At 39.5% G+C, this 1,109,088-nt stretch overlaps 6 protein-coding genes, 1 non-coding gene and 1 pseudogene across 20 annotated transcripts; 5 read left to right on the top strand and 3 right to left on the bottom strand.

Moving 5' to 3' along the window:
* Nucleotides 1–7,798: 7,798 nt before the first annotated feature.
* On the top strand, nucleotides 7,799–14,644 carry TEX30 (testis expressed 30). Of its 2 annotated transcripts, XM_030856791.2 has the most exons (6): nucleotides 7,799–7,911; nucleotides 11,048–11,121; nucleotides 11,608–11,838; nucleotides 12,610–12,661; nucleotides 13,189–13,394; nucleotides 14,247–14,644. In XM_030856791.2, the coding sequence occupies exons 2-6, from the start codon at nucleotides 11,107–11,109 to the stop codon at nucleotides 14,418–14,420; spliced, it is 678 nt and encodes a 225-aa protein (XP_030712651.1). In that variant the 5' UTR covers nucleotides 7,799–7,911; nucleotides 11,048–11,106; the 3' UTR covers nucleotides 14,421–14,644. The 2 variants fall into 2 exon arrangements, with proteins under 2 accessions (XP_030712651.1, XP_030712653.1); XM_030856793.3 differs by lacking the exon at nucleotides 11,048–11,121 and having other exon boundaries at nucleotides 7,813–7,911.
* A 4,432-nt stretch (nucleotides 14,645–19,076) lies between these two features.
* CCDC168 (coiled-coil domain containing 168) lies at nucleotides 19,077–37,847 on the top strand. The gene is made up of 7 exons (XM_070044074.1): nucleotides 19,077–19,304; nucleotides 19,429–19,462; nucleotides 19,560–19,593; nucleotides 26,649–30,978; nucleotides 31,558–32,738; nucleotides 35,202–37,120; nucleotides 37,642–37,847. Exons 1-7 carry the CDS (start codon nucleotides 19,077–19,079, stop codon nucleotides 37,845–37,847), a joined length of 7,932 nt encoding a protein of 2,643 aa, XP_069900175.1.
* A 42,873-nt stretch (nucleotides 37,848–80,720) lies between these two features.
* METTL21C (methyltransferase 21C, AARS1 lysine) lies at nucleotides 80,721–88,960 on the top strand. Its single transcript, XM_030856801.2, has 4 exons — nucleotides 80,721–80,967; nucleotides 84,025–84,176; nucleotides 87,035–87,152; nucleotides 88,271–88,960. The coding sequence occupies exons 1-4, from the start codon at nucleotides 80,859–80,861 to the stop codon at nucleotides 88,663–88,665; spliced, it is 774 nt and encodes a 257-aa protein (XP_030712661.1). The 5' UTR covers nucleotides 80,721–80,858; the 3' UTR covers nucleotides 88,666–88,960.
* A 2,586-nt stretch (nucleotides 88,961–91,546) lies between these two features.
* On the bottom strand, nucleotides 91,547–159,977 carry TPP2 (tripeptidyl peptidase 2). 7 transcript variants are annotated; one of them, XR_009559760.1, is made up of 30 exons: nucleotides 159,729–159,977; nucleotides 152,005–152,133; nucleotides 142,723–142,818; nucleotides 140,998–141,102; nucleotides 139,960–140,016; nucleotides 137,886–138,010; nucleotides 133,716–133,879; nucleotides 131,773–131,927; nucleotides 131,051–131,127; nucleotides 127,685–127,812; nucleotides 124,998–125,097; nucleotides 123,343–123,491; nucleotides 121,494–121,609; nucleotides 120,791–120,959; nucleotides 119,917–120,074; nucleotides 119,535–119,611; nucleotides 117,506–117,612; nucleotides 115,364–115,518; nucleotides 114,099–114,215; nucleotides 113,726–113,859; nucleotides 113,065–113,161; nucleotides 112,041–112,178; nucleotides 110,468–110,712; nucleotides 110,129–110,207; nucleotides 102,731–102,882; nucleotides 101,298–101,394; nucleotides 100,169–100,299; nucleotides 96,533–96,735; nucleotides 94,245–94,364; nucleotides 91,547–92,475 (listed from the first exon to the last, which is right to left on the bottom strand). XR_009559760.1 is itself a non-coding variant. In XM_060287913.1 (30 exons), exons 1-30 carry the CDS (start codon nucleotides 159,891–159,893, stop codon nucleotides 92,386–92,388), a joined length of 3,840 nt encoding a protein of 1,279 aa, XP_060143896.1. In that variant the 5' UTR covers nucleotides 159,894–159,977; the 3' UTR covers nucleotides 91,547–92,385. The 7 variants fall into 7 exon arrangements, 6 of the variants coding, with proteins under 6 accessions (XP_060143896.1, XP_060143897.1, XP_030712655.1 ...); XM_060287913.1 differs by having other exon boundaries at nucleotides 96,528–96,735; XM_060287914.1 differs by having other exon boundaries at nucleotides 96,528–96,735; nucleotides 113,759–113,859.
* Nucleotides 159,978–164,466: 4,489 nt separating this feature from the next.
* On the top strand, nucleotides 164,467–164,570 carry LOC115853488 (U6 spliceosomal RNA). The gene has a single exon (XR_004039609.1). It is a non-coding gene; the product is annotated as a U6 spliceosomal RNA (small nuclear RNA).
* Nucleotides 164,571–239,184: 74,614 nt separating this feature from the next.
* On the top strand, nucleotides 239,185–876,221 carry FGF14 (fibroblast growth factor 14). 6 transcript variants are annotated; one of them, XM_060287769.1, is made up of 6 exons: nucleotides 242,058–242,196; nucleotides 251,065–251,480; nucleotides 749,270–749,380; nucleotides 755,366–755,469; nucleotides 860,628–860,826; nucleotides 863,836–876,221. In XM_060287769.1, exons 3-6 carry the CDS (start codon nucleotides 749,329–749,331, stop codon nucleotides 863,970–863,972), a joined length of 492 nt encoding a protein of 163 aa, XP_060143752.1. In that variant the 5' UTR covers nucleotides 242,058–242,196; nucleotides 251,065–251,480; nucleotides 749,270–749,328; the 3' UTR covers nucleotides 863,973–876,221. The 6 variants fall into 6 exon arrangements, with proteins under 6 accessions (XP_060143755.1, XP_060143751.1, XP_060143752.1 ...); XM_060287772.1 differs by lacking the exons at nucleotides 242,058–242,196; nucleotides 251,065–251,480 and adding an exon at nucleotides 239,185–239,258; XM_060287768.1 differs by lacking the exon at nucleotides 251,065–251,480 and having other exon boundaries at nucleotides 241,127–242,196.
* On the bottom strand, nucleotides 257,226–257,921 carry LOC115853392 (small ribosomal subunit protein eS6-like; annotated as a pseudogene).
* ITGBL1 (integrin subunit beta like 1) lies at nucleotides 870,880–1,094,760 on the bottom strand. 2 transcript variants are annotated; one of them, XM_030856803.2, is made up of 10 exons: nucleotides 1,094,731–1,094,760; nucleotides 996,421–996,567; nucleotides 990,894–991,016; nucleotides 986,624–986,764; nucleotides 983,907–984,047; nucleotides 966,550–966,696; nucleotides 894,517–894,633; nucleotides 879,705–879,851; nucleotides 872,217–872,330; nucleotides 870,880–871,261 (listed from the first exon to the last, which is right to left on the bottom strand). In XM_030856803.2, exons 2-10 carry the CDS (start codon nucleotides 996,458–996,460, stop codon nucleotides 871,170–871,172), a joined length of 1,062 nt encoding a protein of 353 aa, XP_030712663.2. In that variant the 5' UTR covers nucleotides 996,461–996,567; nucleotides 1,094,731–1,094,760; the 3' UTR covers nucleotides 870,880–871,169. The 2 variants fall into 2 exon arrangements, with proteins under 2 accessions (XP_030712663.2, XP_060143750.1); XM_060287767.1 differs by lacking the exon at nucleotides 1,094,731–1,094,760 and adding an exon at nucleotides 1,051,693–1,051,740.
* Between the last annotated feature and the right edge of the window lie 14,328 nt (nucleotides 1,094,761–1,109,088).

Raw genomic sequence — 1,109,088 nt, 5'->3', positions numbered from 1 at the left:
ACAACTAAGACCCGGCGCAAACAAATAAATAAATAAATATTAAAAAGAAGAAAAACAGGTGATAGGCTATGGTACACAGAAAATCCAAATGAATCTACAGATAAGTTGTTGGAATTAACAAGAAAAGTTGGCATTTGTTGGGCTTCCCTGGTGGTGCAGTGGTTGAGAATCCGCCTGCCAATGCAGGGGACACAGGTTCGATCCCTGGTCCGGGAAGATCCCACATGCCATGGAGCAACTAAGCCTGTGCGCCACAATTACTGAGCCTGTGCTCTAGAGCCAGCGAGCCACAACTACTGAGTCAGCGAGCCACAACTACTGAGCCCGCATGACACAACTACTGAAGTCCACATGCCTAGAGCCCGTGCTCTGCAACAAGAGAAGCCACAACAATGAGAAGCCCATTCACCGCAACAAAGACCCAACGCAGCCTAAAATAAATAAATTTATTTTTTTTTAAGTTGGCATTTGCTAAATACAAAACTAGTATATAAAATTCACTTGTATTTTAATATACCAGCTAGTAACAGAAATAAAAATGTTTAAGGTAAAATTTACAGTAGCTCTGAAAACTATGACGTAATTATTTGAGGAATTAAATCTAGCAAAAATGCCCAAGATCTTTATAGAGGAAATTATGAAATCTCTTTAAAAAGTAGTTAAATCGAAAGATGTTACATGTCCATGGATTGGCAGACTCAATATTAAAGATGTCAACTTTCCCCAACATAATATAGAGTCAATGTATTCCCAATCTAAATGTACTCTGCCCCTTTTTCCGTGGAACTTTATAAAATTTTCTAAAAAATGTATGGACCTGCAAATCCAAGAAAAATTGAACACTTTTGAGGAAGTATGAATTGCAAGAACTTTCCCACCGTATAGCAAGACACTTTATAAAGCTATAGAATTTGAGACCATGTGATACTGCTGCAGGGATAGAAAAAAATAGAGCAATAGCTGAGAGCGATGCATGAACAGACTGGAAACTTGATCTGTGATCCAGAACTACAGAGAGTTGGAAAAAGGTTGCACATTTCAGTGAATGGAGCTGGGACTGTGTAGTATATTAATGTTTCTGATTCCAATTTCAATGTGTGGCGGTTCTCCCCACACCACCAGGCTACTTTCCAACACCAGTTGGGTGTCCAACAATTCAACTCAATTCTGACACTCTCTACCCAGAGATAGCATCAGATTCCTCAGGTTAATGGCTCAGTCCTTCACTTCAGATGCCAATCACAAGTCCAGGCTGCCACCTGTGCTTCCAACCAACTGGCTATAAATCAGAGGTGCTCACAACATGGGTTCAGTTAATTTGCTAGAGCAGCTCACAGGACTAAGGAAACCAGGTTAGTCACTAGACTACCAGTTTATTACAAAGGATATTAGAAATATAAAAATCAACATCCAGGTGAAGAGATACACAGAGCAAGGGCCAAAGCAAAGGAGCTTCTGTCCTCATGGAGTTTGGGGCCAGGCTTAATGACTTGTGGAAGCATCTAGGTCACCAACCTGAAAATTCTTCAAACTCCACCCTTTTGGGTTTTTATGGAGCCTTCATTACATAGGCATGATTGATGAAATCATTGGCCAGCCCCCTCCCTTCCCCAGAGCAGGATAGGAGGATGCTAAAAGTTCCAAGGCTCTAATCACATGGTTGTTTCTCTTGGCAACCAGCTCCCATCTTTTGGTACTTTCCAAAAGTCAACTCATTAACATAACAAAAGACCTCTTCATTGCTCTGTTACTTCAGAAATTCCAAAGGTTTTAGGAGCTCTGTGCCAGAAATAGGACAAAGGAAGACAAAATACATATTTCTTATTATAAATCATAATGTCACAGATATCCATATATGGAAGAAAAACAACTGGATACCCAGCATACACTCTATCCAAAGATAATTCCAGGAGGGTTAGTGACAAAAGGCAAAACATAATATAGGTGGGCTTCCCTGGTGGCGCAGTGGTTAAGAATCCGCCTGCCAACGCAGGAGACACGGGGTCGAGCCCTGGTCTGGGAAGATCCCACATGCCTTGGGGCAGCTAAGCCTGTGAGCCACAACTGCTGAGCCTGTGCTCTAGAGCCCACGAGACACAACTACTGAAGCCTGCGTGCCACAACTACTGAAGCCTGCACGCCTAGAGCCCATGTGCCACAACTACTGAAGCCTGCGTGCCGCAACTACTGAAGCCTGCACGTCTAGAGCCCGTGCTCCGCAACGAGAAGCCACCGCAATGAGCCCACGCACCGCAAGGAGGAGTGGCCCCCGCTCGCCGCAACTACAGAAAGCCCGCGTGCAGCAACAAAGATCCAACGCAGCCAAAAATTAATAAATTAATTAATTTAAAATATATATATTTGTAATTAGCAAAGAGGCTGTCTCTGAATTATAGTAGTATAATAGTAGTATGCTGGCAGCTGCAGTGGCTGAAGAATTATTAATTCCTTCACTTTGTGGCTCTGATAAATTAAGCCTTATAACATTATCAAAAAATGCCAACTCCAGAAGTTTCTGGAACATGTGTTTCTCATTGTACAAAACTGTTTTTCTTCACCCTGAGAAGGTTGCCATTTTAATCCGTCACAGTGGCACTTCCATAAATGGCCCGTATGTTCATTGGACCTCAGATGACACATTAGCATAGCAGGAATTCCTCTGTCAACACTGCCTCTTGTAAAAATAAGTGAAAAGTAGGTTCTGACAGGATGGTGTTCATACTATATCTCTGCTTGTCTTATAAATCTTTTGTTTAAATGAACAGAGTTGAGATTCCAATAAGGAACTCAGGAGGACTGACTTTGGTTGTTGAACTTGGAGTCTGTGACCTATTGATGGATGATTAACTTGACAAGTCTCCTCTGTCAGTGTGTTTCAAAGTTTGGTTTAGAGAACCAGATTTTCAGTTTGAACATTTGAATTAGGGTATAAGAAATTGAATTGAAAGCTTCATATGCTCATATAAACGTACATAAATTTTTCCCTCCCCAAAAACATTTTTCTGTAACAATTTTCCACTCAGCAATAAATCATGGCTCTCTTTCCATAATCTTACATTTTTCTTAAGAAGAATATTTTGGATATGAAGAGAGGACGTGGCTGTAAAGGTATGGTGTAAGGGTTGCTTGTGATTATAGATCAGTCCTATATCTTCATTAGAGAGTTGGTTACATAAATATACACATATGATAAAGCTACATAGAGCTACACACACACACATATGTGCACCTGAATGCATATATAGTTGTTGAAATCTGAATAAGCTCTGTGAATTGTATAATGTCAAGCAATCTCCTGGTTTTGATACTTTTTTAACTTCCCATGAATATATAATTATTTCAAAATGAAATTTTATTTTTAATAAAATTTCAAAAGTAATACATGCTCATAATAACAAAAAATCAACTTCTTCCAATCCCTACTTTCTTCTCAGTAGAACACCTGTTAAAAAGTAGATTTTCAGACATTTTTTGGATCCATAAACTTGGAGGTTAGGTCCATCAAGGACCCAGATCACAATAATTTATCTTCTCCATCCTTTCTACTAGGTAGGAAGGATTGTTTCTAATTTTCAGCTCTCCTAAAAAGAAGGCTGCCTGCTGGTAGTACGATAGGATAAATTTCTCAAAGTGAATTACTGAAACAATGGGTAATTTAAATGTTTATAGATAAAGCAAAACAGAGAGGGACTATACAAACTATTCTCCCATTACTAGGGTTTTAAAATCCCATTTTTCTATATAGTCAGAAACACTAGGTATTATTCATCTTTTTCATTTTTGTCAATTTGAATACAAAAATTGTTTTTTAAAATATTTCCCTGATTATTTATGAAATTGACTATCTTTTTTTTCCTTGTCTTTGACTTTTCGGCCTTGTCAAATTTTCAATTTTTAAAATTTTTTCTTACTGACTTTTTTCAACGCTTTATATATTGTGGACATCAACGCTTTCTATTATGTTTGCTGCAAATGTCTCCCAGTCTTTTTTGTCCTTTAACTTTGCTCACAATGCCTATATAAATATAGATGTTCTTAATTTTTATGTGGTCAGATCTGTCCATTGTTACTTTATAATTTCTTGGCTTTGCATCTGACATAGAAAGACCTTCTCACCTTGAAATATAAAAAACATTTTCCAAATTATTTTAAAATATGATCCTGTAAATTTTTAGGATCTTTTGATAGCAGTAAAGATCCCTTCTTAAAAAAAAAAAAAGATCCCTTCTTACTGTTCTTCTTAAGATTGTTCTCAAATTTTTTTGTCTATTCTTCCAGTTGAACTTTAAAATCACTGTAAAAATTCCAAGTGAAATTTCATTAATTTGAATGGTTGATGAAACTAAAATGTCTATTGTGTTTTCCTATCAGGAAAGTGGTGCATATTTCTATTTATTCAGGTCTTTTTTGGAGAGGGGGGTGGCTCTTAAGTAAAATTTTATGTTTTTTCATATAAGATCTTGAATGTTTTACATTATGTTTTTTCTTGGGTAGTTTCTACAATTGTTTCTATTTTGCTTAGCCTTTTCAAAAAAATTATATTTTTCTAGCTAGTTATTTAATGTGTTTAAGAAAACTGTAGATTTTTCTGTCCTGTACCCAACTACATACTGCACTATTTTATCAGATCTAATAAACTTCACTTGATTTTCTCAAAGAATCATATCTGAAAATAATGACAGTGTATCTTCTTTACCATATTTATAATTTTACTTATTTTCCAGCCTTATCACATTGAGTGGGACTTCTAGCACAATGTTGAATAATTGTGGTGATAACAAACATTCTTACCTTGTTTCAGACATCAGTGGTGCATTCATCAGGGTCCTCCAGAGAAACAGCCATTAGGTTGTGTGTATACAGAGAGATTTAAGGACTGGCTCACGCCTGATTATGAAGGCTGGCAAGTCCACAATCTGCAGTTCAAGTCTGAAGGCCGTCACACTGGAATCCTAGGAAAGACCTATGTTGCAGTTCGAAGCGGAAGGCTGTCTGCTGGCAGAATTCTCTCTCACACTGGGGACGTCAGTCTTTTGTTCTCTTCAGTCGTTCGACACATTGTGGAGGGCAACCTGCTTGACTCAGAGTCCACTGATTTCAGTGTTAATCTCATCCCACAGCACACAGAAAATCCAGAGTAATATCTGGCCACATATCTGGGCCCCTTGGCCCAAACAAGTTCACACATAAAAGTAACCATCACAAATGGATTTTATTCAACAAGTATTTATTAAGCACCTAATATGTGCCAGACATTGTATTAGGTTCTGGGCATACAACAGGGAACAGTCACTATCTCTTCTGAAAGAAGAATGAAATAAACCTGTAAAAATAAATAAATAAGCAGGACAATTAAGGACCAGTTATTACAGAGAGAAAGTGGGCTGGGTGGTGGTGACTACTTTAGACTGGGTGACCAAAGATGCTACTGATTTTTCACTGTTAATCAAAATGTTTGTTATGATTTATCATAAACAACCGCTATTAAAATACGAAATTTCCAATTACTAACTTATTAAAAAGGAAGAGCATTAAAATCTTATTAAATGCTTTTTAGGCATCTATTTAAATGTTTGAGTTTTATTTTGATTTGTTTTTGTTAAATTCATAATGAATTACATTAATAGTGCTCTAATTTTGAAACATTGTAAAAACTCCATTATAAAAACTCCAAACATCTAATTATGTATTATTCTTTTAATCCATGGATGGATTAATTGTGCTAATATTTGGCTAAATCTGGCCCACCACGTGTTTTTGTACAGCCTGCAAGCTAAGAATGATTTTAACATATTTAAATGGTTGAAAAAAATCAAAAGAATAATAATAATGATGATGATGACATGTGAAACTCATCTGAAATTGAAGTTTTGGTGTCCGCAAATAATGTTTTGTATTATTCTCCTATTGCTGCTGTGACAAAATACCACAAATTTAGTGGTTTAAAACAACACAAATTTATTCTCTTATAGTTCTGGATTTTAGAGTCTGAAATCAGTGTTTCTGGGATAATGTCAAGGTGTTCATGGGGCTGGGTCCCTCCTGAGGCTGAGGGCAGGATGCCTTTTCTGGCTTCTAGGGCTGCATTTCTTACATTTCTTGTCTTGTGGCCCCTTCCTGCATCTTCCCAGCCAGCAGCTTAGTGTCTTCAAATCTCTCACTGCTTCTGTCCTCACACTGCTTTCTCTCTCCCTGAGTGTTATAACAGTGTTATTCATAATAGTCAAATAGTGGAAAGAATCCAAATACCCATCTACTGGCAAATGGATAAACAAAATGTGGTTTACCCATAAAACTGAACACTATTCAGCAATAAAAAGAAATGAGTTATAAGAGGGAATAAAGTACTATTACATGCTACAGTATGGATGAATCTTGAAAACATGATTCTGAGTGAAAGAAGCTAGCCATAAAAAGACCACATATTGTAGGAAATGCCCAGAAAAGGAAAATCTACAGACAGAAAGTAGGTTAGTGGTAGCCTGGGTTTAAGGGTAGAAGGCAATGAGCACAGTGTTCTTTTGGGGGTGATGTAAATGTTCTTAGATTACGGTGATAGCTGCCAATGGTTATAAATTTACCGAAAACCACTGAAAGGCACTCTTAAAGTGAGTGGCTTTTATGGCACGCAGATAAAGCCGTTTTTTAAAATCTGAGCTAGAAAATTAGGAGACATGTAGAGAAACGTTCATTAAGCCTCTGTAATGCGCGAAAACTCTTGAGATAAATGACCATCAGTGGTTTTCTGCATTGTGTCTCCTTACTTGTGCTGCGACAGAAAAGAGGGTGGTTCCTAACTGCCCTGGGCTTGGGGAAGATTCATTCATCAGAGACGTATTGATTTGCCAGGAATTCTTCCATAAGCGGGAGATTCAAGACGAAATAACGACGACAATAAAGACCCCTGCCTTCGGTCCGGGAAGGAGACAAATTCACAGTCCGTTCGGTGACCGGGGTGGAAGGATGATATGTGGAAGGTCTTTGGTGGGAGGACCAAGGTGCGCGTGAGGCGCTCAGAAAAGGCCTCACTGAGAAAATGACAAGTTGAGCGAAGACCCCCAAGGAGTTGCACCGGTAGCCACTAGATCTCTCCGAGAGGAGGGAAGACCAGGACAGAAGCCCTGTAGTGAGGCCTCGCCTGGTGGGTTTGGGTGTGAGGAGAGTGAAGAGGTCCGGGCGTCTAGAGCTGAAGGAGCCGGGGAAACGAGATGAGTAGGAAACGGGTAAGAGGGGAAGCGACAGATCGTATGAAACCTTCTGATTACGGGCGAGACGGGAAGTCTTTGCAAAAAGCGTTGAGATGAAGGCTCACCTTTCAATGGGGTCCAGCTGGCCACTGCGTCGATAAGTAGCGGAAAGGTGGCGGGCGGGCGTGGGAACGAGAGGCCCTTTGGCCGACTTTTTCAATAATCCAGGCAAAGGGTGGTGGGGCTCCGGCGGGTCTGGTGTTAGCGTGAGAAGTGGTTGGATTCTGTACATATTTGCCAGTCGAACAAGCGGGGTCGCTGGATTGACTGCAGGGTGTGTGAAAAAGAGAACAATCAGAGCTGACCCCGCGTTTTTTGGCCCGTGCAACTGCTGGAATGGAGTGGCTGGGACGGGGAAGGGTCCTGAGTGGACGCAGTCGGTACTGAGGCAGCGACAGGTGGCGGCACGTCAGCGCCCCCGGCGTCGGAGAGCGGACGCCCCCGCCGCCGCGCCCCCGCCGACAGCGGCGGGAAAACTCCCGCTCCCAGCGTGCCCCGCGCGCCAGCTCGCGCGCCCGTGTGGGGCGGGGTCTGCGTGCGCATGCGCCGTAGCGGGACGCACTGGCGGGTGCGGCGAGGCGGTCCCTTCGAGTTCGACTGTGGAAGTTCGCTCCCTGAAGAGAGTGAGGGAGGTTAGGTGCTCCCGGCCACTTTCCCGTCCCTGGTAAGTGCGGCGGCGGCGGTGGCGGTTCGGGCCGCCAGATAGGGGGCGGCTTCCGAGGGGCCCGGGGGCTTCCTGCGGCCCCGCGTGAGGCGTCTCGGGCCGTAGCCCCTCAGGGGCTGTTGGGAGGCTCCGTGAGGCGTGAGGCGTCGGTTCAGTCCCGCGGGCCGCGGCCGCTGGGGCTCCGGCCGGCCGGTCAGGAGGCGGCGTGAGGGCACGGTGCGGGCGGGGAGAGCCGAGCGGCTCCGGCCTGGGTCCCGCGAGCCGGGCACCGGCGGTCTCCGAGCGGGGAGGGTCGCCGGGGCCCCGGCGCCGGCGGGCGGAATCGGACGGTCGTCTGGCGCCTTTGCGTCCCGAGCTCCGGGAGTGCCGGCTCTCTGATCGCTCGTTGTTGACGCGGCCAGGTTATCGACCTCACCCCCGCCCCCCCGAGGACTTGAACTCTCAAGGCTGGCGTCTAGCCCCGCGATTTCCAGCGTCCCGCTTCGACGCGGTGGATGAGGCGCGGGCGTTTTGCCCGTGGACGGCTACGGGAGGGGTGGCATCTGACTCCCGGCATCAGATGTGATCGCCGTCGCCTCGTGGGCGTGAAAACGCTCGCGACGTGGGCGCGCGACTCCATGCGATGAACCTTCGCAGCCTCCCCGAGGTTGGTTGGTGGCGTCGGCCGCCTTTGCAGCTGAGACGCTGCCCCGTCTGACCCCCAGAGCCCGGCATGCTGACAGCCTGGACGGTCTAGGCCAGGTTGGGGTTACATCCTGCAGCTGTTTCGCTGTTTCCCGAGTAGCCCAGCTTGCGCGCACCGTTGCGGGAGGACAGACTGTGCGTGCACCGTGAAGTCTGGAAGGGAGGGGCGTTTTCCAGAAAAAGGGCAGCGGCAGCGCAAAAAGCCAAACGCCCACGGCCGGCAGACGGATAGCAGAGCACTCTAGGTTAAGAGGGTGGGTTGAATACCTGTGTACCTAATTTTCCCCCCTCCTGAAATCTCACTAAAAGTACAGCAAAGGGATTTTCAAAAAGGCGCACACCCACAAGGATGAAGAAAATGCGACAGGAAACAACAGCAATAAGATACTGGGCTCCAGAAAGCCCAAGCCTTAGCAGATCAGCCTAATTCTAAACCAGCAGCAGGGAGTGCTGGGGGAACAGTTCTATGTCAGAAACAGAGTCTTCGAAATGTGCAGAAGGTGCAGAAGGTGGCAGCGAAAGGAATGGCGCTGGGGATGGATGTGGAGGGCTGTACCTCGGTGAAACGCGCCGGAGAAGTAGGTAGACCGCCGGAGAAGTAGGTAGACCGCCGGCGCTCTCTCCCCGTGTCACATCGTTGGATTCTACTTCTCTCCCATTAGAAGACTGGAGGCTGGTCTCTTGAGAACGTAAAGCAGGATCTTTGAACCAGGGGACCCCGGGCACAGTTACTAGGCTCCCTTTATGAAAACAGGGACAATGAAGATTGAAGTCCATCATCCCCCAGTTTAAACCCCAGAACTTTCTGCAGCCAGTCTGATACCCTTCAGGCTCAAATATGAGAATTCTGCACACGCGCACACACGTGCGTGCACACACACACACACACATAAAGGGAAAGATATACACAGTAAGTTAGTCACAGTGGTTGCTTCTGGGAAGGGAAAGGAACATTGTGGCTGGGGGAAAAATGAGAGGAGACTTAACTACTGTTAACTGTTCTAAAATTGTGTACCATGTGCGTATGTTACCTATTCAAAAATGAAATGTATTTCTTAAAAAATAATTGTAAGTGAATACACCCTTTGACACAGGAATTTCTCTTACAGATATGTCTACACACATGTGAAAATAATGTTAAGTACAGTGCCACTCATTGCAATATGGTTTTAGCAAAAGATTGGAAACAATCTCATTTTAATTGATAGATGGTTGGTAAAATAATGTACAATGCTTCCTTGGAATATTCTATAGCCATAAAAAAAACAAGAAGCTTGTTGTATAAGGAAATGAGTAATCACCAAGATACATATGGGGGGGGTTCAGAAAAGTAGGTCACCAGTTTATAAAAAGCAAAAGGAGATGTGTGTGTCTGTAGGTATATATATAAAATATCTGAAAGATAGCAGAATATTGGTTGCCTTTGAAGAGAGGATCTGGATGGTAAGGCAAAAGTGGAATGAGGGAGAGACTTTCCACTGTATATTTTTGTACCTTTTTAACTTTGGACCATGTTATTATCTATTCAGTGAATGAATTAGTAAATGTTAATGGGAAAAAAGATGAACAATGGAGATCCTGACGTTGATGATATCCTGAACAATAAAAGATCTCATACTATAGGAAGGAATGCTGCATAACAACCCTGAAATCTCTGGCTCCCTGCATTTCATGCTCTTGGTTCTTCAGGTAGACACTTCATGGTTCTTCAGTGGTTTAGATGTTGGTTGGACTAGGCTGGACTCCGGACTTTAGTTTTGGGTTCTGGTCTGCTCCATGTGTCTTCATTCTGGAACCCAGGCTAAAAAAAGCAAAAATACATGAAGCATGTTTTTCTCAGGGCTGAAGGCAAGAGTTCAAGAGCACTTCTTGAAATTTGCCATGCCTCAGCTCAAAAGTGGCACATTGAGACATATTGTGTTGATTAAAGCAAGTCACATAGCCAAGCCCAAAGGCAATAGGGTGGAGATTTACACTCTGCCTACTGGGAGGCTCTGCAGAGTCTCAGGACAAAGGGTGTGGATGTGTACTTCCATTGCAGGGTCGGAGGAAGAGCTGGGAATGATAAAGACGAAGGAAATGGGTTAATAGAAAGATGCTGTGAAATTAAGTTGAAGATGGTTGAGAATAAAGATGCTTAGGGAAAAAAATACATATATATATATATTTTTTACAGCATTACCAAGATACAGCATCCTACTTTGATATGAATTTTCTTAAGGCATCCATGTGAAGATATCACATTGGCTTTATCTTAAATAACATCTGCCAGCCCCACACCTGGTCCTATAACAAACTCTGAGTGACCGTAGGAATGAAAATAAATAATGTGCTTGTAAAGACATCAGTTCTTAGAGAAGTAGTTCTAAATGTTTACTTTAGCTACTGAGTGTGTTCATTCATAGTTCTTGTGTCTGCCAACCCACCTTTCACAACAGAATCTTCTTTTCAGGGAGATGTCCTTTGCTTCTCAGATGTAATGCACTTTAAGTTTGTTATTCAACAGTGAAAATGAGTCATACAGAGGTAATACATATTTTCATACATTCTGCATCTTCAAGGTTCCTTTTTTTTTTTTGTAGTCATATGGCTCCAGAGTAATTTTCTTATTTTCATCTTGTACTGTGAGAGACAGCATAGCATTAGTGGTTAAGAGTGAGGACTTTGGAGCAGACTGCCTGAGTTTGGATCCTAGCTAATTGGATATATAACCTTGGGCACATTATGTAAGCTACTGTGCCTCAGTTTTCTCAGCTATAAAATGGAGATAGTAACAGTACTTGCCTCTTAGAATTCTTAGGAATGTTAAATGATTTAATACATATAAAGCGGTTATAATAGTACCTGACATAATAAGTATTTCTTAAGTATTAGTTATTATTAATATCATTGCTTTTTATTTGGAGGCTGTGACTTGAATCATGGGTCTTGCAGAACAAACATATATAGTTATTCATTTGTCTGAATAGGCAAGGAAGTAATTTTTGATCCATTTATTCTCTTGAATTCCAGGTTAAATTAAAAATACCTTTTGGAAATAAATTACTAGATGCTGTTTGTTTGGTACCTAACAAGAGCTTAACATATGGAATAATTCTTACACATGGAGCATCAGGAGATATGAATCTTCCTCATTTGATGTCACTGGCATCCCATCTTGCATCTCATGGTTTTTTTAGCCTGAGATTTACCTGTAAAGGCCTTAATATTGTACATAGAATTAAGGCATATAAATCAGTTTTGGTAAGAAAATTTCTTTATATTTACTTATGACAGAATTCTGTTTTTAAAATTCATAATAAATTTAAGACATTTTATTAGCAGTCGTTTGATTTAATTTAAAAATCCTTTAATGAGTATTCTTAGAAACTCAGCAGTGTATGAAGGCTGTGTAATGGTCAGATTTCTCTTTTTTGCCATCAGTTAGTTTCCATGGGGATGAGTGCTTACATCATAAATGTTTCTCCGTGATACTGCCAAAGAATCTACTTATGATGTAATTTACATATTGAAATTTAGGATATATAGTTCTAGGTATTTTGCCTTGTATACTATGAATGTACAAATAATACGTGATTTCTCTATTAGAAACTATAAAATCCCTGGATAAAACAAATCTGAAATTTCTTTTAATCCAGATTACTTCAAGCTTACTGAGTTTTTCAGAGCTTTAAATTAGATGTTAGTATTATCACATTTTGTATTAGTTGGAAGCTTTTACTGGCTTTTCTTCCCTCCACGATTTGTTCTTTAAAAATATTTTAGTACTTGAATTTGTTTTAGACAGTGTGTTTTTCCCACTTATTTGCCTGTATTACCCAGTTTATGATTTGACAGTGAAGGCATGACCAGAGAGCAAAGAATTGATTACCTCTTCCAAGAAGAATCCCTTGAAATCTCTTGTTTTTGGAAAAATTTTCATACATTTCAGTAATGATGAGAAAATATATGTTGGTTTTCCAGTGGAATATTTCATGGGAGAAGAATTGATAATTTTTTGGTCCATTTTTCTAGAATTACCTAAAGACCTCAGGAGAATACAAACTTGCAGGTGTTTTCCTTGGAGGTAAGTTTTCAATACTTGTGAATACTTGTTCTAAAGTCTACTCATATTAATATAGGAATAGGTAATCAAGAATTAAAATTAATGACAGGAAGAGACTTAAGGATTTTTTGTTTTGTTTTGGTAAGTCACTTCCTTGTGTAACACCAAGATACTTTAATATTTAAATCTAATTTAAACCTCATATATATGTGTTATAACCTGAAGAGGTCTCCTTCTATTTATATCCCTGAATCACCCCCTCTCAAATGATTCCTTCACGAGGACTGTCTTCACCACTTCAAGTATTCTTTTGGAAAATAATTCCTTTTTTTTTTTTTTAAGATTTGACTTAGGATCAGTTTTTAGCTATTCACAAGTCTCTGGGTATTGCAGCTTTTTAATTGGCACCTGTTGTAGTTAATATTTATTGATAAGCAATATGATGGATGAACAGTGAATGAAATCTGACTTGCCACATTATCATCACCACTATTTTATGTGAATGTTTGTTTATATTTCAAACTGAACTTAATTTTAATTGGTTTTAGGTCGTTCAATGGGCTCAAGAGCAGCTGCTTCTGTAATGTGTCATACTGAGCCAGATGATGCTGATGATTTTGTTCGAGGTCTCATTTGTATTTCCTATCCACTGCACCATCCAAAGCAGCAGCATAAACTTAGAGATGAAGATCTCTTTCGTATAAAAGATCCTGTACTGTTTGTGTCAGGCTCAGCAGATGAAATGTGTGAAAAGGTGAATTATAACTTGATATTTGTGTGAATGAGAGAGAAAGAATGAAAGAAACATCTTGGGAACAAGATATTACCTGCAACATTCAGTCTCTTTAAAAAGATGCTGATTTTAGGGACTTCCCCGGTGGTCCAGTGGTTAAGACTCTGCGCTTCCAATGCCGGGGGTGCACGTTTGATCCCTGGTTGGGGAACTAAGATCCCACATGCTGTGGCCAAAAGTAAATAAATAAATAAATTAATTAATTATTTTAAAAAAGATGCTGATTTTACTAATGCTAGTTTTTTTCCTTAGTTAACCCTGTTGCTTTGGAGAACCTAAAAATATAAGCATACTGACAATATTCATCCCCCTGTAAAGAGTGTTGGTAAATGGATTAACTCTCACGTAGAAAATGAAGGATTAATATCTGAATCTTGTGAATTTCGGATTACTAGACTGTACGTTTGGTTTATCATTTCAACATTTAAGCAGATCTCTTCAATTTGTTATAAAGTTGACTCTTGAAAAAAAAGTAACTTGTACATATTACAAAATTTTAGTGTATTTCCCAGAGCATATAAATAATTTCCTTCGGGAAAACATTTTTTAAGAGAATTTTTTTGGCTCTAGTTTACTTAATGACCTTTTAGCATCAGTAATGAATGCCTAATCTGTTCTGTTGTGTTGCTGTATGCTGTATCTGAAAAACATGGACTGCCACTTCTTGCACGTTCCATTGCCTCAAAAGTTAGCTGTAGACTAGGTTTTAATATTTAGTGAATGGATGCCAGTATAGGTGTGGTGGGAGAGAGGAAATCTTTACTGAACACCAGTAGAACATTAGTCTAGTATCCTCTTCTTTTTTCCCTTTAGAACTTGTTGGAGAAAGTGGCACAGAAAATGCAAGCTCCTAATAAAATCCACTGGATTGAGAAAGCAAGTCATTCCATGGCAGTGAAAGGACGGTCAACAAATGATGTTTTCAAAGAAATAAATACACAGATTTTGTTTTGGATCCAGGAAATCACTGAAATGGACAAGAAATAATTGTCTGTAGTTACAAGCTATGTTATTTTGAATACAAATACAGTTAATTTGTTAAAGAACAACATACCTCTCGGCATTATGAGATACATTTCAGACTAATTTAATGTACTTTAATGTTCTCCCATTTTTAAAACACATTTTAATTGTGAAATTAATGCCCTTTACAAAGTGTCTTTTGAAAGCACTGTTATAGTTGTATAAAGATGATGTACAAATATTGAAGGTGGTCTAAATATAATTTATTTTCTTTAATATAGTTAAGTTTTGAAAAATTAAACATTGAATTTTGTTACAACAGAACTTTTGTCTTATTGCTGCGCAACTGAGAAAGTACTCTTAATTTTGTAGAGCAGTGTCATCTTTATGAAAGGAAAACAACACTTCAGTAAATTTAGTCAGTTTTATAGAATGTATACATCTATTAACCTAATCTTTTAATAAATTTCAAGGGATGGATGAAGATACATTTTCAAATATGGGGACTCTGAACATTGTTTTTAGAATAAAGTAACTTTCATTCATTAAATGTTTACTGAAGGCCTGTTATAGGCAAAGCCTCATTTGGTTTGCAATGATGAGTAAACACTTGGAGTTTGGTATAGTGGGGGAACTTGATGTCTAAAGCTCTCTGATTAAGGGAAGAATGAAATAAGGAGTAAATAGTGGGACTAACATCTGTGCTGTATCTAGGCAGAGTTAGGGCACTTAATTTTGCCTTGAGAAGTGCAAGTATCACTTGGACTAGACTTGAATGGTATTGAGTTATATATTAAAAACATAGGTTCTATATTTCCTGTAAAGAACACGAAAATGTGATGAGGCTGATGATATATATAAAGTTTGTAGTGAGCAGTGTTTTTCTATAGTAGGAAATTAACTCCCTTCCCTGGTTTCTCTACTGCCCTAAAGTTAGGCCCTTCAGACAGCCAGGGTGGCCTGGGAAGCTTGCAGATTTTTGAGGTCCCTCACTCCTGCCCTGGTGAAGTTAATGGATTTTAATTACTTGTTAATTTTTCTAAATAGTGCATAAAGAATGAAAACCTAGATAACGGTATCTAAATTGTGTGTATTATAGAATGAAATCACGTACAACTACAAAATTGAAATTTCCGTGTCACTCAGTGTACAATAGTTACTCACTTTTTGACTGAATTTCTTGAACAAGGCCCTAACTTAAATAGTATATAATTCTTAACTTTTAAAACAAGAGTGATCAAAATATTATAAAAAATATTTAACCAGAGCTGACAAATATAATAATGGTCTATTTAAAGTGTAAATCAATTGGAAAATATTAATACTGTAAACCAGAAGTGAAACTAAAAAGGAAAATACAAAGGAAAACTTACTATAAAGCAGACTATAATATAAAAGTACAATGAAGAAATAGATTTAAAATGTTACTAACCAGCTATGTAATTATAATATTCAAGTTTTCAAATTAAACTATAGGCATAATATGGATGACCAAAGATACTACTATAAATATAGGGATGTCGTAGAAGGTCATTTAAAGTTGATTTTACCCTAAGTTATCTATGAGAAACTACTTTTTTTTTTTTTTTTTTGCGGTTCGTGGGCCTCTCACTGTTGTGGCCTCTCCCGTTGTCCGGACGTGCAGGCTCAGCGGCCATGGCTCACGGGCCCAGCCGCCCCGTGGCATGTGGGATCTTCCCAGACCAGGGCACGAACCCGTGTCCCCTGCATCGGCAGGCGGACTCTCAACCACTGCGCCACCAGGGAAGCCCGAAACTACTATTCTTGATTGATGAAGTAGCTTGTCATTTGAGAACTGTGTACCTAGCCATGGGTGGGGAAGATACAACTGCTAGAGAAAGATATGAGTGATACGTGTAAGGCCAAAATAAACATTTGTGAAAAGGTCCCATCTGCTCTTCTGCACAGAATTGACACATCTTGCAGGGAAAGGGTGCAGCTCCTTCAAGTTTGAGATTATGGTCAAAGAGCTATCCTGGCGCCGGCTCTGGTAGGCCCTGATTAATGGCACAACCATTCACCTAAATCAGTAGTTCTCAACTGGGAGTGATTTTGTTCTCTAGGGGACATTTGACAAGGTCTGGAGACATTTTTGGTTGTCACGGCTGGGGTGGGGTTGCTACTGGCCTCTCGTAGGTAGGAGAAAGGCATATGCTAATATCCTGCAGTGTACAGGACAACCAGCCATTACGAAGATGCACCCGGTCCAAAATGCCAGTAATGCCTAGGTTGAGGAAGCTAGTCCTTGACAAACCAGCTTTGGGATTATCTTTAAATCCTTTCTCCTTCACCATTAGCTTTTCTGCACCACTTCTGAATCCATTTGCTTCCTTTTCGTTGCCAAATCCTGTGTTTTCAGTATCAAAGTCTGATTCTATCCCCGTACTGTAAAATGAATTACAGTAGCCTAATTCATTTTACTATTTTATTGTCTCCTTGGTTCAATAAACCATTTGACACCTCTAACTCAAAAACTGTTGGTGGATCTCCAAGCGTGACTATTAAGATTAAAGACCTTAGTTCAAGGCTCTCCACGATAGGCCCTATCAACATTTTAACCTTATTTTCTCTCCCCCATACTCTGAACCTGTACACAGTACTCCAGCTAACCTGGATCCACAAAGTTTATGAACAAGTCTTTCTGTCTTCTCTTCCTGAAACTTTTTTCTTTGTTAGTCTTTGTCTGTTACCAAATCATACTCATCCTTCAAGGCCCTTAAATTCTCTTTCCCACTTCACAGCTTTTCTTGAATTACTCCAGCCATCTCTCCTTCAAAGCCACATAATATCTTCTCTGTTGCTATTCACACTCTGCCTTTTCAGAGATTATTGACATATTTGCTCTATACAACTAATTACATACTGCTTCGGGTCAGGGAATGGTTTTACTCATCTTTGTATCCATAAAGCACTAGGTGTTACTTGCTCAGTGCCTTAGTCATTCATTATCAATAAATCCTTGTATTGAACTAAGATATTAATAACCTTGGTTTTATATTGCTATTTTATACACTTATTACTGGGACTTTCTCTTTACATGTAAAGAACAAAAACCTAGTCCACAATGTCCAAATAGTTCAAAGAGTGTGGCATTGGTAGATATATATTTTTTTAAAATAGAATTTTTTTCTGGGTGTTTTCTTTCACTATCTATATTACTGTTAGTAATGGGATTTCTCTGCTGTTATTTTTTATTGTCTTCGTGACTTTTAAAAATAAACATAGCATTTACTTTTTTTTGCTGCTCACTTGAGATTGACACAAGAAGAGGTTTCTAGTGCAAAGGACAGAAGTGTCTATGCTGAAAAATAGGTAATTGTACTTTTATTAGTAGTCAAGTACTTAAATAACAAAAATGACAAAGCCCTGGAGGGGATGGGGATACTCTTCTTTACCTCTCTGCAGACTTAAGCATCAGTGGGAGTGGTACACAGAAGTTCCTTTTCAGTTCTTATAAGAGCTATTCGTGGTATACTAATTAGGGATTCAGTGTCATCAAGCCCTAAAAGATCTAAGGAATTAGAGAGTTCCTTAATGTTAAAACACTCAACCCCCTTTAAGATAGTTAACATTAAATGAATTAGAGAATGTCTGCCATCAGGCAAGAGAAATTGAATATATTGCCAGCTGCATTAAATATTGTAGAAAACCCCAGCAGAAATAAAATCACCCTGATCGTGTATATGGATGGGGAGTCAGAGAGGAGGGTGGACCTTACCCTAGAAAAATCCAGAGGAATTGTTGAAGTTTCTTCTAGAACTAAGGAATGCCTACCATGCATTCCGGAGAGCTATACTTTGCAAAGACAATCCCCATGATCACAGTTAAACTAAATTAAGATCATAAATACCTGTCGGCTATGGTCCAGTAGACTGGGAGAGTGTAAACTAGGATGCGTCATTGATCTCATTATCTCTAATACTCAAGGGAAGTAAGAGCTCAATAAATCTTTCTTGCACTCAAAGTTATGTGACAGAAGAGGCCTGAACAGTTAACTCTGGTGTAAAGAATTATACTGCTTTCCTCAACTGACCTTGAATAAGTGAAGACAAAGGAAGAATTAATTCATTACGTCTTCAAAGGGAAAGTACTCTAAATCCAAGGTAGTGTTAATATTTTCATTAATAGTCCAGACTTTTTTGTATACTTGTGACTAAACTACTCTCTAGACTTTGAGGGAAGGCGAGCAGTGCTTAGATCTGGCTCTGCCCCACCCTAATTCTGACATCAGCAAGCGTCACAAGCAGCTGCTCCTTGGAATCAACAGAAACAGGGTGAAGAGGAAATTCACCAGGAGACCACTCCAAAAGCTACCAAAATCTAACTTGGGTTTTCAGCATCACAGTAGATTGTCGAAGAGGAACACAGCTGACAGACCCCTCTAACAAAAAGAAATATAAAATGAGGTGTTCTGTTTTACTAAAAAATCAAGTTGATGTGAGCTCAGTTAAATACCCACTATGACACGTCCCTCACTTTTCTTAGACCCAGAGCAATCACTGCTGCACTTGACAAGGCACTGAGCGGCACTGGACATTTTTTTTCTGGCAGAGCATTGCATGTGGTTATGAGATGGGCATACCACCTTTTTGTGTTTTGGGGCATCCAGAATCGAGGACTTTGGAATGAAGATATCAGTCTATTTCACATAACATAAAAATGTCAAAGCAATTTTATTTCTTAAAAAAAGTGGGTGGATTGGAAAATAATGCATTTTTGACATTATGGGACCTCCTAGAGTCCTGGACTTCTCAAGATAACTGGATGGCAATCTTATTTATAACTTTTCTGGGAATTATCTTTGAGATCGTACTCATAAAGATTTGTACAGCCTTTCAGAAGAAGCCTGCACTTCCTTCAGAGAAGGATAATACAGATGCCCACAAGGTAAGAACAAATGCTTGATTTCCTTTTCCCTGATTTTTCAAAGTAACACATAAGAATAACTTATAAAATTGTGGAAGTTTGATATTTGGATTACTCTAATATTTTATTGTCTCCCTTGAAACAGAAAGAAGACAGTTGCCTTAAAAGCATGAAATTTGGTAAGTATCCTACAATTTAATATTTTAATATAAAACTTGTTCAGCCTGAGCTGCTCCTTTTGGTGCTCTGACATTTTTTATTCCGATTTATCTCTAGGTAACTGGTCAATTCATTCATCTTCAGAAGAAAGGTAAGTGACGTATTTTGAAATTAGATGAAACAGGTTGGTTTTGTTCTACTCAAAATTACATCTGAATTACAGAAAAGGGTTTTCCCATTTGTATAGAGGATGACAGCTGTTCAACATCATAATTCAGTCGAACTCTGATTTTTTAAATGGTTGCTCTGTTCCAAGCTGTGTTAAATGGCTTTTTATGTACTGCTGAAATTATCCTTTTAGGTAGGTAGACTCATTACTGTTTTTACAAATGAGGAAAATAAACCTTAGAGAGGTTAAGTGGCTTGCTTCCTTACCCCATCCTCTCTCCAATACACATGAAGAAGTAATAATCACCAGTTCTGAAAATTCAGTTGAAAAATATTCATTTAGCACCTACTGTGAACCGAGCAGATCCTGAGCTAAGTGCTGCAAGAGTGACATGAAATGAGTTTATATCATCAGCATCCTAAGGATGCCTGAGTGCTAGAGATTAAATACAGACATCACTACTCTTGTTGCTATCAGTATCTTAATTGGTTTCATCAAAGTCCGTTCAGCAATCGTTAGATATCACTATACAATGGACATTGGGTTTTATACTGGGATACAATTAATAAGATGGTATCTGTTCTCCGGAAGCTTATACTCTTGTGGAGGAGACATAGATCTAGAGATGATTGCTTGCAGTTCGGTAACACAGTGATTGGAATACTATGAGAACATCTAGGAGGTACCTAAGCCAGCATAGGGGTGTTGGGCTGGCTTCATGAAGAAGGTTATACTGGAGCTGAATTTTAAAGGATAAGTGAAAATTAGTCAGAAAAAGACAGTGGGTTAGGAGGATAAGAAAGGCAATTATAAGCCATGAGCAGAGGAAAGGAAATAAGGAACAGGGTATGTACAATAAATTATGATGATATCAGAGTTGCTAGAATGCTAAGGACGAGTCAGGGAGTAGTGGGAGATGAAGGTGAAAAAATACGCAGGAGTCAGATCATGGGGGAGTTTCTATACCCTGTTAAGAAGCTTGGAGTTTATTCTGATAGTGAGTAGCCACTGAAGGTGGTTAAGCGTAGGAGTGACACAGTTTTGTGTTATAGCTAGATCACTAGTAGCTAGCTGTGTGGAGTATGCATCTGAAAATTAATTTCTTTCAGTTGTCAGGTGTAAAGGGGCTTTATTCATTTAACCTGGTTGCTCTATTTTTATACTGAGTACTAGCAAATCTAGTTATAAAGTGGGTGTCCTGAGAAGCAGTAACAGTATCTGGAAGTATGGGGAGCTGGAATCCCGGTCGGGGTTGGCTGGGAACAGGAATACCAGAGCAAACCAGGACACCTCAGAAGTGCATCCACCATAAACAACCATCCAGAAGTCAACTGGACAGACCAGGAGTTGGTGTTTGAGGCGTACAGCGCTTAGGTGTGCACTGAGATTGAAGATTCTCATGGAACTAAAAGCCAGAGGATTGACAGACAAGAGAGGAAGCCACAAGAGGAAGTGGGGGGAAAAGGACTTTTAGCACCAGGATCAAGATAATCTGAGAGTTTCCCCACCCCTCTGTGCCATTATTCCATTCCTGCTTAGGCGCAATTAAATACTTTTAATAGGCTTTAGGGAAAAGAAGAAGAGATTGGGGGGGATGGTGTTGAGGGAAGAGGGTTAGGAAAGAGATATGGCTTCCATGGTGGCAGTACTAATTGTAGTGAAAAAACACATTTTGAATTACAAAGGTCTAGGTGTATGTCATAGTTCTGCCTCTAAATGATGGCATGGCCTTGGGCAAATGACTTAAACTCACTCCTTTTCCTTACTTTCAAAATAGCAGTTAGAAGAATTACCTCTTAGGAATGTCATGAAGATTCGTTAAAATGATATGTGTAACAAAGCAAAAATATTTTACCTTGGCACCAGAATTCCTTTTTGGGGTAGAATTATATTTGGGAGAGCCTCTTAAATTATTTTGAGGTAAAAGGGCTTAAATATTGGTAGAACCTCAAGCATAAAAATGGTTAAAGTTGCACTGCATCAGAGACTGAGTGGGTTTTGTCTTGCTTATGAGATGAGAGAGAAGAGAAAGGGGAGGGGTGGGCAGAGAGCAGGGAGGAGCGGCAGAACAGAGAGCAGGGAGGAGCGGGGGAAGCATGTGGGGCTCAGGACCGAATGGCACAAAGGACGTCAAAGGATGAGCCTACCACTCAGTATCCGGAGTCAGGGAGAGCCGTGCTGGCCAGGCAGAGTCTCGGTGAGCCATGCAAACTGCTGATCTTATATCCATTGAGTTTTGGGAAATGGTTTGTTTCAGGGTTGACCTCAGCCTTAGATGTGTGTTCCTGGGAAAGTCTGCCATCAGTTGCCTGAGTTTCAAAGATTAAAGCTGTCACTGGTTGGTTTCAGAAGTGTATTTCCTGAAGCGAGTTACCATTGATAGACAAAATTGTTTAAAAGCAGGTTTGGTGTTTGTTACTATGACTCTAGGATTATGCTGTGACTCTACGCCATTGATTGATTTAACTGATTTACAACCACTTCTAGGACTTGTTGCCATGGCTATAGAGCTGTCAGTCTTTTCCTAGGAGTATGGGGAGTTCTTTTTAAATTTTCAAAGGCCAGTTGAGGTTCCCTGGTGGGGAGAGGCCAAAGGACATTTTAAAAATACACAGACATACCTAATGGTTAAGTGGGAGTTGCTTGTATTGCTGTAGTTAACTCCCTTCTATATCTGCCTCTAGCTTTTCCTTAAAGTTAGCCACATGTATGGGTGGTTTGTGTATGTGTATTTTTCCCCCTTCATTGAACCTGAAGAACGGGTTGGGTTGTATGTGTGGATCAGCTTGCTATGGACAAGCGTTAGCCATTAGAAAGCTAGAGGTGAAAATGGCCACTCAGCAAATATTACTGAGGGCCTACAATGTGCTGCAGGCCCTTGAGATACAGTGGTGAACAAAACAGACATTGCTTCCCACCTTATGTTTTAGACAGAGGAGAGTCTGATAGTAAATGACAACATGATAAATAAATTATATGGGAGGTAGTGATAATTATATGTAATATGGTAAAACAAAAGATAGTGTAGGGTAAGAGGAATCAGGGTGCCAGAAGTAGGAGAAGAGAGGTAGGTGCAATATATGTGGTGGGATTTGACTAAAGCCTTGGAGGGATGGGGAGTTAACCAAACAGAAATGGTAGAAGAGTATTAGAGAGGTTAGAGAATAGGTGACCAGATCATGGTTGGACCCGCAGGCCATCTTAAAGACAGTGGCTTTTACTCTGAGTGACAACAGAGGATCATTGTAGAGTTTTATGTGGGAGAATTATATGTGCTGTCTTATATTTTTAAAGGATTATTCTGCCTGCAGTGTTGAGAGTAGACTATACTGGGTCAAGGGTCTAAGCAGACAGCAGGCTTTTGCAAGTAATCCAAGTGAGAGATAAAGGTAACTTAAACCAGGGTGGTAGCAGTGGAGGTGGTAAGAAGTGGTTAGGATATACTTCAAAAAGTAGAATCAGTGGAGTGTGTGGATGTGAGAGAAAGGAGTCAAAGATGACTCCAAGATTTTTACCTGAGCAAGTAGGAAAGGTGCAGTTGTCATCAACTGAGATGATGAAAGCTGTGGGTGGAGCAGGGTTTTCTTTTGTTTGTTTTTGTGGTATGTGGGCCTCTCACCATTGTGGCCTCTCCCGTTGCGGAGCACAGGCTCCAGACATGCAGGCTCAACGGCCATGGCTCACGGGCCTAGCCGCTCTGTGGCATATGGGATCTTCCCGGACCGGGGCACGAACCCGTGTCCCCTGAATCGGCAGGCGGACTCTCAACCATTGCACCACCAGGGAAGCCCTGGAGCAGGTTTTGATGGGGAAATGAGGAATTTTGTTTTGCAACTGTTGAGTCTTAGATTGATTGGGCATCCAATAGAGATAGTAAGTAGTCTGGGAGAGATGTCTGGTAGAGACAGTGAGTTTGGGGGTTCTTGGCACATAGGCAGTATTAAAAGCCACAGAGAGGGTGAGATTACAAAGGGACTGTGAGAAGATAAGAGGAGCAGGGGCTGAGCCCTGGGGCGCTTCAAAGAGGGCAGGAAGAAGAGGAGGAACCAGCAAAGAAGACTGACAAAGAGCTACCAGTGGGTTAGAAGGATACCCAGGAGAATATGTGGTCCGGAAGCTCTCCAGAGCAGGAAAGACAAATAGTTATATAAGGTATACAAGTTAGGTATCAGACCAATATCCCTTATGAATATAGATGTAGAACCCTCAACAAAATACTAGCAAACCAAGTTCAGCAGCATATTAAAAGGATTATGTACTCTGACCAAGTGGGATTATCCTCAAGAATGCAAGGTTGGTTCAACATACATCTAGCATTGTTTTATTATGTTTAAAATCATAATATTAAATTGTTGAAATATTGGTCTTACATTTCAGCTTTTTTCTATATTTTCCCTGAAATGTGCAAAAAACTAACTCTGTATATGTCTCATATTTTCACTGTTCACTTTCCTAAGTGAATAATACACCTGTCCTGAGGAAATTTTATCCTAATTATGTCTGGACACTGCTATAACTTGTTAGGGTCACCTGGATTCCCTAGAATGCTTATGCATCCTGCCTGTATCAGTTAGAATATTTTAATTCTCAAGTAACAGAAAACCATGATTCAAACTGGCATACCAAGAAGAGAATTTATAATAATCATATAATAGGAAATCCTGAGGTAGGATTTGCTTCAAAATTGGTTGATACAGTGCCTCAACAACTTCATTAAGGTCCTGTAACTCTCCCTCTGCCTTTCCTCATGTTGGTTTTACCTTAAGGTGAACAGAAAGATGGCCACAAGAGTTTCAAAATCAGACCAGCATTGTCCAGAGGAAGAGGCCATTTTTTCCTCTGTCTTTCCTGGGAACAAGGCAACTTTTCCCAGAAGTTGTTAAAAATCTTTGTCTTATGCTGGGATGAGTTCATGCCCATTCCTAATCTAATTACCATGTTAGATTTAGCCTAATCATTTGGGGTAGAATGAATGTTGAAGAGTCCACATCCATGATCATTACTGCAACTCCCAATTTGGCTCTAGTAGTAAGGACAAACGGTGTTACCAGAGGTGACATGATACTAAAGATAATGGGTAGGTGTATTAGTCAGGGTTCTCCAGAGAAATAGAACCAATGGAAGATAGATTAATAGATAGATAGATAGATAGATAGATAAATATAAAAGGATATTTATAGGAATCGGGTCACATGGTTATGGAGGCTGAGAAGTCCCATGATGTGCCCTCTGAAAGCTGGAGAACCAAGAAAGCAAGTGATATAATTCAGTCCAAGGCAGAAGCCCTGCGGGGACGGGGTGTGCAGCACTGGTGTAAGTCTCAGAGTCCAAAGGCCCAAGAACCAGGGGCTCTGACGTCTGAGGGCAGGATGGATGAAGATGGATGTCCCGTCTCAAGAAGAGAGAGGGAGAGTTTGCTCTTCCTCCGTCTTTTTGTTCTATTCACGCCCTTAACGGATTGGATGATGCCCACCCAGTTGGTGAGAGCATATCTTCTTTACTCAGTCTACTGATTCAAATGCTCATCTCCTCCAGAAACATCCTCACAGACACTCAGAAAGAGTGTTTTACTGGCTTTCTGGGCATCCCTCAGCCCAGTCAAGTTGACACATAAAATTAATCATCACAGTTGGTAACAAAGATGTGTATACAGCCGGTATATTAGATGTTAATAAATTCTCTTAACAGTTGAGAGAAGTTGAAGAAGTATTTAACATATTTTAAATATTCACCTAATAATTTTGTGTTCTCTATGAAAAAAGGCAATCAGTAGTTTAGCCTAAACTACTCCAAATCCTAATTAGCAGAATCCAAATCAATGAGATTTTCCTGTATAAAAAAAGCATTTAGAGGGCTTCCCTGGTGGCACAGTGGTTGAGAGTCTGCCTGCCGATGCAGGGGACACGGGTTCGTGCCCCGGTCTGGGAAGATACCACATGCCGTGGAGCAGCTGGGCCTGTGAGACATGGCCACTGAGCCTGCGCATCCGGAGCCTGTGCTCCGCAATGGGAGAGGCCACAATGGTGAGAGGCCTGCGTACCGCAAAAAAAAAAAAAAAGCATTTAGAAAAAATGATTTTTGTGATGGGGTATATTTTGATGATTTCATATATTATCTTCATTGTTTATGATGAAGCATTATTTAAAAGTAGGGTCATTCTTCCAGTAAAATACAAGATAATCTATGTTCCCTGAACAAACAGCTACCAGAATTTCTGACTTAGCTTATATGAGTTTCAGTTGATGACTTTAGGCTGCCTTACCATTAAACAAAACTTACGGTGCATCAGAATCACCTGGAAAGCTTGTTAAAAGTCAGATTTCTGGGCCCCATCCCCAGGTGTCTGATTCAGTAGGTCTAGGGTGGGGCCTGAGATTTTGCATTTCTGATCATTTCCCAAGTGACCCTGATGCTGCTGGTCTGAGCATTGTTAGACCAAGCCTAATCATTTGCGGTAGAAAGGATATTGGAGAGTCCACATCCATGATCATTATTTCAACCCAAAAGTATGTTGAGAAGCACTACCCTAAAATGTAGGCTTTTCTCTTGATCAAAAACAAACAGCTGTTAAAATAATCTGGACTTATTTATAGAAAGCTATAGTTTATGGTATTGGACATTCTTCTGTGGTACCTCTTAAAGTTCCATAAGGATATTTTTACTCTTGTCAAAACTTTCATACAGAGAACAGAAACAAACTGATATTCCTTTTAAAAGGATATAATCTTAACCTGCAACTTTGACTGTCAAAATAGACAAGTCAAAAGTAGACTTTTGGACAGGTTTTTGAGGAAAAAATCCCTCATTCTCCTAGATATGAAAATAATTTACTTCACTTTGTCAGTGGATTGATTTATTAAATGAATGACACTAGGTAATGAATAATTTTGTAATGTGGACAATGACTTTCCAATTTATCTCTATACTGAGCTATGTTTTTATATACTCTATTGGGTTTCCTTAAATCTAAAAGAGAGTTCCTGTAGGAAATAGGTCCTCAGTGACAACTGATTTACACACTCTTTTCTTATATTCAGAGTTGATGACTTTTCAGAAAGAACAATTACTTCATCACTTACATCTGAAGGAAATGAAGGTAACTCTGGAGACAGAGTTTCACTGCCAGATGAACCAACACGGGCAAGTACCAGTGAAAGTAAATATCGCATAAGTCACTTTAGTGAAAATCATGAGCCATCTTCAGATGGTACTAGCTCATCTTTGTCACTGTTTCATTCAGAAGTACAGGAAATTTTTCCAAGGTGCAGAGGGTGTCCTGAAAACGAACATGAAACAATACAGTTTTCATCTAAGAAATTATCTTCCATAATGAAAGCCAACGAAAATAAAAATTTGATGTTTTCTTCTGACTTTAACTTTTCAAGAATTTCTAGAATCATTATAGAAAGTGAAGATATAGATGTGGCACCACACCCTCCTGCCCATTTATTTCTTTCTAGAGACCAAGTCAGACTTCTGGAAGAAAATGTGAGAAATAAAATGCCTTTAACATCCAAAGCTACTTTAGAGAGTAAAACTACCTATCTGTACTCAAGGTCTCAAGAGCCCTTGATTCAGAATCAACATTCTGTTAGAATGGACATTTCTGCCGAAGCACAAGATTCTTTTCCGGGACAAAGTGCTCTTCCGAATCAAGATTTTTCTGAAGCCCAGTTTACTAGTCAAGCCCAACAACTTGTTAACAACCAGGAATCAATCAATAGCCAGCCTGATATCAAGGCCAGATACGTTGCTCTGCCTCAAGATTTGATGAGGAAACCACTTACCAGCAGCACACAAGGCTCCTTCCAGACCCAACATAGGGACAGGAGCCAACATTTGGTCCAAGTCCCACATTCTGTTGAGACTCAAGATTCAATCAAGGACCTAGAGTCTGATACAAAACACTCAGAAGAGGCCCAATATTCTGTTTGGTTTGAAGATTCAAACAAGATTCAATATTCAATCCCAGGGCAAAATAATATTTTTAATAATGCCAGACATCTAGTTTTAACTCTAAGCCCAAATTCAGTTGCTAAAGTGATGCCACAACTAAAGAGTGTAAAGACAAAGGGCCAGAAACAAATTGCTAGCTCAAAATTAAATCAGTATCCTGCATATGGCTCAGTGCCTCTTTCACCTACCATGACCAGGCAGAAAAACAGAAGAAAAACATTACACAGTAAAAGTAAATTTAGTCTCAAAGTTCCACCTCAAAAGTCAAAGAAAACATCAACTTTGCCAGTATTTCAAATCACAGTATGTCACACTTCAGAATGTAGCAAGTTAAGACACAGGTATAAAACTAAGAAGAAAGAGTTACATCAAAGAAAAGGTGTATCAGGTATAGCGTTGTGTCGTACTTATGCTTTCAAGCTTGTTCCTCCTTATATTAGGAAGTATTCCAGGAAAAGACTAGTGAAATTTATGCCAGGTTTAACAGGATGTAGACATTTTCTGCTGAAGCAAAATAAGTCACTGTATGCAGAGAAAGTCAACTATGCAGGGCCTGTTGAGAAAAGAGGAACCTCAGGGAGTACTAAAAACGAAAAGCATCATGGCAGAGACAATAAAGAACTAAAAAACATTTCACCAAAAATTCCACCTCAGCTAGAAGAGTCTTTCATGGTCAATGCTTATAAACAAAAAGCACCTTGTTCTTCATTAATAGAAACAAACTGGAAGAATAAAGAGTCTCTTAAAGACCCAATTTTACAAGCAAAGGAAATCGATATTGCAGAGTTTTGTGCCCCAAATAGTGAAAAAACATCTGACCTGCATATTGCAAAGCATGAGACACCTTTAGAAGAAGCTATATCAGCACCTTTGCAGAAATTTGATTCCTCTCCCAAAATGGAGTCAGACAGAAGAAAGAAAACCTGGGAGGACCTAAAAAGTACAGAGAATTCACATCTTCTACTTACAAATGGAGAGAAGTTACCAACTAGTACATCAGAAATGCAAAGGTGCTTTCCAAAGGGAAATACCCACGAAAAAGATTTTCTTGAAATTGTTCTGGAGTCTTCAGATGTCAACTTGCTCATTTCACTAGGAACCAAAAAGCATAAAAGCAGTGAACAATCAGCAGGTGGAGAAATTCAAGAGAGTCCAGAAGGTGTAATTGAGAAGGAAAAGAAACCATTAATAGTTAATGTTACAGAAGATGGTGACCTAAGTGAAAGTGAGGAACTTGAATGCAACACTAGAAGCAGCATAAAAAATAGGCAAGATGAAAGAATATCTGATGCATTTCACGATGCCACTCACACTGCCCTTTCTGAACCACCTCATATGGAAACGCAGAGTGGATTAAAAACCAAGACAGATACATCAAGAATAGGGCTTAGTCATTCAGCCGTAAAGCAAGACGAATTACCAGATGACAAGAAAACATGGAGTGCAGAATACATTGAGAAGAGATGTATATTTAAAAAACCACAGGAACATGACAGAGAGGAAGAACAACAGGCTCTACAAGAAGCAGATCCACAGCTAACACCAGGTTTCAGGTTGAGTCTACAACTAAAGCAGAAGCCCAAGTACGTCAAATTTGAAATAGGACATAGCTGTTCAGAAAGTAGAACAACTCAAAATGAAGAGCTAGAGGTACAACCACACACTCTTTCTACAGAAACAATTGTGGGGACTGGTCCATGCCCCACAATAGATCCATTTCAAGTTGAGAAGGTGAAGCAAAGCACAGACAGACCTACAGGCAGGGAAACCGCAGATCCAGTGCATCCTCTTACAGTGTCAGAGAGCTTGCCAGTTTTAACTGAAACAACAGAACATGGTGTTGCATTGTGTGGAAGCCCCGGAAAGCCCCTGGATGATCAAATTGCAGAAAAAAAGGAAGACTTAAAAAGAGTTTTACCTGAAGTTGCCCTGGGGTCTTTCCATAGGCATATGCTTCCTTTATCAAGTGTGAAAAGGCGGAGAATCAGAAAAAAATTACCAGAAACCAAAAATGTACTCTGTCTCAACCGTGTAATTATGAAAGTAAAGACACCACCAATACATCATAGAAGAAGACTGAGAGGTGATTTCAAAATCATGATTAAACAAATACTGCAAGAAACTGTGGCAGATATGCTTCTGAGTGTTCTTGACCCTCACGTGTCTATTTTGCCTCATATTAGAACACACAGCAGATTAAATGCAGAGAATCACAGTCATACCAAGCTAAAACAAGAGATATCAGAAGTTGAAAGAGAAGAAAAGTGTTCAGATACCATTACTAAAGGAAGTGACTCTGGAGACACACCAGAAGCAGCTAAATTGCAAGATGAAATGAGTGGGGACAGAGAAGCTTCACCAGAAGCTGTCCTTGAGGATTGCTGGAACCTCAGATTGGATGCATCTCCAGAGAAAGAGCTTAAAACAAAGAAAGAAATGCAACAACCAGTCACATTTGCAGAAATCATGATGGAGTCTGTTTACTCGGCCATAACAGATCCATTTCATGCTGAGAATATGAGGAAAAGCCTGACCACACAAACAGATTTAAGATGCACTGCACATTCTGAGATGCCTCCTCCAGCATCAGAAAAATCACTGATTGGAGACCCTTTAACAACAAGAGAAAGTGATGTTCCAGATTATGGAAGTGATACAAGGGAAATGGTTTATTCTTTTACAGGAACAAAGGCAGAGTTACCCAAAGATTTACCAGCAATTTTCCCAGAGACTTTTATTTGCCACATGCCTGTTTTATCTCATTCTAAAGTGAAGAAAAATAGAGTAAGATTCTCACACTTAGAAAGTAGAGTGAAGTCCAAGTCTGTACACATGAAGGCATTGAGGCCATCAATTTCACAAATATGTAATATCACAGGTCATAGAAAGGAACTGGAATCTGACTTTAAGGCCAAGTTTGAAAAGATCAACCAAGCTAATGGGCTGGTTTATGAATTTCTAAACACCCTTTACTCTCCTGTGTACAGCAGGTTACAAGAAGAGACAAACAGCTTCTGCCATGCTCAGGTAAAGCTCCAGGGACTAGCAGGTGAGGGGAGACCACAGTATGTTGATTTCTTTGATAAGAGTAGTGCATTCTATGACAGAGAAGAAAAAGTACAAGATGGAGAGGAAGAGGAGCAAAAAACGTTGCTAGTAACTGCTCCGCAACATACCCAGTACCTCTGGATCAATGGGTATCAAGGGAAAGAGACCCACCTTGCCAAACCAGACCCAGCACTGGACCGTTTAACACAGGAACAAGATATACAGCACCGAACATGCTTTACACAAACTGCTTTGCAGACTGGCCTCCAGATGGGTCCTCAAGAAGCTAAGGAACTCCAGAAGATCAACAAACCAGAAGATGACATAACAGCCCCTACGGGTCTGGAGATTCCAGCTCCTGAGGCAGGGAACTCATCACTTGATAAACTTTTGAACACTACAACAGAGTGTGGCCTACCATCTGGTGGAAACCTTAAAAGGGAACTAGATTCTTATTTTGTGGGGAAAAATTCAGAGTTACCAGAAAATTTGCAAGTGACCTTCCCACAGTTTTCTGATTCGGTTGACCCCTTTGTTTCTAAATCTAAAAGGAAGAAAAACATATTAAAATTAGCAAGGAAGCAAAAAACAGTGAGTCGTAGGTATAGAACTATGAGAGAACAAAAGCCATCAATTTTGCATATGCTTAATGGCAGGCAGAGCAAGGCACTGCAATGCAATTTAAAAATAAAGAGGAAGAATCCACAGCAAAATAAAAATATAGCAGATGCATTTCTGGATATCATTCACTTCAAGGTGCCTACTTTGCCCAACATCAAAATGAGTATTGGATTAAATGTGGAGACAGATATGCAAATGGTAACAAGACTTAGTCATATGCAGCTAGTGCAAGGGAAATCGCCAAATGGAAGAAAAATATGTTGCCCAGATTCTATCAATATGAGTAGTTTATCTAACAGTGTGAAAGATGGGGCGGAGAAGGCACGGGAGCAAGATTTACCAGCTCCAGAGACTTGCCAAGGCCTCATATTCAATATATATCAGAAGAAGGATCATGACCTTGTCAAATCAGATGAGGAACTGAAACAACCAGGAAGTAAAAATATTCAGGTACAACCACAAACACATTTTGCACAGACTATTTTAAGCTCTGCTTCATGCCCTACATTGGATCAGTTTCAACTTAGAAAGCTAGAGAGCTATGCTAGGTTTTCACCTCCAATGTCAGGAGAAGCAAAGATTGATGAACAAATAGTTTCTGAAAGAGAGTGTGGTGTTCCATCTGATGCAAACCATCAAAAGGAACAAGCTGATGGTATTGAAAAGAAAGAGACAGTGACTTTAGATTTCTGCCTGGCTTCTTTATCTATATCCAAAAGCAAGAGAAATTTCAAACAATATTCAGACATGAAAACCTTAATGAAGCCCAAATGTGGAATTTTAAAAGCAAAGAAACCATCAATTTCAAACATGCTCAATATCAAGGCTGGTGCTAGCCCAAATCATAGAAAAGAATTGGGATATAACTTAACAACCAAAATGAAAGAGGTGGGTCAAGGTGAAAAAATGGCAGACGCCAGGTACTCCGTCACGTCTATTATACCTGCCGTTAATAGGTATAGCAAGAGAGAAAGGGAAAAAAACATGTTAGGGGAAAAAAGACTCAGTTCTAAACAAGTAAAGCAAGAGATATCACCACATGAAGGTAATATTACTCCAGGTGACACCAAAGAAACCAATCTTCAAGATGAAGAGGAAGAAGAAGGTGAACAGGAGATGTTGTTAAAGATAATTCCACAGCACAGCCAGCATTTCATCTTCTGTTCAGGCCAGAGGAAGGAGCTTGACCTTCACAAATGGGGAAACAAAGGACGTGGGAAAATTCTGTTTGTTACAGAACAAGACATCCCACGACAAACACAGCTTCCGGATCCAACCCAGGCAGAGGAGCCAAAGAGAAGCCAGCAGACACTAAATGGCACAGTGTGGTCAGCAAGTTCAACCCTTCCCTTTCTAAAGTCAAAGGAATCACTAATTGGTCGAGTTTTAATTGATACAATGAAATGTGATGTCCCAAGTAATGGGAGATGTACGGGGTACCTGTACGATCATGGTAAAGAGGAAAAGGCAGAGTTTAAAGAATATGTACAAGCAACTGTCCTGGGGTCTTTGGATGCCTCCACACCTGATCTATTTGAATCTAAGAGGCAGAGAAAGACGCTTACATGTAGAGCCTTAAAAAGTAAAATGAGTCCCAAATGTGTTATTATGAAGACAAGGAAGGCACCAATTTCACAGATATTTAATATCCCTGGGAATGGTTATTTAAAAGCCCTACATCCAAAAACCCTGAAATCACAGACTGTTGACTTTTTAATTCAGATAAAATACTCTGGGGTACTGGAAGATCGTACTGCAGAGAGAAAGGAAGGAGTAGCCCAAGAATTACCAGCAGCAATTCCGCAGGTTTTGGATTTATCCACACTTGCTTTACCTGTGTCAAAAAGAAACAACTCAAAACTTACACACAAGAGAAATAAAATGAGTCCCAAATGTGTAACTTTGAAGGCAAAGAAGACACCGATTTCAAAGACATTTAGCATCACAAAATGTGGTGCACCAAGCCATGGTAGGCAATTTGAATGCAACTACAAAACCATGAGGAAACAAGGTCAGTCTGTGGCAGCTGTCATCCTGAATGCCTTTTCCTCTCCCATGGCGGTTTCACTGGACATGAAAGTGCATGACAGAAGCAAAGTAGAGACGGACATGCCGTGGAAGATGAGGTTCAGTCATGAGCTGCAACACCAAGGGCAGTGGCCAGATAGAGAAAGAGCCTCGTGTCCCTATTCCAGGGGCGAGAAGGGCAGGGCCTCAAATGTCAGGAAGGAAGTCAAAGACCTTGGTGGAGAAGCAGCGCCATGGAATTCCCAGCACCTCACTTTCCATGCTCCTAACATGAAGGAACCTCACTTTGTGAAATCAGATCTAAAATGTAAGTATTCTGCAAGGGAAAAAATCCCAGAATCGCTTACCATAGCTCAGGAGCTGCAGCAACACACACTTTTCACACAAAGTGTATTGCATCCTGTGTCTTGCTCTATTTTGAATTCACTTCCATTTGAGAAGCTACCAAAAAGAACAAAAACGCAGAGTCCAAAGATTTTATCTCGAATGACAGGGAAATCACTTAGTGAATCTTTAACTGTTAAAGCACCGACTGATATCCTATCTGAAAGAGGCCCTACAAAGGAACTTGCTGGTTCTATTCCAGAGGAAAAAATAGGGTTACCAAAGGATTTACGAGTGAGAACCCTGCAGTCTTTTGGTATCTACATGCCAGCGTCACCTAAAATTAAAGGGTTGAGAAATGCAGCACTAATCCCTAAGTCTAGAACTGGGAAAGCCCAGATGGCATCCATTTTAAAGACAACTAATATCACTAGGTCTGGTGCCCCCAGCCATGGAAAGGAACAGGTCTACACCTTGGATGACATGGCCAAAGAAATATCTCAAAGTATGTCTAATATATTTATGAATACCTTTTTTTCACCTACACCTGTTTCACCTGCCATCAAAACACACAAAAAACTGGAAGCAAAGAAAGGCCCATTAAGAAAAAAAGTCAATATTATACAGTTAAAACAAGAGGAAGGGAAAAGAGTGTGTAAATATACCTCTAATAAATGGAGCACCTCAAGCAGCATATCAGAATCAAGATGGCAAAATGAAAAAGAAAAAATGGGCAAGGAAGTTTTATTTGAAGCAGGTCTACAATTCCTGAATAGGCCCGGAAGTAGAAAAGATCAAAATATGCTTATTACAGAGCAAGAAGCATGGCAACAAGCACTAGTTTTGGAAAATATGTTGGAATCTATTTGTTCTCCTCTGATAATTCCATTTCAAACTGAAGAGCTGAAAAAGAATATCCTACCACAAACAGACATACTGCATAGAATAAGTGAAAAGAGTTCACGTCTAAAAAGAGGGAAAGCAATGTTTGATGATCTTTTAATTGATGAGGCAGTGTATAGGACTACATCTGATCAGAGCTCCACAAAGAAGCTGGATGTTCCCAGTGCAGCTTCCCAACAACTTGAAGAAGAAGAGGAAGACATAAAAACTCAAAAAATAACAAAATACACAGTTGATCAAAATATCCCACCTCCCAAGTCAGGGATCTCAGTGCTTGGAGATCCATATAATGAAAGCTCTAGAAGGAAAGTGGGTGGTCGTATTGCCAAGAAACATAAAGAGTTGCCGAGAGATTTACTAACAATATCCATGATGTCTGTTTTACCTGACTCTAAAAGGCAGAAAAAGGCATTACAGTTTCCAGGAAGGAAAGATCTTATGGGTCCCAAATGTATAACAATGAAGGCAAAGAAGCCTCTTTTTTCACAGGTGCTTAATATCACTGAGGATGGTCATCTGTACTGTAGAAAGGAACAGGAAGGCCATTTAAAGTCTATGATAAAGGACATGCAACCAAATAGAAGTATAGGTGATGCGCTTTTATCTCCCACACCTGTTTCAACTGATAACAAAATAGATTTTGAAATTGATAGCACACCAAAAACAGGGACGGATCGACCAAGAGTGAAAATACACAACCATACCTATCCAGAGCTAGAGAAATCAACAAGTGACGGGGAAGCATGGGAGGCCAATTTGACTGATACACAAAGCAGATCCAGCAACACAGGTAAAATGAATGTGCCACATAAAAAGGAAGAGGAAAATATCCCAGAAATGTTAGCAGAATCAGTTCTGCGCTATAGTCAACACTTCCATTTCAGTTCCCATCATATGAAAAATCTTGGCCCTTACAAACCAAAATCTAAACTGAATCGTTCAGAAGGCAGGAGGACTTGGAATTTGTCTTGTGCCATGCAAAATATGAGGCAAGAAGAACACGTTAGAGAAACTATCTTAGAGGCTGTTTCTAGAAACGTGATGAATTTTATTCGAGTACAAACATTGAAGAAACGTCTTCGTACTCAAGGGGGAATACAATATATGGTAGGTCTAAAGACCCCATTTCCAAAAGCTAGAAAGTCAGAGACTGGTTCCATACAATGTGATGGTCTCTGGGATGGAAATCCGAGGAGGATATGGGATCATCCTATTTCTAAGAAAAAGACATGGAATCAAAGTGACTTAGTAAGAACTGTCTTAAAGCCTTTAGATTTCTCCAGCCTTGATTCGTCTGAACCCAGAAGCCAGAGTTACACATTAGAGGTTGCAGACAAGAAAAATACAATGAGTCCCAAGCAGGTAATTGTGGAGGCAGAGAAACCATCAATTTTACAGGTGCTTAATAGCACAAGTTGTCTTACAGGAATCCATATTAAAAAACCCCACAAAGTTAAGTACAAGATAAGAGAGAGGCAATGGAATGAAAGTGTGAGAGAGAGATTACTCCTCACCACTGAGGGAGCTAAGATTCCAACGCCCAAGTTAGTGATTGATCAACTCTCATTCGATACAGCAGCGAGGGACACTCTGTATAATGACAGAACACGTCACAAAAATCTGGGTGGTCTTATCACAGAGAAGAAGGCAGAGTCGGAGGAAAACTTAGCCACAGCTCTCTTGGGGCCTTTAGATTTGTTCACGCCTGTTTTATCTGACTCTGAAAGCCAGATAAACACAGTACAAGAGAAAATCATACTGAATCCCAGATGTTTAGCTCTGAAGAAAAAGGAGCCACTCATTTCACAGATACTTAAAGTCAATAGGCAGTTTGCCACAAAGCAGAGGAAAAAACTTAGATCCAATTTAAAAACCAAAATGAAAGAGATTTGGCAAGGTAAAAATGTGGCTGTTATATTTACAAATGCCATTTACTTCACATTGGATACCTCTGACATTAAAAGGCAAAGCAGATTCAAAACAGAGATAGACAGAGTATCAAGGTTTAGTCCTGTACAACCAACACACATGGAGCTGCCAGTTGAAAGCCGAGTGATTTTACAATCAGTTAATGCCACAGGTCATGCTGCTTTAAGCATTAATAAGGAACAAGAACAGGAACAGGAGGTGGGCATAGAGAGAGAGAAAACTGTGTTAAATGCAGACCTAAAATCTACAGATGCTTCTACGTCTATTCCACCGCACATAAAAATGGAGCAGTCACCTAGTACCTGGGGTAACTATGAAGAATCTTCTGAAAAGAGAAATGCCCTGAACAAAGCAAGAGTTACAGAGGAAGAAGAGTATGAACAACAGGTTTTGTTTGGAACACCTCCACAAAATACCCAGCCATTTGAGTTTCTACAAACTAGACAGCAAGAACCATGTGTCTCAGGAACCATCCAGAATTCTGCTTATGCTTACAATCCTAAATATCCTAAAATCGTAAAACATAAAGGTAATGCAAAAGCAGCAGGTGTGACAAACACTATGCATGCTGAACAGGTAAAGTCAAAGGCAAAGAAACCACTTGTTTCCCTGATGTATAACACAACAGGGTATGGAACCCAGAGCAACGAAAAGGAAATGAGGTGTAACATCAAGAAACAGAAGCCGGGGTTCCAGCAAGGTAACGCTGAGGTAGGGTTCGTTCTGAAAACTATTTGTGACTCTGGGTCTATTCCACCTCAAATTCAAGCATTGATGGAAGCAGAAAGGGAGAAAGGCAAGGCACAAAGGCTGATACACATTCCTCCAGAGCCAAAGCTGGAGAAAGCACTAAATAGAAGACAAATAGCATTTTCACAGTCCATTGCTAAGAGTGCTAAATCAAGAAATATTAAAACACTGAAACAATATATTAGAGAGCAAGAAGAAAAGTACCAAATTGCTTCACCAGACGTTCTCCCACAATGTAAATACCGATTCATGATGAGCCAGCCACTGAAGAAAGAGCCTGACGATGTCAAATTCTCAGTAGATTTGAAAAGAGAAGTATATCCTGATCGACATTCACAAAAGAGGGAAACCAACTGCACTACGTTTGACATCTCAAGAATTAGATTACACACAAAACACAAATTCCTTATCACACCAGGAGTAAAGGAGGGATATGGAGACATGACCCAACATTCATTTCCAACTCCACAGTGGAGAGAAGTATCCAAGAAAACGGACATTTCTTTAAGTTCAAAAGGAAAGAATATGTTTCTCCCAGAGTTGGATGCTTCTCAACAGAAGACTTGCAAGGAGCAGAAACTGCTGAAACAAGGAAGTATTTCAAGGACACACCTGGAGCATACTTTGTATCCCATTATGGAAACTCCTCATTTGGAAAATACAGTAAAGGTCTCTGAGGAAGGTACATACATTGACAGAAAAAATATTTCACATCTATTGGGAAGAGGAGGATTAAGAGAAACTGATATCTTACAAGGTTCAAAAGGACAGACATTTCTTTGTACAAATGTAGAGGCCCAGCAATATATGTCTGCAGTGCAGAAAGGAGAAGTGAAACCAGATCACGCTCCTGAACAGATTCTGGATTCGTTATCTTGCCCCAGTGAGGAGCCTCTTCATGTCAAAGGGGCAAGAAATGCAACAGGGAAAGAAAATGTTAACACCCCTATCGTTTCAAATGTAAATCCATGGAGAAAAGAGAAACCAAAGTTAATGGACAGTCTGTCAAAATCAAATGGACAGAAAATAAAGTTTTCCAAAAAATGGAGGGCAAAGCAACAAAATAGGTCTAACCAGAAAGAAGAAAATCTTCTGGAATCAGTTTCCTCTTGCATATTGCATCAACTCCATATTGGAAAGCGAAAGAAAGAAGTCTCAGCCAAAGGAATCAGTCCAACGGTTTTGAGCCCAGTGGTAGAGAAAGCATCAAACAAAGCAGATATTCCAGTGGATCAACCTCCATGCTCAGAAGGAATTAATTTGCATATTGGAGAAAGAAAAGAACATCAACAAGAAAATATATGCAAGGCTCTTGCAACATCTGTTTCTCATTCTTTGATGAATATACTTCAGATTAAATTGCTAAGGGTAACGAAAGCATTAAAGGAAGTCGATAGTCCAACGTACCACATTTCAAATACAGAAGGAATTGGCTTGTCTATTGCAGGAAGAGAAGAGCAACCAGAACGTATACAACATATTTGTCCAAATCTTGCTTCTGACTCTTCGAGAGATATATTTCAGAGTAAGATGCTGTGTGAAAAGAAGGCATCAGAAGAAGTAGTTAGCACAGTGGATTACACTCCAAGTGCAGAAGGAATTGGTTCGCTTATTACAGGAAGGGGAGACCAGCAAGAGAAATGTACTTATGAGGCTCTTCCAAAGTCTGCATCTCTCCCCCAAGCAGGTCTACGTCAAACTGATACCCCAGTGCAAGAAGTAAAACTAGATGGCACAAATAGGATGAACTGTGAATATTCACCTCCACAGGCTAAGGAAGCATTAAAAGGAACGGGTGTTATTGTTGGATGTATTCAAAAAAGTGAGGAAAGACAAAACTTACCCAGTATAGAACAAAGCCGGCAGCACTTGTTGACTCCGTCTGAGAATCTTGTGGAGCATACGTCTTACCTTCAAAATGATCCCTGGCTGCTGCCACATTTAACACCTCTGACAAAGGAAGCATTATCGGAAGTAGGTAGTGTGTCAAGCAGGACAAAAGGATTAGACTTGATTTCTAAAGATCAACTAAATACCGGATGTGATTGTGGCCTGGAATGGACTGTACCCTCGATTCCTCCAAGGCAAACAACAAAACAAAATACAAGGCCGCCTTTAGAATCATTCACTAAAACTGTAAAATATCAGAATGTCTCATTGCTGAAAGGAGAGAAATCACTGGATGGGGCGCAGGTAATTGATTCAATATCAAATGTTAGCTCCCCCAAGCTAAGAGTTAGAAAGAATGTGCAATTACATAAAGCGTATCAAAAAAAGGTGCAAAAAGAGGTATGTTTACCTGGATTATTTTCACATTCTCTTTCTATCCATATGCCTCTTTTGCCTGAAAATAAAAGACAGAAGAATGACTTAAAGCGAGGAGTTAAGAAAGGCATAATACACCCCCAAAGAACTTTGGAGAAATTGTTATTTTCAAATATATTTAATACCACTGACGGTGGTAGCCCAGGCAATAGAATAGAACTGCAGTGGAGCATAAAAGAGAAAATGGTAAATATAAAACATAGAAAGGTCAAACCCGATTTGATTTTGACAAGTATATTTGACTTCATCCCTTCTTTACCTTACCTCAAATTGAATAAAAAGACAATTGATGAGATTATCTCAAATAATGTAAAAAGAATAAAACAACCTGTATCACAGAAAAAGGAGAAGGAAAGAAGAAAAGTCAATATGAAAGGAATAATGGATCCCAACATTATCTTGAAAGCAAAGAAATCATCACTGTCACGTATACTCAATGAAAAGGAATTGCCAGGGCTGTTGAACATTATAAAACAAGAGAGCAATGTGCAGATAGGTAAAGGTAAATCAGGTGTGAAACTGACAAACCTGTTTACTTCCTTACCATCTCTATCACATCCTAATTTGAATTCAAGAACAAAAGGAGGAAGAGATAAATCAGGAACACCATGGAACTGCCTTCCACCACTAAACCTCCAGGCATCATCAAATATCAGGAAAACATCATTTGCAGAGTCAATTAGTAGAGACAGTTTAAGCAACATGATAGAATCAAAACAACGTTTGCCCCAGAAAAAGAAGGAAGATGAAGACAATATAGTATACATGAAAGATATAAGGGGCTGCAAATGTGCCCCTTTTAAAAGAAAGAAAAAACTTTTTACACATACACTGCATGGAAACGAACCACAGTGGAACAATAAAGAACAAGAGAAAATGATGCAGGAAGATAAGAGTGATCTAGTTGTAGTTCAGAATAATCCCTGTGTTTCCATTCTGTCTTCACCTCACATGGAATGGGGTCCTGCAGTGAAAGAAGAGGCATACATGCGAGGAGTGTCAGGGTTCTGCCTTCCACCATTGACCCTCCAGGGGTTGTCAGATGCAGTGATAATATGTGGGGAGCCAACTGATGATATTTTAAGCAGCATAGAAAGATCAAAATATATGTCACAGGAGAATGAAGATAAAGTGGAAATGGCTTTGGAAGACATAAGGAATCCCAAAAGAATAGCTTTGGAGGTGAACCAGTCTCCAATTACACGGGAATTACAGTTGAACATCAAAAAAAAAGAGGAAAAGATGCAGGAACATAAAGATGAACGAGTTGGGATTCAGAGAAAATCTTGTGTTTCCATCTCTTCTCTGCCTTACTGTGAAGTGGACACAAGAAGGAAAGGAGAAGCAATCATGCTAAGAAAAACAAGATCCTCTTTTCTACAACCCAAACTCCAGGATTCATCAGATACAGGAAACATAGCACATAAAAAGTCTGTTTATGGTGATAACTCAAACAATGTAAAAAAAGCCAAAGAACATATAATGCAGGAAGAAGAAGGAAGAGTAAAAATGGCAAAAGTCCTACCTTTGGAGAAAAAGAAATCACCAAGTTCACAGGAAATCCAGTTGGACATCAAAGAACAAAAGAAAAAGATACAAAGAATTCAGGGTGAACCAAGTGTGATTTTGACATGTACTTCCATACCTGCTACTTCTTTTAAATTGGATACAAGAATAAAAGAGGAAGACTACAGAGCTGAAGTAACAAGGTACTCTCTTCCAGAACCATCACACCAGAAATCATCAGATATAGTGAAAAAAGAAAAAAAAGAGTTCATCAAGGGTGATATCACAAGTGATGTACAAGCAGCAAACGAATATATGCCCCAGAAAGGAGAGGATAGAGGAAAAGTAGTAAATATGAAATATATAATGTACTCCAAAGAGACAACTTCCAAGGCAAAGGTATTACCACTTCCACATGTACCCAATACCCCTGGCAGGTGTAGCCCCCAAATTAGAGAAGTACAGACAAACAGAAGAGAAGACTTGGGACATGTACAGGAAAGAAGAAGTGAACTACATGAGGTTCTGACAGAACCTTGTCTACCTCAATTTACATTAAGCAAAGTTACAGAAGGCAAGAAAGAGAAGCAAAGAGTAATAAAACCCGGTATTCCATTCTCATGGCACAGGGAATCATCAAATGCAGAGAAATTAAAATACACACTGTCACCTGTGAATGATATCTCAAGTGATTTGAAAATAACAAAATACATGACACAGAAAGAAGAGGGTAAAGCAAATATTTTTGTGAGAAACCTAATGCATCCCAAGTGCTTAGCTTTGAAGGCAAAGAAATCACCCCTTTTCCATATACTCAAAGCAAAGGAACTGCAAGTGAACATCAAAGAGCAAGTGAAAAGGGGGCAGGAAGATAGAAGGGACACAGTCGTGCTTCTGAGCAAAATTTGTCCTTTTGTCACTTCTTCAGTTCATCTTAAATTTGACACAACAACAGAAGAAGAAGGTGGTCCAGGAATCATAAGGAATTATGTGCCACCCCCTGAGCTCCAAGATTCATTGCCTTCAGTGCAGATAGCACCTCCAAAGTCAACTGATAGCCACAGAAAGAAAGGAAAACAACATCCACCACCGAAAGAAAAGGACAGAGTACAAACAGCAGCCATGAGCGGCTCAGTGTGCGCCAGTGGCACAGATTTCAAGGCAAAGACATCATCCCCTCCTCATGTGTTCAGTGTTGCTGAGCACAGTGCTCTGAGTAGGAGAAAGGAGCCATGGCCAAGCATTGAGGAGAGAGTAGAACAGGGGCAGGGAAGAACAGAAGACCATGATGTGGCTCCAACAAAAACTCCTCCTTCCTCGCCTTCTCCATCTCACCATAGATTGGATGCAGGAACCAAAGGAGACGAAGACTTGCCTGCAGTTGCAGGATTCTCTCCTTCACCATTTCAGCTCCCTGAGTCATCAGGTGCAGGGAAAATCAGATATGCAGATTCCAGTCAAGGTATTAGCTCATGTAATGGAATAATAAAAACTAATGGACATATGCCATATAGAGAGACAAAGTTCAGAATAAAAACAAAAGACAAGAAAGATAGAATATACCCCAAAATAATAACGTTGGAAGCCCATACATCCCCACTTACACATCTACTCAGTAGAAACAGACTACCTTTGAATGTCAAAGGGCAAGGGAAGGAAGTGCAGGACAGCAAAGGTGAGCCAGAAATGGTTCTGAGGGAAACTCGTGCCTCCTTACTTTCTCCATCTTACCTGAAATGGGACACTAGCAGGAATGAAAAGGAACACACAGAAAGAATAATACAATCCTGTTTTTCACCACTGAAGATTTATGATCCATTCAATCCAAGCAAAAAAGCAGATGCTAAGTCATTTGACGGTTATTTGTTAAAAGACAAAGATAGACTCAAAACAGTTATTGAAGACAAAGTGCTCCTGATATCTATGCATCAGAACGCAAAGGAATTACCACTTTCATATATACGTGATACCAAAGAATTGAAGTGGAAAATTAAAGAGCAAAAGAGAAAGGTACAGAGAGAGGACAGTGAACTAGTCACAAAACTGAAAAACATTTATATTTCTTTACTCGCTCTACCATATCTTAAATCTGATACAACAGGAGGAGAGGGGTACATGATAAGAATTACAAAATTGCCTCTCCCACAAGCACAGTCCAAGGAATCATCAGAATATGCTGAGACCGATGAGGGACAACTTTCAAAATACATAAAAAAATTAAAAGAACACATGCTACACAAAGAAGAGAAGGAGAGAGAGAAATATATGGATATGGATAGTAGAGTGGACCACAATAATATGGATTTGGAAGCAAAGAAATCACCTATTTTACTTACATACAATCTAAGTGACCTTCAGTGGAAAACTAAAGGGCAAGAAGGGAAGGTTCAGGAAGATAAACGAGAGCCGGGTGATGCAACACTGACTGAGACTTGCACTTCTAAATCTTCTCTTCACCTTGACAAAAACACCAGCATCAGAGAAAAGGGCATGCCAATGTTATCAAGACCCTCTTTTCCCCCAGTAAACTTCCAGAAATCATCAGGTTCTGAGGAAGTGGTACATGCAGAGCCAATGGCTAGTGATACTGTCATCAGTCCCCCAAAAGAAAAACAACATTTGCCCCAGAACAGGGAAGAGGATGGCGTAGAAAGAGGAAACCTCATGTTCCCCAAACATCATGAAAAGGAGATGCAGGAAAGTAAAGATGGACCAGGTATGGTTCTGACCAAATCTTCTACTTCATCACCATCTCTCCCTGCCCTCAAATTGGATAAAGTACAAGTCAATAATGAAATGCTAGCACTTAAAAGGTCTGTTTTCCTGAGAATATCGTACGCAGGGGAAATAGTACATACAGATTCAATCAGTGCTGATACCACAAAAGTTGGTCAAAACCTGAAGAAATGTTCTACTTCATCACCATCTCTCCCTGCCCTCAAAATAGATAAAGAAATACAAGTCGACAATGAAATGCTAGCACTTAAAAGGTCTGTTTTGCTCAGAATATCAAATGCAGGGCAAATAGTACATACATATTCAATTAGTGGTGATACCACGAAAGATGTTCAAAACGAGGAACAACCTATGCCTGAGAAAGAAGAGAGGGAAAGAGAAAAAATGGTAGATAGGAGAGGTGCGATGCACACCAAAGATATAACTTTGAAGTCCAAGAAGTCACCTTCTTCATATATGCTCCAGAGAACAGAATTACATCTGAACACTGGGGGGATAGAGCAAAAGAAACAGGAAAGTCAAGGTAAACCACCCAGTACGGTGGTAAGAAACATTTATGTTTCCAAACCTCCAACTAAGCTGGAATTGGATAAAGGTACACAAGTAGATGAAGGAAGGCTTGGAATTAAAAAACCCTCTCTACTTTCACGAATGCTTTCAGCATTATCAGATGCAAAGAAGAGACCAGATACGAAGGGAATTGGTAGTGATGTAATAAAAAGAAAACAACATATGTCAGAGAAAGAAAAAAAGTATGATGTGAAAAAAGTAGATATGAGGCTCAGGACACATCACAAAGAGGCAACGATTTCACCAATACCACATGTCCTTAGTACAAAGGAATTTGTGTTGAATGTTATTAAAGGGCCAGGGGGAAAAGTGCACAAAGGTAAAGATGAACCATGTATGGTTCTGACAAGAACTTGTCTTTCCATCCCATCAGCACCTCTTTATCTAGAGTCAGGGAGCAAAATAGACAAAGATGCACCAGGAATCATGGGATCCTCTCGTCCACAGCAGAATCTCCAGGAATCATCAGATACCCAGAAAACAGCAATTAGAGAGTCAGCTGCTGGTGAGAGTGAAATTGTTAAAAATGCAGAACACTCAGTGCCAGAAGAGGCCATGCAACAGTGGACCTCAAACTTCATGATCAGTGTACAGCAAAGGAAAGAGCCTCCACGAGTCAAATCTGAAGGATTTGATGATTGGAAGTCACCACCTTTGGCAGGGGGTCCAGATGCAACATACATGACAATACGTCCCAAATTGCAGCCAAAACCTATTTTAGAAAATTTTACTTGCAAAGAAAAAATCAAGCCCACTAATCATTTAGAGTCAAAAGCACCTGAAATAAAACTGAATTTGATACCAGAGGTGGTAAAACAATCCTTCCAAAAGTTCAACTTTTATCAAAAACTGGCTATTTCAAAACATAACAGTTGGAAGCTCTATCCAAGACATAAAAAAATGTTCTTTTTGTCTCTGGAAGGGATTGATACCATAGAATTTAACCTAAAGCACAAATACCAAAAAGACTCACCTCCTGTCAGCTGTATGAAGTCACTGATTGTTAATGTTTCAAGGGGCAATGAAAAGATCATTACAGAGTTAAAGAGTATAAATGAGCTAGATAGTGGAACATCTCCTTTGACTTCTGCTAGAGAGATGACATTGCCTCATATTCTCCAAAACTATTCAGTAGGAGAAAAAAACAAACTTCTCATACACTTTTCTATGAAAACACTGGAGATTCAAATGAAAGCCTTTCCCAGAATTGTAAGAGAATCTTACACAATGGCCAGGGCTCAGGATGGAAGGAAGCCTTTATCTAAATGTATTCATTCTGGTGTCAAAGTACCAAAACAAAAAAACAGAGTTTTGTTACTTTTTGAGGAAAAATCTCTTCATCAAATAGATCTTGATTTACAATACAAATACCATCGTTTTCTCCTGGGCTCTCCAGTCAAAAGTATGTTCCCTAAGCCAAATGCACTTCCCAAACATATTCTTAAATTACAGACAGTTGCAATACGTAAAAAAGTAGACAATAGTGGAGAAAGTGGTGGTCTTTCCATTGGTACAAGACCGTTAGAAGAACATATCTCTTTCAAAAAGCAAAGTTTCCATGAAAACTCATCATTAGTCAGAAATTTCTTGGAGCCCACTCAGGTGTGTGCCTCTGACCCTGATCAACACAACACAGTGCAGAAAGATACCATGGCTCTTTCAAAGTTAAAATCTCATGTGACTCCAGAAAAAGATAAAGGATGTCATGTATGGTTTCAAGAAACAAATACATGTGAATCTGTTGATTTAAAGACTCAGGAAAAGACTCGGGATTTAGTTGATTCCCATTCAATTCAGAATTTTGAAGATTTTACTGATAGTCAGACAAATATTGAGAGTTCAGATAACTTGGAGGAATGCTCAGCTCTTGATGTACACGAGAGTGAAGAATGTATATTTTCAGATGCCAACCCTTATTTAAGTTGGAAGTCACAGAATATTCTGTTTGAATTACAGAAAGACATGCCTGTGGAAAATCTCTATAAGAAGAAAAAAATCAAAACTGATTTGAAACCACTTTACAGTGAAGATTCAGGTTCCCATCATATTAGAGGCTGTCAAAAACATTCCTCATTTGTGACACCACCTTCTTACGAATCCCACAAAAGCAGGAAACATAGGTCATCCTCCGAAATGACACCACCTTCTTATGAATCTCACAAAAGCAGGAAACATAGGTCATCTTCCAAAATGCGACCTCCTGACTTGTGGTGTCACAGTTCCTTAAATACTGTAGAGGTTTTGTCTGTATCATCTTCCGTTCCGTTCAGCGAAGAGAAGCTTTCACAGACTGCAAGGAGTGGAAAATGTTATTCTTTAGTCCCCTTAATGGAATCAGATATTGAATTACATCTTGCAAAAAGCCAAGGCAATCCTCACAGGCATTTGGAAAGCAAAGAACGAAAGAAGGCCAAATTGTATTTATCTAGAAAGAACAACACTCCTTGGGAATGTGATGACAGTTATACACAGCATAAAGAGAAACGCACAAGAAAGGAGAAGGTACGGGATTATGAGTCAGAAAGGTCAGATTATTTCCCAAGCAAACATAAGTCAGCATCAAAACCTCCTCAAGAGGATATCAGCTTCCATTCTGAAAGAGAACAAAACCAGCCATTTTTTTATGCCTGTATACCATCAGACTCGCCGGAGATTATACCCCAAACTGTTCGCTGGACTATTCCCCGCAACACTTTAAGGAAGAAGAACTTCAGAAGTCCCCTGGTGGCCAAGATTTCAAGTTCTTGCAACATATGGAGTTCATCCAAAAAGCTGCTGGGGTCGTTGTTAGGGTCCTTCAGCCTTGTTCATCAAAAATGATGTTAACATATCAAGATTCATCTCGAGGGGAAAGCTGGTTGCTCTTGTGATATTCTTTGAAAAATAAAATCATATAAAGTCACATGGTTTCCTCATGAAGTGTTTTCTAAACTGATACCTTTTATTTCTACAGTAGATTTGCACAGTTCTGGGAGGGATGGATGGGAAAGCAGATGATTTCCGGTTTGGTCCAGCCATGCGTGAGATCTCCCCTCAGTTTGTGCTACCTCCTTATAATCCCCAAAGGAGAAGCCCACAGACGCCGAAGCCCCCTTCCCACCCTCCCCACGCACTCCCCCATGACTGAAGGGTGAGTCGGAGGAATTGCAGCCCATACATGAGATTGAGAGTACCCTAAAAGGTAGGAGGACATAGATACTGAAGGGAGACAGTTTCAAGTAGCAGCGAGGGTTCAACATTGTCAAATGTCACAAGATAAGGGATAAGTACTGGTTTTGAGAACCCAGGTTCCTCTGACGGCTTTGTCCTTGTCCCCAACCACAAGTGGAACCCACAGCAGCTCTGTGACCCATACCTGCTCACCACCTGCCATGGCTAGGGCATCAACGCGCTTGGGGACCTCGGCACAGAGCACCTGCCACTGCATCCTCTGGGGGTGGTGGTGGCAGGGAGCCGCCCCACAGCACTGCCAGGTGAAGGGAGACACCTCTCAGTGCATCTGAACTACCTGCCCTCCTATTACCACCTGCCCTGGGTTGTGAGGGCCCTGGTCGGGGATGGAGCAGGTCCACCTGTAGACAGAGATGACTGAGAGATGGAGTGTGATCCGGGGCACTGCCAGCAGTGCACCCTCACCTTTGCCCTCAGGGCTGCTGACCCCACCCCCTGCCCCCAGGCTCTTGCAGGAGGCCCAGAAAAGCTGAGTTGACCCAGGGGCTGCCAGGAGAAGAACCCAGATGTGTGAGATTGGGGATGGGGTGGTGGGATTTTTAGCGCCAAGTGAATTTTTTTGAATGTATTTTGTACTGGCTTATTTCTTGTATGTAAATAAAATATTGGTCTCATTTGGAAAAAAACCCATTTTTTTGCCTCATAAAAATTCCATAATGTTAATCATTTTATTAGTATATTTTTCATATCACCATTATATTCATGCTAGGATAACAATGCTTCCTCTATTATAAATGCTACTTGATCTCTTTAAAATACATATTTCCTATGTGTGGAATATTTGGGCATGCTTAATAAAATACAAAACTACAAAAATTTCCAATTTTTTTTTTTACCAAGGAAAGTATCTAATTGTATACAACTTACACACAACTTTTAATTTTAATAATAGAAACAATGAAATTATTTCACTTCTTGACATTTATCAAGACTTTAACTCCCTAAGACATGCACTACAACCACGCACTAGATTCTGTCATCCGTATGATGGTTTTGGCATCTGAGTCATGTCTGTTGGGTTTGACAATCAAATTGAGTATTTTATTACTTTTTATTATAGAGAATTTTGAGCATACACACACGAAAAAGACAGTAGTATAATGTACCTCTATGTGCCCCTCACTCAGCCCTTAAACTTTAACCTATAGTCATACCTGCCTCATCCACTTCTCCATTAGTATTTTGAAGAAAATTACAGGTATATAATTTTATCTAAAAATATTTTACATATCTCTACAAGATAGCTTTTTAACAACCATCTCATATCTAAGAAGTAACAATAATTATGTAATATCAAATATTCAGTCAGATGATTTCCAACTATCTCATGAATGTCATTTTCTAATAGTTCCCATTCCATTGCTTTTTGTTTTTTCTTCAAATTGAAGAAACCAGGTTGTTTGTTCTGTAGAGTTTCCCACAACCTGCAGTTTGCTGATAGTGTCCCCATTTCAGATGGAAATTATTTAACTTTGAATTCCTACTTGTTCCTTAAAAGGTCTTTAAATAGATTACACAGTGTGCACCATTTAGAGTAAAATGTAGTGTTTCAGAAGACTGCCTGTCACTTCTGGCAATGCAAATTAGAGCTGTCACAGCTATAGGGCTATTATATATTTATCTGCTGTATAGAGATGTTCTATAGTTACATGTTCTATAGGGCTGTTATATAGTTATATGTTATATAGAGCTGTTATATACTTAGAGCTGTTACAGCTGAAATAGCAAAATTTTTTACCATAAATGGTAGGGAGGGATTAAGTGACTAGTTCTTGTATTGTGAAGAACTTGCACTGAGACATCAAATGTCTATTTGTCAATCTATTTGAAAAGTATTACAAAATTTTGAATACCAAATTAGATATGAAAGGGAATATTTATGTAGAGTGAGAAATCAATACACATTTCATATTGTATAAAGCTGATCAAACTAAAACCATCATGAGTCCAAAAACGATAACTGCTTTTTATACTTGTTATTAACTGCTTAGTACACTTTTTTCCTACTTTTTTTTTGGCTGCATGCTCTTTGATCACCTCTTCATAAAACAACAATTTTGTAATACAATTTTTCCTATAGAGATCAAAAGTGAACCAGTCTTCTGGGGCTTGATCAACACTTGTTGTTTACTATTAACAATTTAGAAAGTTCAAGCACCTTTGCTGACTCAGCGATCATTTAGTACACCATTTCACCTGGAACCACCAGACTTCATCCGAACAGGATGCAGAAAGTACTGTAAGATGCAAGCTGACAAGCTGAGGTGCATAAATGTGTTACTTTGCCCCAGATGTCCTTTCTGTCTGTGGTGCTAGTATAGGTGTGTACTCCAGAAACAAATATCATAAACTCCATGTCATGGAATCCTCATTAAAAAAGAAAGTATAGTGAATGCATCTGCTCTTTCGTTTCTCTTCCGTTTGGAAAAGAACGTCCTTTTTGACTAGGTGTTGTAGAGAATGATTTATAGCTTATAATTTTACACACCTGATGCATGGAAGACTTTTCCAGTTTCCTATCCAAATCTTCCAAGTCTTGTCTCTCCTCTATGACACATATTCCTCTTGCTCTGGGCACTGTAGGAAGCTATATAGCCTTGCACCCTCAAGTCCCAACCTGGGATGTGTCCTTCCCAGTGGGCAGAAGGATTCCTAGAACTTATCTCTATACCAGGATGGCCAGCATAGTTATAGACAACAGTGAATGTCAATCACATAAACATGTAGCCCACTAAACCCAAACTAAATGCATCCTGACTCAACTTCCCCTGAGCCTAAACCCGCAAACACGAAGTCAGATGTGACAAAGTGTAAATCAAAGTGGAAAGCAAGAATACTTTTAACTAATTGGAGTTAAAACGTCTCACTCTCACAAATCTTTGGGGCCCTGAAGCTCAAGCTTCTTTAGCCTTTATGGTGCATCTGCTTATGCAAATCAGATTACATTAATTAATTAATTTCCATATTCTAGCAACAAACATTTATTCAGTGTCTGCCAAGTGCCAGGCCTTGTCCTGGGTGCCGGACCTAACAAAGCACAATCTCAACTTGGGAAGCTCACAGTTAGCAGGTCGAGAAGAGACAGTCCTTGCAAAGCGCTGTGACAGGACAGGATTAGACACATGCATACGTACACAAACACAGCCTGGGGCATCTAATTTCCCCAACGCACATGCATATCTTCCTGGTATCTTTGCTGGAGAAAATAAAAGCAGTTCTGAGGCCAAAATTATTTGTCCTAAGCCATCTGTCAAGAATTACCCATTTTGAATGGGTATTGGCAAAATGATGAACCCCCAAGCCAAATCTTCTGGTGACCCACATGGCCTGCCTTCTTTTAGACACACAATACTCTGGAGGAACCAAGGCATGTGTTTCCTCTTGGCTTTAAAGACCCAAGTTACAATAGACGGTGATGGTGTAGCCATGAGCCGTTAAAACTGGGGAGAGAGATTTAGGCTTGTGTTTTGAGGTAATGAGGGAACTTGGGAGGACAGAGACAGTGTTTGTCATAAGCAAGATGTACACTTAGGTCTGAGAATTTCCTAGTTCTACTGCACACAACTACACCCCTGCAAGGCCTGACGCATTACTTGGAAGAAATAGAGAAAGCAGCAGGAATTCATCCTTGAGTCAGAGGTTACCAAACTTTCTCAGGGCTTTCAGTGCCTCTGGTTTTTTTCATTACACTCCTAGGGCAAAATAAATAAGCCAACAATTCTGCACATTAAGTAGCATAGGTCCAAACAACTTAATTATGATTTATATCTTAATCACTTAGGAGTTGCTTGAAAAAAAAGCAATATAAATCAAAAGAAAAAAATATTTTTATTTCATTCTTAAATAACCACACTTACTAGTTGGATGTGTATACCTGTTGGGCCCTGCACAACGTTTCAAACTTTGGGAATCAGATTGGACACTTCACGCTGATTTTTGTGCAGTACTTTCTTTTCTTTTCGCAACAGCTAAAAGCCTCAGCTTCACAAAGAATTTACATAATGGAAAGGAATGTAGCACCATTGAATGATTGTGAAGTCCCTTGAGCTAGTAGTTCACGCTGTGTCCAACAGATGTCGCTGTGTTTCCCCCACAATTTAAACCAATTCCACGTGGCCACAGGGCATAGGTTTGGGACTGCCCAGAAACGCTAACAAACGGAGCAGGCGAAATAAAAACCCCAAGAAAAGACTGATCTCTGTACCCAAGGACCAGGGAATGGGAAGCTGAGCAGTACAGAACCCTTTTCACAATACCTGCTCTATTCCAAATATCACAAATAAATCACACCCTTTCCTCTCTCCCCTGGGAACAGTGCGGGTGTGGACTGTTCCCTGCCTATGAGCTGACACAGGGCCCCCATCCTACCAGCCCAGGGTTAAAGTGTCCACAGAGCCTGAGGGTGGTGCCCAGACTTCCACCAAATACGGTAACTAGCTGGCCAGTTAGAAGATTTAAAGTGGAACTAGAAAAAAGTCCAGAATATCTTCAAATATTACTCATCACACCAAGAACCAGGAACATCTCATCTCACCTCAGTGAGAAAAGACAAGAATCTGTGAAAGATTTTAAAGCAGTCATCATAAAAATGCTCCAATGAGCAATTATGAACACTCATGAAACAAATGAAAAAAAATAATAAAGACACAGAAAAGAAATACAGGGTAAAAGGAAGAATCAATTGAAATTTTTCAAGCTGGAAAATGAAATAAAAGGCTCATTGAATGCGCTCAGTAGCAGAAAATGGAAATGACAAAAGAATCAGTGAGAAACTCCCAAACAGGATAAACCCAAAGAAATTCATGCCAAGATACATCACCGTAAATTTTTTTAAAATAAAAACAAAGAAGGGACTTCCCTGGTGGTCCAGTGGTTAAGAATCTGCCTTCCAATTACAGGGGACGTGGGTTCGATCCCTGGTTGGGGAATTAAGATCCCACACACCACAGGGCAACTAAGCCCACACACTCTGGAGATGGTGTGCCACAATTAGAGAGAAACCCGCATACCCCAACGAAGAGCCCATGTGCCGCAGTGAAAGATCAACTACTGAGCCCATACACCAGATCAACTGCTGAGCCCATACACCACAACTACAGAGCCCGCAGGCTGCAGCTACAGAGCCCACATGCCACAACTAGAGAGAAGCCCACGCGCCACAATGAAAGATCCTGCGTGCCACAGCTAAGACCTGACACAGCCAAAAATAAATAAAAAATTTTTTAAATCATTACATAGGAAAAAAGTTGTTAAAAAAGAAAAAGAAAGATATTGAAAGCACTCTCTGCTATTCAATACCTTCCAGTGAAGCCCCGTTTTACTCAAAGGAAAAAATCAAAGTCCATACAACAGCCTCCAAGGCACTATGTGATCTGGCTCTTTACTAACTTTCCAAGCTCATCTTACATTTCTCTTTCGTTGACTACATTCCAGCCACACAGGCCTCCTTTCTGTCCCTTAAATATACTAGGTATGCCTCCACTTAGGGTCCTTGCTCTAGTTATTCCCCTTCTCAGAATTCTCTTTTCCCAAATATTTGTTGAATTAACTGAATGACAAGAGTGGTAAAATGAGAATATCTACCAGCACACATTCTAAAAGGCTTCCATTATTTCACTAAAATGTCCTATACTGGCTTCCCCAGGTGCTACTCTGATAACATCCAGGTGTTGTCTTGAATGATATGCACTTCTAGTGTCCAGATTATTGTCCCTTGTACTATCATTCAATAATAGCAACTAGTAGGATTTTTTAGAAATAGTCATTGCCAAGTACTGTGCCAGGGAGAGCAAGATGGACCTACAGTGATTTCAGTCAAGTTACAGGATACAAAATCAATATACAAAAATCTGTTGTGTTTCTATACACTAATAATGAACTACCAGAAAGAGAAATTTAGAAAACAATTCCATTTACAATTGCATCAAAAAGAATAAAATACCTAGGAATGAATTTAACCAAGGACATGAAAGATATGTTCACTGAAAACTATAGGACATTAATGGAAGAAATTGAACAAGACACAAATAGATGAAAAGATATCCATGCTCATGGATTGGAAGAATTAATATGGTTAAAATGTTCATACTACCCAAATCAATCTACAGAGTCAATGCAATCCCTGTCAAACTTCCGATGGCATTTTTCACAGAACTAGAAAAACAATCCTAACATTTGTATGAAACCGCAAAAGACCCCAAATAGCCACAGCACTCTTCAGAAAGAAGAACAAAGCTGGAGGCATCAAGCTCCCTGATTTCAAACTGTACTTCAAAGCCATAGTAATCTAAACATATGGTACTGGCATAAAAACAGACACATAGATCAATGGAGCAGAATAGAGAGCCCAGAACTAAATCCATGCATATGTGGTCAATTAATCTACAACAAAGGAGGCAAGAATAAACAAAGGGGAGAAGGCAGTTTCTTCAATAAATGCTGTTGAGAAAACTGGACTGCCACATGCAAAAGAATGAAACTGGAGCACTATCTTATACCATACACTAAAAATAACTCAACATTTATTAAAAACTTGAATGCAAGACCTGAAACCATAAAACTCCTAGAAGAAAACACAGATGGTAATCTCCTTGACATCAATCTTGATGATATTTTGGATTTGACACCAAAAGCAAAACAAGAGGAAAACAGGAAGAAGAAGAAGAAGAAAGAGGAGGAGGAGAAGGGGGAGGACTGCATCAAAAAGTTTCTGCACACGGGCTTCCCTGGTGGCGTAGTGGTTGGGAGTCCGCCTGCCGATGCAGGGGACGCGGGTTCGTGCCCCGGTCCGGGAAGATCCCACATGCCGCGGAGCGGCTGGGCCCGTGAGCCATGGCCGCTGAGCCTGCGCGTCCGGAGCCTGTGCTCCGCAATGGGAGAGGCCACAACAGTGAGAGGCCCGCATAACGCAAAAAAAAAAAAAAAAAAAAAAGTTTCTGCACAGAAAAGGAAACCATCAGCAAAAAAGGCAAACCTACTTAATGGGAGAAAATATTTGCAAATCACATATCTGGTAAGGGATTCATATCCAAAATGTATAAAAATCTCATACAACTCAATAGCCAAAAATCTAACGGAATCACTTTGCTGTACACCTGAAACTAGTACAATATTGTAAGTCAACGATACTTCAATTTTTAAAAAGACAAGAAATAACAAGTTTTGGCAAGGATTCAGAGAAAAGGCAACCCTTGTGCATTATTGGTGGGAATGTAAACTGGTGCAGCCACTATGAAAGACAGCATGGACGTCCCTCAAAAACTTAAAAATAGAGCCACCATATGGTCCAATAATTCCACTTCTGGGTACTTATCCAAAGAAAATGAAAACACTAATTCAAAAAGATATATGCAGCCCTATGTGCGTGGCAGTATTATTGACAATAGCCAAGACAGAAACAACCTCAATGTCCATTGATGGATAAACAGGTAAAAAGGATGTGATTGATATATTTTTTTTTCAGCCATTAAAAGAAAGAATGAAATCTTGCCATTTGTGACAACATGGATGGACCTTGAGGGCATTATAATAAGTGAAAGAAGTCAGACAGAAAAAGATATGATCATATGATCTTATATGTGGAATCTAAAAACAAACAAAAAACCCAAACTCATGGATGTAGAGGACAGATTGGTGGTTGTCTGAGGCATGGGGTGGGGTGTAGACGAAATGCATGAAATGGATCAAAAAAAAAAAAAAAATCCAGAGGGAGAGGGAGATGGGGGGAAGCAATTCTATTACTTGCAGCAACAGTGATGGCTTGATACAACTTAACATTCCATTTCTTCTAAAATTCATAGTTCCCTGCAGGGAGAACATACTACCAAATTCCTATATTTTTACTAATTTCATTTTAAGACATATGAATTTCATATTTAAGATGTTTTCTAGTTTAAAAAAAACACACCTGTCTAAGATCTATTCCTGATTCCTCTGGACAACATATAAAGAATTCCATGGTTTTCCCAGCAACTCAGATAGACATTCCCCCTAAATACCCAGCAAGGCACAGTACTGCATCTTTGCCAACTCATTAGTAGATTTAGAACATGCATATCATCATAGGATTACAAGAATTATTACAAAATAAGCCATATCACCTCTCCTTACTGACAAAAATAGACTGGAACTCTGGAAAGGAAAGCTCGCCCTTCATCCAAGAATCTCAACTGATTGTGAGCTGCTGCACAGTAAATTTATCAGGACTCGGCATTACTCTGTGTTCATTCTAAGCTAACATGTCATCAGTTCTTCAAAACTCAGCTGTTACTGCCATGTCATTTTCCAAAAGGAGTAAATACATTTCAATATACATTCTAAACAGTGAATGATACCATCCTGAGGCACAATGCAGAGCCATGTGACCAGACCGTGCGTGACCATTTCTTTAGGGAAGTTCTGTTCCCCCCGATGCCAGGGAGAGCTCATCAGCCAACACTGATGAAGCACCAGGCACGCTTGATATCCATCCTAACATTGACTTTTCACGTGGACCCTGGCGTTATTACTCCCATTTTACAGATGTGGAAACTGAGGTTCAAAGTTTCGATAACTTGGCCAAAGTCACCAGTTAAGGGGCAACATCTGAGTTCTAGCCCCAGTCTAATTGCAAAGCCTCATTAGAGAGCAGGATACACAATTCACATTCCCTTTAAGATCGGGTGTGAGATTTCAGAGGCAGCTACTTTAGGCTGTGTTTCCAGACACAGAGGGGAGGCACTCTTTGGTCCCCCTTTCGGAAGCTTCGGTCTCCTCTCTGCCCCTCCTTGAACTTCTCCGCACTCCCGTTTTTCCAAAGCTGCTACTCTTCCCCAACTGGCCAGCTGAAGCAAACAGGAAAGCGGAGAGGCACAGAATTTCCTGCCAGGAGACCATGGGGTCAGGTCCAGCTCTGTTACTATCTGCCCAACCTCCCTGGGTTTTCTATTGTAAAATAAGAGCGCTGTGCTAGGTTAATGGTTTCCCCTGTGTGAGTCTAAATAAAAGATACCTGACTTTTTAGCTGGGATGATCTCAGCTGTCTCCTAGCCTAAAATACCGCGATCGGCAGTGAATTCTCATGAAGCCTTTCCTGACGGCTCCCACCAGCCCGTCCTCATCTCTTCCTTCTCTGAATTCATGGCTCATCATTTGTGCATACAAGGATGACCTGACATTTACAGGGCCCAGGGCAAGAATGCAAAGGGAGACCCACACACCATTTGTCTAAATATGCAAAAGTTATCAATAAACTAACAAGCCATTATATAAAACGTGTTCTATCCATCCTTCAAGGTGACAACTGAATCTTCATAACGCACTGGGAGCCTGGGCTCAAATTTAGAATCCTCAGACCTCTTGGAGATCTGCACGGGAAAGTGACAGTGCAGGAGGGGTAATCTTGTCTCAGGACTCTGGCCCACAGCCCTCCCCGCTTCCTTCCCAACTTGGCCCGTTCTCCCAAGGAAGGACATCACGTTTGCGGGTGTGAACACAGCAGCACACGCATGCAAGTTCCATCAACCTTCCCCAACACACACATGCACACACACACACACACAGAGCTGTCCCTTGCCCCCTGCTGGGTCCTACCGTGTGTGTTCATTCTCTGGAGAAGAGACTTGGAAAAGAACACATTCAGACCCTGAGAGTTGGCTCAGGACCTTAGGATTGGGATGGGGTGGAATCCTAGGAACACACAGCACGGTCACTAAGAAGGTGGGTGGACACCTCCCCTGTCACACACTCCTTCCCGGGAAGGTGGGCTCTGTACGGAAGAAAGCCGGGCCCACCAAGGCAGGGGTGCAGAGCAGGGGACCCTCTTGCTGAAGGCAAGAGGGTCATTCCTTTCATGCTTTCTTACTTTTAGCTCCCCTTATTTTCCTCTTCTCAGATAAGATCTTTAGACAGTTTTGCTGCCTGTGGGTACCAGGTTTAGGTAAGAGAACTGGATATTGTACTCCCAGCCTATTGACAGGGTTTCCTTTGCAGAACACCTTTTCTCTTGCAAGATCCCTTACTTAACATTTATACAGAATTCTAGAAACCCGATCTACCATCAACCATTTGGATTTAACTATATATCACTAGAGTCATCGCTCAAAACTATTTCCTCTCCACTTCATCTTGAAGTTGATTTTCTAATTTACCTGTTGTTTATTGTAACCAGATTTCTCTAGTATATTCATCACATGAAATATCGGCGTTTCAATCTTTGAAACCACGTATGTCCACGTAGGTGTTTCTGTTGCTACCCGGATGTATGGTTCTTCAGCTGGATGTGGGAATCTTGGATTACAGCCTTTTCTAGCAGCAGTTTGTAAATACCATCTAACTGTCTCCCAGCCTCGAGTAATGACAAATGAGACATTCAACACTGCTCCAAATCTTTTTCTTCGGTTAAGTGTCTTATATTTTAGCTCAGAAGCTGTTCTGCTTTGTAGCGGGTGAGCCCAGCAGAGAGTGAGGAGGAAGCTAGCAAGGTCCTCTGCACCTGAATCCTGGCAGATCCCCAGGCAAAATATGGAAGTCTGGAAGCCCAGCAGCTATTTTGCTCAAAAGAAGTAGTTGGGCGGGCTTCCCTGGTGGCGCAGTGGTTGAGAGTCCGCCTGCTGATGAAGGCGACACGGGTTCGTGCCCCGGCCCGGGAGGATCCCGCGCCGCGGAGCGGCTGGGCCCGTGAGCCATGGCCGCGGAGCCTGCGCGTCCGGAGCCTGTGCTCCGCAACGGGAGAGGCCACAACAGTGAGAGGCCCACGTACCGCAAAAAAAAAGTAGTAGTTGGGCGAGGAAGGGGGCACAGAAGCGTTTGGGTCACCATCTCCCCAGAGAGCTCCCTACATTCACAACACTTTGTAAATGCACCTGTGAAATCTCGAAGAATTCTGACCAATTACCCTCCACGATGCCATTCCCTACTCATATACCATAATATATGATCATGTTCTTTCTTCTACAACCTCATAATGATTAGATACTGTCAATCTTTAAAAAATTTTTCCATCTAATGAATATTAAATGGTATTTCATTGTTATTGTTTAAATAGCTTTATCGAGATAGAGTTGAACACAGTAAACTACATATTCTTCAAATGTACAATTTTCTAAGTTCAACACATTTGACACCCATGAAACCACCACCACAAACAAAATAATAAACATATACATCACTCCCCAAAATTTCCTTGTGCTTTTTAAAAAAATGTCTCCATCCTGCCTTTCTTCACCCGCTCCATCCTCATTCTGCAGGAAACCACTGGTCTGCTTTCTGACACGATAATTAGTTTGCATTTTGTAGAATTTTATATAAATAACATAATTATTTTGAGATTCATCCATGATGTTGCATATATCAATTGCTCATTCCTTTTTTTTTTTTTTTTTTTTTTGCGGTACGCGGGCCCCTTACTGTTGTGGCCTCTCCCGTTGCGGAGCACAGGCTCCGGACGCGCAGGCTCAGTGGCCATGGCTCACGGACCCAGCTGCTCCGCGGCATATGGGATCTTCCCAGACCGGGGCACGAACCTGTGTCCCCTGCATCGGCAGGCGGACTCTCAACCACTGCGCCACCAGGGAAGCCCTGCTCATTCCTTCTTACTGCTAAGTAGTACTTCGTTTCGTTGTATGAATATACCATAATGTATCAATTCACCTATTGTTAAACAATAATGTCTAGCTTTTGGCTACTGTGAATACAATTGCTAGGAGTATCCATGTACACATCTTTGTATAGATGTTCTCCCTCATTTCATTTATGTAAACATCTAAGTGAATGGCTGGATTTTAGGTCAGATCTTTGTTTAACTTTTTACTAAACTATGGAGCCATAGTTCTGGAACACAGTCCTGGGTTCACGCCCACTTCTCTGTGGCCTGGAAACTTGATGCAAGAAAATGGGTTAATCACAGGGCTCACCTCTCGTGTTTTCTGTTTCTCTGGGGTCACTTTCTTTTGTTGCCTGATGTTCAGTACATTGGCAACCACTGTTTTCTACATGTTGCCTAGTTTTTTGTTGTTTCAGGCAGGTGGGTAAACCCAGTCCCATCTCAACCATGTGCAGAAGTGTACCTTTTCCTACGCTTTAAATTCTTTTTTATCTTTGTCACTCTTTAAAAAAAATAATAAATACATTTAAGGCTACAATTTTTCTGGTGACTGTTTTTTTACATGTCCCCTGAAGTTTTGATACTTTGTTCCTTTTCTGCTCATTTTAATGGTTTCTAATTTCTACTTTGTTGTATGACTTCATCTATTGTCTAAAAGACGTTAAATGATTTTATTATAAAACATGTCCCAAATTTCAGAGAACAGTGCCATGAATGCCTATATACCATTTCCCCAGATTCAACAGTTAACAAGATTTTTCCACATTTATTTCAACGATGCATGTCTGTTTTCTTTTTCTTTGCTAAAGTATTTTCGAGAGAATCCTAGACATGTCATTTCCCTCCAGCATATTTTAGTCCCTAAAATATAAAAACATTTTCTTCTTTAATCACAATGTTATTATCACATGTAATAAAATTAACAGTAATTCTTCAGAACCATTTTATGATCAAGTTCTCCTGATTGTCTTAACATATTTGTACACATTATTCAAAACAGAATGGAACCAGGTCCACTCATTACATTTGTTGGTTGTGCCTTTTAAGGCTCTTTTCATCAAACTGAGTCCTCCCCCTTCCTCCACAATTGGCTTGTTCAATAAGCCAGACCAGTTGTCCTATAGAATGTCCCACATTCTGATTTGTTTTTTCGTATCTCTGTGATTTTATTTAACTTCTTTCCTATCCCCTGTATGTCTTCTAGTTCGCCCTAGAGACTTGATTAGATTCAGGTTTAACTTTTTTTTTTGGCAGGAATATGTTACAGCTGGTGCTGTGCTCTTCATATTGCATTACATCTGGAGGCACCTAATGTCTGGTTTCTACTTTTAGTGATGCTAAGACTGATCAAAGGGTTTGGGTGGTGACAGCCTGATCTCTCCATCATAGCTCCCCACCAATCATTGGTCAAGTGATATTATCCTTTGATGACTATTGCCTGATTCAATTATTTCATTAGGGGTGGCTAAGTGATACTTTCCTATCATTTCTTTCGTATGTATTAGCTGGAATTCCTCTGTAAATAAGAACTGTCACTCTTCAGTTAGGGCTATTTGATTATCCTGAAAGGCAAGATAACTCTTTCCTTCTAATTGCCAATTTTCAGAGTAAGAAATTGGTGTCCCCTATCCTTCTCAAACTCTTCCAAAATATAGCAGAGGGAGGAACACTCCCAAACTCCTTCTACGAGGCCACCATCACCTTGATACCAAAACCAGACAAGGATGTCACAAAGAAAGAAAACTACAGGCCAATATCACTGATGAACATAGATGCAAAAATCCTCAACAAAATACTAGCAAACAGAATCCAACAGCACATTAAAAGGATCATACACCATGACCAAGTGGGGTTTATTCCAGGAATGCAAGGATTCTTCAATATACGCAAATCTATCAATGTGATAAACCATATTAACAAACTGAAGGAGAAAAACCATATAATCATCTCAATAGATGCAGAGAAAGCTTTTGACAAAATTCAACACCCATTTATGATAAAAACCCTGCAGAAAGTAGGCATAGAGGGAACTTTCCTCAACATAATAAAGGCCATATATGACAAACCCACAGCCAACATCGTCCTCAATGGCAAAAAACTGAAAGCATTTCCACTAAGATCAGGAACAAGACAAGGTTGCCCACTCTCACCACTCTTATTCAACATAGTTTTGGAAGTTTTAGCCACAGCAATCAGAGAAGAAAAGGAAATAAAAGGAATCCAAATCGGAAAAGAAGAAGTAAAGCTGTCACTGTTTGCAGATGACATGATCCTATACATAGAGAACCCTAAAGATGCTACTAGAAAACTACTAGAGCTAATCAATGAATTTGGTAAAGTGGCAGGATACAAAATTAATGCACAGAAATCTCTGGCATTCCTATATACTAATGATGAAAAATCTGAAAGTGAAATCAAGAAAACACTCCCATTTACCATTGCAACAAAAAGAATAAAATATCTAGGAATAAACCTACCTAAGGAGACAAAAGATCTGTATGCAGAAAATTATAAGACACTGATGAAAGAAATTAAAGATGATACAAATAGATGGAGAGATATACCATGTTCTTGGATTGGAAGAATCAACATTGTGAAAATGACTCTACTACCCAAAGCAATCTATAGATTCAATGCAATCCCTATCAAACTACCACTGGCATTTTTCACAGAACTAGAACAAAAAATTTTGCAATTTGTATGGAAACACAAAAGACCCCTAATAGCCAAAGCAATCTTGAGAACGAAAGAAGGAACTGGAGGAATCAGGCTCCCTGACTTCAGACTATACTACAAAGCTACAGTTATCAAGACGGTATGGTACTGGCACAAAAACAGAAAGACAGATCAATGGAACAGGATAGAAAGCCCAGAGATAAACCCACGCACATATGGTCACCTTATCTTTGACAAAGGAGGCAGGAATGTACAGTGGAGAAAGGACAGCCTCTTCAATAAGTGGTGCTGGGAAAACTGGACAGCTACATGTAAAAGTATGAGATTAGATCACTCCCTAACACCATACACAAAAATAAGCTCAAAATGGATTAAAGACCTAAATGTAAGGCCAGAAACTATCAAACTCTTAGAGGAAAACATAGGCAGAACACTCTATGACATAAATCACAGCAAGGTCCTTTTTGACCCACCTCCTAGAGAAATGGAAATAAAAACAAAAGTAAACAAATGGGACCTAATGAAACTTAAAAGCTTTTGCACAGCAAAGGAAACCATAAAGAAGACCAAAAGACAACCCTCAGAATGGGAGAAAATATTTGCAAATGAAGCAACTGACAAAGGATTCATCTCCAAATTTTATAAGCAGCTCATGCAGCTTAATAACAAAAAAACAAACAACCCAATCCAAAAATGGGCAGAAGACCTAAATAGACATTTCTCCAAAGAAGATATACAGACTGCCAACAAACACATGAAAGAATGCTCAACATCACTAATCATTAGAGAAATGCAAATCAAAACTACAATGAGATATCATCTCACACCAGTCAGAATGGCCATCATCAAAACATCTAGAAACAATAAATGCTGGAGAGGGTGTGGAGAAAAGGGAACCCTCTTACACTGTTGGTGGGAATGCAAATTGATACAGCCACTGTGGAGAACAGTATGGAGGTTCCTTAAAAAGCTACAAATAGAACTACCATATGACCCAGCAATCCCACTACTGGGCATATACCCTGAGAAAACCATAATTCAAAAAGAGTCATGTACCAAAATGTTCATTGCAGCTCTATTTACAATAGCCCAGAGATGGAAACAACCTAAGTGTCCATCATCGGATGAATGGATAAAGAAGATGTGGCACATATATACAATGGAATATTACTCAGCCATAAAAAGAGACAAAATTGAGCTATTTGTAATGAGGTGGATAGACCTAGAGTCTGTCATACAGAGTGAAGTAAGTCAGAAAGAGAGAGACAAATACCATATGCTAACACATATATATGGAATTAAAAAAAAAATGACATGAAAAACCTAGGGGTGAAACAGGAATAAAGACACAGACTTACTAGAGAATGGACTTGAGGCTATGGGGAGGGGGAAGGGTAAACGGTGACAAAGCGATAAAGAGGCATGGACATATATACACTACCAATCGTAAGGTAGATAGCTAGTGGGAAGCAGCCGCATAGCACAGGGAGATCAGCTCGGTGCTTTGTGACTGCCTGGAGGGGTGGGATAGGGAGGGTAGGAGGGAGGGAGACGCAAGCGGGAAGAGATATGGGAATATATGTATATATATAACTGATTCATTTTGTTGTGAAGCTGAAACTAACATACCATTGTAAAGCAATTATACTCCAATAAAGATGTTAAAAAAAAAAAAAAGAAATTGGTGTCCTCAAGTGGGAAGGAGCCGTATAGCACAGGGAGATCAGCTCAATGCTTTGTGACCACCTAGAGGGGTGGGATAGGGAGGGTGGGAGGGAGACGCAAGAGGGAGGAGATATGGGGATATATATATATATGTATAGCTGATTCACTTTGTTATAAAGCAGAAACTAACACACAATTGTAAAGCAATTACACTCCAATAAAGATGTTAAAAAAAAAAGAAATTGGTGTCCTCAGACAAAACTACAATTCAAAAAGCTACACGCACCTTTATGATCATAGCAGCACTATTAACAATAGCCAAGACATGGAAGCAACCTAAATAGCCATTGACAGAGGAATGGATAAAGATGTGGCACATATACAATGGAATATCACTCAGCCATAAAAAAGAATGAAATAATGCCATTTGCAGCAACATGGATGAACCTAGAGATTATCATGCTAAGTGAAGTAAGTCAGACAGAGAAAAACAAATACCATATGATATCACTTATACGTGGAATCTAAAGTATGACACAAATGAACGTACCTACGAAACAGACTCACAGATGTAAGGAACAGACTAGTGGTTGCCAAGGCTGGGGACAGGGATGGGGTGGGAGTTCGGGGTTAGCAGATGCAAACTATTATATATAGAATGGATAAACAACAAGGTCCTGCTGCATAGCACAGGGAACTGTATTCAATATCCTGTGATAAACCATAACGGAAAAGAATATGAACAAGTATATATATATACACATGTATAACTGAATCGCTTTGCTGTACAGCAGAAACTAACACAACGTTGTACATCAACTATACTTCAAAAAAAAACAAATGAAATTGGCTCCCTGGTACTTCCAGTGATGTCCAATGAGCTGGGTCGCTCTCTCTCTCTCTCCCTCTCTCTTCTTCTCTCTTCCGTATATTCAATTGGTTAAATTAATTGAAAGAACACATGACTCTTATTAATTCCCCAGCTGTGCCCCTTTGTGAGTTGAGGGTCCCCTAGAGCCAGAAGCTTGGCTTCATGGAAGAGGCGGGGGATAAAATTTCCCTCAGAGAGCTAGCGGCCACTTTTTCACAGACAGTTGTGATGCTGCTGGCTCAGGTGGGCTGAAACCTTCACAAGCAGGGCTTGTTGGGGTCTCCGCACCTTCTAGTCATTGAGTTGAAGTTTACCCACCTCAGATGGGAATATCCAGCAAGAGGGTCACCTGGCCTTCATGAGAGCCCAAGAGCCCAGCAGCTGCTTTTCAAAAGCGGGAGTGCCAGTGGGAGCAATCGCATCGGGGAGCGACAAGTTCAAGGCCTCGGGGTGCGTCTGAGTAGAGGCTGCCTCTCTTTGCCCGAGACTCCAACGGGCATAATCGTTAGTCACAGTGACTTATAGCTTGGACGAGTCAGGATGACAGGTCCCCAAGGGTGGTAGTACTTCTCTACATGACCAGAATCATTCCCTCTGGCACTTATGGGACAAGAAGTACAAGCACATAACACATCAATCCGTGCCATACGTCCATATGTAAAAGCAGCTACGCCAGCCATGTTCATTAACTTCACACCTTATTAGAGAAATATACATTTAATATACTTGCTGAAAGGGACACTTGCTGGTATCTATTTTTGCTTGGGTCGAGTCAAGAGAAAGAAACCACACCGTAATTTAAGAGGGAAAGTTGAATGTAAAGAACTAATAACTGTAACAGGAGATTGGAATAATGAGGCACTGGCTATTAAAAAGAGAACGAAAGAATGTAGAAAGAGCAAAAACAGGGAGCAGCCACTGTTGTTAGGGCTGAGACGGAACCCCCTGTTCTCCACTTACCCCACCAGTCGGGCTGAAATCCACATCTTGTTGAGAGGGCAGGCTGCGGCTTGCTGAGAAGTTGTCGTGGTGTTGTGCTGGCCATATTCCTTGGAAATCTGCCCTAGAGGATACCAGGGAAAGGTGTTCATGGGGAAGGACGGAGCTACAAAACCGCCCAAGGGTGCCGGGGGAAAGGGCGGCACGCTGCTGCCACTGATGCTGCTGGCTACCAAGTACTGCATGCAGAGCAGTGGACGAGCAGTGAGCTCTGGGGAAGCGGGGTCCTGGGCAAGCCACCCGCTCCAAAGGAGGCTAACCTGGGATGTCTGCTGGGCTGAGGGACACACCTGAACCCTGTCCTCCTGCGCCCTCTACTGACAAAATCTAGCATTGTTCCATCTGGCAAAGGAAAAATCTTTAAAGGAACCACACCTATTTTCGCAGAGCAGGCAAAAAAGGGTGAATATGGAGCAGAAAGCCAGGAAGCCCGTGATTGGCACCATATACCTGTTGAAAGGGACCTTTGCTTGTATCGATATTTAAAAAAAAAAAAAAACAGAATAAAATGTTAAGTTAAAATTGTAAGTGGCAGGACTTTCGGTGTTTATTATATCCATTTTGTAACTTTCTAGATATTTTAAATCTAATCTTGGTGAGAAAAAGTGCTTGATATATTACTTAAGCTTGAGAACCCTTGAGCTGGTAGATAAATCCCTCTACGTCTAAAGAAACTGATCTACATGAAATTTTTTAACTTGTATGATCTTAATTCTGTTGAAGAAATAACTTGTTCCCATCATTTATTCATACTTTAATTTATTCATTAAACATTTAAGAGCAACACTTCTATGCTGATAACCATACCAGCTCCCAACCCTCCAGTTCTTCACATCCAGGAGGCGAGAGACAAAATCTTGGCTAGTTAAACTGGACAGAAGAGAATGTAAGCGACATTTACACTCAGAAGTAGTTTTGGAAGTCCACCTGGTACAGTGATGCCTGTGTTGTGCTGAAGGAAATAATAAGAATTATCCAAGAGAGAATATTTCAGAGAGAAAAGCAATTGTTTGAAAAAAAGTAAAAAGTCTAGCTCAATTTTCACCTATAAATTAATTAAACCAAGAGAATGGAAAAATGTATACTCTAAATAAGAAACATCTAAACATTTTAAAATGAGATATAGTCAAAATAAAGTGAGTAATAAGTTTGATGGAGTTGAAGCATTTATAAATGATCTGTGATCCTACAGCTCTCATTGTGCCAGAAGAGTTAAGAGAGACAGAGAGGCTACATTTGGGTCAGTCAATTTTCTGACCATCTGCAATGCTAAAGATTTTAAATGGTTGGGATAACTCAGCATGCATTTCAGACTAGAACCAACACATTCTGGGACAGGTAACACATATACCTTTCATGAAATGTGCATTTTATCACATTCATCTTCTAAGTGAAATAACATTTGCATGTTCTCTCCTGCCCATCCTGGGCTTCTCAAAGAGATACTGCAAGATAAGATCGCTGTTTTCCATGTATGTGCAACTGAGTATTTCCGATCTTATTGTCTATGTGTTGAGGCATCCTGCAATCTTTTCCTTAGGGAGAAGCCACTGTGCTGTTATTCCAATACCTAGAGTGATTCATATGTCTGGAATGAAAAGACGATCCCAAACCGGTTCCACTGATAATGCCACTGTCATTGCTGTGCTGGGCAGAGGACCAAGGCTCTAACTAAATCAGCTGATCTTTTGACACATGTGTAAAACACTTAAGCTGCCCTGCCATTCGGGGTTTCAGCTTGCACTGACTTCTCGACTGAATTCTGATTTCTACTCAGGGTTTTCTGTAAGGGATTAGAAAAAGATCGACTTGTTAAATTTGTTTCTTGCGGAACACTAAAATGGAACCCATCCTGTATCGCGATTAAAATCTCTTAACTGAAATGTTAAATCTTGAGGCTTTTTATTGTTCATTTACTTTTTTAATTAATAACTTTATTTTTTAGAGAAGTTTTTAGTTCACAGTAAAACTGAGCAGTAAGTACGGAGAGTTCCCATATACCACCCCCACTCCCTCACATGCACAACCTCCATCAACATTTCTACCAGGGTGGTACCTTTCTTACAATATATGGACCTGCACCAATACATCATCATCACCTAAAGTCCATAGTTTACATTAAGTTTCATTCTTAGTGTTCTACGTCCTATCACTTTTTTAAAAAATTTATTTTATTTTTGGCTGCTTTGGGTCTTCATTGCTGCGTGCGTACTTTCTCTAGTTGTGGTGAGCGGGGGCTACTCTTCATTGCGGTGCACGGGTTTCTCATGGCCGTGGCTTCTCTTGTTGTGGAGCATGAGCTCTAGGCACGTGGGCTCAGTAGTTGTGGCTCGCGAGCTCTAGAGCGCAGGCTCAGTAGTTGTGGCGCACGGGCTTAGTTGCTCCGCAGCATGTGGGATCTTCCCGGACCAGGGCTCGAACCCGTGTCCCCTGTATTGGCAGGCAGATTCTTAACCACTGCAACACCAGGGAAGCCCACATGCTATCACTTTTGACAAATGTATGATGATGTGGACCCAGCATGATAGTATCATACACAGTAGTTTTACTGCCCTAAAAATCCTATGTGCTTAATTCCCGTTTTTATCCCTAACTCTCCCTTAACCCCTGACAACTACTGATCTTTTTACTATAGTTTTGCCTTTTCCAGAATGTTGTATAGTTGGAACCATACAGTGCATAGACTTTTCAGATTGGTTTCTTCCACTTAGTAATATGTATTTAAGATTCCTCTATGTCTTTTTTTAGCTCATTTCTTTTTTTAGCGCTGAATAATATTTCATTATCCAGATGGATCACAATTTGTTTATGCATTCATCTACTGAAGGCCATCTTGTTTGCTTCCAAGTTTTGCAATTATGAGTTTATGGGTAAAGCTGCTATCAACATCCACATGGAGGTTTTTGTGTGGGCGTACTTTTTTATCCGCTTTGGGTAAGCCAAGGAGCAAGGTTGTTGGATCGTATGGTAAGAGTATGTTTAGTTTTGTAAGAAACCACCAAACTGTCTTCCAAAGTGGCTGGACCATTTTGCATTCCCACCAGAGGTGAATGAGGGTTCCCGTTACCCCATATCTTCACCAGAATTTGGCCTTGTCAGTGTTCTGGAATTTGGTCATTCTAACAGGTGGATGGTGGTATCTCACTGTTGTTCTAATTGGCATTTCCCTGATGATATATGATATGGAGCATCTCTTCATATTATTAGCCATCTGTGTATCTTCTTTGGTGAGGTGTCTGTTAAGGGCTGTGGCCTATTTTTAAATCAGTTGTTCATTTTCTTAGTGTTGAATTTTAAGAGTTCTTCGTATATTTTGAATAACAGTCCTTTGTCTGATATATCTTTTACAAATATTTTTTCTCAACCTGTGGCCTGTCTTGTTCTCTTGACATATATTTGTCCTTTGCAGAGCAGAAGTTTTTAATTTGAATGAAGTCCACCTTATCAATTATTTCTTTCATGGATGAAGTTTATTTTTATTTGACTCATTATTTTACTTTTAACCCTGATAAACATTACTGTCCTCTAATCTTGCTGCTGCCCTCATAGAGACGATTAATTGAAACTTTCCTCCTACACGTTGATGCTGTTTCTGTGGATCCCACAAAATTGCTGTGAGCATCAAATGAGACAATGTTTATGAATAGGTTTTGGAAACTGAAAAGCACGTGTACCCATGTCAGGTAGCATTACTAGTCTCTTGATAGCAAACACACTTTTATTTTTTCTTTGGCCAATGGATTGTATCCATGATACCAGTTAAAAAGAGATCAAGTTCATATTACAGTTGACAATACCATTTGGAATCTAAGAAATAAGAGGCAGCAAATGTCATCTTTAATTCCAGAGGTTGTCAACTTTCACTCTCCTACAGAGAGAGTGGGTCTGTTTCAGCGCTTTCTTCTGTCTCTGGAAGCACCAAGAATTATTTTGTGATTTTGCAAGATTTTCCCAGTTTACATTCATCTCCTGCTTCAGGATTTTCTTTCCATTTATTTTGGTATAACTAAATAAAAGTGCAGTACACTTTAACCGAATAAGTGAAGACAAGAAAGAGAAACCAGAGCGAGAGAGAAGGAGAATAGGTGACGCTCCAAAAGTTTCTGAGTTTTCTTGCTGAAATTCTAGTCAACAACTATAGAAAGACAAAGTGTCATTATTGGCAAATGTCCTAAAGAAGTGGTTTATGACAGCTCATGTTACCTCTATCCCACTGTAATGAGAGTATATATTTGGAGCTCTCTTTCCACTAACGAGAGGGAAAGGTCTTGAAAAAAGACAACTTCTTAGAGCATCTTCAATAGATTTATTCCTTGGTTCTTTATAATTTTCATTACGTTGCAAATGGCATATTTTAAAAATTATCCTTTCTAAAATGTTGTGGTTGTGTATCGTATAGTTTTTGTACATGATCTTGAACAAACTTGAACTCTTTCATTAGTTCTAACAGTTTATTGATGGAATCTATTGACTATTCCATATAGGAAATCCTATGGTATGAAATGTATTTCTTCCTTTCTAATCATTATACCTCTGACTTATTCCTTGTTTTTATTGTACTGTCCAGACCTGCAGCACAGCACTGACTATGAAGAGTGAGAGCAGACACCTTTTTTTTCCCTGTCTTTGTCATTTTTCTCCATTTAATATAATTCATGCTGAGGGCTCTCAGAGGATACCATTTATCATGTTAATGAAGTTTTCTTTTATGTTTGTTTAAAAAAATCATGAATGATGTTGACTTATAACAAATCTTTTTTGTGTGTGTGTATCTTTTAAGGACATCATATGGTTTTTCTCCTCTAATCTGTTAAAGGGAAGACTTACACAAATAGATGTTTTTTCCAGCAATGAAGGTAGAATTCTTTTCTGGTTAGCTCAATAATGGGCAGTCACTGGAGAAAATTCAACCAGTATATGAGTGTGTATGAGACACGCCTTGTGTGGCTCTTCAGATCATGCTTTCCTGCTCTCTGCTGCCTGACCCTGGGCTTCTTTAGGCCAGGGGGTCGCTTTACATCATCAAGAGAAAGTTCAGAGAGCTTTGCTTGATAGGAACCTATTGTTATTTTTTTAAACATCTTTATTGGAGTATAATTGCTTTACAATGGTGTGTTAGTTTCTGCTTTAAAACAAAGTGAATCAGTTATACATATACCTATGTCCCCATATCTCTTCCCTCTTGCGTCTCCCTCCCTCCCACTCTCCCTATCCCACCCCTCTAGGTGGTCACAAAGCACCGAGTTGATCTCCCTGTGCTATGTGGCTGCTTCCCACTAGCTATCTATTCTACGTTTGGTAGTGTATATATGTCTATGCCGCTCTCTCACTTTGTCACAGCTTAGGAACCTATTATTAAGCGAGAAAACAACTCTCTACAAGTGGGGAGACTTGGAGAGGAAAAGTGGTCAAAGCTGAGCTCTCACCAGCTACAGCTCTGCTAGTAATGAGCAAAGAAGAAAGGAAGCCTGTTGCTTTCTGTTGTGATGGGTCCCCAGAAACTTACATCTCTTCTAGGGCAGCACACTGCAGAGGCCTGCTTGTTCCAGGCTGACCGGCCAGGATGCTGGAAGGTTACCCGGACACGGGGAGATCTTGTGTTCAACTTGAGTTTTCTTGCTGAAGTTCCAGCCAACAACTGTAGGAAGAAAGGTCATCATTGGCAAAAGTCCTAACGAGGTGGTTTATGACAGTTCATGTTACCTCTAACCCACTGAAATGGGAGTTTTGTTGAAGGTCAGAGTCAGCATAGTGGGGAAATCAGGACAGTTTAAACTTTGGTTATGTGACTATGAGTACTTGGTGGAGGGCAGTTTTCAAACTGGGGCTTCCATTTTGTTTTTTCTTTAATAATATCTTCATTTCCAATATTTTTACTGACTGTCTCTCTCCATCTATATATGAGAGTATGTGCGTGTGCGCGCGCGCATGTGTGATACGTGTCTTTTCTCTCTTCGTCAGGTATGTCCCCTTAAGTGCGTTAATTTTTCCTCTGTCTGCGTCTTGAAGTTCAAGTCCACAGATGCCTGGAGTTCATGTACTTAAGCATAATTATCCTACCAGTTAATAAAAAGGAAGGAGTAATATGAACACATTGGGAAAAAAGATTAAACTTCTTACTGTTTAATATGAAATACTGACACTGAAGAAGATAAAAATAAAACATAGAATTCACTACAAAAACAAGGGCATAGGGCTTCCTTGGTGGCGCAGTGGTTGAGAGTCCGCCTGCCAATGCAGGGGACACGGGTTCGAGCCCTGGTCTGGAAAGATCCCACATGCCGCGGAGCAACTGGGCCCGTTGAGCCACAACTGCTGAGCCTGCGTGTCAGGAGCCTGTGCTTCTCAACAAGAGAGGCCGCGACAGTGAGAGGCCCGCGCACCGCAATGAAGAGTGGCCCCCACTCGCCACAACTAGAGGAAGCCCGCGCACAGAAACGAAGACCCAACGTGGCAAAAAAAAAACAAGGGCACAGATCACAATCTGGTCAACAAGTGTTGTCAGTTCAAAGAATATTTACAGCCAGTCTCTTCATAATTGCCCTGTAATCTTACAAGTCATGTATGAAAGAAGCAAATTTGATAACCTAAAAATTCACATGACATTACCAATAATGGGTTACAAAGCTAAAAGAAACTTTATCAAAATATTATTAATGATAATATATTTAAATTAATCATGCCAGAAGAAAAAAACTTTATTAATGTTTTATCTTCTCTAAGAAATATGATATTATATTGTTACCATATAAAGTAATCAAAAAGTAGGCAGGCAAAAATTTAGGAAATATTCTTAAAGTGTGGTAGGAAGTTTATATATTGATAGAGTATTTAATATATTATTATATAATAATGATTATATTATATACTTATAATTATATCATGTATTATATAGTTATAAATTATATACAGTAAATCATGATTAATATATTATTTTTAGGTACTCTATTTTTCTCTTTAAAAAAATTTTTTTATTGAATGAGTCTTTAAATTCTATAGTGCTTTACAATTTTCAAAAGTTTCACACACATGATTTTATATAATCCCATAATAAGCCTTTTTTTTCTCCTATCCCTGTATTTCCCTCTCCCTGCTGGTAACCACTAGTTTGTTCTCTATATCTATGACTCTGCTTCCTTTTCTTGTTTCATTCACTAGTTTGTTGTATTTTTTAGATTCCATATATATAATTATTATATTATATAGTTATAATTATATAATGCATTATATAGTTATAATAATTATATTCATTATATATAGTAAATCATGATTGACATATTATTTTAAAAATACTCTTTTACAGCTTTTAAAATTTGTTAATTTGGGTGATTTCTCATTTTAAATAAATATTACTTTTGTACCAAATTTTGTATTTGTAATTAAAATTTTTTTCCTTAAAGAGGACACTCCCCCCAGGTTGTATGTACATCAGGCCCTGTCCCAAACCTGGATTTACCCAGATCGCATATCCCGTCTGCCCAAGGACGTATCTTCTGTCCTCCAAAAGCATCAAAACCCCAAAGCCTTTGGAAGCCAGGCCTGCACCCAAGTCTAATACACCCCACGCTGCGGTGGCATAAATTAGTTCACTTATTATTGTGGCTTTGATTTCCCCCTTCATTTATGGCATCTAGGGGTTTCCCTGTCTTTCAAGCTTGGATATGCATTTCTAAAGCATCTTTGGAAATACTTTATTGGGTATTTTATGTGTTGGGAATGGAAAGGAACGCCTGCACCATGTTCATCAGTCCGTGGCCAGAAGTGAACACTTGCTTTCTTTTGTAAGTTATTGAGGTACACATGACACAGGATCCAAATTCCTCTTGAAAGAACTAATGATAATGCTGAACAGGCCTTGTAATTTTCAAAGCTCTTTCATATACTTTGTTTCATTTGACCCCTATAAGGATCTAGGCAGTAAGTATGTAAGAGGTGTTATCATCCCTAACAGAGGAAGGAAAGGGAGCCCGGGGATGTGACTTCTCTGGGATCCCACAGTTGGAAATCGGGAGGGCTAGGCTCCCATGGAACTGCCCGTCCCTCTCTGCTCCTCCGCGACCCTCTCACTCCTTTCACCTGGCTTGGTACTGAAATCGTTCAGCATATCTCCCCAAACCCAGGACAGCACAGCCCTAGATGAGAACCCGTGCTTCTCAAATTGAGTCTGCCCTAGAATGAGGGGAAAGAATGAAAGGAATTCTCCACTGTGGCCCATCCCAGAAGAGTCCCATCAGGTAAACATTCTTTCCTAGTAGAAATCTGTTGGGAAAAAATTATCTTTCTGAACACAGGTCAACTGCTGTTGCTAAAACTGGAGCATGATTAGTTACCACTAAAAACAGTCCCTCTAAAAAGTGCCATTTCCAAGCAGCTGATGGCAATATGGAAAGAACAGATGGTATCAGAGGCATCCACGTCTGGCGGGGAGCTGGAAGGCTTGCTGTAGTCATTTCTGCTTCCTGGGTAATAAAACTGGAACTGAGGGCCCATCCTCATTCTCAAAGTTGAATTATTGTGAAGGGATTTCTTTTTTCCATACTGATAGATTCATTTGGTTCCATCTATCCTAGGATGAAGGTGAGCATCAGAAAGCTAGTGTTTATTAAATGTTAACTTAAGAGGAATGTTACTAGCGAACTGACCCTTATTTCGTAGACATTTCGGTCAGAATTTATCTAAACCTATTGCCCAAGCATTATGTCCCTCCATGTGATTAATATCACAGGCTCACAGCTCAGCTCCAAAGCATTCTTGGCTCTTTTGATGACATGAACCCTGGCAATTACCAATTGTGATTTACACACGGTTGCAGTCAAAGATTCTTCTAAAACAACAATGAAATTTGTTTGAGGGGAAATCTGTTTTAAGAACTGGCTTGAGAAAAAATTAAAAATAGAAACAAACAACCAAGTAAATCCCTTCTTCGAAATGCATGTAAGTCCATCGTGGTTTCCTGTCAGAGCCACTTTATAAGGCGGATAAATTATGGGGAGCAAATGCGGACCCAAATGCTTAGGACCAGGCATGTGCTATTTTTTAAGATGAAAGGGCTATAACTTCACTTGCTGTTTCCAAATGTATTGGATGATTTCACTCACACTGTTTCTTCCATGCTGACTGGTAATGTTTGTCATTATATAGAGGGCATTTAAAATGAAATAGAAGCAAATTCTTCTATGTCCACAAGCTTGACAAAATGTAAGTGTTGCCTGAATGTGTTTTGAACTCCTACTTTAAAATGTCTCGTGGTGGTCTCTCTTTAACAAGACAAGTAATCCATCATCTTCATGTCTCAGTCAAACTAAGACAAGAAGAGTCCCATTTTAAGGTCCTGCTGTGCAGGCTTCCCATGTCTGAGCCTCCACAGTGCTAGCTGGTCTAAATCTTTACCTCTCCCATAGCAGCATCAATGAACCCTTTCCTCTGGCACCCTCAGGGGCTCCCCGAGAAATCTGGCAAATGAGGGGGCATTGCAGCAGCCCTAAATCATTTGACAGAACGGATCATGAACTTTGAGCCACTGTGTTACCAAATAGTTGAGGGACCAGAAATTCTGGAATTGCACTTCACTGTGACTAAATATTTTCTGCATAACACACTGAAAATCACACACTTTGGGAATGTTAGTGGTTACCAGGGTTTTTCAGGAACTTCTAGTTTTCCGCTGAGACCCTCACCTCCTCGGAAGTGAATTACCACCGTAGTCTCCCTTATAAGTAAGGATGGTGGACATATATCTGTCTGATCAGCAACCCTTCCACTGTAGAATTTTTGGGGAAGGTCACGTGAGAAGCAGTAAGCGTCTCGTTCATATTCTGGGATGGGACTAGCGGCCTGTGGTAAATGGTGATGAAACAATTAAGTTACTGTCTCTGGTCTCCTGTGAATGCCTGCCCATTGAGGGACAAGCATGGAACTAGTGAAGAAATGCCATTGTCTAGAGGTTTCAACTTGAAGAATGGCTCCATTCTCTCCGGATGCAATAGCCAATGAGACTAAGATTATGTTCCATTATAGAGAGGATGGGTCCCCATTTTGAAAATGTATTTATGAAAATAAGAAAGTGTGTACGCATAGGGTGGCAGGGAGAGGAAGAGGGCCACACACAACTCTTGCTTGTTATGGGCTCAGCATCCCTCCCGGAGTTGCCTGCACTACTCCTTGTGATGTGGTCAGATGCTTCTCTCGCCCCGACCAGCCCTGACTATGAGGCAGGGCTTATGACCAAGTTAAGACCAATCAGAGTCACGTCCCCCAGATGTTGAATCTACAGTTACACAAGGCGGAAGGTGACGGCAGTGAGGCCCCCAGAGCACTGTTCAAAGAGAAGGCCATGAACACCTGCTGCTGCTGGGATATGTGGGACCAGAGCCATCCTGGGCCCGTTATTTCTGAAGCCTCAATGCTCAGCCTTTCCATTTGATTCAGAGAAATGACCCAGAGCCCTTCCAAAGAACCCTGCTTGTCCGACCCACGACTTGAATGGCATACAATTTAATACAAGACATATTACTGTTGACCTTCTAGGACACCAGACGCTGTGCCAGATTCTTTCAGATGTATAAAACTTCGCTTCTTACCATGGGAAGAGGAATGATACCATCTCACATCCCTCGGACACATCAGGGCGCTCCATCTGCTGTCTCTGCATCTGTGCCGATGTGTTGGTATAAAGACAGCCCAGAAACCCTCTGGACCTGGAGTAGAATAGTTCTGAGGTCTGTATTTTGCCTCATTTCCAAGTCTTCCCCCACGGGATTAAGTCTTTTATCACCTCCTGCGGTAGGTCTTGCTTCATAAACACCCATTGCTGGTGGCCTCCCTTGCCCTGGATTATTCTCCCCCTTCTTCACTTCCCCAAATAAAATATTTTCTCTCAAATCCTTGTCTCTGGGTCTGGTTCTGGGAGAAACCAGACAAAGCCAGGGGCTGCAGTGTTGGATCTCTGTGAGGATGTGGCTCAGAGCCTGGCGTGTCTGAGCCACTCTGTGAATGCCAACCCACCCATTTTATGGATGAGGACCCTGACACGGAGGCGGCAGGAATCAGCCTGCTGGTAGATGGTATTTGCAGGATGGCAATTAGAATTTACCCTGCATCCAACTCCTACCCATTGCCTAGACTGGGGTTCTCAGCCTGGGCCCTGCTGACTTTTGGGCTGGTTCTTTGCTGGGGGCAGTGGAGGGAGGTTGCCCTGTGTAGAACGTCCGTCCGGCAGCATCCCCGCCTCTCTGTACTAGATGCAAATAGCACCCTCCCCCAGCGGTGACAAGCAAAAATTGCCAGATTGTCTCCAAATAGCCAAACAGCCCTGCAGGGAGGGAGGATTCCCCCTCGTTGAGGACCACCAGTGAGAGAGCTGGAAGAAAGCCCGGTGATACCTCGGAGTCCACACTGATGGAGATATGCAGAGTGGCGGCATGTACGCAGCCTTCTCCTTGACCCTGCATAAACCTTTATCCAGTCTTGCATCCTCTGACTCTAAATCTGGCCCACTTTCCATCCTGCTAGGCTCCCCGAGACCAACTGTTCCATTGCTCGGCTTGTTACAAAATTCTTTCCTGTTGCACCCAAATCTGCCTCCTGGGAAATTACTTCATCAGCGTGCCCTGCGGAGCCCGGCAGGAGGCTAATCCCTCCTCGTGGACCGGCACTTCAACTATGGGAAAACAACCCACACGTCCCCTGCCCTATAGATGGACACCTACTGCGTGCCCGTGCTATAGACACGCCGGGAACAGTTGTCAGACGGGGAGTTCAAAGTCCTAGACTCCTTCTTCGATCTTGCAAAAGAACTTCCAAGAGCCCAGAGTCTATGTACTTTAAAGCTTGCAGTTAACTGTGAGGTACCCTGACCACAGCGCAGTGTTTAGGAACCTCGGACTAACTCATTCCAGCTCCGGGCAGTAGAGTTCTGATTCGTTTCCTAAAGCAGCTACCGAAAAGATGGTTTTTGAAGAAAGTATTGAAAAGAAACTCTTAAAATAATAGACTAGTCCATACTAGGTCAAGAGAGATACATATTTCTATCCAGTTTCATTTTCAGCCAAATAGTTTTGATAAGGTTTATACAAAAAAGCCCAGATGTTGACACCCAAAAATGTTGGTTCAGTTTCCTTCCCCAGGTAGTGGGATTAAAGGAGATTCAGAACATTTTTCTCCTTGGTTCTTTTCTTCATTTTAAGGCATGTAGAATAAACGTGTGTGTGTGTGTGTGTGTGTGTGTGTGTGTGTGTGTGTGTGTATATATATATATTCGTATAAATTGCGATCAGTTTTTGAGTTATTTATTAAATTGTAATGATGACCATCTTTTTGCTGTTTCTTAAAGGGATGATGACACCTGGTGGAAATAAGTCACAGGAGAGCAGGGTCAGTCACAGGACTGGACCATCGGGGAATAAGAAAGTATTTGAATGACAGGCTTGGAAAAGACTGCAGGTCACCTCCCTTCATTTAAGGGAGTGAGAACGAGGATAGTCATGGGACCACAGCATGTCCAGATGAAGATCCGGAGTTAAAAGAAATGGACTAAAGAACAAAAGTGACAGCAGAGAAGAGATTTCCAAAGATGAGTAAAGAAATAAATAAAAATAGGCTCATATCTACTCAAGCTAAGTCGCTCACTCAGCTCACTGGGTAAGCGTAGTCCCTCATAAATGTGAAGGATCATTCAATTCTCATTTGCCTAAGCCTTTAATTTACATGCCCTATATTCTATTTTAAGGGTTTCCAGTCTTCCCAAACGAGCACATGATTTTCCTCCTTCCTTTTTAACTGCTCCTTATTCAATGAAATTAATGACAATGGCTGGCTTTTTTCTGGGAAGAGTTTTCTGATTTCCTGTTCACTGTTGCCCCAACTAACTTTACCCCTTACGCAACTTTAAGCCTTTGACACACATCCCTTCTTGTGGATAGATGTTCTCTCGTCCTCCTCTCAGCAGAGTCTTAATGTTATTTCTGGCTGCTGGAATCAGGGTCCAGGACAGAGGCCACGTCAGTCGTGCCCCTCCCTTCAGCCACAGGAGTTGGGCTGATAAGCACCCAGCTTCCAGGTTTGTACAAAACCCCACCTGTGCACCCGCCCACTCCTTTTTAAAATGAAACGTAAGTCTACATTTCAAACCACATCACAGCCACTGGATACCACAGAGGACAGCCTCTATTCTGCTGGAACGATTTCTGGATCTTTTGAGAGTGATTCCATTTCATGTTGAAAGAAGTGTGTGTGTGTGTGTGTGTGTGTGTGTGTGTGTGTGTGTGTGTGTGTGTGTGTGTGTGTAAGACAGAAAACTGAGAACTGAGAAAGGGATAGAGAGAAAGAGAGAGAGTAATTCTAGCAAAGTAATGTGCATGGGTACTGGTGGGTAATGCTACCCTAAATAACTTGGACTTCCACTGGCTGGCTTTTGTTCATAAAATGCTAATCCTCTCAGGTGCAGACCTATATAAAACATTGGGGATTAAAGTCTGCACAGAAATCTCAAATCTCTTCTGCTGCATAAGGTAAAGATATGTTTAAACTAACCGTTCGAAATTATTTTGAGGGTACTAACAAGGAGTCCTTTTCAGAACTTCCCAATTCTTTATTAAATACTAACATATGATATAGATCATATGATGTGTTGAGCTAATAATGAACACTAGGTAGATTACTGTAGTTATTTTCTAGGTTGCTTTTTGGGGAAAAAAATTAATGTCTCACGTCAACTATAATGATGGGGGAGGGGAGTCATTTCATTTCACAAGGAAAAATACTACCTGTTATTGGAGTGAAAACAGGTCTCCTTTTCTTGCATGCAAAATGAAGAAGTGTCCAAATTTAATGCACAGAGTCCCGTGGTGCTGGGTGGGTGTCCTGTAAAGAGTGTTGTCTTGCCTGACTACTCTCTGGCTTTGAAGATGAGAATAAGTTAATACTGTTTGCGCAAGAGGCTTTGCACAGGTTATCTCACTTAATTCCTACGACCGTCATGTGAGGTCAGAATCACCATTATCTACAATTTCAACAAAATTAGCACATGGCAGAGCCAGCATTCAAATGCAGGGCCCTTCACCGCAGCGCTGAGACTTCCTCCCTGAAGATGCTCTGGGTACTCACCAACAACCAGTCAGCTGTCTTTTAGGGGAACAGTTCACTTCTGGAGTTGGGGGCACGTTGAAGAGAAGGAGCAAGTAAGTATCTGCAAGAGAAAAAAAACTCCTTGAGTTGAAGAATTGGGGTAAATATTTGATTGTTTGATTCTAGAGCCAGTGAAAATGCTAAATTACTTTTCACTGATTTGAAATGCTGTTGTACATTAATGTGAGAGGCACATGACCCCTCCAGATGTGGAATAGTTAGTAATGGTGTGGCTGGTTGCTGTCCCCAGCTGGCCAAAACAATATGATGGGGCAACTCTGGTATATAAAAACAAATTAGGAAAACGATTTACATTTTGTAAAAAAAAAGACTAGAAAACGTCACTGTGACAACTAAGCATTATGAGTCATTTCAGGGCAAACTCAGCCAGAAAACCCACCGCTGAAGCAAGGCAGCTCAAGCCGTGTCCCACCTCATGGTCAAGAACATAGATCCTGCAGCTGGACCTCCTGGGTTTGACTCCTGGCCCTGCCACTGGCCGGCTGCGTGCTCCTGGGCTGCTTTTGAATCTCTCTGTGCTTGAATTTCTCTCATCTGAGAAGAGGCATAATAATAGCATCCACTTCATAGGGTTTGTTGTGAGGATTAGATGAATCAATTCACTAAAAGCACAAGAACGGTGCTTGGCAAAAACACGCCAAGTCGCGCAGCGATGTCACGTGTTCTTGTTTGGAAGCTGATCAATGATCCCAACAGCCAGGTCCTGTTTTCTTCATCAGTAGTTTTCCTGAGCTGCACTAATCACTTTTGCTCTCCCGTTTCTCGCCCACAGCCCTAGGGGCTAGGTAGATCTCATCCTTCCCTTTTTTGCTGAGGAGGAAATGGTGTGGAGGGGATTAAGTGAGTTGCCAAGAGGAAGAGGGGGCAGCCAACCAGCCTCCCGGCTCTCAGCCCCCAGCGCTTTCTACTGTCTTGCGCTAAAGCCTCAGATGAGAAGGGAGCAGCCCCGCATTGGGGACAAATCTATGATGTCATTAACCCTGGATCCACAAGGTACCCTTAAAGATATGTACGTCTGGATCAGACCTTCTTCATGGAGATTCAGTTCCAAAAGCTCTTAGAAATACACCTTAGACTGCAGCAAAGCAGCACCTGTCTGGCTACAGTGGCTCTGCTTTTGCATTTCTCCAGGCGATGGAAAGGTGGGGTGATGATGTGTCAGGGTTTCCTTCCACTCTGCTCTGCAAAACCAGGATGGCAGCACCCAGGGCGGCTGTTCTCCCCACCCCGCCCCCGCCCCGGGAAACTAAGCTGAAATGCAGGTGTTCTTTCCAGCTCAGCAGATGCTAAGGCGATAAGCTGCACCTTGCAGAGGCTCTGGGCGATTCAGACCCGGAGGAGCGCTCAGTCCAGGCCAGCTCTCTCCTCCCTGGCGGCTCTGGGATGGATGTGTGTCTGCGCTCAGGGCAGCAGCCCCAGTCCGTGGACGAGGCACCGAGACCCCCGGATGAGGAGGGTCTACAGACAGACAGCAGCAGCGGACCCCCGGGAGGTAACCTCCTTCCTCAGCTCCACATCTTCTCCCATCTTTTCCTGGGCATGGCGTTTTGCAGTGAACCCCAGGCACAAAAATATCCATTTCCTTTTAACCCTACATCTTTTTCTTATCATGATGCTTAGTAGAAAAACGCCTTTATGCAAGCAGAAGCATGACACTAAAGGTAATCCCTATGTTTTTATTATTTACCTATCAAAGACCAAAACTTTGTTTTATCCAAATCTAAGAGGGTTAGATTTTTGTAACAAGAACTTTTAAAAGAGAAATGAAATCTAGATTCCTTCCTGCTTTTCGCCAAAATGTATTCCTAGCAGCTGCGTCCTTCAGTGGATCAGTGTAAAGTCAAGTGTACTTTCCCATTATGACAACAGAACCCTTTAGTGTTGCTTTTCTGGGCAGGGAATCAGTAGTAAATAAACAACAGACATAACAAATGATGTCATAAGAGCCAAGATGTAACGTTCAAAACGTTAACAGTCAACAGTGGAAAATTATGTTCCAACTCTGTTAAACCAGGATGGTAATTCATTTTTCCTAAACTGTTTACATAAAAATGCAACTCTGCCTATCTTGAAAATCTGATGTCTCTAAAACTGTCAGACGAGCATAGATACAAGAATTGAAAATCATGTGCAATCAACATAAATTTCTTTTATCTTTGTAGCGTGGAAAAATGGTCTTATGGAGGACATTTATATGCCCATGTTTCTTTACAATGTCGATCCAGAGAGTACAACCATCAGCTTACGATCTGTCATCTTGTGAAAGGATGAGCCACTTAAAATCAGCACATAGACTTTTCCTACAGTCTTGAGAGAAAAGTTAGCCTTTATTTGTGGTTATTTGTGGGAGGAAGGGAGGAAGGAACGGTCTAGGTGATATCGAGGGGACGGAAGCTGGCAGGAGGTGGCCTGGGTCCCTGACGGTCTGGCTGCTCCAGTGATGAGAGGCTCAGAGGTAAGGAGGACAGCCCGGTACCCACTCCTCATTCCAGATGGCCTGTACCAGCTCCTGCATTTCAGGAATTTTGCGAGCAGATTGTTAAACATGGCCATTGTTAAAATTTAAGTCATACAAACGTACAATGAAATGGATTATGTAAAAGGTAAAGGTATATGAAAAAACTTAGGTAATAAATACTCACGTCTCATCAGGAATTCTTTTCCTACATTTTACGATGACCTGTGCCCTTGAGGCTGTTGAGGGGTGTCGTATCCGTGTGGTAGAAATGCTTGTGGTGCTGAGCTGCTTCACCCCTTTCCCAGGGATGGCCACTGTGGGAGCGCTGTCACCATGGTGATGGCCAAATCCTGCACGTCAGTGCTTCCTCACCGCCCCCAGGCTGGTTGTTAAAGTTTCTGGGCACAAGATGGTCTGTTCCTCTACCTTCTTATTTTCTCTGAAACAGAACTCAGAGTCAGCCTGTCAGCCTATGGGAGAAGCTGGGTCCCCTTTGTTGAGAGATAAATTTCAGGTTCATGGTTTTAGATGTTGGTTGTTTCCCCTTATAAGAGGTGGGTGAGGACCAAAGGTCCTCTCCTCTCCCCACAGCCTCTCCTGGGGCACATGACAGGGAAGGATGACATCTCAGGACTTGGCCACTATTCATCAGCAGGTTCTTGCAAGCTCAAGGAAGTCCTGGGTTTCTGGAAGCTCGCCTTTGTGGTCAGGACAGAGAAGTCTCCTTCCAGGAGACCAGAACCCACGGCTGAGAGCTGCAGGCGTCACTGTGCTAACTTACAAACTGGTCATTTGGCCCACACTGTGGTCAAAGACCACTTGGATACTTTTTTGTAAAATGCAACATAAATGAATTTCTGGAGGAACAACATGAAAAGAAGTACAAAGACATACACAATACAAGCTTTGGTTTTTCGTAATCAGATTCAACAGATATGGTCAAGTTGTTGTAAATGTTTCTAAGTGTTCACTCCACATTTCTGGACTCTTCTGGCTGTGACCCTGTTGCAAAGCGTTTGCAGAGCCGTGGCACAGAACCGTCCAGTGCGGGTGGAGATCAGTGAAACCTGAACTCTGAGGGGTGGACCCCTGATTAGGCTTCTTCAAAGGCCCCCTACCCCTCACCCTGCACTCACCCTGCACTCACCCTCACCTGCCTCCTTGAGTGCATATTTCTGGTTAGAGACCTTCAGATGTTCACTGAATGCTCCTTTCCACTAGTCCATCCCTGGTTACACATCCGCAGGCAGAGCTCAGGCAGCAAAGGCTGGTCTCATGCAAGTTCCCCCCCAGACTCCTCGCTGCCAACGCCTCTCCCCGAGGGTACCAGCAGCCCCCCGTCTTCTGCGCACGACCCCTCCGTGTGCTCAGGGTCCCCATTCTGACCTTATTACTCGCTGTTCTTTTTATGCTGAAACCCCCTGCGAAACCTTTGACATTCTGGGCTTCCATGATGTCAGCCCCGATCAGGTGCTCTTTTCCTCTCATTTTATATGACATCTGAGAGCTGCTTGAGTGGTCATGAGCGTAAAGGAGTATTTAAGGAAGAGTAATTTAATAGCTGGAGCTCATCTGACAACCTCCCCCAGGACTGCGGAGCTGGCTCGTCTTTGGGTGACCTGCACCTTTTGAGAAGCAGTTGTAGAAGGACTTAAGGAACATGTTCCAGCCAACATGTGGGAATGTTACATCACTTCAAGACCCAAAAATAGTCAGGTCCACGCTTGCCTCGGTCCTCCTTATGCAGATGGCTCATTCGTGCCATTCTGTGCGGTGGCCTAGCTTCCTCCTCCCACCAAAACAGAGGGAGGGATGGATCAACACCGCACTGTCTGCTCCTAGATCGAGGGAAGGGCCCAGGGCATCCTTTGGCATTTCGTCGTATGATAAAAATGTCCCATAGAAATGTTATGTCCCTGTCACCCCATATCATTCAGTTTGGGCTAGTTTGCAGCCACTGTCTCACTGATGGCATTCCCCCCTCTGTTTCTGGAAGATTGCTCAGTCTCTTCCCGTCTGACTAACTGTACCGAGTGTAGATTTGCACTGGATTAACAAATAATGAAACCGATTTAATTTTCTGTCCCACAGATTCTAACAAGATAGAACCATCGCTTCAAAGCCTCCAGAAATTTGTTCCCATGAATTACGCCAGCTACACCCAGGAGTACTATTGGTTTGCAGGCAAGAGGATTGTCATTCAAGAATCGATCGAGAGTTACGGAGCGGTGGTGTGGCCAGGGGTGAGGGAGCTGTCACATTGGGGCGTCGGGGATTCTGGGGATGAGAACAGCAAATTTGTACAACTGTGGTGCCTTGGACGACTTGCCACGTGCTCTAACGTTCTGTGCTTCTCAAATTGAGGGTCCAAGGATGCCCCCCCAGGGGTGTTGCTGGTGTACCTAGATGCTGCAGAAACACGGCATCTTTCCTAAAAACAACGATTTTCCTCTATGCTATGTTTCTTGAGACATTATTTTCTCACATTAACATAAACTTGAGTATATTGGGAAGTAGGATGAAAAATTCATATGAATTGTTAAAAAATCAGAAGAAAAGTCTTTAGAGTTTAGATTTTGTAGTGGCCACCTTTGGGCCTCTCCCACAGACCTTCGGGTATTCACTCGCCTTCTACAGTGCGGCCAGTCCAGTGGAAACGCTTAGGAAGTGGTGCTTCATCTCATGCTCTCCCTGCAACAGTCCCCAGAGGATGGAGCTGAAATGGGGGAAAACACAGAATTCAGAGCCAGAAAACCTGCCATGTCCTGGCTGAGTGCACTGTTTCCCCTGGCGCGGCGCAGTGCAGAACCAGGCTGGGACGATGGACCTCGGAGGCCAGCGCCTTCGTTCTTTCCACTGCAGAGGTTCTCAGCCTGTGCTTGGAGGGGCTCCAGATCAGAACTGTTAGCTTAGATGGGAATCCTCCTGGGTTCCTGTTAAATGCCCCACTGTTAGCTTAGATGGGAATCCTCCTGGGTTCTTGTTAAATGCAGACTCTGATTCAGGAGGTCAGGCTGGGGGAGGTAGACTGGGGCTGCATTTCTGACTCACTCCCGGGTGACGCAGACCTGCTGGCCCGCTGCGTGGCTGTGATCAGAGGTTCCTTGGAGCGCCCTTTGCAGTCTGGGTACCAGTGATGGGGGAGATGGAGCGGGGGGGCAGGGGAGGGACAGCCAAGGGCTCCAGGCTCTTAGAGCTGCCCCCTCACTGACCCCAGCCAAGGAAGCTCGATTTTTACCCGTTATGCTTAATGTAAGTATGATTTCCTTCAGCTGAATGTTTTTCTTTGGCTTAACAAGTTTGAAACCAGCAAGCGCCTCTCCACAGCTTCCTACTGTATTTGGCAAACAGACACCCAGAGCTGGATGATCAGAAATCAGGAGTGGAAAAAGATGATTTGTCCACTGGACTGTTTTATTCTTAATAAGGTCTCAGCCTTTCATGCACCAAACCCTGGCCCTTCTCGGGACCTCAGTTTCCTGAAGGCGGCAGAAGGATCCGTATCGTGTGGGGAAGCACCCTTTCCTTGTGCGACTTCAAGAGCAGCTGTGAGAGATGACTTTTCGGAGTTTGCTAATAGGACTAAGAAGCGGGGGAGTGTCTGCTGAAAGATGTAGCTGTTCCCGAGAGAAGATCCGTCCCCAGATGGCATCCACCGGGCCAGCCTGTCACAGGGCAGGGCCCTTCAGGAAGGACGCCTACAGCCACCCCTTCAGGAACTCCTCAGAGCACACGTCTTGGTGGCTCTGGGTGACACTCTTCCAAATCCTGAAATCCCACACAGTGAATAATGCTCCTTTCTCCTCAAGAACCGAAGAAGGCCTTTCCTCAAAACTGCCGTCCCCAGCTCTGGAGCTCCTTGCCACGGGCTGGATGCCAGTGCCACCTCGCACCCGTGCCGTCCCGCCTGTCCCCCTCTCACTCATCCTCCAGCGCCCAGGGCCCCTTGACGCCCCTTACCTCCCTACAGTGACATTGGGAATTGGTTTCCGTCCTCCCCCCACCCCCGTCCCTGGCCCCCGAGTCCCTTGAGAGGAGCTGGGGAGGAAAGGGAGGGACCCACGGGCTCGGAGCTGCCGCCAACCCTGGCGCAGGCCATCGTGAGCGCGGCTGTCTCATACGATCCAGGCCGCCCCCTACTCCAGCCTGGGCCCCAGACAGAAAGTGAGTCATAGCGAGCCCAGAGCACCTGCACGAAGACAAGGGCTAAAGGTGTGTGCAAACGAGAGCGTTCACGTTGCCTTTTCAGCGCAGGGTTGCAGGGTTCGCATTCCCAACTCCGGTAACGCCCTCACGCCTAGTAACTCTCCCCAGTCCCTCTAGTCCGCGACATCACCAGCCGACGCCCATTGGCTCACATGGGAAGGGACCTTGATTTTCTGTACAGAAATCGATCTAAATTTTCTTTTTTTTCTTTTTTTTTTTTTTTTTAATGTGTAAAGGATGTAACCTCCTTGCTGCTACCCCCCCAAAGTGTGGGCCAGCGGCACTGGCATTAGCTGGTGGCTTGTTAGAAATGCAGCCTTGAGCTCCATCAGCCCTACCACACGTGGCCAGGGCGTCTTTCACCAGGCTCCAGGTGACCTACATGTGCGCTAGGGTTTGGGAAGCACTGCCCAGCCAGTCGAGCGTTTCTTAGATGAACTGCTTTAAGAGAAAAATTCCTACGCAGTTGTTCAGTGCAGCAGGCAAAGTCCAGAGCAACCTGAACGCTGGTGGAGTCAGCAGGGAGGGGATGGAGCTGCTTACAGCTCAAGTCTTACAGCAGGTGGAGGCCCGACACGACGTAAGCAAGGTCTTGCTGCCCTGCGGCCCCTTGTCTCCTGGTTCTGGAAGAGCTGAGCTGACCTTCCTGTTCCTGGAGGCTGGTCAAGGGTCTTCTGGTACAGGCGCTTTCACAAGTCTGTCTCTCTAGTTCCTCTGATGCAGGTTACAGCGTTCATATTCCAGAGGTCAAAACACGCCGTTGCACGTATATTTTGATTCTTGTGAGCCCCCAGTAAGCTGAAACTCTTTAACATGTCTTTGAGTATTTAACTTGCGGTGGGGAACAGGGTCCTCGGTTTCCAGTGTCCAGGTGACAACTGTGAATGTTTTTCAGGCCATGGCTTTGTGCCAGTATTTGGAGGAACACGCAGAGGAACTCGGTCTCCAAGGAGCTAAGATACTCGAAATCGGTGCTGGACCAGGCCTCGTTTCCATCGTGGCCAGTATTCTAGGTTTGTCTGTCTATTCTCGGCCTTGTTTCAAAAGATGGTTACGGTGACAACAGTGATAATAACCACTTACTACTGTGTGACGGGCTGTGGTTTAGGTGCTTGGCCGTGATCGCACTCACTGAATCTACCCAGACGTCCAGGCTAGAATGACTGCTGTTATCCGGAGATAAGATAACTGTGCCTTAGAGGCTAACTCGTCCAATCCATTGATTATTACCACGTGAGAAAGTTGAAATTCTGAAGGTGTGACTCTTGAATTCCTGTTGTAAACAGCTCTGTTATGCTGTCCCCTGCTTTTCAGTGCAACTATTAACAACTGATGTTTTGGAAAAAAACAAAAAATAAGTGAGTGAATCCAAGGTGAAGACAGATTTATACCCAAAATGCCAGTTGTGAGTCCTGGGAGCTGGGCAAGAGGCGGGTATGTCTGGCCTACTTCAGCCTACACTATTACAGATCTTCTTCTATCAAAACCAATCTGGAATTATGATTTTGTGAACCTTTATCACTAGCATTAAAATGCCTAAAAATTAACTTAATGCATTTAGTAGGGGGGAGAGTCATTCAAATTAGATCATCCCTTAGGAAAGAAAACTAGGTGCTGACACCTCACGTAAGAGAAAACCAAAATCTTCAGATAAAGACAGTTTGGGAAGGAAAAACATTATAAATGATGACAGTAACCAAACGCTAAGAATCCTGGTATGTTTAGTTAATTATTCTGAAATCTCTCAAAACCGCACCGCCGTTTAACTTAGTTTCTTAAAAGACGGGAACGTTATTCTATTTCAATGGTTCTTCACCAAAGGTGATTTTTGCCCCATGAAGGACATTTGGCAGTGTCGGGGGACATTTTTGATCAGCACAACTTGGGGTCTGGGTGGGGGGGTGCTACTTGCATCTTGTGGATGGAGACCAGGGACCCTGCTAAACATCTTACAGGGCACAGGGCAGGGTCCCCCAGCAGAATTATCCAGCCCATATGGACATAGGTGAGAAGGGCCCTGGTCCAGGGCCAAGGTGAGAAGCCCAGTTCGATTTCTCCCTGAGAGTATGTGTACCCTGTGGCTGCCCGAATGTTCCAGGTAATTCGTACAAGTTTCCTCTTTCTCTCTTAGGAGCTCAAGTCACAGCAACGGATTTGCCTGACGTCCTAGGGAACCTTCAATACAATCTTTTAAGGAACACACGAAACCATACAGCACATCTGCCTGAAGTGAAAGAGCTGGTGTGGGGAGAGGGCCTGGAACAGAACTTCCCCAAGTCCACATGTTACTATGATTACTTGCTGGCTTCTGACGTGGTCTACCACCATTACTTCCTGGACAAGCTGCTTGCCACCATGGCGTACCTCTGCCAGCCGGGAACGGTGTTGCTTTGGGCAAACAAGTTCAGATTCAGCACCGATTATGAATTTTTAGATAAATTCAAGCAGGTTTTTGACACAACACTCTTGGCTGAATTTCAAGAGTCATCAATCAAACTTTTTAAAGGAGTGCTAAAATGGGACTAAATTAAACAAGATACCTTTCGAAACATGAGTGTGTCTTTTGAACAGTGTTAGAAATTTTATAAGATTGCAAAGGTAGTGCACGGAAACAACTTGTATAACTAGAATAAACATAATATTACAGCAACTCTCCAAAGCAAGCAGTTTAGGATCATCTGCTTCATCTAAATACACACAACCAACATGAAAACATGAAAGCAGCTCTGTTGGCTTCTGAGAGTCTCAATTAAGTGTTAAATAAATTTTACACAAATAAATTAACAAACAAGTGGATTTCCCCTCGTTATTTCTGCTGGAAAGCATGGTTTTAAACCTGTCAATATACTTTTGTCACTTGCTTTTTGAAAATAAGCTTGACAGGGTCCGTGTATCTTAATCGGAAGAGTCTACTTTGTACAGATTTTAACTGTAGCAAAGGGAGAGGATAAAGAGTAATGGAAAACAAGTTCTAGGCTTTACACTGATTAAAACTAAAAAATACGGAAACAGTGCTGGAATGAGAAAACGGATGTCACCTCAGGGGCCCAGAACTAGTGCTGAGCACACACTCTGCACCAGCCCTAGTGCTTCCTTCAGAAGTTAAGTTATTTTATCCAGCTCTTTCTGTTTTCAGTGGTGTGGTGCAGACATTGGTCACCATTACCTGAAGTAGGAAAACTGTCCCGACTTTTAAAAGAATTTGAAAAAGAATAGATACATGTATAACAGAATCACTTTGCTGTCCACCTGAAACTATCACAACACTGGTAATCAACTCTACTCCAGTATATAATAAAAAGTTAAAGAAAAAAAAAGAATCCACTTTATAATATAAAAATAAAAAAATAAAGAACCATTTTGTCTCCTGTATCAATCACACAGAAACGTCATAGTTTTGCCGGGGATGGCTTCTCCTGGAACCTATGTGTCGGCATGGAGGCACAGAATAATCTAGCCTGAAAGCAGGGCTGACAAGGCAGCTTGGCGTCACTGCCCCAGATCCCGGCATCACTCACCACGGGTACCACTGATGGACCAACCTTTCTAGGAATCACAGTTCAAAGCAGACTTTGCCAGTGTGTGGCTGTATCTCTAATTTCCACAGCAAACTTAATAATCTTCATTCTAAAATTTCATTATCTGAGAAAGACTTACACCCCACTGAAAGAGAGAAGTAGTAATTACGGATAGAAAAGTCCTTGTTACAACAGAGAGCCGGATGTGGCTCATAGATTAAAAAAAAAAAAAATTGCCTGTGAACTTTCACGATGTACTGCACGTCCTATTAAAAAGCGCTGTTATTCACCACCTCCCCCTGCAGACATGTATCTCACTCTACTGCTTCTCACTACCAGTCAGGACTGTGAGTACATCCAAAACCCACCATGAACTTAACTTCTCCTTCCACATTAAAAAATATAGCGAAAAGACCAAACTCTGAAGAATAAAGTGAGAAATTAGGGAAATGCAACAATGGTGATTTTCTGGTATTTGAAGGATACCAGAATTTACTGTACCTTGACATAACTCAGAAGGTAGTATTTCAAAATCAATCTATTACTAGGAAGTTTCTAACCTTAAAATTACACTAAAATTGGATACTAAAAGGCATGTTCTAAAAAAAGGTGTCATTTCAGTGAAACTGGTAAAAGTTTTTGTCAGTGAAAAAGCACCTCCGAAAATTCTCTCCTCCGTTAAAGTCATGAGAAAACTGACAAAAATTCTCAGAAGCATGTAGCAATCTTAACCAAAGGCATGTAGCAATCTGAAGCATGTTCACTCAAAACGGCTGAACCTCAGCTAAGACAGCAGTGTGCTTTGTGACGTTTTCAATGGCCCTGTCCCCATGCCATCTCCCGCTCCACGGCAGCCTTGAAAACCAGCAGCCTGGCAATCCCTGGAGACTGTTCCCCAGAAAACACCACGTGCAAGGCCGTCTTTGACTGGACTCAGATCTCTCGCAGGCTGAGAAGCCTTTCCCCAGGGGTTTGTCTAGAGGATTACAGGCAACTGTACAATTTTGCGGCTGCCTTAGATGATGGCTAACCGTTGGGACTAATTAAAAAGCCTAAAGGGAAAGGCTGGGAAATGTCCAGAGGGGCTCAGAAAGCTGTCATATTCCTGGGTACCAGCCACGCACATCGCGGGGCTGAATGCATCCTCGGGGAGGACCTGGGGAGGACCCAAGCGCTCACCCCTGGCTGACCCTGAGGCTCTGTGCTGCAGGTAGTACTATCAGAGATGCCAAACCCGGTGGTAAAACACGTTCTCTAATTAACAGCCAGCCAGCAGCACGACCCTGGGGAGCCACCCTACCCCTTCTGAGCATCTCAATTCCCTGACTGGATTGAACCTGTCCATGCGTAGGTGAAAGCATGTGTTTGTCAGAGAACATGCATGCAGTTGTTCATGGGTGCACTTTAGACTCTAGATGGCTCAGAAACTGTGCAAAATGTCTGCGTGCATATGTGCACTTTTTCATAAAGGGTCTAACGTCTTCATCAGATAAAGGAGCCAATTACTCAAAAAACAGTCACGAATGACTAAGACCAGATCTCTGGTAGGCCTTTTACAGTAGTAAATTCTAAGGGAAGATTTAAAAACCATACACACACAAACATATTTGCTATAAGACAGTAGAGGCCTTTTAATATTGTCTACGTGTGCTTATTTTACCGAGGAAGGATGAAAGAAGTATAGTAGCCAGAGAGATAAAAATAAAAAATTAAACCTACACAAAAGTTAATCACATAATAAGATTCGGAAATATATTCAAATAATTGCAAGCCTATAAGAAACATTATAAATTATTTCATGTTGAATTTTTTGTCTATGGATTTAATGTATTATTCATTTCTGTTCTAACCCCAAATTTTATTTATGAAAAATTAAGACCAACTTTAAGAACCTTCAATATTCACTTTTATTATTTATAAAAAAATTAAGGTATGAGAGTGCATATGGTGTACTGCGATCTTGGGTTTGCACATTTATTCACGTGTTTACATTATTTCAACTTTAATAAACATACCATATATGTATCTTTACAATACCTGATACAGATTTAAGCTGTCTGGCACTTATACATGTATTATTAGTTCATTCTGATGCTCTGCATGTCAGGAAGATGTTAAAAATGATTGGCCTGAAATAACTCCAAGATGAAGACTGATTGAAGCAGTTATGCTCCAGCGTTTGCCACAAATTTATTTGTGCCGGTTTTATTTTCTCCCCTTAATTGAATGTAAACGTTTGCCAAAAAAAAAAAAAAAATCTGGAAATGAAGTTCTGTTACTTTTTAGTCTAATAAATAATTTTAGCTACGCTTAATGTAGCTTTTTTAAGGCCTTCATACAATTGAAAAAAATTAAAGTCGCGCATGTTAAAACCCTGTTCATTTATAAAATAAAAAATAGAATTTTATAGGTTTGCAGTTAAAAGTTACTGTTCAAAACCTCTCATGCATGTAACAGCTGCAACCCAACTGAAAGTCCTTGGTGCTGGCAGCCAGGGCACAGCCCGCTGCCAGCAATGTGAGGCATTAAGAAAACACCATGATGTCAGAGGTCTAGATTTACATGTATTAAGCCACACGCCAGCAAATTCTCTGATAAATACACATCATTTTAATAATCAGTATTTGATAGCAGATGAAAACATGCATTAGACTAAAAATGCCACAAATTTGTTTTTATATCCATTCACTATAAAACTTTTTTAAAATTTAAAGTCTTGGTTCCTATTTTAGAATACAGAGTAATCAGGAGGATACATGATGGGGAGCCAGTTTTCGGTAAAAGACGCACAATGGGTCCATCCAAGCAGCTTCATCAGCTGTAATAAAACACACACAATTATTAAAGAACAGATGTTTCAGGCTCAGCATTTAGGGTAAATTCTGTATTAAATATTTAGTCGTAATAAAGAAGCAGCAGGTAGAACTTTCCTTCCATCAACTCACCCACAACCTTCCTTCCGCCCGACCCGCCTATCCTGGCGATTATCATCACCCCTGCCAACCCTCCTGCCTTCCCTCCCTCTGTCCTCCTGGCTTCCCATCGACTTGACATGACTGGCTCCTTTCCTTCCGACCACCCTAGTTTCCTTTCCCTCACTCTTCCTGAGTGCCTACGGTAGTCAAACACTGTTCTAGGCATTAGGAAAAAGCACTGAACTCACTTCCCACTTTCAGGAAACTTAAGTTCTATGCAGGAAAGCCAAACAGAAAGTCAGCAAGCTAATGAACAGATAATAAATAAGTAAATAATAAGAAATGTATCAGGTATATAGTAAAAATAAAACTTGCTATAATACAGACTGGGAAGTGAGATGGTCAAGAAAGGGATCTCTGAGGTGACACTTAAGCTGAAATCTGAGTGACAAGAAGAAACCTACTCTGTGAAAATCTGGGGAAGAGCTCTTCATGCAGCTGGAAGAGCTGGGTCCTCGAGAGGGAAAGGGTGCGCTGTGTCAGCCAAGCAGAGAGGAGGCTGGGACGGCAGAAGCAGAGTGAGGACGCGGGAGTGTGATATGAGATGCAGCTGGAGAGGCCGCTTGGCAGGGGCCAGACCACACGGGCCTTACAGGCCACGGGGAGGAGTTTGGATTTTACTCTAAATGTGACGGAGCTTCACGAGGAGGGGTCTAAAGCCATTTTTTCCGGCTGCTGTGTGGAGAACAGACAGCAGGCGAGCAGAGTGGAGGGGAGACAAGTTATGAAACATCCCCTGGTGTGAGCATCTGGGTGGATCGCGGGCTTCACAAATGTAAGAGCTCAGTTCACAGCCTACGTGATGAGAAGACATTAAGTTCCAGAAAGAGCTCTCTCAGCCTCCTCAAAGATCTGAAGAAGTGAATTTGAAATGTCTTACAATTTGAACTGACAGAAAAGGTCTGAGAGTAAAGATAACCTATAGTTTACTCTAATTACCAGAAATTGCCCCAGGAACCTACAGGTGAGTTTTACGTCCAAAGAATACCTTCAATATGAAGACCAGACCCTCGGCTGCCTTTGGCAGGACCAGCGTACCCCAACCTCCATATACCCTTTAAGCATAAACCAACTATACGTGTACAAAGACAAGGCTAGGCTGAAACAATTTCTTGGGGTTCAGTGAGTTCTTACAGTTGACACTTAATTTGTGCAGAGAGCTCAACCACAGAACTTCCCTGCATATAATACATGGTAAAATAAAAAAAGGCCTATCGTGTCAAATGAAGAATAAAATCAAACATAAACTCTAGAAGTTCAACTGTTTTAGAACTGAGCCAACACGTATTTAAAAGAAATCATCTGCTTCCTTCATAAAGGAAACCTGTCTTCTAACTACACAAAATATGCAATGCATTTTGCCTATGTTGAAAACACTAGAAGCTAAAAATATAGGTTTTCTGGACAGGAGTGAAAAATGTTTTAAAAATTTAAACAGCTTACTGACTACATTTCATGCATTTATTTTATAGTTCACATTATGTTAACTAGACTAATAATTAGTCACGATAAAGTTGGTACTGTTTTATCACTACCGTAAGGCTTTCTAACTATCTTGTCACTCTACAATATTGAAATGATACCCAACAGTGGCAATTTTAATATCACTTACTTGAATACAATTTTTCCAGTTTTCTTTTGTTGGTTTTTCTTCCACAAGTTTAGTTGCAAATTTAAGGCCTCTCCCATACATTTTATTTACGAAGGCATGCTTGTATGCAAATGTCAAAACCTACAACGTAAAACAAGATACAGCTCATCTACAAAATATTTACAATTTAAGGCATATTGCTTTAATAATGAAAGAACTGGACTTCCCTGGTGGCGCAGTGGTTAAGAATCCACCTGCCGATGCAGGGGACATGGGTTCGATCCCTGGTCCGGGAAGATCCCACATGCTGCGGAGCAACTAAGCCCGTGCGCCACAACTACTGAGCCTGGGTGCCACAACTACTGAAGCCTGTGCACCTAGACCCCGTGCTCCGCAAGGAGAGAAGCCACTGCAACGAGAAGCCTGCACACCGCAACGAAGAGTGGCCCCCGCTCGCCGCAACTAGAGAAAGCCCGCGTGCAGCAACAAAGACCCAACGCAGCCAAAAGTAAATAAATAAAAATCAAAGAAAAAATAATAAAGAAGAAAAATAATGAAAGAATTGAGGCTTTAACAGAAGTGTAGCTTTTCAAATGAACATGTTACATCAAGTAAATTTTAACAACTTTTTAAAACAACAATTAACATCTTTAAAAGAGCTGGGTATCCCACAGAACAGATAATCTATTTGGGGAAAGAAAGCTATTATGATAAATCACTAGCTGTTGGAATCCATACCAAAATACCTCTATGCAAAAGAAAGCAGAGCTAACATAAGTGATGACAAAATTGCAAGTTAGACGTACAAAACTACAGAGTCACTATAAATTACCAAAATTGCGAAAGAGGATAAAAGTAAACAAATGAAGTGTCATATTATATAAACATGTTCTTACTTTCAACTGCTTCCTTTTGTACAAGTTTTCTACCTTTAATTACTGCATTTGTCAAAAATACTCGTAAGCATTTGTTTATATCTTTAGTCTCCACTTTTAGAATGTGCAGCATGTCCTCAAAGAAAGGAATCCTGTCACACTTACCTGTATTCTAGAGACAAGGAAAGGGCTCAACAACTGTTGCTACAGACACAGTAAACAGACAGGTGATATAATGCACACCCCTAACATAAGAGCGCTGCGGCAAGAACAGAATTCTTTATAACAGCTTTACTGTGATGCTCATCAAGTGTCTATCGACTTGATGCCAGACCAGGCTCTTATTCATCTTCTTCCCAGCAGCGGGCGCAGTGTCTGGCACACAGCAGACACGAGATAACTTTGTTAGTAGTAACAGCAAGTATTGCTGACGTCCTTCCACGTACGTGATACTCATTCATAAAATCCCATGGTACGCAGCACCACAGTCCCACATGAGCATTCGGTCACCCGCCTACAGTCACACAGGTCAAAGCGGCAGGGGCAGAATCCAAGCTCCAGGGGCCTGATTTCAGATCCAAATTCTTAACCTCTGGTGCTGCTTCCTTCAGTTTCTGGAACATTACTGAGTTCCTTCTATAAAAGCACTACTGAACTGAGGTGGAACAACCTGAAGCAGATAGGAAGAATTTTCTCCTACTTCAGAAGTCTTTACTACCGATCACCATAGTTAATCTTGAAAACAAGCACCTGTCTCCTAAAAAACTGCCACAGTTTGTGCTGGAAGAAGAATTCCACTGATTACATTTCCTTTTTTCTTCCTTTATGTCCAGAAGAAAGGAAGATTGGCAAATACCTGTAGCTATATAATCTCTACTGTTAAGAATTATAGTAGAGAGCTAGAAGGCATTTTACATGTTTTTATAATCTAAACCCAAAAAGCTCATCAATGTTACTTTTTCTACACTGGGCTTTAAAAATTGATCAGGTACAAATCAAGATGATAGTTATTTAGAAGTTAAAGAGTTTGGAGAGAAATAACAAATATCTAAACTAACCAGAATACCGCCATCTCCATCCCTGACAAATGAGCACAGGGACAGGTGTGGGAAGGTACGAAGACAGCTTTCAGACGCCCTTAATTTTAGCTGATACATAAATGGCTTAACCAAAAGCCCGCCACACACGCTCTCCAACTGTTTCCCCAGCTAGCGTGGTCCACCAGCCACTGTGCGGACAGACCAAACAACGGTCAAGTGGTTTCAAAGCCGGGAAGACCAGGGAGGCCTCGCTAAGCACCTCATCTTCTTCGGAGCCCAGCTCAGCCTCGTTCCATTTATCCTCGTCCTCTCTGGCCGGGCCCGCTGGGCACAAGGGATCTGGGATGCACCCCCAAGAACTGCAGCGAAACAAGAAGGAGAAAGGGTACCTTACTGTCGAAAAGATCAGTCCATTTTGTAGCTTCCCAGAAAGTTTCCGTCAGAGAATCCAGGGCGCTCTCTCCCTCCTCCTCTCTCCCTTCCAGGTCGCCTGATGCAGCCCCGTCCTCCTCCCGGGTCTGGAGAAGGTGGTCGGCCAGGGCACAGCCTTTCCTACACAGGGCGTCTACGAGTGTCGACTTCTGCTTGTCCATGTCACTGTGTGCCAAACCAACACATTCCACAGATCAGGAGAGCATCTTTAAAAGTACAGCCTCACCCGAAATTAACCTCATGCCTTCTCTGCCTAAGATTCACAATGCAGGAATGTGGTGTAGCCATGGAGAGACATCTGCATTGCGCAACACACGAGCCGCTGTGTTCCACACACAGATTAAATGAGTTAGGATCGCTGTAATCGGTTGAAACAGCATGCCATGCACAACAGAGGGGAAAGACCGTTGGGTCAATTCTGTCAGCTAAGAAACTCTTAGAACAGTATCTTCTAAGTGTTTCAACTTCTTATGTCAGTCGTTACATACTTGTGCAGTCGTGAACTATCACGCATACACAGAGCAAAGGAATACAAGGCTTACTCTAGCATTTTAACACATTAACTCATTTATACTCAAAATAACTCTATGAGCAAGAGACCATCAGTTGCCTCTATTTTGCAAAGGAGGAAATCGAGGCACAGAGAGATCAGGCGATCTGTTCAAGGTCCCACAATTAGGGAGCGGCAGATCCAGGACTCCGAGCTCTGCGGCTGGTCCTGGAACCCCTGCTCTTAATCGCCGGGGCCACCTGCCTTGCTTCAGGCAGGCAGCTTTGTTTCTGATGTGTTCCAATGCCCAGAACAATGCCTGGCACGGAACAGACACTCAGTAAATTGCTGCTGAATGAAATACAGTAACAGCCTACACTCCTGGGACAGTACCGGCCCCTCGAATGCTTATTTGACGCATCCTGCCCAACTCCTGTCAGATACGTCTAAAGACGAGAATTACAAGTGCTGAGAAGATGACCAGGAGGCACTCAGATATGGGATGAACAAACTGTCTACCGGTAAGCATGATTCTGAAGGACCCAGAGTGAAACGCCGCCTATGAAATCCGCTGGGACTGTAAAATCAACAATTTGTACAAAAGACAATTAAAATAAGAAGAGGAAAAAAAACCCCAACACAACGCCAATAACCTGCTACAACCTAAGTTACCCACCTTAATACATTTGCAATGCAGATGAAGTTATGCCTAAAAGATGCCCAAGAGTTTATGAGCAAAGAGTTTCAAAGTTTAAAAGAGCCAACTCTCACTCTCTTTCCTGGGAAGCGTTTCTGGGGACTTGAAGTGCTTGGTCACTGTGGACTTCAGAACAGAAGGATGGACGGGCTTTCATTTACTGAGTCCCTCCTTACCCCACCACCTCTCAGATGCCAGGCGGCGCCTGAAATGTCTCGGCAGTACTTCACTCATGCTCTACAGCAGCCTCAGCAGTCAAGCGTTATCCCCACGTTGTGAGGGAGAACGGAGGCCGTGGAACACAACTGGGCAGGCAGGGCAGGTCTGGATATCCACTCACCTACGGCATCCCGACTGACTGTCCTGGCCGCCCAGAGGAGGGCTGCAGGATGCAGAGCTTGGAGGGCGAGCTGGGGTGACAGGTGTGCTGGACTCGCCAGACCTGGATTGAATCACCTTTAAGACCCCTTTCTATTTCCGCATTCTCTGATCCAATAACCTAAATTCCACGTATCTGGAATGTTCTCTTCCTACCCTCTTCTAACTTTGAACTGACCTGCTCGGATTAAATACCTATTAATCCATGATGGTTTCCCTGCTCTCCTTCCCATCGTCTTTCACAGTTTAAAATACTTATTATAACTGTTTGTTTTTTTTTTTTTGCAGTACGCGGGCCTCTCACTGCTGTGGCCTCTCCCATTGCGGAGCACAGGCTCCAGACGCGAAGGCTCAGTGGCCGTGGCTAACGGGTGCAGCTGCTCTGCGGCATGTGGGATCTTCCCGGACCGGGGCACGAACCCGTGTCCCCTGCAGCGGCAGGCGGACTCTCAACCACTGTGCCACCAGAGAAGCCCCTCTATTATATCTGTTAATCACATTCCATCTAGCAATTATCATCTTCTGTATTAGGCTGTATGTTTTCTAAGAGTAGAGAGTGTCTTGTTCATTTTTTTTTTACATCCCTCTCAGTGGTACTACATACAGTGCTTGGTCAATAAATCTCTCTGAATCAAAGTTAGTTAGGGACTGATCAAGATGGTAATAGCTACATTTTAGGAAGTAACTTCAATTAGATACTTTAGTGGACTAAGTAAACTGCAGTTTAATTAAAACTTAGATCCCCTACAAAAAGTTAGTATTTTTAAGATTACAAAATGGCCATCTTGCAATTTTTGAAACGAGTGACTTAAGCGAAAGCAGCTGGAAATGAGAAATCCATGCCCCATTTAATCCTTTGTATATAACTGGCATTTCATAATATATAACTGGCATTTCATAATGCATATAACTGGCATTTGTATATAACTGGCATTTCATAAATGGTGGCTGCACCATCCACTATTATTATTAGCAACAATAAAACAGCAATGTTTCGAGAAGGTTCCTTTGGAAAGTGTGAAAGGGTGCTGACAATGGCCAAGAACGTATTTTGAACAAATTTTATTCCGCTTGAACACTGCTGCTTGTAAGATTCGTTAAGACCTGTAATATCAGTATAAACGATGCAAGGTCAAGAGTTCTAGCAGTTTAAAATCAAGCGTTTTGTATGTATATAAAAAAAATTCTGACTGAAGCAAATGGAATCTTTAAGGGAAACTACCATATTTTCAGGCAGCCTGCACGGTTTCAGTTTATTATTAGTTACAATAACGCTAAGAGGAGGAAACTTCTACCCTTGTAAGTTAAGGACCCCCAGGGTTGGAAATAAACCAAAGTGACAGAGGGGAGACTGGTACTGGGAGTGTGGGAGTGTTATCAGGAGATGATGGTAGGAGTTCGTGGAAGGGTGAACGGGAAAGCCGCCGGACCGTCACACCAGCAAGCGGAAACCACACTCTCGCACGGATGGAGCCTTACAAACGCATAAACCCAGCTACGCGTCTGTTGTACACATCACGTTACAGTTTCCTAAGGCTAAAGTATAATCCCCCCACCCTTGTTCTCAAGTAGTACTGTAAACCCAGTTTCATAAACTGAAGTTGCCAGATAATGGCTTTAACCCAATGTGATTTCTTATCACTTTACTAATAAGCATATAAACTAAATTTGGAGCCTGTCATGCTATTGGTCAATCAACACTTGAAAAATTAATTTTACAGGGTGCTCTGTGCTTCCCTCTCCATGTGTCCAGTTCACACATATCCCCCAAATGGCTGGACTGCTTGATCACAGCCACTCAAATCTCTCCACCATGACAGCACCTGATGGTGGAGGAAGCAAACGACTTTTCTTTTGCTTAATCTTAAACGACTGGAGAAAATTACTATAAGATATTTAAGGATGGAGTATCCCCAAATCAGTAACTCCAATGATAAGGATATAAAAAATACCAGAAAAGAAGGATATTTTCAATAATTAAAAAAAGTAACTAAGAAATGAGATGCAAGAAAGAGTATTTACTGGTTAGGTACTTTTTTATAATAGCTGCATCGGGCCTGGGGTCAGTCTTCATCGCAATATAAACTGCTAGGGTCGTTTGATCTATATGAGAAATAACAGCATTTGCAGCTTCGACAATTTCATTAAGCCTTTTCATTCGTTCCTGGGGAGGAAAAAAAAAGAAGAAATAAGAAAAAAATGGATGTATCCATGAGCCTCCTGACGCATTTCACTTCTGTCGGTCATGCCCGTGAGAGTTAGGACTCCCGTGGTGCGGGACCAGGTAGGCTGTGCAGCCCAGGGGCTCTGCACTAGCTCCTGGTGTGACCTTTACGACGGTCAGCATCTCTAGAAAACCTGAGCTCAGACGGGAAAATACCTACCCTACACCCCCCACTGGCGCTGAATGGAGTAATAAGCAAGATAACGAAGTTCACAGAAATATAAACTGTTTTCTACAGAGGCAGCTCTTTCCTTGGGTAACTTAAAAGTTCAGAAATGTGATCAGCTATGTTACCCCAGTCCCACAGCACATGAAAACAGAAGTAAAAAAAAGCACCAGCTGATGAGACAAATTCTAATTTATTACTGAAACCTCCGAAATGAGAGTAAACAGGAACAGAAGCAACAGAGTCTCACTATGGGCCCCGGGCTGTCCTGGCGTCCTCAGCAGTTCAGCTCCTCACAGGGCCTGCGGGCTCACACTCAACCCTTGGTAACTCTTGATTGGTTATGGCCACAAGCACTTTCTACAGCCAGGACTCCCAGTGAGAGCTGGTCCACTGAGGACAGCTGGGAGCTACACAGCCAATTCTCAGAAATCAGAAACGAAGTTAGCCAAGGTAGTGCAGAGGAGCTCCGCTTTTGCTGCAGGCGCCTGAGACTCCAGCAGGCCACGACCACGGCCTTCTGCTCCCGGCTCTTCAGGTCAAGGTCAGAAAAGCCACCCTTAGGGTTTCCTATCTACTTCTCCTCCCACTGACCAAACGTGAGTCCTGAGTCAGCTTAATGAAAATAGCTCAACAGAACATTCAATCTGAGGTGACACGTTTTCAGTCGGCAAGAAGAGAAGACAAAGACTGCCCCCTTATTCCAAAGGCAAACCTCATCTAATACTGCAAACAAAATAAGAGACTCAGAGTAAAATCGAACACGCCCAACCTTTTCAGCATCCAACTGATGAAGTCGTGCAACGTACAGAGGGAGATAATTAGGGTATGTTTCCTTCAATTCATTATAAATGTCACTAGAATCCAGCCTACATATGTAAGAAAGAGAAACAGTCATTATTTCAGTTCTTTTAGAAAGAAAATAATTTCTGTCTTTCCTATTACTTCACATTGTTTTGAAGTTCCAGACAATAACCTAAGGTACCAATCTGAAATATAATTACTGACAAAGACTGTATTTATTTGCAGGCAGTATAAATATGCTACCGAGAAAACAAAACAAAACAAAAAATCAAACTGGAAATTATTTCATTTATGAGTTCAGTAAGATGGTCAGATGAAAGTAAGCATCGACAGCTTTCCTACATACCATCTATAATTAGATTTATCAACGGGAGGGAAAAAACATTCAAAAACAGTTAAGAAAGATTAAAAGATCTAGAAATGCCTAAGACCTACAAAGAAGGAAAATTTACACTGTTTTGGAAGAATCTGAAGTCTTGAATGAACAAAGAGACAGATGTTCCACGTTCCCAGCTGGGGAAGCTGAAGAAACTACATCTGTTCTTACTGACTCCATGGTGGGAGGAACAGCAGCAGAGCAGAGGCCGCGGTTTGCCCCGCCTGGCGGGAAACCACGGCGGGGCCTGCGTTCTCAGCAGTGCCCACCTGGCAGACCCTCTGCGTTGCCGGCGGGGGCTGAGAAGGAGAGAGCCCCCGCCTCTCAACGGAATTCACCCAGAACTTGGCCTCAGCAGCAGGCCGCGGGGCTGGGGTGCCGGCCGACATGTGCCAACCCCCTGCCCCTCCCAGCAGGAGAGTCCTCCAAGCCAAGGGGACGGGGAGCCTGTGGTCCTGGCTGCAGCCAGTCTGGAGGAGGCTCTGCTTCAGTGAGCTGGGAGTGGGAAGAGAGTGACCTTGGCTCACATACCAGAGTCTCACTTTTCTTACTGAACTTTTGTAGATGTTCTTAAATAGGTGTTTCTCCGTTTGCTGTATGTCCTTAGGATCATTTCCAGAGGTTTAAAAAGGTTTGTTTTAAATTTGCTCGTAATCAAATAGTAACTGGAAAACCAGGACACAGTATCACTCACCTGCTACATGTATAAATACAGAGACAACTAATAATAACAGGACAATGGTTATCTTTGGAAAGGGGGCAAAAAGTGATTTATTTTCTTTTTTGTACCTTCCAATAAAATTCTCTTCCAAGAGCAGATCAGAATAAGGATTAAAATTTTAAAAATTCTTATCACAAAAGGGAATTAAAAACTAAATATAATTACAAGAAAATTTAAAAGCACTTGCAGTCCTATCCACTGTTAACATTTCTGAATACATAGCCTTTGCATACACACACAATATTGTTGTAACTGGGAAAATAAAAGTAAACGCTTAGAGGATTAAAACTCATTTAAAACTTACTTTGTCATCCACTGAATTTTAAGATCTCGTAATGCTTCAGTAAACTCTTCTTTTAAATCTTTCTCTTTTTCTGAATCTTTTTCTTTCTCTTTGCTGCCATTCTTAGTCTTTGTTGGTGGAGATATTAGGTAGTAATGAACAGGTATTACATCCTGTGAAAAATGAACGTGGAGAGACAGTCTTAGATTAACATCCTTAATATTCCTTATTTAAAAATCTTCAAAAAAGAAAAAAAAATCTTCAACAGCCGAACAGCACGTAACATCAGCTGCACTTGAGCGGTACTACACTGTATTTCAGATTCTAAGGGCCAAAATACATCTAAAGTTCCAATCTGAGATCAAAGTAATTTTCTCCCAAACTTTAAAGCTAATGCTTCTAATAACTCCTTTAAAACAAGGAAATAAGAACAAACTTTTCTCCATTTAAGTGTTATTTGGTATTCTTAGTTTTACTTGACAGACTGACTACAAAAACGTACTGAGCTTTCACATTTTACATCTGAGAAGAGAAAATAATTAAATTTTAAAGAAAGAAAGAAAAGATCTGCTTTTCTAATTAAATTTAAAGAGAAATTTCTTTCTTCATTCAGTCCACAGGACTTACTGAGCTCCCGTGGTGTGCAAGGTAATAGCTCCAAAGAGGTGAGGGACAAAGCAGACAAGGGCCTTTCACCCTCTGGGAAGACAGCCAACAAACATGTAGGTAAATAAACAACTGCAGGAACGACACGTGATACGAAGACAACAGAATAGAGTAAGGAGATAGAGCGTGACTGGTGGGTAAGGGGGGACCCATGCAGACAAAGTGGTCATGGAAACACTCTAATGGCGCCTCAGTGATCTCAAGGAATAAACGTCAATGAACCGGAATAACCAAAACGAGGAGAGGAATAGATGTGCGGGGACAAGACGAGCACCTGCAGAAACCTGAGGGGGTGTGCAGCAAGCACAGGGTTAGGTTCTGAGAAAGGGCAGCGGCCACAGTAAGTAAGCAGGGCTGACAGAGTACGGGTAAAAAAAATACAGGTTTTATTCTAGGTGCCACAGGAAGAGCTGTATGCAAGGCAGTGACATGATTAAGGATTTTTGCTTTTTGTTTAAACACTTTGGTTTTTTGGTGTTTTTTTTTTTTTAAATAACTCTTGATACTACTACGTGGAGAATGGATGATAGAGGCCAAAGTGGAAAAAGAGAAAACAAGTTGGGACACAGACCCAGGTGTCCTGACACTGCCTGGAACTAAAGGACAGGCTATAGAAAAGGAAGCAATAAAGGGACATGAGATGTCCCGGGAAGGCAGGACCGATGGTGGTTGCTGGTGGTATTTAAGACGAGGGGCTGAATGAGACCAGCAAGGGTGGGGGAGGGGGAAAAGAGCAAGCCCAGGAATGGTCCAAAGCTTTCCACTGTGGAGGGAGAGTCTGAGGTCACGGCAGCCCCGGGGAAAAGCCAGCACGAAGATCGAGCGTGGGCGGCTAGTGACAGCTAGCTGAAAGGCGGCGTCAGGCGAGAGAAGTAACTGTCAAACCTGACAGCACAGTGGCTGCTGATCGCCGACAGAGCAAGAGCGGCAGGGGAGGCTGGTGGGGGGGGCGGAGGGCGGAGGGTAAAGGCCGAGAGGGAGGTGAGAAGTAAACAGGCATGGATGGTCCTTTTGAGAAGCTTTGCTTTAAAGAGAGCAAGTGTAACTACACCTTTTTGTGTCTATTTTATTAGCACGTGAGTCTTGTGAAAAGTAATGCAGGATCTGGGAAATGAAATCACCTGTTATAGTTGCTAGATCCGTTCCTGGCACAATACTAGGTGTCCCTAATTAAATCATTATTTATTAAGACAATTTCTAAAATTCTATCTTTAGGTTTACATTAAAAACATTGCTAAACTAAAATCTTGTATTTGTTTTAATTAACAAAGTTTCTAAAATTGGAACAAATTACACTATCAAAGTTGTCAAGGCCCTATTCACATAATTTCAGAAAAAACTTTGCACAGGTTGAGTCACAAACAAGTACTGGCCCCATCTTCCCCTGAGGTGTAAATACTACATAAATATGTCCATTTTAACAATTTTCACAATTAAACTTTATTTGGGGATATAACAGTAAATATAAGCAGCTACTGTTGTAGGAGCTCTAATGAAATAGTAACCACCATTTCAGTACAACCCATTTAAAGCGCAGAAGACCACTGATGGACGAGAACCACAGAAAGCCATTTTTAGCCATTTCAGCACCACTCCCCCTTGAGGTCCGGGAGCAAGTCTGCAAGCAAAGGTCTTCAGTGAAGTGTGAGCCTGGGAAGGGGAAACAGCCCTCCCATGGGCAGGCTTCCTTCCAGTCCCTGCCACCCATCCTGCGCTCCTTCTCCAGGTTTACTATGCTAGGTGGACACTGCCCTGAGCTTAAGCCAAGTTAAAAGGGTCTGCAACATTTGAGTGGGTAACTGACCACCAAGTTCTCACAGTAACAGCCCATTTCAGTGTCATCTGTTTAGCAGAGACAACACACCTAAGAATTAAAGGTGCAAGTGGCCTCCAACATTTACTGTTAATAGGGCCCTACTCCCTTTGCAGTCAGGCTCCTGTACCGCCCAGTGTGCTGGAATGTGCCTGCACCTGCATTCAGTGTGTGCACCCCCCTGCTGTCCCCTCCTCCTCGCCTGAGCAGGGAGAGGGACAAACCTCAGGAGGCGAGGTCTCTCTGTTGTGAGGCAATTCTTCCTCTGAGGCTCAGAGGTAAGGCATTTGCTAAGATGTTTTAGTAAAGAGAGAAAACAGAATTGAATTAAAAATGAACAATCCATTAAACTTCATCGATGATTAACAATGAACTCTAACAAAGATCTGCAAATAGAGAGAAACCATATATAATAGCAACCATAAACTATCACTAAAAATGCAAAAGAGACTGGGAAAGTTAATGATGAATGGCCTTGGGGTGGGGGGGAACCAAGATTTTGTAATCATCATTTTATATAGTAAATCGGTACCAAATTAGTAATTATAAAGGCCAGTATTATCCTAAAAAATATTTCAGGACAAGAGCTACTTCTTATTACTAAATATTATGGACATGGTTGTTTTAGTCTCCAACCAAAAGAGAAATGAAGTTATTTTTCATTCATTCGTTCATTCATTCATTTATTTATTTTTGCGATACGCAGGCCTCTCACTGTTGTGGCCTCTCCCGCTGCGGAGCACAGGCTCTGGACGCGCAGGCCCAGCGGCCATGGCTCACAGGCCCAGGCGCTCCGCGGCATGTGGGATCTTCCCGGACTGGGGCACGAACCCGTGTCCCCTGCATCGGCAGGTGGACTCTCAACCACTGCGCCACCAGGGAAGCCCTATTTTTCAGTTATTTTATCATGGTCATCTGTTCTTTTTGTCAGTAAGTATTTTTACAACTCAGCTTCTCAAGGGCTTAGCATAGGGTCCACTTAACAGAAATGATTTTGTACCATTAAATCATAAGAAATCTTGATTATGATTTTAAAAGACAGTCAAAGAAGAATCTTCAGAGCAGAAATACTACGATATAAGCTCTCTATAGCAGACACTTAACAGTAAGCATATTTTTTAAGAAAAAAATCACTCCATTATTACAAAGTATTTCAACAGTGTTTGAATTGAATTGAACAATATTTAGAAAATGAAATCTATCTGCCAAACCAATAACTATTTAACAAACCACCATTTAAATTTCGGTTCAAAACATAATACCCTTAGCTCTTAAATGATTAAAAAGTATAAATTCAAATTTTTAATTCATTTACACGAACTAAAATAGCTATTTAAAAAATTAATGTCATATTTGAGTGCTATTTATGTTAAAAATAACTATATTCTTTCATATTACAATGAACTTTAAAAAGGGTAACATACATATTCAACTCAAAAGTCACTGAAACCCTGAGGACAAATCCATTGAGGATTATGTATACAAAGTTGGTATTTTGTTCAGGCAATAAATTATATATTTTGTAATGTGACTATAAAACTATATATAATAATGATTATTTTTAAAACAAGAGCTTCACGTGCACTTACACTGAAGATGGGGAGAAATGGGAGGAAGTGACTCCAGATGCCCAGCTCTAGAAGCTTCACTAACCGTCAATTAACAATAACGTTCCTATTCATTTGATAGTTTCCTATCTCAAATAATCTAATACAAACAAAAGGCACCAAAACTCCAGAAGATCCACCAAACAGTACAACAGAAAGAGAACCCCCAGCTCTGCCTTTGGGACGCGCACCTTCTTTCTAGTGGGCTCCTCATTCTCTGAAGCAGGGGCTTTCAGGCTATTTTCAAAATGAATCAAAGATAATGTGTGCATAAAATGAAATTACAGTTTTATGAGTCTGATGAACTGACATTTTCTGTTTTTGTTGTAATGCTGGTTAAATTCCATTAAATGAATTTACATGGCCTTCAAATGGGTAAAGACGCTCAGTTGAGAAATACGGCCTACAGAGAAGCCGACATTCCTTTACCTGGGAAGATAACCCCCAGTGGTGTATTTTGTTTGAACAAAGTCTTTACCACTACATAATCATATAGAATTTTAGAGGTCATTTTAATAAAGACATTTTATCTATTATAAAATGGTGGCTCCCAGTTTCACATCACTATGAATTAAACACTGAATTCTCTTTTGTTTCTTCTTAAAACACTAATTCTTGCCCTACAGTGCTTGCTGCACGCAGGAGAGAAATCACTACGATGACGAATGATGTCAGCAGGTCCTCACCAGAGAGCTCATCGAATACGTATCCCTTTCTCTAAACTAGACCTGAAGTACAGATTTTCAAACTAAATTTGGCTCCAGCAGTCAATCAGAGATTGTCAAATAAGTTGCAGAGAAGCTGGTCACATCATTTACTAGTTACGGTCTTAAAACCTGCTCCTGCTCTTAGTATAAGTTTTAATTTGGGGCCACAGTCCTTATTTCTGTTTCTGCTACACCCATTGCTCTTTTCATCTCTGCCTTTCCAGAACAAAGAAGATGCAAGAGCAGGAAAAAAACTTCACTTTAAATATTTTAATAATATTTTATTATTAATCAAATCATCCATTTAAGAATGACTTTAGACTTCAAAAATAATTGTTTTGTCATATATAGCTAAAAAAAATCATTCATCTTTCTATAGGATTTTAGATATGCCAAAGTTCAAATATTATTACTTGGTCATACCTGCAGTAAGAAATGAATAGCATTAAAATTTTCTCTATACACATATAAACCAGGGGTCTTCAAGCAATTTATGGCAGGGAAAAAAAACTTTAAGAAAGCAGTTTGTCAACACTGATAAGCTAAAAGCACTATACTGCAGAACTGAAAGAAAGGAAACTAAGGGAGAGATTTTTTAAAAAAAGATAATAGTGACAGAAAAAGAAGTTTAACTAATATGCAAATAAGGCTTTAAGACATCTTTTTAAAGAACTGACAATCAGTACCTTTTTAAATTTTCCTTGTCGTTTTGCTGCAGACTGCCCCTGGGAGTTAGAACAACATTCTGTAAGAAATCATGCGTAATCTACACAGGATGGAGATACCACCTCTGTCTATTTTTCTGCCAGTTTCCATCCCACCTGTATGGGTCACAGTACTTAGAAGGGTCAGGTCTGTCATCAAAATGGCAGGTTTTTAAAGAAAGCAATACTGCCACTTTCATTTTTTTTTTTTAATAAAAATGCACTCAAATGTGTTATTCCTAAGGGTCAATGTTTTTCAGCTTTTTATTTCAAAAGTTTGTAGAGCAAAATTCATTAGTTATCCAAACAGTTCTAAAAACATTAAATTTAGGTGACGGTCCGCAAAGTCAGATTTTCAAGGCTGTCACAACGATCACACACGCCCATGCGCCAGAAACGGCATCGTTCGAGGGAATCTGGGAACGTCAGAGAGGGGCAAGAGGAACAGTTACCTTCGCAGCTGCCAGAACCGCAAGAAACGCACCATGGCTGAGATCCGATGAAATAAACAATGTGTTGGGAATTACAATTAACTCTGCAGCTTTAGGTTTTCTCAAGAAAATCTACCCTGGTAAGTAATAACTATAGTCAATCCCACCTGTTTATAACTTAACTTCACAACTGCCTCTTAAAGAATGCAGCCAGGAAGCACTATCTCTGAATTGCTAAAAGCATACTTCTAATAACAATGCTCTTCTTGTCTTACTCATCACAGGCAGTGGACACTTCAGAAGTTACCTGGATGAGAAGACTCACTGTTGAAGCCCCATAGCAGAGGCAGCAATATTTCCCATAGCAGAAAATGAAACCTACTTAAAAGGACCTAGACCAGGACTTCTTAAATCAGTGCATCTATGAATTCCAGTAACTACTGATTCACTTCACATTCTACTAAGGCTATATTATACTGAAGTACTTATAACTTATACTAAAGTACATATAAGTAAATAGTACAGACTGAAATGAGACTCAAGAACTATCAGGGCAAACGACTTGTTCTAAGCACAAAAGTCCTACGTGATGACGCTCCTATGACAGCTAATAAACCATCTTTGGTTCAACAGTGGTAAGACATGAGAATACTTGTTAAGATGTTTGAGCTCTATTCATTTTGATAACAGCAGTTATAAATTCCAGAGTTAGGTGGTGGACTTACTTTGTAAGAACTAATGCTAAAGAGAAATGCAAAACTATAAGAATGACAACTTTTACTGGCATTGAGCTAAAATGACATTATGACAGAGGGTGATAGATGTATATAAACACTATTCTCACAATAAATTTGTAATGAAAACAGATGGAAAAACTAAAACAGGTACTATCAAACCATAACAATTATCTCTAAAATATAACAACCAGAAACATGTTTTTAACAAAAAGCACAATTTTGAAACTATAAAATAAACCTTAATGCCAAAAGAAATAACTACGTTGTAGATAACTACACAAAATTCCAATAAGAGAAAGATCTGTACAAGTAAAAAATACTGTTTATTAGTAGTAATTGTCCTGACTGGTTTTTAGAAGTCACCCAAGAAGATCTGATTTATTCCTATATCCACAATATTACGTTAGTTAAAACTCTATAAATTCTCTAATTTTAAAAACATCCCATTCACTTAAGCCAAGTTTGATCTGGATCTACATATTTCACGGGAAGTTCAAGTATATTAGCTGTGCAAGGCAGAACAGGTTCAAGGCCCAAGTACTTAGGCTTGGGAAAAAGAATAATAAATATATAAAAATACAACCAAATATTAATTGACCTTTACTAGCAACTTGGGGAAAAAAAAACTATTAAATTTCTTTTCCCAGAGAGATCTTCTCTTTTACTCATTCTGAAATGTAAATTAATTTCCATTTTTAAGGAAATGGAAATTTTGGAACAGGCACTTTCAGTGTAAAAAAAACCTAGTACTTACAGCTTTCTTTCCGAGTTCAGTCTTTGACAACGTTAATGATCCTGCAAGGTAGCATCCAGGTCCTGCCCCTTTAGGTATTCTAAGAAGAAGATTCAAAAGAGGAGAGAAAAGGAACAAAAAAGAAAGTTTCACAAAGTGAATTAGGGGGAAAAACATCAAAACAATTGCATTCTGAAATAATTTCCGTAGCTAAGATTTCAAAAACCAAAGGGAGAAATAACCTTAGTCTAAAATGGCAAATGACAACACAGTATAAGTGTAGCCTCATATTATAAACTAGCATTTAAAGATTACAGAGTATAAGATGGATAGTGAGTGTTAAGCAATGTTATCACTTACTTGTCGTCAGGTAAGGAAGTAACAAAGAATGGCTGGTTATATTTGGGTGGTAATGTCAAGTTACTTGATTTCTTCTTTCCTAGAAGTGCAAGACTATGATTTTCATGAATATCTAAGCTCAAGGTATTAGACAACCTATGAGAAACAATAAATGGAAGATCTTTAAGACGTTCCAAATCACTGATCTGCTCATGTCGAATCTGCAGTCGAATTGTATAATCTCCTTTCTCCAGTTTCAAAGAATACTATAAAAGAAAAACAACATTTGGGAAAAGTAAGGTTTAGCCACATGAACGAAAATTACAGTAAGAGGATAAACAGTTAAGAATTACCACTTACAGAGTGCTTACAGTATGTGAGGTACAGTGCAAGTTACGACACACACATGACACGCACACAACGCCCCGACTGGATGTCAAAGTGAGCTGGCCAAGGTCACGTCCAGAGCAGAGGATAAGGGAGCTGAAGGCAGCCAAGCCCTCAGCCCTCAGCCCTCCCACAACAACAGGCCACTCCTAGGCGCCCAGCTGAATCAGCATCCGCTCAAGACTGGAAAAGGCAACGATTTTCTAGTTCCTGGGTCTTCACGGGCACGGATAAAATGACACCAAGAATAAGCAAAACTGAGGTGCTGTGTAATATCTAAGACAGACACACACACGTGTTTGTATGCACATGACTGGTAACCTTTAGATCATAACCACCATGCCACCCCCCTTTATTGCAGACGGGAAAAACAGGGAGCCAATGGGGACAAAGGAGTACAGATCTGCCACGCTCCATCCAGGCAACCTGCTCAAGAGGACGGAATGCTGTATGCTGCAGCAGCAGTTTCTTCTGAGATTTTTTAAAGCAACAAAAGGAATGGCTGCAATAACCCAGTCTGTACTGAGGAGACGTGCCAGGGCCTGGCTTTGAGGAAAAAAAGGAAACCATTCCTTGAATGACTAACTGAAAACCCTGCGTAAATTATTTTTATTATTTAGCATAAAATTATAAAGGTTACAGGAAATAGCTCATTTCTTTGTCCCAGTCTTTCAATCAGGGATAAGATTTCTATAAATTATATGATTAAAAGATTTTTTTTCCTTCCAAATGACAGTGCCAGGCACAGTGCTTGGCATATAGTAAGTGCTCACTACACAGTTGACCAAGAAGAAACATATTTCAAAGTTCTAATAAACTGAAGACACTTGGCTCTGTCATTGTGCTCTGGATCCAGTTCAGACCTGGGATCACTTCAAGGGGCTCACATATCCTGGATGATTTGCTTTCACCGTGCAGATAGGAGCAAGCACTGGGTAGGAAGGAGAAGTACTAAAAATAAAAAGCTCTGCTGGCCAGCGTCTGTGAGCATCCTCCTGGCCCTCCTTTACCCCGAAGCCGGATTCAGCCCAACCATGGGGATGAAAAGCTGTCACGGTCCGACCTGCAACAGACAGCTGAGCTGCTAGCCGTGTGTCCAAGTACTAAACGCACAACCACACTGGTGTTTAAAAAGCAGGCACGTTACCAGAGCAAGAATCCGGGCTTCATCAGTTCAAGAAACAGCTGTTAATTCTAAAAATCATACCTGATGAGGGTAAGCATCGCCGGAACCCATCTGTCTTTTGTTCTGGTCAAATATAATCCACAGCTGGCTGTCAAATTCTGATTCGTACAATAATTCACAAAGCAGGGGGCAGCTTGGAGTCACTTCCCCACTCTTGGGCTGTGGGGGGGGGAAGAATGATTATTTGATGTGGTTTATATGATTTCTAATGTAGACCTGTAATGTTGCTATTGATCAGACTTTTACATTTAAAGTATTAAAAATATTTTCTTGCAGTAACCAATTTCAAAAATGCAGAACACATCCAGGATTTCGGGACTAATAAAAGGTACTTCTCTTACAAGGTTTAAAAAACACAAACCTAGCTAATTGTATTCATTACTAAAGCAATACCTGTATCTTCAGGACCTCTAATTAACTGGTTTTTTTTAATAAAACTAAAAATTTCTTTATAAAGTTGAAATTAGACAACCCACTGAAATCAATTATCTCCCCAACAGTAATTCATATTATGCTTCAGTAAGAGTTTTACTAAAATCTTACTGATCCTCCATAAACTTCCATCTGATTTTTATGCCCATCTTAACTACCTTTACTACCCATTCAACCTAGGAGCTATTCTGATGTCTCACTGTGCCAACACCTGCTTCACAGAGAGCAATCAGGCCTGGTTCCATAATCAGAAGGCATCTGGCTTTGACAAGACATCAAACCAGTGGACAGGTTATCAGAGAATAGGCAGGTGTCAGTGATTACAAAAACTAAGGCTCAAAGGCCAGGTCACCACTAAATTAGAATCTGTGACTTCAGATCTGAATGGTACTTAGATCGTTCTATATCATAATTTCCCAAAGAATAATTCTAAATTAACCAGGGTTAATTACTTGTTTCTATTTCATATACATGTATGTCTCTCTCACACACACACACACACACACACACACACACACACACTCTGAATACACTGTCCTTCCATTTCTGATTTTATGATTCATAAAACACAAGAGTTCTTTGTAAGGGTATACTTGGTTACACAAACACTTACTTGATGAAAGTTGTAAGTCAGGATCATCTCATAAAGTTGACGATTATTTGGCAAAACATCCCTTGATCCTAAAGGTTTTGTTTTTGCACTGAGTGGGCTGTAATCAGACAATTGCATAAGAGTTCATTGAAATGAGAGAAAACTATAATCAGCAAAATCTATAACGTATCACAATAAATGACAAATGAGCATTCCTAGATGCTGTCCTTTTCCATGTATTTTGTAATATTTTAATCATTAACTTATATAATTCTTTACTGACTGAACCATAGCAATGCACACAGTTAAATTTTGCAGTATTACAAAGGTAATCTTCTCATGATAAAAACATTTTCAACCATCAACTGACAGTCTCAACAGAATCAGATCCCGGGACTAGGTGACAATTCCTCACAGTGCTGAAGGACAGGCTCTGACCGCAGACAGCCCTGCCCTCATCACGGGATGGGTCCTGCCAGGTGCCACAGCAAGGGCTCTAGGTACATGTTACTTAAAGCCAGAAGCTGCTGTTGCGGCTGCCTCTCAGAGACCCACCATGTTCCCTGGGCTGGAAAGTCATGAACTGAATTTTCACGTCCAGCATTCACATGATTAAAAATAAAAGAGACCCTTTCCAAAGAGTGAAGAGACGCCCATCCCCCCACCCCCATCACACTGATACCCAACATTTGCAGCCCCAAAACACTGAAGATACCGCAGTGTTTGGACCCAGCTCTTCAAAGTTATGCAGGGAGCCAGATCTTCATATTTCAAGGAGGACTGAACATCAAAACGGTTGATTCCTTCTGATGCATGCTACAAAGGATATTTATCAAATTAGTTTCTCAAACTCTACTGAAAGCAAGCTGCATTTTTAAACAAAACTTGGACCTAAATGTGTCAAACACAATGTTTATAAGCACCTATGAACAAAGACTATTGTTATTTCCAGAACCATAGATAATCTCCCCATTAAAATGTAAACCCAACCATTGAAATTATTTCACAATAACACAAATAACTGACATTAAAAATGATGGAAATGTGGAACTTACAATGTTTAACTGAGGAGCAGTACATACTATCCCATGAAAAGAAATGGTATAATCAATATTGACATCACTAAGACTTGCCCACCAACGAGCAATACAAAACTCAATTGCTTTCCCACCCTGCAAAGAAAAATGAAATTAAATTATCAATGCATAAATTACAAAACATAAATAGGTGTTTCAAAGCAGTTCTATGCTTTCAAACTTTTTCTATTTGTACAGCAGGAAAATTCAAAGAAACTTATCATTAGCTATGCTTGAAGTTACACAAATCACAGTTGCTGAGACAGACTGCAGGTATTTAAATATACAGTTATTTACTCATAATCCTAAACTGCTTGTCGTAAGAGGTCTGAGGCAGCTTCTGAAGTACATGTAATAAAATAATGGTGAAAACAAACTGGAATAAAAACTTGGGACCAAAGGAAAAATAATTAAGAACAATGATAAGAGAAGGGGTATGACAACTCTGTGAGGCATATTCAATAGCCACAGCTGAGTTCTGGGCTCAAGAGCTGCCTGGCAACCAAAGCCAAATGAAATTATGGTCCCTCACATGTTTCTTCCTATTAAAAAAAGTAAAAACAAAAGCTGTTCTTTGAACACTTGAGTTTTAAATTAAGTTTTCTAGTAATCAGTGTATTAGAAAGTTTAAAGTGAACCATATTACTCTATAACACATACAAGGACACAAGTCAAAGTTATCAGAAACATAAGCGATACAGGAAAGATGAGGCAGCCATCTGAAAACACTGAGTAGCAAGTTCAAGAAAGAACATCAATGCGTTCACCTTCTAGAAGGAAGGACTAGGCACCATTTCTAACACTACAGATACGCCTGGAGAGCTGCCAGGCTAATCTGTAGGCAGGAGCAGCAGTTTCACCTACAAAGCAAATTAACCTCATGGATTCTTAGCAACAGGGCATTAATAAAATAACTAAAATAAGTAGAAAACACGTAGAGAAGTCTTAAACATGGAAATAATCTACTGTACGATGAGGAGACAATCTCAACCAGGGTCCACTTTGTGAGGCGTCAGCATCTGGCAGACCAGCACTTTCCTAAGAGATTAACATTTACCTCAACTTGGTTGCAAGTATCCTAGTAAGACGACCTATCTTCCCACATTATTCAGCATTAATAAAATATACAGTCCCAATGTGCTCTGAATACAAACTATAAAATCAAATTCAAATACTTAGTCTTAGTCCACACCCAGAACGAAAGGAAACTGTTTCAGGATTCCAGACTGTTAATTAACACTTACCAAGACAGGAAAGGATTCAGTCAGCATTCCTTTCTCTGGAAGGGAACAAAACTTATAGAACTCATGACTTCGATAGGCTCTCTGCTTCACAAGCTGCACTGCATGAAGAACAAACTTGGCAGACACCTCAGAAGAACAGGAGCACACCATAACTTCTACAACGACAAGGGAAGAAGCAACATTCTAACTGACGAGATTTAAAATAGACACAAAATGGCTTTCATAATGCCTACTTAGGGGGAAATACTATATCAAGAGAATGAAATGGTATATTCAAATGAAATCTGCTATTTCTTTAAAAACAATGAACTGACCGAGTACTAATAAAGATGAGGGTAGAAAATTTAGCTATGGAAAATAAATAAATCAGGATTAAAATAAGCAACTGCTACGCTGCAAACAGCAGGAAACAGCAAGCTGTCCACAGATGGACACACAATTATCCTAATCAGGTAATTTTTAAAATCCCTCCCTTCTCTGTTACTAAGTTCAACCTTTCCTCTTGCTTCAGCTAAAAACCAATCAATTCTTGGTAAAGAGGATTTTAATTTTAGAAACCTCTATTTGTTAGCATGCCTAAGTCCCATTAGTATCCATTTATCCAACTTCACTGATAACTTTTCCTAGTCTCTCGCTCTTGGTTTATCTGCACTGTTTGCTTCTGGAAAGTATGACTATCAGAACTACATATGCTTAGCTGTGCTCTGCGGCGGAGCTGGAGATGAGCCAGGATCACCGTGAAGCCAGGTCAGCAGCTTATCTCGCGAATACCTGGCCCTGAGACAAGGAACCAAAGCAAGGCTTAATTCTCTGCCTCACAAGATCAAGTGGGCACAGGGCTCTGGGAACCTAATCACTTGCTAAGAATACAGAATCTAGTGTTATGACAATATGTCAAAGTATTTGAAATAGGAATCATCTGTACTGCATTTCTTTTTTTTCCCTGCTTTGACCCTTTTCCCCCCCAGTTTTATTGAGAAACAACTGACATATAATATTTTCAAGTTCAGGGTGTACAACGTGATGATTTGACGAGTATGTATATGTTATGAAACAATCATCACAAAAAGGTTAGCTAACACATACATCACTTCATATAGGTACCAATTTTTTTTGGTGGAGAGAACATCTAAGATCTACCGTCTTAGCAAATTTCAAGTATACAACCCAGTATTATTAAGTACAGTCACCATGCTGGACATTAGATCCCTCAAACTTTTCCATTTTATAACAAAGTCTGTGCCCTTGACCAACATCTCTCCCACCCCCTCCACCTCCCACAGTATATATCTAATCAAAGACTGCTAAATGCTCTGAGCTACTTCTATTCTGGATGATCTGATCAATTCGTATTAAAAACAAAAAACAAACACACAAAAAAACCAAAGAACTAATTATTTTCAATACCCAACCTAAACAAATCATAATTAGGGCATTATAATCACTGACATTTATCAGTAAACAGACATCATGTTCAATATGAATTAACTATAGATCTTTATTCTTTGGTATGATTAGCACACGTTTTATTAGAGTTAGATATTACACAACCATTGGGCCTATGTGAGTGGAAGCCCTGAGTTGTACCACGATGCAACTCTGACTCTGATCATGAACGGAGAAGGCATTATTCTGAACCAAATTAAAATCCTATTAAAACATCTTAAGATAGCCTAGATCAGCGGTCCCCAACCGTTCTGGCACCAGGGACCAGTTCCGTGGAAGGCAATATCTTCATGGACTTGGGGTAGGGGGGAGTGTTGGTTGGGGATGGACGGTTCAGGCGGTGATGCGAGCAGATGGGGGGCGATGGGAGACGGCAGATGAAGCTCCGCTGGCTCGCCCGCCGCCCACCTCCTGCTGTGTGGCCCGCTTCCTAACGGGCCCCGGACCGGTACGGGTCCGCAGCCCAGGGGTTGGAGACCCCTGGCCTAGATAGATGACTGACATATGAACCAATGCAAAATAGAACTAGATCTTTAAAAAGGTTTGAACCTAACAGCAAATCTACAGTGCCAGACACCTATTACTGTTGTGAGAAAAGTCTACTGCAGGTATATGAACTTTATACGGTCATAACCAGAGCAGAGATAGAATGCACATAAAGGTAAATGGGCAAGACAAGACATTAACTTTACTCACCAGCCCACGTTGCACCCTCAGGAACCTCAATAAAATGCCTCCGAATTTGACCAGGTTTAAAATGTACATCTGTCAAGGCTAGATCATAATGGGTTGATTCATTTACTCTGAAAATTAATAAAAATAAATGATTAAACATGACACTCTCATTAAAAAAGCTTTATATTATAAGCCCACTGGTACTCTAGATTTCAACAGTTCATGAGAAATGAACACAGGGAGTTAAAAGCTGGTAACAAAACAGTACGCACAATGTCATCTCAGTTTTGCAACATGTTAGCAGAGATACACTGTGGAGATGCTTTTTCTGCTTTTTACTTGTTTGCTTTATAATTTGTCTGAAGTCAGACACACAGCTCCCTCTTTTCTGGTTAAAGGAATTCTACAACATTCACAGGATTTTCCAGTTACCAGAATCTGGACTATTGTGAGTCCAAAATATTAAAATCAAAGGCAATGTTTTGTGCCACTGATACTGCCTTATAGTTGAGACTGATATTACATTTAACCTCTTTCGTAGCTTCAAAATGCACCCATGCCATAAATGACACAGTAAAGAAGAGAAAGTACTTTCATAGCGTTTTTGTAAGGGATCAGTGAAACATAAAGGTCAAATGTATAATTACCCAACCCAGAAACCTAAAGTACATACTAAGGACAAATTCTAGTCAGTATGACAAACATTTAATGAGTGCCTACTATACCTGAGGCACTGCCATTAGGTGCTACAATTACAACAATGAATATAATGTCTTCCTTTTCCCCAGCCAATTTAGCGGGGATGGAAAACCCAACAGGGACGTTGAACGTAATATTCTCTGGGGAGACAGGAAGCGTTAGTGGAAAAGATGCAAGGTTCCTGGTTCACGAGGAGCGGTCAGGGAAAGCTTCCTGAAGCACATGAGGTCTCAGCCCACTCCTGAATCTTGTACATTACCTTGTTGAAGTTCCTACGGGACTTCTAGGGAATGTGCGGCTGAGAATTTAACTGTTCCGCAATTTTTTCACATGTGTGTCACTTGTTACCTCCTCAATTTCATCCTATGTTTCATATGGGCTGAGACCTACTGCATATTAAATATTACTGTGCAACTAACTCAATAGAAGCTGTTAACTCAGAGTTCTCTATTGTTTCCAGTACTCTCATCTCCATCTTGCCTTTCATGTACTGAATAATTTGTTTCGTACATTCTGTACAATGGGTTCCATATGGGGTCACATAAAATGCAGTCCCCGTGTCTTCCGTGGGCTCACAGTCAAATGTGGTGAATTAAAAATGACAACACACTAGCTAAAGTCTGTACCACAGGCAAGTGAAAAGTGCCATGAAGCGGCAGGGAGGGGCTCCCTTCACCCGGAGATGACCAAGAACACACCTGGTCATTAAGTTAAGGGACAGGAAACTGAAGCAAAGAAATCAGCTGTGCAAATGCACCCGTCCTGAGGAAACTGGAGGGGTCAGCATTGGTGAGCTCGTGGAAACGTGTAATTTGGTGATGGAGCCGCGGGAAACACTGGCTGTGAAGGGCCACTGTTTGCTATTTTAAGCAGCACGATCCTTGGGCGTGCCGCTGAGGTACTTTATACAGCAAGCAGTGTGATCAGTCCTGAGTTCCTTCATTCTGGGGCAGAAGACAAGATGGAAAGGGAAGAGTCTGGAAACGGCACTGGAAAAGCGGAAGAACGAGGAGATAATGGTAATCCCAGAGATAAGGGGGGAATCTGGGCCGGGGGTCGGAGGGGACAAAGTCACTGTCAAACACTGCCGAGGCATCAGGCCAGATGAAGGCTAAAACAGCCTCTGAATCAGGTGTAAGGAGGGCAGGTGACACATGCTGTCAGTTATCCTCACTGTGAACAAGGAACACCGTGACTGACTACGCACCACCTTGAACGTTAAGCAAGGAACAGAACCAAAACCCAGTCACCTGGTTCTGGCCTACGGATCCTTTAAAAGTTCACCCCATTTCCATAAACAGCCATTACATAATTACACGTAACAGCAAGCTATCGGTAACTGGGCACTTACTTTGCTGCAATAACTGCAGTGATTGGGACTCTGAACAGAGGACCTGCGTTAGGCGATGCTATATCATAGCCACATACCTTGAAAAAGGAATAAGTGTCAGTATCCATAAACAGACTTTTTTAAAAAGAGAAAATAAAAGAAAAAAAGGGTGAATCTACTCAGCGAATAAATTAATCTAAGATTAAAATGTAACGGTCCTAAGTACAAGTTGGCATCAATTTTCTGATGTCAGGCCACATAATTAATGGCAAACAGCCTGGACAAATACACCCATGACAACCCTTGACTTACTCAGACTGATGGGGAAATGGACTGCTACACAAAGACTTCTACACATTTTAAAGACTAAAGAAAGTAAAAATGAAGATATCCCAATAAATACCTCCGTATAATGCAATCCTTCTCTTAAGCCCCTGGGATCCACACGTATGTTTATGTGTCTGCACTGATTCATGAGTTCCAAATGGCTGGGACACTGAACCCATGATGAATTCGAAGTTAAAGCTAAATGAAGCTGAAGGGATATTTTCTCAGAGTTTTCTGGCGTTAAAAAGACCAAAAAGTAAAGATTAGTTATTTTTTCCTTTTCTTCCATTTTAAAACATTGTCGTCTGTCAAGAAAATTCCACAGATACATGTGGTTGGCTGTAAAATCCAGTAGGCACGGGCTCCCGAAACACAGCTTACATAAAAGAGCCACAGAACCTCCCTCACATTTATTTTAGGATGCTCGGAATCCGTTCACGTGTTCACCCAACATGGCTGGCTACAACCTGAACACAAACCATTTTAGTGAATATTTTTCATTACTGCATACAGTTAACAGAATCTGACTAAGAGAAAAGACTCCTAAGTTTACAGTGATGACAATTTTGTTCACAGTCGTTGGGCTGGGGTTCTCCCTGGCTGCTTCTGCTTCCCACTCTCCAACCAAAAACTCTTACACCCAAGTAGTAAAAGTGGGAAAGAAAAGGAATTTGATGCTTTACTATCCACAATTTAATAAAAGCTCCAGGTCCCTAAAGGCCCATGCTACTGTTTTTCTGGTAGACACACTGCCAACTGAACTGCCATTGTATCAGGATCCCTAATTGCCATCAGTGTCCCCTACACCTCTATGAAATACAAATTAATAACATTGTCAATTCCTGTCTTCTCTTTAGAACATTAGCCTAAACAGCATTTTCTCTATTGTGGTACAATTCATTCAAAGCATAAATGTGAGCACATCAGCTTACTGTCCAGTTATTACTCACCAGTATTTTCTGGAAATACAGGTTCAATGCCAACACCGTGATCTGAAGGTGCAGCCACCTGAACAGGATCTCGGAGGTAGATGCCACGGTTATTTCCAACAGTAACAGTGAAACCTAACTTATTAGCAAATGATGTATTCTGAACGAGGTAGTCATAGGCTTTATCAACCTAATCAAGAGAATACAAACAGTAAGATATACACGGTTGGGTCAAGAAAGTACTTTATTGCAGATCCCCAATTTCTTTTCCATTGTAGCAAAGTACAAGCAAAAAGTCAGTTTCTCCATCCGCCTTTCTGACCTACACGGAAACCCCATTTAGGAGGGCAATTCTACCTCACTGGACAAAACACTGGTCTAGCCACTGGACTCGCCTTCCACTCCACCCTCTTTACTCCCAAATGACGAAGCTAGGAAACCTCCACATGCCATTACGACTGGCCGGCTTCTGCCCTCTGCTGCTCTGCCGTGAACTCCACCCTCTACATGTCCTATGTCCATTATGTTTCTCCACCTTAGCCTCACCAATCTGTCTTAAGTACAAAATTTGTTTTCATACCCTCTGCTTACAGTTCAGAGACTACTCTGGCATATAATCAATTAGAAAAACTCAATCGTCATTATAATAGGAGTATTATCCAGTAATCACTGAAATATTATCCTGCTGATTTACAACCCGTTTTTTTCGTACAAACGACAATACCTGAATAATACCATGTCCTTGGGCAAACACTTCTATATTGTCAGCCTTCACTGCAGTGTTTTCGAGAGCTCTTCTGACTGAATGAACCGTGTAGTTAACATTATTAGCTTTCAGACCTAAAAGCCAAAAACAGAAAACAAGAAAGTAGTGTCCATCAGTTGAGCTGGTTACTTGAAACACTCTCTGCTCACTAGTATGGATAGCGCGTACATCCTCTGGTTTTAACGTCTTGTGTTTCAACACTCACTTTTAAATCTTTTTTTATTAAAAAAAAAAAAACAAAAAACTGACAAACAGTCTGACTCAAGCTGCTTGTGTTAACGCAAAGACTTCATTCAACGAAAATTCCTGTGTGCCCACTAGGCAGCGGCATGAACACGGGCTCTGCACTGGGAATGTGAACGTCTGAGCAAAAAGTACCAAAAGGCATTCGAATGACACCTTCCTTAAACTACTGCTGGTCAAACAACATGGTCACTGGCACAAGGTCTCAACCCGGGTGCACATTATAAACACCAAGGGTACTGGAAGGAGCCAGAAAGATGTGAGGTCCCGATGCAATTAAATCAGCACCTTTGAGACTGGATCCCAGGCATGGCCACTGATTAGAAGCTTCCCTGGCAATGCCAGGGAGCAGCGAGGCTGGGGCTGACTGTCCTCTGGGAAGGATGTGGAGGCCGCCAAGCTGTCCACCTTCTGATAACGACTGATGTTAGAGGCGCAAGATGAGTAAGAGCGCACTCCTGACCCCTCCAGAACTGAACACGCAGACACTTACGAGAGTAAGCCCTGAGCAAAACGAACATGGGAACGCTACGGCGCTCTGAGAGCAAATCAAGAAGGTGACCGTTGTGTGAGAATCCACGAAAGGGTGATGCTCCATGAGAACAGATACGTGAGTCGGTATCCCTAGTAGTGTCTATCAGAGGAGACACAGGGAACACACAGGCCAAGACACGGCAGAAAGGAGCTCCAGGCAAAGAGAGCAGCGCGCCACAGACAAGAGGCGCGAGCGACCCTGAGATACTCGGCAAGGTTGAACAGGACCAGGACTGTGGGTGGAGAGCCTGGGATCTGACCAGAGGGACGCTCCCCAGAGGGGAGGGGTCTTCAGGCCCGCCGGGCTGACCGGACGCTGAGCCCTGGTCAGGGCCGACACCCCCCGTCCAACACCACAGCAGCCTCTCGCACGCCAGCCTAGCGCCCCGTCGGCTTCGCTGGCTCCACGCCGATATTCACTGTCTTCTTACGTGTAACAGTAACCATTTTTTATTTTGTTCACAGTCTGTTTCTCCTCCAACTTTAATATCAACTCCACACAGGCAGGTATTTTTAATGCTCTGTTCACTAATTTAGCCCCAGAGCTAAAATAATGCTTAAGAGTCATTAACAGCCAATGAATATGCTTGCTGAATGAATATACATTCAAATCATTATCATCACATCAACTATTCTCCACCTTAAACTTTACTTTGGGCCAGGACATTCCCAGTTGTACCACATTTTCTCACCCTGAGAAATTCAGGAATTAAAAATATCTGCCTGAAATAAGAGAAATTTATTCAATTACTTTTCACGGCCACAATCTGACTTTATTTTATGCTATGAACATGAAATTGTCTAGATACTTCACACCTACTTAACTAAGCTTATACATAAACCATGCATTTTAGAACCAGGACCAAGATGAAGTATAAATGATACTTTTAAAATCCATTTTATCATGTTACTTCTATCTTATTAAGAAAAGTAATGAAACTGTGGCTGAAGTACACGTGGAATAGCCAACAACTCACTGTCGCTTCACTGGGAAATTGAGCAACGGTAGTAAGGTGAGCAACGTCGTTACCTGACAGAATCAAGGCGATGCCTCCACACGCGTTGGGAGAAGACATAGACGTCCCGTTCATGAGCTGAGTTCCACGCAGCGTCCAGTTAGGAACAGAGGCTATGGCACCTCCTGGGGCGCTGATGCTCACTCCAAGGGCCCCATCAGCACTGAACGAAAGCAGTTAGAGTCTGCTTACGACGGCGGACATTGGATAAACAGGGCCTTTGTAGAAAGGCCACTGGCCAAATAAATTACAGTACAACACACGAACTATCCGCAGTCACGGCTATTTCACTATTACGCAGCAGTTTTTTCCCTCATAAGTGGACAAAATGTCTGTGTGTGTGCGTATCTGGGCTTACATATGGCAGGCCACAGTATTAAGTATGTTTTATAGAAGGACAGTAAATGAGGGTCACTGCTCAGACGCCTGATGAATGTACTTTTCGCGTCTGTAATAAGCAGAAGCACCCTCTTGTCTACAAAGTCTAAAATAGCGCTGTCCAGGAGAAGCATGTGGGACACACATGGCATTTAAAGTTTTCTAAAAGCCATATTTAAAAAAAGCTAACAAAAAGATGGTTTACTTAATTTTAGTAACATATTTTATTTAACCCAACATATCTAAAATATTATAATTTCAACATGAAATTGATAGGAAAAAATGAGTTAATTTACATTCTTTTTTGTACCAAGTTTGCAAATCTGGTGTTCATTTCATACTTGCAGCACAGCTCAGTTCAGACTCTCATGTGACCAATGGCTGCCATGCTGGACTCGAGCCAGCAGGGTCTGCTGAGTTAAAGCCCATAGAGTTCACCATCGCATCGTCACCAAACACCAGCTCAACAACTATCCTTGCTCCTGGCTAGGAATATTGGGGCTATTTGGTTTCACATTTTAACAGAGAACTGAAAGCAATGCAAACAACTCCTGTAACGGGTTGGTAGCAGCCCTCCTAGTGACTATCCTAAAACAAATATTATTGGGTAAATATCTGTTGACCTGTAAAGATGTTCTCACTGTATTACCGAGTGACAAAAGTAGGTTATAAAAGTGCCTGAGTCACGTGCACTTCCACTTACGCACACGGTAATGACTAAAAAGATGTTCTTCGAAATCTGACCCATACATACGATAGATGATGAGGTTTAGGGTGATTCCCACTTTTCTCTTTGCACTGTCTATGTTGTCTACCAATGTTTGCACTGAACCTTGATATCTGGTAACTGGAACAAATAACTGGGAAGACTCATGAATTCTGACTACTTCCTTACTCTCTATTGATTTTCCACTAGTCTGTTAAAGTGGCTGATCATAAAGCATTTCTGGTGTTCGAAATAGTGTTCTAAAAATAGGTTCCATAAAACGTAAATAAAACTTTCACTGAAATAAAAAAATAAAATTTTCCTTATATAAACCTTACATATTCTTAGTGAAGGACTGTAGACATGGGCATAAAATTTATAACAGAATAGTTATGTCATACATCTAACAATGAAATAACTAACTTATTTCTTTAATTACCCGTTTCCCTAAAACGAGATTGTTAATCAAAATGAAAATGCAAAAACCAATAGAAAGAATCGGTAAAATGACCAAAACTCTACCCCTCCCCACCATGCAGTTTAACAAAGTATTTGTAATAGTCCCACGTACAACTCTCAACCTACCTGGGGCCTCTAGAAGACCACGTGTACTGATTTGCAGGTAATTTCTCTCTCAGAGAATACTCGGCAACCATCATATCAGGAGAAACGTAGGCACCAACACCTGTGGAGTGGATCTGGTCATTAACAAAAGGACACAAGACAGGGATCCTAATTCTAAACCCACTGCTCCCTCGGCTGTGTGACCCTAGTAAATCGCCTACTCTCCCGATACCACAGTTCTTTCTCACAAAATGGAAAGATAAGAAAATTTAATAACCAAGGCAAGTTTACTACATGCCAGATGTTACACTAGGTGGTATGCTTTTGTATATAAAAATACCTTCCAGGATTATTACGTGGATTAAATATAATAATGTATCTAAAAGTGTATCTATGTGTAAAAGAGAAATGTGTTTCAAATTTTAAAAATATAACTTTAGAAAGATAAGGAATCAGTTGATTGGTCTTCATTTTTAAATGACCACAAAAATGACTGTAGTAAATAACAAGCATATAACATGCTACATACAGTCTTTTAGTATTATATATATTTTTTGCGGTACGCGGGCCTCTCACTGTTGTAGCCTCTCCCACTGCGGAGCACAGGCTCTGGATGGGCAGGCTCAGCTGCCATGGCTCATGGGCCTAGCCGCTCCGCGGCATGTGGGATCTTCCCGGACTGGGGCACGAACTCTTGTCCCCTGCGTCGGCAGGCGGACTCTCAACCACTGCACCACCAGGGAAGCCCTACATACAATCTTTTAGATAAATGTGCAGATGCAAACTAGTTAGACTCTGCAATCACAGAACATAGAGATCAAACTCAGTTCCTTCATTCTAGAAATTTGGAAGCAGAGCGTAGAGAGATTAAAAAAATTTACTAAAGGAAATGACTGGCAGAGACAAGACTTAGAATCGAAGCCTACCAGCTCCTCATTCTTCTTTACAACACACACATCTTCGGAGCAGAAGTCTAGATAAAATAGGTGAGTTAAGAGGACTCAGGTTAACGATGCTGCCACATAAAACTAATTGTTTTGTAAAATTTAGTATAAAATTTTCAGTGAAACTGGGGATAAAAAAATGACAAAATACTGAGCATTGTAGCAGTGCAGTGTATTTTGATCATTAGATACCTTTGAGGTCTATTTTCTGTTTCATTTTAATTTGTGTACTTAAAAATATCTAGAGATCTGGAATACACAAGGGATGTATCACACTGGCAGGCACTGTTATCTTAACACATGATTTAACAGAATTACTGAATCAAAAGGTTTCAAATTACAATAAAGGGGTCCAGCGGTAAAGAATCCACCTTGCAACACAGGGAACGTGGGTTCGATCCCTGGAAACTAAGATCCACGTGCCGCAGGGCAACTAAGCCCGTGTGCTACAACTACTGAGCCTGTGCACCTCAACTAGAGCCCATGTGCCGCAAACTACAGAGCCCACGTGCTCTGGAACCCGCATGGCACAACTAGAGAGAAGCCATGCGCCACAACGAAAAAGGTCGTGCATGCCTCAACGAAGATGCCAGGTGCCACAACAAAGACCTGACGCAGCCCCCGCAAAAAAACAAAACCAAATTATATAAAGCAAGCTACACCTTGCTTAAAATTTACAAGCTATAAATAAAAGCACGTCCTATAAACATAAGGTCACTGATATTTCAAAACAGAAACATTTTCAAAAGGACCAGTTTCTGTTCTAAGCTTTGATGCCCAAATTTTGTTGTGTCTATAACATCAATAATATCTTTACAACTATAATAACACTTATGATATATACATATCTGTTCAGTTACTGATGGATACGCCAGAAAAACTGTTTGGGACCAGTTTTTATAGTCATGCATCCAATCACAAATGTTAAGAGGTGTAAGCCTTATTTTGATCCCAAATTTAAAAATAAACCAAAAAACTTTAGGCCTCATTTACTACGTAAGGGATCTCTCAATTCATCCTCCTCATTCATGATCTTAGTAAAAAAAATCAGGGCTGGGTTTCATGTTTTGTGGAGGGGGGGTTTTGCACAAGGCGGCAGCTACTGTACTATAATGGAAGTTAATTTGATTATTTTCATATTATGACTGCAACTAATTTTGCGCTCCTACAACTCCCGCTGACAGGCATTTTTTCCCGTTAGATTACAGCGAAACAACACTGCATCAGATCCTGAAGACCAAAGAGTGGGAAAAAGCCACATTCATAGAACAAATGTGATTCAACTGCTTTTCACAATAATGAAGCTCCCTTCCTCTACATCTAAATCTTTCTGCATGTTCCAGGAGAAATTAAAAGAGGAAACGCGACTATAAATAAATTGCCCTACACTATAAATAAGTAGTGAAGCAAGTGTCTTTATTTATGCTGTTTACTTAGCCTGGAAAGCCCTTCCCTTGCTTATTTCTACCTATTAAAATCCTCATTCTCACACTGCTTTCAGAAAGCCTTGCCCAAATTCTCAAAGCAGAGGTAACTGCACATTTGTAATCCCACAGCCCTGGATCTGTACTTCCAGTAAACCCCTTACTCCAGGCTGCTGTAGGGGAAATTCTAGATCAGCAAGTCCCTACTAGATTTCACTTTCCTAAGGATCTACTTAAGGCTCACAGTGTCTTGCATAGAGTAGAGATACAGTTAACATTGGATGAACTGAGGTTTTTTGCCTGCTTGTTTCTAAGTCTATTTCTAAAACAGGAAACTAACCTATCACACTTGATGTGGTTCCTCCTGGGCACCCGACTGTAGACAGGCAGGGGCCGTTATTCCCAGCACTTGAAACATAAATTACGTTATGCTTCCACACAGCTTCACTAATTACTTCACATATTCTCCTGAAAGAGACAGACAATTCCGCTGAACATATAAAACTGTCCCACTTTTCAAGAACTATATGACCATAATGTGAAAATATTTTCAAACATGGTGTACATGAAAAAACAAACCAAAACAAGGGTTCTAAGTAGCGTAAGTAAGATGGTGGTCATGGATCAGGAGAGGTGCTTTAGAATCACTCAGGACATCCTCAAACTACAAGTGCTGAGCTCCTATGCCCACAGTGTTTATAACACCAAACTACGCTCAAACGCACGGTTAAGTAAATTTCGGCACATCCACCATTGGTGGAACACGATACAGCCATCCCAAGAGATACACCCTCGTTGGGCTTTAGTGGAGGGAAGGAGTTAGGAGCCCCCAGGTTAAACATGGGGAAAATGCTAGATACAAAACTGAATATATGTGGGGAAAATAAACTACAAAAGGACCAAGAGCAAAGACTGAACCATTGGGCAGTGACTGGGTGGTGGGACAACAGGGGTCCACCTCCATCTACCACTTAAAGTATTCAGAAATGACTCCTTGGGAATCCACACACACAGTTGTGACAAGTGGCAAAGGTGAAAGTGGAAATAAGGCACTAAGAAGAACTTAAATGTAGGATTTAAAATATAAGAAATCTGGTTAGAGCTTGACAGCAAATAAGAAAAATGTACTGGTATTAATTAAAGGAGACAAAGTTAGACCACAAGGAAGAAAATGGGGTCAATATAAAAAAGGTAAAGGGCCAAGGACACTCCAAAGTGATAAATGTGAAGGAAAGAATGCTAGGGAAAGAAGACTTTAAAAGAAGAAATGTTAAAGGAGAGAAAGAAATACACTGAGGTAATCAAGCTACTGAAGCAAGAGAAGAAGGGGCGAGATTACCTTCATGGATGAAACAACTGAGAGAGAGGGTACTTGTGAGACATTCCTTTCCTGCCCCACAAGGGACTTAGTACCAGTGATCTGAGAAAATTAAGGGTTTTTTTTTTTAACTTTTTAAAATTTTTATTTTTTATATTAACATAGAGTAAAATTGACTTTCTTTTTGGTGTACAGTTCTTCGAGATTTAACACATGTATAGCCTGTGCAACCACCACCATAAACACAGTAATAATTTTAGCACCTCATTAAAAAGTCTCCCTGGTGTTATCTGTCCATTTGTAGTTACATGTTCCCTTCTAAGCCCTGGCAACCACTCATCATTCTTGATTCCAGTCATTGTGTCTTTTTCAGCATGTCACATAAATACAATCTTGAGATATACAAGACTGGGTGTATGTGGATGGTGGGTGTATAGGGATGGTGGGTGTATGTGCATGGTGGGTGCATGTGGGTGGTGGGTGTATAGGGATGGTGAGTGTATATGGATGGTGGGTGTACGTGGATGGTGGGTGTACGTGGATGGTGGGTATATGTGGATGGTGGGTGTATGTGGATGGTGGGTGTATGTGGATGGTGGGTGTATGTGGGTGGTGGGTGTATAGGGATGGTGTGGTGTATAGGGATGGTGGGTGTATGTGGATGGTGGGTGTATAGGGATGGTCTGGTGTATAGGGATGGTGGGTGTACATGGATGGTGGGTGTACGTGGATGGTGGGTGTACGTGGATGGTGGGTGTACGTGGATGGTGGGTGTATGTGGATGGTGGGTGTATAGGGATGGTGGGTGTAAAGGAATGGTGGGTGTATGTGGATGTGTGGTGTATAGGGATGGTGGGTGTATAGGAATGGTGGGTGTATAGGGATGGTGGGTGTACATGGATGGTGGGTGTACGTGGATGGTGGGTGTATGTGGATGGTGGGTGTATGTGGATGGTGGGTGTATAGGGATGGTGAGTGTATGTGGATGGTGGGTGTATGTGCATGGTGGGTGTATGTGGATGGTGGGTGTATAGGGATGGTCTGGTGTATAGGGATGGTGGGTGTATAGGGATGGTGGGTGTATATGGATGGTGGGTGTACGTGGATGGTGGGTGTACGTGGATGGTGGGTGTATGTGGATGGTGTGGTGTATAGGGATGGTGGGTGTATAGGAATGGTGGGTGTATAGGGATTGTGGGTATATAGCGATGGTGGGTGTATAGGGATGGTGGGTGTATAGGGATGGTGGGTGTATATGGATGGTGGGTGAATGTGGATGGTGGGTGTATGTGGATGGTGGGTGTATGTGGATGGTGGGTGTATGTGGATGGTGGGTGTATAGGGATGGTGTGGTGGGGGAGTGGGGGAGAGGTGATCAATAAGTAAACACTCTAAATAAGGTAATTTCAAAGTTAGTACTATGAAGGACAAAGAGGTGAGGCAACATGAAGTCAAGGCTAAGCCAGTGGACTTGGCAGCAGGAAGATCCTGACGGCACAGGCATGGATGGGGTGGGGCAGTGAGACACGTCCATGGAAAACAGTGAATATACGTAATAACTAAGTTTTGCTGGGAAAGTAAGTGAAGGCTGTGTGAAATGAAGAGGTTTTTTAGTAAGTTAATTTTAAAGCTAGCAGGTACTAGAGCATGTCTGTGTAGTAATGACAACCCAGGAAAGGCGAGGGATGATGCTGGAGCAGTCTTTGAGGAAAGAGGAGATGAGAGCCAGATCGTAAGTGCCTGAGTGGCTTTCGATCCCAGCACTTCTTTCATTACAGAGCAAGGGAAGGCAGAAGGTTGGGTCAGACAGGTCACAGAAAGGGCATGGAGGTTCCCTCTGAGTGCTTCTGTTTTCTCTGGGAAAGAAAGACGTGAGGACATCAGCTGAGGAATGAAAGGGGAGGTCGCTGAAAGGCTCCGAGGAGAAAAGGAGGTGTAAAATGGCCGTCCAGGAGTGCAAGGGCACGTGCAGTGTGACCAAAGACGACGCTGATGAACATCTCCGATTCGCGGTCCTAAACAAAGTATGACATCAGTGTGACCTCCACAGACCCGGGCAGATGAGTTGTGGGATCACTGAAGGATCTGCCGGGCTTCCACAAGTCTAGATTTTGTCAGGAAAGTACACCTGGAAGAGGTCAGGCTGCGTGTGGATGAGGAATTCTAGTGACAGATGGGCCCTCGGGTCCACCTGGCTGGCTAGGAGGGGAAAACTACATCAAAGATGTGACTGTGGGAATGGGGGCGGGGTTCTCAGAGACAGACAGTTATCATCTACCCACTGAGTCTGCTCTTTTTCAGTTGTGATATCCAATCCAGTTCTAAAAAGCATTTAATACTTTTCATCAGCTAAGCTTCTATGGCTGACAATTGCCAAAGAACACTCACCCAGAATTTGGCCAGTGAGTTGCTTCTCCATAGCTGTAGTTGACAAGATCACACTTATGATTTATAACCTCTATCATCTATTGAAAAGATTAAGAGTCCAGTTTAGGCAGCCATTTATAGAAACAGATGAGCCAGTACAATAAAGGCATGGAATCCCATAGTTTCTTAACCAATTGTATTCCAATTCAAATCTAAATTTATAAGTTATCCTCAGGCATATGGTTGATAAACTTAAAAAAATGTAGGAGGGAGTCACAGAGTACAGGAAGTAGTCAATAAGAAACAAACTAGCTTTTGCAGAGTGGAGTTGGGGAGAGGAAGGGGGATGGAATGGTTCTTATTAAAGTCTAAATTTGCTGAAGTAAAATATAATTCATATGTTAAAATGAAATGCAGAATAATAAATTCTTCTCACACTGATGGAGCAAGCTGGCGAAGAGGTCTTTTTAATTTTTAAAGTAGCTCAAAACAACTTCCTAAGGGATTTACTAGAAGTGAGAGTATAATGTAAATAATACTTTCATAGTTTCCAAAAAACTTTATCCTGATAATTTTCAATAAAAATATATAAATGAATTAAGCATTTTTGCTTTTAAAAACAAAGTCCTATACACCAAATACAGTTCCAATATTTTTTGTAAAGCCAGAGCACTTTATAAACCTGAAAACATCCATGATCATTAATCATTAGTCTTCGAAGTCAACAGCTCACAAATACTCACAGCTCTGATAAGGCCCGTGCCCGTTTCCATTGTGCTTAGTCTTGTATCACCAATCTTGATGGAAAGAATCTGAGCACCAGGAGCCACGCCATTCCGTTCAGGTTCTTCTGGAAAATGCCCGGCAGCTATACTGGCTACGTGTGTTCCGTGAGCTCCTAGAGGCAAAAAGGGGAGAAGATGACAAAACATCCTCAGAGACTCCAAGTTTTAACCATTAGATTCAATTTGCACATTATTAATCACAATAAAAGTCATAGAATAAAAATATAGTCTCATCTTAACATCTAACAGTGTATTATTATCTTAAGTCTCTTAACGATAATTCACAAAAAAATGAATTACACACACTATTCTGCCATCCTGGATCCTACCCGTTTCACTGAGAGTGAAAATGTAAGTCACAAAGGCGAGAAAATATTTGCAACATATGTAACTGACAAAGAGCTTATATCCAGAACATAATCTTTCAAATTCAAAAGAAAAATGGGTAATACACTTGAAAAAGCATTTCCCAAAAGAGAATAACCAAATGGCAAATATATGTATGAAAAGATGTTTAACTCCATTAGTCACCCGGAAAATACAAACGAAAGCCACACTGAGATGCCTCTTACTACAGTTCTGAGCCTGACATGGCAACCGTGGGTGGGGCCGTGCACTCACACTCTGCTGCGGGGCGCTAAGGGAGCAGCTGCTGTGAAGAGGAGCTCCGAGAGTCTTAAATAGGCAACCACCACACCCAACCAGTTCTCTCAGACACTGGTCCAAATTAAACAAAAACATATTTCTACAAAGACCTGTACGCAACTGTTGAAACAATCCAAATGTGCATCAACAGATGAATGGATAAACAAACCATGGTGGATGCACAGGATGAAACACTACTCAACAATAAGGAACAAGCTAGTTTACAGTCACAATATGGATTCTGAAATAGGCAGGCAAAAAAAATTTTTTCTTCAATTCCATTTATATAAAATTCTAGAAAATGTAAAGTAATCTAGAGTGGACAGAAAGCAGTTTAGCGGCTACCTGAGGATGTGCGTGGAGACAGGGCTGGGTTATAAAGGAAGACATGCCAACTTTTGGGGGTGATGAATATGTTCGTAATTTTGACTGTGGTGATGGTGTCCTGGGTGTATGCACATATCAAAACTTACCAAACCGTGTGTATCCATATGTGCAGTTTCTTGTACTTCAGCTATACCTCAACAGAGCTTGGGGAGGGGGAGGGAAAGAGCTGGCTGTCCTACTTCACTCTCCTTCTCCCTCCCCAGAAGTAACAACTACCCTTACCCTGAAGCTGGTACGCACATTCTTCCCACCTATGTTTTCATATTTTTACCACACACACACACGCATAAACATAATATAGTACTGCTTGGCATGTTTAAAAATTTTACACAAATGTTTTACCATGCATAATTTTTTTCAGTAAAGTTTATGTATCTGAGATTTATGCATACAGGAATATGTAAATTTATTCATTTTCATTCCTATATAATGTATTCCACAGGATGAATAATACAAGTTTTTTTAAAAAACCTATTCTTTTGTTGATGGGCATTTAAAAAGTTTACAACTTTTTCAAAATTACATAGAATGCTGTAGTGAGGATCCTTTTACCTGACTCTTTGCACTCATGGGTGAATTTTCAAGGGTTAATATTTGGAGGTGAAATTACTGTTCATAAGATGAATTATGCTGATCTATTTTTTGTGGTTGGCCCATGCTTATACTCCTCGAATGGAGCCTACATGGTTATGGCTTTAAAAAAAGCCAGGGAATTTCCAGGGAATCAAGTCACATCTATTATTCCAGACCTAGTTCTTTAGTAGGGACCATTCGATTAACTTCTCTATAAGGCTGCTTCTGGCTAGAAGGATTTGTCATCTTACCACTTTGTAAATTTATCTCTAGTTAGCAAATCTGAAGCAGAATACCTCCACTCGTCACTATGGAGAGCAGGTTTCCATCATCATATATATTAACGGAGTAATTCAACATCTCAGCTGTGCCAAAAGAGCCATATTCCTGGGCCTCTCTGTAATTTCTCAAAACAGTAGATTTACTCAAATCCCCGTCTTCATTTGAAGCAATGCAGGCTCTGTAAGATGAGAATAAAGAGTAGGTAATGAAATTTATCTTATTTTCTTACTTTTTAAAAAATTACACAATACTGTTTCTCAGATATCTTCTCACCACTCTATCTGCTTTTACCATAACAAACATGGCAACTGCATGTTTCATGGAGTAGACAGTAAAGATAAGGTAAAATAACTTACAGGAACCAGCCCTTAAATGAAGTCATGTACAGAGCTTTAGGAACTGTCCTTCACGAAACTCCAGGCACAAGACCATCTATCTGCTTAAGGAATCAGACCAAAGCTTAGCCTCGACCTTTAGAATAGTTTAGGGTGATTCTGACAACATAGTTTAGGCCCTGCTTCCTTCTGATTCTTTTAGAACTGATTTCATGAATCCAACAGCATAGGTGGGCCCTCGAAGCTAGATGAACTACACGGAGCCTCGGACGCACATTTATAACAGCCTTAGGCAAACGTTTGTTTTTCACAAGAAGCATTTTCTACAGTTTTATGGTTGTCCTCCTGTCTGCTCTTTCCTCATTTTATTAACTTTTAAATTTTTAAAATATATATTCCAAACACTTTAGAAGACAGACTGATGAAAACTAAATAAATCTAAAACAGTCATAAATGAAACGTACGTCATTTAAGGGTCAACACTATGTGTTTAGCTATTAGACCTTTCTGCTCATTTTCTAAATAAGAACAACTGTGTTTTAACAAGCTAAGTACATCAATCACAATCGCTATAATGAATTAATGGAAGCCCACTAGTATAGTGTAGAGAGGGCATTATTATAAATACTAAGGCATACATTTCATTAACACACTACAAAAGAATTTGGGAAGAAGAATCTCTGAAATCATCGGTTTGTTTTTATGTATACTCCAATGTGTGCCTAAAATGATTTACAGCATTTCAAAAAAATAAGTACAATATAGCAAGACACAGGAGAATGAACACTTACGGGGAAAGTAAGGCATAGAGAAAACAAGCAGCACATCAAATGGAATCAGAGCTGAGGTTAGCGGATAAAACGTATGCCAACAAATCTTCCACATCTGCTAGCACCGTTGATGCCAAAAGCAGCACCGCTGATGCCAAAATTTAAGTACCTGGCCAGCCTCCATGCTGGAAATCACTCTCCAGTCCTCCCTTTCCCTCACGCAGCCCATCACACACTAAACGGCTAACAGTTCCTCCATCATTCTCTGAATCTTTCCCCTCTACCCTCAATCCCCTTTCCTACCCTCTGCTCAGCTAACTTGTGCTGACCCTTCAATGACATCTCTCTTGACGCTTCCTAGTCAGGTTCAGATGTTCCCAGGGAGTACTTGCTTCCAGAGTCTGGAGTCCATGGAGCAGCTTCTAGAGAGTCTGCTTGGTACAAAGAAGCTATTTGCCAAATGGTGAAAGAAGGCATCAACATCTTCTAACAACATTCTCACAGCAAATACTGTGACACATTTCACAGCACTTCTTATAACCACCATCTACATGGAGGGACTCAACAATTCAAGCACCATATCAAAATATAAATACAGAACTTAGTGACTTCACTAAATAACTCCACAGAGGGCAAATGTGAACATGGTGCAAGGGTATACGTTTCTGAAGGTCTGTTTGGCTTAACTCAAGGGACAGTTGTTAGAAGACAGAGAAGGCCTGTGGACAGGATTAGAGTACGTGTGTGTGAAAAGAATCCACACTTTTCATCAAACTCTCAAAGGAAAACTGAAACGAGGTCAAAAACCACTGAAAAGAAACCAATTGTCTTTTCTTTATGTCGTCCTCTATAAATAGTGTTTCTCTGACCAGGTTTTGCTCCCTATTGAGGGACAGCACTTGACACTATGCATCCTGGCAAATACTTGAGTGCAGTCATACTAGGTTACCTGGTTAAGTGCGGAGACAGGGGTTTAACAATTAGTAGAATTGTGTCAAGCGGAGGGCAGACCTGACATTCTTGAAACAAAACAGACACTTAAGGTCACTTTACCTCCCCTCAGAAATGCTTGGCATTTCTGACATGAGACATGAGAACACCTGCAGACAGTGCCGAGATTTGCCTTAAGGTGATTCAAGATCTTTAAGATTCGCTTCAAAAAATTCTGGATCTAACTCTGAGGTGGGGTGGGGGAATCAAAGTCCCATACAATATATAGTATTGTGCAAAACAGGTTAGATTATTTCTAGTAGCACTTGAAAGCATGATTCTGCTGTGTTTTTCATTGATTATACTAACATTTTCTAAAATGTTTTCTAGTTATCACAGATTTCACTTCACTTAATATTTGATTAAATTTCATTTTCAACACAAAAATTCTTCAAGATGTCTCAGCATACTGTTGACAAACTATTACACTTATCACTTTCTTTGTCAATTGCCTTAAAGACCAAGAAAACTTTCTGGAAACATACACTGGCCCCCTGGACATCCTAACCCCAAGCCATTCCCCTTAGGACAACGTAGTCCGCAGTGCTTTCAGCATCTATAGAAACACTTTAATTGAAACCACCTACTGCTCCACTACCCAATCCCCGCTAACATTAAAGTATTTCCTTAAGTCCTTTTGCGTGTTTTGTAGTAAATTTTCCGTGTCACTGAATTTTGTATCTAGTATTTTCCTCACACTTAACCTTACCTCCTCTCCCATGACAAAAATCACTGAAGGTTTATGACTGGGAGTGACTGTATCGTGTTATACCACGGGGTAGATGTCCCAAAATTTACTAAACCATACGTTTGAACAACTTTTTAATATTACAAACTCTTGATCAAAGCTTCTGCAAAGCTTTTGGAAAAGAACTGTTCACAATGTGTGCACACCTGCACATATACACACACCAAAACATACTACAATACATGGAAAAGTTGCATGAATATCAACTATCATCTAGATTGAAATAGTTATATGCAAATATTTTATTACCACTTTCAGGCCCAAATGGAGTAGAGATTTCCTATTCAACTGACAATTTTATATACCCATTATCAAAGATGAGTTACTACCCACATCTGTGAGAGGAAAGCCCCCTTTTAAGTCGGTGCATTATAAACTAAATAACAAGAGACAGCATTCAAATCACCGTATCTTGTTCTGTGTTTGCCACATCTCGGGAAACAATTCTTTACATATGAGCAGGGACTCAAACTACAAAACAATTTCTGGAAGGGTCCCTGGTTTATTGTGGCGACCCTGAAATATGTACATGCCCAAATATCTGTATTAAGAACATATTCCTGCTTCTACCCAGATCGTAATTCAAGAAGACATACTAGCTGACATAAAGGAACACAACTTCAGTGTATGATTCACTAAGAAAGAAAGTAGAAAATGTACGTGATAGGTAACTTGGTATAAATCATCATTATTAGTAGTAGTAGAAGCAGCAGATACAGCTTACCCTTATCCAGTACCTACTATGTCTAGAAACATCAAATTTACAAAACCCTCTAAGGAGGTACGATTATTATCCCAATTAACAGATGAGGAAATAGGCCTAGAGAGGTGCAGATAAAGCATTCAAACTCACATGCTAGGATTCCGTCTCAGATCTGAGCTCTAACGCTGCCGCCCGCATCACGCTGCCTCGCTTCAACTTAGCTACTAGGTCTCTGTTGGTAAATCTTTACACAACTTTCCTCCTCTGCCCTTAAAACTTTTATAGTAGATGCTTTGCAACATCCTCGTGCACTTACTTTCCAAACTGCCCAGCTTCAATCAGGAACATTTCTACATACACCAATCATCAACCTGCTAATATTATCTGTTTAATGACTACTGTCTGGTTAATGAAATAAGATTCTTTAAAACAGCTAAGGGTCAGCTTCCGTGTCTAAAATACTAAGAGGTTCAAAAGGCTTATCTAAAACTACCCAAAAGCCAATTTGGCCCTCAAGTAGCTTTGCCTGGAGATATTAATGTCACATAAACCAAATCTCTGGGCAGTTCTGAGGGTTTAATGTTCTTCAGAGCAGATAAAATGATTTTTAAATGAAGAACTGGAAACACACGGCTTACCCCCAGGTCTCACCATCATGCCACACCAAGCAGTCATATACAGGACCAGGATCACTGTATTTTTTCTCAAAAGAGTTAAGCAATTCCACTTGACTCTGAAGCTCTTCCTTGATTAGTTTATTTGCCTAAACAATTAGAACAGACATTAATATTAGCACATTTTGTGCTCTTGAAAGGTGATATTAACATACAACCAAAGACACCAAAGACACAGTGTGACCCAATAGTAAAGTCATTTTACCCTGGAAAAATGTAAGAAAATTTTCTTTTTATATCTGTGCAACTTGTAGTCCAGTTTAGTGGCAGTAACAATTAAAATATTAAACAGTAAAAAATACTTCTTTTACTCACTATCATATTCAGTCACTACCTACAGCTGCTTTGGGAAAGACATGGTGCTACACGGTGGTGCTATCATTTGGCCAAGGGTGTTGGTCACATACCTATAATTGTATAATTCATTTCCAAAAGTAATGCTAAAATTGTTATAAAATAGTTTCTCTATCGACTTTTAGATTTTTATATCAGGAACATTTCCATTTCAAATTTGTTTCTTAAGAACCCAAATAAATAACAGGAACCTCTTTTAGAGGTTTACCTCTTTTAGAATTCGCTAAGTTAAGTACATACTATGTTCATGACCAAGTACATACAAGCTGCTATTCAACCACTTTCATCTACAAAAACGGGAAATTCATATGCTTCAACCTAGGCACTTTTTAAAACTATATACTATATTAGACTGCCCTACATTCACCTGAATAGTCCTCATGAATAAAAATTTAAGTTTCACACATTCCCAAAATCTGAAGTTGTGCTTCATTTTTATTTATCCAATATATTCAACATTTACTCCTCCTTAAGGAAAAAGACAATTATATAAACAATTCTGGCATACAATATAAAAAGGATAATTAAATTCAGATCCCTCTTCTATAAAGTTCGTTGTCTATATGTAGCACCTGAAATACTACATTTCACGTCTCCAATAGGAGGCTGAAGAACAAATCTTGATCTAATAGAAGATTACACAGCTGTTAAAAAAGGATGATGTACACAGATTAATAAAAGTTAAATGTGTACGTAGATCTATGCAGGCCAGTGGTCCTTGACCCAAGCTGCATGTTAATTAAAGCTCCTGAAGAGTTTTAAAAATGCTTGCCTCCCCTGCAAGGTTTTGATTTAATTCCTCTCTAGGGCAAAAGCACTGACAGTTTTTAAAGCTCCTGATGTGACTCTAGTATGCAGCTAGGGCTGAGAACCACTAATACAATTGCATTTCTGATTAAGAAATGCATGCCATTAGAAGCCTAAATAGACATTTCTCCAAAGAAGACACACGGATGGCCAAAAGGCATGTGAAAAGATGCTTAGTATCACTAATTATTAGAGAAATGCAAATCAAAACTACTGAGAGGTTATCACCTCTCACTGGTCAGAATGGCCATCATCAAAAAGTCTACAAATAATAAATGCTGGAGAGGGTGTGGAGAAAAGGGAACCCTCTTACACTGTTGGTGGGAATGTAAACTGGTGCAGCCACTATGGAAAACAGTATGGAGATTCCTTAAAAAACTAAAGATAGAGCTACCATATGATCCAGCAATCCCACTCCAGGGCATATACCTGGAAAAGACGAAAACTCCAATTCGAAAAGATACATGCACCCCAGAGGTCATAGCAGCACTATTTACAATAGCCAAGACAAGGAAGCAACCTAAATGTCCATCAACAGATGAATGCATAAGGAAAATGTGGTACATATATACAATGGAATATTACTCAGCCATAAAAAGGAACAAAATAATGTCATTTGCAGCAACATGGATGAACCTAGAGATTATCATACTAAGGGAAGTAAATCAGGAAGAGAAAGACAAATACCATATGATATACTTACATATGGAAATCCAAAAAAATGATACAAATGAACTTACTGACATAACAGAAAAGACACACAGACACAGAAAACAAATTTATGGTTACCAAAGGCGGAAGGCAGGAGGGACAAATTAGGAATTTGGGATTAACAGATACACACTATTACACATTAAATAGATAAACAAGGACCTACTGTATAGCACAGGGAACTATATTCAATATCTTGTAATAATCTATAATGGGAAAGAATCTGAAAAAGAATATATATATGTATGTGTAACTGAATCACTTTGCTGTACACCTAAAACATTGTAAATCAACTATACTTCAATAAAAAAATTCATTAGAAGAAAAGAAATGCATGCATTAAAAGAAAAATTCAGAAGGACGAATGTCAGGTTGCTGTTACCATCCCTGGGCAGTGGCATTTCAGAGGCTTTCACTTGCTAAACTTTACATACCTGTGTTGCCCGAAAGTTTCTGCAGCTAGCACTCATTATTTTCATACTAAACCAAGAATTATTTTCATTTTATAAACTGATTCACAAAAGTGCAACGGCAAGGATGTTGAACAATGGGAGCTCTCGTACGTTTCCTGTGGAACTAGTACGATCACTTTATGACCCATCAAAAGACAGGCACAAGAATTTTCCAAATAGGATTTTTCATAATAGCCAAAAACTGAAAACAAAGCAAGTACCAATCTGCAGAATGGATACATAAATCGTGGCCCATCAATTATATAGCAAGGAAAATAAACTACTGCAACACCCCACACATGGAGGAATCTCACAAAAAACATCGAACGAAAGCAGCTACGCATAGAAGAACACACACTGTATGATTCCATTTTACAAAATTCAAAACAGGTTAAAGCCGTTCGATAAGTGTCGGAAATCAGGATGGTGGCTGCTTTGGGGAGGAAGCAGCAGTGAGTAGGAAGAGGCAAGAGAGGGGCTGGGGTGCTGCATATATGGGGTGCTCACTTTGTGACAATTCATGACAATACACTTAGGAGTTATGCACTTGTACGTGTGTGTATTCTATGTTTGTTAAGAACTTTTAAACAATTGATAGACACATATGTAAACTGACTTCAGGAAAAATAAGCAAAGAAAAATTAGTAAAAGTAAACAACATAAAACTTGTGAAAAAGAGTCTATTAATTCTCTAAGAACTCTTAATTCTCTGAGAACATGGTAACGTTTAAATAAAAGCGACTAGCACCAACTTGGGAAGGGCAATTGTTGGCAACGTCGAATTCTTCCTGCTTTCGACAGGCTTCTGCAAGGGCGACTCTGTGAACAGGGTCCCACATTTTTTCCTTCCGTTCTTTCTGCAAAGACAGAAAAATGACTTTCCAATGAGGTTGACAAATATTCAGGTAAACCTAGATAGTCATTTACAGTTATTATGAGCTGGGATGCTATACAATTCTCCTATAAAGGTTAAAAAAATCATGTATAATCAAGCTGATAAAGCAATGGATCAGTTATAAAAAACTGATTAGCTAACTCACCACATCTAGGTTTTAAGAGAACAAGTTTACCAAGGCACAACCAAATGTATTTTTACACATCATATGTCCCAATTTAAATCCTTTCCTTCTCCGAGAATAACTAATACCATGTCAGGTAACTGACTGAAATCCCAGTCATTTGAAGAAAAAGTTTATTTTGAACCCTTACAGAATTGGGAAATGCCTTCAGCCAAGAGCAAGCAGAAGACAGGAGTAAGAGTGCCTGCAGTTGCATTTTGATGGACCTGCCGGCTTCCTCAATCTCCGTCCTCTCTAGCCTGTTTTTTTTCCCCCACCCTCTTGATAGGGGATCCGCTTTAATTTAACCACTCTATTTGTATGTTAATTCGTACCTTAACACGGTTGATTAAATTTAATATAGTGCATAAAAATACTATGCATTTCAGCCTGAAATTTTAAAATAAAATAGTATCCAATAAAAGTTGAGTAAAGTGCATTTATTTTTTGTATTTTTTTTTTCCAGAATGATTGGAATCTGACAAATAAGTCAAGGTTATATATGTAAAGTACTGAGTAACTTCTATGGTTCACTGACCCCTGGAGAAGCAAATCACAATACTAGATTAGATAAAAGGGCCCACAGGTCTTACCTGTGAGGCCCCTTTGCCAGGATCACATCTTGTTTTATAGCTGAAACCTGTATGGACTACTATTGTCAGCAGTCCTCTAAAAGCAACACTGTCCGATACGGCAGTCACTGGCACATGTTGCTATTAAAACTTAAATTTTAAAATATTACATAAAATTAAAATTTCATTTCCTTAATCATACTAGCCACATTTCAAGTTCTCAATAGCTACTTGTGTCTCATGGCCACCATGATGGATGGATAATGAACATTTCAAACCTTTCCATCGTCACTGAAAGGTCTATTACGTTGTCTTAAAGCAGGCTCCTTCTCTTTCAATTCACAGTTCTTATCTCTCTAATGACAGACTGTGTTTCCTATCCTTCAGCTGCTTTAGGTCTGAGTAATTCTTTCCCTAATACTGAATGATGACTGGGATCAAGCAAGCTAGGTAAAGACTAAGAAAATGGGACAAATTACCATAGAAACGATAGGAACGGGAATAAATAGGGCAATCCACTTTAAATCGACTGTCTTTAACTTCTCTGAAGTTAAAAAAAGTCCTTCAAAAATCCAATGAAAGCATATCCCATCTCCCAGAAATATACAAAATTTGAATGTAATTTCAAGGTACTCACAGATTCCCTAAACTTATCCATGTATCCAAGATTAAGAACCATGAATGGGTGACATTCCATTGAACAGAATCTTGCTTTAAGCAGTCACCACTTGAAAGCCTCCCAGACCCCCCAAACAATTAAGTTAGTGAGATTTTAGGAAATGTTTTTCTTCAGTATGAATAAAATTTGAGGAAGAAAAGAAGTCACTGATACTAGACGGCACGTTACCTGTATTCTTTCCTTGAGAGCCTTTGGATAGAAATCATAGCCGTTTTTTATGCCAATGTGGTATCTGCCTGAGGGATTTGTCCAGCTCGCAGGAATCTATAAAAAATAAAAAGTAAATTTCTCATTCACTAAATGCTTCCCAATTCTAATAATATAGCACTGGGGAAAAAGGTATTCGAATGGCTCAACTTGGATGAGCAGGCTCATATGTTAGAGCAACATTTTTAATATTCTAAGTTGCCACTTAATATCTCTCTGGCTCTTTTTTTTTTTCATCAATGAGATGGTTTAAGGAGAACATCTTTCATTTACACAATGCTTTATAAAGTGCTTTCAACATCACATTAAACCACTAAGACCTTCAATTCCCAAGCATCAAGGACACCTCACCTCCCCCTTCACCACTCCACTGCCCATCAACCAGGGAGGAGGGAAGCCACTTACAGAACCTCTCCACCCTTAGATTTCCCATTAAGAAAAAGAACTTCTCTCTCCTCTACAATACTATAGGGATATGCCCAGATACTAAAAAAAAAAGAGCTCTTTGAGTTCTTAAGAAAAAAGTTCTATAAAATCATGTTAATTACATATAACATCTTACAATAGTTTTTCCCACTATCTCAAAGTATTTAAAACTAACACTTCCAGCTTTTAATTAACAGAATGATGTAAAGAGTATGCCCAGTTTACAAACGGAGAAAGCAAAGAAGCAAAAAGAAATTAAATTGCTGGCCCAAACAACAGAAAGGTTGAAAAGAAAACTGGAATCTAGTTCTATCACAGAGACAAAAACTTGGTGTAAGGGATATGGATTTTAAAGTCACATAAACCTGGCAGTGTGCCCAAATTCTGCCACTAACCAGGTGGGACCTATGGGCTTCTGCTTCCTCATGTGCAAAGGGAAGAAAATAATCTTTACCTCCCGATTTCCATGAATAATAAGATGCATGAGCATCAACTAACTGGAAATGTCAATCAAGACAACGGGGACCCTTCATACTCTTTGTCATCACAGGACCCATGATCACTAAAAACAGCTTTTAAATGCGTACAGATTATGAAGCTGGACCATCAACCACTCAGAGCTGGTGGACTGACTGGTGGTTCTTACTTGTGCAGGATCTTTAACCGACTCTTCCTCAAGTCCCTCTTCGTCAAATTATTCCCCAGGTAGGAAGCCTCTGAAGGAAATTTTCTCACAACTAAATACAGGAAGACAATCATTCACAGCACTTCAAAGATCTACTGACTTTAAAAAGCACATGCTCATCAGCGATCTTTTCTCAATCAACTGGATGTCTGGAGTTTGTGAAATTTCAAATATGCTGGCACACAAACCAGTGCTTTTCATTCAAAGCTTATCAGCTTTCTTTAGAGAATAGAGATTCTTAACTCTAACATTCCTGCAACAGCCCGTGACATAACCACAACAATAAATAAAGCGCTGCAAAAACAAAAAGGTAAGTAGTCACTAGCTGGCAAATCCAAAGACTACTTCATCACAGATGTCTCACGACACAGGTGGCTTTGTAACCCTATACGCTAGCGACAACTTCTTTGTGCAAAGAGATTACAAAAAGCTGTGAAATGCCAAAGGATTAAATGGAATAACTAATTTAAATGACTGCAAAATAATCAGGTGTTAAGACAACCACAATTACTTAAAATACGTATATAATACAATAAAAGTAATCCAACAGACATAACTTATATTTAATCAAAATGAAACCAAATTCTGCAGGGTCCATGAACAAGATACTTCTCAAATCATGACTATATATTTTCCTCAAAGTAAAGGCAGACTAGTTACTTACAAAAATTGAGCTAAAAAAAAAAAAATCAGAAAATAGAAATTATGTATAATCATGGCTCTGCCAGCTAACCTTAACCAAGTCAGAGTGAAGCTAACGTTACTCTGAGGCAATTATGGAGTATGTCATTTTACATATTTGAGTATTTCATAATATGAGGTTACTTTTGGTCTCTTTTAAGAATCAAAGTGCTGGGGCTTCCCTGGTGGCGCAGTGATTGAGAGTCCGCCTGCCGATGCAGGGGACACAGGTTCGTGCCCCGGTCTGGGAAGATCCCACATGCCGCGGAGCGGTTGGGCCCGTGGGCCCGTGGGCCATGGCCGCTGGGTCTGCGCGTCCGGAGCCTGTGCTCCGCAACGCGAGAGGCCACAATAGCGGGAGGCCACAACAGGGAGAGGCTTGCGTACCAAAAAAAAAAAAAAGAATCAAAGTGCTTATTTTGACCATTTTAAGCTGCCCTCTTTAAAAAGAGTTTTAATTACGTGGTAACCACAATGTGGTAAGACCGATTTTCAAACGAGAAACAGAATCTCTTTAATTTCTAATTACACCTCATTTCCCCTGACTCTTCTTTAAAGAGAGGATGCTTAACGAATTGAAGGTTCTCTTCACGAGACAAGTGTCATCATGAGTTGTTAACGTTCCACACAGGAAAATCTGAGTTTCTGCCTCAGAACTGTACTTCAGACTTGTCAGCCTCATGGTCCTGCCAGGACACATGGACCCTCTTTCCTTCAGCTATCACTGCATCTAACTACAGTGCTAAACCTGGCCAAGGCATTCACGGTCTCTGGACTAACCGTTTTTTTACCATGTAAGGCTAAATATTGATGATTTTAAAAACTGACTTCAAGTTAAATGTGGTAAAGTTTTAGAAAGCGCTGTGCTCCCTTCCAAGTGCTACTAAAATTAGAATAAGGAAAAGGAAAAAACCAAAAACCCAAAGGACAAAGAATGGGCAATGAGGCTTTAGAAGCCAAAAGTCACCACATTTTGAAAGTTGCAAAGTAAAAAGAAGGCACTGAAAATTAGTGAGGCAACTATGGAATTTTAATACATGGTGTTGGGACAAGTGGGTCTTCAGATGGAAAAAAGGATACAGGACTCTTATTTCAAACTAAGCACTAAATCAATTCCAGGTGACTTCTAAGAACAAATATGAAAAGAAGAACGCTGAAAGTTTTCAGAAAATAAATATGGGAGAATATCTTCATGATTTGGGGACAGGAAGGATTTTTTTTTTGCTATCAAATACGATTTTAAAGAACTCAAAGCAGTCCATCATATTTACTTAGACATTTTGCTTCTTTTGCTAGTCCTTCATTTCTGCTGCTCCATGTTTTCTTCCTGTCTGAAAAGCCTCTTTTTACTATTTTTTAAAAGTGTATCTGCTGGCTATAAATACTCTTAGATCTACCTTATCTGGGAACGTCTTTATTTCACCTTTTCCCCGAACATATTTTCACTGGATATAGAATTTGCAATCGACAGATCTTTTCTTTCTGCACTGGAAAAATGTTGTACCACATCCTTCTGGCCCCCAGGGTTTCTGATGAGAAAGCTAAAGTCATTTGAGTATCTCTGCCATCTATACAATGGGTCCCTTCTCTCTGGCCATTTTCAAGATTTTTTTTCTTTGTCTTTCATTTTTGGCAATCTGATTAGAATGTTTCTGGGCATGAATTTCTTTTGGTTTATCTTATCTGGGGTTCACTCAGCTTCTAGAATTGGTAGGTTTATATCTTTGCCACACTTGGGAGATTCTCTGCCACTATTTTTTCAAATATTTTTTTTTCCAGCAGCACACTCCTTTTCCTCTTTCTTGGGGTCTGATGATGCAAATATGTGGCCATTTGTTATTGAGCTACAAGCTCCCGAAGCTAAGTTAGCTATTTTTCAGTGTTTTTCTCTTCAGTATTCAGAATGGATATTCTCCACTGGTTGATCTTAAAGTCCACTGACTCAGACTCCACCGTCATCTCCATTCTGCTATTACATCCACCCAGTGATGCTTTCTTAAAATTTCAGTCATTGTAAGTTTCAGTTCTAAAATATCCATGTGAGTGTTTTTACAGTTTCTATATCTTTGCTGAGTGTATTAGTTATTGCTGTGTTATAAATACAGCAAACTTTGTGACTTAAGAGAACACACTATTTACAATCTTACACATTCCATCAATCAGAAGCTGGCACAGGTTAGCTGGATCCTCGACTTGGCTTCAACCGAGGTGCTGGCCAGGGCCCTACTCTCATCTGGCACTTGACTGGTGATGGAGTTCGCTTCCCTCTGTCTGTGAGACTGAGGGCCACTGATTTGCACTGGTTGTCAGCTGGAGGAAGGACTTCTTAAGACACAAAAAGCCCCAAACAAAAAGGCAAAAGATTGATATCCAGCTACATCAAATTTAAGAACTCCTACTCATCAAAAGACATCATCTGGAAAGTGAAAATATGAGTACAGAGTGGGAGAAGATACCCGAAACACATGTAACCCAAGGACAGGTAATCCCACAAATCATAACAACTCAGTATTAAAAACAAAGGGCAAATGAACTCGAAGAGGCACTTCACAAAAGAGGAAATCCAAACGTCTAAGCAACATATGAAAAGGTGCTCAATCATATTAGTAATTAGAGGAATGCAAATTAAAACCACAACGTGATACAGCTAGATTCCCAGCCTATAAGCAAAATTTTAAACGCCTAAAAACACCAAGTGTTATTAGCAGTGCAACTATTAAAACTCCTATATACAGCTGGTGGAAATGTATTTTAGTACAAACACTTGGAAAAACTGTTCGGCATCACCTACTAAAGGTGTATCTCTACGACTCAGCAACTCCACTCCTAGAGGTACACATCCTAGAGCTATCTGTACATGTGTGCACAGGATTTGTTTGCAAGAATGTTCTCTAAAGAACTGTTAGTGAGAGCTCCAAACTGGAAACAACTCAACTGTTCCCCAGCAGAATGGACAGAATGTGGTACATACAAACTATGTCACAGGCACAGCAATGAAACTCAACACATCATCGCTCCATGCAAATCATGGCTGAACCTCATAAATCTTGCAAACACCCAGGAAAAGAAGACATGAAATGACACACAAATGAGGCCATTCATATAAAGGTCACAGTAGGCAAAACTAACAAATATATTCCATGTATCCACATAGAGGTGGTAAAACTGTAAAGGAAAGCGAAGAAGAGATCACAAAAGTCAAAATGCACTGTGATCTGGAGAACACAGAAAGCTTCTGAGGCCTGGCAACGCTCTCGGTCTTATCTGGGTGGATAAAATGGCGTCTGTTTAAATTACTCATTAAACTGAACATGTGTGTTTCATGCACTTTTCTTCTTGCCTGTACAATTTACCATGAAAGGTGTTATCCTTCTATTCACTCTTTTGCTTCTACCTGCTCCTACGAGTACCGCTGGCCATAAGTAATGGACTGCCAGTTTCTCAAGACAGCTTAGAACAGCATCCTTAGAGAATGAGACGGCAGGAATCTTCAAAGCACCTAACTGTCGTTGATCTTAAACTGGTAGAAGAATTAGACATTAACCGTCAGCAGTTTACAGGCTATTTGGAAGAAGCAGAAGTAGAATACAGGTATTTGACTCATTTTAAAGCACGGTTAAATCAAAGAAACTTGAAGACTTTACTGTGTTGCTTTCTGAAAACTCTGTACTAAAGAGTTCTGAGAAATCCCACTAGCTAGAATCCCAGTGACTAACAACATTATTCTGTTTAATGACTACTGCAAAATATCTGAACACCTGCACATGCTTGAAAAAAAATTAACTGAACATGTGTGTAACTATGGTCTGTGTATGGCTGGAGAAGGGAACTGTAACCAAGAAGACGGGTGGAAAGTTGGTATGAGGACCAATTAGTCCCCTGCTGCCTACCCCCACATCCTGCATGAAGGTGATGAGAGACAGCTGGGATGTGAACACTCTAGAGAGGTCTATATCCTCTCTAGAGAGGATGGGAGAGAGGACGCACAGTGAAGAGTCTGCAAGAACTCTCCCCGGGTGCCTTTCAAGGCTCAGGTCCCCAGATGCTGAGGGCCAGGCTCCTCTCTCACTCCTCTGCCCCCAAACTCCAGGCCAAACAGGCGAAGGTCCTCTTTGAGGGAACTGGGCATCTCAATGGAAAAAATATACCATATACGGAGATCCTGGGGCCTCCCATGATAGTATCGTGACCCTACAGTGAGACCCACACCACAGACTCTCCACAAGCAGGGAACTTCCAATCACCTTTCATGTGCCACTAAATCAGAGACAGCTGCGGTGAGGGGACACCCGAGGAAAAGCGCTCAGGTCAAAAGCAAAGCACACGGAAGAACAGGCCGGGGAAGCAGGAGGAGGGTCGGGAGGAGGTGAAGGAAAAGGAGAGCAAGATCAGGAGAAAGAGGGAGGGCGGGAGGAAGCAGAAGGTGAGGAAGAAGAGGAACAGAAGAAGTCATGAGACAGAACTTTTCAAGACAATGATATTCTCGCAGATAAAACACTGTATACATGACACAGAAATGTGCTCTGAGGGAACATGAACAGACTTCCGCAATTAAAAATTGGCAAAATTCAATACATGAGCTAGAAGAAAATGTTGAGAACATCTTGGAACTCTCTCAGGAAGGAAAAAAATCAAACAAAAGCAATGAAGAAAAGGTAGAAAACATAAGAAAACTGGAGGATCAACTAAAGAGGTCAGTGTCTGCTTAACAGGAGTCCCAGATAAAAGAACAGCAAAAAAGTGGGAGGAAGTAACCCAAGAGACGATGAAAGAAAATTTCTCAGAAATGAAGGACCAGAGAGCTAAACCCTTTTCTTCCACTTTTAATTCTACAGATAAAGTCTAAAACTAGAGGGTAAAAATTAGAATAAAAAGTATTTTAGCTTGTCATTTAAAACTCTGAAGATAATATATCAAAGCCTTAACCCTGGTTGAGCAGGAATTGGTGGTGATCCATGGAAAGGGGAGTGAACTTTTCTTTAGAAGCCTTGTAGAAGGTTCTTTAAACTACGTAGACATATTGGATACAATTAAAAATTAAATTAAAAAAACTCACTATACTGATGGGCTGAGAACAGTTAATAGCACAGCTAAAGAACTATATCACCAAGTTGAGAAAGGATGTAAATACCGATCTATCGATTTTCTGATCTTACTTCACAGCCATGTATACAATACACTAATTCTACCTTTAAGCACTAGTAACATTACAAGTGTGGATGGTTTATCTAGAGCATGGGCTACAACTATTCAAAAATAGATTTTTGAGGATACTATTGATACTTTGTATGATTCTAAATCTGCCTGACTTACTAGGAATGCTCTCTAGTTTCCCAGAGTACTGTAACTCACAGGAATCCCAGGTTTCTCTTTGAAACATACTCTAAATAACAAGTTGACTTGGGAAAGACAGGCAAAACTAGAGCAATTCAGATGTGCAGAAAGTCATTTCCCTGCAGTATTTCTTTTTAAAGCACATGGTGCCTTTGTCAGCTTGGGCCACCATAAGAAAATACCACAGACTTGGTGGTTTAATAACAGACATTTGTTTTCTCAGTTCTGAAGGAGCACGAGATCAGGGTGCTAGCATGGTCGGATTCTGGTGAGACGCCCTTCCTGGCCTGCAGGCATGGCTTTCTCATGGTGTCCTCACAGAGCAGAAAGAAAGCAAGCTCTCCCTTAGAAGGGCACTTATCAAGGCGTTAATCCCATCATGAGGGCCCCTCCCTCATGACCTCATCTAACTAACACTAATCACCTCCCAAAGGTCCCACCTCCTACTACCATCACACTGGGTGTTAGGGCTTCAACATACGAATTCAGGGGTCACACATGCAGTCCACAACACACGGGAAAAGAAGCAAAACTGGGATATGAATGCCTGCCATCTGCCTGTGACAGGCAGCGGAACTGTGAACATAAGGAGATACTACTCCTGTGATTATGTTATGGGAAGTAATATGGCAAAGGTGAAGGGCTTTTTCAGATGCAATTAAGGTCCCTCATCAGGTGACTGAATTCATCAAAAGGAGAGTGCCCTGGTGAGCCTGACCTAATCAGGCAAGCTCTTTAAAAGAGAGACTGGGGTCACCCCCGAGGTTGCAGAGATTCTCCTGCTGGCCTTGAAGAAACACGCTGTCATGAACGAATTCTCCCAACAACAAGGTGAACCTGGAAGATGATCCTGAGCCTCAGTTGAGACCACAGTCCCAACCAACACCTGACTGAGGTCTTGTGGAACCCTGAGCAGAGGACCACAAAGTCGTGCCCAGACTCCTGGCCCACAGAAACTGTGAGATAGTAAATGTAGGAACGTATGTGGTAAGCTGACGTTTGTGTTAATTTGTTGTGCTGCACAGAAAACTAATACACTGCCGTGACGATCTTACCTGAGAGACAAGGTCTAAACATGATTCAGATAGATGGTAAAAGATGGGAAGTTAAATATAGCTCTTTAGATATCTAAATGACCACAAATTTACCTTCCAAACTAATTCTGCTTATTGTTTGAAAAGATAAGAGTACTGAAACACAATCAAATTCTTGCCATCTAACAAACCCATTAGCTAATATCTCATGAACTGCTTTATGTTTGTTTCCTAATCATCTTTCATGTTAGCTTACCCCAGCCTTTCTGCCAAGTACATGGAATAAGACAAGGTCAGATATTTAAGTCCACAAATATTAAAGCCTAAATATTTCAAGTTCAAGTTCCCAGAAGGGAAAAGTGGAAGGCAAAACTACATTCTCATCACTTTTCCCACCTTTCCACTTAAAACTTAAAATTTTTAGAATACAGCAGCCATACTGGAAAAAAAAAAAAAAAACCCCAATTCCAAGCCCACTATCAAACAACAAAAACAATAACTTCCACTAAGATGGACCCTAAGGGTCCACACCACCTGGTACCCATGCCCTTGTAAAATCCCCTCTCTGTAAGCGTGTGCTGATCTACTGACTCACTTTGAATGAAAAGAACATGGCAGAGGCAACAGGCACCACTTCCAACATCATTTTATAAAGGGACCAGAGCCCCCACCTGGGCTCTCTCTGACTGCTTGCCCTGGGGAAGGCAGCTGAATGCTGTGAAGCAGCCGCATGGAGAGGCCCATGTGCTGAGGAACCAAGCCTGCCAATAACCACAAATTCCCCTTCCCCAGCCACATCGAGCCTTCAGATGAAATCACAGCCCTGGCCGACAGTTAGCAAGCTCAGGAGAGATCTTGAACAGAGGCACCCAGCTAAGTCACATCCAGATTCCCAACTCACAGAAACTGTAAAATAACAAATGTTTGTTGTTTTAAAGCATGAAGTTTTGAGGTGATCTGTTATATGGCAATAGGTAACTAATACCATACCATGAAATGTAAGGTAAAAACGTAAAATGCTTTGAGGTGATAGTACAAAAAAAAAAAAAGAAAAAAATTCAATAAAAAGATAAAAGCTCCAACCTTAAGCACTCTTCCTGAAAGACCAATAATTTCACCATCTTTTGGCTCTACCACTGTAGCAGTGTTCACATCACCACTTCCTGTTGTGTCAATGATATCAATGATTTTTGGTCTTCCATCAGTTGTAACCTGAAAATTAAGAGACAATTAAAATATGAATTATAGATTTTAGTTTTTATCCTTAAAGCATTGCCAGCTCCCGTACGTGTGTGTGTGCATGCACATGTACCCATAACTAAAATATCCTATAAAATCTGCATTCATTTTAAAAAGAGAACTGAAGTTTTAAGCCAAAAGCCTGACAGATACTAACGAGAAGATTTAGTTACAGAAAACAGCACAGAATCCTTCAAGTGGTTTCATGTGTTCAGGTAGATACTTCTTGGGCACTTACCACAGGCCACACTCAGTTAGGTGTCAGGAGTACAGCAATGATCAGTACACAAAATTCCTGACCTCACACACTCTGTGTTACATGGAGTCAATCAACAAGTCAAATATATAACACGTCAGATGGTAATCACTACTAGGAAGAAAATCAAGCAGGGAAAGGAGACAGGTGGTATGGGGCTTTCAATACTAATTAGGCTGGTCAAGAAAGGTATCACTGAGAAGGTTAACATTTGAGAAAAGGTCTGAAGAAAGTGAGTTTTTTGGTTGGACAAAACTTTAAGGGGAAAATGTTCAATAACATTTCATTATTGGAGGTCACACTAACACTCAAACTTCTTAAATCAAGTTCAAACTTAGCACTCAAACTTGTCTCTCCCCAGGCCTTGCCATCTCAGGAAGCCAACACACACCCAGCTGCTCAAGCCAGAATCTTACAGAGTCCTCAGATTCTTTAGTTTACTCCTCACAGCAAATCTCTCAGGAAGTCCTCTTCCTTCTACCTCTAAAGTACAGTTCAGACCCACCTTCCCTTGATTCTTCACTACTGGTGTCCTGAACCTCTCCACCACCACCACTTCCTGCTCATACACAATGCTGGCTCCCAGGAGGCCTGCCACAAGCAACAGCAAAGCCAGTCGGGTTGTGGCAGTCCTCCACTGAACACCCTCAGTGGGCTCACAGACATCGGAAGCAGACCCTGCCGAGGGTGCCAGTCACTCCCGCCTCTGACCACCTGGTCTCCTTTCAACTCCTTGGACGCGGCCACCTTCCTCCTGCCTCATGACTTTCTGCGCCAGGTCCTTCTGCTGGGAATTCTCTGTTTCTTCAGTTGTTCCACAGGTATCCCAGTCTCACCTTTCCATTTTCTAGTAAAATACCGCCCCCTTCAGAAAGGCCTCCCTGATGATCTCATTTACCTGCTTGTCATCCTAAGCCTGATTACTCTTTCTCACTGTACCTTGTTTCCTTCACAGAACTTAACTCAATTCGTAATTACTGTTTGTGACTCTTTACCTGTTTGCACTGTCAGAAGATAAGCTCCATAAGGGCAACGGCTATGTCTATTTTATTCACCAAACTACCCCAAACCTAGCAGTGCCTGTTAGGTACTCAAGGCATATGGGATTGTTGGATGGCCTGACACAAACTACTTAGCATTAAGATTGATTTTCCTCAGCTGTGGTTTCTTGGTCAGCCCCAGACTTTCATTTGGGCCATGCTGACTGCTACAGCTAACAGTAATACTGAATATCCTTATTGCCTTTGTGGGAAAAACTATTTTGGGGCTCTTTCTGGGCTAGCTTTGCAAAGGGAATTTGCAGCATTCAAGATATACATGCTGAGTTACCAGCAGGAATCAGGTGTGGAGACACAAAAAAGACAGAAAAATGAAGACCCCCCCCCCACCCTCAAGAGAGAAACAGGAATGTAAAAAAATGCCTATAGTGTGACAAGAGTAGTCTTCAGATTCCTTTTCCACCTGGAGAATTCCCCCTCTTTAAGACGAAGTGTAGTGTCCATCACTAGGAGTCTTTCTGGTCTCACGCCCTCCTCCCCAACACCAACTGCAGTGTCCTCAGAGCTCTGCAGTTAGGGTGCACCCAAAAGGAGGTGGGGGAATTCACTATGTGGAGGAAACAAACACACGTTGTTTTTTTTTTGACAAGGCAAAACTAGGGGGTGGCTGGTGGATCCCGGATCTCACTCCAATCATCGACCAACTGGGGGCTGACAGCTCTGTCAGGGGCCGCACAGCTGTTATTTTTATGTATGGTAATTCATCAGCTGGATGTTCATTTCTGGGGGGGCTGTCTATACTAGTAATAAGTATTCTAACATACTGAGAAGGCTCAAAATCATAATTAAACAAAAATCACTGCAGAAATCATACCAAACACTGATAAAATTATGATAAAACTTAAATCAGGGGCTTCCCTGGAGGCACGCGGTTAAGAATCCACCTGCTAATGCAGGGGACATGGGTTCAAGCCCTGGTCCGGGAAGATCCCACATGCCGCAGAGCAACTAAGCCCATGCGCCAAAACTACTGAGCCCGCAAGCCACAACTACTGAGCCCACGTGCCACAACTACCGAGCCCATGTGCCACAACTACTGAAGCCCACGTGCCACAACTACTGAAGCCCGTGCACCTAGAGCCCGCGCTCCGCAATGAAGAGCAGCCTGTACTCGCCACAATTAGAGAAAGCCCACGCACAGCAACGAGGACCCAATGCAGCCAAAAATAAATACATATATAAATAAATTTATTAAAAAAAACAAATCAGACACTGATTTTGAAGGGACTGGCTAGTATCTTTAAGAATAAAATAAAATGAAAATAGAGGAATGAAGAAAAATGTAAGAAAATCTAACAAAAATAGAAGCCACTAAGAGGAAGTTAATACTGTCCTATAAAGTTAAAACTAGCCAGATCATGTACTAAGACCATAAGCAAATAATCTATTTTAAAAATGTATTCCAAATAAGCACATAATTTGAAAGCTACACCACAGCCCTAAGAACACAAACCATTTGTCTTCGCTTTCTCGTTCAATGACCAAACAACTTCGGTGACTTGAGATTGAGAATCACAAGAGATCACTAACAAGTCAGACACGGATCCCTCTCATTAGAAACCTCATTATGAGTGTGAGCAAAGGAAGAAAGCCTAACGGGATTTAGTGGTTTACTTACCATCTACAACTGCCACAAGCTTTACTCACTAGGATCTCTCTCTCTCTCTCTCATTAAAAATTCTCATACATGCAGTTACTCCTTCCTTCAACCATTAGGTAAAGGGAACCACTCCACTGGAGATAAGAAGATACAAGAGGGAGTTTAGGGTTAGGAAGGACAGGTTTTAAAAAGGCAAATCAGCTGAGAATTTTGCAGAGGCGCTCTGGGAGGAGGCCAGGAAACTGAACTGCTAACACTGGAACTCTATCCCTCATCTTTGAGGACGGGGAGGGGTACCATGGGCCTGAAGGCACAGTTACTATGCGGAGAGCTAAGGTGATAAGCCCTGGGAACGGGGTGGGAGACTGAGATGCTTACTGGGCGCCACTGGCCGAACAGAACAGAAATGGCCCAAAGATATTCTCCCCAAACATCAAGAATCTACGTTACTTTGCGTCTCCACTGAAACAGTTACAGTGAAGTTGGTGAGGGTTTGTAGAGGATTGGAACAAAAAGGGGAAGGTTCGCAAACTATCCTGCACAAGCCAAAGTGAACGTATAAGCATCCACTTGAAATTTCAGGGAAGATACTGAAAATACTCCTTTAAGCAAAGAATGGTATGTCATAAACAAACACTATTAAATGACTGTTATTCTAAGAACATAATGATGAATGAATAAGACAGGCTTTGCTTTCAGAAAGCTTACAATCCAGTTGGGAAGACAAATGAGAAAAGAGAACAGGACTTCCCTCGTGGCGCAGTGGTTTAGAATCCGCCTGCCAAAGCAGGCGACACAGGTTCGAGCCCTGGTCCAGGAAGATCCCACATGCCGTGGAGCAACTAAGCCCGTGCGCCGCAACTACTGAGCCCAAGTGCTGCAACTACTGAAGCCCACGTACCTAGAGCCCGTGCTCCACAACAAAAGAAGCCACTGCAATGAGAAGCCCGCGCACCACAAGGAAGAGTGGCCCCCGCTCGCCGCAACTAGAGAAAGCCTGCATGCAGCAACGAAGACCCAACACAGCCAAATAAATAAATTTATTAAAAAAAAAGAGAACAGCAATATAGGACGATAAATAATAATGATAAGGACAGTGTCTAGGAAAGCATGTAAGAACACAAAAGCCAGCTTGGGGGAATCAGGAAAGGCTAACTGAAAGGGAGGTAATAAAACTTAAATTAATGGAGAGCACCCACTATTAGTAACCAAGTACATACCTATGATAACTTCCTTACTGTACTCCATTATATTTTAGTGAAGGTAAAATTAGAAAGACTTTTACAGGACTACTTCCTCCTTCCCAAACTATTTTTTTCCCATGAGGAAATTGTGGACATTATCACATATATACATTTTTTTTCCATTCAACACAAAATGTTACAAGCACATTTCATACAAAATGAATTTGGATATATGCTTTCAAGGAATTTTAACTGAACCAGGAAAAAGGTATATAAGCCGATATACTAAAATGAAACATTTTAGGGAATTCCCTGCCAGTCCAGTGGTTAGGACTCCGTGCTTTCATTGCTGAGGGCCTGAGTGCAGCCAAAAAAAAAAAATTTTTTAAGTGCTATAGGATATGAAAAAATTGCTATGAGAGCAAACTAAATAACTGTCACCAGGGACTGGGCCTTACTCCTCTTTGAACCCCCAGGTCCTAACACAGTGGTTGGCACATACACATAAATACACAGTGGGGGGCTGAATTAATATCACTAGATAACCCCAAAGGTAACAGGTGAAGGCCCAGCTGGTCTTAAGGGATTAAGTAGGCGTTTACAGGTGATTGTAGAAGGCCTGCAGGCAGATTAAACCCCACATGCAAAAGCATGTGTTGGGGAAAGACCTGGAACATCTGGGTGAGAGCAAAGCTGTGAAATGCTGTTGGTGGAAGCACAGGCGGGGTGCTTCAATGGTGGGGCGGAGTGGATGTGGACAGAAGTAGTGGGATGAGAACCGAGGCTACGCAAAGAGCTGGAGCTGAATGGCAAAGAGCTGTGCAAAGTTCAAATCTGGGGGTTTCAACGCAAAGACAACTGGGATGCCCAAATAGTTCTGTTTTATATTAAGCAAAGGTGTGATGGGTTGTTTTGTTTTGTTTTTTAAGGAAAGTAACTTTGGCCATGTGAAGGGTGACCAATGGCAGCCAGGAGACCCGCTGGCTACCATGGGTTTATTTCCAGGTCCAGTCCAAGCCCCATCTCTTGTCCGCGAAGCCTGATTGCTCCAGCTCTCACTGGTCCCCTGATCAACTTCTGTTAACAGTTACCTGCAGGACTACATCATCTCTTAACGCAGAATGTTAGGGACCTGGCAGGTGCCTGAATACTTGCTGAGGAAAAGACTTAATCATTTATTTAATTACTCCTCCTCTCATGCTGGCCACCCTCTACATTTAACGAAGCCTACACGCTATCACAAGAGAACTGGGCCCAAGGCCGTCACCGAAGAATGGGACTAGAATGGGACTCCCCACTGTGCTCCTGAAAACTCTCCCTTGCACCCCTAGTCCCCTACTCAGACACCACCTGCCTTTCCAAATGTCCAGTTCAACCTCCTCTTCCCATTTCACTCTTTCCTTCCACTTTATTTCTATCCACCGCCTCATCTTAATGATGTATACACAGATCTACAAGACACATTTGTTAAAGGTAAACGGGGGAAAAAAACCTTAAAAATTCACTCATGTTTGCAAGCCACCTTAGTGAACTTCTTTCAGATGGCCATGTTTAGGTCAATCTCTCAGAGTTCAAGTTAGAAGATAAGAGTTATGTTTTCATTTTACTTCAAATATGTTGTTGCTCAAACATTTATTATTACATGCACATAATATCTAATGCGTATTCATCCTTCAGAGAGATGGTGATTCAAGATCCAGCATAAACTCCCTCTACTAAACAGCCTTGCTTAAAAAAATCAGTGTTTGTTTAACACTTTCCATGAGCACTTTAAGAAGTCACATGTAATTAATCGCCTCAATTTTCAGAGCAACACTGTGGGATGAGAATTACTGCTACTTGATAGAGAGAGTGATGGAATTATCTGATAAGCAGGTCCGGGAAATTCTACAAAAGCATTTTTACTGAGACACTACTCCTCCAAACTCTTCTGATCCCCTTATTATCCGGACAAAAGAGCCAGTGACCACTTACTCCAGCTGTTCTCCTCCCACTTATCCCTATAAAAAGTAAACACACACCACACCAGAATGGAAACCATTACTGCACTGTAATGAAGCCTCAATGAGGTGATAGCTGTCACTGCTGTACATCTTCGGAGCTCTTAAGAAAACTGGACAACCAGAGCTACCAGGAGGGAACGCATCACCTGCTCCTCTCTGATGCACCAGAGCTGCCTGACAGGGCCACCATGAGGGGTCCTGCACTCCAGAGTGCTGCTGAAGAATGAACAGGAGGGAGCAACGTTCCCAGAGGGATTCTCTACAGAGTCGGCCTGACTGGGAACCGGACCGGTTCCCTCCCCACCCACCCCCCACCCCGGCATTACATCCTAACTTCCAAAATGCTACCTCAGTTATACAAGAGCACAATAAGGGATGCAGAGGAGGGAGAGGCATGGGGGAGGAGAATTATTAAACTTCAGGGTTTTAAGAAATACAGTGGAAAGACTGATACAAGGAAGAGATCAGCGTACAGGAGGATTAGATTAGACATTTGGGAGATGAGTCTTGAAACTGTGAAATTGTTTATTGCTGGGTTTCGGTGTACGGCTCAGGCTACTAAATTTACAAAAGTCAAACTTTGAAGACTTTAATGAGAATGCTTTCAACAGAGAGACACATTTTAAAAAATTACCTTTCGGCATGGTACCTTGATCTAACGATTTCAAAGGTGGCTAGGGCAAAACAAAATAACTTTAAAAAATCATGAAGTATGTTGTCTTACATTTTGAGGCTGAAAAAAAAAAATACGGAAGGATAATTTAATGCAGTCTGAAGAGTTCGCCAAAAACAAAGTTGGGTTCTTCTTTATATCAAAGACTAAGCCATGCGTTTCACTGACCCTAACAAGTACATTGCGGAAGAGAGTTAAAAATAGAATACATGAAACTACCAGAGGAAACAATTCCGGAAGTTGACCGAGTTATCTTCTTGAAAGCCGGCTTTCGTGTTTCAAGATAAACTATTCCTCCCCAAACCAAACTTCCCGAACGACAGCAATAAAAATGAAGTTCTGATAGGTCATTTGCCCCTTCCCTGTTTCCTTCCCACCCCCCGCTCCCATGAATAACAAAACAGTAAAATCCTCCTTTGCAAATAACAGGCACCCGCCGGTTGGTGCCCAAGACACGAGGCACCCGCGGAAGAAGGCGGTGTGCTGGGCAGAAGCCCGAGGGCCCGGGCCTGGAGGCGCCTGGGTAGGAAGGGGCTTCCTGGGCGACCGGCGGCCCCGGGCGCCCCGACCAGCCGCTTTTGTCTGGGCCGGGATCAGGGCCCAGCCGGGGCGCCCGGCCGCCGGCCCCTCGCACCCCGCCCCCCGTCGGGCCCTCCACCTCCTCCCGGCGGCTCCCCCTCGGCCGCAGAGCGGGCTTCGGCCTGCGAGGCTCCGACGCCGCGTCCCCTCCGCGTTCCCGGCCCGGTGGCAGGCCGCCCGCGCCCCCGCGCCCGGGCCCTCGGCGGCTGCCGCACCTGCATGCCCGGAGCCCCGGGGTCGACTCCCGTGTCCAGGACGGCGATAAGCACCCCCCGACCGTCATACTCCGGGTAGCGGCAGAGGAAGGACGCGGCCCCAGTCTCTTTCTTCGGGAGGAGGCCGTGGAAAGGGAAGGGCTCCTCGTTCGCTGCGGTGGCCATGGACGCAAGCTGGAGGGCGAAGAAGAGGCAAACTGCCAGGTTGCGCGCGGACGAGCGACGCGAGGACACCCGGGCGGCCGCGGGCCTGGGCGGGGGCGAGGGGCGGGGCCAGCCACCGGCCAATCCAGGCCCGCCAGGGAGAGGCGGCCAATCGCGCGCTGTTACGTAAGCCAACGGTGCCGCTCTCTGGAGCTGGGCCCGAGTGTTGCCCGGGCCGCAGAGAAGGAGGTGGAGTCGGAGGCGTTGTTGGAGGCATCAGTTCTCGAACCTGGGGTCTTAAAGAGACTCGAGTTTGGGAATTTTAGGGGACGGCCGGCTCCCAAGCCAAGGGTCCGCATGTCCCGGGCCGAAACACTCCTCCGGGAACGGGAAAGGAAACGGGCTGCCAGTCTGTTGTAACAGGTACCTCCCGCTGGCAAGCGATGGTTTCCGAACTTGTGGTTGTGGACTAAACTTTTCGGTCAGCTGCTGCAGAATCCCCGGTTGCCCCGAGGAAAGGGAGCCAACTCACGCTCGCTAAACCCCTAGGAGTGTGGATTTTGGCGAAATGCCGGTACAAAAATTTTTGAGAGAGAGTTCTTTGATTCAGTGGTGTAGGGATTGTGTTCCCCTTTCTCGAGTGTGTCCCTTTGATGGGGGGGATGTGGGGGCGTATAGGGTGTGGATGGGCCAGAGCTGCCATCAACAGGAAGTGGGTTGTAGGCCGTTCAGTCGGCCTCGTAGCCAGTAACAAATACCAGGCTGAAGTGGGCCCCTCCTATCCTCATTGCTCACCCTGGGCTTCCGGGATTTCTGAAAAACATTCTTTTTTTTTTTTGTCACTCTCTCTTTAAATTGATGTTTCTGGTTGGTCCTGAAGGTTCTCCACTCAATTATCGAGCCAAAATTTGCAGTTTTTCAGATTAACAGTGGCGACTATCAATTGCTCCGTGCTGCACTAGTGGCCCTTAATGATCTTTCTGTCCGCATTCTTGCCAGGGTAATCTTAGTGTTTTGTGTGGATGTGCCAGCGACCCCTTTGGCAATCTGGCTGGGCTTATGGACACCTCAGAACAATTTTAAACTCATAAAATTTAATATATAGAATTACTCCGGAAATTATGTTGAAATAGTTATCAAAATATGAAAACCAACTTTATTATATAGCAAGTTTTATACATATAATTATATGTATGCTTCTGTGCATGAAATAACAGGAGGTAGCACCAAATCTAATAAGCTCCCATAATTTCAAAATAGTAAAGAGCATAAATAGTATTTTGACACACCTGTAACGTACTGTGATAAACATTTTTATTGGTGAAACAGTAACAAACAGTAACAGCTGATACCACTCTGGTTATTACCTACATCTATAATTGAAGGGAATATTTAATTAAAAGGTTAGCGGAAGTAAGGATGTATTTTTTTTCCTACTCAAGTTTTTGAACCCCATCAGATTCTATTATGGACTCCAGGTTAAGAATGCTTGGTGTAAAGGGAAATTCTATGTACACCAGTTTCCAATCCATAGGATTGGGAGATTCTCCACTAAATCTCAAAAATTACTGTAATGGCTGTGCAATTTCTTTGAATTGATTACTTGTCCATTTCTTCTATTCCATAAATCTTAGAGAAGCGTGTTCTCTTTAGTGGAGAGGAAATGGAGAATAGTTAATGTTTTCTTTCCTACTCCCAACTGTGTTTATGTTACCTCTAGAAAAGGGCTTAAAATTAATGGTAAAGAAAAGACATACAGAAGATATCCAAATAGAAATGTAGTGACAGAATGGAATAGCTTCCAGTTTCAAAGGAACCGGTAGTCCAGTTGCTTCATTTTACAAATGAGGAGCAAAGGTAGACAGGTTTACTGGCTGCCACGGGTTATGAAATGGAGTTAGTGAAAAAGCTGGATTTCTGTTCTCATAGTCTGCCCCCAGTATTTTCTACCACACCTGTTGTGCTCTCCGACCAGAGTGTCACCCAGTGAATGGATGGTGAATGAACTGTTCATTGTGAAACCAAAGTGGCAGACTTTTTATTAGACTCCTATAACAATGTTCTTTAAAAAAAAATTTTTTTTTCTTACGGCTCCCATAAAAATGTTTTAGAAAAATTACGTACCCTCTTGTATAGTTTTAATATAACTTTTGAAATTTGTCGTCATACGTTCAAGAAATTATAAAGGATGTGATATCTGGCATTTTATAAATATTGACATTCTTTAATGAAACCTCTACATCATTCATTTAAATATAGCCAGTTGAATGTTACTCTTTGATATCTGCCATTCTATTTATATACCTGAACTTATTCCATTTAAAATCAGATATTTGACATCACTATTTCTTCTTGAAATTTTATTAACATTCTACACAGAATTTTATCCTAATGTAATTTACATCTATGATGGAAAGTCCTATTGATCATTTATTATTATCTGCAACAAAAATATGTATGTTAATATTTAATTTAAAATTTTTTCCTGGGATCAAAGTGTTAAAATTTTCCTTTTGGATTATCTTTCAATTACTGGAAAGTTGATCAAAAGGACATAAATAAATCTTAAGCTTTGATAAATATTTGATTAAGATAAAAATTACAGAACAAAAAGAAAATTTTTATTGAAAATGCAGTTCTTAAAAAGATGCATGAGAGGCATGTTTCGGGGCTTTGATGAAAGGTTTTGCTGACAATTTTTCAAATCGTCCCTTTATTTGATGTCCAAGAAGCTATTTCACCTGAAGGTGATGCACGATAGTAAGATGCCTTTTTCTAGGAAGCTGGAGACCCAGCTGTGAAACAGGTGCGAAGGGGAGGCGATATGTCCTCCCATCACAGGCACGTCTTCAAGCAGATAAGTTTGGAAAAGAGTAGATAGGACATGTAAGCCTCTGGAAATTGATCATATTGAAATTATCCATGGCTTTAAATCACAGTTTGAAGACCACTGTTTTATAAAACCCCCGAAATCACTTTAAGTCAATAAGAAGTCGTTTACTCTTTGTCTTCAAGCCACAGTATTCTCCACATTCTGCGTTTACACCTCCTCCTCTCTGGATTTAATGACATTGCCAGCTAAGGGAACGCTCTCAATGCCAAGTCCGTTTGTGCAACTTGACAAACAGTTTGACAGTTCATTGGCTTTAAGAAGAAAACAATGAAGATACAGATAAATACAACTAGGGCTTAGGAATGGGGAGGAGGGGGAGGAAGGGGTGTCAGGACACAACGGGGTCAGCGGACCGGGGCATCCTATGTGGGGTAAAGTAACAGGCTGGACGCAGGCACCCTCCCACACAGCATTGTTCGGAGCGGGAAGGGCAGAGCAGGGTGTTCCCGAGGACCACCTCCCTTCCCCGTCACCTGCCGGGTGGGAGGCTGCGCGCCAGTGCAGAGGTGTGGGCAAAGGTATCGCTTCCCATGAGTCACTTTCTTTGTAGCTATTGCGGCACCGTATCATTTAGAGAATATTCTTTAATCAAGTATCCGAAACTGCGCAGAGATTGTGAAAGCGTCATCGTGTCCCAGATGCCGGGCGTAGAAATCCTGAGCAGCGTTAGCAGCGAGGCCACTCCTCCCGTGGCGGCTCCCAGGCGGTGATGGAGGGAAGTAGGAACGCTAGGGCCGGGCCGTTCCTGGGAGATGAGGTACTTCCGTGACAGCAGATTTGGGCTGGCAGACTCCCCTCCGGCTTTGCCAAGACTCCCCTTTGCTTTTCTCTTCTTTTCTCAGGGTCTAACTTGCCTCGCGGCCTGATGGCCCTCCCAGCCTTTGGTGGACCCTTCACTATTTTACCTTACAGAGGCATTTCCCCCGATAGAATCCTTGCTTCTTTAAGCCAGTCTTGGCACTTGCTTGTCGGAGGACCCGGACTAAACTAGCTCACACCAAACTGAGATTCAGGTGCTTCAAACTTCACCACTGCTTCCCCCTGGAGGCCAAGGCCGTTATTACCATTCCTATCGAATATGCCTGCTTCCTAGACATTCTCCAGTGCAAAGCCAGATGGACAAAGGTATTTAGCAAAGCTTAAATCACATGCCTGCGTTTAGCTGTAAAAGAGGCTGGGAGATTAACTTCTGACTTCTTGCATGGGTAGGCAGGACTGATAATGTGGGAAATTCTATACACATAGAAAGGCCTTTCAAAAGATGCCTCTTAATTCAAAAGATTTGTTAATTGTACCGAATAGCCACTTTGCCAACATATATATATCTATAATATATCCATTTAGCCTTAAGACTTACATGATTCTAAATACTTTAGATTATGCTTGCTATCCTCTCACTTTCTGTTCTTTCTACCTCCAAACTAAATTAAGCATTATAACACAGTTCCAGGTCCTTGAACCTTCAATAATAAAATGATAAACTAGGCAATTTGGACCAAGACTCCTGCTGACAGTAATCAGAAAAACTGGACAACACATGAAAAAGTATACTCATCGGCAAAAGAGGGCTAACAGTGTGGTGAAGAATTTCTGGAGTGGATGTAAACTCAGAAACTTGAGCCTAATGTTTAGGACAGCCTTGCCTTTCAGGGCAAAGGGAAGTGGGGAGAAAATCCTGAAAAATTAGAAAAGTGAAGGCCAGTGCTCACTTCAGCACACAAACTAAAATTGGAATGATACAGAGAAGGTTAGCACGGCTCCTGTGCAAGGATGACACACAAATTCTTGAAGTGTTCCATATTTTTTACCTAAATGGGAAGGAAATCCAAAAAAGAGGGGACATATGTATACGTATAGCTGATTCACTTTGCTGTACAGCAGAAACTAACACAACTTTGTAAAGCAACTATACTCCAATAAAAAAATTAAAAAGTGAAGGTCATGAGCCAGTGAGGTGGGCCTTGTCAGATGGCCATTCATGTCTAACCATTGCAAAAGTTGGTACTGGCAGGTGGATGAGAGCTGGCTTTAGAAATCCGGAGATCTGAGCTTTAGTCCTAGTTCTCTTGGTTTGTCATTTTTAAACAAGGCAGTGAACCTCTCTGGACCTCTGTTTCCTTGTTTGCATCGCAAAGAGTTAATGGAACTTCTTTGGTAGCTATGGGGGGTGGGGGAGGGATTTGAATCAATTTCAAAACAGCACGTTTTATGGTCAGTTAATATTAAAAAAGTTTCAAAATATCCCCCAGGGCAGAGAAAGGTCATGTGCGCTTAGCATACTAAGGCTAGGGTTGTCAGTTCACGAGAAATAGAGTCAATGTTATATAAATAGGAGAAGTGTGAATTTTTCACATAGCAAAGATAGGTGCCTCCCAAGCCACAGTAGAAGTCTCTCACCGCTTTCCTCTCGTCTGTGGGACCAGAGCTGCCCTTTCTTCCTTCCTGACAGCTCTGACCAGCTTTCCTTAGGAGCAGAGGCCATCCCTTCCTTCTACAGAATCCGTAGAAAGTGGGCAGAATAGCAAATCCATTGGCTTCCAGAGGACATTGGAGCTGGTAGACTTACAGACACATGAAAAACGTGGTGGATGGGGCTTAGGCAGAGAGGCTGCCCTCCACGCAAAGCACAAGCAGATGAGGGGCTCAGCCGTGGGTGGCCACAGGCGCAATTCCGTGCCCCTCTCTGCAGCCTTCCCCAGCTGCGTTCACTGCCATCTTCAGTAAAACACCGATTGCCGAACACCTGTCAGTCCAGGCTCTGCTGTGGCAGCATGAAAGCCCACATTTCAGTGGTATAAAGACAGTTTTCAGCCGTGCTCCGTCTCCACTCCAGCTCCATGGCGGGCTCTGCTCCAAGTTCCACCCAATCTTGGAGTCAGGCTGGAAGAGCTGGCAGTCTCTGGAATGTTCCTGGTCACCACAGCAGGAAAATGAGAACATGGGGAAACGTGCACTTGATCTTAAAGCTTCCGTCACTCTGCTCACACACCACCGGCTACGGCAAATCCCAGGGTCATGGCCACGTTCAAGGGGGAAGAGAAACGCAGTTCTATCGTGGGCCCAAGGGAACAATAACTGGGATATTTGAAGTGTCTTAATTACTACCAGAACCTCATTGACGTTCAAGACGTTTTCACTGTAGTGAAAGATTGGTTATGTGAAACCCCAAACAGAGGTGCTCCTCTCTCCCAAGGTCAGCATCCCATATGAACTGCCAGCCAGACAGTGAGGACACCTATTCCTGGATGGCCACCTAGGGGGAGGTACAGGATGGCAAATACTCCAGGTCGTCTCAGGGGAGCTAGAAATACATCTTAGGGTTCGGAAATAGAACATTCAGTTAGGGAGTTTGGGATTGACAGGTACACACTGCTATATTTAAAATGGATAACCAACAAGGACCTACTGTATAGCACAGGGAACTCTGCTCAGTACTCTGTAATAATCCAGATGGGAAAAGAATTTGAAAAAGAATAGATATATGTATAACTGAACCACTTTGCTGTACACCTGAAACTCACACAACGTTGTTAGTCAACGATACTCCGATATAAAATAAAAAGTTAAAAAAAAAAAGAAATAGAACGGGTAGATTATGACTGCTAAGCTCAGATGGTTCTATCTCTCCAACTACATACCACCTAGCACAGGAGTGCTCGATAAATAGTTAAACTACACCAGGTCCTCCTTGGGTAAAGAATTGTTCTGAAATAGCCAATTGCTTCTTACATGGCTTCTAATACAGAATAAGTTCTCAACCTTTGTGTATTAGCCTAATTTAATCTTCAAGTATGCACACTATTTGGTTATTACTGATTGCATTGTCTCTCAGGCTCTATTTTTTTTTTTTTTTGGTTCTGATAAGTGAGAAAAGAAAATAATAGAAAGCTAGAGTAACCTTATGGTTTCTACTACCATGGATAAATAGGAATGCCCAAGAAACATCTCAACTTGAAGAGTGTAAAATTCTCTAGACTTCTTTGTATTGTGTATCTTTGCAGAAATGTTGCATGCATAGAAAGAATATGTGTGTATGTATGTGTGTATGTATGTGTACATATACTCTATGACTCTGTATACATATGTATGTATGCATACATAAATGTGTAAATGTGTGTGAAAAAATATATGATTCCTCTCTCCTTTTTTATATAAATGGTAACATACTGCACTGTCCTGTACCTTGGTTTTTTTTTCATTTTACACTATTTCCTGATGAATATTAGTACAGAGAATTATTTCTCTTTCTTCTTAATAGCTTCATACTATTCCTTTGCTTGTGTCATCATTTATTTAACATGTGAGTTAGTTTTATTTTTTATTTTTGGCTGCCTTGGGTCCTTGTTGCTGCATGCGGGCTTTCTCTAGTTGTGGCGAGCAGGGGCTACTCTTCATTGCGGTGGCTTCTTCTTTCTCTAGTTGCGGCTTGCGGGCTCTAGAGCGCAGGCTCAGTAGTTGTGCCACACGAGCTTAGTTGCTTCACGGCATGTGGGATCTTCCTGGACCAGGGCTCGAACCCATGTCCCTTGCATTGGCAGGCAGATTCTTAACCACTGCGCCACCAGGGAAGTCCCAAGTAAGTTAGTTTTTAAATCTCTTGTTTTTGAAATTGGAAATGGGTACTTCCTTGCCAGTACAATTGTTTCTAAAATGTAAACGTTTCAGGCCATAAAAATCTTCAAGGGGGGTGGGATGAATTGGGAGATTGGGACTGACATATATACTACTATGTATAAAATAGATAACTAATGAGAACCTGCTGTATAGCACAGGGAACTACTCAATGTTCTGTGGTGACCTAAATGGGAAGGAAATCCAAAAAGGAGGGGATATACGTATACGTATAGCTGATTCACTCTGCTGTACAGTAGAAACTAACACAACATTGTAAAGCAACTCTACTCCAATAAAAAAAATTTAAAAAAATCTTCAGTTCCTTTAGTTCTGACAAAGTCAAATTTCCATGCATAACTATAGAAGTCTCACTCCTATCCTTGGAGGACTTCAGCCCCCAGTCCCTGCTAAGTGGGCAGGAAGGATATACCCCACCTCCTTTCTGGCCGTAGGTGATGGGACCAGGAGTGGTTCTTATCCTGAGGCAGATGAAAGAGCCCATGAGCATGTAGTGTGTGATGGAGCGTTTGAGTGAGGTTCTTGAAAGCTGGATCCTCGGGGCCCGCTGCTGGGGGACTGAGAGCCCTCTTTAATCCAGAACCGCTCTATTCTCAGACAAGCCCCGGCGCACCGAGCTGCTGCTTTTGGTTTGATTCGTGATCCCTCCGTATCCTTATATTAAACATTCTTATTTGATAAGCTTTGGAATTTTCTCTTCCTTAATCAAAAGAGCTTTACCTAGAACAGAGCATATGGTGCTTATTTTGTTTCACCCATTCCTGATGTGTATTAGTTAGCAAACACATACTCCCACTGAATTCCGTGACAGTAAATCACACTTAATGTGGACAGACGTGAATTAAATTGTACAATGCAGGAATTGTCCCCAGGTAGTTCCTGCCCTCTGTGGTTTCACTGTAGGAAGCATCTCAGCACTGTGGGACTCTCCACGAGATGGGCACAGGCCGGGATCTGCCCAGCCACTGTGGCTGTTTCTACTTGCAGTACCTGCGTGGGATTTCCTAAGTCCCATCCACCTGCGTGAACTTGGAGTGCCAGAAAAACATGTTAGGCTTTGGATTCCAGTGAAAGCCTAATACTGGTGATGATCCTGAGTATCCTGACTTGATGGAGAGAGAGGCAGAGAATATGCGAGTAAAAGCACTTAGAAGTTAAGGGTTCTTGCCTCTGGGACTGGGTCTGTCACTAATTCGCCTCGCAATCTTTAACAAAGCCTCAGCGTCCTCAACTACAAGTCTGAGGGTTTCGTCAGAGTTAAATGAGAAAAGGTACCTTCCGCAGTGGCAATAAGTAATTGCTATTATTATATCGTGGCTGGGATGCAGCAGCGATTCAATGCGCTGAGGCTGGTCATATCATTTGGATCCCACTATCTAAAGTTAAGACTTCCGTAGAGCAGGCAAATTGATTTTTTTTTAAAGGATTATTCAGTTTGCAAGAAATCGTTTTTAAAAATCAACTTAGGCATGTAGTACAGAGACCTTATAAGCCTGTTTCCTTGAGGTAAATAGATCAAACAATTTACTCCATTAGTGGTGAAACATAACATGGGCAGATATGATTTTACTGTTTCTAGAACTTAATGGGTTTTTTTAACTGTAATAAATACATCTCCAATTTCGTAGAACTATTTTTTTTTCCCTTAACAAAAGAATGACAACTGGAGGACAACTTATAAATATCACTTTGTGTGTGAGGGTGGGGTGGGGGGAGGGTAAGGACACTTAACATGAGATCTACCCTCTTCACAAACTTACAAGTACCAGTACCTTATTGTTAACTATATCTGCTGGTGTACAGCAGATGTCTGGAACTCACCTTGTATAACTGTAACTTTATACCCCTTGAACAACACCACCTCACATCCTCCCCTCCCCCACCCTTGGAGCCACCGTTCTATTGTCTACTTCTATACCTTTGACATTTAAGTGCCTCCTATGAGAGAACTCAGGCACTGTTGGTCCTTCTGAGGGATGTACTTCACTTAGCATCCCTTCCAGTTCCATCCCTGTTGTTGAAAATGGTAATTCCCTTCTTTTTTTAAAGGCTGAATAATATTCTATTGTATGTATGTACTACCTTTTCTTTATCCATTCATCTGTTGATGGACATTTGGATTGTTTCCATATCCTGGCTATTATGAGTAATGCTGCAGTGAACATGGGGGTGCAGATATCTCTTCAAGATCCTGATTTTGATTCTTCCAGTATATATCCAGAAGTGGGATTGCTGGAGCATTTGGTAGTTCTGTTTTTAATTTTTGAGTGAACTTCATACTGTCTTCCATAGCAGCTGCATCGTCAAATATTCCCATCAAGAGTGTACAAGGGCTTCTATTTCCCCACATCCTTGCCAACACTTACCGTGTTTTTTCTTATAGTAGTCATCCTCACAGGTGTGAGGTGATACCTCATTGCACTTTTGATTATAATTAAAAGCTCTGTAATTCCACTGCTCTGAAATAGAGACCAACAGCCAAAATTAGACTTTTTCTGTGGATTAGAATGTCATGTACAAACTTTTCATTTAGCATTATATTGTTCTCATTTTCAGAGTTTAAAAACTTATTTTATAAACATGATTTGTATATAGTTCAATGGATATACCAAAATTTTTTGAAACATTCCCAATTTCTGAACATTTAAATAGTTTCTAAGTAATTAAATGGTTGTAATATTTACAACTGAAAACTGGCTATAGAAGAAAGTGAACTGCAAATCTACACATTGTAGGAAAGTATGCTGCTGTGGTCACAAGCTTAAAATACGATTATAATTCCATTATAATTATTCTTAACAGGAGTAAAAATTTCTCAATTCTTTTATTCACATAAAATTTCATTCAGTATCTCTGTGTGTGTGTGTGTGTGTGTGTGTGTGTGTGTGTGTGTGTGTGTGTAAACCCTGGAAAATGTTCTTTATCAAAAGCAATTCATTTAGGTTTTTTCACTCAGCATTGGCTTTGTAATAGTGCCGCCTTCTGGTTGGAATTTGCCTTTACAAGCTGGTGTGTTGTCCAGACGATCCCACGGGGCTCGGTAAATTGTGATTTTGTTCCAGTGAGTGAACTGTGGTAAATCAATCTCAGCAGACTACAACCCTAAAGATGCTGGTCTGCTAGGTGCTAGAGGACAAAAAGCATAGGGAATGCAGGAAAAATAGAGAGAACTAAGAAGTTATGCCAAGCATATAAACAAACAAACCATGTAAACTTGCAATGTTCTTTGCTTGTAATTGACTCATTCTCTTTTAGAAAGATACAGTGGAACTGTGTACGTCGCAGAAAAAGTCAAATGAAAAATGTGGGTATACGTGGATCAGGAGCTGTCCAAGGTGGGTCTTTGGGCTACAAGGGCTTCTGCTTATCTTTCATCTAAGCCTTTGAATGTAGCCATTTGAATTCATCTAAAGTGATAGACCCTAAGCCCCGCCCCCTCACCTTTTTCCGTTTAAAGTATGAAGTTAAAATTTGAGACAACTGCCGTAGGCATACCCAGATTTTCACAAAAGCTGTTCCCTCTTTTATTTTGGTAAAAATAATGCATTACAGCAATTTGTATTCAACACAACTATTCAGAGTCAGTAGTAAAGATGCTAAATTTCCTGCTAAATTAGGGTCTAGGATGCAGAGAGTTCCCCAGTTCCACTGTTCACTTTCTCACTCAGGGAAGCTTGTAGGTGCGAGTGAGGATCACCATTATAGGAAAAATCATGAATTCCCTCCTGTGTATAAAGCTCAAGGACTAGCCACTTGGATCCAGTGTCAAGATAAGAAAACCCGCACCTTTCAAACGGCCCCTGATTACCACAAAAGGGGCACTTTGTAAGTAGCAAGAATTAACTTGAGACAAACCACATGCATGATCAGGACAACTTATGTTAAGACTGTCAGGCTGAGAATCTCCCACCTAAATGTCCCAAATTGAATGACTATGGGTGCACTATTTATTCTCACTTATTCAACCTTTCAGAATGTGCTTAAAGCAAAACCTTCTTACAGCCAAGGCCACTAACATCTTACTAAATGAATATCCAGATGCATGAAATTCTTGTCATACAGTGATACTTTTTAAAGATTTTTTTTTGATGTGGACCATTTTTAAAGTCTTTATTGAATTTGTTACAATATTGCTTCTGTTTTCTGTTTTTGTTTTTGGCCATGAGGCCTGTGAGCTCTTAGCTCCCCTACCAGGGATTGAACCCGTACCCCCTGCATTGGAAAGCGAAGTCTTAACCACTGGACACCAGGGAAGTCCCCATACAGTGATACTTTTAAGCAAAAGACATATACTCCTAATTCTCAGTCATGGAAAATAATACAGGGGTCTTTTCTAAGATAAAAATGGGCACCTAAAAAGGTTAACTGGCTTCTTTTGTTTTGGTTTCTGAAGTTGCCGAGCTTCTCAACACAAAATAAAGCGGACGAAGTGCCTGTTGATCACTTTTGCAGCCAACAACCCAAAACTTAGTCTTGAATTGATATGTGAGTATTGAGAATTTGATCTGATGATTTCCTTTTATTCCCTCTCTAAATCTGGTGGCAAGCAAAGCCCTTAAATCTCACAGATGTATTTATATATTCACTTGTAAAACCTATTCATGTTATCTGGACCATCAATTACCACAACTAAAAATCGACCTGACAGACCAGATATGGTGGATCATAAATATTGATTTCCCTTAAGGAGCTAGGAGCTGAGCAGTGTTCCCAACAAGGAAGAGCCTGTAGACGTCTCTGGTTCACCAGTTATATTTGGGCTTGTGAGCTCATTAGTTAGCCATATTCTTCAACTCCTACACTAAAGTATTTCCAAGTCTGTAGGCGTTAAGGTTGATCAATCTTTATTGCTCTCAATTGATAGCTTCCCAGATGCTCAAGTTAGCCAAGACTTTTTTATTTAAGAAAAATGAGTTGATAATAGTAAATATATATTTTATAATATTGATTATAATAGATTATAGTTAATAATACCATATAGTACATACTTGAAAGTTGCTGAGAGAGAACATTTTAAGTGTTCTCACCACCAAAACAAAACAGTAATTATGTGACATGATAAAGATGTTAGCCAAAGCTAAGGTAGTAATCATTTTGCAAGATTTAAGTGTCTCAAATCAACACGTTGTACACCTTAAAGTTACACAATGTTATATGTCAATTAAAAGAAAGAAAAGCAAGTTCCTTATTTACCCTCCTTTAACTGTTTTCAATGAACTGACTTCACGTAGCTATTAAAAGTGAATTAATAGACTTAAAGAGATCTTTCTTTGGAAGTCTCTGGAAAGCATCACCAGAGCAGATGATATACAGCATAGCATCATCAACTAAGAGTGAGGGGAAAGTGAGGGGTAATAGGTTTAGGCTTTTGACCTCAATATGGCCTCTCTGACCTTTTGAAAACCCATAAACTCTACGTTTTGAAACTGAGAACTACAATTTAATTCATTCAGTTAGATAAATCATTTCTACAGGAGCAGAGATTTGGTGCTAAGCCCTAGCTTACTGTAAAACAAAGAGCTATATTTAATATAATTGCATTTCAGCTTCAAGTAAAATCACTCTATAAATTTTATCCTAAAAAGGGATTTAGGGTTTGAGCTAGTCCCTTGGCTTCCATGTGACTCTGACTTGCTGTTAGAAATGCTCCATGTGACTAACGTGGAATCCTTTTCTGTAACTGAAAATCTGGTTTCCCTATCTTGCATTGTTATCCTCAAATATTGCCTCTGCCAATATTTTCTTCACGATTTCTCATGAATATTTATATGATCCACAATTTTTTTGCTGGTAAAGTGAACCATCCCATCTATGGCTCTTTGCTGAGTCCTCCCAGGGCACCCTCACCCCCCAAAACATCGTGGATTCTGTTGGTTGGTTTCCATCTCCACCTCTGGCTCTCATGTCCTGGTCTCCAGCTCTGGCTGTAGCAAAGCCAGCTTGTCTTCCGCCCACTCCCTCCAATCCTGTCTCCAGCAGGTCTCTTTTAGCATCCTTTCCCTGTTATCAGCCAAAGACAGCAGCAGAAGAATGTCAGTTTTGCTATCTATGCCTGCACTCTAATTCCACTTCACAGCCAGCCATGGGGTTTGCCTTAATTTAATTTCTATATTAACCTGTTTACAATTTCCTCAAAAGTCACTACTCACATTGTATTTATTCTGCCAGTCGACAGATACTTCACAGATTTGGCATTGAAAAGCCCCCTGGAAATGCAAATCAAATAAAATGTTCAGTTTAGAAAGGGCTTTCAATATACCATCTCAACAGACTCAGTGGTTGAGTATCATGGAATAGAGGCAGCCATGCCTCTACAGTAACCGTTCCCTACTATGAAGACTGCTTATATCTTTAGACTGAAAAATATATATGCCATGTGTATAATGATTCCCTTGCACGACTGTCAAAGAAAAAGGAATGGGTAATATTTCTGGCGAAATTAGCTCCAAGGCTCAATGGGAGTGCAGATTGGAGGAGGTGCTTTTTTCTGATACAGCAAATAGGCTGGAAAAGTGTTATTTGCACGGACTTTATTCCTTTTGAAAATAAGACACTCCGACGCTTGTAAAGCAGGTATATAGGTGAGAGTTAGGGGCTGAGAGATGGGGGAGAAGTCATGAAAGCAGGAGACAGAGCAACTCTCTTTTCATTTTAGTATTTCACAAGTTTGATGATGGGGATGACTGACCTAGATGGGAGGCCAGCCATCATGAGAACGCTGCCGTGTGGTACCCACACGCCTGAGCAAAGGGGAGGCGCTCAGTGCCAGGAACAGCTGGACGAACCATCCTGGAACCACAGAAGGGTGACCCTGCAGTGAAACTTGCATGTGGAGCTTTGGCACATGCTCCTTTGTAGACTGTCATCCACAGTTCCTGTGTCTTTTCCGTCTTCTACTGCCCTTCATCGCTGAGGGACTGCCCTCCCTCTCCCCCAAATTTGACATCTCAGTGAATTCCCCAGGATATACAACCTCCTTAGTTGAGGATTGAGGAAGGCCCCCAACCTGGGGTGGTGGTGCCAGACTCTTCCTGGCTGCTAGGCAAAGCCAGGCACTGCCTTAAGAGCTGGGTGACTTGCAAGAAGTCTTTGATATAATAGCCTCTTAGGTTTTCTGAGCAAAGTGTCTTGCGCACAATAGGTGCTTCATAGATATTTAGGATTAATGGTTTCTAGGACTAGCATTATGGATGCCGTCTTTGCAGCCCACCATTCCGACTGGAGAAATGGAAATTTTGAGAAAACAAGCCAGCCCTGTATTTCTAAGTATGAATCTCCCTAAGGAAACAATCTAATATCGTAAATTCCCTACCAGAATGCAGTTTCCCATTGCTTATGATGAATTCTGTTGAGCATACATACGCGACGACTGCTCAGACGATTCCCTGTGCCACCCCCTCAAATGGGAAGGTGTCTGTTTGGATTCAGCTGGGAGAGCATGCTAAAAATGTCTTCACTTTGGCATTAAATTAGTTTATTGGAACATGTACACTCCAAAACTAGACGCTTCTTACTTCTCTTTTTTTAGTAAAGTATTTCACATTTACAATCTATTTCTGGAGGATCCAGGGACTTTAAATACAAAGGTGAGGATGTGGGGTTTTTTTCTTTTTCTTTTTTTTTTTTTTGCGTTATGCGGGCCTCTCACTGTTGTGGCCTCTCCCATTGCGGAGCACAGGCTCCGGAAGCGCAGGCTCAGCGGCCATGGCTCACAGGCCCAGCCGCTCCGCGGCGTGTGGGATCTTCCCGGACCGGGGCACAAACCCGTGTCCCCTGCATCGGCAGGCGGACTCCCAACCACTGCGTCACCAGGGAAGCCCGAGGATGTGTTTTTGCTAGCTAAAAATAGTCATTGTTTTAATTAAAATGCGAAATGATCAGAGAGGAGAGTGTTTTACCTAAACATCTGAAAAAATTTACCGCTGAGATAGAAATCATGAGGACACATGGGTACATTAGTTTAGCAGAAAAATCACCTTCTACCATAAGCCAAAAATAAGCTAACAAAGTTGAACCCAAAAGGAGGATTTTCATAGCTCGTTTTTGACAATAAGCTGAAAGTTTACTTCTAAACAATGGAAGGTAATCCAAGCTCTTCATGTATTCATAAAGTAACTAATTCCCTCATTTAGTTAGCATGTGTAACCCTGTTGTGATAAGGGAACATTGACAGGTCATGTTTTGACGCTTTAGTGATAGATGAGAATTCACTCCTAATTGGTATCTGCAGTAGCAATGCTGGAGTTTCGTGCTAGATGAGGGCTATTCCGTGTGCCCATGAGCTGGTAACTGGTGACATTGTAGGTGTAAATGGTGGCTAAAATAATTGTGTCGGAATAATGAATATCTTGACCATGGAATTCCAGGACAGCTCTGAGAGTCCTCTATTTTTGTTTGTTTGCTATCATGAGAAAATACTCATTGACATAGAACTGTGACTTACATTTCATAGTGTGGTGGGTGATTCCACGCACTTCTGGTATTTCTGCCAGATTTGGGGCAGTTATGATTTCCCCCTTTTGAGAAGCTATGTTCCCTCAATATCGGGATGAGTGTCACACTTATTAGAGTTGAGATGTGGGGACCATTTGCAGCAGTAACCAGGCCCAGAAGCAGATGATTTCGGTAGGGGAAGGAGAGTGTGTCAGGAAGAGGGGAAGCAGTGGCTGGGGTCTGTGGGAAGAAGCCGGCAGAGGAAGGTTACTTTGGCTGGTGTGGCTGCGCTAGGGCACAAACAGCCTTTGCAGTGGGCAGTGCCTTTGACCATTCCTGATTTCCTCAGCCACCCTGCGGGTGTCACAACCATGGGAGCTACCCCAGGATATGCCTCTGTTTATGGAGGTGTGCACAACAGGATTCTGGGTTACTTAGGAAATCTGTTAGGGTAAACATGCAATGGTTTTCTACTGGTTAGTTGAGAGCTTCAGGCCCATACACAACTCTGGAAAAGAAAAGATGCAGCAGAGCCTGAGGACCCACTGGAACCAGGGACACACATGCCACCAGGGGCCTTTTTCCAGTTCTTGACCCTGCTTTACTCAGTATGTTGGCTTCAGTCTCTCATTTCATACACTTCCTTCACTTAGTGGGACACACGGACGCTGAATTCTTGAGTTTTACATCTCATGGTGTCAGCCCCTAGAGAAAGGCTGTCCTTTAGCTCTCTCCAGTATCAAGTCCAAAGTCTTTTGGATTTTACTGTCAGAGAGGGCTGGGTAATTTGGATTTTGGGGGCAGGCAGTCAAAAGTCCGAAGGAAACCCCATCGGACCATTATCTCACAAACTCATTGTTGTCTGAAGTAGCTGTGGTCAGAGGCTATGGGTCTTTTTGGTCACTACCCTTCCTCTATACCTATTCTTTCTGGTTTCCTGTGCATCCTCCCTGACTTTGACCATTCACCTACGGTGCTGACTGCTCCTGAAGAGCTGACATGTGTAGGCTGCCTGTGACATCACTGCCAGCAGCTGGGCCCCAGTTCTTCACTGAAGTGGGATCTTGATGGTGTATCATTGTGTCCACTACAACCCAATGGTTTCCACATCTGTATTCAACTTCCCCCTGGTATTCAAAGACTTTTCTAAATTAAAATTTCTTTCATTCTGATTTTAACTTTTTATTCATAATCTGAACTTCTACTGTAAACCAAAAAACAAAGAACATTTATTGAAGGCCAGGTGTAAGTCTAATACTATGTTAGACATTTCCATAAATAACTATGTAAGATACATTACACATCTTTATGAGGCTCAGAAAGATGGAGCTTAAGACATCATGTCTGTTTGGCATGGATACCTGCATTATCACCACTGTGAAATCCTTCATGCAACAAGGCAAAGATAATTTACTAATTTAAGTATAAGAACACATCCAATGCTGTATTCTTTGTCGGTACTGTCCGTCAGATGAAGATGAAGTTCGGATCAAATAACCGTGTTAGGACCAGTGAGTTCTTAAGCTACCCCTTTAAACGTTCTGATTTTTTCTTAAACTCATTTTGGGCTTTTTCCCTAGAGAGTCCTCAGCTGTTGCTTCTGACTGTCTTGGCTCCGTCGTTACCACCCGTACATCTGTCCTAAAATCAATTTACCTTCGCTTCCAGGCTTGTTGGAGCCCATCTGTGCCCCCTCCTCATAAGCACCCATCTGTTTTCTGTTAATCTCAAATATATATATATATATATATATATATATAGTTTTTCAGATTCTTTTCCCTTATAGGTTATTATAAAATATTGAATACAGTTCCCTGTGCTATGCTGTAGGTCCTTGTTGGTTATCTATTTTATATATAGTAGTGTGTATATGTTAATCCCAAACTCCTAATTTATCCCTCCCCTCGCCCACTTTCCCCTTTGGTAACCATAAGTTTGTTTTCTATATCTGTGAGTCTGTTTCTGTTTTGTGTATAAGTTCATTTGTATCAATTTTTTTTAGATTCCACACATAAGTTATACTATATGATATTTGTCTTTCTCTGTCTAGCTTACTTCACTTCATGTGATAATCTCTAGGTCCATCCATGTTGCTGCAGATGGCATTATTTGATTCTTTTTTATGGCTGAATAATATTCCTTTGTATGTATGTACCACATCTTCTTTAGCCATATATTATGAAAAATATATGTCATTTCTCAACCCTCCAGCAATGCTGCAAGGTAAGAATTATCTATATTTTATAGACGAGGAAGCTGAGGTTCAAAGAAGTGAACTGACAGGTAATATGGGGCAGAATCATAACTGAAATTCACTATCTCTTTGACCTCAAAGTCCAAAGCCTTTCTACTGGGTTAATCTGCTTTTTCATAAATTTCTCTAAGTTGGTAATTTGAAGTTAAATATTTTTTTTCAGAGAAGCAGTACCTCCCATATGTTTACTTAACCTAAAATGTACAGCCGTAGATAAATGTTCGCATATGAATTATGATTTAGTTTACTTCGAATATATCCTTCCCAGTTGAGGCAGCAGAATTTGGGAATTTAAAACTCTAGGTTACTGGAAACCAGCCAAGTTCTCCTTGGCTTGGTAGGATTTCTGCTGAGGTAGATGCTTAAGGTCATGAAAGAGATGCAAAGTTTCTCATGGTCTTTTGCTAGATTAGACACCTAGCGCGCACCTTTGGGCCCCAGGCTCCCTTTCTTCTGCCTGTTACTTTAAGAAGAGTTCCATGGTGCAGAGATTTTGTCTGCAGGCTTTCACTTCCGCTGCATGAAAGAGTTAATTCTGATAGGGGTTACCCTCCTCTGGCCTACTGCTGAGTAAGACAAAACCTCACAGCTTTTCTTAGATAACTGAAATAAGCACAGAGCCCTTTGGGAATGTGTCACGGTTATTAATCACTAGCATCTACGGAGAAATATGGGCAGAAGTGACAAAAGAAAAAACTCACAAGTTGAGAAGACTCCCCAGAGAAGTTGCCCCTAATGTTCATTGGATGCCATGAGCAGGTACTCACTCTCTTTCCTTTGCTCCAAACCCTTCTCCACGCTTAGAAGCTCCAGATAACTTTCTCTTTCTTTAATCTTCCAGAATCAGTGAGCTTGGGTCTCACTCCCTTATAAAATAAGGCTCTGGGACTTCCCTGGTGGTCCAGTGGTCAAGACTCCAAGCTCCCAATGCAGGGAACCCGGGTTCAATCCCTGGTCAGGGAACTAGATCCCTCATGCCATCAAAGAATCCTGCGTGCTGCAACTAAGACTCAGCACAGCCAAATAAATAAATACATAAATATTTTTTAAAAGGCTCCGTCCTATGTCTTCCTTTCTCAGCTGCTTGGCTCTTGAAATTAAATGTCATCCTTTTTATTTTGGAGTTTTTTGATTAACCTCTTGGGGGCAGCAATCCCTCAGCTCTTTATGACATTTTCCCAGACTAGATGATGTTAAATTTCAAGTGAATCAGTGTCGGCTTATTTGGGTTTTTTTTTTCCATTTTAGTTTGTTATGATGTCATTGTTTTAATTTCTGCCTCAGTCCATTAACTAAAATAATAAACCTATGAATCAAAGTCAGATGTCTTTGTAAATGAACAGAGGACAAATTTGCATGTTCAATGAAGAAGCAGTTGATAAATTGACTTTCAGCTTTATTTAACTCATTTTCATTTTTCTGAAAATCTATAGTGAAAAACTGTTTTTTCCCCATTAAGTAACCCAAAGAATTGGATTATTGTTCTTTAATTGTTTTATGTGTTTGTTTTCATAGCTGACTGTAACCTCCATGAGGTCAAAGGCTACAAGTTACAATATCATTTATTTTGTAATTAGCCCTGTACTTATGAATGTATTTATGTAGGCACTTAATGATGTGAAAGCCATTGGCTTGAACTGAATTAAATTCTTTTAATGGCTGTGTCCATTTTAGAAAAGGCATAATGCTAGATAATTAGAACACAAAGATAAATAAGATACAACCCCTTCATTCTCAAGGACCTCACATGTCTTTTTTTATCTTTGTGTCCTAAGTCTTTGTGCTTTTCTTGAGTAGGTAATAGAGACACATGGTTCCCAATTAAAGTGAGATACTGAGATGTACATTGAGAATTGCTGCTCCTACTTATGTCTGTAAACATCCCCCCTCCAAGTGCAATCAATCCTCAGTTGGTAATCATCTTCATTAATTAATCCCGTGTCCTTTTAGTGCTTCTTCATGCAGACACAGGCAAATACACATATTATGTATTTTCTTATTTTTCTTTTCTTATACAGAAGTTAGCATATAAACCATCCTTACCTTGCTATTTCTACTTTATGTACTCTGAAGGTCTTTTTATATCTGTATGTACATAGACAGTGTTTTTATCCTATTCTTATTTAAATGGCTGCATAATATTCATTATATGTATGCTTCTTTAACTCAGGATTTCTCACCCTTGGCATTAGGGACATTTGGGGCAGGATAATTTTTGGTTGTGGATGTTGTCCTTTGCAGTGTAGAATGCTTAGCAAGCACCCCTGACTTTGACCCACTAGATGCTAGGAGTCCTCCCCAGTTGTGACAGCCAAAAATAAATCACCCCTTGTAGAGAACTTGTGTTTTAAACAATCCTCTAATGAGGAACACTTGGGTTGCTTCTGATCTTTTGTTATCACAAAACATGCAGTGTTGAGTAATCTTGTACATATGTTATTTTGTATGTGTGTAAGGTATGAATTACTATTCATAGGATTTCTGGGTTAAAAACAAAAATTTCTGGGACTTCCCTGGTGGCGCAGTGGTTAAGAATCCGCCTGCCAACACTCTATGACATAAATCACAGCAAGATCCTTTTTGACCCACCTCCTAGAGAAATGGAAATAAAAACAAAAATAAACAAATGGGACCTAATGAAACTTCAAAGCTTTTGCACAGCAAAGGAAACCATAAACAAGACCAAAAGACAACCCTCAGAATGGGAGAAAATATTTGCAAATGAAGCAACTGACAAAGGATTCATCTCCAAAATTTATAAGCAGCTCATGCAGCTCAATAACAAAAAAACAAACAACCCAATCCAAAAATGGGCAGAAGACCTAAAGAGACATTTCTCCCAAGAAGATATACAGACTGCCAACAAACACATGAAAGAATGCTCAACGTCATTAATCATTAGAGAAATGCAAATCAAAACTACAATGAGATATCACCTCACACCAGTCAGAATGGCCATCATCAAAAAATCTACAAACAATAAATGCTGGAGAGGGTGTGGAGAAAAGGGAACACTCTTGCACTGCTGGTGGGAATGTGAATTGGTACAGCCACTATGGAGAACAGTATGGAGGTTCCTTAAAAAACTACAAATAGAACTACCATATGATCCAGCAATCCCACTACTGGGCATATACCCTGAGAAAACCATAATTCAAAAAGAGTCATGTACCAAAATGTTCATTGCAGCTCTATTTACAATAGCCCAGAGATGGAAACAACCTAAGTGTCCATCATCGGATGAATGGATAAAGAAGATGTGGCACATATATACAATGGAATATTACTCAGCCATAAAAAGAAACGAAATTCAGCTATTTGTAATGAGGTGGATAGACCTAGAGTCTGTCATACAGAGTGAAGTAAGTCAGAAAGAGAAAGACAAATACCGTATGCTAACACATATATGTGGAATTTAAGAAAAAAAAATGTCATGAAGAACCTAGGGGTAAGACAGGAATAAAGACACAGACCTACTAGAGAATGGACTTGAGGATACGGGGAGGGGGAAGGGTAAGCTGTGACAAAGCGAGAGAGTGGCATGGACACATATACACTATCAAATGTAAAATAGATAGCTAGTGGGAAGCAGCCGCATAGCACAGGGAGATCAGCTTGGTGCTTTGTGACTACCTAGAGGGGTGGGATAGGGAGGGTGGGAGGGAGGGAGACGCAAGAGGGAAGAGATATGGGAACATATGTATATGTATAACTGATTCACTTTGTTATAAAGCAGAAACTAACACACCATTGTAAACCAATTATACTCCAATAAAGATGTAAAAAAAAAAAGATTGTGCTTGACAATCCACCATCTCTGCCACAAATAAAACATTACTTACTCGCGCAAAAAAAAAAAAAAAAAAAAAGAATCCGCCTGCCAATGCAGAGGACGTGGGTTCGAGTCCTGGTCCGGGAAGATCTCACATGCCACGGAGCAACTAAGCCCGTGCGCCACAGCTACTGAGCTTGTGCTCTAGAGCCCGTGAGCCACAACTACTGAGACTGTGTGCCACGACTACTGAGCCCGCATGCCACAACTACTGAAGCCCATGCTCCTAGAGCCCGTGCTCTGCAACAAGAGAAACCCGTGCTCTGCAACAATGTCAAGCCCGTGCACCGCAACAAAGAGTAGCCCCTGCTCGCTGCAACTAGAGAAAGCCTGCGTGCACCAGCGAAGACCCAACGCAGCCAAAAAAAAAAAAAAATTCCCCCCATAGGGATCTTGCCATTTTGGAGTCCTTTCAACAAGGTATGAGACTGTGATTATCTTTCTATGTAACAGATGAAAAGATAAAGAAACATAATCCCGAAAAGGCCTGGTACACTTAGAATTCAGTGGGGCAGAGGTGTGGTGCTCCGAGAGAGAGCGCGGGGCAATGAGGCTTCAGCTTAGACTGGAAACAACCTTCTATGACAAAGGGGAAGGTTAGGATTTAATGAAATAGGACATGGAGCTCATAGCCTTCGTTAGCAGGAGACTGGGGACAGGAGAGTTTGGTCTGTGGGTGAGGCAAACCTCGGGGAACACGGGATACTCACCAGAGTTGGAAGAGATCTGCCACCTGGACCTTGAGGACCGTCGCATTGGTCCGGAGAGAGATGGGGGAGGAAGGGGCTGAAGCACAGAAGAGTGACACAGGGCAGAGACCGCGTGGGGGAGGCTTCTCCTGGCTGTTCATGCTCTGTCCTCCTCCCTCTCCAGTTGAAGGTTAACCATAAGTCAGATCACATCACTCCTCTGCTTATACCCTCCAGGGGCTCCCAGTGCATTATGCATAAAACCCTCACTGGTTAGAATGACCCACAAGGCCCTCTGTGATCCCCAGGGGAAATAGGCTTCCCAGGAAATAGGGGTGCACAGAGGCTCAACTTCTCACCCTCCCCTGGCTTCCCTCCCCTTTCATGCCTCAGACATGCAGGCCTGGGAAGCACCAGGGGTGGCTGGTTTCTAGGCCCATCTGGGCAGAGGGCTGGTGGCTTGGTGGGAAGGATGGGGTGTGGGAATTTGATGTCCAGCTACAGTTCCTATCCTAGCCTTTAATGTAGGTGTCTCTGATGGATGCAGCAACTAGAAACAAGCACATTAATTCTGCTTCTGTAATTGTTGAGCTTCTGGGCATGTTCTTGCAACTAACATAATATATCACACTTTCTTCAGGCCTTGACTGCCACCAAGTCACCAGTACAGGCATGTTTATTTGTAGTAAGTGTCTTACCCAGGTTCCTTTATGGTTTGTGATCTTTCTTTTCTTTATCTTGATTGTCCTTTTGTGTTCTGCTGAATAATAGCCTCACAAAGATGACCCGGCTCCTGGCTGCCCAGGGAAGGAGGGGCACAGGAGTTTCTTTGGGGACCTGTTAGAGAGGAAGGATGGCGGAATCACTGCTGGCCAGGCAACAATGATCATCATAGAGTTAATTATTTTTTTTCATATTGAATGCCTCTGGAAACTGCTTCAAGCCTTTCTCAGGTTATCCTCTACGTGTCAAAAAGGAAATATTCTACTTAGACATTTATAAGTGGCTAAGCATACAACTTCTGAAATCAAAATTTTAATAGTCAAGTTTTTTTTTTTTAATGGAAAAAGACAGCTGTATTTTCCAAAATTTTAAATAGATTCTTTGGGTCAAGATATACTGTAGAAAGTTTCATGTGAGAAGGTGATTTAAAAATACCTTAGAGCTTACTGAGACAACATCTTACTACTGTAGTCACAAAGCTTTGATAGCTGTTGCATGAAAGAACCTCACTGTTTAAGTTACAAATCTGTAAAATTTCCTCTGTGCAACTGGTGACACGTTTATATATATATTTATTTAAAATAAACATATACTTATACTCACATATATACTATATATAATGTATATGCCTACATATACTAAACATAGATATGCACATATATATACTATATATAATGTGTATATATTGTGTATTATACATGTATGTGTGTATATGTATACATAATATATACATATATAAGATATATAATACATAAATACTTTGTATACATAAAAATATTTATATATACAGGTATTATATATAGTATCTGTATAAATGTATATTATGTATGTAAGTATACAAATGTATATATAGTTATCTAGGTATTCCTATAGAGAGAGAGTATATCCATATTTGTATATATATATCACTATAGGTCCGTTAGAATATCAATAGGATTTATGCTCTCACAAAGCTCTCACGGCAAGCTTTGGTTTTCTACTGTGTGAATATGTCCAGAATTGTTCCTCCTGTTGCTTCTGGTCTAATATTGCCTCTACCCCAAGGCTTTCTCTCTTTGGACTATATCCTAAGGCTGTTATGGTCTTTGTTGCCCTGTTTATTATAAAAAGAGACAAAGGAGGTGGCTGTATCTCACTCAGAAGAATAGCGTTAAAATGCCAGGCAATATTAACAGGAATTGAAGAGATGTAAAAGAAAACCATATTTTGAGATATTGTTTTGCCTAAATTTGTTAGCAGCCCCAAAATATTCTCTATTTTTCCACAGGGGGCTTATTTAATCACAATAATTGAGAATTTCATTTCTAGGGCAATTTAAAGTGTTTTGTGAAGATTTCACATTGACTCATTATTATTAACCTCATGGAACCGAGAAATGTAGAGAAACGATATGTAAAGGGAGCGAGCTCTTGAGAGGCTGAGAGATGTAAACACAGGAGCATATCTGCTATTTCAAAAATAAGGCGTTTAATAGAAACTTCCTTGGGAGATTCATAAACACAGAAGCTTAACACATAACAAAGCTGACTCGGGCTTTAAATATTAAAAGGGTAAAATTAACATGTTTAAACACCCCTCAGGTTTAAGGCTGTCTTTAATCACTTTATGAGTACTGAGTACTTTCCCTTCTTAAAATATGCATTAGCCATGTCAGTACATGAGCGACATCCCTTTGTAATCACTACTGTGAAAGCCTCACGGTTAATTACACAGTTTCTATCTCACACCACTGGTCTCCCAGATCTTTCCCAACTTCTCTACACAAATCTAACTCCCCTCAACCACCCCTGCATTTTAGGGGCCTTGAACTCTACTCTTAAATCTCTCGGGACATTTTTATGTATAGTTCTCGTCAACATCTACAATGATTGGTGATGTTCTTGTCTGTCTTTCCTACTGGAGCATGCAATATTTGAAGACAAAGGCTGTACCTGACTCACTTTTATGCCCACCATCATGAACACAGTTTGTTAGCTCGAGTTCACGTGCCCGACGCACAGTGAGGCCGAAGAAACTGAAATGTGGGAACTTGGAGCAGAGAAAGGTTTATTGCAGGGCCATGCAAGGAGACAAGTGTCTCATGCCCCAAAAAGCTCCAAGCTCCCCAAAGGGTTTTAGCAAAGCATTTTTAAAAGCCAGGTGAGGGAGTGGAGGGTCTCAGGGTAAGTGATCATCTCGTGCACAATTCTCTGATTGGCTGATGGTGAGGTAACAGGGTGGTGTCACGGGGCTTACCATTATCAGTCTTTAGACTGGAGGAGACCTGGGGCTATGTGTTCATGGTCATCAAGTAGTTAACATCTTCCATTTGTTGGGGGCTTTTCACATCTGTAAAACAACTCAGGAAATGTGCATCAGATACTGTTATCTAGGTACTTCAGAGAGGAGCTAAAGCAGAGTATATGGGGGAAGGCCTGTCCTGGGAAGGCCCCAAAGGGTCCTGCTAGGTTACAATGACACATGGTATTGAGGAAGCAAAATAAAGGAAGTCATTACATATTTTTCCTAACTCAGTTTTCCTTTTAAAAATGTCCATGGTTATCTCTGAAATATTTACATGTTAAACAGTACCAGGATTTCCAGGTTACTTTAGTGCGAGGGATGTGGCTGGCTCCTCCTTGCTGAATTTCTGTGTTGGAAAGGAGGCTGATGGCAGGAAATGCCTCACTCAGTCCATCTACAACCCCATTGGGAAGTAGGCAAGCAAGGGAATTGTGTGCATGGTTTAAGACAGAAACACGTTTCTCTCCAATATTCAGACAGTGGAGTCTGAGTATATTCAAGCTGTTACGGGGAGATGTAGATTAAATATTTGTTTAGGTTGAACACAGCACAAATGGCTAATTTAAGATAAAATCCACCTTGGGTATTGCAATGCCCAGATATTTTCCTTTATTTTGTTATCAAATAATTACCAAGTCTGGTTTTTTTTTTTCCTATTAGGAAGATACAGCTGAAGCATTTGTTTGTTTGAATCACCTGGACAATTGTCTTTTTTTAAAAAATTAATTTATTTATTTATTTTTGGCTGTGTTAGGTCTTTGTTTCTGTGTGTGGGCTTTCTCTAGCTGCGGTGAGCAGGGGCTACTCTTCATTACGGTGTGCGGGCTTCTCATTGCAGTGGCTTCTGTAGTTGCGGAGCACGGGCTCTAGGAGCGCGGGCTTTAGTAGTTGTGGCATGTGGGCTCAGTAGTCGTGGTTCGTGGGCTCTAGAACGCAGGCTCAGTAGTTGTGGTGCACGGGCTTAGTTGCTCCACGGCATGTGGGATCTTCCCACACCAGGGATCGAACCCATGTCCCCTGCATTGGCAGGCAGATTCTTAACCACTGCGCCACCAGGGAAGTCCTGGATAATTGTCTTAGGTTTCCTTTCCTGATGGATAAGTTTCAGAGGATTAGATTCACTTCCTATGACTAAATGATAGTCATAATGAAACCAATTGGTCAACAGCTGAGGGATAAGGGGAGAATCCTACAACAGACATTTCAGGAGAAAAAGGAGCTGTCGAACTCCTGAGTGGAAATAATGGTTGTGAGACTGGTCTTCATGCCGTTATCGGGAGCCTCCTAACATCAGGGGTTCAGGAATCTCTTTGGCTCTTCAAAGTGGTTTGAGGCTCAGGTCTGTATGAACCAGGCCCCAGCCTGGTGGGAGGGAGGAGTACTCAAGGGAAGAGCTGGGGGGCTGGCGCTTGAAGCACTTCCTTTAGTGCAGACCATTGAAGACCACCATGAAAACACACTTCTTATTTTGGAAAGTTCGCATTTGATTGAATTACCCATTGTGCCTGTATATCCTAGTTATACTGGGGAATATACAGTGAGTTTATTGCAAAGAAATAATTTTGCAAATTTTCACTGCTTTAGCCTTGAGTCATTTTACTAGTTTTCACATAAAACATTCAATTAATTATAAGACATTTGTCCTGGGCCATTACCCTTTCAATCATTTAAAAATATACAGGCTATAATTACATGATTATTGGCTGTTAAAATGTTAATGCTTAGTTTTAAAATGTCAAGTTAGCTTTCAAAAGGAAGATATGCAACAGAAATGTATTTTTTGTATTTCAATTAGCACCATTACAGCGAAAGAATTTCTAGTCACATTACACAAAATCACTTTTTTTTCTCTATTAAGGTGGAAGAAATAAGCAACTGTTTCTTCATCAATTATTCTCATAATAACTTCAAAATGTTTCAAAATCTATGTATAGGTGATTGATCTACTGAATATCACTTTTAAAGTAAAGAGGAAGGAAAGAAAACTGAAACAATATTTTAACAAGGAAATAAAAATTACATGGCCAGTGTGCCTATTTGAATGAATCCAGTCAGTTAGCTGTTCAGTTCAGACAAATTTAACCAAAAAATCACCTAGACTCAAATTCTAAAGCAAATTTTGTTCAAAATCGTCAGCTTTTAAGAACTCTGTTAACAAACACCTAAAGGTAAGACTGGAAACCATAAAATTCCTAGAAGGAAACATAGGTAGTACACTCTTTGACATTGGTCTTAGTAGTATTTATTTTTTATTTTTTATTTTTATTTTATTTTTTATTTTTTTGCGGTACGCGGGCCTCTCACTGCTGTGGCCTCTCCCATTGCGGAGCACAGGCTCCGGACGCGCAGGCTCAGCGGCCATGGCTCACGGGCCCAGCCACTCCACGGCATGTAGGATCTTCCCCGACCGGGGCACGAACCCGTGTCCCCTGCATCGGCAGGCAGACTCCCAACCACTGTGCCACCAGGGAAGCCCCTTAGTAGTATTTTTTTGGATCTATCTCCTCAGGCAAGAGAAACAAAAGCAAAAATAAACAAATGGGGCTTAATCAAACTTAAAAGCTTTGCACAATGAAGGAAACCATCAACAAAACAAAAAGACAACCTACAGAATGGGAGAAGATATTTGCGAATGATATGTCTGATAAGGGGTTAATATCCAAAATATATAAAGAACTCACACAACTCAATATCAAAAAACCAAACAACACAATTAAAAAATGGGCAGAGGACCTGAACAGGAATCTTTCCAAAGAAGACATACAGATGCCCAACAGGCACATGAAAAGATGCTCAACATCACTAACCATCAGGGAAGTGTAAATCAGAACCACGAGGCATCACCTCACACGTGTCAGAATGGCTATTGTCAAAAAGACAACAAATAGCGAGTGCTGACAAGGATATGGAGAAAAGGGAACCCTCATAGACTGTTGGTGGGAATGTAAATTGATACAGCCACTATGGAGAGCAGTATGGAGGTTCCTCAAAAAATTAAAAATAGAACTACCATACGACCCAGCAATTCCACTCCTTGGGTATACATCTGAAGAAAACAAAAACACTAATTCAAGAAGATACATGCATAGCAGCACTGTTTACAAGCACCAAGCAACCTGGGTGTCCATCAATACATGAATGGATAAAGAAGATGTGGTATATATATATATATATACAATGGAAAAATATTCAGTCATAAAAATAATGAAATTTTTCCATTTACAACAAGATGGATGGATAAAGAAGATGTGGTATATATATATATACCACATGAATGGATAAAGAAGATGTGGTATGTATATATACAATGGAATATTATGAATGAATAAAGAAGAATGGATAAAGAAGATGTGGTATATATATGGATAAATGGATAAAGAAGATGTGGTATATATATATATATATACACACACAATGGAATATTATTCAGCCATAAAAATAATGAAATTTTGCCATTTGCAACAAGATGGATGGACCTGGAAGGTATTATGCTTAGTGAAATAAGTCAGACAGAGAAAGACAAATACTGTATGTTTTCACTTATACGTGGAATATAAAAAGTAAAAGAAATGAATGAATATGACAAAACAGAAACAGACTCACAGATGAAGAGTACAAACTAGTGGTTACCAGTGAGGAGAGGGTGGGAGGAGGGGCAAGATAGGGGAAGGGGATTAAGAGGTATAAACTACTAGGTATAAAATAAATAAGATATAACGATGTAATGTACAGCATGGGGAATATAGAAAATATTTAATAATAATTTTATATGGAATATCTATAAAAATATAGAATCATATGCTGTATACCTGAAACTAATATAATAAGTCAACTATACTCCAATTAAAAAATTCTGTTAACTATGATATTCTCCATGAATCTTAGCTATAGCCTTTATATTTTTTAATTAAAAAGAGTACATATGAAAAGAAAAATTCTTTTATTTACAGACACCCCCCCCATATTAATTATTTAGTTTCTAAAAATTCAGAGAAGTTTTGCATCTTCAATAAAACAGTTCTAATATAGCTTAAAGCTAAACATTTGTGAGCTTCTGGAATAGGTCTGGTTTTCTCTCCTTTATAAAAGGATTCGATTCTGGCCTTTTCTAACCTCCAAGATTTCTTTTTTTTTTTCCCCATTTAATAACTCTATTTTGAAAAATTGCCAGCTTTTGCTAGGCAGTGCTTCTCGGATTTTAATGCATGTGAGTCCCCCTGGGGATCTTGTTAAAATGCAGCTTCTGATTCAGTGGGTCTGGGGTGGGGCCTGATACTCTGCATTGCTAACAAGTTCCCAGGGGATGCTGATGCTCCTGGTCGATGGACTATATTTTAACCATCAAGGACTTAGAGAAATGTTTTCTTTTCAAACCTTTAGCTGCCTCAGCACTCCTTGAAAACCAACTTGCTGGACAGAGTTGAGGTCTGCCTGTGTAGACTGGCCATGAAATGCACATAATAGGGGGTAATTCCCCTTCCCTGGCCTTCCTACTGTTTCAGGAGTATTTAGGATGGGCAATTTCCTTATCATTAGAAAACTCTAAAATTTTTGAATAAAAGCCAACTTATTCTCTTAAAACTTTCTTAAAAATCTTACTTTAAGATTCAAATTTCTAAAGATAAATCTGAGTTATTAAATAAAAACTCCTTAAAATAATTATGAAATCTACTTTTAAAGGAAACTAAAAGGGTAGATTTTGACATCTTGAATGAGACATATTAATAGTTCCTTAAAATCCAGGAAGCAATGTGAAAGAATCTTTTATCCTCAGAAACAGATTTGCTTTATCTTCTGAATAACGTCTATCAAAAGTTCTACACCCAGGACTACAGAATTTCTCTCTCTCTCACACACAGAGAGCACTTTAAATTCATTATAAAATATGATCCTTCCCATAATTCTGAGAGAGAATTATTCATTTCATCCCTTGATCTGGCCTGCTAACTCTAGTACTGTTGTAGGCAAAAATAAGCTAGAGTGCTGTCTTTCCTGTGTCACAAGAGGGATTTGAAGATCTAATAAATTTTAAAATTTCATATAGAGATGTAGGAAGTAAGAAGTATGAGGGATTTTCCAGTCAGTAGCATCAGAGTACTTTTTGTTTAAATAATATTCAAGGGCCATGTATTAATCATGGAAACCTCTTGTGGGTGTACAGGAAGATGTTGTATATAGAACTGCTGGCTGTGGATCAACGCAATCTTTGCTTGTTTTGATTATTCATTGTTTTGTAACGAAATATTTAAAAAAGCAAACATCTTTTTTAGGGATATACTTTTTGACCTCACAAATGGTTCAGACAGGTGGTTTTCGAAGTGTGGTCCGTGAATCGGCAGCATCGGCATCACCTGGGAACTGTTAGAGATGCAAATACTCGGGTCTTGCACCAGGCGTACTGAATCAGAAGCTCAGGGGGGTGGGGCTCAGCCATCTGAAGTTTAAGAAGCTCTCAGCTGATTCTGATGGAGGCTTAGTTAAACTAAATCAAGTGTTCTCAACAGGAGTGATTTTTACCCTCCACAACTTGGGGGAAGAGTGCTACTGCCATCTAGTGGTTAGAGGTCAGGGATGCGGCTCAACATCTTCCAATGCACGGGACAGCCCCCATCCCCAGCAAACAGCACCCCAGAACTCACCAGCCCCAGATGTCCATTGTGTCAAGGTTGAGAAATTCTGTACCAAATCCTTTAGGAGGAATTTCCTGAATGTAGGTAAGTTGAGTCGACAGAAAGGCAGCATGGATTAGGGAATGAGACAAAGTCTGGAATTCAGGTTCTGGCTCTGCTGATTAAAAGTTGTGTGATTTCATGGAAATCTCTTAACTTGTTTCAGTTGTCTCACTTATAAAATGGGAATAATCCCTGCCTAGTGCATGGATTAGTATGAGGATCAAATGAGATAATGTGTATGAACCCACTTTGTAAACTGTCATGCTAATTAAATTGAACTGAAAGATTTTTCCAGTGGGAGGAAGACACAGACCAGAGGTAGGTGTAGGATGTTATAAAATGTTAAACATCTGATTCAGCTGTCTGAAAACAGCCAGATTCCTTGATGTAAATCTGATTTGTGTTGGAGTTTTCATTTATTTATTTATTTTCTTAGTGCTTTTTACATCCTTTCCTGTAACTACTTGGGTTTAGCTTTGGTTTTTGTTTGTTTGTTTTACTCTCAGTCATAGCGTGATAGCGAAATAGCTGGCTCCTGACTTCTCTCTACACTAGGGGTTCTCAAAGTTTAGCCTCTATCCGAATCACCAGGGGACTTTTATTTTGTATTAATAAGAACACTTAACATGAGATCTAATCTCAACACAATTTTAAGAGCACAATTCAATACATTGTTGACTATAGGTTGTACAATGTTGTACAACAGATCTCTAGGGCTTACACGTTTTGCTTAACTGAAAATTTATGCCTATTTATTAGTAATTCACCATTTTCCCCTCTCCCAGCAACCCCCTGGAAACCACCATTCTGTTCTCTGCTTCTTTGGCTTTGGTTACTTTAGATCCCTCATGTGAGTGGAATCATTCAGTGTTTGTCCTTCTGTCACTGGCTTATTTCACTTAGCATTGTGCCCTCAAGGTTCATTCATGGTGTTGCATATTGTGAGATTTCCTTCTTTTTAAAGACTAAATAGTAGCCCATTATATGCATATGCCACGTTTTCTTTATCCATTCATCTGTCCATGGACATTTAGGTTGTTTCCACATCTCAGCTGTTATGCAGAATACTGCAGTGAACGTGGGAGTGCTGATAACTTTTCGAGATCCTGATTCCACTATTTCTGGATATATACCCAGACGTGGGATTGCTGGGTCATATGGTAGCTATACTTTTAACTTTCTGAGTGAACTCCACACGGTTTTCCATAGTGGCTGCACCATATATTGCCACTGTTAGTGCACAAGGGTTCCAATTTCTCCACAATCTCACCAGCACTCATTGTGTTTGTCAGAAGGCTCTTACCGTGCAGATTGCTGGGCTTAATCCCCAGGATTTCTCGCTCAGTGGGGCTGGGAGGGGTCCAAGAAGTTACCTTTTTTTTTTTTTAACAGGGTCCTAGATGATGCTAGTGCTATTGGCCTGGGGAACACATTTTTGAGAACTTACCCTATTGCTAACTGGATAATGGTAGAATTGCTGATATCTAATTGTCGCTGGCAAGCTTTGGCTTCAGGCCTCTTTGTGAAGCCTCTTTTGACATAAGGAATAGCTTTTATTTTCCTGGCAAGTGATGCCATTCCCCCTTATTAATTCTTTGCTTGAAAAGGCCCATTTATTTCTCTTTCCTCTTCCCAATGATGTTAACAATTTTAGCAATCTAGTATTGATAATAGCTTTGGCATGTTCTCGGTTAATTGAGGCCGCTCTGCTTTAGCAATCACAGTTAATGATAGAGGACTCAGACTTGGGCTGAAGACAGGATGTCCTAATGTATCTTAGATAAGGGGTAGTTTTGTTATTCAGTGTTCCTCTTTAATGCAGGAATTATTGTACTATCAAAAAAGGAAATACACAAAAATGAAGGGACATGTCTGGCTTGAAGGCTTTGTGTTTGAAATGTTTTGCACCGTGTGGCTCACAGGCTATTTGCCTCAGAGTAAATTGAGATATTTGCTTAAAAGGCAGTTTCATAGGCCCCATTCCAGAAGCAAGGGCACTCAAATGTTAGTTGCTGTAGAAGGACCCTGAGAAGGGCCCATGCAGGGCTCTGGACAGGGTGACATCAGCAAAATGGCACAATAGGCGCTTCCTTCCATTGGCCCCTCAAAGAACACTGATGAACCTACACTAACACGTGATTATCCCCTGAAAGTCCATAGTTTACATTGGGGTTCACTCTTGGTGTTGTACCTTCTATGGGTTCGGACAAATGTGTAATGAATGACCTGTATCCATCATTATAGAATCATACAGAACATTTTCACTGCCCTAAAAATCCTCGGTGTTGGTTTCATTTCTTTTCTCCCCACTGTGCTGTGTGGTTTATGACATAACAAAAACTTGTTGAATAAATATCTGCACTGTATTAAGGTACATTTTTCACTTGATTGTCTCCTAAATCATTGAGTGTTTCACATTGAGAAGAGTCTTGGAGATTATCTACCTTCCTTTGTTTCTGTTGTAGTTGAGGATGCTGAGGTCGTAAATGGTTGGGGTGCTTGTTCAAGGTCCCACATCTAAAACTTCTGTTTTAAGGAAGGTGTTTTTCCACTATTAAAGGCATTAACAATGGTTTTGCTAATCTATTACTTCTTCTCCTTGTTTCCTAGCCACATCAGTCTGCTCACTATCGGTCCCCGAATAAAACAAATATTTTTACACCTCTGTACTTTTACTGACGCTGTTCCTGCTTCCTAGCATGTCTTTACTTTCTTCTGCTCAGTCTTCAAATCCCATCTCAGTAATGACATCCCGACATAACCCAATGTATCACTTACTTTTCCTCTGAGTTCCAGCAGCATTCCAAATATAACTGGTCAAATTGTATGCAAGACATTGTCTCCTCTCATTGCCTACTAACTGATGATTGCTAGTGATAAGCTGAGGTCTCCAAGGAGACAGACATATAAACAACACGGGACCCTAACATTTATCCTGAATCCTTATGTAGAACCAGGACCAACGAATTTGCTGAAAGAAAGTAGTTCCTCCCTTTGTATTGATTTGTGGCACTCAGGCCAAGGGACCTTTCTAGTCTTCCAGGCATAGTATTTTATACTGAATTCTGCCCAACTAAAACCTCCTGTTTGTTTCTGATTTCTGGGCTCAGAAAGATCCCTTTTCTCAAAATGAATGTCTTCCTGTTTCCTGGGAAATTTTACCTTTTACGTACTGCTCATCTTTCTGCCCCCATGGTATAACAAGATCTTGCCAATTCAATAATCACAGCACATAAGAACCACACATATAAGGGGCTGGTTACAAGCTACCCTCCCATCAACTAGTAGGTACTCAGTAAATATCGATCGAATAAATAGATCAGGGAATAAAGGAAAATAACCTATAATTTCACATGGTAGTGAAATGAAAAATCTTTTTCTCTAGACATCAAAGCCCACTCAATATTATTCTAATACCTGAGGTGAGGTAAAAGCTTGCCCTTCTCAAATGAAGTATAAAACTAACAATATTTATTTATAATAGCAATTAAGTTTTCAACATCTTCCCAATCAACTGCTTGGTCTCTAGTCACGACCTACATCAACCCAGGTTGCATATATTTCCTTATTCTTATACTTAACTTTCCTTATAATGTAAGCAATATATACTTAATATGTTCTATATTTCCTTATTCTTGCACTTAAATGAATGCAGACATAGGCATATTATGTATTTTTGTGTTAAAAATCAGGTTCTCATCAGTTGGAGAAAATAGTGTACTAGGGTCTAGGGTCACCTCACCTTTAGTGAATGAGCTTCTTATGGTCCCTTGAGAATCCGGAGTGAAGTTTCCATTGATCACATTTCCTATTGAGTCATCTATCATATTAATCAATGATTTTTAAAGAGTAGGTCTTGGTCTGGATTAATAGAAGACACATAGCTATCAGGACTAGTGTGAACTTTTTTTTTAAAATTAATTAATGTATTTATTTTTGGCTGCGTTGTGTCTTTACCGCTGCCCTTGGGCTCTCTCTAGTTGCAGCGAGCGGGGGCTACTCTTTCTTGCGGTGCGTGGGTTTCTTACCGCGGTGGCCTCTCCCGTTGCAGAGCACGGGCTCTAGGTGCGGGGGCCTCTGTAGTTGTGGCACGTGAGCTCAGTAGTTGTGGCTCGCGGGCTTCAGAGTGCAGGCTCAGCAGTTGTGGCGCACGGGCCTAGCTACTCCACGGCATGTGGGATCTTCCCGGAACAAGGCTCAAACCCATGTTCCCTGAATTGGCAGGCGACTCCCAAGCACTGAGCCACCAGGGAAGTCCCAGGACTAGTGTGAACTTTTAAACCTCGCTAGAGTGCAGTGTATAGTCCATAAAATCTTCCTCTGTTCTAATATTAATGTGTATGGAAAACTCTCAGGCAAACCTTAATTAATTTATTGATGCCAGGCAATTATTTTCAAAGGATCTGTTTGCAGGGCTGAGATAACTCTCTCTTCAATCATTGACTCATCTATCCAGCCAAATGCTCATTGAACTCCTATAACTTACAAATTGCTGAGCTTGATGAATAGACTGTAACAACCAAAATAGCAACTGATCAAGGCCCTGCAGGGTACCTGCACGCACTACGCTGAGTGTCTTATGTGACCTTTCATTTACTCACCATAAAGAATTCCGCTCAACCAGCTTGAGAAATTAAAGAGTCTATGATCTACATGCTGTTTGTAAATAGATTTAAAAGCAAATCACATATTGGACGCTCATTTCAACGAAAGGATGGACACATTCCTAAGGACCTTGGATGTATGAGGAAGGAAAGGATGTGTACAATGATCAGAGAGGCGTTATATAATCTGGTTAATCAGTCACACAGCTACAAACACGCTGATGTTATAGGGCACCTTAAAGTGCTATATGTACAATTACTGGAAGGATTCAAAGGAAGAAATATGCAGCCAGGATTAGGCAATTCGATTGGCTGTCCTCCCTGATTTTGAAAGGCTGGTCCTGAAATTGTAAAGCTGTAATGTGGTTTGTTTCAGTAATATGAGTAAAACATGAACAAGCCTAACTCTTATTTTTAGTCTGGGTCTTAGAAGCATATTTTTTTACCCATTGACCTACCAGGCTTGCTTTAGCATCAAACAGAAGCTGAAGACCAGAAAGAGTCCAGGTGGCAAGTGTTTGCTTCTAACTTACAGGGGAAAAAGGAACAAGAAAAGAATTTCATTTCCCTGCAAAAACATGGAGCAGCTGCTCTTTGCAGGAAAAAGCACTGGCTTCTGTAGACCATTATACACAGTGTGCATTGTGTGCAAGGCTGAAGTTCTGGAACCTTGTGTGTGTGTGTGCGTGTGCGTGTGTCTTCAGTCAGCCTCCTTGCTGAATGAGTCACCATGGAGTTGTCATGGGGGAAAGACAGAAAGATGAAGCAGATAAAGCAGCTCCTTGAAGAACCTGTGTTTGCACCCACAAGCATGCCAGATATGTGGTCCTCCTCTCTCAGCTTCTTCTTCTCGGCGGGACTTCTTGCTCTTCTGCAGCAGCACATGGCACCAAGGTAAAGGTCGGGTTTCAAAGCGAGTCTTGAGACTGGACGGTCCATATTTTCGTGGGAGAGAACAGGATGTTTTTGACAAAGTGAATGAACGAAAAACTGGTTCCTTGCCCCTAAAATTAGACAAATGTCACCGTCAAGCAAAGGGTGGAAAACTAGTGACCATCCTGAAGTCATTTTTGCTAAAGTAAGCAAACTGAATTTTAAAAAAGTTTTTATATTCTCTTGTTTCATGGTAATTTGATATATTATGCTCCATGAAAAGAAGTTTCCTCAAATCCTAATATATTCTAGATTTGCTCATTATGAAAATGTTTTTCTCTTGGTTTACTGGTTTTTATTACATTATTGCATTATCCATCAGAGATCAGTGAAACCCTGCTAGTTAGATAATAAAGTTTAAATCATTTTTATTTCCTGTAATTTTAATTTTGTAATAAATTATTATATAATGTGATGCCCTTTGCAAAATAGCCTCAAACTATTCTGTTGCAGAAGATAAATATATATTATATTATACTATGTGAAATAATATATAGTAAATATCCATATATTTAAAGATCTGAGTAGCTCCTGGATATTTGCAGCTACACGATTGTTAACCGTAGGTCCACGGATCACCTGCAATTTGGGGCACAACTGGCTTATTTTCCTGAAAATTTGATCCAGAGCTTTCATCACCTCCCTCAAAGGATCTGTGATTCAAAAAAGATGGTTAATTACTATATTAAAAAAATATTTAAAACAGCTTATATAGTCTTTACACTGACAGAGTGTATTTAAATGCCTTGAGACCTACCAGACAATGCTAACAGGAATTATTATAATTAAGAAAAACGTGTTTTTCCTGCTAAAAAACAAAGTGTCTTTCCCTAAAATCTGTGTTGTAATAAACACTTACACAATGAAAAAATCCTGTTGGATGTTTTCATCCTCTGTCTTCCGGCAGTTATGGTACCTCTGTGTATTCATGGTGTGTGGTTGATGTTTCATAGATCAAGACTTGGAGTTTCATAGCTCAAGATTTCCTCTAAAGCTGACTGGGTTTGCATCCACACATTTCATAGCTTTGACTGCACAATTTCCTGGTAGATTCCTTGTTGTTTAACTGTGTTAAATAATACAGTGATAGATCTCTGAAACATTTGTCAGAGTGTATGTGCAGTTTATCTGGTTCTGTCATTCACGTTGCCAGGAATGGAAGACTGGCAATTTTGTCCTCGAAATAGATTTTCTTAATACATAAACTATACAAGTGATTTTTCTGAAAAGAATTTTTTTCCCTGAGCTTTTTAGGAGAGTAGATATTTGTAGAACATACTGATCATTTCTAACATTTAAAAACAGTCGTAGGGAAGTAAAATTTCTCCGTTTCAAAACATTGAAAATCTCAGACATTTACTTGCTCAAAATTCTAATTCCTAGTGTATTGTTGGGTGCTGTATTAGGCACCGTACGCTAGACTGGAGAAAATTAAAGGCATCATAGTCCAAATTATTTATTTTATACATGAAGAAACTTCAACTCTTCTGGATGGCTCCTATGTTAGCTAAGGGAATCAGAAACCACCCGTTCTGGTTCTCTTTTAACTGGCTCCCATGCTCCGATAGATCTGAAGACTCACTCCCAGGCACTTATGGAACAAGGGGAAAAGATCCAACTGTCCTGTTGGTGGATAACAGTGGAAGCGGCACCACCCGTCTTTTTCCGATCCTTCTTCATAAAGCAGGACACTCTCAATTGCCAGGCAAGCTTCCCCTCTTCAGGGTCCCAGCCCCTCAGATGGCTACGAAGAACCTAGACCAACGCCCCCTCCACCCTACCCCACTGTGACTCAAGTAGAACCAACGTCAGAGACTTCAAAGGCTTAAACTACCGTTGTTTTTGAGTTGAGGGTACTGATTATTAGAGCTCCTAAATTCAAGCTCAATGAAAGAACGTCAAAACTTATGCATATGTAATCAGGGATGTTAGGAAGCTTATTTTGGAAAACGCTGAAGCTTATTAAATGTGTACCACACCTCTTTTCACACTAAAAATTTGACAACTGTCTCACAGGATGAAATATAAAGTTATCCACCATGAGAAGGAAGGCAGCCTCGCAGATAGGAAATAGCAACAGTTTTGGAGACATTCAGGAATGGATTCAATCCACTTAGGGATTGTTTCATCCTTGGTCAAATTGCTTAATCTACCTGAACCTCAGTTTTTTCATCTGTTAAACAAGAAAATGTGGGGATGAGTAGCATTTACATCAAATGGCTCTTGTGAGTGTCATATTATTACATGATATTTAGAAGATATACAGCTCATGGTAGGCACTCAATAAACAGTCATCAGAGCTCATCCCATATACCCAACAGTCACGGTTCTTTGTAGGGTAAGGAAAAAAGTCTCTTAAAAATGTGTTTATATGTCATAAATTAATATCAAAACTGGGAAGGCAGAGCAGACTACTGGACTGGTACTTTAATAGTATTCAAGAAGATCATTACAAGTAACACATAAAATGGACATCCTTAAAAATACACACTACTCTATATAAAATAGATAACTCAGAAGGACCTACTGTATAGCACAGGGGACTCTACTCAATGCTCTGTAATGACCTATATGGGAAAAGAGTCTAAAAAAGAGTGGATATATGTATATGTATAACTGATTCACTTTGCTGTTCATCTGAAACTAACACAACATTATACTCCAATAAAATTTTTTAAAAAATCTTTGTAGCTTCTTTAGATTAACTTTGATTTTCTGTCTTGCTTAGAACCAATAATAGTAATAGCAACAGTAAAACATAACTCATTTTGGGGGGTAGCTAATATAAATGTCATTCTACAAATTCTGAAAGTCAGATGCAAACAGAATGAGTTTTTATAACTACAGCTCAACCTGTAAATAAGAACATTTGCAGAAACATCATTGTTAAGTATTTTTTTAAAAAACAAGCTAAACACACTGTGGAAGTAAAATTGCATAAATACATGCCTAGGAAACAAAAGTAATAGCTCGTGGTGTTCTTAAAGCCTGGTAAAATGCTTTCAGTAAATTGTGTTATATTTGCTTTACAATAGGAAAACTCAGAGCAAGTTAAACTAGTTATGTGACTAATGACATAAACAATTGACATTATTCTGTCTGAATTCTGTCTAATCATGCCTAATTGACATATGATTTTTTTTTATCAGCAAGAAGACATTAGTAGGAACTGTTGGGATTTACTAAAAACATGAGCTCTGTTTGATCTTCCCACCTTGTTCCACTTTTCTCTCCTCCCTCCCTCTTTCCCTTCCTTCTTCTCCCACCTCATCTTCTTCCTCCTTTTTCGCATCATCAGTATCCTAATAATCCAATATTATTCAAGAAAGGTTGTTTCATGCAATTAAGTATGTACCTGGATTCCATCTTTCTAAAATGCAGCAGTCCTAGTTAATTCCAATACAAGGCTCAGTACGAACTGAGTAAACACTAGTTAATGACTGATAAGAATAGAAATAGAATCTTAACTTTTTAAAAATTTTAATTTTAATTTTTTATTGAAGTATAGTTGATTTACAACGTTGTGTTAGTTTCAGGTGTACAGCAAAGTGATTCAGTTTCTTTTATACATTTCTTTTATATAGTCTTTTTCATATTCTTTTCCACTATGGTTTGAATATAGTTCCCTGTGCTATACAGTAGGTCCTTGTTGTGTATCTATTTTATATGTAGTAGTTTGTATATGCTAATCCCAAACTCCTCATTTATCCCCACCCCGCTCTTTCCCCTGTAGAAACTGTAAGTTTGTTTTCTATGTCTGTGAGTCTGTTTCTGTTTTGTAAATAAGTCAGTTTGTATCATATTTTAGATTCCCCGTATAAGTGATATCATGTGATATTTGTCCTTCTCTGTCTGATTTACTTCACTTACTATGATAATCTCTAGGTCCATCCATGTTGCTTCAAATGGCCTCCTTTCATTCTTTCTTTTATGGCTGAGTAGTGAGAACCTTAGCTTTGATGGATAATATACTTATTTTCCTTTTCAGTTGACATTTAACTACATTGCCTCGGCAGTGACAAGTGCAGTTGCACTGAACTCACTCAGAAAAGCTCTGTGCTTGGGGTATAATGCTCGGTAGTTGCTGTCTTGAAATTCTTAATACTTTTATCTTTGAACCTGTGTTCTGAAGGGAGCATGTGCTGGGGGCTTCGAGATTGGCTCCCACGTGGTTCTGCCTGTCTCACCTCCTTCCCCCTTCCTGGGATGGGTTCTTGGCTACCTGGTGCCTGGGCCGCCCCTGCTCACTCTCAGTCGAGGCAGCAACTGACAGGACGGCTTGGTTGGGAGAAAGCCCCCATTTTGCCATCGCCTTCTCCCTGGCTGGGGGCCTGGATGTGGGCACCTGGGTGGACAGTGTCCGCACGCGCATGAGGAGTCTGGGAGGGGAGCAGCAGTGGGTGCTCTGGTCCCTCCCCTTCCAGGTACTGCCCAGTGCCCACGAAGGCACTGAGTGTGTCCTGGGAGGAGGCTGCAGTCCCTGAGGGTCGGTGGTCGGCTGTGGGTTGGGGCAGAGGACCTAGTGGGAAGGGAAGATTGATTCCCTCATTCTGCTGGAACTCTGCGTTTCCAATGCGCATTGGACCTGGCAGATTACATAGCTGGCCCTGGCTTTAGTGTCATTATTCATGTACTACTTACTGAGTATTCTGGTTATACAGAGACATCTCTGGATTAAACCATAAAGAAACTAAGAGTTTCTTTCCAAATCTAGCTAAGCATTCAGTAATAGATGCTGTTTTTCTAAATATTGATTCCTAATATTAAGAGACTACCCTGGAAGAATTTAATTTTCTTTTAAGTTTGACTACCTTCATTTCATATCAATTCTAAATACCATTTAACCTTGACTAGCAATATTTTTGTGCACCCAAAGTATCTGAGTATCTTTACAAAGCATTGTTAGATTGAAAAGTACTTGGGGCCAGGTGACACTGATTAGAGAAGAGGGGATTAAAAAAAGAAAAAAGAAAGAAAAGAAGAAAGAGGAGACGGAAGAGAAAATGGATTAGAAATCGAGGAATGAGGAATGATATCAGAAAGATGGCAGCGTAGGAGGCTCTAGCCCTCGGGTCCCCAAGGAAACAGGAAAGCTGCTGGATAGTAGGGCACCAGGTCGGGGGAGAAGCAGATAGAAAGAGTCTGGAGGTAATACAGCTAATAACAACCAGATCTACTGAGGGCTTACCTCATGTCTGGCACTGTCTAGATACACAACATATGTGAATCCATTTCATGCTCATCAGAACTATGAAGGAGAAGCCATTATGATTCCAATATTGTGGTAAAGGGAGCGGAGCTCAGAGAGATTAAATGATGTGCTCTAGGCTACACAGCAAGGAGGCAGCAGAACAAGAATCTAATCCAGGCACTTGGGTCTGGAGACCAAGCTTCTAACCATTATTCCATAGACGAGTTCTGTTTGGAGTCTGGGTTTGGAGTTTGAGATTGCACTTGGGCTGCCCATGTAGGAGTAGTGAAATTACAGAGATCAGCTTCAGTAGTAATAGCAACATTTTAGTTTTTATTTCACTTATTGACAGAAAAAATAACTGGAGGATTCAGGGGGAAAAAAGCATAAAATGAAAATACCAAAGAACTTTTGGTCTGATAGTATCTTACATTTGTACATAACATTCTGTACTTCGCAAAGTGTTTTCAGGGGTGCTATCTCATTTATTTTGCAAGATGACTTGGCAAGACAAGTATTATTGTCCCCACTTTACACAGATGAGGAAATTGAAGCTTGGAGAGATTGTGATCTCCAAGCCCAGATAGCTTATAAAATGGAGATTCAAGGCTTCAGAATTCTTTCCACTAAGGATTAATTAGTAGGGGGAAAATTGTGAAGAGTGAAATATTTTCTAATCTCGGTTGAAACAATTCATTACAGATCATTTTCTTCTCACTGATATCACTTTCAAGTGGCTGCTGTGTCATGTGTACTTTATTAATTGAAATTGTATCAGCCAAAATAGTGAAAAATTACAATATATGAGAAGGAAGCTTGTGGATACTAGATAGGATTTAATCCAATTGATTCACCAGAAAAGCCATCTGGATACTGGTGTCCATTACTTTACTTCTTTTCTGGGCAGCTCTTGCTAGATTCACTTTAAACAATGGTCTCTCAGTATATTTTTTTCTTGAGTCAACATTTAAGAAAGAGTATTTGGGACTGGGCCTTGCCTTTGAATTTTAAAGAGGGAGTAAGGGGGAAGCAAACAGGCTGACTCATTTTCCAGAATTATACACATTGAAGAGAGCAGCACAAAGGAGTGTACCACTCCTGACATCTGCAGTGAGCACTGAAGGAAAGGATTCTTGGCATATATCAGCCAACACAATCACTCTCACTTTCACTGGCTAGAGACTGGCTCTTTTTGTTCTCTGTTTCTGCCGAGGTTATATTTTCGTAGCCCTTAGACTCTCAACAGGCATGTCAAAAAACAATATTAAGAGATTGAAACTTAGTATTTGTTTTCCCGGGAGCTCTATGAAGTAGGATAGGATTAGGCGATGCTGCAAAATTGAAGATGACAAGGTGGTGAAGTTAATATGTTTTCTTTCTGTCAACATGAAGCTGAACTTGCCCCCTCGAATCAGATTTATAAAATGGTAAAGTGCAGAGGATCTTCGAGAGCTGATGAAGACATTAATCAACTAATGAATGGATGTACTGTGCTCTGTGCAGAGCTGGGATGACAGTGGGAAGCGAGAGAGACACAGCCCTTGTCCACAGGACGTTTCCAACTTGGTGGGAAAGATACACAGTTAAACAAGGAAGTGCCCGTTGAGCATGCCAACCACTGGTCACCTCGCCCTCTCATCATCCCAACAAGTGACTGGACAGCCCTCAATGTATAAGGTCCTGGAATATGACCTTAAGTTAAAGCTCAGTATTGTGCGCTTGACATGTGGGGAAAACTGGGAGGACCTTGAGTGGCAGAACTGCAAGTTTCCCTACTCTGCTCCCCCGGATGGGGTCCCCCAGCCAAACAACTTCACTCCTTGCGGGAGCCAGGCACAGGGCTTGTTTATCCCTCAGGAGCAGGTTTCTGACAGCCCCCAGAATTATTCAAACAAGCCAATCTCATCCTCCCCCTGGAACCAGGGGTCACCCACCCTCTTGTTACTACAAAACCTGCCTTTCCCAGCCTCTAGTTGATCACCCTGTTCCAGAGTGCACCCCCAGGGTGGCCCTGCATGGCACGGTGTCCTTTTCTTTTGGGCTGGGAGTATATGTGACTAATAAAGTACTGCCAGTCCCATCTGTCCAGTTTGGGTGTTGCAAGTTGGGTTGAAATCGTTGGGTGAGATTCCCTCCCTCACCTATGGAGTAAAGAGGAGGCAATCAAAACAAAGGTACTTAGACATTGAGTTAAAATTTGGTTTCCTCTTATATCCACTTACTGCAGGGAGCTGAGCTGTGAAATGGTTGATATGAACGTCGACTACTTTTTTTTTTTAGATATTTTGCAACTTTAATGTTTTTTTAATTTAATTTTTATTTTATATTGGAGTATAGTTGATTAACAATGTTGTGTTAGTTTCAGGTGCATAGCAGAGTGATTCAGTTATACATATACATGTATCTATTCTTTTTCAAATTATTTTCCCATTTAGGCTATTACAGAATATTGAGCAGAGTTCCCTGTGCTCTACAGCAGGTCCTTGTTGGTTATATATTTTAAATATAGCAGTGTGTACATGTCGACTACTCTTTGACGCAGTTGAACAGCAAACACAGAACAATGGAAACTAAGTGCTGCTCTACACCTTCCCTCAAAACCTTATCTTCATGGACTTGGAGATGGCTCAACAAGAATGAAACTTTTTCATTGATTCGTGTTATTAGTCTGAGCTAAAAACTGATAGAAGACTTTGTACATGTTAAAGAGGCAGAGATTGAAATTTCATATTGCTCAGTTCAAATGTTTGGCTTACTTGGGAGGTTCAGTTTTTCATCTGTCAATTTTCAATCAGCGCCTTGATTTAATAAGCCTTGCAGAAAGTTATTCATCTTTGTGTGAGAAGTCTACTGAGGCTGGTTGACACACATTTATAAGGCACGGCAGTATAAAAACGAGTTGGTTCATGCATGCAGCAATACTACAGCTTGTTTTCTTGAAGCAATAATTCCCTGACTAAGGACAGACTCATCACTTATCATCTCATCTTAATTAACTTATATTTTCATTTCAGTTAAAAGCAAACAAATCACAGTCTGGCAACCCTGGGAATGGATGTGTCTCAAGTGAGATGCTTGCAGTGTCGGTTTGGCCACGTGCCATGGTGCCCATGACAATGGCGATGTGAAATTAACCACGACAATTTTTACTGCACTGCACAAAGAAGAACTGGAATAAAAATATGGAATCGTATGAAAAAGGAACCGAAACAGCCATACTGTGTCACTGAATAGAGCTGGAAATGGTGGATCATAAATTTTAACCCCATGCTTATCCTAGTACAGTAAGTGGTGACAAGGATTATTATTGAGATATCACCAAGATGACCCCTTGATCTCCATCTCACTTTTTGAGGCCAGGCTGTAAGAAATTCTCCTTGGAGAGATTAACTTTCTATCCTCTCTTGGTGTGTTTAATTTTGGGGGTATTAGATGGCTGTTTTTATTTTGCCTTAAAAAATTTTTTTATTGAAGTATAGTTGATGTACAATGTTGTGTTAATTTCTACTGTACAGCAAAGTGATTCAGTTATACATATACATACATTCTTTTTCATATTCTTTTCCGTTATGGTTTATCACAGGATATTGAATATTGTTCCCTAGATGGCTGTTTTATTAAAGGAGTCAACGGGTGATAAGAAAGGAAAGGGAAATCTCAAAGGGAAAAACAGGATGATGGTGAGAGCAAGGAAGCTCTAATGTCAAATTTTACCCACTTTAACAGTCTGGAGACATCCCAGATGAGAAAATGGAAAGAAAGAAGGCGTTTTGAAATTTGATAGGACATAATAGTCATAGTCACCACATGCAAAGTCTGCTGAGGGACAGGTAGTATACTAGATATTTATATATACCAGAGCAATAGGGTTCTTGAACTTGACTGCACAATGGACTCACTGGGGGAGCTTAACAAAGAATAGTGATACCTGGGTGTCCCCCAGAGGTTCTGATTTTATTGGTCTAGGATGAGGCTTGAGCATCTTGGTTTTTAAAAGCTTCCCAGGTGATGCTAAATGACAGTGAAGTTTGAGAACCACTCAATTCAGTTCTCCCCACACCTTAGAAAGCAGGTATTATAATCCAGATTTATATAGTGGCACAAGTAATATTGAGAAGGTAAATAAATTATCCGTAGTCATGCAGCCAGTAAGTGTCAAAGCAAGGGCTGGAATGCCGCTCTGCCCAACTCCAGGGCCTGGGTTTTTCCACAAGCTGTTCTGCTCTCTGATGGATTCTGTTAGAGGGCAGGGCAGGGAGAGCAAGAAGGCCCTGCCCTGGTAAATGAGAGTCGATGATATTCACCTTTCATACTAGACATGGAGTGTACATGTGAAAACTGGGACTTCAGAAGCCTTAAAAAAGGCTGCTAGCATTTTACAAGCCGATATTCCCAAGTTAAACTGATTTTCTATATTTAGAGACATTTGAGCTGAGGTTGGTTCTCTGAGCTCCTTGAGTGAAAGAAAAGAAAGGTTATATTGGAATTATGCTTCAAAGATTGAAATTGGTTCTCTTCTGTTTCATGAATGAATTGCAATGAATATATTTGGCATTTTATAATCTTCCTTACCACTCCCATTATCTTTCTTCTAGCTCACTTTTCAAATGACAGAGTGATTTACTGACTGTCTTTTAGAAGTTCCATTTCACTGAACGAACGGTGAATATAAAAATTTGCCACTTGACCTCACACTGACTCAGATATTCAAAAGATTCATTTGATTAAAAAGAACTCACGGAAATGGAAGCCAATAAATGTTAGATTGTAAGGAAATTGAGAACATTCCAAGATTTATTCTTTTAAAAATCAGTGGGAAGCAATCCAAACTACATTTTCTTTTAGGATGACCAGAGGCTGGGTTTGCTTTCTATTTGTAAAGTACATGGTTTTTTTTGGCCACATTTGTCTGTCTGACATTGACTTCAGTCACCTTCACCCAACGAAACCAAAACACATTAGCGCATTTCAAGAAATACTCTCAATAAACGTATTTACTCTTCCTGCCAAAATCCAGAGCAGGTTACATACAGGGGGACTTGGATGTGTAAAACAAGCATATATTCGAAGGAGGAGCCTCAAAGCAAAGTTAAACTTCTGTGTTCTTTTAGGAATTATTTAGTCATGAAAGTTCTGATAATTACTTATAAAAGCAAAAGACCAGAAATAGCCCAAATGATCCTCTATAGAGGACAGGTTGAAAAAATTATGAAAAATTGTTACTATGCAGCCTGCATGGTGTTAAAGTTTTTAGGTACAATAATGGTATTGTACTTATGGGAGATAATTTTATTGACTCATAATATTAGTAATAAATATTGCATGATTCAGTGTTGAAATATCGCATCTGTAACTTTAAAAGTTTTTAGCTAAAACAAAACAACAACCCATTTCAAAAAAACAACAAAACACAACAAACAAGAGAACCTCAAAAGGGGTAAACTAAGTATGACAGAAATCTTGATAAAATTTTAACTCTGAGTGGTGGGTCTATGGGAGTTTATGATATTGTTCTATTTTTATGTATGTTTGAAAATATTCAAAATAGAAATATTTAAACACTGGTAGACCCAGGCTTTTGCCGCTTGGTGAGGGATATATAACCAAGAGTTTACATTTTTGTTTATGTTTCAGAATCCTTATGCAACAAAAAGGAATGTTAGACATGGAAATATGCCACTTAATATAGTATCCAGGTTTGGCTAACTCTATGTGCATGGAAATATCCCCTAGCTCAGGATAAGTGACTGTGGCCTCATGGAAAAGTTGGGCTACAAACCCCATAAATGGAGACTGCTCTAGTTCACACTGGTCTCAGGGAACATTACTTACAGCTTCACTACCTGAAGTAGCTGTTTAACTGACATGACTCAGTTTAGTTGGGCTGGGATTCTAGCAAAATGAGGTCTCATTATTTTAATACTCTTAGTAAGATTGGAAAGAAGACTTCCAAATATCTGAAAGTTGCCAAAAAGGGCTTTTTCCAGGGTTGGTCTTAGGTAAAATTTGAAAGAAGGTACTAGTTTGCCTCTGAAAACCTTTCATTCCCAAGTTGGGTCTTACAGAAGCCTTTTTACACTGAATCCTCATACTTATTTTTTTATTCTGCCTCTTCCTATGCAGGGCTCAATGTGCATTTTGAGAGACTGCAACTGGGTCTACCTCCTTTGTTGGTGCCATGCCATGATCCCAAGCCACTCAGCACTTGGTTCCACTCTGCTGTCTCCCTGCTTACTTTATCCTATCAATACCTACTTTTAATTGGGAGACCAAGGTGTGAAATAAGTGCAATTTGGGGGAATGGAATTTGAGTCCTAAATTAAACTTGGGACACTGGAAAGGAGCTGAAAGCATCCCAGGCAGGTTGTACCTCTGACTCCCAGCAGAGACAAATGCAAACCTTCTGGAGGGAAATCATCCTCAAGTATGGCCTCCAGTTTCCCCACAGATTAAGATCAACTAAATATGAGCCCCTAATAAAAAAAAAAATCAAACACACCAGGAAATAAATCACCATGAATGAAATTCAGCAGAAACAACAAAAATTAGGTTAGGACTCCAACATTTTGGATTTTGGCATCATCAGAGACAGAATATAAATATCAATTTGGAAAAAAAAAATCAATTTGGAATTTGTTTAACAAAATGAAGGGTAAAAATTTTTTAAAAAATCAATAAGAGGTTATCCAAAATGACCAGTAACATATGAATATGAGAATACAACATGATCAAGTTCGGTTAATCTCACAAACACAATGTAAAGTAGTGCAGACATACTATGGACAACAGTTTGACTATTTCTTATAAGGCCATACGTGCGCTTACAATAAAACCTAACAATTGCACTCTTGGGCATTACTCCAGAGAAATGAAACCTTTATTCATAATAGCCCCACCCTGGGAACAACTAAAATGTCCTTCAGTGGGTGAATGGTTGAATATATGTATATTCATACCATGGAACACTTCTCAGCAATGAAAAGGAGGAAACTATTGATGTGTGCAACAACTTGGATGGCTCTCAAGGAAACTGTGTTGAGTCAAATAACCAATCCCTGAAGCTTACATAGTATATGATTCCATTCAGGTAACGTTTTTGACACAGCAACGTTGTAGAGAGCAGATTAGTTGTTGCCAGGGGTTAGAGAGGGGTTGGAGAGTGGGTAGGAAGGAGGCAGTGGTGGCAGCTAAAGGATAGCACGAGGGGTTCCTGTGGTGGTGGAATTGTTCTGTCTTGAATATGATAGTGGTCACGTGAATCTACACATGTGATAAAATTTTTTAGAATTAAATACACACACGTAAAATTTGCAAAATTTGAATAAGATGCATGGATTTTATCAACATCAGTTTCCTGGTTGTATTATTATACAACAGTTATGCAAGGGACTTCCCTGGCAGTCCAATGGTTAGGACTCTGCACTTCCCCGGAAGGGGGCATGGGTTCGATCCCTGATGGGGGATCACGCAAGCCGTGCGGCCAAAAAAAAAAGATAGCTATTCAAGATGTGACCATTAGGAGACACTAGATGAAGAATATACAATATTTCTCTGTATTATTTCTTCTCACTTCATGTGAATGTACAATTATCTCCAAATTGAAAGGTTAATTAGAAACAAAATATAGAGGTCATTTTTAAAGCAATAAAAATGTAAAGTACATTGGCATAAATCTAACGCAATTAATGCATGGTCTGTATGGACAAATTTGTTAAACTGTATTGGGAGACACTAGATAAGAACTAAATAAATGGAAAGATAATTCACATTCATGGAGGGAAAGACTTATTGTCATAAAGATATTAATGGAGGTAGAATCCAATAAAATTCCAATAATAATCCCAATGGGATTTGTTGAGGATGGTGACAAACAGATTCTAAAATTTAGATTCAAGTTCATAGGTCCAACAATACTTAAAATACCTCTAGAGAGGAGTAAGATAGAGAAGCTTACTCTACAAAATTGGAAGACTTTCTGTAAAGCCATGGTAATCAGTATCCTGTAATTATGGTCAGGCATAGGCAAATGGCCTAATGAGAAAAGGTATATATGCAAATTTCTTTATAATTGTGCAGGCATTCTGAACTGCTGGGGAAAGAACTGACTATTAATAAATTGTGTTGGACACTTGGTTATCTAAAGAAAAACTGAAATTGGATTATTGCTTTATACTTTTCACAAAATTAAATACTCAAGTATGAAAAGTTTTAGAATATAAGAAATCTTTTTAGGACAGAGAGGTAGGGAAGAATTTCTTAAACATGTTACAAAAAATACCAACATAGGGCTTCCCTGGTGGCGCAGTGGTTGAGAGTCCGCCTGCCGATGCAGGGGACACGGGTTCGTGCCCCGGTCCGGGAAGATCCCACATGCCGCGGAGTGCCTGGGCCCGTGAGCCATGGCCGCTGAGCCTGCGCGTCCGGAGCCTGTGCTCCGCAATGGGAGAGGCCACAACAGTGAGAGGCCCGCATACCGAAAAAAAAAAAAAAAAAAAAACCAACATAGAAGAAAAGATTGATAAATTTGATGAAATTAAAGCCAAGAACTTCAGTTCAAGACACTACAAGGAAAATGAAAGTAAAAACTCAAACTGGCAGCAAATGTTTACAATATATAAAACCAATAAAGTATCAGTAATCAGGACACATAAGAGCTACAAACCAGTAAGAAAATGTCAACTCAGTAGAAAAATTAGTAACATGCATTAATAGACATTGTATAGAAAAGGAAATACAAATGTCCAATAAACTTAGGGAAAGATGCTCAATCTTATGAGTAATCAGAAAATGCCAATTAAGTCAACAATGCAATACCATTTTATATCACTAGATTGGAAAAAGCAAAGAAGTCTGTTAATATGCATCAGTGAGAATGTGGGGTAACGGGCGATTTTTACACATTCCTGGTATAAAAAATGCCAATTGCTACAATCATTTTGGAATGCAATTAGGTACTACCTGGTACAGTTAAATATTCACAAAGCCTGTGTGACAGCAATTCCATTCTTAGAATACACTCTAGAGAAACTCCTGGGTGTCAGAATTCTCTTGACAACCTTGTATGTAAAATCAAAAAAGGAAGTCAACATAAATGGTCAACGATAAGCAAAAAGTTTGGTGACTTCTTTAAAAAAAACTATACATACTCTTACCATATGATCCAGCAATTGCTTTCCTTGGTATTTACCCCAAAGAGTTGAAAACTTACATCTGCACAAAAATGTGTGCAGACATGTTTATAGTTTTGTTCATAATTGCCCCAAATTGGAAGCAACCAAGGTGTTCTTCAATAGGTGAATGGATAAATAAACTGTGGTACATCCAGACAATGGAATAGTATTCAGCATTAAAAAGAAACGAGCTATCAAGTTATGAAAAGACATGGAGAAAACCAACTCAAATGCATATTACTAAGTGAAAGAAGCCAGTTTGAAACGACTGCAAACTCTATGATTCCAACCATGTGGCAGTTTCGGAAAAGGCAAAACGATGGAAACAGTAAAAAGATCAGTGGGCTCTAGGGGTTGGTAGGAGGGATGAATAGGCAGAGCATGGAGGATGTTTAGGGCAGTGAAGCTATTCTATTTGATACTATAATGGTGGGTACATGTCATTACACATTTGTGAAAACTCATAGACTGTACAACAGCAAGAGTGAACCCTAATGTAAACCATGGACTTCGGGTGATAATGATGTGTCAGTGTAGGTTTATGGATTATAACAAATGCCAGGATGCTCTCAGTAGGAGAGGCTATGCACGTGTGTGGGAACCAGGGGGTGTGTGGGAACTGTACCTTCCAATCAGTTTTGCTGTGAACCTAAAACTGCTCTAAAAACTAAAGTAGTAATATATATATATCAATGTTAAGTTCCCGACTGAACTGTGATTATGTAAGAGAACGTCCTTTTCTATAGGAAGTATACCCTAAAGTATACAGTGGTAATAGGGCATCAGGTCAGCAACCCACTCCCCAATTTCAATACTTCAGGAAAAAAATTGTACTTGTAGTTTTCCTTTAAGCTTGAGATTGTTTCAAAATTTTAAAAAAGATTTTGTTTAATGAAGCTGGTCCTTATCAGTGTTCTTAATGGGAAATTTCAGTGTTTAGTTTTTTGTCTGCTCATTTCCCCAGGTTAGAGGTATGCAGACTCCTAGTCAGTCTTAAAAATCTGCGAGGCCCCAAGGGAGCAATTACCCTCAATCTGCTGTTCACTTCCTAAGGCCACCTTTTCTTCAGGGCTGACTCAGGCTGCTGACCCAGTGAGTAAGAGTCTCCCCCAGGAGACAAGTTATAAAAGGCCATCTGTCCAGGTGCACTTTTTTTTTTTTTTAAAGGTTTCCATTTCTGTGTTCTGGAATACAGGGCTGTCAGATACAGGTACAAAGGCATTTCGGGCCATTCCCAGGCAGGCAAAATAAGGGAGGGTCTCACACAACACAATTCCCCAGGAACACAATTTTCAGCATTTCCCTACCACCCTCCCTCTTGGTAAGGCTTCCCTGTCTGTGCCACTTTTTTCCTTCCACCAGCCCAATTCAGACGACCCCACCCTTCTAAGCAGCTAGACCCCTATGCTGGCCACTGCTATTCTATTTTTTTTTGAACTCTCTAGGTTTCTATTCTTTTTTTTTTTTTAAGTGTAAACATATAAAAATTTTAATGGATTAAAGCATGCTAAATCTGGGGTTACTGCATACTTGCTGCAGAAATAAAATATACAGTCATCTCAGAAAAGTTAAAACTATTGAAATACAACCTAATTTATCAGGAAGGATAAACTGGAAAGATTCTGAATTGTAGCATCAGGTAAAGAAGCGTGATGTTCCCTCTTAAGTAAACACTGACATCTCTGAAAGCTAATTATTTTTGCACCAAGTAACTTGAATATATTTGGAAAAATCATAGTCCCACAAGGTCAGAACATATTACTATAAGGAAAACAATTTAGCATGTATATTTCAACACAGAGATACTTCGCCCAAGCCTCTCCTTGGTGTGGAAATGTGCCACAGTTATGAGTTTGGGCTGAAAAAAGGGTGCCTCTTGTCAGGTATGTTTCTTCACATGTGCAAATTGTTCAATGGCCTCTGCCCTGGGAGAGGGTATCAACTCATAGTTGATTTACTATGTTGTGTTAGTTTCAGGTGTACAGCAAAGTGAATCAGTTATGCATATACATATACCTACTCTTTTTTAGATTCTTTTCCCATATAGGTCATTACAGAGTATTGAGTAGAGTTGCCTGTGTTATACAGTAGGTCCTTAATAGTTATCTATTTTATATATAGTAGTATGTATATGTCAATCCCAATCTCCCAATTTCTCCTTCCTTCCCTTGCCCCTTACCCCATTTAACCATCAGTTTATACTGGGTTTCTATTCTTAATCAAGATTTACCTTTTAATATAAATTAAGTTTAATAGAAGCTGAATGAATGTAAACTGGATTTAAATCTAGAAATGTCGCTGGTGTGGGTTTGGGCTGCTTCCTACCTGGTGGGAGAGCCTGTAGGAAGGTAGAGAAACACTGGGTTGGGTTTACAGCCCTGGCTATTTTTTGTTTGTTTGTTTGGTTGGTTTTTAATTGAAGTGTAGTTGATTTACAATGTTGTTAGTTTCTGGTGTACAGCAAAGTGATTCAGTGATATATATGTAAGACCTTGTTGTTTATCTATTTTATACATAGTAGTTTGTAACTGCCCATCCCAAACTCCTAATTTATCCCTCCCTCCCCTTCCTCCTTGGGTAACCATAAGTTTGTTTTCTACATCTGTAACTCTATTTCTGTTTTGTAGATAAGTTCATTTGTCTCTTTTTTTTAAGATTCCATAATAAGTGATATCATGATATTTGTCTTTCTCCGTCTGACTTGCTTCACTTAGTATTATAACCTCTAGGTCCATCCATGCTGCTGCAAATGACATGCTTTTATAGGGCTGAGTAATATTCCATTGTATATATAGACCACATCTTCTTTATCCATTCATCTGTTGATGGACACTTAGGTTGCTTCCTTGTCTTGGCTATTGTAAATAGTGCTCCAATGAACATTGGGGTGCGTGTCTTTTCGAATCAGAATTTTCTTCAGATATATAGGGCCCTGGTTTTTAATGTGGCCACTGCTAGTAGGAGGATTCGTTACTCCTGTCATCACTCAAGCCTTCAGGAAAGAGTTATTTAACTTCATGGTTAAAACTTAGATGCATTTGATTGTTTAAGGGATGGAACAGTGTTTGGGCAAAAAGAGCTCTTTGTGGCTGAGGGCAAATTTCAGGATAGAACAAAAGGGAAAGTTGGTCATGAGAGGTAAATTGACTCTTATCTTTGTTATGTTTTCAAAATTTTCTACAATTGGTATGCAGTATTTTATAATCAAGAAAATAATAAAAATATACAGTGACTCTATAGATATATGTCCCAATAATGAGTTGAAGAATGAGAGTTTCAGGTCATATGGAATCCCATAAGGAAGTCATTTTGGAAAAGTATCTGCTACTCTTCTTCTTGTTCTAATTTTCCATCTTCTCTAAGTATAATAGATGTACAAGCACCTTTGCTCTTGAAAAATAAAATCAAACTTGTTCCATTTGCAATAAGGGTTCCCATTGATGACAGTTTTGAGGGTGTGATTGACAATCGAAAATTAATTCAATACAAATTTAATGGTAACTTTAATAAGAAATTGTGTTATTTGCTACAGAAATTAGTAGTGTACCAATAATATGGTGGATGGCTGCCAAATTTTCCTTGAAAGGTGTGATGTACTTGTTTCTAAGTATACAAGCAAGTCACTATTTTGAATTAATCTTGCACTACTTTTACTTACAGTCTTTTCTTTCTTTTCCTTTTTTAAATTTGATCAAAAAATTAATAGTATCATTCAATTGGAGCATTAATATTGCATAAGAAGGGAAGGAATTTTGCAAACTTACAGTTAGTTTAAATGTAACTCTTGAGTTGGCAGGAGACTTACTATTAATTATTTAGGGGCTTTCTGAGTTTTTTTTATTGAAATCTTAGTCACTGTTTAAAATGTATCATTTCTAGTAATTATTTCAGTTACTCCTTCACTATTTATTCATCACACTTACTTAGGGTCTCTGCTATGTGCAATGTATTCCTTGGTAAATAAGAATTGGTGCTTGTCTTCAGAGAGGTTCCAGTATAGTAGAGGACGTAAGATGCATATGAGAAATACTGTAAAGATTAGAAAGTGATAAGCCCAGCAAGAATCAAGATAGGTTAAGTGGTGGTAGTGTAGTGAGTGTAGTGGGGAAAGAGATGGTAAGGCCATTCTCAGGGCAAGAATAACGTGGTAAAGGAAAAGAAGGCAAAGGACCCAAGGTTTGATTTGAGAACAGGGAGTAGGGGCCACAGCTTATACAGAAAAACTGCTACTGGCCTCTAACCACTATGGTTTATACGAAGTCAATCATAGATTTGTGGGTTTTATGGTTCCTGTTCCGTAATCTACCTTTGGCCTTTTCTGGTAATAACATGCTTTGGGGGTAGGTGGAAAGAACCAATTCCTCTCCCTACTTGAAAATTTTGTTCTGTGGGGAACAGGCAATCATATAATATTCAGCCATTCTGTCCTCAAAGATGGGCATGTGACCCAAGCCAGAGTTCTTCCCAGGGATTTTTTTTTTTTTTTTTTTTTTTGCGGTACGCGGGCCTCTCACTGTTGTGGCCTCTCCCGTTGCGGAGCACAGGCTCCGGACGCGCAGGCTCAGCGGCCATGGCTCACGGGCCCAGCCACTCCGCAGCATGTGGGATCCTCCTGGACCGGGGCACGAACCCGCGTCCCCTGCATCGGCAGGCGGACTCTCAACCACTGTGCCGCCAGGGAAGCCCCTCTCCCCATTCTTGACAACATTTATTGTTTTCTGTGTTTTTGATAGTAGCCATCCTAATGGATTCGTGAGGTGACTAGTTAGGTATATTTTTAAGCACCTAAAATTCAACAGACCTCAGCCAATATTGAACTTTCATTGACTTTTTAAGTAAGCATCTTCTTAAAGCATCACATGGCGAGAACACCAAGTCTTAGTGGCCCCTAGTCAACTAAGTCTGTGATACAAGGACCACACCCTAGCATATGCCTAGTGCAGTGCCTAGCAGAGGTCCTGCACTGGGAAAGAGAGATCAAGGCATATTTGTTGAACGAGTGAAGGGTGTGTTTCTATTGACAGTGAACTTGGAAATGAACAATGTGGTGCTTGTTATCATTCATGGATGCCAGTGTCAAATGTGTGATCACTGACAATCCTGGGGCTCACGGGACCCTCTGTTTCTCTTTAGCAGCAGGTTGGGGGTGGATGACTGCTCTCCTTGTTGGTTGCCATCAGCTGGTCTTGAGCTTTAATGAATAGCAAAGAGTTGACATTCCATGTGTTCCCTGAATGCCCAACTCTCTTACATTCTAGAGCAGCACAGTAGAGTGAAGAAGCTTTGGGGAACATGGCTCTGCACCTACTGGGTATGTGGTCTTTAAGAATGATCTCAATCTTCCAAAGCCTTCATGTGTAAAATGGGATTGTGATACCTACTCCAGGAAATTGTCAAGAATTTAAATGAGATACTATGTGAAAAAGTGCAATGCATATACATGTAGGCATTATTGTAAATCTATTTTAATTAATTACATTTTTCCTTTAATGTGTGATTTTTTCATTGATAGGAAGGTCCCTGCATTAAAATCTATGAATAAATTATAGAACTCCTAAGATTTCTTTGGAGACATTAATATTTTCTTTTAATTATCTCATTAGAATTACTTTGATCAGAGGATAAAAATCTAACTGATGTGCTACTTTTTAATACATTTCACCAGCTGGAGTAAGAGTGGACTGAGATTGCTATATTTCACCTGGCCTCAGATAAAGAGGTGAGTTAAGCAGTAAATGCCTGACCTCTTCATTTTGAATGTCCTGGATCACTGTGATGGAGTTTACTTGTACCTCCCCCAACTTCAATCAGCATATTTATGTCAGCTAACAAAGTCATCAGTTGGCATTCTTTTGAAAGTTCCAGAAGCAGTGAGAAGACATCAAATTTTGCTGGTGGGTATTCCAAAATTCAAAGATAGTATTTTGTTCATTATGTAGCTCATGATTTAAAACCTGAATCTCCTCGACTGCGGTATATTCAATACCTTTTCCACCAGATTAACCACAGGTTAGATATGTGTTGTGAAATTGTGGAACAGGTTAGCAAAAGAGAGTACAACATGTTTTTTCCACCTGGAATAGCGCCATCCAATAGAAATTTCTGTGTTGATGGAAATGTTTTATAATTCTGCCCTAATAGAATAGACACCAGCTGCACGTGGCTATTGAACACTTGAAAGGTGGCTGGTATAACATTTTTAATTTTGTTTAATTCTAATTAATGAAAATTTAAACTTAAATAGCCACACGTGGCTAGTGTCTACCACGCTGGGCAACTGAACAGCATAGAGTATGACAGCTTTAGGAAAATGAGAGTTGGTTTACAACCATATGAGACATACTTGAAAATGGCCTAAACTGGGTAAACTTACCTGCAGCTCCCTCACTCTCTCTTGTTTTGTTTCAGTTTTAGTTTCTATGTAATGAAGGAAAAATGTTATTCTAAACTAAAATTGACTGTTGTTCTAACAGCTGTTGGGGATAAGTACAAGGAGGAATAAGGCATTTCGGGGGGAAAATGTGTTTCTGTACTGCTCTTCGCCTTTTGTAAAGATGGAGAAAAAGAGATAGAAACAAAAGACTAAAATTTCAAAACTCTGGCCAATTCCTTGGTATTGCTATTGGATGAGACCCAGGTTAGAAAGCCCTTCCTTTGAGCAGAAATACTAACAACATTTAGGATAAGCAAAAGTAGACCCAGAGTTTCATAGTGGGTGATGAATGTCTTCATTTAAATTTCTAGGTAAGAGGAGCGGATAGTCCAAAAGTTAGGGAGCTCAGGAGCAGAGAGGGGAAAACGTGGGAATGGAAGTGGTGAGAGGGGGCAGGAAGCTGCCGCCTGGCTAGAGACTGGGCCTGCAGGGAATGTAGCTGGTGAGTAATCCCCGGAACAGGAAGCCACTTTCACAACAGGGATGTTTAATTTCCCATGTTAAGTTGATCGCACTCCCACACAGTAAACCCTTCTTTTGCCCTCTTGTCTTCAGCAAAGTCTACTCCACCCACAAAGCATTGCATGGATTGTTTGGGGGAAAGCATTTAAAAGAAAAGGGGCTCTGTTTCCTATGTGCGTCAGCACAAGGATAAGAGAACAGCTATAAGAGGCAAGTTCAGATAAGAAGGGAACCCCAGCAAAAGCAGCAAAAGTGATTACGAGAATATAACCCGCAAAGGCTTCCCTGGTGGCGCAGTGGTTGAGAGTCCGCCTGCCGCTGCGGGGGACACGGGTTCGTGCCCCGGTCCGGGAAGATCCCACATGTCGCGGAGCGGCTGGGCCCGTGAGCCATGGCTGCTGAGCCTGCGCGTCCGGAGCCTGTGCTCCGCAACGAGAGAGGCCACAACAGTGAGAGGCCCGCGTACCGCAAAAAAAAAAGAGACTATAACCCGCAAATACCTCTGGATGCATGAAGTGGTTAAAATCTCTAAGAGCCAAGTGACCACCACAGACATGGAAATTGCATAAGGAATGAAGATACTGAACATGGTATTAGCTTATTGGCTTTCCACCTTTTTAGAACTATGGATCTGGGTTTAGTTCATGGTGAAGAAGTTCATATCAACCATATGTGCTGTTTCAACTAAGCCTTTTAAAAGCCTTGGATTATTGTTTATATCATCAACAGTTCTGATTTACATTTACAGCGATCTCCTGAGTGTAGTTCAGTAGCTGAGTTTATACTTCGGGCAAAAAGAAAAATCTCTTTTAATGTAGAAATGTATGCAACTAGGTATACAAACAAAGATAAAAGCCTCTGAGCCCCCAGGTAACTGGTGGAGTTTGAGAGGAGCTATGATACATTTACAAAGAAACTAGAAGAGTCTTCTCTGGAAAATTCCAAGTGTAAATTAAAAGAAACAAACAAACAAAACAGTCTTTCCTGGAAGTGAGAGAATAGAATTAGAAACATAGGGTTTCTTCTGGCTCTGAAATGCTTGGATTTCTACAACTCCAGTACCTCTTTTCTTTGAGTCTAGCCAAAGGAGTTCAGTCCTGCTTGTCCCCCCCTTTCTGCCATGAAATTCTGATGTTTACAGTGTTTCATCACTTCTGTTAACCTTACTGGCTTTTGAGCAAGTGACTCTGAAAACACAGGCTGCCATATATAAAGTGTCCGGGCTTAGGCAACATTTTATTTGCCAAATTGCTCACAATGTGTACTTCGAACACACACTCGAGGGCTCTTGGCTGTGGCCATCTGTTAGACTTGAAGACCGGATTTCAATATGTTGGTGCCTGGACTCATGCACATTCAGTCCTGTCTTTTGCGACTCCTCCCACAGCAAAGAATCTTAATCTTGGAATTTAGAAAGAAGTCCAAGTCCTTTGTGCTTTTGTTGCACATCCTGCTGTCTCCATACATACACTCTTTCACAGCCTGTACCTTAAGGTCTTTTCAGAGAAGGAATGGGCTGAGTTCAAGACGGCATTTGAGTGGAGGAAAAAGGAATACACTTCTGTCCTAGGCGAGCTACTGTCTCCTTTGAGGTTCCCGAATGAACTATATGCAGAGAACCTTGCCAGGGAAACAGGCACTTGTTTTACTCTGAGACTGGGCCCTAAATCTCTATGTGTGAACCCCTTGGGGTTGCCTGGAGGATGTGACAATCTTTGTTGTTTGCGCTAGTCATAGGCGAGTGGCTTAAAACTAAATTTCTTACTTTCCCCCTTATTCTTTTTAAAATAAATAAATTTATTTATTTTGGGCTGAGTTGGGTCTTCATTGCAGTGCACGGGCTTCTCATCTTGGTGGCTTCTCTTGTTGTGGAGCACGGGCTCTAGGCACACGGGCTTCAGTAGTTGTGGCACATGGACTCAGTAGTTGTGGCTCCTAGGCTCTAGAGCGCAGGCTCAGTAGTTGTGGCACACGGGCTTAGTTGCTCCGCGGCATGTGGGATCTTCCCGGACCAGGGCTCGAACTTGTGTCCCCTGCATTGGTGGGCGGATTCTTAATCACTGCGCCATCAGGGAAGCCCTCCCTTATTCTTATAAAATGACACTTGACTCAGTACAGAGGATTGGTGGGCTTGTGGATTCTGAAGCCAAGGCAGCTTGGGTTTGAATTGTCACTTAAAATAGTAACTTTTTTCTGAACTCCCTCTTCCTGTCCCCAAATTAATCTTTCTCACCACTGTTGGTGAGTATCGTGCCCATCTCTCCACCAAATTTGTGAAGGACCCACCGTGTGTGGAAAACTCTGTCAAACCCTCACGTGTTTGAGTGCGTGTGTGAGTGTGTGTTGGGTGTCGGGTCAGCTGGTCTGCCCTTTGCATATCTTGGTCCCTTCTCTTAGGATGAGCCAATAGCCTACCATGGACCATGGGCCCTCAAGTGTAAGGAAGACGAGAGCTTCAAGGACAGGCACCAACCGTCAGACTACAGGCCTTTGTGTTCCCAGTTCAAACAATTTCTTTAGAATGATTTTATTTTGTTAGTTTTGCCTGGGAAGATACGCCTGGCTTATCTTCAGAGAATGTGTGGACTCCAGGAGTGGGGAGGGAGAGGAGATGGCATCACACAGACTGGTGCTAGACTCTCATACAGACGTTCTGAGATCCTCTATCTTCCTTGTAGCACAGGGAAATGGCATGAGAATTCACCAAGAGTGAATTACACTTACACTGTTGGTGTAAGACCACCAACAGTGGTCTTACAAATGCAACAAACACACAACTTCAACACTGAATACAATATCTTAAGGATATATGGAGCCTAACCCTTCACACCCACGGGCAATCTGGTCTCTTCTATAGCTAGGACATTAATTCATCCCTCTTTGTAGGGGAAGAGAATGACTTTCCACTCAATGGTCATACAACTGCTCCTGCGTCAGACTATAAGTTGCAGAACCGTATCTCTACCTGGGATACGAGGAGAACTCTTTAAGGCTTTGCCCAGGACTATCACCTGTTCAAGAAACTCCCAAACTCCTGAGTTTCACTTTTTTTTTTTTTTTTAAACATGGGGATAACCTAACAATAAGAGATCTGGAAAGAAAGGAAGGGAAGGTTTTCCTTCCTTGGCCCTGGCCATTTTCTCCCATCAACTCCCCGACCCAGAGCACGCATGCACACCTGCACCCGTGCGCAGTGCGGGAATCCGAGGGCTTTTCTCAGTGGAAGTGTCAGTCGTCTCACGTAGTCACCAGTCAATAATGTCAGACAGAAAACCAGAAGTCTAATGGACCTCTGCTGTCCCCGTAGCCATTGTTGCCACATGGTGTCACTGTTGAAACACAGGCCGACCAGCTGCCCCAGTGCTGTCTCCTTTGTCCCCAGAACTGGGCCCGGGCCTCCCAACCTCGGTACCGTCTCCCTAAAAGACCTGGTGACCTGGAAATCCGATTCGACCCCTGGCTGCTTTCTGGTGCTGCTAAACAATCAGATACTTCCTTCCATGGGGCGGAGTCACCATCATTGATTACATGTTCCTACATGACACACAGGTGCTTGAGCTACCTGTCTCAGGTGTGCAAATGGAGCCCACAGACTCTTGGACCTTCCATACCAGTGATCTCGGTTCAGCTTCACTCATTGGTAACACAGCTTTTTGAGTTTAGACACAGTAGGGGTGATCTGATAAAGACAGCTCTACCCATTTCTTTTCTTCCTTCAGACATCCCCCCGCCCCCGCCAAAAATTCTTTCTTGCTGTTGGGTGTGTGGGGAGCCAGTTTACTCAACTAGAAGGAGGAAGGATGGAGATTATTGCCTCTACCCCCTGCTCTCAGGTTGGGCATAAAAGCCTTGATGTTTTTAAGCTCCAAGTCTTTCTCTCAGAGAGGGGAAGAAGGTTTTCTTTGTATCTCAAAAGTCCAGGGCCTTCTTTTGAGTAATCATTTTTTTCTTTTAGAGGGAAGGAGCTGATATTTCCAGGGTGGAAAAGAAACGCAGCCTGGAAAGGGGAAGGTGGGTGTGGGCTTTATTATGGGCAGGTGACACGTGTTCTGGCACATCTCTGCTGTGGCCCCAGGCTCTGGGAAATGCTGGTTTACAAACTGGAAAACCAAGCCCAGGTCCTGCCACTGGGTCAACCGGGTCAGGGCACCTGAAGCACAGCTTTCAAAGGATCTGATGGGCCTGAGCCTGCAGCTGGTGACTGCTCTATTTTGTTGATGGGGGGAGGGCCAGTTGGAAGACCAAAGTGAGAAGGAAATGTCCGCTTCCTTTCTTAGGACTGGACATTTGTGGGGAACCCTTGGGGACACACAGGATATTCAGCTTCTTTGACTATCCAACAGAGAGGGGGAGAACCCCCAAGAGGTTGAGAATGGACTGACTTCATGTCAATCTGGCATATGGGTGCCAAGCCAGATTAAATTGAATTTGGAGACATTAAAGTGATGTGAGATTGCATCCTAGTGCAGAGTAGTCGCAATAAAATTACCCTCAATAGAATTACCCACATGCATACAACTACCCATCCAGGTTCAAGCCTTCTCCTGCCTGATCAGTTTCACCATCTCGGGGAACCAGAGCCTTATCTTTTCAACCTTAGCATTTCTGAGTTTCAAGGATGGAAGAAACCTTTTCCTCTCTCAGATCAGCTTCACTTTCTGTCTCCTGAGTGGGAGATATTTTCTTCAGAAGCAATATACACCTGGTCATGTACATTAATCAAGTTACATCAAAGTTTTACTATATGTATTTATTGTACTCAGGTCATTATTGTATGGGAATGTGACCATTCCTATGGAATAGCAGCCCTGTCCCTGAGCCTCTATTCAATAAGTTTCCCTTGAGCCACTGGTAGAATATTAATAGCATTTGTCCCAGAAATTATTTGGAAATAGTCTCTGGTCTATGCCCAAGACAGGGTGCTGGGCAATTTCCTATGCTCTCAGCTGGTGACCCCTCCCACTGCACTCTTCCTTCCCAAACTAGTATGAATATTTCTTTTCCCTTTTTTCTGGGCATCTGGGGCTTTTTTCTTTACCCCTCATGGATCTAATGCCTGCAGCAGACAGGCTGAGAAAACCTTTCTGGCCCCTTCCCCATTTATGTTTCACTCTTATTTTGTAACGCAACACTTGGATGGGCTCATTGACCTTGTGCTGTACATTACAGACTTGCTCAGTTCATATTCCCTTTGGCTTGAACTCTGCCTCCTTTGGAGCTGAGACTTGGAGATGGGATCTGTCTGGATTTACTTCGGATTTGGTTTCCGATTTTCAGATCATTTGCACAGATACCGCTACGTCTCCCATTTCCTTTTATTCATCCTTCTGATCTTTTGATTTTGACTTTCTTGTCTCTGTTCTTAATGTGCTATATGGCGACCACTTCCATGGGGGTTAGTGTAACTAGTTACCTTGCTAAACTAAAGCCTGGGCATGTGTAACGGTATTCTACCGGAAGCATCATAGCAAAAATGTTTGGACTCCAAGCAGTTAAGGGCTCCTCCTATCATAGGAGCTTTAAGATATTTAACATCATCACAGCATGGAGAATGTTTCTGCTGGACCAAAAGGGGGCAGAGAAGAGACTCCTGTTTTTTACCTTGAGTGTTCAGATACATGGAAGACATGCAGTCTTGCACGGCTTTGCTCACAGGTGAGAGCCACTGGTGACACTCATAGTGGCCCAAAAAAAAAAAGAAGCAGATATCCCAGGGCGAGTCAATAGGGCAACGAGGAGGATACAGACTTGTTCAGCCCAGAGCTTGCTATGTCGGTGTGTTATTACTAATTCATAGTGAGTAATTAATATGCATAATGCATTACATGTCATTCTCGACAGATCCTTGTGGCATCTTAGCAAAATACCTCCCTCTCATCAGAATGAAAGAGACCAGTCCCGTCACCCACTGTCAGGATCCAGCTGCCTCTGAGACTTCCCGTCCTTGATCACCCTCTCTCTCTTTCTGTGTCTTCAACCTCTTGCTTTGCCTTGATCTCTTGCCCATCAGCTATTAAACACATCCCAGTCTCTTGCATCTTAAAAAACCTTTCTACGACCTGCTCCCTAACCTTTGTACTCTGAGAAGTGCCCCTTATCTGTAGCTAGACCACTTACCATAGCCTACAGGAGTGGCTTTGCCCCATTGCCTGCTAAAATAAAAAACTGCTATGACCTGAGTAACCAATTGCAGTATCAGCACTTGAAATGTTTGGGGGCCATCATACAATGCTAGAACCCCAAGCCCATCTGCCTTGAATCCTATTGTGCCTGATTCCCTATTTGCTTCCATCACCCCCCAGAATTCCAAACCTCTGCAGGCATTTGCTACCACCTCAAATCACCGTTACATTCTCTGTGTACCCCTAATCTCTCCCAATCTGCAACCCTCCCTCCTTTCCTGTCACTGCTTTCTGAAGTTCCTGCTCTGTGATTGGCCACATCCCCTCTGGCTTAGTCAGCTCAGGCTGCTGTAACAAAGTACAGGCTGCTGTACAAAGTACTGGGGGGCTTAAACAATCATATCTCACAGTTCTGGGGGCTGAACCGAGATCAAGGTGCTGGCAGATTCTGTTCCTGGTGAGGGCTCTCTTCCTGGTTTGTGGACTTATCACTGTGTCCTCACAAGGAAGAAAGAATGAGCTCCAGTGTTTTCTCTTATAAAAACACAAATCCCACCTCGTGGACCCCTGCGCTCATAACCTTATTTAAACTTAATTAGCTCCCAAAGTCTCCACCTCCAAATACCATCACACTGGGAATTAGGACTTCAACCTGAATTTGGGAGGGACACAAACATTCGGCCCATAACATCCTGCTTCTGGCCCCCCAAATTCATGTTCACCTCTCATGTGAAATACATTAATTCCTTCCCAATAGCGCTGAAGTCTTAACTCCTTCTAGCATCAACTCTAAAATCTTAAGTCCAAAGTCTAAATATTATCTAACTCAGAAGTAGGTGAGACTCGAGGCAAAATTCATCTCCAGCTGCAAACCTGTGAGACCAGGTAAGTCATGTGCTTCCTGGTGAGATAGGCCTGGGATAGACGTTCCCACTCCAAAAGGGAGAAACAGGGAAGAAGGAAGGGGTGATGCATCCCAAGCAAGTAAATATTAGCTCTTAAACCTCAAGAATAATCCTCTTTGGTTCAATGTTCTGCCTTTGAAACCCACTGAGGGGGAGGTCCTGCCTCTGACGCTCTGCTGGGCAGAGGTCGCGTCCCCAAGGCTCCAGGTGACTGCCATCTTGCCTGTTGAAACTGAGATGAGGCCCCCCCTCTTTGAAGCTGAAGAGACAGCCCTGATGATCTCTGAACTGCCTCCTGGGTCATTCTTCCCTTGTCTTGAAGAATCATGCATATTCGCAGCTGAATATGTCTATGGTCATAGATCTACAGGATGTAAGAAGTGTGACACCTTCCTTCATTTTGTCTCATCTTCCCCTCCATCCTCAAGTTTTGTTTTTTTTGTCATTCCTTCCACTTGTGGCCCTAACGGATGCCTGGAAGGTTTTTGAGGACATTGTTCCCAATTGGAGGCATTGTTTTTCTCTCTCATGCACCACAAGATTCCAAGACACTTGGTGGGGTAGACATCCTCCTTAATTCTCATCACCACTTCTGGAACATTAAGCTTCCTCTTTCTTTTCCTTCCTTCCTTGCTTCCTTTCTTTTTAAACTTCATGGCGCGCCATTGGATCCTATCGTGGTATCACTCAGAGACCCAGCAAGGAAACAGATGGCACATCAAAGTAGGAAAATCCAAAGAGGGTTTTAAAAAGGGAGCATTTACAAAGATATAAATAGAGTGTAGAGAAACCACATGGAATAGTGCAGAAACCTGGAGCTAGTAATGTTGGTGGCCTCAAGAAAGACAGGAGGGAATTGTTATCAAAACCCAGGACAAGACACTCATGTAGGATTGGCTGCCTTGAGTTATTAGTGACCTTCAGCCAAGAGACACAGTCAGCCTGATGCAACCTGGGGAAAAAGTACTCAGGCCTCCCTGCCTCCAAACTCCTGAGAGGCTCTCCAATGGCTGAACCAGAAACCAGAGGGAAAGGGAACCCGTTGAGGTTTTCCCTATGAGTCTCCGGTGTATGCAGATGCCAGCCAGTGCAATCACTCTCTTCTCTCCCTCACTGCTTCGTCCACTGGCTCCGGGCTCTGTCCTTCATTCCAGAAAGCCTTCTCGCTACAGCCTTCCCCTTCTCCCTGAATCACACCATCCTTCCCAGAGACTTTGACATCCTAGTGCAGGTCCCATCTGACATGCTGGCCTCTCGGTTCCTTAACCAGTATTTCCCCAATCATCCTTTCCTCCCCTCCCCCTCGGACTACCACTCTCACAGTCCTACCTGAAACTTGTCATTTGGAGAAAGGGTACCACCTTTGAAATCTTCAATTTATCCCAATTCTGCAACCACCACCTTTCCTAACAGCTCATGGGCTCAATTAATCTTACTGCAAAAATTCTTATCAATGAATTCTCTCCAGTTAACCTAGCCCAGTGCTTTCTCACTAAGACTCCCCCAGCCCCACATACACACCTGTTTTCACTTTCTTCCTTGTGCAACTCAGAGCCCTTTGCTTATTATTATTACTACTCATTATTACTCATTATTATTAGTTATTATTATTACTACTCATTATTACTCATTATTATTACTCTCTTGCAATCTCCTTAACCTTCTTCTCTTTCCTTTTGTCATTTTTGTGTGGTCAAACCCCAGTCTGTGATGACTCAACCATCCAACCATGAGTTCTGTCCTTACACACACAAGAACGTTGCAGGAGGAGAAGAGAAGTGCAGCCAGGCAGACTGGTTTCCCTTTAAATAAATTAAATAAAACTCCAAGGTGGCACTCAGCCCAGCCTAACAACTCAGCAGGCTTTGTCTTGTTTCTCACTCTTTAACTATTTTGTTCCTTTTCCTTTCTCCACAAACTGCTTATTTCCCCTGCCTATACTTTCATCCTTACTCTTAACTTTGAGTCTTCTTTCACTTAAACATTGGAATCATCAGCTAGGAATTTCTTCATCTTTTCACTTCCAAGTCCAGAAACCTACCCATACTTCTTCCCTCCAGAGGGAGGGAGATCATTTTCTAAAAATTCAAAGCTTCCAACCCTTCATTTGGGCTCTGCATCCCATCTCTTTTAGCCTTCTCGTACTCTGTGATGAATTCTCCACCCTCCAGCTGTACTTCTCTCTCTTTCAACTGGACCATTCCCACAGGAATACTCACTTCTTTTGTCTTGGCTTGTTACACTCCACTCCATGATTTCCTTCTCCCTAATTGACAGCTTTTCCTCAGGCTCCTTTCCTGGAATCTCCTGCAAGGAAGTGAGTGTCTTAAAAGCCAGGAGAGTCATTGCTTTTGGAGGGAGATAACTGTGACTAGGGGCTACTGTGGGACTGGTATGCTGGCTTTTCTTGATCTGATTTTTTATGTTGCAAGTGTGCAAAGTAAAGAAGTTATAGTGTGCAACTATAAGTTAAAAACAACTTATAGTTGTCATTGTTGTTATTGTTCTTTATCCAATCTGAAAGCCTTTGTCTTTATCTGAATCTTCTTCTATATTTACACTTAATATATAATTAATATATTTGGGTTAAAATTCTCCATGTTATTATGTGTAGTTTATTTGTTGAATCTATTTTATGTTTTTTTCTTTTTCACCTCCTTTAGTATTGATCATTTTTATTTATGATCATACTTTCCCACTATTTTGGAAGTCATATACTATTTTTATTATTTCATTGTTACTCTGGAAATTACAACATGAATTCTTAAAGTATCAAAGTCTAACATTAGTTGATTTTTTTTCTTTCCTCTCAGGAAATGCAAGTATCTGAGAAGACTTTTTCTCCACTTATCCCCTACCTGCTCGAATACTATTGTTAAGATGTATTTCATTTCTCTTTGTATAGAAAATAAACCCCATAAGACACTACTGTTACTGGTTTAGAGTCAGTATTTACTTGGTTTAACTCTTTTACTTATCACTTTTTATTTGTTCTTCATTTCTTCCAGCATCTCTAACCTTTAAAAATGTGATCATTTTCTTTCTCCCTGGAGAGTATTTATTGCTTCCTTTAACATAGGTTTGTGAATGGAGAATCTACGACATCCTCTTTGATTCTTAGCCGTGTCTTTGTCTGTCTAGTGGTAGGCTGCATAGTTATTTTTTTCCAGTTCACACATTCTGCTTTAAGCCTGGCTTGAACTGCTCTTAAACCTGTCCTTCTGGTTTTTAATAATTTCAGTTGCGTGTTTTAATTCTAGAATCCTGTATATTTACTTTGATATAGATTTCCTATGTCTCTTTTCATATTTTCCATTAGCTGAAATCTTCAAGCTTGGCTTTGATCTCCTTTAGTAGTAGTAAGTAGGTTACTTTTACTTGGTAGATTTTAATGATAGATTCTAACATCTTCCACCAATATCTAGCTCTGCTTCCTACCTTAGGATTACACTTACCTACTATGTGAAACTCAGGTGTGTGTGACCATGGGAGCAGAAGTGATGAGTATCACTTTAGGCAGAAGCTTTTCGAGCCCGTACATGCTTCACCATGCTTTTCTTTTCTTTTGCTGCGGTTATCGGTACTATTTCAGAGAGTGACTCTTCTATCAGCCTGCTACCCAGCATGAGGACAGTAATGATGGGAATCAGTGCTACCATCCTTCTTGTGACGGACAAATGACATGAGACAGAAATAAACGTCTGTTGCTTTAAGCCACTGACATTCTAGGGTCGTTTATTACTGCAGTGTAATCAGATCTATCTGATTGAAACAGAAATTGGAATCAGGATTGAAGTGATATTGTAGCAAACAACCTAAAATATGTGCCTTTGTTTATGGGCGAGGCGTTAGTTTGCAACAAAACAGATAATAGAGGTTAGAAGAATGGTGATCCATGTTATGTAGTGGCAAATTACTTAGTAAAATTGTTGCCTGTGCTAAGTTAAAGAAAAATTTTATGTCTAATAAATTTGTAGCTTTATGGGAAAACAAACTCTTAGTAGCGTGTGTTGGCTGCATTGGAAAGCTTATTACAAGGAAGAGACAAGATCAGAACAATACTGGCTGTTTTGCCAGCAAGAATGAAAAAGAATAGAGACAGTCTATAAATTCAGGGACTCGTAGGTTGAAAATAGAAACTCAAACATTGAAAGATGAAATTGAGGAATTATTTGAATATCAAAGGCCAATTAGAACTTAGTTTTAAGGTAAGGATCAAGTGAAGAGTATGGTTGTCACAATGATTGTTCAAATTTCTGAATAGATTAATATTTTCCCAGTAAATACTTTTATTTGGGCAAAACACCTCAAGAAAAAGAGACTAAGTGTGTGGCTCTCCCATCAATGTCTTACAAATACAAGATAGCTGCATTTATACTGGGTGTAGGGCACGGGACAAAACAAACTGGGATAAAATAGACCTTAAGCTGCCTAAGTTTTTGAGAGAATTGTACTGCAAACTGTATTGCACAAAGAGCCACCAGCTTGGACTTAAAGAGATGACAATTGATACCTAAGAGGCCACTTAGATGCCTGCTGTACATGGAATGTTTGTGTCTTCCCCTAATTCATATGTTGAAACCTAATCCCCAATGTGATGGTATTTGGAGGAGGAGCTTTTGGAAGGTGATTGGGTCATGAGGACAGAGTGATTTTTCCTTCCTGAATCAAACACTAACTGCAACAATCTTTGTGTCCTGAGAGTTTAAACATAATCTTTACTTTTATGTTTATTTAAAAGCCGTAATGGAAATCTATTCTCTTGTCTGCCATGGGTCTGCCAGCACCGTCCCATTTTATCCATGTGGTTTGAATGAGTGCTACCATGTTATTACACACTCTACACCCATGACCCACTTTCAATTTGCCCAGAGGTGGCCAACTGACCCAAGCTGAATCAATCAGTACATTTCCCTGGAATTTCTAAACTTGGGTCTGGAGAAAAAGTTTCAAACCTTCTCTGTTCCTGAAGCCTCAGGGCTTCCAGGAATCATTTTTTTCCGAAGTTGTAGAGGAAGCTGCTCTGGTAGAATATGCAGGACACACTGCGAGGAACAGAGATAATAGATGGAAAACCCATTTTCCTTTCATCCTTGAGAATAAGTGAAATTTTTGCTCTTCTCATACTTACTGGAGTCAATAGTTAGAGTTGTGTTTCTGTCACTTGCAACCAAAAATGTCTTTAACAAGAAAAAAATATTTCAGACCATGTGAAACCACTCAGTGGTGATGGCTAGTCTGTAGTAGGCCAATATTGATGCCAGAGCTTAGGAAAAGTTTGCAAAGTCATAGAGATTACTAAAAAAAAAAAAAAAAAAAAAGGCAATAGAGAAGTAAGAGCTGTTATTTTCCATAGTAATCAGAAAAAAATAGATGCACACCCCTTGTTGCTTCTTCCATGTAATCTTTGTTGATAAACACTTATCATTAAAGTTGGTGATATTTAGATAGTTAATACATATGGCACAGTATTAAGTTACCCTTTCTACTCCAATCACATGGCAGTAATGCATACACTACAAAAACCAGAAACCAAAGTTACATATCTAGGTTCAAAAATCAAGATTGATATTTTCATGAACCAGAAATAGAATAGAAACTTTCAACAAAGGTGGAGGTGAAAGCCACAGTGAGGCTCAGATAGGGCAGAAGCAGCTGGGGGTTTGGTTCTTGAGGTGTAATGGGATCTGGAGGTCAGGAGCTGGGATGGGACTCCCTGTCTTGTCAATGGACTCTAAAACACCATTGTTCCTGCTGCCCCCTGGGACCTGGGAAGTTATGAGCTTAGGAAAAGAAAGGATAAAGGCAGCCATGACATGATCAAGTACTGCCTTGGGGATTGGATGTACAGTATGCTGAGTATCACTGAAGCTTGTGAGTACCAGCAATGCCATCAGTTCTGGTCTGGACTGTGATTCTGGGAAGTGCTGGATAGAGGCAACCACTAGGGAGAGTGAGGGAGAATAGGAAAGCGAGAGAAACAAAAAATCTAAAGAGAAATCTTCTTATGCACCTTCTAAAAGCCAAAATTCCAACACACATTCAAATCACATGCTAAGAAACACCACTAAGAAAATCAACCACCAGAATGTGAATTCAATCCATCTTATATTTACTTGCTAGAACAACCTGACAGAGACTTTAATGTATGCTTAAGATGCTTGAGCAGAGAAACAAGAACACAACTCACATCGAGCACGAACAAGAAATCATGAACCCAAGACATAAAGTAATAAGGAATCGATATTTCTGTGTTAGAATTTCCAGGAAAAGAGAATGGAAAGAATGGCAAAGAATAAATATCTGAAGAGGTAATGACTGAGAATTTTGGACTTGAAGAGTCTCCACTGCTTAGAATGCAGGGTCAATAAAGATAAATCCACCCATAAGCACACCATGGAGAAACTGCAGATCATCCAAGAGAACGAGAAAAATCTTAAGAGTTACCCAAGAGTAAAAATTTACCGTGTGCCAGGCGCTATGGAAGCCTCAATGCACCGTATTCTGAGAGCACAGCACTTCTAAATGAGAATAATTATGAAAAGAAAATAATACAAGAATCAAAGACAGAAAAATAATTTAAAAGATAGAAATTATAATAGATGTATAGTTAAAAGACAGCACTTACAAGTTATTGTGAAGAATAGCTTAAAATGAAAATACATTTTATGATTTCACAAATGAGTCCAATTTTAGATATTCAAGCATAACACTGGGGAGTGTATGGGGTTAAGGAAGTCTTTTTGCTCATGGCTTGCTGGTTAACTTGTTCATTATCTATAATTCCAGTGTGGATGGAAGTGGTGGAGAGGAGGTAAGAGGAGGTGTTCGCCTTGGCAAAACCTCACAGGATTTTACTCAGCCGCATTTTGTGAAAGTGGTCCAAACCTGTACCACGTGCTCAGGTCCCTAAAGCCAGTGTTTTTAAAGAAACGCCCACAAAAGCCCTTTTTGCAGGTAGCACCATGTTTCTCCCTTCTTTTTTAAACATGACAAAAATGAATGGTCAATTTAGGAAAAATTAAGTTCCCAGAGTTGTGATTATGTGTGTGTTCATGCAGGTTCTATGTTAGAGAGAGAAAGAGAGAGGAATAAGAGAGGACAGAGAGAGGGGGACATAGAATTAATGTAGATGGTCTGAATTTTTAAACTTTCAATGGTTGGTCTCACATAGACAAAGCTGAAATCCTCTGGAGACTTGGAAACAGATTTTCTAACACTCCTAGAAGCTGGCCAAATTTCTCATGAATTGGCTGGCTAAATGCCAGAATTAATATCAGCAGGCGTGCATGATATAGATTTGCAAATATTTTTTAAATCAATAGAACTATTAATCCTCAAATACATTAGATTCAGACCAGTGGTCCACTCTGCTTTTGGTTGAATGCCGTTCTGATTTTGTATGTTTGAGATAAATATTCTTCATCTGCAGAAATTGACATTTAACAGGTTGGAGAGACGTGGTGCTTGAGAATGGACTCTGGTACAAAGACATTTGTTCAGTGATGAGTACTCAGATTTCAAGGAACGACAAACAATTTATTTAGAATATCATCGGGCATCCTCTGGGCTTACCAGTTAGAAAAATGTGGAAAATAAGCCTCAATTAATCTAAACATCAAACCTGGTACTGTATTCAAAACTTACCATTCCTTCTGAATCTATCTTCTTTGATCCATCTTTCGTGTCTATACACTTTGTCTTTAGAGATGGATGCCCTTGGTCTCATGGGCACTTGTCACGGGTCTCCTTTATCTGGTGGGTGCATTAGCAGGAAGGCCGAGCTTTCAGTGCTCCGCGAAAACCAAGGGGAAAAAAAAAAGGTCTCCTCTGCATGGACCAAACAGAAAAAAGGCACCCCTTCTAGGCTGACCAGTCAGAAAAAGCATAGCCTCTGGTCTGACCAATTAGAAAAAGGCACTACCTCTGGAGGACAAATTAGAAAAAGGCAGCCCCTAGGGGGGAACCAATTAGAAGATGTCCTTCCTAGTCTAGGCTGATGCCCGGGGTACTGGCTTGACAAACGGAGCCCAGCTTGCATTTTAGTCCTGAATTACACCCCCTGGGTTAGCTGCCTTTGAACTTGCAATGTCTGGAATTAAACGACCATGTTTTGCTGCAAGTAGAGGTATTTTTTTCCTCTATCGTAGGAAATAAAACTGAAACATTATTGATGGATTTTCTTTTCAATTTTGTTTTTTTCTCCCAGATTTTGGTGCCTGCTGTTGCTAATATTCATACTGTTATAAAGATGATATGACTATTATCGGAAAAGTATATTTAGTAACTTTAAGCTTCCTGTAACAGTATTTCATATGGCTCTGCCTTGAATATCAGGACTTCCAGCCTTCAATTACCTAAACACATTTGAAAATCTCACTTAAAAGTATTGCCTTAATGGAATTATAGTAAACACAATTTACTAATGGAACTTTAAAATAAAAACATCCAAACACTTGGGAATGCCTATGTAAAACACATGCTAATTTAAAATGCTAGAAACAAACAAAAATATCCTAATGTGTATCAGAGCTTGAGAAATATCTGTTGATTAAGAGAAAGTGGTTGATATTGAGGTTACAGTATAACTTTTGTATTTTTTTTTCTGATTTTATCCTAATCGTAAATTCTTTAAATATAACCTAAAATATTGGTCTTGATGTGCTTGACTAATTACTTATATATTGTTTATTGCCATGTTTATTTTTTAAAAACAAAGTCAATGTTAAGTAGTAATTATCTTAAACCTTTATACCCGTGTGTATTCTATTATTTATGTCATTCAAACAAGTAATAAAGTAAAATGCAGTATTGTCCAGATGCCAGTAATACGTTAAACCAAATCAGTTTCCAAACACAATATTTTAAAACTTTTTCACACCTGTTTGGACAGTAATTCAATTATGTGCACTTAAATCTGCAATATTGTAAATGTTCATGAGGCTGTCTGTTGACATGAACAAAGAAATGGGACTTTCTTCCCATAATATAATCGTCAGAATCTAAGTTTACATGGAAATTCAGGACATGAATTATTGGCTAGGCATACATCTGAGATTATTAGGGTGCTGTAGTTAAGTGACTTAAATAGCCTTAATTTTTGACCTCTGGAAATTTATGATCCAACAGACTTGTGCCATTTATTTTTTGGAATGTAAATTCTCTCTGACTTGGCATTTTTCTTTATTTACTTTGTAACCTAAATGTTAGAACATATGACACATTTTTTTGAATTGCAATTTTCACATTAATTCTGATAAATTGCTTTATGAATGACATATTTTAACTTAATGACAGGAAATTTTGGTTTACAAGCAAAATAATTCCATACATTTTCTTATGTGAGCATTGAATTGATTTTATAAACCACTTTTTTGAGGAAATATGAGAAATAAGCCCAACAAAGTCACTTTCGTTCAATTCAAAGTAAAATGTGCTACAGATTCAACTTGATTTTCTCTAAAAAAGAAGGTCTGAATCTAATGTATTTGAGGATTAATAGTTCTATTGATTTAAAAAATATTTGCAAATCTATATCATGCACGCCTGCTGATATTAAGATTGTTGGGTGGGGTGCTCAGCAAACATTTATAGGAGGGAATACTGTTTACATGTTTAACAGTGTGTAATAAAACATGTGGATACTGAATTGAAGGTTGCATTATGACACCAGATGTTTAGGTATTATTAAGTTTACCATCCCAAACTCAAAGGGAATTGTTTATCAATGAGGTACCAGGTACCCGGAATCTAGGCAGAGAAAACAATGTATCCATCTGAAATCAGTAAGGAAAACTGAAACCATCTGATATATTAGACTTTCAAAGCGTTTTAATATGGGAACTGGGGACTTGGAGCTAATGGAAAAGCTGAGAATGAGGGATGTACCTCTTCTCTTCAGGCACATATTCAATACTGTTATTCTTGTTCTGCAGTTATCTACATTTTATAAAGTGAACTATTGTTCAGGACAAATAATATTCTGAATTTTGAAATATACAAATCTCTGCCCAAATGAGAATGTTTAGTGGACAAATTTCTCCTGTAAATTTAAAATGGTACCCTCAAAGTTGTCTTATTCAATAGTTATAGAGATTAAGGACCAGATTCCACATAGAGAAGATGTAGTTTCTCCTTAGAACATTTCAAATCATGGATAACAATGCCTTTCAACTGAGGGCATACTTCCCTAGAATAAGGCATAACAAAATTTGGGATTAGTGGGAGAAAGTAGAGTGTTGTTTGAAGTAGTTGTATAAAGTTACCATTGCTTTGATTTGGTTTTAGTAAAGATGTTTAATTCATATTGAATTTAAATCACATTAAAGAAGGTTTAATATGTGTATCAATAGAAAGCATGGGTTATAAATGTCCAGAGACTTTGATACAATGGGCCAGGCTCAATTTGTTTAGGTCCTCAAATTGTTTAGGGCCAATTCTACTTGTATAAAGTGAACTCCTACCTGCCTCAGAGGATGCAAAGAAGGGTCCTCTGGACTCTTACCGGGCTGTACAGGAAATTAGGGCTGTACTGTCAGGCATATCTGTGTGGACTGAGATAAAGTTCCTGTAGGTGAGAAACGAAGCCTTGTGGCATTTTGCCAAGAGAAGCTCATATTTCTGAGGACTCAGGGGTTTCACCTGCTTTGGCCTGTATCTGTTGGCTGGTTCCTCACAGTTTTATTGTTATAGTCACCAGCATAACAGGAACAAAGAGGAGAGTTTTTTCTTATATTTCTTTCTAGCAGTGAGGGGGGTCTTAAGAGGTGATAATTAATTCTCGCTCTTCCCTCCACTTCTGAGTTCAGATTCAGTTCAGAAACATGGTCACACAAGTTAGAAAGATGGAAATAAAAATACTAGTTTTATTACTGATAAGGTTGCTTTGGGGAATGAAATTGAACGTGTGGGCAAAAATTGGTTTCTCTAACCATTTCCCCCACATCTGAATATTGCATTGACTGCGCAAGGAAGAGTTTGGATCTGGAGAGCAGAGGCACATTTACCCAGAACCCCTGCCTTCCCTCTGCAACCCTGTCTTGGTTTGAGTTTCCACAGAGAACGAAGTTTCTAATACAAGTAGTTTATTTATGAAAGAACACAGCAGATGAGCAAGGGATGTATGGTGTAAGGAAGGGGAGAGGGCCAATGATGTGTTAAGCCAACTCTCCTGGTGAGAGACTGTGTCTTAATTCCACAGGAAAACTTTGGGAAAGAATATAAAACACATGCCTCATCATTATCCCTCCCAAGGGGTAAGGGAGCTGGGTGTTTGGTAATGGAGGAATTCTCCTAGGGTGTGCTAATTCTGTAAGTGCCTGGGCACAGGGGACTTCTGTGGTTTGAAAAAATTCCTCAGGTTCAAAGATGGAGATACTGGAAGGTGAAAGCCAACCAGAGCACACTGATGTGATAGAATGAAAGGGGTGTACATGGGGCACGGATGATGGCGGCTACGAGACCCCATAAAGAGTTCAGAGGCACATCAGTCTCCAGGCCTGCTTCTAGAAGACGGGCTGTGGGCTTCCAGGCTGACCCAATGCTTCCTGCAACGAGGAGCTGAAGCAGAGCAGTCTGAAAATATTTTGTAGGCAGGCAGATCCAAAGAGAGACAGGGAGAGAGAGAGAGAGAGAGAGGGAGGAGGCTGGACCACTTAAGTTGTTCCATTTTCATTGAGAGGTTGGGAGGTGGCAGAGAGAGGGACTGCAGTTCCCTTTCCAGACTCTCCCCTCCAGGAGGGAGGAGCAGAGGTTGTACACCAGGAGCCAATGGAGGAACACGGAGAGAAGAAGAAAGCGGTACTACTGAGTAGTTCAGTGATGTGAAATGGAGAATTTCTCCTTAAAACATGATAATAATTGTTAACATCAACAACAGGGAAGGAATAAGCGTGCAAATCACAAAAGGCACCATCTTTTCGAAAAAGGTTTCCACGGTAAAGACACTGAGATCCTTGTCTACGCATTGGTCTTCTTTTTCCTTTTCTGACCAACTCTTCTTCCAATCACTTTTCCCTCTGTCTTTCTTCTCCTTTATTGTCATGATCATAAGCTCTGAACTGTCACAGGCTACATCCGATGGGCAGGGAGCAGGGCAGAGGGGACAAGGGGAAGTAAGATCTGACAATGGGACGTTTGCACTGCTGGTGAGGATAAGCAAGAGTGTCTTGTAAGAGGCAGCTAAGAGATCAGTAGCTGCGACAGTGATTGGAAAGGAGAGTGGCAGCCTGTGAATCAATCCACAGGTTATATGTGATGTACTTGTGTTCTTTATCCTTTTAATATAAGTAAATAAGCCAAATATTTAGGTGTATTGTTACTAATACCAGACCAGTCGATAAGACAGTAGGGAGGATAAGCTGCTGTAACAAAGTCACACAAAAATACAGTGGCTCAAACAAAATAAAAGTTTCTTTTTCTGTCATCTAACAGAACAGAGGCAGGTGGCCAATCCGGGATAGGTTGGCTGCTCTGTCCATGGTCCTGGGTTTCTCCTATCTCGGTACTTCATTCCTGGGGTGTGTTCCTGTCCATGCTCTCAGAGCCGCTCACACCATCCCTTTCAGCTCATAAGAAAGAGAAAAGAGAGAAGTGGAAGTCGAGCAGCTTCCTTTGGAGAATGTGACCCGGAAGTTGAACACGGCACTTCTGCTCACAGCTCATTGGTCAGAATCTAGTCACATGACCCTACTGAACTGCAAGGGAGCTGGGAATTAGTGTCTGTTTGGATATCCATGTACCTTTCCAAAAGTGTGGCGGGGGTGGGATTTTATGGCTAAAAGGAAGAATGAAGTAGAAAAGTAACTTGGGGACAATTAGAAAAAGCATGGTAAGTTAGTTGCAAAGATTTTTGGTGACTAATCTCATGAATTTATATGTCCTATATTAAAATAAAATGTATATTTTATTGTGTTATGGTCATTACACTTACCTTTAGGTTTGCTTACTCTAATATGCTGAATGTAAATTTAATTTTTAAGTGAACTTGATTGTAAGTACTGGGTTTATTTTACTTGAGCCTTATGACAACACAGTCTTAAGATTTTTTTTTCTCTACCTATATATACTACAGATGTTACTGTCAATTTTACAGTTACCATGAGATTTTCCTTATTTTCTTTAGTGCAAAAGCTTACATTTACTTTCTAATAATTTCCGTTTTTATCATCTATTATTGATTTGAATGTAGCATGGCAAAGGGTAAGTAAATATTTTGATGTCTTCCAAAACAAAACTTAACGGTCTGAACTCAGATTGTTGTGAGTATCTTTGGATCATCCCTAAACTGGAGGCAAACCACCCTTGGTCTTCTTTATCGTGTAACTGGAAATCTGGTTTAATTTTATGAATTAGCATGCACCATGGAGTCTTGTACAGTTACTTTCACAGGGTAAATGCTCAATAAATATTGGTTGAATAATTAAACTGGGTTACTCAGAGCTCATTAGAAATGATAACTCCCTTGGAAAAAAGGTGACCTGAATCAGTGTTAGGCCATCTTTTTCAGACAAAAGTACTTGGTATTTTTTGTTTGTTTAATAATGTGATTTATAGCCTATCTAATGTAAATAAATAATGTGTCAATAAATATAGAAAAAACGATAGAAATTTCATTCATTGTAAGAGATATTTCTCCTTCCTTTAAATAGCATAAAAGAAGAGAAGCAACCAACACAGTGCCTGACGTAATAGATTCTCTGTAAATAGTAGTCACAATTAATTACCTTTTATGTTGTTCCTTAGGTCACAGGACAAAGAAGTAATAAGTTTTCCACCAATACAAAACAAATCATAGCTTTCTGGCACTCATTCAATCATTCTCTATTTTAATAGGGATCAAGTTCACTGTCACAACGTAGAGAAGAGAGTCCAATTTGGAAATGCAAGAAGAGCTCATTGGAGAAATACTCTGTCTACACAAACTTAGCCTATGGAAAGATACAATAGTTGCCGAACAGATCCCCAGATTTTACTTGTGAAATACCCCAGGGAACTCAGCAAGCTTTTACAGAACCTTCGAGCTGTGTGAGTTCAGAAGACCTTGCTGGAGAATATTTTTTATCCAACTGTCTCTCTGGCATATGTCCAGTGGTAATATATTGGGATATTCTGGAACCCCTGACAGGACACCAGAATGTTATAAAAGCAGCATGTGGTAAGTGACCCTGATTGATTGATATCAAAAATTCTTTCCTAATGAATTGGCAATGCTATTCCATTTTACCTCTCTCAAAAAAGAATCCCGCTCTTCAATTTCTTTTTTAGCCTGATTCTAAGTCATTTGACGTTAAATCTGTGGACTTTTATTATTCTCTCTTTCCTTACTTCCCAAACTTGATTGAGGCTGCAATTAACCTTAGTAATTTCTTTAAGCTGTATGACATGATGCCTTAGGCACATTGAGGACATCCATATTTAACTTTCAAGTTTCTTAACTTTCATAAAATTTGCTTGTGTTAAATTCCTCTTCCATCTTGCTTAAAATCAACTGACATTTCCCCAAAGGGTTCAAGATATTGGATACAAATTTTGGCATCTCAAAATTCCTCCTAAATATTATAAAACACTAGCAGTGGGAAAGTTGTTTATTACATTTTCATATTTTGATAACTGATAATTAAGAAGTTAATTTTCTTTAAAAGCAGTCCTCAACAACATAGATCTACATCTATTTGTTTATAAGATAGTTTGATATTCCATGCAGTAGAGGTAGTAGTTTTAATTTTTTTTTTATTTTTTTTGCGGTACGCGGGCCTCTCACTGCTGTGGCCTCTCCCATTGCGGAGCACAGGCTCCGGACGCGCAGGCTCAGCGGCCACGGCTCACGGGCCCAGCCGCTCCGCGGCATGTGGGATCCTCCCAGACCGGGGCACGAACCCGTGTCGCCTGCATCGGCAGGTGGACTCTCAACCACAGCGCCACCAGGGAAGCCCTAGTAGTTTTAATATTTTGAAATTAAGATGGAACTTCTAAATATATTTTAAAAAATTAAACATTTTATGTCAATTTTCCCATAAAAGTGGAAATAAACTGGCATAATGTTAATTCATTTGCCTAACAGCAGTGAGAGTGGTCAATTTTACTTTTCCAAAATGCTCATCTCACAAATATGAAATGCTAACATTTATTAATTTTGACTAGCAGGTACACTGGAGTTTGTTATATTATTCTTTGAAATAGTTTGTACTATTTTGTACATTGTATTTTTTCCTAAATAAGAGAAATCAATAGCTTTGCCCTAAATCTTTTGATTTTCTGGGAAATTAGGGAGTTGGGTTGCATCTTGATGAAAGAGAGATTTTGTCCGTTTTGTTAGGTTAGATCGTAGTGGCCGGTGACAAGGTTGTATATTAGTGTAGCTAAGTGAACGGGGGTGAACTCAGTGTTAGTTCAATTAATGGGTGCAGAAACAGGCAATGAATTAGCGTGTGAATCAAGCAGAGTGCTTTCTGTACCAAAACAATATTTGAAGGTAATAGGTTGTCTGTCTAGAAAAGGCATAAATGTTCTCATTGACATATGACCCTCCTCAGCAAAGAAGAGTTTGTCGCCCCGATTTTAGTGCTTGCCCTTTGAACAGTACTTGTTTCTGCAAGTACATATTTGTCATATGCCTAGTGTATATTTTTCAAACAGTGCTTTAAGTAGGATTCAAATAATAAGTAAAGGAACTTGAGTTGTCCTTAATGTTTTAGATGCTGTAGATGCGGCTTTTGAAAATGTAAGGTGGAACTAATTTTGGCCAAGGAGTGTGGTACTAAACTACCGTTTCTATTTAAACCCCTGCCTCCCCTCCACCCTGTGTATTTTTTAAGGTTTACTCATTATAATTAATTTTCCTTTTCGAAATTCACTTTTAAGAGAAGGCTCTGCTAGCTGGCTGCAAGAGCAAGCAGCAAGCCTAATCATGCCGGGCGGAGGAGGGAGAGGGTCAAATAGTGGGGCTGTGGCTGGGTGCTAGTGGTGGGGGACTTCGAGAGGGGAACCGGCGGAGAGACTGCAGTGACACTGCCCTCCCCGGGCGGGTGGAAGCATCTCACTGGTGACGGGTCTGAAAGCACGTGGCTACGTCATGGAAAGCCAGTCTTTTCAATGCAAACTTCAACCCCTCCTCCTCCCCCTAATGCCGGTAACTCACATCCAAGGCTGGGCGAGGAATCCGGAGGGGAGATTTTCCTCATGCTCACCGTTGTTGGAAACTGGGAGAGAGAGAGAGGAAGGCGGCAGGGGATCCGAAGCGCTCTCTACCTACTACCAGCCTGACCAGGGGAGGAGTCACCTAGATTTGCATCTTTTCTTCGTGGTGGTTGAGAACTGCAGGTTCAATCCGATCCCCCTGAGCACTGGCGCTTGATTATAAAAAAAAAAAAAATCGACACTGGGAGAAGGGAGGCTGTGTCTTCGGCTGTCAGACTCGGAGGTGGTATTGGTGTGTGTATGTGTGCTGGTGGTTTTTTTTTTTCTTTTTCTTTTTCTTTTTTCTTTCTTTCTTTCTTTCCTTTTTTTTTTTTTTCCTTTCCTTCTCTCCTAGGGACTACACAATGGCAGTCTTCTCTCAGTGAGATGAATCCTGCTTTGACTCCTGCAGACTCACCCAGCCTCATAGCGATCAACTAAAAGGCTATGGTTTTCTCTTTGGGGATCTTTTGTGCATTACTGTTCTCCCTGATTAGTTCTGGTCTCAGTTGGGATTTCTTTGCTTTTTTGTTTGGCTTCATGCTGAAAAAGGATTTTTTTGCCAACCCTTTGGTAATAATCCAGTGGTGATCAAGGGGATAAATCATTCACCCTGGCCGAAAAAAAACAATCTCTGAGAAGTCTCAAAGAAATATACCACGTGAGGGGAAAAAACTGGGAGAAGATCCGGAATATTATCGTTTTTCCTATGGTAAAACCGGTGCCCCTCTTCAGGAGAACTGATTTCAAATTATTATTATGCAACCACAAGGATCTCTTCTTTCTCAGGGTGTCTAAGCTGCTGGATTGCTTTTCGCCCAAATCAATGTGGTTTCTTTGGAACATTTTCAGCAAAGGAACGCATATGCTGCAGTGTCTTTGTGGCAAGAGTCTTAAGAAAAACAAGAACCCAACTGGTAAGCAAAACATGCATCATGTTATGTTTTTCCTCATAATAACCTGTCTGTTGCTCATTGAGCTAGATCTGCAGTTCGGCTATGCAGGAAGGCAGGGGAAACAGAGAAGGACCAGGACAGTGTTGTGTATAGAGGTGTTGCGTGGATAAACAAGTAACAGCTGGATCGGCGTCTGTGAGCCCCAAATCATTACCAGCATCTCTTGGCTGTGACACAATCCATCACTAGGAGGGAGGAGGAAACTTTTTTTTTTCCTTTTCTTTTTTTGGAATGTATCTGGTTGACGATGTTTGGTGGAATATTGAAGGGTTTATGGCTTAAGGTTTGGCCCGAGGCAGTTGAAGCTTCGGTAGTTGCCAGGAGAAAGAACCGCGAGCTCCCCTGACTCGTGCTGCAGGTCCGGGGACGTAGCTCGGTGCCGAGAACCTGCTCTAGACTTTCTGAGTAGCTTGCACAATATTCGCCACCCCATCACCTTCACCGAAGGAAAGAGGCCCCCTCCGTCGCGGCCCCGCTCCTCCGTCAGCCCCCGCCTCCCGCCCCCGTCTAGCTCCGCGTGCCGAAGTATGAACTCCTTCCCCCGTCTGCCTCCGACACTCCTGCTCTGGGAAAACTTGAGCAGGGCTCATGCCGGGAGGGAACCCCAGATGGAGCAGACAAGCCCGGTCTCTCTAGTATATGTAATTTAAACCTCCCTTTTAAAAAGCAGTGTCCTAGCCCGGCGTCTGGGTCCCCCGGGTGGGATGAGCCTGGCCCCGGGTCCCTGCTTCAGCCTCCTGGTGATCGTGCGCCCCCATTCCAAAAGGCTCCAACCGGGAAACTTGCAGTACATTACATAAGAAATGCAAATGCAGGTGATTCGGGGAGTCGGGTCCCCGGGATTCACTTCCCGCTATCTCAGTCTGAGGCATTTAGGGGCGGCCGCGGAGCTGTGGGCGAGCAACCCCGGGGAGGCCAGGCCGGAGGGCTGCGTGGCGGAGGCGGCGCACGGGCGAGGAGGCTGGGCGCAGCGGGTCCGGGAGCCGCGCGCGCCGGCGGCAGAGGGTGTGTGGTGTCCCCCGGTTCGCTTCAGGCCGGGGAGGGACCCGGACTGGGTGTTCCATGTCTGGGGCCCTGTTGGGGGCGGGGCCCTGGCCGTCCTGCAGTGGCAGCCCGGGTGTCCGAGGCTCCTGACGCTGGCACTGCGGTGTAGTAGATCACGGCTCCTCGCGGGCGCCCTGACACCCCGAGCTCCACCAGGGGCCGCGCTGGCACCCGGAGCCCCAGCGGCCGGGCAGCAAGTGGCTGCCGCCTCCCTGCCTCCGAAGCTGCCTAATGCAGCCTAGTTGGGCGGCGCGCTCCCAGTGAGCTGCCGCCTGCGGGTGCCGGGGAGGAGGAGGAGGAGGAGGGGGGAAGGGGGAGGAGGAGGAGGGAGGAGGAAGGGGAGGAAAGAGGGGGAGGGAGGGAGGAGGAGGGGAGGGAGGAGGAGGAGGGAGGGGAGGGGAGGGAAGAGGGGGAGGGAGGGGAGGAGGGGGAGGAGGTGTGGGTGGGCGGGGATGGAGGCGGTGGGTGTGGATGCTGAGCACCCCCTGCAGCCCCCTCTGCTGCGGCAGAAGGGAAAGTGCAAGTTCTGAGACCCTCCGGAAGGGCAGATGCTCGCGTGCTGGCGGACGCCTGGCAGTTGCCGTCAGCTGGGACCTTCGGATGGCTGTTGAGTCTGTGGGCGCGGTGCTGCAGCGGGCCCCGTGCCTCCGTCCTGGAGTTCTCATCCCTGTGTTCTAGCTCTCCCCGCTTTCTTCCCGTCCCCCTCTTCTTCCCCCGAACCCGACCCCCACCTCCTCCATCCCCGGTCCTTTGACCCTTCTCTCTCTTAACTTAGCGTTTAGCAGCTCTGAGATGATCCCACCATCCTGAGAGCTACCCAACGAGAAAGCAGTGTGGTCACCTTACCAACCACGTCTCCAGTTGGGCTGTCAGGTGTACCCTAACCCCGCATCAAGCCCAGCACTTTCTGATGCCTTGGTCATAGCTAGATCTGCAACACTACCATCTCAAGTTCACGCGAAGACCCTTTTGGCAAGACTTCCTAAAGTGGGACAAGCCAAGGGCTGCGGTGGGGTTCCTCCCTCACACAGTAAAACTACTGGTTTTTGAAACCTTCTTGTGTTCTTCTTTGAAAAGATTTAGCTCCCTCTGAGACAGGACTACTAGAAAAGCATTTCTTTAGACTTGGCCATTTGTTTAGGGATCTTGAAGTCAGTCCCTCCATAGTACTGGAGAGTGGGCAATAATTCAGCATGGAACAGTAAGTTTCCTTACTGCCTTTGATAATGTCTTTTTTTTTGTAAACAGTTTTACTGGAAACGCTAAGTTTCACCGATACACGATTCAAGATCTTTTTATTACACCTCCCCCACCCCACCCACTTTCATCTCTCTGGAATAAAGTAGATTTTTTTTTTTTCCTTCCGAGGCATTTGGAAGGTGTCAAACAAATGACGACTTATTTTTAGAGCAATTTATTTTGCAGCTTATGAATGCTAAAGTACTCGGGGGTGAATTGATGGGTTAACTCAAACTCTGTCTAACAACGGCTCTGACTACTCCACTAGGATAGTTTAAGTCCTAGATTGCCAGGGGTGAGAATTCCAACCTTGGAGTTGGAGCATTTTGTAAATTATTTTTTAAATGGGACATTAATGTGTCACACTATGTATCTCACCTTCTAAAAGTTTTGCCTTTTGAGCTTAAACCATCCTGTGCCTAGCCATTCTCTTTCAGGATTGTAGTTGGTAAATTCCATTCTCCTTCTGCTATTAACATGAAGCCTAAAATCATTTGCAGGTTTTTGATCCCAAGATAGCAGTATAACTAAGAAGTTAATTGGGTAATTGAAATAAAACAAAGACTAAAATCCTCGTAACTGTTAAAACCAAAAAGAACAGATTGACTACTACCTATTACGTTATCTTAAATCTAAAACGAGGACAATTAACTGGTTTCAGACTAAGAAGCTTGTCAGAATACCTGCACGTACCAGTAGTAGGACCATGAATTTGGTGTAACGACTTCTTATTAGATGAATTTTTCTTCCCAATCTTTGTAAGTTATAAAATGATTTACTGATTATTCCCACTGCTTTAAGTTGTCAACAAGTACAGGCAGTTCGGTCAGGGGTTCCTGAAAGGAATTTCAGAGTACTGCTATATAATCAGGTTGGTGTAGAAATAAGCAAATGATAGAGTCATGAACTTAAGGGCAAACTTACTCATCTACCCAAAAGTTCTTAATTCATGTTTAAATAAGAGGTGTTAATTAAGTAGGTTTTTTTTTCGTTGTTTTTATGTAAAAGTTAACTGGAAAAGAGCCTGAAGAATATATTTGCACAATATATGCTTTTTAAAATAAATTGCAATAGCTTAGAAATCCTGGATAGAAAGTAAATTTACTGTCTTCATAAACATGTCCAATATCTCACAATACAACTATTATCAGAGAACACACACACACACACACACACACACACGTGCGCTTCATGTCCTACCTTCCCTTATTTTCCCAGTAGAGGAATAGCTATATGTTTATAATAGATGTTACCTTCTTCAACTGTCACTGCATGAGTTATGCAAGGTGACTGTATTTTAGGCAGATCATTAAATAGGGAATACTGAGTCCAACGCACTTACTTTGCCTGGAGGAGGGCTTGATATGTTTCTTTAAATTAGTACTGAGAGTTTGGACTGACCGACATGTGTCACAGGCCAGTTTGGGAAATAATCTAGGTCGCTGAAATCTGAGCAATGGCTGCTAAGGAAATAAATATGGTTGGAAAAAAGAAGTCCACAATAGGGGACTTCCCTGGTGGCGCAGTGGTTAAGACTCCGTGCTCCCAATGCAGGGGGCCAGGGTTGGGGAACTAGATCGCACATGCCTGCCGCAACTAGGAGTTTGCATGCCACAACTAACTAAGGAGCCCGCCTACCACAACTAAGGCCCAGGGCAATCAAATAAATAAATAAATATTAAAAAAAAAGTCCACACTAAAGATAAATATGAAGGTCGTATCATGGATGTCTCTTCAGATACATAATGTCCAACAGGCAAAGGAAGCCACAGACCCTCAAATATATACAGCTACTCACACATACAAACTTCCACGGCTTGATAGGATTTTGGAAAGCAGAGATTTTAAGAAAAATTGTAACCAGATGTAATTTTATTGGGTACCAGCGTTTGTGGCAAGGAGGGTACGAAGCGGATGCCCTAGACCTAGTTCTGCAGAGCACATTTAGAAAATCCCACAAACTCATGGCCCTGAGTGTTTCCTCTTTTGAACTGTCTCCGTCTCTGCCATGAAACTTTGAGATGAAACAAGCAGGGCTTGGTAGAATTCACTGTCACTTTCTATTTCCTACTTTTTTTGGGTGTCTTCCAGCCCTGCTTTTGCCTTTGACTAAGCTGTTTTAGGTGCCAAAAACATCTGGTGTGCCACTGTTACTCATTTAAATATATGTTATTCTTTTAAAGCTACTTGCTTTACATCTAGGGGCGGTCATGGCTTTGAGAAGTGAGAAAATAGGAAGAGGGAGAAGAAAAAGGAGTAAAGCATTTTTCACCCCTTCTCCTCTGCCTGCCAACTCATCTTGGGTTCCTGTAGAGCTGGGTGAGCCACAAATGGGCCATACATAACCTGTGCATTTCTAAACACTGAGCATATGTAAAATGGAGACATCAAATTCAGACTGCATGGCTGGAACACCAAACAGATGTAAGGTCCTTCTCTTTCTAGTATGCTTGCCTTCAGCGTGGGATTCCATGTAATATGAGTTGGCCTTGGATTCCATCTAGGAAGCTTCGTTACTGAAGTAGCATAATGAGTTTTGCAGGCAGTAGCACTTCCTGAACCAAAGGATGACATGTTAGGTAGGCTTCCAAGTATTGATTTGTTGGGAGTGTCGACTGTTTTGTTTTATGTTTGTTTTAATTTATATCCAAGTTAACGAGTGTGAAATCCAATCAGTGATCATCTAAACTTGGTTTTAACAGTGGAGATCACTTTAGTTGTACCCATATCCAGCCTGTTCTCATCTTAGGCAGCCTCCCTGAGAACATCCGTTCAAATGATGCATTGCTTTCAGAAGGTGCTAAAGCTAATTCTATAGTTCATATTTCCTACGCGGAGCCACTCCTTTAAAAATGTTCAAACCCAGTCTTCCATGTTTTAGCAACACAAACACTGAGGACTTTTGTGAAGTGTTTTTATACATATTGTAACAAGGACAACCACCAAAGGTTTTGCTCCTTTGTACATTTTGGCATCATAACTCACTCAATTGACTCATAAGCTTTCTATAAATATGTAGATGTCTCAAAATGGAAGCATTTATTCAAGATAGTTTCTTACGGTTTATGGGGAAACAGTTGGGATGTTTGAACAGTATATTTGAAGCTCCTCTACTAAGTTTTAAATGAGACATTGCATCGTGTGTATATTCTTAATAAAACCTTTGAGCCCAACTTAGTACCACCTCCAGGAGGGACAGTGGGCCAGGGAAATACCAGCAGACACGTCTATCTGCCTGGTGCCATAGTCTGTGTGGTGTTTCTTAGGGTTTTAGATTGTATACCGTGTACTACATTTAGTTATAAGAGTTGAACTTGAGCACAGAACGGCAGGGAATTGTCTGAGGGCGACTTCTCAGTTCCTCCATATGCCTCCAGAGATGCACTAACTTTTTTTTTTTTGCTATTCTGCTTTTGAAGGACCAAGTATGTCTTGATGTTCTCCCTGTGTATTTCTCTGGTTGGTACAAACTAATTTTCTGCTTTGGCCAGAAGTAAAAGGTAGGATGATGAAGGGAAGAGGAGTTGAAAGGAGGAATCCTTAGGGCTTTCCTAAACATGAAAGCAAAAATGGAGGCATAGCGCAGACATGTTTTACAGGGAACACTGACGTTTTTGTTTATCTAACCTACTAACACCATCGAAGAAAGTCACCTAACAATTGTTGAGCACTGTTGCCTTTATCGCTGTCCCCTGTCAAAAACTCAGGTTATGACAAGTCTCAGGTTTTCAATACATTTGTATTAAATGAACTAACGGTGAAAAATAGCGTTTTCTGAGAAAGTTAACTGTGGGACTGTAGCTGCCACTGTCATACAATTTACTTGGTGAAGTTCACTTAACGCCTACTCCTTTCCAGCAGTGCCAACCAAGAATTTGGCTTCTAAATGGTAAAACCAAGAAGGAAAAACAGCTGTTAGTGGCCTTCTTTCTCTTCATGCTCCGCGCCAGCGCATCCTGAAACATGGTTTGCAAACATTCCCCTGGGCTCAGGCCTTCCTCAAACACACAAGCGCATTCACCCCTCCTGGCCCGCTCACCCTTTAAATAACAAGTGTTAGGACACCATTTGGTTCCCTCTGCCAGAGCCCCCCTTCATTTTCTTTTCTGATCTTTAATGTTCTCCAAAAGGAAGGCATTCCGAAAAACAGTGGAGTGAACTTGAATTGTTTCTCTCTTCCTGTCTGAACTCCTTTCTGTGAAGATGGTCACTGGGCCCATCCGATGTGGCACGTTTCCGTTCTAGAGTGGACAGCACCTAAACAGCCTCGAGTTTCACTTGCTTTGAAAGGAGGTGCCCCCTCCCTTCCTATTTTGTTCCTTTCCGTTTTAAAGCAGTCATCTGCAAACTTGGTGGCGCCCTGCTTTCCCAAAGCCACACTCAGCTACTCAGCTTCCGCCCTCCGGAGCCACCGTCAAAGGCGGACGCACGACTGGGGCAGAGCCCCGCTCGCCAGAGCAGCAAGCGGGACGTGGACTGTTTTCTGCTAGCCACGAGCCGGCCACCTCTGCGGCTCGGATCTGCTTCCAGGAGTCGGGCCCCTCGGGTATCTGGCCGGAGCCGGGCTCGGAGTCTGCCTAATGGAGCCCCGAAGAGAGGAGGCGCAAAGGCGACGCGTCGCCTTCCTCCGCTGTGACCCGCGGCCAGAACTCCCGGGACCGGCCAACCTGCGCTCCACGCCTCGGGGCGTCTGGGGCTCTGCGGCGCAATGCGGCGGAAGCGGCCCGTCCGAGCCGCCGTAGCGCGGGAGGTATCCGTTGCCACAGGGATGACCTCTGACCCTAGAGCGCCTCTGGGGGCTCGGAGGCCGGCGCAGCCGTTGCTATGGAAACCACGTGGCCGGAAGCCGCGGGGTGGGCGAGACGGGGTGCGCGGGCCGCGCCGGGTGTTGACGCGGCGCACCTTGGCGGGCACCGGGCCGGCGAGCTCGCGCGCGCCTCAGTGCGTGCCCGGGCTGAAGGGCGAAGGAAGAGTTTGGTTCCAGCCCACAGGTGGCCGCCTCCCCGCGACGCACTTCAGGGTTTAGAGGAAAAGGGACGGGGCGGTAGGAAGGAGCTAGGTAGGTGGCGGATGCGCCCAAGTTCCGGACTGGGAGAGCATGAGTCCAGCCCGCACTAGCTACTGGGAGGCCGAGAAGGGCTCCTGAAATTCTCTGGGCCTCAGTTTCTTCGACTGCAGTGCAAGGGCATTGATTAGAATAATCTCAGGTCGGCCCCCGCTCTCATGTTCCAAGCGTCTCGTAACTTTCCACCCGATCTGGATTCTGAATGAACTTCTCCCTCTTCCCTGTACCTCTCCTGGACTGTGTTGAGTATATTTAAGTTGTAGTTTAAACCCGAGGCTATCGGAGATGGAAAGCCACCTGCGGGCTCATGACCGACCTTGCAGAGGTGTGGCAACTGCTTGCCGGTGCAGAGGTGACTCTTCCAAGAGCCGGTTTTGAGTGGTAGGGAAAGCACAGTACACAGCTTTGAGCCCTGGAAGAAGACACGCGTTGTATTTTACTGGTGACACCACCAAGAGCTCTTGATGCATTTTACAGAGTTGTGTGGTTGGTGCTGAAACAGATGGCATTCTTTTGTATCTGTTGTATTCCCCGGATGTCTTTTCCTGCAGTCTCAACATTTTTTGGAGAGGACTCGACCTACCTTGGCTTGTTTTTCCTTCTGTTATCTTGGACTGTTGGGAAGAATCACAAGCATTTTCACATCTGAAAACCCACACACACAACTTCACTGTATATTTAGAAGTTGAAAAAGACTATTTTGAGGGTATGATAAGGCAAGCTCACTAGTTTATAAAAGAACAGCTAGATCCAAATTGTGTTTCGGCGGATGGAGTAGGTTAAGGTTACCTGCTCAGATGGCTTTACACTTTTTAAAGACATTTTGTTGGCCTAGTTTCCAAATAGTCTTTTAACCTTTTTTTGTTCCCCTTATGATAAGAATTACCTCCCTGAAGTTTGCTTTTCGAAGAACTGGCCATCAGTTTCTCAAGAAGACTGGGTAGAATATTCACATCTCAAGGCACAGGGAAAGAAAGTAAGTGCCTCCAGGAAGGACTTTTGTTTCCTAAACCCAGAATTTTATAGTATGTGCCAGCATAGGGGAGGTTTTGGGATTGGTATAAAGGATAGATGGGCTTTGAATTGCTTCAGTAGCTGCATTTGTGTTCTTACAAAGACTCAGTTCCCGAGACAGGGATAGTTGTTTTTAATTCTTCAAAGAATTGAGTTGCAACCTTTATGACATCAAAGGGCTGATCACCCATCCAACTACATTATCTTCTGTTTGCATCTTTAGATCTGGGAGAAGGTCTTCAACTAATATGGAAATAAAAAGATTTCTGTGTTCTAGATTTAGAGCTTTTTGTTTTGGAAGGTCTTTCCTTCTGGGTATACATAGTTTCACTTAGGTTAGGGGAGGAGGCCCCAAAAAACGTTCCTTTCAGGCTCTGAATATCAGCTTCCAGTCTGGCCAACTTTTCACAGTAGAGCTACTTAAAAAAAAAGTGTTTTTTGTTTTTTTTTCTCAAATATCTTGTCAGGTTTCAGCTGAGACAAACAGTAAATATTCCTGGCAGTACTGGACAACCTGTTGGACTCAAGAGGTGTCCCCAAAGAATGGGCAAAAGATCCTACCCTCCCAAGATGCAGAGCCACATCCAAAGGTAGCCAAAGAAAGACTTAGTTCCCCTGAGCGCTGCCAACGATCAGTAGGACACTAGCTGCAAGTGGAGTGCAATCCACACTTCTGTCCGGCCGTATTTTGAGGGCCCTCAGCCTGATGGTTCCCAGGCCAAGTTCTCAAGACCCAAAATGAGACAAACAAGAAGGCAATAGCTGTCCCTGGGAGAGAAAGGATCCACAACCAGTGCATCTTGGAAAGGAAGGAACAGCGTGAGATTTTCCCTTCCTCTCTCAACTGGGCACTACAGACAGAGATGCAGGAGAGCTGACTCTGGTAAGAATTCTCTGGCATCTGCCAGTTTTCTTAGGCTCCAGAGAAAGTGGGGTTTAAAGTAGAGTGTAGCTCTGGCATCTACCTGAATTTGGCAAGGTTTTTCACTAATTTTAACTTGAGTTTCCTATTGGCTGCTTAAGAGAATAACTGGTAGTGGTTTACTGGTTTTCTGGAGAATCCCTTGGAGTCCCATGAACTCTGAGAGGGGCGCATTTGGGGGCCACCCTTCAAAGGTAGGTGTGGGCGCATCTGTACTGTCACTAATTTGTTTATGGTCTTGTAGTTTCTTCAGAGTGGAAAGGCAATTCAGATAGAGGACGAACAGACTGTGAGCACTGTGATGGCGGATAGCGGGAGTAGTAGAAGTCACTACTTAGTGTCTTCTGTTTTAGGTGCCTCTTGTGTCCTTAATTTTTCATTAGCCATTTGCAGTGAATCTTTCAGTAAAGCTGTTTTGGAATCTTGAAGCCTTTTGGTCAGCTTTACCCTTTAGATAATCATTATGGCAACAGTGTGGAAAATACCTTTGCGTGGAGCGGGATTGAAGGTAAGAAAGGCCACAGAGGAGGTGGTAAGGTCAAAAATAAGGCAGTGACAGTGGCTGGAGAGGAAGTGGAGTCCCTCTATCTCAGTGGCCACTTTGAATTTGGGAAGGGAAAAGAGGGAGGTGTCTAGGATGTTCTGACCACAGGTGTTTGATTTGGACCGTTCCTTTTTTTTTTTTTTTTTTTTTTTTTTTAATGCGTGGACCGTTCCTTTTGATGCCGCCGAGCCACTGACCATTTGCCAGTAGACCACTCCTGTCTCCTCAAAGCACAGAGCAAAAACCTGACTCTCTCCAGACTGTTTGTATTCGAGGGGCTTTGGCAACTTTTAATAGCAAGTAGAAAACTTTGACAAGTTTCTCCTTCTAGATCATAATTTAAATAGGCAGTTCTAGGAGAATTGCTCTGGGATAAACGGTTTGTTTTGACTCCAAAGCTGAAAGTCCTTAGGGATAAAAAAAAATGCCTTACAATAAAGATAAGTCCAAGGTTTTTTTGTTTTTTGTTTTAAATGATATACAGTTCTTTGTCGATAGTCAGTGATTTGTGTGCAATACTTTGTTCCATTTGAGGAGTCAAATAATACAATTAAAAGCCAATTTTTCAGATTATTCAGGTCTGGCAAGAAAAGAGAAGGAAGTGTGAACTTTATTGAAATTACGTATGTAAGTTTGTGCACCTGCTTCTTCGGTAGCAATGAATGTAGTTGTAATTAAAATGCCTTTTTCCCCCTGTAACATTTTGTTGTCTGCACAATTACAGTGGATCACTGAAGTGTGTGGTAGCTAGCCTCTTCTGTAATGCTGCCTCTTACTTAGATAAAGTGTAGTTTGGGACGGATTGAAATCTCTATTCTTTCCACTTCCTGTGTGGAGCACGTGGCATACTACTGTCGTACTTTAAAAAAAGAAGAAATGTGAAAATAAGAAGGCTCAAAGACTAAAACATTGTAGGGTTTCTGTTTTTTTCTTAAACAGCCACTTATTTCAGAGTCTGAAACTCATGTTTTTTGGTTGTTTCTGTTGTACCGCAGGTGTTATTGCTTGTAAGCAAAGAAAGGGCTCTGTTTGCTAGGAGACCTGAGTCACTTTCCGAATTAAACACGCAGCAGTTACCATCATTCTGCCGCAACATTTTCTTAATTATTTTTTCTTTTACATTTAAACTTTCTACTCATATGCCAATTAAGTGACATAAAATTCCTCATACATTAGATATATAATAATAGATATAAAATATTGGAAATATGTTTTAATAGAATGGATACTAAATGTTAGAAATATTTTAATGGTACAGTAACAAATTAAAAACTAAATTTGAAAAATTTAGAAATTTAGGGGATCATGATTGTTTATTATTTATTTTATCTTTCCTAATTATATTTCCTTTTAAAATCTTGGGAATCATCTTAAAGAACACAGTGCTCAGGTGGTTCTGGTCCATCTGTGGCACACGTGCCTTTTCATGGGAACGTGAACCCCTGATGTGCGCGCTGAAGTTGGGAGTGTGGCCTGATCTGCAGAGCTGTGGAGTCCTGCTTCTCTGTTTTCCATCACTGAGGATTGCCCCCCTTTGTCCCGCTCTCCTTGTATTTGTACTGTCATACTCGAGATTTTGTCCTTTCACATCTTTCCTTTAGTTGTGTCTTTTGAAAGGTTTGTCATCAATTTAACTCTTCAGGCAAGGCTGGGATTAGTATTCAATTGGCTTTTCAACTTTTACATGTATTACATTAGGGGAAAAAGGCAAAAAATTCTAACAATACAGTTGTCAGACAGTAAATGAGACACATCTGTGTGAACTAGAGACACCCAAAGCAGCATTTATTTGACTCTTTCTGTGCTTCAGATAACATGTTAAAAACACTGTGATGTGGATCTATTGCTTTAATAGGTTATATAATTAAATAATTTGGGGATATTATTATAATTATTCTACTTTATAGTCCCACTAATGAATGCCTTTAAACTTACTAGATTTTGAAAGACTTATTACTCTTCTACTTGAACAGAAATATCCTGAATTATTCTGAATCCTGTATTAGTATTTATGCTCTAAGTAATAATAAAAAACTAGCTTTATAGGATGCTTTCTATGTACTAGATACTTTATCTATATTACCTAATTTAGACCTCAAAAACCATATGTAGGAACTTTTCTTATATTTATCTGAAAAAGAATGACGCCCAGGCGTGAAGAAGTTAAGGAATTTGCCTGATGGCACCCAGCCAGTGGTTGGAACCCAAGCAGTCTTCCTCCAGAGACATCCTCTTAAATTCCTGTATTGCAGCTACCGCCCTAAAGACTGTGTTCAAAGCGTATATGTGAAAGTGGCTGGTGTTGTCTCAGTGTTTCTGTGAATCATTATATCCTGAAACTAAAGGGGAATGCAACATATTCAGTGTTTGCAACATGTTCAGATATTTAGAATTTGTAATGCTTTTTTATTGAGCGTAATTTACATACATTAAAATGCACAGCTCTTAACTGTAGAGTTTGATGTCTTTTGACTATTGTGTGTATCCTTGTGCCAGACACCCCATTTAAGATATAGAATATTCTCATCACCCAGAAACCTCATTCTCAGTTCGATTCAGTTCCCACCCGTGCCTTCTGTGAGAGGCAGCCACCGTTCTGCTCTCTGACTTTACCTTAGCCTGTACTAGAGCCTCAGATCATCAGATCCTGGAGTCCTCATGCCCTTGAGTTTGCTCTTTTCACTCCACACGTTGTTTTTGAGATCCACCTATACCATCGCACGTGAGATGTGTAGACTTCCATGCGGTAACTTCTGTTGTCTTTTGTAAACTAGAAACTCCTAATTGAACACACCCACTTTTAGTTAACATCCAAAAGTTGCCCGAAACTACAAACGGTTCGCAAGCCTACCTGGCCCAGTTACAGAGATGCTGGCTGAGGACGGAGGCTCCTGGGTCAGAGATAAAGGACTGTATCACTCAGGGCACAACAGGCGCCCCGTTCTTGTTTCCCTTGTCCTAACATCTCCCAGGGGCAGTGCTGAGTAGCCGAGGTGGATGCCTGCACACAGTGGATTTGTGTCACAGCTGAGGACCTCTGAGTTTAGGAAATCCCCCTTCTTTTTTAAGGAATGTCTTTCAAAAGTGCCCAACCTTTGCCCAGCAGGGAGCCATGGTCTTTATTATCCTGGGGTGGGGGGAATCGCCCTCTAACCTGGAAGCACTATCTTTAGAGTGCAAGGTTGTCTGCAATGCAGATATCCTCGTGAAGATAGTCTGAGTCAAAAGCTCTTAGGAGACAGAGCAGAAATCCCATGCATAAGTTGTTCTTTAAATCTGTTTCTGCACAGCAACCTTTTCTTCCCTTTCTGGTTTCTTCAGGACTGTCATTCTTGTTGTTCCAAAGATGCACTTAACATAGAGAAAAATTTATTTGGAAATTATCTAGAAAATGATCCTGAGGTTTTGAGAAGACAGACAATATACAATCTATACAATAAACCTATTAGTATTTATTAAATAACTATTTGTGGTAAGTTCCATGTTAGTTACTGGGAGAGATTTAAAACATTCCATAAGGATTTGGTCTCTGGCCCCAAAGTACTTAAGTTCAGTGTACAGAGAACACCAGTAATGAGAGAGTCTTGAACGATGGACGGCCACGGGGTGTCTGTAGGAGACCCATCAAAGATGAGCCGGGAAGAAAGGGAAATCTTGTCGAGAAGTGTGACCTGAGCTGACTTTTGAAAGCGTGTTTCATTTGGCAGGAGAGATAAGTATATTCTTGAAAACGGGAGCAATGTGAGTGAAAGTCAAGGGCTGAAAGGTTCATGGTTGGGGATTTGGGGAATGTTAATGGAATCTTATGTTGGGGTATTAGAGGAATCATAATTTGGAGTCCAAAAGCCTGGCAGAGGAGTTAGACTGGATGTGGTAGAAATTAGTGAACTAGAGAATGTTTCTGGAGTGGGAAGACGGAACAACTTTGTTTGTAGCACCTAAGGTACTTCGGGCAGCAGTTAATTTCCCAGTAAGATGATGTTTTCTAGTGAAACATCGCTGGACTGAAAATGTCACAGGCTCTTTGGCTGCAGGGAGATTTCCAGCAATTTGAACCACAATTTCTTACACGGGAATCCTGATAAACTGCTCTGGCGCTAGCAGCAGATCTATGTTTGAGTAACCCTTGATGACCGCTGCTTAGTGGAGAGATGCATTAAGGAACAATTTGCTAAAAGCACAACTTTTGGAAATGGATTTTGATTTTCTGCTCCTTTCTGTTATCAAATTTGAATTGTGTTTTAGAGGGTCAGTATCTATTTCTCGATTATCTTAACACTTAAGAATGCCACACAATTTATAAAATAATATTTTAAGGAATATCACTTGTTAAAACGAGAGCACTAATTCAATCCTCAATGGCCATTTAAACCTTACAAATACATAACTAGTAATGCTTTGTAAGCAGCAGTTTCAATTTTTTTGATTTAAAACTGGGATCCTTGTTAGAGATCCTAGTTTATAAGTTTATAAAATGCACATTTGTAGGGTCACAAGCATAATTCATAGAAGTAAGGGAAGGGATTCATTTTAGGTGGTGATAACAGTTGTAGACACCCTGTGCTGGGAGCAAATTAGCAGCATAAACCTGAATTCTGTCATTTCAGTGGGTAGTGAGTGAGTGATTTAACAATTTTTTTTTTTGGATGCCAATTAGTGTAAAGGCAATAGCTGCACAATGCAAAAGGTCTGAATGCTACAGAGTTAAGTAAAGGGTCTGAATGTTGTTGCATTAGCATAGTTTTGAATAAAGAATTAAAATGTGCATCTAAAGATGCCACAGTCCAAGTTGCGTCCTACGGATTGCCACAGCTATACATCCACTTGCTTACTCAGTGTTCTGGTGCCCGCTAATATTTGTGAGAACCTTCAGGAAAGGAAAGTAGGGTCATTCAACTCGCTCAGTGCATCATAATCTTACTCTCTTATTTTTATTACTCAAAGCAGGAGGAGTTACCTCTGTGAATCTTGGTAACAGTTTTTTGCCTAACTATGCTTTCGCTTTCTCTGTTACAATTTTAATATAAGACGGATCTTTGACCCTTTCTTTCTTGTATTCTTTTAAATTTATAATTGGTAGAAATACTTTTAAATATTATTGTATATATATATTTTTTTTTTCGTGATGTCTGATCTTATTTATTTGTTACTCTTAGAACATCTCATTTTTGACTGGACTCAGAAGTAGAAGCTCTCAGAGAGGACAGCCTCCGTCTCTTGGCAATCTGTTCCTGGCGTTTTTCTTTGTCCTCCTTCATTCTCTTGGCCAAAAGTTTAGCATATTCTGCAGCCTCTTCTTTATTTTTCTTAGTACGCTGTTACTTCAGAGCAATACGCCAACGTTTGCGTTGCAGAACACGTGGAATAACAAGACGCTGAATCTTGGGTACTTTGGTCCTAGGTTTCTTACATTCTTTGTTTAGGGGCTTTCTCACAACATACTGGCAGACATCATCTTCTTTAGAGAGACTGAAAACTTTGTGGATTCTGCTACCTCTTTTGGGCCCCAGGCGACGAGGCACAGTAATATTCGTGAGTCCAGGAATATACTTCTCCCCTTTTTTTACGATGACCAAATTGAGAATGCTCAGATTGGCCTCCACAATGCAACCCTGTACAGATTTGCGCTTTCTTTCTCCAGTCCTCCTTGGTCTGTAACAGGAATGCCCCTTACTCAGTAGCAGGCGGACTCATCCATGGGTCAAGACACCCTGCTTCATGGGGAAACGCTGTTTGTGTCTTCCACCACTGATTTGGACCACATAACCTTTCCGTTCTTCACCCAGAGCGTCGGCAGCAACTTCTGTGGCCACACGCTTCTCATAAAAGGTACGAATGAAGGTTTCTTCTTCGTTCATGCCAACATACACCTCCCATTTCATTACACAGAAACTTCACTCATTTTCCAGTTACTTGAACTGAAAAACACCCTAGGGTCCATGTGTGTAGGTTATCACCAGCACAATTTTCTATACCAAAAATAATGAAATCATAGTAAGGAATAAGAAAAGAAAAAATTCTATTTCCTTAGAATAAGGAAAGCTACCACAAATACATTCTTACTTTAAAGGTCATGGCCAAGCCCTGCTGCAGCCTCACGGGCCGTAATGAGCACCAACAAATGGTACGGTTCAGTGTGTCTGTGATGGTGTCTACTTCTGAGACCACCACTTGTGCATTGCATCTCTTGGAACAGTGCTGCACCTACCTGACCACATCAACCAATGTTAAGTGTAACTAGCACCATCCTTGTTAGAGGTCAGGTCAAACATGAAGAAACAATAGCCCAGGAAAAGGCCTTTAGTGTGGCAGGTTCATGAGTTAGAAATAACCCTAGGTACACATAATGATTCTACTGTTGTCTCTCTGGTCACAGCAGGGGCCTAGATACAGTCCAAGGAAGGAAGTCTCTTCCTCTGTGTTAAGCACTGAGCCCCACGGGGTCTATCAGGGAAACCTTTCTGCTGTGTCAGTTCCTTTTATCAAGTGATGTAAAACTTGGGAACTAGTCTCAATAAATGCCATTAGATTAAAAAAAAGAAGTAAAATTAGATGCTGAGATCTGCAGCATAGGATGGAATGGCTGAACAGTAAGGTATGTCTACTTCCTATATCAGGCTTATTAGTCAGGTACCTTGGCGTTGGACATTATGGATTGGTACAGTCTAACTAGCACTTTAAACTTCTCTCAAATAAGTAGGCCATTTAGGTAACTTAGAAGTTAGTTTTGTTACCTCCAAATATATGGTATCTTAATCTTTCTAGGGGGAGTAGAGGGGATTTGGAAGGTTAGATAAAGGTGGAAGAGTTGCTGGGGATGGTCGGTCCTGGAGCTAAGGAAGGAATATTGATAGAGATGGACGGAATAAACTCATCCACCCTCCTTCCCCTTTTCTCTCCCATTTCGTTTTCCCTTTGCCACTGCCAGTTAGGTCAGGAGATTTTGATTGTTGGACCAAATGAGGGACGGATTTGGGCTGGAGTATTCCAAATAGAATGAAGAGTCCATAGCGGTCCTTAGATAGCATTTCATGGTAAATGGGGTACATTTTTTTTTTAAACATCTTTATTGGAGTATAATTGCTTTACAATGGTAGGTTAGTTTCCGCTTTATTTTATTTATTTATTTATTAAAAAAATTTTTTTTTGTGGTATGCAGGCCTCTCACTGTTGTGGCCTCTCCCATTGCAGAGCACAGGCTCTGGACGCACAGGCCCAGCGGCCATGGCTCATGGGTCCAGCTGCTCCGCGGCATGTGGGATCTTCCCGGACCAGGGCGCGAACCCATGTCCCCTGCACCGGCAGGCGGACTCTCAACCACTACACCACCAGGGAAGCCCAGTTTCCGCTTTATAACAAAGTGAATCAGCTATAGGTATACATATATCCCCATATCTCCTCCCTCCTGTGTCTCCCTCCCACCCTCCCTGTCCCACCCCTCTAGGTGGTAACAGGGAGCTGATCTCCCTGTGCTATGTGGCTGCTTACCACTAGCTATCTATTTTACATTTGGTAGTGTATATATGTCCATGCCACTCTCTCACTTCGTCCCAGCTTACCCTTCCCCCTCCCCATGTCCTCAAGTCCATTCTCTACGTCTGTATCTTTATTCCTGTCCTGCCCCTAGATTTCTCAGAACCATTTTTTTTTTTTTTAGATTCCATATATATGTGTTAGCATACGGTATTTGTTTTTCTCTTTCTGACTTACTTCACCCTTTATGACAGACTCTATGGGTACATTTTTAAGTTGAAAAATACAGTGAAGGTAGCAACAACTGTAAAATAGGTTATGACTGGAAATTGGTTTATTTTCCCACAAAACCGACTAGCAATACCCTTGGGGTCTTTGTGCATTTATTGTACTTTTAAATTTGTTTACTTGGCTCTCAATGGGCATACTTATCTTTTTTTTTTTTTGTAAATTTATTTATTTTTAATTTTTGGCTGCATTGGGTCTTCGTTGCTGCACGTGGGCTTTCTCTAGTTGCAGCAAGCAGGGGCTACTCTTTGTTGCGGTGCGCGGACTTCTCTTTGCAGTGGCTTCTCTTGTTGCAGAACACAGGCTCGAGGTGCGCGGGCTTCAGTAGTTGTGGTGAGTGGGCTCAGTAGTTGTGGCTTGCGGGCTCTAGAGCGCCAGCTCAGTACTTTTGGTGCTCGGGCTTAGTTGCCCTGTGGCATGTGGTATCTTCCCGAACCAGGGCTTGAACCCGTGTTCCCTGCATTGGCAGGTGGATTCTTAACCACTGTGCCACCAGGGAAGTCCCTGGGTATACTTATTTAATGAATAATGCCTACTTTTACTGTAGTTTAGCCTATAAGTGCTTAAAAAAATTAATGCCCTCATAAAACTTATAAGCACTTTAAGGAAATTAATACCATTGTGAAAATAAAACACTATTTATAGATATAGGGAATGAGCAATTTTTATATATTTATCTCTGATTAAAATATTGCTCTGACTCTTCTTACCTATGTTTATCTATGTTGAAAGCATGGGCATTTCATTAATATACTGACAATATGATACTATATTTGCATATAATTTGTTTGCTTAGCTGTAATGTTAATGCCATGAAGCTCAGAATTCACTGTGTATACATTTTACTTTTATTGATATTTAAATTTACTCTGGTTCACCTCTTAAATATCTCATGCAAAACCTAAACATTCCTTGATATGAATGTCATCTAAAGTTGTAAGAGAACAGCCCCTCCTGTTATATCTTACTGTGCTTTGTTAAAAAAAAAAAAATCACCCTATTCTCCAGTAAAGTCCTGTCACTGTAAATGTGCAGAGGCTTTCCTACAGCAGGTGGGCGTTCTCAGGGCCGATCATACGTGGAAAGGTTCAGTCAGACATGAACTTGAACCCTGAAAGTGGGAGTTAACTGTATAGGAAAAAGAAACTTCATGCTCTCCGTAATACTTCTCTTGGGTTTGGATATTAGGTTGCTAGATGTCATTAGGCATTTTTGGCAGGTTGGATGCTGAGTAGGGAGGCATCCATGTACTGAACTCCAAGCTGAAAACAGGTAAACTGTATGCTAGATTATCCAGTTCCATGATATTCTGTGTTGATTTCCTTTGTGTGATATCCAAATATTTAATTACCTTACATTTAAGTATTGCAGCCCTGCCTTGACTGTGCACTAGAGAATTAAGAGAAGGGCCGTTCACCTTTACTTGAACCAGAGTATTAAACTCAGAGCAGTGTCAATATTCCCTCTCTTGTAGCCGTCATTAGTGAGATACCCAAAGGGGAGATGCAGCTCAGGAGACATGGCTAAGGCTCTAAAAGGCCTGGCTTGAAAACTTTGGAAGATCTCGGTTTTATTATCTTAAGGGATATAATAAATTTTTCCTTCAAAGCTAAATTTCTTGTTTTCTGATATCAAAAAATGTTTTATTTTTAATTACATTGCCAGGGAAGAGTGCAGTTATGAGCTGGTTTTTACTTCACCTTCCTAACTTGTTTATTTAGACCCCCAAATTTTAAGAACAGGTGGAATTGTTAACAGCATGTTAGCATGCTGGCGTTCTTTTGCCTTAATCTATATGCACATTTAACATCCAGAAACATATAGTAAATTTTTGCCCATTGATTTCTCTGTGCATGTGTGTGTGTGTGCATATGCATATGTGTGTATATATCTCCACATTATGTAGGTGTACATGTGATATACAGATGAATCAAACATAGGCATATCTCTTTGCTATTTCCTTATTCTGTGGTGTGAAACATACTTCCAGATGCCTCATGGGTTTGCTGAGTGAGTGCGTTCAGAATAAGTTTGATTTACTTGAAAATAATATTTTTCTTAATGTTCTTAATTTTTTTTTTTTAAATTTATTTATTTTTGGCTGTGTTGGGTCTTTGTTTCTGTGTGAGGGCTTTCTCCAGTTGCGGAGAGCGGGGGCCATTCTTCATCGCCATGCGCAGGCCTCTTACTGTCGTGGCCTCTCTTGTTGCAGACCACAGGCTCCAGACGCGCAGGCTCAGTAGTTGTGGCTCACGGGCCTAGTTGCTCCGTGGCATGTGGGATCTTCCCAGACCAGGACTCAAACCCGTGTCTCCTGCATTAGCAGGCGGATTCTCAACCACTGCGCCACCAGGGAAGCCCAATGTTCTTAATTTAGATATCTCCAATCTAAACTGGGGAGTAGAGCTCTGAGTACAAATAACCACTTTAATAGAGGTTTTTGATGATATTATTATAGTGTTAAAAAATGAAACATTTAAAAATCTGGATTTTGATTTGCCTGGGTATTTCCCTTTAATAGGAAGCATAGAAAAACCTCAGATTTTTATATCCTCCTCCATATTATAGAAGGACCTTCTGGTACAAGTCCAAGTCAGATGATTTTATCTTCTTTTGGCTTGTGCTGGCCAAGGTGTCCCCAGCCCTATTGATTGAGATGGCTAGTTCTGTGACCCCTGTCTAAAGACCACTCAGTGCCTCTGTGTTCTTACTGTCTTTCTTTGACAACTACTGTTAGATAGGTGTATATCTTGAAACTAATTTTGGTTGCTGTTATGTATTTTTTTTACTGACAAGGACAGCAGTGTGTGTGCGAACTTTGGAGTTAGATAAAGATTGGAAGTGTAGCTGTAATTTCTCTGTACCTCAGAGTTGTTTTTGTTTGTTGGCTTATTTTGATTTTGGTAGTAGAGGGAGAATTCTTCCCTTGTGTGTTTGTAGTGACTAAAGGAGAATATATAAATAAAGCACCTAACAAAATACCTACCACATGGACATTGATTTATTTATCAGTTCCTTCCACCCCATTTCCTTTTCAGAAACAATTTTAGTTTCTTTCCTACATTTTCCAGTGGGTGACCTATGCTAAAATTATTATTTTTTGTTAATTAATATAATATTTTAAAGTTTTGCCTATAGTTAATACTATAGGATACGTAAATGAATTCTTAAAAAGTGTCCAAGTAAAGGTTGAACGAAGACAGATTCAGAGGCCCAGTAGGATCTGTGTTCTCGCTGAGCCTCCTTTTGTACACTATGGGCCTAACCAGGTCTTTACTCACAAGCATTCAGGGCCTCAAGGAGCCTGGAACATTTTGTGTTTTGCCCAGAGTGGGACTGGCTGCAAACAGACAGTTTTGGAGTTCATATATTTTTCTTGAGCTAAAGAACATTGTCAAATATCTGTGATAGAATATTTCAGTATCTGCCTTTCCTGTGTATCTTACAGAGTTGAGTCTTAGTCATCTGTATATACCAAAATGAGTATTTTAAAATATTTTATATGCTTTTCTAATATGTATAGTTTATTTTTTTATTATCTTCCTTAATTGCTTATACCTAACAATAATTACCTCAAAAATTTTGAGTTAAATTTTATGGGTTGTTCCCATTCTCTGAGGCTTTTTACCTTAGTTATAAATTAATGAAACATATGTTAAAGCAACCTTTCCTATCATTGTTCTGCTAAGAGTCACTGCCCAACTTTTTTTTTTAACTTCTTTGGATTTAAGAATCTCATTTGTAGTTTTGAGCTCTTTCTTTTGCTCCTGAGCTTTCATTTCATTTCACTACCCATCCCCCCACCATTGTGTATTTAAGTCTTACTTTTGCTACTGGACATGCTGCTTATACCCTGAAAACTATAAATAGCTTATCCTGCCAATTTTGTATTATCTGTGAAAATTGTAGCCCCTTTCTTTGTTCCTACCTGAATACTTTAGGCTCTGTCATTCATTTATTTTCTTTAGGAGTAAAAATAACCTAATATTTAAAGTCTAGCTTGAATTGCCTCTTTCAGGGGCCTTGTAGGAAATGCTCTGGTTGTAAATGAGAATCCCATCTTGGTTGGGAGAGAGGTTGGACCCCATGAGCACACTTCCCACTTCAGGACTCAGGTGACGGGGTCTGTTTCTAAGACCTGGAGCCACTGGGCTTGTGATGGCTACTTATTACTTGGGAGTGACAACAAAAAACAGACTTCTCTTTTTCTTAGGAATACCACTGGACAACACAAAATTTCAACGTGCTGGGAAAATATAGTTTAGAGAACCTAGCAAGTGAAAATGACCTGATTCAAAATGTCCATCAACTACTAATTATTTAACTGGTTTCCCATTGAATATTTAATATGATACCAGGAGCAGTGAAGTTTCACTAAAAGTTACTTTGTGCTTCCTTTAGTATTTACTTACTTTATTTATTTAGAATTATATAGTAATGGGAGTTCTTTCCAGAAGAGGCTGTGCAGGAGGAAAATACATCTTTAAGAGCACTGTAGACTGTAGGCAGTTGTAGCTACTCCTCAGAAGAGAGGCCTGGGCCACATACATACATGCTGGCATCATCAGTGTGTGGCCGGTAACTGAAAACTTAGGACAGAGGAGAGAGAGAGGGAAAGGAGAAGACAACCTGGAACAGGGTGCTTACAGACTCCACTGCTGCATAAAATAAGAAGCCAGCCAGGCATTCCTATTGACAGCAGAACCAGCTGACTTATTGCTTAGAATTTGCAAATCAATGTGAAAAATGGACTCTAGATACTACAGCTTCTGAATTAATAGTTTTTTTCTTTTCCGTAGGGTTTGAACTCAATAAAGAAAGAAGATTCATTAGGGCACACTGTTCCTTTGGTTACAATTTTTTTGTTTTATGTGTATAGTTTTTAATCTGTTGTTGATATTTTTAAGGAGCAAGATTGAAAAAAGAAGGCAGAGGACTTTTATTTTATTTTATTTTTTTGCGGTATGCGGGCCTCTCACTGCTGTGGCCTCTCCCGTTGTGGAGCACAGGCTCCGGACGCGCAGGCTCAGCGGCTATGGCTCACGGGCCCAGCTAATCCGCGGCATGTGGGATCTTCCCGGACCGGGGCACGAACCTGTGTCCCCTGCATTGGCAGGCGGACTCTCAACCACTGCGCCACCAGGGAAGCCCAGAGGGCTTTTATTGATACTTTATCTGCTGAGTTGAGGTTGGGTTTTCTTAAACTAAGAAGTGGTTATCTTGTATGGAAAGGAATTCAGGTGAATATTTTTCATTACTGGAATTTGGAGGACACAGTCTTAAAATAGAAACTACAGTTTATACTTCCAAATGTAGCTTCCCATATAAACAGTCTTATCTGAAGGTCGGGTCTTCAATTTTCTTCATTTAGAAGGTAGATTTTATTTGATAGATTTAACTTGATTTTTTAAAATTGATAAAACGTTGCTTAGTCTTCTACATCATTATCATTAAAGAATTATAATTCGTGTCAAAGAGCTGACTTTCCAGTCATTAGTATACTCCAAAGTCTTATCCCTTTAGCTAAAACATTTTATTATCTGTATTGCACTGTCTGCCGGCTCTGATTTGATCACAGCTGTGATTGGTACCCTGTGCTGGAATTAGGGATACGGAACACAGTTTCCTCCTGGCTCCTGCCGGAGCATCTGCCCCTAGATTGATCCTGGGTCTAGCGGTGAAGATTAACCAAAACCACATGTGGATGTGGATTTCATTTGGGCGGTGTGACTGTGGTAGCAGAGGTATTATTTTTTATCAGAGTGAGTGACCTTTCCTAGCATTCTCTGCATTTCCAGTTCTGCTGGGTATGGTCAGCTGAAATGACTGGCCAGTAGTTATGATATATTTATTTAGTCCAAGTCTTCCTTTAACTACAGCTCTGGTACATTGTTCTGCCTGTCTAAACTCTCGTGTGTGGAAGTTTAGTTTTCTGCAATAGAATTCAGCAAATGTCTGTTAATTGACATTCTCTCATATCTCAAGTGTTCTTTATACTGTGGGATCAGCATGTTTCACTAGCTAGCTGGCTATTTTTATGCAATTGTTTCAAGTTATTGGGAATTTAAACTGCATAAACTACCAATAGGTCTGTGTTACTTTAGAAGATTTCACTGTAGCCCTTCATTTAAAAAACCTCTAGAAGGTTTTGCATAACAAAATCCCTTTCAGTAAATGTTTAGGGAGGTGAAAGAGTCTGACACACCTACTTGTTGATATACCTAAAGTCTGACCTACATCTTTAAAATTTTACTTTGATATTTATTCTCCTTCAGTAAAATACATAAGGTATGGATTTTGCACTGATAAGAAAATACTTCTGCCTGCATTACCCCTCCTTCACAACTGGACATAATCTCTTAAATGAACTATCGTGCACTTAAACTTCAAACATACTTACCTTATTTTTGTATTACAGCCATTTGTGTCTATTAAATTGTAAATTACAGTAAGATCTGAGACTCCAGTGAGATCAGTAACTCATTATCTAATGTTCAGTACCTAGAGGAGTGTCGTGCGGATAGTAGATCCTCAGAAGATACTTAATAATTGACTTGATTGAATTATTCATTTTTAATATCTCTTCAATGTGTAATCTAGAGAAGATAGGATACTGTAAGGAGGAGGTGTAAATAATTGTAGCACCCTCTTTGTGTTTGGAAACTACACCCAGGAAACAATATTACTGAAGCAGTTTATTCCGAATTTGCACATCCAAAGAAACTTCAGGTCTAATCTCGTACTATGTTGTAGCATGGGTCATGCTGCAGTCAGACTTAGATTGTCAGGGTTGGAAGGGTCCTGATATGTCACCTGTCTCAACCTTCCATCCAGTGCTTGAGTTCCTTCTGTAGCAGGGGGGTCAACCTTGACCACCTATTTGAACGACTTGAGGAGCTTCAAAAACCCAGTGTTCAAGTTTCGCCTCAGTCCAGTTTTATAAGCATCTCCATGGATGGGACCTGGGCATCAGTCTTTCTAAAAACCCCTTAGGTCAGGGGTCCCCAGGCCCCAGGGAACCGGGCCGCACAGCAGGAGGTGAGTGGTGGGCAAGCGGGACGAGAGATCCAAGCTCCATCTGCCGCTCCCCATCGCTCGCATCACCGCCTGAGCTGTCTCCTCCCGTCCCCCCCACCCCGCCCCAGTCCATGGGAAAATTGTCTTCCCCAAAACTGGTCCCCGGTGCCAAAAAGGTTGAGGACCGCTGCCTTAGGTGATTCCAGCGTGCAGCAGTCAAGGTTCAGAGCCATTGTTCTATAAAATCTCTACCAAATGTTTTCCCAGTCTGATTGAACTCCTCTGGAGATGAGCACCTCACTACCAAACTTATTCTTATGTTTATTCCATTTATTCAAATAGTGACTTAATTATGAGTGTTTAAATTATATGCTAGTTAAATTACATAACATAGATCAAGCTTCCCAATTTAATACTCAACTATTGATAACACTGAAGAGGGAGTGACATTTGAATTATCTTCTTTGAAGTAGTACTGCAGCACTTTTGAATGACTTCCAAAAGGCTGATCATAAAAATCACTTCAATCATTTTCAAATTTTACTTTAGCAGTAATCAAGTTACTTGGTGTGACTCAGATGAACATTCTGCTCTGTCTTGGAGTATCATGATCATTTCAATTTCTTGTACCTGGGGAAACAGAGAAGAAATGGACAGATTATTTTTGTATTTACCTGCCCATAGCCGTTAGGTAGACCCTTTTGGAAATGTACTAGCTTCTTAGGAGAGTAATATGCCATCTAGGAAACTTCAAATATACTGAAAGGGGAATGGCGAGGGTTTGGTTTTGTAAAGCTCTTTGATTTTAGAGAATTTTTAGAGAAAGCTGTATGTGACCACACATAGATACATACACACCTGCATTCTTGCTTAGGAACTTATCTATCCTGAGACCACTTACCTGTATATCAACTCATTTGAGTGCTTTTGCATTTCCTTTAATCCTCTAGAAGGATCTAGGTACTAAAAGTCAGTATACAGCATCATTATTAAATACTCAACTAGTTGTGAGCCAGACAAACCTGGATTTGAGTCTCATCCCCATCTCTCCTCACTGTTCGGCCTAGGGCAAAAATTATTATTTAATCTCAGTTTATTTGTAAAATAGAGATAATGACACATAGCTGGTAGGGACGTTGTGAGGATTAGTATTAATAATGCATATAAAATCTCATAATAGCCCCTGGGTTATAGGAAGTGCTCATTAACTTAAATTTTTTTATACCACTTATTGAGGAATGACTGATATGTAAAAGAACCGTACATATTTAATGTATACAACTGATGAGTTTGTACACAGTTGTATACAACTGTACATGTTTAATGTATACGTATTTAATGGTGTTATCACCACCATCAAGGCCCCAGACATATCCATTACTTCCCAAAGCTTCCTCTCATCCCTATTATTATTATCATTATTGTTATTGGTAGGAACACCTAACATAAATTTTAGAAAATTTTAAGTATATAATAGAGTATTGCTAGCTATAGGCGTATGCTGTATAGTAGGTCTCCAGAGCTTATTTATATTGCATAACTGGAACTTTGTGCACTTTGACATTTCCACCTCTCCTCAGTCCCTGGCCATCACCATTCTATTCTCTGCTTCTATGGTTTTGACTTTTTAATATTCCACATATAAGTATGACCATACAGTATTTATCTTTCTTTGTCTGGCTTATTTCATTTAGCCTAATGTCTTCCAGGTCCATGCATGTTGTCACAAATGGCAGCATTTCCTGCTGTTTAAAGGCTGAATGATATTCCATTGTATATATTTTCTTTATCAATTCATCCATTGTTGGACATTTAGATTGTTTCCATATCTTGGCTATTGTGAATAATGCTTCAGTAAACATGGGAGTACAGATATTTCTTCGAAATATTGATTTTAATTCCTTTGGATAAATACCCAGAAGTAGGATTGTTGGATCATACGGTAGTTCTATTTTTAATTCGTTGAGGAACCTCCATACTGTTTTCCATAATGGTCATATCAATTTACATCCCCACCAACTGTGTTACTGGGGTTGGGTTCCCTTTTCTGCATATTCTCACCAACATTCGTTATCTTTTGTTTTTTTATAATTGCCATCCTAACAGGTGTGAGGTGGTATTTCATTGTGATTTTGATTTGCATTTTGATGGTTAGTGAGGTTGAGCACCTTTTCATATACCTGTTGGCCTTTTGTATATCATCAGGATTACTGGGCAGATTACAATAGTTGTAAAATAAGATCTTTCAAGACAGTAGCAGGACAAAATTCTGAGGTTAGTTCTGTAAAGAACATCATCTTTTCTCTCCTTTATAAAAAAAAGAAAAAGCTACCCTCAGACATAGTCTTGGATTTTGCCTTCACCAAACTGACTTTCCTGTTGAGAGCCCTAATGCTCATAGCACATGGGTGAGGATGGGTCTCTTTAAGGCCATACATGTAGCCTAGGAGATGGTTGAGGTCCTTAAGTTTCCTCTGGGTTACCAGGAAAGCTAGTCTTTAAGATGGCACTCTTTGGTCATCTGAGGCCCTCCTAGCATCAATTTATTGCTAGTCTTCTTGTCTGCTATGTGTAGAGTTGTCAAATAAAATAAAGGACACCTATTTAAATGTGAATTTCAGATAAATAAATAAGTAAATAAATATCTTAAGTATGCCTCAAATTGGGACAGATTTAAACTAAGAAAAAAAAATCATTATTTATCTGAAATTCAAATGTAACTGGGCATCCTGTAGGTTTCTTATTTTTATTTTTTTCCCTAAATTGAGCAGTCCTACCTATATGCTATGTAAGAATATTTTGGATTAGATGATAGGCAGGTTTTATCCTGGAGTAAAATGGTAGTATTTCCAAATGAAGTGGAGGGAAATACTGCTTATATAAGTGAAAATCTAGATTATAGCATTAAGATGGCTTCATTTGTTGAAATATTATAATTGTTACAGGTTGAGACTAATAGGTAAAATTAAACAATGATGATGCAGATAGAAGAATGTCTGTTTCTCTAATCCCAAGAATTTAAATTAATTCTGAACCTAAGTTTCTTCCAACTTGATACTTACAGCATATTAAAGAACATGTGTGATACGGGCTTCCCTGGTGGTCCAGTGGTTAAGACTCCACAGTTCCATTTCAGGGGGCACGGGTTCAACCCCTGTTTGGGGAAGTTCCGCATGCTGCGAGGTGAGGCCAAAAAAAAAAAGAGCATGTGTGATAGTATAAGTGTATCCTATTTTAATAAAGTCTGAAGTTACAAAGGGTTAAAGTATGATTATTCATGCCTCTGAATAATTCCTTACTCAAGTGCATTTAAAGCATGTTATGTACAAACATTTTATTTACATATATTTTAATGTAGCATTTCCTGTTCACTCCAGAACATATTGAATTGTCCCTTCTGTAAACTTTTAAAGCACTTACTTTGATATTCATTCATTCATTCATTCTTTTTAACATTACTAAGCATCTTCTGAAATGTGCCAAGAATTGTGTTTGGTGCTGGGGATACAAAAATAAGACAGAATGGCTGCCCACGTGGCGCTCACAGTATAGCTCTGGAAGGAGAGGGGTAACATTGATATTATGATGCAGTGTGACAAGTGTTATAACAATGAACAAATTGCTTCTAGATCCACGAAAAGTAGCTTGGTGGAGCTTCACCAAATAGTTTGCGTTGAAACTGGGTTTTCAAGGATGAATAAGTTTGCTGGAGAAGAGACTTAAGGCCATTTTAGGGAGAGAGAGAGAGAGAATGGAAAATCACTCCAGTACCCCAGCCTATGAAAGAAGCTGGCAGAACTGGCTGGCTGTAAGAAGATGCAGGGAGGGGGCGCTCTGGAAGCAGTAGACGCCGTGGAGCTGGCGATTAGGTTTAAGGACAGGCAAGGTGAGCCCATGAAGAGTGTTTTATATCCGGTTATAAGTTTTGATTTTATTGTCTGGTCAGCGGGGAATTACCCAAAGTTTTAAGTCAGTGAGACCGAACTGTTTGTGTCTCAGGAATATACCTGAAATATAGAAAGACAGGTGGCCGGTTGTCGTCGCAATAGTTGATGGGTGATAACGTGATCACATGGGAATAGAGTAGTTGTAGCAGGAGCTGAAAGATCTTGGGCGGGAAACATTACTAAGAATTACTAGGATTTGAACAGTTTTTCTGGCTGGTTTTGTTTTTGTGTTTTTGGTATAGGGGCAGAAGTTTTGAGTATAAAAGATAGGGTTAAGTCGCGCGCGCACATGCGCGCGCGCGCGTGTGCGTGTGTGTGTGTGTGTGTGTGTGTGATCTCCGCAAGGCCTTATGGTCATTAGAGGCAGGGCCCCTCTCCTAACACTTCTGTTTGGTACCCACAACACATCAAACAATGCTCAAAAAATTCTTGTTACATTTGAACAAGAAACACAAAATGTATAAGATGGGGCATATTTGTATATCTGTACTTTCTTATTATTTTGATAAATCTATTGGGTATTACAGGAATAACCCTGGATGCATAGTGGAAAATTCATTCTTCACCCGCTTTCGTTAAATAAAATAATCCAGTATCTGATAACATAACGATCTCATTAAAATTGCTCTTTGTATTTAATAATGTCTTTGTCTTGTAATTTTTACCATTTACTTTAAATGTAATTGTCTCTAATCCTTTTAAGTTTTGATGTGTCTGTAGAATTGCTCATTTTACAGTTAAAGAATTCTGCTAGGGAAGTCTGCGACAGACCAAATCAGGAACTTTGAATTTATAGTTGTAGTTTTGTGCCTCAAAGCTTAAGACATAAATCCTGAGACCAAGAAGCAGCAAGCAGTGATGCTAATAGAAAGGCTTCCGTGTTCCAAGAAGTGTATTACTTTATATACAGAACAATAATGTACTATTTAAATATTATTACATGTGAATTCTTTATTTTTCTGGGTAATTTTTTTTACTTTGCTGACATCTAATGCTATTTGATTGTAAGTGTAGGTTCACATGGATGCATTAAGGGAAACACACCAGTTGAGGAGGTGTTGAGCAAGGTTCTCAGACACCCAGACTCTAAGGTGGCAAAGCTTAACCTCGAACAGGTAAAGAGCCACCTGGCCACAGAGTAGGGAGACAGTGTGACCTTGTGACATCCTGTGTGATAACGTCTGCGGCAAGGTACTGTGTCACCATGACTCAGCATACTCACACATTGGTTCCGCAGCACAGGGAGCACACAGAAGAGCAGAGCTGGCCTGTCAGATGGCGGTTAGTTTGAGACACTGCACCTGCATTCTCAACAGTGCATCTCTCACGTCCCTGCGTCTCTGACGACAGCGTGAAAAAGCAGAATGCATCTGGGCAGTTTCTGTTCCAGCTTCTGCGGAGGGGAGGGCGTGCAGCAGGGTACATGCTGTGCTCCTTTCTCTGTGCTGCGGTGCCCTGGTGGCCACCCCCCGGGGCCTCTCTGTGAAGGACAGTGACAGGAGAACACCGAGGTGTCCAGAGCCTCCATGTGGCTGAAAAGCCACGTTCCACTGACACCAGGGCTCCAGGGTCAGGCTGTGTGACAGATGGGCCAGTGGTCCCATGGCTTAGGTTGCAGAGACACATGTGGTTAGTTTGTCAGTGAGGAGACAGATGAGTTGACTAGTCTGTTGATTGAGAGCTCACAGTACATCCTTGATGAAATCTCTGTGGAACAAGTCCTGTGAAATGGTGCGATGACTGTTGTCACACAAATGGCTGGATTCTCTTAAAGAAAAGAATTCTCCTTATTGGCTCTTCCTCCTATTCATTTAGGTCTGGAGGATCCAATTATACTTTAGCTTTTTCTGTTATTGAGTTTAGAGATGAGACAGGTCAAGTCACTTCTTACATAGTTCTTTTGTGGGGACAAAAGCCCTGAAAGGTGGCATTTGTGGGCCTTTAATATCCGCATTAAAAAGCAAGTGAACAGCATTTTCTTTACATGTAAGGAAACAATGGCTAATGTAGAGTAATTCTGAAATGGAGTCATTGCATTATTGTCAGGACTGGTAAATCTTTTTAAACTATTATCATTTCTGTCATGCATTTTATGTCTTAAGTAGAACAGGATATTTTTGCTGGAACTATCAAGTAAACTCAGTATGTTAGCTTCCCAGGGACTCTGAAGCTTTGAATGCAGAGGAAGAGGAGTTCCGACGAGAGGAAAAATATCTTCTGAATCACCTCTGATCAGAATTCAGAGGCCAAAAGGGGAAAAACTATGTTTATTACCTTATTTGTATGTGGTAAAATTTTCATGTATTTTATTTCTTTTAATTTTGAAAGCTATTCTATGAGGTGTACACACACACACACACACACACACACACACACACACACACATACACACACGCGCGCGCGCTTGCGCGCGTGTGCGGGTTTTTTTGCTAATGAGGAAACAGGCTCAGAGTGGAGGAGCTGGTTTAAAACACCTGCCATGTGTTAGATGGTGTGTTAACAGCTGAACATGTGTTCTCTCATTTAACCCTCAAAATCAATTTCATTCTTTTAGGTATGTGAATTAGATTCGGCTAGATTATACTGTGGTATCAAACAGACCCCAAGTATCAGTGGCCTAATAATGTAAAGGTTTATTTCTTTTTTTTTTTTTTTTTTTTGCGGTACGCGGGCTTCTCACTGTTGTGGCCTCTCCCGTTGTGGAGCACAGGCTCCGGACGCGCAGGCTCAGCAGCCATGGCTCACGGGCCCAGCCGCTCCGCGGCATGTGGGTTCTTCCCGGACCGGGCCACGAACCCGCATCCCCTGCATCGGCAGGCGGACTCTCAACCACTGCGCCACCAGGGAAGCCCCAGTGTACAGGTTTGTTTTTTGCTCATACCAAATTGACTATGGTGCCAGGTGACTTTCCGGGGCGACTCCTCCTTGCAGCTACTTGGCAGTTGAGGCCAGGGGAAGCACCGTCACCCTGCAGTTGCACTGCCCAGGTCGAGGGGCCGCCTCGTGGCTGTGGCAGGGAAAAAGCAACAGAAAACACATGCATGGGGGTTTCACACATTACTTTCCCTCATCGCCCATTGGCCAGAGCTGGTCACATGGTCTCAGCACCCTGTAAGAGGATGGGAAGCGTAAGGAAGCAGGTGGGGAATGGTGACCATCACTGCATCTGCCATTGAAGACAGTGGCGGAAGACCGACGTTCAGAGAAATCAGAGCCTGTTCCCCAATTACACGCGTAGTAATTGGTAGACTTAGTTCTTGAAACTAGGTCTCTCTGGATCCAGGGAACCCTTCCATGCCCTCTACGCTCACCTCACCCCCCACTGAATATTTTGGTGGTTGAAAGTTATGTGTGGGTCTGTGGTAGCCAACCTCCAAGATGGCCCTGGTGAGCCTTGCCTCCTGCGTTCATGCCCTCGTGTGGTTTCCTCCCTCGGTGAATAGGGCTGACCTGTGTAATGAGTACACTACTGCAGAAATGACGCAGTATGGCCTGAGACTAGATCGTAAAAGACAGTGGCCTCCTGCTGGCTCTCTCTTGGATCACTTGCTCTGGGGAAAGCCAGCCACTACGATGTGAGGGCAGCTAATGCAGCTCTGTGGAGCTCCCACGTGGCCAGGGACTGAGGCTTCCTGCCGACACCCAGAACCAACTGGCCAACCGTGAGAGTGGCCCGTCTGAGAGTGGATGCATCAGCTAGGCAGCCTTCCGGTGACTGAGCCCAGGCCAGCACCTGGATGGCAACACCGTGAGAGACCCCAAGCTAGAACCACTCCCCTAAGATGCTCCCAGGTAATTCCTGACCCACAGAAACTGCGTGAGATGGTAAATGCTTACTGCTGTTTCAAGTTGATAAGTTTTGGGGTGATTTGTTACATAGCAATAGGTAACAATACAGACCCTTTTGGTTACTTCCTTTCATTGTGTTTTTCCCTCAACTCTGGATTCTTCCTGCTCATGACCATGAGTTTTAAAAGTAGCTGAATTACAAAGTGGTTCATTTCACATGGTTGTCACACAATAGTATGTAAGGAAATTGTAGCTGAATAAGTCTTATTCAATCTAGTAGTTCTAAGCAAATTCGTTGTAAAGATCTGTACTAACAAATGATGTACTGTGCTAGTTGAGAAGAGAATTTTTGCAAAATCTGTTTTCCAGCAAATGTGTGTTTTTCTGCTTTAAGATATTATCTGTTTGAGATTATTTTATATTTTAAATCACTTTGTGAAGTTTGGAGAAAGAACAAGCCAGGACGCTTTTATGAACAGGGAGGAAGACATGTTATAGAAGTAACTGCTGGCTTCTTGGCAGAAGGAGTGTTTGCAGTGTTTTGGTCGGTGCTGTGTTGCCTGGGCAGGAGGAGGATAGGATTTATAAAAAACAGAGTCTTGCAGTGGAGGGCAGACAGCCACGTGTGAGGCTTATTATTACTGGCACCACTGATGAACCAAAATGTTCACCAAATCCACATGTGGATCACAGACTGAATTACATCCTGGATGCCATGCCTCGTCATTTTCATGTGATTCTGTACTGTTGATACTTAGATTATTAATCAAGGAGCATGTGATATTTAGAAATATAATTATTTTCAGGAATAGTATGATCTGGAACACCAGTATGACAGGTACTGATATCATGTACCTTTATGTCTTTTAATCACTCACGTTTTACTCTTGAGTGTTGTACAGTCTTTCAGAAATGGTCTTTAAGCTGGGGGTCCCAGCGCTTCCCAGGGTACCAGGAGAGAGAAGGTTATGAGTCACCTCTTGCCAGAGTCTCTGAAGCCCCGTAAGGCAACAGGATGCTATACTGTTCTGTTTAACATCTTCCTAATATCTGTTTCAAAATCTTTGTTCTATTGGATGAGAAGAAATTTTCTTAACGAAAGCCTCTCATTGGCTATTCATGCCCATTTCTCTCCACGCACCCCCCGCCCATCAGCAAATTCTCCCTTTCTCTCTAAATTTTCTATCTTGGCTTACTTTGTGCCAGTGCAGAAGTGATTAGAGAGAACATCATTTAGATCAAACATGGCATTCTTTTTGGAAACATGATTATCTCACAGCAGCATAGCAAAGGCAGAGAGATAAATGAATATACATTACATTCACATATGAAATTTTATATGTTTACATACACAACCATAGATATAGACATTATATATGTATATTTATGTTTATTTATTCATATGTATCAACACATGTATAACAGCTGGGAAGCAGAGATTGGGGTTCAGGCATAAGGACCTGAACAAGGTGAGTGAGCTGATGAGAGATGCATTGAAGGAACATCTAATAGATGTTAGGAAACAAACAAAAACAAAGACTCAAAGATAACTCCAAGGTTTCTAATTAAAAGACATACTTTAACCTACATAGGGATATATAAGTACAAAATTTTGACATACATAGCAGTTTTTATTGATAGAACCCAGAGAGGTAGCTATGGCAGGAATTATCATCATTTTGTGAATGAGAAAGCAGTGGCTCAAAGAATTTTAATTGACTTGCTTAAAGTCTTACAGTGAATAAGAAACAACACCAGAAGTTGAATCTGGGGGTTCTGTCTTCAGATCTACTTAGATCTCTCTATTTCCAGAGATTCCTCAGTCCAGGGTCCATGCGTGGTTCTCTGGGGATCCATAAAGTGCTAAAATGTCATGTATACTTGAGTGTATGTTTGAATTTTCTTGGTTGGAGGGCTCAGACTTTGAGATTTTCAAATTGGTCATGACTCAACAGAACTTAAGAACTTTGTTTCTCCTTGGTTACTGTCTGACCCAACGTGACTAAAAGGATGATGAAGTAGGAGGGGCAGTCCTGCCTAATGACTCGATCATGGAAAAGTGCATTCCCAGAATAGAGGCACCTCGTGGTGAGAAGAATCCTGAGTGTGGAATGAAGAGAAAAGACCAAGACTGTTGAATTCAGTGAATTTTTAAAGGAAAACTTTTACTTGGGACTGAGCTGGCTCTGGATCCCAGTTAGGAAAACAGGTCGGACTTAAGAGCTTAGGTCTCATAGATTTTGTGACTAGGCAAAGGACTTGCGACTCACCTGTATATACATGGGGTTTCCGGTGCCTTCTGGGGTTCCTCCTACAGACAGTAGATTTAGCACTCTGCTGCGGGCTGAAGACCACCCGTAGAGGAACTGAACGGGGAAGTTTGGGGAGACTGTGGTTCCTGACCCCCGTCAGCTTGCTGCTGTGGATGGTTCTAGTGAGGGAGGTGGGTGCCTTTTGTTGAAAACAAGCTTAGATTTTGTTATCAAGGGCCTTTCTCTGCCATTTTATAGTCTAACCTCCAATAGATCTGTTTATACTCTGTAAGTGAAATATCGTTAGGCTTACATGGCACTATATAAAAATGTCTATTGAGAAGTTCTTTGGTTGCCACAATTCTTTTTTTTCCCCTCAGCAGTAGTAAACAGGAAACATTCTTAAGCATGAAACAGTGAAGGACTAAAGTGGTGAGGCTGGAATCTGAAACTGCGTGAACCAATGTAGCCTACAGAAGAATACTTTGGTAGGAGTTACTGTGAACATGCTAGCAACTTCCTAATGTTGAATTGAGTCCACCATGAAGTTTTGGCCTGTTATAAAAACTTTGAAACCATAAGAACAAATTGACATGAAAGTAGCATCAGGGTAAAGCATCCCTGATGGCTCGTAACCTCAAGCATGGCCCCCTGAAACGATTTACAGCACAACCACTCTTGAGCCTTCGAATGTTTACCAAGGAAATCAGTGCTATCACATTAATATGGATGTGCACGTTTGTGCTGTTGGCAACTAATTTAAAAAGCTTAGAGAAAAATCCTGTAACACAGCATCTTCTCTCTAATGAAAAGGTAACAATAACAGTTTCCTTCAGATCCACTGCCATGAACCGGGGTATCCAAATGATCTAAAATTGTTTGTCTCTGCGTCTCTCTCGGGTAGAGACAAGAAAGTTGAAAGTGTGTTTTGGGGCTAAGATACTCAAATGCGGTTAAATCACGGTTAAGACCTTTCTTCAAGAAAAGATCCTATGAAAAATTCAAATATTTCCCCGTTTAATGGTAAATATGAGGGTAAAGAATCTCGGCTATAAATTTGTGGGGGTGGATAGAGAGGAAGTCATTCAAACCCTTCAAAATGGCAACAAGACAGAGAACTCCCGGCAGCCGTCATCAACGGTTGATAGTGGCATCATATTTAAAAAAATAAAATATTACATATTTTCTTCAGTTTGAGGAGATGCCTTTTCTTTTCCCTTTTGGAATAACAGTAAACATTCATCTTACTGGCAGTCGCACACCATGGGAAAAGGAGTCTTTTGTAACAGAATTTAGTTTAAGCGTCTTTGAACACGTAGTGTTCTAATCCAGCTTGTAACAGAACATACATTTTTATAGCTCTTTACAGTTTACAAAGCTCTTTGAATATTTATTATCTCATTGAATAGGCTGGAGTCCTATCTCTGATTTCCCAGCTGATCTGCCATGTGAAATGCAGAAAACTGCTAAACCTCTCCCAGATTCACTTTCTTTTACTTGCAAAATGAGGAAATTAGTGCCATCCTGAATGAGTGGGCTTTTTTCCCAAATAGATTAATAAGAGTGTGTTTCCTCTATAAATAAATTAGCAACCACAGTAACCGAAGGTCACAATCAACTGATCTAAATGTGAAGTCGGATCAACTATTTAATTTGAGCTTTGGAGTACATTAATTTTTATATATGATTAGAAGAGCTTGGTGCAGAATTACATCTCAGTATCTCTGCTATTTCAATGTTTTTCTTTCACGTGCGTATATCTTAAAATAACCAATTTTTATTGTATTTCATGTGATAATAAAGTTAACTCAATCTGTAGTAGAATAAAAAGCGTATGCTTTAATGGTTTAGTTTTCTTAACAGGCTCATTATTTTCAATTAGTTTTTTTCCTATGGAACGTAAACACTTGGATTTAATTGACATGTAATTTTTTTATTCTTCATAATATGGCTAAAGATAACTCAGTATTATTTTAATCAGGTTTTAAAATTTTTATGCGGCAATGTAGTTATTTTGAATTCTTTTTCCTATATTTGTACGGACCTCACAAATAAATGTCAAAATGAAATCCTCCCTATTTGTTTTGGCAGTGAATGAAATAGTGGTGTGGGTAGCATTGGGGAGGGGGAAATTGCCCCATTTACCCCTCTTGAATTCTTGTGGCTCAAACTGACAGGACAGGTTAGCAGGGGAAAAAGAAACAAATTTAACTGGTTAGCCTGGAGTCTTTTAGAAATGGGACCTAAGGAGTGGCTAATGCAGGCAACTTTTATATTTTTTAGACAAATAAACAATTTGAGAGGAATTGACAAGACAAAGAAATTGAGGTTTGGGTGCTTAATTAATAAGGAGTTTAAGCAAAGTTTGGGTAGTAAATTAGTAAAGAAGTAACAAGGTTTGATAATACAGGCTTCTCAGGCCCCAAACTCCCTATGTCTAGAGATAAGGGAGGGTACCTTTCACATGGGAGATTTATTTCCTGCTTTCAGGGAGACAGGAGGGTCAAAAGTGTCCCTCTTGCATTGGCTGTTTCTTAAGTAACTTTAATTCAAAATAATCAATATGTCATTGAGGCATATTTTGGGGTGGCTTGCCCTGGGCCCCAAAAGTTGCATGGTTTCTCTTCTCCACAAACTCATAATTTGGCAAGGAAGAGAGATACAAGCATATTTATTGAACATACAATACTAAGTTAAAGTAGGATTGTACATAGAGGTAGAACCGTTGCTTTTGTCTGCAGGCAAGGTTAAGTGCCCCCATATCACTCTGTTCATATTGCAGTTATCCTGTTGATAGTGTTTTATTATAATGAGTAAAGTTCCCATTTCATCTGCTAATGATTTAACCACTTTGGGCAGAAGCACTCTTATTTATCTCAGTATATTTAGTCCTTACCTTTCTTTATTCTCATTAAATATTTATTGAATTCAGTTTGGTGAACAGAAGTCAGAAGAGCTCACAGAGGAGCTAACACTCAGCAAATGAGATAACATTCATGGTGGGCCTTGAAGAATGATGAGGCAGAAAAAGGAAAGAACAGAAGTGAGAAGGGAAGTTCCAGTCCAGCAAAAATCATGAAGGCACAAAAGTTTGTGAAGTGTTTGGAAAATGGCGATAGAGTGGCTGGAAATGGAGATGGAATGGTAAACCCAGGCCATAATTTGAAGGGCCTTGACTCTGGTGGTAGTGAATTTAGAATCTTCTAGAAGTAGTGAGGAAGCTGCCAGAAGCAGTGACACCAGAAAGAAGGCCATGACAATAGTCCAAACAAGAGAAGATGGAGTCTTGAACTAAGACAGTGGCCTTGGGAGTGCAGAAGAGGACGTGAATTCAAGAGACAAAGAAGCCGGATGGAGCCTGAGTTCCTGATGCTATGATATTGCTGTATCAGCCCTGAACACTTACACTTGGACTGTTATTTGAGAAATAAAAAAAATTCTATCATGTTTAAGCTAATGCTCCTCCTGGGTCGTACGATAGTTCTATTTTTAGTTTTTTAGGGAACCTCCATTCTGTTCTCCATAGTGACTGTATCAATTTACATTCCCACCAACAGTGCAAGAGGGTTCCCTTTTCTCCACACCCTCTCCAGCATTTATTGTTTGTAGATTTTTTGATGATGGACATTCTGACTGGTGTGAGGTGTAGTAAAACTGAGTAAAACTCATTGTAGTTTTGATTTGCATTTCTCTAATGATTAGTGATGTTGAGCATTCTTTCATGTGTTTGTTGGCAATCTGTGTATCTTCTTTGGAGAAATGTCTGTTTAGGTCTTCTGCCCATTTTTGGATTGGGTTATTTGTTTTTTTGATATTGAACTGCATGAGTTGCTTGTATGTTTTGGAGATTAACCCTTTGTCAGTTGCTTCTTTTGCAGATACTTTCTCCCATTCTGAGGGTTGTCTTTTGGTCTTGTTTATGGTTTCCTTTGCTGTGCAAAAGCTTTGAAGTTTCATTAGGTCCCATTTGTTTATTTTTGTTTTTATTTCCATTTCTTTAGGAGGTGGGTCAAAAAGATCTTGCTGTGATTTATGTCATAGAGTGTACTGCCTATGTTTTCCTCTAAGAGTTTGATGGTGTCTGGCCTTACATTTAGGTCTTTAATCCATTTGGAGTTTATTTTTGTGTATGGTGTTAGAGAGTGTTCTAATTTTGTTCTTTTACATGTAGCTGTCCAGTTTTCCCAGCACCACTTATTGAAGAGGCTGTCTTTTCTCCACTGTATATTCTTGCCTCCTTTATCAAAGATAAGGTGACCATATATGCATGGGTTTATCTCTGGGCTTTCTATCCTGTTCCATTGATCTATATTTCTGTTTCTGTGCCAGTGCCATACTGTCTTGATTACTGTAGCTTTTTGGTATAGTCTGAAGTCAGGGAGCTTGTCCTCCAGCTCCGTTTTTCGTTCTCAAGATTGCTTTGGCTATTCGGGGTCTTTTGTGTTTCCATACAAATTGTGAAATTTTTTGTTCTAGTTCTGTGAAAAATGCCTGTGGTAGTTTGATAAGGATTGCATTAAATCTGTAGATTGCTTTGGGTAGTAGAGTCATTTTCACAATGTTGATTCTTCCAATCCAAGAGCATGGTATATCTCTCCATCTATTTGTATCATCTTTGATTTCTTTCATCAGTGTCTTATAGTTTTCCGCATACAGGTCTTTTGTCTCCTTAGGTAGGTTTATTCCTAGATATTTTATTCTTTTGTTGCAATGGCAAATGGGAGTGTTTTCTTCATTTCACTTTCAGATTTTTCATCGTTAGTGTATAGGAATGCCAGAGATTTCTGTACACTAATTTTGTATCCTGCTACTTTACCAAATTCATTGATTAGCTCTAGTAGTTTTCTGGTAGCATCTTTAGGATTCTCTATGTATAGTATCATGTCATCTGCAAACAGTGACAGCTTTCCTTCTTCTTTTCCGATTTGGATTCCTTTTATTTCCTTTTCTTCTCTGATTGCTGTGGCTAAAACTTCCAAAACTATGTTGAATAAGAGTGGTGAGAGTGGGCAACCTTTTCTTTTTCCTGATCTTAGTGGAAATGCTTTCAGTTTTTCACCATTGAGGATGATGTTGGCTGTGGGTTTGTCATATATGGCCTTTATTATGTTGAGGAAAGTTCCCTCTATGCCTACTTTCTGTAGGGTTTTTATCATAAATGGGTGTTGAATTTTGTCGAAAGCTTTCTCTGCATCTATTGAGATGATCATATGGTTTTTCTCCTTCAATTTGTTAATATGGTGTATCACGTTGATTGATTTTCGTATATTGAAGAATCCTTGCATTCCTGGAATAAACCCCACTTGATCATGGTGTATGATCCGTTTGTTTGTTGGATTCTGTTTGCTAGTATTTTGTTGAGGATTTTTGCATCTATGTTCATCAGTGATAATTGGCCTGTAGTTTTCTTTCTTTGTGACATCCTTGTCTGGTTTTGGTATCAGGGTGATGGTGGCCTCGTAGAATGAGTTGGGGAGTGTTCCTCCCTCTGCTATATTTTGGAAGAGTTTGAGAAGGATAGGTGTTAGCTCTTCTGTAAATGTTTGATAGAATTCGCCTGTGAAGCCATCTGGTCCTGGGCTTTTGTTTGTTGGAAGATTTTTAATCACAATTTCAATTTCAGTGCTTGTGATTGGTCTGTTCATATTTTCTATTTCTTCCTGGTTCAGTCTTGGCAGGTTGTGCATTTCTAAGAATTTGTCCATTTCTTCCAGGTTGTCCATTTTATTGGCATAGAGTTGCTTGTAGTAATCTCTCATGATCCTTTGTATTTCTGTAGTGTCAGTTGTTACTTCTCCTTTTTCATTTCTAATTCTATTGATTTGAGTCTTCTCCCTTTTTTTCTTGATGAGTCTGGCTAATGGTTTATCAATTTTGTTTATCTTCTCAAAGAACCAGCTTTTAGTTTTATTGATCTTTGCTATCGTTTCCTTCATTTCTTTTTCATTTATTTCTGATCTGATCTTTATGATTTCTTTCCTTCTGCTAACTTTGGGTTTTTTTTTGTTCTTCTTTCTCTAATTGCTTTAGGTGTAAGGTTAGATTGTTTATTTGAGGTGTTTCTTGTTTCTTAAGGTAGGATTGTATAGCTATAAACTCCCTCTTAGAACTGCTTTTGCTGCATCCCATAGGTTTTGGGTCATTGTGTTTTCATTGTCATTTGTTTCTAGGTATTTTTTGATTTCCTCTTTGATTTCTTCAGTGATCTCTTGGTTATTAAGTAGTGTGTTGTTTAGCCTCCATGTGTTTGTATTTCTTACAGACTTTTTCCTGTAATTGATATCTAGTCTTATAGCATTGTGGTCAGAAAAGATACTTGATATGATTTCAATTTTCTTAAATTTACCAAGGCTTGATTTGTGACCCAAGATACGATCTATCCTGGAGAATGTTCCATGAGCACTTGAGAAGAATGTGTATTCTGTTGTTTTTGGATGGAATGTCCTATAAATATCAATTAAGTCCATCTTGTTTAATGTGTCATTTAAAGCTTGTGTTTCCTTATTTATTTTCATTTTGGATGATCTGTCCATTGGTGAAAGTACTATGATTGTGTTACTGTCGATTTCCCCTTTTATGGCTGTTAGTATTTGCCTTATGTATTGAGGTGCTCCTATGTTGGGTGCATAAATATTTACAATTGTTATATCTTCTTCTTGGATTGATCCCTTGATCATTATGTAGTGTCCTTCTTTATCTCTTGTAATAGTCTTTGTTTTAAAGTCTGTTTTGTCTGATATGAGAATGCTACTCCAGCTTTCTTTTGATTTCCATTTGCATAGAATATCTTTTTCCATCCCCTTACTTTCAGTCTGTATGTGTCACTAGGTCTGAAGTGGGTCTCTTGTAGACAGCATATATACGGGTCTTGTTTTTGTATCCATTCAGCCAGTCTATGTCTTTTGGTTTTCTCTGCCACTTTAGTGGTAGTGACTTTTAACAGTGTGAAATAGAACTTTCCAGACATTTAACAGGTATGCACAGAAATAAATCTCCTTCTGTGTTTATATATAGTTTATAATGAATATATACATATTTGCATTTTATAGAATAAAATCATACTTTACATACATATTGTTCTGACATTTTCTTTTTTCACTTAATAAGTTATAATTCTTTGAATTTCATAAATCCATGTCAGTATATTGAGAATTGGTTCATTTAAAGAAATATTTGCCGAATGTCCCGTATGTGAATCTATTTAATGTAAATAAAATAAGTAACATTTAAAGTAATAAAATTATTTATGTAACCAATCCCCTACTAATGGAAATTGAGTTGTATCCCAGTTGTGTGATTCAGTGCATCAGCAGACAGTGGGACGTGGGTGAGTGGGACGTGGGACATTCAGGGTAAAGGGACATCATTTTGCCTTCAGGTGTTGAGTCTAATGTTTTTCTTGCCTCTTGGATATTTTTCCATCTAGCAGATTTTCAAGGTTTCTCATTAATAATGACACATTTTATGTGACACACAACTCTGTGGAGCAGAAGCTTAAGGAACTCTCCATGTTTTGCTGACTCTTTAATGCTCAGTTTACGTTTGTCAGGCGAGACGTAGGTATTAGCTTTCTGAGTACTGCGTTTTTAAAGATCAGGCAAATACAAGGGTTTCAAACCTGAAGATCTAGGTATATGTGTAACTGCTTCAGTTATTCCTGTCCTGGAAGGAGCTCTTCGGTCTTGTTGAAAGTTGCATGGTTGGGTCTAAAAACGTTTCACTTGTAGTGAGTAGCAGAGTTGTGTTAAGGAAGAGGTGTATTTCTGGGTCTGGTTTTACCTTCATCTGAGAAGGGTAATACATTTCAATTGCTTCCCAGCAAGGACTCATTAGAGTCTCCTTTCTTTGTTGAAATGTTCGTCACTTTCTTCTTCTCCAGTCCTCTACTTAAAAATCTGTTATGACCTCACTTCAGGCGGTAAAAATGTGTTGTGAAAAGTTCCAAAAATAATAATCCTGAGCAAGTGACTTCTACGTGGCAATAAAATTGATGTCTGTGAGGGATGGGAACATTGTGCTAACTCAGCTGTTACCTGCTCTCTCTGCAAAGTGGAATGAGATGGAGCAAAAATCTAAGGACTAAAAAAAAAAAAAGATCTAAGGACTGAATTAGTCTTAGGATAACTTATTATTGCATTTTGTTGAATTGGTATGAACATTTTCTGTAATTTTTTATAAAAATTAATTTTAGGGAAGAGTTATAAATATATTCACATTTTATTTAAAGGGTACTGCACAAGGTTTTCAGATGCTGAAGACAAACTACAATGGAGAACATACTGTCAATAAATAATGGTTTTGTAACATTAGAGAGTAGACATACTTAAAGTTCTATTCCTGCTATAGAACACTCAGGTTTGTCTAAATTTGGGAGGATGTGCAGTTTGTGTTAATTCAGGTACTGGGATGTCACACATTCTGTCTCACACAAGAGAGGCTCTTTAAATTGGCCTTAAGCAAGCATCCCCACTATATCAAAACTCTCAGCTTCCAGCCAGTGGTGTATACAGTTGACCCTAGAACAACATGGGTTTGAACCGTGCAGGGCCACTTACAGTCGGATTTTTTTCAATAGTAAACAGTGAAGTATGACAGGATCCATGACTGGTTGATTCCTAGGCTGGGGGTTCAGCATTGGGAGTGATCCTGGTATTTAGCTGGTTTTTGAAGCCATGGGGGTTGACAAGACCACCAGGGAAAGCACTTTAGATAAGAAGGTAAGGGGGCCATACACGGAACCCTAAATAACACCAGTAGTGAACACCTGGATGGTGAAGGAGAGCCAGCAAAAGCGATTGAGAAAGAGTACATAGACAGAAAAAGAAGCACTTTATTAGTAACCTAATGTATTATTGCTCATGCTTTCACGGGCTGTGTCTCATATTTTTTCATATGAGTTAAGTATACCTTCTTACCAGGTATATTGCTTTTATTTTTAGATATAATGGTTTTTGATTCCTTGTGAACTAGACATTGAATTATAATTATTTTAGACAAGACACTTCAGAATTTGGACCATACTTTCATGTGGAGGAGGAGGAAAGTAAATCCAAACTCTTCCGGTTCAAGACACCTTTTTTCAAGGACAGGAGAAATAGAAAAAGGCAGTGGGAAGGAGGTGGGACTTAGAGCAATCAATTATAAGGGAGAATATTTGGAGAGGAAAACTCATATTCCTAAAGATGCAATGTTCTTTTACTTGCCTGTATCTTAAAAGAAGACCTAGATTATGTGATCACTGACAGCTAATGATGGACTTGTCCTAATGTATGAGTAAATGTAGATAATGTTTATGAGCTATTAAAACGACTTGTTTCCTTAGTAGTTAAAATTTCCCTCATATTTTCATCTGTGAGTCATCTAATCCTGTTATTTTCTATAGAACCCTATTGGTATTCCATAGTTATTTTTAATTGTCAAATTAAATTACTGGATTCAAGTGTTGGATATGCATGTGTGTATACAGTTTGACCCTTGAACAACACAGGGGTTGGGGTGCCGACCCTCCCTGTAGTTGAAAATCAGACTGTAACTTATAGTTTACTTATAGTTTATAATGGAAACTATCTTTCTGTTTTTATTCACCATGTTCAAGTCAGAAAACAAGAAGTGCTGAAAACAGGACATCAGTTCTCTTTGGGGATTTTTAAATAGTAGAATGAATATTGACATGGAGGGTGCAGCTGAGAGGGTTGTGTTGCCTGAGAAAAGCCATGTATAATTAAGATGAGGGGATGGAAGGCAGATAATGGGAAAGTTTGTGTATAAAGGGAGAATTGACTGTATCAGTGGAACCAGGATTTCACAAGCTTTAGTGGAACTAACTTGGAGGAATGGAAGAGCAAATAGACGATGTTTGGTGTGAATTTAGTTCCCAGGGCCACTGATCCACCTCAGAGTTTCTCAGCAGCAGCTCTAATGACATTTTGGGCTGGACAGTTCTTCCTTGCGGTGGCTGTCCTGTGCATTGCTGTGTGTTTAGCAGCAGCCCTGGTCTTTACCCAGTAGATGATGGTAGAACCACTCCATTTTCCCAGTGTTTTTTTTTTTTTTTTTTTTTTAATTTTTCTTCTATATTTTGGCTGTGCCACGTGGCATGCGGGACGGTTCCCCAACCCTGGCCTCCACAGTGACAGTGCCGAATCCTAACCACCGGGCTACGAGGGAACCCCCTATTTCCCCAGTTTTGGCAACCGCAATTGCCCCTCACTTTACCATATGTTCCCTGAGAGGCAAAATAGCCCAAGTTGAGAACCACTGGCCTAGATAATGCCTGTGGGAAGCACTGAATGAGGATAGCAACCTGTGTTCAAGGTTGCAGTTAAGAGGAGATTGCTGATGAACTACCTTTTTGCTAAAGGTATGTCAAAGGCCCTTTGATTGGTGAGGCCACCTACAAACCCAACTTCCCAGGTAACTACCCAGAGCTGGGGGGTGGGGGGGTCTCCTTAAGTCTCATGGTATCTTCGTGGCTGTTAGCTCCCAGACGTAGTGGTTCCCAAATTTGAGTGTGCAACAGAATCACCTGGAGGGTTTATTAAATTACAGATTATTCGGCCCCCAAAGTTGCTAATTCAATAGATCTGAGGGCCTGAGAGAGGCTTCACATTTCTAACTCGTTCCCAGAGGATGCTGTTGCATCACAGAGACCACATTTTTTTTTTTTTTTTTTTTTGCGGTACGCGGGCCTCTCACTGTTGTGGCCTTTCCCGTCGCGGAGCACAGGCTCCGGACGCGCAGGCTCAGCGGCCGTGGCTCACAGGCCCAGCCGCTCCGCGGCATGTGGGGTCTTCCCGGAACGGGGCACGAACCCGTGTCCCCTGCATCAGCAGGCGGACTCTCAACCACTGCGCCACCAGGGAAGCCCTTGACCACATTTTGAGAACCAGTTTTCTAGAGTAAACTACCGTTGCCGTTATCTAGTGTTAGATCTTTCTTGATTACCTTTGTGATTTTCTTCATGCTCAGGCTTACTACCTTCAGGTTTTCTTGTTCAGTTTGCTCTTTCTGTTTAATCCTTGCGTTGTTTACTTCCCATCGTTCTTAATTGTCTTCCTTAATTCACATTCTGCACTGAGGGATGAAGGGAAAATGCCTCCTCTTTTCTTCTCTCTCTGGGCGTGTTTTTTTCTTTGCTTCAAACCCTGTGAGACTCAGTTTCCCTCATTCTACATCCTGTACCATCTCCTAGGGTTGCCCATCTTTCAGGACATCTGTGCCATAAGGATGGGTTACAAACATACACCACATTTGTCCAAAATCTGGGGTCACTCAGCATTTGATATGCTATTTTGACTGTAGTAACACATTTTAAGGAAATATCTGACTTTTAGATCCTTTTCTAAGCTGCAAGTGATTTCTTGGAATTCATCTTTCTACAAGGGACATTTGAATTATTTTGCATAAATGTGTAATTTTACACCTGCCCACATCAAAGCTTATCTGTGAATTTCCTGCCCACTCACACATCCTCTTGAGATGTCCCTATCAGACTGCATTTTATTACCCAGGAAAGATTACTTAGGGTCATATGCATTCTTAGAGATATCACTGTGTCCTGTCCTTTCTTAGTCATTAAAATGCTTTGTATTTTTAAATAGATATAGATTGGCTCTCAGGAGACCATCACCGTTTATATTTTTACAGATGCATTCCCTTTGCTGCATGTTGATAACAAACTCCCTATCCACAAGAAACAGAATCACGTGATCCTGAGGAGAGGAAAAATTATTTTCCTCTTCCCTTCTGAGTTCTTAGCTGAGACCCCTGTAAAAAAAGAGACTAACAAGAGAACAATTAACAAGTCTATTAACATGTATATCTCATGTATACATGGGAGCTACCCAGGGAAAAATGAGTACCTCCCAGAGGTGGATCAGAATCCAGACTTCAATACCATCTTAATAAGGGAAAGGGGAGAAGGGAGAGACTAAATGGTTTTTAGGAAAGATGAATGGGTCCTAAGAAGAAGCTGTGGAGGTGTGACAATGTGACAAAGTTTGGCTGAGTGTAGTGTCAACCTCTGGTCTCCTCTCCTGTGACGAGTCAGTCCTCTCTGGTTGGTGAAATTCCAGGGGAGGGGACTTATGACAATTGAGTTCCTTTTGGAAAATCTGTCTTTAAACAAATAACGGGAGTTCAGAGAAAACTGCTCTCTGCATTTGCTGCTTCTGCAGTGCCTACAGCTCAAAATAGTCAGTAAAGGCAGGCGGCATATTTTGGGGTGGCATATTCTGCTACCCTTCCGTCTTACTCCAATTTGGGGACAGAGTAGACTGTTGCCTCTAACACCACCTGGTTTCCTGGTCCTGATTCTACTTACATAGCTGACCCCAGTGAATCGTCATAAGGTGACAATTCTGTCACTCTGGATCTTACAGTACGCTCGCTTTAGGTGTGCTTCACGGCAGGGGGCAATTTGGATTCTCGCACTGTTAGAAACGATGGCTCCTTAAGCAGCAGTGAGAGAGGACTTCACTTGATTTCTGCGACAGGCCCTGCTCGCTCCCACCCGTGCGCCTTCTCTAAAGCTGCCTTCCACTCTTACAAAGCTCAGCCCCTCCTTGCCAGGCCAGCTCCTGGTCACCCTTCCGCTGTCAGCTTGCCCATGATCGCCTCACGACCTCAGAGAGCTCCTCCCTGGCGCCCAGGTCAAGCCACCCTGGAACACCTGTTACTCTCCTTCAGGACACTGTGCACAGTGTAATTATTTAATTATTTGTAATAATATGATGAATGACACACTCATCTGTGAGTTCTCTAAGGGCAGTGTCTATTTTTGGGGTCACTGTAAGTCCATGCTGTCAACCATAGGGCCTGGTGCCTGAAGGACCTCCATATTTAATGACTAGTGGTTCCCTGCATCATGTCTGCTATCTGGAATAACATTAAAAAAAAAAAGAACCCTGCTTCTAAACTTTCCCATTTGACTGCCCATGATCATATGACGCCCCTTCATTTTTACCCTCTTTGTTTTCATTCTCTAAGCTCTGCTGACAGAGCTGAATTCTTTAGCTTTTCTTTATAGGATGTGGTCTCCAGACCTCCTACCATTCTGGCTGCCCACTTTTGGATGTTCTGGGTATCAGCACAAAACACACGGAAGTGTTCTTTTCCTCTATTCAAGCATGGTCCTTCTCTAATACGCATCAGGACTGCTTTAATGATTTTAGCCCCTGAATCACACTGCTGACAAATGCAAAAAATCTGGCCACTGCAGTGCTTCAGCTATTGGCGTGATACATTTAAATAATAAAGCAATATATGACCATTATAAAAAACTAGAAAGTTCAGATGAAAAAGAATAATTTAAAATCACCAAATAATGCTGTCACCTAGAAACATCCAGTGTTAAAATTTTATAATCTTAGAGACTTTTCCCATGAGCTGTTTATATTGACATAAGTATATACATGTGTATGTGTGTGTGTGTGTGTATATATATATATATATACACACACATGTTTGTGTATCATGAGCTCATATGTTCATTTTATATATATTTTATGGCTCTGTACACTGTCATATATTATGATGTCTCTTCATGTCAGTAAATATAGTTCTGTTCTGCCTTGGGAAGTAATGTGTATAGTAGTTAAAAATCCAGGATTTGAATCCAGGTGGAACTGGGCTCTGCATGCCATTACCACTTACTTAGCTGTATGACCTTGGGTAGGTTACTTACCCTTTCCAAATTTCAGTTATATAGTTATATAACATACACTATTTAAAATAGTTACATAGTTAATATAGCTATATAGCATTCTATTTTATGGATATGCCAATTGATAGCATCTTTAGATTAGGTCCCCCCAATCCTACAATTTAATTTTTGAATCCTAAAGTTGGATTTTATATTTTTGTACTTGTTAAACTTTATCTTGTTGACTTCAACCCAATATTTCAGGCTTTGGAATAATTTTAAAATACTTTTCAATCTTTATCTCTTGGATCTGTACATCATATATAAATTTGATAATCGGACAACATTTAATCCAATTTATAGATGGAAGTGTTAAGCACAGTAAATGTAGTAGAGAACTGCACGTCCCATTGTTGTTATCATTACAGTAGTACCCCCTCTGCCATCGCCCTAGGGCTGTGAATCCACTGATCAAGAGACTTTGGCTAAGACTACTGAGTGTTGAATCAATCCAACAGATTGGTATATTCCTGATCAATTTCCCTCTCTGGTCCCAAGGAAAGGAGAAAGAAATGCTGTCAGAAGCTCTGATTGAATAAGAATATATTGTCTTTTCAGCATTCTCATAATCTACCTTTTCAGTAAGAGTTTCATAAAAGTAAATAAGGTTAGATTAGTCTGATGAAGTTTTAGTGAACTTATACTCACTCCTTGAAATTTTAACATTTTTATTAATAATATAGGAGCTATGGACATATGATTTTAACTACCTCTGGAAAAGGGAAATCTATAGCAACACATCTACACCAACATAAAAATATAAGATAGATCCATTCCAGCTTTTTACTTTAAAAAGAGATGGGGGGAAGGGAAGGTATGCTTTAGAGGGAGAAAGGAAAGAAAGGAGAAAGAAGATAAATTGGAGGATGGAGAGAATCTTTATTTGCTTCATTATTTTTTTCTTGGCAGAGCACTCTATGTTAAGAAAAGGAAAGGACATGCCGAAGTAGTGCCATGCTTAAAAGAAGCCATCATAGCAAAATGCGTATAGATACATGCCGCCTACGCATATTATGAAACGTACATGTTTACCATTTCTTGTTCACCTGGGGTGGTTCACTCTATGCATAATAATGATTATTATTAAAATAACATAATAGTTTTAAATAATATTGTGGTTATGCTCTCAAAAGCACTCTTTTTTCTTTAACATCTTTGTTGGAGTATAATTGCTTTACAATGTTGGGTTAGTTTCTGCTGTATAACAAAGTGAATCAGCTATACATATACATATATCCCCATATCTCCTCCCTCTTGCGTCTCCTTCCCACCCTCCCTATCCCACCTCTCTATCAAAAGCAGCCTTTCAGTATCTTTTTTTAGTTCTTCAGTGCACCTCAGTAGGTTGGTAGGGGATCTCTCAAAAAGGAGAAGAGACAGAAAGGCTAAGTGATTTTCTCCAGAAGATCACAGCAAGTTATTACTGGAATTAAAACCATAAACCGGAGGTTCTATTAGCAGGATCCTCATCTAAGAATTCAGTAAAATTTCCTTTTGTTCTATTCTAGGAGAGTGAGTCAGACTCAAGTAGTACGTTCTAGAGGAACATCCAGGATCCAGTCCTCACCTGCTTTGACAGGCTCCTCTCCCAGAGCTCCTCACTGCATATCTCATGTTCCAGGAACACCAAGCGGCTAGTAGTTTTCCCTACCCTGCACCAGGGCTGCTTCATGCCTTTGCATCTTAGGCAATATAAGTCCATCTAAATAAAGTGCCCTTCACACCTTTCTATACCTGGAAGATTCTTATGTCTGTATCAAACTAGCTCCTCTTCTCCAAGTAGCCTTCACTGAACCTCCAGCAAGGGCTCATGTGTGGCCATCCTAGCACTTGACATTGTAAGGTTCTTACTGTTACATTTACCTCTCTATGTGCCTCTTCTTTACTACAAATTCTTAGCACACTCAGAACCTAACATGTAGTGACTGCTCAAATATTGTTCAAGTGGACTAAACTAACAGGTTGTCTGTACCAAATAGGATGTGAGAGTAAATCTAAATCAATGAATAAATAAATGTCCTTAGACCATATTCTATTTAGAAAGAAATTTAGTGTGATTTTTGAAAATACAATTTTCAAATGGCTACTCTATTGATAGCCATTGTTTATATTGTTACACATCTAATTAGTGTTTTGCCCAAGTGGGCAAAACATGAGTATTTTTTATCCAGAAGCAACCTGTGTTATATTTCAATGGCTAATGGATTTAGGAAGGTTCTTTAAGGAAGCAGTTCTATTTTCATTCAGGTTCCCTAAGAGGTTGGAGGAATCTTTATCAGAAATTGTAGCATTTTGACAATATCTATCTTTTTGAAACATTCTGACATCCAAGTGATTTGATTAAATTTAGTTTTAAATAGGTATGAGGGAATTTTAAAATATTATACCCACAGGATAATTTATTCATGGGGGATCATTTTGTACGTGATGAATCTCTTTCCTTTTCTGGTAGAAATAGAAAAAAGTGGATTGCAGCTGCTAACTTAATAATTTTACTGATAACTAAGAATGGAACAGATCTTGCTGTGAGTTATATAATCAGCTTAAAAAGCACTCCATATTCATTCTGTGACAGAGTATAAAAAACACAAGGCAGAGAATATGGTTATTAGAATTTCTTCCCTGCAAAAGCTTAATGATGTTATATTCAATACTATAGTCAGATAAAGATTGGGTTCGAGTGAGCAAACAGCCGCCCAAGGAATGTATCTTAATGTCAGCCTTAAGTGGCTTTTCTTTTTCCAGCTAAGGAAATCTAACAGGATATTAAAAAACATATTAACCTTCAAAATAGGTTTAGATTCTGCTATGCTTCTGAAGAGGCAATATGAGACTTCTGAGAGCTATGTTTAGTAGAAGGTTTGACCCATAGAATTTGTAGAAAGGGGTCACTTAAATTTAGTTTGAAAGCCAACACTCGCGTGTGACTCTGTCTAATATCACACCCTCCAATCCATTCTTCACGCAGCTGGTGCAGTTATCTTTCTAAAGGCACATCTGATTATGTGGTTCATCTGTTGCAAGCCCTTTAGTTGTGGAATCTAAACACATTAGGTTGGCAGACTAGGTCCTCTGAAAGCAGGTCTTGAAAATAACTGCCCTTGAAATCCATGCTTGAGCCCTAAGGAGCAACTCCTAGTGTGCAGAGCACCTCAGCCATTGACTATTTCTTATTTTAATGCAACCATCCCTGTCAGCCTGGAATGGATGGTCTCGGTCCATTCTCCCAGGGGAATTGATCACCCCCTCTCTTGCACCCATAATTTACCACTACACCACTGTTCTTTCAAGCCACTCTTAACGTTTTGTGTATGCAATTACTCTTCTCTCTTTGACTCTAAGCTTTTATTATGTCTGTGTGGCACTTGGTTGACTAGATTTATGAATGGATTCACCCATACCTGAGAGACGTATTGAACGTGATTGCTCTCTCTTGAAAACAATATCGTTCGTGGGAGTTTTGCCAACAATTTCAAAATAAATGGTCTCCAGCTTGGGATGTTTTCCTGAGCTGTTATTATTATACTTACCGATTTTGTTTTCATGTTGTAGTTTAAAACATTAGAGACGAGTAGCTTTGGTTTATAATTTCAGCTCTTACTCAAATACTTAGATTCCTACAGAAGAAAATACTTTTGGCTAAGAAAACCAGCATAGTCAGCAAAAATGCTCAATTTTGACCTTTTTTCCCCATAGAAATTTGTCTTCCAAAAATGTGCCCGTTGATCCATTTTGCCCTCCACTGGTGTTTTTGGATGGGTTTAGGATTTTCTGGGGAGCAAACATGAACGAGGCATCACCATTTTTAGCTAGATTCCTAACCATTTAGAGTGATTCTGTGTTATTTTGTTCCTTGAGCTGTCACTAATCTTGGCTGCTGGATTATTGTTACGTCTGAGTTATCTTAGTTATATAAAGTCAGAGATTATCATGTTAGGTATTATATGTAGTTATAGAATTAGTCATTGCTGTTCTCTGTAGGCATAAAAGTAAGTTCTGAAGTAGACACCATCACTGGGGCATAGAGCGTTGAGTTAATTTTGTCTATCTTCCTTTTATTTTTGAAGTGGAGAAAGCTGAAGTCTAGAATCTTAAGTGATTATCTAGGATTTCATGGCAAATTCAGAGAAGCACTGAGCCCCACGCAAAGTATTTCCAAAATGCCTCCCCTGCCTTTTGGATCTGAAAACCATTCCAGACTACTCAGGAGGTAGCAGGCGTGGAGTTACAGTGTAGCTTGCTTTCCATTGGTGTTTTCATTGTCCCTTTGTAGAAGACTGCCACATGAATAATTAATCCTCAATGAACTAAGAGACTGAAGCACAAAGCTGCCTTATAAGTACTGGCTTTATCAAAGTGACTATATACTTTTAGGTGATGCCCTAAAAGTATCCAAAAAGCTGATTTTTTTAAAAAAAGCTGATTTTCTACTTGAATTAGCAGAAACTTTGACTAGTGAGTGAAGATCTCAAATTATAATTACTCCTGTTAACAAGTGTGCCTGTTACTTGCCTATGGTTTGCAAGACTCCACGTTGAGCTGGGTCAGCACGGATGGCCTCGTGGAGCTACGGATAAGCTAATAAGAGAGGCAAGGGAGGGAAAACAGCCTCAGGGAAACATGCGGGTAGTCCTGGAGTCCTTTATAAATATATCTCCACACCACTCCCTGCCTGGCACCTGACCGGGTTCTTCCTTAATAGGTCAACCATTGTTGCTAGGCGGCTTTAATCATTTTGCAATTTCGAGTTAAGAAAAAGTAATACCATAGCTTTGTGTCAGCTTTCTGCCTTTTATTCATAGTAAGAGGACATAAAAAGTTCTTGAAAAATGCCCTGTCTTGGAAACCTTGCAAGAAGGTAGCCCTTTCAATCAGAAAACATTTCAAATAGCAGCGCTGTCAGCCTTCTTGCTTTGAGCTGATAATAGGGACAGTACGTGGGTTGGAGGAGGGGGAAAGAACAGCCTTTAATTCTGCCTACATCAGGAGCACTTTAAGGGAGGAACTCGACCTTTTTTTGTGTCCTTTAAAGCCTACAGTTGTGCTAAACATGCAGTCTGCACTTTGGGGTGGTTGCTGAACGAGTGAATGGGTGTGTTGGATGGATGATGGAAGGATAAATGGACATAGATATTTTACATTGACTTTGTGTCATTTTGAATGACACAGGATCTCTAAAATAAATTTGTCTCCTCATAATGGAATACTTTTTCTTCCTTTTTTATTTGCATGAATAAAAGAATTATCCTCTTATTCTTCTCTAGTCTCACATGAAAAAAAAGAGCCTTCTTTGTAAAGCTACCCACCTTTCTTCTGGATTACCTCCCATCCTCCTTCTTTGGGACCTGACCCCTTAATTGTCTCTCTCGCTTCCCTAACGTCTGCCCCTTCAGAAGGCGTTGACTCTCTGGCACACCATTTCCCCTTGTTCAACACTCAGCACTTTAAAGGAGTGGTAGGTACCTAGTGCTTTCCCCTCCCAGTTACTTCTTAATTCTCTGCAGCTCAGCTCAAACTCTTTGAGGATAAATATTCCCACACTTAAGATGGAAACCGTAGTACCCCCTGGCAAGGTGGTTTTTAATATTTGCTTACTGTCTGCCTACTTATAATTGATAAGTGGTTTCTCTAATTATGATGATTTGGGTCGACAATTCTCACAAAGAAAAGTCTTTTTTTCCCCAGGCTTGGAGAGCCTTTCTTTTCCCCCTTATTTTCCTTAATTTTCCCTCCAGCAGCACGTCCTCTGTGAAGCTCCTCATTGGTTATTCAGCTTTGCTCCTGTTTCTACTTGATGCTTATTTGCTTATTTAGTTTTCTTATGGTAATTACATGAGACTACGTAATAGCACATATTTTACTTAAAAAATTCTCAGCATCTAATTCAGTGCTGAGCACATAGTAGGTAATTAATAAATACTTCTCAATTGACTAAACTATTACAGATGTATGGGGGAGTCACTCTTTTGAGTAAACCTGATTGCCAGTTTATTAAGGACTCTGAATGCCCACAAAAGTACATTCATCGTGGTAATTTAACTGATTACCTTTTCTTCTTGCAGGAACTTCAGCTATTACAATAAGTAAGAAGCCCTTTGCGTCTTTATTACTGTCTTCTTGATCCATATATTGATTTTAAGGTTGGTTTGTTGGACACTTTACTGTATTCCTTTTCATCATAGTTGTGAGTTATTATTTCAGAATCAGGAAACATGATTCATAGACAAAGGGACTGACTAGGTAATAGAGTATCTCTGATTGTAAACTAAAGATATTTTGGGATGCATAACAAGAATTCACGGTAAAAGGCTTACATATTTTGCAGACCTTCTAGGACTGATTAACAGTCTTCTTTGGAGTGTGTGTGTGTGTGTGTGTGTGTGTGTGTGTTTTGCACTGGGTTAAGGATGAGAGGGCAAAGGATTGCTAGCAATCCTAGATGGTAACTAGAAAGAGAATCAAGGCTTTAACTATATGTTACTATCATGCTTTCCTCTTAAAGAAAAATACTTTCTGATGTGAAATACAACTGCTTCCAGTTCCAAACTACATGATTCCCCTCTAAGGGATTTGCCAAAATGGCACAAAATGGTGGGGGTAGGAGCAATTTTAATGTAAAAACAATACAACTGAAAAGAAATTCAGAGCCATGCTTCACTGGACAGAATTGCAGTTCAACTGAATTTGGTTGATTTTTTGTAAGTCTGCCAAAAATCTGAAGATATTAAGTATTCTGTTATTTTATTATTATTTTTTAAAGTAAACTGAACTTATCAAAGTGCCTTTGAAAATCTATTAACCTTTTATCCTAATCCAAGTAGACAACTTCCTTATTCCGTGTGTCATTAACCTCCACTATCACCTCCAGTTGACTTCTAGCAAAGTAGTAAAAATGAAAAATGACTTGTGATAGATGCTCAACACACTTCATATGGTGTGTTCCTTTTTATTCTTGAGTACTATGAGTTATGTAGTCCATGCTATCATTTTGGAAATGTCCTTAATTTCTTTATATGTGGGACCCTGTATCTCACAGATCTCATATCACTCCTAACTATGGTGATTCCTTGAGAAAGGAGAAATGTGTGACATTGCGTGTCTAAAAATGTCTTTATTTTATGTTCATGCTGTGCTGATAATTTTGCCAGTTACAGACTTTTAGATGAAAATTATTTTTCATGAGAATTTTGAAGGCATCACTCTCTTGTCTTCTAGATTCCAATGTTAATATTGAGAATCCGATACCCCTTTTTCCTAATTCTTTGTATGCAACCTTCTCTCTCACTCCACTGCCTAGAATTTAAGTATATGGTGTGGATCTTTATTGATTTTTCTAGACATTTTCAAGGACTTTTCAATTTGGACACTCATATCAGTCAGTTTTGAGGAATGTTCTTTTATTTCTTTGATAATTCTAGATAGACTGGTCTTTCCTGCTGAAACTGCTATTAGTTAGATTTTGGACCATATGGATTTTCTAAACTAGTATTTTTGGTGTTGTTTGTTTCTAAGCCCTTTCTTTGTCGTTTTGTTCCTCCTTGGGACATATTTTCTTGCTTGCATCTTCTAATTCTATTATTGGACTTAAACATTTTCTACTTACATACTTTTAATTTCAAAGAACTCTTTTTTTGTGTTTTTATCATCCTTTGTATGACATTTTGTTCTTAATTCATGCATGCGTGCAATGTCTTTGATCTGTGATGCTATCATTGTCAATTATCTGAAATTTCCATTTTTGTTTCTTTTGTTTTTTCTCCGATTTCATTCTCTATCTTTCAGTTGGAGACTTTTCTGAAGTGTTTGGTAATTCTTGCTTTTCTACTCATGTTCATGCTTAAACACCAATAAGAAGCTTTGTGAGAAAGTTGGGTGTGTTCATTCATCAGCTTTTCTGTGATCAGCCAGATCATTCTTGGCTGGGGACCCCCAAATTCAGTCTGAGTACATTTTCCCCCAGTTTCTCTAGAGCAGGATTCTCCAGTCTCCTTTGAAGGCAGCATGAGCCTGGCTGTTGACATCCTAGAGCTGGCGGGAAGGAGGGATGGGTGTCTCGGTGTTTTCTCACCCCTCCCCCACCACTGTCCCTGGTGTCCTTGAGTCTTGATAGTCTCAGGCTTAATTTCTCTGTAGAATATTTCCTCACACTCCTGTGGCAATGAGGGATGAGTAATCACATAATAAGTACGTTGGATGTGGGGATGCAGAAAAATTAATGCTCTTTATAGAGACTTTCAAAATATTCTCTTATTTTCAAACTTCTTAGTCCAATATACTCTTCCCTTACACTCTTCCTGTACTTCCAACTCCTAGGCCTTTTCTAGGTTCTGAAGGGTAAATTGAAGTGACTCTCCCTGGTGTCCTCCTCAGTAGGCACCTTCCTTATTCCTACTAACGTTTTTGGCTGTATCTCATGGGAATTGGGTTTGGTGTCTGTCTGCTAAAATGACTAAATCTTAAAAAAAGACTGGCCTACTATGGAGAACAATATGGAGATTCCTTAAAAAACTAAAAATAGAACTACCATATGACCCAGCAATCCCACTACTGGACATATACCCCAAGAAAACCCTAATTCAAAAAGAGTCATGTACCACAATGTTCACTGCAGCTCTATTTACAATAGCCAGGACATGGAAACAACCTAAGTGTCCATCGACAGATGAATGGATAAAGAAGATGTGGCACATATATACAATGGAATATTACTCAGCCATAAAAAGAAATGAAATTGAGTTATTTGTAGTGAGGTGGATGGACCTAGAGTCTGTCATACAGAGTGAAGTAAGTCAGAAAGAGAAAAACAAATACTGTATGCTAACACATATATATTGAATCTAAAAAAAAAAATGGTCATGAAGAACCTAGGGGTGGGACGAGAATAAAGATGCAGACCTACTAAAGAATGGACTTGAGGACATAGGGAGGGGGAAGGGTAAGCTGGGACAAAGTGAGAGAGAGGCATGGACACATATACACTACCAAATGTAAAATAGACAGCTAGTGGGAAGCAGCTGCATAGCACAGGGAGATCAGCTTAGTGCTTTGTGACCACCTAGAGGGGTGGGAAAGGGAGGGTGGGAGGGAGACGCAAGAAGGAGGAGATATGGGGATATATGTATATGTATAGCTGATTCACTTTGTTATAAAGCAGAAACTAACACACCATTGTAAAGCAATTATACTCCATTAAAGATGTTAAAAAAAAAAAAAGGCTGGCCTTATTGAGAAGACTTACATTATGTATGGAATAGACTGGTATATAGCTATAGGTATATAGATAACTCAACTAAAAGTAGTTTAGAAAGTCCACAAGGTCCAAAATCTAACCAGTACTGTGCAAATTTCATCAGGAAGGACAAAACAATGTAATCTATATGGAAATTATCAAAGAATAATGAAATGAAGGCTAACATTATGGTACTTTAGTGTATCTGTGATGATGTTGTTCTCTCTCTCTCCGGCTACTTCCAAGATTGGGCTATGTAAAACCGGGAGCCTAATTGGAAATGCTGATCTATAAACCGAGAGACCTAAAATATTAACATGTGATCATGAATTACTTTTCCTGTATTGAGATATGGGAAGGCCTCTGAAGGAATGGGCTGTGGACGTGTATTGATGGGAAAGTAGGTTTAAGTGGAAGCGGTCATAGAGAGGAAAAAAAGGAGATGGTTTTAACACTGTGGCTTCTAGTCGGCCAAGGTGCTGCCTGGTAGCCTTGGTGTTAGTGTGGGTTGAAAACAGGTGCTTTCCTGGGAATGGGGGCGTCACTGACACAACTGCCAGAATGGCCCTAGATCCCAGAAGTTCCCTTCTTATCATAGTGGGTTCTTTTGAAAAATCTAGGACATCCTTCACGTGATCATCTCAAAGATAACTAAAAAGCAGAGCACATTTTAGAGTACAAAAGGCAAAATTCTAAATATCGTAGAAAGCTAGATTATTTCCAGTAGAGTTTATAACATGTGTGAAACATGAAGTTAGAATTCCAATCACAGAAACCTTGTACTAATGCACTCTTTTATCCCAACCTCGTCTTTAATGATTGGCAGTTCTGCATAATAGATCTTGAATCTTGGTGCAACAGGGCAACGTTGAAGCAAGAGAGGACGTCTCGTTTGCTTTTATTTCACTGAGTAGAGCTACATGACACTGCTGTTTCTGAAGCATGGCTATCATTTGTATGCTTTGCTGCAAACAGCCTTCCTGGCTGCAGTAATTTAGGGGCATCTGAGAGCTAAGTCTGAAGGTGCAGTACTGCGCCATCAGGCAAGCACTGAGTAGGATGTCCTCTGAGGTGGGTTTCCTTTTGTAGGTTGTGTGCAACACGCATTTCTGTTGATCCACTGGATCTACCTACCAACACGTCTGGAAGATAGGACGAAGCCAGGGATGTTCAAATCAACTTAACATTTCTTTAGGCAAATCAACTTAAAAATAATTGTGTCAGCCCAAATCCAGCAGAGTGCGTGGGCTGCTCAGGCTGGGTCTTCTGGTTTACCTCAGGTGCTTTGCTAGGAGGGCTGGAGCACACCCCTTTTGACATCATCTCTCTGTGTGTGATTGGAGAGGCTGGGACCTGAACAGATGGCCTTGATCTGGGCTCCCATGACTACCAGGCATTCCAGGCAGGCAGATGAGTGATCTGGCTTGTTCCTTCTCTTTTAAATTGCTGTCAGCCAGAGAAAAATGGTGAAAATAAATCAATGGCTCCCTCCTCCAGACCCAGCATGTACCTTTCAGTCATCAAAATAAGAAACATCCTGTGGTGGCTGTTGGGTGATTTCTCTGATAGAAGGAGCCCTTCACACACTGGAGATGAACATAACTGGAGATGAGGCCGACTCATGCCTCAGAAGGGACGTTTTTTTGTCAGGGCCAAAAGTTGGCACTGAATGGACAGAAGCAGGTTTGGAGGGAGCATTGTTTATTCACTCCCAGATGCTTTGCATCCTTTGGGACTGGGCTCCGTAGTTTTGGTAACTGGTTGGTAACTGTTTACATCTCCCATCCTCAGAACACAGGAAATCACAAACAGGAACCCTGCTCAGTATCTCTGGCAGTGCCTTTGTGTTCCTGCTGTACCGAAGGCTGAGGGGCCTCTTCTTGTGTCACATCCATATTCTTGCCACTTCACTGAGTCCAGAGGAAACTGTAATCGAGAGACTCAGTTTAAGTAAGACCAATACTGTAGCTTTAACTCTTGTTTCATCTTCAATATTAACAAGTTGACCCTGAGCTTGGCAACTTTTTGGAGTCACATGTCAAAAAAATTGGTTCTGGGTCAGAGAGTGTGGGATCTTTTATTTTTTAAGATTTGAAATATCATTGCGTGATTAATTAATTATTAGTATATTAACAGGATGACCTTGAACTAGACTGTTTCATGACCCAGTTTCCCTTTATTTGGAATAAATACCGCCCCCAACCTTGCTCACAAATCTATGAGTCATATTCTCACACATGCAGACTGATTTTCTAGTTGTCATGGACGTTGATGTGTTTTCAAACAGTAAACATTTCACGTATGTACATATGTGAGAGCTATGTTGGGGTTAAGGTAGAAGGGAAGTTCTACTTTTTGGAATGAATCTGAGATATATATATATATATATATATATATATATATATATATATATATATATATATGAGGCTTTTCAATTTTGAAAGCTTCATCTGGCCTGTGGGTGGCATGTTGGATATCCCAAGACTTACTTAGTGCAGTATGTTAATTTAGTTCCCAAATTTTACATAGCTTGACACATAGAACTGGTAATGTTTCTAGAAATACCATAAATAGAAATATCTTCGTAAGACCTTTACTTTGTGATCTGCTTCAAGTTGTCTCACTAGTTAGCTAGAAGCATTATGGGACAGTCAGGTCAGAGCATTGAAAGTGGGACTTCTGGTCTTATTTCTGATTTGGTTTATAACTGAGCTTTATAACTATTTCTTGAGAAATATTGCTTATCATGTCTCTTCACTGATGCTTAAAATATATATATGCAAAATAAAGCTGTCTAACTTGCAAGGCTTTTGGGAGGGGTTCTTTATAAATGTGAAGGCACTCAGATGTAAAAATTATTAATGACTGAAATACTTAAAACTGTCAGGAAGGATGGCAACATTTCAGCCAGCCCTCGAGAGGTGACAAGTCTGCTGTGAGTTAGTCATCCTCTGTGGATGATGTATTTGAGGACGTGATGCAAAGCAGTTGAATTTATAAAAAAGATGTCGGTAAAGCTCTTTTTGGAGAAGTCATGGATTGCAGCCTTAAATTCTGGGAAAATGGAATTTTCCCTCAGCTTTACAAATGTGGCAGCAGGGATCCTCACTATTTTGCATTTTTGGATTCTTATTAATGTTTCACACACACATAGAGTCAATAAAATCTGTGATAATTAAAAATGCTATCAAAGGTATATTTAAAAATATTAACATATAATGGCATCTCGTAAGAATGACTGTTTTACTTCAGTTGCTTCATTTATGCATTTTCTTTGGAGAAATGGGCAGTCAGCTATTTGTTCGTTCTTATCCTTGTGTTCCAACGTATGAAATAGAGTTAGGCCTTTATGTCCCAGGGAAGCACCACGACTCTTAGCACAAGAAAACTTTGAAAAGTATCTCTTCTTTTTCCTACCCTTACAACTTACAGTCAGCCACCTAACATGCCCTTAAGTTGGTGGAAAATATTGACTGAGAAGGAAGTACAAAGAAGAGAAAAATGAGACCAAAGAGGTGAAGTAACTTATTTTACTCGTAATTCAGTTCTTGCACAAATATGTCTTGCGCTGGGTGCTCTGCTGGTTGCTATTTCTGTGCCCTTCCTATTCCATTATGGTGCCTGCCCATCTTTGCGGTGCGGGATTTGCTCCATGGAAGTTTACTTTTGTTTCCACGGGAAGAATTTTCTTGGTGCCTGTTCTCTTCACATAGACTCAGTGGACCTCCTCAGTTTCCTCATTTATTAAATGAGCATGCTGTACTACCAACTGCAGACTTTCTTGATTCTATCATCCGTTAATTACACATGAAAAATGCTGTTGAACCCTGAAAATCCTTCATTGTGCATTTCACGTAGCTTGTATTCATCATGCTGTGTTTTATGTTTACTTCACCTTGTCTTAAAGATGGCATGAGAAATAGTACTGTAATGCCCCTTGGTGATACAGTGCTCAAATGAAGGGTTCAGTTATTTTAAACAGTTGGTTACATTTTGCTTTGGGTCTTATGTTGTGAACAAGCTGGGCTTTGTAGCACTGTCATGATTCTCCCTGCCTTTTCCAGTGGTAAGTGCAGACCCACATTACAGCACTGTGAACTGTGGAGCCCAGGGCCTAGCAAACTGTGAATGTATAATAACGAGGCCAAAATTTAGCTAATAGATGCAGGCTGAGGATACACATATGTGATGGAGCAGAACATCACTTCCATTTGGGGCCCAAGGTGTTGGGATTGTACCGGAATCTATAGTAAATTGCATAAACTGGAACTGTGTCTTTTGGGGCCTTGGAATATTAAAAATATTAGAGAATAGAACAGTTCAGAATATAATCATTAAACTGCTTTGTAACTTTTGACCTGGGATAATGTACAAGTGGCCATTCCTTTGTTGGCTGTTTGCCGTGTTTTAAGGATTTTGCTGACTGCTTTACGTATAGCATTTTGTTTAATGACTATAATAATTCTGTGGCATAGTTTATTGTCCACACTTTACAGAAACAGACACTGAGTTGCAGAAAGGTTAAGCGACATGCTTAAGCACTCAAAGCTGCTATTCAAGTCGAGGACTGTCCGATTCCAAAGCCATACTCCTAATCACTATGCTGTGATTCTCCCCGCATCACCCAGTCATTGACCACATTTTTATTGGCATATTACTCTTTTTGATGCCAGGGAAACAGAGAATAAAATAGATAAATAATCCTGATCTCACGGAACTATCATTCTTATAGGCAAGATGGTCAATGAAGAAATGGGTAAAATGTATAGGATGTCATATAGTAATGGCAGCTTTGGAGAACAATAAAGCAGTGAAGGGAGTAGGGAGTGATGAGCAAGGGGGTGGGTCTTGCAGTTTTGAGTAAGGTGGTCAGGGAGGCCTTGCTGAGAAGATCACACTGGAACAAGGGCATGAGTGAAGGCATAATTGAAGCGGGAGTGGGGTGGAGTTGAAACATACTGGAAAGGGCTCAAGAGAAAGGAAGAGAGAGGAGTTGGAGAGAGAAAGAGTGAAGACAACTCTTTGAAGTCATGTGTCAGAAACTGGTCCTGGATCAGGAGAGTATGGGATTTTTTCTTTTTTTTAAAGATTTAAGATTTCATTGCATGGTTAAGTGCTAAGTGCTAATGGTCTAGCGGAGAAGGAAAATTGATTGATAATGCACAAGAGAGACGTGAGAATTTTACCAAAATGTCTCAGAGGAGGTGAGATGGATGGGACCTAGTGCAGAAGTGGAGAGCTCAATCTTCCGAGCACGGAAAATGGTTCACCAAGATCGGAGGGAAGGCAGAGGGTAGGCGCACAGCGCAGGTCGGTGAAGAGCTGCACCTGTGGGAGTTGAGGGCCTTCTCTTCAGATTGCTCCTATTTTCTCATCGAAAAAGCAAAATCAGATCTTGGGCTGAGGGTGCAGATGGGCGAGGCTGTGTTGGAAATCCGAGGAGGGAACGGTGCAGAATTTTCACTGGAAGAGTGATAGAGTGGCTGGAACATATCTCCGCAGTTTCATTGTCTGCCAGCATTAAGGGTCCACTTGGGGTTAGTGGCCATGTGTTCAGAGTGAAACAGTTGGTGTGACTGTGGGTTCTGTTTCCGAGGAGTGAGCGTGCTTCCCAAACCAGGTCAGGATGCGCAGAGGAGGTGGAAGGGGTTTTGCCGGAAGAGTGTAGTAAGGAAGATAATAATCATGAAATTTAAGCTGGGCAGGTGGGAAGTGAGGACATGGGGGGTGGTGAGGAACATGGACATGTGATGAGATCAATGGGTTGTGAGCCCTGGGAGGGTCCAAGAGCCAGGGACTGAGGCGGAAAACAGGGATGGTGGTCTGAGAGTGGGATGCTTGATGATGAGGTGACAAGTCTTGGCTGTAACCATAAGTCTGAGCAGCTGAGGGGGCCAGAGGATGAGATCATTGGAGGACCTGAAAGATCACCATTAGTTGGAGAGGGAAACCACCAAGAACTGGGGTTCTTGTGTTGGGCTTCTTCTAGAGATTGACGATGAGCTAAGATTGAAGAACTCCTACAAGGGAGTGGTTGTGGCCAGAGGTCAGCAGTGCTCGCGGGAAGGAGCAAGTTGTTGGCGGGTTTTAAGGAAGAACAGTCTGCTCGCAGTGAGCGTTGCCCACCAGTGGGACTGAGGACCTGTGGGTCTTTGGGGAGCAGAGAGGGAAGGGAGAACCCCCTGCTGAGGAGGAGGGGGCCGAGGAGGACACCAAGCCCGCGTCATCCTGGTGGTGTGGAGAAGAAGGCAGCCTTCACTCACGGGGCCAAGAAGAAGCCGAGTCCTCGGAGGAGAGCCAGGTCTCGGCTCGCAGCAAGAAGCTGAAGTGGGGAGACAGAGGGCGCTGGGCAAGGAGGAGTTGTACTAATGAGCATGGGCTTTGGCGGACGCAGTGTAAGAACTTTAAGAGCTGGGGCGCGGTGGACGGGGCCAGAGAGGAGCATGTAAAGGCTGCACGGGATGGTAGACTGAGAGAGTAGAATGGACCGGAACTCCTGGGCCACTTCAAAGCGGAAAATCAAGTGAGCACCCATGCTTGCTGGGCAGACAGCGGTGCGGAGGGTGGGTGTGATGCGCGGTGAGGAGGAAAGGAGGTTGGTCAAGAGCGTGTGGGGCTTGGGGATTCTCCTCCTCCTGAAAGTGATGGTGCAGAGGCTTGCAGAGAGCAAGTTGCACCTTGAGCACCAGCATATCTGGAATGTTCTTCTGAGTCCGAGAACGTGAGCAGTGCTAGGGCACACGCTTGTTTCATACTAGACACTTCTGCTAAGGAACTCATTTTCTTCATTTGCGAGAGTACTCAGCTGTGGAGCTGCAGATTTTCCCCCTTGTTTTAAAAAAAATTTTCATTAATGTTACTGAAAGCAGAGAAATAGGTAGTTGAAATAGTTCATGCAATTTTGGAGGACTGGAGAGCCATTCCTAGGTGGCAGGTGATTACCTGACATTCTTCAGCTTTATTTTGATGAAGATACCTGGAGATGTGAGCCCAGTTGCTGGAAGCTAATTATCCATTTAACTTTTGTTTTCAATTTGAATTTTTGGAGTTTTGCTGGGTTTATCCTATACTAGACTGAACTATTACTCTTGTTTAACACATGAGCCGAGCAGAACCTTCTCTGTAAGTCTGCCTTCTGTGGAGGAATAATTGGGATTATTTTCTTGACTTTTTGTTCCGTTCTTATTCTATAGTTTATCTATTTTGGTCTTTTATGGCCTTTCTTTTTCAGGCACAATCTCCAGGACACTGGAACATTCATTTCCTCTCATGCATTTTTTCTGGATCTTTTTTTCTTTTGCCCTTTTAAATTTATTTTAAAATGTAGGATTTAAGTAGCATATCAGATTTTAAAATGCTTTATAATCATTTTGAACTGTGTTCTTGTGCCGCTGTTCCTCCTGTCATCCCAACCCTGTTTCCTAACCAACGTGGTAATAGATGAGGACTTTGTTCTCCAGTGAGTGATGAGGAAATGGTGCTAAATATGCTATTTATTGTCTATTTGCTAATCATTAATTTGTCCCAAGGAAATAATTCACAAGGCTAAGGAAATCATAAGAAGGGGGTCAACATTCTTCTTTTGGTTTTGATTTATTTAAATTGAACTTAGATTATGGGATAATTCTCTACTAAGTTTGGCCTGATTATATTAACAGTTTTATTTGGCATTGTGCAGTTTGTGGCTTTTAGCATGTTAAATGACATTTTTGAAAAACATTTTGGCTGCCATATTTTCAGCGAAGAAATTTATTTTCTCTAGTCCTTTGCATTTGAAGTTTGATTGTTGTTCTTGGGCTTTTGGGCTTATTCTTTACATTTGGTTTGTTATTTGAGACTGTGATTTAAAACTTGAATTAAACAATATCAGAATGATTATGATTCATCTCACATTTCAATCCCATAAATAACAGTGACTATAAGTTTTCCTTTTCTCTCAGGAATGCTCAACCAGATGCACAAGGACTGATTTGCTGATTTATTTTGCTTTGTTAAGCATCACCTGTGTCCATTGGAGCAAGTGTGAAAAAAAAATTGGCATTTAAAATTTATTGAACAAACACTTTTTCTTTGTTTATACCAGGCGCTGTTTATGTACACTCAGGGTGCATCAATGAACAGATGGATAAAAACAAAAAAATCTGTGCCTTCATTGAGCTTATATTCAATTTAGGATAGGCAGGGGGCTTGGGGGGTGGGAATAGACAAAGAGCAAACATGGTTGATACATGTAGTATATAGTGTGATAGACGATGGTAGCGTTGTGAAAAAACGTAAAGCAGGGAAGGTAGGATTAGGAGTGCTGGGGTGGGAGTGAGGTTGCAAACTTGAATTTTAAATAGTAAGGTCAGGGCAGGTCCCTTCAAGGAGGTGAGGGCATTAACCATGACGCTATCTGGAAAATAGAGTTCCAGGCAGAGGGAACAGCCAGAGAGTGTCTATTGCACATCGAAATAATACCAGGGTGGTCAGAATGGCCGAGTGATGGGAATAAGAGGGAATGTGAGGGAGACAAGATCAGGAGGAAATGGTCACCGAAGGGAATGATCCGTCTGTAAATGGCCCACAGGGCTATTGTGAGGACTGCAGATATTCTTTCTATTCAACAAGAGAGAAAAATAATTTCATAGTGATATTTTTCTCAAAGTTTTTTTTTCTTTTGTTGATAACCTTGATCTGATTGGATACTCTCTGCCTCTTTTTAAAATTCTTTGGAAAAAATAATTCCAGGTATGATTAGAAACCAGTATAATCTTTTCATCTTTCCTTGGCATCCTTCATTCTTTGTTTCTGTCTGGTGATATTTGAGAGCTATTTGTGGAAATCTGGCCCCATCTCTTTAGGTTCCTTCCTTTTCCTTTGAGCGTTTTCTCTTTGGTGTACTATGATTTTAAAAATATCCTCTTTTATTTAAAAAAAAATCTTATGACTGCTCTGTGTGTGGTGTGTTTATGATATTGAACTGAGAATGACAGTAAAGTTTAAAAAAATTCACCTTTAACATTTCTAAAAGTATCAACAGAAATAACAACAAATACCAATTAATGGTTAACAGACAATGTGGTAAAAAACTGTGAATTTTAATGAACTATTTAAATGTGTTAATATTTGTAATGTGCTTAGAACAGAGTTTCTCATATGCAAGTGTAATGTCTTTCTTTAATAAAGGAAGAAAAGAACTGTGAATGGGCAAGAGACTTCACCTCAGTTAGCCTCAGCTTCCTCACAAGTAAAACAGGGTTCATAACCATTTTACCCATTTGAAGATTAGAGATCATGTTCATAAGTGCCTCACATGATGTCTGGCGCCCAGTAATAATAAAAACCCTGTTACCCAACACTCACTGAGGGCTGCTCTGTTCTAGTCCGTGTGTAAATCCTTTGCACCCAGGGCCTGATCGCACTTCCACAAGAGAAGAAATCTCATCTCTATGGTTTGCTGTTTGTATAAATGATGGAGCCAGACTTTGAACCTGGGCAGAGCCCAAGCTCTTAATCATGACACCAGCAGGCTTTTGTAAGTGTGTGTTGGGCAACAGAGAGAGCGGTCTCTCCCTCCATTCTTTTAAGTCCATGGCCCCTCCTTTCCACTTTGATTTTAGAATGAGATCACGTATTAGGCACACTGAATTTCATTGCTACAATTATTGTCCTTGGGTACAAAAGTATTGTCATGTCTGTCTGTTATGCCTTCTCCTTTTTCCCCTTAACATCAGCCAAGATGAACATGGTAATGCCTCCAAACATGTGCGTGTGCTCACAGACAACACGGGCTCAGAACATACACACATGGGCTGCACACTGGGATCTTTTGAGGAGTGCTATGCTACATAACTCTCTTAAGATCCCTTGAGCAGTAGTTTACTCTCAGTGAAACAATCACTGATCTGGACTCAATTTGTTTCCTTTAGTTGTATGTAACAAATTGGAGAGCAGCAAATGAAACTCAGAATCTGGATTTAAGTCACACCCCCCCCCCCCGGTAATATATTTTATTGCTACTAGGAGGTTCTTTTTTTCCCTGATGCTTGGTTATTGGTTATTGGATATTGGTTATTGTAGGTCATATATCTTTTTAAGTTCTCAAAGGTTAAAAAAAATCGAGGCCAGCATGGTAAGACCTTACAATTTATATTCTCAAAGGAGCCAGTAAAGGGTTTTGTTTTGTTTTTTAATTGGAGTATAGTTGCTTTACAATGTTGTGTTAGTTTCTGCTCTACAGCAAAGTGTATCAGCTATATGTATACATATATCCCCTCTTCCTTGGATTTCCTTCCCATTTAGGTCACCACAGAGCAGTGAGTAGAGTTCCCTGTGGTATACAGTCTGTTCTCGTTAGTTATGTATTTTATAAATGGCAGTGTGTATATGTTAATCCTGATCTCCCAATCCATCCCACCCCACCTTCCCCCCTTGATATCCATACATTTGTTCTCTACGTCTGTGTCTCAGTTTATGCTTTGCAAATAAGTTCATCTCTACCATTTTTCTAGATTCCACATATATGCATTAAAATATGATATTTGTTTTTCTCTTTCTGACTTATTTCACTCTGTATGACAGTCTCTAGGTCCATCCATGTCTCTGCAAATGACCCAGTTTCATTCCTTGTTATGGCTCAGTAATACTCCATTGTATATATGTCCCACATCTTCTTTATCCATTCCTCTGTTGATAGACATTTAGGTTGCTTCCATGTCCTGGCTATTGTAAATAGTGCTGCAGTGAACATTGGGGTGCACGTGTCTTTTTGAATTATGGTTAAAATATGTTTGCTAAATTTAATCTGGACTAATATACGAACAATACAATTTCAATTTGACTCTGAGGTAGGGTTTTGTCCTTACCGATGTCATATTAATACCTTTTGAATATCAGCTTTTTATGTATCTTTGTTAGATAACTCCTAAGAAAATTATGAATCAGACTCTTTAATGGTACTCAGTTAGCTTACATCATCAATGATAAAGACAGGAAACAAAATAAAAGGGAGCAGGTTAATGAACTATAGAAAACATGATATTATAAATCCATAGCTACATGTGATCCTGCCTTCATCTGAACACTCAGAATTCCAGGTATTCTTAGGGAAATCTGTGACTAATGCAGCTGAAAAGGTCTCAGACGAACGTGTAGCAGTTTTTCTTATATACCGGAATGTGTCAAATGCTGACACATTATTATAATAATATTATAATAATAGTATAATATTATAATAATATATTATAATAATAATATAATAATTTATAATTATAAATTATTAACAATAATTTATAAATTGACATTGCAGCAGCTTTTTTAACCTTACACTTGGGCAGAAAAAGGAAAAAATCATTGGAGACAGTACTAACTAAATTTTTTTTTTTTTTTGCGGTACGCGGACCTCTGACTGTTGTGGCCTCTCCTGTTGCAGAGCACAGGCTCTGGACGCGCAGGCTCAGCGGCCATGGCTTACGGGCCCAGCCGCTCCACGGCATGTGGGATCTTCCCGGACCAGGGCACGAACCCGTGTCCCCTGCATCGGCAGGCGGACTCTCAACCACTGTGCCACCAGGGAAGCCCTAACCAAATTTATGTTACAGGCAGAAACCAAAGGCCTTCTATCCCACCTTTTTGCCAGTTTTAGAAATGCTGGCATAAGGATCAATTTGTGAGAAAAGCAAGGACTGGAGAGATCAAAATAGAACATTTCTCTAGCTTTTATTTTGTTGTTTTTAGTATCACACAGTGAATTTTCTTTCTTTCTTTCTTTTTTATTTTTATTTTTTTTTAGTTTGAAGATAAACTGGGAAGAGGTAGAGATTAGGCATAAAGGGAACAAATGTATATTTATCTCTTAAAAGTATGTGGGATTAGAACACATGTTACATAGTCTGTTTTAGAATTGATTTATATACATTTTAATAGGAAACAATAACCATAGTGATCTTATGAAATTTTAAAAATTCTATGTGGGCTTTTGTTTTACCTTATTTTGCAAAATTAATAATGATGATTCTGGGAATTCCCTGGTGGTCCAGTGGTTAGGACTCCACACTCGCACTGCCATGGGCCGGGTTGAGTCCCTGCTTGGGGAACTAAGATCCCACAAGCCACGTGGCTTGGCCAAAAAAAAGATAATTTTACCTGAAGGAAATCACGTAGGGGGCAGGGAAGGAAATATTGAACCAAACCTTTATTTAGAAATATGAGAAGACAACATATTAGGCAAAGTTTTGGATAATTTTTTTAAGAGTATGGACATCTCGAGAGTCCAATCTATAGTTACTGATGTTCTCCATCTTCATAAATGCCCGTGAGTCACCACCATTCATCATGGCAGTTATGGGATCCCCGAAGCTGCAGGGACACATTAGGTATTGGCATGGTGATGGACAGGCCTAATACGTCTTTCCCATTTGTAGTAACTGTGTTCCTGTTCTCCATGCCAGGGTGTATTTTATTGATTTCCTCCATTACCATGGTGAGGCCTCAGTCCTGGTGGTAAAGCTCGTTTCAGGAAATTACAGTTTACAGTTGCTAAACTGCAAGTATTAAGCCACTGAGTTAACTGCTCAAGGAGTTCATGGCAGTACTCTGCTCATCTCAGGGTGACATTTAGAAAGCAATATGTAGGTGTGTTTAGAAAAGTAGTGCTTCAGCTCTTCCTAGAAGGCATATCTCCAGCCCATTTGCTTTTCATTCCAGTGAATGCTGGAGGGGAAGGTGCTCAGAGAGCCACCCTGTGTTCCAGTGGTTGGTGCTTCCCTGGGATCCTGACGTTACTGGGCTCAGACCCACTCTGGCCTGGGTCTGCCTGAGGAAATTTGGTCTGTTCCTGGTGTACTTTGGGTTGAGAAGATTTTTAGAAATTAAAGGTCACATTGAACCTTTGGGTTTGAAGACAATTAAAATGTAAGGTGGGAGGGGGTGCAAATTAATCTGACTCAGTTAATAAGGATGAACCGTGATTTTTTTATTCGTTATAGAATCAAAAATGACCGGAATGCTACTGGCTACGAACCAGATGTGGAATCTTAATTTTGTTGTGTTGAGTGTGCCCTGCCCCAATTTAGAAAACACATTGAGGCCCGATCAAAATTAGTGAAATATATGCACATTTTGGCAATAGTCCAAATGTTCAGTTACCTTCACCTATAGTAATCTCATACACACACATACTTTTAAAAATAAAGTATAGAAAAGTCTAATAACAAGAATTTATCAAAAATTAGCAGTTCAGCATTCACTAGTAAATGAAAACGTGTGATTATAATGACCCTGGGAGGTATTACACTTCAAATTCATTTAAAAATTATACTCTGTATAGTTGCATTGTTAAATACATTTTTTTTACACTGTGATTCCTTGAAAATTGAGAATTGTTATGTGGTGACTCCAGGTTAACCAAAGTATCATATCGTGCATACCATCTCATCTGTACTATGGAAATTAAAACCGTTCATATAAGTTGAAGTTCTAGCTATATATATGTATATATATATATATTCAGTCATCTTATTGATAAGAAAATGCAATCGATAGGAATGAAGGGGTTTTTCCAGGGCCATCCAGCTGTTTGGTAGCCCCGGAGGGGTTGCACTCTGGCCTGGTACCTTGCAGACTGGTGCCCCTTCCTCTACAGAATGTCAAGCAGAAATCAGAAAATTGAACGCTTTTGAACAGCCTGAAGTTTTTCTCTGTTTGAACTGCTACCAACTACCCAGGATACGAATTGAGCCCGTGTTAGATACAGCCGTTCAGAAAACAGCCATACTGGTTCCAGAGGGAGTCTCTTTCATGTAGAAGTGGCTCAGAGTTTAGTGGAAGGAGCAAAGGGAATAGGCAATGAGGTCGCACTCCCTAAAGGGTTCACAGTAAAGGCACACCATGGCCTCATCAGATCTCGTGTGGCTGTCTCCTGGATTTCAGACCCGCGCGAGGGCACGTGGTTAAGTAGGCGTGGGGCCCGTGGTGAGGAGGCAGATGCCGGTCCGCGTAGCTCCCCGTGTGCCCGGGTTTGTCCTCGCAGGTCCCCTTTCAAAGAGCACCTGCTCCAAGTAGGGGCACCTCCTTGACCTCGGCCTCTTATTGTGAACGAGCAATCCTGATCCCTTCCCTCTCAGACTGCATGAGGGAATTAGTCTCCGAAAAAGGGGGAATGGCCGCAAAAAGGCTGAGCATAAACATTGAAGAGAAACCTGGTGTAGTCACTGTTATCCCTGAGATACCTCCAGTCCCACAGCAAAGGCTCAGGGTGAGATTATATGGCTGCTCTAATGCAGCACCAACTGAATCCATGCTGGGGACGTGTCCAGAAGCCAGGGAGGGTCAGGCACGTCTCCATCTGGATCGCAAGGTTGCCTGAACCTTTCCCCACGTGCTTCTTACCTTCCCTGACCTGTGAGACTCATGAGTGTTGTTTTATTTTTTGTAGTTTATAGGGTGCTTTCACATAATCTCTTTTATTTCATGCTCACAGATTAGGTAGTAGAAAACATTATTTCCATTTTCACCAGTGGCAGGACTGGGACTCAAACTTCAGATTCCTGAATAACTCCCAAACTGTTATTCGTTGCAGTACCTACAGCTGCTTTGGGAGGGCACACACACACACACACACACACACAGACACGCACACACAGGCACATGCATACATTTTGAATATGGAAACCATACAGGTGTGTATCATACAGGTGTGTACAGGACACACCTGTATGATACACTTTTGTAGGTAGTCTCAGAAAAATCACCTATAATATGCTTCATAAACTTTGAAGCTATTTGGGGATGTCAGCAAAGTGGCTTTCATCAGTCTCCCTCTGTACACACACACAGTGCTTAGCACATGTATATTTATATCTATAGGTCAATCACTATCCTTAGCTAATGTCTCCCATTTCCGCGCAGGGTGGCCATCAACATCAGCCTGTAGAGCTGACTCTTTCAGAGGTGATGGGAGGACACAGGCGACCTTTCACTTGGCTTGAGTGCAATGGAAAGCTCCTGTGGATCCAGAAGGACTTTCCTGACATTGCTTGCATTTAAGTCACACGTGCACACAATCATGGCTGTTTGGCTTGTAGCAGTGACACCTCCTTGTTCTTTCCCCTCACTTCCTGAGAGCTGCAGTCTCGGGGCGGCCTTCACCACAGAACCCCACACTGTGTAGTCTCTGCGCTGCTCTGGGGAGAGCACATCCCAGGGGCCGAGTGACATCAACGAGGCTCCTGGGGCGGGAGCCTGGGCTCTTCCAGGACCACGTTCCCAGGTTTCCTCTTCAGCATCCGGAGCCTGAGTGGTCCTGAGAGAGGCGACTGATGGGTCTGAGCCCCTGAGTGGAGCAGGAGGCATGCTCCTCGGTCCACGCACGTGATCTACCTTTGCCAGCTGTGATTAGACGTGTAATTGTGCATCTAAATTTAGTCCACCGTTTGCATATGTAATTAATTATAGTATAGTTAGTTCTCCCTGGTCTCCTTTTCCTATAAATCGAATTACTTAGAGACTCTTATCTGACACTAAAATCTTTTTTATATGTACATACGACATTTGGAAGGATGAGATTAACTGCTATTTATAGCACTCTAACTTCAAATTCAGAGCCTTCTGCTGTGATCAGACAGCTAAGAGCGCCTCACTTTTTCAGGAAACAGTCTCAGAAACTTTTTCACAGCAGCAGCTTTTCTCTTCAATAGTGTACAGTGTTCAATATGATCATGAAAACCACATCAGCCCAAACCAGATACGTACATCTTCATCACCCCAGACCAGGTGAATGATCCTTGCTGACTGAATCCTTGCACTCAGCACGGACTGTACATTCACGTATTCATTTATGTAGCACGTGAATTGAATACCGACCTACTGTGGGCCAGGCGCTGTCTCAGGTAACCCACAGATAGTGGTCAATACCATCCCTGGTGTTATGGGTAGAATTGTATCCCCCCCAAAGTTCATATGTTGCCATTTAACCCCCCAGTTTCATGTGGCTGTGAAATTATGTAGAAACAGGGTCGCTGCAGATTTAATTAGCTAAGATGAGGTTATACTGCAGTAGGGTGGACCCTTAATCCAACATGACTGGTGGCCTTATACAAAGGGGACATTTGGACACAGAAGTTCACACAGGCAGAACGCCATGTGAAGGTGAAGGCAGAGATTGGGGTGATGCTTCCACAAGCCAAGGAAGGCAAAAGATTGCCAGCAAACGACCAGAAGTGAGGGGAGAGGCATGGGACAGATTTGGACTTCCGGCCTCCAGAACTGTGAGACAATACATTTCTGTTGGTTAAGCCCCCCAGTTTATGGTACTTCGTTATGGCAGCCCCAGTAGACTAATACAACTACGTACCCAGTTTGGGTTGGGTAGGGCATTCTAAGGCGCAAGAGTTACATTCAGTTCACACAGTGTCCAGGTATAGAGTCCTCCTGGGGATACAGTCCACACTGAGTTCTGGCTTCTTCCAGTGGTTTAAATCTTCCCCACCTCTGTGCCTTGAATGGCCTATAGGAGTGCTGACCTGTTTACCCTCTCAGCCCTCAAGGTGACTGGAAGGGACCTCCTCCAGTTACTGAGAATGCCAAGTGCTATCAATATTCATATGTGGCATGGGGGTAAAATAATGGATAAATGCTAGTCTAAGCAACCAAAAATAAAAAATAAAGTATGATTGGGGTCAATTTTGATTTCCAAGGATGCAGAGTGAAGGCCAGTGCCCATCATAGCATCAGACTCTCACCTTGCAGGGGTTTATGATCTTGCGATTTTTGCAGGAGGCTAGATTGGGGCAGGGGAGGGTTTATCTGAGTTGAGCAGAGATACTGTAAATAGGACGATTTATTGGAAGGACCCATCAGGAACTAAGCAAGGGTTTCCACTTGGTCAAACTGGAATTTGGAGCCTAGCTGCCTCCAGGTGGAATGTGAGAGTGTGAGAATGGACCTAGAAATCAGGGCCTGGGAAGAGGGCCAGTCAGGCAAGTGGTGGCACTCTGCAGGTGAGATGCGGCAGGATGCTCTCTCCCCAACAGCGATAGAGGGGCAGGTCCTGCCCCAGAGGGAAGTCATGTGTGCCTCTCAAACTTCCAGCCTCCCGAGCGCATCGAGAATGTGGTCCTACATTTGGGGAAGTGTGTAAAAGAAACAAAGGAGGTTTCAAAACCAGCATATCTCCAAGCTATAGAGAAATAAAGAATTTCATTCATATTTAGGAAAAATGCATCCTCACCAGAGGCAGGCATACTGACATCAGCCTTATAAAAAAGCAGTTAAAAATTTTAAAATTCTGATTTTCAAAGAGGTCTGCTTGAGATATCGGAACAACAACTATATACATATATATATATATATATATATATATATGTAATATTATGGCCGAAAAACAGGGTGTCAGCTTTTGTAACATTTTATACACAAACACAGACACAGGTAGTCCAAGAGAGCTACTTCATGCAATCTGTAAATATATTTTGCTTAAATTTTCCTTAGCCTTCCTCCATGTTTTATGTGCTGAATTTGATGGTGAACTTGCACAGTGCATGGCATTCTCTTTGAATGTTCAGTCCTTGACGTGCTTGTGCATGTCTGTTCTCCTCTCTCACACTCAAGAAAACCTACTGGGTATGCAGGTGACAGAAATGATGTTGGAGAGTTAATTTGAATATGCCTTAATTTATTAAAAATTCATTGTTTTAAAATATTAATATTTTAACTGTTATTGGTAGCATTGCTTTTGACAGAGCCACATTGCTGTGACAGAGCCACAGATTGTAACATAATAGGGTGTCATCACAACTTGGTGACTACTGTGGCTAAAAAGTCAGGAATTTAGGATTTAAGAACGTTAAAATTTTCTCCAGGCACGAAGCTCAATTCCTGGTGTGTTGCACCCCCCTGGGTTTAATATGAGACTCCATAGGGTCTTGTGGTTTAGACCCTTGTGTCCTGGCAGGGCATACGTCCCCTTAATTAGACTGCACTGGCCAAATGCTTTATTCTTCCCTGAACAATGTAGCTATGGGATTGCATAGCACTTAACTGTGCATCAAAGTAGTTATGTCCTAGTTTCTGCTCTTTCATAGTGCTGGTATATTCATGAAAGAGTGTAATGTAATACACAACAGTTTTTCAAATATCCTGGGATATTGTAAAAGGGAGTAATTGGCTAGAAAGGTAAGAAGAGGGAATTAAGGCTTTAATAAATCTGTGTTAGGCTCACTGCCTTGCTGTGTTTGAGGTCTTACCTAGTTTATTTCAGGCCTGGGGTTCTCCCTAAGGTACACAGGACACAAGCTAATATATTTTAGAGGCATGATATTTGGGACAGAAATTTCCAAGTCTGGTTTCGTGATATGATACGGGAACCTCAACGATTTTAGGGGGATTACAAAATATCTCAAAAGAAAATGCATTTAAAATTTACTTTAATAAACTAATATATGTTTTTGAGTCCCCTTTCCTGAAGCTGTGGGGTCTGACCTGGGCTGTGCTGAGTACCTGGCATTTAAGGAAGAAAGGGTCACAGTGCCAGCCCTCAGGGAGCTAAGTCAAGTAGAACAGACCTGCAGAGGATGTGGTGAGGTGTTACAGGTACTGCTTACAGGAGAGGGCTCGTGGAGCTCCTTGAACTAGACTTCAGAGGATGGTCCTCAGTCTCCTCTGCTCAGTCAGGATGCAGGCTGAGAGGCAGCTTGGAAGTGGGCTCCTGTGTCCATGGAGTGTGACTAACCTTTAGAGCAATGTGTGTTTCTTTTTGAGAACATAATGAAATTTCGTAAAAGGGGAGAATAGCAGGTTTTATAATACTTTCTCTTTACCACTGATTTCTTTGACCTAGCTATTAGGGAAGGCACATGTGTGTGTATGTATATATATGTTTGTATGTATATGCATATATGTATATTATTTGGATATTATATATTATATTAATATATACATTATATATGTGAATAATTTTGGAGCTAAAGCTGATATAAATGAGATAAATAAAACATTATGCTTGTTCCCTTGTCCTCAAACACCAAACCCTCCTGGCAGGTGTGGCCAAAAGCTTGGTTTGGAGCCTAATGGGAAATCCCTGACAGTCAATACATGAGAGGTGATTGTTTTTCTGAATAACAACAGCAACTCTGTTGTCCTAAACATTTTTGAAACAGTGGTTGGCATTTATTCACTTTCATGTCCATCCACCTGTTTCTTCATCCAGTATTTCTTGAGTGCTTGCTATGAATAACTGCTTTGTGAGTTACTGCGATGATGAAATGGGGCTGCCAACTCGCACAGGGAGGGATGGTTTCTCATTAGTTGTTGGATCCTTGTACCTAGTACACTATCTGGAAAGGGTACTGTGTATGGAAAACAGTCAAGATATGGTTGGTTGGTTGGTTGAAATGACCTGCACTATGAAGACATATGGACACGGCTCCTTCACTTCAGGAATTGGATGTGGCACATTGAGGACATACTCATCAGGAACTAATAAGTGCTCAGTAAGGGATAAATGCTGCCTGGTTTTGCATATCATAGATGTTTTGGGAAATCGGTGGAAAGAAGAACCGTTCCATTTGACTAAAATGCGATGGTACACCAATGGAGATGTCGGTAACTTTATTGATAACTTCATTTTGTAGGATCACCGTGTCAGGGAAACCATGATGCTGTTAATTCATTTTGGCTCAAGATAGATTTTCTGTTGTACAAGTAGCAGAAAGGAACTTCACCCTCTTCATTTCCAGTTGACCTCTCAGATTAGGAACCATTTCTCTTCAGTATGTAATGCTTCGTGACCATGACTTGCAAGGCACAAGGAGCGTTTTCTTAAACGCAGTAAACATCTTGGTAGTTTTGTGTTGGCTGTGCCTTTCTGCCTCAATCTGGCAGAGCTCTTACCTGATGGCTGCATTTCCTCTGAGTGATGATGGAAACCAGGTTTGGTGATTTCAAAGTAGATAATTGCTATTCAGTAAGTCCTTGTTGTTTAATTATTGACCTTTAAAGCTTACTTTATTTCTCTTTCTTGAACAACTATGTGTTATTTTGTGGAGGGATTTGGGAAGCGTTTGGGCTATGTTGTTATTCTTTCATTTGGACTGTTGAAATCAAAGGGATTGATGACTAGGGATGATTTCCCATATAATTTATTTAATCTGAAAGGGTTTGGTGAATATCTCCTTTAGTTAAAAGAAAAAATATGTTTCTCTTTGGGTTGAAGATGGAAATAGGCCTTTTCAATGTCATTGTGTTATTAATCTAAAAATAAAGACAAGAAATCAAGGTGTTTTGGCCCCTCCTCCACCTTGCGTTTCTGAGAGAACTCCCAAAGAATCTCTTGTTTGGACCACTCACTACAGTTCCCACACTACTCACCGTTTCCTGTAAAATCTGGGCTCCTCCCTTGAACGCCTTTCTCCATGAGTGGAATGGGCTTCCCTCAGCTCTGATGAGAAACTCCTATCCATCTTTCAAGATTAAGCTCACATGTTACCTTCCAGGTCTCAATTTCTGAGTTCTCCGATTCTGCTGTAACTTACAAAGAGACCAAGCACATGCTTGTGATTTGACTATTCATACAACAGCCTTCACTGCCTGTGAGTTCTTTCAGGTTCAAGACTGTGTTTTACACTGAGTTGTACCTTCAAGGCACAGTGCTCTGTTCACAGTTTGAGGTTTAATACTTGTTAAACTTCCTGTTGGCTGGATCAGTGGGAACCTTGCTATGGAGCCTTGCTTGGAACTTCCTTTACCCCTACAGAACTGTAAGGCTATCAGTGTTCTGAGGGGGGGCTCCAGTGTCCTTGAACTAAATTTAAATTTGCTCCAGTGGCTGTGGCCCAGGAAGGGACAGGCTGGTCTGCATGCCATCATACAGAGCACACGTGCCCACGTCATATTTGCATGTGTTCCCTGGAGGAAGAGAGGGACTCCCTTGTCTTTCTCAGGTTTCATCTTCTCTCCCCATCTACCTTCTTTCCCTCATCCCAGGGGAGCTGTGGACGGAAGGCTGGTTTCTTTATTCTCTCTCTGTTTCTGAGGACATTGTTGGGACCAAAATAATCTGCAGTAGCTTCCTGCTGTAGGCAGCTTTCAAACCTGTGCCCTGAAAAGGAAAATAAACCTTCAAGTATAAATAACCACTGTTATAGTGTTCCTAGGGCTGGCGCTGAGCGTCTTTATCAGTTTAAGGTATCCAGGAGGGGCTGGAATACCGAAACAGTACTGGGATTAATAGCAAAATGACATAATGCTGGCAGTTTAATTGTCTGTGGGAAATAGGATTGCTGGTGGATTTGAGTTGTGATGGGATCTGCAGATATTTCAAACCTTTGGCCCAAGTTTCAGTCCTGTTTATTTTTTAAGAAAGATTTTTTCGTTGACCTTGGATAATCATCGAATTTCCCCATTGGTAAAACAGTGGTGAATATTAGCCTGCAAAGTTTGTTGTGACACTCGAATGAGACTATGTCCATGAAACCTCTTTGGAAACAAAATATTAGTATTGTCCAGACGTGGGTGCTATTATCAGCTCTCTCCCACTTAAGATCTTTTTTCTTTGCTTTCATCAAAATGAGCAAGTCAGATTTACCTTTCTTCTAGGCCTTGTACGTTGTTCATCATGCCACACATGGAAACATGAGTACTAAAGGGGACGATAGTAGTTCTGTAAATCGTAGGCAGCCTCAAAGAGAACGGAGTCCTTTATTTAGCAGGTGGGGACCTGAAACGCAGAGTTTGTCACTTACAAAAAGCCAAACAGCCCTTAGCAGCATAGCTAAACTGAAACTCAGGTCCCTTGGTTTCTAAATTCAAATTTTACTAACCCATAAATATGAAATAGTAAAATGTAGTTAGTACTTTGGAAAATAGGAGTGAAGAATCTCCCTCACCCCGTTTTTTTTTTGCTGAAAGCTCCCGGGCGGGAGCTATCTTAAACAAGTGTGGAAAAATATGAGTCCCTAATAATATTCAAATACTCATTTCTGTTTGGTTTGGACATGAAAGAAACTTTTAGTGCATCAGTAAGTTTTCTACTTATGTGCTTATGTTTTATTCGGTAGATGCTGTGATGCGTCTTCTGTATTTCGAAGAAGTAGGAAGGGGGGTAACTTGTTCTGTTCTTAAATGGGATCGCAGATATTTGAGAACAGTGTTTGTAGTTGTGCTTTACAATAGCTCAGTCCTTTGTGTTTTAAACGTCCTGTGTTCTGCGCCTTTCTTGTAACACTTTGCCTTGCCTGGCGCTCATTCTCTTCTGTTTACCTCCCCCCCCACCCCCCGCCATCTACAGCTTTATTTTTAGTTACTGGTAGTATGACAGAACTTTGAATTGTGATGGTAGTGTTTTTCCACACCTCCAACCTGTCCCAAATTCATGAGGTGACTTTTAAATCGGCCCGATTCAGTTATGGGAAAGTGTGGATGCTTGCCAGCAGGGGCATTGGAGCTCAAATTAAAGACACCCTTCTTTTCTGGGGAGAATCATTGACTTTAAAACTTGGCTTTAAAAACCTCACACAGAAAAGATGTTTCCTTCGGCACCAATCAGATAATTGTACCTAGGAGATCATAAAGTTCAACCCTCCAGGGCCCAGAAACCAGGGCAAGAGAAACTCCTAATGCATTGTGATCTGTTCATGACCTTCTTAGAAAAGAACAGCTCAGTTTTCCCTGAGGAATGCACTTTCAAATGCATCTCTCTTCACACCCTTAAGAAATAACCTCTTCCCTTGGACCACACTGGACATAATGAATGGCAGAACACTAAATGAAGAGTCAGTCAGAGCAGCAAGCCCATTTAAATGGCTGACCAAACCTTTCCGAATTGTGTGTGTGTGTGTGTGTGTGTGTGTGTGTGTGCGCGCGTGTGTGTGTAAATGAACGGACGTGGGCCATATGGGACACAGCTGGTAATATCAACAGAGGTAATGCTGGCACAGTAGAGGGACACAGGCTTGAATTAGGTCATGCCCTGGATGCAGTTCTCAGCTCCTGAAGATGAGACCCTGGCAATCATTTCCTGCCCCCAAGGGGGAACAATCTGGTCTGGCATCTGGCCCCAAATGATTGGTTAACTCCTGAGAGAAGGAACCTCAGGCCCGGTGGAGGCCAGACTTCCTTCACCCGGAGCTTAGGGCTTGTTACTTCACAGATAGAGGAAGAGGGCATTGTATGGCAGCTGAAAAACAAAACAAAACAAAAAAAACCCAGAGAAAAAAGGAGGTTTTATTCCTTCGTTTCCTCTATCTCCTGGCCTAGGAAGACACTTTTCTGTCCCCTATGGGCACGAATTCTGAGGACAGAAGCAACAGAGATACATATGGAAGCACAGCTTCTCCTCAAAGAGAAAAGACTCCATTCTGTTTAAAAAAGTAAATTCCCTTCTCTTTTAATATTTATCAGCCCTATTCTTTCCTTGTGCTTCTCAAGGTCACTTTTATTTTTCAAATTCTAGGATTCTGTCTGTCAGGATTCCTCACTTTAAGTAGTTAATAATCTAAATAAAGAATAGAAAAAAACCCAAAAGACTCTCAAGTGATAAAAGGGGGTAGGGGAAGGGTGTGTGAGTGTGTGTGTGTGTGTGTGTGTGTGTGTGTGTGTGTGTGTGTTTTACCTTAATAAGATTAAACTGGGCAGGAATAAAACTATTCTCCTATTTCCCCTTCTTTTCGTCATCTGGACTTGTTAGAGTTAAAGCCCTTCCAAGGTTTTCCCAGTAAAAACTGATGCCAGAATCATGGAGCTAGAAGGAAGCCAAGTTCTCATTTTATAGGGTAAGAAAGTGAGTCCTGAATTGACTCATTTTCTAATTGGCAGTGACGAATAGGGTCACACAGAGGTGTGGGCAGTGAGCACCTTGTCTGTCTTGTGAGAGGGATCCACACGTGTGTGAAAAATTAAGGTCGTGGAGACCTTATCAGTGGTTTCCACTAAATACTAAACTGAAATTTAACTGGTTCAAGAGTAACTGAGATTCAAAGACTAAACAAAATGCATGATGAAGATTCGGAGAGGACCTTGACATCATATATGGAACAGAGTGGGGAACGAGAAGATTGTTACTATTTAATGCTGTAGAATTTTCGTTAGCATCACCCCTTTAATGGATGAACATGCATTTGGAACATCTCTTGCAGTTTTGCAATAGACAACACTCGTTTTGGCCTTCCGTTGACTAAACACTTCAGTGCTCTCCCTATTTTTGCTGTTTACTCTTGAATTCACTTTTCTAGGTTTTGTGCCCAAACTGCATGATCCTTTTGTGCAAGAAAAAGCACTCATAGGCACTAAAATGCAACTTTCTTCATCCTTTGATTTGTTCCTGGCAGGATGCAGGCAGAATCCCCTTTCCTCTCCAGTACTGCCGAGTGGGCTGTGAAGCTGCCTTTCCTGGGGCTGCCGAGTTCAGGCCGATGGTCATTTCCACTGGTTTAAATGAATGCCTTTACCTGGCAGATAAAAGCATCAGGGTCTGGAAGAGTTCCAGGGCCTCCCCTGTGCTTGGAGGAAACCGTGGTGGTGTGTGCAGGCGCGCTGTGTATTCCGTGGGTTTGGTGCAGTGCAGCAAGCTTGTGTTGATGCTTGCATCGGCTCTGTGCTCCACTGAGCGAGTGGGAAGTGCTCACTCACTTCTGTGCAAGGGGTGTGTGTGTATTATATGCATGTATGCATTTGTGTGGGTGCATGTTTACTTTTCTTTAAATCCCATTAACCAAGTGTCAAGTACATCTGCGATTACTTACTTAGCAAGGTTACTATTTCTGGTGTCCCATTTTTATCCAGGTCTTGGAAAATTCACTACATTTTTGCTGATACTTTGGAGTGCTCCTTTTCCAAGGTCTCTCTCTCTCTCTCTCTCTCTATATATATATATATATATATATAAATATATATATAAATATATATATAAATATATATATATATATATATATATATATATATATATATGAATGAAACCCTCCTAATTCATATATGAATGGCTCTGGGGTTTGGATATTTACCATCTTCTGCCCCCGGTACCACTCCAGGTACAAGGCCCCACTCCAGTCCCACTGTCCAGCACGTTTTCCGAATCTAGACAAGGACAGAAATCAGAACCAGGAAGATATTTGATATTTAACAGACCAATCTTTTTATTTCACAAATGAGGACATGGACATGGACAAATGAAATGACTTGTTCTAGGTCCCTCAGGTATAACCTGGGACTACTGACCTTTAGTCCAATTTATTTTTTCTGACATCATTGCACTGAATTTTTCTAGAAGATTATGAGAAGGTTGAATTTCCCGCAATATGTCCTCTAAGTTTCTTTAGTGCCATGGCTGTTACCCAACAGATCACTGGAGCTCTTTTAACTTCTTTTGAAGTTGTAAGTTTGAAATCAGTACACTCAATTAAGTTATATCTAATCAGATGTTCCTTAATGCTCATCATAGTGATTTGCACATAGTAGGTGCTCAATAAATATTGAATCAATTTTGTAATCAGATGGAATGAAAAGTGGGAAGTTGACTAAAGCTTTCTGTTATTGTTGTTAAATACAAATATTCCCAGTTGTCCACTTGGCATCTGTGAGGCCCACCCTTTGCCATCGGAGAGGATCTCCAGTGTCCTCTGGGAGAGAGCTGCCATGATTCGAGTGTTTGGAAAGCTTTTAACTAAAACGCTCCTCTGAAGATTGTCCAGGAAAAGACATCCTCAAGTAGCTGTACCTTTATGCCGCTGGCCTAGCCTGACTGGCTTCTGTAGAACAGCTGGATGGGTAGGAGGGTCTGTTCCAGGGTCAGTTCCATCCTGAGCTGTTCGTTTGTTGTGAGACACTAAGCGAGTTACCAAGCCTTTGTAAGGTTCCTCATCTGCAAAACAGGGTGCTATGGGGCCGTCGTGCACAGATGCATGGAAGAACTTGCCCTTGAACCTGAGACACTGCAGGCTCCTAAGATGTGCTTGCTTCTGTTAGAGTACTGCTGTGGGGATTAAGTTGTTATGACCTGTGTGACCTTAGCACATTATTTACGTTCTTTGTGTCTCAATTCCTTCATCTGTAAAAGGGGGATGATACTAGAAGTTGAGTCATAAGGTTGTTATGAAGATTAAATGAATCAATATGTGTAAAGTGCTTAGGACAGTGCCTATCACCTGCTAACATACATACACATATACTCAAAAAAATCAGCAATTACTATTGCTATGTAAGGTTAGTGCAGTAACTAGGCCATGATATTTACTCATTAAAGTAGCTCTTCTTATTTACTCTTTCCTCCCTTTTAGAAGAACTGGTCCATAAAAGTAAGTGGTTTCACTTTAACAACATTTCTGGATCTTGAACAGTGTTTATTTTTATAAGACCAAGTTACAAGCCTGCGTTTGTAACTCCACCTTTAAGTTAAAAACAGAATTTGTTGGTGTATTAGTTTTCTATTACTGTTGTAACTTATTTTTACCATAAACTTAGTCATATAAAACAACGTAAGTTTAATGTTTTACAATTCGGTAGGTTACAAGTCCTGTATGGGTCTCACCTGGCTAAAATCAAGGTGTCAGCAGGCTGGGTTCCTTTCTGGAGGCTCATCCAGATGTTGACAGAACTCAGTGCCATGTGGTTGGAGGGTCCAGGTTTCCATTTCCTTGTTCACTGTTCATCATGATGCTGGCGAGTTTTGTAGGTGGTATTGTCAAATGGCTCAGCAGACAGGGAAGCTTGTGTGGGTTTTTGTTTTTTGTTTTTTGTTTTGGTGGACTTTGCTCCTTGGGATTCAAAGGCCTCCCTTAGCATTGAGCGGCCTCTCTCCAGCCTTTGCATGTAGCCACATACATCTCAGAACCAGCAACAGGGTACCAAGTCCATCCAATGCTGCCGTTTCTCTGACCACAGCCAGGAAATGTTCCTCACCTTTAAGGACACATGTGATCAGATGGGGCCCGCCTGCATCATTCAGGTTCTCTCGCCACCTCAGGGTCCTTAACCTTACTCACATCTGTAAAGTCCTCTTTGCAATGTATGATGACATATGCCCAGGCTCTGGGGATTGGGATGCAGACATCTTTGCAGGGAGGTATAGCTCTGCATACCACAGTTAGAATACCGAAAAATGACTCTGGCCTGTGAACCTGGTTAATTGTGGCTAGTTCAAGCTCCAAATTTCATTGTTCAGAAGGTGAAAAAGCCAGAATACCTCACCGGAAGACACACTGATTTCTCTCTTCATTCTTTTGGTCTTGTGGGCCCTTAGAACACACTTATTTGATTCCTCTTTCAGCGATATTTCCAGCACAGTCTTAGTTCATAGAAGCTTCCGATTTGTTTGTGGCATACTTCTGTCAGCTCTTGCTTTGTCAAAAGTCAGCTGTTCATCAGGAGACCTTCCACTTAAAGATCAAGCTCAAAGGTCATTGTTTTCGGGCTTCCCTGGTGGCACAGTGGTTGAGAGTCCACCTGCCGATGCGGGGGACACGGGTTCGTGCCCCGGTCCGGGAAGATCCCACATGCCGCGGAGCGGCTGGGCCCGTGAGCCATGGCCGCTGAGCCTGCGCGTCCGGAGCCTGTGCTCCGCCACGGGAGAGGCCACAACAGTGAGAGGCCTGCGTACCGCTAAAAAAAAAAAAAAAAGGCCATCATCACTCCTTTTCTGCAGTGCTCTGTTCAGCCTGTCTATGGTGTACTTCTGTCCAGAATTTAGGATTCTTTTCTCTGTCTTTCCTTCCATCATATGTCTTCCCTCAGCTGTGACATATTTTCCCTGCCCCAGCAGTGCCTGTGTGCAGGTCTGGGTCCCCTGCTGCACTGTGAGGTCCTTCACAGCTAGGATTGTTCCTTAAAATGCTTTGCATCCTTAGTGTCTAATACAGTGCCTGATAGAAGAGAAGCATGTAAAGCGTGTTGGTTGTATCCCAGTGTGCTGATTAGAAAATGAGTATTTGTCTGTCCCTCAGTGGTTATCTGTTGGCCAAACACAGGGTGCAAAACTTGGGACCAGAGGCAGAGCCATAAATAGACACAGTTCTGGTACCCTAGGGGTTTGCAGCCTAATTTCTAGGGAAGCATCAAAGCGATACATCTCTGACAAAGCAAGCTGTGCATTCCTCATGAGGAGATGGATGCAAAGTGCTTTATTTGAGGGCAAGAGAGGTCACTGAAATTACTAACTCTTATCTATTAAATACTTTTCTAGAGCTTCAAAACAGAAGCCAAATATTATTTCAGGTCTTCAGTTTTAGATTTATAGCACCTCTTCCCTATATTAATGCATAATATACCAAGATCAGAGTAAATATTGGCAATATTACATGCCTCTATGAGTTGGGTGCACATCATTTCATCTGTTTACTTGAATTTCTTATATTGTCTGCAATTGGCAATTTGCGTTCACCTGTTTCAGGTCACTTTAACATCAGTCCAAGGCAACAGAGGATTAGTTGAGAATGACTGATGTCACGTGCAGAATAATTTATGTTCAAATTTCTAGTTTGTTACCCAAAGCAAACTTATGTTTTTATAAGAAAGTACAGCAAGTATACAGATCCATTTACAATGCTATTCTCGTGTTAATGCCAGATTCAACCTTAAGGTGAATGTTTCTGTCTTGATCTAGTTATTTTCTTCATAGTCATGGCCTGGCATTGTCTTTAATCTCCTGTGTTGCACTTCAGTCTTCTGTTTCTGTCCTAGAAAATGTGCATTCAATTGGTTATTATATTTTAAGTCAGGGTTATTTCATTAACAGCAGAAAATTATGTTTCTTAGCATTTCTCAGAGTTCAGAGTTTAAAGTTCAAAGTCTTTAGAGCTCCATTTTCTATAGTTTAAGCTATTTGTGCTATTACACACATTTATTGAAGCGCTGACATTTAGGGCTTTACTGAAGGTCAGAAAAAGTCAGCTCATAACCTTCTTTTTTTTTAAAAAAAACCCCATAATCAAAACTTTCAACTTTGTAAAAAGACACTCCTTATTTTATGTGTCTTATATTCCACATGTATTTTGGATGCTGAGTTGTATTTATATACAGTTCTTCTTGTTACAGGGCTCATGACTTTTTAGATTTACCTCCTTATAAATGGATTTTGAATGCATATTTTCTTGGCTATCTTTTGCTGCATAACAGATTACCCTAAAACTCAGTGGCTTCAAAGAAGAAACATTTTATCTTTCACACAGTTTCTGGGGGATGGGAATTCAGGGGTATCCTAGCTGGGTAGTTTTAGCTCAGGGTCTTTCATGAGGTTGCATTTAAGATGTTGGCTGAGGACACAGTCATCTGCAGGCTAACTGAGGGGGGTGAATCTTCTTAGTCAGCTCACACACCTGGATAGCAAGTTGGTGCTGGCTGTTGGCTGGAGCCCTCAGTTCCTTCCTACGTGTACTTCTTCCTACGGTTGCTTTAGTGTCCTCATGGTGTGATTGCTGGCTTCCTCCAGAGCTAAGGGTCTAAGAGTGCAAAGAAGACCCCACAAGGTCTTTAGGTCCTAGCCTTAGCCACAAAGGTATGTCCTATTCAATGCACAAGGAGGCTATAAAAAAGCATGAATACCAGGAGGCAAGAATCACCGGAGTCCTCGTGAAGGCAGGCTGTCACACCCCTATCCTTCCTTCTTATTCTGTAAGCCTGTCTGACTGTGTAACTGCTGATTTTGCATACTTAGAAAATATGATTTACATTTACTTAGGTTTGAATAGAGAACCTGTGTCAGGTAGGCATGAGGAGCCAGAACATAAGGTAGCAGTACTGGAGATAGTAGGGCTGGATTCAGAATCAGAGTAGCCGCAGGAATCTGGGTCAGGAAGACAAGTCAGAGAATAGTAGGTATTGAACCAGGCACATTTCAGGGCAGCTGCCTCCTTTGATCAAGAGAGTTTGTGGGGTTACGTAGGAAGACAGGACTGTGGGGAATGGGTCCTAGAGAGCTGGGCAAGAAGCACCCCTAGCTGTTTATCTTCAGAGAGGATATTTAATCTAATGGGTTTTTCTGGTTTGTGCATGTGCTTATGGGGAATTGGGTTTGGTAGCACCCTGGCAAATAGATTTTTAACAACCTGAACTTGAGCATCCACAAAGGCCAAGTAGCTTTTGGTAACTAAATGGAAGATAGGAAAATTCCAGACCTACAGTGGTGGTATCCATTTAGCAAGACAGTGAAGTTATACCAAATCTCTGTTGGGAAATGCAGTGTTTAGAAATCTACATAGCTTTTTATTCTTTTCCATTATGGTTTATGACAGGATACTGAATATAGTTCCCTGTGCTATCCAGTAGGACCTTGTTGCTTATCTGTTTTATAAATAGTAGTTTGTATCTGCTAACCCCTAACTCCTTATTTATCCTTCCCCCACCCCTTTCCTCTTTGGTAACCATAAGTTTGTTTTTACATAGCTTTTTGAACCTGATAAGTTATCATTTAGTATTGTACCTACTGTGTGGAGTTTAATTTTTAATAACACTAGCTGCTGACATTTATTAAGTGCTTAATGCACACTAATGTCACTATTGAGGTTCATCCCAGCGACACAGCTATGAGATGGGTGGAGTCAACTTAGAAAAGCAATGGACTGTGGAGAGAATTAGGCTGGAGTGTCCATCTCAAGCCCACCACCCATGGCCCTGGGAGTGTCAGTGAGTTGTCTGACCTCTATAAGCCTTAATTTCCTCATCTGTAAAATTGGGGATTAAAAGAATTTACCTCAGAGATTTTTGTGAAGGTTTAGTAAGGCAAACGTGTAGAGCACTCAGTACGCCTGATAGTGAACACTCAGTACATGTTAGCTTTTAGTTTTCATATAAATATCCTTTCTCAAATTTCAATTAATTCATTTATTCAACAATTATTTACTGATTTCTTTTTATATGCCAGGCATATTTTTGGGTTTTGGGGAACAGAAGTGAATAAAATGTCCAAGATCACTGTCCTCATGGGGTGGTGCTTATAGCCATAAAGTAAGCCCAAAAATATAAAGTGTATAATATGGTGGTAAATTCTATATAGAAAATAAAACAGAAGGATGAAAGCAAGTGCTGTATTTGGGAAGAGGATGCTATTGATATTTTGTATAGGATCATCAAGGAAATCCTCAATGACATATGCCCAGAGAACTGGAAGAAGTGAAGGAAAGAGTTATGCAGGTATCTGGGAAGACATTCTAGGCAAAGGGAGCAGCAGGTGCAAAGGTCCTGAGGTGGTGGCGCACTTGGCATGTTGATAAACATCAAGGAGTCCACTTCAGGTGGAACAGAGTGAGTGAGGGAGTGGTAGGTGGGATGATGTCAGAGAGACAGTGGGTGGTCAGCTCATTTAGGGTTCTGAAGGTCCTAGTGGGGAGTTTGCCTTTAACTACTAGAGGGATGGGAAGACATTGGAGATTTTCAAACAAAGGAATAATGATGTGACTTACATTTTACAAGGATCACTCTAGCTACTGTGTTGGAATAGACTTCAGGGGCCAGAGTTAAAAGTAACACTATTGAAATGGTCCAGGAACAAAAGAGTGGTTGCTTGAACCAGGGAGGTTTTGGTGGAGGTGGTAGAAAAGAGGTCCGATTCTGGACATAGATTGAAAGTAGAGTTGACAAGAGTCAAGGAGAACTCCAAGATTTGGGGGCTGAGCAAATGGAAAGCTGGAGTTGCTTATTGGGATGGGGAAGTTTGCGGGAGGACGTCGGAGCTGCGATCAAGAGTCTGGTTTCAGACATCCTAAGTTTGAGAAGCTTTTTAGAGACGTTTAAGTGGTGATGGTGAATAGAGAGTTGGATCTCTACGTCTAGAATTCAGGGGATAGGGTGGGGACTGGAGACTTAACTTTGGGAGTGGTTAAGTCATTGACTGAATCCATAGCTGAGGAGTCAGTGTAGATGGGGAAGAGGAGTGGTGTGAGGATGAGCCAGTGTTTGTCGAACACATGAACATCTGATAGGAAGGAGGACGAAGAAAGCCTGCTTCCTGAAGGCGCGTGAAAGAGAGAAAAGCAGTTATAGTCAACGCTGCTGACATATTGAGTGAGATGATGACTGAGGATTAACCATTAATAGGTCTGCAACATGGTGCACTCCATTTGACCTTCTGGAAGAAACAATGAAAAAAGCTGGATATCATATTTTAAAACCTTTTTGAATTCTCCATGAGCTGGTGAGGAAGCACGAGAACCTCGTGCCGTGGCAATGCTCTTGAGTAGGCAGTACGAGAAAGGTCTGGCTTGTAGGTGGAGGAGGCTTTACATCGAAGCTTGGACATGTCAATAGAAGTCACGGAAGGAGGCAGCCTATCTGGGCGCACATGCAGGTGCTTGGAAAATGGTGGGAGCGTGTGAAAGTGGGGGAGAGTGGAGTTTTGAGGAATAAGGAAGTCTAAAATAATCTCCAGGGAATATTGTAGGCTTGCCTTCCATCACTGACCACCCGCTAGAGATTAGCAGTCGTGATCTTAAGGGGAGCATGCCGGGGAAGCTGGGTGCTTTTCTCCAGTTATGTTCAGCTGCGTGGGCACAGGGTAGACCGGGTTTTGGCTGGTGGGTCAAAGTGAGAGGGGGTAAGGCAGGGAGGGGTGATTATGATGATGCCCCATGGAATCCACGTGGGTGAGGCCAGATGAGAGGGCGGGAGGAGGGTGAGGGAAGCTCAGAAATCAGAGCCTTCTGTTTTTCCACTTTGCCGGTGATTATAATCTATCTCCTCTAATAATTTGTATTTATCTCTATGTTCCCCAATTGCTTATAAGCCCATGTCTCATTCTTTGATGTTTCCAACATACTCTGTAGCAATTTTTTCCTGCAAAGTAGGAAATCCATAACTGTCATTTGGTTTGCATTTTCATATTTTTCTTAGTCATTATATGTCAGTTGCATTATGTGAAATTTTATTGAAAACTCTTTTAAAAAGTCAGCTCCACATAAATATGTATAAGGAACTGTTCTGCTCCAAAACGCTACTTTTGATTATAGATATATCAGCACAGCTGAGGTAAATTAAACTTTTGACGATATGATCAGTTTTGTCAATTAAGTAGTTGGATGAAAAGAAATATTTTAATGAAGTATTTGGCCTGAACTATTTGATTTGAGCTGTGTACATTTAATCAAATTGACCTAACGCTTGCCAATTTTCCATTTTACTTTGAGGAAAGCCTAGAAGATGAAAAAAGGCAATCACCTTTTTCTTTTGAAAATAATATTTTTATAACGGTTATCAATTTGAAATTTTATTAAAGCTAGGCGTGTGTGTGTGTGTGTGTGTGTGTGTGTGTGTTTTGGTAAGGGGTTCGTGGGGTCAGGAATAGAACATGGAATGAAAAATGTTAGGTCAGAGGTCACTGATTGGCAAAGGAGGTCCAAAAATATCCTCTTGTGTGTGACTGCCTAACATTAAAGACTAACACCCAAGAGTGTAGCCTTGAGGTCAAGCAATACATGCCTTTCATCATCAGCTCTGTATTGTACACTTTCTCGTGTGCGGTGCTATGCTAGGTGCTAGGGCCATAGTAATTAAAACAGATAAACAGAAAGATAAGATTCTTGCTATCATGGGGTTCAGAATCCAATGGGGCTATAAATTAGAATCCCTGTAGAGAGAGAATGGGCAAATTCGGATAACTGACTAAATGTGGGGTGTTAGGAAGAGAGGGTTGTAGACAATCACACAGAAGCTTGATCCTGAGAAGATGCTGGCTTAACTTATGTCGGGAATCCGAGAGGACTGCAGAGTCTGGGGAAAGATGCTGATTTAGATGATGCGAGATTAGTTGAGAGGTCCGTACAGAGATTTGTATGGAAACGTCCAGTGGGAATTAGGTGAGAAGCCAGGACACGTACATGCGGCTGCTGCAGTTTCTAGGTGGAGGGAAGGAAGGCTGTGAGGAAGCGACAGGAAGGTTGGTGGGAGTGGTGAGTTAGGAGCCGGGCTGTAAAGAGAAGGATGTTATTGTTGCTGCATCCATAAAACAGTCAGTGCTAGTGTACTTTATGTCATTTTAGTTTTTGAATATGAGGTCTCTATTTTCATCACACAGCAGATTTGAAATTATACGGGAATGTACCAGGAAATAGAAATATGTTCTAAAGGTAGAATAGCTAGCTCTGAAAATGTCAGTTAAATCAAATTTCATTTCCAACACTTGAAAGATGAAATGCATATACCAACAGCAGTTTGTTTAGGGACAAGATCAGCGAGCTTTTCAAGTTTAACTGCATTTCTGTGTTTGGTTTATGTATTTGCTTTTCTCCCTGATGTTACTAAAACATTGCTGGGGGACACTCACATTTTGTTAGCCAAGTTGATGTACTCTCAAAATCTGGCCTTCCTCGGACCTAGGGAATGTCCGCTGTACTGCCCAGCCCATCTTGTCTGCCTCTTTCCTTTTCATGTGGTACTTTTCGTCTCAAGGTTAATTCTTGTGGGAAGCGCAGGAGGGGAAATAGGAGGAGCCTTTTGCCTTCCTGAGACTTTGCTCTTGGACACCCCCTTCACTCACTCGCCGCCTTTCCTTCTGTCTTCACCTCCCACCCTGCAGTTGGTCTCCTCCCCAGAGCTGGGAGAGGGGGGTGGTGCCGGGTCGTGAGTAGAAACCCAGGAGCCCCAGCAGTTCTCTTCCTGTTTGATTTCCCTCTCAGTATCTTGCCTACTTGCCAGCTGGTATTTCTGGCAATAGTCTGCTCATAATGGAAACGTAAAAAGTCCAGCCAGACCTATGTGCACGCTGCAAATCCTAACCTTTAAAACTTGCATATTGCTTAATCCTAGGAAGCATCGATTTTGGATCCTCTGTACTGCTTTCTATTCCTAAGGGATAGTTAGTATCCGTTTTGGCTCTCTCGGTTTGTTCCTCAAGTGTATTTTTATAAATGCCCTATTTAAAAAATTATTTCTCCGAAGTGTATCCCAGACAAAACCACACTAATTTTTAAAGAACATTTTTGGGGGGTTGCATAGCTGAATTTGTAAATAACCATTTAATTCCATTTGTGGTATCTTTAGAGCATTTTGCTGTTCATTTTGCTTAGAAAATTGTTACAGCTTGGTACTATTCAACTTTGATTAGAATGAGTTTTCTACCGATGTAGAAGGAAACAGCTTTGTCACCATCATCGAGAAAGTGAGATTCTGTTGGGAGGGGTAAAGTATGTCTTAGTGATCTTGCTTTCGGCACAATGGAAGAAACAGATTCACATCTAGTGTACTCATCTGGTGCAGAATTTATTACCTAGAAGCCAAGAGAGAAGCACCTCACATTTACTCAGTTTTCATCCTCACTCCTATTTAGAGTTCTTTAAAAATAGACTCACTTCATTCCGAGGAAATGATATTGTTTTCCCAGACACTGAATTTAAAACAAACAAACAAACGTTTTCAGGTTCCCTTGTTCTTAGGGATTTTTCCTCCCGCTTTCACGGGATGCTTTACACTGTTCATCTAAGAAGGAACTTGGACGAATTTGCTTCTTATGAGCAGCACAGAATAATTAGGCAATTACCCTTGCGTCTAGAATCCACTGGGGGGAAAAGTGACAGAATTGCACAATGGGTTCATTATAAAACTGTGCAAAATAAAAACCTGAGCTTTACCAGTTAAGTGGAAAACAGCTCAAAATGGACTGTAAGCGACTGCATGAAAGATGAAAGTAAAAATCATCTTCAGTAGAATGCCTTGGCTAGTCAATTGGGATCAGTGATAATTGTTTCATTGAAAAGATGAGTTAATGAAAAAGGCAGTAAAACGGGGCAGTTATTAAAAATGATACAAGTATACCTTAAACATTTTATTTTATATTAAATATATAAATGCTCATTCAACAGTCCTTGGAGATAGCCCCATAGTGTTTTCTTTGATTTTGGTTGAACTGATTTGAATTCCTGCAGAAATCACACCCATGATCTATGATTTCTAATTTTGGTATCTTTAAGTGGAGCAGAACTTGAAGGATGTAAGCAATCTGAGTGCAGAATTCTTCTTGACTTTCTTGACATTTTCTCCTAATCTTTTGTGGTACAAGAACATACATCTTCAAAGGAGTATTTTTAGCCATTTGCCTTTATCAGGTTTTTTTCAAGCCATTCAATCTATTTTTTCATAGAAATAATGACTCTCTCTTTTGCATTTATACTTGTGACTTCAAAAATAATTAAATTACATAATTAAAATAATTCAAAATATAATAATTATTTTCAAAAATAATTAAATTACATAATTAAAATAATAAATTTTAATTAAAAATAATTAAATTACGTAATTAAAATAACAAGTACAACTGGTATAAACAAGATTGGGGGACTGTGTTAGTAGGAACAGAACCCCATTGCATGGACGGTCTGTGAGGGCATCCCAGCCATGTGGTCAGCATCCGGTAGGCATCTATCACGTTCCTCTGTACAACAGAAGAAATAAAAAATAGTTGGTTAATTCAATTATTTGGATCCATAGATATCAGTAAAATAAAAGGAATGACTTTTTTATTTTTAAGAAAACTTTTATTTCAGAAGTTTTAGATTTACAGAAAAGTTGCAAAGTTGGTAGTACATGGAGTTCCCATATACCCCACATCCAGTTTTCCCTTACTTAGCATCTCACATGAGTGTGGTACATTTGTTACAATTAGTGAACTCATACTGATGCATTGTTATTAATCCAAGTCCATACTTTATTAAACTTTCATTAGTTTTTACTAATGAAAAACGAATGAAATGTTCTTTATCTTTTCAGGGATTTCATCCAGGATACCTCATGACATTTAGTAGTCATGTCTCCTTAGGCTTCTCTAGATTGTGACGGTTTTGCAAACTTTTCTTTCTTTCGATGGCCTTGACAGCTGTGAGGGGCACTGGTCAAATGTTTTGTAGAACGTTCCTCAGTTTGGTTTTGTCTGACATTTTCCTCACGTTTAGCCTGGGCTTAGGGGTTTTTGTGGGGAAGATCCCAGAGGTAAAGTACCATTCTCGCCACATCATACGAAGGGCACCTCTCAATATGATCAATATAATTTATCACTGTTGATGTTGACCTTGATCACCTGACTGAGGTAGTGCAGTCAAGTGTCTCCTCTGCTGCATTTGTGTGATTTTTATACTCGGATGGTTTGCTACAGAGAAATGAGAACATGTGCAGGTAGGTGAATTCTTTCAACCGTGTCCTCTTCATGATAGAGTTAGATAGTTTGGCCTCTTTATGAGGATTTTGTGAGTAGCTGAAAGAAATGCACTTAATGTCATCTTAGCACTCCTACTGAATTCCAGTTTCGCTGTCTTGTTTCATGTTTCTTGAGCTTTAGTATCTAACTGAGGGAAACACAGGCTCCAAAGATGTTTTTTTGGCAGTGGTTTGGAAGGAAAATGGAACACTTTGGTGGTACAGTTGTGCTTTTTCAGTTGCACGATTCAGGATTTCAAGCTCGACTAAATGTGCCATTCCTTGGTTCAGTTTTATTTGAATCTGTGGTTAACGTTTTCTTGCAACTTAAAAGTTTTCTCACAACTCTTGGGTGCATTTAGCAGAAATGTATTGCGTACTTGATAATCACCTTGCAGCATATCAGTGGATGACCAAGGCCAATTAAGCATTGATAAGTCCGCTGTCCAATTGTAAACCATCCCTATGATGGAAAGTGATTCCAATATGGTGTAGAGAAAAGTTTTGCACTATTGGCCCAAGCTGCAACCACGACCTCTCATTTCTCATGCTTCACAGAAGAAGTTGCACAAAACCTGAGAAACAATCTTTTAATAAAGAATCAGACGCCTACACTATGCTAATCTATTGGAAACATTTTAATATAGAACACAAAGAGATCTCTAAACCTCAGAGACCATCTGTTGCCTTTTGTGGGCCTGGAGATTGTGAGGATGTTACACAAACTTCCTTTTACCCAGAGTTATATGGTGAGAATGTGAAAACTTTTCATTTTAGAATTGAAATTCATCTACCTTTCTTAAATAATAACGGTTTTCTAACTCTCAGAAAAGAACAGAAACACTGGTCCTGGCACTTTAAACTTAATCCTACGTTATCAATGTGAAAGGAAAATAAGGCTGAGGTCAATTCTCTTCAAGGTTTAATCTCCTGTAGCCCCAAAGGACTTTATTTTTCAACTTAATCTTGGCTGAATACAGAATGTATGCACCTGTTTTCCCAATATCTACACCACGTGGACAACCTCATTGTGGACTTAATAACCTTGAGCAGATGAACGATGTGAACAGCTTACTGACCATTCAGACGTTATCTTACCATCCTATATTGTTGTCTTGGTTCTTTGCCTATTGCCAGGGTATTTGCTTCCACTGATACCATAGTATGAAATGACACATTTTGGAAAGAAGCAGCATGGCACTGTGAAAACACCTTTGGATGGGAAATCCTAAGACATCGGTTTTACAGTTCCCTCTGTCACTTCTAATTCTAAGATCTAAAGATCCTAACCTTTGACCTGTAGTTGCCTGGGGGAGATTGAGGGGACAATTATAACTGCTTTGCTTATCTTTAGGAAGGTAGTTTTAGGATCCAGTGGATGCTAATTGTGCAAATGCATTATAAACCACACAGTGCTGGAAAATCAAAGGAAAAGAAAGAATGGGAGTCTGCTAAATGGCAAGGAAAAGTCTACAGGAATCCTTTCTACCTACACCACTATTAGGTATCACAGTGCAGGGTGTGGTGAAGACCTGTGCTGTTAAAAAAAGGTGGACCTGAGGGACAGAGAAGAGAGTGAATTTATCCATAGTGTTGAGAACATCCCCATGCCTGAAGCTTAGATTACAAATGTACTTCAGCGGCATCAGAATTATGAGAATTACAGTTAGTTGTTTAACAAAAACCTGATGACAATAATCATGATGATTAAGAATCCACTATAGAAATTGGAAGTTGGACAACAGGACTTTTAAGGTTCTTCCTGGTTTTGAAATCCTCTGGATGGCCACTTACAATGATCAAACCAATGACTTAAGCTGAAGTAAACCATAGACCAATGGGGGAAAAACAAATAAAAATAAATATTTTAAAATATTTTGAATAATATGCTTTCACATCTAAATAACTTCAGCTTTTAAGATGAGAACATTAATGGAGAGCTGACTGTGTGCCAGACAGTGTTCTCAGTGCCAACCTAATTCAGTAATCCTCACAGCCACCCAATGAGGTAGATGAGGAGACCAAGACACAAAGAGAAGGAATGACTTGACTGAGGTCATGCAGCTGGTTCTGGGGAACCAGGACTTGGACAGAGGCCATTGAGCTATAAATATTAAACAAAAATGAAATTGGGAAGATGTCACTAGTAGACTCGGGACAAAATAGCTATTTGGGCAATTGGGAAAATAGTGGAAATAAAAAAGGAAGAGGGGCTAACCAATTGACAATTCAGAACCAGTAACTACTTAAATGTTCAAAGACAAATGACAGAATATAAGACAAGAGAATGCCATGGTATAAAAGGAAACATCCTGGAAATTAATATTTGGAATGTATTTATTTTTAAAGTTAATATTAGGTAGTGAATGGCAAATATTTAAACATTTTTAAAATAAGGCCATTCCAGTAGTTATCCTAATCATATTCAGGATACGTAGTTTTGTTTTGTTTTGTTTTGTTAATCTGTTTCCGAGGAAAGACGAGTGGAACACAAAGTTTAAGTCGTGGAGAAAAGGGCTTATTATTTTAAGTTTAATTCTTAATAGGAAAAGCATGTGATCATATTGAGTAAATATACTTTCTCACTGGCTTCAGTACTTTAGTTCATAACCAGACCATAACTTTATGTCATAAGATTTTGACTAAAGGAAACCATTTGTGTTATGAGAACATAAAAATTGCTATGTTCCATTTGATAAGAATTCTGTTTCCTGGTATTGTAGATGTTGTTTATTTATTTCATACTTCAGGTTTCTACTTCTGCATTTCCCTCCCTGAATACTCATGAAAGATTGCTGCACCTGTGACACGTTGCATGGTTATTTCCCTCCTCTGTGTGCTCAATTTGTATATTATTGTATCATGACATTTTGAATCAAGAGCTGCTAGTTCCAAGCCGCTGTCAGCAGCCGATGCCCAAAATATTCATTATAACACTTCTCAGCATGCGAGAGCACTTCAAACCACAGAGGCGGAATTTCCAGGCATTATTCTTTTCTTTGTTGCATATTATACAGCAGAAAGAATGCAAAACAAAGGGAGATATATTAGAAAATAATGCCACGGGCAAATGTTGCAAAACATGCGAGTCACCGTTCGTGAAGGTCGTGAAATTCAGTACTGCTTTAGAGATACCGTCTCCGAGGCCTGCTCCCCTTTCTTTCTCTTTTCTCAAACGGTTTTCAAGTGGCATGTTTTTGCAGTCTTTGATTACATTAAAGGGCAGACTATTTACACATCTGGAAGTAAGCAACACCCTCAGCAGAGAACCAGGAAATGAGACGTGGAGCTGACGTTTGCCTCAGATGTGGCCCCTTTATGTTAACACGCTGGTCAAGACAAATGTAGTCCTCGTGGTAGGACCAGGGCAATGGCAGGCAAGGGAGGCTTTCTTCTCTAAAGAAGAACAATTAAAAACCAAATTCAATAAGTGAGGTTTGTCATTTCCTAATATTGAGAGTGCTGAGCCTGCAACCATCAGCAAATTTCTAATACATGAATTCATTTTGCAAAGTGAATGCTGAGACCTGGTAGCCAACTGACAAGATGCCAGAAAATGTCATGGCAGAGAGGAGAGGGCCTTCAGTGGCATTTTTGGATACCTGACCTCCATCTGTCACCATCTTCTGGAGGAAGAAACACAGAGCCTGTTGATTGGGGGGTGAAGGGGAGATGGTTACCAGAGATGGAAAAGTGGGGTTAGTGAGGGGACTGCAATTTGTGGATTCTTTTTCTACTGCCTGAAAAACTGGGGGCTAATAATCTTCCCTCCCTTCTTCACTGATTCTGGAGAGACTGTGAACAAAGGGCTGTGGAGGAGGGCACCTGTAGTTTGCATCTTAGCCTGTGAATACGTATCAAGTGCTCCCTTATCTCTGGTTTCTGCACGATGTCTAACAAAGAGGGCCAAATGCCACACATGTCACTGGAAATTAACCAGCGCCATTGCTATGGTCTGCTGCACTCAGAAGAGGTGCTATGCCCAGACCACCCCTCGGCTCTCCTTGTTGTCCTTCTGCTTTACCTGCCCTGCCCTTCTTTACACGGATTGAATCCATATTTTTAAAAATGTATTCATATAGAGATGTCTTATATCCTGCTGTGTGTCAAGCCCATTGTTTTAGGTGAAGTGATTTCTTTTGTCTGGTACATAAGGTTTTGTTAACTTTTGACTTGGAAGTCACAAACTCTTACCAAAGCCTTAAAGGAAAAGCTAAGAATTAATGTTTATTGAGTACTTAGTGTCTGATATCATAGTAAACACTTTATATACGAAAGCCTAGAACAAACTGATGTGCATGTCTTTTAAAAAAATAATAATCTACTCTTATCTGAGGAAACGGTTTAGGATACTGATCTCACATTTTCCTGTTGTATTTGAAATTCTGGAAGATAATAACATGAAAGACTTACCGTCAAGAAGAATAATACATTTAAATCTCCTGCTTTGAAAAATGGTCATAAATTTCCATATTTATTTTGCTCTGGAATGTATATTGTGAAATGTTTGGCAGGTAAGATTTGACTTCTTTTAAACCCCATGAGTTTTTGCCAATTCATTTAAATTCGTAAAAGCAGTCCTTTTATTAACAACAACAACAGAGCCCCACAAGGCTTAGGCTTTCCTAAGTGGAGTATGATCAAGCCATTTTCAGAAATCCGTCAGCACGTTTCTGGTGTGACAACAGACTTCTGAATGGGAAGGCTAGTTCAGTATTGACCACTGATTCATGGTAAAAAATTAAATGCAAGCCAGAAGGAGGAATCTGCACTGCCTCTGGTCAGTTGGCCATTCTTCTGCAGCTGTTGGGATTGGGGAAAAGGGGATCCAGGATCACCAGCCAGACTGGCTCTAACTCAGGTAACTGGAGAGTCAGCATTAATGTGCTGACTCATTGCAGTGACTCTGAAGCATTTCTCTCTTTTAAGTGCTTCCACATGTGTGCAGAGAGAAGGCTGAGTGGATGTCATATGGGCAAGTAGGAGGGGCAGCCTGGGGTCTTCCAGTCCCATTCGTGGTGGTCAGAACCAGAGGAGGGGAGGTCACCTGCTGAATCTGTCCAGCTGCACCGTAGCTGCTAGTTTCTGAGCTCTGTCTTTTTTGCCAGCTTCATTTTTAGTATCTCATCCATCTTATTCAGATCAAGTCCTTGAAGTTCTTCCTCAGTTTTCCCAGTGTAGCTTGACAGCATGTAGGACTCTTAGCTCCGTGCATAATTACCTGGTTCTAAAAAGCTATATTTATCAGTCTGTCTATTTTAATTTATGTTTGTGAATTTATTTACTTTGGTGAATAGATAAAACTTTCTTGAGACAGGGAAGAAATAAAGCTCCACTAGGCTTCTGTTAGTACTGCTGTGAAATCTTCCACACGTTTCTTCTCCCAGACTTTCTGAACACACTAGCAAGTTCCTCTCTCTGTGTTCCACTGAGAGCTTTAAATACACTTTCTCTGCTCTAAAGGTAAGGGTCAAGCCAATTGTATAAAATCCCCAGGGTGGTATCTGAAATCTGTAAACTTCAAAAGAAGAAAATGCTTAATATTAACTTTTAAATGATAGCTTACATAGGAAAGAAGATAATTCATAATGTTATTCTGAGTTATCGGGTAGTTAAATAATTTCAACAGTTTGTAGCTAAAAAGTTAGAGAATCTATATCAATTTCTCTTTTTAGCAAAAGCATCTTTTTAGTACTTTTAGGGTCATGAACAAGAAAATATGCTGCTTACTGAAAAAAAGACTATTGCTCAGTTGTAGTGTACTCTTTGTTTTGATTATTAATGTTTTTGTGTGAAAGTGATACAAAGTGAAAAAGAATAATGTTATTTTTTAAAATGTTATTGGTTAAATAACTTATATTTGAATTCTGCAACATTTTAGGTTCCGCTGAGGGAAAATTATAAACTATCAATACATAAGCTTGCATAGGCACATAGAGCAGGTTTCACCAAGACAGGGTGGCTCTCTCTGCTGCTGCTGCGTCATCTCTGGGGCACAGTGGCTCCAGCAAGGGCTGGTGATGATGGCATAGGATGAAAACGATGTGATTTAAAGGTAGGATGTGGAGGAACAAGGCAGTAAAACTGCTAGGCGAGAGTGACAGTGGCCTTAGACCTAGCTCAGGGTTGTCCCCTATCACTCACTCTAGACAGAAGTTCAAGGCTACAGCCAAGTCTTGTGTATGCAGAGGAGCATGATGCTACATTGAGGCCGGGCTCAGGCACAGCACTAGAATTTAATGGAAAAGTTGGTAATTGGCACCAGCACAAAGTAGATCAGGTCCAGAGAGCCAAAGATGTGTGGTTCCTCTGAACCTTAGAGGTTGGTGACTGCTGCATCCAGAAGCTGGCCTGGAAAGGGAGCAGCTGTGACAGTTTGGATAATGAGCCGTGCAGCTAATTACCTTTTGACTTATTTAACCGAGCTTCGCTTTGACAACTCAGTCACTTTCGAAATATGCTGAACTTAATGGAGATGACTTAACCCTGTGAGGCTGGCATATTTTGGCCTCACTAGAGTCTTAGAGAAAGAGAGAGGAAAAAAAGGGTGCCAATAAATTTGCTTACCATAAATAAGATAATCACAGTGTTATGAGAACCATAAGTTATTCAGCAGTGAATAATTTAATAAACATGTGTTAGGCACCAACAGTGTCCAGAGAACTGTGCAAGGCCTGAAGCTGTGTCGGCAGATGAAAAGGGGATGCAGAATCTGTGCTTGTGGATTTTATGGTCAGAAGCAGAGGTCAGCAAAGTATGACCCATCACCAAGTGCTTTTGTAAGGAGAGCAAGCTAAGACTGAAAAAAAAATCTAAAGAAGACTAATATTTTGTGGTACATGAAAAATTATATGAAATTCAAATTTGGGCATACAGATATAGAAATAGAGTTCTATTGGAACATAGTCACACTCATTCAATTACCTGTTGCCTATGGCTGTTTTCACATTATAATGGCCAACCTGAGTAATTAGAGACCTTTTGGTCCATAAAGCCTAAAATATTTAGTAGCTGACTCTTTCCCCAAAACGTTTGTCAATGGGTTTTCTAGTGGGGTAGAAAGACATGCATCAGATCATCACACCATTAAAATACACACGTGGTAAGTGCTGGGTAGGAAAGGTGTATAAATATATGAACTTGTATAATGGGACCTAGAAATGTAATGATGGTAAAGCAGACCCACGGTGGCTTTAACACATTCATCACTTTTTAAAAAAATTTTATTTATTTTTGGCTGTGTTGGGTCTTCGTTGCGGTGCGTGGGCTTCTCATTGCGGTGGCTTCTCTTGTCGCGGAGCACAGGCTCTAGGTGCGCGGGCTTCTGTGGTTGCAGCACGCAGGCTCAGTAGTTGTGGCTTGCGGGCTCTAGGGCACAGGCTCGGTAGTCGTGGCACATGGACTTAGTTACTCTGCCGCGTGTGGGGTCCTCCCGGACCAGGGCTCGAATCCGTGTCCCCTGCGTTGGCAGGTGGACTCTCAACCACTGCGCCACCAGGGAAGTCCCCATTCATCACTTTCTGTGAAATTCTCTACAGGGCTCACAAGAGACCACACTGAAGGGGTGATAAACAAATTGTAATCGGTAACATAATTCTAGTAATACTAAGTGTTTAGGGGTTTCTGACTGAATACCTTCCAATCTGGTGTTGCAGGTTTGTAAGGCAAAAGGGCCAGAAATATTGAATAAGTTTAATAACAACATCCTGTAATTCTCAGGCCTTCACTGGCTACCCTTGGCACTTACTGTTACTACAACTGAAAAAGAAAACCGACAAATTCACAGTATATTGAGAAAAATGTTGAAGGATAGATACTTTTAAAAAAGAGAAGACAGCACCTGTACATGTGTATGAAATGATAGAAATATATTGTGCTCCATAAATGGGCCAAAGGTGCTTATTTTTGTGTGATGAGGAGACTATTAAAAATGTATGAGAATAATACTTTTCTTCTGAAGAATTCGAAGTGTTTTTGTTCTAATTCTCTGAATGTTATTATGGAATAGTAAACAAACAAAAAAACCCTACGTAAATATCTTAGTCTGCATTTAGAATGAATATGAAGCTGAATCAGTTGAATTCGTCTTTGAACTTTGAATCAGTTTTACCGTTAATTACTGAGAATTTGGAGATATGTGAGAATAAGGCTGTTCCCCCAGTTCTGGTAGATTGTTTTTGTAAGTTCACGATAGGCTTTAGTTTGCAGGCTTTTATGAACACAGATCACCTTATCAGTCTTTCCTGATCGCAACTGAAAGAAAAAAGCTACATAAAGTAAAATCATTGTTCCAGAGTGGTACTGATAGAAAAAAAATGCTAGGGTAACATAGAAGAGCCTTTGAATTGTTAGATTCTTAGACAGATTCAACTTCAAAGGCTACTTTATTCTCTGATGCAAAGGTGTTTTTTTTTCTTATCATCCATCCTCAAAAGATTTTAGTTCATTTGTGTGGCTTCAAGAGATTCTCATTTATTCATTGATCCAGCAATTATTGAGTGCCCACAGTGTGCCAGGCATTGTGCCTGGTACGCACGGAATAACAGGACAATTAAAGTGAGTTCCCAGCATGTTCAAGTGCAAAAAGGTAAAAATGTAAAAAGTGGAACGCCAGTGGCCAAGGAATCATCCTCCCAAAGATAAATTTTTTTTAATGGGTTGAGCGGTCTAATAGCAGAAGGGCAGGGAGTGCTATTTTATGCATGCCAGCAATCATTTTACAAGTCTCTTATTTTTAAAAATTCCATTTGATGAATTTTCATATGTTTTCTAGAGCCATTTATGTTAAGAGCCAGAAGATTTAAAAAATTAAACATTCAGTGTTAGACATTTGATCAACTGAGATATTTTCTTATGATAGAGATATAAATTATGTGATCTGCTCTACAGTTCTGGTCTGAAATGTAAATAAAAACAAGTAGAAAACATTTGTGGGGAGAGAAGAAAAAGAAGATATGGCATTATATACATCAATAGAGATGTTTTCGCAAAGAATTACCAAAAGATTTGCAGGTCTACCTTTTAAACAGTTTCTATGAAATTGAGATGTTAATAGTTGTTATATCCCAAATAACGTTATAAACCAAGCCTCCTTCACATTTACCTTCACACTCTTAGCCTAACGCCAGGCAGAGCACATGCACCTGTGTTGCTGCCTACATATGCAACATTTTCAGAGAGGTCCAAACAAAACCAAAATATATTTATGATAGGGACTTGGCAGCCTGGAGTTAGAAGCCTTCTTCCTGATTGCTATCACTATCGAAACTCAGATTTCTCTCTTGTTGTCAGCTGTGTTTCAGAAAGAGGGAAAGCTTACCGGAAACAAAAGGTATGCCATACATCCTCGCTTGAAGGGAGGAAGAAAATATTTGCCTTCTCTAGAAATGAATCCCAGGGATTGTGTTCACAGTGTGGCTTTTATGGAATTACAGAAAGCACCTTAGGTACATATTGTTAAATGTTATTTATTTAAAAGAACAAGCACTGATTATATTCATAATCGTTTTTCATACTACTGCAAAAGATTTCTGACTCAACGGTGTAGTAATTAATCAATAAAGATTTATTGAGCACTTTCCATGCTCCAGAAATGAATAGGTTAGTGGAAGAAGTAGGGTAACACATAAATTATGATATTCATTGGTACCTTCATTAAGCAAATGTCCATTAGGCGTTTTGTACAAACAAACCTCACGCATTATGAGTGACAGGGAGAAGTGACGCTACACTACATGGTCTTTGGTCACAGGGGTAAGTTGTCATGCAGAAGACCAAAACATATCAGTGAAATGGCTGACTGAGTGTAACATACAGTTAATAGATACAGTGGCTATTTAAGCCTTTAAAAGGAAAAGGGGGAAGAAGAACTTAATCAGCTCCTGTGTGATGGGGAAGGTTTGAGCAGCAGGAAATTTCTTTCAAGGGAAGGCAGATGAACAGTGGTAGGGAGAATAGAATAAGCAGAGACGATGCAGGGGAGTAAATGCTCACAATGCATTCAGGAGAGAGGATGTAAACACATCTGAATATTCAACAACTGTCTAGGATTCCGGGCCCCTTACGTTAAAACATCTGTGGATGAGATTACTTAACTCCATCTAAGAGGTTGGAGCCTGCCCTATGCAATGAGACCAATTTTGCCCTCAGTCAGAGCATATTCTAAGAACGAAGGGTTCAGGGTGGTTTTCCTTCCTTCTGCAGCTGTGTTACTTTGAACCCTGTTCCAGGAAGAATACTCTCTCCTTGGTCCTTGTTACCAACACCTTGCCTTGTATCACAATTCTGCAACTACAGTTCCGTTTGCCTTGAAGTATCTGCCTTGGCTTCATGTCCTATGTAACTGGCTGTTGTAACGCAGGGCAAATTACTTACCCTCTCTTTTCCTCCATTTTATCATTTGTAAATTGGAATAAAAACAGTTCCTACCTCATTAGAATTTATGTATTAAGAACATTTAGAACAGTGCCTGGCACTTGCTAAGCACTATAAAAGTACAAAAAACTGTCAAAGTATTATGTTGGCTTGTTTACAAAGATTTGGCTTATCTATTCCCTGACTAAATAGAGATCTGAAAGAGTGGAGAATTTGTGAAGGAGATCATCAGAAATATTGGAATGTGGTGTACTCTCATAGTGACAAAATAGAGGAATACTCAGGGCAAAGATTGTGTGGTATTAATTCTTAGTGTAACAACCCAGGTTATTAGGAACCAGGTTTATTATTGATGTGATAAAAATGCCAACTAGCATTTATCCCACCAATCCTTAGTTCCTCCTGTTTTTAGAAATGCACATATATAAATCATTCCAAGGAAGTTACTTTCCTAGGCTTTTTATTATCTTCAGAAAACAGCTACCGTGAATATATTTCATATAACACACACACACACCATGTGAAAGTTCTTCTTAATGAAGTAGTGACATGGCGCTTGAAGCAGCATTCATAACCAAAAGCATAGTTTTAATCTGGGTACCAAGAACATTCATCACATCATCAAAGGGATTATTACGGAGTTAGGAATATTATCTTTGCTCTATGAATAATTTCCTCTGCCATCAGGAGGGTATAAGTTTGTAGTAATTTTTAAATGAATAAACGTGTTTAATTTTATGGTCCTCCAAGATTTCTTTTCTTTTTTTCTTTCTTTCATGCCTTTGGTGACTCTCCCTGCCTTTTTTGCAAAATATGTGATATATACAGTTCAAACAAAATGGTCACACACACACACACACACACACACACATGCACACACAGGTAAAGGCCTATAAACATTGTTTGCAATAGAAACAATATTTGTATTAATTATTTAGGGTCTTCCACACTCATCAGTTAGTAGGAAATGTCATTAAAATTTTTAAAATAGGATTGTTTGCATTTAAACAATGAATAAGCATTTGTGTTTGAAATCTCCATTGAAATGCTTTAGTTTTATGTTTCTGTTATTTTATAGCTGATGCACAAACTCACACGGGGACCTGTACTTGTAATCAATGCATAGATATGTATTTAATCTAAAAAAATTCACATTAAAATTAACACAGAAACTTAACTTCTTAAAATTTTAAAGGAGAGTAATATCTTACAGAGCATCTAGTCTAATTCCATTTTTAAAATGAGGAATTGTAATGAGAGGTAGCTGCACGGTTTATCCTCCTATTGTTCATATTATGAAGGGTTAAGCTTTAGCCAAAGTATAGATTACTGAAGTGTTTCTTTTTTTCCTTAGGACTTTGCCGTATTTATCGTTAGTACGTTCCTCCTTTATCCAGCAACCCTCAGTCATTACCTTACGCTGACAAATTTTATTGAGGATTTACATTTTATAGACTCCTTCATGGAGGTGATGATTAGATCAAGACAGTCTTAGAAAGTTTTGTGATTGTTCTTTGTAAAAGAGTTAAGATTTGGAGACTCTCGGGTGGGCTACCTGAAATATATTTTTGTGTGTACAAGAGCTGTTTCCTAGAGTTTGAGATTCTACCAGGATATCATCTTGTTTCCGAGTACTGCTCTGTCATTGGAAAAGGAAAAAGCAAAATTGACTACAGTGTTTCCTGAAGCTCCAGTGCCAGGACTGTTTCTGTAACACCTCTTTACCCTTCACTGTATTTTGGTCATAGAAACAGAATGTTAAAGATCATCTAGTTACACCCACTTTAAGCATGTAAAAGTATCAACAACTCTTGACTATCTTCCGGTGTTTTAGATGCATTATTATTCTATTTAAACCAGTTAAATAATACTGCAGTGTGCATGTATTATCTACAATTTACAGTGGAAAAATTGAGACTTGAAAAGTTGATTGACCCACCCAAGTTTACACTGTCAGTGAGTGGCATTCTGAAATTAAGGATTAGGAAATAAAATAAATGACTTAATGTCACTTAATGTCTCCCTTATGAATATATGCATTAGAGAAAAGTAATTTTCAGTGTAGAATGGTTGAAGTGGATAATGAGTTCAGAGATATATTTCAATGTAAATCTTTGAAAAAACTTATATTTCCTAAGAATGGTTGGAATCCACACTAAATCTGAAGGATATGGAAAAATAAAACTTACGGCAAAGTGTTGTTTTTCAGTGTAAACTTTTTAATGCGAGTAAGCACTTCCTTCTAGTTTGCTTAATATATGTCCCCTATAATTTCATTCACATTCATCAGGCCTCACCATTCACATTCAACATGTCACCACATGGGTTCTGTAGATATTGTAGCAGAGGTTGCTAGTAATTCTCCTCTCTCCATTCTCACCTTCTTTTACAGCAGTAGATATTCTAGCTGAGCGCTGGGCCATGACCTTAAAGACTATATTTCCCAGCCTTCCTTGCAGGTAGCTGTGTCATGTGATCAAGCCATACCCAACAGGATATGAGTGAAAATAGTGTGAAAATTTTCAGGGAATTTGCTTAAAATAGAAGTTGTAGTATGTCCACTTTTCTTTTCTCCATTGGATGGAACATGAGTGTGAGGGTTGGAGCTGGAGCAGTCATCTTAGGATATGAAATATTGCCTGTTGAGGACTGCAGAGCAACATGGTAGAAGGAGCCTGGTCCCTCACATCTTGGAACCACCATGTCCACTTTGGACTGACTGCTTATCTCTCTCAAAGAGATCAACTTCTATCTAGAAGCCACTGCACGTTTTTACACTGACAAGCCATATCCTAACCTTTTCAGATACTAATAAGTATGACTTGAGAGAAGGGATCCATAGACAAAAATTTACATAAACAAAGCTAGAAAGGTTTTTTTTTTTAAATTTTAGGACTTTTCAGAGCTCTTATTGGATGAGTGTTAGGGGTGAATCTCAAAAACGAATTACGCAGTATTTCTAATTTTTTTATTGTGAAAATAATTTTTTAAATGGGACATCCTATGGATGTGGACTGCATTTTGAGAACTGCAACTTTAGGAAGTTCTTAGTGGCTAAGCTTAAGGTAAATGTTGAGGGTAGTACTTTGAGGGTAGAGGTAGGCACGAGGAAGTTTTGGTGTAGAGAGCCATTCAATTCAACATATTATTAGGGAACACCAAGAGCTGTGGAGATAGAGATACATTACTTTAGAAGGAAAATGAAATCAGTTATTATTGGAAGCACTATGATAACTATAACTATGACGTTAAGATAGATGAAATAATTTCTAAATAAGAGGTGGCTCGGGTTGCTTATGTGATGACCTATAACGAGATAGGGATACACCTAGACAAGACTGGGATCCCTGATGTCTTCTGAATTTATATATGTGGAGCTTATTGGCCATCATGTGGCTGGAAGAAGTTACAGTGTTTGCATGCAAATGTACGATTTCGTTTCTTTGGTGTAGTTGTGAGAAATACCTGGGGGAGGAAGGGTAAATCCTGGCCAGGTCATCCCTTGTTACCTCCACTGGTTGAGACATACAGACCCTGAGATATTTGGAGGGACATCTCCAAATATTTGGATGGATGTGTGCTGCCTGCTTTTGGGAGTAGAGGTTTGAAGCTCAGAGAGGTGAGAAGTCTTGGAGAAGTAGATTTGGAAGTCATTTTCAGTGACAGTTGAAGCATGGAGTATATGTGGAATAAAAAGAAAAAACACAGGATAGTACTTGGGAAACAAAGCATTTAAGGCACTGGTGGCGGAAGGAGAGCTGTAGAATGACTCAGAAGTTAGGATCAGAGTAATAATGTGATGAATAGGAAAAACAGAGTCAGGGATTCCAACAAGGGAAGATTGTTAGTTTGGATAACTAGGAGGCTGTTGAAGACCATGGTGGAGTCGATCAGGTTGGAGAAGTAGGGGTGGGGGTTTGATTGCTCTGCTTTGAGGAATGGATGACCGTGAGGAGGGAGATGAGGTGGGGCCAGAACGTGCTAGAATGCAGACAGGACACATTCTACTTTGCTGGGCTGCTGAATAGAGTTTTCATGGGGAGGGTCACTCTGGCTTCCTCTTCACTGGACATTCTAACTCCATAAAAGCTTCAAGGAACAGTGGCAGCACAGGCCACTGGGCGGCACTTACTATCTTCTGAGCCCACTCAGAGCCTGCATCCAGGAAACTCAGTTTTGATGCTACTCCATTTATAACCAATAAAAGGAATGTCTTACTTTTCATCAAAACAATGACTTGATTTCATTTAGAATGCATTTAAAATTATTTTCATTTACCTTTGTGAAAATATCACTCTTGAAAGCTCAAGCGTTTGGAAAAAAATAGAAACCCATAGCAAAAATAGATGAAATCCAAATTCAGCTCCCCAAGCACCTTGGAAAGTGCCTCTTTGTTCTGTTTCTTTTATGCCTGTTGACTGGAGATTACTTCTATTCATTCATGTAACCCTGGTGTTAGGTCCCTTTGGAATTTACATAGAGTTGACTCAAACTCCCAACTCCATTTTCTGTAGGAAGCTCAACATCCTCCCCACAATTTCTGCTATTTCCCAGGGACTCATGTTCTCATTTCCACCCCTAAAGCTGTTTTCATATTTCTACTGACTCTAAATCTCATTTTTATCTCAGTGCCTGGAGCTATTCTTATTTCTCTGTCCATGTATATTCAAAAGTGAAACCAAGGGACTTTCCTGGTGGTGCAGTGGTTAAGAATCTGCCTGCCAATGCAGGGGACACAGGTTTGAGCCCTGGTCCGGGAAGATTCCCACATGCTGCGGAGCAACTAAGCCCATCCACCACAACTACTGAGCCCGCGTGCCATAACTACTGAAGCCCGTGCGCTCAGAGCCCATGCTCCAGAACAAGAGAAGCCACTGCAATGAGAAGTCCACACACCGCAACGAACAGTAGCCCCCTCTCACCGCAACTAGAGAAAGCCCGCGCCCAGCAACGAAGACCTAACTCAGCCAAAAGTAAATAAATTTATTTTTTTTAAAAAAAGTGAAACCAAAAGCACCATTCAAAGAATGCATTGGTGTGTAATGGCTTTACTGAAGGTTTGCAGTGATGAAGGTAGTTTACCTCGAAGAACCAAACTCTGACTTGGTTAATAACTGAATGCCCTGACTTCCCTGCCACTTGGAATTTTTTTACCGACCTCCGTTTCTGCATGATCAAACCTTCTATTAAGTTGCTGTCTGCTGTCCCATCCACTCTCACTGATGACTTGCCTCCTCTCCTCTCTAGATGCCTCCTCCACCCTCCAGATTTTATTAACATTTCATGGAGCAGTCAAGCTATTACTTGCTTTTGCTGTTTTCCCATAAAGCATTCCCCTTGGGTCACACTTTCCTGCGTAAAGCAGTCTATCCAGGTATTTTTCCTAAACAAAGATAGTTCTCTCCTTTAGGGGAACTCTGGTGCCAGCTGTTAAAATGACATTTTTTCAACATGCTACATAATTTTAAAAAGATAAATATGTTATTTATTCTTCAGTGGCTGACGTTTGTGGATACTGCTGAAATAATTGCGTATTTTCCCTGCAGCCTGTGGTCTAAGTAGGGACTGTTATTTGAACAGAGTGAATAAAAGAAGTAATAATAATTATTTAATATGTACAGACCTGCATCCACAGTATACTCAAAATATGCTTATAATTGTTATTTACCATATGGAGAGCTTCCTCCCTGATATGTTAAATCAGGCACAGAGTACTGCTTTAGGCCTGGCCCCTGAGCAATGTGTCTCCAGATCACTCTGTCTACAGTAAGATGTAAACTCTGTAAACAATGAGCATAAATTTGGGAACAGACTCTGAAGGCATCCTGTGCCTTTAGTGGGAAAAAGGATGACTGGATATTTTCCAGGGGAGGCCTAGGTACATTTCAAATGGAGTTCCTAAAGGATTTTATTCTGAATGAGATGTTAATAGTTATATCATAAAAGCTTAGATTTTAGACTGTGTTGTTTCCGAGAAGGCTTTTATTTTTATTTATTTGCTTTTTTGAAGTGAGCAAGACAGAGGAGAGAAAACAGTTACTTAATATGCATTAGCCTCTGTGCCAGCTGCTTTATGTTGGCATTCGATTTCATCCTCACAATAACTCTGCGAGAGAGGTTAACATCACTGTTTTCAGATTAGAAATGGGGCACTTAAAGAGGTAAGTATCTCTGCTACGGTTGCATCCAGAGAAGAGTAAAGTTAGGATTCAACTCGGGTCCAAGTCACCATGACAGTTCAGAATATGGAAATCACAATTCTCCATTACTCACTTCTTGAACTTAACGACTTTGTATTCCTAGTCTTCTCTCAAAAAATATGAGCACGGCACTGTGTAATCCTACAAGAGGAGGGGTAAGGCAAATGTCATTTGTAGGAAGAATAAAGCTGTCTCAGTGAAGGAGTTGAGTCACTGGGACAGTTTTCCTTTGTATTTTTTTCCCTTAAAATTGTTCGTTATCCAAATACATTAATATTCCTAAAGTGCTCTTTTTAAAAATGGGAAATATATTAAAATAGCATGCTTATTAAACACATGATCTTGTTCTTTAGGCAGATGGTATACTTACACAATTCAGAGCAGGGACCAGGGACTCTGGGTTTCCATGCTTGATCCATCCTGTGTTAGCTGTGTGACCTTAGAAAAATTAGAGGGTTTTCTCCGTGGTTTTCTCTTTCTTAGTTTCCCTTTCTCCTTAAAGATGGTAAAATATAAGAATAATTCTATCTTGTAGTTATTGTGAAGGTTAAAATGTGCAAATATATGGAAAGTGCTTAGAAGAGTGTTTGGTATACAGTAAGGGATCAATAAGTTTGTTATTATTAGTATTATAAGTTGATGAGGAACGATAGACAATAGTAATAAAGACATTCATATAAGACATAACTCACAGTTGGAACATTAAGAAGAAAACTCTGGCAACTGAACTGATTAAATATAACATGTACATTTTGTTAAAATATTGCTAATTGTAGTGTTACTTTAATAACCAAAAGGTGGAAATAACCTGAACCTCCAACAATAGAGAGATTAAGCTTATATATGATGGTAGCTACCAAGATATCATGTTTTCCACATAAATGTATTCCATGCACAAAGGATTAAGATATTGTATTTAATGAATCTACATCTATCTATCCATCCATCCATCCATCCATCCATCCATCCATCCATCTATCTCTGTACATACATATATAAAGGACCAGATGGAAACACAGTCTTATGTTAAAAGCAGTAATCTTTCAATAAGTGATTACAGGTAATTTCCCCACCCCCTCCCACCCATTTTTCTTCCTCAAGTTCCCAATACTTTCATAGTCATAAAACACCATTGAAATAAAATAAAATAAAAATTAACCCAGATGGTATATAAGCCACAAAATACATCCTGTATATTGTCACATCATCCTTCTCTCATAGACACTTTATGCACAGCCCCTGAAGCAGGGCTTCAGACACATCCTATGCTTATGTGGCTTCACAGTGGGTGCATCATTGCACTCTAGAGCACATGGGGCCAGACCTTCTGTATTTGGTCGAACGTGATTCCCTCTTTCACAGTTGTTTTTTCTTTCAATCATTTAGCTTAAACATTAACAAATGAACATTATGATAGCAGCAGGGCAGAATTTTGCAGAGTAATACATTCCTTGGAGTTTAATGAAAATTTTTTTTGTACACAAAGTGTATGTAGAATGAAGCTTACTTTTGGGGTCACGTGTCTAAAATCCTGCATTTTAGAGTATCTTGATCTTATTTTCTGAAGGAATGATGCATTTTGAACCTATGCTCATCCACCCACTGTTTAATCTACCCAGTCTGCTGATTAAATGCATTAGCTTATAAAAGAATAACTTTAGGAATGGCTAGGGGCTGATGTCAACATATACTGCTATTTTGTTCACTCTTATCTTAGAAGCTGCCCTTTTAGAATTTTTAACTTGTCCACTGTTCATTCTCTGATGGGCAAACCCTTGAGCGTCAGGAGACAGCTGTCAATTAGTGCTATCCTTCTTCACAAACCATTTTACCTCCCAAGCCTCTGTTTCTTCATCTGTGAAAAAAGGGACTCTTCAGACCCTTAGCCTGTGACCAGGAAGCTTCTTTTAATGGACTGCAGACGTTAGTAGGATGTCAAAGGGACTTGAGCTGCATTTGTGTTATTTTACTAGAGTTCAGTCATGGAAACTGGTAGCAGAGCCCTTTAAGTTGAATGATGGCTGGGTTCCCACCTTGACTACAGTTCTTGAAGGGGCTCTTCAAAGACTGTCAGCCCAAGAGAAGCATTTACTCTAGGAGTCCCATTTGGTTTGGGGCCAGTCACTTTTCGAAGTGAATTGGACAGATATAACCCCAGCCATGTACCATTTGCATTTAATACAGATAATAATGACCTGGACAGGGATAGTAAGGATGCAGATTTTAACAGATACATGCCTTACATTAGATCAGTTACATAAGTAGGCTAAGAAGTCACCGAGTGCAGGAGAACCTTTGTGGGTTCACCTTAGCAGATGCAAACATGTGTCAGCGAAGAATTTGAGCAGCTGGAAAATTAGTGGAAAAAGGGTATTCAGCATTTGACTCCCTTCCCTTTTCCCTTGATGAGATCTGGTAAATGACTGAAGATTTGAAAGGTCTTCCTTCTCCTGGGATCCTCCCCTGCGTGGGATGCTTTCCAGCAGGATAATGGAAGGCAACAGAGCAGAGCCTGGGGTTGGCCTCCGCTTGGACCTCTTCCCGGTACCTCTCCCTGGGGAATGGAAGAGTGAGTCTCCAGGCTACAATAGACCGGTGGTGAGTTAAGTTTATGAAGAAGCTTCTAAATAACCCTGGTGGGCGTGACATGGAACCAACATGCTGCGTGTGCACTCGGAGGAGAGTATCGAGGCCCCTGGACGTTGCCCACACGATGCGGGGAGATTGAGAGCGAAAGTTGATAGTGGGACAGTCTCTCCTAGAAGACACCGAGTGTGGCTTTTCTAAGTTTTGAATAACTTTCAGCTTAAATACAACTTTAGAATTAAACAGGAATGTATAAATTTAAGGCAAAGAGACATTGTGGTTATTTAAAATGGGAATATAAAGTCAATAATGATTTCTAAAATAGATTTTCTTGACAGTCATTCTAAAATAGAACTTCATAAACCACAAATTCTGTTGTCTAGCATCTGTTTAAAAATAAGGTTGATAAAATTGGCCATGTTCTGGTAGTGTGGCAGTCGATAAAATTAAAAGCTACAAAAATACCTGAACAGATAAAATAATTAAAATGAAAAAAAGTCAGACGAAGTATTACCCCTTACATCATCTTTCTAGGTTGATACCCTCTAGCAAGCATCCTGGCTTCATAATCTATGCTTTTGCACAACCACTAATTTTATATGGGTGACCAGCAGTGCAGATACCCATAAACACGCTACCAAATTAGTCAAAGCCACATTCTTCTATTATTAATGGCACCTCTAAGACCTTGGAACCTCTAATTCTTTGCATCATTTACTGTCAACTTTAAAATGTCATGTTTGTAACTAAGCACATCATTCATGTGTTTCCAGTTGCTTATGTAAGGTACTGCCTAAATAGAAAATTCTCTAGAAACATTAAAGGCCAGATACATACATCTCTTTGTAGCGTTTCAGAAAGAAGACTATGTATGCCATGACAGTTACTTGTTTTTTAGGCAACTTGAATAATGCATCGAAGGCTTTACAACTCTTCTAAAAAGGATAAATAATGCTTTGAACTGACAGTGAACAAACAGTCTTTTCAGAGATGCAGAATTTTTGTTTGATGGCCTGCAGCGAATGTAATAAACTATAAGAAAGGCTCCATAATCTAAATATTTCAGTAGTTTGGAGAAGATTCTAAGAGATCTTTGCTTTTGATATAGAAATGATTAATTATATATAATATTACATATATACATATATTTCTAAGCTAGGCAGACAGAAATTTCCAGAAAACCCTAATTAGTATAACTCAGTAGTTAAAGTAAAAGCATGATAATTGAGACCTCAACCATGCAATGGTTTTAATTTAAATCATCCCATGCAATCTTCCTCAGGGCAACCTGGAGTCTCCATGTTACTAGTGGGAAAAAAAAAAATCTCAGTCCGAGTAATTTGCAGAAAACCATTCCATCGAGTCTGATACCAAAGTTTATAGTCATTTCATATCCCACAGTGCTTCTTAATAATAGTACATGTATTCCACGTTCATATTTGCACAGTAGTAAGATAGTAGGTCAAGAAGTGTGTGTGATGCAAGTTTTGTTTATTTTTTTAATGTTTATTGCTCTTAAATCCAATTTGAGAATATGTTGACATGATATGATGACAGAATATGTCTGTCATCCTTCCTATCCCAGCCAAGGTCATTATTATCTGTGTTAGATTGTCACTGATACACAGCTGGGATTGTATCGGTTCCATTCAATTTGCAAAGTGAATTTAGATCACTTAAAAGTTAATATGCCAAAAATCACTTTAAATAATTTTTCCTTTTTCCTAGTCTTGGGCAGATTTTACAAGGAGTTAAATTCAAGGCAGAAGAGTTTATTGGGCTAAGCAGAGGTGGTCATTGGGAAGGGAAATCTCCTTTGAGGGTCCAGAATCTGGATTCACATCACAGCGCGGGATTTTAGAAGTGTCATTTCTGTTCTAAAATCTGGGAGTTTGTCAGTCACAGAAGTCTGAGACCCAAATTCTACATCTGCTGTTCTTTGCAAGGATCCCTGTGAGGCACTGGGATTATCGCTATGTTGTTTCCCAGTGGAGTGCCTTCCTCTCTGAGAGCTTAACTCATTAGTCTCAAATTCATTTTTACCTTCTTTACTTTTTGAATATTCCACAAGTTATTTTTAATCTGAGGATTAGTAGAGGAATCCCTCTAGTTTTAATGCAGAATTTTCAGAGATTGTGAAAAAAGAGAAGGTCAATAACTCCTAGTCCGGACATCATGATTTAAATTCATTAGACAGTATATTTTTAGTTTAATAAAAATACCAAGGATGAACCATTAATAATTTTAGAGTGAAAACAGAGATGTGTCAAGAGGCAGAGGCTTCTGCAAGGTGTTACAGAGAGTGTTATCCACGAGGTCACACCATGGAGAAAATAGTTCACCTTTGTCATTTAATGTGAAGACAGAGGACATACCAGCAGGCACTCAGGAGAAAATGCTTCAAAGGTATGCTGAGATTCTGTCTAGGCAACATAAAATCTTGTTCACATAGATCAACATACATTTAATTATTGTGGATTTCACACGTATTTATGAGTTGAATGCTGTGATTACCATTATGTAAATTTATTAAATAACGATGAGTAAAAACAAAACGTCTGCATTGGGCATAAAGTATACAGGCATGTTTCCTGCACTTGTAGCTGAGAATCAAAGATGTAATACACCAAGTCAGACGTGACCAGGATATGGGTTAAAGCAGTGGTTTTCAATATTTCTTCCACCCAAAGCTCCTTTTAGAGAGAGAGAGAGAGAGAGAGAGAGAGAGAGAGAGAGAGTGTGTGTGTGTGTGTGTGTGTGTGTGTGTGTGTGTGTGTGTTGAAAGGGGTATTAAAGCTTGGTCTGTACAGAAAGAAAGGAAAGTTGAAGACTTTTAAGATGAGTAAAGTATTTCCTATGAATATACATCCTGGAAATATAGCTTGACCATAGATAAGCATTAAAAATCACTACTTTTTGCATATTAAATTTCAGGTGTTTTAAGTTAGTACACACAAAATATCTGTTACTAAAATGAAGAGATGAAGAACTAAGAATGTAACTATTTTTTACTCCATCCTTCTTTGTATCACAAAATTTACCTTTCAGCCAATGCGATGGTTACCTAACTTATCATGTGAGATAAATGAATGCCTTTGGTCATTTTGGTGGTAGGGCATTCTAAATCTTCTGAAAGGCACATTTGAACAGGTGGTACATCTTCAGATTTCCTCTTGGTGAAGGCTGTGCACAGAAAAGGAAATTACCTGTTGTGGATTAATTCAGTCTCATGCTGCTATTTCTTGTTCTCGTGAATTCTATTTCCTATAAACACCATTAGTTGACGGATCAGTGGTTTGCTATTATTAACCAGGTTAGGTGTATTTTTGAGTGTCCTTGTCCAAAAGTTACTCAGCACGGGTTTGAACCACACCATATGTCATGTTGCTACATTTTTGTCAAGATAATGCAATGCAGCAGAGTCCTGTGCATTCCCCTCAGCTAAAAGGAAAGAAAGTCTTTCCCTTTTTCTAAGGGTAGGTAGGCGTTGGATTTAGTTCTCCTGTCACTGGTTTTTGTTTATCTCCTGACAGGTCTTAAGATATGATTTCAATCTGCTTTATTTTTAAAAATGTTCTTTGAACTCATCAGATATGTTTTTAAATTAAATCAAAATAGATTTAAAACTAGGAGAAAAATCTTTCTGATGAATTTGTCACCTTGTTTTAAAATGAGATGCATGTAGTACAATGGCTGAGGGAGTGGGGTCTCCTGTCGGTGTGACATAATTGAACTTCTGGCTGTGTCACTCAATATCTGTGTCTTTGAGCTAGTTATTTAACATTCCTTTTCAGTTTTCCCATCTCTAAAATGGGGGGTAATCGATGTGTGCATTTTCTACTGCATAGTTTTGTGTGTGCATGTATTTGTGTGTGGAGTAAATGGGTTAACACATATGGAGTATTTAGAACAGTACTTTGTGTGTAGTTGCCATCCAGTAAATGCTGGCTAGTATTATTACTGCCGATGCTGTTACTGTGTATACTCATTTAGGAATATTTACTATGTACCTAGTTTGCGCCAAGCACTGGGTTTACAATGATGAAAAAAATGTATAGATCTTACATTTTACTGGTGGGAGACAAATAATAAACAAGAATATACAAGCCAAAAAGAAATCAAATAAGCAAACAATAGAAATGCATGAATTAACATGGGGTGATCTAATAGAAAGATGTGGGATACTTTAGTCTATGAGTCTGTGACATAAACTCAAAGTTTTTAAATAATAAAAATGAAGCCAAAAGAAGTTACAGGGGAAAAGCATTGGTGGCGGGTGGTGGGAAGAAGGAATGGCTTGAAGGAGTGGGCAAAGGGGAGAGAGTCAAAAAGGTTGTCCAAAGTTAGCATATGGAGAGCTGTTAGGCCAGGATAAGGAATCTGGATTTTGCTTTATATGCAACTGGAAGCCATTGGAGAGGAGAGACTGATCACATTTATGTTCTAAAACGATTCTTCTCAGTTATGAGTGGACCCTTGGGTTTGGACAAAAGAGGAAGCGGAGACCAGGCAGGAGACCCCCAGCGGGGGCCAGGTGAGAAATGATGGCAGCCTCGTCTAAGGAGGTGGGAGTTGAGATGGAAGAAAAGGAAATATCTGATTAATTTTTAGAATTATTTTTATGCCACGCCCTCTACTTGACAGCCTATCAGACAGGCATCCAAAAGTACTTGATAAAGACGGTCGTCATTCATCGCATATTTATTGAACAACGGGATACTGTGCTAGTTATTAAACTTTTAGTCTGGTGAGGAAAATGGACACATAAGAATTCATATGGTACAGTGTGATAACAGTTTCAGTGCTTGTGAACCATTGGCACAGGCGCTCACAGGAACTCACTTGTCTGGGGTTATTCACAAGAATTCACTGAAGAAACGGTATTTAATTGCAGCTTCAAATGATAGTTTGGAGTTTGCCATATTGAGAAATGGGCAGAAATGCCTCTGGGAGGAGAATTATGAACCAGTGTGACTGGAATATAGCAAATGGACAAGAGTGAGGATTATGAAGAGAAGGAGGCATATGATAGAGTTTTATTTTGCAGGAAAGAGAGAGTACTGGAGAACTGGCAAACAAATATGAGATATTTAAAAAGGTTTTGACAAAGATTCAGAATTTAATCTGAGAAAAAAGTAAACCAGATACCAAATGAACCAATACTTTTATATCTTAACTTTAATTATGATGAGAATTTACCACAAAATCAAGGGCAATTGATCAAATCATTCTTCCATAGAAAAAGATAAAAATGATAATATATCTGCAGGGCATGTAGAGTTAATTAATTAATATGAATACATAAAGTTTTTCCATTATGAATCATGTCAACTACTTGTTGTACAAGAGTATTCCTTCATTTCTTTTAATATATAGCATAAGCATGGAAGGAATACTTCAGTGTATTTATTCAATAGTAACAACAATAATACTGGTATTAAATGAAATTTATTCAAAATAAAAAATTTTTGAAAGAACTTTACAAAAAAATATGTACACAAACATTTGCTGTAAAATAACAAAGGACTAATGTATTTGCTCTATCATGAATTCATAACAATACATAAGAAAAACATTGACAAATAAATGATCAAAGAGCTTGAACAGATAATCAGAAAGAAGGAAAAACAAGTAGCTAAGATATATAATGCAATGTAATGTATTTATATATAATATATGCATATGTACTTATATATTTACATGTCTGTATATTTAACTTTCACTTGAAAGTGTGTAAGTTAAAATTCAACTTATATTTTTTATCAGATTAACTTCTTAGGAAGCAATTTGAAAATATTTATAAATATTCTTTAAAATTTACATATATTTGCTAAGTAATTCTGTTTGGTGAGAATCTGTCCTAAGGAAATGAACCTAACTAGAAAAATATTTCTGTGTAATAATTATTTTGCAACCATAAAGAATTGAAAACAGCTTAAATTTCCAGCTACAAGGAAATGTTTTGGGCATCAGTGGTAAAATCACTTCATGTAATATGATAGAGATTTTAAAATAAGATATGTGAAAAATATGCAATAACATGGGGAAAGCTTCTGACATAAAATACAGTAAAAAATCAAAGTAATATTATGTTCAAGCTTAAAATATATCAACTGTCTTAGGCAGAGAGAGATTAAAATAAAAGCCATTTAGTATGTGGTTGTTTTTAGGTGAACAGATAATGGGTCATTTTTTTCTTTGAACGTTCTATATTTTCTTGAAGTAGCAAATAATTTTATAACATGTTTTATTTGAAAATTTACCCTTCTTTTGTCAGATGGTAGATTAATTCTATTTCAAATTTGTACAAATTTGTCACCAGAGAATTTTTTTTACTTGATCAGGCACAGTGCTAGGTGCCAGTGGCCAATGACGGTGAAAAACCATTCCTTGTCTGGGAGGAGTTCCCAGACTCAGGTGTGGTCAGGTGCACACCCCTGCTCAGGTCTCTAGCTCATTGACGCCATTATAACCTTGGGGTTCTAAATGAGTGCTATCCATCCATTTTTAAAAAAGATTTCCAGGGTGGTCATTTGATTTACCCTAGAAACTCAGCACCTTCCCACTTCTGTCTGAACAAAATTCTCTATCATATAGTTTAAACTCATTTTTCCTAATACTGTCTTCATAAGAGGTGTTGAAAAGTTGATCACATTCTTCATATAATAACCCGTCTAATATGAAAAGTAGAATTACATTCTCTATTGTCTTCCCAAAATAAGCTGCCTGTGCTTTCCATGTTGAGAGACATTTTTAGAGGTAATAAAAAGGACTTTGTTTTACACCTGTAGTCTATTGCTGATCCTTGCAGTTTGTGATATATTCACGGACATTGCCTTAACTGTTGAGTTCACATATGTCCAGTTGGACTCTACCTAGCACTTCAGGGCTTTTGTTTTTCCTGATGAGTTGGTTTTCGTTTTAATGCACATTTGTGCCTAACTTTTTACTGTCTGTTTCAGACCACATTTTTTGTATGAACCAAACATGAGGCTTGAATTATGTTTTTCTCAGTTGAATGTTATTTGAACACTTAGAGAGAAGGTTCTGTCTCTCCAGATTGTTAATTATTAGGTGGTAGAGTATAAGAATCTAAAGCTTATCTCTGTAACATAAATGACGTCTCTATCTTCTTGGTGACCCACTGAACCATCTTGCTATGGAAGCAATTAAATTGGTTGCTATGGCGAATTTATCATTAGACTTACCATAAGATTAGCCAGATTTTTGATGTAAATAGTTTTCTTAATTTGTCTCTATTTGAATAATATAGTGTGCTTCTCCTTGTATATTTTAGTGACCTAAGGAACAGTGCTAGAAATTTCCAGATGACATTGGTAGTTTTTGTTTTTACTTTAAATGATTTAAATTATAAAATTAACATGTTCATCCTAAAAAGTTGAAACATGACAGGTCAGGAATGAAGAGTAAAATTCTTCTCCTCCGTCTTCCGTTATTCCCTGTTTCCTTCGTTGGAACCTCTATTGAGATTTTCTTACACAGTTTATATATAATTTAGACATTTTTCTATGTAAACAACATTATATGTGTGTATAACGTAGTATTACTTATATAACTTTTATATAGTATCTACATATCTTGTTTTTAGACAAATGAGATCATTATTCTGCAGTGTTCTCTTTTCACTTAATTACAAAATCATGCAAAACTTTTCCCATTTGTCATTTTTAGATCTTTCTTATTGTTTTTCACAGCTACACATTATTCCTTTGTATGGATTATTATGAATATTCCACTAACCCTTAAAGAGTTAATTAGATTAACGAAAGAAATATTTCTTAAAATAAATGACTTGAAATTAAACAGTCATGCTTAATTTACAAAGAAATTACTCAGAAGTATAAAGACTGAATATTCTGGTGAAGTTATTGGACCTAGAGGAAAAAGGTGAAATTTCCAGTCAAAATTATTGTGTTAGAGTGATGCCCATAAGTCAGGTTGAGTTCCTGCAATGTCCTGACCTAGATTGGCTGCTAGGGATGCAGTAAACAGCACAGACCAGATCTCTTCCTCAGAGTGCATACAGTTTGTGCCCATAAGGATGGACACATATTGCTTTCAGTTTTTCACTATTGCAACGTTTTTCTCTTTTAAGAATTGATTTTCTTTCGTTTACATTTCTTGTTTTCATAAGTTTATTTGGTCCTATTCTAATGTCTTAGGATGCTGCATTTCATGATTTATTGCTTCCCTTCTGATCTATTCTTAGTTAAGTTGACTGTATTCTTTTTTGTGCTTTTTAGGGTATAAAAAAAATGCCAGCTGGACTAACTGGTCTCTTCTGGTGGTTTTTAAAATATTCTTAGATAATAAATTTGGATAATCATTTCTTGATTATTAACTTCATACAATTTCTCCCTGCCTTGAAAAATGAGACAGTCATTAATGTTTACATTTTCCTTTACTTCATAATTTTAGGATTTTAAATTATTATTTTTACATTGTCAAGGATTATAACATTTGCATTCTATACTATAATTCCCATATTTATTCAGATATATTTTTTCATTTATATTGATTCAGCACTAATCTTTCATATAGCACACATTATGATTTATCATTTGGTTGGATATATATGTGTGTATATATGTATAAATACGTATAATATTTATATGTATGGTATATAATTTTTTAAAGACTCACCAATAGATTCCTTATGTCTTTGAATGTCTAAAAATTCATTTCTTTTGTCTATATACTTGACTCAAAATCCTGGCAGAGTATAAAATTTGGGAGTCATATATTTTTTCACCTCTCCACTGTGTTGGACATTGAAAATTGACATGGACATGTCTAAGGTCTATCTGAAATGCTCCTGAATTTGCTTTTCCTACATTACAGTGTGCTAAGCAGAGTGTCAGGTGCTGGAGGTACAAGGATGGAAAATTCTCTGACTCTCACTGAGAAGCTCCCAGAGTAGGATGTGGTCGAGTTCCAAGTCAGTTGTCTGACTTTCGGGCATCATTCTAACCCAATAGTTTTAACTGGAAATTTCACCTTTTTCCTCGAGGCCCAATATCTTCACCAGAATATTCAGTCTTTATACTTCTGAGTAATTTCTTTGTAAATTAAGCACGACTGTTTACTTTCAAGTCATTTATTTTAAGAAATATTTCTTTCATTAATCTAATTTTTTTCTTTTTCATTTTTTGTTTCCTTCAGGAATATCAACTTTCCACATTTGAAGGTTTTTTTCATCTTCTGTGACAATTATTTTCTCTTCAATGTGTTTATCCTTTTATCCTTTAATTTTGTCTGATTTGCTAGAACGGGAGAGGAAGAGTGAAAAGCCATTTTTAAATTGTGTTTTGGTTATGAATTGGATTTCTTTTAATGTTTTTGAAAGACAAGTAAATATTAGAACTGTCTTTCTGGGACTTCCCTGGTGGTCCAGTGGTTAAGACTTTGCCTTCCAGTGCAGGGGGTGCAGGTTCGATCCCTGGTCGGGGAGCTAAGATCCCACATGCCTCACGGCCAAAAAAACCAAAACATAAAAACACAGAAGCAATATTGTAACAAGTTCAATAAAGACTTTAAAAATGGTCCACATCAAAAAAGTCTTTAAAAAAAGAGCTATTTTTTAAATTAATTTGTGGTGGGGGTCCAAGTTTCTTTGGATTACTGAGAGAAGAACATAGGACTGTGTGGGATGCCTTCCCTTTTCCACTCCAGTCTCCTCTTAGCTCTTCTTCGTCCTGCCTGGAAGGCCAATCTTGACCTTTGACCAATGGGCAGCATTAGCAAGCAACCAGCAGGAAGTGAGGTTGGGGACTTCTTCCTCATACTGTCATCCTGAAGTGTCACTGTGGGCCAGCTGTGTCCCTTGACGAAAGGTCATAGCTTCTGTGAGAGGGGTCGTCTGACTCCAGGTTTGAATAATCACTTACTGCCTTGCCCCTTTGGCTCAGGTGTGGTAGGAACCCTCTGATCCCCATCTTCAGTTCCAGGGTCCTGTTACTATCCCTTGTGGTTTCTATACGTCCTGCCTGGACTCTTGTAAACAACGCCTCTATAGACCCCCTTCTCAAATTACCCAGTTGAAGTGTGTTGTTTTCTGCTGGAAGCCTGAATGATGCCGCAAGAGGCCCTTGGGCTTACTTGGTTTATATAAGTATTTTTATAGTGTCTGGAATTCCCCTAGAACAAACACAGATGGCCTGGTGGTCATATAGCTCAATCAGCTGAAATGGGCAGGACATTTATTTTTGGCCACCTTTCATGCTTTAAATGGAAGCCTGCATAATATTACTTCACAAAGTTAGAGAACTGCAAGTATGCCTCAATGTCAATAGTAGGTACTAATTTTAGGGAAAGAGAGGAAAGAAAGGATGCAAACCTTTTCTGAGCATTGACTTTTTTTTTTTTTTGAGAAGGAGATAGCCAACCTTATCTTTATTTAATACAGATGTATTCATTAATTAAATCAATTTGCCTCTTATAAAAGCCTGAGCCTATGAGCATGGTGTAAGATACTTCCACATCTTCATCAGAGGACAGTCCAGTGAGCAGACCACTATAATCCCTCCCTTTTTTATTAAAAAAATTTTTTTTTATAATTTTTATTGGGGTATAGTTGATTTACAATGTTGCATTAGTTTCAGGTGTACAGCAAAGTGAATCAGTTATACATATGTACATACTCTACTCTTTTTTAGATTCTTTTCCCATATAGGCCATTACAGAGTATTGAGTAGAGTTCCCTGTACTATACAGTGGGTCCTTATTAGTAATCTGTTTTATATATAGTAGTGCATACATGTCAATCCAGATCTCCCAGTTTATCGCTCCCCCACTACCCCCAGCATCGATTTTGTGTTGGTGTCAGTACTCTACATTTCATTATCCTATGTAATCCAAGTAAGACTCTTCTAAGAAAGGTATTTTTTCCTTCCTTTTATAGATGAGTGTCATGAAGTTTAGACGGTCTTAAGCTGTCCAACGTCTCAGGAATGGTAAATGGCAGAGCTGATTCAAACTCTTTCTTAATCCATCAAACTTGGTTCCCTAAACTGACTGCACCTCAGAAGTACATAGGGAGCTCTTCTAAAAATCCAGAGGGCCAGGAGTAACCCAGAGTAGTACTGAAAAAAAAACCCTGCAGGGGTGCAGCCTGTGGGTATCTTTTTATAAGCCCCACTCACCCCCACCCCAGTGATTCTGATCGCAGCCAGATTTGGAAAGACTGGGTTAAAGCTTCTGATGGGGTCTGCGTGTAAATGACAAACATTTCTGGTTCTTGAACTTTTTGCTGTTACCTAAAACAGAGCCATCTATACAAGAGATTAAATCATTATACCGTGTAAGAGTGTTTACTGTGATTTTCCCTCTAGGCTGTTTTTTTTTTGAATTCTGAATTTTAATAATAGTTCATGAATTAAAGGCAATTTTATATCCTGAAGCACTGTACTAGAAATATTTTTATCTTTACCAATACTTATTATCTAAAAACAGTATTATTTCAGGTTCTGTGAAAATCCACAGCATCAAACTATCAATACTAATAAGCTGTTAGGTATATGTTTTAATAAAAGTTGGCATAAAATGAGCATATCGGCATTTATTAATCTCATAATCTCTCTAATCTTCATGCACAACAGATATTATCTCCACTGTGAGTGCCTCTCATGTTTTTTGAAGAGTGAAGGAAACGTGATAGTATATAAACCCTTAGCACTTGGGACCGAATTTTTGTTATGTTCTTAAATCATAGTACCATGTAATTTTCACCGCCTATATTCCTTTTTTTTTTTAAATTTTTAAAATTTATTTATTTATTTATTTATAGGCTGTGTTGGGTCTTCGTTGCTGCACGCGGGCTTTCTCTAGTTGCGGCGAGCGGGGGCTACTCTTCCTTGCGGTGCACGGGCTTCTCATTGTGGTGGCTTTGCTTGTTGTGGAGCACGTGCTCTAGGCACGCGGGCTTCAGTAGTTGTGGCTCATGGCCTCAGTAGTTGTGGCACACGGGCTCAGTAGTTGTGGCTCGCAGGCTCTAGAGTGCAGGCTCAGTAGTTGTGGCGCAGGGGCTTAGTTGCTCTGCGGCATGTGGGATCTTCCTGGACCAGGGCTCGAACCCGTGTCCCCTGCATTGGCAGGTGGATTCTTAACCACTGTGCCACCAGGGAAGCCCTATATTCCTTTTTCCTATCTTTAAAATGAAAAGTCTTCTTTGCTTAACACCAAAGGAATATTTATCAAATCTCCTTTTAAAAAATAAATCACTGATTCCTAAGATGATATGGAGTGAAAGCATCAATAAAATACATGTAAAAGTGAACTATTTGGAGTCCTCATAAAAAGCCCAAATACCAATGAAAATGTGTTACTTCTGCGTGTCCACTGCCTACCATATGCCTACCTCTTAGTAGGTGCTAAATTTTGGCTATAATTGGCTATATTAGATTATTATTACATGATTTAATAAAAGAAGTCATGAAGTTTTCTTAGAGCTACATTTACATAAAAAATTATCACAAGTGATCATCCCTCCGAGGAATTTTAGAAAGACCATCTAAAATAAACACCTGCCTATTTCGAGACAGTAATGCTGAAAGATTCTCAGCAATAGGGATTGTAGCACCATTTTCCTTTATTATAGCTCCTCACAGGGACAGAATGAAGATGGAATGAAAAGTAAAACTTTCTGAGTTTCATCACTTGCAAGGGAGGGCCAAACAATAAAAGGTGGAAAATAACAATTTTGAATTTTTATTTCCATTTTAGATGGTAAGTTATTGCTTCTGAAAAGTTTTAGATTGTTTAATCTAAATATTTTATGTTAAGCATTTAAAATGTTTATTTTTGACGTATGAACCTTAAAATGTTTTATCTTGAGTATTTAAAATATTAAAAACAGTACAAGTCCTTCTTGTACTATCCATGAAGGGCAGTTTTCCCCAGCTATGTCATACTGAAGATCAGCCTCTGCTTTATAATGTTCAAATCTGTTTGTCCAGTGGAATTTACCCAGGCCTCAGCCCCAGCTGATACGGGGTGAGTGCATGAGCCCACTGCTTCTACGCAGCCTAACCTCAGGGGACTGAGATGAATACCAACCCTCCACGACTCCTGGTACCACTCGCTAATGAAGCCGTTCATCTCATTTGTGAGTTATTTAGGATGGTCACACCTACGAGGCCATGGGCAGAAAGAGTCCGCCATATCCCCGACCCAGCAAAACCTGTTGGTTACCCTCTATTTGCATGGTAATAATCTCCTCTTTATTTGAAATTCAAGAGAAAAAAAACCATTTTGTCTCTAATGAAAAGATCATTTTCAGGGATTTGTTATGAAAATCCCTGAAAATAGACTAAGGGTAATTTGAATTCTAGGAATACACTTGCAGATTTCTTTATGTGTGATATATTTATAGAAAATATTGGACATTGAAAGCTGATAGCCACCCTTGTTAGTAAGGAACCATTTAGTTATTATTTTTGAGGCCTGCTGTCATCTTTCTCTCCCAAGTTAGGGAAAAAAGGGGGTAGTGTAACGGGTTATTTTGGAATATGCAAGACATACGCTTCGCTTATGAGCTATAATTACATAGTGACATCTTGGGAACTGCTATTTGGGTGCTGGTTCCAGCAAATTTATTATTCTTTAAAGATGCTACATTCATATTGGTTTTCATTTACTTTTGTTTTTTTCTCATTTCTTTATAACTGAGAGCACAGTGATTGGTTTAAATATCTCAAAGATTTTTCTCTACAACCTGCAGCCGAGGCTGAATTAAAACTTTTTATACCAGCCAAGAAGCCAAGGGTAAATCTCCTTAAATGTTGTGCAGAATCCTCTAATTGCCTCTTACAGAACTTGTGCTTTGCTTTTGGTGCTTAGTTGAGCCCTATTGTAGGACAGCCCTGATGGATCTTACCAGGCACCCTCTGCCCTTTTCCGTTTTCCCCAGATACTGATCTAAACTCAAATTACATGCATTTTATTTGTAAAACAGTCTAAATTATCCGTTTTTCAGATATTTTTGAGTGTCTCCTATGAACACAGTTTCTGCCCTTCAGTAGCTGACAGTGTATTGAGCAGAGACAGGGAAAGAGTTACAATGCCGGCACTATGGGAGCCCTGGGAGGGACTGCTCCCATCTCTGCAGGAGTTAGGAAGGGGAGCCATGAGGTGAAAGAGGTGGTATTCAGAGAAGGGGAATGGGGCAGGGGAGAGCACAGGAAGCAGAGGTGTCCCACATCTAACCACAGGAGATGAGAAAGGACTGGCTGCCCTGGGGACAGATCAAGTGGCTGGGTAGGATTCAGCCTATTTACAGAATGGCTTAGAATATGGACAGTTATTTTCCTCTCCATCCCGGTGTCCATTCTACTTCTTGGCACTTTTAGTGCAATGGACAGTAGTTATGTGATACGGGGGAAAACATTTTTATCTTTAGTGTGTTGTGGTGAATTGGAGAAGAGAAGCAACTACAGGCTTGCAGAGGGAATGAAAACATAGTGGTACTGTGATACTCCCCTTGGAACTGTCCAGAAAGCGAATGCAGAGTGGCTCAGGACAGCCCAGCAGACTGGTTCGCGGCCACCACCGTGCTTGTGGGGTATCGCTTTGCTCAGTCTTCACTGGATACTGAACCAAACTTCCTGTTTTCCAGAAAGTGTGCTTGGGTTACCATAATCGTTGGTTTATTTTGTACTTGAGATAACTTGAGATTTAGTTTTTACTTGAGGTACAAATAACTGAGGATTTGAGTGTCATTTATGTATATTCAGGTAATCAGGCTTCAACTGGTGTCTTAAAAATTTGCTTAAAATTTTTCTCTCCTCTCCTTTCCCCTCTTCTCCTGTTTCCTCCTTTACCCCCCTCTCTTCTTCCCTGCTTCTCTCCTCCACTTCCTTCTGCTTCCTCTCTCTCTCTCTCTCTCTCTCTCCAGTAAACATCAAGGACTTCTCTGGTGATGCACTCACTCTTACCAAATCTGCGAATTATAGATCGCTTGAAAAGGTGTCGGGCAGAGTAATCCTTGTGGAGAGGTGAGGGGCAGCTCCCTCCCCTCGGAACTGTTGTGCGGGCAGCAGTTACACTTTATGCTTTGAAAAGAAAAAAGTGTTTGTGATTTTTTTTTTTCCCAGAGCAAAGACATAAAGCCCTGGAGCATGAAAGAAATATCATTGGAATCAGAAGCAGGTTCCTAGTCCTGGCCTCTGTCACAAGCCAGCTAGCTATGTGGTATCCTGGGTGACCTGTTTTAGCTATAAAATATAATATTGGACTATAGGAGATGTTCAGTGGTTTCTCTTTACTAGTCTGTAATTCAAGTTTCATTCATTCATTTGTTCATTCATATAGCAAACATTTGTGGAGAAACTAGAATGTTTTGGGAGGAGTTTTAGGACTGAGGATTGTGAAGGCAGAAGAATTTTACCTTCAAAGAGCTATGTAGGGCTTCCCTGGTGGCGCAGTGGTTGAGAGTCCGCCTGCCGATGCAGGGGACACGGGTTCGTGCCCCAGTCTGGGAAGATCCCACATGCCGTGGAGCGGCTGGGCCCGTGAGCCATGGCCGCTGAGCCTGCACGTCCGGAGCCTGTGCTCCGCAACGAGAGAGGCCACAGCAGTGAGAGGCCCGCGTACCACAAAAAAAAAAAAAGAGCTATGCAGGGGGAGGGCTTCCCCAGGAGTGATAAGCCCAGAGATAAGCAAATATATATTGATAGTGGGAGAGGGTATGTGCTGTGAGAGAGGTGTACTCAGGTTGCTGTAAGAACAAGGATGGCGTTAGCTGATGGAGACTGGCGTCAGGAAGGTTTTACAAAGGAAGGGCTGCTAGGTGAGCCTTCCACTGTTAGGTGGGGGTGGGACACCTTGCCGATGAAGGGGAGTATGGCCATGGTGCCCTCGGGAACTGTGAGCCCTCAGTCTGTCCGCAGGGTCTGTGTGTGTTGATGAACCTGGACAGGCAGCGGCCGGCTGAGGCCAGATCCGCACGCTGGTTCTGGGTCTGCCATGCTTGCATCTTATCTGGAGAGTGGTGCTGGGCCACAGAAACCTTTCCGATAAGGGGGTGCGATCCTTCTATCTGCCTTTCAGGACAATCTCTGTGTGCCTTGGAAGCAACAGTTATCAAATGAGCAGATGAATGAGGAGAATGGTTTCTAACTTATTCAGATCATGTTCTGTTTTGAGAATATTATCTCCAGAAAAATGCATCTACAGGTGAATCTATATCTGTATAGTTGCAGGGGGCAGAGAGACCCCCTGAAGACCATCCAGGATCACAGTGGATAAACTCCCTGCGCTAACATCGTGTATTTACTTTTATTAGTTTTACGTCAGTGGGATTTGTCCCAAAGCTGCTGAACTGATCCTGAAAATTTCGCGTTATCGTTCTTATCCTCCATTCAATTAATGAAACCAAGCACATCTCTCACAATTTCATGTGTAGTCCCTCTGACATTATCCATGGCATAAAATAGGTGGAATAAATAATTCATTGAGACACAGCTGCCACTCTAGGCGCTCAGGACAAGCTGGAGTCACCACTCCACCGCCGTATGCCACCATGCTCTGCCCATATGCGCCCAGTCTTCAGACGGAAGCTACAAGGAGGCAGGAGCTGGCCACTGAAGCAGGGGTTTGGCAAATGGTAGGCCAGCTCTTAGAGTCCTAGGCAGGCGGGCCAGTGTTTAGGCTCAAAAGGGAGCTAAGGCAGAGTAAGTGAGCTGAGGGCAGCGTGAGGGTGTGAAGAAAGAAAACAGCAGACTGGGCAAGCAGGAGTGGGGAGGCAAACGCACTTCCTGATGCCACCTTGGGGGAGAGTACAGGAGCGAAGGAGTAGCACCCCTGCCCCGTGCAGGGGCTGAGGTCACGGCTGTGCCCCCAGCTGTAGGCATAATTGTCTGGGGAACTGGAGCAGGGCGGGACCCCAGTTAACTGAACTTGAAGAGAAGAAAGGAGACTAAAAGGGGATCTCCCCAGAAACACTGCACACCGGCAGTCTGGTCAGCATCCGTTATTTCTTTACGCAGCTATCCTTTCCTTGTGGCCTAGTGGAAGCAATTGTGAAAACTGGAAGTAGAGGTGGAAAAAATACACATTTGTCACAAGATAAGTAGTTGGGGACTCTATTTAGAAATTCAGATGCACATGAAAAGGAAAAGGAAAAAGGAAAAGACCAAGATGACATCAAAACCATCAGTAGACTATTGAAATCATCCACTTCCAGTAACTCCTGAAAGAATCTACTCCCAGAAAAATGTTATTCTGAACACTTATTCTTGGGTGTAATGAATTTCCATCTGGTGGTGGGTATTTTTATTCTAATGAGTAAATTGTATATATTCACCATCATTTACTCTAATGCCGTTGTCATGAGAAAAATGTCAATTCCAGCCAGCCAATGCTTAATTTTGCTGTAATCTTACTGTTTTTATTATGCCAATTATCATAGAAGCCAACCCTCCCTTTTTCCTTATATACCAGGAAATGAGTTTGAAACAAACCCCTCAATTCGGATAGAAAGATGTTAATCTCATTTAAAATGCGAAGGCAAAGGAATGTTATTTTGCTGGGAAAAATACCATTTATTTTTTCAATAAATTTTCCGTTCATTCTTACTGTTTTATTCCAAACTACCCACATTTAATTTATAAACTTGATATTGCATAGCACATAATTTAAATCAAACTACATTCTACATAAGCTAATTTTATAGTATTATTAACATCGTCTTAATTTTAAATCAAGAAATGCTGCCCACTTACTAAGCTTGCTTACCTTATGCTCTAGCATGGACAATTGCTAGTAAGTTATATATTAATTTAGACAAGATCTTGTGGAGGAAGTAAGTTCTGCTTAAGGTGTGGAAAATTCTGGAAGATTTATTAACTCTTTAGAACATCTAATGCAATGGTTCCCAAGAAAAGTTTGGGAAACATTCCTACAAAATTTGATGAGTTGCTGGGCACCTCTGTTTTTACTTCTTCTATTGTTACTCTTCTTTTTTTTTTTTTTTCTCGGTACGCGGTCCTCTCACCGTTGTGGCCTCTCCCGTTGCGGAGCACAGGCTCCGGACGCGCAGGCTCAGCGGCCATGGCTCACGGGCCCAGCCGCTCCGCGGCACGTGGGATCCTCCCGGACCGGGGCACGAACCCGTGTCCCCTGCATCAGCAGGCGGACTCTCAACCACTGCGCCACCAGGGAAGCCCTACTGTTACTCTTAAAAGACCTCTTGGATGGGTGTGATCTGGGTTCTCATTCTTTTCATTTTTTCCCCTCTCTTCCATCAGCTGGTACCATCCCTTCATGTTCTCAATCAAAATACCACTCAGTAATAATTTGGAGTTTGGTTGGGTGCTGCACCCAACCTGAGTTCCCAGATGGCAATTGAGTGGTCTTGGATCCTTCTCTAATCAATGATTATATTTTATTATAATTGTCAGATTCCAGTTTTATCTTCTAAAACCTACCTTCTCTACCAGAATCTGTCCCACATCAAGTGCCTTGTAAAGGTGTCCTGATGTGGGAAAGTTTAGGGGACGTGTGCATTGATGTACTAAGAGTTAAGGTCCCAGGTGAGTTTACTTAGTCACAAGATTAGCCCTTTAGAAACTAGGTGATGGCAGGTATTGTTTTCCTCTCTGAAGACTTGTTTTTTTAACCCAAGTAGACACATACTACGTCAAGCAGTAATAGCCTCTGGTATTCCAGCAGGAGTTTCTGAGACAGAGGAAAGGCTCTGTTTTTTTTCTTTTTTTTCCCATCTAATTGCCCACCAGAAGCAGAAGTCCTTGATGAGATAATTACTTACTCACAGTTTATCCAGGAAATTACATTACTTTGTAATCTTGCCTCATTTACAAGCAAGGGTCAATCTTCCATCATAGACCTTTCTGATGGTATCTCTGCCTATGGGTTAGTAAGATACCTGACTGTACATGACAGTGTTTTCTTTCCTGTTTTAGAATCCTAATTTACTTCCTTAAATGGATTGTCTCCCTTCCAACACTGCTTTATTTCCTGTTCTTTGGTGTGTGTGTGTGTGTGTGTGTGTGTGTGTCTGTGTGTGTTTAATTGACTGAATGTAGCTCAGTAGAATTTTCCTATCACTGTATTTAATACCCAAAGATGGTTGGACATTTGTATTTGCTCTCGGTCCTGGTTTTTCATTCAGTCCCTTTCAAGCTCAAATTTTGCTCAACTTTGATCAGAATAAAGGCCCAAAGGAGTTACAGAATACAGGAGAATCATTTGCTTTCGCAGGAAGGCAGAAATGAAAGAGAAGTTCTGGGGTGGCCTCCACTCTCTTTCAGATTGACAAGGACAAAATGATTCAGTTTTAATTGATGGAAACAGAGCACTGAGAACGATGAACAGAATAAAAGGGGTTAGAATTTGAACTCTTGTTTCAAAGCAAGAACCATTGGGTAAATTTAAATGGAACTATCTCAGATGACCAGTGATTTTAGAGGTGTCACCCAGCTGTTTGCTGAAATGGTCTATTAATCATGAATTGAAAAAGAAAGCAAGTTGGTCAGTAGCATGCAGTCTCTACTATATTTTTTCTGGGACTTCAGCTACGCCAGTGGTTCTCAGCTGAGAGCCATTTTGCTCTCCAGGGAACATTTGCAATGTCTGAGACGTTTTTGGTTGTTGTAACTGGGGTGTAGTGCTACAGGAATCTATCTAGTGCGTAGGCTCCCACCACAGAGAATCATCTGGCCCTGAGTATCAGTAGTGCTGCAGCTGAGAAACCTTGAGCTATGACCAGATGTTAGGTGTCCCTGACTACTAGGCTCAGATAGAGGTCTTCTGGAGAGTTGTGATCATCACTGCTCCTTAGGAATCTTAATAAAGTATGAAACTGCTCCTGGGTTTGGGTTATTTGGAGTGATTTAATATTTGGGGTTCCTGGGCCTTCCTGGCAGCTCCTGTAAACCCGATGCTGAGGAGTTTTAGTATCGTGGTTCAGATCCTGAGATCTGTCTGTAACCGATGTTCAGCTGTCGCCTTAGGACAGATCCAGAGCTCTGGCAGATCGCTCCTGTCAACTTTGCTTTCCTCCTGCATTTCAGGCAATTCTAGAACCCTCCCAGCAACCATGGGTTCTGAGTGTGTGTCGTGGGCACTCAGTACCAGCTTAACTAACAGCAATATTAACTAGATTAACTTTATGAACGCAGCTATCCATTATGTATTTTTGGAAGTTTTTGGATTGTTTGGGAGGGGTCATTAATTTAATAAGCATTTTCTCCAAATAATGGAGAAATTCACCACCACCAGCAGGGTCTCCCTTGCCCTCTACTGCTGGGGGTGGAAGTCCTTACTGCTCGGCAGGGGTGTTAACATGCGCAGTGTTTCATAGTCTGCCTTCGTCTGACCTTCATGATGTCAAAACACGAGGTGGGGGAAGGAATCTGCATCTTGTTTTTGTAGGAGGGGAGCAGAGACCTGTCTCAAGACAATGAATGGAAGCTTTTCAGGTTATTTCTAATCACCAGGGTTTCAGATTTAAGAAGTACTTGATACTTACTTTTTATTTATTTATTTATACAGTTTACAAAACTTTCATCTCTATTATTTCAAGTAAGACTCACCCTAGGAAGCAGGTATCATTATTTTCATCCCCATTTTATTGATGAGTTCCGTGGCAGAATCAGAACCTAAGTGCTGTTTTCCCCCCCAGAAACTAGCAGCTCTCCTGTCTGTCCCCTTTACCAGAGAACACTACACTCACAACACTTCTGGTCATCAAGCGTGTGGAGGTTTTTCCCCACAACAAGCAAATCTCTGCGACACCGGCTGGATGTCCTGCCATTTAACCCAATTCGGAGACAGCATCAGATCCCACAGGCTACGGGCTCAGTCCCACAGGACTGGTCCCCTCACCGCCACTTCAGATGCTGGTAGCGCAGGGCATCTGCCCAGCTGGGTCTAGGTCAGAGGTTTCCAGTGACCACCTCCTTGGGTTCAGCTGCTTTGCTGGAGCAGCTCACAGAACTCAGGGAAACACGTTTACCAGTTGATTAAAGAATATGATAAAGGGTCCAGATGAACATCCAGATGGGAGAGATTTGTAGGGCAGGGTGTGTGGGAGGGGCACTCAGCTTCCAGTCCTCTCTGATCACACCCCTCTCCCAGCATCTCCATGTTCACCAACCTGGAAGCTCTCTGAACCCCCTACTACTGGGATTTTATGGAGGCTTCCTCACGTAGGCATGATCAATTATTAACTCTGTATCCAACCCTTCTTGCCTCTCTGGAGGGTAGGGGGTTGGGCTGAAAATTCCCAAGCTTCTAATCATGGCTTGGTTGTCCTGGTGAGCAGCCTGCATCCAGGAGGCATCTAGAAGCCCACTCAAAGTCGCTGCATTAGCATACAAGATGCTCCTAGCGCGCTCTTATCACTTGGAATTTACAAGGGTTTAAGAGCTCTGTGCAAGGAATTGGGAGCAGAGACCAATATATATATATTTCCTCTTATCTCAAACCCGCTCTAGCTCTGCTCAGTGCCACCTACGTTTAGCAGGTGGCTCATTTTTTTCTGTTTGATTGCAAATATGCATAATGCTTTTCCTAGTTCCCTTCTTTCCTAACGTGGTCCAGACAGATAGGATTAACTTCGTAGATATTATATTTAGGTGTCTGGGGTCAGTAATAAGTTGTGACCGGGCTAGTCTAGTATTACGTGGACTTAATTTTATCTATTGTGGGTCATAGCTTGTGTAGGCTGAGATGTAGAAGAACAAGTGAAATGAGTTTTGTGGGTGGGTAAATTTCAGTTCTGATTTATCAGTGATATTTAGATAATGGTGCACTCTTGCCAATAAAGGGAATATTGTTTGGCGATTAAAAGAGGCTTGGTAGAAGGACAGAATTAGCTAAATTATTTGGAGGATGCTGGAAGAGAAGCCTAAAAAACGTGTAAGGGGAGTGACACCTAATATGGACTGAGGCACCAGTGCTACTGGGGTGACCGTCACTACAGCCTATGCCCCCGCCCCCAGGGTGCTCCTGGGTGGTTGGGACAAGGTGCCCGCCCTGGTAGGGCAGGCCTGTGAGTGCAGAGCTTAGCCAGTAGAGAAGCCCTACAGGCTCATGACTGGCTGGCCACTCCCCGCACTGGATTTTAGCCCCACTCACCTCAGTCCTCAGTCCTTTTTGTGGTGCACAAGCTGTTTACCGTGTGCAGCAGCGCTGAGGTCTAAGGAAATACTGTTTCATCATGAGATCCCACTTCCTGACATTTTAGAAGATTGAATCTGGAAATGAATAAAACAAAAACCAGCACCAACTGATAAGGTTCTTGGGTGATCAACAGAGCTTTCACAAAGGCCAGATCCTTAGCGCCCTCGCTCAGAGCTCGCCGACTATGACTGACAGCTGACAGATTGATTGCAAGCAAGGTAACAAAAGAAAGTATACAGCGGGCGCCCAAGCCATCAAACGTCAGCAGCCTGGAGGGGACCGAGTCCCCTCAGCCCAGTTTCCAAGGGCCTAGAAGGGGACCGAGTCCCCCCACCCTAGCCTCCAAGGGCCTAGATGCTATACCAATAACATTCATGTTTATAATGGGTACCCTGAGTCACAAAATCGCTGAATTATTTTCAGAGGTTTTATTTTTAAAAGCTGACGTTTTGAATGTTAAAATGTATAGGAGTGAGCTCTAGTTATCATGAAAATTCACTTATGTAGGTATTTGTCACATAAGTGAATTTATTATGCTTAATTTCTTGATGAGGTTAGTTAACCAGAGAATTGCAAAGTAAAGTACTATAACAATTATATTGTCATAACATTTTGTAAATAAAGGAATAACACTGTGTAGCTCATTCTTTAGAAAGAACCATTAAATTATCAAATATTCCAAAAATGTTTTGGAGGTCGGGATTTCATAATATACTAAATATCTAGAATGATGTTTTAAAAAGTCTGTTCAATGAAATATTAGATTACAAGGATGTTAACTGGAGTTCTCGGAAAAAAAAATTCCTTGGATAAGTGAATTTGGGAAATACTAGGATTAATGAAGTAAACACGCTTCTTTATTGCAGGGTTTTTCAGGAGTTTTAACATGTTAAAATGCATTTTGGAACATAATATGTAACCTGTGCCATATGTATATGTAAGCTCATGACTAAAACTCAACTCCGCTTTGTCCCTTTACACGTCGGGTGGCGTGATCTCCTTCTCGCCTGGCTGGAGGATTGGATGAAGCCATGATGTTGGATCACTCTCAGGTGACAGCGTTCCTCTTGCTGTAAAAACAGACAATTCAAAAAGCATGTGCACAGCACGTGAATAATTCCAGTTCTAAACAGGCGCCCTAACTCAGTCTTGGACTTCTCCCAGGTCAGGTGTGCTTCAGTTGGATGCCTGTGTCCCAGGAAATGGTGGCTGCTGCCCCCTTGCTCAGCTCCTCCGTTTGGCAGCAGCCACTTACCTCCCTGGCAGGGTTGGGGGTGGAGGTAAGAGGGTAATAAGACAGGTGTGGCCCAGCTCTGCTGCTTTCCCATCGTCTTGGCCCTTGTTCAAGCTCACCCTCCTCCCCGATGGTGCTTGCGCAGGCTTTCCCTCCCAGAGTTGGCTTGACGTGGAACACATGCTTCTTTCTTCGTGGAGGTGGTCTCTTCCCAGACCCTGGGCCACGATGGCTCCCACCTTGTTCTGCAGGGGTCTGCTCCCCCGGGAGGCTTACAGGGACGGGCCAAGGCCCCTTCTCGCTCCTGCCTGGCTCCTGCCTGGTCTAGGGGGAGCGCTCATGCTTCCCTGCCCCAATGAGTCTGGGAGCTCAGGTCACCCTGGGTCTGCCTTCAAAGAGGGCCGTCAGCCCTTCCCCCAGCCCGTCCACAATCATGGGTTCTGGAATCATTTCGGGTTTCTCACGAGGAAGAGGAGGGGATGCTACTGCATTCTCACTCTGAAGAAGTCCTCTTCAGATCTTTACTCTCACCATGGAGTTCAAGCGACATGGAAGAGCTTCTCAGGACCCTTGTCTTCCTCAACCCTGCTTAGGAATTGGGGGATGGGGTGGGGGGGCTCTCGTGCCCTCCCCCCGCCCCGGCTACGTGAACGCCTCCAGGTTGGCAACTCGCCTGAAATGGGCTCAGGTGAAGTCTTGTTCTAACATCTGGTGTCATGCATTTTACCACAGGATATGCTCCTTAATACACACACACACACACACACACACGCACACACGCACACACGCACACACACACACACACGCACACACACACACACGCTGTTCTCAGTACTCTGCTGCAGTACTGTATAACTATCTGAGTGGTTGGTGATTTTTCCCACTTAGCCTCCATTCTTCACTGTCTGCTGTACCCTTGATCCTCAGCTATTGCTACCATCATTCTGCAGAGCTGCTCTCTGCAGGATCACCAGTTTCTTTCTGGTTGCGGAATCTGACCGGCTCAGAATTTTCTCATTCCATGGTAACAACGGTATACTATCAAGGTCCTCTTTACTTTTCTAAACATTTCTTCTTCACAGTCTCTTTCTTTCCCTTGCTCCCAAGGAAGGAAATAACAGGAGGGTAAGCTCTCAGCCCTTTGCTAGTTCTTCCTACCCTTCTTGGAAATCTCAGGGGCTGCAAATCTTACATCTTCACCTTCAGGCCTTCAGTTCCCTTCCGGCCTCCGTTTCCACAGCTCCAGCCATCTGTGTCCCATGGACAGTACCTGTGTCTATAGAGATGTGCTGCTGTTCCTTGAACTCTTCTCCAGAGCGAAATGGTTTCTTTTCCTGCCTGGGCCCCCTCAGTGATCCCGGTTGCAGCAGTGGCTCTGTTATCTGCCCCGTCCTCATCATCTAGGCTGCTTTTCCTGCCTGGGCCCCCTCAGTGATCACTGTTGCAGCAGTGGCTCTGTTATCTGCCCCGTCCTCATCATCTAGGCTTCTTTTCCTGCCTGGGCCCCCTCAGTGATCACTGTTGCAGCAGTGGCTCTGTTATCTGCCCCATCCTCATCATCTAGGCTTGAAAGTCGATGTTTGGCAGCAGCTGCTTTGCTTTCTATGTGGTCAGTCAGCAGGTCTCAAGGCTTCTTTCCTTTAATGCTTCTTTCTCTTTTCTTCCCACTACTCATCTTGTTCAGTCATTTTTTACATCACGAGAGACTAGACTGCACGTTTTTCTTTGCTTCCCGTATGTCTTTCTGCAGGCAATATGTTTTGTATGTTTCACCTGAAATCATCCTAAAACACAGCTTTGATTCTATTAGTTCTTGGTTCAAAATAGAGAGCTCACAATTTCCTGACAAATTAAGTGCAAATCTAACCTGCTGTCCAAAGCTCTGTGAAATCTGTCCCCAGCCTTCCTCTGCCAACCTAGCCTCCACTTATTCCTTTCACAAGCCCTGGGCTAGAGTCACATTGGCCTGCTTGGTTTTATACTGAATTTATTAAGTCAGTTTCCCAGCTCTATCTTCTTGTTTGAGGCTTGAAAATCTTAAGAGGGTATATGTTCCCTAAACTTCTGTAATAAGGCACATCTGCAACGTTTCCTCATTTTATCTGTTCCCTCATTTTACTTTAGTTGGTAAAGAAGTACACGTTAATAATTTCTAAGAGTCTAAAAGACAGGGACAATGTTTTCTACTTCTTTCTATAGCCCATAATGCTGAATACAGTGCCCTGCAAATGGAGTACGTACAATTTAATATTGACTGATTAAAACATATGAGAGTCGGTCATAAGTTGTCTAAGAAAGTTGGAAATGACATTTCCTCACTTTTCCCCAAGGATAACTGGGATCTGTGTTTTTCTGTATACAAATTTGCTTTGCCTTCTCTGCCAGTGCCAACTCTATCTCTTTCAAGTGCCTTTGCAAATGAGTGTTTGCCAACTTGTCTTGATTTTAAAAAGTTGACGCAGTCACCTTTGTGGAACATTGTTTGCTTCCCTTTGTTAGTTCAACATTTGAGGACTAATTGATATTTGGAAATCTTAATAACACCATTACCAGGACTGCAAGGTAGTGTAAGTTTTAATGTGGATGGTTCTTTGCTTTTTCAATTCTCACACTTAGTGTGATTAGTAACTTCTTTTGAGAGGGTATGTAGCAAAAGTAGTAGCTTAGAGATTAAGGAGAGATGAATCCTGGGAATAACTTGCTCTTTAGCCTGCTGGGTATCTTGGCCAAGTTACTTGACTTTTCTGTGCTTCAATTCTTTTCTAAGACAAAGGAAAATGATAATATCCATCTGTTACATAATCTGTTTTAAAACGAAAGGAATAAAACAAAATATTTACAATGTTTTACACACTATGTTCAATTGCATGTTTTTTAAGAAGTAAGTAAGAAAATGGCATACGGTTTTAATTGATTGTAAGCTGCTAAATTAATGTTTTCCTTACTACACTTTTAAATTGGATAAAATGGATCTCTTGTGCACATGGGTTAGTCCCTGAATATTGAGCAAAAACCAAATTTAGGACATCAAATGACACTTTAAATCCATATCTCAAATCTCATATTTGTTTTCTGAGCATGAAAGGAGCCCCTAACACATGCAGTTGTGTTTATTAAATGATATAATGGTGTCAGGTGTTCATTTAGTCTAATGGATAGTTTGCTTTCAATAAACCTTAGCTATTATTCTCATTTTACACAAATTATTTTTCATGAGGGCCCTGTAGGAGTAAAAGCTAGAAAAAAACTATATCAAAATATTAATGGTAGTTAAGTTAGAGATTATGGGAAATTTTTTCTAATTCTAAGATGTTATTACTTATTTAGTTAATTCATTTCTTCATCTAGTAACCATTCTATCAGATGCCTGCTATATGCCGGGCACTTTGCCAAGCCCTTGTCATCCAAAATATGGATAAAACTAACATGGTCCCCTCCTTGGGGCAACTTAGTCTACGTTTTGTAAACACTCACCAGAAATACTTTAAAGAAAGTTCCAATAATTGTTCTCTATGTGTTCTAAGTAACTGATTCTTTTTTAAATTTTTATTTTGTTGTGGTTAGAACGCTAACCACAAGATCTCCTCTCAACACATTTTTTTAAGTGTAAAATACATATTGTTGACTATGAGTACAATGTTGTACAGCAGATCTCCAGAGCTTATTCATCTTGATAATTAACGGGCATAAAATTTCAGTTACGCAAGATTACTATGTTTTAATAGGTTCTAACAAAAGTGCTTATATTTACACATTGCTGCAAGGTTGACCAGACATACCTGCATTATTCTTCTGGAGCAATTCATACAGTAACCTTTAAGAGAGGTGGTTCAGGCAACATCATGTCTATTTTTTAGACATGATTCAATAACTCACCCAAGCTTAGGCAGGCAGAAGAAAGCATTAGGGATCACTTAAAGAAGGGGCACACACACACAAGGCCGATTTCTCTGCTGGTTGGGATTTGTGAAGGGAAGATGAAGTAAATATCTCTGGTGCCATTCCCTAAGCAGGAGATAACATTTTTTCTTTCTTTCCTTTGACATTGATTAGAGATAGCTCATAGTTTCTACATTTTATATAATAAGGACAAATTGGTGGTTTTTCTGCCACGATTTTGAAGGGCTATCACTGTGAAGGTATTTCATTCCCTGGTTCAGATACATTAAATCTTTTTCCTCGTGCGCTTGTGTGTTCACGGAAACATGTTTCTTCCTTAGAGAGGACTCTTAGGTTATTCACAATAATGGACCAGTACCCTCAGCTTCTGTTGGGACTGGGGAATAGTCCCCCTCACTGCACCAGATCAGGCACATTTCACTGTTATTTTCACTATCCTTTATTTGAGAAGAAAATATATTTAAACCAGTTGTGCCTCACTAATCAGTGAGTGATCACATGACACCCTAATTTGTAGGGTGGTTAAAAGATTCAGCTTGTTGCATGCCATAGCATGAAAAATCTGAAGGACTCAAGATAGTGCATATAGATTCATCTGATAATTTTACACTCAGCTGTCTCATCTGTTGTTTTGCATAAGGCTTCAAAACTCTTTAGTTCGATAATGTAATTTTAAAGAATTTTTGTTTCATTTAGAATTCTGTGTTTTAGTTCCTTTTTTCTTTTTTTTTTAGCTCACCCAGTGGTGTGTGTGAATTGGTCAAAAAGTAGAATTCTGAGTAAGCAGGGAGGATGTGGGTGCTGCATAGGGAGAACCATTGTCTCCCTCTTCCTGTGCATTGGGGGTGAGGCTTTCACCTCACACCCATACCGCAAGTTACACTTTTCAGTTAAAGAAGAACTCGGGACCAAATACAGAACCCAAAATGCAGAAGAATTCCGACCCAGTGCAGATCTACAACACTACACAAATTACAAGGAAATCCTGTCCCAAAGTAATAAGTACCAGCTTAGATTTTACAGAACACATGAAGGATGCAAACCTCCTTAGCAGCACCCTCATTAAACACTTAGAATTTAAAGGAAACTTTGAAGTAATTGTAGATAAAGAATTAGCATTTTCTAAATATAATGATGTGCGGCTTCTATGGGGAAGAAAACATCTCAGTGCAGACAGTATGGGATGAGATACAGGAGAGGCAGTCAAGAGCATCATCTGAGTCTAGACAATCCAAAAAGAGGAACCAGAATGGGACTTGAAATGAAAGCATTCTCATCAGTGTGGTTGTTAAAGAATTTTATTATTTCAGTGAGAAGGGCTGTTCTTTACAGCTGTTGTATATAAATATGTTTACTAATTAAAGGACTACTGCTAGTAGCTACACTCTTGCTGACAGCCTACTATTTACCATTTCTAGGCTGAACATTTATTATAACATCATGTGCTGGATTGTTTTATCCCTGTATTACATGCATTACATTACATTAAGACGCAGAAAAATTAACTAACATGCCTAGTGTTTGTGAGGTCTTGTATTTAAACCATAGTCTGCCTTCCTTCTTTCCATTTTACCACACTGATACCCCCAGCTTATGTTATAGCAATAATTGGAAGTTGGTCCTTTTCCCTCCTTAATTAGTTTTAGTTAAATAATTCAATCAGTTGTTGTTATAAATAAATGTCAGGCCCAGACATTTATTTTTCACCAATGGCTTGGGTTTATAAAACTTAGATAATCTGTTTTGGACTTTAAAACTTTTTTGAGTTGCCAGAAGTTCATATTGAAATGTAGTTACTGATGGAAAAGGTAGCATTTCTAAAGAGCAGAATTTGGTTGAACAAATTGATTTCTTTTGCATTTATTAAGGTAGTGATTAAACTGCAATGACAAAGAGACCCCATATGACTGTCATTTAAAGAAGATAGAAATTTATTTTTTTTAATGTAATAGTCCAGCCAATTTAGTTTGATAGCTTAGCTCTGCTTTGGGAGGTCATTCAGAGACCCAGGTTCTTTCCATATTGTTGCTCTGTCTCCTCTGGGCTTTGTCCTCATCTTCAAGGTTATAGCTGAGTCACTGTTATAACTCTGTCCTAGCTTGTGAGAAATGGGAGAAAGAATGGTAGAGTGCATCACCAAGCTTCAATGGCCAAGGTGTAGAAGTGGCATGTATTTCCACTCACTTCCACTGACAAGAACTTAGTCACAACATGCCTAAGAGCAAAGGAGGCTGGGAAGCATGGTCTCTAGCTGTGCAGCCATGTGCCCAGGGCAAGAGTAGAGAACTGATTTGGAGGGAAAGCTAGCAGTCTGGCACACATTGGAGGGAACAGTATTCTAAAAAGGTAGGATTGGTTGAACAAATAGTTTTCCAAGCAAAATACTGAGCAAAGGACAAAGGTTAAATATGCATAGTGGATATACCCAGAGGAGATGCTACCATGTCACTTCATGGTGTGGTCAGGGCTTGGCTCTGCCTATTTTCAAAATTACAGATTTACGTGTTGTAAAATATTGAATATATTTAAGATATAAATAAAAATTTAAATATTGTGCTTACATGTAATATTTTTTCTATTGCCTGAGGAATACTGGAGAAAGAAGAGATGGGGGCAAGACGGGCTAGGACCTCTGTGTGCTCAAAACTTCTTTCTGCAGTTTACAAATCTTTTACATGTATCTTATTTTATTTTAGCCTCCCAAACTAGGTTATTCTGATAATGCTCATTATACAAATGCTTTAGATTTGAAATGCAGGCCAATGAATGGAAGGGGCAGGGGTTTGGTTTCCCATCACCAAATGCCACTGTATCCCACTTTGGGGTCTTAGAGCCTGAAGAGAGCGTTTAGTATATTTTCCCTTTTGAGGTTGCCAGGAACAAAGATTATTTAAATCTTAAATACAAAGCAAGCAAAACTTACATGGCTTGTAGAAAATTATTTCCTAACTAAAAATAAGACTTCCTGGCAGGAGCTGTTTGCTGGATCAGAGCTTTCGGGATTCTCATTGGCAGAACCTTGTCTCCAGTGGTTTGTCTATCCTCATTGTGCTCTAAACAAACACTTTCCTTCTTCATTAAGTGGATTGTTCTGTAGGTAATGGGAGGACAGTTTGGCTGCTACTCATGGAAAGGATTTTTTTTTAATAATGGAAAAAATAGACTATCTTCATCTTGAAGTTTTTGAGCTCTAATTAGCAAAGCAGGTGGACAAATAATATTTTCTCCGTAGTGTAACTCCAGTGGGATTCTGGAGCTGTCTTTGTTAGTTGTCCCAGTTCCTTTTGATTGCTCCCCAACAAAGAAATCTGCATCTTTTAACTTGATTGTTGTTTCTTCTAAAGAGTCTTTTTTATGGCGGGGGAAGAACAGGGCTTCCATGTTTGGCTGCATGGGTTGTGTGGACAACCCTGGGACAGTGAAGATATCACGTGACTCCTCTGATTTCCGTGGACTGGGGTAAAGGCGTATGGAATTTGCAGTTGTACTTCATTTTTGAAGGATGGCTCATACATGTGTGTAGTCTGTCCTCTCCATGTGACAGAAAAAAACAGATGTTGGATTCCCTGAGAGATGGAATCTTCTAGCAGGATGTGGAAGAGCGTCCCTTTCTCTGCAATCTTCCAGCCGTAGGTTATTATCAATCTGGTGGGAAATACAGACTCTAATTCTTCTAATCTGTATTTTCCCGATTACTGGTGAGATTGAAAATCTCTACCCATGTTCACCAGGCCTTTGCATTTCTTTTTTTCCTGGGAATTATCTTTTCAGAAGCCTTGCCCATTTTTATATGTTGGTCCCCTTTCTCTTAATGATTTGTAGAAGTGCTTTTCCTGTTCTAGACCTTGGCCATTTCACTACTGTATATTTTGATAATATTTCCCCAATAAGAGGGTAAAATTTTTTCTTGCATGTTGCTTCTTCCAGTGTCACTTATTTCCTACTGATGTTTGATTCTTCAGTCCTTTTGGAATTTCCGTATGTTATTCTGGGGTAGGGGTTTACCTTCCTTCTGCTTCTGTGTCCTCCATAGCAACTCTTAAAGAGTGGTCCCTAGATGGGGAGAACTGGGGCTGCAGCTGCCAGGCTTGAAAATTGTGTGTTTTCTACGACGCTGCTCTGTGCAAAAAGGGAAACAAGGAAACAGATGCAGTGGGAGGCACAGAAAATTGGTCTGTTATTTCTACGGAGGCAGATATCCACTCTCAACCTTGCTGAAAAGATTGGTTTTGGTTGGGCAGTGTTACAGGACAGGTAGGAAGGGAGAGTGTGCTTTTCAAGTGCAGATGAGTCCTTATTATGTAAAGCTGAGCTGGGGAAAGCGTGGTTTTTGGAGCAGGGAGTAGCTGGGGCACCAGAATGACTGCATTTGGTTGGCCATATGCTTTTTCTTCTGTCTTGGATTAGGATTGCTGTAACCTCTGAGATATTTTATTTGTAACCTCTGAGTGCCAGTTCATAATCTTGCTGAGAGTTAGGTATGTTATCTATAAGAGGGATTTTCTTCCTCATGATGCTGATAAAAAAAATGATAATGCAGGTGCCAGGGGATGGCCAGCATTTCTGGCAATATCCCTGAGATAGGCTGTGCTGTGAGGTAAATGCATTGTGTTAAAGTTCCATTGTGAAACAGCACATCTGGGGAGTGTTTCTTTGAAAAAGTGAGTCTTTTCCTAATTAGAGTAAAATATCTTTTGTATTTTCCTTGTGAAATTATATTCTAGACTTTTCAATCTTAATGGTGTGCTTTTGGAACACTTTCTTGCTTCCATTGACATTTTGTAAAGGTGTATTTTCTTTCTTTCTTCCTCCCCTCGCCTTCCCTCTCCACCCCCCTCCCTTCCTTTCTTTCTTGCAGGATAGTGGATTTACAATGTCATGTTAGTTTCAGGTGTACAGCACAGTGATTCAGTTTATCTATCTGTCTATCTATCATCTATCTATCTATCTCTATTCTTTTTCAGATTCTTTTCCCTTATACGTTATTACAAAATATTGATTATAGTTCCTTGTTCTATACAATAGGTGAAAGGTGTATTTTCTTAAACTTTGTGTTGGAGGAGAAGAGCTTCTTGTCCTCCTTTTGGAAGATATCCTGTTCTGAGTGGGTGAAGAATCAAAAATAATTAAGAAAATGTCAGAGGGACTGCAGTAAGAAAAGTGAATCCTAAATTATAGGACACAATAAAAGTGTGTCCAGATTTTCTGGCTCATTCAGTGGCTCCATTTGTTTGGAGTAGTTCCAGAAACCATAGAAACCTCTTTTGGCTAAGAACTTTATTTCATATCTTCATCTGTTTTTTTTTTTCAGCTTCCAGGTGATCACTGTGTTGGATGTGCAGCTAATGCTGTAAATGTAGACACCCAGTTTAGCAATTTAGTCAACCTCATTCAAATCCCAAAGCAGAAAATAGATCAGAGTCTTCCCTGAGCCTTGCTGCTCTGTGTGGTCTCTGGACCAGCGGCAGTAGTGTCACCTGGGAGCTTGCTGGGAATGCCCCACCCCAGACCTAGTGAATCAGAATCTGCATTTTTTTAAAGGATTAATGTTTGAGAAACACTGTTCTGCAGCACCAATAGACCAAGCATCACTTGGATCTTATTATCTTTAGCTCATTTGAAAAATAGTACATCAGATACTCTTTGAACAGAAAAAATAGCCTAGCTTGGCCAGAATATGATGCGAAGGAAAAATCTACAGTAACCAGGAAATGGAAATGTATTCAGTGCAATAGCTAGCTCAGGGCTTTGCAGTCTGGCAGACCAGGGCTGGAATCCTGGTTTTGTGATTTACCAGTTTCGTTACCAGGAAATCATTTCACGTCTTCTCTGCCCTCAGCTGAAATGAAGCATTCTGGTTCTCAGTTCTACAGTACTTTGACTGCACTGTCGCTTTCCGCTATGTCAGGCTGATAAGCAAAATAGTTCATGGGCTACATAATTATATGCGGTCAGGCTATTCTTTTCAATAACTTACATTTTATTCTCTATGTACTGCCTTTCTAAGGGCAGAAACATAAACCAGACACATAGACATCTAAATGAGCTAGGAGTAAGGGGAAATCTGTGTTTAAGCACTAGTAGGTTATTTTAATAGTTTAAATTAACATTACTAAGTTTCCAACTAAATATTCTGCCAATTTTCTGTAAAAATGAATCAGTGACCCTGGCTGTCTCATCCTTGTCTCTTTCTAACTTGACTTCCTGTACTTTCCCCCTCTAACAATATGGAGAAATTTCTGATGAAGGTATGATGCTCTGACTCACTGACAAATTTAAAATTTTTACATTAGTATGAACTGTGTCCATAAATATATCTTATTCAGATTCTCTCTGAAATACCGTCTGATTTAGATATGAGATATGTAAATGAATTTTCATTGAAAAAGATACAGTGCCAGGCATGCTGATGAAATGCGTGTCTTTTGTAATTGAGAATAGCACCCTAGAAAGGAACTATCTCTGTGACTTAGGTGGAGGTAGAATGACAGGGTATACAAAGTAGTACAGAAGATGGAAACATTCATTATATTCTAAACATTTTCGTCTCTAGAAAATTGCCTGCAACCTGTTTTATCTTGAATTATGGCAATTGTTAGTCATCAGATTAATCTTTGTCTCATTCTCTTAAAGCGTCACTTTTTATTTTCTTGTTAAATAATCTCCTCCGTATATCTCAGAATATTTTGACTTGGTGCCGCTTTTACAATATGAATTTCTTATGTCCCAGTTATTCCACTTAGTAAGCACGGCACTTTAGTCAAGAGACAAATTTAATGATGATAAAGAAAATGTTGCCTATTATGTACAAGTGGGGCACATAAATGGTAATTAACTTGATTTAGGGGGAGTATAAAGAGCTGCATAATTAAAATTTAAGTAGATTTTAAAAACATGGTTTTTCAGGTAATATGTGTCCCTAATACCAGTTTAGAGTGGATGCCAGCACACTGATTTCTCTATATATGTGGTTCAAAAATTTGCATATGAATCTATTATTGTAGCTCAAATCACTTTGCTATTGAATTCAACATTTTACTTTTAAAAGATTTGTTATTTTAGGTTTGTAATTGTTGTTTGTTAATGTGAAGATTAGAGTTTTGTTAGTTTTGCACTGTGAAAGTTTTACCTTGGAAAATTTTAGTTCTCGCACTCAAACAGTGTTTTAAAGCTTTACTGACTCTTGGAGTCTTTTCTACACACTGTTTGACTATAACAAATGTGATTCCAAATTCCACTGTACACCACTGGGGAGATATCAAACCTTTAACTTTTATAATTTGTGAATAATATGCATTTAATGTGTCTGACACACAAATATGTGTATATGTCAATAAAATATTTACATAACTTGAGAGAATAATTCTGAACTCTTTGAAGATAGAAATGTAATACCTAGCCATTTCAGAAAAAAATGTTGAAAATCACCTACTGATTTTTTAATTTAAATTTTAATGTTTAATTGTGTTAAGCTGCACATAACATAACATGTACCATCTTAACCATTCTTATGTGTACAGTGTCATAGGATTAACTGCAATCGTATTGTGTACAACCATCATCACGACCCACTTCCAGAACTCCTCTCATCTTGCAAACTGAAGCTCTGCACCCATTAAACAACTCCCCATTTCCCCTCCTCCTAGCCCCTGGCCACTACTATTCCACCTTCTGTCTCTATTAATTTGATTATTCTAGGTACCTAGTGTAAATAGAATACTATCTACTATTTTGTTGTCACATATGGAACTGCATAGTCTAATGGTTGAAGATGTTTAAAAACATAACAGGAAACCAATCAGAAACACATTAAAAGTCAGCATGATGTAAATGCAAGGTTGCAAGAATCCAGTTTCTCATAGACTTCCTTCTTTCGTGTGTCACCACCATTAAGCATAGTTGCTAGACTTTCTATGAAACCGTGGAGGCAGAATGATATCAGAGAAGATTCTCACATCTGACTGTCCTTTCAGCTAAGAGGAGCTCAGGTATATTTCATCTACAAACTCAGGGGGTTGAACCAGGGATGATCTTCCAGGTTCATTCATGTTTTTCGGGAATTTGAGCTCTTCATTTTGCTAAGCTCTGTTGTAGGTGCTGGGGGTTCAGTGGCAGAAAGAACAGGTAAAGATCCCTGCCCTCATGGAACTTTCACTCTAGTGGGGGAAGCCAGACAAAAAGTAAGCTAAATATAAAAATGATACCGCATATTCAGTGGTGAGGCATGCTTTGGTAAAAAGTGAAGTGGAAAGGGGAAAGGGGATGGTATGAGGTAAGCCCAGAGAAGGGGTGAAACTCAGAGGGAGGGGTCCAGGGGCTATGTGGGTGTCTTCCACAGATGCAAGAGCACGTGTGGAAACCCGGAGTGGGGGCTGCTTGGTCCTGTCCAGGAACAGCAAGGACAGTACTGTGGCAGAGTTGGGAGCAAGGGGGAGGTGGGAGGTGATGGATGAGAGATGACGGAAGAGATGACGGAAGACCAAAGCGGATGGGACCTTGCAGTCAATTATACAGACTTTGACTGTTACTTGGAATGAGATGGGAGCCTCTGAAAGGTTTTTAGCAGAGCAGTGACTTGATCTGACATGTTTTGGAAGAGTTACTCTCACTGCTGAAGTGGGTGAGAGCAGAAGTAAGAGTGGTGGGCAGGAGACTGTTGTGGAAATTCAGTTGATCTATATTCAGTGACTTGGAGCAAGACAGTAGCAATAGAGGTGGTCAACCATGGCTTGAAGGTAGAGACAGCAGGACTTGGCTCAAGATGAGAAAGGCTGAGTTTGCAGTTTTTGGCCTGAGCACCTGGAAGGATGGAGCTGTCAGTCACTAAGGTGGGAAACTTCGAGAGAGCTGGCATGAGAGGGGAGATGCAGAGTTTGTTGAAATGATGAGCCTGTTCAATGTCCAGGTGGAGAGGAGGGGCAGGCAGCTGGTACCGAGAATGAGTATGGTATCTTCAGGAGAGGAATTACTGTCATACTTACTACTTGCAGATGGAGAAACAGAGTTAGTTAGCGCTTAGGTCATTTACCCAGGGACTTAGAGCCAGAAAGAGATGGAGATGGGTATCTGAATTCAGTCTCTCCTCTTAACTTCACTGGATGGAGGAGATCTTACTCCTTGCTCATTCTCAGGTTCTCCTGAGTCATGAAATAGCCGTTGGACTGATCCTAGGAGTGAGAAGGGCATTTCTCTGGCTGGATTGTCAGTTAGTGAATACTTAAGAAGCAACAAAACTCTAAAGCAGCGTAATTAGGATAGCTTCTACGTCTCAAACATTATGTCTTACAGTTCTTTACCTCTGTCTGTGGTGATACCTCCTCCATCAACCCCAACTCTGCCTTCCGCTCTGGCTTTAAATTCTTTCCTCTCATTTCTAAACATTTCTAGCTCATCCTTGTAGCTCACCTCTTGGCACTGCTGTTGTTCATGAAGGAGATTTTTCTAAGTTCACAGTGTGCTGGAAAGGCAGGGAAGATTACTTTTAAAAGAAATAAACGAATGAAAATGCAAAGTAGGGTACTTATGTTATGTGACCTTGATAAGCTATTGATTTGCAGTCTGCCACTTTTTCCCCATCAATTTACAATTCAAGACTTTTAAAGAATGATTCATATATTCTACGACATATTAAACTGGTATCTGAGAGAGGAAGAAAGAAACAAATGCATTTAGTGGCAATTCAGTTCACCAGATTGGCAGACATCAAAATATGATATTACAGAAGAGAAGAAGAAGGAAAATAATTTAGGGGAAAGAATATATTTTGGATCAATATACCCAAGGTCAGATTCTAACCACTAAGTTCCCCTAAGACCTTGAGTAAGTCACTTTAACTCTGAAAGCCTCTTCCTTTAACCAGGTGAATAGGGATACCTTTGTACCCTCATTTGGTTTGAATATTACTGAAATATTTATAAAATCTGGCTTTAGCCATCTCTAACTATACATTTATTTAATAAGCTTTAGCTTAGATTGTTGCATATATTTTTAATGCTCTCTACAAGTATTCTGATGGATTGCAAATAAATGCTCTGCTCCCATCTGCTCACGCAGAACTTGAGAAAAGTTAGAGGCTTTCAGGAATAACTAACACAAGTTCCTGCTGGACTAACTATCACAATAATAGAGATATTAAAGTGCAGGCATACTCCTTCTTGAATGCCCTTCATCCCTAACACCTGCTACTGTCTACAAGGGCCCCTTGAGTCACCTCCTCCATGAAGCCTTCTGAGGTCTACTCCCCAACAGTGGGGTTGGGCTGGCTGGGACCCGGGAGTCTGTGTAAATTAACCACTCTTTCCTTTGTGCTCCCAGTATATATTTTTTATTATTATTAATTGTTATTGGACTATAGTTGCTTTACAATGTTGTGTTAGTTTCTGCAGTACAGCAGAATGAATCAGCTGTACATGTACATATATCCTCTCTTTTTTGGATTTCCTTCCCATTTACGTCACCACAGAGCACTGAGTAGAGCTCCCTGTGCTATACAGTCTGTTCTCATTAGTTATCTATTTTATACATAGTATCACTAGTGTATATATGTCAATCCCAATCTCCTAATTCATCCCAACGCCCCCCTTGGTATCCATACATTTGTTCTCTACGTCTGTGTCTATTTCTGCTTTACAAATAAGGTCATCGATATGATTTTTCTAGAGTCCACATATATGTGTTAGTATATGATATTTGTTTTTCTCTTTCTGACTTACTTTACTCTGTATGCCAGTCTCTAGGTCCATCCACGTCTCTGCAAATGACCCAATTTTGTTCCTTTTTATGGCTGAGTAATATTCCATGGTATATATGTACCATATCTGCTTTATCTATTCCTCTGTTGGTGGACATTTAGGTCACTTCCATGTCCTGGCTATTGTACATAGAGCTGCAGTGAACATTAGGGTACATGTGTCTTTTTAAATTATGGTTTTCTCCGGGTATATGCCCAGGAGTGGGATTGCTGGGTCATGTGGTAGTTCTATTTTTAGTTTTCTAAGGAACCTCCATACTGTTCCCCACAGTGGCTGTACCAATTTACATTCCCACCAACAGTGCAAGAGGGTTCCCTTTGCTCCACACCCTCTCCGTGTGCTCCCAGTATGTCTTTTTTAGAGCTCTATTTTAGAAGTCTTTTTTTTTTCTATTTTGATTTGTAATTATGTGTTTCTGTGTTTCTGTTAGATTGTGGATGTTTTAAAGACAAAGGTTATGTTCAATAATTTTGGTTTATCAGAGAGTAGAACAATGCCTAGAATAGATAAATAACATATTATTGCATAACTGAAGGCTATTCAATATTTTTCTCATGTGATAAAGCCATTCACAGCACACTCAAACAATTCACCCCAAGTTTACCTCTGATTTCTCCACTGTCCAAACCCAAAGTTCATCTGGCAAATTGGGAATTAAAACTCCTTTTCTTTATTTAGCCCTTAGCCTCCTATCATGGCTGTTAGCAACCACACATGTAGGTGTGGGAAGGGCAGAGTCTATTTTATTACACCGTGACGACCTCCTGAGAAGCCCTGTGGTTTGATAAAGAAAGAGATTCGAGAAAAGGAGGCTGAGAAGGAACGATCGGAGAGAGACGAGGAAACCAGAGAAGTGGAGTCCCCCAAGCCAAGAGAGCAGGGTGTTTTCAGGAAAAGACAGTTGCCAGTCAGTAAATCATGATTAATCACAACTGTACAATGTTTGTTGTTTTTTTTTTTTTGCAGTACGCGGGCCCCTCACTGTTGTGGCCTCTCCCGTTGCGGAGCACAGGCTCCGGACGCGCAGGCTCAGCAGCCATGGCTCACGGGCCCGGCCGCTACGCGTCATGTGGGATCTTCCCGGACCGGGGCACGAACCCGCCTGCATCGGCAGGTGGACTCTCAACCACTGCGCCACCAGGGAAGCCCAACTGTACAATCTTTTACAGCTACCATTACCAGTAGCAAGAGGTAGTGGAAGGAAGGAATACTGGGCAAAGTGCCAGTTCATGGCCTCTTTACATCATCACAGCTCTCACTTCATCTGTGAAATGGGATAGTGGTCATTCCTATGCCATTAGCTTGTCCTGGGGATGAAGGAGTTCCCTGTATGGAGCCCTACGCATTGTCAGTGCTAAATAAATACTAGTTACTAATACTGTTGTTGTTGGTGTGAGCCAAATGAAATTAGTAAAATATAACTAGATATCATTGTGTAAGATTTTTGTTTCTAGCAAGCAAAGAACTTCCTGGGAGCGAGAACGCCCAAGCAGCACCCACTCTGGATCTTCCAGGCTTCAGGAGTAGTCGGACTCTGACAGCTCTCACCCGGGCTGCATAACCATTCAAGGTGCAGCCAAGAGGAGTAAAGGGCAGGAAACGAAGGGATACGAGACGGGCGTCAGTGAAGGAGAGATGTTCAAAGTCAGCAATCTTGAGAACAACGTTTTGAAATCAACCCCAAATGTATTTGAGACTGTTCCTAAAAATACACTTAGTGGCAGAGGGGGAGGTTTTATATTTTAATATTCAGCTTGCAGAGGACAGTTGCACTATGTTTAGAAGACAGCAGAGTGGAGCTGTTAAGAGCACACTTTTGGAGCCAGTAAAACCCAAGACAAGAATCCCAGCACTAGGACATATTTACTGTGTGATCATGGGTGCTTTCTCAACTTGTCTAAGCATTGGTTTTCTTCTCTGTTAAATGGGAGATATAATAGCTAACTCCCTGGACTGCTTTAAGGATGAAATTGTGTAATATTAGGAAAAAACTTAGCAGAGGGCCTCGGGCATAGGAGAGGATCCATCAGAATAGATATTGCAGGATGATAGCATATGATGGATGGATTGATGGATGGATGGATAGATAAATAGACCCTGTTTTCAATCCCAGGAAAATATATATTAAGTACTAATTAGGCATTTCTAGTCTTAACTTTCCTTAATCACAAAAATCATCCAATTAATACTTCTGCATAAGCAAAACCACCATTAGTGTCAGAATAGAAAGGGACACATTGAGACTTGAGTGGCTTAGAATTCTATTTATGTCATCTACACCATTTCTTAAGTGGCACCCCTGCCACATGGTAATGAATCTTAATTTTTTAAGCTCTCTTTGAACAACTAGAAAATACACTTGTGTTGGTAAAGAAGTAAAAGTGTCCAACATTCCTGAGAATAAATGTAGTAGGATAAAGGTAACATCATATTTGATGAAAAAAATCTTTGAAATAGGAAAATCTGCCATGAGGAAGCAGCAAAGAAAGTATGTTCCCATTTAGTCATTTTATAGTTAATAAACATGAATGAGAATGTTGGTCAACGTAAACTCTCAACAAGGGAGGTGGGCTGTTGCTTAATCAGCAGTGGAGGGTGTCCTATGTGTAGCTTCCCTTTGTGAGTGTATTTCAAATGAAGAAATCTGGGAGTGTCTGTGAGTCAAAGATGTGGTGCAGGCAATATATGATGTAAAACAAAGGCGTGTGGTTTACGTAGCTCAGCAGACAAGTTGCCAGATGGTGGGTATGCTTGCTTGAATGGCACCCAAGACAAGAAAGTACCCACCTGTTACTCTGAGCACACAATGGGCAGAATCCTAGATTTTCGCAACCCTTTCATTGATGACTCTTATTTTTTTTAATACTTAATGTTTCTCTATTACTTGTATCTGTTACTCTAGGTTGCAGTAAGTCCTTTGGATAAGGCAGAGTATAAATAATATAATTTTATAAATAGACAAGGATTAGTAAAACATTTGAGTTAGAAGCAGATCTATGCCTGATATCAGATAGTTTTGTGTGATGTAGACCAGTGTTCATGGTGGCACGAATCTATGATTGTGTTTATCAGACATTGTGATAGATATTGCAGTGGGGCGCGGGGGAGACAAAAACGTATAGGATATCATGTCTGCCCTCAACGAGATGGCAACGTAGTATAGGAAGACAGTATGAAAAACGTCAGAACTGGCAAACACCCAAAATCTGTGTGATTAATTTTGGCTGGATGAGAGGTTAACTGAAGACTAGACATTTGAGCCGTGCATTGAGGAATGAATAGGTAGATCTCCCCTTGCAGATGGAGAGACCAGGACATGCCAAGCTGAGAAAAAGCAAAAGCAAAATTCCGTGAGGCAAGAGACTGTATGACACCCCAGAAGGAGCAGCCTGGAGGGACCCTAGTGTGGGCTGCATGGTGGACAGAATGGGAGGAAGATAATGACAGACCTTGAATGGTGTTGTATAATGTAGACCTTATTTTGAGAAAAATGGGAATCTGTTAAATGTTATTAAACTGGAGATAGAAAATAACCAGAGCTGAACTCTAGGGAGACACAGGCAGTAAGGCTGGAAAACAAGCCCTGGAACTGGAAAAGGTAGAACATAGGAGTAAAGGATAATTGGCTCCTAAATGTGTACTGGGAGAGCAAACGTGAATGACAGTATGGAGTTAAATAGGATTCTCTTGTTGCTGGCTTGGGTATCTAGGACGAAAGCCGGTGCCTTTAACCAAGATGGGGAATGCAGAAAGAGGCAAGGTTTGAGAAGGGAGTGGAGGAATGAAGGTAAGATGTGTGGTCAAAATTATAAGTTTAATTTTGTGACTGTTTATGAAGAAATGTTCTCAAAGTGTTAGAAATAAAGATTAGGTTTAAGTGGGCTGGCAGACACAGATTTGAGAATTATCTGAATCACAGCAGTAATTGTAAGCCTGAGAGTAGATGATTTTGCCTTAAAAGATCAGGTGCATTGAGAAGAAAAAGATCAAGAACAAAAACATAAAGAATAAGTACATTTCAGGAATGAGGATAGAAGTTTTAAAAGAAAGAAAACCAGAAGGAAATATTATTGCTGAAGTATTGAAGCTGCAGTGTTGTAGAACATTTCAAAAACATCACATTCCAAAATATTACATGTCATAAAAAAAACAATAGGATAAGAAATGAGAGAATATTGGCATATTGGGCATTATACAGATAATAGCAAGGGTAGTTTTAGCAGATAAACAGGATAATAAATTTATTTGTTTATTTATTTGTTTATTTATTTATTTTAACAGGATTAAGAAATTTAAAATGAGCATAACTAGTTACTATTCTTTGAGCCCTTTCTTGGTGTCTGGTGTATTCACTCCAATCCTAATAGCACCTCAGTCATTAGCTCATTTTTCAGATGAGGAAACCGAAGCATGGAAAAATGAAACAACCTTATCAAGATCATATAGCCAGTAAATGACCAAGTTATGATTAAAACCCAGGCCATTTGGCTGCAGAGCTCAACTTTTTAAGCACAAATTGTAGTGACTTAAAGTCAGATGCAGTGTGTGCAGGTGTGCTGCCCGGGGCGGGGGTGAGGGGATCAGCCAGGTGGCTTCCTGATGTGCTATTACTTTGGGGAGATTAAAGCACACATGAGCTCTTGCATAATCGACTCTATGTCGATTGGGCAGAACCTGTAAGAGTTGACAGGAGCTTAAAGCAGACAAACAAAAACACTCTTCCGTGGCTCCTGCTGCCACAAGTTGAAAGGTATAAATATGAGACTACAACCCAAAGTCATGGACTGTCTCAGTGATAGTTGCCTCAAGTTGCTAGTCACAATTTGTAAATTCTGTAACCAAACAAATGCATGGCAGAATGTTATTTTTCAAGGAAAGATGATTTACTTTATTACTGTGTGGATTTCCTCAATATGCCTCCAAGAAGTGGTCCGGTTTGTAAAACAGCAAGAGAAAACCGAAGGGAAGACCTACTTTGCTGATCTGAAAGTAAAAAAAAAACACTATAAACTTTTTTGATTCAGTCTTTTAGTCTGTAATTTACTCCTATCCTTAGCGTGTACTCAGAGAGACTAACATCATCTGTTAGAGGTGATTGAAAAAGTGCCAAATGAAAGGCAATTCTAAACTAGTTAACAGTAGCATAGGTTTAGTGCGGGAAATAAATCTCTTATTTTGAACTGACAGAGAGGCATGCGGTTTGCATTAATAGAAAATTGTCTCCTTTGGAGATCATAAAATAAAGAGCTTGAAATTATGAACTGGTCCAGGGTACCCACATATCTGGTCCAGCCCTAGATGAGCAAGTAGTAAAAATGGAGGTAACAGTTCTGCGTTTAGAAATGTAGCACTGAAGAGATGTACATTGAAGTGCTGGGGACTTTGAGGGAAGGCAGGGTTGCAGGAAGATTCTTTGGGCTTGAAGGGCTTGTTCAGGGGCTGAGGCGGGCTTTCTGAGTCGAGAGGAAAGGCAGGTGGAGATAGTGGTACGTGTGCTACCACTTACTACTTAAGAGCCAGCTCTTCTGCTGGGAATTGGGGGCCGAATTTGGACTTGGGAGTGGGAAGAGACTTGGAACTTTTCTGTGAAAAAGGAATCAATTAGAGTAAAATGTTTTTCTGTTCAGCATGAATGGCCAAGTTGCAGTTCTAAAGCACTAATTTCGATGAGTATGTGTTGAAACGAGTTTTTACTCTTCTCTGTGGATGCTGGGAGACTGGAAAGCAATGGAGGCTACAAATGGTCAATTATTAGTCACTGAAGACATAGAACTGCATAAAAAATAGTCACTAGGAGATGGAGAATGTGCCAAAATTGAGCTAAAACATTTCTGCTTTAAAGCATCTTTTAAGATAGCCATAATCATTGATCATCAAGGTATTTGCTCAGAGGGATAAAACTGGAGCTAGTGTTTGAGTTGTTGAGCCATGTCTTATTTTTGATATTAGATATGTTGCGTAGTATAGTTTGGTTAGACTCAGAGGTGTGAGGACGCTTAAAGCAGCTGATCTAATAGTTTAAATTCTATTTGGTATATATATAGCACAAGTTGCCATCTACAAATAGTGTGTTCAGCAATTCTCGGTGCTTTTTAAAATTACTTTTGTCTCAGTTTCAGTTGGGAAGGACCCTGAATCTTGCCTTCTCTTTGTCCTAGGACAACCTGTGGAAATGACAAATGGAATTCATTCATTCACCAAAGCAATGATCAAGTATCATATGATGGTGCAGGAAAGAGTTAATACCCCAATGGCCCTGTACACAGCACAATTCAACTAATTTCTTATTTAGAAAAAGAACTCTCCTATAGAGATACCACCACAGAGGTGATTCTTAAATAATATTTGTTTAATACTAAAAACCTCCAATCTGGAGTTTCCTCTTAAGCTGTCTAGATCCTGTCAATATGACAAAGAGAGTGTCTTTTAATCCAAGGACTGTTTCAGTGCGCACTAATGCGTGAGTACATTTTTAGAGATATATTTTCTAACTTCCAAATTTTTCTGTTAATAATGGTGGGGGAAAGTTACAGGATGAAAGTAGTTTTGATAACATTTTGCAACCAGACATTTTTCTTAGTTTCAGTATGTTTATATATGAAAAGAGAAGCCAGATGATAAAATCAAAGTGCGCATGCAGAGATTATGGTACCTCACCTTTCATTGTCCTGACAGCTGTAGCTCAGTGCAAGTTCTCATTACTGCTGTGTTATCCTATCATTTACAACAGAGCGAAAAATCAAAAAATTTCAATATAATGTATCCCAAAGTAGAACATTTTATACATTATGCTGGTGAACAACAGAAGCGAAATGTAGGCTAGATGTTGATGGAGATTGGAACAAGATACATGTGAATTATGACAATAGCTTTAAAAGATAGGGCAAAACACTGATGATTTAAAAATGTTTAAAAATTAGGTTAAAACTCTTTTGAAAGTGATGGAGCATGATAGATAACTGCCACTGTTGCCACTGTTGCAGAGTAGAAAAACAGAGAAAAGTTATCAAAGATAGAAAAACTACTAATAATACTGGTCCCTTTCTTGATGTCCAGTAGCCATGACAACTGTCACTCTTGAGTCTACAAGCTCCTGTCTCTATGCATTGCCTCTGCCCCCAGCCAAATACCTGTCTCTGTATCTAATCACTGATGTTATTTGCACTGAGTCACCAGTCACATCTTTTAGCAAAGGGTCTTGCCTACACCCTACTCCCACTCATACTGAATTCTGGTAAATGTGTGAATGTGTATGGCTTCACCGTTTTTCAAAGTTGGTCTTTCTCTAGATAATTTGGAACCTATATTTGGAACGTAGGAAATGAGGTTTTAAAGTGAAAACTAGCCTATTCTAGGATAGTTTAACTGACCCAGATAGCATCCCAATAGATGATGAAAGATCTAGTGAAAGCTGAGTGCTACATAGCCCCCTCAAATATGGTTTAAATCTGTTTCCTCCATTTTCTCCTACATAGGGTCTTGGGCTGCCTTAATGGAGAAATTGTGCTTGGATTTTGGTATGTAGTCAGTACCTTTAAGAGGACTGTGTTCCTTTCTGATGCTGTATTTCAAGAAGGGCATAGATTAGAGGAGTATTTGGGGAGAATAGCTAAGATGCTCGTTGATCCAGAGACCACATACCACAAGGATTACTCAGAGAAAACGGGACACATCCTGAGGAAGAAACGTCCCGAATGAGACAAGCTTGCTGACCTCTATTTCAAATGAACAACCTCTAGATGTAGCAGAAGAAGCTATTCAGCTTTTCTCTTAATAAAAGGTTAGAACCAGTAAGCAGGAGGCACAAGGAGAGTGATTTCAGCTCGGAAGAGGATTCTCTAACAACCAGGGCCCCTCCCCTCTCTCAGGAGGCGGAGGTATTCAAGCCTGGGCTGGCAAACCACTGGTCAGAATTTCTTAGCTGGGTACATGGCGGCAACACATGTCTTTTAAAAAAAGCTTTCCACTTTCGAAACTGTATACCCTGCCAAGCCAGTATTTGTGGATCATATGTGTGCCACATACTGTACTGATGCTGGGACATGCAGAGCTGAATATAGCATGGACCCTGCCAAAAAGTCTAGCAGTCTAATCAGAGGGAATGACATGCATAAGACTAAGTATAATGTGGTGTTTAAGTGGTGTAATAACGGAGTAAACAAAGTCCTGAGGGCACCCAGGGAATAGCAGGTAATGAATTTAACAGCTGTTTATTACACACCTACCACGTGAGTGACGCATATTTTACTGTGCTCCATGCTCAGAGTGTAACTCTGAGGGCTGTTGTGACTCTGAAAGCTGTTATTATGGGGTGGGGAGGCTTTGGAAATCTACAGTAAGCTCTAGGGTTGTACCAGTTGTTGAGTACAAAAGAGTGTATTGCCAAAGATAAAGACAAACCATTTCTAGCTCCTAATCGTCTCCAAATCAGTGGTAAAAATTCCTGCTGCCTACACAACTAAGTGATTAGGATAGACAAGCAACCAACAGTTATTAGATGCCAAATATCTTCTAGTTAGTAGTGGGGTATAAAACAAAGGATACACATTCTGCCTTCAAGAAACTTGCAGTCTAGTTGGGAAAGTAAGCAATGATATGAGATCATTAAATAACAATTCTTTATTATGCCATAATTCTATGTTTGCAGTTGAACTTCAACCAACCATGACTACCTTAACATTCCACCCCTTTGGAAGTTATCTGTTAATTCACAGAACGTATGGTTACATCTTCATTTATAAGCCATTTTCTCCGTGAGATATCATCCCCACCAACCCAGCACTCAAGTATATATTCCGAGTGGCTGAAATGGGCATGCGTTAAGTTTCTGTGATGTACAGTCTTCTTGTGGCTCGTTGATGGATTTCGAGCCCCACCTTTTTAGATTCCCTTGAGAACAGGGATCTAGCCTTTTTTGGGGGGATCCCCTCAATGCTCAGAGCGGTGATAGGCAATAGGTTTAGAGTTAGCATCTGAAACTTCCTTGTTCTTTTACTCAGTGGTCTTGAAAGAACTATATTTTTATGAGTTTAACATTCTTCCTTTGTAATTAGTGGGTTTGGGTTCATTAGGTGATTGGGAGTTCTGATTTATTTCATAAAATTTCCATCTGAAAAAAACATTTTATCTCCAAATCTAGTTCTCTTCTGATAATAAGTGCTTCCATACTACAGTTGGATTAGAATCACATGGACGCGTTTGTAAAAATTCTGTTCTTTAATTTTTGCACTGCTGGGGTATCTAGAGTTCATTGGACATTTTGGACGTGAAAGACTAAGGACTCATCGGAAAATTTCATCCCAGAATCCACTGTATGTTTGCTCTCCTAGCATGACAAATGTTAATGCTGTCATAACCCATCTACGGAGAGAACTGTCTTCACTTTTATAGCTGTTATCTCAACACCCACAGTGCATTTCCTTATTTTACAGAGGGGGGGGAGGAACGTTGGGGAGATTAAGTGATTTGTCTAAGATTATATGGCTTAAAGAAGGGCTGAGCTGAGACCAGCATGCAAGCTTCAGCTCTGGGCTCTCTCTTCCTCCATGCATAAACCATGGTGTTAGCATGTATATCCTTATGCTGTGGAATGTCCACGTGCTGTGAATTCAGTAGGGAAACACATTAGTCCATGGTCGCTGCAAACACTGTGTGAAGTGCCTCTTAGTGCCAAGTTACAGCAACTTACAAAATATCCTTTTGAAAAATGTATATACTACCTGGAAAAATTCTGCTGTGTTTTAGAACAAGAACATGATCCAATGTTTTACTCTTGTGTGTTAGTCACAGACAACTAAACAGGAGCTATATGGTAATTATATTAACCATCTCTAGTGACCTGAATTGTAGTTTCCAAAAACCATAAGTAAAAACGCATTTAACATCTGGAAACTTCTAGATACTTTGCTCTCTTTCTTAAATTTCTGCATCTGTTTTTAGTAATGACTACAGAAAATAACGAATTTTGGATTTTATATGTAGGTCTAGAGTTTTCCTGCAGATGACTGAAGGTGAGGTATATTTAGAGGTTTTTTTGTTTTTTCTTTCTTTCAGAATCAATCTGGATTCTGAATTGTTTGTATAACACTTTTATTTACCTTCTTAAATGACAAATGTAGCCAAATATTTTTGTTAGGAGAATTACTAAAATTACTTCTCAGGTAGAAACATTTCTCTCTGCAGTGCTGGGTCATTTGATTTTAGAAGTTTAGAATTCAAAAAGACCAAGTAGGAAGAAACTTTAGATTCTCATCCAACTTTTAGATTTTATGCAATTGAAAATAAAAAGCCAAAAATGTAAGATCATTTGCCAAAAGCCATGCATTTATACTTTTCAAATGATTATTTATATTAACAATGTTGTTAACAAGATTAAATTAAGCTATAGCCAAGCTATACAGTACAGGCAGTGTCCTAGGGTTAGGTTTGGTGAATAAATATTTCTTGAGAAGCTCTGAACATGGCTCAAGTTTAATCAAAAGGAAATCTTTTGCTTTGATTGCTATTGATAAATGGAATATTTGTAAATGGAGTGGAATATTTCCTGCCATATCGATAAACAAAGGATGTCACAGTCATCAACAATTTGCAACCCTCCAGTGTGAGCCGGTGAGCCCTGAGGAAACTCAGGATGTGAAAATACAGGGTACTGGCCCCTGACAGCTGAGGTGCACATCCAAGGAATGATTTCAGTGAGCCCAGACTCTTGCATCTTCCCATATGTAGAAGAGTGCTAAACTCCTTAACTTGAGATATCTGGTTTTGTTTAATTAACAATAATCTTTTTGACATTCCCGACTACCTGTCCTTTTGTTGCAAAATTCCTATATATCCTGGCTCCTCCCGTCGTCTCCTTGGAGCAGTTTCTCAGAGCTATCTGAAACGCTGTCTCCTGGGCTGCAGTCCTCATTTTGCCGCAAATAAAACTTAACTTGCAACTCTCACATTGCTCATTTTTTAACAAGTCAACACTACCTTGACTCTACTGTGATCGCTGTGCTGGAGACATTTTATAGAATCCAGAGCTGTGGGTTGTGCGTTAGGGCTTGAGATATATAAACTGAGGGTTTTTAAATTCCAATTTCAGCAGCTGAACCCCGCCCACCAAAATGGTAATCCGGCCTTCCAATTACAGGAGGAAGTTAAAAGTAAACATTATAAATTCTTACCTGAAACACATTACTTCTTCTTTCATGATTGAGAACATCATGTCTCCAAGTTCCAAGCCAATCTCCACGACAAGTTCAGAGGGTTCAACTCTACAACCGATTTTAACAAGACTTGAAATGGAACAATCTCACTTGACAGTAGAAACCCTGGAGGGCACAAATTGGCATCAGGTCCTAAGTTAAGAATTCCTTCTTCAGTCTCTGGGATGCCCATTGCATGGAGGGAGCAGCCCTGTGGTGTTACTGTGAGGGAAAATGCCTCCATGTAAATTAGCAATGGGAAGATTCTAGAGGTGCTGGGAATGGACAGTCTCTAAAGCAACACTCAACAAAAAGCACAGTAGAGAAAAATGGTCTTTAATCTAACCAGTACAGCTCTTTTGAATCAGGGGAGAATTTGAAAAAGAAGGGCAACGGCGATGTTACGCAGGCATGACAAATAATGAATTAATCATGAATTTGCTCTTAACTGAAAAGATCAGCTTATAATCTCAGGTTTGTAAAGTAAAGAGAAAAATTCTGCATGTTTATATTTCTACATACTCATGTATATATTCATATATGTCAGCATATTATCTTATCAGTAAGTATAAAGGTATGAATGAAAACACAGCAAGATGGTAATTTTGGGTGGGAGGAGAGGAGGTGGTGGGTACCATGGGTGCAGAGGAAAGGAAAAGATGAAGAAGAGTGAGGGCCATTAGCATCCTAGCTTAACTTGATGCCTTTTAACATAAAATAAGCCTAAGCTCTGAATGATTTGATTTTTCCCTTAATATATATTTCCTTTCGTTTTCAATTTTTTGTGCCTTCCCAGAAGATTCTGAGCTCTTTAAAATTCAGCTAGGGATTCTACATATTCCAGTTACAATTTCCAAACCAAAAATTCTACCCTCACCTCTAATTCTAATTTCACACGCCCAGATATTCTCTACCAAGTACTGCAGGTCAGGCGTGGGCCTGGTGTCCCTCTTGTAACCTTGGACAAGGGCCATCCTGATGTGATCAAAAATCTCTGTCTCAGTCCTAGTTGCTGAACAAATAAGATGGAAAGAAACCCTTGCTTTGTGGGCCACGTGTTTTATTCAAGCAGAGCTCTGGCGTGGAGGAGAAAAATGGGGATTTGGTGAAAGTTCTGACTTCAGGCTGGGATTGATTTCCCCCAGGAATCGATACTGCGTTTGCAGAGTTAGGCAAAGCTGGAGCTGTTGAGGGCCCAAAGGCACATTGTGCTACTGAAAAATGGAACACACGAATGGCAGAGAGGGCTCTCTTGAAACAGGATCAGAATTCTGCTTCTGAGGAGAGTTTTCCTAAACCATTTTAAGTGCTAATTTTTGAACATTAGTTTTTACTCTGCAATATTGACTTGCCCTTTGCAGCTGTGGTTGGCTTGAGCCAGTCCTGAACCCTCGCTTTAGTCCTCCTGGCTTCACAGCTTCCTCTAATGAGCATGGTTTTCCGACCCTCCCACCGGCAGGCCTATAACTATGGGCTTCATCTGAGGCCAGCTCAGCTTGTAAGGCTCTACCAGTAGGACCTTGAATTTGCTGGTGCTGGTAGCATGTTGCTTTGTCTGTATAAGAGAAAGCGGGGTGACTTTTGACTTATTTATGAATTACCTTTATTTTTCTGAGTCAGTATTCTCTTTCCCTGAGTTTCATGGTTGCCACTCTTCTAGGAACTTAAACTCTAGTTTCAGGGCTTCCCTGGTGGCGCAGTGGTTGCGAGTCCGCCTGCCGATGCAGGGGACACGGGTTCGTGCCCCGGTCTGGGAGGATCCCACATGCCGCAGAGCGGCTGGGCCCGTGAGCCATGGCCGCTGAGCCTGGGCGTCCGGAGCCTGTGCTCCACAACGGGAGAGGCCACAACAGTGAGAGGCCCACATACCGCAAAAAAAAAAAAAAAAAAAAAAAAAATTCTAGTTTCAACACACAGAGTAGGCTTTTATTTGAAACCTGTTGAGAGAATGAAATGTTATTTCCTGAGTATAAAATGTCTACTTATCTCATTTTTAGCAAATTATTTCTTAAGATGCAAATAATTTTTTGGCTCGTAATAAATTGAGGAATTCTCTGCACAATGGATGTAACACGGATGTTGGACTTGGAAATTTCTGTAAAAGACTCCTGTTTCCTTTAGAAGAGAAATGTCTTGCTCTGAAGATTTTAGGAATGCCTTGTGTTTCTCCCCTGGTAGGAAATAGCAGGAAAACAGGTTTTTTTTCTAGTTATATGGTAAATTCAGTGCTTTAAAGTCTTCTAAGTGAACACGATATTTTCTACTTTGAGAATCAGTGGTTAGCCCATGTAGTTTTAAATTGCCATGGATTAAGAATGTTCATAATCCAATTTTGCTTTGGCTATCACTCATATATTTTGTCTCCAGTACTGAGAGTACTGTGTGATGTGATGAGAAGTGCACCACATAACACTGGCCAGTTCGTTACACGTGTCACCTCAACCCTGATATGTAATCACGATTGTCCCTGTTTTAAAGATGAGGAAATGGAGTTTGGGGAGATTTAAGTGACTTCTTTGAGGTCATTTGACTAGCGGGTGGTTGCAACCATTGAAGTCTGTTCTGTCTGGTTCAGTGGTTATTGTTTTCTTCCACTTCATCCTGCTTTCCCTCCAAGCTGCACTGAGAGCCTAGAATGAGGCACATCGGAGACCTGGGTTCCACACTGAGACAGTGACTACAGCACCAGAGAGCATTGTGTATCTCCAAGCCACATGATCGCCCCAGTTTCTCCTGCTGAGCTTGCACTGGTTTTTATGGTTTCTCTCCTTCCAGCTACTTAACTTATGCGCCGTTTAGCGTCCTGGCTCCTTTCTGCTCAGCTCGTCTTCTCTCGTGCCTTCAGTTCACAGGTCTGGATCTGTCTGGAACCTAAACCTTCAGCTCTGACTTTTAGTTTTCGCTTTCCGGCTGCTCTAAGAACTTGAACAGTACAATATCAACTCAAACTCAATCATGAATAAGAACAGTGCTTTAAGAGGAGGAGGCATATGGCTAAAATAATGTACATACCATCCCTATTCCCTCTCCACTCAGAAATAAAAATGATCAACTAACATGTGTTGAGTATTGTATATATAACCCGGTGCTTGAAAAAGCACTTTGAGATGATTCAGAAACTCACAGTTTGCTTTTGAAAAGTTCATCATCTCAAGAGGGATACAAAATGTTCTAATTGGAATTATATAAATAACCTGAACATACGTACACATACACAAACGGTATAGCACAGATGATAAATATGTTGCTGGTCATGGGGAAAGGTCTCAGGACAAAGATAAATGTGTGGTCGTTTAATCTGATTGTTGGGAACAAAAATTGTGTAACTAGATAGGCTTGGGGACTGGGCATGATTTTTATTTGAGAGCACTGGCTGTCTAGGAGAGTTCTTTTTACCTTGTTGGAGCTCTGAGCCAATTTGCCTGAAACATATGTTGCATTTATATTTTCTTTTTAAGAAGTACAAGGGAAAAAATAAAGGAGTAAAAGCAGTGCCAACGTCTTCTTAAAAGACTATTTAAAAAAGCTGGAATCAAACCAGCGAATGTTAAGTATATCTTATATTATCAGTCATTCTAACTCAACACTCAAGGGATACTGATGCACCCAGCTTCATGGAACGGGCTGACCCTCTCTGATGCCTTTTTCCTGCTCCGTGATTCCTCAGCATCAGTTCTGTGCAGCTGGACCAGAGGCGTGGGAGCAATTAACCTGTCAGTGTCTCCCATTTTCAGTGTATTATAATTTGCATGTGAACCAAAAAGAATTAAATTGCAAAACTTTCAACTTAATTTTCCTAGAAGAGTGAATAGTGATCTGCCTCTCCTTCACAGAATGTGGGTGGTGACATTCAGTTCCCACCAAAAAAATATATCTGTTTCCCACTCCTTTATTTATAGGTGAGTCATTCTTTCAGGATTTATGGGAGCTCTTCAGGCTGCTGAGTAAAAGAGTCTTTCCACACCAAGTATGAACAAGGCAGGCAGGAGAGAATATCTAGAACAGGCTTCTTCAACCTCGACACTATTGACATTTTGGGCTGGACGATTCTTTGTTTGGAGCTGTCATGTGCATTGTAAGATGTTGAGTAGCATCCCTGGCCTCTACCCACTAGATCATGGTAGCAGTCCCCAAGTGGTGACAATCAAAATTGTCCCCAGCAGTAGCCAAATATTCCCTGGGGAAAAGGAGGCAAAGACACTCCCAGCTGAGAACCCCTGATCTAGAAGTATATATGATAAACAATGAACTTCATAACAACTTAGTGGGAGGAGAAAATTCCAGATGGTTACCTGATTTCCATGGGGAGAGCTGAGGGCTCAGAATGATATTCAGAGAGTGTGAAGGATGAATTTAGCACACTGGGTGTTTTAGTCATGTTTACTGTGTGATGCCCAGTGTACTCCCATGATTTCATAGAAGACTGTGGACCCCTCTTGGAGCTACCCAATGACTCATCCCTTGGAAAGAAAACCTACCTTTTTTTTTTTGTTTTTTTAAATGCTTCTGCACCTTAAATGGTGGGCCCAATACTCAAATTAAGAATAAAAAAGAGACAATGAAATGACTCAATCATGGCTTCAAAATAAATGGAATCTTTTCTGATGACAGTATTTCATCACTTGGTTGTAAATACTTTATGGCAAAAGAAGGGAATTAATGAGCAAGTGGAGAAAGTGGAAGGGTCTTGCCGAGGAGACCACAATGGGCAATATTGTGAATCCTGCTGATTGCAACTAAGTCCACATTTAGAGGTTGTGCCGTGCAACTCAAGGCTGTGAAGTCAAAGGTTAGGTCAAGGCTGAACCATTCCACCGTTATGGAGTCAAGGCTTGTTTCCTAGTTTGTCAGTCATTTCAGGAGAGGGGCATCTTGTCTACAGGACCTGACTCTCGAGTACCGATCTGAATTCTCACCTGTGGTCTTTCTCAGGTGAAAGGCAGCATCAGTCTTTCCTCCTTTCTGAGGTTGGGGCATTCTAAACAAAGACTACTGGTACCTTAGGCTATAGAGTAATGCCTTCTAATTAAAGGAAATGGGAAGACTATGGGATGTTCTTCATCAGTACCATCTAGACAAGCTTGGTTACCTACACATTTCTTTGGTGCCTGGAGTACAGAGAGAGGAGTGTTAGACCCTAAGTTGGCTTGGCCGGCTGGCAGGCGGAAGCAAATGCCGTTGAGGTTGCTTGTTGGGGAAGGGGAATAAAGAATGATTCCATTTAAATTGTGGAGCCTGTTTCTTCTCACTCTTCAATGCCATCCTTCTGATTTATTGTTTTTTTAAATGAACATTGACAACAACAGTAATGATTAAATACGTACAGTAGTTCAGGGTTTCCAAAGAACTTCTTTTGGTTCTTGATTTACTGGGCAGTTACTCCAACAGATTCTTAACTTTAAAGTCACTTGATGAATCTATTCATGGACCCCTAAAAATCACCTTGATATGTATGCTCCACGACGACGTTTCTTTCACCTACCATTTGAATAATATTTTGATCCTATTCCTAGCCCTGCCACTAGCTGGGGAATGCAAAGTGCTTTGAGATCCACACGTGAAAAGAATGTTCTAGGAGGGTGAGGTTATTTTCTAAGCAAAGGTTTCTAAACACTTTCATTTGTATTTTCCCCCCAGTGTGAATTACTGTATTAACATATAGAACCCGTTAATGGAAGATAAGTAAAGCTCTATTAATGTTTATGCTGTTTGTAAAAAAAGGTAATGGTAGAATTCCCCAGGCAGTTCATTTCATTTAATGTGTACTGATCCTTAAATTGCAAAGCAGGCTGGGTTAACCCTGGCTGCAGGCACGAATCTCCTGCTTAGTGCTTTAGAGCTCTTTTCTAAGAAATCTCCATCTTTGTCACTGTTTTCTTCAAGGTGTTGAATAATTTTAAAAGTGGCAGTTGCAACAATATGTAAAAAAAAAAAAAAAGCTGACAGCTGGCAGCGTTCAGCTTACTTTTCTGTCCTTTTCGTCGAAAGCTCAGACTGTTTTGCACCACGGGGGGAAGTGGCCTTGCAGATTTTATTTGGATTTAGTGGAAGCATACTGCCTGGTTAGAATACAGACTCTTACCTGAGCAAAGGTTTTTGCAAGCCTTGCTTGGCAGTCTGGTGCCAACCCATCTTGCTCCCCCTATACTGACATATCTGTGCTGTTCGTTTTGAAGGCGAAGATAGTTTGTTTTTTCCCCCTGTAATGGTCAGTGTTGTAATTAGTTCTTGTTAATCTGATAATAATGTCAGAATCATAATGCCCTATTTTTTTCATTCAGTGCATATGCTCAAAGCTGTTCCCAGAGTATGTCACTTGTAGCCATAAAGCTGGCAAGAGAAAGAGAAGGATGACGTGACCTGTGACCTGCAGAAGCTTAAAGGTCTGGCGGTAGAGCAAAGGCATGTGATGAAACAACCCCAGAAAGTATCAGGTGGGGAACGCTGCCGAGTGAAGGTGTAGTTCTGGGCACTTAGGCTTGACAGTGCGAGGGATTTGTGGGCTGTTCTGCAGACTCTCCCTCCATGTGCTTCTGGCTTGGGAAGCAGGTTGACCTCCATTAGTGGTTTAAGAAAAAACACACGATTTTAAATAAACAACAACAACAGAAGTTTTGGAAGAAGCCTGAAACTGCTGAGAAGAAAGTCAGCAGGAGCTGGTGTGGAATAAAATGCACAGAGACTGATTCTGGGGAGGCACGTTGTGGAACCAGTTAGGGGACTGGAATTGGGGCCATCTGTTCACTTCCTGCTATAGCCTCTAACAAGAGAAACTCTGTAAATGAAGGGGCCCTAAATATTCTCTCAGAAAACATCTGAGGGGCCTTCCCCGGTGGTGCAGTGGTTGAGAGTCCGCCTACCAATGCAGGGGACGCGGGTTCATGCCCCGGTCCGGGAGGATCCCACATGCCGCGGAGCGGCTGGGCCCGTGAGCCATGGCCGCTGAGCCTGCGCATCCGGAGCCTGTGCTCCGCCACGGGAGAGGCCACGACAGTGAGAGGCCCGCGTACCGCAAAAAAAAAAAAGAAAAGAAAAGAAAACATCTGAGCAATGGTGAAGGGGAAATTTAAGCAAAATCAGAGTATTTGATTTAATAGAACAGGAATTAAGGACTGAAATGGAAAAAATAGGGCAAAATTATATGCTCATCAAATTGAACTAAGAAGCATTAATGACAAAAATAAGTCTCAAAATTGAAGTCCTTTTTCTGAAAATCAGTCCAAAATTCACCCTCAGCTGCTGGCCACCTGAAGTGCGTTCTTCAAGAGCCCAAGCTCTGTTTGGGAAATTGATCTGGGGTATGAACAGAGTCCTGTGTAACATTGCCAATCTTGAATTCTTGGTATTAGAGTTTAAAAGAGCAACCAAATTTCATCAGAAAATTATTAAACAAAATTCAGTTTTAAAGTAGACTTGCAAGCCATGCTTCCTCTGGGCCTAGCAGGTGCCTGGCACACAAGGGTCAAACGTGTTTACTGCATTCAAATGGCAAAAGAGATACTAAGCCTACATTGTGTGTCTGTGTGTTTTTCTATTCCTGACTTCAAAAAATTTCGCAAGTAATTGAACCAAAAGTCTGACTAGTTTCAAGCTAAAATGGCAGACACCAAAATAATCGTGAAAAATAATTCAAGGGAGTCATATTAACATGTAAATTCTGATTAGAATGAAGGGAACAAACAGATTTGAAATAGGGCAAGACATTCTTTAAAATGTTTTATTAGATAAGGCTGGGGTGAGTCACACATTATAGGTAATGAATTTTGGGGGGAATAGGTAGTTATAAGGTTCTTGGAGCCTTGGGTGTGTTGTTCATTTACCCTTTCTTCCTGTAAAGCAGTTTTGACCAATCTGTCTCTCAGCTTGGCAAAACAATGAATGATTTTTATGTTGGTTATTTTTGCATTGTAATCGTAAGCTTTTCTTTTTTACTGAGATAGGGGTCTTGAGAGAGAAAGAGAGAGAGGAAGGGAGGAGGAGATAGAAGAAGAGGGAGAATAGGAGAAGGAGAAAATAAAGGAGTAAAGACAGTAAGAAAAAATAAACAAAGGTCAGCGCTGAGATGAGGCTGCATTTCCTCCGGGTGACATCACTCAGGGGTTTGCCTCTGTCCCAAGACGTTCTCCACTTCCTAAGGCAAGAGTTACCTATTACAATAAAAAGCACAGAACTGGGTTTCCAGTTTGTTTCGACTCAATACAATGCAGCATTTTGGCCCTCTTGATTTCCACCAGTTGGATTTTGTTCTACCTTGCGAAGCCCTCATTTTCCAGTGATAGTCTCTCCTAGATTGTTTTGGATATGATCACTTTTTACTCCTTCGCTGTGTTGAATAGGGCTCTTAAAATGCTTCCTTGACATTTAATGAAACATGTTTCTGTTGGTAGTTCTGAGGTGCTACATAGGCAATAGTTTCGGCTCACAGTTTATAATTATGAGTAGCTCAGTGTTGGGAGAGACATTAAAATACAGGCTCTTTAAACTCTTTTGCCTTCCTACTCTCACCCCCAAAAAGTTTTGAAAATCTTTCTGCCCCTGGCACATTTTACGATGAAGCCTAAATTTTATATCATAGTTGCAAAGTATGTAATTTTTAATGTGTTTTCAATATTTTAAAAATCAAAGATAACATCTCTCTTTTTAGAGCCACAATTGCATCTGGAAATTACGGTGATTTGTTAATCACCATTTTTCATTTAAAAAGCACACGAACAAGCTCTTCTCTGATGTTTGGAACATTTCCATCATTTCCTTTCCTCCATGAACTTGTATTTTCATTTAACTTCCCTTGCAGAACTTAAAGTAATCTATTCCTGAAAGCCTTTTGTTGATCACTCTTTCATACCTCTCTGTAATAAAAATATTTATATAACTTAAAAAATATTTTTTCTAAATTGGGTTCTCATTAGAATCATTGTTCAAAACAGCATAATTTGTAGATTTTATGGTTAATAAAAAAATAAAATTATGTTAAAATGCATGTCAATGAAATGGATGGAGCTTTAAAAAAAAACTCAATTAGGTCTTGTATCTGGGGTGAGTTATTACTTATTGCTAGAATGAGAAAAGGATCAGCGTCAATTCTGTTTTAATTTTTATAGTTTTAAGTGCTGAGAACACTTGTTCATATAAATAAGTTGATGAAAAGATTTCTCCATCCTTCTTCTCTTCCCTGCATTGCATTAAAAAAAATGCTTATTCTTTCTTGTTTAATAGATGCTTCTTTTTCACTGGCTAGGCACCCTTCAAGAGTTATCTGAGGTCTTACAAGTTTGAATCAAGATTTCTATGGTTTGAAATCTGGCTTGGTGGTGCTTACTACAATGAAAAACCCTTTTTGTAGGCAATATTGTACTGTTCTTTCTAGATCCTTCCTTCAGATCAGAAGTACCATCCCCAGATGTGCTGGCAACATGGGCCACTGATGGCTCGCAGCTCATTGGGAATTGCCCTCAGCTGCCGGGGAACTGCCCGCCGAGCTGCAGCCAGTGACTGGCTGGTGCAGAGATGCAAAGCCTGCCTTCAACTGGGGACAGATCTGCAGGGTCATCCCAGCTCCAGAGCTCCCTGTAGAATTGGCCTGAGCTTCAGAGGGCTTAGATTTTGTTCTGCCCAATGCTGCCTCCCTCACTTCCTTGTAGGTGTATTCCTGGGAGCACCTCTCAAGCTCCACTTGACTCTCTGAATCTGTTCCCAGGAAACTCATTGTGAAACACACATTCATTAACTTGCACTTTAAGAGTGTGATTCTGCAGAAGGCAGTTTAAAAATCACTCAATTTGGGGTGGAAATGATACAGTGGGTTTATTTCACTTGCTGTGGTTATTTTTTTTCTTAATTAATTTATTTATTTTTGGCCGCGTTGGGTCTTCATTGTGGTGCGCGGGCTTCTCACTGCGGTGGCTTCTCTCGTTGCAGAGCACGGGCTCTAGGTGCGGGGCTTCAGTAGTTGTGGCACATGGGCTCAGTAGTTGTGGCTCTCGGGCTCTAGAGCAGAGTCTCAGTCAGTAGTTGTGGCGCACGGGCTTAGTTGCTCCGCGGCATGTGGGATCTTCCCGGACCAGGGCTCGAACCCGTGTCCCCTGCATTGGCAGGCAGATTCTCAACCACTGCGCCGCCAGGAAGCCTCCTCGTTGTGGTTATTTTTGATGGTATCTTTTTTGTAATGTTTATGGTATGAAATATCTATATTCAACAGGAGGACAGCTGTTGAAAATATGACCTACCTTAATAAATACTCTCCTTGATAATTTCCTAATGAGCCAAAATTACTTGGGTTATGTCTTTTGGATTATCTGTTTTCATTCTGGTTTGAGAGGTAGGATAAACTCGAGTGTGCAGTATACTCAAATTTAAGACTTTGATAATCCCCCAATTTAAAATGCTTCAGTAACAACTATGTTGTTGTTAAAGACTTGCTTTCTGAAAGAGAACATATAGAAACATACACGTAATCCTCAGTAGCATGGAGCCTGGGGAAAAGCTAACTACGGTTTATGAATAATGCAAAATTTTGCTGTTTATGCCATTTCCATCTGTTGTGTGCATGATATTTATGATATTCACCAGATAAACTGATAGGAGCGTGTGACCTGCTAATATGTGTATTTTTAAAAGCTTTAATTACTGTTTTTTATGGAAGAATGATGCCATGTACTCTGACTCCAGGGATATGAGGATTAGGAAATAAAACAGTAACACAAGCAACACAGACAATTTTGAACATCCAGGCATTTTATTTTTAATGACTGACACTTGATTTGTGTCTCCTCACATTCCAGGATCTCCAAATACTTCCAGCACTGTTTCTGGTTGCCTGTCAGATGGCTCGGTAGGAGAAATGGGTGTGAATGCAGTGATTCCACCTTTCCACTAGCGCTGCTTCTCCATGGCTGTGTGTTGACTCAGCCGAATGAGGAGCGTTAACTTTTTATAGTTTTCAAAGGCCATCTTAACCTTGGAACTTATCTTGGAAATTAAGGTTTTAATGAAGTGACAGTTCCTAGAGAAAACAACAGAAAGACACATTTTATTCTCCATAAACCGAAGGCATAATCCCACCAAAGAAAATTTTGTTAACGCTATAATCTGTAGATTTTTTGAGTTACCACAGTGGTGATGAGTGGGAAGTAGTCCTGACAGCAGAACCAGCTTCTATCACTGGGTGAGAACAATCACCAGTTCACTGTGTGACTACGGGCAGGTAGTTCAGCCTCTCTGAACTTCACCATTGTTAACTAGAAAAATGCAAGATTTGGACTAGGTGATTTCAAATATTCTTTCATCACAGACATTTTTAAGAATCTTATATACACTTGATTTTCACCTTCAAAGCCTTCATTATGGGCTCTAGGTCCATGGACACTAATTTTTATAAAAACTGATTCTCCTTTCTTTCTTAAAGGGATATATTGCAAAAAATGGTTAAAATGCTTTGTTATTTTTTCCTCATCTAAATGCCTTTCAGACGTTTTGACTCCCCCTCCTTTTCTCTCTCTGTTCCTCTCTCTTTTGTTGGAGGGATCGTTAAAATAATTTGCAGCCTGCTTCCTCCCATTTCGGGGCTAATCCTAGTAGTCTGGAAAGAGGTCAATTGCTTATTTTCAAATCTGGCTTTCTTTGATGACTGTCTTATGACAGTTTTCCTGAGTTGAGAGACTTACAGGCATAAGAGGGCTTCTTGGAAGCCTTCACATTACCTGAATTGAGAAAATATGAAATCAGAGGTGTTGGGGGGGAGATTTGTATCTGACCATTTCATCAAATACAGCTTGTCGTGAATCTTTGACATTTAGGTAGTCTGTAGTGTGATCTAAGATAAGGCAGTGCCCCAAATATTTCTTCCACCCTCCCCCAAATTATAGCAAATACTAATATTCTTTAGACCTAGCAACATCCTCTTTTTTTTTTTTTTTTTTTTGCGGTATGCGGGCCTCTCACTGTTGTGGCCTCTCCCGTTGCGGAGCACAGGCTCCGGACGCACAGGCTCAGCGGCCGTGGCTCACGGGCCCAGCCGCTCCGCGGCATGTGGGATCCTCCCGGACCGGAGCACGAACCCGTGTCCCCTGCACCGGCAGGCGGACTCTCAACCACTGCGCCACCAGGGAAGCCCGCAACATCCTCTTTGAGAAATTAAGCACGCTCTATTAATGTGTAGGAGTGTGTGTGTGTGTGTGTGTGTGTGTGTGTGTGTGTGTGTGTGTGTGTTGAAGTTTTACTGGGTTGAATTCAATACTTTACTGTCATTCCAACACCTAAATGAGTTTATACTCTGACCCTTGTAGCCTCCACAGGTGGGTTCTTTAGGTACTTTCTGGGGGAAGCAAAGTCCAACGGAGAGGTCTGTGTATGTCCAGTGGGACAGTTGGCTGGGTGATAATCCTCACTGCCTTGAACATGAGTGTACTAGTCACTGCTTGCCAGGTACCCACTTCCCACTTCCCGTTTTGGGTGTGCTCCTTCAGTCTTTTGAAGACACACTGGATTACAATACACATTTAGTCAATTTGTTCCTGAAGGTTTCCTTTGGTCTCTCAACCCTTACTTGGGGGAGAGACAGCAATATGCTGTTGTGTTTCTCTCCCTTTCTGAAGACCCTTTGTACCCTTTCTAATCTAGTGTCCCCCATACTGGGGGACTCTTTCCTATGAAGTCCAGGTCACCAGTTTCTTCCTGTGACATAGATTCCTCCCCCTCTGACCTTGGAAGGCAAATGGAGATCAGAGATCATATACTATACTTTATATCTCCCACAGCACAATATATGTTACATATATAATGTCTAAAGTCTGTGTGCCAAACTTCTGGTACTTTTCATTAACTATGACAATGGTAATAGTTATTACTGAGGGTTTTTATTTTTTGTGCCTTGTTTTCTGTTAAGCATGTCACATGCATCATCTCATTTAGTCTTTCCATCAACTCTGTAAGGTCGCTATTAGAAACAATCCCCATTTTATAGATGGAAACACCAAGGCTCACAGAGATTAAGTAACTCACTTGAGTTAATGCACATGCATGTGTATATACACACACATACACAAACACCAATGTCACACACAGAGCCCTTCTTCTCTCAGTTTCTGGTACTCCATAAACAGGAGGGAAGGAAGCCCTTCTGTACTGTCTTCACGATGGGGCTGGAGTGTCTGCAGAGAAGGCAAATACTTCCAGTCTGATTTGCATCCATTTTTTTCCTCTGAAGAACAAAACCAGCCTACTCTGTTCCTAGGCTTTCCTGACTAGTGAAGTGAGGTGTAGCACAGAGAGGTGGTAGGAGGTGGGGGTGTTTGCTTCATCCACCCCAAATCTTAACTGAGACATCTGAGAGGTGGAGAGGAGAGTCAGGAGGGGAGGGTGTGTGCCTCCTGGGAAAATGCAACTAAGTGGGTTAAGGAAAAGCCGTCTGGGACAAACTTCAGGTAGTGGGACAAGCTTGGCAGAGCGAGTCAGGCTACCTATCTGCCAAACTTACGTACGTCCTGTGGAACCTGACTTTTGTTTATTGTTGCCACGGATTCAATTTGCCCTGTTCTAACTGAGAGCTGTAATTGGAGCTACAGTGGAAGTCCATGTTCTGCAAGACTAGAGACCTTACCCATGGACAGGACCTGGCTATCTAGTCTTTTCCACTGAGCATAGCTAAGCTAGTTGTTCCAACAGAAGCCACTTATCTAATAACATGAAAAGTGCATAGTAGGTAAGAATTAAGCTTTAATTAGCAGTTGTTTCCAGTGTGCAAACTTTAATGGGGGGGAGGGGCAAATGGGCTCATTGAGCTAAATTGTATTTGTCCTCATGTAAATTGGTGCCAAAACTTGTGTTAATTGGGAGGAAAAAAATAAGGAATTGCAACCCAATTCCACAAGAAAAAATTAGACTCCATGAAATACACTTAAAAGCAAAGCAGGCAAGTGTTTAAAATAAACTGTTTCAACGGATTTAAACAAAAATAATATAAGCATCCTAGTTTTGAGACTTCTAGATTTCAGTTATAATAAATATAATTTAATTCCACTAATGTTCTCTCACTGGTCTCATTCTTTATTAAAATCAATAAATTATGTCACATATTTCAAAGAGGTAATAGATGCCTGTTAAATTGTAACAAGCATATGGGAAGAGAGAGCCATCCAGTGTCTCTCTGCAGAGGCAGTGACCTAATTGCTTTATTTTCCTAGAGTTATGCAGAATTGTATTTTTTCTTCTGAAAATTATACCCCAAATTTGCATAAATGTCATCCAATTTGAGACTCATTAATATAATTTTAAAAAGCAGGTTCTCTTTCCTCACCACCCAGCCCTTTTGGGGGCTGCCTCACTTCATTAGTTTTCGATCTGTACTTGGGAAATGCAAACTGATTTGTTACGGTATTTGCTTAAGCAAAACATAACTCAGTAGGCAGATACACTGTTATCAGAGCAAAGGAAAACCCATGCCTTTCACAGTGTCAGACTGAAGTAGAATTTGCCCCAGGCTCTGGATTAATTTGGGGGCAGGTCTCCATAACCTTGCTGGGAAGGGGGCACTTTCCCAGTCTTGGACGCACTTAGGGGGATCCTAATCTGGTTGTTAGATATCTATGGTGAAATCAAAGGAATTTCGGGGAGGCCTGTGGTAATGTTTGTGTCAGTACTGCCCCCAAAGCTCAATAAAGAGGCCCATTAGCTCCTTTTCCCATTCTCCAACTCTCAGAGAATTTTGGGAAGACGGTGAAAAAAATGATCAGCATTGTGATACTCTGACTCTGAGCCCTTCTGTTGCTGGTGGTCCGAGTAATGCCATGAGTTTAGAAATGGAAATTTTGCCAAATTGTCAACTACTTAAGGATAGCACTTCTCTGCAAATATTTTTGAAGGTCTAGAATTACAAGTGAAAAACAGTAACTCCAAAAACACGGAGGTGAGACCTTTTCTAAGGTGAGTTTGCCCTCACCAGGAAGCTTGTAGTGTTAGCAACTAGCAACAACAGTGCTAGGATGATAAAGTTTAACTCTGGGAAAGAGCTAAAAAGGATTTTTTTTCCAATGCAGCAGAATACAGTCTGGCATAAAAAAAATGTTTTCCATGTAATATTAACAATAGTAAAGTAGTGGTGGTACAAGAAGGTTCGTGATTTCTCCTTCTGCCCTCTGGCCACCTCCCTCACTCATCATGTTCCCAGACACTTATGTGAAGTATCATAACCTTGCCTCTTGCTAATGAGACTCCTTTCCTTATAGGTGAGTGAGAACAAATGCTATTAACTTCCACGCTGCCCCTGCTAGTCAATGTCTGCACACTGACGGGCTCTTTGGACCAACTGAGTGTTCCAGGGACGGTGGTAACTTTTCCTAGTGCATTGACTTAGAGGAGGCACAGCTGGTCATGTTGTCTGTCACCAGTGACAGACATAGGGAAGTGTTACTCTTTAGTTTTCAACGCTACCTCTCTGTATTTGTCCCTCACTCTTCTCTTTAGTTTCGGGATCACAGCTGTGCCAGGTTAATATTTTTGTAAACACTTTTGCCCACCATCTTCTCCACTTTATCTTAACAGTCCTGCACAATCGCTCATCATTCAAGCTCTGTACTATCCAAGATTTAGCATCCCCTAAACTCTTGCTAAAGAATCAGATGCATGTGTTCAAAAGACATTTCAGTATCTGCCCTGGAAAGGATGTTCAGAGATAACAGAAGAGAGAATTAAGATTATGATATTACATCTCAGAGAATTTTTTTTAGCCAAACCCGATGCTTAAGGAATTTGTAAGTCTTTTGGAGGGAAATGAAAAAGATGGTGGCTGCTTGTGTGTGTGTGTGTGTGTGTGTGAGTGTGTGTGTACAATTAGGCATTGTCTCTTCCTGTGAACTGTGTATGTTCACTAATATAGTTTATTAATCCATTAGGTGTGTTTATTATTCTCTTCCAACCCTCTCCCTATTCTCTATGCTTGTCCAGTTGGGTGCTCTCTTAAAGTGGAGATGGATTCAAAGGTACCTGTTATATTTACTATGATGGAGAGATTGTCTGCTAGATCTTAAGTTTCAGCATCATTTTAAACTTTCCTGAGGAGACACTTGATAAAGAAGACATTAGTTTGTTTCTTAATGTGTGGCCGTCTCAGTGCTGTTGTTTATCTGCCCACATCTTCAAGTTGTCAGGAATGTTTTGAATTGCAGTGACACCCTCCAAATGTGGTTGATACTCCACCCACTTGGTGCTATCCACAAACAGTGAGTACATTCTCTGAGTGTCATTAGGAAAAATGAAGTCCGATTCATCAGGGAAAAAGCTGACAGAACAGCTTGATTGAAAAAAGTCTCAAATGAGAATTCGGAGATTTGCATTTGCCCTGGACTAGTTACCTGGTAGCTGGTGTATTTCTCTAGCCTTTACATTTTTCCAGTGGATAATCTGGGAAGAATGATTTTTTTCCGAGGGGACCTGGAAAAATTCTTATTCAAGTATTTTTGAGGATTATTTATTGTGTATATCATTATGCTAGAACCTAAGAAAGTTATCAGCAAAAAAGTTTGCTACCCTCTAGGAATCCAGCATCTAGCTATCTGTATCTGTGTCTCTAACCCTGTATCTGTCTCTCTATCTACAGTTAAGACACGTTAATGATTTTTTTACCTCTTTAGAAAATTTTATAATTTTCCAAGCTATTATATGTGTGTACAAAATAATATGTATACTCATGTATAAATATTGTATAAGGACTAAATAAAGTATACCTTATGAAATTATATGTATATAGACATGTGCATATATTTATTTATATTTATACATGTACGTGTGTGTATTTATAATTTCATTTAAACCTTATAGCATCCTTAATGACTCCACATCGTAAATGAAAACCCTGAGGCCACATGACATCATGTAAGTAAAACTAGGGTTTCGCGTGGGTCTCTGGATTCTAAGCCCTGTGGTCTTTCTATTGAAGCATAATTTCTTCTCTTAAACTAGTGTGAGGATGAGTCTCCAACGTGTAATATGAGTGGAAGGCTTGCTTGGAGAAGGTGGGGCTTGAGGAAAGCCTTGGACATGCAGAAGGAAAGGGGATCGTGGACAGGGAGAGGAACATGCTCTAGAGTTTGGAATGTGACATGTTGAGGAAGAAGGAGAAAGAAACTTACTCAGTGTTTTTAAATGGAAATAGTAAGATCTCTTGTTTTAGTACATGGGGTCTGAATGTGGAGGGGGGTATGAGTTTGGATTTTTTCTGAAGAATTGGAGTGACTACACCACGGTGCAGGGTGAATAGCACGTTAGGAAGATTGGGGGGACTCTCCATGGACTAGGTTACAGCCTGGAGTCAGAGAGATGAGTTATAGGACTTTTGCAGCAGTGGGAAAAGGTGTAAAATAAATAAGGCTGGATAATAAGAACCTTTTGAAGGATTTGGTAATCTATCAGCTAGTTTAGTGTTAAGCATTGGCATTCTAGCTCCACTGCGAACTAGCTTTGTGACCCGGACAAGTGATAATAGTTGCTGCTTCATCTGGTTGTTTTGAAGATAAATTAAACAATCCACATAGAGCTAATCCTAACCCAGTACCTAGCATTTAGAACACACTCCTTAAACATACGTGAGATTTGTATTTGTAACTATTATTAGAGGTAAAGTTGCAAGAGGTGAGATTTAAAAGGATGACATATTATACAGAGAGTTTTAATTCCTGGAAGGAATAAAGTTCTATTAAACCCAGACACTAGACCGTTTCCACTAATAAGCAATCAATACCTGCCTTCTCTTTGGACAAGACTTATCTTAATTTGGATGAGCCGTTTCTACCTGATGCAATCTTAGTGACTCATGACAAAGATAATAAAACTGAGAATCACCTACACATCTTACGAATCTTAAGAGGTATGTAGTCGTGGAATAATAATGTTTCATGTTCTTGAGTCAGTTCCTTGTATATTTCAGGACCTTTGTCACTGTTGCGACATTTAGACATAAGAGGATAATTTGGGGCTTCACTGAGGAGACTTTAGATTTAGAGTTTCGCAAAGAGTGAGAGTTTGGCTAAGTGCCTTCCCTTGCTCAGTGAGCTTAAACCCTGATGCCCTAGGGAGAGGCTAAGGATGTCTGTTAGTTGTGTTGGAGGCTGCATGAGAATGGCGTCCAGGAAGGGTGGGCCAGCTCCTCTCATCCCACAGGGTCTGCATTTTAAGGTTCTTTAAAGCATTTGAATAATCGAATCACTTTGGCAGATTTTCCTCTCAATATTTAAATGACAGTCAATTCCAGGAGTACTATTTAAAAAGTCCAAAAGGATATGGAATCTGTCAGGCAGAGCAGAAATCCTCTCTGGTCTTCAGAAGGAAGAACTAAAATTACTACACCCCCATTTCTCCACTCAGAGGGATGCTGTGTTCAATTTCAGTAAGAATAGCCCCGCTGCGTTTTGCAGTTCTGTCTTCTGTGGCTTCTTGCTAAAGGTGATTTGAGGAATAGGCTGCTGCCAATAGAATATAATGTTGGTGGACGCAGAAAGGCCCCACCTGCCTGAAATGTCCACTCTTTGAATCATTAACAGTGGCTGCGTCATCCTTTCTAGAAAAAATTCACGTGTCATATTTTACGCTGATGTGGATTGATTTGTCCTAGAATTATATACTTGGAAGATACCGCTGTAGTCTAACTTCCTCTTCCAGTTGGGATAATACACCCTTAGCCTTGGAAGACCGTGTTCTTTGCTTTGATTCTTATCTCTCACTGAGCCTTGGCTCTTCTTGGTGACTCAAGAAAGCACTGTGGTTTGCTGCTGCCGCTGCCCCCAAGGTCTACCTTGAATGGGTGAGTTTCAGTAAAACCTCACTGGAAGGGAGTGTGATTGAAAAGAAGATGATGACAGCTGTGAGTCAGGGTGTGTGGGTGGATGAGAAAGCTGGGAACGAGAAAAGAGCTGGTGAGAGGACTCTGGAGGGAATAGGAGAAGTAAAAATTGCTGACCTCACCGTGATGTCCGAGGCCATTTCTCCCAGGACAAATGTTTTACAATGTTGGCTCCTATCCCTTGAGAAGTTTCCCATTGATAAAGACCCCCCTCCATCAGGAGTGGGCTGCTGTGTGCCCTGAGGCTTTTCTGTCTTCTGATTTTGAGAGACCTAAACTAATTTCGTACTGACCTAAAGCTACTTTGGAATGGGCTGTCGGGAGACTGTTTTGAAAACACACTTACGGTAATATATTTCGTTTATATAGTATAACGTTTATATAGTATATCTGTATGTGCACTATGCTATATATGTATAATTACATATAAGTGGATATTATTTATTTTATCGTTTATAGACATATTTTATTATCTATAAAGTATATTTATAGATAAACATATATTTATATATTATATATTCATTTATCTTAAGGGAAGTGGGGGATTTATTTCATATGGGATGGGCATCTAAAATCACAGAATTTTAAAGGTACAAGTTTACCTTCCTCCTTTTACAAACAAAGAAACTGAGGGCCAGGAGAGTAGAGTGACTTGGCCAAGGCCTTAGGAAAAGGCAGAACCTTAACTAAAACTCACGTTGCTCTCTGCAAGCCCGGACACCCTCCCACACGATCCTGAGTCTAGAGCAGTGGTTCCTGGTGTCAGTGGAAGTGCGAGGCTGGGGCTCTTGCCAGTGCGTCCTAAGGGTGATTCTGAGCTGTTCGCCCTGTAACTCTGACTTGATGTCCATTGTGGAAGGACCAAATAGAGACACGTTAAGAAGTAATTGGCCACCTCACAGAGAGTGGGACAAGTGGGCCTGCCTTGTAAGACAGCTCTGAGCGGTGTCTGGCTTCCAGGTTATGTCATAGGCACATTCACCAGGACCAGAAGCTTTAGCTCAGTGCCTTCCAATAGCATACAGCAGTAGCCACATACGTAATTTTGTACTAGTGATTTTAAAAGTAAAGAGAAACAGGTAAAGTTACTGTTCATAAAATATTTTGTTCAACCCCATTCCTCTAAATAAAAAAAAGAAGGAATTGGCCTAGAGAGTATAATAAAACTTCAGTAGGAGAACTACACAAGGCTAATTTGCTATCAAATGCAAATGAATACATGGTCTTGCAATGGTCTACCCATCACTGTGTTCCTGACCAAGCAACCTAGCGGTTCCTTAGGAAAGGGGAGGAAGGGTCTTTCCCTTCTACTTTCTCTCCCATTCCCTGAGACCACTAGCCCCTGCCTTGCTTTAAGGTTATTCTGTGAGGGCAGGAGAAACAGAGTCTGTGCTCAGTTATGGACTCTTTCAAAGATAAACCCCTATCTCTCCCTTTACGAGAGGCTGTTTATGGGATGTCTTCCACTACCAGGCAATCTGACAACCCTGCTGTTTGGATAACAGTGCTGTGCAGGAAGGATCTTTTTTCTTCCCTGAGTCTTTTTGCTAGAATCCACATTTCTTCACAATTGACTCATTTCTTTCTCCTGCCCCTGCCCACTCCTGTTAGCTGTTCTGGGAAAAACAGCAAATGAGTTTAACATTTGCAGCCAGTGGCTGGAGGCCACAAGACCAAGACACTTAACATGATACGGTTAGCTTTGTTTCAAATTAAAATTGGAACCAGTTATGTCTTAATTCTCTTGTCTAGACCATTGTCACAGCTGTAAATTACCATCCTAATGGCCATTGAATGGTTTATAATGACCTTGCCAAAACATTATTTGCCAATCCTACAAACTTTCTGAACATGCTGTTTAGTTTATCCTAATTAATCTATTAGGAGATGACATATACATCCTGCTTCCTCTCTCCAAAGTGACATTTGTGGATTCAATTCCTTTCTCTTGCTAATGCTACTGTGTAAACTCACTACTGATCTAATTCTGTCTTCTGTGTGTCTGCAACAAATTTAATCAGAAAAATCATTATCCAAATGTGATGTTCTTCTTTCTGTGTTTGAGACAGTGGTTGTTTCCTCTGTAGATTTTTGGTGCAGTTCCTCTTATGTGATAAACAGCTGTTAACATATATTTTGTTCAGGGTAGAGTTCATAGGTCATTGAATAGTCTGCTAATAACTATGCAAAACTGAGTTTAAATGAACTCTTTTCAAAGAACAACTTGAAAGAGTTCAAAATGCTCAGGAGACAGGTCTCTGTACCTAAAGGCTTGTCTCCAAAGTATGTAAGCACAGTCTTTAAACATGTTAAAGTCTTTAAACATTTTAAAAAAATGTGAGAAAGAAACCAATTCACCTTAGAATGTGTGGGTCAGCTAATTGTACAGTTATAAGCTCAGCTAATATCTAAATTGCCAATACCATGCGTGCCCGAGCACCCGCTCATGCGTGTAGGGGGAGTACAGTAAGTTAGGGAAGTAGGGAGGGAGAGCAGATACCAAAAGGCACCAAGAAAGTGTCTGAGATCCTGGTTGCAGGACTTCAGTTACTCTAGTTATCTGCAAAGAATGTTCTTGTCCTTTCTTCCTGGGGAACGCGGAGCCATTTTACCAAAGCACCTTGCACACAGCTCTTTATGTTACAAAATGTGATCTGAAGAGTAGAGACATTGACACTGCTAGTGCCTAAAAAAATCAAAGGTCCTGGTTTTGAATTCTATTTTTTCTACTTTTCTTCTTCGCTGGGTAACTTTTGGCAGGCTTCCTTGTCTCCCTATGCTTGATTTTCTTCATCTGAAAATTGGGGATAAAAATAGTATCTGCTTCATAAGATTTTTGTAAAGGTTAATCTTAACTGTTATCATCATCATCATCATAACCATAGTCATATTCATGGCCCTATTGCCATTATTTAACACACTATTTTTTCAATTAAGTAAAATTAATGTTTCCTCTTCTCAACCAACCTCACAGTTCCCCCCAATGTTTTTATTTAAACGAACATATTATTTATGTACCATAAAATCCACCCTTTCAGAAGTGTACAATTCAGTGGCATTTACTATATTCACAAAGCTGTGCAAACATCCTAATTTCAGAAAAGTTTTATCATTCCAGAAAAAAAAAAGCTTTCCCCATTAGTAGTCACTCTTTATTCCCCCATTCATTCCCCAGCCCCTGGCAACCATGGATCTAATTTATATCTGGATTTGCCTACAGTGGACATTGCGTGTCATGAAATCATGCAACATGTGGTCTTTTTTGTGTGACTTCTTTCACTGAGCATAATGTTTTCAAGGTTCATCCCTGTTGTAGCACGTATGAATATTTCATTCCTTTTTATGGATGAATAGTGGTCTATCAAATGGATATACTACATTTTATTCATTTAGCCGTTCATCCGTTGATGGACATTTGCATTTCCCCTACATTTTGTCTATTATGAATAATGCTGCTGTGGACATTTATTTACAAGTTTTTCTGCAGACACATGTTTTTAATTACCTTGGGTATAAACTTGGAGTGGGATTGCTGAGTCATAAACTCTATGTTAAAATTTTAGAGGAGTTGCCAAACTGTTTTCCAAAGTAGCTGCCCCATTTTATTTTCCCACCAGCAGTGTGTGAGGATTTCTATTTTTCCACATCCTTGCCAATAATTGCTAGTAACTGTCTTTTTGATTAGAGGTATCCTAGTGGTGTAAAGTTTTTTTTTTTTTTTTGCAATTCCTTAATGCCTAATGATTTTGATCATCTTTTCATGTGCTTATTGATCATTTCTATATCATCCTTGGAGAAATGTCTATTTAAATCATTTGTCTATTTTTTTTTAAACTTAGGTCATTTGTCTATTTATTGTTGAGTTGTAAGAGTTCTTTCAATATTCTTTTTACAAGAAATACGAGACCAGTAGACATATAATTTGCAAATATTTTCTTCTGTTCCATGGGAGAAATGTCTTTTCACTTTTATTATGGTGTTCTTTGAAGTACAAAGGTTTTTAATTTTTTTTTTTGCGGTACGTGGGCCTCTCACTGTTGTGGCCTCTCCCGTTGCACAGGCTCCGGACGCGCAGGCTCAGCGGCCATGGCTCTCGGGCCTAGCTGCTCCACGGCATGTGGGATCTTCCTGGACCGGGGCACGAACCTGTGTCCCTTGCATCGGCAGGCGGACTCTCAACCACTGCACCACCAGGGAAGCCCCAAAGGTTTTTAATTTTGATGAAGTTCAGCTTATCAATTTTTTTCTCTTGTTGCTAGTGCTTTGGTGTCATATCTAAGAAACTATTGCCCAATCTAAGGTCATGAAGAATTACCTCTGTGTTTTCTTTTAAGAGATTTATAGTTTTAGCTCTGGCATTTAGGTCTTTGATGCATTTTGCATTGTTTTTTGTATGTAGTGTGAGGTAGGGGTCCAACTTCATTATTTTGCATGTGGACGTCAGTTGTCCAAGTATTGAGAAGACTATTAATTGTTCATTGAATTGTCTTTGCATCCTTGTCCAAATCAATTGATCATAAATGTCAGGGTTTATTTCTGGACTCTCAGTTCTATTCCATTGGTCTTTATGTCTGTCCTTATGCCAATAACACATTGTCATGATTATTTTAGCTTTATAATACATTTTGAAATCTAGAAAGGTGAGTCCTCAACTATTTTCACCTTTTTCAAGATTGTTTTGGCTCTTTTGGGTCCTTTGCATTTCCATATGAATTTTAGGATCAGCTTGTCAAATTATGCAAGGAAACCAGGTCAGATTTTGATAGGAGTTGTGTCAAATCTGTAGATCAGTTTGGGGAGTATTTCAATCTTAATAATAATAGGTCTTCTGATTCTTGAAAGTGAATGTCTTTCCATTTATTTAAGTCTTCTTCAGTTTCTTTCAGTGATGCTTTGTAGATTTTAGTGAACAAGTTTTACACTTTGTTAACTGTATTCCTAAGTATTTTATTCTTTTTGATGCTGTTATAAATGGAATTCTATTGTTAAATTCAGTTTTTGTAGTGTTCCTAGCTAGTGTGTAGAAACACATCTGATTTTTAATTTGGATCTTGTATCCTGCAACTTCGATGAACTTGTTTATCAGTTTTAATAGATTTTTAGTGGATTCCTTATGATTTTCTGAATACAAGATCATGTCATATCTGAATAGAAATAGTTTTACTTCTTCCTTTTCAATCTGGATGACTTTATTTTCTTGTGTAATTGCACCACCTTGAACCTCCAGTACAGTGTTGAGTAGAAGTGATGAGAGTGGATATCCTTCTCTTCTTCCTTGTCTTATGGGAGAATCTTTCAGTCTTTCACCTTAACTATGATGTTGTTTGTGGGTTTTTCATGATCTTCATTAGGTTGAGGAAGTTCCTTTCATTTCTAATTCATAAGGTATATGGTCTGCAATTTTTTTGGAGGGGGGAGGTCTTTTTTGTTTTTATATTAGTAACACTTGCCCTATAGGATGATTGGGAAGTGTTCTGTTCTCTTCTGTTTTTTTTTTTTTTTGAAAGATTTTGTGAAGGATTCATGTTCTTTAAACATACGGTGGAATTCATTGGGGAAGTCATTTGCGCCTGGGATTCTTTGTGGAAAGTTTTTTTGATTACTAGTGCAATCTCTTTATTTGTTATAGGTCTATTCAGATTTTCTGTTTCTTCTTGAGTCAGTTTTATTAGTTTGTATCTTTTGATAATTTGCCTATTTCACCTGGGTTAGCTAATTTTTTGGCATACAGTGGTTCATAATATTCCCTTATAATCCTTTTTATTCCCTACAACAGTGGTTCATAATATTCCCTTATAATCCCAGTAGTATTGCCCTTTCTTTCACTAATGATTTTAGTAGTTCAGTCTTCTCTCTTCTTGGTCAGTCTAATGGTTTTTCAAAGAACCAACTTTGTTTTTCTTGAGTTTTTCTTTGTTTTCTACTCTCTATTTCATTTATTTCAGACCTGACCTTTCTTATTTCTTTTTTTTCTTCATGGCTTGGATTTAGTTTGCTCTTCTTTTCCTAGATTCTTAAGGTAGGAAGTTAGGTTTTTGATGTGAGATCTTTCTTCTTTTTAATATAGGCATTTACAGGTATAAATTTCAATCTAAGCATTCATTTAGCTAAATCTCAAAAGTTTTGGTATGTTTTGTTTTCATTTCATTGTCTTAAATTATTTTCTAATGTCCTTGAACTTTCTTTGATACATTGGTTATTTAGGAATGTGTTTTTAGATTTCTGCATATTTGTGAATTTCCCAAATTCCTTCTGCTATTAATTTCTAACTTCATTTCATTTTGGTCAGGTAACATACTTCACATGATTTCAATCCTTTTAAATTTATCAAGACTATTTTATCCTGGGGAATGTTCCATGTGCACTTGAGAAAAATTTGTATTTTAATGTTCTTAAAAGGACTGTTCTATGTATGACTGTTGGGTCTAGCTGTTTCATAGTATTATTCAAGTCTTTTATTTCCTTGTTGGCTTTTGCCAGTTTGGTCTGTTATTGAAGTCTCCAACTATGATTGCTGAATTGTTTATTTCTCCCTTTGGTTCTGTAAGTTTTTGCTTCACTCATTTTCAGGATCTGTTGTTAGGTGCATATGTTCCTATAAATGTTGTGTCTTCTTGATGGATTGACACTTTTATCCTTATAAAATGTCCTTCTTTGTCTCTAGTAACAATTTTTGTCTTAAAGTCTATTTTGTCTGAGAGTAGTGTAGCCACTCTAGCTCTCTTTTTGTTACAGTTTGTGTGGCATATCTTTTCTCATCCTTTTATTTTTAAACTATGTGTGACTTTAATCTAAAATGTGTCTCTAGTAGACAGTATATAATTGGTTCATGTTTGTCTTTTCATTCTGCCAATCTCTGCATTTTGATTGCAGTTTATTTTATTTACATTTTGTGTAATTAATAAGGTAGATTTACCATTTTTCTACTCGTGTTCTATATGTCTTATTTTTTTCTCTATTTATTTTGTGCTAAATAAATCTTTTCTACTTTAGCATTTTAATTTCTTTATTGTTTCTTTTATTATATTTTAAGTGTTTTCTTAATGAGGATTACAGTTGACATCTTAATCTTAACAATTTAGTTTGGATCAATACCAACTTAATGTCAGTAGTATACAAAACTTTGCTGCTATACGGCTCCATTCCCTTCCCCATCTTTGTACTCTTATACATTATAAATATAAATATTTATAGACTGAAAGCCCATCAACACAGTTTTATAATTGTTGAGTTAAATAAAATATTTTTCAAATAAAATAGAAAAAAGTTATAAACTAAAAGTACAGTTATATTGACTTTTATATTTATATATCTATATTAACTTTACTGCTACTCTTAATATTTCTACATTTGGATTCTATTTATTGTCTAGTGCCCTATTATTTCAGTCTGGAGGACTCCCTTTGGTATTTCTTACAGGGAGCTCCATGAGCAGTATATTATCTCAGTTTATCTGGTAATATCTTGATTTTGCCTTCATTTTTGAAGAATAGTTTTGCTAGCATAGAATTATCGATTGATAGTATTTTTCTTCAGTATTTTGTTTATGTCATCTCCTAGTCTCCATTATTTCTGATGAGAAATCAGCTATTAATCTGGTTTCTGTGTTGGAGAATGCTTTCAATTTCCTGGTAGGCAGTTAAAAATTCTGCCTTAGCCTTCACTTCTTGCTTTCTCAGAGCCTCAAGGTCAGCAAGAGTGGAGAGAGTAGGGCTTTCTCAGGTCTTTTGGTCTTTCCACTTTCTGCACATGTGTGTGGACTTCTAGATTCCCAGTAATGTGCTGGAACTTTTCAAAGTCCTTGTTATGGCCTGAATGTTTGTGTCTCCCCGCTCTAACTTCATATTTATATATTGAAACTCTACTCCCCAGTGTGACGGTGTTTGGAGAAATGGCATTTGGGAAGTAATTATGCTTATATGAGGCCATGAGGGTGTGGCTCTCATGATGAAATTAGTGCCTTTTTTTAGAAGAGACACCAGAGAGCTTGTTCCTTTCTTTCTCTGTGTGCATGCGTCGAGGAAAGGCCATGTGAGCACATGACAAGAAAACAGCCATCTACAAGCAAGGAAAAAGAGTTCTCACCAAAACCTAAGCATGCTGGCATCTTATCTTTAACTTGCAGTTTCCAGAATTGTGAGAGATAAATGTCTGTTGTTAAAACACCCAGCCTATTTTAATGGCAGTCTGAGCAGGCTGAGACATGTCCCTTTGGTCAGCTTCTTGTTTGCTGCAACTCTCTGAGGTAGCTCTGATGTTAAACAACTACCCTTGATTGTTTTTGACAAATGCCCTGAGGGAAGGTTGTTTGCAGTGAATGATCTCTGAGACAGGCCAAAGAAAGGCAGTCCTGGTAGTGCAGATTTCCAGGAAACCAGACAGGTCAGATAATAGCTGGTAGTGGTGCTTCTGGGGAGCTTTGAACCTTTTCTGCCCTCTCCAATGGCTGCTGGTTTTCACATTTATCATGTGTGCAAAGCTCTTGTTTTGCAAGGCTACTGTGGAGCTGGGGAGAGAGGATGGGAACAGGGCAAGTTAAAACACCACTGTTCTTGTTGAGATTCAGCTGATTTTCTTCAATAAACATTCCTTGGATTCCTCTGTTGGCTAATTTCCAGAGTTCTTAAAAAGTTGATTTTAACATTATTGTTAGTTTTCTCATTGCTTTTATGAAGGAGAATATTTTTAAAGGTCTTTACTGCAACATTTCTGCAGGGCTCTCACACCTAATGAATTTTTAAATGAGTATATTGTCAACTGAAAAAAATGCACAGCCCTAAAGTTGAGAATTATGTTTTTGTTTGTTTTTTTGGCCACACCTCACGGCTTGCGGGATCTTAGTTCCCTGACCAGGGATTGAACCCAGGCCACAGCAGTGAAGGCACTGAGTCCTAACCACTGGACCGCCAGGGAATTCCTGAGAATTATGTTTTATTCAGTGGACTTGCTGAGGACTTAATCCCTGGAGACAGCTTCTCAGCTCTGAGGGACTGCTCTAAAGAGGTGAGGGAGGAACCAGGATACATTGGAGCTTTTGCAACAAAAACCAGGTAGTGGGAGCATCAAAAGATTACTATTAATTAAAGAAAACCAGACATTTCACGTTAATGAATTTAGCACTTTTCTATGTATGGGAAGATGCAAGTCTGGGCTCCCTGAAATCATTCCTTTGATATGCACCTTAACTGTCTAGGGCCACTATCCTGTTTTTCTCCATCCTGAATCCCCTCAGGATGCACAGTTGGGGGTGGCTACAGTGGCTGACAGCTTGATGACCTCAACATCCTTTGTTTATTGATATGGCAGGTGATATTTTTCATCCACAATATGAATTAAATGGACTTTGTGGTTTTCTTTCAACATTGATTTTTTTTTTTTTTTTTTTGCGGTATGTGGGCCTCTCACTGTTGTGGCCTCTCCCGCTGCGGAGCACAGGCTCCGGACGCGCAGGCTCAGCGGCCATGGCTCACGGGCCCAGCCGCTCTGCGGCATGTGGGATCTTCCCGGACCGGGGCACGAACCCGCGTCCCCTGCCTCGGCAGGCGGACTCTCAACCACTGCGCCACCACGGAAGCCCTCCAACATTGATTTTATACTTCTCTGTGAATGTGAATTTGGGTTGGAGCTGATCCCACCCTCAGATCCAGAGGTAATCCCTGATTGTTCTAATCCAGCATTTTCAACCTTGATACTATTGACATTTTGGGTTCAATAATTGAGCTGTGGGGGGCTGTCCTGTGCTTTGTAGGGTATTTAACAGCATCCCTGTACTCCACCCACTGGCTGCCAGTAACACCCTCCCAGGTGTGACAGCCACAGAGTTGTCCAGACATTGCCAAATGTCTCCTGCAGGGAAAAACTGCCCTGGTTGAGAACACCGTTCTAACCATATTAATATAGTCTCATTCTTTTAGACACAAAAGTTGATTCAGATAAACAAGGCTTAAGTTCTAAAACACATGGAAATTCCATGATCACAATTAGTGGTTCAAGAACGGAGGTGTAACCGATTCAAGAACAGGAGATATGAGGGAAGGTTGCTGCAAACTGCTAGAGGAAAAGTTTCCTTCTTTCTCCTTCAAGGTTGGGTTGTGTGAGGATGTAAAATCCACTGGATGTTCAGCCTTAGCATGAAGCTAAAATGGTACATAATGTGTACATAATGGTACAACATTTAGAGTGGAGTGGTTTGTCCCTTTCATAAACCTGGGAGATCTAGCTCTGAATGCAGGTGCTCTGGTTTCAAACCTAAGCCTCCTTTCATTGAATAAAATATAAACTAACTTTTGGATAGAAATTGAATTATTAATAGAATTTTTTTTTTTAAAAAAAGGATCTCCCTGGTGGTCCAGTGGTTAAGACTTAGAACTTCCAATGCAGGGGGTGCAGGTTCAATCCCTGGTCGGGGAACTAAGATCCCACAAGCTGCAAGACACAGCCAAAAACAAAGAAAAATTAAAAAAAAAAAAGAAATTGAATTATCTAGGGAAGATATAATATTAACACATGGAAATCTTTGAAGATAAATTTCTTATTCTACATTGGACATGGTTGTTGATTATTATTTTTATTGTTATTGCTACATATATATTTTTACTGAGATATAATTGACATGACATTATATTAGTTTCAGGTATACAGCATGTTTGATATATGTACATATTGTGAAATGATCATCACAATATGTCTAGTTAACGTCATTATTATTGTTATGGTTACTGTACTGTTATTATTGTTTCATTCAAAAATGTATGTATAGTATTATGGAATGCTACTCAGCCACAAAAAAGAATGAAATAATGCCATCTGCAGTAACATGGATGGGCCTAGAGATTATCATACTAAGTAAGTCAGAGAAGATAAATATCATATAACTTATATGTGGAGTCTAAAAAAAATGGTACAGATGAACTTGTTTACAAAACAGAAATAGACTCACAAAGATGGAAAACAAACTTGTGGTTATCAAAGGGGATAGTGAGGGGTGGGGTAGATAAATTAGAAGATTGCGATTAACATATACGCACTACTGTATATAAAATAGGTAAACAGCAAGGACCTACGGTATAGCACAGGGAACTATATTCAAAATCATACAATAACCTATAATGGAAAAGAATCTGAAAAAGAATATATATCTATATATATAACTGAATCACCTTGGTGTGTGTGTGTGTGTGTATATATATATATATATATATATATATATATTTCTGCTGACTACCAAAAAGGATTTAGATAAAACACAGTACTATACAACAGATTCTTTAACTCAGGTTGAAATACAAAAGTCAAGTAATAGAGGACGAAGATAAGGAGAAAATAAAATTTTTAAAAGGTCTCTGCTGAAAAAGTTAAAGGACCATGGCCTAAAATTTTGTTCTTAATTATATTAAGATATAATCAAACATTAATGTACAGGACTACATTGTTTGCTGAAACTAAACTTAATCAAATGTGTTGGAACTCTAAAGACTTTTACAGAGAGAAAACCTTTTCTTTCCCTAACTTCTAAGAAAATTATTTCAGGCGGAATGACTTTAAGAAACATCTCGGAAGAAAGTGTAGCCTGGGTATATCGCAAAGCTTTAGTTCTGTTAGGTAACTATTCAGTTAAAATAAGCCTGAAAAATGAACATGAAAAATGCCACATTATGTGGCATATAGTTTGAAAGAGACGTTTAGAAAGCTTTTTCTCCTAGAAATAGCTCCCTCTTCAATAATTTATGTTGCCACCTCTTCTCTTCCCACTGTCTCATGGCCTTTCTGAAAAAAATTAATAAAATTATTTTTCTACCGAACATTTTCTTATCTTTTCAAGGACATAAGACCTCAGAACTGTGAAAGAAAACGGAGAACTGTTTCCTTTTATCCTTTGTTTTCTTATGATGGTAATTATTACCTTTATGTCCTTTCTGAGCTTAAAGATAATGCATGTGCTCTTAGAAAATTTGGAAAAATATGAAGAATCAGGAAATGTGTGTTCATAATTCCAGCAATAGTAATCTGGTGTATTTTTCTCAAGAAATTTTTAGCTTGTGTGAGAACATATGCTTTCTTTACTTGACATTTTTAATGTTATTAAATTTCCCCATGTTATTGAAAAACCTTCATTTTTAATGGCTACAGAATATTCCACCATATGGCTATATTCTGGCTTTTTTTTTTTTTTCTTTTCTGTACGCAGGCCTCTCACTGCTGTGGCCTCTCCCGTCGCGGAGCACAGGCTCCGGACGTGCAGGCTCAGCGGCCATGGCTCACAGGCCCAGCCGCTCCGCGGCATGTGGGATCTTCCCAGACCGGGGCACGAACCCGCGTCCCCTGCATCGGCAGGCGGACTCTCAACCACTGCGCCACCAGGGAAGCCCTATTCTGGCTTTTTAAAGCATCCTGTTAATATTGAACACTTGGGGGGTTTCCAATTTCTCCCCGGGTTACTGAACTTCCGTACATCACTTTTTGTGGGCATTTTGGTGTATCTCCTTATAACTAATTACCTTATGATAGTTTCTAAAAAGGATTAATAAGTCAAAAGATAATGCACATTCTAAATTATTTTTATAACTGTCACCAAATTAATTTTCAAACTCTCATCCCAATTTACGCTTCCTTCAGTAATGTCTGAATGTGTCTATTCGCTGTGCCCTCAACTGCATTGATGGTCTCCTTTTAATTCTCTGTTCCTTTGATAGGCAAACACTGCATCACATTGATTTAATCTGTGCTGTTAACAAATGATGGGCCATTTGTTTTGCTCGTATTTACTGGCCATTTATCTTCTTGTTTTGAAAACTGTCTAAATCATCTTCTTATCTCACTTATCAATTATCACCACTGTACCTCAGAAAAATAGAATCATTTCAATCTTAGAGATTTAGAGCCAGAATGAGCACGGCCAGCTGCTCCCATACACGTGAGTCTAGATAGATTAAGGATCTCGACGACAGGCTTTGGATAATTAGTGACATGTGCCTCTATGCCTCCTGCCTGTCTTTATCCCCCCACAACCCTTCCTTTTACTTTTTCTTTCCTTTTCTTCCATGCATCTTTCCTCACCATTTTGTTCTCCCCTCGATTTAAAATTGTTGACATCCTTGTAGTAAACTGAGATTAGTAAGCTTCCTGTGCGTCTCTGGAAATAGGAGTCAGTACTTTGCCTTTGTTCCAGGTTGTCTCATGTGTCATGCTGTCCTTCCCTTACACGTTTCCACCGTCCTAGGACAGTTCCACTATGCGCACCTACAAGGTGCCTGTGCATATAGCACGGGCGCCTTTACTGAGCCGCCTTTGGACAGAAACCTCACTGATGAACAAGAGTCCTACAGAACCGTGCAAAGAAGGCTAAGCATCTGTGTGCTTTCTCAGTTCGCCCTCCCAGCAGCCCCACAAAGGGCAGCTGTGCTCCTTTTGTTGGATCTGAGATCTTGAAAACCGTGGGCCACCTATGTTAGCCTGTTTTCCCACCATCGCATAGCTAGTGAGGAGAGTGGATCTGAACCTGAGTCTGACTGATCCTGACGGCCATGCGCGGCTTCTCTGCTGTGTTTCTTCGTCTCTCTGGCAGTGGGGGAGGACTTCTCCGCTTGTGCCTGCTCTCTGCTCAAGAGGTACACAAACCGCCTCGTGTGGGGTGGGATTGAGTGGGGTGGGCTGCGATGAGCGGGGAGGAAAGAAAATGCCAAAGGCCCCTTCTGTTCTGACCGCAAACGACTGAGTTCACTGAGGACCAGGGTCAAGTCTGGGTCTTCTGTTCCCAGCCCGTGGTAGATACCAAAGAGCTACTAGTGATTACTGAATGAGAGATGCCTTTCTTTAAGCTACCATCTTCTTGCAAATAAAAGCGGGGTTAACTAGTCTGTAGAGCAGGGACAAGCTGGTAATGCTTACCCCCTTCCTTCGTGACTCAGCCTGTCTTCGGCAATCCATCTATGCCTCTTAACCTCCAGTTCTTCAAAATGAGGCAGGCTACCAAGTTCCAATTGGTGTGATTAAGATTGAATAAGTTTTGAACTCTTTGAACAGATGATTAATAAGGAAGAACAGTGTTTTATTTAACTTTACTGGTGATCTAATTTGGAATTTCTGAATTCTGAAGAAATCCATAGAGGAATGAATTCTGAACATATTATAGGTAAATGTCGTCTTTCAAATAGGAGCACACTTATTCCCAGTCTTGGACATTCCCATCAAACACGTGACTTTTATTTAATGCTAGCAGTGTCAGTGCTACCAGCCACCTACTGGTAGGAATAGTGTGTTACCCATCTCTCTGGGATAATGGGCTTGCATATGTTTCTGGAAATTGAAGTCAGAACTTGCCTTTGTTCCAGGTTATCTAATATCTCCTTCTGGTTCTTGACTCATATGTTTGCTGTCCCAACTGCACTATGGTGTCACATCACAAACTTCCCAAATGAATTTTAAAAATGAATAAATATAGTAAGAGTGGGTATGTTTCTTTTAATTCCTTTTGAGAGCCACAATTATACAACTCTTTGCAATAAATCTGCTACTCTAATCTGAGCCTCAATAAACTACTCAACAAGAAATATTGAGAAATGAAAGATCTACACTTTAAGTACAGACCTTTCTTGACTTACAGTGGGATTATGTCCTGATCAGCCCGTCCTAAGTCGAAAATATTCTAAGTCAAAAATGCATCTAATACATGTAACCTGATGAACGTTATAGCTGAGCCTTGCTTACCTTAGACACGCTCAGAACACTTACATCAGCCTACAGCTGGACAAATTGTCTAGCTTAAAGCCTATTTTATAATAAATGTGTTGAGCATTCCATGCAATTTATTGATCAGTTTACTGAAAGTGAAAAACAGAATGGCTGTCTGGGTACAGAATGGCTGTAAGTGTATTGGTTGTTGACCCTTGTGATCGCGTGCCTCACTGCCTCTGGCCAGCATCACGACGACCTTACCGTGTATTGCTAGCCCAGGAAAATATCAAAATTCAAAATTCGAAGTAGTTTCTACTGAATGCATATCGCTTTCACAAGTCAAAAAATTGCAAGTCAAACCATCAGGACCATCTGTATTTTCCTTTTGACAAACTTGAAACTTGCTAAATTCAAAACTAGGGGTCAGCAAACTTTGTAAAGTGCCAGATAGAGAACATTTTAGGCTTCATGAGCCAAGATAAAAAAATCGAAGACATTATGTAGGTATAAGAGAAAAAACAAATTTACACAAAATTTGGTGAAATTCATATGATAACAATAACAATAATAACCTATAGACATATAGGTTATATGTTAACCTATAGACCTATAAAAAAATTGTACTCAATTATCATTGTTAACATGTGGTTTAATTGGGATTCAAAATCAGTGTTCCCTATCATCAAATTGATTGCAAATCTGGAAACATCCCTCTGAGCTATGAGTCACACCGAAACAGGTAGAGAGTTGGATTTGACCTACAGGCTGCATCTTGCTGACTCTTCCTTTAAACAAAATATTATATAAGTCAAAACCTACTAGAGTGTTACTAAAAATGCCATACAGTGTAATGATAAATATGATTTGAAAAATACATTAGAAATTATAGTCCTAGTCAGGATGGACTACATCTAAGGGAGTGACCTACATGGTATAATGGACCTTTTGGGTAGTTTGAACAAAGTTTCCAGATTTAGGACGCTTAATATTTATCACTGATTTATTTCAAAGGAATTCTAGTATCCTACTGCCTGTGTATATTTCTCTAGGCTAATATATATATATATAACCCAGCAAAGAATTTCCTATTTCATATATTACATGCATTCTTCTTGGGCAGTTACTAGTAAGCAGGATAATATGACCAGGCTTCTAATTTAGGAAAAACACTAACTGGTAAAAGCATATTTCTTTTATGATATAACTCATCTTAAATGATATTGACAAACTTCAATATTTGAGCAGAATTACAGCATGGAAATGATATAAACAATCTTAATGATTAACACGCATACTGTCAACAGAAAAACATCATCAATTTCAAATAAGTTATCTTTCAAATAAGGAAATTATACCCGTTGACTTTTAAATGGCTAGCCCATGACCTCCAACATTGACTTGGAGGTCAATGTTAAATAACCTCTCTCTCAATAGATTTCCATAGGAAGTCTATTACCTTTTATCAGAAACACACTTGGTTTTTCTTTGCATTAGTAATAAAATGAGAAGTTAAGGAGCTAACTGGGATGGGAAATGTTAAGTAGGGAAGAAGAGTGATCATATTTATAAATCTGATCAAGTTTCGCCAGCAGATCTATTTTAGAATCCATATTTTGTAAAGAAATGCACCAACCATAGAGGTATTTTGAAAGGGGATATAAGATCGGTGGTCTACTTGATCCCATTCGTAAGGCTTTCTTGAGGAAGGAATTATATTGTTCACAATTTCAGTTGTATTTTTGGACTCTTAAATTTATTACTAAGTTTCACTCTTGAGAGTCATCATAGAAGAGTGGTAAATAACATGGTCTTTGGAGCCAGACTTCATGAGTTTAAATTTCACATGTACTCTGTCCTAGCAGGTCACTTAACCTCTTTAAGTCTTGATTTACTTCGCTGTGAAATGGGTATAAAGACAATCCCTAAGTATAACATGTTCAGGAGAGTGTCTGGCGAGTAATAAACATTATATAAGTGCTATTTGTTTGTTTAGTATTATTATTAATAGCAGTAGTTTAAAAGTAGTAGTGTTGATGGTGGTGGTAGTAATAAGATGCCATTTATTAGTGAACATATCTGTTAAGAAATGTGGCCCTTATACCAGGGCTAGTATAAGATTATGGAATCCCCAAACCATTAAGCATACAATTAGGTAGCTTGAGAAACCCTGGCTTATCATGGAAACACTTGAACCAGGACTGAAGGAAGTCTGCTGGTCACACTGTCACCAGGACCAGGAGCATGCTGGGAGGTAGAGGCAGAGATCAGGTATTCTCTGCAGTTCCTGGGATAGCACTGAGTCTAGGGGTAACCCGGGTATTTCTCAATCACACCATCTTTCTTTTCCTTTAATTTTTTTTTTTTTTGCGGTACGCGGGCCTCTCACTGTTGTGGCCTCTCCCGTTGCGGAGCACAGGCTCTGGACGCGCAGGCTCAGCGGCCATGGCTCACGGGCCCAGCCGCTCCATGGCACGTGGGATCCTCCCGGACCAGGGCACGAACCCGTGTCCCCTGCATTGGCAGGTGGACTCTCAACCACTGCGCCACGAGGGAAGCCCCTTTTCCTTTAATTTTTAAAATACGTTATTGAACTATAGTTGATTTACAATGCTATGATAATTTCTTCTGTACAGCAAAGTGACTCATTTATACATATATATATTCTTTTTCATATTCTTTTCCATTATGATTTATCACAGGATGTTGACTATAGTTCCCTGTGCTGTACATTAGGACCTTGCTGTTTATCCATCCTGTATATACTAGTTTGCATCTGCTCATGCCAAACTCCCAATCTCTCCCTCCCTCATCCCTCTCCCTCTTGGCAAGCACAAGTCTTTCGCTATGCCTGTGAGTCTGTTTCTGTTTCGTAGACATGTTCATTTGTGTCACGTTTTAGTTTCCACATGTAAGTGTTATCGTATGGTATTTGTCTTTCTCTTTCTGACTTACTTGCTTAGTATGATAATCTCTAGGTCCAAACATGTTGCTGCAAATGGCATTATTTCATTCTTTTTTATGGCTGAGTAATATTCCATTGTATATATGTCTTATACCACATCTTCTTTATCCATTCGTCTCAATGGACATTTAGGTTGTTTCCATGTCTTGGCTATTGTAAATAGTGCTGCTGTGAACACAGGCATGCATTTATCTTTTTGAATTATAGTTTTGTCTGGATATATGCCCAGGAGTGGGATTGCTGGATCATACAGCAACTGTATTTTTAGTTTTTTGAGGAACCACCATACTGTTTTCCATAAGTGGCTGCAGTGGTACCGTATTTCTTTATCACTTGCTGTCGGAAGCCCAAGGGAGCGTGGGGACTTCATGTCACAAACCCACTTCTGTGCTATTTGATCTGTGGTTACACTATTGCCGTTGGCTGCGTTACCAAATTCCATTCTGCAGGCTGTATTTGGGATTTCTTTTAGCCTTCACTCCTTCTTTTTCTTTTTTTATGTCCTTCCCTAAGATAGCTCCCTCAGTATCTCTTCCTCATCACTGCTTACTGTTCCCACAATATCAAGTCCCCAAGGGATACATAGCTCCCTGATTACAAAGAGGGAATCAGATAACATCTTTGCATTTGGGTTTAAATTATAATGGTAAATGCAATTTTAAAATTAAAGTTAAAATAACTAATGGGTGAGTATTAAGTAGTTTATTGGAAAGCTGGGGGAGGTTGAGTGAAACTGGTGTCTTACATCACCAAAGTCAGTTTTTAGTGGCCATGGGGGCAATGTTTTACACGACGGGAGGATTATGATTCTGTTTACAGAGCTTTGGTCTTCCAACCTTCTGAGCCATAGTAGTGTTTCCGTAATCCCCATTGGTAGTTGCTTTCCTTGCTGCAGTTTCACTTTACTCTCGTCAGGCTGCTGAAGCAGAGCAGGGCGCTGGGCTTTGGGCATTCTCAAAGTCAAGACTCTGGGCTAGGTTAGGTGGATGGATCAGTCAAGACATCAGGGAAGCCAGGGAAGCTGGTCAAGGAGGCTTTGGCCCTATATTTATGCTGGAGACGAGGGTGTGATGCCGGGGGATTGCTGGTTTAGGCCATCCACATGAGTTGTGATGTCCGCTGTGATCAGGGGAAGCCTGGGGAATGAGCTGAGAGAGACACGTGCTGTGTGTTGGAAGTGATGGACCAGCATCAGGGCTTGTGTTATTTTCATATATGCTTGTTAGGATATGATTAAATCTTGTCTATTTTCTTTAGCAACAGATTTAAAGGAGTACAGTGATATCAACTTTTATGTAGAAATTGTGAAATGATGGGCCCTTCTGAGATGGGGTTTTTTTTCTTTATCATTTTTTCTGTGTCACACCAGCCTTGAATAGCTCTTGGTAATAGACTCCCCCTTCAGTGAATGCAGGATTTCAATGAGCCATAAGGTCCCTAAGAAAAAACTCAAGCAGACTGCAGGGAGTTTGCTTTTTTTTTTTTCTGTGAAGAACTCGCTGACAGAACAGTTTAGAATAGATTTGGTGCACAGACATTGGCAGATGCCAAATCAGAAAGAGGCAATACAGAAAAGGAATGGTGTGTCTGAAAAATGGTGGTCACTGTCGCACATATTAATTGAAAAAGCTAGTGATTTTCCTTGAGAAAAAGAAAGGATCACTGCATTATTCTTCCTGTAAAATGAGGAGCCTGCAATCTAGAGACTGACCGCCACACCAGGAACCAGCAGAAAGGACTCTAGGACTGAAACCACTGACATCGTTTGAACTTAGCTTGGTTCCTGTCAGACGTGGCATGGCTTCCTGAGGGATCCACTACCTGGACTCAAGGTCAGGCTGCCTTCTCTACCCTATGAATTTAATGAGAAAAATATCTATTTTCTAGAAAATTTGAATCTTTCAAATTTGTTTATTATTGGACTCTAAACTCCATAAAGGCATATTTCCCACTGGACGAGTCCCTTGGTAAGAATCGGCAGGTATGTTTTGGATTTGAGCTACGTAGATCCCAGGGCTTGTGCACACGTCACCATGTGGGCATTAATCCATCAACTCCATCATTTTTCCATTGCTGTTCTTATGAAACAGTGAATGCTTTGCTCACAGATGACCTTTCTTTTTTTAAGACTGACAAAGCAACAGCACATGGAAAGCACTGAAAATGAGGGGACAATACATCATAGAGTTTGCAACTATTTAAAAATATTCATGTACGCAGTGCTTCAAATAATACATGTTTTTATTCCCAGTTTTTGCTTATGTTTGAGCTACTGGATGCTTTGGATTAAGTAGATCCAAATAGATAAAGTATTATCCAGTGCTGGGATGCAGCTGATGTGCCCCAGTTTGACCATCCTGCTACTTCACAGCCAGCAGATCTGGCTGGTTTCCATGTCTACCTGTTGTTCAACAGTGAGTATCACTCATGCTTGGTAACTGACTAACAAAGGCTAAAAAATTTTCCTGATGATACTTACAGGTTACATGCTAGGTTATCCAAGTGTGCCCTTGGGTTTCAGAGCCTCGCTATTTTGCCCCAGATTAGCAGGATGACCTCCAGTTCCAGGCAAAAAGTCTAAGTGTATTGAAGGAGAAAATGTCCCTCTTGTGTGAACAAAAAGGGCCTTTCAGACTGATGCTCTTCAGTTGTGGGTTGAACACAGGGGAGAGAGCTGTGCAGAGAAGCTGAGCTGGCTGGGCAGCAGCCACAGGGTGCCCTTAAGACAGGAGGTGATTCAAGGAGAGAGTGTCCAAGGACAGAGCAAAGGCATATTAGGAGGTTTCGGAACATATTTCCAGAATGACTGACCAAAGTTCTCCAGCCGATTCAGATCCAGGCAAGGGGAGCATATGTGTACATCACCATGTAACTGGACTAGATTCTAAGCTACTCTCAATCCTCCCTCCTTTCTTCATCAAAACACCCCAATTCTATCTCTTAAACCCTGCCTTTTCTTGTGCCTGCCCCCTTCCGCCCAGCAACCTTCTAAGGGTTCGTAATCATGGGTACCCTAAAAAAACAATATTGAGGGTCAATCATTCCAAGGTAGACTGGGGAGAGACTGGGTTATATGAGTAGAACAGATTTGTTTTAAACCACTGGTAAGAATTGATTGAATATTGAATATTTACATTTTTTTCTTCCTCAAATTAAAAAAAAATTATTATTGGGGTATAGTTACTTTACAGTGTTGTGTTAGTTTCTGCTGTACAGCAAAGTGAATCAGTTACACATATACATATGTCCCGTCTTTTTTGGATTTCCTTCCCATTTAGGTCACCACAAAGTGTTGAGTAGAGTTCCCTGTGCTATACAGTAGGTTCTCATTAGTTATCTATTTTATACATAGTAGTGTATACATGTCAATCCCAATCTCCCAATTCATCTCACCCCCACTTTCCCCCTTGGTATCCATAAGTTTGTTCTCTACATCTGTGTCTCTTTCTGCTTTGCACATAAGTTCATCTGTACCATTTTTCTAGATTCCACATATAAGTGATATTATACAATATTTGTTTTTCTCTTTCTGACTTACTTCACTCTGTACAACAGTCTCTAGGTCCATCCACATCTCTGCAAATGGCACTATTTCATTCCTTTTTATGGCTGAGTAATATTCCATTGTATATATGTACCACATCTTCTTTATCCGTTCCTCTTTTGATGGAAATTTAGGTTGCTTCCATGTCCTGGCTATTGTAAACTAGTGCTGCAATGAACATTGGGGTGCATGACTCTTTTTGAATTGTGGTTTTCTCCAGGTATATGCCCAGGAGTGGGATTGCTGGGTCATATGGTAGTTCTAGTTTTAGTTGTTTGAGGAACCTCCATGCTGTTCTCCATAGTGGCTGTATCAATTTACATCCCCACCAACAGTGCAAGAGGGTTCCCTTTTCTCCACACCCTCTCCAGCATTTATTGTTTGTAGACTTTTTGATGCTGGCCATTCTGACCGGTGTGAGGTGATACCTCATTGTAGTTTTGATTTGCATTTCTCTAATAATTAGTGAAGTTGAGCATCTTTTCATGTGTTTGCTGCCCATCTGTATGTCTTCTTTGGGGAAATGTCTATTTAGGTCTTCTGCCCACTTTTTCGTTGGGTTGTTCCTTTTTTTGATATTGAGCTGCATGAACTGTTTCCTGAAATTTGATATAGGTATTTTATGATTATGTCTTAGAAACATGTAAGTTTAAAAAGTAAATAAACAGTTAACACTTTTTTTGCAAAATTTATTTTGAAATCTCTTTAAAAAGTGCAATGAAAAAACAGAAAACTGAAATATTTTGTGTTTTCATTTACTGAAGAATTGTTGGAGGGTGGGCAATGTCCAGTCATCAACATATGGGGGTATCTTGTAGTGTTTCTTCAGCGAATAGCAAACCTTATCAAAAACTGGCATTAAAAATGTTTTACTGACTGTCAACATAAATCTTTTCCAATATGAATATCTTTTATTCAACAGCACATATAATTATTTTGAGCATAAACAAAGGAACTTTCTTTTGAAAAATTATTGTTGCTTGCAATGATTTTATTCATTTTTGTACAAATAATTAAATATTTTCCAGCAAGATTAAAATGAGAAATGAAAGACATTAAGGCTTGCTGTTTTTATTTTCTTATGTTTATTCATTTGCTAAAAATGAAGGTTAGACTTTTAGTCTCTTCCTGGAAAGATTTTCTAAAGGAAAACTTAATTCGAATGAAGAAACTTCCTTTTATACCTAGATGAAGGGTCTGTTGTTAGAAGCTCCCTTATCATTTGTCATTTCTGATGAATTTAAGTGCTTCAGTGTCTGGATTTCTTGAAGACACTGTCAGCAAGTATCTTTCTGAACGCGTCACTGTACAATCATTCATTCATCAGCTCAGTTGCTGTTCTGTTGCTGTTCTCGGGAGTAGTGAGTGATCACTACTCTCCCAAGTCATAAAATCACTGTTCTCCCAGAGAATCACGGCTGATTCTTCCTCTTTAAAGACGGACATAGGGACAGCACAGGTAGACACCGGTCTGAAAATGAGGGCGTCAGTTAATGCATTACATCTTTCTGCAGGTATTATTTAAAGTGTCCATGTCCACATTGCCTCAAATATGTATTTATATCCTGAGTTTATGCTTATTTTTGAACTATAGGATGCTTTAAATTGCTATCATTCTATGGTTTCATTTTCATTAAAATAACTTTAACAAAACCAATCACATTTAAAATTCTTGTTTGCATTTTTAAAAAACTTCCATGGTTCATGATTTTAAAACAATGCTTCTGTTTTTTTGTTAGTCACTGTGCTTTGTGAGTTATTCACACAAAGACTTCTGCAAGATAATTGGTTAAAAAATGTAGATGCCAAGAATCCGGAAGTTACAGCAAACATATTATAAGATGCAGGTATGGATTAGCTCTGAGGAGGACAGAAGCAAAACAGTCCACACTTTCTGCTATTGCAGAGGCTTACCTTTGGTTTGTACAGTCTGGAAGAATATAAGCCCCTGGTAGCTAAATTTCACTGAAGAGTTTTTGTTTTGTTTTTAAAAATAATTGCTGAGGAACATCTTGGCCGACCTATAGTATCGTGATAACAAAAGATGCCCTATGTTCTTGGTCACTGTAACTCTTTCACTGAACCTCAATGCTGAACTGATGGTAAGATAAATGCTTTTGTGATGGGAGATGTGTTTAGAAATATCACACTGTGCTGAGCCTGCTGCATTTGTCTGTAAGTGGCTTTCTCTCTCTGCTAAACCAGGACAGCCGTCTGCTTGGGTGCAGGACAGAAGTAGTAGCATTGCTGCAAAAGGATGGGGTGGAGGGGGAGGGGGAGGACAGCAGCAGGGAGAAGAAGGAAGTGAGAAAAAGGGGAGTTGATGTTCCCTACATAGGACTTTTGTGTCGTCATCAACATAATGGGCCTGAAAGCCATCATTTATCAGAAAAGAAAATTACGATCTTAATACCCTTACCTTCTCCTTTATGAGCTGACAGTATCATAGCGTTTTACTGACTGCTCAGTGACGGAGGAGGATATGCCACAGAAGGGATGGAGAGCCCTTGCCGCCTGCTTCCGGCCCCGGCTCTGTTATAGGATGAATGGTGGCAAGGACTCCCCGCCCACCCATAACATGGTGTCAGCCACACACCCACAGGGGCATTTACGTTTTATAGCCTAGAACTAGTTAGTTTTGAGTTAGTTAGCGGCTGTTCAACTTGGCAGCCACTAACTACATGTAGCCATGTACATTTAAATTTAAATTAATTTTAAACATTCAGTTCCTCAGTCTCCCTTGCCGCACTTCAAGGGCCCCATGGCCACTTATGGCCAGTGGTTACCGTGTTGGATGGAGTGGCTCTAGAACGTCTCCATCATCACCGAGAGTTCTACTAGATGGTGACACTCTTCCCATGCGGAAGCGGATTTCCTGAAAGAACTTCCTCCTATTGACTGGGAGAAAGGTTACCCAATTAGATTAGTTTTGATTGGGGCTTTTTAAGCAGCATTAGATCAGTTAATAGGAAACAAAAATACTACTTTTTTTTTTTTTTTTTGCACATCTTTGAGCAGCAGTGTGAATTTGCAGATTTGGTCCTATAACTCTAAAGAGTTGAATTATTTCTTTTCTCAGCAGTGGGGCTTTTGTTGGTACTTTTGCTGTCTGGAATGTCTTATGGGCTGATGCTTAGCGATGACTGCCTCTCCCTTTGTAACTTCCCATCTGGGGCTTATGATTTCCGTTGCACTTGGTACAACACGTAAGAAACACGTAAGGTTTGGTCTGATCATCAGTTCCAGTCCTGTCCTCAGGGGCCTGAGTGAAACTGGCTGCTAACTCAAGGACAGGGAGGCTGGGAGGGGTGACCAGGTGTTGGGTGGGAGGGGTGAGTGGGAGGCTGGAAACAGAGTAGGAAGTGAGAGCTCTGGGACTGAGGGTATTAGGAAAATGTGTGGAAGCAAAACCTAGGGCAAAACAGCTCTCAAGAGAGGGTGTGAAAGAGCCCAGCCTATGAATGAGAGCAGGCTTCCTGGCTTAAAGGCATAGACCCTTCAGCGTAATCAAGTTGTCTAAAGATGATATACCTTTCTTAAGTCCAAAGGTAGGACTTGGGATGAATGACAGAGCAGAGCTCTCAGTCTCTCAGAGAAGAAGAGAGTAAACTGCGAGTATGTATTTTTTCTTCCCTGTCTCTTTGTTGTTCCGGATACAGTGGAGCATCGAACTCTCTTTAATTCTCCATCTGACTTTCCCGACTGTATCCAAGTGCCTTAAGCTCATGGGTCATCAGCAGCTCGCACTGCCCCGGACCTTCCTTGGCACAGAGTGCGTTTGCCAACAAACAGTTCAGGAAGGGAGTAGACACTTGTCCGGGGCTTATTCTGTCCTGGGAGCCTCCTCCGTTTCCTTTCTGAGGCTCTCTGCAGTGTATTCACTGGGTGTGGCTGGTCTCCTTTGCTCATCTAGAAAGCCCCCCTATGCTGGTCCAGCTGTGACTAGCAAGGGCCAGCCTTCAGCATATATGTGATCATGTTGGTACCCTCAGCCTTGGTCAGGGTAAACTGAGGACCATGGGCCCAAGGGAAAAAGAGCTTAAGAGTTCCATCCCCTCTTCTCTGGATTCTTTTTTAAAAAGTTGCTAGACTGACTCTCCCTCTGGAGAACATTGTAGTCTGAGAAAAACAAACAAAAGGTGATAAGATCCTGCCTAAATCAATTTTAACACAGATTTTCCCAGCAATAAAATACTAATTTATTTTAAAGGGAGAGCATTTGTGCCTGTGGTTTATAAGGAGGTTAGAATAAGAAATCCAGCTCTTCTTGTGCTATGTGCATTGGATTCATACAGGCTTTCTTAAAGTATTCTTCAGTTCCTACAGACAGTTTCACCACCTTAAGCTAGGACAGCTCTGAAACTCACTCTTCCGACTCCATAGCCCGTCCTGATGCAGCCCCAAGAAAAGAATGCACTGCATCGATGCCATATTTCCCCCACACTGTGGAGGTCTTATCAAACATGTGCTCATTGCTTTAAAAATAATAAAATGAAAGCAGTTTGTGGCTCCCTTTTGCGCAGTTTTCCTTTTTCCCCCTCTTCTTTCTTTCGTTCTTTCTTTTATTTTGGCACGACAGAGACGGCAGCTGTTTTTTTCCATGCAAGCAAATATGTCTCATTTTCCTTTTTCTTTTTCACTCATTTGGCCTATCCTAGTTCAGCAGTAGGGTGATAGTTTATTATTCTGGCTGATTTTCAGTTCCGAGTGTTTCTGCAGCCAGATTAGACACTCGGATTTTCAGAACACATTTTGCCCAAGTTCCTCTGGGTGCAGAGTCCTTCTTCTGCAGCCCGGTTCTCCTAGGAGGGAACAACATCGATTATTAGAGCCGAAGCCTCTAATTCAACATTTAAAGGAATGGGTTACACAAAAGGAAAAATAGTATGCGGTGGAAAATTGGGTCACATTAAAAAAGGAAAAAAACCTTATCTCTGCTCACAGCGTATCCAAATTGTGTCAGAATTAGTAGTAATGTCAAAGTTAAGGACACATGAATGTCAGTTTCCTGAGAATCATGATTGAGGGAGAAGACGACCAGCATAATATTCATTGTAAGTGCTGATTGCTGAGTTAGAGGTCAGTATTATTTTTATTATAAATTACCAGGTCCTGTGTACTTGAAAATGTGGCTTATATCATTAAAATCAGACCGCTCATAGAATAAAGGACAGATAATTTTCCTTTTAACTATGATATAGAGAAGACCGTTGGCATTTGAGAAACTGAAATTTGCCTACCGTGCATTTTGAGTGTGACCTCAAAATCCCATGATATATGGTAACTTGGATCTTTGTTGAGACCTAAATTTGAATCTTGAGTCCTCCCAGCCTGGTACAGAGGAACAAGCCTCTTAGCCTTAAATGACTGTCATGCATCATCCTCTCAATTGTGCTTTACTGGTTTGCTACACTAGTTTCCTTGAGCCTCCCGAGTACTTAAAAGCCATATTTTCTTTTCAGGGGAAAAAAAAGCAAGCTTCAAGTAGGCAGCCTACTCTTGGGTACCAGAGATGGAAGCCACACTCAGAAAGCGAGGGCATTTTTGATTGTGGGTGTTCATCAAAGTTCCCAGGAGACAGCTATTGTAAATATGAATGTCTGCACACTTTCCTAAGACCTGTGCATGTAGCAGTGAGGTGGGGAGAAGGGGCCACACAGGGCAAGTGTTAGGTTCAAGCCCCGCTTTTTAAGTCTGATCGTTAAGAGGCATGTGCTATCCTTGTGTGCCATTTTGTTTCTGCCTGAGTGCCTAAGTGAGAGGCGCAGACCTTCAACTTTAGAAAAGTACAGAGATTCACTGGTTCACTGACTTATTCACTCACTTAACAGCTGATTCCTTGAGCAAGCGCCTGCTGTATGCAGACCCTGTGCTAGGCGCTAAGAATGCAGTGGTGAGCAAATAGCTCTCCAGGAGGGGTGCTTAGAGTTCATTAGGGAGAGAGTTGTTAATTAAATAGGTGCAGACTGTAGAACTTCACAGTTATGAGAACCTTGAAAGGTGATCCCAGGGAGCTATGAATGACATGGTGACAGACCAGTGGACGCGGTGTTGGGATTGGACACTGTTATTGAAGAATGAGTGCAGTTTAATGAGACATTGGGGGTTTGAAATCTTTGCCCTGTGGATCCATTATCTGAAGGTTACAATATATGACCTTTTATTCTCTTACAAATTGATTCCTCCTTAAATATGTTCAGCATCTTCCAAACCATATTTTGAAAACACAAAAACAAAAAAGATCTGGCACTTAAGTTTCTAATATTTTCATGAGGATTCTCGAACAGATTTTTCAAAGTTCAAGGCTTTTTGGAACTGAAGTCTCACATGTATATAGTTGTTAAATCAATGGGTTCAATGTGTCACTTATTTTTCAGGCTTCCTATTTACTCACTCTTCAGGTAGAGAAATAGAAAAAAGATTAATCCAGGTGTATGATTCACACAGACACGTGGAAATTAGAACTTCCAGACCCAGTGGTTCTTTTTGTTTGTTTGTTTGTTTTTGTTTTAGTTTAAAAGGTAAACTATGAAAGGTTCTGCTTGGATTTTCAGTAGCAGTAGATTTAAAGAAAAAAGTCTGAGTATGCATGCCAAAAAAATCCAGTCATGGGTGGCTTCCTTCCAGTGAATGTGAGCAAATCTTATGTTTTAATTAAAGGAAAATGCTGGCCTGGGACTTGGTACCATATTATTTCAATAGGTACAGCCTGAAGTATCCATTAATTTGTTCTGTCTTTGTCAGCCTCTTAGTGCCCAGCTTCTGTCACACGTCCTTTGGAAGGCCACCTCCACACAGTTGACTCTGCATATTCACAGTAGTTATGTTCTGACTAGGTGCTTCCAGCACTGAGTTAGGGAATCCTTCACCCCTGTGTCGAGGGGAGACACAGGGCTAGGGTTCCTGTGAGCCTCTGCTCACCCCATTTTCATCAACTGATCAATACATAACCTTGCTTTCTGTGTGTTTCCGTTTAAAGACACCTTATTTAATATGTGTTCATTAATATTGAACTCACAGCCACCAGCATTAAACTCATGCCTGAGCAGAGCTTATCTAACACGTTATTTTCTCCATAATCACATCACAGCCTTGCTGGGCTCAGGAACACACCTGACAGCACTTCAGCACCACGCGGGGGGGGGGGGCACTTAAACAGTGAAATCACCAACAAAAAGCACAAGAATGCACAAAACGTGGCACTAAGCAGACTGTGAAAAGGACACTTGTTTACAGCAACAGCTGAAACCCAGCTTAGCCTCAGCTCGGGGTGAGCACAGCCATCAGTGTCTCAAATTTTTCTCCACTCTGCACATGGCTGTGAATGACTGTGAAGCCAATATTCATTCTGGGGGTTCCAGTACATTTTTAAATACATGTTAGTGAGTGGGTAAATTTGCACATACAGACTCTGCAAATGATGAGAGTCCACTGTATTCCTTTTCCCCCCTATTTTTACCATCATCATTCTGATGTAGGTCCTGGTCAGTAAATGCTGGATTGCTGCAAACCCCTCATTACTCTCCCCTGCTTGTCTTTCATTTATTCTTCCCTCTTGCTGCCACCAGATTAACTTTTCAATTTCTTCGTTGCTGTTACCACCTTTCTCAAATTTTAAATTTTTCAAATGAAATAAAATCTTCTCCTGGCGTTCAAGGACTCTCTGGTTTTACATACTTTTTTCATTTTATATCCCACTTCTCCTAGACCAGCGTTGTCCGATATAACTTTCTTCAATGATGAAAATGTTCTATACCTGCACTGAATCAGCACCTGAGACTGCTGAGCGCTCAAACCATGGCTAGTGTAGCTGAGGAACTGCTGGTTATTATGGCTGGTAACACTCAGGCTCAGCACAGACACCAACTGCTTAAGAGTGGGCTGCTTGCTATGTCCCAAAGGTGATTTGCAGATTTCCTTTCTCGCCTTTGCCTGTATAGCTTCTCCCTCTCCCTGTTCCCCAACCTGGTCTTTATTTCCTACCCTCTTCATTTTTCCCTTTTCACATTCCACCTTGAGGGGCACCATCCACGACCACCCTATTCAGGCGGAGGAAGGGATTTCTATGCTTTCTGAATTCCCAAAGATAGTGTTTTGTTTCATGTCATCTCTTCCTAACATAATTGCAAAGTCTCTATGGGTGAAAACTGGTCCTCATAAACATAGTGTCTAATATTCAAGCAGATGTCCAATAAATACCTATTGTTCAATCGTCAACAGTGCTTTGCAGCACAAGAAAATAGGATAAATAAAATGTATGCTGTTTGGGGATTGTAGAAGTCAGGATAGGCTAGGAACAAAAAGACACCCAGGTCTCTTTAGCCTACAGAGACAGAGATTTATTTCTTGCTCACACCCCATACTCCTTGTAACCTGACTGTGGCTCTATCCAGGGTCTCTGCTAATTGATCAGCATCTTAAAACTTCTGCCAGTCAGTGACATGTGACATTTTCTTGGCCAAAGCAAGTCACCTGGCTGCTGCTGGGATCAATAGGGAGGGAATATATGACCCTTCTGCATGGAGGCCATCAGGACAGTTGGCAAAAAGTCATGTAATCTACAGCAGGAATCAGATGTCTAAATTACGCTCTATTTTCCCTCTGTGTTTGGAATGGCTCCACTAACCCATCTCTCTGTGTCTCTCCCTGCTCCAGACTATCTTTTAGGTAGCATCCAGAATGTTCTCCAGGGGTGAAAGGTCGTTTCATCACCCTGCACAAAAGCCTTTGAAGGCTCCCCTGTTTGTATATGAAAATCCTCAACTCCTAAGCATGGTACTTGTGAATCTTCATAATCCAGCCTCCTCTTGGTCATGTTCGTACTATCCACGCTATGCTTTTGTGCCCCTGAATTGCTTGTGTTTGGCCCCAGCCAGATCACCTACTAGAATGCTTGTACCTGATAACCATCCTGCAGAGACCCAGCCCAAAATGACTTCTGAGGATTATTGCCAGCAACCCTGCCAAGAGATTTGTACCCTCACTGGTGCTTCTGTGAGACAGAAATGCTATCTCTGGTTAGATAGCATTGCTTAAACTGAACGTTTTCATGGGTTTATTAGCCGTCCTCCCACTTGCTCTAAAAGTCCCTTAATCGCAGACTCCTGGAACTGCTTTACTCATGTGTATAAGCTTGGTGCCTCGTACGGTGTCTGTCACAGCAGGTGCTTAATTTAAATATCCTTCCTCTATGGGAGACGAATAGCAAAATTCCTTATCGGGTAAAACATGGCATATGACGCAGGATTTTGTACTTGGTGTGTGATATCTCCTTGCTAGACGGTAATTTATAAAATTCAAGTAGAATGAGTTTAATACCCATAAACTATCCAGGTGCTCTTATTTGCCATCACAGATATTTATCTGTGAAAGGTCATTTTGTGGAATTGGGCAAAGAAACATTTAAAAGTATTTACACTTATTGAAGTTGTGGCTGTGGGTTTGGTACTTGATGAACTTTTTATAAAAAGAAAATCAAATGTTTCGTATATTGGTGGAAGTTTTATGAATCCATTCATATGAAATATGTGGATGTATGTTAACAGCATAGATATTTATTTAGAGGCATTTTCAAAGCAGATAGGTTCCTCTAAGATTAGAAATATTGTTTATTTTATCCTTATTGTCTTTACCATTAACCTGCATACAAATGGGAGAGACACTGCTAAGCACAGCTGCTGGCCAGAGGAAAATTACCCAGGTTTATAACATCCCCCCAGAAAAGTCTTTAATGAACATACAATAGAGAGAAGCTGGGCAGCCCCTCACACACAAAGCTGGGGCACAAACATACTTCATATAGGGGCATGTTTTTGACTGTTTTCTACCCACAAGAGAAACCCAGGGAACCATAACTATGGCTTCCCAGGTAATTTAACATCTCTATTATTTCCATTTTTCTTTTCTTTTTTAAAAAAATTTTATTTATTAATTTTTTTATACAGCAGGTTCTTAATAGTTATTTATTTTATACATATTAGTGTATATAATTTCCATTTTTCAATCCAAGTTCACTCTCAGTTAACAAAGTCTCATGTTACATTGGGAGATGCCAGAAACTTTATGGGTTATATTCAGAGATCAGGTCTTCTGTCCAGGAAGACATGCAGTGTTACTAAGACTATAAACTTGATCAGCTCTTTTGGTTCAAGGCTTTGGGATACTTTTAATGATGCAAAGTGCTCATTTGTAAGACTAGATTTTAGTCTCTATCTCCTGGCATTAAAAGAATTGATTTTAATGTAATGTTCGTTTATAATAATTGCCTTGGAAATTTGCTCTCTGGGCTTCATAATGCCAAAGACCAGAATAGCTCATGGCTGCTTTTGCCAAAAATCTGTTTTTCTAAAAGCTTTCTCTTCAATTGCTTTCCAGTAAATGTATTCCTGGGATCCATTCTTATAATTTATCACAAAATGCCTAAAATAGCAGGCTTTGTTCAGCCCCTGATCAAGAGATTCTGCGTTTGCTGAAACTTCAGTTGCCATTTAAAACAGCACTTGTTTGAAAAGCTGAAATGTGCCAGTAACTAGCTTTCACAGAGCTCCGAGTTAGGACACGTGCAACTGACTCTAGTCCCTTGGGTTAGTATCTCTTAAAAAACAAGAGATAAGATACCTAAAAATGCTTGTAATTAAGATGTCTTACATGTGACAGATATTCATTGTTTCATTTAGCTTTTGCATTTAGATTCTAAGTTCTAGCCTCGTATTAATAAATCAGAAATTACTCATAGAGATATTCTTAAACCACTATACTTTGGGATGAAGGGAAAAGGCAAATACTATTTTACGTGATGAGCAGATGAAAATCACTGTCCACAGTGAGCAGTAACATTCACTCATTCATTCGTTCTCAAAATATATTTTTTTATTATCTTCTAGGGGCACCGTGCTGGGAATACAGTGATTAATTAAAGCCCTCACAGAACTTAGAGTCTGACTGAGGAGGTTTTTTTTTTACATTGATCGATTGCTGCAAATGACTTTTATAATGGCTTTAAAGAGACATAATTCACATACCATATAGTTCACTCATTTAAAGTATACAATTCAAAGAGTTTTAGCATATTCATGCAGTTGCACAACCATTACCGTAATCAATTTTCAGAACATTTTCATCACCCCCAAAAGAAACTCTGTATCCATTGGCAGTCATTCCCAATTCCCCTTCAACCTTGACTGAGGAATTCTTAAGTTTCTATTATCTGTATTCTTTTTCTTGGGATAATATGATTAATGGAAAATTGGTTGCATCAAATATTGATATTTACAATGAAAACATTATTAAATAAAAAGAATTCCTGAGAAGCTCCCCTCAATTATTTTCCTTCATTTGTGAAGACAAGAATACATCAACTGTTTAACTGTTGTCTGTCCTGAGTAAGATTTGCTCCCTGGAAGGGCGTGTTTGCTGCTTTCCCATCTCTTTAGCCAGACGGAGAGCGGGCATACAGTGGTGACAAGAAAGGCACAGTTACCTGAGTGGCAATGGAACAGCAGGCTTAATCTTCCCTTGAGAATGGTAGGAATTCTTTGCTTAGAGTGAGGAAAACCTCCCACAAAACATAGATGTGGAGTTCTGATAGCTGCCCTTCCTTTACTCCTTTCTTCCCTCTTAATTTATTTTTATATTTTCTTTTACTCATTAATTCATTCCTTCAAAACTTTTAATGCCTAATAAGTTGTGGAAGACACCTTTGCCTTAGTTATCCATTTGGGTTTTATGAGGAATAGTTTTTACTACACTCTCCTTCCTTCGTCCTCTTCTTCCTCTTAGGAATACCCTCTGTTGATTTTCCTCTCTTGTTTTTCTGTATGTCGATCTTAACTGTCAGTATCACTTTTAATACCTTCCAAGCAGAAATGCATGCATGGTTTGATGTGGTTTTGAAGACTGTCCAACTGAAGCACTGAAGTTTAGTTTTAAGTGCCTTTGTTGAGTCATAATTCAACTCCCTTCAAGCTAGAGCTGGGTGTAAAGGTTGGAAGAGGATCTTTACCAGTTGTTCTACCACCTTGCAACCACTTTTTTTGCCACCCCAAGTAGATATGCATTATAATGTTCACACATCCCGAATCACATCCTTGCAGTGCCCAACAGTGAGCATCCTAGGTGTCTTTCCTGCCTTTCAGCATCCGGGCTTCTTCTCCAAGCCCTGCCATCCCTCAAATTCTCCCTTCTCCTATTCTAGTGGCTTTGGGGTTGTTGATCTTGAGGGGATTGCAGTGTTTCTAATGAAAGGGAATTCTCTCCCTGCCTGTGGGGTATGTTTTCATCTTCCCAAAGCCAGGTGGGAGGAGTTCCAGGAGAAGCCCTCATCAAGTATAGGACGTCTTCCAAATAGGAGAGATGATATCTCATTCCCTAGTTGGGTATCAGTGAAAGTGGAGACTAGCTCATGCATCTCTAGATCTTCCTCAGGTGGGGAGTTGGGGGAGAGAGCTGGATGTAGGGGAGGGACAGGCTTAAGTCAGGTGCAGCAGCAGGGAAGCCAGCCCTCTCCTGCTATGTGTCTTGGCAAAGGTGCTGATTTTCCTGGAGGTGAACTGGATGGTGTTGGGGGGTAGCCAGGCTTGAGCTGTTTTGCTATGACAATATGTAGGGGGCTGTCCCTGGGAGAAGAGACCATAGCACCAAGAAACAGTGGGTGGACCATACGTGGCAGGACCTGAGGAGAGTGGGAGATGCGGAGGGGTACCAGGTGTCCCACCTCAGGGAGCTGTGCATGGGGAATCTCTCAGAAGAGCTTGCATATGTGTTGCCTTCAGTTGCCTGCAAGGACTGACAAGGAAAGGACCAAAAATGCACTCATCCCTCCGTCCCTCCTTGGAGCCCTCCTATTGGAGCCTAAAAGAGTGAGGAGGAAAAGGGTGTGCCCAGAGCAGGGCATCCTGTGCAGGGGGAGGGAAAGCTTTAACTGGAGGTGAGACTGAAGTTTTAAATTGGTCTGGACTAAGTTTTAATGACCAAATATTCTACCCAGCAGGAAAGGAGGATTTGTCATAGCATATTTAGTAATATTGATTAGGAAAATACAAAACTGTTTAAAGGGTATATATCATTGAGATGAGATACTTCAGTAAACTGGTTATAAGTAAATGGGTTCTACTTTTCTTAGTACCTGACAGAGAAAACTTTTAATTGTGAAATTTAAAAGAGGAAATAAAGCCTTAATAGAAATTCCGTCAATATTGACTGTATTTTGCATTTGGTACTTAATCAAATGTGTGTTAAATTCTGTTGTGGGTCAGGTCCCAGGCAGGGTGTTTGGTGTACAGACTAAAAAAGGTAGGATCTCATAAAGCAATAAGCACATAATTATGCTACAATTTGATGGGTGCTGTAACAGAGAAACGAACAATTAGCCACATCTCTGATTTTATTGCTGAAGTGTCTTCTGAGGCTCTACAGTGCCATCGCTGGCATGGTTTTCTGCAAACCCATTTACGAATAATGGAGAAGAGTTATAATTTTGGGGGGCAACTAAATTTAAGCTACAATTAATAAGGAATTATACCATCCATTCCTCAGTTCTTTACTCTGTACTGATGTTATGTTCTTCCTGCTACCCCTTCTCTCCATTTGGAGAAAACTTATTTCTCCTCTGAGGCCCAGTTAAAATGCCAAAACCACGAAGACTTCCCTGATGGTGTCAGATTCATTTAATGCCTTTTTTTGCCTTTGTAGTATTTGTTCACATCACTAATTATTACATTTGCCATAATCTATTATGGCTAGTCTTGCATATGTACATAAGAAAACATATTTGCAAACTCCTTAAATTTTATTAATGGGAACTATTACAATTTTGATTGATACTTAATGTTTCCCCAGTCCAGTCACTCTGACTCACAGTACACAAGTTCTGAATCAACTTGTAAATCCTCAAGTCCAACTTGGAATCCTTAAAGTGGAGTCGCTGTTTAATCTCCGAGATTTAACTGTATTTACGTTCTTGTTATTTCACGGACACCAACTAGCACAGGAGCAAAAGCAGGGATGATGAGGTTGTACAGATCCTGCCTTGGCTGTTACCTCTTTAGAGATTGGTTCCATTTCCTCAGAACTAGAATAGAATAGGGAGAAGAACAATGCCCACCTCAGAAGACTGTTGGGAGGATTAGGTAAGGTCGTGCTCATAAATTCTTAACATAGTGCCTGGACATTAAGTAGCAGTTTTTTTATAATTCCTCTTTAGAGTATTTGTGACTCCTCTTTCTCTCTCATTCTCTGAGATTAGTTGGATTTCCAACTAAAGAAAGGAGAACTAGGTTCACGGGTGTGCTCCGTGTGCAAACTTGTGTTCATGCCCTTTTCCCCACCCTCCCGGTGCCCTCCATGGAGAAGGAATATGGAAGCCACTGCAAGATTGCAAACCCTAATCTACAGAGTGGTAACTGTGTTCCTTAAAAGAGTACCAAACGCTCCCGGCATTCTATTTTGAAAACATCAGCTTCATTCACGTTTTAGCCTACAGTTGGGCTTGGGCTAATGCTTGCAATCTAGCAGTATATGTTTAACTCCTCAAGACAGAATTTGTCTTCAAGAAAATGAGTAGAAAGCTGTAGAAAATGAATTTGCTTTTTCCATGGTGCTTTCCCCAGTCCAATCACTCTGACTCACAGTATACACGTTTCAACTTGTAAATCCTCAAGTCCAGCTTGGAATCCTTAAAGTGGAGTCGCTGTTTAACATCTTGTTTTTCGAGATGGTGATAGTTTACATTACCATTTCACCTACTGTGCCTCGTCTGATCCAGATGAACCCTGTAAAAGAGGCAGGGCTGAGATGATTAACCACCTGTTGTACACGAGAAGTCCACCTCCAAGAGGTTGGCAGTTTGTCCAAGAGCATGCAAGAAACAAATGACAGATTTGGGGATATAATCCAGACCTTATGACCCAAGAATAAAGTTCCTTATATTTTTATAATGTGCTATCATTGTAGAGATCAGTTGCTGTCATCTTTTCTCAGAGAAAAATACACATGTGTATCTGGTGGGGGAGCTACATATGAAATTCGAGTTCTTTTTCATTCTCCATCAGTTCCCTTCTCTTTGATGCCCTTTCTCCCTCTTCCAGCTTCTCTTAGATTTTGAGAAAATGTCAAGTATGTTTGGAAAGGCTTTGTCTTTCTTGAGATCATTCTGAATACAGTTAATCACTTCTTATTTAGGAGAACCTCAGGTTAATGTACCTGGAAACAAGGCGAGCAGGGACATCTCTGCTCACAGCAGCTGCCGCTGGAGCCGTGCAATGCCTGATGTGAGCAGGGATCTGGGACCGCTGTGGTAGAGGTGAAGGAGGAGGGTGAGGTCACCTAGAAAGTCAAAAAGTGGTTTCCCAAGCAGCACCAAATAGGCCTCTTGAACAACCCCCTCACATCTTTTAAAATTAAATGTTCAGCAGAACTTGAAACATTAGTAGATTAACATGTCAATACATTTTCCACATCACTGCACAAAGCTAAGCTCTAAGAATAAAATGCACTGTTTAGGTATATTTTAACAGACTAAAAAAAATTATAGGTGAAGGCAGAACATCATAACTTGAAAAAGATCTTTCTATTTTGGAACTGTGTTTTAGCTATTCTTGGAACCCAGATATGAGCTCTAAAAAGTTTCCTGACATCAGTGTTATGGTCTGAATTGTGTTATGCCCAAATTAATACGTTGAGTTCCTAAATCCCAGTGCCTCAGAAATGCAGTTGGGTTTGGAGAAAATTTCCTTAGAGAGGAAATTAAGTTAAAGTGAGGCTGTTAGGGTGGGCCCGAATTCAGTTATGACTGTTGTCCTTATTAAGGGGAGGAGATGAAGACACCGGCGCACAGAGGGGAGATGGCGTGCAGACACAGGGAAAAGATGGCCACGTAAAAGCCAGCAGAGGGGCCTCAGAAGAAACCAACCCCGCTGACGCCTTGATCTGACTTCTAGCCTCTTGACTTTAAGAAAATAAATTTCTGTCCTTTAAGCCTCTAAGTGGTTCTTCGTTAACGTCAGTCCTAGCAGACTGAGACAGTAGTGAGCGGACTTAGGAGTTTTGCCAGGTCTTCAATTTCCAATGAAATGACAAAGAAAGGTTATCAGCAGTAGCGCCAACCTCGCTGTAGTGAAGAAAACCGCCATTTTTATTCTCAGGGGTAGAAACCCAGCATTTGCGTCCCTGAGTGTGGCGTTTAACACTGTATGTAAATGTCCGTACTTTCATGCTGTGTGTTGGGCAGTGTGAAAAAGTAGCCGCTGGGGAATCGGAATTCGCTTAAAGACCCTGTGAGCTGTGTGCACTTCCTGGATGTTTTCTCATTAGTAAAACGGGCTGATTAATGTGTTGTAAGATTGTTGTGAGAAATAAGTGAGCTAATGGCTATGAAACTTCGCACCATGTAAACGACAGAGTTATATAAATGTCACTGTTATATAATAATGTGAGTCATTATTTCACGTGGACCCTTTAGTTGAAGGAAAAAGTAGAACTGGAGGCATTTGAAGCTCAACTCATCTTCAGCGTGTGATTTAACATTAGTATGGAAGTTAAATTCCCTCATCTTTTCTTTGACTTTTTAACTGAGGCTTACGAAGGTGGTGGAAGGGTCCCAGGAAAGGTGAGAGAAAATGGGGTCCACAGCCTTGCTCTGGATGAGCTGGCACCCCAGAATCACATAATCCACGTGGCCCACAGCTGCCACTTCCATTTGGGTTTAGAGATTGATCCATGAGTTATAGCTCATTCCAGTGGAGAAGAATCACAGAGCTTGGCAGTTCCCCACATGGTGACCTGTCTCTTTGTGCTCTATCATAATGAAACCTCAGATTCATGGAGTTTTCCAATAGTGTTTCTTTCTCTGCCCCACCACGTAGTAGGGAAAAAATTTTTTAACTGATATAAGTTCATAAAAAAAATCTTTTAAAATGCAAAAGCGCTCAATTAATAAAAAAGTATAACTCCTCCCCCCCCCAGTTCTGTTACCCACTGCTCATGTACCCTTTCCCCTTACATTCTCCACAGCCTTTCCTTGGCTAAACTGAAAACTTCAACGGGGCAGTTTCTCAGTCTCGACACTCCTGACATTTGGGGCTATATAATTATCTGTTGTGGGGACTGCCCTGTGCTTTGCGGGGTGTTTAGCAGCATCCATGGTCTCTACCTACAAGGTTCCACAGGAGCAAATCCTCTCCCCCATTTGTGATAGCCAACAATGTCTTCAGACATTGCTGAACATCCTCTGGGGGGAAAAATTGCCCGTAACTGAAGACCACTGGTCTAGATCAAGGGAATGATGCTTGGAGGAGTCTCAGAGAAGAATGTGAGAATGAGATGAGCAGGCTGCTGAGATGAGAACAAACTCTATCTGCCCCTCAGCCCTCCTCCCTGCCCAGTGCTGTCACTGTCCTTTACTGCCTGACTCCTTGACCTGTCACATCTAAGGGAGGCAAGAAGAATGGGGAACGAGGAGACAAAGATGACTACGGAGCATGGAGGGAGAGTGGTGACTTGGAAGAATATATGTGAGAATGGCAGGCACATGGAGAAGCCAGTGCCTTAGAGAAGTAAGGGAACGGTTTCCATTATGTCATTAGTCTTTACATTAAATCCTTGTAGCACTTCTTCCAGGTAGGTATAACCTTCCCTACCTCCCATCACAATATTTACTGCTGCTGTTGGAAAAACGATCAAACAAAACATGCTCTAGAGAGCATAGACTGTTAGGACACCCAAAGACTGTAGACCATCCAGCCACACCTCTGCCTTCACTGATGAGCCCTGGGAAGGTCATTGATGCTAAGGGACTTGCTTGCAGGCACCCAGATGGTTGAACCAGGACCACAGAAAATTTCTACTTTCCCTGGTCAGTGCTCTTTCCAACATCTGCTGCTGCTTAAACCAGGGAAGCATTTTCCCTTCAATTCAGAATGTTGTGAGATACTCCAGTTCATACATCTTAACGAGGCTGGTTCTTTTACGTGTATACATATGATGATTTTTGTATCTGAGTTGATTTATAAACTTCTCAAGGAAGTTTGCACATTTTAGTCCTACACTGTTTATCATGACTGAGTAGAGGTTGTAGAACGGGGGCCTGTGATTTTCTATTATCCTCAGTGAAGGAAAGAAGAGCAGACATATCAGAGTAGAGCTCTCTTCATTACCCCATTCCGTAACTTGATTTACAAGGCCTTCCCAGACCTGACCGGGGCTGCTTTTGCTGTGTTATCTCCATCTGTCTTGTCCTGCCTGCCACGGTGCCTTTGTCCTTGTCATCCCACCCAACCCCCCATATTCCCCTCTCCCTCCAGCTGTCAAATGAAAGTCTCCTTTCAAACAGATTTCAAATCTAATCTCCCCCTGGCGTGCGTCCTGCCCACTTGACACCAACATGATGTTGCGTTTTGAGTTTCTGTATTAGTGTTTCCCAGAGTGTGCTCTGCAGAACACCAGGTCGGAGAGATGCTCTCTGATGTAGTGTGTGCCTTGGTGTGAGCATGCATGTCCGTCTTCAATCTCGCTCTCTCACAGAGTTCCATGTGTAGTTGTGTAATAAAGTCTTCAAGAAGTGTTATGGTACAGAGATGTCTTTGACTTGCTTTATCTTATCCTCTCTAGAACTCATTTGCCATCTGTATTAGTCAGGGTTCTTCTGAGGAAGAATCATTAGGACAAAAATAGATATACAAGAGGAGACTTTATGGGGATTGGCTTAGGTGAACATGGAGGCTGAGAAATCCCACCATGTGCTGTCTGCACACAGGAGAACCAGGAAGCCTGGTGGTATAATTCAGTGTGAGTCCAAAGATTTGAGAACCAGGGGAGCCGATGGGATGGGGTGGGTAGGGTGGAAAGGGTGTCTCCTGGTGTAAGTCCTGGAGTCTGAAGGTCTGAGAACCAGGAACTGTGATGTCTAGGAGCAGAAGGGTGTCCCAGCTCAAGGAGAGAGAGGATTCTCCCTTGCTCTACCCTTTTGTTCTCTTCAAGGCCTCCAGTGGACTGGATTATGCCCACATTGATGAGGGCAGAAGACTTAGTCTCCCAACTCAAATGCTAATCTCTCCAGAAATACCCTCACAGACACACTCAGAAATAATGTATTACCCGCTACCTGGGCATCTCCTATCCTAGCCCAGTCAAGTTGACACAGAAAATTAACCATCACAACATTATTTTAAAAAGCAATACCTATTAGTAGTTAAAGAAACTCATGTTTCTTAGAATTCACCATAGGAGACATCACTTTATGTCAATAAATGTTTCAAACACTTATCTGGGAATCAGTTGTTTTAATTAATGACATGCTGCCTTAGACATTTCTATTTTGACTAAATTACATTATTTTAAGTAGTAAGATAATCGAAGTAAAGCACTTATAGCACGTAGCCTGACACATAGTAGGTGCTCAATAATTATGAGCTGCAATTTTCTGTATCTCCATAATCCATTTTCCACATCCTAATATACATAAAAATGTGCGTGGGGAGGGGACTACACTGCAGGACACTTAAGTATGAGACTTTAGAAAGCAACTGAACAGAAGAAAAGCAAATACTTTACATACGGTACAACTTTCATTTTCCATGCAAGGACTGTTGACACATTATGCGTTAGAGCCTTGGAGGCACTGTGCTTGGAAAACATTTTAATTCAGGTATATTAAATAAAGGTTTTGCTAAAAATTACATACCTCCCAGGTATGGGAGAGTTGCTGCATTTTGGGCATTTGCCAAGTTTTGAAGAGTACTTATTAGTCATACGGTGTGTGCGCACAGCAGTTATCGGAAAACATAGCCTAGCATATAGGATGGACTAAAACCTGCACACTTCTTTTCCTTAAAATTAACAAGAAAATCATTTTTGTCTGGTGAAAGCTTCTCAGTAGAGCAAGTGACAGATTAGTGACAGAAATGGAAATTAAGTGAAGTTTGACTTCTTCACTCCTTTCAGCCTCTTTTTAACCCCTCCCCTTTCCGAGAACCAGGCAGATCCGCCACCCTGGGCCCCAAGGGCTCTGGGCTCCTATGCTGAAATATTTGCATTTTCAAAAGTCTAGGTAGGTAGACCAATGATTAGTACAAAAGAAGGACATTTTTGATGATGATATTTTTGATATGTGTAGGAGAGGTGGTTTTTATTTTTATTTATTTATTTATTTGGCTGTATTGGGTCTTAGTTGTGGCACACGGGATTCCTCAGTTGTGGCATGTGGGCTCTAGTTCCCTGACCAGGGATCGAACCTGGGCCCCCTGCATTAGGAGCATGGAGTCTTAGCCACTGCACCACCAGGGAAGTCCGAGGAGGAGTGGTTTTTAAAAGCTGTCCTTTTGGTAATCTTTCAAAGCACTCCACTGCAGTGGTATTGACCACATGCTAATGACATGTCTGGGTATGGGTCTGTCTCGCTTTGTGCCACATAAGCTTCCTGAAAGTAGACCTTGTCTATTCATCTTTATGTCACAACCCCTAACCAGTGTGTGGCACATAGAAATGCTGAATACCTGATTTGCACTGTAAACATATATACCTGCATATTCGTAAGGCCTGGCCCGGCTTCCCGACAAGTCTGTGAATCTTACCTGGTCAAACACAGGGCAGAAGAAAATGTGACCTAGAGTTCAGAAGACCCACATTTGAATCCTGTCAGTTACTTCTTGGCTCATTTTGGGTCAGTTGCTTTTTCTCATCTGCTAATAAAGGGTCTTGCCTAGATATGAATAAGATACTTTTCAATACATATTTTTCTAAGTATTTTCAGTAAATATTTGTCTAAGTGTGATCTAAAATAATTCAACAAAATATCTTATAGCCACTAAATCGTACTGTAATTCGTTCTAGGGGTTTGCTCGTGGGTGCTATTTATATCAACTCAGATTTGGTAAGTTTGCATCACGGGTAACTCTTCTGGTGTCAGAGTGTATTTTTTAAAAAAATTTTTATTGAAGTACAGTTGATTTACAATGTTGTGTTAGTTTCTGGTGTACAGCACAGTGATTCACGTGTATATATATTCTTTTTCATTATGGCTTATTATAGGATATTGAATATAGTTCCCTGTGGTATACAGTAGGACCTTGTTGTTGGTCTATTTTATATATAGTATTTTGTATCTGCTAATCCCAAGCTCCTAATTTATCCCTCCCACACAGTGTCAGAATTTAAACCAAAACCCAATCACAGAAGCTAAAATAGAACCAAGTGTTGGTCATTAAGTTTCCATCAGTGCTTTGGACTTTGTTCTTTTCCCTCCTGGCCACTGTTATTTTTATGTGATAGTCTCTTCTGCCTTTTGCACAAGTCATTTTCGTTAATACTCTTCTCGAGTGAGTCAGGTCATTAGGACTGGTTTGAAAAAATATTTTATTCTTTTTATTTGAAGCTCGTGCTTTTGCTTTGTGGAGTTGAACGTAGGCAGTCATTTGGAGGATTCTTATTATTATCCAAGCAGCATGTTGTGGTTGACAGAGCAGTGGCCTGGGAGGTAAGGGATTTAGAATTGGGTTCTGATGCTGTCACTAAATAGCTCTACTGATGTAAATTACATCATCTCATTGGGCCTCCATTTTCTCGCTTATAAAGAGCTTGGAAAAGAGTATTTTCTAGCTGCAATACTTATTCCTCTATAATCCTGTCATGGAGGCAGTGTCTAGAGTATTTGTTGAAGGAATTAGGGAATTAATGAGATATTGCTGAGTTTGGGTTCTCTAGCAGACATCAAACCTAGAAAAGGGGCCATCTTTCTTAATGTGTTAACGGGCAAATACCGTTATCGTGCCATATTTACGATTATGTTAGAACGAATATGACTTTGGTGCTCATCCTATAAAATGCCTTAGGAACCACAAAAATCAACAGTCACCTTCGTTAGCTAGCTACTTCTGCAAGGCCCTACGCAGAGCTACTAGGTCAATCTAAACTACCATGTACTGCATGCATATAAATTGTACATCACACTGTAAATGGTAAAATAAAGCAGAACAAAACCTTTTTCCCCATTGGCATTGATAGGCAACATGAAGTGACTTTGGACAAGCAACCAGGAAGAGTTTTGTGACTCATAGGAACAAGACTTGTAGAATAAAAAAGTTCATGAGTCATTGAATTCAGTAATGTGCTTTGCTTATCAGAGTGCTAGGTTGGACTTGCTCTTTTATGCCATACTCACTACTTTTTCCTTTGGCGTCTAAGTAGAACATTATTGAAAAATAAATAGGGATGATTTTGCAAGGGTGTTTTCTGATTTGTTTCTTTCACTATAAATGGATGTCATTTCTCTTGTACTCAAATAAAATAATGTTAATATATTTCTCTAAACACTCTCCATTTTGGCAGGGTTTCCTGTTCCAAAAATGCATCAGGGTAACCAAATAATTTTATTAATGCACCAATAATTCCTGAGGTGGTTTGGGGGCCTTATGTAGCTCTGGGGAGAAGGTATGTTACTTCAGCTGTTTATGAGTACCATGAAAACTCATGACTTTGGAGCATAAAGACATTAACAGTTATAACTGATCCATTGAGGGAAATTTCACTCTTAGAAATTTGGGTCATAGGATTTAACATATTTTCAAAATGAAAAATTAGAATACCCAACTAAAATTGGCTTAAATGTAATTAAGAAGGCAGAAGGCAGGGAAGTTCTAGAGTTGGTTAATCCAGCAGTTTCCTGACATTCATCTAGGATCTAGTTTTTCATCTTTCATCCCTGCCACCTGGGGTGGATTGGCCTCTACCCTCGTGATTGCAATATGGTTGGAGCATATTCAGGTGTCACCTAACAATGTCCAAAGCGTACCCATCCCTAGTAGAACTTCTCACATAGCTCATTGGCCAGAATTGGGTCTCATGCCCATTCCTGAATGAGTCATTTGCAAGGAAAAGTAATGATCGTGATTGTCTTGATGTAATCAGCATTCACATAGTAGCACTAGGGAGGGCTTAATCTCCTCCAGCTGTACGATTCATACTCCTACTCACAATATCTTGAACAAAATCGAGGTTCTTTTAGAATTGAAAAGAAGAGATAATGGCTGTTGGCAACAAGATCATCTGTCACACTTGTCAAATAACCTAACAAAATCCAGGACTGTTTATTTCGGGATTTTGTTGTCATATATTACTGGGGAATTACTCGGTAGTCATATATTTATTTGACTTAAAAATAAATAGTAGATGAGAGAGTTCATTGTTAACATGATTTAATGTTTCTGATTTAGATCATATTTTTAGAATTCTTTTTCCTTTTATGTTCGTGTGCTGTTTATTCAGATGAAAACAGTTGGAAGTACATGCACTTTTGATGTTGTTTACTTAAGCTTTGAGCTGCATGATATCAAGAGTAGAGAACAAAATGTGATGGGTTGAGTATCGCACTGACTTGATGAATGCTGAACTTATGAATACACATGCCTTAGCTAGGGTGCTTAGGTAGGTAGAGAATAGTGGGTATGGAAATTGATATCATTCCATGTTAACCATCCAGTGACCATAATGGGCAATATTTATAATCTCACGTAGAGGTTTTCAATTCGTGCTTCATGAAATAATACAATTGTGAGGAGATGCTTCAGAGATTCTGCTAACACTGTTTTTGAACATATTTCAAAGCATGTCTTTAAAATGTATTGAAAACTATAATAAATATCACAGTAATGCGTAATATATACAATTTTAATGTGTTGGAGATCATCAGCTTGTGCTGCCAGTTAAATTATTTGGGGGGGCAAGCCTCTTAATAAATGACCCCAGACATAACCATATATAATTGATTTTCTTATAAGCTGTGATTAATTACAAAAGTTGTGACTTTACACTAGTTCATTCTTCTTAGGCTTGCACATGTCATGTGTATAAAAATGGTACAATTGCTGCTACAGTATATGTATGCCTTGCTTAACTGAATGCCGGCCAAGGCTTAGGCAATTTGTGTCATAGGCTATGTAATACCATTAACATATTGCAATGTAGATGGTTATGTGCATATTAAAGGTTTCGAGTATTTGTCTTTTGTGTTTATGACGATGTATTAGTTTACTAGGGCTTCTATACCAAAGTAACATAGATTGAGTGGCATAAACAGCAATTTATTTCTTACGGTTCTGGAGGCTGGAAGTCTGAGGTCAGGGAACCAACATGGTTGGATTCTGGTGAAGGCCCTCTTCCTGGCTTGCAGATCCCGACTTCTTACTGTGTGCTCTCCTGGTGGGTTGAGAGAGAGAAAAAGAGAGTGGTCTCTGGTGTTTCTTCTTATGAGGGCTCTCATGCCATCATGTGAGTCCCATCCTCATAACTTCATCTAAACGAAATACCATAACACTGGGGGTTAGGGCTTCCACATGAATTTTGGAGTGACACAAACATTTAATCCACAGCAGATGACAAAGAATTATACCAGATGATGGATATTGTAATGAATCAATTTTTAGAGAAAAATTTTCCCGTCAGTCTTCTCAGAGGCTCCTGGATCACTATCATTGAAGAATATTCTGTTTACAAGGCAAACTGTTAAAAAACTATTACAGTTTACAAGTACTAACTTGAATGATTCAGGATTTTTCCAGTTCTCCACAACTAAGATCCAATACAGAAATAAACTGGAGGAATAGACAGAAGGAAGGTTGTAGTTTATTTCAAATTTTCTTATAAATATGGACCCTATTTTCATTTAACTTCAAAAATACCTGTCATAAGCATGTGTATATACACAATAAATTTATATTAATAAAATCCTTGAACCATTTTATATGCTAGACTTCTACTGATGATTTCTTTTCAATAAAACTTTCAGTGTAGAACAATATATATCCTGATGTAATCAAGTGTTTTAGAAAGAAAATCATGGATAATAGTGAAGAAAAATAGAGCCCACCAGAGACTAAGTTGTAACTTAAGATCGGTGTGGATTGTTTTGTTCCTTAATCGTAAGATGCATGATACATACTGCTGTGGTTTTAAGACTTGAGGGCATTTCTCATGATGATCTGAACCACTTCTACTCTGTAAGAAGCTATTGAGAAATAAACACTGCTGTCTTACAGGACCTAGGTAATCCTATGGAGTCCATAAACTCAGGTGTTCCAGGTGTGACAGCAAGGACAGAGGAGGTACAAAGACCCTCCAGGCTAGATACTCAAGGCTCTGGAGGGAACCATGCTGCCCCCTGTTGGCTGCACTCTCCATGGGCATCTCTGTTATCTCCCTAGGGTCCTCCTGTCTCCTTCTTCTCTCTGCTTTGGGATTTGTTAGGGAAATTAGATCCCAAGTCCTCCGTCCTCCCGTTTTTCTAGAACCATGCTAAACTCCACCAACGCATGCATTGTTGGCCTCTACCGCCACATGAGATCCATTCTGCGCAAAAGAGAGGCAGTTTTTGTCTTGCTTTTTGGGAGCAGAGATCTTAAACACGGTGATCTTTGGGATTCAAAAATAATTTTGAGGTCATTTGAGGTCAATATGACTATATCAAGTTAAGTAGAAGCATGGGTTAACGCTTGACTGTTTAAAGATGATTCTCAAATCCAGACACTACTGGGCATGTAGAAACTTCTTTTGGTCTCTTCATATGGGTCGCTTTCTTATAATATTAATGTGTAGAATGAGAAACAAGAGGGTTTTTTTCTTTTTTTTTTTTTTCCTGAGGAAGGATGAAATTGGTAATATTTTAGTAGATGGTCATGATTAGTTTGCAAATGTTTGCTGTACCCCTCAGTGTTTCTCTGGAAGGCTTGTTGACATTATATATATATATCAATACATATACACACTTATATATAACTTACTAACATATATTAACACATGTTTGTCTATATAACATTATTAGCATTATGTATACATATACCCTCTGGTATATGTGTCATATATTTACACACACACACACACACACACAAGTGAAAAAGTCTGTGTAGGAGGAGTAATAGTTCTTCTTCTGTCATGTGGAAGTAGTTTGTGCCTCCCTCCCCATACCTCTGAAAACCATTATACGAAAGAAATCCTATAGGACAAAGCATTTGGTGGAGGAAACTCTACCCTGGGGCTCAGATTTGGAGACAAGCTCTTGCTAAGAAAGGATACTTACTTAGTACTCCGTGGATGCCCGTCAGTGGGAGGATAAATGGGTATTTGTGTCATAATCGCCATTTCCTGTGGATCTGTCCAGATTATGGGGATGAACCATGGTGGAATATTAAGGTGGCATCAGGAGGAAAGTAACAAAACCTGAAGCAAGAAAGGAAACAAGATTGGAGTATGAGAAAACATTTTCAGAAGGTATCAGATTTGTTGCTTGTGGGATAGAACATTAAACAAAGAATAAAAATATGCTTTTTCAAAGAGCAGCATTGGAAGGGACTAAGCTGAGCGATTCTATGAAAATCTGTAACTCCTTGTTTATAACTTTTAAAATTTGTGTTGTAGAGACATTTCAGTAAAATGAAGGCAACCTATATTTTGATGCATTTTTGATGCTACCTGTGAATTAATGACCTGAAACGTATCAGGAGGAAAAATTAAGATGTAAAAGGCATAGAAACTACCAACCTATCACAAAAGTGGCGCTTTCACGCTCATCACTAAGTCAAATCATTATACCGTCACTTCACTACCCTTTCTGTACCTTCAAAGCATAACAGCAGACTTTGTTCTCAGTTTGTCATATTTTTTTTTCTTGTTTTTATTTCCGGTAGAATCACTGGTTCTAGAAAAGCCCTCTTCCTTATAAAATAACCGAAAACAAATCAAGGGAGACATCACACCTATCCATAGTTATTAGTGCTTGTCAAACATCCAGGGTGTCAAGATGAGGAAGGAGTGTTTGCTTTTTCTGGAGAAGTTGGGTTACTTTTTTTTCTTTCTTTCTTTTTTGTTTTTAAAGAGTAAAACAGCTCTTGAAGATGGAGGTATTCTGCAAGTGTGACTCAAACACAGTATTGTGTGAAGATAGCAACCAAATCATATCCTATTTTTACCACAGTGCCTCATTTGCTAAGAAGAGAGGCAATGTATATCTGACTTAACAAGATTTAGAATCGGTTTTGTGAACTGTATTGTGCTTGATGATTTTAGGAGTAACTCTAAGCATCCTAAGTGTGGTTTAGGCAACTATGAATAGTTTTGCCAATTTGTGACATTTTTACCATGTTGCTGTAGCAGTATTTTTATGTTACCATATTTTTCGATAGTCATTTAACTTCAATAATTTTGTATATGTCTAAATTTTTATGAGCCATTGATATTTTTATACTCCTCGTATATGAATACTTTTGGGGGGAGAAGGAGGGAGGGGGAGAGAACATAACAAAATGGTCCATGGTTACATGTGAGTATGTTTTGATTTTTCTTCTCAGATTTAAGGAAAACATGCGATATCTACATATCTTAGTTCAGTCACTCTTCCAAGTGCGGAATTTCGTCATTTTCAAGACCTTTCTTTTCCCACAGAAAGTCTTACTTGTGCCCTCTAGTGGTAGATGCATAAATTTTTGCAGTAAGTTAGAGAAACCTGACTTATTTTTCTTTGAGTGTATAATGATTCAGCATCTAAATAACTAAGTAATAATGCTAACACATAGAGAAAAGTCTCATGTAACTGAGCTTGATATATTTTCAAAATGCATCAGAATTATGTATTGGAAAAATAAATCCACCATTTATCTAGCTAGAGAAAGTTCTTAGATCACAAAAATGTATTTCCCCATGATGTTTATGGTCCATTTGTCCAGCAAATGCTGTGATGCTTTGAGGAAAAGTAAGCACATTTTCCACCAATGCATTTTCTCTTTTTAGAATCCACCTTATAAAGACTGTTCTAAATTGTGGCATTAATCCATAACCTGTTTCTTATTTTTGTGTTGATGAGTATCCTTAAAGAGCTGCATGAAAAAGGAAACTGTCTTGTTTAACGTGGCAAGAATTGACTCTGACAGAAAATACCCACATAGAACTGGATCCTGGCCTCGTGGCTCTACTAGACTTCTGCTGGGTTGATGCTTATTCTTCCTCTTCTTCCTGAAACTCCCACTACCTCCACTTGGAACATCCATTTTCTTACATGACCAAAGTTGATGGGTCCAGGAACGAACTCATTTTCCAAACCAAGCCAGCTAGGATCCTCTCCTGGGGTTTTTGACACTAGAACTGATAAAGGGAGTAAGTCTCTTTCTAGTACAGGAGGCCCTCCAACATAGAGAAAATGTCGACGGCCATGTTTACCACTAGATTTTAGAAAGCGATGGGGAGTCAAAGATGGGGAAAAAAGTCTGGGTGACATTTCTACTCCTGGTTTCTACTTTTACTGAGATCCAGCTGTCTGCCCTTCCCATAATCCTGCATGTTGTTTTATTTTTCTGCTTTTTGGGGTTTTTTTCTGTTGTTTAATCCATCCTTGGATTTTGTAATGCAATAAATTGTTAGTTTCCCTTAGGTAAGTTTGATTTTCAGTTTAGCTTTGATCACTTTTCACCAGACTAGTATGATAATACTGGGTACACTGTCAGTTTTTCTGCTCAAATTTTCTCATAACCCAATTTAAGGAGGGAGCATTGAGTGGGAAATTGAGTTTCTGTGAAAGTGGCAGAAAATTGTGACCTCTTCTTTAGTATGGGGGTTTATCAAGTCTAATTTCTACTCCTTTACCCCTAATTAGAAGCACCCTATCTCTTTTTTAAATATATAGTGTATTCCTACTTTTTCACTCTCGCTTACCAAGACTACATAATACTAAGTTACAGGCACACTAGAGTCCATTCACAGCAATGTGTTACCTCTCCCTGGTAATTTTTCAGCCTTTTATCTCTAAAATTCAGGAATGATAAACTTTGTCTTCTTTTGAAGTAATTTTTGAACGTAGATTGTGTGAAGTATAGAAACCTTTGGGTGAGTTGAGGGCATAACTTCTTTTGCTTTTGAAATGATCCAACATCCCACTTTGCGTCTAGTACAGAGAATAACATTGATAAGTTTGGGTGAAATATAGAGCAATATTTATTGAGTGTTATACGCTAGATGCTGCATAATCATTTTATTTGTATTAAGTTTTAATTTTTACAATATCTTTTCAAGGCCTCCATTATTTTCCCCATTATAGATAAGCAAATGTGGAGAATTTGCCCAGCCCTGTTTCCAAATATTTCTACCCAGTCATAGTTTTCCTCCAAAGCACCACATGTGGATGGTTGATCAGTTTAGAGGGGTCTTGAAGAGTTTGCCCTAAAGCTGTCACCATAAAGTTGATGTTGCTTTAAGATGTGGATATAATAAAATTTTTGTGAAAATGTCACTCCACTAAGGTTAATACAAGGCAGTTACAATAGAATGAAACTATTATGCAGATAAGATTCTCTTGAAAGAAAAGCCATGCTTACCTGTGACTTGGTTTATAGCAGGCTATCAGGCTGAGACTGAAAGGATGAATTAGTTCCCATAGCTGGCCAGCCCTGAGAGCCAGCCCGCTGTTAAATGCTTTGTGGGGCAGAGACTTCCCAGTCTTTGCTTATTTCCTCCCATAGCTAACTACACTTCAGTGGTTTCACTCCTCTGCCCCAGTACCCTCTCACTCTGGTCATTTAGAGCCTGTTCTGAGTTCCTTTCTTCCCATCTTTACCTCGAATCCTTCTGCCCCAACCCCTTAACCATAATCAAGCCATCACTCATGGGGTATATCTCCTGGAACATACCCGGTGATGACAGCGGACAGCTTCTCTGGATTAACAATAATCATCTTATCATTTGTTAATCACTTTACTAAGCATTTAACATATTTTGTCTCTAATTTTCACACCAGCTCTACAAGGGAGGTGCTTTTTCCATTTCATAGATGAGGGAACTGAGACTCAAATGAGCTATGAGCTTTCAAACTCCTCCAGTTTCCAACATGGAAGAACCAAGATTCACACTCAGGGCCGTTCATCACAGGGACTGTTCTGTCTTGATAATGGTAACCACCTCTGCTTTTTTTTTTTTTTTTTTTAAATTTATTTTATTTTATTTATTTATTTTTGGCTGCGTTGGGTCTTTGCTGCTGCGCGTGGGCTTTCTCTAGTTGCAGTGAGCGGGGGCTGCTCTTCGTTGCAGTGTGTGGGCTTCTCATTGTGGTGGCTTCTCTTGTTGCGGAGCACAGGCTCTAGGCATGTGGGCTTCAGTAGTTGTGGCGCACGGGCTCAGTAGTTGTGGCTCGCGGGCTCTAGAGCGGAGGCTCAGTAGTTGTGGCGCACGGGCTTAGTTGCTTGTGGCATGTGGGATCTTCTCAGACCAGGAATTGCACCTGTGTCCCCTGCATTGGCAGGCGGATTCTTAAGCACTGCGCCACCAGAGAAGTCCCACCTCTGCTTTCAAAAAAGGTCACAGGTGACATCTGAATGCACTGCATAGATGGAGCTCACAGTCCGGCTGTCAAAGGGAATTCTACATATTGGGGAATAAGAACCATGTGACCTTTGTCTTACAAGATGAATAGTGATAAATGATTCAGAAGCACATGGACCTTGGGAAGATTTGAGTTTGATCATGGATCTTGGAAAAATTATAAAGTAAGGATTGAAAAACTAAAAAGTGGTTTAGCATATTAAAAACAATATCAGTTACAGCCATTTATGTAAGCTGCTTACCTTTTATGCATAATTCCCGTGTTTCACGGTAACTATGCTTCATTTAATGGCACAAGCCATCCTTGGGTTTACTGCTAGGAATCAGCTGCCTTTGAAGTGGGCCCTTGTACTCTATTCAGAAACGAGTGTCTGGTGTCTTTCTGCTCTGGAGGGCAGGCACCCAGTTCTCCAATGTTTTTTCCCTGTAAACATGTAGGCTCTTTTCCTTAATTCCCACATTGTAGCAAACAATGAGAAGTTATGGAAGTGTTTCAGGGTAATGGGGACAGAAGGACGGCAGAAGGAATATCTCACACTTTCTGTCCTTCATGCTACCTTGCTCATCTTGGGACCTGCTCCATGTGGCGGCGGCAGTCCCCTTTCCACCATAAGGAGTCCTCAGCATCGCAGTGTCTGGGTCAACGTGAAATCCCAGTCCCAGACCAAGTATTTTTGTCCCTCGTTACCCCAGCCTAAGGCCCCCCCTCCCACGTCACCGTATCTTATCCCAGGACTGACAAATTTCACTGATTAACGCTGACACCATTATTCCTTTCGGACAAAAGCCTCACCCTGCCTGAGGGTTGTGACCTGACCTACGGCCCTAATAAGACAATAACACAATGGTACAACATCTGTACAATTTTCAAGATTTGTGTTATTAGATTTGAAGGGTACTGATGTGTGGTGACTGTACAATCCATTCCCCAAATCAAGACATTCTGAGAGTGGAATCAAGGCTATTATTAACTATGCCAGGACAGTAAACAAAAAATGGGGTGTATGCTTCACCCTACGGATTTGGGGTGTTAATAGTCCACAACAGGTGGGATTGCACCAAACTTGAGTCCTTTCCTTCCCAAGAACTCCTCATTTAGTGTTTAAAAAGAATGGAGTCCAGTCTTATCCAGACACATCAAGCATCTGAACAGATAACTTGGTTGCATATTATTTTATTATGATGGAGCAATCCACGATCTAGACAACTATATGATGCCTCCAGGTCTCCCTGCTCAAATAGTTTTTTTGTTTATCCAGAGAAAGCACTATTTGGTCATAACTTTTAGTTTTTAGCCTTTGTCAGTTATCTTGATTTAGTTGCCAAGAGAGATAGATGCCTGAGGTGAGGTTGCTTCAACATAAATACATTGTGACCACTGGAAAAACAATTGAAAAATCAAGCTTATTAAAGAATGCCAGATAGAAGAGAAATGGCTGTATACCTGTATGATCGCACAGTGAACCGATGGCAGCACATTAGCATCCAAAAACTTAGCAGAGTTTAGAACTGACCTCATTGCTGTTTCTAAAATATAATGGGCAGAGTGGCCTAATTTCTGATTCTTCATCATTGTGACAAATTTTGTAAATGTCGTTTGCCTGAGGAATCTAATGTCCCAGGGCTTATCCTCACTGTGATCAAGTCTCCAGACCTGGTCCATTAGCCAAGTATGGGAGGCAGGAAGGGAATGACTCTGAAGCATTAATTTGTTTTTATGTGGAATAAGCCCAATGTAAGTGAGCTCGTTCAAATAGCAATCATGGAGAAGGATATGTTACTTTTTTGTTTTTTGTGGTTTGGTTTTTACTTTTTGGCTAACTGGACACAGTAAGTTTTCTTATTAACACCAGTCATCGTTACTTTGGATTATTTCATGTGTTCGAGCCTGTGGACTCACCTTGTCAACCTGAGCTGTTTTTTCTTCGAATTTATTTATTTAAATCTCTGGGCTGGTTTATAGCTGGGCTTGCTGCCGACGTTGATCCTCGGCAAACTAATTCTTCCTGAGGGACCGTTCTGGTCGCTATAGTGCTTTTTGCAGTTAAAGCTTTTTGAGTAAGAGGGCCCAATTTCAAGCAAAGCTGTGGCTGTACCGGAGCTGATTATTTTCTGTGGGTTTTTTTCCTACCGCTAACACGGAAAACAGGTTAGTATAACAGCCACGAGCGCAGACTTGTAATGAGACTGCCTGAGTTCAGCCTTCAGCTCTCAGTGTGACCTTGGGCCTGCTACTTGAACTTTCTGTGCCTCAGTTTTCTCATCTATAAAACAGGAGTAATAACGATAATAATAGTGTCTATTGTATAGGGTCGCTGTATTGCATGACCTAAAACACATATAGTGGTTAATACAGTATTTGGAGTCTGATAAGTATCACCTGTCAGCGTTTGCATTCCAGATATGAGTAAAATTTTTATTGTTAAGATGCAAAATGCTACAAATGGAGGGTTGAATTTTAAAAACTATCATTGGATAAAGAGTTCTGGGTCATACTATGATATATTTCACTTTTGGAGATCTTAGTTCTTTCGGAGGACACAGCTCTGCAAAGCAAATGCATTGACACGTGTAAAATAAAAGAATTACAGCCAAAGTCTTATTTAAAATTCCCCTGGAAATGAGCTTCAAATCCCACATGTAGAAAAGTACTGTTTACAGGCAGTTTTCCAAATATCATAGACTCCGTTATAGAGCTGCCATCCAAAGTCCTAGTACCTTATTCATTTTTAACTCTTGTCATGCTACTTGTAATGAGAACAGCCATTTAAAGGAATGCGAATGAAAATTCAGCTTTAGCTCAGATAAAGTTTTCATGTAATTACTTTCCCACGTGTGCAGTATTTGTCCACATGACATGTAGAAACTAAATGCTGTGGAGCTTTTTCATGGTGCAAGTGGGCTTCATTTTATTTTATTATTATTATTTTTTTGCGGTACGCGGGCCTCTCACTGTTGCGGCCTCTCCCATTGCGGAGCACAGGCTCCGGATGCGCAGGCTCAGCGGCCATGGCTCACGGGCCCAGCCGCTCCGCGGCATGTGGGATCTTCCCGGACCGGGGCACGAACCCGTGTCCCCTGCATCGGCAGGCTGACTCTCAACCACTGCGCCACCAGGGAAGCCCGGGCTTCATTTTAGATATGACTTGGCACCAGGTCTCAGTTCGGTCAGATGGAAGCAAAGATCCTAAGAAGAGACAACTGTCATGTTTTTCTGGTTTGTGTGGAAACAGTTTCTAGGACTTTTCTTCTCTGATTTGCTCATTCAGAGACACTTGGCCTGAGGATACATTGAAGAGGTTTGAGTTGAAGAATTTAGTAGGTCCAGGAAAAATTTGTGCCAACAGAGATTTTTCTTTTAATTAATGTTAAAATTCTTAATTTAAGCAACTTTGTAAAAAGGTAATCACAAACCATTAATTTTGAGTTCCTCCATTTCAGATGCCATTTCAGTCATTATTAAGGAACATTCATGACTTCCTATTGCTGAGTTTCAGCATGGTGCCCCCAACAGCCACTATCAATTAGCCCAGCTTGTCACTTGAGAGGAAACCTCTTTGCCACGTTATGCTGTAAGTTTGTTCCCGCAATTTCTACACCAAGGTGATTAAGATTATTAACTCTGTCACGTGCAAAGGCATAAGTCCTAAGGCAGCCTAAATAATATTTGATGCCTATAATTACTTTAAATACTGAGTTCCATGGGAGTATATATCTGTACCTGTGGGAAGATGCCAATCATAGGCGCTGCTTTTCCGTCCATTAGACTTGATTACCTGGAGGTGGCAGATATATGCTTGTGTCATTCTCTGAGCACATTCAGTAGAGCTCACAGCGTGGCCCCCTTCATAATGCAGTGCACCTGCATTTTTCTCATGAGATTTTCGTCTTCATGCAGGCAGCGCTATGTCTTATTTGTCTGTATTTGAAACTCAAGGTTTAGCCCGGTGCCTTGTTCAAGGCCTACAGACAACATATGTGTCTAGATGTAATAAACACTACATCGAGAGAAGAAAGATGACAAAATAAACAGAATTTTTTGCTCATGGTTTTGTTTTTGATGCTTCAGACATATGCTTACTACCCGCATCTTTCAGAAAGAGATCAAGGAAAGCTGTTTTCCCGTAACAGATAGTAAGGAAACATGTAAACAGTCCATTCCCTGTGTACACGGGCTAGGCTGTCCTGTGCTCCTGACATGGGTATTAACCTCCACCTGCTGAAACCAGGGAATTCTAAACAAGGCAGGCCCTGGCTGATGCTGCTGTATGACAGAAGCTAAAAACACGCTTCTCAGGAGCCTGAATGAAACTGTTGACTAATTAATCCTGCTTCAAGTCAATTGTCAGCTAACGATTAATGGATTAAAGATGTTGGGACTGTTTTAACTAGATTATCAATCTAGGGAATCACGATTGATGCATTAGAATTAATGCTCTTTTCTTTCTTTGGGAAATCCTGCCTTCTCAATTTCCATTTCTATATAAATCTCTTAGTTTATATGTTATTCTCTATACGAGTCTTTTATCATATATTCAATCTTCTACAGTATATGTGGGTAATATATATATATATATTTCCATAATATATACATTTCTATAATACCTATGCACACATGGACACATATATACAAATATTATAGAAAACTGATTGGCATGGTCTAAATTATAATCCATGTAATAAGACTTGCATAAGTGTGATTCTCTTTTATTTCTTAAAGTGTAAACAACCATATATGTATATATCTATTTCTTTACAGATTTGTTTAATTAGGAGAAGTAATCTCAACCTGGTCATATTATTCTAAATTTTATATAATAACTATGAGCAAAGAACTATTTGGAATAGTTTGTCAGATTAAAAGCACTACAGACATAGAATCACAAATAAAAATAATTATTTTAAAATAACCCTTCCATTAAAATATTATAGTGCTGCACCGGTGGGAAATTGTTGATGAAAAATAAATGTGTTGAGGGTAGAAAATATTGGTCAGTGATTCATTTCAATGTAATTGTAGGGGATAGAATAGAAAGGCCTTCTGTTTTGATGGTTTTGATAGCAGATGTTTCAAAGCTCCCTGCTGGCTATGTTTTCAGGGATAAATGTAACTGCTCAAATGGAAATGTATTTAGGTCAACAAAACACCTGAAAGTCTTTTTAACAGTTCTACCAAATGTTTCATTGGTCAGTTTTAGGTTTAAATAAAGGCTAAGTAATATGATCTGTAGCCCAAATAAACCCTCTTAGGAGACAGAAAAACTGCTTATAACTTTTAAATAAAGAATTCCTAGAGTCTGTGTATATACATCTATCTGTCTGTCATCTGTTTCTTTAATTTGGACCTCAGATTGAAATGATCATGGCTTGACTTTACTAAGTCTATGTGAAAAACTGTCTTTGTAAGGTCCTTTATCTATCTATCTATCTATCTATCTATCTATCTATCTATCTATCTATCTATCTATGTATCTAGTCTATCATTATCTGTCATCTGTATCTATCATCTATCCAATTTATCCAATCTATCACCTGTCTACTTACTCCTTGTTATTTTCTCCTAATATGCACATTAAATGTCCTTAAATACGCCAATATGTAGTGTTTTATGTATATATGTTTTAAATTTATAAAACTAGTATTGTGCTATAGATTTTTGTCTTTGTTTTCTTTCACTGTTGTCTGTTTTATGTCTCGCCATGTTGCTTCTCTCTTCTGAGTACTATTCTAAAATGGGCTACCAGTATATTCTACCATTCGGCTCCCTACTATTGTAATGGTTTTGAGAACAGGACCGTGGGGCTAACTCCAATTCCCCACTGTCACATAAAAGGCCATAGCAAACATTTCATCCATGTCCCTGATGAAATTTGTGAGAATATCTCTGGGATATATATCCAGGAGTGCGCCTGCTGCATCTTAAGGCAAGCAAATTCTTAATTTCATAAATCCTGCCAGTTTGGTTTCCAGAATGGCTACACAATGTTATATCCACACATACACAAGAGTTCTTGACTCCTGATATCTTTACTGACAGTTAGTAATGTCAGCTTTTTAAAAATTCTACTATTTTGATGGATCTAATGTGTTGTTTCATTATTTATCATTGTTGTAATTTGTGTTTCTGTGATTACTAGTGAGCTTGAGCATGTAGTTCTGTCCTAAGTACTGGGAGAAATACAAAACAAGATGTGGGATGTAGTCTAACTGAGAACATGTTTGAAGATCAGAAAAATAATATAAAAACAAATTAGCAATCTATGGCCTTAACTACTATAGGATTTTGGAGTATGAGATTATTCTGTGTTGTATTGTTTGACTGAGGCTTCATATAGAAAATGGGATCTTGATATTGTGACAATTGTGAGAAAAGGAACTCATTACAGGCCAGATAATATGAGTGAGATCAAGAAGGTGAGCATGAGGTGAGCATATGTCTGGGAAGGTGAGTAGACCAGACTGGGGAGAGCAGTGATGACACATCTTTTGCATTCCACTGAAATGCCTCCTTCTGATTAATTAGGGATTGTGATCCTGGTTAATAATGAAAGTTGTATTGGATAGAAATGTCATAATTTTAATTTATTTATGAAACACTTTGTGGGTGAAAGGACCCAGTGGAACAAAATCTCAATCCATTCTCAAGGAGCCTCAATCTTGGGAGGAGATGATCGGAAAAAAAGTAGTGGGGATAGAGTCGGGGGCTGCAGGAGCACAGATCCCCAAACAATAGCGGTCATATCAGCCTTCCCAGAGGAAGTGATACCTAAATACAGACCTTGAGGATGATACAGAATTAGCAAAGCAAAGCAGGACATGGAGAAAGAAGATGTGAGGAAAGAGAAGATGCTCAAGGCAGGAGTAACAGCACGAACAAGAGCCTGCACTTCAGGGACTGACGTGGTACAGCCGGAGCATAAGTACAAGGTTAGAGGGTAGAAAAAAGAAAGAGGGGGAAATGCCTGGAGATCAGGTGGTAAAAGGTCTGCTATACCTTGCTAAGGAGTTTGGAATTTATCTTGAACAGAGCAACGAATGAAGAGCCAGGGTCTAGCATTAAGCCACAGTGACATGACCAGAGTGGGTCCAGATTGTAAAATCAGTTTCTGGATACTTTGTAGTGAAAGAATGGAATGAGGCAAACCAGCAGCACTGAGGACTCTTGGGTGAGCGATAGTCGTGGCTCAAACACAGAGCCCAAGCATTGCAGGAGAGAAGAGTGGATATGATCTAAATATATGAAGCGGGCAGATGAGACAGATGTGTCGGGATGAAAGGAAAGGGAGTATCAAGACCTCTCTGGCCTGAGAAAACAAGGGAATGATGATACTAGCCACAGAGACAGGGAATTGAGAGTGAAGAGCAGGTTTGGGTGAGAAGCAAATAACCTAATCCTCGTGCAAGCTTTCCCCAGAGATCTGAGAACAATCGTAAAATTGCATAGCTTCAGAGTTCTTGTTAAAAGTTAAACGTTGTTTTTTGTTGTTGTTCTCCTTTCTTTTATTTTTATTTAAAAGTTTTTTCTATTTATTTTTTATTGAAATATAGATGATTTATAATAATATTAGTTTCAGCTGCACAGCATAGTGATTCAATTTCTTTATAGATTATATGCCATTAAAAATTATTACAAAATAATGGCTATAATTCCTTGTGCTGTACAATATATCCTTGTTGCTTATCTATTTTATATATAGGAGGCTGTATCTCTTAATCCTACATGCCTATCTTGCCCCTCTCCCCTTCCTTCCCCTCACTGGTAGCCACTAGTTTGTATTCTGTATCTGTGAGTCTCTGTTTTGCTGTATACATTTGTTTGTTTTATTTCTTAGATTCTAAAACTAAGTGATATCGTACAGTATTTTTCTTTCTCTGTATGACATATTTCACCAAGTATAGTATTCTTTAGGTCCATCCATGTTGCTGTAAATGGCAGAATTTCATTCTCTTTTATGGCTGAGTAATATTGAACATATATGACATCTTCTTATCCATTCATTTGTTAGTAGACACTTGGGTTGCTTGCATATTGTGGCTATTGTAAATAGTGTTGCTGTGAACACTGAGTGCGTGTATCTTTTTGAATTAGTGTTTACATGTGTGGCTGCACCAATTTACATTCCCCCCAACAGTGTACAAAGATTACGTTTTTTCCACATCCTCACCACATATGCTATTTGTAGATTTTTTGATGATAGCCATTCTGACAGGTAGGAGGTGATATCTCTTTCTTTTAATTTACATTTCTCTAATAATTAGTGATGTTGAGCGTCTTTTTATGTGCCTGTTAACCATTGGTATGTCTTTGGAAAAACGTCTATCCAGGTTTCCTGCTGATTTTCTGTTTATTTTTTTTTTTTGATATTGAGTAGTATGAGCTGTTTATATATTTTGGATATTAACCTCTTGTTGGTCAAATCATTTGCAAATATTTTCTCCCATTCAGTAGGTGGTCTTTTCATTTTGTTGATTGTTTCCATTGCCGTGCAAACCCTTTTAAGTTTAATTAAATCCTATTTGCTTAATTTTGCTCTTATTTATTTTGCCTTAGGACAGATCCAAAAAAATATTGATGCGATTTATGTCATTTAAGTTCAAACACGTTCTAAATGATTTACATTTTCAATGTCATATATCACATTTATCTGTTAACTGTTTATTACAGTTACAGTTGCTTTTACATTAAAAAAAATCTTTGTACTAGCTCATTTAAGTAGTTGATCCTCAGCCTTTACTACATATTTGCCTTTCCTGGTGGGATTTTCCCTTTCCTATAGATTCTTACTTATTTTCCACTTAGAGAAGACCCTTTAACAGTTATTTCGGAGTAGGTTTAATATTGATAAACTCTTTAAGTTTTTGCTTGTCTGAGAAGTTCTTTATCTTTCCTTCTGTTCTAAATGATAATCCTACTGGGTAGAATATCCTAGGTTGCAGGTTTTTCCCTTTCAGCACTTTGAATATATCATGCCACTCCCTCCTGGCCTGCAAAATTTCTGCAGAGAAATCACCTGATAGCCTTATAGGGATTCCCTTGTATATGACTCCTGGTTTTTCTCTTGCTGCCTTCAGAAACCTCTCATTATCTTTAACTTTTGCCATTTTAATTATGATGTTTCTTGGTATCGGTCTGTTTGAGTTCATCTTGAGACCCTCTGTGCTTCCTTCCTGTACTTGGATATTTGTTTCCTTCTTCAGGTTTGGGAAGTTTTCAGCCATAATTTTATCAAATACATTTTTGATCCCCTTTTGTCTCTCTTCTTCTGGGGCCCCTATAATGTGAATGTCGGTATGCTTAATGCTATCCAAGAGATCTCTTAAACTGTTCTCATTTTTAAAATTTGTTTTTCTTTTTGCTGTTCTGATTGGGTGATTCCCATTTTTCTATCTTCCAGATCACTTATGCATTCTTCTCTGTCACTTAGTTTGCTATTCATTGCTTCTAATGTGTTTTACTTCAGTTACTGAATTCTTCATTCTGATTGGATCTTTACTATTTTCTAGTTCCTTGTTAAAATTATCACTGTGTTCATCTATCCTTTTCCCCAATTCAGTTAACATTCTTATTACTAATGCTTTGAATTCTTTGGTAAATTATTTTTTTTGTTTTATTATTTATTTTTTTAGGGGTTTTCTCTTGCTCTTCAACTGAGAGCAGTTTCTCTGCCATTTCATTTTGCTTAACTTTATCTGACTTTATGAAGTTAGGTGAGACAGTTACCTATTGCAGTCTTGAAGGTGTGTCCTTATGTGGAAGCATTCCTATATAGAGTGCGTGTGCCTAGTGCCTTTGCGGGAGGGCTGGATTTGATGTGGACACCAGTCACATCTTTCCTAAGGATATGCTGGCCACTATCACCTTGGTAGGAGGTAGGGCTGCAGATGGCGGGGCTAGAACTGGAGCCAGGTGTGAGGTGGGGCTTCCCCCCTGCTCAGTGGCCATCACTGCCCTATCGGGGCGGGGTCTGATCCCAAGTTGCAGGAGCAGAAGCCCTGAGGGTCGGCCTGAGCTGGCTCTGTTCCCTTTAAGTGTGTGCTTTCCCTTGTCCCAGCCCTGGCACGCTTTCCCCAGAGCGGGGGAGTGCTGAAGCAACGGGGGCTCTTGCTTGTGTCAGCTGCAGACAGAGGTTTGAGCTGTCTCCTATGTGCTGCCTGTGCAGGGGCCAGCAACTGTTTCCCTTGTTCTGCGCAGACACAGCCGCAGGTCCAAGTCCCCTCTGTCCCTCGCAGCTGATCACACCCCCAGCCTCAGCTGCCTCAGCCCTGTTGGGGAGCGGCGCCACAGGGCAGCTGGGGCCCACGTGGACTCGTGGTGTGTGTGAGCTCTGGTGGACTGAGCGCCGTCAGAGCTCTGGGCTGCTTCTGATGCACTGCTTGAGTAAGCGTCAATAACGGCACTGCCGCTCGCTCCCCCCGCCCCCAGATGCCGCCCAGGACCCAGGCGCCTCTGCTTCCCACGGCTGAGCTTTCTCCCTGGTCATGGCAGCCCCAGATCCGTGAATAAGTGAAGCTGGAGAGTCTGCTTGGCCTGGGTTGGGGTGGGCTTGGAGGCAGTCACAGGATGCCGGCAACCACTGGGGCAGTCCTCAGTCCAAACTCTCCGCCCTGCCCCAGGGGCCAATCAGCGTACACGCTTCTCACAAGTAGAGGCCAAGCTTCCCCCAGGCCTCCTGTTTAGTCGCAGCAGTCCTCTAGACAGCCAAGGGGGCTCGTCTTCCGTGTAGGATCCCAGGACTGGGACACCCAATCTGTGGCTTGAACTGCACACTCCCCTGGACGGGTCTCTGCCCATGTAATCTCCCTTTTCTTCTGATTCCTCTCCCAGGGGCACAGGTCCCGACCAGATCACTTTTCTTGCCTTCCTACCTGATTACCTGTGTATCTTTCTTATAGCCTTGGTTGTACCGGAGTCTTTCTGCCAGTTTCCAGTAAGTTTTCCATGAGAAATGTCCCACGTGTAGATGTTTTTTTTTTTTTTTCTTTTTGCGGTACACGGGCCTCTCACTGTTGTGGCCTCTCCCGTTGCGGAGCACAGGCTCCGGACGCGCAGGCCCAGCGGCCATGGCTCACGGGCCCAGCCGCTCCGCGGCATGTGGGATCTTCCCGGACCGGGGCACGAACCCGTGTCCCCCGCATCGGCAAGCGGACTCCCAACCACTGCGCCACCAGCGAAGCCCTAGATGTATTTTTGATGTGTTCATGGAGGGAAGTGAATTCTGAGTTCTCCTACCCTGCCATCTTGATCGATTTCCTAGAGGTTTCATATTAACCTGTTTCACCTTCCACACAACACCATCAGTTGCCGAAAGGAAAATTAGACAATAAAGATTTGTTAAAATACTGTTATGCGTATTATACTATACTACGCGAAATCTATTATACAAAGAAACAGTTCAAATCCATTTTATAATTCTATAATAGGAAGTAAGGCTCATCGAGCAAATAGTTTTTCAAGTACTTATTTCCTTTATTGGGTTCAAAGGCCACCTTTCCTGTGCTGCCATCCAGCAGTCTTCTGGAGGGAAGATCTCCAGAGCCAGAATGGCTAGTGTCCAATGGCTGGTGGATACACACATACATCAACAGGTATAATGAACCAATGTTTTCTTTCTAACTGTACTAATTTGAGGACTAGTTTTCACACATCAGTAAGTGAAGTGTTTTGTTTATTACTCTTTGAGAAGTAGTGCTGTGATTCTAAATGATAATGCATAGCAGAATGTTAACAACGGCTATCTGTAGGCTGAGGAATTATGAATAACTTTCTTATACTTTTCTAAGTTTTCTAACATTTTTACTATGAGTATAAATTATTTTTATAATATGACTCCACCCATAATAAGAAAAGTCAATAAAGCTTTCCAGTGTGGCCAAAAAAACCCCAAAACTAATTGGCTAATGAATTGGAGAACTAGCTTGACAACCTTAGCAAAAGAAGTTATTATTCAGAATACAATGGGGGTAGTTTGATCAAGTTTACATATATTAAACAATAATATCTGAGGGTTTAGTTTACCAAAAGAAGAAGGAATCAATAGTTTAAAAATTTTAAAAAGAGATGAACTAAAAACAATAGCAACATCTCATGGAAATATATGGTTATTATATTCTATTTTGAATTATGGGAATTTCATGTCGTTTGCTGAACTTTATAAACTTAACCTGGAGAAACTGAGGCATGTTCTGAATACTAAAGTAGTAAGATAGTATTTCTGGAGCAAAGGGTGAAGGAATTATTGCTTTTAAATACAGAGAAAAAGAAGCTAAAAATAACATTTACTATCATAAACTTTCTTTTTTTTTATAAGTTTATTTTTTAAATTTTTGGTTGTGTTGGGTCTTCATTGCTGTGCACGGGCTTTCTCTACTTGCGGCGAGCAGGGGCTACTTTTCATTGCGGTGCGTGGGCTTCTCGTTGCGGTGGCTTCTCTTATTGCGGAGCACGAGCTCTAGGCACGTGGGCTTCAGTAGTTGTGGCACATGGGTGTAGAGCGCAGGCTCAGTAGTTGTGGTGCACAGGGCCTAGTTGTTGCGCAGCACGTGGGATCTTCCTGCAGCAGGGCTCAAACCTGTGTCCGCTGCATTGGCAGGCAGATTCTTAAGTGCCACCAGGGAAGTCTCTACCATCATAAACTTTCTATTCCTAAAATGGATGCCAAAGAATTTTTTTTCTTTGAACACATTATAAACACAGAAAATGGAGCAAAAACAAATGGGCTCAAGAGAAAGCTAGAGATGGTAAAAAAAAGGTAAAAGGAAAATATGGGAAACCTCAAACTGGTAAAAGCAAGGAATATGCTAGCTCTCCAGCTCTTGGAAGAGAAGAGAAAAAAATCTGTCCAGCATATCAGAGAACTGAACAGATGACCACTACAAAATGTTTCTAGATCTGATGCTATGCTGGTGTATTCTAAGAGTAAAAGGAATTCTGCTTTCCCTTTTGTTTTAAATCTCTTTAATTTCAGCAAATGCCCAAAAAATCTATTAGTATAGAAAATTGGCCTTTTCCTCCCTAATTTCATAGCTGGGTGTTCCATAATCTTCTACTTTTTCTGTAACAGAACATCAGTATGGCTACACCTCAACATTTCTCTCTTGTTGAGAGTATAATTATCTCCATTTTATTTTTGTTTATATAGTCATGTAAAATGTTTTTTGGCTGTGCCGAATGGCACATGGGATCTTAGTTCCCCGACCAGGGATCGAGCCCCACACCCCTTGCATTGGAAGTGCAGAGTCTTCACCACTGCACTGCCAGGGAAGTCCAATTATCTCCATTTTAGTGGTCAAAATTAATGTTCTTTTAAAAAATTCCACCTAATTTTCCATTCTATAAATTGCATTTTCGTATACTATCTTTTGTCCCAGATCCACACTTCAACAGTCCACAGTAATTTTTCCAGGTTTCTTTTAGTAACCTAGTTAGTACTTTCAAATGGGACAGCTTTTTAATTCTTAGTGATTGTTAATTAATATTACTTTCTATGCTTCGCTCTTTTTATAACACATACCTTGTTCCCAGAACTTACCTGAGGATGAACAGTTCTATTTCTTGCCATTTTCGTGTCGCCATTCTTTCTTATTCCTGCCCCAGTGCTCTTCCCTGGATTTTGGAGAATAAGGCTGGAGAGTACCTTTTATCAACATGTAAATCTACATCTAATTCTATAGGTACTTTGCATTCTGGAGAAGTCTTGAGTTGTCTTAAGCGTGGCAGTATTTTCATTAACTAAGGGCACTGTGTGTATGTTTCTAGGTCTGAAGCACTTCCACTTTAAAATATTTAATTCACACAAAGGATCGTTGTTCTTGTTTCATGCTTATTACGTGTATAGGCTTGCAGGAGTTTTTAAAAAATAAATCAAACACCGTGAGTCTCAGCGTACAAAGAATTTAAAATCTGGTTTGGGTTGGGGTGGTGGATTTATCAAAAATCAGTTACCTCAAAAACTGGTGATGACATCAGCTACATAAGATGTAAAAACTCTTTTAAAAATGTAGAGCAATATGAAAGTAGAAAAATAATGGGGATCATGGATCCTATATAGGGACTTTGAAAGCTTCATATTATTTGAATTTGGAAAATCAAGCAAAGCTTTGATTATCTGGCTATTAAAAATTTTGTTTATTACCATTTCTATTTTGTCCACCACTTGATGTTCTGAATGATTGTGTCTCTTGAGAAAAATCAATTTTTATTTAATCTTTCTCTCTGGACTAGATTTCTGTATCAGCAGCATTATATGCATTTAAATTAATTGCTCTCATTCTTTAGTATCTTATTCTTAAGCAAAAGTTCATGTTCTAACTTCATTCAATTATTAACCTTGCATTCTCCCTCCTACCATCTTTGTCATTTTACTTAGCAAAGTGCTTAAGAGAAAATGTAGCTTCTTCTCAATCTAGTAGCAGACATGGTCGGCTGCATATGACCTAGAAAATTCTGTTGCAGAACCTGATTTTATGACCTTCAACAAGTTCTTTAATCTTTCTGTGCTTTGGTTTCAGTATTCTTACCGATAAGCTACTTGAAATAGAGGTGTCATCTTAATTAGTTCATTCTTACCAGGCTCTTATCTATCTACAGCTCTCCAGCTATCTATCTATGTACCTGTCTGTCATCTTTTCCTCTCCCTCCTCATTCTTCCTCTTCATCATCTCTCTATATAATTTTTTTGTAAGGGCTACATTCCTTAGAACCAAATCACAGTTAATTTGGTTACTTGGTGCCTGAGACATTCTGGTTAAATGAATTTAACGGGTGACTCAGCATCATTTGGTTGGTGGGAGGATGGGCTTTAGAGTCAGACAGGCTAAGTTCAAACACATGCCACCTCTATGGGCTCCAGCAATTTAACTAAACTTTCTCCTTAGCTTCTGTAAAGTGGAAATAACTCTCAGAGTTATTTGGGGGGTCAAATGCATTAATAAATATGAAACATTTAAAAGAGAACTTGGAACATTTAAGTCTTCAACCAATATTTGCCATTGTCATTATTGAAAATATTTATTTCAAAAGTAATTTTAATAATCTTTCTAAAACCAAAATGTTCACTTTCCTGCCAGATTATATGCAATCTAGGGGATATAACTAAATCTTTTTCTTACCATCAAAATGCTTATAAAAAGTTGTGTTTTGATTTTCAGCAACGTAAAATGCTACCAAATAATCAAGGTTCATAACAACTGAAAAATATCCATTGAATTTAGCAGTAAGGTAAAAACTAGAAATCTTGCAGGGAGATCACCTTAAGAGGTAAAAAGTGCTTTCCCCAGTGAACATATGGAAAGACTCACCATGTACAGTGAGAGACTCCTGCTATCATCATATCTGTAAAAGAGGAAAAAATGGATATAGGCAAATGAGATTTAGGGGCTCATTGTCAGGAAACTGTGAGATGAAGGGTTAAGGTACCAGCTGTATGTCTGATGGTGGGGACGGGATGTGCTGACAGTTTCCAGAGAATGAAGGAAATTTGAAAAGCTATAATGGGTAAGAGAGTGTGCCAACTGAAACCAGAAGTCCTGCTACCAGTATGTGGACTGAATATAAAAATAACAGCCTGGTATATTACTGGGAAACTAGAAAATTCCAAAATATATAGAAGTCATCAGTGTGTTAGCTGACATTTTGCTTGGGTGAGCTTGTGAATAAATTAAACTGCTTTTTAATCTGTTGTTTGAAATGCAAAAACATCCTAGGAGAACAGAACTCATGACGCTAATATAGCCTGTGGGTTTGTTGCAATTGCAAACACTATTTCAGTCATTAATGGCTTCTCATTTTGTCTTGGTCGATTTACATTTGATCGCATTCAATTGAAATATAACTTTTAAATGCCAAAAATGGTTCCCTTGGCAAAAAAACAATTTTCTTAGACCCCCTAAGACAAGCTATACTGACAACTTTATTTATGTTAGACATTGAGAATTTGATGTTTAGTTGCCTTTAAGCCCAAAGAGATTAGGAGCTTGATGATATTCACAGTCCGTTAGGTGTGTTCTGAACCCACCGGATAAAGCAAAAGTGGTTCCATTACATTCTTGGTCTGAATTCAAAGACATCCTCTCCAGTCTTATAGGAGTATTTGGTATGTACAATTTATACATTTAAGAAAATTTTCAGGGAAAATGGAGGATGTATTAATTAACATAAGCAAACATTTCTACCTGAATACTCAACAATCTATAGCATATAGTTTTCAGCAACAAAATATGATCACAAATGAAAATTAAATTTAAAAATTTTTCTTGGGAAATAAGATTCCAAGGATTCAATTTTTCTCCTGTGCTAATTTATCATTATAATTATTAGTAGTAAACAATGAACCAAAATAGGATCCTTTAAAAAATTTTTGTGATTACTGATAAATAGATTTTTTCTTTGGTAAATAGAAAAACTAAGTTTGTTAGGTGTTCATATCTTCCTAAGATGAATGGGGTGAGAGTGGTGAAGGTATGGTCCCTTGGGCAAAAGGAGATTTTGCCAACACCAGTGTTTTGGATTGTCTCTTGACCAGATTTTCTGTTGCTAGGCAATGTACCACAGTAATGTTCCTGGTCAGTGAAAGGTATGCTTTTCCTTTGTGAAGTGGGGAAGCCCATTTGTGGGAGGGGAGGTGGGCAAGCAGATTAGAGTGGGCATGAGACCTCCCAGACAGGTGCTGTCTGAGGCAGGAGAATTTTAGGAGGAGTTCCCATGGAGGCTGAGGATTTGGACTCCGATTCCCTTAAACCATCAATTCCTGAGTACCTTGGAAAGTGCTTGCGTATGCCCTGGGATACGCATTCCCTAATTTATTTTTATTTTTTATTTTTAAAAAAATTTATTGTAGTATAGTTGATTTACAATGTTGCATTAGTTTCAGGTGTACAACAAAGTGAATCAGTTGTACATATACATATATCCACTCTTTTTTAGATTCTTTTCCCCATATAGGCCATTACAGAGTATTGAGTAGAATTCCCTGTGCTATACAGTAGGTCCTTATGAGTTATCTATTTTATATATAGTAGTGTGTATAGATCACTTCTCTATGGTACATAAGCCACAAGGCAACGCCATGCTGTACTGTCAAATCTTTTACAGCTATTATTACTACTAACCAACTGTTCTAAAAGCCTCATTTCAACCAGGGCTCTGGAAGGAGTCTTTGTCGGAAGTGGGTGAGGCAGAAGATTATCTGAGAACTCACACCTGTGCTGCTTGCAAAATTATTTTATCTTCTGGTGAAAGTTACTGTCCAATAGGACCAAGTATATCTACGTTTTCTCCGTGTTCCCCTGGATCCCAGCTTCTGAATCCCTCAAACAGACAGAATTCTCTCTGATAGATCTGTCTGTTGTAAAACTATACACTTACATGTTTAAATTATAATTTTCATAATCATGACCTCACAGCGTAGCCATACACTTGGGACTCTCAGTATACTAGATTTTTAGTTTCTTGGTGGTTTTCTTAAGTTTTGTTTTTTGTTTTGCGGTGCGCGGGCCTCTCACTGCCATGGCCTCTCCCGTTGCGGAGCACAGGCTCCAGACGCGCAGACTCAGCGGCCATGGCTCACGGGCCCAGCCGCTCCGCGGCATGTGGGATCTGCCCGGACCGGGGCACGAACCCGTGTCCCCGGCATCGGCAGGCGGACTCTCAACCACTGCGCCACCAGGGAAGCCCTCACCTCTCTTCTTGATGAATCATCTCCTGGTGGGATTTTGTTTGTCTATCCAAAGGTCTGCTTTATGGCGAGTTGAAGAAGTGGCTTCCTCAGGAAGGCAGCCTGAAGATTTGACCCAAGCAAGGCACCAGGAGGTCTGAGGAGCTGTCTTTCGGACTTGGAGATGCCAAGTCAAGTGAGGTTGGGCGGCAGGAAGGTGGGGTACGGAGGGAGAGGGCAAGGCACAGCGCTGGCTGTACAGTATCACATGGAAGCTTCTTAAAAATACTAATGCTCAAGCCTCATCCCAACTAATTTGAATCTTTGTGAGTGGAACCTCATGTCTGTATTTCTTCTGGCTTTTTATGATGAAAAATTCCAAACATACAGAAGAGTTTAAAAACTGGAAAATAAACATCTTTATTCACTATTCAGTTTTGATAATCGTTAACATTTTCTTCTATTTGGGATGTGTACATGCATGCATGGGAACTCATGTATGTGTGCACACACATTTAATATATAACATTTATATATGTATAAATTTACATTTATAAATCTGTAAATCTATCAAGAGATAAACTTGTCAATATATCTATAAATATATAAATAAATTGTATATAAATGTATATATGATATATATCTTCATCTAATGTGATCATGTGTCATTAGTCTTCCTAATAAACTCCATGTCATCTAGTATTCATTCTGTCTATATTCGGATTTCTGTCTTGTTTTTCCTAGCTATTTTCAATCCAGGATCCAATCAGATTTCATACATTGCATCTGGTTATTGTGTCTCATTAGTCTCTCCCAATCTAGAACTGTCTCCCTAACTCCTCCCCACCCCATGGTATTGTCTGTTTAAAAGAACTCTCCAGTTGTCTTGATCAGTACCCACATTCGAGATTGATCTGAGTGCTTTCTCAAACTATTTGCTTATTTGTTCCTCTACCCTTGTATTCCCTATAAGAAGGACGTTAAGTCTGATGCTTGATTAGATTCAGATGAATTAGATTCAGTTTTTTGTCAAGGATGCCTCATAGGTGATGCTGTGGACTTCATACTGCCACACATCAGAGGCCCATGAGGTCACTATTATTGATGGTTAAGGTGATGATTGTCAGATCTTCCTTTAATATAGATCTCACCGTCCAATAATGATCCTTGCCTGAATCAACTCTTTCATTGATTTCATTAAGGGTTGTAGAATTTGAGTTCTAATTCTATGATTCTTCTACCTTCATTAACTCCAACTAAGGTGAACTACACTCACTCCAAAAAAGGTAGGGTAAAGGTTTAATTATCTTCCTTTTATTACCAATGTCCAGAGAAAGGGTGTGTAACACTTATATCTCGTGGTTGTAAATGAATTGATTTTTAGTTTCCTTTTTTGGTATAACTGTGAGTTCATATATTTTATTTAGTTTACATGTTATAATCAAATATAGCATTACTTTAAAATTTTGTTTCGTTTTTTCAAACTTGCTCAGTGGGAGTCCCTTTAAGTCCACCCACGAGTCCTTCTGAAAAGCCCCCACTAGTGTTGAGCAATTATTTGTTTTATGGCATCTTTAACTTTTCCCAAAATAGATAGATCTGCTGTTTATCCAAGAATCTCAGGATCCTTTGAGTGTGGAACATAGATAATAACCAATATCTGGGTGATGGAGGTTCTCGTTCTACTGGAGTATTAATTGTCAGGATTAGAAAAAATTATTTTTAATCAAGTCAATGCTTTAATATTACAGGGTTTTTCTTAACTTCTTTGTTTCTCTCTCTAACATTTACAATCTTGGTTCCTAATAACAGTATATTTACTTGCTCTATTATAAAAATATAATAATTTGAAAATTCCAATTGCAATGTATACTACCAACACTAAAACTATGGTTAATATTTTCACATCAGGTTTTCTTTTATCTTGAGTGTATACTCAGAGTCTTGTGTTAAAAAATTGCTTGAAATAATTTTCTTTTGCGATTAGTTACTGATTTGGCATACAGTTGTGTTCAATTATTATATTTTATATTTTGAATATACCCACTTGGCGAAAAATCAAAATTATATATAAAGGTCCACACAGAGAATTACTTCTTCCCCAGTCCTCTCTACTTCATTCCTGCTTCCCCATTAATAACCATTTTGATTAGTTTGTGAATAGCGTCTGCTATTTTGTACTTGTGGTGCTATGTCCTCAAGGTAGATTTCTACCCTTAGTATCAGTATTGTTAAAAGCTCTCCAAGTGATGCTACTGGGAAGCTGGGTTGAGCATTCCTGGAATAAAAGTTAGGATTGGAAATGGGCTGACTTAAAAGTTAGGTGTGTAGAACCACAGAGACATTTGCAGTCCAGGTATCAAAGGCAAAAAGCATGGTGTGAGCCGGGAAGAGGGGAGCATGACAGGGCATCATGAAGTATAAGGATGAAGGCAGGTAAAGAGTAGAATCAAGTAAACAGACAAGAAACTCAGAAAGATCTAATGTGGAGAGCAGAGCAGCCCCTGCAAAGACAAAGCCAGTCATGGCCAGAAAGAAACTATAGAAACCAAAAAGGCAGGCTAGGTAAGTAGAAAAACACACAAGAAGCTCCAAACTGAAAGAAGCTGAAAAAGACCTTGGGAACTAAGGCAAACAGTTGGCACAGCTAGAAACTCTTTCTTTTAAGAGAGTAACCAGCCCCTCAGTTTCGCTAACGTGAGTTCCTCAAGAATAGAAAAGTGGGAGAAAAGTAGGAGAACCTGCCTATAGGTGGGGAGGTGGGAGGTGATGATGCTGAGTGGAAAGGCCCAAGTCACTGTTTGGAGGTAAGGCAGGGCTTTGTGGACCCATGAAGAGATGAACTGGATTGTTAAAGAGATTTTTTGTAATTCAGTGGCATTAATTACATTGACAAATGTACAACCATTCCAACTATCTATTTCTAAAACTTTTTTATCACCCCAAACAGAATCTCTGTACCCATTAAACAATAACTCTGCATTCCTTCTGCCCTCTGGCCCTGGTGACCTCTAATTTACTTTAGGTCTCTTTAATTTGCATATTATAGAACCTCATATAAGTGGAATCATGCAGTATGACTGGCTTATTTCAGTTAACATAATGTCTTCAGGGTTCATCTACGCTGTGTCCTGTATCGCAACTTTATTCCTTTCTAATGGCTGAATAATAGTCTATGGTATACACACACACATATCCATTTCCACCTTTTGGTTATTGTGAATAATTCTTCTATGAGCATTGGCCTCCAAGGATCTGTTTGAGTTCCTGCTTTCAATTCCTTTAGGTATATACCTAGAAGTAGGATTACTGACCATATAGGAGTTCTATGTTTAATTTATTTGAGGAACTTCCAAACTGATTTCCATAGCAGCTGTACCATTTTCAATTCCCACCAGCAATTCACAACAGATCCAGTTTCTGTACATCATTGCCAATGCTTACTGGTTTCCATTTTTTTGATAATAGTCATCCTATTGGGTATGAGATGGTAAACTCTGCTTTTTGAACAATGGTATTATTCCTGATTATTTGTTTCTAACACTGCAGTGGTGTGGATATGATAAGACCGTGGTAGACCGCATGGTAGACCGTGTCCACAGACAGAGGAGGAGGAAGAGCTACTGGGGCAGGAAGGAAGAACCATAGGTACAGCATCACCTATGTAACAAAATCTGCTCCCCAGGACAGCCTCTAAGAGGAAGCCTCCTCATCCAGTGTGCCATTTGTGCTTAAGTAGCTGTGCTGTCATCACCCTGGGAATAAAGAAAGGCACAGCCTTCTGAATTCACATGCCTGGTGGGCAGTGTATTCTCCACATTCATTTTTCCAATAGTATCCTTTCCTGCTATTTTTGTCTGCCCAATTCAGACTAGACAATGAAATGTTCTCATGCACACAGACAGTATTCAATAAGGTCTCCTGTAGTGTCTGGTGCAATGAATGGTAGCTAAATAAATACGTGCATGAATGAATAAGTGAGAGGGAAGCTCAGCTTATGAGATGAAATTGTTGGTACATGACCTCTTGTTTTTTAAGCAGCCTAATCAGCTGAAACACTAGTTTCCTCCCGTGCTGTAACAGACACTGTCAGGCTCTTTCATCTCCCTTTGGTTTTACCACTTCAGGGCTAATTTCCAATGACCAGTATCTGCATTTCTTTGCCTGAGGAAGGTCCCTTCGGTGGTCCTCTCTAAGCAACAGGGAATTAGTATCATTGCCTCTTCTCCAGTGGCCCTTATGGACCAATGAAGGACCAGAATCGGTGTACAGAAACCCCAGTTCCCTTACTCCTTGGGTGGGATGCATGTATATGCTCGACACCAGTGTTACAGAAAGTGAGGTCCTTGGACCGGCACTGCCAGCATCACCTGGGGGATTGTCAGGCATGCTCATGTTGAGCCCCACCTCACACCTGCTAACTCAGGATGCCTGGGGATGGGGCCCAGGAGTTTGTGTTTTAACAGGCTCTCCCGGAGATCCTTGTGCAAGACAGTTGAGGCTTGCTGCTGGCCACCGCTTCCCAGAGCTTCCTTTGGAATTGAGCTCCAGCCTTCCAAGCTGGTAGCTGTCCTGAGAACACTGTCCCCATCAGATGCCTTCCTGTCCCTACGTCACTTCTCCTTTCTGCACTTGCTACTTCCTTCATCTCTCAAATAAACTACTTGTACCTGAACCCTTGTCTCCAGCTTGGCTCCTGGTGGAACCCATACAAGTCACCCCTTCCAGTCATGTCTTCTTTCTTTGACTGGGTTACATGTATCGTTTTTATTCCCTTCTAGATCAATCAAACTTCCAGTCTCAATTCGTCATTTTCTTTTTTGGCCCCTTGATGGTTGAAGGGTCAGGGTTCTGTTTGGCCTGGACCAGGTTTCTTCTCAGTTCGAGGTAAAACCAGCTGTCCTCACAGTCAGATGAACCCCAACATGCTGGCTGCGGTGCCAGTGATATTCCCTGCCTTTTCTTGAATGTCTGTTTCTTGCAGTGTGGCAGCCTAGGTAGTAACTTTCCTGTAATTGTATTCCCTTTACTGTTGATACTGGTGAAATCTGAAGACATAGGGCCTAAATATAGTAGTTTTCTTCTGTGTAAATCCATCTTAACTTTACCGTCAGCATCTTCTTATTCCTGGCTCTGGGGTGATGGGGTGCATGGGTCAAGATACTCATCTCCTGGTCTTGTATTTACTTCTGTCAGTGCTTCTCAAACGTGGCTGCAAATTGGTATTAGCCATTGGATTTTAACGAACAGCAAGGCGATTCTGAATCAGTAGGTCTGGGGATGGATGTGGATGTGTGTATTTTGAAAAAATTCCACAGGTAATTCTGACCCAACACTTTAGGTAGACTTAGTGTAGACTAGTGATACATCCACAATTGAAGGCTAATTATGATAATCTGGCAACTGCTGTGTTGGACAGTAAATGATCCCCAGGGATCTTTGTGGTTTGAGGACGGGTTCATATTCTGCTATGCCCCTTCCAGGACAGAGCTGCAGGATTTGCCAGTGTCCTACCCCTGAAGGATGTGCACATGCCACAGAGGGGCAGGTTAGGGGGTGGAGATAGGGTTGAAGAGAAGCCCTTGTCTAGAATCCTAATGAGCACAGTACCCAGACCAAACAGAAAGATCCTCTCTCAGGCCAGTTCTGATCTTTTCCATTGTTATACCAGCAAATCCAATTTTTACAATATATCATTCATCCCTCAGTGGAGAGACATAGCTTGTTAATGTAACTTAGATTCTTGCAATTAGTAAATGAAAATTATTTGTCATTAGATCTGTTCATGCTGCTAATTGAATTTTCCGGTGAAAGTCAATCAAAACAATTTTTCTGCCATAGAATGTCACATCCTAAACTAAACAGATGTCAGCGATGGTGTAGCTAAAGGTCTGATCTTTCTGTAGAATTGTGAGCTACTTTTGTAAGACTGCAAGAACTATATCTTATAGGGCACTGTGTCCCAAGTCTCTGGAATTCTGGACTCGAAGTTGGAAGACCTCAGTGAGAGGACCACGACCAAATTGCTCAAGTTTGATAAATCTGTTTTCTCATCTGAAAATGAGGAATATGTTATACTTACCTTGTAGGTTATTGTGAGTATCAGAAATGAAAGTATGAAGTACGGAAACTATAAAGTGCTGCACAAGTTTTAAAATAAAATAATTTAGCACATCAATTTATATTATAATTATAAGAATAATTATTATTAAGGATGTTTTAAAAATAACCCAGAACGATTCCTGTTTAATAACATCACCCCCAAGATAATTTGAGCAACTTCCACGTGCCTAGAGCAGAGTAGGCATTCAGTAAATGTGGATTGAATGAATAAATGAATGTTTATGTCAAGACCTGGATTTTGAAGTAGAGTAAATATACTTTTCAAATGATCTAATAATCTTCTGAGAAAGGAATCAGTACAGAACTCGCAGGTGTGGGGCTTCCCTGGAGGCGCAGTGGTTGAGAGTCTGCCTGCCGATGCAGGGGACACAGGTTCGTGCCCCGGTCTGGGGAGATCCCACATGCCGCGGAGCGGTTGGGCCCGTGGGCCATGGCTGCTGAGCCTGCGCGTCCGGAGCCTGTGCTCCACAACGGGGAGAGGCCACAACAGTGAGAGGCCCACATGCCGCAAAACAAACAAACAAAACAAAAAAACTTGCAGGTGATGTGTAGGAATTCCACATATGAGGTGTGACTCCAAGCTGGTTTTTAGGTTTTTTGGGACTAGTGGGTGGTGGGAGTGAAAGAGGAGACCCACAGATCCTCACCATGGCCCCAAGGTGTAGATTCATGTCTGCTAGTTTGAACTCAGGAGCCTGACCACATGGCTTGAAACCTGGCCTCTACACCTACTCTCTGGGTCAGTCACTGTAAGTCACCTTTCTGTGCCTCAGTTTCCTCACCTCTAAAAAGGAGATAATAATAGTAATACCTCCCCCAGGGCTGAGGGGGATTAAATGAGATAATAAGTATAAAGTACTAGAACAGTACCAATTCACAATAAGTGCTCAATAAAGGGTAGTGATTATTTTTACAAATTGGATTTGCCTTATCTTGGATTTTATTTGTGCAATGGACTAAATGTATAGCCTAAACTACAGAACTGAGGATAACATGAGAATTAAATAGAGAAAATACAAACTTAATTTTTTTAAGTGTAGGGACTATTTCTAAAGAAATTTTTAGTTCTTGCCTGACATATGAGATAATAAGATGCAAAGTTATTAAGAGTCAAGTCAGGCTGTGATTATCTGTCTAATGATAGATATCCTGTGCCAGGTGTATTACATACAGGTGTCATTTAATACCCAGAGTGACCTATAAAGTAGGAAGTTATCATCCCCAAATTAGGTAGGTACATACAAGGGAAGGTTCAGAGAGGTTGAATACCCTTTCCAAGAGCAGGGCTAGTAAATGACAATATTCAAAACTTTCAAGATTGTACTACTTTTGCTATACCAAGTTCATTCTAGTTAAAAAAAAATGCATGATCTAAAATCATTTGGATTTTATTTGAAAGCTTTTTTTCATAAGTACGAATATAAATCCTTAAAATGTGCTGTGTCTTCTTTCTGAACTGGCTATATGTTCAGTTAGGGGAGATCAATATTTGGAGAAAATGCTCAGCCCTTCGGGGAAAGCAAAGAGAGAATATTTACCATCAGTATCTTGAAAAAGTATTAACACACAGAAAAAGGCTAAGGTCCTTACAGTTGAATAAAACAGTTTCTTTCAAAATGATTTCATATTTTATATATGTATGGGGTTTTGAATATACCATATTTACGGCAATAATTATATGGGTGAACTACACCTAGAATTCTTTATGCTCCCTGGGCATAAATTGTGGGAAAAACCATACCTCTGCTTTGGTTCAGTTTATTACAACAATCTGGAAGAAAGATGTTACTCATTTGTTTGATACTAAACTGGATGGAACTGATTACCCATATAAAAGATAAAAGCAGAAACGAAAATGCTATTAGTAGAACAAGGCAGAAAAAGTTACTGCTGTACAAAGAATTTCTGCTAGGAAATTTGGAGTTATGGTAAGGTATTCAGTGGTTAAAAGCCATAAAGGCATGAGAGCAAAAATATGAGGAGGAAGGACTTTTGTTGGAAAAATAACCAAATATGTAATGAAGATTTTCAAAGAAATCTGCTATCATGTTTTAAAACTCTTTGCCAGACATAAGACGATGCCTCTAAAACGAGGTTATTGAAATTCCTGACTTGGTTGTAGAGCTTGAAATCAAGCAGAAGTTCTACTCTGGAGGATTCACCTCCACCCTTCCCCCTTGACATTTGTTTGAGTTTGAAACACCAAAGGAAGATTCTTTATTTGCATAAAAATTATGTGGGGCATTCTCACAAATTTCAGCCTCACTCCATCCAAGCAATTTTAGAGCACACCAAAGTATAATAGATTTGTGTTTTAATGTGTTTAATGCAGACACGTTTAGAATTAGTTTTGAATTATATTTTAAAAATCCTCATTATACCATAACAAGTATCTAAAAAATGACCAAGAATGAAGAATTTATATGTGTCATATATATAATGTTATAATATGTCCCACCAGAGAGTTTATAAATTATCCCAAAAATAAGAACTATAGAAGCATCCCTAAGATTGGATCCAAGTTTAGACCACAGTTAAGTACTTTATCTGTTCAATACTTTGGCATTTCTACATTTTGGTATATGTAGAGTTGAGGTTTTGGGAAGGGCATCCTGACTAATACAATTAGCAACTGAACAACCCCTTCTAGTTTTGGAATTTATTTGAATCTCCCCGCCTCCATTTTCCACTAAGGATGCTTTCTTCTACTTCATTTCTCCCAAATCCACGATCATCACCCATTTCACTTTCTCCACCAAAATCTTTGCTAACTAAATTCATCTTACTTTGATCTCTCATTCTTTCTACTCAACACATAAAGCCCTAAGCATTTTGGGTTTGGTGATATATTTGTCCAACTGGTTTCATTTTAACTTGTGGTTTTTTTTGTGTTCTAAATAGACTGACTGTAAGCTCCTGGAGAATTTTTGTTTGTTTGTTTCTCTTTTGTTTTAATTATTTTTTGTTGAGCCTATGAAATCCTTAAGACATGACACAGTCTTGGTATATAGTAAGCATTCAATAATTGCTATTATTATTGCTATTATTCACCACAAGTAAGAGTATATTTTACATTTAACTCTGCCCAAAGCACTGTGCTAAGTTTTGAGGATATCAAAGGGCATGAGGCACAGTTGTGGCTATGATGGATTTGAATCAGTAGAAGAGAGAGAATCAGAACCCCAAACCTAGATCCACCAGTGGATGCGTGTGCCCAGTTCCATGTACATGCCAAGACGTGGTAGTAGCTGGGGAATATGGAGAAGACAGTGATTGCTGGAGAGTAAGAAGGTCATGAGAGAGAGTGGCATGGACATATATACGCTACCAAACGTAAAATAGATAGCTAGTGGGAAGCAGCCGCATAGCACAGGGAGATCAGCTTGGTGCTTTGGGACCACCTAGAAGGGTGGGATAGGGAGGGTGGGAGGGAGACGCAAGAGGGAAGAGATATGGGAACATATGTATATGTATAACTGATTCACTTTGTTATAAAACAGAAACTAACACACCACTGTAAAGCAATTATACTCCAATAAAGATGTTAAAAAAAAGGATTGTGGATTCTGATATGTAAATCTTTATCTTTCTGTAATGCTAATTGATAGTAGAGTGCCTTACATTTCCAAAAGAATATTTTGTCAAGTATTCTTAAAGTTCTCGCTTAAAGAAATTACCAAAAAATCTTATGATTTAAACTTTAATTATAATTGACTTTGAATGAAAGTTATTTGGGGTTACACAGTGGCTAATTTTCTGGAGACTCTGATTTTTTTGAGAATATGAAGAAAGACCTTTTCCCTAGAAAAAAATGTGTACACATGCATGAAGACACATAACTTTACATATATACGTATTCATATGTATGTACATACAATTTCGGGGGATTCGTGACCATAATGGAGTCTAGCTGAAAAGCCTCTGTTTTAACTTTCTTTCCCCTGTCAGTGATTTAAAAGATGAGTCGTATTGAAAGGTCTTTGACATTATACATAATGTGAAACAATATTGTATTAAATTGAAAACCTTATTGTGTTATTAAGTCAACAAGGGTCTTTTCTTTAAAACCTTCTGGTCCCGTTTGTTTCTTGACAAACCAGGCAGATCATAGGAAAAATGAAATCGTCCCTCTAAGAATGGAAGACCCCACATATGTGAACAAGGGTTATACAATTAAATGTGCAATTTACATGTATACACCTACAGATAAACTTACACACACACACACAAACGCTATTCATCTATACATTTTCACCTATACATACATACTGGTTTAAATATATACCTAACCATGGGGGAGATTAAAACACAGAACCTGTTTTCAGGGCTAATAATCTTTACAAAGAGCTGATAAAATATCTGCATGGTTCAGAGGTATCTAATTTGATACCAGATTTCATTTTTTGATCACAAATCTCTTTTTAGCAAATATTTCCAATCCAGCAAATATTTCTAATCCTTTGCTGCTGTCTACTGCTACACAGTTCTGTGTCTTCCAGATCTAGTGTTAGGAATACAAGTATGTGTAAGATGCAGTTTACTTAGGCAAACTAATGAGAAGTAAACAGATGACAGCTAAAACAGGGGACTAACCACATCACCTGTTGTAATAAGTAGGAAAATTTGGGTGGTTCGTAAATAAGAAAGTTACATGTGTTACACAAATTTATGATGTGGAAAGAAAATAAGGAAAACTGTACTGATTTTCCCCCAAATTGATACAATAGATGAAAATTTAAAATCTATCTAGAGCACAAAATAAGTTTGATCATTTTCAAAGATGAAAAACATGGTATACACTATGTAATTCATATTTAATGAATTCATATTTAATGAATAATGAATTACTATTTAATGTAATTCAATTTAACATCACTGTTTAGTCTAAATAATTTAAAAATGTCCTGAATAAATGCTATAAAAATATATTTCTATAGTCCATTAAAGTCATTAAGAATATTTTATATGTACTGAATTCCCAAATGAGATTAGATGTCTTTTTGATAAACTACACAAGGGAACTCTGTCGTTAGTTCTAAGGAAGGCAAACATTCCCCCTTTGCTTCAGCATACCTGCGATGCAGTCAAACTATAAGTCTGTTTTCTGAGCATGTCTTATAATTTCTGCTGCACATGTGCCTTTCCTGATGAAGTTCAATCTTCCTGGAATGCCATCTTTTTCTTCTTCTACTTCTAAAGTTAAGCTCCATCTTTAAAGTAAGTCTAAATGCCAGCTCTATTTCATTAAGATACTGTTGCTTCTCTCAACTATACACAAACACACATTAACACTTGTATCTCCTTTTATGCATTAAATCATAACAAGTGTTTGGAAGTGTCTAGGGCATAGTAAGTGCTCAATAAATATAACCCTTTCCTTTATTCTCTTCCTCCGTGGCTAGTTGCCTTGTTTCCTCATCTTTGAAAACCCCATAGTGCTCAAAACGTGTATTGAATTGAGTTGAATTTTACTCACTATAAAAAGTGTCAAGATGGAATCGGGCAAATCAAAACAAACAAAAACAACTTTACAGGTGTCTTTCCTTAGAGTTCAAACCTGCCACTTCGATATTTTTTTTTATTGGAGTATAATTGCTTTACAGTGTTGTGTTAGTTTCTGCCATACAATGAAGTGAATCAGCTATATGTATACATCTCTCCCCTCCCTCTTGGACCTCCCTCCCACCCCATCACACCCATCTAGGTCATCACAGAGCACTGAGCTGAGCTCCCTGCGCTATATAGCAGGTTCCCACTAGCTATCTGTTTTACACATGGTAGTGTATTTCTGTCAAACCTAATCTCCCAGTTCATCCCACCCACCCTTTCCCCCACTGTGACCACACATCCGTTCTCTACATCTGCATCTCTATTCCTGCCCTGCAAATAGGTTCTGACCTGAGCTTTAAATGTTGTGCTACTCACTTAATTCCATAGCAACTTGCCAACAGTACTGTGGAACCAGATTTCAAAGCGGTCAGCATCTAGGACAGTTTGCCAAAGTTCTGTACCTATCTCTGTTTCAGATTCATTTTTATGAAAGTTGTCCCTAAACTGTGTCTCTTACATAAAATACAATGAGTGCTCATCAAATTGAAGTTCAGAAGTGGATAAAATCTGCTAAATTTCCCAAATGATGTATTACAAGGTGTGCTAGAGCCTATCAAGAGAGAAAATCAGCAGGACATGAATGTGTGTTGCTTCCATTTTGAAACAGTCCACGCTATAGATGAATTTCTTAAAATGGTTCTATGAGCTTTTCAGATTATCCTCAGTACAGGCGTAGGCCACCTGGTTCATTTTCCTCACTCACAACTAGTACTTACTTTAATGGAACGTGATTTTTGGCATAAATAAAGATGAAATGAATATACAGTTAACTCCTTGTTAACTAAAAGTCATATTTCCCCTATGTTCTCAAGAAAGCATGTAAGCATATTTTCTCTTATACCAGCCCCCTGGAAATATTGGAAGCTACCATAAACACAAATGGAAATGTTTGCATACGACTGTTTACCTTGTGATCATGTTCTTTGGGGTAAAGCTTTATCAGTTGTTAAGATTGATTTAACTTTAGATCCTTTATATTCTTAGTGGTCATGCAAATGGGTTTGTGTATCTTGGCATAAATCACTCTGCATTACATTGGCTTACTGAACATAAAAATATTCAAGTTAAATATTTTTTAGTAAAGGAAGTTCTGTTTCTCTAGAAAAAAAATTTTGAACCTCATCACTTTTGAGATGCTTCTCTTTAGTAATCCCGTGATCCAGTGTCAAATCTGTTGATCTGTTTGAATGTAAAATGCTAAGGTAGAGACCCTGTAATCAATGTATTTACTACAGTCTGGAATCTCACCATCTTCAAAGAACGTTTACTGAAGATGCAAACTATTGATTGTAATATGTGGCAATATGTGCTGGCACTTGCGATTATTAATAGGTGATGACATTGACCATTAAAGTTAAATACGTTCTGTATTGAATCCAGTATTGTGATATTCTGACTGCCTAACTCATCTGGCTGAGTGCACTGAAATGCTGTGAAAATTGGGTTTACAAAATGACAGGCAGTTCCCGCTTAATTTCCTCCACTTAAAAAACTACTGGTTCTGGATGACTGAATGTATTGCGAGAACCAGCATGTCAGCCAAGCCCTGTTGGAAAAACAAAATAAATGAAATAGGCTTCATGTCCCAGTTAGCTATATTTAACACTGTAATATTTCACACTTTTAGAAATCTACTCTCCAATATTGCAGAAAAGCTCTCCATCAAAGCTACTGATTATCAGTGGTAAAAATACCTGGAGATGTTTTAGAATTTCTAGCAATCAGGGATTCAAAAACACTTACAATCAAACTAGATTTTTTTCACCGTCTTGTCAAATATTGGGAGGCATGAAAATGGAATAAAATAGGTCAGTGGTTCTTCATGAAAAAAATTTAATTGCCTCCAATAGAGGTCAACCATGGTCAGTTAAATGATCAGGGGAAAATACCTAATTATTCCTCTAGACCTACTTAATACTGGCAGCAATTTTCTTCATTTCTCTTAGAAAAAAAGACCCAAAGACTTTGCCTGAAATAATGGAAAAATACTTCACTTTCGATCAAAATGTGAGGTTCTAACCTCCAGCAGCAGATCATAATACAGTGCCTTCAGGACACAACCATTAGTTTACTGACATTTTGAAATGAGCCAACTAGCCACATTTTTCTAAGTTCTTTAGCAAATGTCCTTTCAATAAAAATAGCATGGCAACAGTTCGGTGGAGCAGAACCTCCTTACATTAAAAAAATTGATACTTTCTTTGCATGAGTTATATCTTGCTACACACTCTGCTCTTAGGTTTGGGATAAGATCCTTGCAGTAACCTAATTTGAATGCTGAAAATGTGTTTTACTCTTGATTTAATCCCTAAATATCCCTTTGAGTTTGTAAATAGGACACTGGTGCAGGGCTTGTGACTTTAGGGGCAAAAGAGGGCTCTCATGCTGGTGGCTGCTGAAATTTCACCCTTTCTCTTAAGGTTTTTAATGTTGCTAGAATGCAAATACCTTTGGGAAACAGAGCTCTTAAATTACCAGTCTCCTCAAGCCAGGGATAAATGAATAAAGGCCACTAGTGTGTGACCTACAGCAAGTTACTGCAGTTTTCTACCGAAAGTTTTCCTACCTGTAAAATGTAATAAGGACAGAATTCACTATGACTGTGAGTTACTATTAATGGAAACATTGTGAGGATTAAATGCGTACTTGCTTAGGTCACTGCTTGCAAGTACTGCGTGTTCAGTAGAAGTTGGTTGTTACCATTTTCATTCTTATTGAAACTTCTTTGCAATATCAGTGTAAGTCCAGAGCTCAGCTCATGGTATAATCGTGTTTTTGGTGAATGTAACTATGATAGTGGTGCTAATGACTGGCTTAGGGAAAGAATGGAACCAGAAGCTTCCTTAGTATATACTTGGGTATGTTAAAGATAAACACATTGTTTTACAGTTTGGACTGGTCATTCCTGCTTGATGACCTATTGTTTTTTTGGTAGGAGACAGTGGGAGAGGAGGGGGCATTACAGGGATGACAAACAATAAAAATAAAGTAGTAAATGGGAAGATCTCCGAAGTAGGGAGTTGGAGAAAAGAGAATGAACCTTAGCCTCTGTCACCACCTTGCTGGATGGCCAGAGTAGATGTCTCTGGATCCCAGCGATGCAGAAGGACCTTTACGGAGCTAATAATCTGGATTCCAAGATGGTTGGTGACTTTCGCATTATCCTATGGCTGAGAATGGCAGAAAGAGTATACAACAGGCAGGTGAGGACCTAAAATTCTGCCTACTCAGGTCAAGGACCTCTAAAACAGTGCTTTCCAACTTAAAGTGCATGTAGAACACGTGGAGACCTTGTTAAAACGCAGACTCTCCTTCAGCAGGTCTGAGTTGGGGTCGCTAATTCGCATTTCTAGCACGTTTCCAGGTGATGCTAATGCTGCCTATGTGAGGACCACACTTTGAGTGGCTCTGCCTCAAAACACTGATTTTGTTGTTGTTGTTGTTAAAAGGAGCAGATCAAGTCTGGAAGGAACTGAAAACATGTTTTTACTCATAACCTGAGGCTCTTTGAACCTTTAGACAAAGAGCATGGATTCAGTTGATAACAAACAAATCCTGAGTAATGACCTCAGAGCGTATCCAAGTACCAGCATCTTGGTCTCCGGAAATGAGTCAAAATGCTTGAGTCCATCTTAAGGTAAACCTTTTCCTTCTGCTCTGAAAGGCTTGTGATCTAAAACTGCGCGGTGATTTTACCCTGTGAGAAAGTTAATGTTTCTCTGCTTCTAGAGCTTTCATTTTCTCCCAGAGCAGAGGTATTTTTTGCAGTTCTTGAGCTGTGAGCCCATGATTTACCACTGGGATTCATCCTCTTGCTTGGTTGTTTTACAGAGAGTTTAATCAAGGATCTTTACCTATTCTTCCTGTCAATCTCTTCTTATTTTGCCCCCTCCTACTCAGCAAATTGCATCGGATTTTCAAGGATGGCAAATAGACCTTCAGTGGTATCTCTGAAAAACTGACTTTTTTGGAGAAATAATATTTTGCGGGGCAGATTTCACAGCGATTCCCTTGTGATTTAGATATTTTTCTGTAGTTCTTCTACTCTGCCTTGGCAGTGCACTAGGACGAGGACCTGCAGGCTTGGGAGCTGGCCTGTGTCCCCAACCCCTGAGGACACCGCAGGGAGAAAGGTTGCTCTCTAAGATTGCAGAGACAGTTTCCTGGGAAGGTCACTAGATGCGGATGGGGAAGTGGGAGGAGACCTATATATGACTTACTTCTCTGCTACTATGTGACTGTCTAAATATCAGTTCCCCCATCTGTGATATGGGGTAATAATACCTGTTTTACTTACACAGACGGTTAGAAGGATAATATGAAAAATGCATATAAAAGTTTGTCATTAATGTGTATACAAATTAATTATTATTAGTATTTGTGCTGCATCGGAGATTCCATCACTCACTGGCTTGTCTGAATTATTTTAATATTCAGTGGCTGAGCAGAGTTCCATGTGATCTTTTTTTTTCTTTCACATTTTCTAATTTTTTTTTTTTTTTTTTTTGCTGTACGCGGGCCTCTCACTGTTGTGGCCTCTCCCATTGCTCAGCACAGGCTCTGGACGCACAGACTCAGCAGCCATGGCTCACGGGCCCAGCCGCTCCGCGGCATGTGGGATCTTCCCAGACCGGGGCACGAACCCGTGTCCCCAGCATCGGCAGGCGGACTCTCAACCACTGCACCACCAGGGAAGCCCAACATTTTCTAATTCTTTTAATTGATCATCAAGGATGATGAAGTCACTGGCAAAACAGTGCTCTTCTGCCCCTCAAGGTTTTCTCTCAGGAGGAGGCTGGGCAAAAGCTCTAACCCCCAACTTCGCTGCTTACAAGAAATTAGCACAAAGTTTTCCCACTTTTAGTATCAAGGTAACAATAGTTCTCAACAAAGAGCATGCCCATTAGCATTGCTTGTTAGAATACCACAAGTATTTTGTCATAATGGTAAGGAACCTACTTCTAACCCCATTAAATATCTTGGTGGCTTTTGGCAAGGAAACACCTTTCACTGCTATTTCTTCTTACCTTTTGTTCTTGCGACTTCTGGTTTAGAGTTCCTTTAAAATGGTTTAACTGGGAGCATTGAGGAAATAGCTACTTATGTTATTTGTGCAAAATAAATCACTCATGCCAGTTTATTAGATCAGTTTTTAGTAGGGTTTGTCTTTTGTCCCTTGAAAGGGTGCTCTGCACGATAAGGGTTTGGCGACTTTCTTCTGTTGGGGGTTGTCTGTCACAAAGGAAACGTTGGTAGAATGTTGACAGTTACTACTTCTAAGGGACTATGTTGTACGCCTGATTTTCATTCATCTACAAATTTTTATATGCTCTGAAAATTCACTTTGCTTTAGAAAAAACACAAGTATGTTTGAGATTAAGAGCAGGTGTGGTCTATTGCCTTTTATAGACTGTCCATAATCCTTATGTTTGGCAGACAACTAAAAAAGACTTAAATTGTGAATTTAGGCCACATTCCTTTTTGTCAGGTGTGTCTATGATGTGTCTGTTTGCTTATTTTACCTTTGGATTTCTCTTCATTCAGAAGAAATTGTTTACCCTATCATATTATATAATTATAGGGAAAGGACCAACTATAGTCACATTTACTGGTTTATTTATTTTATCATGTTCCCAAATAACCTTTTTTCTGGATAAAAAGGTCATTGCTAGAAGGCCAGAGGCTAAGTAGAAGGGACATGAAAGGTTACCTGTTACAGAAATAAGAAGAGTGAGCTGTGTGACTTTGGGCCAGTGGCTTTACCTTTCTAAGCTGAGGGTTACTCATCTTTAAGATATAGATTGTAGGGCTTCCCTGGTGGCGCAGTGGTTGAGAGTCCGCCTGCCGATGCAGGGGACGCGGGTTTGTGCCCCAGTCCGGGAAGATCCCACATGCTGCAGAGCGGCTGGGCCTGTGAGCCATGGCCAATGAGCCTGCGCGTCTGGAGCCTGTGCTCCACAACGGGAGAGGCCACAACAGTGAGAGGCCCGTGTACCGAAAAAAAGAAAAAAAAAAGATATAGATTGTATATCTTATAGGGCTGAGGTGGCACATCCGGAGACGTCAGTATTCAGCTCACACCTGGTGTCTGACCTCCTCTTGTCTTAGTCATTTTTAATAGCAGCAACATTTTTAACATCTCTCGCTTTCTGAGCAAATTCTTGCTTGTTTCACTGTTCAGTATCTAAATTTCATCAAGCTAATTATCATGCACAGTGTATTTGTAGAAATATTTCAATAGAATGTAGCAAGAATAAATCCTGAATTGCTGTAAATGCAATGTATTTCTGAACTCACATACTGCCTGAACATCAAAACATGGAAGTTATCTGTAAATTGCTGAAAAAAAATCCACACACATGATTCTGCAGCATTTGCTCAGGAAAAACCAATAGATGCTCTGTAAGAAACAAATCTTAGAAGATGATCTCAGTGTTACATCTGGGTATATCAGCCATATTATCATTCTAAGTGTGAGTATCCAGGGACATGCCTTTCTGGAAATGGGTTATTAAACAAAAAAAGCAAATTGGCGACAGACTGTCTGCTTGTTTTCTGCGTAGAGACTCAGGGTGCGTGAGGCGGAAAGGAAGCTCTTGTTTGTTGCCGATGATGGTACACAGAGCTAGGGTCGGTGGGGCGTTAAGGCAGTTGCATCGAATGTGCAGAATTAGAGCAGGTTCATTTGCAAAAGCACAGGTAATGCTGGAGATGGGAGTCAGACCTCACCCCAGTGAGGGGGAGGGCAACACATGACTCTACAGATGCAATCTGGGCTACACTGGGAGTTCTAGTGCATCCCAGTAAGTGGCTGCTGTCCCAGGCTCAAGCTCCTGTTCAGCAGTTTCCTTTCGGCTGACTGCTCGTTGTGATGAGTGGACGTGGGGCTCTGGGCTCACAGCTTGGACCCAGACTTCAGTTGGCTGTGAGCTTGACACACAAGGCAGTTGTTATTCTCCCATTGCCTCTGTTCTGTTCACACTGCATGGCTTCAAAACGCTCCTGGGAGTGTTATTTGACAGATGTGCTCTAGGACAAAAACATTCTCCTGTGAAGGAGGCGAGGTGGGTAATTTGGCAATGGGAAGATGGAAAACCATTTCAGTCATTTTCCATCCCACAGAGAGTTTCTGATGTCAACAGTTTGGCCCTCAGCTCCAAAGTTGCTTTAGTAACTGAGCGCTGTCGGGTTGGTCTAAGACATCAGGCTCTTAACAACTTGGATCATAAAGAATGTGGCACAGTGTCAGCCCAGTCTGTTTTGCTGCTTACTGAAAGGGGATATGATAAATGTATCTGAGTTGGCACTACGATCAAGTAGACAAAAGAATTCATTAAGCTCACCATAAATGTGTCTAGGAGCATATTGGAAAACTAGTCATCCTGGATGGATTCACCAAGTGACAGTAGATTTCTAACACTGGCTCTGACCATCTGGGGAAACTTGGAAAATGCTCAATTCTGAATCTTTCTGTTCTGAAGACCTTAGCCATTTTAGAACAGGCAGCACGTGACTATATTTTGAAAAGAACATGCCGACCATCTACAGATTTAAGGTAGTCAGAATTGCAAAGCAACAAATGTTTGTCTTAGGCATTTTGAGGCAACCATCCAGGATTTTGGAGTTCCACGTGGGAGGTATTTTTTTCAAGAACACAGCTTTTTTGGTCTTATGACCCAATTCCATAGTCAGTGAAAAGATTATGCTCTCCGATTGTTTGCCTGAGGCAGACAGAAGCCATTTTACTACAAGTACAGGGTTTATATGAGAGCAGACTCTACGTACTCATATGCTATTGTCTATAAAAACAGGCAGGCATAGACGCTGGCAGTGGACATAGATTAGCCTAGCTTCACATGTATCTTGTGGGTGATTTCTTAATTTTAAAAATTTCTCATTATTCAAACAAGGTCCTGGCTTACGCTTGGTCCAGTTTCTTCCCTTCCTGGCACCGAGGAAGCCTGCATTTCCTGGTTAGTTGTCTTCTGCGCCCACCCTCCGCTCAGAAAGAATAGTTCAGGGATGGTGAGTGGCAACTTGAAGTCCAATAGCTGTGGGTTGGAAACCTGCCACTGACAGCTGGAAACTGCATGTCCTTGGAAAAGTCAGGTACCTTCTCTGAGTCTCTCAGAGTCCTGAGAGGTAAAACAGGGGAAATCACCTCCTTGCTTGGTGATTCCGACGTGTAAATAAAATCACAGATGGAAACTTGGGAGTACACTCCCTGGCTCATATTAGGTTTTCAATGACTGTTGCGTGTTCTTAATCAAACTTTTCAAACGAGGGTGACCATCGTCCAAGTCAGGGTTTTTTGGGTTTTGTTTGTTTGTTTGCTTTAGAATGAAAATTAGTAAACATCAGGATGACAAGCATAAATCAGGACTGTCCTTTACATGCCAGGCCATCGATCACCATTCTTCAAGGAGGTCTGATCTCTACTTCGAATGTCTGCATGAAGTGAGAGCTTCACCGTTAGTTTATCTTTGCCAGTCATCTGGACAGAAGTTTCACCTGACCATCTGCATTTATAATTTTGTTTCTTTTCACTTGACTAGCCTTCTTCTATAAATTGTCATTCGTTTCTGGTTTTACAGATATTTCTTGAGCTAACCGTTGCTAAAATACATTGTTATTTCTACTTTACCCTAATAACTCTGATTTAATATATTTGATATACTCATATACAAAGTGACGTACCCCAACTCTAACAATTTTGGATAAGATACAAAAAGGATAATAACGAATTTATACCAAAGAAGTAAAGATATGTGTGTAATTTGTACTCAATGTGTCTATATCTGTGTCCACACTAGTAGATTTCCAGAGTGAAAATACACATGTATACTGACCATATGTATAGATACACGTGTGAGTTCTCACTCAGCTCCACCTGCACCTTTAGGGCTCCCTGACCTAGCCTTATGCTTTCATGCTGCCCATCATTCATAACACTTTTGCCATATAACATCTTTGTTAAGATTTTGAACTACTATATCTTTCTTTTCCTTTCTCAAACTATACATTGCCTTTCTGGTGTCCTGTGTTAGGGCCCTCCAGGACGACTAGACTGCTAATCCTATTCACTCTCAGGATCCAATGTAGTTGTACCAAGGCGTTTGCATACTATAATATCTTATGCGTTAATATTATTACTGTTACCTAATATATTAATATTATGTATTAGTTTTATTTCCTATTGAAATTGACATATATTAATTTAAAAGTATATCTATAGGTAGTCAATACTTTATTTTAGTGTGTTACCCCTCCAAGAAAAACTCTTCATTTCAACTCAGACTTTCAGACTTCTATCAAGTGCAAAGAAATATGAGGGGAGGTTCTGTCCACATGGAAGTCCAATTGGGTGAGTTGCCCCTCGACTCACTTCATAAAGGAAATTGCCTCGCCTGCCTCTTACAAGCAGACCTCAGAGATATTGTGGGTTTGGTTCCAGACCAGCCCAGTAAAGCAAATATCACAATAAAGCAAGTCACACGAATTTAATGTTTCCCAGTGTGTATAAAATTTATGTCTACACTATACTGTAGTCTTTAGTGTGCAATAGCATTATGTCTTAAAAAACAATGTACATACCTTCTGTAAAAAATAATGCTGTTGGGGACTTCCCTGGCGGTCCAGTGGTTAAGACTCCACGCCCCCAATTCAGGGGGCACAGATTCGATCCCTGGTTGGGGAACTAAGATCCCGCATGCTGCCTGGTGCAGCCAATAAATAAATGAATAATGCTGTTGGAAAAATGGTGCTGATAGACTTGCTCAGGGCAGGGTTGCCACAAACCTACATTTTGTAAAAAAAAACCACCAATACTCAATATCTGCAAAGCACGATGAAGTGAAGTGCGATCAAACGAGGTATGCCTGTGTTGCCTGTCTTGGTTCTCAACAGATGTGGCTTTAGAGGGTGTAGTTCCGGTTGCCCGCGGCTGAGAGAAGGGCACCGGCACTGAGTGTCTAGGGTGGGAGGCTTTAGATGTACAGCAAAGCCTGACTGTCCTGCACGAGTTTTCAACGTCTCCCGTGACTGTATTTTATGTAGAAACACAAAGTGTTTTTTAACCATTTTAAGAAATGGGCTGAATTTCCCGGGAATGAAACTGTAAATTAGGGGAGATGATAGTTTGTTTTGCTGAGCACATTGGAACGAGTTGTTCACCATCTTTGAAAGTGGCATCATCAAAGGCAATGCTGCTCGTGGCTTTTTGATCACTGATGTGTCGTCCTCTCATCAGTCAGTATCTGTAGCGATTGTATTTATGGTCATTTTATGTGTATATATAAACACGCTGTTAGTCCTTATTTTAAATGTTTGAATAAAAAAGAAATCATTTTAACAATCTTCAGTAGTTGTAGCAGTCAGAGTCTGGTCAGGAGAGAGAAATGACAACAGATATTTGAACAGAGAAACTTTAAAGCATTCTTACTTAAAAAGCTGTCAGCTGGTAACTTAAAAGGTTAAAAAGAAATGCTGAGGTACCCTGGAAATAGCAACTTAAGGAAGCAGCTACCACCACTAGGGAACAAAGGGAAAAACGTAGAAACTTCGAGGCAAGACCCTGTGAAGCCCAAAGTCAGACCTCTAGGGAGAAGGGTGGCGGGACTGGTGCTGGTGTTTCTGAGCTCAGAGGAGGGGTCATGAAACTGGGATCCAGACCTCTGATGAAGGAACGATGGCTGGCTGGTGTCTGAGGGAAGTGGGCCCGTGAAGCTGCTTCTCTAAGTGTGGACAAATCCACAAACTGTGTTCAGGTGCCACCAAGGAAAGGCTCTGCAGCTGATGACGTACGGCAGGGTGAGGCTCACAGGAGCCCTAGGCAGCCAAGAGGCTCCCCAGTGGGAGATGGGAGGAGCATCTTCCTTCTGCGACTTTCCTCTTCCTTCTCCAGCTCTGAGGTCTCCAGTGCCCCTAGAGGCAGATCCCAACGGGGAGAAACTTGGCCAAGCAGAGATGGGGTTTGGGGACCCAGCAACACAAAGCAGAACTTGGGATCGAATAAGTTTGGAACTGAGAGACAATGAATTAGTAAGTGGTACACTTGGCGATTGTCTTACATCTCCTGAATCCAAACTTGCTCATTATAATCATGTCTTTTAGTATAGTTATACCTAGGCATTTGTGTATTATAATACATTAAATGTATTTAAATACACATATACATATTATAATACATGTAATATACATAAATATAAATACATATAGTGTATGTTTTGGGTTGGCCAAAAAATGCGTTTGGGTTTTTCCATATGATGTTATGGAAAACCCTAACGAACTTTTTGGCCAACCCAATATTTGTTTCCTGTTCTTTTATATTACATAATCCTATGACATTGATTTAAATTATGTTTAGAGAGAAGTAGTAATTTCATTTCAGGAGAGCAAAGGAGACATTATAAAATATTTGTTACAAAAAGTGGGTATTGAGTCTCCTAGTGTTAAGACCCCCTGTCTTGGTTTGATGCTATAATATCCGTTTGGACTCTAGACTGTCAGCTTCTCGCGAGCTCAGCGTGGCAGGCCATCTACTCTCAGCTACAAGGCTTGTGTAGGAAAAGGACCTCATGTGCTTTTACGTTCTGACCACACTGCGGACACCTTCTCATAGTTGGCATCCGTGGATCTTTTTTTTTGGAACGGGCATGCTGTAATGGAGATGTGAATCCCAGCCATCATTCTGGTTGTCCCCAGGTTTTTAGGGCTACTTCTAAGGGTCGTGAAGGCACACGTGGGAAGTGACATTATCTACCACTGCCACCTCGGCCAGTGGCAGAATTTTGAGTGCCCATCGCAGTCAGGGCCTGGGCTTTTTATGAAAATTATATTCAAAAACAATGGTTACCAGTTGTTGAGCTTCTGCAGCAGTTGGCAACTCTGTTAGGGGTTATAAGCACAATGTTATCTACCCACAACAATTTCTAAGTAGTAAATATTATCCCCATTTTATAGATGTGGTCATTGATGCAGAGACCTTGGGACTTTCCTAAGACAACCCAGCTCCATTCCGTTTTCTACAACTTATAACTTCCTTTCACTCTGCTTCCCTGTAGCAACGCATGACACAAACTCATTATTTGTGAGAGGTTATTTTTGCAAACAGTACAATTACTTGACAGATTAATTGACACTAATTAACTGAAAGAGTCAATAAATTCATAATATAAATGCCTGATACATAGTAGAGTCTCAGTAAATATCTGTTGTATATATATGAGTATATTGTTAAAACATGTTTGTTGTAATGATAATATTCAAATTGATCCATTTTGACCTTGAGCGCATCATCTATCCAGTTTTTCTAAAAGGCCAGATGTGCATAATAAAGCTAATTACCCAACAGTAGAAAATGATTTTTTTTTAAGAGGGCCTCTTGTCATTTGAGCTTCAGGCAAATGGAATTTCAAAACACAAGAGAAAAAGAGACGACGCCCTGCCCATGACAGTTATTCCCAGAGAGTTTCCAAGTATAAAATCTTGGCCACAAAATAGAGGGTACTTTCACATCTATATAGTGCAGAAAAGAGTTGCTTTGAAGACAAAGCCAGTAATTAAAATGAACAGAAGCAATTATGTGATTGATAAATCTCTTGTCTCAGCCACTCAGGAAATCAGACTTATCAAAACTACCATCGTTTTCTATTTCTTTTTTAAGCTTCAGTGAAGCAGAATCATTTTTGAAGACTTGATGTCATGATGAACATTTTGTTCATAGCCCCCTTACATAATACTGAACATAGTTGTAGACAGAGAGGACTTTTGTAATCGAATACCAAATATAGACTTCCTTGAAAGTAAAGCTTGGGGAAAATGTGGAACGCTTAGGCAGTAACACTTACCAGAATCGCACTCTTCGGGCTGGCTGGTAAAATAAGCTAACCGCTAAAAATACTAGCATCAGTTTTCAAAACATTTTATCCAGATGTATTAATGTTCCTTCCGATTGCATTGCAGGGCATGAAAGGAAGCACATCTTGCTGAAATAGGCACTTATTTTATTTGAGCTTGACTTTCCTCTGACCAAAATATCAGATATTAGGTTGAATGTCTGCCACTGCCCTCTTCTGGATAAAATATAATACGTTTACAGAGATGATCTACCTTTTTCACCTCTGGGCTAAACAATTTCTCCTTCAACTTTGAGAAGGGAAACAAATGATAATAGAATACAATTTGGTTTTGCTGTGAACATAAAGGATGCACTATACTCACTGCATTCCAGCGAACGTGAATAAATATTTAAAATATATTACCTTGGTACTCAATTAGTTTTCCCTACAGTCTTGAAAACGTCACTCTAAAATTAAGATTGTATTCTGAATTCTGTATCTATTTAGGCAGATACATTTATCTTTTACAAATATTTTCAATAGTTAGAGTTGAAAGAGGTTTGACCATTAATGTTTTATGGAGGCAAAATCTTGACATCATTGTGACTTGGGTCCAAATTCTTGTTAGAGCTTCAGTTTCCTAAGCTGGAACTATAAATCAAAAAATATATACGTTATTTGATAATTGTGAAAATTAAATGAGCTTATGCATGAAGCACTTATCTTTGTACCTGACCTATGGTATTTTCTAAATACAGTATCTGCTATGATAAGAGTTTTATGACATTCTCTTAGTTTTTGCTTTTCTGTAAATCTTTTGATTTCTCCATTGAATCTGAATGAGGCCCTTGCTGGGTAGAGTAATCTTGGTTGTAGGTTTTTCCCTTTCAACCCTTTAAATATATCCTGCCACTCCCTTCTGGCCTGCAGAGTTTCTGCTGAAAAATCAGCTGACGACCTTATAGGGATTCCCTTGTATGTTATTTTTTGCTTTTCCCTTGCTGCTTTTAATATTTTTTCTTTGAATTTAATTTTTGCTAGTTTGATTAATATGTGTCTTGGCATGTTTCTCCTTGGGTTTATACTGTATGGGACTCTCTGCACTTCCTGGACTTGGGTGGCTATTTCCTTTCCCATGTTAGGGAAGTTTTCGACTACAATCTCTTCAAATATTTTCTCAGACCCTTTCTTTTTCTCTTCTTCTTCTGGGACCCCTGTAATTCAAATGTTGGTGCATTTAGTGTTGTCCCAGAGGTCTCTGAGACTGTCTTCAGTTCTTTTCATTCTTTTTTCTTTATTCTGTTCCTTGATAGTTACTGCCACTATTCTGTCTTCCAGCTCACTTATTCGTTCTTCTGCCTCATTTATACTGCTATTGATTCCTTCTAGTGTATTTTTCATTTCAGTTATTGTGTTGTTTATCACTGTTTGTTCGTTCTTTAGTTCTTCCAGGCCCTTGTTAAACATTTCTTGTATTTTCTTGATCCGTGCCTCCATTCTGTTTCCAAGATTTTGGATCATCTTTACTATCATTACACTGAGTTCTTTTTCAGGTAATTTGCCTATTTCCTCTTCATTTAGTTGGTCTTGTAGGTTTTTACCTTGCTTCTTTGTCTGTAACATATTTTTTTGTTGTCTCATTTTTTTTGATGGTTGAGGCTATGTTCCTATCTTGCTGGTTGTTTGGCCTGAGGCGTCCAGCACTGGAGTTTGCAGGCATTTGGGTAGAGCCGGGTAATGATGCTGAGATGAGGACCTCTGGGAGAGCCTTTATTAAAACACAGCGTTTCTAACACTTGATAAAATATCAGGAGAAACTTAGTCTCTGGCTCATTTCAGGTTGACAGTTGAGTCAAGCTGTTATTATATATACAAATTATGTGTTAGCTGCGTGCTCTGGAGAAATGAACCCAAACAAGAATGGAAAACAAACCCACTTACTGAAGTGTGACTTTGGGCCTGTGGCCCATTCCTTCTGTGCCTTAGTACCTCTTTATGTAAAATGGGAATACTAGTTTCAAATTCATATGTTAGATGTGAATATTAGTGAGAGATCTAATACAGAGAAAGTGTTCAGTGTACGTTAATTCTCCATATTATTTTTACACACATGTGGAGAAGTAGCAAAGCCATGGGCTTTGAAATCAAACATCTGTATAAATATCATCTTCTATACTTGTTTCTGAAATTGACATTTCCATCCATAAGATGGTTGTCGTGAGTATTAAAAGAGTTGTGTGCAAAATGCTTAGTGTGTGTAGTGTCAGATGCGGAGAAGGTGTAGAGCATATAAAAAAACAACTTCTAATACCATTTTTGCCTGCCACCTGCTTTGTGCCAGACCCTGTGTTCGGAGCTAAAATCTCTAATTCTCACTAGGTCCAGGCAAGGTAGTCACGAGGAAACCTTGCTCAGGTCTCACTGCTAGGAAGCCCTTAAATTGCATTAATTCTTCTCTTCTTTTCCTTCTTTGATGTTTCACCTACACTGGGCTGCATACTATTTCTGGTTGCACAAATTTTCACACTTTAGGGCCCACCAGTGTATATCATTTCCAAAAATGCACAGTGATGTTTTCCAACTCCAGTCCCATCAACTTGAGCCACTCCTGTGGCCTAGTTCATGAGCCACCTAATCTGATGAACTGAATTATGGCAGGGTTGTTTTTGGGTCTGTGTGCTCCTCCCCCAGAAATGACACATTTGCCTCCTAAAGACTGGCTCCTTTGGCCTCAGATCCTACAAGTCAGGCTCATAGAGGAACTTTCAGATAGCACAGAAGGTCAGCCATGGAAGTCTTTGGGGAGTGTTGTGACTCCAAATTTACCCCACATCATCAGACCAACCCCTGTCTAAGCTGCCTTGACTCACCCTGTGTAACTCTGCAGAGTTTCAGAAGCTTAACACACAGCTTCATGTATGTTAACCCATCTTCAAAGGTAGTTACAATTGCACGTGTTGAATTTCAATCAAAGTAGGTAGATTATCTGGGCCTGGAATCAGAATGGGAGGAAAGTAAAAGAACGAATTTATTATCTGATATACAGCAGTCTTCGCATATGTGAATTCTGAGATTTAAAAAAAAAAAAGATACATATATATCCTTGTTTTTTGTTGTTGTTGCTGTTGATTTTTAATTTTCTTGAGAAAGTCACTTACATTCTCATGTGTAAAATGACGAGATTTGATGAAATAAGGTGTGCAGTACCACTCAATTCTAAAAGTCTATATTTATTTGAATTGACATTAACTAGCAAATTGCATTTAAAGTTGAGATCAACCACTGCTCATGAAAATTGGGTTTAAGAAAAGCATTGTCTTTAGTTTTTAGTCAAGACTTGTCATTCAGCACAGCTCCACATTCAGAGCCCTTCTAACTATTGATTAATCTCTATATAGGTTTGCAAAATAGTAACCTGTCCTTTTGCCTGCTTTAGGGACCTTAGATAATAAACACATACTAAACAACAATTTATGTTTAGCCACAATTTAATGGGTCTGGGAAAATATCAGAAGCTTGATTGTCAAGATAGCTACTAAAACAAAATTCCAGGAGTAGAAATTAAAGATACTTTCTTATCTCTTCTTTATCTTGTCTTCAGATTTTCCTTTATACATGAGGTAGAGTGATTTTCCTTTCAATATTTTCAGCTTACATCTGCATTAAGATTCAGTTGAGGAAATTCTGTTTTAGCACCTCTGACCTTCCAATACCAAAGAACAAGTAGGGTGATTGGTTTTACTGCACAGGTCTCTGGGTACCCAAGCTTTTCATCCTACCAGAGGACATTTATTCTCACCTTAATCAAAATAAATTACTAACTCCCTAGGATTATATATTGTCAGAGTGAACTCAGTTTTATTGTTCTGGATATCAAATCAGGAAATTGCCCATGTCTTACATTCCTAAATAGTGTCGCAGTCACTGTTTATTCCATCAGAGTTCTTCTCTTAATAATTAATCAGAAAATGGAGTGTCATCACCTTCATTTTTTCTAACAGAAACAGTAGTGTTGTTTAGAAAAATAACATAAAATTGTAAGTTGCAAAACTTAGGTCAAATAATTTCTCCAGCCCTTTTCAGTTGAAGGATTATGGACAAATGAACTTTCATTTAAGGATTATTTTCGGATTAAATAAATTTGGGTTAAGTCTGGTGCTTGGTACATACCGAGAGGTTGATAAATTGTTCTACCTCACCAGACCATACACCGCGCACACACACACACACACACACACACACACACACACACACACACACACACACACACACACACACACACACACACACACACACACCATACATATACACACACAGGGAGTGGGGGGAAAGAAAAAGAGAAAGAAAGAGAAACTTAGCCTTAATTAAAATAGAATTGAATTGGTAAAAAAATGTATACAAAGTGCATGGCAGAGTGTGCAGAGGAGAGATGGTGAGGGTTAAGGCCAATTATACTACTTTTTAACTTCTTTTGTTTAACTTTTCTTTGTTTCATATTTGGTCAATGGTATTTCCTGCGAAAATTTCAAGTACGGTAAAAGGATAAATGTTGGGAATTTGGGGGGAACTTTCCACTTAAAGAATAAAGACCAGAAACTGTGATAGTAGGAGACATTGGGAATCAATATTAATGAATGTTTTGGGGGGAGCCATTTCTGCCAGTGTAGCTCTTTGTGGTTGGGACTGTCATAATCACTCCACTTAAAAGGCAATCCATCCAGCATGTTAATGAGAAAATGCACACCTGCACGGGGTGGCTCTCCTGCAAAATGCATTTCTCTTGTGCTGATTTTGATTGTAAGTTGTCTGGGGAATACATCTTCAAAGCCCTTCCTGTTGCCTTTTTTTTTTTAATTTTTTTAAATTTTTTTTAGTGTGATTGCTTCAAAAACTTCCTGCTTCCTTTGACTATATATAATTCATACCATTATTATAATGATATTTACCTCTAAGTATCTGAGCCAGCCTTAATTTTATGCCTTATCTTGAAATGGTCAGCAAGTAATACAAGTCATTTTAATTACTAGTCTATAATTTTTTTCTCCCTGGATGTCTATTAGAAAATGAAAAGAAAGTATGTTATTAAAAATGCCTTGTTAGTAGGAAAGTTAAATGGAAGAAAGAAAAAAAAAAGTTCATTCGTTGATTTTTTTTCAACAAACACTTACTGACAACTCACTCTTTTTTTATTGAAGTATATTTGATTTACAATGTTTCAGGTGTACAGCAAAGTGATTCAGCTATACATTTATATACATATATATGTATTCTTTTTCAGATTCTTTTCCATTAAAAGTTATTACAAGATATTAAATATAGTTCCCTGAGCTATACAGTAGGTCCTTGTTGTTTATCTATTTTACATATAGTAGTGTGTATCTGTTAAACACAAATTCCCAATTTATTTCTCCCCCCGTCGCCTTTGGTAACCATAAGTTTGTTTTCTGTGTCTGTGATACTGACAACTAATCCTTGATGCTGGGATATGCCTGTGAATCAAAACAGAGCAGAACACCCTATCAACATAGAGTTTATTATATTCTAGTGGAAGAAGAACGATCACAATAAATAAGAAAAATATAGAGTATATGTTAAAAGACGAGTGCAGAGGAAAGAAATGTAGCAGAGCAAGGAGTCAGGGACATAATGAGTGGGGATGTTGCAATTTGCAGTAGGGTGAGCCTCATTGGGAGAATGATATTGAGCAAACGTTTGGAGGCCATGCGAGAGTTCATCTTTTGGGCAGGAGGAAAGAGCATTCCAGGAGGAGAGAACGCCCTGAGCAAAGGTTTCAAGTTGGAGCATAAGTTATACAAAAAATGAGGCCAGTTACTACAGTAGAGAGGGATGGAGAGCTAGATGAGCTCTGAGATGTAAGAGAGACTAATCTCAAGGCCGTTAGAGGAATTGGCTTTTACCTGGACTGAAATGGAAAACTAATTTTTCTATTTCACGGTTTTGAACAGAGGAATGACAATCTCCCTAACTGTTAAAAGACTTCAGGGTTGAGAATAACAGAGAACGGAGTATAACGGAGTATAACGGAGAATAACGGAGAACAAATTGGAAATAAGAGGCATTTTCAGTAATCCAGATGAAAGATGATGGAAGCTGGGACCAGAGTGATTGCAATGGGGGTGATGTCAAGTAGCCCTGATATATTTGAAGGTAGAGAGGACAAAGTTTGCTGATGAATTGGTGTTGCACTGAGAGTAGAAAAGCATCAAGGACGAATCTAAGTTTCTTCAACAGATGGAAGGTTAATGAAACTGGATAAAGGAACCAAGTCAAGTGATTTTATGGGAAAATGCATTCAGTTAAATTATGACATAAGTTGCTGAAGTCTATTCTAAGAGATTAACCAGGAGTTTGAGTTTAGAGTATGTTACTTTTCATTCAAGGCACAAGAATTTATGCATCAGTATTCATGTTTAATACTGACCTCACTTAAATGTTTTCCCATCTCTCTGAGTTTGGGATTGAACAGGGTTCAAAGTCCATCATTTAAGTGGCCATTTATCCATTTTTATTGCTGTTGTTGGTTTTCTGGTTGTGACTCCTGTTCCTGAAACTAATGAGTACCAGCATTTGGGAAGGTGGATTAGAGGCGTTTGGCAAATGCCAGTTCTATTTTGTCCCTTAACACGGCTCTCTCTTCTATAATGAACACAAGCTAACAAGAGAAGACACGGCTTCAGGATTTTTTAGATAAGACTAAGGAATAGCTCTGAGGAAGACTTTCTGAATTCCAGCTGAACTGAAGCATAACTATGTAGGTTTTTCCTTTTAAGTCCATTTTATGAGGTGAAGCATTTCACAGTGATCTTTCACATTTATCTGCACTGTGATCTCTTCAGGGTGCTGTTGACACAACGTTATGGTCTTAATTTGGATTCTTCCTTTTCCATTTTGGATTCACACCATAAATTTCTTGGTGGTAATTTTAAATGTAGTCCCTGTATAGTAATAACAGAATGGGTAAATTTAATATCTTAATATGGAATTTTTGGTTTCTCTATTTGTTTTGTTTGCTTAAACAGTTATAGCTCATTTAAAAAAATAATTGTTATTTTCAGGATTACAGTTGCAATAATATACTGCTGTATACATATGATTCATTTATAGATACTAAATCTGAAACATTATAATTTTACACTTGGAAACTCATTTTAGTTTTGCTTTTACAAGTTTTACCATTCGTGTTTGCAATTAATACATAAGTCTGTTTAACACTACCTCAGAGTTTTGGCACATTTTAGCAATCATATATTATCCTTAGACTTAGGGAGTTTGTAGTTTCACATGGAAGGCAAAGGCATGTATTCATAGTAATGTAAATAAGTTAAAAATCTATAAGATACTTATATGATTGCTATGTGTCAGTGTCACAATCACAAAAATTAGAACATGAGTATATTCAAAATAATAATTAGATCATAATGAAGGCACAAAAGGATAAAAAGTTGCATGTGGTTAAAAATCAAGAAAGATGGTAGAAAATATTGCTGATAATATTTCAACAAATGTCAGTGAGGTTCTTGGGATGAGCAGTCACACAGAGCTGAAAATATGGAATTGAAATGAGCAACCCGTCACATCCTGAGTGAAGGCAAAGTAAAATGTAAAATGTCTTGGGGATTCCTTGATATCCCCTTCAATTCTCCCTCACTGGTTGATGCCTGAACTCTGTAATCAGAGTTTTATTGCTTTACCTGAAGCCTTTGGTACATACTTAAACATTCCAGGTCTCTACTAGGAGCTTCAAAGAATCTGTGGACCTCCAAAGGTACCAAAAAGCAAGATGAAGCAATTCTCTCTTTTGCCTGGTTAAGGGTCGTGCTTTGGCTGAGTGATGGGAAAGAGAAACAACGACTTGACTTTCGCCAGATAGCATGAGGTGCCTTTTTTATCCTCATAAACATTAATTCAGCTTTTAAAATTTTTTTACAAGAGTTACCATTTTGCCTCCTGCTATTCAGTCTTCTCTATGAAATGTTTTCAATGGTCCTGGAAAATGAGGAGAAGGTTTCAGGCAGAATAAATTCATCAGAGCATCCTCACCCAAAGGAATGGGCCTTGGAGCTCGAAGGACAGTCAGGTCCTTTTCGACCTTGGTTGCCTAGTGACTTCCCCTGGGTGGTCTCCTGGTGCTCTCTGCTTTCCTAGATTTCTGCTGAGAAGCAACTTTTATTTGGTCTTCAACTTGATGGTACAATATGATATATCTAGTAAATGAACTTCTATAAACTGTGGGTAAATTAGATCATCACCTATAGGATATGATGAACTCTTCTGGAACCAAGCTCATTCCCCATTCTTCTGTTTCTATACTGAGAATTAGCTCTAGAGGGAGGGAAAGAGGCCGTGTAGACAAAACACCAACATTTATCCTTTTAGGTCTTAATCATTTATAACACTTTTAAAAATAGCTTAGTCTTCCCAAACATTGTAAGCATTTGGAATGTAGATCGTTGATTTTTGGAAGGAGTTGGGGTAGAGAACTGAGAGAGTGATGTTTAAATTCGCCAGTCTTGAAAGAGAAGAAAATGGCTCGTAGGGGAACCAGCAGTCAGAGGCTGACGAGGCATATTTAGAGGAACTGAGGACGGTCCCAGCAGACTTGTCTAAAAGGCTTGCCTAAGACGTCGGCAGCGCCAACACTGGGAGCCCCCCCGAGTTCTCATTCTCACCTCGGTTGGTCCTTGGTTCTTTCAGCAAAGTCTATGGACACTTCTTCAGAATGGACCCCAGTGTGACAACTTCTCACCCTCTCCAGCCCAAGCTGCCATCTCCATCCTCTCCTGGATTATTACAAGAGCTTTCTAACTGGTCTTTCTGTCACCCTTGTCCTTCCACAGTCTATTCTCTGTCCAGAAACCAGGTGGAGCCTAGTAAAACCCAGCTCACATGGCATCACACCTCAGCTCAAAACACTCCATTGTCTTCCCAAATCAGTAAGAGTAAGAGCCGAAGTCCCTACGGCCAGCTCTCCACCCCACGCACAGCTTCGCTGAGTCCGTCTCCTAGCCTCCCGCCTCCTGCTTGCTCTGTGCCAGTTATCATGACCTTCTGGTCGTTTCTCATACATGCCAGGCAAGTCACCACTTACTGATCCTGCTTTCAGACTCTTTTCCTCCCAGCTAGCTATGGATTTCTTCTAGCACATCCTTCAGGTCTCTGTTCAAAGGCCACCTCCTCAATGAAGTTTGCCCTGGCACTCTATAGCAATGTTTCCTTTCTTATCACCTCCTGACGCATTGTATATTGGCATGTTACATGTTGACTTATTAAACATATTTAGACTTATATATGTGACAAGTGTAATATAACTGTAAAAACGATCTAGATCTAGCGATAGATCATCTATTTCTCACCTGGAGAATGTAAGCTCCATGGGGATAGACTCTTTATCTGTTTTGATCACTGCTGTGATCAAATAATAATTATTTATTGTTTGAACAATAATTATTTATTGATTAGACCAACAAATAACTCTTATCTTTAATACAAGTTCCTCTAGGAAAGAAAACATGCTATTCCCCTCTTTCTGTGGCACCTTGAAAGTTCAGACTTGGTTTCATTTCATACCATAGAAAAAACAGTGAATTTTGAAAGACACTAAGTAAGTGCCGAGAAAGGAAGAATTTAACAGAAAAGAGAACATAAGACAGGAGTCAGTGTCAGAGTCCCTGTATGTCTCTGGGGAAGGGACACTAAGGTGAGCTACCCAAGGGCTCTCCAGGTGACTGTCAGCAAAGATGTCAGGGCAGGAGAGGGGCAGGAACAACTCTGACCATTACTCAGATCCAGTGGTGTCCAGAGAACCACTGAGCCTCTCAGGTCTCCTTCCTAAATATCTCTGTAGCCTTTTCTGTTCTCTCCGTTCTCACTGTCTGCATGATCTCTTGTCTGGATTCTAACCACCAGGCTTCCTAGACTTCAATGTCGCCTCTTCTTTCTCATCCCCATGGTTGGAGAACTCTGAAAGGTGGATGTATCATGTCCTTGCTTACAACTCTGTAATAGCCCCTCCCCATTGATCTGAGAATAAAGTTTAAGCTCTTAATACATTGCATAGGTGTTTGCAACTTCATGGCTCTCCATCCTTACAGCTTTTAACACTCGTTGGCTGGACCACATTCTCTCAGACCACTGCGCCTTCAGGGACACTGATCTCTCTGCAGCCTGAAATCTTTCTTTCTCTGTAAGACTGCATCCGTCTGTTCATCTCCCATATCTCAGTCTGGATGAGACACTTGTCTTGATACCTGCTTAGCTGAGCTAGATGTCTCTGTAAGGGTCCAGTAGGCTCCTGCTTTACAGTACAGATTGCACATATCACCTGGTGTTAGAATTCCATGTTTACATACTGGTGTCTCCTCTGGACTATACGTTTCTTGAAGGTGTAGAGAAATTTGCTTTGTCTACAGTTGTGTTTTCAGTGCCTGACACGATGCCTGCCACATCTCAGGTATTCAAGATTTGAATGATGGTTTAGTCTCCCCAGATGTTGATATCTGGGAGTCACAGTCTAGGAGAATGTTCCCCAGGTAGGCAGTTAGGTGGAGAAGATAACGCACGTTCCCCCTAACAAATGTGTGGAACTATATAGAGACTAGCCCTTTGGTAGTGGCCCTCTCTTCTCTGGGGAAACTTTGTCTGGGACCTTGTTGGGGGAGCAGAGAGACAATGCTAGAAATAACCACCCTGCCTTTGGGGATGATTCCCACCAGGGTCTTTCTTCGGCTCCAGGAAATCCTCCATGCCCTTCAGATCAAGGACTCAGTAGAGACGGTGTATCACTCATGCTCTGAACAGGGAACAGAAACCTACTCAGCTGGGACTTTAAAGCTCAGTGATGAAGATCCTGTCTGCAGGGATGTGGGCAGTATTGAGGAAACACCCTGAAAGCAGCCAAGCGAAGACCCTTTATGCCATAGGCCTGAGCACTGGCATTCCCAGAGGCTGGAGAGAGCTGGAGCTGTGCGGAGGGTCGACCCTGTAGAAACAGGAGGCTTGGAGGAAAGCACCACTGCCGAATCCACAGCCAGGAGAGAGCAGCGGAAGAATTGCACCAGTCTCTCCCTCCTACTGTCTGGTCTCCTTCAACTGTCTACCATTGGCCAAACCCAACTAGCAGTCAGAGGGCAAGGAATCCCGGGTGCTGCAACCCATGGGGCTCTCTCCACAGCCCACATGGGCATAGAACAGAGCAGAAAGTGTAGAGACGGATGAGTGTGGGCAGACGGAGAGCCAGCACAGTCAACTTGGCTGTTCACTCTCGGCTCTGCGCTCTGCAGCCCAGAGGGAAGATTCTCTGGCGTGATCAGGCACGCCACATTCTGACTTGTCTAGCAGAACAGCTTGAGCATCGTTTTCTGAGTGTCTAGTTCCCAGAGGCCTTTGCCTCTGCCCCTTGTCCTCGGTACCCTCCCGCACCGCCATCCCTGTTAAGAGCCGTGACTGAAGCACAGCCCCAATTTTTCCCACGTGTCCTGGTCCAGCTCTACTTGCAAAGTGCAGCTGATTCATGTGAAGGGAGCCTGGTCCTGTGCCCTGCTGACCAGGGGTCATGCTCTGAGAGGCTGGGTCTTCAGCCCACCCTCTAGACCGCTCAGTACTTTTGCAGGGGCTGGAGATGAGCAAGGAGTTGATATGGTCTCAGATCCATTCCTTACCGCTGCTTCCTACTACACCAAGAGCTCCATCTACAGGGAAGCCGAGTATACCCGGTAGAAATCAGACCTGAGCTTTTTTCTGGAGTTCTAAGAACCAGTGATTTTTTTTTTTTTCGTTGAAGTATAGTTGATTTATAATATTGTGTTAGTTTCAGGTGTACTGCAAAGTGATTCGGTTATACATACATACATATATATGTATATATCTATATTCTTTTTAAAAATTCTTCTCCATTATAGTTTATTATAAGATATTGAGTATAGTTCCCTATGCTATACACTAAATCCTTGTTGTTTATCTGTTTTATATATAGTAGCGTGTATCTGTTAATCCCATACTCCCAATTTATCCCCCCCCTTCCCCTTTGGTAACCACAACTTTGTTTTCTATGTGTGTGAGTCTGTTTCTCTTTTGTAAATAAGTACATTTGTACTATTGGATTTTGGTCACCATCAAGACCCTCTGCAAGTCTTGGAGATGCCACCTTGATGGGGCTGGCAGGATGCAATTTGCGAATACTTACACTAAAAATTATTCATTGTTTATCTAAAATCCACATTTTACTGGGTGTCCTGTATTTTATATGGCCACCCTACTTGGGTGGACTCATCACACACCGTGAGTACACTTAGGCCTTCCAGCCAAGAGAGAGGCAAAAAATGAAGTGGTAGCAGGCGCCTTGCGTAACACTTTGTGGTGCTTCCAAGTTTCTATCATCACATGACAGGCTACACAGCCAGCAGGGGTGGAGCTGCACAGGAGGACCTCAGTCTTCCTCCTTCCCCACCACTGAAACTTACAGAACTTCCTAATATGTGACTTGCGGGAAGAAGGTTGTAATTGTCAGATTTGTGGCTGTATTGTCAAAACTGCATGGAATCAGCTGCATACATTTTGAAACATAAGTTACAATTATGTATGTTCTCTAATAGGGTGAAAAATTGCAATTTGCTTTCAAGGGATACAATAAAACCATTGAAAAACTGTAAGTGCTACCACGTCTAATAAATTGGTGGCCACCCCCTAAGGTAATTTTAGTCATGCAACATTCACGTGCCACATTCGTCAGACCCCAGCAGACACTCCCCGCCACCTGCCCCAGAAAGCTAAGTATCAAGGAGCAGGGAAGTTGTTTGTACCTGGAAATTTATCCAACCTAGGACTTGGCAGCCTCTAAACTGCCACTGTTAGAGGATGTGCATTGAGATGCTTCTATGTGACACAAACACGCACTGGCACACACACACACAGAGCACATAACATGGCCATGCAAACACACACACACACACACACGCGCGCGCGCACACACGCACACAAGCCTGAGGCTCTCTGAGGCTGGCTTGGGCACCTGTGGGCAGGGCTGTGACAGTTCCATGAAGCTTCCTCAGAGGGGCCCTCTACCCTATTCAGAGCATCACATGTGGTTTGGACTTCGGGGCCCCTCTTGCAGAGAGTGTGACCCACATCTTCTCTGTGAAGTTTCCCCAGTGGCTGATGAAAAGGAAAGAAACCCCTTTTCAGGGACTCGGATAGTGAGTACAAGTAGCTCCCTGAAAACTTACATTCTACTCAAAAAATATGCATGGATTATACTTTATAATATATCCATTTCCATATGACTCTAAAATATCTTAAAATAATTTATATCTCAGGAAAGTCACATGCTGGAAGGTGGCCCCAAAGTTTATCTTCTGGCTTCCCATGTGGCTTCCACTGTCTATTTACTTTCTAAGCCCTGATCTGGACCAACACACCTGGACCAAGAACAGAGCAGGTGCCTAAGGAGCTCCCGCCCCATCTCCTGGCAGTTCACCAAGGCAAAGGCGGCATATTACATCTGCCAAGGATGTTCTCACCTCTCTGCAGTATCTCAAGCTGTATGATTCATCTCTTTTCAGATACCTTGAAAGTGTTTTTTCTTGGTCATGTTTTTGGACCCTGGAAGTTCTGTTAGTAAGCATCATCCATGGCCAAAGACAAATTTTCAAATGTGCAAAACTGCTTAAAATGACTGTTCCTGCAGTCCATTAGTTTTTTCCTAAATCAGCTCATTCTAAACAGTAGACTTTTTCATGGTGTTGATTTTATTGTCAATAGAATAATTTTGATGGAAGTGAATATTACAAATACGCAGAGCTGGATTCATCCATTTTGTTGCACGTATCCATGGTTTGTGCTCTCTCTCTTATTGCTGCGTGGTTTTCAATGGTATGAACATATCATCATATTGATTTTTAAAATTTGGATTAATTATGTCATAACTGAGACTGCTGATTTAGTGATATTTAATTTAGAGACACAGAAGAATGAGCTTTATAACCTAGAACTTGGTGTTAAATATCAATTCTACCCATATTAGGCGTTCAGTGAATATTTGTAAAGTGAGTGAGTGAATGAATGAATGAAAAGATCTACCCTACAAAAGAAAAATAGCCTATAATTATGGAAGTTGGGTATCCTCATCGTAGAATATTTAAGAATACACAAAAAATGTAGAATAAAAACTTCCTAGTAAATCATGACTGAGAGAAAACCATGATGGAGATTTTGAAGTATTTACTTGTATAATTAAAATCATACACTTCTTTCCACTTAACATTTTATTGTGAAGATTTTCCCATTATTCAACTAATTTTGAGAACACTTTGATGGTTGTATACTATTATAACACACGGACTACCAAAAAGAACTTAATTATTATCTTAATAAGTGATTTTTAGTTCTGTAAATGATGTATAAGACCACGATGAACATGCTGTTAGATATAGATATAGATCTGATTATATCCTTAGTAGGAGTTCCTTGATGTGGAATTGTTAAACCAAAGCTATGAAAAAAAAAAACTCTGAGACTCTCAATACCTAATTGCTTTCATAAAAATAACAATTTGCTCTTATCAGTAGGCACTGATCAAACTCCCTGCATATGTACCAGAATAAGATATTAAAATTAAAAAAACTTCTGCCAATTTTCTAGGCCAAAAAATTAAAAATAGAAAGAGGCTGGTATTGATGTTTAATTTGAGGTTTGAATTGGTGAATATCTGAGTTCATGTCTATGAACATTCTTTGCATGTTTTTTCTATAGTGATATGTATCTTATTGATCTTTACTTTTACCTAACAATGGTAGCAAAATTTTCGTATTTGTAGTTTCATCTATTGATATTTTCACTCTCCATCCTTTTCCTCTGGTTTACACTTAGAATGTGTAATCTAGTTCCACATATATTTACTGATATACCTTTTCTTATTTCTTATTTACATCAGTTTATTTTAACATTTACCTTTTTAACAACTTAGAATTTATTTTTGCAAAAGGCTTGAGGAAAGGCCTCATCTTAACTTTCTTTTTCACTGGTGTTCTTTCAGAAAATGATCTTGAACAAAATGTGTTTCACCCGTTGACTGGTAATTAGGGTTTGGGTTATTCAGAACGTATGAACAATTATGCCATTAATTCAAAAAAGCCTGTTCTGAGAAAATGATGTATCTGCATGCCAAACGACCAGATTATAATTTTATTTCTTTTATTATATTTTATAATGAATTGTTATAAATAGATTATTGAAAGATAATTTCTCATTTTAATATGAGCCACATTCATTGCCCACATTTTAGAACAATACTTTAAATTATTAATCTGCTTTATGTGAAAACCACATATGTAGAAAATTTTGAATACAGAAATATAATATAGAAAATAATCCAGCATTTTATAAAATAGATACTTTGCTGTATTTTCTTAGCTTTTTTAAAATTTTAACTTTATTGGTGTATAGTTGATTTACAATTTTGTGTTAGTTTCAGGTGTACAGCAAAGTGATTCAGTTATACGTATGCATATATTCATTCTCTTTTCGATTCTTTTCTCATATAGGTTATCCCAGAATATTGAGTAGCGTTCCCTGTGCTATACAGTAGGTCCTTGTTGGTTATCATAGTTTAAGTTCAACAGTTAATGTGAATTTTTAAACATAGTTAATGCAGGTATAATCAGGCCTTTGATATAGAATATTGTGCAACCAGCGATATCTTCCATTTGGTAGTTATTGCTTCTTCCCAATTAGCATGAAAGACTTAGCCAATTAATGTAAAATTTAAGGAGTCAGTTAAACACTGATTTTAAATGTACTGCAGAAATATCTTGCAATGAAACTGGCAATAGTGTTTCTCTATGCAACTTGGAAAAAGGGAAAATGTGTTTTGTTGGGTGAATTTTGGTTTCTTGACGCAGCGTTTCAGTCATGTATACACGTTAGGCTCTCTTAGCTAGTACTGGAATAGAACAAAACCTGTGGTTATTTTAACCATCATCAAAAGTGGTGCTAAATTCCTCAGGAACTATATGGTAAAGGATGTGGCGTGATGCATGCCCAGTGGTGGAATAGAGAGGAGTGTGGGTAGAGCACAGGGGCAAACTCAGGAAACCCTGCAAGGCCAAGATTGCTCATGGCCTCAAAATCCACCTGATATCCAAGGGGCAGCTGTTTTGGGATGGGAAGCCACGAAGGGAAAACTCTAATGTGTTTTCACAGTAGAGGTGGAACACTGCTGCCCCTCTGGCTGGACGGAGGCAGTGGATGTATTTCAGCATTTGCATTTCAATGGTGGGGTGTAAAATTTCACGTTTGCCACAGATACTGCTACTTCTGTGACTTTGCATCAGCCAGTTTGCACATTTATATTACTGGTTTTCCTCTGGTAAGACATTTGCTTTTTGAGACTTCAATTTACAACTTTACTTCCCTATTCCCCAAGTTCTTTGTTACTCTTCTGTCATCTGAGGTTTCAGGTGATTTTTTTTCCAGAAGTGTAAATGTGTGATATGCTGTTCCGTTTTTGTTTATCCAAAAATGTCTTTCTAGTTTCCTCACGCAGTAAAGCGACTCGGCTGTGAGTAAAATTAACAGGTCGTAAGAGCTTTGCTGCCAAGCTCTGTACAGTATCCCTCCATTGTGCTATATTCGTTGACAATGCTGGCAGGATTTGGGGAGGGGGCTATTGTTAATTTTGTTTAAAACTTGTGGAGTCCTGTATACAAATGGCTTTAAAACATTTACAATTGTAAATTTAAATTTTACAAATGTAAATTTACAATTTTTTATACAATTTTAAAGGTTACACTCCATTTACAGTTACTACAAAATATTGACTATATTCCCCGTGTTGTACAATACATCCTTGTAGCCTGTCCTACACCCAGTAGTTTATACCTCCCACTCTCCACCCCTGTATTGCCTCTCTCCCCTCTCCCCGCTGGTAGCCACTGGTTTGTTCTCTTTATCTGTGAGTCTGCTTCTTTTCTTTCCTATATTCACTAGTTCGTTTTATTTTTTTAGATTCCACATATATATGATAGTATACAGTATTTGTCTTTCTCTGTCTGACTTATTTTACTTAGCTTAATGCTCTCCAAGTCCATCCATGTTGCTGCAAATGGCAAAATGTTCTATTTTATGGTTGAGTAGCATGCCATTGTGTGTGTGTATACATATATAATATATATATCACATCTTCTTTACCCATTCATCTGTTGGTGAACACTTGGTAGTTCTACCATATGACCCAGCAATTCCACTCCTGGATATATATCTGAAAAAAATAGAACTACAGATTACTTTTATTAGTTAGGAAACGTTTCCTTCTTCAGGCTTTTTAAAAGTACTGCTTCTGTTCTTGATGATTCCTCTGTAATCCTTTAATTCTGAGAATGATATTTTGCTCTCCCTCCTTTGTTTTTGTAGGCTCTTCTATTTTATTGTCTACAAATTGACTTCTATTTTCTTATAACTTCTAGGAAAGCTTCTGCAGGTCATCCTTACATCAGTGATTCAATTTGCCCCCAAAGTTAATGCTTCTCTTTGCTGCCTTCAGTAAGGATAGCAATTCTATGTCCTAAAATTCAACCTTCTCACCACCATCCGGTTATAATACCTTTATTCTCCACCTTTCCTGCTTTATGGTTTTCTGTTCTTCTTCCACAAAGATTATACTTATTTGCGTCCTATCACAGAAATGAGCTTTGCCCCTCAGTTTTCATGATTTTCTCTTACTTTGCAGTAGTTTGCATGGAGACGGTGATATTTGTATCTCCCATTTCTGTTTTGTGTGTTTGGGGGTGGTCTTAGCCCAATTTACGTTTTTCCAGTACTGAGTCCATTTATAAGCATTCAGTGCCCACACCTACCACAGCAGATTTTCACCTATTAGTGTTTTTCAGGACTGAAATTGGACTTCCTCCTATCCCTATCACCCAGATCTCTTGCATTCAAGTTTCACTTCAATGACAATAAATGGAAACTATTGCCACTATATTATTACCCAGTAGGTATCTTCTAAGGAGGGATGAAGAGTAGGGAAAGACTGGATGTATCTGCACCTAGTTATCTACTATTGGGGTACAAAGACGGGAGACAGAAAGGGGGAAAATAAATTGATCTCTTTCTGTTACATCTGAGAAAATTGCTTGTACACATCTACACAAGAAAGACAGTGATGAAGCTCAGCTTACTCTTGCATTTGAGGGGGATGGTTTTATTGTTACTGAGTCTTGACCTGATGGTAATAAAATATTATCAAGAAGAGGAAGGAAAAGTACAACAAATAGTAAACAGAGGGAGACCAGTAGAAAGTTAAAATAAGGCAAGTAATATATCAGATAGATTACTGTAATTAACTTAAAAACTGAATACCCACCAAAGACAGCTGGAGTGTCAGGTCATCAACCCCAAACCTCTCTGAAAGACATTTTACTATGATTTCTGTGGATAACGGAAAATTTGCTTTGGTAGTTTTCTCTTTGCTTATCTACAAAGACACTATTTTTAAACTTTCCCTACAACCTTGATCCAACGCTCTATCCCCTGTTGTTTTGCCACCTACTGTCTACACAGGAGAGCTTCCAAGGGCAGGAAATAACTCTTGGGTTTGATTTCTTTTTCTCCTCCTGTGATGTTTACCTATGATTTAGAGAGGAACTAGGCTAGCAGATTTGGTGGTGTAAGCTCTTAAAGTTGTAAGTTACTTGATCACACTTGCTTTTTCCTCAGGCTTGCTTAGAAAAGTTTTATTGATCATCATCTTTTTTTCTGCCCAATAATGTTGCAGTCCTTAGAGAACCAGTTACCAACTGCAGTAAACATATGTATGTGGCTTGACTTCATGGCATTATGCGTGAAGACAGGAGGTGAAAATAGGTCTTTATATGGTAGTCCACAGAGGAAAAATTAAATCTTGTTTAAAAAAACATGTCTCATAGGCCATGAAAACTCATTGGTACAGTTCAATTTCTTTGTCAAAATGCTGATCTTAAAGTGTAAAATGGAAACATTTTCTATGTAATAGCTCAAATGTAGGGATTGGGGTTTGAGAGAATAGGGTCTCAAGACAGTTTTTCAGCGGGCAGTGAAAGCATGTCATTGCATCACATTCATCACCATTAGCAATGCTTCTAAATCATTTGCATGATACGAAATAACCAAAAATGGTAGTTCTCTGGGAGGCAAATTCTTGTTCTGATTTATCAGTATCCAGCTGGGTGGGCATATGCAAGTTACTTCATCATCTTTCACTGCAACTTAGAATCGTGTTTATAAAATGAGAGAATTGAACCAGATGATTTCAAATGACCTTTTCAGCATGAAAATGTGATGATCGCATGACTTGAAATAACTCCAAGCTTCACATACATATTGCTTACTTTGTGGGAACTTCTGTTGGAGACCTCAGGAAACATGGGACTTCAACGTAGACCAAGGTTTGCTCTGGAGGCATAGTTTCAATGGGTGAAGTGGGGGACAAGAGCTTTTGCTGGGAAACAGTAGGAGATATGGTGAGTGGATAAGTTAATGTCAGATGGTGGAGAGCTTTGAATATATATATATATATATATATATATATATATATTTTCTGCAAGCCATGGGGGACCCATGCAAGCTTTAAGATATGTATTTCATGACGCAGGCATGAGCCTAGGGATGGTGTGGGTGGGGAGGAATAAAATCTGAGCAGAGGCCTGGAGGTTCCTGCAATAGTCTGGGTACGAAGTGATAAACATTTGGGCTAAGAGGCGACAGGTATTCTGCAGATTCAAGAGAGATTTTATTGGAAGAGTAACTAGGATTCTATAATAATTAGGCCATAATTAGAGAAAGACACTTGGGACTTAGGACTCATAAGAATAAAGGGAGAAATGTGTGTGGAAGAGGAATATTTCCTTCTTGAAACTAGAAACACTGAATGTGTCATCTGGAAAGTCTGAAGCAAATTGGAGGGGATAAGCATTGCGCTATTTATTTGGCTCCATAAGCGTTTTTGATGGGAGTTTGTAAACATGAACTTCAAAGAGTGAAATATATTTGATGGTAAAAAACTCAGGCCTGTCAGTGTCTTTTCTGCTCACTGGCTTTGGTAAAATAGCGCTGTTACTGAGAAGGTAATCTCACTGGTTCTTCTATTCTGGAGTGCCTGATTGGTTTTCAGTTGAAAATTAAGAACTTGATGCAAATTAGGTGTCAGAAAAAGTAATAACTTTTAAAGATGTTCTCAAATCATATGCTACAGTAACAATGATAATTTTGGGCAAATGGTAAGGTACTTATTACACATTGAACTAAGCTTAATTTTTTAAAAATAGAAATTACTATTATGAATTAGTTTCCCATTTAAAATTCTGGGCATTCTACCATGATAATTAGTATGGTTTCATAATACATTAATGATCCCCTGCTTAAAATCAGGGTGTATTTTAAGCCAAATGTTATTATTAGTGTATTACTTACGTGTACTCTTGTGCACTGACATTCTTAACTAGTTACATCTGAAATATGCTTAAATAGAGCCAGGGGCTGCATTCCTCTACTCAAAATCTATATCATGAAAATGACTTTTAGTATGTTGAAAACAGAATTGCCTGAATACTCTTTTATTAGGTTAGATAACCATAGATTATGACTGAAAAATGATCGATAGTCATTAAGTTACTTGATGATTTGGTAAATCCCTGGTCAAATAACAGTGGCCTTTTTATTGTATGTATTTAATTTTTTGCAAGCGTGTGTTATTTATTGCTCTTTCATGTATTTTAAAATAAGCAATGTTATCTTTCTGATACTTCTGGAATACGTTTTCAAAATGGTAGAGACGCTAATTTGGGAGAAGTGTTTTGAAGGGGTGTTTTAAACTATATTGTTACGTATCCGGAAACTCCTGAGCTTTGCTGTTGATTGAAGTTGAATTTTGAGCGAAGGAGCCAGGGTACTGGGCTCCATTTGACCTTGATTCCTAGCGACAGAACGTAGACCTCTTAGCAGATCACATATGAATGATTTACCTTGAGCCACAAGTTAGACATTATAAACTTCTTCAGTGATTATATATATCCCTAAAGAAAGGGGTATTTCTGTGCTGGAAACTTCTACAAGTCCAATCTCCTTTCTCCTTCATATGACATCCATCCATCCAGACCTAATAGATCTGGAATCCGAGCTGAAACTGATTAATTATTTCAATAATAATGATATTTAGTTAAACAGTGTATAAACTTCTGGAATTGTTTCTCATGAAAACATTTTAGTTTTGAAAAGAGAGTGATATTATAATATCACTTATCTGATATATATGATAGAAATTAGCATTCAGTTTTCTTTTTATGTTCTATAGCTTGTTAAAAGAAATAATTATACATATTTGAATTGTGTGCTATATAAATGCCTTGATTTTTAAGGCTACCTTTTATTTTAATTTTGTTTTTTCCCATAAATGTAACATATATTTAGATTAAGTTTTACATATACTGTTTTGGTTTTTGAAATTCACATAATAGAGGCAGTAGATTTTTCTTCTTCTGAGCTGTTTAAAACTGATTTGAAGAGGGTCCTCAATTTGTATTAAACGTGATACAAGAAAATGCAACATAAATGAACATTTTCTGACATCAAAATTCAGGTGTTCATTTGTCATGTTCTTGGACTTAACCAAAGCAATACATCTCCTTTGAAATTTTAAGAAACACATAAACCACTTCTAAGTCCATGCATGAAACATATTGTCTTCAGATCTCTGAAAGGAAGGGTGGAAGCCAGTATCTCTCTAGGCCACTATCAGCAGAGGCTTACTTTGCACTTTGTGTCTCAAAAGCACAAACAATAATTTTTTCAACTATGTTGGTGATCAGCTCAGTATACCTTTAAGTAGGAACTCATCTGAAGCCAATCGTCTCTGTCTTTAGGTGTCTCAAATTAAAGATGCTTTATTTGCATGACTTCAGTTTTCATTCTGACCTCTGATAAGATGTGATTTTTCATGAGCAAATCATGTCCTAGTTTTACACTTGGTGGTACCTTAGTAATTTTTTGAGGCCCATCTCAAATGTCATTTCTCCCCTAAAACCATCATTCACTCAAATACTATGATTCTTCAACATCCTTCTGCTAATCTGGGCAGCTGGGTAAATTAAATGCCTTTGATGAAATAGTTAACTCTAGAAAAGAGGAATGACTTGTTGAAGAAGAATGATTTCCATTTTGAACATACATTATTTGTTTAAGCTTCGTCCACATCAACAAGTGAAGATGTTTAATAAGTAGTTAAATATATTTGGGTGTGTTGTCAGTACACAGATGACATTTGAAGCTATGGATTTGAAAAAGGCCTTCTAGCCCATATAGTGAGATAGTAGGACACCAAGGAAGGACCCATAGGCTATACTACATTTAAAGTGTTGTTGGAGATAATAAAAGGCCAAATTGAAATATTTGTACTAATAAAAATAAGATAAAAATCTGATTATACTGATAGTATATGCTCCTTTTATAAAATATGAAAAGTACAGAAAAGTATAAAGAATAAAATTAAAATCACCAATAGCTTCGTGAACTAGAGATGATCACCATTAATTTTATTTGCTTTGATTTTTAAAATTTTACTTGAAAAAGAAACTTGTAATTACAGCAACTATAGTTTTCTAACCTTTTTCTTTTTCCTTAAATGATAAAGTCTAAAAATTATTGAAAAACATTATTTCTAGTGGCTGTGTCTTCCTTTTGGAATCAGGACTTTTTGCTGATGTTTCTTGCTCATTTCTTTTTTCTTATTAATTTAAAGTGATAAAAACTTTTTGTAAGGAATAGATAATCTCTATCAAAATATTGTGAGGCCTTAATTTTGTAACACTGCTTAGAATGTTTGTCAGGATTTATTTCTCGGTATTTAACTGATTTCGTGCTCCCTACTAGTCCTTGATAACTTGATTTCTTCATTCTTCTTTTACTATCTTGCTTCATTTTCTATTATAATGGCATAGATCATCAATATCTGGACGAGTCAGATGTTAAGTTAACAAATTAATAAAGAGATATCAGGTTGCCAAGGGCATTGTGAGGAAAACAAGACAACCGATGTGATAAGGAATCTGGGAAATTCCCTTAGGTTGTTGGTCCAGCAGGCCAAGCTGCAACCTGGGGTCCGAATATCAAATGAGTCTGGCCTCAGGAATCTCTGTACCTCCTATAGAGAGAACGGGGGTGCATGTGCTCCCAGGGGAAGCAGCTAGGAGTGAGGCAGGAACCTAGGAACCTAGGGGCCAGACACTGAGCCCCATAAGCAGGCCCACCCCCTCCAGCTGTGGGACCCAGGCAGGAGGGAAAATGGAGACCCATATGCCATAGGTCTAAAGAGCTAACCTTATAGATCAGAATCACTGGACTGCGTTGACTGGACTGGACTACATTCTCTCTCTTCTGCCTTGACAAATATGCCTTCACAAAGGCAAGATTTTAAAATACCCATCAAACGATAAGATTTGTATGACTAAATGTTAGCAAATGATTCAAGATGACTGATTTTCTTTATTACTGCTTATTTTTTGATGTTCTGTAAATGGGTCAGTGATCGTGTATGCATAAGGTAAGAAAAACACTCATAATTTGTAGAAACAATTATATCATTGCTCCTTAGATTTTATTTTTCTTGCTTTCATTTTAGCAAAATCACTAATTAAGCTTAAATAAATAACAGTCCATAACATATTTTATTGGCTGCAATGATCTAAAGGATTAAAAAATAAAATGTAACTGTGTTCGAAGTGTACAAAATTTAAATGCGTCACCAAAAATGCAAGTCAAGGCAAATCAGAAAAGTTGAAAAATGTTTAAATATATTTTCAAAAATCGTTGTTTTTCTAAAATATTCAAAAAAAATTAAAAACATAAAAAAATAAGATATTCAAAATTATGTATTATACTAAAAGGGAAATACTAATTATAAAACATGTATGTCAAAATTATTTATTTTAAAAATTTAATTATATTTTATATAAATATAAAATTATGTTCATTTTAGTTTTTATATGTCTATATTATATTTTATAAATGTCATTCATTGCTGGTATTCAGTGCTGAATACTTGTGAGGGTAGAGTTAGGATCACGCTTCATGCATTTTATATCTAGACCAACTTATATTTCAATTTAAGACAAAAATGAATGTTTTAATATTACAGGATGTTTCTTGACTGCCATGCACCACTGTTGAATACAATGTGATAAATTGTGAGTACCTTTGGAACCACAAATAAGAACATGAAGAAAAGTAAGAAAATGGACACTTAGCATTTTGGGGAAATAATATTTTATTACATAGGTGTCTACCACATCCGTATTGTCTCAGAGGAAGGATTTGACGGGATAATTACTATACCTAATTATATCTAAAGCACTCAGATCCTCCCTGGCTCCCAAAGAAATGTCAATTTTTGATGCTGGTGACACAACCTATGGACCTTTTTATCACTTGGACAAAAAGTAGCCTTTGTTTTGAGAACAAAGGTCAACAGACGTTGAGAAGTGTTTCTTTGGGCCTGAGTGTGGGTGGTCACAAGAGTAGATGCTCAGGGTTACAGGCTGTGTGAGGGGCTGGCAAATTTTTCTGTAAAGTGCCAAATATTTTTGGCTTTCCGAGCCATACAATTTGTAACAGGTAGTCAGCAAGAGGAGCTTTAGGCAACTGGTAAATGAACGGACGTGGCTGTGTTCCAATAAAGCTTTATTGACAAAGTCAGGCAGGCTGGATCTGGCCATTGAACTGTGGTCTGCTGCCCACCCCCTGCCCCCCACGAAGTGCCATCACTGAACTCCAGATCCAAGTGACAGAGGCACCCGTGTGTTCATTAATAAATGAATCATGGGTGTGTTTTTGATCTGCTGAATGGTGGGGCCCAAGGCAGAGGCCCACTTCCTAGTTCTAAGGGAAGCTCTTGAGTAGGACAAGGTAAGGAGTTTAGAGTTTATTCTCGGTGGAATAAAGAGGAAATTGCACATGTTCCACGGGAATACGTTATAATCTTAGTTATGTTTCAAAAAGATCCCCTTAACTGCTGTTTGGAGAATGAATGAAGTACTGTGAAAACACAGAAAGAAAAAAGAGATTAGTCCTTCCTGGGGAAATCAATAAATGCTTTACAGAGCAGATGACATTTGATCTGGGTCACAAAGGGTATCTTGGATTTTGCCAGACATTGAGGCAGGGAGAGGCAAGTCAGGCAGAGGGAAAAACGTGTGCGAAAGCAGAGACTCAAAAAGGACTCAGCATATATTGGAGATGATGCAAAAAATCCAAGTGATTAGAAAAACTCATGTGTGAGACAGGAGATAGGCTGAAAAACTAGGTTGGATCCTTGTGTGCTGCAAATGGGGCATTGAACTATGAGAAACAAATGTGGAACTGGCCAAGGCTTAAGTGGGTAAGGTCAGATTTTATTTTTAGGTAGAAAATTGGGACTGTAGTGTGGATATTGGACTGGAGTAGAGGGAAACTGTCACCTGCTTGTGCAGTAATCCAAGTAGAAGGTGAAGAGAACCAAAAATGAAGGCTGGACCGTGGGGACAGACAGGGAAGCTAGTTTCAGAAGATACTTTGGAAGTAACACTGATGGGATTTGGTGATTGGTTTTATGGTGGGGATAAGTTGAAAGGAGGGATGACTCTGATAATGACCTAGGGAATGTAGAAGGAGGGACCTTGATAACTTGCGGTGAGAGGAGGAGTGGAAAAGGAGGGGAGAAACAGAGTGACACAGAAGTTGAACTGGGTTGGGACATTCAGGTGCAGAGTCTAGCAGGATGCTGAAGGTGAGGGATGTAGAAGTATTTGGGAATCAGTAGAGAGCAGGAGATTAATGAAACGGACACTTTCTAATCCTGAAAGTAATTCTGCAGCTCAGTATGCTTTGTCCATTATTTTACAGGGGAGATGGCCAAGCAGAGGTGTATGAACCTCTCCCTCACATTACAAAATGGCTTGTGTTTAGTTACATATAAATGTATAGTCTCTAATTGATGTCCATTATAAAAGTGGTGCTAAATCAAAACTACAATGAGATATCATCTCACACCAGTCAGAACGGCCATCATCAAAAAAATCTAGAAACAATAAATGCTGGAGAGGGTGTGGAGAAAAGGGAACACTCTTGCACTGCTGGTGGGAATGTAAATTGGTTCAGCCACTATGGAGAACAGTATGGAGGTTCCTTAAAAAACTACAAATAGAACTACCATATGACCCAGCAATCCCACTACTGGGCATATACCCTGAGAAAACCATAATTCAAAAAGAGTCATGTACCAAAATGTTCATTGCAGCTCTATTTACAATAGCCCGGAGATGGAAACAACCTAAGTGTCCATCATTGGATGAATGGATAAAGAAGATGTGGCACATATATACAATGGAATATTACTCAGCCATAAAAAGAAACGAAATTCAGCTATTTGTAATGAGGTGGATAGACCTAGAGTCTGTCATACAGAGTGAAGTAAGTCAGAAAGAGAGAGACAAATACCGTATGCTAACACATATATATGGAATTTAAGGGAAAAAAATGTCATGAAGAACCTAGGGGTAAGACAGGAATAAAGACGCAGACCTACTGGAGAACGGACTTGAGGATATGGGGAGGGGGAAGGGTGAGCTGTGACAGGGCGAGAGAGAGTCATGGACATATACACACTAACAAACGTAGTAAGGTAGATAGCTAGTGGGAAGCAGCCGCATGGCACAGGGATATTGGCTCGGTGCTTTGTGACAGCCTGGAGGGGTGGGATAGGGAGGGTGGGAGGGAAGGAGACGCAAGAGGGAAGAGATATGGGAACATATGTATAACTGATTCACTTTGTTATAAAGCAGAAACTAACACACCATTGTAAAGCAATTATACCCCAATAAAGATGTTAAAAAAATAATAATAAATAAAAGGGGTGCTAAAACACCAGGAAAGAAAATCTCTAAATACACTAATATTTTAATTTATTTTTGTAAGGAAATTATCAGTATGGTATCTCCTACCAGAAAAGTATGGTCAAAAGTTTCAGCCTTTTAATATCATGGTTAACTTCTATTTCTCAAAATGTAATCTTACTCCTTAAGCTTCATTTTAAAAAAAGAACTCAGTAGTGTCTTGCATAAGTGACAACAGATTGGTTTTTCCTTCTTTACATTTAGTCTATTCTGTCTTGCCTTGTTCCTAAGGATGGTGTGAAAACCATGAGGAAATGTCCATAACTGTGGAGACATACATATCAGCCATTAGATAAATGTTGCCCACATGCCTGCTGTCTAAAGGAATTTGAGCACTGACAGCTTCATTCATTCACATAAAACTTGTTGAGTGAGTTCTATCTGCCAGTACTGTGTTAAGTGTTGAGCCTCTATTCTCATGCAACTGGCAATCTAGTAAAAACAAAGGAGATGACATATAAAGAAAGTAGAACCGAAATTCTATTTACTTTTGTATGTAATGATATAATCACTGAATAAAGTCATGGTAGGGGAGAATCTGTAAAGTGGCATAAGTAAGATCAGGATTCCCAAGTATAATTTTTTTTTTATTTTAACATCTTTATTGGAGTATAATTGCTTTACAATGGTATGTTAGTTTCAGCTTCACAACAAAATGAATCAGTTATATATATACATATGTTCCCGTATCTCTTCCCGCTTGGGGCTCCCTCCCTCCCACCCTCCCTATCCCACCCCTCCAGGCGGTCACAAAGCACTGAGCTGATCTCCCTGTGCTATGCGGCGGCTTCCCACTAGCTATCTACCTTACGTTTGGTAGTATATATATGTCCATGCCTCTCTCTCGCTTTGTCACAGTCTACCCTTCCCCCTCCCCATAGCCTCAAGTCCATTCTGTAGTAAGTCTGTGTCTTTATTCCTGTTTCACCCCTAGGTTCTTCATGACATTTTTTCCCCTTAAATTCCATATATATGTGTTAGCATACGGTATTTGTCTCTCTCTTTCTGACTTACTTCACTCTGTATGACAGACTCTAGGTCTATCCACCTCATTACAAATAGCTGAATTTCGTTTCTTTTTATGGCTGAGTAATATTCCATTGTATATATGTGCCACATCTTCTTTATCCATTCATCCAATGATGGGCACTCAGGTTGTTTCCATCTCCGGGCTATTGTAAATAGAGCTGCAATGAACATTTTGGTACATGACTCTTTTTGAATTATGGTTTTCTCAGGGTATATGCCCAGTAGTGGGATTGCTGGGTCATATGGTAGTTCTATTTCTAGTTCTTTAAGGAACCTCCATACTGTTCTCCACAGTGGCTTTATCAATTTACATTCCCACCAACAGTGTAAGAGGGTTCCCTTTTCTCCACACCCTCTCCAGCATTTATTGTTTCTAGATTTTTTGATGATGGCCATTCTGACTGGTGTGAGATGATATCTCATTGTAGTTTTGATTTGCATTTTTCTAATGATTAGTGATGTTGAGCATTCTTTCATGTGTTTGTTGGCAGTCTGTATATCTTCTTTGGAGAAATGTCTATTTAGGTCTTCTGCCCATTTTTGGATTGGCTTGCTTGTTTTTTTGTTATTAAGCTGCATGAGCTGCTTATAAAATTTGGAGATTAATCCTTTGTCAGTTGCTTCATTTGCAAATATTTTCTCCCATTCTGAGGGTTGTCTTTTGGTCTTGTTTATGGTTTCCTTTGCTGTGCAAAAGCTTTTAAGTTTCATTAGGTCCCATTTGTTTATTTTTGTTTTTATTTCCATTTCTCTAGGAGGTGGGTCAAAAAGGACCTTGCTGTGATTTATGTCATAGAGTGTCCTGCCTATGTTTTCCTCTAAGAGTTTGATAGTTTCTGGCCTTACATTTAGGTCTTTAATCCACCTTGAGCTTATCTTTGTGCATGGTGTTAGGGAGTGATCCAATCTCATACTTTTACATGTAGCTGTCCAGTTTTCCCAGCACCACTTATTGAAGAGGCTGTCCTTTCTCCACTGTACATTCCTGCCTTCTTTATCAAAGATAAGGTGACCATATGTGCATGGGTTTATCTCTGGGCTTTCTATCCTGTTCCATTGATCTATATTTCTGTTTTTGTGCCAGTACCATACTGTTTAGATTACTGTAGCTTTGTAGTATAGTCTGAAATCAGGAAGCCTGATTCCTCCAGCTCCGTTTTTCGTTCTCAAGATTGCTTTGGCTCTTCGGGATCTTTTGTGTTTCCATACAAATTGTGAAATTTTTTGTTCTAGTTCTGTGAAAAATGCCAGTGGTAGTTTGATAGGGATTGCATTGAATCTGTAGATTGCTTTGGGTAGTAGAGTCATTTTCACAATGTTGATTCTTCCAGTCCAAGAACATGGTATATCTCTCTATCTATTTGTATCATCTTTAATTTCTTTCATCAGTGTCTTATAGTTTTCTGCATACAGGTCTTTTGTCTCCTTAGGTAGGTTTATTCCTAGATATTTTATTCTTTTTGTTGCAATGGTAAATGGGAGTGTTTTCTTGATTTCACTTTCATATTTTTCATCCTTAGTGTATAGGAATGCCAGAGATTTGTGTGCATGCATTTTGTATCCTGCTACTTTACCAAATTCATTGATTAGCTCTAGTAGTTTTCTGGTAGCATCTTTAGGATTCTCTATGTATAGTATCATGTCATCTGCAAATACTGTCAGCTTTACTTCTTTTCCAATTTGGATTCCTTTTCTTTTCTTTTCTTCTCTGATTGCTGTGGCTAAAACTTCCAAAACTATGTTGAATAAGAGTGGTGAGAGTGGGCAACCTTGTCTTGTTCCTGATCTTAGTGGAAATGCTTTCAGTTTTTCACCATTGAGGACGATGTTGGCTGTGGGTTTGTCATATATGGCCTTTATTACGTTGAGGAAAGTTCCCTCTATGCCTACTTTCTGCAGGGTTTTTATCATAAATGGGTGTTGAATTTTGTCAAAAGCTTTCTCTGCATCTATTGAGATGATCATATGGTTTTTCTCCTTCAATTTGTTAATATGGTGTATCACGTTGATTGATTTTCGTATATTGAAGAATCCTTGCATTCCTGGAATAAACCCCACTTGATCATGGTGTATGATCCGCTTAATGTGCTGTTGGATTCTGTTTGCTAGTATTTTGTTGAGGATTTTTGCATCTATGTTCATCAGTGATATTGGCCTGTAGTTTTCTTTCTTTGTGACATCCTTGTCTGGTTTTGGTATCAGGGTGATGGTGGCCTCGTAGAATGAGTTTGGGAGTGTTCCTCCCTCTGCTATATTTTGGAAGAGTTTGAGAAGGATAGGTGATAGCTCTTCTCTAAATGTTTGATAGAATTCGTCTGTGAAGCCATCTGGTCCTGGGCTTTTGTTTGTTGGAAGATTTTTAATCACAGTTTCAATTTCAGTGCTTGCGATTGGTCTGTTCATATTTTCTATTTCTTCCTGATTCAGTCTTGGCAGGTTGTGCCTTTCTAAGAATTTGTCCATTTCTTCCAGGTTGTCTATTTTATTGGCATAGAGTTGCTTGTAGTAATCACTCATGATCTTTTGTATTTCTGCAGTGTCAGTTGTTACTTCTCCTTTTTCATTTCTAATTCTATTGATTTCAGTCTTCTCCCTTTTTTTCTTGATGGGTCTGGCTAATGGTTTATCAATTTTGTTTATCCTTTCAAAGAACCAGCTTTTATTTTATTGATCTTTGCTATCGTTTCTTTCATTTCTTTTTCATTTATTTCTGATCTGATTTTTATGATTTCTTTCCTTCTGCTAACTTTGGGTTTTTTTTGTTCTTCTTTCTGTAATTGCTTTCGGTGTAAGGTTAGGTTGTTTATTCAAGATGTTTCCTGTTTCTTAAGGTAGGATTGTATTGCTATAAACTTCCCTCTTAGAACTGCTTTTGCTGCATCCCATAGATTTTGAGTCGTTGTGTCTCCATTGTCATTTGTTTCTAGGTATTTTTTGATTTCCTCTTTGATTTCTTCAGGGATCACTTTGTTATCAAGTAGTGTATTTTTTAGCCTCCATGTGTTTGTATTTTTTACAGATCTTTTCCTGTAATTGATATCTAGTCTCATAGCGTTGTGGTTAGAAAAGATACTTGATACTATTTCAATTTTCTTAAATTTACCAAGGCTTGATTTGTGACCCAAGATATGATCTATCCTGGAGAATGTTCCATGAGCACTTGAGAAAAATGTGTATTCTGTTGTTTTTGGATGGAATGTCCTATAAATATCAATTAAGTCCATCTTGTTTAATGTATCATTTAAAGCTTGTGTTTCCTTATTTATTTTCATTTTGGATGATCTGTCCATTGGTGAAAGTGGGGTGTTAAAGTCCCCTACTATGAATATGTTACTGTCAATTTCCCATTTTATGGCTGTTAGTATTTGCCTTATGTATTGAGATGCTCCTATGTTGGGTGCATAAATATTTACAATTGTTATATCTTCTTCTTGGCTTGATCCCTTGATCATTATGTAGTGTCCTTCTTTGTCTCTTGCAATAGTCTTTATTTTAAAGTCTATTTTGTCTGATACGAGAATTGCTACTCCAGCTTTCTTTTGGTTTCCATTTGCATGAAATACCTTTTTCCACCCCCTTACTTTCAGTCTGTATGTGTCTCTAGGTCTGAAGTGGGTCTCTTGTAGACAGCAAATATATGGGTCTTGTTTTTGGATCCATTCAGCCAATCTGTGTCTTTTGGTTATAGCATTTAGTCCATTTACATTTAAGGTAATTATCGATATGTATGTTCCTATTCGCATTTTCTTAATTGTTTTGGGTTCGTTATTGTAGGTCTTTTCCTTCTCTTGTGTTTCTTGCCTAGAGAAGTTCCTTTAGCAGTTGTGGTAGAGCTGGTTTGGTGGTGCTGAACTCTCTCAGCTTTTGCTTGTCTGTAAAGGTTTTAATTTCTCCATCAATTCTGAATGATATCCTTGCTGGGTAGAGTAATCCTGGTTGCAGATTCTTCTCCTTCATCAGTTTAAATATGTCCTGCCAGTCCCTTCTGGCTTGCAGAGTTTCTGCTGCAAGATCAGCTGTTAACCTTATGGGGATTCCCTTGTGTGTTATTCGTTGTTTTTTCCTTGCTGCTTTTAATATGTTTTCTTTGTATTTAATTTTTGACAGTTTGATTAATATGTGTCTTGGCGTATTTCTCCTTGGATTTATTCTGTGTGGGACTCTCTGTGCTTCCTGGACTTGATTAACTATTTCCTTTCCCATATTAGGGAAGTTTTCAACTATAATTTCTTCAAATATTTTCTCAGTCCCTTTCTTTTTCTCTTCTTCTTCTGGAACCCCTGTAATTCGAATGTTGGTGCGTTTAATGTTGTCCCAGAGGTCTCTGAGACTGTCCTCCGTTGTTTTCATTCTTTTTTCTTTATTCTGCTCTGCAGTAGTTATTTCCACTATTTTATCTTCCAGGTCACTTATCCGTTCTTCTGCCTCAGTTATTCTGCTATTGATCCCATCTAGAGTATTTTTCATTTCATTTATTGTGTTGTTCATCATTGTTTGTTTCATCTTTAGTTCTTCTAGGTCCTTGTTAAATGTTTCTTGCATTTTGTCTATTCTGTTTCCAAGATTTTGGATCATCTTTACTATCATTATTCTGAATTCTTTTTCATGTAGACTGCCTATTTCCTCTTCATTTGTTAGGTCTGGTGGTTTTTTATCTTGCTCCTTCATCTGCTGTGTGTTTTTCTGTGTTTTCATTTTGCATATCTTACTGTGTTTGGGGTCTCCTTTTTGCAGGCTGAAGGTTCGTAGTTCCTGTTGTTTTTGGTGTCTGTCCCCAGTGGCTAAGGTTGGTTCAGTGGGTTGTGTAGGCTTCCTGGTGGAGGGTGCTAGTGCCTGTGTTCTGGTGGATGAGGCTGGATCTTGTCTTTCTGGTGGGCAGGTCCACGTCTGGTGGTGTGTTTTGGGGTGTCTGTAGACTTATTATGATTTTGGGCAGCCTCTCTGCTAATGGGTGGGGTTGTGTTCCTGTCTTGCTAGTTGTTTGGCATAGGATGTCCAGCACTGTAGCTTGATGGTCGTTGAGTGAAGCTGGGTGCTGGCATTGAGATGGAGATCTCTGGGAGATTTTCGCCATTTGATATTATGTTTAGCTGGGAGGCCTCTTGTGGACCAGTGTCCTGAAGTTGGTTCTCCCACCTCAGAGGCACAGCACTAACTCCTGGCTGCAGCACCAAGAGCCTTTCATCCACAGGGCTCCTTAATTTGGGATGATTCTTGTCTATTCATGTATTCCACAGATGCAGGGTACATCAAGTTGATTGTGGAGCTTTAATCCGCTGCTTCTGTGGCTGCTGGGAGAGATTTCCCTTTCTCTTCTTTGTTCTCACAACTCCCAGGGGCTCAGCTTTGGATTCGGACCCGCCTCTGCGTGTAGGTCGCCGGAGGGCGTCTGTTCTTTGCTCAGATAGGACGGGGTTTAAGTAGCCGCTGATTCAGGAGCTCTGGCTCACTTAGGCCAGTGGAGGGAGGGGCACGGAGTGCGGGGCGGGCCTGCGGCGGCAGAGGCCGGCGTGACGTTGCGCCGGCGTGACGTTGCGCCAGCCTGAGGCGCGCCATGCGTTCCCGGAAGGGGGTGTGGATAGTGACCTGTGTTCGCACACAGGCTTCTTGGTGGCGGTAGCAGCGGCCTTAGCGTCTCATGCCCGTCTCTGGGGCCCGCACTTTTAGCCGCGGCTCGCGCCCGTCTCTGGAGCTCCTTCAAACAGCGTTCTTAATCCCCTCTCTTCGCGCACCAGGAAATAAAGAGGGAAGAAAAAGTCTCTTGCCTCTTCGGCAGGTCCAGAGTTTTCCCGGGACTCCTTCCCGGCTAGCCGCGGCGCACTAACGCCCTGCAGGCTGTGTTCATGCCGCTAATCCCAGTCCTCTCCCGGCGCTCCGACTGAAGCCCGAGCCTCAGCTCCCAGCCCCGCCCGCCCCGGAGGGTGAGCAGACAAGCCTCTCGGTTGGTGAGTGCCGGTCGGCCCTGATCCTCTGTGCTGGAATCTCTCCGCCTTGGCCGCCGCACCCCTGTTGCTGTGCTCTCCTCCGCTCCGCCACCCGCAGTCTCCGCCCGCGAAGGGGCTTGCTAGTGTGTGGACACTTTTCTTCCTTCACAGCTCCCTCCCGCTGGTGCAGGTACCGTTCCTATTCTTTTGTGTCTGTTTATTCTGTTCTCTGTTGCCCTACCCAGTTACGTGGGGGGTTTCTTGCGTTTTGGGAGGTCTGAGGTCTTCTGCCAGCGTTCAGTAGGTGTTCTGTAGGAGTTGTTCCACGTGTAGATGTATTTCTGGTGTATATGTGGGGAGGAAGGTGATCTCCGCGTCTTACTCTTCCGCCGTCTTCCCGGAAGTCCCAAGTATAATTTTTTAAAGTGGATCCTTTCAGTCTCTTTCCCTGTGATATACTCTGACTGTCGCCTATAAGGAAAACTGGTAGAAAGAGTTGGTAGAAAACTGGTAGAAAACATTTGAGTCAGATATCTGAATCCGCTTCCAAAACCCAACTCTGAAAATTAGGAGTTCTAGGCCATTTGTATGTGTCCCTTAACTTCTCTGAAGTTTTTTCTCTGAGAGATGTATATCTGCCCCTGGGCTTGTATGAGGATTAAATGATGTAACACTTATAAAGCACTGATCAAGTATCTGACACTTAGAAGTGCTAGAATAAGTATTGGTTCAAGGTGGGGAAACTTCACTAAGCACTGCAGGGTCTTTATGGGTCTCCGTTAAGCTTAGTTCAACCTAATACATTTATTGTGTTTTGAATTGATGACCTTATTTTCTGCACTTATTTGCCTGGTGTGGCAGGCAGTTTCTTCTTATGTGCCAAGTGAGATTGCCTGGTTTAGGAGTGTTTTCAGGCAATCTCTTTCTCAGAGGGAAAGAATGATGCCTGCTTGGGCAAGGAATAGAAAAATGGAGGATTTTATATCTCTGATTTGGCAGTTAATCTTGGACAATCTGTGACATTTGTTATAGAATAATTTTTCTTTTAGTGGATGTATGTTTTTATTACCTCAGTTAAGTTATAAACTGTTAAGGAACGAAGACTGTCCTATTTGCATAATCTAGTACACAATCGGTATCTAACAAGAATTTGTTGATTAATTTCTTTTATTGGTGTGAGGTAGAATGTGTTAAAACAACATAAAATTCATAATCCCTTACCTCAAATCCTTGGGGAAGGAAGATATATTTCAAAATTAAGATTTAAAAAAATTTTAGATGTCTATCGTATTGTATCTATATAATATCGTGTACTATTGTATATATAGCGTGTCATGTACTGTCTATAACTACTGGGATCTGGGCAGCACCTCAGCACTTTAATATATCTACAGAAGACTATGACTGTTTATACCAAGTGGGATAAATAAGAGCTGCAAAGACCAACATATCTGTTCAGGTCAGGTTTTGCCACCAAATGTGTTCAAATAAACTTTTGGTTTTCAAATATTTTAGGGTTTTGATGGTAGATATGGGATTATGAAACTTCTAGAAAGATATAGGATGATCCTGACAAGTATTATTCTGGTGTTTACATGTGTATATACCACATCAACTTTCTGAAAATAAACGTCTTGAAAGCTATTTTTTGTTTGCTTTTTGTTGTATAAAATCAAGCAGAGGTTAAGATTTCTAATATGAGACTGGAGTTTTTCCATCCAAATAGTTTAACAGAAAGTAAAAAAGGAAGCATCAAAATGCTAGACTTTCTTGAAAGTATTGTCAATCAGAATAAGAGTTACTTGAAAATACTTAATTTCACAGGTTGTTGGATGAAACTGTCATCATCTAAAATATCGCTGTGGAGACAATATGTGTGTTTATTTGCTGCTAACTAAATTTGGTTTTAAATAATCATCCACTTTTAAGAGGACCAGGTATCTATTGATAAAAGATTTGAACCAGGTTTTGATTTGAAAATTTTCAAATTACTCTGAAATGAATCTTTAAGAGAAGCATTTAGTGTAATATATTTGGGAAAAGATATCATAATGATATGTTGGTTACAAATTAATTCATTTTCATTTAATTTCCCAATCAGTGTATAATGCTTTAACTCTTAAAATGAAGAATAGATACAGATGCATTTATCAACTAATTTAATTTCCCAATCCCCATGATCAGTCAGAACATAAGTTTATTTCTAAGATGGGTATATTGATGGCTTTCAGTTACTGGATGTCTATACTGAGCTAGGTGTAGCTACAATTTCTGCAAGTTCTACAGTGATCTGTAAAAGTCAGTGGTTATGGTGATGGAGGGTGTAAGGACCATGACGTGTGGTTCCCAGACTACATGGTTTTGTTGCTTTGCTTATGAGAATTTCCCTCAACTCCCAAGGTAGTTTGATGTATAAGATCTAGAAAGCCTTTAATTTTATGAGTTTATTAATCTATTGACTTATACTGGCTCCTGAAGCAGAAGGAAGTATAGGTATTTGACAGGCATTTCTTGTTGATTTTCTTCTTAAAACGTTTGAATCATCCACACTTGGTCTTGAAAGGAAATAAACTCCCTTAGACTTTGCCTTTGTATTTCCTTTTTTTTTTTTTTAATGGACTGTGGATTTTTTTTTTAACATCTTTATTGGAGTATAATTGCTTTACAATGGTATGTTAGTTTCAGCTTCACAACAAAATGAATCAGTTATATATATACATATATTCCCATTTGTTTTTAAAGCTTTTAAAACTGGAAAACAGAACACCAAGTTCCAGGAGCATGTTGCTGAGACAACCTCGACGTATTAGCTTGCTAGGAGAGCTGATGTAACAAAGTACCGCAAACTGGGGGCCTTCAACAACAGAAATCTATTGTCTCCCAGTTCCGGAGGCTGGAAGTTCAAGATCAGTGTGTCAGCTAGGCTGATTACTTCTGAGTCCGCAAGGGAGAATCTGTCCAATGCCCCTCCCCCAGCTTCTGGTGGTTTGTGTCAATCTTCAGTTTTCCTTGACTTATAGATGCCTCTCCCCATCTCTCCCTTCATGTTCACAAGGTGTTCTTCCTACATGTGTATCTGTATTCAAATTTCTACTTTCTGTAAGGACATTGGTGTCTGATGTCTGAGGAGGGGCCCACTCTCCTCCAATATGACTTCATCTTAAGTAATTACATCTACAACAACCCAATTTCCAGTTAAGGTCACGTTCTGAATATTGTGGCTTAGGACCACAACATATGAATCTTGGGGGGGACACAATTCAAACCATAACACTCAGGCAGGCAAACAATGGATATTTATGATGATTTGGAATTTTAAAAAATTATTCGCATCTTCTGTTTGGAACCAGCAAATTATTAGAAGGCTCAAAATTATTAAACCCATCCAAAAGAGAAAGAAAGGTTCACGGTGACAGTGAAGTTTTGTGAAAATCTGTTCCATCTGGTTGCTCTGTCCTGGAATAATGATCTTAGAGTCAATAAGAAATTGGATTCTCTGATTCATTTAGATGGAGAAAGAGCACATTTATTGATTCATGCCGCTCAAATATGTGGAGGTAAAGTAAGGGCATCAGATTGTGCAGGCCAAAGTCTGTGCCTTTACTATGAATTATGTATGGCCTGGGAGGATTTTCTGGCATGTTCGAGATTAATATCATCTCAAATTTGTATGGATTGCATTTTTCTTCTACAATTTTCCTTTCATGTAGTTGACTGGCGTTCCTTTGACTACTGATACGTTGTTTTCTCAGGAGACACAGGTTTTAGTTTTTTATTTTGTATCATAATTTTTTTTTTTTTTTAATTTTTGCCTTTTCTTTGAATCCGACATCTTTCTCCTCCATTATTAGCTAAAAGACAGCAAATGTCAAAGACTGCTGTTTCAGGGCAGGGAGTTATTCAGATTTAAATAATTAACGTGATGGTATCTGAGGAATTCGACTTGGAATCCAGAGCAATGAATAAGAAAAACCTGCTTTTCCCCCAGAGCCGGTAAAGCAAAGGCCAATTCGTATTACAAATGTGCCTTAGCGTAGACAACCTCAGTTCTGCAGTTGGACTTGAGCTCTGGCTACCATGGGTTCCCATGGCCAAGGCCACTCATATCCCTGGCAGCCTCTTCTTATTGGATTAGTTGCCAAATAACATGGGCAGCAGCCCTTTCTCACCCAGATGCTCACCACACAGTGTTCCCTGGCTGCCCCCTACCTGCTTTAAGGTACGGTCCAGGCAGGACAAGTCGGGGAAAGCATGTTCTGGATTTGGAATCAGAAGACTTGCAGAGGAGTTCAGTGTGACAATAGGAAAGTCACCAAACCTCTAAGCTTTAAATGATTCAACTCTAACACGGAGATTATAATCTTATCTCAGAGTGGTGGTGTGAGCGTAAAACCTGGGAAACCACATGGAAGAGACAACAAAACAATGGTAGTTACCACACACTTATCTACAGAGTACCCAGTACTCTGCTAATTGTTTTGCACACGTCCATCATCCCATTAGCATTTCACAGCAGCTACGCAGTGTACGTATTTATTATTACCTTCTTTTGTCAGAAGAGAAAAATAAGATGGAATATTTTTCCTAAGAAAATAACAGCTTGTAAGTGGCAGAGCCAGAGTGTGACATAAGAGCTTCACTTTTTCCCACTCTTCTGCACCATTAAACAGCTTGTGCTGGACCATTATGCAGAAAAAAAGAAAAAAAATCTGATTATATCAGCCTAGAGTACATCATTTCATGGACTAGAAACTCTCTTAATCTCTTCTTTGTAAACTTTGGTTAAAAGGAAAAACTTCTTTATCAGTTGCTGCTTCTTTTAATAGCCAAGATGATAAACCAGGCTTAAAAAAGTCTCATTACAAAGGAATGTGCACCGGACCAACCAAAGAGATCCATTCTCTTTTTTTAATAAAAATATGTTTTTGCTGACAAAAATACACGTAAAGATGCAGATGTTTAAAATATTTCAACTCTTAGCCTATGCTTAATAAGCTAATGATTTTTTAAGAAAAAAGTATCTCTAAATATCTCTCAAGAGATGAAATGATTACCATAAAAATCTTTCAAGCTTGCATTATTATCTGAAGTATTCCGAAAGCAAACCAAAAATGTGAAATGACAAGATACATGCCTCTGTGTGCGTGCATGTGTGTATGTGAAAGGGGGTTATGAACTGGTTAATTTTGTTTAGTAAAGCAAAAATAATCTTTGGATGATATTTCATGATAGTACATGTATTTTATTACTAAAATTTCTCACTTAAATGTCATTCTCATTTAGGCTACACACAAGAAGAATATATAATATTTACTTGCTTTGATATGTGGGTTTTGCATTCTAAATATAGCTCTTTAATTCATATCCAGAGTTGCATGTGTCTGGCTCTTTGAATGCTAAAAAGTAACACACTCTTAATAGTTTTATGCTAAAGTGTAACACTAACTGAACACCTCACGAAAAGCTACATCTGATGGTTTTGTGGCCCAATTAATACATTTTTTTCAAATTAAATATGACAGTGGTGGCCATGGAGAGACCTGAACTAGTGGGGTAGTAGCAACATTTATTCTGAACTAATTTATGGATGTGGAAATCATACTTTCAGTCTAGCAAATCCATGCACTTACATTTTGTTTTTTAATCCTCACCTTCTGATGGTAAAAAAGAAATTCAGGCTTTCTGTTTATTGACACAGTGTTGTGCTTTTCAAGGATTATCTGACGATGAGATAAAATAATTTTAATAAACCTTTTCAAGATATTCCACCTTCTATTGGATATCAAAAAAGCACTTGTAATTTGTTAATTGCGCCATTTGAGGGAGGGCTAAGGAAAGCAATATGGTAGTTTAACACAACAGTGAGCTGAACTGTCTGATAAAACTTGGTGACTAAGACTCCAAATGTAAGTAAACCTGAGCATCTGTGCTCACTTGTCATCTTTGCTGCATTATCACACTCCTGCTGTCTTTGCTTCTTCATATTTAATTCATGTTGCTGTAAAATAATAATAACTTGTAAGAGCTGTTATACTAGTGTTCTTTATATTAATAAAACTCAAAATATTTCCTGGAAATATGCATTGATATTTCCCAGCCATCATGGATGGGCAAATTTATTTGTTTGCGGGTACATCTAAACATCATCCATTTGTGTCTATAATTCTTTTTTATCAAAGTATCTTTTTGCACATTAATACTCTTATTCTGAATATCTTTCTGGAAATCCGCTAGAGACTAGAAAGAAGCTTTGGAAGAAGGAGTTAGGAGTTGGGTAACTGGACAGCCAGGGTGTCTTGATTGGGGCAAGGATAAAAGGCACCTCTTTGCTTCTTGTGAGTCGAGTGGGGGTTAGAGAGGTGACATCAACAGAGACCCTTGATGGGAAGGGGTGACTTGGTGATGACTTGGTGATGACTCTCGTGAGGACACATTGGAGAGGAACCTGGGTGTTCATCATCTTGCCCTTCTGGCCCTCAATATGATTTTCAGACTCTGGACACTGCTGCACAAGTGACCCTCTTCATGCAGTTGTTCCTTTCAGGAGGTCCCTACGAACAGGACAACGTGTTCTACATCCCATCACCCTGCCCCTGCATGCTCCTTTCCATTCTTTTCTAGATTGTTAAGAAATTTTCATGGTAGACATCACAGCTCTGCATAGAAATCCACATCAGAAAACTGAGTTGTGATGATGGCTTCTGTATATCTCAACCAAGTCCTCCTATCTCAGCCTTTTGTGCCCTTCTGCATATCTTCATCACCCTTTATGGAATTCTAAAAACTTAATGTTTATGGAAGAGATCGAGCATCCCTGTTTCCGGCATCCTGTGAGAACTGAGACGTCTGTGTGACAGGCTCTCTTTCATCTGTACAGCAGTTTTCCCTTAATCATTCCTAAAGATGTCTATTTAGCTGTTGTTGTGACATCCTCAGTCTATCTGTGTGCTCACTCAGGGTCTTGATTGGAAGCATCTGAGATGCTCCTTGGAACTTCATCTTCCAGCGTCCATTGTAACTGCTTGAACTGAGCGTCAAAATTATCAGATGAGCAAAAGCCAACAGATGACCTCAGACTCTGAGGTCAACTTAACTGACACAGATGTAGAAGGTTTACAGTGAGGTTACAGCCACGTAGTTTTGGCACTGTTGCTGTTCTCTTCTTGTGCAAGCGTGATGACAAGAAGACATCCCTGTTTGGAGGCCCTGGTGCGGAGTCAGAGCACATCAATGACATTTCTCCAGTAGATGTGGACTACTTTTTTTTTTTTTTTTTGTGGTACGCGGGCCTCTCACTGTTGTGGCCTCTCCCGTTGCGGAGCACAGGCTCCGGATGCGCAGGCTCAGCGGCCACGGCTCACGGGCCCAGCCGCTCCGCGGCATGTGGGATCTTCCCAGACCGGGGCACGAACCCATGTCCCCTGCATCAGCAGGCGGACTTTCAACCACTGCGCCACCAGGGAAGCCAGGACTACTTTGCTTGACATATTTCATCAATATTTTCATTAAACCTTAAGTGGTCTGCATTTTTCTGGTCAGATAATGTGTTTGGGATTTAGTATGGGCTTTGAGAGAGGTGTAGGGTCTAACAGTGTATTTCTTCCCTCTTCTTGGATGCTGGCGAGTCATCTGAGCTTCCAATCTCCGCCTGAGAGTGCCTGTGCAGCCATGACGTAGCCTTGAGGGATCGTGGGTTTGGAAATGATTAATGCCATAGTCCATTTTATGGCAGCTCTTTCCAAACTGGGTTTAACTCAATGCTTCAGAGCCTCCCCGTGTGACCGGAAAGTGACACAAAATTTGCTGCATATGCTTTTTTTTTTTTTTTTTTTTAAGGAAGAGGAGTCTTTGCTTTCATTCCTTTCTCAACAGAATCTATGATCTGGAAAACAATTACCACTGGATGATGAAGGTGTAGCCCAGGTTTTCATGGATTATTATAAATTTATTGACACATTTCCTTCTTCCCCAGAATAGAGCATTCATCTAATTTACTTACCAAAGGCAGCTTTCATAGTTTTGATCTCTTTTTGCAGTTGGGGGGAGCAGCACACAGAGGGGAATCTTCTCTTGGGTAATTAGCAGTTAGAGAAGAGTCAGGAAGAGGAGGCTACCTGTGAAAGTGGAGAATCCGGTTAGAAAGCGCCTGCAGTTGCGGCGCCCTGTGGAGCCACAAGCGATATCAGTGGGCCGTCCTGATCCCAGCCCCAGGAGACACTCAGAGGGGGAAGTACAGTTGCTCTGCAGGTCCCCCCTGTGGAAATGGGTTTCAAGATCAATTAACACAGCTGGCCGGAGCCATTTGGCCTTGAATTTAGACTTTGCCATCCCGGTATTATTTCTGTGCAACCCACTCATAGCATCCCAAGGTCAAAGCTTAATAGAACTGGAAACTGTAAACCTGGAGATCCTTCTGATTGCCACTTGTACAAGTACAATGCAGCAGCAGCGACTATAGCCTAGCAGCTGGGTTATATCCGGGAACCGCAGTGACATCACCAAAACATGTCAGTTCAGCTGTCCTTAGCATCTGAGATAATCTGAAATGAGACCCGAACAGGTGAAATGAGATGCTTAAGGTTAACCACTCAAACAGGAGAACAGGAAGAGAAGCCAGGTTTCTGAGTTCCTCATCCAGTGTCACATTTCTCATGTGGGCCATTCTTGGTCAGCCTTCACTTGTATCCTGCTGTGTTCTTTTCTGGCTTTATTGGAAAAGCATCTCAAACTGCATGTGTCAAACTGCATTCTCTCTCTTTTTAATTTCTCCCCCAAACCTGCTTTTAGAGTTCTAAGACCTTCATCTTCACTCCACAGTCTTATTACTTTAGGAAAAAAAATGCCCCGCTTTTGGGCTTCTCTGGTGGCGCAGTGGTTGAGAGTCTGCCTGCCGATGCAGGGGACACGGGTTCGTGCCCCAGTCCGGGAAGATCCCACATGCCGCGGAGGGGCTGGGCCTGTGGGCCATGGCTGCTGAGCCTGCGCGTCCAGAGCCTGTGCTCTGCAACGGGAGAGGCCACAACAGTGAGAGGCCCACGTACCGCCAAAAAAAAAAAAAAAAAAATTGCCCCACTTTCAACACACTATGAAGCATTTGCCTTTTTAAAAAGAAACCTGTTGTTCAGAATTTTAGCCTTGGCATTTAGCAAAGTGCCTAATACAATGGAATAAAGTGGAATACACAATGTCTACTTTATGTCAGACACTTTGCTAAAGGAATAAGTGAGACGTGTTGCTTGAATGTTATTAAACAATTGTGATTTGATGCACCCAGGCACAGAGGGAAGAATAAGTAATCTCTGTGGTTAGAGTGACTCAAACACAATAATCCTTGCAGGAAAGGCCTGAAGACAGCAAAGAGCACTAAAATCTCAGGTTGACCTTCGGCACATCACTTTCCTTACCTGGAGTGCATTTTTATTTTATAAAAGAAGTAAATATCAACCGTATTTTCCCACAAGGCCGTTGTTAGGATCACATATATATGAATGAACTTCAGAAGAACAATATAAGTAGAAGGCATTTATTATTTCTTCTTATCAACACAAAGCTATTTGCTAGAATGCAAAGGTAGATACAGCTCAGTCTGTCTCATACAGGAGATCATGTTTTTCTCCTCTTCCTTTCCTCTGTCTGGTAAACTCATATTCTTTAGAGCAGTGATCCTCCTCTGGGGGAACACTTAGCGAAAATGTCTGAAGACATTTTGGGTTGTCACACTGTGGGTTTGCTACTGACATCTGCTGGGTAGAGGTGAGGGATGACAATAAACATTCTACAATATACACGACAGCCCCCTGCAACCAACAGTTATCCAGCCCAGAATGTCAGTCATGCTGAGGGTGAGATACCGCTTTTGTTTGAAGAAAATTTTATCAAGTGTCTCTTAAGCCACAGGAAATATTAGTTCTCTGCTTTTGATATTCTCCTGAGAATCTACAAAACATGTATCAGCAAACATATCACTAATATTATGAGTTAATCTCCCCAGTTGACTGAGTTCTGTGAGGGCAGAGAGGTATATATATACTTTTTCATATTCTTTTCCATTATGGTTTACTACAGGATATTGAATATAGTTCCCTGTGCTCTACAGAAGGACCTTGTTGTTTATCTATTTTATATATAATAGTTTGTATCCGCTAATCCCAAACTCCTAATTTATCCCTCCCCCCACTTTCCTTTTTGGTAACCGTAAGTCTGTTCTCTATGTCTGTGAGTCTGTTTCTGTTTCGTAAATAAGTTCTTTTGTATCATATTTTATATTCCACATATAAGTGATATGGTGGTGTTTGTCTTTCTCTGTTTGACTTACTTCACTTAGTATGATAATCTTTAGGTCTATCTATATTGCTGCCAGTGGCATTATTTCATTCTTTCTTATGGCTGAGTAATAGTCCATTGTATGTATATACCACATCTTCTTTATCCATTCATCTGTCAATAGACATTTAGGTTGCTTCCATGTCTTGGGTGTTGTGAATAATGCTGCTATGAACACTGGGGTGCAGGTATCTTTTAGAAATAGAGTTTTCTCCAGATATATGCCCAGGAGTGGGATTGCGGGATCATACGGTAACTCTATTTTTAGTTTTTTAAGGAACCTTCCTACTGTTTTCCATAGTGGCTACACCAGTTTACATTCATATCAACAGTGTAGGAGGGTTGCTTTTTCTCCATATGAGAGTTTTTTTTTAAAATGTTTTTGTTTATCATGATACTTCATACATTCCAGACAGTATTAGTTCATGTATTTGTTCATTCATTTCAGACCTTTTTTTAAGCATCACTATATGTCAGGCCCTCTTCTAGATTCTGGGGATATATATCTGGATAGACATGACAAACATCCTTGTCCTGTTGGAATCTATTCTAGTAGGTGTAGACTACTTATTAAGAAATGTGCCAGAGTTAGTAATAAGTGTGAGAATAGACAAGGTCACAAAGAAGCAATGATGTTGACTTTCTAAATTCACTGAGTTAGACTGCAGTTAACTAAGGAGTGAGAGAGACACGAGCAAGTTGCACTAATTCATTGGCAATGAGATGAGTTCGCACACATTTCCTAGGTCAGTGGTTTACTAAATAATACCGTACTTTCCCTTGCATTCCATGTTTGCTGTCCTGCAGACGTGAGCTACCTCATCATCATCCTTTATTCCACACATGGGCCCCTACTGTGCACTGGTAGTGTGTGAACCAGAACTCCTATGTGAAAATTAATTCTGTGTTTTAGAAAAATATTTTATGCAAAAGGGAATGACTAATGAAGAGAAGTTTTCGTTTCTTGGGTACGTTCATTTTTATCATAAATTTTGTTGTATTGGTTATCGAGGTACGTTTCCCTAGTTCTTTGTCTGGTCTCTCAGGGCGCAAAGATGTGTACCCTCCAGTGATAAGGCTTCAGAAGAATTGGGGAGGAAATGAGAGGTTTTCATTGTGTATGCTGATGAAAGGTTAGAAAATCATGCAGGAAACCAGAGTCTGAAGGAACTTTCTCTTAGTTTACTAAGAGGAGGAGCTACTTACCTCTAAATACAAGATAAAGGAGGTTATAATAACTAGGATAGTCGCTGACCTTCAGTCTTAAGGCAGAGCCAGCTAACTCACAGCCCTTATGAAATTAATCAGAGTGTAAATTAATAAAGTGAAGAGCCAGTGAATCTCGCAGAAACAGTAGACAGGAGCTATGATTTTCTCAGGTACATCTGGATTGATCACCCAGAAGGAAGATGAAGTAACCAAAATGCATTTTGTAGCTTTTCGTTGATATACCTCCATCAAAACTTATGAATTTTCAGGGAATTTGGGTCACAACTTAAGGAAACTTTTCAGTGGCCCAGGCATGGCTCTTCCAGGGAAGGTTAAACAGAATCGTTTCCATTTATGGAAGAGGTAGAAAGGCTTGGTAACCTCAGATTCCCTATGGTTTCTGCCTTTATGCTTAAAAACTCAGTGCTGACATACACAGCCAAGCGGTGGCACTATGTCTAAATTGCAGGAGCAACTTCCAAAGCAACTTCTAGTGTCACAGGGATAAGACAGTAGAGAATCCATGATGGTTCTGGGTTCCTCCTGGGAGGAGAATAGGAGGAAGGATCTAGAAGAGGGAGGCCTCTCACTACTGTACACACTGAGCCCACAGACACAGAGCTCCCTGCCTGTGGGGAGGAACTCCAGGGGGTGGGGACCCACAATCTGTTTTAACAAAACCTCCAGGTGTCCTCTGATGTTCTCTCAAGTTCACGGATCACTGATATACACTAACACTGGCCAAAGAAGATGTTAGTCCTGAAAGTGTGAATAAATTAATGAAGTAATAGGTGTCACCCTTGGTGATCGCTGACTCAGTAGGGCTGCCTTAGGGGCTGGAAATTAGCATCCTCACATCTCCCAGGAGATGCTGCTTCTGCTGGCCTGGCGATCACTCTTTGAGAAGGATAACTATTTAGTCTATCCTTGTCTTTTTTTTTTTAACGTTGTAAATACCAGGGTGAAAAAGTTTAAATGAACATAAAATAGTTCAGGTGAAGATTCCATGTAAAATACATTATATTGATGGAAAGAGAAATGACTTGTAAATTTAAAGCAATGTTTATAAAGACATTATAATCAGACTTCTGCTAATGTAGTATTTTGAAAAAATCACTTTATTTCTTAAGAATAAGTATTAATAAATTAGAATAAATATACATTTCACTTAATCATTTGGAGATATAGTATTAAAAATTTCACGCTGGATTAAAATATGTTGCCTTTGCTTTATAAATGACATAAGAAGGCCTATCTTTCAGTCACTTCCATTCAAGGGTACAAAACTAGTGCACATACCAAATAGAGTCAACTAAATATTAATAGGATAAAGAATAAATCAAATTAAGAAGAAATTACTTGTATGCTGGGAACACACCAAGTCCCTACTCAGTAAATTTGTTGAACACAAGTTATCCATGATGAATGAAATGAAAATTTATGGTTCACATTGTAATAATCAGGAACTTAAAACATCCAGGAAATTAGAGTTAGGAAAAATGGCTAATATAACTGTTCTCAACTGCCCACTGGCAAATGCCCTTCATAGGGATTTTTCCAGTTTTGCATGACCTAGGAGCAGGGCTTCAGTCAATGTGCTGTACTTTTGTATGTGTAATTATAGTGTAGAGCAACTTAATGGTTCATTGAAATGGCTGTGCTTACTAAAACATATAATCTTAAACAAACTGTTACCTTAAGTAATATTATTTATTTTCCATTTTGGAATAAAAGAAGTTAGGAAACTTTTAAAGGTGGTTGGCCTAAACCCATTGGTATTTGGCTTTAAAATGAATTTATGGACATACAGTTCAACACAGGTATTTCTGAACTTGAATATTGCAGTATTTTTTGCAAAATAATGAAGGTGTACTGTGGATCCCCAGCCTAAAAGTTTTTAACTGGCTTCTCAGTCATCTTTCTAGCTCTAGAGTCTTTCTAGCTTCCATACCCCACTCTTCTTAGACCAGTGCAGAAAATCAGTTGTACTCATATTTCTGCATCATTCGTATTCTCTTTTTTTACTGCTTGGTTGCTTGTTCATACTGCAGGTATAACATGGAGGAACAGCAAATGTTTGGTATAAAAGAAGAGATCTTCATCTTGGTTAGGGAGTTACTTGCCCTTCAGTGGTTGAACAGGAGTGTGAGTCCAACACTGAGGACATGAATGCATCACTAAACTCAACTCGTTGGATATTGGTTTGTAATGCGGTTGATGTGCAACTGATTTGCTTTAATTTTTATTTCTTTAGTTAATTGTATGTAGCCATTTTGGAACAAGTGTTTATTCTAAATCAATTTACCAAACTACTGACTTTTGAAAAGCAGAGAATCTGGCATGCACTAGGCACTTCTCCCGTGTTAGAAGTGGCAGTTGTCTTTGTCTGACTTCCTTCACTTAGTCTGATGATCTCTAGGTCCATCCATGTTGCTGCAAATGGCATTATTTCATTCTTTTTATGGATGAGTAATATGATATCACTTATATATGGAATCTAAAAAAAGTGATACAAATGAAATTATTTACAAAACAGAAATAGACTCTCTGGAATGGAAAACAAACTTATGGTCACCAAAGGGGAAAGGGGGAGGGGGAAAAATAAATTAGGAGTTTGGGATTAAGAGATACACATGACTATATATAAAATAGATAAGCAACAAGGACCTACTCTACAGCACAGGGAACTCTGTCCAATATCTTCTAATCACCTATAATGGAAAAAAATCTGAAAAAGAATATATATATATTATATATATACAAAATATATGTATATAAAACTGAATCACTTTGCTGTACACCTGAAACATTGTAAATCAACTGTACTTCAATTAAAAAAAAGAAAAAATACACACTTTGAAAAAAAAAGTTGTAGTCATTACTATGATCTTTCTTCCATTCCCTTACTTTTTCCTATTTCTTGATGAATGCTCTCTCCTCACCTTCACCCTGTTTTTGTTTTGTTTTGATTTTGGTTTTTTTTTGCTGTACGCGGGCCTCTCACTGCTGTGGCCTCTCCCGTTGCGGAGCACAGGCTCCAGACATGCAGGCTCAGCGGCCATGGCTCACGGGCCCAGCTGCTCCGCGGCATGTGGGATCTTCCCCGACCGGGGCACGAACCCGTGTTCCCTGCATCGGCAGGCGGACTTTCAACCACTGCGCCACCAGGGAGGCCCACCTTCACCCTTTTTAAATTTTAGGATAGATTTCTTTAGGAAGTTACAATTTTGAACATTTGGGGATGAGGTTTTAAAGCATTTTACTCCTATAACAAATAATGCTTAACTAAATATCTCATCTGTTATGACTAAAAGCACTTCTGTGTGGTCACTGAATAATGTGCCTCCTTCACCTGCAGAGATATCCATGTCCTAATCCATGGAACCTGCGGACCTGTGAATGTGTTACCTCCCATGGCAAAAGGGACTTTGCAGAGGTAATTAGGTGAAGGACTTGGATATAGAGAGATTATCCTGGATTATCCAGGTGACCCAGTCTAATCCCATGGGTCTTTACAAGTGGATAACCTTCCCTGCCTGTGGTCAGAGGGGGAAGTGTTACTTTGGAAGAAGGGCATGGAGAGATGTGATGTTTCTGATTTTGAAGATGGAGGAAGGAGGAGGGAGACAAAGCATGCGGGCGGCCAGGAGAGGCGGGAAGGGCAATGAACAGACTCTTCTCGAGCCTTCGGACAGCAGTGTAGGCACAGCACTGCCTACATCAAGATTCTAGCCCAGTGAGACCTGCGGCAGACTTCAGACTTATAGAACTGTGAGATAATAAATTCGTGTTGCTTTAAGCCACGAAGTTTGTGGCAACTTGTTACAGCAAAAACAGGAACTTAGTGCAATAGAGTAAGACTGTGGGATATACTTCAATAATGAAAACTAGTAAAGAGTTACAGAGTCTTTGTTTTTGATCCACAATAATAGTTACTCACCAATAAACTCTTAAGAGCCCAACACGTGGCTTTTCCCAAACGCTTCCTGGCCAGCATGGTCACCCACCCGGGTGCAGAGTGTGTAGAATTCAGACAGTAGACTCTCTGGGAACTTGCTCTTCGGTGTGTTTTGCTGTGGTCTCTTTCAGATTTTATGATTGGTAAGAGGGCAGGATGTCTCCTTTTCTTCCTCAGTCTCATCTTTCCAAGATTATGAAAATATAAAAGAAAACATTAGCATTTTTTCCTTTTTCCAAATTAATATTCTTCATTGCTGCCAACTGTCTTTGTGACCTAGAATTCTGCATTTCTCATAAACTGAATATAGAAGTCCATAACTTTTGAGGTGGACCATTTCTAAAATCTTTTTGGAATTTGTTACAATATTGCTTCTGTTTTCTGTTTTGGTTTTTTGGCTGCGAGGCATGTGGGATCTTAGCCCCCTGACCAGGGATTGAACCCACACCCCCTGCATTGGAAGGCGAAGTCTTCACTACGGGACCGCCAGGGAAGTCCCGGAAGTCCATAACTTTGATCCTAGGTGCAATGTGTTTTTATACTTGTTTTTGCTCAGTATGAAATCACGAGGACCTAGTTTTCTTCTCCTTTTCTTCCCTCTCTTTGATCTTTTAATTTCTTATTCTCTCCTTATCTCTCTAGGAATTTGTGATAAATTGCATACGTTATAATACAGCATCAGACAGTTCCACTAGTAGCATTGTAAGCTGTTGTTTTCAAAGCTTCTGCTTCTCACCCCGATCAGCCTAGCCTGAACCTGAGTGGCTTCCCTTCCTCTGTCTTCAGGGGGGCTCTCAAGTAGTTAGAGGTAAACTGTGTGCCTCCTTTTGGTTACAGGGTCACAGTTCTGGGACATACCAGTAGCTTGGCATCTGATCATCATAAGGGCAGGAGGAGTATCGTGCTTACCACATTCCTAGGGACATCTGTGAAATGGGTGTGCAGTCTGGCTGTCACATCCCTGTTTCCCAAGAACTCATACCACATTATTACCTTTTCTTAGAGCTCTCTGGCTTTCCCCCCAGTCGTTTTGGTGTTGAGACAGGTCATTTAATGGAAATATCTTTGGAAAGCATTGGCACTATGCTTTGCCCAGTGGTTCTCAAGCTCGTGAGTATCAGAATCACCTGAAGAGCTTGTTGAAACACATTCCTTGTGTCTGTAATATCTAGAATAGTCTCTCCCTCTATTTGCCTACCTCTGACACCCCAACCTGGCAGCTGTTCCTCTTCTGCCCCTGTTAAAAATTAATCTTTCCACTCTCAATTTATAACATACAAGGTGTTTCCTCTGAACCTGATCTTCTCTCCCCCAGGCCATTCTTTCTGATTCATCTCCCCTTTATGTGCTCCGATTTTTGCTTCCTCTGTCTTTGTCTTGAGTGTCTCTTCCTAGAAATACAGACACAGATCTAGAGAGCTAGAAGGACCACTGGTGACTGTCAGGTCAGATGGTGCAAATGTCCATGAGTAGAGCAACCGCCTTGAAACCCAAGGCACAGGTGGCGAGTGGACTTTTCATCCTCTGACTCAACAGAAAGATCCTGCAGGGAAAGAACCTAAATAATTAAAAAGTGCTAAACAATATTAAGATGTTAAGAAAGAATGTGAGCTTCTTTCTCTGTGACATCGAGAGGGACTAAGAATACCTCTGGCAGTGAGAAATTAAAGTCAGCAAGGCAAAGCATGTGAAAATGTTAGGTAAAGATTTAGGGGCCGCGATTTGATTTACTGACCGTCCTGGGTCAGCCAGGTGGCCTGGTACAGTGACCCTAAGACCACTGGCTGTAAAATCATTAGCCTGTGGGGTAGCAGAGCCCAAGACCAGCCTAGTGGAGAACTAGACGGGTAATTGCTGATGATTGTTAGAAAGTATTTCAGGACAGGACAGATGGGGCAGGGATGAGAGACTCTTCCTGGAGGTTTCACATTTAAATAAAGTGACCTGGTTTCTTTGAACCAATCTTCATCCAGATGCATTGTAGCAAAAGAGAAATATATATGTAAAAAATCACAGTAAGGAAGACATACATTCACCTCAACCTTCTCTTCCCGTGTCCAGATCAGAGTTCACTCTCAAATCTCCTTAGAACCTTAATTCTGACATGGATTTTTCTGACAGTCTCATTTATTGGGACACAGGGCTCTTTGAGGAGTACCCAGTTGTCTAACTATCAGCTCAGGCAACAGAGAGCACCGCCTGGCCTCTCTGTGTTACTTCAAGTCTTTAGAATGCATCAAACAAGTTTCAGTAAAAGTTTTATTTTTAGTGGATAATGCACCGTGGGTGTAGCAACAGCACAGGAGATGGAGTTAGACACCCATGGTTCAAATCCTGGCCTTGGTACGTATGAGACCCTATTTCCATTAACTGTACGATGGAAAAATAATGATGAACTCAGAAAGTAACAAGGATTAAATGGGATACTATTTCTAAAGAGCCTAGTAGGTTCAGGCATGGATCTTAGTAGGTGCTCAGGGGTAATAGTGCTTAGTAGGTGCTGTTCTTTCTTTGTAGCGCTCTCTGTCATATCCATCATATAATGATCTCAGCATCTCTCTGAAGAGCAGGACCAGGGCCATGGTGAGGCACGTAGGTTGGGTGGTTCAAAAGCAGGGTCGTATCCTATTTTAATTACAAATGTGATGTTTTGTTCAGCATGGATATTTCTGCATTAATATTTATTTTAAAATATTGTATTGAAATATTATCTTGATTTTGAGTTTTTTGGCACTCCCTTAAATTCTGTGCCTAAGGCTAGTGTCTCACTTGCTGCATTCATTCTGGTCAGGGGGGTAAACAGGAGAATGATGCTTTCCTTATTTTGTAGATAGAAAGTCTAGATGCAGTGACTTTCGCTGCCAACTAGCATCCTCTGTTTGTGTGAACACCTGGCATTATTAAGGGCTCACACAGAGCTGTGAGAAGCGTAGCTCTCACAGCTACGCTTCTAACTCTTTAAGAGCCTTCTCATCCATTGGTCTCTCCCCAGCAACCAGAAAACACTGTGACTCCATCAGAGGCTCCAGCTGACTCGTAATGTGATGACTTGTCACACTCCACTGAGCCGGCTCCATCTCATTCTGTCGGATCCTGGAGTTCTGGTCTCCTGGTGGGTACAGTCTCCAGGGAGGCTGAGCTGTAGGCTCTGCATTAACATCCTCTGCTTTTATATCTGCTGCTCCATTACACAGTCATCTCCTTTCCTGCTGTTAGAGAAGAGAGTGCATTGATCCCAGAGAAAAGGGAGGCACAGCTGTTGAAATCAAGGGGAAAACAAAGCTTGCATCTTCTTCTGATGTGAGAGCCTCACTGTTCTAGGTTTGTTCTCCAGGGATGCAGCATTTTGCTTTTCAGGCAGATGGCTAGCACCGGCACCCTGCAACATACAGACCCCACCTCCCCATTGAGTACGTGTCCGCCAAGTGTGGGGAAGTAGAGCTGATAAGAAGTGTCGGTTCAAGTGCATTGATTTACAGCTGCGAAATTGTTTCAGTTCTGTGTTTTGCTTAAACCAAATGATTCTTTGCATATAAGCTTTAAAATTGGCATAAATTCCTTAGACCGGTAGGAGTTCTTGCTGAATAGACATTGCATCCTAATACAGCCTAGTGCCAGGCCCTCCTCCCTTTCTTGAGTGTCTATTTAAGCCCAAGTAGCTCAGATCTTGTACCGAAAGGGCTTTAAAAATCAAGATAATGTGACACTGAGGTAAGAAACCTAAGTATATAAGCCCTTTGTGTGTGTGTGTGTGTGTGTGTGTGTATAGGTTGAAATATTGATTTGGATGGGTCTGTTAAACTGAGTATTTTGTTAAAATATAGAACGTTCCTCTTTTCTCCCAGGATTTGGTCCAGCCTGAACATTTTTTTGCTCAGTGCCCCGCTAACCAGTCATTTCTTCATGCTGATCCTATTGTAGAACGATTTTATTTCATCTGTGCTCTGTTCTATGACCTTGCTACTGTTTGGCACACTTTTATGGTTTTACACAGTTCATTACAATCAGATGTGATTCAGAATATTCTGTAAGTCAGAGTATGCTTGAAATGCAATGAAAAAGTAACAAAGATCATGAAGATACTATGAAAACTAGCATGAGTTTTCATGGAAAGAAGTTCCAACTTCTAACGTCTGTGTGTAGAGTATCAAAGAACTTTTTTAAAATTGCCAGGCATTCTTCTAGCACATGAGGAAATTCCAGAAAGCAAATACATAGTTTGGGTCAAGTGAGGTCTTGAATGTTCACTAAAGCTCATTAGATTTCTTCTTCTGAAGAACCTTGGAGCAAAGTTGGCCTCCGAGCAATTAGTCACTGTTCCTTCTCAGGTTCCTAAAGGACACTCCCAAGGAATAAAATCTTGCCCTGTAAGAGACGAACGTCCAGAAGGGGATGAGTAGGACACCTCTGGGTTCCTGATGTCTTCCCTTGAGACTCTTCCTCATGGGTCTCTGCTCCGGTACGATGCTGTCGTGATAGGGCTGTGACAGTGCAACTCTGAGGGCAGCGCTATTCCTGGGGAAAAGCAGAACATCAGTACAGTGTTTGCCCCATGCCTGACTCCCCCTGCCCAGCTTGTGCAACACTCATACACCAGCAACCCCATGGTGCAGCCCTACAGGGTACGAGCATAAAGGAGCACAGCGGAACAAATCGTATTTCAAAATAACTCAAGATCTATGCTGGAATCCCTCAGTACCCTGAAGGGAATAAATACATAGTTTCTCAAAATATCTTAAGTTCTTACTAATTTTCTCTCCCCTTCTTTGCCTTCATGCCCTGTGGCTGTTCTCTCTCCTTTCTCCCAAGTTTTTTTTTTTTTTTTTTTCTGTAAAATTCCATCAGTCCTCTTCCTTTTGCCTGTCTTATCCTCTTTTTCTTCCTCTTTCTTTCTGATTCTTCATCACAGAGCATGGCAACAAGCAGACAAAGCAGGACCCTCCTTGGAAGGGAGGAGAAAGAAGAGGATGAATAAAGTCAAACAATCATATCTAGTGCTCAGGGGGGAGAGGAAAAGCTGAACACAGTTGCATTTCAGTAACTTTTATCCGTCAGAAATAGAAGCTTCCAGCGGGCAGGGTTCTTGTGCTGCCAGCGGCTGTGTAAAGGGAATACAGAGCTGTGGACCGGCAGGAGTTTTGGAGTCAGGCATTCGTCTTCTTTACTTAGAATATCCAGAGTAGCAGATTTATAACCTTTATATTGATGTTATGAGTTCAAGTCGCACTCCCCCACCCCCATCATTTTCATGATTCTGTTTCCAGGAAGCTACTTAACAGATTTGTAATTTTAGAAATGTGCAGGTCACTATGTTAATTTCATTGTTACAGTCAAAAAAGCCTTGATGAATAAGTGAATAGAAGTCTCATCATAATGATGATTTAATGTTTCATTCTTTTACAAAATGTTCTATTAAATATTCACATAAATAGATTCAGCTATAGCTATTTTCATGGGCTGTATGTATATGCTCTTTTAGTCTCAAGGAAATAAATTTCTAAAGGTCATTTGAGACTCTCTTATAGACTCAAAGCTATTCAGAGGTCCAAGATAAAGAATGATGATATTGCTAGACCTGTTTTTGTTTTTGTTTTGCTGTCCTGTGCTTTCATTGTACCTTATTGGGGTTATAGCCAGAATTCAATCAAATAAGAAAATATAGATTTTTCAGTCTCCCATCTGGAGGGATATTTACATTTCTAATTTCATAATAAGAGTTTAATGTGCAAAAATTAAGCAAACTATTAATAAATTAGGAATTAGAAGAACTTTTACTGAAGAGATTGTGAGCTTCCTAGAAACTCAGATCTGGGTTCTAATCCCAGAACTGGCTACACAAATGTGGGCCAGTTACTTAGCATTTTTGAGCCTCAAGTATGATCAGTGCATAAGGATACTTATCTCATTGTGAGGAATAAATGAGGTGCAATGCATTGCCAAATCTCATTCTAATATAGCACAATTTAGATTTCATTTTTCACTACAGAAAACTTTATGCTTGGATCTTTTCCACAACCAATCAAACTCCCAGTTATAAAAGATGTAAATGACTATATAGAAGGAAAGAAAATTAACCAGTTTATATATTCTTTGTGGGTAGTTATATAATACAACAATGCACAAATGCTTGGTACATAAATGTAAAAGCCATAAATGTAAAGCATGAACATTTTTGCTACTTGTGATTTTTATGTAACTATATGGGTGGCATGGAAACCAATTTTATTTTGACTTATGTTATAAAGCTGTTGCCAAACACCCTGTGCTTAAGTCATGCTTCACATGGAGATAGTATTGCCTAGTGCATTTCTATGTAATGTGGATCCTAATTTTCCCCTGTGATATCAGAATTGCAAGGTGAACCCACTGAAATTTACACTGAGTATTCACTTATATTTTCAATTGAGAATAACCTCGGGAGCCTGGATTGTTATGGCTACAAAGGCAAGAGAGTTACTGTGAGGGAAGAGAAATGGATAGGAGAGAGAGCTGGAGAGCATTTTATATCTGCTTCCACACCTTTCCTCCAAGCTTCCCCAAAATTCCTGTCCAGGACTCAGACTGAACCTGTGACATTGGTGAGATAGGAATCAACCAAAGACATCAGTGAAGCTGGATTCCTGAGGTCTCCTTGAAATGGACTCTTCCTGTTCAATATTTTGCAAAGAAAAGGATCAGATGAATCAGAATGAGCAGAAACTATCTTAAGGACCATTTCTGGTCTGGAACCACAAAGTTTAGGTTAATCTTTCCCCTGAATACATCCCTTTCAGCCCTCTCTCGTTGCCCACTGACCTTCCCTAGCTAACTGCTCTCCCTGTGCCTTGATACCTCTTGTTGTTGAAGATTTGTTGATTGGTTGCAGCTGTTTCACAGTGATTATGTTCAGGGCCGTGTGACACAAACTAACTCCTTGGTCTCCTTGCTTCATCTTTGAAGCCATGTGGTGGCATGTCCTCCCCAGAACACTGATCTCTGCAACCTGGGGCAGAGTGGTTCGATTAGCCCATTGATTTTTACCAACCAGTAGACTTTACAAAGTCAAGATGTCTGTTGTTTTTCTTGGCTTCCAATAAGTTTGTCTGAAAACAAATCATCCATAGACAAAGATATATTCCTTTTATTAAAGTATATTATTTTTCTTAGGGATTTGGAGGCTCAATCAATAATGGTGGTTTGAATGGAAATCTCTCATGTAGTTGACCTAGTATTGCCAAAAATTATAAAGTGTACTGGACACATAATACCTCTTTCTCACCTTCTAACAAGGAGAGTTCATAAAGTGTATGCTTGTTAACTCACTGTCTCCCTCCCATACCAGATCATAAGCTCTGAAGACAAGAAAAGTCATCCGTCTTCTGTTTACTCCTATATTCCTAGTATTTATCATTAAGCCTACGACATAACAGAGGCTTAATATATGGTAAATAATCTAATGAACTGAATAATCCAGAGCCTTTCCCCATCATTATTATTAAATAGTTGTCTTGATTCCCAAAGAACATATTAGTTCTGTTTCTCTTTTGGTCATTGTCCTATACAGATAAATGATGGGAGTAGAGAGAAAAAATAATTTTGTTTCATAAATCATACCATTCCAAAGATTTCCAATTTTTTCTCTTGTAAAAATCTCCAAGTCAACTATCCCTATAGCTTTCTACTCTGGGTTAGGTTCTTTAAAATCATAAAATGAAGAGCTACAATAGGCATTAGTGATCTAGTTTAATTTGTTAAGCTTTGAGAGTTTTTAATGACACAATTCATGTCAACCTACATACACAGTGTTACAGTGGTTCAGGTTATTTCATTTCTCAAATGCATTTATTACTTCAAGACATTTTGTTCATTTGATTAAATCTAGTGTAAGATAAAGTATCATGTACCTATTTGATCAGTAAATAAAATCTTCTGCTTTCTGTGTTGCTTCCTCCCTTTTTCCGAATCAATAGTAAAATAGAGAATTTTTCTTTTTGTTCCCAGAAGTTCATAATGATCTTAAGATCGGATGAGGAATGAATGTTTTAAATTAACTGCCTTCTTCCTACTCCCCAGAGCTTTTCACAACATAGTAACAGAGCTCTTTATCTGATGGATCCAGACGTTTCTGGAATCAGCTAAGCTCTGTCAGACCTCAGAATGAATGCTTGTGTCACTTCACCAATGTATTCCTCAAAGGATTGAATATGGTCAGAAGGAACCTGTAAGAGGGGTAGTTTGTAGATATGGGATTTTTAGTTATGAGGATGAGATGGAGAAAGTCTTTGCATTCTAAGTTATACTATTATAAAAGGAAAGAGATCTGATATTATGCATAACGGCAGTGAATTCACCAAATCAGCGTTTTTTTTTAGACCTAATAACATCTGTTCCAAAGAGATCTGGCCACTTGACTTTGAAGAAAGACACACGTGGCAGGCAACACAAGAGTCCTTTTCTGCCCTCCTCTTTGAAGTGCTTGTTAGTTGATTTTTGGATAATTTCCCAAGCCAGTGAAGTCACCATGTGTGCTGTGACAATCATGTCACCACTGTTTGTATATAAATGAGGCATGTTTGATTTCTGCACTGATGAGCTGTGGATTTCTAGCATGCACAGGGAGTGTGTTCTGTGAGCCTTGTCTCCAGCTGAGCACTTCTTCCCCTGTGGGCAGAGATGGCTTCTTCCTGTTTCATAAAATGCAGAGCCAGCGAAGCAGGAGACTTGCAAAGCCTGGAACGCCTGGACACTGTGCTCAGCATTAACCTTCAGGGAGGGGTTTAGGTAACATGGTTTATTGGATGAAATTTGTTTTCACCTTCAAATTTCTCCTCCTTCAATCTTCATTTATTCTGAAAGCAGAAGGATATTTGTTATTTAAAGCTTTAAAAAGGAAAAAATAAATCCCCTGCAGTGAAGACTCAAGGGCCAGGGCAATGCTTACTTTTCTCAGTGTCCTCAGTGCATGGAGTGTTTGCTTTTACATCGTAAGCATTTGATAAATGCTTGAGGAAGGAAGGGAGGGAGGAAGAGAGAAAAGGCGTTGGCACAGCTGCCTTTAAGGCACACTTTACTTTTCTTCCTCCCTTAATTTATCTTCCTTTCTGTTTTGAGGGAGATCTAATGTGACAGTTGGCAGAGTTGTCTTGTACCTTAGAGAACAGGTAGGAGAGAAGTTTGGGTATGCCTGGGATCAAGTGATACCAAATCAAAACCTGGAGTGTTATTTTCCTAATAAAGAATGATGAATAATCAGAGAACATAACTGCTTCTATTAGTTTCTCTGTTGCAAGAAAAAGGGTGCCTAAGATTATGACCTTCTTTAGTGACACAAAAATCAAAACCATTTTGAGATGTTGCTTTAGAAATATCAATAGCCTGGCATATAATAAATGCATGTAAGTTTTGAGGGAGATGAGCCAATAAACTAAGTCAAATACACACACGCGTGCATGCGCGTGCGTGTGCGCGCGCGCACACACACACACACATTCCATCTATATCTAAACCCATCTTTGATCTTAAAGGCTATAACTGGCAAATTCAATTATACTAAGCAAGCAAAAGGTGGGTAGTTTAATAAATGAGATAGCCATATGCTAAAATGTTTCTAAACTTCTGGTATAGATTTGGCATTTTTCACAGATTTAGGAAAGTACACCTGCCATTTTGGGCATTTCTTTTTGTGTGCCTAGAATGGGAAAATTTGAGGGATTCAAAATAGTTTCAACCCAGCACTATCTCTACTGGTGCTGCTGCTACTACTGCCGCCGCTGCCACCGCCGCTACTGCTGCTGGCAGAGCTGCTGCAAGTGAGCATCCCCCATCCGGGATACCCACCTTCACAGCATCTCCTGCGTGCCCTGGCCCCAAATGGACCTACCAGCCCCAGGGAACAAAAGCGGAGGCCCCTCGCCCTCTCCTGCTGCAGCCGAGGATGAGTCCAGAGGGCTGAGTGGAGAGAGTGGTCCTCGGTGGTGGGGGGAGGGGAAAAGTCTTGGTGCTCCGGCCGGGTGTCAGGCCTGAGCCTCTGAGGTGGGAGAGCCGAGTTCAGGACATTGGTCCACCAGAGACCTCCCGGTCCCACGTTTTATCATTCAGTGAGAGCACTCCCAGAGATCTCTCTCTCAACGCTAAGACCTAGCTCCACTCAACGACCAGCAAGCTCCAGTGCTGGATGCCCCATGCCAAACAAGACAGGAACACAAACCCACCCATTAGGAGAGAGGCTGCCTAAAATCATAATAGGTCACAGACACCCCAAAACGCACTGCCAGCCATGGTCCTGCCCACCAGAAAGATAAGATCCAGCCCCACCCAGCAGAACAAAGGCACCAGTCCCCTCCACCAGGAAGCCTACACAAGACACTGAACCAACCTTACCCACTTGGGGCAGACACCAAAAACAATGGGAACTATGAACCTGCAGCCTGCGAAAAGGAGACCCCAAACACAGTAAGTTAAAAAAAATGAGAAGACAGAGAAATATGCAGCAGATGAAGGAGCAAGGTAAAACCCCACCAGACCGAAAAAATGAAGAGGAAATAGGCAGTCTACCTAAAAAAGAATTCAGAGCAATGATAGTAAAGATGGTCCAAAATCTTGAGAATCGAATGGAGAAAATACAAGAAACGTTTAACAAGGACCTAGAAGAACTAAAGAGCAAACAAACAATGATGAACAACACAATAAATGAAATTAAGAATTCTCTAGAAGGAATCAATAGCAGAATAACTGAGGATAAGTGACCTGGAAGATAAAATAGTGGAAATAACTACCACAGAGCAGAATAAAGAAAGAAGAATGGAAAGAATTGAGGACAGTCTCAGAGACCTCTGGGACAACATTAAATCCACCAACATCTGAATTACAGGGGTCCCAGAAGAAGAAGAGAAAAAAAAAAGGGTCTGAGAAAATATTTGAAGAGATTATAGTTGAAAACTTCCCTAACATGGGAAAGGAGACAGTCAATCAAGTCCAGGAAGCGCAGAGAGTCCCATACGCAAGGGAAAGGCAACAAATAACATACAAGGAAATCCCCATAAGGTTAACAGCTGATCTTTCAGCAGAAACTCTGAAAGCCAGAAGTGACTGACAGGATATATTTAAACTGATGAAAGGGAAGAACCTACAACCAAGATTATTCTACCCAGCAAGGATCTCATTCACATTCGACAGAGAAATTAAAACCTTTACAGACAAGCAAAAGTTAAGAGAATTCAGCACCACCAAACCAGTTTTACAGCAGATGCTAAAGGAACTTCTCTAGGCAGGAAACACAAGAGAAGGAAAAGACCTACAAAACAATTTTAAAAATGGTAATAGGAACATACATATTGATAATTACCTTAAATGTAAATGGATTAAATGCTGCAACCAAAAGACATAGACTGGCTGAATAGATACAAGACAAGCCTGTATATATGCTGTCTACAAGAGACCCACTTAGGATCTAGGGACACATACAGACTGAAAATGAGGGGATGGAAAAAGATATTCCATGCAAATGGAAATCAAAAGAAACCTGGAGTATCAATTCGCATATCAGACAAAATAGACTTTAAAATAAAGACTATTGCAAGAGACAAAGAAGGACACTATATAAGGATCAAGGGATCAATCCAAGAAGAAGATATAACAGTTGTAAATATTTATGCAGCCAACATAGGAGCACTTCAATACATAAGGCAAATGCTAACAGCCATAAAAGGGGATATTGACAGTAGCACAATCATAGTAGGGGACTTTAACACCCCACTTTCACCAATGCACAGATCATCCAAAATAAAAATAAATAAGGAACCACAAGCTTTAAATGATACAGTAAACAAGGTGTACTTAATTGATATATATTTTTTAGCCGTACACAGGCCTCTCACTGTTGTGGCCTCTCATGTTGCGTAACACAGGCTTCGAACATGCAGGCTCAGTGGCCACGGCTCACAGGCCCAGCCGCTCTGCGGCATGTGGGATCCTCCCAGACCGGGAGACGAACCCATGTCCCCTGCATCGGCAAGCGGACCCTCAACCACTGCGCCACCAGGGAAGCCCCTTAATTGATATTTATAGGACGTTTCATCCAAAAACAACAGAATACACTTCTTCTCAAGTGCTCACGGAACATTCTCCAGGATAGATTGTATTTTGGGTTACAATAGGACGTTTCATCCAAAAACAACAGAATACACTTTCTTCTCAAGTGCTCATGGAACATTCTCCAGGATAGATTGTATCTTGGGTTACAAATCAAGCCTTGGTAAATTTAAGAAAATAGAAATCGTATCAAGTATCTTTTCCAACCACAACGCTATAAGACTAGATATAAATTACAGGAAAAAAACTGTAAAAAATACAAACATATGGAAGCTAAACAATATGCTACTAAATAACCAAGAGATCACTGAAGAAATCAAAGAGGAAATCAAAAAATACTTAGAAACAAATGACAATGAAAACATGATGACCCAAAACCTATGGGATGCAGCAAAAGCATTTCTAAGAGGGAAGTTTATAGCAATACAATCCTACCTTAAGAAACAAGAAACATCTCAAATAACCTAACCTTACACCTAAAGCAATTAGAGAAAGAAGAACAAAAAATCCCCAAAGTTAGCAGAAGGAAAGAAATCATAAAGATCAGATCAGAAAAAAATGAAAAAGAGATGAAGGAAACAATAGAAAAGATCAATAAAACTAAAAGCTAGTTCTTTGAGAAGATAAACAAAATTGATAAACCATTAGCCAGACTCATCAAGAAAAAAAGGGAGAAGACTCAAATCAATAGAAATAGAAATGAAAAAGAAGTAACAACTGACACTGCAGAAATACAAAGGATCATGAGAGATTACTACGAGCAACTATATGCCAATAAAATGGACCACCTGGAAGAAATGGACAAATTTTTAGAAAAGCACAACCTTCTGTGACTGAACCAGGAAGAAATAGAAAATATAAACAGACCAATCACAAGCACTGAAATTCAGACTGTGATTAAAAATCTTCCAACAAACAAAAGCCCAGGTCCAGATGGGTTCACAGGTGAATTCTATCAAATATTTAGAGAAGAGCTAACACCTATCCTCCTCAAACTCTTCCAAAATATAGCAGAGGGAGGAATACTCCCAAACTCATTCTATGAGGCCACCATCACTCTGATACCAAAAGCAGACAAAGATATCACAAAGAAAGAACATTACAGGCCAATATCACTGATGAACATAGGTGCAAAAATCCTCAACAAAATACTAGCAAACAGAATCCAACAGCACATTAAAAGTATCATACACCATGATCAAGTGACGTTTATCCCAGGAATGCAAGGATTCTTTGCTATACACAAATCAGTCCATGTGATACACCATAATAACAAATTGAAGGTTAAAAACCATATGATCATCTCAATAGAGGCAGAAAAAGCTTTCAACAAAATTCAACACCAATTTATGATAAAACAAACTCTCCAGAAAGTAAGTTAGAGGGAACTTACCTCAACATAATAAAGACCATATATGACAACCCACAGCCAATATTGTTCTCAATGGTGAAAAACTGAAACCATTTCTTCTGAGATCAGGAACAAGACAAGGTTGCCCACTCTCACCACTGTTATTCAACATAGTTTTGGAAGTTTTAGCCATAGCAATCAGAGAAGAAAAAGAAATAAAAGGATTCCAAATCAGAAAAGAAGAAGTAAAACGGTCACTGTTTGCAGATGACATGATAGTATACGTAGAGAATCCTAAAGATGCTACCAGAAAACTACTAGAGCTAATCAATGAATTTGGTAAAGTGGCAGGATACAAAATTAAAGCACAGAAATCTCTTGCATTCCTATACACTAATGCTGAAACATCTGAAAGAGAAATTAATGAAACACTCCCATTTACCATTGCAACAAAAAGAATAAAATACCTAGGAATAAACCTACTTAAGGAGACAAAAGACCTGTATGCAGAAAACTATAAGACACTGATGAAAGAAATTAAAGATGATACAAACTGATGGAGAGATATACCAAGAATCAACATTGTGAAAATGACTATACTCCCCAAAGCAATCTACAGATTCAGTGCAATCCCTATCAAACTACCAATGGCATTTTTCACAGAGGTAGAACAAAAAATTTCACAATTTGTATGGAAACACAAAAGACTCCGAATAGCCAAAGCAATCTTGAGGAAGAAAAACAGAGCCGGAGGAATCAGGCTCCCTGACTTCAGACTTTACTACAAAGCTACAGTAATCAAAACAGTATGGTACTGGCACAAAAACAGAAATATAGATCAATGGAACAGGATAGAAAGCCCAGAGATAAACCCATGCACCTATGGTCAACTAATCTATGACAAGGGAGGCAAGAATATACAATGGAGAAAAGACAGCCTCTTCAATAAGTGGTGCTGGGAAAACTGGAAAGCTACATGTAAAAGAATGAAATTAGAACACTTCCTAACACTGTACAGAAAAATAAACTCAGAATGTATTAAAGACCTAAATGTAAGGCCAGACACTCTAAAACTCTTAGAGGAAAACATAGGAAGAACGCTCTTTGACATAAATCACAGCAAGATCCTTTTGACCCACCTCCTAGAGTAATGTAAATAAAAACAAAAATAAACAAATGGGACCTAAACAAATGAAACTTAAAAGCTTTTGCACAGCAAAGGAAACCATAAACAAGATGAAAAGACAACTCTCAGAATGGGAGAAAATATTTGCAAATGAAGCAACTGACAGAAGATTAATCTCCAAAATATATAAGCAGCTCATGCAGCTCAATATCAAAAAAACAAACAACCCAATCCAAAAATGGGCAGAAGACCTAAATAGACATTTCTCCAAGGAAGATATACAGATTGCCAACAAACACATGAAAGGATGCTCAACATCACTAATCATTAGAGAAATGCAAATCAAAACTACAATGAGCTATCACCTCACACCGGTCAGAACGGCCATCATCAAAAAATCTACAAACAATAAATGCTGGAGAGGGTGTGCAGAAAACGGAATCCTCTTGCACTGCTGGTGGGAATGTAAATTGATACAGCCACTATGGAGAACAGTATGGCAGTTCCTTAAAAAACTAAAATTAGAACTACCATATAACCCAGCAATCCCACTATTGGGCATATATCCCAAGAAAACCATAATTCTAAAAGAGTCATGTACCACAATGTTCATTGCAGCACTATTTACAATAGCCAGGACATGGAAGCAACCTAAGTGTCCATCGAGAGATGAATGGATAAAGAAGATGTGGCACATATATGCAATCGAATATTACTCAGCCATAAAAAGAAACAAAATTGATTTATTTGTAGTGAGGTGGATGGACCTAGAGTCTGTCATACAGAGTGAAGTAAATCAGAAAGTGAAAAACAAATACTGTATGCTAACACATATATATGGAATCTATAAAAAAAAATAAAACGGTTCTGGTGAACCTAGGGGCAGGACAGGAATAAAGACACAGATGTAGAGAATGGACTTGAGGACATGGGGAGGGGGAAGGGTAGGTGATAGAGCAGCATTGACATATATACAGTACCAGATGTAAAATAGCTAGTGGGAAGCAGCTGCATAGCACAGGGAGATCAGCTCGGTGCTTTGTGACCACCTAGAGGGGTGGGATAGGGAGGGTGGGAGGGAGTTGCAAGAAGGTTGGGATATGGGGATATATGTGTATGTATAGCTGATTCACTTTGTTATACAGCAGAAACTAACACAACCTTGTAAAGCAATTATACTCCAATAAAGATGTTAAATTAAAAAAAATTGTTTCAACCCTTGGAATATGGTGAGTGTTTAAAGTATCATTAGAATTGTCTTTCCTGTTAGCTTTGAGGATATTAACAGAGACCAATGTTATAGGAAATTTGCTTAAATGTCCCTTTTTCTCCTCCTTTAATCTTTTTTTTTTCTGAAAAAAGAGGAATATATGTGATTTAAAGCTTAAAAGGGAAAACCTCTTCCCCTGCTGAACTATAATAAGTATAATAAATGTGTGTCACACTTCTGCTGTTTTATAAGTATGTGTGTGTATACCATATATATGTCTATATGTGTGTATGTGTGTGTATACCATATATATGTCTATATGTGTGTATGTGTGTGTATACCATATATATGTCTATATGTGTGTATGTGTGTGTATACCATATATATGTCTATATGTGTGTATGTGTGTGTATACCATATATATGTCTATATGTGTGTATGTGTGTGTATACCATATATATGTCTATATGTGTGTATGTGTGTGTATACCATATATATGTCTATATGTGTGTATGTGTGTGTATACCATATATATGTCTATATGTGTGTATGTGTGTGTATACCATATATATGTCTATATGTGTGTATGTGTGTGTATACCATATATATGTCTATATGTGTGTATGTGTGTGTATACCATATATATGTCTATATGTGTGTATGTGTGTGTATACCATATATATGTCTATATGTGTGTATGTGTGTGTATACCATATATATGTCTATATGTGTGTATGTGTGTGTATACCATATATATGTCTATATGTGTGTATGTGTGTGTATACCATATATATGTCTATATGTGTGTATGTGTGTGTATACCATATATATGTCTATATGTGTGTATGTGTGTGTATACCATATATATGTCTATATGTGTGTATGTGTGTGTATACCATATATATGTCTATATGTGTGTATGTGTGTGTATACCATATATATGTCTATATGTGTGTATGTGTGTGTATACCATATATATGTCTATATGTGTGTATGTGTGTGTATACCATATATATGTCTATATGTGTGTATGTGTGTGTATACCATATATATGTCTATATGTGTGTATGTGTGTGTATTCATTTTATTTTTCAATTTCAGTGAATTCTTATTACTTAGGACGTTGGTTTACTGATTGATATTATTTGAAAGGCTGACTTTAGGTCCTGTCTTGACCTGAGAATTAATGAGGGGAGTTGGGCAAAGTTAATCCGTGTGCTGAACATTAAACACATGGATGGTTTATGGATGGTTTTGTCCTTCCCATTATTAAAAGTTAGGTTGTTCGCACAGTGCCGTGAAAGAAGGGTTAAAATTTACTTTAAGTTCAAATATTTGTTGCTTCTTACCAGGTATATAACCTGGAGATATAATCTACTTACAAATCAAGTGAGTTTTGGAAGTCTGATATTAAGATTAGATTAGAATGTATATTTATCTATCTATCTATCTATCTATCTATCTATCTATCTATCCGTCCTTCCTCACATAGCGACTACTAAATAAAAAAGGTCAATGGTTAATTGGTATAATTATTTAAAATCTTTCTCTGAAAACTTTCCCCACCAATTTGATCTATCCCATCTCTGAAATATCACTCTTGCTTTCTTTACTAGTTATATGGCCATCAGTTAAGCATTACCTGGCAATATCAATCTGTTACTTATTTTGTGTAGGTGTATGTGCCTGTGTGTGTTTGAAAACATTTTTGTACACATGCATAGTTTCCCTACTAGGCTGTAAGTTACTTTAGATCAGATGCCCTGCCTTGTGCTCTTTCATGTTCACTAGGGAGCCCAGCACAAGGTTTCTCACAAAATGGTTGTTCCAATTTGCTAATAGACGAAAAATTTGCTTAAAAATGCTGTGATGATGGCAACAGGTAATTTTGAGTGTACGTTGTGAAAAGTGGTACGTAAAGCCTTGATATAGAACCCAAAATTAACATAAAAACATTTATCCAAAGATTTCCTCTTTTTTCTCATTTAAAATGGAACTTAACATATATTTTATATGAATATTATTTTACTATGAGCTACTTCTTAGCGTTTTGTGGCTTTTAAAATATGTTAAATAAAAGACTTCTTGCCTTTCATTTGGATATTGAACTGAGCAAAGGCAATATTATTGGCTATCTGAGGCTGTGTCATCTATTTATCTTCTCCAAGTCTGTTCCCATTTATTTTTAATTCTCCAGCAGTCTTCATGCCAATCCAGGGAGAAGATCTGGTTCCTCTGAGCCGATGGAGTTAGGGCAAAAAAAAAATAAACAGTAACAGAAAGGAGAGGTTGATATTACCGTCTGTTTGGGAGACGTTAGTGCCTCATCTCAGTTCAGTGGGACTCAGGCTCTTGTGATCTGAAGGCACCACTTATCTTTTTGGGCTTTGAATACAGGCTTATTAGGAAAACCCCCATTGTTCTTAATCCCCTCCCCTTCCTCTGCTTTTTATTTCAAAAAGATGGTTTCTGGCACTAGAAAGATGTAATTCCCGTTTGTCATTTTTTTAAAGTTCCAGGAGAGGCAACCCACGGTGTCCCCTAAATAACAGAGAGGTTTCCCTTGCCCGTAATACAAATCAGCCTCTGTTTGACTGTGTAGCAAGACCACTAAGTGAGGAAGTCCCTACCCAATGGGACTCTCAATGTTTGTGGGAGGGGGAACCATGAAGTAGTATGGAATTCAGCCAGGGTAGTTGCCAAGATGGAAGTCAAGCAGACATGACTGGTCTGACTCGGGATTCCTAGTGAATCATGAATGGGGTCCTTGATCCTGGGAACCAGAAAGGTCACTAGTTATTCTCTAGTCCATCATCAGTCATTCTTTAGGTGAGGAGTCTGGGGTTCAGGAAATGTGAGAGGTTGCTCAAGGTCTGACAATTAATAAAAGAACCAAGGAGAGAAGTCATAGCTCCTGGTTTGTGGAGACTAAAGAAAACACACTGCCTTCTGTATCAGATGAATGCATTAGACTCTGAGGATGGTGGGCTCAGAGAAACAGTTGGCATTTCTAGCAGGTGGTATCAATTGTCTCATCTGTGGATTCTTAGTCAAGGTAATTTCTTGGTAAATATCTGTTGAATTTAATTGATCAACAGTTTTCCCTGAATGGTCCAAAGCAAACCAGTTTTGCATCTCCTCCGTCGATTGTCCTTCCCTTAGCTTCAGCCATGCCAGGATATCTGGCATCTCTGTTTTGTGACTCAAGACTGCTGTTGAGTGAGAAACAGAAAGAGCTACTCATGATAGGACGGAAATGCGAAAGGATGGGATTTAGAAAAGCTGAGTTGCCCTGCAAGTCTCTCAAGGCGCTCTTTCTCTCCCCATCACATTTCCTCAGAATCACAAAGTGAGATGATATCAACCTTGAACTCCCCTGCCATCCGACCATTACTACTTACCCTCTTTTAAAATCCTCTGCTCCTTCAAGGATGTTGCTATTTAAGTGTATCATTGTTTTCCCTTCCTATTCGCAGACCTTCAGACTATCTTCTGCCCTTCAGTTATCCAAGACTTTGGCACCAGACTGGCAGTCTTCTTAACTCTAAATCCTGCTTCATCTTTAATGATGTACAATCCATCCTCCCCTGGTCCTTCAGTTGTTCGATTCCCTCATCTGCAATGTCTTTCTCCACTCAACTTAAGCCACACACACCCAATGGTCATACCCTTAGTGTTGTGACCATTGAGAACTGTAAACTTCCAAAACCACTAATTTAAATATCATGTGTTCTGACCCTAATATCTCCCTCCAGCTTTTGTTTATCTTCTCCCACTGGGACCATTCTTCAGTCTCATTTGAACCCCTGTGTTCTTTGACACCTCATTTTCCCATTCTCCTCCCGTGCACCATTTTACTGATCCTTATGCCAGTGTCCTAAACTCACTTGACTCTGAGAACCCGTTGTTCTTGTCAGGAAAGACTCCAACTGTGGAGCTCCCCAAACGTCCTATTTAAGCATTCCTGCACTCAGGTTGCTAATTCTACTAGAGAAAGCCACAAACACTGGGGAAATAAAATTCACTATGACCCACCTCAATTGTGCCCTCAGTACTGTCCCAAATCCTGCTCTGTTTCTCTAGTCGTCTTACTTTTCTACTCTTCAAATACCTGACCTTTCTGCTATGCTCTGTCAAACTCTCCTGCTTCCCAGAGAAGTTTTTTTTTTTTTAAATAAATTCCCTCAACTTTTCACTATGGAGTCAACAAGTCTAGGCATATCTGCACCTTTTCCTACATCCCTCCCTTCAATAAGGCCGTTCGCTCCTACATCCCTCCCTCCAATAAGGCCATTCGCTCCATACTTCCTCCTGATTCCATCCCTTCTCAAAACACTACTATGCTGCTATGCTTACACTATTCATCATCACCAACATCACGATCATCAGATGACGCTTCCTATAAATTAATGAGAAGTTTAAGTGTGTATGTTTTTCCTAAATATTTTTAATGTAATACAGTCTCTCATGCTTTTGTTTTGCTGTAGGCAAGTACCTGACAGAAATAAAATTATTCTTTTTTTCTTGAACTAAATGCCATCTCTAATTGAAGGTATCTGCAATGTTCACACCTGTGCTGAAATGGGATGACCCCTTTCTGGGCAAGAATACAAGTCCAGCTCTTATCCTCTTATAACAGAAGGACAGTTGTGCCTCTGCCAGCTCTGGCATTTAAAGTGTTTCAGTTCTTAGGTGAACAAACAAAAGAGCATATCTGCCGTCAAAGTACAACACAGAAAATTTAATTATGAATGTCCTGGGATTCAGCAGCTGCCACGGGCTTGCTTAAAACATCTCATTCTTGAGAGAAACATTTAATCAGTATGCTATGAAGTAGAAAGAGTATGACCTTTAGAATCGCAGACCTGAATTTGAATACCTGCTCCATCACTTGCTACTTATAAGAATTTAAGCAACTTATAACTTCTCCAAGGGAGATGCAGGACCATCAGGGGAAAGTGGGATGTTTATCTCTCATAGGAATCAGGGAAGACGTGTGCAAGGATGGCATGAAAGACTCCAGGGAATGGAACCCGGTTCCAGAAAGTCTTGACCAGTAGAGGAAGGCCGGTGATTAGGCACGTGGGAGGTTGTGCTCATGCCTAGAAGGAGGGTCTGCAGAATCTGATTCTTCAGGTTTATGGAGCAGCAGAGATGATTCATAAACCCTACTGGGTGGTAGGGCAAGAGTTACCGATGTCCTCTTCTGAGGAAGGTTGAGTGGCCTCTAATTCACCTGGCCTCAAGATGAAGACCTGAGAAGGGTTAGGATATGAGGAGAGGGTTTGACCTGCTAACTGTATTCTTAAAATTGTCTTTATTGTGTTAGGTGAGCTCATCGCAAAGCTAAGCATATTGTTATAATGCCTTGCAAAACGTCTTTGCTGAGTCAAAACTTAGCGTTATTTTCTTAGCATCTTGCATTTTCAGTGGATTGGTACGTAAGGAAGCATTTTAAATTTATTTATTTATTTATTTATGGCAGTGTTGGGTCTTCGTTTCCGTTTAAGGGCTTTCTCTAGTTGTGGCAAGCGGGGGCCACTCTTCATCAAGGTGCGCGGGCCTCTCACTATCGTGGCCTCTGTTGTTGCCGAGCACAGGCTCCAGACGCGCAGGCTCAGTAATTGTGGCTCACGGGCCCAGTTGCTCCGCGGCATGTGGGATCTTCCCAGACCAGGGCTCGAACCCGTGTCCCCCTGCATTGGCAGGCGGACTCTCAACCACTGCACCACCAGGGAAGCCCCAGGAAGCATTTTAGATGTGGTAAATTACAATGATATATTTCCTTCACTTTGAGCATAAAACTCATTGTGGGTATTTGTGAAATGTACATGTTCAAGCCCCATACTTGGAGATTTCGATTGAGCAAATCTGGAATGTCGCCTGGGAATCTGTAATTCTGTAAATTCCACAATTGATTCAGATGTACCACATTTTAAAAGAGCTACGGTATTTGAAAATATTATTCACTATGTTATGTCTTTAAAACCTGTGCATTACAGGTCATGCTATATTTAGGCCTATGGATCTGTATAGAGTTTGGTCCAAAAATGAAAACTCCTAGCAAAATAATCTGTAAGCAATTAACTAACCTCAGTTTCTCACGTTGCTCCCTGTTTCTTGTCAGTGGACCTTTCAATTTGTTAATTTAAAAATGTATATTTTTCATTATGTTTAAAATGTCAAAACCTTTTCATATTATTCCAATATCAGGTTAGTTAAAATTTCTACATTTTAGAAATAGTCATAAACATTATGATGTGGAGAGAACAGAGAGTTTTCTTTACCTTCCTAAACTTCAGTTTTCTCAACTGTGAAACGAAAACTGTATAGATTAAAATTGAATTACCTCACAGGGTAATTTTCATGATTAAATTAACTAATTCACTTAAAATACTTAAAATGATGCTTTGACTTATATTGGTCACTCAAGTGCTAGTTGTTATTCATGACAATAATGGTTTTCTTTTATTAGAAAACATATTATTTATGCCAAAATCCATGTAACTCTCTTCCAAAGGGAGCTTTGGAATGAGGGACTAATAGTTCTACCTTCCAACAGCTCAGGTTTGAGGACTAATGAGGTAGCAAATTTGAGAGAATATTTCCATGCGTTTTGGTGAGTTTTTTTGAAAAGATAGCACATTGCTTGCTGAGATTGCTATTGAAGTTGGAAAAATAAACTTGAACTAAGACTATTTTCAGAGTCTGTTGGGGAGGAAATAAAAATTGTGCTTCTTAGTCAAATTTGTTTACATTCAGGTAACAGTATGCATTGGGCTTTTAATTTTATTAAGAATGCTGATTCGGTTTCTTTGGAAAACAGCACGGAAGTAGGTGGTGGTGTCCTCATCACACCGTCCTCCAGGTCCTGACCCCACAGGAAGTTTACATCTGGACATATATTGTATCCATGATTGACGTATGCATAGAAATCTGTGATAATCAGTCTGCATATCATATCCAGGGACAAAACACTTAGAAACAGCCTATCACAAATTCCTTTCAAAATAATTTATTTTAAAGGGCTTCTGTGCATAAGAACAGTGACAGAGATGACCAATCAATGTATGATTGGTAGTACATATTTTTATTACTAGTCTTAAAGGTAATTGTTCTTTAAACTTATTCCTCCATGATGAATCTTCTGGAATCTAAGTGTTTGAAATTATTGGGCATGTAAATGATGTGACCTAAGTTAATGTATTAAAAAAACATTCTTATGGTGATACCAAGGAAGAGATCTTTACTGTTTAGCACAAAGTAGGGAATGAATAAATCTTTGGTGAATAAAAGTAGTTGGAAATGTAAACAAAGTCCATATTTTGCTTGTATTCCTCATTATGAGTTTTAGCAGAAAAAACTTCTTTTGAATGGATCTGGACTTCCACCATATTTTACACACGATGACTTTTCTTAATTCTGATTCCTTTTTTCCATTCTTTTGCTACAAAGAATCATGGCAATTACAATTTTTTTTGGAAAAACGAAGATTGCGCTATTTTATTCATTGTGCTTTTTAACTGTTTGGTATGTTAAAATTGTTAACCTATAAAATAAGTAATCATACAAGAGAAAATGGGGGACATATTTTGGTATCACCAACAGCCATTTTATGTATTTTTAAAATTCAAATTATCAGCTCATGGACTGAGAAAAGAGGTGAAGAATGTAGCTCTTGGTTTACTTAATTATAAATTTCTTTTTGATGATCAGTCCCTCTGCACTTCTCATTTTTCTTTGCTTTGGTTGACCTGGGATCCAAATCAATGCGTTTGCCATGATGTATACAATACGGACAACATCTTCATGACTTCTTGGCTAGTTTTCATGCTTACCTACTTAGCTAGAACTCTCCAGTAGAACGTTCATTGTTAACGAAGGGACATGGTTCTCTGAGGGACCGTGATGTTATGTTTGGGAAATCCCACACACCATATCCGTATCTCTTGTCCTGACTCCCTCCCTCCCCTTGTCTCCTCTTATTCCTCCTTCTCCCCCTCCTTCCTATTCTCTCTCTCTCTCTCTGATTCACAATGCATATTAGCATATTAAAGAATCTGAAAGCTCTGGAAATGTTTTACAGTTGACTGTTTTTGTTTAAAGCATCACCACATTTTCAGTAATTAGGAGTTATTTATTTTTTGTATAAATTATAGACTTTGTGTTGATACATTTTCTCCCTAATTCATGATTTACTGAGAGTTTAATACCTAGAATAGGCAATGTAACCATATTTACAACTTCTGCTCAGAATTTCTAGTCTCAAAGAACAATGTTATTGGAAGGATACGCTACATTTCTAGCTCCTCTGTTAGGTCTGGTTGTTATTACCTGTGTTGGTCAGAGTGCTGACGGCGTTGTATGAAGCCAACTGAATACTTAGAGCAGCGTTTTATATTTTTATGGCATATTATGGTTTTCAAAGTACATTTGAATATAAGATCTCATTTTGTTCTCTGAACAGCCCTATGACACTGTGATTCCCACTTTATGGACACAACGCTCATGCTCAGAGAAGGAGGCATTAGGAAGGGCACACGGCTCTGACCACTTGTACTGGAACACAGCACTTTCCAGCCCAGAGGTCCCCATAAAATATGTTTATAAAGAGCTTGTCTTTCCATTGAATGCGACAGCCCCACTCTTTCCTGACCCCACTGCATTGCTGCAGGAGACTCTTCCCTAGGACTTTCAGATTTTTTACATGCACTATTGAGATTATGCTTCCTTCCGCTCCATCTATACATAATTATGATTACACTAAATGTTATAGAGTTGTTAACCTGGTAGAAAGAAATGCTTCATTTGAAAAATTAACTAAAAGTTGCTTTTGGCATTTTATCTATGTCAGTCAAAAAGAAGTCAGAGAAGGGACTTCCCTGGTGGCGCAGTAGTTAAGAATTCTCCTGCCAGTGCAGGGGACACGGGTTCGAGCCCTGATCCGGGAAGATCCCACATGCCACAGAGCAGCTAAGCCCGTGTGCCATGACTCCTGAGCCTGCGCTCTAGAGCCCGTGAGCCGCAGCTACTGAGCCCGCGTGCCACGAGTATGGAAGCCCGCGCACCTAGAGTCCGTGCTTCACAGCAAGAGAAGCCACTGCAGTGAGAAGCCCACGCACTGCAACAAAGAGTAGCCCCCGCTCACTGCAACTAGAGAAAGCCCGCGCACAGCAACAAAGACCCAGTGCAGCCATAAATAAATAAATAAAAATTATTTTTAAAAAGTCAGAGGAGAGGAGATAAGGAGAGAGTGTAGAGATCAACACAGTGTATTTAAATGTTCACTATTGATTGTGTTTTCCTCTTCCCACACCTATGTTCAAGCAGGATATGTAGTGATTCAAGGGGTTCAAATCCTGGCTCCACCGTTTAGCTTTTTGACCTTAGGTACGTTTCTTAACTACCACATTTTCTTCACATTTACAATGGAACTTTTATAGATGCTTAATTAAATTTTTGTGAAGATTAAATTCATTAATACATTAAAAGTACCTGAAATATAGAAAGCACTCAATAAATATTGACTATTGACCTTCCTTTATGCCCTTTTTTGTTGGGAGACCTCTTCTCTAAACCTGATTAAGTTGTTAGGCTCTAAGCAAGTCTTCTCACATCTTGACCTGGCACAATCGTCCTAGGGACAGAATAAAATGGAATAAGTGACAGGGCCTGGTATGTGGTAGGTGGCTATGAAACAAAGAGATAAATCCTTCCAAGCAAACTTGTGTTTCTGCAGTGGAATTAGGAGGGAAGATGGCTAAATCTAAAAACTTGTTTATTGTATTTAAGTTGTCAAACTGCGCCGCTGATGGATTCTGTAATTCAAGAATTGCGCGGCTCCTTTGGTTTTAAGAACCTGTTTATTTACAAATTCATGTATCAATGGAAAATTTCAAAGGACCCCTTCACAAGACAGCAGATAGTTTGTGAGCATCTCAGAATTTGTGACAGAAACTTAAAAGACCATTTGAGAGTGTTTCCTTCCAAGAAGATGATCCTTAGAAAAACTGTTATACAAGCAATCAGTAATATTTCTTGAAATCTCTTTATTTTTGACATTTGTTCCAATGACTTTCTCAGAAAGGCTTATGGTTCGTCAATTTTTAAAAATTAAGGTTTGGCACACCTAAGTAGGCAATTCTAACTAAGAAGGGCTAATAGTGCTTTTAACTTTTTTCATCTTTTCTTTCTCTTTCTTTTTCCTCTCCTCCTCTTCCTTCTCCCCCTGTTTACAATTTTTTAAAGTTTTTATTAAGAATTTATATTTTTAGAGAAGTTTCTGTTTTACAGCAAAATCGAGCTGAAGGTGCAGAGATTCCCCATACACCCCCTGCCTCCACACACGCATGGCCTCCCCCCCGACTATTAACATTCCCCATTTGTCACAATTGAACCCACATGGATACGTCATAATCACCCAGAGTCCATAGTTTACATTAGGGTTCACGCCTGATGTTGTGCCTTCTGTGGGTTCAGACAGACGTATGATGACACATGTCCGTCATTACGGTCAGCACAGAGTACTTTCACTGCCCTAAAAATCCTCTGTGCTCTGTTTACTCAGTCCTTCTTCCCCAGCCTCTGGCAACCACTGATCTTTTTACTGTCTCCTTAGTTTTGTCTTTTCCAGAATGTCATATAGTTGGAATCAAATAGCATGTAGCCTTTTCAGATTGACTTCTCTCACTTAATTATACTCATTTAAGGTCCCTCCATGTCTTTTCATGGCTTGATAGCTCATTTATTTTTATCACTGAATAATATTGCATTGTCTGGATGGACCACAGTTTATCCAGTCACCTCCTGAAGGACATCTTAGTTGCTCTCAGGTTTTGGCCGTTATGAATGGAGTTGCTATAAATCCACATGCAGGTTTTTGTGTGGATATGTTTTCAAGTGATTCTGTTTTATATCCGTATTCTTCCTCTGAAAGGAATGATAAGACACTTTGAAGCGGTGCTTCATCACACCATTATAATTCATTCTTTCCTATATTTATATATAAAACCAAGAGTTGATTATTTGGCATCACTTTGAAAGAACAAGCAGAGAGGGCTTAATAAGGAGGATGGGGCACCCAGAAGAGGCAGAGCCAGAGCCCTGGATGGAGAGGCTGGAAATAGAGAGGGAGGTGGTACCACAGGGGAGCTTCTCTTTACCCTCACAAACTCCAGCTTGGGAGTGGTTCTTCTTTCTCTTACCATCTCAACTTTGTCAAGTTCTGAAAACCCATCTGTTATGTTACTGCGTGACTTTATTTTTAATCTATTTAACTTCTTTTATTTCATTTGCTCTTAAGACAATTTTATTTCACCGCAAACACCAATCTACCGTGAAACACCCTGAGGTTATGTCTTGCCTGTCTTTTATCAACGGCTTCATGTTTGTCTTGCACCAGTGACTACAACTACTTCTCCAGGTCACTCACTTTGGCAGGAGGGTGTGTATGAACCCTCCACATGCAGACAAAATAATCTAGAGAAAAGTCCCCCAGAGGGGGGAGCCCTGTGAAGACATCTAAATTGTTATGAGAGTAACTACCTGTTACATTAGCATCAAAGAACTCAGTTTTTCTTTCCAGACCCAAGTATGAAGAGTGAGATATATGATTGTAGCCACGTTTTAATTTTTATAATATTCATGGTACTGTGTAGCTGAGGCCATGGTCTTTCCTATGACCCAGGATCGTTGTCTTCTCTATGGTTCCACAGGGCATTGTCAGGTCACTAGACAGGCAAACTGATGAGTTACCTTACATTAAAGAATTAGAGATTATTCAAGATTGATTTAATGTGGTACTTCTCCTAGTGGCAGCATAAGAGATTATGATTATTTTACCCCTGCTCCTGGTTTGATCTCCAAGCTAAATGTAGAAAAAATCTCAATAAACAATGTTTATTCTTGGTAGCAAGAGAACAATAAATACATTGCCACAAATTCATTCATGAACCAAGTTGTGAGTGACAGCTGAAGATAAATGATTTGCTTCATCCATTTTTTAGTGAGACAGTTCTCCATTTAACTCAGGTGCAGGAAAACTATTCCCTGGGCGGAGGACTCATCTGGAGATGGGTATTTACAGAATAAGTGTGCCCAATCATATCACGGCAGAGAATGCTCGTGATCTGGGGAACCAAAGACTATGCATTTCTACAGTCTTTCCACTGTCACATGGCTTACCCCATCTGGATGGCAGAACATTTTCAAAACACCATCCTGAAGTAATGCTGCTCACGTTTGTTTGAGCTGTTCTTTAAACTCTGTGGCTCAGCTCAGTGCTCATGCAGCATAAGGAAAATACACCTAAATCTTGTCTTTCTCCTGGGTATTGAGAAGCTAAGAAGAGGGAAGGAGTGTGACTTACAGGTGAAGGTTTTTGAATGTGTTTGGCGAATTTTATTGGAAACTCTTTGAGAGAAAGATCAAGGTATGTCACCATAGTAATCCTCTCCATATAGTATTTAGGAGAACATAATGAACGACTAAGCAATTAATAAAATGTTTTTATGATAATGCCATTCTAAGTGATTCCCAAATGAATACACTATCAGAAAGACAATGTCTGCAAATTTTTAAACCGTGTTCCCATGGAAATGGGACTCTCAGCTTCTTGTAAAGGGCGCATCACTAAAATAATGCACTAAAATGAACAATGGCATTATTAAAAATAGAAAACCTAGTCTAAGTATATTCACTTCTTAGATTTAGCATATTCTGATTTATTTATGCAGTGTTAAGAGAACAAAAGCCCACTTTGATTTTCTGAAAGAGAACAAAAGCCCACTTTGATTTTCTGAAGTGTCCTTTCCTCCACATTCTCTTATCCTTCATCTGTGCTCACTGATGACTGAAATTGAGCAAGTGGTTGTCACTCTGATACAGCATCTCATTACGTCTTACCATTCACCCTTCTACCCTGTGTTGTCGGATGAATTATCTATAATACAGTAATCCTACAAGACAGCATTATTATTATCATCTTCATTTTGTGGAAGAGAAAGCTGAAATGAGAGAAGTTAACATATGCAAGTATTACGGTTGGTAAGTGGGAAAACCAAGTTTGGACTTAGGTCTCCTTGATTTTAAAACCTAGCTTTTTCTAGACACTGAGCTGTGATTGTCTTCTCAGGATCTCAGTGTGCCCTGGCGACATAAAAATGTTTAATAAGTGCTTATCGTGTAAATAAATACATGAATGAAACTCTGTCTTTATAAAAGATAAACACATTTTCCTTTTCTTCTTTGTGTTTACACCTAAGAACAGGAAGTAGATTCTGGGCAGAGTACTTGCTGATTAGACCTTGTTGTTATCTCTGTGGAATATGCACATCTCTTTACTCTGAAATGTGGACCAAAATAAGTTGAAGTTGTCCTCAGGGCTTTTTCCTTCTTTGTAGGAATGGCCCCTGCCTTCCTGGCTGGTGCCATCTGCTGCCATTTTAACTGTTTGTTTTAATGGCTTCACATCAATTTTATTTTCTGTCTCAAACCTGTTATATAACATAAACCCACTGTGAGAGAATGTTCTGTTTCTAAACTGAAGTGAGGAGTTATGCTATTTCAACCATGTACTTAGTAAAAAGAGATGGTTCATTTAAAGTGTGAAAGTAACTAAATAGGGCCCCAAGGAAGCAGCCATACCACCTTCTTTTTCCTCTACTGCTTAATTTTAGAATGACTTGACTCTTTCCTCCATTTTAGTCTGGGTATATTTTTTCATTATTCAAAATTCAAGGACTTTTGGAATTTGAAATTTTGTAGTCAACTTTGTCAGAGTTTCTATAAAGAACTGGAAAGGATCAGTGCTCTTTCATGATCTCTGGCTTTGGGAAACTTGACTAATAAACTTTATCTTACTATAGCGTATGTATTGGGGAAGAAGACAAAAAAAACAGAGGCGGTACTCTGACTTCTTTAAATTATTTCTCTCAGGAATCTGGTAATCAGTCTATAGTATACCTCATTATAAACAAGGTGAATCTTTTATTAAAATTATTAATGTATTTGAATGTTAAAGCAGGATATAACTAGTTTTCTCTAGCTCATTTCCTGATGGTAGATGTGTAAATTGGTGGAGACTCTTTGAGGGACAATATTGAAACCTCTATTAAAAATATTTAAAAGAACATCTATTTTGACACAAATTTTCTATTTCTAAAACCATATCCTAAAGAAATAATTTGGAACATGCATACAGATGTAAACTCCAAATATGTTTATTGCAAGGCCCAGTGAAACCACAAACTCATGAACATCAAACCCATGAAGAATACATTTCAACTAATTGACAACAGGAAATTGGTTAGAAAAGTTACCAATAGAATATAATACTATTTAGCCAACAAAGATGATGTTGTAACTATCATCTATCAAATCTATTTACATAGAAAGATGCTTAAAATATATTATATTTTTATTGAAGTGTAGTTGATTTACAATGTTGTGTTAGTTCCAGGTGTACAGCAAAGTTATATATATATATATACACACACACACACACACACACATTCTTTTTCAGATTCTTTTCCATTATAGGTTACTACACGATGCTGAATATAGTTCCCTGTGCTATACAGTATGTCCTTGTTGTTTAACTATTTTATATACAATATATCATTATTTTAAAAAGGAGGTTACAAAATATGTTCAATATGATCTTACCCAAACACACAAGTATATATGGTAAAGGTATGAAAGAATATACAACAAGATGTTAAAAATGTAATATCCATGGAACTATATTTTTTCTCATTAATCTGTTCTTTCTACTTTTAATGTTTCAAAGAGCAGGTATGACTTTTGCATTGAGAGAACTTTCTTTTTTGTAATTCCTTCCTCACAATCGATAAATATTGACCTAAATATTCAATTAGTTTTCTGCAAATCAGGGTGGAGATATTTGATTCTAATTGATGATATATTGAATAATATAGATATAGAATTTGGGAAATTAGACCCTAGAGCACAGAGATAACTGACAAATGACTCTTAATCTTTTCCACCCAACAACTGAGTTGGGTTGTGATCACGTATCACCAGTTTCACTGGTCTTAAGTCTCCCTATTGAAAATTGTTTGATTTATTTTAGACAGGTTGGCTCCCATAACAAGTTCAAAGCATTAACATTTCCATCCTCTTTTATAGTTTCTTTGTTCAACAGAGCAATCAAATCATCACATGGAAAGGACTGAGAAATATATCTGTCATTTTGCTATTTATTGTCCTAGTGTGCAGTGTATTGTCCTAGGGTGTGACCTAAAGGCAGCGGGACACTTACTTGGTTAAGCATCAACATTGTTGTGTTTCCCAGTGTAAGATGTAGGGTCGTTCTAGTGCCTGCCCTACAATACACATAGTTTAAAATGGCAAGACTTGGGTAATCCCCCAATACAAAAATGCCTCAGGAAGTGCAGAACAGCGCCATTCAGTACTGAGGTCTGTTCATCAAATGGACATTCAGGAGAAATGGCTTTAATAACTATGGAGTGATTTGGAAAGGCTTTTCCTCACTTTGGGAAATAATAAGAAACTCAATAACTGTGGGCAATGAAGAATGGATCCATATGTTTTCAAGACAGACAGATCAGAAGACTATCCAGTAGCTTTCACGTATGAAAGATTTGTGCCAGAGTCCCCAGCAGCACATACACACCAATTAGATGGCAAGGGGTAATTTGATTTTCTTTTAATTTTCTCTTGGTGATCATAAAAGTGTTGTCTAATAAGATGGAATTGGAGGATGTCTAAGCGTCTAGAAAATTGACTTTATTTCTGTGGTAATTTCTACATAAATTACGAGTATAGATGCTGTGAGATCGGATGACTCACCTGTGACCTGCAGTCTAGTTGCTTCCCTACCTCGATCCTCAGTGGGATCTAAGGCTCATTATTTTCTACCCGGATTCTCTGATACCCTTCTTCTTCCTCTGCTCCAGTTTATTCTAACGGATAATGAAATGTCTTGGAAGTACAGTAGGACCTCATTATAGTTTTTTTCATTATTGTGTTAACTCAGATGCATCACCGGGAGGGTCATGTCTTTGGAATGTAACAATATAGAGGAAAGATCAGTAACCACCGTTCGTTATTATGAAAAGAGTCACAAAATCACAGGCATTTTCACAGGTCGCCCCTTTTCAGCATGTGCTCTCATAGAGCTTTCAGGCATTTCACTGTAGCAATATTTGATTGGTAGGAAGAGATTGATTAACACAGTTTGGAAAATAAAAGATTTGAGTCACTGAATGTCACTACCTACTGGACGGTTTCAGAGCAGTGATGCAGCTCACATCTCCCCATCCACCCTTGATAAGTGTTGTTCACTAACTGTTAGTTCAGAAACATGCTCATAGTTTTAGAGTTTGCCCATTTTTACTTTTATCCTATTTCTCACATCTATACTATATTATAAAAGCACTCATGGCACTTTGATTACTGGGCACATTTGCCACAAGATGAAACCCGTTAATATACCTCGGACCTGTGTGAACACCCTACCACCCACTGTGCGTGGCATCTGGTTTAGACCGTGTCGTGATTCAGAGGGAGTGACACCTGAAATCATTATCCACGAGAACGCTACTTCCTTCCTTTTCCTTCCGTTTCCTCTGAAACAGATTCAGAGGGTTGTGTAGCTGAGATAACCGCACTGGGAATTGCAGTTGAAAACTTTTGGTTTAAGTGTCACATCTGTTGTTTTCTAGGAAATTGATTTGTTTTTGACCTTTTGATATTTGTCCACCTCTCAGAAGTAAGATTTTATGACTCATATTCCAGACTGTGGCATTTTCCAAGGCTTTTGGTTGTTCATTGGGGCTTATTTCAGTAAAGGTCTGTGTATTGAAAACTTCAACTTGGCTACTTTTGGCTAGTTTGTTTCTGTGTTCAGGTAGAATAAAGTGGAGCCACGTTTTTAGAAGGTGGGACTTTCTGTAGAATTTCTGTGCTAACTCGTGGTATTTGTAAAATCAGCCTTCTTTCAGAGTTTCACTTACAAAATTATAATGGATTGAAAATAGGTGGCCTCATGTGGTGAAGTTTTGAAACTTTTCTGTAAATGTGAAATTACTCCAAAATAAAAAAATTATTATTCTAAAATAAAAATCTACCATGTGGGGCTTCCCTGGTAGCGCAGTGGTTGAGAGTCCACCTGCCGATGCAGGGGACATGGGTTCGTGCCCCGGTCCGGGAGGATCCCACGTGCCGCGGAGCGGCTGGGCCCGCGAGCCATGGCCGCTGAGCCTGCGCGTCCGGAGCCTGTGCTCCGCAGCGGGAGAGGCCACGGCAATGAGAGGCCCGCGTACCGCAAAAAAAAAAAAAAAAATCTACCATGTGGCTAGACTGCCTTGAGCTTCTCCAGGACCTACTATTAATGTAATTGATTTAACAATTAAGTATAACCACCTTCTGTTAACCTTCCTCAGCTGTCTTTATGTCTTTTTATAATCGCATACGAACATATATTATTTCCCAAATACAATTTTTAAAACATTTTTATTGAAGTATAGTTGATTTACAGTATTGTGTACAGCAAAGTGATTTTGTTATACATACATATATTTTTTCAAATTCTTTACCCTTATAGGTTATTACAAAATATTGAGTATAGTTCCCTATGCTATACAGTAGGTCCTTGTTATTTATCTATTGTATATATAGTAGTGTGTATATATTAATCCCAAACTCCCAATTTATCCCTCCCCCCCTTTTCACTTTGGTAACCATAGTTTGTTTACTATGTCTGTGGGTCTCTTTCTGTTTTTTATATAGGTTCATTTGTACTATTGTTTTTTAGATTCCACATATAGATGATATCATATGATATTTGTCTTTCTCTGTCTGACTTACTTCACTTAGTATGATAATCTCTAGGTCCATCCACGTTGCTGCAAATGGCATTATTTCATTCTTCTTATGGCTGAGTAATATTCCATTGTATAAATATACCACATCTTCTTTATCCATTCATCTGTCGATGGACATTTAGGTTGCTTCCATGTCCTGGCTATTGTAAATAGTGCTGCAGTGAACACTGGGGTGCATGGATCTTTTCGAATTATGGTTTTCTCCAGATACATGTTCAGGAGTGGGCTTGTAGGATCATATGGTAGCTCTAGTTTTAGTTTTTTAAAGAAACTTCCATACCGTTCTCCACAGTGGCTGCACCAATTTGCATTCCCGCCAGCAGTGCAGGAGGGCTCCTTTTCCCCAGTATGATTTTTTAATAACCTTTTTATTTTGAAAGAAGTTCAGGCTTACAGAAAAGTTGCAAAGATAGTACAGAGAGGTTCTCTATAAGCTTTCCTCAGCTTCCCCCATTTTCCCCAATAAGAGTTTAAACTTCTTATTGACAAAGAACGTGTCCTAGTTGTCTCTAAAGCCATTCACAGCACTAAGAACTCATCATGTACCTAGGACTTAATCATTGTGTTTTAATACATTGAGGGGAGATAGACAACTGAAGAAGCACATTTTAGCTGATTTATATTTTATAGGTAAATAAGAGTGGTTGTTGTATTTACTAAATATATGATACAAATACCAATGTAACCACAGGTTCAGGAGCAAGCTGTCATTTATTTAAAATTTTCTATGTCTTTTTAGGGGATTATAATGGCAGCTTCAGTCCTACAAAGGTTTTACCTGAAACTTTGAGAGAGATAAGAGTGGGTCCATTTCTCCAAATTGATTACAAGTTATCACAGGAATAATCTTTTAGGAAAGATTGACATTTATTTCATATATTATATATGAATAATGTATTTTACAAGCTAGTTTTATAAGATTAATTCACATGACCAGACTGTTTCAAGTTTGATTAGTGATGAGAAGCCATTGAAAAGGGGGTATCACCCAAAGTCCTGTTTCAGCTGGCTTTGAAGTTCTTTGTTAGGGGGTTATCTTTGTAAATATTGTCATCACCCAAGTCAGCTAGATGGACCATGTCTTGAAGTGTATTGCCCTTCAAAAACCAATCAAAGAAACACTCATAGCGTATTGGAAAGACCTGCGGACTGACATTGATCCTCTGTGTAAAGAAAAAGATGAAAAGCAATAAACTGTTGAAGCCAAGGCCACATTAAGATATTTTGTCTGGTGCTGGCATCGAGCAGAGAAAGCTCTGTGCAAGTTTAAAAGCTACTATTTGCATAGAGAAATATGTCGTTCAAGAGCAAAATCAACATTTCTTGGGCTTATTTGCACTTGATTATGAATCTATGTGGGGATTTTTGTAACAGCATCACTAAATGCATATAAGAACTAAAAAGCAGCCCTCTCTGTGGAAAATAGATAGTAAAGCAAAACTTGCACAATTTGTATTAAATTTTGGATTGCTTCCCTAGAGAATAAGTCCCAGGAATAAATTAAATCAAATGTCCAAAAGGCCAAAGCGTCATTCATTGCCTGACATTCCTAAGGCATTCTCTTCTTTGGAAAGAAATTGATACCACCATGTACATGTTTGTTTCTCAAAGGCAAGTCAGCCAAGATCATTACTGAGGGATGTGATAACCTCAGGTCCAGGAGTTAATCAGGCTAAGCCATGTGGGGAGGAGCCATGACTCTAGATAGGTAACCTGTCCTTCAGGGAGGCCATCACTCAAGTTGACAGGTGTTCAGGTGGACATTAAGGAATACTTGAGCTGAAGGGTCCAAAAGGGGGCTCCAGGTCATACTTCTGCTTATGCCAGGACTTAGTTTCCATCTGATCTGATGAAACATCTATTTTCTACTCCTGTGTTGAATGAATCACGTAAACAAAGCTTCTAAAGTGACTCATCTCTTTTCTCTCCCCAAGCATAACCAGGCTGATAGAAAATGTCTGGAATAATCTAGTCCCTCTTCAACGATAAGCCTATTAGAAATCCCCTTCCCCTCTGCTGAAGGCACTGGATGCTTTATCTTCCAACTTGACGAGCAAATACTGTTTGAATAATGCCAGTCGATGCAGAAGCCAGGGCTGCAACTTCCCTGATGAATTCTGAGACTCAACAGCACTTGATTCAACTTGGCAGCTTTTCTGTCGGTGGGGATGACGCAGGGCTAACTCTCTAGGGAGAGGAATGAGCAAGCAGAGGGGATGCTTGGGATAACAACTAAAGCACCAGACAGTGAGTTGAAAGGCTGAGCTCGTTTTCCACTTGATCGCTAACTTCAGTTTCTTTTGTCAAGTTTAACGTCTATTTTGGCTCTACACATGGGCATTAGAAACACTGAACAAATCCGTTAGTCCCTGCGGGAGGCTGCCATTTTTTAAACGAGAAGAGAGCTGGCAAAGGAAAAGGCATGCATTCCCCTTTGGATGTGTCCTCTGTGAATTGCTCCCCTGACATTAACAAACGCAAGCCAACCCTTTGCAACAAAAACCAGCCACTTGGTTTGACATCCTTGATATAACTGATTAAGCTTCCACTGTGGCCCATGGTCTCAACATGTGAATGTTCCCAGCTTAGCATCGTATTTCCAAGGAAACAGGCATGATTCCTCAGTCATCTCATCCTCTCCACTCCCCTGCCCACCACGACGCACATCAGCTCACACATGGAACTGAGTTCAGTCACTCAGTCAATCTGGTCATTCCCCCATTCTCTTGCTTTCCTGGAGCATTCTTCCCTGTCTTCTTTATTCACCTGGCCAACCCATTCATTGTTGTTTTTTTTTCTTTTTGCGGTACGCGGGCCTCCCACTGTCGTGGCCTCTCCCGTTGCGGAGCACAGGCTCTGGACGCGCAGGCTCAGCAGCCATGGCTCACGGGCCCAGCCGCTCCGCAGCATGTGGGATCTTCCCGGACCGGGGCACGAACCCGTGTCCCCTGCAATGGCAGGCGGACTCTCAACCACTGCGCCACCAGGGAAGCCCCCATTCATTGGTTTTTAACTTACATGTTATTTCCCTGGGAATCATTCCTCGACCTACCCTAGACTGAATTAGGCGTCCCTTGTAAGTGGTTCTGTAGTCCCTTGTGATTTCCCTAGCATGGGACTTCGGTCCCCGTTATGTAATAGTATATCTATTTATTTCTATTCTCTCCTCCAAAGTTCCTCTTATGGGCGTGGATACACCCATGTGTTTAGAAGGGATCAGATGTGTGGGCCATTTGATACCTTAGCCCCAGGGCACTCGGCAGAGCGGGGTAGCAGAGTGGATCAACTGCTGGTTCATGGTCTCATCTCTTTACTCCAGTACAAATGTTATCATTTTTTTTCTCTGAGGCCAGGTTTGAAAATACTTGGGAATCACCATGATAATATAGCTCTTTGAGGGTAGGACCCATGTCAGGTTATTTTATCACTGTACCCCAGAACCAGGTCCAGTGCCTGACAGACATATAACAGGAACCTGATAAATACTTACTGAAAAAAAAAAAAAAGGTCATTCTAGAGAGATTGAATCTTTTCTGGTACGCAGCATCACAAGTCTATTTCACGGGCTGTGGGTAGGAAAACAGAAAGTTGAAGAGACAATAGCTAAATGATCATGACAATTTAGCAACCAGTTGATATTCTGGGAATGCTTTTCCGGACTTTAATTCATGAATAAAAATGAATTCATAGTTTCAGTCTACTTGGGTGTGAAAAATGAACATGAACTGCTGTTGTTGAGAGACAGCTTATAGGGTGATGGTTTGAAGCTTGACTATGTGAAAAACTCCTGGCTCTTCTGTCACCGGCTCTGGGACCCTGCATGTGCTGTTGAAACTTTCTCCCCTCGGTTTTTATAAATGAAGACAATAGTAGCACCCACCTTGTAAGGCTGTGTGAGAATTAAATGAGTCAATGTATGCAAAGTGTTTCAAACAACACCTGACACTCATCAAACGTCAGCATGATCATTGTCATGGTTGTAATAGAAAGGCTGCCTTTTAATGCACCTGTGCTCCAGGCATTTTCTGTGGGAACTTAGATTCATAGTAATACCGGCCAAAGAGTCACCTTTGCATGCATGTCTTCAAGACACATACCTCCTCCATGCCACAAGTTATAGTATGATTACATGAGAAAAAAATCTATTTGCAATAATAAATCTCTGAATTGTTTTAAATTCTAGTTTCTTAAAAAATCATCTCAACCTTAATAGGAAAAAAAATGCTTTGACTGTCTTCCATCATTAACCACTCTTTCATTGTCAGGGTAGGATACAAAAGGTGAAAAAAGGTGGGGGAGGGGAGGGGAAGGCACAAATAGAAAAAGGAAAAGGACTTGCTGTGTCCTCTGCTGGTCCAAAGCCTGGGAGGAGGTCATTGTTCCCTATAAGCACTGACGGCTCAGTACCGTTTTGCTAGTCAGTTTCAAAAATTTTGGAGCCCTTCCCTGGTGGCTAAGAGACAGGAGTGGGGCCAGTCATCTCTTACCGCTGAGACTGTTCTTTGCAAAGAAGTGTCTTGTATTAGCATCTCCGTGGTCCAGCATATGGTTTCCAGATGTCTCTCTGAGCCTAACGTGTGCTGGTTTTTCTGTTGTAAGGCTTCTCTGATGAGCATCCGTCACCAACAAATTTCTTTCCTGGATTTTATCTTTCCTCTGAGACCAGGTATTATGCTAAGGATGATTTTCCTCATTTCTAATTATAAAAGAACATATGGAAAATTTTCAGTGCGTTCTTTCCCCAGAATTACTCTTCCATGTTCTTAAATGATCAAAATAATGTCTTGGCCATCATTCATTTTAACTGTTTTCTCCTTCTTCTTTAATTGTCCTGAGTCTGCTCTTATATGTAAATAAGCGGCAGTCAGTACTGTTGATTTTTCCTCTTGGTTTTTCCATGATGCTGCTTTTTGCTGGTTTTCCTCTTTGTTCCCTGATGCTCTTCTTCATCCCGACCCCAAACGGTGGCTCTGTCCCTAAACTCCAGCCTTGAAGGTCTGTCCTAGTCTCTTGGCCCTCTAAGGATTCCTTGGCTTCTGCCCTCGTGGCTTTCGCTGTTCTCTGTGTTGTGGATGATAGATGACTCCTCAACCTTCATCTCCAGCCCTCTTTTCTCACTTGTAGTTTCACTTGGTTCCAGAATATTTTCATCGGAATGTTCTAGTACAGTGGAATCATAAGTGAGCATAATGGAGACCGGAGGTGCAGTCTGCGGGTGAGCTGAAGACCAATGTGCGCGTTTGTGTTTGGAGACACTGAGGGCAGTTATCAGGGGTCTCAGATGAAAATCTGGGGAAAGGTAGAGTCATGGAAAGGGAGAAAGCCAAGAACAGAAGATCAGAAAAGGCTCAGAATATTTACTTATAGAAAGATTTACTTGCTCTCCAGCTATTTTTTCTCTCTTTTACATCATAGATACAAAAATAACCTGTTCTTTTGACGAACATGCAGAAATCTTAGCAAACTACACGTTCACCAGCAATATCAACACCTAGAGTTAGTGGTTGTTAATATTTTGGTGTATAATCTTCCGTACCCTTCCTTTTACATGTATAAATACTCCCAAGTCATAATCTAATCACCTTTATAACCTGCTTTTTAAACAGTATGTCATAAACATCTTGACATGCTGTGGAATATCCTAGAGTATGAACTTTATGGATAAACTGTGGTTCAGCATATAGGTTTTATATAATCTATTTAGTAAATCCCCTATTGTTGGATGTCTAAGTCATTTAAGAGCAACTTTTAAAAACTCCAAGGACCCATTGGAAGGACTCATGGAGAAATCCCCTTTGAGTCTACCTTTAAGGGCTAAGGTAGAGGAGAGGAAGAGTGATCCACTGAAAGGAGCATAGTTCCAGGAGACAGGAATGGGTTTCCAGGCCATTACCATCCACCATCTGTATGACTTACCATCGGTATGACCCTGTGTAAGTTACTGCACATCTCTGGGCTGCGTTTCTTCATGTACGTAATCAGGGTCTTGGGTTAGTTCACCTCTCAGGTCCTTTCAGCTCGGACATTTAAAAACTCTGCATGACTGAGGATAATGCACAAAGAATAGTTGGCTGTGCAGCAAGGGATTCTGATGGAAGCCCAGAAATATGGAACTTGGGGCTAAGCTCCTGGAATGAGAATAAAGCTTGTCCTATTTACAAAGCACCACCCGTTGGTGAACTCTCCTGTCCCCCAACGACCCCTCACCCCTATCTTTAGCAAGCAGGTGCTTCCACCAAGAAGCATCACTTTGAAAATTAGTTTGATGCTCTTGGAGAATCTATGTGTTTAAGAGGAGAATACAATAAAGAAGCTATAAAAAGCAGAAGCTATAAGAAGCACCTAGCTTCTGTTAGGTGACCCTGGGTGACCCACTTACCACCCTGTGACTCCCTGGCCTCTAAATGACTCTGTACACATTGCTAGATTTTCTTCGTTTCCTTTGAAACCTATCCAGAAATTCAACTGATTATGTATTGATTTCTGTTAGTGTTTCTCATTGCTTGTAAACTCATGTCACCTTTGATGAAGATCTTAAAAGTTACATTCTCCTTTCATAAAATGTCAAATTGTAAAAACAACAACAACAAAAAAAACGACAACAAAAACTGCAGCTGTTTAGATTACAAAGTTGAGATTTTCTCATCGGTTGCTTTGTAAATTACCCCCCACCCATCCACCCATCTCTACCTCCACATCCTGTTCTCAAATATTCTGAGAAACATGGTTGAAATCACTTAACTGGAGTTAATAAATTATATGAATCTCTTAGAATAGTAAGGTTAAATTTCTGCCTTATGTACATTTTGGGAAAAGAAAATGAAGGTTTATGAAGCATGGACTGTACCTCAGGCCCTCTCTGGGTGGTTCATGCTGTGTAGATAATTCTGTGGCATTAAGTGTTACTGTTCATCACTTATCTCTGAGGAAACAAAGGTGCAGAGAGGTTCAAGGTTCACTACATAGCAGAGCTGGGGTGCAAACTGCATTTTGCCCAACTCCCAAGTTCATCTGTTGCACCATGATCATATGCACACACCGATGGGAATCTCCAGCATATGTGCTAATCTGAAGATTTGCAGTGCATGAGGGTGGAAGGGAAGACTTTCTGAAGACCCTGCAAAGGCAACTGCAAATGAATTTCAGAAATCCCTTTGGAATGAGGAAACAAAAACCAGCCAATGAACAACAAACCAACCTTCACTTTTTCTTCATTAAATAAAATAATAATAATGAAATTATCCAATTTTCATTTAATATTCAATACAATTTCCTCACATAGATGATCATACCCCCCCACCGTGACATTCCTGTTTGACAGCTATTAACCCACTGAAATTGATAGCACCCCATTCTCTTTCAAAAGTGGCCTGGTTTGTGTCATAAATAATGTGATCCTTCTATTTACATTTCTCTTAAATAATTAAAATCTGTATGGTCTTGGGTCAAGAATCAATAAGAGCCCAAGAGATCACATGAAAGAGGAATTTTCCCAGGGTCTTAAAGTGCATTTTTACATCCAGACATCCTTTGACAGCCTGAAATGTTGTCTTCATGTTGTCTTGACGGGGACTTAGAAGTGGCACGGTGCATTCTCCTTGTAACGGTAACTTTCATTGTTTCCTGTTACATCTTCAACGCTCTTTTAATGCGAATTTAGTTCTTTTGAGCAGTGTAATGCAACTGAATGAAACGGAGTGTAAAATTTTAATCCAATTAAGAAAGCAAAGATGTTTTCTAGGTATTTTAAAAGTAGGTTAGAAAGCTGTAAGCCTTGTGAACAGAGGAGCAGTGATCTGTTCCCCTCGGGACTCACTCTTCTATCACCAAAACAGGGAAACATCTCAGTTCCCTGACTCTGCAGCATATTTCTGCTGTAATTATGTTATAGCTGGTAATGCAGGGGTTCCCAAAGTGTGGTCCCTGGCAAGCAATTATCAGTGTAACTTGGGAGCTTATTGGACCCACCCCAAACCAGCTGAATCAGAATCTCTAGGACTGGGGCCAGGAATCCACTTCAGCAAGTGATTCAGAGGCACGCTTGGGTCTGAGAACCACTGCTGTAATGCCAAGCCACTGTCAAGTCAACTGTGAGTAAAACAGTAGTATTACGCACGTAAAAGAATTTCATTTAGGGCTTCCCTGGTGGCGCAGTGGTTGAGAATCTGCCTGCTAATGCAGGGGACATGGGTTCGAGCCCTGGTCTGGGAGGATCCCACATGCTGCGGAGCAACTAGGCCCGTGAGCCACAACTACTGAGCCTGCGCGTCTGGAGCCTGTGCTCCGCAACAAGAGAGGCCGCGATAGTGAGAGGCCCGCGCACCGCGATGAAGAGTGGCCCCCGCTTGCCACAACTAGAGAAAGCCCTCGCACAGAAACGAAGACCCAACACAGCAAAAATAGAATTAAAAAAAAAAAGAATTTCATTTAAATTTAGTAAATAAGAAAGGGCATAGTTGCCTTATGATACGGGCAGTTGACTGAGAATTCCACATGTAGTAACTAATCATCTTGAGAACTCTTGAAGTTAGGATGTCTGATAGTCCTAAGGCCAAAATAAAAGCAACATTCATTCAGTCGATTTTTATTTAGGACCTGCTGCATAATGGGCACTATTCTAGAAGCTAAGGATACAGTTGTGGGCAAAGTCCCTGCTCTCATGGAACAGGTTTTTTTTTTGTTTTTTCCTACTGGAAAAAGACAGACAATAAACAGAGATTAAGTACACCCATGTTGAGTAGTATACAATATCAAGACTAGTGGTGAGAAGTGCTCTGAGGTTGATTAAAGGAGGAAGAGTGCCCGGGGTTGGGAGCACTGCTAATTCAGCTGCTGCAGAAACCCTCTGATCATTTAAATGGAGAGACTGGGAGAGCCATGCAGATACCTGGTAGAGTCCTAGGCAGAGGGAGCTGCAGACGCAAATGTCTTGAGGCAGGAATGTGCTAGACATCAGACAACACACTTACTACATTGCTTATAATTAGGGTCTGGTGGATGCTGTTGGTCTCTGTTCAGGAGGTAGAAGAAATTGTTCCATGTAGTAGTAATTTGGTAAACCAGTGTCCTTTTTGTCACTCGCAAGTCTGGAGGGAAGAACAAAGGGAAACTAAGAGAGGATTGCCTGGCGCATTAGGTGTACATTTGCTTTATTGATCACTGATCTCTAACCTACTTGCAAACTACATTTGGGGGCAGGGGCCCCCAAACATAGATTCATAAAGTTCAGCTCTTTATTCTAAGTTCTGCTCCTTTGTTCCATTTTAGGGGCAAGATTTCAACCAAGTCAGAAACTTGGGTTATCTTTGATCTCACCTTTCTTCTTTATCCCCTTGCCAGCAGCCGAATCTGAATTTGTCATTTGTGTCTCCTGGATGTATCTTTGACTACTCCATCAGTTTTCACCTGGATTATCCTCACAGCCCCTAACTACTGTCCCTGGCTCCAGTCTCTCCACTTCAATTCATCGTCTGTTTTTCTACTAGAGTTGGATTCCCAAAATGTGGGCATTAGTCACAACCCTCCTCAGAAAGCTTCTCCACTGACACAAGCTCAGGTCCAGTCTATTCAGCCCCAAATCAAGATCCTCCATAATCTGCCCCAAATTGCTTTTTCCCACTCTCATTTCCCACATACCCTACAATTTATACTAGTTCAAAACCCAAAGAAGCTGGCACTCTCTAATCCAGTTTTCAAAATCCCTTTCACACTTCAAGGCATAGCTCAAATGCCAGCTCCTCCATGCAGGATTCCCTGATTTTCCAACTAAAGAGAAAATTTGCCCTTCTCTGTTCTGCAGCTGGTTTTATTTCTATTTAGTGATTTGTCTTGTATTACAGTTATGTGTTGACCTTTCTCTCTCATTAGATTGTGACCTATTTTAGAGTGAGGTTTTAGTCATTTTTATATCACTCCAATTCTTAGGACAATGTTATACATGTAATTACTTGCTAAATTGAATAGAATTAAGTATTGGAAGTTGGCCTGGTATATGTTATAAAATAAAAACATGACTTAGCTCTTCCTTAAGAAGAATATTTGACTTAACTGCCACACTCCACCAAAGCTGGAAAACAATTCTTTTTCCTAAACCATGTTATAACCATGTTTCTGAATTTCTACTTACTGAGAACTTTTTTCTTTCCCTTAAAATGCAGTCTTTTTTGGTTTAGGACCATGCTATTTAGAGAAATTCCTCATATATCCATGTTATATAGAGTAGCACGGACACAAAACACAAACATGCAAATGTATGTCTTTCAAAAGTTGATGAAAAAGCAAAATGCTAAATGAAGCTTTCAATGAAGTTTTAGAAAAGTACTGCCCTTCAGACATTTTTGTGACCATTTACACATGACAGTTGATCACAGACATTATGATCCTTACTCTAACCAGCAGATGTTCTCTTCAAATTGCTATAATTATTTCCTATCTTGTGGTTAAGATACAGTACAAAGAATTTAAAGAAGACACATAGGTGTTTATAATGCCCTGGCAGTTTGATTAGCCATATGTTAATGTGTCATGCCTGATTGCATAACACAAGCCCTGATAGTGCTATAACAGGTCTGTTAATTGTGGTGAGATCATAGTATAGAATGCATGACATATTTCAAATAAGTGGGAAATTGACAAAGGGGGAAATACATTTTTCAATAAGGAGTAGCATGAGATATCATTGTAAATCTTGCAAAATGTGTTTATTAGCTCATTTTTAATTTCACATGCTACTAATTTTATTTCCTGCAGTTCTTATAAGCCTCAGATTACTTTTCATTACACAATTTTATTATATTACTCAGGAAGTGAAATAAAAATTTCACGATTTGTGATTTATGGGTTTAAGTAACCAGTAGTTAATGACTCGGTAACCTCTTGTGGGCAAAACCAATTTCTCTGGAAATTAGAGTAAAAATAAGCAGTATCATACACAAAAGACTGTGTTACTTGTAAATTTAAAGAAAGAAATCAGCAAGTTCACTGACAATAAGTCCTCTGTCTTGAGATTCTTCAAAGACACCTTAAAAGTTAATTGAGGATTTTAATCAAGATTTTTTTTAAGGTGATGATGACTTTATTTTCCTTGTCCTCGTTTTCTTTTTTTTTAATATGTTCTTTTCCACTATGGTTTATCATAGGATATTGAATACAGTTTTCTGTGCTCTACAGTAGGACCTTGTTGTTTAACCATTCTATATATAAAAGCTCACATCTGCTCACCCCAACCTCCCTCTCCATCCCTCCCCCAACATCCTCCCCCTTAGCAACCACAAGTCTGTCCTCTATGTCTGTGAGTCTGTTTCTGTTTCATAGATAAGTTTATTTGTGTCATATTTTAGATTCCACATATAAGTGATATCATATGGTATTTGTCTTTCTCTTTCTGACTTACTTCACTTAGTATGATAATCTCTAGTTGCATCCATGTTGCTACAGATGGAATTATTTTTTCTTTTATATGGCTGAGTGTTATTCCATTGTATATATGTACCACATCTTCTTTATCCATTCATCTGTCAATAGACATTTAGGTTGTTTCCATGTCTTGCTTATTGTGAATAGTGCTGCTATGAACATAGGGATGCATGTATCTTTTTGAATCATAGTTTTGTCCAGATATATGCTCAGGAGTGGGGTTGCTAATCATATGGTAATTCTATTTTTGGTTTTCTGAGGAACCTCCATACTGTTTTCCATACTGGCTGCACCAACTTACATTCCCACCAACAGTGTAGGAGGGTTCCCTTTTCTCCACACCCTCTCTAGCATTTGCTATTTGCAGGCTTTTTAATGATGGCCAGTCTGACTGGTGTGAGGTGGTACCTCATGGCAGTTTTGGTTTGCATTTCTCCTATAATTAGTGATGTTGAGCATCTTTTCATGTACCTATTGGCCATCTGTATGTCTTTTTTGGAGAAATGTCTATTTAGGTCTTCTGCCCATTTTTGGATAGTGTTGTTTGTTTTTATGTTGTTGAGTTGTATGAGCTGTTTGTATATTTTGGAAATTAAGCCCTTGTTGGTCAGATCATTTGCAAATATTTTCTCCCATTCTGTAGGTTGTCTTTTCATTTTGTTTATGGCTTCCTTTGCTGTGCAAAAGCTTGTAAGTTTGATTAGGTCCCATTTGTTCATTTTTGTTTTTATTTCTATTGCCTTGGGAGACTGACCTAAGAAAACATTTCTACGATTTATGTCAGAGAATGTTTTGCCTATGTTCTCTTCTAGGAGTTTTATGGTGTCATGTCTTATGTTTAAGTCTTTAAGCCATTTTGAGTTTATTTTTGTGTATGGTGAGAGGGTGTGTTCTAACTTTATTGATTTACATGTGGCTGTCCAACTTTCCCAACACAACTTGCTGAAGAAACTGTCTTTTTCCCATTGTATATTCTTGCCTCCTTTGTTGAAGATTAATTGACCGTAGGTGTGTGGGTTTATTTCTGGGCTCTCTATTCTGTTCCATTGATCTAAATATCTTTTTTTGTGCCAATACCATGCTGTTTTGTTTTCTGTAGCTTTGCAATATTGTCTGAAGTCTGGGAGGGTTATGCCTACTGCTCTGTTCTTTTTCTTCAGGATTGCTGTGGCAATCTGGGTCTTTTATGGTTCTACATGAATTTTAGGATTATTTGTTGTAGCTCTTTGATTTTTCTGTAGTTTGACTATGATATGCCCAGGTGTAGTTTGTTGGGTATTTATTTATATTGCTTGGTATTCCCTGAGATTCCTGAATCTGTGCTTTGGTGTCCATCATTAATTTTGGAAAATTCTCAGCCAGTATTACTTCACATATTTCTTCTGTTCTTTTCTCTTTTTCTTCTCTTTTTGACATTTCAAAAATATGTATAATCCATCTTTTGTAATTGTCCCACAGTTCTTTGATATTCCGTTCCATTTTTTTTTAACCTTTGCTTTACAGGTTAGGACATTTCTATTGACTTATTTTGAAGCTCACTGATTCTTTCCTAGGCCATGTCCAGTTTGATGATGAGTCCATCAAAGGCATTCTTCATTTTTGTTTCAGTTTCTTTTTTAAAAATTTCTGACAATTTCCTTTTGATTCTTAGAGTTTCCATCTCTCTGCTTACATTTCCTATCTGTGCTTGCATGTCGTCCACTTTTTCCATTAAAGCTCTTAATCAGTTATTTTAAATTCCTGGTCTGATAATGCCTAGTTCTCTGTCAAATCTGAGTCTTATTCTGATGCATGCTTTGTCTTTTAGACTGCCCTTTAGCACGCCTGTAATTTTTGTTGAAAGTAGACATGATGTATCAGGTAAAAGGAGCTAAGTAAGTAGCTCTTTAATGTGAGGTTTTATGTTCATCTACCTAAGATTCAGGTTGTAACTATGGTGTCAGGGGCTAAATTTTTCCTTTTTTTTTTTTGTCATTGGACTTCCCTAGAAACTTCTCAAATACATTGTACTTCTTTCAGCTGTAAATCCCTCTTTATGTATAGAAGCCCTATTATTACCGTGGTAAGGTGTAGAGGGAGAGGAAGCATTATAAAATGTTATGGTTAGGACTTAGTGTTTAGTGAGCCTATGCCCCTGGCCTGTGACCTTTACTTCACAACTCCCCTTCCCTGTAAGTGGAATGGGAAGGGCATGGGGGCTGGAGTTGGATATTTCCCTTCCTCCACCTTGGTTGTTATTTGGTAAAACCCAAATTAGTTAGGCTGTGGTAAAATAGTTTGCTTAGAGGGCAGGCTTTGGTGAGGAGAACAGAGGGTCCTGGATCTATTTCAAAATGGTTACTTTTGGAGCAACCTCTCCCTGCTTGGAGCCCAAGGGTATTTTTCTCTGAAAACCTAGTGGAACTCCTCCATGTAAAACTCAAGAAAGTGTGAAGTATGGCCCCCCCACCCCTTCCAGAGTGTTTAACTCTTAAGTGAGTCCACAGTGAGCCTCCAGAAATTCAGCAATTACAGTTTAAGTGTTTCTACAGAACTGGTTCCATCTGTGGCTTCTGATTCTGGGTTTCTGCTCCTGATAAGATACGATTCTCTGTACCCACCTGTCTTTACAGTTCTCAGGGAAGCAGCTTGACTTGTGATCTCAGTTCTCTGACAGAACTGAGAAAAGTTGTTGATTTTCAATTTATTTAGCTTTTCCTTATTGTGAGGATGGGAGTGACAACTTTTAAGCTCTTTACATGTCAGATTAGAAACAGGAAGCCCATGGCTTTTCTGTGTTTAACCCAGCAACCAATCAAGTGTCACACATTTCAGTTGGTTGCTGTGCCCCTGTAGCCACCTTAATCTAGAAACCATTCAACTGAACTCAAACTTCTTTAACATCATCATTGCCAGTTGAATTATAAAAGTTTTTCGTTATGATTTTGTCAGACTATTTCCTCATGGAGGGGGCATCCTTCAGGTTGTTGCAAAAGAAATTTAAGAATATATTGTGTTTGGGGTGGTGATGGTTACACAATTCTGTGAATTACTAATAACCATTGATTTGTATACTTTAAGTGGGTGAATTTTATGGTACGGGTTGCATCTTAAATTTATCTTTAAAAATATATATTGGGTTTATGGTTAATCCTGAGAAATTAACCTCTCTGAAAGCTGCAATACAAAGTTTTGTAACTGCAGGGTTAAGGAAGGGCATTAGTGTTAATATGAGCCCATTAGTATTGTTTCTTTTCCCTGAAATTCAGATTCAGTTGTGCTAGGTGCCCAGCTGACTTTACTTGTTACTTTTCTTGATTATTGTAACAACTTTGTGAAGTATGTTTTATCTTAATGCTGTATGTGAAAAACAGATTCTGAAAATACTATAAGATTATGTAGCTGGTAAAGAGCTAGGCTTGACTGTAACCATTTTCTCTGGTTATAATGTTATTTGTAGTTAATTTGCGGTGCTGCCCCTCTCCCACTCCTACCATCCTAGCTGCTAAGTCAGCATCCCCAGAGACCTATACACAGCCAATCCGGTACAGGCACCCAGAGCCCCACACTAATGCAGTGCAAAGGGCAGTCACCCTTTTGTTCTCAAGGTCACATCACCCTTGAAGTACAATCATTCTTAGAAGTCAAATAAGTTTGAAGTGGAGAGTAGAGTTGTAGATACAGAATTAGATATAGATATGAATGGGCATTTAATTAAAACAGAAGCTGGAGTAAACAAATAAAAGAGCTTTGATAACCTCCATCCGAAATTATTGTTCAAAATCATGCCCTTTTGTAACCACATAGGCCAGTGCCTCTAAGCTCTGAATCAAGGTGCTAGCTCAGGGACAGCAGGTAGGAATCAAGTGAGTGTTTCTTGTTTATGTTCTGAGCTTTGACATAATATTTTATGAGCACCACAGCTCTTGCGATTTTGGAAATTTATTCTCAAATTAAAAGTCGACAAAAAATATTTGGAAGAAACTGTGAGATAGAGCTTTCTTAGGGAATAACTTATTAATCTTATAATAAAGCTGGCTTGTGTTTGCGATGAGTAATAGAGAGAACTTGGCAAGAATTTATAGTTAGAAGTTCTCAGTGAAATAACTTCAGGATGGTATCCAAAAGGATAAAAAACAATAGGTTCAATGAGATATTATCTAATTAACACTTACAGGAGCCTCCATACGAGAAAACCTGGTTAAAGCTGATAAATGCTATCATGGGGAAAACTCTAAGGCTTGCTCACCTGTTCGCCAAGCAGTTTAAGACTAATACATGTTTATTAATTAAACATATTTATTAATTTCTATATAATATATTACCATATATATTATCCCAGCTAGTCACTCAATATTTAAAATATGTGCCAGGATCAGTTTTATATGTGTGTGTGTGTGTATATATATATATATATATATATACACACACACACACACACACACACAAAAGAATACATATGCATGCATATATGACACGGTCTATGAAAGCTTTATTTATTAATGGAATAACCATAGAATTTCATCAATTAGTTAATTACCCCTGCATGTGGATTTAGGAAATGGCCACTGTGAAACTGACTAAGAATAGTCCAGTATTTATTAAGTGGAAGGAAACATGTTTTGATATAGGGAATCAAATGTACATCACCCTTCTTTATAATCTACACAGAATTCCTTATAATCTTTCAGACAAACAAGAACTAGTGGATAATTGTTTTATGAGCAGAAGGTAAGTTCGAAGATGTAAGAATTCACATGACAGTTTTGGAAATTGGAGGCTTTAATAGTTATACATTGAAGTTGTCAACTTTTTATACATTTAATACACTGAAATTTACAACGAACAGTATATTCCAGAGAGGGCAGTGAATTACCTGATTATTTTAGAGCTTATTAACCCTCTTAAGCAGCTACAGCTCTTTGGAAAAGTTTTTTTGAAGTAAAGTGATTATCAAAAGATTCTTTTTAAATCAATGTAGTATCAGAGGGATCAGAGGGCTAAAGAAGACTAATAAGGATCATCCAAGAGGCATTTCTCCAGCAATCAGTAAAATTCAAAACTTCCCTGACATTGGGAAGGCAGATTCAACCTGATACGTTCAGCTTTTGACAGCAATAAAGTTCTGTCTCAGGGGATGAAGCCTTCAGGTAGAAGTTGTCTCTCTGTGGATAAAAAGCATTAATTTGGGTTGGGTTGAGCCCACTGGAAAATGTCGGCTTGTTGAGCGCTCTCCGTGGCAGTAGTTAGTCATCCTGTCTTCATTTCTTCTTTCTGAGCTATTTTGACTGACCCTCCGCTAGCTTGTGCCCCAGCTTACTGACTACTCCACGTGTCTTCCTGACTGTGGTCGCCATCTCTGCAATTACATTGTCCTCTTAGTTATTTTGCTCCTCATACTATAGGGCAAACTTCTCATTTGATCACCATTTGTTTCCACCTCTGCTACAACCACCTAAGACCCTTATACATCATCTGTCTTTGCTAATGACTCAGGATCCTTCTCACCTTCCCAAATCTGAATTTCTTTATTTTCCCATCTAAATGTAAGTGTCTCTAAGGAATTTGCTTATGGCTTCTTATTCAAGAAATATTGTTTTGTATGCATTTCGTTTATGGTTCTAGAGTGGGAATGAAAGTAAATCACAGCAATACGCTCAACATTTAACAGTTGTGCCAGGATCAGTTGCAGGCACTGGCAATATATCAACAAACAGGATAAAATTCATTCCTATCCTTATGGACCCTATGGTCTAATGGAAAGAGATGATCATTTGACCAGTGACTCAGGTAATGTCTACGGCGAATTTGCCTTAAAAATACTAATGAGAGTAGATTTAAAAGCTTCTTAGATTTTTTTTACAGAAATAGACTAAATGTATTTGCATGGGTCAATGCAGCAAATATTTGTTGAATATCCACACGCAAAGCATTGTTCTAGGTGCTGAGGATAAATGTGGGGGGAAAGAAAGCAGATGAAATCATACTCTCATGGGGTGAAGATTCTAGTAAAGGGAAAATGAAAATAATTAATAAAAAGATAAATCAATAAAATTAAGTGCTAAAAGTTGCTATGGAAAAGAATTAAAGCAGGGAAGAGAGAAGAGAGAGATGAGACAAAGACTTTACATATATGGTTGTCAGGAGTAGTGTTTCCAATAAGGTGACGTTTGCGTAGAGACCTAAGGGAAGTGAGGACGCAGGAGATGCAGGTATCTTGGGAAAAAGAGTTGCAGGAAGAGGCAGGCTGCCTGAAGCAGGAGCCTCCCCGGTGTGTTTGAGCAGAGCAGCAAGGAGATCAGAGTGCTGGGAGCAGAATCGGGATTTGAAGACTGTTAGCAGAAGAGACCACAGTGGTGCTCAGGGCAAGATTGTGGCATTTTTACCTTGAGTGGGATGGGAAATTATTGCAGGAGTTTGAAGAGAGGGGCGATATCACCTGAATTATGTTTTCAAAGAAAGAAGATAGTATGTGGAGGCCAGACTGTAGCCTGTAGGTGACAAGAGTGGAATTAGGGTCATAGTTAGGGATGTTTTACAGTAATCTAAGCTGGAGGTGATCACGGCTTGGACTAAGGCTGTAGCAGTTGAAGTCCTAGTTGTGTTATGAAGGTAGAGCTGACAATTTCCTAGCAGTTTGGAGGCGGGGACTGGGGGATGGGCTCAAAATTAATTTCTTAACCTTGAAATGGGATTTTTCTCTGCTTTGTCTGTCTTCTGTTTGTGCATGGATCAGTCACTAAGAACCACGGATATGACCCTGGGTTTGGGTAGAAGTTGAGTATCTTCTGAATCCTTGCAGATTTGGCAGGAATGGTGAAAATGGCAGAGCTGAATAAGCAGCCATTTTGACAAAACTTTGGAGAAAAAGGGAAGCTGGCATACCATTTTATTCTACTTTTAAATAGAACTGAATAGTAATAACTGTTCAAAAAACCATGCACAGCATTTTACAGGATGTCATTTGGAGCTGCAAAAAAGGGCCAGAGATGAAGATGAAAAACACGTATTTTCCGGTTTCTTCATCTGAACCATGGATTTTTTTTTTCAACAAAGGAAAAGCTATTTGCCTAGTAGGTGTTCTCACACCATGAAGGACAGCACTAATGCATTAACAATGTGTCATCTATGATTAATGCTGATGATTCAGTGAAACTCAGCAAGATACTGAAATAATGGGATTTTTCTGCATCTTAGAAATGCAATCATCTTAACACATGGTGCATGGGATATTTTTTATGAGTGTTAATCTTTTTAATTTCTAGAAGTTATTTAACACGAGAATGAGTTCTATGAAAATAATACAACACACACATAAATATAACTCTTCTTTTTCTAAATAGAAATCACATGTACACTTGGGAATTTGATCAGTTTACTTAATTAAGCTAACTTAAAAATTGCTAGCATTTTGGGACCTCCCTCCATAGCTTAAGTATCCATTCAAGGTTGGTCCTTTTGGAAGATAATAGAAGTAACCTGATGATCTGTTTACATGGAAACTAGAAAAACTTTTTTAAAGCAAATTTCTGAGATAATTTTGTTGTTGCTATGCTGAAAATCTTGAATTTGTGATCAATTCTTACATCTTCATGACTAATAAAATGGCTTATTGGTACAGTTATTTTTTTACATTTTAAGTATTGTCTTTCCTAATCTATAAAATCACAGATTTTAATCCATAGCCCAAATGAGTTTTATAAAAATTTATATTTTTAAGAATATTTTTGTACTTCTCTTGTTATAGATTATCCAGGTTGTATGATGCTGTCCTCATAGATGTAATTGTAGTATTTTTACAACTCAGGCATGTTTTCCCCCCAAATACTTCCTTTCTTAAAATTTTATGGACATGTGTTCAATACAATTTAGTTGTCATTATTTGTTTTTCAATTCATGTGTATATCTTTGGGGAATACAGATCCTAATTGCCTGTATAGCCCCCCTCCCATGAGAGTTCGACACTTTATAGGAATTGGTGATTCTGATGGACTTAAAATATAATGTTGGTTAGTGTTAAATAATAATGAAATAATGTAGGATTGAATTAACCCCTTTTTCAAGTATTCTTAAAAATTGCAGTTGGAAATGAGTTTTAGTAAAATCCATTTTATTTATTTTTAACTGAAGGACTTTCAAAGAATAGTAATTCCACAGGATTTCCCCATCTTATTGAAGAGAGTGGAAATCATGAACTAGATAGATGAAAAAAAAAGTTTTTTATCTATCTGTTTCAGTGTTCAAGGTGGCAATAGATGATAGATTGAATTCAGCTTGGTTCTTAGAAGATTTATGACTACAAAATGGCTTATAGATGCAATTATTTTTTGCGCATTTCAGGTGTGAAATACTTATGGCCAAGACACAAAACTGAAAAGCATCACAATGTCAATCTTGGGATTTCTTTCCCAGGTCTTTTATGAAATCAATATAAAAGGTAGTCATATTTGGGGAGGCCTGTTACTTTACATGCATTATTTCCCTTAATTCCCACGGCAATGCCATGAGGATGATATTATCTCTATTCTATGGATGAATAAACAGTCTAAAAGAGAAGCTACGTAATTTATCTGAGTTCACAGGAATAAGAAGTGGCAATAATAAGTGAACTCAGATGTCTCTGACTTCAAAGTGTAGGCGACCCTCTGTGACCAAGCAGTGAACCCAGACCATCAGGAAATGCCATCACCTGCGTGGCCACCTGCCATCAAGTTCTCTCACGGAGAACCCAGCTGGTGAGCCTTTCCGCGTCCATGTGGGACAGGTGCACAGTGGCAGGGCTCATTCTTTATCCAAGCACAAGTCTTTGTCTTATTTTTTGGGTAATTGATGTCTGCCCAGAAATGGCTTAGCACAGCTGTGGGTTTGAATCTTTTGAAATATTTCTCCTGTTAATGCTGCCTCAGGGACACCTGTGGACAATATGAGGGTCAGCTCCTTGGGTCCTAGAGATAATGTATTCCAACGGATGAAGAATCTAAGGGCAGGAAAACTGTAAACTGACCACAGAAAAATGCAGTAACTGGGCCTGCTATTTCTACTTTATTGGATGGATCCAGGGTTAACAATCAAAAACATGAAGATGTTTTCTTACCTTTCTTGGAGAGGGAGGGCTGGATTCCCTACTGATTGTATTATCTCATTTCTAATAAGAACCATATTTACTTTTAAGTATTTAAATTTAGTTTTCAATCAGTGTTTGAGAACTGGCCAAAAGTGTGAATTACAATGACACATTATTGGAAATATTTTAATTGTAAAATGATGTTTCAAAGATAGTTCAATATTTAGTGGAATCTTCTATAATTCTGGTGTAAGGATATCGAACTAACCCTTGTGCATGGGTTAATTCCTTTGACAGGAATACTGAATGATGGCGCTGGTTTGGGGGGATATGGGAATACAAATAATTCTGGGTAGTAAGTAGCTGCACAAAAGTTTATCTACACCCTAACAAGTTAGTTCTCGAAGGCTCTTGATCAGGTCATTTATTTATAACTCCAAAGAGCTACGATACAACATCCACTCATGTCAGCTGTTGGTAGTACTCAAATGATATACTTTCATGTGGGCATCTAAGTTGACTGTATCCATAATTTTTAGGTAGAAGGTTCATGCAGAGAGGAGCTTCTATATAACATTACTGTATCTGAGCAAATCAGGTGTATCACATCTCTCAGGTAATACGGGTTTGTACATGAAAACATTCTTTCCAGTTTTTTCCATCTGCTTCCTAGAAGATTGACTTGGGTGAACTAACTTAAGAGCCTTCTGCAGATTTACCCAAAATAGGATGTTTAAATCAGACAGTAAGTAAGGTTTTATTTTTCCAGTTTTTCTTTCTCTTCTCTGGGACAGAGTAGCCCAGCTATATTCATAGTGTATCTCTAGTAACATGAGTAATAGGGATTTTTGTTTCTATAACACATTCCTTAGGTTTCTCTGAGATCTAGCATGTCTAGCTCCCAAACATGTTTAAAATGCAAATTTGCACTTTTAGATAATGTATGAATTGTTGTGATCTAGTTTTTAGAGAATATTCTACAAGTTAGACATCCATATAAAAGCTGTTGCCTTTTAATTCATCACTTTGCAGGATGGCAAGGTGAGTACACTCTTATTTTAGCATATTGCAGTATTCAGAGCCTTGATGGAAATTCTCTTTTGTAATGCTAGCTTACACTGTGGCACATTTTTGAAGATTTTGTAGTGCCAAACCTTAATATTTTGAGGATGAATTTAATTTTGGAAACAAATACTTTTAGATCAAAACCTGCTGTGTAAAATGGAAAGACACAATTTGCAAACTGTGTATTAATTAGAAATATATATTTGATGTGTTCTGTAACTGTGATAGAGCAAAAGTGTATCAAATTAGCATTGGGGGCTTCCCTGGTGGCGCAGTGGTTGAGAGCCCGCCTGCCGATGCAGGGGACACGGGTTCGTGCCCCGGTCTGGGAAGATCCCACATGCTGCGGAGCGGCTGGGCCCGTGAGCCTTGGCCGCTGAGCCTGCGCGTCCGGAGCCTGTGCTCCGCAATGGGAGAGGCCACAACAGTGAGAGGCCCGCATACCGCAAAAAAAAAAAAAAATTAACATTGGAATTAGAAGAGTTAGACTAATTTGTTTCTATCTCTTCTTCTACCGTAATTATTACCAGCAACACTTCTCTAAAGCGTTCTCTCTGAATGCTAAACTTTATAGTCACCCTATTAATTGGTAAAATTAGAGAAATGTGGTGGGTGCTACCCATCTTTTACCCAGTGACTGTACCGGACACTAAGGAGGCTTGTTTATACCTGAGGCCACTCTGTCTCCTTCCCAACCATCTTTTCTTTCCTGAGATTCCCCAAATAGTGTGTGGAACTGACCATGGTAGCTAAGTCTGTGGGACTCAAGGTGGGTTCCTTCAAAGGTTGGCATTGCTAATTGGCCTGATGCCTTTCATCAGCCTCCCTCTTGCTACTGTACCTAATGGTGGAGCCAGTGTGTCTGTCCTTCTTGCCCATTGGGCCAAGAGTCAGAGGACTTTGTTATTCTTTTAAGGAGCCTTCCTAATTTTCAGTGGAGCCCTAAAACCCTATCTTGAAGTAAGCTTAAGAATCAGTGGTTTGTATTCCTCTGCCCACCCCAGTATCATTTTGAGTTTCTCTTTTTCATTATCACAATGTTCTCTCCTATGGTTTCCATCCTCTGATGTTTCTCAAACCTACAGCCCCTGCAGTGCTTGCTTTACTGGAGTGTGTGTTAGGCTCTGCCTGAATTCTCCGTCTCAGTCACATGTCCTGAATAGGTTTGTTCCAAAGACATTTTTGTCTTTACCCCATACCTTCTGAGTCCTGCCCTGTGCTGTGAAACTTAGCTATAACATTAAGGCTTATGTATTGATGTGTTTACCCTCCTGATGGCAGGCTGGCACTCATAGGGGAGGGGAGTTTTCTATACACAATGACTCGATCCATTGCAACCAATGTATTTGAATATTCTGGAGTCCATAGAGATGTTTTTGAGAAAATAGTCATTTCTTCTAAGGCTCTGAAACTTCTTGACAAAACAAGTGTGAATCCACATCTGGAAATTATTCCCTTATCAATTGCTTTCCAATAGCAAGTTTATTAAAATCATTATGATGCCCTAGTTTAAATTTTATCATTTTTTCCATTTTTAATAGACTCCATTTACATTCTCATATAAGCAGAGATCTTAAGAGCACTCCTATAGTAGAAAACCTTAGAATGTCTTTGAGCTCTGGTGTTTGTCATTTTTGTTCTAATGAGTAATATTATAAAACTAACCCTTAAATCCATGCAAGTCAAAATAAATACACTAACCTTTATTCTATCTATGTTTTTGTTTAGGTAACCTAAATTGTTAGCAGTAGTTACCTTGCCTTTGCAGTTTTATTTAATTAAATCAGACTTGATCGCACATCTATCTGTTTATGGGACAGCAGGTTGTTTTCTCCCCTGGAGAATGCCAAAAGCAATGAGCTGGCGTTACTTGCAGATAACTAATCCTCTCATTCTTTATAAATAGTAGCAATAACACCATAAGGCTTGGCGCTTCTAGTTAGTAAAAAGTCCATTGCTTGACTTACTGCTGATGGAGGGCAGCTGCTTTCCCTGCAGCCAACAATTAAATGTTGACTGACAGCTGAGAAGGGAATCTGGAAGTCTCTGCACTTCTGAGGCTTTTTCTTGTTCCACTTTGCCCTTTGCCTGCAGTAAATGGCTCTGCATTGTCGTCAGAGTGAGTCTCTGTACTGTTCTTGCCTCATTTTCTTTTTCGGCATCTCCTGTTCATCATTAACCAGTTCTATGTAGAACTGTTTTCTTTGTTATTCCATGGGATGTGCTAACTTTGTGAGAATAGAAATGATAGACCATCCTCTTTTGCCTTCAGCCTATTTATTATTTGTCTTTATCTGCTTCCTTTTGTTTATCTTCTTTCTATTTCAGTTTCAGGCCTTCCCCATTTTACTCCAACCTTTTGGATATAAGGTTGTACAATGGAAAAAACAAACACCACTTCAGATTTTGGGGCCACAGAGACCTGGATGCAAATCATAGAGCACTGGGGAGAGTTACTTAAACTCCCTGTGCCTCATTTTTCCCTTCTGTAAATTAGGGCTAATAATGCCTATTTTGAAATTTTTTCAAGGGAATTTAATGAGACAAAGTAAAATATCTGTTTTATTAAATAAATTCAACACCGTTTCATTCCCTTCCCCTTTGCGGGAACAAGAAAAGAGCACTACTGCGGTAAACAGCCACGGTAAATGTTAGTCCTACTCTCTAATCTATTTCTTTACCAAACGTGTGTGATGCCTACTAAGTGTTATAAGCACTTTACAGATATTAGTTGAATTCTCATAGCTACCCCAAGAAATTAGGTCTTGTTTTTTTCCCCATTTTTATACTCAAGAAAACGGAACCACAGAATAGTTCAGTAACTCCTTGAAGGTCATACAGCTAGCGATTGCTCCAGCAGGATTTGGGCTAGGAGGTCTGTCTGGGGAGTTCATGGTCCAAACCCTACCACGATTCCTAATTGCTGGTCGTGCCTTCTCTTTATTCTTTGCTCAAAAAACAGCGTTTAAGGTGACACATTTCCTTACATGGGGGTTTGTTCATGGCTGCTACCTTGGCTACCGGTCCTGTCCTTCCGCTCTCTGCTCTGATTCTTCTGTTTAGAATTCCAGCACACAGTGGCCATTCTTCCAAGAAAGCCCCCACATCACTTTGCAGCAGGTGTGGTGTGATGCATAGCAAGAGCTGGCCTGTGGAGGGGGAGGGGAGCGAATACTCCTCCAGGGAGGGCTCATCCACTAGGGGTACTGTCTTCCTTCCGGGACCACGGTGGCCTTTAGTGGCCTGCGAGAGGTAATTCATCCAACAGGGATCCTCTGAAGGTAGAGCTGACGTTTTACCAGACTCATCATTGTTTTCTACAAATGCCTAATGACTTCAGATGATGTTATCAGCTCAGTAATTTAAGAGGTACATTCTAGTCTCGTTTTGCACTTATCCTATTTTAAGGCTTAGAAAGCCCATTTGGTGTTTAATTGAAAAGCCATCCCTTTATTTTTGCCACATATGCAAATGCCCTTTTTTTTTTTTTAAAGAAAAATATAGTTTGCTTTGGTCTTTCAAAGCATTGGGAAAATGTCTCTGATAACAGTGTTTTCTGAATGCTGTTTAGTAACACTTCTGGCTCCATGGAATTATGATTAAAATCAGAAACTAGGCTGGGACGTCTGTTCTACTATGTAGATGAGGCAGAGACAATTAGAGAGTGTGATTATAGTAGGATAGAAATGTGAAGAAAATGCCGCATCAAATATCTCCTTTCTACACAGATTACAGGTAAGCGGAAACTTCATTAGCAAGATAAGGACGGCAAGGGGTTTTTTCTTTGAAAAGACAGCTCTATTAAAAGAGGAGATGTGTCTATTGCGGATGGACGATTTCACTGAACAGAATAATTTAAACCCATCAGAAAGCACCCCCAGTTTGGTTAACATGCTTAAGCCTCCTTCTTTTGCAAGAGGCATGAGTGGAGGGTTAGTGATTGAGTCCTAGAAATATAATGTAATTATAGCAGAAACTGGCTTAACTGATTTTTCTTTCAAATGGAAATTTTAGTTCACTAGCATTTTCTTTTCTGTTGGGAAAATTCTATTCTAGTTTTTCCACCCTGGGAACTGGGTTGTTTTCTATGACTGAAGTTTCCAGCTAGTTGATATTTAGCTGATCTTATGATTCGATAAGTATTTAGGTTGAAGTAAACTCAAATTCACGTATACAAAATCAGAATTGATTGGTTTACATAAAGTGCAGTCATGACTCACTGGCTCTAAGATGATACCAGGGAACATGTGTCGTTTCTGTATTTTTGTTTGTTTTCTCCCATCTGCCTGTGTGATGCTAATTCTGCCCCGAGGCTAGTTCAGTACAGGTTTGCTCTCAACAGTCCTAGAGTCACCTCCTTTCTTGTCCAGCTGAAGCAGAGAAAGTGTCATGTTTAAAAGAGGAAAAAAGGAAAGGGAAGGAGAGAAAAAAAGACAGGAAGGAAGGAAGGAGAGAAGGAGGAAAGAAAATTTGGGGACTTCTCTCTGATCGGTCATCTTAGGTCACTTGCCCCCCCCTCCTCTGGCCAGGTAATCGGATGGGGTTATTGGTTTGGGTTCAGGTAACAAGTCCATTCCTGAGCCTTTAGACCAACTTGGGATCAATCTTCAGAGCGACTTCACAGTGTGGGAGAGTTGGCAAAGATGATGGAGAAGGAACCAGAAATACACTTCACTGAAACTCCCAAATGGCTGTGTTTCAAAAAAGCACTATATATTCATAAACAGGCAAATCTCACCTATGGTGTTACAAGTGACGATAGCGATTACCTTTACGGACGGGGGCTGTGACTGGAAATGGAGCCTGAGGGATTCTCATGGGTGGAGGTTACATGGGTCTGTTCACTTTCTAGCTGTATGTTCATGATTTATATACCCTTCTGTATTAACTATGTTTCTATAAATAGATTAAATATAAACCTTAACTGGGAATAGAAGAGATTATAATGTTATTTATGTAAAATACCTTACATGAAGTATAATGATTGTACTCAAGGTTCCCAAACTATGTACCGAGGCATCCCACGTTGCCACCACAGGCTCATGGTGATGCTGTGTGCAATTTAAAAATTTTGAACAAAACATAACAATATGCCACATCTATTGAACACTATGAACTAGTAGCTTGGGGTCATTGATAGCTTCTGTATTAGATCATGCTGTCTTCCTTTCAGTAATGGCCTAACTTTTTTTTTTAAACATCTTTGTTGGAGTATGATTGCTTTACAATGTTGTGTTAGTTTCTGCTTTATAACAAAGTGAATCAGCTATACATATACATATATCCCCATATCCCCTCCTTCTTGCAACTCCCTCCCACCATCCCTATCCCACCCCTCTAGGTGGTCACAAAGCACCGAGCTGATCTCCCTGTGCTATGAGGCTGCTTCCCACTAACTATCTGTTTTACATTTGGTAGTGTGTATATGTCCATGCCACTCTCTCACTTCATCCCAGCTTACCCTTCCCCATCCCCGTGTCCTCAAGTCCATTCTCTACATCTGCGTCTTTATTCCTGTCCTGCCCCTAGGTTCTTCAGAACCTTTTTTTTTTTAGATTCCATATATATGTGTTAGCATATGATATTTGTTTTTCTCTTTCTGACTTACTTCACTCTGTATGACAGAGTCTGAGTCCGTCCACCTCACTACAAATAACTCTATTTCATTTCTTTTTATGGCTGAGTAATATTCCATTGCATATATGTGCCACATCTTCTTTATCCTTTCATCTGTCGATGGACACTTAGGTTGCTTCCAAGTCCTGGCTATTGTAAATACAGCTGCAATGAACATTGGGGCGCATGTATCATTTTAAATTATGGTTTTCTCAATGTGTATGCCCAGTGGCAGGATTGCTGGGTTGTATGGTAGTTCTATTTGTAGTTTCTTAAGGAACCTCCATACTGTTCTCCATAGTGGCTGTATCAATTTACGTTCCCACCAACAGTACAAGAGGGTTCCCTTTTCTCCACACCCTCTCCAGCATTTATTGTTTGTAGATTTTTTGATGATAGCCATTCTGACTGGTGTGAGGTGATACCTCATTGTAGCTTTGATTTGCATTTCTCTAATGATTAGTGATGTTGAGCATCCTTTCATGTGTTTGTTGGCAATCTGTATATCTTCTTTGGAGAAATGTCTATTTAGGTCTTCTGCCCATTTTTGGGTTGGGTTGTTTGTTTTTTTGATATTGAGCTGCATGAGCTGCTTGTATATTTTTGAGATTAATTCTTTCTCAGTTGCTTCATTTGCAAATATTTTCTCCTGTTCAGAGGGTTGTCTTTTGGTCTTGTTTATCTTTTCCTTGGCTGTGCAGAAGCTTTTAAGTTTCATTAGGTCCCATTTGTTTATTTTTTCTTTTATTACCATTTCTCTAGGAGGTGGGTCAAAAAGGATCTTGCTGTGATTTATGTCATAGAGTGTTCTGCCTATGTTATCCTCTAAGAGTTTTATAATATCTGGCCTTACACTTAGGTCTTTAATCCATTTTGAGTTTATTTTTGTGTATGGTGTAATTTCACATGTAGCTGTCCAGTTTTCCCAGCACCACTTATTGAAGAGGCTGTCTTTTCTCCATTGTATATTCTTGCCTCCTTTATAAAAAATAAGGTGACCATATGTGCATGGGTTTACCTCTGGGCTTTCTGTCCTGTTCCATTGATCTATATTTCTGTTTTCTTTTTTTGCCAGTACCATACTGTCTTGATTACTGTAGCTTTGTAGTATAGTCTGAAGTCTGGGAGCCTGATTCCTCCAGCTCTGTTTTTCTTTCTCAAGATTGCTTTGGCTATTTGAGGTCTTTTGTGTTTCCATACAAATTGTGAATTTTTTTGTTCTAGTTCTGTGAAAAATGCCATTGGTAGTTGATAGGGATTGCATTGAATCTGTAGATTGCTTTGGGTAGTATAGTCATTTTCACAAAGTTGATTCTTCCAATCCAAAAACATGGTATATCTCTCCTTCTGTATCATTTTAATTTCTTTTATCAGTGTCTTATAGTTTTCTGCATACAGGTCTTTTGTCTCCATAGGTAGGTTTATTCCTAGGTATTTTATTCTTTTTGTTGCAGTGCTAAGTGGGAGTGTTACCCTAATTTCTCTTTCAGATTTTTCATCTTTAGTGTATAGGAATGCCAGAGATTTCTGTGCATTAATTTTGTATCCTGTTATTTTACCAAATTCATTGATTAGCTCTAGTAGTTTCCTGGTGGCATCTTTAGGATTCTCTAGGTATAGTATCATGTCATCTGCAAACAGTGACAGTTTTACTTCTTCTTTTCCAATTTGGATTCTCTTTATTTCTTTCTCTTCTCTGATAGCTGTGGCTAAAACTTCTAAAACTGTGTTGAATAATAGTGGTTAGAGTGGACAACCCTGTCTTGGTCCTGATCTCAGAGGAAATGGTTTCAGCTTTTCACCATTGAGTACAGTGTTGGCTGTGGGTTTGTCATATATGGCCTTTATTGTGTTGAGGTAGGTTCCCTCTATGCCCAATTTCTGGAGAGTTTTTAACATAAATGGGTGTTGAATTTTGTCAGAAGCTTTTTCTGCATCTATTGAGATGATCATATGGTTTTTCTCCTTCAGTTTTTTAATATGGTGTATCATGTTGATTGATTTCCATATATTGAAGAATCCTTGCATTTCTGGGATAAACACCACTTGATCATGGTGTATGATCCTTTCACTGTGCTGTTGGATTCTGTTTGCTAATCTTTTGTTGAGGATTTTTGCATCTATATTCATCAGTGATATTGGCCTGTAGTTTTCTTTCTTTCTTACATCTTTGTCTCATTTTGGTATCAGGGTGATGGTGGCCTCATAGAATGAGTTTGGAAGTGTTCCTCCCTCTGCTGTATTTTGGTAGAGTTTGAGAAGAATAGGTGTTAGCTCTTTTGTAAATGTTTGATAGAATTCACCTGTGAAGCCATCTGGTCCAGGACTTTTGCTTGTTGGAAGATTTTTAATCATAGTCTCAACTTTAGTGCTTGTGATTGGTCTGTTTATATTTTCTATTTCTTCCTGGTTCAGTCTCAGAAGGTTGTGCTTTTCTAAGAATTTATCCATTTTTTTCCAGGTTATCCATTTTAATGGCACAGAGTTGCTCGTAGTAATTTCTCATGATCCTTTGTATTTCTGTAGTGTCAGTTGTTACTTCTCCTTTTTCATTTCTAATTATGTTGATTTGAGTCTTCTTGCTTTTTTTCTTGATGAGTCTGGCTAGTGGCTGATCAACTAGCTTTTAGTTTTATTGATCTTTGCTACTGTTTCCTTCATTTCTTTATCATTTATTTCTCATCTGATCATTATGATTTCTTTCCTTCTGCTAACTTTGGTTTTTTTTTTTTGTTCTTCTTTCTCTAATTGCTTTAGGTGTAAGGTTAGGTTGTTTATTTGAGATGTTTCTTGTTTCTTAAGGTAGGATTGTATTGCTGTAAACTTCCCTCTTAGAACTGCTTTTGCTGCATCCCATAGATTTTGGGTTGTCGTGTCTCCATTGTCATTTGTTTCTAGGTAATTTTTGATTTCCTCTTTGATTTCTTCGGTGATCTCTTGGTTATTTATTAGTGGATTGTTTAGCCTCCATGTGTTTGTATTTTTTACATATTATTTCCTGTAATTGATATGTAGTCTCATAGCATTGTGGTTAGAAAAGATACTTGATACTATTTCAATTTTCTTAAATTTACCAAGGCTTGATTTGTGACCCAAGATATGATCTGTCCTGGAGAATGTTCCATGAGCACTTGAGAAGAAAGTGTATTCTGTTGTTTTTGAATGGAATGTCCTATAAATATCAGTTAAGTCCATCTTGTTTAATGTATCATTTAAAGCTTGTGTTTCCTTATTTATTTTCATTTTGGATGATCTGTCCATTGGTGAAAGTGGGGTGTTAAATTCCCCTACTATGATTGTGTTACTGTCGATTTCCTCCTTTATGGCTGTTAGCATTTGCCTTATGTATTGAGGTACTCGTATGTTGGGTGCATAAATATTTGCGGTTGTTATATCTTCTTCTTGGATTGATCCCTTGATCATTACATAGTGTCTTCTTTGTCTCTTGTAATAGTCTTTATTTTAAAGCCTATTTTGTCTGATATGCGAATTGATACTCCAGGTTTCTTTTGATTTCCATTTGCATGGAATATCTTTTTCCATCCCCTCACTTGCAGTCTGTATGTGTCCCTAGGTCTGAAGTGGGTCTCTTGTAGACAGCACATATACGGGTCTTGTTTTTGTATCCATTCAGCCATTCTATGTCTTTTGGTGGGAGCATTTAATCCATTTGCATTTAAGGTAATTATCGATATGTATGTTCCTCTTACCATTTTCATAATTGTTTTGGATTTTGTTATTGTAGGTCTTTTCCTTCTCTTGTGTTTCCTGCCTAAAGAAGTTTCTTCAGCGTTTGTTGTAAAGCTGGTTTGGTGGTGCTGAATTCTCTTAGTTTTTGCTTGTGTGTCAAGGTTTAAATTTCTTTGTCGAATCTGAATGTGATCTTTGCTGGGTAGAGTAATCTTGGTTGTAGGTTTTTCGCTTTCATCACTTTAAATATGTCTTGCCACTCCCTTCTGGCTTGCAGACTTTCTGCTTTAAGATCAGCTGTTAACCTTATGGGGATTCCCTTGTATATTATTTGTTGCCTTTCCCTTGCTGCTTTTCATATTGTTTCTTTGTATTTAATTTTTTTTTTTTTTTTTTTTGCGGTACGCGGGCCTCTCACTGTTGTGGCCTCTCCTGTTGTGGAGCACAGGCTCCGGACGCGCAGGCTCAGCGGCCATGGCTCACAGGCCCACCCATTCCGCGGCATATGGGATCTTCCCAGACCGGGGCACGAACCTGTGTCCCCTGCATCGGCAGGTGGACTCTCAACCACTGCACCATAGGGAAGCCCTCTATTTAATTTTTGATAGTTTGATTAATATGTGTCTTGGCGTGTTTCTCCTTGGATTTATCCTGTATGGGACTCTGCGCTTCCTGAACTTTATTGACTATTTCCTTTCCCATATTAGGAAGTTTTCAACTATAATCTCTTCAAATATTTTCTCAGTCCCTTTCTTTTTCTCTTCTTCTGGAACCCCTATAATTCGAATATTGGTGCGTTTAATGTTGTCCCAGAGGTCTTTGAGACTGTCCTCAATTCTTTTCATTCTTTTTTCTTGATTCTGCTCTGTGGTAGTTATTTCCACTATTTTATCTTCCAGGTCACTTATCCGTTCTTCTGCCTCAGTTATTCTGCTATTGATTCCTTCTAGAGAATTTTAAATTTCATTTATTGTGTTGTTTGTCATTGTTTGTTTGCTCTTTAGTTCTTCCAGGTCCTTGTTAAATGTTTCTTGTATTTTCTCCATTCTATTTCCATGATTTTGGATCATGTTTAGTATCATTACTCTGAATTCTTTTTCAGGTAGACTCCCTATTTCCTCTTCATTTGTTATGAAGGTCTGGTGGGTTTTTATCTTGCTCCTTCATCTGCTGTGTGTTTTTCTGTCTTCCCATTTTGCTTAGCTTACTGTGTTTGGGGTCTCCTTTTCCCTGGCTGCAGGTTCGTAGTTCCTGTTGGTTTTGGTGTCTGCCCCCAGTGGCTTAGTTTGGTTCAGTGGGTTGTGTAGGCTTCCTGGTGGAGGGGACTGGTGCCTGTCTTCTGGTGAGGCTGGATCTTGTCTTTCTGGTGGGCAGGACTGCATCCAGTGGTGTGTTTTGGGGTGTCTGTGACCTTATTATGATTTTAGGCAGCCTCTCTGCTAATGGGTGGGGTTGTGTTCCTGTCTTACTAGTTGTTTGGCGTGCGGTGTCCAGCACTGTAGCTTGCTGGTCATTAAGCTGGGTCTTAGCGGTGAGATGGAGATCTCTGGGAGAGCTTTTGCCATTTGATATTACATGGGGCCAGGAGGTCTCTTGTGGACCAGTGTCCTGAACTCGGCTCTCCCACCTCAGAGGCACAGGCCTGACACCTGGCCGGAGCACCAAGATCCTGCCAGCCGCACAGCTCAGAAGAAAAGGGAGAAAAAAGAAAGAAAGAAAGAATAAAATAAAATAAAATATAAAATAAAGTTATTAAAATAAAAAATTTAGTAAAAATAAAAAAAATTTTAAGTAATAAAAAAAAAGAATGAAAGAAGGAAGAGAGCAACCAAACCAAAAAACAAATCCACCAATGATAACAAGCGCTAAAAACTATACTAAAAAGAAAAAAAAAAAGGACAGGCACAACTCTAGGACAAATGGTAAAAGCGAAGGTGTATAGACAAAATCACACAAAGAAGCATACACATACACACTCACCAAAAGAGAAAAAGGAGATAAATATATATATATATTTTAAAAAAAGGAAGAGAGTAACCAAATCAATAAACAGATCTACCAATGATAATATGCTGTAAATACTAAACTAAGATAAACATAAAACCAGAAACAAATATGATGCAGAAAGCAAACCCCAAGTCTACAGTTGTTCCCAAAGTCCACCACCTCAATTTTGGGATGATTCATTGTCTATTCAGGTATTCCACAGAGGCAGGGTACATCAAGTTGATTGTGGAGCTTTAATCCACTGCTCCTGAGGCTGCTGGGAGAGATTTCCCTTTCTCTTCTTTATTTGCACAGCTCCTGGGGTTTAGCTTTGGATTTGGCCCTGCCTCTGCATGTAAGTCACCTGAGGGCGTCTCTTCTTTGCTCAGACAGGACAGGGTTAAAGTAGCAGCTGATTAGGGGGCTCTGGCTCACTCAGGCCAGGAGCAATGTCCTAGCTTTGAAAACATTTGTTTGTCGGCAGTTGCTTTGATTAAAAACAAGTACTGCATGAAAAAAATCAGTGAGAAACAGGAAATGGGGTGACACAGTGTCTAATTTGATTCTAAGGCTTAAGCAGTTGTGCAGTGCCCAACAGGAGCACCCAAGCCATTGGTCACTGTGGCTATGGAAGAATAAAATTAGAATATGATTCTATTGTTTTTTTCAATTGGCTACCAGATTGTTAGCACATCAATACTTATTAAGTTGTTTGGACTTAATTACTTAATAAATGTAACCATAAGGTATTCTCCTTGGCCTAGAGGGTAGTGAAAAAACTACTGAGACACCTAAGAGTGCTATGAATTGAGAAAATTTGGGAATCATTGGATTATGCGATATTTGGATAATTGGCCAATTGGCCTCCACTGTGTGACTTCTGTATGTATAGTCAAGTCAACAGTTAATGAAGTAAGAAAAATCAGTGATGTGCTGTATAAGTTTCTGCTTTCTAAAGCGGAGCATATTTAATAGATGAAACATTTTTTTAATAACCCACGTTCCTTGTTCTAAATGCCAAACATTCCTCCGAAATTTAATGCAGGTTTCGGGTGCTTCACCACAGAACCAGGCTGTATGTGGTAGGCCTTTGGGCCCAAACATGGCTTTGGGGAGCTATTGACATAGGTATATATATTTTTATATTTATATCTGGGCTGATATTATCAGTTCTCTACTTCCTCTAACTGGCTTTTGTTTCCCTGTCAGAAGAACAGGATAGAGGAATGGAAGGGTCATTGGCTTTCGATGGGGCCTGTACTAGGATTCTGCTTCTGACACTAGCCTTTCAATTTTAGTAAGTTGCCCTTCTGAAGCACAGCATCTTTACTGTAAAAGAAGGCCAAGCAGGCCTATGTTTCAAAGTGAAAGGCTTTGCATGAAGCCTGGTACGTGGCAGACATTTAAGAAGCCATCAGTGCAAACTATTTATAATAATATAGCTACCCTGTGTCCGACCTCTGCTCAATCCCGTGGAGGCTAAAACTATGATGAAGACACTACTCTGTCTTTCAGATGCCAAAACAGGTAATAAAGGCGGCTGGGGTGTGGTTCAGTAATTAAGGCAGGAAGCGGAGGATGGTCGAATGGAGGCTTTGAATGCAGTGAGAACAGAAGAGAATGATTTCTGAATGGAGAACAGTCCTTGGAGGAGAAGTGGCCTCCAAGGCTGGGGTTGGAGGCATGAGTGGATTTCACCAGGCGGAGGTGGGATCCATTCGCCCGAGATGGAGGGGAGAGGGTTAGCTGGGCCCGAGGCTGAGGGTGGGCAGGTGTGAAAAGCAGGGCGAACCCTGCCACACCCCTGCTCTGCTGAAGTAGCTGGTGTGGAGCAGATGATGCCGGGAGGGGTAGGAAGGTGGAGAAGAGTGACTTGAAATGAGGCTGGGAACACAGCTGGAGCCAGATGGGGGTGGATATTAATGATGATTTTCTGGAGCTTGGGTTTCATTCTGTAGTTGAGGATTTGAAGCAGAGCTGGGGGCACTCCCTCACTCTCTCGTGCTCTCACGGCTGTCTCTTGCTTTCTCTTTTTCTGTATTTTGGGCTTGTTTCCCTGACACTTCTGCATTTCTCTGCTTTTACCTCAAGAACTTTGGCCTGTTTACTCATCGGCACTCAGCGAGAAATCTGTTATTCCTGGTCTGGGCCTGGACGTACATTCTCTCAACAGGAGTATGTTAAATATCTTATAGTACCTTATTTGGGCTTTTGGCTTGAGAATTAGGAAAAAAAAATTGTTTTTGTGGTACTAGTTGCTGTTCATCTTTTTTTTTTCCTTTTTGTTGTCCGTGGGATTGTTTTTTAACCACTGAGTCAGAAGACTTTATCATCAGGGCTGCCGTGGATGGCTATTCAGGGTCTGGAATGCATGACTCCAAGAGGGATTATTCTTATGAATATGATGGGAATAGTGCCCCCTGGAGTTGCGATATATTGCGGCTCTGTTTCAGATAGTTGAGGTATATTGTTTTCGGGTAATTGATATTTTAAAATATTTTTAGGCAGCATTGCAGTGTCATATGTGGACTCCGCAGTCATTAAAGCTAGTTTATATTCATGAACTTTAAATGCTTGGTGTATCTGATTGCAGTCTCACATGAGAGACGTGCTGCATAGTACACTTTAAAGGCACACATTCTTGGGGAGTTCTGGCTCTGCCATTTGTTAGCTGTGTGACCTGGAACAAGTTGCTTCACCTTTTGGAGTCTCAACATCCTCATCTGTAAAACAGAGAAAAGAATACCTAACTCTGAAAGTTCTTGTGAAGATTAGGAACTGTGTATGAGTCCTGAGAGTGTGTCCAAAGAGTGAATCTTCAAGTGGTAACTATTCTACTACTTTGAGAACTTGACAGGCACATGATTTATTAGCTAGATTGTAGGGTTGTCAACAGCATGCAGTGATTATAATGATTCAGTGATTGTAACAATACTGAATGAGATTTTTTTTAATAATGGTAAGTAAAAATAAAAATTCAGACCTTTAACAGGATAGCTAAGGAAGTAATTATAACAGTAATTAGCAAATGAATTGAGCATCAGCTACCACCAAATTGTGACTTCTGTATCAAGAATAAAAGAGAGGGGCTTCCCTGGTGGCGCAGTGGTTGAGAGTCCGCCTGCCGATGCAGGGGACACGGGTTCGTGCCCCGGTCCGGGAAGATCCCACATGCCGCGGAGCGGCTGGGCCCGTGAGCCATGGCCGCTGAGCCTGCGCGTCCGGAGCCTGTGCTCCGCAATGGGAGAGGCCACAACAGTGAGAGGCCCGCGTACCGCAAAAAAAAAAAAAAAAAAGAATAAAAGAGAGAGTAAAATAATTAGTGTGGCAAAGGAGACTATCTCCAAGCCAAATGCATTATTTCATACAGTATTTATCTTTGTAAATGATGTTAAAGTTTTCCTTTGAGAGAATGGCTATATTTTATTTAAAGGTATTAGAAGGTTTCCATGACCACAACCTCTGGAGGAAGGGGATAACTTTTTCTAAACGTGCATATGTATTATTCAGTTCACATTACATACCAAACCAGCTGGTCAAATGCTTTCTCAAGAACTTTAAAAACAGAAATAAAGAAGGTAAAATTAAATGCATTTTTTGGTGTGTTCCATCAGCTAGAGATAGTATGCATAAGAGAGGTGAAGGTAGTTTTCCCATTTTAAACGGAGAGAAACTATGGTGCTAAAGGGTCATTTGTCCAACCCACCTAGCAAGTCAACAATATTTCTGAAAATCAATATCAGATCTCCAGTTAACAGTTTTCTTTGCCAAAGCCTATCCATCAGATCCGCTGTTCCTCAATACAACTGAACATTCCCCCAGCAAAAGAATCCCTAGGCCATTATTCTTGGGTTTGGCTTACCCTGCTCCCCCAAGAGAAAAAAAATCTTTTAAAGACAGACATTATCGATAAGATGGAAATGAGTAATGAGGGTGAAAGGAGAATTTCTTTCTCTTCTGGAAGTGTGAAAAGAGAAAGCTGGATTCAGTGGCCCCTCAGGGCACTTTTACTCCTAAACATTTTGAAATTAGGGAAGAATTTGAAGGGAGTCAATGCTATAGATGAAGCAAGTATAACATACTGTGGCTTCCGAGTTCTGCCTTCCTTATGAAGCCACTTTATAATGGAAAGTAACTTTCGTGTTAGACCCTCTCGACAAAGCATCACTCCTCCCAGACTAAAAGTGCTACGTAGCTTTAAAAACACTCAAATCAATTAAAATTTAATTTTGCATCGAGAATTTCCGTACCCCCATTAGGTAGCTAGAGACATCACTGCGGAAAACTATAAAATCGTTGTTTTGTGATTTTTCTCATCGAGGATTCCAGTACCTGCGTATTTGATTGATTGCCAAGTCCTTAAATGTCACTCAGAGGATCCTCTAGGCAGAGAAAATCACAAGAGAATCTCAAAAATGGTTTTGCACGAACGGCCATAGGCAAAGTGTAAAATATAGGGTGTACAGGGGGAATTACTTTCAAAAATATACTGGGAACATGTTGCATTGAAGAAATGTTCTCTGGATGTGATGAAGATAGAAAGAAAGCATTTGAGTTCAAGGTCTGTGTCTCCCATGTATCATGCCTTAAGAGTTGACAAATTAGTAGCTTCTGTGAGCCTCGGTTCCCTCCTCTTCAAAATATGAGACCCAAATGTGGTCCCCTAGAATTGACAGCCAATGGAGCCAATTAGAAAAAGCTGTTATATGATATTTATTTTGTCTTTTGAACAAAAGACAGTCAAGGGAGATTAAGAGACTGTTATGAGGCAAATAACAATAAAACCAGAAGAAAGAGCACCCATAACAATGACTGTAACATGATGAACAATGAAAAACAGAATGCTTCATTTTGGCCCTTTGAGGTCACTCTTTCCCAGGATGTGGGGGGTTCTGTGCTCTAGGACAAAGGAACAACCTTCTGCCCAAACCCTATTTCATTCCCCAGTTATCACAACTCAGTGCCTTTTTCTCCTTTGTACCTAACTGAATGCCGCTTTTCTACTCTAGGCAGAAAGTCTTACACGTAAAAACTAACATAAGCCAAAATTTAAAATAGGTGGAAATATGCCAGTTTTGAGTTTAATTTAGGGTGAAAATAATAATAAAAAGTCATGTGGACTTAGTGTGTGTAGTGGCATAAGGAATGAAGAGGAGGCACCATGAGCTGATTGCTTAGGATTCCACAAAGGACTGATCTAAACTCCTCCTCCTTTGCTGTGTTGGAAAAGCATATTTACAAAGCACCAGAGAACTTCCAAAGCAGTGGATTTACTGATGACTGTCCAAATGAGGGCAGCCAGAAACACTAAGCTATACCATTTCTTATCCTTCAGCCAGAGTCACAGGACCAGATAAATGTGTTATTATTAACTTACCAATACTTTATAAGTGCCAACTATGAGCCATGTATTGGGTAAATGTCGTTAAAAAGACCGACCCAGTGCGTCTGTTTACAAAGGAGGATCCACGAATGTCTCCAAACATGGAGCCCTTTGGCCAACTATCCGCCCTCTCTTCCATCAGCAGTTCTTTTACCTGTCGGGTGGTGAGTTCTGTGGTAACTTAATTCTAGGTATGTCCTTCTCTTTTGTCCAGACCAAGGGGATCCTCAGTTGAAAGTGTGGATGGAAAGCAACTTGGCTTTAGAAATCCATTTCCTGAAAGTACCTTCCCATTACCACTTTCAAATTCCCAGCTCTGTTCAGCTCAAACAATGCTCAGATCATAAAAAGTCTGCTAATGGAATGAATGAATGAATGCTTAAAGAATGAATGAGAAGAGAGATAAAGGAGCGGGGTGGCAGGGAACTTCATTTAGCAGCTGTATGCTCTGACCCTTTTGCCTTTGGGGTATTCTTAAATATAAAATACTAGAAAGCTTAAGCTGTGAGGCCTTCATCAAGATTTTGTGTTCAGATCTTAAATAAGTTCATCTGTACCATTTTTCTAGATTCCACATATATGTGTTAATATACGATATTTGTTTTTCTCCTTCTGACTTACTTTACTCTGTATGACAGTCTCTAGGTCCATCCATGTCTCTGGCAAATGGCACAATTTCGTTCCTTCTTATGGCTGAGTAATATTCCATTGTACATATGTACCACATCTTCATTATCCATTCCTCTGCTGATGGAAATTTAGGTTGCTTCCATGTCCTGGCTTTGTAGATAGCGCTGCAATGAACATTGGATGCATGTATCTTTTTGAATTATGGTTTTTTCCAGGTATATGCCCAGGAGTGGGATTGCTGGGTCATATGGTAGTTCTATTTTTAGTTTTTTAAGGAACCTCCATACTGTTCTCCATAGTGACTGTATCAATTTACATTCCCACCAACAGTGCAAGAGGGTTCCCTTTTCTCCACACCCTCTCCAGCATTTATTGTTTGTAGATATTTTGATGATGGCCATTGTGACCGGTGTGAGGCGATTCCTCATTGTAGTTTTGATTTGCATTTCTCTAATAATTAGTGATGTTGAGCATCTTTTCATGTGTTTGTTGGCCATCTGTATGTCTTCTTTGGTAAAATGTCTATTTAGGTCTTCTGCCCACTTTTTCATTGGGTTGTTTGTTTCTTTGTTACTGAGCTGCATGAGCTGTTTGTATATTTTGGAGATTAATCCCTAGTCAGTTGCTTTGTTTGCAGATATTTTCTCCCATTGTCCTTTTGTTTTGTTTATGGTTTCCTTTGCTGTGAAAAGCTTTTAAGTTTCATTAAGTCCCATTTGTTTATTTTTGTTTTATTTTTATTACTCTAGGAGGTGGGTCAAAAAAGATCTTACTGTGATTTATGTCAAAGAGCGTTTTGCCTATGTTTTCCTCTAAGAGCTTTATAGTGTCCAGCCTTACATTTAGGTCTTTAATCCATTTTGACTTTATCTTTGTGTATGGTGTTACCAAGAGGGGAAGGAGGGTGGTGGCATGGATTGGGAGATTGGGACTGACATATATACGCTACTGTGTATAAAATAGATAACTAATGAGAACAGACTGTGTAGCACAGGGAACTCTACTCAGTGCTCTGCGGTGACCTAAATGGGAAGGAAATTCAAGGAAGAGGGGATATATGTATATGTGTGGCTGATTCACTTTGCTGTAGAGCAGAAACTAACATAACACTTTAAAGCAGCTATACTCCAATTTAAAAAAAATGTGTGCAATGGCTGTTATAAGAAAACAGCGTTTAGTACATCCGACAGTTAAAATGTTATGCTACAGTTTGGTAGGTTAGAAAAAATATTTGAAGGAACATTGTTCAGCCTTCTTGTCAGATTTATGACAACGCTCCTAATAAATTACGCATAGCCATTACATCACAATTTCACCTTTATTCACTTACATTCATTCATCTTCATTTCTGAGACAATATTTATCTACTTATTGCTGCACTTTCACTTGTTTGAATAACAGAAATTGGTTGTAGTATGCAATCAATGAGAGTTTCCCCTCCAAGTCATCAATCTTAGCTAATAAAATGCAGACAGTCATTTTAAAAAATATCTTAAAATGCTGGCAGAGTCACAAACTCACAGTCTGATCATTGACCCAGTGACCCATCTTCACTACAATCGTAGGTGAGCTTCAAATTCAGAAAAAGTTGTTCTCTTCTGTCACCTGTGTGCTCAAGGCATCACCCCATCTTATCATAAGAGCATTAATTTATCAGATTTCCTCTCCTTCTAATTAGGCAGCAGGTGTTTATTGGGCTCTTAATGTATCTAAGGCTTAGATATGTTAAGATTACATAAGATACATAGATACCATAGATAACATAGATACCATAGATAACATATCTAAGGCTTAGATATGTTAAGATACATAGATACCATAGATAACATATCTAAGGCTTAGATATGTTTAGATTGCATAAGATACAAAATTTTGATACATAGATAGATTTTGTAGAGGATTCAAAAGCAATACAAAGACTTCATGACCAAGACGTGGTCTCGCCCCCAAAGACAGTATCAAGAGAAGGTAAAGCACAGGTACGTGAACAATTCCATGTTCAGGGTCTTAAAGAAACAACCTTAATTTAGAAGAAGCTATGAAAGGAGAGCATTTAAAGAACGGATCTGCTTACTTAATGACTTCTAGTGTTTCCATTGTTTTTCTTGCAGTTTGAGTTATTCACAAGAAGTTCCTCCCACACAACATAAAAGTTCATACCGCATGACCTTGAAATGATCATGCTTTGCCTCCACTGCAGAAACTGATATTGACACACATTTTAACTTCAGCATGGTCGGAGGGGAAACATCATGAAAACAGCCAAGGAAAATATAGAACAGCAGTTCTCAAACTCAATGTGTACAAGTCTTATCTGGGAGTAGTTAAAAATCCCTCTGGGTGTTCCCATTCAATAGAAGAGGCTATTCAGTCCTCAGATATTCTATGTGATTCAGTAGGTCTGGGATGAACATTGGAAATGTGAGTCTTAAGGTTCATGCTGTGTGACTTGGATGCAGGAAACGCACGGCCACACACTGAGATGCTCTGCTAGAGAAAAACCAAGTGAAAGTCACACAAGTGCGAGGTTGGTGCCCTTTTTCAGAGAACTAAATGTTACAGCATTGTGTTGATGCTTGGTGTTCTTAATCAAAGATGGGGTTAGTTAGCTGTTAATTTGAGTTTAAGCTGACTAACCAAACTCTTACATTCCTAGAATAAATAATTTTCTCAGGCATTCCTTTAAGCTTACTTTCTTTTTTAAAATTTTGAAATTTTATTTATTTTATATTATTTAAAATTTTATTTAATAAAATTAAATTTTATTTTTTCCAGCTTTACTATAGGCATATAGCATATGTAAGTTTAAGGTGTACAGCATAATGATTTGCACGCATATTGTATTGCAAGATGATTACTACAATAAGGTTAGTTAACACTGCCATCACTTTACATAACTGCCCTTGTGTGTGTGTTGGGAGGGTGGTAACTTTTAAGATCTACTCTCTTGATCCAGCAATCCCATTTCTGGGTATATATCTGAAGGAAATGAAACCATTATCTCAAAGAGGTATCTGTACTCCCATGTTCATTGCAGCATTATTCACAATACCAAGGTTCAGAAACATTATCTAAGGGCTGTGGATCGATACTTGGATAAAGAAAATGTGGTATATATACACAATGGAATATTATTCAGCCTTAAGAAGAAAGAACTTCTGCCATTTGTGACAACATAGATGGACCTGGAGGGGATTATGTTGAGTGAAATAAGCCAGACACAGAAAGACAGATACTGCATGGTATCACTTACATTTGGAATCTACAAAAAACATGAAAACAAAAAACAAAGAGAGTCAAACTCATAGAAACAGAGTAGAAGAATGGTTGCCAGGGTCTGGTGAGTTGGGGGGTGGTTAAACAGAGGTTGGTAAAGGGGTACAAAATTTCAATGATAAAAAAATAAGGCCTGAGGATCTAATGTATAATATGGTGACTATAGTTGACAATACTGCACTGTATAATTGAAATTTGCTAAGAGAATAAAACTTAAATGTTCTCACCAAAGAAGGGGCAAATATGTGAGGTGATAATTGTGTTAATTAACTCAGGGGAGGGAAATCCTTTCACAGTGTATACATATGTCAAATCATCGTGTTGTAGACTTTAAATACCTTACAATTTTAATTATCAGTCATACCTCAATAAAGCTGGGGGAAAGAAAAGATCTACTCTCTTAACAACTTTCTGGTGTAAAATAATTGTTCATTATAGTCACCATGCTGTACATTAGATCCCAGAATATAAAGCTTAACGCTGGAAGTCTGTACCCTTTGGCCAGCATCTCCCCATATCCCCCAACCCCCTGACAACTATCCTTTTACTGTTTATTTCTTTGAGTCCTTCAGCCCCTTATCTGAGCAGACTTCCTGATGCAATTTGCAAACAATGACCAACTGTCTCATGATCCTTCTGTATTTATTCCCTAGGATGGTCCTAACAAAGTACCACAGACTGGGTGGCTTAAACACTAAAAATTCATTATCTCACAGTCCTGGAGTCTAGAAATCCGAATTCAAGGCACTGGCAGGGCTATTCTCTTTCCTTTCCTGCGTGGAGACTTCTTCCTTGTCTCTTCTGGAGGCAGCTGCTGGAGGTACCTGTTGATCAGTGGTATCCCTTGTCTTGAAAGTCACCCCTCAATCTACCTTCATTTTCACATGATGCTCTGCTTGAGTACATCATGTCTGTCTCTGTGTCCCAATGTCCCTTTTTTATAAGGGTGCCAGCTGAGATTCTTAAAAGAACTTACATATACCTCTCAGAATTTTCACCTTTAACTCAAATATTTGGAGCTTCAATTACCAATCCTATTCAATGAATATTTATTCAAATTGTATTATACACCAGGCAGAGAGCTTGGAAGTCATGATAGAAGAGAGAGATGGATGAGGCATGATTCGAATTCTCCAGGAGCTTCCAAATCTAGTGAAGAAGGAAAGAAGTACACACATAACTATAGTGCAAGAAAGAGTAAATGTCAAAATGAAATATAAAAAAAACACTAAGAAGAAAGTGATGGGTTTTGCCTGGAGAAATCAGAGAAACTTGCTTGTAGAACTTAACCTGAGCTTTGAAAGATAAACAAGGTTTCAACAGTTGGGAGTTAGAAGAAGGAAACTGAGTTGAAATAACATCTTAGCACATACAGAGATGCGAAAATATAGTGTGTATTGAGGGAAATACAAGTTGTCTAATGAGATGGATATGAGACTAGAACAGTACTATAGAACCAACTCAGGAAGAGCATTCAGCATCATACAGAGACTGTCAATGCCCTTCAGCAAAGACCTCCAGGAAAACACCTTAAATGAATAAGTTGTGTTATTATACTTTGCATTCAGAGAGGACACACACTGTGGGGAACTGTGGGCGTCTTGGTAGGAGGATGCTGGAAGCAACCTATTACAGGGTTTGGAGTTTGGCTGGGTGCTTTGGGGGAGGGTCTAAGCAATGGGGGGTATGCTATGGATGGGATGCTGTCAGAAAGTGGGAGCAAGTCTGTGGTCGCATATCTCAATAAGCCTGATCTACAGGAAGGGGAGACTTGAGTGAGGATAGAGCTGCAATTGTAAAGCAGTAGCAGAGGCTCATTTGGTCCAAGAGAGGCTGTTTGGTATTTTTTGGGTGGCGCAGTGACCTTGCTTTTGTGAGTGCTTAGGCAAAATTGTGAGGTACCCTTGCTTTGTTTCATCGTGTTATGGTTTCAGAGTACCTTTATCAGAGGTGGGTGTTCTGTGAGATTATTTATGCACAAGAGATACTGTGGCTGAGCTCTGAGTGCCAGGCTGGCTTCTAAGTATCAGGGATGCTCTTCTTTTCTTTGTCAATGCTTATCCTAGTATTCTGCAGGAAGCACCTCATTTTGTGTATTGCCAACCTCCCAGATGCAGAACATGCTTTAGGGAAGTTCTCCATTTTTCTGAGAGCTGGGTAGAAAGAAGACATCATTCCCAGCTCGTAGGTTTTCAAGTGAGAGTTGTTTTGAGATGTTAACAGGTTTGCCCTGTGCATGGTTTTATCTATTATATTTTAATTCATGATTCTGGACCTAGTTGGCACTTCTAGCCTATGTCCTTTGCCAATATTTTTTCTTGTTATAGTTGGATGGTTGGAGGGAAATGACGCCCTGTGAACATACATATAGTTGTATATGATATGGATTAAGGGGTTGAAATGATTTCCCTAAGCTGTGCCTCACATCCATTCCTACTTTAGAACTGAGTCTCATATGAATTTGCATCTAAACAACGGTAGGCCTGTGTAAATACATAAAGATCACCGATGGGGAATGGTTATCTGGTTATGAAACAATGAGATTGAGGAAACGGGGGAGCTCAAAATCATAACAGGCAAAAACCTGCATGTGAGTCACCTGGAGATCATGTTAAAATTCAGATTCTGATTTGTTAGGTTGGATAAGGTCAAGCTGCTGTGTTTCTAACAAGTCACCAAGTGATGCCAGTGCTACTGGTCTGGGGACCACAGTTTCAGTAGCAGGACTCAGTTTGTCTGCACTTACTTAGTTTTTTGACCATTTAATAGTCTACGAGCTCTCATTCAGTTTCTCCTATGGTTCTGTATTTTCTTTCTTCTCTCATTTCCACTACCTGTGTCTAACATGTACAGTCTCTCTTTGTTCTTTTCTTCCAGCCTCACCTCTACTTTCTTTGCCTCAAAAGGACAACCTTAGTAAATCCATTTACTTTTGTACTTCATTTAAAAAGCAAAACTAGGTTTTGAAATTAGTCAAGCTAGATACAGCATTCAGGGGATATTGATTCATACCTCTTTTGTTTATATTTTGTTTTGCCTTATAAATCTCATCTCTAAATGCAAATTTGAGTCTCCGGAAGGAAACACTGGGAAATGCAGGGCCTTCTTAGGGTTCAGTATCTTCTTTATAGCTTGGAAACCATCTACACTCATGAAGCAGATTCTTGATTATATTCCCACATGTTACCTTGATTATCCTGAATATATTGATTACATTTAGCTATGGTCTCATTAGTCTCACAATTAAATGTGTCACTGTAGCAAGACTTTAATTTTCTATATCTAAAATGAAATAATAAAATGTATAAGGGAGAGAGAGATTGAGAGAGAGAAAGGAGAAGGGAGAGGAGGGAAGGGAAGGGAATAGAAAGGAAGAGAAAACAACAAGAACAAGAACAAAAGAAGAATATTTTGTCTCTTTTTCTCCTTGACTGGGAGCATCTCAGCAGCTGTGCCACTTACTATTATCAGATTATGGACAAGTTATCTTCTCATTCTTAATTTCCTTATCTATGAAGTGGAATAATAGTATATGGTTTGCATGTTTATTTTAAAGATAAAATTTTTAAATGCACAAAATACCATCCCATGTTTAGCATAGTAGGCACCTCATAAATGTTGACTGGATTTAATTAAATAAATTGTGTCAAATTTATGAAGCACAAGTTATCAAATAAAGTGGAGCAGTTGCATTAACATAATAAAACTCTATGATGTAAGTAGTAGATTTGTTATGTTGGCCATTGTCAAATATTTGATAGGCAATTCGAAGAAATTTAATATGACATATTATTCTCTTTCAGGTATTAAGTAATTTAAAGAAGAACCAAAAAAGGACTAGAGTAGTCTGGTTGATTAACGGTATTATCGACAACAATAATGATAAATGAATAGTGACGATGATGCACCATTCTGCTGTGAGGGCAGGGCACATACTTATCAGTTGAATTCCAAATTGTAATTCTTACTAAAATCCTTATTATTATTTGAGGATGATGTCAAATTGTGTGTTGGTGAAATCTGGAGGCTTGAAATTGACAAATGTGAAAACCAACAAGCTTGAGCATTCATAAAAAGATGATTAAATGTTGACATCCTTCTCTTTTGAAGAAATAGGGCACATTCATCTCCTTGGGAATAGTCGAATTCTTCTCCTCCATCCCTTAATGCTTCCAGTTTCCTAGACCCCCCTTGAATATATACAGGCAATAATTTGCTTATCAACATAATGTGTGAAATTGTTCAATTAACAGATTATAATTGGGTACTGGGAAAACTGAGAAAATGGAATTAAATTCCTTCTCTTCCTGTTTCCGCTGCCATGGTCTATGCTTGGACTTTCCTCACTCTCTTCTTAGGCTAGTCAAGCCTCTTAACTTGTACTATAATAATATCTCTTTACTAGTCTAACTATGTTCTAATAATACCTCTTTACTAGTAATACCTCTTTGCTAGTCTGTGTTCTACAGCATGCATCTGATTATATTAACATGATTATTTGGCCACAAACCTTGGGCAGTTACGCATTTTTTTCTTAATGAAAAACAATGGTCTGAGCCTGAGCTATAAGATCTTCTGTGATATGATCTTGAATCTGTTTATCCTACTATATTCCTTTTGTAGCTTTTTTCTCTTTGTTTTGTCAAAAATCTATGCTGTTGCTCTAGCTATTCTCTTCAGTTAGAATACTCATGCTTCACTCCCACTTTAACTGGGTAGATATTTGTTTGGTCTTGTTTTGTTTTGTTTTAATTTATTTCATTGAAGTGTAGTTGATTTACAATGTTGTATTAATTTCTATTGTACAGCAAAGTGACTCAGTTATACATACATACATATATATATATATATATATATACACACATCCTTTTTCATATTCTTTTCCATTATGGTTTATCCCAGGATACTGAATATAGTTCTCTGGGCTATTCAGCAGGACCTTGTTCTTTATCCATTCTATACATAATAGTTTGCATCTGCTAATCCCAAACTCCCAATCCATCCCTCCCGCATCCTCTCCCCCTTTGCAATCACAAATCTGTTCTCTGTGTCTGTGAACCTGTTTCTGTTTTGTAGACAAGTTCATTTGTGTCATATTTTAGATTCCATATATAAGTGAAGTCATATGGTATTTGTCTTTCTTTCTGACTTACTTCTCTTAGTATGATAATCTGTAGGCCCGTCCATGTTGGTGCAAATGCCATTATTTCTTTCTTTTTATGGCTGCACAGTATTCCATTGTATATATGTACGAAATCTTCTTTATCCAGTTATCTGTCCATTGACATTTAGGTTGCTACCATGTCTTGGCTATTGTGAATAATGCTGCTGTGAACATAGGGGTGCATATATCTTTTTGAATTATAGTTTTGTCCAGATATATGCCCAGCAGAGGGATTGCTGGATCATATGGTCGCTCTATTTTTAGTTTTTTGAGGAACCTGCATACCATTTTCCATAGTGGCTGCACCAATTTACATTCCCACCAACAGTGTAAGAGGGTTCCCTTTTCTCCACAACCTCTCCCACATTTATTTGTAGATTTTTTTTTCTTATTAGTCATCCATTTTATACAGATCAGTGTATACATGTCAATCCCAATTGCCCAATTCATCACACCCCCACCCCCACCCACCAACCCACTTTCCCCCCTTGGTGTCCATACTTCTTTTCTCTACTTCTGTGTCTCAATTTCTGCCCTGCAAACCAGTTCATCAGTACCATTTTTTAGGTTCCACATACGTGCATTAATATATGATATTTGTTTTTCTCTTTCTGACTTACTTCACTCTGTATGACACTCCCTAGATGCATCCACATCTCTACAAATGACCCAATTTTGTTCCTTTTTATGGCTGAGTAATAATCCACTGTATATATGTACCACATCTTCTTTATCCATTCGTCTGTCGATGGGCATTTAGGTTGCTTCCATGACCTGGCTATTGTAAATAGTGCTCCAACGAATATTGCAGTGAATGTGTCTTTTTGAATTATGGTTTTCTCTGGGTATATGCCCAGTAGTGGGATTGCTGGGTCATATGGTAATTCTATTTTTAGTTTTTTAAGGAACCTCCATACTGTTCTCCATAGTGGCTGTATCAGTTTACATTCCCACCAGCAGTGCAAGAGGGTTTCCTTTCTCCACACCCTCTCCAGCATGTTGTTTGTAGATTTTCTGATGATGCCCATTCTAACTGGTGTAAGCTGATACCTCATTGTAGTTTTGATTTGCATTTCTCTAATAATTAGTGATGCTGAGCATCTTTTCATGTGCTTCTTGGCCCTCTGTATGACTTCTTTGGAGAAATGTCTATTTAGGTCTTCTGCCCATTTTTTGATTGGGTTGTTTGTTTTTTTAGTATTGAGCTGCATGAACTGTTTATATATTTTGGAGATTAATCCTTTGTCAGTTGTTTCGTTTGCAAATATTTTCTCCCATTCTGAGGGTTGTCTTTTCATCTTATTTATGGTTTCCTTTGCTGTGCAAAAGCTTTTAAGTTTCATTACGTCCCATTTTTAATTTTTGTGTTTATTTCCATTACTCTAGGAGGTGGATCAAAAAAGATCTTGCTGTGATTTATGTCAAAGAGCATTCTTCCTATGTTTTCCTCTAAGAGTTTTATAGTGTTCGGTCTTACATTTAGGTCTCTAATCCATTTTGAGTTTATTTTTGTGTATGGTGTTAGGGAGTGTTCTAATTTCATTCTTTTACATGTAGCTGTCCAGTTTTCCCAGCACCACTTATTGAAGAGACTGTCTTTTCTCCATTGTATATCCTTGCCTCCCTTGTCATAGATTAGTTGACCATAGGTGCGTGGGCTTACCTCTGGGCTTTCTACCTTGTTCCATTGATCTATATGTCTGTTTTTGTGCCAGTACCATACTTTCTCGATTACTGTAGCTTTGCAGTATAGTCTGAAGTCAGGGAGTCTGATTCCTCCAGCTCTGTTATTTTTCCCTCAAGACTGCTTTGGCTATTAGGGGTCTTTTGTGTCTCCACACAAATTTTTAAGATTTTTTGTTCTAGTTCCATAAAAAAATGCCAGGTAATTTGATAGGGATTGCATTGAATCTGTAGATTGCTTTGGGTAGTGTAGTCATTTTCACAATATTGATTCTTCCAATCCAAGAACATGGTATATCTCTCCATCTGATGGTATCATCTTTCATTTCTTTCATCAGTGTCTTATAATTTTCTGCATAGAGGTCTTTTGTCTCCATAGGTAGGTATTTTATTCTTTTTGTTGCAATGGTAAATGGGAGTGTTTCCTTAATTTCTCTTTCAGATTTTTCATCATTAGTGTATAGGAATGCAAGACATTTCTGTGCATTAATTTTGTATCCTGCAACTTTACCAGACTCATTGATTAGCTCTAGTAGTTTTCTGGTGGCATCTTTAGGATTCGCTATGTATAGTATCATGTCATCTGCAAACAGTGACAGTTTTACTTCTTCTTTTCCAATTTGGAATCCTTTTATTTCTTTTTCTTCTCTGATTGCCCTGGCTAGGACTTCCAAAATTTTGTTGAATAATAGTGATGAGAGTGGGCATCCTTGTCTTGTTCCTGATCTTAGAGGAAATGCTTTCAGTTTTTCACCATTGAGAATGATGTTTGCTGTGGGTTGGTCATATATGGCCTTTATCATGTTGAGTTAGGTTCCCTCTGTGCCCACCTTCTGGAGAGTTTTTATCATAAATGGGTGTTGAATTTTGTCAAAAGCTTTTTCTGCATCTTTTGAGATGATCATATGGTTTTTATTCTTCAATTTGTTAATATAGTGTATCACATTGATTGATTTGCATATATTGAAGAATCGTTGCATCTCTGGGATAAATCCCACTTGATCATGGTGTATGATCCTTTTAATGTGTTGTTGGATTCTGTTTGCTAGTATTTGTTGAGGATTTTTGCATCTATATTCATCAGTGATATTGGTCTGTAATTTTCTTTTTTTTGTAGAATCTTTGTCTGGTTTTGGTATCAGGGTGATGGTGGCCACATAGAATGAGTTTGGGAGTTTTTCCCCCTCTGCAATTTTTTGGAAGAATTTGAGAAGGATGTGTGTTAGCTCTTCTGTAAATGTTTGATAGAATTCACCTGTGAAGCCATCTGGTCCTGGACTTTTGTTTGTTGGAAGATTTTTCATCACAGTTTCAATTACATTACTTGTGATTGGTCTGTTCATATTTTCTATTTCTTCCTGGTTCAGTCTTGGAAGATTATACTTTTCTAAGAATTTGTCCATTTCTTCCAGGTTGTCCATTTTATTGGCATAGAGTTGCCTGTAGTAGTCTCTTAGGATGCTTTGTATTTATGCCATGACTGTTGTAACTTCTCCTTTTTCATTCGTAATTTTATTGATTTGAGTCCTCCCCCTGTTTTTCTTGATGAGTCTGGCTAATGGTTTATCAATTTTGTTAATCTTCTCAAAGAACTAGCTTTTAGTTTTATTGATCTTTGCTATTGTTTTCTTTGTTTCTATTTCATTTATTTGTGCTCTGATCTTTATGATTTCTTTCCTTCTGCTAACCTTGGGTTTTGTTTGTAATTCTTTCTCTAATTCCTTTAGGTGTAAGGTTAGATTGTTTACTTGATATTTTTCTTGTTTCTTGAGGTAGGCTTGTATAGCTATAAACTTCCCTCTTAGAACTGCTTTTGCTGCATCCCATAGGTTTTGAATCGTCATGTTTTCATTGTCATTTGTCTCTAGGTATTTTTTGATTTCCTCTTTGATTTCTTCAGTGATCTCTTGGTTATTTAGTAACATATTGTTTAGCCTCCATGTGTTTATTTTTTTACGTCCTTTTCCCTGTAATCAATTTCTAATCTCATAGCGTTGTGGTCAGAAAAGATGCTTGATATGATTTCAATTTTCTTAAATTTACTGAGGCTTGATTGTGACCCAAGATGTGATCTGTCCTGGAGAATGTTCCTTGCACACTTGAGAAGAAAGTGTAATCTGCTGTTTTTGGATGGAATGTCCTATAAAGATCAATTAAATCTATCTGGTCTATTTTGTCATTTAAACCTTGTGTTTCCTTATTAATTTTCTGTTTGGATATCTGTCCATTGGTGTAAGTTAGGTGTTAAAGTCTCCCACTGTTAATGTGTTACTGTCGATTTCCTCTTTTAGAGCTGTTAGCAGTTGCCTTATGTATTGAGGTATTCCTATGTTGGGTGCATATGTATTTATAATTGTTATATCTTCTTCTTGGATTGATCCCTTGATCATTATGTAGTGTCCTTCCTTGTCTCTTGTAATATTCTTTATTTTAAAGTCTATTTTATCTGATATGAGTATTGCTACTCCAGCTTTCTTCTGATTTCCATTTGCATGGAACATCTTTTCCATCCCCTCACTTTCAGTCTGTATGTATCCCTAGGTCCGAAGTGGGACTCTTGTAGACAACATATATGTGGGTCTTGTTTTGTATCCATTCAGCAAGCCTGTGTCTTTTGGTTGGAGTGTTTAATCCATTCACGTTTAAGGTAATTATCGATATGTATGTTCCTATTACCATTTTCTTAATTGCTTTGGGTTTGTTCTTGTAGGTCCTTTTCTTCTCTTGTGTTTCCCACTTAGAGAAGTTCCTTTAGCGTTTGTTGTAGAGCTGGTTTGGTGGTGCTGAATTCTCTTAGCTTTTGCTCGTCTGTAAAGCTTTTGATTCCTCCATCAAATCTGAATGAGATCCTTGCTGGGTAGAGTAATCTTGGTTGTAAGTTCTTCCCTGTCATCACTTTAAGTATATCATGCCACTCCCTTCTGGCTTGTAGAGTTTCTGCTGAGAAATCAGCTGTTAACCTTATGGGAGTTCCCTTGTATGTTATTTGTCATTTTTCCCTTGCTGCTTTCAATAATTTTTTTTTTTATTTTTTTTTTATTTTTTAACATCTTTATTGGAGTATAATTGCTTTACAATGGTATGTTAGTTTCAGCTTCACAACAAAATGAATCAGTTATATATATACATATATTCCCATATCTCTTCCCGCTTGCGTCTCCCTCCCTCCCACCCTCCCTATCCCACCCCTCCAGGCGGTCACAAAGCACCGAGCTGATCTCCCTGTGCTATGCGGCTGCTTCCCACTAGCTAACTACCTTACTTTTGGTAGTGTATATATGTCCATGCCTCTTTATCGCTTTGTCACCGTTTACCCTTCCCCCTCCCCATAGCCTCAAGTCCATTCTCTAGTAAGTCTGTGTCTTTATTCCTGTTTCACCCCTAGGTTCTTCATGACATTTTTTTTTTAAATTCCATATATATGTGTTAGCATACAGTATTTGTCTCTCTCTTTCTGACTTACTTCACTCTGTATGACAGACTCTAGGTCTATCCACCTCATTACAAATAGCTCAATTTCGTCTCTTTTTATGGCTAAGTAATATTCCATTGTATATATGTGCCACATCTTCTTTATCCATTCATCCGATGATGGACACTTAGGTTGTTTCCATCTCTGGGCTATTGTAAATAGAGCTGCAATGAACATTTTGGTACATGACTCTTTTTGAATTATGGTTTTCTCAGGGTATATGCCCAGTAGTGGGATTGCTGGGTCATATGGTAGTTCTATTTGTAGCTTTTTAAGGAACCTCCATACTGTTCTCCACAGTGGCTGTATCAATTTACATTCCCACCAACAGTGTAAGAGGGTTCCCTTTTCTCCACACCCTCTCCAGCATTTATTGTTTCTAGATTTTTTGATGATGGCCATTCTGACTGGTGTGAGATGATATCTCATTGTAGTTTTGATTTGCATTTCTCTAATGATTAGTGATGTTGAGCATTCTTTCATGTGTTTGTTGGCACTCTGTATATCTTCTTTGGAGAAATGTCTATTTAGGTCTTCTGCCCATTTTTGGATTGGGTTGTTTGTTTTTTTGTTATTAAGCTGCATGAGCTGCTTATAAATTTTGGAGATTAATCCTTTGTCCGTTGCTTCATTTGCAAATATTTTCTCCCATTCTGAGGGTTGTCTTTTGGTATTCTTTATGGTTTCCTTTGCTGCGCAAAAGCTTTTAAGTTTCATTAAGTCCCATTTGTTTACTTTTGTTTTTATTTCCATTTCTCTAGGAGGTGGGTCAAAAAGGACCTTGCTGTGATTTATGTCATAGAGTGTTCTGCCTATGTTTTCCTCTAAGAGTTTGATAGTTTCTGGCCTTACATTTAGGTCTTTAATCCATTTTGAGCTTATTTTTGTGTATGGTGTAAGGGAGTGATCTAATATCATACTTTTACATGTAGCTGTCCAGTTTTCCCAGCACCACTTATTGAATAGGCTGTCCTTTCTCCACTGTATATTCCTGCCTCCTTTGTCAAAGATAAGGTGACCATATGTGCGTGGGTTTATCTCTGGGCTTTCTATCCTGTTCCATTGATCTATCTTTCTGTTTTTGTGCCAGTACCATACCGTCTTGATAACTGTAGCTTTGTAGTATAGTCTGAAGTCTGGGAGCCTGATTCCTCCAGTTCCTTCTTTCGTTCTCAAGATTGCTTTGGCTATTCGGGGTCTTTTGTGTTTACATACAAATTGCAAAATTTTTTGTTCTAGTTCTGTGAAAAATGCCAGTGGTAGTTTGATAGGGATTGCATTGAATCTGTAGATTGCTTTGGGTAGTAGAGTCATTTTTACAATGTTGATTCTTCCAATCCAAGAACATGGTATATCTCTCCATCTATTTGTATCATCTTTAATTTCTTTCATCAGTGTCTTATAATTTTCTGCATACAGATCTTTTGTCTCCTTAGGTAGGTTTATTCCTAGATATTTTATTCTTTTTGTTGCAATGGTAAATGGGAGTGTTTTCTTGATTTCACTTTCAGATTTTTCATCATTAGTATATAGGAATGCCAGAGATTTCTGTGCATTAATTTTGTATCCTGCCACTTTACCAAATTCATTGATTAGCTCTAGTAGTTTTCTGGTAGCATCTTTAGGGTTCTCTATGTATAGGATCATGTCATCTGCAAACAGTGACAGCTTTACTTCTTCTTTTCCGATTTGGATTCCTTTTATTTCCTTTTCTTCTCTGATTGCTGTGGCTAAAACTTCCAAAACTATGTTGAATAAGAGTGGTGAGAGTGGGCAACCTTGTCTTGTTCCTGATCTTAGTGGAAATGCTTTCAGTTTTTCACCATTGAGGATGATGTTTGCTGTGGGCTTGTCATATATGGCCTTTATTATGTTGAGGAAAGTTCCCTCTATGCCTACTTTCTGCAGGGTTTTTATCATAAATGGGTGTTGAATTTTGTCAAAAGCTTTCTCTGCATCTATTGAGATGATCATATGGTTTTTCTCCTTCAGTTTGTTAATATGGTTTATCACATTGATAGATTTGCGTATATTGAAGAATCCTTGCATTCCTGGAATAAACCCCACTTGATCATGGTGTATGATCCTTTTAATGTGCTGTTGGATTCTGTTTGCTAGTATTTTGTTGAGGATTTTTGCATCTCTGTTCATCAGTGATATTGGCCTGTAGTTTTCTTTCTTTGTGACATCCTTGTCTGGTTTTGGTATCAAGGTGATGGTGGCCTCGTAGAAGGAGTTTGGGAGTGTTCCTCCCTCTGCTATATTTTGGAAGAGTTTGAGAAGGATAGGTGTTAGCTCTTCTCTAAATGTTTGATAGAATTCGCCTGTGAAGCCATCTGGTCCTGGGCTTTTCTTTGTTGGAAGATTTTTAATCACAGTTTCAATTTCAGTGCTTGTGATTGGTCTGTTCATATTTTCTATTTCTTCCTGATTCAGTCTTGGCAGGTTGTGCATTTCTAAGAATTTGTCCATTTCTTCCAGATTGTCCATTTTATTGGCATAGAGTTGCTTGTAGTAATCTCTCATGATCTCTTTTATTTCTGCAGTGTCAGTTGTTACCTCTCCTTTTTCATTTCTAATTCTATTGATTTGAGTCTTCTCCCTTTTTTTCTTGATGAGTCTGGCTAGTGGTTTATCTATTTTGTTTATCTTCTCAAAGAACCAGCTTTTAGTTTTATTGATCTTTGCTATTGTTTCCTTCATTTCTTTTTCATTTATTTCTGATCTGATTTTTATGATTTCTTTCCTTCTGCTAGCTTTGGGGTTTTTTTGTTCTTCTTTCTCTAATTGCTTGAGGTGCAAGGTTAGGTTGTTTATTCGAGATGTTTCCTGCTTCTTAAGGTGGGCTTGTATTGCTATAAACTTCCCCCTTAGAACTGCTTTTGCTGCATCCCACAGGTTTTGGGTCGTTGTGTCTGCATTGTCATTTGTTTCTAGGTATTTTTTGATTTCCTCTTTGATTTCTTCAGTGATCACTTCATTATTAAGTAGTGTATTGTTTAGTCTCCATGTGTTTGTATTTTTTACAGATCTTTTCCTGTAATTGATATCTAGTCTCATGGCGTTGTGGTCAGAAAAGATACTTGATACAATTTCAATTTTCTTAAGTTTACCAAGGCTTGATTTGTGACCCAAGATATGATCTATCCTGGAGAATGTTCCATGAGCACTTGAGAAAAATGTGTATTCTGTTGTTTTTGGATGGAATGTCCTATAAATATCAATTAACTCCATCTCGTTTAATGTATCATTTAAAGCTTGTGTTTCCTTATTTATTTTCATTTTGGATGATCTGTCCATTGGTGAAAGTGGGGTGTTAAAGTCCCCTACTATGAATGTGTTACTGTCGATTTCCCCTTTTATGGTTGTCAGTATTTGCCTTATGTATTGAGGTGCACCTATGTTGGGTGCATAAATATTTACAATTGTTATATCTTCCTCTTGGATCAATCCCTTGATCATTATGTAGTGTCCTTCTTTGTCTCTTCTAATAGTCTTTGTTTTAAAGTCTATTTTGTCTGATATGAGAATTGCTACTCCAGCTTTCTTTTGGTTTCCATTTGCATGAAATACCTTTTTCCATCCCCTTACTTTCAGTCTGTATGTGTCTCTAGGTCTGAAGTGGGTCTCTTGTAGACAGCAAATATATGGGTCTTGTTTTTGTATCCATTCAGCCAATCTGTGTCTTTTGGTGGGAGCATTTAGTCCATTTACATTTAAGGTAATTATCGATATGTGTGTTCCTATTCCCATTTTCTTAATTGTTTTGGGTTCGTTATTGTAGGTCCTTTCCTTCTTTTGTGTTTCTTGCCTAGAGAAGTTCCTTTAGCAGTTGTTGTAGAGCTGGTTTGGTGGTGCTGAACTCTCTCAGCGTTTGCTTGTCTGTAAAGGTTTTAATTTCTCCATCAAATCTGAATGAGATCCTTGCTGGGTAGAGTAATCTTGGTTGCAGGTTTTTCTCCTTCAACACTTTCAATATGTCCTGCCACTCCCTTCTGGCTTGCAGAGTTTCTGCTGAAAGATCAGCTGTTAACCTTATGGGGATTCCCTTGTGTGTTATTTGTTGTTTTTCCCTTGCTGCTTTTAATATGTTTTCTTTGTATTTAATTTTTGACTGTTTGATTAATATGTGTCTTGGCATATTTCTCCTTGGATTTATCTTGTATGGGACTCTCTGTGCTTCCTGGACTTGATTAACTATTTCCTTTCCCATATTAGGGAAGTTTTCAACTATAATCTCTTCAAATATTTTCTCAGTCCCTTTCTTTTTCTCTTCTTCTTCTGGAACCCCTATAATTCGAATGTTGGTGCGTTTAATGTTGTCCCAGAGGTCTCTGAGACTGTCCTCAGTTCTTTTCATTCTTTTTTCTTTATTCTGCTCTGCAGTAGTTATTTCCACTATTTTATCTTCCAGGTCACTTATCCGTTCTTCTGCCTCAGTTATTCTGCTATTGATCCCATCTAGAGTACTTTTAATTTCATTTATTGTGTTGTTCATCGTTGCTTGTTTCATCTTTAGTTCTTCTAGGTCCTTGTTAACTGATTCTTGCAATTTGTCCATTCTATTGTCCATTCTATCTCCAAGATTTCGGATCAACCTTACTATCATTATTCTGAATTCTTTTTCAGATAGACTGCCTATTTCCTCTTCATTTGTTAGGTCTGGTGGGTTTTTATCTTGCTCCTTCATCTGCTGTGTGTTTTTCTGTTTTTTCATTTTGCTTATCTTACTGTGTTTGGGGTCTCCTTTTTTGCAGGCTGAAGGTTCGTAGTTCCTGTTGTTTTTTGTGTCTGTCCCCAGTGGCTAAGGTTGGTTCAGTGGGTTGTGTAGGCTTCCTGGTGGAGGGGACTAGTGCCTGTGTTCTGGTGGATGAGGCTGGATCTTGTCTTTCTGGTGGGCAGGTCCACGTCTGGTGGTGTGTTTTGGGGTATCTGTAGACTTATTATGATTTTGGGCAGCCTCTCTGCTAATGGGTGGGGTTGTGTTCCTGTCTTGCTAGTTGTTTGGCATAGGATGTCCAGCACTGTAGCTTGCTGGTCGTTGAGTAAAGCTGGGTGCTGGCGTTGAGATGGAGATCTCTGGGAGATTTTCGCCGTTTGATATTATGTGCAGCTGGGAGGCCTCCTGTGGACCAGTGTCCTGAAGTTGGCTCTCCCACCTCAGAGGCACAGCACTGACTCCTGGCTGCAGCACCAAGAGCCTTTCATCCACAGGGCTCCTTAATTTGGGATGATTCGTTGTCTATTCAGGTATTCCACAGATGCAGGGTACATCAAGTTGATTGTGGAGCTTTAATCCGCTGCTTCTGAGGCTGCTGGGAGAGATTTCCCTTTCTCTTCTTTGTTCTCACAGTTCCCAGGGGCTCAGCTTTGGATTTGGCCCCGCCTGTGCGTGTAGGTCGCCAGAGGGCGTCTGTTCTTTGCTCAGACAGGACGGGGTTAAAGGAGCCGCTGATTCGGAGGCTCTGGCTCACCCAGGCCGGCGGGTAGGGAGGGTCACGGAGTGCGGGGCGGGCCTGCAGCGGCAGAGGCCGTCGTGACGGCGTGACGCTGCAGCTTGAGGCGCGCCGAGCGCTCTCCCGAGGGAGCCGTCCCTGGATCCCGGGACCCTGGCAGTGGCGGGCTGCACAGGCTCCCCGGAAGGGCGCGTGGCTAGTGACCTGTGTTCGCACACAGGCCTCCTGGCTGCGGCAGCAGCGGCCCTAGCGTCCCATGTCCGTCTCCGGGCTCCGCACTCTTAGCCGCGGCTCGCGCCCGTCCCTGGAGCTCTCCCAAGCAGCGCTCTCAATCCCCTCTCCTCGTGCACCAGGAAACAAAGAGGGACGTAAAAGTCTCTTGCCTCTTCGGCAGCTCCAGACCCCCCCCGGACTCTCTCCCGGCCAGCAGGCTGTGTTCACGCCGCCAACCCCAGTCCTCTCCCGGCGCTCCGACAAAAGCCGGAGCCTCAGCTCCCAGTCCCGCCCGCCCCGGCGGGCGAGCAGACAAGCCTCTCGGCTGGTGAGTGCCGGTCGGCCCGATCCTCTGCGCTGGAAGCTGTCCGCTTTGCCCTCCGCACCCCTGCCGCTGCGCTCTTCTCCACGGCTCCCAAGCTCCCCCACTCCGCCTCCCGAAGTCTCCACCCGCGAAGGGGCTTCCTAGTGTGTGGTCACTTTTCCTCCTTCACAGCTCTCTCCCGCTGGTGCAGGACACGTCCCTATCCTTTAGTCTCTGTTTAGTTTTTTCTTTTGCCCTAACCAGGTACGTGGGGGGTTCCTTGCCTTTTGGGAGGTCTGAGGTCTTCTGCCAGCGTTCAGTAGGTGCTCCGTAGGAGTTGTTTCACGCGTAGATGTATTTCTGGTGTATCTGTGGAGAGGAAGGTGATCTCCGCGTCTTACTCTTCCGCCATCTTCCTGGAAGTCTCAATAATTTTTATTTGTCTTTAATTTTTGCCAATTTGATTACTATGTGTCTCGGCGTGTTTCTCCTTGGGTTTATCTTGTATGGGACTCTCTGCGCTTCCCGGACTTGGGTGGCTATTTCCTTTCCCATGTTAGGGATGTTTTCGACTATAATCTCTTCAAATATTTTCTCTGGTCCTTTCTCTCTCTCTCTCTTCTCCTTCTGGGACCCCTATAATGTGAATGTTGTAACGTTTAATGTTGTCCCAGAGGTCTCTTAGGCTGTCTTCATTTCTTTTCATTCTTTTTTCTTTATTCTGTTCTGCAGCATTGAATTCCACCATTCCGTCTTCCAGGTCACTTACCTGTTCTTCTGCCTCAGTTATTCTGCTATTGATTCCTTCTAGTGTTTTTTTCATTTCAGTTATTGTATTGTTCATCTCTGTTTGTTCTTTAATTCTTCTAGATATTTGTTAAACATTTCTTGCATCTTCTCCATCTTTGCCTTCATTCTTTTAACGAGGTACTGGATCATCTGCACTATCATTATTCTGAATTGTTTTTCTGGAAGTTTGCCTATCTCCACTTCATTTAGTTGTTTTTCTGGGGTTTTATGTTGTTCCTTCATCTGGTACATAGTCCTCTGCCTTTGCATCTTGTCTATCTTTCTGTGAATGTGGTTTTTGTTCCACAGGCTGCAGGATTATAGTTCTTCTTGCTTCTGCTGTCTGCCCTCTGGTAAATGAGGCTATCTAAGAGGCTCGTGGAAGTTTCCTGATAGGAGGGACTGGTGGTGGGTAGAGCTGGGTGTTGCTCGGGTGGGCAGAGCTCAGTAAACCTTTAATCTGCTTGTCTGCTGATGGATGGGGCTGGGTTCCCTCCCTGTTGGTTCTTTGGCCTGAGACAACCCAACACTGGAGCCTACCGGGGCTCTTTGGTGGGGCTAATGGCGGACTCTGGGAGGGCTCACGCCAAGGAGTACTTCCCAGAACTTCTTCTGCCAGTGTCCTTGTCCCTTGGTGAGCCGCAGCTGCCTCCCACCTCTGCAGGAGACCCTACAACACTAGCAGGTAGGTCTGGTTCAGTCTCCTATGAGGTCATTGCTCCTTCCCCTGGGTCCCGATGGTGTGTCCCCTCCAAGAGTGGCGTCTCTGTTTCCCCCAGTCCTGCCGAAGTCCTGCAGTCAAATCCTGCTAGCCTTCAAAGTCTGATTCTCTAGGAATTCCTCCTCCTGTTGCCAGACCCCCAGGTTGGGAAGCCTGACATGGGGCTCAGAACCTTCATTCCAGTGGGTGGACTTCTGTGGTATAAGTGTTCTCCAGTCTGTGAGTCACCCACCCAGCAGTTATGGGATTTGATTTTATTGTGATTGTGCCCCTCCTACCATCTCATTGTGGCTTCTCCTTTGTCTTTGCATGTGGGGTATGTTTTTTGGTGAGTTCCAGTGTCTTCCTGTCGATGATTGTTCAGCAGTTAGTTGTGATTCTGGTGTTCTTGAAAGAGGGAGTGAGAGCATGTCCTTCTACTCTGCCATCTTGAACCAATCTCCTATTTGTAGATTTTTTTTAATGATAGCCATTCTGACCAATGTGAGGTGATACCTCATTGTAGTTTTGATTTGAATTTCTCTAATAATTAGCAATGTTGAGCATCTTTTCATGTGCCTATTGGCCATCTGTATGTGTTGGATAGATATGTTTTACATATTGAAAAGCTACTTAACTTTCAAAGCAGAGCTCAACTTTTTCCTCCTATTTAGAGTATATGAACATGCCCGTCAGGAATAACCCCTTTCTCTTCCTGCTATCATGCCATTTTTAAGCCACTGTTTTCTTTTTACTATGCAGATCTGTTCTCCCATTAGCTTGAAAACTCCTTAGAGCAAGAACTATGTCTGTTTAATCTCATAATCAAACATGTTTTTAAAGTTGAATTGAGCATTCAAAAACAAAACCTGCTGAGAGCAAAGACATTGCTTAACTAGCATTTCCTTTCGAACTACAAGCTATTTTGAGGTTTTGACTGAATAAAAAGATATCACTAAGAGGCTGAGTCCTGTGATCCTAAGTTGTTTGACATTACTGGGTTGACAGTTACTCAAATTTTAATTTAGTATTTCTCAAGCACCTCTCTCTAGGTGTAGTGTTTACAGATAAGATTTTTAAAAAGTCAGTAAAAGGCATGCTTTTGATCACTAAGAACTTCACTAACTAATGGAGAAGATGAAAATGGCACAGATCAACACTAGTGATAACAATATTCCTATCCCTGGAGTTCCTGAGTTAAGCTCCTCTAAGGATAGCTAGATAACATTATAATAATTATGATATAATGTTATATTATAATGTTATCTATAAAGATAATATAATCTTATTTACACCTAGAAGATACAAGTGTGTCAGTTAGGATATATTCAGCTACAAGTAACTTAATCTATAAGTATGTGATTTTTTTTTTTAATTGGACTGTCTGGAGGGAGATCATTTTAGGCTTGTTCAGTTGCTTCATCGATGACCTAGAAAATCAGCTTTTCCTGTCCTTATTGGGCACCTCATAGCCACAGGATGACTTCCAGAGCTGCAGGCATCTCTTTCTTATACCAATGTCCCAAACAGAAAGGAAGGGGCCAGGCAAAATGGGCTGTCATTTTATCAAGGAGGAAAAACACAAAAATCTTTCCCAGCACCCCTCCCATCACACCCCCTTCCTCCCCACCAGAAGACTTACCTTTGCACCTCATGGGCCAGGAACTGTATCCCACAGCTGCATGCTTCTCCAAGGAAAGCTGGGGAAATAAGTTTCTATAAAAGGGAAGCAGGCTAGCCATAGTGGGCTCAGAGCAACTGTGTTTCATTCCTTGGGGTTGAGCATATCGCCACAGTGAACAGTCAGGATTCCTTTGACAAAAATGGATGGGATGCATTTTGGTGAAAACTTAGTGTCTCCTACACCAAGCAATTAAAAATCTTTTGCTAGCTCTTCTCTAGGTCCTTTAAGATACTTAAACATCCTTCTGGGGGAAAATTTAGGCATTTGGAGAATTGCATGAGCTTTTTAAAATCCCCATAATACAACTGAAGGGCATACATTTTTAAGCACCAGTGTGCCTTTACTGAATTTCTTTTCTTTTTACTTTTTAGCACTTACCAGGTTAATAGTATTTGAAAATGGCATTCATTTGCTAAATAGTACCCAAGTGGCCCCAAAGAACTACTGATGCACGCAGTTCCTCAGGTTTCTGCTGACCTACAACTGAGCAGCTGTGACAGGCATAGGGGAAGAGTATTAAAGAAACTTTACAGATAGACAGGACTGCTAACTCGTACTCATCGAAGTGTGTCATCATCGAAGTCCACATTGGTCAGTGATTTACATCAGGGAATAGAGCAGCGCCCTGGATTCTTACTAGGAAAGTTTCCTGGAAGAGGAAAATGTTGCGCCACCCTCTCAATTTATGGCCAGAATTCAATCTCAGTATGAGATCCATGGGCCATTTCACAGAGGGGAAAACTGAGGCTCAGAAATATTTTTATTTAGGTTATAAGATTTAATATTAAATTACAATATAAAGCAATCCAACTGAAAAAATAGTACAAATAATAGTGGAATTAAGTTAAGCTCTTGGTTATAAAATTAATATGTAAAATCATCACCCTTCATATATTAAAAAAAGTCTTAATAGTAAAAAAAACTTCATTTTTAATAATAATATGACTAGAAAATACTTAGAAATAAATTTATTAGATGTGATAGTTCTGTATGAAGAATCTCTGCAGCTCTACTCATGGACAGAAGAGAGGACTTGTGTAAATGTAAAGGTATACTGCATTTACTATACTCTTTACATAAATGTAAGATAGTGGAACCACTGATGAGGTAGGAACAGTGCCGTTACCTTGTGTCCTTCATGTTGCTCCTCTAACAGCGCCCCTCCCCCACCCCAATATACACACAAAAGGAAAAGGAAATCAGTCTTCTCTCTTTCATGTGTCTTCAGGTTCTTGCAATTGAGAGCCTCCTATCACTTGAATTGGACTTAGTGTATAGAATACTGAGTCCAAAAAAAAAAAAACCCACCTGTTGCAAAGTTGGCAGTTGTTTTGTACTTCAAACTTTCAGGGCACATTAGAGCTGGTATGTGTCCTATTCTAGAAATGTCTGGTGATTGTATTAATTATAAGGACTTTTTGCAGATGTGAAAATTCTGTGTCAAACTTCTCTTTTATTTCTTTTTTTTTAATAAAAGAGAAAAGCCCTCTAACTTTTCCTTCTTTGTCATTAAGAAGGCTTGTGCATGGGAACTCATTTAATGTCATTACTAGTAAGCTCATTTTATGTCTGTATTTGTGATTAAGCTGACTTCATTAGAGAAGCCTAGAAATCTGCCCCTTTGATGGTGAAAATGACATCAGTTTCTCTCTCTCTCTCTCTCAGACACACCCACAGACACACACACACTTCTCTTTCTCAGTCATTCCTATAGAATTGGTTAACAACACTAAATTTTAGTGTTTGTTTGGCATGCTATATATTGGGCAATTAACCTGACATACTTTTAAATTCATTTTGATGGCTAATAAATTAAGACTGATAATAAAAATAAACTCCAGTAGTAATATATAATATGCCCCTCCAAAGATATGTCTTTGTTTCCTCCTGACTTTTACTACACATCATTGTTAAAGTTTGGCATATTTAAAAGACCTCTTGAATACGACTCTCAAAGTTGACAAAAGATGAAGCTGTATTGGAAATGCATGCTAAAGGCCTACTTGAACATCATTGCCTCTCAACAAAGTTTTGCTCTCTTTAAAAGTGAAGCTTTAAGGTTATATTTGAATTAATATCCATTAATTGCCCTGGAAAAAAGATTAAACAATCTTTTTCTACCATTAAATTGCCAAATTATTGCCTTTTACATAATACTTTTATTCTGGGGGACAACTAAAGAAAGATTTATTTCTAGGATTACTTTATTAGAAAATCTCAGCATTAAGTGATTAAAAACTCTGGGAGTTAAAGAGCTCTTCCTCTAGGTATAATATACAGTAATTTCACTAGGTTCAATATAGAACAATGTCTGTAAAAGCAAGCTCTCTAGATAATATAATAGTGATTTATCAATCATAAATGACACCATGCTGCTTAAGGAAAGTGATATATAGAATATTTTATCAGATCTGTGTTTCATATGCCTGCAGCTATGTTGACGTGATAGGCTATTAATTCTTATTTCTAATGTACAGCAGTTTGCTTTTTAGGGCAATGAATGGAACTCAGAATAGAATAAACACTCTGTATGTTACTTATTACTTGTATTGAAAACATAGAATTCTGAAACACAAAAATTAAAATGTAAGCTAATTATCAAAAACGGTAGTCCAACCATCTCTAAAATATTCGTTCTAAGTGACCATTCTGAATTTAGGAGCCCTGAGGATGATGAAATTCATCAGCAGTTCCGAGTCATTTTCATGCATTTCCTGTCTGGCACCTTCAGCAGGGTTAGACATTATCCAAACACCTAAGTGACAAAGAGGTAAAAACAAAAAAACAAACCTCCCCAAGAGGTAGCTGCAATGTGGTAAAAAGTTCATTCATTCATTTATTCAATAAACGTTGACTGCACAACTAGTTTGTGTTTGCAAGTTTCTTGAGGGTTAAGGAAGGCTTTCTCAGAGGGAGCCATGCCCTTGAGGTTGAGTAAAGGGCCAGTGGTGCTTGAAGAGGCAGGGAGAGGGGAGGGAAGGGATCCCGGATGTTATGGATGGGTTCCGGGGAGCTGGGGCGCCATCTTTGCAGGTGATTGGAAACTGTTGAAGTTCTTAAAGCAGACTGATGGAATAAAACTTGCATTTTAGAAACTTCACTCTTTCAGTCCTGCAGATGATGAGCTGGGGGCAGGAAGGACAGATGGTCCATAAGGGTGGTAGGAGATCAGTTAAAGTCTTGTTCATTAAACACCGTTTAGACCAGGAGTCAGCAAAGTTTTTGTGTAAAAGGCCAGAGTAAATATATTAGGCTTTGTAGTCCCTGTGGTCTTGTTGTGACTGCTCCACTCTGTGCTGTAATGTGAAGGCAACCTCAGGCAATATATAAACACATGGGCACGACTGTGTTCCAATAAAACTTTATTTATAAAAACAGACATCAGGCTAGATTTGGCCTAAGGGTCATAGTTTGTCAGTCCCTGACTTAGGCTGTCAAATACACATGAGAGATTAAAAATGGATTGCCATATTAAAACTTGCTATTTACAACCAGGCAGCGTTTTTCACACTAGCCAAAAAGTAGAAGCAACTCAAGTGTCTATCTGTGGATGAATGGATAAACAAAATGTGGTGTATACGTACAATGGAATGTTACTCAGTCTTAAAAATGGAAGTAGTTCTGACACATGCTACAACATGGATGGAATGGATGGCCCCTGAGGACATGGTGCTAAGCAAAATGAGCCAGTCACAAAAGAACAAATACCATATGATTCCACTTATATGAGGTACCCAGAGTAGTGAGATTCATAGCGAGTAGAAGGGTGGTTGCCAGGGTCTGGGAGGAGGGGGAGATGGAAGTTACTCTTTAATGGGCACAGACTTTCAGTTTTATAAGGTGAAAAAGTTCTAGAAATGGATGGTGGTGATGTTTGGATAACAATGTCAATGTACTTAATGCCACTGAACTGTATACTTAGATATGGTTTAAATGGTAAATTTTATGTTACGTGCATTTTACCACAATTTAAAAACAATAAATGATTGAACAAAAGAGCCAAGAGTCATTCACTGTTGCTGTCTTCCCATTCCACTTTATAATGGCTGTGGGACTTCTTGCCCACATACAATTATTGCAGGAGATTGAGTGAAACCTATACCACGGTGATGGTGTCAGCAGACTGTGACTCAGAGGTAGGGTCCCAGGCTCTACTTGTAAGAGTTTGGATGTTTTTTGACTGCAGGTAACAGAAACTCTGAATCAAACTGGCTTAAGCAATAAGGAAATTTATTCTTAAATATTACAGTAAGTCCAAAGAGAATGCAGTTCACATGGATAACTCAGTTCAACTATGACCTCAAATGACATCATTCAGAACTGCCCATTTCCTTGTTCTGCCATCTGTGGAGTTGCTTTCCTCCTCCAACTGGTAGCAAAGTGACTAGAGAAGTTCCTGGCACCATAGACAAAAATACTTCCAGAGGAAAAACGAGATTGTCTCTTCCAGGGACTACTTTTAAGGAATGAAAACCAAAGTCCCAAAGTCCCCTGAGTTTACTGGCCAGAACTAGGTAACGTGGCTGATACTAAATTTGTCACTTGCACAGTGCATTGGATTGACCTTGGATCGATTGAATGGAGTCTTATTTCTGAATTTGGGGGATGGGGTCATATCCGAGGCACTTGGCTGCCCAAGTTAAGGTGGACATCTGAACAAAACTGGATTTGGTTTAGGGAGGAAGGAATGTCGTTTGTGGAGAGGGAGGTTTGCATACTAGGGAGACAAGAAATAATAGACACATACTTTGGAGAGTGGTAAGAATCACTTTTCGGGATGCGTTGTGTGTCAGACAGTTTAAGAGGACCTCTGCATTACCTCATTTAACCTTGAGGAAAACTGGGGGGGGGGTAGGAATCCCTCCTCTTTTTTTTTTTTAATTAGATGATGAAAACTGGGGCTTGAAAGGTTTAAAAACTCATATCCTTTTTTCTTTTTTTTTTTTTTGCGGTACGCGGGCCTCTCACTGTTGTGGCCTTTCCCGTTGCAGAGCACAGGCTCGGGACACGCAGGCTCAGCGACCACGGCACACGGACCCCGCTGCTCCGCGGCATGTGGGATCCTCCTGGACCGGGGCATGAACCCGTGTCCCCTGCATCGACAGGCAGACTCTCAACCACGGCGCCACCAGGGAAGCCCAAACTCATACCCTTTGACTCCAAAACCTCTGCTCTTTCTACTAAGTGGTGCTGTCTTTGAAAATGTATAAGTATACTTCACAGTTGAAAAGCATTCAATATTTCCCACAACTGTAATTGTCAGGTAGATATTATTTTTTACCATTTGTAAGGGAGGATTCTGAGAGATTCAGGGAGCTTAAGCCAGGGGCTCAAGTTCACACAACTGGTAAGCGGCAGAGCCTGCATTCAGACCCAGTCTTTTACTCTAGAGCAGTGTTTCCTAACCTTGGTACCACTGACATTTTGAGCTGGGTCATTCCTCACTGTGGAGGGCTATCCTGAGCCTATAGAATGTGTGACAGCATCCCTGGCTCCCACCCGCTAGCTGCCAGTAGCACCTCTCCTTCCACTGTGACAGTTAGGTCTCCAGATATTCCCAAGTGTCCCTGGAGTTGAGAACCACTGGTCTATACCCATATCTTTACACCATGCTGCTTTTATTTCCTATTCCAAAGCAATTCACAATCTAGTAAATGGCAGCAGACCTGTGGAGAGCATCGTATTGAGAGTCAGTATGGAACCCAGAAGAGTAGAACTTAGTGTTTTTAAGAGCATAGACTTGCCAGTTAGACTGCCAAGATTCAAGATTCAGATCCAACATTTACTAGCTGTTATCCATAGACTGTCTATTAATTTTCTATGCCTCGGTTTCCTCACCTGTAAAATGGGAATAATAATAACACCTACTTTGCCCAGAGTAAACACCCTGATTATGGCAAGTTGCACTCCTCTGCTGTGCAGGGAAGAAAGTAGAGAGTAAGAGGCTTTCTATTTTGAGCCCATTGCCTGACTTCCATTACGCTTTCCCTGAGGGCAGGAGCTTATGTTTCTGGCCTCATTACAGAAGGAATAGCTGTTTTATAAGTTTAGTTTTTGGTGGAGATTTAACAAACAGCTTACCTGATTATGAAGGCTTTTTGCTCTAGTCCACCGTGAGAGAGTCCTAGAAACACGGACATCCATGGAGGCGTTTTTGGCAATTTGCAAGTTTGGGTGCTTTCTCTGTAGACAGATGACCAAGATCAGGGAGGACTGATGATCTGTCTAGGGTTGCAGAGCTGGTTCGTGGGAACCCAGGACTGGGACTTGGGCCACTGCTGGTCAGTTTAGTGTGTTTCTCATGCCGATTGTCAGCATCTTCTTGGAGACAGATCTTTTGTAGACGCGTAAGATATACTTGAGAGTGACGATGGTTAGCTATTCTGCAGCTAATAGATGTGTTCCGGAAATTAAAAAGACAAAATCAAATGAGAACCATATTTTTAAATGTAAATATTTATTTCTTAATAATCTTTGGGTTTCCAAGAGTAACACTGAGGTTTTTTTCCTAAAATTTATTTTATTATTTTTCTAGAATAGTCGCCAATGTTACTATTTAAGGGACTAAAGAGCAGGCATTTCCTGAGATACTGAGCAGGCTTTTTCCTAGTCACTCTGTGATGATAACTAGAGAAACAGTGTCCACTGCTGGTAAATCAGATAATTGCACCATATTTTTACATAGAGCTGCTCTATGTGAGGAATAACATGTTGACTTCACCAGTGTGCGTTTGCAGGTAAGGGTTTTAAGGTATATATCCTGAATGGACATCACTGGGGTTTAAAATTAAAAAGTTAGTTTTCTACTAGGCCAGTCATTAATTAATGATTTGCCTCTATAAATCTAAGAATACAATGTAGTAACAGTTCCTATTTTAAGATAGTTGAGGTTTCATATATTAAAAGAGTAGAAAATGTCATTTTCACAAAGAAGTTTGTGTTTAGTGGTGTCAAATAAGTAAAGTCAATTATCATTTTACAGTGATGCAACTGAATTTTTTTTTTTATCATTTCAAGCAATAATTCACCAGAAATTTACCTGGGTTTTTTCTTTTCTGGACATTTATCATAGGTCTAGAAGAAGAAGAGTAGAAGATTATTGGAATGGGATTTTTTTCTTAATTTATTCAGAATATTTAAGGACAGCTCAGTTTGTTAAACCTTTGAAATGCAGTATGTAACCTAAGAATTTAATGTATTTAACTGGACAGTTGGATAGAAGCCTAACTAGAAATGGCCTCTTTTCCAAGATTTCTATGTGCTTTAGAAAGGCTTCCTGGATTTCAGTGCCAAAAACGGGCAGCAGAGGGCCCAGCAGATTGTAACTCTGAGAATATACGTTGAAACTGAGGACAGATTTTTGCTCCTTTTATATTTCTCCTTAAAATTTGTATTTGTGTATGGTAAAAGCTAGAGTTTTATTTATTTACTTATTTATGCTACAGGAAAAAAAAAGCATTAAGATACGTGGATAAAATGGTCTTATCATGTTGGTAGAATTTATGGAAATCAACAAATAGAGATCTATTCTAGTGGGAGAAATCTAGCTTGGATAGTTAAAAGCTAGTGTAGAATTTCAGCATTTATTAGCTTTGAGATCGAATCGCTACGGCTATCACAGAGAGCATACACCCTTTGAGACAACTATACCTATTGAAGGTTGTTAAATTATGTGGAAATACTGCAGCCCTGTCCCCTGCTTTGTGATGAAACCAGGTTGTTGAGATTTGAAGCTGTAGGCCTCTGGGCACCAGGACTGGGTAGGCTGATAACATCAATCTCTCCACAATGTTGCTGCTTCCAGTGCAAGAGGTTCTTCTCTAGTGACTCTCAAGGTCTCACTTGACCTGCAGGATCAGGCTGTGTGCCCTTTCTGCGTCTTCCACGTGACTTCTCCTGGGAATTTTATCTCCCCAAGGACTTCATCTGTTCTTACCATTTTCTGTTTTTCAGATTCTCCCACATGTAAATTTTATTTGCAGTATTTCATATGTATGTATTCATTGATTCACTGAACAAACCTGTTTTGAATTTGGCTTTAGTGTCAGGTGCTGGGAACAGAGCAGTGAACAAGACCTGCGAAGCCTCTGCTCCGGTGGAGGGAGAACCATCTCAAGTGTGTAAAGACAAAAATCAAGACAAGCTGTGACACTCAGAGCAGATCTCCGGAGACGAAATTAGATGTGATCGAAAGAGCTCAGGTAGTTACTTGAGACTGGCAGTTGCTTTAGATCGGACAGTCCGGAAGAGCTCTCTGAGCAGGTGATAATTGGGGTAGAAACCTGGATGACAAGAAAGGTTAGGCCCTACCAAGTATTTCAGGTGGAAAAAGGCCATTTATTCCATAGCCTCAGGCTTTGTGTGTTGGAAGAATAGAAAGTAGGCCGCTCTATCTCCCTTTACTGCTTTCCAATTCACCTTGAAGAGGACAGGGGAGCGCAGGGAGTACTGTTTTCATTCATCCCCCACTGGAGAATCATGGCTCCCTTGAATGCCTGTGTTTCCCTACACACTCCCAGAGGAAGAGGAGACTTCGTTTCATCCTCCCAATCTCCCTTTTACATTGTTCTTCTGCACTTTTTTTTTTTTTTTTTTTTTGCCACACCACGTGGCATGCAGGATCTTAGTTCCCCGACCAGGGATTGAACCTGTGCCCCCTGCGGTGGAAGCGCAGAGTCTTAACCATTAGACCACCAGGGAAGTTCCCCCTTCTGCACTTTAAATCCTGTGTGTGAAAGCCTGCTTATCTAGGCGTGCTGATTGTTGAGTTTCTTGCTAGCCCACCCAGGGCACACATAGTGCCTGGAAGGACTTGAATCAATATCATTCAAAGCAAGTCCTCTATTCTGCAGGTCCAGAGAGCTTAAGTGACTTGGACAAGGCCATTTTGCCATTTTAAGGAGGAAAAGAGCCCAGGAATTCTACATCACATTCCAGAGCTCTTTGAGTTACCTTGTTTTGTCTGCTGTAATACATCCCTCTGCGATGTTCCCTTTCTCCCCTCTCCCCACCTTTTACCCGTTCCTCTTGGATCTCATGGTTCTTTCACTTTCTGACCCTTCCCTTCATACTGTTTCCTTCCAAAGCGTGACAGTTCTTTGCCCCATTTACATTTAATGGGAGCATTTGGTGGCCTTTGGACCCAATAGCTTTTTTCCCCCATAAAATAGATTGAATACAAAGAGTAAGGCTATACCCCCCGTTGAATTCTCCTCACATTGAGACTTTCAGGTGGGTAGTGCAGTTGTATAAAAACCACTGGCATTTGCAGTCTGTGAATCCGGAATAAAGATGTAAGACTGTTCCATCAGTGCGTGGAGAGGAGATTTTTACAAAGCTTTGTTACTCAACAGGCAAATGCAGCCAGGCCCAGTGGTGCATTTAAGTGTCCTGAGTTACTTCCAGGGGCCTTCCTGGCCGAATTCTAACTTCTTTACTCAACCTTTCTAAAAGGTCAGAGTTGGGCTTACAGTAGGAGATAACGTACAGAAAAGATGTACTTTCACTCTTGGGATCACGGAAAGTCAGACAAAAATAAAGGAGGGGCTGGACTGAGAGGGCTTAGGAAGCTGGCTACAGCGTTGAGCCATTTCTAATCATCATTCAATGAGCCTGTGTACTGGTGCCGTCAGTAACTCTAAAGCTTTTTCCAGGAAGTCTGGAGAAGCCCTGCCACCAACACTCAGAGAAAAAGAGGTCAAGGTCAGAGGTCTATGAAATGCACAGAATTATACTGAGCAGTTATTTCTCTGGATCTAGAAAGTATAACTCGGGAAAAGTTAGAGATTGATGGAGAATCTGAAACTCATCAGACTTTGTTAACTCATCAAACGTTCAATGTTCAACCATGACTTTACCAAGCTATCCTAATTACTGCAGATGTGTCAGCTCCAAGGCAGGCCTGCTCAACCTCGGCACTATTCCCATTTTGGGGGGTTAACTCCTTGTTATGGGAAGTAATATAAGACGTTTAGCAGCAGTCCTGGCCTCTACCCACTAGGTGCTCAGAGCCCCTGTCACTCCTAGTTGTGACAACTGAAAACATCTCCGGACTTTGTCTTATAAGCCCTGGGGGGGCAAAATCTTCCCAGCGGAAAACCCCTGGCTCCTGGATAAAGGTATTCCTTTTTCTCAGAAGGACAATTCTTATTTATTATTTATGTCCTATCTAATTCTAGAAAAGAATTTCAAGAAGCTTATGGGAAAAAACACAGTTTGGCATATTTGTTAGTTTAATGACTGAAGATTAAATAATATATAGCGATGAGGGAGAAAGTCATACCAGAAATCTAGACTGAAGATAGCAATTACATTTAAAGAATATATTAAGCTTTGAGATTCCAAGGAGACAAATTTAAAAGGAAAATAAGTTACATAAATCTTGCTGACAATTGAAAGGAAAAAATAAATACTAGTTTTATTTGAATGAGGTTTTCTTTCTGGCCTGGACTTTATTAGGAGAAGTATACTGTGATGTTATTTTAGTAGCAATTTGTATTAGGAACTAAATGAATATCCTTCCCATGTTCATATTCAATATCAACCCAAGAAGTAAGAGCAGAGGGAATAATTATAAACATTAATTTCACAAAGACATTCTTCACCAGATGTTCATCATAATTAATTTTAACAGTGCTTGACTAAGAAAAATAATTCCTGGTAAATACACAGGGTGGCCTCTCTCTGAGCCACTGAACTTCATTGCTGTGCATTCAGCACATCGCTAAAAGGAGTCTCTGGTCGTGTGGGGATGGTGCTCTATGTGCACAAATCGGCTTAGTTTCCACCAGACTGTGAAGTCACAAATGAAAACTTGATGATTTGCCTGTTCTTACCTCCATGGACGTCAACACAGCAACACTTTGCTGGCAGAACCGGTGAACGACCCGACCTCTGCGGCACTTGTCGGAATCCGGTATAAAGCGATCCCCTGGTCTAAGCAGTGCCACAGGGGTGAAGGCTGGCCTTCTTGACTTCAGAGTTTTTCCATTTAACAGAAGAGTGAGTTTATTTTCAAACTGTATTCATTTTCTAGGGTTGCCATAACAAAGTATCGCAGGCTGGGCGGCTTAAACCACAGAAATTTGTCTTCTCATAATAAATTCCCTTCTGGAGGCCGGGAATTCGATGTCAAGATGTCACATTTGGTTTCTCCTGAGGCCTCCTTCCTTGGCTTGAAAATGACCACCCTCTAGCTATGTCTTCTCATGGTCCTTCCTCTGTACACACATCCCTGGTGTCTCTCTTTTTGTCCAAATTTTCTCTTTTTATAAGCCACCAATCAAATTGGATTAGGACCCACCCCAAGGGCCTCGTTTTAATTTAACCCGTCTGCAAAGGCTCTGTTTCCAAATACAGTCACGTTCTGAGACGCTGTGTGTTAGGGTTTCAACGTATGAATCTGGAGGGAGCACAATTCAGCCCATACAGAAAGCTTCCACATACATGCCGTGTAAGTGAAGAATTATTCTGATGTATTCATTATCTTCAATTGGTTCCACTAATTCATACAAGGAGATAGATGCAAAGAGAGAACTTTATCCGCAGTGACAGTGGGTGTCAAATCTTCTCAAGCGTCCTTCAAGGTTGAGGAAGGCTTGGAGGTGCTGTGACAAACTTAAGTGCCATCCTTTCAAGCAAGGGGAGTTTACGTGTATTTCAAGTTGTATAAAACGCTCTTCATTCTGCTGGTGTTCCAGGGACCCTTTTAATCTGGCCTTTCTGAGCTGATTTATTCTCATGTACTCAGTGATATTCCTGTCTAGAAAAAGAACATGCATTTGCAAACATCCCTGGAAAGTAAATTAAGGCTCTGTGGGAAGGATTTCAATTATGTATTCTGCGAGTATTCCCTCATTCGTTCAATCGTTCATTTATTTTTTTGTCAGCATGATTTTTATTCCTTCATAGATATTTATACTGCCTACTTTTGGTCTGGATGGGTGGGGGGGTGTGTGTGTGTGTGTGTGTGTAAAACATGTTTTTTATTTTAATTTAAAAAGTTTTCAGGATATTTTTAGGTATGAGTCTCTTAGTTACTTTCCCCTGGAACCCAGTGGACCCGTTTCATTCTCTCAGCTTTCCCTCTTCCCCTCCCTTTTTGGAACGTTTTCTTTCACTGTATCTTCAATGATTGCTTCTTCTTTGATTGTTCTGGGTTCTTCTTTAGAAACATAATTCTTGGGCTGAATCTCTGTTCCTGTCCTTCCATAGCTATCATCTTCTTTTTTAATTACTGTATTTTATTGATGGTAAGAAGCACTGTATTTTATGTCCAACTAAGGAAGACAGAATGCTGTCGATTAAACTATGACATAATGCCATAATTACAGTCCTGTGGAACTGGTAAGTTGATCACACCAGGTTCTTTCTTGTTTTGACATTCATTTATTCTTCCAACAAATATTATCAACAATTTCCTGCATGTACTAAGGATTAGTGGTAAACAAACAACATGACTCACTTTGCTCTGGAAAATGGGAAACGTAAGACAGAAGAACTGCAGGAAGAGAGCAGCTAAGCTCCCTGAGGATAGACTTCTCCTGCTGATTTGGCGTGGTGGCCCAAGGGTCTGGATCTTTTGGGTCAGACGCTAATTAAAATATTTTATCCCGTGATTTCCACAGCCAGGTGAATTGCCAACATTTTGTTATCCCCAGTGGTCTGCCTCTCATATGGAGAAGGATGATACTGGGGACTGGTGTTGCTGACTTTGGTTCTGGAAATTGTGGTGACCCTGTTACTCAGCACTGTGTCAGGGAATAGGGCAAGGCCTGAAGCATGACCTTCAGGGCCCCAGGGGGAAAGTGGCAGGATTAACGCATCCCTCAAAACTCAACTCTTCCCAGTAAAATGCTGCTAGAAGTGAGCTTCCAAGCACCTTGAAGTTCTTTTCATTCCATTACCACATAAACTCTCATAACCTTCATGGCATGGGCACTAAGAAGCAGCTTTGAGCTGGTCTCAGGAGACTCAGACACTGTCACCCTGCAGCATCCTCGCTTCCCCAACTGGGGAGTGGAAGGGACGGTCTCTGCTTTGTAAGGCTGTCTCAGGATTAAGAGATAATGTATGTTATGGGTCTGCTACTGAGCCTGGCACTCAGTAGATGTTTGTTTATGCAGGATGTTTGAGATCCCGGCAAGACCTTTCCATCACCGCCATCCAGCCTTCAGAATCTCCCCTTCATTTACCTGATGCAGGACTGCCAATATCTTATTCTTTTGAGATTATACAATATGGTTAAAAATATTTTATTAAGAATTAAAACCCCTTACCTGAGCAGGAAAAGGGCATACACTTAATGCTTTTTCAGATTAACTGGTCACAGTAGCTAGATGACAACTTAGAAGCCCCACGAGGAAGAGACACTTTGCTGGACATCTGTATACCTTTTGGGTTTTATGTATCTGCGTGTGTCGCGGTTGTCGTTGGGGGCAGCTTGGGTGTCAGGACCAAGAAGCACTGGGCAGGTCTGTTGGTAGGTTGCCTGGTTAGTGAGCGCTCATCAGCGGGTACCAGAGGACCAAGTGGCTGCTCGAGACGGCTCTGAAGGGGTTGAGAGGAAGATCCTGGCCTCATGTCAACTCAGTCTCACAATTTGCCTGAGTCTAATTGTAAAAAGTGATAAGCTTCCCATTGCCATTTCAACTTCAGTAGGAAATGTTTTATTAAAATATGTTCTCAGGAATAAGTGCCTTTTCTTTTCTTTTACTTCATCGTACTGTATCTATAGCTTCATACTGTCCTTTTGTATCTCACTCAGTCGAAAACAAAAGCTAGAACTGAGTTTCCTTTGTCACAGTTTGGACTGTGGGGCTACCAGCCACCCCCAGGAGGACCTTATATTCCCCCAGTCTCCACCCAGTGTCAGAGGATCTTTCATGGAGATAGTGGTGTAGAGGGTAGGGCAGTGTGGTCTTCCAGACAATCTCCGTCAGCCACGGTTGTTCACAGGACTGCCGCTAGGGTCCTTTGAGTAGGTGCTTTTGCTGTTGTTATTTGTCTTCTTCTAATAGAACTTTATTGAAGTGTAACATACACAAAGTAAACTGCAGATGTTGTAGTGGTACAGCTCAGTGTATTGGGGCAAGTGTGCGCACATCCCGATCATCATTATCAAGGCAAAGAACATTTCAAGCACCACAGAAAGTTCCGTCTTGTCCTTTCCAATCAACCCCCTGCCTCAGAGACAGACTCGTCTGATGTCCATAGGTAACATTTTCCACTTTTTAAATGGAGTCGTGATGGTACTTGTTTGTGATTGGCTTCCTTAAGTGTTCAACATCATGTTTTTGAGGTTTATTTGTTATTGTGTATACCAGAGATTTGGAATTCTTTTTACCTGGGGAGGAGTCCTTCGGGGGGGGTGTGAATATACCACAGTTTGTTTCCCATCCTCCTGTCGCTGGACATTTGGGTTGTTTCCTTGTGTTGTGTTTGGAGAACCAGCTGCCATCAGGTACCACTAATATACCACAGTTTGTTTCCATCCTCCTGTCGCTGGACATTTGGGTTGTTTCCTTGTGTTGTGTTTGGAGAACCAGCTGCCATCAGGTACCACTGCAGCTTGGAGGCTGCCTTCTGCTGTTGCATGGACCGCATTTATTTGTCAAATCAAGGCTTCTGTCTTGTGAGTCACTGACTTATTCAAGGTCTACCTCCTTGCCTTAGTGATGAAGCAAATTAAAAGTCTGAAACTTGCAAGTACTCAAAATGTTTTTCATCTTCCCTTGGCTACTAGAAAAGTCATCACTTGAGAATATTAACCAAGTTGGTTATGGATGTTTATGGTTTCATGCTTTGCCAACAATTGTAATCCAAAGTAAATTACTTGTGAAATTAAAATGTGTTCTCTACTCTGAGGCATAGTTGTAGAAACCAAAGACATGTATGTATGTAGTATGCACATTTATGTACCTAAAAGCAGGAATAATACATAGACTAATATTCAGTTACTTAAACTGTAGAGAAGATTAGAATAGTACGTGAAATTAGAATCATAAACTAATTAGATAATACACCAATATATAATTAATAACATTAATTCAATCTGATTCAACAGACATATTCACAAAAGACAATCTGAAAATCTTCTGTTAGTCAATTTCTGATTTATTGCTATTAAAGCATTTCCTCTATACACAATGAGAAGTTAGAGCTGAGCAGAGAGTGCATTCTGACTACAAACACATACAAATTGTGTTTTACGGGAAAAGGGCATCAGTAATTTTGGTTAGTTTTAATGTATCTGTTTGAACATGTTTTGAGGGATAAAAATAACTTGGCCTTTAAAATAATAAGAAGAAAATATATAAAATATCACCAATGTTATTAATGATAATTCAGTCATTTCCATGTTACGATCAATGAAAAGAGATGGAGATGGATACGGTGAAAAATTAAGGCTAAAAAGGATTTAAAAGGAAAAGGAAACAAAAGAGAGAAAACAGGGCTTCAGGGTGTTATGATAACTGGTTAGCTGTCCCGTCTTTCTTTCTGCTTCTTTTGTCCACCTCACCAAAACTGATCTCAAAATCATGTGATTACGGTTTTCTCTTCCCTCTAAATTTGTCCCCTATGTTAAACACTGAGGAAAAATGTTTTGACTAGAATTTTAGAACCTGATTCTTGCCCTCAGAATTCTTCTTAGGTACTTTATTTTTTTTAATTTAATTTGCTATAATTAAAAAAAAAGAGAAGCTTAGCAAAAGTGAATAAGTGTAACTGATTGACAAATAACTTCAATTATAAAAACAAAACAAAACAAAAAGCTCCTTCGTTTTAGAAAACTTGCCTGTAACATATTTCAATTCAGCCGGTAGTTACGAGATCCAAGAACCAAAGTTTGCCCAGAACCATCCCATGAAATTCTGTGATGATATTGCTTATTTATGTATTTATGGTTTCCTTTTTTAAAAATCAGAAAAAGAACCTGCCTCTTTTCCAATGGGCCAGACTGTCTTCCATTAAAGGACTTTTTTTTCCATATGAGAAAAATTGCAGAGCAATGCTACAGATCAGCACATGAAAGAAAGAATAAGCTTCCAGAAAATCTTGGAAAGATATACTCTTAATTTTAATGGAATGTTCTGATCATTTACATAATATTGTAGTATTTGAAATGGATCTTGGAGAGCTTTTAGAGAAGGTTCTCTATATACTTAGGACCCACCTACCACCCCCAAAGATTCTGTTTTTTTAGGTTTCTTATGTGATTCCAGTGAACAGCAGCTGTGGCACTCCACTGGATTAAAATAATAAACTAATTTATATAGGAAATGATGTGCAGAATACTTGAAGTGCTAAAGGCGAGTCCAAGCTGGGTCAACCTTGTTCTTCAGACCCTCGGCACAGTGAAGGGTACTGAGATCTCGACCCTACTTGTCTCTGCAGTGTGCAGCTCTGATCTGAAGGTTTAACATGGCCATCAGCACCCTGTCCAGCTTACCCAGGGGAAATCCACCTTCCAAAGCCTTGCACCAACTGTCACTGAATCACTTCTGAGGCCAAACACGATGCCAGGCTCTGGGAGCATCAGGCATGAGGAGTGAGCAAAGCAGACAAGGTCCCTGAGCAAAGCAGACAAGGTCCCTGTCTCAGTGAAGCTGAAAATCTCTCTGGGAGAGGTTTTAAGAGAGTTAAGATAAATGCAGCCTCATTTTGAAGTCTTAGTGTTTGCAACTAAAGAGAACATCAAAATGTATCCTTGGAAGAAATGGCAAGGGCAGTGAGTGTAAACTACTAATTGAAGTGTCAACGAAAGGTCTAGAGAAAACATGGGTGTTAAGACTTGGCACTGAGACAACGTGAGGGTAGACGTAAGGACTTAGGAAGCCACGGGCAAGGAAGCAGAGAGGCGAGAGTGGAAGGGTTCACTTGAGTTCGAGAGACAAGCAGAAAAAGTCAATAGACAAGCAGAAAAAACCTTTAGGTTTTGTATGACCTTGGTGACAGCTCTCATGGGTGGGTCAATGTCATTTAAAAATATGAAAGCTAGGGGCCTCCCTGGTGGCACAGTGGTTGAGAGTCCGCCTGCTGATGCAGGGGACACGGCTTCGTGCCCCGGTCCGGGAGGATCCCACGTGCCGCAGAGCGGTTGGGCCCGTGAGCCATGGCCACTGAGCCTGCGTGTCCAGAGCCTGTGCTCCGCAACGGGAGAGGCCACAACAGTGAGAGGCCCGCGTACTGCAAAAAAAAAAAAAGTATGAAAGCTAGGGGGACAGAAATCAATAGTGTTCTGTAATAAAATATTTAAAGATGGTCGTGTGGAGGGGGGAAACATTTTTTTTTCCAGTGAGCAGTACAAAATCAGGCTTCAGGCCCAATACTGGGAAGGACCTTCTAAATTTCAAGCCATCTGGAAAGGAGAGGGTGACATTGGATCTATTGTGTCCTCAGTCCATGGAGGGTGCCAGTGGAAATCAGGCATCCCCTGAATGGTGTTGGTAGAATAAAACAGGACTAGATGATTTGAAGCCTCTTTGATGGAAATGCTGAGCAGAAGGGTAAATGTGAATTTAACAAACTAGTCTCTGGAACTCTGTGTGGAAGAAATTTTTATTTCCTTGACAGACCCAGAGGGTTTAGCAGTATTTATTTAAGTGTGTGTGTGTGTGTGTGTGTGTGTGTGTGTGTGTGTGTGTGTGTGTGTGTGTTAATCTAGACTGAATTGTCAAGGACTGTTACAGTGTAAGATAATTTACCTCTGTGAGGAAGATGAGGTTGAACTGTTGATAACATCTAGCCAGGAAAGTTGATGGAGAAAACTTGGCAAGTAACTAAGACTCTCTAAGGTAAAAAGAAAATGACTGAATGATTGTATAACCATACAGAGAGAGCATCGTGAGAACTGGGTCTTCCAATGACAGAGTTGCATTTCTGTGTTTATCAGTACAGCATTAATACTGGGATATGGGGCATAAGTGTGTTATAATTAAAATTGGGTCTGTTTATCTAGGAGCCAAGGAATGGCCATAGAAAGAGCAATACTTTACTGCAGGAAATTACTTTTACTCTTATGACACCAGACCTTGTAAACACTATCAACCCTGAATTATATTCCTCATATCCTAAAAATCTATATTGAAGGTTGCCTTAAAGATTGCAACTTGATTTTTCAAGGAAAATGATGTTACTCTTTTTGTTGTTTTGTTTGTGTTTTTCGAGTGATCTTATTGGAACAGTAAAATTTTATATCTCTGAAAGCAGAAGGGGAAAGGGAAAGATTTTGATGTTTAAGAATTCTAAACACAAGCCTTTTGATACCATTTAAATAGAATATCTTCTCATCTTAAAAGGAGAAATAAAATTAATTGCAATTTAGAAGAGAGAACAATCTAATCAGCTAATGATATCCACAGCTAAACGTAAAGACTTTCTCCTTTGCATGTGTTGTCCTCCTATTTCTTCTAAATCAATATCTTTGTTTTTAAAAAGGCAGCCTTTTACAGTTATGAAGTTAGCACATGCTCCTTGGGGAAAATAGGGGGAAAAGTACAAAGAATAAAAAATATAAACAGCTGTAACCCACCACCCACGGATAAACGCTGTTAATACTCCCCTTCAGTCTATTTTATGTGTATATACATATGTTTAATGACATATGTCACAGAGATACTGTTTTGTGTACAATTTAACTCCAATGACCCTGGCTCTCACGTTGATAGAAAAGTGTGGATAAAGGGCAGCATGAGAATTGTGACATGACATGAAAATAGTCAGGTAAGTAAGTGGATCATATTGCAAACATACATGGAAATACATTACTCTGTGTATCCTTACATAATATTTATATGCTCAGCTCGTTCTAATGCTGGTGCAAATTTCCCCCAGTAACTCCTAATATGGTCACCGGCCAAGGCTCTTTGTACCCTTCCCTCCAACACAGATTGGGCACTGTTGGTGTATGACACGGTTTTCACTTAACTTCACATGTGAAACCGTGTCTTAACTTGGGGTTTCTCTCACTTGACACTTTCCTTCTGGAATCCCCAAGTCCCTCTCGTGTACCTGGGAGAACACCTGCTATCTTGTATTTATTTATTCATTCATCCATTCATTCATTCATTTAAATCTCAGCTTGCTGTGTTACTATTTCCAGGAGGCCCTTCTGGACCCACACCAGGTAGGCTGGCTCCTCTTCCCACTCTTCTTGTGCAGGCTTTACACTCTGAATCTCTAACACTCAGTCCCGCTTATGTATGAAGCCATCTTCCCCTGTAGTCTGAGCTGCTTGAGGGTAGAATCACTTTTTATTTCTGTCTGAATACTGGGTCAAGCATAGTGATGGAGAGTTAGTGCCCCATAGATTTGTTAACTGAGTGAATGAATGGATGGATGAATGAATGGAGGCTGATAATGTCACTTAAGACATATGCATTTATGAAACCTATCTTTTTATGAAAATATTGACCGAACGGGGCCCATTCTGCAAATCAGATGAAGTAATTCGTAGACAACTCGGGTTCTTTAAGAATAGTCGGTGTATCTGCCAAAAAAAAAAAAGGGCTGCACTTAACAGAAAGGAGAGAGATTTGTGTTCCAGAATTGTCTGGGGACTATATAATGGGCAGTCTTCTCCAGTGTAGCCAAGCTCTTCTGAGAAGTAAGAGGTGCAATGGACAGGTCATTGCATCTGACATCAGGAGACTCGGAATCCAGGCCTGGAGCTGCTTCCAGTTAGCTTATTATAGTAATTCCCTGACGTACAAACCTTCAAGTTGCGAACTTTCAAAGATGCAAACGTGTGTGCCATCAGCGTCAGGCGTGAGCGACATCGCAGCTCGCCCTCCGTCTCCTGTTGCTGACGATCCCTCAGCTCTACCACCTCCCACCTCCTCTCCCTCCTCCAGTCAGTGACTCTTCTTGCCTGTTCACTCGATGCCAGCCCTTGTACCCCAATTGTTGTACCGTACTACTGTACTTTTCAAGGTGCTGTACTGTAAGATTTTAAATGTTTTATTTTTTGTGTTTGTTTGTTTTTTATGTATTATTTGTGTGAAAAGTATTATAAACCTATTACAGTACAGCACCATATAGCCGATTGTGTTAGTTGGGTACCTAGGCTAACTTTGTTGGACTTACACACAAATTGGACTTACGAACATGCTCTTGGAATGCAACTCGTTTTGTATGTTGGGGACTTACTGTAATTAACTTACTACTTAACTTAAGTAAATTAATTAACCTCCTTGGGGTTGAGTTTATTGCTCAGTAAAATGCGGTTATTAGACTAGATCATCTCTAAGATTACTTCTTGTTGTAACTTTTAAAGATAGGGAATAATGATATAATAACAAGTTAAGATTCCAGTTCAAATCTAGAAATGATTGGAATTGAAGAATAAGATATGATTCTGATGCACCTATTAGTGATTTTCTCAGAAAAAATTAACAGAAAATCGGGGGCTCCGAAGACCTCCACAAACCTCTGCCCCTTTGACCTCTTTTAGTGCTTCAAGCGTGAGAGTAGCTTCTTTCAGAGAAGGTGCTGGTTTTTTTTTTTTTTTTTTTTCAAGTCTTTTGAAAAGTTACAATGTTACCTGGGATGAGAAAGGAGGTGAGGGCTGGAAATGGGACCCGAGGGAAGGTGTGTTTTACTGTTGGGTGGAGAAGTAAAGAGACCAGAAGTCCAGAACTCAAGGGTCTTCCTTTCTTACTGTCTTCCTTCCTTCCCCAATCACTGAGTGAGTAGCTGGGAAGCGTCCGCATGTACCAGGCCCTGGGAAGGCGAGCCCTCGGGTCCGGAGCCCTGCACTCGGGTGGCTGGGCGTGTTTGGGAGGCAAAGAGATCATCCCCGGAAGCTTGAGAAGCTGGGAGTTGGTGGGAACGCATTTACTGAGGCGGAGGGTACAGTGCCCCTTCAGAGGGCACGTGAAGAAGCTACAATAAAGGTCTGGGAATTAGGACCCCTGGTTTATCTGCCTAAGTAACGTGAAAAGTAGAATGCAGCGCCTGAGCATCTGTCTGGCTCTTGTAGCGGGGCACCAAGAGCTAAAATCAAATCTTCGTAGTAGAAAGACATGTGAAATTTCTGTCTCCGGTTTGTAGTCAGAATTCCCTGACATAAACTAATCTGAGACTTGTCCTGCTAGAACTAAATCCCCGGAGAAGATCACTAAGCCCATTTTATGCGGAGGTGCACACAGGTCTATGAGCGTGACTGGGGCTCTCTCCTCCTCAGCCCAGGTGGCTGCACCAGTTAGGTATCTGGGGGAAGAATAATTCTGCTTGGACCCTTTATCCCTGTTCATTGGGAAGAGACCCATTTACTGATATGTCTCGGTGTTTCAAATTATATATATTTGCCTGCAAAGTAGAATAGCTGCTATTCCAGACTCAAAGCCAAAGACTTCTTGTAACCATTGGATACTCTCATCTCTAGAAACCAGTTTCAAACCTTTGTAGGGAATCAGAGGAAGGTAAAGTGAGTGACAACATAAAAAGGGAAAAGGGGCCAAAGGAGTGAGCAAAGAGACATTTAGAGACCAGGGCTACAGAATTTGTTCATTTAAGACTCTCCATGACGTTCTGCCTGAAATTATTCTTTGTTTCTGAGGTTCCTCCTTCTCTATCCCTCTGTCCATATCAATCTCACTGAAAAATATTTCTGATTCCTTTAAAAAAATCTTTAACTTCAATGATACCTTTCATTTGTAGTCAGTGTCAAATCTAGAGTGAAGGCAAAATCTTACCTAAGGAGCTAGTCTACATTTCTGAAAGGAAACAGCAATTACCTACTACCCCTAGAGCTAAATAAAAACGAAAATGGAATGGGGAAAAAAAGACGTTCTGAATCTATTTCCTTCATTTGGTGATAGCCTCAGGCCCTAAATCTCATCTTGTAGAGCATCACATGTTTAGCTTTAGTTTTATTCAGCTCAATTCTATGGCCCTAAATCTCATGAAAGGCGTGTTATAAACTCAAGGAATTAAATTCTTCATGGATTTATGTGTGACTCAGAAAATGCATCCTCACAGCCCACAGGGGACCAAAATGGCTCTGTTTCCACAATGTCTGAAAACTGCTGTACTGTTGTTGTTGTTGTTGTTTTTTCTGAGAGATGCAGTAATTAAAGGCATAAGAAATTCAGGTAAGCAGGTGGTATCAGAGAGTCCCAGCCAATAATAAGACATCACTGAGAGCAGGGAGTAAAGTAATGGGGAGTGCAGAAGCAGGCATTCGTCAGGTTCAATTAAGTAAACAGCTGTTGTTAAAAAGAATTCTATTTTGTAGGAAACAGTACTCTCATTTAAAAACTGGCATCCTGGAGCAGATACCTTGTCCATGCTCTTGGGGTTGGGGGTGGTGATTATCAAATTCTAGGCAGGGCTCTATTTTCATGTGCTTTAGATAGAGGGTAGGCTTGGTAGACTGAATAATAGCTGTCCCCACTGCCCCCCACCAGAAGATGTCCAAGTCAATACATGTAAATCCCTAGTCCTGCAACTGTATGTTTCGATGGTAAAAGGAACTCGGCAGATGTGATTAAATTAAAGGTCTTGAGCTGGGAGATGATCCTGGGTTATCTGGGTGAGCCCAATGTCATCACTAGGGCCCTTAGAAGAGGGGGGGAGAATGGGGGCAAAATCAGTAGTAGTAGATGTGACAAGAGAAGAAAGAGGTTGGAATGACACAGGGAAAGGACCCTGAGCCATGGAATGAAGTTGACCTCTAGAAGATTAAAAAAACAAGCAGTTTCTCTCCTCATCATTTCCAGAAGGAACCAGCTCTGTAGATATCTTGACCAAAACCCAGTGAAACTGACTTGGGACTTCTTACATCCAGAACTGAGAGAGAATAAATGTATTGTTTTTAAGCAACTAAATTTGTGGCAAATTGTCACAGAAGCAATAGGAAACATATTGTAGGTTACTGAGAAGGACTCAGGGCCTCAATTTAAGGATATAATTGTTTAGTTCTTAAGTACAAAGTAGGAACTACGTTCTGCTGAACCCGCAAAATGGCATCAACTTAATAATGATAACATTTCTTAAGTGCATTGCACTTTGGAAATTACTTTCACATGCAGTTTTTAGAAGTAGAGTCCCAGATTAGAAGGAGATAAATAGCAATTTTTTTCAGAACCCTAAGGCTTAAGTTATTTAGCTAGACTTCCTAAAACTCTGAAAACTAAAGCAAGGATTGGCCCCAGAGGTTAGAACACTTAGAGCATGACTTAGAAGGAGGTGATCTTTGAGTTGTAAAGAGCTTTTAGAGAATATAGAATGTAGAATATAGTAGTTTCTGATGGACTTCATGTAGCTAAAGTGTATGAATGATACACTGGCTTTTACCTCAGTGTGTTTCTTAGTCACTAAAGTGTGCCAAAAATATGAGAGCAAATTTTCATGTAATGATTTTTTTTAACCAGAAGAAATACACCAAAACTTTTAATGTCAAGATTAGAGGTGATTTTATTTATCATTTATTTTTATATTCCAACTTTTTCTTAATGAGTATGTATTAACTTTTATAGTCAGAAATGTAGTACTGGGTGTTGTGTGTTCCTTCTTTCCCTCCCTCTACAGTTGTGATTCTTATTCTTGCTTTGGAAACAGGTCACTTTGAGAATTGGATGAAAACTGTGAACCCAGGTTCCATAAAAATGCACATGCGCCCCATTTTTTTCCTTTAGTACAAATGTCAGGGGGAATCACAGATAATCCTAAATCCATCCATGAAACTGCTGAGGGTCCTCAAATCCCATGTGAGAGTCTCCATCCTACAGTTGGTGCTGTGACAGGTAGTCGGATTTTAAATAGCTGGATGGAGATAGCTTGGTAGAAAAAGGATGTACTTAAGATCTGTGTCTTCCACTTTCTAGCATTGTAAACATACGAATCACTTAACAACTCTGGGACCTAACATTTATCTTAAATGGAAATCATGACACCCACTTCAATACATGTAAAAGTTCTTCACAGACTATTATACAGATATTATTTAGGTGCTTTATAAATTGAGAAAGACATAGTCTCAGTTTGTGTTCAAAGAATTATGGCTACAACCTATACTCTAATTTATTCTTAATTTCCATTGAACTATTATTGAGAAAAATTTCAAAAGTGAATTTAGGTAGATATTGTCTACATTCTTAGGGTGGTAATGAAAATAGTTTTCTAAGATTCTTGAATTGGGAATTTGCAAGTCACTTTTCTTTGGAAATCACTAATGCTTTACAATTATCTTTACCAGAGTTATGAATTTAGCAATGTGTTTTGGCACATGCATATGTATATGTGTGTGCATATGTGCATGGGTGCACATGTTCATATATGTGTTTAGCCCATTTATACTACATACAAAGAACATAATTAACCTAGAACCTTCCATTGCTATGAAAGTGACCATTCTAGTAATCATTGAATATAAATTGGTTACAATGTTAAATACAGATAAGGCTATATCATAAGTGCACACAGAATCTTTGTATTGAGAATATAAATGAAAGTTCATTACTCATTTTTTTTGGAAATTGAATAATTTTTTCTGTTGAAATATTCAATATTCTTTTTTTAACATCTTTATTGGAGTATAATTGCTTTACAATGTTGTGTTAGTTTCTGCTTTATAACAAAGTAAATCAGCTATACCTATACATATATCCCCATATCCCCTCCCTCTTGCGTCTCCCTCCCATCCTCCCTATCCCACCCTCTAGGTGGTCACAAAGCACCGAGCTGATCTCCCTGTGTGATGTTGCTGCTTCCCACTAGGTATCTGTTTTACATTTGGTAGTGTATATATGTCCATGCCACTCTCACTTTGTCCCAGCTTACCCTTCCCCCTCCCCATGTCCTCATGTCCATTCTCTACGTCTGAGTCTTTATTTCTGTCCTGCCCCTAAGTTCTTCAGAACCTTTTTTTGTTTTAGACTCCATATATATGTGCATACGGTATTTGTTTTTCTCTTTCTGACTTACTTCACTCTGTATGACAGACTCTAGGTCCATCCACCTCACTACAGATAACTCAATTTTGTTTCTTTTTATGGCTGAGTAATATTCCATTGTATATATGTTCATTGCAGCTCTATTTACAATAGCCAGGACACGAAAGCAACCTAAGTGTCCATCGACACATATATTCAATATTCTTTTTAAAAACCCGATTCACTGATATATCGTTAAATCGATGTTATTATCATCTCCCACAACTCATGTAGAGTGAGGAAAGATAAGTCATTGCTCACAACTCTGAAATGAATGCTATGCACATTTTGAGTTCACTTTAATAAAGCAGGCTGGAAACCACTGAGAGTATTTTTCCAACATATTAGCCAAATTTTAAAAATACACTAGATTTGTAAATCGAAGCCATCTGCTTATATCAATCTGGTATTGCTTCTATAGGTAAGAATGTTCACAAGTTTTCGGTACCAATAGTTTCCACTTTTTCTTTATTGAATCAAAATATTAAGTGACAATAAAATTCCTTCCAGGTTTTTTTTTAATAGATGGAAATCTGTTCCCTATGAGAAATAAATATATCCAGCAAAATTAATCAACAAGACTGTTATAACATTAATGCAATCAATTACTTCTTGAAAAATCTAACTTAAAACACTTTAACATTCGTTTCGATTATCCTTTGAATCTAAAATAAAGGTCAATAATACTATCACAGAAAAAATAAAACAAGGTTTTGAACTTGAATTATAAGGAAGGGATACACATTCATTCTTAATTAACTACCTGAAAATTTGTCCCAAGTGCATCTTAACATTACTTTTTGATGTTCTTCCAAATGAGTAAAAAATGAAAAGGGTCATCAGTACTGACTAAATTCTCAGAATTACCTCATACATTTTCAAATAAAACCCATTTAATCCAGAACAAAGGATGAAAACATAAATGTCAATATATCCTTTTTAACTCTACTCAAGCTCATCCCAAATTAATTTATGATAACTTATTTGTGAAAAAATGTTGGGCCTTCATATTTTATCCTTAATTTTAAGTGTTCAAAAGTGATTGACTCACAAAGGGAACCATGTGACAAAATGGAGTGAGTCGCTTATTGTGTAGAGATGATCAAATAAGTAAGCAGGAAATATTTGAGGAATATTTGTTTCCATCCTGTCCTTCCAATTCAGACTCACAGGGAGATAAAAGAATTAAAACAACAACAACAATAATAATGAAAGTAAAGATATTTCAGAACACAGTTTCTCTGAAGCACTTAAAATCTATTTTAACCAAAAGATGTATGATGTCTAAGCAAAATACAGAGCATGACAGGGTTAATAAGGGTGCAGTCCCACTTATAGACTTACATAGTCCCATTATACCCCATTTCGTTGAGTCTAAGATGCAAAGGTTTTTTTTTAAATAAATATCTCTGAAATTGATATACATCTTGTAATCTGTGATGTGACATAGTTGAACAAAATTTTTTTTTCCTTTGTAGCTAAATGATGCATCTTAAAGTCAATGGGTTCTTAGATCCGATGAATTTGGTTACATTGAAATAATGGCTGTGGCAATGACATATATGAAGAAACATAGGTAGACTGTTACTTTGTGAAAATAAGAAGTGTTAACATTTAGTAATGACATCAGTGTCACAGAATATGTTCTTTAGAGTTTTTTGTTTATTTGAAGTTGAAATAATGCACTTGTTTTTAGTAAACCCTACAAAGACTTACATATTTGGAATTTAAGCAACCTACTCAATAAAATAAACTAGAATATAACAAAAATGCAGAAGGCAAGGGGAAAAGGCTCTTTAAATAATGAAATCAGTATCAATAAGACTGTTTTTTGTCTATATATTCTCCTCCCTTAGGCTTTATTTACTTTTGTATTTATAGATGATCAAATATGTTCATCTAGTTTCCAATGATGCATTCAATGTAACAGATTTGAAAAGGGGGCATATTGTCAATTGGCAGCCTGAAAGCAAGGGAGAAAACAGGATGTGTATTGGGGGGCGGGATGAGTCACAAAGATCAGTAGCATTGTCCTCTACAATCCAAGTGAAGTCGGTCTCGCAACCTTCAGTAAGCCCCAAATCACTGTTGGAACTAAGAACTCAAACTACATGTCCTCTTACGGATATAGAATGGTGATTTGGGAAGGTTGTGATAATGAACAACTTGTATTAGGAAGCCACAATATAAATGTCATTGTTCTTGTTGGGACATTAACTTACTTGAAGGTTGAGGTCTTAAATAATTGAAATGGTATTTTAGATCGTATATAAATATATGATTATATTGGGTTGGCCAAAAAGTTCGTTCGGGTTTCACGTACCAGTGTACAAAAACCCGAACGGACTTTTTGGCCAACCCAATATCTAACATAGAATTGTCGTGGATTTTTCATATTAAATATTTTGCTAATGCTTTGGTTTAAAAAAAATTACATGTCATGTTAAGTTGAACCTAAATGATCAAGCAAAGTCTAGAGGACTCTCTGTATATCCTATTTACGGGGTTGAGATTGTGTATATTCCAAATAGAATTTTAGATTTCTTTCTTCTCTTAAAGAGATCAAGCACCATGGGGTAATTTATCCTTGACAGACTGGGCTAAGCAAGATTTTCTGTTCCTCATATTTGGTGTTAACTGTTTGGCTGTCTTTGTATCCAACTTCTTAATTCTTTAAGCCCCTACTCTGCCTTGCCCCATTTTAGGAACTGGATATGTGGCAGTCAACAAATGAGACACAAAATATGTTCTCTCTTAGGCTTGTGTTTTAAAAGAGCAAGGTAGTCCAAATAAATAAGATGCATATTAAAATACATATATAAAAACACATAGAATTTTTAAAAGTTGTGACTGCTATGCAGAACCTTAAATCAGGGAAAGAAGAAGGGATTGACTGTGTTTGGAGGTTGCTATTTTAGCTAGATTTGTAAGAGAAGATCTCAACTGGGATGATAATAAGTGAGCAAAGATTTTGCAGGAGGTGAGAGTCAGATGGAAGAGCAAGCACAGAAGTCCTGCCATAGCAACGTGCCAGGTAGGTTGAGGTAGGCAACTGGTGAATGAAGAGAGAGAAGCAGAGATAGTGTCAGATAACAAATGAAGGTAGATGAGAGATACAAATCACATGGAGCGTGATTTGTAGGCACTGTGAGGACTTTGGTTTTTACTGAGGTGTAGGATTTTGAATAGAGGCGTAATATAATCTGATTTATACCTTTAACACTTTGGTCACAGTGTTGAAGGCATATCAAAGAAGATCAAGGGTGAATCCCAAGGGACCAATCAGGCTGCTATTGTAATAGTCCAAAAGATCGTGGTGGTGGGTAGCAGTGCATATAGTGGGAAGTGATCTTATGGTAGATCTATTTTGAAGGCAGAGTGAATACATTTTGTTGAGGAATTACATAAGAGGTACTAAAGAAAGAAATGAGATTAGTTTGATGCCCAAGTTTTGGGGCCGGAGGAAGAAGAAGAATGGAAATGTCATTCCAGAGATGGGGCAGATTGGAAAGCAGGTTTGAGAAAGAAGAAAGAGAGTTTAATCTTGGCCATGTTAAGCCCGAGATGCCTACTAGACATCTTCATAGAAGTGTCAATGTAGGACTTGGTCATTGAAGAAATGAAGACCTGAGTGATGAGTTAAATGATTACCAGTAGCTATCATTTATTGAATTTGCACTATTTGGCAGGCACTGCTGTGTTTTATATACATGTTCTTATTTAATCCTCATAATAACCTTATTGCATTATTGTGACCATTTTACAGAGAAGAAGAAATAGAAACTTAGAGAGGTTTAGATGAATTGCTCAAGGATGCAGTCAAGCCTATGATTGCTTTACTCCAATTGTGATTTTAGCTACTGTTTTATTATATTACCGAGGGGAGTGTGGGCAAGAGGCAGTAAAAGTGTCCCAGGTAGAAGGAAAAACATATGCAAAGTAGAGGGGCCAAAGGGAGCATGGCATCTTCTGGAGATGTTGCGAGCACAGGGAAGTAGTTGAACAATCAGCTTCCAATGAACTAATGCTTGTGTGGTACTTTACAGTTTTAGAACTCTTTTCTCATAGGCACACATATTAATCTCTGTGAGGGAGGGAAATGTTTTTATTATCTCTATTCAGTGAGTAGGGAAAGAGCCTTACAGAGCTAAGTTCACAAATTTAGTCAATTATGAACCAAAGTTTGACCTTGGACTTCTTTATTTAAAAAAATAATTTTTACATTTCTAATTACTTAAAATCTTTTCAAGTACCCAGTTCGGAGGTGAGGAAATATACATGGGAATACATACATTTTGATTCTTGAAAAAGACATGGAAATTGGAAAAGAATTTCCGAGATAGAAATGAGTGATCTGGGACATCATGACAATAATAGCTGTCATTTTTAAGCACTGAGGATGTACCAGACAATGGACAAGGATCTTTACATTACTAAATTTAACCTCGCAAGAATTAAGAAGGAGATTTTATTATCATCTTAGTTTTAGAGGTGAGGAAATTGAGGCTGAGAGAAACTGAAGCAACTCACTGGAGGTCATTATACAGCCAGGATGGAGCAAAATCCAGAAATGAACGAGACTGTCTGAAATCAGAGTTCAGACGCCTAACAGGTTGGTCAGGAGCCACTCTACCTGATCAGTACTATATTGTTTGTTTTTGTACATTCAAAGGTGAAATGAACGACACCGAGGCGGTTCTCATGAGTGTAACATTATTTTCTGAATTACAGCAAGGTATGGATTTCGGTTCACCCGCCCTGAACGGTTTTCACTCTGGTTTTTTGCACACGCTTTTATCACAGCTTAAGACAGCAGATGGCTCTCTTGCGTTTTCTTTCGCTTACCTCTATCTGTAAACAACTAAACAGCGTTTTGGGGAGGTAAAAGGAAAACGTAGAGATGAAGCTAAAAGACCTTGATTAGCCCAAGTGCTTCCCCCCACCCCATGCTCCCTTAAAACCAGAAACCACCTCAGACAGAAGCGTTTAAGGCTTGTGAAATTCACACTCTGAGTAGACGCCCCGGGACTGAGGAGTCCGCTGTTTCAGGCGCTGCGCCAGGCGTTGGAATACATCAGGAGAGAGTATTTCTTGGTTCTCAAAAAGCTGAAAAGCTTCATGCTCCAATGTGGGTTACTAATGCCAGTGGAAGCCGTGAGGATTAATTTCCTTTCCGCCTTGGGTGGCTTGGGCTGGGCAGCGGAAAGCTGCTTTTAAGGGCAGAGAGTATCGGAGCCTCTCGAAGCCAGCAGCGCGCCCACGCTCAGGGGAACCTGCTTGCTCTCCGCGCGCCCTGGCTGTGGCCGGATCCTTGTCCGTGGTGCTGAACCGCAGCTGGGCGTTGAAGGGAGGGGTCCGAAGGAGACAAAAAACCGACCTTCCCTTGGATTATACAATCCAGGGAATTGGGGAGAACCCTGAATTGTAAGAAAATGCCTGGAAAGAAAAGAATTAACACAGCTATAATAAGAAGTAGCTTAATCTCACTCTGTTCAAATTATTATACTACACACGTATATCACGAGGATTAAAAAAAAGAAGCTAACTAGGTTATGTAATTTGGGGCAGTTGTACTAGATTGAAAAGGTCACTATACTTAACATTTTGCTTCTTTGAAAAACTCATTACTAGCTTTAGGTAAATATGTTTGCTTTAATTGTAAAGTCTTTCGGAAATTCCAATCTGTACTGTCTGAAATGTCCAGATAGCCACTCTTCAATAATGGAAGGTAGGAGTAGCTACTATTTCTGTTCAATACGACTTATTTTGGTGAATTTCTTAAAAGAAACACTTGAATAGCCTTTTATTAGATGTATCCATCTCTGCAAATGTCCTTCCCTTTTAAAGCAAGAGCATGGCAATACTAAATACACTTAGTAAACATGTAAGAACAAAGACATGTAAAAGAGAGAGAGAAAAAAAAAGGTAGACATGGAGCAAAATAGTTAACACACCCTTTTTTCTTCACTTTTTCTATCTCATAGGAGATTAAGGATTGCAAATTCCTGGGAAAATTATTCATGCATATTCCTTTTAATAATCGTAGTTATTACATATATATAGATTTCATGTATATAAAACATGGTAAGGTGGGGAAAATAAGCTTACAGAGTATGTTCTTTAATGTTAAATAGTATGTACATTATCCTAAATCCAATGATATCTGCATTGGACCCAAATCTACACACTCCTCTTAGATGAAATTCTCTTCCCCAAGAGAGGCTTATTGGTAAATACAGTGAAAAACAGCTGAGCACTAATTGCTTCCTTGGAGAGACTGTGGATAAGTTCCCTAGAGCAGAAGGTGTCTAGCCTCCCTGTAATCAGCCCTTGTCTGAACTTCTCCCACTTGCCTGGTTGCAAGTCTCTGTAGTACTTTACTGCCTATTCCTGAGGCAAAGGGAAAGTGGGTGTTGGTTCAGAACTGCTCCCAGGGCTGCCTTGCGAGTGTGTCTCTCCTCTTTCCAGCTCTAAAGCGGTCACCAGAAAAGTGATTGTTACAAGTACTAATTATCAGATGAGTTTTCTTTCCTCCGTTCTTCACAGTGGATTGAGAGAAGTCTAGTTTGTGCGTTTCTTTTCTTTACCTTCTTGGAATGATAAGCAAACAGTCTAAAGGGAAGAGGAAACGGTAAGAAGCCATAGGAGCAAAAGCTACTTATAGTTCTGTGGCTCGGAGTGTGTCCTAGGAACCAAGGATCTGTATTCATCCAAGCACGCATTGTTTCTCTCCCAACCTCCTTTTCTAGGGTGCTCTGCACTGGTTCCCCTCCTCCTGGACCTTCATGTTTTTGGTTATCCATGACAGAATGCTGCCAGGACACAGACAGGAAGTCAAGGAGAAGAGGCAGCAGCTGTTGTATTTGAATTTCAGACATAGTTCATATGCTTTGCCCCCTGGCTCCCTACCCAGGGACGCCAAAGACGGCAGCTCAGACTGGAGTGTCCCTCAGTCTGGATGCTTTCTGTTGTCGCTGGAATACTGTGACACCCCGCCCGCCCTTAATATTCTGTGGTAGCTTCTTCAGCATTCCGTTCCCGCTGCCGTTCTGCAGCAGCTACAGCTGCTGCCATCTCTTCCTCCAAGTGCTAGAGAGCAAATTTGGGAAGGGGGTCTTTCTGCACCACCTCTCCACGTCTTGTCCCCTTCCCTCCTCTCTCCTTCTTGCTCTGCTACGGTTTCAACACGACAAGCCTGCTTTTCCTGGGAGCAGAAGGGAGAGTCCAGCAAGTTTGGGTGGATTAGGTAGGGAGTGGAGGCGCCTCCCTCCTCGGGACACACTCTCCTCCCTCCCCCCCGCCCCCTCCTCCTTCCCGGGCTGGAGAGGCTCTGGTGCTGAAGGGATTAGCGGGGAGGGCGGAAACCACCTTGCGTTCCAACCACGGCTGAGAGTTTCTGTGGACCAGGAGGCACGTTAAGATCCAGAAGCCCTCGCTAAGCCTCGGAAGCCTCGGAGACCTGCGAGTTTCATCCAAGAAAAAGCGCACTGATAATTCCTTCAATTCCACCCGCTTTGGCTCAGCCTCTCACCACCCCACCCCCTGCCATCGGTTTTGGCTTTCTTTTACAGTATTACTAATATTTTTTAAAGTCCTTATTATATATATACCTTTTTCTTTCCTTCTGAAGACTGGCCTAGGAGGGGGACGGGAGGGGAGTGTAGCGGGCTGGGAACGAAGCGCTCTGATTTGAGATCTCCGGGGAGAAGATTGCGCTCTCCAGATGCTGATCTCCAAGACACTTGACGATCACCGGCGGACTACGAGAGCGGGCGGCAGCGGCGGCACTGGCCGGGGGGCCGCTCGAGTCCGACGCTGAGTCCTGCCCAGCGCGCTCTGGGCGGACCGACGCGCGGGACCCGGCCGGCACCTGCCCTCCATCCCTTGCTCGGGAAGAAGGCAGCCGGCTCGACCTCCCGCCTGGGAGGCGGGCCGGGCAGGAAGGCGGCGCGAGCGGCGGCGCCCGCGGCCCCGGCCGCGGCCCCAGTCCCGGCTCCGACGCGGCAGCGGCGGCGGGCACGACCTCGGGCTCCCGGCGTTCGCCCCGCCGCGCCCCGGGCGCATTTGCGGGCCCGGCCCCGCTATCCGCGGAGAGGGCGATGGGTCCTAGGCGGGACTGAGCGCTCCCAGCCCCCGGCCCGGCCCCTCCGGCCTGCCCTCCTCGCCGGCCCTTCCCGCTCTGTGTCCCCAGCTCCCTCCCCTCGGCCCCGCCCTCCTCCGGACCCGGTCCCGGGGCCACCATGGCCGCGGCCATCGCCAGCGGCTTGATCCGCCAGAAGCGGCAGGCGCGGGAGCAGCACTGGGACCGGCCGTCCGCCGGCAGGAGGCGGAGCAGTCCCAGCAGGAACCGCGGGCTCTGCAACGGCAACCTGGTGGACATCTTCTCCAAAGTGCGCATCTTCGGCCGCAAGAAGCGCAGGTTGCGGCGCCAAGGTCTGTGCGGGTCCCGGTTGGGAGGCGCGCCCTCGGATCTCTCCCCTGTCCCCGCCTGCGTGGGGCCTTTTCGGGCTCCCCTGCCTCCCTCCATCTCTCACCCCCCCTCCCCCAACACAAGTCTCGCTCCCGAGCGCTCCGAGCGCCTGCCGCCCTCGGGAGCTGGGCATCTGCTCCCAGGCAACCTGTAGCCACTGAAAACTCAAGCCGCCAGGCGCCGGCAGGTTGGCCCGCTCCCGCCACTGCCTCTCGCCCTCCGAGTCCGACGCGGGCCGGCTCCCAGGGAAAACCTCTTTCTGCCCCGAGGGTCTTGGCTCCCCTGGGGTCGCGCCGGCTGCTTCCAGCCCGCTTGGAGATGCCGGGAATTTCTGGGTCTGGCCTCCCGGGTCTCCTGGAGCCCCCTCGGCTCCCGGACCTTGGCGGAGGGGCTGGCCCCTGCCTTGCGCTCAGCAGGGGCTGGGGTAAGAGAAGCGAGCCGAGGGTGTGTTGGAGCTGAGAGCCAGTTCAGGAGATTTACTGGAAGGCTGCTTCGCGGGCAGCACGGGTCACTCTGAAGCCCTTGGGTCGCATCTTGGGATGAGGAGAGGGGCGCAGAGGGCGGAGAACGAGTCCCCATTGGGGGTTTGGCAGACGTCCCTTCTACGTGGTAGTTTCGATTCAAGGACTCGCGAATTACGTGAGGCCAAAGAAGCAGTTACTACATACGGGTGACTCTAATAGTTGCCTTACTATACATATTTTTTGAGACATAGCTAATGCCTAGCATGACCTTCTGTTGCTGCCTTTAAAATGCCAGGGTCTGAGAAGGCGACTCACTCCTGAGCTGGAGCCTAGCGCCTTTTGTTCCTTTCCGTTCCTCTCCACATCCAGTTGCTAGGGGTGGTTGTTTGGAGAGCATGTGGGGTGTTTTGTGGGAGAAATGGGGATTGCTTGCTTTTCATTACTAAGTGGGCCCGGCAGGAAACACTGAAGAATATATTTACGTTAATAGGAGTATATGTTTGCCCAGCACATTGTATTCCTGGTGCCCAGCTGTATTTATTTTAAGTTTCCTGTTGTTCCAAAGATGTGTGAGAGAAGCATATGCTGTACGTGTGTATCTATGTGAATGTGTGTATGTGTGTGTGTCCCCCACACAATTGCAGATTTACGACCGAAAGTTTCAATGCTTCTTTAAACAAAGACTAGAACTAATTTTTTTTTTAATCGCTCATTGTCACAGTTAGAAATTGGAGTTACTTGCTCTTAGAATCTAGCTTAGAAGGCAAACATCTGAGGAAAATCAGAATGGCATTTTTAAGGTAGATAAATTATATAGCTATAAAAGAAGGAACTTCATGATGAAGACTTCGGGGACAATATTTTCAGACCAGTGTAGAAGCTATTAAGAAAAATGGACTTTAATTTTACACTTTAGCCTAGAGGATGATCCAGCAAACCTTGGTATTATAAGACCAACTCAACTGTTTTAAACATCGTTGACACATGGAGGGTCACATTATCATGACTTAACATATTTGCTTCTCCCCTAATTTCATCTGATTATCTTTTAGAACACAGTTTTCACCAGGTAGAGCTCCAGTGTTGCCATCTATTTGAAGTAAAGAAACATATTTTCTTCTAGATAGGACTGTTTAATATAAATGATGATTAAAACTTAGTACATATTCTTTAAGTATAAACCAGTAGATTCTTTTATAAATATGAACAATAAATGTTCTGTGTCATATCGGGTGATGGAGGAGGGTTTGCTTTACACTTGTGAATTTTAAGATGGGGATGAATTTTAACTTTTTACCAGATAAAGAAAGGCATCTGAGCTCTCTGATAGTCTATTTCAACATTTGCAACCCTGACTGTTCTCTTGACATTCATGAGTTTGCAGTGATATATTTGAAGTCACTTCTGCTACCTTATTTTTGGTGGGAGAATGGAAAAGAAGATAAGCCAGAGGAAACCTCATCAAAACCTTTCCTTTTATCCTTCTCATATATCTTATATATCAAGAAATATATTCTTTAGTGAAGAAAAATATAGATATATCCCTTGAGTATCAGAAAGGAATTAATTATTAATTTAAACCAAAGAAATACTAAAACTATGTTATGTAAATCATATATTGATATATAGTTACATGATTTTACAATATATTATTAAATATAACTATACATAATTATTTTATTATTTAATTAAATATTCTTTTAGGAAACATTTTTTAAGCATAAGCATATTTTCCTTTTCCTCCTATACTCTTTGCCTAAGAACTGACCCTAGGAAATTTTAAAAGTCTGATTTGTTAATTTCAAGATATAACTTTTAGGTATGACAATTCCACATATCTTTGTATTTGAAAATTATTAATTTGACAAATAGTTATTGAATCTTTGTAATATGTCAGGTCCTGTTCCAGGTATTATATGTGGAGTGTTGAAAAGAACAGACGAATCTCCCTCCATCAAGGAGCTTACAGACATGGGGTAGAAAGTCACTGCATATGGCAAGGAACAAGTTAATATGAATTACAAAAGTCAAAGTTCCAAAAAGCACATAGAGGGCTGAGGTAGAGAACCACGGGGGTGGGGGGGTGAGGGTGGGTAGGAAGAGGGACCTAATTAGATCAAGTAGGCAGGGTGGCCACACCAAGAGCTACAGGTTGAATGCTGACATCTGAGAAGGATGCAGAGGTTAGAAGAACAATGTGTGTGAAGCCCCTGAGGTGGGAATAACCTTAGCCTGTTGGGAGAAGCAAGGGAGGTGTAGAAACTTTAAGTACACTGTTATTTTATATCATGTCTATGTTGTCTGCAGTTTGCATTTTGACAAGGAAATACAAATATATTTGACATGTTTGCCAACAAAATAAGGAATAGCTCGATATTTTGTCTTTTGGGAAAGAGTAGTATACGTTTCTTAAATGTAGGGATTTTTTCTTTTTAATCCTACTTTAAGTAGTAATTTAATATAAAGAGTATGACATATTTATTTATCCCTTTTGGTCAAACCTTACCCCCCAACTCTGACCACCTCCTACCCCCATAAAAGGATGGCTTTTGTATCTGTAAAGGACAGAAATTTGCAAGATGGCTTAGTGGTCGTGGTGAGCATCACATTTTATCTTACGTTTCCAGATTCATCTTCCTCTACTCTTCCTCTAACTCCTTAGACTCCAAACATCATTCAAAGTTCAACTAGGGACTTCCCTGGCAGTCCAATAGTTAAGACTTTGCCTTCCAATGCAGGGGGTGTGGGTTTGATCCCTGGTGGGGGAACTAAGATCCCACATGCCTCATAGCCAAAAAACCAGAACATAAAACAGAAGCAATATTGTAACAAATTCAACAAAGACTTTAAAAATGGTCCACATCAGAAAAAAATCTTTAAAATATAAAATAAAAGACTTGGTCTTTAAAAAACAAAACCAAAAACCCCCACAAAATTCAACCACATGGTTTCAAATCCCTGTGCTTTTGTTTGTGCTTCACTCCGTGCATAGATTCTTCTTTCTTCTCTCTTCACCTGTTGAAATTATCCCCATTTCTTGAAGCTTGAAAAAAAGTGCCAACTCCTCTGAGAAGTCTTCCCTCATTGCAGAGAAGTAAAAATAATTCTCCATTTTATACCTCATGATTGTTGTTTATGCCCAATAATAATTAATTTGCACACATATTCAGCAGATTGTAGTTGGGAGCAGCGTCTCTGTTTTCTGCACTCATAGGCCCTCAAATCTTGACAGAGTGTCTGCCATGCCCTGGGTACTTGTCACTGCCCTCAGATTGAAGTGAAATAAGGAATGTCAACATCTCCAAAGCTGAAAAAGTGTCTCTGAACCAAAGTGCTCTAACTAGCCCATTTTAGAAGTAAATATACTTTTCAAAATTTTATATCTTTTTTACTTTCCCTAAATATACACAATATAATCTATCCCTTTTTTCAGGGATTGGAATGTGACTACATATTTGTGAGTTACTCTCAAGAATGCAAGAATATAACCAACCTCACTCTAAGGCTTAATGTATGAAAACAGATACTTAGAATATCTGTTAATTTAGCTAAAGAAATAAGAAGGTACAAGGAAACCAAAAATTTGCAAACAGTTTTATTATTTGGAATCTCAACAAGAAAAAAAGAAAACTGAAATAGAACCTATGTGCAATGACGTATATGAACATTTTATCCTAAAAGTGTTGCATTTTTGTTATTAGCTTTTAAACCAAACAAGATCTTTCATTTTTATATAATAACCTTTCAAAATCTTTGGTATAGCTAATGCAATTGTGTTTTGAAATCTGTTCTTTTTTTGGCTACTGTCATAGGAGCCATGGTATCATGTGTCATGTATGTTTACTCAATAGTTTTGTGAGTTTCTTACTGACACATTTACTTAAATTACAGATGTCGTAAGAAACAAGGACTGAAAAATGAGCTACGTAAAAATTGTTTTCAACTTACTCTTTTGTATAAAAGGCAGAAATACATATATATGCCTATATATATTTATTTTGTTCCTCTGTGATAATGAAACTCTCAGCTATCCTAATAAAAGAGAAGTGGTCTTCCTTCTTAACAAGGTACTATCTAAGGAAAGCCATGCTCACCCTCAGAAAATAATCAACAGCCAAGAGTTATCGAAAGTCCACCGTTCTTGTGCTACTGCTTCTGAGCCATCACCATTGAAAATGCAGAGACCGCCTGCTTATTTGGGCTCTTTAGGTCAAAATAAAACAAGAGAGTATTTTTCTCCCAAAAGATCATCTTCCTTTTCTTTTCAGAAGTGTATTTTTTTTTTTTACTTTTTTAGGGTGATGTCTGTGGGAGTCTTCCTATCTTTTGATAATACCTGTTGCTAACTTTTTGATAATCAGAGTTTTATTATTTGTTAGGTTTATTAAGGCAAGACAAAATTATAGTTTTTCTAATCTGAACTGTCTCATTTTTTTAACAAGGGCTATTTTGTCAAATGTAGGGTTTCTAAGTAAGAGATATTATGGGCATATTACTGACTTGGTACATAAAACAATTTTAAAGATTTTTTTAAAAACATTGACCTTGCTTCCGTATATATTTTTTCTGTGGCTTAATTGTTATGATTTCAAACATTCTGCATTCGCTATAGGCTTCTGAAAAAGGATAATACCACTATGGTGCAATAAATTAAGTGGTGGATATGGAAAGTGTAAGAGAGCATAGTAGGTCTGGTAAGATGCAAGTAAGGTTAAGTAAGATGGTTTGCTTTGGGTTAAGTTAGATTCATTGATTGAGATGAGTTTACTTATATTGAGAAAATGGTCAGTACTATTAACTGGTGAAGAAATCCTTTGACATTTCTTTATATAAGATTTCGGAAGCAACAATTCCTCTCAAACCCCCCACTAGGTTACTGTTATCAGTTACAGATTTCACTTTATATTTCAAATTACTATAATTATTAGTACAACTCTTCTACATTTACCTCCCAAATTCTGTTTGTCTGTTAGTAATTTTAGTCTATATAATGTTACTATAAGAAAATTATTTTAAAATAGACAGAAACCTCCGCTCTCTTCAATGTAAAATGATATCTTCTAAATTTTATTTACTAATTTTAAAATAATGGCAGAAATTGAAAGGGAAAGGTAGATGAAGTATTTTTCAATCTGATTTATCACTTAGTTCCAAAATCTAGGTTTCTTTCTAGGTAAACTGTATATTAATTCCTCTCCAAATGGTGAGAAATTTTAGCCACAAAGGGCTATCATATTTAGATAATACAAATTGTGTGTGATGTTTTAAATATTGTCATTTTGGCACTCAAGGGCTAAAAACAAGCAAAAAAACCAAACGAAAACCAAAAACATAATGGTAAACTCAAGCATATAAGAGACCATTTTAGGGGGGTTGATGCAATTTAAAGTCAACTGCACTGTGTTGACATGAACAGAAAACTAATTTAGTAATTTTATCTATAATGATTCCAGCATTCATTTTAAGAAATTACTATAATTTAGTAGTTTTATCTAATAATGAATATATCACCATTCACTGTTTCCTGGGGGTGAAGGCTAGCAGTACGGTATGGTAGTAGGAATCTAGCCACCTTTTATAGAAACCATTTTATGATAGTTACCACTTTGTCATTCAGGAAAGAAAAGGTTATTTTCATAAAGCTGTATTGTGTGAAATATTTTTTGTGGAATATGTGTTTCACCCTGTGCTTTTATAGTTCTTTGGTATCAGGTTTAATAGGGACGCATATGGTATGATGATGGGGGACAGCCACTTAAAAGTCAGTGTCTCACCAGCGCCTGGCATATAGATAACACTCCACAGCATTTACTGAATGAATGAAAAATCCTGTATTTCTCAGGATTTACAAGTAACAGCATAGAGTGGCAGTTGAGATCAGTGTGCACATGGCAACGGCTATAATTGACTCAGGCACTGTGCTCTTGAGTTCTGTTTCATCCTCACAACAAGCTTATGTAGTAGGTACGCTACATTATGCATTAATTGATGATACACTAAAATATTACCCATCTATCCATTTTATAAATAAGGTATCTAAAAACCAAAGAAAAGAATGAGTAAATTGTCCAAGTTTACATAACATTAAAGAGTGGAGCTGGTTTTAAAAGCCAGGTTCCAGGCTGACTCCAGGGTCCCTACTCTTAACCAGTGCCAATTCTCAATTGCCACATGTTTTATTTCATTACTTCAATTAGTTGAGATTCATCACCATTTCATAGCAAAGGAAACTAATACTCAAAAAATTTGAGTTTTGCCAAAAGATTTACACGTAGCGAGTGATAAAACCGGAATTCAAGAGCAAATTGGTCCTTCAGTCCTCTATTCTTCTCACTACTTTACACTCTCAGTTCTTCATGACATCAACATTAATGGAAGACACATTATTTCAAGGCACATAGTAGATGCTCACCATATATATCTGTTGATTGGATTCATGTAATAATGTGTTATTTACTCTTTAAAATTGAGGGTGTAGGAAAGTTTGCCTGGAATTAGAGACTTATTTGTGGGATTTGGGGAAAGAGACAGTAAATAAATAAATGCTGTATTTTACCAAGCCATTTTTGACATAGGAATGTAGCTTTGGTTTTCCAACAAGTGTTTGGAAGTGACACGTTTGATGTTATCTTCCTAATGAATTGCAGCATTGACCTGAAATTCTGAAAAGGATTAATTTGGAGGGCTTTCATGAGCATGTAGTGACTTCCATGATAGGTCTTTCATTAATTTTTCTTTAATTTTCTTAGATTATATATTTTCAACATTTCTTATTTCTGTTAGGAAGCCTTGTTGTTACGTTCCTTATTGGCTTTATTGTACATGATAAACTGAAGCAAACCAACAAGGTTATGGAGTCACAAATCAATCATAAAAATTATAGATGGCTAGAAATCTAGATAATGTATGTTTTATGCTGCTTTTGAGTTAACACATTGGTTCACAGTCCTTTTCCAATGAATTCTTAGATCTTATTCTTAATACCAATACCAGAAAAATGTAATGTAGTCAAGGCTAAGTTGTTTTTAAATTGTATTATGTACTTTATAGAAATTGCACATGGATGAATGTTTATTTCTGGGGCAGGCTTACAAATCTAGTTATGTGTTATTTAGATATTTTATTGGTTTATCTGACTCTTCTTTTCTTCTTACTTTGCTTACGTGGTAAAACTAACTGGTTAATCCAACTGCCCACCTACTTTGTGCCTCCACCTACACAGCTGATTTTGCCTGAAGAAAAACACACACATGCATGAATTGGTTCTACTTTGAATCCATAGTCAGTAACATCAAGTGGGCCCTTGGTACATTTTTTAAAAATCTCTTTCCGCTTAAATAGATTATATTTCTTATCTTATTTCTCTTCAGACATCTATACCTCCTGCCCCATCCCCACTGTCAACTATGTTCTTCTATTTTTCTGAGGAAACAGAAATTATCAAAAATAAATTTCCATATACTCCACAACTGCTTTTACAAACGTATCTGCAGATCTATCCACTTTCCCCTTTTCCCTGCTGAACTTGGGAATGAACTCTTAGTGCTCCTATTTAAGGTCAAGACCTCTACAAATTGAGGAACAGATCGTTTCCCCTACTCAGGGACATCAATCCAATATTTCCCTTTCTCTTCTGCATCATATAATTTCTATATCATGCTGTATTATTCTCATCAGCATATAAATCTGCCGTAATATAGCTCATCTTAAAAGTTAATCTCCTCTTGATTATGCATTCCTCTCTTGTTATTAAACCAATTATCTTTTATTGGCAAAACTTCTTGAAAAAGAAATCTCCAGTTTCCCTCCTCCCACTCTGTCTTGAACCCTTTCTAATCAGGTTTCTGTCCCCACCAATAAGCTGCCCTTGTCAAGGTCACCAAGGACCTGCAAGTGGTCAAATCCAAGGGTTTCCTCTCAGTCCTTATCCTACTGGTACAGCATTTGGAATTCAACTGACACAATAAATTTGTATTTTTCACTATAATGTGGGTAAAGTTAGCATCAAAATACTTTTAACATGCCATTTACACCACTAAAGCCATTCATGTGATCTTTTCATAGTTATGGCATATTTGGATTTCTAAATATGTTAATGGGTTAACTATTGCCATCATGCCCCGTGATGGCCTGCCAAACACTGTAGGTACTCAGTTCGTCCTCAGGTACCACTAGAAGGCAATGGTGTTTTCTTATTTGGGAGAAGATCCTTTTCATCACATGCATTTGTATTGGGCCTGAGTGACTTGCCTCTACAAAATATAGAGAAGAATTTGAATGGTCTTTCTAAGAGTTAGTTAGTTTTTAAAATCTTTGTCTTTATTGTCAAATATAGGTTTGTGACTAGGTAATCACTCTTTTTTCAAACTCTTTCATTGCTATCATAGTCAATAATAATTGGCAAACTAAAATCACTCAACATCACTCAAATTCAAGCACTGTACGGAAAGGAACAGTCCTAAATGTAAGAGAGCTATTTAACAAAATTTATTTTCTGTATGTGGAATGTTTTCACTGATAATATTTGATTTCAAGTAATGCTAATATGTTCCCTTATGTGTATCTCTATTAAAAATAGATACATAATTATTAGCTCTGGTGACAAAGTTAAGGTAACTTTTTACATTTGCATTTTTGAATTTTTAAAATATCCTGTTAGAGTGACAGAGGACATCTAAGGTATGGGAAATAGTGAAGTTTTGGCAATTAGAGTTTAGGAATAATTTTATAGACAGAGTTCTATTATCTCTTCTTGTTAGTTTCTCCAGGGGGATATGTAACTACTGGGTTCAGTGGCTACATCATGAATATGTTATCTTTTCACAGGGAAATCTTGAATGTTTGATGGACAATTGTTTTCTCCAGAATCTAACAATTCTCTCCATTTTGAAAGGGTCTTGAAAATAGTCAGAATCTCATTGCCTGATGTCTTTTTATTCTACCACATGCCTCATTGTAGCTCTTTAAATTTCTGTAAATAATTCCTGCCTAGCCTGAGTTACATTATGCCCTTCAAATATTTGTTCACGGCTTTTTATCCTCCTTACCATTTGGCCAGCTTACAATTGTTTAACTCTATTAATGTTTCTGCATAAGTAAATGCCACCAGCACCTTAATCATTTCTGTGGCTTCGATTGTTCAATAATTACCTCATCCTTATTCCGGCAAATGAGATCACTGCTGTTTTCATGCTGAGGCCAACCTTGCTGTAGGGAGGACTGAACACATCTGCCGTAGAGAAGACCTTCTCTCTGGGGGTGGGGTTGGACTTGAATGGAGGGATGCAGAGATTGGACAAATCTATGCAATACAGAAGGATCTGTCTTGGCTTCATGCCTGACACATTAAAGGACACTGTAGGGAAAGTAATCAAACATCTTCACTGAACCTGCTAGGATGAGAGGCGTTGTATATCTTATCTCTTACTTCTTCCAATCGCAGGAAATAGGGAGCATTATTTTTATTTTCACGGATGAGAGAAAGTGAAGTAATTTTGCCACAGACTTGTACTTGGCAGAAGTAGTATTTGAATGCTGATCTGACTGATACAGGGTAAACATTTTTAGAATGAACTCAGTGGATCTTAAATAATAATAGAATTCAGCATTATATTCCAGTATCTTTCTGGATCCATCCCTGGGATGGGCTAGACTGTCAACCACAGTGTTTGCCCCTGTTCATTCTTACCGGTTTTATGTGTTCTCTCCTGGGTGCTCCAGCAGCCACTGTGACCAGCGACGTTCCCCACAGGATAACGCCCTCACTCAGAAGTGTGTCCCCAGCTCTGTCTCCACTTTTCCATTTCTCTCCAATGCTTGGGACAACGGGCGCTAAGCTGTAATAGGTTCATTTCATAATCTCTTAGACTTTCCTTTTGGAGTAAGCTATCCCAGATGGTGTGGCAATGATGAAGTTTTCCTGTAAGGTTTGGAGTATTTTATGTATGTCAGACTTTTATATTTTTCATCCCAAAGCCTTTGCATTTTGGAAAGTTGTAAAAGTAATAAAAGTTGCTGAAGTGTCAAGAATATGCAGTTAATAAGCACAGGTTTCCTCTTCCCCTGCTACTGCTGCTGAGCTGATGCAATTTTTATCATTAGAAATGTCCCTGGTATCCAGATATTCCCATGACTGTCATCATTTTACTGTCTGGATGGTTCATTGTTGTAGGGTCAAGTGAAACTGAGACTTATTGTACAAGAATAAGCACTTTTTGGCAACATCTACACTAACATCTCAGCCTAGAGGTAAACTTTTCATATCTGCATGGGTTTTTCTTTTGCCCTGAGATAGTAGCAGCCAGGGATTATTTCAACAATCTCCCTCAGTTCATGAATTATAAATATTCCTATTTGTTCACTTTTTCAAAAGGAAACGCAGCACCTTGCAATATGTCATCATAGTTGGCTGGCATCGTACCGCTGTGACTTTTTTTCTTTTACCCCCTACACAATGCCCTTTGTTGTCTTCTGAGGTAGGCCCATAGATTTTTTTCTTAAAAAGTGAACGCAAGGAAATCCCCCAGATCTCCCCTGCACTGCCTCTCTCATTCACTCCCATCACTATTTTTACCACCACCAGTATACAGCCCCAAGCTCCTCGCATCACACCCCTCTCCATGGTGTGGTCGGTAATGGGGAGAGTGTGGTGGACTCAGACACTGGGGCCTCGGAGCCTCACTCTGCCTCTTTCTGGCTGAGCAAACTCTACTGATATGCAGAGACCTCTATGCAAGGAGCAGGCCAGGCAAGGTGATTTGGAAGAATACCTTTTTTGAAAAATTTTTGTTGGAGTAGAGTTGGTTTACAATGTTGGGTTAGTTTCAGGTGTCTAGCAAAGTGAATCAGTTATGCATATACATGTATCCACTCTTTTTTTTTTTTAGATTCTTTTCCCATATAGGTCATTACAGAGTATTGAGTAGAGTTCCCCGTGCTATACAGCAGGTTCTTATTAGTTAATCTATTTTATATGTAGTAGTGTGTATATGTCAATCCCAATCCCCCAATTTATCCCTCCCCCACTTTCCCCCTGGTAACCATAAGTCTGTTTTCTATATTTGTGACTCTATTTCTGTTTTGTAAATAAGGTCATTTGTACCCTTTTTTTTTAGATTCCACATATAAACGATACCGTATATTTGTCTTTCTGTGTCTGACTTATTTCACTCAGTATGACAATCTCTAGGTCCATCCATGTTGCTGCAAATGGCATTCATTATTTCACTCTTTTTATGGCTGAGTAACATTCCATTGTATATATGTATCACATCTTCTTTATCCATTCCTCTGATGGACATTTAGGTTGCTTCCATTTCCTGGCTACTGTAAATAATGCTGCACTGACCATTGGGGTGCATGAATACCTTTTTTTTAAATTAAAAAAAAATTACATATACATGTATCTATTCTTTTCCAAATTCTTTTCCCATTTAGGTTATTACAGAATATTGAGCAGAGTTCCCTGTGCTATACAGTAAGTCCTTGTTGGTTATCTATTTTAAATATAGCAGTGTGTACCTGTCAATCCCAAACTCCCAATAGTAGGCCTTAGAAAATCAAGACAGAGCTATGTTCCTTTGCCACAGGGATTATATTTATATTAAAAGGCCATCTACAGAGCAGAATTGTCCTCTCAATGGTCTGTTCTCAGTGTCTGTCTTCCTGCCCCAGAATCCCAGCCCCTCACACTTCCCCACCCCATGTGCTTTCTCAATTGCTTTGGCCCATGTTTCCTGTTGGCTGTTCACTAAATATAGCCTGAAGATAATTGGTTAATTATCTGTGTATCTTATATTTATTTTGCCTCTTATAATCCAAACATTTACAACCTTATCTGTTGTTCAGGTTTGAGACAGTTGCAGCTACTCCACCTCCCTTCCTCCTTTTCTCTTTCTCTTTTTGTTTGATTGTGAGAGAAAATATTTTGTGTGTATGTGTGTGTCTGTGTGTAAATAAAAGATTAACGCGAAGCATGCTATGTGATGCAGATATCATGTGAGGCATAAAAACAAAGTAAGTACTAAGTATGTTCAATTCTAAATTTATATATATATATACACATATATATATATACACACACATACACTTAAAATTGACGTGCTCACACTTGTGACTATTAAGACAGAAAATTTAAAAGAAGCCTACGCAGGTCCCTACTAAAAGTCAGCTTAATGCCTCCCAGTACTTCTAGAACTCAATTTTTTCAGACATCTTTTTCTGTTTTTCCTTAACAAACCTCATTATATTTTTCTGAGGTTGACATTTGCCCAGAATTTTTTTTTTTAATTTAGAGCTTTGATAGATAAAACCCAGTCACACTAGGTACTAAGCCAAAACCCATTTGAGAAGAATGAAGTTTCAATGAGGAAATATGGAAACAATGACAAGCTTGGAAGAAAAAAGGTGTAACTAAAGTAAATTCACACACACACACACACACTCACACATACACACACACACCCCACAACCATGATCTGCAACTTAAATATTGAACACATTCATCCAGAGCAGCATACCATGTCCCTAAATAGCAACTAGAACTCTTTACAGAGAATGAGAAAGAAAAGGCAAACAGAAAACTGGAAAAAGTAATCTACATGGTAGCATTGGATGGACTAGAGAAAATAAGACCATTGGATGGTAACCACTTGAAATTGATCGCTGCAGCAAGCTTTCTTTGGAGGAGAGGGAGAAACACTAAATCAGTGAAGTTCTCAATTTTAAGAAGTTGAATTAGTCAAACATAGGACTAAAGCTATTGGATTTGTATCAAAAGTGCTGGTTTTGAAAGTAGGTTAGACTAATGCGTTTCTGATTAGCAATCAGCCGGTGAAACTTCAAGATTCTCAAAAACCATGACAGAGTGGAAGAGAAAAAAAACATTCTTTGGTAAAAATCTCAGTAAATAGTAATTTTCCTAGTGAAGAAAATAACTATAAGTCAAGAAGATTCCTTTGTTCTTCAGGGAGCTGGTTATTCTGTGGTTATTGGCACTTGGATCCAAGGTGATTCCATTTAAAGAGTGCATTCTACATGAGTGGTTTGATTAAACGTACTGGTTTAACAGCTGCTGTATCAATATTGGCTGCAAGCATCTTGTTTCATGCATATCCTACTATTGGATTTCAAGTTGCAGCTAAGAAACTACATAATAAAAAACGGAATTTGTAATACTTGTCTGTTGGGTTTATTCTTAAGAAATATATGAACCCTATTAATTCAAATACATCTGTACACCATAAAGAAAGCCTTAAATTTAAACAATTACCATCAGGAAGCTAAAAATGAGGACAGAACAGAAAGACAGAAGAGATAATATAAAGAGAGTGTGAGAGAGAGAAAGCCCTCTAAATGTAGCAGGTTCAGTCAGCAAGCAGAACCCTTAAGGTTGAGACTTTGTACTATCTTACAGGTATTCTGCTGCCACAGTGGCTATAAGTGTCTGGCTCTCTTTAAGCATTTGTTGCCTTGGGTAATTTAAGGGTGTTGCTAAACTGATAAACCTGAGATACTCCTATTGTTGCAAGTATAATAAATATAAGGCAACCAATATCTTAGCTCATCAAACTTTACCATTATCTACATTGAAACTCATAAACACTCTTCAAAGTAGACAACATCATGCCTAATTTTAAGCGAAACAATGGAAACTTACAAATATTAGTAATTTTTCCAGGGTGATATAGTCTATACTATAGGAGTAGTAGGATTGAAACCCTGTATTTTTGGATTTCTACTGTGAGGGCTGCTCCTTTATCATACAGCTGCCTTCTCCCCTGAAGTTTCTTCATAATGAGTAAGAAAAATGTACAGAGAACCTTCTTTGCAACTAGAGAACAATTGCAAGTTCTGAGAACATTCTTCCTAACCAGGGTTGGAAGTTACCCATTGGGAAGTCGGAGGGAGATGCTAAGAATTGTGGCTTTAGTTCATCTTCTCCCATTTCTTCTTTCCCTTACATGCTTCTATTTAATTATGGGCAATTCCACTCCACTTTTTTTTCCAGACAGATTTTCTTCACTTTTATTGCTTCATGAATTTTGCAAGACTGTAAAATCCAGGAGACAATCCAACAGAATGAGTGTTCTTCCCCAACTTTTGGGGAACACCATGATTCTTCTTTTTGTCCATCTTAAGCTTTTGTTTTTCAAAAACACATTTGTTTTTCTATTGATTAGAAAATCCTCTCCGTATTTCTCATATAATACTACAGAAGAAGGCATTAAAAATCCCTAGAGTGAAACACTTCCAAAGGCTTATTTAATGACCTTTAGATTGAAGATGATATGTATGTCATCTAATTCAATTCATAAATTTTATAGCAGTTTTTACGTTCAAAATGGTATCTCAATTTTAAAATAAGTTTTTTTTAACATCTTTATTGGAGTATAATTGCTTTACAATGGTGTGTTAGTTTCTGCTTTATAACAAAGTGAATCAGTTATACATATACATATGTCCCCATATCTCTTCCCTCTTGCATCTCCCTCCCTAAAATAAGTATTTTATTGAAGTATAACATGCACATTGAAAAGTGCACAAATCACATGCAACTTAATGAATTTTCACAAAGTGAATACTCTTGTGTAAAGATCACTTGGATCAAGAAAAAAGCAATGCTCCGGAAATCCCATCCATACGCCTTTCCAATCAGTAAACCCTGAATATAGGCAGTATCTTGACTTCTGACACAATATATTAGTTTTCACTGTTTCAAAACTTTATAAAAATATACGGCATGTGCTTTTTGTGTCTGCCTTCTTTTACTTCAAATTACGTTTGAAAATTTATTAATATTATCTCTGGGAGTCATTTATAACATCGGTAACAATGTCTCCCTTTATCCTGTTATTGATAATTTGTGTCTTTTTTCTCAAATACATACGACTTGTACATACAAAATACCCATTTTGTTGACATGTATTATATTTTATTAGTCTTTTTTAAAAAAGACACTTAGGGGTTAGTTGATATTTTCTATTGTATCTTTTTTGTTTCATTAACTTCTGTTCTTAACCTTATTTCCTTCTATTTTCTATAGATTAAATTTGCTGTTTTAACTTCTTGAGAGTATAAATTATAAGTTCATTAAGGCTTTAAGGTATTTAAACATACATATAAGATTATAAATTTGTCTGTAAACATGGACCTGTAAGCATTTACCTTTAGCTGTATTGCACAAGTTGTGCTGTGTTATATTTTAATTTTCCTTTTAGTAAAATATTTTCTAATTCCCATTGTGATTTCTTCTTTTACTCATGATTATTTAGAAGTGCTTGTTTAATTTTCAAACATTTAGGGATTGTCTACTTTTTTATAAAAGTGAATCACTAAATTTCTAGGTTAAAGCCACTGTAATCAGAGAACAAATGAAATACGCAGATTGAAAACAAAATGTTTATATTTTTTCAGGTGACAAGTAGAACGTTTTCTTTGTATCAGTTACGTCATTTGGTTAATTATGTAGTTCAAAGTTTTTCTTTTAACAATTGATTTTTTTCTCCACTTTTGTCAGTTACAGAGGCAACTATATTAAAAATCTCCCATATGATTGTAGATTTTTCTGTGTTTCCTCTAGACCTGTCAGTTTTTGCCTTTTTTCTTTATAGGTTAATATAAAATTATTATATCTTACTGATAGATATACCATTTTATTATAACATCTTGTTTTTTTGCTTTAATGTTTATTTTGTTTGCTATTAGCATAACTACACCAGCTTTCTTTGGTTTAATATTTGCATGGTGATTATTTTTCATACTTTTAACTTTTCTATATACTTATACTTAATCTTGATATAAACATAAGTTTATTTTGTTTTACTTTAGTTTTTGTTTTAAATACACTCAGTCTCTGACTTTTAATGGGAATATTCAGTATATTTACATTTAATGAAATTGCTGATATAGTTGAGTTTAATTACACCATCTTAACATTTGCTTTTTTACAAATATTTATTTATTTTGGTTGTGCCAGGTCTTAGTGGCAGCAGGGGGGCTCCTTAGTTGCAGCTCCAGGATTCCTTAGTTTTGGCTCCCTGGCTCCTTAGTTGTGGAACACAGGCTCTTTAGTTGAGGCACACAGGCTCTTTAGTTGCAGCACGTGAACTCTTAGTTGTGGCATGCATGGGATCTAGTTCCCTGACCAGGGATCGAACCCAGGCCCCCTGCATTGGGAGTGCAGAGTCTTATCCACTGTGCTACCAGGGAAGTCCCATCATTTGTTTTCTCTTTGTCCAACCTATTCTATATTCTTTTTGTTGTTGTTTTCTTGTATTCTTTTAATGTGTCAGGAATATTTTCTATTCTGTTTTCCACCATTATTAGCCTGAGGTTTATATATCCATTATAAATATTTTAGTGATTGCCCTGGATATTATCACATTTAATATTGACTTAATAGAGTCGAACATAAATTTGCATCATTCCACTTTTAATAAAATATTAGAATCTTATTATACGTTACCACTTAATCTCTCTAGCTTTTTCTTTCCTATTGACATGCTTTTATTTCTATGTATATGTAAAACTCATAAGAAATTATTTTTATTGTTTAATGCACTCAATATTTATTTAGATAACTGTGTTTTTCATTGCTCTTTATTCCTTCCTACATTCTTGTGTTTCCACCTGCGATTTTTTTCCTTTTTCCTAAACATCTTTTTTAGTAGTAGTAGTAGTAGTAGTAGTAGTAGTAGTAGTAGTAGTATTTTAACGTTGTCTATTGTCTGTGAATTCTGTCAGTTTTGTTTGTGTGCAAATTTATCTATTTTATCTTTATTTTTGAATAGTATTTTTACTGGTCATAGAATTCCAGATTGGAAGTTATTTTCTGTCATCACTTTAATGATATCATTCTATTGTCTTCTGGCTTCCATTATTTCCTCTTGAAAATTCAGCTGTCATCTAATTGTCACTCATTAAAAGGGAATATGCATTCGTTTTTCTCTGGCTATTTTAAAAAAGATTTTTCTCTTATCCTTTATTTCAGCAAGTTTATCGCAAGGTGCCTACGTATAGTTTTATCTGTATTTCTCTTGCATGAGGTTTGCAGCACATTCTGAGCCTGAGGTATAAGGTTTTATGTCAGCTTCAGAATTTTTTAAAATTATATTCAAATATTACCATTGTCTCACTTCCACCTTTTAGGACTTCAATTACATTTATGTTAGTCATTTTCATGATGTCTCACACGTTCTTACTCCCTTTTCCAGATTTTGTACACTTTTATGCTCTGTGCTGTAGCTTGCAAATTTTCCAGTTACTTAATCCTGTCTTCTTTTGCTGTTAGACAAAAATCTATTGATTTTCTTTCCATTATTGTATATATTTTTCAATTTTAGAAATTTCATTTGATTATTTCAGCTCTCTGGTTAGATTGTCATCATTTCTTCTCTTTTCTTAAACATATCAATCACAGTTATTTTAACGTCTGTGTCTGTTAACTCTAATATTTGGAACACCTAAGAATCTGTTTTTATTTTCTGTTTCTCTCTTGGATCTTGTTGTATTTTCTTTGGTAATTTGGCAATTTTTACTGAATTTTGAACATTTTGGGTAGAAAACCATAGAGGCTGTCTATGATTTTATCTTCTTTGGAGAGCATATTTTTTTTCTTTTTGCAGGTAATTAGAGTAGGGGCAGAAAACCCCAATTTATTCTAGTATGAAATATATTTGAAGTTGATTTTCAAGTGTGTGTTTGTGGGTTTCTGTGTGTGTGTGTGTGTTAGCTTGTCTATTTCTAGATTATATTTTGGCAAAGATTTATAGGGGTTCCAACCGAAAACCTGGACGTTTACCAAGGCTACTACTCATTGGCAAGCCCTGAGCTCCAATTTTTGTCTCCTTAGCATTGTGGACTGCCAAAAGCCCTGCTCTGATTTTCAGCCTTCTTCCTTCCTCTGCTTCTGAAGCAGCAAATTCCAAGAGAACAATTGAAGCACAATACCATGCTTGGCTCCATGTTTCCTTTTGGGATGTTGGCCCCTCAAGTCCTGGTTGCCTGGGAAGCTCTCCAGGGCCTTCAGCCAAATTTCTTTCTTTTCTTTTCTTTACTTTTTAGAAGTATCTAGCTTTCACATATGATGAGAGAGTTGGTTTTGTACTGGTGAGTTGGTCATAACTAGCAGTGAAATTGGTTTCCTAATTTTAAATCCTAACTCTCAGAGAAACTGGCAGTTCAGAAATACTATTTCACTTTTTGGTCCCCGTTTCCTGAATATAGAAAGAATATCACTATCTTGACAAAAATTAACAGAGTTGTTGACGTACATAGGTATGATCAACAATTCAGTTACAGATTTTCTTCTAAGTCATCTCGTTGTGTTGGAAGAAAATTCTTGACCAGCTTTTTATTTTATTTCCTCTTTTGCAACATTATCTACTGACTAAATTCATTTTCAGTTCTAATTTCTAATAAAATCTGGAGCAATGGTGGATTGTTTTTGTCAATAATTGTTTCTGGATATAAACCTTTTGTATATTATTTGTGTCACGCTATTATACTGCTTGTAGTGCCAGCTTTAAGTATTTTAAGGCTTTAGTGTTCTCCTGTAAAAATGAGGTTGTTTTTTTTCAGTTTCCAAATTCATTTCCTGGCAGTTGCTAACAGCAACAAAGTTGTAGATCATCAAACCAGCTTCCAGAATGTTAAAAGTTTGTGGGCTTGCAAAGAATAACATAAAGATTTGTATGTGTTCTAATTTTGGCTTTGTCCTTAAAGTTTACAAGAGAGATGAAATGGCAGATCCCATGCTCCCAGCTACTATAACTCTGGGAAACAGTTTTATTTGTGTTCACAAACACCTTTGGAAGGCTGGAGTACACTTGACAAGAATATCCTTGCTTGAATCCTATGGTATGCTTTGATGCTGGTACTAGCTTATGCCCCACCCTGAACTGCCTTGGTCTTGCAGAGCTCTTTCAGATTAGAGAAGTGTATTTTTGAATAAATAACTCAGTCGCTCCATGCTTCAGTACCTTTATTTGTGAAGTAAGTTAATATAATTATACCAATTTTGCTTGTCTCAAAAGTAAGACTCAAATGAGATCATGCAGGTGAAGGTGCTTTGTAAATTGCCAAACTCTATATACGTACAATGAGGGGCAAACCCAGGGCCTGAGTAAAATCATTCAGTACCTCTGTTGATCAGGGCACTCCTCTTCTGCATGCATAACAACACATCTCCTAGCGCATTATGTTTCTAGTTTCATTCCCAGGAATATTAACATAAATCAGTTTGGACATCTAGACTGGGAGGAAAAGGTAAAGGTTATTGGTTACTTACCTTCACATTTCTTATCTTTATTTGGGCTATAGTGTATTTTCCTATGTCTTTCCTAGAAGGAATTTTTTAAAAAAATCATCCAGTTCATTAATCTTATTGTATAGATAAGGTAACCCACAAATACAAAGCCCAAATATGTAAATTTTCCTATGATGGGCTCATGGTTAGTCATTGTCAGAGCCAGATTAGAAATGATTATCTTAATTTGTTTTGTTGATGTACTATGAGTATAACATAGCATTGCACCATTTCAGATAAAACATACACACAGATACACACATGTCTACCTGTGTGCACACATGTACGTACAGGAAAAAAAACACTTTTCGGGCTTCCCTGGTGGCGCAGTGGTTGAGAGTCCGCCTGCTGATGCAGGGGACACGGGTTCGTGCCCTGGTCCGGGAAGATCCCACATGCCGTGGAGCGGCTAGGCCCGTGAGCCATGGCCTCTGAGCCTGCGCGTACGGAGCCTGTGCTCCGCAACGGGAAGAGGCCACAACAGTGAGAGGCCCGCATACCGCAAAAAAAACAAAGCTTTTCTCAGGCTGTGCTGAAAGATCTAACTTCATTTCATATCTCTTCCTTCATTACAAAGTGGATTTCCTTTCCATTCAGATACCCCGCTGTTCAGGCAATAGTTCTTCCTGTTGGAATCTTTTGCTGACTCTCAGCTGGCATATTTTTCTCCATCGTAGAGTCACACTGTGTTAAGATCTGATTATTAGAGCCCAAAGTCTATGAAAAGGATCCATAAACCTATTGAAGAGCAGTGTGGCGGCTGGAGAGTGATGCTAGATGTGCAGAAGTGAAAGGGTACAGGAGGGTGAAAATGGAGAAGAAAGCTCTGGAAAGTAGTCAAGTACAGAAAGAAAAGGCACAACACCTTAGTGTGTGTGTCAGAGCTTGACATTTTGTACTCCGGGATGTGGGGAGGATTGATTTGAAAATAAAAGGCAAAATATTTAGATGAGACTTGGTAACATGAACACAAAATGATAATGCTCAGGGACCATCATTGTTCTGCCTCAATGGTAGACAAAATGTTTTCTGCTAGCCAGCATACTTTGCAAAGGGGTACGGATACTCTTGGGGAACAGAGCAATATATGGGGGTGTGGGAGCCCATAGCTATATCTTTGTGCAACATCAGTTTTAGTTATAATTTAAAATATTTTATATCAAGCAAAAACAGATTATTGAGTAGAATACAAATTTCAAATTTTTGAGTAGAATACATGATTCCAAAGAAACTCCTGCTCACTGGGTGCTATTTGAGGCTACTTCCCACAGACTCACCAGTAAATATGACAACTTATTTTGCTCTGCTCTTAAAAGTACTTAAGTAAAAATGTTTGAGAATCATTGGAGCATTTGTGTTGTTGAATATCTAGGCACCCTATATAGTTCTCACAAATCCTTCCTTTCACTCTCTGACCTTCTGAATAACAAATGTCAGATGTTGCCCTTTCTAATTCCTAGTGTGAAGTATAGATGGTTGATTCTTTGCAAATTGATGCATTCTTTTCTTCTACATTTTAATTTGCTAAAGTTACTTCTCTTGGAAAGCTGTGTTTGTATGTCATGGCCCTTCTAATGAGAGTAATTAATTTTCATCTGGCTTTAAAATGTTTCACAAATTTGCCTAACATGAAAGAATATCTTATATTCACATCCAGGATAAGAAAGAAGCATTTTTACTGTGTAAAACCAACTTTGAATGAATGAACAGGGGGAGGAAATAAAGGAGGAAATGGAGAAGAAATGTATAAAGTGCTTCATCTGGTAGAATTATATACTGAAATTGATGACCTTACTTTGTATTTGTAAAGGACTCAAAGCATTTGAAGGGATATTAAATCATCAGATTTCAAAAATTGTTGAAAATCCAATGGCTTCTTTAAAAATATGACTTCATGTACTTAGGAAAAAGTAAAATGATCCTTCCCAAGCAGCCATTAGGAGATTAAAGGTGTGTAAGATCTCTGAATCATACAAAGGAAGTATACTTAGACTTTGATTTAAGGAAATTCAGAGATAGATATTAATATTAACTGAGTCTTAAAAGTTGACTTATCAAAGTTATATTAAGGAAAGAATGTATTTTGAGTCCCAGATTTAATGATGTGCAAAAAAAAATTCCATACTGGATAAATTAATATTCTTTATGTGGCCCTTAAATGGGAAAAAAAAATTTATCATCTACTTGACTTTGTTGTCTTTGGTTACAGTAGAATTAATATTTTTTTCTTTTTCCATACTAGGTTGTCATGCAAATGCAAATTGTGTTGGAAATGCAAAGTTAAAAGATGACTAGTGTTAGAATAAAGAAGTGCAAATATATTTGACAGCCTCAATTACTGACATCACTGTTACTGAGTAGAATTCCTCCTCATTTTCATTCCTTCTTGTTTTAAATCTTAAAGAGAAACTTATAAATATCTAAAACCGTTATAGGAGATTTGAGAAGCTCAATTTCCCAACTGATACCCACTTGAACTCAATTAATAACAGTCCGTCAACAGGTATATGGTAAGTGACACAATGTGTTATGAAGAGCATCTTGGCACAGGTATTAAGTGTGAGTGAATATTCCTATTCACAGCTTCAGAGCAGCAGCCCAGGGTGTGGAGAAGTACTTAATTTCTCATCCGGCTTCCTTGTACTCCAGACGAGGATGGGTCTCAGTTCCTTTGAAAATTGTGGGGTTCACTGCACTAACAGATAACCCCTAAGATACTGTCTCCCACCACAGTGGCCTTATGTAGATGGTGTTTCTTCAATTAGTAGTACCAGCAAACAAAACAAAGTGTTATTACTTTCACGCAACCATTTTCATTTTTCTGTATTCTCTTCCATATTTGTACATTATTTTAATCATAATATGGATACAATCCAATCTTAGCTGGAATTAGTAGATCTCAATTGAGTTAAGGTGTATGAAAGCACCTTTAAAATTTTGTAGGGCCATCCCAAAGGCAAAGGGAGCCTGTTGTTGTTCAGATTCTTTCTTAAATATCTTTACATATCTCCACAAGGGGGGAAAGTGCTTTAGAAAGGACAGAAGAGGTTGGGAGAGGCTGTGGGATTCAGTGAAAGTGCTTTCACAGACACAGAGGGCCAGCTATGTGATGCCTCAAGGGGTCAAAGATACAGTCCCTCCCACTGAAATGCTAACACTCTAGTGCAGGTATATTAATTTCTTACTGCTGCTGTAACAAATGACTGCAAATTTGGCGGCTTAAGACAACACACATGTATTATCTTATAGTGCTGTGGGTTAGAATTCTGACGTGGGTCTCACTGGGCTACAATCAGAGTGTCAATAAGGCTACATTCTTTTCTGGAAGCTCTAGAGGAGAATCCATGTATTTGCTGTGAATTATTCCTCTGGGACGCTCCCGTCTGAACGCTGGGAGTCAAGGGGACCCATCTCGAGGGGGGAGCATCTGGAATCGGGTTATTTTCCACACAGTTGGGGAGAGGGGTGCGTGAGGTCATTGTGAGGGTCCAGGTGTCTGGAGTGTCTGACCAGAGACGCTCTTGTAGAGGAAGAGGCACAGAAAAAAGGGTAGAGCATTTCCCCACACAAACTACCCATCTTGCTGTATTATTGTTTCCAGTTTCACCATAGATTTGGAGATTGGGGATTCTAATTTAAATTCTTTTTTATAAAAGAGCAGAAGAAATAAATGGTGGAAAAGAAGGAAAATTTAACCTCTGCTTAGCCTCTCCTAAGTGCCAGATGTGGTTCTTAAACCAATATACACCTGATCTCATTAGTGGTCCTACCTTGACGGTTTGACATTGTTCCACATGTGTTCTTATGAATGAGAAAACAGTCTCTGAAAGGTTAGGCATTTATTCAGAAGAGGTCCCCATTAACGGGGTCTGCGTTCATGAATGTGCAAAAGAGTAGACTCTTCTCTGACTAGGAAACATTTTGTTCCAGCACGTAGGCTGTGCAGGAGTAGAGCATTGTTGTTACAACTCATATTGTTATAACTTAGTGCATTCTGTCCTCTCTGAGATTTGAGGGTTCTTTTTTAGTTCCAATTGTATTTCAAGCTTTGCCTTTCTGGGATGACCTTATAAACTACAGATCTCATTTGAATAGAGGGACTTAAACGAACAGCAATCACCAAATGGCTCTCCCTGACACATGGCAGAGCAAAACAGATGTAAAGGTTTCATACCAGAATCCTAGAAGTCGGCATTAGTCCATTTTGTAAAATCAGTATCTTCTCATGTAAGTCAGGAAATACTTTTTGCAAGTGGAACGTACTGGTATTCCACAGATGTAGGCTGATGAGGATAGAAACAAGCCATCATACAAGAATGCCTCAAACCTCCTCCCCAGAAAGGCTCTGAAATGTGCACATCATGGTGAGGACCTTGGCATAAGTCAAGATTTATGAACTTAATTCTAGCATTTTTCACTAGAGAGGAGCTATGTTTTTGTTTTGTTTTGCTTTGTGTTATCTAAACAAATTGAGCTTTAAAACTCAACAAACTATATTTAAAATAGATAACCAACAAGGACCTACTGTAGAGCACAGGGAACTCTGCTCAATATTCTGTAATAGCCTAAATGAGAAAAGAATTTGAAAAAGAATAGATACATGTATATGTAGAACTGAATCACTTAGCTGTACATCTGAAACTAACACAACAGTGTTAATCAGCTATGCTCCAATATAAAATTAAAATTAAAAAAAAAACTCAACAAAGATGATTTACTAAAATATCCAAATCTAGGAAACAAAGACTGTTTCCCCATAGGGAGGGTAAGAGACCATTTCAAAAGCAGTGGGATATCTAGGCAAGGCTTTGATGTAGGGCAGTATTTTGATAGGCATAAAAGAAGAGGAAATAGTTTGGTTAAAGATGTGTATGATAAATATGTGTATGTGTAACCAAAGCAGCACCACAAGGCAAAGACATTTTCAGATCCCCAAACATGTTAGGATTTAGAATCAACTCCATCTCTCACCAGCTGGACAAGAGTGGGCAAATGCTGTACATTTTCAGATTCAAGTTTTCTCTGTGTATTATACAGGTTAGGCTAAAGGTTAAAATAAATCATGTGCATTAAAGTTTCTAGGTCTAGTACACATATAGGAAGACTCTATTCCCCTTTTCTTTCATCTGATGAAACATCACCTTAATATTTTCTTTTTGATCAGTGGTTTGTTTCCTAACATAGAAATGGGTGGACTTCCTCAATTGTGGTTTTGTAAACATGTTCAGTTGTGTCTTTTCTCTCTACTTCTGTATCTTGTGGTTAAATTTGGGGGCATAGGATAATTCTGTAACTCCTTTAAACTTTAAACTCTGGAAAACGCATTACAGTATGGATATTGAGACACAAAATTTACATCAAATTCATTTCTTCAAATATGTTAGTACATGAGAAAAGACAACAGCTATTCAGGGAGGTGGAAATTGCAGCTCGGATTTTTTTCATCTGTTTCTACACTAAATCAATAATCACGATAGTTAAACTTTATTTGTTGTTTGATACTCACTGTGGGGCTTTCCCATTATTGTATATAAGTAAGTAGAAATATATCTCTTAAGATGTATTTTTTTTGGTGTTTCTCATCCAAAAGAAGACATGGACTTTTAAAGTTGTCTCCCTTTGAGTTGATCAGGGAGATACTAATATATTTAGCTTATATGAACACATTTCAGGAAAATATTGATAAAGATTGAAAGCGTTATTTTTTCTGTTAATGATCTTGTTACATTCCCTCCCTTCATGAAGCAACAGAGTAAGCTTGCTTAAAATATTATTTAAAATAATCCCCGGTGGAAATGTCAGTAGGAATGATCTTGAATGACCTAACGTGACAGCATTTAAAAAGTCTTCCATTACTAGACCACAACCAGCCTTAAACACACACACACACACACACACACACACACACACACACACACACACACACACACACACACACACACACACACACACACACACACACACACACACACACACACACACACACACACACCCCCCCCCCCCACCGCAAAGCTTAGAATTTTGGATTTGGAAATTTAGAAACACACCCAATAAGTTTCTCAGGTTACATTTTTAAAATTTATTCTCCCCAGCTTTCATTGTATGTAAGGTAATAGTTTGCAGCTGATAGCGTTCTCTAAAATGTCATGACATCAGATCACTTTTCAATTAAGGAAAAAATAACCCAGACAAAACAGGCTGACTGTCTTTCCACTGTTGAATGTGCCAACTGCTCACCTTGAGTTTCCTGAATGCCCAGAGCTGCCTGCAGACTGCAACCAGCCTTATCTAGCATCACCCTCACACCCTCCAAACCTAGCCTGTCAGTCAAGAGGTCTTCAGAAACCTCTTGCCCCATAATCACCTTCCCCTGACCTGGGAAGCCCACGCCTCCTTCCATACCCCACATCCTGGCCATCTCTGATTGGCCCACACCTCGCTTTGTCTCTGAAGTCTTCCATTAACCATGTGGATTAGAAGGACAGCTCTTAGTGTGTATGTCTCCACCACATATTTTTCAGCTAGTTATCAAGGATGGCCATCTTCTTTGGCCAGTGGCATTTATAAATGAATATTAAGTCTTTTATTATTTTTTAAAATAAATTTATTTATTTTATGTATTTACTTTTGGCTGTGTTGGGTCTTCGTTGCTGCGCGCGGGCTTTCTCTAGTTGCGGCGAGCGGGGGTTACTCTTCGCTGCGGTGTGCGGGCTGCTCATTGCGGCAGCTTCTCTTGCTGCGGAGCACGGGCTCTAGGCTCACGGGCATCAGTAGTTGCGGTGCGTGGGCTCAGTAGTTGTGGCTCGCGGGCTTAGTTGCTCCGCGGCATGTGGGATCTTCCCAGACCAGGGCTCGAATCCATGTCGCCTGCATTGGCAGGCGGATTCTTAACCAATGCGCCACCAGGGAGGTCCCCAAGTCTTTAATTATTGTTGATCTGTTTCTGTCTAAGCTACCTTGACGTCCACATAAAACTGTAAATTCTTTAAGGAGGAAGATACCTTAAACTTTTAGTAGATTTGGGTCTTAACACTGTCTTTTGTACAGAGTTGGAATGAAATGAAGACTTTTTCATTTGTTTCCATACCTGTGTGCTGAAAGACTGAACCAGGGTTTAAAAATTGGTAACCATGTTGGAATTTCTATTCTATACGAAATTATAAAAGTAAAAAGAAAGGAACAGGCATGGGCAGGCACATGCTTAAGTGGTGTTTCTGAGCGCAGTGATTTCAAACTTGGCTTTTCGTTTTGTTTGCGCTATTCTTTGTTACCTGAAACCAGGTTCACTGAGGTGTGACTGTAAACCTTCCAGATCGTGTCCTCCTTTGTGGCTCCCGGCTACTCTACTTCTCTGGTTCTTCTCCAGCACACTGTGATTTCTTTCAGGGGCCGTAGCAAGTCAGTTACAGGTCAGAAAGGCTTTTGGGTGAAGATGAACTTTATGCCCCGAAGAGAGCAGGCGAGTAGATGTGAGGGTGCAGAACCCGTGGGGATGAGCCAATAAGTCATTCTCTGTGCCATTTCTAAAGGAGCTGTGCTAAAATACGCTCTCTGAGTAGTGCCTTTCCCAGCGGTTTTATTTCTTTTTTTTAGAAATTAAAAGTATGGATCTGATGCCAAAGCTGCAAACCCCAAATCCAATTTAAGCAAAGGAAATCAAGACTTAAGACTCAAGTGTGCACTTGGAAGAGATGCGGGAGGTGGAAGGAGGCTATGACTCTCAACCAGCTCCCCACTTCTCTTCCTCCTGCCCACCTGGTACCCCGAAAACATGTCCAAACTGCGAGATCATTTATTAAGTTAGCACACTCTGACTCTGAAACTGTATTTGTGAAAGAGTTAAAGTAGAACTTAAAGAAAATTCAAATAAAAAAATGAAAATTGAATACATAAGCTAGTGCAGATTTCCTCCCAGAATTGAGTAGGTCAAACTCCCTTTAAAACATGCGTGGCTTGGTAAACAACAGGGACCTACTATATACCACAGCACACATTCAGTATCTTGTAATAACCTATAATGGAAAAGTATCATCACTTTGCTGTACACCTGAAACTATCACAGCACTGTAAATCAACTATACTTCAATTAAAAAAAAAAAAATGCCTGGCTTGTCTACAGCTCCACACCCCACAGTTTGCTTTATGAGGTATGCAAACATTCTCAACCTTTCCACCGCTATAGATTTCCGCTTTCTACCTTGTGCTCTAATAAGCAAGGCTTGTCTGATTTTCTTCAACAAGTTAGTAAGAAGTAGTTTCCTTGTCTCCTTCCTGCCGCCTCACAAGTGCCTACTCTTCCTCACTTCCTGATTGCTTTTGGCCCAACCTGTAGGGAGAGGGAAGGGCAGTGCTTGCCTTATTCATTGTATGGGGGGAGGGTAGTGGTTCCAAACCTGCCCTTTCAAACGGTACTGGACTTCCACTCTTTTAAAAATAAATTTTGAGTTTTTCTCATATTTGTTTTGTATCTTCAGTTAAATGATTTTCTTTTAAAAGCAAGCTTGGAATTAGAGCATGCACAGCAGCATTCTCTTCCCAATTCCCTTAATAGATGAACATCCAACCTCTTCTTGACACTGTCAGGGCCAGGGAACCCATCACTTTGTCGGAGAGTTGGTTCTCTCTTTCACTGGACAGCTAAGAGTGTTGGGAACTTCTCCATCTTTATTGATTAATTTATTCATATATTAATCATGTATTTATTGAGCACCCACTATATGACAGGCACTGTTCTAGGCACCTAGAATATAGTAGTGACCAAAGATATGACAATCACAGTCCTTATTTAAGGGCATTCAATCTAGGCTTCCCTCTACTTATTTGTCCTACTTCTGTCTTCCAAATAAATTCCACTGTTTTCATGACAGATTGACAAATATTGGAAAATGACTGATTTTTGCCTTTTTCAGATTAAACATTCTTTGTTCACTGCGTCAGTCACTGAGTTCTAAGCCATCAGTGTCCCCTCATTGTGTGCCTTCAGCAAGTCACTGTGACCTCTGTGTGGTCTGAGTACACTTGGGTCCTCAACCAGAGCAGGGCTCAGTGTACAGGGACAGGCTAGGAGGCCAGACTCCAGTGGTTTCAGTACCAGCTCCATCATTTCCTTGCTGTGTTCTCTTGGGCAAGTCACATACCACCTTGTGCCTCAGTTTCCTCTTGTGTAAAGTGAGACTAAGAATGCCACCTACCTCAAAAAGTTGCCATGAGATTAAATGAGTTAGTATAGGTAAAGCACTTAGAGTAGCTCCTGGCCCAAAGTATATGCTCAGCAAATGATAGTTGTTATTCTTACTATTGTTATAATTGGTGTTGGAATAACCTTTCTGTTCCTGCAGCCTCATTATTTCAGGACTCATATCATATGTTGGTTTACCAATGCTGGGGATAATTGACAGTAATCTGCTTTGGCTATAGATTCCTCTCAGCTCAGCAAAGAGTCTGGGGCAGAGTACATGTTCAAGAAATGCTGGCTAAATATCTTGGCTTTTGAAAATACTCCTAAACAGAACATAGGAAGGATTTCTCCTCTTATTTTCCCATGTGAAATGATATATTCCTGTAGCTATATTCTCAAACTTTAGTGGCTGATGTGCTGTTAAGGCTTCTTTGAAAAAGTTGTTATAAACTGCCATTCATTTTAAGCCTTAATTAAAAATGGTGGAGAGGCACCACTTCTTGTGATAAAATATGCAGAAGGTTTGGGTTTTCAGTGTATATAGATCTGGTCCCAGTTGAACTCTAAGTTCCAGACCATATTCTACATCATCCTTCATGGAACTTCCACATTGACTTCCCGGAGGCTGTGTGTGTGTGTGTGTGTGTGTGTGTGTGTGTGTGTGTGTGTGTGTGTGTGTGTGTGTGTGTGTGTGTGTGTGTGTGTGTGTGTGTGTGTGTGTGTGTGTGTGTGTGTGTTTTAATTTATTTTCATAATCACTGGCTTAAATGTTTTCCCTCTGTAGTTGAAGAAGACAATGTCAACTTATAATGAATAAGTACCTCTGAATGTCTTCCCTTCCTGCCTCTTACCCTGCTTCTCTGGAGTTTCTGGAGGACTGACATCGTTAACAAAAGGGTTTTTACAAGGCCCATCTCCTCGTAGAAGCAGCTGGGAGACAAAGTCTGAGAAACTTTAAAAGGAAGCAGACCTCCGATATTTGCCCCTTCCTTAAATAGAAGTAAACAAAGTGTTTAGCAGTACCGTTTTCATCTGTTCTTACAGTTCTACCCATTGGGTGGAGGTCTCCCCATAGTTCTGGATGTGAATGGGCAAAGTGGGTTTTATATACCTGCTGTGAAACACTGTTCAAAAGTATGAGCCTCAGCCTGGCGCATGTATTGACCTGTCCTTGTTACCTGCAGTTATTTTAAAAGTTTGCCCACTGTCCTGATTACTGCCTTGGCATAACACATTGAGGGAAGTGTTTCCTGGCTCTAAAGCAAATGTGTGCTAAAACGTGGAAAACACTGCATTTCAGTCAAGGTTCCCAGTTTACTGCTCTACACTTTCTCATAAGAAAGCTAATAAAACTACACATCTGCTCTGATTCTTGTTTTCATGGTTCGTGCAATAGGATGCAGCCCGACTCCAATGTTAACTTTCACTGAAGGGCTTTGGATGTTGAATTTTATTAAACAATAGTGCACTTTAATTTCAACAGATGCCCTTGATTCTTTAATATCATAGCTTTTGTTCTGCTAAGTCTTAACTTCTGATAATGTAAGGACGACTGGAGAGCAACTCAATATGACCTCCTATAGGTGTGACTGGCTGTAAAAAGTCTTTGAGTCAAATTGTAGTTGTTTTTCAGATTCCTTAAACTTAGGGAATCCCATTTCTTCTAGTTTCTGGAAGGAGAAGTGAATCATACTTTCTAGTGCTTTAACTGAGTGTGTTAAAGTTAACATATAATACTCTAAGCCTTAGACTTTTTTCCTACTTTTTTTCTTTTTCAGAAAATAGATTTTCTATTTGTTATATATATATTTTGAGAAGAGAGTTGAAATTTCTGACTTTAATTTTAGATTTTTCTATTTCTTCCTCAAGTCCCACTGGTTTTTGCTTCATGTATTTGAAGCTCTGTCAGTAGATGCAGAAACATCCAGGATCATTATGGATTCTTAGTAAATTGACTTATTTATCATTAGGAAATGATCCCTCCTTATACATTGTAAGACTGTTTGCCCTGAAATTTATTTTGTCCTTTATTAATATCATTTGATTATTGCTAGCATGGTATATTGTTTTCTGTCCTTTTACTTTCATTTTTAATAGCTCTGCTAAGGTATAAAAGATAATAAAATAATCTGTGTATATTTAAAGTGTACAATTTTACAAGTTTTAACATATGCAGCCATCATCATACTCAACAATATCAATATGTCTGTCACCCCAAAAGTTTCCTTGTGCCCCTTTGTACTCCCGACCTTCTGCTCCTCACTGACCCTTTACCACTCTCCAAGCAGTCACAGATCTGGGGGGAAAAAAAGAGATTATTTCCTTATTACTGGTTTTAAGTACTTTCAATATGATGTGTCCTAGTGTAGTTTTCTTTATGTTTCTGGTCTTTGGAGTTAAGCTGTTTGGATCTTTGGTTTTATTTTTTTCACCAATTTGGAAATTTTCCAGCCATTATTTCTTCAAATTTTTTCTTTCTTGCCCTCTTGACACTCTCCCCTGGAGTCTCCAATTAGACATATATCCAGTCATTTAAAGTTATCCCACAGCCCACTGAGGCTCTGTTAATTTTTTTTTTAAGAACTGTTTTCTCTGTGGGTTTCATTTGGAATCATTTCTATTGCTATGTCTTCAAGGTCACCACTCTTTTTCTGCAGTTAATCTAACTTGTCATTAATCTCATTCCATGTATTTTTTTCATTTCATAAACTGTAGTTTTCACCTATAGAAGTTTGTTTTGGGCTGGCTTTATATTGTCTGTGTCTGCACTTAACTTTTGAGTGTATGGAATGTATACAGTTTTAAGGGCTGTTTGCATGTCCCTGTCTGGTATTCCAACATCTGGGCCAGCAGCTCTAGGTCAGTTTTGATTTATTGATTCTTCCCATTGTTATGGATCATACCTCCCTGCTGTTTTGCATGCCTGGTAATTTTCTTATTGAATTCCAAATATTTTTCACTTTACATTTTTGGATGTTAGATATTTTTTGTATTCCTATAAATGTTCTCGAGCTTATTCTGGGATGCACTTAAGTTACTTGGAAACAATATGCTCTTGCTTTCAGAATATGTTAGGTGAGACTGAAGCATTGCTCAAACTAAGCTAATCCCCCCCCCCCATACTAAGGCAAGACATTTATTTATACTCTGCTCAATGTCCCATGAATTATGAATTCTTCCAGTCTGACTAGCGGGAATAGGCACTGTGCCCATACTTGTGTGTGTGTGTTTGAGGCACTGTTGCCTCTGTTCCTCTCAGATGATTTTCCCCGGTCTTGAGTGGTTTCCTCATATGCAATTTTTCGTTAGTACTCAGCTGAATACTCGAGGGGACCCTCTGTAGATCTTAGAAGTTTTCTCTCTCTGTAGCTCTCTCCTTTCCCTGGACTCACCTCCATCTCAATTTAGAGAATCCACTGGGCTCACCTTCCTTCACTGTGTACTGGAATATCTCTCAGGCTTTAAAGTCAGGCAATAGTAGAGCTCACCTTATTTCTTTCCCGTCTTCCAGAGACCTCTGCCTTTCATTTCTTGGTGTCCGGTGTCCTGCAAAGTTTAATTTGTCAATTTTTTGTTGTTTCACGTGAGAGAGTATGTATGGTCCTCATTACTCTATCTTGGTCAGAAGTAGAAGTCATTTCGGCGTTTAAAGAAAGTCTGCATAATTATTAAGCTCTCAGATTGTGGTATATGGTTCATATAGCATTCACATTATTTTTCAGTCATATTTCCAGCATTGAAATTTGCTCATTATGGTGTTTGACTACAAAATGTTAGCAAATGTTAATAATACTCTTGGGCCTTTGTTCCTTAAGCCATTCAGTTACATTTAATTAGCCTCAAACTTTATGAAGAACATAGGGAGAAGCATGATTAATATTTATAATATGCAATTATATTTTGTATTATAATAAGTATAAAGTGGCGTCAGTGTTGGGCAGCAGAAAGTGAAAGATTGTCTGTTAAAATTAAGCGGTGTGATTTTGGCCACATTATATGGTGAAATGAAAACTTTTTCTTCACTCTGTGCTATCTGGTGTGTGTGTGTGTGTGTGTGTGTGTGTGTGTGTGTGTGTGTGTGTGTGTGTGTGTGTCTTTACTGTAACAAGGTATCATAAGTTAAACAGAGAACTTGTGAGTGTTTCAGATCCACCAGAGGGCAGACAGCAGAAGCAAGAAGAACTACAGTTCTGCAGCCTGTGGAACAAAAGCCACATTCAAAGAAAGATAGACAAAAAAAAAAAAAAAGAGGGCTATGTACCGGATAAAGGAACAAGATAAAACCCCAGGAAAAAAACTAAATGAAGTGGAGATAGGCAACCATCCAGAAAAAGAATTCAGAATAATGATAGTGAAGATGATCCAGGACCTCAGAAAAAGCATGGAGGCAAAGATCAAGAAGATGCAAGAAATGTTTAACAAAGACCTAGAAGAATTAAAGAACAAACAAACAGAGATGAACACTACAATAGCTGAAATGAAAAATACACTAAAAGGAATCAATAGCAGAATAACTGAGGCAGAAGAACGGATAAGTGACCTGGAAGACAGAATGGTGGAATTCACTGCCACAGAACAGAATAAAGAAAAATGAATGAAAAGAAGACAGCCTAAGAGACCTCTGGGACAACATTAAATGCACCAACATTCGTATTATAGGGGTCCCAGAAGGAGAAGAGAGAGAGAAAGGACCTGAGAAAATATTTGAAGAGATTATAGTAGAAAACTTCCCTAACATGGGAAAGGAAACAACCACCAAGTCCAGGAAGTGCAGAGAGTCCCAGGCAGGATGAACCCAAGGAGAAAAACGCCGAGACACATAGTAATCAAACTGACAAAAATTAAAGACAAACAAAGTTATTGAAAGCAACAATGAAAAAATGACAAATAACATACAAGGGAACTCCCATAAGGTTAACAGCTGATTTCTCAGCAGAAACTGTACAAGCCAGAAGGGAGTGGCATGATATGCTTAAAGTGATGAAAGGGAAGAACTTACAACCAAGATTACTCTACCCAGCAAGGATCTCATTCAGATTCAATGGAGAAATCACAAGCTTTACAGACAAGCAAAAGCTAAGAGAATTCAGCATCACCAAGCCAGCTCTACAACAAATGCTAAAGAAAATTCTGTAAGTGGAAAACACAAGAGAAGAAAAGGACCTACAAAAACAATCCCAAAACAATTAAGAAAATGGTAATAGGAACATACTTATCGATAATCACCTTAAATGTGAATGGATTAAATGCTACAACCAAAAGACACAGGATCCCTGAATGGATACAAAAACAAGACCCATCTATATGCTGTCTACAAGAAACCCACTTCAGACCTAGGGACACATACAGACTGAAAGTGAGGGGATGGTAAAAGATATTCCATGCAAATGGAAATCAAAAGAAAGCTGGAGTAGCAATACTCAAATCAGATAAAATAGACTTTAAAATAAAGAATGTTACAAGAGACAAGGAAGGACACTACATAATGATCAAGGGATCAATCCAAAAAGAAGATATAACAATTATAAATTCAGCCAACATAGGGACACCTCAATACATAAGGCAAATGCTAATGGCTATAAAAGAGGAAATCAACAGTAATACAATAATAGTGAGGGACTTTAACACCTCACTTACACCAATGGACAGATCATCCAGACAGAAAATTAATAAGGAAACACAAGCTTTAAATGACATAATAGACCAGATACATTTAATTGATATTTATAGGACATGCCATCCAAAAACAAAAGATTACACTTTCTTCTCAAGTGTGCATGGAACATTCTCCAGGATAAATCACATCTTGGATCACAGATCAAGCCTCGGTAAATTTAAGAAAATTGAAATCACATCAAGCATCTTTTCTGACCACAGTGCTATGAGATTAGAAATAAATTACAGGGAAAAAACGTAAAAAACACAAACACATGGAGGCTAAACAATACATTACTAACCAAGAGATCACTGAAGAAATCAAAGAGGAAATCAAAAACTACCTAGAGACAAATGACAATGAAAACATGATGATCCAAAACCTATGGGATGCAGCAAAAGCAGTTCTAAGAGGGAAGTTTATAGCTATACAAGCCTACCTCAAGAAACAAGAAAAATATCAAATAAACAATCTAACCTTACATCTAAAAGAACTAGAAAAAGAAGAACAAACAAAACCCAAAGTTAGTAGGAAATAAATCATAAAGATCAGAGCAGAAATAAATGAAATAGAAACAAAGAAAACATTAGCAAAGATCAATAAATCTAAAAGCTCGTTCTTTGAGAAGATGAACAAAACTGATAAACCTTTAGCCAGACTCATCAAGAAAAACAGGGAGAGGACTCAAATCAACAAAATTAGAAATGAAAAAGGAGAGGTTACAATGGACACCACAAAAATACAAAGCATTCTAAGAGACTACTACAAGCAACTCTATGCCAATAAAATGGACAGCCTGAAAGAAATGGACAAATTCTTAGTTAGGTATAACCTTCCAGACTGAACCAGGAAGAAACAGAGAATATGAACAGACCAATCACAAGTAATGAAATTGAAACTGTGATTTAAAATCTTCCAGCAAACAAAAATCCAGGACCAGATGGCTTCACAGGTGAATTCTATCAAATATTTAGAGAATAGCTAACACTCATCCTTCTCAAACTCTTCCAAAAAATTGCAGAGGAGAAACTCTCCCAAACTCATTCTACGAGGCCACCATCACCCTGGTACTAAAACCAGACAGAGATACTACAAAAAAAGAAAATTACAGACCAATATAACTGATGAATATAGATACAAAAATCCTCAACAAAATACTAGCAAACAGAATCTAACAACAAATTACAAGGATCATACATCATGATCAAGTGGGACTTATCCCAGGGATGCAAGGTTCTTCAATATACACAAATCTATCAGTGTGATATGCCATATTAACAAATTGAAGAATAAAAACCATGTGATCATCTCAATAGATGCAGAAAAAGCTTTTGACAAAATTCAATACCCATTTATGATAAAAACTCTCCAGAAAGTTGGCATAGAGGGAACCTACCTCAACATAACAAAGGCCATATATGACAAGCCCTCAGCAAACATCGCTCTCAATGGTGAATAACTGAAAGCATTTCCTCTAAGATCAGGAACAAAACAAGGATGTCCACTCTCGCCACTATTATTCAACACAGTTTTGGAAGTCCTAGGCATGGCAATCAGAGAAGAAAAAGAAAAGAATACAAATTGGAAAAGAAGTAGAAGTGTCACTGTTTGCAGATGACATGATACTATACGTAGAGAATCCTAAAGATTCCACCAGAAAATTACTAGAGCTAATAAAGGAATTTGGTAAAGTTGCAGGATGCAAAAGTAATGCACAGAAATCTCTTGCATTCCTATACACTAATGATGAAAAATCTGAAAGTGAAATTAAGAAAACACTCCCATTTACCATTGCAACAAAAAGAATAAAATACCTAGGAATAAACCTACCTATGGAGACAAAAGACCTCTATGCAGAAAATTATAAGACACCGATGAAAGAAATTAAAGATGATACAAATAGATGGAGAGATATACCATGTTCTTGGATTGGAAGAATCAACATTGTGAAAATGACTCTACTACCCAAAGCAATCTACAGATTCAATGCAATCCCTATCAAACTACCACTGGCATTTTTCACAGAAGTAGAACAAAAAATTTCACAATTTGTATGGAAACACGAAAGACCCCAAATAGCCAAAGCAATCTTGAGAAAGAAAAATGGAGCTGGAGGAATCAGGCTCCCTGACTTCAGACTATACTACAAAGGTACAGTAATCAAGACAATATGGTAGTGGCACAAAAAGATAAATATAGATCAGTGGAACAGGATAGAAAGCCTAGAGATAAACCCATGCACCTATGGTCAACTAATCTATGACAAAGGAGGCAAGGATATACAATGGAGAAAAGACAGCCTCTTCAATAAATGTGCTGGGAAAACTGGATAGCTACATGTAAAAGAATGAAATTAGAACACTCCCTAACACCACACGTAAAAATAAACTCCAAAATGATTAAAGACTTAAATGTAAGACCAGACACTGTAAAACTCTTAGAGGAAAACACAGGAAGAGCACTCTTTGACATAAATCACAGCAAGATCCTTTCTGACCCACTTCCTAAGAGTAATGGAAATAAAAACAAAAATAAACAAATGGACCTATTGAAACTTAAAAGCTTTTGCATAGCAAAGGAAACCATAAACAAGACAAAAGCCAACCCTCAGAATAGGAGAAAATATTTCCAAACGAATCAACGGACTAAGGATTAATCTCCAAAATATATAAACAGCTCATGCAGATCAATATTAAAAAAATGAACAACCCAATCAAAAAATGGGCAGAAGACCTAAATAGACATTTCTCCAAAGAAGACATACGGATGGACAAGAGGCACATGAAAAGCTGCTCAACATCACTAATTATAAGAGAAATGCAAATCCGAACTACAATTAGGTATCACCTCACACCAGTTAGAATTGGCATCAGAAAATCTACAAACAAGAAATGCTGGCGAGGGTGTGGAGAAAAGGGAGCCCTCTTGCACTGTTGGTGAGAATGTAAATTAATACAGCCACTGTGGAGAACAGTATGGAGGTTCCTTGAAGAACTAAAAACAGAGTTACCATATGACCCAGCAATCCCACTCCTGGGCATATACCCAGAGAAAACCATATTCAAAACAACACATGCACCGCAATGTTCATTGCAGCACTATTTACAATAGCCAGGTCGTGGAAGCAACCTAAATGCCCATCGACAGACAAATGGATAAAGAAGATGTTGTACATATATACAATGGAATATTAGTCATAAAAAGGGTGAAACTGGGTCATTTGTAGAGTCATGGATGGACCTAGAGCCTGTCATACAGAGTGAAGTAAGTCAGAAAGAGAAAAACAAATATCGTATATTAATGCATATATGTGGAACCTAGAAAAATGGTACAGATGAACCGGTTTGCAGGGCAGAAATTGAGACACAGAAGTAGAGAACAAACGTACGGACACCAAGGGGGGAAAGCGGCGGGGGGTGGTGTTGTTGGTGGGATGAATTGGGAGATTGGGATTGACATATATACACTAATATGTATAAAATAGATAACCAACAAGAGCCTGCTGTGTAAATAAATAAATAAAGTAAAAAAAAAAAAAAAAAGAACTTGTGAGTGTTTCAAGATGCTACAGTTTGCTTTCAGAATCTGTCATTCCAAAGGAGGTCTGCAGCAGTTTTTGCCGTAGTGGTTTTCTTATTTAAAAATAATCCTGTAATAAGAAATAGAAAGAAGGTTGTTATTAAATATTGAGACACTGGCTAAGTGAGCATGGAATATTCTGGCAATTTAACATATTTAGTAATATGTGCTTACTGCAACTATATTGCTAAGATTTTTTTTTCTTTTTTTTGTTTTATTTTTGTGGTACGCGGGCCTCTCACTGCTGTGGCGTCTCCCGTTGCGGAGCACAGGCTCCGGACGCGCAGGCTCAGCGGCCATGGCTCACGGGCCAGCCGCTCCGCGGCATGTGGGATCCTCCCAGACCGGGGCACGAACCCACGTCCCCTGCATCGGCAGGCGGACTCTCAACCACTGCGCCACCAGGGAAGCCCTACTGCTAAGATTTTGAATAGCATTGGAATGGGGTGCTTTTCTAAGTGAGCTTCAAAGATAAGCTTCTTTCTGGAGCTTATAGACCCTGAATATTTGAAAAGTTCAGTGCTGCACCAGGAATCCCAAGATACCTAGGTCTGCTAAAGGTCTGTCTGCTCCTTGAAGCTTAGGGTCAAATATTAAACAGGATCTTCACTGCTTGCCTTCCTGTAATGATCTTCTCAGACATTTCCCCAGGAAGAGGCTTTACCCACTGCTGTTTTCTTAATATATTTTACCTAGAGGGAATTTTTTGGCCAAAATAACTTTCGGAAAATAAGTTTTAAATTTTTTGATCTTTCCCTTTCAAAACCACATTTATCTTTATCTCAAGTATACTCTGCTCCTCTAATTCTTAAGTAAGATACAAAAATGCATTTTGCTTTTAATTCCATTTAAAACATATATAGATTTTAAAAAACAAACAGAATATGAATTCATTTCAATAAATGTTTGTTGAGCAGCTGTTCTCTGTAAAGCCTAGTGAGTCTATTTTGAATAATAATGATGCAAATTATCAAAAGATTTATAATTTATTTTCAGGCAGATAGACATGTAAACCCAATAATTTAACTCATGATTCATTGGCATAAAATCATATTACAGGTTCTCTTCTTCTCCCTTCAATAGACAGCAAGCTCTTTGAGAGCAAGAACTGTACTTTTAGGCCAGATTGTATCCCTAGTACCTACGGGCAAAGGATCGGGTAGGCAAAGGTGGAGAGTCTATTGTAGGCTGTAGTATCTGCAATTAAAATTCAGTAGACATGATAATGCATTGGATTGGGGTGGTGGATTCAGCAACAGTTCTGAAATGGCTGAAACAAGGTTCCCAGAGGCATGAGGCTCTGGAGGTAGCATGGGGTCAGTGCAGGAAGGAAATTGAATGACATTCTCAGAAATTAACAGGAAGAGATAGCATATTTTCACACCTTTAGTTTTACTTATCATTTTCCTTAGTGCCCTTGTCTCACCCTTTTTTTCAGCTCTTTAGAAGAGTTCCTAGGCGTGGTTTATTTTTATGATTGGACTATATGATAATTTATGACTGGATAAATTATTCACAATACTATTTTCTCTTACTAGGAGTGCCAAAATCTAATTAGAGCTACCACAAAAATAATACATTCCAAAAATTTCTTTTTATCCTGTTAAAAAAATATATGATTTCCCATAGCTAATAGAGGAGTGACATTTAAGAACCTACGCTGACGGAGAATGGACTTGAAGACACGGGGAGGGGGAAGGGTAAACTGGGATGAAGTGAGAGAGTGGCACTGACATATATACACCACCAAATGAAAAACAGATAGCTAGTGGGAAGCAGCTGCATAGCACAGGGAGATCAGCTCGGTGCTGTGTGGCCACCTAGAGGGGTGGGATAGGGAGGGTGGGAGGGAGACGCAAGAGAGAGGGGATATGGGGATATATGTATACGTATAGCTGATTCACTTTGTTATACAGCAGAAACTAACACACCATTGTAAAGCAATTATACTCCAATAAAGATGTTAAAAAAAAAGAACCTATGCTTATAATTAGTACTGAGATTTATGTGTAAATAAACATAGTATGTGTGTATATACATTTATGTATTTGCCATATAAAAATCCATGCCATATTGTACGTTTTTCAATTTAACTAATGATTTACATTATGTATACATTATTCTAAGAGTTATCCTGATTTCTCTTTTGTCAGTCTGTACATTTTATTAAAATAATTTGTGACAGTGATTGATTTAAATGAACCCACTTCTGAGAAAGTGATTGTTTTAATTAAAAATGTTGGGTATTTTTTCCCCTGTACCTGAAGGCAGTTGGACTGATTTGCATTCCTCTCAGTTCTAAGTGTTGAGGCTAATGTATTATGAAACATCTTTTTTTCCCTTGATATACATGCACATTAGCTTTCATTATTTCTATTTTAATTAATATCAGAGAGCATAGTTAGAGTTTCACTCAAGGAGTATCCTCAGAACATTTTTAGTAAAATGTGCAGGCACAGTAAATATGAAAGACAAAACAAAAGGAAAAGGATAATTAAGACAGGCTAAGTTTTCATATTTTCTTAAGCAGAGTAGATATTCTGAATGCAGAAGTATTTTAAAAGAGAATAAAGAACTCTAACAATTGTATAAGTTGGAAAATATTTTGCAATTTTTATATGGCTAACAAAATATAGGTGTGGGACTTCAGATATTTTTATTCATCCTTCAATTATTAATTGAGAGTCCAAGTTGTAGGAGTTTGGGCTATATTGGTATTGCAAATAAGATCATTGATTTTGTAGCACTTTGTCACCAAACCTTCTTATCCCATTAGTTTAAAGAAAAATGTGAACATGCACCTCAATATAAGTTTGTTTCACACAAGCAATATTTCCATTCTTTTATATCCTAAGGCATAATATTCATTTAGGGTGAGGTTCCATTCTTATCACAGTAGATGTATTTCAGATCGTCTTCTAAACATTTTAAAAATCTTTTGGCTGACTTCATGTGAGATTTGAATAGATTATCATTGTTTTGATACTTACTTCCATGCTTATTTTTAACCACATAATCCATGTAGAAGATATGTCATCTTTGTTATTTTCTTCATGTTAAGCTTTTGCTTGCTTTTTTGTTTTTTTGTATCACCTTTGATCCATACTACCTCTGGGATTTTTTTCCCCTACACTATCCTAACTTTAGTTAAACTAAATAATATAACTTATAAGCCCGCTTAACCAGGAGCACATAAATTTCAACATACTGTAAAGCATTCATTGGGAACAGTGACTGAGAGCTAGGGTCACTGGGCCAGCCCCTCAGCATTATGGGATGCCCCACCTGCCTCAGGTACTTCAAGGACCTAATGTGACATGTGACTCTGAAGACACTGATGTCAATTCATGTTAAGTATTAGTGAAGCTTAAGTTCTTTCTCATTTTTAGAGATAATAAAATAGTAAGTTCTAATACTGGGTCTTCCTACACTGCAGTGCACTGTCCTACAATCCCCTTGGCCAGGAGAGGCCCTCCACTTTGGACGCTGTTGCTTTAAATTGCTGCACAGTCTGGGTCCTATCCATTCCGGCAGTTACGTGAGATTTTCTTGGTCCTTCTTTATCAACTTTTCTCTCACAGAGTCATCAAATAATACATGTAAGTTATCTGTCCAGCACATATTAGACTGAAGTTGAGACTTGTATTGAAGTAGAGCGAGAAAGTGAAGGGTTAGAGCCTTCTATTCACAGTAGATCCAGAAGATTAGTCATACCTTTGTGTGACCGCACATAACTGATGAGGTTGTTTTGTCAGTAAAATTGTTTTGTTTTGTTTTTGCTGTGATTATTTGGTTGTATACTTTAGGCTTAGGGAGAAAAGGTTTTTTTGTTTGTTTGTTTGAATTATTTGAAAGACTGACTTTAAGCTATAAATGGCCACATTGCACAATGGCCAATTATATAAATAAGGATCACAAAAGGCTTTATGGACATGTAATTATGTGCAAAGAGAAAATATTAAGTGGAATTCTTGAAAAGTTGGGGCAACCAGTTAATCTACAACAGTAATAGGTGTTTAGTTTACTTGCATATATGTATCCAATATTATTTGCAAGTAGGTAGAAAATGCTATTTTAACTCATTCTTTCTCAAAGGCATTAATAGACTTATTAAAATTTCTGCATTTGCATTATAAAATTAGCATGCCATCATGATAGGATATTTTGCAAATAATAAAATATTGAAAGATAAATATTCCAGTAACCATCAAAATAGAGTTATATTTAACATTTTGACACATCCTCCCCCATTTTCTCTATGGATAGTATTTTTTACATAGTCATGATCGTGTTATATATACATATGTTGTTACACAAAACTTTATACCACGCTGAGGATTTATTTTGGGGTTAGAAGTGCAGAAAGTACAATTACCTGATCAAAAGTTATGGACATTTTTAAGGCTTTTCTGTGATTTGTGTCTTAGTTGTCATGTTGTTGTTCCAGTTTTCACTTTTACCTGCAATATGAAATTACTGGAAAACTACACCTTTGTCAATATTCATTCAAGAAATATACATTGCATAGCTCTCATTTATCTAGACCCAGGAAATGCCATGGTGAGCAATATAGTACATTTCAGTTTTTCTTATGAAACTTACAGTCCAGGTTGGAGACAGACATCAGTGATACAAGTGCACAAATAAACGTGGAATTAAAGTTATGAATTATAGAGCAGAATGTTAACATCTGTTTAATCTCGGTGGGTGCATGGATGTAGGTTGTGTTGCTTTCTCTATCTTTTAATGTATTAATAATATTTCAAAATGAAATCATTTTGATGTTTACAAAATGTTACACCTATAAAGAATGCTGCCATAAAAGCATTCCAAAGAGGAGTCTGACGTCTTCTGAGGTGTCAGGCAAGTGCCCCAAAGGAGGTATTGATGGAGTCAAACTTGGGAAGAAGAAAAAGGAGTAACTAGGCAAAGTCATGTGCACGTGGGGTTGTGTGCACAGGTGCGCAGGGGAGCATCTCTAGGGAAGTGGATGTATTTGAGACACGTAAGGTTAAGGGAACAGGATAAAGGTGGGAGATTATGGGATCTTTGTAGGCAGCCCACAGTGACCCAGGTTGGGCTATGCACTGAGGATGGCGTGGGAACAGTAGAAACCAAGGTTGGGCAGATAGGATGGTGCCCCACTGCTGCAGGGTGTGAGTAATTCAGCGGGTATTGGAGAGTGGCTACATATTTCCTCATCTGATGGATTGGAACAGGCATACTGCAGGTTTTAAGAGCACCTAGGAGAGGCCACTAGGGGCTGAACTGCTGCTGGCGGTGAAAATAGAAAAAGGGAAAAGAGTGAAGGAGATTTTGAAGACAGCATCTGTAGGAATTGGACAACCCATTAGGTGGAATAAAAAAGGCAAGCGTGGTGTTGGTCTTAGGGGGTTGACACTGTTAACATCAGTGTCATGTCAGGAGTTGACTTCTGGCTGAAGTTGGTAGAGATGAGGGAATTAAAGTGAAAATGATACTGTAGGAATTTAAACGTATACATTATTAAATTTATAATTTTGGTGAGGGTTTTATGGGTAGAGATTTATTGGAAATGTGGCCAATGGCAAAGTAGGGCAGATCTTAGAAGAGATTTTCAAGAAATTTGGTCATTTCTAACTTTATGTTATTGCTTTATATTATAGATTCAGCTCCAAGTATGCAGGGTTAGGGGTTAGACACAGCTAGAGATAACCTTCGAGAACCTAGTTTAAAAAAGTAGATGAGTTTGTATTTTAAGTTTTTAAGATGTTTAATTCGATTGTTCGATTTTTACAGGCCACATAATTTAGTAGCTAAGTGGGCAGGATCATGTCAACCGCAGCTTTGCACTTATTAGTCATATGTTCTTTGTCAAATTAATTCATTGTTCTGTGTCTTCACTTTCTCATCATCAAAATGGGCTTCCTATTAAGTAAGTTGTGGTGAAAATTCAATGAGTCAATCCTGGCACCTGAGAAGAACACAGTCGATGTTATTACGGTTTCTAAAACAAACAAACAAATAACGTGAAACTATGTAAATAGAAATCAGTTTGGTTTTTCTTGTCTTAAAATTAAATAAGAACTCAAAAACACAATTTCTTGTTTTACTGGTACTTTCGTATCAGACATGAGGTGTGATGATGACAAATTAGGCCCTTAACCTCATGTCCTTCAGGTTCGCTTCTGTTGTCACAAATGGCAGGATTTCCTTCTCTTTTATGGCTGAATAATATTCCATTGTGCATCTACACCACATATTTTTTTTATCCCTTCATCTATTGATGGACACTTAGGTTGTTTCCATGCTTTGGCCACTGTGAACAATGCCTCAGTGAACATGGGGGTGCAGATATCTCTTTGAGATCCTGATTTCACTGCCTTGGCATGTACACCCAGAAGTGAGATTCCTGGATCAAATGGATCATATTTCTATTTTCCATTTTTTGAGGAACCTCCATCCTGTTTTCCACTGGGACTGCACCTATTTTACATCGCCACCAGCAATGCACAAAAGTCCCCTTTTCTCTACATCCTCTCCAATGTTTGTTCTCTCATCTTTTTTTAATACAAAAAACAAAAGAGAAGGGCTCTCGCTGTGTACGTGTGAAAGGGACTTTGCGGGGGTTATGGGTCTTCTCACTGCCTTGCCTGATGTACTTAATTCAAGTGCAGAAGATATAGTTGCTACGATATAGGATCACTAAAAATAAGTGATCCAGAACATAAAGGTTTTGCAGAAAAACTGTCAATCTCTAAAATGCTCTATATGTTTTCATGGCAACTAAGAATCCCTACCCTTGTCCGCGCCTTTGTTCCCTTCCTTTTCTGTGCTACCTATTTTCAGTGACAAGCAAAAATATGAAGCAGCAAAACTAGGAAAAGTCCTCAGTACTTAAAGGGTCAGTAGCCCAGCCAAGTCTTATTGGATGATGGGCAGATTAAGGCACAAGAGTAATTTTTTCCACTAATGCACATCTTAGAATTATGTGATTTTTAAAATTATATACTACAGAGTAAGGAACATACATGACACAATCCTAATAATCACGTAGATGTTTCTTTTCAAAATCCTGCTCTTCCAAAAACACCTGTATTCTAACATGCTTGATCACATGAATGCTGTGATTTTCATGTATTATTTTCCAGGTTTTCTTCAATATCATAGTATCTTTGAAGAAAATCTGTGTACCATGGGGTCATTTTTCAAATTCAGATATACATAGAAACAGATGCTCTCACTTTCTAATTTCTTGAGAACTAAACATAAGGCTGAGGATATTCTGTTTTGAATAGCTTTTTATGTTTGCTTTTGCATGTGGCTTTTTTTGTATGTTTTCAGCTGTTTGAAGTCCATCATTTTATGATTGATTACAAGATGCTCTGCTTCATCATTCTGTAATATCCTCCTGTTTTGACAGCATGATCGCATTTGCATGTCCTATTCAGGGGTTGTGGAGAGATGCCAGTTGCCATGGCGGGGATTCTGATGCCCCCCATCAAATCTAGTCATGAGATGAGGATGGCCTTTGAAAAGCCACATACAAATGTTTATTTTCAAAGGTAGAGTTGGCTCTTTGTGAAACATCGGATCACTAGACTGGCTATCTTTTAGATGAATCATCTAATGAGAAGTATGTTACCATCTAACTTCCCTTTTGGTTTTTTTTTACATCTTTATTGGAGTATAATTGCTTTACAATGGTATGTTAGTTTCTGCTTTATAACAAAGTGAATCAGTTATATATATACATATGTTCCCATATCTCTTCCCGCTTGCGTCTCCCTCCCTCCCACCCTCCCTATCCCACCCCTCCAGGCGGTCACAAAGCACCGAGCTGATCTCCTGTGCTATGCGGCTGCTTCCCACTAGCTATCTACCTTACGTTTCGTAGTGTATATATGTCCAGGCCTCTCTCTCGCTTTGTCACAGTTTACCCTTCCCCCTCCCCATAGCCTCAAGTCCATTCTCTTTATTGTGTCTTTATTCCTGTTTCACCCCTAGGTTCTTCACGACATTTTTTTTTCCTTAAATTCCATATATATGTGTTAGCATATGGTATTTGTCTCTCTTTCTGACTTACTTCCCTCTGTATGACAGACTCTAGGTCTATTCACCTCATTACAAATAGCTCAATTTCGTTTCTTTTTATGGCAGAGTAATATTCCATTATATATATGTGCCACATCTTCTTTATCCATTCATCCGATGATGGACACTCAGGTTGTTTCCATCTCTGGGCTATTGTAAATAGAGCTGCAATGAACATTTTGGTACATGACTCGTTTTGAATTATGGTTTTCTCAGGGTATATGCCCAGTAGTGGGATTGCTGGGTCATATGGTAGTTCTATTTGTAGTTTTTTAAGGAACCTCCATACTGTTCTCCACAGTGGCTGTATCAATTTACATTCCCACCAACAGTGTAAGAGGGTTCCCTTTTCTCCACACCCTCTCCAGCATTTATTGTTTCTAGATTTTTTGATGATGGCCATTCTGACTGGAGTGAGGTGATATCTCATTGTAGTTTTGATTTGCATTTCTCTAATGATTAGTGATGTTGAGCATTCTTTGATGTGTTTGTTGGCAGTCTGTATATCTTCTTTGGAGAAATGTCTATTTAGGTCTTCTGCCCATTTTTGGATTGGGTTGTTTGTTTTTTTGTTATTAAGCTGCATGAGCTGTTTATAAATTTTGGAGATTAATCCTTTGTCAGTTGCTTCATTTGCAAATATTTTCTCCCATTCTGAGGGTTGTCTTTTGGTCTTGTTTATGGTTTCCTTTTCTGCGCAAAAGCTTTTAAGTTTCATTGGGTCCCATTTGTTTATTTTTGTTTTTATTTCCATTTCTCTAGGAGGTGGATCAAAAAGGACCTTGCTGTGATTTATGTCATAGAGTGTCCTGCCTATGTTTTCCTCTAAGAGTTTGATAGTTTCTGGCCTTACATTTAGGTCTTTAATCCATTTTGAGCTTATTTTTGTGTATGGTGTTAGGGAGTGATCTAATCTCATACTTTTACATGTAGTTGTCCAGTTTTCCCAGCACCACTTATTGAAGAGGCTGTCCTTTCTCCACTGTACATTCCTGCCTCCTTTATCAAAGATAAGGTGACCATATGTGCGTGGGTTTATCTCTGGGCTTTCTGTCCTGTTCCATTGATCTATATTCCTGTTTTTGTGCCAGTACCATACTGTCTTGATTACTGTAGCTTTGCAGTATAGTCTGAAGTCAGGAAGCCTGATTCCTCCAACTCCGTTTTTCGTTCTCAAGATTGCTTTGGCTGTTCGGGGTCTTTTGTGTTTCCATACAAATTGTGAAAGTTTTTGTTCTAGTTCTGTGAAAAATGCCAGTGGTAGTTTGATAGGGATTACATTGAATCTGTAGGTTGCTTTGGGTAGTAGAGTCAGTTTCACAATATTGATTCTTCCAATCCAAGAACATGGTATATCTCTCCATCTATTTGTATCATCTTTAATTTCTTTCATCAGTGTCTTATAATTTTCTGCATACAGGTCTTTTGTCTCCTTACATAGGTTTATTCCTAGATATTTTATTCTTTTTGTTGCAATGGTAAATGGGAGTGTTTTCTTGATTTCACTTTCAGATTTTTCATCATTAGTGTATAGGAATGCAAGAGATTTCTGTGCATTAATTTTGTATCCTGCTACTTTACCAAATTCATTGATTAGCTCTAGTAGTTTTCTGGTAGCATCTTTAGGATTCTCTATGTATAGGATCATGTCATCTGCAAAGAGTGACAGCTTTACTTCTTCTTTTCCGATTTGGATTCCTTTTATTTCCTTTCCTTCTCTGATTGCCGTGGCTAAAACTTCCAAAACTATGCTGAATAAGAGTGATGAGAGTGGGCAACCTTGTCTTGTTCCTGATCTTAGTGGAAATGCTTTCAGTTTTTCACCATTGAGGACGATGTAGGCTGTGGGTTTGTCATATATGGCCTTTATTATGTTGAGGAAAGTTCCCACTATGCCTACTTTCTGCAGGGTTTTTATCATAAATGGGTGTCGAATTTTGTCAAGAGCTTTCTCTGCATCTATTGAGATGATCACATGGTTTTTCTCCTTCAATTTGTTAATATGGTGTATCACGTTGATTGATTTGCGTATATTGAAGAATCCTTGCATTCCTGGAATAAACCCCACTTGATCATGGTGTATGATCCGCTTAATGTGCTGTTGGATTCTGTTTGCTAGTATTTTGTTGAGGATATTTGCATCTATGTTCATCAGTGATATTGGCCTGTAGTTTTCTTTCTTTGTGACATCCTTGTCTGGTTTTGGTATCAGGGTGATGGTGGCCTCGTAGAATGAGCTGGGGAGTGTTCCTCCCTCTGCTATATTTTGGAAGAGTCTGAGAAGGATAGGTGATAGCTCTTCTCTAAATGTTTGATAGAATTCACCTGTGAAGCCATCTGGTCCTGGGCTTTTGCTTGTTGGAAGATTTTTAATCACAGTTTCAATTTCAGTGCTTGTGATTGGTCTGTTCATATTTTCTATTTCTTCCTGATTCAGTCTTGGCAGGTTGTGCCTTTCTAAGAATTTGTCCATTTCTTCCAGGTTGTCCATTTTATAGGCATAGAGTTGCTTGTAGTAATCTCTCATGATCTTTTGTATTTCTGCAGTGTCAGTTGTTACTTCTCCTTTTTCATTTCTAATTCTATTGATTTCAGTCTTCTCCCTTTTTTCCTTGATGAGTCTGGCTAATCATTTATCAATTTTGTTTATCCTTTCAAAGAACCAGCTTTTAGTTTTATTGATCTATGCTATCGTTTCCTTCTTTTCTTTTTCATTTATTTCTGATCTGATTTTTATGATTTCTTTCTTTCTGCTACCTTTGGGGTTTTTTTGTTCTTCTTTCTCTAATTGCTTTAGGTATAAGGTTAGGTTGTTTATTCGAGATGTTTCCTGTTTCTTAAGGTAGGAGTGTATTGCTATAAACTTCCCTCTTAGAACTGCTTTTGCTGCATCCCATAGATTTTGAGTCGTCGTGTCTCCATTGTCATTTGTTTCTAGGTATTTTTTGATTTCCTCTTTGGTTTCTTCAGCGATCACTTCGTTATTAAGTAGTGTATTGTTTAGGCTCCATGTGTTTGTATTTTTTACAGATCTTTTCCTGTAATTGATATCTAGTCTCATAGCGTTGTGGTCGGAAAAGATACTTGATACAAGTTCAATTTTCTTAAATTTACCAAGGCTTGATTTGTGACCCAAGATATGATCTATCCTGGAGAATGTTCCATGAGCACTTGAGAAAAATGTGTATTCTGTTGTTTTTGGATGGAATGTCCTATAAATATCAATTAAGTCCATCTTGTTTAATGTATCATTTAAAGCTTGTGTTTCCTTATTTTCATTTTGGATGATCTGTCCATTGGTGAAAGTGGGGTGTGAAAGTCCCCTACTATGAATGTGTTACTGTTGATTTCCCCTTTTATGACTGTTAGTATTTGCCTTATGTATTGAGGTGCTCCTATGTTGGGTGCATAAATATTTACAATTGTTATATCTTCTTCTTGGATCGATCCCTTGATCATTATGTAGTGTCCTTCTTTGTCTCTTCTAATAGTCTTTATTTTAAAGTCTATTTTGTCTGATATGAGAATTGCTACTCCAACTTTCTTTTGGTTTCCATTTGCATGAAATACCTTTTTCCATCCCCTTACTTTCAGTCTGTATGTGCCTCTAGGTCTGAAGTGGGTCTCTTGTAGACAGCAAATATATGGGTCTTGTTTTTGTATCCATTCAGCCAATCTGTGTCTTTTGGTGGGAGCATTTAGTCCATTTACATTTAAGGTAATTATCGATATGTATGTTCCCATTCCCATTTTCTTAATTGTTTTGGGTTCGTTTTTGTAGGTCTTTTCCTTCTGTGTTTCAGTTCCTTTAGCAGTTGTTGTAGAGCTGGTTTGGTGGTGCTGAACTCTTTCAGCTTTTGCTTGTCTGTAAAGGTTTTGATTTCTCCATCAAATCTGAATGAGATCCTTGCTGGGTAGAGAAATCTTGGTTGCAGGTTTTTCTCCTTCATCACTTTCAATATGTCCTGCCACTCCCTTCTGGCTTGCAGAGTTTCTGCTGAAAGATCAGCTGTTAACCTTATGGGGATTCCCTTGTGTGTTATTTGTTGTTTTTCCCTTGCTGCTTTTAATTGCTTTCTTTGTATTTAATTTTTGACAGTTTGATTAATATGTGTCTTGGTGTATTTCTCCTTGGATGTATCCTGTATGGGACTCTCTGTGCTTCCTGGACTTGATTAACTATTTCCTTTCCCATATTAGGGAAGCTTTCAACTATAATCTCTTCAAATATTTTCCCAATCCCTTTCTTTTTCTCTTCTTCTTCTGGAACCCCTATAATTCGAATGTTGGTGCGTTTAATGTCCCAGAGGTCTCTGAGACTGTCCTCAGTTCTTTTCATTCTTTTTTCTTTATTCTGCTCTGCAGTAGTTATTTCCACTATTTTATCTTCCAGGTCACTTATCCGTTCTTCTGCCTCAGTTATTCTGCTATTGATCCCATCTAGAGTATTTTTCACTTCATTTATTGTGTTTTTCATCATTGTTTGTTTCATCTTTAGTTCTTCTAGGTCCTTGTTAAATGTTTCTTGCATTTTCTCTATTCTATTTCCAAGATTTTGGATCATCTTTACTATCATTATTCTGAATTCTTTTTCAGGTAGACTGCCTATTTCCTCTTCATTTGTTAGGTCTGGTGGGTTTTTATCTTGCTCCTTCATCTGCTGTGTGTTTTTCTGTCTTTTCATTTTGCTTATCTTACTGTGTTTGGGGTCTCCTTTTTGCAGGCTGCAGGTTCGTAGTTCCTGTTGTTTTTGGTGTCTGTCCCCTTGGCTAAGGTTGGTTCAGTGGGTTGTGTAGGCTTCCTGGTGGAGGGGACTAGTGCCTGTGTTCTGGTGGATGAGGCTGGATCTTGTCTTTCTGGTGGGCAGGTCCACGTCTGGTGGTGTGTTTTGGGGTGTCTGTAGACTTATTATGATTTTGGGCAGCCTCTCTGCTAATGGGTGGGATTGTGTTCCTGTCTTGCTAGTTGTTTGGCATAGGATGTCCAGCACTGTAGCTTGATGGTCGTTGAGTGAAGCTGGGTGCTGGCGTTGAGATGGAGATCTCTGGGAGATTTTCGCCGTTTGATATTATGTGCAGCTGGGAGGCCTCTTTTGGACCAGTGTCCTGAAGTTGGCTCTCCCACCTCAGAGGCACAGCACTAACTCCTGGCTGCAGCACCAAGAGCCTTTCATCCACAGGGCTCCTTAATTTGGGATGATTCGTTGTCTATTCATGTATTCCAATTCCACAGTTGCAGGGTACATCAAGTTGATTGTGGAGCTTTAATCCGCTGCTTCTGTGGCTGCTGGGAGAGATTTCCCTTTCTCTTCTTTGTTCTCACAGCTCCCAGGGGCTCAGCTTTGGATTTGGCCCCACCTGTGCGTGTAGGTCGCCGGAGGGCGTCTGTTCTTTGCTCATACCGGACGGGGTTAAAGGAGCCGCTGATTCGGAGGCTCTGGCTCACTCAGGCCGGGGGGGAGGGAGGGGCACGGAGTGCGGGGCGGGCCTGCGGCAGCAGAGGCCGGCGTGACGTTGCGCCGGCGTGACGTTGCGCCAGCCTGAGGCGCACCGTGCGTTCTCCCGGGGGAGTTGTGCCTGGATCCCGGGACCCTGGCTGCGGCGGGCTGCACAGGCTCCCCGGAAGGGGGTGTGGAGAGTGACCTGTGTTCGCACAGAGGCTTCTTGGTGGAGGCAGCAGCAGCCTTAGCGTCTCATCCCCGTCTCTGGGGTCCGCACTTTTAGCCGTGGCTCGCGCCCGTGTCTGGAGCTCCTTTAAGCCGTGCTCTCAATCCCCTCTCCTCGCGCACCAGGAAACAAAGAGGGAAGAAAAAGTCTCTTGCCTCTTCGGCAGGTCCAGACTTTTCCCCGGACTCACTCCCGGTTTAGCCGTGGCGCACTAACCCCCTGCAGGCTGTGCTCATGCCGCCAGTCCCAGTCCTCTCCCTGCGCTCCGACCGAAGCCCGAGCCTCAGCTCCCAGCCCCGCCCGCCCCGGCGTGTGAGCAGACAAGCCTCGCGGGCTGGTGAGTGCCAGTCGGCCCTGATCCTCTGTGCTGGAATCTCTCCGTTTTGCCTTCCGCACCCCTGTTGCTGTGCTCTCCTCCGCGGCCCCGAAGCTGCCGCACTCCGCCACCCGCAGTGTCCGCCCGCGAAGGGGCTTCCTAGTGTGTGGACACGTTTCCTCCTTCACAGCTCCCTCCCGCTGGTGCAGGACCCATCCCTATCCTTTTGTCTCTGTTTATTTTTTTCTTTTGCTCTAACCAGGTACGTGGGGGGTTTCTTGCCTTTTGGGAGGTCTGAGGTCTTTTGCCAGCGTTCAGTAGGTGTTCTGTAGGAGTTGTTCCACGTGTAGATGTATTGCTGGTGTATCTGTCCCCTTCTGGTTTTAATAAACTTCCACTGCCCTCAACCTCAAGCCATTTGGGCCAAGAATCAAAATCCATATTGTACAATTTTACTGTCCTTTTTAGTTGTATAAGTTATATAGAATTATCTTTTTAGTTCACCTAATTGGTCTAGATTATGGCCAGAGAGCTTAGGTTTGTTATTGTGTCTTGCCCTGAGTTCAGAAGTTGATTTACACATTTTCCTATGGATCACACATAAGTACACAGATGTTTCTGTGCAAGTTAGGGTGACCATTTAGACATCAAGGAAACACCCTCCATATCAGGGCTTTTTCTAATTATGTGTAGCAAATGTTAGTGTGACTTTTTTTTAATACAGCTTTTTCACATTTTGGAATTCCTTGTCAAATTAAGTAAAAAGCCTTTAACAATGTTTCTTGTTAAGTCTTTAACAAGGTTAAGAAGCCTTTAACAAGGTTTCTTAAAGCCAGAAGTTTGCAAAACTCTTGTCCTGCCATCCTGAATCATATTAGTTTAAAGTATTAAGCTAGTTAGTTTAGGACTTAACTAATAACTAAACTAACAGATTAAGTAGTTTAATCTTTTAAGTAACCAACCATTTAAATACACACATATCAGTTTCATAAAATGACCTATTAGCTTCAGCTGATGACTGCAGTTTCTTCACCTTCTGTGATTAGCATCTTCCAGGTTTGAGAAATACAGAGACATCTGGGAAGCATAAAATAAAAGGTGCTATGTCCATAAAATACCCTCTTACTTCTGAAAAAGAAAGAAAAGAAACAGAAAAGAAAAAAGAAATTCAATTGTGACACATTGTGAGGCTTATGACCACTATGTTTGCCTTTCAGATCCCCAGCTCAAGGGTATAGTGACCAGGTTATATTGCAGGCAAGGCTACTACTTGCAAATGCACCCCGATGGAGCTCTCGATGGAACCAAGGATGACAGCACTAATTCTAGTAAGTGACAACCTCAGGCCACCAATGAACACAATTGGTAGAAGATACACTGCTACTTAAATGACTTTTAAAAATACACTTGCAAATATTGGGTTATGTTCATTCATTTTTACAAATGTTACACAATAGAATGCCATTGACAATTTTACTTGGACCACATGGCTGGAAATATTCATAGAGCCACAAAAGAAACCTGTCATTTTAAGAGACATATTAGTTAATCTTTTCAGGTTTTTTTCCCAAACAATCGTCATATCCAGCATTATTGTTACTTTAATCTCATTATCATCAAAGTCAAGTAACTACACTAACACATTCAGGTGAAAGTTGATTACATGTTTACTTTGGAAGTTTTATCTTTATTAGGCCTGTAGCTTCTTAATGATAACTGGAAATTCAAGAGTTACAAGGATTAGTTGTTTCAAATAATAGAAATGTTATGTTTCAAATAATAAAAATATTATTTTTAAAATTCTTTGTGTTCAACAAGAAAAGATAATATCTTTCTTTATAGAGAGAACATGAAGGCTGTGTGCTTTTAAATGCATTGTACAAATTATTTATTTGATAAAATTGGGTCTGTGCTTTTATTTATTTTTTTAAATTAAAAAGCCACCCACTTTCCCTTGTTTTAATGTCTGTCTTCATTTTACTATTTCTTTATATAAAACTTTTCTTTGTATTTTTATTCTGGTGCCCAGCCCTCTTGTTCAATTGTGTTTTCCTTTCCCATTTTCTGTTCATATTGGCCTCTGATTCCCTTTAGTTTAGCACATCAGTTCTAAAATAGACACACTTTTTATTGCTCAGGAGAATTAGTGAAAAGCAAAAATTGATTTTATTAGAAATATTTAATCCCATATTACTAGTAGATATGAATCTTTTCATTGATTTATCATTTATCCTTCATATACAGAACATCATTCTATGGAAAGAAGGAGGCTTTGAATACATATAACCAAATTATAGATTCTTCCTGTTTTAAAGTCTAGTAATCAACTTTTGAGAAGCACTGATTCTGAGAGCAGCTAATGATATAGACTATTTTTGCATTTGGTGTTGCTAAGTGAAATATCAATATTTTCCCAGCCATTGTGTTTATATTTTAGAGTTTGGATGTCACTTCATTTTTAATTTTTCTTTCAATTTTAAATATTTTCTTTGTTTATCTACATTCCCCTCCTATTCAATGTTTAATCTTTTCCTCTCTTTGTTTATATTATGTCGTCCTTCTGTACTTTAAATTTTTCCCTGTCATATTTGTTCATTGATTTTTGTTCACTTTATTTCCTCTTTTGATTTAGAAAAAGAGAAGGTAAAGCAATTCAGATACAGAGAAGAAAGAGAAGACATTTTTATTCATAAGACTGATGTCAAACATTGTTTACTTTTTGGGATTTTGATATTAGGTTGAACTTTTAAAATCATCAGCACTTGACCATCTTTGACCTACAAAAGATGTCAGTTTCTTCTGATTCATGTTAATACATATATATCTGCTCATTTTCCTTTCCCCACTTTTAACTCCTTACCCATTCTTTGACAAAACGCATTCTCTTTTTCTTACATCTTACAGTCATGGGGGTCATGGACTTTAGAGACTCCTAAGTTCTGATGTCTTCAATGTCCTCTGATTTTCTTCAGCCAGAGTCTAGTAGAGCACGAGAACAAGTTTTCCATAACTGTGGTTATGATAAGAGCTATGACACTGATCTATCAGACTAGAGGTTGATGCCATCCATTTTGACAAAGTTTTCAAGAAAGGAAATATACTATAGCTGTATGAAAATGCTGCTTAGTTGGACTTCCTGGGAAAATAATTTCCTTCGAACAAATGGTTTATGAGTTTTTTCCCTACCTTCTCCTTTTGTTTGTGTAATGCCAGACAAATTGGTGATTTTTCATTATGGACTCAATATCGAGTTAAGAAGTGTCAAGTAGACACTGTCTTTTAAAAGCATATTGCTCCACAACTGAGTAAGCAGCACAATATTTCCTAAATTGTGAAAGTACAGATGTAGACATTATACACACACGTGATTATAGCTGGTTATCTGCATAATATTAAACACTAGACTGGAAAGCTGAGATAGTAAAAGATACTAGACCTTCTGTTCCCGAATGTATGAGGCTTCTTTCCTCCTATTGTGTAACTGCACCGGAGGAACAAGAATCTCTGGGTGGCTCGTGAAATCCTTTCTAATCCCCTCAGATACTGGTGAGGAACAGTTCTGGGAACCAAGCAGGAACAGGAGCCCCAGTGGACAAGCAAATCAGAACCAAATCAGAGTGACCTCACTAGAGGGATTTCAATTCCTATGCAAAGATCTGGCCCACGGTTTCTTTTCTTACAAGTTACCATTGCATTTTATGTGCCCTTTAAGCCAGTTAGGTTAGTTTCTTCACCATTTCAACATTTGCAAAGACAAAGCAGAACAGAATAAAACAGTCTGAGATAAATGTTTCCTTCTCAAAAGGTTATAAAAATTGGATGATTGTAAAATTTAATAAAACTTGGCAGATTGTAGCAGCTTTATAAAAGCAACGGGAATTACTAATTAACTCTACTTGTGTGTACTATCACCATCTTAATTGAAAAACACAGTTTTTTAGGATGAATTTTAAGGTATTTTCTTTTCTCTGGTTTATCACAGTAATCTTCTACTCCTAGGGAAATGGTTAGCCCTGAAAAGTGTTCTTTAGAAATGGGGGTGAGCATCAGAGATGCTGACAGACAGGTCCTCATTAGAGCACTGCCCTTTTTTCTTGAGGAAGGCTATGATGTAATAATTCACAAACACATTCCATTTTTTTATATTTCTCTGAATGCAAAACAAGGATTAGTCATCTATAGATAGGAAAAATAAAGAGAAATAACCTACACGTCACCCTGATGCCATCCCAAAAGTCATCAAATGACAAAACTGAGGCTTGAATCTTCCAATTTTCGTGATTTGAGCTCAATAAATAGCCCACTACTAAATATGAGATTACTTAAAACTAGGTAAAGTCGAACCAACCTGCTCAGTCAGCTTCCTTTGTCAAAAAATTTAAATGTGTTGGAAAGGAGAAAGGCCTGCAGGCGAACCTGATACTAACATCCTCTCAGGCTTAACAGCCTGAGATCTAGAACTATCTGGGCAAGAAAATGGTCCTAGTAGAGAGGTACTGGAGCAACTCACCTGCTTACTAGGCTTGCAGGTGCCCTGGAAAGATCTTTCACAAAAGGTAGTGAGCGCCTGGCTTACCTCATCACCACACTCATTTTCCGGGGTGTGTTTCTTTAAAATTCTTAGAGTTTCCCTTCTATCTACTAAAGGTCAGCATTACCACGACTATGGTATTTGATTAGGGAGTGGTTTTCTTCCCCAGTTTGCTTCTGGGGATGCCCCGGGGTTTTTCCTGTGCTCTTAAACTTCTTTGTCCCCATTACCAGATACTGCAAGCAGAAGAGGACTATAGAAATATCCATATGCAATAACTATTGCAAGATCAAAGCCTCATACAAACCAATCCCTCTCACCTTAGAAGTTCCCAGCCTGATAACTTGCTGTTTGAAAATGGCCGGTCGCTCACAGTGCCGCCCACTCCCCGAAAGGCCTTAGGAAGGTGTTTCTTACCTTGGCTGTAGGTCGGGGTCATTTGAGGAGCATTTGTTTTTAAAAATTCGTTGTGCCCTAAACCCACTCCCAGAGACTGATTTAATTCCATTGGTCTGGAGTTGGGCATGGCCATCCTATTTTATGAATACAGCTAGTTTTAAAGTGCAGCCAGGGTTGAATGGAGACTGGAGTGTTCCGCAGAATGAACAAAGTAGCATGGACATCTTCGTTATTCTTACTCCCCTAGGTCTTGTGATATTGCTTTATAATTATGTTATATACAAAAAGAGTGAAAAAAACGTAATGATGTTTTATTTAATATGGGTATCTGTGGTTTTGATTAGCGCCATGGTTCAGTCATGGTCAGCTCTGAATAGGCTTCCACATTACGGTGGTTCTATGGTTCACTTTCCGTTTTCATCCTGTAAATTGTAATAACTATTATTTTAATTATTATTCAGGTCACAACCAAAATCCTAGGGAGGGGGACAGTTTTTTTTTAGTACAGTCATTTTAGACGATCTTCTATAATTTTACTCTTTCCCATACTGTATTATTTTAGTGAGTTCTTGATGCACTTACCTTCTAGGATTATTCCATCTGGCCTATATCAGTTATATGGTACCTACAAATACCATTAGATATGTATGAAGGTTAGAATAGTTACGTTTGAATAGGTTAGGATAGAATAGTTTGCATGGATAGATGTACAATTATGGTTTTCAAAAAAACTTTTGCACATAAATCAGGAATTACCCTATGATGCCCATCCTTTCAAAATATATATAAGGGAGATGGGACAGTTCAGGTATTATAGAAAACAGTGAAAATGGCCAATGGCTTTCTCCCATGAAGAAGGAATACTGAGAGTTACCATGACACAAATACTCAATAAATCCACACTCACGTTTAATATTAACTAATAGAAATAAGCAAACAGAAGCCTTGTTCCTCCATAAGGATATCATAAGCCCCTAGAATCCAACAGAAGACAGTCCAGTGTTAGTTTGCATCATGAAAGCTAATATCCACCTAACCATATATGCCCCTGAGTGTTCTTGCAGGATAATTTTCTAGGGCCATGGCCTGCCATTTTCCTTTCATCATCTTGAGATCTCAAGATCAGTAATAGGTAATAATTGGAAGAGAGGGCATAATTTTCCCCTACCCTATTCAGAGAAAACATGTGCCTTGGAATTAAATAGAACACAATTTAGAAAGTCCATTTAAAATTATGTACTGAGTAAACCTATCGATTTAAGTCAAAATTGCCCACATTTTTGAAACTATGTATCTTTTGTGGAATAAAGGTGAGAGCCTTAACCTAAGATATTTTACTTGTACATTTACTGCGACATTTTGGTGTTTTCATTGCCTCTTCTGGCCTGGTTCTATTACTTAGAATTAGACTTGAATTAAGAACTAGAATGGGAGCAGATAACCTCCCATAATTAACAGTTATCTTATAAATGTGTCTCTGATAAAATCTCCAAAATCATCCAGCAGTTCTCACCAAGAATGGTGCTAGAATACCCGCTACACAGTCACATGTAACCATGGCATGGAAATGCATTATTAAGGATGTTAAGACTTTTTTTAAAAAAAGTCAGTGATAACATTGCTGTCTGCACAATGTAAAATATACGTAAAAATACATTTCTGTCAATAAGAGAAGAAACAGAACATGGAAACATGAGTTTTTATCTCTGTCGTGGGTAAAATTGAATACTTTTCCCTCTTTGTTTTAGTTTTCACTCATAGTTTTATGAACTATTAATAAAGAAAATTATCTATGAAATTTGCATGCCATTCAGTTTGATTAGTTCTTTCTAAATTTAGCACATTGGCAGGTGCACATCATTTCTGGGCTCTGCTGGCATATCATGTTGGTTCTGCAAGAGTAATTTAGTTTTGGAATTACCTTTTAAACTTCTTGCCTGTCCTACATTGCAGTGATGAAGCAAACCTTCTACTTAAAAGACCAGAATAAACACTCAACTTGGGCTCTTAAAATTCTGCTTTTTCAGAATCTTCGTAGTTTATTTCTTTTGGTATCAAATGGTGTCAGAGACTGTGATACTATAATCATGATTACAGGCTTGATTCTAGAATCACAATTACAGGCTTGATTCTGTTTATTATGCCATCAGTTCTTCAGAATGCTATAGGGAGACTGCTAAGATCTATAAATTGGAGCTCAAGTGCAAATTTTACTTGTAACAGAAACTTCTTAAATAGAGTAATAAAAGTTAATGAATTGGAACTTCTCAGAAGGTTGTAAGAAACATAATGTTTCTCAAATAGAACAAATGAGACAGAGAAAAGTGATGGGGATGCTTTGCTTCTTCCTGCCTTTGGTGACAGACTGTCTTTCTCTTAACAGCACTGTTCAACCTCATACCAGTGGGACTGCGCGTCGTGGCCATCCAGGGAGTGAAAACAGGGTTGTATATAGCCATGAATGGAGAAGGTTACCTCTACCCATCGGTAAGTAGCATGCCCAAGATATTGGCCGTTCATTCAGTGTCTGCAAAATAGCGAGAGCATCAACCACAAAAGTGAGAAAGTTCTGTCCCATGACTCTCATTTTTGCTTTAGTATTTGACCTTTACTGCAGTGCTGTAGGAGCTATTAATTCATTAGTCATCAATGTTTGATAATATCAGTGTATCAAGTGGAAGAGTTATATCACCTCTTAAAATTGTGCATTTGCATATTTTTATATGTCCCAGTTCACAGAAAATTGAGCAATTTTGAAAGCGTTGATATTGATATAATCTTTTTCTACTGTTTAGAATTGTGCTTGTCTTAGGGAGTTTCTTGTAAAAGATTATTTTATAAAAAGAAACAGAATAAATGGGAATTCTACAAAAGTAAATTTAGGAGAGATTAGTTCTTTTAAAAGTGAGAATTCAGATTGAGTAAATGCTTTATTGGGAAAATAATTCTATTATCAAAATGGATATTGCATTTAAATTTAAACAAGTCTCGGTTTTGTGTTCATGTATACTAGTAGCTGGGCACCTTCTAGTCTCTTCTGTAATATTTACTGTTTACAAATAATTCATATCCAGGTATACTGTATCCATATATTATAATGCAGCTAGAATTCATATCTGTCACAAGTCCAAGCAATAGAGACTTAGATGAAAATACTTCTTTCCATTATTCCTTGAGCAAAAGTGGATAAAATCATGGAGCCTCAAAGAAAATTCTCTTATTTAGGTTTGCATGTCATCTTAGTATAAATTCTTTAAAACTCTGTTGTTAAATATCATCACCAAAAAAACCACATGTAAACATACATACGTACACACACACACCTAAAACTTAAGCAGAGAAGAAGCATCCTCTGGGGCCTCCCATGCAATGTGATACATTTTCTTCAGCAAATCCGGGAAATCTGTCAAAGAAGATGAAATGTGAGCTGCAGATTCCCTTCGTGGTGAGCTGGGAAATACTCTTGTCATTTGGAACCTTCCTCCACCTTCCCTGACGGGTGTTCCTGCACACAGACCTGGGCCCTACATTATGCAAATTGCATTCTGTTTCACAAGATGAATATTCAACATACTGGGAGCAAGAGGAAGCTAGAATTCCCTATTTCCCCTTTAGGAAGAATTCGATTCAGATAAAGATCATTTTCTAGAGATACCTTATTTCAGATAAAAGTCAGTTTCATTGATTTGACATTTGTTCTGTTATTTTTGTTTCTTTTACCCGCAAGTAATCTCTGAGATGCCTAAAAATTATTAGATGCAGTTTCTGCCATAGCTTCTAGTTCTGTTTCTGCTGATGATTTTATCATGTTGTCCTGCTGAGGTATATGCATTGATGTAGGGGAAATGTAAATGTTTGTTTGATCTTTTTGCTTCTGAGATGCTTTCTGTTTTCTTGTGATGAGGTTGCACATGTATGCCGTTTTTCTAAAAGGTAGAGAATATCATCGTGAGTATGTGTCTTAGCTTAAAATCCAAGTGCTGGTTCTGTTCAGTGCAGTCTAAGTGGTGCAGCAAGAATAGAGTGAGGACAGAGCTAGCTGCCCAGTCCAGTCCTCGGCACCTTAAATATGGCCTTTCCACCCAAAAATCAGATCTGTGGGCAGCGCCTGCCCTAGGATTAGTCCCAGTAACACCATCAAGCTTTTTATCTGACCCATTGTTTTCTACTCTCACCTTCCAGATTCTCCAGGTTCTTGGCTTCTGTGCCTCCCTTTTGGTGTCTTGATTCTCTGATTTGCAGATCTTGGTTTTCTCCTCTTCTCATTTTTGACTCTTTGCTCTGAACCCAGGACCTGGTAAGGAGCGCTCTATTCACCCAGCCTTACCCTAAAACGTCCCCTGCCCAGGCCAGGCCCTTAGAATCCCCAGCATCCTGTAGGAAAAGGATTTAGATAAAAATTGAATGCGATTTCCAGTTTTTACTAATATTCTACGGTTAAAGTGCTCTGTTTATTTCAAGGTGATGAAATTTGAACTTCAAATATTTCAGGGAAAAAGAATGTTTTCCCACATTCAGTCCTTTATTCCATAATTAGTTTCTGAGAGCCTACTAAAATAATAATCTAGAACAACACAATAGAACAATTACTATAATATGTAATAATAATAATGGTTAATATGTATCTAGTGCACTCTGCCTACCACTGTTCTAAGTGCATTACTGTCTTAGCTCATTTAATTCTCCCAACCAATTAAGCAAATATTGTTGCAATGATAATACTGATGAACAGAGAGCTTAAGAATCTGTGCAGTCACCCATGGAGTAGACAGAGAAGACGGGATTTGAGCCTTATTAGTCTGACTCATTAGCTTACATTTTTAACTGTTTCACTGTACTGCTTTCATGCGCCAACCAGTTTTCATAATATGGTCTGGCACCCATTCTAAGAAGAAGTTATAAACACAAGATGATGTAATAAAAATCTTTAGAGAATTGTTACCTAGGGAAGAAACTTAATTTCAATTATTAAGAAGTATCATTTGAAATATAATCTGTTTCCTTTGGAGATTCTCAAGTTAAAAAATCGTAGAAAATGATATTTATCGGAGGAAAGGTTGATATTATATACTGGGTGCTTAATATTCTTAAAATGTATCACAGGTAACGTTTGAGCTTAAATTTTTAAAGCCGATGTGGTTAACCCAACTAAGAAGTTTTGAACTAAGCTGAATAGCTTTTTGAAAAGGAAAACTCCACTCAAGCTAAGATTTAAAGGAAAAAGTTAATGAAGATTGAAGTCCGAGAAACAAAGGAATCTGTTTTAAGCTTATGCCCACTTTAAAAAGAACAAATTAGACTAGTGTCTGATATGAGACCGCTCTCATTGAGGATCTATAAATTTAGAATGTAGGCAATAAAATACTCAGATCATTCAAAGTGAGTTCCATTAAATGAAAGTCACACTAGGGATCTGACTTGGAGTGTATATTCCTCTATTTGTATTTCAGGAAGTGACTCTCATAATCCCTTGCCATCCAAATAAAGATATTTAATTTGTCAGATAATTCCACCTCAGGGGGATGAAAGAAGGTATCTTGACTGAGATGTAAATAATCACATTTCTGATGCTGAAGGTACTTGTTCCCTGTAGAATCTCTTCTTCAACATGACAAGTCATTTCTTTTGTGGTCATAATGATTGTAATATGTTTCTTGAAGATGCCTCTCAAGAGATTTGATGTTAGATACAAACAGTTTGCTTGAAGATAGAATGCAGGCTGCATGGTCACAGAACAGAAACTGACAAGGAAATACTTTTTTAAAGAATTAGTTTAAAATGATATTTAGGAAAAATGCATGTTGACCAACTATAAACTATTTATAGTGCACTTGTATTTCTGTGCCCATGGAGTGATGTGTGAGTTCTTTGCTCATCCCTGATATCCATCTTGTCTCTGAATAGCATCTCTGGACATCCATCCTGAGGAAACTGGTCACTGTTTATCCCAGTGCTGGTGGGGTACCCTAGCCATGCCTCCCAGTGTTCTGTTTTTCTTTAGGTACCAGGCAGTACATGAGATTAATCATGTAATCTGAGCTACAGTGACTGTCACTGGCCATCACTATCCATTGCAGGTGAGCCAAGGGCCTCAGTAGCATCTGATGACTGCTCATCCTGGGGACCAGCCTTTTGTACTTTGATGTGACCCCTGGGAGCCGGGAGGCAAAACTATAACTGAGCAGGTTTCCATTCAGCTGGTTACACAGAGGTGCCCCTTCCATTTTTCATCTTTCATTCTTCATCTCTCTGAATGGGTCAATTTCTTTATCTTAAAAGTATATTAAATTTGAGATGATTGTTAATGTCTTTGTTATTCTAAGAATCTATGACTCTATATGCATGTTTTTCTGCACAAACAATATCTAACACCTTTTGAGAATGTATATATGTGTTGTGTGTGTGTGTGTGTGTATATATATATATATATGTAAAATTTGTGTGTATCTAGTTTGTATGTGTTTCAATGGAATTACACATTGTGCCTAAATTACACACACATTTATTTCCATGATTACAGTTCTCATCAGAGTGTTTCTATTTCTTTGTATGAAATGTTAAATAATAGTTTTAAAATTTACACCTATTCTAAAGGTTTACTTACCATGCTGAATATATATTTCTTTTTTTATCAAGTTTTCCTGTGGTCTCTTCCACATTATGACTCAGTTGGATATATCATCCAGGCTCAAAATGGCTATTATCCTTTCTTGGTATTTTGGCTCAGATAATTTCTAGTAATAAGAAGGCAACTATAGTGCTTCAGTTAATTTCTCTCCAGCATTCATGTAGTTCCTATGACCCTGAATACTGATGAACAGAATATGATTGATTATGACAAAGGCAAGAATGCCGTCGTTCTACTTAAGGTCACTTACCAGAAGGAAAAAACAATTTAGAAACAAAAGCAAATGGTAGACTACATATAACTAATTTTAAGTCGTCTTTGGACAAAAGGAAAACGTGAAATATCCTATTCTTCTACTGTTAGGTTGATAGTAGGCAATAAAAATAAATAAATAGACGTTCAGGCTCTCCAAGTTCCAGTGCCATTTTGTGGAATTTGGAGGAAGGAATTGAGGTTGAGATGGAGAAGATACTAATAGGAAGAAGAGAGAAAAAAAGAGAAGTGAAAAGAAAAGGAGATAATAAATCAGAAGTAGGAAGATGCGTTAGGCAGCATTGGGGAAAAGGGGCAGAAAAGGAAGAGAATGAAGGGAGGATGGGAAAAGGAAACGGCCAAGGGAAGAAAATGGGGAAGATACATCACGAGGAGGGGAGAGAGGGCAGGTCACACCTTCACTCCCTCTATCACATGCCTGGAATCCACCTGACTCCTGGCTCCGGCCTCCCACTATGGGGTGGAGAAAACAAAATCCTCCTTCTAGAAGCACAGTCTGGAGTTTCCAATCACACCTAAAATATTTTTTCTTCTCTATCCCCATAACCATTTTCACCTATTTCCCCTTCCAGAATGGTAGCTATGCCTGGTTAGTATTGTAGCTGTATTTAACTTCCAAAGGATTATACCTGTAAGAATTAGTGGAAAGAGGTGAGTGGCAGTGTGAAAACCATTGCAGTAGTCCAGGTGAGGGATGCTGAGTGTATTCAATGGAATATTATCAGCCTAAAGAAAGAAAGAAACCTGCCGTTTTCAACAACATGGATGAACCTGGAGGGCATTATATTAAGTAAAATAAGCCAGACACATAAAGAAAAAAGCTGCATGATCTCACTCATGGAATCTAAACAAGTCAAATACATAGAAGCAGAGACTTGAACTGCAGTTGCCAGGGGCAAGAAGGTAGGGGAATGGGGGAATAAAAGAAAAAGAAAGAAAAAAGAGGGAATTAAGTAGAAATTGCAAACCGCAAACATGTGTTTTCTTTGGACAGACTGTGTGTGTGTGTGTGTGTGCATGCACACACACACATACACACACACTGTGATCTGAATGCCTTTAGGTTGGGCAAGTACTCTACAGTCTACAGTTTGGCCACAATGACAACTACTCCTTTTTTTTTTTAAATTTTTATTGGAGTATATTTGAGTTACAGTGTTGTATTAGTTTCAGGTGTACAGCAAAGTGAATCAGTTATACATATACATAGATCCACTCTTTTTTTTAGATTCTTTTCCCATATAGGCCATTATAGAGTACTGAGTAGAGTTCCCTGTACTATACAGTACGTCCTTATTAGTTAGCTATTTTATATATAATAGTGTGTATATGTCAATCCCAATCTCCCAATTTATCCCTCCCCCCACTTTATCCCCAGTAACCATTAGTTTGTTTTCTACATCTGTGACTCTACTTCTGTTTTGTAAATAAGTTCATTTCTAAGGGAAGACACTATATATACAGTAACTTTGTTGCTACACACATGTTAACTTTGTTTCTGGGCCTAGAGACACTGGTGTTGGCAACCTGGGAATTAAGGGACTGGAAAGGATGAGAGATATTTGAAAGTGTCTCTTGGGGAGTTATGGGAAGAACTCTGCAGTTGTCTGGGTAGGGGAGGTGACGGAATCACGGCTCACTCTGGTATGATTAACTCAGAACCTGGTGAGCTGTGACGCTTCCCTGGAAGAAAACAAAACCCAGAAGGAGGAGGGAGCCTGGGTGGAGGAAGATGCTGCATTCAGTTTTGGAGCCAGGATTTCCAGGTGGGTTATAATCCCACTGCTGGATGCTGACTCATGTATCCTGGAAGAATCACACCAAAGGGCTGTCTTAAGAATGGTGTGCAGATGGAGAAAGAATTGTTCTGTGATGGATGGTGACTGTTTTCCTGCTGAATGTCAGACAAGTTGCAGAAATAGGGTCAACAGCATCTGCATGGATGAAGTTAGATATCAGAAAGAACATTAAGTATCATAACTTCTTGAAAAAGCGTTCTAATATATTTTGCTTGATTTCTAAATATACGGAATCGATAGAGGCAATTTTGGACACCGGGTAGTAGAGCAGTGGACTAGCTGAGTAAATTCATAACTTGTGCCTTTACAGAAATGCTGCTAATAACATGGGAACAAAGTATCAGGCCTTTGGAGATTCTTATAGTAACTCGCAATCCTCATTATACATAAGACTTACTCAGATAGCATTGTACATATCCAGATCCCAGGACATTAACCTAAAAGGTTCCCACTCAGTGAGTTCGATACTCCTCAAAATCAGAATCTTGAATATGTGTCCCAGGCATTTCTAACACACGTGCCTGAAGGAGTCCCCCTTGATAAACAAGGGTCTGCATCACTGTCTCAGGAGCTGTGACTCTGAGATGACATGATTTTATATTTACCATTGCTTTATGATTATTGTTGTTATTTACAAATTCATGGTCCAGTTCAAGCCCCTTTGAAGTAAGCAGAATGATGTGACCATAAGTAGTGCTCGCCTGTCCCACTGATCAAATGAGCTGGCCTTTGAGGAACTGCACAGAGAAAAGACCCAGCTGTGATCACTCTGCTCAATCTGGAAAGAATAGGACAAGAAATGTGTCCTTGAGCACCAAGATAATACAGGGAAAGACAGGAATCTTGCTGAGACTTGAGAAAATGAAGTCAGAGAAATAGAAACAAAGACATTGAATTTGCAACTAGTAACAGCTGGTTTGCAAACTTGAAAGAAAACTAGTCTCTTCACCATGTGAAAAGCTCAGGGGTTCCCCCTGAGATGATCAGCCTGGGGCCATCGTGCTCTGCTGACCTGAAGGGCTGGCTCAGAACAAGGACATCCTGTCAGAGCAGGTTTGCAATGACAACAAAGCTGGGTTGCTTCAGAAGTGAACTCTTTTTAGGATTTTTTTTAAAAAATTACTTATAAAATAAATATATCTATATTTAATAAATTGTGTATTTTTCCTAAGCCTCTGTTTCCTCGGAGACAAGTCTGTTTTCCTCTAAGCAGGACCTTCCCACACAAGTCCCATTTCTGGAACAAAGGAGGCCTCCTTCTGCCCTAGACAATCAGCAGGTTCCTGATGCTTGGAGCTTCTTTTCCAGGTCCTGTGAAGAGAGTGGGGTGATCCCATGTGGGCCCACCATTATGTAAATTTCTTAACTATACCAAAGCCCCTACACCTCACAAAAATTAAACACATATGTCTGATAACAAGAGTGTGCAAGAAATATATAGAAGATCATCTCTGCTCAGTATAATTGTTCAGCACTTAAATATAGGCTGAAGAATCAAGCACTCTGTAGAGTTGTGTATAATCATAAATTCATTTATTTGCTCATTCAAATCAACCAGTATTATTGTATGCCTCCCACTGACAGCTATTGTGCTGTATGTATGTGCTGGAGCTTCAAAGATACGTGAAAAATTCCCGATTTAAAAACAAACCAACCAACAACCAAAACTCTCTAAAGTCCAATAGATATGAGGAAATCATTCAGAGGGCATCTTCACTAGATGAATTCTAAGAGTCTTTTCTCTGAACCTGCGATTCCATGATTATGTTTGTACGTTTCCTATCACTCCTTTGATAGTGGTGGGTACGTAGCACGTCTTCAATCTGTAGTTCTTGATTGCTTATTGTTAAGGTGGAATCAGTTTCACCAGCAAATTTTATGAATCTATTCCTTGAGTGCCTTCCTTGTTCATGCTATTTATTATGCATTCCACTTATCTTTTTTCCCCACAAAAAAACATTAAGCATCAGCAAAGAAGATAGGAGTCTGTTAATTTCTCGAGTTCGAATTGCAGAAAAGCACTTATTTACACATTTCCTTTCCTGAAAGGGCATGATAAACTCACAGAGGCAGAACTCGGGTACGCAATGTCTGCCTCTATGACATGGTCATGTTTACATTAATGGGTGAGTGGTAATGCTGTCTTCACCTTAAAAAAGAATCTCAAGGCAAAAAAGTAGACCCTGATTTCTAGTAAATTGTCGCTACCACTTGAACAAGTTAAAGCAAGAGCTTGAATAATGATAATTAGAGAAAGGACTTCATTGTTTCTCTATGTTCATAAATGATATACTTGTAGTGTCAAAGAAAAAATATCATTGCATTTTGCAATTTTATCCTACTTTAGGGTGAAAACTATAAAATACTGTAGATAGAAACAAAATTTAGGTTAGATCTAAATGTTTCAATTTTTTAAAAACCTGTTATTTGTAGAGGATGGATGGTAGATGGTGAAAGGAGTTTTTATATGTAAGGAATTTCAAACACTACCTGAAAAATTGAGTCCTAAATCAATAGATAATATTTGAGAATGAACTATCTCTTTGTTTTCATTCTCCACACCATGAAAAAACTTTTGCAAAAAAAACGCAAATACATAAATGCTAAGAAGGCCGATATACCATATAATGAATGACAAATCAGCTCTAACATTAAAGCAGTAATTAATACTACTAAAATTGGGGGAAAATTATGATTCTTTAAAAAATTGTGTATGTGGAATGCCTCCTTCTTGAAATTGTATACACCATCCACCCAAGTAAAGTTGAAGGAGTTTGTTTCTGATTACATATTTTACTTTTAGAGAATTCTTTCTATTTCTGGGAATGGGTTGTATGTAAGCTACTTGCCAGGGACTCTGAGAACCCATGAGCCATGAGTTCAGGGTGGGCTCTGAACAGAAATTGGGTGTTTCTATCAGTTTCCTCAATGCAGCCCATTTCTTAGTAATTTACATTCCATTTCTTAGTTACTGGGAATTAATAAGAAATATTATTTAGGGCTTCCCTGGTGGCGCAGTGGTTGAGAGTGGACACGGGTTCGTGCCCCGGTTTGGGAAGATCCCACGTGCCGCAGAGCAGCTACGCCCGTGAGCCATTGCCACTGAGCCTGCGCGTCCGGAGCCTGTGCTCCGCAACGGGAGAGGCCACAACAGTGAGAGGCCCGTGTACTGCAAAAAAAAAAAAACAACAAAAAAAAAGAAATATTATTTAGAAAACAATTCATAAAACTATGACTCATTTTTTTCCAGAGAAACTCCTATAGTTACCATTACTGAAAAACCAAATTGGCTGTTTTTCTTCACATTATTTACTAAAATTGGAAAAATTGTTCCTATAGTGAAAACTATATTGTTCACATATATAGTTTTTGTATATGTGAACTCCATACATTTTAACTTTGAATTGTTTCTCTATATTATGGAAGGGTGTTTTGTGCTCTGAGCTACTTAGGGTTTCACTGAATGTTGGCTGTTTGTCTTAAGGTGATGTATTCAATTTGGATTGCAAGTTCGTGGAAAGGTACATAGTGTACTTCTGAGTAAGGACATAGTAGATCTCTTGAGAGTTTTATTTAGAGTTAGATATTGGTTTTAAGATCTGACAACTACATGAAATGAAGAGATGAGTCACTTGTTAATAGGTACATCTCAACCCATGCAAAAGCATCATAATTGGTTGTTATTTGCTGTCCCAGTAGAGAAAGATACTGAATGGGAACGAGATATTTTTGTGAGGCTTTGGAATTGCTACATCTCTGACAAGATGGAGATATTTTATTTGGTTATTAATCCTGGATCCAGGGCACTATTTAGCAGAAATAGGTATTTGGACAACCAGGAAACATTATTCTACTTTACTCTTATGCTGGTACAAATAGTACCGAAAGGTACTAGCCTGACAAATGGTGAATACTGGTTTATGTCATGAGAGGAGGAGCTTGCATCCATGTCACGCAAGAAATTAGCTGTGAATGCCTTTCACAAGGGCATCGTGACAGGGGGTTGACCTTCACTGACTCCCCATTTGTGTTACATTCTCCAGTTAACTCATCTGTCTCTCAACTCTGAACCCTTTATAACACTGTTTCCACTCTCTAAACCTGAGGCTGAGTGCATAAGAGATCCAGATCCTTGTCATGGCCAATTATTTTCCCTTAAGAGCTGCATATTTATTGTGGTATGGAAACAACTGTATTTATTAGGAGGCACGTAAAATGCTCACAGTGCAAAGATGCACATTCATTTGCAAGCACCTCCTCTGCAATCAGTACTTATTACTCACATTATTTTTGCTATTGTGTTAAATGGTAAAAAAAAAATTATGTAACTTCAGAAGAAATAATGACACCTACTGCATTATTCATTATTTAAATATTGCCATTTAACGTTTTGCTTTCTATCCTATAACCAGCAATTAACGTTATCAATAGAAGCAATGGAAAAAAATTTTTGTATTAAGAACTTGCAATTTAGATAACTCTACTTACCATATACCCAACTCCTACATTGGTTTTATTCCAATTTCAATTAGAATTCTATGTTTCTTGTAATATTAATAACAGAAAAAATCAACTTTCAAACTGTTCAAAAATTCTCTAGACAACTTTTATCTAGGGACGAGGTAAGAGGCATTCTCTTAATGTCCATGGAGAAATAAACTCTAATGTGAAATATCATATTAATATAAAGGAGGAAATTATTAAGAAATTGTTCCACAGGTACCATAAATGGGTTAACTATTTTTCTAATGCAGTTTGAGTCCTTTACAAGACTGTTTTTATAGACTTAGCAAAGCCAAATGTATACCCAGGAGAAATAGCAGTGAGCCTTTAATTTAAAATTACATTATGTGAGAATGCTTGTACATTGAAATGGGTAGACAGAAGAATTGCCTTGGGTAGTAGTTCCCTTGTGTTTATCTAAAAAAACCAAAGAACACCTTGTAGGAATTTGTATGCAAAGTTCTTATTAATTTTTATGCATCATTTGTGCAATGACAATAACCAAGAAAAGGAAAAAGGAACCATGTCAGGAAAACTTGATTGTGTCAGACTTTGGTTCTCTGAGCCCTGAAAACCTGAAATACCCTGATTTTACCATTTTATTGCTGATGGTCAGTCTTTGGGACCAGTTAGAAATTCCTCAGACTTGTTAAACCATTAACTACCAGGACTAAAATACCATGTTATTTAAATTTTTAATGAATAATAACTTCATTAGACATTCTGTTCCTAATGTGACTAGGGAAAACTATGGAATGTGGTACATTGTAGCACTTCATTTCAATTATTTAATATTCCAGTCATTTGCTTAACAAGAGACTTTGCCCAAGGGTTTGCTGAAACACTGAATATCTGGCAAATTACTGTGTACTAATTGATCCAGTGGCATGTTAAAATTACCTCAACCATTCTGCTCAATACTTAATTGTATTTTCTGTTGGTGTCAGTGTTCTACCTAGAAGCATTTTGTCCTTTAAAATAATTTTTTACTTTGGAAAGAAAGTGGTAGAAATGCATTATCGGTTACTTGAGAGGTTTTTACATTTGAGGCCGTAACAGTGAGAACAGCAAGATAAAGGTGTAGAAACATAATGCCCAAGTCCTGGAAATGCAGAGACTGCAAAGCCCCCGAGTTTTATGTATTAATGAACTAATCTTGTTAATCCCACTTCAAAGTGAGTTTTGCAAGGGTAACTCAATAATCTTTAGGGATGACTGCATCATACCTGAGTATATGTTACCACAGGGGAAAAATAGAATTATTGTACTGGGGGCTCTGTCTAGTGTGTGTGTGTGTTTGTGTCTAGCTGTTCTGTAACCACAAACTACTAACACGTACTCTTTTCCTACACGATGAAAAGGGTACACACATAGAAATTAGTATTCTGATATGTAAATGTGGTTATTTTCTCTTAGTTCTCATCTAGGTATTTTTCTGAATACTCATTGTGAAGTCCTATGAACATAAAATCAATCTTTATGGATAGCGTATAGAATTTGTAATTCACAAATCCATTTTTTTTGTTTTGCTTTGTTTTTTGCGGTACGCGGGCCTCTCACTGTTGGGGCCTCTCCCGTTGCGGAGCACAGGCTCCAGACGCGCAGGCTCAGTGGCCATGGCTCACGGGCCCAGCCGCTCCGCGGCATGTGGGATCTTCCCGGACCGGGGCACGAACCCGTGTCCCCTGCATTGGCAGGCAGACTCTCAACCACTGCGCCACCAGGGAAGCCCAATCCAGTTATTTTTAGTTCTTCAAAGAGTTCTTCTTTAATTCTTCTTCTACAACTCATTTCTTAGATGGACAACAGAGTGGGATTGGTAGGTGGACATGTATAATGGGAGGAGAAAATACCCAGTTCAGAAGACTGACTGAGGGCTGTCAATGCCACCAGCACTAATTGAAGCATTTGGGCCCTCTTGGTGACTCTGAGAATTCTGAATGACTTTTTATAACATGATGATGCCATTTGAAACGCTTTCCAAGAAATAGATGGAACACTCAGTCCTGTTTTCTTTGATCTTCAGATATTGTGATTATGTTCTGGCAGAATGATGGCAACTAATTACGTAAGGTCAGTAAACATCGACATGCCTATCACAGACACATCACGAACAAGTTGGGACTTCCCCAGCTGTGTGGTTGGCCTGGTGGGCACAGTGCCAGCAGCAACATTCTCTCTCTGACACCACTTCTGCCGCAGAGAGATCCCATTTTGGAAGCGCTGGGTTAGCAGGGAAAGAGGGGGGCATTCTTCCTCTTCTCTGCTTATGTCCCAGGATCTCTCTTCAAAATTTTAAAAAGACTAAAATTATGATACCTGCAAAGGGCATTTCTATTGATCCATCAGTGTATGTACATACTTGTCTTCACCTCAAATGCAGATTACACTTAAGTACATGGTTCTTCAGATTCGTGCTCACACAGTGTCAATTCTTGTAAGAGGTCTGCAAATATACTGGTTTTCTAAGTTTCATAAAGTCTAATGAGTTTTAAAGAGAAATGAAATAACCTTTCTGAGGTCATTTTCTAATTATTAAAGCAACAAGCTCGTAGGAAGGAAAATCTGGAGCTTTGGGGTAAAAAATATTTCCTTTTCTCTTCTTTTTGTTTTTTTTTAAGGATTTACAGCTCAGTTCACTTCATTGGTAGCCCTCAGGGTTTCTTTATCTCATGCCTACAACGGTTATTACTATCTTTCTCTTAATGTCACATTGCTTTCACACTGTCACTGAAATGACCTAGAAACAATCCCATGAAAGTAGATCCCATAAAATAACATTTCCATGGCATCTTTTTATGTCCTAAAACTAGATTAAATGTCAATACAGTATAATAAGTATGTAATAAAAATAAACAGTTTATGCATGATTCTAAGGGGAACTTGTTACTGATTTTTAAATGTATTTCCTTGAAAACTAAATTCATTCATTCTATGGGTTTTACAGTTTTTAAACACAGACTATAACTTCATTTTGGTCATGATTTTAGGAAAACTTTTCTTTCAACCTGCAGTCATATGTATCCTGTGTCATATTCTTAAGAGGGCCATTTTATCACCTTATTTGGAAAAGACAAACTTAATTTCTTGGAAAGATACACATGATTACAATGTGTGTCATCACATTGATGATTTTGAAAATATATTTTATTTAATTGTGATACATTTCTGCGTCTAACAGTGACCATCTGTTGAAAAGTTAACCATATTCCTATTCATATTCGTGTGAAAGAAATAACACCATTGCAAGGAAAATACTAGCCTTCAAGGTGCTGATATGTATATATTAGGAGAAGAACATTTCATCCATATTTAGCTGTGAGGTTGCTCTCAGTATATTTTCCATTTAGCATTCGTAATGCTGTCATAATGAAGAAGTATATAATTGTTTTATCCTAGTTAATGTATGTGTAACAACCAAGGATTATTTCTGGATATCCAGATTGCCAAGATGAATGAAACGTTAATGTTTTCTTTGTCCAAGATACTGAAAAAAAATGAAGGGGAAAAACACGTCCTTGGTTCAGCTCTACTGCCTTCGAGGTGGAAGGGGGTTCCCAGATAATAATATTTCAGTCCATTTCCATTTTTGTTCTTGCTAAGACCCTTGATAAGGTTGCTTGTCAGATACTTAGTCTTTGTACAGATTTCTACTTTTATATCCTTCATTATTGATTCTCCAGATGCTGATAAATTTTTTAAATAATCATAATATTTACAGGAGAAATAAGGCACTACTTTGGCTTATGTATGTTTATGTCATTCTTCTTGGACCATATAGTTTACTTTTAGTATCCTTTTTTTAATCTTTTACTTTTGTCTTAGGTATCATGACAGCACTAGTAATGAACTGTGCACACCCGGCAAATAAATTAGACACAACTCCTATCAGATCAAGCTGCTGTCCACAGAATTGCAAGGGAGCAGCACAGAGCACTCTAGGGAAACGCTGAAAAGACACACATGGTTGCGTACACACATGGTTGCGTGCTGACCAGATTGTTGGCACGTTGACTGGAGATGTCCACTCTCCGTGCTGTTTTATAATTATACACTGACCTCTGCCGCATGAGGGACAGTCAGGACACTTTGCACTGGAGTTCAAAGCTTTCTGCCAACCTAAACTCTGAAGCCTCCCTGATCCATTGCCCCTACACCCATCACACCCCCGAACAAGGAGAAATCTTTTCTCTTCTTCAAACACCTGTAACATGCTACCTGCGCCTCACTAATGGCTCTGATGCCATTTTTCTTTGCTTAGAGACAGAGATTTTCTCAAGCTACCTTTTTGAAAAGTCACTTTCTTTCTTTCTCACCCTTGATTTCTTTCCTGTCTCTCTCAGCATGCCTGCACTGTGGTTTCTCTGATTCCCTGTCTCTGTATTGTGACCTTCGCCACTACCCCCAAATCATAATTAGTTTCTGCCACTGGGTATTTTCAAGTTAATCATTCACCTTCACACGTATCTTTGTAAATGGCCACTTTAGAGTCTGTTCTTTTCCATGCCAGCAGTAATTCTCCCTGTCCAGCTTGTATAATTAGAGGAATTGCTCCCCAAGTTTTCTTATCAGATTAGAGCTGTTATTTGTTGTTTTGTAAGTTATGTACACATAAAGACTTATTAAAGCAACACACTTAAGGTCTTGGATTAGAGATGCTTTCAACATGCAACAGTTTGTGAAAGCTGTTGTGATGATTATTGGAAAATCCAACACATAGCTAAATTTCCACTGATATTACATTTTTAAAGAAATTTTGTTTGCACTAATGAAGGTTGTGTTACTTACAAGTTCCATAGCAATTTTTCTTATTGCAGACATTTAAAAAAAGTCACTATACCTTAAAATATCATATTTATAACTGCCTAAGGAATTTCTTTATAAATTTTTTTTCCGTCTTCTGCATGTCTGCCATTACATGACATTTACAAAGTACCAGCAGCAGTATGGTGATAAGGATCTCCGAAAACAAGAACTTCCAGGCTGGGACTTCCCATTTTAGGTAGATCATAGAGATTTTCCATTATTCTACCAAATCTAGAGAGAGTCAGCCAAAACAAAGATTTTCTTGATCTGAATCCATTCCTGTAAATTTCTGCAATGTCAGAGGAGATGGGAATGTTGATCTCTGGCACCTGCAGTACGATCTTTTGGATTTTCAACATCACAACTCTGCTTCGAGTTAATTGTTCTGAATTTGCCAAGGTATATTCAAGAACGCACATGTACCTCTATGGAAATATCACCCAAGCAAATAGCTGCACATGATTTAGGGAAAGTATATTCCTCCTAAAACAAAAGTTAGTAAGGATGTGCTTTGAGAATTATGTACTGATTAGATTTCATCACTTAATGTTTGGGAATTATAAAAGGGGAGAAGCATAACTGCACTACCCATGCTAAGCCCAGAGTACCGTGGATTATAAAACGGGCAGTTCTGAAACAATAGTCTTTCACAGCCCTTTTCTTTCCAAAGAGCATTTTAATCATCTCCTACACAGTCATCAAGTAGCATTTACCCTTTGGCTTCCTGAAGATGTGATGACATCTGTTCACCTGTCCTTTCTTCTGAGTCTGGATTTGATTTATTGAAGTTATCAGTAACCTTGCCCTGAGGGGTTCTGTGTCCAGGAGCATCTTTATTGCTCCATTTACCATTTGTAAAACTAATGTTTCACAGGTAATAACACTGACAAGTAAAGCTTTACCTTATGAAAAGAATTGCTAATGTGCTGGTAAGAAGGGAGAAAAGTACCAGATGGTTTATTAAGATGAAGAGTAGAGAAAGAGAGAAGAAACACAAGGGTGAAAGGAGGATGCCAGAAAAGTCACCCCTGCCTGTTGTCTGAGGGCAGAGGAGAATATTGGAAGAGGGACAGGAGGAATTTGGCACCTGACAGAGCTTAATTGCTTTTTTCCAATCACTGTGCATCCAAGGTTCCTCAGAAAAGGTGAGATGTAATCCTAAAACTACACCAAAAGAGCAATAAAATCTGTAGTTGAGTTACCATAAGCAGATCATAATATTTACAAGGAAAACTTGAAATAATAAAAACTGGTTGTATATTTAGTTGTATGTATATTTAGTAACCCAGTTGTTCACACAACTAACTATAGTGAGTATGCTTTTCACACGCAAAACAGTACCTTTCTGGAGTCTGCTGTAGAAAAAGGTGGGCAGTTCAGAGGAGACCTGGAAGAAGCAGAAATTCTTTTGTTTGTGACTCAGGGGCACTCAGGTTATCAAAATATCCACTGGTCCAATGTACAGTCTGAGTGTGATTCAGAGAGTTGACAGTAATGACCATTGGTGTGCTCTACAGAAAAAGGAGTCATGGGAACATGGCTACCCTGCAGCTTCTATCGGGTCACCACTGGTTTCCTAGCTCCTAATTCTACGGACACTCTACCATTCCAATGCTCAGTAAACTCTGGCCACTGCATTCCCTCCCTGGACACTTGTCTTGCTCCTAGTCTTGGGTTTCATAATTTCATGGAAAGAGGCTCAATTGGTTTGAGTTTAACATGATGGGATTTTGCATTGTGTATGCTTTAAAGAAATAGTATGTATGCTTAATAATAAATTATGTTAGAGAAGAAATCTATTAGCTAAAATCTAACTTCAATGGACTAACTCACAATTCCTTTGACTTGGAAGGCAGTTTAGATTATGGAACCAAAAACAATCCATACATGTTTTTGATTTCTTGAAACTAGGATGAGCGTCTATGGGATTACATTCCTCAGTTCAATCAGTGGCCCTTGGGGTACTTCCTGGTAAACCACTCTCCCCATAGGCCATGCCTAGAGTGTATTCTTTTTTCTTTTTTAATACTTTATTTTATTATGTTTTATTTCATTGGCCACGCTGCAAAGCATGTGGGATCTTAGTTCCCCAACCAGGGGTCGAACCTGTGCCCCCTCCAGTGGAAGCGCAGGGTGTCAACCACTGGACCTCCAGGGAAGTCCCCTACAGAGTATTCTTAGTGGATAACATCGTGCAAAGAGACCGAAATAGTAGAATAAACAATGTTAATGTCTTTTTAATTGTTATCAGTCCTTATTGTGTATGCCACAGAGGATTGTTTTTAAAATCAAAAGATAACTGTTTCTAATGACAGAGATGCCAAATACCAATAGGGTGCAATGTCTCTACATATTATTTGGACTCCCTGATTTAATAGTGTCCACAGTGGGACATATAATTATCCCATGATATTTACCCAGTAGGACTTTAACACTTGAGGCCCACACCTGAAATTGCAAACAGCCCCACACTTGAAAGTGTAAACTCTTTATTACACGGAAATCCAGATGATAAATAATAATAGATTTATTTCAATCCATCTTTTATCTAGAGAAAAAAAAATTTAAACTACGGAACTATGGTTAGAATTTTTTTTTCCGTGTTTTTTTTTTTTTTTTTTTTTTTTTTTTTTGCGGTACGCGGGCCTCTCACTGTTATGGCCTCTCCCGTTGCGGAGCACAGGCTCCGGACGCACAGGCTCAGCGGCCATGGCTCACGGGCCCAGCTGCTCTGCGGCATGTGGGATCTTCACGGACCGGGGCACGAACCCGTGTCCCCTGCATCGGCAGGCGGACTCGCAACCACTGCGCCACCAGGGAAGCCCCTGGTTAGAATATTTATTAAAGCATAAAGGCACATATCCTTGATTGTCTTCAGATATGGATAGGTTTGAATAGTTAAGGTTATGACAATAGAAATGTATAAGGCATTTTAGAGAAAAATGCGTAATTACCTGTTTGCGGTACGCGGGCCTCTCACTGCTGTGGCCTCTCCCGCTGCGTAGCACAGGCTCCGGACGCGCAGGCTCAGCGGCCATGGCTCACGGGCCCAGCCGCTCTGCGGCACGTGGGATCCTCCCAGACCGGGGCACGAACCCACGTCCCCTGCATTGGCGGGCGGACTCCCAACCACTGCGCCGCCAGGGAAGCCCTACCTGTGTGTTTTTAAGCCAATATTTATTTGGTTGTTATACATGGTACAGAACACTGCATTTGCTACTTTGCATGAAAGACCTCAATACAGGTGACAAATTCTTTGACTTAAATCCATGATTTCTTTTAGTATTATTTCAATAAAATCCTTCTGTGCATCTTTTAACTATCAGTTTGTAAATGTGCATCTTTATTTACATAATAGGGTCAGACAACTTACTAGAAAGTGTATCGTTATATTAGTGGATTAAGAGAGTTACTACACCTCACTGAAAAGACATTCATAAATATTTTTAAATTGTGAGGGAAATTAAATAATTGGCATTTAAGATGCCTATTTTAAGTAATAAAGAAGTAAGGAAAAGTTGCCTTCAAGCAATAGGATAAGATATAAGAAATTAGGAATTTCTTCTCCATAATGTGTTTTTCTGGGTTGTTGTTGTTGTTGTTGTTGTTGTTTTTGGCTGCCTTGGGCCTTCCTTGCTGCATGTAGACTTTCTTTTAGTTGTGGCGAGCGGGGGCCACTCTTCATTGCAGTGCGTGGGCTTCTCATTGCGGTGGGTTCTCCTGTTGTGGAGCACAGGCTCTAGGTGCGCGGGCTTCAGTAGTTGTAACATGTGGGCTTCATTAGTTGTGACTCTTGTGGCTTGCAGGCTATAGAGCGCAGGCTCAAGTAGTTGTGGCGCACGGGCTTAGTTGCTCCGCGGCCTGTGGGATTTTCCTGGACCAGGGCTCGAACCCATGTCCCCTGCATTGGCAGACGGATTCTTAACCACTGTGCCACCAGGGAAGCCCCTCCATAATGAGTTTTAAATATATATATATATAATGACTGCATTAATTTCTGTGAATTGAAAAGAATAGACTAGAGGAACTGCAGATCATTCCACAATTTAAAACAAATTTAGAATCCTTTTTAAATAGATATAGTCAATATTTCTTCTGTAAAATCAGATTCAAAATATCAACGGGAATGCACTTTACCTTGGAGTTAATTGAACTGCTATCTACATTTTAGGACAATTATTTCTCTTTTGCCAAGAAGAGACTGAGGCTTGGTTTTCCTTCAATAATGTCTTCATTGGGCATTGAACTTGACAAGTATTTATGAAACTACCAGTGTTAAGGGGACACAAAAACATATCAGCTGTTACTCCTGAGTAGAACTTATTTTATTTGCTCCCAGCTCTGTCCAGGAGGTTAGGTTCTTATTTAGATAAACATCTCTAGAGTGAAGAAGAACTATCTGTTAGGTTTTACAAGCTTAGAACAAACATTAATTTTTTTTTATTTTGCGTCTGTACACATGAAGTGATATTCTAAATCATGTGTTATTTGCCTGGGACTTTCTTTAATATTTCATGAACTGTAATTCAGTTTAAACAATAAAAGAGAGCAATTGGGAAAACACAGTGGCCAAAACTTAGATGAAGCCTTATGTTCAAATTCTGTTTTTTTGAGACGATCCTGAGCTCATCTAACAGTTTGTTGTGGCCTTTATTAAGCTGGAAATTCTAAGAGTTGAGTTTTACACTAATTTTACCTTTATTGTGAGTCATAATTTCATCTTTCTCTTTATTTCTAAATATCCTCTTCACATATTGAATTTTTTAATTTCTTTGAAGTCAAAAGCCAAGGCTCTTCTCTGTATTGCATTTGTGCTATATGGGCTACAAATTAAATTTCACATTGTATTTCATGGTCCATTATCACTAGTAGCAACCAAAGAGAATCTACCTTTGCATTCAACTTAACGTTCATAAAAGCCTCTGCAATACTAAATTAAAATTGTAGATTTCATCAGACACTGCAAAGTGCAGAGCAATAGAGAAGTGTTAATTTTTAGGTTCTATTTGTTAATAGATATACACCATTATTAGTATTATCGTATCTTTCACATTACTATAAAGCAGTGGATTTCAGCCTTGGCTACACGTTGGGCAACTTTTAAAATATATTAATGCCTGGCTGCACCACCTGAGAATATAACTGTTCTGGGAAAAGGTGTGGGCGTTTCAGTTGATCATTTTGAAAGCTCTCTAACTAATTTTTAATAGATATCTCAGGTTTTGTCTGCTTATGGCTCTAACAGTAGACAAGCCAAAAAGCAAACAAACAAACAAACAAAATTATTTGAGAACAATTGGAAAATACAAATTTTCACCCCACTGATCATCCATGTTCCTTGGATATTTTGCTTAGATATTCTTTACTTATCGACTTTCTCATTATTTGAGAGTGGAAATTAGGTAAAAAGCATGTGTGCCATCTGCAGCTTCTTTTTCTGAATAACTGTGTTTTTACTGAGTTGCTTGCTTAGTTTAAGCTCGTTATGCCAAAATGTATTTATGTGAGGACTTTCCTTTCTGTCTACTTTGCACAGCACCAGACTTCTTGTCTATTTACTTTATATCCTTATAAGAGCAGAATGCTTGAAAGTACTTTTAGCTTCGAAGAGTTCTTTTTGAAAGTTATGTGATTACCAAGCAACCAAAATTCTTTGCATAAGCACTCATTAGTCCTACCAGCATTTCTCTTTCAAATATAAATGTTAATCTTCGAATAGTGACTTCCACACACATTTTGGCTTCAGGCTTCAGGATGAATCCCTGTTCCTGTAGCAAAATCTTTGTCGGGGATGGAGCAGAGCATCCAAGGAGCAACCAGGAATCACCAGGGAGCCCTCTGGTTCCAGATGTCCTCTTAGGAAAAGTAGGACATTATTGAACAGAACTCCCCAGAGATGCAAAAAGTTGCAGGGTCACAGATACGGCCTTTTAAATTTGAAATACAAACACAGTTAAGATGAAATTCCTATTGAGGAAAATTAGAATATATTTCAGAATATATTGGTATAATTATATATATAATTTTCTCATCTTTATTCAAAACAGATACTCTTAAATACTAATTGTGAGTTAATCCATGAGAAAAATACCTAAAAAGAAAAATATTGCGTGGTTCCTACCCCTTGACATTTTGATTTAATTGCTCTGCATGCAGCCTGGGCATTGGGACTTTTAAAAGCAACCCACGTTATTCTCACATACAGCAAAATTTGGGAACCATTGCTTTAAATCTTACCCAGTTTATTGAATTAGAATCTCCAGATGGGGGTGGAATCTTATAGTTTTCATTTCAAGAAGCACTTCAGATGATACTTACACACACTGAAATTTGATAACCACTGGTTTTACTGTGTGATATTTTCTTCCAAGAGATTTTGTCTCTACTATTTGACGATTTTGTCCTTGCCTCCATGGTTCGTGTTTTAGGTGTAAATATGGCGCTATTTTTTTTCCAAATTTAACCACCATATGTGTTTATTTGCTTTGTGTAGGTTCAGGAATATACTAGGCATTCCTGTTTCCACTGACTTCTCCATTAGGACTGAGATAGTATGGTAGAGCAGAAGTGGTTTGTAATTTTACACATGCTACTAAATCGCTTGGCAGTGTTTAATCAATAACTGAGGTGTAGGGGTAAGCTTCTTAAACTCTATCTCAGAACATTTAACATTCTGACAATTACTGTCTGTCTAGCCTTGGGTAGGTTACTTAATTGAGCTTTCTTCATATGTGAAATGGTAGTTTTTAATATTGGCCTCTTAGGTTTGTGATTTGGATAAGGCAGTAATACGTGGTAGTACTGTGTAATTTGCAAAGTGCTATGCAGATTTTAGGTATGGCTGTTTATATGTTTGCAACGTTAGGAAGTTTCATTTGTAAGGTCATTTCCATTCCGAAAATCTGTGATTTTTTCACTTAAATATGTCTAACACATCATTTGTATCCCCCCCCCGAACAATTTATACAAAGAAGGCGGTCCAAGTGTGTTCTTAATTGATTATGTGGTTTAAAATGATTAAATAATTCAAAAAAATAAAGAAATTTGGAAATCAAAAGAATGACTTAGTATGAATCTTTGATCCAACACTAAGAATTTTATATTTCTTTCCACATTTCCTTGTTTGGTTTTCTTTTTGGTGGTTGTTTGTTTTTTTTGTGTGTGTGTGTGGTACGCGGGCCTCTCACTGTTGTGGCCTCTTCCGTTGCGGAGCACAGGCTCCGGACGCGCAGGCTTAGCGGCCATGGCTCACGGGCCCAGCCGCTCCGCGGCATGTGGGATCTTCCCAGACCGGGGCACGAACCCGTGTCCCCTGCATTGGCAGGCAGACTCTCAACCACTGCGCCACCAGGGAAGCCCTGTTGTTTTGTTTTTGTTTGTTTCCTTTGTTTGGGTGAGGGGAGTGAGGGAAATTTTTGTATTCTTCCTTTGTCCACCTTTCTGCAAATTAGGTTACAGTTGGGAGAATGTTAGAAGCACCCAGTGCTTAAAAACAATTACTATTAAAATACATATTACTGAAAAAAATGGATGGTTGATTTAATGGGATAGTTTGGACTGTTTATTTTAATAGTATTATCGTTTATATTTTGTTTTGAGGCACATAATGATGAAATATTCTGGTTTTCTTCTTAAATGCGGTAAAGAGCAATCCTGCTTATTTTCACAAAGAACTCTGGCAGGCTATACCCAAACATTTTGCTACAAACTTTTCTGAAATGTGTAGCTGATCCTGTTTGGAACCTAAAAGATTTTATTGGTCCCAGCTGGCAATAAATTGAGAACTATTCCTTAGATCTCTAATTACTTTGGTGGTTCATAGTATACTCATAGAGGTCTGTATTGACTTTCACTGCATGTTTTTTAATATGCAGTGTAATTTTTTTATTGATAAAAAATGTGAGCTCAGATGTTTTATCTTAGCATAAAGTAATTAATGAACCAAGAATATAAGATTTGTTGAAGTTTTGTGGGTTCTTCCCATATAAATATAAGATTACTTTGTTATAAAACATACTAAAGTTCACACAGTCCCCATAAATGCAATCTGTCAGTATTTTACATAAGATCTATTTGATATACCTGATTTATTCAATCAGAATAGATAGAGAGAGAGAGAGAGAGACAGAGACAGAGACAGAGACAGAACAGCTATAGATAGCATAAATAGAGAGGGAACCTGGTTACCTGGCACAGAAACTTTAACTTAATTGATAATTAAGACTGAAATAAGATCATGAATAACCTGTACTTGGGCAACCAGATGTTTTATTTTTGCAATGTATATACTTAGAATGCAGTAGCATGGCCCCGGCTATAAGAAATGAGAATGTAAAATAGGAGGTCGATCAGAAGACAGGACTGGATGAATATTTTGAGAATTGCCTACATTAAGATGAGAGACAGAAACAGAGACCAAGACAGTGACAGAGAGATGGTGAGAAGGAAAGACATTAAAAAAAACATTTAGCTCAATGGCAGCATGATTAGAATGAATCCACTGTCTTCCTAAATGACTACTTAGGCAACATTCATTTGAACATAGTCTTAAAAAACACTTTCAGGGGATTCCCTGGTGGCGCAGTGGTTGAGAGTCTGCCTGCTGATGCAGGGGACACGGGTTCGTGCCCCGGTCCAGGAGGATCCCACATGCCGCGGAGCGGCTGGGCCCGTGAGCCATGGCCGCTGGGCCTGCGCGTCCGGAGCCTGTGCTCCGCAGCGGGAGAGGCCACAACAGTGAGAGGCCCGTGTACCGCAAAAAAAAAAAAAAAAAAAAAGAAAAACACTTTCATTAACTGTATACCAAAATAGAGAAAGAAAAAATATAAAACCTTTCAGATATCTTCTATGTTACAGGGAGTTAAGCAAGTCAAAATAAGTTCTTGTCTTTTTTATTGAGTCAACACCAATGAAACATGTATTTCTGAAGACCAACATGTGCAATTTTCATGTTCAGATTCTTGACTTTATACAGAGAAATGTGTTCCCTCACTCACTCACCAAATATTTCTTTATATTTTATATGTTTATGAAATTACTACGTGTCAGACACTCTTCATAGTGTTGAGGATACAGTAGTGACCAAAATAGGCATATGTCACTGTCCTTAAGACCCTTGGGTCCTAGCGAAGAGTTGTATGTGTGCACACAGGGTGTGGGGAGACACCAACCCAAGGGGAAGATCAGAACTGAAGTTGTAAGGTTTATCACCAGTGCAGCTGATTTACGACATGCTAGAACGTTGTACATTTCTTTTACTATTTGCATAGTTGTTGTCTAATTCTACCCTTCTTTTTAATAAACTTGGAAAGCTTTAATATGTCTCTGTGAAGTCATATTTGGTTTTGCAATGCTTTATGTTTCTCTTGGAGTCAAAAAGTTTGTTATCTAAGTTGATCTTGGCTGGGTTAATTTAGAAGAAGTTTGTTTAAATATTGAATATATTGAAAAAGAAATAAATAAATTTCACACACACACACACATACACACACACACCACCTCCCTAGGAAGGCTGAGTGGAAGCAACACTATTTATCTTCATAAAAGTTTACTGCCAATCTAAAGAGAAAATTTGAAGCTTTCTTATTTTGAAACAATAAGAGAAGCTGAATATAGATTTATTGTAAATGATTTAAAGTACAGTTCTTTGTCACAATTAACATAATTCTTTCTCTTGCTTCCAAATGTCTATATGCCATTGTAGTTAAACTTTGATTCTTCCTGTGGAACCAGCAACAAATATTTTCTGCCTAGTCCATGTGTGGCTTGTGAATATGAGCACTATTTATAGGAATGTTACATGTTTACTTTGGCTTGATCAAAATTAGCAAGAAAGTTATGGTACCAGGATATCTTAACCAGTGTATTTAGGTCTCTAACTCATTTCTCATATATGACTCTTGTGCTGGTAAAATTATGAACCTTGATTCTCATATATTTATTTGTGCCTTATCACCTTGACATCTAGGAGGTTTTGAGGGACTCACTGCCTCCTACAATACATTTCCAGTCCTGTTTTGTCTTGAATTGTCTGTAATGGAAAGAAAGAATTACATCGCATGTGGTTGTTCCATTGAGAACAGAGATTTTAAAGTACTCAGTTCTTTGACCAGATCTTTCTTTGAAGTCCTACTTTATGACAAATGATAGTCAGTCTTATTTTAGTGTTGAAAATAATAATATATACTGCCTACTACTTAGCATGTATAAGTGGGTCTTTGGAAAAACCTTTTGACTTCATTTAAGGAATGAAAAGCCTTCATCTGTAGTAGTGCATATCTGTAAACGTGGACCACCTTGTATTTGTCATCCTTTTGCTTATTGTTTGATTAGGAATGTCTCATTTTGTTTGTTAAAGAAGACAGCTTCAAGTTACCCACATTCCCAAATGTTTAGATTATAACAATGCTTTGATACAAATTTGGAAAGTATCTGGAGATCAACACGGTGATGTGATAATGGGCGACTGCAAAATTGAATGAATGAGTTTTGCAAAATCGGAGAGATTGTATATTTAATAAAGATGCACTATCAGAATTTGCTAGGAACACTTTAGCATTTCAGTTCAAGTTCCAGTATTTTACATCTTTCTACCTGAGTCATACTCTCACTTAGAGGTAATTGCTTGATCAGTAGGGAAATATATTATTGGTTTGAGAAATAAAATAGCTAAGTGTTAACTTTTGAATAGCACTACATATGAATTAGGACTATGATCTTGTTTGGATGGAACATTCCATTAAATTTCTTGAATTTATGTCAGGATACAACAGAGTGCATTCATCAGCTTAGGTGGTTTGTTTACTTGTGCATTAAGCATAATTTTGGTTTCCCCAAGTCTACAATTAAGCATCAAGACACAATAACAGCCTTTGAATTTTAATGGCAATTGGCAGGGTGCTGAATTGTAATTAAACCAGTGGAGATGATGAATTACTTACAGATTTAAACTGTGTGCAGAGTAGCCAACATAAAGCAAATATTCTATGGTTTCCTCTACTGATGTACATATATCAATAGTCCTATGTATACTATATAATCCTATATGTACTATATATACTATATAATCCTTTTAAAAATGCAAGTATCTCACGTAACTGAACAACTTTTGAGAGACTGCCTTCCAGTTGTCCAGTTATAAATTAGCTAAACTTACAGACTATATTTTTTTCTGGAGAACAAGAATCCTACTTCCTCATCTCTATATCCACAAGCATTGAGTAGTTTATGCCCATAGTAACTATCCAGTCAGTACAGCTGAAAGTGTTTCTTTTTTTTTTTTTTTTTGCGGTATGCGGGCCTCTCACTGCTGTGGCCTCTCCCATTGCGGAGCACAGGCTCCGGATGCACAGGCTCAGCGGCCATGGCTTACGGGCTCAGCTGCTCCGTGGCATGTGGGATCCTCCCGGACCGGGGCACGAACCTGTGTCCCCTGCATCGACAGGCGGACGCTCAACCACTGCACCACCAGGGAAGCCCTGAAAATGTTTCTTAAATGGGAATCCTGCTTCTTTTCTCTCACAATTAAAAAAAAAGTATATATAAAATAACAGCAGACCTGCTAAATATTTGTCTTTATGGGCACTTAACACTTACCAAAAGTTCTCCATTATGAAAAGTACTTCTGTATAAAGATAGTTGAGAATCAAGGCTGCATTTATATTTTAAAAACAAATAAGCTTTTAATGCCATGCCTATTTGGGACAGTGTGAGAAAAGGGTCTGTGTACCGTGTGAAAGGGTTCTGTCTTCTCTCCAAACGGGCCTGACTCAGCCATCCTGAGTGAGAGCAAGGATGGGAAAACACCTCTACTACAGCCAGGCTAGAACCCTGGGACAGTGGGCCACTGCTTTCTGGCAGCAGTGCCAGTGAGATTGGGCAAAGTAATTTTTCATTTATTAATACTTACATGGAATTGACCAGAATTAGTGAAAAAAAAGCACAGGAGAACAGCAATATTGAGAAGTTCTTTATAAGGATGTAGATTCCAAACCATTTTATGAATAACTCCAATCTTTCTTCTTTATCTTAATTTTTGTGATAGAACTCATCTCACAGGACTCCTACAAGCTTCCCTCAGGGACTCTTGTGGCTCCATATCATACTATTTACTTAAAAGTGATATCGGGCTTCCCTGGTGGCGCAGTGGTTGAGAGTCCGCCTGCCGATGCAGGGGACATGGGTTCGTGCCCCGGTCTGGGAGGATCCCACATGCTGCGGAGCGGCTGGGCCCGTGAGCCATGGCCGCTGAGCCTGCGCGTCCGGAGCCTGTGCTCCACAACGGGAGAGGCCACAGCAGTGAGAGGCCTGCATACCGAAAAAAAAAAAAAAAAGTGATATCACTCATATGTGGAATCTAAAGAAATGGTACAAATGAACTTACTTACAAAACAGAAATAGACTCACAGACATAGAAAACAAGCTTATGGTTACTAAAGGGGAAAGGGGAGGAGGGATAAATGAGAAGTTTGGGAGTGGATACACACTACTCTATATTGTATAAAATAGATAAACAAGGACCTGTTTTATAGTACAGGGAAATATATTCAATATCTTGTAATAACCTATAATGGAAAAGAATCTGAAAATGAATAGATACATGTGTATAACTGAATCACTTCGCTATATACCTGAAACTAGCACAACATTGTAAATCAACTATACTTCAATTTAAAAAAAAAAAAAGAACCTGAAAGAGAAAAAAAAAATGAGCACACTTTTTCTCCTCATAACGTCATGATCATGGAGCAGTGGTCTCATTTCCAGGGTACACAGAAGTCGGAGAAGGTAGTATGATTTTGGTCTCGGCTGCTACGTTAAGTCTACTTGCTTTTACTTCCACTCTGTTCTTCTATTCTTCCCATAGTTTTTGTGGTTAAGAGATGCCAACCATTCCGTACCTCATCCTGGTCTCTCTTCTTGTTTTGCCTCTTCTACAAATACCAGCTGATCTCTAAAATTTCTTCAGAAATCACTCACTCGACCTTCTTCCTAGATTTAATGACTTCCCTTCCCTGTAAACATCTAAATTCCCCATCTGATCAATACTGCTTGTATTAGTTTCCCCAGGCTGCTGTAACAAATTACCACAAACTTGGTGGCTTAAAACCACAGGCATTTATTCTGTCACAGTTCTGGAATCCGGAAGTCTGATATCAGTTTCACTGAGCCAAAATCAAGGTATTCATAGGGCCACGTTCCCCCGGAGGCTCTAGAGAAGAATCGATTTCTTGCCTCCTCTGGTTTCTGGTTGTTGCCAACATCTTTTGACCTGAAGCCACATCACTTCAATCTCTGCTCCATGGTCACGTTGCCCCTCCTCTCTGTGTGCATCAAGTCTCCCTCTGTCTCTCTGCTACAAGGAGGCATATGATGGAACTCAGTTCTTACCCAGATGATACAGTATAACCTCCCCATGGCGAGAGCCTCAACTTAATCACATAGGCAAAGTCCTTTTTTCCTTATAAAGTGACATTTACCAATTCCAGGGATTAGGACATGATATCTCTGTTGACCTTTACTGAACTTACTGTATTGCCCAAGCAAACACGGCCATGCCCAATATGGGAGAGTTAATTTCTACCAAGCCTTCACTGGCAGCAATGGAGTGCTACCCATTTCTGCATAATCCTGCAGATTCTACTCTAGTGCAGACCAGCCTTTCTATTAGAGTTTGGCAAAGGAATGCACTGATAATTGACCTTATTTTAATCCAGGAATTGATCCTCCAACTTTCTAGCTACTTAACAGGTGAATTGAGGCAAAGATCTCATTACAGTAAATAAAGAAATGCTTATTAAATGAGTAAATGAATGAGTTAATTGCCAAATCCAGAAAATCCTTGGGACACCAGACCCTTTCTGTCTCCTAGGGAAATTCACTTTTTAGTGACCTAGGATCCCAGGTTGATCTTGGACCTGCAGAATCTCCCTGTACGTGCATGGCAATGCCCCTGAATCCAAGCTCTTCCTTTAATGAGCCTGGGTTTTCTACAACAGGAAATGTTTAGGAAGCATCCTATGGAAGATACAATTACAGGAACATCTGGTCACTCTCTCTGTTGAGAATTCAGTAGTAACCAACATACATAGCACTTACTCCATGTCTAGCTCTCTTCTAAGTGCCTGACATATTAGCTCACTTAATTCTCACCAAACCACGTGAGGTGGTGGAGGAGGTAGAATAATGCTCCCTTCAAGATGTCCACATTCTAATTCCCCAAACCTGTGACCGTGTTACCTTACATGGCAAAAGAGACATATCATATGTGATTAAGGACCCTGAGATGAGAAATCCCAGATTATCCAGGTGGACTAAGTATAATCACAAGAATCTTCAAAAGTGGAAAAGAGAGAAGGAGAAGAGGAGAGCAGTATGAGGTGACGATAAGGACTTGACTGCCCTTACTGGCTTTGAAGATGGAGGAAGGGGCCACAAGCCGAGGAGTGCAGGCAGCCTAGGAGCTGGAAAAAGCAAGAAGACAGATTATCCCCTAGAGTCTCCAATAGAAAAAACAGCCCTGTCTACACCTTGTCTCATCTCTGATCGTCTTCTCCTTCTGTCCTTCATCATCGCAGTTTCTCTTTACTGCCAGCTCCTCCCCAGTCCTTACAAGAGATACAGTTCTACAAGATGCCTACAAGAGCCTCTTCCAAAATGATGATGATGATGATGATGATGGTATTGACGTGGAGGAAGAATTAAATGGTGATGCTATACTTCTATGTAGCTATTGTTTGCTTTCTCAGGTTTCTACTATGGCCACTATTTTATCTCAGGTACCACAACTGTATGCAGTAGGCAGGCATATACATTTTATATGGAAGAGAACTAATGCTCAAGGAGATTCAGTAGCCTGCCTAAGACCCCCCAAGGGAGTAAGAGGTGGCAATAAGGACCACTTGTTCTTCTCATCCAGCCCCTTGTGCTACAACGAAAAAGGCAAACGTTTTGGAATCTGTAAACCTGGTTTGATTCTAAGTCGATACTTAAAGATCATGGAAACATCACTTAACTATTTTAAGCCTCATTTAAAATACTTTCAAAATGAAGGTAAAGATCCCACCTTGTATATTTGTTATGAGCATTAAATAGGGTGATGCACTAAAATGTTTGCCTTGTAGTAGAAGTTAGCTGAATGTTAATAGTTTTGGAAATCTTATCCTCTAGAGGATCTAGAATCTACTGTGGGTTAGTGATGGGGCCATTCAGACAAGGCAGTTATTTCTGAATTTCTTCCATCCTGGAAGGATCCTGGTGTTTACTTTAGCCATGGGTCATCAGTTTCCCTGACAGACCACAGATTTTTTTATGATGCCAGAAATGGGTTTTAGTTAGGGTAGACTCTTATTTGTTCCCAATACCTCCAGAACAATTGAATAGTAAACACTCTGAAGAGTGTTTGGCAATGCTGACTGGTTAATGCACTCTTAATTGGTATAAGACATGTAACTCACTACTTTTTTTTTTTTTTTTTTTTTTTTTGCTGTATGCGGGCCTCTCACTGTTTTGGCCTCTCCCGTTGCGGAGCACAGGCTCCGGACGCGCAGGCTCAGCGGCCATGGCTCACGGGCCCAGCTGCTCCGCGGCATGTGGGATCTTTCCGGACCGGGTCACGAACCCGTGTCCCCTGCATCGGCAGGCGGACTCCCAACCACTGCGCCACCAGGGAAGCCCTAACTCACTACTTTTTAAACCACTATTAAAATCGTTGTTTTCAGGCTCTCATTGTTTGTAAATATATAATTTCTATTCTCTCTCTTATTGTGGCTGGCATTTCTATATAAATTAAACAGAGGAGAACCCTACGATAGCACCTTGTCATGTTACACGGAACTGATTTTGCAGAGCTTCAGTCAAAGTTGTTATCTCCCTGCTCTTGGACACCTGCATTTTTAAAGGTGGTTCCCTCACAGGGATGTATAAGAATCAGGCTGGCTGTGAGCTAGCTGGTTCATTTTCCAACTTAATTCATTTGTGCTTTCTGTAAAGAATTTTGGATGGAAATAATATTATTCCTCAATTCTTCTTTTTTTTTTTTCTTTTTTGATGTCAGTGCCCACCTGCAATTAGATCTGTGTCTCAGCCCGGGGATAAATAGCAAAGCTTAGAATTTGGAAGCACCAGGAACACAGCAATTCAGACCCTGAAGGGCAGAGACCACAAATGAGCTTCCTTGACCTTGACTTAGTTGCCATCAGGAGTTTCTGTTGCCCACTGTGACTCTGGTAATGCGTTTCCACTGAGAAGACAGGAAAGGTATGAGAGAGGCTCCACTCTTTGACTTCCCTTCCTGAGTGTGTATGTAAAAATGAATGCAACAAAAGCAAATCAGTAGAAGTTTCTTTAAAATGCGTTACTTCTTTTTTTTTAAGCCAGAGATATTTTTATCTCAACCCAGCAAGCATAAATGGAATAAAATTAGAGCATGTAAGGAATTGAATTAATCCATGGATTAAACCTGTCCATTCAGGATAGCATGGCTATTACGGATCTAATCTAAAATTCAGTGCTAGCTGTGTGCCTGTGTAAAGCTCAGTGCCCTGTGCTGAGTACTAAGGATACTGGACCTCCTTGCAATCCTCAGTTTGGAAACTTCATGATAACATTGATTACCCAGTAAACATGCTTGTCCTCATCTCCTTGCCAAAAATAAAAGAGTCTGTTTTATTTTTAAAGTCTTTGAAGTAGCTCTAGGAATTGTTCAACAGTTAATGAGCGTCATACAGTGACAACAACAGTTACCAGGGATGAATGTGTTCATTTTAAATGGTTTAGAGGATCTAGTGGGGATATTCAGTTCTCAATGAGCAGCTTCCAAGTCCGTCTTATGGAAATGATTTACTGTACTGTGTTTTGAATCAGCCATGGAGGAGCAAAACTGTTGGCATTTTGGACACATTGAGGTTCACTAATTGACATGCATAGGTAGCGCAACTACTGCATTAAAACAATTGCAGATCATCTCATTGTGGCTTTAATCTTTTAAAAATATTCATAATATTACACATATAGGAGATACAATGTATAATATATATAATGTGTTTCATTTATAATATACAAATGATTTATTTAAACGAGTTACACTTGGGATAGGAGAATAGAGTAGATTTCATAATAATTCAGACATGACACTGAAATCTGTATTTTTGACATTCCTAGGGTGAGCCTACCACAGTGCCACATTTTCTTTAGTAAGTAGTCAAATTTACAGGTGATTTGTTTAAATTCATCTATAATGATTCAGGTTAATGCCTCTGAGCACTTGAGGGTGACATAATAGTAAAGATCTATATTGGCTTGATTTAATCAGTGCAACTAAAGTGAAACATTGTACCTTGGTGTTACTACAACTAAGTGTGCAGTGATTATTTTCATATTCCATAACTAAGGTTACCATGAATGGTCTTAAACTCATAGACAATCTGAGTTGTACAAAAGTCTAGGTTAAAGCATACTGTTTTCATTGTTCGATTTTTCTTTATAAATAAGCTACAAAGAAATAATTGGAATAATGAATGTAAGTTCATATTTTCACAGATATTTTCATACATATCTTATGAAGAGATTTACTCTTTCTGGAGATTGAAGGAAGTGTAGAAAACACCTGTAGGAGAATTTATGGAAAATAAGCCTTAGATGGCTATTAATAAGAATTATACAATACATTTTTAAATATAAATACAAAAACACATTTCATTTGAAATGCCAAACTACTGGAACAGTGGGAGATTGATACAACATTTTATTATCCTTAATTAATTAAGAGTTGAATACTTATTAATGTTTGTATTACCTCTGGTAACTGTTTTGTCATCAATACCAAGCCATCTGCATTTTAAATGTAAAGGACATCTTCTAGTGCTATATAAAATCTGTTTTTTTAAAGATGACATCATTTACTTAAAAATGGGCAAATGAAATGAATAGCATTTCACAAAAGAAAATAGCCAAATAGCCAATAAGCTTATGAAAAGGCTCTCAGAATCATTACTTATCAGAACAATGTAAATTAAAGTGATAAAGTGATGCCTCTTGTCTGACTTGAATGGCTAACATTAAAACTATTGAGAATACCAAGTGTTGGCAATGACACAGAACAACAGCAAAAAATCCCACTTTCATATATCGCTATTGGGATGCCAATTAGTACAACCATTTAGGAAAACATTTTGACAAGGTCTACTAATGTTAAACATACTTATTTCTTAAAGAATGGCAATTCCATTCCTGATAGCCAAGAGAAAGGAATGTTTATTTATAGCATAAAGATGTGTATGAAAATGTTAATAGCAATGTTACTAATAATAGCCCCAAACTGGAACAACCTAAATGTCCATCAGAAGTAGAATGGATAAATAAATTATAATATATTCATATTATAGAATACCACACAGCAATGAAACTATAAACTCGCTAGAATACGGATAGATCTCACAGACATAATAAGAAGCAGAAGAAGCCAGACACGAAAGGGTACATCCTGAATGATTATATATATATATATATATATATATATATATATATGAAACTGAAAATCAGGCAAATCTAGTCTTTGATGATAGAGGTCACAAAGGTAATTACCTTCAGGGAGAGATTATTGATTAGACGGGGGCACAAGTGAGCCTGCTCAGGTGCAAAAAATGCTTTATATCTTGATCTGGTAGCTATGTGTGTATGTAGGTTTTTATATATATTTATATGTAGTGTATGTGTTGTGTCTGTGCGTATGCTTGTTACATGCATGTGTCTATGTGCGTGTCTGTGTGAGTCTTTGTTGTGTGTATGTGTATATATGTATGTGTATATAATGAATCTGTAGACAAAACTTATTATTTGGATGCTTTAATATATGTAACTTATACTTCAATAAAAAGAAAAAAGAGGGAGTAAACATGACCTAGAAAGCACTTTCAGTGTTCCTTTTCACAATCACCCTTGCATTGCCATAGCTTCTTTCTCCACTTATATATAAAAAAAAAAAATGACCTGACTACATTTTGATAAGTTTTGGTATTGGGAACAGAGTATTTTTTTCAAAATTCAAATTCAGATTTCCTTCTAAAATGTTAAATATGATTTTGCTATGATAGCTCAACTCAGAATCATAAACTGAACACCAAGTCTTCACCTACCCCTTGGATATATTAATTTTGGTCCTATTTCATAATTTTAACTTTATTATTAGTCAATGCTTACTTTATTCTAATTTATTTTCCATTATTTTTAATAGCAAAAATATTAAAACCTTATAGGACTCATCGATTGGCCACCAGTGCTATACATAAAGAAACCATGTTGTTTTAAATAGTCTATCTGCTGAAAAGTGCTATTTTTTTCTTATACAATCTCATGACAGAACATATGTCTTTTATTGATATAATGTGTTTTGTCAAGCATCAGAAACATCCATCCACTGATAAATTGCAGCTGCTGTTTCTCTGACATTTTATATCCTTTGGGGCCAGTGAGCATCTCCCACCGGCGTGTCCCTTGGTAGTTTTATATGGGTGTAATTAATTCTCATCTTAAATCTTTTCACCTGCTGTCAGCCAAGAACTAGCTATGAAAAGCTGATTTGCCAAAATTTGTAGATTTTAGACGACAGAAGTGATGAGTGTACTTGTTGAGTCTCAAGCACGCTCCTTTTTTCTAATTATACACCTGTGTCCTGGCACAGCTGTCAGTCACCCACATCAAAGGGGCGTCCCACATTTGAGGGACAAATGAATGTCTACAAAGCAAGGATTTCAGGTCCCCAGATGGAAGATGTAAAGGCATGTTTTCTCTCTGACTGTAGTTGATCTACCATGTCTCTTCATGAAAAGTTTAAAAATCCATTATTATGATAGATTTGGGCATGAATGGAGGACAGTACTAGAAAAGATGTAGACACCTGCACTGTTTCCAATGTGCGAGTCTAAATTAAGCAGATCATTGGCTTTGCAGTTTACTTGAAATATTCAATTTCACATTCTTATTTTAAGTACCAGAATTATATACCATATTATTCCTTTCCTATTTGTCTGCAATATAGATTAACTTTTAAATTATTGATAGCTAAATTTAATGATAGGAAGATAGTTATTTCTTTACTAAAACACAGATTTCTCTCTTCTTCACCCCAAGTCCTTGGACTTAATTTTGATGCAAGCCTTCCCACTGCTACACACAGCTCTCACAATGGGCCTCTGGGCGAATCCATGTCCCCTTCTGGGTCTTTCAATTGAGTCTATTTGATTTTTCTTAAGAAAAATAACTGCCTGTAAAGGAGGGATCTTGGCTGTTTTTCTATCACCCTTCTTCCTTCTCGTTGCCCTTCTCAATAATTTAATTTGTCATGGATTAATTTAACACTTCAGTTAATGTAAGAGCTCCGAAGTACTAGATGAGTTTCTTAAACTCTGAGCTTTGCTTTCCTTTCCTTTCAGTTTGGGATAAGTACTCCCTACCTTATAGGCTTATTATGAGGAATAAGTGGGTACAAAGCACTTGGCATAAGGTAAGTACACAACAAATGGCTGCTATCATGTTTCCAATTTGTTTTTAATTGATAACTACTCAAGACGACCCAGAGAGTAAGCCTCACAGGAAGTGAACTGAAGAAAGGTTAAAGAGGTTATCCATCCTTTTGACTTAGAGTAGCAGATGGGCAGTGCCTAGTCAAGGCAAAGTTGGGAAAGATAGGTAGACTGGAAATCCTATTAGTAAAAACAAATCAGGTAGGCTTAGCTCTACACAGGGATACTTATATTTTACAGGTTCATGTTGCACTTCCTTTGGTAAAATAGACCTTTGTTCGTCTTAATTTGATTAAGTTGTGTAGTTCTCTGAAAGCTTATAAAGAGTTCTAGAATGGCTAGAAATATAATTTATTGGGAAACGTTATTGGTAGATTGCAATTCTGCCTAAGATACCTCTTCGTAAATACTGATGAAACTCTCCAAATGATCCAAACACTTAAGAGTACAGTTGTGATCCTCAAAAGAAGCCAAGAGGGTTTCAAATTGATGTTGTGGTATGACAGGGACCCCCCATTGTGACGGTCTTGTTTGAGTTGGACCACAGCACATACATATATGTCTTTTTCAATGGCTTTTCACCATTATAAGAAAGCTAGAGGATTAACAGGAACTAGGGTGGGAGTGTATTATCCAAAATACCCTGCACAGCAGAGGGAAGACCTGCTTTGCCAGGCATCCAAGCTCAAGTCCTTTGGAAGCACCAAAGCTGACAGAGAAATGAATAGTTTGTTCGGGAATGATTTCTTTATCACAATTGCTAAGTTTGGGTTTGGTCCAGGAATATTTCCATCTAAAGAAGTTTTAAGAAAATAACAAAAGAGGCAAAAACTAATCGTTCACTGCTGACACTCTGACACAGAATATTCTTAGTGGATTCAGGCTTTATTGAGCTTCTGAAGGTTTCATGGGGCCGTGGATATTTTTCCCAAGACAAAGGCTTTGGTTAGAAGCTGAAAAAAAAGCATTTTCAAGTCAGGGTTCATGTCTTAGTCACCTCGACTTTCCAGGAGCCTTGCATACAGTTCCTAATGTATGATAAGCACTCAATAAATGCATCGTGGCTGAGGGATTCAATGAGCAAGTGAGTGAAGAATGATGAGGATGACCTACACTTTATTTAGATCATGTATGTTCTGTACATTTGTGCACGGTAACTGATTTTTTACAGTCTCTGGTTCTCTCTCTTGTGTTGTTTTGATCACCAAGACCATAGCTGACAATCCTCTATGAGACCAAAGAGTTCAAGATGTTTCTCAGACTATTATGTTCGCTAGGCAAGTTTTACTGTTTTCTCTATTTTACATAAACTCATGCTCATGCAAGAGCTAGATCCTGATGGCATCCAGGGTACTGATTAAGTACGCGCAGGAAGAAAGGCAGGCAGTTTAACTTAATAGAACATCCTTATTCAGATCTAAAGAGGGTAAATTTAACCTCTTATTTCTCCAATGCCTTGCTAGTAAGAGGGAGAAAATGAATTCAAATGGAAAATAAAAGATTAAGTTTCTCTTCAAAGAAGATACTGCGAAACCAAGTAGTAGCATTAGTAATGATGAAATTGTGTGCCTGAGGCTGTAACGGACAGAAGCAAAGAGCATAGCTTGTCTGTGCCTTGCTCTTCTGAATAATGTGTCATTTTTTAAGTATAGAAAAGTCCCAAATAATTAGTCAGTGTTTATATTTTAGAGAAAATTTTGTATTTAAGGTTTATTTTGTGGTTTCTTTTTTTTTGTGGTACGCGGGCCTCTCACCGCTGCGGCCTCTCCCGCTGTGGAGCACAGGCTCTGGACGCGCAGGCTCAGCGGCCATGGCTCATGGGCCCAGCCGCTCCACGGCATGTGGGATCTTCCCGGACCGGGGCTCGAACCCGTGTCCCCTGCATCGGCAGGCGGACTCTCAACCACTGCACCACCAGGGAAGCCCTATTTTGTGTTTTTTAAAATTTATGTTTCAGGCACTTCAAAGTTTCTTTTGCTAATTCATGAATTGAAAGAAAAACTTCACATCTATTGATTAAAGGATGGAACCAGAAAAACAAGGTGGGGGAAGGGAGTAGAAACTTGATTATTAAATGAAGTGAGTGTGGCCTGAACATTGCCAGAATTCCAGATGCCCATTGAGAAACCAGGATCCTGAGAGAAGATTATAACCATGGGTTAACTCATGGACCTGTTTGGAAGTAGCCACTTAAGTTCTTAGAATAATTGAACAAGAATTCTCTGTTCTTCCTCGTACGAAATTCTTTAAAGATGAGAGGAAGAAGCAGGTGAGATGTGACCTTAAACATGTTTCTTTGAAAGAAGATAAAATGATTTTACATAGTTTTTAAAACCTGCCCATTTAGTCAGAATTGATAAAGAATTTGAGTTTAGCAAAATAACAATTATACCTACTATTACAATAAAAAAGTTTCCCGTTACTAACAGTGATTATCTATGCATTGTAGGAATAGGGATAATTTAAAAATATACTTTCTATATGTAAATGTATGTCTTTTATTTTCTGATAAAAATAAGTATTATAAATAGTACATTGGATTTCTCTGTTTTAACCTAGAGTTTTGAAATGAGACATATATACGATAGAATAGGACGTATGAATGAGGGTATAAGAAGGTTAATGAAGTATAAAAATAGCATATTTTTCTTTATTAAAATATGCAAAAATCATGCTGAGATAGACTAAATTTTTTAATCCAGTCAAACTAAAGTACTGTTTATGCTCTGTAATTTTTTCACATCTCTGTAGCTGTAGGGCTTTTACATAATCTTGTCTTCATAAATGACATATCAAAATGGTGACCCGGGTAATTCTATCTTAGGGAATAAATTGATATTATGTTATTTGTTAGACAATTGTATCATTTCACTTATAGGTGTATTTTTAATCCCTTTCTTTTGCCATGTTATGTAGGGGAGGGAGAGCAAGAAGTTCCAAAAGTCAAAGATGTATATGTCAAACAAAACTTTTAAACCTTAAATCTCCCTTTAGAGTTCTGTAGCTAAGAGAGCTTATCGCATCCCTTGCTAATAACCCCCCGACCCACCTGTCGGCACTACTCTCCTTAGTTTCCTTCTCAAGCCAGCCTTGACTTTTGCATACTCAGGTACGTGGAACCTTTTCCTCCCAGCTCACACCTAGGTTTTTTGTTTTTTGGAAAAGTGCCTAGGAAAAATCTACATAAGGGAGTGTTACCCCACTGGCTACATCATCCTCTTCCTCCAGCTGTAACTGGTTAGTATCTTGGGTGAGCTGCCTAGCAGACAAACACATCCTTTTTAAGTCAGTGAGGGGAGGGAATTAACAATGTGATGTCCCTCATTTGGCTTCATTCATCTGCTTTTGCCAAAGTGTCTCCAACCTGCTCTTCCCTTGTCTCCAGTGCTTCTTAAAATATAAGGTTAAGGGCAGCCTCAAGTACCTTGGGTCACAGCCCTGGTAGCTGCAACAGCACGAAAGAATTGCAGGTGGTTCTCTATGAGCTGATGGAGATTCTCTATGATTAGCCCTCTGCGGTACCATATTGTTCAGTCCATGAGCATTCTTTCGAGACCTAAGACTCGCACACACTTCATAAACCTACCTTTCATCTTACAGTTACCTTCTGAGTACCTTTCCTCTGTTGCCTTTCACAAACATCTACCATTTGTTTCCCAGACTCAAGATTCACTCCACCCTTTCACCTCCTCACCACAACAATCTTATTACTGGACTTTCCCATAAACATGGTTGCTTAATACAGACTCCCACTTTCACCTTCTTTCTACCAGCCCAATTATCAGGATCCAGATCTAGTAGGGAAATCAGTCTTCCTCTAACCCTCCTGTAGAGTTACACAGCAACTCCATTCTTTCCTCTACTTGACATCCTGGGCTCTCTCTCCACATTAGGAGATGCCCGCTTTGTTGGTATAAATGGTTATTGTAAGAATAACTGTCTAGGAGACTAATAAGTCTGTTTAGTTTTTTTTTTTTTTTTTTTTTTGCTTGCTCATTATTTATAAATCAGATTGCTGATTGATAGTTATCAAAACCATTTTGGAGACACAAAGACTTATATGCAAAAGTTCATTGCATTATTATTCACAGTAAGTCCCAAACTGGAAACAATCCAAATATCCATCAACTGGTGAATGGATGAACAAAATGCAATGTATCCATACAGGGGAATATTATTCAACAATAAAAAGAAACACATTAAACATATTACTGATTCCCTTAGGTTAACCTCAAAAACATCATGCTAGGTGAAAAAGTCAGACCAAAAAAAAAAGCCCTAAATATTATATGACTCCATTTATATGAGATTTCTACAAAACACAAAATTACAGCCACCAAAAGCAGATCAGTAGTTATCGAGGACCAGGTGTGGAAGAGGATAGATTGTAAAGAGACCTGAGGAACTTATAGGGATGATGGAAGTGTTCTAAAACTAAATTGTGGGTATGATTGCATGATTGTTTAAATTTACCAAACTCATTGAATTACACCCTTAATGGGTAACTGTTATGGTATATAAATTCTGCTTTTTTTTTTTACAGTTTACTTTTTCTTTTTTTCTTTTATTTATTTATTTATTTATTTTTAACATCTTTATTGGAGTATAATTGCTTTACAATGGTGTGTTAGTTTCTGCTTTGTAACAAAGTGAATCAGCTATACGTATATCCCCATATTGCCTCCCTCTTGCATCTCCCTCCCACCCTCCCTATCTCACCCATTCTACTTTACTAAAAATGTTAAAAATGGTGTAGATACATTTTTTAAGTCCTCAAAACTATACTTTTGCGTAGGTCTATTTTACTTTTTTTTTTTCAGATCCCCCTTCTTTGGACAATGTTTCTTAAACTTTAATGCACACACAACTCACCTGGGAATCTTGCTAAAAAGCAATTCTAGGTCAATGGTTCTGGGGTGGGAACTGAGATTCTGCATTTACCAGCCCCCAGGTGATGCCTGTGTTTCTGGTGGGGGACCATGCTTTTGTAGGAAGTGTTTGGTTGTCTCTCCATTTGCTTGGCCTTTAAGCATTACTTGACTTCCATGACAAATAAGCAGAAACATTCATCATTTCATCCGACAACTTATGGTATGGAAAGAACCTGTTTGATGATTAAATTCTGTAACTATGTCGGTATGTAAGTCCTTCGACCTTTAAAATGTAGGTTGCTACCTTGTACTGCTCTCAGTGGCCATTTAAATTAAGCCCAAAGATCATCTTATTTCCTCTGATTCCTCATCAAAGTCCTGTCGTTAAGATTGTTTTAGGAGCAAGTGTCTCTGAGAATAGAGTTCTGAAGGAGTGACTTACCTACATACACTTTTCCATTAGAGGTAATATAACTCAAATACATGAAACATTTATTTTCATTTTATTTATTTTTTTGAAGTATATTTGATTTACAATGTTGTGTTAATTTCTGCTCTACAGAAAAGGCAGTTATACATATATGTACGTTCTTTTTATATTCTTTTCTATTTTAATTTTAAATATATCAGTTTCTAGAAGACTTTATACAGAGTCAATTTGAAATTCTTTTTTCCTGACCATATAGTGTTTATGGTTCAGAGACCGAGGACATTGTAGTGGTGACTTAGAGGGAAGGCATGGCCTGGGACAGAGAACACTGGTCTGACACTCAGGAGATCTGGGTGCGGCTGGAGGTTTTGCTGCTGCCTGTATGTACTGCTGCGAGGATGGTATCACATCTTTCTTCACCTGTAAACTAGAAATGTTTTTGCCATGAACCTCTCCCCTTTGACAGTCTGTTAAAGCCTTTGGGCCTCTCCTAAGAAAAGCATTTTGAAATGCACGAAATAAAAGTCCATAGATTGCTAAGGAAAACAATTACATTGATACATTTTTCAAAATATAAAAAATGATATAGTGATGTGTTTTTTTCAAATTAACATATTAAATAAGATCTAGTGGCCAGTCTAAATAGTGATGAGCATAAATATTTTGAGGTCTCTGCAACTAATTACAAAATGAAAATACCTATACTTTCTATTAATAACAAAATGTTAGGTATGGATAATACCACCGTGGTTTGCTGCCTAGGTGCATCGTGGAAGAAAATGTTAAAGTTCAGTAAAAGATTAATGACACGAAAGATGCATTCTTTCCCATTTTAGTTTGCAAAGACTCTGTATCCTGTTCACTCACTGCTTGGGAGTCTGTGGTCCCCAGATTAAGAACATCTTCCCTAGAAACTCTCCAAGATCTCAACTTTACCAATTAACTGATGAAGATTTGGGTAATAATATAAAGAGTTTCCAATCACGTAACATCGTTAAATAATTCAGAATGCTATCACATGTTTTCCAGAGAACAACCCTACTGGGGAAGATGAGTGTCTTTTAATCACTTTTATTGTAGATGAGGGAACTTAGATAAAGTTGAAGTGGTTTAGCAGTCGTATAACTGGCTAATGGTAAATCGTTTGGTATCAAATCTAATAACAATCTCTGGGACCCTTTTTCATATCATCCCTCAATGTAGGAAATTAAATAACAAATTTACTTGTTCATCTTTCACTGTGTAATTCAGATAGTAACAAAATTACTTGTTAGAGACCTTCAAACTTGAGACCTAAAAGATAAGCCTAAATATTTAGGCCAATCCTTTCATTTTACAGATGAAAAAGGGAGGCTCTTAGAAACTGTGTCATGCCCAAGGTCACACTGTTAGGAGATGGCCCAGGCTCTTCCAATTTTGCCCTTCAGCACCTCATCACGAAAAGGACAGGATTCAGAGATTTCTCTGAAAACAGACAAACAAAAAAGTCAGAAATATTTGAGAACAGGATACTTTGGAAACTGTAAAATAAGCATCCGTGTCTATAGGAATGAACTGTGAACCAGCCTAAAGAAGGAGCCCCCTTGAGGGTTGGTTGGTGATACCCCAGTGTCGGAGCAGGCTTGGGGTGTGAGGAGAAGGCTGTAAGCGGGGATGAACAGGGCCGGGATGAGAGAGGGCTGAAGTCCTGCGGACGCCTGCTAAGGAGACAGGGATCTGGCCTAGATGAGTAGGAGATCCAGGGCACGGCAATGATGCGGTCACTGGCGGTGGTAGATTGCCCAGTAAGTATGCTGTATCTAATGCTATGAACAGCATGTAAAGTGAATTATGGTTTTGTTCACTTGAAATGAATTTGGGGAAGGAAAGAGCTGTGATTATTATAATACGTACATTTGGAAGATAATAATGAAGTGGGATTTTTGAAATCATGTCCTAGAACAATTATATACAATAACCAAAGGCCTATTAACTTATAAATACCATAGGTATACAAAAATGATTAAGATGTAGATTCTGTTTTCCAGAAGTTTACAATCTAAATTAGTTAAGAGGTCAAACTCTTGATTCAAATACAAGCTCTGCCAACTCACTCCTAACTGACTAGTTGTCTGGCCTTCAAGAGTTTCTTCCTCTACAGAACATGGATCACAATGGAAACACCTTATAGGACGGCTGTGAGGAATAAATGTGTTTATTGGATAGCCAGACCTGTTTGTAGGATCCAGGAAAAATCATAATGTTACAAAGCCATTGAGTCTATCTACTTTCTGTACTCAAGTAGAAATTGATTCTGCTCTGCAGCACTAGCAACTGAGGGGTATTGATCAGGTTATAGGTTTGCTCAAGAAATAAGTTCAATATTTTGATGCAATTCTAGTTTTCTTCAAGAATTGCAATGGGAATGAGTCTTGGTTATGTCCCAGGAACTGATAAAAAATATAATTTTATGTTCAGCCTTGGCAGTTAGTCCACTACAAGTGATGTGCTGTCTGGAGTGAATAAGGTCGTGACGCATCCTTTTCTTCCTCTGTCCTTTTTCTTGCACCATTTCTTCTTTTTTGCTTTTCTTTATAATCTTCCCTGCCTCTTCCTCCTTCTGAATTTAGTGGGCTATGTTAGGCTGGATAGAAGCTCATGCAGAACATTATAAATGGTATTTTATTCCAGAGAAAGAAAAATAAATCACCTTAAGGAGGTGAGTACGTCTGTGTATGTGTAATGGAGTCGTGATTTAAGTGCCAATATTTAGAAACAGTGTTTTCATCTATGTGAATGTCCTATGGAATGTCCAGTTGTGTAGGACGCAGAATAATTCCTTCTTGTCCTGTGAGACTATCTCACCCACTGTGGGGCACAGCATCTGTGACTCCTATACACTAAATGCCAGCAGCACTTACTTCTACACACCAACAAATTCCCAAAATACCTCTAGGCTGCATCCACCCATCGTAATTACCACTATTGTAGATATTTCTTCCTAGATCTAGATTCTACATATATGCATTCATATACGATATTTGTTTTTCTCTTTCTGACTTACTTCACTCTGTAAGACAGTCTATTATACCTCAACAGAGCTGAAATTTACAAAAAACACATTAGAATATCGAGTTGAATATAACATGGGTTGTTGTTGTTTGCGTGCCCTGTTGCTAGGCAGCTCTAAGCCCCAGGGGTTCAAAGATGTGCACCAGAATAGAAACTTCAGGCTTTGAACTGCTGATTAAATGTAGAAACACAGTCCATGTATTCACTGGACAGGGGTCAAAATGCTTGCTATTTGGCACTAGGAAAAAAAGGCCACTGGCAGTTCCTTGTACATAAATCGCCATGTTTTGCACCTTGTGGCCATTTATCTTAGCCGCCTCTGACTGGGAGCAGGAAAGAGCTGGGCCGCTGGCAGCTGTGTCCAGGCTCCTCCAAGCCTCTGTGAGAAGTCTGCCAAGAGGACCATTCTATCTGAGACGGACCGACAGCTGACCAAGCACACACTTCCCCCGGAGAGCTAAGAACTAGAGAGAAAAGGGCAGACTGCAAGTGTCAGGAATGCCTAGAGACTTACCGAGAGGGAGAGCATGCCTCTGCTTCCTGAGAGCCTGGGTAGTGGCTAGCTGGAGAGGGGGAGTCGAGGGGAGGAAGGAGGGGGAGAGAGAGCAAATAAAGCAGAAACAGGTGAAGCAAGGAAAGAAGTTGAGTCTAAAGAATGACAGAGTGGATGTGGTTAGAAGCAGACTACACCCTCTTCCAAGGAGATAACTGCTTGAGTTGCCGATGTGACATTGGAGGGGTGTGTGTGTGCGTGTGTGTGTGTGTAATATGGGGAGCATCCAGTTCTCTCTCAGTGTATTTACCTATCGCCATGTGTCTCCTTACATCTTTCCAAGAAGCCTTATCACCTAAGGTCAACAGAGCTTCTAACATTAAAGTCCCACTAATATGTTCAGTGAATTGATCATTTTCCTAATAAAATGTAGAGTCAACGGATCACAGAACAGCTCTATGGTTTAGCAATGTCCATAACCTCAAGCAGGCAAATGAGCCAATCAGTCTGTCTATAGGGAAGCAAAAGGCCGTAGTGGCAACAGGGGCAGCTTCTCAGCGCCATCTGATTGTGTGTCAAAGGTATATAGGGCCTGTGCCGCGAAATCTTCTGATTTTTCAAGAGAAGCTAGAAATCTCAATTTTATGTGAGTTCTCCTGATTTTTAAATGTGGATTCAATTGGTTAGAAAAAAAAACAATGAAAAGGGAAAAGAAAATATTTGTGCACAAGCTTTGTTTTATGATGTTGGATTTACAACTAACAACAAGGCTGATTTTTGATGGCCCTCTTGCAATGGCAGTCTGGGGCATAAATCAGTAACTATTTTCTATATTTCTTTTCCTTCACAAAAATGGCCTTGGTCTTAGCTCAGCTCATGAAATAAGATTTCACTGTGTTGTTCTGAGTTTTCCTTTTCTGCTGGAAACTTCCAAGGCCCCTATCTGCAAGATAGGCAGTGATGAGTTGTGACATGTGTCCTGTATATCATTTGTCAACCCAAGTGACACTAAACTGAGAAGCTCTCATTTTGTACCAGAAACCTCTTTGCTTTGTTTCCTGTTGTTTCAGCGATCCAAAGAGATGGTGGTGTCTGGATGTGAATCAGGGCTCTTTACCTCCAATCTAAGGATTTCATCTGACAATAAGAAAATAGCTTACAGTTCACTGTAATTGGTCATCTTTTTATCGTCTTCACCAATTCTGTTTCTTTTTTTTTACTTATTCTACCCGAATTCTTTTTAGACTCTGTATTATTAGGAAGGTGGCTTCCGGTTTTAAGATTATTCCCTGTGACAGTTCCAGATCTTTTATCTGTAACCATTTTAATTTACACTTTCTTTTCTCATTCGTCACAAATAAAGGCTAAACGAGGCTTCAATAACATTTTCTACTTACCTTTAGTAGGTGCTGTAATTCATTGCACTCATCCTCTAGGAAGTGTTAATGCTGTGTTCATTTTGAGTTTAAATGCCAATGTATGGACACATCCAGCTTGTCATTTGACATCCAGAGAACTTTACTTTCTAAATGGATGAGTTGGACTCAGTTGCCTCATTCCCTTAGTGCTCACAAATCCTAATATTTGGATACCTTTTTATACTGTGGGTTTCACTGAACATTTATAAACCTTGCTTGAAATTGTCTGTGAAAGTGTTAATTTTAACACTATTGGGAGAATGAGAGGGTAGGTCAACTCTTGACTGGAGCATGGCTTCTAGAAATCTGCGATTCTACTGTCTTTGAGCTACTGCAGAAGGTTTTGATAGACACACTAATAAAAATCCCCTTTCTGGTAGGAGAAAGGGGTTGAAAATAATACTAGTGAGAAGAGGATATTTCCCGAAGAGCAGATGTGCTTGTAAAATCACTCACTTGAAACATTTATTGAAAAACTGTTCTATACAGACTGCTAAATGTCACACAGTTCCCAACGAGTAAGATGAGATTTCTGAACTTACAAAAATTATAATTTAAAGGTAGTGCAGGGTGGGAGGGTTGTAGGAATGGCAGGAGAGTAAAATTGTCAGCTCCCTAGGACCAGAGGACCTCATCTACTATATTAAATCTCACACTGCTTCACATTCTAAAATATTAATGTCTAACATGTGTTTCCTGCTCATACAACTTTGTATCACATTCTCATTTAATGCTCACAGCAACCCTTTGAAGTGAAGGGGTGTTGTTCCCATATTACACTCAGGGGAAACGAGATTTGAGAGATGTTGTGTTCTTCAAGGCCCACCCAGATAGAAAAAGAAAGGGCTGGAAATGGAGCCCAGGACTTCCTTGCACACCTAGCACCCCTTCATAGCCACCCTCAGGAATAGCTAACCTGTGTGCTGGTCACAGCAAATATTTTCCATCAACACTGTCAGTCCTTCCCTTCATTTGGCTTATTGACTGAGCAAGGGAAAAAATAGCAAATGCTTTCAAATGCAAAGAGTTCTTTGACACAAATGTCTATACCAAATCCACATTGTAGTTGGTATAATGAAAACAAATATGACAAAGTGCTGATACTCTAAAGATGTACAACTAATTGTTCTCCTCTAATCCTTTATCAGCATTTATCATAACACATCCCAAGTCAAGTTACATCAAAATAACTTTTGGATCCTTATTTAAAATACTTATTCCCGACCATAAGGCCCCAAACTATTTAACCAACCTGTCCATGGTGGGACCCAGCGCTAAGCCTTTAAACACTTTCCCAAAAGTGAGGCACACTGAAGTCTGAGAAATACAGCTAGCTTATGGAGTATAGGTATTTCATGTATTATGGGTGAACTTACATTTAATTTTGCAGTGAATATGGATATTTAAAAGAAAACGAATGAAGTCAGCCAATAACACTACCCATGTTGTAGTTCCTGTCCCTCCAATGTAGTTGTAGCTACTCTCCAGAAATTAGAAGCAGATTGGTTCTCACACATTTATAGTGGTAACTCCTACTGGATATTATTAGAAAAAGGAGGGGGCTTCCCTGGTGGCGCAGTGGTTGAGAGTCTGCCTGACGATGCAGGGGACACGGGTTCGTGCCCCAGTCCGGGAAGATCCCACATGCCGCAGAGCAGCTGGGCCTGTGAGCCATGGCCGCTGAGCCTGTGCGTCCGGAGCCTGTGCTCCGCAACGGGAGAGGCCACAGCAGTGAGAGGCCCGCGTACTGCAAAAAAAAAAAAAAAAAGGAAGGAACTCCTGGATTACAAATTGAAAAGAAGAGAGGTAGAGTGGGTAGCAGAGAGTAAAGGGAGGTTATTGCAAATAAATAAACAAATCTTTGTAAAAAGGAGATTTGGGGAAAATTAAAGAAAAACAAAAGGAAAATGTTAGAATTAGACCTTCATCCAGAGAACAAGCTAAGACAGTTATAAGAGCAGATGAAGGAGATGGGGCTCAGGAGGCAGAATATAAGGTTCATAAAATCAGAATGACATTTAACATTTGGTTGAAGGCCAAAAGCAGGGAAGGGGAACCTTGAAAGGTATATTATTTGTAATAAAACTAAAGTAGTAATGTGGAGGTGTTTCACTGAAGCATTGAGGTGGGGAGATTCTGAAAACTATCTGATGATCCAGGATGATAAATCTTTTAAAATTTAGAGTTCTTTTATCATAAATTTGATACGTATAAAACATAATTTACATTTTCTTCATTTAGTATGCTCTTTGATGTTCCATCTTAGGAAACTAGTAACATCTGTAAGGACTTTCATATGTTCATTCCAAAAATTAGTCTTTCACCATAGTTTTATATAATATGTTAAGTTCCTATGAATCTTAGAATTTTACAGGAATCTTCTAAAACTGGAGAACACATTAATCTCAAGGGAATGGTAGTTGGTGCTTTAAATTTTGAAGTGATCCTAATAACGAGAGAAGAGTTTAGAATATGAATCAACTTCAGGTTGGTTGGGGAACCTGAAAGATTTGTAGAAGAGAGGATTGCATTTGGTGCACAGTAAAGAGCATGGTTTTCTAGGCAGTTTCCCAGTTGTGATTTGAGCTGGGAAAAGAAGGCAAAGTCTTAGAAGACATGGAGATCAGACAAGGGGGTATGAGGGTACATGTGAAACTCTGAAAAACTGATAGTATTGGAATTTGAAAGAAAATAATATTTGGTACTTGGTGCCTGTCAGGAGCAACGCAGGGAGAAAGAACTCCCAGTGGATTCCAGAATTACAAGCCTGAGGACACAACAGGGCAATGAGAATGATGGGAAGCATAAAAATTAGGAGAAATGTTTTCTTAGGGAAGAGAGCTCCATTCCAGATACACTTCATTCTAGCTACTGAGACATTAGAATCGAAAACCTTCTGGGCATGTTCAACTACACCACAGCGACAGAGAAGAAGGGAGGTGTGCAATCAGAGACATTTCTGAGTCATGGTGATTGAAAATGTGGTGGCGAATAAACCCCTAAAAGAAGGGTGTGTATAGAGGAGAAGGCAAGGCAAATCATGGGTCCTTCGATAGGAGGGAAGAAGGTCTCAGAGTGAATATAGTCAGAAAACATATAGTCCAAAAGGTGCAAAGAACAATGAAGGAATAGGATTTCTCTTAAATCAGGGAGCATGTTGGAGGAAAACAAAAAGTGAAGAAATATTCAAAACTCTAGACAGGTGAGGCTGTTGATACTTCTAGAACTTACATCCTTCTGGTTGATATGACAAACACAAAATAGGGAATTCTGTGGAAAATGCACTCGGAAGAATCCAATCAATGTCTACGTCTCTCCCCCCTTGTATTTGGTTTTGAATTTGATCACATTCAAAGTAAGAAAGGAAGGCAAGCATGTAATGTCCCAGTCACATTAAAGGAATTGATTAGGTCTCTGATAACTACATGCGTTGGGTTCATAATAAGTTAATTTAACCAAGGGTTCCATCTCAAGACTGCTGCTTTTTATTACACTAGCAGATATTTCACAATTTTCCTCAGTGCTCACACACACGTATAGGTTTCCTAGAGGGAGGAGGATGACTACAGTCACCCAAATTAATTTTCCCATTCAGACTCCTAATTACCAGTTAATTTCTCTAATCTGACGGCAGCGACCTAAACAGGAAATCAAAAGGCAGACATTTCAGCAACCTCAAATTAGCTGGGTGGTTTTCCCAAATCATTGAGGCACCCAACACTAGTGTGCCTGCACTCCCCATGTTCTACATGCCAGCACAACCACTCTGGTGATTTCAGAGCCAGAAAAGGTAATTGGAAGCAGCCAAGTATTTCTATGTGATTTCACCTTCTCAGTGGGCAGAAGCGAGCAATGGGTGAAAACAAACACCAAACCCAATTACAATCCCACACACGGTGGAGTGACTGTTTAAGAGCCCTGGAACTGGGCCTAGACAACCACCACCGATGGACAGAGGCCGTGAGCTGTCTGGAGAGCAGGAAGGAAAGAGGACAGGATGCATGCTCCCCAGAATGAAAATAAGGCTGACGTGTCCTGAGGAGATGCAGTCAGTAAGCAGAGGGCACGGAGAGTCTCTACTGAAAACCATGCAAAGTTATGACTTGAAGAAGCAAAGCTGCTTGCGAACATGATCCTTTCCTTCAGGGGTTTATAATCCAGTGGGAAAACAGATGAATAAACGTACAATTGAAATATAGTCTAGACATTCACAGAGAGATAGACAAGATGAAAAAGCAATGGGCTATGTACCAGATGAAGGAACAAGATAAAACCCCAGAAAAACAGCTAAATGAAGTGGAGATAGGCAACCTTCCAGAAAAAGAATTCAGAATAATGATAGTGAAGATGATCCAGGACCTTGGAAAAAGAATGGAGGCAAAAATGGAGAAGATGCAAGAAATGTTTAACAAAGATCTAGAAGAATTAAAGAACAAACAAACAGAGATGAACAATACAATAACTTAAATGAAAACTACACTAGAAGGAATCAATAGCAGAATAACTGAGGCAGAAGAACAGATAAGTGACCTGGAAGACAGAATGGTGGAATTCACTGTGGCAGAACAGAATAAAGAAAAAAGAATGAAAGAAATGAAAACAGCCTAAGAGACCCCTGGGACAACATTAAACGCAACAACATTCGCATTATAGGGGTCCCAGAAGGAGAAGAAAGAGAGAAGGACCTGAGAAAATATTTGAAGAGATTATAGTTGAAAATTTCCCTAACATGGGAAAGGAAATAGCCACCTAAGTCCAGGAAGCACAGAGAGTCCCAGGCAGGATAAACCCAAGGAGAAACACGCCGAGACACATAGTAATCAAATTGGCAAAAATTACAGACAAAGAAAAATTACTGAAAGCAGCAAAGGAAAAATGACAAATAACATACAAGGGAACGCCCATAAGGTTAACAGCTGATTTCGCAGCAGAAACTCTACAAGCCAGAAGGGAGTGGCATGATATACTTAAAGTGATGAAAGGGAAGAACCTACAACCAAGATTGCTCTACCCAGCAAGGATCTCATTCAGATTTGATGGATAAATCGAAAGCTTTACAGACAAGCAAAGGCGAAGAGAATTCAGCACCACCAAACCAGCTCTACAACAAATGCTAAAGGAACTTCTCTACGTGGAAAACACAAGAGAAGAAAAGGACCTACAAAAACAAACCCAAAACAATTAAAATGGTAATAGGAACATACATATCGATAATTACCTTAAACGTGAATGGATTAAACACTCCAACCAAAAGACACAGGCTTGCTGAATGGATACAAAAACAAGACCCATATATATAGTGTCTACAAGAGACCCACCTCAGACCTAGGGACACATACAGACTGAAAGTGAGAGGATGGTAAAAGATATTCCATGCAAATGGAAATCAGAAGAAAGCTGGAGTAGCAATACTCATATCAGATAAAATAGACTTTAAAATAAAGAATGTTACAAGAGACAAGGAAGGACACTACATAATGATCAAGGGATCAATCCAAGAAGAAGATATAACAATTATAAATATATATGCACCCAACATAGGAACACCTCAATACATAAGGCAACTGCTAGCAGCTCTAAAAGAGGAAATCGACAGTAACACAATAATAGTGGGGGACTTTAACACCTCATTTACACCAATGAACAGATCATCCAAACAGAAAATTAATAAGAAAACACAAGCTTTAAATGACACAATAGACCAAATAGATTTAATTGATATTTATAGGACATTCCATCCCAGAACAGCAGATTACACTTTCTTCTCAAGTGTGCATGGAACATTCTCCAGGATAGATCACATCCTGGGTCACAAATCAAGCCTCAGTAAATTTAAGAAAACTGAAATCATATCAAACATGTTTTCTGACCACAACGCTATGACATTAGAAATCAATTACAGGGATAAAAACGTAAAACACACAAACACATGGCGGCTAAACAATACGTTACTAAATAACCAAGAAATCACTGAAGAAATCAAAGAGGAGATCAAAAAGTACCCAGAGACAAATGACACTGAAAACACCACGATCCAAAACCTATGGGATGCAGCAAAAGCAGTTCTAAGAGGGAAGTTTGTAGCTATACATGCCTACCTCAAGAAACAAGAAAAATCTCAAATAGACAATCTAACCTTACATCTAAAGGAACTAGAGAAAGAAGAGCAAACAAAACCCAAAGTTAACAGAAGGAAAGAAATCATAAATATCAGAGCAGAAATAAATGAAATAGAAACAAGGAAAACAATAGCAGAGATCAATGAAACTAAAAGTTGGTTCTTTGAGAAGATAAACAAAATTGATAAACCTTTAGCCAGACTCATCAAGAAAAAGAGGGAGAGAGGCTTCCCTGGTGGCGCTGTGGTTGAGAGTCCGCCTGCCGATGCAGGGGACGTGGGTTCGTGCCCCGGTCCGGGAAGATCCCACATGCTGCGGAGCGGCTGGGTCCGTGAGCCATGGCCGCTGAGCCTGCGCGTCCGGAGCCAGTGCTCCGCAATGGGAGAGGCCACAACAGTGAGAGGCCTGCGTACCGCAAAAAAAAAAAAAAAAAAAAAAAAGGAACGAAATTGGGTCATTTGTAGAGACGTGGATGGATCTAGAGACTGTCATACAGAGTGAAGTAAGTCAGAAAGAGAAAAACAAATATCGTATATTGACACATATATATGGAACCTAGAAAAATGGTACAGATGAACCGGTTTGCAGGGCAGAAATTGAGACACAGATGTAGAGAACAAACGTATGGACACCAAGGGGGGAAAGCGGCAGGGGGTGGAGGTGGTGGTGTGATGAACTGGGAGATTGGGATTGACATGTATGCACTGATGTGAATAAAATGGATGACTAATAAGAACCTGCTCTATAAAAAAATAAAATTCAAAAAAAAATACAGTCTAATGAATACCATAATAAGGGTAAGTGGAGAGCATAATGGGAATACATGGGAGGCACAACTAATGGAGCTTGAGGTATAAAAACAGTAGGTCATCCATTCACTCGTACAATGATGATCACAGAAACCGATAATAATGGCTATCCAGTAGGTTAGATAGTGCCTATGGCTTTCAGAGGACATTCATATAGATTCTCACTGTCTTTTTTAGAACAGTATTAGAAAGTTAGGGAAAGTGTTATTGGCTTAGTTTTACAATATACACTTGAACAATGTATTGAAGAAAACACAGTTAATTAGTAAAATGGGTGATGCCGTATTTTCTAAATTGTAGTCCAGTGGTTTTTCCACGCTGTTTATTGTATGTTTTGAATATTTACTTGGAGACTCAAAAGCAGAATTATCCTTGGATTCTGGCTTTTAGATAGTACATAACATAGTATAATAAGGAAGACAAAACAGATTGCATATTTGCAGATGAACAGGATTAATTAGCAATGTAACTGAAGCTATTAGCATTGACCTTCCTGGTGTGTGTATCCATCATGGAGACAGTTGATTTTTATTTAAGTTTCTCAAAAGGCACACCATCAACCTTCTAGCAGTCAGTATAAATGGTATTTGGTTGAATAGTCAGCTACCATGGGAGGAATCCCAAGAATCAGACAAACTGGGAAAAGAAAAGTATATGGGCTGAACTGTGTCCCATCAAAATGTATGTGTTGAAATCCTAACCCTCACAACCTCAGAATGTGACTGTATCTGGAGACAGGACCTTTGAAGAAGTAAAGTTAAAATGAGACCATTAGGGTGAGTCCTAAAGCAATATGACTGGGGTTCTCATAAAAAGAGGAGGTTATGACACAGTAACTCAGGAGGGAAGACCAGGTGAAGACACAGAGAGAAGGCAGCCATCCATAAGCCAAAGAGAGAGGCTTCAGAGGAAAGCAACCCTACCAGCACCTTGATTTCAGACTTCAGGCCTCCAGAACTGTGAGGAAATAAATTTCTATTGTGTAAGCCCCGCCAGTCTGTGGTGCTGTGTAATGGCAGCCCCAGAAAACGAATACAAAAAGCATTTTCTCTTCATTGTGAAAATCAGCGGAACTCTCTATATGCAAATAGTTAAGTCTTTGCCTATGTAAAATCCCTGTTGTTGTAGAGAAATGGGTGAAATACACAGGAATAAACAGTTCAATGATGGCACGTTGATGGGAATTATTAGCAGCCAGTTTGGTCCAGTTGGTGTCGGGTAAGGGTGACATCCAGTGGCTGGTTTTATCAGCCAGGCTCCTGGACACAGACTCAGGGAGTGAGCCAGATATTGGAGAAGGGGCTTTCAGATCACTGATCAATTTTATGTCCGGTACAGTTCTACGAGAGATAATAATGAAACTTTAGATAAAAGCTGTGGTTAATCTACATTCGCAAGCCTGGGCAGTAGTGCTCTCATAGCATTACTATTAGAACATCAGGAACATGCTGATAGCCAAAGAAAAGCCCAAGCAAAACAAACAAACAAACAAACAAAACTACAATAAATTAACTTAATCTTTGACACTCAATTCTTTCTACTACCTATAAAAGACCCAGAAACAATTTACGAAAGGAGGAAAAAGTCCTTTAACACAATATTACTATCATGTCAGTTACCTTGATAACGGAATGGGGTAATGGAATAAGGTAGCAATACATAAGGCATTTTAATTTAAAGGTAGATATGCTTAATTGCAGTGCCCAGTTACTAAACTACTGTCAAGAAGGGCTTAAAATGATGTTTTAATTTGCAAAAACCTACACGTCAAATTGCCCAGCCCTGAAAAATAATATCATTTTACTTTATATTTTTGGTTGATTTTCCTGTCTTCCTTTTAGCTTGTGAGGGAAGCTGACCTTTGCAACTGTGAATATGTGAGTGGAGGCAGTCGTCATCAGCTGTGATTGCTGACCCCTATTTGAATGTGTCATCCAAGCAAAGAGAAGCTATGCTCTCTGCCTTTGAGTAGTTTCTATATCTATACGTAATTCAAAAAAGATGAAGACTCCAGATATGTCAGTGTCACATCCATGTGCACATTGCATGCGGGTATCGGGGAGAGTTGTGTTTTTATGTAGAGGAGCAATGATTTCACTTGTCCCCCTGCTCAGATGGGGCATCCTGGGGGCAATGGGGGAAAATGGACATATTTCAGCACACGTGGAATCTGCCTTTCTCTTTTCATGGGGAAGAGCATGAGTAAAGCTAGAGGGGATCCTGAGGGCTATTTATGACATAGATGGCGGAGACCCAGCCTAAACCTTCCGTGACCGCACCAACCCACTGGTCAGCTCCGCGAGCATCAGATACTCCAGCCCCTCAGCACTTGGTCTTGTAGGTTGCATGCACTAATGTGCAACGATGTGAGGGATGCACACATCAGTCTGATTTGTTCCCCACTGCATACCCATTGCCTGAAACAATCCAAGATCAGCAGCGGGTGTTTAATAAACACGCACTGAGCCCCAAAAGCCAAGAGGGAAAGTGACCCAAGAGGGAAATGGACAAGCAGGACAAGGGGAAGATGAGATAGGAGTGAGCAAGTAGTTGGGGAACCGGAAGATTATATTCAGGATGTGGTGCAATTCAAGCGTTAGAATGATGAAAGATCTTCAGAATGGCATCAATTAAGCATTACCTAAGATTAAGAAAGGAAGAAAGGTTAATGTCCAAGAGTGAAAAAGAAATATGCACCCCAGAGCACAAGCCTGTCAACGGTGTCTTCTGGAGTTGAGCCACGTCGCAACTCAGTCAGGAAAGGCTTCCTGAGGGTAGGTCATTAGCTGAGCCTTGAGGGATCTGCGTAAATGGAGAGAAGAAGGGGCAGCATCCCAAGAAATGGGAGGGTGTGGGAAGAGTCCTGGCAACAAAAATTGAGTAGGGCATATATTTGGAAGCTTTCCCTGAACTAGAGGATAGTAAGAGTTAGTATGAAAAGAATTAATGGGACCACATTGTACATGGCTACTTCCAAGCTACAGTGTGCAAACTTTGAACTGTAGGCGGTAACTTTTTGAAAACTCTGTAAGGAATACTAATGTGTAGTGATGTACAGGATGAATTCTAATAGGAAGACACAAGAAATAAATCAATTAAGAAGCTATTTCATAACCCAGATGATTCCACACAGGTTTGAAATATAGTATTGGCAAAGAAAATGGTAAAAATAAGATGAAGACAAGGCATAGATGTAATTTAAATAAGAATTGATAGAATATAACTCCTTTTTGGTTAAGTAGTTAAATATGGCAAATCCTTAGTGTCTGCACTATGATGTCATTGGTGGAGAAAATTCAGGACAAGGAGCCAGTCGGGGACATGGAAGTCTGTTGACTTTGCTCAGGGACATGATGGCTAGATTACAATGTGAGAGTGTTCGCTAGATATTAGGAGACAGGACTGGAGTTCAAGTGCAAGGTCAGTCATAGAAATGCAGAATTAAGTTGTGAAGCCATATGAAAGGATGAATTTTCTAAAGGGCAAACGATGGATTGAAAAGAACACATACTAAATTTTAAAGACATACCTATAATCAAGGGAAATTGGAGAGACGGAGAGCCAGAGAAGAATGAGGAATATTTAGGTTTTATTAACTCACATGGTGGTTTGATTCTTTGCTTATATAAACATTTATTTAATTATTTGTCTCACGTCCCAGCTTCTGAATCAGAGTTCCCTTATAATATTAAACACTTACCTAAGAATTAACAAAGTCTTTTAAGTTCTTTAAAGTTCTTTAAGACTTATTTTACATCTGTGTCATGACAAAATTAACAAATTTGGAATCCAAAAACCAGGTCTCAAATCCTGGCAATCACTTGTTGAGTATATGGCCTTGGGCAAATTCTAAAATCTGAGGCTTCAGCTAAAAAATGAGGATGAAAGATACTCCACAATATTGTTAGATAGATAGATAGAGAGAGAGAGAGAGAGAGAGAGAGAGATAAAGTAAATGTGCTAATGCAGATAAAGAGGCTATGCCAGGGAACTAAGTATTAGTCCCGACTCTTCCCTACTTCCTTAGAAAATGCAACCTGAAAAGGCCACTATTCAGTAGTCATGCGTAACACCCATTCATTCATTTAGACTTAAAGTTTCTACCATGATCACACATGTTCCAGATGCTGAGGATACATCAGAGAGCGTGACAGATTCTCATCTTCTTAGGGTTCCTAGACTAGTGGCGGAAAGAGACCTAAACAAGTAAACTGAAAATATATATAACTTCAGGCAGTGAAAAACTCTTTGAATTAAAATAAAGCAGCAGAAGAGAATGACAAGATTTATGTGGGAGTAGCTCTATTTTAGATGCGATACTCGAGGGACACAAGACTTAAATGAAATGGGGGGCAGGGGGCATCAGCCTGGGGAGATGGCTGGGGAGAGAGTGCGTGGGGCGTGGACAGCAAGTTCAGGGTCCATGCGATGGCCCTGAGTGGACAATATGAGGAACAGGAAGAAGACACCTGTTGTGGCTGGCATGGCATGGGCAAGGGCAGAGGTCAGGGCTGCGGGCAATGGTAAGATCATGTGGGTCCTCTGAGCTAGAATGAGGAGTTTGCGTTATTTTTCTCTGAGGGATGAGATGCCATTGGCGATTTCAGAGCAAGGCGGTAGCATCATCTGTTTTGAAGGAAAATTCGAGTTCCTAAATTCAGATAGAGAAATGCTTATTAAGTCTCTACATTGTGCTTCTCTAAGCCTCTCATTTCCTCCCCCAGCCCATGGCCTGTGTATCAATGCTGTGCTTTGAGTTCTGTTCACGGTGAACTGCAGCAAAGATCCTTCCAAGTCTGAAGCGAGGGGAAAACAATCGCACAATTTTAAAGGGTTTCAGAAGATTTGAATTAAAAAAAAAAAAGAAATGATGAAACAAATTTCCAGGGCACATACTTTTCCTTTACCCTACTTCAAACGAACAAAAGAAAGTCTCAGGATATGTCATAATACACAGCTTCCTTATTTAGACAGACACCAGTCTTTACAAGTTAGTGATGGAGACTTTGACTTCATGTTTAAGTACAAAAGTAGCAGAGACTTTAAGTTGTAGATTGGCCTGCACATAATGAATCCTTTTTTGTGAAATGTTGCAAGAATTTCTTAGAAAAAAAAATTAGAACATATGCTGCTTCACAAGTGCTTGCTGAAAAAACACAAAATCGGCAACAATATTTCTGGCTGCTGAGATACTGTGGCAGCTGCTTCTGAAAGATAGAGGGTAACAAAGAAACCAAGGGTGCCTTTATAACTCCACACAGTTGGTGGTATTTTATAGCTTGGTTCTTAGCTAGTAATGGTAATTCTCTCAATCAAATGACTGGGACAACTTATTAGCAATGAGTTATTTTAGCTTCATCTTAACTTTGAATAGTAAGTTTTGAACCACTGTCACTCAGTCCATTCCAGATACCAAAACCAATGCTCCAGGATAGTAAGGGAATAGCCCAGTGCCACTCCGTTACTAAGTAGTTGTGCCACGACTAAACTCAAGTCCATCAGCTTCCAAAGTCTGTGTCCTTAATATCTTACACAGAACAGCAGAGTGGGAGGTCATTCAGGGCATTACATTTATTGAAAATAAAGAAATACTACTTTATGTGCTAAAAAATGTTTTCTTAGGGAAACACATAGCTCATATAATATATCTCATTGCTCCTTCAAAACGTTATCATTTGACAGAAAAGAAAATGTCAGTTTTTCTTTTTGTAAATATAGTACTCAAATCAAATTACCATTGGACATTAAATGAGCATATTAAGACAATAATAATGATAGGAGTGTTTTCCATGGAATATTCAGGCCAACAGTTCAAACCCCAAATATTTATAGCTTCTTATTGGATACATGTAAATTCATTGATTTATATGCTTTTTATGTTCAGCATTTTTTACATTTATGAGAAACACTTGAGCAGTATTTCAAATGGAATTAATATTAATTTAAGCATATTTTTATCTGAAAGTATTGTTGAGGCACATTTTTCCCTCAATTGTTTTTTCTTTGAAAGTTTTATTAGTCCCCGAAATAGATTAAAATAGTTGAAGCTCTCTAAGGCTTTGAGTATTGGGTCTGCTATTGTTTTTTGGATTATAGTGAAGCCATGTTCTGAATTAGGAAGAAACTTTTATTAGTAGTAGTATGTACAAATGACATTGTTGTCTGCCTGACTTTTGGTCCCAGCTGCAGTCTCTGGCCCTTTCAAAGGATTCTTTAATAACATATAAAGATAAAGGGATGAGATAACTAAGGGAGGTACCAGGATTAAGAGGCCAGGGGAAGAAGAGACGGTGACGCTTTGACATCTTCTATGACTTTTTCAGTCATTCGTCTTTTGTTCATTGACAGTAGGGTTAACACGTATAACTAATCCTTGGTTGCCAGGGATACCTTATGAGAACAGAGGAAATTTACAAATTGGTCTTAGATATTTTGGAAGAAACAGAAAGAGTAGAAGCCACTTTCTTTAAGAAATTACTGTCTGTGTATCCATAAATACGCATGTGCTCACACATGTATACAAATACACGCAACCATATTCAAAACCCATACTACAGTCTGTAGACACTCTATAGAGAAGGGGAGATTTGTATGAACCAAAAGAGCCAGGGTCCATAAATGGACAAGAACTTGAACTGTGCCTTGAGAATGATGAACATTTGATAATGGGGAGCAGGGAAGAAGTGAGCAGAGCAGAGCATAGGTAATGCAAAGATAGGAGTCAATGAGCATATCGTAGGTCAATGTCAGTGAGTCAGCAAGGAGGCCGGCCTGCCTGTTGGAAGAGGCTCCTGTAGGAACAGTGGGAAAAAGCACTGGCTGCAAGTTGAGGCCAGTTGCTGATGGTTTAGGCTTTCTCTGATGCGTGAATTGTTTGCACAAGGAGAACCATGCTGAAGTGGTGCTGTAACAGTCCCATGATGTGGGTAGTATTGGCAAGAAGTGGACAATAGGTTGGCTTAGCTAATGGCAATGGAGAATATTAGGTCGGTAAAACACAAGTGAGATTTTAAAGGACCAACAAAATTTAACTGTATTTGATCATTAAGCTAGTGCTGTGGGCAGACGATTGCTCTCAGGTAGAATAACATATTACAACCACTTCTTAAGTAAATAATTTGGCTGCCTGGACTTTCTTGATTTACAGAGGCAAGAGTCAAAGCCATTTGCTCTATCGGCTACTCTCACCAAGCAGCTCAAGGATATGGTTCCCTTCACATGTCTAATCACACTTTCATTACAGGATGCATATAGATTTTTCCCCTCTGGGCTTTTAAAGGGCATGTGGGGTTTACAGAAAGTTTGAAATCTCTCTCTCTAACCTTGAGACTAAATTAATGTTATTTTAGACTCAAAACTTTCTCCTGCACATATTAGATCATTAATGTAATTGAAAGAGATTTGAATCCCAGATGTTTATGCATTTGCGATCCCAAAGGTTTCCCTCAGGGATTCATTCTCCTTTGCAGTTAGAGACACAACGGAAAGGCAGCCTCAAAGCAAGCAAACAGTGTCAGTTAAATTCAGATGTCAGCCTGACTCTGGTGACAGCCCTGGAGTGTAACATGGTCACACTAGGTCTCACATCAATTTCTGAATTTTGCCAATTAGGATATTACAAAGACTGTCTAACGAAGACTGGCATTTTAACAAATGACCCCTCTTAATGACTGTCCCTCCTGCATTCACTAGTGCAGAACAAATCCTTTTCGTAACGAAGCAGGTTTCCACGGACTCTGATTAGAGAGGTGTCAGTGGAAGAGGGGCTGCAAACAGTAGCGCTCTGCTCCGGGAAGCTAAAAGTTAGACGAAGAGATACAATAAAGAGATGCTCCCCACACTCCCTACGCCTCAGATGGCCCTGCTGCGTTATTCTTTATCCATAAATGCCCCAGCCCCTTGTCTGCTGGAAGCCAGATTTGAGATTTGTTCTCCTGTCTCCTCCTTGGCTGCCTTATGAATAAGCCCTGTCTTCATTGCAAATCTTGGATGTCTCAGCGTTTTGGCCTACTGTGTTCCTGACAAAGGAAACCTGGCTCGGATAAATTGCCCAGCAAAGATAATCCAAGACACCAGTCAGATTTTTACCACAGTTGTCTATGCCATGTGGATGATAGGGTCTCCATGCTCTGGCCGGGTGTTAGGCCTGAGCCTTTGGGGTGGGAGAGCCAAGTTCAGGACATTGGACCACCAGAGACCTCCTGGCCCTACATAATATCAATTGGTGAGAGCTCTCCCAGAGATCCATCTCAACGCTAAGACCCAGCTCCACTCAACAACCAGCAAGCTCCAGTGCTGGACACCCCATGCCAAACAACTAGCAAGAGAGGAACACAACCTCACCCATTAGCAGAGAGGCTGTCTAAAATCATAGTAAGTTCACAGACACCCCAAAGCACACCACTAGATGCAGTCCTGCCCACCAGAAAGACAAGATCCAGCCTCACCAGAACACAGGCACCGCTCCACCAGGAAGCGTACACAACCCACTGAACCAACCTTACTCACTGGGGGCAGACACCAAAAACAACAGGAACTACGAACCTGCAGCCTGTGAAAAGGAAACCCCCAAACACAGTAAGTTAAGCAAAATGGGAAGACAGAGAAAGATGCAGCATATGAAGGAGCAAGGTAAAAACCCACCAGACCTAACAAATGAAGAGGAAATAGGCAGTCTACCTGAAAAAGAATTCAGAGTAATGACAGTAAAGATGATCCAAAATCTTGGAAATAGAATGGAGAAAATACAAGAAATGTTTAACAAGGACCTAGAAGAACTAAAGAGCAAATAAACAATGATGAAAAACAAATTAAATGAAATTAAAAATTCTCTAGAACGGATCAATACCAGAATAACTGAGGCAGAAGAACGGATAAGTGACCTGTAAGATAAAATAGTGGAAATAACTACCGCAGAGCAGAAAAAAGAATGAAAAGAATTGAGGACAGTCTCAGAGACCTCTGGGACAACGTTAAGTGCACCAACATTTGAATTATAGGGGTCCCAGAAGAAGAAGAGAAAAAGAAAGGGACTGGAAAAATATTTGAAGAGATTATAGTTGAAAACGTCCCTAATATGGGAAAGGAAATAGCCAATCAAGTCCAGGAAGCACAGAGAGTCCCATACAGGATAAATCCAGGGAGAAACACTCCAAGGCACATATTAATCAAACTATAAAAATTAAATACAAAGGAAACATATTAAAAGCAGCAAGGGAAAAGCAACAAATAACATACAAGGGAATCCCCATAAGGTTAACAGCTGATCTTTCAATAGAAACTCTGCAAGCCAGAAGGGACTGGCAGGACATATTTATATTTAAACTGATGAAAGGGAAGAACCTACAACCAAGATTACTCTACCCAGCAAGGATCTCATTCAGATTTGACAGAGAAATTAAAACCTTTACAGACAAGCAAAAGCTAAGAGAATTCAGCACCACCAAACCAGCTTTACAACAATGCTAAAGGAAATTCTCTAGGCAGGAAACACAAGAGAAGGAAAAGACCTACAATAACGAACCCAAAACAATTAAGCAACTGGTAATAGGAACATACATATCGATAATTACCTTAAATGTAAATGGATTAAATGCTCCCACCAAAAGACATACACTGGCTGAATGGTACAAAAACAAGACCCACATGTATGCTGTCTACAAGAGACCCACTTCAGACCTAGGGACACATACAGACTGAAAGTGAGGGGATGGAAAAAGATATTCCATGCAAATGGAAATCAAAAGAAAGCTGGAGTAGCAATTCTCATATCAGACAAAATAGACGTTAAAATAAAGACTATTAACAAGAGACAAAGAAGGACACTACATAATGATCAAGGGATCAAACCAAGAAGAAAATATAACAATTGTAAATATTTATGCACCCAACATAGGGGCACTTCACTACATACAGCAAATGCTAGGAGCCAGAAAAGGGGAAATCAACAGTAGCACAATCATAGTAGGGGACTTTTACACCCCACTTTCACCAATGGACAGATCATCCAAAATGAAAATAAGGAAACACAAGCTCTAAATGATACATTAAACAAGATGGACTTAATTGATATTTATAGGACATTTCATCCAAAAACAACAGAATACACTTTCTTCTCAAGTGGTCATGGAACATTCTCCAGGATAGATCATACCTTGGGTCACAAATCAAGCCTTGGTAAATTTAAGAAAATTGAAATCGTATCAAGTAACTTTTCCAACCACAATGCTATGAGACTAGATATCAATTACAGGGGGAAAAAAACTAAAAAATACAAACATATGGAAGCTAAACAATATGCTACTAAATAACCAAGAGATCACTGAAGAAATCAAAGAGGAAATCAAAAAATACTTAGAAACAAATGACAATGAAAACACGATGACCCAAAACTTATGGGATGAAGCAAAAGCAGTTCTAAGAGGGAAATTTATAGCAATACAATCCTACCTCAAGAAACAAGAAACATCTCAAATAAACAACCTAACCTTACACCTAAAGCAATTAGAGAAGGAAGAACAAAAAACCCCAAAAGTTAGCAGAAGGAAAGAAATCATAAAGATCAGATCAGAACTAAATGAAAAAGAAATGAAGGAAACAATAGCAAATATCAATAAAACTAAAAGCTGTTTCTTTGAGACGAGAAACAAAATTGATAAACCACTAGCCAGACTCATCAAGAAAAAAAGGGAGAAGACTCAAATCAATAGAATTAGAAATGAAAAAGGAGAAGTAACAACTGACACTGCAGAAATACAGAGGATTATGAGAGATTACTACAAGCAACTATATGCCAGTAAAATGGACAACCTGGAAGAAATGGACAAATTCTCAGAAAAGCACAACCTTCTGAGAATGAACCAGGAAGAAATAGGAAATATAAACAGACCAATCACAATCACTGAAATTGAAACTGTGATTAAAAGTCTTCCAACAAACAAAATCCCAGGACTAGATGGATTCACAGGCGAATTCTATCAAACATTTAGGGAAGAGCTAACACCTATCCTTCTCAAACTCTTCCAAAATATAGCAGAGGGAGGAACACTCCCAAGCTCATTCTACGAGGCCACCATCACCCCGATAGCAAAACCAGAAAAACATGTCACAAAAAAAGAACACTACAGGCCAATATCCCTGATGAACATAGATGCAAAAATCCTCAAGAAAATACTAGCACATTAAAAGGATCATAAATCCATGATCATTCCTGAGTTTATCCCAGGAATGCAAGGATTCTTCAGTACACGCAAATCAATCAATGTGATACACCATATTAACAAACTGAAGGGTAAAAACCATATGATCGTCTCAATAGATGCAGAAAAAGCTTTTGACAAAATTCAACACCAATTTATGATACAAACTCTCCAGAAAGTAGGCATGTTCCCTTACCTCAACATAATAAACGCCATATATGACAAACAAACAGCAAACATCATTCTCAATGGTGAAAAACTGAAACCATTTCGACTAAGATCAGGAACAAGACAAGGTTGCCAACTCTCACAGCTTTTATCGAACATAGTTTGGAAGTTTTAGCCACAGCAGTCAGAGACAAAAAAGAAATAAAAGGAATCCAAATCGGAAAAGAAGTAAAACTGTCACTGTTTGCAGATGACATGATACTATACATAGAGAATCCTAAAGACTCTACCAGAAAACTACTAGAGCTAATCAAAGAATTTGGTAAAGTACCAGGATACAAAATTAATGCACAGAAATCTCTTGCATTCCTATACACTAATGACAAAAAATCTTAAAGAGAAATTAAGGAAACACTCCCATTTACCACTGCAACAAAAGGAATAAAATCCCTATGAGTAGAGCTACCTAAGGAGGTAAAAGACCCATACGCAGAAAACTATAAGACCCTGATGAAAGAAATTAAAGATGATACAAACTGGTGGAGAGATATACCGTGTTCTTGGATTGGCAGAATTAACATTGTGAAAATGACTCTACTACCCAAAGCAATCTACAGATTCAATGTAACCCCTCTCAAACTACCAATGACATTTTTCACAGAACTAGAACAAAAAAAATTCACAATTTGTATGGAAACACAAAAGAACCCAAATAGCCAAAGCAATCTTGAGAAAGAAAAAACAGAGCTGGAGCAATCAGGCTCCCTGACTTCAGACTATACTACAAAGCTACGTAATCAATACAGTATGGTACTTGCAGAAAAACAGAAATATAGATCAATGGAACAGGATATAAAGCCCAGAGATAAACCCGTGCACATATGGTCACCTTATCTTTGATAAAGGAGTCACGAATACAATGGAGAAAAGACAGCCTCTTCAATAAGTGGTGCTGGGAAAACCAGAGAGCTGCATGTAAAAGAATGAAATTAGAACACTCCCTAACACCATACACAAAAATAAACTCTAAATGGATTAAAGACCTAAATGTTAGGCCAGACACTATAAAACTCTTTAGAGGAAAACATAGGCAGAACACTCTATGATGTAAATCACAGCAAGATACTTTTTGACCCACCTCCTACAGTAATGGAAATAAAAACAAAAATAAAAAATGGGACCTAATGAAACTTAAAAGCTTTTGCACAGTAAAGGAAACCATAAACAAGATGAAAAGACAACACTCAGAATGGGAGAAAATATTTGCAAACGAAACAACTGACAAAGGATTAATCTCCAAAATATACAAGCAGCTCATGCAGCTCAATATCAAAAAACAACCCAATCCAGAAGTGGGCAGAATACCTAAATAGACATTTCTCCAAAGAAGGTATACAGATTGCCAACAAACACATGAAAGGATGCTCAACATCACTAATCATTAGAGAAATGCAAATCAAAACTATGTAGTGAGGTGCCACCTCACACAGGACAGAATAGCCATCATCAAAAAATCTACAAACAGTAAATGCTGGAGAGGGTGTGGAGAAAAGGAACCCTCTTGCACTGTTGGTGGGAATGTAAATTGATACAGCCACTGTGGAGAACAGTATGGAGGTTCCTTAAAAAACTAAAAATAGACCTACCATATGACCCAGCAATTCCACTACTGGGCATATACCCTGAGAAAACCATAATTCAAAAAGGGTCATGTACCACAGTGTTCATTGCAGCTCTGTTTACAATAGCCAGGACATGGAAGCAACCTAAGTGTCCATCAACAGATGAATGGATAAAGAAGATGTGGCACATATGTACAATGGAATATTACTCAGCCATAAAAAAGAAACAATATTGAGTTATTTGTAGTGAGGTGGATGGACCTAGAGTCTGTCATACAGAGTGAAGTAAGTCAGACAGAGAAAAACAAATACCCTATGCTAACACATACATATGGAATCTAAAAAAAAATCATGGTTCTGAAGAACTTAGGGGCAGCAGAGGAATAAAGACGCAGATGTAGAGAATGTACTCGAGGATGCGGGGAGGGGGAAGGGTAAGCTGAGACGAAGTGAGAGAGTGGCATTGACATACATACACTACCAAATATAAAATAGACAGCTAGTGGGAAGCAGCCGCATAGCACAGGGAGATCAGCTCGGTGCTTTTTGACCACCCAGAGGAGTGGGATAGGGAGGGTGGGAGGGAGGGAGATGCAAGAGGGAAGAGATATGGGGATATATGTATACGTATAGCTGATTCACTTTGTTATACAGCAGCAGCTAACACAACAATGTAAAGCAGTTATACTCCAATAAAGATGTTAAAAAAAAAAAAAGAGAGAGAGAGATACGATAAGGAACACGAAAGAAAAAGAGTTTGCCGAGCCAGGTTGTTCTAAGTGTGAGACGGATGGAGTTTGCTGTCAGTGCTCTCCTTTCAGGAAGAAAGCTGTTTGCCTTATTCTGCTGTAGATCGTCAGTCGTCTCTTCAGCTTGTTGGTTTATAGTAATTGTGGAGTCTGGTGACTCATGAACCAGTGCATACTTTTTTCATTCATTTTGTCAGTTTTTTCCTCCAAGCATGGCTAACCCTCCACAACAGTGTGTAGCTAGGAAGGGTCGTGCCCGTTCTCATATTTCTTCTGGGCAGCATTTGGACTCATGAGAATGTTCTGAGAGATTTGCAATGACCTGGCCATCAAGCTGCTTGGGGAAGAACGTGGAGCCTGCTGTTTTGTCACTGGTCTTGTTCTTTGGCCTCTAATTCCAGGTACTCCCATGGGAGGAGTATTGCAGGTTGTGAGGCTGGTAGCACACGGGAGCTATGGGGGTGGGAGGTCGGCGGGGAGGCAGAAGCACAGCTTTAGGACATGTTGCATGTGACCAGACCTCGACACAGGGATGTGCTTTGAAGAAGTGTGGGGTTTGTTCACGAGCTGAGTTTTCCTTCAGCTCTTCTCAGCTGTCAGTGACCGTATTTGGAGCTATGGCCTTCTGCATCTTGAAGAGGTCAGCTTGAAAGCTGCCTTTTGCCAGCTGAGATCTGACACTGATCTGTAGAAATTGGGAGGGTTTTACTGTAATGTCCCTGAACTGAAAACAGAGTCCCTGAATGGCAAGCTTCAGGAGAAAATAAACTCTGATAATGACCTGGGTGCTCCCTGGACACTGCCCTTGAGAAAGGCATCCTAATAATTATGGCTTCAACTTAAGACGGCAGTAATAACACCAAGCAATTTTCATTTTGGTGTTTCACAAAACAACTACCTTTCTGGAGCCCCGTTCTAAATTTTAAATTTTAATATCTTCAGGTTCTGACTGATTAACCGATAAATGCAGTTAAATAACTAGCTTTCACTCAGAGAAACGATTCAGAAAGAAAACTGCCTTCTGATTTCCCCACTGATTATAACGGAAGGCGTGGAAGGTCTGAGACATCTTTTCTGGTTACCTGTGCATAATTTCCAGCCATATTAATGGAACTACCAAATGTGTCATGTGAATAAGAAGATAGAAGTTCAGTAATCCCTGTTGACTGAGCTGGTTTTTCATTTCAGGGAATTATATAATGCTTTCATGAACTTTCCATCATCCTGGAAAAATATTGCCATGCGATGTATGTTATAATTACTCTTAGAAATATAGTGTTTCTAATTGAGAAGTCTGTGTATGTGGCCTGAGTATTCTAGCTCACGTACATAATTGGTAGCTAGGAATAACTGCAAAAGGTAAAGGTGCTTTTTCCCCTTGGCTCGGTGACTATTAATATCAAATGAAAGCACATATTGGCGTCAAGGGGAACACAGACTCTTTGCCTTTCCAATTTCATTTTATACTCCCTGTCGACTTACACGAAATCCTTTAGGCATAATTGCACTTTTTCCCTAGTATCCTCATCCTCCCTTAAGACTTCACTCTTTGCTATACTAATCTACACAGAGGCAAGGAAATAGGTCTCAGTGCATCTCTTTTTTTCCTCCCTAAGATATGTTGCTTACATGTAAGAGAAAACAACTTAGCAACTCGAACTCCTCCTTCCCTCTCCCCAGCCTCTCAGAGTTTCTCAGCTCTTCACAAGTGTGTTTTCTCCTTATGGAGAAGTTGATTTGGTTCCATTTATAAAAATAGCAGCTATTTAAATGGGGAAAGCTTTTCCTTATATCATCTTTGGGCCAAATGTTTTTCTAAAAACATACTCTTTTTTTTTCTAGCAGAGAAGACAGATTCTAAGTGGATTCAAGGTTCATCAGATCGCTAAGAGTTTCTGTTGGTTAATGCATTTGAAAACTAAATTCACATAAGTGCCAAAATGAGATATGTAAATTAGATAACAGTTCTATATAATTGTATTATATGTGTGTGTGGTTTGTAGGTATGTGTGTTATAGATACAAACTGTCATATTTATACATTAATACAAAATTATATTTGTTTCCTATATAGAAGTTTATATAGTGATTTTTTTTTTGGAAGGTAGAAGGTGTAGCCAATATAAATCATTGCTTAAATTTTGTTTTCTCTATCGCAGGGAAGCAAAAAGAGGATTTTGTATCCCTTTTTTCCAGTCCTTTTAAAGCTCATTTATTCATCACCAAATCCAAATTTTTAGTTTCTCCAACATATATCCAGAAACTTGCAATTGGATGTGACCCTGAAGTTCAAAAGTCCACTCTCTTGCCCAATGAGTGATTCCTTCTATCATCTATATTAGCCTTTGTTTAAACATTTTCCCCAATGGTGGTGTCAAAGTGTGGCCAGAGATAGGAGTGAGGGTCAGGGTGGACAGGACTTCAGAATCAACCTAATCTTCTTCAGCCACTTTGGGCACAATGAATACATGTAAAAGCAAAGCAAAATACTGAGCTTATCATGTGATGAATTGGGCTTGCTTCATGATGTGGTCACTTGAAGTCCCCTTCCCCAGTCTACCAGGTTGCTCTACCCTTTAAGCCCCTACATTGAGAAATTCTGACATCTCAGCTGATTTCCAGTGATAGAGGGAAGATATTAGAATTCGTTCTCGTGGTTACAGATTGTCCTGACACTGAGACACACCTGCCTGGCCAACTGGCTCCTCTGCAGCAACATAAGAAGAGGGTCCAATTTCTTTTTAATACAATTCTTATTCAGTTACTTGGAGGCAGCTATACCATTCCACTAACCCTGGCTTTTCCAAGCTAAATTGTTTGTTTCTTTAAGCATCATTGGTAGCATTTATCAATAATAGTAGTGACCGCTTATTTATTTATAGCACTTTGGAGTTTCCAAAGCCCTTCTACATACTTTCTTATGCAACATGCACAGCAACAACTGTAGCTTCTTAATTTTACAAATGAGGAAACCAAGGCTCAGAAAGGATAAGTCACATACCTTAATAATTGATTCAACAAGTACTTATTGAGGGCCTACTATATGCCAGGCACAGTGCAAAATTCTGGGATATAGGAGGGAATAAAACAAATATGGTGCCACTCCTGTACCTCTTGTAATCTAGTGGAAATGGCATACATTTAAAAAATCACTACAGATGATACTCAGATAATAGTCACAACTGGAACAGAGGTAGAACTTTAGTACAAGTCTTCTGCCTCTAAACACATTCAGTAGGACTATTGCCTTCATTGAAATGGACATTCATTTGTATATATTAATGAAGTCAGTTAAACTAGTGTGTCTGACAACCAGTCTTTTTGGCATGAGCTCTTTTTTAGATTGATCCTCTCCTTTCTGTAACTGTAGAACTGGGTGGGGTCTACACAGGTATAGTCAACTTAGAGGAGAATTTTACATCAATTTTCTATCAAATCTTATTTTGCCACTTTTTCTCATCACTCTAACTAGCCAACATACTTTTGAACTTTTATTTAATCATCTCTAACATATTAGTTCTCCCTCTCTGTTTCTGTTTATCTGCACGTTTTATGAAATTGTGTTCACCTATATCACTGGCAGAAAAAATGTCCACAAGTGCTTGTGTGAAAGAAATTTGTCATTAGTTGCAAATTAGATTTCCTGTCAGCTAAGTGACCTTGGGCAAACAACATCCTCTCTCAGAGCATCTGATTACTCATCTGTGAAATGAAGAAACTAGGCTAGAGAATGCTGAAAGGATTTCCCTGTGTTAAAAGTTTTATGATCCAGTATGTTTTAAAGCATTATGCTGAGTTTTAAAATACTTTTCTTCTGGTGTGGAAAAAAAGAAATGCAAAATATGAACTGATTGGTAGCACCCCCTCCCCCCCGCTTCACTAATGAAAGGAAGCAAATCAGCAAATACTGGCCCAAAAGCCGTACAAAACGACCAAAGTGTAATAGTTGTCAAACCTTGTCTTAATCTAAGACAATGGCTTCATGAAGCCCCTAACAGTCTCTTCTGCTGTCTATTTTTCAAAAATATTTAGAAACCAACAATGAACAGACATTATAAAAACTAATATTTATTTGAGAATAGTCTGTAATTTGGGGTCTTCAGTGAGTCCCCTTTTTCTCCTCTATGTAGGAAAATTATCTTTGATTCTACAGGAGCTGCCCCTCACAGGCTTCTTTCCAAAATCTGCCTGACAAAAGGAAATTCTTATCTTCTAACTTTAATGCTACAATTTATTTGTGTCTTTGAACTTGAGTAATTTCTGGATTCTTTTTTCTTAATATTGCTTCATTAAGTCACATAACGTATCTGTTTTACATCAGCCCTACTTGGGTTGCAGTATGTGGTACAATTGCTGTCGTTATCTTAAACTTGCTAATTAGAGAGAATTCAAATTTAATTATTAGAAAGTTCCACCACTTTCAACCAGAGATAAATGGGAAGTTATTACAGAAACCAAAGCCTCTCTATTCTGAGAGGAGAGGAAATAAAGGGGGTACCCACCCCAAGATGTAATGAGTAGCATAGAAAGTTCTATCCTGGTACTGTGGTTGAAAGACAAACTATTTGGAATGCGCATCTGTCAGCAATATTGGAAACATTTTATTTCTCCATTTAAAGATGACTTTGTGTTAATTATATGAAACCGTGGAGGACTAATTAACAAATAACAATGAATTAGCTGCTAGATTGTGCAACTAAAAAATTCTTCTGGCACTCTTCTGTTACTTAGTTCTTCAAAGGCTTCTCATAATGTATCCAGGCTGTTGCTGGTTGAGGGAACTTCCCCAGTGTCCTTGTCAATACAATAATCCTTGCTCTATTCCAATAATGTCTTTCCTTCCTTGAAGCTGTGAATGCTACTGTATTCAAATATATTATTTCTTATTTACTGCATTTTATTGAAATGTATCAAAGGCTGGCCTCAAATCGTATCTGTTCAATAGCATTATTTTTTAATAAATGTACGTGCAAAGTCAAGGTGATACAAGTACTTAGCAATTTAAGAGGTTTTTTTAAAATTGGTTCCCCTTAGATTATGTATATTCTTAGTTTGAACATTATTAAAATGTGGTTTGAAAGCAGGAGTTATAACCAAATATATAGAATCCCTAGAGTTTCATAAAACTCAAGTTGAAAATCTTTAGAGAGTTTTACATGAAAATGTTCTGTCAGCCCATGCCTTAAATTCACAGATCAGAGAATTGGGCTATCTGTTATACATTGGGGACCAAATAAGTATTCAATACTACAACAACCTTATTAAGTAAAAAGCAAGGTATTTGTCTAAAGTCCACAATTCTGAGTCAGTATAATTTCAATGAAGTTCTCTATGTCATGTTCAAAGTTTTCATTTTGGTAGCATGAATAGACTTACATAAATGATAATTATCTACTAATGCTTTTATGTTGTTAGCCTAACTGTAATGAGAAGAAATCTTTTCTTTCAGGTCAATACTTGAAAAAAAGGGCGATTTATCACATTAAATAATTAAAGCCTTGCAACGTGCTAAATTAACCTTTCATCATGTGTCTTATTAGCCTCAGTGTATTTGCCAAGGCTTTGTTAAACCCTGTTTGTTCCTTGTGCCTATAGAGACAGAATGCTAATGCACTATATGTGTGAGTGAAATATATTACCTGCTAAAGTTAAGCCTGTGGAGACTTGAGTCTTTCAACATGAAGATTCATGCTGATTTGCACCAAAACATCCTTCTTCACTATAGATATGTTGAGATATTTATGCACTTTTAATCATCTCCTAAAATTCCATAGACCCAACAAATATCATATTGGCAGTTTGAAAATACATTTGATGCACTGTTTTAATTTTCAAGTAGTTTTAAATCTGTGTCTGTTTCTGACTGTATTTCTTACATATTTCCCCAGTGAATTCCTTGATAGTTGTTTCTGTGTCATTATTTGATTCCAAATAATGTTCTTGGCACACTGGACTATATCTTTTGATACTATTGACTGGGTTGTTTAGAAATGTAGTATGTTCTATCCGTTCTTCAAATCAACAAAAAAGTTTTTAAAGCATCAGATTTAATATCTAGCCACTAAATTAAGTCATTTCAGTTATTTTAAGCTTCTTAGTATTTTTGACTGTGAAATTTCATAGTAATTACTTATCAATATGTGACTTACATTTTTTTCTTATAGTTACAGACGTATCCTACAAGAAAATAATTAGAGGGTTAAGTTTTGTATTATTAATAATTTAGCTCTTCACAGCTCTGAGGTTAGGAAATAGAACTAACATCAGTATTTCAGGCTAATATTTTTAATATAACATTTACTTTATTAGTAATCAGATAATATTTAAACTGTCATGTATTACTCAAATAGTTGTCTTAATAAATCCCACTTATAAACACTAGTTAATATTCCAGTTAAAATACTGGAGTACTTTCATAGTGTTTTAATAACATGTACTGTGACAAGACAGAAATACAAATACATAGCAAAGATGGGGAAATTACTAACATCACTTATTCTGAATGTGTCAACACCAATTAGTCCCTAGCAAATGGTTTGGACAAAAGTTATGGTCAGATTCAACCATTCATAAGTTATTCTGTCATCATGAATGTAGGAAAATTCAGAGAAATAAAAACCTCTATATAAATATACTTTTAAAAAACATTTTCTTCCTAATATTTCACGTGGATGTTCAGCACATTTTTAATGCTTGATTCACTCTTTTTGGAGTAAAATTTTTTTTAGGATGTATGTTCTCAAAATAACAGATATTTTATCATGTGTGCAGTTAGAGACTTACCTGCTCACACCAAGATGTCTACATGTTGTTGACTTTTATGGTTTCCTTTGACCAATTTCCGATTTAGAACCAACAGTGCTTTCCTCTAAATTGTATAAACACTAAGATATAAATGTGGGCATCAAAGAGGAAAATGAGAAAGATATTTTAGGTTGTCATTTTTTTATTCAATTTTGTATTCTCAGTTCTGTATTCAAAAGTATCTCATTTGTGTAACAATATACTTAAATTTAAATCCACACTTAAAAATGTAAACAAGTCAATATAGTCATTTCTAGAAGAACACATTTGGTAACAAAAGTGACCTTTTTTCTCTTATGTTTAGTTGCTTTTTCTGGGGAGGTTTGTCCCAAAAGGGTAGCATGGCCATAATGGTTTTATTACTGTTTTTAAATTTCCACCCCCTTATTTCTGCTACTCTGGGAGGACCACTCCCTCTACCCCCAACTGTCCCCACATCAATGATATTGCTATCTCTCTGATTCAGGTCACATTCCTTTTTTTTTTTTTCCCTTAATTTCCCCAGTTACTATTGAAATCATATTGGGGTAAAATATTGTATGAGTTTATAACAGAGATTTAGTAAGGCATAAACACAAATTTAGAGCTTATTCTTGAATTTTATTTGTATTTTCAGTTTAGTACCTTCAGGAGGTAATTTAACATCCTTTGCTGCAGCATATCAGCTTCTAGGAAAGCCTTGCTCTGTATCGGTGGTTTTCAAGCCAGGCTGCATTTTTGAAACTCTGGGGAGACTTTTAAAAAAAAGCATGACCTAATATCACACCAGACTAATTAAATCAGAATCTCTAGGGACCAGCCTTCCAGCATCGGTATTTAAAACAGCTCCCCAGGTGATTCTCAAATGTAGTGATGGTGTCAAACCATGGCTCCAGACAATACAACAGACTGCTTGCTTATACATATGAATCATGGTCTGTATTAATTCATCATCACATAGGTGCTAGGAAAGTTTTGGGGACAAAGGGAGACGTGAAGGCCGGCGATAGTTTGGCTACTTGAGGAGAGCTCTTATTTTACCTTCTGTCGATATATATTGAGGACAAACAGACAATAATTCCAGGAGAGTGATAAATTGTGTTTCTAGTTTAGTAAAGTAAGGACTGTCATGTATAATATAGGAAAATTCTGCTTTTAATTCAGAATATTTCTCTATAGGGTCACTAGAGAGAAAGTTCGTCTTAGTCCTAGTATTAGTTTCCTTAAGGTGCTGTTAAATATGACCACAAACTGGGTGGCTTAAAACAACAGGAATTTATTCCCTCACGGTTCTGGAAGCAGAAATCTGAAATCCATGTGTCCACGTGGTTGGTTCTTTCTGGAGGCTCTGAGGACAGATCTGTTCCCTGACCCTCTCCTAGCTTCTGCTGGTGGCCTGCAATCCTTCGTATTCCTTGGCTTGTGGATTCCACAGCCCAATCCCTGCCTCTGTCTTCACATGGCCTTCTCCCCTCCATGGGCACATATGTCTTCATGTACCCCTTCTTATAAGGATGTCAGTCATTGTATTTAGGGCTCACCCTAATCCAGGATGACCTCAGTTTAACTTGACTAATTACATCTGCAATGACTCTGCTTCCAAGTCAAGGCACAACATGAAGTTCCCAGTGGATGTGAATTCGGGGAGACTGTGAGCCCAGTACAGTGCTCGTTACTACTTGACTTCTCTGCAGCTTTGGATGTCGTTCAGCGCTCTTCCTAAACCGCCCCCTGGCCAGATCTTCTATGTATTGTATCTTTTGCTTACTTCTGTCATAATATCCCTAACACCATGTTGCAAAAGTCTGTTCTATAACTGTTTCTCCCACAGTCTGTGAAATCCTAGAGGGCAGGGGGAGTGGCTTATTCAGGCTGTATGTGAGCACCTAATATGGTTTCAGCCTCATGGAAACACTGGAAGAAAGGAAGAGAGAAAGAAAAGGATGCATGTCTGTACCGCAACGTTAGCACAATTTGCAATAGCCAAGACATGGAAGCAACCTAAGGGTCCATCAACAGATGAATAGATAAAGAAGATGTGGTCTATATATACAATGGAATATTACTCAGCCATAAGAAAAGAATGAAACAATGCTATTTGCAGCAACAAGGATGGACCCAGAGGTTATCATACTAAGTAAAATAAGTCAAAGACAAATACAACATGATATCCCTTATATGTGGAATCTAAAAAAATGATACAAATGAACTTATTTACAAAACAGAAACAGACTCACAGACATAGAAAACAAACTTATGGTTACCAAAGGGGAAAGGGGAGGGGAGAGTTAGATTAGAAGCTTGGGTATAGTAGATACAAACTACTATAAATAAAATAAACAACAAGGACCTACTGTATAGCACAGGGAACTATATTCAGTATCTTGCAATAAACCATAATGGAAAAGAATCTGAAAAAGAATATATATGTATATATGTATAACTGAATCACTTTATGATACGCCTGAAACTAACACAACGTTTTAAACCAACTATACTTCAATTAAAAGAAAAAAGGGTACATGTCACTCACCTGCACACAGCAGCAAGGCACCAGTCTGCTCCCATGAACACCATCAAGAAACATAATGTATCAGTCGTGCCCATGTTGAGAGACTCCGCTTTGGAATAAACAGGGAGAGGGAGAAGGAAGAAGCTGGCTTTCAAGCTAGTCAGTCTCATTTCATTGTTACTCACTAGTGGGGTGGAGGACCATTCTACACCTGGAGCAGAGATGGGGTTAGGAGTTCACCAGTGAGTTTGTTTCCCATCATATTCTCTCTGCTCCACACCTTGAGATAATCAAGAGCTTAACTGCTGCAATTTGCTTGACAATTCCACACCCTCTCCCCCATTATCGCATGTGATGTTCACAGTTCTGTGTGGTGGTGGGAGCAGGTCCTCAATTTGTCACATGCAGATTAGAGAACTGAAGCGGAGAGACAGCTTAGAGACCCACTAAGGGAGGGTGTGCAGCCTGTGGGAGAGGTCCCTGGGTTCCAGCAGCGGGACAATGCACTGTCTGTAGAGAATTAAGAAGTAATAATAATGAAACCAACTGAAACTGACTGCTTTGAATTATCCTTCTAAACACGGTCAACGATGAAACACTATTTCCCATGAGACAGACCTCTCCTAGCCCTGCAGTCTTAGTCTTCCACTGCTTTGGGACATTGAGTACATTTACCCCAAATGAAAACTAGAGAGGAAACGGGAGTGCATAGATATAGTATCAAATTCCGCATCTGTCGTCTTTATACACAAAGCTCCTTTACCATCCCAGTCTAAATATTATAACTGAAGTTTTGTAACTGTCTAGGGAAAGAAGAACTAGGCCCTTAAAATACCGTTAAATCGGGCTTCCCTGGTGGCACGGTGGTTGAGAGTCCGCCTGCCGATGCAGGGGACAGGGGTTCGTGCCCCGGTCCGGGAAGATCCCACATGCTGCGGAGCGACTGGGCCCATGAGCCATGGCCACTGAGCCTGCACGTCCGGAGCCTGTGCTCCGCAACGGGAAGAGGCCACAACAGTGAGAGGCCCGTGTACCGCAATAAATAAATAAATAATACGGTTAAATCCAAATAGTTTGGGCAGATTCCATATTAATACTGGTACATTCAGTACAGCTGAGTCAGCTAACCTTTTTCTACAAATCAGTGATCTAGAAGGCTCTTCCTGCCTTTCTGCTGGCCTTACCAATTCTGGGGACAATTGGCCGGGGAATTTTATGAGTCTTTTATTTTGTCACAGGTAAAATAATGTGTTATAATTGTGATTACAGGCCCCTGTGCTGTGCCTTCCATTTCCCCACTACTCTCTCAACTTCAGACCCCACCAAACCCATCAGACCAAATGCTCTTAGCTGTGCCTCTTACAATCTTCCAACACACTCAGTGCCCTACATTTGACTTTCTTTTCGATGAGAGGGGAACTGGCAGTTGGTAGTCCAGAAGATAGCCCCTGACCTGTTCACGATGGGATGGAAGGCTAGAGGCTGGAGTTGAGGTGTGTGTCTAGTGCAGCACTAAAAGCTATTCCCCCCGGCTGTGTCGGCAGCCTGCCAAAATACAACTGCTGGACTAGCATGGAAATATTCCTTGGGGCAAGAAGAGAAATATGACAAGGCAGGAGGGAGGGTTTGACATGATACAGATTTGGGAAAATGAAATGTGACAATTGCTAATACCTTGGAGTTCAAAGAAGACTGGCACATTTCGGGTTCCCAACAGGTATTTAAGTGTATGGAAAGTGTATAGGTATTGAAGTGTAAAGAGAAGTGTTAAAATTACGTTGACTGCACTGTGGTTCTCTCCAGTTTACTAGGGGAGCGTTTACAACAGTGCACGATGGGCCAGCTCTTCTGGTTTTGTCATTTTATAACTTCTTCACCCATATTGTGTAATCACACAGGTGAACAACAGCTGGCTGAATTGGTATTATATTTATATATTTTTTAATTTTTATTTTATATTGGAGTATAGTTATTAACAATGTTTTGTTTCAGGTGTACAGCAAAGTGATTCAGTTATATTCTGAATGTATCTATTCTTTTTCAAATTCTTTTCCCATTTAGGTTATTACAGAATATTGAGCAGAGTTCCCTGTGCTCTACAGTAGGCACGAATTGGTATTATATTTACATGTGTTACTTAAGGTTATATTTCTTGTTAGTCTTTCAATGGATAGCTTAAAGCATATGGAGTGAAAAAAGGGCAATGAGAGTGCACTTTTGCTTACTTTTTATAGATTTTGTTAGCACTTTAATTCTCCCTGTGACAGTCTTTGTGACTCTGAAAATTAGGTGAAGAGGCAACATTTGACAATAGGTGTTGATAGGATGAATATCTGACAACCTGAGGTCTTAAACAATGGGCTTTTTAATACAGGATACAGGCTAGACAAGAAGCAGTGAATGTAGAGTAAGCCCCAAGTAGATACATTTTATTTCCCGGGAACTAAATGGTTCCAAACAATTTAGTTGGAAGAGTTTTGCCTTTCATTCTGAGTACTGGTTCATATTTCACTCAGATTTATCTCTGTCAAAAACAGTTTCATCTAAGGACACTTTGTTAACCTACCTTGACTAAAAAAGTAGATTTTCCCTTAGCTGCTAGTGCTGTAGTCTGTGCAAAAAGAACCATTGGAATCACCCTTATTTTTGGTAGGCTCAGGGGTCGGTATCAGATGAAAAGATGTGAGGTTTCCCTGTCAGCTGGGAAATCCTTTTTCCTCTTAGGAATTTATTAGGTTATTTAGCTTCCCCTGAGTTTAGCTTATAAGGAGAAATGGGAGCGGTGTCTGAAGCTTCCAGACGGATGCTCTCATTTATCTAAATTTCATTTCTGCTTCTGCAGAGAAGAGCCAGCTAATAAATCTGGTCCTCTTTCCTCCACGGTAGTAGCTCCCACCCAAGGGCATCTATTCTAAGTCTGGATAGGATGAAATCATGAAGACTGGGAAGTGCCTTAAAGGTCATTGGGTCCGGGCTTCCCTGGTGGCGCAGTGGTTGAGAGTCCGCCTGCCAATGCAGGGGACACGGGTTTGTGCCCCGGTCCGGGAGGATCCCACATGCCGCGGAGCGGCTGGGCCCGTGAGCCATGGCTGCTGAGCCTGCACGTCCAGAGCCTGTGTTCTGCAACGGGAGAGGCCACAGCAGTGAGAGGCCCGCGTACCGCAAAAAAAAAAAAAAAAAAAAAAAGATCATTGGGTCCTTCCTCTTAACTTCACAGCTGAGCACAATGAGACCAAAAAATTAAATTATTTCCCCAACAGGAACACGGGTAGAAAGATCCTATGTAAAATTGAAATGGGTGATGTAAACCTGCCTCTCCAACCTAGAGATCAGAGGTTAAGAATTATAGAAATGTGTCAGCAGTGCAGTGGGCTCTCAGAGGACGTAGACGAATGTTGGATAACCAGGCTTTGATGGGAGCCAAGAGCAGCACAGCCCAGCCGGCAGCGGTCTGCATCTGATGGGTAACTGGTACCATTTCTGCTGCCCTCTGATGTCCTTACGGTCCTTAGCAACCTCGATCATCACCTGCTCTATTCACTACTGCAATCTCTACTTGACCAGGCTCCCCAATACACTGAGTATGTGCTTCATGCCCTGTAGATTCAGACCCCCACGTGAGCGTGTCTGACTGGCCATCTTAGATCCTAGGCGGTGCCCGTGTGGCTGCGGCTGGGATGGGGAGATGCGGGGGAGGGGAGGCAGGTGGCTCCCTGCCTCTTGCCTCTGTTGAGATTCTCCCCAGGTCTGGAGTAGTCAAATGACCAGTGCCCAGCACAGATCTGCACACTTTTGCATGTAGCTCTGTTTCTCACGTGACTCCTAAAGCAGTCACTGGTCAGGCAGCTTGAACCAAGATGTGGCTCAAAATTGCAGCCCTTAGAGAAAAGGCATTTTTGTGGTTATTGCCATTGTTACTGTTTTTCTCATGTCAGAAGCAACCAGATGTCTGTTAAACCTGTAAGTCCTGGGAATTCCCTAGCAGTCCAGCGGTTAGGACTCTGTGCTTCCATTGCAGGGAGCACAGATTCGATCCCTGGTCGGGAAACTAAGATCCCGCATGCTCCATGTGGCACGGCCAAAAAACAAACAAACAAACAAAAAACCTGTAAGTCAGTTTCTCAAAGCATGTTGGGATACTGCATGCATCAGAATCATCTCGGTGCTTAAAGCAGATACCCCATCCAAAGCCGCAGGGCCCAGGTAAGGATGCACACTGAGTTCTGAGGACCGTTGAGCTACACTCAGGGTCTCATATCTGTGTTCCTGTAGGGCATTACATACTTTCACTAACCGCGCCCCCCACCACCCCGCCGACTTCTTGCCAGTCACATAAGGAACTAGAAAGTTCTGCATGTAGATCCAGAAGTGGGAGAAAGTGTTTAAAGCCCCTGAAATTATTTAGTTACTGTCTTTATGGTTACTATGTCTTTATGCTCTGCAAGGGAAGAAAACTAAAATATATTAAGTTCCTACTGTGCACTCATCCTATCTATGCTGAAGGAATTCCCACTGCAAAAGTCACATATGCATTTTAACTTGGTGCAGTGATTTTCAGTGTGGTCCCCAGGCAAGAAGCATCAGTATCACCCAGGAACTTGTTAGAAATGCAAATTCTCTCCCGCGCCATCCCCAGACTGATGTATTAACTAGCTTTCTGGATGATTCTGATGCATGCCGAAGTTTGAGGACTGCTGCTCTAAGCTTCCTTGCCTGTAATATAAAAACAATAATAATTCATACCTCATAGTTATCCTTCATATTATTTTCTATTGTTTTCTGAAACTAAGCTAATGTACAAAAAGGACTCGGCCCAAGGAAAGTGTTAAACACATAGTAGGAATATCATTGAGTCTATATTTAATTTCTTCAAGCTGCTCCTATTTTCTCATTGCATACTTCCCAGTGAATCCATTGGTTGCCTATAATATAAGCAGTCATATTATGTTACATATGATGGTTATAGAAGGAATCCAGATGTTGTAAAATTGTGGTACTTAAGGGAAATGAGGGTTTTTTCATTCCCCATTCTTAAAATAGGGACAGGACTATCCATTTTTCTATTGTCACTTAAAGCCATTTTAAGACTTATTCACGAGTAACTTTACCATGGCATTAATAGGCTTAGTGGGACTTTCAATTTCTTAATCTCAGGTGGGGGCCAGTTTCTTAGGGCGAAGTACAATAATCTTTACCTCGTCATCCTTGACACCCAGATAAAACTTGCTGAATCTGGGCTTGCATTAGATTTTCAAACTGAATCGTTTCGCAGCTCAAATGCATGGTGAGTGACACTTCTCCAAGAGTGGGGATTGAGATTGAAATACGTGTCAGCCCCACTAGAGGGTGACCTTTATCTTGAGTCAGGGTACAGATAAGCTAAGGGCATCCTCTGTGGCCATCTCGTTGCGCTATTTATTCAAGGTGGGGGAGAAGGGAAAGGCACCACGTCAGGCCGACTCAGACCCGTTTCTAAATGATCTAGTAGAGTCTGCCGAAGACATTGAAAACTGAGCTGTTGCATATTCTCAGTTTGTATTTAGGGTGAATTTCCTTCTTAATAAATGCAAGTCTGAATTTTTAAAATTCTTTAGCTGTTTCGATTCTGCTTCTCAAATGCCCACTGTCCCCCCCCACCAAATAAAACACTACTGAAAATAGAGAAAGAGAACTCTGTTTTGTAAAAACAAAATAAAACAAAAGGCTGTAGGATTTAAAGTTCCATTTGGTGATTTAAAAATATGACAAACAGATTCTCTAGATACCAAAGAACAGCGCAATGAAGATGTTCAGACTGTGTTCAGAGTCAGTTTAGATAAAACCCTAAGAAATTAATACTGAACACCAGATTTGGTTTCGCTTTCATAGTTTAGATTTAAGAAATAAAATATTTGTAAATATTAGAACAATAACTCTGCTAAAAACCTTTCAATTAAACATCAGAGTTCAGTGTTATTTAAAAAACCATCTTAGGGCTTCCCTTGGTGGTACAGTGGTTAAGAATCCACCTGCCAATGCAGGGGACACGGGTTCAAGCCCTGGTCTGGGAAGATCCCACATGCCACGGAGCAACTAAGCCCATGCACCACAACTACTGAGCCCACAAGCCACAACTACTGAAGCCCGTGCGCCTAGAGCCCGTGCTCCGCAACAAGAGAAGCCACCGCAACGAGAAGCCTACGCACCGCGACGAAGAGTAGCCCCTGCTCGCTGCAAGTAGAGAAAGCCCGTGCGCAGCAACAAAGACCCAATGCAGCCAAAAATAAAATAATAAAATTATAAAAATAAAACTATCTTAGTAAATGTCTTTTTATAACATTTAAAATTAACTCAGCTTTTTGCAACACTATGAATTCAGGTAATATTTAATGTGTTCTACATCCTTTATATATTAACTTGACTTCTTCTACTTTGATGTTTAATAATTTTTAACAGAAAATCTTAGCATAGGATAGTGCCAATTTTTTTATTAAAATATGTAGATTGTACTATTTGCTTCTTTTCTCAAACTATTGTAAAGGATGTTTCTAGAGCACAGGATAGCTGTCGCACTGACAAAATCAATTAACCTCATGCAGAAAAAGACTACAGTAATTAAACTTGGGTTCCTACATACAAATGATTTTAATTTTTATCCACCTCTATAAACCAGAAAAACATTGTCTTATAAAATGCATATCTATTAAAACATGAGGAAAGGTTTTTCTGTGGCATGAATTAGTCTGAATCCATTTTTATCTTGCATCTAAGTTCATGAGAAGAGATTGCCTTTGGAAGAAGTAAGTCTTTCTTTGAAGGATGGGTGTTTTTATTGTTTATATACTCTTGGAAGAAGAGATCACAGCCTGAATCGAAACCTCCCTTCCCAGAAAAATAAGCCTGCTGTGAGTTTACAATAAAACAGTGTCTCTGTGCAATTGCATATGTTTTTATATACAATCGTTAAGAACTGCTCTGATGCCTTTTACAATACTCACACATTAAAAGTTCGTGCATTACTTATCTGTAAAGGTTTACCCCATCTTTAAAATTAGGCAGCCTATGTTTAAAATTAGGTATTTCTCCATTAATTAAACAACTCCCACTTTAAAACTATAGAAGACATTCTTGAAAATTACGTGGGGTTATGTATAAGCATACACTCTTATAACCACCCCAGTCTAAGAATGATGTGGACCTAAACTCTCATTTGCAAATTAGAATTGGAAGAGGGACATGCGATTTAATTCCCTCTTGATGGTGCCACTCAGACTTGCCTTCCGATTGCAAACTACGACTAAACTATATGACTAATTTGCCTAATTGTCTATCACCTGGTAAGCTTTGACAGCTTGTGCGCATATGGAGAGCACTCATCAGGCAGAATCTTCAATTCTCTCCCCAGTTTAAGATGAGATTCCTGAACTTTTCTGAATTCCTTGAAAGTTGAAGGCTTCATTTATTCATTTTTAGCCAACTGTTTTGACTCTTCCTTTTTAAGGTAAAGTTTAAGAGGCAATTGACAGACATAAAGAAAGCTAGCTAGAAGGGAGTATATGAGGGTTAAGAGGGTGGGGAGTGTGGAGTGAGAATTATTCTCATTTTATTCTTATCTTGTCCATCTATATGAGAAAATATAGATAACTTTAGCTATTCCTAATATTACTATAATGTCTCTTCTGCATTCTTTGTGCGCAAAATTCAGAAATAATTTCAACCATTTATGTTGCAATTTTTATGTTTTCCAGACATTTTTATGTTTTCTATGTTATAAATAGTAATGATTCTACAGTGTTTGTCTAGGTTTACATGTGTAGACTTTGATATCTATTTCTTTGTTTTATTCCAGCCAGGGTGATCTGGCATATATAATATCTTCTGCCTAACTACTTAAACAGAAAGATATTTTATTTAACTTCCATTTATCCTGGGAAGTGTATTCCACTTAGCATTTTAACTCTGGTTTACAGTTAAATGAGGAGAATTGGTTTTGATTTTTCTCCAGGTTTAAGCACTACCGTCATCCTCTTCACCATTATTAGTGCCTTTTGGATTTTCAGTTTCTCCATTTACAGAATGGAAATTAGAGGCAATGTCAGATTTTTTTTTTTTTTTTGGCAGTACGCGGGCCTCTCACTGCTGTGGCCTCTCCCGTTGCGGAGCACAGGCTCCGGACGCGCAGGCTCAGCGGCCATGGCTCACGGGCCCAGCCGCTCCGCGGCATGTGGGATCTTCCCAGACCGGAGCACGAACCCGTGTCGCCTGCATTGGCAGGCGGACTCTCAACCATTGCGCCACCAGAGGAGCCCAGATTATTTTTATAGAAAAGACAACCTATTTTTTATCATTAGAATTAAGGTGTACTCTATATGGTGTAAAAGCATTAAAAACACTGAAAAAGAGAGGACAGCAGGGAAAGATACCCTTTGGGCAGAAAGTTCAGCAACAAAGAAGACGGTTCTTCTCTGCTTATTTTACCTGATACATAATTACCTTGAGGCAGGAGGAGGCACATGTGTTCAGATTGCCCCGTGTCACCAACCATCTGCCCTGGAATGCTGGTCCTCCGGAAGGCAGCATCCTGGACTAGCCCCTGCCAGCCCGGGAGCCTGAGCAAGGACCTGGGTCCCTAGGCGCTTCAGCGCAGGGAATATATATATATATGTGTGTGTGTATGCATATGTGTGTGTGTGTGTGTGTGTGTATATATATATATATATATATTCTTTTCCATTATGATTTATTGCTGGATGTTGAGTATAGTTCCCTATGCTATATACAGTAGGACCTTTTTGTTTATCTCTTTTATATATAGTAGTTTGTATCTGCTAATCCCAAATTCCTAATTTGTCCCTCCCCCCTTCCCCTTTGGTAACCAGAAGTTTGTTTTCTATGCCTGGGTCTATTTCTGTTTTGTAAATAAGTTCACCTGTGTCGTATTTTAGATTCCACATATAAGTGATATCATAGGGTATTTGTCTTTTTCTGTCTAATTCACTTAGTATGATAATCTTTAGGTCCATCCATGTTGCTGCAAGTGGCATTATTTTGTTCTTTTTTATGGCTGAATAGTATTCCATTGTGTATATATACCACATCTTCTTTATCCAATCATCTGTCAGTGGGCAAACTGAGGCAGTTTTAAGAGTAAAAGTTACCTAGCTGGTATATAAGGCAAAGAAACAGGATTGTTTCAGACACTGGGGTGTAGAGTCACCATACTGTTAGGTTTTCCAAATATAGGTCTCCTGGCCGTGCTCCCTGCCTGATAATTGGAGGATGTTTATTGAGCTCTTACTATGTGCCAGGAACTCACCTACATACTTGGGAATAAAACAAAGGTCCTATCCCTCAGGGAGGTTACATTCTGGTAGAAAATAAGCAAAAAGTCTAAAGAGAGGAAAAAGAACAAAGAGCATGGAAAGAGCTTGGGGTGTGCTGCAGAAGCGATAAGTGGGTTGCAGTGTTAAATGGAGTGGTCAGGGCAGGCCGATTTGAGGTGAAATTTGAGCAAAGACTTGAAGAATGTAGAGAGAGAGCCATCCAGGTATCTGGGGAAGATCATTCCAGGCAGAAAATAACCAGAGCTGAGACCCTAATGTATGAGAGTCTCTGACATGAATGAAGAAAATCAGGGGAGCCAGTGTGGCTGGCAGGGGCGAAGGAGGTGAGAGTAGCAGGAAGTGAGGTACGGGGAGGAGACTGGATGCAGTGGAAGCTGTCATAACTTGCCCTGTGTCTGCATAAGCCAATTAGAGTGAAATAATTGTCCACTAATTATGACACCCAAGTGGAACAGTGCAGGGGAAACCTCACTGAATTTGTGTTTTTGTTTTTTTGTTTTTAGTAACATATTCGATTTGACCTGATGTCCACCCTTTACTTGAAATATTTTCAATTTTTTATTTTTCAGTTACTCTGCCACAGAGTGATGTGAAGCATCTATATTTGCGTGTCCCCCTGTTGGCTGCCTTTAGCATTTCCTAAATTATTTACCGGGATAGGGCTCACATTCTCTTTGCAGCACTCACTTGAGGTCAACTCCTAGTTAATGGCAGGAGCTTGGAGAGATGTAGAAAAGAAAAGCAAGTATCAGAAAACAATCCAAATATAGTTCATAGCTTTGGCTTTGCAATGTCTAGTCATCACCTGCAAAAACTGGGAGAGGTGTAGGTACTAGTCTTGTTTGCTCAGACTGATACTGACACAAGTTTGTTTTTCCTGAGCATCTCCAGATTCTAGTGGGGCAGCAGGAGTGAAGAGGAGGGAAGGGCAAGCTTCTCCCTGTCTTAGAAAGTTACAGGTAGCCATGGACTCCCACGTGCAGTCCAAACCCAAATTACTGACAAATTAAGCGCTCCTGATTGAGATACCTGAATGAGGAGCTGGCAAACTGCGGCCTCCCTCTCTGTTTTTGTACAGCCTAAGAGCCAAGAATAGTTTCTAAATTTTTAAATGGCTGTAAAAATCAAAAGAATAATATTTTGTGATACATGAAATTATATAAAATTCAAATTTCAGTGTCCATAAATAAAATTTTCTTGGAACACAAGCCACACCTATTTATTTAAGTCTATGACAACTTTCACGCTGGAAGGGAGTTGAGTACTTCTGCAGAGACCGTATGGACCACAGAGCCAAAAATATTTACTATTCTGCCCTTTACAAAAAATAGTTGGCCAACTCCTAAATTGGATAATCTGAGTTAGGTCTCTAACTTCTTAGTTTATTAGTATCTACTATCCTGATGACTTCTGTGTATTATATAATGGCATTATCTTCTGAAAATTACTGGGAAAAAGAAAATCCTTTTAATACCAATGTACTAATTAAAGTTATTTTGAAAGAATATACCCAGGAACTGTTTGTAAGGGTGAGTGAGTAAATGAGTATTTCTATTGTTAAACAAATGCCACATAACCAACTTCTACTGATTTAGATATTATTTGAAATACATATGCCACCAGGATTCACCTGTGTAGAGAGATTTCTCAAATAGTGTAGTGTCTTAGTTCTGGCTACGATAACAAAGTACCATAGACTGGGTGGCTTATAAACAACAGAAATTTATTTCTCAGAGTTCTGGAGGCTGGAAGTCCAAGGTCAGGGTGCCAGCAGGTTAGGGTTCTGGTGAAAGCCCTACTCTGGGTTGCAGACTGTTGCCTTCTCCTCAGTTGGCAGAAAGAGAGTGAGCTAGGTCTCTGTCTTCTCCCTGTAAGGGCCTTAATCCCATTCATGAAGGCTCCACCCTCATGATTTAGTTACTTCCTAAAGGCCCCACCTCCAAATATGGTCGCATTGGGGATCAGATTTCAACATAGGAATTTGGGGCAAGAGGAGCAAAATATTCAATCAGTAGCAAATAGTAAGTTCATGGCCATAACTTTCAACCATGAACATATGTTTCATTTCTTTCAGTGAACGACACTTGTTAAAAGTTTTGTGGCAGTGTATGAGTTGTTCTGATTTTTAACTTTATAATAGAATTCTTCCTGTTTGTATCTTTTATGTGAGTAGAACTAAGTATAGTATCCAGAAAGAGTGATTCATGTTGTCAAATTGCACCGAATATCTTAGGAATTAGCATCCTTTAAACCACTAGTAAGAATTTTTTTAATTAACTTTTCAACAATAATAAAAATTTGCAAACCACAAAATTGAAGAGAACAAAAGCAATATTTAGAAATAAAATTCTTTAATATTTTAAGCTGAGAAGGGAGAAGTAAAATGGAATTAAGGTCCCCTTTTATCACAGGTTAAATTATAGACATGTATAATACCATTTATTATATATGTGCAGATATGTAATGTATGGTGTATGTGTGTGTGTATTTGCACATACACAATATAAGGTATTACTGAGTTGCATTTGCACATCATGTTTAAAATTGGGTTAGACATAGTGAAATCATGCCATTAAATATGTATTCTTCATATATTTAAAATATTGCAAGAGAAAGAAAAAGTTTAGTTTAATGTTAATCAATTCCAAAGTAATTTCTTCTCCCTTGATAACAAAATCCCCCTTTTATTTGAGTGGGCCATATGCTCTAATCCAGGAAATTAATAATGCTTGATTTAAGGCTAAAATTTTAGACCTATCATAGCAGCCCCATTTTACTTAACCAGCAGTTATTCTAGGTGTGGGTATATGCCCTTATTCTGACCAATGAAATAAATAATAAGCTCTGTTAAGGAGCTTCTGAGAAAATATTTCCTTCCTCAAAAAATAGAGACAGCCCTTTTATCCCCCAACCCTCTTCCATGTTAATTGGGATTCTGTTCTATGAACATGTGATGGTTGGATCTACAGCAATGTTTTGTGAGAGAAAATCACCAACACATCCATTCAACATGGCAGAAAGGAGAGAGAGAGAGAAAAAATATATATATATGTATATTTTCTTGGTGAAATCAGAGGCACTGATCCAAAGCTGGAAGCACAAACCGTTACAGACTTTTCACATGAGAGAGAAGTTCAAATCCTAATATTTAAGCCACTGCAATTTAGATAGTCTGTTCTTTGCTCCTTGTAGCTGCACACATTCTGAAATGATACAGAGACTGACTTTACCAAGTATTTTTAGTTATTCTTATAAGTGCTGATTTTATCATCACTCATTATAATAAGGCTTGTTTGGCTTTTTTACTGCTCTCCTTCTGTACCTTATATAACTGATTAAAGTTTATATTAAACATTTTTAAAATTTATTTACATCAGATTCTAACTATCTTATGTTTACTTCTCTGATTAGCAGTGCATGAGAACATTGAGAAGATAAACATGCTATAAATCTATTTTTCAAATGTTGTTTGTGGGGCTTCCCTGGTGGCGCAGTGGTTGAGAGTCCGCCTGCCAATGCAGGGGACACGGGTTTGTGCCCTGGTCCGGGAAGATCCCACATGCCGCGGAGCGGCTGGGCCCGTGAGCCATGGCCGCTGAGCCTGCGCGTCCGGAGCCTATGCTCCGCAATGGGAGAGGCCACAGCAGTGAGAGGCCCGCGTACCGCAAAAAAAAGAAAAACAAAAAAACATGTTGTTTGTGGTTAGGCAAAAGCAAACGCTTCAGATTTCTACTTTTCTCTTTAATTGTCGATACTTTAATCACAGATTTCATTAGAAATGTGCCTCTGTAACTTTGCTGATAGAATTTGAAATTATATATTGGTGTGATAAGCAAAATAGTAATAGTAATAGTGGATCGACATGAATACTATATTATCTATATAGATCAAAGTGGAAAACCTTCTCCAGAATCATATCTCCAAATCTCAGATATTCTCAGAGGGATCTGTCCATAGATGGAATTGTTTCTTTTTCTTTCTTTCTTTCTTTTTTCCTTTTCTGAGAAGGTTTTTGTATCTCAATATGACTTCTTCTGAAATGAGGGAATCCTATGAAAGCTATACATATTCAGCCAGTCCCAGTGAGAGTCTATCACAAGGGCTGGCAAACTTAGTCTGTAAAGGGCCAGATGAATGTTTTAGGCTTGTAGGTCACACGGTCTCAATTGCTATACAATCAACTGCTGTTGTAACTCAAAAGTAGCCACAGGCAATATGTAAATTAGTGAGCTTGGCTGTGTGACAATAAAACTGTATTTGGCAGGCCTGCTTTGGCCTGGGGACTGTAGTTTGCTCATCCCTGATCTAGACATTCCATTTTTGCTTCCCCATCCTGGGCATGCACGTACTGTTCTTGAGCATTGTTGATACATATATCTTCCTTAATGCCTAAGTGCAAATTATTCGTACCGTGGAATTTATTAAGACATTAATGGGAGAACCTATGCAGATGCTGCAGATCTCTGCCCCTGGACTAAAATCCTCCTCTACCCTGAGTGAGTTATCTTTCTTTTTCATTTTGTAAATGAATAGACTTTATTCTTTTTTAGCAATTTTAGGTTGATAGAAAACTTGAGCAGAAAGTAAAGAGAGTTCCCATAAACCCCTTCCACCCGCAAAAGTTTCCCTTTTTATTAACATCTAGCATTAGTGTGGTACAAAGATTACAGTTGATGAACTGGTGTTGGTGTACTGTTACTCACTGAAGTCCATAGTTTACATTAGTATTTACTGTTTGTGCTGTGCCTCCTATGGATATTGACAAATGTAGGACATATACAACGACATGTACCACTACAGAATCATACAGATGATTTCACTGCCTTCGAAGTCCTCTGTGCTGCACCTCTTCACTCCTCCCCCTACAGCCCCTGCAAGCCACTGATCTTTTTATTCACTCCATAATTCTGCCGTTTCAGGAATGTCACAGAGTTGGAATCATACGCTATACAACCTTTTCAGATTGGCTTCTTCTACTTAGTAATATGCATTTAAGATAACCCATGGCTTCATAATTTCTTTTGATCACTGAATAATATTCCACTGTATGGATTTCCCACAGTTTGTCTATACATTCATTTATTGAAAGCCACCTTGGTTGCTCCGAATAGTTGGAAATTACGAATAAAGTCTATGCAGGTCTCTCTGAGGATGCAAATTTCACCTCATTTGGGTAGATAGCAAGGAACGTGATTGCTAGATCATACGATAGGTTCTCTTTTTATTTATTTTATTTATTTTTATTTTTTTGATGTGGACCATTGTCAACGTCTTTATGGAATGTGTTACAATATTGCTTCTGTTTCACGTTTTGGTTGTTTTGGCCGTGAGGCATGTGGGATCTTAGCTCTCCGACCAGGGATCCAACCCGCACCCCCTGCCTTGGAAGGCGAAGTCTTAACCAGTGACGGCCAGGGAAGTCCCCAGTTATCTTTTAAAACACAATCTCAGCACCTCATCCATTTTCTTGAAAATCTCTGGGGCTCATCTTTGCTGATCAGAAAGTCACAACCCCACGGCATGGCCAGCGTGTATCCCAGCTTCACGTCACCACACGGACCTTAGCTTCCAGCCACGCTGGTCTAAGACTCCTACCTCAAGGGGCTTCTCATAATTTCTAGAAGGCAGTTCTTTTCCTTCCAAGTGGGATGCTTTTTCTCTTTCTTCTTCACCTTCACAAACTCCGATTCACCTTTCAAAAGCAGTTATACTCCAATAAAGATGTTAAAAAAAAACCCCAAAACCTATAGCTAAATAACATCATGTTTCAAAAGCTTGTCCCCTTCTCCAAGGCAGGAATAGCTATTTCCTCTTCTAGACTGCCTCTTATGTCTTCAGCACAGCATGGGAAGCTCCGTATCGTGATTGCTAACATAATATTGATCCCCTCTACTAAAAGGAAATTGAAACTCCTGAAAACACACACACACACACACACACACACACACACACACACACACACACACACACAAGCTACTTAAGGGAAACAAGTTAAATAAAACATTGTGGAAAATTACCCTCTAAATATTTGAAATAATGTTCTATAAAAGGACAGAAAGTACTATGTACACTTACGTTATACACGTAAGCTTTATTTTGCCCAAGAATACAGAACTGCAGTGTTTGACCTTTCAAAAACAGCAATAAACACACACCAAATGTCATCCAGTTCCACAAGCAAAAAACCTACACACTTTGCTTGACACTCCTTCTCCCTTAGCTGCCAGGTACAATCACAGGGTACTGACTATTTGACCTCCTAAATATTTCCTCAGTCTGCGCTCTTCTCTCCACTCCACTCCACTACCAAAGTCTTGCCTGGTATTGCGGTAGACAGACCAGCATTCTTGCATCCAAACTGGCTCTCTTTTCCATTCTTCACACTTTAGCCAGAGTGGTCTTTCCAAATGCCTACCCGATTGTGACATGCTCTGCATAAAAACTTTTAACGTTCTCCCAGTGTTTCTATAGAAAGACCTAAACTCTTAACGTGACTATCTAGTTTGGCACGTGGTTAGCACACAGATCTCAACTCCTACTGCTGTCTCCTTCACACTCTGCATTCCAGTTTTGGTCTTCTTTCTGTCCTCCAAATGGTCTGTCTCTGCTTCTGCCCCAGGGCCTTTGCACATGATGTTGCCCTCTGCAGGAATACTCTTCACCCCTCTCTAGGCCTAGTGAACTCATGCTGATGTTGTAGACCTCAGCTCCGATTTGAATGTTTTTCCGTACCAACTCAGGCTAGGTCAGACATGTTTGTTACGTGTTCTCATGGAAATCATTCCTTTTCTTGTAGGAACTTGTCTTATTTTGTAGTGATATGATCAGTAGTGTAAATAATTGTCTCCTCCCCTAGACTTTATGCCCCAAGAGTACCCACTATATCTTTTTTTTTTTTTTTTTTTTTGCGGTACGCGGGCCTCTCACTGTCGTGGCCTCTCCCGTTGCGGAGCACAGGCTCCGGACGCGCAGGCTCAGCGGCCATGGCTCACGGGCCCAGCTGCTCCGCGGCATGTGGGATCTTCCCGGACCAGGGCACGAACCCGTGTCCCCTGCATCGGCAGGCGGACTCCCAACCACTGCGCCACCAGGGAAACCCTATATCATTTTTGCTCATTGTTTATATCTCCAGATCAAGGACAGTCACTGGCAAGTATATAATGTCTAAAATTCATGCATTTATTTAACCAATAAACAATGCATAAATAAATGCATGAATTTTAGATATTATTAAGTATAGAATAATGGAAACATGTTTCCATGTGTTCGCAGTATTCAAATTTATTATGTAATATCTGGGGCAGAATGTTTAGTATTTGTTTAGTATTAGTATTATTTATAATTAATATAATTCTTTCCATTTCATAGTGTTATATTCTCAACCAACAACCTGAAAGTAAAACCATTTAATTCATTAATGCCTGTAAAATTTCATAATACAACATGAAAATAATCCAGTGGCAATTAGACAATTAAATCCATGGCAGAATTGAGCTTCATGGTGACAGCTTCACCTGGGTAGAGTCATTTAGCCAATAGGTTGATGTTTTTCCTCTCCCCAGTCACTCTTCTTCCCAGGAAGTGTTGCTATTGCCTCTTTTCTTACTTTCCTGACCTTTCTCTTCAGTGTTCCATGTTTGTCCTTTTGTGTTAACCTTTGGAATTATCGAACAGCTTGCAACCAGAATCTGGGAAGTCATGGCCAATGTGTTTCTAGCTAATAAAGCAAAATTAAAGGAAAGCAATCCTCAGGTTATCATTTCAGCACCACATGGGCTTCCTCTGTATGCCACACGTTCAGTGTTGATGATGATTCCTTTTCTTTTTTTTCTTTTCGTTAGTGTTAGTGATTCTTTATCAGATACTGACCTCTTTTATCCCAGTAAGATGATTTATTTGATATTCTGGGGGAAAAAATTAAACCTCTTACATTTGGTTCATATTTTCAACATTGTTATTATTAATAATTACTTGCTCAGTAGCAGCAGTATGTACATAAAATACCACATGGATAGAAATAAAAACATCTTAATCCATTCCTCATGAGGACCTATGCTCTCAGAGATGTAAAATCATCATCGATGACATGGGATAATGCTGTTCTTCTTGAAGCATTTTTAACAGCATTATTAAATCAAACAAAATATATGTGAATGGCCTTTGAAAATCGTAAAGCTCAATACAAATTAATATTATTCAATGAATATGGCATTTTAGGAATATTGTAGAACCTACTTGTACTTCCTTCATTTTTCTATGGAAGCTTGCATTTTATAGGTTGGATAAATGGATGGTTTTGATTATCTATTTGGTTTTGGTTTTGTTTATACAAATAAGTGGTTTTGACTGGGTACGTTTTTATTAGGAAAAATCCACAATGCAAACACACACAAAAAAAGCTTTTATGGAAAGTTCTAACTTAAAGTGGAGCTTAAAGAAAAGAAAGTAGAAAAAGCTTGTAGATGCATGTAGAAATAGGCCTAAGGAGAGAAGCATGCAGAGCTGTAAAAATAGTTTTAAAACATAGTTCAAGGAGTTAGGCGGAAGAAAAAAACTGATGAAAACAAGCCCATGTTCACTCATAGAATTTGGCAAAGTGGAAGTCACAGTTAAATATTTGGCATTTTTATATTCAGTTTCTCAAGATAACACGGGCCAAAACTTACAAGGAGATGAAAGAAAACGTTGATAAAGGAAGATAAAGCAACCAGACTCAGTTTGGGTAGGCATGGTAAAATACTGAATTGATCTAACTACAAAAACTAACAAACTCAATGTTTTTGCACAGCAAATTCTGCTCTTGTTTTGGCTAACAAAAAATTCTAGTGCAATATGAATTGAAAATGTTTGCTACTGTATGTGATAATATCTTGGTCTGGTTAAATATAAAAGAGCTGAATATTTTCTGCAGCATTTGTTCCACTCAGGAAATCTTTGTTGCATCACCATTCCCCACTCCCACCATCACCACCACCATTAGTACCCTGATGGCTAAGAACACAGGTTTTTTTTGGTTTTTTCCCCCAAAGCTTTAGAATCCCTTAATTATGCACTCATTTCTTAAATGCTATCTCCCTTGATTTCTTCCTTCTATTTCTGGTATATGAAATGTCTGAGGGACCTAGACCAGGTAGAAGGTCACACCAGATCAAGTCCTAATCCAAACTCAACACTCAAGAGACATTAGGGAAATGGAATGAAATGGAAAATAAAATAAACACTAATATGGCTGATAATTTTAAGTAATTTATCCAGTGGATTTAATCATCTTTTCTACTCCTTCCTTGAGGGTCATTCATTGGAGAAATTTTGTTCTGGAACTATTTTACTTCTCTTGTGGTTGCCCTGCCTGTTGTCAAGCCACATTTCCTGTCTTTGATTCCGTTTTAGAGTTATGTATACTAGGCTGACCAGGTATATAACCAGTGAGGTCGAGCCGAGGTCAAAACCTCAGACAGCCTAGGATCCATTCCTGCGCTGCCACTTACTAGCTATATAAATTCTCACCAAGATACTTAACTTTAGCATCATACTTTGTTAAAAGGAATAAAATGAGGTAATTTGTGTAAGGCATTTAGCATTGTGACTGGCTTACATTAATAAAAAAAATAATAATTGCCACTAATTCTCACTTTAGTTCTCCTTTAATTAGATTTATAGTCACATCCAACCCTATATATAATAGAGCGATGGTCCCTAGACTATTTGTGGTGAAGGATAGTAATTTTTAAATTTTCCAATCTTTTGCAGAGATATACTTTCAGAAAATATAATCAAATTAAGTTACTAGAAAATATTTTAAGTACAAAATAAAAGTCCAGAGTTTTTATTTTTATATTCAACAGTTAGTAAAAATATTTTGTTAAATTGCTATAGAAGTTTATAAGTGTTCTTTGCTCAGTTTTGTACTTGTTTCATTGCAGACCAGAAATAAATAAATTGTAGATAGGTACCAGTTCATGGATCATGCTTTAGCTATTACTATGATGTGGACTGTGCAGTAGACTTTATTATTTACCTTTTGAATGAGGTAACCTCATTTCTAAGATGTTCAAATGCTTACTGGTATTATCATGCTTAGTGTGTGTGTGTGTATATATATATATATATATATATATATATATACAAATTCGACTTTATGTAATACGTGTGCTGTAACAAAACTACACGTCACTAACTGAATCTGAAAAATCCTTAAAATAAAGGATGAAGTAATGCTAACACTCTGACTTCGAGACATTTACTAATCTCTGATGAAGCCTCTGAGAGGCTTCATCAGACCAAGAAACTCTTTGCATATTACAGTATGCATCTGCTATTATCATGACATTATTCACTCTGATTGTTCAGAAAATTATTAAAAAGTCATGGCAGCACTTCTCCTGGGTTTCATCACATACATCCAGTCTGATTCCTTTCACATAAAGCACTATCAGTTTTATGTTTCTCTTTTAGGCAAAGTTATATACAATTGACCCTACACATGTCGGAGAAGTCTTCTGTTGAGGAGTTGATGTATGACAAAACACCAGAACACATTTGATCTAAGAGCTCAGTTTTTAATCACGAGACGCCCCACCATGACATCGTCATCCCATTCCAACCTTTCCCTGGGGAATATAAGACTGCAGTGAGTTAGAGGGGTGGTTGGCAACAGAGGGTAGCCAACTCAGTTTCTGTTTTGTTCAGCGTTTCTTTAATTGATCAGTGGGGAGGGGAAGGAAAGTACAGCTTGGTAAAGGGGAGAAGAGATTCATTTTGAGTACTCCTATGTATTCTTGTTTCTTGTTTTTTTAAACTCTTTTAATAATACACTTTTTCCCCTTTAACAATTATATCCTAAGACATGTGACACTTTTGCCAAGATGACAGCATATGTCATTCATTACTGTTTTCCATCTGTGTTTGTTTTCATATGTAGTTACATGTAGATAAAGAGCAGCTGTATAAGGTACAGTTTTAACTGAATAATTCAGTTGAATTAATTATCTGTATCAGTTATCAATTCCTTAATGACACCATGTAGCAAACAATGAGTGCTGAAGCGGCCTATAGCAGTTAAGTGTATTAATGCTTGTGCATCTGGAGTCATATGGAGATCGGCTAGGTGGCTCTGTAGATCTTGGTAGGACTTAATCACCTGTCTGGAAATAGACTAGTTTAGGTTGGGCAACTTGGCTGTGTTCCACGTGTGTCTCTTCTCCGGCAGGCTAGCCCAGGGGTGCTCTCAGGGCAGTGGATGAGTCTGAGAAGACAAACCCATTTGTACAAGTGCTTGTCAAGCCTCTGCCTCCTTCACCTTAGCTCATAGTGGGAAGACACGTCACATTACATGCAAGAGAGCTTTGATCCAGGGAGGGTGAAGAATTCAGGCCATTTTTTGCAATTGATCACATATCTTAAAAAGTGCATCTCTTCCATTGAATGACAAGTGAGTAGGAATAGTTAAATTATTCATCTTGATGAAAATAAATGTACTTGGGCAAGTTAGTTAAACCCTCTGGGTTCAGTTTCTTCATTTCTAAAATGGGGATAATAGTAGTACCAATCTCACAGGATTATAGTGCGGAATAATTAGTTGATTAGGTAAATGTGTAGAACAGTGCTTGGTATAGACGTATGCACAGTTTGTTAGCTGTAGTTGTTAACATTATTATTATTACCATTATCATCATCATTATTATTTTGAGGCATCACTGTTAAGCACTGACAAATTGTAAGAATGGTATGTGGTTGTATTAATACTTTCTTAAGCATATTTATTTTGTGATTTTTTTGCTAATATTTATAGCACTGATACCATCTGTTCATGTTACAAGCATTATTATTTTAGGAATTACACATGTCTGTATTCTAGAGAAAACAGATTTAACATTATAGAACTAGTTGGCACATGTTTTAATTATAATCTTAAAGCTTCTTATTTAAAGATATACTGCAAGTACTTTATATTTTTGCTTCCATTTCCTTGCTTTAATAAATTTTATACTAATTTTAAGATGGTAGAAAGCTTATGAATAATGCCAATTTATTTGATATTTACTAAAATTTTGTGATCATATATTGATATCAATTTGTTCTGTATGATAACAGGAACATATACCAATGCTTCCCAAGCTCTCATATGCATACGAATCACCTGGGGTCTTGTTAAAATGCAAATTTTGATTCTATAGGTCAGCCGTGGGGACTGGAAATCTGCATTTCTAACAACTTCCCAGGTGAGGAAGTTGCTGTTGATCCCTGAATACCACGTTTTAAGTAGCAATGACATATTTAAGATTATATATATGTATGTATAATATATATAAAAATATATATATTTACATTAAATAAATAAAATAAATTACTTAATATGAATCATAACAAATAAAAGTTGTTCTTGCCACAATTGTTTAAAAGCATAATGTCATAAAAAGAAAATACATATTAAATATAACATAATAAATTAAAATATAATATTTAGTAAATGAAATAATATGTCTAAAGATATATATATCAAACATCTCTAAATGTCAAATAAGGTCTTTACTGGCGAAACAAAGCCTTCATTTACAATTTTGTTTCCCCAGAAACTAAGTAACAGCTTCTGGTCCTATAAATACAGGGACTTGTGGAGACTGTTTTGTTGGTGGGAATATACTCAAAATCACTGGGTCCTATAATCAAATAAAAGCTGCCTCTTAAACATGTAAAACATTATACTTTTTTTCTTCCTGTGGGCATTAGTCACAGCCTGATACTGTACACATTTGATTATGTAGAATTTCAGATAAATAAAATGCATTAGTCAACTAAATTTTCTACGTTTGAGCGTTAACTACAAATTATTTTTTGTTTCAAAATTCATGACTATAAAATCTTCCAAAAGGTCAGAATATTCTTCCCTTTATATGTAATCTTAAGAGTGTTCTGTACTTCTTTTTTAAAAAACTGGGTAGTGTCAGAACAGTATCATTAAAGGATATAATTAATTTTATTTTATTTATTTTTTTAAATATTTATTTGTTTGTTTGCTTTGGCTGCACTGGGTCCCAGTTGTGGCAGACTCATAGTTAGAATATAAATTTGTCTGGAATGCTTCTTTTTATGTTTTCCCTTCGAAACGGTGGTGGTGCTGGTTTACAGGTTTACTAGGCAAACCTGTAGATATTAACCAAACATAATTTTCATGTAGTTGTAGATAAAAACAAAAGAGATGCAGCAACTAAATGGAATTTGTGGACTACTACGTAGCTAACTACTTTTACAGGAAAGCCCAGGCTCATAACACACCGTAAAGGCTTTTCCAGGGATGAAACTCTGATGAAAATGCTGATTCAAATTGTATGCATTTGTATACATGAACATAAGTGCAATCCAAGCTTAATTTGGGAATATTTGAAACTAGATTAACAACCTTAGATCACAGTTGACAAAATTTTTTAGCAAAGGACCATACAGTCAATACCACAGTTTTTGCAGGTCATACAATCTCAACAACTCTCCTCTGCACTTTGTAGCATGAATTTGGCCATGGATTGTAGTTTGCCGACCACTGGGTTCGATTCTCAAGGTCACTGTTAGCTATTAGGTTATGATTATGCCGAATTATCTGGGTTTATGGCTTATTTATTGGTTACAAATTATGGAACATGGGTCCTCTATTCTCTCCACCCCCTCCTCTCATCCTAAACTGAGAAGCCCTGCTTGGTGCATGCAAATGGCCCATCACAGTATTTTCTTAAACAAAGACATTTCCCTCAGAAGAGGAATTCTGCTGCTACTGTTAAGATAATAAGTACACCACAGATGGTCCTTTCATTTCAAAACAACCACAACATAAAAGGAGATATGAAATTTTTGTTTAATTGTTGTGTTTTTCTATTCTGTTATTTGATGATTTAGTTTGGCAAAGTTACAAACTAATATTTAAGCTTCTGCTGGAACTCAACTGCTGTTGATTTCTGTTGTGATGGTGTTGGTGGTTCTAAGTATAGGCTGGGCAAGAAGAGAAAAAGACACATCAAACTCCTTATCTATTTCATTTTGGCAGTTTCAAAGAGTTTATATTTGAGCTTAAATTTAAATAAGTCTTCTCATATTACCACTGCCAGTTTTAGAATGTTTCACTGGCACAGTCGTGGTATGACTCAAATAGATAAATACCATCAGTTAGGTTAGGGCTGCGTTGGTAAGCCACCTGGGGTTCCTTCTTTCTTTAGTACTTTTCTTGCCACTCTACATTGGAGGTCTCACACTGGGTGCTCAGGGGTCCACCTCAGACCATTGGTCTGTGCTACACTGAAAAACAAGAACAAAGAAATAGCCGCCACCATACAAAGGAGATTTTTATCCAGAAATCTGGATTTTTTACTTCCTTTGAAAAACCAGGCAGAAATTTTGCAGATCTAAGGTTTTTATTTTCCCATGAGAACCGTCACCCTTTCTGCCATTCTGTCCATCCCCTCAGCTCTGAGCCTGAGTAAGGGGCATTTATCCTCACATGGTGCTGTGTTGGGCTGCAGCCTGCAGGCCTGCAAGCCCTGTATTTGCTCAGCTTCTAGACCTAGGAAACAGCCCGGGAGTCAGTGATAGAGAAATCAATGGTTTAATGGACAGGGGGAATCTTACACCTCTGAAGCAAGATCCTGGAGCCAAACCCCACGGTGTTTGGCAGATGGCAGGCAGGAAGGGCAGCAGTCTTTGCCCCCTGGGGGGAGGGGGAGGTTACCAGTTATAGGGGGAACTGACATTCGGTTGGCTCATCTGTTACCAGGGAAACTAGCAGAGGGGCATGCCTCTCCCCGCCCCTTTGATAAGCTATCAGGGCGGAGATGTTTTGATCTAAAGATTAGAACAGTCACTAGCTGGGACAGGGGCAAGTACGTAGGAAGGTCAATCAGGTGAGTAGGGTGTAGGTGAAGCAGGCCCTGGTCCAGGGGGGAATGTCCTGAGAGCAGGAAAGCAGCCATCTTGGGGGGCCTGATCATAGAGGCTAGGTGCTCTGATGCCGCCAGCCTGCTTCACTCTCGTATCTGCCTGGTCAGTATAGGCATTTGAGTTTGTGGCTCCAGCCACAAAGCTGATCTCTGGGGATCTCATCAATTACTTTTTTTTTTTTTTTTTTTTTTTTTTTGCGGTACGCGGGCCTCTCACTGTTGTGGCCTCTCCCGTTGCGGAGCACAGGCTCCGGACGCGCAGGCTCAGCGGCCATGGCTCACGGGCCCAGCCGCTCCGCGACATGTGGGATCTTCCCGGACCGGGGCACGAACCCGCGTCCCCACCATCGGCAGGCGGACTCTCAACTACTGCGCCACCAGGGAAGCCCATCAATTACAATTTTTTCCAATCCTACCTATGGGACTATTCACTCCATCTATCCCTCTAAAGCATATTGTAGGATTCAAACACAAAACTATGACTCTATCAATTGTACAGTTACTATCAAGAGCATTTTTGCTTGGGTTATGTGTGTTATGTTTTCTTTATTTGGTCAAAGTCACATTTTCCTTGCAAGGAAATACCTTGTAGAAGTTAGTGCCAAGAAAAAGAAAAGATTTTCTCTCTTTAATAATTTGTATTACATAAAGCCTTTCTCTTTTTGTCTCAGCTACCAGGAAGTTCAGAACTCAGTTTAATAATGTGTCATAATTCTGGTGGTATTTCTCTCCTTATTTTATGCGCCCTTGATTATTAAATTAATACTAATTACTAACATGAATACACAACTGCACATGTCCTACAAACAGTTTTCAAGTCCATTTTGCAGGAGATTGGTCTTCAACACATCAGTATATAATAAGTGTTACTAACTTCTCAAACCATCCTCCACAAAGACAACAGAATATAAAACACTAATCAGACTATATTATCATTCCCTTGCTTATTCAAGAACTCTGCATATCTACCTCTTGCTTATAATAAGAAGTCTAACCTGTTTATCAGAGTGCCCAAGACCCTTTATTACATTTCTGTAACCTAGCACATCATTCTGCACTTCGGTCCTCACAGAGTCCCAGTAATGGACTAATGATAGTTTTCCAAATGTATCATGGCATTACCCACATCTTGTCCTTCACAGTACCATTTACCCCACGTATAGTCCCTCTAGGAAGGTAAGTTTACCACAGCAAATACTGCACTGTACTAGCATTTTTAAGCACAAAAATTTTAATAAAATTCTTCCAGGAAGAATCCTGTTCATTTTGTATATGTTCATTTTGGTACATCTGAGGCTGAGCCCAACAGTTCATACAAAATTGTTCTCACTGACTAATCATTTAACTAAACTTTGGTTTGCAGAATTGTTGATAGAATTGAAATAACTGATACAGGGTTATTTTTGACTATAAATAATGGAAAGCCTTTTTAGAATAAATATTGAGTGCTTACTATATGCCAGGTCCTCTTCTAAATATGTAATGCGTATTGATTCACTCAATTCTCCCAACCACCATATTATCCTATGATTTTTGTTCCCATTTTAGAGATGAGGAAACTGAAGCCCAGGGATTAAGTCATTTTCCCAAGGACTCACAGCCAGGAAGGAGTGGGGTCAGGGTTGACCCCAGGAGGTCTGTTTCCACAGATGACATTCATAGTCACCCTGTCTCCCATTTGCAGATTGAAAGTCTATTTGTCCCTTATGACAGCAAATAAGTAGTAACCAATCTCAACTTCCATTAGTCCTACCAGTTCTCATGAGAATGATGGGATTATTTTGAACTCCAATATTTCATGAGCAGATTGTATTCTTGAAATGTCTAGAGAAGTCTAGCAAAAAGCATTAGACAATAGTAACTTTGAATGTAGTGTGTATGCATGTAAGTATGTGTATGCACATTAATTATTTAACCAAGAATAAAGAAGGGTGAAAAAGTACCAGCCAGTCTCCACCATCACAATCACCTGAAGGCAGTGGCTCTCACTGTGGAAGACAGAATCACCTCCCTCTGAAGTTACTGGCACAGCTTGTAGAAAGGGGATGTGTTATTGACTTGCTTGGAGTCTTAAGATGCAAACATTTGATTTAAAAAGACTTAGTGACAGAGACATACCTAACGACTTCTTCCACATCAAGGGTCTTCATTCTCATTCATATTCAACTTAGTCACTTTAGAGTAGAGACAATACACTTCTAATTGCTGATGGTAAGGCAGGCAGCATCCTCCATGTTTCGTACATTACGGCAGGGGGGATCCGTTGATTATAAGGAAGGGTTGATCACCCTATGGACCTGCATTTCCAAAGCTGGAGGCCTTCCTGTCTCGAGATTAAGGTCAGTCTTCAGTGGTCCTCTTAATAAGGTAAGGCTCTGGGCAGAGACCTGATATCTTAGTCAGCAGGTGCCAGCTCCTCTCCCCACTGAGTGACGTACTGGGTCAGCCTTTACCATACCCACTCCCAGCTGATTCTAAGACCGGTTTTAACTAGTATTAATCAATAATATGCTTAGCTGCCTTGGCTTGTCTCAATAAAAAGATAAAGGACGTGCCAAAGTCTAATCTGTTTGTCCTAGAAGGTACACGCTCAACCAATATCTTATATTTATGAGTCTTAGAGCATTCCATTTTATTTTCCTCACCACAAATGTATGAACACAGACCCTTTTATCAGTCTTTCCTCTGAAGTAGGGCCTGGAGACTGACTCACCGAGACTATCATTTATTAGTCAGAGAACTAATAGGAGGATATTTGGAGAAATAAAACTTTGCGGAAGACCGGAATATTTATTTGGATGGTATCTAATTCAAACCTGAGGTAGCATCATCTCGAAGAAATGAAGGTCTACATAAATTCCTTTGGGAGGGGGCTAAACCTGTCTTCTGGCTGTTTTAATCTCATCAAATTAATAACTGGAACTATCATCTTTGTCATAAAAAGCACCTGCCATTAACAAAACCTGTTCCCCTTGGAAAACAATTTAACTTTCAGTGAATTAAAGTTATGGGGCACTCTCAATAAATTGCATCCTGCAGTTAACACTCTCATGGGAAATACTGAAAGAACATTTCTACAGACAATAATGTCACATTCCTTATTATGGCTAGCATAACTTTAACTCTTAAAGGTTTTATATTTTTAGACCCTAAAGGATATGTTTTTCAGAATGTGTATAGAAAATAACTTTCTTAAAAGAAAAACAAAAGTTACTATTTTTTGTAGTCATAAAAATCTATTAAGGTGAAAAAAAATTAACTACCTGATATTTTTAAAAAGATAGTGACAATAAAGTTCTGTTTTGCCTCTGTATTTCATAAACATGGACGAGCACAGTGTTGAGCCTATTTAAAATAGCCACAAAAACTAGTTAAGTGACTTCCATGGTCTGTAACTAGGAAGGCTGAATTTTAAAATTATTTTTCACAAAGGTCTATCTGAAATGCCTTTGTAGGTTAAATTTTAGAAGTATGTAAAACTCATCTATGAATATTTGTGTTATTAATGATAACCATAAGGTAGCAAGCTTTGTGTTATTCATCAATCAGTGTAGATAATGGCTTTGAGAGTCGTTAACTCATTGTACTCGTTCCAAAATTTCTTTTTTTTTTGGCTGCGTTGGGTCTTCGTTGCTGCGCTCGGGCTTTCTCTAGTTGCAGCGAGTGGGGTCTTCTCTTTGTTGTGGTGTTCCAGCTTCTCGTTGCGGTGGCTTCTCTTGTTGCGGAGCACAGGCTGTAGGCACGTGGGCTCAGTAGTTGTGGCTCACAGGCTCTAGAGTGCAGGCTCAGTAGTTGTAGCACACGGGCTTTGTTGCTCCGCAGCATGTGGGATCTTCCCGGACCAGGGATCAAACCTGCGTCCCTTGCATGGGCAGGTGGATTCTTAACCACTGTGCCACCAGGGAAGCCCTCCAAAAATTTTACTCAGGGCAGCTGTTGATGATTCTCTTCAAGAGTTCCAGGGGGACTCTGAACCATGGATTAGGTCGTGATTTTGAGCTCCTGTCACTGCGACCAGCTAACATGACACCTGGCCTCTGCTCCAGGGGCTAGTTTGTATGCCAGCTGATTGTCAGGGACTTAGTTTGAGGTGTCAGCTTGTCTCTTTGTAGGTAAAATGTATCACCCTGTAATATCAGTGACCTAGTGAACAACTGGCAACAGGGTATCATGTAATTACTCCTATGGAAATATTGAAAGTAGTCTATACCTTACACGTATATTTTATTTTGTTTAGTTTGTTGTGAATACAGGATGCTACTTTATCCTGTTGTTTCTGTTTATACTCTGGTTGAATTGTATTCTGTTCAACTGAAATTATTTTGAGTTTGCTCCTGTATTCTAATTTCTAATTAAAGGACATCCATACTTTTGCCTATACACACACACACAAACACACACACACACACATACATGTGTGTGTGTGTGTGTGTGTATATATTCCCGAAAGTAGCAACTTCTTCTCTATTCACTGTATGTTGATAAATGTATATGGACAATTAATACCTGCAGGAAGAGGTACATCTGGCCATCCCTGCCCAAGGGCTGACTCGTTGGCCATTGTGGGCAAGTTTATGGAAGAAGGAAGAGGAAGCATGAGGAAGCTCCCATTCCTTCCTCTAACTATCATTTCTTCCTTTTCTCTCAACAGGAACTTTTTACCCCTGAATGCAAGTTTAAAGAATCTGTTTTTGAAAACTATTATGTAATCTACTCATCGATGCTGTACAGACAACAGGAATCTGGTAGAGCCTGGTTTTTGGGATTGAACAAGGAAGGGCAAGTTATGAAAGGAAACAGAGTAAAGAAAACCAAGGCAGCAGCTCATTTTCTACCCAAGCCATTGGAAGGTGAGTGTTATGGGTGTTTTATCCTTATCAGATTTATCACACATTTATCTTTCACACTGATGACTCTACCATGGCCACAAGGAGCCCTCATGGAACGCTGGAAATGTTCTTTATCTTGATCTCAGTGGTGATTCACGGGTGTCTTCATAAGCTATGCATCTAAGATTTGTACACTTTACTGTATATATGTATATGTGTGTTATATGTATATGTGTGTATATTATGTATATATATATATATACATACGCATATATTCCATTAATTTAAATGTGTCCATACTCATTTCTCATGTCTCAGATCCTCACTACCCCAACCTCTCTAGCCTCTAAATAATTTTAATTTAAGAAATTTAAAATCTGCAATGACATTATAAAGCTGTGACTATGACAGTAGGTATACTAGAAAAACTAAGTTTTGCGTATTATGGAATGTTTGAGTATTTGCCCATTTTGCTATTATCTAGCTGAAAGTAACCACGTATTTGTGAATTAGTATAATTACAGGAAATATAAAGAGTTAATAAGTTGGCCTTTAAAGAACTTGTTGATATTAGATATCTCCCTTCCAAGCTGCATAATTGTTTAGTAAATTCAAATGTGGCTTGACCTGCTTTTACACTCAGCTGTAAGCAATGAAGCCTTCAGATTTACTTTGATTGGATTTCTGGAGAGGAGGCTACAAAATTTTAATTAATCAGAAACATCTGCACATTTCTCATTAAGGATTCTACCGGAATTTTATCTGTGTAACATTTGTTTAGGAACTACTAAAAGAAATTGATATTGAGGCTTTTCAAAAGTGTTTTTCTATTCAAATGCTTTTGTTTACCTTTTGCAGAAAATCAGACCTGCAATAACTAAGTAAACGTTTGAAGCCAGCTTACACGGTTCGATTTTTCTTTTTGTTTCTTATTCCTACAGGAAAGCATTAGCCATCAAGAGAAACGCATATTGGTTTTATAATCCATATTGTCTTTATAGGAATAAGATAATTTGAAATATTGGAAGTTAATTATCTGTGGATATATAATTCAGCTTTCAGTCTGCCTAGGTTTGGAAAACCAGTCTTGTTGGTTAATACCATCTTTATAATGTCAGTGATATTGACTATATCACTCTTAACTAAATTTGCCTCTACCACGAGTCATTGAAACGCAAACAATTAGCCACCAGGGCCTATCTAGGAAAGGAAAAATTATTCCAGTCTGAAATATGAGTGACTTATTCTCATTCTACGACAGATCATAAGGAAAATGAGAATAAAAATAAGAAATTAGAGGGTTTCTCTGTTCTTCCAAAATAACGTATCCATGATTTGGCTTTACCACTTCAAGTGAACTTTGAGACCGTCAGATATTCAAATGCGAGTGAAAAAAAATTAAAAACTAAGTCCGTAGCAACTCTACAAAAATCAGGCAAAATCTGGAAACCAGCTATTTAGTATATCCAGCAGGAAATATCTGAGACCCTAAAGATATGGGGTAGTAATATCACTCTGCATTTTATTAATACACTGAACTGTTGTGTGTGTATGTGTTTGTTGTGTGTTTATGTATACAGTAAGAAGAGAGAAATAGAATTTTCAAAAAACTAGCAGACAGAAGTACTCTAAAGACAAAGGGGTATTATAAAGACAGGTTATCACATAGTGTAATTGATAAGGAAAATGAATTTCAAACTTTCAAAACCCATACAGGATGTAAATTGTATCATTGGAATTCTCAGGGAAAATTAGATTCTTGATGAATTATTGGTGCTCTGGGGCCTTCATATTTCTTACACAGCTTCACTGCGTAGACGATCAAGATTAGCACTCTGATGCTGCTGTCGCCTAACTAAACGCCTGGTGGGAGTGAGGGACTGGAAAGTTTGTCAAGGATATGGATTAATCTCTTAATCCTCTTCACTTGCTAAGTCCTTTATGATAGGTCTGATACGCATGTGCTTTCAAGTCTGTGTGCTGCTGAAAGGTCTCACGCTGCATTTGCAAAAGGTGAAATCCTACCACCTTGAACATGGAGAATGCATATAGTGGTTCCTCCTAACAAAGCTTAAGTTCTCTTCGTAAAATATAGGCTTTCAAAACCCTAAAAAGCAGGTTGGGCAGCTCTAATTCGCTTGTCTTTCTGATGGCAGATGATTTTAACTCAGTGTTCCCCAAGCATCAGTCACCCTGAAATCTCCTTTCCCAGGATTCCCTGGAATCACTTGCAGAAAAGCCACATGAACTATTGTGATTAATGATATCACCAGATCAATTCCCCAGAGCTTCCTCAGACGTCATTCCCACTTGCCCTCTTGCCATTCTGTACTTCTGCCTTATATGACATCAATGACAGATTTTCATGATTATACCTGAAAATGAGGCATAAAAAATATAAAACACCCCACACTTGCCTTCAATTATTTAAGGGTCTCTTTGCATGATTTCGGGAGAGGAAATCTAAACAATGATCTCTGGAAGACCCTGGCTTAAGGAAAGGGAGTCTTAAGGAAAAGTCTGTATTGCTTTTATGGCTTTGAAGCTGAGAGTAGTGTGATTATATTGCCTTTGAAGCACTTGAGAGAAAAATTATTTAATGGCCTGGGGTGTAAATACCTAGAATGGAAAAGATGAGTGAGAATGAGTTCCACGTGTTGACAGCGTGCAGTGGAAGGAAAGTCTTTTTCTCGCTGAACAAAGAGAATTAGGTTAAAGGCTTGCCGTTCTCACACAGTCCCTGTGGGGGGTGTGTGTGTGTGTGTGTGTGGCCACATGCCCCATTTAAACCTTCTCTCCTAGACAAACATGCACGTGCCCCCAGGTGCGTATTTTGGATACACAAACCAGAAAATGCAAAGGAAGTAATATTTTCTGTTTGGGGGCCGGATTTTACTGCTTTAAAACAGGAATTCCCTCTTGATGGGGTTACTTGACTTCAGGGAAAACGGGACTGGGCCAACGGCTGAGGTCTGTGTGTGAAGCTAACCAGGTAACATCTCCTTTTCCTCCTGCCCTCCCCGTCACTAGTTGCCATGTACCGAGAACCATCTTTGCATGACGTCGGAGAAACGGTCCCAAAAGCCGGGGTGACGCCGAGTAAAAGCACAAGCGCGTCTGCAATCATGAATGGAGGCAAACCAGTCAACAAAAGTAAGACGACATAGCCAGATCCTCACAGGTGTTGTGACTGACTCGCCCTGAGCACCGTTGAGTGATTTATCCTGGCCACAGCCTCCTGTTCCGGGGCCCAGGAGCAGCTGGCAGTAAGCAGACGCTTGCTCCCCGCTGGCTCGAACTTCTTGGTCGCAAGTGGATAAATCTCAACGTGTTGTGCCCTCACAACAAGAAGACACCTGGATAACCAGCTCAACTCAGACCATGGAATGCCCTACCAGATATGGAATGCCTTTTTAATATCTTTTCTGTGACTGTGACACTTCACGTGAATGACCTACTTCACAAGTCCACTCGATACCTTGCCTGCTGACAGCTCCCCATATTCCTTTTTGAGTCCCGTTTCGGCGAATTCCATGTGTTTAAGTTCGATTTTGTAGCACACAGATACTCTTGAGTAATTTCTAGTTAGATGCTGTAAACCTGTGCTATTATGGAGTTCTCTTCTTCCCGTTTTTACAGGGCTGCTGGCTCCACTGTCTGTGACCTTTTGCAGGGATTGTGTTCCTCTCAATCGTAACTTGTAGCGGTTGGCTTAGTTTGGAGAGCGATCAGGGAAACAGAAAGCCTTCTAAACCTATTATGACACATTGCATCTATAACGATTAAGAGTGTTGTCTCTGGCTCACACTACTGATGAAACACACATATATGCTCTGTCCAGTAGCAGATACTGTGCTCCCAAGGCCGCGTGGCCGGGCTGAGAAATGGGGTCAAACGCAGTCATGGGAAGCGCTCTATGATCTGGGTTTGACATCCCCCTTAGTTTCTTTGTGTGTGTGTGTGTTTTATACATATCACAAGCTTACTGGTAATGGTAACATTTGCCTTGCCCAGCGAGCAAGACCCACTGGTTTTTGAGAAAGTGGGTCCAAAGAACTCTGTAGGCCTTGTAGGCCTGATTAAGGTTCATTTTCATCTATGAATCCTCATTATTTGGAAAAAAGGAAAAAAAATCAATAATTACAACCTACAAGAATTGCGCTACCTAAATCCATTTCAGATAGAATCCTTCCTGTTTTTAATGAACCAAACTTAATGCCATCCCTGGTTTGGGCTGCATTCCACTCATACTCAGCAGAGCATGGGCAAGGCGGCTGTTGTGTTCTTTTCTGCAGCAGCAATGCAAACGTTAGTTATAAATTAGACTTTAATATTTTTGGTGTTTAACAAGTTTTTAAACTGGACATATTAGGAAAAAAATATTTTTTTTAGCTCAGCATGCTGAGTCAGGTACTGTGTAATTCACCAGTCCATACCTCTGACTCAGCTTCTCGGGCCCCTGTGGCCCAATGGCTGAGTTAGAGGTGCCTTGCCATGATCTCAGAATGCAGTCTGTTGAATTATTCTAGATTAAAACTAAAGACAAACCAACATGTTCAAACATCAGGTTTTCGGTCCATCTGATTTTTTTTTTTTTTGCTGTTCTTTGATTTTGCTTAACTAACTTCCTTTGGAATTTAATACTGCTGAATTCTGAGCTTAGGGAAGACAACGACTAAGAAAGTCCATGAATAGTTGACTCCACAGTGAAGAAACCATGCAAAATGTTCAATATTGGATATAAAGAGTTTCAAAATGTTAGATACTAAGCTGTTTGTTTGGAAATATATTTGTTAACTCTGTGTATACTTAATAAATTTCAATGTTTTCTCCTCAGAAGAGTTAACTGAGACCAAACTGAACCTCATTTATAGAAAACTACATGTGGGATCAATGAACTGGCCTCTTGTTATTATTTCCATGTGGAAGGATGACCCAGTCGCCATTTTCTCCCATCTGCATTGTATTTACTGGGAAATTATTTTGTCACTGCTTTCCTAAGTCTCCATGACAGCCCTTGCCCAGCATTTAAAAATTTTGGCCTGCTTAGCTGATTAAAGATTTACTATCAATTTAACTGTTTATGCTTATTTCATTTTCGTATTGAATTCCACTTTAATAAATAAAATGTTAGCATAAACGTTTGAGTAGATTTATTGTCGACAGTGCTAAAGTACAACAAAATGCTTCTTTTGACCTCTCTTGATTTCTTGTTACACCATTTTAAAGCTTATTATTTTTAACAGGCTAAGTTAAAATACATTAGATGAATTTCATTAACCAATTGTTTAGGGAAGACATATATTCCATAATATGTGGCGACTTGAAATTCCAATTAGATGGACTTACCTACTGTGCACAGGCGCACACACACACACATCAAACAACCCCACCTATATGTTTTTGGTAATCAATCAGCCCTACTTGCTGGTTTCTTTTTCCCCTGTAAGCTTGTTTATTGGTTAAAATTATGACAAGATTTATTTTTGTAAGTGACTGAGATTTCAGTAAATGTGTACCTCTGTTTTGTTTTTTACATGAGTTATCGATAAGGGCGTTTATCCCTATGAATGGATGTCAAAATACTTTCTTCTAATATATGTTTAGACGTATTGCAGAGGGGTCCTTGTTATTTGTGATTTAGTTAGATCATTTCCTCTGTGTCTGGTCTGACCTGTTGCATGGAACGAGGACAGCACTGATGAACTGCATGTTGTAGGACCTGTGTATCAAGAACCATTGGTGTGTATTAATCTACATACAAAGAGTTTGTCTGCATTGTACAGTTTCTGTGTTGAATATCATTTGTTGTATTCATAAATACAACATATTGAATAAAATATTTATATGACGGCATATTCAAAAACATTGAACAACTTTATGTAATGAAATGGCATTGCATCACCCACATAGAGAAATGTCATGTAAATAAGTTTGGTAAACTCATTTTCCCCCTTTACCATGCCAAAGAAAATTTTAGCTCTTTGATGATACCTCTCTTGCTATTTTTCCAGGATAAGACTCCACCATTTTCTCCCCTCAAAAATTGTTTGCTGTTTTAAGTAAGTGCAATCTGTCACCTTTGGTGTTCTGTACAGTAAATCTGATGGAATTCATTTGTATTTAGAGAACACCACATGTTCTGTACCTCCATGTACATATGTCGATCTTATCAACTCTTTCCAATATCACATTCCTTTTGCATCCATATCTGGTGTGAGAGGGTTATGTCTACTGATTTGTTATGGTAGCTGTTCCATTCATTCCTCAACAACGCTCTGGAATGTTCATTGTTTTGATATTTCAGGTGACATCATTTTATTTTCCTGTAAGTTTGCTTTCTAAAATACTTTGCTACAACTTTACTTGGAAAAATTATAGAAGAGATGCAAATGGTTCAGCCTATATAAAGAGTAAAATGGAACTGAGCATCATGTCATTACAAATCTTGGAGAATTTAGAGATTCGTGCTCTAAATGTTCCCTTGCCCTGAGTGTTTGGGGTAAGGGCTGGCTTCAAGATGGGCCCACAAGACTGCTGCAGTCCGTCTAATTGTTTGCCTCTTGGAGAGTAAGAAGAGTTTATCACACCTGGCCAGTTGCTTAATGAATGCCTAAAGCACTACAACAGTCTGCTGTTTTCAGGATGACCAACATCAGATTTGGTTCTTTTTTAAAAAACAACAAGAAAAAAACTTCTCTCTTTTTAAGTTAGACATGTATCACTTCATTTAAAGTTTTCTCCCTAATATTAGAGTGAGAATTAACATTTGAAGGAGAGACCAGATTGACTAAGAAATCCATTTTAGAAGGAATTGAAAGTCATTAAAAATTATTTTCAATGTTATTTCAGAACAAGACTATACCCAGGGCAAGCTTTTGAGCTAAACGCAGGCATATGAAACTCCAGGTGTGAAGAGTATTCCTTTGGAGTGAAATACATTTCATAGTGTAGCTCTCTTAGCTTACAAAGTGGCACACAGGGCCTGCTGACTCTCTCGAATACTGAGTAGGGTTTCAAAGGTTTGATAGTGAATCTGCAAACAAAGACTGAGTTATGTTTTTGTTTTTACCTGGTTTTCTCTATCATTTGGTCTAATTCCCACGTTGTGTTTGCATTTGAGGTCGTGGAGGCCATTCCTTCCAATGCGCGGTAGGAATCTAGATTAGCTCAGAGTCCAGGAAGACAACAGGATATAGTGATTCTCTTAGATCTTAGGACATTAGTAGAATCTTATTAAAAAGTCCTTTATGGAAGAATTCCTCAGTGATGGTTAGCCAAGCAAGCAGGGTTGGTGCCAACACCATCTGCAAACTTGTCGCATCTTTCCCAGTGGACATTAATCCCACCATAACTGCCGATCAACTTGAACAAGCCAACAAAATTTGCATATTTTCCCTCCACCTATTACAAGTTTGTTCTTGCCCTGCCTTTTATTTGAAGAGGGAGTTTTTATCTTAGTAATGGAATCAAAAGTCAAAGTACAAAATAACATTTAAGAAGGTTAGAATCTATGTCTTTACATGTAACTATGTTTATTTTTCTCCAACTTAAACATGTAAATTAAATCACTTCTTAATAGATCTATTGATGTTTCATTGCTAGAGACAAAACCACACATAAAAACACGCACAAGAACTGTTATAGCAGACAGAAAGAGGTAAAAAGAAAATATTTCTGTTTTAAAAGAAAAATATTCATTAGAGTTTAGGTACCATGTGACTTATGCTATAATTCAGCTTTGGTTCAATAATTCATGGCTAAATGAACCACAGAATATAGCTGACTATAATAGATTTTGTCAAAAAATTTGGACAAATCACATTCTGAACTTTATAATAAAGTAATTTCTCCATATTTAAACTTCTTAAAGAGCATAAATGCTGAGGACATTTTTCTTACATGAAAATATAAAAAGAGCAGCATTCTTGTTGCAGGGATAACAAATATAGAGAATGAGAAGAAAAATAAGACACACCTAGGGTAACGTGATGAGACAGGAAACTAAGGGCCGTACCAGTAGAGCAGGATGGCAAACTACTGCTTAGCTGCAAGCCAAATACAGCTTGCAATCTGTTTCTTATGGCCCAGGAGCTCAGAATGAGGTTTTTTTATTTTTTCCATTTTAAAGTATTAAACGTGAACAGACAAGAATCTTCTATAGAGATGTATGTGACCCACAGTCTAAAATATTTACTATCTGGTCCTTTATAGAAAGCAGGGTTCTGCAAGAGGGGAAACTGAAAGTCATTTGTATTATGATGGCTGGATAAGGTAATGAATTCCAATGTTTGTGCATCATCACATAAGGCATCAAAATTGCAACTGAACAATGATAACAGATTTGTTTGAGGCTTAAAGTGTTTAGATAGAGGAGAGGAAAGAGTACAATCTATCATTTCTTGACTCCTTATGGTCCCCTCATTTTATAAAAACTGATATATCAATTGACATACTTAATAACAGAGATACAATTTACATGGTTGCATTCCTTAATCTCAGGATAGAGATGACAATTTTATAAATCTCTTCAAGTATGAGAACACTATTAGTACTATAAAAATCAGCATCAGTTAAATTTTCTCTTAAATAATTTTCAATATCAAATTTTTAAGTAACTCAGCAGATACATATTTTCCTTACCTTTGGTGATTTGACTTAGAAAAGTCCAAGCCACGACTCTAGAATATTTACATCATCAAGTAAAATTTCCAAGCAAAAATTTTCATCTTAAACAATATGGAAATCATTTTGTTACATTATTCTAGGATTTTACAAAATATAAATCACATTTAGAAAAAAAGTGGGGTTTTTATTAGCTCTAAATAATTAAAGGTTGCCTAAACTAATGTGTATGTAGACTTAACTGTAAATATGTAAGGGAAGTCCAAATTATTGTACATTTTCATAATGCAATGTGAATTTCATACAGAGCAGAATTTCACCATTAAGAAAATAAACGTTTTGTTCTTATTATTGAGTGAATATTTGTAATTTCTATTTCAGCCATTTCTGGATTTTTTAAAAATCCTCTGAGCTTTTGAGACTTTTTATTATAGTATCTCTTCTTGATTTCTTTGCATGTCCCTACTTTTCCAGTAAGTCGTGTATCCTTATAAATAAGAATCTTTTAAGAGAAGTGAATGTGTATTTCAGGCCCATAATATATCTAACTATATGTTGTCTTTTTAAAAGGCAAGTTACCATGGAGTAAACAGTAAAAAAAATCATATTTCTTGTATATGTAACCCTTGCCCAGTTTTTAAAAATGTTCTAGAAACAGAAAATAGATACCCCTGAATAAAAATTCATTTTTGGGGTTAATCCTCAGTAGGCAAATATATACTGACACAGAATATAAGCAACTTATGTCACCATTTATTAAAAATGTCAAATTTTGCATTTTTCATATCTTTCTTAATCTTAAGAGTCTTTTTTGGAGTGAGTTTATTTTTAATTTTTTTAAAAGATTTTTTTTTTTGATGTGGACCATTTGTAAAGTGTTTATTGAAGTTGTTACAATATTGCTTCTGTTTTATGTTTTGGTTTTTGTTGTTTGGTTTTGTTTTGTTTTTTGGCCATGAGACGTGGGATCTTAGCTCCCCGACCAGGGATTGAACCTGCACCCCCTGCATTGGAAGGTGAAGTCTTAACCACTGGACCGCCAGGGAAGTCCCTTTTGTGAATTTAAAGTGGGACTAGACAAATGACAAATGACTTAATGGCTAAAATGACCAGTTTTTTTTTTTTCAAAAGCACTGGTTATGTAGTTTCTGCCTGCTCCCCTAGCCCATGTGTGTTTGTATACCACATACCTCATGTCTCCATATGGAAATACTGGCAAAATATGGATATATCTTCTCCTTAGACTCCAATATGGTCTTTCTTGCATAGGGGTGTGCATTTCTAACAACCGTGTAACTCAGGGTTTCTCAGCTCAGGCACCATTGATACTTGAAGTCAGATAATTCTTTGCTGTGGGAGGTTGTCCTGCACCAGAGGATGTTTGCAGCATCCCTGGCCTCCACCCACTAGATGCCCACAGCACGCCCTCCCACCCCACCCAGTGGGACAATGAAAATTGTCTGTAGACATTGCCAAATGTCTTCTGGGTGGTAAAGTTGCCCTTGTTGAGAACCACTGATGTAAATTAAGGTAGAAAAAAATTTTTCTGGCGTTATTTACATCAGAATTTGCTTAACTCATCTTTAATGGGTACCCAGATTTCACTGAGGCATTCAGAAATAGAAAAACATACAATGGTCTGTTTGACCTGTCCTAGGGATGATTATATATGGTTCCCTCTGCATTTATATGTTCTAATGGCCTAGAAAAATAAGAATCCAGTTCTCTGCCATGGTTTATTAAGGATATTCTGTGCCGAGCCAGATTTCACATGCATTTCCATTCCATCCATCCCAGCATTCACAGTTTCCACAGCTACAGATTCCATTCCCTGCAAGAAAGTACACAGGGGAGTCATTATCATGATCGAAAGTCACCAAGTTAAAATATGTTATTCTAAACCACAGCAGTTCATAATCAAGACCATTTCATTCATCCTCTGCAGATTTTCTTATTCTGTTCTGTAGCCATCTTACCATTATCTTGTTTAGCAGCGATGGGAAATGTGATTTTTCACATAATTAATGGCATCTGCTTGATGCTACCATCTGTGTATCATCTAATAGTGACCATCCTGTGTCACTCTAGGTGGCTTCCATGTCATAATTTTGTTTTCCTGTAGAGAGCAAGTTATGTCTGACTTATGAATAAATGCTAAAAACCATAAAGTCTCCTGACATAGAATGAGGTAAGCTGAGGAATCAGCTAGAAGAGGAGCCCTGTGCCACAGGGACGGACAGACAGTGAATGTCTAGCTTAATGACATACACAAGCATTCATCTTTTACCTTCAACTAGAAACAAGGAGAACAAACATAACGTGTCTCCCTTTCCCCTGTAACTTGTTCAAGCAGATGTATTTTATAACCAATTATCAGGATTCAATAACTTGGGAGAGCAGTAGCTATGACACTGCTAAGTCTCCCTCATCCCCGCAACACACACACCCCACTCCTTGCAGCCAACCAATACATCAACCGTCTTTGAATTAGTGGTACCTGGGTCCTGTTTAAAATAATACTCCATTCCCTACACCAGGCTCAAAGTAAAATGGTTGTCCAGACGATTATTTTCTCTTTTCAACATATAACTGCATATGTGTGAGTTGAGGGCGTGGTTACTTTTGTCTGCCAATGCCCACTCCCCTTCTGCGGTGACTTCCTGTGAATAGTGGGTCTTGATTACACAGACGCTCTCCTGCCCAGCTGTCTACGGCAGTACGCGGTGGGTATCATGTCTTTATTGCCAGCTGTGACATAGAACAGTTAGGGTAGGTTGATACTGCACCTGTGCAAATGAGACCATCATGTTTGTCGCAGTCCCTGTCATCACAGTCGCAGAATTCTCCCGAAATATACCATTCTTCGGCAGAACAAATGCACTTCCCACAGTGACAAGAACCTGAAATCACAAAGGGCACTACTTGCTGTCACCACTTAACTAAAGGTTTCCGTCTAGAACAGAATATCATCAGTGCAGCGACAACAGACTTCTAATAACCTATCCTCCAAAGGGAAAAGTTTATTGAATAGCCGGTCGCTCAGAGGGGAGCCTGACTTACTGTAATTCGTAAAGGTTATCCAGGAAAGGCTTCATTATGGATCTAGACAGTTGCAATTAGCCTTGAGCAAATGTTCCATGGCCCAGCCTGGTTGAAATGTCAGTGAGAGCAGAATGTGGTTGATTCTTATAGATGGCCTTCCAAAAAAGGTATTCAAAAATAGATGTTTTTATTTTCTGAATTGAATCATGCTTTAAAGGTGCTTGTTTTTAAAGGAATTGAATAGCAAGTTCTAATAAGAGGGGATGCATTTATTAATAAAAGAAATACTAAATTATTGTGCTTACAATTCTGGATTTTTGTTTACATGATTTTCTTAAAATACGGACACGCCTGTATATTGGGTAGCTCTTTTATTTATTTATTTATTTTTTGTGATACGCGGGCCTCTCACTGTTGTGGCCTCTCCCGTTGCAGAGCACAGGCTCCGGATGCGCAGGCTCAGCGGCCATGGCTCACGGGCCCAGCCGCTCCGCGGCATGTGGGATCTTCCCAGACCGGGGCACGAACCCGTGTCCCCTGCATCGGCAGGCGGACTCTCAACCACTGCGCCACCAGGGAAGCCCTTGGGTAGCTCTTTAAAGTGCTAAAAATACACACATAATAACTCATGTATATTCAACTTATCAGACTTCATTCTCAGGATTTCCTGCCATAATCAAGGATAGCTCTAATCTCCCCAAAATGTTCATCTTTTATGAGGCTCTAGGTCCAACCACCTTTTCCATTACTTTACACATCCCCTCTTTTTAATTAATTATTTAATTAATGTCACTAATTAAAAAATTCCTCTAGTTATTAAAAACATTTTGGTTTGCTGAGAAATAATTTTATTATTTAAATATGTTTAAAAGAAGAGAAAATATATGGATTAAATGGTGTCACAAAGGGAAGAAAGCTCTCACAGTCTAAATGTCTTCATCGGATGGCCCATAAAACCCCACATGGCAAAATTACGTCTACAACCACAGTAAAGACACCTTTAAAATTTAAAGGAAAACACATAAAAAGGACTTTCCCTTCCTTCTATTTCCTTGGACGGGTTAGTCTTTCCAAACATGCTTTCCTTCTACTGAAAGATGCTTATCACTAAATTGTTCTGGTCAAAAATCACCTTAAGAGATTGTGAAGTAGAAAAAAGTACTTTGACCTATTTAACAAAATTCCAGACTCGGTAAGTTCAAAATTTGTCGGAGAGGGGCAGGAATCAATCATTAGTGCCTCTAGGAAGCACAGTGCTTAAAAAATGAGTTAACAAACTGAGTGAGTAAAGTGGCTAGAGAAAAGGATTTCCTCATACCATGGAATCAGGAAAGGATCTGTATAAACGTATCTCGAGCATTAAGCACTATGTGGTATTTCATATCATGGAAACGACTATCTGCATTTTAGTGGCAAAAATCCCCAATGGCCAAGTTAAACCTTCCACATTCCTTGTCATGTGGAAAGTAAGGGAGTACTAGTTATGTGCTCAGAGCTGGGTTTACCTTTGTTAAGTCCTTGCTTAAGCACAGCATGATTTCATTTAGTCTTGACTTGCCTTCCTGAGGGTCTTGGTTGCTTTGCATTTTCTTGAGTAAAATCTAGACAACTTTCAGTTCTGATGAGTGACTGACAGCCTGATGGTTGCTTAGGAACCAGTGAGCGAGGCCTTCCGGCTCAGTCTGTGAGGAAGGCTGGCTCCCTCTCCGTCTCATTCAGGTACAGTGTTACCTTATTTTAGAGATTTATCCTAGTTTTAAAGATTTCTTTCAAATTTCTAGGCATGGAAGTGTTCACCATTCAACTGCTCATTTAGTAAATGGTTAGCAACATATCTGCAAAAAAAACCCCAAAAAACAAAACAACAACTTGGGACATTTCATTGAAATTTCCTCAGAAAGCACCATATTTCGTGCTTTATTTCCATGAGTAATTACTGGAAGAACTGGATTGTTTTCAGTTGTTTCTAAAATAGTATTTCCTTTGCATTCCAAAATTATTTCTACAAAGCAGCAGAAGTAAATGACTTTATCTGTCCATGATAGTCACATCTTATGCCTAGGATATTTTTTTTGTATTTCGTCACAATTCATGAAAAGATCTCACATTTCATTTTTAAACTTAACCTCTGGCCTTGGAACTATTTTAATTACTGCTCTTGCTTCTGGAATGCTTAGCTTCAGTCTATAGCAAAGTATTTTCCTAAAACTGGTAAGCTCAGCTAAAGTTAATATGGTATCATGGAGAGACCATTTGACAAATAAATTCCAGTTCCAAAAGTCTACTAGTCACTGAAATACTTAAAGTGAAAAATGGGGACTGATTTTTGTATGTGCTATGAAAAAGTAGCTTTTCTCAGTCAGCGTTTTCCCAGCTGTGTTGTTCTTTACTGTTTGTGTCTCTCAGAGGTAGGAAGTTCTTCTGCTTGTGAAACTAGGAATAGCATGTAATACTAACACATTGTGATCATTATTAGGACCTCTTATAGCAGCGCCTTGGTTGTAAAGTGCTCTGTTTTCATCAGTAACTGGGGGTCAAACTGCCCATCTCTAGAAAGGGAAAAACTTAGGCAAAGGATTCTGTCAGTCAGGCACAGGCCACATGACTGCCAAGAGGGGAGCAATTGTTCAGCTCAGCTGGCCGGGCTCCACTCACACCCGTGAGACCCAGTCCAGCTATAGGGAGAAGCTGGCTCATCTTGGCAGGATCTCTAGGGTACTAAGTTCATGACCACAATATCACTGACCCATTTATTGTCTTTCTTAGTATAAGGACCCTAAAGAGTGCTCTGATCTCCCTTCTGTGCTTCCCACTGGCTTCCATTCCTCGGGAATCAGCCACATTTTCTCATTTGTCTTCAGAGCATCCTTAGGACACAAGAAGGGGAAAGAAATGAAATTCTTCTGCCTTCAAAGATGAGAAAATGAAAGTACATCAGTTAACCTAAGATTCCTATCTGATTCAATCTACTCTTGTACCTACCTACCTGTGATGCCTCTCCCAGGGAAAAAAAACAAAAACAAAAAAAACTTTCATATAGTTTCAAAAAATGAGTTGTGTGTCCTACAGATCTGCCCCAACAGCCATATCGGTGAGGCAACTAGAGCATGGAGTCAAGACTGGTTTTTGAACCATGACTTTCACCCTTTCTCTTTTCCAGAGATGGAGAACGGGTCGGGTGGAGGGGAGGGATAGGTGGTGGAGGTACCGTGGACTTAATCTGGACGATGCATTACTCGAGTATCAACATAAGAGTGTAAGGGGTCATTGAGCGACATGCAGTTAATCATTGTCACACAAAAGCATCTTTAAGGATATCAGAGTGGATCACCTAGATCTGGGTTGAAGTTATCAGGGTAAGAAGGTTACTGTGTATTCTTGGATCCAAATAAATAAATCCCCAAACAAACAGCCTATAAATTATATCACATATTCCGCAAAGGTAGCTAAGTTTAGGGGAGACCTGGCTCTGAGATCATCTCTGGTTATTCCCGCAAACAACTGAGTATAAGGGCGAGGCACCTTTGTTAGCTGCCCCATTAACAGAGTCGGACTTTCTTTTTCATCCATCAAGCCTGACAAAATGCTGCAACCCGACATCCCAGCAGGCAGATTTCACTATTGTGCTAACTCTTCCATCTGTTATGAGGGTCACGACAATGTGTATCTTGTTTTAAATTTTTCTATGGAGTGATTTATTGTCTTGGCTATAAATTTGTAAAGAAATAAAATGCTATTTCTTCATCGTCTCCTGAGGTGACAGCTTTATTCACAGCTCCTGGGGAGCACACATTTCAGCCTCGTTTTTTTCTGCTGGAAACACTCAGCCGGGTCTAGGCTGCTAAGTGCTGTGCCCTGGGGATCTCAGGCCCACTACTCACACCTGCCCCGTGATCGGAGAAAGAAAAAGACTCGATTCCCTTTGTGAAAATCGGGGTGAGGGGTTTTCATTTACAAATTTGAGGACAAAGTACATGGCATTCTGGCAAGTCCATGAGATGTATCCAGAAATACATGGCCCCAGTTTAAATAACTCAGAAGGGATTTCCTTCTCTGCCACCATGTTGAAGACCCTTAGTCTATGGCCCCAGTTTACATAACTTGGAAGGGATTTAATAGTCCAGCATGGATTCTTCCAGAATAGGAAGAGAAGAAAGGAGCCCACAGCCAGCTGCTGCCAACACTAGGCATGTCAGTATCATCACTAACAGCAATCTCAAAACGTACAGCCTCGAGGCAGGTTTTACATTTCCTTCCGAGTTTAAAACTCTCTACCCGTTGAAGGATAAAAAATAGTTTAGACAAATATGCTGTCAACTCTTCATTGATACATGGATATATTTCCCACCACCCAAAGCAAACAATTTGAAAAGGCATTAACTAGAGAGATTTTCTTGTTCTGTTTTGTTTCATTTTGAGGAAATGCCTTTGGGCCAATATTTAGTCAACCTATTTTTTTTTTTTTTTTTACATTTTCTACATTTATGAGGCTAAAAAATGAGTCACTCTCCTATGAATGTAATGACTTTAATAAGAATGTTTATTTCTTGAAAAGGGACAACTCCTCCTTCGGAATTAAATTCAGTTTGGGCAATGACAGAGTGCTATTCACTAGTCCAGTGAGCATGGTTTTGTGTTTTCTTCCAGTACCCGCAACTGGACATAACTTAGCCAAGACCTGCTTAGGGACACTGTTAATGATGTGATAGTGTGTCTAGTAAACAGACACACACACAATTGCTGGTTTTTAAAATAAATATAAAGAAGCACACAAATTTTTTAATATGAATGGGTTTCTTCATTCAGTAGAGTTTATACGAAAAGCTAATACCCTTATTCTAAGGATAATGCCATTATGGAAAACCAACTAAAAGTACCTAAACTTTGTGATGCTGTGTTTGGACCTATGCTCAAAAAAATCCAATTCAGACAAATGAGTCATTCTCGGTACTCTTTTATACCCTCCATTCTGATCTGATAGCATTTTTTTCTTCCTTCCTGTTTCATCTTTGAAGGTTAATTCCATCCCTACCTCCTTCCCTGTTTTCTTTATTAAGCTCTTCCTCCTCAGTTCCTTCCCTTTGTCTTCCTTTTAACCTCTCTTTCCTCCTTTTTGTTTCTCCCAACAGAGCCTGAACCCAAAACAAAGTGTTTCCAGGAGCTGAGGCCCCCCCTGAGAACCAAACTGGTACGAGATTTGTTTGGGACTTGGAATTAGACTGAATTTAACGGGAGAACAAACTGGGTACACAGTGATTGCTTTAAACTCGTTTGAGAGCCACCTGACTGCTGTAACTGCATTAGGTTGAGGGCATGGCCTCCTTGCCTGAACAATGAAAACACAAATTCAGGGTTCCTGGAAACGAAGAACATTGTTTTCTATTGAAATGATCATGCTTGTATCAATTTTCAGCCTTCCTCCCCGCACCCTATGTGGTCACATCATCCATCAGATTTTATCTTTGCAATTGTGTCAAGAAGCCCCCTTCAACCTGACAGCACCAGCCTTGAGAGAGAGGTGAAGCAACAGCCACTGTTTAGGGGCACATCTCCGAGGCACATCCTGTTTCTGAGGGCTCCTCCATTGGTATTAAGAGATTCCCTTTCTTCCCTGTGTCTTCTTCAGAAAGATATTTACCTGCTAATCCTGCCCCAGGGTAGGTGTTTCAAGGTAAGTGCAACTTCAGCTAGAGCCTTGCCCTGTCTGAAAGGGGCGGGGGGCGGCATCATCTGTTCTGCAAGGAGGCTAGTGAGCTGAAGAAGAGAGCTGGGAAGCTCCAGGACATCTAGTTCCCTTCAGGGCAGCTCCGGAAAATTTAGTGAGAATCCGTGCACTTCCAGAATCTTCCTAGGTGTTTTCCTAGCCACTAGCAAAGAGGAATGTGACAGCCTCCTAGATGGGCCCATAGGCACTGTGAGAGCAGGATTTTAAAGTCTCTTGGAGAATTTATACAGAAGCATCAACATCAAGATAGCTAAAATTCAATCTATTAATTAGTATTCTTTCTCTGCTCAGGAAAAAAAACCCTGTTCTGCCCTTTTGGGGCTGCGGAAGGGGCACTGGTGGGGTGGCTTTTCTTCTAGAATCTGTTTCTGCAGTAAATGTTTGATTGAGTTAGCGGCTCCTATTCAATCAACTTGAAGATTATAACCACTTTGAAGGTTTAATTTTTTCTTATATTAGATTACACATGTGTGATTGGAAAATTGGTGATTTTCAGACCAAAGAAAATTATACCAGAACTTTGGGACGCGTATACTTTTTTTTTTTTTCTTTTTGCGGTATGCAGGCCTCTCACTGTTGTGGCCTCTCCCGCTGTGGAGCACAGGCCCCGGACGCGCAGGCTCAGCGGCCACGGCTCACGGGCCCAGCCGCTCCGTGGCATGCGGGATCTTCCTGGACCGGGGCTCGAACCCGTGTCCCCTGCATCGGCAGGCGGACTCTCAACCACTGTGCCACCAGGGAAGCCCAGACCCGAGTACTTTTTCCTTCCCTTTTTATGAAATGAAATATGTAGTCTCCTTTTATAGCCTCACATCCCTAACCCTCCTCTCCTCCACACACATCTACATATTTAGCCTCTGAAATTCCCAAAGCCTATTTGTTGGCAGTTTAGACGCTTGTGATCACTTCTCTGCGGTTCTTGACTGCGCCATTTCGCAGGTGAACCCAACAATTATCCTTTTGCCTTTTTGGCCCATTCAGTGCCCAGTCTATCTTGCTGGTTTTCTTCTTTATACAATCATCAATTCTTTTTATTCAGCAGTGACGCTGAACATAGCAAGTGCCCAGGGATCTTTTCACATGAAACCTGTTTCATGCATTTCATTTTCTCAGGCCCTGAACTTCATTTGGCAACTTTTTTTTTTTAAATTATTTTATTATCTCTGGCATTTTCATTTATAGTGGCATTTATTTAGATCCACACACGCAGAGGAGGTGTGTGCATGTGAGCTGTAGTCCCTGGAGCTTTAGATAAACCCATTTTTCTATCACGAATTCATTTACAACTAAAGAAAGCAGCACACAGGAATATTTGAGACTCTCCTTTTGATAATAATTTCCATTATCGTTTGAATGGGAGAAATTCCAAGCTTAAAGCCTGGTCCGGGCAGAGGACAGAGGGGTCTGCGTTCTGCAGAGTGCAGTCTGCAGAAGCTGGTTGTACGTGCTGCCGTATAAACCACATGTCAGAACAGGGATTCTGTCCAAAGCTGCAGCGGACACTCACCCTTCCCCGAGCACAGTACGCCATCTGCCGATTCGCACAGACTCCTGCTCTGTTCCTCCGTCAGGTTACATTTCCGCGGATGCTGGCAGAGCTTCCCGAACCATCCTCGCCCACAAATGCAGCGACCGCAGGAACACGTGCCGTGGCCTGCGAGGCAACCACAGGGTGGGGTGAGAGGAGTAGATGGGCAAAGAGCCAGCTGAGTCACAGTCTTTAGGAAAGAAATATGTAAACCAGAGTATCTCATTTCCTATCAAGCCAACACACTTTCTCCTTACGCACAGTTTGGCGTGTGAGTGTTTAAAAGAACTTCGCAACAGAGTTCTAGCTGAACACAATCCTCTTGAATGTCGTGAATGTCGCATCAGAGATGGATTCAAGAGAGAAAAGAAAGCTTGAATCAATTTAAAGTGGATTGTGACCATCCTTTCTTGATACACAATACTTCCCCATTTGCATTTTTATCAGGATGGAGTCTTCAGGCTTTTCCTCACTGTGCACGCCCTGACACCCAGACCAATCTGCAAGGCTAGTCACGTCACCACTGCCTGCCCCATTTATTGATTACTCTCCTATCACTTACAAATAAAAACCAAAGGTTCACCTCCAGACAAATGGCATCTGGTATTATATTACTCTCTCCCTGTGCTCCTCTGCTTGCTAATAAGAACAGATATAAGTGTAAGTAATGGTGTCTCCCTATCGCTGTATAGAAGTTAAAAACAGCACGAGGCTTAGACTCATATCTTTTCCTCCCTTTTGTTTCTGTCATTGGCTCCTGGTTTGGGGATGTTTATCTTTGGTGTGTACGCAACATTATATCTGTGACACTTATACACTGGCATATACATCTGACTAGTCTCTGGCCACCAACACTCCATTCAATTGCATCCTCTTCCATGTTAATTTCTCTTTCTTCCCATCAATGCTCTATTCTTTTTCTATATGTGCATTACCTTACAGCCAGATCTCTCCAAAGAGAACAAACAAAACAGCTATTTGTTTGGCGAAATTTTACTAATTACTATGAACAGAGCATTTTTCTAGGCATCAGGGGATGCAAAATCAAACATGATGGACATGGTCCCTGCCTTACTTGCAGGGACATATCAAATCGTCATTCAGACTGCTCAACCCCACTGCATCTTTTGAGACCATTCTGCCTTGACCATTTGCTCTGGCAGGATCTTCAATAGTAAATTTCTTCCATCTGCCTCTTCCTACACTCATTTCTGCACAAGGAGGGATTCGGGGCCAATATTTAATTGTTTGCAATTCATTGTTAAGATTAAAAAACCTAAGTACTCATGACCCAAGTGATATTTCTCTGTAACACGTGACCATCTGGAAGCGAATGGAAAGCAAATGGGAGGCAAACTTAAAAGACACCTGGATTAACAGACCTATTTCTGCCAGCCTCTTCTTGTCCATATGCTGATTTATTGAACTGCATCTCACCACAGCCCTTTGAGTCAAGCATTATCACCATTTTACAGTCAGGAAACTAAGGCTCAGAGAGATTAAGTAATTTTTCCTCAAATCACACAACTCAACCATACAGGATCAGAACCTGACTCCAGTTTTCTCTAATTTCAATGTCCCCTCGTTTTCCACGTCACACTGACTGTATATTTCATTTTGGAAAATAAACAATGACTATCAATCTGAGACACGTAGGAGCCTTTTCTTAATTCCTGTCTTTTTAAACTGCGCATAGTATGAAGGTATACATTTGATGTTCGTGGGCACTTGCTTCTTAAGAAGTCTCTCCTATATTGGTTTTCATGACATTGGACTTTCCTGACCCTTTCAACCCTCCTCCTTCATCTACTTATTCCTCTACTTTTTGTCTCACCCGATTAATGTAGGAATCCCCTGATTGTCTATCCTTAATCATCTTCTCTTATCTCTCTACCATCTCTCTCTTGAAAAATTCATCAAATCATAGGATTTCAGATAAGCACAATGATTGCAGGGCTCTATCTCCAGCCCCTCAATCTCTCTGAAATTCCTCTCCCGTGATTCCATACTTCGTATTCTACTAGCATCAGAAATTGATACATTGAGACCTGCATGTATAATTTTCTTTCCAAAAGCTACTCTTCTGTATCACCCATCTCTTTTAACAGCCCAACTCTCCTTCTAGCCAACCAGTTCAAAATGATTCAGATCGTACTTGACTCTCTCTCACTTCCCTCACCCAAAGAGCTGCCAGATCATGTTGAAACAACCTCAAAATTTCCACTCCTATCACCATCAGAGACCTTTGAGAAACCTTCTATCACGTCTTTCTCCAATATTCTCACTCTCAGCTTCCCATAACATGACTCTACTCACATCACAGCCTTGAGATCTAGGACTGTGTGACTCCCTAATGCTTATGGGATGAAGTTCACCTACTTTAACCTTCCTTATGTCTTAGGTTCCTGAAGTAGATTCCCAGCTGCTTCTCCAGTCTTACTTCTTCTCCCCTTCATACACTTCCTGACCCACTCATCTTTCCCGACATAGTTCCGGTGTTTTCCAGACTTCATGACTTTGGTGAGACAGGAATCCATGCCTTCTACTCTACACAACGAGATCCTGCTTAATTTTCAAAACTCAGGGAAAGTGACTACACCTCTGGAAGATTTTTCTAATATCCCCAAGTGGAATTCATCTTCCCCTCCTCTGAATTTCTATACTATCTTATTTTTCACCTCTTGTGTAACATTTTTGTCTTCTACCTCGTAATATGCAGTTATGTATCAGACAGACCCATTACTTGACTGAATTCTCTGATGGTAGGAATCACGTCTGATCCATCACTATAGTCTCCAGAGTGCCAAGCACTGCCTTAGACATAGCACATCCTCAAAAAACACTTGTAGAGTAAGGTTACTTTTCAACAAAATCCCCTTCTTATTTTTTCCCACAAATCCCAACTGACAACCATAAACTGAATACAGGACATGTTTACAGGTCATCTGGCTAATAAACTGTCCTTCAAAGTCAATGGACTGTTCTTAGATGGCTCTGTTTTATTTCTATGGCCTTAGAGTGGAATGAAGTTAGCAAATCTGTGTAAGAGTTACATATTCGATGAATCGTTATGAAACTGATTCTATCTTGACTTCTCCAATAAAACAAAAGTCCACTTAAAGTGAAGCCTACTTAAGAAGTTCAAAACAAGTTATCCAAGTTATCCACCTTTGGAGGCAGATAATGTGTGATACAAAAGGAAGAAGAAGGAGGAGGAGGAAGAGAAAGAGAGCTTTTTAGCATCAATACCAGCCAGCTATGGGCTTTTCAAATGTTTATGCTTCTTAGGAGCCCTGGGTTAGTAAGAATTACCATCATTTGACATAATTGGAATAATCTAATCTCTATGGCGGAGAAAGACATTCTGCCTTTGATTTAGGATCTCATTGAGAATGACTAAATGATGCCTCACCACAAGTAATTTAATGTAACATTTATATGCAAGGAAATAGGAGATTGTTTTTCACTTATTAGCTCATTTATCACATCCTTCCAGAGAGTTAAGTTGGCATCTAGCCCAGACAATGGTCAAAATGCACTGGTATTTAAATGTTTTGCTTTGCTATTTACATGACTCCTCTTTACTTAAAAAATGTTTTTTTAAAGCTTTCAATAATATCTTCTTTATAAACTCTAATAATTTAGTCATCCACTCAAGAACTTTTTATTATGTACTAGGCATTTTACTAGCTCTACTCTCATGGGCTTATAGGCTACCAGGGGAGAAAACAAATAACAACGAGGAAACAAATACACTTGAGCTATGGAAGAATTAAGGAGGGTGTTGGTAGATTCAGCAGAGAGAACATTATTAACTGCAGTGGCCAGCTCTCTGACACCCAGCGGCTGAGAAAGAGCCAGATAGCTAACGTTCTGGAAAAGCTAATGAAGATCCTCGGAATAAGAAAGAGCTTCACGTGTTATAGGCAGTGAAAAAAAGGCCAATGTATTTGAAGAGTAATGAGTAAGAAAAAATGAAAAAATAATAAAGTTGGAGAAATATTTAGGAATGAGAACATAGAAAATGACTTTTTCTTGGTAAGGCGTCTACATTTTATTCCAGGAGGAAGGGGAAATCATAGAAAGGTGTTATGCGAGAGAGGGATGTGTTATAATTTATGGTTTGCAAATTCATTTTGGCAACTGGGTGGGAGAAATTAAGGTGTGTTGGGAGGAAGTGAGGATGGGGAAAGTGAGAGAGTATTGCAGAGTCCAAGTGAAAGGTGATGCAGGCTTCAAGCAGGGTGGTGGCAGTGCAAATGGGGAGAAGTGGCTGGAGATCTACCTCAATGGGGGTACCCATGGAACTTGCTGCTGGATTGTACGTGGCAGGTGAGACAAAGAAAGGACTAGTTTTCTGACTCAAGAAATCCTGTGAATAACGATGCTGTCTAATAGATATGGAAGCTGCAGGAGGGAAAGTTTGAGGGCAGAAAATCAGTTCCATTTTGAACCTTGTGTGTCTGAGATACTCTTAAGACAACCAAGGAGAGGCCAAGTAAGCAGCTGACACAAACCTGGCGTTTGAGGACAGGTTGGAGCTAGGTCTGTATGTGTTGGAGTTTCCAAAAGGAGATGGCATTTAAAGCTTTAGAAGTGAATGAGCCCACCTAGGGAGAGATAAGTCTTGAGAAACTCCAATATTTAGGGTAGGATAGAGGGGAGAAGCCAGACAAGTAGCGTTCTCCAGTCAAGAAGAAGAAAGATGAGATGACTGTGTTGTCTTGTAAGATGACAAGGAGCATATTCCATAAAGGAGGCCTATTGAGTAGAATGGTCCTGAAAATTGGAGTTAAAAAAAAAAAAGACCATAAAGGTCAGAAGAGTAGTTTCAGTCAACTTTTGCCAGACCAACCCTACTAAGTTGTCTCTTAGGCCTATGAGTGGAACATCCAGGGGTAGCAGAACTGGGAGAATCATCTATATGCACCATTCAGTGAGAACAACATCTCTGCTTGGTGGTAGAATCCACAGTGAGGTTATCTGTGTATAATAAGTGTATGATAGATCATTCAAGAATGAACCTGTAGAGAGAACCAGCCTAAATGAATCATTTGAAGTCCACTAAATCTGCCTTCATGTAACTTCCCAACTCTTCATACAGGCGAGCAATTTTCCATTCAATTTTCATTTCCATTGCCATTCATCCTCTCCCTGACACTTACCTCCTGGCATCTGGCACTCCCCCCTAGCAACAGAAATTTTTCTTCCTATTCTCTTCCCTTCCCTCACACCAAAATATTCACCAAGAATGCTCTGGATAGGTGTTGTCCAATGTAGTAATCACTAGTCAATGTGACCATTTAAATTTATTAACATTCAGTAAAATTTAAAATTCAGTTTCTCAGTTGCACTAGTCACATTTCAAGTGTTCAACAGCCATATGTGGTCAGTGGCTACTGTATCGAATAAGGCAGATGTGGAACATTCCTATCATCTTTGAAAATTCTATTGAACAGTGATGCTCTAGACAATGACATTTCCAATGAATCCCTGGGCTCTGAGACACACTTCCTCAATACACTGCAGTGACGGTTCTCAATTAGGAAACTGACACATGAAGGTATCTAATTGCATCAGATACTACATACTGCCTGCCCAATACTCTTTTCCCGTTGTTAATACTAGGGGAAGCCTCATTATTTTTCAGAGAGGTGATAATAGTTCATCTGGAAAATATTTGATTACTCAGGCTCCTTTTGACCTAGAGGTGCCCCTAGGACTTAGCTCTAATAAGTGAGATATAAGAGAAAATCTCTTGGGTGAGGTTTCCAGGAAAGCTATTGTCTTCCAAAGAAAATGGGACAGACTCAGCTAGCATGTTATCCTTTGCCCTTTGTCCTATTTTCCCTTTCTTCTTTCCTGGAAGATGAGCACAATGGGAGATTTTCAAGGAGCATGACAACAAGTCATACTCGAAGGGCAGAGAGGAAATGAAGAGAGAGGGTGTGTGGGACTCTGACGGCTCTCAGGTAGTTACCTCACCATCCATCCATCCCTGAAGTGACAAGCTGCAGGCCTGTAGCTGAACACAGTCCTAACTGGTTGTGTGGTGAGGCCATTCAGGATGGCTGCGCCCCTGCTCTCTGTACATCCCCTGCTCGACCAGTCTCTCCTTCACTCACTTGACCATCCAATCCTCTTAATTATAGGCTTAATAAACATACTGTATATGTACTGGCCCCTTGCCCCAGCCACTGGTTTCCCTGGTAACTGATGAGCCAACCTGACATCAGTTCTGCCCATAAATGGTAACCTCCTCCTCCCTGGAGTAGCAAAAATTGCTGCCATGTCCTGATGTCTGCCATAAATGGTGCGGTGTCACTCCAGGACCTTTTGCTGCAGACTTGTAAGATCCCCTGCCCGATAAACAACTGATGTCTCTTTGTTCAGTCTCCAGGTTGGGCAACTACAAAGCTTATAGGCCTGCAGGGTGCATCCCAACACTGGTACACTTACAAACTCAGGAAAGAGGTTTGTGATTTTAAGATGTAATTTGGAGATAATCACACTGCTACCCACATTGTCCAGCTAAGAAAGGCGTGGCCTGAGTGAGTGGTCTGAACCTTCCTCAATGTGAGAATTCCAGCAATGCCTGGGAAGGGGGTGGTGGTCACTGCACTCATACTCTCAGGCTGCCTGATCTTCTTCAAATTGCAGCTACAAACCAAAGAACTCCCTGAAGAAATGAAATGTGAACTGATTGTATAATTAATAGGTGGCTCTTCATTATCCCTTCTTGTTTCTTAAACTGTACTCATAGTCTCATTTCAGAAGCAGAGAGGACAAAGCAGAGAAAAGCAATAACCAGTCCACTCCTTAGTCTCATCCTGGGTATGTGGAGTACAGGAGGGAGATCTCTGGTTTAGCTTATATTAGTTCAAAACAATTAAACACACGTGAGCCAACATGTAGATATATTTTCCTTATGAAATCTTAAAATCAAGTACCCTAAAAATGAATACATCTTAGGGACTACCTCTCTGGATGAAGTGTGTTTTTCTTTCAGTAGTGACATCTGATTTTAAAAATCCATGCATTTGTAGGTCACATAAAATTTTTATTGTTAATAGGGATGTTTTGAGAAGATCCACATGTGGGCTATGATCATTGAACATGACTTACCAGTAAGTAAGTGAGGCATGGTCTTACTTCCTATTGACTTTCTCTTTGCCAGTCACTGTCATGACCCTCATTTTCAGGTTGTAATTTTGGTGTAATCAAAACTGAACTGCTTAAAATTATGTAATTGCTTACATTCACCTTCAGGTACAGCTGCTAATTTATCCCAGCCTCCCAGAATTGGTTTAATCGCTTTCAGCGTTTATTGTTGGGAAGGTGGATAAAAATCATTGGCTCTTAGGTCTCATGAGCCTGCTGATTCGGTAGGTTTACAGTTATTTTTGGTTTTACTTATTCCTTGTTTGCTAAAGTGCTCAGGGAGTCCCTGCTTTGGAGCCAGGGACCCGCATTTTGATCTCTGGCCACACAGTAGAAACGTGCTTCTTGTCCGTCCCTCCAGGTGAAAGGTCACAGACACTATGGCTCGGTGTCTGGCAGTGAACTGAGAAAATTACCCATATTAGTGATGTCAATTTTGTTCTCGGAAGCTACACCAGAGGGATGATGTTAATGTGTTTCACACACTCCTAGTAGTGAGATTCGTTCCCCACTGGCTGCCACATGATGGGGAGACCAAATGCTTTGAACAAAGTAGCTGCCATCCTTCCTCAAGGCACAGAACTGCTGATTCGTATGATGCCAACTTCCTTCCAAAACATTCTGTAGCTGGTGAATCAAGAAATCTAAAACAGATGTAATTTTTTGTCCTGTTTTGGAGATGGACACTTCAATGAACTCCGTATCGCACAGATGCTGAGGCTTCTGTGGCTTAGAAGTCTTATGCCCCATAGGAGCCCAAAATCTCTTCTAACTATTCCTTAAGCATAGCTTCCAGAAAACCTGCAAGGGACATGCCTGGTGGCAGAGTCACAGCACTCATGGAAGCCAAAAACCATGGCATTCCCATAAGACATTCATAGTTCATTCACAATCCCTCCCAATCTAGTTGAAATTTATCGATCATAGGTCACATTACCATGAGCAATGTTGCCTGGTAACATTGGCATCTACCATCTTCTTCTGTTTCCAGGGAGCTGGAGTGGGGAGGTTAACAGAGGGTCAGAGTCTCTTGCAGCAAGGTAAAGGGTTTTGTTAGCCTGTTGTCCATATTATTTCTAATACTGTCTCCAATACATCCAAGTTTTTCCATCTTTACCGTCCTCCATCTAGCTAAACCACCTTCATCTCTCACCACTCATCTCCTAAATCCACGTTCACCCACCAACCCCACAAATACACACTCCTCCCAGCAATCCAAACTTCACCTGGCAGCCAGAGGTACTTTTTAAACAGAGTGATAACGCTATTGTCTTGTGTAAACTCCTTGTATGGCTTCCGATCATCGCTTGAGTAAAGCCCCAAATCATTAACACGGTTTACAAAATCTGTCATACCCTGCCCCCCTTTGCATTCTCATCTCCTATCACACAGGGTTTCTCTCCAGTTCTCAAAAACCCCTTGAACATGTCACCCTCCCTTCCCGCATATGCCTCGGCACACTGTTCTGTGACTCCTGGGTCACACCCATCTCTCCTCACCTGGCTACGTTCTATGCATTCAATTACCAAGTATGGTGGTCATGATGCTTAGCTGATTAATACATGTCAAGCACATGTCATGCATCATATAGTTTTTACCAAATGTGAAGGCATTAGCGAAGCCTTCCGTAGCCTCCAGTCTATGTCAAAGCCCCTATCATGTATGTTTCCATTGAACTAGTGCTTCTTCTTTCAGACCATCCACCTCATTACCCTTCCTTTCTCAATGTTACCCTTCAAGCATAATCATCAACTCCAATAGATTCACCACTGAATCTCCAGGGCTGGCAAACAGTTTTTGAGCTGTTTGAGCTGGAGCTCAACAAATATTTCTTGAATTAAAGAAAAAAATAAACGATTACCTCAGTTTCAACCATGCAGAATGTGGAGGAATTTCCACATTGGAAATATTTATTCGAATTTGAAGAGTATGAAGCCAGGAGGGAATGATGCTAAGAAATCATCTTGGCAGACACTGACCTCAAGATAAAAGAGGAAGAAAGAAGCGGAGATTACTCGAGGACAGTAAACAGTGAGCAGAAAAGACAGGCAAAGGCCATTTCTAGGGAAGTGCTAAGATTTACTGGTAAGCTCTGAGAGATGAGTAAGAAAAAAAGATCAAGTGGTTATGAGAGAAGTGAGAGAAGAAACAGGGGGAAGGTGTTTCTGAGGCCCAGGAGACCATGTCAAGGGGGATTCTGAGTAACCACAGCTCTATGCTGAAAAGCGGTCACGTAGAATGAGACCTGAACGGCACCCTGGATTTGGGCAACTAAGAATTACGAAAAACCCCAGGGAGTCAGTCATACAGAATGGTGGGAGACAGAGCAAGTTTCCATGGGTTGAAGATTGAACCAAGAGGAATGCAGACATACAGGTCAGAGGTAAAGGCATCAAGGAGATCAAAAATATTTAAGGACATGCTTGTGTTTGAGGGGCAGTGCTGGCCTTTACACGGAGTAAGTATGCAATGCGTATTTGCTGATTTAATTACTACATGATAGGATATTATTAAATAAGAAGAGATGTTCTTATGATAACGGATATTTTTAGATAGACTGAGAAATACAGAAACTTCGGCGATGCATGCTCTTATTCAAGCCCTAACGGCCAGTGTCTTCTTACCTGTGCTCCTCCCTGCTTGCAAACCCATGAGAAGCTTCTCCATGGAAGGTGCCCTGCTGAGTAAGAGCCACTAAAAATACTTCTGAGATGCATATGGCCACTTTGATTTGGTAGCTCAGTGGCAAGTGTGAGGATAGAAACTGCACCATGCAAAAACAACAGACAGGAGAATTCATCTATGCCGTCCAAAACTGAAGACAAGACAGTCACAGTTCTGAATAAACTGTGGTTACAAGAGGAATAACCAAGCAAACGTGGAGCTCTGTTCTGTGTCGCATAGAGTTTACTGGAATCCACAGCATAAAATTCCACCTGAGAGGTTATGTCTATCATTCTCTCTATAGGTATATAACACTAATGATAATAATATCTAATGTATATAACATATAACACATGTGCTAAATACTTTATACACATTAACTCACTTAATCTCACAATAACCCTATAAGAGACATATATTATAATCATCTTTTACAGGTGAGAAATGGGGGTTATGTAAATTGCCTCAGGTCATATGGGGAGTAAGTGGCAGAACCAAGGTTGGAACCAAGAAAGCCTCATGTCCGTAGTCTTAACTACTGTACTATATTGCCATTTACATTTCTAAATAGTTAAGTACATTTACATAAATGTTTGTGAAAGGAACCTGTGATCCCCTTATCAGCGGGTTTACTATGTCATATACTTTAACACTGAAATTATCTACGTTCAAACTTGTTAATTAATGGCATGTTTCTTGTAATTTCTGTCCAGAGAGCAGCTGAGACATAAATGAAATTCAAGGCTATAATAGCCAAGGCTCAAATAATTCCTTCCATAAAGCAGTGCTCAGAAAATAGAGAAATTAAAAATCACAGTACCTTGAGTACTGGAGGCCAAGTGCAAAACTCACGTGGGAGGTGATGTTTCCAGTGAGAACATGAATTACAGTTGATCTTCACTATTCGAAGATTTCATATTTGATAACTTGCCTACTCGCTAAAATTTATTTGTATCCCTGAAATCAACACTCAAGAAGCTTTCCAGGTCATTTGAGAACACGGGCCGAATGGTGAAAAAATTGAGTTGCCTGAGGTTCACATTCCCAGCAAAGATCAAAGAAGGTCACACTCTGCCTTCTTTGTTCAGCTCTTACACTGTAAACAAGTGTCCTTTTCCCAATATACTTGGTGCTGTACATTTTGCACTTTTGTGCTTTTTGTTGGTGACTTCAATGTTTTTAGATGGCTCCCAAGTACAGTGCTGAAGTGCTATCCAGTGTCCCTAAGTGCAAAAAAGGCTGCGATGTGCCTTACGGAGAAAATCCGTGAGCCAAATAATCTTCATTCAGGCGTGAGTTATAGGGCTGTTGGCCGAGTTCAATGTTAATAAATCAACTACATGTGACACAATATGTCTTTACATAGACACATACATAAAACAAGGTTATGTATTGATTGGTTGATAAAAATGCTGCAAACAGAGGCAGGAACCTAGCTAGGCCCGTATTTCCCTCAGGAGCAGTGAGTCAGTATTTGCCAAATCCCTGTTCAAGACAACTTTATAGACCGCAGCCACCATGAATACCAAGACTAGACTTATCTTGTTGAGGAACACTAGCAGAGCATCAGTGTGGACTGTACACTATGGGCAGCTTTTCTAGCTACATGTCACTTCAGATACACATGAGCTGACCACTGAGGGGGACATCTCTCTCCCTCTCCTTCCTGGAACTATCCCCCACCAAGCAATAGGACTGACCATCAGAGTAAAGAGTCACAAAAAAACCTACACACTGAAATGTGTACAGATGTGTGCATAGGCCCTAGTGCAGAACCTGTGGCAGAATTTAAGGCTCCAGGCTGTCAACTGGGCTGCAGAGCTCAGATGAAGCGGGAGAAGGTAAGTGAAGCCAATCGACAACCTTTTAAATTATTGGTATTGGACTTCCCTGGTGGCGCAGTGGTAAGAATCTACCTGCCAATGCAGGGGACATGGGTTCAAGCCCTGGTCAGGGAAGATTCCACATGCCGCAGAGCAGCTAAACCCGTGTGCCGCAACTACTGAGCCCACGCTCTAGAGCCCGCGAGCCACAACTACTGAGCCCGTGTGCCACAACTACTGAAGCCCACGTGCCTAGAGCCGAGGCTCTGCAACAAAGAGAAGCCACCGCAATGAGAAGCCCATGCACCGCATCGAAGAGTAGCCCCCGCTCGCCGCAACTAGGAAAAGCCCGCATGCAGAAACGAAGACCGAATGCAGCCAAAAAAAAAAAGAAAGAAATTACTGGTATTATCTTAACCCTAAATCTCTCAAGGACATTATCTGAATGTCAAAGTGAAATTTAAGAATAACAACACAAAATATTTTCAAGAAAAATTTCCAAGGTGTGTTTCCTTTACCTACTTGAAAAATGTTCCAAGATCTTTCGGTCGGTAAAATGTCTTTAATACAATCTAAAATACGAAATTAAAATGCATAGGTGATTTCCTAGAGCTGGTTGCTAAAATTTAAGAAGAAACACCAAGAAAATCCATCCAATTATAGAGATCAAAGATGCTTTGCTTATCTGATTACTATTGTACTAATATTTGTTGGCTGCTAGCTGACACAGGAGAAGCAGCAAAGTTTTTCCCAACTTTGAAAACACGTTTGTGCTCTGATAATTATGTTCCAATATCATCTATATTTGGGAAGATCAACCATCTAAGAATTAATCTCTAAATGTGTAAGCAAGGATCTCCCAAATCGTAGCCAAGGCTCCACCAGGAGGATAAGATATATTAGCCTGTCTCCGGCTACTGCCTAGGCTACTGTGCCACATCCTGTATCCAATCAAAGAGAGGATGGATTGTCGGTAGGAAAATCTAGCCAGTGGTAAAGAATAAGAATCTGCACTATCCAGAGAGGATAGACCACCCGGCGTGAGAGCTGCGGTCCTTCCGCATGTGTATTCTGCAGGGATCCCCCGGCAACGTCATCCTTTCTGTTATGATGACTTTCACTTGGCACCCCCTGGGTTCTCTGCCCCGAGGTTTTCTCCAGCCGCAGAAGCCTGCTCTGATCCCGTACCTGTGAGGCATGCTGGATGTGGCCTGGCAGTTAACGTCTCCTAGAAGCATTCCTCAACCAATGACTGATGATGTAAGAATTGCGTGTTTTACTCGGGCTCCTAGAGTTCCATCCTCTGTGCTGGGATGAAGCTCCAGTTGACCACAGCAGTAACTGGGTTGACAGCACAGTCTTAATCGGCTGCCCCCTCCTCCATGCCACACTTTCCCACTCTCCTACCAGAAACTCCTTCCCCTTTCCAAGGACTTGCATCCAAATCCTTATCTCAGATTCTTACTTCTCATAGAGTTTCTCTACAAAAAAAAAAATTCTAGTCTCTGGGGCAATTATATTTCTGATTGTATATCAAGTAATTGGTGTTCTTGTTTGTACATTGGTCTTTTACTAGTTTGGCTAATGGGAGTCATGGCCCTCTGGGACACAGAGGACTCTGGGTAGATGGACAAATCCAGAGTGTAGACACGCAGAGTCAAGAATCAGTCTAAAAAATTATCCCTTTGTGAGATGCTTTCTCACTTACCTAGTAAACATTTGATCTCTTCTAACAAGCAGATATATAGATTTGCTTTCATCTTTGGTTTCCTCCCCAAAGATAGAGAGAAAGAGAGATTCACTGGGGGAAGGGGGGACTGGTCATTTAATGGGTATGTAGATATGACAGGTTTGTAAAATGTCAAGTACTTAACAACAACAATAAAAAGGACTATAATCTGTTTAGATATGTCTGATAACTAACACGAGTGAAAAGAGACTCTAAACTAAAAATAATACTGATATAAAGTCAAAACAGCGGGATATCACTCTGGGGGAAATTGTGGTTTAGAGAGAGATCTGTGAACTGAACTCCACAGCTCCAACCCTGAGTCTGGCACTTTTCAGTGATGGGACATTAACACCTCAAACCTCATTCACTTTTCCATTTGTGAAATGAGAAAAGCAGGAACTATCTCTGAGGATGTCTGTCATGGGAACTGCGAGAGAGAAACCACCCAGCCCAACAGTTATTAAAAAGGGCCTTTTCCCTTGGCTCACAGAGAAAGGAAAGAAGAAAATATTTTTGATCAAATTCCAAGTGTTTTATAGTTGGTTAGAGAGAGAGTAGCTAGATAGATATACATAGAGGTCAGAGAGATGATAGAGATAGGTGGTGTGCCAGCCTTCCATCACTTGTACGTACATGTGCGGGCTTTTCCCCCAATAATAGTGCCCAACTGCATTATGATAATTATCTTAAAGAGATACAGTTATATTATTTTAGTGTGATTCCATGTCCAGTTCACCTCAATTGTCCTGGAAACCTGGAAGGAACCGCAATCGGCATGCACCCTCTCTACAATACGGAGCTTTGCAAGACTGAACTAGAACCATGGTAACCCCCTTTCCCTCCCCTGGATGAAGCTCAGGTGGACACTGGCAACATTCTACCCCTGGGACTCTCCTTTCTGCTGTGTTAACCTTCGTGACAACCCTCATCTGCCTCATTCTTCCTTTGCACTGTTTATTACTTCAGTAAGTTCGTTTTGGGGTCTCAGAGCCATCATGGAAACTGAGTGTATCTCTCTTGTGATTGTGTAATTAACTTGGAATATAGTCTTACTGCTTTATTTTCCAAGTCTCAGGTGATACTTACTTCCCCGATCCGTTTTTATCAGTAATCAAAACTGTAAACTGGTTGAAGCAAACCCTTTCACTGTCTTCAGAGGACTTGGTTTAGTCTCCACCACCTTTTATCAATAGCATGCTTTATCCTGTCACATACATACACGTGGATTAAATCAAGAGTCTAAGGTCCTTACCAACCTAACGGTATACTGCTTTTAGGTCTAATTGTGTATTGCTTTTTGTTTATCTTCTTTGTAACAGAATTTTTTTAAAAAAAGAAGGAGAAGTAGGATAAGAAAGGCCAGGTGAAGCAGGCTGCACGTAGGGAGCAGAGGGCTCTGAGAATTGCTCACCTCCACAGACCACGCCGTCCAAGTCTTCGCAGCGGCGATCGTCACACTCACACGTCTTGCCATATACCCTGCCGCCTCCCGGTGGGTAGCAAGTGCATTCGCCACACTCACACTTACCTGCAAAACACAAAGGCAGAGTGCACTCAGTAGGAGGCTCACAGAATCAGGAAGGCTTTGAAATTAAGCAAGCATCCTATTAGACTTCCTAGACCAGTTCTAGTCTGTGGCTGATAATAGCTCAGCAAATACCTTTTCCTACCTCCCTAAGGTTAAGCTGAAGGTCAAGCACAAATGCCAAGGAGGTCAGTGGGAGCTGAAGTGACAACTCCTGGCTCATGTCGTTCCCATCTTCTACTTTCCACTTTCTGTTTCATTCATTTTTTTGTTTGTTTCATTCACTTTTGAAGAATAATCCAACTATTAAACTCTCTGGGTATTTCATGTTCCACTTATGAGACCATTTAACGTAACTGAGTCAATTTTATATATTTTGACATAATTTGCCATAATGTGGTCATTTAAAAAACTATTTTTAGTGTGGGTCTGTCTGCCACATCAGAAAGAAAATGTTCATAGGTACATTTCAACCTGATATTTTAGTGATGATTTGGCATCAATTTTTGAGTTCACAGAAGTCATTTCAACATGGAACACATGTCCGAGTGCATGTCCTAAATATCTATTATCCTTGACTTAAAGTTGAAAAGTATAAACATGTTTTGGAATGAGTTTGGTTCATAGTTTGGGGATTCTTAACTATTTATCTTTATGTTTATAAACAGTTAAGTCTTTATCTTTATGTCTTTTGTTATTTGTTATTATTTCTGGAGCTGTAACTATGCCTCAAACACTATAATTCCTTCAATTCTGTCATTTTGTTTTCATAATACCACACATTGACTAGCATTATCACTATCATTTTACTAAACAGGAAATGGAGACATACTGAGGCCAAGTTACTTTCCCTGGTGAACCAGTTCTTAAGGGACAGATTCAAAATTTATACCCATTCTCATTACACTTAAAGTTTGTGCATCTAAACATTAAGCCATATTGTATCTTAATATACTCATAATGCAGCACCAGAAAGTACATTTCTTTTTTCTGAGGAATTGGTACTGGTTTGCCAGAAATTCAGCTGAGTGACTACTCCGAGACATCTGTTACTCTCTGTCATTATCCCAACCATCATAATTACACACCCACTGAAATGATCATAAGATACTTCAGGGCTGACCCTGCAATGTTGTTAGTCATTCTGTTGCTGCATTTGTATCTCGTTAAAGAAATTCTGAGCTGGGATATGATGGAAGAAAGAAAAATTAGTATTTAGAATCATATAATTTCAGAGTTGTAATTAAACATAATCTAACGCAGTGACTCATAATCTTTTGTGGCAGAAATGGCGAGGTTATGGTCCCTTTGAGAATCCAGTGAAAGATATGGCGATAGATAATGTTGTTCTGGCCACCCTTCAACCCATCTCTCCTCCAACCTGGAGGCAGTGCCGAGTTCAGCCGGAGTCAGAGCCCCTCCTCTTTCCCCAATGATACCCCCTCTTCCTATGGACCGGCAGACGGAACAGAGACACGCCAGACGCTCTTGGCCGGGGCTTGGATTCATGAGGGTGAAAGCAAGGCACAGGGCTGTGGCAGAATGCCAAGTGCAACAGCATAGCAGTGAGCATCCAGGGGTAGGAGAGCTCGGCACACAGAGGCTGAAGTTTAAACGTGACGGCTGCAGGGGCTGGTTCTCAGCAGTGCCTTGCTTCGCTGGGGTGCTGCATGAGCTGATTGTCCAAGCTTGTGTTCTGAGCCTAAACTCTTCTAATAAAATGATTTTTCATCCCAGTTAATGACCTCGGTTTCTGTTGTACGCAATCAAGAACTCTGACTGGTGGGGCTTCCCTGGTGGCGCAGTGGTTGAGAGTCCGCCTGCCGATGCAGGGGACCCGGGTGCATGCCCTGGTCCGGGAGGATCCCGCGTGCCGCGGAGCAGCTGGGCCCGTGAGCCATGGCCGCTGGGCCTGCGTGTCCGGAGCCTGTGCTCCGCAACGGGAGAGGCCACAACAGTGAGAGGCCCGCGTACCGCAAAAAAAAAAAAAGAAAGAACTCTGACTGGTAGACCCCAGATCTCTCCCTGGAAAAATATACCAGCACGTGTTTATTTGCTATAAAATGTCAGGAGGATCCATGACTTTCTGCAGTTTATTTAATAGATGAGGAAACTCAAGTATGCTGAGGCTAAATGACGTGCTTAAGGCCAGCAAAGTAGACGTCAGCAGTATTGGTCCTAGAACCCAGATTTTCTGAGCCCTGGTTAATCCCCAGCTGTGCATAAACACACTGGTTCTCTCATAGGGAGATGTGTGAAGGACAACAACGATCCAGATTGTGGAGAGAGGCAAAATATAGGACGGTCAGCAGTGTGGCCCTGTATGGTTAACTAGTCCATGGTGGACAGATGTGGGAAACTTCACCCACATCATTCCTGACAGGTAATCCACTCCCAGTTACCAAGAAACAACACTTTTTAAGTTTGAGGGCATATGTATTTATGCTGACCATTTTATTAGCATTTTGAGGCATACAGGAAGTTCCCTGAATATGTATTATTGGCTTCTTTGAAAAGGATGAACTAACTACTGGCATATGTGTTTAAATATCTCCATTTCACTGTTTTCATTCTGGATAGGGTCTTCTATTTCTCCCAATCTCCCAATTTATCCGCCCCCCGCCTTTTACACAGTTGGATAGTAAAGTGTTAATATATGGTCCTAGGTACCTTTTTTTCCTGATAGATTGTAATTCAAGCGTCTGTTTAAAATATCAGACAATAATTAACCATTTTGCAATTCATTTTTTAGGCCGTGTGTCTGTTGGTGTTTTAAAAATATGTTAAGGCAAATACTAGCTGAATTAACTTTATGTATGTAGCTCTAATTTAGTTTTTAGGATACAGAAGATTCTGATGGGATGGCAAAGCATTAAGCATTAAGAAAGGCTAATCTGTCACACACAGAAAGGTAAAGAAGAGTAAATTCTTCATGCGGTCCACATTTTAAAGGGCATTATTTTGCTGTCTCAGTTCACAACTTCACTCCATTCACTACCAGGACATAGACCTGCCAGGTGAATTTCCACTCATCCTTTAAGATCCAAAGTAAATTCCACCAAATCCATGACACTTGCACCCTCCTAATCACTCATCTTCACAAAAACATCAGAATTAACTGCACTTCTCATGTGTCCTCATAATGTTTAAACCAATATTTATTGAACAGATGCACTAAATAATAATCACATGTAAATAGTTTGGTAACACTGACACAAAGCGTGAGCTTTAATGGAAGAACTTGAATTTAGAATAAGACGTTTCTCCCTGGAATGCAAAGGCGTTTCCAATCACCTGAATACCTTCATTTGTGTTTTCCACAGTTACATCAATGAAATATGTTCCACAGCAAATTCATCACCTTTATTCACAAACTTACTCCTTTTCCTGCATTCTTTTATCCCGGAGAAGGTCGCTATTCATTTAATCTGTCACTGAGTCTTGAAAAAACTTGATGACATACTTGATGCCTTCCTTCTTTTCATTAACCATTCTTCTCCTTTCAATTTCAAATTTCATAAAATCTACTTTCCTAAAACATAGCTATGATGATGGAACTCCCCTTCCCGTGATGGTCCCACATGACTTTTAAGGCAGAGATCAAATTTCTCAACAGGGCTTTCTACACAAGATCCAACTCACCTTCCTAAGCTTATACCCAACAATCACAGTGCACTCATGTTCAGAGACTTTGTTTTTGTGCTCCATTTCTTCTCTCTGCCATGCACTCTATAACTTTCTCTATAAAATTCAACCTAGTGTTCAATAGCCAGCTTAAATCTGAAATCCTCTATAAACCCTTCCTTGCCATCCCTGTTTGGTCACCTGGAGGATCTGTTCCTTCTCTCTGATCCCACAGTACTTGGTTCACACCGTTAGTAGATCAGTGAATGCACACTTTATTCTAAATAAATACATGCCAGAACCCTACCATAAATAGTGATCTATTTATGGTCCAGGCTGATTTGTAACCTGTTAGCAGCCAGCAAAGTTCTCTGTTGAGGTAGTAGCAAACACAAGCCTCAGAATGGGAGAAAATATTTGCAAACGAAACAACTGACAAAGGATTAATCTCCAAAATATACAAGCAGCTCATGCAGCTCAATATCAAAACAACAAACAACCCAATCCAAAAATGGGCAGAAGACCTAAATAGACATTTCTCCAAAGAAGACATACAGATGGCCAACAAATACATGAAAAGATGCTCAACATTAGTAACCATTAGAGAAATGCAAATCAAAACCACAATGAGGTATCACCTCACACCGGTCAGAATGGCCATCATCAAAAAGTCTACAAATAATAAATGCTGGAGGGGGTGTGGAGAAAAGGGAACCCTCCTGCACTGTTGGTGGGAATGTAAACTGATACAGCCACTATGGAGAACAGTATGGAGGTTCCTTAAAATACTAAAAATAGAACTACCATATGACCCAGCAATCCCACTACCGGGCATATACCCAGAGAAAACCATAATTCAAAAAGATACATTTACCACAATGTTCATTGTGGCACTATTTACAATAGCCAGGACATGGAAGCATCCTAAATGTCCATCATCGGATGAATGGATAAAGAAGATGTGGCACATATATACAATGGAATATTACTCAGCCATAAAAAGGAACGAAACTGAGTTATTTGTAGTGAGGTGGATGGACCTAGAATCTGTCATACAGAGTGAAGTAAGTCAGAAAGAGAAAAACAAATACCTTATGCTAACGCGCATATATGGAATTTTGAAAAGCGGTACTGATGAACATAGTGGCAGGGCAGGAATAAAGACAAAGATGTACAGAACAGACTTGAGGGCACATGGGGCGAAGGGGAAGCTGGCATGAAGTGAGAGAGCAGTAGTGACATATGTACACTACCAAATGTAAAACGGATGGCTAGTGGGAAGCTGCTGCATAGCACAGGGAGATCAGCTCGATGCTTTGTGAGGACCTAGAGGCGTGGGATAGGAAGGGTGGAAGGGAGGTTCAAGAGGGAGGGGATATGGGGATACATGTATACATATAGCTGATTCACTTTGTTGTGCAGCAGAAACTAACAAAACTTTGTAAACATTTATACTCCAATAAAGATGTGAAAATAAAACACTTAAAAAAATAAAAACAAATTCAGAAAGAAAAAATATAAGAAATTGAGTCTCCTCTCCTTTATTTACTAAATGGTAGTATTTCAATGATTAGTTTAATGTTATGGAGATGTAACTGTGGATTCTCAAATGATTATCCAATTAGTATTCTGATAAGTAAGAATGAAGGATAATGGAAGTTTGCAGGTCTAGCACTAGCAAGTACTCTGTTATATATAACAAATTGAGAGGAAAATCTAAAGAAAGATATATTCAAAAATGCAAATAAACCAAGTAATTTTTAAAAAGACAATCCAGGAACAGGATGAAAAGGATGGAAATAACTGTCTGAAAAGAAATTAATTCAGTCAACATCATCAATATCATCCAACCAAAACTTAACTGAAATTTACACTGAGTCTGCCCACTCCAGGTAAATTTTAATAAACTTAACCTTTAAGGACATACAAAAAGTTAGTCCAAAGACATACTTTTATAATGGATTGCAATCCCTATGAATTGTATTTAAAGGCTATTACACACTAGCAAAGAAGGGTAATGAAGTAAAGCAGATACGTAGAAGTTCTGATTAAAACAGATTTTACTTAAGCATTTCAAATTTGACACTTCTACAAAATACAGGAAAACTTTAAGTCAGAACATGGACAAAAAGCACAGTTTACAGCTCATCTAGTTTATCCTGAAGAAACAAAATTAAGAAAGACATTTAAAAACTTTTAATAGTAGAGGGAATACAGGTAAAGTACATGAGCACACACACCCTATAGGGTTACAGAAGGTTCCTGGAAAGGTGAATTCGGAATGAGTCTTAAAGTGTTTGTTAAATGTTAATCAGGCAAAGAAGAAAGAAAATAAATTTTAACGTAAGATTCAGTCAAAAGAATGGGCTCTGATTTTAAATAAATCTGGATTTTAATCCTGGCACATCCAATCTTAAATGTGATTCTTTGGAAGACTAAGTTAAACCTCATTTATTACGGCTACAGGATGGGGATAATAATGACACTGATCACGTAAGATTCTGGTTAGGCTAAATATTATTATACATATCAAGTACATAGGACAGGACCTGACACATAGTAAGGGGTCCATAAATAACAGATATTATTATTTCTATTTTTATAATTAAAAAAACATAATGGGAGGCTTGAATTTCAGTAACTCACATAAAATCCATTCCTTTACTTTCTGATTCTATTTCTCTACAAAAATAAACCAACTGTATTTCCTGATCCAGAATGAGATTATTTAAGAACACCATATCATCAAATGCACCTGCTAGCCTGGGAACAGAAGGTACACTCTCTACAACCTTATTTTCTTCCACTTTTTAAAAGGGCAAAACCACACTTGCAGTACATGCTCAATATTTGGAGAGTAATTAGAGGCTCACATAAAACAGAAAAGAGATTAGCACTTTACTAACACAGTCCTCCTTTGCCTAAAATAATAGGTTTACCATAGCAACCTGATTGTACTAGGAAAAGCTCCTGCCAAATGCATCCAAAGTTCCCTTGAAATTTCTATGAGAAAGAATTAAAACACTTCAGAACTATAATATTCTGTACCATTTCATCTAAGTACAAATATTTTGTGTGTGAGAATAAAGTAATCAGACATTTGAAAGTGAAGAGGCAACTTTCACCTTCCATTTCAAAATGAGCAGTGAGACTTCTTATAATTCAAGCCACACTTTGACACTACATTTGCTAGCCAAGGAAGAGATGCTCGTAACTTTTTAAAAACATGGATAAATGTCAATCCTTCTGTTTGTGTCTTCTTAGTATACAAGGATTAAAGTAATCAATCACAGACCTTTGTGAGGAAATAAGACATTTAAGCAAATGTTGTACTGATATAGTTTTCTGTTGTTTGCCCTTAGAGTGTCTAAAATTGAAACTGGGATATGGGAGTAGCAGGCTTCACTTTTCTCTAAAGGTTTTCCAAGGTATTGAGCAGAACTTCACAGAGGAAGTCTATTAGACCTCTAAGTAAGAGTATCTCGTTATTTCAACCTTAAGATTAGTTTCTATAACAATAACTAAAATTACTCAATTCATTTATTTCTAACAAAAATTTTATAAATTAGGTAGCAATATCATACGTGTTTACCAATATAACTCAGGAACTATGCGATAGACCCAAGGTTAAAAAATCAGAGAAAGAATGAGGTTGGAAATGTGGAGCTTAAGTAATTAATCAATGTGGCCCATCCTGAATGAGTCAATATAAATTAGAATAAGAATCTCATTCTTTGAGGCTGATAAACCCATTCACGGGACAGTGGGCAGTACCTTGCTTCAGAAACAAGGTTTTGGGATTCTGCAAACAAAAATCCTATCACATCCAGGCCTATGCCTGGTATTGAATTACTGATTCCATAGGGCATAAACAAACACATGCAATTGTAATTCACCATGAAAGACTCTATGGGACAAATGCCAAAGATAGAAACAGACAACAAATGCTATTCACCAGTGAAAGAGTTGATACAGAGAAACGTTTCTATAGAAAGTTTCTTGAAGATAAACTATATTTGGGAAAAAAAGGGATAAGGTAGAATCAGGCCTTAATCACTTTTAAATTCTTGCTGGTTTTGTTACTTTAAAACATTCAAAAGTGTGAGTGAACATATCACTTCCTTAAGGCACATTTCAGGAGAGCTAATTAAATTGATTTGAAACAAGCGTGGACTTTCTTCCCACATCAGGGATAATCAGAGAATTTACTTTACAAATTGAACAATGAAATCCATCTAACAATAAATAATACATTTCCATCAACAACAAGCTAATCTTTTAAAATGAAGAAAAAATACACCATAAAGCAATATTTTCTCCTGATAACTTATTTTTTAATTAGTCTTTATTTCTGAATCTACCAATATTAGTTTTCCCAAATCATAAAACATTAGAAAGAACATTGAGTATATATGTAAATGTATACATATATCAGAATGTATGAGTATACGTACATTTAAATTTGAAGCTATTGTAACTCCATGTGAGCAACTTATCCTCAAATGGCTCATGTAAAAAAAGTTCTTTGTACTATTCTTAAGTCTTCTAAGATCAAAAGTATCTCAAAATAAAAATATTTAAAATTTTAAAAACATGCAAGTAAAATTCTAAACATAACTTATCTATGCAGCTAAATGTTTTTTAAAAAATAAAGTCTTATCAATAATTATGTATACACTTAGCCACATGTTTTACATTCACTTTTGGAAAATATCCTTTAACGTCATATTCAGGATTTAAGCCAATTTTTTTCAATAAAGCAATGTCAAATATATGCAGAGTCTGGGAATCATGTAGTCAAAAATGTCAGAAATTCAATAAACTTAAAATTTAACGCTATAGTGAACTTGCTTTAACTCTGTCATTTTATAGCACAGTTAACATATTCAGGATTAATAGGTAAGAGTTACAGGGAAACAGAGTTTAATATACTGTAATAAATAACATAATACACATCAGAGTAGTCCATTATGGAATGTGCTGCCATGGTAGGGAGTAAGCTTCCATCACTGAAGGAACTGAAGCCAAGAAGGCCGTCTTTGATAAGAGTTAAGAGTTTGTGCTCTGGATTCAGAAAGACCTAAGATAGAATTTAATATCAACCACTTATATGCTCTATAATCTTAGAAAATAACTAAACCTTTCTATTTTAAAATTTTCAAAATTGGGAATACCTACTTAATAAGTAACTTTAAAGACACCAAAACAGAAATATTTTTTTTTAAGTATTACTGTTTGGATTTCCTAAGTACCACTGTGATATTTGTTTGTGGCATAGTGTTTAAACTTTAAGAAAAAAATAAATAAATGTATAACTTGAAGAGTAAAAGGCTTCCACAAATAGAACCACATATTATAATTTTATATAGGTGGAAGTAATACACCATTTTTTCACAGCTAATCTGTTTCTCCCTCAATATGAATGTCTACTTCCTTTTTTGCTCTGCCAACAATGTATTTCAGATAACTTATGGTTTCTGTACTAAGTAATGCTACTTCTTTAAAAGGTATTTTATTCTGACATTATTTTTCAACAAACTCCTATGGCACCTGAAAGTCCTATCTCCGTTTTGTCTCTAGCCTCAGAAATAATTTTTGACTAGCAAAACGGCAATATATAAGTCAAAGCCTCCTAAGGCAGCCTGGATTTAAGTGGCCAAGATCCTAGAGAAAAAGGAACCATAGGGTAGTGAGTTCTACCCAATACACAAATAATCCCCTTCATGCATTTGTCAAGACTGAAACTTTTTAGGGCAAGAGGATAAAGCATTAAGCAGAAAGCAACATCTAGAAGATGAATAAACTAAACAGAGCTTTTGGTTTTTTCATCTGGCTGGAAAGACAGTACTTGGAACTCAGGGACCTTTGAGAAGGAGGGCATTGATAAACATAACATAAACATCCCAGGTTTTCACTTTAGAAATCATTTTAATGCCTGATTGGATTGAGGTTATCTGCCTTTGTACATATGTCTGCCAGACAAAAAGTAAATTATCTCTTCATGGAAGATAACATCATTCACAAATTTCTACCAATTTTATTAAACAATATTTATACCCAATTAAAAAATAGTTATATCAATAGATAAGACAGAATGACTAAAAAGGAAAGAGAAAAATAGACAATACAAAAAGGTCTAAAAATGATACAGGTGACCAAACTAGAATTGTCAGTAATGGACTTTAAAATAACTATGATTAATATATTCAAAAAACTATTTTACTAAATGGAGAAATTATTCAGAGAATCATCTATAAAAAATGAAGTAGAAATTCTGAATTTAAAAATACAGTTACTGAAATTAAAAATTGAATAGAGAGAGTCAGTGGCAAATCAGACACAGGAGAAAAGAGGCTTAGTAAACTGGAAGATAGGTCAGTGGAAAATATCCAGACTGAAGCATAGAAAACAAAAAGAATGAATAAAAAAAGCTTAAGAAATACACTGGACATGAAATAATATCCAAAGCATCTAATTGGGTACCCAGAAAAAAAGACAGGATGAAGCAGAAGTAATATTTTAAGAGGTCATAGATAAGACACTTCCAATAGTGCTGTAATGGACTGAATTGTGTCCCCCCACCCCCACCAATTCACATGTTGAAATCCTAATCTCCAGTACCTCAGTATGTGACTATATTTGGGGATAAGATCTTTAGAGAGGTAATTAAGGTGAAGTAAGGTCATTAGAATGGGCCCCAATCCTAGTGATTTTATGAGAAGAGAAGATTAGGACACAGACACACACAGAGGGGAGACCATGTGAAGACACAAAGAGAAGATGGCTATCTACAAGCCAAGGAGAGAGACCCTCAGAATAAATCCAGGTTATTCACATTTTGATCTTGGACTCCAGCCTCCAGGCCCAGAGGAAATAAATCTCTATTGTTTAAGCCACCCAGTGCATGGTAGTTTGTTATGGCAGCCCTAGCAAACTAATACACATGCCCAAAGAATTTAAGTTATGGATTCAAGAAGCTTCATAAAGCCTAAGGAGAATAAATAAAGAGAAAACCACACAGCATCGCTGACACACAGCATAGTCAGTTGCTGAAAGACAAAGAGAAAATCTTAAAAATAGTTAGAGATAAAAAGATGTATTACTTTCAAAGGAAAAAAACAAGAAGATTGACAACTGAATTACCAAAATAAATGCTTAAATCACATGGCAATGGAATGACATCTTTAAAATCCTGAAAGGAAGTGCCAAATTAGAATTCTATGCCTAACAAAAATATCCTACCAATTTGATTACAAAATGAGAACGTTTCCAGGCAAACAAAAACTAAAATAAGTTGTCACTAGAAGAGGCTTATCAGAATAAATACTAAAGAAAACATTTCTTCACACAAAAAGAAAATGATCCATCCAGAACATAAACATTAAAATAAAGAAAATAGTGAAAATGAAAGTAAATATAGGGAAATCTAAATGAAAAAAAACTCTACAAAATTAATGTTTTGTAAAAGTCAGTCTAGAACTTAAATTGCACGATGCTAGAATAACCTTGACAACAAAATCACACAAGGACATTACAGGAAAAGGATGTTACAGATTAATATCTCTCACGAGCTTTAAATCCAACATTTTCAAAAAATCATTTCCAAATGTGTTTAGTCCAGGATTAGAGGGTTGGTTTAATCATTTAAAAATCCATCAAAATATCTCACCACATTCACAGAAAAAAAAACATATTATAATCTAAATAGATGCACACTGTATATTTGATAATATTCAACACTCCTTCATGAGGAAAGAATAAAGGAATAGAAGCTAACTTCCTAATTTTTATGAAGGTAATCTAAAATAAATCTACAGCAAACATCACATTTGGAAGTAAAATATTGAAAACACTTCCCTCAAGACTGGGAGCAAGACAAGAATGTCCACTATCTCCATTTCTAAACAACATTGTACAGACTTCTTATCAAGTGCTCTAAAGCAAAAGAAAGAAAGAAAGAAGATGCATAAAGAAAGAAGAAATAACACTGTCATTATTCACGTATGCATGATTATGTTGGTAGAAAATCCAAAAAACCTACATATGAAGTATTAAAATTAAGAAGTAAATTCAGCAAGGTCATGAGACACAACTGGTTAATATAAAAAAATTAGTTCTATTTTGTATAGCAAAAACAAAAAGGACCAGAATTTTTAAAAGATATAATTTTGATAACATAATGGTATGTAAATGCAGAGGGACAAAAATAGCCAAAGCATTATTGTCAGAGAAAAGTGGGTAGAGAAATTACAATACCAGATTTTAACACATACTATAAAGTTATAGCATTTAAGAGTGTATTGCTGGTAAAATATTAGACAAATAGACAAATGGAACAGAATAAAAACACTGGAAAGAGACCCATGCAATATAAGGTCACTTTATTTATGACAGAGCTGACATCACAGTACAGTGGGGAAAGGCTGATTTTTCAATAAGTGGTTCTATCTAGCCTGGACTAGTCACTTTTGCTTTTCAGAAATTGCTATCTGTTCTCTTCTCACATATTGTTACACTAAGCTATTGAACTAAATGATCTCTAAAGCGTCACAGATGTATTCACAGAATTTGATTCATAAATCATCAATTGTAGCTACCAGTCTTGTTTTCTAGTTAAATGTTCCAAATATGTCTGGTCAAGTTGTATAATTTGTTAGACTCTAACGGCAGCTACCAAGGTATTACTTGCAGTATTTTTCTCAAAGACTGTTACTATGCAATGCAAATATAAAAATCATACTAATTTATATAACTTATATCTAAATATTTAAATTATGGCCTTCCGTCACAAATAGAAAGTTGCTTGTGGTTCCCTTCAAATCAATTCATTTTCTAGAGAAACTAAGACCAACACTTCCTACCATTGGCTATAAAGTAATAGTAGTTAAATATAGAAACATAATTCCAAATAATGGAACTTACTAGGGTCATAAGTGATCCAGACTGATGGAAATACAGATAAAGTCTCAAAGTATATCCTAATGAATATTGCCTGTAAAGGCAAAAAGACAGTAGTTAAAAGTCATGGAAACAGTTCAGACTGGGGGAAGACGTATGAGAAAAATTGCTTGACCTTCTTTTTCATTATTTCAAGATAATGAAATACTTAGTCATAGCAGATACCATAGAGACTTCATGGCTAATCTTAGCTACCTAGAAAGACTGAATGATGACCAAATCGATGAGGGTGCTCTACGTTTCTTGGACACTACCAGATAAGAGGAAACATTTCATTTTGATAAGAGTATCACATGGTAGTGTAGAGATGTAGGAAGAAAGAGAAATATGCCTCCAATTAAGGGAAAGAGGAAAGGAGGAGGGTGCTAAAAGAAAAAGAACTCTCAAATACCTGTGATTATCTGCTTGTATTAGCAACGGAAAAGAAGGTCAGAAAATAAAGGTATTGGAAATGCAGATCTTTCATGCAAACCTTCACATCTCCCTGACTATAGGGAAATGTAGGAGAAATAGTAGTTTGTGTGAAATAAAACCTGATCTTACTTTGGGTCCCTTCATATTATGAGTTAATCTGTGCTTATGTGTCTCTCTTATTCAAATCTTCAATAAAATCAAAGGAGTGAATATAAAATAATAAAAACAAAACAAAACAAAATCACATGTAATTGCTAATGGTCAAAAACATTTATGCCCTTGCTTGAAAAGCAATGTCTTTTTTGAAGGAACAGGAAATTGCAATATCAGCTCTTCAGTGAAATGACTTCTGCTTTCACCTGATGTATCAAAAGAAATAGGCCATTCAATCACTTATAGCAATAATAGTTAACATTGCTACTGCAAAAGCTATTCAGGGAATGAAATGAGGTAATAAAAGAAAACAAAGAAAGCCTATGAGATCAGATGCTTTAAACAATGATAAACTCTACATCACACAAAAAGCAGTGTTGGAGGAACCCTGATTACTCTTGTCTTGAGACATCTTTGGCTTAAATACATCCGATTGCCTGAGAGTCCGAAGGATTGATTGCTTGCCCATGATGTGTTATGTAATGAGAAACTGCATTAATTCCACTGGGAATTTTAATTTGCATATTCCTTTTTTTTTTCTTCCAGCAAATGACAACTGCTGTGTGGGAAGTATAGTTAATAAACATTCTAAACTTATTCTCTTCCAAATCTAAGTTTCTTGTTTATCCTCCACTTAATTTTAAATTTTATTTATCTTTGGTGGGGAGATATGATTTTAAATATGAGTTTTTATTAACTTTCACTTTTTGAAATAGTATTACAAAAGATATATTACAATGAAGTACATAGTATGTAGGCTTTAGCTTCCAGCAATATGAAAAACAAAAAAATATTGGACCTAAAATAAAGTGTCTGTTCCATTGCTGGGCTTATGGGAAGTCATGTAATTCTTCAAGAACTATGAGCTGGGGACTTCCTTGGTGACACAGTGGTTAAGAATCTGCCTGCCAATGCAGGGGATGCAGGGGATGCAGGTTCGAGCCCTGGTCCGGGAAGATCCCACATGCCGCAGAGCAACTAAGCCTGTGCGCCACAACTACTGAGCCTGTGCTCTAGAGCCCAAGAGCCACAACTACTGAAGCCCACGAGCCTAGAGCCCGTGCTCCGCAACAAGACAAGCCACCACAATGAGAAGCCTGCGCACCACAATGAAGAGTAGCCCCCACTCACCGCAACTAGAGAAAGCCCGCGTGCAGCAATGAAGACCCAATGCAGCCAAAAATAGATAAAGAAAATAAATAAATTTATTTAAAAAAAAAAAAACTATGAGCTGGAACAAGGGCAATTACCATAAGCCCATATGAAAGAGGTCCTGAGGGTAAAAGCCTACATCAGCACTTCAAGCAATGAAAGTGGAGAAGTTGAATTTGAGACTCCTTGAGTAAATTGGGGACTCTGGAAAGAAGGCTAAAGAGATCCAAGATCAGTAATATCCTGGGAGAATCTAACACAAATCCTCACTGAAGAAAAGTGTCCTGAATTTACACTTCAAGATTTTCTAGCGTTTAGAATAAACCATCTATAAGCTTACAATTGAAGACCAACAAATAGGTACACACAAGGAAACAAACCACCATGAGTGAAAGCCAGCAAAAACAATATTAATTTTAGCTCTGTGCTAAAGACTTGATATTGTCTAGAAGCCTGTCTTGCTATCTTTTTTCTTGAATATATTTTCCATAGTGACTCTAATATCTGTATCTGATAATCCCAATAAATGGGTCATTTATGCATGTATTTCTATTGGTTGTTGTCTCCTTGGTTTTGTTTCTTATTTCTCTGACTGAATGTCAGAAATTGCATATGGAAAGATTACAGAGCCTCTGGATGATAGCCTTTTCCCCAGAAATAGTTCACTTCTTGTAAGCAGATACAGCAATGTGTCTCATCCTGGGGAAATTTTGCCCCCCAGGGGACATTTGGCAATGTCTGGAGATATTTCTGACTGTAATGATGGGTTGGAGGTGCTACTGACATCTATAAGTAACGAACAGAAACACTGCTAAACATCCTACAAAGCACAGGACAGCCCCGCAGCAAAGAATTATCCAGCCCAAAATATTAATAGTGCTGCTATTGAGAAACCCTAAGATAAGTGACGGCAGATCACCTTAATCCAAACAGAGATGAGCTCCCCTGAGGCTAAGTTGCATTTATTCCTTGTTTACCCCTCCCCTTTCCAAGAGGTCCAAACACACTGGCATCTGCACTCATGCACACACATACATGTGCACATATAGACACTCACATGAAAATTAGCCCACCCAAGTCTATACTTCCTCCTTTAAGACTGATCATTGTCACCCCCTCTAAGAAGCATTGTCTGCCACTTCCTCAGTCCCCATGTACAACCACCACTGAAGGCTTGATTAGGCATCACTATGATGTTTAAAACAGAACCTTGGCAGCACTCTAGCCTGATACTGATCGATACTGATCAATCTAAACAGATACTGGTTGATCTAAAATATACTCCATGGTGTTGAGTCTGCTTTACAGTTTTTAATCTAGGCTGCTCATTTGCATCTTGTATTCAGTTTTTATGCAAATCGTTAAAACTTTATGCCATTACCTAAGACTCCCACTCACTATATTTTTTAAATGTATTCTCCCATTATCCCCTATTTAAAAAATCACTTCCCTAGTTTCAAATCAAGATTTTTAAATACCACACACTAACACAAAGTCTCTTTTACTTTTAAAATTATGATTTAACTGATTTAAATGTAGTATTATCAAGGCAATACATAATTATAAAGCAATGCATGATAAATGAAAATAAAATAATACATATAAGGCAGGAAATCCTCCGTTGAACTCAGCTCCAGGGACAATTATTGTTAACACTGTAATGAATTTCCTTCTCGACTTTCATCTACACTTATTTTCACATATATGAGTAAACAAGGCAATATAATTTTATCTCAAGTTATAACATAAATATTTTAGCTAGGAGCATGTTGTAAAGGATTCATTTTAATTAAGATCGTTCTTCCAGTAGCCCTTCCCATGACCTAAGCTATGGTTGGACTTAATCCCAAAGTATGGTATTATATTTTTTAAAGAGCAGATATATCTGGTACCAGCCCAAACCTCTACAGCACACACTTGAATTCCTCCTGCTGTCAGAATTTCAAGTAGATTAATTTACTTAAAACTTGACTTATTGGGCATTCTCTCTGCGTAGAGACAGAATCCTGATTTAGTCACTTAAAAATCAGTTAGTAGACCATCTGTGGGAGAAGAAATTCATCTTTCTACACTATTCTTTTGAAATTTCTCATGAACTCTTACAAATGAGCTTCTTTGTCATGCGTGCCACCCAAGGGATGAGAAGAGATGGAAAGGTCGGGGGGAAGTCTTTCCTTTGCCCCCTTCATTCAGGGTTGTACTAATGCAGATTATTCAATTGAGAACCATTTGTTCTCTGCTTCATCATCTGTGGAGACGATCATTAATATTCAACCACGTGAACAGCATTCTAGGTGTTGTATGGAACACAGAGGGAGAGAGACTAAAATCTAAATCAAATAGATGAGTCTATGAAGACTGATGGCCCCAAGGAAGAGAAAGTCACCCTCCAATATGAATTCCAATTTCCACAGAATGAAAACTGACCTCAACGTATTTTGTAACTATAAAGAAAACTACTACTGTACTTTGGGCAGGTTTAGCTAACATGTAAGGGGAGTAATACAAAATAAAACAAATCAAAATGAAAGAAAGGGGCCCACAGTAACATGCAGAATGGGGATAAGAACGTATCGTAAGATGTTTTTTAAAAAGTTTTATTTTATGTGTGATGGGCAAGTGAGGAGGAAAGTAAAATTATACCTTTGGTGTAATTTGTTTATGGATTTGGTGTATGTGTTAGGCTGTTTACCAGGATCAGTATATCATCAGATCATCAGAGAGGTGGCAGGTTTGATAAAGGCTTAAAACAATGAATTAAATGAAATGTTAACAATAAATAATTTATTTAAAAAGCAAATGATGAATTTTTATGCAACTCGAATTAAAAACTGAAGGTACACTGGGCTAAGCATAATTTTAAAGCTCACTGATTTAATACAACCTAAATGTAGCAATTATATTCATACTCACATTTTAACCCACACACACTACATCAGCTTCATTATGTTTAAGGCCACGTCAAGGCACTTTCCTTTCTGCATCTGGGCTAGTTTCCCATCAGAGGTAATATGGGGAATACAGTCTAATCAACTTAATCAGCACTATCTGAGCACAAGAGGAACCTGAATATATATCTAAGATATATTTTATTGACAAAAAAGAAGTAAGAAAGATGTGAAAATATATTATGTACACGTGGTGCTGCAAAGAATGTTAAACTATTCCCCCAAAACATGTTCAATAAGGGTGAGGGTTAGTTACCCACAAAGGAAAGGAAAATATTGCCAATTATTATAAACAAATTAAAACATGAGTTCAATTTGAAAAGTAGGGTGTTACACTGACATTGATGGCCCTTAAATTCCGCTGTGAATATACATCATATTCTCTGGATATTAAGGCTTCCAACTGCTTATCTTAAGGGCGCTACCAATTATCAATTGCAGCAATTGATGGGAAAAGGTATGGCCACTGTAACAAGAACTGCCAACATCCAGTCAGCTCATGTACCTGAACATGGCATATAGTGGGAGGTTGCAACCATCTGACTTAACAACAGGGAAGCAAATGAATTTTAGACATAATAGTGGATGTTTGTTTCAAACGTAGGCAAAGAGATGATTGAGCAACTAGCATGATAGAAAGGGGATGCAAAAATTGGGTTTACAGATATAGAAATATTAATTAAGAAGCAGAGGAGAAAGTTTTAATAACATTGTCAATGTTTCCTTCATTATACACCAGGTTGCTCTCAAGTCCGTGGTTTCCCTACATTATGAGTGCTTTAATTACATATGTAGGAAGAGGAAGGGAACTACAACAAGGATCTGCATTTTCTGAGGATGAATTATTAGTGCACTATTTTGACTAAATTTATCTCATCTACCACCTTGTTTCGCTACATTTAAATATGCACGTCTAACAACTGCTTTTTGCAATATGTCCACTTCTCCCATATACGAAAATAGAGAAGATAAACCAAACACCTATTCTATGCCACCAAAGTGGTAATTTTGGCGTGTCCATTTCCTTCTCATGCATTCTATGTGTTCCTGAGCATTCTCCCATTTCTTCCCATCTAGTAGTGGATACATTTAATTATAACAAAGCAGTTACAGGGGATAAGACATTCACTGAGACCTTCATTGTCCTTAGGCAATGAATTTGGATTTTCCACACATTGGTTGGCCTTGGGGTTGGAATTCCTGACAATGTCCTAAGACTACAAGTCTGCAAGAAAACAGTCCTACCCTGAGGCAGTTGTGTGATTACAACCACTCAACGCATTTCCCGGTATTGTACTAAATATTCTCTGTCCATTGTTTGATTTCTTCTCCACCATGACCCCTTGGAAGAAGCTCCTGATTTTGTCCGTTTCGCAGATGAGGCCCACGGACTTACAAGGTTTAAGTACTTTACTGGAAGTCACACAGTCGGTGAATAGTAGAGTCAGGATTCAATTCAGTATCTGGCTTACTCACAAATGTATAGTTTAAATCACTGGGTTATACTTATTCTTGATTGGACAAATGCCACAATTAATTAATATTATCAGTTTGCATAAAATGTATTTCTTGCTTTTCAGAATGAAATAAGGGTCACGATGTAACAATTACTCTAAGCAAGGGGAGGTACTGGGAAAGGGTCTCAACGCAAGGGGAGGTACTGGGGAAGGGTCTAACACAAACAGTATCTAATAACATCAGGCCTGGGGGAAAAAACTTTGTATCATCTGCTTACAAAACACATTTGCAAACCAGTTTGTTCATTCTGAAAACAAACTAAATGTTTCTTCTTAAAGGAAAGAAAATAAGGCACATCTTCCGATGCTATTAGTATATATCTGACAAAATATAAAACCATGGTGTGGGGCATCGATTATATTTACCTTATTGAAAAATCTTTTGGGCATTTGAGGATCTGATGAGAATATTGAGATTCAATGGTACCGTGAACTTAAGAGAGCCATGCATTTTTAGGAAAACAGCCAACTATGTATCTCAGTCTCTCACTCTCTCTGTCTCTCTCCCTCTCTCTCTCTGTCATTCTGGCTCTCACTACTCCTCAGCCATCTTATACTTTACTGGGAAGAGCAGACAAAGAAACCTACACGTTATAGCACAGTATGCTAAGAATGTGATAAAAGTAGGTGCGGGAACACGGAGATGCAGGCAGCTTCTTAGAAAAAGTAACACGTGAGTGAGGTCTAAAGTTAGCCTAAGTGGATGTGGGAGAGGAAGGGAGTCAGGACTTTCCCTAAAGGTTTAATATGCATTAAGCTTGAAAATTAGAAACTCAAATTTCAATTTTGGAAAGATTACCTTGACAGCGGTATGGAGAAAACCTGAATCAAAGTACATAAGACACATGATGGAGAAACCAGGTGAGAGGTTCTTAGAGCAATGAGAGATGATGATCTGGGGGAGGGGATGACAGAGGGGTGCAGAGCATCTGACATTTCTTCATTTGACTGAAAAGGAAAATAACTACAGAAGTATAAAATTCCCATAAGAAATATTATCATCCACAGAGCCAATATCTTAAAATATTTTTTAAAATCTATTTCTAATTCAAAAGATAACCCAGCTATTCATGCTTTCGTTTTTTTTCAATTGCTTATTTAGGGACCCTACTTACGTTGGTCTTATATTCTAATTGAAAAAGACAGAAATACACAAGTATAAATGTAAATATTTAATATAAATTCTCATGTAAACCAGCCGGCAATACAAGTTGCTGATTTCAGGACTTTACTGGGTACTTCTTCCCCATAAATAATATGAAGACACATCCCTTGCGTTTTGAATGATTTCTTGGGTTCACAACAATTATCTCATTTCAGAGTTCACCATAAAAATATGAATCAGAGAAACAGATGTATTTTCATGTGTGAATTTCAATAAAAATTAAAAACCTGTGAACAATGAAAGTGAACAGATGTTCAAAAGCCAACAAGATTCTAAATCTAGAATTATCCATTTCTTGATTCATATGTATACTCCTCTTTATTAAGAGGAAAAATGTGTTAATCATAATTTTAACTATGGCTCTTCTTTTCAATATTTAAAATCTTATGTAGGTGTCTCGTATTTGGAGTATATTAATTTTAAAGTCATCTTATAATATACGTACAGAAAAGTGCCCAAGTCATGAGCCTATGACTCAATGAATTTTCATAAAGGGAACAGACCCATGTAACACGCAAATGAAGACATATAACTTTATCTACACCTCCAGATGTTCCTCTACTATGCCCCTCAACAGCCCCCAAACACAACTACCAGTTTCTACTACTACTATACTAGATCCGTAGTTTTTCGAAATTTATGTAAATGGAATCACATAGAATACACTATTTTGTGTCTAGCATTGTTCCTGGGATAAAGATTTAAAACTTGTTTTTTCTTAGATTCTTGTTTTCTAGGAATTTTTGAAATTCATTTATTATTTTTAATGGTTAGCCTGAAAATCTTTTGAATATCTAAATAGATATTCATGTCATTGGTGAATAATGATAGTTTTATTTCTTCTTTTTCATTCCTCATGTATTTTTATAAGTTTCTTCTCTTATGTACTGATTAGGTTCACTAAAACTATGCTAAATAGAAGAGGTACTATCAGGCATCCTTGTCTTGCTTTAAACATTTCACTGTTAAATATATTTTTCATTTTTTTGACTAATCCTCTCTTCTGTTGTGCCCAACCTGCTATTAAATTCACCATCTGAGTTCTCAATATTAGTAACTGTATTCTTATATTGATTCTAAATTTATGTTGAAATTCTACATCTTGCCATCTCTTTTCTTAAACGTAGATCATATATATCTGATATTCCAGTAGCATCTCTGGGTCTGTATTCCAAATGGTCCTAGTTGGTTGTTCTTTGTTTGTTTGTTTTGACACATTTTTATTAAATGCAGGACACTGAAGAAACTCTTGTGTAATACTTCTCCTGAAATCATTTATCTTATTTTCTAGCAGGCAGGCACCAAAATTAGAGGTAGATCTCCCCAGTCCAATCAGGGACTGAGCTGACTTGATTAAGCTGCAGCCTTTGCTAGGTCTGATCTCTAATTCCCCAACACCTCTGTAGACTTCTGTGATCCATGACCTCAGTGGGTCCTGAAATTCAGTGTTTGTTTCCCAAGCACCACATGACTCTCTGAAGTTCTAATCAGCTTCTTAGTCACTTTCTTCTTGCCTTCTTAGTCTTTAATCTTTCACTGCTCATGAATGGGTAAACACCTTGGAGAGAAGCTAAGGTGGAATATTTGGCTCACTTTTCTGTACCTCCCTTATCTCCAAGATCATGACCCTTCAAGTCCTGGCAGTCTTGGCAGTTTCAACCTGCTATATTTTGTCTCCTTCCCTTTCAGATTCCAGAAAGTTCAAATGTCTCCTCTTCTTGTAACCAAGCCCTCTGCTGGCTTCTCACCCTCTTTCCCTGCATGAGGTAAAAATCGGCAAATGATCTGAGGGGAAAGCATTGCACAGAATAGCAGGTTCACACCTAAATCACTTCTCTATGAGAACCTGGCTTCTCAAGCCCTGGCTGTCTCAACAGCATCCCAATTCCTTCAAATAGTATTATTATTATTATTTTTTTTGGTATCACTGCAGCTTTTCTTGTTGTCTTTGGCCACTGCATTGGTCTATTAAAACTATTTAATCATAGTGAGAAATAGAACAATTTATTAATTTCTAAAATGTGTTTACAATGAATTTTTGCCACACAAAATTTTATATTTTATTACAAATAAATTATAGGCAAATATTCTTTTTTTTCATCACAGAGGATTCTGAAAATGGAAAATATTAATTTAGGTAACTATTTCTATTACTACTGAATCACTTGTTTAACATTAATTGATTTCTATAATTTTGGCAAATAGAGGTCTCAAAAATTATTCTCATAATCATGTGGCATTTTTCAATATCATTTCCAGAAATTGCCTTCTAATCATTCAGTGAATAATAAAACATCATGCTAACAAAGATATTTCATCACATTTTAGTGACCAAGTGAATATAAATTTGGAAAATAAAAATTTATAAGCCCATCACTCAGAGCTTATCACTTTTACATTTTTGGCTTCTTTGTTTCTATTCTTTCTTTATAACAGATTATATACAATATATATAATATCAAACTTGAGGATGTATTTTAAATCTTGCTTATTTCACTTATTATATCACAACCATTGTCCATGTCTTTCATTTATCCTTTGAAAACTTTTTTTTTTTTAGTGTGGCTTTTCATCCTTTTGCATTTAACCAGTTAATCCTATTATCAGATATTTAAGTTGTCTTCCTTTTTCCCACTATTGGAATAAAATTGCAAAGACTATTTTTATATATGAAATCTTTGCACCTTTGGGGGTTTTGCTTAGGTAAATTCTTTGAAATAAAAATATTAGGTCAGGGATATAAATTTTTGAGGCTCTTATAATTCATTGGCAAATTACCCTAAGAAACTTTAAGCTACAGCACGCTACTCATAATGAATCCTTAAACACTGAACAGCATAAAAACATTCTTCCAATTTGTAAATAAGTTGTAAACAAATTCTTTAAATTTCCATTTTAAAGAAACTTTCATATATACATTTTTCATTATTTTTTTTCTTTGGCTAAGTTGTTTAAATACTTTGATGATATTTTGTAGAATTTGTATTTTTCATATAATATTTAGGCTTTTTCATATTAGAAATGATAACTTTTTTTTCCTACTGAACTCCATCTAGGGAAAGTAATTACACCAGTTACCATAACAGTGCTTCATTCACTGAGAAACTCAGTGGAGTGGTAGAAAACACACTAAATTGGTGCCAAACAACAAAAGGCAAGTTATTCTCCAGATGGTGCTTAAAGTTCGCACCGTTGTGCATGTAAGGAAATGGAGGGTTAAAGCCAATGGAAACACCTCAATCTAAAGGACAGCTGAGGACCACACCCAGTAGTTCTGTTCCTCCCACTGAGCACACACTCATTGGCATTAATCATTATTTTCTGCTTTCATTAGGCAGAGAACAGCACTGTATCGCTCCTGCACCAAAATTAGAGACTGCTTCTGGAGTCAGGCTGAAGAGACGTCCAGTTGGAGGAAGAGAGAAAACTCGAATATTGAAAGCTAAACACTAGGATTTCCTCTCATTTAATTTTCAAAAAATGAAAAGAAACTATCCCAGCAAATAAAAGACAAGAAATGAAAGATTCACTTATAAAACACATTTACCAAAATTCAATGTCCTCATACATGTGTCCGAAACGACCATTCATCCCTCCTGCATCAGGCAGTCCCAAGGTCCGAGTCATGAGGTGGCCATGTTATAACCCATCTTCCTCTCTAAGAGCCTGTGTTCAGACTCTCTGACTCACTCACATGGATACTACCAGGCTCAAAGCAGATAAGGTTGCAAAAAGACTGCCAATTATGCATCAAGGTATTATTATACTTCACTTCCCTGAATGAGAGAAATGTGACATGATGCTAGTGGTCTATACAATAGAACGGTCCCCTAACTTCTTACGGACAAAACTATTTTATCCATGTTTGCAATGTGTCTAAATAAAAAGCTCTATTCCAAGGCTTCCTTGTAGCTGGGTATGATAGCATCCTGTCTAAAAAGATATTAACCAATGAGATATAGTAGAATGAGATAAAAACAGAACCCATGGGTAGGCTCCTGAGAAAACTCCTCTAAAGAAGTGAAGCTGGCAAACAACCTTTTTTGCCCTTGGCTTTTCACCTCCATCATTCCTGAGACACAGGCATAATGTCTGGCATCTCAGTAGATACCTTGAAAGCATGAGGGCAAAGGTGGTCCCACCCTAAGAACCACAAAACCAAAGCAAGCCTGGGCCCCTGATGACATTGTAAAGCTGTCATACTATCCCTATACTGCCCATCTTCAGACTCCTTTAAAATGAGGCACTCCCCGCCCCCGACATTCACTGAAGTTACTATTTGATTGGGAGTAGGGGTATCTGTTAATCAGAGGCAAAAGTTATTCCTGACTGATGGAATTCCAGAAATCCCTCTTACTTATACAGACTAAAATTTTTACTCAGGTCCTTCACATCATCTAATTTATTCCTTTATTTGTTAATTGCTTATTTATGTAAATGATTAAATACTTACTGCTCATTTGAAAAAGAGTTACTGGAAAATCAGAGGCATGGTTAATTCAGAAATGGAAAAAACATATAGGATAAATTGGTGTTATAATCAGGAAGATATCCAGAAGATAGAATAGTGACAGAGCCTTTTATAAACTATAAGGTTGTGTTTACCCACTACTACCAATTTACATGCAAAGATGACGGATTTCTAAGTAACTGCTGAATCCCTAAAAGAGAAATGTTAATCTTTATCTGACAGATTTTGTTGAAAATTTCTTTTACAACGTGGGCTTGGTGAATTTTATTTTTCCTGATGTAATCTCCTTGTGGGTGTAGTTAGAAATCCGAGTATATCCTACTTAATACCTTTGATGCTACATCAGTATCTATCTATCTATACATATCACAATCATTTGCTATTATCATTACCTGTAGTAAATATTAGACACCACTTCTAATATTTAATCCCCTGGTCGTCCTCTCCCTGAATATCACTCAGCTTCCAAATACAATGAAAAGGATAGAATTTCACCTAGCCAGCTTCCTCTAGTTGACACATAAAACACCACTGCTTTTGCACTCTGGTGGGGAAAGGACAAATTCAAGTACCTACATTGACCAAGCCTGTAAATTAAGTGAGCGAAGGCACAGAGTAAATATTTTCTTCTCTCCTGATGGAACTAAACAAGTGTGAAGATTACTGGCAGCCACACTAAGGATCAGGTGAGCGAGCAGGTAGGAGTATTAGACCAAAGGGGAGGGCATTGACCTTCCATACAGCCATACTCAGCTGCGTGGACACGGCCAGTCAGGGATCTGGCTCAGTGGTGCCAGATCTGCTTTTTCAAGAGTTTCTAGAAATCTAGATGTCAATTCTATTGCTGAAATGGAGCTAACACCCTGTGGGCCGATCTGGAGGATCACTAGGTTACAAGCCCAGGAAGAGGGGAAAAAACTTGCTAGTGATTAAGAAGTTACCGTGCTTCTCACTGCACAACCAGAAGAAGTGCTGAACACATAATGGCAGGATGAGAGCCTGAGGGTCACCAATACCCCAAACCCCTAGCCACACACAGAGAGGAGTGCAGCTCCCAGGGACCCTTCGCCACACCCCAAAGATGAAAGAGGCTGATTGTGTCCAAAGCCCATGAGACAACTGAAGCCCTGGGGCTCAAGGCTCCTCTGCAAACCGTGTGAAGCCTCGGAATTCTCCCGGCTGGCTGCTGCTGTACCCTGTCCTTCATTGCACTACAACAGCAAACCTCTCTGGGATTTTTACAGTATTTGAATTATTTATTTGTATTATTGACACTTCATGCTTCTCAGTTTGGATTCACTTTCCTTATATTCGTTTGTTCTGTTTTAGTCTTACATACCTATTATAGACTTAAAATTTTTGATTTTCTTTCATTATTTATATTTATTTATCACAATTTGTAATTGTGTTCTTTTAAAATTTTGTCTAGTTTTGCTTAATTACAGGCTGAAGACTTATTTTATAAATATAGGGACTTCCCTGGTGGTGCAGTGGTTAAGAATCCGCCTGCCAATGCAGGGGACACGGGTTCAAGAAGATCTCACATGCTGCGGAGCAACTAAGCCCGTGCACCACAACTACTGAGCCTGCACTCTAGAGCCCGCGAGCCACAACTACTGAGCCCATGTGCCACAACTACTGCAGCCCACACGCCTCGAGCCCGTGCTCCGCAACAAGAGAAGCCACTGCAATGAGAAGCCCATGCACCGCAACGAAGAGTAGCCCCCGCTCGCCACAACTAGAGAAAGTCCACATGCAGCAACGAAGACCCAGCGCAGCCAAAAATAAAAAAAAGAAAGAGAGAAAATATACATTTCTTTCCAATTTATTTTAATTTATAAAATTATTTTAACATGGAAAACAGAGACTTGGCTATTATTGGTAGTATTATTGTAGCCACTTATTTTGTATGTATTCTCTTTAATATATAATATATAATTATATAATTAGGTGTAAGATGTAATATGAAACAGAAATAGATATAGAAAACAAAAAGAAACGGTCTGACGGGAAAAGTTAAGACTAACCATTATCCTAAGAAAGGAAAGATGAATATTTTTTCTCTACAGTTTTTTTAACTATAGGAAAAAAATGGCCCTTGCAAAACTCTAAGTACCTAACTGAATTATAAAAGAATGCTGTCTTTCCACATTGAAAGCTACCCAATTTATTGAGGAATGTATTATATACAGTCCATGATTATTAATTCAGATTGGATTATTGGTCATTGGATTATTGAATAGTCTGTGGAAATACACAAATCTATACATCTTAGGATGAAAAGAAGGAAATAAGTGGGAAGTGTATTTCATTTTTAATGAAGTACAGTTCTAAATATTTCATAATATTGTACTATTTAATTTAATCTTTACAACATTGTACAAAAAGGACAGGTTGCATAATTTGCAGGCCCCAAAGCAAACTGAAAATGCAAGGCCCATTGTTCAAAATGTATTAGGAATTTCAAGACAGCGATAGCAGAGCATGAAAAGCTAATCTCAGCCCTTCTGAGGGTGGGGAATGTGTGACTGCACAGGCCCCAGGCTATGAACACCCTGTACCAATAATTTCGGGGGATGAAAGCAGATCATTCTCACTGGTGACTAAGAAATCACATGTAGACCTAGACTTTAAATATGGTAACAGAATGGAGAAATACACAAAAAGTTATGAAGGAGTTCTGTGCAGAACTGAGAATAAGAACCAGAATTACATAAATAAATGATGGAAAAACTGAAGGGGGTTTAAGAAGCATCTATTTTAACTCTTTTATCATGCACATAAAGAGGAAATGAAAAGAAATATATTTATATTCTTTTTACAAAAGCATATGTATACGTGTGTGTGTATACACAGGGAGAGAGTGTTACTCTATTCATAAACTGGTTGACAGGTTATTATTGAACAAATGCATTCATTCAACAACCAGCATTTGACACCCACCATATATCCAGACATATAGTGGTCGCTGAGCTCCTAACCTATGTCAGACATTACAGAACTCATAAGATGGTAATACAAGTTCCTGCCTTCAGCATGTTCACATTCTAGTTGAGCAGAAAAAAAATCTATAATACATACATATACATATAACAACTATGAAATAATAACATGCAGAAAACAGGCATAAGAAAATACACTGACTGACATAAAGGTCCATGTCCTGCGGTGACTATAACAAAACCTTTAATCATAGGTGCCAGGTATGAAAAGTACTTGATAGAAAAATGTACACTCCTACTAAATAAACTAAGTAATGGATTTTTAAAATTCATTTATTCAGTCAGTTATCAACTATTTACTGGGACCCCATAGTGACACCACAGTTCTTGATGTGCCATTTACTAGTAGTCCAGGGCTAAATAAGAAAAGCATGCACTCTTCTATAATTTCTATTCTAATGGCTAAAAGAGACTTCGAGAAGTAAACAAAAAATATACACTTTCAGGTAGTAAAAAATGCTATGAAAAAATATATATACCAGGGTAAGGGATAAACAGTGTGAGGGCTTGGTTTGATTTAGATTAAACTGAATGGACCAGGATGTTATACTCTTTTCCTTATGTGGAAATAATGTTTTCTACCATATAGACTCCCAAATGTTTTGACTCAACTTTCATCTTAGAACATTTACATATAAGTAAATCCAAAGTGTTATCACTAATAATTAGATTTCATGTATTTTATTCTTTAAATTATGACAAACAAGTAATACATTTAATCCTTAAACCCTGAATGCTTTGTTCTCTGAGATAAGAACTTTCCCAAAAGCAAATGAGTGCACAAATTTTCATGGGGTTCTTGCCTTTCTGAAAGTTGATTCAAAGATTAGTGTGTAAAGTTCCTGCTATTAAGTACAATCATTTTTACTTGTGAATATGAGTAGGAAAGATTACAAGTTGTCAAGAAGTTCCAGAGCTTTTGCCCATGACAGAATGATGGGTCCACACGCTGTATTTAAAACCCAGCTGAATGTATAAAAATAGTATTTAACTTTCATAGTCATTATGAGCTGAAGCAATTTATTGAACCCTTCAATCAGGAGAGGAAACAAAAGATGGGAAATGGGTGGATGACTCATTTCTTCATGTGTTGTCTACATAGTGCTATTCTGATAATTGGATGATCTGAAATTTAAATGAAATTGTGTTAATGCATTTTAGAGAGGAGACAAGCACAAAATATTTCAAAAACAAAACCAAAATACTGTAAAAAGCAGAAAGAATCCAAGGAAAGGATGTCTTGTAATTAAAAATGCACGAAGATTGTGTATGAAATGGAGAAGAATAAAATCAACTTTAAATAAAATGAAAACTATAAAGCCAGGAAGAAAAGCCTTCCTTATACCTAAAAACCCAACTTGAAATCTTGTATCTATTCACTGTTCTAAAACGCTTTGTTTTAGAATTAATATTAAAAGTAAATATTTAATTCCTTTTTAAATATATTTGAAAGAATAGCAATTTCAGGAATATCTGTAGGCTGTACTTTAAATAATTGACTTGATCATATTTCATATGAAGTAATTTGAAGATGACTCACTCAACTCCCAGTGACAAAGAAATATGTGTATTTTTGCTTCTTGTGAAACACTCATTGGTACCCTCAAATACCACTTGTTCAAGCAATTTCAGCCCATGACTCTCAGAACAAAAGAAAATTCTGTCATAGGGGAACACTGGCCAAAACTCCAAAAGAAATTACTGTGAAAGATTTTCAGTTCTACCACATTTTGTATTTCATAATTATGCAAAACGAATGCAATGGCGGATTTTTTTTTTTTTGAATAAGAAGATAAACGGATATTGGAAGCCAAGTGCTAATTCATTTTATTCTCAACTCACGCTAAGACCTGACACCACATTCCCTTCCCTTTGTTCTTCAAATGCTGTCCCTCAAGGGCAGCAGCAGCTTATAATCTACCCACTATGTAGCAATGACAAATATGATGCTTTTACTTTTTTAAGGCATTAAAGTACATTTCATTCCTACCAAATTGTCTATAAAATAACGCCCCTGACCATCTTTGAGGAGGGGAGTTAAGCTTCTAATGATGAGCAGTACGCTTTCATCAGGACCTCTCAACGCACCCTGAAATTGTATACCATGCATGACAAGTAAAAATCTTTTTTGACATATTTTTCATTACAGCTCCTTCCTTTCTTCTAACCTTACATTACTATTTGGTAATATATTTTGTGGTATACTAGTAATATTCCTTTGAAAAAGGGCTTTATTTTATTTTAATGAGTTTTCATTCAGTAATAATTAAATGGGGCGACACGAGTGAGGATTTGTTTTTGTTATAAAACTAAGTCATACTGCACAAAATCAACTCAACTGAGTCATGAGCAGATAAATGACATCAGATTAATTTAAGTGCTAGCAATACTGAATGGGAAAGTATAGTACCAATTCCCAGGAAATGTACTTCTTTTCACACAGACATGGAATTTCCATGAAAACCAGGAGTAAAAGAGGTACTTGGCATATAGTAATGGGAGTACTTCTGTCTGTGTGATGCAGCCAATATAACAATGATTGATGGAACAAATTATTGTTCCAATCATTTTCACTTTGCTTCGCCCATCACTGACTTGATTTCAAAGCCAATGCATGCACATACACATATGCTTACATATATTCACATTTTTATATATGTATAAGCACACATTAAATTAAAATGTTTTAAAATTATTTTATTTGAAAATATCATCACCTCTAAGTCACTGAAAATGCCAAATTTTTTGTTTAGCAAAGCCTGCTCTAAACAACTTCTGATGTATCTTCCCATTTTGTTACTTTGGTGATCGATACATAAAACTCTTTATGACTATGAAAAGGAAATTTTCTAATTAGTGCCCATGGAATTATCTAGATTTAGTAGATTCAAACATTAGCCTCAGTGAAGAGTTAATTTCAGGACTAAGTTGGATGTGATTATTTAATTATACCATATATAAAATGACTCTAATTAAATTCCTTCATAAAACATATTTGGTATAATGAGCTCGGACAAAATTTATCAAGGCAGTAGACTGAATCTTTGGCAACCAAACAAATACCATGACATGATATTTCCGGCACAAGACACAGCAATATCAATTCGGAAATACTGGAACACACTGAAGTATTATAAATCATCATGACCAGTTTATTACACAGCGGAAGTGAGGAATAATGATCCGTTATAGCTTCTCCTTCCCATCTCTGGAGAGCACAAGCTGAAGCTATTTTTAAGTGGTTCAATGCACTTAAAAATTGCTAACCTAGCATTGCTAACTCGGTGACTCTAAAGAAAGTCAAAGAAAAGGTTCCAATTAATTTTTAAATAGAAGGAAATATAAGCAGTATATTTAAAGCCTATAATCTATAAAATGTTTGAACAGGTTTCTAATCAAATATGGAGAATCTATATTTATGGGGAGTACTACGTGCCAGTTCCTCCCAGTAGCCCTTCATTAAACAAGAGGTCATGCACATTTCTGATTCACTCAGCTTGAAAATGAATCGTAAGATTAAATGGCAATAAACTAAGGTAACTTTCCCACTATGCAGATGTATGTTTGATGATTCAAAGAACGGGTGCACTTGCCACTGCCTAATGAGGAAGTCGCCTTTCTCCCTGACAAAAAAAGCATCTGTAAAAGGTTTCCGATTCCCAAAAGTATATTTCTAGATTTACAGGTTCTTCTATTCTGAACTGCCACTGGGAATCTCTTGGCTAACATTAGGAACAAACGGAAAAGGAAACACATTCTGAATTTTTTTCAGTGTATTACATAAAAGAATAAAATGGAAGAAAAATTATCAAAATGTGGTCTCTTACCCACTGGAAAAAACATTCAATCTCATCACTGAGTAAATTGTTAATTCTTAGAGTTCTATAGGCTCTGTATTTTCTAATAGCTCACTAGAAAATATGCCACTTAAAGCAGATTTTTGGTTTTGGTGTCGATGGTTAGACAAACAATAATTGTTCCCCGTAAGTTTTCTTTAGATACTGGCCAAATTATGCCAAAATTAAGTTATGATGAATATAAATGGTGAAGCATTTTTTAGTCTGGATTTTCAGTTCAGATCCTCACATGAAAGTAGAAAATTAATGCCGGGACTGTTTAGAGTATTTGAAAAGGCTTTATATGCCCATCTTTATTCATATATAACCACTAACTTCTATGTAGTTCAGGTTTACATTATTGGAGCTAATCCAAATATACAAAGAGCTGTGCATTTAATCTTCTCTCCTTGAGTGCATTCAGATTAAGGGATGTTTCTCCTGTTCCCACCATCTACACTAATAAAGTATTTATACAACAGCAAGAATTGAAATGGGGCCACATTTATGTATTTCTAACCCTCTGAGCACATAACATAATTATATTGTCTTTAATAAGCTTTGAGAGTTTTTTTTTTTTTTACTCCATAAAACTATATGACATGGAGTAACGTTGTGACTAACATAAGTAATTTGCTTATGACTAAACTGGAGTTTATTTCAAAGAGATAATATTCTTATTCATTCTATTGAAATAGAAGTTACTTTGGGCTCTTTTATTTGGTTTATTTGAGCTTTTTTGGAGGGGGGTCAGGGGTGGTGATAGCCCATTGACTAAATCTTTTGCTTCGTAGAATATTTTGTGCTACAAAACCTTGAGAAACTCTTATTTGCAGAGGATGCACAGAAAATTTAGGCAACCAAAATTAGTTTTTAAAAAGTATGTATGGGGTTTTCCCTGGTGGCGCAGTGGTTAAGAGTCCGCCTGCCAATGCAGGGGACACTGGTTCGTTCTCTGGTCTGGGAAGATCCCACATGCTGGAGCGGCTGGGCCTGTGAGCCATGGCCGCTGAGCCTGCGCGTCCGGGGCCTGTGCTCCGCAACGGGAGAGGCCACAGCAGTGAGAGGCCCGCGTACCGCCAAAAAAAAAAAAAAAGTATGTATGAATGATATGAAACTTCCCAGATAATTGTACATTCTCATTTTCTTTTTGACTATATACTATACAATTTAACATGTTCCCAATACAGCTGTTACAGTTAAGACATGCCCATGAAGCTACAAAGGACAAAAAGAAATTAAAATAGAAATTGAGCCTATTTGCTTATAAAATGAATTTTTTATTTTATTTTATTTTTTGTGGTATGCGGGCCTCTCACTGCTGTGGCCTCTCCTTTTGTGGGGCACAGGCTCCGGACGCGCAGGCTCAGTGGCCATGGCTCACGGGCCCAGCCGCTCCACGGCATGTGGGATCCTCCCAGACCGGGGCACGAACCCGCGTCGCCTGCATCGGCAGGTAGACTCTCAACCACTGCGCCACCAGGGAAGCCCTAAAATGAATTATTTAAAAGGAGCCCAACAATGGAAGCACACACACACACACACACACACACACACACACACACACACACACACCCTTATTTTCAAAAGGATCTATATCTATATATCTTTTTAAATGTAGGAAACACTGGCCTTGGTGACATCACAGAACATGAGAACCTCACTGCTGCCTTAAGGCATTTCCTATCGCTGGTACCACCCAGGATCACTCTTCCTCCAAATCTTTCCCCAGCTGGTTTTCTTAGTTCATTCAGAGCTCAGCTCAACTATCAAGTTCTCATGCATGTCCTTTTCTGCTCACCCCAACTGTCCCCCTCCTCCTGCAAATACCACCTGCCCCCCACAAATCATCACACTCAATCCTCTCTTCCCTTATCTTCGCTTCATTGCATTTATGAGTTCCAAAAGATCATCCCTTCTGCTTGTTTCTGCTGCTGGAAAGTAAGAGCTCTGTGAGAGCACGTTTATTTCCTGTTTGCTGCATATGACCCACACCTGGCACATCTGGCAGAGAGCAGGTGCACTATAAACACTTATTTTAAAAATGAAACATTTGAGAGAGCTAATCCCAAATGACTTGCCCAGTAGATTCTCTAATCTTTCCTAGTAAAACATCTTGATTGGAATCTTTCCCATCTTAATGGGAAAGTACCTCACCCTGAATACCCCTAAGCTTACCCATTAACACACACCTCCTAAGCACAAACCGTGGATTCCAGGCCTTTTACCATCTCTCCTTTGAATTCCTCACTTACTGCCTCACTAACAATCAAACTTTCAATGATCTATCAAGTTATCATGTTTATTTATTCAACTAAATGCTTCTTAAATTGGCTAATATTGTCTCCCCATTCATTCTCCTTACTGGGATCTATCTTCTACTTTGAAACACCAAAATCTTAGCCTGTCTACTCCAAAAAACCCAATTAAATTTTACTCAGAGTTTTGAAGAGTGAACATTTTTAACTGGAGGTTTTTGCATTGAGTGGTTAAGATTTTATTTAATCAGCTTTTAATGGAAACACCAATTCTGGTGGAGGAGGTTATATTTTCTATAGTTGCTCATTGATTGAGATATTGGGATTAGAAAGGTCAAACTAATAATATTTCTTAATAAACTTTACTGTCTTCCCACATAATCTTATTTATTTATAGTTCAACATTTTATGCATTACCACACTGTGGTATAATTAAAAGAAATCTCTTACCAGAATTAATGTAGTCAACCCTGTAAACCTTATTTTCTCCCCTATAATTTGAGGGAAAATATCTGACTAATAGGATTATTGCGGTAACTAAAACTAAAGTAATACACATAATCAGCCTAGCCCAATACCTGGCATGAAGTAGGAGGTATGGGGTATTCAATAATTTTCTCTAGATTTTGCTGCGATAATAACCCCCAAATTTCACTGACATACAAGAACAAATATTTATTTCTTGCTCAGGTTACATGTTGGCTGCAACTCTTCTGCACGTATTTTTCTCATTCTGTCCAACGGAATGGCCACTATCTGTGACATGCTGTTCTTATGGCGGGGGGGGAAACGCAGGAGGGCTTTCAAAGCTTCTCCTCAGGACTGTCCATCCCACTCACTTTTTGTTGGCCAAGACAACTCACATAACTAAGCTTGTTGTCCAGTGGGAATATATCTTTCCCCATGTCCCCACCCCATACAGCAATATAAGTCACATGGCAACACACATGGAAAGAAGAATTGGGCACAGTAATAAAATCTACCACTCCATCAACGACATGGCTTAATAACATTTCACAATTGCTTCCTCACCGGCCAAGTAGATATGAAAACAGGAAACTCTGTCCAAAAGTAGATATATTCATTATGAATGTGCCTTAAGTGGCTTACAAGAACTCAAACAGTAGTCAGATCAGTGATCTACCTTGAAGTTCAAGACCCAGCAGGCTCTCCCACCATACTCTGATATTCATGTACTCTTTGAAATACAAATTTGAAAGTTAACGATTCTTCTGAGCTCTTCAACCAGTACCAAGAAACTTCACTATCCAGCAGTACTCCCCTGTTCCTGGACCAGCAGTATCAGCATCACCTGGGAACTTGTGAGAAATGAAAGATTTCAGGCTCCACCCCAGACCTGCTGGATCTGAAACTCCAGGTAATTCTGATGTACATTAAGGTTTGAGAACCACTGCTTTGTCATTAACAGCAATTATCAGATGTAAAAACAATATAACCAGGTGGAAAGTAAACTAAAGGCTGAATTTAGTCTGTGACTCAGAAGTTGCCCTTTTCTAAATCAATATTTTAGAAGAGCAGCATTTTTACTTCCAAACTTGAAAACCTGACAGTCTGTTTTAAGAAAAACTAAGCTCAAGGAAGAAAATAATGCATTTTCCTCCCAAAATTATTTTTCAGTGGAGATAAAAGCCGTATAAATAGATCCATATAATTGTGCATATCATCCACAGAACCCATATGATTATGTACACTGTGTATTATTTTTTATTGTTGAGTAATATTTCATTTTATGAATTACCACCCTTAACTCACCCATAAGTGTTTTTTGCAGATATTTATTTTGGGTTAACACCTAAGTGGCACAGAGTTACTTTTTCCAAATTAGCTGTTCCATTTTATACTCCTAACAGCAATGAGAGTTCCAGGCTTTACATCCTCACCAACATCTGGTGTTTTTAGTCTCTTCAATTTCATCTATCCTATTGGTTGTACAGGGGTAACTCACTGGGGTTTTTTCATTAACATTTCCCTGATAATGATGTTGAATACTTTTCCATATGGTTATGCCAAGCATATGTCTTCTTTTGTGAAGCCTCATCAAGTCTTTTTACTACGTAATTGAGTTGTTTATCTTTATTACTGAGTAATAAAAGATGCTTATACATTTTAAATACAATTAAGTTATTGTCAGACATATGTATTGAGACTATGTTATCCTATGTGTGATTTTCTTCTTTTTATTAATAGTGTCTTTTGATAACTAGAAGTGTATTTTTTTTGTTATGAGGTAGTTCAATTTATCACTAGTTATAGTTTTTGTTCTTGCACCCCCTATAAAAATCTCAGCCTAACCCAAGGTCACTAAAATACCGTCTCATGTTTTCTTCTAGAAACTGGTTGTTTTAGCTTTTACATTTGATTATGTATGGTGTCCAATCATTCTTTTTCATACATTTATTCCATTATTCCAGCACCATTTGTTGCAAGGTTTCCTTTCCTCATTGGCTCACCTTGATGGCCAGCTGTACCTGTGCTGTAAATAGTTACTTTGACATCTCTTAGCACTCTTGGAATATTTCAGTGTGACCTAGGATAGTATGATGTGTGTGATACATGTTTGCAATTTTCTCCTGCAGTTTCTCTTTGTGGGTGTCTGAAAATACATCTAACAACCTCATTAAATGATTTTCATCATTTAAAGAATTATAAGATATTTATATACTTAACTTCTACATATTAGTTTTACCTAACAAGAAAAAACATTGGGCAACTCCATATCTCTATTTCTTTTCATTTGTAAAGAAACCCTAACTAAATATAAAATCATAGTAAATTGGCCTAAAGTGAAAATGAGTACTAGTGGATAATTATAGCAATCAAAGGATTTCTCTTGATATTTACAGATTATATAATGATATATGTTTAGCCATTTGTGGTCAAATATAATTTCATGAAACAGGCTCTGTGAGATGTTTTGTTCTAGGATCAATTAAAATTTTAGGAGATATTGGGTTGGAGAGAGTTGAGGAGTGTCCTTACTGTGGGATGCATCAGTGCCTTTAGCAAAATGATGGTTGTTGTGTATTTCTAAAGAGGACAGAGTAATCCACAGAGGAACAATAAGAATAACTACAGAACAAGCATAGTGACAGTCAAATTCAGAAAAACACATGCTTCTAAAAACTTTTTTAGCCCTACAAGATTTTTTTTCTTTGTTGATTGCAATAAGAGATATAGCTTCAATTTTTAAAAAAAAGCCATGCAGGAGAGCTAAGATAAAAGGCAGCTGGGTGAGAATGGGAGAAGAACACAGAAAGTCAAGCACATTTGTAATATTAAAGTCTCTAATGAAAACAATAAAGGGCAATCCTCGCAAGGGGGATCAGTTTAATCAGTGGTTCAGAATAGAAACTTGACAATATTTCCAAAAATGCCTAGGAAATGAATAAAGACAAAATAACTGGAAGATGATGCTGGCTGTAGGATTACCCAATCTAAGAATCATGGGTCTTCCTAGGAAGAGTCAAGTACAACGGTACAGAAGTGATATTGAAGAAATCATTGACAAAGGTATTTTGACCCCAAAATCAGATCTCAGATTGAAGCTACAAACAATTCACCATGCTCCATGGAAAGAGCAATTGAAAGAGATTCACATCATGATAGAATTTAAATATACAGATGTGAAATAAATGTAGATCACCTACAAAGGAGATTTATTGTAATTAAAATATCAGAAGGAAATGGAACATTTAGAGATAAAATGTTATCACTCAAGGTAATGATTTCTAAAGGGAACTTGATGTTTAGGTTTGGGGGCAATAGAAAAATAATCTTAGATATTCAAGGTTTTGAAAAATAAACTACCCAAAGGAAATTCTTTGGGACTTCCCTGGTGGTGCAGTGGTTAAGAATCTGCCTGCCAATGCAGGGAACACGGGTTCGAGCCCTGGTCCAGGAAGATCCCACATGCCGCGGAGCAACTAAGCCCATGAGCCACAACTACTGAGCCTGTGCTCTAGAGCCCAGGAGCCACAACTACTGAGTCCATGTGCCACAACTACTGAAGCTCACATGCCTGGAGCCCATGCTCTGCAACAAGAGAAGCCACCGCAACGAGAAGCCCGCACACCACAACGAAGAGTAACCCCTGCTCGGTGCAGCTAGAGAAAGCCACGCGCAGCAACAAAGACCCAACGCAGCCAAAAATTAATAATAAATAAATTTTTTTAAAAAAGAAAATTATTTAAGAATTTACTTCAAAGAGAATAACAGAGAAATGTGAATAAAAGGTATCAAAAATATGGGAGAAGGGGAAAATGGGACTGGTTATAAGCACTGTAATCATTACTTATAGTAGTTAGATTTAATGACCATTACAGCTCAATGAAAATGTCAAAAATACTGCTTGAGCTCGGTGCTTTGTGACCACCTAGAGGGGTGGGATAGGGAAGGTGGGAGGGAGACACAAGAGGGAGAGGATATGGGGATATATGTATACGTATAGCTGATTCACTTTGTTATACAGCAGCAACTAACACAACAATGTAAAGCAATTATACTCCAATAAAGATGTTAAAAAAAATAGTGCTTGAAACAGAAGCACTATGAAATAGTCGTAATTTAATTGTATTTAATGAGTTCTAAAATCCAAAGTTATAATAATAATTTCCTGTAAGTAAAAATGAGAGGAAAATAAAATGAAGTTAAATCTTTCATTTTCAATAGATGAAGGGCACATGATACCATTTACTTGGAGACCTTGATAACTGCAAAAATTTATACTATGTTTTAAAAATAATATAAGGTAACCATTCAGAGACATAAAATCAGATATATTTATTTGCAAAGCATTGGAGATTCAAACCTACATAATGTGTTTCAATTTCTACTGCTTTTAACTGTAGAAATTGCCGGGTTTCCTGGAGTAGATGGTACTTTTAAAAACTAGGTGATTTGCTGTACAGGAGAAACTAACAACACTGTAAATCAACTATACTCCAATAAAAATTAATTTAAAAAAAAAACTAGGTGAGAGAGATGGGACTGATTCTTCAAAAGGACCATCACTCAAGTACTAACACTAGTCAGTGACTAACTTTTAAGGTCAGCTCCTTGTCTTGGAGAAAGCTGTTATTCACTTACAATCACTTTTTTCAAAAAATGAAATGCCCACAAAATTCTGTTATTCTGTTTTGCACCATGAAACTAGAGTGTCATTTTCAAAATGCTTAAAAGATCAAGGATTATGGGAAAGGCTATAAAAATGTATGGATTATAATGATACATCTTTTAAAATAGCAAAAAAGTTATGAAGAATTTGTAGGTACTATTTATGAAGAAGGCTTAGATTTGTTGTGGATAATAAAATTGATAAATATTTGCTAATTTTAATTTTTTTAATGTGTACATTTTATATAACATTTCTACTCCCCAAACCATTATTTACATACTGCCAGTCATTGGTCTGCTTCATCACTGAATGTCTTAGATCTAGAAAATAGGTTATGCTAGGCATATCAGGATGTAAGCACCTCTTCTGGACCACCGCTGTCCCTTTTTAGACAACTATCAACAGCAAGGAAATTGATATCCAGCCTTTTCTACCTGTTTCTAAAGTTTCAATTTGTGGTTATTTCATTGAACACTCCAACTCAAATTTACTCTATTAGGATGGTGATATTAAAGCTGACAGGAGCTTTAATCATCACAGAGCCTGAAATATCAGTTTAATTTCTACTGAGTGTTCAAATAATTAAAGTGAAACAAACATAATATTATGAAAGATGATGAAAATAATTAGGCTTATTTTTCAGGATGTGCACATACCGCCTTTAGTTTCTGATATTTAAATGTTACTTCTAGGGTCTGTGCAAAATACTGAACAGAAATACTACCCCATGATGAAAAACCATTTAAAGTATATTTCCTGGCCTCTCCAATAATTAATGCAATCTTTCAAAATTAAAAAAAAGTGACCTCCTTTTTAAACATTAATTTGTCAAATGCTTAAATATCAACCTTACTTTGTTGCGTCTTGAGAAAGCATTTCAGACCATAAAGGTTAAGTATATTACTGGCGTATTTAAGTTACAAATTTCAATTTCTTGTACAAATTTACCGTCCAGCTTAGAAGAGGCCAGCACACCTTAGTCAGTAATCTGGTTCCATCAGGTCTAAATGCAGACCCTCATAATGACCTTACAAATGTGTTTGCAGTGGGAGGGAGTATAGTGCCAAGACATGAAGTAGAATGATCAAGAATCAAAAGATGTCACGTGGTGCCAGGAGAGGAAATGATTTAAAAAATAGGCTTGGGTACCTCAATACATCTTCCTGAATTTATTATCATTAATTTCTTTTAGGGATTCATAGGGATACTTCCCAGGGCACTCTTTTGCCCCTTGTCATTGAAACTAGAAGAATCATTTTCCCGCCAGGCTCAGAGAAAAGTCTCAGCCTCGAGGCACTGCTATAATCTGTCACAGATTCTCCAAAGCAGGCGTCATCACTCACCCAGACACCCTAAACCCTTCCTCTCTTAAACAGAAGCAAAACAGGTTGGCAAACCTGTAAGAAAGGAACGATGCAGCCCTTATTAATCCTTGTGGTGAATACCAATCACCTGGGGATGGCATTACAATGTAGATTCTGATTAAGTAGGTCTGGGGTGGGGTCTGGAATCCTGCACTTCTGATGAGCTCCCAGATGATGTGATGCTGATACTGCTGGTCCAAGGACCACACTTTGAACAGCAAAGGTACAATGGCTGAGGCCTGGTCAGTCAAAATCCCACCATTTATCTGATATGAGATCTTGCACAAGTCCTTCTTCTGAGTGTAATTTCTTCCTGGGTAGAATGAGAATATCCACTGAGTTTTTTTGTTTTTTTTGTTTGTTTTTTTTGCGGTACGCGGGCCTCTCAGTGTTGTGGCCTCTCCCGTTGCGGAGCACAGGCTCCGGACGCGCAGGCTCAGTGGCCATGGCTCACAGGCCCAGCTGCTCCGCGGCATGTGGGATCTTCCCGGACCGGGTCACGAACCCATGTCCCCTGCATTGGCAGGCGGACTCTCAACCACTGCGCCACCAGGGAAGCCCTGAGTTATTTTTTTAAATGTTATACGATTAATGATAAATTTATGTGAAGTCCTTGGCACGGTGTCTAACATATTATAAATGCTCAATAAAAGTTAACTATTACTATGATTGGATATGAATACAAAGATGGGCCAGATGAGCTCTTTTTTTGGCTTTGCACAAGATAAAAACCTTTATTTACAAATATTCTATTCCTTTAAAAAAAATATATATATATACAGAGAATAGGATTTGGATAAAATATGATAAAATCACAGGAAGCAAAGGCAACTTCTGATAAAATCAAGGAGAAATTGGTGACATCCAGAAAATCAAAACCAGTTATAACAGTTACAAAAGGGTTAGGGCAAATAGATTGCAGGAGAACAAACCACACCAAATTTCTCTTGAACCCTCTACCCAGTATTTTTGATCCATAAGTTAACAGCCAGCTCAGAAATTTCAAGTTATATAGAGCCTTATTTCTACCCATTTCACATAATGGTGAAGTCATTTATTTAACAAATACAAGATCAGTGAAAGCGATTGTCTCCATTCAGAGAATACTGTTATAGAGTTATCTAGCCCTACAGGTAACCCTCGAACCACAGATGAAATGGTGTCATTCCCTGAAATCAAACGAAATCTGTCATCTCATGGGTTACTACCCAGCTGAATTTTCATTGTCAAAGCAAAGACATATTCAGTCTTAACTGGTAGGAATATAACTAATTTAGAATTTTAGAAGGTGCATAATCAAGAATCTACCCGTTTATAACTAAGCAGTTCTTCCAAGTCTGCACCAAGACTGTTTACTAAGTCAGTCTGCACACTGCAGGCTATAGTCACCTTCTGTCACTTTGTGACATCAGTTCTCCATCAGACACAATGATGATTAAATCTACAACCTTGGAAAAAGCATTCAAAACAAGATTGAAGCTTCAGCCAAGATTATTAGATGTACATCGTTGGAAAGAAATCACGTCATTTCTCTAATGTTGACCTGACAAATAAGACACACCCCTCCACTGAACTTGCTTACAATAAAGTGATGAAAATATCAAAAAAAAAAAAACAAACCTACAACCTTTCATTTGGTAAAACAGGAAAGATAATCACAAGAGCTGCTGCAATTGTGTCACCGAAAAAACAACTCTGGCTTTAAAAAATAAGTACACTGCCTCTGCCTCTACATTTATCTATCAGCAGGGGACCATTATGGGGTGACAACATTCTGTTCCAGAAGCATTATCTCTGAATAATTACCTGCTTCTTCTCTCTGTGGACTGATGTACCGGCAGCTCTTTTAATCTGGTATATGGCAGGATTCACAGACTGCACCTTATTACTATAAAAAAAGATGCCTTTTCCACCCCTTACAAAAATGAGGGTAACTGTTAGCTACCTCGTGAACCGGCTGCAGTTCAGTTCATTTACAGCCTACTGATGGGGAGGGTTTCCCTTCCCTTCCTGAACCACTTATCAACAAAGGAATCTGTGGGTGGCTCCAGCTGGTTGCAGCGACCAGGATTTGAAGGCAGAGGAAATCCTTGATGCCGGGCTCTCCTGCCTGAGTCTCAGTAGAGGCACTGATTTAAGAGGAATAAAATGCAGAGCGGCTTCAAGCCACACGTCAGTACTGGAGACAAACGCTCATTCTTATCGTTTTGATTTTATTCTTCCTCAGCTTTTGGTTTCAATCCATGACCGACCCCAGGTGAATCTATAATCCTCAGCCCTCCCCACTCTTCTTGCACAGACGCTTACTTCGCTTCCTTTTGGAGTGACAGTCTATTTTTAAATAATTTCAGGTGAACACTGAAAGGCTCAGAGCAGGGAAAATGAAAGGCACTGTAGTTACTGGAGCATAGACTATAAATGTTTGCCTAGACTGGAGATGAATTCAGGAAGAAATGGGTGTTTGCTTTCACTAAAGCAAAGGTTTTCACACTTGAACAACAACAGCAACAAGAAACCAGCAGAAACATTTTATTCCAAATGAAATCATTAATAGATCCTTACTAAATAAAACATATATAAGTGAAATTTACCTGGAAGAAGCAAGGGGTAGAGCTAGCCAAAGAGCAACAAATCCAGATTTTTTTCTCTCCAAAGTAACCTTTCCAGGATCCCTCCAGGATATCTCTAGGAGCCCTGGGGGCTCTGGGCCACCCTGTACACATGACTGCTCTAAATGAATACACGGCCCCGTATATATTGCTATTTTCAATAGACTGCAGATGAGCGTGTTTAATCAATCTAATGGGATATTTATGAAATTTGTTCGGTTAGTTGTTTTATGCAATGGGGTATTTTGAAATGAAATTTAAAACAGACTCAAAAGGCTAGAGTATATATTCAAAAAAGTAATATCTCATTCCTTTATTCTACGTTTTTAATTGGTGCAGCCACTATGGAAAACAGTATGGAGGTTCCTCAAAAAACTAAAAATAGAATTACCATATGATCCAGTGAAATTTACCTGGAAGAAGCAAGGGGTAGGGGTAGTCAAAGAGCAACAAATCCAGATATATGCCCACTTCTGTGCGTATATCTGAACAAAACTCTAATTCAAAAAGATACATGCACCCCTATGTTCATAGCAGCACTTTTCATTATAGCCAAGACATGGAAACAACCTAAATGACCATCGACAGATGAATGGATAAAGAAGATGTGGTACACATATAGAATGAAATACTACGCAGCCATAAAAAGGAGTGAAATAATGTAATTTGCAGCAACATTGATGGACCTAGAGATTATCATACTAAGTGAAGTAAGTCAGAAAGAGAAAGACAAATGCAATATGATATCATTTATATGTGGAATCTAAAATATGACACAAATGAACCTATCTATGAAACAGAAACAGACTCACAGACATAGAGAACAGACTTGTGGTTGCCAAAGGGGATGGAGTGGGAGATCAGGGTTAGCAGATGTAAGTTATTACACATAGAATGGATAAACAACAAAGTTCTAGTGTATAGCATGGGGAACTATATTCAATATCCTGTGATAAACCATAATGGAAAAGAATATAAAAAAGTGTGTGTATATATATATATATATATATATGTAAAACTGAATCACTTTGCTGTACAGCAGAAATTAACACATTTTAAATCAACTATACTGCAAGAAAAAATAAACTGTTCTACATTCAGACTATTCATTAGACTGCCCTGATGATCTCACCCAACATGAAGGAGAAAGTTCTTATGTTAATTGTCCGTTTTAAAAACTTGCATCTCCCCTTAGATGCATGCAATGTGAAGGTTAAATGTGATTGCAATGATTTTCTTTACATCTTTGGAACTACAATGACTCACAGCTGAACTCATTACCTGTCCTTAGATGGAAGTCAACAGGAGACGTAGGTTTTATAATTTTATAGGATCATATTGTCAGGAATCTGTGTGGAACCATACCTGAAGGAGTAACTAAATGCATTTATATGCCTTTTATAAAAATAATGACAATGTTTCTCTATGTGGAGTGAGAAATAAAATAGAACTCTACATTAGGTATTTGGACAGAAATAAGAAAAGAATTTCAATATAAGAAAATATGAGATGATTCAATAAACAAACTTTTTTTTAGAGAAACCAGTAGGTAGTTAACACCCTAGAATAATTTAAGAGGTAATCTCTAAAAATTTCTTACAGATTGATCATATGCTAAATATTAGATCACTATATCATAGGGTCAAGTTAAATTAATAAACAACAGGTTGCATTATTGTATTAATTTTTTAAGTTTTCTTCAAATTTGTGATGAGGTATTTTTAATAGCAAAGATTAAAACACACAAGTTAAATGGAGAATTAAATCCATCTTAATAAGGTTAATATCAGTGACATAGAAATTACATATTAACAAATTAAAATTTTGTTCATCTGTCTGCAAAATGTACATATAATCTACTCTCAATTAGAGAAAAAATCATAAATAATGGGAAATTCCCATATTATTGCTAATTGACTTTAGAATTAAGTCACAAGTACAGGAAAATACACACACATACACACACACCCCAACCTCATTCTAGATTCAATTTTTGTTTTCCCTTCCAGATGAGTGCCAGGAATATAGAACTAAACCCATGGGAAGAAGGCCCTGTATTCACTGAAATAAACATTTTCCATTCATGGTTCTCTAACAACTTAGGAACTCATGCTTAGAATGAAGTCTTATTTTTTGCAGATGATTTTTTTAAATTGAAGTATAGTTGATTTACAACGTTTCAGGTGTACAGCAAAGTGATTCAGTTATACGTCTAAGAACCAATTCTTTAATTACTTGTACATGATCATTTATTTAAAGGAGAAAACACTGGATTCGTCTGTGCGTTCACTTAGTCATTTATTTCACAAATCATTGCTCTTTACTCTCAGCCAAGTACTTCTTGATGCTAGAATCTAGAAATACAAAGAAAAACATGGCTACTCAAGGAGACAACAATAAGAGAGACCAATGGAAACAAATAGTTATAGTAAAGTAGTGTAGTTGCAAAAATAAAAGTGTACACAGGGTTAGCTGTAGCACGGAGAAGGATATGCTCACAACTACATGCGAGGTTTGATTTACCCCAACAGATGATGTGTCCGTGGATATCCTAGGCAGAGAGAAGAACACACACACACAAGAACCTGGACTAGAATAGTACTGATGAAAATAGAAATAACAGAATTTATACTGACAGAGACAGATGTTATTAGCTTTGTAGAGATAAATAATTTATTTAATAAATATTATTTATTAAATAATATATATGTATTAACAATACGACCATTATAAGGTCATGAGACTATTAAGTGAAACGTATCAAGCACCTAGCACAGTGCCCAGCACACAGTAAATACTCATCAAATGTGAATTACTATTACTCATTAAATCTTCAATCTAATATTGGATGCACTGCATTAGAACAAAAATTGAATCATACAGATTTTTGCATATGGGGAAAGGTTAATTCAATCAATACTTAAGCGTCTAGTACATTCCTATACACACACACATACACACCACTATCTTCAATCTAGTAAAACATTTTCTCCCATTTCTTCTTCTTCTGTTAGATCTCTTTACTCCCAAGCAGTCCAGGCCCTTGACCTGAGGGTGCACATCTTCACTTAAATCTGTGCTGCCTCTGGTATATTTCCTTGTCTGATTCAGGCTTTGGGGATAATCCACCAAAGTTTTCCACTTTCTGATTTCAATTATCCCCTCAAACCTGAATTTGTCATGACCAACAATCTTATTCCCTTTTGACGAAGATAAAGGTCTGCTTTTTCCCCCCAGAGAAGTCGTAGAGAGTAAAAGAGTTCTGAAAAAGCTTTCTTTTCGTATTATCTGCGTATCAATGCATTAAGACTCTGAAAATCTCCAGTCTCCAAAGTCTTGTGGAGATGGACAAGAGCATTTTAAAGGTGGAATAAAGGCTCTAGAGTGTGGGAACACTTTTCAATGAGTATGCAAAGCTCATTTTAGGCTTAGCATCAATCTGAGCTGGATCAACTTCCTTATCTCTTCTTAAGTGAGGGGAAAAAATAGAAGGGCTCTAACTCTGAATTTCCAACACCTAAAATCTAGCCTTTTATGAACTGTGAAACCAAGACTCAAGGTCATGATTATATTTTGCTGGAAGATCTTGATGTGTGTAAGGAGTTCAGTAGCGAATTGGCATCCTGCATGACAAACAGAAACAGAAATACTGAGGCTTCAGGCTACACACTCCCAGGTTTTTAAAAAATGTATTTGGAAGGTGATAAGTGAGAAACAGTTCCAATACCATGTATACCCAGGGAGTGGAAAGATTCCTGGGCTGGAAGCATCTACTTGTATAGAACTATCTAAACAGATACTTTCCTGTTAATAGTTTAGAAGAATATTTATGATATTAACATCATGAAACAGTTGTCAGGCCACAAAGATGTCAATGGTCCCTTGGGGAGCATCATCAACGGTTACAGGTGGCCTTCATCTTTTATAGTGACATAAAGAAGGGCTGGGCTTCCCTGGTGGCGCAGTGGTTGAGGGTCCACCTGCCGATGCGGGGGACGCGGGCTCGGCCCCGGTCCGGGAAGATCCCACATACCGCGGAGCGGATGCGCCCGTGACCCATGGCCACTGAGCCTGCGTGTCCAGAGCCTGTGCTCTGCAGCGGGAGAGGCCGCAGCGGTGAGAGGCCCGAGTACCGCAAAAAAAAAAAAAAAAAAAAAAAAAGAAGGGCTGAAGCCACAGCAAGTGTTCCGCATTTGCAAATGATTTGCTTAGTATTCTTTTGGAGAGGAAAGCATAGAAAGTCAATGACAGGACGTAGAAACCCACTATTCCCTACTTTGGGTACAAGCCCCAAATACGTAGGGGTCCCTTCTGCAGTGCTGGGGAGGACCCTAGTAACAGGTGACATATATTTTTGAAATTTTCCAAAAAATAAGACATTTTACCTGAATTGATTAAGACCACACTTTCTTTCTATTCCAACTTCCACTCAGCCACACTTCCCCTCATGTTAAGTGGCACTTCGGGGATTCAGCCAGACCGAAGTTGAATCAAGGGTACATCGACTTTGGGATTAGTGGGGGAGAGTCATTTCCATGGCTTTTCAGGGTATAGGAATGGCTTCTAGGAATACTAGGAATAGTATTGGGTCATGACAATGTAAGGCCAGAGATCAAGTCATAACAGTGATGCATTCTATAATGCCCAGCCCATGTTTGGCAACTTCCACATTAGGGAAGTTGAGAAGAAACAAATTTTGATGTATATAGAGCCATTTACAGAAGATGCATAAAGTTATAATTCCATCATATTCCAGACTTTGTAATGTTTGTGGTATTTGTCTGCTTTTTAAAAAAAGTATGTTGATTTCCCTTTTCCTCCTAAATAAAAATTCACCTTAACTAATTTTGTTCTTGTAATTTTGAATTCATTTTATTAAAAAAGACTCCCAAAATGTAGGCCCTACAAAACTTGGATCTATTTACTTTAGATAATGATGTACACTCAGAATTACAATATAGAAACAGGAAAAAAAATTCAGACCATAATATTAAAATCGTATAATTGTGTTCATGGGCCATTTAAGTAGAATAATGCATTAAATGATGAAATAAAGATGAATATTATTCTTGCCCAAAAGATCTTACTTAATACAGTATATAGCCATTAAAAACACTATATCCAGACTATATTACAACATGGAATAAGCTGTAAAATCTCATATAATTACAAAAAGAAGGATATAAAGTTGTTTAAAAACTAGCTTCCATTATTTTAAAATGATGCAAGAGGAAAGTCAATGAGGAAATTATACTTTAAGCTTTTTATGTTTATGCTGGTAGATGAAATACTAGCAGTAAAAGAAATACCTTTTTAACATTGTTTTTTTTCCGATTGTCTGTAAGAACTCTAAAAAATTCATGGGAATACATAATTCACTCAGAAAAAAATTCTGATTTATATTCTAGTAACTAGGCCAAAGAATATTTCCATAGATCACTGTTTTCTATCACTGCTATAACAAAATACCACAAACTTTGTGGCTAAAAGCAACACAAAATGTATAACCTTATAGTTCTGGAGATCAGAAGTCTAAATGGATTTCACTAGGCTAAAATAAAGGTGTCAACAGAATTGTGTCCTTCTGGCTCTAAAGGCAAATATCCCCTTGTATTTGCACATTTCTGGAGGCCAACCACATTCCTTGGTTCTTGGTCCCATCCCTCCATCTTCAAAGTCAGCAACAGAAGGTTAAGTTCCCATGTCACATCCCTCTGATTATGACTCCTCTTCTGTCTCCTCTTCCCCTTGTAAGAACCCTTGTGATTACACTGGGCCAACCCAGATAATCCACTATAATCTCCTGATTAGCAATCTTAATTCCATGTGCAACTTTTTCCCCTTTCCCACATAATCTATATCTAACATAATCACAGGTTCTAGGGATGAAGACATGAATGTCTCTGGGGGAGCATTATTCTGCCTACCACAATCATTAATGAATTGCCTAATCATGGTGTGCTCTCCCTAGGTTATGAATCTGGAAAATATGCTATATATCATCCTTGCTACACCAAGAAGGCTCTAGATGTAATCAAAGATTCTCAAGACCAATACCAGCCTGAAATGCAGTTATGGCCAGTAAACATTCTTTTGTTGGCTCAGAAGGGTTCTTTGAAGTCTGAAAATCTTACATCTCACCACCCCAGCACTGCCCCCAAGTTGAACCAAGTTTAATACTCCATCAACCCCTTCTTTGGAAATATGAACTGGCTCAAAATTGATCATGGTTCCAAGCTAAGGTAATCCGCCAGTTATTTTTGTTTCTCCCTTGAACTGCCAAGGCAAAGTCTCTTATTTTCCTTGGTCAGGGCACAGTAAAAATACAACCCTAGGTGATGCTAAAACCCATGACCCTTCTGCATGGAGAAAAATTCATCTGCAGTAGGCAAGATTAAGAGCAAAATTCTGACAGAAGCAGAAATGTGTGTGCTGGGGCAGTTGAGGGGGGACATGTGCCTGCACACACACGCACACACACACACACACACACACGTGTGTGTGTGTGTGAGGGAGAGAGAGCAAAGAGAGAAGGAGAGAAATCCCTTTTCCACTCCTCCTAAAGGTCATCTTTACTCCCATCTTTCTGGGTTAGGTAAGCACATAACTCATTTGTTTGTTTCTGGTTGAACTGGGATTCTGCCATTTGCATCCAAATGACTCAATTAAAATAGATGTTGTGTAATATTGTTATATCCTCAGCACTGTAATTAATGACAAAGGAATTGAAAACATAATCAAGAAAGCTAGATTTCTTTCAGGACATAAAAACCAAACAACTCTTAACATGTCCACAACTGGGGATCTCTCTTAAATATAATCTGGCAGCAGTAATGCTCCACCTTTTTGTTACTGAGAGTCTCTGATCTACAGTAAGCATCAACCAGGGTCTTGTGAACGCTTTCCACTGTATTGCCTACATTGAACAGATAATAGCCAATATTCTCATTATGCATCATTTCTCTCAGTGAAGCCAGTTTATACATAGAAATAAAGCCCTTGGATTCAACCAGAATCTAGAAGCAACATCAAAATTAAAATAACAGCTACCCAAATTATTCCATTAAAGTAAATATTAGGGAGATCCTCCTTGTCATTTTATATTGTCAATGTAATTAATTGCATTGAATAAAGAAATGAATACATGAATGGGTATATGATGAACAAACAGTTACAAGCCCAGGAGGTAGCACCTGAATCATTCAAGCTTAATAATCACAGAAGTTATTGCTGCTCCATGACCTGTTTTTCTATCTACTCTACTGTTTCCTCAGGTTGTGTGCTCTGTCACACTGCTTGAAATTTTCTTTGATAATTTATCCCTATCCCTCATATTTCTAAGACTCGTATGGATATTAACTAGCCAAAGTTAAAACAGTAATAATATGACTGAATGTTGATTAGAAAGAAGTTTATAGACTGGCTAAATCTTAGTTTGGAGCCGTGGAGGTATTGCAAAACACCAATTGTATTTCTGTATTACATTTTTATATATGTTAATAAAATTCCGAATAGAACTTGATTAGCATACAAATTAAATTTCCTTCTGTTCTTGTTCCTATACTCCTGTTATTTCTAGAATGGCAGGTTATACTCTTATGAGCATTCCGGACAGCAACATTTATTAATCAGAATGGACACCTGTCATGAGTAGAGACTAAAACCCAGAGCATTATAGAAGAAATGTCATTCTGTTCTGAGGGAAAAACAGGAATTTAATTTTTATTCTCTGCTTGAAATTTCATCTGTGTTTCCAATTATCCTAATAAGAAACTTCAGTGACAAATTCTCATGACTTAGAATAAAATGGTTTTGGGTTTGGTCCATCTTTTTGTTCCAAACTTGAATCTTGTGACCACATTTTTTTAAAAAAAGCCAAGACAACCTACCGAATGGGAGAAAATATCAATATTTGCAAATGATATGACCGATAAGGGGTTAATACCCCACATATATAAACAGCTCATACAACTCAACATCAAAAAACAAACAACCCAATTAAAAAATGGACAGAAAACTTGAGTAGACATTTTTCCAAAGAGGAAATGCAGATGGCCAACAGGCAGAGGAAAAGATGCACCACATCATTAATCATCAGAGAAATACAAATTAAAACCACAATGAGATATCACCTCACACCTGGCAGAATGGCTATCATCAAAAAGACCACAAGTAACAAATGTTGCCAAAGATGCTAAGAAAAGGGAACCCTCGTACACTTTTGGTGGGACTGTCGATTTGTACAGCCACTATGGAAAACAGTATGGAGGTTTCTCAAAAAATTAAAAATAGAGCTACCATATGATCCAGCAATTCCACTCCTGGGTATTTATCCCCCTCGCAAAAAAAACTAAAACACTAATTCAAGAAGATACATGCACCCCAATGTTCACAGCAGCATTATTTACAATTGCCAAAATATGGAAGCAACCTAAGAGTCCATCAACAGATGAGTGGATAAAGAAGATGTGGGGGGTGTATGTGTATATATATGCACACACACCCATATATATGCACACACACCCATATGTATGCACACACACACATATATAAACACACATACACCCATATATATACACACACACCCATATGTATGCACACACACACCCATATAAATGCACACACACCCATATATATGCACACATACACCAATATATATACATACACACCCATATGTATGTACACACACACCCATATATATGCACACACATCAATATATATACACACACCCCCATATGTATGCACACACACCCCCATATATATGCACACACACCCATATATATGCACACACACACCCATACGTATGCACACACACCCATATGTATGCACACACACCCATATGTATACACACACACCCATATGTATGCACACACACACCCATACATATACACACATACACCTATATATTTGCGCACACACACACACATATATGCACATACATACAACAGAACACTATTTAGCCGTAAAATAAAAAGTGAAATTTTGCCATTTGCAGCAACAGGGATGGACTTGGAGAGTACTATGCTAAGTGAAACACAGTAGACAGAGAAAGACAAATACTATATGTTGTTTGTATGTGGAATCTAAAATATAAAACTTGTGAATATAACAAAAAAGAAGCAGACTCACAGATATAGAGAACAAACTAGTGGTTACCAGTGGGGAGAGGGAAGGGAGGAGGGGCAAGACAGGAGTGGGGGATTAAGAGGTACAAACTACTGTCTATAAAATAAATAAGCTACAAGGATATATGGTACAACATAGGGAATATAGCCAGTATTTTATAATAACTATAAATGGAATATAACCTTTAAAATTGTAAAACACTATGTTGTACCCCCAAAACTTACATAATATTGTACATCGACTATACCTCAATAAAGAAGAAAAGAAGCCACATCATAAGTTACAAACACAACTAGATATCACAAAGTATTTCTATATTTGATTACTATTTGGATAATTTACTAATTCAACTATTAAACTACACAATGTCTAGTTAAGGCACATCTACCTCAAAATACGTTCCTTAATAATCTACTGTAACATCTCTTTAAAAGTGTTTGGTTTTATGCAATGGTTTCTAAATCACTTCCACCTTTTGTTGATATCATGCAGCCCTTTTATCAACAGAATCTGGTAAAGGAAGCCACAGACCCTCTCTTTATAAAAATATAAAAGGTATGTATAATATATTTGTGCTATTATAAGAGGTGCTTATTGCCCTGGCACCCAACCATAAACCTCCAGAGTTGTGTGAATTTCAGGTAAAGAATCCTTGGGTATAGAATTCCAAAAATCCCTCATTACAATACAAATATTCTGGTTGAAAAAAACACATCACAGATTAGTTCTCAGAAAACAATCTGTGAAGCTGGAAAGCAGGTCTAGGCCTCTGGACAATTGAGGACCATGGAAGGATATTTTTGTGAAATGAGGTTTACCCCCCGCATTCATACCCAAATGCTTCGTAATTTCACTGGATCTATTTAAAAATACAGATTCTCACTCCCACCTCAGATATACAAAAACGGGGATAGAGCAATTCCCTGAACAAATATACCATCTTCTTTCATATTTCTGTGCCTCCTGATGGGCCTTTCTGTTTTGAAAATTCTTTATCCCTTTCTCCAAGAGCATACCTTCCCCCCCGCCCACCCACTGCCTCATTGCTTTCCCATCTATTCAATGGAGCATCAGGCAAAGACACCACAGGACAGTAATTTTTCTGCAACTCTTAAGCACTCCCTGAAGCCCGGTTTGCTCTGCAGGAAGTAGGGCAAAAGCAAAAGTGTCCGTCCTCCTGCTGCAGGACTATGCCCATTACACAACTCTGCAGAGCAGGGATTCTAAATGTGGCTGCATAGCAGAATCACCAGCGAGCTTTTAAAATCCCTGACGCCCAGGCCATCTCACAGACAAATTAAATCAGGTAGGAGCTCACACTGGTACTTTTAAAATACTTCTTCAACAAATTCTAAGTCTCCTCTCTGGATTCTTTTTTTTTTAATTGAATTTTTTGGCTCCACCCCAAGGCATGTGGGATCTTAGTTCCCAGACCAGGGATCAAACCCTCGCCCCCTGCATTGGAAGCATGGAGTCCTAACCACTGGACCACCAGGGAAGTCCCTCCTCTCTAGATTCTTAAAGAACAAAGCTCACCCAACTTTGATCTCTTCCAGAAAACCTTCATTACTTGAGTATGAAATCTGGTATAAACCTTTTTTTTTTTCTGTTTTCCGGCCATCTTCCCTCAGTTCGTATTTGACCCCTTTTCAATACTCAGATCTGGCCAAGCAGGACTCCTCAGAGAGGGTCGCTGACCACCTTATCTGGGGCCGGCCCCATACCCCACCTTGGCCAAATTATCTTGATTTCCTTCTCCTAGCACTAACCAAAATTATTTGTTTTCTTGTTTAACTTCTCTGACCAAACTTACCACAAGCTCTCTGAGAGCCCTGACTTTGGCTGCCTTATTTATTATTCTATCCTAAGCTCCTAGACTGGTTCTAGGCACATAGTAGGATCCCAAAAAATATATGTTGACTGTATGAATGAATGAGTGAAGGAACATTGATCTTGTTTTCTCTCTTAAATTCTATGGCCTTGAGTTCAGCTGCTATGTCGTCTGCTTAAACCCTTGCAATCCCTCACAACTGCATGTTGGCTTTAAAGTTAACGAAACAATTTCCTATGTGCCATCTTTTTTTTTTTTTTGCAGTACGCGGGCCTCTCACTGTTGTGGCCTCTCCCGTTGCGGAGCCCAGGCTCCGGACATGCAGGCTCAGCGGCCATGGCTCACGGGCCCAGCCGCTCCGCGGCATGTGGGATCCTCCCGGACCGGGGCACGAACCCGCGTCCCCTGCATCGGCAGGCGGACTCTCAACCACTGCGCCACCAGAGAAGCCCCCTATGTGCCATCTTAATCGCCCCTCACAACACTTTAGAGGAAACAGCCATTATAATAATACTGTTTTTAGAGATAACTGAGGGTCCATAAAGCTAAAATACAACTTTCCAGCGCCACACAAACAATAAGTGGGGTGAGCACTTCTGCCCCGAGAGGCTTTCATAGACCATACGGTCATCTCTTGAATTCCTGCCCCTGCAGAGGCACACGCCCTGAGGATTGGAAAGTGACTGACTGGATGAGGCTATAGATGCTCAAAGGAAGCACAAGTTGGCAGCATTGTGTGCGCCTCTCGACCCAAACAGGAAGCAGATGCCTGTCGAGAGTTTTCCCAGCAACCATGCAAGTGAAGGATGGGAGTGATATCTGGGAACAGGGTTGAACAATGTCAGCATGTTCCAGCCCTGTCACACCTCTGTGCAGCCACAAGACTTCAGGCCTCCTACTCCATCCAGGATCTCATCTACTAATAATCCTTCTGGGCTTCTCTCTTCATGTCGCAGAAGCATCCAGAACAGTGCCTTTAGAGTCAAGTACGAATTACACCTCTTGGGTTTTGCTACTGTCTATGATTACAGTAAACTACACTCAAGCGTATAAGTTCTGCAATCATCTCACTGTTATGACTATAATTTAATAGTAACATTAATGATACGCACACTGCCAGCAAGTTAATCAAGTGAAGCTGTGTGAGACACCTTTCTAGTCACCGTATACTCTATATCTGCTGGCGATCTTTTTTTTACATTTCTTTTAAGCTCCTTCAGTTAACTATTGTGCAACACAGGGCCTTAGGAAAAAAATCCAGAGAAAGAAATCCTGGCAAGTGATTTAATGTCCTTATAAAGAACCTTACATATGACCTCAAATATTTTCTGTTTCATCCTTGGGACCATTCAAACCTCAAACGTTCAAACCTCAGACTGTACTATGCCAGAGCATTTGGTACTATTTACAAGCATCCACATGGCATGGATATTTTGAGCAGCAAAGAGGCCAAAATTATTTAGAAACTTAAATAAGAAGCCAAAGAATCCTGTCTTTCCTCCTTTATCCAAATGAAAGGCATCACATAAGAAATAAATATTTATGAAGAACCAAAATCTCATCCATCTTAACTGTTACAATGCAAATGAAAAGATTCCGTAACTGAAGAATATATTAGTTTGTACCCAAAACAGTCACTTGGTAGAAAGCAGACTCTAGAAAACAGCTTGGCTAGTTACCTGATTCCCCTGAAGAGTAGTCAGCTACCTAGTTAGCTATGCAAAACCAGAGACGAAGTCTGTCAGGAAGGTGAGTCATAAATGAAACACATGGGGCCCGTGAGAGCATACAGAATCTACGGATCCAAGTGAGTCAGAACACAGAGTCAAGTTCACTTGCTGCAGAGAGAAGTGAAGGAGAGGAAAAGTAGCCTGAAGAAGCTAAGTTCAAAGTCACCATTAAGGTAGCCTGTGACTTGCTGGATCATACACCTGGTTAGTGGCAGAGCCCAGACTCAGTCTAGGGTTTCTCAGCCCAAACCAATAACCCACCATCTTGCCTCACTATGACACAATGTCCCTTTGCCATTTAAAACATGCAGGTATCACGTTACAGATAACATGACCCTCAAAATACCAATCCGGCGGAGATCACGTTCCTCCCCACAGATACACCAGAAATACATCTACGCGTGGAACAACTCCTACAGAGCATCTACTGAACGCTGGCAGACCTCAGACCTCCCAAAAGGCAAGAAACCCCCCACGTACCTGGGTAGGGCAAAAGAAAAAACTAAACAGAGACAAAAGTATAGGGACGGGTCCTGCACCAGCGGGAGAGAGCTGTGAAGGAGGAAAAGTGTCCACACACTAGGAAGCCCCTTCGCGGGTGGAGGCTTCGGGAGGCGGAGTGGGGGAGCTTGGGAGCCGCGGAGGAGAGCACAGCAACAGGGGTGCGGAGGGCAAAGCGGACAGATTCCAGCGCAGAGGATCGGGCCGACCGGAACTCGCCAGCCGAGAGGCTTGTCTGCTCGCCCGCCAGGGCGGGCGGGACTGGGAGCTGAGGCTCCGGCTTTTGTCGGAGCGCCGGGAGAGGACTGAGGTTGGCGGCGTGAACACAGCCTGCAGGGCGTTAGTGCACCGCGGCTGGCCGGGAGAGAGTCCGGGGAGAAGTCTGGAACTGCCGAAGAGGCAAGAGACTTTTACGTCCCTCTTTGTTTCCTGGTGCACGAGGAGAGGGGATTAAGAACGCTGCTTGAGAGAGCTCCAGGGACGGGCGCGAGCCGCGGCTAAAAGTGCAGAGCCCAGAGACAGACATGAGACGCTAGGGCCGCTGCTGCCGCCACCGGGAGGCCTGTGTGCGAACACAGGTCACTAGCCACACGCCCTTCCGGGGAGCCTGTGCAGCCCGCCACTGCCAGGGTCCCGGGATCCAGGGACAACTCCCCCTGGAGAACGCACAGGCGCGCCTCAGGCTGCAACGTCTCGCCGGCCTCTGCCGCTGCAGGCCCGCCCCACACTCCGTGCCCCTCCCTACCCCCGGGCCTGAGTGAGCCAGAGCCTCCGAATCAGCGGCTCCTTTAACCCCGTCCTGTCTGAGCAAAGAACAGACGCCCTCCATCGACCTACACGCACAGGCGGGGCTAAATCCAAAGCTGAGCCCCTGGGAGCTGTGCGAACAAAGAAGAGAAAGGGAAATCTCTCCCAGCAGCCTCAGAAGCAGCGGATTAAAGCTCCACAATCAACTTTATATACCCTGCATCTGTGGAATACCTGAATAGACAACCAATCATCCCAAATTAAGGAGCCCTGTGGATGAAAGGCTCTTGGGGCTGCAGCCAGGAGTCAGTGCTGTGCCTCTGAGGTGGGAGAGCCAACTTCAGGACACTGATCCACAAGAGACCTCCCAGCTGCACATAATATCAAACAGCAAAAATCTCCGAGAGATCTCCATCTCAACTCCAGCACCCAGCTTCACTCAACGACCAGCAAGCTACAGTGCTGGACATCCTATGCCAAACAACTAGCAAGACAGGAACACAACCCCACCCATTAGCAGAGAGGCGGCCCAAAATCATAATAAGTCTACAGACACCCCAAAACACACCAGCAGACGTGGACCTGCCCACCAGAAAGACAAGATCTAGCCTCATCCACCAGAACACAGGCACTAGTACCCTCCACCAGGAAGCCTACACAACCCACTGAACCAACCTTAGCCACTGGGGACAGACACAAAAAACAACAGGAACTACGAACCTTCAGCCTGCAAAAAAGGAGACCCCAAACACAGTAAGATAAGCAAAATGAAAAGACAGAAAAACACACCGCAGATGAAGGAGCAAGATAAAAACCCATCAGACCTAACAAATGAAGAGGAACTAGGCAGTCTACCTGAAAAAGAATTCAGAATAATGATAGTAAGGTTGATCCGAAATCTTGGAGATAGAATGGACAATAGAATGGACAAAATGCAAGAATCAGTTAACAAGGACCTAGAAGAACTAAAGATGAAACAAGCAACGATGAACAACACAATAAATGAAATTAAAAGTACTCTAGATGGGATCAATAGCAGAATAACTGAGGCAGAAGAACGGATAAGTGACCTGGAAGATAAAATAGTGGAAATAACTACTGCAGAGCAGAATAAAGAAAAAAGAATGAAAAGAACTGAGCACAGTCTCAGAGACCTCTGGGACAACATTAAACGTACCAACATTCGAATTATAGGGGTTCCAGAAGAAGAAGAGAAAAAGAAAGGGACTGAGAAAATATTTGAAGAGATTATAGTTGAAAACTTCCCTAATATGGGAAAGGAAATAGTTAATCAAGTCCAGGAAGCACAGAGAGTCCCATACAGGATAAATCCAAGGAGAAATACGCCAAGACACATATTAATCAAACTGTCAAAAATTAAATACAAAGAAAACATATTAAAAGCAGCAAGGGAAAAACAACAAATAACACACAAGGGAATCCCCATAAGGTTAACAGCTGATCTTTCAGCAGAAACTCTGCAAGCCAGAAGGGAGTGGCAGGACATATTGAAAGTGTTGAAGGAGAAAAACCTGCAACCAAGATTACTCTACCCAGCAAGGATCTCATTCAGATTTGATGGAGAAATTAAAACCTTTAGAGACAAGCAAAAGCTGAGAGAGTTCAGCACCACCAAACCAGCTCTACAACAACTGCTAAAGGAACTTCTCTAGGCAAGAAACACAAAAGAAGGAAAAGACCTACAATAACAAACCCAAAACAATTAAGAAAATGGGAATGGGAACACACATATCGATAATTACCTTAAATGTAAATGGACTAAATGCTCCCACCAAAAGACACAGATTGGCTGAATGGATACAAAAACAAGACCCATATATTTGCTGTCTACAAGAGACCCACTTCAGACCTGGAGACACATACAGACTGAAAGTAAGGGGGTGGAAAAAGGTATTTCATGCAAATGGAAACCAAAAGAAAGCTGGAGTAGCAATTCTCATATCAGACAAAATAGACTTTAAAACAAAGACTATTAGAAGAGACAAAGAAGGACACTACATAATGATCAAGGGATCGATCCAAGAGGAAGATATAACAATTGTAAATATTTATGCACCCAACATAGGTGCACCTCAATACATAAGGCAAATACTGACAACCATAAAAGGGGAAATCGACAGTAACACATTCATAGTAGGGGACTTTAACACCCCACTTTCACCAATGGACAGAACATCCAAAATGAAAATAAATAAGGAAACACAAGCTTTAAATGATACATTAAATGAGATGGAGTTAATTGATATTTATAGGACATTCCATCCAAAAACAACAGAATACACATTTTTCTCAAGTGCTCATGGAACATTCTCCAGGATAGATCATATCTTGGGTCACAAATCAAGCCTGGTAAATTTAAGAAAATTGAAATTGTATCAAGTATCTTTTCCGACCACAACACTATGAGACTCGATATCAATCACAGGAGAAGATCTGTAAAAAATACAAACACATGGAGGCTAAACAATACACTACTTAATAACGAAGTGATCACTGAAGAAATCAAAGGGGAAATCAAAAAATACCTAGAAACAAATGACAATGGAGACACGACGACTCAAAATCTATGGGATGCAGCAAAAGCAGTTCTAAGAGGGAAGTTTATAGCAATACAATCTTACCTTAAGAAACAGGAAACATCTCGAATAAACAACCTAACCTTGCACCTAAAGCAATTAGAGAAAGAAGAACAAAAAAACCCCAAAGTTAGCAGGAGGAAAGAAATCATAAAAATCAGATCAGAAATAAATGAAAAAGAAATGAAGGAAACGATAGCAAAGATCAATAAAACTAAAAGCTGGTTCTTTGAAAGGATAAACAAAATTGATAAACCATTAGCCAGACTCATCAAGAAAAAAAGGGAGAAGACTCAAATCAATAGAATTAGAAATGAAAAAGGAGAAGTAACGACTGACACTGCAGAAATACAAAAGATCATGAGAGATTACTACAAGCAACTCTATGCCAATAAAATGGACAACCTGGAAGAAATGGACAAATTCTTAGAAAGGCACAACCTGCCAAGACTGAATCAGGAAGAAATAGAAAATATGAACAGACCAATCACAAGCACTGAAATTGAAACTGTGATTAAAAATCTTCCAACAAGCAAAAGCCCAGGACCAGATGGCTTCACAGGCGAATTCTATCAAACATTTAGAGAAGAGCTATCACCTATCCTTCTCAGACTCTTCCAAAATATAGCAGAGGGAGGAACACTCCCCAACTCATTCTACGAGGCCACCATCACCCTGATACCAAAACCAGACAAGGATGTCACAAAGAAAGAAAACTACAGGCCAATATCACTGATGAACATAGATGCAAAGATCCTCAACAAAATACTAGCAAACAGAATCCAACAGCACATTAAACGGATCATACACCATGATCATGTGGGGTTTATTCCAGGAATGCAAGGATTCTTCAATATACGCAAATCAATCAACGTGATACACCATATTAACAAATTGAAGGAGAAAAACCATATGATCATCTCAATAGATGCAGAGAAAGCTTTTGACAAAATTCAACACCCATTTATGATAAAAACCCTGCAGAAAGTAGGCATAGAGGGAACTTTCCTCAACATAATAAAGGCCATATATGACAAACCCACAGCCAACATCGTCCTCAATGGTGAAAAACTGAAAGCATTTCCACTAAGATCAGGAACAAGACAAGGTTGCCCACTCTCACCACTCTTATTCAACATAGTTTTGGAAGTTTTAGCCACAGCAATCAGAGAAGAAAAGGAAATAAAAGGAATCCAAATCGGAAAAGAAGAAAGAAAGCTGTCACTGTTTGCAGATGACATGATACTATACATACAGAACCCTAAAGATGCTACCAGAAAACTACTAGAGCTAATCAATGAATTTGGTAAAGTAGCAGGATACAAAATTAATGCACAGAAATCTCTGGCATTCCTATACACTAAGGATGAAAAATCTGAAAGTGAAATCAAGAAAACACTCCCATTTACCATTGCAACAAAAAGAATAAAATACCTAGGAATAAACCTACCTAAGGAGACAAAAGACCTGTATGCAGAAAATTATAAGACACTGATGAAAGAAATTAAAAATGATACAAATAGATGGAGAGATATACCATGTTCTTGGATTGGAAGAATCAACATTGTGAAAATGACTCTACTACCCAAAGCAATCTACAGATTCAATGCAATCCCTATGAAACTACCACTGGCATTTTTCACAGAACTAGAACAAAAAATCTCACAATTTGTATGGAAACACAAAAGACCCCGAATAGCCAAAGCAATTTTGAGAACGAAAAATGGAGCTGGAGGAATCAGGCTTCCTGACTTCAGACTATACTACAAAGCTACAGTAATCAAGACAGTATGGTACTGGCACAAAAACAGAAATATAGATCAATGGAACAGGATAGAAAGCCCAGAGATAAACCCACGCACATATGGTCACCTTATCTTTGACAAAGGAGGCAGAAATGTACAGTGGAGAAAGGACAGCCTATTCAATAAGTGGTGCTGGGAAAACTGGACAGGTACATGTAAAAGTATGAGATTAGATCACTCCCTAACACCATACACAAAAATAAGCTCAAAATGGATTAAAGACCTAAATGTAAGGCCAGAAACTATCAAACTCTTAGAGGAAAACATAGGCAGAACACTCTATGACATAAATCACAGCAAGATCCTTTTTGACCCACCTCCTAGAGAAATGGAAATAAAAACAAAAGTAAACAAATGGGACCTAATGAAACTTAAAAGCTTTTGCGCAGCAAAGGAAACCATAAAGAAGACCAAAAGACAACCCTCAGAATGGGAGAAAATATTTGCAAATGAAGCAACTGACAAAGGATTAATCTCCAAAATTTATAAGCAGCTCATGCAGCTTAATAACAAAAGAACAAACAACCCAATCCAAAAATGGGCAGAAGACCTAAATAGACATTTCTCCAAAGAAGATATACAGAGTGCCAACAAACACATGAAAGAATGCTCAACATCACTAATCATTAGAGAAATGCAAATCAAAACTACAATGAGATATCATCTCACACCAGTCAGAATGGCCATCATCAAAAAATCTAGAAACAATAAATGCTGGAGAGGGTGTGGAGAAAAGGGAACCCTCTTACACTGTTGGTGGGAATGTAAATTGATACAGCCACTGTGGAGAACAGTATGGAGGTTCCTTAAAAAGCTACAAATAGAACTACCATATGACCCAGCAATCCCACTACTGGGCATATACCCTGAGAAAACCATAATTCAAAAAGAGTCATGTACCAAAATGTTCATTGCAGCTCTATTTACAATAGCCCAGAGATGGAAACAACCTAAGTGTCCATCATCGGATGAATGGATAAAGAAGATGTGGCACATATATACAATGGAATATTACTCAGCCATAAAAAGAGACGAAATTGAGCTATTTGTAATGAGGTGGATAGACCTAGAGTCTGTCATACAGAGTGAAGTAAGTCAGAAAGAGAGAGACAAATACCGTATGCTAACACATATATATGGAATTTAAGAAAAAAATAATGTCATGAAAAACCTAGGGGTGAAACAGGAATAAAGACACAGACTTACTAGAGAATGGACTTGAGGCTATGGGGAGGGGGAAGGGTAAACGGTGACAAAGCAATAAAGAGGCATGGACATGTATACCCTACCAAACGTAAGGTAGATAGCTAGTGGGAAGCAGCCGCATAGCACAGGGAGATCAGCTCGGTGCTGTGTGACTGCCTGGAGGGGTGGGATAGGGAGGGTGGGAGGGAGGGCGACGCAAGCGGGAAGAGATATGGGAACATATGTATATATATAACTGATTCATTTTGTTGTGAAGCTGAAACTAACATACCATTGTAAAGCAACTATGCTCCAATAAAGATGTTTAAAAAAAAAAAATACCAATCCAACTGCTAAACTGCTGTCATTTTACTTTGCTAATATGAATGACTCAATATAACAGCCACTTCAGAATTGTGTTTGTCTTCTCCTATTCCCTCAGTAGATTAAGGTATAGGATTGGAGGTATAGGAAAGAGGAAGAAAAGCACAGGAGAGGATGTTAGCATACTTGTCTTGTGTATGGGAAGGTTGGATTTTGGTCACTTTAGTTACATTAAACTTGGTATTTTAGCAATGATGCACTGGGGTAGGCACTAAGTAAGGTTAACCTGGCATTTCTATGATATCATTGCAGTGTATTTAAAATCTGTACTTACAATGTGTGTCCTTCTTACTAACATCAACCTCCTATGACAATTATGAGAACAAGAGGTCTGCAAAGAAGTTGTTTTTTCTGTCTCAAACCCATCACAACATGGAGAGAGGGTAATGGGGGATGGGAGAAATGGCATTTGTCCCCAGGCTGCTTCCCACCACTGTCTGATTCTTCATATATCATCAAAAGTGAGTTTGTCTCCTGTCCCCTGAAAAAGTTATTCCCTTGTTAACTCAGTGTTTCTCTCCATGGTGTTCCCTCTAGCGGGAATGTTCTTTTTTCTAAACCAGTATCTGTCTAATGCTACTTACAGGTAAACTCAGTTTTAGCTTCCTCACTTCATGAAGCCCTATATGCCCCCAAATTTATTTAGAAAATAGTATCTTCTTCCCCTGACCCTCAAGACACTCAACCTGTTCTTTGGCACTTTTATCACAAATGCTTAGCATAGGAACCAGCAAACTCCTTCTGTAAAGGGCCAGATAGTAAACATTTTAGGCGCTGTGTATCGTATGCCTCTGTGGCAACTCTGCCATGATAGCCAAAAAGCAGCCATATGTAAACAAATGAGCATAGCTGTGTTCCAATAAAATTTTACTTACAAAAACAAAATGTGGGCCTCCTGGTCCTAGTTTCCTGATCCCCAGCTTAGCATAGAGATACTTGGTAAGGTGATCAATAAATATTAGATTTATTAAATTCGATGAGCAACATCACTAATGAAAATACGATGCATAAGATGTCAGTGTGCTCTAGTATGACTGTACATTGTACATACTAATTTTCATTGAATATAATATTTGCATATATATTCATCATGCAAATATAACACAATGACCAGCCTTATAAATTTTTAATGGCATCTTATGTATCCAAGAAAGGAATCATAGAGTTCTGATCATCTACATGACCCTAACGCCTAGACAAAATAATGACCTTCTGCCTCATTGATTTTCTATTAAAAAGAAAGTCTGTAGACTATGTAGTTCTACGAAGATTACGGCTGATAGCAGAAGAGATTTTTTTTTCCCACTAAGAATATCTGGTTTGCTTATTTATACTGAATAAAATCAATTAAATAACCACTAGAGCCCCACATTACATCCTTCACTGTGTGCTTAATGTTTTAATAGAAAGAAATATATAATTAAAGTAACAAAATTGTCATAGTTGTCACACGTTTCATTTTAAGGTCCCTTATAGAAATCGGGGTTGAATTCATGTCCGATATTCTACTTTCATTTCAAATAGATTTTGACAATATTCATTGCAGCCTTTCCTAGGAAGTTTTCTCAGCCAAAAAATTTCACCAGCTTTCAATTTACCACATAAAAATTATGCAAAATGTAATAAAAATTGTCCTTTTATTTGGATCGATTCCTATCTTTGACACAAAGTTTTCTGTTGCCATAGATAAAGCATTTAGGCAAGATCGCTGACTGGAACACGAAAAAAATATTCACTCTGTCTTGGGAGTGATACAGTTTTCTGGACTATGGATTAGAAAATACTCAGGTTATCAAAAAAAACCCACTATGTTTATTATTTTCCATTGAATTATTTTCCACCGTCTTTTTAAAAGATAGACAAAATTATTAAATTCAGCTTCTGAATTTTCTTTGTGCTCTGCTGAATATAAAAATAGCAAGAGGAAAGGCGAGATGAAAAAAGAAGGTGAAATAAGGAAGAGAGAGAATTACCCACTGGAAAGGGGAGTGCCTACATAACCGTCTTGCATGAGATCTTTTCTTGGCTTGTTTCCATTATTTTTAGCAGTTTCCTTCAATGTACACAAATTATGCCTTTAGTAAATGCTGCTTCTTCATATGACTGAGAGGTTAAATACTGGATTGAATCAGGACCATCCAGAAAAACACCAGTTCTGGGCACCTGCACCTTTGGCTTCCTCATGAAGGTAGAAAATGCCCCACCAACAAACAGAAGTCCCAACACATCACGAGGACATAAAGGATGCTAGAGGCCCCATATTTAGTTCTCCCACTTGATCCCACTCTTTTTGTCTCTGTACTATCTTCAATAAAGTCATAAGAAAGAGTATTTACATTCCTGAGGTTTTGTGAAGTGTGGATTGCATATACAGTTTAAAGACATTCTAATACGTATTTTCTGAGTACAAAGGAAGCAAATAACAAGCAGGCTTTTCTCGTCCTAGATACCATCTTTCTATTGTGGGTCATTCCATGATAATAGAGCACATAAGAGCCATAGCAGAGAGCACTGTAAGTTTAAGATGTGCTCAGAGATCCACAGAAGACTCCCTGGGATCCACAGACTGATTTCTCATCATCTAATGTCTATAATATGACAAAATATAGACTTTTGCTTCTGACATGATTTCCCAATTCACTGATTTATCCCCATTCTGTACATCACTGAAAGCAGGATGATTCTTTCTGGATAAGGAAGAGTAAAGCAGTTAATTTTACAGGGTCATTTCTTCATCTTCTTTGGATGTTATCCTTAACAACTACGTTTGAAAGGTCATAATTCAGTGTATGACCATCCCAGGGTTCTCAAGCAATGACAGATGGAGTGGATCAATCAATCTGAATGTCTAGAAGAGAGGAAATCTGAATCCCACTCTCCTTCTCGAAGGACCACTGGAAGAACACACTGGGTTCCCTTGCCTCTTGAAAACTCGACACATTTCCCACTTCAGTTAACTTACAGTAAGATATCTAATTAAGCCACTGGGGATTTTAAAAATATAATCAAAATCACACTAGGTGGTGGTGTACTTAATCTAAAATGTTTGGAGGTCTACCCTCTTAAATTTTTCAGGGTACTTCCCTGGTGGCACAGTGGTTAAGAATCTGCCTGCCAATGCAGGGGACATGGGTTTGAGCCCTGGTCTGGGAAGATCTCACATGCCGCAGAGCAACTAAGCCCTGTGAGCCACAACTACTGAGCCTGTCCTCTAGAGTCCGCGAGCCACAACTACTGAGCCCCCGTGCCACAACTACTGAAGCCCACGCGCCTAGAGCCTGTGCTCCACAACAAGCCACCGCAATGAGAAGCCCGCGCACTGCAACAAAGAGTAGCCCCCGCTTGCTGCAACTAGAGAAAGCCTGCGCGCAGCAACGAAGACCCGATGCAGCCAAAAACTTTTTTAATTAATTAATTAATTTAAAAAATGTTTTCCAGTCCACAAAACCACACAAAAAAAGTTAAAATTGTTAACTATAGACATTCTGTGGTACAGCAGATCTCTAGACCTTATTCACCGTGTATAATTGACACTTATACCCATTGAATAACAACTTCCCCATTTCCTCCTTTCCCCATCCCTGGCCACCACCATTCTATTTTCTGCTTCTATAGGTTTGACTATTTTAGATCTCTCTTGTGTTAAACATTCTTACACACACACACACACACACACACACATACATACACTACACACAAAAGCAAAGGGATACAAGGACATTTTGGGAGGTAATGGATATGCTTATCATTCTAACTATGGTGATGGCATCACAGGTGTATACGCATGTCCAAATTCATCAAATTGTATACATTATATATGTGCAGTTTTTGTATATCAATTATACCTCAATAAAGCTGATAAAAATTTTAAAAAAAATTAAAACACTCTCCTCCCATAAAATTTTTAAAAAAATTTTAGAGGACTTCCAATTAAAAGAACAAAAGTTATGTTCCAAATAATAATTGTATCTCTGTATACATGAATAAAAAAAATGATTTAGTTGCCAAAAAAATCACAGAGTCAAAAACACGTAGGTTAAAAAAATACATGCATCATAGAAAACTTCTCTGATTAATAAAAGCAAAAGAACTTAAAGGTGTGCTTTGCCACTAAAAAGGAGAGGTAAATTACAGCTTAAATTGAAAAATCTCCAGATGGTGAGAATTTGGCATGCTATCATTCTTTGAAAGTATGTTCCTAGGTGAGGAATTGAACCAACTTGCTTAATTAATTAAAGCATACTAATTGATAAAAATGAGGACATGGTTCCTATTTTCTGGAAGCCACAATATTAAATAATTAGCTTCAATTTGTCATTCTTCTTCCACTCCATACCTCCCCTTGTGGAGGTGTATGGGTATGTGTGTTGAAGGACCAAAACATATGCCATACCTCTTAGAACAAGTCTGATGAAAGAAAACCAAAGGGCACAGAGGACAGACAACAAAAACACATGGGAGTACAATAACAAATAAAAAGATGACTTAGACATAAGGACAAATGATGATCAAAGAAGGCAAATACTGCAAACACAAGCTTCTGAATATTAATGCCTGCAGATAAATCATTTGTTTTGATGATTATAGAAGTCAGTGAAAGGAGTTTGATAAAGTAAAAGTTTACAACATGAAGAGCAAAATACACCAGGAAAAGTGAACTAATTATTTTAAATTGTCACTATTGGTGGGCAAAGGGAACCCCTCTTCCACTCCTGGTAGGAGGGTATACTGGAACAATTTTTCTAGAGGCTATAAATTGTTTGGGCAATGTTTTTATTAAAAAGTTTTAATATATTTTTATTCATTTAGATCTATGCAATCCACATCTAAGAATTAATACTTAGGATTTATGCAAATATTCCACTTCAAGAATGTAAATTATAACTTGAATAAAATAAGAGACAATTCAGATGTCTAATAAAAGAGGGTTGATTAAATTCTTTTGCTACAACCATTTTATGGAATAGTATGCAGCCATACCAATAATTTTGCAGAAGAATATTTTATAACAAGAAAATATATTCATGACAAGTTGTTCAGAAAATTGACATGTTAAAAGAACACGTTAACAAATTGTGGCATGTTAGTAAATTACCTAACCTAAACTAAATTACCTAAATTTAATACAGGCATCAGAGGGCCTGTATTAAAAGTTCCTATTAAAAGTTGCACATCTGGCACCTACTGTGTAAGATGGTAAACTGTTCAAATTTCCAATTTCTTCTTTTGTAAAAAGAAGAATTCTATTTCTTCCTGTCTCATTGTGTTTGGGGAATATTAAAAAAGATAATACATTCAATGCTCTTAGCATTTAACTTGTCGAATAAGTGCACATAAATGCTGTTGATAGAACTGTATAAAAACATCATTTATAAAATATATAGTTATTTATGTTGATTTAGATGTTAATACTGATATGATATATATATATAGTTATAAACCTCAACTTTTTTATGCTTATCTCTTTGGATTGAGTGTGATTTTTGTCACGTTTGCTTGTTTGTTTGCTTTGCTTTAGCTGTGTTCCCTAATTTTGTATGCAGAAGAGAGCATGAGCCAGGAGTTCTGAAGCCATAGCAAACAACCCCAATATCTCAGCTGCTTAAAACAACAAAGGTTTATTTCTCACTCATGCGACAGAACCCGGTGGGTCAGCAGAGGTTTCTGCTGATCATCCTCATTCAGAGACCCAGGCTAATGGATCTGCCACCATCTCAAACTTCAAATCCCCTTGCCAGGGAAAAAGAGAGAATGGCAAATCTCTCACTGCCTCAACTTCTACTCTGAAGTGACACATTTTGCTCACATTTTCTGGCCAAAGCTAGACACATACTCAGGAGAACCTCAATAATAATAAAATGCATTTTTGGGCTTCCCTGGTGGCGCAGTGGTTGAAAGTCCGCCTGTCGATGCAGGGGACACGGGTTCGTGCCCCGGTCCGGGGAGATCCCACATGCCGCAGAGCGGCTGGGCCCGTGAGCCATGGCCACTGAGCCTGCGTGTCCGGAGCCTGGGCTCCGCAACGGGAGAGGCCACAACAGTGAAAGGCCCGTGTACCGCAAAAAAAAAAAAAAAAAAAAAAAAATGCATTTTTAATCAAGAAGAGTTTAAAACTAATAGACTATCATAAGCCATTTAAAATTTTTAAGCAGAACATTGATAGGAGAATTGAGAAAGCTGTGCCCACCTTCCAACCCCATGGGCAGGATGAATCACTGTATATCAATATTGTCTTTATGAGAGTCATCTAACTAAATGAAGGAACAGAAATCAAGGAATCACAGGAATTCAGAGAATTTAAAAGATCCTCTAAATTATTCCCCTACCTTTAAGACATAATGATCACACTTAGTCATCAGCAGCACAAGCAAGTAATCTCATCTAATTCTACCAGGAGAATTGTTTTTTTTTCCTTGGCCCCAGCTAGCGAGCTGCTGAGGCTCTCCGGCTGGAGAACCAATGAGCCTTGTAATTGCTTTCCTCACTCATGTAACCACAGCTGCTGTTGTCATTCATAAATTGCAAAACTAATCCTTTGAAAGTTTTCATATTGGCCATTTGCTTTAAGATCTCCAGTGCCCAGGAGTTTGCAGATGTAGCCCTATGAAAAAGGAAGTCTCTAACCACTGGTCCGAGCATTGGACTGCCTGTCATAAATCCTTGGTCTTCATTCTCAAAATTCTTATATTTTGTTACAGTTCCCTGGAAAATCACTTCACTCATCAATACTTCCGTTTCCCTGTGAGGAAACTAGAGAAGCTTATATTTATCTGTAAAGTGCTTCAAAAGGCTTGAATGAATTACAAAAAAATAAAAAATACAATTCTATACATATCAACACCTTTTTAATAAAAGACTTTAAATATAAGCTATTGTTTAAAAATGGTAGCTAAATAACTTAATGAATCTCTAGAAAGGTAGGAGACAAATATGTGTTTGTCAGAGTTTATTAAACACTGATATATAAAGTCCACAGATAATTCTCTTGCACTAGCATTATATAAAAAAATTTCAAGATAAATGAGAAACCACTGGCAAATATATACATACACATATATGTGTGTGTATATATATATCTACTTAAAGTCATTTTCTATGTTTGAGATATGTTTTATATGCTTTTAAAATTTTTCCATTGTATAATTTATTTTTATTTATTTTTTTAAATAAATGTATTTATTTATTTATTTTTGGCTACGTTGGGTGTTTGTTGCTGCACGCTGGCTTTCTCTAATTGCAGCAAGCGGGGGCTACTCTTCGTTGCGGTGTGTGGGCTTCTCATTGCATTGGCTTCTCTTGTTGCGGAACACAGCCTCTAGGCACGTGGGCTTCAGTAGTTGCAGCAGGCGGGCTCTGTAGCTGTGGCTCGTGGGCTCTAGAGCACAGGCTCAGTAGTTGTGGCACACGGGCTTAGATGCTCTGCAGCATGTGGGATCTTCCTGGACCAGGGCTTGAACCCGTGTCCCCTGCACTGGCAGGTGGGTTCTTAAGCACTGCGCCACCAAGGGAGTCCTATAATTTGTTATTTTTAGCAATAAATAATACCAGTAGTCCGAGGAATAGTGATTTTTAGTCTTTGTTATTTTAAGAGCATAATAGGCTTACTCAAGCACTATAATCACAATATTTTATTAACGCTGGTAGAACACTGCTTCCAGCCTGGGAGTATTAATGAAAGATGGGGCAATTCAGAAATGCTTCTGAAATTAAAAATTCCTTCTACCCATATCCTACCCTTCTCCTTATAATCATTAAGGATGAATATCAGAGTATGAGAAAATACTATGTTACAAATAATCTTGGAGACTTTAGGAGTTTTCTGCACCCCCCCCCCAAAAAAAACAACTATAAGTAATGAAAAAGACATATGATAACAAATAATGGTGAGGATGTTGAGAAATTGGAACCTTCATACACTTCCGGAGGGAATGTAAAATGGTGTAGTCACTTTAAAGATAGTTTTGTGGTACCTCAAAAAGTTAAACATAGAGTTACCATATGACCCAGCAATTCCCCTCATGGGTAGATATCCAAGAGAAATCAAAAGCACACGTCCACACAAAAACTTGTACATGAATATGCACAGAACATTATTTACGAAAGCCAAAAAGCAGAAACAACCCAAATGTTCATTAACAGATGAATGGATGAACAAATGTGCTATATCCATACAAATGAATATTACTCAGCCATAAAGTGAATGAAGTACTGACACATGATACAACATTGAAAACATTAAGCTAAGTGAAAAAAGAAACAGGAGAAAAAGAACACATATTTCATATTTATATGTGAAATATCCAGATTAGGCAAATCTACAGAGACAGGAAGTAGATTAATGGTTTCTAGGGGCTAAGTGGAGAGGATAGTGGGGAGTGCCCAGGAAGGGTACAGAGTTTCTTTCTGTGATGACGAAAATGTTTAGGAATGAGGCAGTGGTGATGGTTGGGTATTCTGTGAATATACTAAAAAAAACCCACTAAGTTGTATACTTTAAATGAGTGAATTTTATGACATTTGAATTATATCTCAATTAAAAAATTCGCTTTTCAAAAAAAAGTTTCCCTTCAACATAAAATTAAATTTCTGATCTAACATTCAGATAAAGGAAATCTTTCTCCTTTTCCTCTTTCATGAATAAAATTTGTAATAACTTCAATTACCAGTACCTCTGAAAGCAAATTTCACATTAACTTTGCCATTTTCATGTGAGAGGTGAAATTGTTATTTCTTATTTTGATAAATCAAAAAGAATGAAACCAGCTTTCCCCTAGATGAATTCTTCCTTCTCCTCCAATTTGTACTGATCTGATAGCAAGAGCACACCTGAGGCTACATGCCGTCTAAGACAAGAAAAGCTTATTCCGAGCTATCTGTCTATACAATACATTTTCAAAAGCCAACAGTACAACTCAGTAGGCTGTTAATAAGTTTCAGAAATGTCAGTGGACAATTAGATGATGTTATTGAGAAAGCTCTGAGCAAATATCCAAACTGTTTTTTTCTTTTTTAATGTAGCATTGAACTGAATAGAAATTGAACAGACCTCAGAGCTAAAGTAGACTGATGGGGGGGGGGGGGGGGGGTGTGTGTGTGTGTGTGTGTGTGTGTGTGTGTGTGTGTGTGTGTGTGTGTGTGTGTGTGTGTGTGTGTGTGTGTGTGTGTGTGTGTGTGTGTGTGTGTGTGTGTGTGTGTGTGTGTGTGTGTGTGTAACAGAGAGGGAGAAAGAATGAGATTATATTTCTCCATGTACTTTCACTCATGGATATTGGAGTCATTATTAGTTCTGAAAAGACTAATCTTTCCTCATTCAGGAATTTCAACTACCTTTTAAATAAGATACATGTGAACTAAATTCATTTGACTCACAGGAGGCGATGGGTCACAAGGCCTGAGACCCTCACTTACCCCTTCCAGAGCAAGGCAGAGCAGAGCTTCCCTGGCATTTCTTGATGCTCTCCTCAGCTGACAGCGGGCAGGAACGTGGGTGCTCGCACTTTTTCCCATACCAGCCTACTTTGCAGTCACATCTTCCACAGTTACACTGCCCATGACCTTCACAATGGGAGTAATAATATATATATGTTATTGTATTTATGAGCCATACATATATATATATATGCACATGTATATGAGAAAAATATACCAAAGCCAGAATTAACTTTCATTTCAACAGTGAATGTCACAAATGAGTCACGATCTCAATTAAACTCAATATAAAACATTAAGGCAAAAGCCCATTTTTCTCAATGTTCTTAAAAACCTGATCTAGGTATACTGATTGATCACGGGGAAAGAAAAACAACAACTCCAGATCAGATAAACAGGTTCATAGGGCTATCAACTTGAATCTTTCAAAATCCAAGTGCATGAGATTGAATTAGTCTGCTAATTTAGTCTGCTAAAAAGGAGGATTTGATGAATTGGGCAATTAATTCACGTGGAGGAGAGCCATAGGAAATGGAAAACAATTTGTTTTTGAAACAGGGTCTTAGTTTCTAGAGTCCCTCACACTTTATTTTCATTATCTTTTTACTACACATTACATGCTTAGCCTATAGACCCTTAGCTTAAAACCAGTAACCTGTGTGGAGTTCGCAACCCTTGAAGACTAATTTCCTATACACAAAAGAGGTCAGGAAAGATATTAAATTTACATGGGCACAGAGCCTGTAAAGAACTGTGACAAGTACTGATATGGTATAGCATAAGATATCAATCAAATAAGTAGGTTCAAATCCTGACCCTGTTCCCTACAGAGTAGGGCTGCTCAAATGACAACCTCGTTGAGGTTTAGTTCTTCATTTTAAATCAGATTATCTACCCACATTTATCAGGAAGTACATAATATATCTTAAAATGCTACATAGAAGTGAGCAATTTTTATTTTTATTCACTTGAGCCCACATATACAACCAAGTAGAAATAGAAAGGAAAGGAAAGCACGATAATTTAGCTGAGCTTTTCCTAACTCCTAATAACCATTCAGATACTCATTACAGATACAATGTAAAGTAGATTTCTATAATTTCTCCAAAAATGTATGAAGAATTTTAAAGAAAGTGGAATTACACTTTCTTTAAGCAAATCAAATATAATGCTAATGAATAACAATCGCTGCTATTCTGTACTTGGCATCTGATATTAATATATATCACACAATATGGAAACCGGTATGGACCAGTCTTCAGGGAAGGCTGGTCTGTTTTATCAGTATTCCATGAGGTCTGTGGTCAGATGTCCATCTTTTGAGTTTGAAGTACTGGACAATTCACCTATCAGGAAGCTTTTCACTATCTATAAATCTGGTTCTTCACGGAACAAATCATAAAACCATAGGTCAAAGTAGGATGAGCTATTAAGGATCACAGAGTCCACATCTCTCATTTAACACTAAATTCAATTCAATGCACATTTATTGAGCACCTACTACGTAACAAAGTCTATACAACAAATTGCTGTTAATACTTTGCCTTAGAGCTCATCATCTTAAAGGAAAAAACTTCTGATTGCTAATAAATACATATTACGTGACTATGATCATTTGGACTTTCAAATATAAGAATTTTTATTACAATAGTTTGACTTAATAGCAATTATATTGCAGAGATTGTTGGGTTCCATGGCTTCTTGCCATTTATCCTGGCTTAAGAAGTTCCTACCCATCTTCCCAATCCTCGTGTATTGGGTTGGGCAAAAAGTTCATTTGGGTTTTCACTTAACATCTTACAGAAAAACCCAAATGAACTTTTTGGCTAACCCAATAATTTATTTATTTGTTTGTTTGTTTGTTTTTGGCTGAGTTGGGTCTTCGTTTCTGTGCGAGGGCTTTCTCCAGTTACGGTGAGCGGGGGCCACTCTTCATCGCGGTGCGCGGGCCTCTCACTGGCTAACCCAATAATTTAGAGCAAAATTTGCAAACAGAGGTATGTTGCAAATGTATAGATAAATAACAGTTTTTAAAACAAAATCTTTAACGTTTAAAGTACAATCAATTCTGCTGTTTTATGGGAGCCAGTGGCTTTGAAATTCTTGGAGACAAGAGGTTTCATTTCAAGGGCAGTTAGATCTACCATGAGGAGGCTGGACAAAGTACAAAACATACTGCCATTTGTGGAAAACAAATTGACACTTCAACAATAAAAGTGAAAAACAAAGTTAGATTGAAAGGGGAAAAAAGCTTTACTCTTGAAACTTCAAAATAGCTGTGAAAGTTAGAACAAAACATCCAGTAGGTGAGGATGCCAGGAAATCTGTGACTACCCAAGAGGATGCCACGTGCTGCTGCAGGTGCCTGGAATTCACAGGCAGGGAAGGTCCTAATCCCTTGGCACGTGGAATAAAGTAGGAACCTGTGAGGAGGGAAACGGGAACTAAAGGGAGAACGTCCTCAACTTCTGTAGTTGGTTTAAGAGCAGCCATTACCTTCTATCTGAGATTAATTCACATGTCAACATTAAAAAAAACTGTGGAGGGCTTCCGGGAAGATGGCGGAGGAGTAGGACGCTGAGATCGCCTTCCTCCCCACAGATACACCTGAAATACATCTACACATGGAGCAACTCTGGCAGAGCACCTACTGAACGCTGGCAGAAAACCTCAAACCTCCCAAACGGCAAGAAACACCCCACGTACCTGGAGGGAATTAAGAACGCTGCTTAAAGGAGCTCCAGAGACGGGCGCGAGCCGCAGCTAACAGCGCGGACCCCAGAAACGGGCACGAGACGCTAAGGCTGCTGCTGCCGCCACCAAGAAGCCTGTGTGCGAGCACAGGTCACTGTCCACACCCCCCTTCCGGGGAGCCTCTGCAGCCCGCCACTGCCAGGGTCCCGTGATCCAAGGAAAACTCCCCCGGGAGAACGCACGGCACGCCTCAGGCTGTTGCAACGTCACGCCGGCGCAACGTCACGCCGGCCTCTGCCGCCGCAGGCCCGCCCCGCACTCCGTGCCCCTCCCTCCCCGAATCAGCGGCTCCTTTAACCCCGTCCTGTGTGAGCAAAAAACAGACGCCCTCAGGCGACCTACAGGCAGAGGCGGGGCCAAATACAAGCTCAGCCCCGGGAGCTGTGCGAACAAAGAAGAGAAAGGGAAATCTCTCCCAGCAGCCTCAGAAGCAGCGGATTAAAGCTCCACAATCAACTTGATGTACCTGCACCTGTGGAATACCTAAATAGACAACGAATCATTCCCAAATTGAGGAGGTGGACTTTAAGAGCAAGATTTATGATTTTTTCCCCTTTTCCTCTTCTTGTGATTGTGTGTGTATGCTTCTGTGTGAGATTTTGTCTGTATAGCTTTGCTTCCACCATTTGTCCTAGGGTTCTATCTGTCCGTTTTTTTTTCTCTTAATAATTATTTTTTTATTTCAATAACTTTATTATATTTTATCTTATTTTATTTCACTTTATCTTCTTTCTTTTTTCCCTCCTTCCCTCATTCCTTCCTTCCTTCCTCTCTTCCTCTGTCCCTCCCTCCATCCCTCCCTCCATCCCTTCTTTCTTTCTTTCTACTTCTACTAATTCTTTCTACTTTTTCTCCCTTTTATTCTCAGCCGTGTGGATGAAAGGCTCTTGGTGCTGCAGCCAGGAGTCAGTGCTGTGCCTCTGAGGTGGGAGAGCCAACTTCAGGACACTGGTCCACTAGAGGACCTCCCAGCTCCACATAATATCAAACGCCCAAAATCTCCCAGAGATCTCCATCTCAACACCAGCACCCAGCTTCACTCAACGACCATCAAGCTACAGTGCTGGACATCCTATGCCAAACTACTAGCAAGACAGGAACACAACCCCACCCATTAGCAGAGAGGCTGCCTAAAATCATAATAAGTCCACAGACACCCCAAAACACACCACCAGACGTGGACCTGCCCACCAGAAAGACAAGATCCAGCCTCATCCACCAGAACACAGGCACCAGTCCCCTCCACGAGGAAGCCTACACAACCCACTGAACGAACCTTAGCCACTGGGGACAGACACCAAAAACAACGGGAACTACGAACCTGCAGCCTGTAAAAAGGAGACCCCAAACACAGTAAGATAAGCAAAATGAGAAGACAGAAAAACACACAGCAGATGAAGGACCAACATAAAAACCCACCTGACCTAACAAATGAAGAGGAAATAGGCAGTCTACCTGAAAAATAATTCAGAATAATGATAGTAAAGATGATCCAAAATCTTGGAAATAAAATAGACAAAATGCAAGAAATATTTAAAAAGGACCTAGAAGAACTAAAGATGAAACAAACAATGATGAACAACACAATAAATGAAATTAAAAATACTCTAGATGGGATCAATAGCAGAATAACTGAGGCAGAAGAACGGATAAGTGACCTGGAAGGTAAAATAGTGGAAATAACTACTGCAGAGCAGAATAAAGAAAAAAGAATGAAAAGAACTGAGCACAGTCTCAGAGACCTCTGGGACAACATTAAACGCACCAACATTCGAATTATAGGGGTTCCAGAAGAAGAAGAGAAAAAAGAAAGGGACTGAGAAAATATTTGAAGAGATTATAGTTGAAAACTTCCCTAATATGGGAAAGGAAATAGTTAATCAAGTCCAGGAAGAACAGAGAGTCCCATACAGGATAAATCCAAGGAGAAATACGCCAAGACACATATTAATCAAACTGTCAAAAATTAAATACAAAGAAAACATATTAAAAGCAGCAAGGGAAAAGCAACAAATAACACACAAGGGAATCCCCATAACGTTAACAGCTGATCTTGCAGCAGAAACTCTGCAAGCCAGAAGGGACTGGCAGGACATATTTAAACTGATGAAGGAGAAGAACCTGCAACCAAGATTACTCTACCCAGCAAGGATCTCATTCAGATTTGATGGAGAAATTAAAACCTTTACAGACAAGGAAAAGCTGAGAGAGTTCAGCACCACCAAACCAGCTCTACAACAACTGCTAAAGGAACTTCTCTAGACAAGAAACACAAGAGAAGGAAAAGACCTACAATAACAAACCCAAAACAATTAAGAAAATGGGAATAGGAACATACATATCGATAATTACCTTAAATGTAAATGGACTAAATGCTCCCACCAAAAGACACAGATTGACTGAATGGATACAAAAACAAGACCCATATATTTGCTGTCTACAAGAGACCCACTTCAGACCTAGAGACACATACAGACTGCAAGTGAGGGGATGGAAAAAGATATTTCATGCAAATGGAAACCAAAAGAAAGCTGGAGTAGCAATTCTCATATCAGACAAAATAGACTTTAAAATAAAGACTATTAGAAGAAACAAAGAAGGACACTACATAATGATCAAGGGATCGATCCAAGAAGAAGATATAACAATTGTAAATATTTATGCACCAAACATAGGAGCACCTCAATACATAAGGCAACTACTAACAGCCATAAAAACGGATATCGACAGTAACACATTCATAGTAGGGGATTTTAAAACCCCACTTTCACCAATGGACAGATCATCCAAAATGAAAATAAATAAGGAAACACAAGCTTTAAATGATATATTAAACAAGATGGACTTAATTGATATTTATAGGACATTCCATCCAAAAACAACAGAAAACACATTTTTCTCAAGTGCTCATGGAACATTCTCCAGGATACATCATATCATGGGTCACAAATCAAGCCTTGGTAAATTTAAGAAAATTGAAATTGTACCAAGTATCTTATCCGACCACAATGCTATGAGACTAGATATCAATTACAGGAAAAGATCTGTAAAAAAATACAAACACATGGAGGCTAAACAATACACTACTTAATAATGAAGTGATCACTGAAGAAATCAAAGAGGAAATTAAAAAATACCTAGAAACAAACAACAATGGAGACACGACGACCCAAAATCTATGGGATGCAGCAAAAGCAGTTCTAAGAGGGAAATTTATAGCAATACAATCCTACCTTAAGAAACAGGAAACATCTCGAATAAACAACCTAACCTTGCACCTAAAGCAATTAGAGAAAAAAGAACAAAAAAAACACCAAAGTTAGCAAAAGGAAAGAAATCATAAAGATCAAATCAGAAATAAATGAAAAAGAAATGAAGGAAACGATAGCAAAGATCAATAAAACTAAAAGCTGGTTCTTTGAGAAGACAAACAAAATTGATAAACCATTAGCCAGACTCATCAAGGAAAAAAGGGAGAAGACTCAAATCAATAGAATTAGAAATGAAAAAGGAGAAGTAACAACTGTACTGCAGAAATACAAAATATCATGAGAGATTACTACAAGCAACTCTATGCCAATAAAATGGACAACCTGGAAGAAATGGACAAATTCTTAGCAAAGCACAAACTTCAGAGACCGAACCAGGAAGAAATAGAAAATATGAACAGACCAATCACAAGCACTGAAATTGAGAGTGGGATTAAAAATCTTCCAACAAACAAAAGCCCAGGACCAGATGGCTTCACAGGCGAATTCTGTCAAACATTTAGAGAAGAGCTATCACCTATCCTTCTCAAACTCTTCCAAAATATAGCAGAGTGAGGAACACTTCCCAACTCATTCTACGAGGCCACCATCACCTTGATACCAAAACCAGATAAGGATGTCACAAAGAAAGAAAACTACAGGCCAATATCACTGATGAACATAGATGCAAAAATCCTCCACAAAATACTAGCAAACAGAATCCAACAGTAGATTAAACGGATCATACACCATGATCATGTGGGGTTTATTCCACGAATGCAAGGATTCTTCAATATACGCAAATCAGTCAACGTGATACACCATATTAACAAATTGAAGGAGAAAAACCATATGATCATCTCAATAGATGCAGAAAAAGCTTTCAACAAAATTCAACACCCATTTATGATAAAAACCCTGCAGAAAGTAGGCATAGAGGGAACTTTCCTCAACATAATAAAGGCCATATACGACAAACCCACAGCCAACATCATCCTCAATGGTGAAAAACTGAAAGCATTTCCACTAAGTTCAGGAACAAGACAAGGTTGCCCACTCTCACCACTCTTATTCAACATAGTTTTGGAAGTTTTAGCCACAGCAATCAGAGAAGAAAAGGAAATAAAAGGAATCCAAATCGGAAAAGAAGAAGTAAAGCTGTCACTGTTTGCAGATGACATGACACTATACATAGAGAATCCTAAAGATGCTACCAGAACACTACTAGAGCTAATCAATGAATTGGGTAAAGTAGCAGGATACAAAATTAATGCACAGAAATCTCTGGCATTCCTATACACTAATGACGAAAAATCTGAAAGTGAAATCAAGAAAACACTCCCATTTACCACTGCAACAAAAAGAATAAAATATCTAGGAATAAACCTACCTAAGGAGACAAAAGACCTGTATGCAGAAAACTATAAGACACTGATGAAAGAAATTAAAGATGATACAAATAGATGAAGAGAAATACCATGTTCTTGGATTGGAAGAATCAACATTGTGAAAATGATTCTACTACCCAAAGCAATCTATAGAGTCAATGCAATCCCTATCAAACTACCACTAGCATTTTTCACAGAACTAGAACAAAAAATTTCACAATTCGTATGGAAACACAAAAGACCCCTAATAGCCAAAGCAATCTGGAGAACGAAAAACGGAGCTGGAAGGAATCAGGCTCCCGGACTTCAGACTTTACTACAAAGCTACAGTAATCAAGACAGTATGGTACTGGCACAAAAACAGAAAGATAGATCAATGGAACAGGATAGAAAGCCCAGAGATAAACCCACGCACATATGGTCACCTTATCTTTGATAAAGGAGGCAGGAATGTACAGTGGAGAAAGGACAGCCTCTTCAATAAGTGGTGCTGGGAAAACTGGACAGCTACATGTAAAAGTATAAGCTTAGATCACTCCCTAACACCATACACAAAAATAAGCTCAAAGTGGATTAAAGACCTAAATGTAAGGCCAGAAACTATCAAACTCTTAGAGGAAAACATAGGCAGGACACTCTATGACATAAATCACAGCAAGGTACTTTTTGACCCACCTCCTAGAGAAATGGAAATAAAAACAAAAATAAACAAATTTGACCTAATGAAACTTCAAAGCTTTTGCACAGCAAAGGAAACCATAAACCAGACGAAAAGACAGCCCTCAGAATGGGAGAAAATATTTGCAAATGAAGCAACTGACAAAGGATTTATCTCCAAAATTTACAAGCAGCTCTTGCAGCTCAATAACAAAGAAAACAAACAACCCAATCCAAAAATGGGCAGAAGACCTAAATAGACTTTTCTCCAAAGAAGATATACAGACTGCCAATAAACACATGAAAGAATGCTCAACATCATTAATCATTAGAGAAATGCAAATCAAAACTACAATGATATATCATCTCACACCAATCAGAATGGCCATCATCAAAAAATCTAGAAACAATAAATGCTGGAGAGGGTGTGGAGGAAAGGGAACCTTCTTGCACTGTTGGTGGGAACGTAAGTTGATACAGCCACTGTGGAGAACAGTATGGAGGTTCCTTAAAAAACTACAAATAGAACTACCATATGACCCAGCAATCCCACTACTGGGCATATACCCTGAGAAAACCATAATTCAAAAAGAGTCATGTACCAAAATGTTCATTGCAGCTCTATTTACAATAGCCCGGAGATGGAAACAACCTAAGTGTCCATCATCGGATGAATGGATAAAGAAGATGTGGCACATATATATAATGGAATATTACTCAGCCATAAAAAGAGACGAAATTGAGCTATTTGTAATGAGGTGGATAGACCTAGAGTCTGTCATGCAGAGTGAAGTAAGTCAGAAAGAGAGAGACAAATACCGTATGCTAACACATATATATGAAACTTAAGAAAAAAAAAAACTGTCATGAAGAACCTAGGGGTAAGACAGGAATAAAGACTGTGTCCTACTAGACCTACTAGAGAATGGACTTGAGGAGATGGGGAGGGGGAAGGGTAAGCTGTGACAAAGCGAGAGAGAGGCATGGACATATATACACTACCAAACGTAAGGTAGATAGCTAGTGGGAAGCAGCCGCGTAGCACAGGGAGATCAGCTTGGTGCTTTATGACCGCCTGGAGGAGTGGGATAGGGAGGGTGGGAGGGAGGGAGACACAAGAGGGAAGAGATATCGGAACATATGTATATGTATAACTGATTCACTTTGTTATAAAGCAGAAACTAACACACCATTGTAAAAAAAAAAAAAAAAACTGTGGTGGCATAAAACAAATCCGTGAACATGGTCAAAAGCTATCAATAGAGATTTTTAGAATTAAAATCTGGTCCAGTTAATATCTAAAGGAGTCAGATTAATTGTGGGTGCTTCAACAAATTTTGCAAAATGTACAGATGCACTAGCTAGAAGAAATCTCTGCAAGTCTTTCCCCTTTCTGCCCTCATATTCACTCTGTTTTCTTTTTATTCTATCTTCCTCACTCAGTCTTTAATCTCTGTGCTTTTCCCCGCTAATGTTATGCAGCTTCACTTTTCTATCCCTTTGCTATTTCTGTGCACTACTACAAACTCCAGAGGTAAATGTGGCCTGTAAGGTCTTCACGTCTACTCCCTGTGCATTTAATGCAGCATCACAAACATTCTCAAGGATTACTCCTATAAGTGTCCGCGTCACCTCCAGGCATCACCAACTCCAAATAAAGTTGGGAAGACGATATAAAGTGTGTCCTCACTTTTACCATGTGTGTGATGATCCCTAAGCTTCCGTGCTTCTGCCTCAGGCTTGTACCCCAGCCCCTGCTTCATTTGATCAAAAGATGCTCTCAAAAACAGCTGCAGGGGCTTCCCTGGTGGCGCAGTGGTTGAGAGTCCGACTGCCGATGCAGGGAACACGGGTTCGTGCCCCGGTCCGGGAGGATCCCACATGCCGCGGAGCGGCTGGGCCCGTGAGTCATGGCCGCTGAGCCTGCGTGTCCGGAGCCTGTGCTCCGCATCGGGAGAGGCCACAACAGTGAGAGGCCCGCGTACCGAAAAAAAAAAAAAAAAAAAAACAGCTGCAGTCAATTGTGTACACACTGGAAAGAACTGATGAGATCGTGTCATTGCTGTGTTTGGCTTGCGATAAAAGGTTTGGCCTTTAAATAGGAAAGTATCAAAGTGGGAGAACATCGCCTAGTTCAGGACGGCCACTGCTCCTCAAATCAGCCACTGATGTGTCTTCTACACTTTGCCATTAGAAACCAACATCCACTGAACAAGTTCAAGCTGAGGAAAGAAGGGTTATGGCAATATGGATGACTTAAAGTAAACCATCCCTAATGAAATTCCTGAGAGTCAGTGAATATATGGCAACCAGGTTAAATGATGAAATAGTGGCATATAGAGTTTTTTTGAAGGTGTCATCGTTTTGGGAAAGTAGGAATACCTAAATCAAAGACCCCAATGAAGATCACAGAAGAAGCAAATGTAAAAGTAACAGAGAAAAGGTTTAAATAACTAGTGTAGCATGATGAAAAATAGTATCGACAGTGGTACTGCCTAATCTAAATGTTGATCAGAGATTAATTTGACAAGTTAAAACATAAACATAACTTTACTTTCACAGTAACAAAAATTAAATATGTTCTACATCTTTTAATAACTCAAAGTCACACGTTGTCAAAAATATGTTATGGATCCCACTTTAAATGAAACTGTACTTTTTCTATAAAATCCTTCATGGTATTTTATCAGTGGAGTTAGGAAAATCAGTTAGAAATGCAATGTATTGATACCAGATTCTGAAGCAGGTATTTAGCCTTTCAGAAAAGGCAGGAAATCACAAATTGAAACTGCAATTGCTTTTCTGAGGTGACAAGTTTCTCAATTCCAGCATAAAAGTTATGCCAAAGAGAGAGAGAGAAGGAATCATTTTATAGCGATAAAATGAAGATGAAAATGCTTGGTTTCGATTTATAAAGTAGAGTTTAGAAATGATAAAATCTATTTAGCATGAAAATCCTTTAGACTGCCATAACATACTATATCAAGGTCTTTCCTAAACAAGTAGGGAAAAAAAGCATAAGTGAAGAAATTAGGAGGCCTGTGTCTTCCATCTAAATGTGCCACTAAGGTGGATGGACCTAGAGTCTGTCATACAGAGGTGAAGTAAGTCAGAAAGAGAAAAAAAAATACCGTATGTTAACATATATATATGGAATCTAAAAAAAAAAAAGGTTATGAAGAACCTAGGGGCAGGACAGGAATAAAGACACAGATGTAGAGAATGGACTTGAGGACACGGGGAGGGGGAAGGGTAAGCTGTGACAAAGTAAGAGAGTGGCATGGACATATATACACTACCAAACGTAAAACAGATAGCTAGTGGGAAGCAGCCGCAAAGCACAGGGAGATCAACTTGGTGCTTTGTGACCACCTAGAGGGGTGGGATAGGGAGGGTGGGAGGGAGGGAGATGCAAGAGGGAAGAGATATGGGAACATATGTATATGTATAGCTGATTCACTTTGTTATAAAGCAGAAACGAACATGTCATGGTAAAGCAATTATATGCCAATAAAGATGTTAAAAATTAACTAAATAAATAAATACATGTGTCACTAGTTCATCTTTCTGGCCTTTATCTCACTTTATCTTGAAAATGAGAGAACTAGAAGAAGTGAATTTTACCACACTGATCTGAAACGTCATGCTTCAGTGCTAGTTTGTCAAATCTAGGTGTGTATAAATACACATATATTTGGCCTGCAGGAGTTAATTTCATTGATTCTAACAAGGATTCCTTTAAACTCTGTAGGCAGAGGATCGACAAAATAGAGATGAAAGGTACAGAATGTTATTGTTTATCCCTGATAGCAAATATGCAGAACATACATTAGAGAACTGCTTTCAAAAGGTCTATGAGCATTGTTTGAACACACACACACACACACACACACACACACATCCATGACAATGAAAGAACATGGTGTCTAGTTTTGGTATGTAAATGGGATCACAGCCTGAACTGCATCACAAGGGCAGGAATTTGGCAGCAAGAGACACATCAAGTGGCATCACGCCCATGCTGAGCTTTAAAGGCTCTCAGGACATTATAGGAGAGCGTGCTGACACCAAAACTTATTTTTTTCTTTGTAATCATTGAGCTCTTTTGCATTAAGCTATCTAGCCTCAGAAACATCAATGCAGGACAAATGTAGTTCTATCCATTCCAGAACACTCTTCTTCCATAGAGGATATTTCTTGCCTTAAAAATGATCAAAAAATGCTCATGAACTGGAATCTGATATTTACAAGTAGCTTCCTACAAAGTAATATGAAGACCATCAAGAGAGAAAAGTTGGCGGGGGGATAAGTTAGATCTAACTAGTACTTGATTTTTTAAAAAAATCCATTTGATATATTATTTTCCCTTTCAAGACAATGCAAACTGGATATACGTAATCATTTCCTTCAGTTTCTTTCCTTAATGCTTTGGTAATCCATAAAGGCTAATTTCCCCACGTAATATGGTTCTATCAAATGATTCCACTTTCCAAACCAAAGGAACTCTAAGCCAGGACTAACTTTGTATTTTCATCATGTTGATAGGCAGGAACAAGCTGAAAAAGTGGAAAGTCACACTGCAGCATATTTTTCCCATTAAGGGATTTAGGGAAATAGACCAGAGTGATAAACAGCCATCAGGAATAAAGTTGTTACTTCCTAATCAGAAAGTCAAATCAGGGGAGCAGCTCATAGAATCGAAGTAATAGAGTAGTTGGTTCACTTCAGGATGGCTGGTCATGCCCCTGCCATTTTAGTCACACTCAAAAGTTGTCAACAGTATCATCTTTGAGCCGTGTGTGTGTGTGTGTATTTTTGTGGGTATATGAGTCATGTTTGTGTGTGGATGAATTCATGTGTCAGTGAACAACATTTAGGAGTGAAACGAAGAATGAATACAACTGATTTATTTGGAAGCAGGGAACATGTTTCAAAATTTGTATCCCACCCCCTATACCCATGATGCCTTAGGCACAAAATATTTACATTTAAGTGCGTTTTTGAACAGGTGAACGCATACAGTGGGAATGAATGAATAAAATAAGAAGGTCAATTAAACAAGATAACTATAATCCAATGGGAGATTTCCCTTGGACTTAAATAAGCTCAACACTCTCAGGAGGGCAAGAATGGGAGCTAAAAATAAAGCTGCGTTTCATCTGAGCCTTATCACACTCCAGCCCGGCATAAATCACTGGACAATAGCCATGTACTTGGCGTACTTCCGTCTTATTATCACTAAGGTATTAACACATTCAGTAATCAACTGCATGGCTCCCTTCCTGTGGTGCAACTTCGACAGGCAATTAGGAAAACTGCGAAGGCTAATAATTCACTAAGCATCATATATGGAATTCTACAGATATAGTGGGAATGAAGAAATACTCCAGAGATTGATGCCTGCCCCAGATCAGAATGATGTTCAGAGAAGCTTAGTTTTATAAGAATTTTGAGCATCCAGAGGACAGCTCTTCCTTACCAAAATAAAGTAAAATTGAAGAATTTTATTTGTATCACTCGGAGATTAAATTACATGAGTACTTAGGCTCATGTAATGTGTTTTCAGATGACGCTTAAGGGCAGTGTGAACTTTGTCAAGTTGCTTAATTTCTTTGAACATTTCCTCTTCTGTTAAAATGTGGCTAAGAAAAAAAAAATGTGGATAATCACGTCTCCTTCTCTGAGTTAGGGCGAACATAAAATGGAATGAGGTGTGTGAACGAACTTGATGGGTATCTAATAGAGCAGGATCTCTGTCAATGTGTTTCTTCTTTCCTAAATTTCTCATTTTAAGTCTGGGAGACAGGCTGTGGAGAACTGTCCACATTTAATTCACTTCAATAAATAAATAAAAAAATCATAATCACAGCCTGATGTTTTATTGCTCAAATCACAGCCTATTACCCCATCACCTCTTCCCACCCCTACCTGTCTACATCCAGGGCATAGAGACCACGTACAAATTCTCTCCTAAACTCTTCCCATGAGAAACTCTACCAACCACACAACCATAACTGCCTGATCACTTAACTTTCTCTATAATGTTCTAGCATAGGGAAGAATGGAAAATGTGAGAAAGAAGAAAATAGGGAGCAGGAAGGAGGGATGGATTAGATGAAGTGGAAAATTTCAGATTCCAAGGAGACCTCCTCAATGGCTTCCACCTGCCCCACCTATGTAGTAACTCTAAGCCTAAATAACGTGCATCAGGAATTGTGAGCTTATGAAAGGATCCAAGTGTCAGCCTAAGTGTCAATGCCCATCTTCACCCCACGGCCCCGCTCCTCACGGTGAGATGGACTAGCTCACATGACCCTGAATTATCACTATGACGTAGTGATAATTCAGTAGTGTAATTTGAATTTTCCAACCCCACTCCAAAATCAGGATCATGGGTTTAACAAGAAAGAGTGTTCCCTATGCTTAAAAAAAAAGCATCCTATCAGAAAATCACAAAGTTAAGATTTTTATATGTAGTCTGATTATCTCTTTATTTTCCTATTTTAATGTATGTGAATTCATGTTTTATCACACAATCTTAAAAATGACAACCTTAAATGGTGTGCCCTGAGCCCTGGTATAGTTTTCTACTTACAATTCAGTGTTTATGACTCTGTAAATTCTCATGTTCAGCCCTGATCCTTCAGAGTCACGTATTCAACAGGCTGAAAAAAATGATCGGCTTTGGTTTGCCATTGGTCCTCTATGCCTGATATGTCTAGAAACGAATTTGACAATGTTCTTCTATATTCTCCATTTCAGTAAATGGCACCAACATTTACCCAGACAACCAGACTAGAAACCTGGTGACTATAGCTCTCCACTGCCTAAAACCATCTCTAGCATTGCCTTTAGAACAGAGTCTAGTTCAGCAGCAAGGTAAAAAGTCCTTCAGTCCTTACTTCTTGCTAGCTTTACCCTTCGTTACTTGTACATTCTGGTAATAACCAAGTTGATTCTAGGCCCCTGCACAGATCTTATGCCTCTTTCCCCTCTGCCTGGGATGCCCGTCGCAGAACTGTACGTGCACAGTGATCCAAAAGCATCATGCGATGCATGTCACACATCACCACCTCTGTGAAGAGCCTCACCCTCCTAATTAAAATGTCAAACAAGCCCATGCCCTGAGATTGTCAACCCCTTTCTCTGCTCATTTTAGTCTATAACACAATGGCCATGAAAATATATAGCACTGACCTACTATACATTTTGTTTGGTTTTTTGTCTCTCCAGGCCCACCAGGATGTAAACTCCCCAAGGAGAGGACTTTTATCTGTTGTGTTCATTGCTACGTCCCCAGTGTAAGTAAACATATGCATGAATATGCCAATCTCCCACACGATAGTATATTGAAATGCATGTTTATGTGGCAGTTTCCTTTGCTAAACAATAAATTTCTTAAGGTCAGAGCCTAGGCTTTTTTATATTTTAATCCCCTAATATCTCACACAGTGCCTATAGCATAATTAGCACTCAATCAATGTTATATTAAATTGAAGTTTAAGTTTAAACAAAGATTCATTCACTAAAGAACGAACCTTTAGATTTCTTCAGATTCAGAGACCTTGTTAACATTTTGATTTTAGCTGTTAGTGGTGGAGCCTGCAGCAGGTTATGGAATTCCCTGAACCTCAGTTTCCCCAGCTGTAAAATGAGAATAAATATGTTCCCTATGTCATAGTCTTTTATGAAGAATAAATGCAAATCTGGGAAGTGCTTTACAGATTGTCTGGCATACAGAAGTCACTGAATAGTTGTTAGCTGTTTTATTCCCATGGTGTTGACAATGAGGATAATAAAGAACACTTACCCAGAATGAATAACAGAAAAACCTGGAAAGGGCATAGTCTTTGGTCCTTGCCTTTGGCATTGGACTGACCCCATTCCTGGGGTGGGACAGTAAAGACAGTGCCACCAACAACTGCACAGAGCCCTGGGATGGAACCACAAATGAAAGCAGCTGCCTTGTGAAGTGTCTTTTTGAGAATATGGCCCCCATGAGCTACATGGTATACTTCAATTTCTTTGGGTGTGCCCTGCCAAAGGACAAAATGCTTAGGAAATGTTTTAGGAAATTCTCCCAAGCACAAGGGATCATCAGAAGAGGGAAATTCTTCTGCAGTGGGAAGCTTTAGCAGCAGGCTCTCCTCAGCCAGGACAGAGAAGTCTTTGCAGTTGCATAATCATAATTAAATAGGGCAGCTCTTTTATCTCCCTTTGCTGGCAAACTTTCTGGAGACAAGCGGCGTTTCCTCTCTATATCCCTGTACCAACCAAGCAGTCAAGCATAAAGACGTGTATATGCCCATGTCTCTGTCTTCTCGATTGTCCAATATAACCAGACTGAAAAGGAGTAACTCTATTTTTGCTAAATGACACTTTTTCAGATAAATCTGACTGCCTGTTTTTTTTTTTTTCCCCTTTGCACTATTAGAAATTCTGGCAGGATGTATTTTTTTTTCCTTTGCATTTAGATTACAAACTCCATAATGTCAAGGATGTTTGTCTCCTTCACTGCTGGTACCAGTGGCCCAGAGGCCACTGGCAAATAGTATCGAGAGCCTGGAAAATAGTATCTGTTCCATAAAAATTCATGGAATAGAATTTTTTTTTTCTTTTTTTTGCATACGCGGGCCTCTCACTGTTGTGGCCTCTCCCGTTGCGGAGCACAGGCTCCGGACGCGCAGGCTCAGCGGCCATGGCTCATGGGCTCAGCCGCTCCGCGGCATGTGGGATCTTCCCGGACCGGGGCACGAACCCGTGTCCCCTGCATCGGCAGGCAGACTCTCAACCACTGCGCCACCAGGGAAGCCAGGAATAGAATTTTTGAAACCACTAATTGATATTCAATTGTAGGCTGCACTGCAGAACAATTTTAGTATATAAATCATACCAAAGAAGCAATGCATTGAACTACCCATGAGAACTATATTGTCCTAAGTCTCGTACTATATTGATATGGCTGCCATAATGGTACCTCTCCTGTTCACGGTCAGGTCTGCTAGCTTTGTATTCTCACGGTTGTGTATTCAATACTTGGAGGTAATAGTTCTTCTTGGTGAGGAATTAGACGAATTTTCAGAGAGCAGGTGCATTTTCCTCTCAGATCTTTGCCCAATGTGTGATTCCTCTAACAGTTTCCACGTTGCTATTAGGAGCCCTATGGATACCGAATGCTTTAGAAGGCGCATTCCATTCTTTTACGGTTTCTGTGAGAAGCCGAATAAATCTTGAAAATGGGGCAATGACTATTTTCTTATTTAAAAACAGGAGTTAGGCAAGCACTTACCAGAACAGAAGTCGTCAGAATATCTGTCGTAGACAGCCTTGCAGTCCCTTTCATCACACTCACAGGTGTCCCCATGAATATCCCCCCAGTCTCCAGTCGGGTCAACATCATGGCAAGAACATTCACCACACACACAAATCCCTAGAGGGTAAAAATAATTTTAAATGGGTCTAGTGAAGAAAAATCATGAGAGAAAGCATCTTACACATTACTCTTTTTTTTTCTGTTGTTACTTTATATTTGGAAAATACACGTATTCAGGAAAAATATTCTATAGAGGAAAACACCATCTAAAGTTAGCAGTAGAGATTCGTTAATAAAAGTTATTATCTATGTCTATACTTATGTGCGATCGCAGGTTGTGAAATGAGCACCGTGCTGGTTTGACTCAAAGATAATACCAACACAATTAACGTAAGATGTAATCCTTGCTCTCAAGAAGCTTATAATTTATTTGATCAAAAAAAGCTAATGAAAAACAAACAAGCACCTAAAGTACTAATGTTTTGTAAACTAGGACATAAATACTGTAAGAGTTTGGGGAAGGGGAAATCAGTGTGGGCTGAAGTAATTAAGGTAGATGGCTTGGATAAGCATAGAGAACGGGAAATGTTCTAGGAGGACTGAAGGTAGAACAACTCAAGGAAAGTCAAGAAAGCAAGAATAAGCAAAGGAGGGTGGGAACGGACGTGGGGATCCTAAGTAGACCTGACTCATTGGAGCAGAAGGTGCATATTAGGAAGACTGAGAAGTCAGGTTGGCTGGATCAGATGAGCTCAGGTTATAGAGGACATTGGTGTAGACGGAAAGATATAACTTTGGTCGTTGGGAGATTTGTATAGGAGAAATGCTTAGTTGTAAATCATATTAACCTTGTGTGAATTTTAGCAATCATCTTTAGGGTAACCAGTTAATCACTGTGAAAAAAAAAAGTTAAATCCCTTTCTTACCTTTTAGATCAAAGTAAATTCTAGCTAGCTTAAAGATTTAAGGATATAAAATAGAACCATAAAATATGAAATAAATTTATTTTTATTCAAAAGCCTCAAAGCAAATTATTTAAAGGAAAAAAGAAAAAGCTTTAATGACATAAAAATCTAAAATTTGGGTTGGGGGCAAGACACCAGAAACAAACTAAAAGATAAAAACAGCTAAAACTGTTTGGTCATATGTCTGGTCATATGTATGTACAAGACAAAGCTACTTTCACAAACATATAAACAATTCTTATGAGTTCATATCTAAAGACAAATATGCCTACAGCAAAACAGACAAAGGCAAAGGACACCAATTGGAAATTCTGTGGAGAGACGTTATGATGATAGATAAACATAAAAATGTTTACCACTCAAGCTACCATGATGAAGGGGTGAGGGACTTTTAAACAATAGTGAGTTAGAAATTATTTCAGACATACGACTGACAGAAATAAAAAAGATTGTTAGGATCAAGAGTTGGTGAAATGTCCAAAATGTCCAACTTTCTGGGTGGCAATTTCACAACATATACTTTTTAAATGTGTGTTACATATAACATAACAGCACACTTCAATTAACATATCTAAAGGAAAGGAAAAGTACATGTACAGGGATATTAAATATGGTGGTATTCATGTTATTGAAAAACCACTAGTGACCTAAATGTTCATCAATGGGGAATTCATGAAGTCATGGCCCATGCAGAGCTTATATATTAAAGGAAAATACAGGTGAATTAGCAGGATATATAATCAGATCTACTCTGCAAAAATTAAAGAGAGGACTTTTCTTTATAATTTTGGTCCCAAGGTCAGGCCTTTTGCTTTCCTTTCTCTCTATGTACAGAAACCTGGAGCATTTCACTCTTCTATGACAGCCTGTAAAAAAGATAAAGTTGGTTGTGTGCCCAGGCTTTCATGTAAGCATTACCTATTAAAGTGTATCATTCATTTAGAGAAATGAAAAAAAAATAAGTTTCCAGCTTTCTAGGTTTTTACTACTGTATAGAAGGAAATTGACCACTCACTGATATCTTCAAGTAGTCAGAAGAGTCCAACATGGCTCTTTATCTACCAGTACAGCTGACAAAGGGAAAAAGAACAAGTATTTGCAAGGATTTTCCTAAAAGTGTTTAAAACTATTTGATTTGATATCAAACGCTTAGTTAACTCGCGTTAAATTATGTTAGCAATACTAATATATTTTTTAAATTCCTGCTTAAAGTCACTCTCAATTCCACATGGCTATATTTTGTTCAATATCACATTTTTATTACTGCATATAAAAGTTAAATGACTCCATATCAATTCTGTATCGCAACACAGCCCTTCAATTTACTCATAATTAAGATGAGAGTTTTTTTTGGAATGCTCTCCGGATAATTAGATGCTCATGCTGTAGATGGTTCTGTTAGTCAAGAGACATTCAACAGAAATATCTACAAGAATTGCCTTTTCCCTGTACTATGCCATTTCTGGATGGCTGCCAAAGAAATTACAGTCCCTGTGTTAACTATCTGTTCAGTGAAGCTGAAAGTATGACAGCAACTTTCTTATCTTTCTGCTTTCTGCCCAATAAAAAATAAGAAAGAGAAGCTTGTTGGTATAGGAAATGTTGATTTACATCAAACACTATAAAAGATGACTTCCACATGGAAGGAAATATAGAGAAGCGCTGGGTTAATAATTAAAGAGGTTTGTTTTTTTCCCAATTACATAGTAACGAGTATGAAAGACACACCTCTGTTACTGCAGACTCTGCCATCTGGAGATGTGCATCTTCGCTTGCTCTCCCAGGGGGTGATGTCACACTGGAATTCGCATTTATCTCCATGCCAACCAGCCTGGCAGTAACAGTTTCCACAGTAACACTTTCCGTGGCCTTTACCCAAAATGAATTTTATACGGTGAGGAAAAAAGCAACTTTTAAAAGCAGAATTAACTTTCTACCTCTTGGTGATCATTTTTGCCTTTGGAAATAATCCACCTGCTCCACAGCCCTTGCTTAAAATAATCATATTATATAGTTTGCCCCCAAAATATCATAGGTGTGCCTATACCTACCTAATTACACACATAAAGCAAGTCAAGGCGTCCTCTAACGTGTCCTACCCAAGTGGCTGATTAAAATGACAGAATTTTAAAGAAATGGCATGAAAGACTGTGCAAGCCTATTATGTTCCGATCTCAGATGTGTACATCAAACTCAAATGTATATAAGCATTCACTCTGAGAGCATTTCCTGATATTTGAAATGAACCATTGAGAAAGCAATGGTGCATACTTCCTTGGATGCACATTATTAATGGCCATTGCTTAAACCAGAGAAAATATTTCATCTTTTCATTCAACTGTGTCCTGCAAGCTGTTGTGTCTTACCACATGGAAAAGAGGTTTTCAGCTAAATCAGTGTTTAGTAGTCACTTAAACTACTAATTACAAAGAAAATACCACGGACCCTTGGCCTTACAATCAAATTCCCCTCCTATCTATCAAGAGGGTACAAATGCTAGGTAAGGACAGCCCATCATTTTGTGTCCAGATGCCTCCACACAATTTCAGCTCCCTCCATGCTGTAAACTGTTACTCTGCTTGTTTGTACTTATGTCCAAACAATCTGTAATGAACAGTCACCTCATCGCTTCCTGCACCCATGTCCAGCAATCCTACAAATTCCCAAAAGATGACAATACCTTTTATCCCAAATCACTTTTTATATCCTCCCTTTTTGTAGTTATGCCACCCAACCATGAATGTATGTCCTTGTTCTTGCAAATCTGATGAAAACCAGGGCCACTTTGGTTTTTAGTCTATTCTTTCTGGTTTATAGGAATTTATGTTTTATCAGAGTCTATGGCTAAAGTCTTTGTTCTTGCCTCTCTCTTCTCCAACAGTCATCATCCCAGAGGGCCATGGGAAACTAATTGTGAGGCTATTTTTCTTTCTAAACACTATGGCATATCTGGCCAATGGCAAGAGTGTCAGTAGGGCCTGAGACACTCACATATGAAGGGAGAAATACAGTAGAATATTCTGGTCTCATGACATTCTTGTCTCTCAGATGAAACTTCCTGCCAGCAAGCATACATGAGAGAGACAGAGCGAGAGATGAAGAGAAAGTGCTATAGCGAGATAGAGAGAAAGAGACAGGGACCCAAGCATACCATGCCATGTTTTCTGTCTAAATAAGCTGTAATCGGGGTATCCACAGAAAACCTCTTTTTAAGCTAATAGACAATGATCATTTCTACAGCAAATTTTAATTTGTTCACTTAAGCAGACATAAAGGCTATCAAATGAGTTCATCAATAATAAAATATTAAAGCTATACTTTTTTTTATAAACTTCAAAATATCTCTATATGTATACACACACAAAAAAATCACATTCCAGTATTACATCACAAGCCTTAGGAACTTGAGGATTACACTGGAAGAAAGCAAGACAACTTTTCCTAGGAGTCAGGTTTTTTTTTTAAACTTCAAAAAGTAGAATTTCTGCTATAATCTCAGAAATCTTCAGAAATTTATTCCTCTGTCATTGTAGGAAATTTATTTAAGATGCTACCTATGTAAGGCTTACCATGAGATTAACAAATGATCATAAATCTTCATTCTTCAAACTCAAATTCTTTGTATGTTTATAAAATTCAGCATTGAATTGGGGTTTTACTAAAAAATCACTGAGGTAGAGGCGAATAGGATTACTAGGATAAATCATGTAAGGCTATACTGTATGCAGATATAGGTGGAAAATTAAGCAGATATATTCATAGCTCAAATGAAAATACTGTAATAAGACATATCTGAATAATTGAGATAAAATATAAGCCTCAGGACAATACACACTCCAGACAAGGAGCATCATTCTCTGCTTTGTGCAAACTAATGGTGTAAGAAAATCTGCTTTTGAATTGCTCCATTATTGGGCTGTAGGATCATCTCTCAACAGACTGGTTTTATGTGAATGACACACGGAAAAATCTAGAATCCCAGTCAAGGTCATCCCCAGAGGCTGTTTACTGGAGTGCTAAGTATCTGTGGTCAGAGACTTTGCACCATGAAATTGCTTTAGCCTCGAACCAACGGAAATAATGAGTGGAAAGCTTGAGAGTTAAACACTTCCTGTTGTTTCCAGTTCAATGTTTATATTTACACATGCAAATGGACTTTGCTTTGGTGGTGTGCATCAGAAAACACTGACTCCACACATGTTCCCTTCCTCTTTTTTGATCTGTAATAATTGGAAATAAGATATCAGGACAAACACATAATATCTGTGGGTAGACTTATCTAATTTTTCTAATTATTTTGGAATGAGCCCTTTAGCAGAATTGTCTGAGCAGCATCCAGCTTAGGTCACTGGCTTGAAAAATGAAGGTTCGTGTTTGTTGGTTTTATCTTGGTTGGTTGTACAGCAAGGAAACCAGAGAGAAAAAACCAAGCTGACCTAAAAGAAGAGCATCTGGATGACCACAGGAATTGAAGCCACAATTTGTTTTTGTAAACAAAAGGACAGCTTAGTGACACTATATGGCCCTCTGGCTCCCCCTCGCCCCATTTGCTCCTGATCCTTGAAGGGAAAATACTCCTCTGATCACCCATCTGGTATGCACGATAGGATTCCATGCACGGAGTCTTTTCAGATTTCAATGAAAGAAGCAATTACTGCCGGATAGAGAGATGAGGCCAGAGGTAACCAGGTTAAAATGTTTAATAACAGCAGAGAAGAATTTACCTAAATTGAAGGGATTCTCACTGCTGTTTACTTTCCTCTCCTGTGCCAGCACGACTGAAACTCTCTCTCTCTGGGCACAAGCTTGCATATAGGTAAGCAGAAGAGAAGGGCACTGCGGGTGGTGAGAAAGGCTTTTCTCACGGAGCTCCAAACTCCAGGGCAGTTCTCTATGGTGAGGGGTCAACAGCACAGTCTCTGGCATCAGACAGACAGGAGTCTAAATTCCATTCAACCCTGGTAAGTCATTCCAAATGCTGGTAAGTTACCCAATGAATGTGAAGTACTTATTGCAGTGCTTGACATTAGCAAGCACGCAATAATTGGTACAACAGAAAAATGGACTGAGGTCATGGTGGTCTGTAGAAACAATCATGAAAAAAGTTATCTGAGTGTGTGGTGGGGAGGGATAGATTCTAGGCTAATAATCCTATTGGCCTTCAATGTCCCCAATAGGACATGAGACTGTTCAAAGTTTTATGGTTCAGAACGGGAAAGACAATGCAATTAAAACATGCAATGGAGAGACTGGAATAAAAGAAGCAGAATAAAAGCAGTTAAGGTGAGCAGAGAAGACAGAGTCCAGCTAGGACCACTACAGAACCATGCAGTTGGCCTGTCGCCATATTGATCTGGCTCTCCTTGGGGAACAATCTGATTTTGCATTTAAAAAGTACTAGTCTGCTCTAAATATCATATGATATCATTTATATGTGGAATCTAAAAAAATTATACAAATGAATTTATTTGCAAAACAGAAATAGATACACAGATATAGAAAACAAACATGTTTTACCACAGGGGATGGGATAAATTAGGAGTTTGGGATTAACAGATACACACCACTGTATAAACAGATAAACAACAAGGACCTACTGTATAGCACAGGGAACTATATTTAATATCTTGCAATAACTATAATGGAAAAGAATCTGAAAAAGAATATACATATATATGTGTGTATATATATATATACACACACACATATATATATCTGAATCACTTTGCTGTACACCTGAAACTAACACAACATTGTAAATTAACTATACTTCAATAAATAATGGTTAAAGAATAAAATCTATAAAAAATTTTTAAGACGTACTAGTTAGCTCTGAATGCCTTAGTCTAACTTTCCCTATATGAAGTGTATTCCAAATAAACATAGGTTCAACTTAAATGAGTAAACTTAGCACAGAAATTCATAGAAATAAAAGTGCAATGAAATAGGTGAAAAAATCAAGTACTTTTATTAATTTCTGCAAAGTTAATATACATACCTCCACATATTTCTTCTGTTTCATCATCTATGCATTCTCTATCATCACACTCACAAAATTTACCATAAACGAGTCCATTTCCATCTGAATTATCACACTTACACCTGCCACAGTGACATGTACCTAAACCATTAAAACAGAGCAAAAATTATTTAAGTGCATATAAATTATAATTAATGAATTTGAACCTATCTCTTTCATAGATAAAGCCAATTTAAATCAATTTAATATTCCAATTAGGTTTTACTGTGGGTATGATGAGATAATGACATTCTTTGAGATTATTGTAGCCCAGCAGTTATGTTTTATAGTACACAGCTATTATGATTGACCTCTAATAGTTTCATGAATCTGACCTTCCCAAGAGCAGAGCTACTTTATACATGTCCATCTAATCAATGCATGAATGAGTATCTTCTAATTACACCTGGGTCTTAGGTGAACTAAAGCAGAAAATTCTAAGCTTTGTGAGAGAAGTAACCTTGCTTATCTTCCTCACCAGTTATTTATTCAACGCTTTGCACAATATTTGAACATATTATTTATATAATGAATATTTGTAGAATTCATTATCAAATGCATAAATGAAAACCTTAGGTGTCCCTAATAATTTCATACCCACAGTGTTAAACTGATAGCCATGTCATTATGACTATGGGACCAGAGTGGGTTTTCTTATGCATAGAGTCCTGGGACCTCACCAAAACCTCAGGGCAGCTCAGGGTGATACAGAGGCACTGGAATCATCTAGTCTACCACACACAACATACCCGGCCAAGTTTGAGGATTTGACTACAACCCCAAGAGTGATTTCACTGACAATAAAACAGCATTCAAAGGATATTGAGAAGTAGAATGTCCATTTGAGGAGCTTCCTTTTTAATGCCTATTTTTAAATTTTTAATCGATCATCACAGCAGTCACCATAGAGTAATTGAGACTTTGCCATTCACCAGTATCATCCTAGACTCTGGAAATGCAACAGGAGATGGATTCAGCCATAATCCTCCTCTTAAAGTTTTATATGAGTAAAAAACAATGTGATAAAATCAGGGGAGAAGTGCAAACTGCTGCAGAAACACATAATAAGGGGATTTAACTGAGACCTGGTAGGCAAAGATAGAGTCCCTGGGGAATGGCTCTTAAACTGAGAACTGAAAGCAAAGTAAAAATAATAGCTAAGAGAATTGAGAAGGTGAAAAAGCCCACTTCCAGCAAGAAACAACAGCAAAAGCTCTGAGGTAAAAGAGGGAATAAGGGAAAAAAGAAAAAGACAGCTGGCGTATAGCAGAAAATAAAGTGGAAAATGTCATGAAAGGAAAAAGGCAACTAAAGATGCAGTTTACGGAAGTCTAAGAGGTCACATTAAAGATTTCCAACTTGAATCAAGCAGAAAAATGAGAAGCCATTGAAATGTTTTCAACAAGGGAGTCATGTGATCAGGTATTCATTCCCACCCTGTTACTCTGGTTGTCATATGGAGAATGAAATGAAATGAGGCCAAGTGGATATGAGGGAATGTTAGTTCATTAGTCTGCAGGAAAGAAAATAGAGGCTGACCCAGGTCATGGCTGTGAGTTTAGAAAAAAGCAAACACACGTGGTGGTATTTTCAGGAGAAAGAAAAGATGACTCGGTGACTGGGTCTGAGAGGTAAAGGATGGGAAGGAACCAAAGATGATACTATGGATATTTGAAATATGGATATTTGAAATGAGCTACTGGATACTGGCAATTCTGTATGTGGTGTACCAGAAAGAGCACAGATTTAGGACTGAGGTAGATTTGCAGGCATATCCAGGTCTTAATCCCCACTAGCTATACATATCTGAGGTCATTACTTTTATCTTTAACTGAGGTCATTACTTTTATCTCTAACTCTCAAATTCCTTATCTGCTCTTCTTCACAGAGCTGCTGTGTGGATCAAGTGATAAATAGATCACCCAGTCACCTATCTAAAAATGCTACTGTGTCTAGCACACTGTAGACTTTCAGAAAATGTTGGGTTCTTTGTCATCTCCCATTAAGACATCGAGTGTATCAGCCATATTCCCAAATATTTTCTCCAGACACATTTTATATTTATGGATCCCACTACTTCCTGGTTCCATACTCTCTGCATGATTCTGTTACACAGGTCACTTGTGATTTGCTATTCTCTGTAAGTGTTCTTTCTCTCACAGTCACATATAAATGGTGATTCTGCAGAATTTGAGCTTGTTATTTTTCTTTTTTGAGAATACTTGTGTGAATTTTACTTCCATTAAACTTCTTTTTATAAACGAAGTTTATAAAATAGTTTATAAACTTTTATAAACTTTGTTTTATAAACTATTTTAATTTATAAAAGGTCATTTCCAATCTAACGCTACAATTCATGGTATTGCGTCATCTCATGTTGTTCTCTAATTATCATCCGTCTTTTTCATTTTCACATTTATTTACGCTGTCTTTCAACCATCCACGTATCCATTCATTAAATTTTCTCATTGCTTTATTATATTATTGGTGAAGTCATAAGTGCTATAGAAGATAATAAGATGGATAAAATTAAAACTAAGTAAATCATAGACCAAGAAGAAAGAGCAAGGTGATTGATAATTTTTACATATACATATATCTATATGAAACCAGATGACGCAAAGGCATTTGCAACAGATTTGTGACAAATGCTATAAAGATAGTATAAACCTCAGTCTGGCTCTGTGAAGGAGGAAAGGCACAGTAGGGGAGTAAGTTCTTGAGTTGGCACTTGATGTATAGATAGAATTTCAACAAGTGGAGATGGAGAAAAAACTTGTGATGTTGAAGAAAGAGCCTGGGCTAAGGAATAGGGATGGAGGATTTAACAGAGAAGAGTCTGGCTTTAGTTTGGAAAAAAGGGTAGGCTAAAGGCAGACAGTATAGGATCAAGAATATTGGTCAAGAATTTTAGAATTTATCTGTTGGAAGACCAGGAGCCCTTCATGGGTAGGGAGAGAGGTGCAACATAGTTAGGGCTACGTATGCAGTCATTGTTTTCAGGAAAGATGGGAAGGAACAGCCTCTGCCTCTGAATTCTACAACTTCTCACTGACGTCCCCCACAGGCTGGCTCACTCCAATCCACACATCTGAACTGTTCCTGGGTGATGCAGGAAGTTTACAACAGTTCAGAGACTTCCTGTCTTACTCATCAAGTAGAATTCACAACTGAGGCTCCAAGATACGGCATATGGAAGCCCAGGCAAAAGTGCCAGACTCGCGTGCTCATGCTGTGTCATCCTGCATCTCTTTCTTGGTTGCCAGTTAACTCAGTCTCTAGGATTGGTCTTCTGTTTTATGCTAGATTATTTTAGCTCTGACTTTTCATTCTGCCTAATATAGCTGCCTCTTTCTAGGATGACTCCCTGTCTTGAACACCAGCATATACTCCTGATGCAATGGTGCTGGAGCCTTGCTTTGCTCTGCAGACTGTGCCTTGCCATTCTGTGCCCCTACGGAGTCAACTTCTGGAACTCCTTTAGTCCCCAGCTCCATCTCCATCTCCCCCTGCCCTTCAGTCTTCTGCCCATTCCATACACCTCCTCTTCCCCTTCTGTTCCAAGCTGCTTCCTGCAAATCACACTGCGATATGAGGGGGAAAAATTAGTATAGAGAGCTCAGACACTAATGCAGTTTGGGGGCAGTGGTCCTGAACTAGGGCTGGTAGAAGTAGGCATTAAAAGAAAGCTTTGTGACAGCAAGATCCCCAAAGTAAACCTGAAAGGCTTAGAAACTGAGAAGAGAGTAAGAGACAGAAAAAAAGATTGTGCTGCCTCTGGAAACTGTCTAAAGACACATTAAAGGATGTCGAAGAGATATGACAGCCAGACGTAACACTGCCCCTAGACTGGATCCTATACAGAGGTGGTCGCAATGATGTAAAGGGCATTGTTGGGTCAATTGACATAATTGGAATATGGACAGTAAGATTACATAAAAGTATTGTATCCATGTTAAAAAAATAGAGGTAGAGATATCTTAGAAACGTATTTTATATCTTATCCAATGTGTTTCATCATCTATTGAAACAATTCTGTAAATTTTCTCCTTTAAGATGTGTTGATGTGGTGAATCATGCATTTAGATTCCTTAACACTGAAACATCTTTGGATTCCTAAACTAACCCCTATGTGGTTATAATGTGTTATTAAAAAGAAAAAAAATCCTGGATTTGAAAACCAATCAATCAATCAATCAATTAATCCATCCATCAATCTGAAAACAGAGTACAAAGAAACAAAACTGAAATTGATTTCAAGTCTTATTACTGAAAGAAGTTTGGAAAGCATGAAGTTTTCAAAACAAAAGCGGCTATATGGTGAGTGTGTGTGTGTGTGTGTGTGTGTGTGTGTGTGTTTAGAGGGTGTCATGAACCGGAAGTAGAGAAATTCTACTGAGACGAAAAGAAAAAAGGAAGTGCTGGAGAGAAGCCAGGAGAGTATCAGTGAACAGAGAAAGTAACCTGACCATTAGCACTTTCGTCACGGTCCCCAGCTGCTCCACTCACAGCTTGCCTTGGCAGTAGACCTGATTGCTATTAGCAAAACACCCTACTGCACTGAATCTACACAGAGCAACTCCTGTCAATCAAAGATTGTGGAAAGCTCCCAGCTCTGAATGCAGAAGGACTCTACCAACAATGGGAGCTTCAGGGGGGAAGATACTCATTTATGTAGTCAAACCCTGGCCTTCAGCATGCAGAGCAAGAGGCTCACACCCCTGGATCTATGTAAGAACTACCCAGAGAACTTTTAAAAAAAACCACTATAGTCCATATCAGACCCCAAAGCAACTAAATCAGAGCCTCCAGTGTAGGACAGGAGCATTCTCAAGTTCAACCAGGGCTGAGAAAAAACTGACTTTGAGGTTCTACGTGCCCAACTGTTAAAAGAGTATTTAATTATAGTAACACTGGCTGAACACCATTGAAACCAAAACCACAGTTGTTGTGTTTTATATGATTTTGGTAATTAATTTTAACAGCTCCTCTGTAAATTTCTAAGAAATATTTTTAAATGATGTCTACCAGATATAAAATATTTTAGTCAAACAAAAATCTTGCTATCACTATATTCTGCAATGGTTTTCACATCCAGGGCATTGGAAACCCCCATTAGATTTGAAGAGTTTGGTTCTTTTTGATGCCAAGGTATAAATTCAAAGCACCCTTGATCCGTAACAGAAGATAATTAAGTAAGTTTATACAAATCCTTTTTAAAAGGATTAATCCAGCATTCAAAATCATGGCTCACAATTTACCTAAAATGTTGTCAGGGTGTTGCTTCCAGTGACTATCCTACTTGAAGAAAGCATTTGGAACAGCTGGAGAGCATCAGACTTGCCAGTCTCAGCAAGAGGACATTTTTCCCAATTGATTTATCTGAATTTCACTTCAAAAAATATGCTCAAAAGCAGTCCCACTCGGAGGTTCAACATTTCTCAACGCCTACATATTACCATTAAAATTATTTCATTTAAGAATTCTCAGGGCATGGAATTCTTACCTGCATTAGAGCAGATGATATCTTGAGAATTCTTGCACATTTGGTTGCTCTGTTTCTTTGTCAGGTCACAGGTCTTTGGGTACTGGCAAGCGTCCCCAGACCATCCTCCATCACATCTGCACTTTCCACAGTCACACGTACCGTGGCCTGAGAATTTAACAACATCCCGTTAGACTCAAATTCTTTTCCAAAGGAAACCATTACTGTAACTAAGGATCTTAAGAGTGATGTTGGTTCTGGACCGAGCTATAATCAATTCAAACACAGGTAAACGACAGTGACTGAGGGGTAATCCTATTTATATACCATATAATGAAGTATGTGGATTTTATTTTCATAATCAACTTCGATATATCATTCTAAAAACATTCACTTAACTCATAGAGACATTAGGATAGATAATAAACCAAAGGTCTGAAAAACCGCATGCTCAGAAAATTTAGCACTTAAAGGAGTCCACCTAGCACTGGCATATTTAAGACACAAAAGCCCCGTAAAAACAATTTCCATTTAACTGCATTTTATAACACATGAAATTCCACTAAACTAAACATTGGCCTGATATTTATTTGAATTTTATATGTAATAAAATTGTATAGATATATTAAATACCACCTTGGGATAAGATTGACATGAAAAATAAGTATATATTTTGTTTCTTGATGGGGTAATCTGGTTCAAGAGTCAAAAGGATAAGAGCCATATTCATCTACTGCCACAAAAATTTCTCAACCTTCCATGCTCTCAAATCAACATTTTGCTGTTTTTATTGTTGTGGTTATTAATTTTATTAAGTCCTGCTTGAAGAATCCTGCTAATGTTTTATTGACTACATATTAGAAAGAAGTACAAAACACATACAAGCCTTGGTCTTTGCCCTCAAGGACCTTACAAACCGAAAAGTTGAGGCTAATATGCAAAGAGAATTGTGTTATCTTCAGCCAGAAATGTTTGTTGGACCTTATATTAAGTTGAGGGAGGTAGTCTACAACCTATAGAAATAAGAGGGGAAAGATTTTCTACACTTCCTTGACTTTTAACTGGGCCTTGGAAGGTGAGTAGAGTTTGAATGGGTTACAGAGAGAAAATTCTTGTATTATTCAAGGTAACAGTACTACGTCTTAATGGCTGAAATTCATAGCCACAGTGGAATGGAATCATTGATCTCGGGCCAACAATCATTCGAGGTGGCAGCCAAAATCCACATGATGAAATCCAGATGGCCGGTCAGAATGAATGGCTCAGAGGCCTGCCATTTGGGCATGCCTGGCAGAGCCTGGATCTGTGATTGGCTATGACTTTAAAACTCCCCTGCATGGGGCCCAGTCCATGTAAGTGTTTCTATTCCTGTTGCATTTTTCGAATTAATTATTCTATTTTACAAACAAAATCTTGCCTGTACCCTAATTGCGATTCATTTTATCAAGTGCACATTATTCTGTCAAATTGATTGTATCATCTTGCATTCCTGTCTGGTCCTACATGATATTGTCAATCTCAGCCAACTTGGTATCATTTACAAGCATAAGTGATCTCTCCTGCCAACCATCCAGTCTATTTATAAAAGGATTAAGCCAAATTCTTGAGGTGGCGAAGCCTCTTTTGGTGAATTAAGTATCTCAGTAACTGTAACGATTCTTTAATAATATTAGTGTATTAGGTTAAACCACATGAAGTAGCCACTTCAATAAGTTAAATGTCAGTCATGGTTCATCCCAATAAAAAAGCTCCGTATCAACTGCAAAGAAAATAAAAATGCTTTAGAAGAAAATGAAGTATCTAGAATAAAAGAATACTCAGTGCTTCTTCTATATTGGATAGAACATCTTAAACTCCAAACTAAGGTGTATATGACAGAGGTGGGTAATGGTTTGTGGGTCAAAGGTTACAGATTTTTGAAATGGAGGGAGATTTGGAAAAATAAGGAAAATGTACACAGATGATAGGAAAAGACTCATTCATCCCACAATGACCTAATGAAGCATCAGTAGAAGCAATATTTTAGGTGCTTACAACCCAAAGTTAGTCCATGGAGGTCCAGTTTCAGAAACTTCTTCCATAAAAGGTTCTATGATAAAATAAACATGGAAAGAGACATGCTATATTCTTCTCTTAGCGTGCCATGATATATATCAGCACACTGAAGCCCGTCAGAGGTCCTTTCATGAAAAAGCCATTTAACTTTATGTGGCATATACAATTTTTTTGATTGGGGGCCCTTTTTCCTTACAACTTATACTAATATCTTGGGCACACACTGTGTCAGGTAGTGTGTTTTCAGCTTTTCCTGTAGCATCTGATTGGAGGCAAAGATGACAGACAATGTAGGACAGGGTCCTCTGCCTTTATGTTCTTTCTAATCTTCATGCCCAGTAGGGCCTTCTAGATTCACTTTCCTCCATTTAGGAAAGTAAATGAGAACCGATTTTTTTTTTTACCGTCAAGAATTACCAAGTAATAGCCTGTACAACCTTACTTGGAGATAAATGTATAATTTTTTTTTAGAAAGAAAATAATCTTCTATTTCTATTCTTTATCCAAGGTTAATAAGAGCTTTGGCCAACCTCAGGGAATGAGGTTGCTGTATTATCCAAGCAAGGTAATCTCCATTACAGTGTCAATAACATGGCTTCGGCAAACATCTCGTTTTGCAAAATAATTTATCCACTGTGTATTAGTTTGCTACGGCTACCATCCAACGTACCATAAACTGAATGGCTTAAAACAACAGAAATTTTCTCTCTCCCAGCTCTGAAGCCCCAAAACCTGAAATCAAGGTGTCTGCAGATCCATTCCTCCTGGAGCATCTGAGCAAGAAATTCTTCCATGCCTCTCTCCTACCTACGGATGGTTGCCTGTGATTTTGGTGCTCGTTAGCTGTGAAAGCTTTCCAGGCTCTGCTTCTGTCTTCACGTGGCTTTTTTCTCTGTGTGTCTGTGTCTTCACATCTTTCTCCTTACGAGTGCACCAGTCATTGGTGCCCATCCTACTCCTGTAGAGGCTCATTTTAATTACACCTTCAAAGACTCTCTTCCCAAATGTCACATTGACAAGCGCCTGGTGGTGGGATTTCACCCATCTTTTAGGGGCACACAATTTAAACCTCAACAGCTGCAGACAGTAAGCCCTGATTAGCCTCTTTCCTGCTGTATAGTCATGGACGAGATGGGATCATTTTTCTCTCTTAGATATGCAAATAAATGGGCTAGAGCTGGCAGCAAGCCCCCTCATCCCCATTTCTATCCTACACAGGGAGGGCCTGAGAATTCCCACAGACAGCCCGGCCCAGGTCCACATGTGCTTCCACAGCTCTGCCAGCCCCTCCCCTGCCCTCTACCTGCGGTGGCTGCTCCCTGACCACCAGCCCAGCCTCAGGACATCTGCACTGCCACTGACTGGGGGGAAAGCCACAGCAGGCTCTGGAAGAGATTTGGGGACCTTCAGAGTAGAAGGTCCTGGGTCCCAGGCACCTCAGCCTAGGGGAGCAGAGGTGGCAGGGCCCAGGGCTCCAGGTGGCGATGTCCCCTTGGCCTCTCGGGCATCCCACCCCACTCCGCCTTGGGAAAGGATGGCAGAGGAGGACCAGAGCAGAACCCCTCCTATTGTCCAGGTCGAAGGGTGGCCCTTGCCCAGGGCAATATGAAGTCCTAACCAGCAGAACATCCACCGTTCCCGGCTGTCTAGACCACTCCACTTCTGGCTCTTCTCCAGATAACTCTGTTTCCACAACTACAAAATACCGTCTTAAAACGAACCATCCAACATCCTTGAGAATAAATCTGTTGCCCTTCAAATATGTTCTCAAGGAGTCAAGAGAAAACAAACACACAAAACAAGAATGTGAGAGAAATGCCAGAACCACCCCCCACAAAGCAATAAGGATGAAAAAGCCAAAGGCTATTCGCATTGCTCCCAGGGCTGTGAGTAGTGCCGCCAGTCGCCGGAAAGGGAAGACAAGTCACGGTGGAGGGTAAAGTCCAGTAGTTTAGTCTCCTTTTTGGGTAAGAATATGGAGGCCTGGTCGGCTGGCTCCAGTGCTTCCAAGGTGAGCTAAAGCCTTGACCACCACTAAGCAAGGAAGGGCATTCCAACAGAGACAGAATAGAATGGGGTTTGTGACTCTTAAACAAACAATGCAACTGCAGCACTGCCACCACTACTCCGTGATCCCTTTTACCTGGGTAATGCAGACACTCATCTATTCCACTCGGAGTGATGATAAGATACACTAGTGTACGGTGGAAGAGAAGTTGATGCTTTTTTTAAAAATGAAAACAAACTGTTTCCAATTGGAAATACTTTACCAGTATTGAAGAACTTTTAAAAATCAATTAGCCATTTGCATATACCAATGAAAAGTAATAGCACCTTTCTTTGCCAAACGAATAAACAAAAAAAAGCTGAAGGGGACGGCACTTAACTCTCCTCCAAGTCTACTGATACTATGGATGCAAATAAACTGCCAAAATTAACATGCCTATTGGATTAGCTATATGTTTTTGGCTTCAAGTCTTTTTGAAGTCTTAAAAAGGTAGATAGATAGATAGATAGATAATAGATACATGTAGACATAGGTAGGCATAGGTATAGGATAAATGGATAAAGAAGCTATAGTGTATATATATATATAATATATATGTGTATATATATTATATATATATATAGTATATATATATAATGGAATACTATTCAGCCATAAGAAAGAAGGAAATCCTGCCACTTGGGACACATGAATGAAACTTGAGGGCATTATGCTAAGTGAAATAAGTCAGATGCAGAAAGACAAATACTGTATAATTTCACTTATATATGGTATCTAAAAATAGCCAACCAACCAACCAAACAAGCATAAAAACCAAACTCATAGAAAAAGAGATCAGATCTGTAGTTAACACAGAGGCGGGAATAGGAGGGGAACTGGATGAAGGTGGTCAAAAGGTACAAACTTGCAGTTATACAATAAATAAGTACTAGGTATGTCATGTACAACACAATGACTATAGTTAATATACATACAAATATACTGTATAGCATATTCCAACATTAAGAGAGTAAACCCTAATAGTTCTCATCACAAGGAGAAAAAAACTTTTTCTTCTTTTTTTTTGTATCTATATGAGATGACAGAGGTTAACTAAAGTTATTGTGGTTATTATTCTGGAATATATGTACATTATTATGCTGTACACCTTAAGCTTACACAGCGCTGTATGTCAACTGTATCTTAATAAAGCTGGAAACAAATCGTGATGATTAATTATTATTCCATGATTACTACTGACAACAATCTTATTATCTAGAGGAGGAGGATGTTAAAAAGTGATTCTCTCTGGATGTCAGATAAGCTAGGTATTCCACTGCTAGAGCCACATGGTAATCCTGAAATAGATATTTTAATTTGAGCACTCAGTTGGCCCTGCAAATCTATTTGGTTTGGTCAAATAAGTAAACTCCCAAGACCTGCATTGTCTTATTGTCCAGTGGATTCAAACAAGCTCATTTAATAAAAGACACACTCAATTTTTGTCCTGTTCTTTCTGAGACACTATAGATCTCCCAGGCTCTCTAGGTATAAGAAACTAAAGAACAATGCCACATCTAAAATTCTAAGACAAGGATCCCTTAGCTAACGTTACAATTACTTCATGGTTTGCAATAGAAACTTGACCGTTTTCAAGACAGAGGTACAAGTCCCTATTTTGCTTCTCAGGCTAATTACAAACTGACTTCTTAGATATTTCTGTTTCCCATTTCTGAGAACATTACTATGTGAATGATGGAAGAATTCTGTGTAGAAGAGAGTTTTGCCCCAGAAATGGAAAGATCTGGGCTCTAGTCCTGCCTGGATGCTAATCCACCACGTAACCTTGATCAGGAAAATGGAAAAGAAGAGAGGAAAGGAAAACTAACAATTACTGGTTTGCAGGTAGAGTGATAAGTACTTTATACAGGCTAGTCTTTGCCATAAGAAGCCAGCGAGACAGATTTTTGTTTCCCTGTTTTACAAATAGGAGGAGCAAAGGGTAATTAGCTCGCTCAAGGTCACACAGTTTATTAGCTGAAAAGCTGTGTTTTTCCTGTTACAGCCAACATTATCCATTTAGTTGCAACGTAGTAAACGTGAGAACACCCGCTTGCTCTAGGAAAAGTGGTACCAGTAAAATCTATGGATTAGTGGCTTGATGACACTGTTTCCTTTTGTAACTCACATGCTCAGAACTGGATTACTCAATACACGTTGAAAGAATTCTAACAGTAAAATTATCAGATTTCACTATTTAAAATTAAATAATGCTAAAGATGGCAGATAGAAGAATTCAGGAATCTAGTTATCTAATTTCTCTAGACCTCAGGGTGCTGATCTGCAAAATTAAGAAAATGGCTGAATAACCCAAAGATTCCTTTCATCTTGAAAATTCCATACTATAGCCTCAATCATTTTCTTTTTCTTACAACAAACCAAAGTAGTTCCTTCAAATGGGGCATTCAACATATTAAATCAGGGTGGTAGTGGTGGATATTGTTACCAAATCTTGTTTGCTACTGAAAACAATCATGAAACAAAATCCTGTCTGTTATTCAAAGTACCCATTAAAATACCACAGATTATCCTGATATGTTTATTTTTAAAGTGGGTTTGGGTTGAATACTGCTACAATTGGGGGATTTAACATTAGAATTCTGGTAACCTGAGACAATTATAAAACATAAAATATAAATTATAGCAAATCAAGACACAATGTTTTAGCTGAATCTTAGGTGGCAAATTTCATAAAGTCAAACCTATAATATCATATTCAGGCAAGAATTATACAAACACACTCAGACACAAGCACTTTGAAATTCAGGAAACCTAGGTGTTCATACAGATTCTGCCCTAGTTGGACTTGTGACCTTCAACAGGTGAGTTAATCCTCGAACTTTTCAGATTCCATTTTTTTTTTTTGGTCTGGTAAGTTAAACATGTACATAAACTCAGTATTTCTCGAGGGTTGCAGAGTATCTGTCTTTAAGGGGGAATGATTAGAACTGTCTTCTCTGCCGTTTCATCCACATTTCTCGAGAAGCTCGTGTTCCCTACTCTGCCCCATAATTAGAGCATGTGCTGTATTTCTCAGATGTCCTGAGAAGGAAAAGAGAGAGAGGAAAGACAATTGGACCAGATGATGGAATCTTTCAGTCCTCTATTCCTCCAGCTCCCAGTTCTACAAGTTTATTCAACAGAAATCTTTACAGAGATTCCTTCATTTTCTTCTGTGAAAGAAAAATAAAAGGAGCCCTCGCTTCCTTTGGTTTCTGTCTTGGTCTTTTGTCCTGTCTTGGGGTATTTTATTCAAGGGTGTCTCTTCATCTCAAATACACCAAATGACAGAAGCCACTCAAGCCTTAGACACAATATCCATCAACAGTATTTCTTAGCTGATGGAAATGAACTTAATAGAACTGGAATCTAAGAATCTCAGAATATTGTAACCAGACTAGGAGATCAGAAGTGACCGAAATCTCCTCAGTTTTACTAAGAACAAAATGAAACTCCCTGTTCACCATCACCTCCTCCTCATTATAGATAAATATGTATGTCAAGGAATCTGGTCAATGGAGATATGTGTATATGTATGTCTGTGTATATGTATGTATGTGTTTATTAATACACATATATGTGTGTATGTATATTTATATATGGGACTTAGCAAGACTCTAAACTTTGTCTTTTAATGTGGTTACCAAGAGCACTGGATGATTGGATGGTATTTATCAGCATCCCTCTCAATGTCGAGATTTTTTTTTCAGAACTCTGTGCATGTGCTGGGCTTCCCTGGTGGCGCAGTGGTTGAGAGTCCGCCTGCCAATGCAGGGGACACGGGCTCGAGCCCTGGTCCGGGAAGATCCCACATGCCGGGGAGCAACTAAGCCCATGCGCCACAACTACTGAGCCCACGTGCCGCATCCACTGAGGCCCGTGCGCTCTAGAGCCCGTGCTCCGCGACAAGAGAAGCCTGTGCACCGCAAAGAGGAGTAGCCCCCGCTCACCGCAGCTAGAAAAAGCCCGTGCGCAGCAACGAAGACCCAATGCAGCCAAAAAATAATAAAATGAAAATAAATAAATTTATAAAAAATACTATATCAATAAAAATAATATGTTTTTTTAAAAAAGAACTTTGTGTATGTCTGACAAATATTAATAATATGCTCCATCTGGTTACGTTAGCCTTCTTCATCTCAAGCTGTGCTGGTTGTCTGCGGAGCAAACTCTGTTTATGCCCTTACGGCTCACAGCCAACATGGGGATGCCGTGTGTCCTCCAGAGGGCTGTGTAATGCCCTCCTGTGACAGACTGCCTAGGTTCAAGTCCCACGTCCAGAACTTGCTAGCTGGGTAAGCTTGGGCAAATACTTAGGCTTTTCATTAGTTTCCTAGGTTTGTGACAAAGTACCACAAACTGGGTGACTCCCAACAATAGAAACTTACTGTCCTCATGATTCTGGAGGCTGGAAGTCCCAAATCAAGGTGTTGGCTTGGAACTGACATGTACACACTGCTATATTTAAAATAAAATGCATTTCAATGGGGAAAAAAAAGTGTCAGCTGGGTCATGGACTTTGAGATTCTGTGTACAAGACTTCCTCATCTCTTCCTAGTTTCTGGTGGGGCTGGCAGTCCTTGGAGTCCCTTGGCTTGCAGCTGCATCCCTGCAACCTCTGCCTCTGCCATGACATGGCCCTCTCCCCCCTGTGCCTGTGTCTCTTCTTCTCTACTTATGAGGACAGTAGTCATGTTGATTGGTGGATAGGGCCACCCTAATCTTTCTTTTTCAGCTTCAGAACAAAGGTCCTGACACAAGCTCGTGGCTTCCAAAATGCGGTGCTCATCTCTAGATAAATTATAAATGAATACACAAATATAGGTAAATTCAATTTTTTGAAGTGTGATCAGGAGTTTGGAGATAAATGATTTAAGCAATGGATTTGCAAATGTATAAGAAAGATTCTATTTCTTAAGCTAGGTGGTGGAGACACAATATTGATCTTTTTAATTATTTTTTATACTTTATGATCATATTTTACCCAAAAATTTTAAAAAGAAAAAAACACCTCCGTTAGAAGCAATACTCCTACAAGGGATGATGTTAAAAGGAGTGTTGTTTTAGGACTCCAGCAGCACTCAGGAGATGTCACCACCCTGACTCATATTCATAAAACACTGCATGGAAGAGACAGTAGGGTTAATCTTTACAACCTGAGGGTCTGTGAAGAGCTGGTAGAATGTAGCTGCCAATCTGAATGGGAGGACCCTATTATTCAGAAGGGTACAGGCTAAGCCAGGAAGCAAGGCGCAGGGAAGAGCTATGCACTGTCTGGGTCTCCAGGAAAAGGCACTGTCCCCTGCCCCCTCCAGGGGGGGTCGAGTACAGGACACAGAGAGATACGGTTGTGCCCATTCAGGGAGATGTAACTTGACTCTGGACCATCTTAAAACAGTTTCAATAGAACAGAAATGGCTGTGAAGGTGCAAGTACCTGACACAGGCCACCACTGTCCTGCAGCAACTACAGGTACACCCAGAATCAAACCAAAAACCATTTTTATCGTAGGTGGAATGGGAGCTGTTATGAGTTGAACTGTGTCCCCACCGATTTTAGATGTTGAAGCCCTAACCCTTATACTTCAGAATGTAAGGTCACCGCAGATGTAATGAGTTAAGATGAGGTCATACTGGAGTAGGATGGGTCCTTAATCTATTGTGACTAGTGTCCTTATAAAAAGGGTACATCTGCACACAGAGAACGCCATGTGAGGATGAAGACAGAGATCAGGGTGATGTTTCTACTAGCCAGAAAACACCACTGATTGCGGACAAAACACCAGAAGCTTGGGAGAGTCATGGGAAAGGTTCTCCCTCATAACCGTCAGGAGGGACCAACCCTGCCGACAACTTGATCTTGGAGTTCTAGGCCCCAGAACTGGGAAACAAAGTATGTCTGTCATGTAAACCATCCAGTCTGTGGTACTTTGTTACTGCAGCCCTAACAAACTAATACAGAAGCTCAAGGTATGGTTTTAAAGAATTATAGAAAAATGAAGGTGTATCATTTTACATTTCTGAGCTGAAGGTTTGAGGAAGTAATTGCCACCCACTGGCATAGTCAGCACATTTTAACCCACATGCTTAATAGATGACTCCATAAATAAAGGCTGACACTTACCTGCACCTTGGCAGAAACGACTAAATCTGAATGGTACCTTGTATACCCAGGACCGTCCTAAAGGTGACATTAGAAGGCAAAAATCTCTAAACAAAAGTATATATTTCTCTTTGTCACCTTGTGTCAAAAGTCAATAGGAAAAGAATTCAACAGAAATCCCCATATAATGAAACACACTGCTTATGGAATCACTGGGAAATGGGCAAAATGATTCTCTATGGCTTATCTTTCTAATCATTCTGCTTAGGATTCCTCCATTCCCCAAACCCTGTTTTCTAGAAAATAAAACCACTTTCTTTGTCTGAAAAGAATACCGCACCTCTCCTTTTAGCCCTGTTGCATTATTAAATTCCAGTGGGCTGTGGAAAGCCTCCCTTCTACAGAGCTTCCAAAATATGCCCAGAAGTGGACTTTACAAAAAGCCTGGACTTTTAATAATATCTACCTTTTAAAAACCCTATTTTTTTAAAAAGAACTCTTTTATTGCTCCTTAAAGAAGTCTGTGCGATGGCGAAATCAAAGATTATGATCACCTTATGGTCTTCAGATGTTATGATCAAGCAATTCTTTGGTTATTTTCTCCTCATCCAACTAAACAGGAGCAGCTGGTAACTACTTTTTAATTTCCTTCTCAGTTCAAAAATTAACAAACATTTACATGTTCAGTCAACTTTAATGTAAATCCTCTAACTGCAAGGACTTTTCTGTTAATTCAGTAACTATCTAGGGTCCCTCTGCTCTAAGCTATTATAAAGTGGATAGTGAATAAAAGTTGCTGACAGTTTGATTCACTTGACTGGAAAAAAAAATGAAACCACTCTCTTGTAAGCAGATAAAAGGACTTTAAATCATGATGCTTTCTACAATACAAAGATCAGTCACCAGAAAAAAATATATATCAATAGTTGGCATGGGGACTGAATTCAGTTCATTATTATTCATTTTTAAAACTTTTTAGGAGCTCATGAAGTCATTTGGAAAATTGAAAAAAGGAACTTGTGGACAAGGTAAAATATTTTTAAACGAGGTGTCACTTTTGGTTCCCTTTTAAAAAATTTTAAATCTAGATCAGTCGACAGAAAAATTAAATTGGAAATAAAGCCAGAGGGCAAGCAATGTTTTTTAGGATATAATATTCTGTCACACTGTTCTGATAGCCCTACCTCATTTCGGGAAGAAAAAAGAAACTAGACACAGTTCCTTCGACAAGTAGCTCTTTTAGAAATCGTATATATTGGAAGAGGAGGGGCAAACTTTACTGAGGAGTGTGTTCAGGGTATCAGAAGGAAAGGAAAGGTTGCTGTAATAGCCAGTGCACTCATTTGTTTTGAAACCATTTAAAGTCAAGGTATTTGGAGAACTGGAAAAGAAAATAACAACAAAGGTAGCCTTTGCTCCAAACAGGAGGAATATCTTCACATGAAAACATAAACAGTTCAAGGGACTTCCCTGGTGGTCCAGCAGTTAAGACTCCATGCTCCCAATGTAGGGGGCCCAGGTTCGATCCCTGGTCAGGGAACTAGATCCCACATGGCACAACTAAAGATCTGGCGCAGTCAAAATAAATAAATAAATATTTTTTTAAAAAAAGAAAGAAAATATAAACAGTTCAAAACTTACCAACTTCTAGGACCCCCTCCCTATTCTTGACTCATGAGCTATGTCATTCCCCATTCTGAAAGGTTATAGTTTTCATAATAGAAAAGTCTAACCTACCATTCAATTTTAAAATATCCCATTTTAATCATTCTAGATAATGTATCTTGTCTTCCTTTTTTACATTGGTATACAGATATTTACCCTGGAAAATAGCTTTACCAAACTATAATAGAATGCCTAAAATAACAAATACATATTAAACTTCTCAGTTGCAAATCACTTTAATTCATATTATCTTATTTGGTTATCAAAATGGCATGAAAAAATAGAAAACCAGTATTACCATCCTCACTTATAGAAAAGGAAATTCTTGGTTAATGTCTTTAAATGATTCCTCCAAATTTCTAACTAAGCTCTCAAGTCGCCCACTCAGCTTGGGTACCCACAACGCTGAACAAGAATGAAATCCCCTAACTTCCTGTTCTTTCTTCCTCTTACGTGACCCTCATCCACTCTGCCTCTTCTCCAGCCCCAGAGCCTGTGTCGAGGTCCATTCCTTTCAAGGAGCCTTGATTTCTTTGCCATCTGGTTCTCTGGGGGCCCTGCTTCCTCTCTCTCCTCTAGTTCAACCTCAGCTTCATTGTTAGCACCTTCCTCTTATACCATGAAATTGAACAAGCGTCTCCTGGTCTTTACAAAATGTAATCAACACTCCCTCTACTATACCCACGTCCCTATTTCTAGTCTCTATTCCAAGTCAATTCTCCCTTCCTTATTCAAAGCTCCAAATAGGTAGTTTTTCACTCCCAGTCTCACCTTTTATCTACAATTCGATTTCAAACCCACCATTCTACTAACATTTTTCTAACGAAGAAAAATTAATATGCTTTTTATTCCTTAATTCAATTAACATTTAAGTCCTTATCTTATTTTTTTTTAAGTCCTTATCTTATTAGCTGCTTCTCAATCCTTTGGCATCTTCCCCTCTTTCTCCCACCCTCCCCCTCGTCCTTCTCCACCTCCTTGCCCTCTTCCATCATGCCGGAACACACAGCATCAGTAAAATCATATAAGATGCACTGGGAATTCCCCAGTGCATCTTACACATTATATTGAAAATAAGAGGAATAAAAAATACTGGAATATTTATTCTGAAGAGAGTTAATTACACCTAAGATCATCATTACATTACTGAATCACACTAAGTTTTAAGCAGGCTTGAACTAAGTCATGTTTAATTGTTTTCTTTTGTTTGTTTTTTTCCCATTGGCATTCAGTGAGCAGTTGGAAACTAGGAAGAAAGCTCACGAGGAATGTCAGAGAAAATTTTAAAAGGAATTAAAAGCAATATTTCCTTTGCTTATCCAAATATTCAAGCCAAGTTAAATAATGTAAAGGTAAATCTGCCACATACACTCATTTATCAGTTTTCTTAAAATTCGCGATGTACTTTGTTCTAACCCTTCATTTTATTTTTTCTACCTAAAATATATCTTGGAGAGATTCTGTCAAGAACTGCGAAGGGGGGCTGAGATTTGATTTTCCTCTATTTGAAACTAACAAATTAGCCTGACACTGTGTCATGGATTCTGGAAGAAGACATGAGACTCTTGGGTCAGAGTCAAACGACTTTATTACTCATATCAGTAGCAGTAATTGAAATCTCAATTTGAGTCAGTTACCTAAACCCCAGTTCCCACAAAACAACACAGGAGAAGCAGGGGATTCCTGCACGTGTGGTGGGTTGCACTGTGGGAGATCCCGGATAGGGATCCTGACTCTTATATTGGGGAGTAAGCATGCCTGAACCTGCCACAGAAGGATACACTCTCTTATTACACTAGGCTATAAACAAACTTCCCTTTGCTCCAGATGGAGACACCAGGTCTATCTTCCAAGGCTCTATGTACAAGCATCCATGAGAAGATATTCTTGAATGAAAGCAATCAGTACCTGTGTTGACAAAAAGTACAGTAACACAAGAGACCATGGAGAATTGTCTCCCAACACCTCTTCATATCAACATCCCAGCCCACAGAGACCTAATTAACTCTTTCTAACAGATGCATAATATTCCACTGTATATACCACAACATGTAGCCATCCCTCATTGATTTGCACTTAACTAGTTTTGGTCATTTACCACTACAAACAATGTTGTCATAATGATTCTTCCTTAAACATGCATCTTTAAGCAGAAGTGTGAATAGATCTGTGGGATAAATTATTATAAGCAGAGTTTATGGATGAAAGGGTAGGCATATCATTAAAATTTTAATAGATGTAGACAGATTTGTTTCCAAAACTATACTAAATACACTCCCACCAACAATGTGTGAGGATACACTTGCCAACACACACCATAGAATATTATCAAGTAAACTGTGTCAATCTGAGCACCAAAAATTACATTGCATCATCTTTAATTTCTTTCATCAGTGTCTTATAGTTTTCTGCATACAGGTCTTTTGTCTCCTTAGGTAGGTTTATTCCTAGGTATTTTCTTCTTTTTGTTGCAATTGTAAATGGGAGTGTTTCCTTAATTTCTCTCTCAGATTTTTCATCATTAGTGTATAGGAATGCAAGAGATTTCTGTGCATTAATTTTGTATCCTGCTACTTTAGCAAATTCATCGATTAGCTCTAGTAGTTTTCTGGCTGCATCTTTAGATCCTCTATGTATAGTATCATGTCATCTGCAAACAGTGACAGCTTTACTTCTTCTTTTCTGATTTGGATTCCTAGGCCATTATCAAAAAATCTACAAACAATAAATGCTGGAGAGGGTGTGCAGAAAAGGGAACCTTCTTGCACTGTTGGTGGGAATGTAAAATGATACAGCCACTATGGAGAACAGTATGGAGGTTCCTTAAAAAACTAAAAATAGAACTACCATACAACCCAGCAATCCCACTACTGGGCATATACCCTGAGAAAACTATAATTCAAAGAGTCATGTACCACAATGTTCATCGCAGCTCTATTTACAATAGCCAGGACATGGAAGCAACCTAAACTGTCCATCGACAGATGAATGGATAAAGAAGATGTGGCACATATATACAATGGAATATTATTCAGCCATAAAAAAAAACGAAATTGAGTTATTTTTAGTGAGGTGGACAGACCTAGAGTCTGTCATACACAGTGAAGTAAGTCAGAAAGAGAAAAATAAATACCGTATGCTAACATATATATATGGAATCTAAAAAAAAAAAAAAAGGTTCTGAAGAACCCAGGGGCAGGATAGGAATAAAGACGCAGATGCAGAGAATGGACTTGAGGACACGGGGAGGGGGAAGGGTAAGCTGGGACCAAGTGAGAGAGTGGCATGGACATATATACACTACCAAATGTAAAATAGATAGCTAGTGGGAAGCAGCCGCATAGCACAGAGAGATCAGCTCGGTGCTTTGTGACCACCTAGAGGGGTGGGATAGGGAGGGTGAGAGGGAGATGCAAGAGGGAAGAGATATGGGGATATATGTATACATATAGCTGATTTACTTTGTTATTAAAGCAGAAACTAACACACTTGTAAAGCAATTATACTCCAATAAAAGATGTTAAAAAAAATTAAACATTGTATATTTTTGTTGACATGTGTCAATTATGGATGAGATTCAATATATTTTCTTTGGTTTATAAATCATTTTTATTTTATAAACAAAATCATTTTTGTCTCATTTTCTTAAAATTTTCTGCTTATATATTTTGTCTATTTTTCTTTTGGTTGTTGGATATTTCCATCATTTTTAGGAGCATTAGGTTTTATGTTAAATAATTTAGTCTTTTTTCTGTCATTATAATGCAAATATTTTATGACATATATTGTTTCTCATACTTCTAAATCATATGATCAAATACCCTCATGCTTTCTTCTTGAAAGTTTGATTTTAATGCATAAATTTGGAAATTTTTGGTGTAAGAAGGTAAGAAAAGTTCAAATTTATTTTTCCATGTTGCTAGAGAGGTTTTCCAACAAGATTAATGAATGGTTTATTCCTTTCCCATTGATTTAAAATGCCACCTTTATCAAATACTATATTCCTGATAATAAATTCTGATACCCAGTATTTTAAACTCTTGGTAGGCTGCAGTTTGGGTTTATTTTCCTTTTTGTAAGAGTTTCAAGAGAAATTTTTAAAATTTATAATCAATAGGGTCTTTTTGTGTTTTATTTTATTTTTAAAATTATACAGAACTATTGACCCTACAATAGTGAGAATATTTTTCTTCCAAATTTTTATACTATTTTTTTTTCTTACTTCACTTGCTAGCACCTTCAGTAAAATGCTGAAGTTGATTTTTGTTTGCTGGTTTATGTTTATCCTGGTTCTCTGACAGGATTCTTTTCTTGTCTTGCAAGTCCAATAATTCTGCCACATCATACTTTACTGCCAGCTGATCTGCATTTTCTTCTAGGACACGTTTTTCCCTTTCTACAAGTTAATGTGCAAATATTTTAACAAAGTAATCCTGAATTATCTATTTGAAAATCATTCTGTTGCCTGTTTTTTTCCTCTTCTATAGATATGCCAATTACGGTTATGTTGGGTCTTTATTTTTTTCTTCTTCTTCATAAACCATTTTCTCCCTAATCTTTGATATGACACTTATTTCTAATTTCATTGTTAATATTCTCAAGCCTGTGTTCCTTGTTCCTCAGTGGCCTGGGGAGCATCTATTCTTCTTCTGTATACATTCATTTCTGTGATTTTTTTCTCTTATATTCCCCCACTCCCCCAAATACTGTCAGATCATTTTTCCTTCTTAGAGGCAGCACAGTATAAAACTAAAAGTCATGGACTCTGTCACTGTACTGCTGGTGTACAAATCCCCACTACATAGCTTTGTTATGTGAACGTCAGCAACTTATTTAATCTCTCTACATATCCCAGAATTCTTATCTGTAAAATGTGAACAATAGTGGTATTTGCATTATAGAGTTATTAGAAGGATTAAATCAGATGACAACTGTAAAGTGTTTAAGATAGTGACTGTCACATAATAAATATTATGTAAATATTTATTAAATCCTTAAAATTTTTTTCTCTGTTTTCCTATAGTTTTCTCCTTGAGTACTTGCATGTACTCTTTGAGCTCATTGCCTGGAAGCAATATATCCATTATAAAGAATCCTTTTGGGGCTTCCCTGGTGGCGCAGTGGTTGAGAGTCCACCTGCTGATGCAGGGGACACGGGTTCATGCCCCGGTCCGGGAGGATCCCACATGCCGCGGAGCGGCTGGGCCCGTGAGCCATGGCTGCTGAGCCTGCGCGTCCGGAGCCTGTGCTCCGCGATGGGAGAGGCCACAACAGTGAGAGGCCCGTGTACCACAAAAAAAAAAAAAAAAAAAAAAAAGAATCCTTTCTTTTTCATCTCATAACATGAAAAGTTGTTCATAATTTTTATCAGCTTCACAGTTCGATCTTTCAGACGTTGATTTATTATCTGAGTTTTATTATTTATGTTCTGTATTTCTTATATTATTTTTTTACAGGTCTCATACTAATTTCTTAGTTATTATTCATCACTGAATGAGAGGGATTTTTCCTGGAACAATTATTTTTGAAAGGATAATGTGGAAAGGAATCAGATAAGTGAACTTCTCTATGAATATTGCTTTGCACATACATGCAAACATTTTATTGTTAATTTCTAAAGGTAAATTTGATGAATTAAATGTTACATGAATATATAAGTTTAATAGATATGCCCATAGTGTTTTCCAAAATGTCTGTAAACAACTTTTGTTTCCACCAACAGTTGTGAGCGCCTCTTCTTGACTTGCATTGTTTATGCTTTCTCTTCTGCTTGAAATGCCCTCCGACCCTCAACTGGAAGAGAAATCATTTCCAAGCTCCCATTATACTATGTACATATCTATTACTTCACTAACCCATAATTATCTCTTTACATGGCTTTCTGCCCCCCACTAAACAGTTATCTTCTTTAGGACCGTGACTGTGTCATCTTAATTTTATATCTTTGGTTCCTATCCGATTTTCTGGCACACAGTAATTGCCAAAAGTCTGACAAATATACAGATAATGAAGGCAGCATAAAATTACTGTCCAGGGGCACACTACTGGTAAATAATAAAAGTAGCGTAAGAATCCAGTTTTTTCTTCCTGCAAATCATACTTTTTCATATATTCATAATAAGTTTCCTCATTTACATGAATATAAATGAGAGGACTCAAGCCTAGGTCAAAAACCTGTTTTATATACTTGAAATTATAATTATCCTTCAAATGATTTGCAAATGACTCATTCATTCTAATACTGGCAAAATTATGGTGTATGGCTTGCATAGACATTAATAATAAGCTTTAATTCATATGAGATTTTAAAGCTTGGTTCAAATGTAGTTTCTATCTATATAACCAAAGTTTGACATAGGATTAATAAACCCTCATAAAAGTATTGCATAATTCTTTTTTTGATTAAGCTGCAACTAACCAACTATAGATAATTACGACTAAAACTCAACTGCTTCTAATACAAACACTCTTATAGAATCCCTCTTTTTCAAATATGATATAGACAACATTTAGAGTCCATTCTATGGTAAAATGCCTGGGAGTCGATTATAAAAATTTAATAGGTTGTGATCCATATGACAACTTTAATTATCTAGGTCGGACAGGACAGGAACATTTCTGTTTTATATGAAAAATGTGTATGTTTTTAAATTAATAATTTTATTTAATTAGGATTCTTGAATCTAGGAAATTCAGCGAGATTATCATAGTGCTGTTATGTTGAATGAAATAAGTTGCCCAGTTGTCAAAATTTCTACTTTCATTTCAACTTAACTTTTGCCAAAGCCACACCATGGGCAACAGCATCCTCAAACTGCCATATATTTTCAGTCCTAATGGCTGAACTCAAAGCCATTCTTTGAAATGCTCTGTATCTCTAAAGACTAAGTTGTACATGAAATTATTTTAATCTAATATATTTTGATCACTTAATATATGTATTCTATTTTGAATATTGCCTAAATTTCTTGGCCAAAAAAAAAGGATAAGGAGGGGGTCTCAAGGAGGGCCTGGAGAGCCAGTCTCTGACTACCAAGATGTGCTCTCTGGCAGTCACAGCTGATATAATTCTTTCATAGTCAGGGCTGTAATAGTCAACTTGATTAAAGTATTATGAATTTCACATATCTCAGGAGACTGATCATGGAATGTCACAGGAGGTATCATTTTAACCCTGTCTTCTCTATATGCTCACCGTTCTAGTAAAATGTGTGATCATAATCAGGGAAAGGAACATTGGATGCCAGAATACGTTTAGGAAATAATTTATTGAAAATGTAGATTATGTTCCCCATAGGGAAAAAAAAAAGCCTCTACTTCAATATGGAGATAAGCAAAGAAATGCTATATATTGAAAGTTTATTAAATGCCATTCGTTCCTTGAATATGCACAAATATCATTTGCCCTCAATGTTTTCCAGGGAACAATTATTAACATGTGATTAAAATAAGATAATTTGACCAGAAATCATCCTCTGTGATTAAGGCAATATTTGCCATTGAGATGACCATGGGAAAATAATAGAGGGCTTGCATCAGTTTACTCAGAAACTTTCATAAGGTAAAAACAAGGGTAAGAAAGGAGGAAATTAATTCTCATTGAGTACTTATTATATGTCAGGCTCTATGCTAGGTAGTTCATGTTCATTAGCATTAGGTTATTTACCAAAACCTTATGAGTTTAGAATGAGGAAGCCAACATGTAGGCCCATGGAGACCGACTGGCTTGTCTCAAATCATAAAATCTGATTCAAACCCAGTATCCCCGAACTTGCCATTTCTACCATACTTCTCAGCTTCAACACTCACTCTCAATTTTTCCTCTTTCCAACATAACTTTCAGGTACACACATGACTCCATGGTTCGTTATTTTAGAATAATGTCTTAAGAAAATGTGTTATATAATCTTACCTAGATTGATTATGCTAGAGAAATTGGATGTTGGTTTATGTATTTTCTCTTCTGGAAACTAAATGCTTCTAGAAGTTAAAAAAAAAATGCAACATTGTTCTAATAGTAAGCCTGACTTGGGGGAGAGAAAAGCAATTAATATTGCTCTTAGAGAAAATAATTATAGCCTTGTCTTCTGATTACTTGCCAGGCAGGGTCCTTTTAAATATAAGACCACCAGCCTTCTCCAGGTACCCATATTTAAGAACAAGAGAATAAAATAAACTGAGGACCAAAGGCAGAATTTATGTCAAGAAGCTAAACTATAGAACTAACCATGAGAAATATGCTTTAGAAACTTCTCAAAAAAATTAAGCCTATTGTCAATGTTTGATGTACACTTCCTCAGGGTCACATGAAAAATATTCAGCTGGAACTTTTAATAGAATGATTATGAAGAAAGCCTTCAAATTGGGAAAGCTTGCAAGGAAAATGTTTTTGTAACTCTCTCCACCAACGTTTTGAGGAATCAAATTGTCTTCAAAGAGCTTAAGGACAGTCTGGGACATGTTTTGTTGTTGTTGTTGTTTGTGAAGATTATGATAATCAGTGTTAACTTGTTTCCACTGCTGGACAGATCTCAGATGCTCAGGAGAGCTCTCCACTTACCCTTACGGAATGAGTCTGGACCTAAAGCTTAGATAAAGTTTCCACAGAAACACACTCCAGGCAGCATAGATTCCAGCAAGTCAAAGGAAGTTTAGAGAAATTTCTCCAGTTATGATTTTCATAGAGGTTCAAAGATATTTTGAATGAGGCTAAAAGTTCCAACTAAGCTAGTTTGCCCAGTATGTCTTTTGAAATTTGACCACTAAACCTTTCAATGATAAAATTAATAGAATTAAACTACTAGTCAATATTCAGATTTATTCTTGTCATTCTAAAGTTTGCTCTATGATGATGGTATTCAGTGTTGGCCTAAACTCAGATGAATGTTGATATTAACACCTACTCATTGGGAACATGTTACCTCAGTCATGTATTATAATACTGCTTAAACAGGGTTTTTAAATTTTTCTATTCCAAATAATCCTAGGTTAGTTTAATTATATGCCTTTAAATAACCATGCAATAAAAATTGGACCTAATGTTAGGAGTTAGGACCTAATGCTTCTAGGCTTCTACTGATAACTGTAATCATCTTTATGACAGTGAAAGGCTATTATTTAGATTCATTAGTTTGATCAATCTTTTTACTTTATTACAATAGTGTTATGGAAAACAAAACATTTTTCAAGGTAACAGTTTAAAATTATTTTGCACTTGTACATTCTCACTTTATAATTTCATATTCAGAGAAGAATTTCGTATGTTCAATAGTTTTCATTTCCTTTTCCTAATCTTAAGTGCCAGGAAGTGAAGAGGACTTTATCAGGAGATACACTGTTTAGAAAATCTGCAATAAGGGTGCTGTTTATAATCTATGGAGCTTACACTTTAATAGGAAGACAGATTAATATGCAATTAGCATCTAAATATACTGATACTGAATTCCAAAAATACACATGAATATATATTTGGGCTAAAATTATTTAAGCATCTATTAAGCAGAACAATTGTGAACTTGATGATTTTTAATTTACAATGAATAAACATATCACTTGTCAGATAATGTACTGAATATTGATCCTCTGTATGCTCTTAAAATAGAAATTAGCATCTTAGAAAAGTAGAGAATTACTGCAAATGATTTTCTAGTGCTTATTTACTTTTTCATTTTTTAACATGCACTTAACAGTACCTGAATCATTTTTTTTAAATTAACATGTCTTCAAATAAACAGCTGCCTTCTAGGGAATAATTTGAAAAGATTAGTTCTTTAAGTAGGGTACATGCCTTATTTTAAGATGTAAACATTTGTCTTGAATCTTTGAGAGCAAATTAAAAAGTATGAAACCTTCAAGAAAAGTCCAAATCACCAATAAAGTGCCTAAATTACTTAATAGATAAGGTAGATTCTCAATAAAACCATGAAGCAAATGGGCATGGCATCTTTTCCAGTACCTATCACCCTTCCAATTTTGTGAAAACCTTCTCAATGGGCTTGACTTCACAGCTATTGTTAACAGCTAATTTTTTTAATCCCTTCAGAGTACTGCTTTAAAACAGCACAATATCTAACCCAAAGAAAATACGAGGACCTTAATTAATACTTAACAACTGAATAAGTGAATAAATATTAATGATTACAAAAAGCTTAAAGAGAAACTTGAAGCTACAAGAAGGAATTTCAGTCCAGTGGTGGTGGAACTATCAGAGCCCTGTAATCTTAGCTTGTAAGCAACTCTTCGTGTTTCCTATTTAGCGACATTTTTAGTCACATTTTAATTACATGAAGTAATACTTCTGATTTGAACCAACCAGTATAAGATTTTCAAAAATCAACAAAGATCAATTTATAGTTTAAATATTTCAGTTGAATTTCATGAACTCGGCCATCCTTTAAAGTTTATACCTCCAAAGGTATAAACCTCCAAAGGTTTTGTAAGTCAACAAGATTGTCCTGTAATATATCTTAATAGAATGAATTGGAACACCTGTAACAGTTCCAATAGTAAAAAAGCACAAAAAGCCCAGGACACTTTCAAACATGTAAACATGTAACTTACATGTAAGTTTACTTTCCTTAGTCATTTTTTGACATTAGCACTATCAGTCATTCTACTCTGCACAATACCATGTTCTATTTTTAAATAATAAAGTCTAGACATCAACATATTTCAGCTCAATGAAGGAAAAAACTTTCTAATAGCCAAAACTGTCTAAAATGCATTGGACACCCTTGTGATGCAAGCCTTCCTCTTTGCTAGAAGTGTTCCAAAAAATTTAGACAACCCCCTTAAACAGAAACTGCACAAAACTCTAGTTATAGGTAGTTAGCTCATTCCTTCAGTCTTTAACTCAACAAGCATTCAAGCGAGAGCCAGCTCTGGGCCATGGGCCATGTTAGGTTCTCTGCAGGGAACAGTGAGCCTGCACATCTGTGATTCCAGACTTCATACACCTTAGACTCTGGTATAGGAGTCAGTTCTTAATCAAGTAGTCACACAAACACAAGTAAAATTACATCAGTGATGATAGCTATCGAAATAAATAAATCAAAATAAATGATGATAGCCTAATGACCGTCCAAATCCTTCCCAAACATGAGATGGATTCATTCTTCTTGACATTCCCGATTTTAAATATCAAGCTCTAGTGTCATGTTTTAACTTTTTGATTTAAGAAGAATGAATGAGGCAAGGTTGAGTTCTACAATCTATCTTTCACCAATAAAAGCACTGAATTATTTCCTCTACAAAGTAAATCACAACTGGGGCAATGTGAGCAGATTATATATACTCTGAGGTGCATAATCCGTGTATTACAATCAATGGTATTCATTGTTTTTGCTTTATATAGACAGGCTATACTTTTAATTGGGAGAATTTCCAGCAAGGTAGCAATAGTTCCCTGCTGATCACTTCTGCAGAATACTTTAACTTGTAGCATAGAGGAGAGGTGGTGAAAAAAAAGAAAATAGTTTTTCTTTTCCCTTAATCTCATTAGGAAGACAAAGATTAATCACACTTAACTGCAGTAGAAATGGTTCTGTCACCTTCTCTTTCTTGCCCACGTTAGACCAGGGAGTGACAACTCAGCTGACCATAATCCATAATTCTCAGCCATCACATCTCACCTCTACCACAACAGACCTGGTCTGAGGAGTAAAGCTTTGGGGGAAGTCATCACGGCCCATGCAGCGATTGCTCATGGCAGCGTGGAGTGGTTGTCCCTCCCACAAGCTGGTCCTGAATCACTGGAAGTGATGCACACTGCTTCTGGAACAAAACTGAAGATTCCTAGGATGGACCCACACAGGAGCACAGGGTTTTATTTTCTTTTTACAGCCACAGACATGCTACAAACTGTCTGATGCGCTTCCATATTTCAAGTTCAAAGTGTTGTCAAGAGAACAGAAAGAAGCAACCCTGAATATGAACTATACACACTCCCCTAGTGAATAAGCAATGTGTTCAGGTTTTGACATTGCAGAAGTCGCAAGTTTATGGGTTTCTGACACGAAAAACAAGCAGTCTTAGATGAGCATGAATCCAGAGCAGAAGGCTCCCTGTCAATAAAGGTACACGGAATTTTTGTCAAAATATGCTCTCTAGATAGTAAAATCTCATTAATTTGACATTCAGTTAGCAAAAACACTTTCAGTTTCCAATATGGTGGGTGGTCAGCTACACGCTCCAGGACATATTCTAAGCTAACTCGGTTGGCCAGAAAAGCAGAGCATTGGGTTCTCACAAAGAGCCCTGAGAGGGTTTGCCAAGGAGAGGAAGTCGTGGGAAGACGGCAAGGCTACTGTTTGCCACCCAGCCCTGGCCTTCTCTTCTTGTAAATAGGTAATGTAGGGTCATTCACAGATTGTTGAAACACTTCCAGCAATAAAACCTATTTGTTAAGAAATCTTGGATCTAGGACCATATTTATTTCAACTAGGATGGGCAATCACTTTTGGTTGATGGAACACATATGCTGCAGGAAAGGTAGCTAAAGAGTGAATTTTCATAAAGCAGCATTATTTCCATTTAGTTTACATTTTGAATTTATACAAAAGGAAAAAAAAAATCCCTGCATGATTGGAGGTGAAATCTTTGGATGAGCAGTGAATGTGTATTGTGTCCACCAGCACTATTTTGCCTGCATCACCAACCACTCTCTTTTCCTTTGAAGACATTACTTCATTTTCCTAACTCTAAGATTTCATGCCGTTGCCACTCTTTGCTCCTGTTCTTTGCCACTTTTCTGCCTGGATCAAAAAACTGTCTTCCCGGGGCTTCCCTGGTGGCGCAGGGGTTGAGAGTCCGCCTGCCAATGCAGGGGACACGGGTTCGTGCCCCGGTCTGGGAAGATCCCACATGCCGCAGAGCGGCTGGGCCCGTGAGCCATGGCCGCTGAGCCTGTGCTCCGCAACTGGATAGGCCACAACAGTGAGAGGCCCGCGTACGGCAAAAAAAAAAAAAATGTCTTCACGTGCCTGGCTTTAAAGCTCCTCAAATCTGACTTTTTGTGATTTTCATTAAATGTAAATATCATGAGTACAAGGAGCCCTCACTGGTTCTGGCACCTAGAACCCTGTACATGTGACACCATAGATATCAGGACATAGTAGATGCTCAATAAATTCTGCTGACTGGATGAACCTCCCTCAGTGTCCCACTTAGGAGCCTCCCCATGTTTTTCTTAGAGTACTTTTAAAAGCTGCTCTAATGGTCTCTGTGCTCCTAATCTTTCTGCCTCCCATGAAGCAGTTGTCCATATTATTCTTCCCAAATCATGCTTCTGGGGAAGCTTTATCTATCTCTTCTCACTTTTGAGAGCACTTTACTGGCATCTCACATCTGATCTCAAATTCCTCCATGATAACGCCATTAGAGCCATAGAAATCATAACCTCCAGGGCTGGGCCAATGGAGGTAAATTGGATAGAATGGTGGGAGTGTCATCTTTAAACATTTTCAAAGTTTTAAAAAGTTTTCTGGGGGCTTCCCTGGTGGCGCAGTGGTTAAGAATCCGCTGGCCCATGCAGGGGACACGGGTTCGAGCCCCGGTCTGGGAAGATCCCACATGCCGCAGAGCAACTAAGCCCGTGCGCCACAACTACTGAGCCTGCGCTCTAGAGCCAGCGTGCCACAACTACTGAAGCCCACGTGCCTAGAGCCCGTGCTCGGCAACGAGAGAAGTCACTGCAATGAGAAGCCCGCGCACTGCAATGAAGAGTAGCCCCCGCTCGCCGCAACTAGAGAAAGCCCGTGCACAGCAATGAAGACCCAACACAGCCAAAAATAAAATAAATTTTAAAATTAACTAATTAATTTTTTTAAAAAGTTTTCTGTATGAAAAATAACTAGTCTAGAGGGACAGACATAATTAACACAATGTTTTGATTACGATTTTACTTGAGCTCATTGTGGAGGGACAACATGTCAGGAAAAGGGATAGGGAAGCTCTTCAGCATCCCTAGGAGGACAAAGCCCTTCTTGATGCCAACGTGGGTGATGGGGCAATCTCCTTTGTCCAGGTCTACTGCTGTGGCTCCATCAGACTTTACTACATCCTCTGCCCCACCCACTGCTCCTCTGACATCATCTCCTTCCCCTCCCCCCTCACTCCTTCCATAGGAACTGCACTGCCCCCTGCTAGTCCTTGAATAGAAAGGAAGGTCCTTTGCATTTGCAAGCTCTTCCTGGCCACCCGATTTAAAACCACAGTTCTCAGCCCAACAATCCCTACTCCCCTTCTTCATCTAATTTTCTGTAGTATTTATCACCATCTAACATGCTTTATTTTTTGCTTCTTTTCTAGCTTACGGACTGTTTCCCATATTACAATGAAAGCTAAAAGTGAGCAGAGAATTTTATCAGTTTTTATTTGCTGCTCTGACTCCCACTTCTAACACAGTGTCTGAAAATGAGTAAGTGAAAGAATGAATGAACTAATGAATACGGGATAACTTTCCAATATTACCACAAGCTATATGTCACCAAACACAGCTCCCACATTAGCATTAGCAAAATTCTGTTCTTTTGAGTCCACCCAAAGTTTGTAAATATCTTTCCATTCCAGTACTTTTTATCATCCCTTCATTTGGTAACCCCTTCTTTCATTTCTGCCAAAATCGTACCTCTCAAGTGGCATTTTTATTTAAGACAGGAGTCAGATACAAAAGGATTGTTGTACCAGAGCAGACAGACGACAGTGAGTTTGCCACTTCATCATCCTTCATCCTCCTGTCTGTTCCTTATTTCCACCTCCTTCTCAAGCCCTAGGCACCAACCTGTTTGACTGGAAGCCTATCTTGGCCTCTGACATCCTGTATTCCCTTCCTTAGCCCCATGGATTTGTGATGTACCAGCGATCCTCTGGTTTCACTCTTCTTTCTTTGGAATCTCAGCAAATCACTTGTATTCTCAGCTTAAACTCCCTCTCCTTTCCTGCCATTTGCTAAATCCCTCGGTTCCAGTGAGTCAGCCTTGCCAGCAACCTGCCAGCATCCCCGTGGAGTCAGCAGGACACCCTGAACAGAACGATGATTTACCCTTTAGGAACATGATTACATGCCGTCTCTTCCATGGAGCTTTGACAGCGGTGGAGGGTGGAAGTTGATTCATGACTTGGCATGTTTCCTGGCCAAAAGACTACTTCTTTAGTTTTTAATCCCCTAAGAATACTGGATTTCCTCTACCACTTGCCACTACTGCACTCATTTCAGGCGCTGGGCTGAAACTTTCCAATTGCAGATTACACAAAATACATGCTGCTCTCTAAAAAGCACTGCTAATGGTCTGTTAAAAAAAGAAGAGACTACTGAAAAATCATTTCCTCTGGAATTTTGATCATACTAAACCCACTGATTCTAATACTTTATTATTTTCTTTCACGTCAGAAAGGTTTAATGAAGCCCCAAAACATTTCTATTTTTCACCAGGTCTTAGAGTCTTTCACATTATTTTTTAGGAGGCAATAGGAGAGTGCAGAAAGAAATGAGTGCAAGTTCTCTGTGATCTACAGCAAATCCTTCTCTTACTAGTTTTGACATTACCACTAGTAAAAGGAGCCTAATATTTCAACCCTTACCTCAAAAAGCACATGTACATATGCATGGATGATAAACTGCTCCATAGTCTGAAACTACTGTATACACACATGGCATTATTATTAACAACATGTCAGATGTTACTATTAATGAGGAAATGCATGACTTAGCACAGGAGACACTGATGACACTTTCTTCCCGTCTGCTAAATGGACGACACACCATCAGCATCAGTATGATAATCACATGATCAAATCACCATCAACAGATGATTTATAGCAGGAACTCTACTGGATGCTTTACTTGCCTCATCCCATTAATCCTAAAAATAACCATATAAGTAGGTGCTACTATTTACTCTTTGCATTCAGAAAGGAAAAACTCAGTTATTTACTCAGATTATTATTATTAGGAATTAAACTTTTGTTTGTCTGACTCCAAAGCTTATATTTATTTGCTTTATTCAATAAGAAGCAAGAAAAAGAGAAAGAAAAAAGAAATGATAAGAAAAGCAGAGAGGCTACCACATTGGTCAGTGCAAATAAAGAACGTTTCCATCAAGCTTACTGCTCTATCAGACAGCTCTGGGTTAGACGATGGTCCCCTTAGCACAGTCCCCTGTATCAGGCACAGGTATCAAGACACTTTGTGGAGGCCTAGCATCTATCACATTACCTTCAAAAGCTTTATTCCCAAATTACTTCCAAGCTTGTCTTGAAATTCCATTATGAATTTGAACATATTTATTTTTAGTACATGCCACTAACTTTATTTTCTAAGTTTAGTACCTGCTAGGAAAAGCAGTATTTTAGTGTGTGTGTATGTGTGTGTGTGCATGTGTGTATGTTTACAATCATCAGTTTCAAACATCAAGAATGGCCTTCAATTTGTATGTCTAAGTATCAATAAAATGGTTAAGAGCATGAAGCAGGTCCTAACTGTGATTAACAAGCTGAGTAAACTTGGAGAAGTGATTTGAGCAGTTTCCTCATCTGTAAAAGGAGACTGTTAAACAAAACAAGACAATCTTTATAAGGTATGAAAGTGGTGTCCAACACAGAATGGGCACATGATTAATGGATATTGTGGTTACAATAATAGTAACATAAATGCTATGAGTATTTGACTTGGACTTTGTAAGGGGGTATAATATTTTCTGAAGGCCAAGGTTATTCAGAACTAGAGTTTCCCTAAAGTTAGACAAACTGAAAAGATGTACTCACAATAATGGTACTAATCAATAAACTCTTCTTCTCCCCCTGAATCAGCTTCAAAGGTTCAGTAAAATGAAGTAATTAATGCAAATCAATAATTAAGGAGAGGTTCTGAATGACAAGAGAGGTAGCACTAATAGGATTAAAAAAAGTCTGCCCTGTTCCGCTGGAGGTGGCACCAGCTGATACAATTTTAAAGGTGATTCATACTGTTTGGATAGATGAAAAAAGTACCTGAGGAAGACAGAGACAAATTAGATGTATCTAGCAAAACAATTTGGAGTTGAACTTTTAGAGTAATATACTTTTCAGTGATAATTTTTTTTTTTTTTTTTTTTTTTTTTGGTGGTACGCGGGCCTCTCACTGTTGTGGCCTCTCCCATTGCGGAGCACAGGCTCCGGACGCGCAGGCTCAGCAGCCATGGTCCATGGGCCCAGCCACTCCGCGGCATGTGGGATCTTCCCAGACCGGGGCACGAACCCATGTCCCCTGCATCGGCAGACGGACTCTCAACCACTGCACCACCAGGGAAGCCCTCAGTGATAATTTTTAATCAAACAATCCCATGCTAAAAAATTGCTTCAAGACAAGAGGCATAGGACTTCCCTGGTGGCGCAGTGGTTAAGAATCCACTTGCCAACACAGGAGACAAGGGTTCGATCACTGGTCCAGGAAGATCCCACATGCCACAGAGCAACTAAGCCTGTGCGCCACAACTACTGACCCTGCACTCTAGAGCCGGTGAGCCACAACTACTGAGCCTGCACTCTAGAGCCGGTGAGCCACAACTACTGAGCCCATGTGCCACAACTACTGAAGCCTGTGCGCCTAGAGCCTGTGCTCTGCAACAAGAGAAGCCACCACAATGAGAAGGCTGCGCACTGCAACAAAGAGTAGCCCCCGCTCACCACAACTAGAGAAAGCCCGCGCACGGCAATGAAGCCCCAATGCAGCCAAAAATAAATAAATAAATAAATTTATATTAAAAAAAAAAAAGACAAGAGACATAATTTTACAGTCCCTTATACACTAAAAAGGAATTTACGGGCTTTTGTCTAAAGAAGAAGAGGAGACTCTGGTTTTGCTGACAAGAAGCTCCAGTTTAATTCTGTTTCCTTTCTTAACATTTTCATTCAACATCACACAAAGTCTGTCCGAAACAGCAACCATGGAGCTATTTTCCCAAGTGTCCAGAAGATGGGAGAGGGGAAATGTTGATGGTGCTTCAAGTCAGACTCAGCCAGCTCACCTCAAGGTCTCACACCATGACCGGGCCTGGGAGAAGGAAGGGGCTCTTCAGGTGGGATGGAACCCAGTTGGAGGCAGTGCTGTGGGGACTTGTTGGACCGCCGGCCCATCGTGGGACAGACACGCTGGTGTGCTTTCAGCAAGGCCAGCACAGGTGGTTAAGTAGCAACCTAGACCAGCTCTCTCTCCAGTCACTTTAGTACCATGTAAGCCCCTTGCAATTCACTTGCAATCCCAGGGAAAGAAAGAGTCCTAAATTGGCCAAGACCAACACTCTACCACACTGGTCGAATTACAGAAGTTGGAGTGTGCACCTCATAATCAAAATTAAGTTAGAATGTAAGAAAATACCTTGCATTTCTGGAACATTTGGACCTGTAGCCTAAGATCATTATCTGCTACACATGTCAGGATGTATGATTATGACATCATTTGGAGATGTGGGTTTATAAGACAGTGATTCTTGAACTCGGCTCCATTCTGTAGTCACCTGGGAGCTTAAAAAAATGGATGCCTCTGTGACTCTATTTCTGCTTGGCCAATAACGGGGAGGGTGGGGGGGTGGGGACATGAATTGGGAGATTGGGATTGACATATATACACTACTATGTATAAAATAGATAACGAATGAGAACCCACTATATAGCACAGGGAACTCTACTCAGTGATCTGCGGTGACCTAAATGGGAAGGAAATCTAAAAGAGAGTGGAGATATGTAACATATAACTGATTCACTTTGCTGTACAGCAGAAACTAACACAACATTGTAAAGCAACTAAACTTCAATAGAAATTAATTTTAAAAAGATGGATGCCTGGTTCCACCTGCAGACATCATGATCAGCTGGTCTATGATGCAGCCTGAGTATTAAAAACTAAAAAGTACTCCCAGGTGACTGTCATGGGCAGTCAAGATTGTGCCCCAATATTCTAAGATAAATGTTGATATTTTATTTTTTTGTTAAAGACATCCCAAATCCTGGGAAAAGAATGATACACATCAACAGCTTGAGCAAGGAAGCCCTCTAGATACCATTAGTGGCTTTAGGATGAGGGACTCAACGTAGGTTTTAAGAGCCAAGCATTGTAAGTTCTCTCCCTGATCATTGTCTCCCCGTGCTGGGAATTCAGGGTTTTTTTCTTTGCTCATTTGCTGAAATGTAAATATCAAGTACTGCTTGGGGCAGAAAGAGCCAAATCAAAATCAAGGTTAGCATCTCCTCAAGTAGTTCCTTTTTTTTCTCATACCCGGAATGAGTAAAGAGAAAAGCCACATTTCTCCCTAGTGACCTGCGAGGCTTAATGTCACCTCACCTCGGCTGCAGGAATACTGGCCACAGAAACCTTTGTCAATGAATGTCAGGAGAAGCCAAAGCTCATTTCATGCCAATTTGATTTCATCGAGTCCAGATAGGAACAAACTTTCTAAATGGTAAATACATACAATTGGCGCAGTATCTAAACATATAGAATTTCAGAACTGAAGTAATTATTCAGGAAACCCAGGAACCAAGCATGTTATGTAAAATTGTTTGGACATGTTAATTAAAATATTTCAAGATGTATTTATTCCTAAATAATAGAAATGGTATGACAATTAGCAGACTTTCCTGAGCAAAATCTAACCAAGTCCTTTTAATTCAAAGACATCCATAAGGAATGTAAAACATAATATAATTAGCCTGTGGGCTACGGTGATATACAGTCGCTATCAAATTTTTTTATCTTTTCTTTTGCTGTAGCCTGTTTTGAGCTAGAGACAAGCAGGGTTGAAAATGCAGTTAACTACCACTTGCAACATTGTGAGTTTCCTTGAGCAAAAGCTGTGCCAAAACAAATCCAGTGAATCACTGGGGTGAGTTGCTCTACATTTGTTACTATGTGGCTGTAAATATAACAAACTCCACCTGAACTTCCAAAATAAATTTTACACTCTGATAATTCACAAGCACCTTTCATTCAGACATGGTAATCTAGCTAAGGATTGCAGTGTTTTTTAATCACCAGTGTCTTACAGAGAGACAGGAATGGTTGGAATACAGGAGGTTTCAGAGAAAGCCTGCAATGAGAAATATAATTTCAAAAACACAGATTAACTCCTGCTGGGGTTATCCCTCCAGGACAGACAGCATCTTCTGGGGTTCTGCATACTGGCCAGGTGGTTCAGTCAAGTGTTCTCCCCATTGGCCAGATGGCCCCATAGGGGGTGCTTCCCACTGGACTGACAGTGCTGCCACGGGTTCTCCCTCCTAGCCAGACAGTCGCACTGAGGATTCTCTCTGCAGGCCAGGTAGTACAAGAGACCCACTTCAGACTGAGGGACACATACAGACTGAGAGCGAGGGGATGGAAAAAGATATTCCATGCAAATGGAAATCAAAAGAAAGATGGAGTAGCAATTCTCATATCAAACAAAATAGACTTTAAAATAAAGACTACTCACAACAGACAAAGAAGGACACTACATAATGATCAAGGGATCAAGCCAAGAAGAAGATATAACAATTGTAAATATTTATGCACCCAACATAGGAGCAACTCAATACATAAGGCAAATGCTAACAGCCATAAAAGGGGAAATCAACAGTAACACATTCATAGTAGGGGACTTTAACACCCCACTTTCACCAATGGACAGATCATCCAAAATGAAAATAAATAAGGAAACACAAGCTTTAAGTGATACATTAAACAAGATGGACTTAATTGATATTTTTAGGACATTCCATCCAAAAACAACAGAATACACTTTCTTCTCAAGTGCTCATGGAACATTCTCCAGGATAGATCATATCTTGGGTCACAAATCAAGCCTTGGTAAACCTAAGAAAACTGAAATCATATCAAGTATCTTTCCGACCACAATGCTATGAGACTAGATATCAATTAAAGGAAAAAAACTGTAAAAAATACAAACACATGGAGGCTAAACAATACACTACGAAATAACCAAGAGATCACGGAAGAAATCAAAAAGGAAATCAAAAAATACCTAGAAACAAATCACAATGAAAACATGACAACCTAAAACCTATGGGATGCAGCAAAAGCAGTTCTAAGAGGGAAGTTTATAGCAATACAATTCTACCTCAAGAAACAAGAAACATCTCAAATAAACAACCTAACCTCTAAAGCATTAGAGAAAGAAGAACAAAAAAAACACTTAAGTTAGCAGAAGGAAAGAAATCATAAAGTTCAGATCAGAAATAAATGAAAAAGAAATGAAGGAAACAATAACTAAGATCAATAAAACTAAAAGTTGTTTCTTTGAGAAGATAAACCAGATTGATAAACCATTAGGCAGACTCATCAAGAAAAAAAGGGAGAAGACTCAAATCAATAGAGTTAGAAATGAAAAAGGAGAAGTAACAACTGACACTGCAGAAATACAAAGGACGATGAGAGATTACTACAAGCAACTATATGCCAATAAAATGGACAACCTGGAAGAAATGGACAAATTCTCAGCAAAGCACAAACTTCAGAAACCGAACCAGGAAGAAATAGAAAATATAAACAGACCAATCACAAGCACTGAAATTGAGAGTGGGATTAAAAATCTTCCAACAAACAAAAGCCCAAGACCAGATGGCTTCACAGGCGAATTCTATCAAACATTTAGCGAAGAGCTAACACCTATCCTTCTCAAACTCTTCCAAAATATAGCAGAGGGAGGAACACTCCTCAACTCATTCTACAAGGCCACCATCACCCCGATACCAAAACACGACAAAGATGTCACAAAGAAAGAAAACTACAGGCCAATATCACTGATGAACATAGATGCAAAAATTCTCAACAAAATACTAGCAAACAGAATCCAACAGCACATTAAAAGGATCATGCACCATGATCAAGTGGGGTTTATCCCAGGAATGCAAGGATTCTTCAATGTATGCAAATCAATCAATGTGATACACCATATTAACAAATTGAAGGAAAAAAAACATATGATCATCTCAGTAGATGCAGAAAAAGCTTTCTACAAAATTCAACACCGATTTATGATAAAAACTCTCCAGACAGTAGGCATAGAGGGAACTTACCTCAACATAATAAAGACCGTATATGACGAACCCATAGCCAACATCGTTCTCAATGGTGACAAACTGAAAGCATTTTCACTAAGATCAGGAAGAAGACAAGGTTGTCCACTCTCACCACTACTATTCAACATAGTTTTGAAAGTTTTAGCTATAGCAATCAGAGAAGAAAAAGGAATCCAAAAAAGAAGAGAAGAAGTAAAGCTGTCACTGTTTGCAGATGACATGATACTATACACGGAGAATCCTAAAGATGCTACCAGAAAACTACTGGAGCTAATCAATGAATTTGCTGAAGTAGCAAGATACAAAATTAATGCACAGAAATCTCTTGCATTCCTATACATTGTTGATGAAAAATCTGAGAGAGAAATTAAGGAAACACTCCCATTTACGATTGCAACAAAAAGAATAAAATACCTAGGAATAAACCTACCTAAGGAGACAAAAGACCTGTATGCAGAAAGCTATAACAAAAATTTTCACAATTTGTATGGAAACACAAAAGACCCCGAATAACCAAAGCATTCTTGAAAAAGAATAACAGAGTTGGAGGAATCAGGCTCCCTGATTCAGACTATACTACAAAGCTACAGTCATCAAGACAGTATGGTACTGGCACAAAAACAGAAACATAGATCAATGGAACAGGATAGAAAGCTCAGAGATAAACCCACGCACATATGGTCACCTTATTTTTGATAAAGGAGGCAAGAATATACAGTGGAGAAAAGACAGCCTCTTCAATAAGTGGTGCTGGGAAAATTGGACAGCTACATGTAAAAGAATGAAATTAGAACACTCCGTAACACTATACACAAAAATAAACTCCAAATGGATTAAAGAACTAAATGTAAGGCCAGACACTATCAAACTCCTAGAGGAAAACATAAGCAGAACACTCTATGACATAAATCACAGCAAGATCCTTTTTGACCCACCTCCTAGAGAAATGGAAAGAAATAAAAACAAAAATAAACAAATGGGACCGAATGAAACTTCAAAGCTTTTGCACAGCAAAGGAAACCATAAACCAGACAAAAAGACAACCCTCAGAATGCAGCTCAATATCAAAACAACAAACAACCCAATCCAATAATGGGCAGAAGACCTAAATAGACATTTCTCCAAAGAAGATATACAGATTGCCAACAAACACATGAAAGGATGCTCAACATCACTAATCATTAGAGAAATACAAATCAAAACTACAATGAGGTATCACCTTACACCAGTCAGAATGGCCATCATCAAAAAATCTACAAACAATAAATGCTGGAGAGGGTGTGAAGAAAAGGGAACCTTCTTGCACTGTTGGTCAGAATGTGATCTGATACAGCCACTACGGAGAACAGTATGGAGGTTCCTTAAAAAACCAAAAATAGAACTACCATACAACCCAGCAATCCCACTACTGGGCATATACCCTGAGAAAACCATAATTCAAAGAGTCCTGTACCACAATGTTCACTGCAGCTCTATTTACAATAGCCAGGACTTGGAAGCAACCTAAGTGTCCATCAACAGATGAATGAATAAAGAAGATGTGGCACATATATACAATGGAATATTACTCAGCCATAAAAAGAACCGAAATTGAGTTATTTTTAGTGAGATGGATGGACCTAGAGTCTGTCATACAGATGAAGTAAGTCAGAAAGAGAAAGAAAAATACTGTATGCTAACATATATATATGAAATCTAAAAAAAAAAAAAAAAAAAGGTTCTGAAGAACCTAGGGGCAGGACAGGAATAAAGACGCAGATATAGAGAATGGACTTGAGGACACGGGGAGGGGGATGGGTAAGCTGGGACGAAGAAGAGAGTGGCATGGACTTATATATACTACCAAATGTAAAGCAGATAGCTAGTGGGAAGCAGCCGCATAGCACAGGGAGATCAGCTCGGTGCTTTGTGACCACCTAGAGGGGTGAAGGGTGGGATAGGAAGGGTGGGAGGGAGACGCAAGTCGGAGGAGATATGGGGATATATGTATATGTATAGCTGATTCACTTTGTTATAAAGCAGAAAGTAACACACCATTGTAAAGCACTTATACTCCATTAATGATGTTAAAAAAAAACAGATTAAAACAGAATTTGCAATGCTGCTTTAAAACTATTTTGATAAGTACAAGATAAAACAAAATTAGCTCTATTGTTAAATTCTCTTTCTCTAGAGAAAAAGCGAAATAATTCTTAGACCAGACGAACATAACGAATAAAAGGGGGAACAGATTCTTTTATTTTCTTCTGTAACACAATATTGCAGTCGCACAGTGAAAAAGACGGCATGGAGGTGTGGGTGTATAATTGAGTTAATCAGGCCCTCCATGTTGTTATTCTCTTTGAGGCACATTTAAGTGCAGAAATAATAACTAATGTTTTCGAGAAAAAAGTAATTGAAAGAGGTAAAATGGTTAAACCGCGTTTTCGGTGACTAATGATAAAAGAATTGAAGCTTAAAAACATCAGCGAAGGGCTTCCCTGGTGGCACGGTGGTTGAGAGTCCGCCTGCCGATGCAGGGGACACGGGTTCGTTTCCCAGTCCGGGAAGATCCCACATGCCGCGGAGCGGCTGGGCCCGTGAGCCATGGCCGCTGAGCCTGCGCGTCCGGAGCCTGTGCTCCACAACGGGAGAGGACACAACAGTGAGAGGCCCGCGTATCGCAAAAAAAAAAAAAAAAAAAAAAAAAAAAATCAGCGAATATCAATCAGTCGACTCATTTTGAAATGTTTCACCTGGATTCAAAGAGTTCCTAAACGTGCTTCTTTCGAAGCATGTAATGGAAATTACATTTCCCTTAAATGTTGACCCTACCCTCTATCTCATGGCAGAAATGTGTGGACAGTGCTTGGATTATCAAAGGCAGACAAATGACCATAAATAAAAGAAAATAGGAAAATGGCAAATGCATCTGCTGGTTCTAGAAACCTTTAGAATTACCCTGGCAAAGCCTCAGCTCCTGGGACTGGTTTTCAGCAAACACAACTCAGAAAGAACCAGTAAAGACCCACAAAGGAAGCAATCCTTTCCTTCCTCTTCAGTGGAAATATCCACAGCTTATGACATTATTCCTCTTACAACCAACGACCAACCAAAGAAATCCCACCATCTTGTTTTATAAAGTTTCATGAAATACCAAAAGCTGGGCTAACAGAAATACCCAGAGTTTTATTTTAGGATAATCTACAAGCTAGCTTGTAATTTAAAAAGCAAAGCAAAACAAAACAAATTGTACTCCAATGACTAGAATCATATTTTACATCATTCGTAAGTGTAGAATGGTTTTATACACAAATTAATGTCAATGTTTTTTAAATGGAGTTACCAAGTATTAAGTATTGTCAGTCTGTTCTATGGTCCCTGGAAACAAAACAAAATCAACCACAAAATTTCACCACTTTGTTTTAATGAAAGTGTTTAGTTTCTCAAGTTTGTTCATTCAAATCATTTTGAATAAGAACACAGTGGGTTTGGAACATGTTCTCCCAAAGATAACTCTATCATAAATACCTACAATGCTTTTTGTTTGATGGTGAATTTTATGTTAGTTTTTGTACTTTGTATTTTTACACTTAGATGGAAGGAATATGGGAGCCCTCTGGCGGCCAATATTAAAGTGCATGTTAGTAGAGCTCAGGTTCCTCTAGCCCGGGGGCATCAGAAGCAAAGATGGAAGGAACTAAAATCACCCAAGTTCAGATACATGAGGGTGTAAACGCACTATACTCACATAACTTCAAGTTCTCAAGTTTTTAGGGCAATATTTTCAGTGGTTGTTTTAGACTCAAGTTTAAACTTTCATATAAAAGGAATATCAAAGGAATTGAAATTCAGATATTAAATGCAAGTGATTTTGAACAGCTGGAGGGAAAATTGTAATTTCATAATATTAACAGATGTAATTATTAACAGATATAACCAATTTGTTTTAATATTTATCATCACTTATAAACATGTATCTCTCACTACACAAATGACCTCAAAAGGAGAAATGAGACACTTTAGGAAATTAACTCCTAAAAATGATTCCTAACTAAAAAAATTAAAATAATTAGATGTGATTCATGAAACAGTACCTTGCTGACCTGGAAGAGTTAATGTGCTTTAAGTGCCTTGTTTTTTCCAAGGGACACATTTATTCTATTTACTGGAGGATACTGAGATATGGTAATGTCAATGACGAAATTTGGCAGGTTTTTAACAGATGCCAACATTTTGACCACTTTCAGATGCACATTTCCTTTTATCTTCATTCCAGCAATAAATGTATATTTAATTACAAAGTTGGCATAAACCAATCAACACACTTCATGCAGTGCAAAAAGATGGGTATGTACAGGATGGAATATTTAGATATAGGCTATTTGGCTTCTAATTTTAGAATATGTCCTCATTTATATATCATCACATGAAAACAAAGAACGTATGCTAAACTTTAGATATGTTTAAAATCTCACAATACAAGATAATGATTAGTAATGAGAAAGTATTCTAATTTAGGGTATTAATTACATGTGATTAAATTCAAACATTTGACAAATGAATGCTATATATGTACATCTATATGTACTCAGGGCAGTACCTCATTCCCAGTTATTGCAGAAAAATAAAAGTTACTATACATTATCCATTATTAAGTTATGTTTTGAGATTGAGAAGTATTGCATGTGAGGTATTTTCCAAGATCATTTTAATCTAGAATATAATTAGTCCAAAAAAATTACTGCAGATGTGAATAATACATCCTTATTAAGAATTCATTACTTGTAGGTCAATTTCAGAACTTGATTTCACAGGGTCAATGGTTCTCAATTAATATGAAGTATAATTATAAAAGACCATATTAAAAGCTTTAGACTTACAAGTACAAGAGAATTATAAAGGTACAGGAATTCTAGTCCAAATGCTAATTTTTTTTTTTTCCCAAATGCTAATTTTGATAAGTGAAAATAATTTTAAAGAGTATATGATTTCTCTTTTAAAATTATATTATCTTAAAGACTTAATAAGAAATTGAGGGAATTTCTGGTGTTCTCTCTTATCTTTTTCATCATCATCATCATCATCATCATCATCATCAACAATGATATTATTTTGTCACTAGGTAATAGTGTTATTAAACTTTTGTGTGCACACGAATCACATGGGAGGCTTTTTGAATCCCCAAGCTCCACAGCCAGAAATTTCCATTTAGTTAGCCTTACCAAGTACCAACCTTATGCCGCAGCAGATGCGTACCCACCAGACATCAGTGGTACCTTCCCAGTATATTCCACATTTGTTACATCTGGGAGGGAAAAGGTAACTCTTTTTCATCTATAAACTCTCCATAGCCCTCTGAACACTCCCTGAAAAATCATAATGAGCCACTAAATGTTTGTTAAGTAAAAGAATGCAAGGTTTTTAGTGAAGGAAGAGTCCGAGACAAAATGAATTCACCAGCACAAATAAAAGTATTTCCTGTCACACAAATGGGCAGGACACCAAGCCACTGCTATGTCCTGGTACAGGAAACACCCAAGCACTCCTTATAATGTATTCTGTTATAATATATTCTGAATCCCAGCTTCTGAGAATGAGGCACAGATGTAGAACTAGGGGAGACCCTGGCACATAGATCAACTGAAGGGAAGGTAATCATGAGTGAGAAACCATATACTCCAGAAAAGAGATTGTCTTAGTCTGTTCAGGCTGCTGTAACAGAAAACCACAGATTAAGTGGCTTATAAACAATAAAAATGTATTTCTTATAGTTCTAGAGGTTGGAAATTCCAAGATCAATGTGTCGGCAGATTTGGTATCTGAACAAGGTCCACATCCTGTTCATAGATGGCTGCCTTTTGCTGTGTCCTCCTGTGGTGGAAAGAGCAAGGTTGCTCTGGGGTCTATTTTACAAGGGCACTAATCCCATTCATGAGGGCTCTACCCTCATGACCTATCACCTCCCAAAGGCCCCACCTCCTAATAGCATCACCTTCGGGATTAGGATTTCAACATGTGAATTTGGGTGGGGGGAAAACAAATATTCAATCTATACAGATGTCCTCTTCTCAAAGAATAACCAACTTTCCCTGCAATACTTCTAGCTCCAAAGGATCATACATCCACTGTGAATGGTTTTCATGCTCACTCACAACGTATAATTAATAGTCCGCAATCCTAGAGCTTGGGTGAGATTTTCATATGTGTACCGAATGATGATGAAAAATCCCATGCTCACTCTAAGTTGCATATTGATTTGTACACTTCTTGAGCAGGGTAAACATAAACATGAATCTCACAAAGAATGGGCCTAAGCTCCACATTTCTAAATTTGAAACTTGCTGAGCAGAAAATGAAATCCTTAAGTGGAGATAAACCTTAAGGAGGAAAGGAGGCAGAAATTTCTCAAATACTGGGTGGCAGAGGTAAGATGCAAAGATGAAGGGTCAAGAGTGGACCCTGAATGGGAATGGAAAGAGGATGCAAACTGAAGTAAGCACCCTGACCACGTACAAGTGAAGGGGAAACACAGCATCACCAGAAAAAGAAAAGGGACAAAGAACAAGGGCAAGAGGAGATCAGGTCATCAAACACAATGACAAGTGGAAAGGGGGTGTCCACTTGAACTGGGAAGCAAAATGGCTTAAATGAGAATAGACAAAAATTAGAAGAGTAATAGAATCATAGGGAAACTCAAAACTCACAGAAACAAGAACAACTATTAGTCAGAGAGGGTATTATTTCAAGAATCGTCCTTTGGTATTTTTATCAGCATCCCTTAATAAAAATTGTCCACAGGAGAGCTATCTGAGAGGCAGTGTTCCAGGCTTAAGTCCTCAGTTTTGTCCATCAAATAAAACATAACTCTCAAAAAAGAAATAGGAGTACCAGACCAGACTGTTCTTCAGGCATGAACATAACTTCAAATTAGAACGACAATATTCAAATTAATCTGCAAACTGAGAGAGAGAGGAACTGCACATCTTGCTGTGTCTGAGAAATGAAATTCTCCCTCCCTTAGCTGATGCCATCAAGGAGACTGCTTGTTTTAAGTTTCTATTATAGCATATAACAGATGACCACAGACTGAGAGGCTTAAAACAACACCCATTCATTATCTCACAGGCATGTAAGATCAGAAGCAGATCTTCTGTAGATCAGAAGTCTGAACATAGCTTAGCTGGGTTCTCTGATCAGAGTTTCAGATGGCTAGCAATGAAGGTGTATGTTTGGCTGTGTTCTCATCGGGGAGCTCAAATACGGAAGGGTCCACCTGCAAGCTTCCTCTGGTTTTTGGTGAAATTCATTTCCTGGTGGCTGTAGGATTTATGACAGCCTGCTTCTTCAAAGCCAGAGAAGAAGGGGAGAGCTCTGCTGCTTTGACTCTCTAACTTCAGGGATGGCCTGAATCTTCCTTTCAAGGACTCACTTGATTAGGTCAGTTCCACTTAGTATAATCTCCCTTTTTGATTGGCTCAGAGGCAACAGACTAGGGACTAATACATCAACAAAATCACCTTTGCCATATACGTTCACATAATCACTGGAGTGACAGCCCATCACTTTTGCCATATTCCACTGGTTAAAGGCAACGCCCAGGTTCCACTTAAGAGAAATGGACTATACACAGGTGTGACTCATTGGGGGTTCCCTTTAGGGTGTGTCTGTCACACTACCTGACACTCAATTACTTTCCCTATACATTCAATTCTGAACTTCCTTTCACAGTTCTCATTTATAATACCTAAATAGGTAAACCCATAGTTTCTGCAAATTGAAATCATCTTCCATCCTATTCCTGGAGTTTTTTCAAAATTGAGTAGAAGAGAATGACTATTCCAAAAAGTTTAAAAAGCCAATAAATTAGGAAAACTAAGAAATCAGCATGGGCCATATTTAATTGTTCTAGTACTCTTCATTCTTTCAAGGTCACTGCATAATCTGTGTCTAGACAGGCACATTGTTAAATGAAATCAACTATTATAGTAACTAATCACAGTTACAAAATACTGGTGATTTTAATTTCAACCAGAAGTTAGCAACAGGAAATTGGAGAAAGTGGATTTTCAAAAAGATTCATCCAAGGGCTTCAGCTGATATGTTAGCACTTTAAAAGAATTAACAGGAGTGCATACTATTTCCATTCACTCACTCGGGAGTCAGACACTGAGGAGGACGGGCTTCCTGCGTTGCTAAAATCAGATTTCCCCCATTCATCCTCACTTATGGGAAGTCACTGCGATCCGTTTCAAGGCTACAATTAGGTCCACGTACAAACCTTACCATCCAATAACAATAATGCTATCCAATAAATTAATACTGAAACAATCACAACATTGTGCTAAGCAAACCAGGTTTGATGGCATCATTCCATTTAGAAGGTGGGCACACCAGTAATTTAGGTTTGTGAATACAGTTAAAATGGGGTATGAGTGTTTGAATGTGATTTTCAGACTTGCTTAACACTGGTACAAGAATAGACAAATACATAAGATATAAAAGCTTTAGTTTCATGGTCTTTCTTTTTTTTTGTCTGTGATTTATGTTTGGTTTCTAAGCCAATGTTTTTTATTACCTATTAATATAAGCCAGTTTCAAATTTGATAAAGAAGATAATTTTAAAAGCCCTTAAAATATAATTCATGAATATAAAATTTGATACAGGAAGTATCTCAAAGAACTGAAATATTGAAAACATCAAAGAATTAAAAATAGGATATTCATCTGGTCTCTAGATGAAGACTCTTTCAGTAAAAGAAATCACAAAGGAAAAAATCAATTGCTTTGACTACATAGATGTTTAAAACTTCTAACATGGAACAAAACAATGTAAATTTTTATTTTAAAATAAAAATTTTATTTTATTTTTAAAAATATGAATGAATATGCGTAATACCCTCAAACGTGAAAAATATTTATAATTTTTTTAAAAAACCTCTAAACTTCAGTGGGAAAAAATTAGCAAAGATTTAAACATGAACATATTCAGTTCCAGTGGTGATGTGATAAGATGGGAGCTCTCACACATTGCTGGCAGGAAAGGGAACTGGAACAGTATTCTTATAAAACGGCTCAACAAATGTAAAATGTTCCAGACCTGACTATCCAAGAGCTCATCCTCTCTTAAGCCAAGAAAATGATCAGAAATGTACAGACAGTTTTGTGCAAAGATGCCCATCACTGCAGTTCTTAAGGTGGTAAGCTGGAAAGAAACCAAAGGTACAACTTTGGGTGGCTCCATCAGATAACAAATGTGGATAAAATACGTTAAATATGTTAAGTCTTGGCAAAGTGCTAGGTACTGTGGATACACCACTAAATGAAACAAAGCTCCTGCCCTCCTGGAGCTTACATTCTAGGAGATGAGAGAGTCAAGAGACACAAGAATTACAGATTGTCAGAAATGCTACAGAGAAAATGAACTGGGTGGTGGGATAAATTGAGAGAGGCCACATGGGGGGGTCATTGAGCAGGTGAGGTCTCTCTGCAGAGGTGACCTTTGAACTGAGGCTTAAAATATGTCAGTGGGTCAGTTCTGTGAACAGCAGCAAGCGGAGAGTTCTAGACAAAGGAAATAAAAGTACAAGGAATAATACACAGGAGAGAGTTTGGTGCGTTAAAACTACATTTCCCAGACTCCCTTGCAAGCAACACCTCTACAAGATCAAAGCTTTATAAAGCAGATTCGGAAAGAAAATAAGATCAATGGGAAGTTATTTCCAAAAGCTTAGCTGTGTCGTGGGTCTGTGAGCTTGCTATATCCATATTTCCTTAAAACACAAGCTACAGTTAATTATAGGACTGATGCTACAGTTAGCATCAGCTATATAAAAACACACAAGATGACTAGAAAAACGTATGTAAAAGAGCTAATGGTTTCCTAAGGCAGTTGAAATTGTGCTTTCCCTGCCCCACATTTTTCTGTATTTTAAAAATACTGAAGGATTTTTAGATTTTTTAATCACAAAAAATTTAAAAACCATATGTACTAGAAATAGATATTATTTGAAGTGGGATGATAAATATGGAAAAAATAGTTTACCTGTCAATACTATCATAAAAATAAAATGATTTATTTCTACATGAATAAGTCATTTGTTCAAGAAGTACTGGAAGACTCTGTGCCAAGCACTGTCCTTGGTGTTGGGACTGAAGCAGAGAACAGAAAAGGCCGTCCTTCCTCCCTTACAGAGCTTCTGGTGGGAAAAGCAGAAAATAGACAGTTCGGACTTCACCACAGATTGATGAGAGAGCGATGTCTTCCTAACGATTTCACGAGGTTGGCAGGAAAAGGGTTTACTCTGTATACAGCTGCTCCTGGGTGTTCGTGGGGGATTGGTTCCAGAAGCCTCCACAGATACCAAAATCCGTCAACGCTCAAGTCCCTAATATTAAATGGTGTAGTACAGTCGTTACTCCGTATCCGTGGGTTCCGAATTTGAGGGTGCAGAACCCGCGGATATGGAGGGCTGACTGTATTACGTGGGAAGCCTACTGGGGCATGGAGAGGGAGTATTCTTTAGATACACCCTTTAGCACAAGGTTTCCTTTATTTCCTCTTCCCCAACCCCAGTAGTCCCCTCCTCTCTCAGATCTTCCCCAGTGTCTTTTTTTAAATATATAATTTTAAAAAATAACTATTTATTTGGCTGCGTCGGGTTTTAGCTGTGGCACGGCACGCGGGATCTTCGTTGCGGCACGTGGGGTCTTTAGTTGCAGCCTGTGGAATCTAGTTCCCTAACCAGGGATCAACCTGGGCCCCCTGCATTGGGAGCACAGTCTTAAAAGCTGAACCGCTAGGGAAGTCCCTTCCCCAGTGTCTTTATTTTTCTTTCCTTGCACAGAAAACTTTAGTTCTCGCAATTACACCTTCAAACCTACGATCTCTTCTGAACAAACAAATGACTCTCTTTAAATATCCACAATCCTTAGAAACTGGAAGCCTTTCATTTTTTCAATGTCACCCTGGGTAATCAGTTCAGAGTCAAGAGAGATCTCAGGAGACAAGAATCCTACGTGTCACACAAGTCAAAGGAAATCAGAAATCAAATGCAAATCAGAGGCCAAAAAACAAAAAGAAGACATTGAACCTGAAGCAAATTTCATCTCAGTTAGTGAGTCTCTCGTGTTTCCTATTGAGTCAGGAACCCCTCCAGGTTTGGGGATGCTCTGTGGAGCCTGCAGGCAGAGGGTGGGGAGAGGGCGTGAAGGCAGAGCCACTCCACACCCAGCACTGCTAATCTGAACCCGCCCTGCTTCCCCTTTTATGCACCTGCTACTTCACCCTGAACATCTGGCACATCTTCTAAGTATACCCTGCTGCACATGGCCTTTACAGTTACTATGGGAAAATGTGCCTCCCATCAAAATCCCATTGCTATTCTGACACATGACCCTAGAAATGTATCCCAAAATAAACAAAATGAAGAAACTATGGCACTGACGTTGACGTATTTTACTTTTGTCTTTAATGATAAAAAAATGTAAAATTTCTGGACTTCCCTGGTGGCACAGTGGTTAAGAATCCGCCTGCCAATGCAGGGGACACGGGTTTGAGTCCTGGTCTGGGAAGATCCCACATGTCGCGGAGCAACTAAGCCAGTGCACCACAACTACTGAAGCCCGTGAGCCACAACTACTGAAGCCCACGCGCCTAGGTGCTCTGCAACAACAGAAGCCACCGCAATGAGAAGCCCACTCGCTGCAACTAGAGAAAGCCCGCGTGCAGCAACGAAGACCCGATATGGCCAAAAAAAAAAATAACATTTCTTCTATCTTCAAAGTCACAAATGCTATATAAAAGTAGAAAGTTATGCCCCCTGGTATTTTGTCCTGAATCAAACCAAGGAGTAAAATTCAACACATCAGGAATGTCTTATTTAGCTCAGCAGGACATGATCACATTTTAGGACATCCGAAGTTTTCTCAAATGTCCTTAGGTTAGTTCCACAGTAAGCCCATTGCAGTAGGCGCACCATCAAAAGAATATTCACTTGGTAGGAAAACCCACCTCTTCAGAAGTAGCTGGGCCTCTTGGCAATAGATTCCTCTCATGTCACTACTGCACTGTCATCCGGGGCTGACATGCAGCCAAAAAAGAGAACTCAGGCGCTGATGCTCTGCTACCAAAACAACTTTCAAATCTACAGACCTAGTTCCAACTGTCCAGCAAGGACAGTTTCTTTTCTGTCCTCAGTTTAATAGTTTCTGAAGAACTGGAAAGCTGCCACCCCAAACTTCCCTTGTTCAGTAGCTGGGTAAAGCTGTGGTATAACTGCTTCTGTGGGTGTTAGCAAGCGGGAAGAGGATGATAAAGTCAGTTACTGATGGTCCTTCAGCCTGAGAGAAAACCCTGAGATCAGACCTCTTGTCCACATCACAGATGGTCATGAGAGGTAACAGGGAATTAAGAATATAGTTTACCACAGTGAGTGAGGGAACAAGGGGGAAACTCTCACTTTTTTTCTTTACACACTACTGCATTCCATTTTTAAGAATGATCTATTTGTGTTGTATTTTTTAAAAATACAAGAATGAAGATATCTTATACATTACATTTTTTTCAACGTATTATACCCTTTTTTTTTTTTACATCTTTATTGGAGTATAATTGCTTTACAATGGTGTGTTAGTTTCTGCTTTATAACAAAGTGAATCAGTTATACATATACATATGTTCCCATATCTCTTCCCTCTTGCGTCTCCCTCCCTCCCACCCTCCCTATCCCACCCCTCCAGGTGGTCACAAAGCAATGAGCTGATCTCCCTGTGCTATGCGGCTGCTTCCCACTAGCTATCTACCTTACGTTTGGTAGTGTATATATGTCCATGCCTCTCTCTTGCTTTGTCACAGCTTACGCTTCCCCCTCCCCATATCCTCAAGTCCATTCTCTAGTAGGTCTATGTCTTTATTCCTGTCTTACCCCTAGGTTCTTCATGACATTTTTTTCTCTTAAATTCCATATATATGTGTTAGCATACGGTATTTATCTTTCTCTTTCTGACTTACTTCACTCTGTATGACAGACTCTAGGTCTATCCACCTCACTACAAATAGCTCAATTTCGTTTCTTTTTATGGCTGAGTAATATTCCATTTATACCCCTTTTTTAAACATCTTTTACTGAGAATCATCTTTCTGGGCAAAGAAGCAGGTCATTTCTCTGATCACAAAAGCCAACTCATCAGGGCAAAGGACAGGAGAGAAATGTCATCGTTAGTACTCAAAAGTTAAACTTCTCTGTTTGGGTACATAAATGCCTGCCAGATATTTCATACATCCCTTGTGGCCTGTTATATACATGCTAACAAATCAGTATACAATAAGATCCAGTGTTAAGCAAGTATGAGTTAAAAACAGGAGAATGGAAATCAATTAAGCTCAAAATTTTAAAAGAATAACACAAAGCCTTAATAAAATCAGAGGAAGAAAATATAAATATATAGAAAATAAATTGATTAAAATTAGTAAAATCGATCAATAAATTCAATAATTTATTGAATTATTTAAAATTTATTGGTTATTTAACATCTAACCAAAGGAAAGGTAAAACTCAGATATGTATGAACAAAAAACTAAGGTCATATGAAATAATAAAATTCTTGATGAAAATAAAAAGTAAATACAGATTAAAATATTTTTCACTAATAATACAGGCTATTTAATAATTGTAATTATTATTACAATGATAACTTGTCATACAATTATAAATAGTAATACAATTCAAAACATTTTAATGTAACAAGCAATTTTGACATAAAGTATAAATCAGTAAGATTTACTCAATAAGTAGAAAATATAAATTCACAATTGTGTACATAGTATCCACGTGGACCCTTACTGCAATTTCCCGTAAGATTCGGAGAGCAAGAGGAACTGATATGAACATGAAATGTATGCTGCCTGCTGTGACATGAGTAACAAAGTCCTTTGCTTCTGACCCAGGAATTTTGTGTCTTCTGGCAGCATTCATGATACTGCCAGGCTAACTTGTTAGCTTGCAAAGAGGGTAAAAGTCTCAGATCCTTTCTGTTCTTGACACTGGTATGTTTGGTCACCAGTGTATTCCCAGAACCAAGTACAGCATTTCTATTTATTCATTTATTTATATCTTCTGCTAGACTCTGAGTTCTTCAAACACATAAACATCTAGTACATAGTAGGCACTCAAAGAGTACTCATGAAATCGGTAAAAATGTCATGTATGTGCACACTCCTGCTACAGGTATCTACATGTTCTTGATTGTCAAAGTCAAGCCATTTAGAGAGAAGCACAGATACCCTTTCAGACAATCCTACTGACAATCCATCTAACAGTGGAGACATCTCACTCAAATACATTTTCTTTGTGTGAATGCACTCACTGTTAATTTTGGCCTTTTGTGAAGGTCTCAGCTTTTAATGTTTATAATAAATAAGTAGGCAAGCTTGAGAGTTGGTAATAGCTTAAAACACAGCATGGACACCCAAAAGGTCTCAGTACTAACACTGGACAGAGAGATGACCTGCTGAACATTTTATTCTGTCCTCACCGTCTTCCACTTACATAGAATTATCCCTAACTGTACAAATAGGCTGCAGGACACTGGTTTTTTTGACATTATGTGAAGATGTCATTTTCTCCAAGCATAGTATAACGCACATTAGACAAATGTGCTAGGTATATTTTCCCCTTAAACACAGTCAAGATAGAAGCAGCCGCTACCAGAGCAAGTTAAAGCAATGAACCAGCCAGCCAGCTGTCATCTGCCATGTACTACTTTGGCTTCTTTAAGTTATTTTCCTGCAAAACAGGTGCTAAGGTGGAATGTTCATGTAACATTCTGAATTCAGTATTTATTAATATCTCCTCTCATGTTAAATGTATATACAGGACATACTTAGAGTTGTATATCTAAAATGAATTTGTCAAAATGCTGATTGTAAACACTAGCAGTGAAGACAGTAGCACTTTGATGTTCTTGATGAATACTCAGACATAGATATTTAAAGAAATGCACAGAACACTTGCTTTATTAGTTAGTGATATTTTACTTGTGTATAATGTTACAACGCACTCTTATTATCTTATCTGATCTTCAAAACAAATTTGGGATGTAATATAAAATAGCAATTAAGTTACTGGGCTTGGCAGTCATACTGTCACGTTCAAATCCCTCACCAGACTGACTCTATCAGAGGACTTGATTCCCTTCCATCTACTTTGTTTCTACCTGGAGACCAAGTACTTGACGGAGACATCAAGTACTGAGGGATGAACAGTTTTATAACAAAAATATTTTCCTTTTTTAAAAAACATGGATCTATCCTAACCATAGTGCTTTTGACAGCTCCCCTGGGAATACACCTTTATAAACTCTTTATAAAATGTAAAATATTTTTAATAGTTATTTCAACATTCAGAAAAAATATGCTTTCTTTTAAAATCAGGTGTTTTCTTCCAATTGGCTTTTGTCTGTTACAGATTGAAAGGTATGCCTGTATTTCAGCTACACTGAATTTTTCACATGACCTCGCTTTACCAGGTCATGTTAGCCTAAGATGACCATCAGGTTAGGATAGTAACTTCAGGATTTATGAATACCCAGACTTGAATACACTTCCTCTTCCCAATGACCATTCATCATGGTATATGATGTGCTGCTATTTAGTTACTGGTTGCTCTGATGCCGAAAGACTCTATTCTGTCACCTTTAACAGCAAAAGAGGGCAGTCTCAGCACTGTTACTTATCACCTCCCCACAGTTTTACCTGCTGAGGCCAAGGGAGGATTTTTCCCCACCAGGAACTAACTCCCCTCCCCCAAGAAAAGGAAACTGGTTCTCTCAATTTCTATGGTTCCTTGTTTTTTGAGAAATTTGAGGTGCATCCTCCAGGGGCCATATGGGAGGTCATTTCAGAGCTGTCCATCAGTGTCACATTCAAAGGCATGCTCTCTACTAACCATGAAAAAGGACACTGCACCCACCCAGCTAAAGGGTGAATTCCTGACTCTCCTGGAGATCTTTCCTTGATCCCAGCACCCATGGTAGGAACATGGTGTGTTTTCCTTCATTATTTCAGAATAATGTTTTCCATTCTTTAGGCATTGACTATCAGCTCAAATTCTTGTCACCATTTCTTCGCAGGTCCAGCAGCCCCTTCTGGGGGGTAGACGCCTGGTGAACACCTATTATATCCCAGTGTCTGAAGTGGTCATGCCCATGAGAGCCTCACCCCTAACCCTGACTACAAATAGCATTAAAACAGTGGGTTCACACATTTAAGAATATGTACATGTGGCTACGCACACAACTTTATTTCTTTTCATGTTCCGGATCCTTCTGCCTGAATCCTGATTTTTGCTTCCCTAAATCTCACAGCATGGTAAGACCCTGGAGACTATAAAGTAGATTATCGCATATTTCTTTTACCTAATATGACACCTGGCAGGTTGAAAATAGCACTTGCTTCAAATTTTGTGCCAGTCTGAACAAACCACTATCAGACTAACGCTGTTTTACTGGGTATACATAAAGCAGGATCCCAGGAGCACTGCATTTAAATCAGAAGGAAGAAGGAAGGAAATTGTTAGAGGACAGAATCTGTAGATGGGAGAGGAAAAATGGGAAAAGACTGAGGAACAATCCAATTCATTTTGCCTCATTCTCTCTTCTCTCCCAGGAAATGGCTGGTGGAGAAAAGAAACATCCCAAACACATTTTTCTTTTTCCTTCCATCTCAAAAGCATATGAGAATTTAGGGTAAAAAGGGTCCCTGACATTTTTACTACTAACATTTCCTTTGCAATATGTCTGCTGCCCTTACAGTATAAGTACTACAGAAACAAATAAAATTGTGATTTAATCATATTTGTCTCTCTCATAATTGCCAACACAAGGTGCTGAATATTAAAAGTTATCAATAAAAGCATATATAATTAATAAATGTGTGAACCAGCCCCTCTACAGAGTCACCACATAAATAGCAGTTTTTGAGAATGAGTTTCCAGGCCAGGAGAATCAAATTTATTTAGAACTATGTCTTGGCTATCTAAAATGCCATTCTAAATGTTTCAGATGGAAGAGAAAAGGCTGGTGTATGCCACGTACTCTATAAATGCTTGTCAAATGCTGAATAACTGACTAAAGGAATGGGCACCCAGTCAATGATTACTTTTGAAGGGAAGGAGTGAGGTCAAATTTGGGACGGGACACATGGCTTCTGGTGGGCCTGCAGTTTTCAATTTCCTGGCCTGAGAATTCAATCTTCTAATACTTCATTATGCCATACATGGTCGTGTGTGGTTTTCTTAATCTATGTTTTATTTAACAATACAGGTTTTTTTGTAATTGGAGAATAAATATACCAATTCATATAAAAATTAAAGACTGCTAAGAGCTTAAAGTATTTCTCTTACCCACAGAAGGGCATCTGTCAAAGAGCATCAGTTCTGTTTTTTTAAGTGTGTACTTAAGCCTATGAAATCCCTTCAACCCTTAAATGAGGGTATCTCCTTGGGAGCCAGCGCACATTCTCACTTTGTTTTGCCTGCATCCATTCACTTCCACTAATGGGGCTAATCTAAGCATCCCTTGGTGGTCAGGCAGATCACTGGAGCCCTTGGGGAGAAGGAATGCAGAGGACACAGGATGTAACTGGCTTACATTTGATCCTCTGGTCCTCAGTTTCTCCGTCTTTATGATAAGGGATTTCCAAAAATTAGATGATAAGCAACTTCAGGAAGCCCATTAGGCAGTATGTGCCCTCCACCGAGCTATAGTTTGCTCGTCACTGGTCCAAAAGTTTATCCATGGGAGGGACCATGGAGAAATCTTGACCTCACGGGAACCCAACAATAAGCAGTACAACTTATTTTGTGGAAGAAACTGACCCCACTGGAAGGTAGAGCCTAAGGTCACACACCATTTCTAGATCTTTCAATCACAAGTCGTAAGTGGGGAGGGACTTTAAGGGTTATCATAGGGCATTACGATTCTCTGGAACACTCTGGTTTCCTTGCTGGGTAATATCTGAGTCATTTGCCTTTTCACAAGATTTCGTTTTGGTTTCCTGCAATCAATGAATTTCACAGGAGGATGTCAGTGTCAGACAGCCGGACCCTCCGTGGGAAAACTCTTCCTCGGTTTTGCCTGGAAACTGAATCTCTACGAGAGTGACAGGGCACTGCATGCCACGAGGGTCACACCCCATCAGGACCCTGAGAAGGAGAGGATGAGCTGGCCGAGAATGGCTGGCGGCACTCACTGTGGACGGCAGGACAGCGCCTGACAACTCCCCACTCCAGGGTCAACCACCGCTGTGAGTGTTCAGTGGGGGCATGTAACTCAGACGTTTCCAGAAGGCTGGGCTGCCACAGAAAGACTGGAATTGTGGAAGGTCTTCTTACCATCTCCCCGTCTCACCCTCTTTCCCTCCAGAAGAGTAATCAGATACAGGCTACTTGCATTCTTCCTAGAAAGGATACCAGAACCTATAATACAGGCCAGGCAGGACAGGCCAAAGTCATCAAGCCTAACAGCAGGAGAAGAGAGGTGAACCCAAGTCAAACCAAACTCTGTCCCTGCTGTGAAACAGAACAGGGGCACCTGGTAACAATCATAACAACAGCCACCGACATCTGTCTCACTTCGCTGTTGAAAAGTAACTTTTTAAAAGAGTCTTCATTTATGAAACTACAGTTGATTTACAATACTGTGTTAGTTTCAGGTGTACAGCTTCAGATTCTTTTCCATTATAGGTTATTACAAGATACTGAATATAGTTCCATGTGCTATACCGTAAATCCTTGTTGTTTATTTTATATATAGTGGTGTGGTGTGTATCTATTAATCCCGTACTCCTAATTTATCCCTCCCCCTCCCCTTTCCCCTTTGGTAACCATACGTTTGTTTTCTATGTCTAAAAAAGTTAACTTTTAATTATTATTCTATTTACTGTCAAGAGGAAGCGGGAAGAAAATAAGGCTAGATAAATTGTGAGTGACTTCAACTGGTAACCAACTGGGTAGGATGCCAAGCTTTATTTGCTTTTGTTCTGGAAAAGTCCAAGGCACTTCCGGACTGGATATTGGGGTCAATTCAAATCCCTCTGCTAGACACAGGGTTCCCAGAGGACTTACACATGTGCCCAGTTTTGATTATTATTTGTTCTGAAAAAGCTATTCCCCAAAAGAATGCCTCTTCTGCATCTAGGACTGATTTACATGAAGTATAGGGGATCCAATAACTAACCCAACATTGGAAAGGGGGAGGCTCTTGACTGCTTGAGTTCTCCCTATTTTGGAGAAATTCAGAAGGATTAATTAGTAAATAATTTTTTACTTTTATGTAATTTGGAAGAATAATAATCTCACAAGAATTTTGTGGCAGTTGTTTAACATTCAGAGAGAACATTAAGCCCCTCAGAGGAAAGGATTCGTACAAATATAATAATATCGCATAATGAACCTCACTGACAAAGAGTGAGGTGACATGACATCATTAACTTGGCAGTGCTTTAAATGCATCCTTAAAAATGAAATTTTCATTTCCAATATCGGTCAGCAGGAATTTCACTACATTAAATTCACTGTTAAAAGTAGGAATCCAGTGGACTCTGTTCATAACTATTCAAGAAAATGGTTTATCAAGAGATACTTCATGAGACATTTTAGTGGACTTTCTGCTAGTATGTTGAAGCTTGCAGGCCATGATCAAAGACTATTCTAACCACAGTCAATCAAATAAAGGCAATTTTGAATTTACTGTCTTCATCCTTACGGCTTTATCCCAAGAGATCTTTGGGAATGAGAGTGCCTAGGGGACCACTTTGGTAGGTGGGATGGTGCTATTGATGACACCTGTAGCCCACAGGGGCACCAGGAGATGATATCAGAGGAAGGAGTGGTGACGGGGAGGCCAAGGTCAGCACGCAGCCACCGGGAGAGCCAAACTGAGCCAAAGGCAAGAGCTGAAACAGCTGAAGGTAGGAATGTGTTCCAGACACAAGGTTCCATCTGAGGAGCAAATCAGGACACAGAGACCCCCAAACCCTGAGCTGCATCCCATTTCTTCTTTCTCTTTTTTCCAATTACTGTTATGAAAACATGTCAAACACACAGAAACTTTTTCCTTTTTCAAAGCCATCCATTAATGATCCCTATGGGGACACCTGATTCCAAGTAGAAAAATCAATTGCTAAATTCTGTCTATTTATAGGCAACTCACATTAAGGGGATAGGAACAATGTGAGAAACTTCTTGTCCAAGCCAGAAGTGACAACTGCGTACAACTTTCCTTGTTCTTGTTGATCTAGTTCCAAAACTGAGTTGGGGCATTTTATAGTGAAAGTCAAAGAGAAAATATGAACATAAAGGCCATAAAAGAATATTTCAGTGCTAGCAAACACTCTGCTTTCTTTCTCCAGATAAAAACCATTAAAAACTGTACAACCTTCCACTGTAAAGCAATCACTATTGCAGTCTTCTATGCTGTTGATACAATAAATTATGCATCCAGCGCCTCTGTGTAATTCTAAGTGCAAAGATCTGGGGTAGGAGTTGACAGAGTTAAAAGAACAGCAGGAACCAAAGTAGGAACCAATATCTAGCAACAGCTGTTCTTTAATACATGGTGTAGAGCATGTATACCATAACAAAAGGATACAGGGGAAATGCAGAAGTCTGAAATTCTTTTTTTGCGGATAACCAGGGGATTACCAGTATGTAGTTAAAGACACAGATGATGCAAAGCAAGATTGTGCTAGTAAAGGACATTCGGGAACCAAGGGGCCATGTATGCTACTAGGCTCAAGGAAATAAGATTGGTGGTTCAATAAGCTGACATATATACCACACCCATACCCATGCATGCAAACATGTATGCAGATTCATCTGAATAAATTATTTAGACGACCTGTATATTTTTTAAACTGAAAGATATTCCACATCTTCTTATCTAATTCCTTCTTTAACTGCAGTAACATTTGTTTATAACATATAGATAAGTTTCAAGTATACAACTTCATAATTCGACTACTGTATACACTACAATGTGCTTACCACCAAAAATCTAGTTTACATCCATCACCATAACTCTTTTATTTTTGTAAAATCCTAAAGCCTTGATAAGCCAAAATTACTTGAATCTAAATAAATCTCACTGAACACTTTGCTAGAGCTCTCTAGACATAAGTTAGTGCAAATAGCACCCCTTCCCATATGACCTGGGGAAACATATGGACTTATAAAGGTATTTCACAGGCATTAAATGATATACAAAAGAATGAGTGTAACATATATCCCTATAGAAAAATATGCCTCATATTTCCACCTGCAGACACACCATCACAGATTATTTTAACCATCTTGGATATGCATCATATTTGAGAAGTTAAAAAAAAGTGCACTCACATCTGCAAAGGAAATACAATGACCAGGCTTCATGCAAGAGACTTCTCATCTGCACATATGGAACCTAAGGCCAGCCAGTGGAATTTCAAAGGAAATAGAAGTTGAAAGTGGAAACAGCTCCCAATGGAAGTCATATGAGGTCTCAGGTAGAGAACATTTTTTTCGGTGCTAAATTAAAAGAAAAAAAAGTGCAATAAAAATTTTAAATGACGGGTCAGATACATTAAATGAGAATGTAAATACCAGAAGAACCTAATCATATGACTGAACGGAAAACCTTACCAACTGAAATCCTACCACAGAACCAGATGCTACTATTGGAAAAACATTCCAATCAGAGGTTGGCATCAAAATCTCCCCGACCTCTACTGGAACTGTCAAAGTAACAAACCCTACATAAGGAACACTCATCTTTGAGCAGCACGGAATTTTGTACCTGCCCGAAATGAAAATATCTATCAGCTGAATTACTTTGAAAAAAAGGACACGCTATTTCTCTCAAGGACTCCTGAGCATCTGAATCAACTTCCAGATAATTTTTCTAGAGATCACTCGGTCGTCACTCAAAGGAACAGCCCTTAAGAAAAGCTACATGGTCACATGGGACCAGGGACAAGATGTGCTTTCAGCTCAGGAAGACAAGTACCAACCACCTGGGTCACAGAGCACCTTTGCTCAGGACTTCCGTGTGGCCAATTTCAATTAAAAGATGCCAAGTGGAATCGAAGTTTTTCTTTCATTTCTGTCTTCACTTTATGACTAGTTTGCCCAATTACATAGAACTTCCAGAGTCTCGATGCCTTCCTGGTTTAAGTGTCCTGGCCCAACTCAGTAAGAAAAGTTGATATGGCAGTTATGCATTTGGGGGATGGGGTGGGTAGTATAAGGTAAGCAGAAGGGGAGAGCAAATGTCTTCTCCTTGTGCCTAAAACAGACATTTCCTAAAGCTGGCTCTAGCAACTGCTATCCATGTGACTGAACCCAAGCTTCCTAAAATCTCTAAGCACTTGGACTCTTGACCTTCGATTTAGGAATTTAAAAAGAATTTACCTAAAAGGAATAACGTGAGGACTAAAAGAATCCTTTTACAGCACTTATCATAGTGCCTTGTACATTCGTAGTGGTCAGTTATTATTAGTTGTAATAATGAATACAGTGCTTATGAGGTAAACTTACTTACAGAGCCCAGAAGACCACTTAATCCTATGGCCTCCATTCTAGCTCCCTCCATCCTGTAAAGCCAAGTCTCCCTCTCTTTTCCCTCTGCGTCAGACCTCCCAACTGCGAAGGCAGTTTCCAGGGCCTTTCCCACGGTTGGGCATTGCCCTCTGCCATGCTCCCTTGGCTTCCCTGGCTCTCCAGACCCAGCCTGGCGATAGAGATCCAGCAGCTCGTTAATCCAACTCCCCAGATTGTCCACTCTTATAGCACAGACCCTGTTTCTTCATTCCTCCATGCACATCTCTAGGTTTTTAACCTTTGTTCAGGAAAGGGCAGGAAGCTGCCGCCAAAGGATCTTCACTGGATGAGAGGGAAGGACATGGGAGAGGACCACTGTACCACAGAATCAGAAGAGGGAAGATTTGGGAAGTGATATCCAACTTAACAGTCTTTAACATATGTGTCCATGTGTGATCACTATAATGAAAACAATGGAGAGAAGGAAGTTGAGAATGGCAATGATATAAGGATGCAAGGTTTCAAGGGAAAATCAAACACCATTGACACTGATTATTGATATTGGAAAACCCAATAAAATGAGAAGAGGAAAGATGAAAAAATTGATGTGTTCTCTGTAGGTTATAACTAATTACAGCCATTCATTGTGAGCCGTTTATCATTCATGCCTAATTATCATGCAGCACAAGCACAATTATGCATATTGTGACATATTAAAATCATAGAACCAGAATTTTTAAGCTTGAAGAAGCTTTCCAGATTATGTAGGTCAAGCCACTCCCTGGTGTGAAGTGTGAGACGTTAAATGATTTACTGGGTCACAGAGCTGTGCTCAGACAGAGGGAACCCCAGCCCAGGTCTCCTGATTCCCAGCCTTGGGCTCCCTCCCTGCTGGCCACTGGCCTCCCTGGGAGTTTATCTCCCTTTGGAGTAAATGGGATTTGATTAGAGGGTGAAATTCTATACCGAGTATTACCTGTAGTCTTGCAACAGAAATAGGTTTTAAATCCTGGTTTCAATATGTTAATTTTCAGAGGTTAGTAAATCATTCAAGTAGAAATGTTCTATGAAAAATAGTAACTGTGGAGTAATACAGAATGTAACACAAAGATTTCGGGGGAGGGTACCTGCATGCAGATAAGTTGTGGAAACAGGCTGGTGGGAAAATTAAAGAGTATTAACAAAACCGACATGAGACAATAAAGCTTTTGAAAATATCCCACTCTATTATGAAATACACACTGTAAGCTACAAGATATTAACTTTTACCTCAATGAATTCCTTTTACCTAGAATCCTTGCGTCAAGACAAAGGGAAGCTAGGTCGGTTATGTAAACCATGTAAATTTACCACCACTACCACGCCCCCCAAATGGAAAATCTAATTCCTAATTATGTTCCAGACAGAAGCAAGTAAAGACCTCTTTTATTTTTTTTTTTATTTTTGCGGTACGCGGGCCTCTCCCGCCGCGGAGCACGCGCAGGCCCAGTGGCCATGGCTCACGGGCCCAGCCGTTTCGCGGCATGTGGGATCCTCCCGGGCCGGGGCGCGAACCCGCGTCCCCTGCATCGGCAGGCGGACTCTCAACCACTGCGCCACCAGGGAAGCCCACTAAAAACCTTTTTAATCCTCTTCCACCTCCCCAACCTGGGCTCACCCTATGTGAGGGAGGCGCCTCCTACAGTATGACTTGAGAAGTACCAAAAATTATTTGCTTGAAAAAAAATCTTCCCTCTGTTACTTCTTTCTACCAAAAAAAAACTGTGTTCCCCGAAGACCCCTATACACATAGCAACAGCGCTGTTGAAGGAACAGCACCCATACACAGATTAAGCCCGGAGGATCCTTGAGATGATGGGATGAGGACAGGTATGTTTCGACAAGAAGACTCTAGGCTGGGAAAAGAAAATCAAGCCTGGGGAAGAGGTAACTGTGGTTATGTCTGTTGGGATAGAGACTGGGTGTTATCTGTGTGGGGGGCTGGCAGCAAAGATGGGCTATTACATGGTTATGCCAATGGCAAGCTCAGTTGCTAATATTCCCATCCCTTCAATATCACACATTTCTAAGTAATGGACACCAGAGGTTTGGGGCCCAGTCATCATTCCTGTTACTTATTCCTGTTTTTTGGCAGAATTTTTCACGTTTGTCTGTATGTATACATACTTTTCCCACAGCTGACAACAGAGGAGACATACAATAGTGGTTGTGATTTTTCAAACTTTTTTATATTTTATGAAATCTTTTATATTTTATGAAATCTTCATACTTATCATTTCAATGACTTAAATTATCATATTAATTTGATGTGCTATCATGTATTTTATACTACTGGATAAATAATTTGCCTATGACTTTTTGCTTTTATAGGCATCAATGCATTAAGCATCTTCATGTATATAGCATTTTCCTTCCCCTGGGTTATCTCCTTAGGATAAATTCCTAGAAGAGACCTTATTGTCTCTAAGGTTAGAACTTAGAAAAAGTGAATAAAGGAAAAGTGAATATGAAGCATATGTAATATAATAACATAAAACATAACATAGAATATTAATATTATATTTATTTGTATAGAGGTGAGTATATATATAGGGGTGTGTGTGTGTATACATACATATATACATATATAGAGAGAGTTGTATAGTTATATATTCTGATTGAAGTGTTATAATTTTTAGCCCCTTTCAAATTTTTACTAGAAAAATTATACTCATAACTTTTAAAAACTGCCACTTATTAATCAAGGAGTCAAACAAAATCTGAGGAATAAGTAAACAGTCACCCAAAGTTCATTGCTATCGTCTATTTAAAACTTGAAGGCAAATTTCACCTGAAACATGAGCTCATCTTGAGACTTTGAGAGGAAGCCACATAAGCTCTCTGGGTTTCAATTTTCTCGATTAAAACAAAACAAAACAGGAATCTCCAAACCCCCTGCTTGCTTCCTGGCTCTCCATTTGTACGCATTATTATTTCATGACTACCCAATACACACACACCGCATATTATGTCTTGTCACAATTGATGGCAGATAAACACTATGTTCCCCCCAAAATGGCTGAGTAGTGGGATATTTAGATAAATGATACTGATAGGACAAACCTAAATATGTGCTCTCGGGTTAAGAACAAGGAAATATCATTAGTTAAAACGTCTGTATGAATCTAACCTGGCACATCTCTTAAATGGATCTGAGGTTAGAAACCAGCAACAGATGGCAACATGCTTTGCACAAAGCCAATTTCTCTATAACCTTAAAACTCTGAAAGGTCCCCAAAGAAGAAAAATCAGATAGGCTCTTAGCCAGGGTTGTCCTCAAGACAGATGAAGCTAATAGACGTGTCAAAGAAAGAAGATGAGATTGCTGTTCCCTGGGCTTCAGTCCCCCAGGTGCAAGGACATTTTGCCATCAGGCATGTAAAATAAATCTTTGGGTGACTGGGAGGACAGATGTGGAAAATACATTGGCAGGATGAACAGGTGATGAAGACCCAGCTCACATACCACTCAGGAGAACAGTCGTGTGGCTGAAGCCTGTCCTGGGTGCAGGTGTCATTTCCCACCCGCAGACCAGAGCCACTCCGGTCCAAGTAAGAGAACGCAGAATGTACGTTTCAGTCAAAGACTCTCAGGACACAGTTTACTGCAACACTGAGCATCATAAGAAAGAGTACAGGACATGAGGCATATTAAAATGATTTAATGTGAAATAGCTGCAATTTTTTTTTCCAAAAAGTAATTGAAACATGCTGTCTTCTTAAAGTTTGCCCAGCCTTCATTAGGGTCATCATCTTTCATCAAATCACTGGGAGAGAGGATAAAAGATCAAAAAGCAAAGAGTGTTGTTTTTGCTAGGGAAGGAAGTTAGAGAATTCAAATAGCCCTTTATTTATGAACTACTGGAGGCTTTCTTAACTCTAAACAGAAACTCCTATGAGCAAAATTTTGAAAATGCTTAGCATGACCTGAAATCTGCTCATTCAACAAAACCTGTCATTTCCATCTCCGTGACACCCATTCACCTATTTATTTTTTGATATTTACTTATTTGTGCATCTACTATGTGCTTAGCAATCCCAGAAACCTTGGGATTTACTCCCAGAAAATGCCTTCATAGAGAGATTGTTTAATACTGTTAAATGCATTTATACTCTAGGCAGCTTGAAGCATCTCCATTTAAATTTGGAGGGTGAAAGGGTTCAGGATTATTAGAAAAGCAATGCAAAGAGAATGAAAGAATTAATATTCGGCTTCTGAAACTCAAAAGAGGATTGTATAGCAAGACAATACACTTGAAAGCCAGGATCTTAGAAGAGATTTTCTAAATTCCTTTGGTGGCTACATTTTAACCTATCACCCGCTGGGACTGCTGACTTAAATCCTGGTGTTTTACTAAATGGACTTCCCAGGAACACCGAAGGGGAAGTAAAGGAAAAGCTCATCCTTTCAAGCTCTAAGGAATTCTGGTGAAAGAAAGACAAAGAAAAGAAGGACCAGAGAAAAGAAGGCAGAGGAAGCAGATCTGATCCGTAGGGGGAATTCTGACAACCCCTATCAGGAAATTCCTGGTAACACTGCCAGCCCTAGCCTCCTTTCTGACTAACAGAAGTGGCCTCAGGAAACCTGAACAGGAAATTAGTATCCACTGTAAATTACAAAGAGGCCCTAAAAACTGCAATAAAGTGTGTCAGCTCCATTGAGTCAAATCTGGACTCTAAATGCAACCCCATTTATTCCATTTCTCTCTTCTTCCAAAATAGCAAAATCACCTCCTAACTGAATAAGGGTCAAGCATGACCACAAATACAGCCACATATTTGAAGCAGTTGAACTTGACAAAGAGGGTGCTACTTACACTCCAGATTTTCCTGTAGGGAAACGTTCATCCAGGGGACTCAGAATTTGCCATCTTAGAATTCAGCTTAAACCAAGTGAAATATTTAAAATCATCAAAGGAATGCGTGGCAGAAGAAAGTGGCCATGGATGATGGAAGGAAAGTTGCCAGAATTCATTTGGAGACATGGACCCTCTGCTACCATTTGTCTAACCTTAAAAAATATCTTGCAATGTTAACAATCCAAATTCAATGTCACAGCTTGTACCTGTTTACATAAACTTTCTCTTGATGAGAAAGCCAAAAAGTGGGTTAATTTGGAAGCTATCAGCTTTATAAGGTAAACTGTGGCCGAGACAGGGAAGGTAAGATGATCTAAAAGGATGGTCAGAAGGACAGCGTGGCCCTAATCAGCTCCTCCATCTGTTGACCTGGAAGAGGAGAAAACGTCTGCAAAGGAGACCCATGAACTTTATTCACAATCTTTCATCAGAGACAGAGAAACAGACAGAGCTTCCTTAACGACAAAATTCAAACACATTTAACTCACAGTGGTTTACCTAATTATAAATTGGAGGTATATAAGCACTTACAAATGATAGAGCAGAAAAGTCATTAGAACCTTCAAAAAATCATTTTATAGAATTTCCAGCCAAATGGTTTACCCAGAAACAGAAAGATCTCACATATGCAATACACTAGTATACCAGTTATTAACAATGGAGTCAATATGAAGAAGAAATTTGAGAAGTCTTTACTAAACGTCAGGAAATGTCTTTGGCTTTGGGGCAACGCTGGTGCTGGGAATACCAAGGGATTCCCAGCTCATCGACAGAAAATCATGTTATTCAGTGATGATTTCTCTAATGACCGAGAAACTCTGCTCTCTTTCTCTGCAAATCTGTCACTAAAATCTGAAGCGAGAAGGTAAACAGAGCCAGAAGGTAAACAGAGCCAGAGCTACTGCGTTTGACTTTACCCACGCTTGTTGGGCGTGGCCTATTTTGTCAATACGTTGATTTGTAGTCAGTCTAGCCTCTTCTCTGTACTCATTTGTAATTTCTCACCCCTCTGAAGTTATCACACCCCAAGGATACAAATCCCTTTCATTCTTCAAGACCCAGCTCAGAGGCACCACCTCCCACATGATAATCCCAAGCAGAATTAATGGTTTCTCACACAGTACATGAACAAGTCAATTACTCACACCTCTGCTTATAGTAGTACTATTTTAATCAGTGTTGGCTTCAGGGTTGGACAATTCTTTTTGGCTTACGAGAACTCTGTGTGTAATAGCTGCCCATTAAGTGTGTCTTAGCTCAGGCTACTATAACAAATACCATAGACCGGGTGGCTCAGACAACAGACGTTGATATTTCTCACAGTTCTGGAGGTCGGGGAGTCCTAGATCAAGGTGCTGGCGTGCTTGGTTCTTGGGGAGGGCCCTCCTTCTGGCTTGCAAACAGCTGCCTTCTCACTGCATCCTCACATGGCGAAGAAGGAAAGAGCTCTGGTGTCTCTTCCTCTTCTTATAAGGGCACTAATCTCACCATGCGGGATCTACTCTCCTGACCTCATCTAAACCTTATCACCTCCCAAAGGTCCCACTCCCTAACACCATCATACCAGAGGCTGGAGTTTCAACATATGAATTGGGGGACGGGGCAGCGGGGGTAGGGGAGTGGGGGACACAAACTTGCAGCCCATCAGGAAGTCTGTTTACCCTTATTGAATGTTTCCATCATTGCAAGTAAGCTCTTGAAACAAAGTCTAAAATGAAAACATTTTGTTTTTCACTTGTTCTAAAAGCTAGCAATTCTCACACCAAGACCTTTAGTCCACCTCTCAATGGTTTCTATTTTTTCACCAGTGAGTCAGACAAACTGAATGCTATTTTATCCATGTGCATCAGTATTTTGGTGTCCTTTGATGTCAGTGACCTCATCTCTAGCAGTACATTTAGGCTTTTTCCTCTAGTGTGAAACAAAATAAAACAAAAGTTTACTCTCTTCCTTCAGAAGGAATCTTACCAAATGCTACTCTAACATTATTTCCACTCACTATTTCCACTCACGCTTTTCAGAAAACGAATCTTTCTGCTGCAGATCTGACGATGTAGGCTTGCATTTACAAAGAATTATTCTCCAAATGGTCATTCAAGTGTGACATTTTTCATTTAAATATGATCCAATTTTTGTCAATCCCTGTGATAGGCCACCTTACATTATTTCATTTAAGCTTCACAAGAGAGATGATTCTCATTCTTCCTATGAAACAGACTCAGAAGAGGTGAAATAACCCGTTCGGTGTTGCACAGCCAATCCAAGACAGACAAGATTCTATCTATCCAATATTTTTAACCCTGAAGCCCATATATATTCAACTACATCATCTGGTCTTTCCAAGCCATCTGCCAAAGTATTGAAGGGAAACTAAAACACATTGAGCACCTCCTATACGCCACATGCTAACAGAGAAACAGTAAGCGTTCCATAAAAATTTAATGGATGGGGGCTTCCCTGGTGGCGCAGTGTTTAAGAATCTGCCTGTCAATGCAGGGGACATGGGTTCAAGCCCTGGTCTGGGAAGATCCCGCATGCCACAGAGCAAGAAAGCCCGTGCGTGCACCACAACTACTGAGCCTGTGCTCTAGAGCCCACGAGCCACAGCTACTGAGCCCACGCACCACAACTACTGAATCCCACGCGCCTAGAGCCCGTGCTCCACAACAGAAGCCACCGCAATGAGAAGCCCACGCACCGCGAGGAAGAGTAGCCCCCGCTTGACACAACTAGAGAAAGCCAGCGCGCAGCAATGATGACAAAACACGGCCAAAAAAAAAAAAAATTTAATGGATGCGAGTTGGAAAAAAAAACACCTATCATTGCAAAGCTGTATACAGTTTATATCTCAAAAGAAGTAGAATTTGATCCCTACTTTGGAACGTGAGTTTTGTTTGTTGAACGTCTCTAATCTCATTGATTACCACCCCCAAAACATCCTGTAACAGAGATTAATAGTTATTGCTATTGTGTTCTCTCTGATCTCAGAATGTTGTACTGAGAATTCCATGAATAATATATAGGATACCTAGCACAGTGCCTGGGCACACAGTATATACTGAGTAAATAGCACTTTCTATTAAGTTGTCCTATTCTTCAGTTTATAGGCGAGGGTAGTTGTCAGGCAGGTTTAGTAGCTTTTACATCCTGACACAGCTCTCACAAGGTAAAGTTAAGAGTCAGCTCAAGTCTTCCTGGTTCCAAAGCCTGTGACCTGGAATCTCCCCCCATGACCATTCCTGAAGGCATCCCACTTTTACAATCGACACGGGAAAACTAAGCAGCCGTATGTCCTTACCCTACTTAAAAGTAAAGGAATGAACTCTGAAATGCAATCCACTCTTTTCAGTCAGGATATAGAGTCAGTTCAATGTGTATGTCAAGCTAAAAACCATACTCCCTTTAACATGACAACGAAGAATGAGAAGATTGCTCTGAAAAGAGCATGCCTTCTAATTCGAAAAGCCACTGCTCTCGTGACTCTGGCCTCTTCTGGAATCACACTCTCCCCCGAATGCCAATGCAAGGGCTGGCTCCTTGGTTTGAAAGGCATGGCTGGTGTCATCCAGACATCCTTTGGGAAATATCAATATCTCCACTTATTGGGGCCCCAATTTCCTCCTCTGTGTCCCCTCTCCCATCACAGTGAAGGCCCACTGTGATGATCACCCCCCTGAACCCCAGGATTTCTATCATCACCACCTCCTAGGCCCCAACCTTTCTGCACAGCTGTATGCAGCCCCCCTTCTGTGACAACTACACACTGAACATGCACCTGGCTAACTTTCCATCTATCTTCCTAGGCACAGTGGAGTTAGGGAGGGTTAACCCTTCTTTCTGACCTGAATAATCTGTAAGGAAATACATTTTATAAGCTGAGATTGGATATATTTCTATGAGCTCCCCACATTCATTTCCTTGAAAAGTAAACGAATTCCTTACTTTAGGCCATTGCTTTGCCAATAAGTCTGATCTTGACAATTACTTGGAACACTAATGAAAGACACACATCTATGAAATGTACTTCTCTAGAAGAGGGGCTTAGGAAGCCGATGACAGGAAGACATCACAGCTAATTCTTACGATAACCCAAGCTGGGAAAACACACCAAAGTAATTTAATTATACATCAAATATGTTTTAAAATAAATTTTTGCCAATACAATTATAATTGCGAATTTTATCCATATTTTCACTGTCAACTTTTCAACAATTACAACCATATTTTTAAAGCATCCTAATTTTGTTTTTTCAGTGATGTTGAGGTAAACCTCCAGTCCAGGCCTTTCTTTCAGCCAGAGCGTTGGTAATGGGGCAGGTTTGGTATTATTTTAGGCCACAGTACAGGACATGCTGTTATCTACAGGCTCCATATAATTTCCTGCGCTCCTCAAACGTCTCCCAGCAACTGCCCTGACATGGCTCGAAATTAGCTTGAGCAATCAGACAGGATCATAACACCTGCCTTGGAGCTATAACTACACATTTCTCTTGTGAAATCTGATGTGCTTGAGTAATATGCTAAATCTGGGATTTATTTTTACCTAAGAAAGATATAGAAACAAAAAACAAGATAGGTCAATAAATTAATGGGAGTACCTAGAAGCCACAAAACAAGTTCAAGGTTTATGAAGAAATATTATAAAGAAAATTTTATTGTAAAATATTGCCTCTAAGAATGTATTTTAGTAGCTCTTCACGTAGTTTTAGATCTCTTTCCCCATTTGGTTGATGCAATTTCGAAAGCATTAAAAAAAAAAATAGCTGACACTTGAAAGCTACAGTATAGCCATTTTTTTGTGTGTAACACTAACCTAAGTAAAGTATGGAATACTGGATGTGTGTTTATACCCCTTACAGTGCTAAACATGCATCAACTGAATAAATGAATAGTAATGTAGCCATTGAGAACAGCAATAGCAAGAATGACTAAAATTATCATTAGAGCTTGGCTTCCGGGAAGATGGCGGAAGAGTAAGACGCGGAGATCACCTTCCTCCCCACAGACACACCAGAAATACATCTACAGGTGGAACAACTCCTACAGAACACCTACTGAACGCTGGCAGAAGACCTCAGACCTCCCAAAAGGCAAGAAACCCCCTACGTACCTGGGCACGGCAAAAGAAAAAAGAATAAAAAGAGACAAAAGAATAGGGACGGTACCAGCACCAGTGGGAGGGAGCCGTGAAGGAGGAAACGTTTCCACACACTAGGAAGCCCCTTCGCGGGCGGAGACTGAGGGTGGCGGAGGGGGGAAGCTTCGGAGTCGCAGAGGACAGCACAGCAACAGGGGTGGGGAGGGCAAAGCGGAGAGATTCCCACACAGAGGATCAGTGGCGACCAGCACTTACCAGACGGAGAGGCTTGTCTGCTCCCCGGCCGGGGCGGGCGGGGCTGGGAGCTGAGGCTCGGGCTTCGGTCGGAGCGCCGGGAGAAGACTGGGGTTAGCGGCGTGAACACAGCCTGCAGGGGGTTAGTGCGCCACGGCTAACCGGGAGGGGGTCCGGGAAAAAGTCTGGACCTGCCGAAGAGGCAAGAGACTTTTTCTTCCCTCTTTGTTTCCTGGTGCGCGAGGAGAGGGGATTAAGAGCGCTGCTTGAAGGAGCTCCAGAGACGGGCGCGAGCCGCGGCTAAAAGTGCGGACCCCAGAGACGGGGATGAGACGCTAAGGCTGCTGCTGCTGCCGCCACCAAGAAGCCTGTGTGCGAGCACTGGTCACTATCCACAACCCCCTTCCGGGGAGCCTGTGCAGCCCGCCACTGCCAGGGTCCCGGGATCCAGGGACAACTCCCCCGGGAGAACGCACGGTGCGCCTCAGGCTGGTGCAACGTCATGCCGGCACGACGTCATGCCGGCGCGACGTCACGCCAGCCTCTGCCGCCGCAGGCCCGCCCCGCACTCCGTGCCCCTCCCTCCCCCCCGGCCTGAGTGAGCCAGAGCCCCCGAATCAGCGGCTCCTTTAACCCCGTCCTGTCTGAGCGAAGGACAGACACCCTCCAGCGACCTACACGAAGAGGCGGGGCCAAATCCAAAGCTGAGCCCCGGGAGCTGTGCGAACGAAGAAGAGAAAGGGAAATCTCTCCCAGCAGCCTCAGAAACAGCAGATTAAAGCTCCACAATCAACTTGATGTACTCTGCATCGGTGGAATACATGAATAGACAACGAATCATCCCAAATTGAGGAGGTGGACTTTGCGAGCAAGATTTATGATTTTTTTCCCCTTTTCCTCTTTTTGTGAGTGTGTATGTGTATGCTTCTGTGTGAGATTTTCTCTGTATAGCTTTGCTTCCACCATTTGTCCTAGGGTTCTATCCGTCCTTTTTTTTTCTTTATTCTTTTTTTTCTTAATAATTATTTTTTTATTTTAATGACTTTATCATATTTTATCTTACTTTATTTTATTGTACTTTATCTTCTTTCTTTTTTTCCTTCCTTCCCTCTTCCCACCCTCCCTCCTTTCTTTCTACTTCTACTAATTCTTTCTTTCTACTTTTTCTCCCTTTTATTCTCAGCCATGTGGATAAAAGGCTCTTGGTGCTGCAGCCAGGAGTCACTGCTGTGCCTCTGACGTGGGAGAGCCAACTTCAGGACACTGGTCCACAAGAGACCTCCCAGCTCCACATAATATCAAACGGCGAAAATCTCCAAGAGATCTCCATCTCAACACCAGCACCCAGATTCACTCTATGACCAGCAAGCTACAGAACTGGACATCCTATGCCAAACTACTAGCAAGACAGGAACACAACCCCACCCATTAGCAGAGAGGCTGCCTAAAATCATAATAAGTCCACAGACACCCCAAAACACACCAACAGACGTGGACCTGCCCACCAGAAAGACAAGATCCAGCCTCATCCACCAGAACACAGGCACTAGTCCCCTCCACCAGGAAGCCTACACAACCCACTGAACCAACCTTAGCCCCTGGAGACAGACACCACAAACAACGGGAACTACGAACCTTCAGCCTGCAAAAAGGAGACCCCAAACACAGTAAGATAAGCAAAATGAGAAGACAGAAAAACACACAGCATATGAAGGAGCAAGATAAAAACCCACCTGACCTAACAAATGAAGAGGAAATAGGCAGTCTACCTGAAAAAGAATTCAGAATAATGATAGTAAATATGATCCAAAATCTTGGAAATACAATGGACAAAATGCAAGAAACATTTAAAAAGGACATAGAAGAACAAAGATGAAACAAACAACGATGAACAACACAATAAATGAAATTAAAAATACTCTACATGGGATCAATAGCAGAATAACTGAGGCAGAAGAATGGATAAGTGACCTGGAAGGTAAAATAGTGGAAATAACTACTGCAGAGCAGAATAAAGAAAAAAGAATGAAAAGAACTGAGGACAGTCTCAGAGACCTCTGGGACAACATTAAACGCACCAACATTCGAATTATAGGGGTTCCAGAAGAAGAAAAGAAAAAGAAAGGGACTGAGAAAATATTTGAAGAGATGACAGTTGAAAACTTCCCTAATATGGGAAAGGAAATAGTTAGTCAAGTCCAGAAAGCACAGAGAGTCCCACACAGAATAAATCCAAGGAGAAATACGCCAAGACACATATTAATCAAACTGTCAAAAATTAAATACAAAGAAAACATATTAAAAGCAGCAAGGAAAAAACAACGAATAACACACAAGGGAATCCCCATAAGGTTAACAGCTTATCTTGCAGCAGAAACTCTGCAAGCCAGAAGGGACTGGCAGGACATATTTAAACTGATGAAGGAGAATAATCTGCAACCAGGATTACTCTACCCATCAAGGATATCATTCAGATTTGATGGAGAAATTAAAACCTTTACAGACAAGCAAAAGCTGAGAGAGTTCAGCACCACCAAACCAGCTCTACCACAACTGCTAAAGGAACTTCTCTAGGCAAGAAACACAAGAGAAGGAAAAGACCTACAATAACGAACCCAAAACAATTAAGAAAATGCGAATAGGAACATACATATCGATAATTACCTTAAATGTAAATGGACTAAATGCTATAACCAAAAGACACAGATTGGCTGAATGGATCCAAAAACAAGACCCATATATTTGCTGTCTGCAAGAGGCCCACTTCAGACCTAGAGACACATACAGACTGCAAGTGAGGGGATGGAAAAAGATATTTCATGCAAATGGAAACCAAAAGAAAGTTGGAGTAGCAATTCTCATATCAGACAAAATAGACTTTAAAATAAAGACTATTAGAAGAGACAAAGAAGGACACTACATAATGATCAAGGAATCGATCCAAGAAGAAGATATAACAATTGTAAATATTTATGCACCAAACATAGGAGCACCTCAATACATAAGGCAAATACTAACAGCCATAAAAGGGGAAATCGACAGTAACACATTCATAGTAGGGGACTTTAACACCCCACTTTCACCAATGGACAGATCATCCAAAATGAAAATAAATAAGGAAACACAAGCTCTAAATGATACATTAAACAAGATGAACTTAATTGATATTTATAGGACATTCCATCCAAAAACAACAGAATACACATTTTCCTCAAGTGCTCATGGAACATTCTCCAGGATAGATCATACCTTGGGTCACAAGTCAAGCCTTGGTAAATTTAAGAAAATTGAAATTGTTTCAAGTATCTTTTCCGACCACAACACTATGAGACTAGATACCAATTACCAGAAAAGATCTGTAAAAAATACAAACACATGGAGGCTAAACAATACACTACTTAATAACCAAGAGATCACTGAAGAAATCAAAGAGGAAATCAAAAACTACCTAGAAACAAATAACAATGGAGACACGACGACCCAATACCTATGGGATGCAGCAAAAGCAGTTCTAAAAGGGAAGTTTATAGCAATACAATCCTACGTTAAGAAACAGGAAACTATTTGAATAAACAACCTAACCTTACACCTAAAGCAATTAGAGAAAGAAGAACAAAAAAAACCCAAAGTTAGCAGAAGGAAAGAAATCATAAGAATCAGATCAGAAATAAATGAAAAAGAAATGAAGGAAACGGTAGCAAATATCAATAAAACTAAAAGCTGGTTCTTTGAGAAGATAAAATTGATAAACGCTTAGCCAGACTCATCAAGAAAAAAAGGGAGAAGACTCAAATCAATAGAGTTAGAAATGAAAAAGGAGAAGTAACAACTGACACTGCAGAAATACACAAGATCAAGAGAGATTACTACGAGCAACTATATGCCAATAAAATGGACAGCCTGGAAGAAATGGACAAATTCTTAGAAATGCACAACCTGCCAAGACTGAATCAGGAAGAAATAGAAAATATGAACAGACCAATCACAAGCACTGAAATTGAAACTGATTAAAAATCTTCCAACAAAAAAAAGCCCAGGACCAGATGGCTTCACAGGCCAATTCTATCAAACATTTAGAGAAGAATTAACACCTATCCTTCTCAAACTCTTCCAAACTATAGCAGAGGGAGGACACTCCCAAACTCATTCTACGAGGCCACCATCACCCTGATACCAAAACCAAACAAGGATGTCACAAAGAAAGAAAACTACAGGCCAATATCACTGATGAAAATAGATACAAAAATCCTCAACAAAATACTAGCAAACAGAATCCAAAAGCACATTAAAAGGATCATACACCATGATCAAGTCGGGTTTATCCCAGGAATGCAAGGATTCTTTAATATACGCAAATCAATCAATGTGATAAACCATATTAACAAATTGAAGGAGAAAAACCATATGATCATCTCAATAGATGCAGAGAAAGCTTTTGACAAAATTCAACACCCATTTATGATAAAAACCCTGCAGAAAGTAGGCATAGAGGGAACTTTCCTCAACATAATAAAGGCCATATATGACAAACCCACAGCCAACATCATCCTCAATGGTGAAAAACTGAAAGCACTTCCACTAAGATCAGGAAAAAGAACAGGTTGCCCACTCTCACTGCTATTATTCAACATAGTTTTGGAAGTTTTAGCCACAGCAATCAGAGAATAAAAGGAATCCAAATCGGAAAAGAAGAAGTAAAGCTGTCACTGTTTGCAGATGACATGATACTATACATAGAGAATCCTAAAGATGCTACCAGAAAACTACTAGAGCTAATCAATGAATTGGGTAAAGTAGCAGGATACAAAATTAATGCACAGAAATTTCTGGCATTCCTATACACTAATGATGAAAAATCTGAAAGTGAAATCAAGAAAATACTCCCATTTACCTAGGAATAAACCTACCTAGGAGACAAAAGACCTGTATGCAGAAAATTATAAGACACTGATGAAAGAAATTAAAGATGATACAAATAGATGGAGAGATATACCATGTTCTTGGATTGGAAGAATCAACATTGTGAAAATGACTCTACTACCCAAAGCAATCTATAGATTCAATGCAATCCCTATCAAACTACCACTGGCATTTTTCACAGAACTAGAACAAAAAATTTCACAATTTGTATGGAAACACGAAAGACCCCGAATAGCCAAAGCAATCTTGAGAATGAAAAACGGAGCTGGAGGAATCAGGCTCCCTGACTTCAAAGCTACAGTAATCAAGACAGTATGGTACTGGCACAAAAACAGAAAGATAAATCAATGGAACAGGATAGAAAGCCCAGAGATAAACCCACGCACATATAGTCACCTTATCTTTGATGAAGGAGGCAGGAATGTACAGTGGAGAAAGGACAGCCTCTTTAATAAGTGGTGCTAGGAAAACTGGACAGGTACATGTAAAAGTATGAGCTTAGATCACTCCCTAACACCATACACAAAAATAAGCTCAAAATGGATTAAAGACCTAAATGTAAGGCCAGAAACTATCAAACTCTTAGAGGAAAACATAGGCAGAACACTCTATGACATAAATCACAGCAAGATCCTTTTTGACCCACCTCCTAGAGAAATGGAAATAAAAACAAAAACAAATTCGACCTAATGAAACTTCAAAGCTTTTGCACAGCAAAGGAAACCATAAACAAGACAAAAAAACAACCCTCAGAATAGGAGAAAATATTTCCAAATGAAGCAACTGACAAAGGATTAATCTCCAAAATTTATAAGCAGCTCATGCACCTCAATAACAAAAAAACAAACAACCCAATCCAAAAATGGGCAGAAGACATAAATAGACATTTCTCCAAAGAAGATATACAGACTGCCACCAAACACATGAATGAATGCTCGACTTCATTAATCATTAGAGAAATGCAAATCAAAACTACAATGAGATATCATCTCACACCAGTCAAAATGGCCATCATCAAAAAATCTAGAAACAATAAATGCTGGAGAGGGTGTGGAGAAAAGGGAACACTCTTGCACTGTTGGTGGGAATGTAAATTGATACAGCCACTGTGGAGAACAGTATGGAGGTTCTTTTAAAATCTAAAAAAAGAACTACCATATGACTCAGCAATCCCACTACTGAGCATATACCCTGAGAAAACCATAATTCAAAAAGAGTCATGTACCAAAATGTTCATTGCATCTCTATTTACAATAGCCCAGAGATGGAAACAACCCCAGTGTCCATCATCGGATGAATGGATAAAGAAGATGTGGCACATATATACAATGGAATATTACTTAGCCATAAAAAGAAACGAAATTGAGCTATTTGTAATGAGGTGGATGGACCTAGAGTCTGTCATACAGAATGAAGTAAGTCAGAAAGAGAAAGACAAATACCGTATGCTAACACATATATATGGAACTTAAGGAAAAATAAATGTCATGAAGAACCTAGGGGTAAGACAGGAATAAAGGCACAGACCTACTAGAGAATGGACTTGAGGATACGGGGAGGGGGAAGGGTAAGCTGTGACAAAGCGAGAGAGAGAGGCATGGGCATATATACACTACCAAACGTAAGGTAGATAGCTAGTCGGAAGCAGCCGCGTAGCGCAGGAAGATCAGCTCGGTGCTTTGTGACCGCCTGGAGGGGTGGGATAGGGAGGGTGGGAGGGAGGGAGATGCAAGAGAGAAGAGATATGGGAACATATGTGTATGTATAACTGATTCACTTTGTTATAAAGCAGAAACTAACACACCACTGTAAAGCAATTATACTCCAATAAAGATGTAAAAAAAATAATAAAATAAAATCTTCTTTTGTAAAGCAAAAAAAAAAAAATTATCATTATTTTACAATATTAAACATGACATTTAAATAGCTTATAAAGTTTTAAAGCTGTAAGGGGTCTAGACTTCTAAAATATGAAACCCATGTTGCCGATCTGTACTACTTACCATTTCCCCTGACTCCTCAAAAACTTCATATCCCCAGTCACCTAACCTCCTGTTTTTCTCCAGTACCTCATCTTTTTGTCCTTATTGCAGTCATACTCTTCTCCCTCCATCTCTTTTAAAGAGACGTCAATAAAAGAAAAATATATCGTATATATTGACCCATACGGTTACCATTTCTAGTTCTCTTCATTCCTTTGTGTAGATCCAAGTTTCCATCTGGTATTAAAGGTTCTGTGGAGGTAAAATCATTTCTCTTGTCCACTGGACAACGTGCTGTGATGACAGGTATCTCCAGCTGTCACTGGCTATCTACCATGTGAAGCCTGGAAATGGGGCTGTCCTGGGGTAGCAGAGCCCACATTTAGATCCTGGTAATATCCTTTGAGCACTAAATTGCGTTGCACCTGAAGACAGATTTAATCTTAGACCAGTGGTTCTCAAATCCTACCATGTATCAGAACAACATGGTGAACTTGTTTAAGCAGATGGCTGAGCCCACAGTCAGCGTTTTGGATTCAGTAAATCTGGGGTGAGCCCTCAAAATCTATATTGCTAACAAGTCCCCAGTTGAACCACACCTTGGGAACCATTATGTTAAATATTTCAATTAAGTAGGCCAGTAAATTGTCTTTTTTTTTTTTTTCTTAAGCATGTTTGAGTTGGGTTTTCTATTACTTGGACCCAAAAAAAATTGTCCTACCTGATAAACCCATGAGTATCTGAAATACATTTGCCCCCCCATATAAGCCTGAATTATTCCATCTCATTTAAGTATTTATATGCTGAAAAGTATATGAAGGAAAGTCATAAGGAAATTATTATACAAAATAACTTTAAACCCTAAATTTAAACCCTAAATAGTATATTTAGGGTTTATTCCTACTTCATATTGTGCTACAATTAAATTTCATCACATCTTGTAATCAAATATTGGAGGTACGCATGAAAACTATTTAATACTTAGATTTCTTTTTCTTATAATAGGAAGTTTCTGATATTTTCATTTGGAATATTATTTTTGATGAACTTAAATGGAAGCTATCTTTTTGTTTTGGTTGTGCCGTGTGACATGTGGGATCTTAGTTCCCGACCAGGGATCGAACCCACGCCCCCTGCACTGGAAGCGTGGAGTCTTAATGACTGGACCGCCAGGGAAGTCCCAAATGGAAGCTATTTTTACATAAGGAATATAATGAACAAGACAGAGAGATCTCATTTTACTTTGGATATAGTAAAAATAACAAGATTTGCAACTAGTATTTGTTTAACATACAACCTATCATTTTATTTCTCATTCATCTTTCACAACCCTAATGAAATGGTCACCTGTATCTAAAGAGTGAAAGTGTCCTATACACCCACAAATAAAAATACGTATTTCAATAACTAGAAACTTCTCTGGAGGTGATGTTTTAGAGAAAATGAGTTGAGCTCAAGAGCGTAACTGTTCAGAGTCTTCTGGTTCCTAAGACAAATTCATTAGGTGATAAACTGGCAGCCTTTGGGGGTTGCTGTGTCCTTTGGCCACCACTGGCCACCTTCAGATGTGGCTGTTCTGTGAACAATTGCTCCTCATTCTTTTGACCTCAAAAATATTGCCTTCCCAATTTCCTATTTATGGCCCCAACATAGCCCCTTCCACTCTCCCAGGTAGAAGGTATTTGAAGTATTTAACCAGGAATGAAGAGCCAGTGCTTAACACCAAAGCAGGGCAGGGTTCTCTAGGCAGGCAGGAATTAGCCCTTTAATTCCAAATTATGAAGAGACCCAGATGTCTCTGGAATGGGGGCTGGGGTGGGAGGTTGCAAGCTTTGGGCTTATTTGAAAACCAGTATGACCATAACAGATTACATTCAACAGGTAAGTCTAGCTCCACCACCCAGCCCCACCCTCAATTCTATCAACTCCATCATATAACAATGTACCTAGCGTCATTCTTTCCCTTTCTTTCCATGGTCATCAGCAGACTTCAGAACATGATTAGTTTTCACCGTTGGCTATTAGAATAGCTATTAGAATAGCTTTCTCAATGTTCCCTCCATTTTCCACTTTCCCCTTTCCATTCATCCTAAGAGCAGTGTCCCTGAAATTTCTATGTGCAAAGCCAATTCTCTGCTCACCGTTACTTGCCCAGGGCCATCCAGTCATATTTTTGGCTTTGAAAGGCTCCCACTTATCTCTGCAGGCTTCTCTCTGAGAACCCTTCTGAAAGACCCCACTGACTTAAAGAAGCAAAACTGGTATCCACGATGTCCTAGCTTCAAATTCTGCTCATGTTCTCCCTCTGGCTAGAATGCTGATCCCCTCAGATACACTAGTTAATATACCTTACTCATCTTCCAAACAGCTCTTTACATGCCACTTTGTAATACTTATATAATATAGTATAATATAATTATACTATGTTTTAAACCTACTATCAGATTTCTCAAGGAAAATAATCATGTATTTTAATCTTTATAACCCCTACAGCTACTGATGCAGGGTGTTACCCCATAGTAGTTGCTCAGTAAATAGCTGGTGATTGAACAGTGACACATACAACAAAATGATATGTATCTCTAATTTTATACTTGTATGTAAGTCTTTGGCTTTTTATATATGAAAAAGCAGTCCATTTTCAGTTTCAACACTTAAAGACAGTGACTAATTTATACCAACTTCCAAATCATTAGAAATAATAATTACACACATATTTTTGTCAAAAATATTTATACTCATATGGACTTCCAATAAAACTGTATTTTGAATTTCAAAATCAATCAAGTTTCATGTTAAAATTAGTCCCTAAAGGACCTAAAGTTCTTCATTAGAAACAGGAAATATATTCTGCATTAAATTAACGAACTACATACATAACAGTACTGTAACAAGCTTACAATGGTTGACTGGCCAACCAATGGTTGTATTGACAGTTCACACAATTTAAAACTGTTTGCATTCTCTTCTTAAGTAAATTGAATTCCATTGTTTAAAAATCTGAAAAACAGAAATCTGAATAATACCAAATACGTGGACTGATTCCAATGCTTTTTTGAAGTTCTCAGGAGATAAAAGAAGTTCCCAAAATAGTTTATCAAAAAACCAAACACATTGTGCTACATAAAATATTCTTCTAAGGTAGAATAAGTGTGAAAATTAAAGAGAGTAATTTAACAAAAATGTAGATAAATGGCTTACTGAACATGCACATGGAAACAGACAACCACTGAACCTATTTCCTCGCATGGTAACATGGATCAATAGTTTGGTTTTCATTGAATCACTGTATTTTATGGCATTTGGAACATGCATTTATCCAAAGATCAGTTGGAAGGTGCCATAAAATGACAGATTTGGTATATTTAAGTACAGTGGAAAGGAACACTCCCCCTTTGACTCATAGAACATTACATCTATATTTAGGGAATTCCTTTTTGTGCAATTGATATGGATTCCTTCATTGAATATTAGTTTCTAGATACATTTTTTTCTTTTTAACTTTCTTGCCTCTTCATAAAAATCCTCAAGATGCCAATATAATTTTCCATGTAATTAATTTAATATGGCTACACTTAAAAATGAAACAAAATTACCTCCCAATTAAATCTAAATATCAGATACTCACAATCACATCAATCCATTAATTTCACTGAAGAGCCACTATATTCAAATATTTATGTTAAATGCTGTGGCTGAGAGAATTATTGCCCTCAGCTCCTCAATGCCCTCCTGCCTACCCACCTCGCAGAGTAGAGAGGGCAGAGCACAGCTCCTGATGCCCTGTCCTCCTCTAGACATCGTTTTGGAGATGTTTAATAAATGCTTGTTAAATGTAATTAAACTGAGGCTCAGAGAAGTTAAGTGACTTGCACAAGGTCACACAGTAAGTGACAATAGTGAAGAAAGAACAGTTTGTTTTGTTTTTTAATTCTAATTCCCAGGCACTTTCCTGAGCAGCCTGTCTCTGCATTTCCATCCTATCCAAACCTTCTCACTTAGCTCTCCCAAAGGAAAGATTTTTTTTTAATATAAATTTATTTATTTTATTTTTGGCTGCATTGGGTCTTCTTTGCTGCATGCAGGCTTTCTCTAGTTGCAGCGAGTGGGGACTACTCTTCGTTGCAGTGCACAGGCTTCCCATTGCGGTGGCTTCTCTTGTTGCGGAGCGTGAGCTCTAGGCATGTGGGCTTCTGTAATGGTGGCGCGAGGGCTCAGTAGTTGTGGCGCCTGGGCTTAGTTGCTCCGTGGCATGTGGGATCTTCCCGGACCAGGGTTCGGACCCATGTCTCCTGCATTGGCAGGTGGATTCTTAACCACTGTGCCACCAGGGAAGCCCAGGAAAGATTATTAAATTCAACAAAGGCTTTATTAATAACAGATCAGTGTATTGCCACTCATAAGTCTTAAAATTCTTCATTTGGCATATAAGCATGGATACTTGAGATATAGACATGCAGGAACGCCAGGCAGATTGATGAGTGACATATGCAAGATGTCCCCAGAAGCCTCATATCATGACCCAAAGGTTGACATACCCACCTTCAAGGCACAAAGGAAACCCTCATGATGATCTAATCAAAATTGTTCAGTTTTCTATACACAATTTTCTTCTCTCCCTGTGCATTTCTGTCAGTTCACATCTCTTTGTTCTAAAAAAGGCTCTCTCTATATTAAAAATTACATGTATTTGAATTTCTGGATTTCATATTATGAACACTTTAATTTTATAAAAGCATAAAAAATCTCTAATGTGATTTGTTCATAATAGCCAAAATAATGTAATACACAAAACAACACTAGTTAATGTCAATGAAAATAACAAATATATATTCAACTCTCCTACCTATGTTTTCTTTCATTTTTATAGAAAAGGAAAACCAAAGGTTGTAAAAGAGTTTCTCCCACTGCTGGCTCCAGAGAATCCTTCTTATTTGGATAATACTTGGTGCTAAATGCAATCACTCTAAGAATTTCAGTTACAGCTAAGAGAAATGCTCTTTGTTGGTATGACAAGTAATTTCAGTCCCAGTGATTTCTGCTACTGGGACTTCTTTTGATGCTAAATGAATGAGGTGTTCTTTCTTCTGCCCAGTATTTGAGCTTTTATGCCCACTATCTCTGACATAAGACAGAGAGTCAAAAATCTGCTTCTCCAAGAAAAAAATCAAGATATATTTTAAATGTAAAAATGAGGTCCCTGAAAATTATGTTTTCATTTCAAGACTCCAAATTCATGAAAATATTTTCCCTAAATATGTGGTTTTAGGACAACTTTATTATGCTTGAAGAGAAGCTGCCTGTTGATTTGGGGGATAGATTTCTTCTCAGGTTACTCAGTATGATAGATGGAGAATAATAATTTTGACTACCTCTTACAAGTTATAAGAGAAGTGAATGAATTCATACATATGAAAATATTTTCCAGCAAAGTACTCAAATATAAATAGATATTTTCCCATTATTCTTTTGTATTACTAATGCAGCACTAATTTTAGGGCTCAAATCTATTCAAGCAAGCAATTGAAAGAAGTCTATCCAGTACATAGCTAACATATCAAATATTTTCTTTCTTTCATTCTTAAAAACAAATTTTTCTTTCTTTCTTTCTTAAAAATTTGACCAAGAAAGCAAAAAAAAAAAAAAAAAAAAAACAAAAAAACAGTCTGTAACTTGTCTTTTGGAGAAGAAAAGGTTTAATTAAATGTCCAAGTCGTTTTGTTTAGAAAAATAACTAGTTTTGTCTAACTGTTCTGCACAGCAGAAAATGACAGCTCTGAAAGAGCAGTAATGACCAGTTAGGAAATACATTTACCATGATTTGATTTTCTGATTTTGGCTTCTTACTGTCTCCATTTGATTAAATCACAAATTAATGTTAACGCCTTGCTATGAGAGAAGTTTCTAAGCAATACCAAACTCACTGACCTTTTTAAAAAAAAATTTTTAGCCTGGCTTTTCCTAGGAAATATCCAGATAAAATAATAAAACAGGAAATTGGAGTGGGTAACTATTGACTTGGAATAATTTGATGTTTGAACGAGTGACTATGTACAATTAGGATGATAGGGCCTTTGGCATAGAAACTTGTCCTACCACATAAATTACGACTGAGGTTACACAAGGTCAAACCAGCAAGCATTCTTCTCAAGGTCTTATTTTTCTTTTCCCTTTACAAAGCCGTTATTCTACCCAGCCTTAAGTAAGATGATTTAGAGTAGACAGAAGAAAGAGTTCTATTACAAAATATAGTTTCTTATCTGCCAGGAAATGTGATCCTTGAAAAGACAAAGCACTCTTTTCCAAAGAAAATGAGATTTGCAACCTTCTTGCAGCTTTCAATCTTTATCAATTTAAGAGTTAATGGAAAATAGCTTGAGAATTTACCTGTGTGAGGCTCAGAAAATGCCCTGGCAGGTCCCCCTGGTCCTCCCTGTCCCAGCAGTTCTATACTTCTCCCCCTTCGCAGACGTGACTCGTGACCTTGAATCCCAGACGAGGCTCGGAATCTAAATTTCCCAAAGGACAAAGGCTTCAGATCTCCCAGTTCCACCCGGTTTGAAGTTTGCTTTTGCCAAGATCCTCAACGTAGGAAGACACTTTTATTAACACTTCTGTTGACTGGTGATACCCTCTTGCGTGTCTTGGAGCCCGACTCACTCTAGTGGAAATGTGTACATGCTTGTGCAAGAGCCAGAGTGCCAGAGACCTGTGTGCGTGTATGAGTGTGAGCGTGTGTAAGCAATTTTAAATCCAATGCTCTTTCAAGTCTCCCATATCAAAAAACCAAACACAAAAAATAACAAAACCCGCAACCAACCAGAATGTTCACTAATAGGCAAATAGTTTAATGAAGTAATACATCCATACTACATAGAACACCACATACCTATGAAAATTCTTAATCATAAATACGTATAAAAACTAGAATGAGGGCCATGATGTATTCCTAAAGAGAAAAAGCAAGAAAGAGGAAGGGAAACAACCTACGTGTGTGTGTGTGAGAGTGTGAGTGTGTGTATGTGTGTTCTTAACACGCATACTTATATAATCATGGGAAAATATGGAAGTATACACCCTAATTTAATATTAACTCCAGAGGTTATGATTAAAAGTAAGTCTAAAGGGGAGTCACAGCACACGTATGTTTAACTTACTTGATTTCCATTATATGTGCCTAGGCAATTAAGGTATATATTTGGCAATACAGGGAGGTGGAATAATAATTTAAAGGCATAGAAATTCTGTCATTCCATCCACTGAGTGGAGGCCCCACGTGGGTATGAAATGGAGCAAGAAAGTGACATTACCTCTGGGGGCTGAGTTTCTTGATATCTATTTCTTAGTGTCAGTATATTACTGGGCTGAGTAGCCCCAAAAGAATGATCCAGCCAAAGCCTGAAAATGTCTTCTAGCCATGGAGTAAACCCCCAGTTACTAGTGTTTACTGTGCTATACTAACTGAGATATGGTGGAATAAACTCAGACATGGAGCCTTCCTTGGAGATTTGTCAGGGTAATATTTAAACGTCAGATGTTTGATCTTTGCCGTGACGTAGAACCTGTTCTCTGCCTAAGATGCAATACTGCTGTATTGATTTTTTATTCAATAAATGTATTTTTTTTTACTTTTTGTAGCAAACATGTATTATGTTTTAATAATTTTAATATATAGATAAATCAATTGAAAATTTTAAAATATTTAAACACATAAACAATTTTTGTATTCTCTCTGGTAAGTTATATTCTGGTAACCAGACATTTAAAAATTATGTCTTCTCATGGAAATAATAACCTCATAAATACTTTGAGGCAAAAAAGTAGTATATGTTGACCGTGTAAACAGGTACAGGGAATATATGTCCATAACTGGTCACTTAGTTACTAGTAAATACATTTAAAAGCAAAGACGTATTCCCTTTTACCTTAAAATAATCCCCTTAGAGATGCCAGGTTTAATCACAACAGTAATAATAGCTACCATTTAGAGTGATCATTAAACATCAGTGATTCCATTAGCTGCTTCATGTGTATTTTCTCACTTAAACTTTACAATAACCTTCCCCAGAGTGTTAATCAGAGCCCATCTTAGAGAGGAGCAAACTGAGCCTTGCAGAGTTTACCAAAACTGTTGAAATCCACGGAGCAGGTAAACAGGTATGAAATCCAGCCCTACTGGTCTCATGAGTTCAAGCTCTCAACCACTGTACGTATTCTATTCGCCCTACGTTAATAGACTTGAACTTTTAAAATAAAACCATTGTTTCAGACAGGGCCATATTTAGCTGCCGATGACAGAAAACCCCAAAATGACAGGGGCTTAAAGACATAAAAGTTTATTATTTTCATGTGCAACAGCAATCCAGAGGTAGGCAGTCCAGTACAGGTGTGGCAGGCTCCACAGTCTCAAAAAAATCCAGATTCCTGTCTTGTGGCTAAGCTATCCTCATAGGTGGCCATATACTCATCCCTTGATTCAAATGGGCTGCTGGAGTACTAGTTACAAAAGCCAAGATGTGGAAGCAACCTAAGTGTCCATCAGCAGAGGAATGGATAAAGAAGATGTGGTACATATATACAATGGAATATTACTCAGCCATAAGAAAGAATGAAATAATCCCATTCGCAGCAACATGGATGAACCTAGAGATTATCATACTGAGTGAAGTAAGTCAGACAAATATTATACATCACTTATACATGGAATCTAAAAATAATACAAATTTATTTATAAGACAGAAATAGACCCACAGACATAGAAAACAAACTTACGGTTATCAAAGTGGAAGGGGATGGGGAGTGATAAAACAGGAGTATAGGATTAACAGATACAGACTACCATATAGAAAGTAAACAACAAGGACCTACTGTATAGCACAGGGAACTATATTCAATAACTTATAATAACCTATAATGGAAAAGAATGGAAAAAAGGAGATATATATACACACACACACACACACATATATATATATATATATCTGAAAATCACCGTGCTGTACACCTGAAACTAACACAACATTGTGAATCAACTCTACTTCAATTTTAAAAAGGGGGGCTGCTGGAACTCCAGGTGCAATCTAGGCAGGAAGAAAGGTGGAAAGGCAAAACAAATTCCTCCTACAAGTTAGCCCCCTTCTGGTTCCCACAACACCTCCCCCTGTGTCTTCTGTCTCCTAATCCAGCTGTCTTCCCATTAATGCAATCTGCTTCTTAAGTTAGAGGATCTTAAATCCAGAGAAATATAAAGCTGGTTTATCTCATCATTGTACTTATTTCCTTTTTTCTCCCTGTGGAGGTATGATTAGAAAATTCAGATGAACTCACCAGAGAATAAAATTTCTGTAATAGTAGAATTTATTGTTATATGCAAAACCATACAAGAAGATATTATTGTCTTGAGAATATAGAAAATTTACAATTTGGTTTATATTTTTCAGACCGCCAGCTATAAAAAAATCCTGAGTGGTTTTTGCATCCAAACCTAGACTCAAGGCTTTAGCATGTAACAGGGAGCTTTGAGGAGTTTCCAAACTCTCCATAAAATGTATGTAGGATAAAAATATGTTAGTGACAAGAGTAGTACTATTATTCATAAAAAATAGGAAAGGAAGATGTTTTAATCTTTCCCGTCTTTGAACAAAGTTTTAGTGTTAGAAAAAGAGAACTTTAGGGCTTCCCTGGTGGCGCAGTGGTTGGGAGTCCGCCTGCCGATGCGGGGGACGCAGGTTCGTGCCCCGTTCCGGGAAGATCCCACATGCGCAGAGCGGCTGGGCCCGTGAGCCATGGCCGCTGGGCCTGCGCGGCCGGAGCCTGTGCTCCACGGCGGGAGAGGCCACGGCAGTGAGAGCCCCGCGTACCAAAAAAAAAAAAAAAAAAAAAAAGAGAACTTTACCAAGTATTAATTGTAATTCAAATGTGACTTCAGCAGCCTAATAGCATTTAATTGACAGAATAGTGAAAAAGACAATCAAATTAGGAGCCAACCAAATAATTTCTCACTGTCTTCATGAAATGTATTGAAGAGGCAGTCGCCAAAAGAATTCCCCAATAAATACTGATTTGTAGCAGGTTTACACACGTGATAACAATCCCAAGGTGCCTTTTCTAGCAGGAGTACTAGCATTACAAAGATTTGAAAATGGAATGTCTCCCCCCCTGCAGGTAGCAGTCCCCCAGGAAGATGGGTTATGTGTGTGTGTCTCTGTGTGTAACATTTAGATGCACACACATTCATAAACACATACATGTGAATGTGATTGTGCACATATTTATATATTCACATATACGTGATACCAACACATACATATGTAAACATGTTTGAAGACATACTTATGTATTCACATGTATATGACATGTGCGTATAAAATTAAGGTAGAAAATACGTATTCATACACACATATATATGCTTGTATGGGCAATCAGAATATATATGTACAAAGAGAACCATCTCAGGCCTCGTTATTTATATTATTTATGTTATTTATAAATACACATACATTATAAAGCAAGATGTGAAAAAAAGTAAATGTACATATAACATTAATACCTGAGGACATCAACCCTCAGGATACAGACCAAGACTTCAAAGACCGTGGATGAGCAAGAAACAAGATGATAAAAATAATAGCTAAACTCCTTGCCCCAAATGAGCAGAATTTGGAAATGAAATAAAAATTATGAGTAGTGAAAGAAACAGGAGTCTGAAGAGGGGAGGGATGACAGAGGCACACAACTGGGATCCTGGGGGTTTTAAGAACTAGAATGATTACTATTCAGTCTTAAGGTGTTTACATTCCTGTGATTAAACAACCCCACCCCAATGTCTCTAGAACATTTAGTAATGTTCATTAAATACAGCTGACCCTGAACTACACAGGTTTGAACTGCACAGGTCCACTTATAACGTGGATGTTTTACAATAAACGTGTACCACAGCACTCCAGGAACCATGGTTGCTTGAACCTGCAGATACAGAACGGCCGCTATGGAGGGCTGACTGTTATATTCAGATTTTCGATTGTGTGGCAGTCAGCAACCCATGCATCGTTCAAGGGTCAGCTGCACTCAAAAACTCTGTGAAAGTGAGTTATTTCGATTTTGTTTTGTATTGTATTGCTTTTCCCATTTTTGTAAGCGGAATGAGTGGGTTCTGGGATCAACCTATTTGAGATCAAGACTTTGGAGGAGATTAAGGAACAGCCTGGAAATACAGACATCTCAGTGGAAGTAAGAGACAGAAGCAGAAACACACTGAGTGTAAGCCTTGCAAATTTGCAGAAATCTTGGGGTTTCCAGTAAAGAAAAAGACTGAAAATTCCAGATTCACGGACTAATCACACAGTATTGAGGGGAGGGCTCTGGAAACTTCCATCCAAGTCAATTATGATGGTGAAAATTTGGGTGAAGTTTTCAGGGACAGGAACACAAAAGTTAGCTTCTGAGATAAAGACAGAAATGAGGGTCAGAAACCTAGAAGTCCACTGAGTTGGAACATGACCCAGTGAGTCTTGGTCTCCTCAAGCTGGCCAGGGCTGAAAGCTCACCCAGACTTGACACTATGGAGCAGGCCTGTTGTCTGAGGTGAGATAGTTCCAAACACTCACTGACAGTCAAAGGAGGAAATGTGAAACATAGATTGAGACCCAGAAGAAGATATGACATGGAAGGAAAATCACTTTTTGGGAGTAAATATCTTAGGACCAAGTATCACAATAGGGTAGAACAGGGACATCTGACAAAAGTAAGCGTAATAACTCAAGTGACCTACTCATCACTCATATGGGCTTGGCATGATTATTATCCCCGTTTGATACTATTATTGTCCCCATTTCACAGGTAAGGAAACAGACATTAAAAGCATTTGAGTAACTCGCCCATAGCTCCACAACTGGCAAGTGATAATGTCAGGCATTGAACCTCAGCAGTGGCTGAGGTTCTAAGTCACTCTTCATGTTCTGGACCCAAAACCTGGTATTCCTTATCATCACTGGTGTGGAAAAGTCTGGATCTAGGAACATTAGATCCTGTAGATAAGCTCTGAAAGATGGAAAAGACAGTACTTGCATAGCCTGGATGGAGCATAAGAACAGCCAGGTATTAATGGCCTTGGAATCTCTCTCCCTTATGTACACACATCATGGCCTTCCTCTTGGGCTTTATAGAAGGATGGCTATGGTAGGAAAAAGAAGGGCCCAAAAGATGTTCACATCCTTGTTCCTATAAATATGTAAGTATGTTACCTTACATGGCCAAAGGGACTTTGCCAATGCAATTAAGATCACAGATCTTGAGATGGGAAGATTATACTGGATATCTGGTTGGATCCAATCTAATCACAAGCCCCCTGAAAAGTGAAACACTTTACTTTAACCCCATCCTGTCTGGGCAGGGAACAGACACCCTCAGGTGACCTACATGCAGAGGCAGGGCCAAATCCAAAGCTGAACCCCAGGAGCTGTGCAAACAAAGAAGAGAAAGGGAAATCTCTCGTGCAGCCTCAGGAGTAGTGGATAAATCTCCACAGTTAACTTGATGTACCCTGCACCTGTGAAATACCTGAATAGACAACGAATCATCCCAAAATTGAGGCAGTGGGCTTTGGGAGCAACTGTAGACTTGGGGTTTGCTTTCTGCATCTAATTTGTTTCTGGTTTTCTGTATATCTTAGTTTAGTATTTAGAGCTTATTATTATTTGTAGATTTGTTTATTGATTTGGTTGCTCTCTTCCTTTTTTTTTGTTATATATAAATATATATATTTTTTTTTCTTTTTCTCTTTTTGTGAGTGTGTATGTGTATGCTTCTTCATGTGATTCTGTCTGTATAGGTTTGCTTTTACCATTTCTCTAAGGGTTCTGTCTGTCCTTTTCTTTTTTCGTATACTTTTTAAGCACTTGCTATCATTGGTGGATTTGTTTATTGATTTGGTTGCTCTCTTCTTTCTTTTTTTATTACTTTTTAATTTTTTTATTTTAATAATTTTTTTATTTTAATAACTTTATTTTATTTTATTTATTTATTTTTCTTTCTTTTTTTTTTTTTCTCCCTTTTCTTCTGAGCCATGCAGCTGATAGGGTCTTGGTGCTCCAGCCGGGTGTCAGTCCTGAGCCTCTGAGGTGGGAAAGCTGAGTTGAGGACATTGGTCCACCAGAGACCTCCCAGCCCCACATAATATCATCAGTGAGAGCTCTCCCAGAGATCTCCGTCTCAACGCTAAGACCCAGCTCCACTCAATGACCGGCAAGCTCCATGGACACCCCATGCCAAACAACTAGCAAGACAGGAACACAACCCCACCCATTAGCAGAGAGGCTGCCTAAGATCATAGTAAGTTCACAGACACCCCCAAAACACACCACTGGATGCGGTCCTGCCCACCAGAAAGACAAGATCCAGCCTCATCCACCAGAACACAGGTAACATCCCCCTCAACCAGGAAGCCTACACTAGCCACTGAACAAACTTTACTCACTGGGGTCAGACACCAAAAACAACGGGAACTACGAACATGCAGCCAGTGAAAAGGTGACCAAACACAGTAAGTTAAGGAAAATGAGAAGTCAGAGAAATACACAGCAGATGAAGGAGCAAGATAAAAACCCACCAGACCAAACAAATGAAGAGAAAATAGGCAGTCTACCTGAAAAAGAATTCAGAGTAATGATAGTAAAGATGATCCAAAATCTTGGAAATAGAATGGAGATAATACAAGAAATATTTAACAAGGACCTAGAAGAACTAAAGAGCAACACAATAAATGATGAACAAATGATGAGCAACACAATATGTGAAACTAAAAATTCTCTAGAAGGAATCAATAGCAGAGTAACTGAGGCAGAAGGACAGATAACTGACCTGGAAGATAAAAAGTGGAAATAACTACTGCAGAGCAGAATAAAGAATGAAAAGATAGAGGACAGTCTCAGAGACCTCTGGGACAACATTAAACACACCAACATTGGAATTATAGGGGTCTCAGAAGAAGAAGAGAAAAAGAAAGGGACTGAGAAAATATTTGAAGAGATTATAGTTGAAAACTTCCCTAATGTGGTAAAGGCAATAGTCAGTCAAGTCCAGGAAGAGCAAAGAGTCCCATACAGGATAAATCCAAGGAGAAAGACAACAAGATGCATATTAATTAAACTATCAAAAATTAAATACAAAGAAAAAATACTAACAGCAGCAAGGGAAAAGCAACAATAACATACAATGGAATCTCTATAAGATTAACAGCTGATCTTTCAGCAGAAACTCTACAAGCCAGAAGGGTGTGGCAGACATATTTAAAGTGATGAAAGGGAAAAACCTACAACCAAGATTACTCTACCCAGCAAGGATCTCATTCAGATTCCACAGAGAAATTAAATCCTTTACAGACAAGCAAAAGCTAAGAGAATTCAGCACCACCCAACCAGCTTTACAACAACTGCTAAAGGAACTTCTCTAGGCAGGAAACACAACAGAAGGAAAAGACCTACAATAACAAACCCAAAACAATTCAGATAAATGGATTAAATGCTCCAACCGAAACATAGACTGGCTAAATGGATAAAAAAAGAAGACCTGTATATAGGCTGTCTACAAGAGACCCACTTCAGACCTAGGGACACATACAGACTGAAAGTGAGGGGATGGAACAAGATATTCCATGCAAATGGAAATCAAAAGAAAGCTGGAGTAGCAATTCTCATATCAGACAAAATGGACTTTAAAATAAAGACAATTACAAGAGACAAAGAAGGACACTACATAATGATCAAGGGATCGATCCAAGAAGAAGATATAACAATTGTAAATATTTATGCACCAAACATAGGAGCACCTCAATACATAAGGCAAATACTAACAGCCATAAAAGGGGAAATCGACAGTAACACAATCATAGTAGGGGACTTTAACACCCCACTTTCACCAATGGACAGATCATCCAAAATGAAAATAAATAAGGAAACACAAGCTTTTAATGATACATTAAACAAGATGGACTTAATTGATATTTATAGGACATTTCATCCAAAAACAACGGACTACACTTTCTTCTCAAGTGCTCATGTAACATTCTCCAGGATAGATTATACCTTGGGTCACAAATCAAGCCTTGGTAATTTTAAGAAAATTGAAATTGTATCAAGTATCTTTTCCGACCACAACACTATGAGACTAAATATCAATTACAGAAAAAAATCTGTAAAAAATACAAACACATGGAGGCTAAACAATATACTACGAAATAACCAAGAGATCACTGAAGAAATCAAAGAGGAAATCAAAAAATACCTAGAAACAAATGACAGTGAAAACATGACAACCCAAAACCTATGGGATGCAGCAAAAGCAGTTCTAAGAGGGAAGTTTATAGCAATACAATCCTACCTCAAGAAACAAGAAATATCTTAAACAAACAACTAACCCTACACCTAAAGCAATTAGAGAAAGAAGAACAAAAAAAACCCTAAGTTAGCTAAGGAAAGAAATCATAAAGATCAGATCAGAAATAAATGAAAAAGAGATGAAAGAAACAATAGCTAAGATCAATAAAACTAAAAGCTGTTTCTTTGAGAAGATAAACAACATTCATAAACCACTAGCCAGACTCACCAAGAATAAAAAGGGAGAAGACTCAAATCAATAGAACTAGAAATGAAAAAGGAGAAGTAACAACTGACACTGCAGAAATACAAAGGACGATGAGAGATTACTACAAGCAACTATATGCCAATAAGATGGACAACCTGGAAGAAATGGACAAATTCTTAGAAAAGCACAAACTTCAGAGACTGAACCAGGAAGCAATAGAAAATATAAACAGACCAATCACAAGCACTGAAATTGAGAGTGGGACTAAAAATTTTCCAACAAACAAAAGCCCAGGACCACATGGCTTCACAGGCAAATTCTATCAAACACTTAGAGAAGAGTTAACACCTATCCTTCGCAATCTCTTCCAAAATATAGCAGAGGGAGGAACACTCCCAAACTCATTCTATGAGGCCACCATCACCCCGATACCAAGAGCAGACAAAGATGCCACAAAAAAAGAAAATTACAGGCCAATATCACTGATGAACATAGATGCCAAAATCCTCAACAAAATACTAGCAAACAGAATCCAAGAGCACATTAAAAGGATCATACACCATGATCAAGTGGGGTTTATCCCAGGAATGCAAGGATTCTTCAATATGCACAAATCAAACAATGTGATACACCATATTAACAAATCGAAGGAGAAAAACCATATGATCATCTCAATAGATGCAGAGAAAGCTTTTGACAAAAATCAACACCAATGTATGATAAAAACCTTCCAGACAGTAGGCATAGAGGGAACGCACCTCAACATAATAAAGGCCGTATATGACAAACCCATAGCCAACATCGTTCTCTATGGTGACAAACTGAAACCATTTTCACTAAGATCAGGAAGAAGACAAAGTTGCCCACTCTCACTACAGTTATTCAACAGAGTTTTGGAAGTTTTAGCCAGCAAGCAGCGAACAAAAAGAAATAAAAGGAATCCAAATTGGAAAAGAAGAAGTAAAACTGTCACTGTTTGCAGATGACATGATAGTATACATAGAGAACCCTAAAGATGCTACCAGAAAACTACTAAAGCTAATCAATGAATTTGCTAAAGTAGCAGGATACAAAATTAATGCACATAAATCTCTTACATTCCTATACACTGATGATGACAAATCTGAAAGAAAAATTAAGGAAGCACTCCCATTTACCATTACAACAAAAAGAATAAAATACCTAGGAATAAACCTATGTAAGGAGACAAAAGACCTGTAGGCACAAAACTATAAGACACTGATAAAAGAAATTAAAGATGATACAAACAGATGGAGAGATATACCATGTTCTTGGATGGGAAGAATCAACATTATGAAAAAGACTATACTACCCAAAGCAATCTACAGATTCAATGTAATCCCTATCAAACTACCAATGGCATTTTTCATAGAACTAGAACAAAAAATTTCACAATTTGTATGCAAACACAAAAGGCCCCGGATAGCCAAAGCAATCTTGAGAAAGAAAAACGGAGCTGGAAGGAATCAGGCTCCCGGACTTCAGACTATACTACAAAGCTACAGTCATCAAGACAGTATGGTACTGGCACAAAAACAGAAACATAGATCAATGGAACAGTATAGAAAGCCCAGAGATAAACCCACGCTCATGTGGTCACCTTATCTTTGATAAAGGAGGCAAGAATATACAATGGAGAAAAGACAGCCTCTTCAATAAGTGGTGCTGGGAAAACTGGACAGCTACATGTAAAAGAATGAAATTAGAACACTCCCTAACACCATACACAAAAATAAACTCCAAATGGATTAAAGAACTAAATGTAAGGCCAGACACTATCAAACTCCTAGAGGAAAACATAGGCAGAGCACTCTATGACATAAATCACAGCAAGATCCTTTTTGACCCACCTCCTAGAGAAATGGAAATAAAACCAAAAATAAACAAATGGAACCTAATGAAACTTCAAAGCTTTTGCTCAGCAAGGGAAACCATAAACCAGACAAAAAGACAACCCTCAGAATGGGAGAAAATATTTGCAAATGAAGCAACTGACAAAGGATTAACTTCCAAAATATGCAAGCAGCTCATGCAGCTCAATATCAAAACAACAAACAACCCAATCCAAAAATGGGCAGAAGACCTAAATAGACATTTCTCCAAAGAAGATATACAGATTGCCAGTAAACACATGAAAGAATGCTCAACATCATTAATCATTAGAGAAATGCAAATCAAAACTACAATGAGATATCCCGTCACACCAGTCAGAATGGCCATCATCAAAAAATCTATAAACAATCAATGCTGGAGAGGGTGTGGAGAAAAGGGAACCCTCTTCCACTGCTGGTGGGAATGTAAATTGATATAGCCACTATGGAGAACAGTATGGAGGTTCCTTAAAAACCAAAAATAGAACTACCATACAACCCAGCAATCCCACTACTGAGCATATACCCTGAGAAAACCATAATTCAAAAAGAGTCATGTACCACAATGTTCATTGCAGCTCTATTTACAATAGCCAGGACATGGAAGCAACCTAAGTGTACATCGAGGGATGAATGGATAAAGATGTGGCACATATATACAATGGAATAGTACTCAGCCATAAAAAGAAATGGAGTTATTTGTAGTGAGGTGGATGTACCTAGAATCTGTCATACAGAGTGAAGTAAGTCAGAAAGAGAAAAACAAATACCGTATGCTAACACATATATATGGAATCTAAAAAAAAAAAAAGGGTTCTGAAGAACCAGGAGCAGTACAGGAATAAAGACGCAGAGGTAGAGAATGGACTTGAGGACATGGGGAGGGGGAATGGTAAGCTGGGACAAAGTGAGATAGTGGCATGGACTTATATATACTACCAATTGTAAAATAGATAGCTAGTGGGAAGCAGCCGCATAGCACAGGGAAATCAGCTCGGTGCTTTGTGACCACCTAGAGGGGTGGGATAGGGAGGGTGGGAGAGAGACGCAAGAGCGAGGGATATGGGGATATATGTATATGTATAGCTGAGTCACTTTGTTATACAGCTAAAACTAACACACCATTGTAAAGCAATTATACTCCAATAAAGATGTTAAAAAAAAAAAAAGTAAAGCACTTTTCTAGGCTGTGGTGAAAGAGGGATGTGCCAATGCAAGACGCTTAGAGGGCGGCATCATGAGAAGGATCTGACACCTGCTGTTCGTTCTGAGATGCAGATGGGTATGCAAGGACCCAAGAGAGGCTTTTGGGAGATAAGGGACACTCTAAGTTGCCAGCCAGCAAGGAAATAGGGACCTTGGTCCTACAACCTCATGAAACTAAATTCTCTTAATGTCGAATGACCAGGAAATGAATTCTCTCCAAGAGTCTCCAGAAAGGAACAGAGCTTGACAACACCTTAAGCCCTGGGAGACCCATGTCGGACTTCTGACCTACAAAAGTATAAGAAAAGACATTTGTGTTGTTGAAGTCAAAAGATGAGTGGCAATGTTATAGTAGTGACAGAAAACTAACACAACGGCAGGCAGGATATGGAACTTAGGAAAATGTTTGGTCTCACGTTATAACTCCTCAGACAGGGAATTCGTCAAAGGACCAAATCAGGGATCTCTGCTCCTATGGCAATGGTCCTCCACCTCCAGGCCCTGAGCATCACGAGGCACCAGATCAGACTTAAAAATCTGTGTCTGAGGCCCAGGGAGCTGGGCAGCTTTTGGCGGGGTGGGGGGGGTGGGTTCTGATACCAAGAAGCATGGGATGGCAGCTTTAGCATCAAGTCTCAAAACATGCTGAAAGTCTTTGAGAACCCTACAGTGGCGGTTTACACTCTACAAATTTAAAATCTGTATCACAAATAAATTTGTTCCCATATGTTCCATTCTCCTTCTGGTGAAATTTTACTTAAAAGATAACTGCTGAACTTGTCACATTGACACTATTTGATCTCAACACTATGATGTTATAAATACGCTCTCCTGGATTATCAAGGTGTGCAGATGATCTGGTCCAAGGCCAAGGTATTTCGGTGTCTACAGTAGAGCTGCAGAGTGCGGTCCAAATAAAGCCAGACAGTTGAGAGAAAGTCATGTGCAGGTCTGGCACTTTCTTTGAGAATGAAAACCTTTAATTTTTATGTGTCCCTTGGGGTAAGACAAGATGCATTTATCCAAAATGGATGAACCTAAGAGGCTAGAGCTCAGAAAAGAAGCTTGCATGACATGGGGAAGCTAGTGGTGCGGGCTCCTTGAATGTGTTCTCCAAAACCTCAAAACATGTGAAGGCCAGGATGAAAACACAAGCAAAGAGGCAACCAAGAAACTGGAGCCTGTCTGTTCAACACATTCGTTTACTGGAGAGAGCGCTAAAGAGCAGTGAATGCTCTTATGTGCTTGGTGCTCAGTGAAGGGGCAGAGGGCATATTGAAAAGAAGTAAAGGGTGGTAAATACCAGGGGGCCCAGGCAGAGGTAAAGGAACGGGCAAGTAGGACAGGACAAGGTATGAAGGAAGGAAGAGAAGGTGAAAAATGGAAGCTGACAAAGAAAGGAAAAACCAAAGGGTGATTCCACAAAGTAGTCTTGGAGACAATTATTCAACAATCTAAGAAAAATGCAACTGTGATGAAAAAACAGGTCAAACAGTCCTAGGAAAGACTATAAAGAGCCAGAAAGTCCAGTTCTCACGAGTAATTATATACAATTCTTATACTATTTATTTAACAGTGTAGAAGTCAGAAATATCTGCAAGAAAAAAGTTACTAATATTTGCATATTAGGTGCATTTCCACATATCTTAATTATTTTCATACCATGTGTGTTTACATATATAAATCAATGCTTACAAGGATCTTTATAATCTGAATAAATGTATAAATGCATAAATTATATTAAATATATTTATACATAAATATTAAAATTTCTTCTGAATAATACCATGCAGAATGTAAAGTTCTTTACCTCCATAAAGACATTCCAGCAAAAGAAACGAAGTTTCAGAAAAATCAAATGACTCTCAGGGTGACGGACAGAAACAAGTTAACCCAAGTTAACAATTCAGACAAGATTCCTATCCAACCCCAGAAGTACCATACAGTCCAGACTCATTCTTCTAGGAATAATTCTTCATTTTACAGCAATTCCAGATAAAAATAAGTGTTTTTAATTTAATAGGGACTTTTCACCATTGATTAGGAGTTATCTGGTTCTTCTCACTTCTGCCACAGGCCTGCTCACTGACACCATCATCCTTGGGTACTAAAGCATGCGGATTCTACCTTCCAAAAGTCTTTAAAATGCCTCATAATTCTTATTCTCTCTCCCAGGACTGTAATTTAAATAGCATCTAACCTGAGTTCCTCCCCATCAAGGGTCTACCCCAACCTGCTGGGCCCCCAGACACCATATTACTTTTCAAGAATCAAAGCATTAATCATCTATCGCTCCCATGTTCAAACTGCTTCATGGCTCCTATACGCTACTTACCTGAGCACAAGCTTCACATTCAGGTCCAAAGCTCTCTACCCCATGTCCAACTATAACTCTCAATATATCTTCTACCGCTTTCCCCACAGCCCTAAGATCCAGCGAAGCCAAACCCAGAACCCCTCACTCTTCTCCAAACACACCCACTTGCATTTCTGCTTCTAAACCATTCTTTGAATTTTTCTTCACTCAGAATTCCAAAAGTCTACCTCTTGGATTAAAAACCTCCTTATACCTAAAGATTTATGTCCAATGTTACTTTTTTCTAGAGAACTTTTAACCACAATATTTAATTCCTACCTTAATGGAACCCTCATAGAAATCTGTAGAAACTCATAGTCTGCATTGCTTTATAGGCATTTGGTATTTCTCTGAACCTTCCCACTCAGTGGGAAGCTGTAATATATTCGTCATCTTTTATAGCACCTTTAACAGCAAACAGAGAGTCTAGCAAACATACAGCACTTCATAGTATTTGCTAAATTGGATTCAATTAGCTCTTCCAAGTTCCTACAACTGAAACTCTTTTTTTTTTTTTTTTTTGCGGTACGCGGGCCTCTCACTGTTGTGGCCTCTCCCATTGCGGAGCACAGGCTCCGGACGCGCAGGCTCAGCGGCCATGGCTCACGGGCCTAGCCGCTCCGTGGCATGTGGGATCTTCCCGGACCGGAGCACGAACCCGTGTCCCCTGCATCGGCAGGCGGACTCCCAACCACTGCACCACCTGGGAAGCCCCTGAAACTCTTTTAAGTGATATATTTCAAAAGTGATTTTAAAAGATGTTTAAGAAACCTATATTTTATTTAAGTGTAATCACAGGTATTCAGAGGGTTATCCAGGATGCCTTGAAGTACTAACTGAAAGTTTGTTTTATGCATCCAAACATTTGACTGTCCTCAAAGAAATGAGAACCAAAATGAGTGTACTCCTCATTAGATAATCACACCCACAGGAACAATCGCTGGGCCAGACCTTTATGCTACAGAAGTCCAAGGAAGATTCATGTGCCAGGAGCCAGTGGAGACTCGGAGAAACAGACCACCTGTGATAGTGTAAACGTCATCACTCTCAACCAGCGCAACTAAAATAAGTATGTCTCTTATGATTCACAGTGTAAGGATCCCAATGTACTTGACTTTAAAAGGGCATGGTGCATCTCCTACAGCTGCTCTGAGGCTGGGCCAAAATAGTTATCCTTACTTGACCTTTTGAGCTTTGGATCAATAACAGGCACAGACTACATTAACAAAACAAAATTGCTTTCACTGCATTAAATGACCAACAAATACAAAGCCAGCTTATGTATCTATCAATCTCTCTATCTTTCTATCCATCCATCTATCCATCCCAGCTCACCTTTTGTGCATCACAAAATAATGTGTTATGTAGACATATATAAGCATATTAATGTGTATTGAGCACTTGGTGCAAAACACTTTTCTAAGTCTTTTGCATGTGTTAAACCTCACAACAATCCCATAAGGTAGGTACTTTATTATTCCCATTTTACAGATGAAGAAATCAAGGCTCAGGAAGTTTATGTAACTGCCCAAGTTCATACAGCTGTTAAGTGTGGGATTTGAATCCTGGAAAATCTCCCCCAGAGCCCATAGTCTTAACCACTCTACGAGACACTCCCAGAGCCTGATTTTGTTCTCTTCACGGAGGTGGGGGAAGTCTCTGGAAGCTACTCTACTTCTGGAAATCACCTATCGGGGCTTATCATAGAGGTAAAGGCCCAGGTGCACATAAAAACATAAAAGACAACCTGCTACATTTCTATCTTGCTGGCTATAATATAGGAATTATTTCTTGAAGACGTAATTGAGTAGCTAAACTTGAAGCACAGAACAGGCAGGCAAGCTGGCAGGACCACCAGATAGGCTGTGTGTAAGGCTGTCCTCACTGCCCTTGCAAATGTAGCCAGCACATTCACAGGGGCAGATTCTGCACCAGGCCTGGAGAGTAGGTGTCAGTGAGAAACAGTCAGAAGAGGATGGAAAACGAACACAGTTATTTCATTCAGCCTTAAATAAAGAGACACATTTCACCTTCTACGGGAATGCACACACTAGCAAACAAAACCATGCATGACTCAGTGCCGCATTTTGTACCAAGGAGGAAGGAACGTAGTGACAAAGATGGTAGGAGGAAACAATGAATCATTTCCCATGGGAGGTAAACAAAAGTATACATACCATACCATTAGTTTCACAGAAAGGGGACCGATCAGCTTCCTCAAAAGGGGAGTTTTATCTGGCAACCAAAACTAGCTCACTGGCTGAAAAACTGCATCTTGCTTCTTACTTTTCCAATGAAATGGCGATACAAAAGGCCCGAAAAATGTGTTCAGACTCATGATATTGAAGAGGCCTTGCCAGAGGCAATCAAAGCCGGAGAAGCCAGGTAGCAGTTGAATTTGGAATGAAATATTAGACAATACTTAGCTTTCATTCCAGAGGGTTGCCCTTAATAACACTGCAGCTTGTGGCAGTGACAAAGCTAAAATAAGTTGTGGCATTCAATATGTTTGAAGGATTGAGCCGCAGTCTTCAAGGCTAAACAAACACTCAGAAGCACCTGTGCCCCTCCAAATTACTCATACGACTATATTTTTTTCATGGCCAAACAGCCTGCATATTAAGTATCCCCCCCCCCCACCGCCGCACTTCTGGGCCCAGATGCCAAGGAAAAAAAAAAACATTTTGCTATAAACTGATTCGTGATCTCTCTGTTAGTGTTGGACTCTCATTCTCAGCTACACTGTGGGTAAAATAAGTAGATTTTTTTTTTTTCCTACGTATTTGCCAAACCCTGGTGGGAAGGCACTGTGTAGTCCTTTTACTGACAGAGTGTCTGGATCATTCACAATGACCTGATTGAGGTTCTTTGGCCCTAAGCAAACAGCTCGGTTATGTGACACTGGTTAGAGGTTAGGGGTATTCTCTATGAAGAAACAGCTTGACCCTTTCCAGTATCAGAATCCAAATCACTCCTTAAAAATGTGCAAGGGAAATGAATGTATTTTCACGCCACCCTTACAAAATACCAAGTTGCACCACAGCCGAGAAACTGGAGCCGCTAAAACAATACAAAAGCCATCGCTTCCAAGAAAGTAGGGCCCTGCTTGTTTTTCAGATACAGTTTTCTGATATGTGCTTCTCTTTGTGAACTATATGCTAAGTATGAGAGGGCAAGTCCACGTTCAAAGACACAATCTGTTCCGCTGGAATTTAGGAAAATAATATCCCCCTGTGTTTCCTTGGTAAAAATAAAATACAGGCCAGAAACTAACACAAGATTGTAAATCAACTATACTTCAATTAAAATAAAATAAATACAGGCTTACAGTCTGCAAATATTATGATTAATATTTGTGATTAGAGTAGGAGAGCCCAGCGAAATAATTCCATTTACGAGGCAGTTGGGAGATTTGGTCCGTAATACGGAACTAAAAGTAGAAGCTAAGTGAGATTTATAATTAAGCGAATGAATCTTACACGTATTATTTCCACTGAAGTTTGGACCCCAGGGCGGAGACAAGCGTTAAGAGACATGATTCCAGAATTGGGGAGCAAAAGGAAGGCCTCCCCAGCGGCGATAACTTCCAGGGCTGTAGGAGGGGCCGTCCCCACCCCTCTCGCCCCGGGTGCGCGTGCGTCCGCGCCCCAGCGGGCGCGGTGGGCCAAGCGGAGGGGACAGCGCCACCCCCTTACCTGCACAGGTGCTCCCGTCGTAGGTCTCGCACATCCACTCATGGCACTCGCAGAGGGGCCCGAAGTACACGCCGGGCTCGCTCACGTGACAGATGCAGACCCCGCAGTCGCACCGGCCGCGGCCGTGGCACAGAGCGCCCCCTGGGGGCTGCCCGGGCGCCCGGCACCGGCGCTCCGACTCGGCCCGGGAGAGCCGGCACGCGGCGCCCAGGCCGCTTCTGCAGGGGCGAAAAACCACAGCAGGGCCACGGTCAAGCCTAGACACTGCCCCTTCTGCTTGGGGCCCACGTTGCCTCCCAGGGTCCACCCAGATCCCAGATCCCAAACGGAGACGTGCAACCCCATGGATAGGACCAACGTTTCTGGGACCCCACGTTTCTCTGGGGACCAAGCTGATACCACCCACGGGCCATCCCTTAAGAAATGACCACGACCCAAAATGTCCAAGTGGTGACCTGCCCACCTGAGAACAGGACCGTCTTCCAGGTGGACTAGGTGATCCGGCCCTGCCTCTTGGCGTTTTGCCACTGAATCTTACATGCATATTTAAATACAAATTAACCCAAAGTATGACCCTTGGCTGACTTTTCAGTTCTCTTTAAAAAGTCCCATTGCTAGCTGGTGGCCAGGGGCAGTTATTTTATGAAAAATAAGAGATGAATATATAGAAAGAGCTTTACATGTTATGATAGCATAGTGCCTAATGCATTTTCAAGTTGCAATAAGCGATGCTTATGAACTATACTTTTAAAATGTAAAAGTTTGGTTATTGTGATGTGCCCCAAATTCTCTTTTAAAATGTAATGCAGAATGTAATACAGACCCCATGGAATAACTCTGCCCTATAGGCAGTGTGTACACCCAGGTACACATAGGATGGCAGATAACCCTCCTGATATGTATTGGAATAGGAGGAAACTATATATTCATTTAATGATTGTATTTTTCCAAAGGAAAAGCAAAAGGACAAGGGTAAAGCAATACACAGTGTAGATGTAAGGAAAGGAATAGGAACAGGTTGAAAACAGTTTATCCCATGTCCAACTTCCTAACCGCTCTTGGCTTAGGGCAGCCATCCTGAAGCTTGAGTCCTGCCACGCAAAGCAGGGCAGGTCTGTCTGAAAGAAAAACAAATCAGGCTTACCTCAGAGATGGCGAGAAGCTTTGAGGAACAGCTGACAGCCCCACGAAGAGAAGGGAGGACGCCAGCAGCAAGAAGTTCCCGAAGCCTGCGGGACGCATGCTGAGTTTCCCGGCTGCAGAGGCCAGCAGAGCTGCTGCAAGGTGGCGCACACGGGGCCGGGGTCGGGGAGGTTCGGGGGGGCAGAGGTGCCACCAGCAGATGGCCGGGCAGAAGGACCCACAGACACCCAGGCGTGCAGGTCTGGGGCTCTCCCCGGAGCTGCAAGGGTGTGGGTGAGCTGCCTGCTAGGATTTAGTCAGCAGCACTGCTCTGGGCGGGGTGCTGGTACGAAACCCCTCAAGTGGAGAGTCTAGGCAGGGAAGTAATTAGAAACAGTTGTACAAGCAGATGGTTTATTTTGCCATAAAAAAAAAAGAAAGAAAAATTCCTGTTCACAGATTTGAGAAAATCGTTTCTTTCTTCAAGTGCAGGCCCCAGAAATATTTGACAAGAGGATATTTGGGCTGGCTGATGTTAAAGGGACAGATAAAATAATCCCTGCGATGGGAAGGGGAAGGGGGAGGTTGGTGATGTCAGCAAGAACACTTGCGGAGGGAATTAGTTTCACCACATGCTTTTCAAAAAGATGCACTGTTTGACTCTTTGAGGTATGAGTTGTGAGGGGCAAGCAAAATTGATAGATAGCACTTTTTTGGACTTTTGATCCTTTGTTTTAAATTATGGGTCTCTCGTTTCTTAATCCTTTAAAGAGGGTGTCATGCTTCTAGTTGTTTGGGCCAGTAGTTTATCACACCACATTTTTTCTTAACTTGGACAGTTCAAACTGTAGTTGTCCCAAGTTCACCCTATTCTCTGCCATGGATCAAGTATGAGAAAATAAAATGTGTGATTTGTGTCAATGGCACTGAAGAATCATCAGTGTCATTTATGAAGCACATACTGTGTGCCAGTCACTTCATATATTTTATCTCCAATTGTGACAATAACCACACATTCGTTTACTCATTAGGCAAACACAGGTTTAGCATCTGTTAGGTACCAGGCTCTGGGCCAGATAGCGAATTAATGAGAGAGGATCCCTGCTCTCGGAATCCACTGGGCTAGCAGACATAAAACAAAATCACAAATATAAAAGGAAGGAAGGTTGAAAGTTACTTCTAGCTTAGCTCCAGGCACCTGATCTAATCAAATGGCATTTGAGCTGAAGGCTGAAGGAGGAATAGAAGTAAGTTGGGTGGAAATGGGGAAGAGGTGGCAGAGAGTGGGGTAGCATTCTTATTCCCATTAAAAAGATCAAGAAACTGAGGGCAAAGGATGACCTCTTGCTCAAAGTGACTAATTTGCTCAAATTCACACAGGCAGTTGGGGTTCAGCTGAAAGCTGTGAGCCCTCAAAGCTCCCACATTGTCCCCTCCGTTGTGCGGTCATCTGGGAGAGGTGTTGCGGAAGGTTCTAGGGAAGGGAAGAAACATTCTCCCTTTGCCCTAAGAAGACCTTTAGATGCAGTGGATCCTCGTGAAATAGAACCATCCAAGCAGTGGCCCTGGTCTTAAAATCAAGGATCATATGACAGGATGGGATCTCTCCTGTCATTTACCTGAACAGATATAAGACCACCCCCAACATTTACCAAGAAGGAAAAAGGAGGTCTGAACAGAGCCCACACTTTTTCTCCTGCTTCACCAGACTCCATCTGTACCAGAAGAGGCTCTGCCTGGGGCACATCCTTAGCCCAGGCAGCTAAGCCTTCTTCAAAGGCTGACCCTTGGTCGACCCTTGGGCCCAAGCGTGTACACGCTGGTGGAGGGATCTGCCATCCGGAGGACAGACTGGGGAGAGGTGTGCAAAGGCCAGAGAGTGGTCTGGGCAGGGAATTCTGGAGTCATGGGTACCCACAGTGTGGTTTAGAAGGAGCCGCAAATGCTCATTGGCAGGTGCCCTGGATCACGTGAGCTACTCATCCTGTAGGGGAGGAGGTATGTCTGGAGAAGAGACAGAGGGAGTCACTAAACCAGTCATTTCCTAAGTGTGATTATCTGTGAATGAGCCGCAGCAGCAGCAGCGCCTGGGGACTTGCTACAAATTAAAGTTCTCAGCCCCACCCCCAGACCTACAGAATCACCAGCTACATTTTAACAATACTGCTGAGAACACTATTTGCACATCATATTTGGGAAGCTTTGCAAGCCCCGGGGCCCAGGGCTGGGGCCACGGATGCCTGGATCTAAGGATGGTAGCCACACTCACTCCTAGCTCAACTCCTGGCATCCTGTTCCTTCCTGGCCACGTTGTAACTCTATGAGGACGTAAGAACAGGCTCTCCTGCCAACATCTAAAAACCTTGGTGACTCAGAGAATATGGGAACCATAGAAGGGAAGCATCAATTCCAAAGCCTCACTAGGAATTTGCAATGAAAACATGGAACTTTTAATAAATGAGTCATGTATTACTTTTTGCGTATTTTCTGAGGGGAAAAAAAGAATCGCTGTGGAATAGGGAACTGGTGTTTGAACATTTCTTTCAGGAATTAAAACATTTCTTTTAATCTCCTACAGTGTACCGTGCAATGAGGAATATTATCATGAGCAGCGTGCAGCTGTGAAGCAGAGATAGTATGTTCTAGGTGACTGAAAGTATTGAAATATTCAGATCATTATATCACTGCGACTCAGAAATAACATTCCCAGAAAGTTGAAATAGTTATATTGCAGCTTAGTTGGTGACTCAGTAGAAAGTCTAGGATCCACACAAATTCTGGCAAGATAAAAGAAAATAACTTAACATTTTCACTTTTTAGCAAACTTTGGTTTAATTTTTTTCTGCCAAAGTACCAAATATCTTGGAACGACCTACTTTCTTCCCTCTCCTAGTTTGCAGAAAACTGGAGGACACACATCTCTTGAGGGCCAATGTGGAAAGGACCCAATTGCTGTGTGAAAGGTCCTGGGTTTCTCACTGGCCCCAAAGACCCTGTGACAGCTCTGGGGGAAAGGCCTGGGGGGTGTCCTAGTATCTGAAACCAAGCTCAAAGGGATTGAAAACATCTTAATCCTTAAATATAGTTCTGAGTCATCAAGTCACAAACTCATAGACTCTGGGGTTCAAGAGATATTTTAAAGGTCGTCTAGTCCAAAATTAAACTTATTGACAATGTACAGCACCCCTGCCAAATGATTAGGTACTGAGTCTACTCGGTAAGAATGAAAACTAAGGGAAACACACCCTTCCTGAGAGCAGCTCTGAAGTTTTTACCCCTTGGTTCCAGATCTGCTCTAAAAGGCCTTTTAAAATAATGTCCTGGCCATGAGCTGCTTAAAATATTTTAAGATGTCTAATATATGTGTTCCCCAGGCCCACCACCTGTCCACATACTCCCCAAATAATTCTACCCTTTTCAAGATACACATCACCATTTCCATCACCTCTTCCTTGTGTATTACACTGTCAAGCCTCTAATAGCCTGGTTTCCTGAGCGTTTTTGCTTTGTCTGGTGTGGATGCTTCTGTAAAGCGTGGCAGGTACCACTGAGACCATAAGGTAGGTGTGGCTGAAAGTGCGGGGAACTGCTGTTTGGGAAAATGGGCCTTGTACATGAGGGCAGAGAAAGACCGAAGAAAGGCAGACCATTCCAGATGGCTAAGGGGCAGGTGTCATAAGCAAGGGAACTTACATACGAGGCTTGTCTTGGATGATGCAGAATGAGTAGATCTCCGCACCTGCACGCCAGTATCTTAAAAGTTTATTCAGAGGCCTTAACGGAGCATATACGGTCCAGATGGTCTTGACGACACGTTGCTCTCTCAAGGCTGCATCCTTCCAAAGGGCTCTCACTGTGGAAGAGTGGACAGAAGGTACATTCCAAGGGCAGAGGAGGAGAGGAGGGGCCTCTGATTTCCGAGGTCCGGCTCACAGGTCAACTGGTGGTCACATCCTCACCTTGACCTCTACCAACTGGAAACAGCTGGGTGCTTTCACCATTCTTATTTCATATATTATATTTCTGCTAATCAACTGAAGACCACATTACCTTTTTGACTGTCTCATTACTCCAGTCGTGTGCTGTTACAAGTGTATGTGCCCCAAATAGAAGTCAATATTTACCCTTGTTAAATTTTATTTAGGCTCAGTTCTTTTATCCAGACAGTCAGAATCATTATGGATACAGATTTCATATTTCTCTCACCCTTTCCAAAGTAAATATGATGAGCATGCTTTCTGTATCTTTCTCCAAATAACTGATGAGGTAGTTGAAAAAAATTAGGCTGAGGACCAAGCTTAGGAGAGACCTTTCTTCAAGACAATAAGAATTCCTTTATCAGCACATTTTGAATATGAAATCTAACCACTTACCAGTGTCCTGAGTTGTATGGAATCAGCCCATGCCTTCATTTTGTTCACAAGAATGTTATGAAAGTTCCCATCAGTTGCCATATTAATCTTAGTTTACCAGGTAAAACTTGGGCTTTTACGTGTTTTTGGCAGGTCCTAAAACAGTACCCAATACATATTATATACTCCATACATATTACATTTCTGTCATGAATAAATTAATTGGAAATGATGCACAATATGAATAATAGATCTAGGAGTCAACAAAGGATGCAGGTGATGTAGAGGATTCTGGATCATTTGCCAGGTGGCATTTGCAAACTTTAGTATCCTCCTACCATCATGCAGATACAACACGAACCCGAATAAAACCAGATCCTCTTCCTATATTCCCAATTTTTATTCATTATATCATTTTACTGAATTCTTATAGTCTTTATTCTGAGAATTATTTTTGGTTCCTCTCTACAATTTACCTGGATTGTCCAGTAAATCACTGAATCATGTTGATTCCTCCTGCTTCAACATCTTTATTCTTACTTTTATTTTGCACGCCATTGCCGTAGCCTCCAAACTGGCCTCACTGCATCCAGTCTCAGAGTTTTGTGTCTTTCCTTATCCCACTCCCTAAGAGGTCTTTCTAACATACAGTTTTCATCACGTTCACTCCCTGTTGAAAAATATTTAATAGCTCCCCGTTGTTTATAGTATAAAGCTCAAATACTCTAGCACTTCACAGAAGACACTTTATCTTTGGTATCCATGGGGGATGCCCCATCCAGATCCCCTCCCCAGGGCTTATGCACCCATCCCCTGGCTGATGGCAGTATCAGCCGCTGATGGCTCACAGCTGCACCCCTTGCTGGACATTGCCCTAGGCCTCAGGAACAGCCTCCCCTGAGGCTGATCCCTCAGATCCAAGATGGTACCCTAATCCCCACTTGCAACAGTATGGACATCCTAACACACCTCCCTTATGGAAATTGTAGAGCTGGATAGCTCCATCATTGTGATTCTTGTCGACAAGGCAGAAAAAGTGTCAAAAATTGAAGACAGAAAGATGTGTGAGATGTGAGGCTGAGCAAGATTTTTCAGAAGTATTTATTGGTTTACTTATTTGTTTATTTATTTATTTATTTATTTATTTATTGTTCCCTTCCTTCTTTCTTCCCTTCCTCTCCCCCTTCTTTCCTTCCCTCTTTTCCTGCTTCCTTCCTTCTTTTCTTCCTTCTTCCTCCCTCTGTCTAAAGATGCCCTCCAGACCAAGCACCCTTTATTCTGTCTTATTTTTTTGGCAACCCTTCCCAGGATCTAACATTATGATTTTCCTTTGTTCACCTACTGTGTATAATCTACCTCTCCCCAATTAAATACAAGTTCCATGAAAGCAGGGACTTTGGCTCCCTTGTTCTTGGCTGTCACTCCAGTGCCTGGCACAGAGTAGCATCTCAATAAATATTTGCCTAGAGAATGATTAAGTGAATGAATGAATGAATGACTTTTAAAAGTTTAATACACCTTGATTAGATGCAACAATTTGATCTAAAGGATGGTTTTTCAGGTTTAATGGAAGGGAAGAATTAACACACCATTATGAGATAAATTAAGGCAATTAAAATATAAAAATCATCAAGAAAATTATATTTGCCATGAAAAAATCAAGAAAGCTAATCTAGAGTCAGGTAATCAACAGCTCTTACTAATCTCTCCATATATGTGCCACACTAATTGTTCAATCACTTAGAGTCAAGTTTGAAGTAAAAAAAAATCACAATTTCACTCAAAACTCACTTGGATAATATTTGCAGCTAAAAAGAAATGTCCAGGTTTTCAAATAGTAAAAGATACATCAAAGCTTTCAGGAGGGCTAAATATTCTGGGGCAGCAATAAAAATAAGTTTCAATTTCCAACAAAAATAACTTTTCAGCTGGGCCAGAGTTGTGGAATAAAAAGGTGTCTAGTTAACATCTTTTCCAGGCATTACTGCAGAACCAGAAACATTTTTTTTCCTCCCACGTAGTAAAAACACCTGGAAATATTAGGCACTTCTGGGATAAGAAATAATCTTTCAGTCTTCTGAATATTTTTACAGTTCTGGTTGACGCGGAAGGGAAATTTTGGGAAAAAAATATAGAGATGGTTTTCACTGACTTCAGGGGAAAAAGATTTATCACTTCAATATTATTTTACCCTGACTAATAGACTGAATTCTTAAAGTCATGCTCAACGGTTAATCAGTTAATAACAACCGGGAAGATAAAATCAGGAGCCCACAAGTGGAGAGAACACTGAACTGTTTGTTCAGAGAAGGGTTTCTGATGCTGGCTCTGCCATCTACTAGCTGCCTGATCTTGGCTGGGTTCCTTAACCTGTTGAATTTCAGGTTCCCAAATGGCGTGGGTGAAGAGAATGTTGGTTTTCCCCAATTCTAAATTTCTGTGATTAGATTTTCTTTGTATATTTGTCCAAAGTCTTCCAATAATAAAGGGGGAATATGAAATAGATATATATATATACATACGTGTATATATATATGTCTATAAATATATGTAAGTGAATGTAAACAAATATATATATTCACTTACATATGCACATCTATTAGAGGTGGAAATGATAGAAAGTTGTATTTAGTCTTCTGGTAATGGACATTTATGTAGCTAGTTAAAAAGAAGTTAAAAATATATTTCATTTATGTGTATTTTTATGTGAACTCTGTGCTGGTTGGTGCCTTTCTCACTATGCAGGCTGGTCAGTGACTTAGCCCCTCAGCTTTCTCTTCATCATAACTACTCACGGTTTTTGTGCAGTGTACATCATACACTACCCTGTTTTAAAACTTATGTTTATACGACTGTTTCCATTATTTTCAATATTATTCCAACAGGAGAAGGATCCATTCAACATAAATCAGAAAAAAATAAGCAGACTAAAGGCACATTATCTAGGTGAAGAGAGATGCTTGGCAGCCCCTGAGTCAGGGGCCCTGAGTGTGTTTTCTGAGACATTGATAAGCATAATAATAATTGATAGACATTGATAATAATAATAATAAGTGTATAAAAGGTCAGATCAGAGATGAATATTTTTCTACAATAATATGCAACTTATAAACTGAAATTATAGCTATAAAAATATTATGTGGACTTTGATGTAATATGTTTGACTAGGCAGCTTGCAAACATTTTCTTATTGTGATGAAAATTGTCAGCAAACCTTTTTATCTTCATAAACAATGAAGAAATTCAGTTTTCCAGAAATTTTATTTGATAGAAGCCTGGTAATCAATCTAGATAAATTACTGTAAATGGGATATGAATTAAATTGCTTTAGGAAAAAGGAGAGGGATTAAATGAGGTCAGTAACCAAAAAGAATAACTGAGTAGCTGAGTAAGAACTGGGATGATAAAGCCAGTTGTGGAAGAGACAGCAGCTCATTATCTTGTCTTTGAGAAACTCACTCGATTTCTTCTCCTTTTCACCTTCTGCTTTCCTCTTGACCTCGGCAACACCCTAAATTTTACTTGCCTTTCAAGCTCTGGTCGAAAGGGTCAAACAACTCATTCTTTTAGTTAATTTTGCACCTAAATCAGTTGCTTTGGCATTGTAGATTAAAATGAATCTTCACTTTTAACAGTTCTTGAAAACCTAAATATCTTTAATATTGTCCTGATGTGTTGAAAGGATATTTAAAGCAATGGGAAAATTGAGTTCATTGTTTTGTAATTGTCATATTTTAAATTAACTCTCTTCCTAGGACTATTTACAACTGATTGGATATAAGCATGTTTAGAAAGAGAGATGGCATCTATGTCTTTCAGTTCATGATAAAACTACAAATATATTTAAAAGATATTAATTACATGATTAGTTTTTACTTCTCATTGTGTTCATTCTTCCAAAGCATTATTGCAATGACTTAAATACCTAAGTTCTTTTTTTTTTTTTTTCTTTTTTGACTCCACCATGCAGCATGCAGGATCTTAGTTCCCTGACCAGGGACTGAACCTGCGCCCTGTGCATTGGGAGTGCGGAGTCTTAACCACTGGACCACCAGGGAAGTCCCTTAAATATCTAAGTTCTTTAAGATTGGTGACTTTACAAATAACTGAAAAATCAAGTCCATTCACTTTCATTGAGAACCTATGATGTGTCAACCATTTTCCATGCTATATTTCATCAAATATAAGATTCATTATTATTTTATGCACCACTGAGAAAGAGAAAATGTGGCCAACTAAACTGTGATGTGTTCTTATCAGTTAGATGTTTTATTTTATACTGATTGAAAGAGATCTTTTAGACTTATTTATTTATATATATATATATATATATATTTTTTTTAATGTGAATTTTTGCTCCGGACGCACAGGCCCAGCGGCCATGGCTCACCGGCCCAGCCGCTCCGCGGCATGTGGGATCTTCCCGGACCGGGGCACAAACCCGTGTGCCCTGCATCGGCAGGTGGACTCTCAACCACTGCGCCACCAGGGAAGCCCTATATATTTTATCATATCTCTCTATTCTATAAATCAAAGGGAAAGCACAAGTGAAATAAATTGTCCTTCTAGAGACTACATCAGCTTTCCAGTCAAGGTCATGACTCTTCTCAGGATGACCCATCACTGGCTAGATAAGGCAGTGGTGTGAGAGTCCAGCCATTTCCGCTCAATGTGGTGTCACTATGGAACAATCACTGTGCAAGAGCTGCCCATGGGGCTGGCATGGGGCAATGTCAGGTTGGCATAGCATTATGATGGTTCTCCCTCCCCAATCTTGCTTCCTCTATTTCCCTTCCCCAGGTGTTACTCCCCCCAGACCTTCTGTATTCCTAATTCCTTCTCAACATTTGCTTCCCAATCTGCAAAATTTTGCTTTTTCATCCACTTAAAATGTCCTCTCTTTCCCTCCGTGCAATTAAATCTTCCAGGCTGACTTTAATTCAATGCCTTTCACAAGTCTATTCAGTCTTCTGCAGCCCATGTGAATAATCTTGACAGTCTCAGCTAACGTTGGACTTATAAGTGACAGCTATTTAACTAATTCTTGCATTGTACTATAACTGCCTTATATATGTTGGTTGTAGTTTCTCAGCGCCTTGAAGGCATCTACCATAGGTGGCAGACGTTGTTGGTGCCCTGCCCAGTTCCCCTCAGTTTCTCAGATTCTGTTGGTATAAGTGGTGCCCCTTTGGTACACTTTCAAAGACCAGCACCCACAGATCTTCAGGGCACTGCTCTCAGACTGTTGGGACCACTTTGTCGATAAGTGCAGAGAGTCAGAAGTGCCTGGATGTTCATTTTTATTGCCTTACCTTCTCCTCTTCCCTCCCCCACTTACCCTCCTGAAGCCATTAACTAACAGTCATTAGTCACCCAATGACTGTTGGGTGAAAGCCCAGCAAATTTCCTAGGTTTAGACATCTCTGAGGCGTAAGTTATAATTCAGCATTCCTTTACATAATCATGTTAAATCCTACTCTCTGTGAGTCTTATGCCTCAAATCGCTTCTTTTTCCTCCTTCTCTCCTGCTTCCACTTTGATCTACCCTGGGAGCACTTCTTTTAAAATTAATTGTACACACATATTCATCCCAGTGTCTGCTTCTGGGAAATTCACACTAAGATACCATATCATATATTTTCTGTGTACTACATGTAGCGCCTAATGTTATGTGGGTTATCTTAGTTTAAACCACAAGCAATTGCTGCTATTCAACTGTTTATGACCAGTGGAGATGGTAGTGATCTAATAGTTGTGATCTAACAATTGTTCAATATAGAATGATTGATCAAGAGGTAATTAATTACTTAACTTGGAGAAAAAGATTAGGCTAGATTTAGCAATTGTCTTTGTGAATTAAAAAATTCATACAATAATAATAACAACATATAGGCATATACACAAATACAAAATAAAATTCATGATAAGAAACCATTTTATATCCACTTATAATGGGACAAAGGCAGGAAATAGGCTTAAATCAAGAAGATTTCTGGTGACTATTTGGAAAAACAAATATACTCTTGGATCACTGGAAGGATTTTAATAACAAGAAAATCGTTGCTGGAGTCTGCAATTTTAGTTAAAAAGATCCATTACTTCAATGGCTTAATGTTATATAAACACAACAGCCAGATCATATCTATACTTTTTATTTTGTTATATAGTGTTGTGAAAATTTATAGCTAAAACAATTTTATAAGTTTTTTCACTGAAGGTTCTGATACAAGAGAGGCAACAATATTTTTTGTATAATTTAGTTATCATCCTGCCTAGATGTAGATACTGAATCTAATGGCCTCTGCAGGTTTTTTCCAGTCTTACAATGTGAGGATGTTTCAAAAATTAATGAGGGCATACTTATTCAACATCATCCTCTATTTTATTTTCACACTAAAGTAGGAAGCTTCAGTTCCCTGGCAGTTTAGTAATTAGACATTATTACAGCTGTGTTTTGAGATTGCTTTCTGGTAAGGGAATGGAAAATTTTCTGTTCCTAATATAAAAATATTTGACAGCCTCACTAAAAATACCTTTTGCATCAAAGGGAAAATTATTCATACAAAGTGTTTAATCTTGGACAATTAAATTTGTGAACTAATTGGTATTTAGTTAATTCGTCAAACAAATATTGATTGAGAACCTTACTGGGTAAAAAAAGTATTAGACAAAGCAAAATAGGGAGGCAAAGGCTTATAAGGTTAAGTTTAAGGGCCTTTAAATAAGTAGACGTGTTTATAAATAATTACCATAAAAGACAGTATGGAAACAAGACCAACTTATCCATTGGAAAATATTAATGTAGAATAATCCATCAGGTGAATATATTTCTCATACCTTTTAGAAATTTCCCTTGATTACTTGTGCTCTTTAAGGAATAGATGTGTTTTGATAGATTCAAGCTGAAAACATCTCAAAATCAACTTTGCAGGTTTCCACTGAGATTAATGAGGTTGAATAGTTTTGGAGAGAAACCACAATGCATATTCTTTAAAGAATCCTTTTATTTACTTGCTATTGTCCAAATGGCTTCATCTTTCCTTCCCCTTGATAATATATTTTCTCATTTCTTTTTTCTCTCTGTAGATATCTTCCATGAGCAAAAGGGCTATTGAATTCAAAGAAACCTGTGTTAGAGCAAGATTCATTGACTTCAGAAAGTAGCATAAATCTGACGTCATCTTCTTAAATTCTATTTTTTTTAAAATTTTGGGCCCAAACAGGTGCAATACCTGCAGGAATAATGTGATGTGAAACCAATGAACTTTCACAAGAAGCCTTGCTACTATGATACTGGGCTTGAAGATATTGTATTATTTGCCAGGATAAACTACAACCCGGAGAAAACCAGATTTCATAGGAATTACCTTCACTCATGCAACTAAACAAGGCTAGGAAAAAATATGCATTTCTTATAATAAATTCATAATCAATAATTTCAAATGGGTCCTTAAGATTACCAGTAATCATGTTCCCTAGTGCAGCCACTCCCCCACTGTCCTAGTTGACAATTTCCCAACTTATTTTTCCCTCAAACCTCCAACACATCCTTCCTCAATCCTTGCCCTCACTCGATGAGTTTCTTCCTCTTTCACTGAAATAAAAAATAAAATCAATTAGAAGATAATTTCCACAAGCTCATGCCATCCAATTCCCCACCTCCCTGCATTTAGGACCTGACACTCTACGTTCTCTCCTGTTAATATGAATGAATGTATGAATCATCTGTGCTTCTTGGTCAGGCCAGCCGTCCTTTGTCTAGTGAAGTTCAACCCTCTCTTCTACTCAGGGACATGCTTTACTTATCATCTTCTTGCATCACCAAGTTTTCCCTACCCACTGCATTAGCAAAAATGTATTGTTATGTCTCCCATCTTTAAAAGAATAATGATTGTCTTTTCTCCGCTTCCTCTTTCAGCTCCCACACCATTTCTCTCCAAATGTTTACAGCATAACTCTTTGAAGGAATTGTCTATATATAACTTCTGCATTCTCATCTCCTTGGCCTCGAAATGATTGTGTGTCGATTGTGTGTCCATTTTGTGTTGTGAAGAATATTTCCATATGGTTTCATTTGTTTAAAACTTAGCTTTTTATATAGTTGGTCTTTCTAAAATCTTCAGAAAAATATATTCCACATGGTTCTGTATTTCATGAAATGCTAATTATTTTTAAATTTCCTCTAAATAATAAAAAGTGCTAACACTGGCCCAATGTGAATAGATTGTGCAAGGGTTTTTTTTTTAAATGATAAGTTAATTAAATATGCAGAACTAGAGATTTTATTTTAAAAATGTGTGTATGTGATTTTACTCCCATCTCTTGGACTATAATTTTGTAATAGGGAATTGTTCTTCGGTTTGGGGTTCTGATTTCTCTTCTAGAGGAAGTTTCATTCAGTTTTCTCTCTCCCTGTATTTATGTGCTTGTGTGTGTAGACAGGACCACACACAAGCACTAAATCACTGTCAAGGATTCTTGGTGGGTTTAATATCTGACTACAAAGCAAGATGCCGGTGCCTGAGTAAACTTTTCAACAAATGCAGCTGAGAGGATAATGTCCCCTGGGTCTGAGCAGGGTGCTCAAATTTCCAAGATTTCCCCAAACCTGCTCCGCTGGGAGTCCCAGGAAACATCAGGTGCAGCTTCCTGTCCGGGTATCCTTACAGCGCCTGGAGGTGACCACTTTTTGAATGGGCATCCAGCCTCATGCACATAACGAAATATTTTAATGTTAAGAGAAAATGTTAACATGCTTAGAAGAGATCAACGTCACCGATGCCCTCATGATTTAGCAGTTTCATACTCAAGGGTGAAACTAGTCCTCATCCTCAGATACTGTGTCCAGTAAGACAAGACCACACGTACACGGGCCCCGCTCGCC

Source organism: Globicephala melas, chromosome 18 (genome assembly GCF_963455315.2).
Source record: "Globicephala melas chromosome 18, mGloMel1.2, whole genome shotgun sequence".
Taxonomy (NCBI): Eukaryota; Metazoa; Chordata; class Mammalia; order Artiodactyla; family Delphinidae; genus Globicephala; species Globicephala melas.
Note: the sequence above shows the minus strand (reverse complement) of the source record. Positions and strands in the feature narration are given on the sequence as shown.

Coding starts and splice junctions, on each gene's coding strand:
- ITGBL1 (XM_030856803.2), bottom strand. CDS start 996,460: ATGTGCAAGAATTCTCAAGATATCATCTGCTCTAATGCAG. Junction 991,017..996,420: donor TATCATCTGCTCTAATGCAG/GTAAGAATTCCA, acceptor TTAATGGTTTAG/GTACATGTCACTGTGGCAGG. Junction 986,765..990,893: donor AACAGAAGAAATATGTGGAG/GTATGTATATTA, acceptor TTTTGGGTAAAG/GCCACGGAAAGTGTTACTGT.
- CCDC168 (XM_070044074.1), top strand. CDS start 19,077: ATGTCAAAGCAATTTTATTTCTTAAAAAAAGTGGGTGGATTGGAAAAT. Junction 19,463..19,559: donor CCTTAAAAGCATGAAATTTG/GTAAGTATCCTA, acceptor ATTTATCTCTAG/GTAACTGGTCAATTCATTCA. Junction 30,979..31,557: donor TGGAGATTCCAGCTCCTGAG/GCAGGGAACTCA, acceptor GGGGCGGAGAAG/GCACGGGAGCAAGATTTACC.
- TPP2 (XM_060287913.1), bottom strand. CDS start 159,893: ATGGCCACCGCAGCGAACGAGGAGCCCTTCCCTTTCCACGGCCTCCTC. Junction 133,880..137,885: donor CATGATGGTGAGACCTGGGG/GTAAGCCGTGTG, acceptor CTCATCTTACAG/AGCCTGCATTGCTTCAAATG. Junction 131,928..133,715: donor CTCCATAGTGACGAGTGGAG/GTATTCTGCTTC, acceptor TTTTGCCTCTAG/GAGCTCACGGAACACACGTA.
- TEX30 (XM_030856791.2), top strand. Junction 11,839..12,609: donor AGGCATATAAATCAGTTTTG/GTAAGAAAATTT, acceptor CCATTTTTCTAG/AATTACCTAAAGACCTCAGG. Junction 12,662..13,188: donor TGCAGGTGTTTTCCTTGGAG/GTAAGTTTTCAA, acceptor AATTGGTTTTAG/GTCGTTCAATGGGCTCAAGA.
- METTL21C (XM_030856801.2), top strand. CDS start 80,859: ATGGATGTGTGTCTGCGCTCAGGGCAGCAGCCCCAGTCCGTGGACGAG. Junction 84,177..87,034: donor GAGCGGTGGTGTGGCCAGGG/GTGAGGGAGCTG, acceptor AATGTTTTTCAG/GCCATGGCTTTGTGCCAGTA. Junction 87,153..88,270: donor CATCGTGGCCAGTATTCTAG/GTTTGTCTGTCT, acceptor TTTCTCTCTTAG/GAGCTCAAGTCACAGCAACG.
- FGF14 (XM_060287768.1), top strand. CDS start 241,989: ATGGTAAAACCGGTGCCCCTCTTCAGGAGAACTGATTTCAAATTATTA. Junction 749,381..755,365: donor GGATGACAGCACTAATTCTA/GTAAGTGACAAC, acceptor TTCTCTTAACAG/CACTGTTCAACCTCATACCA. Junction 755,470..860,627: donor AAGGTTACCTCTACCCATCG/GTAAGTAGCATG, acceptor TTCTCTCAACAG/GAACTTTTTACCCCTGAATG.